General features: G+C 44.0%; 1 protein-coding gene across 3 annotated transcripts; it reads left to right on the top strand.

Annotated features, from left to right (window-relative positions):
• Positions 1–252,100: 252,100 nt before the first annotated feature.
• On the top strand, positions 252,101–822,550 carry LOC138265434 (protocadherin-11 X-linked-like). Of its 3 annotated transcripts, XM_069213137.1 has the most exons (5): positions 252,112–253,092; positions 452,738–453,323; positions 647,065–649,551; positions 703,147–703,236; positions 707,439–713,230. In XM_069213137.1, exons 2-4 carry the CDS (start codon positions 452,784–452,786, stop codon positions 703,216–703,218), a joined length of 3,099 nt encoding a protein of 1,032 aa, XP_069069238.1. In that variant the 5' UTR covers positions 252,112–253,092; positions 452,738–452,783; the 3' UTR covers positions 703,219–703,236; positions 707,439–713,230. The 3 variants fall into 3 exon arrangements, with proteins under 3 accessions (XP_069069246.1, XP_069069238.1, XP_069069256.1); XM_069213145.1 differs by lacking the exons at positions 703,147–703,236; positions 707,439–713,230 and adding an exon at positions 822,471–822,550 and having other exon boundaries at positions 252,101–253,092; XM_069213155.1 differs by lacking the exon at positions 703,147–703,236 and having other exon boundaries at positions 707,439–707,564.
• The last annotated feature ends 330,883 nt before the right edge of the window (positions 822,551–1,153,433 follow it).

Raw genomic sequence — 1,153,433 nt, 5'->3', positions numbered from 1 at the left:
GTGTACCATCACAAGGCACACACATGACCAATAATGCTATGGGAGTATAGTCATGTGAAGATAGTTGTGCCTGCCTGCACATTGACTGATTGAAATCATGTATGTATTGCCAATAGTGTGTGGCCAGCCATTGTTGCCATGGTATACCATTATTTGTTGAGGGAGTGATAAGAACATGGTCATAGAAAATCCCTTAACACAGAAACACTTGCTCTGTGGTCTAAGGATCCATTTGTTGGTGCAGGTTACTGAGTGATGTGCCAGTGATGGAGCAGATGAAGGGCAGCCCTATAGTGTCAGTGAGAAGAGGCAGGCCTGTGTAACTGACTCTGCACATGTGTGTAGTAATAGACATAGTATACGGTGTATGTGATACACAAGGAACTGGAACAGGGAAGTGCTCGTAGTCTGGACCCAGTGCATGGTCACACTCCCTTACATGGCCTTGGCCAATGACACAAAGGTACCAATAGAACAACAGGGGTGCAGCACCAATTGCAGATATTAAGTCCTTATGGCCCTTAGTGCACCCCTTACCTCTGTGATGTGTGTGCCTAATGAGAATTAAGGCACAACATAATACAGGGAGGGTCCAACTGTATCTATTTGTGTGTAGACAAATGATGTACTCAGCAGGAGTTGCAACAAATCTTCATGACTTCTGCTGAGTAAATTGGGGACCCATCTTATATATTTGTATGCCCCCATATCACACCTGCTCTCAGGAACCATTCAGAGTGCCAGAAAAATTGAAATAAGGGATTTACTCAGTGGCTTATACATTTGCCACCCAAACAGGTCTTGGGACCCCCTTCCACACATGATGCATGGTGCTGCTCATTACCAAGCTACCCTATGCATGCATCACAAGACTTTGTAATGGTTGTGCATAGAAACTGGTACATCTGCCCAGCATCTGCTTCATTATTGTGCATCTGACTTGCAGGCCTAAGGTGGTGCTGGGACTCTTCATACAGGTAGCATTCAACATGTCCACATCCACAAGCATTACATGAAACACTCAACCGTATCTGCAACTGTCATGCACATGCAAAAGTAAGGACTTTGTATAGAAATGTGAGGCTTACCAACTGAGCCACCAATCTCTATACCCAGATGATCTAGCAAAGCCTGCTCACTTGTAACCAGATCTGCCCAGTGATACTTGAGTTGGTGGCCGTTCCTTCCACTGCCAAACAGCCATGTGAGATGGTGGAGCACCTTACCCCACTGCTGGCGCCTCTGTGGGGTAACCAAGAATAACACGGCCACCCAGTTGCAGCATCATAGGAAGGTAATGCTGAACAATTCAGATGAACCCCCCAGCTCATCGCCTGACATATGCTGCATCCTCCCATTCCCAGACATACTGCAAATGCAGTTCACCCAAAACAAAAACATTAAAAAAACTAACACCTACCCCAACTACACCAACAACTATACTACCCCAGACGAACACTCCACAATACAGAGACAAATACAGTACAATTACAATACAAAAGACAAGTGTAAAGACAAATAAGGACAAAACCTACAGGACACAGCACAATTAACACTACAAAGACTACAAACACTCCAAATCTCCTACAGCATCAGCTCTACACACCCTCACACATTCACAGACAAAAAGACTGTGAAGTGATAGTGAAAGTGAACTTACTGTACCATATTTGCAGGCAGGATGTTCTGTTTCATCATTTCCTGGACGTGTGCATAACATTTCCAGTTGTGAATTGTTTATTTTGACGCATGATGGTCATGCTTAATTATTCTCACCATTAGCTTGAAATTTCCTGTGCTTGTGCAATAGACGTTCAGGGGCTAGGCTTCTTTTAATTTAGGGGTATTGTGTAGTATATGGGTATGTGTGAAAAATGTTGATGCATGATGCTTATGCATGGATTTTACACCAAGGTGCATTAAGAGATGTGTTAATATGTAAGTGTAGCTCAGAGCCCAAGCGTCATTGTACTAACGTTGCAATGTCGAGTTGATGCATTTGTGTAATTCATTTTTACGCATGGCAGAATTCTGTGGATTTTTGCATTGTAAGCCTTGAGTGCACCATGATTTACTTAACATGGCACATAATAGTGCAATAATGGTGTATATGTGGTATGGCAGGGGTCTCCAAACCTTTGAATGCCGTGCTGCCCCAGTTGAAATATAAAAATCATTGGGCCCCCCTCAGCATTTTTCACAATTATTTTATAAAGATGGCAATGTTTAAATATGTCTAGACCTATTTAAGTATTGCTGTTATGTACTGTTACCTTTTAAAAATTGCAATGACATACTTCTGCTTAAAACAAAGCCCAGTTATCTGTATTATGCTTCTTTTGGCCAGAGTCTGGTGCCCCCTTTGGGATCACTTGAGGCCCCCCTAGCGGGGCCCGCCCCCCAGTTTGAAGACCTCCAGTGGTATAGCAACATGTGCATGACTGTCCAGTAATGTCAATACGGTGACAATGGTATGTTGAACCTGTATGTTTGTTTATGAGTCTGCTGCATGCAATTACTAATACTTTGTGCATATGTGCATATGTAGCTACACTGTGTCCACATAAATGTTGGCACATGTGTGCTATGTGTGTACATATGTGAATGTGTACTAATTTGTGGGTGGACTACAATATTATGCCTGGGATACGTATGTGCACATACCTGCAACACATTATATATGGTGGCCTATGTCCAACACATGGTAAGACATGTGACAACAGTTACAATTTGTACTCAGAGTCTTCATTGGATGTGGACTGCACTGACATCACGTAAACCCCGGCAATTAGCATGTGCCTATGTGTCCACTCTGTGTTGTGTTGTTGGATTTTACTTCATGTTGCTCTGCTACACATGTGCCATTTGGTCCCCCATGCATCTTAGTTGAAGGAGATGTTATGTACACATGTGTTAGTGAAGGTTGGTATATGCCCTGTATGTGTGTGTAATTTCTGTGGCATATGACAACAGTGTGTGTTCATGGGATTTGAAACCCCAAATTACTATCTTCTTGCATGGACACATGTTGGCATTTGACAAATGCATGTGTAGTCACATCAGTACCACCTATATTTCTGTGTGTCAAAATACATGTGAAGGTCATTTCTTACAGTCACTGACCTTGTGATACATCTGCCTTTACTTTTGTGCTAGGTTGCCTTTTGTTCAGAATCCATACACATTACCAGGCCTGAGCCATTGCAGTGGTATATGTGTACTGAGATATGTGGTATATGTGTGCATGCCACCAACGAGGCACTCACATGTTTCCACATCATGTTTGTTATAACGGTCACATAGAATGGCATTCCACTTTTTAGCAGTGTTGCAGTCTGGCATAGATAGCAGCGTATTCATCATCATAACTATGTGAGTTTGTATGGCAACACAAATCCATGGTTGCATGTGAAGGGGCAGATCAGGTCCCTGACAATGTCATACGTTAATGTAGCCAGAGCAGTGGTGTATGGGTTTATTGAGCAGGGACCTAGCCTCTTCATGATTGCTACTCAGCAGAATTATGCACACTCCCCAGCAGACAGACAAATGCACAACTGAGGTCCTTCAGATTCAGGATATCACATTTTCCTTTGCGGTCCTTGATGTCAGCTTTCCCCTCATGTACAGAGCTTGGGTGCTTGCACATGTAGGACATTTATCATTATTTAATGACCTTAGTTGTTTCCATGGGCAGCTTGTTTGGGCTTGCATATCTGTTGTGACTTCAATATTGGAAACGTGCCAGGGTACAGATGGTGTCTTTCACAGCGTTCTGTCATGGTGACATGAGATGGGCAAATACCATAGTATGCTAGCGGCAAACATGACTGAGTTATGTATTGACCTGGCCACCATCTCTGTACATATGTTAAATGTTGACATGTAGACATTGATGTGTTGTACAGTCAGTATTGGCCTATGTGTGTCCCTTCTCCATGTATTCATGTACTACTGGTGAGGAATGTATTGTCACCTACATTGCTCCCATTCTTTAGGCTGCTTGCACTTAGTACACTTCCTCTACAGCAACATGCAACATTGACTGGTTATTCATGGACTTGATGCAACATGTGACTTGTGTAATTGGAAGATGTACACCTCCTTCTACTGGCTACTTGACAGTTACAGTTCCATTGACGGTATCTGTGAGATGTATTGAGTTCCAGAGACACATGACATGAATCCTGCCATAGCACTTGTATTGTCTCCATTTCAACTCCTCTGTTGTATTTGCAGGTATCCGTGGGTGTCTCGAAGCTGTCCATCCACAACCTCCATTGAACATGGTATGCATTTCTTCCAGCATGCCACAGCCTAGGAAACTCTTACCATATCTGAATTATATTGAGGTGTGAAATCATCTCAGTGCTGTAATGTTCATTATCCAATTGCCACATATATATGGCTAAGTCTGCTCCCACTCAGTTTGATGTTGTGTCTCAGACATTTTTCAACAATGCTGAGCATAGTAGCGCATACCATACCTGATTGCGATGTTGGAGGCCAAAACATGTATGGGACAATTTGTTACTGTTGCTAATATGCACTTGTTATGTCATGTGAGTGACAAAGACAATGGGGGTCATTCCGACCCTGGCGGTAAATACCGCCAGGGCCGGGGTCGGCGGTAGCACCGCCAACAGGCTGGCGGTGCTCCGCCGGGCATTCTGACCGCGGCGGTACAGCCGCGGCCAGAAGCGGAAAGCCGGCAGTGTACCGCCGACTTTCCGCTGCCCATGGGAATCCGCCATGGCGGCGCAGCTTGCAGCGCCGCCATGGGGATTCTGACACCCCATACCGCCATCCTGTTCCTGGCGGTTCGCCCGCCAGGAACAGGATGGCGGTATGGGGTGTCGTGGGGCCCCTGGGGGCCCCTGCAATGCCCATGCCTATGGCATGGGCACTGGTGGGGCCCCCGTAAGAGGGCCCCACAAAGAATTTCAGTGTCTGCTTTGCAGACACTGAAATTCGCGACGGGTGCAACTGCACCCGTCGCACCTTCCCACTCCGCCGGCTCCATTCGGAGCCGGCTTCCTCGTGGGAAGGGTGTTTCCCACTGGGCTGGCGGGCGGCCTTTTGGCAGTCGCCCGCCAGCCCAGTGGGAAACCCAGAATGACCGCCGCGGTCTTTTGACCGCGGTACGGTCTTCTGGCGGTTCCCGCTTGGCGGGCGGCTCCTGCCGCCCGCCAAGCTTAGAATCAGCCCCAATGTGTGTATTGCTGTGTTCTGTGTGATGTAGTTATACACAGCATACTAGGTATACATGCTGAGACATGTGGAGAATTGTTGATATTGGCAAACCAGCTGCTACCTAGGACATCCACCCGTACATCAGTCTTCACATGTTTCTCTAGACATGTGTCTAGACAGCAGATTTGTGTGACAAGTGTGCACCTCATGCACATAGTGAGGATTAGACACTCTGCCAATATTTGACCCAGATAAAAATTTGGTGGTGCATTGTCCTAATACATCCATGAATCCTGACTGTGGGTCTTCTGTTTGGATAATGATTCTGCACCCATAGCTGATTATTTAGTCTGGCAACCCATTGCGCACTCCACAGCCAACGTGTGGGTGCCATACGTGGGTTACAGTCCACCATGCGTCAGGGTTGTGGCCAATGACGGTGCCAGGACACAATCCCATGGATACACTGTACATGCTCAGCATCGGACATTGTTTACAATCCGTGGACTTTTACCGAAGGTCCACAGTTACCAATGATGTTCCACCCTTGTCACACATTAACCATCCAGGCAAAGCTGCTGTAACCATGAGTTGTAACAGTGTTCTGTTCCTACATAACTTGATATACATTTGCTGGCAGCCCCTACCTTATGTGTGCCCCTCTTGCATACATCCTGTTAGGCATGGTGTTGTTGTAGTGAATGAGATAGGTGTTAGCGCCGTGCTCATTTGATTCGAACAATATATGTAGGGATGCATGGATCTAGACCTTCAGGAGTCACATACCCGCAAACTGTGTGTCACTGATATGTGAGATGGAGGCAGTAGACCCACTTATGTCACAAACGATGTTGCTACCATACTTATCACCTTTGTTTTATTTACCTGCTCACTGAGGTTTGTGTCAAATTCCAATGGCATCTGTAGTGGAGAATGAGTAGCCCAAGGTGAATCAGGTGCAAAGTATTTTATTTGTGCTATTTACGACGTGATGTTTTTAGTATAGTGAGTATGTCTAGAAGTTCTCAACAATGTGGAGTCTCCTACAAACGCCTGCAGCAGTGTTCTGTTGTTCCCCCTCCACATTATCTGCTCCATCATCCTCCCTCCTCGTTGGGGACACCAACCTGTTCATCCCAGGGGATATTTGTTCTGACACAGATGCTGTGGACGATTGCACATGTCAGAATCATCTTGAAAACAAGTGGTGGAGCATACAAGAGGCTTCTTCTTGTCAGGGTCTGGCACCTGAACCTGGATTTCAGGAGCCCAAATGTCCTCTCCACCACATTGTGAGTTTTTCTGTGTCCCATGTTGTAGGCCAGTGCTTCGACCATTGTGGGATTGGTAAATGGGGCCATCACCCACAACTGTATGCCGTACCCTTGATGAGCTGCAAAGGATAGAGAGAAGATGTCTTGATAAGTGTTGATAGTGGTTTAGAACATACCATGGCAGTCATTATTGTTAGTTGGTGTGGTGACACTGACTTGCTTGTGGTGTAGTGTATGTTCCTTTTCTTGTGAAATGGTTTCAATGGACTGTGTTGATGGACATGACAATCTTGGGAAGTGGCACAAGGGCCTGGGAATTCTTATGTTGATCCCAAAATGATGGTTATAATTTAGGTAAATGTGTTGTGTAGTCCATCTTTGAAGCAGTGTTCTATTGTTAGATGGAATCTACCACCTCCTTGCACCACAATGGTTTCAGATGTTAAAACACCAGAGTTGCCCTACAAAGCCAGACTGTGCCGTCCATGTAACCATGTGACACTACGCATGCAATGTGACACTTTGTGACCCTTTGTGACAGATGATGGTTGTGACAGCCATCAAGTGTACAGGGTTGTGTATCACACATTAGTAGGATGATGCAATTTGGTGCAGTAGTATATTTTAGCTTCCATTGCATGATTTGTGACAAACATTTTCTACACATGCACAGTGCAGGCTTTGGGATGGCACAGCTATTTTTCACATGGCTTCCTTAGTACGGTGCATGCCAGGTCAGGTACGGCCTCTATACTCCTACCAAGTCCTACTATGACATCCACGATTGTTACCATTTTTTCACAGACTCAGCACCACGGTGGACCATTTGTGGTATTCACAACAGACATAGTAGTGTTAGGGGGCACCAGGGGTGCATGTGAGGTGGCATTGGAATAGGTGCTGCTCCATTTCTCATGATTCAGCCCCCGGTCTTTAACAGCAGATATTTGTGTGTACATATGTGTGTGACTCAATGCAGCAGACAGGTGTATGTGCACACTACAGGTATGCCAAGTGTATGTAGATTATATGAATTTGGTTATGACACCACTTGGCTGGCATTTGATTTAGGTTCTGCCAGAGGATTGCACACCATTGTTTACATGAGACTGTGCCTATGTATGTCTTACTCAAAATGACCATGGCCTATGCCAGTGACATGCCTGTGCACTTCTTTGTTTCGTGTAATGTGTGTGTATGATCTGTATTGAGTTGTCAATCAGTGGGCACTTGTAGTGGTTTGTGAGCAGCTTTTGTATGTGAAGGGGACATGGCTCCACCTGTCTACATGTGGTGTGCCAGTCAGGGTGTGGATGTATTATGTACATGTGGGTGTATGTGTCTGAGATGTGCAATGTATTCAGTGTAGTGTGGCACGTTGCATATGTGTTATTGCCTGTACATCTCTGTGGCCCTGCCCATGTGTATTTAGTGTGCAGTTTGTCTTGTTTGTTCCAGATCATTGGTCTGTTGTGTGTTATGATTGGTATGGTGGCTTACCTATGAGTAGACCTTTGCCATATTGACCATCCTGGAACCACAAGTGGATGGTGCAATGGGGAAAGATATATGCATCATGGATGCTGCAAGGATATTTCGCAAGGAAGTTGGTGGAGAGCCCACGGTGGTCCACGATGGCCTGCACATTGCTAGAATGTGTTTGTTTGCAGTTTATATAGGTGTTCTATTGCTGCAGGTGGCACCAATTGCACATGGGTTTAGTCCATTGCACATGGCACATGAGGAAACCCACCAATGTGATAGAAACCTAGCTTGGTCTCCAGCTGCAGATGGGAAGCAGATGTGGTGGGGAGTGAAGCATAGGATAGTGTCCAGGACCTTTGGTAGAAAGACTGAGAAGGATGACTGGAAGATACCAGCCACTTGTGCACCCATTATCTGAAATGATCTAGACACCAGCATATGGAGGACAGCAAGGAGTTTGGTCATAGGTTGAATGTTAGTGGGAGTCTGCACCCTTGCTGTGATACGTGGCGCAATATGGGGCAGCAGGCGTACAATGGACTATCTGTTGAGTATGTACAGCCATCTACATCTTGTTCCCTCGATCCAAGGATGGTTGTGTGCTGTCTGAAGATCCTATCCTTCCTTCTGCGCTGCCTTTGTGGATGCTGTTAAGGTGTTTGGGATTGCTGCGGTGGGGGTGGAGGGATCTGCTGTCTTCGCAGATGTCTAAGGGGTGTAGCTAGCTGGAGCTTTACCATTTCCATGTTGTCCTGGAGGTTTAAAAAGCTTTTTCAGTGTGTTTTCATTATATTGTTGTCTGTGAGCCTTTTTTTAATGCCTTATCTGACCTGGCATTAAAACATTTGACTCTAATCGGACTTAGCACCATTTTTTGATTCTGCTTCTTTAATATGCATTGTTTTTGCGTCGTAGGTAAATATGGCACTGGACGGCTAGTGTCTTTTTTAGGAAGGGAACGCCTACCCTGCATCTCATCGTCACAATGAGACGCAAGGTGGTTTGGCACTCTGTTCAAATGGTGCTAATCCTAAATTTTCATGCCAGACTGGTCTGGTGTCAAAATATAAATATGGAGTTATTTTGGCACCGCTTTAGCATCAAATAAAATGACGCTAAGGCGGCACAAACATTTCATAATTATGGGCCTTAGTTTCATCAAGTTACTTTTCTTTCACTGTAGTAATTCCACTAGCCCTGTTAATTAGTTTATTAACTATGGGTCTTATTCACAAAGGTAAACTTACACTTTTCTATAAGTTTGTAATTGTTTGCTATTCACAAAGGGATTTCCAAATAGTATATTTAGGAGTGTGGAGACTCCATACCTAAAATACAGGATTGTCCTATGCTGTCCAGATGATCTGAAGTAAAAATAGTTAATTATTTTACCACTTCATCACTCATTGTTTTTTTATCATACCTGTTCTCAAAAGAGGGAAGTCCCAGGAGTATACTTCCAGCCAATGGGATACCCTTAAGAATTTGTGTTTCTCTTCTTAGATTATTGTCAGTTATGTACTTGAGGTTATCTTTCTGTTATTTAAGGGGGAGGTGTGTGATAATGTGTCATTTAAGGTGCACTTCTGTATATGTGTTTATATTAAAATTTACCTTTCCTGTGCTGATATGTTCCAGTTAGAAAGTTGGAATGTTTGTGTTGAGAGGGCAGCTGTGAAGACAGTTGCTAAGTGGACACTTGGCTGCTGGGCAGTGGTTGGACTTTCTCCTTCTGAATAAAGGAGCTTTCTAAATTTTACCAGTCTCTTCAGTCTTACATTTTTACTTTTATTAGACTACATAAAACATGTCTTTATTCAAATACCTGCCAATGCCTATTGTTAGCTGCAAATTCAAGGGAATTACTAATCACATCCTTTAAAAAAAACAGGTGTTTTCTAACACCCCAATGGTGTGTTTTTCTTCTAAATGTCGTCATTCTTAGCTACATAATTAAGCATAGTGGTATTCTATTTACTACAGGCATCTAACCTGCATCTTTCAGTAGTTCACTTCCTATTTTCAATAAACAAAATCCTTATTTGAAAAATATCTCTTCAGCAAATTATCCCAAAATAACCAGGTAACATGATACGTACATAACAGGTAATTTGCAATATATTCCTGTGTGTCCATGTCATGGTTCAACTAACTCACTCTTCATACTTGCATATCAAGATGTTAACAAGGCCACTCAATGACAATATTCAGGCAATATTATCCAAGGGGAGGTCATTCCTAAGAGGGTATTTAGTGGTGTGGGGTCAAAGGGTCCTGAAACAGATACGAGGGCCCTACTCCACCCCAGTAAACATCTATCATGGAGCACCCTTCCCCTGGGATAATAGGGATAATACTGCTGATATAAACTAGACACTTCGGGGGTCATTCTGGCCAGGGTCGGCGGGAGCACCGCCGACAGACCGGCGGTGCCCCGCAGGGCATTCTGACCGCGGCGGTTCGGCCGCGGTCAGACAAGGAAAACCGGCGGTCTCCCGCCGGTTTTCCGCTGCCCCTGTGAATCCTCCATGGCGGCGGAGCACGCTCCGCCGCCATGGGGATTCTGACACCCCCTACCGCCATCCTGTGAGACCCGCCAGGAACAGGATGGCGGTAGGGGGTGCCACGGGGCCCCTGGGGGCCCCTGCAGTGCCCATGCCAATGGCATGGGCACTGCAGGGGCCCCCGTAAGAGGGCCCCACTTTGTATTTCAGTGTCTGCTATGCAGACACTGAAATACGCGACGGGTGCCACTGCACCCGTCACACCTTCCCACTACGCCGGCTCAATTCTGAGCCGGCGTCATCGTGGGAAGGTTGATTTGCCCTGGGCTGGCGGGCGGCCTTTTGGCGGTCGCCCGCCAGCCCAGGGCAAATCCCAAAATACCCTCAGCGGTCTTTCGACCGCGGAGCGGTATTTTGGTGGGGGAAGTCTGGCGGGCGGCCTCCGCCGCCCGCCAGACTTAGAATCACCCCCTTCATCTTTGAGATGAAATTCACATAATTGTAAGAATGCATGTTTGCGATTGGACTATTTAGGTGAAAGATAATAATGCACACAATGATTGATGTTTTTTGGTGATAAGTTTCCACCATTTTCATCTCATGGAAACAATGCATTGTTGATAATGCCAAGTTTTGAAGCATCTAATAAATGCCATATATAAAGGGTGACAACAGATTTCAGCCAGACTATATGTCACCTGTTTTTGAAGATATACCAGTTTGAAGAATTGTGGTGACTTCTGAGGTCATTTAACCATGTGAAAAATGGTGACACAATACTGGAATTTAAAGAACTATGGCCCTCATTCTGACCCTGGCGGTCAAAGACCGCCAGGGCGGAGGACCGCGGGAGCACCGCCGACAGGCCGGCGGTGCTCCAATGGGGATTCCGACCGCGGCGGTAAAGCCGCGGTCGGACCGGCACCACTGGCGGGCTCCCGCCAGTGTACCGCCGCCCCATTGAATCCTCCACGGCGGCGCAGCTTGCTGCACCGCCGCGGGGATTCCGACCCCCCCTACCGCCATCCAGATCCCGGCGGTCCGACCGCCGGGATCCGGATGGCGGTAGGGGGGGTCGCGGGGCCCCCGTAAGAGGGCCCCTACATGTATTTCACTGTCTGCTGCGCAGACAGTGAAATACGCGACGGGTGCAACTGCACCCGTCGCACAGCTTCCACTCCGCCGGCTCGATTCCGAGCCGGCTTCATCGTGGAAGCCTCTTTCCCGCTGGGCTGGCGGGCGGTCTGAAGGCGACCGCCCGCCAGCCCAGCGGGAAAGTCAGAATTACCGCCGCGGTCTTTCGACCGCGGAACGGTAACCTGACGGCGGGACTTTGGCGGGCGGCCTCCGCCGCCCGCCAAGGTCAGAATGAGGGCCTATGTCTGACAAGAGGTTGTTTGCTCGCATGATTTTCTCAATCAAATAGTGAGTAGTCATCTGTAAGTTAAAATGGGGACAAATAAAAAAAAACCACAGATATCTTCCTCAGCCATGAGAGGAAAATTGTAGCTATGCTGATCACAACTTGTACTTCCCACAGAAGCAGTCAGCTGTCATTTGATTTCTCAGTAGCCTACTGTAACAACACCACGGAGGTCCAATGTGCAACTAGAACACTAATATTCTATATGCTAAACGTGTAGTGTGGCACACATGAACACCTTGTTGCTGGAACAGCAGCTGCAGAACTGAAATTGTTTTCAGTGCAGGGGACTGGAGAAAATGAACAAACTGATGGGTTTCATTTAATCAGTTAAAGAGTTATGACTCAAGAACACTTTAAATCCTCAAATATCTTCTGCATCCATTTCAGAAAAACATCTGGCATTCAGAGTTGACTGAAACATGCAGAGGCAGCAGTCTGATATTTGACTCTCCTGTGTCCTACAGTAGCTTCACCACAGATTTTTAATGAACAAATTGAGTACTAGCAGTCTACATTCATCACAAAATAGATGTCATGCTGCTGATTAGGAGATGTTGAATTTAAACTATATCCTATGGCGCAGGCTAAAGCAAATGAGCTTGAGGTGTTAAATCAGACATTAAACCAGGTGATTAAAACTATCTTAGGGCATTTATAGTTTTTTATTCATTCATTGTATAATAGACGTTAAAGGGTTAACAATAGTTAATGAGAGAGATCCTTAACAAAGTCAAGCGTCCCATTTCCACATCTGACTTCCATAGACTATCCATCCTATCTCTTCTTTATTACCTCCTAATTTTTAAATAGTAACATTTGGTAGATATAGAAGGCTTTTTATTCTTCCATTAAAATGTGCAGCAGTAGGTTTTTTAGAGATGCCACAATCTATTCACCGACTAATTTCAGATGTACAGATTTGTTTTCCAACAGGTAGTGAGAACTCTTCAAATGAGTTGTAATATTTCTTTTTACTTCTTCCCACTTTCTTTTGTCTGTAGTTGTGTCTCCTTGTATGAGTGTGCACTGGCTTGAAAACTTTTTTATTGTGAGGTTAGTATAAAGAAATGATAAAACATGCATAGAATATATATATTTATGGTCTACTGCCTTTAAAAATATTGTGCTGTATGCCTCGTAAATGACTAAACTCAAAGGAAACAATAAAAACTTTTCTGGATTAAACAAGACTTGGAACACTTTAAAAACATAATACAAACAAAACTAGAGGAATGTTTTTGGGGCCTCGTTTATTTCGGGAAATAGCAGTTTTCGAGATAAAATGGGCGATGGTCAAGCAATCCCTCAAAGAACAACCCTCAACAGCGAGAGCCCATAAGTTTTTTTTGACAGCTCCCAGAGGTAAAAGGGGAAAGTGAGATGGAGTGGGTGGGTCAGTATAAAATACTTTCTTCACACTTTGAGATGTGGATTGTACTGAGTAGACTATTTATCACTATTGTGGATGTGCTAAGGGAACACAGACATACAAGATGGCCGCTAAATTGTGTGGCTGTAAAGATAGTGTGAGATTTCAGCAGGGAAGAGGAGGAAAACAGACAGGGAAGTTGGGTGTTAAGGAAATGACTGGGATTTAAGCAAGACTACTGTGCAATGCCAGATTCAAGACAAGCCAAACTGGAATACTGTGATAACATTACAGTGAGTAATTGTGGGAGGAGGAAATGCCTGGGAGGTCACTTAATTTCACTCTCTAGAAAGTGCAGCATTGTGGACCAAGCATAAAGCATAACGCATGACAGTGGCATTACACACATATACGTGAGGCGGAAGGCCTAGGAGGTCACTTAACTGCACACAGATAACTAAGAAGGGTAATCCCAAACCCTTTCTGCCATGAGTCATTTAGTGTACAGGTGCATCAGGACATAAGAACATGCCAGAAAGTCCACAGTATATGGTAAAAATAATGTACACAGGAGCTAAATGGTAAATTCCTTTAATGTACTGCAGCACTTATTGTGCCAGCCACTACATTATGCACTGTAAATGTGGGTTCAGGATTACCATAATAGCCTCACTGTAGCTACACTTCGACTTGTCGCAATAAACCCTTTTGACAGGCCAAAACCTAACTTATAAATATTAGTAAGTCCATAAGGCAATGTGAATGGTATTCAAAAGAAGGACATGTAGAAAATGTAATAATATAATGTATTTACAACGGCCAGCAAGTTGTTTTCCCATTGTGGCAGTCTGAGCTGTCCTATGTAGAAAACTAGAGTACAGGTTCTAATATTAATACTGTGTCACTGCAATAGAACTAGCTAGAAAAATTCCCACAATGCACCTGGTCAAATCCTTAAAAGTCCAATGGACACTGGTCAGCTGGGCCCTTCTTGCAGAAGATGATGCAGGGAACTCTTGGTAGCTCATTTGTACCTGTTGCTTGTAGGGAGTCCATTCCTGAATCTTTTGAAGCAAGACAAAGTCCTCTCTGTGGTGAAGCCAGAAGTGGACAGCATGTATGGTCCTTCTTGGTGCAGACCGGGATTCAGCTGGGCAGTCCTTCCTCTTCTGATTTCTTACAGAAAGGATCTCAGTTTTGAGGTAGTTCTCTCCATTTTATCTAGGTTTCTGGCTGGTAGGCAGGGGATCACCTCTGACCAATGGGGTGCAGGGTGCCACCCTCTCTGATGACAACTTCCTTAGAAGTGTGGCACTTTTTTGTCCCATAAAGTACTGTTACTTAAAAATCCAAATTTGTGAAAATCTCTCCTGGAGGTCTGGCTAAGCCCACTCACAAGTGTTGCTAACTTTTCCCTACACTCGCCTTCCAGCCCCCATCCTAATCTAATTACATGGGCTTCTACCTTTCTGGGGATGAAGGAAATTGGAGAGGTCTGGTTTCAGTCGCAACTGTCTTTCCCTTTTGAAAACTAGTTTGCATACCCTGCCCTCTTTCTGCTCTGGCATCTGCTGTTGCTGTTCTCCTCCTACCAGATGGTTCCTTTGTCTCAGTCCTGGCCACTTGACACCTCACCAATGTAGCCTGGCCAGCCTGTCAAAGGCTGAGCATTCAGGAGAGGCTGCTACATGGCTAATGGTAGAAAAAGCTTTCCCTGTAATAGTTATGATAAATCTAACTTACATGTTATTGAGACAATTTGAAACAAATAAATTAATCCTTGCTTTACCCCCGGTAACTTGCCTCACGAATAGTTAGGCTTAACTTAGGAGACAGATATGTAAAACATTTAGGGGGTCATTACGACCTTGGAGGGCGGCATCAGCCGCCCGCCAAGATCTGACCGCCATGCGGCCGCCAATGCAGCCGCACCCCGCTGTGGCAATTTGGAGATCCCCGCCGGCCCAGCGGGGGTCACGGCCGCAACATAGGAGCCGGCTCCAAATGGAGCCGGCGGTGTTGCGGCCGTGCGACAGGTGCAGTTGCACCCGTCGCGCTTTTCACTGTCTGCACAACAGACAGTGAAAAGCCGCATGGGGCCCTCTCAGGGGGCCCCTGCACTGCCCATGCCAGTGGCATGGGCAGTGCAGGGGCCCCCAGGGGCCCCACGACTCCCCGTACCTCCAGCCTTTTCCTGGCGGTTCAGACCGCCAGAAAAAGGCTGGCAGTCGGGGACTCGGAATCCCCTGGGCAGCGCTGCAAGCAGCGCTGCCCTGGCGGATTGCATCCGCCGGGGCCATTGTGGCGGTAAACCGTTGGCCCCGGCGGTGCGACCACAACGCTACCGCCGCGGTCAAAATACGCCGGGAGGCACCGCCAGCCTGTTGGCGGTGCTCCCGTTGTTTTGGCCCTGCGGTTATAATACCACCAGGGTCATAATGACCACCTTAATATCAACACAACAGTAAATAAGTAAGACCCAACACAGAATAAAAATACAATGCCAATTTATAAAAATAGGGAATATTTTGATCTTTAAAATGACAACAAAACAACAAAAATCCAACATAGGAAACCAGGGATATGAATTTTTTAAGATTAAGGCCGTCATTACAACCCTGGCTGTCGGTCTTAAAGCAGCGGTAATACCGCCAACATGCCAGCGGTTAAAAAAATGAAATCACGACCATGGCAGAAACCACCAACATAGACAGCCACTTTAACACTCTGACCGCCACGGTGGTAGCAACAAACACCACCTCGGTAACCGCCAACAGACAGGCAGAACACAATGTACCGCCCACTGTATTACAACAGGCCCATACGCCACCTTTTCCGGGGCGGTACCAACGCCATCAAAAGCACAGCGGGAAACAGGACTTGGAACGGAAACCACTCACCTCTCAACACCCAACGAGGAACCAGGATGCCATGGAGCCTGAGTTACAGGTCCTGCCCATGTTGGTTTACCTCCTCTTCTACCAGGAGCAGCAAACACGCCAGCGACGACCACAGTGAGTACTGCACCTAGCACACAGGGGAGGGTGGAAGGAGGGGAGGAAAGAGAGAGTAACACACACACGCAACTCACAACACTCAACACCCCCACCCTCACCCACAACTACATACACACAAATACATGCAGCAACATTACATTTACACCCCGTCACCCCCTGGAAGAACGCAAGTACAAAATGAAATGATTGTAACAAGTGTAATCATTGAAAAATCAGATAGGCCAAGATAATTTTACATTATCAGTATATTCAAATACGTACAGCAACTACACAAGTCCGGATAGTGTTCCAATCATTGTGGTCCCAAAATGCATGGGCGAAGCTCACACATGATACCTTACTCGAAACGGAGAGAACACTGCTGGGGCATCAGATAGAAAATATACAGGCTCCTCAGGGGGAGGGGGAGCACCTCAGCCGGATTATCAGACGAGGCCACTGCTCCACGAGGGGGCTCCACACCCACAGTTCGGTCCTGGGGAGTGCAAAGCTACAGTCTCTCAAGTCTCTCAAGTGGGTGGTTTGCCCACTGATTGATCCTGGGAAGTACAAAGCCACAGTCACTCAAGTCTCTCAAGTGGGTGGTTTGCCCACTGATTGGTCCTGGGGAGTGCGAAGCCACAGTCTCTCAATTCTCTCAAGTGGGTGGTTTGCCCACTGATTGGTCCTGGGGAATGCAAAGCCACAGTCGCTTAAGTCTCTCAAGTGGGTGCTTGGCCCACTGATTGGTCCTGGGGAGTGCAAAGCCACAGTCACTCAAGTCTCTGAAGTGGGTGGTTTGCCCACTGATTGGTCCTGGGGCGTGCAAAGCCACAGTCTCTCAAGTCTCTCAAGTGGGTGGTTTGCCCACTGATTGGTCCTGGGGAGTGCAAAGCCACAGTCGCTCAAGTCTCTCAAGTGGGTGGTTTGCCCACTGATTGGTCCTGGGGAGTGCAAAGCCACAGTCTCTCAAGTTGTTGACATGTCCCATTGGTTCTGGAGGGGGCTTTGTGCCCAGAGTGCTTCATCCTGCCAAGAACTGGGGTAGTGGATGTTTTTCTCCACTGGTTCTGGAGGGGGCTTGGTGCCCAGAGTGCTTCATCCTGCCAAGGATTGGGGTAGTGGATGTTTTTCTCCACTGGTTCTGGAGGGGGCTTGGTGCCCAGAGTGCTTCATCCTGCCAAGGACTGTGTCAGTGGATGTTTTTCTCCACTGGTTCTGGAGGGGCCTTGGTGCCCAGAGTGCCTCATCCTGCCAAGGACTGTGTGAGTGGATGTTTTTCTCCACTGGTTCTGGAGGGGACTTGGTGCCCAGAGTGCTTCATCCTGCCAAGGATTTGGGTAGTGGATGCCTTTCTCCACTGCTTCTGTAGGGGGCTTGGTGCCCAGAGTGCTCCACATGCAGTGTGGCAGGTCCTATTCCCTCACCTGGGTGTGTGTGCCACGAGATTGCCTGGGAACAGGTAGCATGATACTCCATGGAGGCAGAGACACACTCCACCCTGCTGCGACTTTGCCTGCCACCTGCTGGTACTAACAGTGCTAGGTGTCGTGCCTCATGTACGCTGTGCAGGGTCCAGGACATCTTCTTCAGCCTTGGACAGCTGCCAATGGGAATATTTGCCATAAACGCTGTTGTGGCACTGTCTGAGCATGTTGCTGGGCTGATGGCGGTGGTTGCGCCTGTATCTGTGGTGGAGATGCTGCCGGTGGTGAATGTGTCAGCACCTGTGGAGGGAGACAGCAGGACGTCTCCTGCAGCCTTGGACGGCTGCCCACTGGGGATGATGCTGGGGACTGATTCTCATGCAGCAGACGTGCAGGTGGCAGTGCAGGTGGTGGTGCAGGTGGTGGTGCAGGTGGCGGTGCAGGTGGCGGTGTCCACCGCCATACAGGTTGCTGTTCTGGTTGCCAGAAGGGGTGACTCTAGTCCCTCAGCCGGAGGCTCCGTGCCCTGACTTCCCCTTAGCCTTTTGTCCCTTCCCCACCTTGGATGTCGTTGCTGGTCCCTTGGCACTGTCCCCTTTTGGCTTGTAGGAGGCCTTGCTGGGTGGTTGGTGCGGCTTTTCCCTACAGCATGTGGGTACCTTCTTTACCTTGGCAGGTGGCGGAATGGGCTGATCCTTGCCGTCGCTAGGTGGCACACTGGCAGCCCTGATGGGTGCCGCCCACGATGTGACAAGACTTGCTGAGACCACAGTACTGGAGGATTTGGTGGCTGAGGTGCTGGGCTGGGACCTGGACATCTTGGCCCTAGGGGAAGGACGGGGGGTGTAGGGAAGAGGTCAATGTTAGCCAGGAAAAACAGTTTTAGAGACACTGGGACAGGAATATGGAGGGGGTTTGGGAGTGGAGGAAGAGGTAGTGGTTGTAGCAGGTGTATGTCTGCTGAATTTGGGTGAAGGTGCATGGGCCGGAGGCTGTTTTGAGGTGGGTGGCTGTTGGGTGGGTGTGTGCCTGCATTTGTGTACTTTGGGAGGAGTGCTCACAAACACACTGGGAGAGGACACAGGGGCCGTGTGCATGGCAGTGGGGGTGGTGAGTGCACATGAGCGGTGTGTGGTGATGGGCGTGCTGGTGATGGAGGTAGTGGCTGAGGACGTAGTTCTTGCAGGTGTGAGTGGAGACAAGACAGGGAGGGAGGAGGAGGACGTGGAAGAGGGCGACACAGTGTAGGCAGTGGATGTTGGTGTGTCTGCATGGGGATGGTGCTTGTGTGAGTGCCTGTGGGATGTGTGGTGCTTATGTTTGCCATGTCCCCTCTTGTGTGTTGATGAATGTGCATGCTGGTCTGCTGGTGTGCTTGGGATAGGCTGAGGTACAGGGGATTGGGTCTGGGTAGTGGAGGTTGAAGGGGAGAGGCTGGACACAGGGACAATGACTGTCATCAGTGCTGAGGCCAGAGCCTGAAATGCTCTCTGTTGGGCCACCACACCCGAATGAATGCCCTCCAGGTATGCATTTGTTTGCTCCAAATGCCTCTCGACACTCTGGATGGCATTCAAAATGGTTGATTTCCCAATAGTGAGGGATCTCAGGAGATCAATAGCCTCCTCACTGAGGGCAGCAGGAAGGACCCATCCTCCTGGGTGAGCGGGCACGGGAAACTCGATAAGGGGTTGCTGGGAGGGCGGTGCTGGTAGGGAGGGTTGCAGCTGTACCTGTTGTTGTGGTGGGCACAGAGGTGCCCGCCACCGCAAGGGAGCTCCCATCAGAGGAGGAGTCGCTGTCGCTGGTGTCTGCTCCTGTCCCAGTTGTGGAGCTCCCCTCACCCTCCATCCCACTGGTGCCTTCAGACTCCTTAAATTCACCCTCCAGGGCCATGTGGGTTGCAGCTCCCTCCTGCTCCGAGGCCAATGCTCCTCTGCCTGGTGATGCTAATGCATACAAGGACAGGGTGACAAAACAAAAAGGGTAGGAAAGACAGAAGAGACACATGGTCAATGCCTGCAACACCACTACCGTTGGCAGACACAACACACAGGGAGCATCCCTATGCACTAGCGCATGCACTAACAGTGCAGGGGAAAAGGACATGTTCATGGGCGACTCTGCCTAGACCCATTTCATGCGCAGCTGGATCCCACAGGAGCCTGACTAGGTGTAGAGGGCAACTACCACCTTTGTGTTTGGAGTGGCACTGAGCCTGCAAAACAATGGATGTACCTTGGCGCGTCTATCCTGGCCAAGGGAAACCCACAGCCCACTTCCCCCACCCAGGCACCTCATCAAGCGTGCAGAGTCAGCTGAATGAGACTGTACTCACCCCCTTGAAGCTGCTGTGATGCCCTCAAGCACCCATCCAACTCAGGATATGCCATCACCAGGATCCGGCAAATCAGGGGGGTCATGGTGCGACGGGCACCTTTTCCACGTTGGGAGGCCTTCCAAAGTTGGTCCTCTGCCATCTTCTTGCTCCAGCGGCGCAGGTCCTCCCATCTTTTCTGGCAATGGGTGCTCCGTCTATGGTAGACCCCCAGGGTCTGGACGTCCTTGGCAATGGCATGCCAAATACCCTTCTTCTGGTGGGTGCTGACCTACAGGAATAGTGAAGTAAAAATGGATGTTACTCCCCTGTCTGGTTCTTCTCACTCATTGCACACAAACCTCGCATCCTGGCCCAAAAAAACATACACTCACCATCGTCACATGCTGGCCTGTGCCCCCCGTCTCTTCCATCCACGACACTCCATACAATCATGTGCCATCCACCATGCACACAGTTTACTCACCTGTTTGTCTGGAGGACCGTAGAGTAGTGTGTTCTGGGGGAGGACCCCATCCACCAGTTTATCCAACTCCTCCGCAGTGAAGGCAGGGGCCCTTTCCCCAGACAAATTAGCCATTGTCGCTTCCAGACGCAGGTCACAGCAGCACTTGCAGTGTAGGTCCTCTCCTGTTGAAGGTCAGGTATCAAGTGAGTGAAGAGATAGAAAACGGTGGTCAAGGCCGTGTCGGTGCATACCGTCACCACCGCCGTACCGGCGTACATCGTCTTTGGCTCCTGGAACCCATACGGCCCAATGATAACCAATCCTCATTTCCCCTTGTCGGTCCTTACACGTCAGGCAGCCGCCATTTCAGGTGGCCACATGGCAGGCCAACTAACTGCCTCACAGCACTTTTGACCAGGAATATGGACAGACAAAGGCACACAGTGATTATATCATGATTGTGCTAAACAGCCTTGTGAAACCTATGTGGTGTATAACCCTCTGCTCACCCTTCTCCTCCATAGGGCACGTCCACTGGGGAAGGTGATGAGATGGCAGCATCCTCCGTTGTACAGACCCCTGGTGGACCTGTCGACAATGGAGGAAAGACACATCATTATCACCTACAGACTTGATTGTGTCACAATCCAGGAACTGTGTGCCCAGTTGGAGCCAGACCTGATGTCAGCTATCCGCCATCCCACAGGAATACCCCCTCTAGTGCAGGTCCTGTCAGTGCTCTATTTCCTGGCCAGTGGGTCCTTTCAAACAACAGTGGCCATGGCATAAGGGATGTCACAGCCAATGTTCTCTATTGTGTTGTCCAGAGTGTTATCTGTCCTGCTGAAACACATGCGCAGCTACATCGTGTTCCCCCAGGTGGAAGATTTGCCCACAGTGAAAGGTGACTTCTATGCCCTCGGACATATCCCCAACATTATTGGTGCATTGATGGTACACATGTGGCATTTGTCCCCCCCTCCCGTAGGAATCAACAAGTGTACAGAAACCGCAAAAGCTACCATTCTATGAATGTGCAGATGGTGTGTTTGGCTGACCAGTACATCTCCCATGTGGATGCCAAGTATCCTGGCTCTGTGCATGACACTTACATTTTGAGGAATAGCAGCATCCCTTATGTGATGGGGCAACTCCAGAGGCACTGTGTGTGGCTAATAGGTGAGCCCAAGGTCCCCACACAGTTTAAATAGGTGTCTGGATGAGGGAGAGTCCATAAGGGTTGGAGGATGTCTAACAGTTGTCCCTCGATATTTGCATGTGACTCTGGTCACCCCAACCAGTCATGGCTACTGACCCCAGTGAGGAATCCCAGGACAAGGGCAGAGGAACGCTACAATGAGGCACATGGGCAAACTAGGAGGATAATAGAGCACACCTTTGGCCTCCTGAAGGCCAGATTCCTGTTCCTCCATCTGACTGGTGGCTCCCTATACTACTCACTGAAGAAGGTGTGCCAGATCAGCGTGGCATGCTGTATGTTGCACAACCTGGCTTTGCGATACCAGGTGCCTTTTCTGCAGGAGGTTGGGCCTGATGCTGGTCTTGTGGCAGCTGTGGAGCCTGTGGACAGTGAAGATGAGGCAGAAGAAGAAGATATAGACAACCGAAACAACGTCATCATTCAATACTTCCAGTGAGACACAGGTAAGAGGATGGAACTGCTTCTCACATCTCATACTACTGTAGGACATAGCATAAATCTGCCTTTTTACCTCTGTGTATGGATCCTGACATGTCACTTTACTTTTTCATTTCACAGATCTGGGTCCCACTTTCTGCCTTCTGCTATGTTTACTGCTGCCCAATGACTGTCTAACATTGGTATGTGAAAATGAACATTGACATTGCTATTTTTCAGAAAGTTTGCAATAACACATTTGTGAAAGTACAGACTGACTCCAGATTGATTTGCGATCCAAAGGTGTTTATTTCTGTGCTAATAAGTGGAGGGGGTGTTCAATGGGCGGGGGTGATGGCGGAGGAATGTCCATGGTAGAGTTTAGTCTCTTGGTCTCACAGATGCATTGTCCAAGGGGGCATAGGAAGTGGAGTGATGGCAGGTCAAAGTTGTCAGGGTGACAAAGTGGGACAAAAGGATGACAATCAGGAGAGTCTTATTTCCTGGTGGGGGTCTTGGCAGTGTTCTCTGTCTTGTTCCTGGATCTCAGGGACCGTTTGCAGGGTGGTTCTCCTTCTGCAGGGGGTGGGGTGCTGGTGGCCTGTTGTTCCTGAGGCGGGCCTCCTGTCCACTAGCACCGGCGGAGGTAGAGGGCTGTTCATCATTCAGGCAAACATCAGGGGCCCGCTTGTGTGCCACTGTGTCCCTCATGGTTTTGGCCAGGTCTCCCAGCACCCCTGCAATGGTGACCATGGTGGTGTTGATGGACTTCAAGTCCTCCCTGATCCCCAGGTAGTGTTCCTCCTGCAGCCGCTGGGTCTCCTGAAACTTGGCCAGTATCGTGCCCATGGTCTCCTGGGAATGATAGTATGCTCCCATGATGTTGGAGAGTGCCTCGTGGAGAGTGTGTTCCCTGGGCCTGTTCTCCCCCTGTCGCACAGCAGTCCTCCCAGCTTCCCTGTTATCCTGTGCCTCTGTCTCCTGAACCGTGTGCCCACTGCCACTGACTCCAGGTCCCTGATTGTCTTGGGTTGGTGGGTTTGCCTCGGGTTCCTGTAGTGGTGGACACACTGCTGATTGACCTGTCCTGGGGACAGATGGATGGGCCCGCTGGGTAGGTGCTGTGGTGGTGTCTCCTGAGGGGGAGGATCTGTGGTGGTTTGTGACTGTGGCAGGGGAACCGACTGTCCAGAGGTCCCTGATGGGCCGGGCTGGTCATCCAGATCCAGGTGTGCACAGCTGCCGTTGTCACTGTGGGCCTCTTCTGTGGGGGGACTGGATATGTCTGGCACCTCCTGTCCGGTGACGTTGGGTATGGGTCCTGTTGGGGTGTAAATGCATAGTTATTGTATCTGTGTGTGCCATCCTGTGCATTGGGTGAGTTACCCTCTACTCCTATGCTTGCATTGTTGTGTTTGCCATTGTGTGATTAGTGTTTTGGGGTCTTTGTGGGTATCTGTACTGGACATGCTTTGGTAATGGGTGTCCATGTTTTTGTGTTGCATGCAAGGCTTGGTATTGGGATGAGTGGGTTGTGATAGTGTGGCATATGTGAGGTGTTGGAGTACTGGGGGTGAGGAGGAGGGTGGTTGTATGTGATGGCATGCAGGTGGGGTGGGGGGATATGGTAATTAAGGTATGACTTACCAGAGTCCAGTCCTCCTGCTACTCCTGCAAGGCCCTCAGGATGCAGTATTGCCAAGACTTGCTCCTCACATGTTGTAGGTTGTGGGGGAGGAGGTCGGGGTCCAACGCCAGTCCTCCGTACAGCAATCTGGTGTCTTAAAACTATGGAACGCACGTTCCCCCGTAGGTAGTTCCACCTCTTCCTGATGTCATCCTGTGTTCTTGGATGCTGTCCCACTGCATTGACCCTGTCGACGATTCTCCGCCATAGCTCCATCTTCCTGGCAATGGAGGTCTGCTGCACCTGTGATCCAAAAAGCTGTGGCTCCACCCTGATGATTTCCTCCATGGCCCTGAGTTCCTCCTCAGAAAACCTGGGGTGTCTTTGAGGTGCCATGATGTGGTATGGGTGATGTGTGAGGTGATGCTTGTTGTGCTGTGTGAAATGTGTTGGTGTGTGTTCTTTGAGTTGCGTGGATGGTGTGGTGTGCTTGGGGATGCTGGTGTAGTGTTTGCTATTCTCTCTCTCTGCTTCTTCACAAAAATGTCATTGTAAGGGGTTATGGGTAATGTGGGTGTGTGTTTTATAGTGGTGTGGGTGTGGTGTGTGTATGTGTATCAGGTGTGTGTATTTCAATTTGTCCAATGTGGTTGTGTTTTGTAAATGTGTGTGTATTTTTGGAACGCGGCGGTGTGTACCGCCAATGGATTATCACGGTTGAAAGACCGCTGAGTTGATTCATGGGTCATGATAGTGTGGGTGTATTCTTGTTGTCGTAACGGTGTGCATTTTGCTATCACCAGTTTATCATTGACCTTTGGTGTGGCAAACTTGTGTGGGTGTATGTATTGTGACGGATTGCGAGATGTGGGTCGTAATACCTGGAGCGGATTTCTGCTGCGGCCACGGTATGTTGGGGGCTTTCAGCATGGCAGTAAGTGAGATTTACTGCCAGGGTTGTAATGAGGGCCTAAATGTAAAAATGTGCTTCCTAGTTCCAAAAAGTGAAAAGTGCCAACTGCGGGTATCTGGTCATGCTTGACCGGGTCAAAGTCAAAGTCAAAGTTTGAGGGCAACCATGATGGTATCTAAGTTGGATACACTAAGCAGTATGCCTTAGTCAAAATGTTACCTTTGCATTCAACATTTTATACCTTTTTTTCTTGATGTAGAGTGGGACTCTTCCTCAGGCTGGCTTGCAGTTCGAAGACAGCGTCTAGGCTCAGCGTGAGGGCTTGGTCAACTCTCAGAAGTCTCACAGATGGTAAAAAAGCTCTGTAGCTTTAGCAGGGAAAACCTGAAATTCAGGCCGGTTAGCGATTTGACATGATCATCTTGAGGCTTCAAAATGGGTTGGTCCACTTATAGAGCATTTTGACAAAAAAATTCCAAACTTCTGGACCTTCTTGCAAAATGTCCCTTTGGGGTCTTGTAGTGTCCACAACCACAATCCAAGATAGGCCTGGGTGGAACTCTTGGAGTTCAGATACGTGGAATTCTGCAAAGTGGCTGAAAAACTGTGTGAGCACTCCTTGTCTCACTCCATGAATGGGTGGAGTTGTGCTTGGCCACCCATTCATGCTGATTGGTACAATTAGCACATTCTGCTTTGCAAAGCGAACGTAAATGCAACGATGTGGTTACATGCATATGCAGCAATCTTGTTTTTCCTGTTCTGTGCATGTTGCTGGGCCTAATTTTCAATCTAGTTTCTATCTCTGTAATATTTCCCTTATCCTGCTTAGCCACCCCTGTTTTACCGTATTGTATTAGTGTGTGTATATGTGTTTGTGTATTTTATGTTTTTGTCCTTTTTTATTTTCTGTGACTTTTTTTTTTTTTTTTTTCCCTTCACTTCCTCATTTCTTCCTTTCTATTCTTTCTCTTTCCTGTTTCTATTTTTTCCTACCAAGTTAGAAGGCAGAGCATGGGGGAGGCCAAACCAGTGCAGCAGGCGATGCTAAATGCACACCTTGCAGTCGCAGGTGCTGCTAAGGGGTGCAGCCAGTGCTATTTTCTTTGAGGCAGAGGTGGCCAAACTACTTTTTTTATATAGCTCCATCTCAATGCTGACATCAGGCTACAGGCCCAGGAGTGGGTACAGCCTGCAGGAATGTCAGCTGCTATAGGGCAAGGTGTGCTGGTATGTGTGGGGGGGCATACTGGAGTTTGGTACACAAAACAGCAGTTGAACCACCGCTGGGCCAACATTCTTGATCAGAAGCAGGACTCACTCAACCTGCTAGATGTCCAGGTTGTGGGAATTCATAAGTAATTACTAGTTATGCACTTGTTGTGTTTTAAAGTGCTAATCGATTTCCAAATAACATGCTATTCACACTCAAAGGTAAGTTAAGATCACATACCTTTATGAATATTATGTGATCCAATTTGATCATTTCAGGTGCTTGGTGCTAACCAATTATATCCCTCGCTATCAGTACTTACTTGGGCTGATTATTTAAGAAGTCATGCAGACTCCTCTGCCCTGTCACTAAGATAGTGGTATTGTAGTACTAGTAATATCAATGAGTATGAGTTAGCATTCTTTGTCTTTCTTTTAGCTTGTACAGTCCCAAACAATTTCCCAGTGATGTGTTGTATGTATCTATGCACTGAAAAAAGAAATTGACTGAGTTGGCGCACGCAAAGATTAGTCATTGCAATGCAATAGGAGTTCCAAATGTAGTTTAGGAAAATTGGAATAGGTATAGGAAATGAGGAAAAGGTCAACTCGATACTAGTAGTATAGGCCATCAGATTTAGAAAAGTACAATGTCAATATGTTACTTTGTTTGCCTTTGTCTGTCAAAATATTTTCTCAGGGATTAACTGTACCACTAATATATTTTTGTTATCTTATTCATTTCTCACATCAGCACCCAGGGGCAAGAAGAGGATATTGGAGGGTTAGGCTGAGGCTGCAACCACCAGTGACATAGTGGGTAGAAGTACCATTGCCACTACTAGTGCTGCAGCCATGGCTGCTGACTCTGCTGACCCCAGTAAGATCTCTTTTTCCTCCTCCCATTAGAATAATTGTTCCTTGTTTCTCTTACTCTGTATCTTTTTTTTCAAATCCTCTTTGTTCTACTTAACTGTTGTTAATTCTTGTTATCCCTCCATGCATTATCCTTTTTTTCTATATTTATTGTCTTGTAGCTGTGTTCCTCCTATCTGTACAAATCTGTAGCTTTCTTCTGCCTGGTTATTAAACTTTCTCTCTTCCCTACCTTATATAGCCTGGTAACTGGTGCTGTAAGACTAAGAGAATAGATTAGGTATTCTACTGTGAAGACTGCAGAGTTTGCAGACCGAAGCAAGCTATTCTACAAAAGTTTGTTGAGAACGGTTTATTTTTGCTTGTCATGCTCAAACAAGAAGAGAGTAGCTATGTTTATGGTGACCACTCAATGTTGTGTTGTATGAATTATTCAGTATCCCAGCAATTTTGATAGCAGTACAGAACTGCAGGAAACTAGTATGAAGAGGGTCCTATTGTATATGCCAACCAAAACCATGGGTCTCATTAAGAGTTTGGCAGGCGGCAGAGGCCGACCTCCAAACTCTGGTGCCTGCCAAACTCTTTAGGACAGACGACCAACAGTCTGGTCTTCCACCTGTTGTCCCTATCAAACCCTTCTGTGCCGCGGACGTAATGGTTATGTCCTGCGGCACAGTGCTCGTGTGCCCTACGTCCTGGGCACAGATCCAAGAGGGAGCGCTAGCGCTCCCTATGTGGGGTAAAAAGGCAGGGATGGAAGGTGAAGCCCTTCCTCTTCCACCCCGACAGCCCTCCTGAACCCGCACCCCACCTGTGACATCAGCGCGCGATCGTGCCCTGACCATCACAGAGGCCTCCTCCTCTCATCGCGCTGGGAGAAATGCTCAGCATTTCTCTTCCGATCACATGGAGGAGGCCTGAGAGGCTTCAAAGGGAAGGTTAGGAATTTCCTTCCCTTTGAAGTCTCTCTGAGCGTTTTAGCAGCTGGATTGCAAAGCAATCCGGCTGCTAAAATTCCCACTAGAAACCAGGGATTTATGTTTTAGATGAAAATGACATAGGGGGAGCGACCCCTTGGGCAAGGGTTGCTCCCAAGGAGGGCTTTTTTTTTAAGGCCTTTTCTGCCCCCCCCCGGGCACCATAGGATCTTTTGGCCTATTTTTATGAGACCAATCTGCCCCCAAGGAGGACAGAAACCACTAGACACCAGGGAGTTTTTTTTTCTTTTTTTCGTGAATTTCACGCAAGGGGAGTGTCCCCTTAGGTAAGGGTCGTTCCCCTGGGGGCAAATTTATTTTAGGCCATTTCTGCCCCATGGGGGGCAGATCAGCCTATTTTAATTAGGCCGATCTGCCCCCAAGGGGGGGCAGCAACCATTAGGCACCGGGGATTTCTTGTTGTTGTTTTACAGATGGGGAGCGACCCCTTAGGCTAGGGTCGCTCCCCTGGAGGGGCAAATTGTATTTAGGCCATTTCTGCCCCGTTAGGGGGCAGATCAGCCTATTTTCGGTCAAAACCACTAGGCACCGGGGATTTTTTTTTTTTGTCAATGTCACGCAAGGGGAGCGACCCTGTAGGCAAGGGTCGCTCCCCAGGGGGGGGGTGCGAGGCATGGGGACGAATTGATTTTAGTCCATTTCTGCCCCCCCGGGGGCAGATCGGCCTATTGTTATTAGGCCGATCTGCACCCAAGGGGGGCAGAAACCTCTTGGCGCCAGGGCAAATTTTTTTTGGGTGTTTTTTTATTTTTTGCTTGTTTTTTTTAGAGATGGGGAGCGACCCATTAGGCAAGGGTCGCTCCCCTTGGGGGCAAATTGTATTTAGACCATTTCTGCCCCCCTTGGGGGCAGATCGTCCGATTTTAGGTCAATCTGCCCCCAAGGGGGGCAGAAACCACTAGACACCTGGGATCATATTTTTTGCCCCAATGTCACGCAAGGGGAGCGACCCCGTAGGCAAGGGTCGCTCCCCAGGGGGCAAATATATTTTAGGCCATTTCTGCCCCCCGAGGGCAGATCGGCCTATTGTTATTAGGCCGATCTGCCCCCGGGGGGCAGTAGCCTCTAGGCGCCAGGGATAAAAAAAAATTATTTTTTTGTTTGTTTTTGTTTTGTTTTGTTTTTTAGAGGTGGGGAGCGACCCCTTAGGCAAGGGTCACTACCCAGGGGTTGGGGGGGAATTTATTCTAGGCCTTTTCTGCCCCCCCCGGGGGCAGATTGGCCTATTGCTATTAGGCCGATCTGCCCCCAAGGGAGGCAGAAGCCTCTAGGAGCCAGGGATAAAAAAAAATTGCTTTTTGGTTTTTGTTTTGTTTTTTAGAGGCGGGGAGCGACCCCTTAGTCAAGGATCGCTCCCCTGGGGGGCAAATTGTATTTAGACCATTTCTGCTCCCCGTGGGGGCAGATCGGCCGATTCTTGTTAGGCCAATCTGCCCTCATGGGGGCAGAAACCACTTAGGCACCAGGGATTGGTGTGTGTTTATATGCATGTGTTTTTTTTAGGGGGGCAGCCCCTTGGGTAAGGGTTGATCCCCAAGGGGGCACATTACTGTTGGCCATATCTTCCCCCCATTGGGGGCAGATGGGCCTATTTTTGGAAGGCACACCTGCCCCAAAGGGGGGGCAGAAAGACCACCACCAGAGGCCAGGGAAGTTTTTTTTAAAAAATAAGAGAGTGGGGGTATGGCCATACCCCCACCCCAAATAAATGAGGCCAAAGTTGTTCTGCCCACCAGTGGGCAGATGGGGCAATTACTCCTGATCCACTCCCCAGGGGGGTAGAAAGTCTACTAGATGCCAGGGAATTAAACAAATATATATATATATTGGGGTGTAGGCTACCAACCAGTATGGGCCTAGTTACGCCCCCACCTCAACTGAAGGGTGTAACAGTCTTTCAGCTCTCCCCCGCACTCTAAAACATTTGATCCCACAGCAAGCAAGAAGACATTTGATTATTTTGGGTTTTAGTTTTACATTTGGGCCATGAGAGCTTGGCTTACTCTCAAAATCGTCCCACTTGGAATGGTGAGGGCTGCACTTTATGGACTTTGGGACGCCGCCATGTAGAAAAACCCACAAGACCTTGACACATCTGAAAACTAAACATCTGGGTGATTCCAGCGTGGTGTGTTTCACATGCACCCGCACCATTTTTGTACCTACAATCCCCTGCAAACCTCCAACTTTGCTGGAAATCACACATTTTTCCCACGTTTTTGTGATGGAACCTTCCGGAATCTGCAGGAATCCACAAAATTCCTACCACCCAGCATTGTCTCATCTATACCAATAAAAATTCTGCTGCACTTGTCAGCCTAAAAATGTTTTTTTGCAAACTGCCCTTTTGGACCCTCTTTGTTCCCCCTCAATATCGACAAGTTTTTGGCTCTTCCCTCTCACAAGCACTTGGCCCACCTACACAAATGAGGTATCATTTTTACTGGGAGACTGAGGGGAACATTGGGTGGTATGAAATGTGTCCCAGTGCTGTGATCCCACACAGAAATGTGGAAACATGTGATTTTTTAGCTAAATTTGAGGTTTGCTGAGGATTCTGGGTAAGAAAATATTGGGGGATCCACGCAAGTCACACCTCACTGGACTCCCTCGGGTGTCTAGTTTTCAGAAATGTCTGGGTTTGGTAGGTTTCCCTAGAAGGCTGCTGAGACCAAGAACAAAAACGCAGATGCCCCCGCAAAAACAGGTAGTTTTGTATTTGATCATTTTGATGTGTCCAGATAGTGTTTTGGGGCATTTCCTTTTGCGGGCAGTAGCCCCGCCCACAACAGTGAGGTACCATTTTTATCGGGAGACTTCGGGGAATGCTGGGTGGAAGGAAATTTGTGGCTCCTCTCAGATTCCAGAACTTTCTGTCACCGAAATGAGATGAAAAAGTGTTTTTGTGGCCATATTTTGAGGTTTGCCAAGGATTCTGGGTAACAGAACCTGGTCAGAGCCCCATAAGTCACCCCATTTTGGATTCCCCTAGGTGTCTAGTTTTCAAAAATGCACTGGTTTGCTAGGTTTCCCCAGGTGCCGGCTGAGGTAGAGACCACAATCCACAGATAGGCACTTTATAAAAAACACCTCTGTTTTCTGCGAAAAAATGTGATGTGTCCACGTTGTGCTTTGGGCCATTTCCTTTCGTGGGCGCTAGTCTTACCCACACAAGTAAGGTACCATTTGTATTGGGAGACTTGGGGGTACGCTGGGTGGAAGGAAATTTGTAGCTCCTCTCAGTTTACAGAACTTTCTGTCACCGAAATGAGAGGAAAGTGTTTTTTTGCCCAACTTTTGAGGTTGGTCAGAGCCCCACAAGTCACCCCATTTTGGATTCCCCTAGATGCCTAGTTTTCAGAAATGCACTGGTTTGCTAGGTTTCCCCAGGTGCCGGCTGAGCTAGAGGCCACAATCCACAGGAAGGTACTTTGTAAAAAACACCTCTGTTTTCTGTGGAAAATGTGATGTATCCACGCTGTGTTTTGGGCCACTTCCTTTCACGGGCTCTAGGCCTACCCACACAAGAGAGGTACCATTTTAATCGGGAGACTTGGGGGAATGCTGGGTGGAAGGAAATTTGTGGCTTCTCTCAGATTCCAGAACTTTCTGTCACCGCAATGAGAGGAAAAAGTGTTTTTTTGGCCAAAATTTGAGGTTTGCAAAGTATTCTGGGTAACAGAACCTGGTCAGAGCCCCACAAGTCACCCCATCTCGGATTACCCTAGGTGTCTAGTTTTAAAAAATGCACAGGTTTGGTAGGTTTCCCCAGGTGCCGGCTGAGCTAGGGGCCACAATCCACAGGTAGGCACTTTGTAAAAAACACCTCTGTTTTCTTTGAAAAAATTTGATTTGTCCACGTTGTGTTTTGGGCCATTTCCTTTCGTGGGCGCTGGGCATACCCACACAAGTGAGGTACTATTTTTATTGGGACACTTGGGGGAATGCTGGGTGGAAGGAAATTTGTGGCTCCTCTCAGATTCCAGACATTTCTGTCACCGCAATGAGAGTAAAAAGTGTTTTTTTTGCCAAAATGTGAGGTTTGCAAAGGATTCTGGGTAACAGAACCTGGTCAGATCCTCACAAGTCACCCCATCTTGGATTCCCCTAGGTGTCTAGTTTTCAGAAATGTGCTGGTTTGCTAGGTTTCCCCATGTGCCGGCTGAGCTAGAGGCCACAATCCACTGGTAGGCACTTTGTAAAAAACACCTATTTTTTCTTTGAAAAAATTTGATGTGTCCACGTTGTGTTTTGGCCCATTTCCTTTTGTGGGCAGAAGCCCCACCCACACGAGTTGTGAGGTACCTTTTTTACTGGGAGACTTGGGGGAACTCTGGGTGGAAGGAAATTTGTGGCTCCTCTCAGATTCCAGAACTTTCTTTCTCCAGAATGAGAGGAAAAAGTGTTTTTTGGCCACATTTTGAGGTTTGCTAAGGATTCTGGGTAACAGAACCTGGTCAGAGGCCCACAAGTTACCCCATCTTGGATTCACCTAGGTGCCTAGTTTTCAAAACTGCACAGGTTTGCTAGGTTTTCCTAAGTGCCGGCTAAGCTAGAGGCCAAAATCCACAGCTAGGCACTTTGCAAAAAACAGCTCTGTTTTCTTTGTGTGAATGTTATGTGTCCACATTGTGTTTTGGGGCATTTCCTGTTGTGGGTGCTAGGCCTATCCACGCAAGTGAGGTTCCATTTTTATCAGGAGATGTGGGGGAACACAGAATAGCAAAACATGTGTTATTGCCCCTTGTCTTTCTCTACATTTTTTCCTTCGAAATGTAAGACATTGTGTAAAAAAGACGTCTATTTGAGAAATGCCCTGTAGTTCACATGCTAGTATGGGCACCCCGGAATTCAGAGATGTGCAAATAACCACTGCTTTTCAACACCTTATCTTGTGACCATTTTGGAAATACAAAGGTTTTCTTGATACCTATATTTCACTTTTTATATTTCAGGAAATTAATTGCTGTATACCCGGTATAGAGTAAAAACCCATTGCAAGGTGCAGCTCATTTATTGGCTCTGGGTACCTAGGGTTCTTGATGAACCTACAAGCTCTATATATCCCCACAACCAGAAGAGTCCAGCGGACGTACCGGTATATTGCTTTTAAAAATCTGACATCGCAGAAAAAAGTTACAGAGTAAAACGTGGAGAAAAATGGCTGTTTTTGTTCCTCAATTTCAATATATTTTTATTTTAGCTGTTATTTTCTGTAGGAAACACTTATAGGATCTACAAAAATGATACCTTGCTGAATTCATATTCTTGTCTACTTTTCAGAAATGTTTAGCTTTCTGGGATCCAGCATTGGTTTCTCACCCATTTCGGTCACTAACTGGAAGGAGGCTGAAAGCACAAAAAATAGTAAAAATGCGGTATGTCCCAGTAAAATGTCAAAATTGTATTGAAAAATGGGGCTTTCTAATTCAAGTCTGCCTGTTCCTGAAAGCTGGGAAGATGGTGATCTTGCCACTGCAATCCCTTTGTTGATTCCATTTTCAGGGAAAAAACCACGAGCCGCCTTCTGCAGCCCTTTTTTCCCATTGTTTTGAAAAAAACTAACTTTTCACTGTTTTTTGGCTAATTTCTTGGTCTCCTTCAGGGGAGCCCACAAAGTCTGGGCACCTCTAGAATCTCTAGGCTGTTGAAAAACAAGGACGCAAATTTGGCGTGGGTAACTTATGTGAACAAAAAGTTATGAGGGCCTAACCGCGAACTGCCCCAAATAGCCAAAAAAAGGCTCGGCACAGGAGGGAAAAAGGCCTGGCAGCGAAGGGGTTAAGAGATTCCAGCTGGGTCAGTGGGAGGAAACAGCATTTCTGCTGCTGGCCCAGCAGGAAACTCACCACAACATTGTCGCCAGCTCATAATTGAGCTGGTGGCAATGCTGTGGTGTACTGGGTGCAGCACCACCTGTTGCACTTTTTACTGTGAAAAACACAACAAGCTGTCCATGGGGGCCTCTGCACTACCCATGCTAAGTACATGGGCAGTGCAGGGGCTATCATCGGGCCCCCCAGCACCCGGTCTCCAACAGTCTTTGCATGGTGGTGGAACAGCCATGCAAAACCAAGCAGACACAGGAGTCATAATCCCCATGGCAGTGCTGCTTGCAGCACTGCCCTGGCAGATTAAAACAGCTGCCACTGGCAGGCTGTTGACCAGTGGCAACCTGGTGGTGCCAGTGGTCAAACAGTGACACTTTTTCTACAGTCAAAATGTGTAGGCCGGAGCACTTCACTGGCGGTGGTCTAACCTCCACTGCGGCGCTGGTGGTCTCATGACCACCAGGGTTGTAATAACGGCCCATATGTCCTTCTTTTGCAAATGTATTCTACCACTTCATTGCGCTTCAAATTCGAACATTGTCAACCAACAAAATATATTTTTAAGTCATATTTTAGATAGAAGATACTAAGGCCCATATTTATACTTTTTGACGCTAAACTGCGCTAACGCAGTTTAGCGTCAAAAAATTTAGCGCCGTGCGGGCGCCGTATTTATGGAATGGCGTTAGCCGGCGCTAGCAGACCGGCGCTGCCTGGTGTGCGTGGAAAAAAACCACGTAGACCAGGCAGCGCCGGCGTAGGGGGAAAATGGCATTAGGGCGTCTTAAAATGGGGCAAGTCAGGTTGAGGCAAAAAAATCGCCTCAACCCGATTTGCGCCATTATTTTCGACGCCCAGACGCCATTTAAATGACTCCTGTCTTAGTAAAGACAGGAGTCATGCCCCCTTGCCCAATGGCCATGCCCAGGGGACTTATGTCCCCTGGGCATGGTCATTGGGCATAGTGGCATGTAGGGGGGCACAAATAAGGCCCCCCTATGCCACCCAAAAAAAATTAAAAAATATAAAAAATTATACTTACCTGAACTTACCTGAATGTCCCTGGGGTGGGTCCCTCCATCCTTGGGTGTCCCCCTGGGGTGGGCAGGGGTGGCAGGGGGGGTCCCTGGGGGCAGGGGAGGGCACCTGTGGGCTCATTTTGAGCCCACAGGCCCCTTAACGCCTACCCTGACCCAGGCGTTAAATAGTGGCGCAAATGCGGGGTTTTTTGACCCGCCACCTCCCGGGCGTGACTTTTGCCCGGGAGTATAAATACGACGCATTTGCGTCGCCGTCATTTTTTTAGACGGGAACGCCTTCCTTGCATCTCATTAACGCAAGGAAGGCGTTCACGCAAAAAAATGACGCTATTTGCCCATACTTTGGCGCTAGACGCGTCTAACGCCAAAGTATAAATATGGCGTTAGCTTTGCGCCGAATTTGCGTCGAAAAAAACGACGCTAATTCGGCGCAAACGGAGTATAAATACGGGCCTAAGAACCAAACTGTAGTCATGTATTGCAGTTGTACTTTGTTTAAAAAAAATAAAAAGGGGAGCCAAATCTGGCATCTACAATGTCTAATTGTTTTTCTAGCTGCACAGACCACAAGTTCTGGGGCCAGCACTAGTACACCAAATAACAAAGCAGTCGAAGGGGGAGACCCTGCGGCAGCAGAGAAGATCAGTGGTATATCACATTGCTTGGTTAATGACAATTACTAGTATACCCACTACGGCCCATATAAATACTTTTTTAGCGCCGCATTTTCATCATTTCTTACTCAAAAGCGGCGCAAACTTACAAAATTTAACTGTATTTTACAAGATGTCACACCACTTTTGCATCAAAAAATGCGGCACTAAAAAAGTATAAATATGGGCCTGTTAAGTGAGGTAGATCACACCCATCTTTATCCATGATCTCCCTGCCCATGGCATTATAGAAACAAAAAAATGTGTCTTTCGCTCCCTTCCCAGTGCCCACTAAGCAACCTCCTTGTACTTCACTCCTTTATTCATTCCTACGTTCTGTTCCAGCCTATCAAAAACATTGAAAAACAATTCTTGGCATGTGCCACATGTTACAGGCCAAGTAGTTCATTTATTTATTTAATGACTCTACTGTGCCACAATATAATTTTAAACAAGCATTTGCACAGAACATTCTTTACAATTTGTCTTTATTTTTTCTTGATAGAGAGACTCCTGCTGGTCCACCACCACCATCGACTCAGCATGAGGTAGCTGCCCGGCTCTTGCGACAGACGTTTAAGGCCACCCAGGCAGAGTATCAATGTCAGTTAGAGGAGAAGGGTGAGAGACATTTCCCTCCCCACACCCAAGTTCCACCAGCCAGCCACCTGTGCCTCCAGCCTCCAGGCCACCTTAGCGCAAGTCACGCTGGTGGCTTGGAGATGCCTGCACATGTATCACCATTGCTGTTCCCCCTCCTGACTAGCTACTACATTGCTGATTGCTTTGTGAGCTGTCACACTTGGGCCTTAGGATGGCACATCTGAAGGCCCAACTTCAAGACCTGGGGCCCCTCCTGGAGAATGCCCCTTCCAAGCCACTTTTTAATTTATTTGCTTTGTGGGAGGAAGTTTTGTTGTGGGTGGAGAGGGTGAGAATTGAACAGGGCAATTTCTTCATTTGGACTTTTATGGACATTGACATTTAGGACATTGGTTGAGGATGGAGAGACAGTGTTTTGGGAGAAGGGTGGGTCTCTTGTGAATAGAGAGGGTGGATTTACTTTTTGATGTGTTTTAGTAAAGGGAAACATTTTTAATATATTTTATGTCAGCAGTAGGTTTTTTTGTGTTTTACTTTAACTTTTCACTGATGCCTTTTAACTCAGCCTGTCTTTTAAATCTGCTTTTCAAAGTGCATTTCATTTAGTTAGATTTAGTTATACCCTTGTCCTATACCATCTGAAACAATATTGACGATTAGGGGGATATGCCAAGTTATTAGGTTTGTAAATGTTCTGTCATTTAGGTTTGAAAAAAATTAAATTATGGAGGAATGAATTGAACCCACCCAGTTCTGAAAAATACGATTAAGAGAAAAATTATAAATTCAGCAGGGCATCTCCATTCTTCTCAGAATGCCCATCACTCGTGGATACCTGGCTTTACCGTTCCGGTAGGTAAGCAGAAGTGTTGATCTCAGTTTTCACCTTTCATTTGTGCAAGAGAAGAAAAGGTCTGCAGATTCTAAAATAAAAACTGTATTGTCGATTCAAGGAGAAGGACTGAAGAACAGAAGGAAGGTAAGCTTCACGAGGAGTGTACCAAGATGACTCAGAGGCTGAGTAAAAACAAGAGGAATTTCACATTTGCTACCTGTTAGACTTGGCATCCTTGGCGTGGCCTCCCCTAACTTTTTGTCTCAGTTTCCCAAGTTGATAGTGAGTGCTGGACTCTGTTTTTGTTACTCTGGGCACTCTACCACTGCTATATAGTGCTAAAGTGCAAGTCATACTATGTAAAATATATGTATAATTGACTGTGCCCAGAGCCTGTAAATCACATGCTACTAGTGGGCCTGCAGCACTGGTTGTGCCTCCCACATAAGTAGTCCTGGAACCATGGATCAGACCTGGCACTGCAGTGTCTGTGTGTGTAGTTTCAAACTGCCAATTCGACTTGGCAAGTTAACCCACCTGCCAGGCCTAAACCTTCCCTTTTTATACATGTAAGGCACCCCTAAGGAAGGCCCTAGGTAGCCCCATTGGCAGGGTGCAATGTATGTTAAAGGTGGGACATGTTCTAATGTGTTTTACATGTCCTAAAAGTGAAATACTGCCATATTTGCTTGTCACTATTGCAAGGCCTATGCCTCTCACAGGTTAACATGGGGGATGCCTTTAAATATTATTAAAATGCAGATTCCCTTAGGTAGCAGATATAAATATGGAGTTTAGGGTCTCTGAGCTCAGCATTAAAAAATCCATCTTTTAGTGAAGTTGTTTTTCATATTGTGTGTTTGAAAATGCCACTTTTAGAAAGTAGGCATTTTCTTGCTTAAATCATTCTGTGACTCTGCCTTTTTGTGGATTCCCTGTCTGGGTCAGTTTGACAGTTGGGCTATTTGCACCTGTTTTGCTTTCCTTATCTTATGATCGAGCTGACAAAACTTCTCTGGAATGTACTTCTTAGTTTAAAGAAGACATTTATTATTATTATTTCACCACAAGGTTCTTGAGAGATGAGATTAGTAGGTTGGAAGCACACGTTTAAAAGTAGTCACAGCAATGAAAGCAAAATATATCAAAGTACTTCTCAATTACAATGTACACAGCAAATACATGTGATTATATAATAGCATAACTTCAAAGCAAAGAATAAAAGTCAAAATGTCATCACCGTAGGGCCTATCATTCCGCTTCAACTTTCTTATGCCTGCAAGTTGATGACTCCTGTTCAACTGCGAGAAAGAGATTTTCCACCCAAAACGGGAGGTCAGGCAGCTGACGTCTGCTCCTGACTGAAGTCCTGGAAAATTCCCCCTCGCTGCTGCTCAGGGACATCGTAAAAAGCCTGCTAACAGGCCCCTTAGTCAAAACATGCTGGCTCAGTGGGGGAACCGAACAAGAGTTTGGAGAGTGGCCAAGTCTCCAAACTTCGCTCGTTCCCAGGCTGGATAGAGAGGTAAACACCAAATATATGTTAAACACAGCTTGGTCTATCATGTGGAAAAACACAGCTCATCTGCAATGTCTCAACTGTAATGTCGAACTTCACGTTAAAGCCAATAGGCAGCTAAACTGAATACAGAATATAGGCCCTCATTACAACATTGGCGGTAAATGCCGCTTACCGTTGTGCAGAAGACTGCCAACACACCGCCACGGAATTCCGCCACACCTATTACGACCCACAGCTCAGAATCTGCCAAAATCTAGACACCCACACAAGTCCACCACACCAAAGGCCAGTGATAAACTGGCGATAACAAAACCTCCACCGTCACGCCAACGGGAATACTCCCACACTATCATGACACATGAATCCACGTGTCGGTCTTTCAACCACGGTATTCCATTGGCGGTACCCACCTCTGCGCTGAAAATACACACACTCTTACAAAACACAACCACATTGGACAAATCGAAATACACACACCTGATACACATACACACACCACTCTCACACCCAATACAATATAAAACACACACCCACATTACCCACAAACCCTTACAACCAAAAACTTTGAAGAAGCCCAGAGAGACAGCAAAGCAAAGACAACACCAGCATACAGAGGCACACAACACCATCACACATACACATCCACGCACAAAACAACACACACCCCTAAACGTCACCCCACACATCACAACACACACCACCTCACACATCACCCACACCACCTCATGGCACCGCAAAGACACCCCAGGTTTTCTGAGGAGAAGCTCAGGGTCATGGTGGAGGAAATCATCCAGGTAGAGCCACAGCTATTTGGATCACATGTGCAGCACACCACCATAGCTAAGAAGATGGAGCTATGGCGCAGAATCGTGGACAACCTACGGGGGAAAGTGCGTTCTGTGGTCTCAAGACACCACATTGCGTTTCAGAGGACTGGCGGCGGACCCCCACCTCCTCCCCCACAACTAACAACATGGGAGGAACAGGTCTTGGCTATACTGCATCCTGAGGGCCTCACAGAAGTAGCTGGAGGAATGGACTCTGGTAAGTTAAATCTTTAACTATTTAACTATTTCATCCTCCTCCCTACCTGCATGCTATCACATACCCTCACCCTCACCCCCATCACTCTAACTCCTCACATTTGTCCCACTATCACAAACCACACATCCCAACTCCAAGCCCTGCCTGCAACAACAAAGCATGGACACCCATCACCAATGCATGTCCACTACACATACCCACACAGACCCCTAAACAATTATCACACAAGGTCCTAGACAAGAATGTAAGCACTGGGATACAGGGTCACCCACCCATTGCACACCATGGCACACACAGATGCAATAATCATGCCTTTACACTCCTGCAGGACCCCTACCCAACGTCACCCGACAGGAGGTTCCAAATATGTCCACTCCCCCACAGAAGAGGCCCACAGTGATGACAACAGCTCTGTCCAACTGGATCTAGATGACCAGCCTGGCCCATTTGGGACCTCAGGACAGTTGGTTCTCTCCACAGTCACAGGCCACCACAGAGCCTCCCCCCTCAGGAAACACCAGCACAGCACCCACCCAGCGGGCCCATACCTCTGTCCCCAGGACACATCAAGCAGCAGTGTGTCCAACACTACAGGGAACCCAGGCTAACCTACCACCCCAAGAACAGCAGGGACCTGGGGGCAGTGGTAGTGGGCACACGGTTCAGGGGACAGAGGCCCAGGAAAACAGGGGAACTGGGAGGGCTGCTGTGCGACAGGGGGAGGACAGGCCCAGGGAACCCACTCTCCACAAGGCCCTCTCCAACATCTTGGGAGCCTACCATCATTCCCAGGAGACAATGGCAAAGGTACTGGCCAAGTTTCAGGAGACCCAGCGGCTGCAGGAGGAACAGTATTTGGGGTTAAGGGAGGAACTCAAATCCATCAATACCACCCTGGGCACCATTGTAGGGGTGCTGAAGGACCTCGTGAACACCAGGAGGGACACTGTAGCACAAAAGGGGCCCCTGACACCAGCCTGGACAATGAACTGCCCACCACCTCTGCCGGCGCTAGTGGACAGGAGGCACCTCCACAGGACCACGACACCAGCACCCAACCCCCTACAGATGGAGAACCACCCCGCAAGCAGTCCCTGAGATCCAGGACAAAGACAGAGAACAATGCCAAGACCCCCGCCAAGAAATGGGACCACCCTGAATGTCATCCTTCTGTCCCAATTTGTCACCCTGTCCATCCTTAAACTGCCCTAACTCCACTTCCTATGCCCCTTTGGACAATGCATCTGTGAGACTAATAGACTGGACTCTGCCATGGACATTCCTCCACCATCACCCTGACCATTTTACAACCCCCTCCACTATTTAGCACTTAAATAAACACCCTTAAATCACAAAACATTGTGGAGTCAGTCTGTGCTTTCACAATTGTGCATTTGCAATAACTGAGGGAAATAGCAATGTCCATTGTATTGTCAACATACCGATGTCACACAGCTCCGGTCCATGAGGTAACATAGCAGAGGTCACACAGTGGGACCCAAATCTGTGAAATGGAAAGGCAAAGTGACAGGTCAGGGTCCATACACTGGGTGAAAGTGACAGAGAGTTGAGAGGTAGAACAATCAGATGTAGGAGGCAGTGATGTCTTCTTACCTGTGTCTCACTGGAAGTCTTGATGGATCACAGTGTTTCTGTTGTCTATGTCCTCTTCTTCTGCCTCCTCTTCTTCACTTTCCACAGGCTCCACAGCTGCCACAACACCTCCTTCAGGACCATCCTCCTGCAGAAAAGGCACCTGTCGTCACAAAGTCAAGTTGTGCAGCATACAGTAGGCCACGATGATCTGGCACACCTTCTTTGGTGAGTAGTAGAGGGAACCACCTGTCATATGGAGGCATCGGAACCTGGCCTTCAGGAGGGCAAAGGTCCTCTCTATAACCCTCCTAGTTCGCCCATGTGCCTCATTGTAGTGTTCCTCTGCCCTTGTCCTGGGATTCCTCACTGGGGTCAGTAGCCATGACAGGTTGGGGTAGCCAGAGTCACCTGCAAATGTCGAGGGACAACTGTTAGACACACCCTAACCCTTAGGGACAACCCCAGACCCAGACAACTATTCACACTGTATAGGGTCCATGTCCTTACCTAATAGCCACACATGGTGCCCTTGGAGTTGCCCCATCACATAAGGGATGCTGCTATTCCTCAGAATGTAAGCATCATGCACTGAGCCAGGAAACTTGGCGTTCACGTGGGAGATGTACTGGTCGGCCAAACACACCATCTGCACATTCATAGAATGGTAACTCTTCTGGTTTCTGTACACCTGTTCACTCCTGCGGGGGGACCAAGGCCACACATGTCCCATCATTGACACCTATGATGTTGGGGATATGTCCCAGGGCATAGAAGTCACCTTTCACTGTAGGCAAATCCTCCACTTGATGGAACACGATGTAGCTGCGTATGTGTTTCAGCAGGGCAGACAACACTCTGGACAACACGTTAGAGAACATTGGGTGGGACATCCCTGATGCAATGGCCACTGTAGTTTGAAAAGACCCACTGGCCAGGAAATGGAGTGCTGAAAGGACCTGCACTAGAGGGGGGATTCCTGTGGGATGGCGGATAGCTGACATCAGGTCTGGCTTCAACGGGGCACACAGTTCCTGGATTGTGGCACGGTCAAGTCTGTAGTGACAATTACATGTCGCTCTTCCATTGTCGACAGGTCCACGAGGGGTCTGTATACCGGAGGATGATGCCATTTCCTCACCTGCCCCAGCAGATGTGCTCTATGGATGAGAACAGCGAGCAGAGGGTCAGCCAACACTGAGGTACGAAAAAACTACTTTATTGCACACATTTGTCAATCCGCTATGTGCCTGTCTTAGTGTGTATGCAAGGCCTAGATATGTGTGATGCATGTAAAATGAATGCCATGTGGCCCCCTGAAATGGCGGCTGCCTGACCTGTAATGTGGGACAAGTGGATATGAGGTAACTGCGCTGGTGTTGTACACCATCACGGTAGGCGGTCGAAGACCGCAGCGCAATCCTGCATTGGTTAACATTGGACCCTATGGGTCCGAGGAGCCAATGACGATGTACACGCGGACGTGACTGCCATTTTCTGTCTGTTCACTCACTTGATACCTAATCTTCGACAGGAGAGAACCTACACTGCAAGTGCGGCTGTGACCTAAGTCTGGAAGCGACAATGGCTCAAGTGTCTGGGGAAAGGGCCTCTGCCTTCACATCGGAGGAGTTGGAGAAACTAGTGGATGGGGTCCTCCCCCAGTACGCGCTACTCTACGGTCCTCCAGACAAACAGGTGAGTACACTGTGAGCATGCTGTATGGGCAATACTTCTTTGGAGTGGTGTGGATGGGAGATGGGGGGGGAATGAGGCGTGCATGATACGGCGGTGAGTGTATGTGTGTCAGGGCAAGGGTGGGAATGTGGGCCAATGACTGTGATGGTCCGGAGGGTTAATGTTGTACCTTTTCCCCTGTACTAATCCTGTAGGTCAGCGCCCACCAGAAGAAGGATATTTGGCGTGCCATCGTCAAGGATGTCCGGGCCCTGGGGGTCCACCACAGACGGAGCACCCACTGCCGTAAAAGATGGGAGAACATTTGCAGCTGGAGCAAGAAGACGGTGGAGGCCCAGCTGGGGATGGCCTCCCAACGTGGGAGGGGTGACCGTCGCACCATGACCACCCTGGTGTTCCGGATTCTGGCGGTAACTTATCCGGAGTTGGATGGGCGCTTGAGGGCATCACAGCAGCCACAAGGGGATGAGTACACTCACATCCATCTGATTCAGTGCGCATTGGAGGTGTCTGGGTGGGGGAGGTGGGCTGTGGGTTCCCCTAGGCTAGGGCGAGCCTTGTAGGCAAGGACCCTTTGTGAGGCAGGCTCAGTGGCACCCCATCCCTACCAGTGGTAAGAGCCATCTACACCTAGTCAGGCTCCTGTGACTTCCATGTGTGCAGCAATCAGGCATAGTCCTTGTACCCCATGTCCCTGTGATCAATTAGGGAACTCAAAGTGCATGGCATAGTGCAGAGGGGTGCTGTGTCTGTAGTATCCACCAACGGTAGTGCACTGAAAATGTCTTTCTACTTTCTTTCCCCCCCTCTTTGTGCTCTCTCTGTTCTTGTGTGCATTAGCATCATCAGGCGGAGGAGCTGTGCCACCGGAGCCGGAGGGAGCGCATCCCACATGGCCACGGAGGGTGAGACTATGGACTCAGAATTCACCAGTGGGATGGAGGGCGAGGGGAGCTCCATGGCGGGGACAGGAGCTGAGACCAGCGACACCGACTCCTCCTCTGATGGGAGCTCCCTTGCGGTGGTGGGCCCCTCTGTGCCCACCGCATCTACAGGTACAGCCGCCACCCCCTACCAGCACTGCCCTCCCAGCAGCCCTTCAGCGTGTACCCCGTGGCCACTCACCCAGGAGGGTGGGCATCTCCTTCGCCCCAGGCACCTCAGACCCTGCCCCAGTCAGCCCTGCTGCCCTCAGTGAGGAGGCCATTTACCTCCTCATATCCCTCACTGTTGGGCAGTCTACCATTCTGAACGCCATCCAGGGTGTAGAGAGGCAGTTGTAACAGAAAAATGCATACAGTGAGGACATTCATTCTGGGCAGGCAGCCCAACAGCGAGTATTTCAGACTCTGGCCTCAGCACTGATGGCAGCCACTGTCCCAGTGTCCAACCTCCCCCCTCCAACTTCCTCCACCCCGACCCAATCCCCAGAACCTCAGCCTATCCCAAGCACACCATAAGACCAGCATGCACACACCTCAACACACAAGGGTAGCTCTGGAAAACATAAGCACCACACATCCCACAGGCACTCACACAAGCATCATACCCATGCACACATGCCAACATCCACTGTCTCCACTGTGTCCCCCTCCTCCACGTCTCCCTCCTCCCTCCCTGTCACATCTCCACTCACACCTACATGCACTTCATCTTCAGCCACTACCTCCATCACCAGCACGCCCATCACCACACACCGCTCACGTGCACTCACCACCCCCACTACCATTCACACATCCCCTGTGTCCTCTCCCAGTGTCTGTGAGCCCACCTCCCAAACTACACAAACGCAGTCACACACCCACCCAACAGCCATCCACCTCACGACAGCCTCCAGCCCATGCACCTTGACCCAAAGTCAGCAATCGAACACCTCCTACAACGACTACCTCTTCCTCCACTCCCACACCCCCTCCATCTACCTGTCCCAGTGTGTCTAAAAAACTTTTCCTGTCAAACCTTGACCTCTTCCCTTCACCTCCCCCACCCCTTTCATCCCCTAGGGCCCGTCTTTCCAGGTCCCAACCCAGCACCTCAGCCACCACATCACCGGGAACAGTGGTGCCAGCAGTAACCGGCTTCTGGAGTGCGCCAAGCAGCAGGGCAGCCAGTGTCCAAAGGAGTGATGCCAAGGATATTCCCCCACATCCAAAACAAAATAAGTTGCCCACATCCCGAAGGGAGAAGGCCAAAACACCTGCCACAAAGGGCTCAGCCAGGACAACATTTGGGAGTGGCAAGACAGCTGTGCCACCATCCAAGGTGGGGAAGGGCCAGAGAAAGAAAGGCAAGTCGCCGCCAACCTGCATGGCGGACAAGACCACCACAGTCACCGCCACATGCACTGCCGCCACGGGCACCGCCGCCAGGACCCAGGATACTGTGCCCTTCACCTGCACTGCAGACACTGTGCCCTTCAGCAGCAGCTCAGTGAGGCCGCCACCAGCACCGCCACTCAGGACACCGGCGCCAGCAGCAAGCTCTGTGAGGCCACCACTAGCACCGCCGCTCAGGACACCGCCGCCAGCAGCAAGCTCAGTGAGCCCCCCACCAGCACCGCCGCTCAGGACACCGCCGCCAGCAGCAAGCTCTGTGAGCCCCCCACCAGCACTGCCGCTCAGGACACCGCCGCCAGCAGCAAGCTCTATGAGCCCCCCACCAGCACCGCCGCTCAGGACACCGCCGCCAGCAGCAAGCTCTGTAAGCCCCCCAGCAGCACCGCCGCTCAGGATACTGCCGCCAGCAGCAAGCTCTGTAAGCCCCCCAGCAGCACCGCTGCTCAGGACACCGCCGCCAGCAGCAAGCTCAGTGAGCCTCCCACCAGCACCGCCGCTCAGGACACCGCCGCCAGCAGCTAGCTCAGTGAGGCCGCCACCAGCACCGCTGCCCAATGACCGCCGCAAGCACCGCCGCTACTGAGCCCGACGCCAGCCCCGCCAGCGGCCACGCCACATCCTGTGTCAGTGGAACCACTGCAGACGTGGCTGCCATCCCAAGTGGTCATTCGTACGAGGCTGGTGGTCAGTTCCTGGGGCCTGGACAGCTTCCATGTTGCCCCACCGTCAGTGGAGTGTCAAATCCACTACCTCAGTCCTTGGCAGGATGAAGCACTCTGGGCACATAGCCCCCTCCAGAACCAGTGGAGAAAGGCATCCACTACCTCAGTCCATGGCAGGATGGACCACTCTGGGCACAAAGCCCCCTCCAGAACAAGTGGAGAAAGGCATCCACTACCTCAGTCCTTGGCAAGATGAAGCACTCTGGGCACAAAGCCCCCTCCAGAACCAGTGGAGAAAGGCATCCACTACCTCAGTCCTTGACGGGATGAAGCACTCTGGGCACAAAGCCCCCTCCAGAACTAGTGGAGAAAGGCATCCAATGCCTCAGTCCTTGGCAGGATGAAGCACTCTGGGCACAAAACCCCCTCCAGAACCAGTGGAGACTGTTATCCACTTGAGAGACTGTGGCTTTGCACTCCCCAGGATAAAGCAGTCGGCAAACCACCCACTGGAGAGACTTGTGAGACTGTGGCTTTGCGCTCCCCAGGATAAAGCAGTGGGCAAACCACCCACTGGAGAGATTTGTGAGACTGTGGCTTTGCACTCCCCCGGATAAAGCAGTGGGCAAAGCACCCACTGGAGAGACTTGTGAGACTGTGGCTTTGCACTCCCCAGGATGCAGCAGTGGGCAAACCACACACTGGAGAGACTTGTGAGACTGTGGCTTTGCACTCCCCAGGATGCAGCAGTGGGCAAACCACCAACTGGAGACTTGAGAGACTGTGGCTTTGCACTCCCCAGGATACATCAATGGGCATGCAGCCCCCTTGTGGAGCAGGTGTCATGCACTCATCCGGCTGAGGTGCCCCCCTTTCCCTTCCCCCTGCGGGCCTGTTTTTTCTTTCGATCTAATGCCCCTGCAGTGTTCTCTCTGTTTGGATCAGGTATCTTGTGTGGGACTCACCCATGCATTTTGTGCCCAGTGGTCCACGGACTATGTACGGGCAGTACATGGACTTGAAATGTACATATTTGTTAATAGTGCATATATATTTTTGAGTAATGGATTTTTCCTGATTACAATCGTTCAAATCATTTCCTTTTGTCCTTGCATTCTTCCAGGGGAGTTGGGGGGGAAATGTAACATTTCAGCATGTATTGGTGTGTGTGTTGTTGTGGGTCAGGGTGGGGATGGGGGTGTTGCGTGTTGCGTGTGTGTATCACTCTCTTTTCCATCCCCCTCCCCTGTGTTGTAGGTGCAGTACTCACTGAGGTCATCGCTGCCATCGGTCGTGCTCCTGGTAGAGGAGCAGGAAGACTATTGCAGGGAGAATTTGGAGTTCCGGCTCCATGGCGTCCTGGTTCCTCGTGGGGTGTGTAGTGGTGAGAGTTTTCCCTTCCAAGTCTTGTTTCCGCTGTGTTTTTGTTCACGTTGAATCCGCCCCGGAAAAGGTGGTGGATTGGCCTCTCATAATGGTGTGGGCGGTACATTGTCTTCCTCCTGTCTGTTGGCGGTGACTGCCATGCTGTTTGTTTCTACCGCCGTGGCGGTCGGAGTGTTAAAGTGGCTGTCTAAGTTGGCGGTTTCCGCCACGGTCATAATTTCATTTTTTTACTGCCAGCCTGTTGGCGGTCTTACCAACGCTTTAACACCGACTGTCAGGGTTGTAATGAGGGCCATAATGTCTAATGCCATGTTAAAGCCAATAGGCAGCTAAATTGAATACAAAATGTAATTTGCTACTGCTGAACATTGAACAACTAATATGCGCAGTGGTGAAACACAAAGTCATTGGTCAAACACAATTAATGGCATAACATCTCCACCCTACGACCAACAACGTTTGTTTACATTCCTTTTATTTCAAACAAAAACAAAAAAACTAAATCATTATAAGCAAATCAGATTTGAATGATAAAAAGCAATCACTGTAAAGCAATGGAAGTGGATTAACATATTGATCTCATAACCTTTCACATCAGATACACCTACAATGAAAAGACTGAAGCTTATATACTCTGATTGGGATAACAACTGATTGAATAGTGTCTCGAAAACTGCAAGTTGGTGTAGCATGAGTTCTACTCATGTAAAGGTACACGGTCCACCTGAAAGGTTTGCTCGAATGTAAGTGAAAGTCAGGGTTCCATACAAAAAAACTCAGACAGTTAACTGGCAATGTAGCTTATTTCCAGTGGAAGAACGTAATCAAACAAGATGACAAACTTTATATTGATCCCATGTAGAACTTGAACTGAAGATGCCAATTGCGCAAAATGGATCCATGGGGTTTGTATTTTAATCAATCAGGTTCAGGTTGGGGTTGTGGTCCCTCCCCCGACCCCACATGCAAACACCCGAAGGGAGACCACACAGCACAATCATGGTCAGTGGCGAGTCGTGGTAGGATCTGCAAAAGAAAAAAGTATGACTTTTCTTGCAAATAACATTTGTCATCTGGAATATGTTCCCATTTTTCCTGTCCTGGTTTCATGATCAACAGAACACTGTTGGGACCGTTCGCAAAAATTTCAGCAGTTTCTGAAGGGTTATTTGGGAATTCAACCCACACCTCAGCACTGAGGTTTTTATCTGCTGCACCACAGCTTCCCTTTCCTTGCACTGTCAGAAGGGCTGGGGCAGACTCCTTCCTTACCAAACCTCCATTCACTGCACTTATGACAAGTTGGGCAATTCTGTCTCCAATCTGTATGAATTAATCAGATTCTCTTCTAGTTATCAGCATCATTTTGATTTCTCCTTGGTAATCTGCAGCAATCACTCCCCCTAAAACCCGATCAATTTGCCTTATCTGTCCAGGTAACTTTCCTCTCCCCAACTGATATTTGACTGTTTGTGGTACAGATCTCTATTGTGTGTGCTGACCTATAGGACATTGCAAAATCACAGTTTTTTATCTAGGGGAATGTGCATCACTCTAATCTCTGCCCACCTGTAAGTGGCTTTTTCTCCCAGATGTCCACATTTCTGGTGCACCCACTTAGCCATACCCACCAAGTCAGAATTCTGGGTTGACACTTCTGTCTCTGAAACTTTGGCTTTAACATCTGCAAGGGAATTGAACCAGTTATGTACGAGCCATGTGGAAAACCAAACGGCTAATCTATTGGCAGTGAACCAAGAATCAGTGTAAAAATTACACATCTCAAGCAGCTCTTGCTTTAAAGTCTGACACACATTGTACAACTCTGCATATTGGTAACTTTTTCCTTCTCCTGTGGTAGGCAACAACTTTTCAGTAACTGGATTGTATAACACTGCTTTCCACTGTCTTTTGGTATTCATGCATTTCAATGAATTATTAGTCAAACAAACACGCTTTCTATCCTCAGAGGACAAGAACTCAAATGGTGCACTCAGTTTCACTGGTGACTCTTTTACCTGTGGTACTCCCTGCACCACCTCCTCATCCTGTAAAGGGGCTTGTGACACCTGTTCATGTAGAGCTGCAGTGACTCGAGCCCTGTTTTATATATACCAGATCCAGTGTATGATACTAGCCTCTTGTGCCTGTCCTATACTTTGAGATTTAGGTGAACTCATCACCCACTGCATGATTGATAGTTCAGGTTTCAGAATTACATTATCATTTAATGTAATTTGTTCAGTATTCACTAGAGCCCAATAACAAGTCAAAAGCTGTTTTTCAAAAGGAGTACAGCGCTCTACAAAGTCCGATAGTTTTCTAACCCAAAGTTCCAGGGGCACCCTTGTCCTCCCCTGTTCCTGATTTACATGTAAAACAGTGTTTCCCTCTTGCACTGCACACAAATCTAAAGTCTGTTGAATTATTTCATTTGCCAAATCAAAAGCACGCAGTTGCTTCTCACTCCCTTCAAACACATGTTTTTTCCTAGTTACATTGTACCAAAGTGTTAAGAATTTACTCAGATGAGGGCTATACTGTTTCCAAAAATCAAACAAGCTTGTGAAACTCGGTGTCTCTTGCCTAGTGCAAATAGTAGGAAACTCTAAAATCTTTTCTTTTACCTGTCTATTTTCTGGATTCCACTGAATTCCCAGAAACTGAACATTTTGCGACAGTACTTCTGCCTTGTCTGAATTTATTTTACATATCGTACTTTGCAAAAGCGGTCTGAATATAACATTCTCAACTTCATGCTCAGTGTAATCTCTTAAGGAATGCACTTCAACTGACAACAACCGTGGGTGGCTCTGCACACGGAGATCTACACTCTGCTCAAGAGGCTCACACTGGTCCCCAACTTTTTTAACCTCCTCATTACTGGAATGGGAAAAGCCAGATTTTCCTGCAACAGCTTTATAAACTTCAGTTTTATCTTGCAACAATTTGTTCTGGCTAATTTGCTCATGTAAATTCTTATTTTCATGGCCTAACTGCCTAAATCTCTCATGCATTTTTCTGCAAGCAGACAAAAGTATCCAAACCCTTCTGTCAAGAACAAAAGGGACGTCATTTCTTTCAAAAAGCACATTTTCTAAATATGAAAACACTTTTGCTTTATCCAAGCACTCATCCCAAGACTCACAGAGTCCTGATAAACAAGAAAACATGTTTCTCACAGCACCATAAGGCAGTTTAACTTCACAGGCATTTTCAAACATGGTTTGTCGTGCTTCTTTAATTCTCCAAACAACAAAAACAATTACACTTTTAAATCGTGCACCTCCAATCTCTAATTCGACTTCCAGACTGACGATGCACGCCAAAATGTTTTGCTTTCCTTATCTTATGACCGAGCTGACAAAACTTCTCTGGAATGCACTTCTTAGTTTAAAGAAGACATTTATTATTATTACTTCACCACGAGATTCCTGAGAGACGAGATTAGTAGGTTGGAACACGTTTAAAAGTAGTCACAGCAATGAAAGCAAAATATATCAAAATACTTCTCAATTGCAATGTACACAGCAAATATATGTGATTATATTAAAGCATAACTTCAAAGCAAAGAATAAAAGTCAAAATTTCATCACCGTAGGGCCTATCACTCCGCTTCATCTTTCTTATGCCTGCAAGTTGATGACTCCTGTTCAATTGCGAGAAAGAGATTTTCCACCCAAACGGGAGGTCAGGCAGCTGTTGTCTGCTCCTGACTGAAATCCTGGAAAATTCCCCCTCGCTGCTGCCCAGGGACACCGTAAAAGGCCTGCTAACAGGCCCCTTAGTCAAAATATGCTGGCTCAGTGGGGGAACCGAACAAGAGTTTGGAGAGTGGCCAAGTCTTTAAACTTCACTCGTTCCCAGGCTGGATAGAGAGGTAAACACAAAATATACACTCTCTTATCACGTTAAACACAGCCTGGTCTATCATGTGGAAAAACACAGCTCATCTGCAGTGTCTCAACTGCAATGTCGAAGTCCACGTTAAAGCCTATAGGCAGCTAAACTGAATACAGAATATAATGTCTAATGCCATGTTAAAGCCAATAGGCAGCTAAACTGAATACAACATGTAAGGTGCTACTGGTGAACATTGAACAACTAATATACGCAGTGGTGAAACACAAAGTCATTGGTCAAACACAATTAATGGCATAACATCTCCACCCTACGACCAACAACGTTTGTTTACATTCCTTTTATTTCAAACAAAAACAAAAAAACTAAATCATTATAAGCAAATCAGATTTGAATGATAAAAAGCAATCACTGTAAAGCAATGGAAGTGGATTAACATATTGATCTCATAACCTTTCACATCAGATACACCTACAATGAAAAGACTGAAGCTTATATACTCTGATTGGGATAACAACTGATTGAATAGTGTCTCGAAAACAGCAAGTTGGTGTAGCATGAGTTCTACTCATGTAAAGGTACACGGTCCACCTGAAAGGTTTGCTCGAATGTAAGTGAAAGTCAGGGTTCCATACAAAAAAACTCAGAGAGTTAACTGGCAATGTAGCTTATTTCCAGTGGAAGAACGTAATCAAACAAGTTGACAAACTTAATATTGATCCCATGTAGAACTTGAACTGAAGATGCCAATTGCGCAAAATGGATCCATGGGGTTTGTATTTTAATCAATCAGGTTCAGGTTGGGGGTGTGGTCCCTCTCCCGACCCCACATGCAAACACCAGAAGGGAGACCACACAGCACAATCATGTTCAGTGGCGAGTCGTGGTAGGATCTGCAAAAGAAAAAAGTATGACTTTTCTTGCAAATAACATTTGTCATCTGGAATATGTTCCCATTTTTCCTGTCCTGGTTTCATGATCAACAGAACACTGTTGGGACCGTTCGCTAAAATTTCAGCAGTTTCTGAAGGGTTATTTGGGAATTCAACCCACACCTCAGCACTGAGGTTTTTATCTGCTGCACCACAGCTTCCCTTTCCTTGCACTGTCAGAAGGGCTGGGGCAGACTCCTTACTTACCAACCCTCCATTCACTGCACTTATGACAAGTTGGGCAATTCTGTCTCCAATCTGTATGAATGAATCAGATTCTCTTCTAGTTATCAGCATCATTTTGATTTCTCCTTGGTAATCTGCAGCAATCACTCCCCCTAAAACCTGATCAATTTGCCTTATCTGTCCAGGTAACTTTCCTCTCCCCAACTGATATTTGACTGTTTGTGGTACAGATCTCTATTGTGTGTGCTGACCTATAGGACATTGCAAAATCACAGTTTTTTATCTAGGGGAATGTGCATCACTCTAATCTCTGCCCACCTGTAAGTGGCTTTTTCTCCCAGATGTCCACATTTCTGGTGCACCCACTTAGCCATGCCCACCAAGTCAGAATTCTGGGTTGACACTTCTGTCTCTGAAACTTTGGCTTTAACATCTGCAAGGGAATTGAACCAGTTATGTACGAGCCATGTGGAAAACCAAACGGCTAATCTATTTGCAGTGAACCAAGAATCAGTGTAAAAATTACACATCTCAAGCAGCTCTTGCTTTAAAGTCTGACACACATTGTACAACTCTGCATATTGGTAACTTTTTCCTTCTCCTGTGGTAGGCAACAACTTTTCAGTAACTGGATTGTATAACACTGTTTTCCACTGTCTTTTAGTATTCATGCATTTCAATGAATTATTAGTCAAACAAACACACTTTCTATCCTCAGGGGACAAGAACTCAAATGGTGCACTCAGTTTCACTGGTGACTCTTTTACCTGTGGTACTCCCTGCACCACCTCCTCATCCTGTAAAGGGGCTTGTGACACCTGTTCATGTAGAGCTGCAGTGACTCGAGCCCTGTTTTATATATACCAGATCCAGTGTATGATACTAGGCTCTTGTGCCTGTCCTATACTTTGAGATTTAGGTGAACTCATCACCCACTGCATGATTGATAGTTCAGGTTTCAGAATTACATTATCATTTAATGTAATTTGTTCAGTATTCACTAGAGCCCAATAACAAGTCAAAAGCTGTTTTTCAAAAGGAGTACAGCGCTCCACAAAGTCCGATAGTTTTCTAACCCAAAGTTCCAGGGGCACCCTTGTCCTCCCCTGTTCCTGATTAACATGTAAAACAGTGTTTCCCTCTTGCACTGCACACAAATCTAAAGTCTGTTGAATTATTTCATTTGCCAAATCAAAAGCACGCAGTTGCTTCTCACTCCCTTCAAACACATGTTTTTTCCTAGTTACATTGTACCAAAGTGTTAAGAATTTACTCAGATGAGGGCTATACTGTTTCCAAAAATCAAACAAGCTTGTGAAACTCGGTGTCTCTTGCCTAGTGCAAATAGTAGGAAACTCTAAAATCTTTTGTTTTACCTGTCTATTTTCTGGATTCCACTGAATTCCCAGAAACTGAACATTTTGCGACAGTACTTCTGCCTTGTCTGAATTAATTTTACATATCGTACTTTGCAAAAGCGGTCTGAATATAACATTCTCAACTTCATGCTCAGTGTAATCTCTTAAGGAATGCACTTCAACTGACAACAACCGTGGGTGGCTCTGCACACGGAGATCTACACTCTGCTCAAGAGGCTCACACTGGCCCCCAACTTTTTTAACCTCCTCATTACTGGAATGGGAAAAGCCAGATTTTCCTGCAACAGCTTTATAAACTTCAGTTTTATCTTGCAATAATTTGTTCTGGCTAATTTGCTCATGTAAATTCTTATTTTCATGGCCTAACTGCCTAAATCTCTCATGCATTTTTCTGCAAGCAAACAAAAGTATCCAAACCCTTCTGTCAAGAACAAAAGGGACGTCATTTCTTTCAAAAAGCACATTTTCTAAATATGAAAACACTTTTGCTTTATCCAAGCACTCATCCCAAGACTCACAGAGTCCTGATAAACAAGAAAACATGTTTCTCACAGCACCATAAGGCAGTTTAACTTCACAGGCATTTTCAAACATGGTCTGTCGTGCTTCTTTAATTCTCCAAACAACAAAAACAATTACACTTTTAAATCGTGCACCTCCAATCTCTAATTCGACTTCCAGACTGACGACGCAAGCCAAAATGTTTTGCTTTCCTTATCTTATGACCGAGTTGACAAAACTTCTCTGGAATGCACTTCTTAGTTTAAAGAAGACATTTATTATTATTACTTCACCACGAGATTCCTGAGAGGCGAGATTAGTAGGTTGGAACACGTTTAAAAGTAGTCACAGAAATGAAAGCAAAATATATCAAAGTACTTCTCAATTGCAATGTACACAGCAAATATATGTGATTATATTAAAGCATAACTTCAAAGCAAAGAATAAAAGTCAAAATTTCATCACCGTAGGGCCTATCACTCCGCTTCATCTTTCTTATGCCTGCAAGTTGATGACTCCTGTTCAATTGCGAGAAAGAGATTTTCCACCCAAACGGGAGGTCAGGCAGCTGTTGTCTGCTCCTGACTGAAATCCTGGAAAATTCCCCCTCGCTGCTGCCCAGGGACACCGTAAAAGGCATGCTAACAGGCCCCTTAGTCAAAACATGCTGGCTCAGTGGGGGAACCGAACAAGAGTTTGGAGAGTGGCCAAGTCTTTAAACTTCACTCGTTCCCAGGCTGGATAGAGAGGTAAACACAAAATATACACTCTCTTATCACGTTAAACACAGCTTGGTCTATCATGTGGAAAAACACAGCTCATCTGCAGTGTCTCAACTGCAATGTTGAACTCCACGTTAAAGCCTATAGGCAGCTAAACTGAATAAAGAATATAACGTCTAATCCCATGTTAAAGCCAATAGGCAGCTAAACTGAATACAACATGTAAGGTGCTACTGGTGAACATTGAACAACTAATATGCGCAGTGGTGAAACACAAAGTTATTGGTCAAACACAATTAATGGCACAACAGCACCTCTCTCTAGATAGTGACAGAAAGGGAGCTGGGGTGTAGCCTGCATATCCTGAAGAGCCATCTGTGTCAGGAGGGAGTGGAGGAGTGGTTACTCACACTTGAAAGGGCTTTGCCTGCCCTCACACAATGCAGTCTCCCACCCCCTAGTGTGTGTCTGGGGTCTGTCCTGGACAAGGCAGGATCTCACATGTATAAGAAGAGCCCCCAAAACCCCTGAAAATTAGATCACTTCTGGAAACAAGAGCAACCTCTGCCAAGGAGAAGAACTGAAGTGCTGAGTAGAAGTGCTGCCCTACATGTGACTGTGATTTGTGCAGCTATCCTGCAGTTGCTGCTTCTGCTGGTGAAAGGGGACAAAGACTGGAATTTGTGGTACATTCCTGCTTGAGAAGAATCTCCAAGGGCTTAGACTGAGCTTGCCCCCTGTTCAGAAGTCCCAGGACCATCAAAGAACCGATAAAGCCTCAGAATCATCGGACGCCACCATCCCCGACTTCGGGCATCAGCTTGTTCATCATAATTTCCCTTTGAAGCCAAAAATGTCCTTCTTCCAGCTGTTCAGGTTGTCCCACCCTGAATCCTTCTATCCTGCTTCTGACACCATCCCAGTCCTGACCCAAATGACATAGACCTGTAATGCACTACTGTTGAAGACCAAGTAGAGAATTGAATTGGAGTATTTTGTGTAGGTTTGTGTTTGTTAACTAAAGTGACTGGTCTGGCCTCTGTTGTACCTGAAAAAAAGGTACTAAAAATTACAAATCAGCAAAATCTAGTACACTAATTAGTTGAACACCCTCTCTCACTGTTTGCTACCACATAAATCATCAATCATCACTCATAATTACTCAGTACCATATCATCATTCATTGGTGCAATAGTTGCCTCTTCAAATCCAAGCACAGTGGTAGGTACACAATTGTATGTCCTCGTTGATGCAAGCAAAACATTGGAATTTGGCAGACTTGTAAATCAATGATCTGCTAGGTGATGGAAAAAAGGATAGGCATCAGAGGGAGGCAGACATTGTCTCAAATGTCCTGAAGGAAATGGAGAGGCTTCTTCATTCCACACGGGTCCAACTCTAATATAGTCATACATGTGACTAAACATGGTTGGGCAGCACAAGTCAAACTTATATATAATGTCCCACTAGATATATCCTTTTTTAGGAGGCAAAAAAATATGTTCAATGATAAATATTTTAAAAGTGCTAGGGTGGCATATTCAGTCAGGAAAGCAGAATTTGTCCTCGACTTCAGGTGGTTTGCCCAGATGTTGGTCAGGTAACACACATGAGTCTGACCAATCATCATCCTCCTCCGGTGATTTGGGAACAGTGTAATTGTGTAGTATGAAGTTTTGTTCATTTTGATCATGGTCAAACTTCCTCCGTTTGGAGGAGAGAAACTGGTCCTTCTCACTGTGACAACTGCACCAACTGCACTAAATACACGCTCATCAAACACACTGGCTACCAGACAAGCCATACTTTATTGCTGACCTGCTGAGCTATGGCCATTGGCACATCTTTGCATACCGATAAACCAAGAGGTTTAATCCACAAAGACCTCTACTGGGTCATCCAGATACTCCTGTAACATCCTCTGCAGGTCCTTTAGTGCTGCTACTTGTTTGAGCTCTTTGCCTCTGCACTGGACTGTGTACCTGCCATTTGAAACCAAGCCAATGCACAGGTTGGGTCGAATTTCTCTAATGTTGTTGGTGTTCTTGTTGCTGGCTGCTATGATGAGACAAGACTGCCCCCTCTGGAAGTTTAAGGTGGCACCCCATAACTGTGTAGTGGGACTCTAAGTTCCAGCTGTTCTTCCTCCTTGTGTCTGGCTTGCTCATCAATCTGCCTCTTGTATTTTGAAACATCGCCTTCAGGAAACGGAATGAAAGCAGCCAACGTTTTTTGTAACAAGTAGTGCAGCACATATGTACTCTTTGGCAACATGATGTCTCTTTGCAGCCTTGTATTAACAGTATTAACAGGCAAGCAATGGATTAAGCTCTCAACCAAGACCTGTGCTTCCGCTTTTTCATTCACACCTGCAAATGAGAACCTTGCATAACCTTTTTTAACTGGTCCTGTGGCAGCTGCAACAATGGGATAGCTTGACCCATTGTACTGTCCTCCTTGCTGACTTCCCATGTGGAAACCTCAAAAGCAAGTAGAATCTAGCATCTGTGCAGGCATTTGAATAGGCCCCATTTTTCCACATCAATTGTCATGCTTTAACCAAGTTGCATCCCCTCATCTTTGAATGACATAGGGCCTGATTACAACTTTGGAGGAGGTGTTAATCCGTCCCAAAAGTGACGGTAAAGTGACGGATATACCACCAGCCGTAGTACGAGTCCATTATATCCTATGGAACTCGTAATACGGCTCGTGGTATATCCGTCACATTTAGGACGGATTAATACCTCCTCCAAAGTTGTAATCAGGCCCATAGTCATCAATCAGTCTCTGCTGCTCATACAGAAATTGCAGCATGAAATAAGTTGAGTCCCACTGTGTTGGACCTTCCTGCATGAGAGCTTTAACTGGTATACTATTAGCATGCTGGATGACCCCCAAGTGCTTCCAGTCTTTAAAAGAATGACTGAAATGAGTGCAGATTCTTCTGCAGGTAGTACACATTTTGCTCTGTCTATGTATGTGAGAAATTCCTCCACAACCAGGTTGATGCAAGGCACCAAACATAGGACTCTGAAAATAGCCACCATCTGCCATGGCCGTCACTATATTACTGCCATTGTCCCTGGCAACAAATCCAATTCTGAAACTTCTGAGTCACAACCATTCACACACATTGCTGATAAAGTCTTCCAAGATGTTTACAGCTGCAAGAGATTTATCTGTGGCCAACATGGCTATTGCTGCATGCTGCTGAATGCCCTTAAAAGTATCTTCAGCTCTCAGACCTGTAGATAGCTGTTGCCTAAAGCCCACAAAAGAGACCCAGAGTGCAGTGATACACATGTAATCAGTTCTATGGCAACTGGTCCACGTGTCTGTTGTCAGGTGGTTAGTGTGAACAACACTTTGCTGCAAAGCTTGTCTAACCAATTGCAACACATCATGAGGGAGTGCTGGAGAAGCAACTCTGACAAAATAGATCCGACTGGGAATCTTCCATTTTGGGCAGATGGCCACCACTAATTCTAAAATATCCTACTCCTTCCACAAAAGAAAAAGGAAGGAGGTCCAGCGTAAACATTTTAGCCAGCTTCTCATTGTACAAATGTGCCATTGGTTGTTTCGTGTCATAGTGCCCCTCCTACCTAAACATGCCTACATTAGTATCCTGGATTTTTTATCTTAGGTCACTGATGCAGGTGACTTCCAAGAAGTATGAGTGGTAGACTCACTATGCGTCTTGGGGTAGTCACTGTATGCTTATGCTGTGGTGTTCCTATCTGACACTTGTGCCATTTCAAAGTTGCTGAGGTGGGTAATACTGATGCAAAGTTGGGGACAAGGCTGCTTTGCATAAAGATGTCACCCTCTTTTTCCTCATCACCTCCCACCATGATTGAAGCTGATTCCCTGTGATCTTCACCTTTACCACCACAACTTGCAGCAATGTTGTTAAGGTGCTCTTCCCACCAGATTGCATGACGTTTTTTTCATATGGGTTGTTTGGCCTCCAGTACCATAATTATTATCACAACAAACTCTCATGTGGCAAATGGAGCATATTAAAATGTTATCCTCCTGCTCACTAATCATACAAAAAGTGACAAACTGGGGGGGGAGAACTTCTTAGTGTGTCTGTGATAATGCCTGAAGAAGTACTGGAGGAAGGTGGGTGTGTCGTAATTTGCCTAACTGCAGTGCATACTTCTACTGAGGTAGGGGTTGATGCAGGTCTCAGTGGGGCCTTCCGAATATGCGAGCTGGTGTGATACCAGTGCCACATCCCTCGGAGTAGGTTGGCTAGGAAAGGTAATGTCAGTCTCCTGTCAGCTAACTTCCTTAACAATTACTGGCTTGCCATCCTCCTCATCTCCTTCCATAATTCTAAGGCTTTCAGGAACTTTTCTTTTCTCTTGTGTCTGTTGGCATGTCTTGTGCTCTGCCAGGGTTCAATGCTTGTCCAGATTATCAGAAGGGGTGGCTGAAGAAGATGGTGGAGTCCCCATCCTTTTTTTGCTGGGGATCTAGAAGCCAATGATTCTAAAAGTGGAGGTTCTTGCTCAGCAGGAAGGTCAACCTCCTGTTCTGCTCCAACTTCAGGAAGATCTACTCTTGCTGGCTGTGTCTGCTGTCCACTTTGCTCTTCTTCCTGAAATGATTGGGTATTACATTGTAAAAGGGACAAATCCAATTCAACATCACTGCTCATGAACGTCACCATAATTTCAGTGGCTGCCTTGCTGACAGACATGGGTTTAGGCTCAGGTTGGGGTGGTGCATTTGATGTGTGAGTGTTGCTCCGGCTTCCTCCCCGGAGGCTGGTGCAGCAGGTACAAGTCTCCAGAAAAAGGTTGTGTTTGGCACACCAAGGGTGGAAATCTGCTTCTTTTCACTTGCAACGTTGTTGGCAGCACCCTTCTTTGGGACCATCTTAAAGCTGAGGGTTGCAGTGACACTGAGTTGCACAAGTGGTAGAGATTGGAGGACTGATGGCATGTGCTGTGTTGTCACATGTCTTTGATCAGGCCTTTTGTCTGGCAGTACTATGGGTGATGTCTCTTCTCTTGTGCACCTAAAACCAAACAAGCAAGAAAAACCTTCAGTGAACTGTGGCCCTGTTGCAATTTGAATTACTACAAACAAGGACAATATCATTTAGTGTGGTTGGTTACTTAAGTTATTATCCTAAATAATTAACAACAATATATCCAACCATTTTAAAGTCAAACCACACCACCGTGGCAGTCAGAAAGGTGCATTAGAAAATGAAATAATCTGTTTAAAAAATTTAGTCTGGTGTGCACCTATGACAGGCAGCAGAGTTCAGGTGGAAATAAAATAATTCTTAAAAATTGAATGATGCTGGTGTGTGTGCAGAGCACCTACATTGGAAGGCAGGGAAATCGGGGGAGGCAAAATGCAAAAAAATAAGTAAACAAAGAAATTAAAATACATTAAAACATTAAAATAAAAAAATTAAAATAGAAAATTTAAATAGAACAAAAATAAAAATAAAAATGAACTAAAATTACAAATAATGAAAGAAGACAATGAATTATTACTATATGACTGGAGTATGAGAAACGTATTGGAAGACAAGGAACTGCAGGTAATAAATGTGAAATATGTATTTAATATAAAGCACTGTTCATCATAATCATATTCATAATATAAATATACTACAATGATATCTTCAGGTATATTATTAAACTAATGTCAGGAAAAAGTAAACATCACTTCCTGTGATGCCATTTGCAATGTGGCACGCTGTGAAATCATGAGCCATGTCACTTGTATACTGTGCAACTTACTTAGTTCCCCCACTTATTTTTTTTCAGGACTTGTGCCCTGCTAATATCAGGGAAAATTAAGAAAATGAACAACAAAAAAATGCCATAGCCCTCTCCTATAAGTCTCCCTAGAAAATGGCTTTGAAAAATAGTGTTAATAAATGGTGGCTGCACAAAATGGCTCCTGGTCAGATTGTCAACCAACAACAGCAAGCAAAGAAGCATAGAGAACAAAGAACACATACAAGCCTTTGGTAAAAGCACACTAACTGGCTCCACAAAATGGCCTCCGGTCACATGGTCAGACAACAACAGCAAGCAAGGAGGCACAGAGAACAAAGAATGCACGCAAGCCTATGGGAAAATCACACTGGCTGGCTACACATGCCCTATGGACACCAACTACAAAAAATTGCTCCAGGCCACATGGCATGAAGAACATATACAAATTGTGGCCTCTGGCAAATACACTGGCGAGACAAAGAAGGCATGGCAACAGTGAAGAAAACACCCCCATTAATTCAACAATGCCAAACACGAAAAGTAACTGAGTTACACAAAGTTTACAACAACACACATCCACCATTGAGATTAAATATTGGCCCACATATACGCTTTTTGCAGAAAAAAACCCATGAAATACAAACAATAACCCACATCTTTAATTTAATTCAATGCCATCCCTTCCTAAATTATGTTTTTTTTTCAATTTTAATTAGCTATTTCATGCACTGATGACTAGTACTGGGCCTACTGGCTGGATGGCTCATTGGCAGACTAGAGCACATAGTAAAGGAGGTGAATATTGCAAGTGTAACAAACATAGAGGAAAGGTACTAAACTAGCCACATTTTTGCCTTTACAGAAGTGAAATGCAAAAAAGTAAGTAGGTCCCCATGAAACTCAAGGCCTCCCACCACAGTGAAATTTAAAAATCAAATAAAAGCACAATGAACTACTGGTGCATGACCTTTCAAACAAATAACATCCCTATTCTTACTTTGGATGTCACAAAAACAAAGGCGGTCATTATGAACACGGGGGTAAACAACTCCCACCACTGTGGCGGCGACGAACAGAATGCCGCTGTTTTAACCCGCCATATAATGCCCGCCATATAATGAACAAAAATCCCAACCCCGCCAAAAATCACCAGACCAGACCACCACTCACTGCCATTACCCTGTTGGCGGGAATCCCGGACCTCCCCACCCCGCCACCGCCAAGCACAACCACATCCCTCCCTCCAGATAATCATGCACAAATCACCTTGGTGGACAGTGGAGCCCGAACGGCCATTGGCGGCTCCGACCGCCACGGGCGGCAAGTGGACTCAACAGCAAGAAGTGCACACATTGGATAAGCGTGTAACCCACACACGTGACACACATCCATAACCCCATAAAACACCCCAGACATACCCCACAATCTCTTGCAACAAAACCAGGCCAAGAAGACGGAAAGCACAAAAGGCAGACATCGAATGCCAGCATACAGGAGACGCACACCGACCCACAGAAGAGCACCCTCACCACGTTCCCAGCCCCGACACCATTCCCCACACTCACCATGTCACCCCCCAAACATCCACGCTTCACCAAAAGGGAGTTAAGGTCCATGGTGGACGAGATCCTGAAGTTGGAGCCACAAATATTTGGGGCCGAGGTGCAGCACATACCCATCACAAAGAAGATGGAGCTACGACAAACCACTGTGAACAGGGTAAATGCAGTGGGACACCATCCACGCACCACGGACGACATCAGCAGGAGATGGAACAACCTGCAGGGGAAGGTCAGGGGCATGGCATCAAGGCACCACATCCCAGTGCAGAAGACTGGGGGAGGACCGCCACCAACACCACCAGAATACACAGACTGGGAGGAAAAGGTACTGACCATCCTGAACCCTGAAGGACTCACTGGATTCACTGGAGGAATGGACTCTGGTAAGTCATCAACATATACCCCATATACACCATGCCTGTAATGCATGCACCAGTCCACCCCACCCACATCCACATCCACCATGACCAACACCCCACCCAGGCATCAGCCACTAAATCCACCCCTCTGCATAACCACAAACCCACTAACAGGCCCACATCCCTCCCCCTGTGCACAGTCACCTACCCCTGCAAGTACCCACAATGGAACGATACCCCCCACCACAATGCCACTCCACAGTCAACGCTAAATGCAGTGTCAACCTCACAAAGGCACCCTGTAAGGCCACTGAAAATAACCCCAGTACGAAATATCCCAGTCCTGTTCACCTCAAACGTTCATGCAGCTGTAACAGATATGTCTATGTCCCCCAAAGGACACTACCACCCATGCAACCCTAACGGACCGGACAAGGAGTGCCACTGCCCCCCAGGGAGACAGAGGCACCTCACAGGACACTGGTGAAGGATCCCTGGACACTGATGAGCAGGCAGGCCCCTCACACAGTTCTGGACCCTCACCATGCAGCAGCTCCACCCAGGAAACTACTGTCACCCCTACCACCCAGTCAAGACCAGCAGCCCAGGGCAAGCGTCCCCACACCGGTATATCCAGGGCACAGACTGGTGGAACACAGATACAGAGGCCACAGTCTCCCACTCCCAACATGCAGGAAGGTGAGGGCCCCAGTAAAAGTGGCACTGCCAGACCTGCGCAGGGGACACAGGCACAGGGGGCTAGGTCAAGTGCAAGGGTGGAAATGTACAAGGGGGGAGGCCACAGGATGGATGCTGCAGCCCAGGACGTGTTATCTGAGGTATTGGGGGCCTACCAGCATACCCATGACAGGTCGGCACAGATTGTGTCCACCTTGGAGCACAATCAGAGGATGCAGCAGGAACACCACCAATAGGTCATGGAGCAGTGGAAACAGCACAATGCCACAATGGCCACCATAGCAGGAGCACTGATGCAGCTGGTCCAAAACCAGTCTGACACCCACACAGGACAAGAGGCACCCACTACAGCACCGGGCACCCACCATTAGAATACACCATCAGCAGAAACATCCAAAGAACTACCCTCACAAGAAACCCAAGGGCCTACCATGTCATCCCCTGAATATCAACAGCAGGCGCCCAAACGGACCCTCAGGTCAAGATATGGCACTGGAACCCCAGCAAAGAACTAGGCCCCCTTCAAGAAGTAACTCAGCAACAATCTTCACTGCAACCATCCCACTCAATCAGCCACCACACATTGCTAAGAGGCAATATGAACTAATGTAAGAAATGATGGAACCATCATTAGTACCAACAAGGCTGCCACCATGTTGGTCTTGAGGACACCCATCCCTTACGACTTGCCATCACTGTAAATAGAACTATTCACTCACTTCAACAAATAAAACACATATCACACCTGTAACACTGTCCCCTATGTTAACTTGTGAACAAAGTGAAGTATGGATGCAACTGGCTGATAACTACTTTATTGTCAAATCTGTGCATGAAAGGAGTCCTGTGTGCCTAAATGTTGGCAATAAGTAAATGCAGAAAATTTCAATCTGTACCATGCAGAAGTGGACCATGTTTCACCTATCATTATCAACCCCCCCATATGACTGAGCACACTGCCAGTATGTGTCACAAACCTCAATGTCAGGCCCAAGTCCCACACAGTTACTGGCTGGAAGTAGAGTTGTATCAGTTGGGTCCTGGAATTGACATCTTCCTATACTTCTAAACACAAGCACCACACCTCCCACCACAAGCATTCACACAGCCAACAGACACATGCACACACAACAATATCCACTTCCCCCAGTGTGCCCACCTCTTCCACCTCCCTTTCTGTCCCCTCTACATCCACACCCTCATGCACTGCACTTCAGTCACTGTTGCTGCTCCTCTTACTGCACTCACCACAATAGCAGACATCCATACATGCACCCCATGCACCACACCTGCACTCACCACAACTACTGTAGTTGACACATGCAGCACACTCACCAGACTTGCAGACACCCACACCACATACATCCACACTAGCTGCCTGTCTTCTCCCACTGTGTCCACCCCCTCCTCCAAAAACACACGAACGCACCACCCCGTCTTGTCCCCAAGCGTGCTCACATCCTTGCCCTTTCCACTCCTTCCACTTCACAGCCCACCCTTGTCTGCCCTTCACATTCCTGTGCCCCTTACCCAGAGGAAAAAAAGGCCCAGTACTGAGCCTAGTCCATCTGGCTCCACCCTCTCAAAACACCCCCCCTTCAAAGGACAAGCCCACCCCACTCCACCTTCCATCGAAAGTCCAAGGCCCACCCCGTCACAAATCCCCACCCTCACCACCCCCTGCCCCTGTTCTGTGAGGTGCCTGGATGCCCCTTTGTTGCCCCATTAGGTGGAGTACTGTGCACTTTTGGGAGTCAGGTGGGGTCTGTTGTGGCCCATGGCAATTGTAGCTTTACGGACTGGCCACTGGCCCTGTTTGGACTATTTGGCTCTGTGAGCGTTCCTTAAAGATTTCTGTTTGGCCTGTGTTTTGATGACACACTGTTGAACCCTGGTCTTTCGTTTCATTGTTTATGGGTATGGGGCATTTGTATGTACTAGGGTCATGTTGGATTTGCCTTGTGTTGGGTAAGTACCTCTTGCTGTGGGATGTATGACTTGTGCTGCTGTGAAGGGTTGGGTGGGCGTTGCAGGGCAAATGGAGTGGGTAGGTATGTGACTGTGCCTTTTCCTCCCTTGTTTTGTAAGCTTCGGTACTTACCGTCATCCTCTTCATCGGCGGTCTAGGTCGTGGAGATATATGGCAAGGAGCAGGGCTGGCATGATGTGCAGCTCTCTATCCATGTCTCCTTCGGCGTGTTTTGTGGGCCTCCAGTGAGTGTTTCCTTATATTTGTTTCATTTCCTCCTGGCTTTGCGTGGTGGTGGTTCCCGCCCTGGAACTGGTGGCAGACTGGTGGTTCATTATTTGATGGGTGAGTTGGGCCTTTCCGTCGGCCTGTGGGCGGACTCTGCCGTCGTCGTCGGCACTCCTCTGCTGGTGGTGGGTGGTTTTCAGGATGCCTGTCTTTCGTTCGGTTCATTATTTGGTGGTCTGGCCCTCTCCTCTGTTGGCGGTTTTTACCACCACCGCCGGCGGCGTGGAATGAACCACCATGTTCATATTGAGGGCCCAAGTCTTTAAATCCAATCGTATATATGCAGCAGACAAAGAAAGTGATCCTTCCACCTTGAAATCAAAGTTAAAAGTGAACAGGAGATGGACAAAACACTGGGAGAAGCCTGTTGACCTGGAAAGGAAGTTGGAGGCTCTGGGGACTTACTTCCTGTGAAAAACATTTAAGAAAAGGTTTGTTGCATTTAAAACATCTTGAATGGTCTGTTGGGGTAAAATATCCACTCGAAAATGTCTTTCCAAGTAGATTTAGCTGCTTTAGGAGTAAAGAATCTGCTCGAGGTGTAACTGCGGTCACTGGCTGTCGCTCATTCTCGTCAGCAGCATGATAAAGATCCCGTTATGGCCAGAAGCAGTGCCTGCGGTGCAAAATATCCTGCACACTTGCATGTGGCCTAAAAATATTGTGGCATTCACCAATGCATGCTAAAACAATCCTAGTGCACACTAATGAAAATCAAAACAACACCACATGCTCCATGTTACACACCTAGAGTGGAGTTCCTAAATCCATCCAACTGCATGAGCGGAGTGATTTTTCCACCAACCCTTTATTGAAAGCTTCATAGAGCCATCCTTACAGTTTTCCACCACATTTATTCTGTCTGGATCTGTGTAGGAGGTAATTTGGATGTGCTGGTCCTCCAAATTAATCTTGTTCCAAAGTCAATATGTAGTTGTGGTTGATCCAAGTGTAGCTGGAGTGAGTTATATTTTGGAACATGGGAAAGTCTAGGTTGCTGAAAATTACATTTAAGTTGTGTCCTGCAATGTGTGTGGGTTTGAGAATCAGCTATTGTATGCTGAGCGTGTCTAGATCAGTGAGGATTATTCTGGAGTAGGGCATATGAGTTGAGTTAGAGAAGAGTCTCTGGGGGAGTGAAATAGGGCATGCAGGGGTTAAGATGGTTGGCTGTAGGCTGAGAAGGTGAAGAGGTACACTTATTAGTGGAGAGGAGCATTAAAAGAGTGTTGTTATTAATTTTGGGTGGCAAGAATAGGATAAGGTTAGCGGGACAGTTAGAAAGAGGGTTGAGTAAATGGTTGAGGGAGCTGACATAGACACCATTTGGAGTAGGCAAAGGGTAAGGGGAGGATTTAGGGACAAATGGGAGAGGGTGTGTGGGTTTTAGGAGACTATGGCCCTCATTATGAATTTGGCGGTCTTTGAAAAAGACCGCTGAAGCCGTGGGAGCCAACATACCGCCATGGTTGGCAGTATGGCTGGCCCCCTATTATGACTTTTCCGCTGGGCCAGCAGACAGAAACAGCGTTTCCATCCACTGGCCAAGCGTAAAAGTCACATCAACATTGAAGCTGGCTCATGATGGAGGTAAGGGGAAAGAATGATATCTCACAGGGGATGAGTGGAGAGGGACAAGACAGAGAGAGTACAAAGTACATAGCGGAAGACAGATAAAGCAGAAGGCTGCACAGGGTGGAAGGAAGGGGCTCCTACAGACTTTAGAAGACATTATTTTAGCAACACCAGAGTGCTGACAGAGCAGTACTTTCAATAGCCCACATCCTGGCAATACCAACTGTTTTGCGTGATTGCTCCGAATAGCACAGAGGCTAGATGAGGGAAGGGAACTTAGGCTGGTTACTGTGGTGAGGGCAACCTTAAATCAAATCGAGATCACTTAGTTTGCCTGGATTACATTTGTTGGAGCAGATATGTTAATTAAGAAATTATTAATGACTTATATGTGTGTATACTAGTGAGAAAATCTATAGAGAAATTAACAATAGAAAATAATGTGTGCGTTTGAAAAATGTGCCCTCGGGGAGTGATCACCATATATACTAAAGTGACTAAAATATGCGAAATAATGAAAATATATGAGCAAAATGTAGTTAATATATCATAATAAAAACTCATAACCTTTGTTTTGTATTGTTAAGTTAGCTAAACCAGAGGCCTTGTTCCACTGGGCCTTGCTCGCTCTGAGCATGGAGAATTCGAATTCTTTGCAAAGGACTGGTAACCAGGGACGGAGACCATGAACCGCTCAGAGTTCAAGCCGCTTAGCTAGAACATTCTGCAATGTACCGACGGACAGGAGATGATGAAGACAATTTGAAACAATTATGTGTAGTGTAGGCTAAATGTACTTTCCCAGGACTTGAACAATAGAAGCACTGACTGGAGAGACAGATGCAACAATTTTGATACCTGAAGAGCTGGATGAAGAGCTGGATGATGTCCTCATCGCAAGAAGAACCAATCAGCGTTCTGTGAAATGAACTAATATGCAAATTAGGAGATTTGGTAAATCAAAACTATAGGATAGAGTCATAACTGTTGATCGACTGACCAATTAGCAATTAGGGGGATGGACTGGGAGACCCTAATAAAAAGTCATGACAAGGGGCTAAGACTTTAGAATTTAGGCGAATCTGGGGAGAGATTGATGACGTCAGGAGACGCTGTTCGAGGTGCTGATATTGGGTTTATACTCTGAGAGCCTGATCCGTAACTGACTGATTGATGACCTGAAGATGTAGACTGACTTGTTGCTGATCCATCCTAGATAGGTAGCTATGAAAATGTGACTGACTATTTTGTGCCTTTTCTTCTAGGTACCAACTGCACTGTTTTATAGAGTTTCAGTTTTAGATAGATTTTTCCAAAATGAATATTTTCTAAATTGTTTTCGCATGAAGACCCACATGCTAATGCTAATCTCGGTTAGGTAGGCTGTCAGGGGTGATGTTGATGGTGACAAATGACTGAAAAACTAATTTGCTGAATTGCATTATTCATGCTGGTATTCATAGCTTATGGTATTGCATTGTCACACATGTTTCCTTTGAGAAAAAAAATGTTTTTCCATTAACGGATTTGATAAAGTTTGTTTTGAATAAAACTTAAATCAACAGATGATTAGAATTGAAATCAATAGGAAATAAACCTTGTTAACCTTTCCTTGTGTAGTGGTTGTTCTTGATTAGTATGGTTAACGTTGTGTTAAAGAGAGTGTATCCTTGATTATTGATATTAGTTATTGATTCAATAGTCACTACATGACTAGGATACTCCATGCGATTCAAAATTTTCATTGACCTATACGCGTCCCCTTGTAAGTTTGCTTAGTAAGGACCAGGCGCGCTAGCAGATTTTAGTAGCAGAGGATGGTTGGTTTCCTTGGAGGACTGGTTATGTGGTAATTGTTGGTTATGGTGCTAGTTTAAGTTAGGGTTAGTTGTTCATATTTTTATGAGGTTTGAATTTCTTTTTTTTTTAAATGGCAATTGTAGCAAAGATGATGTCCCCTTAAGCCCAGAAATGACTCTCCCAGATCCTGGATCCTGATAGTAAAGTTGGGTATGTTTTCGGCGTGTTTTGTGATAGTACGAAAGTGGTAGGTTGCACTTGCACAGGCTTAAGCAAACCACAGGTGAATTGTGATGTATGTGAGGTAAAGTAGGGAGTCTGCATACTCCAGTTCAGGACAGTAGAGGTGTGCGTACTCTGAAGTATGAGAGTAGGGTAGTCGTCAAACTTCACATGTGTGTGGCGCTTTGTGCTCAACAATTATCCACATGGTTGTTGGTAATGTACAAACCCTGCATGGTCTAAGACTCCAGAGTATATTGACAAGTGTAGGAGGCACTTGTTTATATGTTGTAATCTGTTTGGTTTAGTAGGTTGATCAGGAGTGCTCAATGAGACAGTGTGTGTGATAATCGAGTAAAATTAATTTTGATTGAGATTTGGCGAGTTCTATGTGCACCAGAACAGACTCATTGATCAGTTGAGAGTAAAATTTGCGGGTCGAATTTTGCTTGCGAATGTGTGAGACTGAGAAAGAGGAATAGCTACATGAGCGAAAGAGCCATTAGTGAAAAACCGTAATGTCTCTGAAGCAATTGTGTCCCTTCCTGTAGTAAACCAGCAGGTTTGTGTTAGTCATTATTTGGTTAAAGGTGCTTACCACAATTTGCATTAGTTGTGTGAGTCGAAGTAGGAGGACGAGCTGCAAGACTTTGTCAGCCTCTGTGTGTGAGTGTGATGTTAGAGTGTACCACGCTGGGATAGGTTGGTTAGTGAGAAAGGTTGCAAGCAGATTGTCAGCCATCCATAAAAGGCAATTGGTTGAGCAAGCGGGTGAAGGGAATCTTGGGAATAAAAGTAATTTGATTATTGAATTGAAGTAAATAAAGAAGGCAAAGTTAAGTTTTTCAAGGCATTTAAGAGTGCGATGAAGGGTGATACTTACATTAAGGCGTCAGTGGGGGAGCCAACCGTACCGGAAAATACTCCAGCTTACATTGTGATGGAGGAGCGAGGTGTAGCACCGTGTTTGTGGTTGAAGCAATGGTGTAAGTTAACTTAAAAACAAGGGTCTTTAGTGTTCCTGGAGCATGGAACGTTTAATTTGAGAATTCTGGATCAATTAAGAATGGCATTATATGACATGAAGCCGTTACCGAGACCAGCACAGTTTGAGGCTTTAGCGGTTTGGGAGCTAGTGGCCAGACCGCAGCAAGAGATGAGGTTCAAAAGGAGGATGAAGCTAGTAGAGAAATCTAATGCTGAAGCTAGATGGGATTGGGAACAAAATAAATGGAGAGCAATGACATTACAGGATGTAAAATTGTTTCCTGCCATTACCGAGGAAAAGGAGGCAGAGAAGGAAGATAGTGCTAAGGAGGATGAAACTGCAGGAAGAAAGAAAAAGAGAAAATCTTATGTTGATGATGATGATTCAGATGTTGAGGAGCTCATTGCGCAGTTGTTAAGAGATCGACCTTCACCTTTAATGACATATGCAGGTGGTCCAAGTACTAGTGCCGTTACAGCAGCTCCGTCACAGGTGCAGGGAACTGAGGGAGCAGTTCAGACAGAGGCTGGACAGATACCAGGGGTAGTACAGAGTACACCGAATGCAGGGACAACTAGTGTGGTCCAAGCACAGATGCATCCGCCTTCAGTGCAGAGAATTTATCCAGATGTACCAGTTCTTGAGACAGTCTCAAATATAATGGTGCTGAGGGAGCAAGTGCTCCCGAAGACAATGCTGGTTCAGACAGATCCACCACCAATATTATTGCCGTCAGCACAAGCACAGGGGTTGCCAAAGTTTACACCAATGACAGGAACACAGTCAGATATTACACCAGTCATGAATCAAGCAATGGGGATGACATTCCCACAAGGTGCAAGTGTTAGGGCAGCTCCAGATGCAACATCGCTACCAATTACTGTTGGTCCAGCAGTACCCTTATTTGTGCAAAAGTAATCAAATGCAGAAGAGCAGAATGAAATGTCACAGAGCCTTGTGAGGAGGGGAGCGAGTGATCCTGTGCAGATGATGTCATCCGTAGGTAAGACTTTCAATGGATCTAGACCTTTAATGGATCTTAGCCCACATGAAGCGCTTCCAGATGCAGTGAATGGCCCGAGTGCGAGTCAGAGTTTGAAACGTTTGACACCGCAAGCTTCAAGTGCAGTGGTGCAACATCTACCAGTGCCAAATGCGAGTAACATTTCATTACAGGGATTGTCAGCTCAGCAACTGAGTGAGTGGCTAGATAGTTTAAATACTCCTCAAAATGCATCCAAAGGCTAAAAGCAGATAAATCGTGTGAGGTTGAATATAGAAGCAACTGAATTGGTTGAGGGAACAATGGGTGTGAACAGATTGGAATTCTACACTGAAGAAGAGCTGAGGTATTTGTGCCCCAAGATTCCAAGAGAAGTGAGTAAAATACATCAGAAGTTGGCAGAGCTAGCAGAGAAACATGACATTGAGATTGAGAAAATGAAGCATTTGAAACGCAGTTACAGATTAGATTTCAAGGCAAAGGATTTTGAACACATGAGATCAGCAGGAATGAAGGCACACTTGGAAGAATTGCTGCAGAGTGCTCAGATTTGGGGAGCATTAGAGAAGTGGGAAGGTAGATGGACAAAGAAAAAAAATAAAGCGAAAGTGAGATTCACAAGAAGGGTCTGAAGATGTTCAAAAAGGAGAATCAGTAAAGATGCTTCCGATGAAAGAGATTCCAGGAGGGCAGTTTGTTCATGTTCCATGGCACAGGTGTGATATATTGTCATTTACAAATGATTATCTAAAATTGAGAGAGAAGCCGGTTGAGTGGTATCAACAGACAGAGAGATTTGTGAAGCTTTCCAAATGTCTATGGAAAGACTTGAACATGCTATTGGAGATAGTGGTATCAGCTGGCTTGTGGGTTGAGTGTAAGAGAGCAGTAGAGTGGCCAACAAGTGAACCAGAAAGGGATAAGACGACAGGTGCACCTTCACCTGAGGTAATGAAAAGTTATTATAAGGTGATTGAGCTCCTCAAGACAAGGATTTCTACCAAAAACATTGATTGGCAGAGGATTGAGATAACGGTCCAAGAATCTAAAGAGTCAATACATACTTACTATGAAAGATTATTGAAAGACTTTAAGGAGTACAGTGGTAAGGAGGCAATTGAGCCGGAAGACATGGTGTATTTTTTGTTCAGATTTGTTGAGGGGTTACAACCAGAAGTAGGACAGATGATCAAGAGTCACTTAATTTGCTGGCAGGCAAAGCCGATTGATGAGGTGTTGCAATATGCAAAATACTGTAGTGATGAGATTGAATTGAAGCAGAAAAAGTTGAAAGAAAAAACAATGGTGATGCAAATAAAAGCAGCTCAGACAGGAGTGTAAGGAGCTATAGTACCGCCTATGCCGCCGCAGCAGAGAGCTGTTATGTTTCAGCCTCAAGTGAGGGGTGGAGGACGTGGAATTGACATGATGCGTGGTCTGGACTTAGGGACTGTGGCTGTTCAGAATGACAAGCAGGGAATAAAAAATATGTTACAGTGTCATTTGTGCGGAAACGTGGGACACTGGAAGCAGGAGTGTCCGTTGATGATGCGGGATGGTGTTGTTCAGCAAGGTGATGTCAGTACATTTCAAACTGTGAAAGTCCCAAGAATAAAACGGTTTCTTCCTAATGTTCAAAATCGAGGACAGAATTTCTTACTGCTGCAGCAAATGTAGGTGCCACACGCACAATTGCAACCAGTACAGCAGCAGGTTCCCATGGTACATAGACAGCAAACGCAGATACCTCAAGCCCCGATGGAACAGCAACAGGTGATGCTTACTCAGCAGGTCACAGGTCAGAGACAAGACAGGAGTAATAACACAGTGCATCAGTTTCCATTTTAGAGTGAGGATGAAATAAACGAATAATGGATGAGTGCCAGTTCGGATGAAGGAGCTTGTATGCTTGCCACTTCCCTAGAAGTAGATCTGAGAGGACCTTTTGTGGAGGGGAAAGTGATGGGCTACAACGTCTCATTCTTAGTGGATACAGGAGCTACGTGCTCTACAGTGAGGAGCATAGAGGTCCCGAATTTACCTCTTTCGGGCAGGACAGTTCAAGTTGTGGGTGTGGAGAATAGTCAGTTGACCAACCCAATCACAGAGGCAGTGCAGGTTGAAATTGGAAATTATCAAGGATTGCATAGATTTGTGGTGTGCGATTCAAGTCCAGTATCCCTACTGGGAAGAGACTTGCCGTGTAAGACAAGATGCTCCATTAATTGTTCGGATATTGGGATAGAAGTCCAAACAAATAGTGATGATGAGGAAGAACAGGTGACAAATGATGTTTAACAACGCCTATGGAGAATACCCGTTGATTGGGTTTTTCCCAATGTTTACTGTGAAAGAATTGCATGCAGACTTGCAGGGAACAGTGAAGGAAGAGGTCTGGGATTTAACAAGGAAGGAAGTAGGTCTGATTAAGTGAGTAGAACCAATTTAAATCACTCTGAAGCCCAATGTGGGGTTCCCGCAGTTTCCACAGTATAACATGCCACAAGATGTTTTGATGAAGGTGGCACAAATAATTGGAGACTTTTTTTTAAAAAATGGAGTTTTGAAAGAAGTATTGAGCAGCCCACGTAATTCCCTGATAATGGGTTTGAAAAAGCCATGTGGGAAAGTGCGTGTTGTGCAAGACTTGCGAAAAGTAATGACATGGTGGTTAAATGTCGTCCGGTAGTACCTAATCCAGCAGTGATACTGTTTCAGATGCCTTGCGATGCAGAGTGGTTCACAGTGGTAGATCTGTCACAAACTTTTTTTTCTGTGCCTCTTCATGAGGATAGTCAGTTTCATTTTAGTTTCAAATTCCTAGACAGAATCTACAGCTGGTGCAAGTTTCCACAAGGGTATACGGAGTCACCATTTCTGTTTAATCAGATCTTGAAAAAGAACCTGGAGTCATTAGAATTGCCCTACCAATCAACCCTAGTGCAATACATTGATGATTTGTTGATCGTATCCCGAACAAGGGACGAGTGTAAACATGACTCGATTGCGCTTTTGAATCATTTGGGAGAATTTGGACATAAGGTCTGAGGTGTGAAATTGCAGTATTGCCAAAAATCTGTGAAATACCTGGGACCCCAAATTGAGAAAGATTGATGAGAATCTCCAGGGAGAGGATTACTATGATTTTGCAGAGAAGTCCCCCGACTTCAAAGAGAGATGTCAGGAAGTTTCTGGGAATGGTGGGGTACTGTAGACAGTGGATTCTAAATTTTGCTGAAATTGCTAAACCTTTGCAGCAATTGACACATAAGGAAGTTACTGATCCCATTACCGTAGATGAAGATCAGATGAAAGCATTCACCAAATTGAGAGAGAGTTTGTGCAGAGCTCCAGCGTTGGGAATGCCTGATTACACGAAACCTTTCACATTGTTTTGTCATGAATGTGATGCTTGTTCTTTGTCTGTTTTGAAACAGGTCCCTGGAAGTGCTTATCGCCCAGTAGCCTATTTTTCAGCTACCTTGCACCTGGTCGCAGGAGCTTTACCAAGTTGTCTGCGCGCAATAGCTGCAGTTGGTCAAAGTCTTTCCCAATGTGAGGGGGTAGTCATGGATACCCTTTGACGGTAATGGTACCACACTCTGTTGAGATTTTACTGACAAGGACGAAAACGCAATATTTGACGGGTGCAAGACTGACAAGGTATGAGATGAGCAAATTGGGTGCTCCAAATGTAACATTGAAAAGATGTACAGTGTTGAATTCAGCGACTTTGCTTCCAAGTGATACTGCTGAAATTGAAAAAGAGGAAGATATTGAACATGATTGTCTTGAGGTGACTGAGTTGTGTACAAAACCGAGGCCTGATATTCGAGACATTTAGAATAAAATGACCAAATTGTATTTTTTGAGGGTTCTTGTCTCAGAGATGGAACAGGTACACTGAGAACAGTATATGCTGTGTGCACAATTACAGGCACATTAGAAGCCTCATGGCTTCCAGGTGTATACTCTGCACAAGTAGCAGAATTAGTAGTTCTTACTAGAGCCTGCTATGTATCTGCAAGATTAAGAGTCACAATCTACACTGATAGTCAATACGGATTTGGAACTGTTCATGATTTTGGTCAGTTGTGGTCGCAGCGAGGTTTCATGACCTCTACTGGAACTCCAGTGAGAAATGGTGACCGAATCAAAGAGTTGTTGTACGCATATCAGTTACCTGAAGAAATTGCTGTGGTAAAATGCAGTGCACACCAAAAGACACAGGATTACATTTCATTGGGAAATGGATATGTGGATCAAGTCGCAAGGTTTTGCGCATTGAACTGTATGTCGTTTAAGGACAAGTGGGAACTAATGCCTGAAGAAGAAAATAATTGTGCAAGTTTTGCTTTGAAGGTAATTGATACACTAGAAGAATTGAAAACATTGCAGGAAAATGCAGACAAGGAAGAGAAAAAGCTTTGGGTGAAGATCAAGTGTATTCAAAGTCCTGAGGAGATTTGGGTTTCTGAAGGGGGTCAGATGGTGTTGCCAAACAGTTTGTTGACTCAGACAGCCCGTTACTATCAAGGCCAAGCACATATTGTAAGAGATGCCATGGATAGGCTGTTTAGAGTTGATTGGTTTAATCCAAAGTTTAGACAAGCAGCAGAGGCAGTATCCCATTGATGTGTAATCTGTCAGCAACTAAGATCAATACAATTGTATTTTGTAGGTTTACGCTGCTTTAGCGTAAAAAAAATTACGCAAATGCAGCACTAAAAACGTATAAATATGGGACTAAATGTGGGGAAAGGGGCAATGGTGAATTTGAGCCACATTGGAAGAGCAGGAGGACTATTCAGAAGAATGCAGTTGGATTTCATTGAGATGCCTGCATGTGGTGGATTGAAGTACGTGTTGGTGATTGTGTGTGTCTTTAGTCATTGGATTTAAGCATATCCCACATGAAGGAATGATAGTCTCACAGTAGAAAGGCTGTTTCTTAGAGAGTTAATATCACGGTTCGGAGTTCCAATCTCTTTAGAATCAGATAGGGGAACACACTTCAATAACGAAGTGATTAAACTCTTATGTGCAGCATTAAACGTTGAGCAGAAGTTGTATTGCAGTTACCGCCCGAAGCATCAGAACTAGTGGAACAAATGAATGGTACACTGAAATCAAGAATTGCTAAAATGTGTGCAACGACAAATCTGAAATGGCCAGGCACATTACCTTTGATATTGATGTCAATGTGAAATATTCCTGACAGGAAAACAGGACTGTCACCCCATGAGATTCTCATGGGCAGAGCAATGAGGTTCACAGAAATTCCAGCTAATGCTCTTGTCAATATTGCAGATGATTTGGTGTTGGACTACTGCAAGGGTCTGGCTGATGTGATTCGATCTTTCTCTCAGCAGGTACAGGCTGTCACCCTGTCACCCATCCATGACCCAGGTCACAATCTGAGAGCTGGAGATTGGGTCATCATCAAAAAGCATGTTCGAAAGACTTGTTTAGAGCAGCGTTGGAAGGGTCCATACCAAGTGGTGCTGACAAATACGACAGCTGTGAAGTGTGCAGGTTTGCCAAATTGGATACATGCAAGCCATACAAAGAGAGTGGTGAGGCCGCAAGAACATGAAGAAGTGTTGTTGAGAGCACCAACAGCAGCAGAACCGGAACAAGTCGAACCGGAAATTGATCCTGAGCTGGTGGAAGACGGGTCAATCACCCCTGTAAGAGACGAAAGTGAAGAATTACAGGCGAGTGGGCAAGAGTCTAACTCAACAGATACAGCAGGAGAACCGAGCACAGCAGAGGTTCTCCCAGAAGCAGGCGGTGCTGAAAAGCAAGCACAGCAAGTGCCAGATCAAGAGGGGGAAAGAGTTGAGACGGATCAAAGCCAAAACGGTCCGACTTCTCCTGAACCCATTGCAGGTCCATCAGGAGAAAACACCATAGAAATAGGAAAAGAGAATATCCAATTCTGAAGAGAATATTGACAGAAGGAACAAGAAAATGAGACAATTGGCCTGAACCGCAAATTGGAAAGAAGAAAGAATTGGTCATGAATGAACCAATAGAGGAAGAAGTGGATGTTACGAGAAAAGACTAGTTAAGTGAAGGAGAATTAGGTGGAGAAGAAGGTTGAAAAGAAAGAGCGTGGCAAGTCGAAGATACACAGTTCCTGAGTGGGCATACGCAGCAACAAGTGAATGGCAAAACAAGTTCATGTCTGTTTGTTTTGACAGAGAAGTTCGGAATCAGTACTTTGATGCAACCTGAAGGGAATCAATAGACTGAGTTGTTGATCTGAAAAAAACTGCAAAAGAGACTGTTGAGATAAAACTGGTAAAGACATTGATAACTGGATGTGACCAGCTGCTAACCGATTTTTGACAAAGGAGGAAAGGGTTCCTAAGTGTGAAACTGAACCGCGAGAAATAATTATTTTTCTTCATTTTTTTTTTTTTTCTGTTGCACTTTAATTAAGAGTTATTTCTACTTTCTGATTCTTTTCAGATCATGGCTGAGTTAAATAATCATGTTAGAAAAATTAGATATTGAGGGTACTTGTTGAAGTGGTGATTATTTGTGGAATAATGTTCATAATAATGATTGTGGGTATGTCTGTCCATGAAATGAAGGAGGCTATTATTGATTCTGTTCCTGAAACTACTACGCTTAGAGAGGTTTAAGCTGGATGAAAAATATTTGCATGACTACACTAATGCTCAAGGAGAGCTTTCTTCTAATGTGTTTTATCAGTTGTTGAGTGAGTATGTGGGGACGATGGATGCAAGGAATTGTCTTGTGTATGCAAATTCCTTCCTCTGTGGAAGAAGGGGTTACGTACCATAGCTTTCCTTTAACCTATGGCAAAACTTGTAGTTTGCTATTAACCAGATTCTAAAACCAAGAGAATATGCAATATTTTTATTCCAACCATGACGTTGTGTTTTCCTTTGTTCCCATTATCAGATTTTTTAGTAAAGTATCTAGAGAGCATGATGTAGGCCTTCATTATGACCTTCCGCACGCCAAGATCTGACCACCGGGCGGCCGCCAATGTGGCCGTACTCCCGCCGCAGTCATTTTGAGATCGCCGCTGGGCCAGCGGGCCGAAACCTGCTTTCCGCCCGCCAGCCCAGCGGATCTCGGCTGCAACACAGGAGCCAGCTCCACATGGAGGTGGTGGTGCTGCGGCCGTGCGACGGGTGCAGTTGCAACCGTCGCGCTTTTCACTGTCTGCTATGCAGACAGTGAAAAGCTGAATGGGGCCCCCAGGGGCCCCGTGACTCCCCGTACTGCCAGCCTTTTCCTGGCGGTTCAAACCGCCAGGAAAAGGCTGGCGGTCGGGGACTCGTAATCCCCTGGGCAGCTGGCAGATTATCACCGCCGGGGCAAATGTGGTGGGAAACCGCTTGCCCCAGCGGTGCAACCACGGTGCTTCCGTCGTGATCAAATACACAAGATTGCACCGCCAGCCTGTTGGCGGTGCAATCGTCAAAACAGCCCTGGCGGTCTTTGACCGCCATAGTATTAGGTAGGGGATTCTTTGAGCCAGCACTAACATTTGGAACTACTTATGTGCATCAAAATAATTTAACCTGCTTACTAACCCCATTAAAAATAGCTTTATAGGGCATATTGATGACAGAAGGAAGGCATTGAAGGAGAAGTTAGAGAAAGGATTGGAGAAAAGGACTTATAAGGATAGTATGCTTACACTACTATTAAAATGCAAGGGAAATTAGCTTTAGATGCATTACACGTTGGTAAGCTTTGTATATATAGGCCGAAATCACGCACTGACACTTTATTTGTGGGAACAAGTGACTGTAGGCATGTGTTCTTGTTTCAGAGAAAATTGACTTTTATGCTGAATGGTCAGGACCCTGTGATTACTGGGATCTATTATATTTGTTCACTTAATGCTTATTACCGTCTTCCTAGAGGATGATATGGGACATGCTATTTGGGGATAGTTTTCCCTACAATCTATCAGATAGCTGATTTAAAGAAAACTCAGAAAATGACTGAATGACATCATGAGCGACAGAGGAGGGAAACCTCTTCTGCAATTGTGGGAGATATTTTTGGTGCAGTAATTCCTTCTGTAGGAGTTATTCTGAATTCAATCAAGATACGAAAGTTGTCTACTATTGTGGATAACATGCTGACAAACTTTACAGGGGCATTACTCCTGTTAAATACTGAATTGGCTGTGGATAGAGCTATGACGCTTCAAAATAGACTTGCTTTAGACATAATTTGGGTGAAAGATGGCGGAATCTGTAAAATGAATAATGCTAGGCATTGTTGTTCTTATATTCCAGAGAATGATAAGGAGATAGGAGACTTACTTACTAACTTAACTAATTCAAGCAAGGATTCAAAGGAGTTGTAGAAACCAGGAGTTTGGGAAAAGGTTGGAAATGGATTTGCCTCTGTGGGAAATTGGTCTAGTCAAATTTGGAATGTGGTATTGTGGAAAACTTTCCAGGGAATACTAATCGTGATTGTTTCCATATTAGGATTTTGGGGTCTATGCAAATTATGTCAAAAGATAAAGTTAAGGAAATCTAAGAATGACCAGAGGAGGGAAGAACCACCTAGGAGACTAATTTATAGGGAAAATTTAAGGAAAAGCAAAATACATCTGAGACAGAATTATAATGTGTTGTGAAGAAAGATGTGATGACATATTTAGTCATTAGAGGAGGGACTGTTGGAGCAGATATGTTAATTAAGAATTTATTAATGGCTTATATGTGTGTATACTAGTGAGAAAATGCATTGAGAAAATAATAATAGAAAATAATGTGTGCGTTTGAAAAATGTGCCCTCGGGGAGTGATCACCATATGTACTAAAGTGACTAAAATATGTGAAATATTGAAAATATGTGAGAAAAATGTAGTAATATATTATAATGAAATGTATAACCTTTGTTTTGTATTGTTAAGTTAGCTAAACCAGAGGCCTAGTTCCACTGGGCCTTGCTCGCTCTGAACATGGAGAATTCAAACGCTTTGCAAAGGACTGGTAACCTGGGACAGAGACCTTGAACCTCTCAGAGTTCAAGCCACTGAGCTAGAACATTCTGCAATGTACCGGACAGGAAATGATGAAGACAATTTGAAACAATTATGTGTGGTGAAGGCTAAATATACTTTCCCAGGACTTGAACAATAGAAGCACTGACTGGAGAGACACATGCAACAATTTCGATATTCTATTCTTTCACTGTTTTTGTAGAACATAAATATTTCCATTATATTCACAACATGGTTCTCACATTTTGGATAATCTTAATTAGCCTTGGTAGATATTGTTGGGACATCTTAAACATCAAAGGATTTATGAACAACTGCTGTCGTCTTGTTATTGTTATTCTAGTCCCAGGAATCACAAGAACAGGTTTGGGGAAGAGTAGCTCAGTTCCTATACTTACCATCTTCCCAGGGAAAGACCTTCTCTCATGAGTTTCTCGAAACCGCATCTGCATGCCAAATCACTTGAAGAACAAGCAACACGACTCGGACGTCACAGATTTTTATGGGTTTTTGAGATCCAAGATGGCTAATGAGAACTCACTGAAGTCTCAAGTGATCTTGCTAGTTTGCCTGGTTTTAGGGCAAGAGCCTACCAACAACTGTAGGTGTAGTATAGCTGTCCTTCTATAATAGAAACATGGTTAGACTACTACATGCTATAAGACCTATGAACCAAATGATACCTTTTTTACTCGAATGTATACCAACCTAAAACATTGTCACTCAATACTATCTTGTGTACGGGGATACTGTTGTTCCTGTCACAACAGTCTTGGGGATTATTATTTCTCATAATGTTTCTGGTTATGGTATCTTATTTTGGCTCCTGTGAAATGTGCCAAATCTCAAGGCTTGTGTCACAATCGAATGTGGGCAGGGTAGGCTTTAACCAAAGGAGAGCTCCTCACAAACATAGATCTAACATGACCCGAGTTCAAATGTGCCAGTGAGTTGTAGACATAATCACAAAGTAACAGGTATTACTCTTCGTTATACTTTGAAAACAGTCGGACATAGGTTAGAGCAGATTAAGGGAAGGAGTAAAGGGTGTTCTTCTTACCTTCAGGTTTGCCTTAAAGAGTCAAAGACTGAACTGAGGGAGGTAGTCGTAGACCCCCAAATGGTAGATCCGGTGGAGACAGGTGGTCACTTGGCTCAAACAGTGAAGTCACTATGCCCTCTCCACCCTGGCTCTGAACATCTCCTCAGAGTACAGTAGAGCAAATTAAAGCTTATAGCACCATTATTCCAGTTAGTTCAATGCATCCTTTATTGAACTGAAGAAATAATGTTTGAAACAAATTATGAGAGAAAAGGGAATCAACAGGGAAAAGAAGAAACCCATAACCGACCAAAAAAGCTGCAATTCTTCATTGGGAAAAGACAGTGAATTATTTTAAGTAGGCTGTATTTAATATAATTTTCAGAAGGTTTTCTAACATTTAAATTGTCTCCATCAATGTATCTATAATTTGTTGACCAGCAAATTAGATTTTGACTACATAATACATCAAGGCCCTGATTATGACCTTGGCGGACGGCGGAGGCCGTCCGCCAAGGTACCGCCGCCAAATGACCGCACCGCGGTCAGAAGACCGCGGCGGCCATTCAGACATTTCCTCTGGGCCGGCGGGCGCTCTCCAAAAGAGCGCCCGCCGGCCCAGAGGAAATGCCCCTGCAACGAGGACGCCGGCTCAGAATTGAGCCGGCGTAGTTGCAGGGGTGCGACGGGTGCAGTTGCACCCGTCGCGTATTTCAGTGTCTGCAAAGCAGACACTGAAATACTATGCGGGGCCCTCTTACGGGGGCCCCTGCAGTGCCCATGCCATTGGCATGGGCACTGCAGGGGCCCCAAGGGGCCCCGCGGCACCCCCTACCGCCATCCTGTTCATGGCGGGTTTCCCGCCATGAACAGGATGGCGGTAGGGGGTGTCAGAATCCCCATGGCGGCGGAGCGCGCTCCGCCGCCATGGAGGATTCCCCCGAGCAGCGGAAAGTGGACGGGAGACCGCCGACTTTCCGCTTCTGACCGCGGCTGAACCGCCGCGGTCAGAATGCTCGTGGGAGCACCGCCAGCCTGTTGGCGGTGCTCCCGTGGTCGGTGGCCCTGGCGGCCACCGGCCGCCAGGGTCAGAATGACCCCCCAAGTGTCATCATACGAGCGTATAATATTCTCTTGTGTGAAAATTGCAAGCATGATCACATATGTTGCAATATTGCCATACCAGAAATAGCACCATAAATATTATTTATTGGAGGAAGAACAATATGATTCTAATTTAATGAATAGTCATGCGAGAAATGTGTTTTACTGCAGTAAACAAGCTGATCACCCGTCCTCCAAAGCACATCGTTCCCACAGATCATTTAGAGGCAGTAGAACCTACAAGTTTCCTCAGCAAAGTCACAGCACGCTCTGTCGTCAGAAATGTTTGACTGACACTGGTGTAGGAACATCAGAAGGTTCACATTCTTTTAGTGGGCCTTCCAACACTATTTTCTATCTTGCACGGGACACCACGTGAGTCATGGCAAAACCAGACACGAGAATTAAATCAATGTCCCAAACACAGAATGAGAAAACTTCTTGCACTCATTGGGTATTTGTTTAGATACTCAGGAAACCTCACTTCAAGGGACTGGCTTAAGGGGCATACTTACAAGCCCCTTTGCCGCCGGAGCATCATTATTTTTGATGCTCTGGCAGCTTAGAGTGCAGACCCATTTAGTTGAGGCCAGGCAAAGACACTTTGCGTGGCTTTTCCTGCCCTCATAGATAGGAGTAAGGCAAGGCAGGGCAAGGCTCTGTGCTTCCTTAATCTGCATCAGGGGGCATTCAATGGGGGTTGTAGTGGGTTTTCACACGCAGTAACCACGGGTTTGATGCATTCCCAGATTTGTAAGGCTATGTAAACGTGGGAATGCCTCAAAACTGTGCACCTCCCTAGAGGAGGCGTAACGAGGGGAAATATTTTTATTTTACCTCGCTTTTCCTCTTCCTGTGTGTGCTGCATTTTCCAGAACATAGAAGGTGGAAAAAGCCTCCAGATTCTTTTTGTGCAGGAAGGTGTCGCTTCCTGCACAAAAATAATCCTACATGCAATGCAGGCACCTTTGCAAAATGGTGCAAGGGTGCCTTCATTGGCAATAGGTATCCAAAAGGGTGCCAATGCAGGAGGACAAGACAGACATGTACAGTATTTCGTAAATATAGTGCACATCTGCCCTTGCACTGTGGCACAGGGGAGCACAGCAAGGCTAATTGCTGCACTGCCCTGAACCACTCTTCTTCTAAATATGCTCCTAAGTGTTTCTCCCATGACACAGTGCCTTGACCTGCATGCGTTTTGACACAACAGCCTGAACACTTGTGGCAAAAAGGTCTGTTAGAGCAGAAGTAAACCCAAAATACAATTGATAAGCAGTTGCAAGATGGGCAGATGTGGGTTCTGCTATCCCAGTTGTTAGACAATCCACCATATTCTAAACAAAATATATGTTTTGTAAACAATATTAGACAGATGCAATGCCAGGGTAGTGTCAAAGAAGCAGTTATGGAAATGACTAGGACAGAGTTGTTTGCCTACACAATTGTAATATAAATATTTGAGCATTCAAAATATTTTATAATGCATACCCTTGTTTGCACTTTTAACCTCTACTGGAGTATTCTAGGTATTGTGGTGTAGAACAATTTAGGATGTTCCCAAGTTATATTCTGTGTCATTTGGGCTTCTTTTGAAGATAAATATCTCAGAGTCCCCAGCAATTAGTACCAAAGATACCAGGACATCAAAAGAGTGGGCCTGGTTTAAACAGTCTTGACTTTCTGGGTATATGTGTGTGAGAACAGTACAACACTTATCTTAAGGGCTGTGTATGGGTCGAACCTTTGTACAACAGAGCACACATCATTTTTGGAAAAACATAAGAATGTGTAGATTGAGAGAAGCCTCCTTTCAGCCAACGGGATCACATAATCTTACAGCATCTTGGCTAAGGTTTCCAGCATCCTGGTTGGATTTTTCTACCCACTCATTCAATATGAAATTTACTCTCCTTTCTTTTACACTACTCACACATCTTGTTAATACAGTTTAATTGAAAAATTCAGTCACATAGATCATTCTCACTCATAACATTTACATTCCACCATTCTCAAACCATTCTCGAACACGATTCCCAGATCTACACCATTCATACATATAGCTCCTCTGCTTACATGTAAACCCTTTAAACATACAAGTCATTCTAATGAGCAATCCATTCACAGGATTCATACTCAAGCCCCTTGCACAGTGATCACTCAGATATCACTCATACATGCACAACATACACAAAATAATCACAGATTTGTTTACTGATAAATTGTCTAGACATTTGTAAAATGCCGTACACCTATTATCATCAAGAACACATATATATAAACTCACTCTGTATATACAGGGAGTGCAGAATTATTAGGCAAGTTGTATTTTTGAGGATTAATTTTATTATTGAACAACAACCATGTTCTCAATGAACCCAAAAAACTCATTAATATCAAAGCTGAATATTTTTGGAAGTAGTTTTTAGTTTGTTTTTAGTTTTAGCTATGTTAGGGGGATATCTGTGTGTGCAGGTGACTATTACTGTGCATAATTATTAGGCAACTTAACAAAAAACAAATATATACCCATTTCAATTATTTATTATTACCAGTGAAACCAATATAACATCTCAACATTCACAAATATACATTTCTGACATTCAAAAACAAAACAAAAACAAATCAGTGACCAATATAGCCACCTTTCTTTGCAAGGACACTCAAAAGCCTGCCATCCATGGATTCTGTCAGTGTTTTGATCTGTTCACCATCAACATTGCGTGCAGCAGCAACCACAGCCTCCCAGACACTGTTCAGAGAGGTGTACTGTTTTCCCTCCTTGTAAATCTCACATTTGATGATGGACCACAGGTTCTCAATGGGGTTCAGATCAGGTGAACAAGGAGGCCATGTCATTAGATTTCCTTCTTTTATACCCTTTCTTGCCAGCCACGCTGTGGAGTACTTGGACGCGTGTGATGAAGCATTGTCCTGCATGAAAATCATGTTTTTCTTGAAGGATGCAGACTTCTTCCTGTACCACTGCTTGAAGAAGGTGTCTTCCAGGAACTGGCAGTAGGACTGGGAGTTGAGCTTGACTCCATCCTCAACCCGAAAAGGCCCCACAAGCTCATCTTTGATGATACCAGCCCAAACCAGTACTCCACCTCCACCTTGCTGGCGTCTGAGTCGGACTGGAGCTCTCTGCCCTTTACCAATCCAGCCACGGGCCCATCCATCTGGCCCATCAAGACTCACTCTCATTTCATCAGTCCATAAAACCTTAGAAAAATCAGTCTTGAGATATTTCTTGGCCCAGTCTTGACGTTTCAGCTTGTGTGTCTTGTTCAGTGGTGGTCGTCTTTCAGCCTTTCTTACCTTGGCCATGTCTCTGAGTATTGCACACCTTGTGCCTTTGGGCACTCCAGTGATGTTGCAGCTCTGAAATATGGCCAAACTGGTGGCAAGTGGCATCGTGGCAGCTGCACGCTTGACTTTTCTCAGTTCATGGGCAGTTATTTTGCGCCTTGGTTTTTCCACACGCTTCTTGCGACCCTGTTGACTATTTTGAATGAAACGCTTGATTGTTCGATGATCACGCTTCAGAAGCTTTGCAATTTTAAGAGTGCTGCATCCCTCTGCAAGATATCTCACTATTTTTGACTTTTCTGAGCCTGTCAAGTCCTTCTTTTGACCCATTTTGCCAAAGGAAAGCAAGTTTCCTAATAATTATGCACACCTGATATAGGGTGTTGATGTCATTAGACCACACCCCTTCTCATTACAGAGATGCACATCACCTAATATGCTTAATTGGTAGTAGGCTTTCGAGCCTATACAGCTTGGAGTAAGACAACATGCATAAAGAGGATGATGTGGTCAAAATACTCATTTGCCTAATAATTCTGCACTCCCTGTACTTACACCACTAACACAAGATCATCAGCTATTCACACAAACACCTTTTAAAAGTACACTTGTTTGAGATACACACTGTGCATAAACACACATTCAACTCAGTACATCCAATCCATGCATATTTCAAGCACATGATACATTTCATAAATATGCACACATTCACAGACACGTATACATAATCTATGCAAACATACCACTCTTACACACACACACACACACACACATACACATGCACACACACACACACACACCATTCAGGAACACCCTTTTCAGGAACACAGTATGCAGAGTAATTCACTGTGTCAGATACATCTCTCTCCCTCTTTTTCTTTCACACACACACACACACACAGACACACACACACTATTCAGATACACATACACTCCACATGCAAGTCACACACCCACAGGGGCATAAAGCTCTATCCTCTGAGGTGAACATATCAGAATATACCAATGTATTTAAACATATCCTCAAAGCTAATACAGAATACAGAAATTTTGAAAATAAACAATGTATGAGAAGCATCAAGGATGAGCTGAAGGAAAAATAATTGGAGCTCCAAAAGTGCCTGCTTTCAATTTAGACCTTTCCTGAACTCCCATCTGCCTTGCTTCCACCATCTCTGTATTGGCTGAATATGTGATGCATTCTCCTCTTTCACACCTAGAAAGGAACTTTGCTGTGAATGTGCTGAGGATGCTTCCTATCCCACTGTAGGTGAAGGGAAAATGGAGGGATATTGGTCACACTTTTATTTATTTCCCCAAAGATACTGTCCAGGACCCTGCAGAGGTAGAAAGGATTAAAGATATCCAGGGGCATATGTAGCTTTTTGTTGTTTTTCTATTGCACCACTCATGGGGTGTCAGATTTTGTATTTATCAAGCCATGCAAAGCCACTATGTGTGGCTCCGAGTGGCTTGATCAATCTGAGGTAATCCAAGGCAGAACAAATTGTTGCCTTGTGTTACTCTGCTTCCATGGGTGGAGCCTGTGTGTTCCCATACATGCAACCATGGATTTTGATGTATCCACATATTTACTAACATGGATAAACCTGGGAATGCACTAAAATGCTACACCTTCCCAGGGGAGGAGCAACAAGAATAAATATCTATATTTCTCCTTATTGTTTTCTCTTTCTAGGTGTGTTGCATTCTGAAGCAAACTGCGAAAGAGGAAAATGTCTCTGAGGATTGTTTTTGTGCAGGAAGGTGCCCCTTACTGTTGTATATCCATTTTAGTGATGTCTCTGGACACTTATTTTTAGCAACTAGGCCCTTTAACCCAGTTACATTTTATTTTGCTTCATTTGTATTATTTCAGAATATGCCACATTTGTGGTATTGTTTTATTTTCTTTATCTAGTTGTTCTTTCACCTATGAAAGCATTGCGTTTCTTATCAACACATTCTTTTCTTTTTGTGCTTTCCTCAAGGCTGCAGCGAAATAGGGTTGTCGGCACAAGTGGTACACTGTGTCTAAAATGTTCACAAAAACACACACACTCTTACCAGGGGATATTTTCTCAGAACATCAGCTGTTTTGTTAAAAAAAAAAACTTCTCTGTCGCATGCATGTTACAGGGAGATTCCAGGCAGATGAACACAACCACAGGCTGATTGACTTTGCTACAGCTGCTTGCTGAGACTACAGGTCCCCTGGCCTACATGAGGATGATGTCTCTATAGACAAAAGGCTTCCTTGATAAGGTATGGGGAATGATTAGGGCTTATCATGCTGTGCTCTAACATAGCTTAGGTAGGAACCGCATATATTACTCATGATGACAGTATGGTGTTACTTTTCCTCTGTTTCACTTTTCTTGTCACCATTTTGCTTCTATTATTTTTTATCATTCTAATTATTGCAATGAATGACATTCTATCTAAGATGCTGTTGTTTCAATAAATCTTATTGAACCATTTTCTGCCTCTATTTTTCTTTGCATGTGTCAGACTAATGTAACTGTGAGAAAAGGATGAGATCTGATACACCACAATTTCCCTGAGAAGTCATATTGTCATGTGACCGGTTGCCACAAATCATCTCTGTTCTTGGGCAGAGAAAAGGTGCAGCCGGTTGGCCAGAAATTGATTAGGCTGACAGTTGTTACATGGTGTGGGATCAGAGTCAGTTCCCCGCAATTCAGGTGATGCCTCCAAAAAAGTGGCTTAACACCGCCTTGTAAATATGGTGTAAGGCATTGTGCCACCGGAGCATGGCTAAAAGTGACACTCCAGAGCCTCCTAGATGAGCCCCTTAGTGCTTACTAGGAGGATATTGGCAGCACATCAACTCTACAAAAAGTTAATTCAGCAGCTGAATCTACATAGATTCTGAATTTGAATTATCCATCATTCTGGAGTGTAGTTCCAGTATATGTTACTAAAGCTGGACATTTCCCCGCTGCCAATCAATGCCTAGTACTTTCTTGCCATTTTAAAGGCCCACTTATCAAATGCTTTCCCTAGATGCAGGTGCCCAGGTAGAACAAGTTGTGGGTTAATATGAATTTTCTTCAGACAAGCTACAATCAAAGGAAAGATTATGAAGACATACCGGGTAGCAATATTTAGCTCTTTTGGGCAGCACTCATTATCCATATCCCAAACAATATCCTCACATTGATGTTAATGGTTATTAATAGTTATTGGTAACCCTAAACACAAGTATATCAATGTTGTTCACAAAGTCTTTCTAACCAATTTAACAATCTCAATGTTCTAATGTTCACAAAGGATTTTGCTAAAATAACTGTAGAAAATGTTCAGAATAAATAAACATAGGAGATAACTCTAACTACCCAAGCCTGTGTATTTCATCTAGTGTGGAAAGACCTACAGGCAAATCAGAGGTACAACAAAGTATCCCAAAACCTATAATGAGTTCCCACCAGCCAGTATGTGTGGCTCTGGGGTCAGGTAGGGCTACATCCTTGTGAATATGTGGGAAACAATTTAGGTTATCAGTAACCATGTCTTTGAGAAGCATAAATTATGTACCTTCAGTGGTCCCCTGGAGATTGAGGCCCCACAAACCCTCCAGTGAACATTCCATTTATACCAATACATTATAAATCTGGTGCATACCATCTTCCATCTCGACTTACATGTCCTTAACCTAGCAGCTCCTTCAGGCACTTATCCTGAAGAAAATGTACCCGTTAGAAGGCAGTTTGTGTATATCCCTTTCATTTGGCATGGTATTTGCAGATGAGGCTGTCTATGTGGTAACAAAATTTCAAATATCATTTATTTTCTATGTGGAACCAAACTAGGGGACACAATGTGTGTGACATCATGACTTCTTGTGAGTGTGAAAAGTAAAAATTACTCACAATGAGAAATAAGAATCAGGGTTTGCATGTGCCTAGAACATGGTTGGTGATATATGTTGCTAACTGTGAGAAAGTGAATTAATAACTGGGGTGGATGATAGCCCACCACAGGTAATACTATTACTATTCTTGTTGGGTCCTGTAAAGGCTTCAGTAATTTAAGCCTGAGATTTCCCCCTGACAGCTATGGCACAGATCAGACAGGCATAACTCAAAAATATATATGACACACTTAGAAGTACCAAAATGAAGGAAATTTTACAATGAAATTACATGACGAAAATCTCACCTCATGTTATAAAAGTAGAGTGTTGGAAAATTGGTTATTGGTAAGGGCAGGTAAGTACCTACACTTAGCAATAGGCCACTAACCTCCACTTAGGTCCAGTTAGGTCTCAGTAAATTAAACCCAGCTCAACCATTGGTAGCTTGGCAACGAGCGTCAAGGCTTAACTTAGGAGACAGAGTGTAAAGCATTCAAGTATCACAAAACATTAATTAAATAAAACACAGGAAACAGTTTAGAAATCCAAAACCAATTTATAAAAAGAGATTATATTTGTATCTTTAAAATGACACAGAAACAAATAAAATTGGATAAGGGGAACCAGAGATATTAACTTTTAAAGAATTATTAGTCTCTACCGCCTAGAAACAAAAAACGCCAATCGGGTCATCTGGTTGCACCTCGACCGGGGCAAAGTCAAACTTTAAGGCCGACTGCGATGGAGCCCTGCTCGGGTACAGCTCGCGGGAGGCCTCAGTCAAAAGTTTACCTTCGGACTTTAGTGGTCATTACAAGCCTGGCGGTCGGTGTTAAAGCGGCAGTAAGACCGCCAACAGGCCAGCGGTAAAAAATTAGCAATTACGACTGTGGTGGAAACCGCCAACAAAAACAGCCACTTTAACACTCCGACCACCACGGCAGTATAAACAAACAGCGCGGCAGTCACCGCCAACAGACAGGCGGGAGACAATGTACCACCCACACTATTATGACAGGCCAATCCGCCACCTTTTCCGGGGCGGATTCACTGCGGATAAAAACATGGCGGAAACAGGAATCCCGAAGGGAAAACGCTCACCTCTACACACCCCACGAGGACGCCATGGACCCAGAACTCCAAATTCTACCTGCAATAGTCTTCCTGCTCCTCTACCAGGAGCACGAACGCCAGCGGCGAAGACCACAGTGAGTACTGCACCTTCGACACAGGGGAGGGGGGAGGCAAAAAACAGGGGCACACACACACAACACCCCCACACTCAACTACTACAACACACACACTAATGCATATCAATACATCACAGTTACGCCCCCCCCCAAACTCCCCGGAAGAATACAAAGACAATAGAAAATGAGTGTAACCATTGTAATATATTAAAAGCAAGTAGGCAGAAATATTTATATATATACACCATGTACATAATATTTACCAAGCATAGTAGTTCAGGTAGTGATCTAAGAAAGAAAGAAAGAAAGTTGTTCAATCCTGGGGAGTGCAAAGCCACATTCTCTCAAGTCTCTACAGTGGGTGGTTTGCCCACTGTTCCATCCTGGGGAGTGCAAAGCCACAGTCTCTCAAGTCTCTACAGTGGGTTGGTTGCCCACTGCCATATCCTGGGGAGTGCAAAGCCACAGTCTCACAAGTGGATAACAGTCTCCACTGGTTCTGGAGGGGGCATGGTGCCCAGAGTGCTTCATCCTGCTAAGAACAGAGGTAGTGGATGACAGTCTCCACTGGTTCCGGAGGGGGTATGGTGCCCAGAGCGCATCATTCACCCCGTGATGGACTCAGTTGCGTCAGTGCCCTTGCCACTCATGGGCCAGCGGTGCTTGAGATGGCGGTGCCCTGTTCAGTGGTGCTTGAGATGGTGGTGCCCTGTTCAGCGGTGCTTGAGATGGTGGTGCCCTGTGCAGCAGTGCTTGAGACGGTGGTGCGGTGTTTGAGACGGCGGTGCCCTGTTCAGCGGTGCTTGAGATGGCGGTGCCCTGTGCTGCGGTGCTTGAGACGGCAGTGCCCTGTTCAGTGGTCCTTGAGTTGGTGGTGCTCTGTTCAGCGGTGCTTGAGACGGCGGTGCCCTGTGCAGCGGTGCTTGAGATGGCGGTGCCCTGTTCAGCGGTGCTTGAGTTGGCAGTGCCCTGTTCAGTGGTGCTTGAGATGGCGGTCTCCATTGCAGGGTCTCAGCTGCTGGCGGTCGTTCATAGCCCAGCGGGGCTTCTGCTGGCGGTCCTTCATGGCCCAGCAGGGCTTTTGCTGGCGGTCCTTTATGGCCCAGCAGGGCTAGTGCTGGTAGTTCTTCATGGCCCAGCGGGGCTTTTGCTGGCGGTCCTTCATGGCCCAGCGGGGCTTTTGCTGGCGGTCCTTCATGGCCCAGCGGGGCTAGTGCTGGCGGTCCTTCATGTCCCATAGGGGCTAGTGCTGGCGGTCCTTCATGGCACAGTGGGGCTTTTGCTGGCGGTCCTTCATGGCCCAGCGGGGCTTGTGCTGGCGGTGGCCTCCTGGGCAGGTGGGCTGGTGATGGCGGTGGCCTCCTGGGCAGCTGGGCTGGTGCTGGCGGTGGCCTCCTGGGCAGGTGGGCTGGTGCTGGTGGGCCCCTCCTGGGCAGGTGGGCTAGTGCTGGCGGTCCTGTCCTGGGCAGCTGAGCTTGTGCTGGGGGTGGGTTCCTGGGCATCGGGGATGATGGTGGTCTTCTCCGCCGTGCTGCTCTTCCCAGACTTGCCGGGTTTCTTGTAGCCCTTCCCCACCTTGGAAGGTGTCACAGCTGACTCCACACTCCCACCGGACCCCTGGGAGCGGCTTTGGTGGCTGGAGTCTTCCCCCTCTCCCGCCGGGCACTGGCCAACTTCTGATGCTTCACAGGTGGGGGACTGTCTGTGCTGTGGCTCCGTTCCATACTGGCTGCCCTGATGGCCTGTGCACTCCAGATTCCGGTGACTACAGGCACCACCGGTCCCGGAGATGTTGTGGCTGAGGTGCTAGTTCGGGACCTAGGAGACAGACGTGGTGGGGGAGGCGTGGGAAAGTGGTCAAGGGTGGACAGGAAAAGTTTTTGGGACAAACTGGGCCGGGTAGCTGGAGGGGATTTTGGGTTTGAGGAAGAGGTGGTGGTTGTAGGAGGTGTACGTTTGGTGACTTTGGGTGAAGGTGCATGCGCTGGAGGCTGTCGTGAGGTGGATGGCTGTTGGGTGGGTGTGTGCCTGCATTTGTGTATCTTGGGAGGAGGCGTCACAGACACACTGGGAGAGGACATAGGGGACGTGTGAATGGTAGTGGGGGTGGTGACTGCACGTGAGCGGGGTGTGGTGGTGGGTGTGCTGGAGAGGGACGTAGTGGCTGTAGAGGTAGTGCATGCAGGTGTGAGTGTAGAAGAGACTGGGAGGGAGGAGAGAGATGAGGAGGAGGGGGACACAGTCGAGGCAGTGAATGTTTGTGTGTCTGCATGTGTGTGATGCTTGTGTGAGTGCCTGTGGGATGTGTGGTGGTTATGTTTGCCAGAGCTTCCCTTGTGTGTTGACGTGTGTGCATGTGGTTCTGTAGGTGTGCTTGGGATAGGGGATTGGGTCTGGGTGGAGGAAGTTGGAGGGGGGAGGCTAGAGACGGGGACAATGGCTGCCATCAGTGCTGAGGCCAGAGTCTGAAAAGGCCGCCTGACCAGAATGAATGCCCTCCAGGAATGCATTTGTTTGTTACAACTGCCTCTCTACACCCTGGATGGCATTCAAAATGGTAGACTGCCCAACAGTGAGGGACCTGAGGAGGTCAATGGCCTCCTCACTGAGGGCAGCAGGGGTGACTGGGGCAGGGCCTTAGGTGCCTTGGGCGAAGGTGATGCCCACCCTCCTGGGTGAGCGGGCACAGGGCAAAGTCTGAGGGGCTGCTGGGAGGGCGGTGCTGGTAGAGGGGGTGGCGGCTGTACCTGTAGATGCGGGGGGCACAGATGTTGCCGCCACCACAAGGGAGCTCTCATCAGAGGACGAGTCCGTATCGCTGGTGTCAGCTCCTGTCCCGCCGTGGATCTCCCCTCGCCGTCCGTCCCACTGGTGAACTCTGCGTCCATAGTCTCACCCTCCAGGGCCATGTGGGATGCAGCTCCCTCATGCTCCGGTGCCACTGCTCCTCCACCTGATGATGCTAATGCACACAAGAAAAGGGAGACCACAAAAAGGGGGGGACGACAGAAGAAAGATATGTTGAGTGCATGCATTACCGCTACCGTTGGCGGACACAACAGACATAGAAGCCCCCTGCATTACTCCGTGCTCTTGGGGGCCACTGTTCAATTCCTGGGAAATGGCCTACAAAGCTATGGACGACATCTGCACACATAGATGACACAGGGGCATGACTAGGTGTACTTGGCACTCTACAGAGGTGGGGTGGGGTGCCACATGGCCTGCCTTACAGAGGGGCCTTGCCTACGGAACATGCCCTGGCCTACGGAAACCCCGAGCCCATCTCCCCCATCCAGAAACCTCCACTGCGCGCAAAGTCAGAAGAATGAGAGTGTACTCACCCCCTTGTGGCTGCTGTGATGCCCTCAAGTGCCCATCCAACTCCAGGTAGGCCCCCGCCAGGATCCTGAACATCAGTGGGGTCATGGTGCGACAGGTACCCCTCCCACCTTGGGAGGCCATCCCCAGCTGAGCCTCGCCGTCTTCTTGTCCAGTGGCGAATGTCCTCCCATCTTTTCCGGCAGTGGGTGCTCCGTCTGTGATAGACCCCCAGAGTCCGGACGTCCTTGGTGATGGCACGCCAAATATCTTTTTTTCTGGTGGGCGCTGAACTTCATGAAATGTACAGGGGAAAAAGAGAAGTTATTACCAACTGCACTGTCAAACTGATTGGCCCCCATCCCTACCCTTGCCATGTGGCACATGCACGCACCGTCTTTCATGCACGCAACACTCTCCCCCCTTTCTTCTTACATCCAGCCCACTCCACAAAGGCATAGCCCATACAACATGCTCCCTGTGTACTTACCTGTTTGTCTGGAGGACCGTAGAGTAGCATGTACTGGGGGAGGACCCCATCCACGAGCTTCTCCAACTCCTCTGATGTGAAGGCAGGGGCCCTTTCCCCAGACACTCAAGCCACTGTCTCTTCCAGACCTAGGTCACAGCAGCACTTGCAGTGTAGGTCCTCTCCTGTCGAAGATCAGGTATCAAGTGATTAAACAGATAGAAAATGGCAGTCACGTCCGCGGCGGTGCGTACCGTCACCGCCGGCGTACATCAGCATTGGCTCCTGGGACCCATAGGGTCCAATGTTAACCAATGCAGCATTGCGCCGCCGTCTCTGACCGCCTACCGCGACGTGTACAACGCCAGCACAGTTACCTCACATCCCATTGTCCCACTTTCAACTGCGTCACACATACCTAGGCCTAGACTCTACACACATACAGGCCATCTTTTGTGTATGAATGGTGTTCTGTGTAAACTGTGGGTACGTACCTCTGAGGTGTTTGACTCTGTGCTCGCTGTTGTCCTTCATAGACACCGTCTGCTGGGACATGTGAGGAGATGGCGGCATCCTCCGGTGTACCGACCTTTGGTGGACGTGTCGACAATGGAGGAGTGATATGTGATTAGCACATACAGGCTTGACCATGCCACAATCCAGGAACTGTGTACCCAGTTGGAGCCAGACCTGATGTCAGCAATCCGCCATCCCGCAAGAATCCCCCCTCAAGAGCAGGTGCTGTCAGTGCTGCATTTCCTTGCAAGTGGGTCTTTTCAAACAACAGTGGCCATAGAATCAGGGATGTCCCAGCCTATGTTTTCCAACTTATTTGATTTGTATGCCCTGGGTCACATCCCCAACATCATAGGTGCCATTGATGGGACCCATGTGGCTTTGGTCCCCGCCCACAGGAGTGAACAGGTGTACAGAAACCGGAAGAGTTATCATTCGATGAATGTACAGATGGTATGTTTGGCATACCAGTACATGTCCCATGTGAATGCCATGTTCCCTGGCTCAGTGCATGATGCCTACATCCTGCAGAATAGCAGCATCCCTTATGTGATGGGTCAACTCTAGAGGCACCGTGTGTGGCTATTAGGTGAGCACCTGGAAGCAAGTCAGTGGGAATGGTTTTCTGGGTCTGGGGATATCCCTCAAGGTTAGTGCGTGTCTAACAGTTGTCCCTCACCATTTGCAGGTGACTCTGGTTACCCCAACCTGTCATGGCTACTGACCCCAGTGAGGAAGCCCAGGGCAAGGGCAGAGGAACGCTACAATGAGGCCCATGGGCGAACTCGGAGGGTGATCGAGCGGACCTTCGGCCTCCTGAAGGCGAGGTTCAGGTGCCTCCATATGACAGGTGGATCCCTATTCTACTCACCAAAGAAGGTGTGCCAGATCATCGTGGCCTGCTGTATGCTTCACAACTTGGCTTTGCGACGACAGGTGCCTTTTCTGCAGGAGGATTGTCCCGATGGCGGTGTTGTGGCAGCTGTGGAGCCTGTGGACAGTGAAGACGAGGAAGCAGAGGAGGAAGACATGAACAACAGGGACTCAGTGATCCAGCAATATTTCCAGTGAGACACAGGTAAGAGTACAGACCTGTCTACTACATGTACTTTAACACTACTACCTCTCTACTGTCTGTCGTTTTCACCCAGTGTATGGTTACTGAGTTGTCACTTTCCCTTACGATTTCACAGATGTGGGTCCCACTGTGTGACATCTGCTTAGATTCCTCATGGACTAGAGCTGTGTGACATAGGTATGTTGACATTACAATTGAAAGAGCATTTTGTCACTGTAATTGCCAATACACTATTTCGAAATCACAGACAGACTCCAGATTGTTTTGTGCTTTAAGTGTGTTTATTTAAGTGCTGAATATTGGAGGGGGTAGTGAAATGGTGAGGGGTGATGGCGGAGGAATGTCCATGGCAGAGTACAGTCTATTAGTCTCACAGGTGCATTGCCCATATGGGCATAGGAAGTGGAGCTGGGGCAGTTTAAGTATAAACAGGGTTACAAAGTGGGACAGTAGGATGACAATCAGGGTGGTCTCATTTCTTGGCGGGGGTCTTGGCATCTTGCTCTGTCTTTGTCCTGGATCTCAGGGACCATTTGCGGGGTGGTTCTCCCTCTGCAGGGGGTGGGGTGCTGGTGTGGTGGTCCTGTGGCGGGGCGTCCTGTCCACTAGCGCCGGCGGAGGTGGTGGGCAGTTCATCGTCCATGCTATTGCAGGGGCCCCTTGTAGTCCCACAGTGTCCCTCCTGGTGTTGAGTACTTCCTTCAGCACCCCTACGATGGTGCCCAGGGTGGAGCTGATGTTTCTGAGTTCCTCCCTGAAGCCCATATATTGTTCCTCCTGCAGGCGCTGGGTCTCCTGAAACTTGGCCAGTAAAGTTGCCATCGTCTCCTGGGATTGGTTGTAGGCTCCCATGATGGAGGAGAGGGCCTCGTGGAGAGTGGTTTCCCTTGGCCTGTCCACCCCCTGTCGCACATCAGCCCTCCCAGTTCCCCTGTGTTCCTGGGCCTCCGTCCCCTGGACCGTGTGCCCACTGCCACCCCTGTGGTCCCTGTTGTTGTTGGGGTGGTGGGTTATCCTGGGTTCCCTGTAGTGGTGGACACACAGATGATTGACGTGTCCTGGGGACGGAGGTATGGGCCCACTGGGTGGGTGCTGTGCTGGTGTTTCCAGAGGGGGGAAGGTCTGTGGTGGCCTGTGACTGGGTGAGGGGAACCGACTGTCCAGAGGTCCCCGATGGGCTGGGCTGGGCAGGTCATCTAGATCCAGTTGGACAGAGCTGCTGTCATCACTGTGGGCCTCTTATGTTGGTGGTGTGGACATGTGTGGACCCTCCTGTCCAGTGACGTTGGGTAGGGTTCCTGCAGGGGTATAAAAGGATGGTTATTACATCCCTGTGTGTCATGGTGTGCAATGGTTGGGTGACCGTGTACCCCAGTGCTTGCATTCCTGTGTGGGACCTTGTGTGATGATGGTTTAGGGGATTGTATGGGTATGTGCAGTGGGCATGCTTTAGTGATGGGTGTCCATGCTTTGTTGTTGCATGCAGGGCTTGGTGTTGGAATGGGTGGTTTGTGATTTTGGGACATATGTGAGGAGTTGGGGTGCTGGTGGTGAGGGTGAGAATGGGGGTATGTGCTGGCATGCAGGTAGGGTGGGGGATGTAATAATTAAGATTTGTCTTACCAGAGTCCATTCCTCCACCTACTCGTGCGAGGCCCTCAGGATGCAGAATCGCACAGAACTGCTCCTCCCATGTTGTTAGTTGTGGGGGAGGAGGTGGGGGTCTGCCGCCAGTCCGCTGAACCGCCTGGTGGTGTCTTGAGACCACGGAACACACCTTCCCCGTAGGTCATTCCACCTCTTCCTGATGTGTTCCTGATTTCTTGGGTGCTGTCCCACTGCGTTGACCCTGTCCACTATTCTTCACCATAGCTCCATCTTCCTTGATATTGAGGTGTGCTGCACCTGTGATCCGAATAGCTGTGGCTCTACCCGGACGATTTCCTCCACCATGACCCTGAGCTCCTCCTCCGAGAACCTGGGGTGTCTTTGCCGTGCCGTGGGGTGGAGTGAGTGGTGATAAGTTTGCTGATATGTAGTGGTGTGTTATGTGAGGTGCGTGGAAGTTCTGTGGGTGATGCTGTTGTGTGCCTGTGGATGCTGTTGTTCTTGCTGGTTCTGTCTCTCTCTGGCCTTCTTTCAGAATTTTTTGTCGTAGGGGTTTGTGGGTGATGTGGGTGTGTGTTTTATATTGTAATGGGTGTGTGGGAGTGGTGTGTGTATGTGTATCAGGTGTGTGTATTTCGAATTGTCCAATGTGGCTGTGTTTTGTAAAAGTGTGTGTATTTTGAGCGCGGCGGTGTCTACCATCAATGGAATACCGTGGTGGAAAGACCGCCACGTGGATTCGTGTGTCGTGATAGTGTGGGCGTTTTTCTGTTGGCGTGACGGTGGAGGTTTTGTTTTCGCCAGTTCATCACTGACCTTTGGTGTGGCGGACTTGTGTGGGTGTCTGAATTTTGGTGGATTCCGAAATGTGGGTCATAGTAACTGTGGTGGAATTCCGCTGCCACGCGGTGTGTTGGTGGTCTTCTGCACGGCGGTAAGCGGCTTTTACCGCCAATGTTGTAATGAGGGCCTTAGTCTCTTTTCTGAAGTTTTTCTTCAGCAGGACGAACCTGTCAGTCCAATCCAACCTCCAGGAACTCTTATCCAGATACGCGTCCCGGGAGCCCTTGCTGGAGATTTTTACCACCGGACTTAGTCGTTTTTTCGAGGTGAAAATCCTTCGACCGGGGCCAACCTGGATCTTGATCCGACGTCCCTGGAGCCCTCCTCGGATACGTTGGCTGGGAGGTCCCGGTCAACTTTTTACCTTCAGACTTAGGCCCTCATTACAACCCTGGCGGACGGTGTTAAAGTAGCGGTAAGACCGCCAACAGGCCGGCGGTAAAAAATTAGCAATTACGACCGTGGCGGAAACTGCCAACAAAGCCAGCCACTTTAACACTCCGACCGCCACGGCGGTAGAAACAAACAGCGCGGCGGTCACCGCCAACAAACAGGCGGGAGACAATGTACCGCCGACACTATTATGACAAGCCAATCCGCCACCTTTTCCGGGGCGGATTCACCGCGGATAAAAACACAGCGGAAACAGGAATTTCAAAGGGAAAACGCTCACTTCTACACACTCCACGAGGAATGAGGACACCATGGACCCGGAAATCCAAATTCTACCTGCGATAGTCTTCCTGCTCCTCTACCAGGAGCACGAACGCCAGCAGCGAAGACCAGAGTGAGTACTGCACCTACGACACAGGGGAGGGGGAGGCAAAATACAGGGACACACACACGCGACACCCCCACCCTCGACCACTACAACACACACACTAATACATATCTATACATTATAGTTACACCCCCCTAACCCCCCGGAAGAATGCAAAGACCAAAGGAAATTATTGTAACCATTGTAATCTATTAAAATACAGTACTATAAAATACATATACACTATAAACAAATATATACACCGATAATACAAGTCCAGGTATTGCACCATTTATAGTCCATGGACCACTGGGCCCAAAATGCATGGACGAGGCCCACACTCGATACCAGATCAAAACAGAGAGAACACTGCAGGGGTATCAGATAGAAATACAAAAGTGAAAGGTGATTTGTATGCCCTGGGTCACATCCCCAACATCATAGGTGCCATTGATGGGACCCATGTGGCTTTGGTCCCCGCCCACAGGAGTGAACAGGTGTACAGAAACCGGAAGAGTTATCATTCGATGAATGTACAGATGGTATGTTTGGCAGACCAGTACATGTCCCATGTGAATGCCATGTTCCCTGGCTCAGTGCATGATGCCTACATCCTGCAGAATAGCAGCATCCCTTATGTGATGGGTCAACTCTAGAGGCACCGTGTGTGGCTATTAGGTGAGCACCTGGAAGCAAGTCAGTGGGAATGGTTTTCTGGGTCTGGGGATATCCCTCAAGGTTAGTGCGTGTCTAACAGTTGTCCCTCACCATTTGCAGGTGACTCTGGTTACCCCAACCTGTCATGGCTACTGACCCCAGTGAGGAAGCCCAGGGCAAGGGCAGAGGAACGCTACAATGAGGCCCATGGGCGAACTAGGAGGGTGATCGAGCGGACCTTCGGCCTCCTGAAGGCGAGGTTCAGGTGCCTCCATATGACAGGTGGATCCCTATTCTACTCACCAAAGAAGGTGTGCCAGATCATCGTGGCCTGCTGTATGCTTCACAACTTGGCTTTGCGACGACAGGTGCCTTTTCTGCAGGAGGATTGTCCCGATGGCGGTGTTGTGGCAGCTGTGGAGCCTGTGGACAGTGAAGACGAGGAAGCAGAGGAGGAAGACATGAACAACAGGGACTCAGTGATCCAGCAATATTTCCAGTGAGACACAGGTAAGAGTACAGACCTGTCTACTACATGTACTTTAACACTACTACCTCTCTACTGTCTGTCGTTTTCACCCAGTGTATGGTTACTGAGTTGTCACTTTCCCTTACGATTTCACAGATGTGGGTCCCACTGTGTGACATCTGCTTAGATTCCTCATGGACTAGAGCTGTGTGACATAGGTATGTTGACATTACAATTAAAAGAGCATTTTGTCACTGTAATTGCCAATACACTATTTCGAAATCACAGACAGACTCCAGATTGTTTTGTGCTTTAAGTGTGTTTATTTAAGTGCTGAATATTGGAGGGGGTAGTGAAATGGTGAGGGGTGATGGCGGAGGAATGTCCATGGCAGAGTACAGTCTATTAGTCTCACAGGTGCATTGCCCATATGGGCATAGGAAGTGGAGCTGGGGCAGTTTAAGTATAAACAGGGTTACAAAGTGGGACAGTAGGATGACAATCAGGGTGGTCTCATTTCTTGGCGGGGGTCTTGGCATCTTGCTCTGTCTTTGTCCTGGATCTCAGGGACCATTTGCGGGGTGGTTCTCCCTCTGCAGGGGGTGGGGTGCTGGTGTGGTGGTCCTGTGGCGGGGCGTCCTGTCCACTAGCGCCAGCGGAGGTGGTGGGCAGTTCATCGTCCATGCTATTGCAGGGGCCCCTTGTAGTCCCACAGTGTCCCTCCTGGTGTTGAGTACTTCCTTCAGCACCCCTACGATGGTGCCCAGGGTGGAGCTGATGTTTCTGAGTTCCTCCCTGAAGCCCATATATTGTTCCTCCTGCAGGCGCTGGGTCTCCTGAAACTTGGCCAGTAAAGTTGCCATCGTCTCCTGGGATTGGTGGTAGGCTCCCATGATGGAGGAGAGGGCCTCGTGGAGAGTGGTTTCCCTTGGCCTGTCCACCCCCTGTCGCACAGCAGCCCTCCCAGTTCCCCTGTGTTCCTGGGCCTCCGTCCCCTGGACCGTGTGCCCACTGCCACCCCTGTGGTCCCTGTTGTTGTTGGGGTGGTGGGTTATCCTGGGTTCCCTGTAGTGGTGGACACACAGATGATTGACGTGTCCTGGGGACGGAGGTATGGGCCCGCTGGGTGGGTGCTGTGCTGGTGTTTCCAGAGGGGGGAAGGTCTGTGGTGGCCTGTGACTGGGTGAGGGGAACCGACTGTCCAGAGGTCCCCGATGGGCTGGGCTGGGCAGGTCATCTAGATCCAGTTGGACAGAGCTGCTGTCATCACTGTGGGCCTCTTATGTTGGTGGTGTGGACATGTGTGGACCCTCCTGTCCAGTGACGTTGGGTAGGGTTCCTGCAGGGGTATAAAAGGATGGTTATTACATCCCTGTGTGTCATGGTGTGCAATGGTTGGGTGACCGTGTACCCCAGTGCTTGCATTCCTGTGTGGGACCTTGTGTGATGATGGTTTAGGGGATTGTATGGGTATGTGCAGTGGGCATGCTTTAGTGATGGGTGTCCATGCTTTGTTGTTGCATGCAGGGCTTGGTGTTGGGATGGGTGGTTTGTGATTTTGGTACATATGTGAGGAGTTGGGGTGCTGGTGGTGAGGGTGAGAATGGGGGTATGGGCTGGCATGCAGGTAGGGTGGGGGATGTAATAATTAAGATTTGTCTTACCAGAGTCCATTCCTCCACCTACTCGTGCGAGGCCCTCAGGATGCAGAATCGCACAGAACTGCTCCTCCCATGTTGTTAGTTGTGGGGGAGGAGGTGGGGGTCCGCCGCCAGTCCGCTGAACCGCCTGGTGGTGTCTTGAGACCACGGAACACACCTTCCCCGTAGGTCATTCCACCTCTTCCTGATGTGTTCCTGATTTCTTGGGTGCTGTCCCACTGCGTTGAGCCTGTCCACTATTCTTCACCATAGCTCCATCTTCCTTGATATTGAGGTGTGCTGCACCTGTGATCCGAATAGCTGTGGCTCTACCCGGACGATTTCCTCCACCATGACCCTGAGCTCCTCCTCCGAGAACCTGGGGTGTCTTTGCCGTGCCGTGGGGTGGAGTGTGTGGTGATAAGTGTGCTGATATGTAGTGGTGTGTTATGTGAGGTGCGTGGAAGTTCTGTGGGTGATGCTGTTGTGTGCCTGTGGATGCTGTTGTTCTTGCTGGTTCTGTCTCTCTCTGGCCTTCTTTCAGAATTTTTTGTCGTAGGGGTTTGTGGGTGATGTGGGTGTGTGTTTTATATTGTAATGGGTGTGTGGGAGTGGTGTGTGTATGTGTATCAGGTGTGTGTATTTCGAATTGTCCAATGTGGCTGTGTTTTGTAAAAGTGTGTGTATTTTGAGCGCGGCGGTGTCTACCATCAATGGAATACCGCGGTGGAAAGACCGCCACGTGGATTCGTGTGTCGTGATAGTGTGGGTGTTTTTCTGTTGGCGTGACGGTGGAGGTTTTGTTTTCGCCAGTTCATCACTGACCTTTGGTGTGGCGGACTTGTGTGGGTGTCTGAATTTTGGTGGATTCCGAAATGTGGGTCATAGTAACTGTGGTGGAATTCCGCTGCCACGCGGTGTGTTGGTGGTCTTCTGCACGGCGGTAAGCGGCTTTTACCGCCAATGTTGTAATGAGGGCCTTAGTCTCTTTTCTGAAGTTTTTCTTCAGCAGGACGAACCTGTCAGTCCAATCCAACCTCCAGGAACTCTTATCCAGATACGCGTCCCGGGAGCCCTTGCTGGAGATTTTTACCACCGGACTTAGTCGTTTTTTCGAGGTGAAAATCCTTCGACCGGGGCCAACCTGGATCTTGATCCGACGTCCCTGGAGCCCTCCTCGGATACGTTGGCTGGGAGGTCCCGGTCAACTTTTTACCTTCAGACTTAGGCCCTCATTACAACCCTGGCGGACGGTGTTAAAGTAGCGGTAAGACCGCCAACAGGCCGGCGGTAAAAAATTAGCAATTACGACCGTGGCGGAAACTGCCAACAAAGCCAGCCACTTTAACACTCCGACCGCCACGGCGGTAGAAACAAACAGCGCGGCGGTCACCGCCAACAAACAGGCGGGAGACAATGTACCGCCGACACTATTATGACAAGCCAATCCGCCACCTTTTCCGGGGCGGATTCACCGCGGATAAAAACACAGCGGAAACAGGAATTTCAAAGGGAAAACGCTCACTTCTACACACTCCACGAGGAATGAGGACACCATGGACCCGGAAATCCAAATTCTACCTGCGATAGTCTTCCTGCTCCTCTACCAGGAGCACGAACGCCAGCAGCGAAGACCAGAGTGAGTACTGCACCTACGACACAGGGGAGGGGGAGGCAAAATACAGGGACACACACACGCGACACCCCCACCCTCGACCACTACAACACACACACTAATACATATCTATACATTATAGTTACACCCCCCTAACCCCCCGGAAGAATGCAAAGACCAAAGGAAATTATTGTAACCATTGTAATCTATTAAAATACAGTACTATAAAATACATATACACTATAAACAAATATATACACCGATAATACAAGTCCAGGTATTGCACCATTTATAGTCCATGGACCACTGGGCCCAAAATGCATGGACGAGGCCCACACTCGATACCAGATCAAAACAGAGAGAACACTGCAGGGGTATCAGATAGAAATACAACAGGCACCTCAGGGGGAAGGGAAGGCGGGGCACCTTAGCCGGATGAGTGCACGACGCCAGATCCACGAGGGGGCTCAATGCCCACTGTTCAATCCTGGGGAGTGCAAAGCCACAGTCTCTCAAGTCTCTACAGTGGGTGGGTTGCCCACTGTTCACTCCTGGGGAATGCAAAGCCACAGTCTCTCAAGTTGATATCAGTCTCCACTGGTTCTGGAGGGGGACTGGTGCCCAGAGTGCTTCATCCTGTGAAGGACAGAGGTAGTGGATGGATGTCTCCACTGGTTCTGGAGGGGGACTGGTGCCCAGAGTGCTTCATCCTGTGAAGGACAGAGGTAGTGGATGAATTTCTCCACTAGTTCTGGAAGGGGACTGGTGCCCAGAGTGCATCACTCACCCCGTGACGGTCCCAGTTGCGTCAGTGCCCCTGCAGCTCATGGGCTAGCGGTGCTTGAGTTGGCAGTGCCTGTTCAGCTGTGCTTTAGTTGGCGGTGCCCTGTTCAGCGGTGCTTGAGTAGGCGGTGCCCTGTTCAGCGGTGCTTGAGTTGGCGGTGCCCAGTTCAGCGGTGCTTGTGCTGGCGGTCCTTCATGGCCCAGTGGGGCTTGTGCTGGCGGTCCTTCATGGCCCAGCGGGGCTTGTGCTGGCGGTCCTTCATGGCCCAGCGGCGCTTGAGTTGGCGGTCCTTCATGACCCAGCGGGGCTTGTGCTGGTGGTCCTTCATGGCCCAGCGGGGCTTGTGCTGGCGGTCCTTCATGGCCCAGCAGGGCTTGTGCTGGCGGTGGCCTCCTGGGCAGCTGGGCTGGGGCTGGCGGGGCCCGCATGGGCAGCTGGGCTTGTGCTGGCAGGGCCCTCCTGGGCAGCTGGGTTGGGGCTGGCGGGGCCCTCCTGGGCAGCTGGGCTGGGGCTGGCGGGACCCTCCTGGGCAGCGGGCTTGTGCTGCCTTTGGCCTCCTGGGCAGCTGGGATGGGGCTGGCGGGGCCCTCCTGGGCAGCAGGGATGGGGCTGGTGGTGGCCTCCTGGGCAGCGGGGATGATGGCGGTCTTCTCCGCCGTGCTGCTCTTCCCAGACTTGCCGAGTTTCTTGTGGCCCTTCCCCACCTTGGGAGGTGTCACAGCTGAGTCCACACTCCCACTGGGACCCCTGGGAGCGGCTTTGGTGGCTGGAGTCTTCTCCCTCTCCCGCCGGGCACTGGCCAACTTCTGATGCTTCACAGGGGGGGGGACTGGCTGTGCTGTGGCTCCGTGCCAAACTGGCTGTCCTGGTGGCCGGTGCACTCCACATACTTGTGACTACAGGCACCACTGGTCCCGGAGATGTTGTGGTTGAGGTGCTAGTTCGGGACCTATGAGATGGACGGGTGGGGAGGTGTGGGAAAAAGGTCAAGGCTGGACAGGAAAAGTTTTTTGGACACACTGCGACGGGGAGCTGGAGGGGGTTTGGGAGTGGAGGAAGAGGTGGTGGTAGTAGGAGGTGTATGTTTGGTGACTTTGGGTGCAGATGCATGCGCTGGAGGCTGTCGTGAGGTGGATGGCTGTTGGGTGGGTGTGTGCCTGCGTTTGTGTATCTTGGGAGGGGGCGTCACAGACACACTGGGAGAGGACACAGGTGACGTGTGAATGGTAGTGGGGGGTGGTGACTGCACGTGAGCGGGGTGTGCTGGTGGGTGTGCTGGTGAGGGACGTAGTGGCTGTAGAGGTAGTGCATGCAGGTGTGTGTGTAGACGAGACTGGGAGGGAGAAGGGAGATGAGGAGGAGGGGGACACTGTGGAGGCAGTGGATGTTGGTGTGTCTGCATGTGTGTGATGCTTGCGTGAGTGCCTGTGGGATGTGTGGTGCTTATGTTTGCCTGAGCTTCCCTTGTGTGGTGAGGTGTGTGCAGGCTGATCTGATGGTGTGCTTGGGATAGGCAGAGGTACAGGGGATTGGGTCTGGGTGGAGGAAGTTGGAGGGGGGAGGCTAGACACAGGGACAATGGCTGCCATCAGTGCTGAGGCCAGAGTTTGAAAGGCTCGGTGAAGGGCCGCCTGACCAGAATGAATGCCCTCCAGGAATGCATTAGTTTGTTGCAACTGCCTTTCTACACCCTGGATGGCATTCAAAATGGTAGACTGCCCAACAGTGAGGGGCCTGAGGAGGTCAATGGCCTCCTCACTGAGGGCAGCAGGGGTGACTTGGGCAGGGCCTGAGGTGCCTGGGGCGAAGGTGATGCCCACCCTCCTGGGAGAGTGGGCACGGGGCAAAGGCTGAGGGGCTGCTTGGAGGGCGGTGCTGGTAGGGGGGGTGGCGGCTGTACCTGTAGATGCGGGGCCACAGATGTTGCCGCCACCACAAGGGAGCTCCCATCAGAGGACGAGTCCGTGTCGCTGGTCTCAGCTTCTGTCCCCGCCGTGGATCTCCCCTCGCCCTCCGTCCCACTGGTGAATTCAGAGTCCGTAGTGTGGCCTTACATGGCCATGTGGGATGCAGCTCCCTCGTGCTCCGGTGCCACTGCTCCTCCGCCTGATGATGCTAATGCACACAGGAACAGGGAGACCACAGAAATGGGGGGGGAACAGAATAAAGACATGTTGAGTGCATGGATTACCGCTACCGTTGGCGGACAAGACAGACACAGAAGCCCCCTGCACTACACCGTGCTCTTTGGCTCTACAGTGCAATTCCTTGAAATGGCCTACAAGGCTACGGATGATATCTGCACACATAGATGACACAGGGGCATGAATAGCTGTACTTGGCACTCTACAGAGGTGGGGTGGGGGGCCACAGGGCCATGCCTTACGGAGGGGCCTAGCCTACGGAACTCGCCCTGGCCTAGGGAAACCCACAGCCCTCCTCCACAACCCAGACAACTTCACTGCGCGCAAAGTCAGCTGAATGAGAGTGTACTCACCCCCTTGTGTCTGCTGTGATGCCCTCAAGTGCCCATCCAACTCAGGGTAGGCCACCGCCAGAATCCTGAACATTAGGGGGGTCATTGTTCAAAAGGCTCCCCTACCACGTCCGCCGTCTTCTTGCTCCAGCGGCAAATGTCCTCCCATCTTTTCCGGCAGTGGGTGCTACATCTGTGGTAGACCCCCAGGGTCCGGACATCCTTGACGATGGCACTCCAAATATCTTTCTTCTGGTGGGCGCCGACCTACATGAAATGTACAGGGGAAGAAGAGAAGTCATTACCAACTGCACCATCAAAGTGAGTGGCCCCCATCCCTACCCTTGCCATGTGGCACATGCACCCACCGTCTTTCATGCACGCAGAACTCTGCCCCCTTCCTTCTTACATCCAGCCCTCTCCACACAGGCATAGCCCATACAACATGCTCCCTGTGTACTTACCTGTTTTGGCTGTAGGACCGTAGAGTAACGTGTACTGGGGGAGGACCCCATCAACAAGCTTCCCCAACTCCTCCGATGTGAAGGCAGGGGCCCTTTCCCCAGACGCACGAGGCATTGTCTCTTCCAGACTGAGGTCACAGCAGCACTTGCAGTGTAGGTCCTCTCCTGTCGAAGATCAGGTATCAAGTGATTGAACGGATAGAAAATGGCAGTCACGTCCGCGGCGGTCACGTCCGCGGCGGTGCGTACCATCACCGCCGGCGTACATCGTCATTGGCTACTGGGACCCATAGGGTCCAATGTTAACCAATGGAGCATTGCGCCGCAGTCTCCGACCGCCTACCGCGACGGTGTACAATGCCAGCGCAGTTACCTCACATCCCATTGTCCCACTTTAGAGGTCAGGCAGCTGCCATTTCAGGGGCCCACATGGCCTAATTTCCAACTGCATCACACATACCTAGGCCTAGTCTCAACACACATACAAGCCACCTTTTGTGTCTGATTGATGTTCTGTGTAAACTGTGGGTACGTACCTCTGAGTTGGTTGACTCTGTGGTTGCTGTTGTCCTTCATAGGCACCGTCCGCTGGGACATGTGAGGAGATGGCGGCATCCTCCTGTGTACCGATCGCTGGTGGACCTGTCGACAATGGAGGAAAGACATTTGATAATCACCTACAGGGTTGACCGTGCCACAATTCAGAACTGTGTACCCAGTTGGAGCCAGACCTGATGTCAGCAATCCGCCATCCCACAGGAATCCCCCCTCAGGTGCTGCTGCTATCAGTGCTCCATTTCCTTGCAAGTGGGTCTTTTCAAACAACTGTGGCCATGGCATCAGGGATGTCCTAGCTTATGTTTTCCAACGTATTGTCCAGAGTGTTGTCTGCCCTGCTGAAACACATGCAGAGCTACATCGTTTTCCCTCAGGTGGATGATTTGCCTACAGTGAAAGGTGACTTCTATGCCCTTGGACACATCCCCAACATCATAGGTGCCATTGATGGGACCCATGTGGCTTTGGTCCCCCCCACAGGAGTGAACAGGTGTACAGAAACCAGAAGAGTTATCATTTGATGAATGTACAGATGGTATGTTTGGCAGACCAGTATATCTCCCATGTGAATGCTATGTTCCCTGGCTCAGTGCATGATGCCTACATCCTGCGGAATAGCAGCATCCCTTATGTGATGGGTCAACTCCAGAGGCACCGTGTGTGGCTATTAGGTGAGCCCCTGGAAGCAAGGCAGTAGGAATGAATGTCTGGGGTTATCCCTACAGGTTAGTGTGTGTCTAACAGTTGTCCCTCGCCATTTGCAGGTGACTCTGGTTACCCCAACCTGTCATTGCTACTGACGCCAGTGAGGAATCCCAGGACCAGGGCAGAGGAACGCTACAATGAGGCCCATGGGCAAACTAGGAGGGTGATCGAGCGGACCTTCGGCCTCCTGAAGGCCAGGTTCAGGTGCCTCCACATGACAGGTGGATCCCTATTCTGCTCACCAAAGAAGGTGTGCCAGATCATCGTGGCCTGCTGTATGCTTCACAACTTGGCTTTGCGATGACAGGTGCCTTTTCTGCAGGAGGATTGTCCAGATGGCGGTGTTGTGGCAGCTGTGGAGCCTGTGGACAGTGATGAGGATGAAGCAGAGGAAGAAGACATGCAGAAAAGGGACTCAGTGATCCAGCAATATTTCCAGAGAAACACAGGTGAGAATACATTCCTGCCTACTACATGTACTTTTACACTACTACCTCTCTACTGTCTGTCGTTTTCACCCAGTGTATGGTCACTGAGTTGTCACTTTCCCTTACGGTTTCACAGATGTGGGTCCCAACGTGTGTCATCTGCTTAGATTCCTCATGGACTAGAGCTGTGTGACATAGGTATGTTGACATTACTATTTCAAGAATATTTGGTCACTGTAATTGCAAATATACTATTTCGAAATCACAGACAGACTCCAGATTATTTTTCTGCTTTAGGTGTGTTTATTTAAATGCAAAATATTGGAGGAGTAAGTTAAATGGTGAGGGGTGATGGCGGAGGAGTGTCCATGACAGAGTCCAGTCTATTAGTCTCACAGGTGCATTGCCCATATGGGCATAGGAAGTGGAGCTGGGGCAGTTTAATTATGGACAGGGTGACAAAGTGGGACAGTGGGATGACAATCAGGGTGGTCTCATTTCTTGGCAGGGGTCTTGGCATCGTGCTCTGTATTGTTCCTGGATCTCAGGGACGTTTGCAGGGTGGTTCTCCCTCTGCAGGGGGTGGGGTGCTGGTGTGGTGGTCCAGTGGTGGGGCGTCCTGTCCACTAGCGTTGGCGGAGGTGGTGGGCAGTTCATCGTCCATGGTGCCCAGGGTGGAGCTGATGGTTCTGAGTTCCTCCCTGAAGCCCATATACTGTTCCTCCTGCATGCGCTGGGTCTCCTGAAACTTGGCCAGTACCGTTGCCATCATCTCCTGGGAGTGGTGGTATGCTCCCATGATGGAGGAGAGGGCATCGTGGAGAGTGGATTCCCTTGGCCTGTCCACCCCCTGTCGCACAGCAGCCCTCCCAGTTCCCTTGTGTTCCTGGGTCTCCGTCCCCTGGACCGTGTGCCCACTGCCACTGCCCCCAGGTCCCTGTTGTTGTTGGGGTGGTGGGTTATCCTGGGTTCCCTGTAGTGGTGGACACACAGCTGATTGACGTGTCCTGGGGATGGAGGTATGGGCCCACTGGGTGGGAGCTGCGCTGGTGTTTCCAGAGGGGTGAAGGTCTGTGGTGGCCTGTGCCTGTGTGAGGGGAATCGACTGTCCAGAGGCCCCCGATGGTCCGGGCTGGTCATCTAGATCCAGATGGACAGAGGTGCTGTCATCACTATGGGCCTCTTCTGTGGGTGGAGTGGATATGTCTGGACCCTCCTGTCTGGTGACGTTGGGTAGGGGTCCTGCAGGGGTGGAAAGGCATGATTATTGCATCTGTGTGTGGCATGGTGTACAATGGTTGGGTGACCGTGTACCCCAGTGCTGGCATTCCTGTGTGGTAGCTTGTGTGATGATGGTTTAGGGGGGTGTATGGGTATGTGCAGTGGGCATGCTTTGGTGATGGGTGTCCATGCTTTGTTATTGCATGCATGGCTTGGTGTTGGGATGTGTGGTTTGTGATATTGGTACATTTGTGAGGAGTTGGAGTGATAGGGGTGAGGGCGAGGGTGGGGGTATGTGATAGCATGCAGGTAGGGTGGGGGATGTAATAGTTAAGATTTGACTTACCAGAGTCCCTTCCTCCACCTACTCCTGCGAGGCCCTCAGGATGCAGAATCGCCAAGACCTGCTCCTCCCATGTTGTTAGTTGTAGGTGAGGAGGTGGGGGTCCGCCGCCAGTCCGCTAAACCACAAGGTGGTGTCTTGAGACCACAGAACGCACCTTCCCCCGTAGGTCGTTCCACCTTTTCCTGATGTCCTCCCGATTTCTTGGGTGTTGTCCCACTGCCTTGACTCTGTCCACTATTCTTCGCCATAGCTCCATCTTCCTTGCAATTGAGGTGTGCTGCACCTGTGATCTAAATAGCTGTGGCTCTACCCAGATGATTTCCTCCACAATGACCCTGAGCTGCTCCTCGAGAACCTGGGGTGTCTTTGCCGTGCCATGGGGTGGTGTAGGTGATGTGTGGGGTGGTGTGTGTGGTGCTAAGTGTGGTGATATGTAGTGGTGTGTGGGAGTGGTGTGTGTATGTGTATCAGGTGTGTGTATTTTGAATTGTCCAATGTGGCTGTGTTTTGCAGGAGTGTGTGTATTTTGAGCGCGGTGGTGTGTACCACCAATGGAATACCGCAGTTGAAAGACCGCCGCGTAGATTAGTGTGTCGTGATAGTGTGGGCGTATTTTTGTTGGCATGACGGTGGAGGTTTTGTTTTCGCCAGTTTATCACTGACCTTTGGTGTGGCGGACTTGTGTGGGTGTCTGAATTTTGGCGGGTTCCGAGATATGGGTCGTAATAGCTGTGGCGGAATGCCGCGGCGGTGTGTTGGCAGTCTTCTGCACGGGGGTAAGTGGCTTTTACCGCCAATGTTGTAATGACCGCCTTAGTCTCTTTTTTGGAGATTTTCTTTACCGGGACGAACCTGCAAATCAGGCCGTTTTCTCACACAGAGCGTATTTGAATTAACACAATGACACCAAAACTTCAAAAATCCACTGAAGGGAACCAGAGATATGATTCATTTAACATTTTAAATAACAATAGTGCAAAAAGAGCAAAGTGCCAATCATGAGCAACTAGTTGTGCGAGACATAGACAAGGGTAACTTTTAAGGCTGTTGGAAATGGCCTCTCTGTAAAGTCTCCCCCAAACATTTTGCCTTTCTCCCTCTCTTTTTCTGACCTCATTTTTGCAGGATTTGGGACTCTGCACACTTTACCACTGCTAACCAGTGCTAAAGTGCAAATGCTGTCTCCCTTAAACATGGTAACATTGGTTGATACTCAATTGACATATTTGATTTACTTGTAAGCCCCTAATAAAGTGAACTACTAGTGCCCAGGGCCTGTAGATTGAATGCTACTAGTGGGCTTGCAGCACTGATTGTGCCACCCACATAGGTAGTCACTTAACCATATCTCAGGCCTGCCATTGAAAGGCCTGTGTATGCAGTTTCACTGCCAATTCCACTTGGCATTTAAAAGTAGTTGCCAAGCCCTAACCCCCCCTTTTTCTACATATAAGTCATCCCTAAGGTAAGCTCTAGGAATTCCTTAGGGCAGGGTGCTATGTAGGTAAAAGGCAGGACATGCACATGTGTGTTTTATATGTCCTGGTAGTGTAAGATTCCTAAATTCATTTTCCACTACTATGAGGCCTGCTCATTTCATGGGCTAGCACTAGGGATCCCTCATATACAGTTTGAGTGGGAGATTCAAATCAGAAAGGTCATAATTAGTATGGCCAGAATGGTAGTACAACATCCTGCTTTTTGGTGAATTTGGATTTTATATTACTGTTTTAGAAATGCCACTTTTAGGAGGTGAGCATTTCTCTGCACTGAAAATCCATCTGTGCCTTACAGCCTGTTTCCAATCCATGTCTGGCTGGGCTGGTTTCAGCTCCCTTGTGCATTTCACCCAGACAACCACAAACACAGGATACTCAGTCATTCCTGCACTCATCTGCACACTGAATAGGTCTTCCTGAGCTGGGAGGGTCGAGGGCCTGACACTTACATTTCAAAGGCTGGTGACCTGTCTTCACACAATGCACTGCCAAACTCCCTACTGGGACGCTGGCAGACAGACCTGTACTGAAAGGAGACCTTGTGCGCTTCAAAAAAAGTCTCCCCCACTTCAAAGGCATTTTTGGGTACATAAACTGGGTCCCTGACCCCACCAAATCAGATGCTTCTGGACGTGAACCTGCAACCTGTCAAGAGGAACTGTCTGGCTGCCCCAAAGACTCACCTGGACGGCTTTACTGTGAGGGACTGCTGCTTGCTGTTGTCCTGCTGCCTTGCTGGCCTCTGACGTTGCTGAGAAGAGCTTTCCAAGTGCTTGGATTGAGATCCCCTCCTGTTTTCTGAAGTCTCAGGGCCAAAAAGACTTAGGCCCTCTTTACAACCCTGGCGGTTGGTGTTAACGTGGCAGTAATACTGCCAACAGGCTGGCGATAACTACCCCAAAATTATGACCATGGCGGAAAGATCTCCAAAAGACAGCCAATATACCACACCGACCACCAGGGCGGAAACAGCAGGCACTACGGCGGTACCCGCCGACAGCCAGGCAGAAGTCAATGTTCCGCCCACCATATTATGATCCTGCAAACCGCCACCTTTTTTGGGGCAGTACCAATGACATCAAAAGCCTGGCGGAAACTGAGCTCAGAAGTGAAACGACTCACCATTGGAGACAAAGGGAACAACCACGCCTCCATGGAGCCTGAACTGCATATCTTACACATGATCCTCTATGTTCTGCTCCATCACGAACAATAACACCTGCAAAGACGACAACGGTGAATACAGCCCCCTAGCACACAAGGGATGGAAGGAGGAAAACGACAGGGTCAGACACACCCCCAACACCATACACACAATCAGCTGCATTACAAAAACAATGTTACCCCGTAACTTGAATTACTATTGCAAGGACAAAACGAATTTGCAAAAGTGAATGCAATGAGATCAACACAGCATGCAAAATTAGTTAGGCAAGATAATAGATATATACATATGTAAAGAAAAAGGGACACAGCCCAGTCTACTATTTGCGTAGTCCACATGGCCACAGGCCAAAGTCCAAGACCACACATGTCACCTGTTTCAACACAAAGAGAACACTGCAGAGGCATTAGTTGCTAAATAGGCAGGCACCTCAGGGGGACGGGGGCACCTCAGCCGGGAGATGTTACAAGACCACTGGTTCTGGAGGGGGCAACATGCCCTGTGCTTGGTCCTGAGGAGTGCAAGGTCACAGTCCATATGTGGGCGTCTCACCCACTGGTTCTGGTGGGGGCAACATGCCCTGTGCTTGGTCCTGGGGAGTGAAAGGTCACAGACTCTCATGTGGGTGTCTCACCCACTGGTTTTTGAGGGGGCATCGTGCCCTATGCTCTTGATCCTGGGGATTGTTGGGCATGTGGGTGTCTTATCCCCTGGTTCTGGAGGGGGCATTGCGCCCTGTGCTCTTGATCCTGGGGAGTGTTGGGCATGTGGGTGTCTTGCCACTGGTTTTGGAGGGGGCATCGTGCCCTGTGCTCTTGATCCTGGGGATTGCAAGGTCACAGTCTCTCAGGTGGTTGTCATACCCACTGGATTAGCAGGGGGCAGGCCGCACAGCAGCCCAAGGAGGCAGTCTCTCATGTGGGTGTCTCACCCACTAGTTCTGGAGTGGGGAACATGTCTTGTGCTTGGTCCTGGGGAGTGCAAGGTCACAGTCCATATGTGGGCATCTCACCCACTGGTTCTGGAGGGGGCAACATGCCCTGTGCTTGGTCCTGGGGAGTGAAAGGTCACAGACTCTCATGTGGGTGTCTCACCCACTGGTTTTTGAGGGGGCATCGTGCCCTATGCTCTTGATCCTGGGGAGTGTTGGGCATGTGGGTATCTTATCCACTGGTTCTGGAGGGGGCATTGTGCCCTGTGCTCTTGATCCTGGGGAGTGTTGGGCATGTGGGTGTCTTGCCACTGGTTTTGGAGGGGGCATCGTGCCCTGTGCTCTTGATCCTGGGGATTGCAAGGTCACAGTCTCTCAGGTGGGTGTCATTCCCACTGTATTAGCAGGGGGCAGGCCGTACAGCAGCCCAAGGAGGCAGGCTTATATATCGTCTGCTGGCGGTGCCGGCTGCTCATTGATGCTGCTGCTGCTGGGGGGGTGGCTCCTGTCCATCCCCTGCAACCTTGGACGGCTGCTCAGTGGTGGTGGTGCTGCTTGGGGGGAGGCTCCTGCCCATCCCCTGCAACCACGGATGGCTGCTCAGTGGTGGTACTGCTGGGGAGGAGGCTCCTGCCCATCCCCTGAAACCTCGGACAGCTGCTCAGTGATGGTGCTGCTGGGGGGGAGGTTCCTGCCCATCCCCTGCAACCTCGGCCGGTTGCTCAATGGTGGTACTGCTGGGGAGGAGGCTCCTGCCCATCCCCTGCAACCTCGGACGGCTGCTCAGTGATGGTGCTGCTGGGGGGGAGGCTGCTGCCCATCCCCTGCAACCTCGGACAGCTGCACAACCATGGTTGGATGTGGGGGCTCCCTCACAGTTCCTGCCCCATGCCCCTTGGTCTTCCTGCCTGCTGGTGCAGGCTCCTTTGTCTTCCTGGTAGCTGGGGCAGGCTCCTTTCCTTTCTTGCCTGCTGGGGCTGGCTCCTTTCCCTTGAGGCTGCCTGGTGCAGGCTCCTTCACCTCCAGGGCATGTTGCCTGGACCCTTTTCAACCACAAGCGGGTGTGGTGACAACTGGGCTAGTAGACTGTGTGGCTGAGGTGCTTGCCTGGGTTCTTCCTACCCTGTCCATATGTGCAGGACGGGGGAGGGATAGGGAAGAGGTCAATGGTGGATAGGAACAGTTTTTAGAGACATTGGGGCAGGAAGAGGGAGAAGGAAGGGGAGTGGAGGAAGATGGAGTGGTTGTTGGAGATGTCTGTCTGCTGCTTTTGGGTGCAGGTGCATGGCCTATTTGCTGTTGTGTGGTGGATGGCTGTTGGGTTTCTGAGTGCTTGCGTTTGTGTATCTTAGGATGGGGGACAGACACAGTGGGAGAGGACACAGGGGATGTGTGCATGGCTGTTATGGACTTGTCTGCCAATGAGGTGTGTGTTCTGCTTAGTGTTCTGATGATGCTGGTAGTGGATGATGATGTAGTGCATGCAGATGTGAGTGTAGAGGGAACTGGGAGGTGGGTGGAGGAGGAAGAGGGAGAGACAGTGGAAATAGTGGATGTTGGTGTGTCTGCATCTGGATGGTGTTTGTGTGAGTGCCTGTGGAATGAAGGGTGGTGCTTGTATTTGCCTTTACCACTTTTTTGTGTTGTCTTGTGTGCATGCTCGTCTGGCTGTGTGCTTGGGATGGGTTGGGGTTGAGGAGAATGGGACTGGGAACAGGAAGTTGGAGGGGGGAGGGTAGAAACAGGGACAAGGGCTGCCATCAGAGAGGAGGCCAGAGCCTGAATAGATCTTTGTTGGGCTGCCAATCCAGTGTGAATGCCCTCCAGGAATGCATTAGTCTGCTGCATCTGGGCTGCCAGCCCCTGGATGGCATTCACCATAGTTGACTGCCGTACAGAGCTGGATCTCAGGAGGTCAATAGCCTCCTCACTCAGGGCAGCAGGGCTAACTGGGGCAGGGCCTGAGGTGCCTGGGGCAAAGGAGATGCCCACCATAATGGGTAAGCGGGCAAGGGCAACTCGATTAGGGGCTGCTGGGAGGGCAGTGCTGGTACGGGGGTGGCGGATGTACCTGTAGCTGTGTGGTCACAGAAGAGCCCACCACCACCAGGGAGCTTCCATCAGAGGAGGTATCTGTGTCAGAACTGTCCTCTCTAGTCTCTGCCATGGTGCTCCCCTCGCCCTCCGTCCCACTGGTGCCCTCAGCATCGGTGGACTCTGCCTCCTGAGTCCTGTGGGATGCAGCTTCCTGTCGTTGGTGCTTCTGCTCCTCCACCAGTTGATGCTAATGCACATAAGGACAGGATGACAAAACAAAAAGGGGGGGAGGGACAAAGGATACACTGGGTCAAAGGCTGCACCAACACCACCATTGGTGTACACAGCACCCTCTCACACAGGGAACAGCCTACTCATATGCCATAGCACTAGCAGAGAAATAGCTCACCACCAAGGCATGGGGAGGGGCACACAATGCCAAATGCAGCACAGCTGGGACCCACACAGCCCTGACCAGTAGTGGATGCCTATGAGCTAGGTAGCAGGATTATCCCTTCAGAAACCTAGCCACTAGGGGACCTACGCTGCAATGTCAGGCCTGGCCTAGGGTCACCCACTGACACACATCCCTACCTGGATAACAACCTACCATACGTAAGTTGTAATGATGGGCACTGTAATCACTCCCTTTTGTCTGTGGTGATGCCCTCAAGAGTCCACACAGCTCTGGATAGGCCACCGCCAGTATGCAGGCCATCAGGGGATTCAGGGAACAATGGGCACCCCTTCCTTGTTGGGAAGCCATCCCCAGTTGGGCCTACGCCGTCTTCCGTGCCCAGCGTCTCAGGTCCTCCCACCATTTGTGACAGTGGCTGCTCTGCCTGCCATAGACCCCCAGGGTCCGCACCTCCTTGGCTATGGCACACCATATACACTTCTTTTGATGGGCAATGACATGTAGAGGCAATACACACAGGAAATAGAATCAGACAATCAGTTGTGCCTGTTACACTTATGGCCCACCGTACCCCTTCACATCTCCATGTACACACACATGGCCCAGCACACAACCTATACGCCGCCCAAAGGACATCCACCAACCCCCCTTACAAGAGGCCTTCACACACACCACTCCATGCATTCCTGCCACATGCATCGTGCCCACAGTGTACTCACCTGTTGGTGGCCCATACAGCAGTCCGTACTGGGGTAGGACCCCATCCACTAGTTGCTCCAACTCCTCCAAAGTGAAGGCTGGGGCCCTTTCCAGAGTCACATGGCCATGCTAGGTTCCAGACACAGGTCACAGCAGCACATGCAGTGTGGGTCCTCTCCTGTGGAAGATCAGGTAGCAAGTGAGGGATCAGATGGAAAATGGCGGTCACGTCCGCTGCAGTGAATACCGTCACCGCCGGCGTAGATCACCATTGGCCACTGTAACCCATTGGGCCCAATGTTAACCAATGAGGAATTGCACAGCAGTTCCCGACTGCCTCCCGCAACAGCGCTCAACATCAGTGGAATTACCTCACTTTCACCTGTCCCTCCACACAGAACAGGTGGATGCCATTTCAGGGGTGGCAGACCATGGAAAATTGCTGTGTCACTGGTGAAATTAGGAGATACTGGACATATCACACTGACCCATTACAAGTTATCAGCATGAAAAGTTCTGTTGAGGCTCCATTGTTCAGTTTGTGACCGGCTCCTCCCTCTTTTGCCCCATAGATTCCTACTGCTGTGGATGAATAGGAGATGGAGACAAACCCTTGTGTACAGACCCCTGGTGGACTTGGCAACACTGGAGGACAGGCACATAATACTCACCTATAGACTTGACAGGGCCATAATCACTGAGTTGTGTGCCCAATTGGAGCCTGACCTGATATCTGCTATCCGTCACCCACTGGGATCCCCCCTCTTGTGCAAATTCTGTCAATGCTCCATTTCCTGGCAACTGGTTCTTTCCAAATGACAGTGGGCGTGGCAGCAGGAATGTCACAGCCAATGTTCTCAATAGTGCTGTCAAGAGTGTTGTTTGCCCTGATTAAACCCATGTGTAGCTACATTGTTTTTCCCCAGGTTGAAGATTTGGCCACAATAAAGGCCGAGTTCTATGCAATGGGACATATATCCAACATAATTGGGGCAACTGATGGAACACATATTTGTAGGAAAATACCATCTTTCCTTGCATGTTACCCCCATTTTTACATGTATGTAAGTTTGTTTTTGCCTGTCTCACTGGGATCCTCCTAGCCAGGACACCAGTGCTCATAGTTTGTGGCCTGAATGTGTGTACCTGTGTAGTGACTATCTGTCACTGAGGGTCTGCTAACCAGAACCACAGTGTTTACACTCTCTCTGCCTTTCAAATAGTCACTATAGGGTAGTAACCATTTTGGCCAATTCTAATTGGCACACTGGAACACCCTTATAATTCCCTAGTATATGGTATCTAGGTACTCAGGGTATTGGGGTTCCAGGAGATCCCTATGGGCTGCAACATTTCTTTTGCCACTCATAGGGAGCTCAGACAAATCTTACACAGGACTGCCACTGCAGCCTGAGTGAGTGACGCACATGTTATTTCACAGCCATTTTCACTGCACTTAAGTCACTTAGAAGTCACCTATATGTCTAGCCTTCCCTTGCTGAAGGTTAGGTGCAAAGTTACTAAGTGTGAGGGCACCCTTGCACTAGCAAAGGTGCCCCCACATAGTTCAGGGCCATGTCCCCGGACTTTGTGAGTGCAGGGGCACCATTACACGCGTGCACTACAAATAGGTCAATACCTATATGGAGCATCACAATGGTAACTCTGAATATGGCCATGTAACATGTCTAAGATCATGGAATTGTCCCCCCAAGCCAAATCTGGTATTGGGATGCCAATCCCATGCATCCGCTGGGCTCCACTATGGACCCCGGGTACTGCCATACCAGCTCTCTGGGGTTTTCTCTGCAGCTAAGGCTGCTGCCAACCCACAGACAGGGTCCTGCCCTCCTGGGGTCTGGTCAGCCCAGTCCCAGGAAGGCAGAACAAAGAATTTCCTCTGAGAGAGGGTGTTCCTCCTTCTCCCTTTGGAAATAGGTGTTAAGGGCTGGGAGGAGTAGCCTCCTCCAGTCTCTGGAAATGCTTTGAAGAGCACAGATGGTGCCCTCCTTGCATAAGCCAGTCTACACTGGTTCACGGAATCCCCAGTCTCTGCTCTGGCACTAAATTGGACAGAGGAAAGGGGAGTGACCACTCCCCTGTCCATCACCACCCCAGGCGTGGTGTCCCAGACCTCTGACATCTTGGATTCAGAGGTGTGAGAGCACTCTGGAGGCCTCTGAGTGGCCAATGCCAGCAGGTGATGTCAGAGACCCCTCCTGATAGGTGCTTACCTGCCTAGGTGGACAAACCTCCTCTGAGGGCTATTTAGGGTCTCTCCTGTGGGCTTTTCCTCAGATAACATCTTGCAAGAATTCACCAGAGTTTCTCTGCACCTCTCTCTTTGACTTCTGCCAAGGATCGACCGCTGACTGCTCCAGGACACTTGCAAAACTGCAGCAAAGTAGCAAGAAGCTTGCCAGCGACATTGTAGCGCCTAATCCTGCCAGCTTTCTTGACCGTTTCCTGGTGGTGCATGCTTTGGGGACTGCCTGCCTTTCTCCTGCACTTGAAGCCATGAAGGAATCTCCTGTGGGTTGACTGAATATTCCCCCTGCTGCAGCAGTCTCCAAACTTCAGCGTCACCGGTACTCTGGGACCCTTCTCATCCTGATGACCCTGGCCCCTGGAACACTGGTGGTAGACCCAAGTGACCCAGACTGTCCAGTGGTCCAACTGTCCGAATTTGTAGGAGGTAAGTCCATGCCTCCCCTCTCCAGACAGTAATCGTGTGCACCGCATGAACTGCAGCTGCTAGGCCTCCTGTGAACATTTCCAAGGAATCCTTCATGCACAGCCAAGCCCAGGTCCCCAGCACTCTGTCCTGCATTGCTCAACTCTCTGACCTCCGGCTTCGTGGGACCCTCTTTTGTAGTATTGAGAGGACCGCTGTGCTCAGTCTTCTTGAACCTGTGTTCAAGGACTTCTGCGGTTGCTGCCTTTTTGTACATGGGCTCTCTACATTGCTGAGGACCCCCTCTGTCTCCTCTCCCAAGTGGCGACATTCTGGTCCTTCCTGTGCCCAGGGAGCAGCCTTCGCTTGAATGGTGACCTTTGCAGCTAGCAAGCCTTGTTTGTGGTCTTATTCCATAGAATCAACTCTGCATCCTCCGGCACTCTGTGCGACATCTCTGCACAAAGGAGAAGTTCCTAGCACCTTTCGTTGTTGCAGAATCTTCAGCTTCTTCAATCAAGAGGTAGCCATTTTGCACCTTCAGCTGAAGTTTAGGGGGCTCCTGCCCCCCCCGGACACTATCACGACACTTGAACTTGGTCCTCTTTCTTTGCAGGTCCTCAGGTCCAGTAATCCATCATCATTGCTTTACAGTCTGTTGTGGTCTTTGCAAAATCCTCAATCACAACTTTAGTGTGTTTCTGAGGAAATAGTAGCAGTTTACTCCTACTTTCCTGGGTCTTGGGGTGGGGTATCTTGGACAACCTTAGTGTTTTCTTACACTCCCAGCGACCCTCTACACACTACACTAGCCTAGGGGTCCATTTGTGGTTCGCATTCCACTTTCATAGTATATCGTTTGTGTTGCCCCTCGGCCTATTGCATCCTAATGTATTCTACAGTGTTTGCACTACTTTCTGACTGTTTTACTTACCTGATTTTGGTTTGTGTGTATATTTTGTGTATTTTACTTACCTCCTAAGTGAGTATATCCTCTGAGATATTTTGGGCACATTGTCACTAAAATAAAGTACCTTTAATTTAAGTAATTCTGAGTTTTGTCTTTCTTATAATATAGTACCTATATGATATAAGTGGTACAGTAAGAGCTTTGCATGTCTCCTAGTTCAGCCTTAGCTACTCTGCTAAAGCTACCTCTATCAGCCTAAGCTGCTAGAACACTACTAATCTACTAATAAGGGATAACTGGACCTGGCACAAGGTGTAAGTACCATCAGGTACCCACTATAACCCAGGCCAGCATCCTACAATATTGCATTTGCCCCCCCCCCCCATCAGAATAAACAGGTGTTCAGAAATCTGAAGAGTTTCCACTCTATGAATGTACAGATGGTGTGCTTGGCGGACTAGTACACCTCCCATGTATGCTAAGTATCCTGGGTCGTGCATGATGCCTTTGTCATGAGGAATAGCAGCATTATCTAAAACCTTCAAGGTTTTAGATAATGGCCTTCTTCCAGACTGACATAGATATTGCTACTTAGAAATCCTAGAGATATTCATAAATACATCAAGCCAACACTAGAGATAAAGGCACTGAATTGTTCGACTTGGGAATTTGACTTACATAAAGGTTGATCTTTGGGCCAGCTCCAGCTCTAATTTGTAATTTAGGGTGTGTGAAATTACATTGTGTAATTCACACAAATAGCAGAACTACTACCTGTAGTTCACAACAATATTCCCTGTAAGGTCCTTCCTCCATCCCTCAGACACTATTGCCAAGCATGCACTCGCCTTTCTGCAACATCTTTGCCTGCATCACACAAGAGTGTGAAACCGTTCGTGCTATGTTTAAAAACCAAACAGCGCAAAAAACACAGTCACTCTCTTCGCAGCAGAGAAGATCAAGAAATGGCAGAGGAGAATCCTCGTGCACAACAACGGCATGAATTAAATCAGGTTAGTAATTTTCCAGGGCCTTGGGGTTACAGAAGGCCACGGATTTCAGCAGGCAGCTGCATATGCCACTTGCTGTGCTGTTATCGATGCAGGTTTACTTACTGGGGGAGACTGCCTATCTTTCTCCATTTTTGCCTGTTCATGACGGTCTGCTCTGGAGCCGGCGGCTGGAGCATTTACTGGGTGAGACTGCCTCTCTTTCTAATCTAGGCTACAGAGCCCCCACCCCTTGATCAGACACAGAGAAGCTAACTGCCTGACTTCCCCCAAAAAAGTTACATCCTGCCTTGCTTTAATACATACAGCACTGACTCCAAAGCACCCTGAGGTGCTTTAGCTTGCTGTGCAGCGCTGCATATCAGTCTGGCTCAAAAAACAGAGGTTCAATAAGTAGAGGTCTGACTAGTTTTTAGCAGCTAGTAATATCCCTGGAATGGCCTCTTTGGATTGTTTCCTCTTAAAAGTCTGCTTTGTTTCATTGATGGTCAGTGTTTCATTTTAACAGCAAGGCTGTTTGTCTGAACTCAACTTGTGTTCAAATATTTAATTATGTACTCTATCCAATGTGTAGCATTGTTTATTTATATCACATAGGATGGCTTTCCCATCTCCCAATGCATACATTTTGCATACATTTTTAAGGCTTAAATGTGCATTTGTCTTTAGAAATGCTCCCAGCCTTATATTTTGCATATCTGTATGATTCACTTGCTTCCTTCTATGTTGTGCACGAGTATAGCTCTTTTTATCCTCATGGAGTCTTTAAAGGGAACCTTTGTGTATGTATATACATGCCATATTAATAAATCAGTTATCCTATCTATACTAACCCTTGTGGGCTCGCAGCCACAGCGCGTACTGTAAATGTCAGAACATGTTGGGATTCTAAAATGTCTCTCCTTACTAACCGCAATACAAAAGAACATAGAATTAGACATTAAGATACAGGTATTTTTTTGGAACCCACTACATGACATAAGAAAGATTGCTCCGCTATATGCAGTATGTCTTGTCAGGCTCAAACCATGCCACTGCCACTCATGTTACTGAACTAAATTACTACGGTGCGCCTATATGCTCGCCATACGGTTTGGCTGTAATAGCGAATGCACAGGTAGAGTTCAAGTACCCAAGAATTCCAAGTAAGGTTCCTGTGATATAATTGGAAGCATCAGCACAAATCAGGAAATATTCATCGGCCCAGAGCATGAACCCATTTCAGGAAAGCACTCGATAGAGGAACCATGCATGTATTATGGCATTACCACCACCAAGGAGCAGTGGTTAATTTGTAAATATTAATGTGACGGTGTCCAAAGCTCTCCTCTGAAACTATAAGCTTCTGCAATTAAATGTGCAAGCACTGAATGCTGATGCAGCATAATTCTAAAGCCGTCTCAGGCCTCTTTAATCCATTTACAACTACTCCCTGCCCCTTTTGCTCATGCTTGCAGCATTCTACTTTCTCCCTTTGTTGCGCTTTTCCATTTTTCTTTGCTCTGTCTTTCTCATACATGTCTTTTGCTCGCAGTAATTGCCTGAAATAAGTAATGGCCCTCAAAAATATGTGCCAAGGAGGTTCTCTACATTTTCAATTTCACTCCAGAGACCTCCCCGACGAATGCAGTCTCAGATTGCACTACCCAGAAAAAAGTCTGAATTCCCTGTGAAACCCAAAATGGGGTCGCAAGGAGGAGACATAAACAGCATCCATCTTTTCAACAATGAACACTACACCAGTATATTGACGGTTGACTCCCAAAATGATTAGTGAAGTGAGTGAACGTATCCACATGAGTGGGTACTGGTAGAACATCCTTCAGTGGCACACCAACTCCCAGCTAAGCTTGACACAGCTTCAGGTGAAGTCAGTCAGGCGCTTGGCAGATGATCCACAACCACTGTTGAAATGCAAAATTTCAGTAACCTGGCACACCACTATGAATTGCAGTGGATGTAGAAAGAATTCAGCTATGCAATTTGGCTCTTGGGCCCTCATTACAACCCTGGCAGTAAATCCTACTTACCGCCGTGCAGAAGACCGCCAACATACCGCTGCGGCCACGGAATTCCACTACAGGTATTACGACCCACAGCTCGGAATCCGCCACAATACAGACACCCACACAAGTCCGCCACACCATAGATCAGTGATAAACGCGCGAAAACAAAACCGACACCGTCACACCAACAGGAATGTGCCCACACTATCACGACCCACGAATCAACGAGGCGGTCTTTTAACCACGGTAAACCATTGGCGGTACACACCGCTGCGCTCAAAATACACACATATTTACAAAAAACAACCACATTGGACAATTCGAAATACACACACCTGATACACATACACACACCACACCCACACACCCAATCCAATATAAAGCACAAACCCACGTCACCCACAAACCCTTACTACCAGAATGTTGAAACCACGCCAGAGAGATACACTACCAAAAACAACACCAGCATCCACAGACACACAACACCATCAGTTACACAACATTCACGCACCTCAAACAACACACACCAACACCCCCCCACACATCACAACACACACAACATCACCCACACCACATCATGGCACCTCAACGACACCCCAGGTTCTCTGAGGAGGAGCTCAGGCTCATGGTGGAGGAAATCGTCCGGGTGGAGCCACAGCTATTCGGATCACAGGTGCAGCAGACATCCATTGCAAGGAAGATAGAGCTATGGTGCAGAATCGTCGACAGGGTCAACGCAGTGGGACAGCATCCAAGAACTAGGGATGACATCAGAAAGAGGTGGAACGACCTACGGGGGAAGGTGCATTTCGTGGTCTCCAGACACCAGACTGCTGTACAGAGGACTGGCGGTGGACCCCTACCCCCTCCCCCACAACTAACAACATGGGAGGAGCAAGTCTTGGCTGTGATGCATCCTGAGGGCCTTGCAGGGGTAGCAGGAGGACTGGACTCTGGTAAGGCAAATCTTTACTACTATATCCCCCCACCCTACCTGCATGCCATCACATACTCCCAACCTTACCCTCACACCCATCACCACAACAACCCACAGATACCCCACCAACACAACCCACACATCCTAAAACCAAGCCCTGCATGTAACACCAATGCATGGACACCCATCACCCAAGCATGTCCACTACAGAGACTCACTCATGCCCCAAAATCACCAATCACACAAGGACTAAGCCAACAATGCAAGCACTGGAGTACAGTGTCAACCACCCATTGCAAACGATGACACACATACAATAATTATGAATTTACACCCCAACAGGACCCCTACCCAATGTCACCGGACAGGAGGTGCCAGACACCAATACATGGACACCCATCACCCAAGCATGTCCACTACATAGACTCACTCATGCCCCAAAATCACCAATCACACAAGGACTAAGCCAATAATGCAAGCACTGGAGTACAGTGTCAACCACCCATTGCAAGCGATGACACACATACAATAATTATGCATTTACACCCCAACATGACCCCTACCCAACGTCACCGGACAGGAGGTGCCAGACATATCCAGTCCCCCCACAGAAGAGGCCCACAGTGATGACAGAAGCTCTGCACAACTGGATCAAGATGACCAGCCCAGGCCACCTGGGACCTCGGGACAGTCGGTTCCCCTGACACTGTTACAAGCCACCACAGAGCCTCCCCCCACAGGACCCACCCAGTGGGCCCATCCCTCTGTCCCCAGGACACGTCAATCAGCAGTGTGTCCACCACTACAGGGAACCCAGGCAAACCCACCAACTCAAGAAAATCAGGGACCTGGGGCAGTGGCAGTGGGCACACGGTTCAGGGGACAGAGGCACAGGATAACAGAGAACCTGGGAGGACTGCTGTGCGACAGGGGGAGGACAGGCCCCGGGAACCCACTCTCCACGAGACACTCTCCAACATCATGGGAGCTTACCATCATTCGCAGGAGACGATGGCAATGGTACTGGCCAAGTTTCAGGAGTCCCAGCGGCTGCAGGAGGATCACTACCTTGGGATCAGGGAGGACTTGACATTGCAGGGGTGCTGACAGACTTCGCCAACACCAGGAGGGACACTGTGGCACAACAAGGGGCCCCTGACACTAGCCTGGATGATAAACAGCCCTCCACCTCCACCGGCGCAAGTGGACAGGAGGCACCGCCACAGGAACAACAGGACACCAGCACCCCATCCCCTGCAGATGAAGAACCACCCCGCAAACGGTCCCTGAGATCCAGGAACAAGACAGAGAACAATGCCAAGACTCCGCCAGGAAATGAGACCCCCCTGAATGTCACCCTTCTGTCCCACTATGTCACACTGTCCATCCTTATGCTGCCATTGCTCCACTTCCTATGCCCCTTTGGACAATGCACCTGTGAAACAAATAGACTGGACTCTGCCATGGACATTCCTCCACCATCCCCCCAGCCCATTTTACAACCCCCTCCACTTATTTGCACAGGAATAAACACACTTCAATCACAAAACAATCTGGAATCAGTTTGTGCTTTCACAAATGTATAATTGCAAAAACTATGGAATATAGCAATGTCAATTTACTTGTTCACATACCAAAGTAACACAGCTGTAGGCCAGCAGTAAACATAGCAGAGGGCACAAAGTGGGACCCAAATCTGTGAAATAGAAAGTCAAAGTGACAAGTCAGGGTCCATTCACTAAATGAAAATGACACACTTATGCTAGTTCCAACAATAGAATGAGATGTGGGAAGCAGTGGCATCTTCTTACCTGTGTCTCACTGGAAGTATGGCCTGATGATGTTGTTTTGGTTGTCGATATCCTCTTATTCTTCCTCCTCTTCTTCACTGTCCACAGGCTCCACAGCTGCCACAATACCACCATCTGGCCCATCCTCCTGCAGAAAAGGCACCTGGTGTCGCAAAACCAGGTTGTGCAGCATACAGCAGGCCACGATTATCCGGCACACCTTCTTCGGTGAGTAGTAAAAGGATCCACCTGTCAGATGGAGGCACCGGAATCTGGTCTTCAGGAGGCCGAAGGTGCGCTCGATCACCCTCCTAGTTCGCCCATGTGCCTCATTGTAGCGTTCCTCTGCCCTTGTTCTGGGATTCCTCACTGGGGTCAGTAGCCATGACAGGTTGGGGTAACCAGAGTCACCTCCAACTGTCGAGGGACAACAGTTAGACACACACTAATCCTTAGGGACAACACATACCCAGACAACTATGTCAACTGTATTGGGACCTTGACCTCACCTATTAGCCACACACGGTGCCTCTGGAGTTGGCCCATCACATAAGTGATGCTGCTATTCCTCAAAATGTTAGCGTCATGCACAGAGCCAGGATACTTGGCATTGACATGGGAGATGTACTGGTCTACCAAACATACAATCTGCACACTGATCGAATGGTAGCTCTTCTGGTTTCTGTACACCTGTTCATTTCTGCGGGGGTGGGGACAAACGCCACATGTGTCCCATCAATGGCACAAATGATGTTGGGGATCTGTCCCAGGGCATAGAAGTCACCTTTCTCTGTGGGCAAATCCTCCACCTGAGGGAACACAATGTAGCTGCGCATGTGCTTCAGCAGGGCAGATAACACTCTGGACAACACCTTAGAGAACATTGGCTGGGACATCCCTGATGCCATGGCCACTGTTGTTTGAAAAGACCCACTGTCCAGGAAATGGAGTACTGACAGGACCTGCACTAGAGGGGGGATTCCAGTGGGATGGCGGATAGCTGACATCAGGTCCGGCCCCAACTGGGTACACAGTTCCTGGATTGTTGCACAATCAAGTCTGTATGTGACCAGGATTTGTCTCTCTTCCATTGTCGACAGGTCCACCAGGGGTCTGTGCACCGGAGGATGCAGTATCTCATCACCTGCCCCAGCAGACGTGCCCTATGGAGGAGAACATCGAGCAGAGCGTCATCCAACACTGAGGTATCACAATGTTTTATTTTCAGAAATGTAATTAATCCGCAATGTGCCAGTATCTGTCTATATTACCGGCCTAGATAGGTGTGACGCAGTTCACATCCATCCCATGTGGCCTCCTGAAATGGCGGCTGCCTGAGCTTTAAGGTGGGACAAGGGGATATGAGGTAACTGTGCTGGCGTTCTACACCATCGCGGTGCGCGGTCGAAGACCGCTGCGCAATTCAGCATTGGTTAAGATTTGGCCCTATGGGTCCCAGGAGCCAATAACGATGTACACCGGCGGTTACGGTACACACCGCCGCAGACGTGACCACCATTTTCTGTCTGTTCACTTACTTGATACATGACCTTCAACAGGAGAGGACCTACACTGCAAGTGCTGCTGTGACCTCAGTCTGGAAGCGACGATGGCTCATGTGTCTGGGGAAAGGGCCCCTGCCTTCACTTTGGAGGAGTTGGAGAAACTAGTGGATGGGGTCCTCCCCCAGTACACGCAACTGTACGGTCCTCCAGACAAATAGGTGGGTACACTATGAGCATGCTGCATGGGCAATGCCTGTTTTGAGTGGTGTGGATGGAAGATACATGGGGGGGGCTGAGGCCTGCATGTGCGGATGGGGAGTGTATGTGTGTCAGGGCAAGGGTGGGAACTGGGGTGCAATGAGTATGACGGTCCGGACGGGTAAGTAATTTCCATTTCCCCCTGTACCATTCCTGTAGGTCAGAGCCCACCAGAAGAAGGGTATTTGGCGTTCCATCGCCAAGGACGTCCAGACCCTGGGGGTCTACCACAGACGGAGCACCCATTGCCATAAAAGATAGGAGGACCTGTGCCACTGGAGCAAGAAGATGGCGGAGCCCCAGCTGGGGATGGCCTCCCAACATGGGAGGGGTGCCCGTCGCACCATGACCCCCCTGATGATCCGGATACTGGCGGTGGCGTGTACGGAGTTGGATAGGAGCTTGAGGGCATCACAGCAGCCACAAGGGGGTGAGTACACTATCATTCAGCTGACTCTGCGCGCATTACAAGGTGTCTGGGTGGGGAGGTGGGCAGTGGGTTGCCCTAGGAAAGGGCGAAGGTGGTAGGCAAGGTCCCTTGTGAGGCAGGCTCTGTGGCACCCCAACCCCAACAGTGGAAAGAGCCATTTACATCTAGTCAGGCTCCCGTGACTTCCAGGTGTGCAGCAATTGGTGATAGGCCTCTTAACCCATGGTCAGGTGAAATTTCTAGGAACTGTTAGTGCATGGCGTAGTGCAAGGGCTGCTCCATGTGTGTTGTGTCCGCCAACGGTAGTGGTGTTGCAATCACTGAACATGTCTTTCTTCTGTCTTTCCCCCCCTTTTTGTGGTCTACCTGTTCTTGTGTACAATAGCATCATCAGGCAGAGGAGCATTGGCACCGGAGCAGGAGGGAGCTGCAACCCACTTGGCCCTGGAGGGCGAAACAATGGAGTCTGAAGCCACCAGTGGGACGGAGGGCGAGGGGAGGTCCACTGCGGGGACAGGAGCAGACAGCAGTGACAGTGACTCCTCCTCTGATGGGAGCTCCCTTGCGGTGGCTGGCACCTCTGTGCCCACCGCATCAACAGGTACAGCCGCCACCCCCCTACCAGCATTGCCCTCCCAGCAGCCCCTCAGCGTGTGTCCAGTGCCCGCTGACCCAGGAGGATGGGCATCTCCTTCACCCCATGCACCTCAGGCCCTGCCCCAGTCAGCCCTGCTGCCCTCAGTGAGGAGGTTATTGACCTCCTGAGATCCCTCACTGTTGGGCAATCTACTATTGTGAATGCCATCCAGGGTGTAGAGAGGCATTTGCAACAAACAAATGCATACCTGGAGGGCATTCATTCTGGGCAGGCAGCCCAACAGAGAGCATTTCAGGCTCTGGCCTCAGCACTAATGGCAGCCATTGTCCCTGTGTCCAGCCTCCCCCTCCAACTTCCTCCACCCAGACCCAATCCTCTGAACCTCAGCCTATCCCAAGCACATCATCAGACCAGCATGCACACTCATCAACAAACAAGAGTGGCTCAGGCAAACAGAAGCACCACACATCCCACAGGCACTCACACAAGCACCATCCCCATGCAGACACAGCAACATCCACTGCCTCCACTGTGTCGCCCTCCTCCACGTCCTCCTCCTCCCTCCCAGTCTCGTCTCCATTCACACCTGCATGCACTACATCCTCAGCCACTGCCTCCATCACCAGCACGTCCATCACCACACACCGCTCACGTGCACTCACCACCCCCACTACCATGCACACATCCCCAGTGTCCTCTCCCAGTGTGTCTGTGAGCCCTCCTCCCAAAGTACACAAATGCAGGCACACACCCACCTGTCGAAGTAAGCCTCAGCAAGGCCTACTTGTGCAAGGGGTTCGCCCTTCTCTGCACAAAGTCCTCAGACCACATAGGAAGAAGTTGGCACAGAAACTGAAATAAAAGACAAAGTTTATTAAACCTCATGCGGTGGTACTACAGTTCAAACAGCACCCTTCGGTAATGTTTGAAGTAGCACACTGAACTAAGAGAGCATGGTCCTTTTATACCCACGCAGGGGCTAAACAGAGGTGGTACAATCATAGAAGCAAGACTTACATACATATAAGGTCATATGGGAATGCACAGTCGACAGGTAGGAGGGGCTAACAGTTTTCAAGGACTAGTTGACACATTACTGTCTGTTACTGATTACTACTATGTGATACTACTACTAACAGAAAGGTAGGACAGAGCACATGGCAGAGAAAATGGCTGCCATGAATACAAAATGGATTCCGCGAAATGTACACAATAGTTGCTAAATACAAGATGTCTTCTGCTAATGCTTAATCTAATCGCCACTGACTTACAACACACCCAACAGCCATCCACCTCACAACAGCCTCCGGCCCATCATGCACCTTCCCCCAAATTCAGCAGATGTACACCTCCTACAACCACTACCTCTACCTCCACTCCCAAACCCCCTCCATCTTCCCATCTGAGAAACTCTCCCTGGCTAACATTGATCTCTTCCCTTCACCTCCCCCCGTCCTTCCACTAGGGCCAGGCTTTCCAGGTCCCAGCCCAGCTCCTCAGCCACCAAATTCCCAGGCGCAGTGGTGCCAGCAACTGCGGGGTCGTCGAGTGCGCCACCCATCAGGGCTGCCAATGTGCCACGTAGCGAGGACAAGGACATTCCGCCACCTGCCAAGGTGAAAAAGGTACCACATCCCAGAGGGAGAAGCCTAAAGTACCAGCCACCAAGGGCTCAGCAAAAACAAAAGGGGATAGTGGCAAGACAACTGCGGCACCATCAAAGCTGGGGAAGGGCCAAAAGCTGAAGAGCAGGTCAGAAGAGGGCATGGTGGCACTTATTGAGGGACCAGTGTCACACTTTCTGTCCACGACCATGCCAACCTGTACGGCGGCGAACACCGCTAGCTGCCCCGCCACCACAACCGCCACCTGCACCCCACCTGCACTGCCCCCGGCACATCCACAGCCTCAGCGACAGTCCCCAGCATCTTCCCCTGTGGGCAGCCATCCGAGGCTGCAGGAAACGTCCTGCTGTGTCCCTCTGCAGCTGCTGACCCATGCACCGCCGCAAGCACCGCCACCTGCACCGCCCCGGCATGTCTACAACCACAGCAACAGTCCCCAGCATCTTCCCCAATGGGTAGCCGTCCGAGGCTGCAGGAAACGTCCTGCAGTGTCACTCTGAAGGTGCTGACCCATGAACCGCCACGACAGACACTGCCGCAAGCACCGCCACCGGCCCTGCGGCTTCCTTGGACACAGGCACCACCGCTGACGTGGCTACCATCCCCAGCCTCAGAAGACTGACCAGTTCCTAGACCCTGGGCAGCTTCCATGAGGCTTTTCTTCCATCACTGTTTGCACCGGCAGGTGCAAGGCGCAGCCACAGCAGTGTGGGGTATGTCACTGCCTCCATGGCGTATCATGCTACCTGAACCTCGCAAATCTCGTGGCACGCACACCCAGGTGAGGGAATTGTACCGGCCACACTGCACGTGGAGCACTCTGGGCACAAAGCCCCCTCCAGAACCAGTGGAGATTGACATCCACTACCTCTGTACTTGACAAGATGAAGCATTCTGGGCACCAGGGCCCCTCCAGAACCAGTGGAGATAGACATCCACTACCTCTGTCCTTGGCAAGATGAAACACTCTGGGCACCAGGCTCCCTCCAGAACCAGTGGAGAAATACATCCACTACCTCTGTCCTTGGCAGGATGAAGCACTCTGGGCACCAGGCCTCCCCCAGAACTAGTGGAGATTGACATCCACTACCTCTGTCCTTGGCAGGATGAAGCACTCTGGGCACCAGGCCCCCTACAGAACCAGTGGAGAGATACATCCACCACCTTTGTCCTTGGCAAGATGAAGCACTCTGGGCACCAGGCCCCCTCCAGAACCAGTGGAGATTGACATCCACTACCTCTGTCCTTGGCAGGATGAAGCACTCTGGGCACCAGGTCCCCTCCAGAACCAGTGGAGATTGACATCCACTACCTCTGTCCTTGGCAGGATGAAGCACTCTGGGCACCAGTCCCCCTCCAGAACCAGTGGAGAGATACATCCACTACCTCTGTCCTTGGCAGGATGAAGCACTCTGGGCACCATGCCCCCTCCAGAACCAGTGGAGAGACACATCCACTACCTCTGTCCTTGGCAAAATGAAGCACTCTGGGCACCAGGTCCCCTCCAGAACCAATGGAGAATGACATCCACTTGAGAGACTGTGGCTTTGCACTCCCCATGATGCAGCAGTGGGCAAACCACACCCTGGAGAGACTTGAGAGACTGTGGCTTTGCACTCCCCAGGATAAAGCAGTGGGCAAACCACCCACTGGAGAGACTTGAGAGACTGTGGCTTTGCACTCCCCAGGATAAAGCAGTGGGCAAACCACCCACTGGAGAGAATTGAGAGACTGCGGCTTTGCACTCCCCGGGATAAAGCAGTGGGCAAACCACCCATTGGAGAGACTTGAGAGACTGTGGCTTTGCACTCCCCAGGATACATCAATGGGCATTGAGCCCCCTCGTGCAGCAGTGGCGTTGTGTGTTCATCAGGCTGAGGTGCCCCCCTCCCCTTTCCCCTGAGGTGCCTATATATTTTCGATCTGATGCCCCAACAGTGTTCTCTCCTATTCGAGTCAGGCATCATGTGTGGGCCTCGCCCATGCATTCTGGGCCCAGTGGTCCACGGACAATGATTGGTACACTATCCGGACTTGTGTAGTTGGTGTACATATTTGTATATACTGAATTTTGACTTTTGAATACTGGATTTTTCTTGATTACAATGGTTACAATCATTTCCTTTTGTCCTTGCTTTCTTCCAGGGGGTGTATATGTAATGTTGCTGCATGTATTTGTGTGTCTGTTGTGTGTGGTGGTGAGGGTGGGGGTGTTGCGTGTGTGTGACACTCTGTTTCATCCCCCCTTCCCCTGTGTTGTAGGTGCAGTACTCACAGTGGTCACCGCTGCTGCCGTTTGTAATCCTCATAGAAGAGGAGGTAAACCAGCATGGGCAGTATGTGGAGTTCGGGCTCCATGGCGTCCTGGTTCCTCGTTGGGTGTCGAGAGGTGAGTGTTTTCCCTTCTGTGTACTGTTTCTGCCGTGCTTTTGATAGCGTTGGTTCCGCCCCGGAAAAGGTGGCGGATAGGCATCTTGTAATAGGGTGGGCAGTACTTCTTCTCCTGCCTGTCTGTTGGTGATGACCGCCACGCTGTTTGTTTCTACCGCCGTGGCGGTCGGAGTGTTAAAGTGGCTGTCTATGTTGCCGGTTTCCGCCACGGTTGTAATCCCATTTTCTTTTTCACCAGCCTGTCTGCGGTATTACCGCCGCTTTAACACCGACCGCCAGAGTTGTAATGAGGGCCTTGGTCTCTTGGTCTCTTAGTCCATCATCTAGCTTGTACATTGCAGCTTACATTATTTGCAATCATCCATGGTCTTACTCTGCATCAGATTGCCAATGTGTATCCTCTGCTGTGGTTGTCTGATAGAATATAGAAGCTAAAAATATTGTGTGGGCTGAATAAAGTTCTTAGGACCATGCTGCGTCACAACACAATTGCCCATGTTACATAAATTACAACAAACTGAAGAAGTACCCGCATCTGGCCCATAACTACTTTTAGGATGTGCATTTACAGTTCAACTTGCAACATGTGCTTAACAAATCTACAAATCAGTAAGAACAAGTGTCTGGCATGTCATGCAGAAATACTTCAAATAAATCAAAGAATGGGTACTCAGCACCATCTTGTGTCTGGGAAGCAGGGTGCCAGAACTTGTGGACCATAAACTTTAACCCCCTGCTGTTTTCAAAGACCATGGTAGGGAACCACCAACCAACATATCTCTTTCTCGGGAAGAGGTGTGGCAAGTAACGTCCTTAACTTTGCAAGTGTCCCTGTTATTTTGTTGCACCTAACTTTTGTATACAAGCATTCATTAGGCAAACATGTATTCTTTTGTGCTAAGTTATAAAACGTGAAGGTGTCTACCATGGAGTATCTTTAGGTGGCAGAAACAAGTTTTTGCTAGCTGTCTGTGCATATCTACATTGCTGTGGATGATGAAAATATTATATTCAGCGAGTATTGGCATAGCACATGTACTGCGTTTTGGTAATATGTGATTGCTTTGCAGTCCATGACGACCAGAGTGTTGACTCCACCATCCCCTCAACCCGTGCCACAGTAAGTATGCCTCTTGCCTTAATGCAAGCAAGCAATAGGCTCACACCAACTATTGTGTACTAAAGTCATGCTTGGGGAGACACGGGTCCCTTACAATGCTGGGTCCTGGTGCCACTGCGCCATTGATAGCTGCACCCTGTTTTTAGTGTGCTGTTTAAAATATTTTACCACACCAGCATCAAGGCAGGGAGCAAGAAAAAGCTACGTGCAGCCCATGACATGTAAAAGTGCAAATTATTCTATTCAGATGCCACAGCAAGAACAGTAATGTGCTTAATATGTTTTTTATGTGTCAAAGGCAGAGAGATTGGTGTGGCAAAATTAAAGGTGATTTAAACAAGATTCTCTATGGATATAAATAGGGTGGTTGTGGAGGCAATGTCTCAAAAATATTGTTTATTTTTCAAACAAATTGCAATTGCAGGCAGTTTAGCAGCTTTCTTTTCATCATGTGCATACTATACGCCTCGCTCTGAATGCAAGCAAACACCACAGTTTTCGTATTGCTCTCTTAATACCAGGAGCTTTGCAATATTTTGAACCAAAAGGTGCACTTAAAGGTCTGTTAAAGTTTTGAAGACGAATATGTAATGCACTCTACTTACAATTCAATGTCAGTTATATTTAAATAAATACACACTGTGTTATGAATACAAGTACAGTGGCAATATGTATTTAAATAAAGTTGAACACAAGTAAGTGTCAGTCTCCCAGATAATCTCCTCTCATACCCCCTGCCTTATCGTTCCTCTTCCCCCTCCCCATTTTTGCTGCTCATAATGATTTCACAAAATGTGCTGCATTGTGCTACAACATTTGCTTTTTCTTGCTGTATAATTTACTCATCTCTGGCATATAATTTGTTCCTCCTGCACCACATTATTTCAGTGGCTCTTAGCCCCTCACTATGTTCTAACAAGGTGTCTACATGAAATGAGGAAGAACTACAATACTCAATTTTTTATTTTGGGAATTAATTTCTTGATTTTTTTTCTTTCTGGCGATTACAACCACTGTTTCAGATTAAGTGCCTGCAACAAAGCACATGTTACATTTGTGACCCAAATATCACACCTTACAGAGGTTCAGTTACCGGTGTCTCCAATGGTTATGTCAGACTTACTTCTTTTTATTACCATTGTAACATAATAATCTGCAACGTTAGGAGATATAAAAGCCTGTCTCACTGTTAAAATATCTGCCTGAAGGAGTTGGTATTTTGGGGCACAAAACCCTGTGTATCATTGTTAGAAAATGGGGCTTCATGCTGAATATGCCAGGTGTTAGAGTTGGAAGCTCATATATGGCCCACTCATCCCCATGAAATTCCTAGTTTCTCACCTCAACCACTGGATGATAATATGGAACCATTTGACCACACCCCTGAGTTTGTCTAAACTGAAGCTCCAGGTAACAATTCAACTGCTTTTTCTAGTGGAGCCTCTGGAACTGTCAAGCACATTTTGTTTTAGCTCCTACAACCTATGCTAAATGTCTTCCTTCCAATTGCAGATGTTAAACATTTGGATTTGAAGGGGCAGGCAGGACTACCAACAAAGGCCAGATAATTCTGTAGATTTTCCAGGTAGGATTAGGGGCCTTTAGAAAAATCACCTTCATGATCAACGCCTTTTCTTCTATTACATGTTCATTGGACAGTGTACATTATCGATTTGAGTGGGTCAACATACGTAGAAGAATAAAGGCTAGGTGATTATGTGGTAGATCCCCACTTCTGGATCACCTGGCACATTATAAAATAACAACATGCAGTAGCCACCTGCTAGTAACCTTTTCTTCAGGTTGCATACTTCTCAGACAGCAATACTTATAGATTAGAACCGGCAGATCAGAGTAGCAGTCAAAAGAGCAGGTTATTAATTGCTAGTTTCTCCATGTGGTGTATCTGAGAAATTGAAACAATCAGGTTCTTTAACCATTTTTATTTCCTTTGAAGGCACCTTAGAGCCTGCTACACATACATTTGAACAGGCATGTGTGAGTTGAAGCAGAAAGACATGATAATAATTTAGCAGAATTCCCTTGTGGTGCACCTAGTACAGTGCAATATGGCAACATCCTTCAACCACCTTTTCTTCTGTTGCAGGCATCTCCAACGGTACTACTCATAGATTAGAAAAGGCACACATGAGTAGAAGCAGAAAGACAAGGTAATTATTTTGCATTTTTTCCTTGTGGTGCATCTGACACATTGGGCCATAACCACGTGCTGGAACTATTTTTTTCTTCTGTTGCAGACATCTTAGTCATTGGTACATCTAAATTTGATTCTGCGGATGTGAATCAGACAGACCAGGTAACTATCTGTTAGACTTCACTTCCAGTGCATCAGGTATATTATAAAGTAACAACCTGTTTTAACCATTGTTTCTTCCATTGTAGGCACTCCAGACAGTACTCATGCAGAGTTGGGCATGCAGGTGTGAGGACAAATGGAAAGGTCCAGGTAATTACTTGCTACATTTTCAGAGAGATAGCTCAGTACTTTCTGACAGATTGCATTCATGAGCATAGGAACCAACTTTAAAAAATGTTCACCTTTTTTGTAGGCTTTGTAGCATAGTAGGCTGATACTGATTGTTACCAAAATGTTTAAGCGCAAAGATGTCACTTCTGCAGAGGGCAGTGCTTTACCACAAAGAAAGAAATGCTGTAGAATGAAGAAGAATGGATGAAAGAAATTGTGAAGACTGAGACACAGAAGTCACAGTGCAAGGTTCACGTACAACTTGGAGAGCTATTTCAATGCAACTCAGATGTAGGCCTGATTTGCAAAGTATGTGCAGAAGCCAAGATTGCAGGGGACTTTTCTATTGGGAAGAAATGGAGTGATGGTTGGAAGCTGGACAACTTGAAACTCCATCTATCTAGCAAAGTTCATGAACCTGCTTTGGGGACCCTAAGAAATAAAAGTGCTGCTGCCAGGCTGGGTTTTGGAGTGTGCACCATGCTGACAGAAACCACCAGTGACAGAGCAAACAGACTAGAAGTGATTGAACAGCAAAGATCCACGCCTGAAGAGATAAAGATTCTCATAAACAATGTGTTGCTAGCAGTCAAGACGAACACTTCAATGTTGTCTGTTCAAGTCATCCATGACCACATCGCATTTTATGTGAAGATACCAGACAGCTGGAGGAGCAAGAACTATGCCTTTGAGTTTTTGGAGACCATCAACAGTGTGATAAGCTCTGACTGTATGGCAGAACTTCGGAATGCTCAGTATCACACATTGATAATTGATGAGAGCACAGATGTTTCAGTTACAAAATGCTCATCCTTTACTGCAAGTTCTGATCTGTAACATCAACAGAGTACAAAACAGTGTTTGGGGGAATTGTAACTCTGAGTACACGTAATGCAGATGCTGACATTATTACTGTAAAGGACTTCTACACTGCCAATAAACTGGCCCTTATGAAAATGGTCATGTTTACATCAGATGGTGCATCAGTGATGCTGGGAAAGAACAATGGTGTTGCTGTCCACCTTAAACAACTCATTCCCATCTAGTTGAGCAGCACTGTGTTATGCACAGAGAAGATTTAGGAGTTGATGATGCCTGGAAAAAAGTGCTGATGATCAGTGAAATGGAAACATTACTAAAAACTGTCTACATTGTGTTCTCTGTCTCTCCTTTAAGGAAGTCCAAGCTGGATGAAATGGCTTTGGTCACTGAATGTGAAGCAGTCTCCTTTTGGCCACTGAATGAAGTGCAGTGGCTTTCGAGGTATTTTGCTATTGGTGCACTCTTGTATAATTATGAGGTTGCTCTCAAAATACTTTGGTCATGGAAGAGTTGAGGAGAATGACCTAATTGCTAAACATTGCTACAAAAAACTATTTGACTCAAACTACCATATTTCCTTTGCAGCACTGAATGCCATTCTGTGTGAACTTGCATCTTTGTGCAATTTGTTTCAGAAAAGCTCTCTGACCACTGTTGTAGCAGTAAGAGAAATGATGGCTTTGAACAGAGAAGACCGAGAACACGATAGTGAGCCAATGGTATCTTTCATTAAACTTCTTTGTGAGCACATGGAAAGAAGGTTCCCAGAAGATGATTTAAAGGAATGGACAAGTTTTGATTTCCATGCAGTAGCAACACAATCGCAGTTTGATGTTGGGAGTGGGAATATACAAATACTTTTTGAAAAGTATAAGAAGGTCTTGGTCTTCGGTGATTGTGACACACCTGCTGATATTGTCCAGCAGTACAGAGATTATAAATATGTGGTGGCAGAACGTGTAAAAAGCAGATTGTTTAGGACCTTTCAAGACATGGTGCATTTCACTCTGCAGAATGCTGCACAGAATAGTGTTGTATCTCAGCTTGTTGATGTCTGTGCAACTTTTCAGGCTTCAAGTGCAGACTGCGGATGAGGATTCAGCCTCATGAACTCAATCAGGTCTAAATTAAGAAACAGATTAAAGGAATAAGCTGATGAGGACAAAGGCCAACCTCTCAAATAGGAAAGTTGACTTAGAGTGACTGTATAAGTGCTGGAAGAATGGCAAGGACAAGTGAAGGAAGCAAACATGTCACACATCTAGTTTCGGCACCTGACTTGACTAAACACTACAAGGGTCCTTGTACAGTCCATGTGTGGCTTGGTTATGAACATTTCTCACCCTTCCTCTTGGCAGGACCATCATGGCATTTATCAGTAGTATCTGCATCAAATCGTAAATGATATGTAATTTTACAACTTGCTCTGGTTGATGTACACAGCACTCTGAGAGTATTCAGTAAAGTTTCATAATGGTTCAAACTCCTGATTTCCGATGTCTCTAACTAGGGTGTAAGGGCTACTTAACAGGTCATGTCCTTTGGATGTGCCACTAGGCCACAAAACTGCCTTAATGCCCTATCACATGGACCAGTGTTTGTAAAGATGTTCCTTTTTTGCTTTAATTGTAATACAAAAGAATAAAGTGGCAAATGCCACTGATCTTGGTAGTTGCGCACTGCACTCAAATAAATGGTCAGTTTCTTGACACACAGACCCTTGGTTGCAACGCACAGAAACCTTACACTGCCGCACACAGTGGAAAAAAAATTAGTGGGAACATTAGTTCACGATTTTTTCTGCATTTCACTTTTCACTTTATGATGGGGTCTTTTGCACCCCTTCGTAGTGTTCAATGTTAAAAAACAACGATCCAGTTGTTAAGCCAAAAGAAAACCAGTTCTAAAATTAACTGACGATGAAAAGGCACATCCGTTTTTAACTGGAAAAAAAATCACTTGCGCAGTGATATTACCTTTCACAGGGAAATAGTGCCAGATCGGTTTTCATAATAGCCAATAAGGACCGTATCTACGAATGTTTCATAATTGTTTTTTTTTTTTTTCAATTGTGCTGCCCGTAGGGATAGTACTATAATTTGGAGCTCATCTCCACTACGTTAATCATTGCATGATCCCTATTAAAATTTGTCACTCTGAATGAATTATTGCAGCAATAATATTTTACATATTACATGACCTGTGAGTCCTTCTCTGTATTCTTACTACGCTGTTATGAATAGTTTTGCTTTGCATCATTCTACCAGCAGTTGCATGATTTGTATTCATCATCTTCCTTGACCACGGCTGAGTGGATTTCTCTTGCATGGTCGGCTAGTTTTTCCGGCTCAGGATTGTTTTTTCCTAAAGGAGTGAAATTTACATCCCAAACATAAGTCTGTGTCAAATGAAATAGGATATGTGTGCATTCTACTAATACCAGACATTATGGTGCACCATATATCATTGACTCGCAAAAATGCAAAGTTGAAAGGATCGACCAATTGGACCACGGTTTATGTTTAATCACATGATAAACTTTCTGCTCAGCTCTACTTAAAAACTGTTCAAGGCTATGTGGGAGTCCATTTAGTTGTGTGCCCCCATGTGCTCCATCCACCTCCAATGGCAGGTCGATATATTATAGTTAACAACTGTGATCCTTACAACTGCCGCCATAATTTAAACTGATTTTTTTAAAGATTACAAAGAGTTGCTCTGTTCCCCATTGCTAACTTTTCTGCAAACACAGTATCATAGTTTTGCATTTTTCTTTATTATTTTAAGTTACGCTGACATAGATATTTTTCATTTCTTACCTTCCATTGCCATTTTAGTCATTTTGCTTTTTGCCATTCATACAAATGGAGTTTCTTAGGTGGCAGTAAGTAAAACCAAAAACAATTGTAAATATGTAAATAAACAAATAACATACACAATGTAACTTTTACTGATTTTTCTTTTTTCTCTGCAGCTCTTTTCAACCATCTCAGTACAGGATGCATATATTTTCGGAATGTCCATCAGTAGAACGGTATGTGTTAATATATTTGGTTTTCCTTAATATATCAAGATGAGACAAAACAAAATTCATTATTTATAGCAACAGTTCTAAAAAAACAAAAAGTTATACATTTATTACTTCAGAGCAAAGTTAATGTTCGTCTTTCTTTAATTACTTCAGTACAACAATATTAACATAAGAAAACACATTATACTGCCTTTGACATTACTTGTGACGACAACTTTACAAAATGGAACAGTTCTCCCATGCCACAAGAGGGTTTTTCAATGTAATTTTGCCATCGTACACTAATTTACCGCTTTGAATTTTGATTTTAGTAAATACAATTTTATTAATACAAATACACAAGAGAAACATGACAACGCCTAAACCATATATATGGAGGGTCTCAGAGCATAATCTGCTACTTACTACCATTGTTGATGGTGCATTATGACTCATTTGGGACTTTGGGCCGATTACAAGTTTGACAATCCAAGGACATCCAAACTCGTGGTCGTGGTCAGTCTGCCACACTCCTGGCAGTCAGACCACAAGATTACGATCCTGGCGGGATCATGGATCCCAACGGGTTGGCGGCAGACGGAGTCTTGGTCAGCCACGGCGGTGCTTAGTTCGGCACCTCCATGCTGATCAAACTCTCCTTTCTGCCAGCCTTTCCATGGTGGCCAGCCCGGTGGAAACATCGTAATACAATGGGGGTGAGGTCTCCGGCTTCATTGCAGCCTCACCGCCACTGAATTGTTGATCTCGGTGGCAATGCGACAGAGATCCTAATCAGGCCCTGTAGGAGGCTGGCTTGGCTTATAGTGGGTACCTTGTGGTACTTACACCTTGTGCCAGGTCCAGTTATCCCTTATTAGTAGATTAGAGTTGTTCTAGCAGCTTAGGCTGATAGAGGTAGCTATAGCAGAGCAGCTTAAGCTGAACTAGGAGACATGCAAAGCTCCTACTATACCACTTATATCACTTAGCACTATATCACAAGAAAACACAATACTCAGAGTTACTAAAATAAAGGTACTTTATTTTAGTGACAATATGCCAAAAGTATCTCAGAGGATATACTCCCTTAGGAGGTAAGTAATATACACAAAATATACACACACAAACCAAATCAGGTAAGTAAATAGTTAGAAAAGTAGTGCAAACACTGTACAACACAATAGAATGCAATAGGTAAAAATAGGCCTAGGGTCAACACAAACCATATACTCCAAAAGTGGAATGCGAACCACAAATGGACCCCAGGCCTAGTGAAGTGTGTAAAGGGTCACTGGGAGTGTACAAAAACACTAAGGTTGTCCAAGATACCCCAACCCAAGACCCTGAGTAGTAGGAGTAAAATTACCCTACTACACCAGAAAGACAGTAAAGCCGAGATAGGGGATTCTGCAAGTACAACAACTGACTGCAAAACACTGAAGACAGTATCCTGGACCTGTAAAGGAAGGGGACCAAGTCCAAGAGTCACGCAAGTGTTCATGGGGGGCAGGAGCACACTAAACCCCGGATGAAGGTGCAAAAGGGCTGCCTCTGGGTGGAAGAAGCCAAAGATTCTGCAACAACAGAAGGTGCCAGGAATTTCTCCTTTGGTCAGAAAATGTCCCACAGCGTGTTGGAGGATGCAGAGTTGTTTCCATGCAGAAAGACTGCAAACAAGCCTTGCTAGCTGCAAGAGTCATGGTTGAAGGTTTTGGGTGCTGCCAGGACCCAGGAAGGACCAGGAGGTCGCTCCTTGGAGAAAGAGACAGAGGGGGAACTCAGCGACACACAGAGCCTATGCAGAAGCAGGCAGCACCTGCAGAAGCACCTGAACTGGCATTCAGAAGATCTGAGCACAATGGTCAACTCAGCACAACAAAGGAGGGTCCCACGAAGTCGGAGTCAAACTCAGCAAGTTGGGCAAGACAGTACTGAGTGCTGGGACCTGGGCTAAGCTGTGCACGAGGGAAGTCTTGCAAGAGTGCACAGAAGCCCTAGCAGCTGCAGTTCACGCAGTACACAGGATTACTGTCTGGCGTGGGGAGGCAAGGACTTACCTCCACCAAATTTAGACAGAAGGGCCACTGGACTGTCGGGGACACTTGGACCCAGCTCCTGTGTTCCAGGGACCATGCTCGTCAGGATGACAGGGGACCCAAAGGACCAGTGATGCAGAGGTTTGGTGCCTGTGTTGCCAGGGGAAAGATTCCATTGACCCACTGGAGATTTCTTCTTGGCTTCCAGTGCAGGGTGAAGGCATACAGCCGTCAGAGCATGTACCACCTGGAAACAGTCGAGAAAGCCATCAGGATGACATGCTACAATGTTGCTGGTAGTCTTCTTCATACTTTATTGCGGTTTTGCAGGCATTCTGGAGCAGTCAGCGGTCGATCCTTGACAGAAGTCGAAGAGGGAAGTGTAGAGGAACTCTGGTGAGCTCTTGCATTCGTTATCTGATGAGATACCCACAGGAGAGACCCTAAATAGCCCTCAGAGGAGGATTGGCTACAGAGAAAGGTAAGCACCTATTAGGAGAGCTCTCTGACGTCACCTGCTGGCGCTGGCCCTTCAGAGGTGTCCAATGTGCCCTAACACCTCTGCATCCAAGATGGCAGAGGTCTGGGACACACTGGAGGAGCTCTGGGCACCTCCCCTGGGAGGTGCTGTCAGGGGAGTGGTCACTTCCCTTTCCTTTGTCCAGTTTCACGCCAGAGCAGGGCTGGGGGGATCCCTGAACCGGTGTAGACTGGCTTATGCAAGGAGGACACCATCTGTGCCCTTAAAAGCATTTCCAGAGGCCAGGAGAGGCTACTCCTCCCAGGCCCTTCACACCTATTTCCATAGGGAGAGGGTGTAACACCCTCTGTCAGAGGAAATCCTTTGTACTGCCTTCCTCGGACTGGGCTGCCCAGGCCCCAGGGGGGCAGAAACCTGTCTGAGGCTTGGCAGAAGCGGTAGCTGCAGAGAAAACCCCCGAAAGTTAGTTTGGCAGTAATCAGGCTCTATGCTGGAGACCCGGGTATGCATGGAATTGTCCGCCCAATACCAGGATGGTATTGGGGTGATGATTCCATGATCCTAGACATGTTAAATGGCCATGCTCAGAGTTACCATGGTGACGCTACATATAGGTATTGACATATATGTAGTGCACAAGTGTAATGGTGTCCCCGCACTCACAAAGTCTGGGGAAATTGCCCTGAACGATGTGGGGGAACCTTGGCTAGTGCCAGGGTGCCCTCACACTAAGTAACTTTGCACCTAACCTTCACTAAGTGAGGGTTAGACATATAGGTGACTTATAAGTTACTTAAGTGCAGTGTAAAATGGCTGTGAAATAACGTGGACGTTATTTCACTCAGGCTGCAGTGGCAGTACTGTGTAAGAATTGTCTTAGCTCCCTATGGGTGGCAAAAAAAATGCTGCAGTCCATAGGGATCTCCTGGAACTATATTACCCTGGGTACCTAGGTACCACATACTAGGGAATTATAAGGGTGTTCCAGTGTGGCAATCAGTATTGGTTAAATTAGTAACTAGCCTGCAGTCACAATTGTAAAAGCAGAGAGAGCATAAACACTGTGGTTCTGGTTAGCAGAGCCTCACTGATACAGTTAGGCACCACACAGGGAACACATATACTGTAGGCCACAAACGTATGAGCACTGGGGTCCTGGCTAGCAGATTCCCAGTGACACATATCAAACACACTGACAACATAGGGTTTTCACTGTGAGCACTGGACCCTGGCTAGCAGGATCCCAGTGAGACAGTAAAAACACCCTGACATATACTCACAAACAGGCCAAAAGTGGGTGTAACAAGGCTAGAAAGAGGCTACCTTCCTACACAACCCCCCCAAACGAAGGACAATAATGCCTATCCTCACATCTAACATGTTAATGAATACCATATTAACACTCTGCATGTGTGGGTGTGTTCCTGTGTGTGTGTTTGTGTGCCATCCTATCAGAAACAATAATTATTTATTTGTCATCTGTCTAAGAGAGTTTATCTTCATAAATAACTTCACAAAAAAGAAAGTCCCAGAACACCTCATTGGCAGTTTCATCCTTGCAGTTTTTTTGCCACTGAAATTATCCTGCATGCTTCCCCCCATACTCGGCGTTAAACTTGTTAGAATCCTGAAGGATGACCGAAATTGCAAATCCTTGGCCAGATGTATGAAATCTTGATGTACAATACTGGTTGCAAACTGTGAGGAACAATTTTTACAACCATTAAAACTTTTTATGAGTCGACCTATGTACTATTAAACTAGTTCTTAAAAATCCAATTTGTATAGCGTTGGAACCTGATCTACTTCATGAATACTAATGAAGTAAGTTATACATTGTGACTCATGACTAGAGGAAATCACAAGGATGCTAGACTCTGATTGATTTTTAATTCAGCAAACCATTTTTAATGCATTTTCTTTAAAGGAAATGTGACTATATTTAAAAAGAAAAATCATTTTTTTTTGGTTTGTTTAAGGGTTGGTATTGGTCTCCTACTCTTTTTGTTTTACATTCACAAAGGGGAAGTGACTACAAGAAAACCCTTCCCTTTTATGAGGGCATTACCACCTCCTTCGAGGTGCCAATAGCAAATCAATGTTTTGCAAACAAATTTTGGTTAGAAAATTTTGATACATTTGGTATTTAGAGGGGACAACTACAACATGCCTCTTTCAGGTACTGAATCATTATCCATTCAGAATCGAATTTCAAGAGTCGGAAAAAATGTTCAACTCCTCAAATGTAATTAGTACATAAGAAAATAAAATGAAGGATTGAAACACTGAACTGGAGTGTTTGTGACGTATAAATGCTTTGTACATCTGGCCACTATTGTTTTAGGAAGACGCTAGCTATACTGTCAGATAGGGAGACTCACAATTGGTCAGCTCCCAATAATCTTCTAAACCAGTTTTCCTCACTAGAGCCCATAATCCATTTACTGGATGTGGCAACATTGTTTGTTGTATGATGAGGCAGTAGTTGCACGTAGGGTGGTGTCTATTGAAATATTAATGTAAATTTAGTCTACTGGTCCTTTGTAAATAAAGCCCTTTCATGTATTTTTTTAGTGAATATTAATTTTTGCAATCATTCTATTGGTTGACTAAGTTATGGTTTCCCATAGAGGATCACAAATACCTTTCTATCACGACTGATTTTGCTAGATTGGAGATGGCTTGACCCCACTGAGTAGTCACAATGATGGCCCCACCCATTCTTTTCTTCACCCTCACTACATCCCCTGTCCTCAAGTCCTGTCAGCCATCAAGGGACTCATTATGACTTTAGTGGTCTTTAGCAAGACCAAGACCGCAGAGGTGGCAGTTGCCAAAAGACCACTATGTTGGTGGTAACCTGCCCGCAGTAGTAAGAGTCACACTGTGTAGAGTGCCAAAAAACAGCCAAGACAGTTGAGGATGGAAAAGAGGCTGTCCCATCACCAACACAACCAGCCTGAAAAAAATCCTCCTATCATATTATGATCCACAAATCACAACAGTGGTTCTTCCATGGCCGAAAACCATTGACGGTGTGAACCGCGACAGCCTCAACTCACTTCTGTCAGAACACCACACCACATTAGATAGTTTGAATAACCCACATCTGATACACATCCACACACCCGACACACCTACTCACTCCACTATATAACCCACCCCTACACAGCCCAAACTCCTCTGCAATCAAAATACCACACACAGCCAAAGACAACCAGCATCCCTGAGAGTCAAACGTATCAAGGATAGGCACCTATTTACTCTTCACGATGCGCACATCACACACCTGCACAACTTACAAAACACACATATTAGTACCATGCACAATCTACAACACCCATCACCCACTCACATCACACCACCTACACCTTCCCATTTAGCTAACTGTGCAACCCTTCACTTTGAACACAATCACACCGTCTACACAACCACTACCATGTCCCCACAAAAACAACCATGTTTCACCGATGAGGAGTTGAGGGTCATGGTGGATAAAATTGTCAGGGTAGAGCCACACCTGTTCGGAGCACAGATACAACAAACATCTATTGCCAAGAAAATGAAGTTGTGGCAAAGGATAGTCAACAGGATCAATTCTGTGGGCAGTTATCCACGCACAACGGAGACCATTAGGAAGAGGTGGAATGACCTCAGGGGGAAGGTACGTTCTATGGCATCGAGGCACCAGCTCGCTGTACAGAAGACTGGCAGTGGGCACCCATGTCCTCCCTCTACTTTCACATCTTGGGAGGAGAAGGTCTTGGACATCTTGCATCCTGGGGGGCTAACAAGAATAGCTGGGGGAGAGGAATCTGGTAACCACCAACAGCATCCATGTCACACAATTGTCTTGTCCTGCATGCTCCCTCACCACCTATACCCAACCCAAATTACATTCCACCCAGTACAACTCTCACCTAATCACCTAATACCCCTCCCGAGCATGTTGCATGTCCACTAAACACATCTGGCCCCACAGCCCTTGGAAATGGAACATTAGGCACTGGCTAATCATAGCACTACAACTCCCAGAATGCTAAATCCCAACATTGCCAACACCACTACACATCACCAAATATAATGTGTCATGCATGTCAAAGCAATATCCAATCTAACCCATCTTGGTGGTACTGGTGTGGTACAGTACTTGGAAATGACAGCAATGCAATGGATGCCTCACTCTAACATCTGAAACAATACTTATTTGTGTGTCATCTGTCTGAGAGAGTTTATCTTGAGAAATAACTCCATAGAGAATAAAGTCTCAGAACACCTCATTAGCAGTTTCATCCTTGCAGTTTTTTGCCACTGAAATTATCCTGCATTCTTCCCCCCGTACCCAGCATGAAACTTGTTAGAATCCTGAAGGATGACCGAAATTGCAAATCTTAGGCCAGATGTATGAATATCTTAATGTACAATACTGGTTGCAAACTGTGAGGAACAATTTTTACAACCATTCAAACGTTTTATGAGTTGACCAATGTACTATTAAACTAGTTCTTAAAAATCCAATTTGTATTGAGTTGGAACCTGATCTACTTCATGAATATTAATGAAGTAAGTTATAAATTGTGACTCATGACTAGAGAAAATCGCAAGGATGCTAGCCTATGATTGATTTTTAATTTAGAAACCATTTTTAAAGCAGCTCCTTTTCTGTAAAGGAAATGTGACTACATTTAAAAAGAAAAATCTACTTTTTTGGTTTGTTTAATGGTTGGTATTGGCCCCCTGCTCTTTTTGTTTTACATTCCCAAAGGAGAAGTGACTGCAAGAGAACCCTTCCCTTTTATGAGGGCATTACCACCTCCTTTGAGGTGCCAATAACAAATCAATGTTTTGCAAACATATTTTGGTTAGGACACATTGATACATAACAGCCTAATTTGGTATTTAGAGGGGACAACTACAACATGCCTCTTCCACATACTGAATCATTATCCATTCAGAATCCAATTTCAAGAGTCGGAAAAAACTTTCAACTCCTCAAATGTAATTAGTACATAAGAAAAAAAATGAAGGGTTGAAATACTGAACTGGAGTGTTTGTGATGGTTAAACTGCTTTGTACATCTGTCCACTATTGTTTTAGGAAGACCGTAGCTATACTGCCAGAGAGGGAGACTCACAATTGGTGAGCTCCAAATAATCTTCTAAACCAAATTTCCCCACTAGAACCCATAATCTACTTAATGGATGTGGCAGCATTGTTTATTTTATGATGAGGCAGTAGTTGCACTTAGGGCTGTGAATATTGAAATATCAATGTAAATTAAGTCTACTGGTCCATGGTAAATAAAGCCCTTTCATGTTATATTTTAGTGAATATTAATTTTTGCAATTATTCTGTTGGTTACAATTATAATAATGATTGAGATATGGTTTCCCATAGAGGATCACAAATACCTTTCTATTACGACTGATTTTGCTAGATTGGAGATGGCTTGACCCCATTGAGTAGTCAGAGTGATGGCCCCACCCATACTTTTCTTTACCCTCTCTACATCCCCTGTCCTCAAGTCCTGTCAGCCATCAAGGGACTCATTACAACTTTAGTGGTCCTTTGGCAAGACCGCAGGGGTGGCAATCACCAAACGATCACCATGTTGGTGGTAACCTGACCGTGGTAGTAAAAGTCACTCTGTGTAGAGTGCAAAAAAACAGCCAAGAAAGTTGAGGATGGAAAAGAGGCTGTCCCACCACCAACACAGCCAGCCTGACAAAAATCCTCCCATCATATTATGATCCACAAATCACAAAAGCGGTTCCTCCTTGGTCAAAAAACCAAAGACGGTGCGAACCGCGACAGCCTCAATTCACTTCTGTCAGAACACCACACCACATTAGATAGTTTGAATTCCCCACATCTGATACACATCCACACACCTGACATACCTGCTCACTCCACCATATAACCCACCCCTACACAGCCCACAATCCTATGCAATCAAAATTCCACACACAGCCAAAGGCAACCAACATCCCTGAGAGTCAAACGTTTCAAGGATAGGCACCTATTCACTTCATGATGCGCACATCACACACCTGCATAACATACAAAAGACACATATTAACCCCTTCGCTGCCAGGCCTTTTCCCCCTCAGGTGCTTATTTGAGCAAGTTTGTGCTTAGGCTCTCATAACTTTTTCTCCACATAAGCTACCCATGTCAAATTTGCGTCCTTTTTTTCCAACATCCTAGGGATTCTAAAGGTACACGGACTTTGTTGGTTTCCCTAAAGGAGACACAGAAATTAGCCAAAATTCAGTGAACATTTAGCTTTTTTTTAAAAAATGGGAAAAAGGGCTGCAGAAGAAGGTTTGTGGTTTTTTCCATAGAAATGGCATCAACAAAGGGTTTGCAGTGCTAAAATCACCAGCTTCCCATCTTTCAGGAAGAGGCAGACTTGAAGCAGAAAACCCAATTTTTCAACACAGTTCTGGCATTTTACTGGGACATACCCCATTTTCATGATTTTTGTGCTTTCAGCCTCCTTCCAGTCAGTGACAGAAATGGGTGTGAAACCAATGCTGGATCCCAGAAACCTAAACATTTCAGGAAGGCAGACAAAATTCTGAATTCAGCAATGGGTAATTTGTATAGATCCTACAAGGGTTTCCTACAGAAAATAACAACTGATTTAAAACCATATTGAAATTAAGGTAAAAAAACAGCCATTTTTCTCTACGTTTTACTCTGTAACTTTTTCCTGCAATTTCAGATTTTTTAAAGCAATATACCGTTAGGTCTGCTGGACTCTTCTGGTTGCAGAGATATATAGGGCTTTTAGGTTCATCAAGAACCCTAGGTACCCGGAGCCAATAAATAAGCTCCACCTTGCAATGGGTTTTCCTTCCATACCGGGTATACAGCAATTAATTTGCTGAAATATAAAGAGTGAAAAGTAGGTATCAAGAAAACCTTTGTATTTACAAAATAGGCAAAAGATAAGGTGTTGAGAAGCAGTGGTTATTTGCACATCGCTGAATACCGGGGTACCCTTACTAGCATATGAATTACAGGGCATTTCTCAATTACATGTCTTTTTTACACACTATCTTACATTTGGAAGGAAAAAATTAAGAGAAAGACAAGGGGAAATAGGATTTGTTTTGCTCTTTTGTGCTCCCCCAAGTCTCTCGATAAAAATGGTACCTCACTTGCATGGGTAGGCCTAATGCTCGCGACAGGAAACGCAGCATGTACACATCACATTTTTACATTGAAATCTGATGTGTTTTTTGCAAAGTTCCGAGCTGTAGATTTTGGCCTCAAGATCAGCCGGCACCTAGGGAAACCTAGCAAACCTGCACAGTGTTTTTAAACTAGACACGTGGGGGAATCCAAGATGGGGTGACTTGCTAAGCATTTCTCTTCCGCAATTGTGCTGGAAGCATGCTTCCAGCACAATGGGAGGTGACCTCTGATGAGGTCAGCACGCTTTTGCACGTCACTGGGGGGGCTGGTGGGGTCATAGGGGGCGGGGGTGGGGGTGGAAGGGGAAGCAATTCCCCTTCCAGCCCTGACCTAGGGGGGTGGGGGGATGGCCCTCGAGGGCAGTGCTAGTGCAGCCATGGACGTAACCATTACATCCATGACGGCAAAAGGGGCTAATACCATGCACAATCTACAACACCCGTCACCCACTCACATCACAGCACCTTACCCTTACCATTTAGCAAACTGTGCACCCTTTCACTTTGAATACAATAACACCATCTACACAACCACTACCATGTCCCCACAAAAACACCCACGTTTAACTGATGAGAAGTTGAGGGTCATGTGGATGAAATTGTCAGGGTAGAGCCCCACCTGTTCGGAGCACAGATACAACAACAATCTGTTGCTAAGACAATTGAGTTGTGGCAAAGGATAGTCAACATGATCAATTCTGTGGGCAGTTATCCATGCAAAAGGGAGAACATCAGGAAGAGGTGGAATGAGCTCAGGGGGAAGGTACGTTCTATGGCATTGAGGTACCAGCTCGCTGTACAGAAGACCAGCGGTGGGCCCCCACGTCCTCCCCCTACTTTCACATCTTGGAAGGAGAAGGTCTTGGACTTCTTGTATCCTGAGGGGCTCACAGGAATACCTGGGGGAGTGGAGTCTGGTAACCACAAACTACATCCATGTCACACAATTGTCTTGTCCTGCATGCTCCCTTACCACCTATACCCAACCCAAATTACATTCCACCCACTACAACTCTCACCTAATCACCTAATACCCCTCCCTGGCATGCTACATGTCTACTAAACAGACCTGGCCCTACAGCCTTTGGAAATTGAACATTAGGCACTGGCTAATCATAGCACTACTAGTCCCAGAATGCTAAATCCCAACATTGCCAACACCACTACACATCAAAAATATAATGTGTTATGCATGTCAAAGCAATATCCCATCTAACCCTTCTTGACTGTACTAGTGTGGAACAGTACATGGCAATGGCAGCAGTGCAATGGATCCATCACACTAACATCCTAACCAAAACACAGTTATAGCTGAGTGCCCACATATAATGGCTACAGATCAATGGTCCCTAGCTAGAAACATACTAACCTGGTTTGGAAAGTCAGATGGCTGAGTGGATGCACATGCAGTACATCCATACATATGTAAATGTCCAATGTAATCTCAATACTGTGTTCCTACAAATACACCAATGTGCATTTAGCTCTCATTTGTGCCAGCTATCATGCCAGACAGTTCACTAGGTAACAGAGGTGAACAGCCATGTCAATTATCTGACAATACCAGATGCCATCAGCTGAGCAATCACTATCAACATGGTTTACCAGCATAGAACATAGAGGTTACAGAGTTTTATGTAGTATCCAAGTTACATAGTGCATCAGCTGTCAATGTCATTCCCGGGGTTCATGTAAATGCACTACCTGTAACTTACAAAACTGCTGCAATACCCCCACTGTAACCTGAACTCTGTGTTCCACTCCCTCCACTGGTAACCTTGCCATTTTCAGCATTGAGAGGATACCAGAGACTGCCTCCACCCCTCAGGATGAAGGCCCCAGTGAGGACATCATCCCTGACTGTCTGGACACTGACGAAGAACCTGGCCCATCTGAGACACCTGGTCAGTCAACAACTGTCAGCCTCACCCCACAGCAACTCAACCTAGCCCTGTATCATCTACATCACTGGCAACCATTCACCCTCTAACCAGTGTCCCAAGGACTGTGTCATCCATTGTGTGCCCCACAGTATAGGTACCTGAGTTTCAACTTGCCACCCCTGACAATGATGAACCTGCCACCACTGGGAGTGGGCACACTGTGCGAGGAGAACAGTCACGTGAGGGCAGGGTGTGTGGAAAGGATGCTGTGGGCCAGAGAATGGGGTCTCAAAGGGTCACTACTGGCCAGGATACCATCTCCCAAGTCTTGGGAGCCTACCAAAGTTCCCAATAAATGATGGGCCAAGTTATCACCATGTTGAGGGAAATCCAAAAGCTGTACAGGGACAACCACCAGGAAGCAATGCGGCAGTAGCAGGCAAAAAATGCAGACTTGTCTTCCTTTGCAGGGGTGCTGAGAGACTTGAATAACACACTGAAAAGGTCTTGTACACAACATCTGGTCCCTTCCACTAGCAATGATACATCAGGCCCTTCTACATCTGCGGTTGCTAGTGGAATGGAGAAGGACATGCCTCAGTCACCCAACCCTCTGTAGCGGAAGAACCCCCCGCAAATGTGGAAATCCTGCAGGAGCAGATGCCAAGACCACATCCACTGCCAGGAAGTAAACCTCTCCTTAACTGTTCCCCTTGTGTGCCACAGATAGACCCTGTTGACTGTTCTGTAAATTATCTCCATTTTCCTATGGTGTGAGGACCCTGGACCTCTGTTTCCAAATGGTGTAGCAGCTACCCTGATGATGTCATCCACCATGACTAAATCTATCACCTTTTTTGTGTCAGTTTAACGTTCATAGTCAAACATGTGTTTTGTTTCTCCACAATAAATCACACTTAATCACAGCTCCTGTGTATGTCTCATTTATCAGCCATGTACAATAGTCATGCATGACAACGCTAGCCTGATCATGCCCCACTGTATTGTACACCCATTGTTATGGACCCCATACATGGACTCCAGCAGCAGGAGACTCAGTACAATAGAAATTTAACTGGAGAGATACCAAATAGGTTGCAAACTACAACTACACACAATCAGTGAAACATATGCTAACAGCACAAAGAGCATTACTGAGAGTAGCATTAGGATGTCTGCTAAGGTGTAACACAATGCTAAGCTCTATGGTACAGAAGTTAGGGACATGTCACCCTACCAAGATGGCAGGAGCCACACAGATTGGTACTTTGTATCACCTGGTAAAGCCTTATCACATTCCCATACCATAGCTGACAAATATACATATGTCTTGGTACAGACAGAGATCAGTACAGATCTACCCAGAACTTGGTATCAGTCATGTCCACTTCTCATGTCTGTCTGCAATTCCCATCTGCTTCTAACACAGTCTGCCATTTGCCAAGGTTGATCAATCAAAAAATATCATGGGAAATTTGTGTTTGTAAGAGAAGAGGGATGGGACATAGCAGGGAAGTCATGCTCAGAAGTGTAACTTTGCATCTGTTATCTGCTTTAACAATACATGATAATGAAGTCCACTCTATTCTGTACACAATACAATTTACAGTTTGCTTTTACAAGTACAACTCACCAATAGGCATTGGAGCTATCTACATCCCCACAGATGATGCAATGAAGGAGGGGACATGCTACCCATCTACTTTTGGTTACAAATTTCATCTACATCAGCACGCCTACTTCACATACCTTTTTGTCAGTTAAAGTACTGATTGATGAGATCTGCCCTAGAGTCTCCTGCTCCTTCTTCCTCTTGCTCCTCATCTCTTGGTAATTCTGCATTAACACCCTCAGGTACAGCTGGCTCCACCTCTTCTGGTATAAATGGTATCTGTCATCTCAGGGGAAGATTGTGGTAAATGCAACAGGCAACTGTTATTTGACATAACTTGTTGGGTGAGTGGAGGAGGGCTCATCCTGATTTGTCCAAGCACCTAAATTGCTTTAAGGAGCCCAAAGGTCTGTTCAACTACACGCCTTCTCCTCCTGTGTGCCCCATTGTAGTGGACTTCCTCCGGCACGGTTGGGTACCTCACTTTTGTCAACAACCGAGGGCTGTTTGGATAGCCAGAGTCACCTGAAAACAAATAGGTAGAAAGGTACACACATATTTGTGGGTCATGCTACATTGTGAGGCAGGAGACATACATTGCAAACACACATTTCGGTAGTAACTTACCAATCAGCTAGGCCTTCTCTGTGAGGAGTCATGTCATCAGCAGTGGGACATTGCTGTTCTGCATGATGAAAGAATCATGGACTGATCCAGGATACTTGACAATGACTTGTGAAATGTACTGGTCTGCCAGACACACCACCTGAACTTTGATTGAGTGGTAGTGTTTCTTGTTCCTGTACACTTGTTCATTGGCACTGGGGGAAACCAAGGCCACATGGGTGCCATCTATGGCTCCAATCACATGTGGAATGTGCCCCAGAAATATATAGATAGATAGATAGATAGATAGATAGATAGATAGATAGATAGATAGATAGATAGATAGATAGATAGATCCGACATTCGATGTTTGACAAATTGATGTTGGTGAGAGTTTAGCAGAAGAATAGGTCAGTTTTAGAAGTCAGGGTCCAGTGTTCAGCAGAGATTCCTGGAAATGTTGAAAGTAATTTAGAAATCAAATGCAAAATATGAAGAAGGTAGAGGAAGATGAGAAATGAATCAAACTCCAAACTGAGTAGGGAGCACAAGAGCAAACATTATAAATAACTTCTCATGTCAGATAAGTGTGCACATACAGGAAAACTAAAAGAAAAGAGGATATCGAGAAATATTAGTGTCTAATGATTAAAAATAATTACCGGGAATGTTAATAGACTTCAAATGAAGAAGCAGAGATGACACTCTAGAGCAGGGTTCTGCAAAGTCGGTCCTGAAGAGGCGGGTCCATGCCAGATTTTTAAAATATCCACATTTAGAAACAAGATATTTCCGGAGATCTACATTTTTCTAAATGTGGATATGCTAAAAATCTGGCATGGACCCGGCTCCCCAGGACCGACTTTGCAGAATCCTGCTCTAGAGGAGATTGACAAAGTATTTTGTTTAACTTATGAACATTAGTGTTTGAAGACACATCATCTGTTTTTCTGTTATCAGCCCTGAAGAAGTCTGTTTTTTGGGACGAAACATGTGTTAGCTGATTCTTCAACTCGACCAGGAACATGTTTTAGAAAAACTACAATCTTCTTTTATATTATGATAACAAATCATTGTTTACTTCAAGAATCATACCAATTGTATAAATAGGCTCCATGCAATATAATGCTTTCTTACTGTGTTGCATGATTGTGTTCCTCTTATTCAATCATTATAGCAAATCACATCAAGATATTCTTGTTTGACTCTGTGATATGGTTTATATGAGTGCTCTGTTACTGTATGTTGAAAGTATCTCTAAAGGGCGGCCTTAATTATAAGAAACTTCTCAGGTATAAACCTGCTGGTATACAAATCAGATACCTCAGGCACATGGGTAATTGTGAAACAGACAATAATTACATATGCAAGTGGCTGTAGCACAAACTGTGATGACCCAGAGACCTAAAATATGTGATATGTGGTGCAAGAAGGCTCAGAATAAGAGAGGGTACATACTCTACAACACAAACTACAGCCATTTCTCCAGGCGTGTCTAATTTCTTCTTGAACATGCAATATTAATTAGAGAGTACAAACCAATCCAGAGTGCGGCTAAATTAGTGATTCCTGGAATTGAAAGTACAGTGCAGGGAGATTATATGCTCTTATTAGTCCAAGAGGTTATACAATAATTAGTTAGAAAAACCATAGAATATTCTGGTCTAAATCTCAATATAACTTCCCTAAATTTAGTATGGGGCTAATGGAAAATGTTTACCAGGGATTTTAAGATTGACATTTCACATAAATCCACAAGCCTGGGAGAATCTAGGACAGGGCAGAATATGTGTAATATGAAAAGCAAGATACATGTTCATAATAGACAAGAAGGCACATGAGCTTTAGAACTTGAGTTACAGAAAACACAAATCCACCTAAATCAATGTTTGAAGGACAAAATAGAACTTAATGGCAGGCAAGTAGTATGTATATTTTTGAATATGTGAGATATGAAGCACTCTTAAATACAAAAATGAAAGAGGAAACATCTACTAACCAACTGCACACTTTAGTATATATTGATTAGAGGAAATTATCTTAGCAGGACAGAGATGAGAATTTACTTGGACTTTAGGTTCTTTGCACTAAGAAACTATGGCCCTCACCATGACTTTGGCGGTCACTGTGCCGCCACGCCGGTGGTGGCTGTCGTACCGTGGCCAGGCTTGTGGGGCAGACCACCAAATAACGACCCTGGCGGTGATACCACTGCAACACAGCCAGTAGCCAATCAGTACAGAGAGTGTGGTATGACTGCTGCCAGCGCGGTAGCCATCACCAAACCTGCAGAAAGCACAGTAGCGCCCACCCTATAATGAGTCAGCAGACCGCCACGATTTCTGGGGCATTATGAATGCCACAAAAAGCAGGGCGAAATGAACTGAAGAAAGGAGACACTCACCTCCAGGGATACGGACGTGATCATGGATGCCATGGAACGTGCACTACAAGTTTTACCAGTGCTACTCTACGCCATCCTCCTACAGGATCAGCAACGCTGACGATGCACATTCGGTAAGTAGACCTACCTGGCACACAATGGTGGGAAGGGAGAGTCACACACTCACATGCCACACACACACCCGGCATCAACTGCAATTCTCACATATGTGAAACAACAACTGTACTGATTCACTGATACATTCACAGATACACACACACACACAACACACACACGCACAACCAAAACACACACACACCACACCCAACACACATGTCACATACACACAGGTGAAAAACATCACAACTGAACCACATATACACCCACCCACAGCAATCGCACTCAATAGGCCACAAAATGTAACACATGCACCCTAATCCTGTAACAGATAGGGCCAGCAAGCAAAACAAGATGTCAACACAGCATGCATGGAACAGAAAACACACAACACAACCGATTATGACCTTTCAGTCATCCATGCAAAGGGAACATGCTCACATCATGGACACACAACACGCTCATACCTCCACACACACATCAGAAAACTCAACCAAACAAGTATCACAACCAAGCATAAACATACATATCAATCCATATCCATAACAATACTTACACTTCCCAAGTCATGTATCCAGCCAATGCAGCCATACTGACTCAATGTACAGATATGGTAAGTAAACAGCATCCAAATACATTTGTACATGAACCATGTACTGAGAAAGGTACGACAAATGTTTAAAATTGACACCAACGTGGTCAGTTGGGCAGATGAAATTGGAGAGACACTGCCCAAACTATTTACAAAAGGGAACCATAGGCCAGTCCAAATTGTCCACAGGCACACAGGGCCAGGCAAATGCCCTAACTTGACTCCTGACAGCCTCATGGCCTCCACAGGCTAGTGACATCAATGGGACAGGCAAGCAGGTACCTGAGGGGTCAGGGGGTGGGGGTGGTGGTGGGGGATTATGTTTGGGAGGGAGGTCCTTTGGCTTTGGTTTGAGAGGGGGTCTTGGCATTTTTTCTGGTTGGGGGGTCTTTTTCCATGGTTTTGGGTGGGCAGACACATTTATGTGTGGACTCAGTCACAGGTCCAGGGGGAGGCTTTTTGGTGGTGGGACAGGCATGGTAAAAAGAAGGGGAGTCATGGGAGGTCTTCGAGATGGAGGGGCTGGGTGTGGGGAGGGAACCATGATGGCGAGGGGCAGCACAGGGTGTGACAGGATCAAGGAACAGGTCAGGGCAGGCAAGGAAAAGCTATTTAGGTCAACGGGGGATGGGATGGGATACAGGTCTGGGAATGGAGGTAGAGGGAGTGCTCATAGGACGTGTAGGTGTGCTGGATACGGATGTAGGTATATGCATAGTGTGCATGTGTGAGGTGGAGGAATGTTGAATGTGTGAGTGGGAGTGTTTATGTGTTGGGGCAGAAAGGGTGGGAGAGGACAAACAGGATTTGTGAATGTATGTTGGGGTGGTGTCTGCAAGTAGGTGGGTGTGCTGCATGTGGTCGGGATGGTGGTTGTAGTGCGCGCAAATGTGGTGTATGGGGTGCATGTCTGAGTGTTTCCTGTTGTTGTGACTGTGGGCATAACAGAAGTGGTGGCAGGATCTGGGAGTGAGGATGCAGTGCTGGCAGGTGTGAGTGGTGATGTGACTATAAGGCAGGAGAAGGTGGGAAAATAAGGGAGGCAGTGGATGTTGTTAGGTCTGCTTATGAGTATCGAGTGTGTGAATGATTGCGGTGTGTCTTGTGGCACCTGTGTGTGCCTTTGTGTTCCTTGTCTGTTGCTTTCCGTGAATGCCTGTTTGAATGTGTGGGTTGGATGGGTGAGGGGAGATGGATCTGGAATTGGGCAAAGGTATCTGGAGGGTGGACAGAAGTAGTAGGGACGCTAGCTGCTAAGAATGAGGAGGCCAGAGCCTTAATTGATCTCTCCAAGGCACCATGAATGCTTCCAGGTAGGCATTGGTCTGTTGCATCCTGATGCCAAGCCCTGGATGGCATTCAAGATGGTTGACTGCCCCACAGAGATGGATCTCAGAAGGTCAATATCCTTCGTAGTGGGGGCAGCAGGGCTGACTGGGGCAGGGGCCAAGGTTCCTGCAGTGAAGAAGATGCCCACCCTCCTGGGTGAGCAGGCATGGGCACCTGGGTGGGGAGCTACTAGGAGGGCGGTGCTGGTGAAGGGGTGGCAAACAAGGATGTTGCTGTGCTGGTCCCAAAAGGGTCTGCCATGCCAGGGAGCTTCCATCGGAGGAGAAATCAGAGTCAGATGTTGCAGTTCCTGTCTCCCCGTGGTGCTCCCCTCGCCCTCCAAGCCACTGGTCCCTTAGCTGTTTGTGCTCTCGGTCTCCTGGGTCCTTGGGTCCCTGTGTCCCATTGCCTGCAGCCTTCCCACTCGCCAATGCCCCTACTCCTTTGCTTACTGATGCTAATGCATACATGGGAAGAAGAGGAGGAGGGAGGGAGGGTGGTAGAGCATGGAAGGGAGCATAGGGTCAATATCTACACGTCAAGCACATATCAACACAGTTTTAGCTATAAGCATTGCAATTACAGGTATGTAACATCTACTACATAACCACATTCATCAACACTCTCAAATAGCTACCCAGAGGTAAATAAGTACAACCACAGAGTTCAACAGCACACCTCAGGATCTGCTGCATACTGGCATGTCTCTATGACTCCATATTAGAGCTATGCTAAGGGAATTCCTGAATAAAAACCTTGCAATGTAATGCCAACCTGAGTATGACCTCACAGAACCAACGTATCATGATCATAACTGTACATGACAGTCACTTACCTCCTGCCCATTCCCAGATAGCACAACTTAAAACATGCCTGGCATCCTTAGGTACATACACTACCATTCTAACATACCTACACATCTTTTATACAAATGCCCTCATTACATTCCCTATCTAACGTACACTAGACGTCTTCCTTTGTCCATCACACTTGTCCTTTCCATACAGAGTGTAATTACAGAAGAACTAGACTCTGTTACTCACCCCCTTGTGGCTGCAATGTAGCCCCCAAGCTCCCATCCAACTCCGGGTACACCACCGCCAGTACGCAGGCCATTAGTGGGGTCAGGGCCTGACGGGAACCCCTTCTTCGTTGGGAGGCCGTCCCAAACTGGGCCTCCACGATCTCCCAGGCCCGGCCTCTCAGGTCCTACCACTGCTTCGTGCAGTGGGTGCTCCACCGGCTATGGACCCCCAGGCTCCGCACTTCCTTGGCAAGGTCTTTCCACATGGATTTTTTCTGATGGGCTCTGGCCTGGATCGGAGACACAGTAAGAAGGGCACAGTCATGTATACATATGCAGAAATATGATAGGACCACACACAGTATTCCCACACTTCCATCCACAATAGGGCATGTACACTTCCCATTCCAGCATGCATGTCCAATGCATCACCCTCCACAGGCTTAAGCAGCATACATATACTATCAACCATACACAACCATGTCACTACAAATATATCAATATGCAACCCATGTGCTGTTCTGGAGCCCCTTACAGCTTTGTGTACAGGGGTAAAACTCCATCCACAAGTTTCTGTAGTTCTTCCTATGTGAAGGCGTGGGCCCTCTCTCCTGTTACATGCACCATCCTGGCTTCCAGAAGCAGAACACAGCAGCACACCCAGTGAAGGTCTGGTTGGCTGGAGAGTCAGGAGTCAAGTGAGAGAGGCTACCGAAAATGGTGCATTCATCACCGACGGACATCATCATTGGCCTCCGTTTCCCATAGACAACAATGTTAACCAATGGGAAGTTGCATGGCGGTTTTGACTGCCTACCGCCATGACGACATACGCTGGCGGAATAAGCTCACTGTAATATTTCTGTGCATACATGACAGGGAGCACCCATTTTATTAATCTATTGTCCAGTTTACAGTCACACATGTCCAACACAGTTCCTACAAGCAATGTACATGCCAAGCAGAAATGGTTGTGAACCATGTCAGTCATATCTAGTCAGTTGTACCTTCAGAGTAATGAGGAATATGTTGGTGACTCATGAACAGCTTATGATAGTATAGGAGGTGAAAGGGTGACTGTATTTAAATAATGCCTGACACCAGACACCACTGATATATGGTATACATGCTTAAGATGACATCAGTGGGTTGTCAAATTGTTGGAACAGTCTCTCATCAAATATCCAGGTGTGAGTCAGGAACCTGTTTTCAGGTGTGATGTATATTGGCAATATCTTGTCACAATATGGGATATATGAAGTGTAATTGTGCTCACACATGTGTTGTTTCCTAAACCTAGATACCGACCACGTAGAGGTTGAGACATGCATCTGTGTACTGGTCCCTGGTTGACCTTGCACCATGGAAGACAGACACACCATTCTCACCTATCACCTGAACCATGCAACTATCATAGAACTGTGTAGCCAGTTGGTGTCAGGTCAGCTGCCAGCCATACGGCAACCTACAGCTATTCATCACACAGTGCAGATACTATCCGTCCTCCACTTTTTGACCACAGGCTCTTTCCAAGGGACTGTGGGATTGGCAGCAGGTATGTCTCAACCTATGTTCAGTTATGTGTTGTGGACAGTCTTGTCTGCCCTGCTGTAACATGTAGACAGCTACATCAAATGTCCACATCCTGAATATTTCCCCCATGTGAAGGATGACTTCTATGCAATGGTGCATATCCCTCATGTTATAGGGGCCATACATGGCACCCATATTGCATTTGTTCCACCCACGGACAAAGAGCAAGTGCATAGGAATAGGAAGAGCAATCATTCTATTAATGTGCAGATGGTCTGTTTATCAGACCTATAGATCTCACAGGTGACAGCTAAGTTTTCTGGCTCTGTACATGATTCCCACATCCTCAGAAAACGCAGTGTTCCAAATATGATGATGCACCTACAGAGGAAGAGAGGCTTCCTTGTTGGTGAGCATGATGAGTGTGTGTACAATCACTGTGACCACAGCAAGCCTACGCTTACCACTCTGAACAAAGCAAGACTGTAATAGATGTTTCCATCATCCACAGGTGATTTAAGGTATCCTAATCTGTCCTAGCTACTGACACCTGTGAGGAATCCAAGTACCGGGGTGGAGAATCGATAAAATGAGGCTCATGGGAGGACGAGAAGGGTCATTGAGCGGATATTTGTTCTTCTGAAGGTGAAGTGCTGGTGTTTGCACGTCAGGAGGTTCCCTGATCTACTCACCACAGAAGGTGTGCCAAATTGTCATGGCCTACTGCATGCTGCCCACTTCGGCACTAAGGAGACATATGCAATAGCTGGAGGTGGAGGTTGTATAGGACGTACTTGTAGCAGTAGATGTTGCAATGGACAGTGAAGACGATGGGAGCGAGGATGATGTTGTCACAAGAAATCAGCTCATCCGGCTGACTTTCTGGTAGTTTTTTTTTCTCAATATACTACTTATCACGCTGAACTACAGTATGCGTGTTAATTGTAATCTATCTGTGAGATGAGCAGTGTCATGTCTGAGTTAAGTAGAGTAGTACACTGTACATGATAGGTGGGTATCAATGGGCTGAAGGACTACTGCCATTGTTATTGTCAGTCTGTGTAACTTGATATCACTGACTATCCAAATCCCTTAGGTACTAAATGTCATCTGAATAAGTTGGCAGTGACAATGGAATGTACCTTCTTCACAGCTGTCCTCATACATGACCTCATAGTACAGTTTACCCAAATATTTATTCACAGTTTTGTTATACTATCAGTGGAGGTCAGCACACTGATAATTGTGATAAACAGCATTTCACTTATGTATCATGTCTCCAGGGCAGGAATTGTGTGATGTGTTCAGTATTGTTCCAAACAAATCATCTTCGTATTGTTGTTCATAGATATCTTAATTGACAATTACTATTGCAGGTTCATGTGGTATTGCTTTGATATGGTGATCTATCATAATGGTTTGTTTGTTGACACCTTTACACAGGAGTACTGTCGCTGGATGCTGAATTCCCTTTCCTCTCTCCTACCTGTGGACCCAGAGATGTGTTGACATTCACACTGCGCATCTGTCAACGAGCTACATGGACAAAGGTTTCACAGATTTAACTTTTCACACAATACTTGAATGCTACACATCATTTTTTGTTCTTTGTCTCTTATTGAACACACTAAACCAATTGTTGTGTTGATGTATGTTTATGTGGTTACAATAGGATGGGTTGGTGCTAATGAGTGGGGAAATGTTGTACGAAATCATCAGGTTGTGAGTCCAAGCATTTGGTAGCACAGCTCCAGTTTCCAGGAGTGATAGGTAATGGGGATATGGCAGTAGTCAGACTCCAAGGTATCTATGTGTCACACAAGGGAGACAGTTCAGAAGGGGCACATTTGGCAGTGCAGTTGGTCTTGGCTCCAGTCCCTGCAGGATGTCTGCATCCACGTTTGTCTGGAATTTCCTCTTCTACCGGGGGAGGGTCACCCATGGTATGTGAGTCCTCAGGCAGGACCACCATCCCAGTAGCTGAAGCAGATGTAGAGGGCTGCTCTAGATTGTGGGTACTGGTAGTGGTTTGGTGGTGGGTGGAGGCTTCACGCAAGATGGATATTAATTATGCTATGAAGCCGCTGTTGGAGGCCATGGTGGCATTTTGTTCCTGCCACTGCTGCATGGCCTACTGGTGTTACTGCGTTTGCACCTTTGGTCTTCCCTCAACATTGTGACTATCTGGCCCATCTTGTCCTGGGATTGGTGGAATGCTGCCAGGACTTGTGCAATGGCCTCCTGGACAAGTGGTTCTCTGGGTTGGCCCACCCTTCGCCTTACAGACTCCCTCCCACTGGCCCTAGCCCCCTTTGCCTGTGTCCCCCGCACAGTGTGCCCACTTCCACTCACACCAGGCCCTTCATCATCTTGAGTGGTGGGTGCTGACTCAGGCCCCTGTACAGGTGGGCACACCATTGATTGGCGTGGCCTGGGGACACTGGTTTGGGGGTGTTGGGCGACTGTTGTGGTGGCTGCTGCAGTAGTGGGGGACTCTATTGTTGCCTGGGTGAGGCTAGTGGAGGGAGAATGGCCAGAGGAGCCAGATGGGTCAGGGAGTCATCCAGTTCGAGACATCCTGTGTCGCTGTCATCACTGGGGTCTTCCTCTGGTGAAGGATTGGGTGTTTTAGGGCACCTGCTGACGGGTGACATTATCAGTAGTACCACATTTACCTCATCTGTTTGACATAGGCTGTTAGGTGAATGCTATTTGGCATGCCGCAGTCTTCAGGGCTACCTAGGTCAGGGGTGGTGTGCATGGTTAGGTTCATAGTGGGTGAAGCCTTGTGGGATTTGTAGTGCTTACTGCTGAACATGCATTTTGTGCACTTGTGAGTGCAGATATTTGGATTGGGGTTGGTGGGGTTGGGTGGGGATGAGGGGATGGGGACACATGCAATACAGATATACTGACTATAAGATGATTGAAGTGACTTACCAATCTCCAGTCCTCTGGGGATTCCACTGAGACCCTCAGGATGCAGGATTGCCATAACCTTCTACTCCTGTGATGTCAGCTCGAGGGGAGGATGTGGGTGCCCACCACTAGTCTTCGTGATCACACTTTGGTGCCTGGATGCCATTGCTCTGACTTTTCACCTCAGGTCGTTCCGCCTCTTCCGTATGCCGTCCCTTGTGCGCAGATGCCTTCCCACTGAGTTCATCCTGTCGATGATCCACTGCCACATCTCAATCTTCCTGGCTACAGATATCTGCTGGATCTGTGCACCAAATAGCTGTGGCTCTACTCTGATGATTTCATCCACCATTGTCCGCAAACCGTCTTCTGTGAAGCAGAGTGCATTTGTATGGACATGGTGATGATGAGGTGTGTTTGTGTGTAACAATGCAATGTGCAGTGTGATACGCGAGAGGTGTGCAGATGGCTGTGTTGTGTGTGTCCAGTGCGTACAACTGAGTGGCCTAACTGTTGTAGCAAAGGGTTGTGGGTTGTGTGGGTGTGTGTTTTATGGTGGTGTCTGGGGGTGTGTGTCTGTGTATCAGGTGTGGAGCATCCAGAATTGACCAATGTGGTGTGGTGTTGTTGTGGAGGTTCCTTTTCAACATCAGCAGTCCACACTGCCATTGGATTACTGCTGCGCTGAAACCGCTTTGCTAATTTGTGGATCGTATTATGGTGGGAGGTCTGCTTTTGGCGTGGTGGTGTAGCTGGTGCTACCTGTCTCTCCTGCCATCGTTCAGTCTGGTGGTGTGGAATTTGTGACTGTATTATGGTGATTTTGTTTTTATGAGTCGTATTAGTGTAGGCGGATTACTGCCACCACCATGGTATTGTGTCAGCCGCTGCCACAGCAGTATACAGAAAATACTTACAAAGTCGTGATGAGGGCCTATAAGTCCAGACCCCCAGATAATGAAATTATAGCTAAAGGAAAAACATCTTTCTGCTCTTTCTGAAGAGTATGATACCATCTCAAGAGATTAGAGAATCAGAAATACTACAAAAATTAGGAAACTGAAGAGAGAGCAAGCAGCTGGTATGAGTGACTTTCCTGGGAATGTTTATAATCAGTAAGAGGAGATAGCAGTCCCAATTTGTAAAGAGATAGTTAATTATGCTTTTTGAATAACACTGAGACACCACCATAAAGGAATGAAGCTATAATGCTACTAACACTTAAGCTGAACAAAGACCCTAAAGAATCATACAGGCCGATTTAACTTTTTAAATCATGACTAAACTTATATTTTTTCTGGTGTCCTGTCTGTTCGAACAGCATCTATTGATCCCAGTCTCATCAATGTACACCAGAAAGGATTAATTCCAGGTAGACAGCTGCATAATTTAATACATTTTGATTAGATCCATTAATTGTGGCTATCATTTCCATAGATCCATTAAAAATAACAACACTAGACTCAGCTAAAGCATTTGACAAAGTCAATTGTCCCTATTTATGGGACTTTCTCGAAACATATGGGAACATTTCTGAAGCCTCAATATAAATCTTCAGGGGCTCAGATTGTCGTAATTGCAAGTTTAACATCTATAGATGAACAGAACAAGGATGCCTAATATTCTCCATACGATTTCGTATTTATATAGATCCCCTAGTTCAGTTGCTCAGATCCAACAATTATATTGTCCCCTTCACAACTTAGGTATTTGTGAATATGTTTGCCTTGTACACCAGTGGTATATATCTTTGGATACAGTGGATCCTGACAAAACTGTTACACATGGTGAGGAATTAGTTGCGGGAATGCAGCCCCCTGGTAGGTTCCACACTGCATACAGGAACAACGCGATACTGCGCACCTGTTTGTGGGCTCGTGCATTCCTATGGAGTCATAACCATAATTTGAGACGGGCGACCATGTGACAAGACTGACTAGATGTGAGGTTGGTGTGAGTAAGTGACCGGAGCACACTTATTAATCTGAGTCCTATTAGGGTCAATGTAGTATCCTTAGGAGAAGTAACATGTATGTTTTTGGTCCTGATGAAGCGTCGCTGGATCCTTTGTGACCCTTGAGAAATGAAACATGTCGTCCTGATATAAGAGGAAATAGGAAGATATCCATTTCCCTACTTTCACAGCAAGTTAGAATGTATATGAGCATTACCCCTACCAACACTCCTTATATTGTTTTTAACCTTGGCCTAAACCTATCTCTGACTTATTAAATATGATGGTTTTGGTTTAGAGTCAATTTTACTTCCACTTTTCTCTTCTCGCCTGATTACGCCTATAGTTAGCACTCATCCTTGGCACAACTACTCTTGGTAAAAAGATCTCCTTTTTTAAGGGGAGCCCGTCGGGCATTACAGTGCTGGTCTGACGAGGAGCTTGCCCAGTGATGAAGCTTGACTTCCTAATGGGTGTGTGGGGGCTTTATTGCTCCTGGCCATTGAGTTCCCCTGTGTCGTTTATGTGTTTCTACTACTGGAACAGTGTACTTCATATGCTAGTCATATGTTATATTTGGGAGGCCGTATACTGGACCAATAATCTCCCCGTCCCCCACCTTTTAGAGGAATTAGTAGAGACATTTTGTGCATTCTCTGGGTATCAAGTAAATGAATCCAAACAAGATTCCTAGCATATAATTTAAAATATGACAAAAGACAAGTTGTAAATATGTAAGATATATGGAATTTATCATGATGCAAGATGGGGACTTGAAACAGAGGAAAATCTAAACAATTGACATTGAAGATCTATTCTGTAAGTGGAAAAGTATTCCTTTAATAATTTGTGGAAAGGAGAATTTTGTCAAAACGACTAATATATCTAAATAAACTAAAGCATTTCATATATTTCCTAAGGCATAAAATAAATAGCTTCAAATGGGCATCAACAAGAGCAAAAATAACATCTAAAAACTCAGAAATAAGTTAGACAAGACAAATCTTGTACTTCTAGATCTCCAACTTTATTGCCATCCTTTTCCTCATTAGCATTGTAGACTGCTTATTTCACAGCATATAATTCATGCAAACATGAACTATTTCATGCAATGCTAAAATACATAGGCATGGAAAATGTTCTTTATACATTTAAAGAGTTCCTCCATTTTCTGAGAAAATTCATCTGAATTCATCTGAAAACACTGAGTGCCAGGGTGAAGCTCTGGTTCATCATCAGACAACTATTGTGCTTACAGTAGTCCACTGATTTTACTTCAATGTGAAACTCACCAGGCCTGCCATCATGTATGGAAAGCAAGTTATATATCATCTTGATGGAAGCAGGTATACGTTATTGTGGGCAATTATGTGAGGGCCGTAGCCTAATACCCTAGAGTGTTATGATAGAAATGACTGTAGAGGCTATATCTAGGTTCAAATATGCTCAATTGTCAATGTGATGGAATACAAAAGATTGGCTTGAATAAGATCTGTGGGAACATGAAGCTATACTCCAGGACATTCATTCAAAAAAAGACTCTAAATAGTATTCGTAGTCAGTCATGGTAGAGGATGCTTGTGAAGGATACTTGCCTACATCAGAGTTGGAGAAGCTATGACAAGAATCTAAAAGCTTCATTTATTCCAATGTCAAATGAGCTACAATACCTTAAAGAAAAGTAATTTTTACAATCAGCACAAGATTTATTTGACCTCACACAACTTTACTATATTATTTTATAGTGTAGAACCCAGTTGCAAGACTTAATAAAAGTCAAGGACTAACCTTGTACAGGGTCAAAGAAAGTTACATAGTATCTGCAGTATTTCAATGAACAAACAAGGTAAACTCCTCATTTATGATGGGGGTTGTTTAAACCAGAAACTGTTGTCTACAACATACATATAATACAATTCCATTCTTCTAGCAAAGTGTTATAAATGCAATCAAAGGCTGTTACCAAAACCCATGGTTGCCAATGAATTGCTTTGGAAAATCAAATGTATTTACTTGATAGATAATAAATGCACCTTAAACAGATCTATTAATCGCTTGCAATGCTATAACACGTGGTGGGATAATGAGTACACAAAGTCGAATGATTATACCTAATAAGCATCTGCACACTCCAGTGAATTTGTTAGTCAGAAGCAGAAGCATAAAATAAATCAGATGTCTAAGGGAGGGATTGCAGTTATCAACACATCTAGTGGTGACATGAGGATTACAAAAATGAACATGAACAGCACTTTATGTCAAATTGGAACAATTGTTACACTTGGGACAAATAATTACACTCACTGGAAGAAATGACAGGTAGCAGAACTAGTTTAATTCTGGTTTGTTTTCAGGTACCACAAAAGGCACCTTTTAAGTTACTTTTCCATTCTGCTTCTTAATATGTCACTCCAACCATTGCAAATGTACCTGAACCTAATATGTGACAAACAGCGTTTCTCAACTTATTACTGTGGGGACATACACTTCTTTAATATTTACTATGTATCATCAATATTTAGTATGTGGTTTGCTTAGGGTGACTTATTATATGTATACTTTCATGTTTTTATATGACAAATCACTTTTTTGTCTTGTGTCACAGTAGTGTTTTTAAAATTACAAACTACCAAGGGCACTGGCATGTTCTTTGGGGCCATAATATTTATTTCTATTTAGCTGGTGTACGTAGAAACTACAACTCACATTGGACACGCAAATCCCAGAACAATATCATTTCAAATCTTGTTGTGAGAGGTGATTTTCTTCAATATTTAATTGTATACAGTTCTGGTGAACTATGTAAGAAATTTCCTTATCTAAAACATTAGCCCAGTACTCCACTTTCATACTGATACATTTTATTGAGTTCCATTCTTTTCCGAGGTAGTTTGTTAACATTTTAGAAGCCTTGCTTTGGGCACTTTATTCTTTAGCCTTATCTCTAAAAAGAATAATTGCATTGAATGTAGCACGTTTTAAATGTATTGGTTGGCCTAATTAAGACATCATATCAGTGAACTGGAAGTGTGGTGTTTATTTTCCAGAGATTCTGTCTGTTGTAATAAAGATGTGGAAAAAAGAATTAGCTGCAATCCTTTTCTTGGCACCATAGGTGAGTATCCATCCATGTGGTTTTGTATGAATCCAAAATGTTGATATAAAAATATTATCAGGCCTACCAATAATAAAATACATCATTCATACAGTTAGTTAACTTCTTATTAAAAGTGGCATTACACATGAGGGAGTTAATGTTTTTTTTTAACAATGAGCCTCCCAACAATATCAATGGATGTAATAACAGGAACATGACTGAAAATATAAATGCTCCTCATTTCTAATATTGTAAATTTAGCAGTTAAAGATTTAATACTAAATAGATTTCCAATTCTAGACAGGGAGCATAGGTTCAGAGGAGGGGGAGAAAATGAATTTATTTTAAGAGTGAATTACTGATTCTCAATGAGTCAAGAAGACCTATAGCATCAACTACTTCTTAATTGTTTTATGGGATATATCGGAAGTAAATTGGTATCTACATATTATGTCAAGATCATTACAATTATCTTTTATAATTAGGTATTACATAGGTTATCTTAAAGCAATATCATACCTAAATTTGGATTTCTCTGACTGGTCCTTCAACATTCACATAGGTCTAACAGAAGAAAGCTTCCAAAAACCAATTTTCCTTTATCATCATTCTTTTGTGGTAAAACATCAAAAATAAAATATGAATGCCTCCATTAACCATCAGTAGAACACAGAATGCAACCTTCTAGCAGGAAGTGACAGACTTGGTCAATGCATTGAGGGAGAAGGCACTCACCCACTGAGGGGGTGTTAAAAAGAAGTGGCAAGACAAGAGGAATTGGGTGAAAGAGAAGTTTTTAATGATGTCCTTCTGTCATACCTACATTATCAGGAACACATCACTTACAAACAACACTCTTTAACAAATACCTTGTAAATACCTAGATGTTCTAATCACATTTAATTTATTTGTACTCTTTTCATATAGCTACTCTTTCGAGTAGATTGGTTGCTTTGGTGGGGCCGGAGTAATTGCAAGTGCAGCTGAGCAACACATATAGCATGTATATCAATAGAACCCAACTACACAGTCAGGTATGTCCTTATGCTATCAGTTTCACTATCACACCATAGGGACTTCTATCACTTGGAATGTTAAACCTTAACACTGTATTTAACACTGTGTTTCAATGATTTAATTGCAGTCAAATCTGACCTTGACATTTGTCTGGTTAAGACATTACATTTTCTTTTAATGGCCACGGTCATTTATCAGTTTTGCCTTGACTTAACTTACAGTAAATTAATCTTTGTGGGTCAGAAACTTTGTATTGAAACCATCAGATATCTTCATGTATGACTTAGGATGGCTTAGCGCCTATATATATATATATATCTATTTCCTGGCAGCTTCTGCCATGCCACAACACCTGGTGTCCACTTTACTCACATCATCACAAATGTCATCTGGTGACATTTTGGCAGCATCAATTAGGTCCTCTACCGTGCACCAATCAGGTAAGTCTTGGAACCTCTGATTTTTACTTTTACATCTCAATGTTACTCCTTTCATTTACATAAAAAAATGTCAAGTGTTTTAATTGGTGATTACTGTTTTCCCTCCCGGTATTTACCTTTACCATGCCAGCATTTGTTATTAGAATCACTTTTTTAGTTTGTTAATAATCATTGAATATAATTCTTATATTGGTAGCTACTTGATCAAGAGATAGTTTGACAACATCAACTATGAGGGCATTGGTCACTGGTTCAGCAGCTGATATCACAAAGTCATCCAGAAATCAAACATATGTGGCTTGAACTACTGATATGGCATTGTCATGATAAAATATTTCCATGCATGGATGATCCATTAATTTCATATGTGAACCCTCAAATGTAACTTTTGATTTGTTAAATTTCACTACTCATTTCGTAACACACTCAATGGAAACCTTTTTGGGAAGTAAAATGTTGTATGCCTTTTTTTAAATACTGCATTTATTGATCTTTCACAAAGCAACATGTACAACAACACATATGTCCATAGGTAGGAAAGTGCTGATTATTGCATACTGTACAGTAACAAGTAAATGAGGGAAGTGAAGGACATATAACATATTGATATAGCATGACAATATAAAATTCTAGGCATGATGGCAGTGACACTGTTGAAGCTAAATGGGAACGGGGTTCAATGAGCCTATTTACACATATAACAGAAAAAAGGTAATGAAGATAATGATACAGCACATCAGTTGAATGCATGTCATTCCAAGGTAAGTAATAAGTCTTGCAGCAGTTGCCATATGTCTTTATGCCTGAAGCAAGGGACTGCAGCTGTACGTAAGTGCTGCTTATTTTATCACAATAAATCAAACGTTTCAGCCATGCAGAATCTGTATGGCACACACTGCTATCCCAGTGTAGTACCAAGTCACAGTTTGCGAGTAGTAATGCAATGGCAGTGAATTTACGGATACTCTTGGGAAGGTCCTTGACATAGCCTAGAAGGGCCATCAGGGGGGTAGGTGCAAGTGTGGCTCCCATCATGGCAGAGACAAATGGGAAGATTTTAGTCCAACGTTGCCCTATGCATGGGCCTGTCCAGTTTAGATGGGTGCAGTCCGCTTCTCAGGCATAGCATTTGATGAATTGGGATGAGCGTGTGGGATCAAAGAGAGCTAGGTCTCTGGTGTGGTATAGGATCGATGTAGGACTTTGAAATCGAGGACTTTGTGTTTATGATTGATTGAAGCAAGTTTAGTCTGGGGCAGCAATAGTACCAGACTTTACCAGATAGTGGTTGGTCTAGGTCACTTTCCCAGGTATCGCTAGCCTGTCAGGTGTATTCTGGCTTCATGGTTATATCGGCACAGTATAACATAGAGATTAGCTGACCCCGTCAAGGTCTGTAATAATGAGCGTCAATAGAGGAAAGTCATGTAGGGCCAGAGGAAATGTAGGGAGGTAGAATTTAATGTATTATGTAGGTATCTGAGCACAAATTGGTCCTTGTAGGAGGCATCATGTAAACATGCGTTATCAGTATGTGCTAGGGCATGTCCATTGGGGAAAAAGTCCCCCAAAGTGTTCAGGTCATAGTGATATAAGTCACGTGGGACTAACTTCTCACGAGTAAGAGGAAGCCAGGGGTATTATACCAGGGGGAGTCAGCAGAGTAGGGGATACTTCCCCTGAGGAACTGGTGCAGTTACCAAACTGGCGGTCAAGAGGGTTTGTATGTCCGATGGATCCATAGGGATACCTTTAGGTAAGATGGAAGACAATTGTGTGTCTCTGGCCTGATCAAGTTCCAGCTTCAGATGAGGGAGCCTGGAGTCAGGATGATACCAGTGGTGAGCAAATTAGCACTTTGCAGCAAAGTAGTAGATTTGAGGATCAGGGACTCCAAAGCCCCCATGATCATATGGGAGGATCAGTCGACCCCGACGAATGCAGGGCCTAGCGGAGCCCACACATGCCTTAGTAGGAAGCCACGCAGGGTGGTGAAAAAATGTTGAGTCAATGGTATCGGGATGTTGAAGAAAAAATATAGGAAATGGGGAAGAATGTCCATCTTAATGATCGCCACCATTCTTGCCATGGAGAGGGGTAGTTTGAGCTACCATTCCACCTGCGTGGTCAGCTTATTGATGGCTGGGCCATAGTTGAGTCGATGTCTCTATTCTCGATCCCTATGTAAAAAACACCAAGGTATTTAGTGGAATCCGCACTCAATGTCAGGGGATATTTTATGGTTACAGGTTGCGTACAGTCTGTGAGGGGGAAGAGTTGAGAATGTTGATATAAAGGCCAGAAAGGCCTCTGAATTGCAAAACTTCATGATTCAGGAGTGGGAGATCAGAATACATTGAAAGTAAGATGGGGCCAGACGCAAATTAGAGGCTGCTATTCATATGCTTCTCATGAAGATGACGGACTAGAGGGTCCATCACAATATTAGAGAAGAAGGAGCCCGTCAGGGAACCATTCACCCGTAGGCAGGCCATGGGGCTGGAGTAGAGTAGCATGACTAACGAGGTAAACCCTGGGGGAGGCCTAACTCATCTAACGTTGCTTTAAAAAAAGACCATTTTAGGGAATCAAAGGCTTTTTCAGCACCTAATAACAACACTGTGATGTGAATCTCAGGCGATATCATGTTCAATAACAGCAAATATTGTCTGTAGGTTCAATGAGGTGGAACTATCTGGGACAAACCCGTTTGAATGGGAGATATAATTTGCTCCATTAAGATAGATAAGCAAGTGGCAAGAACTTTAGCTAGGGAGAGCTGTCGTTAGAAGGTAAACAACTGGGGGTCCTTGCCAGGTTTTAAAAGGAGTGTGAGGACAGCCTCTCCCAATGTGGTGGTAAGGTACCTGTCTCAAGAGATTCAGAATACATGTCAAGGAAGTGCAGAGCTAGAAGATATTTGAACACTTTATAAAATGCACTAATAGGGCCATCAAGGACAAGGCCTTGGAGCAGTTCAGGGCATTGATGGTTTGCGTGATTTCTTCGCTGGTGATGGGCTTGCTTAAGAAGCGTTGTTGATCATTAGTAAGCCATACCATTACGATTTCTGCAAGATAAGTCGCAATCTCATTTGCAGTGTCCAACGTGCATGAAGAGTAGATTAGCTCATAATAGAGTAGTAATTCAACCATTATATTTTCATTGTCTGAGGGAAGTGCACCAGTAGAGGAGTGCAGTGCTGTATTACACCTACTAAGTGGATTTGGGTGGAGCATTGTCATCATGGTACGTCCAGGGCCTTCTCCCTCGCCGCACAGCCTATCAGTGGAATGTTTACCAAGTTACACTATCTCCCTATCAGCTAAATCTTGGAATTCAGGCATTAGGCAGATCACCTATGCAACTGTGGTTAGCAATGTGATAGGGAGTCCCTATCATTGATGTCACGTAGTTCAGCCTCAGTACGTGTCTATCATGCAGTATACCTGCATTTTCAGAGATGCACACTCCGCAAATATAGGCTTTAAAGGCCTCCCATAGGGTAGCACGTATTGAAATCAATCCAGTATTGTGAGTGAAGTATTCAATGATGGAGTCATGCATCTCAGAGAGGAAAAAAGGGTTGTGTAGTGCATTGTCTGGGACTCACCCGCTGCATTCTAGACCACTGCCATATGGTATGTGAAGCACCAGTTTGACCGGGAAATGGTCTGACAATGTGCGTGGCAGCTGTTTTACATCAATGATCAGCTGGCTGGCATTTACAGTAAGGAACCAATAATTGTGTCTTGGCAACACATCGTGGTGTGTTGAGTAAAAGGAATATTCAGAGACAGTAGGATGTTGGAATCGTCAACCATCACGTAATGCATTGTTGTCTCTAATGTCATGGAGAACATTCAGAGCTCGTGGTTTATTTTGAAACTGCATACTGGTGGAGTCACCAGACATGATTTACACCAAACTGAATTCTCCACACATGAGGATAATGTTTGCCTCCACCCAACCCATGTGCATGAAGATGTTGTGGTAGAACTCAGGTGTGTCCCTTTTGAGGCATAAATGTTGATTTGCAAAGCTTGTTTGTCAGTCAGAACACCAGTTAAGTTAATGTAATGGCTCTCCACATCAAAAAAACTGAGGGCCACATGTACAAAATTCAGGTTTTGAGACTTGCAAATTGCGAGTCATAGCGAGTCGCAATTTGCGAGTCACAAAACCTGATGTACAACAGTCTCAATGGCACTGTTTGCGATTCCCAATGGGGTCGCAAATGACCTACTTCATGAATGTTCATGAGGTAGGTCGAAATTTGTGACCCCTTTGGGAATGGCCACCCTCACAGGTCTGGAGACAGCAGACCACCATGTCTGTGACTGCTTTTAAATAAAGCTGTTTTTTTTTTTAATGCAGACCATTTTCCTTTAAGAAAAACGAGATGCATTTCTAAAACAAAAAACGAAAAGTTTTCTTTTAATTTTTTCAGAAAATTTTCCTATGGACCACTGCCTACTCTGAAAAAATATTTTTGCTACCATTCACAAAGGGGAAGGGGTCCCATGGGGACCTGTTCCCGTTTGCGAATGAGTTGGCACCAGTTTGAAACTGGTACTAACTGCAATTGTTTTGCGACTGCATTCGCGGTCACAATACAATCATACATGGGACGGCGACTCGCAATTAGGAAGGGAACACCCCTTCATATTTGCGACTCGCAAACCCTTTTTTGCGATTTAGTAAATAGATTACCGAATCGCAAAAATGGGTCTGTACATTCCAAATTGCATTTTTCAAGTCACAAGCGGCCCGATTCACTGTTTGTGATGGAAGTGGTATGTAAGCAACTGTTTCCCTTTGCATGGGTTATCAAGGCCAAGTATATTATGTGTAAGCTGGTGAACTCTGCCACCTTCACTCAGTTAGTCAATTATGTCATTGGTCATTAAACAGCAGAATAAATTGCAATACACACTGAATGGGCAGCAAAAACCATACAGAACAAAAGTTTACTAACACAAGAAACCCTCCCCCACCCACACTAGATCACAATACATTCAGCAAATCCCAAATATCAAACATAGCAAAAACAAAAAACTCATCAAACAGCATTGTGGTACACACAACGGGGGGGCAACACCTTGGCAGGTCAGGCCCATTTTTAGTGTGATCCCTGAAACAGACTCATGTTATCACAGAATAAAGAACAGTAGGGAAGAATTTTAAGCAGAGTATAACCAAGAAAGGATGGACCAAATGGGGATGGCAACATGAAGAAGTGTCTCAATAGGTCCACTAATAGAGAGTACAGCCAGTAGGTGGAGGCTCATCTCTCCACCCAAACGGAATTGTTCAGTCGGTAAAGTGAACGGCATGGGAGGTGAGTAGCATTCTGGGATACTACACTTGGACTGTGAGAGATTCACAGCATGCTGTTTACAAAAGTCCGGGGCGTTGGCTAGGGTGTCAATGTAGCATGGCTTCCAGTTGATCTCAATCTGTAGCCATGCAGGGTATAGCATGGCATGCTTGAAGTCCAATTTATGCAGAGATTTCTTGACATCAGCACATTTGAGTCACGCCTCCTAAATGGTGATAGTAAAATCATGGAAGAGAAAAAGACTGGAGCCCTGATATTGTAACAGGCCCCATTCATGGGCCAATCTAAGAGTGATGTGTCTGTCCCAAAAGTTAAGGAGGTGAGCGGTGATTGGGATGGGGGCGCCTGCAGTTGGCCTAGGGACTGGAGACTTGGTGGTGCGCTCTACATTGAAGGTAGATGTAAAACTATCCCGACCATAGAGAACTGCAATGAGTCACTCTACAAAGGTGTCTATGTACCACATGTCTCTGGACTCAATTATGCCAATAATGCAGATGTTATGTCGGTGGGAACATGCATCAAAATCTTCACTCTTGATAGCCACAGTCCTGAGAATGTGTTCCAGCTTGTTGAGGCCTTTAACCATGGGCATCTTCTAGTTCGGAGAAGCGTTCTTCAGCTCCATCCAATCTAGTGACCTGCCTGTCTAATCGCTCACTTATGCAATCAAGGTGACTTGTAAAGGCATTAAAGCGTGCATCAATAGAGCAGAAGCTGGCTCAAAGCTCAGCCATAGTATCAACAGTGCCAGTGATGTGATCAGAACCAGCGTCTCTGTCCAGGGGTTCATCCGTGTCTGATTGGGTAGCCTGATGCTGAGGAGGTTTGCACTGCTCAAAGATCAACTTGCCTTGTTTAGTATCTCCATGTACCATCATGAGATGCCTAGAGGAGAATGGCAGACTTGGCCAATAGATAGTGACACACCACCTAGGGAGAAGGTCTGATAAAAGAACCGATGTATGTCACTCCTGGCCCAGGGCACAGTCACTGCAAAATGTGGTGGTGTTAGCACAGACAATTTAAGCACTCCCAAAATTTCTGAGCAGTCAACAGAGGTGTAACTCAAAGCTGCTTAGTAGTAGCACAGCTGGGTGCATTGTCAATTTATATTAAAGTCAGTCATGTTGGAGGCAGGCAGGCCCAGCAGAGGAGTAAAGAGCAGTTGCAGCCCAGGGTGAAGTGCTAAGATGCCTTGTTGAGGGACTGCAGCAGGCTGTGAAATCAGGGTGCCCAGGCAGGGCTATGCAATATATCAAAAGAGGTGGTGATGTGCCAGTTTTCTGAAGCAGAGTTTTCCTGGGGGCCGTACAGACCCACATACAGCACCCTCGAGGGGGGGAATCAGGAGATGAGATACCACATCAGAGACATGTGGGCAGAAATGGGAGGAAAGGTGCAGGCTGTATTATAGCAGCTGAGCAGGCCAATCAGCAGTCTCCATGAGATGAAGTGGTGAGAGAGTACAATGTTTGGGGAAGCATCTAGAACAACGAGTCCTGAACAACGAAGTTGTGGAAAACGAAAGTTGAACAATGCTTTCGGTTTCCACGACTTCCTTGTTCAGGGCCTTAACCACGCATGTGCTGAACAACGTACATGCGTGGTTAAGGCACAGAAGAAGAGAGTCGATGCGATCAAGGAGGAGGTAAGTTGGGCTGGGACTGGGGCTGTTTTTTTGAGGGTGGGGTGGGAGCTCGGGTGATTAAGGTTTAGGGGCGGGAAGGGGGGGTGATGGTTTAGGTTTTAAGGGTGGGGGGGTGGGGGGTTTGGGTGCTTTAGGTTTTAGGGGTGTGGTGGGGTGTCAGGGTATTTTTAGTTTTTTGGGTGGGGTGGGTTGCTCGGGGTGCTTAAGGTTTAGGGGTGGGGGTCAGGGTTTAGGTTTTAGGGGTGGGGTGGGGGTTGGGTGCTTTAGGTTTTAGGAGAGGGGTTTGGGGTTGGGGTAATTTTAGGGGTCGGGGATAGGGGTGGTTGTGGGGGTGGGTGGTTGCGGTAATTTTTAGGGGTGGGGGGACGCATGCTGGAACCATGCATGCCGTTCACTAATGCCTTTACCTGGAATGCCTTTACAATGAAAAATCGTTGTGAAGGCAAATGTGGTAAAGCCATTAGTGGTAACAATGAGGTTGCTGTTCTGACCTCGATGTTCAGGCACGGGTGGTTCAAGCACTCGCTGTTCTGAGATATAACCCAATGTTTGAAATCTTTGGTATTTTATCTATAAAATTAATGCTTTTTAAAGAAATTATTTGGGGAAGATAAACTGTCCTTGGGACTGTCCATGGAATGGGCAAAATTGAGCAAAATGAAGTATTTTTTAGAGATGCAACGTAAACCTGGAGATATTTGAAACACACCAGGAAATGACAAGGGACCAAGTCTAGTGAATTAATTCAAACAATATGTCATGTTGTGTGTTCCTTTTCATACTTACAAGGGCAGGTCGCTCCCCCTGCTGCTGCAGCTCCACCAGCCCAGGCTCCTGAGACCTCCTAGCAAGCCCAGCGAATTCACAGTAAGTACCCCCCCCCCACCGCCTAGCCCCTCGCCCTGCCCCACGCTACTCACCTCCTCTCCTGCTTCTTTTCTTCATCTCTGATCGTCCTCTGTGCTCTTCTGTATTCTTCATCTGTACTCTTCTTTCTTCCCTGCTCCCCGTCTTCTGTCTTCATCTGTGTTCTTCTCCTGTGTGCTTCTTTCTCTCTCCTCTGCACCGCGACCTGCGTGTGCTTTCTTCTTCTGTGTCCCTCTTCTTGGCTCTTCTCTCTGCTGCTCGTCACTCCTCTTCTTATTTACCTTCTTCTGTGATCTTCTCTCTTCTGCTCCTCTTCTTCTTTACCTTCTTCTGTGATCTTCTCTCTTCTGATCTTCCGCTCCTCTTCTTCTTTACCTTCTCTGTGATCTTCTCTCTTCTGATCTTCCGCTCCTCTTCTTCTTTACCTACTTCTGTGATCTTCTCTCTTCTGCTCTTCTCTCTTCTGCTCCTCTTCTTCTTTCACCTTCTTCTTGGATCTTCCCGCGTCTGCCCTCCTGCTCCTGACTCGTCTCTCTGACCTCCCTCACTCGCCACCCCCTCTGTAACGCCCCTATCTACCTATCTTTCTATCTTTCTCCCTCACTCGCCACCTCCTCTGTAACCCCCCCTATCTTCATATCCGTTTACCCTTCTATCTCTCACCCTCACTCACCTCCACCTCTGTAACCCCCTATCTTCTATCTCTCACCCTCACTCACCTCCACCTCTGTAACCTCCCCTCCACTATCTTCCTAACTTTCCTCCTAAACTTTCTTCCTAAACTCCCCGCCACCCTTAACCCCCTCCCCCATCTTTTCTCCCCTCTACCTCTCCCCCTCCCTCTGCTTTCCCGCCGCCACCTCCTGCACGCCCCTGCCCCCCCAGCTCCCATTCGTCGCCCCACTCCCGTCCCCCACCCCCAGCTGACCCCTCCTCCCTCTTATGGTGGCCGCAGCGCGACCGCCCCGCTGGCGCACCAACGGTAAGCCCGTCTGCACCCGTCCGTGCCTGGCCCGCGCCCAGCGCCACGACCCCTGGCCCTCAGCACTCCCAAACCCCGCTGCACCGCTACGGCCCCATCACCCTCCACGCCCTCAACCCAGGGCGTTCCAGCACCTGCTTCCAAGCCAACCCGAAACGTACCCACGGACCCTTCGCATGTCACACCTGCAAACTTACCTTCCACCACAAAACCACCCCGACCGCCAGCCCACGCGCCATCAACCACCTCAAATGCATCCTGATCAACGCACGATCCGTCCACAAGCACGCCGTTGAACTCTGGGACCTCCTGGACTCCACCGCACCAGACGTCGCCTTCATCACTGAGACCTGGATGAACGCCTCCTCGGCCCCTGACATCGCTATAGCCATCCCCGAAGGCTACAAGATTTCCAGGAAAGACCGCACCAACCAAGTAGGAGGAGGAATCGCCATCGTCTTCAAAGACTCCATCAACGTCACCACCTCCACCGAAGACACCCCCCTCGCTGCCGAACACCTGCACTTCCAGATCCACACAGACCCCAGGACCACCCTCAGAGGATCCCCCATCTACCGCCCCCCGGACCGCGCGCCCTCTTCAGCGACTCCATCACCGACTTCATCTCCCCGCACGCCCTCGCCTCGCCGGACTACATCCTCCTCGGCGACCTCAACTTCCATCTGTAACAGAACAACGACCCTAACCCCACCGCCCTGCTCGACAACCTCGGCCTCAAGCAACTGGTGAACACCCCCACCCACATCGCCGGACACATGCTCGACCCCATCTTCTCCGCCAGCAAACACGTATCCTTCAGCCACGCCTCCGCTCTACACTGGACCAACCACAGATCTGTCCACTTCACCTTCCGACGCGAGACTAGCCACCTCCGCACACAACCCACCCCACGTCGACAGTGGAACAAAATCCCTGAAGAACAGCTTCTCTCCACCCTCATCGACAACCAACCCACCTTCTCCGCCGACCCCAACGACGCAGCCCTCAGCCTCACGAACTGGATCACCAACTGCGCAGACAACCTTGCTCCCCTCAGACGCCCTCCAAGACAGTCCAACACCAAAAAACCTCTCTGGTTCTCTGACACCCTTAAGGAATCAAAGAAAACTTGTCGCACCCTCGAGAAAGCCTGGCGTAAGGACCACACCGCAGACAACATGACTGCCCTCAAGAACGCTACCCTCGAACACCATCACCTGATCCGCGCAACCAAAAGGAATTTCTTCACAGACAGACTGGACAAAAACAGCCACAACATCAGAGAACTCTTCAACATCGTTAAAGAGCTCTCCAACCCCAACGCCAACGCCATCACGCCCTCACAAGACCTTTGCAACTCCCTCGCCACCTTCTTCCATCGTAAGATTACTGACCTACACAACAGCTTCGGACACCAGACCCAGCCGACCACCACAGAACCCACACCCCCAGCCATCACCCTCAACGCCTGGACCCACATCAACACAGAAGAGACCAAAGCCACCATGAACTCCATCCACTCCGGTGCCCCCTCGGACCCCTGCCCACACTTCATCTTCAATAAAGCCGACAACATCATCGCCCGCACCTCCAGACCATCATCAACACCTTGTTTTCGTCTGCTACCTTCCCCGAGAGCGGGAAACACGCTGAAGTCAACGCCCTACTGAAGAAACCTACGGCTGACCCAAGCAACCTGAAGAACTTCCGCCCCATCTCGCTCCTCCCCTTCCCTGCCAAAGTCATAGAGAAGACCGTCAACAAGCAGCTTACCAACTTCCTTGAAGACAACAACCTTCTCGACCCCTCTCAGTCCGGATTCCGAGCCAACCACAGCACAGAAACCGCCCTCATCTCAGTCACAGACGACATCAGAACCCTGATGGACAACGGAGAAACAGTCGCCCTCATCCTCCTCGACCTCTCGGCTGCTTCGACACCGTCTGTCACCGCACCCTAATAACCCTCCTCCGCTCCACCGGGATCCAAGGCCAGGCCTTGGACTGGATCGCCTCCTTCCTCTCCAACCGCTCCCAAAGAGTCTACCTTCCACCTTTTCGCTCAGACCCCACCGAGATCATTTGCGGCGTCCCACAAGGCCCCTCGCTCAGCCCGACACTCTTCAATGTCTAAATGAGCTCCCTCGCCGACATCGTACGCAAACACAGCATCATCATCACCTCCTACGCCAACGACACTCGACTGATACTTTCCCTCACCAAGGACCCCACCAGCGCCAAGACCAACCTGCAATATGGAATGAAGGACGTTGCAGATTGGATGAAACTCAGCCGTCTGAAACTGAACTCAGACAAAACGGAAGTCCTCATCCTCGGTAACACCCCGACCGCCTGGGATGACTCCTGGTGGCCCATGGCCCTGGGCACCGCACTGACCCCCTCAGACCACGCACGCAACCTCTGCTTCATCTTGGACCCTCTTCTCACCATGACCAAACAAGTCAACGCTGTATCATCCTCCTGCTTCCTCACCCTCCGCATGCTCCGAAAGATCTTCCGCTGGATCCCCACCGACACCAGAAAGACCATGACCCACGCCCTTGTCATGAGCCGCCTGGACTACGGGAACACCCTTTACGCTGGAACCACCGCTAAACTCCAGAAACGTCTGCAACGAATTCAAAACGCCTCCGCCCGCCTCATCCTCAACATACCCCACAACAGCCACATCTCTGCACACCTGAGACACCTGCACTGGCTTCCCGTCAGCAAAAGGATCACCTTCCGTGTCCTCACCCACGCACACAAAGCCCTCCACAACAAGGGACCAGAATACCTCAACCGTCGCCTCAGCTTCTACGCTCCCACCCGTCTTCTCCGCTCCACCAGCCTCGCTCTCGCCGCCGCTCCACGGCGGGTGGGAGGTCCTTCTCCTACCTGGCGGCCAAGACTTGGAACACCCTCCCAACCATCCTCAGGACCACCCAGGACCACTCCGCATTCCGGAGACTTCTCAAGACCTGGCTCTTCGAGCAGCAGTAACCCCTTCCCCCTAGCGCCTTGAGACCCGCACGGGTGAGTAGCGCGCTTTATAAATGTTAATGATTTGATTTGATTTGATACTTAGGTTGGGCACCCTCATTTTAGCTCTAGGCCCGTATCCTGTGCCCTTTCACATACATGCACATTTTATTCATTTTAATCCTTTTTATTATATTTTAGCACAGCTCACTTTTAAGCTTGTTGTTTTTGTATTATAATCAGCTGCTTTTCTGGGAAGGCATCATTGTTTGTGTTACACATTTTCAGCCCATTGCAAGCATTTAACTCAGTGTGTGTTTAAGGCTGTCATGCTTGTACATGATTCCTTATCTAGTATTATTTCTCTAAGAATTACAATGTCAACCCTCAATAACAGACACATCAACATGTTGGGTCTGTTCTTAGAACACAACAGTTTTTATTATATAAATACCACATAGACCTAAGGAGGGTAGAGGGCATTCCAGCCTTTGATGTTTGAAGACCCATTGACGTTTGAAGACATACTTAATTCCATTGACATCTTAGCCTTGGTTATTAATTGGCAGACAACCACGATGCTTGCCAGCAGACAACCGGCAAACCTTTGCCCACCTTTCAGGTATGGGGTTGGAGCTCATATCATAGACCAGGATAGGCAGAGGGTCTAACACAATTATGCTCTCAGGTTTTAGGCGTTAGAGCTTTGGGTAGGAGTCATTACATTTTATAATAATACCAGGATAGTGGGATTGTTCATTGTCTTCACTTTACTGGTAACTATAATCACTGTATTATGCATCATCTGCCTAATCATGATAGCAGACACTTTTTATAATTGAATGTGATAATTTTAATAAATACATTGAAACCTTTTTTGTATTTCTTTGTTTGCCCTGGCATGTGTGAGACTTTCTGTAACTGAGAGAAAAGGCATGATCTGTTCCACCACGACTTCCCTGAGGAATCAGAGTGTCATATTTCTAGCTGCCACCAATCACCTTTACTTTCTAGATTTGGGTGAGGTATTGCTAGCTAGCTGACAAGGTCAGGCTGACATCTGCCCCATGGTGTGGGACAGTGTGGGACCGACTCAGCCACCCACACTCTGTGGTGCTGGCGTCCTAGAACTATGCAGTTTTACCCCCACCGTAAGAGTTCTACGGCAGTAATAAATAAGTCCTATTTCTGATTTTCTAAAAAAGTCAAATTTTAAACATAAAGCCCACTGTTCAAAACAATGAAAAAGTCATAACCCTATGCCCGATGGTTTGTCAGTGTCAAGTTGCTGTCTTTGGAGCAAACATTCCTAGCCATCACTCTTCAACACAGTAATACTTGCATTAACCTCTTTTCAGAAGGCCACCAAGCAAGCAGGAGCTACTGGGCCCAATCGTGGGGGTTGAGTCAATTTACTTCCAATGTCTTCGGCCCAAGCTCCTATGGGTCCTTAGCAACTGGGACAAGTAGACCTTCTGCATCTGATTTCGAACTGTAACAGGGGTCAAGCAATCCAAAGCTTCTCAAGGGTGAGGTAGATGCAGTGGGTGCACACAGGCACACAACTGAGAATAAGTTCAATAGTAGCAATAAGTAATTTCCATGTCAAAATGAGTCTTCATATATGAAAAAAGGAGTTTTTGTGTATGAACACAAAGTTAAATATGGCAAACAACAAATAATAAACATCTCCCTCCTGAGGTCAGTACTCTAGTGTTAAATAGGCAGGTCCCTGAGTCCCGCATCTCACTCTCTAAAGGTAGTGATTATTCCCTGTTCATGATAGGCAACAATCAGGGCAAGCTCCACTAAAGATCTAAGTCTTAAGAATCCCACTACATCTCTTTCCATGTAAAAGTATTCCATTGCCCACATTGCTACAAGGCAGAACAAGCTTTCCTAGCCCCTTCCGCCTTGTGATTAGTCTTATCTGCTCCTGTCAGGGTTGCGCTATTGGAGTCTCCTGGAGGGTTCCATGCTCAGATAGTGTAAAGGTCTACAGCAGCTGCTGGCAGTGAATAGCACTCTTGGCTTTGCAAGAGCAGGAGCTGGTGATCCATAGAGCTCCATCCAAATATGAAAGAAGTTCCTCTGATCCCTCCCACAGGTAGAGGTGTGATCATTCAGGTTCAGATGCATCAGTCAGGGCTTGGGCACTCCGTCACCATAGCCGCCTCTCTTCTCAGCATGAGCAAAACCAGATAACAACACTTGCTTGTCACAGTGGCTCCTCTCTGGGGTCACAGTCTTTACTCTGCACATGGGCTACAGCCTGATTGGATGGCAGTCATGTACTTTTCATGGAGGATCCCTCTGGCATATGGAGTGGCCCACTTTATCCCTCAGATGGATGATGGCCAAATTGGTGCAGCAAAGGCTAAATTCACAGTGACTGCTCTTACATCTGGTGGTCGCTATCCTGATCCTGTTCATGGGTGATGCCTATATTAGTGTACCAACCGCTTCCTCACCCCTCACTTCAGAGATCCACTCATTAGTATTCCCTACATGACCTTGTTCTATTCAATAGCTCCCCTCCCTCTCGCAGAGACCACTGGTCCTGGCAAGCAGGCAGGCACTGGTGCCTCAGGCACCGGGTCAGGTGGTCTTGGATATCCTTGGATGATGTCCCCTCACCTAACTGGAGAGCAGCAGGTGTTAGCCCCCAGTCCTGGTTACAAGTAGAAGTCTTGCATAGCTTCTTCTCTTCTACCTGCAGACTGACTTTCAGCTTCAAAGGTAAACATTTTGGGGCTCTTAAGCACCCCCTCATATAGTTAATTTTCAGGCACAAAATGTAGGGATGTTCCCTGTGTGTAAGGGCGCTGTATACGCCAATGGTGGTGTTGGTGCAGCCATTGACCAAGTGTATCCTTTGTCTCTCCCCCCTTTTTGTTTTGTCATCCTGTCCTTATGTGCATTAGCATCCTCTGACGGAGGAGCAGAGGCACCGGAGGGAGCTGCATCCCACAGGAGCCAGAAGGCTGAGTCCACCGACTGTGAGGGCACCAGTGGGATGGAAGGCGAGGGGAGCACCATGGCGGAGACTGGAAGGGACAGTTCGGACACGGATACCTCCTCCGGTGGAAGCTCCCTGGTGGTGGTGGACACCTCTGTGCCCACCCCAGCTAAAAGTACAGCCGCCACTCCCCGTACCAGCACTGCCCTCCCAGCAGCCCCTTAGGGAGTTGACCAGGCCTGTTCACCTAGGAGGGTGGGTATCTCCTTCGCCTCAGGCACCTCAGGCCCTGCCCCTGTTAGCCCTGCTGCCCTGAGTGAGGAGGCTATTGACCTCCTGAGATTCATCTCTGTTGGTCAGTCAACCATTGTGAATGCCATCCTTGGGATGGCAGACCAAATGTAACAGACCAATGCATTTCTGGAGGGCATTCACACTGGCTTGGCAGCCCAACAGAGATCAATCCAGGCTCTGACCTCCTCTCTGATGGCAGCCATTGCCCCTGTTTCCACCCTCCCCCTCCAACTTCTTCTACCCAATCCCATTCCCCTCAACCGCAACCTATCACAAGCACACAGACAGACCAGCATGCACAAAGGACAACACACAGGCACTCACACAAACACCATCCAGAAGCAGACATATCAACATCCACTGCCTCGACTGTGGCCCCCTCCTCCTCTCCCCACCTCTCTCCTAGTCATTCTTCACTCACACCTGCATGCACTACATCCTCATCCACTACCGCCATAACCAGCACAACCTACCAGAAAGCACACCACGCTGGCAGTCACCAACCCAACAACCGTGCACAAATCCCCTGTGTCCTCTCCCACTGTGTCTGTGCCCCCTCCTCCCAAAGTACATAAACGCAAGCACTCAGACACCCAACAGCCATCAACCTCACAACAGCATCCAGCCCATACACCTGCACCCAAACACAGCAGACAGACACCTCCTACAACCACTTCCTCTTCCTCCACTCCCAGAACTTCTCCCTATCTCCACCCAATGTTCCTAAGCAGCTTTTCCTCTTTTCCTGGCCAGGGTGTGTAAAACCCAGTCAAGCACCTCAGCCACCCAGTCCATGGGTCCAGCAGTGTCCACAGCAACTTGTGGTGGGAAAGGATCCCAGGCACCAGGCAGCCACACAGAAAGGGTACCTGCCCCAAATGCTGCCAGAAAGATCAAGGTGCCACCCCCAGCTGCTGCCAAGAAGAGCAAGGAGCCATCCCCAGCTGTTGCCAAGAGTAGCAAGGAGCCATCCCCAGCTGCTGCCAAGAAGAGCGATGAGCCATCCCCAGCTGCTGCCAGGAAGGGAAGGGGCCTTCACTAGCAGGCAGAAAGGACAAGGGGCCAGGTGCTGGTACTCAGTCGGAGCCCCCACCACCAACCATGGTGATGCAGCCATCCAAGGCTGCATGGGATGGGCTGGAGCCTCCCCCCACCACCACAAGCACCACCACCAGCACAACCACCAGCAGTGGGCAGCTGTCCAAGGCTGAATGGGATGGGCTGGAGCTTCCTCCCACCAACAGCGGCAACATCAGCATCACCACCACTGAGCAGCTGTCACCGCCGGCGGACAGTGTGTAGTCCTGCGTCCATGGGCTGTTGTGCTGCCTGCCCCTGCAAATCCTGTGGGTATGCCACCCACCTGAGAGACTGTGACCTTGCACTCCCAAAGACCTGCATCACAGGGCACGATGCCCCCTCCAGAACCAGTGGGTATGGCACCCACTAACCCCATCCTCTCCAGGATGAAGATCACAGGGCACAATGCCCCCTCCAGAGCCAGTGGGAATGGCACCCATTCACCCCATCCTCTCCAGGATGAAGATCACAGGGCATGATGACCCCTCCAGAACCAGTGGGGAACACACCCACTCACCCCATCCTCTCCAGGATGAAGATCACAGGGCACAATGCCCCCTCCAGAACCAGTGGGTATGGCACCCACTCACCCCATCCTCTCCAGAATGAAGATCACAGGGCACCATGACCCCTCCAGAACCAGTGGGGAACACGCCCACTCACCCCATCCTCCCCAGGATAAAGATTACAGGGCAAAATGCCACCTCCAGAAACAGTGAGTAAGTCACCCACTCACCTCATCCTTCCCAGGATGAAGATCACAGGGCATTATGCCCCCTCCAGAGCATGTGGGCAAGTCGTCCCACTTGAGAGACTGTGGCCTTACAGTTCCTTAGGACCGAGCACAGGGCATGTTGCCCCCTCCAGAGCATGTGGGCAAATCACCCACTTGAGAGACTGCGGCCTTGCACTCCCCAGGACCAACCACACAGGGCATGTTGCCCCCTCCAGAGCATGTGGGCAAATCACCCACTTGAGAGACTGCGACCTTGCACTCCCCTGGACCAAGGACAGGGCATGTTGCCCCTCCAGGACCAGTGGTGTTGTTCCAACTGCCAGCTGAGGGCCCCCTGTTCCCTGTCCCCCTGAGGTGCCTGTCTATTTTCTAACTGATGCCCCTGCAGTTTTTCTCCATGTTGTTGCAGGAGTCAAGTGGGGCCTTGGACTTTGTAATGTGGCCCTGTGGCCCACAAACATTGAGGACTGGGCAGTGTCCCTTGATTTGCAAATATGGTTATACTTTTAGATTGGATATACATATTAATACTGTATTTATCTAATTACACTCACTTTCATCTATTCATGTTGTTCTTGCATTATTCCAAAGGGGAACAGGGTAAATATGTTATGTTACTGCATCTGCTTGTGTGTATGTTGTTGGGGGTGGGGGTGTTGTGTGTTGCGTGTGTGTGTCACTCTCTTTTTCCTCCACCCCCCCCTTGTGCTAGGTAGCTGTACTCACTGTGGTCATCTTTGCCGTCGCTGGTGTTCGTGGTGGAGCAGGACGTAGAAAATAATTGGGAATATATGCAGTTCAGGCTCCATGGCTGCGTGGTTCTTCACTGAGTCTCCACAGGTGAGTTGTTTCCATTCGTGCATTGTTTCTGCCAAGCTTTTGATGTCATTAGTATCGCACCGGAAAAGGTAGCAGATTCCTGTTTCTTAATACAGTGGGCGGAACATTGGCTTCTGCCTGGCTGTAGGCTGCTACCGCCGTGGTGCCTGTTGATTCCACCCTGGAAGTCGGTGTGGCAAAGTGGCTGTCTGTCTGAGCTCTTTCCATCATGGTCATGATTTGGCAGTATTTACCGCCAGCCAGTTGGCGGTATTACCGCCACTTTATCACCGACCGCCAGGGTTGTAATGAGGGCCTATGTCTTGAAGTCTTTGTTGGCCCTGAAACTTCAGAAACAGGAGACAAGCTCAATCCCAGCCCCTGGAGAGCTCTTTTGGGGAAGACAGAGTCCTCCCAGCAAAGTCAGAGGCCAGCTGGCAGCAGGGAGACAGCAGGGTAGCAGTCCTTCTGAGTTCAGGTGTAGATCCGGAAGTGCCTGATTTGATGGGGGTCAGAGACCCAGTTTATGTACCAAACAATGCCTTTGAAGTGTGGTTTTGAAGTGCTCAAGTTCCCCTTTCAGCCCAGTCCTGTCTGCTAGGTTCCTAGTGGGGGTTATCAGTGCTTTATGTGCGGGGAGGCCAGTAGCCTTTGAAATATAAGTGTGAGCCCCTCCACCCTTCCAGCCCAGGAAGACCCATTCAGTAATCAGATAATTGCAGATGTAACTGAGTTTCCTGTGTTTGTGGTTGTCTGGATGGAATGCACAAAGGGAGCTGTCAACACGCACAGACCAGATGTGGATTGGAGACAGGCTGTAAGGCAGAGATGGCATTAAGTGCAGAGAAATGCCTACTTTCTAAAAGTGGCATTTCTAAAAGAGGAATATTAAATCCAACTTCACCAGTACCATTCTGGCAATACCAAACATGACAGATCAGAATCTACCACTCAAAGGTATACGAAGGCAATTCTAATGCTAGTCTATGAGAGGAGAAGGCCTCACAGTCATGTAAAATGAACTTATTAATTTTTTTACTTCTAGGATATGTAAAACACATAAGTGCATATCCTGCCTTTTACCTACATAGCACCCTGCCCTATGGGTTACCTCGGGCCTACCTTAGGGTAACCTATATGTAGAGAAATGTGAGTTTAAGGCTTGGAAAGTAGTTTTAAATGCCAAGTTGAAGTGGCAATGAAACCGCACACACACGCCTTACAATGGCAGGCCTAAGACATAGTTAGGGGCTACTTATGTGGGCGGCACAATCAGTGCTGCCAGCCCATTAGCAGCATTTAATTCACAGGCCCCTGGCACATGCAGTGCACTTTACTAGTGACTTACAGGAATATTACATATGCCAATTGGGTAGGAACCAATGTTACAATGTTTAGGGGAGAAAGCATATGCACGTTAGCACTGGACAGCAGTGGTAAAGTGAGCAGAGTCCTAAAACCAGCAACAACTGTGTCAGAAAAGTGGAGGGACACATGCAAAAAGTTGGGGGATGAACACCTTAATGCTGGCAGGTCTAACAGGCATGAATAGCCTGGTCATAGGGTATAGGAGAATAAATATCTTTATGCCTGTCTGCAGCTTTGTCAAGGATTACTTCAGGTGAGAAACCTGCCAGATATCTGACAGTGATTACTTCCCTGGGCTACTCAACAATGTTAATCCTTTGCTTGTAAACCCTCTCTCTCCTCCTCTAATATGTATTCCTCAAAAACATATCTGTTTGGGAGTTAATTTCTTATGTTATCAGCCTGAATGTGAATAGTTTGTGTTGAAATGTATTCATCTGAACATTGGTAGTGAAACTCAGAAAAATCACATCTTACATTACTAGGTGTGTTGCAACTGTTGTAAGCCTTAATGGGGTGAGCATTTAAGAAAATAAATTGATCTTACAAAACAAAAAATAAATAAACTGGATTTGCATTAAAGAGGTGCTTCAAAAAATATTGGGGAAAAAGTATTGTGTTACAAAAATATTGTGTCAAGAATATTGTAATGTCAAAAATATCCTCAACCGGAATATCAAAGGTAAAAATATTGTTTTAAGTGCTGTTTTTAATAATGCTGTAAAAAACAATTTAGAACATGTTGTATGTGAGTTTTTTGTAGATTGTAGTATCTTGGATAACATGTTGCAGACTATAGAGGAAAAAGATAATTTTACCCTGTTAGTGTCCAACATTTTTCCCAACTTGGCTTAGGTTGGAGTGGGAATGACAAATGTCACCCCTTTAGTGTCCATCATCGTTCCCCATTTGCGTTGGATTGGATTGGGAATAGTAATTGTCATCCCTTTAGTATCCAACACTTTCCACAAATTGTTTTAGATTGGTGTGAAAATAGTAAATGTGACCCCTTTAGTGTCCAATCTCTTTCTCACTTTCATATAGATTGGAGTGGAAAAAGTAAATGCCACCCTTTTAGTGCCGAACACTTTCCCCAAATTGGTATAGATTCCAGTGGTGATAGTAAGTGTCACCCTTTTAGTGTCCAACACCTTCTCCGAATTAATACAGGTTGGAGTGGGAATAGTAACTTTCAGCCCTTTTAGTGTCCAGCACCCTCCTCAAATAGGTATATTTTAGAAATGGAGTCTATGGTTGGCAGTCAGTTTTCACTTTGTCCAAGCAGGTACCCTCACTCTAGTAAGGGTGAAGGGGAAACATGCCTGGTTAACCCCCGCCCACCCCCTTGGTAGCTTGGCACAACCAGAAAGGCTTAACCCCAGAAGCAATGTGTAAAGTATTTGTACCAACACACACAGTAATACAGTGAAAACACAGCAAAATAGATACCACACCAGTTTAGAAAAATAGCTAATATTTATCTAAATCAAACAAGACCAGAATGACAAAAATCCAACATACACAAGTCCAGATGTGAATTTTCAAAAGAATAAGAGTCGAAATACTTAGAAAATAGTGAGAATGATGTTGTTACACAAAGTACCTGTCTAGTGTCAAAAAACAAAGCTGCAGGGTTGAGTGTGCTTTGCAAAGGCCAGCAATGTGTCAATTTCTCACTCGCAAGCAAGATCGCGCGTTGTTCCTTCTCTGGTCGGGTCAGGATGCGTTGTTTTCTCTCTCCCGCAAAAAACCAATGCGTTGATTCCCAGACAAACACCTCAGGTCCGGACAGGCTTTGCATTGATTTTTCACGCCCAGCAAAGTTTCATTTGAAATCCGGTCACACGGCACTGCATGGGGCTTGTGTTGTTATCAGAAGCCGCTAGCTGGTGTTGTACATCGTTTCTCCAGCCACGATGCGTCGATCTCCCAGCCGCGATGCAGGTGGAGCATCAACTTTAGCCGTGAGGCCAGCAGTGCATCGTTTATCAGCCTCGTTGCAGATGGTGTGCTGAAAGTTTCCCCGCACGGCGGTCTGTGCATAGATTTCTGTCCTTTTCCACCAGCTGCACCTTTCAAGGGCCCAGAGATAGATTAGGGCACTACTTGGCAGGGCAGGAGTCTCAGCAGAGAGTCCAGATTCTGGCAGACAGAAGACTTTGATGTCCCTGAGACTTCAACAACATGAAGAAAGCTTAGTTCAAGCCCTTGGAGATTCTTCACCAGTGGGAAGTCACACAAAATTCAGTATTTGTCCTCTCTCAGGCAGAAGCAGCTACTACAGACCAACCCAGCAAAGCACAATAACAGTCAAAGGGGCAGTACTCCTTCCCCAGCTCTCCAGCTCTTCTCCTTGGGAGATGTTCCTCTTGGTTCTAGAAGTGATCTAAAGTCTGGGGTTTTTGGGTCCACTACTTATTCCTGCCTTTGAAGTTGGCAAAACTTAAATGGAGAGTCTCTGTTGTTTACAAGGCCCTGCCTTGCCCAGGTCAGGGTCCAGACACACACCAGGGGGTTGGAGACTGCACTGTGAGAGAGCAGGCACAGCCAATTCAGGTGTAAGTGACCACTCCTCCCTCCACCCTAGCACTGATGGCTCATCAGGATATGCAGGCTACAACCCAGCTCCCTTTGTCTCACTGTCTAGAGGGGATTCACAAATAGCCCAACTGTCAAACTGACCCAGATAGGCAATCTACAAACAAGGAGAGTAACAGAATGGTGTAAGCAAGAAAATGCCTACTTTCTAAAAGTGGCATTTCCAAAATAACAATCCAAAAACCAATTTCACTAAAAGATGTATTTTTAAACTGTGAGTTCAGAGACCCCAAAACTCCATATTTCTATCTGCTCTCAAAAGGAATATACACTTTAAAGTTATTTAAAGGCAGCCCCCATGTTAACCTATGAGAGAGATAGGCCTTGCAACAGCGAAGACTGAATTTAGCAGTACTCATTGTTCGGACATGTAACACACAACAATACATGTCCCACCTTTCATACACACTGCACCCTGGCCATGGGGCTAATTAGGGTCTACCTTAGGGGTGCCTTCTATGTATAAAAAGGGAAGGTTTAGGCCTGGAAAGTTGGTACACTTACCAACTTGAATTGACAGTTTACAACTGACATATAGACACTGCAGTCGCAGGTCTGAGTCATGTTTGCAGGACTACTAATGTGGGTGGCACACTAGAAGCATTTGATTTGCAGGCCTTCTAGTGCACTTTACTAGGGACTTACTAGTAAATCAAATATGCCAAGCATGGATAAACCAATCCACAATACAATTTACTCAGAGAGCACATGCACTTTAGCATTGGTTAGCAGTGGTAAAGTGCCCAGAGTCTTAAATCCAACAAAAAAAGGTCAGAAAAACTAGGAGGAAGGAGGCAAAAAGATTGGGGATGACCCTGAAAATAGGGTCATTTTCAACAGTATAGATGGGAATGGAATATTAAATGTCACCCCTTTAGTGTCCAACTCTTTCCCCAAATTGTTTTAGATTGGGGTTGGGATAGTTAATATTAATCTTTTAGTAACCACAAACACTTTCATCAAATTAATACAGATGGAGTGGGAATAGCAAATATCACCCTTTTAGTGTGTCTTCAAATTGGTATAGATTGAAGTGGGACTATGAAATCTTGCACCTATAGTGTCCACAACTTCTCTTCATTGGTTTATATTGGAGTCAGTATAGTGAATATCATCCTTTTAGCAAACAACACCTTCACCAAATTAATATAGTCTGTTATGGGAATAGTAAATGTCACCCCTTTAGTGTCAAATACTTTATAAAAAAAATGTTGAAGTGTGATTATTTAATTATAAGTATTAGAAATCATACTTAAATTGTATTACATGTTGTAAATTTTTCACTTTTTTCCAATGGTTGACATTTTTTTTCTTTCCTATACCACTTTCTATTGATATTTTCAAAGTAATTTTAACATAAGATTTTAAGTATATATTAAATAATTGAATGTATTATTGAATACATTTTATACTCATATTTAATGAATACTTTACATTTTTAGAACCATTTTTGACATGTGCTAGCTGTTTAATATTTTTTAACATCTTTTAATATATTTATTCAGCATTATAAGACCTTTCTCGTTCATTGCAAAGGGAGATAGACTTTCTATTTAGTTCCATTTGAAAACCATTTTCTAGCACTAACTTCTATTTTGTAGTTAATTTGTGTCATTTTTTTTCTATTTTCTGGAATCAATGAAGGGTTAGTCCACACCGCACTGCATGGGAGAAGCAGGACAAGCAATTCATTTCTACATGGGATTAGCATTCACCAGTCATGTTTGTAGGAGGCTGGCCTGGCTTATAGTGAGTACCTGATTGTACTTACACCTTGAGCCAGGTCCAGTTATCCCATATTAGTAGATTAGTAGTGTTCCAGCAGCTTAGGCTGATAGAGGTAGCTATAGCAGAGCAGCTTAGGCTGAACTAGGAGACATGCAAAGCTCCTACTATACCACTTATATCATATAGCACTATATCATAAGAATCACAATACTCAGAGTTACTAAAAATAAAAGTACTTTATTTTAGTGACAATGTGCCAAAAATATCTCAGAGGATATTCTCCCTTAGGAGGTAAGTGAAATACACAAAATATATACACAAACTAAAATCAGGTAAGTAAACAGTTAGAAAAGTAGTGCAAACACTGTAGAATACAATAGGATGCAATATGCCTAGGGGTAACACAAACCATATACTAAGAAAGTGGAATGCGAACCACTTAGGGACCCCAGGCCTAGTGTAGTGTGTAGAGGGTCACTGGGAGTGTACCCCACCCCAAGACCCTGAAAAGTATGAGGAAAGTGACCCAACTTCCCCAGAATCACACTAAAGTCGTATAGGAGATTCTGCAAAGACCATAACAGACTGCAAAGCACGGAAGATGGATTCCTGGACACGAGGACCAGCAAAAGAAGGGGACCAAGTCCAAGAGTCACATAAGTGTCCAGGGGGGGCAGGAGCCCACTAAACCCCAGACGAAGATGCAAAATGGCTGCCTGTGGGTGGAAGAAGCTGAAGATTCTGCAACAAGGGAAAATGCCAGGAACTTCTCCTTTGCACAGATGATGTCCCACGGCATGCTGGAGGAAGCAGAGCTGTTTCTATTCAGTAAGACTGCAAACAAGCCTTGATAGCTGCAAAGTTTGCAGTTGAAGAAAAAGAGTGCTGCCCGGTCCCAGGAAGGGCCAGGAGGTCGCCACAGAGGGGCAGAGGGGGACAGAGTGGACACAGAGGGGCTGCCCAGCAACACAGAGAGCCCACGCAGAAGCAGGCAGCACCCACAGAAGTACTTGAATATGGGTTCAAGAAAACTGAGCACGGCTGTCATCTCAACACTACAAAGGAGGGTCCCACGAAGCCAGTGGTCAACTCAGTAAGTTGAGCAATGCAGGACGGAGTGCTGGGGACCTGGGCAGTGCTGTGCACAAAGGATTCCTTGCAAAAGTGCACAGAAGCCCTAGCAGCTGCAGTTCACACAGTACACAGAATTACTGTCTTGCGTGAGGAGGCAAGGACTTACCTCCACCAAATTTGGACAGATGGACCACTGGACTGTCGGGGTCACTTGGATCCAGCTCCTGTGTTCCAGGGACCATGCTCGTCACGATGAGAGGGGTCCCAGAGGACTGGTGAAGCAGAAGTTGGGTGACTGCGTTAGCAGGGGGAAGATTCTGTCGACCCACGGGAGATTTCTTCTTGGCTTCCAGTGCAGAGTGAAGGCAGACAGCCCCCAGAGCATGCACCACCAGGAAACAGTCAGGATAAGGTGCTACAATGTCGCTGGTAGTCTTCTTGCTACTTTGTTGCACTTTTGAAGGCGTCCTGGAGCAGTCAGCGGTTGATCCTTGGCAGAAGTTGAAGAGGGAGATGCAGAGGAACTCTGGTGAGCTCTTGCATTCGTTATCTCAAGAGAAGCCCACAGGAGAGACCCTAAATAGCCCTCAGAGGAGGGTTGGTCACCTAGGCAGGTATGCACCTATCAGGAGGGGTCTCTGACGTCACCTGGTGGCACTGGCCACTCAGAGGCCTAGATTGTGCCCTCACACCTCTGCATTCAAGATGGCAAAGGTCTGGGATAGGCTGGGGGAGCTCTGGGCACCACCCCTGGGGTGGTGACGGACAGGGGAGTGGTCACTCCCCTTTCCTTTGTCCAGTTTCACGCCAGAGCAGAGGCTGGTGGATCCCTGAACCGGTGTAGGCTGGTTTATGCAAGGAGGGCACCATTTGTGCCCTTCAAAGCATTCCCAGAGGCCAGGAGAGGCTACTCCTCTCAGGCCCTAAACACCTATTTCCAGAGGGAGATGGTGTAACACCCTCTCTGAGAGGAAATCCTTTGTTCTGCCTTCCTAGGACTGGGCTGCCCAGAATCCAGGAGGGCAGAAGCCTGTCTGTGGGTTGGCAGCAGCGGTAGCTGCAGTGAAAACCCCAGAGAGCTGGTTTGGCAGTAACCGGGGTCCATGCTGGAGCCTCGGGATGCATGGGATTGGCACCCCAATACCAGATTTGGCTTGGGGGGACAATTCCATGATCTTAGACATGTTACATGGCCATATTCAGAGTTACCATTGTGAAGCTACATATAGGTATTGACCTATATGTAGTGCGCACGTGTAATGGTGTCCACGCACTCACAAAGTCCAGGGAAATTGCACTGAACTATGTGGGGGCACTTTGGCTAGTGCCAGGGTGCCCTCACACTTAGTAACTTTGCACCTAGCCTTCACCAAGTGAGGGTTAGACATACAGATGACTTATAAGTTACTTAAGTGTAGTGTAAAATGGCTGTGAAATAACATGGGTGTTATTTCACTCAGGCTGCAGTGGCAGTCCTGTGTAATATTGGTCTGAGTTCCCTATGGGTGGCAAAAGGAATGCTACAGCCCATAGGGATCTCCTGGAACCCCAATACCCTGGGTACTTAGGTACCATATACTAGGGAATCATAAGGGTGTTCCAGTGTGCCAATTAGAGTTGGTGAAAATGGTCACTAGCCTGCAGTGACAATTTTAAAGGCAGAGAGAGCATAACAACTGAGGTTCTGATTAGCAGAGCCTCAGTGACATAGTTAGGCACCACACAGGGATTCAGGACACAAATATGAGCACTGGGTCCTGGCTAGCAGGATCCCAGTGAGACAGGCAAAAACAGACTGACACACCAGTAAAAATGGGGGTATCATGCCAGGCAAGATGGTACTTTCCTACAATGTTTGAAATGGAGTATCCCATATGGCGAATTCATTAGAATCAAAAGGAATTGTTCAGAAATGAGGGGCGAGAGAAAACTTAGTGAAGAAACTGAAAGATGTTTCAAGAATAGAGGATACCCCTAGAAAGTAATCCAAATAGGTCTGACATAGACAAAAGACAAACAACTTGGGTTGTGTTACAATGGCACCCCACATTGAGAGATATAGTAGGGGGCCATCCTAAAATCACTTTCAGAAGGGCAACAAAACTAATAGATAAATTGATGCACAACCAATACGCAAATAAGCAAAAATCATGGTTTAACAGAGCCGGATTTTTGAAATGTATAAATTGTAAGGCATGTACGATTGGTGTAAATAACCACACAAAATAATAAAACACATATCCTGCAGGAGTAAATAGACCATCTATGTAATTGAGGGCCAGTGTCCACTTAAATAAATTGGAAGTACCATCTGTGAGGCCCCCCCCAAAAAAAGCTAATGAAGCATATCATAGCAACCATTAACAATGATAGGAGTAGCACAGTACCAAAGCATATGGAACAAATGCATGATAGTCAGTAGGAGAAAATAACATATTATGCAATTGATCAAGTGGCAAAATCTGAAAGAGGAGATGACATAGCAAAAGTTCTAGGAAGGAATCTAAATCTATTTTCCCATTAAGAACACCGGCTCTGTTGGGGATCATCCAGGATGAAGAACTATGCACTCATTTGTGATGGTTTACAACCATCACTAACAGTATCAATAAAACATGGATCCATGAATGCACACAGAAGAATAAGACCACAAGTACATAATGAGTACATCACCAAACTCCCATACATCAACAACATACCACAAACTAAATCCATTTGGGGGTATTACCAATATATTAAGACAATAACAGATAATTGAATTAAGCACAAATTGAAGAAACTAGTGAACTAATAAGTGAGTCACCCTGAACTCACTGGATCAATGAGTATTAGAGACATGGAATAGAACTACATCCGTAAAAAGTAGAATGTGATTCATAGTTAAGAACTGAGCAAAAGTGATAAGTCTCTTGTCATTGTCTGGGACCAATCAAAAGTTAGCAAGAAAACACAGGGGCTGCTAACATGGGGAAAATAAACTATGAGCACCATACTGCCCTTGGACCAGGATGCGAACCTGGATCAGAATGCACACCACTTAAATAAAGTGTAAAGGACGACACATCAAGCGATCGCCGATAAAATTATAAAGACTGTGTAGCATTCTGAGCAATACATTTGAGATAGCAGGTGGCTCTGCCGTGCAGGAATGATACCTACACGTGCACATAGTGAAAAGTGATAATTTTTCATTCAGTAATTACGATGTATTATAATGATGCGGTTGGACAACACAGTTGTTCCCCTTATTTTAAAATCACATATGTATGTTTTAATCGGAAATGGGGGTGTAATCATGAAGGGTCATTCAAACTGGTCAAAAGAGAAAAAAGACTCTGAGTACTGAAAAGTGGTGTAGGACTATGGCATTACAATCCGTGATCACGGTTTTGATGACGAAAAAGTTTTGGATGCACTGGTAGCTGATCTCACTTTTTCACAATAAACAGTATATCTGGCACTTCCGAGTGTGTCTCTCATCTGTCCTCTATCCATCCAGATGTTATTGGAAAACATATATATATATATATATATATATATATATATATATATATATATATATATATATATGTGTATGTGTGTGTGTGTATGTGTGTATATATATATATATCCACTGCCCAAGGGGTGCTACCCAACAAACAAAGAACTTCCTGGTGGATTAGTGGGCTTCTACTCCCCTCCCCCTGAGAGGGCAGTTCAGCCTGAAAATGGGTGATATGCCCTCTGAGGGGTGGAATAACTAGATAAAATCTCCCCCAAGGGGTCGTGCCCTAAACACTATGGCAAACAAAAATATCCGGGTGTTCAAGAGGGTTTCAACCCCCTAGGCGGCAGATAGACTGAAAAAAGTGGCTGAGCTCCTCCCTAAGGGGGCCGAAACAAGGATAAATACATTGTCGCCTTAGTGAGCATCCTTGTCCAAGGGATCACACCCCACACACAAAAAGATTCCCTGGTGGCCCACTAGGTGATCCCAGCTCCACGATTGCAGTCCTCACCATGATCGTGAAGCAGGAATCCACTCCAAACAGGCACAAGGGAAAGGAAAGACCTTTCCTTTCCTCCTGTGTCTGCTTCCCCCCCACTAAACCCCACCAAGATAAGGACTCACCCATGATGCGTCCTCTCCTGAAGGCACACTGGAAACCATTTGCTTTGCGTGCATGCACATACTGAGGTCATACGATTGCGACAGGGGTTGGGGGTGGCAGCAGAAGCACTTCTCCTACTATTCCCTGTGGGGGGTCGGAATGGACTGCCCATGAGGGGAACACCAGCACTTCCCCCATGGGCAGGAACGAGGGCGGTACCATGACTAAGTACGGAACCATTCCATCTTCAGCATTCAAAGGGTTAAGGAAATTATCTGGGATTTGTCTAGTCACAGTTTTGACTCAGATATAGTATCATAAAAGGCAAATGTTCCTGCTGGAAAGCACAATATGTCACATGCAGATCACAGGTTAGTGATAGTTCACAGGTCATGCTTTTGTCACAGAGATCATTTTGTTGCTTGGAGTTGATAAGTATCAATCCTACAAATATAGCACATTGAACTGTGAACTGGCATCAAAGTGTTGCAGGAAATTTGAAATGGATAGGTTTATAATCTTATTGTTTTCTCCCTTCAATCTTTCGCCATTCCAAGGTTGCAAAAAGGTTTCATTTGGGAAGCAATACATTTTTATTGGTATGACATCCCCATCATGTTTATGGGGTAGATTTGCTAATGCTTTATTTCCAATGCAAAAGTGATGCAAACCTGATGTAATGTCTTATTTTGGGGTTTACTTTCCAGCACATATCCTGAATTGTGTTGAGCAGTAGCCATACATTCAGAGGTTATGATGACCTGCTCTACTTCCATGGTCATCCACACCCGACTCCATCCCCAGGGACAGCTCATCAACCAGCATGCCCAGGGTTGGATTCATCTGCTTGTTTCCAGTAGCGCATATAATTAAAATACACAAACCTGATTAAATTTACAGTGCCACAAATGTAAACTACTTTATGTATCCTATATATTATTTCATGCGCATTCATGTGATGCTCAAGCTTTAACAAAACAAAATAGTGAAGTGCAATTATGTTTGGAACTTTGCAACACTATGCCAAGATGTAGCAACAATGCACATAGCTGAAGTGCACATGTGCTCTAATTACATATTTGTAGCATTGTTTCAGTATGTAGAAACATTGTATAAGGCTGAGCGCACATATGCCCTCTTCAGGCATTCAAATGCTGCACAAGACACATTCATTTCAGGAACATGCCCAATGTGGCAGCAAATGGGACACAAGGCTAAATAAACCCTGCCTGATGCCAGCCCTGTGCTTTTCCTCAAGACTCTCACCAAGGGAACTCCCACCTCTACCTGAAGAAGACCCAACCTGCTGGCCTGAAAGAACCACCACTGTCAAGGACCGTCACAGGTCATCGCTACTCCACCCTCTGGAATAGACCTGCAAAGAGAAAGGCAAGAACATGAGAAAACTTGCACTAAGGTACTTAATGATTTAGCACAGAAATCAATGTTATATTGTTAAAGACTACATATGTTTTACCTAAGGAGATGTCACATAGAAAGTAACAGTGTAGAATTAACCCACAGCTGAAAGATTAAAAATCTTACAAACCGGTTGCTAGTGTGAATGCTGTGTGATGCAACACAACTTACATGAGGTTAAGCCAAAAAGGTAATCACAGACATTAAGCTTACAATATTGAAGTTTTGTGTTACTGGTAGATATTAAGATTGCAAGGATTGTAATTGACTATTGTTTATGTGTATTCTAGTAATCAATGATAGTGTGTACTACAGAAATGGATGGACTGGCAATGTTGGTCACCAAAAGGTCCAAGATCTAACCCACACACCTAAAAGGCTCACACTTCTCTCCAGCTGCATCAAAGATAGATGTTCCCCTAGGGCACCTATAACCAATTTGGATTGGCAAGCAGGTAGTGAGGGAATAAGACAGGAGTATTGGGAAATAATACCAGTTCTACTGTTTAAAAAGGTCAACAGCTGTCAACAGGCAAACGCCAACCAGAACAGATCTTCTTTCCGTGTTTTAATTTATGTGCTTGCAGTTCATTTAAGGCTCAGGTCAGGACAGTTGAAGCACAGGAGGGAGATCATTATTGTCTCTGCAAAGTCACATTTTGGGCCTTACCAGGTAAAAGCCTATGTTGCTGATCCAACAGAGGTGTTGGAACAATTTTTAGAGTGGGGGTGCTGCCATCAGTCTTGTGTCACTGAACACATAGGAACTGTGAAAAATTCAAGTATTCCACAAAGAACAAATGTAGCTAATGAGCTGCGCCAATTCAGCAGGAGAGTGGTAAGGTTATAGTTTGTAGCTGGTGGTGCATTCTTAGCACACTTTTGTAACTATATTTCTAAAGCACAGTGTGGTAGTGCACTGTCATGTACAATGAAATGCCCCCAAATCCACACAGACATAGTTTTACTGATAAAATTATACTGCACACAAATGATAATAGGTGGAAATCAGATTTTTTGTAAATATTTATCAATTGTGCATTATAAAGTGTTGTGAGTATTGCTGTAAAACTATTTCTTTCCATCACACTTTCACACATCTGTATTGCAAAGGAAAGTGTTTTAGTTGTGCTTTCCTAACTGCTGATATATAGTGAAATATTTGTACAGTTCAAGTTTGGTTTTGTCAGAAGTAAGGTTAACATCCTACAGCCTTTCCTTTCACACTCAGCAAGATTGTCACAAACTTTGCATTACAAAATCCTTTTTCTTTGTAGTCAGAGAAAGAAAAGTAAAAACTGATTACCATGGTAAAAGAATAAGCAGCTATTTTTTAGAAAACAGAGCCTAGCATTTGACATCTGTGACAAGATAAAAAGAAAATATAAAGGCATCTTTATTGTTCCTTCACCTTCTAAACTCCAACAAGTTTTTTAGGGGGTGCTGAACCACCCTCGCCCTCCTTCTTCCACCACCTATGCTTAAGGTAACACAGAATAGGAATATATGTCATTTATGTCAAGGATGCCTACCATGGGTGATAAATGGACATTCCATGAATCCATGGATGTTGACACTAATCCTTATCAAGTACCTTGGTAGAAAGCAACTTGTATCAAACAATGACACTTCCTCAAGGTAGGGGTAAAGTTTTAGACAAGTTTTATTTTCTCCCAATATAGCTATACTTGCATGTGTGCTGCACCATACAGCACACATACTGCATGGTAAATTGCTTAACTTTGCGAAAGCATAGAATTTTGTGCTGGAAGGGAACCCTTCTAGTATAAAATCTAAGGTTGACTTCATGCAAGCCCTCTTTCACTATGGTGTGAGGGTGTATGCATTGGTGCAAGGCAGCCTAAGGCAGTCGGCCCTAGGTCATCATAGTTAGGACCTAGTTTCTATAGAAATGTTTTTTTTTTACTTGCCTCTATCTTTAGCTCCTGTTGAAGAATCTTCACAAGCTTTTCAAAAACAATTTGACGCTCACTTCAGCTACTGTCTGAAATGTTTGGGAGTGATCAGCCAAGCGGGGGCCGAGAAAAAGGGAGGGTCCTAAAACACTTTTCCCCATGCACTTTTCCATAAGGTTTTTGAACAGGACTACAGCCCGAACCACTAGATGGAATTACACAAAATAATAGCAGAAAGTTAGCTCTTTTTGGACCCTTTTTGTTATTTGGTGTAAATCTGTTCAGTAGTTTTTGAGATATTAAAAAAAAAAAAATTGTATCTATAGGGATGCAAAGCTCCGTGAACCCTCCCTATCTCCTGATGAGATCTGATTGTTTGCAATACTTTAACAAGGAAGTGTTGGCAGCCATCTTGGGACTGGGCTTTAGCTGAGTCCCTGAAAAAAAGATTTAAAAAAAGAAAAGGGACCAGGGTAGGGACACTCTGACCCCTTAGCTCTGGTGCTGGGGCCCCAGTGGGCCCCCGTCAGGATAAACATTTTTGTTTTTTTTATTTGTGCTGAGTTTTGGGTGGATTTGTGGATCTGGTGAAAAAAGAAAATGGGGACTTGTATTGGGAAAAGCCCCCAAGTGGGCCAGGTCCTGGTGGCATTGTTTAAAGAAAAGGGGGAGCACAGGGTCCCCCTCTTGAGGCTCATTGAGCCCCAGCAACTACCACCTCCCTGGGCTAAAGTTATGCTAGAGAGTCACCCAGACCCTCAAGCACTGAGGATCACCAACTCCCTGGGGTTAAATGTCAGTATTAGGGGTCAGCCTGGGGGAATTACCCAGAGGAGGAGGGGCAGCACTCCCTCAAGATATATACGATTATTCAATATATTTGAAGTCCAGGCCCTGGGGGTGGGGTCCCTGGGGCTAAAATCAGCCAAGGGAGGCAGGGCTGCACAGCCCCAGTCCCCCAATAAAGCATAATATGAGGAGATCACCACAAAACAAAGAAGCACCTTATGTTATATCAATAAGAGGAAAGACCCTAGTTTGGTGCAGATGTACATCTTTTTAGTCTTGTTGGCCTCTCTATAGGAGGATTTATGTTATCACAGAATTCTGGAGAAAGACACACAAGTCACAATCACATTGTCAAATGAACACAAGATCACAGAAGACATTTCTTCATGGTCCTCATTACAGCTGTACTGTAGAAAACTCACTGAACATTTACCCAAGGAGTCAGAAAGAACTCCACTTGGGTAGATATTTTGTGCAAAACTGTGAACTCTTGTTGGATAAAAGGGGAGGTGAGGTTCCTTTGTGGCCAAGTCACTCACACAGCTTCTGAAACACCCACACAGACACTCACATGCCCACTCACAGGTGTATTCAGACACTAACTCAGAATCTCATACACCCACTCACAGACCCACTCAGATATTCATGCACCCATTAACAGATTTACTCAGACACTGACGCACCCATTCACAGACCCACTCCTACACTAATGCACTTACTCACAGACCCATTCAGACACTCATGTACCTACGCGCAGGTCCACTTAGACACTCATACATCTACTCACAGGCCACTCAGAAAATTGACACACCCACTCACAGACTTGCTCAGACTCTCCCACACCCACTCACAGAGACACTATTATATCCACTCTCACACCCAGAAACTCCCTCTCATACCCAGACATTCTCACACCCACTCTCATACACACATAGTCCCTCTCATACCCCCTGTCACACCCAGACACTGTCATACCCAGAGATACCCTCTCACACCTATTCTCACACCCAGAGAGACAGGCCCTGTGGTCAACCCAGACCGTGCTTGGTGCTGGGTTGAGTGGTTGTTGGGGTTGGGCAAACCCTGCGCCACACTCCCAAAGGCAGTGTGTGGTGGTGGTTGAATTAACATATAGTAATTAAAATTATGGAAACTCACTGAAAGAAAACAAAGGTTACAGGGGCTCTATAGTTAAGAAATTGAATTAAAAAAGCATAGGAATTCACTTTAAAAACCAAAGGTTACAGGGATGTTATAGTCAGGTTCTGAATTTTGTCACACAAAACCAGAGAAATACAGCAGTTAGAGTTCTTTCAAGTAACTATGGCCCTCATTATGACACTGGCGATAAAAACCACCTACCGCCATGGTGACGGCCGCCAAAATACCATCACTGCAGCTACCATCCGTCCACCATATTATGTTCACTGCATTACTTCTGCCACAAGAAGGGCAGAAATCCAGCAGTGATCATACTGGCAGACGGTGGTCAGCTGGCACTGCTACCACCAGCACCGCCACGCCCGTTAAAAGCCATCACCTGTGATACGGCCTGGCGGTGTTCTGATGGCAGGGCACTGCCGGCGGTAGCAGCACCCCTTCGTGTTCCCTGCCGGGAACACCTCCTAAACCAAGGTAAGTCGGGCTTCAGACAGGGGAGGGGTGTGGGAGGGTGGGTGGTGTTGTGTGTGTGTGTCTGGGTGTGTGCTTGAATGTGTGAGTGTGTGTGTGAATGTGTCTCTGTGTGTTGTATTGTTTGCGTGGTTGTATTCATATGAGTGATTGCGTGTAAGAATGGTGTGTGTCTGCATGTCAGTGTGATTGTTGTAAGAATGTGTGTGACCATGTCTGGAAGATTGCGTGTATGAATGTGTGTATGTTAGTGTGAGTGATTGGGTGTATGTGTGTTGCATGTCTGCGGGAATGTGTGTGTATCCGGGTAGGAAGGAGTGTGAGGATCGGAAGGGGTGGGGGTTTGTGTGAGGATTGGAGGGGTGGGGGTCTGAGGATCAGAGGAGGCATGGGTTAGTTTGGATGGAGGGGGTTGTGGGAGTCAGGTGTGTGTTGGGGGTTTGGGGGAGCCACCTACCGGTGACAGGGAAGGAATTCCCTGTCACTGGTAGGGTCTACCAGCATGGTTTTTTCATGACCTTGCTAATGCCACAAAAACCATGGTGGTAGGCAGGCTCATAATGCCGCTGGCAGTACTATGCCAGCCGCTGGGCTGGTGATTGGCATCTCTGGCCCGGCGGCTGATACCGCCATGGTGGTATGAGTAGAGAAGTGGTGGGTTGGCTGCAGCCTTGATACTACCGCCACATTTCCACTCACCGCCGGGGTCATAATGACCCCCTATATCGCTTAACACTTAATTTAATACACACACACACACACATACACACACACACACACACACACACATATATATATATATATATATATATATATATATATATATATATATACACATATTGTAAACATGTTCGCGCAAGAGCGAGAGATCAGACTTTTGTCTAGTGGCAGTTTTGACAGCATAAATTATATGCCTGCTGTAAAGAACATATATGTATGTTATGTAGATAGCTGAGTGCATTAGAAAGCCAGCCATAACTACCACCTTCAGAACAAATGAAATGCATATGAGAGAGGGGCTACAGAGAGATTAGGAGTGCTTGTGCTGGGCAGTGAGGGAATCCAAGGAGGAGAGCATGGGAGAGGGGGGCACCAAAATGATTGTCATAATGAGCGCCACCAGAAGTAAAGGCTGTGAGCATGTTTCAAGGTGAAGTAATGCTGTGTCTGTTTTGTTTTTTAGTGTTTTTGGAGAACATATTAATTGAGGGAAGAAGACAAAGTAAGTTGACTGACATTATTTGTTGTTGCACACATCACTCACACATGATCCCACAGCATTTTGCGAACATATCTGCCTCCTACATAGGATAGTGTTTTAAAAGGATGGTATATCCAGAAGCAGAGATGGCATCATGTTGGATGACTGCTGCTCAAGCCCTAACTCGGGTTGTGGAGGACAGCTCTGAGGCAGGATCAGAGACGGAGAGAGCAGAAACTGAGACAGCATCTAAGGAAGAGGACAATGGAGAAGAATTTGGAAGTGATTTTTCAGCTGGTGGAATCCCATTCTGACGATTCCTCTACCAGAGATTCTGAAGGAGACAATGATGACAGTCATGCTGTCTCTTTGCAAGCACATTCTTTACATAGGGACAACAGTAGCTGGTTAGATCAGCCCAGAGAGCAGATGCACAAACACAGATGGAGTGCTCTCTTGGCAGCCCCCCAATTTAGTTCAGCCCTAAATTGCGCCTTTCACTGTTGACTCTGGATGTGAAGTCGAGACGGACAACTTGTTGCCTATTGACTACAACCACCTCTTTTTGGATGTTGACTTCCTTCAGCAACTTGTGCAGCTAACAAATTTGTATGCCAAACAATTTCTGAAGAAGAATACAGTCACTCTAGGGCCCCATTCTAGGGCACACCAGTGAACTTCCACTTCGCTGGAGGAGCTGAATATATCTTTGGGCCTTACGTTCAAAATGGGGTTAATGCAGAAATCAACCTTGCAGTCCTACTGGTCTAATTGCATGCTTTACGTAACCCTCATCTTCACACCATACATGAGCAGAGATTGTGTTTTGCTATTGCACCACATGCTGCATTTCAATGACAATTCTGCTGCATTGCCCAGGACCATCCATACCATGACAGGTTCTTCAAAATTCAGCCTGTCGTGGAACAGTTGTCTGCCAGGTTTCCAGAGATTTATACTTAAGGAAAGATGCCTTTGATGATTCCTTGATCCTGCACAGAGGGTGGCTGCTGTTTTGGTAGTACATTGCAATCAAAAGAGCTCGCTATGATATCAAGCTGTACATGTTGTGTGAGAGCTCTACTGGCTATGTGTACAGCTTGAGAGCATATACACGGAAGGACTCCACTCTAAACCATTTCATTTACCATCACATGTTATGGGTCACAGGAAAGATTGTATGGGAGCTTGTCCAGCCACTTCACAAAGGTTCTAACCTTTATGTGGATAATTTCTATACAGGAGGAGAGCTGTTCAGTGAGCTCTATAAAGCTAACACTGTAACCTGTGGTACAGTTCGTTGTCACCACAAAGGATTCCCGCAGGAACTTGTTTCCAAGAGGCTCCCGAAAACCCAGAGCACTGCGTTGTGTCCCAACGAACTGCTTTCATTCAAGTTCTCGGATAGGCGTACTGTGTATATGCTCACCAAAGTTCAGGATGAATGCACCTCCCGCGTCATGGTGTGGGGTCAGATTGCCAAAGTCCAGAGGCCCTTCTGTACACTTGATTACAACAACTACATGGGTGGAGAGGACAAGAACAACCAGGTTCTACAGCCAATGTGAGTCGTAAAACTCTCACTTGGTATAAGACACTGTTTACCCACCTGATCCAAATGGCAACATACAGTGCGTATGTTGTTTATCGTCAGACAACCAAAAGAAGGCTTGTGTCTTTCCATTACTTTCAGCTGTCTGGGATTGAAAGTTTTGCTACTGCCACAGAAGCAGCAGCTTCCACTTCATGTATTCTGGAGGAAATGGCAAGGTTGCAGGAGCAACCTAAAAAAGACCAACCATGTTGTTGTTGTAAAGTGTACTCACAGCAGGTAGAGAGGCAGGAGAATCGTGTTTATCGTCCCCAGTGCCCATCAGAGCCAGGCCTGTCTTTTCCTACTTGCTTTATGTTAATTCATACTAAAGCAAACTTCTGGGAAATTGACTGAGGGGGAGTTGCTGGTAGGTAAACCTTTCAATGGCGACTGTGCATGCATGCCTATCATCTATAGGCCACTACTTAGCTACGCAAGCAGCCACAGAATGAATTTTAGTTTCTCTATTTCAAGAAATCACAGACTTTCCTATAGCCTCCTAGACACCTTTATCCACATCAAAACATCGTAGGTGTTTTGTTCGTTGATTGACAAGTGAATTATAGTTACCATACTGAGTATGCTCATGGACAGAACATAGCCACATTGTCACAGAGTACCCTGTGTGGAAAAATTTCAAAGAAGTGACTGGATTTTGAACTGCTTTGTTAGGGAACTTATGTATACTACACAAGGACCACCCTCACTGCCCAGGAGAACCAGAGTAACTTTAAAAAGTCAAACAAATGGTCCATGGGACTTATTCACCAACAAATCTACTTTCTTTGAAAGTGTGCAATCTCAATTAATCACTTTTATTATAACCAGTGTTATTTAAAAGGGGCACAGGTGTAGGAGGCTGGCTTGGTGTGTGGTGGGTACCTATGGTACTTACACCTTATACCAGGTATCCCTTATTAGTGTAGTATAGTCAGTATCTAGAAGCTAGGATCTCTAGTGGTAGCTGTGGATTAGCAGCCAAGGCTTATCTAGGAGAAATGCAAATGTCATGCAGTACGACTGTGGTCACATTAAGGGGCATATTTATATGTGTTTTGCGCCACATTTGAGTCTTTTTTTACGCAAATTCGGTGCTAAACTAACTCCATTTTTATAGTTTGGCACAAGTCACGTCTAGCGTCAAATTTATGGAGTTAAAGTCATTTTTGGACGTGGAAACCTACTTTGCGTCAATGAGATGCAAAGTAGGCGTTCCCATGCAAAAAATGACTCTATGGCCTAGGCCTCATATTTATCCCCGTGCTAAAATCACGCACAGGAGGAAGGACGGGTCAAAAAATGGTGCAAAGCTTACTTTGCACCATTTTCTTACGTCTGGGTCAGGGCAGGCGTTAGGAGACCTGTGGGCCTATTTCCTTGGTGGAACACCATGGAATAAGCCCACAGGTGCCCTCCCCAGGCCTCAGGGACATCCCCACCCAGACCAAAGGGACAGCGGAGGATGGGGACCCCGTACCAGGTAAGTATAGGTAAGTACAGGTAAGTATTTCTTTTTTTAAAGTGTCATTGGGGGCCCTGAAATGGGGCCCCCTACATGGCACTGGGTGCAATGGCCATGCCTATGGGACCCTGGTCCCCTGTGCTGGCCATTAGGGTGCTGGGCATAACTCCTGTCTTTTCTAAGACATGAGTCATGTGGTATGGGTGGTGTTGTGTCAGAAAATGCCTCTAAGCAGGTTAGAGTCATTTTTTTTACTACAACCTGCCTAACGTCACTTTTTGGTGCAACCCCCCCTTCTTCCATACGGCTATCCCCATTATTTTTATTTTTACGCTAGCCTACCCTTTGCACCAGCTTGCACCATTCCATAAATATGGTGCCCGGCTGGTGCTCAGAAATGGTGCAAGCTGGTGCTAATCTTTTTCGTGCAAAACTCTGTTAGTGCAGTTTTGCACCACAAAGTATAAATCAGGGCCTCAGTGTTACAAAAATAAAGGTACTTTATTTTGGCGATACAAATATCAAAAATACCATAGAGGCTATACTCCCTTAGGAGTTAAGCAATACACAAATTATATACACTAGTATGCAGAAATAGGCATAAAAACAGTTAGAAAACAGTGCATTTAGTGAAAATCACAATAGAGCGAATTAGCCCTTGGGGAGCAAAAACCATATACTAAAAAAGTGGAATGCGGGAGTCGGTCCCCCACCTAGGTAAGTGGAGTCTGTAGAGGGGAGCTGGGAGTACTGGGAAAGCCCAAATGTAAGTACCACAACCAACCCCAACGACCAGGAAAGCAGTCGTAAATCACTGTAAATTCCCCATAACACCCAATTAGAAGAAAAGAAGAATAATTCAAAGCCCAGTAGAAATTTCACAACACCAACAGTGGATTCCTGGACAAGAGGACCTGTGGAAGAAGTCCAAGAAGCACAGCAGAGTCCAGGAAGGGCAGGAGCCCCTACCCACCAGACTGAAGGTGCAAGAGGTGAGTCAACAATGAAGAAAGAGAGTCAGCACTGCACCCGAGAAGATGAAGTTGTGTTCCTGAAGGATGCAGGTGATGTGGCACTCTGGAAGGAGGACTGCAGTTGGGTTTGCGTTTTTGGATTCTGCCAACAAGCCTCAGCACACCCAAAACATGCAGTTAGCGGAAAGTGGAGCTGTTGAGGACCAGGAAGGACCAGGTGGACTTTAGGTGGACTCTACTCTGGACGAGGAGTCAGATGGAGCCCTCAGCAACACAGAGAGCTCACAGAACCCCAGGCAGCACCCACAGGAGTCCCACAGGATTGGGACATGAACGTCGATGAAGAGGCCCATGCAGTACTACACAAATTGCTCCCACACCTCCGGCGAACCACTGAGGGAGCTCTGCATCACAGGATGGATTGCTGGGGGCTGGAGCCTCAGGACGTCTCAAGATTTTTTGGAAAAAATGCCATCAAGCCTTGGCAGCTGCAAATAACGCGTTGCACAGGAGTGTTGTCCTGCATGGGCAGGCAAGGGCCTACCTCCACCCAAGTTGGACAGCTGGAAGAGAGGACCATCGGGACCACTTCAGTCCACCACTCATGATGTAGGATCCAAGCAGCTCAGCAGGAGGCAGGATCCAGACAGCCAGTTGTCGTTGCAGTTGGTGCCTGCAGAAGCAGAGCAGTGACTCCTTCGCTCCAAAGGAGATTCCTTCTTCCTTCTGAATCAGGCTGAAGACAGGCTGTCCTCAGAGGATGCACGACTTGGGAAATGTTGCAGTTGCTGGAAAGAGCAATGAATACAATTTTGCAGGAGGTGTCTTGCTTCTTTCTTGCAGCCTGTTGGGTCCTGGAGCATCCAGATGCAGTTTCTTCAGTCAGAAGTCAAAGTGGAGGTTGCAGAGTAATCCTGCTGAAGTCTTGCTATCCAAATCTGAGGAACCACCCAAGAAAGATACCTTAAATAGCCCTAAAGGGGGATTGGTCACCTAGCCGGGTGACCACCTATCAGGAGGGGGCTCTGACATCACCTGCTGGCACTGGCCACTGAGATTCTCCCAGAGATCCCTGCCAATCTTGAATCCAAGATGGCAAAACCCAGGGACCCTCTGGAGGAGCTCTGAGCACTACTCCTGGGGCAGTGATGGACAGGGTAGTGGTCACACCACTTTCCTTTGCCCTGTTGAATGCCAGAGCAGGGACTGGGGTTTGCTGAACTGGTGTAGACTGGTTAATGCAAGGAGGGCACCAAATGAGCCCTTCAAAGCATTGCCAGTGGCTTTGGGAGACTACCACTCCCAAGCCTGTAACACCTATTTCCAAATGGTGAGGGTGTAACATCCCTCTCCCAAAGGAAATCCTTTGTTCTGCCTTCTTGGGCTTGAGCTTCTCAAGCAGAAGGAGGGCAGAAATTGACTTGGAGGTGGTAGCAACTTGGGCTGCCCAGAAACCCTCAGAAGGCTGTAATGGCAATGCTGGGGGTCCTCTAAGAAGCTCCCAGAGTGCATGGGATCATACAATCAAGGCTTCCAAAAGCATTGGGGTATGATTCCAACATGTTTGATACCAAATATGCCTATTTTCTGAGTTACCATTATGTAGCTGGACATAGGTATTGACCTATGTCCAGTACATGTGTAAAATGGTATCCCCACACTCACAAAGCCTTGGAAAATGGACCTGAAGTTAGTGGGGGCACCTCTGATAGTGCAGAGGTTCCCTCACACACAGGTACTTTGCACTCTGCCCTCTGGGCTAGAAGGCTTGCCATAGGGGTGAATTTTAAGTGACCTGGTGCAGTGAAAAGTGTCAGTGAAAAGGTGCTTGCACCTTTTCACGCAGGCTGCAATGGCAGTCCTTCAGAACCCTTTGCTTGGGCTCCCTATGGGTGAAAGAATATATACTGCAGCCCATAGGGATCCCCTGGAGCACCAATGCCCTGGGTACCTAGGTACCATATGCTAGGGGCTTATAATGGGGCACCTATGTGCCAATTGTTGGGATGAATACAGAGTTTTTGGAGACAGAGCATAATCACTGGGGTCCTGGTTGGATCCCAGTGAAAACATTCAAACACACTGACATCAGGCAAAAAAGAGGGAAACCAGGCCAAGAAAGAGGGTTCTTTCCTATAACAAGACACAATGGCCCTCATTCCGACCGCCAGGGTCGCGAATGACGGAAGCACCGCCAACAGGCTGGCGGTGCTTCATTCGTCATTCCGACCGCGGCGGTCCCCCGGCTGGGAGAATCCTCCAGGGCAGCGCTGCAAGCATCGCTGCAAGCAGCGCTGCCTTGGGGATTCTGACCCCCTTCCCGCCAGCCTGTTTCTGGCGGTTTTCACTGCCAGGAAGAGGCTGGCGGGAACGGGTGTCCTGGGGCCCCTGGGGGCCCCTGCACTGCCCATGCCACTGGCATGGGCAGTGCAGGGGTCCCCTAACAGGGCCCCAGCCTGCTTTTCACTGTCTGCCTAGCAGACAGTGAGAAGCGTGACGGGTGCAACTGCACCCGTCGCACACCTGAAACACCGCCGGCTCCATTCGGAGCCGGCTTCAATGTTGCAGGCCCCCTTCCCGCTGGGCCAGCGGGCGCTAACAATGTTAGCGCCCGCTGGCCCAGCGGGAAGGTCGGAATGCCGCCAGCGATCTTTTGACCGCGGAGCGGTCATATGGCGGTTCCCGCCAGGCGGGCAGCGACCGCCGCCCGCCGGGGTCAGAATGACCCCCAATATCTTGTATGATGATTGTTTTCACAACTTTAGTATAAGATGGGAAAACAATCCTAAATGTGTTGTATCCCGTACCCTTCTTCAATAACATTGGGTATGATACAGGTTAGTAATTGAGTTCTAACACTGTCAAACCAAAAGTAGAAGTGTCTCTGAATAAATACCATACCACATTTATTTGGCTTATTAAATTAGGAAACTTAGGCAGTATTCTCCAGCATTTTTGCCTTTGTTTCAACAGCAGATATGCTCACTCAGTTTGAGGAACATTCATCAGAATGCATACTCGGACACCACAAACTTGCATTCACAAACTAGACAGAGTTAGATTTAGCACAGTAAGTGCACTGATGGCACATGCAAGACATGTTTTCTTGAGCTTCAAGTAGCGAGAGGTGTAAGGCATTAATATAAGTTCACTTGGCAATTATGCAGGATAGTCAGGACTCTGATGAGGACAGAGACATGAACGGGTAAGAAACGCTTACTGTAGGTGTGCTTTCCCATGGATATTGCATAGGTAGAATGCAGATAGCAATGGTAGTACAGATACACATGCCATGACCTCACCTTCACCAATGAATTCAAACCCATTGGTGCCGCACTCACCCCAAGCCTGAATTACTATGGCACGTATGAGTCAAAGCTTGACCTGCTGGCCAAATTCATCCTCTCAGGGCAATATCACAAAATAAAATGATGGATGGAGTGTTGAACATTTTCAGGCACTCACCATGGTCACAGATCTGGGTTTAAACCATTGTTATTTCGCTTGCCACGTCACCCCAGTTTGTACCCAGCTATATGCAAATCAGTCTTGATCCTGCTCCCATTGGGAGCAGTCCAGCCCAAACTGCCAAGCCAGGTCTTCCCTGGACAGGATTCAAGCATCCTGGGACCGTTTTCAGGGTATCACCCTTCATCAACCAGGCTAGCCTGAATCCACTGGTGCAGCAAGCAAGTGACCCACGTCTGGGCATACCCTAGCCACGCAGGGTGCACAAGGCAATATCACAAAATAAAATGATGGCTGGAGTGTTGAAACATTTCAAACACTCACCCAGTCACAGATCAGGGGATAATCCATCGTTATTTTGCTTGCCTCGTCACCCCAGTTCGGACCCAGCTATATGGAAATCAGTCTTGGCTCTGCTCCCTTTGGGAGCAGTCCAGCTCAAACTGCCAAGCCAGATCTTCCCTGGACAGAATTCAGGCATCCTGGGTCCGGTTTCACAGTATCACCCTTCATCAACCAGGCTAGTTTGAATCCAGTGGCGCAGCAAGCAGGGGACCCATGTCTGGGCAGACCATAGCCACCTAAGGCGCACAAGGCAATATCACAAAATATTCATCCTCTGTAAGAACTTAGTAGGTGTGCAGTTTGCTGAAATGATAAGTTTATTACAGTCACAGCACTACACATAACAGTGGATAGGACATTTGCTACATTCTGATGGGCTGCCCTCTGTGTCAAAAACTGCCATTTTTCATAGGTCATGGTGCTCTCTTTAGCGAACTTTGGAAAATTTCCAGTAAGTGTGTCTTAGTTTCAAAGGTAGAGGTGCTCGCTCAGTTTGAGGCATAGGCCTCTCATGGCATGTTGGGACACCCACAATTTGCATCCACAAACTGGATGGAGTCATAATGAGCACAGTGAGTGTGCTAAAGGGACATGAAAGGCATGTCTTGCGGAACCTCATGCAGCTGTCATGGAAGCCATTAGTAAGAGTTCACTATGCTGGATGATAGGAAATTTGAGACTTCCAGCAGATTCCAGGACTTTTCCTTATAGAGATGCAAGTAAACTGTGTTTTTTGTCAATTTTTGAAGGTTGTGGAATTCTGGGTAAAGATATTTGCTGAAAGCCACGCTGGTCAACCCACCCTGGATACCTCTAATTGTCTAGTGTTTCAAAATGTACAGATTGGCTAGGTTTCCCTATGTGCTGGCTGAGCTAGGGTCCAAACTCTTGAGCTCTCCACCTTGTTTAAAAAGGGCCAGTTTTTGATGGAATAGTGCGCTGCATCCATGTTTTGTTTTGGGCCGTGTCCCGGTCCAGAGCACTAAAACTACCCTCACACCTGAGGAACCATTTTTATTGAGAGACCTGTGGGAATGCCGGGTGGAAGGAAGTTTGTGCCTCCCACAAAACCGAGTTTACATACAGGTATGTGAGGAAAAAGTAATTTTTTTTAGTTTAAGTTTGAGGTTTGCAAAGGATTCTGGGAAAACAAACATGGGGAGAACAACTCAAATCAAACTACCCTGGACAGCCCTAGGTGTCTAGTTTTTAAAATGTACAGGGAGGCTAGGTTTCCCTAGGTGCCGGCAGAGCTAGGGTCCAAAATCTTAAGCTCTCCACCTGCGCAAAAAAGGGGCACTTTTCAGTGAAAAGTGTGCTGCATCCATGTTGTATTTTCATCTGTTTCCTCTCGCAGGCACTAAGCCTACCCTCACAAGTGAGATACCATTTTTATTGGGATACCTGGGGAAATGCCAGGTGGAAAGAAGCTTGTGGCTTCCCAAAGTTTTAAGAACTTACTATCAAAGAAATATGTGGAAAATATTTTATAGTCAAGGTTTGAGGCTTGCAAGGTATTCTGGGTGAATAAATGTGGTGAGAACCACACAAGTCAGCCCACTGTAGATACCTCTAGATGTTTAATTTTTCAGAAATGTACAAGTTGGCTAGTTTTCTTAAAGGGGTGGCTCAGTTAGGATCCAAAATCTCGAGCTACCCACATTGGGAGAAAAAAAGGGTCAGTTTTCAGTTGAAAAGGGTGCTGCATCCATGTTGCATTTTGGGCTGTTTCAAGTCAATGGCACTAAGCCTGCCCTCACAAGTGAGGTACCATATTTATTGGGAGACCAAAGGGAATGCAGAGTGGAAGGAAGTTTGTAGCGTCCCTCAAATTCCAGATGTTTCCTTGACAGAAATGTGAGGAAAATTTGTTTATTTAGTAAAGGTTTGAGGTTTGCAAGGAATTTTGGGTAAGCAAATGTGGTGAAAGCCTTGCCAGTCAGCCCACGCTTGACATCTCCTAAGTGTCTAGTTTATTTAAATGTACAGGTTGTCTAGGTTTTCCTAGATGCTGGCTGAGCTATGGTCCAAAATCTCAAGCTCTCCACATTGGATAAAAAGTGCTAGTTTTCAGTCGAAAAGTGTGCTGCATCCATGATGCGTTTTAGGGCACTAGACATGCCCTCACAAGTGAGCTACCACCTTTATTAGTATACCAGGGCGTATGCTAGGTGGAAGGAGGTTTGTGGCTCTGACAAAACTCAGACGTTTACAGCACAGAAAAGTGAGGAAAATGTTTTTTAGGCCAAGTTTGAGGTTTTGAAGGGACTCTGGGTAACCACACAAGCCAGACAACCCTGAATAGCCCTAGGTGTTTAGCTTTTAAAAATGGACAGGTTGGCTAGGTTTCCCTAGATGTCAGCTGACCTAGGGTGCAAAATATTGAACTACCCACATTGGAAAAAGGGCTAGGTTTTGGTGCAAAAATGTGCTGTGTCCATGTTGCATTTTGCAGGCACTAGTCCTTCCCTCTCAAGTGAGGCACCTTTTCTATTGGAAGACATGGGAGGATGCTGGGTTCAAGGAAACTTGTGGCTTCTCGCATATTCCAGAACTTTCCATCTCAGAAATATGTAGAAAGTGTGTTATTGGGTCAACATTTGAAGTTTGCAAAGTATTCTGGTAAAAAAATGTGGTGAGAGCCACACATGTCAGCCCACCATGGATACTCCTAGATGTCTGGTTTTAAAAATGTACAGTTTGGCTAGGTTTCCATAGGAGGCACCTCAGCTAGGGTCCAAAATCTTGAGCTACCCACATTGGAAAAAAGAGCCGATTTCAGTGGAAAAGTGTGCTGCATCCATGCTGCATTTTGGGCTATTTTCTGTCGAGGGCACTAGGCCTGCCCTCTAAAGTGAGGTACCATTTTTATCAGGAGACTATGGGGAATGCCTGGTTTAAGGAGGTTTGTGGCTCTCCTCAGATTTCACATTTCTCCGTCACAGAAATGTGAGGAACATGTGTTTTTCTAGTCAAAGTTTGAGGTTTGCAAGGGATTATGGGTAAACAAATGTGGTGAGAACCACACAAGTCAGACTACCCTGGATAACCATAGCTTTCTAAATTAAAAATAATGTACAGATTGGCTAGGTTTCCCTTGATGCCAGCTGAGCTAGGGTACGAAATCCCGAGCTACCCACATTGGAAAAAAGTGCCACTTTTCTGTGTAAGAATGTGCTGTGCCCGTATTGCGTGTTGGGCTGCTTCCAGTCACGGGCACTAGGTCTAACCTCACAAGTGAGGTACCACTTTCATTGGGAGACCTGGGGGAATGCCGGGTGGAAAGAAGTGTGTGGCTTCCTGTAGATTACAGAACTTTCCATCGCAGAAATATGAGGTGAATGTGTTTTGTTGTTAAGGTTTGTGATTTGCAAAGTATTCTGAGTAAAGAAATGAGGTCAGAACTGCACAAGTCAGTCCACTGTGGCTATCCCAAGATGTCTAGTTTTCAAAAATGTACAGGTTGGCTAGGTTTCTCTAGGTGGTGGCTAAGCTAGGGTCCAAAATGTAGAGCTACCCATATTGGAAAAAAGGGCCAGCTTTGGATGAAAAAGTGTACTGCATCTATGTTGCATTTCAGGCTGTTCACAGTCAAGAGCCCCAGGCCTGCCCTTACAAGTGAGGTACCGGTGGGAATTTGGGGAGCTTGTTACTTTCCTCTGATTCTAGATTTTTCCATCACAGAAATCTGAGGAAAATGTGTCTTTCTAATCAAAGTTTGGGGTTTAGCAAGGATTCTGGGTAAACAAATGTGGGGACAACCACGCCTGTCAGCCCACCCTTGATACCCCAAGGTGTCTACAGTAGTTTTCAATAATTTGCAGGTTGGATATGTTTCCTTAGGTGCCGGCTGAGCTAGGGTCCAAAATCTCAAGCTACTCACATTAGAAAAAAGGGCCAGTTTGCGGTTGAAAATTGTACTGCGTCCATGCTGCATTTTGGGTGGTTTCCTGTTGCGAGCACTATGCCTAGCCTCACAAGTGAGGTACCATTTTTATTGGGAGATGGGATGGAATGTGGGGTGGAGGGAAGTTTGTCACTTGCAGAGATTCAGAACGTTCCGTTATACAAATGTGAGGAAAATGTGCTTTTTTTAGTCAAAGTTTGAGGTTTGCAACATATTCTAGGTATCAAAATGTGGCGAGAGGCATGCAAGTCAGCCCACCCTTGATACCCCTAAGTGTCTAGTTTTTAAAAATGTACAGGGTGTTTAGGTTTTCCTATGTCCCGGCTGAGCTATGGTCAAAAACCTCGAGCTCTCCACATTGGGAATTAAGGGCCAGTTTTCGGGGGAAAAGTGTGCTGCATCCATGTTGGGTTTTGGGCCGTTTCCTTTTGCAGCACTAGGCTTGCGGTCACAAGTGAGGTAAAAAAAAAATTCACAAGACCTGGGGGAGTGCCAGGTGAAAAACAGTTTGTGGCTCCCACAAATTCCAGAGGTTTGTATCACAGAAATGTGAGGAAAATGTGTATTTTTAGTCCAGGTGTGAAATTTGCAAGGGATTCTGGGTAAACAAATGTGGTGAAAGTCACACAAGTCAGACTACCCTGGATCCCCCTAGGTGTCTAGTTGAAAACAATTTACAAGTTGGCAATATTTCCCTACATGCCAGCTGAGCAAGGGTGCAAAATCTCAACCTACCCACATTGAAAAAAATGTGCCACTTTTCGGTGTAAAAAGTGTGCTGTGTCCATGTTGCGTTTAGGGCCATTTCCAGACATGGGCACTATGCCTACCATCACAATTGAGGTACCATGTTTATTGGGAGACCTGGTTGAATGCCCGGTGGATGGAAGCTTGTGACCTTCTTGCAGATTCCTGAACTTTCCATCACAGAAATATGTGGAAAATGTGTTTTTTAGTCAAAGTTAGTGGTTTGCAAGGTATTCGGGCTAAAGAAGTGGTGAGAACCACACAGGCCAGCCCACCATGGATACCCCTAGATGTCCTGTTTTCAGAAATGCACAGGTTGGCTACGTTTCCCAAGTTGTTGGCTCAGCTAGGGTCCAAAGTCTTGAGCTACCCACTTAGGAAAAAAGGGCCAGTTTTCGGTGGATTCTGGGTAAATAAATGTGGTGAGCCACATCTGTCAGTGCACTCTGAATAAACCTAGGTGTCTAGTTTTCGATAATGTACAGGTCCGCTAGGTTTCCCTAGGTGCCGGCCGAGCTACTGTCCAAAACCTCGAGCTCTCCAACTTGGGAAGAAAGGGCAAGTTTTGTTTGTAAAGGTGTACTTCGTCCAGGATGAGTTTTGGACCGTTTCCTGTTGCGAGCAGTAGGCCTATCCTTACAAGTGAAGTACTATTAATATTGGGAGATGTGAGGGAATGCCGGGTGGAAGGAAGTTTGTTGCTCCCCATAGATTGCAGAACTTTCCATAACAGAAATGTGAGGAAAATGTGTTTTTAGTCAAAGTTTGAGGTTTGAAAGATATTCTGGGTAAAGAATGCGGCGAGAGCAATGCAAATCAGCCCACCCTAGATATCCCTCAGAGTCTAGTTTCTAAAAATGTGCATGTTGCCTAGGTTTTCCTCAGTGCTGGCTGAACTAGGATCCAAAATCTCAAGGTACCCACATTGGGAAAAAAGGGCCAGTTTTCAGTGGAAAAGTGTGCAGCATCCATGTTGAGTTTTGAGCCATATCCTATCATGTGCCCTTAGCCTACCTACACAAGTGAGGTACTGTTTTTATCAGCAGCCCTGGGAGAATGCCAGGTGAAAGGAATTTTGTGATTTCTTTTGGATTCCAGATCATTCCATCATAGAAATGTGAGGATTTTTTTATTTTTTATTAATGGTATGAGGTTTACAAGGGAATCTGGTTAAAAAAACACATAGTATGAGCCGCGCCTGTCAGCCAACCCTGAATACCCCTAGGTGTCTAGTTTAAAAAAATGTATAGGTTGGCTAGGTTTTCCTAAGTGCCGACTGAGCTAGGGTCCAAAATCCAAAGCTACCGACTTTGGAAAAAGGGTCCGTTTTGGGTGGAAAAATGTGATGCATCCATTGTTGTCTTTTTGTTCCCTATCCTATTGCATGCACTAGGCCCACCCACACAAGTGTGTTAACATTTTTATCAGGAGACCTGGGAAAATGCCAGGTGGGAGGAATTTGGTGGTTCCCCACAGATTCCGGAACATTCCATCACAGAAATGTGAGGAAAATGTGTCTTTCATCACAGTTTGAGGGTTGCAAGGAATTCTGAGTTAATAAAAAAAACAGGTGACAGTCATGCAAGTCAGCCCACCCTTGACACCCCTATGTGTCCAGTTTTAAAACAAATATAGGTTGTCAAGGTTTCTCTAGGTGGCCCATGAGATAGGGTCCAGAGTCTTAAGCTACCCACTTTGGGAAAAAAGATTACATTTTTGATGGAAAAATATGCTGTATCAATGTTGCCTTTTGGGCTGTATCCTGTTGCGGTCACTAGGCCTACCCACACAAGTGAAGTACAATTTTTATCAGGAGAACTGGGTGAATATCAGGTGGAAAGAGGTATCTGCCTCCCCATAGATCCCAGAACATTCAATCACAGAAAAATAAGGAAAATGTGTTTTTTAGTCAAAGTTTGAGGTTTGCGAGGGATTCTGGGTTATCAAATGTGCTGAGAGCCTTCCATGTTAGCCCACCCTGGACACCCCTATGTGTCTAGTTTCCAAAAATGTACAGGTTGGCCATGTTAACCTTGGTGCTGGCTGAGGTAGGGTCTAAAATCTTGAGCTACCCACATTTGAAAAAGGGGCCCATTTTTGATGGAAAAATGTCATGTTTCTATGTTGTGTTCTGGGCCGTTTCCTGTCACAGGCAGTAGGCCTCCCTAAACAAGTGACATGCTATTTATATTGGGAGATGTGCAGGAGTTCTGAATAATAGAGCATTGGTTATCAACTATTGGATTTTGCTGTATTTATGGCATTCATATATAAGCCAGTGTATAAGAAAGATGACACTTTGAAAAATACCCTTCAAATCATATGTCCCCACAAAATCAGAATTGTAAAAATAACTTCTGCTCCTAAACTTTACATCTTGTGCGCATTTAAAAAATACATGTTTTCTTGATACCTATTTATCACTCTGCTTATTTCCCTATAAGAATTGGTTCACGTTGTGTACTGATTGAAAAACCATTGTACAGTGCAGCTCATTTGTTGGCGCGTGGTACGCTGGATTCTTTGAGAACCTATAGCCCCTACATTTTTCCACAACCAGAAGGGTCTAGTAGACATAATGGCATATTGCTTTTGTAACTGACCCATTCTAAAAAACACTTACAAATTTTATTACATTGGCTACCAGTTGCAAAGCGTATTATATATAAAACCTTATGTTTAACCTGTAAGTCTGTGCATGGAGGTGGATCCGAATATTTATCTTCAAGACTACATTGGTATAGACCTAGGTGGCAACTCAGATCTACAGGAGTCTTCATGATCCAGGTTCTTCTTACTCATAGGACGAGATGAGGTGACCAAGCTTTTACGGTAGCTGCTGCCAAGTAATGGAACTCACTCCCTCTGTCCATAAGGAAGGAACACAGTTTTTTGACATTCAGGAGGTTGGTAAAAACCTGGCTCTTCCCTTGCTAAGCTTCTGTTGTATTGAGCCTCTTTTGGCCCTCAGCTACTTACTCATCTCATACTCAGCGCTTCAATGCAATGGCCAGAATGCTCTTTATAAATACCAAATACATACATACATTCAGACGAAAATATTTTCAAGGAAAATAAATGTTGAAATTTTCAATATTTTTTTTATTTCAACAGTTATTTTCCTTGGAAAAAACATTGAGGGACTTACACATATGACCCCTTGTTGAATTCTGAATTTTGAGTACTTTTCAGAAATCTATAGCTTTTCTAGGTCACCCTTGGATTTTACACTGGTTTCCACCACAAACTAGAAGAAGGTGGAGAGCACATACAATATAGAAAATAGGTTACTTACTTCTTAGAAAAATGCCAATACTGTGGTACAAAATTAGGTTTTTCAACTTAGCTCGGCATGTTGCTGAAAGCTGAGAAGATGATGACTCCAGTAGTGCAAACCATTTATGGATGTGATTTTTAGGGTAAAAACCAAAACACTTATATCTGGAGGAACTTTTCCCTATTTTTCCCACAAAACTCAAAATGTTGCTATATTTTGCCTATTTTGTCAATCTCCTCCATGGAAATCCACAAATCCTGGGTACCTTTACAATCCCCGGGATGTTGAAAAAGAATGAAGCAAAATTTGGCGTGGATACCTTATGTGGAAAAGAGTTAGGGAGCTCTAAGAGCAAACTAACCCAAGCAGACAAAAAAGGGTTCAGCCCTAAGGAGGAAAAAGGCCATTAGATAAGGGATTAAAGGTGAGACTTTGCTGTGGGGCTGTGCAGAGTGTCATCGGTGAGCCGCACAAGCTGTGGATCCGCTTTCATTGGGTTGCTGCAGCATCATCGCTGGACATGAGATGCACTGATTTTCTTTCCACACTCGGCAACAAATCAATATTTCTGCTGCACTCAGGCGATGAGTAAATTTTTGCAGAAGCCAGCTGCAGAACCCACCTCTGAGGCCCAAATCTTGGAGGAGGTGCCAAAGGCAAGGGTGAGATTCACAGATAACAGAGTCCAGCAGTTTCAGAAGAGTTCTGAGCAGTCTTTGATGGTCTTGGGTCCAAAAGGGACCAAATGCACACCAGAGAACAATATATTGTCAAACCTCTCCATGGTAAGGAAGCGTAGAAGCCAGAAAGCGTTCAATTCCTTTATTGTACTTATTCTAATCAATTCTTCCACTTTTTCCATTTTTCCAACACAATAGCTGACACATGTTTCATCACAACAGTGACTTTTTCAAGGCTAATATCAAGTTGAAAATCAATCCATAATTGAAACACGAAAGAATCCAAAAAGAGCCACAAATTTACAAATATGTAGTCCACTCTAAGGTGCATGAGTAAGCCCAAAAAGTATATTACAGAATTGCCAATGCTGACCTCTGAAAGCATACATCACAATAGTGAAAATTTATTTTGGGAGCTTTTCACTAACAGGGCATGTAAAGCTTAAAATTGCATGCCCTGCCTTTTAAATGTACAGTGCCTTGCCTTGTTTGTCTCATAAGGCCTACATTAAGGGTGGCTTATAGGTACTAAATGGGAGTTTAAGACATGGCGTAGGGTTTTAAATGTCAAGTTGAGGGGCAGTAAAACTGCATACACAGGCCTTGCAATGGCAGGACCGAGACGTGGTAAAGGGGCTACTTATCTGGGTGGCATAATTAGTGCTGAAGGCCCACCAGTAGCATTTAATTTACAGGCCCTAGCCACATATAGTGCACTTTTCTAGGGGCTTGCATTAGTTGCTCCCAGTATTCCTGGTATGCCGACATGTGGTTAACCAGCTCCCTGTACAATTGGATTCAAGCTAGCCTCGCCGATGAGGGGTGATATACAGAAACCGGCCCCAGGATGCTTGTTTCTGGTCCAGGAAGGACCTGGCCTAGCAGTTTTGGCTGGACTGTTCCCACTGGAAGCAGGGTCAAGACTGATTTGCATATGGCTGGATCTAAACTGGGGCAGCATGGAGGGTGTTGGAAATGGCTCTTTCTGCACGGTTATCCACAAACATTTTGCCTTTCTTCTTTTACTTTTCTGGCCCTCTTCGTTTGGCTTTAGGACTCTGGCCACTTTACCACTGCTAAGTAGTGCTAAAGTGCATGTGCTTTTCTACCTAAAACGTGGCATAATTGGCTTACATCTTTTTGCCTTGCTTAATTTACCTGTAAGTCCCATGTAAAGTGGTATACCATGTATCAAGAGCAGGTAAGTTACATTCTACTGGTAGGCCTGCTTCGCTGATTGCATCATCCACAGAAGTAGCCTTTAACATGTGTCTCAGGCTGCCGAGGTAGGCCTTGTATGCACTGTTTACTGTGCAGTTTGTTGCCACATTGACTTAGCAAGTCAAACTACTTTTTTACTGTACCTAAGTCACTCCTCAGGTAGGCCATAGATAGCCCTTTGGGCAGGGTGCAGTATATGTGAAAGGTATGACATATACATTTACGTGTTTCACATGCTAGTAGTGACAAACAGCCTATTTCATTTTTCAATACTGTTAGTGCTGCTCCTCTCACAAGTTTGCATTGGGAATTCCCCTATATGTCTAAATGGTAATTTCTGATCTGTGGGGAGTAGCATGGGCATGTTTGGTATGTTTTGAATGGTAGAGTGAAATCCTTCTTACTGATATAAGTAGATTTTGCATTTCTATTTTAGGAATGCCACTTTTAAAAAATGGGCATTTCTCTGTGCATATACGTCTATGTGCTTTACAGCCTCGCCCTAATCCACATCTGTGGCAGAGTGACAGCTACACTTTGTGCATATTTTCTAGATCGCCATCACACAGGAGAGGCTAGATGCATCTGCATTGTGATAGTTTCTGTGGGCTGGGGGGGAGGGGGGCAGGGGGGCACTTTTACTAAGGGCTTTTTCATCTCTACTCATATTTGGAGCCAGGGTAGGGGAAGAGGAAAACTCCTGGAACTTGTCAGACCATGCTGGAAGGTTCTCCCACTTTCTAGAAGCAGGGCACCAGGGTACAAGAACAGGGTCTCTGACCCCATGATTTTTAGAGCACTTTTGTAGCTGGGACTGAATATCTGACAGGACTGCTGAACTGCACAAATAACTCATCTAGACTGCCTGTTCTGTCATTGCCTGCTACCTGCTGCTGCTGGGTGGCATAAATGACTCACTGGATGGCTTTTCTGCAAGTCCCCCTGCTGTCAGCTGTACCCTGACATTGGACTGTCAAATCACTGTGGTGGTATCAGCAGAGGTCACCATTGAAGTCATATGGTTTGTTGTGCTGATCTGCCTAACCACTACTACTGCTTTTCTTCCACTACATGTGTTCTCCAGGGGCTCACTGTCTGGCCCCTTTCCCTCAGAGCCCCTGCGCTAGGAGGATTGTAATGGGGCTCTAAAGCTGATCAAATTAACTTTCTTCTGTTGGTCCTTGGGGAGCGCTCCATCCCTCATTTCTGCCAATGCACTTTCTTATTCCCCAGCGTAGAGTGAGCGATTTAGATTCCTACTTTGTTTTTAGGACAACACATGCCTTATGTTGTTATCTTATTTGTAACATGAGGACTTTATTTGGTCCGACTGACCCTGAAAGTGAGGTTCTAAAATGAGGTGCATGGTGAGCGCCCCGCCCCTTCATGAAAGGAGTGACTGGCTGGGCACACTTTGCCACTCTGGGGACCAACTGAAAGCTGTTGTGGGATCTGGGCGGATGACCGACTGGATTAACACCACCCTCAGAAACCCCCTGCTGAGGCCCCCTCTGTCACAGGTGGTGTGGTGTGCTGGGCTTGCATGCCGGAGGAGGAGACCATCATTGACCTGGCATCATTGACTCATATAGTCTGAGCATGGTGCTGTGCCTACTCCCAGGGCACTCCAGCAGAGCCTTGCTGATAGACTCCAGTACCTGGGAGATCAGTGACATGCCTGTAGTAGCCTGGTTGCCCCCTAGAGGAGTGTGAGATTAAGCCAGGCACCAAGGGTGTACACAGCTATCCTGTACTACCTCAGTGTGTGGGGCTGTGCTTCCCTGCGAAATCACACCCACCCGACTGCAGGGACATAGAGTGGAAGGGGCCGGTTTGTATTTTCTCACAGATGGAGGGACCAAACAAGGTCTCTCTGCATAATATGGAAGTTGGTGCCATCCCTATCCCTGCACAGGACTGGCTAGGGGGGCCCTGGTGGAAATTAAGACCAAAATTGCCATAACCCTGTGGCAAAAAGTTTTTTTTAATTCATTATTGAGGTTGTGGCCTGGATTGTCTATTAGTGTAGACACCTACACTGGGGAGATCTATTTATATATGTGGTCTCGAATGCTGGGACTTTGTGCCATCAGTAGAAAGGAGTACTAGGGTTAGGAAGGTGCCTACATAACAAAAGATTATGGTCCTCATTACAACTTTGGCTGGCGGCAACTGCCGCCTGCCAAGTTGTAACCGCTGTACAGCTGCCAATGCAGCCACACTCCCGTAGTGGCCATTTGGACATCCCGGCTGGGCCGGCAGACGGAAACCAAGTTTTCGCCCGCCGGCCCAGCGGGGATGACAGCCGCAACAGGGAAGCCGGCTCCAAATGGAGCCGGCAGTGTTGTGGCTGTGCGACGGGTGCGGTTGCACCCGTCGTGCTTTTCACTATCTGCTAGGCAGACAGTGAAAAGCTCCATGGGGCCATGGCAGGGCAGTGCAGGGGGCCCCAGGGGCCCCGCAACTCGCATTTCCGCCAGCCTTTTCATGGCGGTTCCTACCGCCATGAAAAGGCTGGCGGGAGGGGGACTCGTAATCCCCTGGGCAGCGCTGCTTGGGGATTACAACCGCTGGGACCAATGTGGCAGGAAACCACCGGTCCCGGCTGTGCGACTGGGGCGCTTCTGCCGCGGTCGTAATCCCATGGGAAGCACCGCCAGCCTGTTGGCGGTGCTTCCTTCGAAACAGCCCTGGCGGTCTTTGACCGCCAGGGTTGTAATGAGGGCCATTATGTTTTATATCATTATAGGGGCCTACTGTCACTAAGGACAAGGGAATCCACAGGTACTCAGTGACCGGGGGGGGGGGGCAAAGTATTTTATAAAGGAACAAGGGTCCCTCTAGGGAACAGTAGAGATCAGATTACAATAGAAAACAAATGGAGTCTATGTACAATTTACAAATGTAAAAGTAGACAGATGTATTTAGATTTTACACAATGTAATGGGGAAACACAAATGCACTAAGGAAAGAACAAACATTGTATAAGCCGCATAACTCAGGCATTACAAATGTGACAAAGAATAAACAACTTGAAAAATGAGGTCACACTCAACAGTACCCATGCTCATTCCAACTTGATGAAACGAAACAAAAACTGAGCCAAGGTACTACAGTCGACGATGTTTCAATCCCTTTGTCCAAAGCTGGGATCATCATCAGGGCTTTAGAGTTTATGCCGGAGGTGAGGCGGATATGAATTACTTAACCATTCATGAGTAGGTGACCAGACTTCACAGTGCCATAAAGAATACCAACATCCTGAATCACATGGTGAAAGGCCAAGTGACTAGACGGTGTACTGGTGAATTCCTGCAAGCCTGGAGTAAGAAGCACTTCAGCACTGGTTAGTAGTGGTAAAGTGCACTAAGTCATAAGGCCAACAAAATCAGGATCAGCAAAAATAGGAGGAGTGAATTCAAAACGTTTGAGGGAAGACCACCCTAAAGCTGACAGGTCTAACAGAAAAGATCAGGCTACCTAGAAAATAAGAGAAAGGACATGTTGATTTAGCTTTTCCAGGCTATGCTGTAGACTTTCATCCCAACACCTCAATATATAAAATTGAAATGGTAAAAGATTGCAAGCCTCCCACCAGAGTAAACCCATGATTTCCTCTCTATTTTTAGATGAGGATACCTCTTTGCTACCGTTAACAGAATGTCTGCTGGCTCTGCCAGAACTAACACCTGAAGTTTGTCATTGAGTCATGGTGATGGCTGTCCTGCTGAACTGAGAACAAGACTGAAGTTGCTTAATTTCCGAACACATGCCCACTATGCAAGTCATGTTGAAACAAAATGGATGCAGCAATGGTAAATGGTGTCCATGTACTGTCATAGTTTGACTCTTGCTCTATGTAAGACTGCTGGTTTAAGATGACAGTACTTATGTTTGTAGGCGATTATGCTGGTCCTACAACAAGTCACAACTGTTGTCCCAACCCTCTTGGCTCACAAACAGCACCTCACCAAAAATCCAAACAGTAAAAGGTGATAACTGGCAATCTTTACACATGGACTCAAGAGTGTAACATCTCAGGGAGTGTCGTGGTTCAACGGAGATTACCCCTTTTTCACACGAACAATGTCTCGATCAAACACAGGCAAACAAAGGAGATGCAGTAAAGTTTTTAATAGATTTTATTACCAGAACTGCAATCTACAATATTTTGCATAGACTGCAATGATTAGGATAATAAATAATGCAAGAAACAGAATTGTAAAGACGAGAGTCATTGACACAAAAACCCCCATCATATTACAATAACATTAAATGATATGAAGTGTGAAAGATGTCCTAATACCCTAGTATGATGACCCTAATCTCTAACCTATAAGAGAGCTAGGTGTGTTAAACCTAATCTGCCAATGCCATGTCCATGAGAAGAGCCCCCCAGCCCTCGTTACTTGGAATGAGGTCTCTAGCTCAGACTCTGTAGGGACACGAAGAATGGGTCAGCATTAAGGCGATGTGCAGCATCGATAGCAGCGATGGCATCTGGTCGTAAACTCTCTGACTATCTATCTAAATGAGGTGCATTTGTATAGATCTGCTCGGACTCCTGACAAAGGTCTGTTCCCAAACAATAGATAACAAGGCATGCTTGGGATGGCAATTTATGTAAACAACTCCTTCAAAGGCGTGAGGAGGGAAAGTACCTAATGTGAACACCTACAGTTTGTTTATCTTTGTCGCTTGATAGTGACACCTAAGCGCGGTGGCACTGATAACGTGATATCAAAACATTGGCCTAACTAGAAACAAGGCAGCCATTTTGAAAGATATAATTAAATTAATGTGCTAAAACAGAGCAAACTAAGGCCCTGATTATGACATTGGCGGTAAATGCCGCTTACCGCCGCTGCGACGGCCACCAATATACCATTGCTGTGGCTACCAGCCACCCACCCGCATTATCACCGTAAACGGAATTCCGCCAGAAGGCTGGCGGAATTCTGTTGACGGTCATGTCGGCAGATGGCTGTATAATGGTGCTGCTGCCAGCAGCAGCGCCATGCCAGCAAAACACCGCCTACCATATCATGTCCCATGATACGGCCTGGCAGTGTTTTGCCGGCGGACGCTGCTGCTGGCAGCAGCGCTGCGTCCCGTCTCCTTCCAGAGGACCCTCTGCAAGCAGGTAAGTCGGGTTCTCCGAAATGAGAGGGAGATGAGGGGTGGTGTGTGCATGTGTGGGGGTGTTGTGTGTGGAGGAGTTGTGTGTCTGTTTTTGTATGCGTGCATGCGGGTGTGAGTCATGCGGAATGCGTGAATGACTGAATGTGAGTGTACGTGTATGTTGTGTGTTGTGAATGCATGTGAGCGACAATGTATGTTAGTGTGTGTTGTGGTGTGTGGGTATGTATGTGTGCATGCGTGGGTGGATGTGGGTATGTGTGTGTGTATGAGTGTGCATGTATGCATGTGTGGGTGTGTAAATGTGCAGGGGCGGGGAGGGAGGGGGACGGTGGGGTAGGCCTCTCGGGAAGGGGAGGGGCAGGGGAGACCCCTATCAGTGTCAGAAAAGGAATTCCCTGGCACAGAGAGTGCCTACCGCCATGGGTTTCATGGCAGTACAATTGCCATGAAAACCATGGCGGTAGGTGGGGTAATAATCCCAAGGGTGGGATTGTGACAGCTGCCTACCTGGAGACCGAAGTCTCCAGCCCAGAGGCTGTTACCACCCTGGTCCACGGAGTGGTACATTGGAGGTTTGGCTTGAGCCAAACCACCAATATCATAATTTGGGAAAAGGTACAGCCAGCCTGTTGGCAGTACCTTTCCCCAAATTACTGCTGTCCCCCAGGGTCGTAATGACCCCCTGAGTAGGGTAAAACTCACTAGGTGACGGGGACACAGGTCTGCAAGCCAGATGGCTAAGCTAACTCCTAATTCCCACTAAAACAAGATAGGATTCACTACACCCTCCCCATTGCCATTACAAGTATGAGGCCATAGGATGACGCCACCGAAAGCTAATTAATCCAATCTAAAAAAATTCTCTGGATTAAAACAAGCTAAAATCATTAAAACTAGCTGAATACCTTATTTAAAACATGTTAAAAGTAATAGCAGAAACCATACAAAGAGATATAATGTCGACCATGACATGCACAGCAGGCCAAAGTAAGGGAAATAAATGCAAACAGTAGTCATGATCTTGAAGAGCAGCTTCAAAGCCATTGAATGTAAAGGACCTCAGGAAAGAGGCCACACCGTCAGATTTTAGATCGGTGACAGGATAGGCCGACTGATCCACGGAGCAATATTGCGTAGTAGTCTCTTGTGCAGGTCCACCTGCAGGAGTGGCACTCTCCACAGCACCAGAAAGAGCCAGATCATTCACCAAGAGTGGCCTCAGTCTCAAGGGGCAGGACTGTGGATGAACCGTCATAGGGACATCAGCAGTGCTTGGTCCACAGGATGCATAACAACAACACACACTGTAGGCAAATGTCCAAATAGGCACCACTAGCAGCAAAAGACTGGCTGCATGCACCATAGGACTGGTCGGAATGTCAATGACCAATCAAGCTCCAATTCTTCCAGCAACGGAGCATTAAAGACCGGACCCATGCGTTCACGGCACAGTTGAGCTGGTGGCAGTGGCTCCATTGCTTCGTGTAGCTGGAAAGACACAACCACTGTGAATCAGATGAAATAGCAGCAGTATTCCGCCTATTAATGCCAAAATTATAGGGAAACCACCAAACACACTGGAAAAGAGTAAATGGATTACCGATGGAGTGACTACAAAGACAGTCTGGAAGATGGACACAAGCTCAAAATCAACAGCCTTAAATAAATGGACAATCCCCTCAGTGCTTGAAGCGTTGAAAATTGTGGATACAATTTCTCCAAAGTGCTTGGGGAAGTTGGTATTTAATAGGGATTGTATCTCTGCTGATGATCTCTCTATCTGGAGAGTATATGACTCTCTAGCCGATATCAACGTGACTTGTTTTTGGAAGAGTAGCATCTTTAGTCTGCGCAGCTTGTCATAATTTACATTAGCAGTATCAATGTGAGGCCACATTTCTGATACCGTTATCTCTTGTGTGAGAGGGAATAAAACATGTTCGCAACACGTACCAACCTTAGAGACTGAAATTGCCTAGGCAATTCCTGGTAACATACCTCAACAGCTTTGGTCGCTCTGCACCACATAACTTCCATTCGAAAGTACATGAAATGCTGGTCAAATCAAAGGGACGGGAGTACCTTTCAGAAAACAGGCCCAGTTCATAACCCCTACATTGCAAAGGCCATGAAGGGACACCTGCTTGCAGATCACTGAACGACTAACAGTAGTCCCACATTTTCTTCATCTAAGAAAGACCTCAGTTTTGCTGTTCAAACATTTGTATTCAAAGGGCAACTTCCACTCGTATCTGCCCACTGCAAGGTGTTTCAGGCATTTCAAAAAACGAAAAGTGAAAATGGGCAGATTTATCATGCCATGCAGGAGCCATACCATTGATGGACTCTCTCCAACAATGAAAGGCAACTTTTCTAACTTTTCAATATGAAGCATGGTGAAACTCGTTTCCCTTTTAGCCATTGTCTGTTGTTCCTTGGATGAATTAAAAGCAGCAAACAAGTCACTACCGTTAATATATTTCCACGGAATGCAGTTTTCAGAGTCTGTAATGCCCAACCTAACTGCATGATGGAATGCAGCTGACTTTGCCCGTGATATAAAAAGGACATGTCTGTCTAAATGATATCTATTGCAGACAATACTATGAGGGCTCATTATGACCCTGGCGATGAGTTCAAATGTGGCAGTAGTACCGCCAACAGGCTGGAAGTACATACAGCCACATTATGAGAATGGCGGGTTGGCTGCAGCCAACCCGTCACTTCTTCACTCATACTGCCATGGCAGTATCAGCTACCGGAGATATCAATCTCCAGTCCGGCGGCCGGCATAGTACTGCCAACAGCATTATGAGCCTGCCTACCACCATGGTTTTCATGGCATTAGCAAGGCCACAAAAACCATGGTGGTAGGCCCTACTGCTGACAGGGAATTCCTTCCCTGTCACCCATAGGCAGCTTCCCCTTACCCCCAACACTCATTAGATGCCCCCAAGCACCTTCATCCAAACTCCCTCATCCCCTCCTAGCCTCACACTCACATTTCCACATACACGCATGCACCCGCAGACACACGCCACACATATACCCAATCACTCACACTGACATGCAGACATGCATCCACTTCACCATTCTTACACGCATTCACTCACACGCACACAACCACGCAAACAACACAACACACACAGACACATTCACACTCACACATTCATGCATACAACTAGACAGACACACACACACACACAACACCCACCTCCTCCCCTGTCGGAAGCCCGACTTACCTTTGTTGAGGAGGTCTTCTGGCAGGGAATGGGAAGTTGCGCTGCCTTCTGCCAGCAGCGCTCCGCCAGCAGAACACCGCCAGGTCGTATCACAGTTCATGATACGGCTGGTGGCGTTCTACTGGCGTGGTAGTGCTGGTGGTAGCAGCGCCAGCTTACCACCATCCGTCAGTTAGATCACTACCAGATTTCCACCCTTATTGTGGCAGAAGACTGTCAGTGATCCTAATATGGTGGACGGATGGTAGCCACAGTTACGGTATGTTGGTGGCCGTCACCCAAGTTGTAGGTGGTTTTTACTGCCATAGTTATAGTGATGGCCTATGTTTGTTAGGGAATAAATCCTGTTGGGCAGTGTGTTCATGCTGTTATTGACAACAGCTAAACCATTTTCTAAATTTCCCTTGTCTATCTGCCTTAAACGCGCAGCAGCTTCAATCTTAGAAAACTACTAGATCTTATTAAATATGGCATAGATTAATCTTTTAGAGCGTGGCTTTGTGGGACTTAACAAGAAGTCCTGCAAGTGTACATCTTCAGAAAGTTTGTTAAGATGTTCCTTAACTGTGGCTAATGTGTTAGTTTGTACCCACTATTGGCACAGTATACACAAACTGTATGTTGTAACTATACCCGTGTGTTGACCCAAGGCAAAACGATGGTCTGGCTGGCTAATCTTAAAACCCCCTGAGGAATTACCAAAATGTCCCTGACACCCATTAGTGTCCGTTGGCCATAGTTATCACCCACTGGGACTGGAAAGTGAGGAATTATAGGTACCAGCCTGAACCTTCGCATCTAGTTCTTCCTCAGTGACATTCAGGAAGTATTGCCAGTTATTCAATTTTGCTGGTGTGGGGATAATAGTCACAATTATTTCTTTCATTTTTGCTAACCCCAGACAGGATGTCTGTTGAATGGTATCACTCAAAAAGATCATATGCACAGGAAGAAGGCATGCTCTAAATAAAGCTTCCCTTTATTTGCCAATCTTGTGTTCCCCATACACTCTTTAAATGTAATAATGTTCTTCCAGTATTCATAACCTTCAACTGGAAGACGGAAAACAAAGGAATCTGAATAAATCAGTTTTGTGTCAGTTAGCAAAATTGTGCTAATTTTTGAAGGTGGTACCTTGAAATAATGTGATAGTGTTCCAACTGTGTACAGTTAAATACTGGTCTATGTCTAGTGGCATGGTGCAGGTAGTAATGCCCCCAGTTGTTATAGCAGAACATTGCCCCATAATTATTTGTATTTGGGTATACATCATCACTTTCAAACACTGAATAGTCCTTCAATTCAGTTAACATACAATCAACTGTTTTTTACATCTGAATCATTAGATACAACACCAGGTGTAGTTTTTCCAATTGGAACAAAACCTTAATTCGGAGAACATGGCGGTTGCACGTTTGGCAGCGCGCTGAGACACTAACCAGTCTTCCCCGGCAGGAGCTGGCACCCACACGTGGCATTTCGTCGTCTTCAGGGATTCCTCCGCTCCACTGAATGGGAGCGTTTTTGAAGTTCAGCGAGTCTGTCAGTGGAATCTCTGGCGGCTTTCCCAGGCTGTCCTGGTTCAGGGCGAAGTCGCAGCTTGGCCTCTCCAGACAACTCGTGTCCCGGCTTTCTTTCCGGGGTAAGACCGGCAGAGGCAGCACAGTTGCTGTTAAGCTGCCGGTCGAAGATGGGAGAGCTTCATCCTCGAGCCTGGAAGGAAGGTGGCGTGCTGGGAATATTGCGATTTCTTCTCTGCCTGGTAAAGGAGTGCTTCAAGGCAAGGTAGGAGGTACTGGGTGTGGAGTTTCTCAGTTGGACTTCATATACTCCAATTTGGGTTCTATGAGGTGCCATAACCCCGCGGGTAGGCAAAGTCTGCCCTGCGCTAAACTGGGAAGCGGGGAAATAGGTGAAAAAGCAGGATTAAAGCCCCCCAAAAATATTACAACTAGGAAAAAAAACTGTAAGCTCCAAGTTGACCCCCTCGGTGAAAGCTTTCCTAAAAGTTAAGACTCCAGCTAATTTGGCCACTATGGAAAACAAAGAAACTGGGATGAATGGTAGCGTTTCTGAGACTATGGGCATGGAGATGGAGGGAGAAGGATGTGGTCAAGGAGAGAGCTATCCTAATGATTTGCGACAACAGCCTTCGATGGCACCCTATGGGTCCTTAGCCCATCAGGAAAATGGCGGAGAGAGTATGGGGAGTGGAGTGAGAGCCCCTGAACTTGAAACTTCTTTGGTCAGGATGCTAGTAGGGAGCGGGGCATTAACTCCCTCCCCACAAACTTCTAATTCTGGCACAGACTTAGTAGGTAGTAGCCCTGTTTCCCTGATTGAGGAAGTGCTTTGGGCGCTGTCTAAAGATATTAAAAGTGGTTTTGCCTTTTCGGAGAACAATCAAGGGGAAATAAGGGAGGCTTGTGTAGCCTTGGAAAAAAAACTTGACCTTTTGGTGCTGAGGACAAAGGCATTAGAGGAGGTGGTGGAAGGAATTAAAGATGAAATCAGAGACCATAAAAGAGAAATTAACATATTAAAAGAAAATGAGCAGTCCTTGCAGAACAAGCTGGAACAGTTGGAAAATAACTCGAGGAGGAATTATTTGAGGGTGTTGAATGTTCCAGAAGGTGTGGAAGGCAAAAACCTAAAAATTTTCCTGAGTTCTCTCTTTAAGGTTTTGCTGTCATTGACAGAGACTCCGGAAGAATAGAAGGGACATCCAGCGGATCCATAGGGACCCCTTTAAGAGAAGGGCAAATAGTCTTAAGCCTCAGAGGATTTTGATACATTTTCATACATATTCATTGAAGGAGAAAATCCTGACTTTGGCACTTAGACAGAAAACATTAAAAGGGGATAATTTCACTTTTGAGGTTAGGTCTAATTTGTCTAGCGTTACCATAAACAGGCAGTGGGAGCTGAGAAAGCGGATGGAGGAGTTCAGGAAACAGGGTGCCGTAGATCAGATGAGATTTCGGGTGACTCTTAGGGTCATGCACAATAATAAAATGTATAATATTAGAGAGGTGAGAACAACGGATGAGTTGATGGAGACCATTAAAGATGGGGGTTTTGAAACATAATTTGTGCCCGTTGAGGGAAGACAAACTGGTGCCTCTAAAGTGGGTCATAGACCTGTATGAAAGGAGGGTTCTCCAAGGGAGGGAAGGGGGGACACAATGGTGGGGGGGTTTTGGGGGAGCACTGGGTGGGGAGCAGATGGGAGAAAATAGTGGGGAAAAAAATTATAAAAGCAGAAGAAAGTCCTCTACACCACAGTATTTTAGACAAACCGTAAGTAATGAATAAGAAGGAGGCAGCTCAAGGGGGTGGTTGTAATCAAAGTCTTCAAATATTGTCTTGGAATGTAAACGGATTGAGGGTGGGAGGTAGAAGAGATAGGATTTTACAGTATTTGAGGGATTCTTCAGCCCAGGTTCTGATATTTCAAGAAACACACTTGACTGGGAACGAATGTAAAGCTCTGTTTAGAAGTCAGAAATGGGTTTATGCATGTGTATGTACTGAACAGGATTTTAACACTAGAGGGGTTGCAATATTGTTTCAGCATCAGTGTGACGCAGTAATATTAAAGGTCAATACAGATAATATTGGTAGATGGATTATAATTAAAGTAAGTCTACTGGGCAGGCACATCACACTGGTAGGATATTATGGCCCCAATAATGATGATGTTGAGCCTCTCAAGAAGTTGTTTTGTCAGATTTTGGATTTCTCTGAACCAGTGTTAATGCCACGAGCTTTCAATATAATTTTAGACAATAAGCTGGACAGATCAAACAAAAGTATATTGACTGTTAATTCAAAGTCCCAGCAGTTTTTGAGAAGGATGATGATTTAGGAAAGGGCACTTGATGATTAGTGGAGGGATAGAGCAGGCCCTCAGCAGGTTTTCTCATATAATAACAAGAAGTATAGCCATTTTTCGCACATTGATTACTTTTTGGTTGATCGAGCATGGCGTTATGTGGTAGAAAATATAGTTTATCTTCCCCCTCATTTATCAGATCATGGAGCGGTAGTACTTAAAATTAACCTATTAAAAGGGAGGGAGGTGAGCAGGTGAATGTTAGATCGCACTTTATTGCTTGATGAAGATGTGGAAGCTAAGTTATGTGTAGAGACTGAGGAGTTCTTTAAAGTGAACATAGGTACTGCCGCATTTCATGTGGTTTAGGACGCCTATAAGGCAGTCCTTCGAAGGACACTTATAAATATTGCCAGTCATAAGAACAAGCAATATAGAGACGAGTTAGAGCATTTGGAAACAGAGATGAGGTGTTGTAGAGAGCAGTTATGGGAGAGTACGGAAGGAGAGGAGAAGCAGGTAGGGCAGCGGAGGTTGGATGCTCTCAATCAGCAACTGGAAGCCCTTTTGCAAGCAAGGGTTGCAAAGCGGTGGGAGGCAAGCAAGCTGGCACACTTCGAATATGGGGAGAGTCCAGGGAAACTTCTGGCATAGAAAGTTAAAAGGGATCAAGCGAGGAAGTTCACCAAGGAAGTCGAGGTAGTGCAAGGACAGACAACTAGTGAGTGTGAAAATATCAATAGGGCCTTTTTGCAATTCTTTTCTCAACTTTATACTGAGGAAATAACGGCCTCGGTATCAGCCGCTCAAACTTGGTTGGAGAAAGACACTCTCCCTTCTTTATCCCTAGAGCAGCAGCGTTGGTTGAATAGACCTATTACTTCAGGTGAAATTATAGCTGTCTTGAGGGGCACTCAGGGGGGGAAGGTGCCAGGTCCAGATGGTCTCCCGGATGAGGTGTATAAGGTTTTGGAGCAGGCATTAGTGCCTTTTTTGTTAAGATTGTTTTCCGAGGTCTTTGCAATGGACTCCCCCATTCCGGCCTTCTGGAATGAGGCTGTAATTTCATTGATTTTGAAACAATACGGTTAGGTGTCAGTCATAAAGACCCATTTCATTGTTAAACTTGGATTACAAGTTATTCGCAAAGATCTTAGTGGATAGATTAAATATGGTGGTTAAGGACTTCATTAATGTAGATCGGAAGGGCTTCGTTAAAGGCAGGTATTTACATGAGCTTACACATACTTTAATTGAGGCAATCGATGTGGGACCTGTCTATAAGATCACCTTGGAGGTTATAGCTTTTGATGCCTCGTAAGCCTTTGACAGGGTTAATTGGGGTTACTTAGCTTTGATTTTGAGGAGTCACAATTTGGGCTATAATTTTTGCAGAGCTATTAAACGGATCTATCATGACCCCTTTGGTAGAATTTTAATTAATGGGAAATTTAGAAACTCCTTTGGGATATCGAGAGGTATGTCCGCTATCTCCACTTTTGTTTGATTTATACATCGAGCATTTTGCTAGAAGAATAAGCCAGCATCCTGAAATAGTGCCTTTTAAGTGGGAACAGTGAGAGAGGAAAGTAGCACTTTATGCAGATGACTTGATGGTGTTCACTGCAGATGTGTCGACTGCCCTCCCAGCCCTGTTACAGTTAGCCGAGGACTTTGGTTCTGTTTCTGGCTACCAGATTAATTCAGAAAAAAATGAGATAATGCATGGAACCATGTTGGGGAGAGCTGGCATGGGAAGGCTGAAATGCGGTATTTATAGGACTGTATTAATTTAATGAGGGGCTGGGCTCATCTCCTGTTGACGGTACTGGGTAGGGTGAACCTGGTTAAAATGATTCTTCTCCCAAAGATTAACTTTATTCAGAATGCTATTCCGTTACAAATGGATGCCAGATATCTCAATATGCTCCAACAGGCTATTACTTAATTTATTTGGGCATGCAAGGGCTCCAGAATCACATGGAAAAAGTTGCGGAGGAAGAGGGAGAAGGGCGGTCTATCACTGCCGGACCTGCAGTTGTACGCATGGGCCTTCTTGTTGAGAAATTCAAGGTTCTTATTCACCCAGTTAGACGATTCAGTAATGAGGGCTATGTTTAAGGCTATGACACGACCCATTCAGAGGCAGCAAACCATTTTTTTTTTTATTTGGTGATCCAAAATTCTTCAAGAAAATAAGATTACAATTATTGAGAGATGCAGCAAGGTGTTGGCATCAGGTGAAACACATCATCAAGATAAGTTATTATAATCAGTGAGCTCCGATCTGGGATTCTCCGGGTACTCCAGAGTGTTTGAAAGATGTCTTGTCCAAGCCAAGAAGGGAAGCCGGTTTGGAATATTGGGGAGATCTTTTACAAGAGACGGGGTTACTTCCCTGGGATGAACTGAGAGATAGTACAGGGGGGACCCTGTCTAGGTTTAAATATATTCAATTGGCATCCTGGGTTCAGTCTATTCAACGAAGCCAGCAGGGAGAAAATCCCTTAGCAGAAGATCTATTTAATTGCTCCCCGAACGGTAGTAAGGATGCAAAGTGGTATTTGGAGATCCTGGAGTTGATTGATGGTGACTTCAAATTGCCGGAACAGTTATGGCAAGGATTTATGACGAAAGAAACAGTGCAGTTAGGATGGCAAGAATCCATGAGAGTGTGCTTTGAGATAGTCAAGCCTGCCCCTTTGAGAAAGAACCATCTGTATGTGTTACACAGAGCTTATATTACCCCAGCAAAATTAACTAAAATAAAAAAAAGAGGAAGTGGTGCAGTGTGTTAAATGTGGAGCCGCAAACGTCACCAACATACACATGTTTATGGAGTGTCCAGGAGTCGCTGCTTTTTGGACTGAAGTGGTAGCAGCAACGTCACAGACTATAGGGAAGGAAGTTATTGTAAATCTACCTTTCATTATTTTCGGTAAACCCAATGATTCAGTTGGGTGGTCGAGAAACAGTAGGGGTCTGCTGTTTTTCGCTATTCTACTGGAAGGGAGATTTGTTTGAAATGGGTGATGGCAACCCCCCCTGAATATAGGAGTTGGCTTAAGATGCTTGTAAAAACTGAGATATTGGATTTGAAGGTGGGGGTCCTGAGGAGAGGTTGAAGAAAAGGAAGCTATAGGCTCCCCTCTTGCAATGGTCCTCCCCCTTACTAGGGGTGTATAGTCCAATGATTTAAAATCCCTTTTTTCATCTGGGTCAGCTACCTGGGGTAACCCCCTAGGAAGGCTGAACTGATGACACAGGAGCCTCCTTTGGCGGTATGTCCACTTTCGCTTCGGGCAGAATTAAGGTGTGACAAACCCGTGAGGTGTATGAGGACAACAAAAAAATAAAAAAATAATAATTAAAAACACCAGGTGTAATTATATCAGTCATAGAAATTTTGAAGACACATGGAATCTGAATGACCTCAGTAGGCCTGTATATATCAAATGGATCTTTGTCCCACACAATTCTCTCAGGAATCTGTACAGCTGAAATGTTCACAAAGGACAAGTCTCTTTGTACCTTATGTGACGATTGATATGGAGTTAAGACTTTATCCACAGGCTCAACAATGGGGCTTTCAGGAAGGTAATGACCATTTATAAGTAAGAAGAAAAGAGTCATAAATCCAATCCATATGAAAAATGTAAGCAATTTCAGCAATAACCACAGATAATTCCATGGATAAATTAAATAGTTGTTTTTAAGCCATGTATATAGCTTATATTTCTGTGAAAACAGTTTCAATCACTGGAGTGGATAAATCTGAAGAAAAATCATCAACGTCGAAGAAGTAACCCGAAGCAGTTTCTGCAAATGCAGGAACAAGTGCATTACTGGTGGATGTAACCACTTCGCATGGAGGCTCATGGTAGACGATGTCATCAGTTTGTGTTGTGTTGGTGTAGAAAACAGTCAAATCTTGGACAGATGTTGTTGTTAAAGTGGTAACTGGAATCAACAAAAGCTCATTTTCTACCCTCCCCACGGTCAAGGAGGTATTTGTAGCATTGTTGGACATTGTTGTGTAGTCAGAAGTAGTGTTGTTATTTCTGTTTTGAAGAGGTATGTCCTGTTGGGTAGTGAAAGGAGACCGGGAACTACCCAATGGACCTCTGGGTCTACTGTGCGGGATCGGCCACATGGTGAAGTTTGACGTCATTAATGGAAATTAATCTGTTGGCTTTGGAACCAGGCAGCGTGGTAGAATGACAGTTCTGGTACCTTGTATTCCCAGGACTGGGACCGTTGCTCTGTAGGATGGACCGAATTTCTTCTTCACAGGGACCTTCTCATGAACCAGATCCACAACTTTGGGAATCCAGCCACTAGAGGTTATTGGAAAATCCCTTATTCCTAAAGTAGCAGAACTGGTGGATGATTGAATCATCTTGAAATTGCTGACGCTCCAGTAAAACAGTGAGAGATTCATTTATGTCAAAGGGTGTGTCTGCTGCCACCAAACCACGGTCATCAAGATCTGGGACATACACAGGTATTCCCAAAGAGAACCTCATAGGGAGTGCGTTCTCCCAAGACCCCATGTACGTGATGAAGACAGATGTGGCCAGAACCTAATACTCTAGCTGTTAAGGACTGCTTTAGATCACGATTCCTCTTCCCCACAACCGAAATTCCCTCGGGATGATATGGCGAGAAGTAATAGAGTTCAAAAACCCATCATCCCCATGGTGTCCCTGAATGCCTTAGAGGCAAAGGCAGGACCCTGGTCCAAATGGAATGCTACAACTGCATATGTACTGATAAAGATCAGCAAGTCTTTTATAACAATCAAGGGACTGCTGAGGACATACCCACAGGAATCTAGAACAAGAATCTATAGCGACCAAGATGTACTTGTATGCACCATTAGGTTGAAGGGAACGACAATGGTCCAGGTACACACATTGTAGTGGCCTGCTGGACACTCAGAGGGATGTCTGCGTTTGATGTTGGAGCCCTTAATTTGCTGGCAAATGTCATAACAAAGGACATACTTTTTTGTCTGTTTGTATAGACCTGGCCACCAGAAGCACTTCTGTAAGAGTGTTACTGTGGTCGAAATACCAGCATGAGCAGATGCAACTCCCCCATGCGCTGCTTTGATGAGATCTAATCTCTGGCATTGGTTGGAGCTCACTCAGTCTCCCTCCCCAGGAAGTGTTGCGTAGGCAGCATTCTGTGCACTGATGTGGTAAGAGTATTTTGTAGGGAATGCTTTTGGGAGAGGCTTGCCTTCAGCTGAAGCTTTCACAGCAGTCAGAATTTCATTATCCAATCTCGTCTGAGAACAGGTCACTACAGCCAGAGAAGCTGTACCTACTGCAGATTTGGTTGCTTCAACAGCCATAGGGTTGCCGATAACGTGTACTCCTACACGTTGGTGGCCCAATGTATGTACTACATGTACACAAGGTAGCTTATCCTTAAGATCAGCCACTCTCCCCCACAGAGTTCTGTGTTTTATGGTGTTCCCTTTGAAGTCTCTAACCCCATTCAATCGCCAATGATTACGATAATCATTGTAGGACTGGGCACAGTAAGTCACAGACAATTAAAGTCAGTGATCCTGGCTTTGTATGTTCTAGCGCTATTATAAGGGCTTTGAGTTCAGACAGCTAAGCTGTGCAGTCCCCTAGGGTCTGCGTGTAGGTGTTATGAGGTTAGAATGCACCATCCATCATCACTCCGCTCACGGCTGCGCAAGCGGCTGAGTGTTGATGTTTAGTACTTACTGCTGGTTGTCCTGAACCATCAGTATAAATGACAGCATGGTATCTGTCAAGTGGCAAAATATCTAGCGGTGCGGGTACTCCTGTTCATACTGGAGAAATTCTTGTGTCTGAAGTTTTGAATCAAAGATGAAATCTACATCGGTGGCAGTCAGAGAAGCTGCCCACTGAGTCCAGCGTGGATGTAATGCTTTAGCATTCGGAACGTTTTCTTTGGTGACGAACTCTAAGGCTGGAACCGGGGTAACGACAAAAATGTGCTTACCTTGGGTAAGTGGCCTCTTGTTAATGACAGCCATCTGAACTGCAGTTAAAGGTTTTTCAGTGGTGCAAAACATTGTTCTGCATTGGAGTATAAATTCAATGTATATGCTATGGGCACTGTGTCGCCCTCGTTAAAGGTGACGTAAGTGAACCCAATGGCACCAACAATTATTCTGATGACTAAATTTGTTTTGTTGTCACAGGTGTGCAAGTGTTTTGCTTCTAGCATGTCCCATTGCAATTCCCTAAGGATGTGTGTGTGTTTAACTGTCCAGCGTCTACTAGAAAAATCGGGCGTATTAAGTCATAGAGTGGCTTGATATGTGGTGCGTAGTCAGGAATGTAAGTTCTGCAAAAATATAAGAAACCAAGTAAAGAGTGTAGTTTCTTGATTGTATTTGGTGGTTGGAGTTGAGCACATTTCTCTAGAAAGTGCGGGGCCAGGCTCTTGCCCTCGTTTGATAGCTCATATCCCAGGAACAATACGTTGAGAAAGGCAATTTTAGTTTTTCTAAAAATAAATTTGTTGCCAATGGCTGTGAATCCTAAAACGATCCAATCGACCCTGGCTAGATGACTGTAGAGTGTGTCATCTGTGAGATAGATATTATCCACGTACGGCAACGCCTTTGATCAATATCATGTAATATTGATGTCACACGGGCTGAGAACAGCCCTGGGTTGCTCTTATAGCCTTGGGGCAAACAACAAAAGTGTTTTTGTGAGCCAAATGAGAAGGCACTCAGGTCCCGACTTTCATGTGCTGAGTTCTGGCAGAAAAAAACATTGGAAATGTCCAATGATGTTTTGTATGTTTTGCTCACTATGTTATTAAGTAGTGCTGTGCTATTTGAATTTTGTATAGGGTATGTGCATGTATGACTGTTTAAATGTCTGTATTCTTTGACTATTCTATAGGAATGGTCTAGTTTTGCAACAGGGAACATTGGGTTATTCATTGCAGAGACACAGGGCTCAATTACTCCCTCACCGGAGCTTTTGCTTTGTGTTTAACAGGATATTGTGGCTGAGGTTGGGGTGTAGACCTGATAGGTATTACATGGCAAGGTGAATCATTGTCCCAACATACATGATTGCGGTACAACGCAGGTACCTGTGCTAAAGCCCAGTTGATAGTGTAGGTTTGTTCTACCGCTTCCGGAACAAGGTCAGAGAAAGAAGGCAAAATGACATATCCCCCATGTGGGAGCTTAGGGACGTGCTCGGGTGGCCAGTCCCTCTCATCCAACAGGATATCACAACTAAGTTCATCCCAAAATATCACACCAATGGTGCGCTCCAAGTCTCCCTCAATTTTAAATATATTTAAATCATATACCCTGTTGGGTTGGAGAACATGCCCATCCGCAGTCTCAACTGCAATATAATCGCTAGTTGCTGTTGCATCCAGATGATCTTTCAGACTCTGGCGGCATACTGTGACCTCTGCTGCTCTGTCTAACAGTGTCACTGCCCACGTCTTGTTATTCAGCAATGTTTTCAAGTGTACTGGCATTTTTATCTGACAGTGTTGCCACCTTTTTCTTCTTAAACTGTGGCTTTTGTTGTGGGGATTTATCTTCTTTTTTGTCTGAAGGCTGTGGTCAGTCTTTCTTCTGTTTCACAAATTCAGGATGTCGACCAGGATGGCCCCCTCTCTCGCTATGTCTATCTGGTGCTTCCTGAAAGGAACGAGAGGGGCGTGAATCAGTGTATCTGTCAGGAGCTTTTATATTTTCTCTATTTCTGAGAGTGTATCTCCTGTCAGAGTTCTCTGGGTGTGGAGAATCTGCTCTTTGATTTTTGTCTGTCTTTAAATTGCTTTTGTTTCTCCCAGCGCTTTTTAGAACCCTCCTGTGCTTATTTAGTACCTTCCTTAGGGGTGGGTCTTTGTATTTCAAGCTTCTTTGGTTTGGCTCCCAAACTATCCCATCCCACACTGGTATAGGTTTCGAGCTCGAACAACCTACAGCCTAATTAGGTGCTCCATGTTCAGCTGAGGAGGATCTTCCCCAAGACCATGGATGTCTTCGTATTATGGTACTTAAGGTTCCTGTTGTATGTGAGACAGTGACAACCAGGGTATCCGTAAATGAGTGCCTAAATATCATTATTGGTGGTGCCATGTCGTAGTTTGACTCTTGCTCTAGGCAAGACTGCTGGTTTAATGATGACAGTACTTATGTTTGCAGGCAACTATGCCAGGCCTACAACAAGTCACAACTGTTGTCCCAACCCTTCCGGCTCACAAGCAGCACCTCACCAAAACCCCAAACAGTAAAAGGTGATTTGTGGCAGCCTTCACGCATGGACTCAAGAGTGTAACGTCTCCGGGAGTATTGTGGATAAACGGATATTACCCCTCTCTCACATGAACAGCATGTCTCAATCAAGCACAGGCAAATACAGGAGATGCAGTAATGTGTTCAATAGCTTTTATTAACAGAACTGCAATCTATAAGTTGCTTGGGCTGCAATGATTAGGATAATGAATAATGCAAGAAACAGAATTGTAAAGATGGGAGTTGTTAGACTTTTCATCCTTGGCGTCGTCTCCCTTAACTTTTTGCCTCTGTTCCCCAGGTTGTTGATGTGTGCTGGACTCTGATTCTGCTGTTTTTACTCTGGGCACTTTACCACTGCTAACCAGTGCTAAAGTGCAAGTGCTCCTGTTTAAAATGTGTACGTAATTGGTTCTCCATGATTGGCATATTTGTTTTACTGTTAAGTCCCTAGTAAAGTGCACTAGAGGTGCCCAGGGCCTGTAAATCAAAGTTACTAGTGGGCCTGCAGCACTGGTTGTGCCACCCACACAAGTAACCCTGTAATCATGTCTCAGACCTGCCACTGCAGTGTCTGTGTGTGTATTTTTACACTGTAAATTCGACTTGGCAAGTGTACCCACTTGCCAGGCCTAAACCTTCCCTTTTCTTACATCTAAGGCACCCCTAGGGTAGGCCTTAGGTAGCCCCAAGGGCAGGGTGCAATGTATGGATAAGGTAGGACATATAGTAATGTGGTTTATATGTCCTGACAGTGAAATACAGCCAACTTCGTTTTTCACTGTTGCAAGGCCTGTCTCTCTCATAGGATAACATGGGGGCTACCTTTAAATATGATTAAAGTGTAGATTCCCATAGAGAGTAGATGGACATGTGGAGTTTGGGGTCCCTGAACTCACAATTTAAAAATACATCTTTTAGTAAAGTTGATTTTAAGATTGTGCGTCTGAAAATGCCACTTTTAGAAAGTGAGCATTTTCTTGCTTAAACCATTCTGTGACTCTGCCTTGTTTGTGGATTCCCTGTCTTGGTCAGTTTAACAGTTGGGTTGTTTTTCACCTCGCACTAGACAGTGACACTAAGGGGGCTGGGGTGTAACCTGCATTTCCTGATTAGCCTCTCTGCTAGGAGGGAGGGGTGGAGTGGTCACTCTCATCTGAAAGGACTGTGCCTGCCTCTGACAATGCTGGCTCCAACCCCCTAGTGTGTGTCTGAGGCCTTGCCTGGGCAAGGCAGGATTTCACAAGTAGGTGTGAGTCCCCTTTGAAGAAACTTGACTTCAAATACTAAAATGGGTATAAGAAGGGCACCCAAATCTACAGACTTTAGAAAACCCTTCTGGAACCAAGAGGAACCTCTGCCTGGAGAAGAGCTGATAGCTGAGAAAGAAGTGCTGCCCTGCCTGTGACTGTGCTTTGTGGAGCTTTCCTGCAGTGCTGCTTCTGCCAGAGTAAGAGGGCAAAGACTGGACTTTGTGTGCCTTCCATCTTCTGAAGAAATCTCCAGGGGCTTGAGTTAGAGCTTGCCTCCTGTTGTTTGAAGTCTCAGGGACAGCAAAGACTTCTCTCTGCCAGCACCTGGAGTCTCTGGAGAGACTCCTGCTCTGACAAGTGGTGCCCTATCCAGTCCCTGGGCCCTTGAAAGGAAAGCTGGTGGAAATCCAAGGAAATCGACTTCGGACGACTCCGGACCAACGCCACTGCTGAATCCGGTAACGCCGCCTGCACCCGACGCCGTGACCTTCGCTGGAGCTCGATGCTCTTCGCAGGCCCAACGCCGCAGCAGCCCCGTTGAAGTCCGCGACTCTGTGGAAGTCGCCGCACCACGTCGTGACCGACGCCGCTCGAAGTGCACGGATTCAACGTTTCGCCCAGATGCCGCGATCCCCGACTTCGCGCATCGGCTTGTTTTCACTCTTCACCAAAGGTACTGTACTTGGGGGTCTACACGACTCCGTGTCCGGCGCCGCTGGTGTCGGCTTGTTGGGAACGACTCCGTCACGACGCCGTGTTAACATCTAATCGAAGCAATTTTTGTTTCTAATCTCTATTTTTGAGTTTAATCTTTAAAAATTCATAACTTGACTTGTGTATGTCGGATTTTTGTCGTTTTGGTCTTGTTTTGTTTAGATAAATATTTCCTATTTTTCTAAACTGGTGTTGTGTCATTTTGTAGCGTTTTCATTAGGTTACTGTGTGTGTTGGTACTAATACTTTACACCTAGCACTCTGAAGTTAAGCCTACTGCTCTGCCAAGCTACCAAGGGGGTAAGCAGGGGTAAGCTGAGGGTGATTCTCTTTTACCCTGACTAGAGCGAGGGTCCTTGCTTGAACAGGGGGTAACCTGACTGTCAACCAAATACCCCATTTCTAACAGGAGTCATTTATACAAAGACCCCCACCATCTTGCAATAACATGAAATGACATAAAGTGCGAAATATGTCCTAATACCCTAGTATGATTAACCTAAACTCTAACCTAATAGAGAGCTAGGTGTGTTAAACCTAATCTGCCAATGCCATGTCCATGAGAAGAGCCCCACAACCCTTGTTACCATAGAATGAGGTCTCCAGCTCAGACTCTGTAGGGACACGAAGACTGGGTCAGCGTCAAGGTGACATCCAGCATCCATAGCAGCAATGGCATCTGGTCGAAATCCCTCTGACTATCTGTCTAAGTGGGGTGCATTTATACAGATCTGCTCAGACTCCTGACACAGGTATGTTCCCAAACAATAGATAACAAGGAATGCTTGGGATGGCAATTTATGTAAACAATTTCCTCAAAGGCGTGAATCAGGAAAGTACCTAATGTGAACGCCTACAGTTTGTTTATCTTTGTCGATTGATAGTGACGCCTTAGCGCGGTGGCATTGATAGCGTGAAATCAAAACATTGGCCTAACTAGAAACAAGGCAGCCATTTTGAAAGATATAATTAAATGAATGTGCTAAAACAGAGCAAACTAAGTAGGGTAAAAGTCACTAGGTGACGAGGGCACAGGTCTGCAAGCCAGATGACTAAGCTAACTCCTGTTTCCCACTAAAACAAGATAGGATTCACTACAGCACAAGTGAAAAGCTCTCTGAAAAACAGGGCCCTTTATTTTTTATTCAAAGAAAACAATCTCCACCATGTGAGTTTATTTTCTCTGATAAAAAAAGTGTGGTAAGCATGCACTTTAAACTTGGTGCCCACTGGGCAAGCTTCACTGCTGTGAAGGAAGACTCCATGTGGCTGTTCCTTTTGCGGCAGAGAGATCCAGGGCCAGGCAGTCATGGAATCTCTAAATATGGAGAATGGTCCTCCATTAGGGTGAAGGAGATGATGACCTGGATGCCCAGGGTCTACCTAAGGCCACAGTCTACTGGGAGTGAGGACAATCAGGATGGTCAGATTTGTGGGTCTATGGGGAGGCTTTGTGCCACATGATTCTATGAATTTTGAGGATTAAAAAAATGCACAATACATATAATATAATCATTACACATGCTGTGAGAATGCAGCAATAAAATAAATTGTGTGCCACAGATGTTCCCTTCTTGTGTAGGAACATTTTCGAACCAATGGCACAACATTCTGGGAGAGGTGGTCTGAACAGAATCAAATTATGTTATTTATTTTCTCGTGTCTTGGATTTTCCTTATGTGGGCATTCCTTCAAGTAAAATTAAGTAAAGCCATTGCTCCTGCCCACGCTGTCTGATTGTCAGCTTTATCTAAAGCGTCTAGAGGAGATTTTATTTTCAAAAGCGCTATTTGAATGTAAACTCATATGAGCTGAACATCGTACCTATAATATCTTAAAGAATAACCTTTGCGATTAAAACCGACTTGTTTACTCAGTTTCCCAACCATTTTAACGCAAGGAGTGGAAGAGGGACTTGTGCGCCTGATTCAGCCTTTCCGCCCTAAAAGTAGCGCGCAGTTGGTTATCTTCCATGTGTAGCTCTGTGCATTGCAGTTTCGATGCCAGGTGTCACGCAGAGCTTGGAGCTCGTGCATTCAACGCCCCAGCAGTGAACACTTTCTCGACGGTGTGTGCTGGTTCAGTGAGACGCCGGCCGTGTCCCTGTGGAGATATGATAGGCATACACAGTGATTCTCCTTGACACACTGGAAATAAGGGGAAAACAGAACCCAAGGGGGTAGGGCGCCTCCTTTGAAGGCTGTTTACATCGTGGAATTGAAAAATAAGGGGGTCTCCATCCAATTTTATATTATAATTTCTTTCAATAAACCGTACTGTTGAGCGGATGTTATGTTTACAAATAACAAGTAATCAAACTGCAGTCATGGCCCAGACGTTATAGTTAATGAACGTTCTCATGAATTAGGTGATAGTGATATCACGTGCGGGACTGCGGGCGTTGTATGTAGATCAGCAGCATCTTACAGGGGTAGGCGTTTCACAAAACTGCAAACCAGCATGAAATAAGGACACCTTTGCGTCTTGCGCCCAGCTTTCTCAAGGCCCCCCAAAGTGTAACAGGTGAGCACGTGTTCATTGGGATTGATAGGTTCCCACTGACCCGTAAGACATACGGCTGAATTGTGGTGAGCTGCAATATGCTCCTGAAATAAATGCCTTTCACTTCCATCCACGCGGAAATAGTAGTTTGATGTTGGTGCCGTGCACTCATTAATTAAAATAAATAAATAAATAAATAAATAAATAAATAAATAAATAAATAAATAAATAAATCTATCTATCTATCTATCTATCTATCTATCTATCTATCTATCTATCTATCTATCTATCTACCCATCCATGCAACCATTCATCTCGTCCGCCGTTTCCCCGTCCATCCATCCTTCCACCCATTCACCTGACATCTATCCTACTAACCTGACAATCTATTCCACCTATTCAATGCATTCATCAATTCACCCATTCATTTAACTACTCATAGCCTACCCAATGTTCTTCGGGTTCGACTGTTCCTGGCGTCTACTCATAAATCTCTAAATATTTCTCTCTACATTGCAGGTGTGCTTTACAGATTCAATCTTTACATTTAAATGCAGCGTTTTCACTGCTACACGCGCTGTTTCCGTTTTACTGCTATTGATAAGGATCCCTAGACGTTGGTGGAAGAAGGCTTCACCCAGTTGCCTGACTAGTTATTGACAGAAGATTTCCCTCATGTTCTGGCGCTTGTAACATTGACGCATTGGATGGTCTGATAACGGTTCTGCTGTGTGACACTGTCCACCGCACTATACTAAGGAAGAGGCGGACTCAGGATGCCCCCTAAATGTTTTCTGAGACTGAAACTCTGTCGCCCTCGCCTCCCCCACAACGACACGCACAGACAATACGCGCAGCTAGTGCTAGAAATTAGAAATCATATCCGCATTAAGATTCTCCATCTCCACGGCCGTAGGGGTAATGGTGGTTGAGTGCATTACCTTTCTTGAGATTGGCCTCAGGTCTCCCCCCTCACCACAGCCCTCCTACAACTTCACGTGTAATTCTGTCGCACTACTTTCCTTCACACTCGTCTCTTTACTTCCTGCTCAATACCTTCTCTTTTTTGATACTCGGGCCCTGAACATTTCCCATTGACTTTTCTGATTGAGGGGTCTCCAGCACAGGTTGCTGTCTTCCTACCCTCCTAGTGGTCTGTCCAGTTATCTCTCTCACGTTCTGCCTCCGTGTGGGACACCCTGGCCAGCTTTAAGGTCACCCGCCTTTCTACTCTGCTTCAGTGTCTCTCAGGCGCAGCCCCTCTTTTCTCAGTTCTGCACTGTCGCAGCTCCAAAGCCCCCGCCCCTTGCTGCTCCTCATTCTCTTCTGCGCGCCGAGGGAAGCACAAGATCTGCTCGACTCGGCCTGTGTGCCTCAAGTTTGTCTTTTCTGGTGTTGCACTAGATGATGCCTCTCTCTTTACTGAGTGACATCAGAGCCTCTCCCAAAGTTGCGTCTTTCTCTGTTTCTTTTTATTTTATTGTTTGGGGTGTATTTAACTCACGCATCGTGGAACGTTTCAACATCCTTTCCTCTCGCGAGTCTACAGAGCTACCTCCTTTTCCCGCTTCTGTTCGAGTTTATCGCGATGTCTTCTCTCTGTCTCTGGAGGCCGGAGATTACCACAGTTCCTGATAAATTTCCTTCTCCACTTGTGGGGTGACTGGTATACGCTAACTCCACAGGCTTCTGATAGGGCCCCTCTTTCAGTGGTGGAGCTCGTTTTCTCTCGACCATGGAGCCCAAAAGGTATTTTTTCACCATGGAGCTAAATGCAACTCTCTTTCCAGGCACTATTATAACACTTCCCCCCACCCCCCCCCCACACACACACACACACTCTTTCTTCTCTCTGACCATAGAGCATAGGATCCCCCCCTCATCTCGTAATATAGCACTGAAGACAAGGGCCGGCCTTCAGCATAGGGAACTGGGTTTAGGCCCAGCGTGCCAATATTCTGAGGGGCGCATGGATCTGTGTGCATTATGGTTATGTCAACAGCAGTGTCCTCATCTTGCTCCAGCCTTATTCCTTTCTGTCTGATTTGCCAGTTTAATGTGGTTTTAGTTCTTCATTATCATACAAGAGGCGATGATTGTAACACCCCTTAAGCCCCCTTGTTTGCCCTCCCTTCACCCACTCAGCACTGCTGACACACAACAACAACACCTTCATCTGCTTGAGGAGCTAAGCTATCTGTCATTTAGGTGAGCTGGAGGAGGTCCAGGAATGTTTGTGTAAAAGGCCAGTCACTTCTCATCCAGGTACTGAGCAGTGGACACAAAAGGGACCTCTTGCTGCCTCATTTAATTCAGTACCATCAGCAAGAGAGACAGATTTCTCTCCGCCTATTCCCAGGCGCTATTTTAGCAAAGACCGGCTCTGCTGGAGACCTTTCTTAAACGTCAGGGATCTCTATGCATCGGCTCCTTTAACTTCGTTGTCGTCGATTAATCTTCAACACAGTTTCCACGTACTCTTCCCTTCCCTTCCGAAAGTGCACATACCCGTAGTAGGTCACCAGAAATACCAGTGGTGCTGGACAGGGCAGGACGCCGTGGAGCCTCAAGGGGGAGACTCGGGCCAGCACTAGCAGATGTGACTGGCATGTAGCCCTCTGCTCGAAGGCCATTGGCAGTCTGGCCTCATCGCCCACTATGAGCGGCCAACTCCCAAACCCTCGGAGCCCGCCCAAACCTGGTGTAGTGCCCAAGACACCCCAACCAGCAGCGACGACGGTGCCTTCAATAGGCAACATTTACAAAAAAATATATATCGCAAACTGGTGAAAATTCCCCTGCGTGCAAGCTGCAGAACACTGCTGTCCTTCCTAGAGCGGCACCCTGCATCCTTCTTTCACTAGCAGACGTCTATGATGTATCTGCCACATTCACCAGGTAAAAATAAAATGATGCGTCAAAAAGAAAGCGCGAATGTGTCAGCTCAGCGGACGTTTAGAGCGACCTAACTGAGCGCCTTCCTACCACCTCCTGGCTACGGGAGTGATAGAGACGCGCAGAGAGGCACTGCAGTCGGTCCACTTTGACGTGGGCGGGGTTGCGAAGGAATAGTTGCACGCACGGTCCCGCCCCTCGGTGACGTTGCCTGAGGAGGCGTGTCTCCCGGCACAGGAGCGGAGTTGAGACAGTCGAGGCGGTTCATTGAGTGCTGGTAACACGCTGCTTCTGAGACGCCATCCCTTCGGCTGCGGCAAGCGCGCGTAGGACCAGACCCAGTCAGTGACCGCGCTCAGCGCACACCCTATGCGAGCAGCCCCAACTCAGCACACAGGATCACAGCGCATCCATTGAGTCAGCGGCGCGCAGCTGCTTGTGCCTCTGGTACAGAGCCGAACATCTCAGCGCCTTGCCCTCTCCTCTTGCGCTTTAAAGAAGCAGTTCTGCCCTATATCTTCTTTCTGAGTGAGCTTCTGAACCCATGGACAGCTCGCCTTTATTTTCCTAGTTGAAGCATTCAACAGCACAGCGTTCAGCACCCGTGAGGCACTGACATCACTCCGGGTGAAGTGTGCAGCACTTTGAGGATACGAACAGCACTCTGAGTCGACTCCGCTGCACTTGGAGGACAGAAGCAAGGCTCTGCGCGTTTTCTCTCTCACTCCGGTGATTCTGACAGGACTCGTAGTGGACTCTACTGCATCCGAGGGCGCGAGAAGGACTGCGAGGACTCTGCTTCACTCTTCGGGCTCTGACCACAGACCGGGTAGACGCAACCCCACTCTCTGAGGTCTGTCCATACACACACACGGTTCTTTCTGCCGCACTCTGGGGCCACGGTTTATACTTCTCGGTGCTTCGCTACTGTCATTTACTCTCTCCCAGGCTTTCCGTCCTCGAGGCTGGCTGCCTCCGCACTGTGCAGTGTTTGATTGTACTACCTGGAGGTCTCAGTCCCTGTCCGGGAAAAGTTATCCTTGGAGCGCTGCACTGTCTGCTCCTGGGGCCTCAACTCCTTGGACCTGAGGTGCATGGCATGAAGAAGGTGGCTTGTTTCGGCCCAGGGATACCATTCAGATGGTCGGCCTGGCTTCTTCCCAGCCCCGGTCTCCTTCGCCGCCGCTGATGTGCTGACAGTGGACGGCAGGTTGACGGCTGCCCCAGGAGGAGTGGATCTGGAGGTAAGCACGGTAGTGGAGGGCGCTCTGCAGGGCGCGTAGCACCCCCAGCTGGGCAGCGCCGCTCAAAGCTCCCGAAGCCTCGGGGAACCAGCCAAGCCACGTGAATGTGCGCTTTGTCCATGGGCACGTTTACATGCCAATGCTGCGAGCTGCAGTCAAGGGATACAGGCGGCGACATGCCAATGATGTGCTGGAGGGCAGCGATAGACCCCTTGAACCACCACCTCTCAGGTTGTTGGGTGTGGGATGGGGAGGTCGAGGGGTGGGCTGAAATTAAAGGGTCAATGCTGTTGGCGAACTAGTGCAGTCTTAACCGTTGCGTACCTCCCGGCATCAGTGGCCACGGATGGCTAGTGAAGACGCACCATCTGTACACACGCTAGGAGGATGCTAGGCTTCTTCGCTACCCACTTGATGCATTTCATTCTGGGCGCTGTGTTGAACAGCGATCTAACTAGAACACTGATTGATAGCTGCCCGTAAGGGAGCGTGTGAAGATACAACAGTGGCAGGGAGGCCATGCATGAATCAGCGGAGGCTCTGTATTTGCATTTCTTTTATTTGCACAACTTGTTTGAGGGGGGTATGATGACTAGTTGCAGCTAAAGCACTGCAAAGGAAGTGCTTTTGAGATGCCACCCGTGTCATAGTCAGGAAGCAGGATCGGCCCACGAGCGGTGACCAAGGAACACAACTGCTTGTTGACAGGAAAGTTTACCCTCCTTTTTGCCACAGAGGGAACCAGGACCCCTCTGCCATGCCCATGGTGGCGGCCGTAGGGGTACCCTTGGTGATCCTGAGTAGAGAAAGCGTTTCTGCTTTCTTTTCCCAAGCTTCTCTCCGACACTCCCCCCAAATGGCAGGGAGATGCGGCCGCCGTAGGGTGCTAAAAGTGGTAACTACCAATGACGCGATGTATTTCGCCAAGCTATGGTGGCTCACGTGGATCACATGGAGATGGTATTTTGTCCCAGTCGACCCCAGTGCGGGGCCCTCTCAGTTTGTGGCAGGCAGTTCATCACCATGCTTTGAGAAGAACAGGGCTGAATCGGAAAGAGGCGATGGGGTTTGGCATGCCTTTTGGGAGTGAGTCTACTTTGACAAAGCGGATCGTAGGCTGCAGAGAGCTGGTGATGTGCCGAGGTTATGTCATCATTCAGTGCACGAGCTCAGCGGGAGAAGCAGCTCTTTTACTGAGCAGCAGCAATGAATACGCTTAACAAGGAGACGTGGGCTGGAGTACCATGCAGGGGCTAGCTACAGAACACACCGTTCTGCGCTTAGCAGACCGAAGTGATTTATTTACGGAACACTGCTGTAATCTGTCATATGTGTATGTTTGGGATGGACATGGAGGAGGGCAGCGATCAGCATTGTGACTACGCACTGTTGATGGGTGGCTTACATTAGTGCCATAAACTGACACCAACTTGCCTTCTTGAATAAGAGTGATTTCATATATGATTAGAGTTGGTACCCATGCCCTGAAATAATGGTGTCTACATACATTATGATCATGCTCCCTTGGCACTTGAATAATAATACCTCCATATATAATACACATGCTAACTACATTGAAATATAAAGGCCTTTATTCACTATGAGCTTGCCATCCTTGCACTGGAATGTGCATCTCCATACATTGGAAGCATGCCACCACACACTGGGATAAGACTTCCACCATACACGGTTGCCACGCTTGTCTTACACTCGATTCAGAGAGATACCTCGCACTACAATGAGGTTTATATGCGTTATCAGCGTTCAGGCTATGCACTGCAGCACGACTGAGCTCTACATTATCAACTTCTCCATCTTACAAACTAGAGAAACGGAGACTGGACAGACAATGTTTTGTCCATACAAAGAAATGTGAGGCTTTCCATATATCGTCACACTCCTGGCCTTGCACCGGAATAAGAGTGTTTTAATTTGTTATCAGGATGGTTCCTGTACATTGGAATACGAGTAAATCCATACATTATAAGCTTGCTACCCATACGCTAGAATTAGAGTAGGAGCATACATTCTCGACCTCTATTATAAGCATGCTACCCTACACTGAAATGAGTGAATCTGTACACTATTAGCATTACGCGGGAGTACAGAGCCTGCATAGATACTCAAGATCTTGGCCATACACTGAAACATGAGTGTTTCCATGTATTGTCACGCGTATGGCCTTGCAGTGGAATAAGAATTCTTCTATGTATTAGCTGCATGGTTTCAATGTGCAGGAATACGAGTACCTCCATACATTATAAGATTGCTACCTATACACTGGCATTAGAGTATCAGCATGCAATCTATGCATACTACCCTGCTTGAAATATAAGTGAGTACATCTATTGTAAGTATGTCACCCTACACTGATATAGCCATGCCTTTGTACAGTATAAGCAAATTGGCATGCACTTGAATAAGTGCGCTTATACACACTTTCAGCATGGTGCTCGCACTTTGCACTTCGAAGGCTTCCATACATTATCATCTTTGGAATAAGAGTGAGTCTCTTACATTACCAGCACCTCTATCTTACACTGAAAGAAGGGTGCCTACGTAGATTATCAGAGTGTTTCTATATATTATCACACTTGTGGCCTTGCACTGGATTAAAGGTATTTTCTTAGATTATCAACACGGTTTCCGTGCACGGGAACCAGAGTACCTACATTTATTATAACTAAAATACCCTAAAATTGAATAAGAATGTTCCCAAGTATCGTATGCACGCTGTTCATGCACTAAAATAAGTAACCTTCCATTTAAACTACAATCATGCCATCATACATTCTATGTATAATACCATATTTTGAATATATAAGTGACTTTATCCATTATAAGTGTGCTTCCTTACCTTGAAGTAAGAGTACCACGTTCACTACAATGGTTCTTACGCCATAAGGATGCCACTCATGCACTGGTATATCAGGGTTTGGATACATTATCATCATCTAGGTGGTACACTACAGTAACTGTGAGACTATACAGCAGCTATACACTGGTTTTAGCCTGATATAAGAGTGTGTCCATATACTATAAGGATGCCACCCATGCACTGGAATATGAGGACTTGCATATATTATCAGCATTCAGGCCATACACTGCTATACAAGTGAGTGTATATGATTTACCCTGAAATATGAGTGCTTCCACACATTTTCACATTGATGGTCATATGCTGCAATAAGAGTGAACCTTTACATTAAGTGCACTCTGGTTTTACCCTGATACAATAGTTGTCCATACATCATTCTGCCTATATACTGTAATCTGAGGACTTGGATACATTATAAACATCCAGGACATATACTACAATAAGAGTGAACCTATATATTAGGTGTACCCTGGTCTTACCCTAACATAAGACTGTGGCCATACATTATCAGAATGCCGCACATGTACTGTAATGGGAGGACTTAGATACATTATCAACATCCAGGGCATTCACTTCAATACAAGTGTGTCTTTACATTATCAATAACCAGAATTTAGATAAGAATATGAGTGCTTCCATGCATTATCACCTTGATGGTCATATGCTGCAATAACAGGGAACCTATACCGTAGGTGTACCCTGGTCTTACCCTGATACAGTGTTTGTTCACATATTATCAAGATTCTTCCATACACTGAAAATGAGGACTTGGATACATTATGAACATCTAGGGAATGTACTACACTATGGACTGTAATAGTTGACTTAGGTAGGTTATCAGTATCCAGGCACTGCAGTAAGAGTTAGCCTACACATTAAGTGTGCAGTGGTCTTACCCAGATATAAGATTGTATCCGTGCATTATCAGGATGCTCATGTCCCGTGCACTGGGATGCGTATGCCACCAGTCATTATAAGTATACTACCCAAGCCTTCAGCCATGATCAGCAGCCTTGTCATGCACTTGAAGAGCAGTGCCTCTGTGCATTCCCAGCACGCTGCCCTTGCACTGTGAGAAGACTGCCGCCATAAATTACTTGTATTCCAGCCATACATTGAAAAACGAGAGCTGGCTTCGCACTAGAAATTCTTAAAACGAAGATAGAGAGACCAGCGCCGCGCGCCCAGTGCAGAGTTTTTTTTAGCCTCTCGGTGCTGGAGGAGGGGACGGACGAGGGAGCACCTCCAGGGAGATATACTGCGCCTTTCTGTGCAATTGTCTGAGAAGTGCGGGCACTGCCCGCACGAGTTCCAAGGCAAAGCAGCCCCAATCACAGGCTGTCACAAGTCATTTGTTCCTCCGCCCGAGATGTATACACAGGGCTGGCTGGGAGCTGCACACCCCAGTGACTGCGAAATGGCGGTTTTGCATACGACAAACAAAGGTGAATTGATGCTCATTTGGGAACCAGAGGAATAACACCCCCAGCACAACAGCCTCTCTTTAAGTCATTCCTAGCCGAATTCTCGGTTTAACTGAATTGTGAATGATGTGCTTAGCATATTATTCTAGTGTACAAGAGACATGGGTGCCCAGACCCGCTCCCCAGTTAACCTGCCATTGAAATGCAGAGCACATGCCGCTTTAGCGGCGTTGCACACATTTCTGACAGCAAGATTACATTTTATACTGTCACAATCCCGCCACGGCTTTCCACCTCCCAATTATCCCGACGGAAACCTTTCGCTCTCCATAGGACATGCCAGTTCTCGAGCCCAACACCCACGAGGTCACGTATCACGTAAGCGGCTCTTACCGCAGGCGTGTGTTTAAGGTGATATTGCTCCTGCTACCACTAACGTCGGAAACAATGACAAAAATAACAAAACATTAATGCAATTAAAAGTAATAATAGCAATGATAATTTCCAGCACCTGCTATATGGGCCACGTCGCCATTTGAACTGCCTCAAGGTGCTTGAAGGATGCTAGCCCTACAATCAATCATATTCATTTTAACGACCTTGGAAAGATGACGTGTTGAGTCTAGTCCGGACAGAAACCTTTGACCCTTAGGTAACACAGATATCTCTCACAGTGCTTCACGTGGCATCAGGCTACTTCGCTAACTAGGCTAAGCTGTCTCACTAGAATGTAATTAAACCGGCATTCAACCTGTGAACGCCTTTCTTTTAGAGAACAGCTCACTCGATCTTGTTTAAAAGATGGCAGGTTTCCAATCGACTTGGTAGTGCATACACCTTTCTGCGATTCCCCTCTAAGCCTGCCCTGTACAACGCTGCGTTCCATCCCTGAGGCAGCATTTGTTAGTATGGCGGTGGGGACGCTCTGCTCCATAGTTAAGGTGTCATTTATATGCAGCATATTACTGTTTGCTGAGTGGAATTGCTTTTATACATCACTATCTTTGTAGACTGCAGGATCAGGGAGCGGAACGGCGGCAGCGTAGTGAATTAGTATTGTACATAGAACTGGGTAATAGAGGAGGGAGTTCATGGAACCAGTGTAACAGGCTGTGTCTATGAACTCACATTCTCTGTACATAATCTGAAGGCAGTGGGAGGGGGTGTCAGAAGTCTTGTCTGTGAGTGCTACTGACACATGGTACACGTACCAGTATTCTGCAACCACCTGTACATTATCTGGTGCTCAAATGTTGTGTGCGTGTGTGTGTGTGTGCAAGCTTGTGCATCCGTCTGTGTGAATTGTGGAACAGGCATCTGTAAAGCCCTAGTTAAGGGTGTCACAGGCCTTCCATAGGTAAGTGCCTTTATTTTCCTTATAACTCCACACAGCTGATTGTCCAATTGTCAAGGACCACCCCCTAAAGTTGTGTGCACCACATAGAATTATGTGCGGGTGTGCACAAGAAAAAGTGCGACGGCAAGAGCGAGTTTGGGTGGAGATGCATTCATAAACATCCCCTTTCAAAGGCAGTAAATCAAAATCTGTCAAACTTCCAAAGCTGTCAGATGTTTACTTTCGATTGTGATATGTGTGTCTGTGGTGGTGTCGGTGGTCGGTGTGTCTGTGTGTGTGTTGGGGGGAGGCGGGCACTGGAGTGCGGCGTGAAAATAAAAATGACGTCTCTTTTTTTGATTCACTCCTGTGATTTTGAAGTCCACTTTGCAGAGTACACCCGCTCCCTTCTGCTCTTTGAAGAAGCTGCGCTGCTGGCGGATTTGCTCGGCTCTTGTAATTGTCTCTAATGTGTTCTCGTGGAGCTAAGAGCAGGATTAGCAGAATGTGCAGTATCCAAGCTGGTCTGACAATGACTGCATTTGTGTCTCCAAGACCGTGAAAATTGGAGGGTTTCCATATAAAGTTATGGGCAGCTCAGTGAACACAAGGATTTGAAATTGGTCAGCCAAAAAAGTTTAGGTCCACATGAAGAACTTTGTTTCACATTTGAGACGCTGTAATGCCCACTTAACTTTACACTAATCTGGATTTGGCCAATCTGTTAAAAAGGGGCCTTGAGGAAAAAAATAAATATTGAATTAAAAAGAGAACATTTAGGCACAGTAGAATGTATTTTGAATCTCCTGCATCGAACATGGGAGGAAGCATTTGAAAAATAATCACACATGGAATTCAGAAACTAAACACTTTAGAAGCATTTCCTTTCAAGTCACATTCATGCTTGCGCCTTGCTTTAAAATAAGCTTAAGTATGTTCATGATTTTTTTTTTAATTCACTATCCTGATTTACTCCCGTACACTTTTACAACACCATGCTTCTTACCCACATGATCTATATAATATCAGCGCTCCAATGAAAACATCCATTGCATATCACCTCTTCATCGTTACTGACTTATCCTCTAAAACGTGCCACATTGCCCTCACTCATAACGTTCTCATTAATTGATCAAATTCATGATAGTTACACCTTTCATGTTTCTACATCGTAAAAGCATTAACATTGTAAATATACTCACTGTCATGTGTCTCTCTGTCTGTGAAGCAGTAAAATATTCTATTGCATCATGTCTGTGCTACCGAAACATATAAATAAAAACACAATTAACTTTATGTATATATATATACACACACACACATACATATGTATGTGTATATATATATATATATATATATATATATACTTTATTTATATATTTTTAATTTCTGATGATTAGGTGATGGGTCGCTTATCACCAATGTATTTCCCAGTTTTACACCTAATGGGTCTATAGAAGACTGTTTTGCTAGTTGTCTTTAGAAGGGAAGCTTGAAGTAATAGCATACGAATTGTGGATGTATTTTAGGAAGGAAAAGGGGTTCATAAAATAAAAGTTAGCTCTGGTGTCCTGTTATGATCGATGTAAACTCGAGACAGAGCAAACTCTTGTGTGCTACGTTTCCCAGCCTACAACTGGCCCATCAGCATGCTTTGGGGAAGGCATAGTTTTTGATTATGTGATTTTAATTTATAGCTGTTAATCAAAAAGCTAAAAAACGATAATTCTGATACCACCATAGCATTGACTTGCTACAATGTTGATCTAAATATTCAACACTGTCAGTGCTTCTTTTATCTCTGCAACCCTAGCTCCAGTGAATGCACACGCGTCCTGCATGATTTTTAGTTGCTGGAAAACGACTTCTGTTTGATGTGCTTTCGGCGACTGAATCTTTTTAATCACTGCAGTGTCAGGCAACATATATCTTAAAGTGGTGGTGAGTCTGTTTGAGGTTTTGGAGACCATCGAATGACGTTGCAAACATGTCTTCCTCTGCCCTTGAGAAAGGTTGCAAAGTTGTCAAAACACGGGTCACAGCTAATGCTGCGTTTATGACTGGAATTTTATTGGGATTGGAAAACCTTCTTTCGCAAGTGTGATGCACACTGTGCAAGTATGGCACACGAGAACATATTCAGAGATTTTAGATTAACTAATTAAGAACGCGTATCCTGAGAAGGTCGAGTGATACACAGTGAGACTACAATAAATAATTAAAACAAAGGTTGTAACAAAATATGGAGTGAAACCATTTGAAGGGTAGGGAACATGACTAACTACAGAGGGGCAACAATGTGAATGCTGCAATGAGGTGGGCGGATGTTGGACGGTGATTGGGTAGTGAGTAAATAATGTACATTTTGTGAATATCAGAAGGTGCAGCTGTTCATGTCTTATGCTTTTTAGCATCATTAACTAAAGCCGTGTGGTACTTTGGTCACGGACAGACGAAAGACAGGTAGTTAAAAGGTGTATTCACTGAATATTTCCTTAATTCTTCACAGAGGAAAGTGCATACTTTACCAGCACACATCTGAACTTTCATGGACAGTCTGATTAAAGGTACATATTTCTTTATCTTAACATGGGACTATTATCGACTTCTCAATCGCCAAAGCCAACATTTGAGAAATATGTGCCTTTAGGTATTACAGCCCAGTGTTTTTTCACTTGAACAGAATAGGCGCTATCTCCTTCGGATCTTCCATATATCACTCAGTGGTCTTTGAGGTGATGTCATGTAATAAACAGCACCCTCTGAAGAGGAGTCATATTCGTTTCAAGACAAGAATACAGGGTTGGCCCTGCACAAAAAGTCGGCAAAACAGACAGACTCGCATAACAGTGAAGAAAATCCCAATCTGGGATAAATCTGAAGGCGTCCAATGGTGTATGCAGAAAGTAATGCCCTGAGCACGATGCAGAAACTGAAAAACCTTCACCCTAGCCTTATTTAGTTAATGTGCGCTTGAACTGTTGCATATTTCTAGCCAAAGCTGGTGGTCGGATATTAGAATTTTACATCGATATTCATATCTAAGTGCCTCACATTATTGTGACATTTATGGTGCCATTAGTGGGGGCATAGGCAGAGTGTTCTAGCACTGCATGCATTTATCACCTGCTGCCAGCTGGGGGAAACTGTCCACGCAAAAATTGCACAAATGTACCATTAAAAAGCTTAAAATGTGTACAGGCAAGTTTGTTCACAATTTTTGTCTTTGCCATCAAAACTAAATCAAGTCTAAAAACAGACTGAGTGCCTAGGACAAATTTGCTGTAGGTCGGAGCTACCTCACATTCAATAATAACCCCAAGATCTATATGAACCATTAATGAACACAGAGTCTCCCATATTAAAACATGAGAATCTTTTGTGGATAAAATGTCATGTGCCCTTTGGAATTCAATGGACAAAATAACATGTTACAGTCAAACTGTTGACTTATTTTAATTACCACAAATCATCTGATCTATAAAGTCTGATCATACTTTTATCTACCTATATTTTGAGAGACCGACTTTTACAGTGCATTCATATTCTCTTCTGGATGTAGGTTCCTGACTTGAGGAGTTTCTTGGCTATTACCAATACACTCATGACTCTATTTCTCTAGTGGTAAATAAAGCATTATACATTATATGCTCTCACCAAGGCCACACGATAAACATATACTGTTCTTCCAAAACATTTCTATGAAGGAGCGTGCTACCTGTCCACAAATAGGCCTCACCACCTTTCTATGAGTGTGAAGTGGTATTTAAATGCAAGCACAATCAATGTATCTGTTCTGTTACAAGATCCTAGGTGTTCACACTAGCCAGCGTTTTGTTAATCATATTGCAGTGATTGTATGTCATTAGCAGTTGTGAGATCCAGCATAGTTAAAAACAGATTTAACATAAGATGAGGTTTAAATCACTAATTTGCCTCTAACTCATTGTCATCCATGCCAGGAGATTCATGCTTCGTTGTTCCATTGAAGCAGACAAGTTCACACAACACACTGGGGACTTCATTACTCATAACAGCAATACTTGGTACTTGAGGAGGAATAATGATGGTTACAGGTAGAACCCAGAATGTCCACAGAAATGAGGGCTTACAGAAAGAATAGGTAATTCCAGGTCCGGTTTGGTGGTAATGCTTCGTTTATTAACAGTTTCACCCAGAATCACTGGCTGAACAACAACGGGACTGTGGTGTTACTGTGGACCTTGTAATTCTGATGAGGATGGCAAATATTCTTCCTGGTCCCACTGGATTTACCAGGGACCTCATAACAAAGTCTTCAGTAGTAATATGTTCAAATGCTCTTTCGGGCAACATTGGTGTTACACACAACACCCTGGCTTTCAATGAACTTGTACCTTGTTTAGCACAGAATGCCAGCGCTAGGGGGTGTTATACAATATTATCCAGATGTACCTCACATATATCCTTTGTACATTCCACAAATCAATCCACCTCAAGTAATGTGAGTTCTGCAAGTAAACATATCTTGAAAGCACATCCACAAGTTTATAAAGTCAAGCCGTTTGGATTAAAAAAGTACCTATAAAGATGACCACTGTTCGTGTGTGTGTGTGTGTGTGTGTATGCATTTGTATGCATTTGTTTAATTTTTTTGGAATTCAAACAGTTATATTTTACTAGCAGAACTCACATATCACTGATTTTACCCTCAAGAGGTTAATTTATTAATACTTTTGTTAGGTTTGCTTGGCTGCTTGCTTTTCTTCAAATCATATTGTTACTAATTCTTTATTATATAAAACAGTGGGCAATGGCTTCACCCAGAGGAGTAGCATTGTCTCTCTTCATGCTGCTGGATATTCGGTGTAACCTTACGCTTTCCAGGAAGTGCTTCCACGGAATGCATGAGGGACTATTTTATACGTGAAAAGTACATTAAATCATCACAGTATTAGTCGCATTCATTTCTTTGTGTCCTAAAGGCATCCTATACAGAAAATATTTTTTCTAATTTTCATAGCACTGACAAAGCAAATGGGGCAGGCTTTAATGTGATAAACAGTATTTGTGCTTACAACACGTAAGTAGCATTTGCAAATGCTTATTAAAGTCAGAGCCTCCGCGTTTGTCAATGCTTGTTTACAAATGCGTTATAAAGCTTTGTCTTTCGAAGTACATCTCCATTCCCCATTCAGACAGCTTTTACTCTTGCTAGACGCCCCAAGGTGAGACGGATAGGGCTCTGTGAACAGAAAAAAAATACTGTTTCTATTTCATAGCAGTAATCATGTTTGTCCAAAGAGATCTCTGCCAAGTGTACCAATTCATAGCTAAAAAGCTGACTTTCAGTGTGGCCTTTGGAGCATTGACAGTGATTTTGTAAGTGGCATCCAAAAATCGGAGCTAGCACATTTGGAAGCAGGGCAAGCGAGAGTCAGGGCTAGTACCTTAAGATGGTTCCTTGTGTAACAAAATGTGTCCATGGTTGCCTTTATAATACCCACACTATCCCACGTTATTGAGTGTTTATGTGTTATTACAATGAACACAGTGCTTACTGGTTGAGCCTTGACTTGTTTTACGTTCCTATGTCCTTATTGGTTCATTTACTGCACATTCTAATGTAACTTTTAATGCTGGAAGAAAATCCACAGCACTTAAGTTTTTTAAAGTAAAGTATATTTGCAAACCCTTAACAAAACGACTACTCCCCTGCAGCCTTTCACTTCCACTCACAGATGTATAGTTCACTATGTGAAAAGAAAACACCCTCCAAATTAGAACTCCCAAGCCCAATATGTTTAAAGTTCATTAGGTGCACCTGCCTAGGATTAGGTCAGCACACCCTATTAATTATAATGTGCAGACCCATGCAAATGAGAAAACACATACCCCTCTATATCAGGCTAGTGCTACCTCTGAGATGGGACAAGTGGTGAGGAGCAAGGGGATGTATAATCACTTGCAGCCGCTTCTGTACTACAAAGTGCCCCGAGGGCACAGAAAACGGGTGCACGCAAGGATGCACCACTGGGGACCTTTGTGGTATATGGCCCCTAATGTTCTGTCGAACATTTTTTTAATGAAAATACTGAAGTCTCATAGGTGTACAACACATAAGATCAGGTTGCTTTTTGGGTCATAATAACTGGTTGTAAATGTTGCTTAAGATCTTTTGGGATACCTCGGTCTTTCCAAAGGGAACTAACACATGCCGAAGTCAAGAAATTCTCTTTGACCTACTTCCTATCTATTTCCACAAACATTTAGCTAAATAACTCAAGCAGACAACTCTACCAAATGATCTCAAGACCTTTTCAATAATAACAGAGCTCTGTTGTACTATGGTAATTTGCAGTCTCCCAAAACTAATTTTACTAGCTATGATCCTTGGCCTCTGGAGCAACTTTTGTGCAAATATTTTCTGAACTTTTGATAATTTTGAAGCACATTACCGTCCATTTTTCCAAGTTTAGTGGGTTCGGAGACTTCCAGTCCTGCCATTTCGTTTCGATTCCAAAATGAATGCAGGAGAGGTAGAAATACAACAAAGGGGGTCAAATGACCGCAGTGGTTAACATAATTAGGTTATTGTAATTCCATAATTGTTAACGTGTGACAATTGAGAGAAATGCACATGAACAGGTTTGGCAGTGAACACTGAACTGGAACCTCAGGTCCCACATAAATGAATCTATCCTGCGCTGGGATTCTCATTGTATACTGTCACACTTCACTGTAAGTCATGCTCTTGTAATTTACTGTTTACATTATGACAATGTCATGGATACGTTTAAATAGACATCAGCCATCCTTTGGAAAGAGCCTGAAGCTTAAATCAAAAATAGCGCCATGTATTATCACATTATGAAATGTTGAGTAAACTAAAAAGTAAACATATTCACTCATGCAAACAATGGTGAAAACAGCACCCCGATTAGTAACACAACACTACTGCCTCGAACTCCTTACACGCACTTTTCATCCTGAAACCTTAAGCAAAAGTAGGGGCTGCACACATCTTTCCTTTAAGATCACTTTCACGTTCTAGGATAAGCACTCATTAAACATAGCCTGTTAGTTAAATTGAGAGAAGCCTCAAAGCAAGATTAATAATCACAAAAGCAATTAATTTAATTCAGACATATTAATGCCTCGTAGCTGATATCCTTGAAAACAGTAATGCCGAGTAGTGATGCCGAGACACATTTCTAATCCTTTTGAAGCTAGACAGTATATAATTCAATTCCCCATATATCACAATGTTCTAAAGATGTGCAATTATTGTTCATACTATCAGAAAAAGACTAAAGATATATTACTCCATAGGCGCTCGAAATACTTGAATAAATAATGACTATATTTCCTCCAGATTTTTCAATGACTGGTTTTTCAATGACTAGTTTTCATGGCAGCAACTTTGCTGTCAAAGTGAACACTGCATTGCTGTTGACGGGTAAACTCATTAATGAAGAGATGCGTTCTCTTAAATGCAAGAAGGTCAGAAAAGGGATATATTTTGATGTGTGATAACTGATAACGAATGTTTGATTCCAAACGCTTCATTCTTCCTCGTTGATTGCATTTTTGTCACGCAGAGACTCATGGGTTAAAATATCTTTTATACTCTTTGTCTTGTGTCTACATTAGAGAGTAAATCAAGATGTTAGTATGGTGCTTCAAACTGGCACAGCCACATGTGCTATAAAGGCATCTTTATTTAAATAATACAAAAATATATATTACTATTTAGTTACCTTTTTTTCATGTAGTATGACTAATCATCAGATCTGAATCATAATTTAAATATATTTCTTTGCGGTTGTTTGCTTACAAATCTCTTTATCCTTCTTTTAATTTGTTCATTCCCTTTGCTGCCCAATACAAAAAAAAAAAAAATCCCTTATTGGATAAATCATACTGAACACATATGAATGGGTTCCTATTAGCTACTGGTGATTAGCTTCTCTAGAAGGAGAAAATAATAATTAAGAATTATTCATCATTCACTGTGTATCATTTTCATTTTGCTTAGACCAAGTATGCTTTGTTATTAAAAGAAACATTATTTCAATATATGAGTCTTCTCTTATCTTTGTTGTTTATTACAAATCTTGTTTACACTTACTACCCTATAGGGCTGATTCACAACGACAAGTCCCGGAACGTGTGGTATATTCCTGTGCATTGTAGAGATTTACAGCTGTTTATTGGTTCACTCCAAGCAGTCTACTATGGTGGTGTGCACTGCATAAGCGCTGCCCTTCAGTCACACATTCTAAGATTTACTGCTAAATAAACCCCAATGTTCTGAACATATTCCTAGAAGAATATTGTGTGTATATAGCCAGGCAGTATGCTTTTATCTTAAACATATATGGAGTCGCCTCACTACAAAGGCAACACAGTCCAAGGATTGGAAAATATGAACATTTCACAAATGTCATGTTTTCTTTTTTAAATTTAGTGAATAATAGTTTTCCATTAATTGTATCCCCTTTGTATACTCATACTGCGAAATGGAGGACTAGTGATGCACTATCCCATTTTTACACAGTTTATTGATGTGCAAGAGTAGATGGGCAGATAAGTGTGGGGAATGGAAAGCAAATGTATGTGAATATCTACAACTAATCACCCAATTAGTATAGCCCTTAATGGTCTCCTTATTCTGACTCTCCTACTGAGATAGGTTTTATAAGTGTAGAAGTTACACACGATTTCTGTGGATTCCAAATTTGGATGATTATACATGACACATTCGCATGTGTAACATAATCATTTCTTGGCTTTTGAAAAACACACTAGTAATGTCTGCACAGTACAGGACCAATGAAAGGTGTAAAAAAGAAATCCTGAGTCAGGCCCAAACGTGTTTAGAAAACAATGAATTAGGTCTGAAAATACTCCTTTTCAGGAATATTCATGTAATTTAAGTCAGCCATTTTATTTTAACACTCCAAAGCCGGGTTTTTAAATGCAGTTCAGGTAATCATCTGAAATGAAAGGAGAAGCAGGAGACCTGCAGTATTTAGACAGAATACTGGAAATGGAAATGTCGTGTCTAGAACATTGAGGACACACATTTGGTGAAGGTAAGTTTCTATAGATAAGCAAAGTTTTCTTAAATATAACTCCACATATATGTACCTTGAAAAAAAAAAATATATATATATATACATTTATCTATATATATATGTGTGTCTTCAAGGTATGAAGATGTAGAATTAAGAATAGTACATCTTTACATACCTATGTCCACTTATTTACTGGATATTTTGGTCCTCGATATTTGTGACACGATATTATGTCTCCACAATATTTCTGTTTCCAATAGTCTATCAGCATATTGAGGGACGTAATGTGATTAACATCAATTACGTGATTCCTAAGGAAGAAATATTTTAGTTTCTTTGAAATGGCAAATTGATTTTTCTTAATCAGAGTATTGGGAGAGACACAATCTTTTTTTCTTGACCATTGCCCTACAGATGAGCACCTACATTCAAAATTTTAGCCTGGTATTGGAAATTGCTGTCTAATTTGACAGTTGGATCATAGGAAGCTCACAGAAGCATTTTTTATGTTAATGATTTGGAGCTTTCAATCTATCACTCTAATGCACGGGTGTCACTTTATAAGGTGTTGGATGCATTGTTCAACTTCTTCTTTATATTCTGTTATGTAATTGCAATTGTGGTTTATTTAGTCTTCTCTGAGTGATTGAAATGAGTTATTAAAATAAATGTGATGGGCATTTATTAGGCTACTCTCATCTTAAAATTCAAGCATATTGATCAGTGAAAAGGGACTTTAATTTCTGGATAGGTATTTAAATGAACCAATTTCCTCTTGAGAGAGGTGACAGTGGGTCTTCAGGGTGGCAGATTTTTGATTCTGGCTTAGTTTACTTTTATATAGCCTTTGAATTTCACAAGAGGTAGTTTCAAGAATTTGCTATTAAATGGTAAAAGCATCCTATTTTAAAATGCTGTGTGTAATTACTCAGGAGTGAAGCAAACCAAAGGAGGAAGCAGGCAAACAAACTGGCTTCTTCAAAGATGTGAATCATCAGTGTCAAACTGTGCAGTAATGCTGAGAATACCTAAGGCAAGAACCTTGTTCATTCACTACTTCACTATCATCCCAAATGCTCTCAGTAGTCAAAATGTTTATGAAATACCTTCAGCTACATGACAGCATTGTTTAATTAAACACACAAACGTTTATGGGAAGATGTTTGCAAAATGTCTAACCACTGGAAATCACTCCGGGTAGTATGTTATTCCAGTGTTCTTTTGCCCACCATGCCACCACAGATTAGACCCAGTCATATGCAAATTAGTCTCGACCTTGCCCCAACAGAAACAGTCCAGCCCGAACTTCCAAACCAGGTCCTCTCTGAACTGGAACACAAGCAACCCAAGACTGGATTCACCCTGATTGGGGCTCTTCAGTCAGGTCTAGATTGGCCCCAGTGGCAAAGTGAGCAAAGGAGCCAAGAGTATGTCTCCACTGCGAACCAATACAAAAGTCAAGATCGTTATTTGATACACTTTGTATTATATTCTAACAGTTCAATTGGTCCATGTCAGCACCCAGACATGTAATTAAGTGCTGTAGACATAATAAGTCGTGGTAAACAGCTCTTTCCCATAGTATAATATTGCTTTGCTTTTTTCGAAAATATATAGCTACTTTCTATATATTAATACACATTTTGAAGTGAAGTGTTTCGGTTTAGCAACCAAGCAATATTTATCTCGTGATCTAAACGTTGATTCTTTCGTCTTGTAATCCAGTAATTCACAGGCAGCAGTCTTACTAGTAGGTGTGGAAGAGCTTGATTAAAGCTACAAAGAAAGAATTGACAAAGAGGGGAGATTTGATAGTTGAAGTCACTCTACTAAAGGTAAAACACCCACTCCCCATAAGAAACACCTCTTTTTCATAGTAAGACTAGTCCTAGTGCGAGTGGTTGGTGTATTACTGGGGACATGGAAGGTTTGAAGTGATGTTAAGGATATTCTTTTTTGCTAAAGAAAGAAAATGCTTCAACCATCATTATGGGGGAAACAGAAAGCAATGATGACATCGGAATGCCCTTGGACCAAGACAGAAGGAACGCAGGAGTGTTCTAAGAAAGTCTAGAGCTAGAGCTCTTGTGGGACTTCCGGGTCAAGAGTGCAGACACGCGGAAAAACTGGGCTGCCTGGGAGTGCCTAGATTATGTAATGTTATGTATTTTTGTAGAATGAGCCCACCTTGGGTGATCTATCATTTATATGGAAGAACAATGGAGTATCAAAGAGATAAGTACCGTTTGAAGACTGGTAAAGAGAATCTCAGCTAGGTAGAGTTTTGACATGATATAATTTGTAAAGCAAATCCCAAATCCCGAATATTCGTCGGCCAGACAATCTTATATACAGCCTCCAGCACAGCTATTCAAAGAGCCCCATACAAAACATACGTAATCGTTGTCATAACTGTTACTATGAATGTATCAGGTTTCTGTATCCATTTTGTCAATCAATATGAGGATGTGTTACAGCATCCAGTAATCAGGCTTCAAAGAAACAATTAAATTATTTAAAAAAATGACTATTCAGCAGCCTGGGCTAAGGTTCAGCACTGGCACATTCACATGAACTTCATATGACATTTTCCACAATATTTCATTCTTTATTAAATATTTCCTGGTGCAGTATACAGCAGGATCTGAGTTGAGTCCTACCATTGTGGTAGTTAGTTCAGTATTTAATATGTAGAGGGCCTGTTCAGTGAACCTTGTCCATGTGATAAAAAAAACTCTTGAGGCCAGTAGAAGACTAACGTATTTCACTATATTGGACTTGAATTGAAGAAGGGATATGGCCATTTATTTTTGCATACGTCCACCCTCCCGAAATGACAGCGATGCTTTCCTAGAAGCCTGAATAGTAAAGCAGCAGTAAATTAGTTATGCATTCGAATAAAGTCATTGCCAGAAGCCTGATATTAGCAGCATATACATGTGGTAAATGCTTCTTAATTTCTGTCAGTGAGAGGTGGGCATGCACTGTGACCTCTTGAGAGGTTATCTAAGCAATATTCTCTTTCATTAAAACTCTAGGAAAGGAACTGTAGGGATTGTCACTCACAGTACCTTCGGGGGATAGACTAAGGAAACAAGTGAACCACAAACTTAATATACAGGCCTCATTGTGTGAGAAACTTGTGGCTTAGATTTACTGCCTTATGAGTTTTTTATACAACTCCCCTGCCCACAGCCTATGAATGCGTCGTTCAGAAATAAAAGGGTCACTGTTAAAAACATCTGTGACACGAACAAATTCAGAAATAATGTTAAGAACCCACAGTGACTGATCAAGAAAGAATGAAGCATAGAAAATATGACACCAGGATTTTTGGTTGTGCTAAAGCGCCTCAAAGTCATAAAGGAAACACAATTGAATATTAAATAGGAATTGAGAAAACACAAAAATGTAAGTATTGAAGAGGGCCTTAATGCAATCAAGCGAAGTTGTGTTTAAATAGATATAAATTTAGGATCTCGAATTTTGTAGCTTCGAGTCTTTTTTTAAGAACCACTAGGGTACACTGCAAGCCAGTCCAAGGCATACTGAAACAGTTTCATCTGACGTGCTCGAAAGAGAGAGCGGAGAACAGTGCAGTAATTTGGACCTACAAATATAACTGGTAAATTGGGTGAATAGTTTTTACCACAGGGAAATCAACACCCCTCCCCCAATTCTTCTGAGACTGCCTTATTATAATTGGGCTTCTACGAGAATATCCTTTGTTGTCTCCATCGCAGCCCTGTTTAGATTCTTTAATGAATCCCTTGAGATAATTAGCAGGCTGTTAAGAAGGAAGCTAAATATACTGCAAGTTGTAGACTGTTCAAAAGGAGGTAAACAAGTGGTACAGAAAGCCCAGTGAATTACGTCTTTGCGTTTTAATTGTTCCTCTCCGTTTGAATGCTTGCGGTTACGTTTTAACACAGAAAGAGTTGTTCATTTGGACACATCCTAAAAATCTAGACAGAGAAACACTGACATAATAAAGTCGAGGATAAAAAGAGGGTATTGTAAACAAATTAAGACAATATCACTGACAACAGAACGCAAAGGCGGTATAATCTACCTTTTGTGCGACATATGCTTTCAGACCTGGAATTGTTTAATTGTTCGAGAATGAAACAGCAGAATCAAGTAAATGCGACGGTCTTCTTTTCGTTTCATCTGCACTGTGAATTGCAGGAAAATTAGTTACACCGCGAAAAGATGGCAAAACAATGGCAATGTTGTTTCAAAATATTCATTCAAATAGTCAAGCTACTACAGTAACAGAATTCGAGGTCGATATTATTATGACAGCTGGAGGATGACTACACGAGCTGAAGTTTCTTGCAGACAAATTCAGTGACATAAAGGTCACAACTTCAAATCATAGGAAGAAAGACTCAGCCCTCCATCCTTCTGAGACTGATAAATTGATTGCCATAAATTAAGTAGTAGTAACCCGTGTCATATAAAGGCCCAAATTTGTACTCTGTTTGTGCTGAATTAGTGTCATTTTGTAATGCTAATTCAGTACAAACTTAACTCCACAGTTATATTTTGGCACTAGACATGTCTAGCACCAAAATATTGAAGTTAAAGTCATTTTTTGGATGCATGAACCTATCTTGTGTCAATGAGATGCTCGGTAGGTGTTCCATCCAAAAAATGACTCTAACGCCCTAGTGCCTTATTTATCCTCCTGTGCACAATTGGTGCACGGAAGGGAGGCAGGCCTAAATAATGGTTCTAAGCATGCTTAACGCCATTATTTAACGCCTGGGTCAGGGCAGGCATTAGGGGACTGTGGGCCTATTTCCATGGTGGAACACCATGGAATAAGTCCACAGGTGCCCTCCCCAGGCCCCAGGGACATTCCCACAGACACCAGAGGGACAGTGGAGGATGGCGGAACCCATCCCAGGAAAGTAGGGGTAAGTAGAGGAAAGAATTTGTATTTATTTTTGAAAGTGCCATTGGGGGACCTGAAATGCCCCCCCCCCCCTACATGGCACTGGGTGTAATGGCCATGCCCAGGGGACCCTTGTCCCCTGTGCTGGCCATAGGGGTGGTAAGTATGACTCCTGTCTTTTATAAGACAGGAGTCATGTGGTATGGTAGGTTTTGCATCAAGAAAGGACACTAGACAGTTTAGAGTACTTTTTATTGACTCTAACCAGCATAACGTCATTTTTTGGCGCACAACCCCCTTCCCCCATACTGCCACTCCCACCTGGGTAACGTCATTTTACTTGATGCTAGCCCACCCTTAGCGCCGGCTTTCGCCATTCCTTAAATATGGCACCCAGCTGGAGCTGTGGAATGGCGCAAGTCGGAGCTATACTTTTTGACACAAAACTGCATTTGCCCAGTTTTGTGCCAAAAAGAATAAATCCGGGCCATAGCGTTTAGAAATGGCACAAATGCCATATAAAGTGCCATATGAGCAGCAGGTTATTGTTATTATTCAAATACGAATTTGCCTTTTTACCTTTAGGCTTTCCTCTCTTGATGCCTGTGGTGTACTCACCAGTGAACCTTGCATTTGTGGATGGATAGCTGATGGTATTTTTTTATACTTTCTAAAAGTATCTAATCTTTATTTCTCTTTTCTTATTATCATGATTGCCTGTAGCATTAGCCAGGATAAGGTTACATAGCTAGGAACTTCCTGTTAAAAAAAACCCTGACACTTTACAGTAATGTTTTCTGGTAACTAGAAGTTGCTAAGACTTGCCTGCACCCAAGACCACAGTAAACAGGCTCCACTGGCGATTACTTGACTCACGTTCGGTAAGTAAGCCAGAGCAGCAAAGTAACCCTTAAAAAATGTGGGCAGAGCTAAATGTATCAGTAGAATCAGTATAAATACTGTTAGGAAATGAATATCTGACAAGGCCCATATCAAATTTAAGTAGAAAAGAAAACACGTTTAATAAAGCAAACACACGGGTATAAAGGGGTTACACATGATTAAACATTTCACACTAAAACAAAAAAAATATGAATTGTTCAAAGTTAATAAATGAATCTAAATTAGAAAAACGTTGACTTGAAAACTGTAGGGATAATAGGGAGTCTGCCTTCTCGTCATCACCCCCACTCTAACACTCCAATTATATGCTTCTTTTCAATAGAACTAACTATCTGGAGTGATTGGTCTCTTGGTAACCATTAACATAATTGGTCAAGTTCAAAGGCTTTTTGGTGTTTGAAATGTAACCTAAAATGTTTTAAAACTAAATTTCGTTGAACATTTTTGGTTTTCTTTAGATACACGTTGCCAAATGCCCCTCATTTGACTTTTTTGTATACTCTTTTGACTTCTATTTACATTTTTATTCTGGAATTCTGAAGTTGGTAATACACATTCATCCATGACATCAAACAACTTACATGAAAGAATAAAATGCATGCAGTTAAATAAAGCGGAGGAGCCCGTCAGAGCAACCCCCCTCAGACAAAGATTTTGTTATCAACATCTGTTGCCAAACACTTGCCTCCAATTCTAGTCCTCTGTTGCCCCACATCTTTCTCCATATCGTTGTGTTTAACTTTCTATACCTTACTCTTATTACAATAGTGTGTTTATGCAATATTCATCCCTGTCTTACAAAGCCATAATTCACTTTGTTTATGATGTTTCTCAAATTCACCTCACACAGATTCGCTAGTTTGAGGATGTTACTTTAACCAATTGTTAGTAAACATTTAAGGTTTATAAATAGATCCAACTCAATAGTACTAATAGCACATACTGCCTTTTTTGTTTCAGTGCTGCCTGGCTGAAAAACATCATATATATAGGCTGCCTACTGGTGTAGTGGTCTGGTGGATGCATGTTAAAAACTGCAGGTTAGAAATAGTTGTCTGTGGTGGGCTCTTTTCATGGCTCACAGCTCTATTTTTGCTGCAGAGGTTGCAAGGTTTGGAAAGAAGCTATTTCCAAAATGGAGGACATGTGACCTAACTGCCAGCGCTGCCGACTTTGAAGCTGGGGGGCCAGGTTTGAATCCTAGCACCTGATCAACAACCTGTTGTTCTGGGTAAATAATTTAGCGTCACCCTGCTTACAAATACAAATGAATTTACCCTTGTGTAATGTTCTCTGATGTTCACATGAAAAGTTTCAATGTTTTTTGGTCAATTGTGTGCTATATAAAAATGCCAGAAAGGGTTATAAGCAGGTCAAACAGGATTAGTTTAGAAGCCATCCTAGAGTCCTCTGATGATCATCCAACTACCAGCGCCCTTATTCTTCCCCCCACCGCCACCATGTGTGTGCTTTATTTAATATGCAGCACACCATGATGCAGGGTAGAAGAAATAGCATCAACAGTTTTTGATGGTATTGATGTACTGTGTAGGATAGCACTAACATTTTCACGCTAATCCTGCAGAGTACATAGGAGCCCTTTGAAAACAATGCTATGCCCCATTTTAACGCCTGCTCAGTGCAGGCATTAAAAATAGCTGCTAAAAATGGCACAGTGCAATTGCCTAGATTCCACTGCACCATTTTTGTGGTCCCCCCTAAGGAGGGAACCCCCTCTTGCATACATTATGCTTGGCTTAGTTATAATGTGGAGTAATGGGTTACAAATTGGCGAAGTGCATGCATTGTGCCACTTTGTAAATAAGTCACAGCAAATTTGACCTTATTGGGCCACATTAGCAGCATAAAAAACTACATTAATGTGATGCAAAGATGCACTAGGTCCTCCTAAATTTGGGCCATAATGTTTTAAACAAACAAAAACACCTAAATTAACCAGTCATAGTTATCTCAAGAAACAATAACTCGTGTCTGTAGTAACTGTAAGTCTTGCTCTCACGATGCAGTATTGTCATCAGTGATGTCATTTCAGATGTTGCAGTGATGTTATCAAAGATGTCAAAGAACATGTCACAAATGATGTAACGTGTGAGGTACTAATACAGCCCTGTGAGATGGGGTTCTCGGGGCATATTTAAGTCACTGTCCGGATTTGATTTCAAATGTGCACAGCTTGTGATTTTTTAAAAATGTATTTTAACACAGATCCTCAGTGAATTTACTGCAAAATGTTTACATAATATGAGTCCTAAGATAGCTGCCACCACATCTTTGCTGTATGTGATGGCAGACAATTAGATCTCATCTGGAAATGTGGTCCTAATTATAACTAACTTGTGGCAAGTACCACTGGGTTATATAAATTACTTTTATCACATAACATTCCAAAAAAAATCAACCACCTCAGCTTCTTCTTGAAAAGCTTTGAGTTGATCCGCCAAGCAGGGGCAAAAAAAAAAAGAACACATTTGTCCAAGCAATTTTTCATAGCAAAATTAGACACATCAACAGCCAAAATGGCTGAATGGAATCACTACAAATTTGATCCAGTGTAAATCCATTCAGTAGTTTTTGATAAAATAAGGCCCAAATATATGTATATTTCCCACCACAGAGGATCTGTGGATCAAACAGATAAAAAAGTATGATCTGAGTGGCTTCCACCACATCAACAAAGATAAAATGGGAGCCCTTATAGGTCTCAGGGACTCAGTCCTCTTTCCTAAAAAGATTATATGGGGACTCAGTCCTCTTTCCTAAAAAATATTATATGGGGCAGGCTACTTATACCCTTACACCTTCTAACCTGGTCAGAGGGTCCAGAGGGCCAAAGCATATTTAAAAAAATAAATAATGTGATTTCTCAGAAAATCTACACTAAAATTAAAAATAGAATAAAGGCCACTCTCACCTTTTAAAAAAAATAAACAAGTGGTGCCAGGACTCTGGAGTGGAGGTAGCACAACATATTTTTTAATTAGGAGGAGATGTGCAGCCCTCTCCTCGACCCTTTCTTAGACCCTTAGTGCCTCATCCCAAGGGTTGATTCATTTGTAGAGGGTAGGAGGGTCTGCAGTCCTCTTTCCCAAGTATTGTCTAGTCCTTAGGGCTCACTCCTCAAGGGCTGATTCAACAGCTGAACAGATTTCCAACAAATCAAAAAAAGTACACTCTTTGATTAAAGATCTAGCTTACTGCAAAATTTGTTGTAACTCTGTTCAATACTTTCTTCTATATTTTTGCCTAATATTGCCTATGGAAATTGAATGAGAAAAAGTTCTTTGGGTCCCCTCTTTTTCTCAGCCCCTACTTGTTGGCTCGCCCTGCAACTTTCAAAAAAAGGAGTTGAGCTGCATGACTTTCTGTTTTGGAAGGTTTTGGGAAGTTTCATCAAATGGCATCAAAGTTAAAAGCAAAACAAATGCCAATCTATCTATCTATCTATCTATCTATCTATCTATCTATCTATCTATCTATCTATCTATCTATCTATCTATCTATCTATCTATCTATCTATCTATCTATCTATCTATCTATCTATCTGTCTATCTGTCTGTCTGTCTATCTATCTATCTATCTATCTATCTATCTATCTATCTATCTATCTATCTATCTGTCTATCTATCTATCTGTCTATCTATTTGTCTATCTCATCTCAAATCCACCCTTTCTCCTACTACTTATTATTCCACATTATAGAATACATGTTGTAGTGCCATGTATAACAATGTAAATTAATGAAGGGTCATGGCTGACTGCTGACAAAGATGGACACTTCCTAAAGTGACTGCTGCCCTCTACTCACCCAGTGCACTAAAATCTGTTCCACTATCCATCTTCCTCACCCACAGTTAGGATGATTTGTAAGCTAGAGGCTGCGGGAATACCCTAGAACCCCATATTGGTGCCCCACACCAAAGGACTACCAACATTGCCTTGTTCAGCCTGCTACAGTGGGAGAGGCTGCAGCCTTGCATGGCTGGCAGATCTGGGGAGCGCTGGGGGAAAACTGATGAGTGGTGGCGCAGTTCCTTGGTGAATAGCACCCTATGCCCATTTTTCTCCAGGGCATGTGTACTTGCGCACTATGCTGTCTCTGATAAAAAGGCAAGTTTAATATTGGTAGTTGAAGTGTGTAAGGTAAACTGCACCTACATCTCACACACATTTATGCCAGCATCTATGCACAATTGGCATTTGTCTAGTCTCTGGTGTATATTGGTGTCCTTGACTCACCAGCCAGGTAAGAATGTTTTTGCCATATGCTTAACCACTTACATTTCAACATTTTAAGTGATCCCTAACCATCACATCAGCCATTGCTGTTGTGCCGCAGGCATAATAAAGCTCATAATTGAGTGCTCCCAGCCCCCCATTTAGTATATGGCATTTTGCCACTGACAGTGAAATCCTTTTTCTACTTGTCCCCTAGATCCGTTTCAACAGCAGTCCTGGAAGGCAACTTAAAAAAAATGCCTGGGAAGGATTAATGGTAGCACCACAAAAAGGTACAATAGGTGGGGTTGTACCAACATTTTGGCTGTGGCCACCTGGCCCAGCGCAGCAACAAGAGCTAGAAGGGAAAGGAGTAGAGCAGCGAAGCTACCGCCAGGGCCAGGTTGCCCCCATCAAGCCAACATCGAAGAGATAGATGTTGGGCCCCATATATTTTAAGGTTTCAAACTGCCACACAAGCCTGATAGACATTGCAGATTCCAGGCAGGACTTGGGTCAGTTAAGTTTGAGGCCCAATAACTCCCCAAACTTGTTGAGCATCTCCATTAATTGGTAGAGGGATGCCTGTGCTTTTTATAAACAAATCAGGGCATCATTTGAATATAGCTACACTGTATGATATTCATCAAACACCTGTTCACCACACAGCCAGACTTGGTGCATAGCCACCTTCCCAGAGGCTTCATCGCTAGGCTAATAAATTAGTGGGTACAGCGGGTATTCCTTCTTAGTACCTTTGTGAACTTCAAACGTCTCTTAAATCGTCTTGCCAGTCTTAACCCTTGCCATTGGCTTGCCATACAGTGATCTGACCCACTTCAAGTAGGATGCTCCTACTCACCATCGCTCCAGTACTGAAAAAATCTATCCAACCTAGGGTATCTAACAGATTTCTATGCCTAGTGACACTGCCAAACAGGACCCTGGCTCTTTAGGGACTGTTTCCCATCTGGTTCAGCAACTGACTAATATTCCAGAATGTGTTGCGCTCAGGGATAACACTATTCTGGTCTGCATGGGTCAGTTGTCCTATTACTGGCTGTAAGAAAATGGGTTTCTGGTTGGCAGAGATATGAACCTTGCCCAAGCAGGATCCACAATACTAGTCAGGGTAAGTCAAATACACACCATAAATTAACCTGTCCTGACCCTCTGGTAGTCTGTAACAGAGGAGGCAGGCTTAACTTTGGAGACAACGTGTGAAGTATTTGTGCAACACATAAGAAAGTAAAACAGTAAAAACACCACACATAAAATAGAGCTTAATCTAATGACCAAAACAAGACCAAAACAGCAAAAATCCAATAAGTAGCTGTGGAGATAATGATTTTTAAATGTTAAACTTTGATGTAGTGCTTAGAAACATAAAACATCAACTGGGGCTGTCTGGTAGTGCCAGACTGGGGTACTGCAAAAGTTCAGGCCAACCATAATGGAGAGTGGGTTGGATACAGTTCTATACACGACCAGCTAAAGCTTTACCTTCTCAAAGATAAGCCAAGAGTCCAGTTCGTGGTGAAGAAGTTCGCCGGGAGCAGTTGTCTGCCAGCAAAGTTGGCCGAGCATCACAGACGGGCAGACTAGAGCTTTGCGGTAACAAGTGGTGATGCTTGCTATGCAAAGAAAGGGTGGCACAATCAGTGGTGCGTGCCCACCAGTAGCATTACATTTTCAGGCCCTGGGCACTGGTAGCGCACTTCACTAGGGTCCTACAAGTAAATTAAATATGCCAATTGTGGATAAGCCAATTTCACCATGTTGTAAGCAGGGAGCATGTGCACTTAATCACTGGTTAGAAGTGGTAGGCCAACAAGAAAGAGGTCAGAAGAAGAGGAGCAGAAGGCAAAACGTTGGGAATGACCCTGCAGAAATAACCAGGTCTAACACTGGCAAAAGTTTAATTAGCAGTATGTTTCCCAATATTTTATAGTCTTTGTTTAATAACGAAAGTGGATGACACAAATGTACATTCATCGTGTCATGCCCTGGCTTGGGGATCACAACTATCAGGGCTTCTCTAAGGGTTTCCAGGAGCTCTTCTCTATGTTTCACCTCCTCAAATACCTTTATCAGGTTTAGGGTGAGGAGTTATCTCAAGCTGCATAACATTCAATGTAAAAATCTTCTGTATCTGGTGTCTTGTTGTATACTATGTGTTATGGCATCACATATTTCTTCCACCTATATATCTTTGTCCATTTCTGCTCACTGGAGCAGACTGAGACAGGTTAGGGGATCTCAAGTAGGAAGACCCTTATCTGATGCATGGTTGAGTCATCCTGTGCTGCATATAGGGCACAGTATTCTGCAAAGGTGAAGTTAATAGCTGTTTGGGTCCTAGATATTTCCCCATCAGTAGTACGAAGATCCCTCATTGTGGAGTGTGGCAGATCACCTGGAATCAGCCATTCAAGTGCTTTACCAGCTCATTCTTCCTCCCTTTGTTGGCGTGCCAGATGTTCCCTATAATTGAGAATCAATAATCAGGATGCCAGTTCAATTCTAGTACTAAAAGCCTGAAGGTGCCCTATACGATTGGGCCAGATTTATGTCTAATTTAAAATATACCATAGCTCTGGGTATACCTCTAATAATTTCCTGTGCAGGGTCTGCTTTACCCCCAAGTCATATTGATGCAGAAATAAATATCTTTTGAGCCTCCCATGCTGTGTACCTAACAGGGGGGAAGTCTGCATTAATGTTGAAGTATTGTGCAAAGTGTGATTCTATGGTGTCCTGGGGAGGTACATCCTGTAATGCCTCTGTGCACAACTGCCAAGTTAGTATTTTTACCCTGTCTGTTCCCCAGTTTAAAGACAGCAGTAGCAGAGAGTGGTCAATGACTGTACATGCAAGGTAGTCCATCTGTGATGTGCTTCGACACACCACGTCACCACAAAAGAACAGGTCCAGTCTTGTGCATACATCATGAATCATGGAGTAATTCCTGTGTGTTTGGTTGCACTAGCCTCCACACATCATGTATTATCATTTATGCTCTCCATTGTATCAGCCTACAACTCACCACTCCATCCAGAAGGGGCTTGGACCTGTCTACTGCTCCATTTATTATGGTATTGTAGTCACCTGCCCAGATGTTCAGTGACTGTGGACAGTGGAGGATTGTTGGGGTTAATTGGTCTATAAAGTCAAGTGATTTGCACTGGGCTCATAACTTGATATCAGTGTGAGTTGGTCCCTATCCTACAACACCTTTAAGGCCACACATTTGCCGCCTGGTCTATTCTGTGTGATGACTCCACATATGCCCCGCCAGAGTGAATCAAATCAATACCTGTTAGACTTGTCAGCCTTAGGGTGGTCTTCCCCCAAACGTTTTGCTTGCTTGCATTATTTGTTTGCTTTATCTTTTTGTTGGCCTTAAGTCTCTGAGCACTTTACCACTTCAGTCCTACAATGCATATGTTTCGCCCCGAAACATGGTAACATTGGTGTATCCACAATTGGCATATTTAATTTACTTGTAAGTCCCTTCTAAAGTGGTATATGATATGCCCAGGACCTGTAACTTAAATGCTACTAGTGAGCCTGCAGCAGTGGTTGTGGAACCCACTTAGGTAGCCCTTTAAACATGTCTCTTGCCTGCCACTGCAAAGCCCGTGTGTAAAGTTTCTCTGCCACTTCAACTTGGAATTTAGAGCCTGTTACTAAGCCTTAATCTCTCCTTTGATTACATATAAGGCACCCTTAAACTTAGCCCTAGGTAGCCCATAGGACAAGGTGCTATGTAAGTTAAAGGTAGGAAATGTACTTTTAAGTTTCACATATCCTGGTTGTGAAAAACCCCCAAACTCGTTTGTCACTACTGTGAGGCCTACTTCTCTCATGGGATTCCTTAATATAATTTTAAGATGTAATTTCTGATCTGAAAGAAGTAGCTACATCATTTTCATATCATTGGAATAGTAACGATAAATACTCTTTATTGGTAAAATCAGATTTTCATATTTTAGAAATGCCATTTTTAGAAAGTGCTCTCTGCTCTCACTGCTCTGTGTGCTCTGCAGTCTGTCTCCAATACACGTCTGGGGTGGATGACAGCTACACTTGGTGCATTTCCTCTGGACAGCCACAAACACAGAAAGGATAGGTGTGTCTCGCCACTGATATGCATTCTAATGGCTCTTCCTCGGCAGGAAGGGAGGAGGAAAGCTGACACTTACATTTCAATAGGGAGTGCCTGTCCTCTCACAAAAAGCTGATTATTCCCCTACTGATAGTCTGGAGCAGAGTCTAGGAAGAAACAACCACTGTGCACTTCAAAGACTCTTCTTTAAAAGCACCCCCACTTCAAAGGCACATTTGGCTATTCAAATTGGGTCTCTGACCCTACTAAATCAGTATGCTACTGGATCTGGGAAAAACTCTGCCAGGAGTGAGGACTGCTGTGCTACAAGAAGTGTCATGCTGCTGGCCTGCTTTCCAAGAAAGACAGCTCTGTGCCTTGATGAGCCACCTTGCTGCCGGATGATCTTTGCCCTACTGAGGAAGGACTTGACCCACTAACCTGACCCAGAGTGTCTCCAAAGGCTTGCTGGCTTGTACCCTGTTTTCCTGCAATCTCAGGAATATCCTGCTGCTGGACTCTGCCATCTGTGAGTCCTACACTTGCCTAAGGTGACAATCCACTCCTGGGCCATAAACATAGGTTTTGCAGCTCTTCCTCTGCAAAAATTGCTGCATCTGAGCAGTTAAGCCATTCAAAACCATTGGAGTGCCTTCTGATGCCATCCATTGCAGATTCAATGAGGAGACAGGACTCAACTGCCAGGGTTGATAATGATGCAGTGCTGCTCTGAGGACATAGCTGTGTGGCTCGATGCCGATGCATTAGATACATCTGAATGAAGATCAATGGTGATGCAAGACCCGACTACAAGGCTCAAAACCAACGCAGCTACTTGACTGCATGGATCAGAACCGAAGTATTGTCTTGGCATCGCTCCTCAATGCTTGCTCCATCCAAAATACTGTTTCAGCGAGCTCTGCATGAGTCCTGTAACCCGCCTGCCCTACATTATGGTCTGCCTAAAGTTTGCATCTACCCCAGTCTAGCCCAACTTCAAGTAACCTTTCAGCGCTATTAACTTCTAAGCACTATTTTTGGTTTATTTTTGAAAAATTCATATCTCGACTTCTACTAAGTGAATTTTGTCCTTTTGGTCTTGTGTTACTCAGATAAATATCTCTATATTTCTGAACTTGTGTGCAGTCTTTTTGTGGTGTTTTCATTGTGTTACTGTGTGTGTGCTTTGCACAAGTATTTTATTTCCTGCTTGTCCAGGGTGCATATTCTGACATCCAGAAACTCAAGATCAAACAATGCACCACATGTTAAGCCTTAAAAGGGTGTGCTGTATAATTTCCACCTTCCACTTTGCCCAGACCTTCTTCAATTTGGTTGCCACTAAATGTATTTTCTACATTATGGCTCTATGAATGTGTGTTCTGCATGGCGCATCCTGGGTGTTGCCATCCCTCGCACATTCCATATTAGGAGGTTGTATGATTGGGCCCTTACTCTAGTGTTGTGCTCATATATTATGTATTGTTTGGGTCTGTGCTTCTTTCTGTGCCCTCTTTGGGCAGCCCCTCAACATCTTTGACCTACATTACAAAACAGAGGATACAGTGTATCACATGGTGCAGACCATAAGCATACAAAGAGGATGTAAAATAAAGATCCCAACACCCTCGTTAAATCTGGACATCCACAGATCATCCAGCCAGAAACGTCAAAGAAATACCTATATAGGTAAAAATACATTAACAATGAGAACATGTCCAGTTCAGAAACAATTGATGTGTGGTAGGGCATGTGATGCATTTCAGTCAGTCAAGCCCTTTAACATCAGCAGATCTCAAGTTCACATGGTGCCCCCTCAATTTCCCAACTTATTTAGGGGTATTTAAAAGCTTACCTGTACCCTCCCATTTGTAACAGTCCCAAGACCAGTCCACTTCAGACTATATTGTTGGCCAGACGAAGAGTGAGGACCAGTTTCGCAGCCTCCGGCTCAGCTGATGAACCACATATGTTTGTTGCAGTCCCAGTGTCTGAACCATGTTCTGATGCTAGAGTAGTGAAGGAGTTTCTGCTGTGTAGCAGTACGTCTGTAGCTACTTTTGCTGTCTCCTAAGTTGCCTGTTCAGTTGTTGGCCGGGACTGGCATTTTCAGGTGCACCACCTCCTCGGTTTCTGCATCTCCCAGGGTCCTTTAAGTACTTAGTCAATTGGTATGATTCAACATCCTTCCAGGTGCATCCAGGTACAGGTTTCCTCAGGTGTTTAAAAGAAATGCATTGTGTCTCCCTTAACCAATTGAAATTTAGCAGGGAAAAGGAGAGCCTATTTTAAGTCCATCGGGCTTAATTGCTGTTTCTCTATCCCTGTACTTGAGAAGGTGTGCAACCACAGGGCTAGGGGTTTCTCCAGGTGGAGGGGGCTGCCCTATATCCAATGAGCCATTTCAATAAAGAAGAATTTGGGGACTTTCTCTGCTAAGACAGAGTTAATGAGTCACTGTCCAAGAAACAGGTCCATCCTTGGACCCTTAGCTCGCTCAGCATCTTCCGCTCTCAGCTGCAGGTGCGCAATGTCGGACCTCATTAGTTGTATCTGTTAATCCCTTAGTGTGAGGTTCATCATAATGTAGCAGATTCCATGACCTCGATCCTCTCAGTTTACTGTGGTCAGCACGTAACCAGGACACTTCCATTGAAACTGTTTCAATATTGGTCTCCAGCGTAGTTTTCGTGTCTGGTATTGCCATTAGTATTTTGTCAAAATCTGCTTTCCTGCATTTGGTTTAAGTTAACCCAGGCCAAACAATCCTTCTGACTCTACTATAGCACTCTGTCATGGCCATCAGTGTGTGACATCCTTTGTGGCCAATACACACCCTCACTCCAGGCAAATGTCTGCAGTTTGCCTTCACATCACTCACTCAGCAGAGAGTTGACCATGGACTCCCATGCAGATGTTGGGCCCTGCTGGGCTTCCAGTGGACTCTGTGCCACCCACTGCGGGGATCTCCTTGCGAGCCCTGCTCCAAAACTAGCACACATATGAGCAGCCGCTTCTGGAAAAGGTCTTCCTTCCTCTGAAGCCCGGATCCATCACCTGCCTGGCCCCATTAGATATTCTTCAGTTGTCAACTGTGACCCAGAAAGTGCAGCACCTCGTGCCATGCTTTGCAGTTTCCTAAGGCAGGTTCATTCATCCAGAGCACCGCATTCCAGCCTCCACAGCCACCAGGAAGTGGGCACCTCCCCCCCTGGTTTTAATGGAGAAGATTTGTAGGCTGTGGAATCGGGCCACACCGAGGACCAGGGGCCAGGATGGTCTAGGAATTACAGGAGGCACACAGTGGAGCTCAGAAAGAAGTGTCTGCATTGGCCAACCATATTGGCCGTGCCCATGCCTGTACTTTAACCTTAGTGCCAGTACCCTCACAGGCCTGCAGTGGGGCAACCTAGATGATTGTTAGAAATGGGGTCTCTAATTGGCAGAGGTATACACCCTTCTCCAAGTAGGGATCACAGTCTTAGTCAGGGTAAGTCACACACAATCCAAATTATCCTGTGCCCAGCCTCTGGTAGCTTGGCCCTGAGCAGTCAGACATAGCTTAGAAGGCAATGTCTAAAGTATTTGTGCAATAAATCATACAGGAACACAGTGAAAACACCACAAAAATACACCACACAGGTTTAGAAAAAAGATAATATTTATCTGAGTAAAATAAGGTAAAAACAACAAAGATCCAATAAGCACAAGTTGAAATATCACTTTTGGAAGATTTGAAATAGTCTTGATACTTTGAAATAAACAGTTGTCTCTTTGTTACACACAGAACACGGTATGCATAAAAAATAACAACGTTTAGAGACCGCAGAGGAGGAGATGCGTGGAAAAATAAGGTGTCCATCAGATTTTTCTGGCGCAACACACTTCTTTACACTCTGGAAGAGGCTTGCATCATTTTTTAGCACATAGTCTTGGTTCCTCACTATGATGCGGGGATATTTAGACACCCAGGGATAATGCGGGGAAAATCCTTGATGCCTTGGAAGAAGTCACGGGCACTACGTCGATCCGGTAAGTGATGTATCGAATTTTCAATCGGAAGGCAGGTGCTGCATTGAATTTCCACTCCGGAAGTCGGGCTGCGTCATTCCAGTCTGCTGTGCGGTGACTCCTCAGTCGCAAGGCAGGCTTTGTGTCATTTCTGGCAGGTTTTGCATCGATTTTTTATGCATAAGGAAGTTCTTTGTAGAGATGAAGTTTTTGGGCCCTGAGACTTCAGAAAACAGGAGGCAAGCTAAATCCAAGCCCTTGGAGAGCACATTTGGGGAGGGCAGAGTCCTTCTCAGCAAAGTCAGAGGCCAGCAAGGCAGCAGGGCAACGGCAGGGCAGCAGTCCTTCACAGCAAAGCAGTCCAGATAAGTCCTTTGGGCAGCCAGTCAGTTCATCTTGACAGGATGCAGATGTAGATCCAGAAGTATACCCATAACTGCCTTTGAAGTGGGGGAGACTTCAAAGAGTGGTTTTGAAATGTGCAAGTTCCCTTTTTAATGCAGTCCTGTCTGCCAGGGTCCCAGTAGGGAATTTTGCAGTCCATTGTGTGAGGACAGGCCACTAGCCTTTGAAACGTAAGTGTCAGGCCCTCCACCCTTCCAGCCCAGGAAGACCCATTTAATATGCAGCTGAGTGCAGGTGTGACTGAGTGTCCTGTGTTTGTGGTTGTCTAGGTGAAATGCACAAGGGAGCTGTCAACCAGCCCAGCCCAGCCCAGACGTTGATAGGAGACAGGCTGTAAGGCACAGATGTTTTTTTTAAGTGCATAGAAACGCTCACTTTTTAAAAGTGGCATTTCTAAAATAGTAATATAAAATCCAACCTCACCAATACGTAGGGTTTTCTATTAGCATTCTGGCCATACTAAATATGACCTGGTTACCCCTTTCAGATCAGAATCTGCCACTCAAAAAGTGTATGAGGGCAGACCTAATGCTAGTCTATGAAGGTGCAGACCTCACAGTAGTGGAAAATGAATTTAGGACTTTTTCACTACTAGGAAATATAAAACATGTGTGCATGTCCAGCCTTTTATCTACATAACACCCTCCTCTATGGTTTACCTAGGACCTACCTTAGGTGTGACTTATATATAGAAACGGGGGAGTTTAAGGCTTGGCAAGTACTTTTAAATGGCAAGTAAAAGTGACAGTGAAACTGCACACACAGGCCTTGCAATAGCAGGCGTGAGACATGGATAAGGGGATACTTAGGTGGGTGGCACAACCAGAGCTGCAGGCCCACTAGTAGCATTTAATTTACAGGCTCTGGGCACCTGTAGTGTACTTTACTAGGGACTTATAAGTAAATCTATTATACCAATTGGGGATGAACCACTGTTACCATGGTTAAGGGAAAGAGCATATGCACTTTAAAACTGGTTAGCAGTGGTAAAGTCCACAGAGTCCTAAAACCAACAAAACTGTGTCAGAAAAGTGGAGGGAGGCAGGCAAAAAGTTGGGGGTGACCACCCTAAGGCTGTCAGGTCTAACAATGATGCTCAGACCACTGGTTCTTTTCCCACCTGTGAGTAGCTCACTACTAAAGAAGGGCAGCTACCTGTCTTTGCTCAACCCTAGGAAATCCTTAGCGAAGTATATTTTGAAGTTCAAGTACCAACAATTTCAAAGTATAGAACACAACAAAATAAAAGTATTCCCAAACCAACTTAGAAAAATAGAGAAACACAATGACCAAAAAGACACCAAGATTATTAACATAGTTTAAAGGGAACTGGGCATATGATTTTTTTAAAGTTTTTAGCCAAAATGTGAAGAGATAAAGTAAAGTGCCAATCAAGAGTCAATATTTGTAGTTGACCTGGAATCAGGCACAATTTTAGACCAAATCCGATTGCGTGTAGGTGAGATCCATCAAAAGGGTCTTCCTGCTGAAAGTTTTTACCTTCAGCCCTAGTCTCTAAAATAGAACTTAAAATCTTCCAGCAGGGCAACATCTAGGCCTGCGGCCAACAAGGGTCCCTCAAAAGCAAATACCTGATTTCTGTTCTCACACTGAAGCTGCTGGTTTTTGTACCAAAATAAATGAGCATGACAAACCTGAGTTTCGTAGCTTCCAAGATCAGTTTGGGGTCAGTAGCTTTCATCCTTGCCACGGTCCAAGGTTTTACCTTCAAACGTAGACACTTTTAGAGAAGTCAAAATCCCCCAGTGGGCTGTGATCCATGAAGCCATATACCTTTGCCTCAAGTTCCAGCTGAATCAATTTTAAGCATGGCAAAAATCTATGAGTGGACTAACCTCAGTTTGGTACCCCATTTTGGCGTGATCTCTCTGGGTAAGCCTCAGCATATTATTCCATGCTGCAAAAAGTCCTCTTGGATAGTACTGCCACCATTGTCATCTGGGCCCTCTTAATATCAGGAGTCCTTCTGTATTTTATGTCTCCGAAGCATGCAAAAAAGAAACCAACTACTTAACCCTTGGGGAACAGTTCCATGTCAGACTAAGTCATGGGCAGTGCAGGGCCCCCCTTGCCCAGCTCCCTCAGAATGCAGTTTGCAGACAGTGTGCATTCTGTGGGTGCTGTTGTGCTATGGTATTGGCCTCGGAGCTGAGACAAGTACCGTAGCACTGTTCATGCTGGGCTGACCAACAGGAATGTCAAAATACAAACAAATTACAAATCTTGGGCACCCGACTGAAAAGAGGACCAAGAGGGATTTCCTAAAAGCAGGCATTTCAAACGGACAGGGGCATATTTAGTAGTCCAAGCATGAATGGCTTTGGAAATCAAATACATCATTTAGAAGATAGCCTTTGATTTAATAGGAAACCGTTGGAGTAATGAAGATAGGAGTGATGTAGTTAACCATCCCATTCTCTAATTGGCCTTGCTGTTGCACTTACAACTGCATTTAAAGTTTCTAGCTATATACTCTAGGAAGGCCTGTGATAATGTGTTGCATAGTGTAGTCTAGAAAGGAAAGGGGCTGTGCCACAATTTTTAAAACCAATACTGAATTTCTATTCTGTGTACATCATTATATATTCGAGATGCTACTTTTGAATATGTGATCCATAGCGCTCAAATACCAAAAATATACATTTTATCCGTAAAAACAAAGTGTTGTTGTTCTTTTGTTTGTTTTATATAATGAGGGTACATCACTGAAGCAAAAAAATGCAATGATATGGTTTGGAATCTAACCTGTGTGGTTCCTGAAGTGATATCTGACAAATTGTGCTTCCTTGCTTCTTATCATTTCTATTTTACTCTGTCAGTGTTATACTGATCAACGTTCTCTGTTGTAAACTGTGCATATAATTTTCGGTATTAGCAATTTCAAGAGTTTTTTAATTATACTGTACTGCTGAGCAACTTGAAAAGTGAACGATAAAGGAAATTATGAATATGTTTGCATTACACCCCAAACAGTAGTTGTCAATGTCATAACATGCACGCATAATAATTAGCTTACTCATTCATTAATTCATCGTTTCAGTCATTCATTTAGATAAGTGTGGGCGAACTGGTAAACTAGTAAATTGACTAGAATATCAGATCAAACTGACCAAAAAATGAAGGGGGTGATTGATTCAGCGTTTAGTAGGTAAGCATTCTTTTTGATTTGTCGCATAAAAGTTGTAGAAAAAGTTAAATTAATCATTGCTGTTGTTTTTTTAGTTTGAAATGCTTAGAGAAAAAAACATTGCTGCACGTATGCATGTGCAAAGATTTTCTCCTGCAAACGTCCTGTTATTCTTTCAAATTCTGCGATTACTGTTTTCTGCATGATTTTTTTTAAAAAATAAAATGAGGAATTTTGCATTCTTGTAATTGCTTCCAGAAAAAAACGATCCAGTCGAGAGAGAGCATACCCTAATGACATACGTGCACTGTTTTCCTGTGCATTTTACCTTTAAAATGCATCTGTTTGGTCCTTTCCTGTTCCTTTTTTAATAAGGGGCCATGAAGCCCTTTCCATTGCTGACTGTATCATTTAAAATACTCGTTACTTGAGGTCTGTGTCTATTGCCGCAGTCCTGAATATCTTCGTCTTGCATAGTGTGTTATTTTACAGTATATATGCTGTCATCTGGATCTCTTAGCATGAATAAGCTTCATTAATCGCACTGTACCTTTTTCTTATTGCAAGTCAGACTATGTGTCTTTTCTCTGAGTAGTCAGTTCGGTTAGAAATTCATTTTCCTCCTCGATGTCTGTTCAGTTTCCTGTTTTTGCATTCACACAAACATGCATACCCCCGAGGGATAACATTTCGATGGGTGTTGCCTTGCAGAAGTCCTATGAGTATAACATCTGTAAAGGTTTTTGTTGCTCCCCTTGCCAGTTGCCATGGGTCTGTTTCCCTTGACGGTAAAGAGACATTGCACTATTGGTTAGAAAAGAACAGTAAAATAGCCATCAGTGCTGTAAAATGTCAATAGGTTCATAAGAAAAAGATAGGCAGATTACCTCGATATGTGAATGTTAAGGAATGAGGGACGGTAATAATTTAAAAAAGCATCAGAACTTGAATATCCCCCTCATCCACATTTAAGGTACATAGCTATTAAATCACGTCCCATTTCCTCCAGATGTTAAGATCTGGCCTAGAGACAGGTGTACACATCCCTCCCCCGTTGCTTAAAAAAAAAAAAAAAGCTACACATATGAGATTTTGATCATCTCTCTTCGTCCATTGATCTGGTCAAATTTTGATTCTGCCCATCACAGCATGCAGCATGGGGCAATGAGTCAGTCCACTTTATCCAGTGTCTGACTTATGCTGTTAGGGCAACTTTTTGTCTATCACTGGAAGATAGGCACCTCAAAGGTAGGACACTTCAGAGCCTGAGCTGTCCTTCAGTTTTATATGTTTATTTTTTCTATATTGCATATGTTTGCAAAACCAAAATATATAGACATATAAAATACAAATATATTGCCCAACCTGTTGACCTTGCCAGTGCCTATTTTATTTTAATGTTTTTCTTGCCTGAGATGCCCAGTCTAGGATTGGGTGCTCAGCAAAGACAGAATCGATCCCACCTAAACATCTGTTTGCTACTTTCTCAAGTTATGGGATGCCCAACAAAACCTAAATAACAGATATATTTGTTTTTTGTTAAAATGCAGTTTTATTATTTTGTCTTTAGCCATTGGGGGCGGGGGGTGTTGTGGGATATTTCATCACCCTACTTTTCGAACTGTTATGTCGTATACATAAGCATAGGGAGGAAGATATTTCCAACACTCAGATAATTTAGGTTTAGTTGTAAAGTAAACAGTACCAATTGTGGCATGATAATAGCTGGTTTCTCACGGGATTTCACGAGAGACTGAACTAGAAAACATTGAAGACAATGCTTTTAAACAGATGTACGAGATACAAATAATGCATACATTTCAGATTGTTTTTCTGCGGAGGATTTAGCCACCACACAGAAGTAAAATACATCATAATCTAACAATGTGTACTCAAAGTGTGGAATAAAGTGTTACTTTGTATCCAATAAAGAACCAGCAATACATTTTAACTTAAAATAAAAAATAAAAAACCTGACAATTTCTTTCTAAAAACAATCCATTACACTTAAGTGGCACTCACAATTGTTTATTAAGACAAGCTATTAAAACCAAGGGGTGAAATGTTAAGTTATTGTTCAGGTAATCTAACATTGTAGATTGCAAAATATTTGGAACAATCTGCAGTATTCACTGTTTTGTAGTCCCACAGAATTAGTTAGTGAATTCCTAGTGAGGAAGTAAAAATAAAGCGCACGCTCATAGCAGGATAATATTGACAGGTATTACCAAGATTGAAACATAATAGTAGTTCCCCTCCTTTTCAAAGGAGAGAACTTAAACTTTGAGAGAACTTAGTTAAAATAATTTCGTTTATAATTGTGCCCATAAAAGGAACACATTATGGCATACTAGACAATAGGCATTGTATCTAATTTACACAGGTTGTTCCAATAAATTCCTCCACGGTTGAAAGTGAGATATAAGAATAGTATTTAGATACAAGCGGAATGAATAACATAGATCTTTACTTAGTAATTGAAATTGAGTGTGGTACAAGAGTTCATAAAAATGCATTATTTAAACATGGTTACAATGCAATGTAACTCGTGTCCTTTTCATCCATATTTTTCCAAACTCAGACTTGTCATGGAGAAGGCTGTTGGGCTATTTAGATAGATTATATAGCCACAGTGATTTTTTATTCTTTGCGGTGTGTTATATAATTAAGGCAGGGCACTTTCTGACTATATTCGGCATATAAGTCATGTCTGAAACATGATTAGCCTTGGTGCTGTGGCTCAGAAATAACATTCTTTGCTTCCATCTGTTAACTGCTTGGTCCTGGCAAAGAGGCCTGGAGGTCCTGGTTGAAACTGTCCAGTGAAAGAATTTCAATTAGTTAGATGGCCAGCCTTTAAAGAAGAAGTCCTCAAAGTATGGTCATGCCCCCCTATGGGTGCATGACTTGATATCCAGTTGTGTGTTATTCCCTCAGACATATTTGTTGATCATTGTTCTGTAGGACTAGGACGAAGGGCAGTGCAGTCTAAACAGGCACAGAAGAGGCCTGGAGGAAAGGAACTGGGACGGAGCCCCAATCAGCCAAGCACTGGGCCGGTATTTAGAGCCACGCAGAGCCCTAGGCCCCTCGAAGGAAGTGAGGTGCAAGACCCATTCCTTTACTTAAAGTCTCACAGGAGACAGATAGCCGGAGGGCTTTCTATACTTCTTGGGAGGGAGGCCAGATTCAGGGTTCTATTTTTCACTTAAAGCCCAGAGGGGTAACACTGCTGGAGCAGCACTCATATTTTTTCAGGTGCCCTCTGTGACTCGTCAAGGCCATCTTTGTTCTCTGCATTCAAGCAGTGTTAGCCCAGTGTCCCAGAATGCAAAGAAAAATCCCTGTAATGGATGAGCAGCTCAGGTGTGGTCATGGGACATGAGAGAGCTCTCTTGGGGGCTTTGGTGCCATAGCCTGGGGTAGTGAATCATGGCGCAAGGCTCTATTTGTTTTTACTTTACGTCCCAAAGAAGGCTGACTTCAGGGAGCCATTGAGCTGTGGCGCAGGGGAGGAGAAGTGGGATGCATGGCTGTTTTATTCTACTCCAAGCCCTGAAACGGAATGAGTGCTGGGACAACACTCTCCCTTTTCCATGGTCCAAGCTTGTATAGCTTATCCATTTCAGATTTTTTTCTCTCCATTGTGAAACTTGAGTTCCTGTTCATAACATTATTAAATCAGAAACCAAAACACACACCTGGCTGTATGTATATACCTAACAAACTGGATACGTGTACCTAAGAAACCTGAGAAGTCTTCAGGTGGTCCAGGAGCTGTCCCAGACCAGGGGAAGAAATTTAGATGCAGTGCTCATTTTTTTTACTGAAAGCCTCACTGCAGTTAGCCTGCAGGGCAGCACTTTTAAAGCTTTCTATGTCCTCGTTAAAAGGAATGAATATGTTATTATTATTATTATTATTATTATTATTATTACGATTAATAATAATAATAATAATAATAATAATAATAATAATAATAATAATAATAATAATAATATTATTATCAGTAGTAGTTGTGGAAGGAGTGGTAGATCATTATTGATATTATTATCATTACCACTCCTTCTCCTACTGATGATAATAATAATCATAACAACAACAACAATAATAATAATAGTAATATTATTATTATTATTAGTAGTAGTAGTAGTAGTAGTAGTAGTAGTAGTAGTAACAGCTTTTTCCCAGTTGGTCCTGCATGACTTGTTTCTTGTTTTTAATTGAACATATTTATTCCTCTGGAAAAATGTCTAAGTGTGTCACCTACGAATAATAATACTACTAATAATAATACTAATAACACTAATACTACTGCTAATAATAATATCAATATTAATACCTTAATATAGTAGCCCTCTGAAAATGCTGCCTGTTGAGTGGAAAAAATCTAGAAGTAGAACAAGTGGGCCAAGAGGCGTGAGTTGGCAATCACTCAAGATACAGGTAATAGTGTCTATTATTGGGTACTGTGAGCTTAGAAAATCAGATAAGTCCAGCTGTGTGATGATTGATGCTTACCAGTAACTTTGTTGAGCAAGCTTAGAAGGAAAATAAATCAAGGTGTTGTCCTGCAAACAAGGGTTTCAAGGTAAAATCATGTTTTTGAACAATTTTTCAAAGTGCTTTCTCTATGACTGTCTCAGAAGTCTGAATCATCCTGAGCTGAGCTGGGCAACTTTTATTTCAAACAAATCCACTATATCAGGAAATTCAATTCTTCAAACCCACTGTTATCCACTTCTGATGAAAAAAGGTGATTAGTTGTAGGGCTTCTTGCTTGGTTTTCCAATGGCCTGGACCACAGAAACTAAACAAGCTACCCTATTTATGGACATTTTTGGCAGATCATATGGTTATCCCTGGTCCTTGTTTTGCAAACACACAAAGTGTTCAAAAGTTCCTGAAGTCCACAATGGCAAATGTTACCTCCATCAAAATTTGGAGAAATTGTTGACCCATCCATATTCTTCAGATCAATTCTAGAATCTTGCTGTATATCACCCACAGCCCCTCTAGTTGCATTCTAATTAATGAGGACCCCTTTATCTGGTTAGCAGACTCTTCTAGTACTGTGCATTCTTTATGACTTCTGGACTTCAAGCACACCTGAGGCACGTGTACTCTGCATGCTGGTACCTATTTCCAGCAGATTTGGCCCAAACATCCTTGTTAGCAGTTAAGGAAAGTAACCCACTTGACTAGGTGCTCAGGCTTTAGTAATTGAACTCTTAATTCCACATAACACTGCTAAAATCCCACAGTTACATCTTCGTAAGTGAATGCATGTGACTGAACCTGGACATAACTGAAGCCCTAAATGAAACAGCAGCCCCAAGGATGTCGGTGACATTTGAGCATTCCTACTGATGCAAGCTACTGTGCTCTATACAAAACAAGACAAGGAGACCAAAAGTAACACTTTACAAGAATTAACAGAACAAGGACACAAATTTGGATGGACCATGTCTTATGAACAAGCATTCCAGTAAATCAAAAAGGAGTAGTGTCCTAACCACTGCTTAATTTGAAGAAATGGGGTGCACTGAGCTCACTGTTAATGCTACTCCAGCAGGATTGGCAGTCATTTTATAATGACATTGCCACAATGAAATCAAAAGGTTTTTACATGAGTGTATATTCTTTAGTAGAAGCTACATTGTTTTATATATCTCCATGGTGAACTGTTGTTCCCTTCATCCTTACACTGGGACTTTCAGTTGGAGTTGCCACCTCTTCTATTGTATTAGTTTATGGAATTAAATATATCTGTGAGATCCACTATACAAATGTTTCTTGCTTCTAAGGGGAAATTTGTATTAATTTATGCAGCTTTTTTCTCATATTATTTCATTTTACCAGCTTGATATTTTCATGTAAAGAGATATGAACATTTAAACTGTGCACAGAGTATAGTACCACTGTCTAATTATACTAAAACTACTGTTTAACTAAATATATGAACAAAGAGCTAACAGAGATCTTAGGTTTCTAGCAACAGTGTCCTGCCTGATAATTAAATAACTATGTAGAGTAGAGTAGTGGACTTAGAATAGTGGACATCACCATATTTAAACCAACAGCCATTTTTATTTCTTTAGGTCAGTATATGTTATTTGCCTGAAATATAATTCCTGCTCTCTGTCTTCCAATTGATTGAATGGTTTGTATGACTCACTTAGATACAGATGCACATCATTTTCTTTTTATTCATTTTTTAAACCGTGTTTCCTCTTTTGCGCATTTGAGGATTTTGCTTGATGTACTCAAAACTGAGGGGCATATTTATGAGGGCAGTTGCATCTCACTTGCACCATGCAACTTGAGGCATGCACAATGCAAATACAAAAGGCCAATTTAGGAAGCCACGTGTGGCCACCTTGCGTGGCGGTGAGTGGCTTCATAAATCTGGAGTAATGCAGCGTAGCTCAAATCACTATGTTGCACAACATCCATAGATTTTAATGTATTCCCAGATTTACCAAAAGTGGTAAACCTGGGAATGTGCGAAAATGCTGCGCCTTCCCAGGTGAGGCATAACGAGGAGAAATATCTTTATTTCTCCTCATTACTTCCTCTTTCTACATAGAAAGAGAATATGCCATACAAGATTGTTTTTGTGCAGGAAGGCATCCCCTCCTGTGCAAAACCAGTCCTCCTTACAGCACATGCACTCTTGCACCAAGATGCAAGGGTGCCTGCATTGGCGCTAAGCAGACAAAACGGCACAAGCACAGGAACAAACACAGTAATGTGCAATGTTCTTTTAAATACAGTGTATTCTTGCCCTTTCCATGTGATGCAGAGCAGCACAGCAAGGTGACCTTCGCTACATCACTTTCCAATAAATATGCTCCTATGGTTTTATATAATAATTTTTTTTACTGCTGATGTGTTCCGGATCAGCTACAAAAACTAAACTATTACACAGCGCATTTCCCTGACTTACTAACTCGTTTCTAAATTTGACTACACATTATACATAACTTGTTCTTTCTCAAAATATGCTTATTTATTTCTGTTCTCCGCCTTCGTTTTCACTGATTTCCTTTTTTACTCTTTTGAATATTACATTTTATTCTGTTCTCGCAGTGTTTTCGAAACACAAAGTAAATGGTTAATGAATGACATATGTTCATAAGTAGCCTTATCATACAATATTAACTCAGTGGTGTCACAATTGCGAAATCTGTCAAAACTATTTGACCAAAAGGCCATCAGTACAACAAGTAGACCACGTAAAATGAAAAGCACAGAAAAACCCAGAAAAACATTTACAATTTACGCATTTATTTTGGATGAGAATGTGCCACTTACTTGATTGTACTTTTTTGACTTTTGAAAAAAAAAAAAAAACACCTGCCTACGTACTTATAAAACCGGGCTATGACAAATGATCAATGTAAATGCTGTTATCTGAAGACATCTATATCCAGGTACCGTTGTAAATGTCTTAGAAAGAAAGACAGGTAAGTGCACTTCCGTGGGGTACTGTAGATTACACAGCAGCAGGGAAACCAATGATGAGATATCTTGAGATATGTTCTTGGGACACATGCAAACGTAAGCATGGTGAATCAGGATGCCATCCTCACATTGTGAAGTATATTGTGAGCATCTTTTATATATAACATATTGATATTGTGTCATCAGAGTGGAAGCTGACTAAATTAGCTGAGCTCGCTTCCTAGTTATCATCACATTTACCCAAATGCATGATGAGCAAAATCCCACTGTACTCAATGAAAAAGTGAGATTGCTTAAATATTAGTTTATTGAGAAATAAGCAGATGGTGTGATATTGTGCGCCTTCTCAGTTCCACATTCACTTGAAGGTATGCACATCTGTGGTAATTCTGGTTTCAACCTCATTAAACATGATGGGGGGTAAGGAGTATCCTCAGGGCCGCGAGTCCAGGCTGTTCTGATGCCATTTGCCAAATGCAAATATTCACAGAAACCCCATAATCGTGTGCTGTACACAACTAAATAGAATACCACTGCCTCTGTGAGCAACCTAAAGATTGCTAAAACGGATTATATCTCTGTCTCACTGATCATATGATTGGCCTCCAAAACCTAAAATCTAAGCAGGCCTCCTTTAAGTACTCCACCACCTAGGAACATTCATCTAAAAATACAGTAAGACTAATATAACTAATGAAACAATTCCTTTTTGTGATCCATATGTTTTATTTTCTATTTGAGGTAAAACATATAATCCTAGTACGGGCTACTGTAGTTGTGTATAAGTATATCAAGGACATATGTGCGTTCTTTAGGCTTACAGACAATTTCTTTGTTGATGTACGGACTGCTGAATTGTTAACAGGATCAAGGACAAAGATCCTTTTTACTTAATCACGTTATTATTGGTCCAGGAAAATTAACACATACACCCATAAATTGCAAAATTAAAGGAAAATGATGAAATTGTGGTTTCACACAACCCTAAAAATACTGGTTCAAATCTCAGTCATATGGCACAGAATGATGCAAACAGCATATATGCTTTAAAGAATTTATTATTTTTCTCTTGAGGAAACTGCATTAGCCAGTACACGTTTTCTCTTAAACTAGATAACAGCAGCTCCCTACATTTGAGTCTTGAAATTCGGCAATTGAAAACTGGATCAGATAGTGTTTACACAGCAGCTCCAATATTTATTTGTTTTAACAATTAGCAAACAATAATATGTCCTTCAATGGTGGCACCACCATTCAGATACTAGAGGGATGCTAGCACATACATTTATTTCTACCCCATCACAGCTTATCAATTGCCAAACATGATTGGCTGCTAATGTCAGATTTGAATTTTGCACACATAAATTAATCAACTTAATGGGCGATTAGTCTCTATCAGGTCCTCAAAAGGGATTATATCCTACTCTGGCCCTCATAACAAGTTACATTACATTATGTAAGATGGGGTACACATTACACCGTGTAAGATATTTACCACATGTGGTAAATGCCTCATTTTCCACGTTTCCAACAAAAAATGAGGCATATCATGCAGAATCGTTTTTAACACAGCAAATTGCACATGTTTTGCATTTTTGGGCATTTCCCCCTGATAAGTTTTGGCAGGTATGACCTGCCAGAATTTATCAGGGAAATCTATGAGAGAGTGCTGACTGTGCTCATATTTCCTGTTCTTGAATACCCTCTGGTCCTGTGCAGCATAACTCAATTAAATATACCACTTAATCAACGTCATATGCATTCATGGGCTTGCTGTTGCTCACATAGGTACTTTCAAAATAAGTATTTGGATTCATTCACAGATCAACCAATGGTGGCAGTGGTAACAGCTCAACCAATAGGGAGGAGCTATCCTTAGAGCCAATACAAGCAAACATAGTGATAAATTGAGCATTTTAAAAATACTGGTCAAAAGCAATGCAATTACAATCACAATTTCAACACGTTCAAGTGAATTTGACAATGTTTACATGTACTGAGAGAAATAGTTACAAAGGGCAATGAGTGTTTGTCAATTAAAAAGCAGCTTCTACATATCTTGATAAAAAGAACACATCTATTACAAGGCAAAACCCTTTCTTGCCATTTCCTTCTGTGATATTGTAGCTGATACAATATTTCCAGTTCCCTCTTCAGAGAGATGCTCCTGCCTGACTCGTGCCCAAGGCTAGATTTTCAGTCTGCTCACTAGGACAATGTATCATATGCTCGTTTGAGGTAACACACAAGTACATTTCTCGGACTATTGAGCTTTGTGGGTTAACACCTGAATTCAGGATGTGTGAATGGAAAGTTATGGATTTGATTCCTAATTCACCTTCCGTTCATTCTGAGATTGAATGAATGGCAAATAATTATCAATATAACCACCTGTGAATTAATCTGTCAGGGATATGAGGTATCCTAAATCTAAATAAAATAGTAGTTGTTATTAGATCACATTGAGCGGGTCTCGTATGAGATAACTGAACTACATCCATGCAGGACACCACAAGGCCTGAAGAACTGGCAAACACGTTAACTGCCATGAAATAACTTTGAAAAGAATGATGTTCTAGCATGCAAAGGCCATAGGTATTCTTTCAAGTTCTAGAACATAATGAATGTGTGGATCAAGTTCAATGTCCTGCAAAGAGGTCACTCCAACAGAAACAGAAACTATGACGCTCTAAAGCATATGTTATAATAATACCAACCATGCTTTAGTTCTTTTATGAAGCCCAAAGCACATAAACTGTCAAATCCATTACAATGTCCATGTTGTTTTAAATACTGTAGGGGCAATGTGCATTATGGAATACAATGTTTGCTACGAATTTCTCCAAAAATATTTTTAAAGAATGACTACTTTCTTTGTACAGGTTGTCCCTAAATATGTATGCTAATCATAGCAATTAGCCTGGCATTGATAGATAAGGGGACAACCTTGAATGGAGCACAAGAGATAGACTAGGTAGACAACATGGTTACCAGTTTGTCATTGTGACATTGGAACAAGTAGTATTGATTTCATTGTGCAATGCTTTTGTTTTGGTAATCTACAATACTCAATAACAGAGTTGTGTTGCTTTTGACAGACCCAGCCTTAGCTTGAAAGCAGAATAAGGCTTCATAAGAATTTTACTGCAAAAGTAAACTGGTTTGAAGAGAGAGGACACAGCAGTGCAGTGCCTACACAAGGTGAATGTGAGTGTACTTCCTCTTTGTAGATAACATTCTAAAGAAAAACACACAGTATATTACAGCAAATTCAACACTTGTCTTATATGCACTCTGAGAAACTGGTCATAGAGGCATTTGTTTTATGTGGCAGAGGAATGCCTGTGGTTAGTCATAACTTATTTGCACAGTCTTCAGATCGCTGAGCTGTCTATCAGTTTACCCATAGGTCAGGTGCCACAGATGAACCAACTCTCACATGACAATCCTCCACCTCCAAAGGCAAGATCCACAAAACATTATTTCTGCTGATGATCTTCTAAAATTACCACCTGTCCTTGATTTATTGCATAAAGGCAACCATTAAAATTTTTAGAAAACCCTGCTTGCAAGGTATGCGTTGAGCTGAGTTGTTACTTATAAAGCTCAATAAGTGCAATGAACGCCTTAAGGCATGTTGGTGCTGAACTAACAATATCAACAAAGATATGAAGATAATCAATAAAATGCATGCATTTTTAGAACCTTCCTAAATACAGAATGACTCGCAATTTTGCAGAGGCCAAGACAATGTGCATTCCAAATAGAAGAAGCAAAAAAAGAGAGGTAACATAACAGAGCAATGACATGATGGATACATGCAGGAAAAATGTTAAATGCCTCCTACATGTATGTGTTAGAAATGGGGTCTTTGGTTGGCAGTCACGTTACCCCCATCCAAGTAAGGACCTTCACTCTAGTCAGGGCATAGGATAAACACAACTGGTTAACCCCCACTTACCCCCTTGGTAGCTTGGCACGAGCAGGCAGGCTTTACTCCGAAGCATTGTGTAAAGTATTTGTACCAACACACACATTAATACAGTGAAAAAACTACAAAATGGACTCCACCCCAGTTTAGAAAAATAGGCAATATTTATCTTATTCAAACAGGACCAAAATGACAAACATCCAACATACACAAGTTAAAATATGAATTTTCAAATGAATAAGAGTCTTACTCCATAGAAAATAATGGAAACAATGATTTTGCATAAAGTACCTGGTTAGCGTATAAAATAAAGCTGCACAGGTGATTGTGCGTTGGAAAAGGCAGCGACGCGTTGATTCCTTCCTCACAAGGGAGGCCGTGCGTCATTTCTTCTCTGGTTGGGTCAGCCATGCATCGATTTTCTCCTTCGCAAGAGAGCAATATGTTGATTTCCGGATGGGGCTCCTCGGATCTTCACAGAGTTGGGTTGACTTTGACGCCCAGGGATGATGCGTGAAAAATCTAGTCGCACAGTTTTACAAAACCGCGATGCGTGGGGTTTGCGTCCACAGCCACAAGTGAGTGTTGCATGTTGTTTCTCCAGCCACGTTGCATCGATCTTCCAGCCGTGATTCCTATTGGAGCGTTGACTTTAGCCGCAAAGCCGACTACGTATGATTTATCAGCCACGTTGCAGATGGTGCATCGAAGATTTTCCTGCATGGCATTGCATGGTGTTAGAAATGGGGTCCTTGGTTGACAGTCAGGTTACCCCCTGTTCAAGCAAGGACCCTCACTCTAGTTAGGATAAAAGAGAATCACCCTCAGCTAACCCCTGCTTACCCCCTTGGTAGCTTGGCAGAGCAGTAGGCTTAACCTCAGAGTGCTGGGCGTAAAGTATTTGTACCAACACACACAGTAACTTAATGAAAACACTACAAAATGACACAACACCAGTTTAGAAAAATAGGAAATATTTATCTAGACAAAACAAGACCAAAACGACAAAAATCCAACATACACAAGTCAAGTTATGATTTTTTTAAAGGTTTAAAATAAAAAGAGTGTTTAGGTAGTTGTAACACCACACTAGCGCTGCTAGCGTGAAAATGTACCTGGTTTGCGTCAAAAATAACCCCGCACGGGCGGTGTGCGTCGAAAGTAACCCTGCACGGCTGTGTGCGTCGAAAACAACTCGGCACGGCGGTGCGTTGAAAAAGCCAGCCACACGACGATCCGAAAGTCCCGCGGCGCAGGGTGCGATCTCTCAGCCTCCGTCAGCGATGCTGCGCGTCGTTTCTCCTGCTCCGGGCGTCGGTTTTTCGGTCGCGTTTCCTGCGGCGTCGTTTCTCAGCTGCGGAACCGGCGTCGCGTCGATTTCTCAGCCGCGATCGGATTCGCGTCGATCTTTTCTCCGCACGGTGCTCGGTGCGTGTATTTTTGTCCTTAGGCTGCCAGCCTCTCCTTTCAGGGTCCCAGGAACTGGAAGGGCACCACAGAGCAGAGTAGGGGTCTCTCCAGAGACTCCAGGTGCTGGCAGGAAGAAGTCTTTGCTATCCCTGAGACTTCAACAACAGGAGGCAAGCTCTACATCAAGCCCTTGGAGATTTCTTCTTCAAGATGGAAGGCACACAAAGTCCAGTCTTTGCCCTCTTACTCAGGCAGAAGCAGCACTGCAGGAAAGCTCCACAAAGCACAGTCACAGGCAGGGCAGCACTTGTTCCTCAGCGACCAGCTCTTCTCCAGGCAGAGGTTCCTCTTGATTCCAGAAGTGTTTCTAAAGTTTGTAAGTTTGGGTGCCCTTCTTATACCCATTTTAGTCTTTGAAGTCACCTTTCTTCAAAGGGGACTCACACCTTCTTGTGAAATCCTGCCTTGCCCAGGCAAGGCCTCAGACACACACCAGGGGGCTGGAGACAGCATTGTCAGAGGCAGGCACAGTCCTTTCAGATGAGAGTGACCACTCCACCCCTCCCTCCTAGCAGAGATGGCTAATCAGGAAATGCAGATCACACCCCAGCTCCCTTTGTGTCACTGTCTGGTGTGAGGTGAAAAACAACCCAACTGTCAAACTGACCCAGACAGGGAATCCACAAACCAGGCAGAGTCACAGAATGGTTTAAGCAAGAAAATGCTCACTTTCTAAAAGTGGCATTTCCAAACGCACAATCTTAAAATCAACTTTACTAAAAGATGTATTTTTAAATTGTGAGTTCAGGGATCCCAAACTCCGCAGGTCCATCTACTCTCTAGGGGAATCTACACTTTAATCATATTTAAAGGTAGCCCCCATATAATCCTATGAGAGAGAGACAGACCTTGCAACAGTGAAAACGAAATTGGCAGTATTTCACTGTTAGGACATATAAACCACATTACTATATGTCCTACCTTATCCATACACTGCACCCTGCCCTTGGGGCTACCTAGGGCCTACCTTAGGGGTGCCTTACATGTAAGGAAAGGGAAGGTTTAGGCCTGGCAAGTGGGTACACTTGCCAAGTCGAATTTACAGTGTAAAAATACACATACAGACACTGCAGGGGCAGGTCTGAGACATGATTACAGAGCTACTTATGTGGGTGGCACAACCAGTGCTGCAGGCCCACTAGTAGCATTTGATTTACAGGCCCTGGCACCTCTAGTGCACATTACTAGGGACTTACTAGTAATTCAAATATGCCAATCATGGATGAACCACTTACATACAATTTAAACAGGAGAGCATATGCACTTTAGCACTGGTTAGCAGTGGTAAAGTGCTCAGAGTTGAAAAGCCAACAGCAACATGTCAGAAAAAAATAGGAGGCAGGAGGCGAAAAAGACTGGGGATGACCCTGCATAAGCAAAAGTCCAACACGACCCCCTACCAGCCTAAAGCCAGGGGAGAACAATCAATACCTTGATGTACTTCCCTGATTGGGGCGATAGAACAGGGACCCAGGCCCACAACAGCAGGGGCATGTTCCAGTTCTACGCCTTCCTGACTTCAGTTGGATCCCTCTGTCCATACTCTCAGGGCCCACTAAGCTAACCCATGGGGAACCCTTCTCCACATCTACAGACACCATCTGTGCAACACCTAACTTTACTTTGCTCACAGATGTATTGCAATGGGCAGATAGTACCACCAGGGCCAACACAGTGGTGTTGCCCACTCCACCCCCGGGGTGTGACTCTCGTCCCCCCCCCAGGGGCAACTCTGTCCACCAGGACAGCAAGCCACGGTGGCCCCGGACAACTGTCAGGGATGAGAGCCCGACCTCAGGCCTCTCCAACCACTGTGACTGCGGAGAGTGGGGGGCGGTAGCCCCAGGTGCCTGGCACCCTTTGACCACTCTCTCTTCCACCAGGTCAGGGATGACAACCTGACCCTGGTCCTCCCCTCTGGGGCTCTGTAACCTCCCTGCAGAAGCGGCACCCCCAGAGTCAAAAACTGTCAGGGTGCTCGTAGAAGCAGTCCTGCACAATTCTTCCACCAGTGCAGGGATGTTAACCTGCAACTGATCCTCCAACCTGGGGTCTGTACCTTCAGGTTGGACCAGGGCCAGGGGTGAGGCTTCCCTCCCCCTGCCCTCTCTTCTGGGGTCCTGAACCACCCAACTAGGAGCGGCCCCCCCAGAAGACAACATGGTAGGGGCACTGTTAGCAGTAGCCCCTTCCTCCAGGTCAGGGGGGACACCCTTAACCTGGCCTCCCAATCCAGGGTCTGTACCCACAGACTGGATCACTGCCTGGCAACCCAGGACTTCCTGGGGGGCATACCTACCCCCTACCAGGTCAGAGTTTACCCTCTGAACCTGGTCATCCAACCCAGGGTCACCACCCTGCGGTTGAACCACTGCCTGGCACACCAGGACTTCCAGGGGGGCACACTTACCCCCCTCAAGGGACACACTGTCCCGAAGGGCCACACAAGAGTCTGGCTGGCGCAGGTCTCCTGACCTCTGCCCATCTGACAGAGTCTGGATTCCCCCCAACCCAGAAATGGTCTCACCAAGGTCATTCATGGGGGGCTCTGCTCTCAGAGCTGACCCCTGACCCTCCAGGTTCTCCACTGGGGTCCGCAACCCCCTCTCAACCCTCTGTCTGGACTTCTGCACCCCCTCACTAGGAGTGGTACTGCCAGACACCAGAACTGGTGGGACGCTGGCTACAGCGGCCCCCCCAAGTTCTCCTGACACTGTGGGGTCTCCCTCAACAGATGGCCCTATGGTACAGGCTAGGCTCCCCTCCTGGTGTTCCCGCAGGGAACCCTCCAGGACCTGGGACCGGATCTCGGGCACCTTGGGCCTCAACCCATCCCCATTCCCTCTCCTCTGAGACTGGACATGGGGTCCCTCACCCATCCCACTACACTGGGACCTACCTGGGACGCTACAATCCTTCCCTACCTCACCTGGTTGGGAACTACCTAGACCACTCCTCTCAGGAGCACCCCCAAATGCCTCTTCAGACTCTCTGGTACTCACCCAGAAGTCTGCCTCCATTGTAAGCTCCCTGGGGTCAGAGAACTCACACTCCACCTGGTGTTGGCATAGCTCTGGAAAATAAGGACTAGACATATGCTCTCCAGCAATTACATCACTCAGCCCCTCACATGAATTAACCAAAGTACCCTTCACCCAACCATCCAGTGACTCTGCTTTGAAAAAGCACCCCACATCACCCTCCTGAGACTGGTGAGACAGTACCTGACTGTCCCTGACACTCAACCCACACTCTTCTGGGATGTTTTCACACTCCATAACCAGGACTTCTACCTGGGGGGAACCCCTCTCCCTGTCACTCTCACTTAGAGTCAGTAGAGTGTCCCTCCCACCAGTAGGAATATGACTCCCCATGCCAGTTCCCCAATCCACCTCAGGGACCCTGTGCATCACTGGAGCTACCTCATACCCCTGAACCTCCTGGCGTGTGTTAACTCCCTCCTTCAAGTAGGGCACCACCTCTCTGGGCATGTGCACTTCTGCAGCATCACTGGATATACAATTGTTGCTGCCACCATTCCAGCTGGACTCAGCCCTCATGACTTCCAGCTCTTTCAATTTAAGCTCGTAAGCATAAATCATTTTTTTAATCTCTAAGTTCCTCCTCCTTTCTTCCAACTCTTCCAACCCCCAATCGAGCTTTTTCAGCTCCCATTGGTACTTCCTCTCTGCCTGTCTGTCCTGTAACTCTTCAGGAGTCAGACCCTTGGGTGACACCCTGCCATCCCTCCTGGGGACCCTCCCCCCAGGCGTAACAGGTTCTTCCACTACACCACTGTGTATCCTCTGCACTTCCCCACCCATATTCTCCTCCTCTGTGTGCCCTCCAGCCTTCTTGATTGTCACCCAGGCCCTCTGTGCCTGTTGCAGCTCCCCCTCCCTGGTGGAGCTCTCAGTGGGACAGTCAAGATCTTTAAGGAACTGTTTCAATTGAGCAACTGAGTACTCCTTCAGTTTCTCCATTTCAAACACAGCTCCAGCTGTTGCATCTCCAGATTGAGACATGATGGTCACAAGTGCAAAGTTCCAAAAGGCAGAAAAAAAATAATTTCCCAATGAAGTAAAAAGAATCAGTCAAGGGATCAGCAAAATCATGGAAGTAGAATAAAAAGAGTCCTTAAGAGAAAAATCAAAAGATCACCAAACAAGTAGTATGTGGTCACGTAGTGGTCTGAGATCAAAACAGTAGTGTACACTCAATTACTGTATGTCAAGTACAAATACAAGTCCAATCCCGACCGCTGGTCACCAATGTTAGAAATGGGGTCCTTGGTTGACAGTCAGGTTACCCCCTGTTCAAGCAAGGACCCTCACTCTAGTTAGGATAAAAGAGAATCACCCTCAGCTAACCCCTGCTTACCCCCTTGGTAGCTTGGCAGAGCAGTAGGCTTAACCTCAGAGTGCTGGGCGTAAAGTATTTGTACCAACACACACAGTAACTTAATGAAAACACTACAAAATGACACAACACCAGTTTAGAAAAATAGGAAATATTTATCTAGACAAAACAAGACCAAAACGACAAAAATCCAACATACACAAGTCAAGTTATGATTTTTTTAAAGGTTTAAAATAAAAAGAGTCTTTAGGTAGTTGTAACACCACACTAGCGCTGCTAGCGTGAAAATGTACCTGGTTTGCGTCAAAAATAACCCCGCACGGGCGGTGTGCGTCGAAAGTAACCCTGCACGGCTGTGTGCGTCGAAAACAACTCGGCACGGCGGTGCGCGTTGAAAAAGCCAGCCACACGACGATCCGAAAGTCCCGCGGCGCAGGGTGCGATCTCTCAGCCTCCGTCAGCGATGCTGCGCGTCGTTTCTCCTGCTCCGGGCGTCGGTTTTTCAGTCACGTTTCCTGCGGCGTCGTTTCTCAGCTGCGGAACCGGCGTCGCGTCGATTTCTCAGCCGCGATCGGATTCGCGTCGATCTTTTCTCCGCACGGTGCTCGGTGCGTGTATTTTTGTCCTTAGGCTGCCAGCCTCTCCTTTCAGGGTCCCAGGAACTGGAAGGGCACCACAGAGCAGAGTAGGGGTCTCTCCAGAGACTCCAGGTGCTGGCAGGAAGAAGTCTTTGCTATCCCTGAGACTTCAACAACAGGAGGCAAGCTCTACATCAAGCCCTTGGAGATTTCTTCTTCAAGATGGAAGGCACACAAAGTCCAGTCTTTGCCCTCTTACTCAGGCAGAAGCAGCACTGCAGGAAAGCTCCACAAAGCACAGTCACAGGCAGGGCAGCACTTGTTCCTCAGCGACCAGCTCTTCTCCAGGCAGAGGTTCCTCTTGATTCCAGAAGTGTTTCTAAAGTTTGTAAGTTTGGGTGCCCTTCTTATACCCATTTTAGTCTTTGAAGTCACCTTTCTTCAAAGGGGACTCACACCTTCTTGTGAAATCCTGCCTTGCCCAGGCAAGGCCTCAGACACACACCAGGGGGCTGGAGACAGCATTGTCAGAGGCAGGCACAGTCCTTTCAGATGAGAGTGACCACTCCACCCCTCCCTCCTAGCAGAGATGGCTAATCAGGAAATGCAGATCACACCCCAGCTCCCTTTGTGTCACTGTCTGGTGTGAGGTGAAAAACAACCCAACTGTCAAACTGACCCAGACAGGGAATCCACAAACCAGGCAGAGTCACAGAATGGTTTAAGCAAGAAAATGCTCACTTTCTAAAAGTGGCATTTCCAAACGCACAATCTTAAAATCAACTTTACTAAAAGATGTATTTTTAAATTGTGAGTTCAGGGATCCCAAACTCCACAGGTCCATCTACTCTCTAGGGGAATCTACACTTTAATCATATTTAAAGGTAGCCCCCATATAATCCTATGAGAGAGAGACAGACCTTGCAACAGTGAAAACGAAATTGGCAGTATTTCACTGTTAGGACATATAAACCACATTACTATATGTCCTACCTTATCCATACACTGCACCCTGCCCTTGGGGCTACCTAGGGCCTACCTTAGGGGTGCCTTACATGTAAGGAAAGGGAAGGTTTAGGCCTGGCAAGTGGGTACACTTGCCAAGTCGAATTTACAGTGTAAAAATACACATACAGACACTGCAGGGGCAGGTCTGAGACATGATTACAGAGCTACTTATGTGGGTGGCACAACCAGTGCTGCAGGCCCACTAGTAGCATTTGATTTACAGGCCCTGGCACCTCTAGTGCACATTACTAGGGACTTACTAGTAATTCAAATATGCCAATCATGGATGAACCACTTACATACAATTTAAACAGGAGAGCATATGCACTTTAGCACTGGTTAGCAGTGGTAAAGTGCTCAGAGTTGAAAAGCCAACAGCAACATGTCAGAAAAAAATAGGAGGCAGGAGGCGAAAAAGACTGGGGATGACCCTGCATAAGCAAAAGTCCAACACATGGATTTTCAGCTCTTGTTCTGCCAACATCACCTTTCAAGGGCCCAGGGCGTGAATAGGGCACCACTTGGCAGGGCAGGCGTCTCAGCAGAGAGTCTAGGTGCTGGCAGAGAAAGTCTTTGATGGCCCTGAGACTTCACAACAGGAGGCAAACTCAGTTCAAGTCCTTGGAGATTCTTCACAAGCAGTAATATACCACAACATCCAGTCTTTGTCCCCTTTCACAGGCAGAAGAAGCAACTGCAGGATAGAGCAACAAAGCATAGCCACAGGCAGGAGCAGCACTTCTCCTCGGCTCTTCAGCTCTTCTCCTTGGCAGAGGTTCCTCTTAGTTCCAGAAGTGATCTAATTTTCAGGGGTTTTGGGTCCAATACTTATACCCCTTTCTGCCTTTGAAGCAGGTATACTTCAAAGGAAAGTGTCTGTTGTTCACAAAATCCTGCCTTGCCCAGGTCAAGTCCCAGACACACACCAGGAGTTTGAAGACTGGATTGTGAGAGGGTAGGCACAGCCCATTCAGGTGTAAGTGGCCATTCCTTCCTCTACTCTAGCAAAGGTGGCTCATCAAGATATGCAGGCTACACTGCTGCTCCCTTTGTCTCACTGTGTAGAGGGGATTAACAAACAGCCCAACTGTCAAACTGACCCAGACAGGGAATCCACAAACAGGCAGAGTCACAAAATGGTGAATTTAAAAACCAACTTCAATCACAGATGTATTTTTAAATTGTGAGTTCAAAGACCCCAACGTCCACATTCCTATATCCTCTCAAAGCGAATCTGCATTTGAAAGTTATTTAAAGGCAGCCCCCATGTTAACCTATGAGAGAGATAGGCTTTGCAACAGTGAAGACTGAATTTAGCAGTATTTTACTGTTAGGACTTGTAAACACATCAGTACATGCCCCACCTTTAACATACACTAAATCTAGCCCAAAGGACTACCTAGGGCATACTGTAGGGGTGCCTTTCATGCATAAAAATGGAAGGTTTAGGCCGAATTGGCAGTTTAAAACTGCACACACATACATTGCAGCGCCAGGTCTGCAATGTATCTGAGGTCTGCCAGGTCTGAGTCATGTTTAAATGGCTACTAATGTGGGTGGCACAACCAGTGCTGCAGGCCCAATAGTAGCATTTGATTTACAGTCCCAGGACACCTCTAGTGCACTTTACTAGGGATTTACAAGTAAATCAAATATGCTAATAATGGATAAACCAATCAACACTACAATTTACACAGAGAGCATATGCACTTTTAGCACTGGTTAGCAGTGGTAAAGTGCCCAGAGTCCTAAAGCCAACAAAAACAGGTCAGAAAAACTAGGAGGAAGGAGGCAAAAAGTTTAGGGATAACCTTACAAAAAGGACTATTTTCATCACTCCTTGTGCATCAGGCTGTGTTTTGTATTGAGAAAAATAACACACTTTGAGAAGTTATTTTCTCAGTATAAAGAATGTTGCCTAGTGGGTGCTTACAAATTGTGTCAGCCTTGTAAGTCTGCAGATATCTGAATGGGGTGCCACTGTGGCAGCTGCCCTCACTGTACAGACACCTGCCAGGTAGGTGGAAATCTCTTAATAGATAAGAGAGTTCTCTATCAGAGAGGCAGGGGCATGAAATTATCGCCCTGGCAGATCGGTGATTGTCCAGTAGGTTCTGAATGATCGTCTAAGCATTGCTTGCAGGTTTCTTAGTATGCCTGCACATTTTACATATCAGGTGAGTCTAGTGGCCTTTGCGGATCATTAATATCTATGCATGATCTTGATTATCTATTTAACTGTCCTCTATTATGTTATCATAGTTAAAGAGCAAAGACAAAGTTGATGACTGCAAGAAAATGAATAGATGGGTTCTATCACATCCCCCTGCCATCCTTCCCACACACACATCCATACCCTACTCCCCTGCCTCTATTTATAATATGTATTTGTATTGTGAGAACAAAGGCAGAGGTAGAGATCTATTACAGGCTATGAGGCTATAACAGATTAAAAAATGGGCAAACTAGAATGGCTTGGTGACCCAAAATAGAGAGGAATAAATTGTAAGCTATGTACCTGTGTGGATATCAATATACTAGAAACCCAAAGATTTGGGAACCAAGTCCATGGTTCCAAGTCATAGAGTATTCAGGAGATAATTCAATGCACACTGTGATTACCACTACCCTGGTGTGAGCTATTTACTGGGTAATACAGTTAACCTTTTCTGAAGTCCACACCTCAGAATGAAGTCTGACATGTGGAATCACTGTTCACCATACTGATTACTGTTTGTTTTGTATTTATGTTTTAGCATTATATCCTCATAGAATTTTTCATGCTTTTTTCTGGCAAAAAATCTGTCAGGGGAAAATTACAGTGTGTGGTAATTGGTGCACAACTCAGTTCCCATCTGTGTACAAACATCCATTTGCACATGGATTGTATGGATTAGAATTTGAAACTAAATATTGAATCAAGGTCTAAGTAAAAAGCATTGCCATTAATATGACCTTGCAGTGCTGTAGCTCCTGAATATCTGGTATTATTGTTGTATGTAGAAAATGCTTCATACTCCTAATAATACACCAAAGCATTTTTGCAGTGGGATAGCATGCTACTCCATGGAGTGTCATCAGTGGAACAGTTCTTGTTTGTAGTGTAGCCTACTTGAGGAGTATTTTGATACTTCAGGTCCAGGGCTATGCAGGAATTTGAATAGAAAATGAGTGCAAGATATGTTACACGAGCATTAGATTTTTATTGATGGATAGAAGTATGTGTGAGTACAGTCTGGACTATTTTGGAAGTTTTCTGGTGTGTACATATGGTTGAAACCCTCATAAACGTATTTAGCAGTGCTTATTTTTGTGTGCAGGGTAAATGTCTTATGATAGCTGCATAGTCTTCATGTATACATTTCGAACCACATAGAATATGGGGCTAAAGGGAGCTATACTTGGGAAACACAAACTCAGATAGTCAGGTAGTAACAAGGACAAAAGCAGCGTCTGTAGAGGCAAACATCATTTTGAGCATCACAGTAGAAAAAGGGCTACAGCTACCATAATACTCTTTGAGTAAGGCAAAAATTATGTGAGATCTGGAAAGTGGTCAATCATTGGATGCCTGTGTCAATAATTAGAATCATTCATAAAATCTAATGATATAATACATCATACTTTGGTTAATTTTATGTTTAAGCAGTGTGTTGTGTTATTAATGGGTTTAAAGCATGAAGAAAGTACAAGAAAAGCAATGTTCCTGCGGTAAGTGCTCTTTGGGCTTCACAAGAGTCGGGACAATCTTGTAACTGAAATCTTTTTGGTGCACTGGGTAATAGTAACCAGACAATCTCAGAACTAAATCTTGGTTGGTGCACTGGTGAAAACTGACATGTATTGATAATGCTGTGTAGTCCTTCTCTGTGACTGAAAGCACTGTGACTATGCAAATCATCATTTTAAAATTGTACAACACACAGTAAGAAGATAGACTGGAGCAAAATATGAAGAGAGATTTAGTTCCATATTTATGCTAAAGTATAGCACACCGCACTGCACCACTTTTGAAATGCAGGGATGCGCTGTATTTACAGGAATAGGTTGAGTCTTGAAAATATTTGCCATCTAAATCAAACAACAGATTTTGTTTGAAAATAAAAAGTGGATTTCTTTAACACACAGAAGTGTTTCACCTTAGTACATCAGATCATGCTATTTCTTTGAAAGCTATTTATTAATAGTGGTTGTGTGTTTTCAAACATGATTTGCCCACTACATTCCACCAATATGACATATCCACTTGTGAACTAAGAGGAAAATCAGTTATCATGTTTACCGTATATGTAGCCTATATTCTTATTATGCATTGAGCAATGCTATAGTCTATTAAATTGAAAACAACTCATTGATGTAAAGTACATATTCTGAACTCACATGTGAAGGTGATATCAGATGTGATAATGAAAGAAAAAGAGACTTAGAAAAATCATTTTTTTCCCCTAGAATCACACAGTTTGGTGGAATGGAGAACCTATGATTGATTTCAGATTTGCTAAGTTCATATTTTGCAATTCAGCTACTACCAGGTTCTCATTCTCCCTCTTTTCTACATCAAAGGTCACTGCTTTGTTTTAGTATTTTTTGTGTAAAAAGTTAGAACATGAATGGCAGGTAGAAGGTACCTGGAAGTCTGGTGTGCTTTTGACTCAAGGGTACAAAAAGAGATTGAACTCAGGTAGTGCCAGATATCTGGCTCGAGACTGGCTCAAGATTTAAGCCGCTCACCCACTTTAGGAAACATCCTCCCTTCCCTTTCATCCAGAGGCACCAGAAGATCTGAATTATCCATTGGGAACTGTTGTTTTTATAACAAAAAGTATAGAAACATTTATTGTAAAATTAAAAAAAAGATTGGGAGCATTGTTTCCAAAAGACCTCAACCACTTCAAAAATCACTACTGGAAGGACTCTGCCTTCCTCCTAAAGTGCTCTACTTGGGCTTGGATTGAGCTTGCCTCTTGTTTCTGAAGTCTCAGGGGCCACAAAGACTTCACCTCTTCAAGAAATCCTCGTATATTGGAAAATTGATGCAACGCCTGCAGAAATTGACGCAGCACCTGCATCGTGGCTGGAAAATCTCTACATTGATGACTTGAATGAGGCAGAGCCAGCTTTGCAACTGGAAACCGCTGCATTGCGGCTGAAATTTCCCTGCATTGCTGACGGGATTGATGCAGCACTTAGTCCTTCTCCCAGCGCAACAAGGATTTTCAACTCATCAACCTGGGCATCAAAATATCACTGAAGCACAGTAAGGAACCAAGGCTGCACTCCTGGAAATCAATGCATCACCTTGCAGCGTGGAAAGAAATGGAACATTGTCTATGCCGCGCCAGAAATCCGACGCAAAACCTTGTTTTTCCATGCATCTCCTCCTCTGCAATCCCCGTGCATTTTTATTTTTTGTGCATTCCAGGTACTGTGTGTTACAAAGAAACATAATCTAATTCTTAAGGATTGAGACTCTTTTAAACCTTTAAAAAGTGATATCTCAATTTGTGCATATTGTTTTTTTGTCGTTTTGAGCTGAGTGTTTTCAGATAAACATTATCTATTTTTCTAAACCTGTGCGGTGTATTTTTGTGGTGTTTTTACTGTGTTACTGTATGAGTTATTGCACAAATAGTTTACACACTGCCTTTTAATTTTCGCCTGCCTCCTCTGTGCCAAGCTACCAGAGGGCACAGGATAATTTGGGCTGTGTTGTGACTTATCCTGACTAAGATTGTGGTCCCTACTTGGACAACTAGAGACCCAATTTCTAACAGAAGAGTTTTGCCAGAGCTCCATTCTCCAAGCGCTGCGTGGAGTTGGCAAGACTCAGCGAACTCCACCAGTGGAGTGGATTTTTCACCCGCCCCTATTTTTAATATATTTACCTCAAAGTGAAGGACCAACAAAATAGTTGTAGTATATTTTGCTCTTTTTAACAACTTCTCTATTCTGACATCAAACTCCCTGCCCGATTGCATTTAGGATCACAGTTCTCAAGCAATTTTTATGCACTTCTACCATTAGATGAACGACAAACTAGTATGTTTGATTCTATCATTGAGAACGCATCTGCAGCACAGCCTAGTACACATCAGCTAAAGAACTGTGCACGTCGTGAAAGCTGCTGCAGCCTGAGCTAGGACATAGCATGGGGGTGGGAGGTCTGAAGCTCTTTTAGCCCAATAGGTGTTGCACCCCTGAGGCTTCCTATCTTTTCTCAACAACAGATCATGAAACATGAAGCTCCTGGGACTTGCCACTGTTGTTGCCTGATAATTCCTCTAACCACATCATCATGTTAATCTCTGTAAAATCAACAAATAGGTAAGAGGAAAATGGGTAAATGTGCGCTGCGTCTAGGATAAAGCACTTGTTGGCAAAAATAGGGCTTGACGTGCACTACATACTCGTACTCTATACTTCAGGACCAACAAGGGAAACGTGTGATACTGTGTAATGAAATGTATTGCGAAATGCACACCAATCCACTGCATTTCGTAATCACCCTTATAGCCAACGCAAATGAGGGCATATTTTGTTTATGTTTATTCCTAAAGAATAAACGCTTTGGGTTTGATTACTATTTTCTTTTCTTTGATGAAAGAGCAAAGATTGCGCATTGTATGGAGTGCACTTAAAAGGTGGAGCAGTCAATTGAGCAACCTATTTTCCCTAGATATCTAATCTTATATGCAGTAAATTATCTAGAATGGGTGATCCTCTCTGATGACCTGTTGTGTTCCACTGTAGCTATCCGGTGTTGGGAAGAATAAGCACATGTTTGACTGATATGCTTGATTGTTTCAGTGGTTTAACCTGGTTGAGGTAATTTACTATGTGGGTGGTCTGCTATGTCCATTGCACCACATAACAGGCATTTAATTGCTTTCACTGTCATCTATATCGCTTTTACCGTGGCCCAAAAGGCTGATCTAAAACTGTGTTTGTGGCACCGCACCGTTATCAAATCCAAATATCCCTAGCACAAAACTGTTTATGAAATTAGCCTTTTGGTTTATACATGATGCTCACAACATTCATAATACTATGTTGTAAGCACCTGACACTTTGTAGGGGCCATGCAGTGTAGTGAAAACGTTTTTCTCTAACAGATAGAAACAATAGACATTCTAGAATAATAGTGTGTTTGATGTCTTCTGTGGTTTTCATATCAACTGTGATATCATTCACAAGTGGGCTTCTTTCTAAATATACCAAACGCTCGTCTTGTTCACATTATTCACCATACCAGCTAAGAAGAATTGGTGATGTCACAAATTCAGCATGCCCCCAAAGCAATCCCCACCACTTCCCCTTCTTCTCTAAATAAGTTTGACTTAAATACAGACAAAACGAACCGATTCAAATGTGCTAGTTGCTTTCATGAGCTGTTTGGATTTTACAATAGCCGCAATATGGATTTCCCACAGTGGGAGGCAGAGGATAGCTTTTGTGTGTAATCCTGCAGTCAGTTTGCACCATGCTGCACCCCTAGGAACGCACGCTGCCTTTCAAACTCTGTCATTGCTTGTGTTTATGAAATAAATATATTGTGAATCAATTGTGCTGTTCTAAAACTCGCGCTGCTAGTTTAGATTCTGTCAATAGATAGAGCACAAAATAGAGATAATACAGGTGCAGAATTATTTTCCATGCAATTCAGATTTAAGTTGTTTGCCTAATTAAATTACATTTCCTTATACTGCATAATTAAAATACCAGATGCAAGTTTTATTTGTTATGAATTTCAAAGTAGATTGCAATAGGTAGATTTAAGAAACTGTTAAATCAAACGCAGGTGCATGTTTCTAATTTCTAAAATGTAGTGCACATTCAGCAAATGCATTTATCTTTGAGAAAGTGCCACTATGTGCGCTGATTGCACAAACAAATTTTAAGAGCCCCATTTTTTTCATCGTGTTCTTTTCTGTAGAAAATAACCATATGTAAAACCCCATGCTTTACTCACATAGAAGCAGATAGCCCAGTGGAATATTTGTTGTCTAGACATATAGGAAATGCTACCATTCCTTTATAGATCATATATCGGAAATCATTTCTTCGCGAGGCATAAGGAATCATTACATAGCAGGTAAGTGTTTGTTCCTTTACTTCGCAGTATTTATTTTACAGGTAATATGATTAGTTAAATGCATCTAACTTTTAAAATATATATATATGTATATTTTTGTGTATGTATAAATACATAAGTATATATCTGCTTTATTAAAGATGGGTGAGCCCCTGAACTCCAGTCAGGCTCCAGCCACATGCCTTGCTGAGGTATGGCTCGAGGTCTTCATGGAACCTCGATCCCAAAAACGAGCCTATGCTTCATGAGAGCCCATATGGTCTAGGGGCTACAACTGCCGACCATGTAACATAGGGCACAGGGATCAAAACACAGCTCCAGCTCTGCATTCTATGAATAGCGGCACATCTCCTTGTGCAACATGGTCTGCTTTTTGTTCTGTAGGTTGTTGGGATTTTTAGGTTTCATGGCTAGTTGAGTTTTAGGGAGTCGGGTTTTAAGAGTTCAGGGCTGGGAAGGGGTTTAGGGATAACTGAGCGTTTTTCACGGTCGGAAGATTGTTTTAGTGTGTTGTTTTAAGTCTTTAGGTACAGGATTTGTTTTGTTTCTTATATTAATGGGGTTTTCAAGTTCATGAATGGATTGAGTTCTGTGGGATAATGGATTTTTAAAGTCCGAAGTACTATTATGAACACGCTTAATTTCAACAGTTTTACTGTATTTATTAATATACATTTATAAATACATGTACATGCAACTGCACTGTTATTCTCCATTCTGGGGCGTTTCACTAATTATTGCATGGTACTTACAGCCTGTTACAGCATTATAATACTCCAGAAATCCTGGTAAATATGTGTATGGAGTTTATACCCTGTCAGTACCATGTCATTTGGAATCGGGGTCTATGTTTTTGTTACTGACAGCCACAAGAGGGCAACCATAATTAATCCTGGTGACTGCTATTTTGTTTTCAACATGAGATTGTAGCTCACTATAATTATCATTGTCACTGTTATGGGGCATGACTCACAGGGTATGTTGAAAAGCTATGCATTTGTCAAATAGGAATCTGATGTCCCATGTAGCATGTATTTGAAATACAGATATGAATGGGAAGACACAATCTTTTGACCCACCTCACGAAAAAATAATGAGGTAACTTTGCTGTGTCCTTGAATATAACTGGTAGTGAGGACCGTGTATGCATACCCATGTCATGGCAACTAAGCTGTTGAGCTCAACATGATGCTAGGCTGTTCTGTGGTATACCATAGAAGCAAGTTTGGCATTAGTTGATGTTTTCATTCCTTGCTCACATCTTGTATCTCTTTTCACATTCCAGGATAAACACCTGAACTAAATCTCAGCGCACCTGCATTTACATAGAAAATACTTATTTGTTGCAACTGCACAAAGCACTGCACTTATTGACATCTGTCCGCATTGACAATGATATGGACTAAATTAATACATCAGAGCAGTTGGCATGTGGAGATTTTTTGTTGACTAGGCCATTTGACATTACAAAGTTCATTTTGCTGACCTATTTATGATACCGAAACACCAGCAGACTTTTCTCTATGGAGCTCAGTGAGGGAACTTTTCTCATATAAATGCTGTATTTCAAAATCAGCACTGGGACATCCCTGGCTGGTCTAGATCATTTTCTTTTCTTTTTCCTGAAAATGGACAGGTGGTGTGCACTTCTTTGGAGGAGGCATTGGGTATTTCAATAAAGCAAAGGATTACATAGTTCACCACCAACACTGGCTTAGGATCTTCTCCGGTTAATTATATTTTACTTTCAGGATAGAGCTCTAACTTCCTATGAAATGCAGGAAATAAAACACCTGGTCCAAATATTCCAGAGGTCCTCATGTCACGTAAGCTCTCATTATTCTAATGAGACTACTGGATTTGAGCGGCAGAATCGCCTGCGGTGTGGGAGACTGAGTATTAACTCACTACAGGTCACACCTGTCACCCCAATCCGAGTTTTGCTCCTAGCAGTGCCTCATCTCTACCCAAAAGCAGGGATGATTGGGCAGCTGAGCGCATGACACAATTTACTCCTCAAAGAAATCGTGGTTACTCAGGTCTCATCCATTTCTCTCAGTTACGTTAGGCCCACATATACAAATGACAAACAGAAGCAGTATATGTTTCAATAAGGTTTTAATGAAGCGACTGCATCTTAGACAATAAAGCATGTACTGCAATAACCAGGACGATAAATCTTGACAGGATTAAAATTGTGACAAGGAGAGTAAAGCATAAAAATAACGCTACCATATTGTCACTAGCGTCAAGAAGACTAATTCCTACCTAGGCTATATTAGAGCACAGCATGTTAAGCTCTAGTTCTGTCCTTCAGGTTCCTCTGGGAAGACATTACCCACCATACCTGAGCAAAGGCCTGAAGTCCGCATCAGCAGCTGTGGCAAAGCATTCAGCAATCAGCATACAGTCGTGGTCCTCTGGATGGAATCTCCCTCTAACGTGTATGGGACAAGGAAGTGTTTTTATAATATAACAACTGATGTTCTGAGAAAATGTCCCTGCGTAAGGATGTGTGTGTTTCCATGAATACCAGAGACAAAACATTTAACATGTTCACCGGCAACCTTTCTTACTGTAGCCTTGAGAGAAGCACAGAGTGCTTGTTTAAGAACACAGTGCTAGCCTAAGTAAAGAATAACTAGATAGAGAGAAATAAAACAAGACACCAAATGTGGCTATTGCTAAAATAATAAACGAAGTTGAATAAAATATATCTAGGTTAAAGTGCACAGCAGCAGGCCTAGTGTAAAAAAATAACGTGCATGGAGCTATACCTAAAATGGCTACACAACACTCAGGGAGACCATTGAAAGATGATGAATGAGAGCTTTTTTGTCAGACATACCGTCTATATGCATGTTGTTTCCCTGGACTATTTTCTTTTTGGATGCAACTTGTTTTGACACACTGTGGCCTGAGGCATGCTTACAATGCCTTGGATACTAGTATTCTCTCTGGAGCAGTTATCCTTTTATGCCATTCCCTTACCCCCTTCTAAAATGTGACTGGCTTTCCACTTGGCATATTATTTAACTGACATTGAGAGCTGTCAAACATTACTAACCACTACAACGAAAAATGGTTCTATGAGTTAATTCATATTTGGTTATGTGTGTAGATAATTTATGTGGATGAGGAGTATAGTTTTATGTGCCAAACCAAGAGTTGGTATATGTTCACCTTCATTTGAAGCCCTTATATGCATTTTGTCCATAAATTAATATCTCTATAACAATGATAGACATTGTTATGAATATCAAAAAGTGTATAATCATTTGGCCACAACATCTAAGTGATTTAGGGCTTATTTGTACACCTATAGTGAGTGGGGAATCTCATTAAGTAATATATACTATCTTCAGCTATGACGATGGCTTAATCAGTGGAGGGACTAGAGAGAGGGAATCTTCTGAGCCTTGGCAGGAACATGTTATGTTTTGGCAGCAGGAGATGCTTGAGGAAAGATGACCCCGCTTATCACGATACTGCCTGTTGGTGTTTATGAAACAGTAGAATTGCATTGTAGTAAAAAGGGGTAGGTTTACTGTTCAGGAAAATCTTTCTCTGGGAGAGAAGTCTCTTTAATATTGTTTGAACAGCATTTGCCTCAGAAGAATTCTCTGACCATATGTCAGGAATCGTAAAGGTTTTTTTACATTGATTTACATTGTTTTTCTGGAAGTGGGTAGTGGGATGGATTAAATGCATCTAGGCAATTATTTAGGTGGTACAACCAATGGCAAACTATCCTGTCCCTTTCAAAATAACTTTACCCTCACTTCAAGCATGAAGAAAGGATGAGTATCAACAATATATTTTCAAATGCTGAGAATAGTACTAGGAGTGGTGATGTCCCTGCTCATGAATCTCTGTTTAAAAGGGCTTGTTTCAGTACTATTATTTATAGTCTCCCACTGAGTGTCAGTGGCTGGATTTCTTTGGGGTGCACCTTGCTGTGGAGCCTGATTTCTGAGCCTAGAAACCGAAATCTATGAGAAAGAGAAGAGCAGTCTAGTAGAAGACAGTTAATTGTCTTTCTGCCTAGAGATCTTGGAGATTTTTGGGGAACAGCTCAATTGTTACACTGTTGCCACTAAATCTATGAGAAAATGGGTTTGGTTTGTTACCACCAGTTCTGAACAGTGGTAAAAATCCTTCAAGGTAGTATTACTACTTACTCGGCTTACAAGTGGACTTTTTAACACTACTTGGAATAGATTAACTTTGTCAAATTTCAAGCAGAAATTTGGAAGAACATGTTTTACCCATCCAAACAACACATGACCTTATCGGATAGCTGCAGCTCCATCCGAAGAAATGCTTCTCTTTAAAATCTGTTCACTTCTTCACCTCTCAGAGCCGAAAGTCAAGTTACAGTGTGAAATGTTAAATCCATGAACAGTCGCAGTCCCAAATTTAATATAACCAGAAGTACTGACAGGCCAGTATCTTTTTTTTTTTTTTTTAACCAATTGTGTTGAATTACAGTTTAGTTTATAACTGGGTTGTTCCTTAGCTGAAGACTTTCTGAAATTTGATATTACTTGAAATGTTTAACTGATTTGCTTCGTCACTTCACTTGTTATGTTAGTCTAATTTCAGTATGACTTGATGTGCGCCTTTATACATAGATACATTTTTGTTTTAGTGCATTGTTACACATATAGCTCACATATGACTGTTGAATGGTAGCCTTCCTGCTCAGGCCAGATTACAAAGAAAATCCAGAGGTGAAAGTAAGGGAGAGCGATTTACCCAGGTGATCCCCCCTAGTTGATCAGGCAGAGCTCAGCTCCCCAATCGGGTGCCAGTTGTTTCCCTTCACTCATCTATGGTGGTGGGCCCGCTGCTAACTGCAACAATGGGTATTGTTAGGAAGTGCCACGGTGCTCTTAACTGAATTGCAGCATGTGTAATGTGGAACCCAGTGGATGTCCACAGAAGGCAAATACATATTTCACCTGCAATATAAAACTAGCCTCTGTGTGTCCTCGTCGGATATTCTTAACAAAAAAACACTGAGCCAGCATGTGGAGCAATTTGGTTGTGTTATCCGGTGAAGAGAAATCGGAAGAGCAGTATATTTTTGGGTTGATAGTTAGACTGATTTGTCATGAATCACCCTTTAGCAAACAGGGAATGAGAATGCACGTCAGACATTCCCTGCGTGAGTTTTTTAGCCCATGCTATGTAGAACTCTTGGGCAATTGCTTTTTAAAATATACTAAACTATCTCTATTGCTGCACGCAATCCATTTCTTACCGTTCACTAATATACATTATTTTTCAAACCTTTAACTCATCTTCACTTACAATCCATTTATTGTACTTTCTCATACACATTTTGAAAGCTGCTTTTTAGATGAAAAAAAAAGAATATTAATAACATTGGTAGAATTAAGTCCTTGCCTTTTGAAGCACACACGATAGACATACTTGTATTATTTATTCCTTCATTGTTTTTATTTTACAAACATACGTTCCTCCTATTTTGATAATGATAATTAGAAACACAATTCCTATACAAAAGTAATAGATGAAAGTGACATCAATTGCTGATTATTCTTTTAACTTTCTGGCTTGTGTTATTTATTCCAGCACAAAGATCTGAACCATTCTCAATTGCTCCCACTCTGTACTGTATTCTGATATGTCAATTAATGCAGCACCAGAAATCAGTTAATCTTCTCGGTGATAGATTCCCTCCTCCGCTCTCATTTTGTGAAAAATATCTTCCCACATCCATCGGCCCTCTGTCCCGTGACAAATCCTCATTTGGCAGCTCAGTCGTCATGTGAGTGGTGCATAGAACAACAATACGGTTTAAGAAACAATGATTCACAGCGAGAGCGGTGGGCGGTCGTTTTTGCTTTACATTCAGTTAGTCGGGGGGTCGGTCTGAAGGCGGGAGTGCCTTGTGTGATGAAGGGTTGTTTGAAAACTGCGATATCCGGAAACCACTGCAGCCAAATTGAACACACGGTGAAAACATGATATTAGTTTGTTTTATGTTCTCTACAGTCTCTCTTCCCTACTGGTGCAGTCTTAGCCAACAGACAGTGCTTGGTACAGGCTCTGTATGGTATACTAAACTTTATCGTGATAAACCATGCTGAATGGTACCCTTGTACATCTTCATTCTATTTACACGAAGGTCTAGGTCACTGATATTACGTTTACAACCATGATTTAGAAATAAAACCCTGGTTGGAATAATACACAAATGTGACGGTACAACTTGTTTTATGTTTGTCCTCTTGCACGTTTTCATTAATTTGAGTCACAGTTACCTACTCCCCTATTTAAAAGGTAGTCTATTTCCCAGGAAATTAGTGAGTTAGTTTTCAATCTGAGAAATCTAAGGGATAATGTCAAACGTGGATTGGCGTCATAGGTTAAAGCGAACCGCAAAACGAAACCACTGTCATTCTCTACATACTCAGTTACGTTTCTGTGTGCCACTCCATGGCTTGCAATATTATTTTTATTCTGATCATGCATAGATTTGTTTGCATGTCACGAGCGTTTCACTTCAGTTCATCCAATCTAGTAATTGTGTTTCAGCGAAGAGAAATATATGCATGTTGTTTAATTCCTCCAAGTAAAGTGGTGCCATTATTTCTCGGGCCCGTCCCCTTTTCCTGGAGCAACCTCACGGTTTTTCAGAAATGAATTCTCTGTTCAGAAAGACGGTAAGAACTTAAGAGTTTGAAGGTACATACTCATCTTGCAGTCTAGCCATTTGATATCACAATAATGCTGATGAAATGCATAAGTCACCACTGTTCATCAACGTAAAACTGTCATTAGTAAACGTGGCAGAATCAGAGAGCTCAAGCATTGCATACATATCAGAATGTGCCTGATGTATTAATATCATACAGTAATTGCATGACCTGGTAAATATGGCGCCATAAACATACAGTATAGAGGGAAATGATTCTGAGCTGCACAGAAATTTAAGTTAACCTGGAGATTATAGAGAGCAATTTATGTGTGGAAAAGTATTACTGCAGGAAAATGTGACAAATCTATTGCGGTATCTGTGGTGCTTTGAATATCAACACTGCGAAGAAGGACTTTAGCCATTTATGAACGATTATCTTAGAAATGTGAGCACAGTAGTGTAAGCGTCAATAGCTTTGATGATCAACACATGTATATGGTTTAATACATACATTTGTCTATGAAGGTGCCTAGTACTTATCCTGTTTGCTAGAATTCTAAACCGATAATTCTTTTGCTAGATAATGTAAACCAATCGGAATTTGTTGGGTTACCATATATTAACTATTCAGTGCATTCAGTGGTTGATTTTTAAACTTTTTAATTTGGAAGAATGATTATGGGCATAAAAATAAACTTTGATTTTAGAGTTGAAATCCTGATCTAAATAATCGAAACTTCGACCTCACAGTCCACTTTCTCAAGAGCAAAAAGCTTTTGAGCTCAATTGACAAAGCAAGTCCTCTGAACACATAACTTTGTGCCCATGCCTCGGTAGATACTCCAGGATGAGATTTATTCATTGTATATGGAAAACGTGCCCCACAGGGCAGGAACAGAAGATAGGCCTGTGCCCCATTAGTGAATTTGAAAGCTTAAAAGGTGACCTATGTTTGCAAATTGGAATAGTTTTGAACTTGTAAACACACACTGTATAAGTGATTCGAAGGGGGAATGGCCTAAACAATGCAGGCCAAATCACGCGTCCATTTAGCACACAAGCAAAACAACGCTTGCCTTAACAATGACTACCTGCATGCCTGCCTTAACCACGCATATACCTAAGTCATGCATATGCGTTGATAAGGCAGAGAGCTGTCTAGTGGTGCGAATAGGCATAGCAGGAAGACTCAGGAGAGGATGCAGCAAGGTAAGTGGGGTTGGAGCAGGGTTTGCGGGGTAGTTTTTATGGGTGGGGTGGATTTAGTGCTTAGGGTGGGGTTCAGCGTAGTGTTGTTTATTAGTGGTACGACTGGGCGGAGCAGGAAGGATCGGGAGAGAATGCGGAAAGGTAAGAGGCCTGGGGCAGGGCTTAGGAGTAGTTTTTAGAAGTGGGGTGGGGTTAGGACTTATGGTGGGTTTTGGGGGTCAGAGTAGTTTTTTTTTTAATTCGGGCAGTGTTTTAGGGCTCAGGACAGGGAGGATCTGGGGCCAAATGTTTTGTGGAGGGGGGAGTTTTTAGGGGTGGGGAAGGTTTTAGGGCTCAGGGCGATGGGGGTGTCAGGGTAATTTAATTTTTAGGGATGGGGAAGGTTTTAGGGCTCAGGGTGGGTGGGGGAGTTAGGTAGTTTTTTTTATAACAGGGATCACAGGTTTGGGGGTCGGGTAGGGTTTTTCCACAGGGCTTTAGGGCTCAGGGCTGGGAGGGGCCGGTGACAGGTTTTGGGGTGTCGTATTTAGGAGTGGGGTAAGGTTTTATGGCTCAGGGTGAGTGGGGAGTGTTGGGGTAATTTAGTTTTTGGGGGTGGGAAAGGTTTTAGGGCTTAGAGGGGGTGGGGGACCAGGTTTTATTTTTTTATAACACAGGCTACGGTTTGGGGGCGGCAGGGGATGTTTTTTCTTTTTACAGGGGTAGGGGTTTAAGGCTCTGTATGGGGAGGGGCTGGTATTAGGTTTTGGGGGACTAGGGATGAGGTCAGCTTTACTCTTCAGGGCATGTGGGGGGGTTGGGGTAGTTTTTTTGGTTAAGAGGTGGAGTTGCATAACACAACCATACATGCCAATACCACATATTCCTTTACTAAGCATGTTTTTACAATGAAATTCATTGTAAAGGCATGCATGGCAAAAACATGCATGGTAAAGACGTGGTTGTGGTTCTGACTGCGTTGTTAAGGCATGCGTGGTTGTGTCATACAACCATTTTTAAAACTGCATGGATTTAAGCTTGCTCCAGGAAATGTTTGTGGTAATATCAGAAAACCAACAGTAGAAACAGACCCACACCCAAGCAGTCACAAACTAGTCAACACACTGACTTATCACACCAGTTCATTAGGCACTGCCTGATTCCTACTACTCCAAAGGGGGGAGACAGTGATTAATTTATAAAAGAAAGAGTGCCAGTGCCCAACTCTCAGCCCAGAAACCCACACTGCGTCGATTACCAAGGCTGCACAATCTTCAGTCCACCTCTTGCCTCTTTAATTCACTATCAGACACTTCCTTCCCCTTTATCTCACTCTGGCAGGGCCCTGCTTTCTCACTTCAAGATGGGTTTCCATCTTTCTCCTCCTCCTTCTTTCCCCTTTGTGGGTTTTCCCTCTCTTGCCCTCCAGAATTATTGAATGTAGAAAAATAAGTTCTGGTCACCAAAACGGTAACCAGTGACCTCCACCGGAAACCATTGGCTCAAATTAAATAATGGAGTGGGGACAAATACAGCTTAAACTGAGATCATAAAATTGATACTTGTAACATTACAGGGGTATGTTAGGTGTACATCTCCAAATGTAATTCGACATTGCACAGATGGAGATCCTACCCTAATTGTATAGCGGTATCATTCTTCACGATTCTGCTGTTTCATGATCCTTTCTTGCAGCAGTAGGTAATTCTGATCCTCTAATGTCTGAAAATTTGCAGTGTGCAATGATTTATTATTTATCTAATCTGAAAAGCCGGTGCCCTTCTTATTGTAGGTATGAATTAATTTAAGGCATTTGCTTTTTCTCGATTAAAAGTGGCCCAACGGCACCGTGCTAAAATGGCATTCATTCTGAGGGCAGATTCATTCACCCCCTTACGGTTTCCCATGAGAAATTAACAATTTAAATCAAGCATGATATGAAAGCAAAAAAAAACTGAATTTTACAGACAGATAAGTATTAGGCAAATTTCTTATGAGAAGCTATGCTCAAAATGAATTCATAATATTCACATTTTCGTTAACAGCGTTTGGTGCAGGTTTAATAGACATATTGGATAATAAAGATTGAACCTTTTAAAAACATGTAACTTTTTTCAGAAATGTAGGGCTTAAACAACATCCTGGATGCTCTGATAACTGATGTCCTCCCTCGCCCTTGTCGCCCACTTTGCTCTCCTCTGCCCGACCCACATCACAGACTCCTCCATTCCTATTAGTCCTTTAATAAGGACAGTGAAATGCCACATTACTCCAAGGACACGGCTGTCATTTGCATAAATTCTAAAGTTAGCGTCACTTTGTGGAAGCCTTCGCAAGTAAGGGCAAAGCAATTACCATAAGAAAGATTGCTTCCATTATTTATGAAATTGTGAGTGCAACAGTAATGCTGATAATGTAGGTCTCGGCGCTTCATCTGGAAGTCAAGATTGGTAGGTGGCACACCTGATTTTGCATTGTTAAGTTCTGTATTCGTTTAATGATGATCTGCTTCCCGTAGCTCGGTTTTGTTTGGACGCCCCTTCGGTTCAAATTCTCTGGAGGCTCAATTCCAAGAAGCTCGGTATTAAAGCTAATAAACTGTTCTCTTTTCTGTCAGCCCCTTCACAGATTTCCAATACTGGAAGCCTTTTCCTAATTATCTGGGAGCAGTTCCAGTTCTCTCCCTTGTGAATCCTAGTGCACGCCAGAGAGGCTGCCACACCTCTTTATTTACTTCACAAATTAAATAAAATTAAATAGACACTAATAACTAACTCCTCCTGCTGCATGCCATTGTTGTCGTTTGCACACACCACTATAGCAAAGACTTTACATAATGATCTACTGTTGAAATTCACAGACTATTTGCTTTTATATCTGTCAGTAGTGTCCTCTAGGAACTATGTATCCACCAATGAAAGGATGCACAGAATTTACATTTGCTCTCGAACCACATGTATTAAAGTCTGTTACGTGTGTAATATCACTGTGCATATGCAAAGAGACATTCCGTTTTTTAAATGTTCTTATAATTCATAAGCAGATATTTATGCAGATATTTAATCACTAGTATAAATGTGCATCTTCAGACGGACAATTTTAAGGATTACAGTATTTCTCTGGTTGTCTTAAGCAAGGCTATTGTTCGAATTATGTACATTTGTGAAAATCCATCACCTGCTGCATAACCTGCATATGTTAGCAAAAATGTTTCTAGCTCAAACGAATCAAAAGTTGCAAAAAACATGTGTTGCAGTGCAGTGGAAACCCCTTCACAAAGGTTGACGAGTCACTTTTCTTTTGCTTACTGCTATCCTTGGGTGTCATGGTGTTAATAATTGGGTGAAATCCTATAGTGTTAATGTGTAAATATGGCAAAATAATAAGGTAACAAAATAACAAAATGTATCGCAGCATACCTCATAATTTGCATTTCCTTGCCTCATAATTTAATCAACCCTGCCTCATATTTTGTTACTTCCCTGTCACATAATTTCAATGCCTCTGGTCTTAGAGCATGTAAATGTTCCATTTCCCCTTCCTGGTGCATCATCACAGAAAGCTCCGCCTATGGATGATGAGCCACACACAATGCTCTGCCTATTGATATTGAGCCTCTTTAATTAAAGTGTGCTTAAGTGACCTTATCCTTCCTTTCCCAAACTTTCAGGACTTTTGGTCGCCTACAAGGCTTTGTCATCATTTGGGGATTTGGAATCTAATCGAACAGTGGGCATCCAGTGTTCCTGCATTCTTACTGGACCATCGACTGGTTCTACACAACCTGATTCTTGCAGATGTACTAACGTTTCAAAAATAAAACAATACTGGAGGCACAGGCTATTTTGCCAATTTGCTCCATCCCCACTTATCTACACAAACTCAACTCCTTCCTTAGATCACAATTGTTGACGCAGTGCTTCATTCTTCAATACTTTGATTTGCAATCTTGTAGCAACAATCCCAGTACCATGACTACTTTACTTGTAAATAGATTTACTAAGGGCAACTTCATGTGTCTCCCGCAGTGAGAAGCAGCGTGATATTAAAGAGTGAAATCATTGCTGCTGTCTTTATAATTCTGAATTTGCAAGATAATGTTGCTATTAAAATGACTATACAGTAACATAGCGTACTGGATTGTACACTAGCATCCTGTAAACAGACCTGACCTCCCACAAAGCGTTCTGTAGACTCTGCATAAAAATTTGCAGAATGTGAAAACATTTGAAGAATAATGCCTGCTTTTAAAGTCCTATATTAGATACCTATGCATACTTCTATCACAATCAAGACCTGTATAACTTTGTACAAAGCTATGCACAACAGTGCTCCACCATATGTGGCATCCATTTTCCGTTCATCTGGCATAAGGCAAGAAAACTAAAGTTCGAGTGTGCTCTGAGTAAATCGTCTAAATGAAAAAACTAAAAGACCAGCCATCATGTTTTCATCTTCTTTGCATCAAAGGCATACTTTAATGAACGGAAGACTATAAATATATATTTTCCAAGGCTTGAGATATGGCATGCATCTGGCTTTTAGACCAGGCCGGCCCTGACAGCAGATGTTCCCGAAGCCTGACTTTCATTGCCGTCCCCCTTTATGACGTTTCTGAGGGTCCCTTTCTTCCTTCTTGATTACCTTCCCCCTCTTCTTAAGGGGGAGGTTCAATACCAGTGAGAACAACACCTTACTTGTCATGGGCCGAATCAAGGGAAACTTGGTTCAAGACATCATGATTTTGCCTTGAATGATGGCAAATGCTTAGACCTCACTTGGATATTCCTGTGTTAGCCTAGCAAATGAAATGGGATAGGAGTGAGATAAGCTATGTTTGTATGTTGTCAATCAAGAGTATATGTTGCACCTGTTATTTTAGTTTATCTGCTCAGTAAATTAACTATGCAGTATCTTTTATCTCCACTTTGGGCTTATTGGAAAATAACATGTTGACACAATAGCTTTCTTATGCAATTATCATAGTTATTAATTTAGCAACCCTTTTTAATGTCATGCTATTTAATTCATTGCTTATAATTATGTCATTGATTGAAGATTTTAAGACCAAATCGTATTAGTAAAATACTGAATCTTTTCAAAAGTCATACTAAATATTTCAGTGGTGGGAGGGAATTCTAGTAGAATTTCAGAGTAAGAGAAAACAGAAAACGAAATAATCACATCTACTACGTTAAGACGTGTGTGAAAGTAAAATCATTTTATTGGGTTAGCAGAGGCTTGTACAGAAATACAGATTACTGGGGTTGGTTGTTTGGAGCACAAACACAATTTGAAACATTATTGTCCAATGAAATGAAATATTTTGAAAAAGTTGCATTCAGGAAGATGTTAATAAATCGTCTCTAAAACAACCACAATACACCAGTATGCGACCTTCCAGAAGGTACATAGAGATAATCTTTGCCTCCAGGTTTAATCCCTGCAAATACATTACAAATTATCGTTGGCTGTAGAGTGGGAAGGCAACACTGAATGCTAAGAGCTCACAATTGGACACTGCAGAAAAATGCAATCAAAACATCTTCTCTGGTGACATTTGTATCTTTTCTGAAGTCATCTGGAGTCATAAAATAGATACGGCAGCACTTCCATTAAACTATCAGCCAATGTTGTTTATGGATGTGCCTCCAAAAAAATTCAACAATTTAATCTTAGTGAAGACTAGTTGTCACAGGTATAATACTGTCCTCAGTCCAAGCACAATGACGTAAGGAGCAGAGCATGAAGAACCACTTTAGAGCAATCAGCGGTTGTAGTAATATTAATGTTGAAAAAGGTAAAAAAATATGAACACTGCAGTGGCTCAATAACGTTTCTTGTTCTTGGTGACTATGTGGAACATCTTTATAGCAGATGTTCCCAAGAACTATTGACATATACATGTGCACAGGTGGATTAAATAATTGAATGGCTATCTTATGTAAACACTATACATATCTCAGTTATGTTGTGGACCACCCTGAGCTGTTATCAAGAGCAAATTGAAAAATTCTAAATGTAGATTCCCAGGCTAGAGTGCAGAGTGTTATTAATAAGAATACATGCTTCCATCTACAATTGCAGAATTTGTTTAATAACAAAAAAAAACAGGTGCTAGTTCAGGAGGACTAAATACGTGTTATGTTCCCAATTCATGTTTATAATGTCAAAATGGGATTCAGGTTGAGCATTTTAGCCTGACCTCACAAATTAGTCTTCAATTAGGAAAAACATATTTTTTGGATTTTTGGTAGGGTGCTCACATAGAAGCAATAACCTATAATGAAAGAAACAATACCTCATTTTTAATTATATGCCATCAAAGACATAGTGGTTTAGACCTTGTGTCATATGCATTTATTAATTCTCAGTGAAATAATGTTTGTTTTACAGTGGTCAAACTAAATTACTGTTTTTAGGTTCCTGTGTCCTGAAAAGATTGTCAGTTGGAACAGTATGTTTAATTACAACTAGTCCATACACATCATGAATGCTGCTTGTAATAAATAGGGTTGTAGATTGAGAGTGGTAAACCCCTATTTAAGAAGCAACCACAATCCTTGACTGGCAGAAGTCAAAAGCAACCCCAAAGTAGCCTGTGCCTAACACTCTGGTATCTTGGCACAAAAACAGTCAGGCTGTGTAAAGTATTTATAAAACACCTCAAACAGTAATATATTGATGACATGATATGGCAAAAGAAAAATCCCAAACCAATTTAAAAGAATAGAGTCAAATGTATTAAATATTTCAGATCAAAATGACAAAAAAAATGTAAGTGGAAAAACCTAAAAAAACACAACGTTCGAACTGTGGATATCTGGTAGCATGGGACCAGGACAAAATCATAGCCAGATTGCAATGGCGAGTAGGCTGGCTACAGGGACCCAGTTAGGCCAGCTGAACAAGAGTTCCTAAATCCTGGTTGTGGTGCATTGCATAGCCCTGTATTGAGGATGTGGTATGCAGATGTGATTCCCAAATTGTTAGGGCAAGGAAATGCCAACTTTCTAAAAGTAGCATTTTTAAGATTGTGGCTAAAATCTGACTTTATCATTAAATTTGGCGTTTAATTACAATTTTCAGACACCATTACTATCTGCTCCCAATTCAGTTATCACTTATCAAATATAGGCGGTCATTCTGACCGCGGCGGGCGGCGGTCATTCTGACCGCGGCGGGCGGCGGTCGCCGCCCGCCATGCGGTCACCGCCAAATGGCCGCTCTGCGGTCATGAGACAGCGGATGCCATTCTGGCTTTCCCGCTGGGCCGGCGGGCGACTGCCAAAAGGGCGCCCGCCGGCCCAGCGGGAAAGACCCTGCAACAAGGAAGCTGGCTCCGAATGGAGCCGGCGGAGTTGCAGGGGTGCGACGGGTGCAGTGCCACCCGTCGCGATTTTCACTGTCTGCAAAGCAGACAGTGAAAATCCTTATGGGGCCCTGTTAGGGGGCCTCTGCACTGCCCATGCCAGTGGCATGGGCAGTGCAGGGGCCCCCAGGGGCCCCACGACACCCGTTCCCGCCATCCTGTTCCTGGCGGTAAGAACCGCCAGAAACAGGGTGGCGGGAAGGGGGTCGGAATCCTCATGGCGGCACTGCAAGCAGCGCCGCCATGGAGGATTCCCTGGGCCAGGGGAAAACCGGCGGAAAACCGCCGGTTCCCCTTTTCTGACCGCGGCTTTACCGCCGCGGTCAGAATAGCCCTGGAAGCACCGCCAGCCTGTTGGAGGTGCTTCCGTGGTCCCCGGCCGCCAGGGTCGGAATGACCCCCATAATCTGTTAACCCAATTGTTAGACCTGACAGCCTTAGGGTGGTCTTCCCCCAACTTACTGAATGACTCCCTCCATTTTTCTGATCTCACTTCTGCTGGTGTTAGGACTTTGAGCACTTTACCACTGCTGACCAGTGCTAAAGTGCTTATGCTCTCTCCGCTAAACATAGCAACAATGGCTCATACCCAATTGGCATATTTAGTTTACTTGTAAGTCTCTAGAAAAGTGCACTACATGTGCCCAAGGCCTGTAAACTAAATGCTACCAGTGGGCCTGCAGCACTGATTGTGGCACCAATATAAGTAGGCCCTTGACCATGTCTCAGGACTGCCATTGCAAGGCATGTATGTGCAGTTTCACAGCCAATTAGACATGGCATCTAAAACACTCCCCCTTTATTATATATGATACCCCTAAAGTAGGCCATAGGTAGCCCACAAAGCAGAGCGCTATATAAGTAAATGTCAGGACATGTAATTGTAAGTTTTACATGCCCTGATAGTTAAAAACACCCAAAGTCATTTTCCACTATTGTGGAGCATGTTCCTCTCATAGGCCAGCATTGAAAATTCCCTTATATACCATTAAGTGGTAATTTCTCATCTGAGAGCAGAGCATTGTCATGTTTGATGTGGTTGGAATGGTAGTGAGAAATCCTACTTACTGGTGAAGTTGGATTTAACATTACTATTTTAGAAATGCCACTTTACGAAAGTAGGCATTTCTCTGCACTTACTGATCTCGGCGCCCTACAGCATGTTTTCAATCCACGTCTGGTCTGTGCTGGTTTACAGCTCCCTTTGTGCATTCCACCAGACATCCATAAACACAGGAAACTCAGCTGCATCTTTATTCATCTGCATACTGATGGGTCTTCTTGAACGGAAGGGTGGAGGGGCTCTCCATAACACTTCAAAGGATAGTGGCCTGACCTCCACAAAGAACTGATAACCTCCACAGATCTCCTGGCAGACAGGGCTGGGTTGAAAGGACGACTGGTGCCCTTTGAAAACACTATTTGAAATTTCCATTACTTCAAAGCCATATTTGGGTAGAGCTACTGGGTCTGTGACCCCCCTAAAACCACACTTCTGGACCAGGACTGGTGTGCTGCCCAAAGGACTCATCTGGAGTGCTTTTCTGGAAGGACTGCTCTCCAGTTTGTTGCCCTGATGCTCCCTGACTCTACTGGAAGGGCTCTGCCTTCCCCTACAAGTGATCTCCAAGGGCTTGGACTAAGCTTGCTTCCAGTTGAGAAGTCTCAGGGTCATCAAAGACATCATAAGAGAGAAAAAAATCCACTTCATCAGAAAATTCACACAACGTTTACAAGATTGATGTAGCACCTGTTTCATCCTCCTAGCGCCTGAAAAATCGATGCATCCCTTTATCTTCCAATGCATTACCTCCTCTGCAACCCTCTGCATTGTTGTTTTTGATGCATCCCAGGTACTGTGTGATAAAATATACAACCACTGATTCTTATGGATTAGGACCCATATAAACCTTTACAAATTGTATCATGACTTGTGCATATTGGAGTTTTTGTTTTGTCATTTTGGTCCTATTTTATTCAGGTAAAAATTATCTACTTTTCTAAATTGATGTGGAATACTTTTATGGTGCTTTCACTGTGTTACTGTATGAGTTATTGAACACATATTTTACACATTGCCTTCCATGTAAAGCCAGTCTTCTCTGTGCCAAGCTACTCGAGGGTGAGCACAAGATATGTTAGGTTGTGTTGTGACTTTCCCTGACTAGGATTGTGGTACCTAATTGGACAGAGTGCATACCTCTGCCAACTAGAGCCCCAGAATCTAACACCAATGTTATCCTATAGGAGAGGTAGGTCTCAAATAGTGAAAAACAAATTTAAGACTTTTTCACTACCAGGGCATGTAAAACTTCACAGTACATGCCCACCCTTTTAAATATACTGTGCCCTTTCCTCTGGGATATACAGGGCCTACCCTACAGGTGACTTATAGATACAAAAAAAAACATTTTGGGTCTGTAAAGAGGTTTGCCTTGCCAGGTTGAAAATACAGTTGAAAACTGCACACATTCTGTTATGGCAGGCCTGGGTCATGATTACTCAAGCAGGTGGCACAATTTATCCTGCAGGCCCACTAGAAGTATTTAATTTACAAACCCTAGGTACATGTAGTACCACTTCACTAAAGAGTTCCAAGTAAATTAAATGTGACAATTGTGTGTAGGCTAATATTACCATGGTTAAAGGAGAGAGCACAGGCACCTTAGCACTGGTTAGTAGTAGGTGTAAAGTGCACAGAGTCCTAAAAGCAAACACAAATGAGTTCAGAAAACAGGAAGGCGAAGGCAAAAACTTTGGGGATAATCCTGCAGAAAGGACCAAGACCAACACTGCTCACCTATTGTTTGATAGTATATATCTTTAAAAAGGAGAGTCTACTAAGACTGTACACCAGACATCCTAATTGTCATACTACTCCTTGTGGGTGGAAAATGTTAGCAACTTTGCCAACTCATGATGGCATGTAGGGTTATTTAAAATGTCATACTGAATTGTGTGATACCCTGGAAGCACCCACTGTACTGCTGATAAAAGCGGTGTGGATCTTAGACACATGGGAGCAGGCAGATGCATGATACACTGCTAAATACTATGCACTATTGTTTTCTGCCCGAAATGCATAGTTACATATGAAATATTCTTCAAAATCTTAGTTTAAATATGAGGCTTTAGTTATTCAAGGCATTCCTAACTACCTGGAGGGTAACCAATTGAAATGTACTAGGATCCAATATATGAACATTAGGCTGCACACTTGAGAGGGGCACAGCTATTTCACAAATATCATGAATATGGACTGCATTTTTTACTAACTGTCACATTCAGATGGCGGAGGAAGTTTCAAATCCAAATGGAGCTCCTGTCATGACATTTGCAAGACCATTAACCCTATCCGTCAGAGCCCCAGCTGGGTGCCTGCCACTCCGATATGCTATAAACAACATAAACCATGTGGGTAAGGGGGCTACTCTTTTCTTGTTAGTAGTCTTTCCAACCCAGTTGTCCAGCTAGTACTTGAATATTTTTTTTCAGAACTGAAATATTGTAACTGCAAACTATTTCAGGCATTTTCCTCATCGTCCAAACTGTAAACTTCTGCCTGTCTACGCTGATGAAATAGATTATGGGCTTCCATCAGTAAAACACAATCTTGTTTTTAGATTCAGTCACTTGCTGCACGTTAAATAAGTCCCTTGCCTTATGTGATCTCGTAGAAACTACCATCATCTTCCTTTCAAGATGGAGTGAATCCCTGAACTTCAAAACAAGCACTGATAAAATCTCTAAATAAACCAATTTACATCTGGAGGATTCCAGCGACTACTGCCCATTATCATGGATTTTTATGCTAATTAAATAATATACAAGACTGTTACTCAGTGTACTAAATATACATTTCCATCGTGGCCACCCCTGATTTTCTGTATTTGCCTGGACCCTATTTTTGTTTTTTTAGGACTCTAAGGCCCTCATTCTGACCCTGGCGGGCCCTAGAATAAACTTACCATTCGATTGGAGTTTGTGAACAGCAACAACTAGTAAACGTACAGAAAAGTGTAATAAGGTAGTGATAAAATTGGGTTCATCCAACTGGTCTATTTAACTGTCCTGTATGACCAGTGTAAATGGCGTAAACAATGCACCTATGTATCAGTTAAATGTCACATGTGGACTACAGTCTGTATTTACTTCGCACACATATAAGACAAAAATAAAGCATAAAACACATGTATTATACATTCATAGCCATCCTAAAATGTGCCTTGTGATGCATAAGGCATGGTGATAATGTATAACAAGAGGCCACACCGTATATTGGGGTTAGTATGCTCCCACAAAGAAGTAAAACCCAAAGGGTTTTTCACTGTGTAGGCCTTCCTACAGTTTCCGTGACCATACTTAGATGGAATTTAAATAGTTTCTATCGCGATTGTGAAAAATGCTGGAAAATGTTTCAAAGTTATTTCGTACTTAATTTTCACAGTATGTTTCACTGTGAAAATATATTTTTGATAATGTAAATGAAAAAGTAACTTTGCAAAAAGGTACTTAAGGCTGTCTGAGCTAAAAGTGGGTTAAACCCAGTTCTCCCACCCATCACACCTCCAGAGTAGGAATACACGTCCTTGTCTGGGAAACTAAACAACCATGGCTCAGGGGACAATAGCCTGTCTCTAAGCCCAGCATGATCAAATGGGTGTTAGTTGCTGATAACGTATTAGGGTTTAGCTATCCGAGAGAGGAAAGCAACAGTTCGCTGAATAAAGGGCAGCTTTATCACTGCCTCATTTGACCCTAGGACACTGGCATGGGCTTCTCATATTCATTCCCAAGACCCTCGTAGACAGCCAGGCCCCAGTAACAGTAAGGGACCAGTTTTGACCCTGTCAAATGGCAGAAAATGTCATCATAATAGGGGTATGGCTAAGAGCTCAAGACAGGCCTGCTCAGTGGCAGCTGGATTCTACCATTTTTAATTTGCAAAAGGTGGTGGGGGTCTGTGAAAAAATAGCTAAGATTGAGTGGCACAAATACTCTAATCACTGTCAGCTGCACAGGAAAAATCTGGAACCTTACATGACACCTACTCAAAACATTCTGGTATGCGGCAAGACTCCACCTAAAGAACAAGGCACTGATGCCTTACCCCTGCTGGAGGAAGCAGAATCACTTAAGGGCTCAAGGACTGCTAGGTCTAGCAGGCAAGAGAGGAACAGGAACCGCTTTCCAGGCCTCAAGTGATTAGCCTTCTGTTTGCTTGCTTCAGGGACACCAAAGGCAGAAGGACTCTTGACTCTAAAACAACATGGTTATCCACAGAGCACCAGACCCTGCAGGAGACCACGATGGAGAGATACTGGTAACTAAAAGCCTTCCTGGAGGAGCTCGGGAATTCAGGTTCTCAGTACTTTGAAAAATGTGCAATTTAGGGGCTTAGAATTTGGTGGGGTGTACTCCATTTTAACAGGGTAGCACATACACCTACTCCATTGACCTGGCAGACTATAGGCCCTCTTATGTTGAGAGTAGCATATATGCCTGGCGGCAGCTGATGTGCTTTAGAGGAGCCATTGTAACAGCTGATCCTCTGAAAGCAATGTAAGTTTCCTTAATTGCTGCAATATATCATGCGCACATTCAGCAAACCTTTTTGTTCCTGAAATCAAACTCTCACAGCGGGACTTTGTATTTGAAAAACAAAAAACTAATGGTCCTGACACCCTGGGGATTTTCTCCCAGGCTGTGGTGGTGGTGGTGGGGGGGGGTTATTTTTTACGGTTTTAATCTCCCGGCTTTTCCTAGTGGTCATGAACAGGAAAAATGGCAGATGGTCTAAGTTACTTAAAACCCTGTCTTGAAATTCACCAGCAATTGGTCTAAGGTTTTCATCAGCAAAGCAAGTGGGGGATTCATTGATGAAAACATGATTCTCCAACTGACTCTAAATGGAGTGGGGTGACAATCAGGTTGGAAGAGAAAGTCATCTGCCGGGTTTGTAGTGGTGTTGTCTGTTCGTCAAACTCTAAGTAAGCCCCTTAGTCATTTGTTTCTTGTCAAGAGGACAGGGACAAGGTGCTGAGACTTGCAGAAGGAGGCTGCACGCAAGGTAAGAAAAACAGGTTTGATGTACTAAGAGCTTTTTGTCTGCTGTAAACTGGTTCTGTTGGATCTTGCAAACAAGCGCCACAGAGGATTCTGACTTTCAAAAACATTTTAGCCAGGATGACGCTGCAAATTTGGTCGACCCATAAAGCAACCTCTGGCAACAATCCAGGTTTTCCCTCATCAGAGCTCTTATTATTAAAACACTTAGCATTGGTAGGAGATCATCAGTAATGTGTCTGACTTCAAAGGACCCTCACTTGCCACAGCCTTGGACCCTGCCCAGTAGAATACTTTAACTTCCATTTCAGAAACAATGGCTAAAGATAAATTATTTGACCTAGATTACTTGCTTGATGTATCTAACCTCCACTCTAGGTCACGGTTAATGGCAGTGACTTCTGATTATTGCTTTATTTATTCTTGGTGCTTTTTGCCTTAAATCTTTATGAATGTAATATTGATAGTTCTCTTAGCCTATTTCAATGATCTTGGTGTCTTTTAGTTTATTACATTTTTTCTCTAAGCTTTTAGATTGGTTTTAGAATGTTATTGTTTTTTGTTCTTTGCTTTAAAATTGTTGGTACTGCTTGAAATTAACATGGACTCCTACGGGGATTGTCTGCTCCATTTGACTCCTATGTGGATTGTCTGCTCCATTTGACTCCTATGGGGATTGTCTGCTCCATGTGCCATATTTGCCAGGGATTGAACAGACATTTTTTGAGAACTGTGACAAAACCAAAGTGGATTTATTTGGAAGAGTCACCAACTCCCAAACTAATAACGCTATTCCTGAGACCCAACGACTATAATCTCATAATCCTACAAGAAATCACAACACTTGGATGAAAATGGATCAGTAAGGATCCAGGGACATGCGGGAAATCATTCAACATTGTTTGCTCTAGTAAAAGAAGTGTCTGCAATTATTGACCAGGGAAACTTTCACCTCCTAATACTTCTCTCTTTCGCCACAATTTCGAGCACAGTGGATAGTCTGGTCCAGCATAAAATGGATATTACACAGACAAGTACTAAAACCATCGGTTTGCTAAACTTCATCTATCAGAGATATCAAATTGTAAAGACGGGCCCTTCATATCCTCATCGTCACCTGTTACATGTCAAAAAAGAATCTGAAACATTGTAGGGGGCTTGTACACGTATCATCTTCCATTTGAAGTGTTTGTTAACAAAAATCAACGTGATTCCATCTAAACGTTGTGGTTTGCTAAATACGAGCTCTAGAGAATGACTGACGGCTTACAGGAAACCTTATGAGAACTCCGGAATTTCCAAAATTGTGCTTCTTCAAATAGAGTAAAACACAGCAGACCGGTTGGAGGCATACCTAGAAAGAAGCTAGAGTGGGGCCAATTGGCAAAGACTTCCAGCAGTACCTCAAGTAGCACTAGAGTAGTTCTTCAGGTGCTCAGAAATGCCTTTCTCACTCGCCCCTGTTTCTATTGCACCTGAACGCTCCATGGTCTTGTTGTAGGAGCCACAACGAGCTCTTGGCGGCTTTTAAAGTATTTAAATATTTTGGAGGTATAATCCTTAGTTACCGAATGTATATAAATAAAAGTTACTCTCCGATTAGAACGGCTCAGTCAAACGATGGAAAGTATCTGAGCCAAAGAAATACAACCTGGCTGGAATGCATTGTAGGCCACTAGTGAAATAACTAGCCCAGAACTAGTTAGAAAGAAAAAAAGACTTGTTAAAATGTGAAAATAGGGGAGAAAAGTAATCTCTAACCGACAACAAATAGGTAACTGGCAGGTAGAGAACACAAACACTTAAAATTGTTATTATTTTGAATAATACTGATTATAATGGCAACTCTGCCAATAGCAAGGACAAGAATAGGGGTTAGAAGAAGAATAGGCATGCTTAACTATATTCTAACGATAATTCAAAGGTGGAATAAAATTGCGTTCGGTATTGTTCGCAAATATATAACAATGTGACAAATATTTTTCTGTTTTATTTAGTGACATAAAGCTACACTTTACCAGCGGCCCATATCACCTGCGATACCCTTTGCTGTGTTTCCCATCAACCAGTACGCTTTGGGGCCAATATGTCGTATGCCTAGCAAAAAGTAACCACAGGACCCAGGTTTAGGCTGCACCCCGTGCTAAGGGCCATTGTTCACTGCGCAGAGGGCAGGGCTTTCAGCTGTGTTCACTGTAGTAAGACCCTGTGGCAGTACCCAGTTTTTTTCTCCAGGGCATAGCAAATTACATTCAGACCTGTGATTCCGTACCCCGTGCCAGGAAACTCTGTAGATATCAAATTTACATGCCAAGTGGACACTGGAATATTGTGCTCTCAATTCGGATGGTCACAATATTTAATGTGCATATCCTGATATAGTTTCTAGAGGTAGTAGGAGACAATATGTTTCAACCGTGTTCCATGTCCAGTATCCCAGAATCCAGCAATGTGTATAGCTTAATGTTACCCTTTTGACCAGAATGTCAGCCAGAGTCTTGCAAATATGGGAACAAAGCATGTTATTTCGAACCACTTGTGTGAATGAACTGGCTATGTGCACGCTGGTTTGGCTCTCTCACAACTAAAAATTATTTTTTTAAGAAAAAAGGTACATTCCATACCTATAAAATGCTTCATGCCCTGTCTTGTGAATAGGAGTAATCTTACATCGTCCACATCATTGTTCCCTTTATTATTGTGAAATGGAATATAGGTATATAATTTCCATATTTTAATTTAAATATCCATTGTTCAGACCATTTATGTTTTCTATCACTGTTGTCTATCAAGGTAGCCCTTTCGCAACTTATTTTCAGTCTTATTTCATAGATAAGGCAGAGGTCCTGGTATTCGCATAACTTGTTTTTATCCATATTCCAAGATTCTCAAAACGTAAAAGTTATTGCAACAAATCTCCCCTTTAATAATCTTGTATGCCTGCTTTTTATTCCCCCCTCCTGCTTGTGTCCACTTGTTAGAGTTGTTCATACTTCAACCATAGCGGGATTAAAGGGCTTTAGAATGACTGAATCTAAAGTAAATTTTGGCCCACCAAAGGGGGACTCAGGCGGGAACCATGCCCAATATTACAGGCCCAAAGAAATATGTAGGTACAACTATAACATGTAATAATAATCATCAGGGCACCGCAGAATACATAATCCTTACCACATGGAAATACTCCATTAATCATAACAATCCTAGGTTTCCCAAAGCACTGATGTTTCAAAAATCTTGCAAAACCTGTAGGATGGATTCAGGGTGATGCAAGGAGTTCCTTAATGCGATAACAAGATGAGCCGGTGGAGTCTTTGCTTCTATGATTGCCTGGGGGAAATATTGGAAAAGAAACGTATGCAATGCAGGACCTCAGCAAAATTAGTTAAAACCCTATCATAGCCAAAGGAAAAACAAACAATGAAAAAATGTGCACACGAAGCTTTGGTAATTTCTTCCTCTGGATAACCACTGATTTGCAGTAAAGAAGATTGTGTAGGATGTCCAACTAAGCAGATTGTGAGAAATCAGCGCAGACTACAGGAACTATAGTACTAAAGCAATCAATTCACTGATACAACAGTTCTGCGACACAATTGATTTGTACAAAATAGACTGCTTCCCAAACATTATTAATCTGGTTTTCCTAGCAAAACACCCTGACCCCACACCCGATCCCCAAATAAAGATTTAGCACTTGCAGGGATTGCTGGGCTGCCAATCCCAATCTCTTCAAGTGCATAACCCACATCAGCAACAACTGCTCCATGAAGTATGATTCCTCCCATAAATGCTGCAGCACTAGCTGAACTTTCCACATTTATTTTATATCTACTACATTCAGAAGCATCCCTGGTAGCAGAAAAATAAAGACCTTTGATAAAAAGTAATTTGAATATATAATCATCTGAGGGTAAATAAAACAAGCTGTAAGTCAAATGGACACTTCCTCTTGTGATAAATTAAATATTACATATGCATTTTATAATTTAAACTGTAAAATGGCGGACGATGTGAGACTTTAACAAAAAGCCTTGGAGAAACTAGTTGTTGTTTAATAATGGTGGTGGTTTAGGGACTGTGTCCCTTTAAATGCATCCTCTGCACTTTGAAATTCTATGACCCAGTCAAAGGCTATGGCCGAAATGCATTGGTCTTGAATTTCAATTCTACAATTATGATGAAATAATAGAAAATAATGAAGATCACTTTGCCAAAGAAGCTGTTCCACTGACCTCCTGTTTCCAGTGGGATGACAGTGGTTTCCGCATACATTTGTGTCTTGTGAGGAAGAGTGAATGCATTATTAAGTGCAGTCATCAGACTGCATACAGCGAGCACCTGGAAGCGAGACAGAGCCCGATCCTTTGATGTGATTCAGAAATGGATGAGAGAAGCTAATCCTCTACCTGTGCCGTGGCGATTTGATGGGATCGACTCTACAGTATAGAGGTAAGAGGAGAATGAATGTAGAAAGAAAGGAGTGCAACCATGGGCATTTTGGAGGAAACACAGTGGGGGAGAGATCCCCTGCTCGAAATCCAAGACCTCCACAATAATTACTGTCATATGTTATGAAAATTGTCAGCAGGGTATTTTTCAAGTGGCATTGAGGGATATTACAACCCATGCAAAGGCTGGCAGGGGCTAGTTGGAGAATTCAGATCACTGATCCAAGCATCTGGTGGTGATTATCGATATCAAGAAGCTCTAGAATCATAAAAACAGCAGCAGTGACAGTGCAATTATGAATCTAATCTGCTCAAAATGACTGACAGACGCGCAAGACATGAATTATGGGCAAAGGAATTTTTTGGTGATCAAGATTGCAGTGTCATGACATCTTCTGCCCCACAAAGAAAAAAGGATGTAACACCTAATAAACTAATAAAGGCATTAGAACATGCACAAATAATGGAGATTAACAAATGGTGGGAGATGACAACTTTAAAAAGGTACATAGAATGTATTTTCAAGAACATTACAATTCAAAAGATATTTTGCACAGAAACCAAGTAAATCAAAGAAAGTGGCTACTCAAGTGATTTGTGCTATTACCACCAAACACATACTTCCTCTAAGAGCTCTGTCAAGCTGGGAATTAGAAACAGAGGGAAGTGATGTACAAGAAGGAATGCATGGGATCTCAGACCTAGAGTACTGTGACCATATGGGAATTCCAAGAGATGGAACAATGGGGAGTAAATGTAAAGTGAAATCAAAATATTGTCCCCAACTTCATGCTGGGAATAAAGTGAACATCTTTCAAGGGATAATGATAGAAGAATTTAATAGAATAAATCACTTCAAACAGCAAAGGAGTGGCAAAAGCACCATGAGCAACATGACAAAGAGGGATTGATGGCTCTGAAGGACCTTTAGCAAGATCAAAGCTTTGTAATAAAAGCCTTCAATAAAGGATTCAACATAAGAACATGGATTGAGACAAATATATCAGAGAAACAAATAGACAACTAAAGGATAAAGAGCATTACGAGAGATTGTCAAGAGATCCTACAAACGAATACATGTGTATTTGTCACCAAAAGGTCAAAGATTGGCATGAAAGATGTCTATTGGATGATGAAGAATATGCCTATCTCAAGACAGTCCCCTCTAGAAGTCCCATTATTTACTTTCTATCAAAGGTACATAAGGACTTGAATAACCCCCAGAGAAGCTGATTGTGAGCTCAATTGGCTCAATCCTAGAGAACACTCATTCATCGATATTTTCCTTTTCCCTATGTAATAAATCTTCCATCGTACCTCAAAGATTCAATGGATTCTCTTAACAGGATAAATGGGATACCTTCGAAATCTAATTATTTGACGGTCACAATAGATGTAATTTTATTATACATGCCAAGTTGACATGTGGATGGCCCCAAAGCATGTGCATACTTTCTCAGGTCATGTTCAGTTAGTCTAATGGACCACCCAGGCTTGTTAATGGAAATGATGAATTATTACCTCCACCACAATGGGTTCCTATTTGAGGACAGTTATTTCCTGCAAAAACAAGGACATTTGATGGAGTATCGTGCACATCCACATACGCAATCTTAATGATGGGGTGGTGGGAGACAAAGACTGTGTGGATGGACCACAGCATGAAGAAGATGGAGCAGATCATTCTATGGGTTAATTTCATCCATGATTTCTCATATGGGAAGGTGACAGGGAGGACTTTGAGAACTTTATTGTCATTAAATTTAAATCCACATAATTTGATGTTCACATATGAGTTCAATGACAAAGAAATTCATATTCAGATATGGGAGTCTATTTTGTGAATGAAAAAAGTTGCATTAAAGTTCACCGAAAAATGACAAGCTACAAAGGTATACCATATGTAACTAGTGGCCATACATAAGTGTTAAAATGGAGCATCTCCTATGGAGAATTCCTCAGAACAAGACATAACTGTTCTGAAGAAGGTGAATTTGACCATCAAGCAAAAGATGTGTATCTGAGGTTCAAGGAAAGGGAATATTAAAAAATTACCTTAATGATACTCTAAAAAGAGCCAAAGAAAAAATGAGAGAGAGCTCATTGACAGCAAAGGGTAAAACTCCAAGAGGTTCAAATAATCATGAGTATATAAGATACATAAGGGATTTTAATACATCAAATCATGAAATAAAAATTATTTTCAAACAGAACCAGAAAATCCTGAGGATGGGTGAGACCCTTGGAGGATTGTTATCCTAACATTCAAACATGAGCTACAGGAAAATGTCTCCATTATGGAATTTCTTCATAAACATTTATATGGCATCTTGTAAATCTTAAAAAATCATTACCTTTCATGGCTATCAAGCAAGAAGAATGGCTTTTGGAGATGCCAGAAAGGAAAGTCTAACATGTATGGCCAGAACAAAACCAGCTTTGAGCTCCTATATGGCCAGACAAAATAAATAAAGGAATGGATAACCTGTGAAACAGCATACACGATCAATGTGCTTAAATGCATAAGTGGGGAGTACTGTCAAACAATTAAAGCTGCGTATTCTACAGCACCTACAAGCTGTCAAAAATAAGGATTTCTCATACACAGTGGCCAAGCACTATGTGAAAGTTTATGGTATAAAACATGTTGTAAGAAATCCCAAAGGAGGCAATAGGGAACTGTCCCTGAGAAGAATTGAATCAAAATGGATCATTTTATTGGGGACAGGGAATCCATGCAGTCTAAATGCTGATGCAGAGCTTCATGGCCATCTTTAATGTTCTCCATGAAATATGAAAAGGAACAAACAAGTTGCAGTTAGAAGTTGTTATACTCTTTGCTTTGTGTCATTTGTAGAATATAACAGCTTGTGAACTTATGGCAACTTCAATGCAAGAAGCCTTACCCTACCTCTCCTTCTTGCCTCTTTTTATTTTATTTTATTTTAGCGTCAGTTTAATCTAGATAGTGGGGGCCTGGGAAATGTGTTTTGTGTAACATCGGATGGTAGATAATGTGTAATATTGAATTGTGCAGTGATTAATTGATTATTAGCTTCATTAGGACTGATTGGAATATCATCTACATTGCAGTTGAAAACGTAATGTAAATGAAAACACAATTTAAGGTGATTAGGTATCTGCAAGAAAAGGATAAAAAATATGCATTATAGGAAATTTGGGGAAGACTAACGGAAAACCGTAATTTCCAGAGCCTTTGGAACCTATATCTCAGAACCATCATTTATATGAAGACATGATATATTTAATGAAATCCATAATGTAAAGAATAAACGTATTTGAGCTATCCATCTGCAGTTTTAGCACTTGCACTTTATGCAGTAACACATGTTGCTCTTTATGAGTTGCATGATGCACTTTTTACATGTGATGGGTTTGATGTGCAGGAAAAAGAAAAGAGGAAGCATGTTTCAGATTTTTTTTTGACATGCACAGGAAATCCAACACATTTTTAATAGCATGCAATTGTACTCTAAGTCAAGAGCATGTTGAACTTTGTGATCTGCAGGTTGTGCTTTAATAACATGCTTCTATGGGTAGCATTTGCACTTTGGTAATGAAAATGCCACGTCTTTTATGTAAAGCAGGCACATTGCACTTTAAGAATGAAAACTTGTATTGCCTCTTGCTTTTTATGAATATGGTAAGGATAAGGTTCTATTTTTAACTGCTAACAATCTTAATGTTAAAGTACCTTCCAGCGCATCCTGGGAATATGTTGATTTGGAAAATGCACATGAATTCATAATGTCATGTGATGTCTAAAATATGACAGTGCTTTTTACTGCCACATGCTGTTGATAGAAGACCAATTGAATTTGTCACTTTTAATACACATTTAATCACGTAAAAGTACTTTACCGTAAGATCATGCAGACGTCTGTATGAACATGTCCGCAAGTATATAGATGTTCTCTGCGTGGCCTTTACAATGTTATTGTGATTTAAGATAAATTGCCATATAGTTGAAACTCTAAAATGTTGGGCGATGTGAGACATGAACAAGATGTCTTGAGCAGACTAGTTGTTGTTTTTTTGTTTTATAATGGTGGTATTTTAAGGGCTGTGCCCGTCTTAATGCATACTTTGCAATTTGAAACGCTATAACCCAGTCGAAGGATACGTCAAAAACATGTTGGTCTTGGTTTGCACTGCTGCACTTTTGATGAAATAATAGGAAATAAAGAAGATTGTTTTGCAAAAAAAACTATGCCTCTGACTTTCTGTTGCCAGTGGGATGATAGTGGTTTGCTCGTAAAAATCATGGGTTTTTTAAACTGTTTTTATTGAGATTTTTATGTCATTCGAGATATAGGGCCATATGTATGAAGAAATGGCCTTGCGAATCGCAAATAGCGATTTTTAAGAAATCACTATTTCCGAGTCGCAATAGGCCATGTACCATAATTGCGATTCAGAATTAGCGATTTCTTAAAGATCGCTATTTGTGGTTTGCGAGGCCCATTTACCAAATCGCAATTAGCATTTTCCCAAATTGCGATTCGGTAATTGAAAATCACAAATTGCGAGAAATTTTGAGAAAGCACACCTGGAGGAGCCTGATGACATCACAAGCAGGAAGTGAGTCATCCCAGGCAGTTACAGGTGCCACACCCAAACCAGCATCCAGAGAGAGCAGCCCAGCCACACTGAGCAACTCTCTGAAGGAGGCAGCACACCTGAGCAAGGATGGACACCTCAGCCCAAGGAAAGGAGAAGGGAGAGAGAAAGAGGAAGCTCAAATTCAGCGAGCAAGAGCTTGAGGTGCTGACAGAGGAGGTGGTCAGGAGCCATGACCGCCTTTTTGGTAAAATCTCACTCCAGGTGCCGGAGAGTGAGAAAAGGAGACTGTGGGTAGATATTCAATCCAAAATATGCGCAATTGGAGTGGCACAGTGCTTGGTCGACGAGATAAAGAAGAGGTGGTATGACCTGCGGTCCAATGCGAAGGAGAGGGTGGCAAGAAGACTGCAGGAAGCCAGGGGCATAGGAGGCGGTCCACCCACAGAGGCACCATCCACCCCATTAGAGGACCTAGTGGAGTCAACACTCCTCCCTGAAGCTGTGACTGGGGTCACAGAGATCGACACCTCCGGCACACCAAGTACCAGCCATGGTAAGTGCAATATTGAATTTTAACCCCATATGTGTATGCACAAAAGCCCCTTAGGAATTAGCAAGTAATGTAATACATTGTGAGTAGTAGTCCATTCCACATCTTAGAAGCAGCACAACAATGCATTATGTGAGTGGCAGTCCACAACCCAGAGCTGAAAGTAGCACATACAATGTATTTAAGTAGAGCGACACCCAGAGGAACACAACACCCACAACACAGTGAAGAGAAGTACCTGTACCTTTATTATCATTGTGTGACCTTACTTGCAACAAACATAACTGACATGCTGCATATTGTCATTGCAGGTGGGCCATGCCCAGCAGCCACAGCATCAGCCAGCGTAGGCGAGACTGACACCCATCCAGCCTCTGATTCTAACACAAGTGGGTCTCTCACCATTCCGCCAGTCCGACGCAGGCCCAGGGCACTGCCACTGCCAGAGCTCAGCCAAGACTCAGATGAGCAGCAGAAAGGGCCAATTACAACATCCCCAACAGGCAGGCGCAGCCAGATGCAGGAGGCCAGTTTGTCAGCAGACCACAGCACCCCGCAGGATGGCAACAAATGCCGGTGCACAGCAGAATGAGGCAGCTGAGGGTCCCTCCTTCTTTGGTGGGCTGGAAGCTGCAGCAGCAGCGCCTACAAAACAAAAGGATCCTTGGATTACAAAAAAATATGCAGCAAAATAACACCAACATGGGGGGCCTGCATCGCCAGCTTGAGTGCCTGAATGCTAACATAGAACTGCTGCATGAGGGACAGGTGCAGGCATCACAGGACACAAGAGAGCTCACTTGTGCTGTGCGTGAACTATGCCAGGAGCTGCGCCATGAGAGGGTGAGCCACCGCAGACAGGAGCGCAGATTCATGACCATGTTCGGGGGCTTCTGTCACTCTGTGAACAGGGTGGCTACTGCAACGACACTTCCAGCCTCAGCAGTGTAGCTGTACCTACATTGGACACCAGACGGCACAGTGCCAGGCACAGCACTGCCACTGAGGCGGACAATCGAGGTGCCAGTGAGTTAACCTGAGTGGTGTGCGTGGCCGCAAAAAATAACTGTAGCGGCCAGACGGGTAATGTGTTCACTATGACGTAATAGTGCATTACTCTGGACTTCTATTGTCTCTAGTTTTTTACATCATTTTTTTTTGCTATTCGTAGAACGAACATCACCTGACATTAAGGTAATAAATTTAATTCACTACAGGTACAGTTGTCAGTGCATTTGTGTCATTCATACTTACATCTGAAATGGTTGTGTGTGATGTCAGCACGCCTTTGCCTTCTCTCTGCTGCACTGCTCCTGTCTGCTGGCTGTAGGGGTGGTATGGGATCATGATCCTCATCAGATTCTGATTCACATATTTCTACAGGTATGCCCCTGGTGGTTCTATATTGTGCAAGATTGCACAAGTAGCCACTATTCTACATGTGGTCTCTGGGCTGTACTGTAGTGCCCATCCACTTTTGTGGAGGCACCGGAAGCGACTCTTCAGCAGTCCAAAGGTGCGCTCCACCACGTTGCGGGTCGCCCTGTGTGCTGCATTGTATCTCTCCTCAGCAGGTGTTGCAGGATTGAGGTAGGGCGTCATCATGTAGGTGCGCACTGCGTAGGCACTGTCTCTTGGTAGGAACAGAGGGTATGATGAGTAACTGAGCCATCTGACATCAGCATGCCATCAATGCGCCATTGTATAGAGGGACAATACCTAGTATATATCCTTCTCTAAACTCCCCAGCTAGCAGTCTTTCATTTATGCCGCTATGGCAAAAGATGTACGAATCATGTGTGCTCCCTGGGTACCTGGCCACGAGATCACTTATGATGTAGGAAGCATTGCAAATCACCTGTATATTCATTGAATGTTGGTATTTCTGGTTGCGGTACACATACTCTGTCGCTGATGGTGGACAGATTGCAACATGTGTCCCATCTATGGCACCTAGGACGTGGGGGAACTGTGCTATCTGGTAAAAAAACAATTGTTGTCTGCTGTATTTCCTGTGGGGTGTGGGGGAAATTGATTAACTGGTGTAGGTTGCTCAGCATGGCGTTGATAAATTCATTGAAAAATCCAGAGACCCCTCCAGCTGCTGCTATGACCCCTTGATAGCTCCCTGAGGCGAGTAGGTGGAGGGAGCATAATACCTGCACATGGGTGGGTATGCTGCGAGTCCTTAGTGTTCTGCGCTGCAGTATGGGTTGTAGCTCAGCTATCAGATCAAGTATCATGGCTGAGTTCAACCTATACCTCTCATATATTTCCTCCTCTGTCAGGTTAAAAAGTGTAATGCGCACTCTGAAAATGCGCTCCTGTTTCCTCCTCCCTCTCCTCAAACCTGCCATCCTCATCCTCCTCGCCATGACGTAGAGTGCAGCCATTGTGGAAAAGAGTCTGAGGCATTCTGGGCATCTTTATATACGTTGCACCTTGTTACCACCTGGTTTCACTTAGTGGTATTTTGCGAAAAATCGCAATTTGCGATTTTTTGATGCATCTATTTGAGACTTGGATTTTGCGACTCGCAATTTGAGCCTCACAATTTCCTACTGGAAATACCGAATCGCAAAATGCGACTCGCAAAACCAGGTCGCAACGCAAAAAATCGCAATTTTTGCGTTTTCTTATTTTTGGTCTGTGAATGCCTTTCATGCATCGCAGACCACGTTTTTGCACTCGCAAACAGCCGTTTTTTGCGATTCACACCGTTTTCAAGTGCAAAAAAGTTTCATACATCTGGCCCATAGTTTCAAGGATAGAAAGGAAACAGTGAAAATGTGACAGGTGCTGTTCATTGTACAACAGTTAAATTCTACAAGTTATACCTGGGTCAACATTTGTGAATACATGACAAGACATTGTAACAGAATCTGTATTGAGGAACAACTTATGGCAGTACTACTTATGCGCCACCAGGTCATTTCCACATGTCTTGAGTCCCCTGTGCTTGACAGTAAAATATGGAAACCTCTAAAAGAAAGGTGTGTGTAGAAAGAAATGAAGAATCTGCTAAGAAGGGGAACAACTCAACTGCAGTACAAGCAAGAGCACACAAGGTGACCTCAGGGGGATCATGCGTGGGGATCTCCTGAAGTGAGACCAGCATGATTTCCTGGTTCCAGTGCTTGTGGGGAAGCAGGGAGATGAAACAGCAACACATTGTAGGTATGTGAATGGGACTGGAGTCCTGTTGTGTCGCAGAGTTTAGGTTAAGCCAGATGGCTCATGTAGGATGGGCTTCCCCGTTTCTTGATTCCTGGAACAGGGTGAGCATGGTAGTCCAGGACACTATATTGGGCTGTTTATGTAGGCAACAGGATTCTTCATTATGCAGGGTGGTTCACTTTGTTTCCCCCAAAGAAGGAGCACCTTGTACCATTACAAGAATAATGGGGGCTGTATGGCCCTTCAGTGGTTCTTCTGGGTTCTTCTGGCCAGCAGTAGGGCCAGGTTAGCGAATCATGTTTACACTTTGTGGTACTTCCTCCACTTGTAAATTCTTAGGGCTTTCCATGTATTCAGTGGTGCAAGTTTGATAATGGTTGCCAGGACATCATGTACTGCATGCCAATAGAGAGCTAGTGTGGGGCATGGACATAGCTTGCAATGGAATTTGCTGCAGGGGATTGACATCTAGGGCATGCTGTGGAAAAAATGCAATTCAGTCTGGATGTCATGGCATAGGCCCTGTAAAGTATAATATTTTGAATGTTTTTAATTTCTGGTTTGCGAGGGATGCTTTGTGGGGACTCCACGGCCAGGTTCCACTCAGAAACATGCAGGGGGCATGCAAAGTCCTCCTCCCACATTTGCAGAAGAGGTGTCAGGGATACCCCTACATGTACCCTAGTGGCTTTATATAGTCATGTAACCAGATGGCATCCAAAGCCCATGGTATACAGGGGGTGTATGATTGCATGGGTGGAGGACTCTTCATCTAATGTGCATCACATAAGCCAATACATTGCCAACATCCACCCATAAAAAGAATCAATTGGTCTAAGGGATGTCATAATCTTGACATAGCTGTTCAAATGTAAGTAAATGGTGGTCCTGAAATAAATATGGACTTGTCATGCCAGGAAGGCAGGTCTTCTGATATAAAGGATCCGGAGAATTTTGGTAACCCTTGAACAGGGATTGTGGGAACATATGGCATGTCAATAGACAGATCCAAGTGAGGCATCCGGAGAATTTTGGTAACCCTTGAACAGGGATTGTGGGAACATATGGCATGTCAATAGACAGATCCAAGTGAGGCATTTGCGGGCCACACATACTTGTAAAGATTAGGAGTGGTGTAGTTTAACATTGGGTAGTAGGACCTGGCAAAGGATATTGGAGGTAGGGGCCAGTCACCAGTGTTGGTATCAAAGATATTCTTTCCGGCAAGCCAGTGAGAAACCCATAGGAGTTGGGCCGGTAGATAGTAATATTCAAAGGAGGGAGCACCCAATCCACCATGGCCCACCAACAGTTGTAATTTGCTAAGGGCTATCTGCTGCTGCTTGTTATCTCAGAGCAATTCCCCAAGCATCAAATCCTGCTCCTAGGAAAAGTTTGGGGTGAATAAACCAGCACATTGATGAAATAATATAGTAATGAAGGAAGGATGATCATCTTCACTTTTGCCTGGGAGGGTAAGGGTAGGCACTTCCAGAACCAAGAGTGGAACTTCGGAAATGTGAGTGTTCTCTTCAGATTGCCCTCAAACAGATATTGTTGCAAGTGACATATGCTTATACCAAAGTAACAAAATGATGTGTCCGCTTATCCCAGTTGCACCCAGCCAAGGTAGATTATCTGAGGGGGCGAGGCATGGTGCAGAGAGAAGACGCCCAATTTTTCCCTAATTTACCTACAGGCCTGCAGCTGCCTCGAAATCCCAGAGGGCTGCGTAAATCGCCTCGACACTTACAGTGGTGTCTTGGAGATATAGCAACATTTTATCAGCATATAACAACACTTAGGCTCTCATTACAACATTGGAGTCAAATGCCGCCTACCGCCACGTTGACGGCCGCCAACATACCGTCGCCGTGGCTACCAACCATCCACCAAAATATGTCCGTAGCCGGAATTCTGCCAGAAGGCTGGCGGAACTCCGGCCACGGTCATGGCGGCAGGCAGCGGTAAGGTGACGCCGCTGCCAGCGCCACGCAAGCCACATGAGCCATGATACGGCCTGGCGGAGTTCTGCTGGTGGACACTGCTGCTGTCAGCAGCGCCGCGTCTCGTCTCCTGCCGGAGTTATCCCTGCAACTGGGTAAGTCAGGTTCTCTGACAGGAGAGGGCAGTGGGGGGTACTGTGTGTGCGTGTGACTGTAGTCTTCAGCCCTGCGGTCGTTATTGCAGTGGCGGTCGGTGTGTTACATTGGCAGTTTGGCTTTGGCCAAACCGCCAATTTCATAATATGAAGGTATGTACCGCCAGCCTGTTGGCAATACTACCGCCACTATTGCACCGACCTCTGGGGTCATAATGACCCCCTTAGTGTATGATGCCATTCAAGGGGATACCCCAGTGAATTCCTTTTGAGTGGGGGTCCAGAAGCTCAATGACAATGGCAAAGAGTATAGGGAATAGGGGACTGCCCTGATGAGTGATGCAACTCACCTGGTATTAGACAGAGATTAGTTGACTGATAGGTAGGCGTGAGTAGGATGTGGAATAAAATATATTAGTTTGAAATATTGTGTATGCCTAGGATGAATACATGTCAGTATAATGACGAGGTCCAAATTTGCCACATTCAAGCCTTTGCAAGCTCTTAGAAAGAAAACAGATGCGAGCGCTCGTCATGAACCAAGGCCTCCTGATTGTCATCTGGGTGTCTTTTATCAAATTAAAGGCAAAATGTTCTAAGGTGTTTTGCTGTTACAGAGGATCCAGTTTGCAAAATCAGACCCTTTGTGACTGCAAAATAGCATTTTAGTATGTACTACACCCAAAATGCAATTTGATAACATGGCACTAATCATAATTTGGGTTAGCAAATAGCTATTTGAAAGGAGAGTGTTTAGTGTGTCCCCTCCAACTAGAGATTTTCAATGGGATGTATTAATGTTTTGCGACCAAAATCATGTTGCAAAACAATAATAATTTACAGACTACTCACAGCTATTAGTAACCCATTTGCAAACATGAAGGGGTTCCCAAAGGATCCCTTCTCTTTGTAAATGTTTTAAAAAATAATTTTTTACAAGTAAACAATGGTCCATGGGACCACTACCCACTCTTAAAAATGTTTCTAAAAGTTTTTTTTTTTTTTTTTACAGATTCTGTTTTCCTTTTAGTAGAATCGGCTGCTTTAAATTGTTAAATTGGTGTATTGAAAAGACAGACATGGCGGTCTGCTGACCACAGCAGGCCATCATCCCTCTGACTGCTACCAGTCAGCGGCACACTCTGAATGGAGATTTTGAAAATCTACATTTCATTACATAGATCAGAGAGCAAAATCATTGTCAATTCTGTGAATGTTAGTGTGCAGTTTGTGACCTCTTTTACTGAATCGATTCCTAGTACATCTGTCCCTATTATATCTCATAAACGACAATGTTACTGATGGTTGCAAAGAAAGTAACTTCCCTAGTTATATCAGATGAACAGAAATGAAGCAGATCAACTCAACACTTAAAATAGTTATTGATGGTTTACATGGTATCACCTAAACCCAGGTGTCAGAAGTCTGACACATAAGTCATTATTTATTCCATGAATGCTCAAAATGATAACTAGATCTTTGAAGCCACCACTAATGAACACCATGCTCATACTAAAGATGTCCCTTAATGACAATATTTCCCCTCTTTCCTGGCTTCTAAAATACTATTCCCTACCGTTCAAAGACATATCCCTATAATTCCTAAGCACACTTTCATTCTTCTGTGACCTCCTCTCTCTCTCTAGAAATTAACAATTAACTGAAAGTTATTTTTTCTTAAGCATTACTTATTTCCTGTACCTTATTATAACATTTCACATGGCCGATTTACCAAAGGTAAACATATTGAACTTTGAAACATTGTCATCAGACTGATGATATAGTCAATTGCATTGTTTTTCATGAACCTAGATGCCTATATATTTTGACTAATATATTTAGGAATGCTGTCAAGAGCACTGAACAGATTTTCAGCAAGTCACAAAAATCACACAGGAGGCGATGGCATTTACAGAATGCACATTTTTGTGTACAATGGGTGTTAGAAATTGGGTCTTAGAGGTACACACCCTTTCCAAGTAAGGGCCACAATCGAGGTAAGTCACAAAACAACCTAAATTATCCAGTGCTCACCCTCCGGTAGCTTGGCACAGAGAAGACAGGCTTAACTTAGAAGGCAGTGTGTAATTTGTGCAATAACATACAGTAACACAGTGAAAACAGCACAAACAGTACTCCCCACCAGTTTAGAAAAATAGATAATATTTATCTGAATGATAAAAGACCAAAACGACAGGAATCCAATATCTGCAAGTCACAGTATCACTTTTTTGAGGCTTAAGTAAGTCTTAGTCCATGGGAATCAATGGATATATCTTTTTAGCACAAAGTAACAGGGATAAAAAAAAAATAATGGCGAAGTGGGCCGTAGAGGAGGTGATGCATTGGAAACTAAAAGCGATGCATTGATGTTTCTGGTGCAGCGGCGGTGATGCGTTGATTCTTTTACCACGGGCAATGGTATGCATCGATTTCCGGGCCCAAGGCTTTTGCTCCATTCTGCAGGATATTTTCACGACCAGCTATGCAAGGTTGGATAATCCAAAACGTGCTACAGTGATGAAACAGGTGCTGCATTGATTTGTTAGGCGCTGCGGCAATCTTTCAGTCAAGAGACAGGTACTGCGTTAATTCTGCAGGCGTTGCATTGATTTTGCAGGCAGTGCATCGATTTTTCCAAGGCCGTGGATTTTCTCTCTCTGGTGAACTCTTTGATGTCCTGGGGATTTAACAGGAGACAAGCTTAGTCCAAGCCCTTGGAGACCACTTGTCGGGGAAGGCAGAGTCATTCCAGCAGAGTCAGGGAGCAGCAGGTGGCAGGGCAATAAGGAGGAGATCAGTCCTTCTGAAAAAGCAGTGCAGATGAGTCCTTTGGGCAGCACGGCAGTCCTCCTGCCAGAGTCCAGCTGTAGATTTAAAAGTGTCTGATTTTAGGGGGTCACAGACCCAGTAAATATACCCAACTGTGGCTCTGAATTGGAGGAAACTTCTTACAGTGTTATTGAAGTTTACCAGTTCCCCTTTTAAACCACTCCTGTCAGCCAGGAGATCTGTGGGGGATTATGAGTCATTTGTGCGAGGTCAGACCCCTAGCCTTTGAAGTGTAAGTGAGAGCCCCTCCACTCTTTCTGCCCAGGAAAAGCCATCAGCATGCAGCTGAGTGTCGTGTATTATGGCTATCTGGGTGGAATAGACAAGGGGAGCTGTCAACCAGCACAGACCAAATGTGAAATAGAGACAGGCTGTAAGGCACAGAGAGCAGTAATTGCAGAGAAATGCCTAGTTTCTAAAAGTGGCATTTCTGCAATAGTAATGTTAAATCCAACTTCACTAGTAATCAGGCTTTCCCACTACCTTCCCAACCACAATAAACATGGAAATTACCATTGAAAAGTATATAAGGGATTTTCCAATACTGGCTTATGAGAGGAGCAGTCTTCAGTATACTGAAAAATTACTGAGAGAGATTTTCACTACCAGGACATGTAATACTCACAAGTACATGTCCTGCCTTTTACTTACTTTTTTGAAATGGGGTCTTTGGTTGGCAGTCAGGTCACCCCCTGTCCAAGCAAGGACCCTCACTCTAGTCAGTGTAAAGGAGAATCACCCTCAGTTAACCCTCCCTAAACCCCTTGATAGCTTGGGATGAGCAGGCAGGCTTAACTTCAGAAGCGAGGTGTAAAGTATTTGTACCAACGCCAGCAGTAACCTAGTGAACACACTACAAAATGACAAACACAGGTTTAGACAAATAGATAATATGTATCTAAAGAAAACAAGACCAAAATGACAACAATCCACAACACACGTCAAGTTATGAATTTAAAAAGCAAAAGAGTCTTAAATCCTTTAGAAAACAGTGAGAACATTGTTAGTATACAAAAGGACCTGGTTAGCATCAAAATAAAGCTGCACGAGTGAGTGTGCATTGAAAAAGGCCAGCGATGTGTCTATTTCTCACCTTCAGGCAAAAGCGCACACCGTTCCTCCTCCGGTCAGGTCGGTGTGCGTCGTTTCTTCTCTCCCGCAAGAGACCGATTCATAAAACCGGATCAGGTCCCGGCAGGCCTTGAGTTGATTCTCCGTGCCCAGCGATGTTGCGTCAAAATCCGGTCGGACGGTGACAAGGAACCACGCTGCGTGGGGGCTTACATCCTTAACAGCAGCCGCTGTGAGTGTTGCATGTCATTTCTCCAGACATGTTGCATCGATCTCAAAGCCGCAATGCAGGTGCAGTGTCGATTTCAGCTGGCAAGCAGGCGGCCAGTTGTTTTTCAGCCACAAAGCAGGTGGTGCATTGAAACATTCCCTGCACAGCGGTCTTTGCATGGATTTCTGTCCTTTTCCACCAGCTGCACCGTTCAAGGGCCCAGAGACAGGTTACGGTACCACTTGGCAGGCAGGGCTCTCAGCAGAAAGCCCAAGTGCTGAGAAGTCTTTGTTGTCCCTGAGACTTCAACAACAGGATACAAGCTCAATTCAAGCCCTTGGAGATTCTTCACTAGTGGGAAGTCACACGAAAGCTAGGCCTTGTCCTCTTTCAGTCAGAAGCAGCTACTGCAGGCCAACCCAGCAAAGCACAGTCACAGGCAAAGGGGCAGTACTCCTCCTCCAGCTTCTCCAGCTCTTCTCCTTGGTAGAGGTTCCTCTTGGTTTCAGAACTAATCTGCTTTTCAGGGGTTTTGGGTGCTCTTCTTATGCTCCTTTCTGCCTTTGAAGTAGGCCTACTTCAAAGGAAAGTCTCTGTTGTTTTCAAGATCCTTCCTTCACCAGACTAGGCCCCAGACACACACCAGGGGGTTGGAGTCTGCATTGTGTGAGGGCAGGGACAGCCCTTTGAGGTGTAAGTGACCACTCCTCCCCTCCGCCCAGATGACCCATCAGGATATGCAGGCTACATGCCAGCTCCCTTTCTGTCACTGTCTAGAGGAGAGGTGCAAACAGCCCAGCTGTCATACTGGCCCAGACAGGAAATCCCCAAACCAGCAGAGTCACAGAATGGTATAAGCAAGAAAATGCCTACTTTCTAAAAGTGGCATTTTCAAACACCCAATCCAAAAACCAACTTCACTAAAAAATGTATCTTTAAATTGTGAGTTCAGAGACCCCAAACTCCACATGTCTATCTGCTCCGAAAGGGAATATCCGTTTTAAGTTTTAATAATATTTAAAGGGAGCCCCCATGTTAACCTATGAGAGAGATAGGCCTTGCAACAGTGAAAAGTGAATTTTGCAGTATTTCACTGTGAGGACATGTAAAACACATAAGTACATATCCCACCTTTAACATGCACTGCACCCTGCCCATGGGTCTACCTAGTGCCTACCTTAGGGGTACCTTACATGTATCAAAAGGGAAGGTTTAGGCCTAGCAAGTGGGTACACTTGCCAAGTCAAATTGGCAGTTTAAAACTGCACACACAGACACTGCAGTGGCAGGTCTGAGCCATGTTTAAAGGGCTACTAATGTGGGTGGCACAACCATTGCTGCAGGCTCACTAGTAGCATTTGAATTACAGGCCCTGGGCACCTCAAGTGCCCTTTACTAGGGACTTACTAGTAAATCAAATATGCCAATCATGGATAAGCCAATGTATACATATAATTTTCACAGGGAACACTTACACTTTAGCACTGGCCATCAGTGGTAAAGTGCCCAGAGCAAACAAAACAGCACACATCAACAACTTGGGAAATAGAGACAATAATTTAGTGGAGACCATGCCAATGATGCCAAGTCTAACACATACATAGCATTCTTCCATATGGGCTACCTTTGACCTTCCTTAGTTATGACTCATATGGACAAAAAGGGAGTTTAAATCTTGGCAAGTAGTTTTAAATGGCAAGACAAAGTACCAGTGAAACTGCACACACAGGCCTTGCAATAGCAGGCCTGAGAAATGGTTAAGTGGCTACTTGTGTGGGTGGCACAATCAGTGCTGCAGGTCCATTAGTACAATTTAATTTATAGCATCTGGGCACTTATTGGGCACTTTACTAGGGACTTATAGGTAAAATAAATATGCAAATTGAGTAGGAGCCAATGTTACTATGTTTATAGGAGACGCACAAGCACATTAGCATTGGCCAGCAGTGGTAAAGTGTGCAGAGTCCTAAAACCAACAAAAGTGAATTTAGAAAAATTGGGGGAGACAGGCACAAAGTCGTGGGAAGACCACCCTAAGGTTGTTAGGTCTATCAATAGGCCAACTATTGAATTATATTTTCTTTCAACAAATTTCAATCTGGATTTGACTGGGAAATAGACATTATGGGGATCCTCAATAACTTTTCAAATATAGTTCAGTTTGCATATTACTTCCAGAATTGCACTCATGGGTATTTTTTGTACTTTGATAAGTTCATTTGTCAAACATGGCCAAACTTTCAGGCAAGCAAGCAGCCTTTCATTTTTATCATTGGTCTCACCCTAACCTACAGAAATGCAATAATTCTATCATCAATTGTATACAGTGGCTAATGTGATACACATACTCATGCATGCAATATGTTACATTTATAAGGTATTATGCATTCCATACAGCTAAGTGTCATACAAAGGTAAACCTATGAATACTCTACATCGCATTTACAAAGTCAGCACATCGTAAGAATCTCTATGCCACTTTTGAAAGCAGAATGAGTATGTTTGAAAAAACCTATTCATTTCTAACAATGTTTTTCAAAAGCTTAGTTACATTTCTTCCATCCAGGGTGTTTCGTTCATTCTCCTCCAGAAAATGCTACTCACTTTTCATGTGATAAGATTGACAGTATTCCAATGATATTCTGTGAAAGAACAAACTGGTATCCTGAGTACAGACTGTCCGTAGGAGTGAAGCAGGTTCTGACTTGAATTTGATAGCAAGAAGGCAGGAAATGGCTGATCCTGTAGTCGTGAGCCATCTGCCTACCCATGACACCATTGTCACAAGCTAATGGAAAGACGAGCTGGATTGCATGATTAAAGATATAGATTTTTTTGCTGTTTAAGTATAAAATATGGTACCTGATAATTATATAATGGTATAAGCTTGTTGACATTGATAAAAATGTAAACATATTATCTGAATGCAACTGCAGGTAACATAATATTCTTTAGGTTTTTGTTCATATACATTTCATTATTCATTTTGCTTTAAGAGAATGAACTATGCCGGAAAATGATGCTGTATAACACGATTCAGTATGCAGTTTCTATTCTGAACATTAAGACCTGATTTATATTTTTCAAGCAAGTTCCTGATACCCACCTAGGGCACCCACAATGTTTCCATGATCTGTTTCCATAAGAGGGCCCCAAGGCCCCAGCCTGCTCCCTGGCCAGCATTATACTGAGTAATTATGTAACTCTATATATTTACTGCCTAAAAGTGTGCAAACAGTTTATGTCTGTATTATCACAGGCAGGGAACAACAGTGTCCCGGGCGATAGGGTCCTTAGGACACTGCTTAACAAGGCTATCTGGCATGGGGTCTCCCAAGCCACTCCATGGCTCAAGGAAGGGGGCCTGACACCCCTTCCCCAAAACTCAACTGATCCCAGAGGATGTGTCCCTGGGTGTGATAACATGATGTACTCTGCATCCACTTACCATGCAGACAGTCAGAGGTAGGATTATCTTTAGTAAACTCTCAACACTCCAACAGTGTGTCCACTGTGCACCATTGCTCAACCCTACAACAGAACTCTCTTTCATGGATGTATCCTATCCAGCAAATTAAAATGCAAAATGAATATGTGTGGAGTTTTATGATGCAACCCCAGGTTCCAGGCTCAGCTCTCCCCGTGCTGATGCATCGTTCTTATTCCTATCTTGCTTTTTTCTCCATTTTTTGAGTGCCTTTTTCTTGCTTTTCCCACATTATCACTGTGTTCCCTTTGCTTTTTCCCTTTTTTTTGTAGGCCTTCTCTTTGCTTATCCCTCCTTTTCACTGCTTTCACCTTGGTTTTTCCCCTGTTCTTTTCTGTGCTTTCTCCTTACTTTTCCCTTGTTTTCACTGCCTTCTCCTTACTTTTTCCCCTGTATTTTAATGCAGCCTCCCCACAAAACTCCAGACCGTCACCTCACTTCCAGCATTCTGATGGAGCCTCAACACCTGACAATTCTAATGATCCCCCAGGGCCTGCACGTGTCTGGATACCCTGTTGGATGATTAGATACATTTTACAAATCCTTATTGATTGATTGAGTGACATTGTTTTGAATTCTCCCCAACAACTAAAATCCTCCTGCAGCGAAAGTTGAAAAATTATGGTATACAGTTTGGAAAATGTAAAGTAAATACAGCCAGGAAACTCCTTCAAAGGGACATCAGATGAAATCTAAACAATCTAAACCATCAGTGACACAGCCTCTGTTATGTTCATTACTTTCTGATTAATTGACAATTTGAATTATTGGGTGATTGGCTGTTATGGTTATGTGATCAGGTTATTGATTTCTATAGTATGCACTATACAAAGATCCAGTATAATCAGGAGTAATGCAATTCCAGGAAAACGTGAATATTGCAACACTACCATATGGTCATTCACTCAATATTTAGGTGACCCTTTTAATAATAATAAATGATCACTTTTATTTTTCTCCCATAGCATTATTCAGAGGACACCTCATCAAGTATGGTAATTGACACCTTTCTTTAGTACAAACTGTCATCCACAAATGTTTTTCTTGGCAGTAAAATGTCAAAATATGGATTCCTTAAACACATGCCTTGGAATATAATCAATTACAACAACATTCTATGGTCTTCCACATGATTATTCCAACCAATTGGTTGTAGTTGTTTTCTGACTGATTCACTGGATGTTCACATGTAACACATGTATAGCCCTGTATCTGCTTACTGACTGCTTTGTTATACTTGGGGCCTCATTTACAAGAAACTGAGGCATCCTCATTGATGCGTCAGATTTATTGTGCCTGCTGCACAGTCCCTAACGATGTCCTGAATGCACTGTTTTCACAATACAGAGCCCCATGGTCATGTTTTCACAGATGCGTCAGAAATTGTGACGTATCTGTTGGTGCAAAAGTGACACATTGCTGGAGTTGCATTGTTAAACTGATGCAACTTTTGCAATGCGAGGGGGGTCTCATGGAAAAAATAAAACCTGCGTAAATTTTACACCTGGTCTGAGCAGGCAATTGCATTTTGATGCAGTGAAGTTGTAAATTGATGCAGTGAAAAGTACATTTCACTATGTCAATTCAATGTGGCTTTTTCAGTGGGAATACCTACCCTGCATACATTATACCTTGTGCAGGTATAAAGTGATGCAGGGCTTTATAAACTCACACAATGGTCCCAATGCGTCAGTTTGTAAATGTGGAGCAGTGTTGTGCACTGCTAGCGCCACCGCTGAGGAAACAAAAATGATGTAGCGGCAGTGCAAGGGCCTTGCAAATGAGGTCCTTCATGTATATAGTTTTATCTTATTCATCATTTGGTTTGCTCATCATGTGGTGTTGGTGTGCAGACTGTCTCTGAACACAAAGAGGGCTGAACAAAGAGGTTCCTCGACCTTTCCACGACAATTGGAAGATTTAACTGTGGTGATCCCAGAGTTCACTGGCACATTATTCTCTGCAGAGAGAGAACAAGTGCTATCTTACATGTGGCAGTGATCTAGGAGAATGTAATTTGCAGTCCCATTGTTGAGGTTACCCTTCTTAAAATAACTTTGTCAGTGGAGACATTAAAGTGACAGTTATATGCTCATTTAATATTAGATTATTCATGCATCATATACCATGCTGCTGCAAGTCACATAATTTGAATTGACAGAATAGTTATTTTGTGCCTCCATGAACGACAAATGGTTATGCTAATTTTATAATAAAGAACACTTGATTTACAAATTCCAAAGGAACAGACTAAATGTATGTAGGTTACATTGAAAGTTAGTCTGCCTCATTGATGTGAATCTAATTCTACATTGTAGTTGGTCTTCTGTTGAGAGATTCTAACTTTGGTTATGGTTCTGTATTCAGAACATCTTGTTTCAGGGCCTAGGTGAAACTTATGCTTTTATTAACTTGATTACATCAGAGTTCTCATTTATTGTGATTGAAAATTATGGCATGCTTGGACCTTTTTGCAGGGTTACCCCAAACGTTTTGCCTTCCTGACTTTCTGACCTTTTCTCTTTCTTTAAGGCTTTGGGCATTTTACCACTGCTGATCAGTGCTAAAATGCATGTGCTCTGGTATAATTAGTTTAGGCATATTCAGCATATTTGGTTTACTTGTAAGTCCCTTGTAAAGTGGTATACCATATACCTGTACATTAAATGCTGCTAATGCGTCTGCCACATTGATTGTGCCACCCATAGCAGTAGCCTTTCAAACTTGTCTGAGACCGGGCCACTGCAGTGCCTGTGTGTGGAGTTTACTGCTACTTAGACATGGCATTTACACCAAGATTTATACTCCCTTTTGTTACAATGTCACCCTTGAGGTACCCCCATAGGGCAAGGTGACATGTTCCTAAAAGGCAGGACATGTACTTTTAAGTTTTACATGTCCTGGTGATGAAAAACTCCCAAAGTCATTTTTCATTAATGTGAGGCCAACTACTCTCATAGGTTAGCATTGGGAATTCCCTTACACCCTTTTAAGTAGTAATTACTGATCAGACAGGAGTAGTTTTGTCACGTTTGGAATGTTTAGAACGGTAGTGATAAATCCTACTTACTGATGTAGTTGGATTTTACATTACTATTTTAGAAATGCCACTTTTAGAATGTGGGCATTTATCCGTGCTAATGAATCTGTGTGTTTTGCATCCTGTCTCTAATCCATGTCTGCCTGGGTGACAGCTGCACTTTGTGCATTCTTTCTAGACAGCTACAGCACAGGAAGGGCTAGGTGTGATAGGGGATACATCTGCATTGATCTGCATACTGATAGACTTCCTGGGTGGGGAGAGGGAGAGGTGGTTCACACTTACACAATGTGTTGTGGCCTGCCCTCACACAAATAGGTGATTTACCCTCTACTGATTGTCTGGAGCCAGAACTGGGCTGAAATGAATTGTTGTGAACTTCTAAGGATTCATTTTAAGTCACCCCTTCATTAGAGACATTTTGGAGTATAAGTACTGGGTCTCTGACCCCACGTTTTTAGACAATTCGTTGTTACCAGGCGCTGCTAGCTCTACATACTGCACATTGCCAGAGGACTGCTGTGCTGCCAAGAGGAACCCCCATTAGGACTATCTGCTTTGTTGTGCTAGCCTGCTGCCTGTTGGGCTGCTGGAGGGACTACCACATTGTCAAGGACATTTATGTTTTGACCTGCCTGCTGATCCCTGTGTGACCCTAAGTGTTCTCCAAGGGCCTAATGGTTTGCCCTCTGACTTCCCATATTTTCCATTACCAGGGGACTTTGCCACTGGTGAGTCTGGTAACATTCAACCTTGATCCAGAAGGAGAGTGCCTGATCAGCACCATACTTTGGAAGGAGACTGAGCATTTTGTTGTTCAAATTGAAAAAATGTTGTGGCCAAGATCATCGCTGTGCTCACTGTGAGAACAATGAGTGTTGTGTGCTTCAGGTTTCCCCAAAGCTGTGAGAATGTGTGGGGGCCCTTGTGTTTGCACCAATGCGTGTTCAGACGTTTGGAGGTAGAGTGCTTCTTACCTCACTCTGGCCGCATGTGACAGATTCCCAGTACATGTGGGCACCTTGAGCTTTACCTAGCCTGTGATTACCTCAGTGTTTGGGCTTCTACCTGTGCCATGCAGTCCAAAGTTCAAGAGCTGCTGCAGAACCAGAGGAAGCATTTCCTAGAACAGATGGAGTTTATATAATCCTGTGTGTCAGCTCTTTTGTGGTGTGTTCATTTTGTTTCTGGGTGAGTGTTTTGTGCAAACACTTTACACATTGCCTCTGAAGATACGCCAAGCTACAAGAAAGTGAACACAGGTTATGTTTTGTGTGTAACTTACTTGCCCTGACTAGAATGGTGGGTTCTCCTTGGCCTAGGTACATATCCTAGTCAACTAGAAACTCCAATTCTAACACTCTTCCTAGTAAGGAAATATATGAGTACCCAATCGCTGGAAACATTATGGTGCACAATACTGAAATAATGAATGATCAGACTCTGTTATAGAGCTTCAGACTAGCGAGGGGATGAATACATGAAAAGAACAATTAATTTTTAAATTAAAATAATGGTTGACTTTTTGTGACATTGAAATGAGAAAACATTACAAAGTTGAGCAATCCAAGATGTAGAGAAGAGTGCATTTCCAGCAGATTTTGGAGCCAGTATTTCTGCTCAAAAGGAGCCCCAGGAGCAGTAGAAGGAAGGCTGAGCAAAGCAGTGCAACTTAAAGAGTATCAATTTAGCACAGGTACTGTGCAAAGAATAGCAAACAGTTATGAAATGTCCTTATCATCTGAGATCGCAAAACAAGCAAACAGCAAGGGATTGAATCTAGCAGGCATTTAGATGGCATAGAAATCATGAACCAAGAAAGGGTCTTGCTGTAATCCAGTCATGATATAATGCAAGTACATACCACAGACACATTAAAGAAAGGCTCAATAAATGGAAAGGCCATCTCCAATAGGAGCAGCTGAAGTAAATATGCAGATGTCACAGTATTCATTTTTGATGAGTATAAGGTCTATATAAAAGATAATAATACAATTTCAGATGTGGGGCAAATCCCTAAACATAAGGGTTCAGTAAATATTCCCTCAATTGTCGATGCTACCTGTGAAGGATGGGGTTCTGACTCATCTGACCCCTATGTCCCTAGATATATTTAATTTTGACCACAACGTGGTCCAAAAGAAAATATCACATCAGACCTTTACGGTGAGTTAGTAGATCAAGTTCCAAAACATAATCTTAGATTTAAAATTCAATCAGCTGTAGACGCCATCAGTGAAGAATGGGTGTTCTACCCACTTTACTCCTGCAGCTCCCCCACTTGTTTTGTTTTGGACATCCCAGTTTTTGAATATCTGCTGTGAGTGAGTCTAACTGAGTCTTCATCACTCTAATCTCTTTTAAAACAGTTTTGAGTACTAACAACCAGTGGCAATTCTTTTAAATTAAGGTTTTTAGTGCTAACATCCAGTGCCTATCTTTTTTACAATAAGGTCCACTGCTGTGCAGCTGCAATAGGAGGCCCAAAGCTGGTTACACAATTTCATGTGTGCTTATGCCTGTGCACCAATCGGTTTACATGTAGCCTATCAGAAATTAAAGCACTAATACATTGTTTATGACCTGTGCAAACCTTCCACTTTAGCTGGGCATTCAACTGAAAAAATCCCAATTTCCTAATAACTATAATGAGCATCTGTAGTGCTTCGTTGTAAGTTAGCAGCACCCATCGGTAGCCAAGCTGCAGGAGAAAGCTGCATCAAATAACAATTTTGGCACTGTATTCGCCTAGAGCAAAGCTTAATGTGTGCTTCCCTGGATTCACAAATGTCTGGGTGCAACTATAATATTAAATTGCCCATTTTTTCACTTTTTAGGTTAATTGGATTGTAGGCCCTCATTCCGAGCCTGGCGGGCGGCGGAGGCCGCCCGCCAGGCTTCCCCCCTCCGAAATACCGCTCCGCGGTCGTAAGACCGCGGAGGGTATTCCGAGTTTTCCCCTGGGCTGGCGGGCGGTCTTCACAAGACCGCCCGCCAGCCCAGGGGAAAACTCCCTTCCCACGATGACGCCGGCTCGTAATAGAGCCGGCGGAGTGGGAAGGTGCAACGGGTGCAGTTGCACCCGTCGCGTATTTCAGTGTCTGCTTTGCAGACACTGAAATACTTTTAGGGGCCCTCTTACGGGGGCCCCGCGACTCCCCCTCCCGCCATCCGGTTCCCGGCGGGAGAACCGCCAGGAACTGGATGGCGGGAGGGGGAGTCGGAATCCCCATGCCGGCGCAGCATGCTGCGCCGGCTTGGAGGATTCCTTTGGGGCAGCGGGAAACCGGCGGGAGACCGCCGGTTTCCCTTCTCTGACCGCGGCTGAGCCGCCGCGGTCAGAATGCCCCGCGGGGCACCGCCGGCCTGTCGGCGGTGCCACCGCGTCCCACGGCCCTGGCGGACTTGTTCCGCCAGGGTCGTAATGACCCCCGTAGTCTGTTAGAGGTGGGGTCCCTACTTGGCAGTAATATCTGTATTGCTGCCTCTGCCACTCTTCCATTCTTAGGCACTGTGGTAAAGACTTATTTGTTTCTGCAGTGTGAAAGAGGTAGGATGTGTAAAAGTGAGAACCTTTAGTAGTTCAATGTAGCTTCCTTGTTCTTCTACGCTATAGCATTCTTGATCTGGCAATTCAGATGTCTTTGTTTCCTTTCAATATACCTTCTTCTCTGTCAATTTCTATGTTGATACTTTTTCGCCAGAGTCATCCTGCACAATATTTCCCTTTACAATGCTATAGTACATTAAATGCAGGGCCACATGAATTATGAACTTCTGCTGCATCAGCATTTTCTACATACTTATGAATTTACTGCATTTACCAAATAATTAAACATTGGCTGCATAAGTTACAATTGAGCAAGAACATTTTTTCTCATTCAAATGGATCAAAGGATACCTGAAATGCTGCCACACTGAGACATTCTATTTCCAAAGATTATCTGGTCAGCCTTCAGTAACTGATTACTTTGGTTAGGTGCTTGTTAGAAATGGGGTCTCTAGTTGGCAGTCAGTTTAAACCTTGTCCAAATAGGGACCCTCACTCCAGTCAGGGTAAGGGAGTCACACAGCTAAGATAACCTCTTCTCATACCCATCGTAGCTTGGCACGAGCGGTCAGGTTTATCTCAGAGGCAATGTGTAAAGTATTTGTATGTAGACATAGAGTAACACAGTGAAGACACTACCAAAGGATGCCACACCAGTTTAGAAAAATAGCCAGTATTTAAAACAAAATGACAAAAATCCAACACACTCAAGTAAAGATACAAATTTTAACAGATGAAATCACAATATATGCTTAGAAACACAATAGCTCCAACTGGGGCTATCACTTCGTCTTGACAGAGTAGTTCCCAACAGTCTGACGCCACTTGCAAGGGAGGGCGGGCCCATTATGGTGTTGCACTGAACCCAGGTGCAGTGCCCTGGAAGACGAAGAGGAAGCAAAGATGTTGCACTGCCTCAGGGAGGTGAGGAGTCACTGGAGCCGGTGCAGCATCATCGGTTCCTTATTGCCACTGGGGAGGTGAAACTTCGGTTCCTTACTGCTAGCCAGGGAAGGTGAGGCTTCGGTTCCTTACAGTTGCATTGGAGCTAATGGGGCATTGACACCAAAGCATCGGTTTCTTACAACATGGTGGGTTTGATAAATCCAGTAGGTCAAGACATGAGGCCTTGAATTTGCGGTTTCGCAATCACACCACAGGGCCACAGGTGCTGTGGCAGAGCTGGGTACCATTTTCATCAGTGACACAGCACTCTGGACTCTCGCTGAAAAGGGACTTCAAAGGTGCTATGGTGGTATTGGCCTGCGGCATTAGTTGTTGCACTCAGTGAGGATCACTGCTCTGGTGCAGGCAGCAGCGCAGATTTGGACAGTGGCACCGGTTCCAAAGCCGCTTTTGAGTCAATGTGCTTGGTTTCTTCTTGGATGAACCAGAACCCACTCCCAAGGGGCCAGGGTCTGGATTTGGCACCACTTGGCAAGTCAGGACTCTCAGCAAAAGAGCCCAAGTGATGGCAGATGAAGTCTTTGCTGTCCTTGAGACTTCTTAATAGGAAACAAGCTCCATGTTCGTGGAGGACCTTGAAAAGCAGGAAGTAGAAAACAAAGTTCAGTCCTTTCACTCCCAGGTCTGAAGCAGCAAGCAGCAGGCCAGCACAGCAAGGCAACAGGTCAAGTGGCAGTTCCTCTACAGCATCCAGCTCTTATGCTTGTCAGAATGTCCTCAGTCAAGAAGGATTCCAACTTTGTAGTTTCAGATGTCCAGTACTTATACCAATTTCTGTCCTTGAAATATGCAAACTTAAAAGATAAGTCTTTGCAGTGCACAAAACCCTGCCTTTCCTGGCCCTGGCACACCCCACCCCATGTGGATGGAAACTGTTTTGTGTAAGCCCAGACACAGCCCTATGCAGGTACAAGTGTCAGCTCCTCCCACCAATCTAGCTCAGAAAGACCCATCAGGATATGCAGGGCACACCTCGGCTTCCTTTGTGTGACTGTCTGGAGTGAATTCACAAAAGGCCTAACTGGCATCTTAACCCAGACGTCTATTCCTAAACTAGGCAATGTCACAAAATGGTCAAGCAAGAAAATGGCATTTTCAAACTTACAATTGAAAAACCAACTTCACTGAAAGATGTATTTTTAAAATTGTGAGTTCAGAGACCCCAAACTCCACATATCTATCTGCTCTGAATGGGAAATTACACTTATATTTCAAGGCAATCCCCATGTTACCCTAGTGGAGAAATAGGCCTTCCAATAGTGAAAAATAAATGTAACAGTAATTCACTATCAGGACATGATATACACACCAGTACATGTCCCACCTTTTTATATACACTGCACTCTGCACATGGGGCTGTTTTGGGCACACTTTAGGGGTGACTTACGTGTAGTAAAAGGGAAGGTTTGGGCCTGGCATGTGGGTGCACTTGCCAAGTTGAAATGACAGTTTTTAAACTGCACACACAGATACTGCAGTGGCAAATCTGAGACATGCTTACAGGGCTACTCATGTGGGCCGCACAAGCAGTGATGCAGGCCCACTAGTATAATTTGATTTACTAGACGCGGACACACATGGAACACTATACTAGAGACATACTGGTAAATCAAATATGCCAATCATTGATAAACCAATCACCAATACAATTTAGACCAAGGTCCTTCAAACTGGGGGGACGGGCACCCCTATGGGGGGGCTCAATTGATCCCTTGGGGGCGTATCAGGTTCTGGCCAAAAGAAGCATTATGTTGATAACAGGGTTTTGTTTTAAGCTGACAAAAATGACCAGCAATAATCTGCTTTGTAGGGGGCTATCACGAACATGTTTTGTCATTTATATCCAAGCTGGGAGCATGTGTCAAAAGGGGAAAAATTCCAAATACTCTGTAAAACCCCCAAATGACCCCCCCTTTCTAATAATCCCACTGTAGATACTTTTACACTTAGTAAGGCCTGTCTGACCAGAATATTATTTTTGGCATCATGTATTTGATTGCATTTTTAAAACAGTAACAGGACATGATTGCAATTTTAAATAAGTCTGGACATATTTAAACATTGCCTGTTCAATAGAATGTGTGAAAAATTATACTAGGGTGGCACAGCATTTCAAAGTTTAAAACTGATTTAGAGAGAGAGCACTTGGACTTTACCACTGCTCATCAGTGGTAAAGTGCCCAGAGTGCAAAAGCCAGCAAAAAACAAAATGCAGCACAGGGTCAAAAACAGCAGGTCAGCAGTAAAATGTTTGGGGATAACCCTGCAAAACGGGCCATTTCCAACATGGCCATATTTATGTTAGTCAGCCCTTAATTTGATTTAGGCTTTGAATTCCCTTGCAGAGCCAATGTAGATATTCTGCTGCCCAGCAGGTACATCAAAGCCTTGACACAATAGAATCTTTAGGATGGGGTATGCCTGTTCGGAGACAGAATAAGAAGTTAATTACACCTACACTTCCTTATAAGACTGGGCATGTTTTTTCATAGAAATAATCAGGGAATAGCCAGGCTTCTGTCTCCATTTTCGCCAGGAGGCCCCTTTGATGTTTTGGTAGGAAAGAGCCACTTTTGTAGCAGCTGCTTCTGTTGGACTTACAGCTGTCAGAGAGCTGTGGCCATGGGCAACCTGAAGTCGTAATGTTGAAAAGAGCAAAAAGCTATGCAGGAGGGATAGCAATGGGGTATAAAAACAATATATCATCTTTGGATTGGCCAGAGGTGCCCACTTTCTGGAATTTCATAATGTCACTTAAGAACTTCTGCACAAGGTGTGGGGGCTTAAGAAGAATTGAAATGTGAAGATGCCAAGGATAGAAAAACCCTTCATGAATGAACCCATGTCTGGGACAGTGGAATATTTTAAACTTGTACTGACTTCAACTGTGGGCCTATGTCTTAAGTGCCAGTGGCACTGGCTACTCTATTCCCTCTGGGGGACAGTGGAGGTAAAGACTTGCTCGGGTACCTGCAAAGAAGGGTTTCCTGGAATGTCTATGAACCAATTCTGATTCCTGTATAAGGGTAATCCACACAGCTGCAAGACACACAGGAACCATGCAAGTGGCCTGAGGATCATGGGATACAAGTGAGTGGAAGCAGGCAATGCTTTCTGTTTTGTGTGCCACACTTGTGCTGTTGCTGTGAGATCCTGGGCCAAGGGCACTATTGTAGGAGTAAAGGAAAACAGGAGCACATCAAGAAAGGTTGTAAAGGATATATGAAGTTAACATCTATGAATATATAAAGCTGACATCTAAAATGTAGAGGCCATTATGGCCAGAAAGAACTCACCTGGAAGCATGGGCATACAGCCAAGATCAAAACGGAAACAGGAACATTAGCATAACAGGGCTGCTGCAATCCTCATTTGAAATAGTTACTTCCAGAAAGCATTGTCTAGACCTTCTTGGCTGAGAAAACCCTGTGCCATGTACAGAGGTTTTAACTTTAATTTTCTTACAGGGACCACTGACAACATCTTGTGTACCACCACTCCCTTTAACCAACTGCCCCTAGGAAAGGTCAGGACCCCTTGGAACACTTAACAAAATAAAATTGGTGTGGTGCCATGCTTGGATCATAAACTATCCCCAGGGATGGGAATGGCCTTGGGATAGAGCACACACCAGGCTGCAGCAGTGGGTGATATTGGTAGAGAAAAATGGCTTCTCCACCTTCAAGTGAACCAGCAGAGGAGAGGAGCCACTTTGGCTACCTGTGCTTGGACTCCCATGTCTTTATAAAAATAGATTTATAAGCCCTGGTGAGGTAAAAACAGCCAAATTCGTTTTTCCCTCATTGAAGTAAATGGCCTTCATAGGCTAGAATGGGCAGACTTTATTTTAAATTTTAAAGTCTCCTTAAATGTTACATACCAAGAATTTGGTATCAAATTGATTGTTGTAATAAATCCCACAACTTCCAGTTGTTGGATTTAATATAACTTGTCCAGGTAAAAAGTTCAGACTTTACCTAAAAAGTTGCCAATTTCAGCTCTGCATTGTTTTTGCTGCTGTGCTCTGATTGGCCAGCCTGCAGCAGCTTCTGCCAGGCTGCCTTGATGAGGTGTGAAGAGGCCTGGCTTTACACAAAGGAATGTGCTTGGGGGAGAGAATCTCCCCTCAGCAGATGGTGAGGCAGGAAGGGGGAGGGCTGCCAAACTGGTCTTCAAAGGCAGAGAAGGACATTTGGAGCACCCAGCAACACCCCCACATCCTGCAACCCCAGACAATTAGGTGCCCCCTTGATTAGATTAGGAGAGGGCAGGAGAGGGGTGTGTTTATGATTTTTAGCCACACCAGTGGGTGGGCTCAGCCAGATGTGACCTCCAAAAATCAGATTCATCCATGTTGGATTTTTAGAGACTGTTGCCTTCTGGGATGGATTTTTGCCACACTTCCCAGGAAGTGGTCATCACAGGGGGACGACCCTGTCCCTGATTGGAGAACCAGGGCCCCCCTGCTTTTCACCCAGGAGCAAGGATAAAACTGGCAGACCTGCCCCCACACCTCAGATCCCCACCAAATTTCAAGAAGAAAGAACTTAAGGAGAAGAAGGACTGCCCTGCTGGACCCCTGGCCTGCACCTGGAACCTGCACTCAGAAGGACTGCACCAGCTGCACACTTGGGCTTCACCACAAGAAGGACTTTGCCTGGCTTCAACTGGTTCAAGGAGGGACTCCCTGTTTGCTACAGGTGAAAAATTGCTAACCAGAGTCCCCTGCACCAACTCCTGAAGAAAGCGACCAGCTGACCACTGTCCAGTGGCCAAAAAGGAGTTTGCGCCAGGTGCATTCTGGGAGTTGAAGTCCGCACCCCCCAAGGACCATCACACAACTTCTGGACCCTTGGGGTGAGCTGTGGACCCCAAAAGAACCTTAAAAGAACATCTGGGTGAAGCCCCAGAAGTTTGGAAAAGATTTGAGAATTTTTGGAAAAAAGCTCCAGAGAGGGACCGACCCGCCGCGGAAATTCTAGCCGGCTTGCCTCAACCGCGACCCGGCCGGACTTCGCGGTTCGTCCCGGTAAAGAAAAACATCCAAAAAAGAGACTAAGTCTGAAGGTAAAAAGTTGACCGGGACCTCCCAGCCATCGTATCCGAGAAGGGCTCCATGGACGTCGGATCAAGATCCAGGTTTACCCCGGTCGAAGGATTTTCATCTCGAAAAAACGACTAAGTGCGAAGGTAAAAGTCTCCACCGAGGAAACCCACATTGCGTATCCGGACAAGGGCTCCAGGAGGTCGGATTCAACTGGCAGGTTCGTCCCGGTCAAGAAAAACTTCAAAATAAAGACTAAGTCAGAAGGTAACTTTTTAACCGAGGCCTCCCGCGACCTGTAGCCGAGCAGGGCTCCATCGCGGTCGGCCTGAAACTTTGACTTTGCCCCGGTCCTGGTGCAACCAGATGACCCGATTGGCGCTTTTTGTTTCTAAGCGCTAGAAAAATTGTAATTCTTTAAAAATTCATATCTCCGGTTCCCCTGAACCGATTTTAATCGTTTTTGTGTCATTTTAAAGATAAAAATATAAACTATTTTTATAAATTGGTTTTGGATTTTTAAACTGTTTCCTGTGTTTTATTTGATTACTGTTTTGTGATATTTGAATGCTTTACACTTTGTATCCTAAGTTAAGCCTTGACGCTCGTTGCCAAGCTACCAAGGGTTGAGCTGGGATTAATTTACTGAGACCTAACTGTACCTAGGTGGAGGTTAGTGGCTTGTTGCTAGGTGTAGGTACCTACCTGCCCTTACCAATAACCCATTTTCCAACATAATTGGTGGCAGCGGTGGGATCCTGTACTTGTATTCAATATCACGTTACAGTTTTAGGTATAACAAATTAAAAATCCTTTAAATTGTCCTAGTGCAAAAATTGTTTTTAATTTTTTATTTAGATTAATTTCAATTATTGAATTTTTTTAATTTTTCTAAATTCTTGTTTCCAATTTTTGCAAAAAGTTTTTGTTGACACAAAACTAGGGAACCATGGAGCTTGATCTGGCTAGCCTACCCACACTGACAGTAGTCCAGCTTAGGGGGTTGTGTATTGAAAGAGGGTTGCCTGCAACCACTGATCTCAGGAAGCAAATCCTGATCACATCCCTGACAGCATGGGCTGAGCCCCAAGAGGTAGAGTCAGAAGAAGCTCCAGAGGAGGGAGAAAGAAGGGAGGATGCAAGCTCTAACCACTCAGGGGAGGGAAGGCATCTGAGCTCAAGTGAGGATGAGGAAGAACGGTCCTCAGTAAATACAGTCACTAGGGGCAGATCCAAAGCTAGTGGTGGGAAGGGGGTCCTTTCAGGAGGAGAGAACCCATCCATCAGAGAAAGAGAGCTGGAGGCCCAGCTAGCATACATAGCTTTGGAAGCAGAGAAGCTGGCCCTAGAAAAGAAAAAGTGGGCATACAAAGAGAAAAGAGATGGAGGCAGCGATAAAGAAGCTGAGGTGTCCATGGGTGGGGGAGTTTGCCCCAGATTACCCAAGGGGGTAGTTCCTGCTTATGTAGAGGGGGATGACATAGATAAGTGGCTGGGGGCCTTTGAGAGGGCACTCCAAATGAGAAGGGTTAGGCCTCAATACTGGGGTTCCCTTTTGTGGGAGTTGGTCCCCAACTCAGGGAGGGATAGGCTTCTGACCTTAAGGGGGGAGGAGGCAGATTCATACCCTAGTATGAAGAGGTGCTTAGCCAAGAAGTTTGGTCTGACCCCAGAGCAATATAGAATGAAGTTCAGGGACACCCAGAAGGTCAGTACCCAGTCTTGGTTTGACTTTGTGGACATTTCACTAAAGGCACTAGAGGGCTGGATTATTGGTAACAAAGTAGATACTTATGAGGGGTTATACAATCTGATCATGAGAGAGCACATCTTGACCAATTGTACCCAAGAAAGGTTACGCCAGCATCTAGTGGACTCTAAGCAGACCAACCCTAGAGAGCTGGGGGAGGCAGCTGATGAGTGGTTGAGAACCAGGGTGGTTGTCAAGTCCTAGGGGGGAGACTCCAAGAAGGGGGGGACAGGTCCCCAAAAACCTAAGGAGGGAGGTGGTAAGCCCACCACAGAGACTCCCTCTGTACCCCAGAACCCTAAGAAGGAGGAGAGTAAATCCCACTCTGACCAGCAGAGACAGTTAGACCCAGGGTTAAAAAAGCTCTTGGACAGTAGGGCTTGCTTTGACTGTCAGCAGACAGGTCACTTCAGAGGAGATGCAGCCTGTCCAAAGAAGGTGGTTAGCACTGGACTGTCCAGTGTAGCCATAGAGGAGGATTCCTCAGATGATGAAGTCCTCCTAGCATTGAGCTGGGAGACAGGACCAGATGGTAAGCTGGTGATCCCTGAGGGTGGGAGTAGGCACTTCCACCACATTCAAGTGAATGGGATCCCTACCACTGGCCTGAGAGACACCTGTGCCAGTCACACTATAGTGAGTGACCGGTAAGTGACCCCAGACATGTATGTCCCAGGAAAGACAAAGAAAGTCAGGATAGCCACAGGGGAGGTCACCTCCAAACCTGTAGCCATAGTGCCCCTAGAGAGGGAGGGTATCCTTGACTGGATTAGGGTGGTAGTCAGTGCTGACCTTCCCCTAGATTGTATCCTGGGCAATGACCTCCCAGAGGTGAGTCTGGTCACAGATGGGGTGGTCGCCCAGGGCGCCCCCCCAACCCAAAGTCCTGGGGAGTCAGTCCCTACAGTTAGGAGACAGGGGTCCCCAAGAAAAGGAAAGAAGAAAAGGAAGGGTAGGCCACTCTTAAAGAGAGTTCCAGGGAGCCAAGGGCCTTCTGCCCCAGTAAGGGGGGAGCCCAGAGTTGGCACTGGTGAGGCCTCACCTGACCCCAAGGAAGTCCTGAGTAGTCAGGCAGCTGTCCAGATGCAAGGTGTTGCCCCTGCACTGACAGAAGGGAGAGTGGAAGGAGGGTGTCTGCCACAGGAGGTGGTAGCCCCCCACTCTAGACAGCAAGAGGGGTGCCAGGACCCCAAAGTTGCCCCTAAAGCAGCTCAGCCACCTGTCAGTGGAGAGCTTAGGGTGTGGTTCTGGGTACTGACAGCTGTCAGTAGCCTCTGCTGGGTGCTAGCCTTCCTGGCAGCACTGTACTTGGCCTGGGAGGCAGACCCCAGGGCCAATAGCAAAGTAGGCCCCCTGACCCTGTTGGTCATGGTGGGGTTGCTCAAGTGTTGGGTGACCTCTTTGGGTAAGCTAGGTGTTGCCCTAGCAAAGTTTGGAGTAGGGGAGGTGGGCACCTCACTACCCAAGTTGGCAGAGAGAAAGGAGGAAGACCCCCCTAGAGGGAAGTTTCAGTTTGAGTTGGGTCCTTTTACTGTTGGGATGGCTTCACTACCCATAGGGAGTGACCCTGACAGGAGGATATAAGGCAGAGTAGGCCCTGCAAAGGGACAGCTAGTTTTCTTCACTGTCTTCCTCGCCTAACAAGCCAGGAAGACTCTCCCAGGGTTGGGCTGAGTCTCCTGGGCGTGTGGGCTGGGGGGGGGGTTGTGTGAGAAAACAGGGCTGATTGCAGAGGCCCCATAACTTTTTGCCCCCATTTTCCTCTTTTTGCTGGTGTTTTCCTGACTTTGTTGGTGCCCTGGGTACTGCTAACCAGTCCCAGGGCCTGTGCTCTTTGTAAAATGGATATGCAAATTAGGCTAATTATAATTGGCTATGTTAACCTACCTATAAGTCCCTAGTATATGGTAGGGCATGTAGGTTTAGGGACCACAGCATAGGTGGTGCACACCTAGGTGCACTGCTGAGGTGCCCAGTGTCATTTTAAAAGCACGCCTGCCTTGCTGGCTGCTTTTAAATTAAAGTTATATGCAAATTCGACTTTGGAATTAAAGGTACTTCCAAAGTCTAAAACTACCTTATTTTTACATATAAGTCACCCATAAGGCGTGCCCTATGTGCCCCTAGGGCTGGGTGCCATGTAACTATAAGCAGGGACTTTATAAAAATAGATTTATAAGCCCTGGTGAGGTAAAAACAGCCAAATTCGTTTTTCCCTCATTGAAGTAAATGGCCTTCATAGGCTAGAATGGGCAGACTTTATTTTAAATTTTAAAGTCTCCTTAAATGTTACATACCAAGAATTTGGTATCAAATTGATTGTTGTAATAAATCCCACAACTTCCAGTTGTTGGATTTAATATAACTTGTCCAGGTAAAAAGTTTAGACTTTACCTAAAAAGTTGCCAAATTCAGCTCTGCATTGTTTTTGCTGCTGTGCTCTGATTGGCCAGCCTGCAGCAGCTTCTGCCAGGCTGCCTTGATGAGGTGTGAAGTGGCCTGGCTTTACACAAAGGAATGTGCTTGGGGGAGAGAATCTCCCCTCAGCAGATGGTGAGGCAGGAAGGGGGAGGGCTGCCAAACTGGTCTTCAAAGGCAGAGAAGGACATTTGGAGCACCCAGCAACACCCCCACATCCTGCAACCCCAGACAATTAGGTGCCCCCTTGATTAGATTAGGAGAAGGCAGGAGAGGGGTGTGTTTATGATTTTTAGCCACACCAGTGGGTGGGCTCAGCCAGATGTAACCTCCAAAAATCAGATTCATCCATGTTGGATTTTTAGAGACTGTTGCCTTCTGGGATGGATTTTTGCCACACTTCCCAGGAAGTGGTCATCACAGGGGGACGACCCTGTCCCTGATTGGAGAACCAGGGCCCCCCTGCTTTTCACCCAGGAGCAAGGATAAAACTGGCAGACCTGCCCCCACACCTCAGATCCCCACCAAATTTCAAGAAGAAAGAACTTAAGGAGAAGAAGGACTGCCCTGCTGGACCCCTGGCCTGCACCTGGAACCTGCACTCAGAAGGACTGCACCAGCTGCACACTTGGGCTTCACCACAAGAAGGACTTTGCCTGGCTTCAACTGGTTCAAGGAGGGACTCCCTGTTTGCTACAGGTGAAAAATTGCTAACCAGAGTCCCCTGCACCAACTCCTGAAGAAAGCGACCAGCTGACCACTGTCCAGTGGCCAAAAAGGAGTTTGTGCCAGGTGCATTCTGGGAGTTGAAGTCCGCACCCCCCAAGGACCATCACAGAACTTCTGGACCTTTGGGGTGAGCTGTGGACCCCAAAAGAACCTTAAAAGAACATCTGGGTGAAGCCCCAGAAGTTTGGAAAAGATTTGAAATTTTTTGGAAAAAAGCTCCAGAGAGGGACCGACCCGCCGCGGAAATTCTAGCCGGCTTGCCTCAACCGCGACCCGGCCTGACTTCGCGGTTCGTCCCGGTAAAGAAAAACATCCAAAAAAGAGACTAAGGGCCTGATTCTAACTTTGGAGGACGGTGTTAAACCGTCCCAAAAGTGGCGGATATACCACCTACCGTATTACGAGTCCATTATATCCTATGGAACTCGTAATACGGTAGGTGGTATATCCGCCACTTTTGGGACGGTTTAACACCGTCCTCCAAAGTTAGAATCAGGCCCTAAGTCCGAAGGTAAAAAGTTGACCGGGACCTCCCAGCCATCGTATCCGAGAAGGGCTCCATGGATGTCGGATCAAGATCCAGGTTTACCCCAGTCGAAGGATTTTCATCTCGAAAAAACGACTAAGTCCGAAGGTAAAAGTCTCCACCGAGGAAACCCACATCGCGTATCCGGACAAGGGCTCCAGGAGGTCGGATTCAACTGGCAGGTTCGTCCCGGTGAAGAAAAACTTCAAAATAAAGACTAAGGCCCTCATTCTGACCTTGGCGGGCGGCGGAGGCCGCCCGCCAAAGTCCCGCCGTCAGGTTACCGTTCCGCGGTCGAAAGACCGCGGCGGTAATTCTGACTTTTCCGCTGGGCTGGCGGGCGGTCTCCTTCAGACCGCCAGCCAGCCCAGCGGGAAAGAGGCTTCCACGATGAAGCCGGCTCGGAATCGAGCCGGCGGAGTGGAAGCTGTGCGACGGGTGCAGTTGCACCCGTCGCGTATTTCACTGTCTGCGCAGCAGACAGTGAAATACATGTAGGGGCCCTCTTACGGGGGCCCCTGCAATGCCCATGCCAGTGGCATGGGCACTGCAGGGGCCCCCAGGGGCCCCGCGACCCCCCCTACCGCCATCCGGATCTCGGCGGTCCGACCGCCGGGATCTGGATGGCGGTAGGGGGGGTCGGAATCCCGGCGGCGGTGCAGCAAGCTGCGCCGCCGCGGAGGATTCAATGGGGCCGCGGTACACTGGCGGGACCCCGCCAGTGGTGCCGGTCCGACCGCGGCTTTACCGCCGCGGTCGGAATCCCCATTGGAGCACCGCCGGCCTGTCGGCGGTGCTCCCGCGGTCCTCCGCCCTGGCGGTCAAAGACCGCCAGGGTCAGAATGACCACCTAAGTCAGAAGGTAACTTTTTAACCGAGGCCTCCTGCGACCTGTAGCCGAGCAGGGCTCCATCGCGGTCGGCCTGAAACTTTGACTTTGCCCCGGTCCTGGTGCAACCAGATGAACCGATTGGCGCTTTTTGTTTCTAAGCGCTAGAAAAATAGTAATTCTTTAAAAATTCATATCTCCAGTTCCCCTGAACCGATTTTAATTGTTTTTGTGCCATTTTAAAGATAACAATATAAACTATTTTTATGAATTGGTTTTGGATTTTTAAACTGTTTCCTGTGTTTTATTTGATTACTGTTTTGTGATATTTGAATGCTTTACACTTTGTCTCCTAAGTTAAGCCTTGACGCTCGTTGCCAAGCTACCAAGGGTTGAGCTGGGATTAATTTACTGAGACCTAACTGTACCTAGGTGGAGGTTAGTGGCTTGTTGCTAGGTGTAGGTACCTACCTGCCCTTACCAATAACCCATTTTCCAACACATTCAATTTATATAATATTGAATGGAAATGAAATGTGCTAATGTCGTACTAGGTTTATATTTTGTGTTCTTAGACCCGATGTCCTTGCTGTGGAACTCCCCCAAACGTTTTGCCTTCACCCCTCCTGTTTTGCTGATTTCATTTTTTGTTGTTGTTTGCTTTATGACTTTGTGCACTTTACTACTGCTAACCAGCGCTTGTGCTCTCGCTTTCAAACAAGGTAACATTGGTCTACACCTAAGTGACACTTTTACATTACTTGCAAATCCCTATTGAATGACACTATGGTGGTCATTCTGACCCTGGCGGTCTTTGACCGCCAGGGCGGAGGACCGCGGGAGCACCGCCGACAGGCCGGCGGTGCTCCAATGGGGATTCCGACCGCGGCGGTAAAGCCGCGGTCGGACCGGCACCACTGGCGGGGTCCCGCCAGTGTACCGCGGCCCCATTGAATCCTCCGCGGCGGCGCAGCTTGCTGCACCGCCGCGGGGATTCCGACCCCCCCTACCGCCATCCAGATCCTGGCGGTCGGACCGCCGAGATCCGGATGGCGGTAGGGGGGGTCGCGGGGCCCCTGGGGGCCCCTGCAGTGCCCATGCCACTGGCATGGGCATTGCAGGGGCCCCCGTAAGAGGGCCCCTACATGTATTTCACTGTCTGCTGTGCAGACAGTGAAATACGCGACGGGTGCAACTGCACCCGTCGCACAGCTTCCACTCCGCCGGCTCGATTCCGAGCCGGCTTCATCGTGGAAGCCTCTTTCCCGCTGGGCTGGCTGGCGGTCTGAAGGCGACCGCCCGCCAGCCCAGCGGGAAAGTCAGAATTACCGCCGCGGTCTTTCGACCGCGGAACGGTAACCTGACGGCGGGACTTTGGCGGGCGGCCTCCGCCGCCCGCCAAGGTCAGAATGAGGGCCTATGTGTACCCAGGGCTTTTGAATGCTACCAGTGGACCTGTCCCAGTCATTGTGCCGCTAAAGTAGTATTTTCCTACATATCAGGCCTACACATCATGACCTGTAGTGCAGTTGTAAACTTCCATTTCAACTGGCAACATTAATCTTTTGCCAGGCCTTAACTATCCTTTTTAATACATTTAAGTAAGCCCTAGGGTTAGCCTTAAAGGCTCATTGGGAAGGGTGCCTTGCACTGAAAAAGTATAACCTGTGTGCTTAAGTTTTACATGCCTTGGTAGTGAAAAACTTCTAAAGTAGTTTTTCACTGTTCTAAGGCATATTTCTCCCGTTGTCTAACACTGGGTTGCTTTATTACACTTAATAAGTGCTAACTTTAGATTGAGAGCAGACAGAGATGTGCTGTTTCCACTCAAATTAATTGTAATTTAAAATACCCTTTAATGGTAAAGTTCATTTTTACGTCACAATAGAAATTTGTTTTTTTTCTTCTGCCAGTGTCCTGAGTGTCCTGAGTGACAGTGAATAGGTCTGCTGTTGGGGTATGTGTGTTCTTTCCAGACAGGCACATAAAGGGGGCTTAGGTGTGCCCATAAAGGGCTATCTTAACAGGATGAAATTTGTTTTTTTTCTTCTGCCAGTGTCCTGAGTGTCCTGAGTGACAGTGAATAGGTCTGCTGTTGGGGTATGTGTGTTCTTTCCAGACAGGCACATAAAGGGGGCTTAGGTGTGCCCATAAAGGGCTATCTTAACAGGATGACCGGGGTGGGGCTATACCAGGCCCTACTTACACTTAAAACTCCTTTACCTCCCAAACACACAAAGAAACCTGACACCAGGCCTGCCCTGTCTTTTCTCACCCCCGACAGTTTGGAGCCTTGACAAAGGGGTGCACTTTCCAGAACCAGATTTGGGGAGCAGGCCACAGAGTCTCCCCATACCAACACTGTCATCTGGTATAAACTCCTGGCCATGTAGAAGTTACAGAGGATGGACTTCTCTGCTGCCAGAGGACTGCCATGATGCTTGAGAACTACATTTCTGCCTGGGAAGAGAGGTGGGATATGCTTGCTTTCATCCCAGGCTATCCAGAGTGACTCCAATAGTCTGTTTGCTGACCTCCTGTGTGAGATACTGTGAAACAACAGGCTTCAGAGGCCTCCATTCAACTGCCCAGTTGACCTGCTGCAACTGGACCCTCAGCTGGACCTGCCTGAGCCCTGCTGGACTGTGCTGAATTGAGTCTCTCTGAACCCCAAGATGAGCCTCCCCAAGTCCTAGATCATTGGATCACATCAGAGTGCACTCATCCTGAAGAAAAGTTAACAATCCTGAAGTTTGGGCTCCTCAAGACTGTGACCGTGCTGTTCATGTCAATAGCGAATTCCAGCGATGACTGACAGCTCAAGACCAGCACTTCGCGCTATAGCAATAACGGTCTGTGTTGACTGCCAACATGAAGCAACAGCAATGACCTTCCACAACACTCAACCTGCTGTTCGTGGTTCAGCTGCAGCCATCGGCAACACTCAGCCTGCTCCTCATGACCAACTCCACTGTGAATGGAACTCTTAGCACCAGACTTTGAAGGTAACATTTGTGACTTCCCCGGTTTAAAATGACCAGATGACTACAAGTGCGTTTTATGCTTTTAGGCACTATTTTTATGTTTTATTTGCTTAAATGTGCTGTGTGCCTTGGATTCTCAAATGTTCTCAATGGATACATGATAATGTTATGACCTCTGACTAGGGGGCATATTTATACTCTGTTTGCACCAAATGTGCGTCAAAAATGTTGATGCACATTTGGTGCAAACCGTGCACCATATTTAAACTTTGACGCCCGAGCCCACGGACGTCCAAATTCCTCCGTGTGCGTCATTTTTTGGATGCTTGAAACTACCTTGCGTTAATGACATTCAAGGTAGGCGTTCCCGCCCAAAAAATGACTTTAAGGCCTGTGCGCCTTATTTATACTCCTGCGTCATTTTGACGCACAGGAAGGGGCGGGCCTTAAAAAATGGTGCACAGCCTGATGTGAGCCATATTGTAACTGCTGGGTGAGGGCAGGCATTAAGGGACCTGTGGGCTCACTTCCATGGTCTCTGACCATGGAAGGAGTCCAGAGATGCCCTTCCCTGCCCCCAGGGACACCCCTTGCCACCCTTGCCCACCCCTGGAGGACACCCATGGATGGGGGGACCCATCCCAGGTAAGTACAGGTAAGTTGAGGTAAGTATTTCTTTTTTAAAGTGGCATGGGGGGGCTAATTTGGGCCCCCCTACCTGCCTCTGTGCCAAATGACCATGCCCAGGGGACAGTCCCCTGGGCATGGTCATTGGGCAAGGGGGCATAACTCCTGTCTTTGCTAAGACAGGAGTCATTTCAATGGGGGTTGTGCGTCAAAAAATGGCGCAAGTCCGGTTTGAGCCATGATTTTTGCCTCAAACCTAATTTGCACCATTTTGTGACGCACAACCCCCATTTTCACCTACGCCGGTGCTGCCTGGTTTGAGTCATTTTTTTTTATTCTGACCAGTCTGCAGAGCCAGCATACGTCATTCCTTAAATAAGGTGCCCGCATGGCACGTAGGAATGGCGTTAGCCGGCTGTAAAATTTTTGACGCAAACCAGCGCTAGCGCTGGTTTGCGTCAAAAGTATAAATATGGACCTAAGTTTTAATGCAATGATATTCTAAATTCTATACTGTTTGTTTTCTTTTTAGGTTGATGTAAGTGTTGGTGGATTGAATGTAATTAACTGCTATGTACGGATTTTTATGATGTTTGTAATTGTGCATGTTAAATGATGTTTATGTATTATTTCTATAAGAATTTATTTTTTAGAAATAAAGGATTTGACTGACTGATACTATTTTCACGACAAAATTTGAAATTACATATCTCTGTTTCTATTGATTGGATTTTTCTTGTCCTGGTATCATTTAATTATCATAGTTTACTGTACTTTTTGAATTGGCTTCAAATGTTTCTTGTGTTGTGGTATAACTTTATCCCTGTATGTGTGCTGCATAAGTACTTTGCACACTGCCTGTAAGTTAATCCTAACTTCTTTGTGTCAAACTAACAGAGTATTAAGCACATGTTAATTTACTGACCTTTTTTGGTTTACCCTGACAAGGAATGAGGTTGTTGCCTGCTTGTGGCTTCCACCTCGCTCAACCAGTAACCCAATTTCTTACATACATTAATAAATGTGCTGAATCTAAGACAAAGACATTAGGCCTGTACCCACTATTTTTTGCTAGGTTCATAGAGCGGTTCTGTTCGTTTTGGGTTCAGGGCTTGTTGCATATAATGTTAGTCTTCCCGCACAGGAAGTATTGGGTAAACTTATGGGTTACTTGATTTGTATGACCGTTTGCTAGTGTGTTCTCCCTGTTGATTGTGAAGCCCTTCATAGGGTGTCAACAAATGAATTTCCGTCTGAAAAATATTTGTAAGCAGTATTTAGAAGTATGCATAATAAAGTACTTTTATTTATTTATAAGAAAATGCAGTGACTGGACAGCAATTTATTGAGTGCTGTTTGTTACGTTCTTTTGTGATACATTTATATTACATGGGATTCAGCAATCCCTGAACAAATTCAGGTCTCTAATTTCTTTGTAATTGATTGGCAACTTGAGACTCACCCAGGTATGTCTTTAATTTTGCAATAGAAGTTCTTTTTATGTCTGTCATCTTTACTCTCTCTTTCATCTGAAAGAACTATGCACCAAGGGTTCAGGTGGTTTGAGACAAAGATGATAGTGTTAAAATGTTTTATATGGTATAAGGTACCCCCACCATACTTTATAAGGATAGTGCAATTCACTTCGGACTTCCATAACCTTATAAAGGAGCTCCTTGGTGACCTGCAATATCCTAATAATGTACAGCAGTGGGACTTTATCTCTTATCTTATGAGGCCAGTAGCAATCTTCCCTAGGTGGTGTCATATTATGGAGCTGTCTCCAAATGTATCCCAGTACATTTATTTTCCTCTTTAACTGGGCCACACACAAGCTAATGATACAAGAACATTGGCAGTGACTGTCTGATTTAAGCTGCTACTGTAATATACCAGAAATGATTCAAGAATGTACAATTTTACATGTAATACAATTATTTCAGATGTGTAAAGTGAAAAGAATGTATGAAAATTAGAAACTATTATTGGGACAAAATATATGCACATTGTGCCATGAGCATAACATCGTTTCACAAAAATGCATTGGGTGGTAGTGCAAGCTTCCTAACTACCACCATGATATCATACGTGTTCCTTGACACAGAGCTAGGGCAAGACTTAAAAACTGCAGAAATTCAACTTTGCCATGATAGCTTGTTTACTTTCTATTCCCGCCTCTTCCTCTTGACTCCTGTCTCTGGGATAGCAAAGGTAGTAGAAGAGGTATCAGCTGTTAAGCCAATGGTTGAAACTACTTCCCCTGGTTAGCCGTAAGTGATATCCATGACTACAAACAGGCTGTTAACAAAAATACCAATGCAGGGAGATGACATATGACATTCCCACAAACAAACAAAATGACAACCCTCCCAAAGTCACTAAATTGCAGGGGCGGTTCCTTCGCAATGGCGAAGGAGCGTCACCCCTCTGCCTAAGCCAGCAGCTGAAAAATAAAATTATAGTTCACTATTGTTTTACTTTTCAGCTGCTGGCTCAGCCAGTATGTGCAGGGAGGGGCAGGCTGGGCCACTGGAGGAAAGAGAGGGGAGGAGAAGTGAAATGCATTAAGCGCACAAGTGTGTTTGGTCGGCCGTCTTAGGCAGGCCAAACACACATGCGTACCTAGGGCACTGGAGAAACTGCAGAGACTCCCATGCAGTGTCTGAGTGGCAGACAATGCTGCTCAGACCGATTCTAGCACTGCTCTCATGCTAGGCAGAGCATGACAGCAGCACCTTAATTGAATGGGAGCCTGTGCTGGTGTCCCAGTGACTGGTGGGACACAATCCAAAAAGGAGCTCGAGGCAGCAGGCAGCGGCATCGGGACTGATACTTTTTTTTTGCATTGTTTTTTTCTCCCACCTCCATCCCATCCCCGCCCCTCCCATTTAGATTTGCAGCAGCCACAGCTGCTAAATTGAGCAAAGTTTATTATATATATCGTCAGCTTTTTGCCTATCTTTGTTTGCTCAATTTTTTAAATTGCAGCCATTGATGGGATATGATATGAAGCAGCAGTGGGTTCCACTACATATTGGCTAGAAGATAAAGATGCCATGTTCTTAAGGCCTGATTACGACCTTGGCAGAGAAGGTTACTGCATCCCAAATGTGATGGATATCCCGTCCGCCATATTACAAGTTCCATAGGATATAATGGAACTTGTAATGTGGCAGAAAGGATATTTGTCACATTTGGCACGGAGTAACCCCATCCGCCAAGGTTGTAATCAGGCCGTTAGTGTTTGATCCTCTGTTGAATCAGATTACTACATTATACACTCTTTAGGTTCATTGACTATTTATAGCTATGATAGCTTAAATATCTAACTGGTGATGAATATTGAAGTGCAAAATTATAGCAATGATTTTTTTCTTTTTTGAACTGTGAAAAGATTAGCGCACATTACGTTTCCTAATTATCTAGTAATAATGACTGCGACCAGCAAAATGCAATCAAGAGAATGCTTTTTTATACATGTAAATGGATTTATCATTTTAACTTGTAATATTAATCACATTGATGTAATGTGGTGTTTAATATATTACTACATATTTACTGCATGGTAAAATGAACTGCAACCCTAAACAACCATTTGTGCTACTTTAGAATTTGGTTTATGGCTTGACGTTTCCAAATAGAAATCGTACATGTACACAAATGTCCTTAAAACTCAAATATATCATGAATATTAAAACTGCCTCATACTGAAAACAATCATAAACCTTGTTAATATTTTCAGAAAGCAGCCCACAAGCGTCTAAAAATGAGAAGTCTGATTTGCAAAATAGCTATTTTCAACATTTGTGATGGGAGGTTACAAAGTAACTGCACCAACACCCTGCATTTGTAGTTGGCCACGAAAGGGTACCCAGCAACTAAATTGACCTTTTAAAAAACACTGAGGCCCTCATTATGACTTTGGCAGACTTTTTTAAAGACCGCTGAAGCCACTGCAGTCAGCAGACTGCCAGTGCTGGCGGTCTGCTGACTGCCATATTTGGAGTCATTGGAGGACTTCCGTCCATTTATGGATGGAAGTCTGACTCTGAAGAGGCGGTTGGATTGTCAGCACCATCACGGCAGCAAGACTCCGTCCATGTATTACGAGCCGTAATATGGTTTGGAGCGTGGTGGTGCTGGTGGTGCAAAACCACCAGGACCCATCCCCTCCCTGATGACCAGCTCTCCAGAAAAGGTAAGGTGATCGTCTGAAGGGGGGGGGGTTAATTGTTGGGTGCATGTGTGTGGTGTGTGCATGTATGTGTGTGAATGGCTGTGTATGAGTGCGTGTATGTGTGCAAATGGGGTTGTATGAGAGCATGTTTGTGAGCGAGTGAGTGGGGTTGTCTGTGTGCAAGTGTGTGGATGAGGGTGGTGCATATGTGTGAGTGCGGGTGTGTAAATGGATGTGTATGGTTGGGGGTGTTTGTGGGTGCTTGTATGCAATACAAGGGGTGTCTGTGTGTGTATGTCTGTGAGTGCTTGATTGTAAGTATGTGGATGGGGAATAGTATGAGTACATGTATGCGGAGGGGGAAGGGGTGTAGTATGAGTGCGAGTATTCGGAGGGGATTGTGAATGCTAATGTTTGTGTGCGTGTGTGTGCATGAATGCGTGTTTCAGTGTGCATGTTTGACTTTGTGTCTCTGAGTGAATAGGGGTGTATGTAGGAGTGCATGTATGAGTGGGGTGCATATTTGGGGACGTGTGTGGGTGCATCTGTGCGTGTTTGTGGTACCTGGGGCGGTGCGTGTGCCGGTGACAGGAATGGGCATTTCTGTTGCCATGTGCATTTCTGCCTGGGTTTTTGTGGCGGGGTGACCGCCATGGAAAGCCTGGCAGTCAGCAGCCCTGTAATCCGGCTGGCAGGCTGAGACCTGCAACTGTGTTAGAGGTGCTCACCGCCAGCCACGTCGGTTAGAGCGCACCGGTGGGCTAGGTTGCATTGTGGAGGTTTGGCTTCTGCCAAACCCCACAAATTGTGATGTGGCGGTCTTTACAGCTGGGTTCGCACCATTAAGACCGCCTGATGACCGCCAGCCTCGTAATGAGGACCTGAATGGTGAAAGGAACTTTGCCATTTCACAAGTTCCGAAAACAGAAAAGAAAGGATACCTGGATGACTTGCGTAATTAAGTATTTGAATATTTGTGTTGGAAGGTGGGAGCTGGTAAAATTATGAGATCACATGAATCAAGTTTTATAATAGTAACTGTAATGTTAATAATTTGGATATTGTTAATGTACTGAATACAGAAGTAGATAGTGTTGATGGTAAATGCATTACTCATGGTTCCATACAATGGATGGGTGACTTAAACACCCGACTTTGCATCAACTCAGCCATTACTGTGTGTGGTACAATGAATCACAAGGATGAGGTGCCCTTGCACTTTGCTTATATCCCATAAGGGGAGGTACTTAACCAGCAACTTCAAAAATATTGGTTAGACTTTGTGCTTGTCGCATTCTCAGAGGCTCCGGTTATGACCCCTACATATGTGTAGGCAGGATCATAATAATCTAATTGATTTTATACTTTTTCATGTTAGTTGCTTATTTTTTCCCCATGAAAATAATGTTGTAGAAAATGTATTTAATGACCATAAGCTGTTCATCTATCTTATAGTAATAGTCCTTCTACCACAGAAGTGAATTAAAGTGCTGTACCTAAGTCGGGAAAAAGAACAAGGGGTTCCTGCAGAAATGGTACAGCATGGATAAGCCTATATTATTGCACAACATAAGTTTGTTACTCTCAATTTTTTTGCCTACCAAGACGAAGATGCCTCAGTCACTGATATTATCAGGTCGTATACCAAGGTATGCAAATCTAAAGAACTGCTGCTTACCCACTATGAAGCAGTAAGCCCAGGAGGCATAGATGGTTTGATTCTAACTGCTCCAAATGTCATAAACATATTATAAAGGCACAGGAAAAGACACCCAGAAACAGGGAACAAATCCATGATTTTCAGACAGCCTATAAGAGAGACGTGGATACCAGAAAAAAGGGAAATTAGAAATGAGGCATATGAATCATTATTAGCCACCAGCACAATGAAAAATTCACAAGCATTTTGGAAGGCCTGGATGTTGTAATTCAGCCCGGTATGTGGCTGGATCACTTTACCAAATTTACCGTGTCTCTATACAGGTTGATTCAGAGATTAAGACTTGTGAAGAGAAAACAAAGATGCTGGATTACATGAGGGGCTCGGAGTGGAACTTTGGGGAAGATTTATGAAAAGTATAACGGCTTTCCTTATGTCCCCTTAGCGTCCCCCTTAACACCACCCTGGCAGGGTTTTATTTAAAATACGGCGCACCATGGCAGTAGTTAGGGTGACTAGCGTCATAATTCTTTACACTAGTCCAGCGATTAGCATAAAAAATTATGACACAAATCCTGCAAAGCACCGAGAGACCCATTGTATTCAATGGGAGCCTCTGTTTAACACCTGCACTTAGAAGGTATTAAAATGCCGATAAAAATGGTGCAAAGGAATCTGATAGATTCCTTTGCACTATTTTTACAGCCCCCCTAGCCCTGGAACACCCCCCTTGCATACATTATGGCTTGTGCAGGTATAATGTGGGGCAAATATGGCACTGCGTTTTTGGCTTCGTTGGGCCACATTTGTGCAGAAAAAGTGACACAAGTGTGGCGCAAGGAGGCACTAAGGGCTCCTACATATGTCCCTTTGTGTGGTAGTGGCTGCACTAAACAAGTGCCATAGTTCTGGGGTCTGACTGGGTCCCACTAGACCTATTTGGGGATAATGTAACTCTTTGGAAACTGCTTTTGACTAAACTTTTAAATACTTGTGGCAGGTTAGTTTCAGCGAAATCATGGTTTCATGCCACAATTGTTCTGTTTTTAAAATGACAAGCAGGAATGACCCAAGGTGCTGCAGCCCCATATATCTTATAAATCCAACTACCACGGTTGTGGCAAGCATTTTACTTGAGCTTCTTGAAGTCGTGGCACAAGATAACAGATTTGCATTATGGTTGTAGCCTTGTCTGGGCATTGTAGAGCAATGCCTAAATGTCTGTCTGGTGATCAGTAACTGCAAAAAGAAAATATGATAAATGGAATGCTGAACAATGTCAAACATTCACCTCCAGTCACAGATCTGGGCTTAAATCCATTTTTTTTGCTCACCACACCATTCCAGTTTGGACCCAGTCATAAGCAAATCAGTCTTGAGCCTGCTCCCCATGAGAATAGTCCAGCCTGAACTGCCAGGCCAGGTCCTCCCTGGACCGGAAACAAGCATCCCTGGACTGATTTCGGGGTATTTCCCCTCATCATCCAGGCTACCTTTAATCCTGTGTCATAGCAGGCATAGGGCTCACATATTGTAATCAATAAATACATAACAGCCAAGGAGGGGAGCATTTATTTAGCATTCATGGGCCTCAGCTCAGCATTTGTCTTTATCAGTTGCCCAAAGTTATGGGATGTCATTACAGGGCTGGGCATGGAGCTTATATTGTGTGGTTATTTAGGCAGATTCATCCATTGGTAATGACAAATGTGAGATATAGCATAAATGGGGAAATAACAAGCCTGTTCAACATACACAGGGGTGTCCGACAGGGCTGTGTGCTAAAACCCTTCATGTTCATGCTTTACATTTATGATTATATTAATGGTTTGGAAGGTTATCTTATGAATCAAAATGTAGACCTTCCGTATGCTGATACTCACCCCATTCCTACCTTGTTATACACAGAAGATGCAGTGCTTATTGCCAAGGCTCCATCATTTTATGCTGTTTATGAAGGATGTAGATCGGTTCATCAACCCATCAATAAGCCATGTTACGATGTTTGGGCTCAAACAAATCAAGAATAGGTCACATAGGGTAAATGGTTCTAAGGTCCAGCCAGTAACAACATGTCCATATCTAGGGGTCTTATTTGATGACATATAAATGGAAGCAACTAGAAAATGTTGTAAAGACAAAACTCGCGAGTAGCACTGAAGCACTTTTACAGCTTGCCTCTAAACTTGATGTGAAGCCCCTTAAAGAATTGTTTGATGTCCATAAAGCAAACATCTACACATTGCTCAATATGGATCAGGGGTGTAGGAAATCAGAGATGTTATCTCTGTCCAACAGATAGAAAAGGTTATCTTGAGATGATTGTTGGCAGTCACATGGGGCACTTCACATAGGTATGCCATTTAGAAATGGGATTAGATTATGGGCCTGATTTAGCGTTTGACAGGTGGGTTACTCCATCAAAAATGTGATGGAAATCCTAACCACCGTATTGCGATTCCCATAGGAAATAATATGATCGTAAATGGCAAACAGGATATCTGTCACAGTTGTGATGGAGTAACTTCATCCGACAAACTCTAAATCAGGCTCTATGTCTCTGATTACGTTAGACAGTGACTACTTTTTATTTAGCTGTCTTTTTTGGTTAAGGAAGAAGCTACTTTTAACCATTTGTTATTATCAGTTTGCTAACGCTTGATAAAGCCATGAAGATTCTGTGGATTGCTTATATTAAATTATAGATTAAATCCACTGGAGTTTGTTTAGCAGACCTGATACATTTTGTGCCATCTTTCAAACAGATTTTAAAAAACTATTTTTTATCGATGTGCAGAAATGATAGGAACTGTACAGAAGGATCAAGTGTACAGTCTCATTTCATAGACACATTAAATGTGTGTTTGGGATGGATACACAACTTACGTGGGTAATAAAAAGTAATCATTTGCTAATTAGGTTGACGGTCAGCACAATACATTTCTTTGTTGCCTTCCCTGTAACTTTTGATTTTTCAGTGAATTGCTATTTTTTTTAATTTAAAGTAATTTTCATTGCTATGCAATAATTCAACCACCATGCGTGGTGAGGGTTGGCTGCAGGGCATGGCCAACCCCGATAACCACCAAACCACCTGCCAAGCATGGCCTATGCCCAGTACCTGTAGACAACCACCAAACCCCAAGCTGTAGATGGCACTTGATCATATTGTAGCAGGAGTTGGCCTCAGTGCCTGTCTCTCTGGATGTGAGAATAGGTGTCTCTGGGTATGCAAATGGCTGTGAGAGTGTCTGCCTGAGAGTGAGAGTGGGTGTGAGAGGGTCTAGGTGGGTGTGAATTTTTTGCCCAGGGAAACCAATCTCAAATGGCCTTGTCTTCATTAAATGGAGGAGGGGAGCCACACAGGCACTCTCCCTGTCCAATTATGACCCTGGTAAGCCCATCCCCTGGGGTCCAGCCTTATAAAAAAAATTAACGGAGGGGGGGATGCATGGCCCCTCTTCCTGTGCCAATCCCAGCCCCCATACCCTAGGACTTGGCTTTAACATAGTTTTGTTGATAGGGAGGGAAGCCACGCCGTCTAGACGTCTGTCCTGGGTACCCCACATGACAGGTGCTCTGTTTAAGTGTATGATGTAGGCTAGTTGAAATTCTTAACAAACCATCAAATGATCGCATTACTTAAACATGGATGGCAAATCTATGAGAACTGAATGGTTACTTAAACTTTATAAACTTTATTAGGGCCTTGCCTTAAAAAGGGCAAGACATTCAGTAAAGCTCAAACTATCGTATGATACTTGCACCGTTAACTGTTTGGTGTGGAAATAAGAAACAGACTCGCCCTCCACCCACAGAGTCATACACTTTCTTCACTGTAGTCTTATGTTGGAGTGGGAATAGTAAATCTACCCCCCCTCAAGTCCAATGCTTTCGCTAAATTGTTTTGTTTTGAGTGGAAATAGGAAATCTGAAGCTTCCAGATCTGACACTTTCCCCAATATTACTAAGTTTGAAGTGAGAATAGAAACTTTACTACTTCAGATTTCAATGTTTTGCCAAGTGTTGCTTTGTTTAGAAAGGATATAGCATAATTGCAACCCAAGTGTTCAATACTTTAACAAATGTTTCCTAGTTTGGAATGGGAATATTAAATGTCATGCCCAATGCTTTTGCTGGGTTTGGAGTGACAATAGTAAATTTAATCCCTCTAGAGTCCAACGCTTTCTCCAGTTTTATTTAGTGTGAAGAGAGAAGAGTAAATCTAACCACCCTACTCAAAGATTACAAAGCTTTCCACAGTGTTGCTTAGTTTGAAGTAGGAACAGAATAGTTTTAGTACATTTAAATTAGTTATTTTGTGTAGATTTATATGAAGCTATTTTACATTTTGAAAATGTTAAAACTAAATTTATTTGTGAAGGTAGTTTAAAGAGTGGGTAGTAAATCTGACACTCTAGCCCTAACGACCCAAGCTTTCCCCATTGATACTTAGTTTGGAGTAGGAATATTAATTAAAATCTTCTTAGTTTGAAGTGGGAATAGTACATTCATTAAAAATGTGTTGTAGTATGCAATTGTTTCGTGGTTTGTGGATTAACTATATTCAATGTAGAAAACGTATATTATCTTTAATTAATTGTTATTTAAAACACATATTTTTAAAGAATAATTGCAAATCAAATTCATTTAATTTATCCAACATGCATGTATAAAAAGTTTGCATTTTTTAAATGTAATAAGGATTTTAGTTCAATTAATTGCTTATTTCTCAATTACATGTTCAACGTGTTTTACAATATATTTTGGTTTTCAATATTTATGTTAATTTTAATGTTAATTTCAAACCTCAACATTATTGTCAGTTATATTTTGCATGAGACATTTTTTACCTTTAAATATTTTTGTTTGATGATATTTTGGAGTCATTAGTGATAAATATAGGGCTCACAATATTGTAGTTGTCTATTTTTTGACATGGATATTATTATATGTCAATATTTTTGTAGTCAGTTTTCAGGACTATAACTAGTCTAGATTTCCATCAGCTTGTGATCTTCTGAGTGGCAGTCACAGAACAAGATATCAGAAACAGCTTTGGTCAGCCATTCTTTTAAAATGGTGGACAACAGTTATTACAAATTACATAGTTGGCCAACTCTTTCCATCTGAAAATATAAAAAGAAATGAGAAAAAGATGAGGTTTGGGACCAGGTACAGGTTTCTGTCTAATAAGGATAAAATATATGTTTTACACAATGACCAATATGAAAGGTTGTGACATTTGCATGGTCTCCCAGAAATCTTTAAGCATCTCAACAGCCAGGGGTTCCATCACTCTACCAACTCTTTCCACAGCATGTCCTTGTCTATTTCCCTCCAGGGATCCTTCTAAACACCATTCTGGGGCGATAATCAAAAAAGGGCCTACAAATCATCTCAGACACATGGCCGTATAGACAATGGCTGTAAGATATATACAAAATTGACCGCAAGACCAATCAGGTGTCATTCTTTGTAGTTTTCCTAGACTTTACTTCTCCCTTTGATTTGATGTCCAAGGAAGATACATAGAAAAAGATGAAGCATTAAAAGAGCAACAAGAAACTCCTGAAAGCTGTAATTAAGCATTGCACAGGAACCACCTCAGAGACGAGGGTGGCACAGGAAGGAAAGATGAGAAGTTGAATAAATCTGTCAAACAAGGCTACCTGCAATTGCTATTACTTTCCGCTGCTAAGTCAAAAACATGTAGGACATGGTGTTGGATACATTAAAAGATGCTCCAGCAACAGATGCATTTCACTATCTTTACACAAGAATGACTCAATTATGTTAGCAAGAACTTAAATTGCACTGCAACTCCAGATTTGTTCAGTGAGATCATACTACAAGGCAATTACCAATACCACTTTCCCTAATTTAGCCCACAGTGTATTCCAAGCTATTTTATCAAATGTAGATTCAAAATAAAAATAAAATTACAGTATTTGCTTTCTAATACTGCTACTTTGAAATGTATTTAAGAGTAAAAATATGATGAATAAACCTGTTGAGGATCCTGTCTGCTCCCTAGGAAGTAGCTGATTTCCATCCAATGATGTACATTATTTCACAGATAGAATTAAAGATGGGTAATAGTGAATTACAGTGATTTTTTTTCACCTTGGGGTTCTGAGTGGCATGAAGTAGGCAATGAGAGAGAAACATGAGTTGTCTATGATGTCACTAAAAATTCTGAAATGAAAACACCCTTGTAATATACTTTTTATGTCTATCACTATTTTTTTACTGTAGTGTGTCGCTCTCAGTACAAAAGGTATGTCCAGACCGGGGCCCTGGGCTTACTGTGCCTCTGAAACCAAGGTATACCTGGCTGAAGAGCCCTAACTAAGGCTAAACCAGTCCTATTTTGCTTGTGTACTGATTCATGGAGTGCCTGACCTGGCAGTTTGGGCCTTACTGTTCCCATCAAGAGAAGGGTCAAGACTGATTTGTATATGTTTGGGTCCAAACTCAGGTGGCATGGTGGGAAATCAAATTATGGATTTGGATGTGGCTCTAGCGATTCCCAGTGGCTGAGATCAATTAAAGCATTCCATCCATCACCTTGTTCTTTTTTAATTTATCTGTAGAAACACAGCCCATTTATGAAAACTTTAGTGGTAGTATAATTTCAACTGCATTACATTCAAGAGAGCCTGCCAGCTGGCGATCTGTTGGACATGGTGTACCATAGTGGTTTGTCACAGTCTATATTTTACTTTCTCAAAAAGTTATGACTTACAATGTAGAAATATTTTCATGTATTCATTTAACAGTTTAGGTGTCAGTAATGTCCTGAGTGTCTGCAACATGTGCAAATTCCGCCTCCCTGGTCATTCCCATTACCTCACTAATATCATCACCATTGCTCATTAAATTCTAAATTCTAAACTCTCTTCTTACCTTGTCATTTAACGAACAATACTCCTAGCACTCAATTCCTTTCACAATATTGACATGCATTGAGGTAGGCATTGTCCATATTCCTGCCCAATTAAAGACTATTTCTATGTTCATTATTTGCACAAATGATCTCCAAGCCTTACTTGGAACATCTTGGGGTCCCATGGGCTGAGGAAGATATTGTCAATCAACACTCTGCTGATAGGTCATTTGTCACAATTTGATCTGCTACTGACCTTCATTGGCTAAGACAATGTATGGATATCATCCAATCATAGATGTTCAGACAATCACTCTTCTACTGAGAACACAGAGAAGCAGTACTGGCTAAATATGTTGTAAATGGCAACTATACAGAGGTTAAGGAAGAGCTCTGAAGAAATGTGGTCATTTAATTATGTAGTGGGTTATTACTCTGCACCAAGGGATTCATAACCTCCACAACCATCGCAGATTACACTCAGAGATCTCCAATTGCCTGGCAGCGGCTCCTCTGAAGGAATGGAAAGTTTGCTGGGCAACTACCATGGTTCACACAACCACTCAGCAAACTGTTTTGTTTTTAAAAGTCAAACGCCCAAAGCAGGAGTTTAATTTTGACAAACAAAATACCAATGACCCTGACATCATACCTGTTTTCTGCCATGGTGACGGGTAATTTTTTTCTGTTTATAAACACCGGTCTTTCCTTGCAGTCTTGATTAGAAAAATAATTACATCAGAACATCCATCCTAAATAGGGAGGATAGTTTCAGGTACTTACATCAATTACCCAAAATCTGTCGACCGTCAGTATAAGGTCTCCACCAGCGTACCCATTGGGAGGTCCTCCAGTGAAAACATGTTGTGCTCCCAAGTGTAAGTAGATCAGTCAGACCGTCGGTTTAATGGACAGGGCACCATGTCACATTTGTGACAAAGCACCCTGTCCACCAAACTCTAAATGAAGCTCTTAATTTTTAAATCTACATTTTTTTCTTAATATTTGTTCTTTTTTCCTTAAAGAACTTTGATATCTGTTTATCTTCATTTTGCTCCTTTATAGGAAAACACTTTCACTACATTTTTTCCTGTACATCTACTGTGCACTTATTAAGCGTACTATCAAAAGCTTACAGAGACTATGGGGCCTGATTTAGATCTTGGCGGAGGGGAATACTTCATCACAAATGTGACGGACGTCTCGTCCGTCATATTGCAATCCCATTATATCCTATGAAAATCGTAATATGGCAGACGGTACATCAATCACATTTATGAAGGAGTATTCCGTCCACTAAGATCTAAATCAGGTCCTATGTGTAAATGTATAAAATTTAAAGACAATTAATGTGTCTCTTCATTTTAAGGGTATGAAGGCCTAACTAATCGACATCGGTGTCATATCAGCAGACTGACTATGTACAGTCTATGCACATTTCTTATTAATATCCTAAAAACAACTAATCCTTTGATAGGTTTGCCCTATCCTGTTCATATATGTGTTTATCATGTTGTGTGCTCATTAAAGAACAACATAGGACATTTACTTCATTCAGAAAATCTTAAATACAAAGAAGTAATAGTTAATGTGTAGCTCTTTGGCCATCACCGAGATATGGCATTTAATTTAAGCTCTTAAGTATGTATCTGTTTCTATGCAGAAACGGTGCCTGTAACAGAAGTCAATGCTAAACGGCCCAAGAGAAGCTGTAAACTCTTGCACCAGATTTACCATATTCTACTTTTATCTGCAGCAGCAATGCAGTGAACCCGGGGTAATTTACATTTTGAGTGAGCTTTCATATTTTCTTGTTAATCCTCTGTGACATGTTATTGGTTAACTGCTCTTCTTGGCACAGACACAAATGTATCTATTGAATGTTTCAGCAAAACTGCTTGCCTGCAAAATGCTCTGGAGCAGATCTGTACCTTGCCTTGTAATTTGTATGCAGGTCATACGTGCAGGTTCTAAGCACTGTCAGCAAGTCTAGAATTATGGTTTCAAAGATCACTTAGCATTTCTGACTGTCTACTGTGCCATCTGAAACTTTTGCAATGTGTCTTGTTAATTCAGCGAGGTACACCGAGGGCATTAATAAAAAGATGAAACTTTGCAAGTGATGAATAACTAGAAAGAAAATGTTTGTAGCGAGATATTGGGTCCTGAGCGCGATCCTCTATTCCGAGGATAAATGTGCTTCAGTTTGCTGAGTTTCCTCCAAAACGGACATTTAATGAATAAACTGCTCGATTTTTCGTTGGAGTGAAGAGTTGTGCAATATTTAAAGGATGAAATTTCACTTGCCATTTTTCTGTTGACCGTAATCGTTTGTTTAACTTAAGCATAATTCTTCCTTGTTTCATTTGAAACTGTGCATTTCTGACTGCTGTTCAATGTTTTTAATTTCGTGATTTAATCATGATAATGACGACCACAAAGAATGAATGCTGACTCTTTGCCATGGCGCTGGGCATTGCCATTCTCTCTTCAGAACTATTTATTAGGAAGAGCTCACTATGTCTCAGTGGGTCAGGATGTGAGTGAGAACAATGATAATTCAGCAACCACTTCATTTCTTTCTTGACCTTTTTAAAGAGGCAGGCAGAACCCAGAGGAAACAGGTTACCCTCCATTTGTTCTCTATCATGTAAATGTGCTATCATAGGGTCTCTGTGGAAGAACTACACAAATGTTTCAAATAAATCACTCATTATTACCTAGTGGCTGTTGCCACTAGGTAGTTATAGTTAGGATTGCTTTGATACTAACGAATCTCCACAAAACTTTCCAAAATGGTACTACTTTTTAGTTTATGCATGGTAAGCACATCCTCTCTCCCCAAGCCTCGAGAGGCCACAGGGTGCCAAACATAGGGCCTGAGATTTTTAAAAATGGGGAGTTGGATTATGTGCCCCCCCCTTCCCGAGCCTTTAAAGGTCCCATGCAACCCACTCCCCTAGACTGGCTCCCAAGTTTTGTCCCGGTGAGCACACCTTCAGGAAATAGCAGTTTTCCTGCCCACAGCAGAACAGACAGGGAAGCATGTTTTGGTTCTTGCTTGGCTGGAGCATTTTTAAATCTCCCACTGAATGGGAGAAGACTTTTCATCTGTTTCCCTGCCTGTACTGAAGCGGACAGGTAAACAGATGAAAATATTTCTCCTGACTGCGGGGAGCAGCATTATTAGCAGCTCCCTGCAGACAAAGGCAATGCTGGGTCTCGCAGTATGCAGGTGCCATCTAGGGCCACAGGTGCCTTGGTGCTCCCCCTGTGGGGCCGCACTGACAGTGTGGTTGGTGCCCTGGATGTGCCCTAGGGCAACCATCTCTTGTTGTCTTGCCCCATGGATAGGGTCTCTGAGGGGGAAAGTGGCCCAGGGAGGGTGGCTGCATGCTCCCTGATCTGCTTAAAAATGCTTTTGGCCCTCAAGCAATGGGGCCAAAATATATATATAGGTACAAGCTTTCATGTTACCACAGATTTCAGTAGGAAGACTCTCAAGGAATAGTCACATTCTGAAAAGTATACCAGAGATGGTCACTGGAGGCATATGCAGTGGGAGCGTAGAATGTGTAATATACATTTAACCAATGAGGTAGCACTTACTAATAAGCCAGTAGAAAAAACAGATCTCTTCAGTACACCAAACTATAACGTTACTTTAACCTTTTTTCTTCAGTGAATTTATGTTTTCTTTTTAACAAAAACAGATCTTTTTATCACCACCTAACTATAACTTTACTTTTACTTTAGTTTTTTTCAATGAATTTCTACATTTTTTAAATTAATATGTTATTGCAATATGGAAAGCCAATGCCCCCACAACCAGGCCCTGCAGCAAACCCCCCTCAGGTAGCCAAACCCCTTCTATGCAAAGTCTTTAGCCATGCACAGCAGGGAGTTAGCAACAGGTCTGCTCCTAGATGGCTGGAGCATGTTTAAAACGCCTGTACATTTGGTTAGAGATATAAAACTGCTCTCGCCAGATGGGAGGAAACATGTTTCCCTGCCTGTGGAGACAGAGAAACTACTGTGTCCCAGGGGTGGATTCCCCAGGGCATGTGAACCGGCCCCAGTGGATGGGAGCACAGGGGCCATTAAAGACTCAGGGAGAGACTCAGGGAGAGGGCCATGTGGACTGCCTAACTTTAAAGTTTAGTTAAAGCCCTAGGGGATGAGGTCCCCAGGGCCTTTTTAAGGCACATTGGATGGCGAAGATGGGGTACCTAAGGCCAAAAAAGGCTCAGGGAGAGGGGTTTCATCCTGCATCCCTCATTATATTTATTGGACCTGGGAGATGGGATCATTGGGACTAAAAATGACTCAGAGTGGGGGAGGGGTCCCTCGCCCACCTCCGCTTGTTAAATAGAATGGGCCCTGGGGGATGGGGTTCCTGGGGCTAAAAATGGCTCAGGGAGTAGGTCACACCCTCTGGCCCCATAAACAATATACCTGCCCAAGGGGATGAGGTACATGGGGCCAAAAATGGGCAGGGAAGGGGGCACTGCTCATGCCGCCTTCCCGTAAATATCTGGTTGCCACCATTTGTTTGTTTTGGTTTTGCAGTGATCCACAACACTGTGGCAAAAAACTTAGATTTTATTTTCATCTTGGCCCTAGGGAAGGTCACCCTGGTGCCCCATGTTGGGCATCCCTACCAAGCTCCCTTACAATATTCTTTTTATTTTTGCTTCAGGACAGAGAACTAAGTCCTGTAATGGCTACCAGCAGCATTTTTCTCATGTTGCTGGCAGCCACTCAGAGTTCTCGCTTCTTCGTGAGTCTGAGTCCCGACAGAGCGAAACAACCCAAGGGAAAAATGCTCCCTGGCCATTTTGAATGTCCTATTTTTAAATTGACCTTCTTGTGAGCCTCTTGCGAACCCAAACATCAAGATATAAAAATATTTTTAAACATGATTTTTCTCAACTGAAACCTTAATTTCTCTACAGAAAGGGCTTACACATGTGAGAAAACTGAACTTTTTTTCCCCCATGTTTGACTTATTCTGATGTTTTCTGATTCTGATTGTGCTCTGTTCAAAAAGGTATATGGTAATTAGGTAAAACTGCAATTGGTACTGACAACGTACCTGTAAGTCCCTAGTACATGGCAGGGCCTGTGGGTTTAGTGGCCTAGTAGACTTAATTAACTTAATGGTGTCTGCTGTCATTTTAAAAGCCAGTCCTGCCTTGCAGGCTGCTTTGGAAAATAAAACTGTGCTAAAATTCGACTCTGGACTTAAAGGTTCATCTGAAGTCTTAAATTACCTTAGTTTTACCTTTAAGTCACCCTGAGAACTGCTGTAGGTGCCCCAGGGGGTAGAGCCCCATGTTAAAGTAAGCAGGGGCATTATGAAATATGTTTTGTAGGCCCTGGTGAGGGAAATACTACCAATTTAATGTTTCTGCATTGTAGTACATTAGCTCCATAGGCTGACATGGGAAGGCTTTATTTAACATTACTAAAGTCTATCTTTTGACAGGAGTGAGCTAAAATTATAATTAAAAGTGTCACAATAATAGTTACAATTAATCCAATAGCTTGCCAAGGTTGAATTCATTATAACTATTCTAGAAAAAAAATTATAGAAATGTTTTCCTAAAGTTACCCAATTCAGCCCTGTAGCAGCCTCTTCTGATCGGCAGGTCTTTGACAGGCTGAGCCAAGCTGCCTGATGAGTGTGGAGTGCCCTGAACTGAGACAATGGAGACATCTCGTGGGAGGAGATCTGCGGCAGCCGATGCCAGGCCAGGAAGGTGGCTGGGAAGCCAAGCTGGACTTCAAAGGGTGAAATACACGACAAAAACCAAGCCAAATCCTGCTTCCGGCACACCCAGCCAGATGGGAGCCCATGTAATTGAAATAGGAGAGGGGCTGGAAGGGGAGTATATGGGAAAGTTAGCTAGTGGGTGGATGTAGTCAGACCTGAGCCTCCAGGAGAGATTTTCTCCATTTTGGATTTCTGTGAAATAGGGGATTCCGGGACAAAATATGCTACACTTTGCAGGAAGTGATAATCTCAGAGACTGGCCCCCTTTACCCCATTGGTTAGGGGTGCCCCCCTGTTTGTCAGCCCAGCAACCTGGATAAATATGGGAGAGCTGCCCAGCAACTCAGATCCCTGCCTGGAAACAAGAAGAAGAAGAAAAATTGCCCTGCTGAACCTCTGATCTGCACCAAGAAGGACTTCACTCATCAGAACTGCACCTGTTGCACATTCTGAGCTTCACAACAGAGGACTTTGCCTTGCTTTATAGGATGTAGGAGTGGACTCTCCGTAAGCAACAGGTACAAAGGAGCTACCAGGAGTGACCTGCATCAACTCCTGCCAGCAGAGTCCAGCTGACCAGCGTCCAATGGACGTTTAAGTATTTGACTAGGTACATTGTGGGAATTGTAGTCCCAAGCCTCCAAGGAGCAAGCCAGAGCTTCTGGAACCTTGGTTGGTGTTGTGGCCCCTTCATGGCCCCAAAAGGACATTCTAGAAGAAGCTCCAGAGGTTTTGAACCATTTGGAGATTTTTTGTGAAAAAGCTCTATAAGTTTACTAACCCATCATCGAGAGTCAAGCCGGCAACGCCGAACTGTGGCGCAGCCTGAAATTCAGGTTCACCCCACTGAAAGCTACACCCAACGATAATGAAAACTAAGATCTCCAGGATTTCACCAAGGCCTTGGGCTGAACAAGTTGACATTGTGGAACCAGGCCTGCCAAGGAGCCTTGCTCGATGATGAGAGAAAAAGTGCGAAGGTAAAATTTTGACCCAGGTGTACGCTCAGTGTAGCTGACCCACAGTCTATCATGTTTTTTTTACTTTGGCCCGGTCCGGTGCGACCAGATAACCACAGTTGGCGCTTTTTAGTTTATGGCACTAGAAAGCAAATTTTTACATTTAATCTTAAGAAATGCATGTCCTTGGTTCCCTACTCTGAATTCATGCTGTGTGATTGTCATTTAAAATATAAGAATATTTTCTAATTTTATAAATTGGTGTTACATTTTTATTGTGTGTTTTGTATTTTGTATTTACTGTTTTGGTGGTATTAAATACTTTGCACACCTGTCTGCTAAGTTAAGCCAAATCACAAAAAGCACAATCTGTGAACCAAGATCTAGCTTCCTGCCACATTTGGCATAGTTTTTCTGCAGTTTCTGTGGTAGCGTTGCCTGAAGAAGTCAATGAAAATTGTATGGATTTTGCATTTTGGGACTCCCTTTCTTCTGGGCCCGCACTTGATGGATCCCCACAAACTTTCACATGCAGAAAGTAGGCAAACAAGAGCACATGTTTGGAACTTTTTGTGAGGATTCCCCAATTGGAGTCAAAATTACTAACCGCACAAAAAACATAGATACCTTATTTTTGAGCTCTTCTTTATCTATAACCCACTATTCAGACACCAACTGCAATTATTTACCATTAAATTAAAAATAATTAGCAATTGCCATATGTAACTTTTATAAATCAGCTGTAAATGTAACTAGTTGAATAACATTTATATATATGATCAAAGACAGAACTAGATAATTACACCACTTACACCTAGGTTTAAAAGCATATGTTTGTGTCTGAGGCTGTAGAGGTACGTTTTTAAATGTGCAACAGACAAAAACTTAATTTTGTGTCTCCTTTTGAGAAGTTGCTATTACCTTCCAATTTGCAGTCAGTAGCTGAAAACATGATCACACGTCCATTGAAAACATTAAGGGCCTCATTAAGAGGTTACCTTTCTGGCGGCCCTATTATGAGTTTCCTGCAGGGTTAGTGGGCAGAAACACAGTTTCCACCCACTGGCCCAGCGGGAAATGCACAACAACATTGTTGTTGGCTCTTAATATGACCGGCGACAACGCTGTTGTTCATTGGGTGCACCAGGACCCATTGTGCAAATCACTGGCTGCAAAGCAGACGGTGATCTGTGCAATGGGTCTGGCCATGGGGGCCCCATGTAAACGCCGGCGGAGAGAGGGTTCATAATCTCCAGGGCAGCGCTGCATACAAATTGCTTGGGGGTCCCTGGCTTCAAGTAGTGGTTCAGTGGAGGCCCTCAGGAGCCAAAAGGTTGGGAACCACTGCCTTAGGCGATATCATTCTAATGTAGGAAACCTGAGCATAGTAAAGAAGTGATAATCCTGTGGACAGGATCTCTTATTTAGATGCGAACAGACATTGTGAACTGCATCATCTGTCATTTGGGTTGTGCAAAATGACTTTAGAGATGCTCTCTTCTTGTTCAACATGTAAGATTTGCATGGAAATTAAGGATGTGCCACAAGTTAGAGTACTGTGATTAGATATGTGTCGATGGACCTTCCAAAGGAGGGATTAAGCTTGCTTTGGTTTTGACTGATACAAGTATTTTAGCTGTTCAGCATTCTCTTGGAAAGTGTAAATTTGCAAGCAGTACAGTGGGGGCAGGTGACAAATATGTTGAGAAGGAGGATGTTTACATGCTACTAGAGTCCCTACAGTGGGAAAAGGAGACTAGGGCCCTCATTACGGCTTTGACAGTCTTTTTTAAAGACATACCAAAGCTGCTGCAGCCTGCATACCGCAGCACAGCTGGCAGCAATTTTGTGGTGCTTCGGGTGCAATAGCACCCATCGCGCATTTCACTGCCTAATTCAAGTAGTGAAAAGCGTAACGGGGCTGTCCATGAGGGCCCCTGCACTGCCCAAGTCAAGTGCATGAGCAGTGCAGGGGCCCCCATGGGGCCCCCGATGCCCCCTTTCCACAAGCCTTTGCATGGCGGTGAGACCGCCATGCAAAGGCTGGTGGAAAGGGGACTTGTACTCCCCAGGGATGCCCTGGAGGATTATGACCACCAAGACAGATAGGGTGTCAACAGGCAGCAACCTAGTGGTACTGGCGGTCGGGCCATGGCCCATCTTTCTGCCACAGTCATAATAGGGCAGTTGGACCGCCCTGTCTGTGGCGGTCCGACCGCCATCGCGAGTGTGGCTGTCTTGATAACGCCCACACTCATAATGCAGGCCTGGTTAACCAAAGCATCTGCACTGGTGATGCAAGGCCTATGTGCCTCTAACACGTTGATTAGCTTTATCAAGGAATCACCTAAAAATCTGTGGTTGACAGAGATATTCATACTGTTTGGTCAAAAATCGATGATTTTAAAAATGTTTGTTACTTTAATTAAAATAATGCAAAGGCAGTTACTTGGTATGAGATGGCGATGTTTGACGATTTAACAAAATATGTATGAAGAAGGGAATCGAAAAAGGCAGGTACAATAAGCTGCGAGTGATTGAAATGCTTGTGTTTTCCTACAAATAACTTCAATCACGCTTACCAACTAAGGGCAAACAGTACCTTAAAATCCGACTTGTCATATGTTCAAGGAATCTTGGTGGACAAAGTTACACATTTTTCATATATGGGAATTCTTTTGAATAACCAGTTGAGATGGAAACTGCTGTGATCACTAAGGGTCCAGCAAGCTAATAGTGAGAAGGAAGGCCTTTTTCGTTTCACTGCCAAACTTGGCCAGAAACTAGTCAACGAGATCATGACTCACGGAGCTAAATATATTTTGGTTGCAATGTTTGGGGCAGGTGTTTGGAGCTATGTTGATTGTTCAGAGCTACAGCTTGTTGAGAATGCCTTCCTTAGGAGGCTATTGATGGCTCCCCGGTGTTCATCTACCTCCTTCTGTCATTCAGAGATAGATTTGCATTATCTCGAGGACCACATAGTCTTAGCTCCTTTAGTTTTATAGATTAAAGTGTGGTGGACTCCTGAACTTGATTTTTCCAGGCACATTTTAGATGATTATCTATATGTATTGCTCAGAAAATTTCATGGCTTAGATATATCAAAACCACTCTCAACAATTTAGGCTTGAGTTCTCTTTTTAACGATTGGGTCCACATTTTACCATCAGGAAAAACTCAAATTAAGAAAGCTTTTTGGGAAAGGGCATGGGACAATTGTCACAGTCTAATCACTAGTCAGAGATTTAATGCTGAACATATTGATTATTCGTCTACCCTAGTTCTGCAATTTTATTTCTCATCTGTTTTTAATACTCAGTATCACCTTTCTCTGTCTAGTTTACACATGGGCACTGTGTATTTCTTGGTTGCCTTTCCTTACAATGTGGTTGGGCAAAAAGTCTTCTGCCATGCCCATGTGATCACATATCACACCAATCTACTGTCCATTTTTTGTTATTTTGTGAACTGTATCACTCTGCAAGAAAGGTCTTTTTACTCCCACTGCTGAGACAGGTCAAGCCAAATTCATATACTGATGCCCTTAGAGTTTTATTTCCCCTTAAATCTCAAGAGATCTGTAATGCAGTTTTACGTTTTATCAGGGGGCACTTTTAATGAGGAAACATTACGGTTATTAATAGACTTGAGGTTGGTATTGTATTTAGCAGTTTCTTACTTGCATTTGGCATAATTTTCTTAATATTTCGTTTAGAGACCTCGCATGGGGTTGAATGGGGAGATTTATTTCCATTTAATGGTCTCACTGCATTTATTTATTTTGTCAGTATTTATTTATTGTATACTTTTATGATTTTAAAAAATCGAAAAATGTTTTATTGACTTACTCACTTGTAATACCTAATTTGCATGCACTGCTCCAATATATAATTTTGTTATGCTGAGGGAAGAAGAGCTAGGTGCTGTATTAGAAAGTGACACATTCAGTGTTGCATGATTCACATTTCTCAAATATAATTGGAGTCATGCAGCACTTAATAGCGAATCCATTTATAAAATTGTTTTCTTTTTTCAATGTACCAAACCGAATATGAAACATCAGCCAATTTCAGGAATTAAAGATATATTATTTATTCATCTTCGAAAAATCAAATTCACTTTTGTTTTCCGAAAGACAAAGATAATTAAAATATTTTACACTTGACAACTGCAATATAACTGTTTCATAATCTAGCTCTAATTAAAATTGCCTTGTTTCCTAGAAGCCACAACTCTGAGCCAAGTCTTATACAATATTAGTTTCACCCTCCTAGCTACAGTATATGCCACAAAATGACATTTTAAACTAATGAAATGTGATGTTTACATTTTCTCACATTTTTCATCAGAATTATATCCATTTTCAGAAGCAGGGGGTGAATTGTTGTGCCATACCAAATATACTCAAATTAGGAACAACCTGCAATAGTTTAAGAACAATTTTAGAGCTTAACTATTTCAGATGATTAATAGCGCATCATAACATTTTAGCAACTTCTATACTTTGTAGGAAAACTTTTACTGACCATATTAGAAAATCGCAAAAAGAACACAGTATACTAAAGTTTCATTTACCTGAATAAAGTTCATCTACCTGAGTAACTGTTCTTTCTTTGATTTATTTCGGATATTTTGAACTTTTGTTATTATTTCATATTTTATCAAAGGTTCAAACTCTCTCTTTCAATTTGCAGTAGTCATCCACGCATCCTTAAGGGAGCTATCCAGTGAATGATGTTACGATATTTTTTCCAAGTAGACATCGCTAAACTAATGAATATAGTACTTTTCACTGGATGGGTCCTTTATGGATAGTTAAGTCAGATTAGCTACACTTTTAAGTACAGCATAGTACTGTTAATTTTACTTTATGTTCCTTTTCTACAGAGTTCTAAATTCAATTTCCTAGTTCTATGTTTAGAGTGCCAAACATTCTTTGTACATTTTCGGTTATGGGCATGATGGTCTGATAAAACCAGAGTTTATGGGCTAATATTTTGCTCACTTCTTGATTGGGATACTTTTCTTTGTTTGTTAGCACTGGCTGAGGATAAGATATTTGAATTTTGAGAAAGCAAGTGCCAACATCCTAGGAGATTGGAAGTCCTGTTTATGGTTGGTGTCTGTAGTGGTTTAAGAAATGGAGCACTCCCTATTGTTCTTTACAATATGACGTAGGTTTCAAAGGAAGAACATCTGGGCCTAGTAGCTAGTCCTGTGCAGCACTTAATATGATCCGTTGGTTGCAGCTGGCATCCACCAGCACTCAGTTTTGGGACCGGCACTTATTTGTCCTGAATAAACTTTGATCCAAACCAAGAGAGAGAAAAACACAAAAGTGGAATGAAAGAGAAAGGGAAAGAAAGAAAAAGAGTGACAAAGAAAAAACGGAGGGATGAAGAAGAACCTGCAAGAGTGAGATAAAATGACAGTTTGTGTCTGGTTGTGGATTATAAAGACATTAGGCTTAATCAAGAATACACAGCCTTGCTTTTCGGCATTACAACCTTTGATAGTGCCAGCCATGGGCTTCTAAGCAAGTCATTGGGCCCAACATTTATTCTTTTACAAAATAAGCAGTGCTCCTGTGCACAAAAACTAGGTCTTTCGAGGTCTACATAGAGATATGTTTGAAATCTGGCAGCGAAAAGAGCAAACCTGCCTGGACTTCATAGAACATGAGGGATAACACTTCAGCTTCAAAGGAATCAAGAGCAAGCACTCAATTTAATTATGGAAATTCAGTTTAAGGAGCAGTGTAAATATACTTCTGGGCCAAAACTCTGATGATTGTAGCGCTATTTGTCAAGGAAGTGGGAATAGAGGATTCAGGTTTTGTCTTGGTTGAGCCCCAAATTCTGCTCCTAATGTTTCTTGGTAATTAGTTTTACGTGTTATAAGGGAAACCTTTAATGACTCTCTTTGCTAGTTTAATTCATCTCGTTTTGCTTGTCACGTCTCTTATGTCACAATTTCTGAGAATCTCCATGCCTTGGCAGACTCTATCCCTAGGCTGTGTAACTCAATTGTCAATTCGTCTTCATGCTCAGTTGTTTTCTAAATAAACTAGACATTGCAGGATCAACGTTTCAATTAATATTGACGCTCAGAAAATACGAAGAAAAAAGATGCAAGGTAATTGGTACCTCAGAGGCAGTTAGCACTAGAGGTATCTTTCCAGATAACTATTATACCGGTATCAGACATAAGTAGTGCAGCTCTCTTTTATTCTTAAAGATAACAAATGACCAATAGTCAAAGCTGCAAGAAATTCTATCCTGTGAAGATCACGCAGGAAAAACGTGCCGATTTCACACCAAATTATTTAGACCCTTAATTAAAGAAAAATGCCACTGGCTATAGTAAATAGATTTATTCCATCTGCAGAAACTAATTGACAGAGGAATCATTAAAAGTAATATTATTCCACTAGGAATGTCTTTAACATGCCCCATTTATGCCATCCCCCCACCCCTGCGCTTCCCTGGACACCTATGCATCTAACATAGGGAGGCTGTATAGTTGCCACTGAGGAGTATAACTTGGATTACATTGCCAATGTGAGTGAAGGACTGCTTTGGGTGGGTCCTTGTGAAAACTCCTTCTGACGAAATGGTTTGCAATGGGAAACACACCCTCACATAAACTGGCATGTGTCTAATCCAAATCTGAATGTGTTTCTCCATGCTTTTATGTCACGGAAACACCAAGTTGCCTGGTGTCAATGGTTGAGATAGGAGTGTGGGTGAGATCTATGAACGTGTTAAAAGTACAGTAAAACAGAGGATGATGAGGAGTAAAACTGAAATCATCAACCAAAGTGGATCCCTTAATCATGGATGTAAGTATTGGCATCATTTGGTGCCTTGCTTACGTTGTTATTCTTGACAATGTATAATCTAGTAGACTACAGATACTGAGATTGAAATCTGGGAAGAAATGTGCTCTTCTGTCAGGTCATGTCAAATTCTGTTTCGATGGGTATTATCTTCCCATTTCCAGCACTAGCCACATTACAATTTACACTTCACTGGTACCATTAATGATCATAAGTAGTTCGCACTGAAATGGCTTTAAAAATAAAAATATAAAATATGATAATTAGCAGCAGCAGACGTTCATTTGAGATTAAGTTGGAGTTTACATATCTGTTTGAAAGCATGAGTAAATGAAATATCATGCATGGCGAGCACAGACTGATGTCCGCACTGCGTGAAGTTTTCAGAATGGTTTCAATCAGCATATGGATGGTACAACATTGTTAATACTCATAGTGCGTGAAAACATATAAAGTAAAAGGGTACTGGACTTTTCAAAGTGCACTTTATATTATACTGCTACCATCATTCCAGCCTAAAGTGTGCTGAATTTTAGATGCCCTGTTGTACGTCTAATCTGGGCCACTGGATTTATGGGGTAAGGGAGGACCAAATTATTTTAATTTCAATTGTAAATTGTAATTTTGAACAGAGATAGATCGAATCTGATTAGTAACTGGAAGATGCAAGATGCTATTGGGGGTCAGGATGTGTCCCTGTTAGCTGAATTAATTTAATAGAAATAGAGAAGAGTTTTGAAAATATGTTTTAAAGTCCATTGTAGTCAGAAAGAGTTGGGATAGTTCAGAGAATGGAGGGAATGGTAGCAGTGAACTACTGCTGAAATTATTTTTCACTATTGCAAGGCCTATCCCTTCCACATGGGAGCAAATAGAGATATGGAATTTGGGGTCTCTGAACTCGCAATTTTAAAATACATATTTTAATGAAGGTGGTTTTTAAATTGCATGTTTGAAAGTGCCACTTGTAGAAAGTGGACATTTTCTAGCTTAACCATTCTGTGCCTCTGCCTGGCTGTGGAATATATTTCTGGGTCAGCATGACAGTTGGGCTGGATTGAAATCACTCTAGATAGTCACACAAAGGGAGCTGAGGTGTGCACTGCATATCCTGAAGGGTTTTCCTAGGCTAGAGTGGTGGGAGGACCTGACAGTTGCACCTAAATAGGGCTATGCCTGTCCTTACACAATACAGTCTCCGACCCCTAGAGTGTGCCTGGGACAGGCAGGGAAGGCAGGGTCATGGACTACAAAGACTTTCCTTTGAGGTTTGCCTACTTCAAAGGCAGAAATTAATATACGCATTGGACCCAAAACCCAAGACTTTTAGAATATTTCTGGGTCAAGAGGAGACCCTTCCAAGAAGAAGAGTTAAAGAGCTGTAAGGAGAAGTACTGCCCCTTTGCTGTGTGTGCTTTGCTGGACTGCTTTGCACTTGCTGCTTCTGCTTTGGAGAGGACAAAGACTGGACTTTGCTGTGTATCCTACTTGGGACATTTCTCCAAGGGTTTGGACTGAGCTTGCTTCCTGTCAAGAAGCCTCAGGGACATCAACAACTTCACCTGAAAGCCCCTGGAATCTCTTGCTGTGGACTCCGCTTGCCAAGAGGTGCCCACTCCAGTTCCTGGGCCCTTGGGAGTGAAGCCTAGCATAAAACACAAAGAACCATGCACAACGATTCCGGATGACTCCAGAACCGACACCGCTGCCGAACTCACTGCCACTGACTGGACCTGAGACTGTGGTCTCTGCTGAAGTGCAACATCCGTGACTGACACCACAGACCTGATGCTGCCGTAGCGCCTCTGAAGTCCTGCAACACTGTGAGTCCAGAGTGCCATGTCACCAACGTCTGTGACAACCGACTCTGCCACAGTACCTGTGACCCCGTTGTGTGACCACGACCCCACAAGGTCATCCTATCGCATATTGACCCGTTGGACTCATAGACCCCGCTAGATTGTAAGGAACAGATGCCTTACTGCTGACACCCCTTCACGTCCGCTGCCTCCGTAAGGAACCAATGCCCACCCTCCCCTGCTTTGCAGTAAGGAACCAATGCCTCACCTCTTGCATAGCAGTATGGAATCAACACCGCACCAGCGCCAGTGACACCTCATTTCCCCAATTCCACGCCTCGTCTTTGACTCTGCCTAGTTTCTAAAGTAATGTACTTGGGATTCCTGTGACTCTGTGACCAGAGCTGCACTTCCTAGCGAGTGGCGTCAGACTGTTGAGAATGACTCCATCACAATGCAGTGATAGCACAAGTTAGCTATTGTGTTTCTAAGTGTTTTTAATGGGATTTAATCTTTTAAAATTCATATCTTTTCTTGTGAAAGTTGGATTTTTGTTGTTTTGGTCTTGCTTTGGTTAGACAAATATTGGATATTTTCCTAAACATGTGTGGTGTCCATTTTGTAGTGTTTTCACTGTATTACGTGTGTGTTGGTACAAATATATAACACATTGCATTTGAGATAAGCCTGACAGCTTGTGTCAAGCTACCAAGGGGTTGAGAATGGGTTTTCTTAGGAGTGTGACTCCCTTACTCAGACTAGAGTGAGGGTACCTACTTAGACAACTAGAGACCCCATTTCTAACAAGCACCAAACTAAAGTAATCAGTTACTGAAAGCTGACTAGTTAATCTTTGGAAATGGACTGTCACTGTGTGGTGACAGGTGTGGCAGCATTTCAGGAATCCTTTGATCAATTTGAACTACAAACAACGTTTTTGCAAAACTGCAACTCATGAGGCCAATGCTTAATTATTTGGTTAATGCAGTAAATCCATAAGTATGTAGAAAATTGTGAGGCTGCAGAATTTCATAATTCCAGTTGCCGTGTATTTAATGTACTATAGCATTGGAAAGTGCAAGATTGTGCAGGATGTCTCTGGCAGAAAAAGTATCAACATAGCAATGGACAGAGAGTGATGGCATATTGAAAGGAAATAATGAAGACTCTGCGGAAACATACTAGTCTTCACTGAAGTGGCTAAGAATGGAAGATGGCAAGGTGGCAGAGGGAGCAATACACATATTTAGAAACTGATTAGATCGTGAGTATATTCCTGAGTTCAGATAGATGTGTTGATGATAACAAATACATTTATTTTTTAAATGTATCTTTTCTGTTTGTTTTTGTGTTGTTCGTGTAAGAAAATAGAGAATCTAAGTTGTGTTCAGTCCAAAAAAGGTTGCGCTTTCCCTGTACAACTGTCTTTTAAAAGGTTGATTGCCTTAGTTGCTTTTCGTGAATCTTTTTGTGTGTTGATGAGTGCTAGACGCAGCTTAAAACAGTGACAAAGTTTAAGAACATCAAACCATAATAGCATAGATTTTAAACTGCCATTTCTTCTGGGTCATGATCTGTACTAATTTGTATCATTGGTTGCTAGACTTTGAGTCCGATGTGACAGAAAAGTGATCCGTATTTTGTAACTGTCAATTATTTACACATTTTTCTTAGCAGGTACTCGCTTATATGAGTTGTCTTTTTGGTCACCATAGTATAGTCAGCGATGCATGCAGCAATATAACTATTTCCTAAGTGACGTGGAGTTTACATTTTGATAAAATGTTTTGTGATAATTTACTTCATTTGTTTTTAATAACCTATATTTTTATTGGAATTTCCTGTACAGCGTACATTTTTGCAGGGGTTTACAATTACCATTTTAATCAACACTGTTTCTTTATAATTTGGAGATAAACATAGGTTCATACATTTTTACCCATTCATGTTCTTTTTACATGGGAAGATAATTGTTCTTGTTAACCTGTTTTAGCAGGTATATGCATGTCGTGTATCTGGGCGATTTGTACATACCTTTTCAACCTTGTAACCAGCTGTGTAACTAATCGCCCCAACTAGGCAAAGGCAGTCCAAGTACAGCACTTGTGATTTAATCTTTTGTAGGTGAGGGAATAGGGGAGAGCAGAGCGAACATAAGAGCAGGAAAGCTTGTGTATGATTGCTACTGGGTGTATAGGAAGGGGTGGCTGGGGGAAGTGCAGAAGGACAGAGCAGTCCCCCCACCCCACCTTTAATCTCCTGTGCGATTCACCGACTGACCAGTCGGTCAGTTTTGTGTAATACAAGAGATGTAGTTGAAATTCCCTATTATGTGAACCATACTCTTGAGAAATAAGTCAAAGTCTAGATTTCTGGGAAATACATTTTGAGGGGCTGGTGGGAATTCTGTTGTGATGTTTGGCAATCTGTGACAATGAGAACATCAGTCCAACCCAAGCACTAGAAATTGCATGTTTTCTGAGTCCCTGGGTCTATGTAAAGCTTGACACTTGCTAGGCATGACTTGGATAATTGCAGTGAACTATTGTTTTTTGCAGGGCAGGGGGACGGCAATCCGGCCTTACATTTCATGATAATGGTACATTTAGTGAGTGCTAGTAGGTCAGAAAATCCAGTTGTTGCTTTACCCATTCTCAGATGAGTGGCCTTCTCCAGTGCGTTGTAATAGCGTATTCTCTCTATTTTCTCACTGTGTGTACTCACAACCCGGTGGAATTGCCAAACCATGTGGACAAAGCTTGCTTGTTCCCTATGAAAGGGCAACTCGATGAGGTTGTAGGACTGGTTTTATCAATCACTTTCCAAGTCATATAAGCCCTGTGCAGATAATTATATTGAATATATCAGAGTCTGGAATTATGAAGTAACTTTTTGGGCTTCACCAATACCTTAATGCATTCCTTCTGATGGAATGGGCCCCCAAATTCAGCCTCCATTATATCCTTTAAGCGGCCCAAGGTATTCCCCTAATACCTAACAGGGCTATGTACAGCCAAGTAAGCAGTTTCTTGCCAAAGCCCATTGTGTAAATGGCCTGGATATGCTTGTGTCAGCTGTGGTGAATTGGTGATTCCTCCGAAGAAAGTAAATTCATGCAGTGAGGGTCCTCTGTTGTAGGAATTGAACCTCCAGAGCCCCTCTTCCTCCATTATGGTTTCAAATAGTGTTTGTGAGCTAGCCTTGTAAAAATCTCCTGTCGTGTCCAAACCTACATACGGCTACACAGTTGCATAAGTTGTCTCGCCCCTGGTCCTTTGCTGCGCCTGCAATTAATGCTGGGCTACTAATTCTATCTATACCAGAGTGCTCCACAGCTAGATGGTGAGAAACAGTCATACTTGCAACAAGAGACTATTACCCACCAACACCTCTTCATGGAGTTCATGTAAGTTGCACCCACCAAGCCTTCTTGCAGTTTATTGGGTCTGAGCTACAGTATAGCACTACTCAAAGATCCTTGTATGACCCCACATCTCCCAGCATTCCAAACAAAGAGCCTCATTTGGCATTTGGCAGACGGATACTCCTGGACAAATGCGGCAGATATCCTTATTACAAGTGTCTTAGGTAGAAGGAGATATCTGTCACGTGTATGCTGGTTTATCCACCCTCTAAGCTATAAATCAAGCCCAACATTTTGTAAAAGAGCATTGAAGTTTTTAAAGATCTTCCTCGAAGTGATTGGCATGCTCATAAAAAAATGTAACAGGTGTAGGAGCATCATCATCTTGGATAAGATTACTTTCCCCCAACTGTTTGAAGGAATGCCTCTCATAAGGCTATTTAGGACCTCAGTGTTTTTAGGATTCTCTTATGTTGCCATCTTAAAGAATTGTATCAGAGCACCATATCTGTACCCCAAAAACATGATGGTAGTGCATTTCTACTTCACCTTGCCACCCTACACCCACTCCTTCCTGAAGTGCCTCCTGTCCCAGTGGGTAGAAGTAGTGTTAAACCTGACATCCTTGGTGGGGTCTCCCCTGTCCTTTTGCATCTGCTTCGTATGTTTTGACTGTGTGCTGAACCTTGTTTTTACAGTTTTTTAGTACGCTGGACATTTTACCACTGCTGACCAGTGCTAAAGTGCAAGTGCACTCTATGTAACCTGTATGTATAATCAGCTTTTCCATGATTGGCCTTTTGATTTACTAGTAAGTCCTTAGAGGTGCCCAGGGCCTGTAAATCAAATGCTACTAGTGGCCCTGTAGCACTGATTGTGCCACCAACAAGAGTAGCCCTGTAACATGGCTCAGACCTTTCACTGCATTGTCTGCCTGTGCAGTTTTAAACTGCCACTTCGACCTGGCTAGTGTACCCACTTACCAGGCCCAAACCCTCCCATGTTGTACATGTAAGGCACCCTTAAGATAGGCTCTAGGTTGCCCCAGGCGCAGGGTGCAGTGTATCTTAAAGGAAGGACATGTACTAATGTGTTTTGCATGTCCTGGCAGTGAAATACTGCCAAATTTCTTTTTCACTGTTGCAAGGCCTATCTCTCTCATAGGTTAACATGGGGGGCTGCCTTTAAATATCTTTTAAGTGCAGTTTCCCATTGGGAGCACATAGAGATATGGAGTTTGGGGGGTCTCTGAACTCACAATTTAAAAAAAATACATCTTGCACCAGGATTTTTCATACATCGTCACTGGGCATCGAAACTTCAGTGAACCTGTGTGGACCCGACGTTGCTCATCCGGAAATCGATGCATCGCTCTTCTGCGGGAGAGAAAAATGGCACATTGCCTACCTGACTAGAAAAGAATTGACTTACGGCCTCACTTGCGAGTCAGGAATCAACGCATTTCTTGCTTTTCCGATGCACGCTCACCAGTGCAGCTTTATTTTTGACACATACCAGGTACTTTGTGTTAAAACAACGCACCCATTGATTTCTATGGATTAAGACTCTTTTTCAGTTAAAAATTCATATCATTGCTTGTGTATGTTGGATTTTTGTTGTTTTTGTCTTGTTTGATTTAGATAAATAGTGGCTATTTTTCTAAACTGGTGTTGTGTCACTTTTGTGGTGTTTTATTTGTATGTATGTGTATGTGTAGATGTATGTATGACTATATATACATTAGGTATATGTGTATGTTTGTATATATGTGTATATTATTGTATGCTTAACGTGTCTATAGATCATTGCATAATTTCTATATAAGTTGTTTTATTTGATGTTTAAACGTCTCTGTTTTTGTTTATCTATCAGAATAGTTAAATATTATCCTAACTATTTATCTACAAGCATTTCACTATTGAAATATTGAGGAAAGATCAATTCATGTTATAGGAGTACACAAATAAACTAACTTCAAATACTGCAACTTTTTAGAATCTATGTTTATAAGATACAACTTAAATCTCAATATATTATATATCCTTATACATATATTCCCTTACTATGTAATCATGTATATATATATTTATTACTTTAGTCCTAATGTACAAAAGGAAAAGAAAAAAGAGATGAAAAATCTCTCAAAAACTTTACTGTGGCTCACCATCACCCTATACCTCTATCAAGCTATCCTCTCTCTCCACTATTTGGCTCATCACAAACCCATTCTACTAATATGATTTCCAAAATAACCCAACTCTTGCCTACTCTAACCCTACTGGCTCACCCCAAACCTCATATTACTGCTATGATCTCCCTAGCAACCCTACTAAGTTCTCCCTCATTTATCTCTCCTTTAACTCATCCCAAACCTCACCTTGCTACTATGATTTCCCAATTAACATTTATGGATTCCGCCCTCCTCTATACTCCATTATTCTATTCAATCCAACTAACAGACTTACATCCTCCACACAATTAAAATATATCTCCCTATTCTAATACTGTACTCATGTTCCCCTATACTAAGCCATCACTAATCCTTTTGAGTTCCAGAGTAGCGTACTACTTGCCTAAAAGTGCTTCAACGCCTCGCCAGTGGTAGTAAGTGTTATTTAAATACAATTTCAATTGCATATCTATTAATATAATTCTAGCAGAGGTCAGGTTAAGCTTCCAAAATCTTTATTAAATATAAGTATATTATATAATGACATTTTTCCAAGCATCAAACTTCATCACATCGTGTTAGTTTATAGTTCATAAAATAATTCCATGTCTAGCTTACTACTTCACCATCAAAAAATCCTAAACCCTAATTCCAAGGTCTTCTTTAATTCAAATGCTGCAATTTCACAGCCACGATTTAGCTGTTATACGTCTTAGTAATTAGTGATGGAAAATTGCCTTGAGGTTACTAGCCTTTCCATATGGAATTGGAGTCCCCAAGAAATTTGTGATACTAAACTGAATGTTTTGGGTAACTCCCTAACAATTTTTTTCGGAAGGAAGCAAAATGCAATAGGTTTGTTGTGATTAATATGCTGTTGAAAACACCCAAAGAAACACTGCATGCACAATTCCTGCCTAACCAAAATACATGGTGTGACTGATATTACCCGCTGAATTGAGACTTACGAAGGGGGACATGAAATCGAGCACCACTTGGTCCCCACTGAACGTGTGTTAGTGAATTTTTATTTTCTGAGTAAAGGTAAATACTGTGTAGCTCATATGCACATTGCTAGATTACATGGCATCAGTAATATATTTACTAATTTACAGAGATGTAACAAATGCTTCCAGATAGTCTGGCACCAACTCTAAAACAATCAGTGCTCCATAGGCTTCATTATGTGGTTCCATAAAAAGGACCCTTTTGATTGCTTGCAGGGTCTTTTATAAGTGTATGCTTTATCAATAAATAATTATTTTAGCCATTAATGTTAGTGCATAACAGCCCATTACATTCCTGTTACTTAGCTTCCTACCTTCACTGGAAGCTGCAGTATCAAAGTAGTCAGAGAACATATATAGAAAACGCTATTGCTTGCTGCTTTCAAAATAGGCTTGAAGTTTGTAATGCATTCTGATGTTGCTGACGATGCCCAGAATTGTTTATTACACTTTCCTTTTCATTAGTAAATGCGTACTTTGAGCTGCAGGTTCATAGCACATGGAATACAATTTTCAGATTTGCCCTTAAAATATTCACATTCAGCGAGCATCTGAGACTGTGTGACCCACAGGATCCAGAAAAGGCACGACAATCACACTGTCAGGAGAATGGGTTTATTTTCTACAATTTGTGTGAATTCTGCAGCTTGGGCTATGAGAATGGATTCGAACGCCATTTTCAGTTCCAATTACAATCTCAGTGGCGAAGATGTTATCCGTGATTTTTTCTTGCTCTCCTCTGCGTGAAAAAGATTGCAAAAGCAGCAGAACGCGGCACAAATTGAATCCATTCACATGATTCAAGCTATGGTGAAAGAGATAAAATGGCACTGAATTGTCTTTCAAGTACGTAAATGCGTTTTTTCAACCCTCGGACAAGTACAAGAAAGACAAATATGTCTGCTACTTCAAAAACAACCCCAATCACTGTGTACTCTGAGAAAAATAATTGCAGGCTCCATAACAGCATGAGGTGGACATATGAGCACTCTCTACCTATTGTACCTCACACAACAAAGAACTGGGCGCTTAAGATGAGAACGCTCATTCCAGCACAATTCTAGTTTTTGTATTTTCTTTAACGATCAGCGTTCTCCGTTCTGTAAATGGGAGCGTCGTGGCAAAAATAGGCCCCGGGGAGTTGGAGACAGGTTTTTATTTGACTTTTGAGTAAATTTCTCAAGTCAAAGATGCTTGTAAAAAAGTAGCTCAGATATGGTAACAATAATAAATGTGCGTCTAATAATTTCAAGTAAACAGTTCCAAACCAGAGTATCAAATTACCAGCGGAGGTACGTTTTATTGAGAGTGTCCTGGTATATGCAGCAAAGGGCTAGCAGAATGCAAAACAGCACTAAATTGGCTTCATGTGACCTTTTAAAACTAAGATGGGTTTACTTTTCTCTACACCACAGATTTTAGAACGCCTGCTAAAATAAGACAGTTTCTCTGTAAGAAAACAGATATTTTACATTTGTCAGCTATTAGTTATTGTTGCATGCCTCTCTTTCAGCTCAGTGCCCTCAAAGACGCTGGAGAACTCCACGGAAATGCGAGCTTTTTGGAGGAGATAAAGTTCTCTCTGTCATAGAAAGTCCATACTTTTAGGGCCTGTTTAGGAAAGCTCTGTATACAGCAGAGATCACAAAGATAAAGTATCAAACGAAATAGCAATACAGTAGGAGACTTGTGAAGTAACTCAAATTCCTCACAGTGTTATAACAGTATTCTGCCTCTAGTTCTTGGGTAAGGACAGGCCAGCAAATGTGTGCCTGATTTTAAATGTTGTCACGTTACTGATAAAAAAAAAGCTTATTTTGGGATTTATAAATTAAGGGCCTCATTTACAACAAACTGGTGTATCGATCACGATGCGCCAATTTGCTTGCATCACCCTGCGCTCCTCCCTAAAGACATCATGGTACTGATGTATTTAAAAGACAGCATGGCGATCGTTAGCACAACTGAGTCAGAATTTTTAACACAGTTTTGGCACTTTGCTGGACTAGCATCAAAAATGTTGATGCTAGTCCAGCAAAGCCTGGGAAGCCCATTTAAAACAGCCTAGTGGCACTTTAATTCTTGCCCTTGAGCAAGCATTAAAAAATGACGCTAGAATGATGCAGTGAAATCTTGTAGGTTTGATTGCACCATTCCTGCAGCCCTCCTAGCAGAGGAACAACTCCCTTGCATACATTATACCTGGTGCAGTAGTAATATGGCACAAGAGTTTAACAACAGGTGCAATCGTCCCATTGCACTGGTTTTAAAATATGGTGCGGAGGGGGGGTTCTGTTCTGCATCACACAGCGTAAAAAAAATGATGCTACAGCAGTGCAGTTGGCTTGTAAATGAGCCCCTACGTTTTGGAACCACCCTAAATCAAAGCTTCAAATTTCTAATTTATGTGTTGATCACGGAAGGATATCAGAAGTAAAGTAGCTCTACACTTGAAAAGTGGCAAGTAACACATGCCTGGAAAGCTCATCACCATTGCAAAGCATAAAAACAGTACGACGAGGCCATGGCAGCAATGTGGATTGCAAATGCACTTGAATACACACAACAAAACAGAACAGAACAAAACATGAATCACAAACATAGAAACACATAAACATTTAACATGTCAATAAGAGCTCTTTTGAAATTTGTTTTTGAATCATGGGTTTATTGAGCTTTTTATGCCTTGAAAAACGGTTGGACCACCAGAGCTCCAATACGGCGGTGGGGAGGCGGTCACCAAGCCTGCGGCCTCCCCAAAGACAGAATATTATTTTTCTGCTGAGCTGGCCAGTGGAAACAGTGTGTTGGCATTGGCCAAGGCCAGTGCCATTTCAAAGATGGTGCCCCCAGCACCCTCAGAATGCACACAGACAGTGCACAACCCGAGAGTGCTGACGGGGGGGCTGCACTGCCCATACCATGGGAATTGGCAGTGCATGAGCTCCCCCTGTGGCTCCTTCCCTGTCTTTCTGCCTACCTTTCTATGGTGGGGTCCCTGCCATGAAAACGCCATTGGAAAGGCAAGTCGTAATAAGCACGGCGGTCTGACCTCTCACTGGCGTGGCTGACCATGACTTGCACTGCCGTCAACCAATTGGAATCTATGATCCTGGCAATGGTGGTGGAGTGCTGGCAGTCCAACTGCCAGCATCATAATGTGGAGTTTGGACCACCCTTCAATTTGTTTTTCACTACTGCAAGGCTCACCTCTCCCATAGACAAGATTGGGTTTTCTTATTATGCTTCATTAGTGATAACATTCAATCAGGTGTAGGTAGACAGGTCCAATTCAGTGTCATAATTGTAATTAAAAACCCTCTTTAACATTAAAGTCAGATTTTGTCACACTTCTGAAAATACCACTTTTATAAAGCTCAGGCCGGTCAGAGTGCCAACAAGGGATATCATTCAAAAATGTTATGTGTTTCCTGTAATTATTTACTTTCATTAGCATCAGCATTCAATTTTAATTACATCATTATAAATTGTTCTGGAAGAACAAATCCTGACTGCAGGCCTCCTAACAAACAAAGCTTCTGTATTTAGTACAAATGTTACACCAAATGACAATAAATGTAGTAAAGCAAGTCAAAAGACAGATTAATGAGAGGGGATACAGTGACAAACATTTGAATTATATTAACAATTCTTATGTTGGTTGTAGTCCATTTAGCTTAACATTTGTTAGTAGACTGAAAACCCATTTTCTGGTCTATCTATTGAGAGCCTGTTAACAGAGCAACCCAATAGGGACTCCTCAGGACCTTTGTAGAAAGGTGGGTTATAAGTCAAAGTTTCATTCTAAAATTGTTTTCAATCATGAGACCACCCTCAGGACAAAGATGCTTGCGAAGAAAACCAAAAAGCTATTATGTTCTACTGTGATTCTGATTTTCATTAAAAGGGATATGGTTTCCAAATATGAACATATAGGCTTTCATATTGAATGAGGAAAAACTTGTGACAGTCACCAAAGGCAACCACTGGATCAAATTAAGCACTGGAACACATTATTTTTGTTGAAGCGCTTGTGTGAAAAGTCAGAAAAGTAAATGGTATAGCAAATGTAACTTTTAGTCACATGGTAATTACAAGCACAATAAAAATTGCCTCATTTTCGGGACAAAGTTGAAGGCCTAAGCTGGTTTCATGATTAAAGTCGCAATCTAAATTTAAAGTAAACTCAGCTTCATATGAAGTAAATATGGGCAATTATTCTCTCCTCACGTTTTCCTTCAAAAGGTCAATATTTGAATTCTTTTTTGTTTGGTTACAAAATTGCTGTTAATTTTTTAGAACATTGAAAAACACATGAAGTCTAGTAATCAAGAGCATTCAGACATTTTCATGTGGAGTTGCTGTCTTAGAAATTCAATACTCTAGCAGTTATTATCTCCATTCTGACACCTGAAACCACTTTAGAATCAATGGTTTTGGAATAAATCTGCAGCCTGGACAAATAGTCGCTTGTTTGAAAGGGCAGCCCTTGATTGTGTGGCTCACAATTGAATTGAAGGGGTGCGCTCACGGATACATTTCTGCACTTATGAAATATTAAGTAGCATGGGATGTAATTTCTACATGGTGATGGCATCAGTCCGTACGGTGGCACACATTAGAGCCGTATGTCATCAAAAGGTAGAAAATATATTTAAATATTTTATATGTTCTGGTAGTGAAAAACTCCCAAATTTGTTTTTCACTACTGTGAGGCCTACCCCTCTCATAAGGTAAGATTGTGAATTCCTTAATACATTCAATAAGCTGTAATTCCTAATTGAGAAGGAGTAGATATATCATGTTACCTATGAAATTGTAATAAGAAATCATCTTTAATGGTAAAGTCAGAATTATTTTTACACTTTTGAAAGTGCTACTTTTAGAAGGTTGGCATTTTCCTGCTGTTAGACCTGAATATCTGCAGCCTGTCTTCAATTCCTGCTTGGCTGGGTGAAAGTTAAACTTTTTGCATTCCCTCTAGACATCCAAGCACAAAGGAAGTTTAGGTGAAAGTGATGGCCCATCAACATCCAGATGGGCCATTCTGACAGGATTAGAGGGTGGAGCTGACACACCTGAAAAGTCAGTGTCCTGTTCCAACACAAATGGCTGCATACCCACCTATATTGAGTCTGGAGCCAGGATAGAAAGAAAGGACCTCTGTGTACGTCAAGACCGTTCTTTGAAGTCACCCCACTTCAAAGGTACAACTGGGTATAAGTACTGGACTTCTGATCCAACCAACTCAGTACGCTTTTGGGTCTGTGTATACTCTGCTAGGAAGAAGGACTTCTGTGCTGTTGCAAGAACTGCTACTGTGCTGAACTGCTGCTGTGGAAGAACTACTTTTCAGCTGTGATAACCTGCTGTCTGCTGCCCTCCTGACCTGGGGAAGAAGACCTGGACATGCAACTTCCTCTTGAACCCAGAACACACCTTCAACCAGCTCCTGACCCCCAAGAGTTGCCTTATAGGCCCTGGGCTTATTGAAGTGGCTTTTGGGCTCTTCACAACAGTAAATGGGCCTTGTTTGCTTCAGAACTGTGCTGCTCATTCAAAGAATCAGCAAAAGCTGCTGCAAGTTTGTCTCTTCTCACAGCAAGCATTTCCACTTGCAACCACAAGAATTCAAACCACCCACATGGGATGCCTGTCTGACTCTTCATGCCTGTGGACCACCACTAGCAATGCTCTCCTTGCTCTCGGCCAACTTCTCCACAGCGAGTGGGACTCCTGGCTCAATTGTTGAGAAGGTAAAAGTTCAGCAGGACTTGTCTGGAACTGTATCCGACCCACCCTCCATTACGGTCAGCCTGAAATTTCGTTTGAACACGGTCAAGCCACCATTGGCGTTTTATTCTTTTAAGCACTACACTTCAGTTCATTCATTAAAAAGTTATATTTTGAACTCCAATGTTTTATTTTTTAGTTTTTGTTTTGCTCACAAAAATCTAATCTATTTTTCTAACCTGTTGGGGAGTTCTTTTGTGGTGTTTTCAGTGTGTTACTGTTTGAAGTATTGCATAAATATTTAACACATTGGGGGTTATTCTAACTTTGGAGGAGTGTTAATCCGTCCCAAAAGTGACGGTAAAGTGACGGATATACCACCAGCCGTATTACGAGTTCCATAGGATATAATGGACTCGTAATACGGCTGGTGGTAAATCCGTCACTTTTCCGTCACTTTTGGGACGGATTAACACCTCCTCCAAAGTTAGAATAACCCCCATTGTCTCTTAAATTAAATCTGCCTGCCCTGTGCCAAGCTACCAGAGGGTGAGCAAAGGCTAATTTATGCTGTGTATCTGACTTGCTCTGACTACGATTGTGGTTCCTGCTTGGACAGGGTGCATACCTCTGCCAACCAATTTCTAACAAAGGCCCATTCCAGAATGCAGGAGGAAATTTAAATCTTACATTTTTTCCCAGGGTATGCCTGCAAGGGACACTTAACAATTTGATTGAAGTGCCGTCAAGTAAATAACAGGAAAAAAGATGTAAGAGAACTGCATTTAGGACTGACATCATATCAAATTTGTTCTAAAGGATCATAGGTGATATAGTTATGAATTATTAGAACACGTTTCATGACTTTATGTGTGCAAGGGTCTAGAGCTCCTTCCTCAAACCTCACTGATATATAATTAAATCCATTCAGGTTTTTGGAAGAGTTCAGCTACTCCTTTGAAGGAATTCAGAAATGAAAATAACATATTGCCATATGCTTATCACTTAGGTAATTGAAGTGCTAACCACGTGGATGTCACTAAAACAAGACAGTATATGAATATTGATAATCCCAACACTTTCTCCTTTCAGATACATTGATTGGGGTAACACAATCTGAAGATACAAGAGCAGGGTTGAATTGCCCTATAAGGCAATCTGGCAATGCCCAAGGGGCTAGTCTTACAGGTCAACGCCGATTGGGCTTTTTTTGACTGCTTGTAGGCCTGTTTTATGGCTATGTTTAATTGTTGATTTCCCTGATACTTCCACAAACATTACCTTCAACAGCCAAAAATGCATGCAGTCTCCCCCTGCAAAACACGTATACAGTATGTCTTTATACATTCAAAAGTGTATATTTACAAATGTGAGCCATTTTTTAGCTATTCGTTTCACTAATGAGGGCCACTTTTATTTTGGTACACAGGTATATTTTCTGTCCCAGTCCCACCATGGCATCAGAATATACATTTTTTGCCATTCTACCTGTCCAATTAGAACACTACTTGAAAACCAACTATGATGTTAGAGGCAATTCACTGTCCTTTTCATTAGAAGAGACGGATTACAATGTATTTATTATCTGGAGAAATCAAAGACTGATAAGAAAAAGTAATGCATATCAAACAGACTCTACACTCATTCTCAGGTAGTTAACCCAAATCTGACTTCTACTTTTACCTAAACCAGAATCTTTTTTAGCACAATAAAGCTTTGGATGCGAAGTCTAAGATAGCAGACTTATTATTTTTAAACACAATAAATGGTCCTATGATTTACGATGAAGATTATTGGCCAGATTACAAAAAGCTACTACTGCAAGGCGTGGGAATACCGTATTGGCATTCCCACACCGAAAAGTACTGATACCTTAAGTATCAATACTTCTGGGTTGCAAGAATATTAGGCCCTTACAAATTGACACTGAAAGCTCAACAATAACGTGCATAAATCCTTGTTTCTTCTCCGATTTCCGTATGTCATCCCTCAAATTCGCCCAATAGTTACCCCAATTTTTATTTTTTATTTTGAGAAGGTGAACAGTTTAGGAGCATACATCCCACAGAACATGTGATTCCAGATGTTGATAGTAACTCATGTGACAGACCGCATCAGAAATTATGGGTTATTCAAAATAGGGCCTGATTGTAAAGTTGCATGTTTTTACAAGAGTATTGTTTTTTAAGGTGAGAGATAAAAATGAGCTCCGCCCTTCTTTCCAGTTGAAAAGAACAAGCTGTAATCTGAAGGATTTGTAATCCTTTGCTTGAGCGCGCGCCAAATACCATTTTCTGAAACAAATGTTCTTCACTATTGTTCTTCTGCAGTATTTCTAGTGTAATAACTTAGAGGCGAGAAAGGCTTTAACAAAAAGAAAGCATTACAGATGCAAAAATAATTTTAGTAATTTGTTTGTTCATCAATAAATAAATATATACTTGGCTAGAACACGCATAGTACATTCTGATTAAGCTATAAAATGAACATATCAAATTCAGTCTCATAGCGTCAGTTTCCCTTTTTAGACCTCACTTAGAGTTATATAGACAGATTTACTGTACTAGTTCTCCATTCTGCCTATCTAATTATCCTCAAAATGTGTTGCTAAGCAACCAACTTTTGTGTCTAAATTATCCTTTATCCATCAAATAAAAAACATACAAATAAAGTTCGAAACGGCTATACATTTGTCTTTCAACACTGCAAATATGTTTTACTTGGAAATGAAACTCTGATTATTCACACCTGAATAGAAAGCTACAAGCTTGCCTACTACTGTTTTTTGGGGCATTTATTTGCTTATATAAAAAAATTCCAGAATCAACTATTCCTTTTTTTCCCCAAGTGTAATATTTGTCGTATTTTTCAGCCATTAATTATGAGTAGTACTCATTTCAACATAGTGTACACACACAAACACGCACACAAACACTCAAGCAATCAAGCACAAATAAAGTAACAAAGTATCATGTGCCTCTGTTTCACTGACTATGTGTTGTAGGAAAGGAAAGAGGGAGAATTGTGTCAGCTCCCAAGTGTTAACTGTGTGTGGGAAATATCATTATGGAATTATAAAATGACACGTTGTTTCTGAGATGTTTAATTATGGGCCCTTCAATGCCCAGAACATGTAGGGTGTACTTTCCCTTTAAAATCATGACTCCTATGTTATAAAATATTCGGAGCTAGCTATAAAGTCACATCTACACCTTTACTCGTGGGAAAGTCAATCCAAGCACACTGGAGAGTTGAATCTAGAACGGCTGTTTGGCTACCATCAACGTGAATCAGAAGTATGTCTTGACTTAATTTGTATTCCTACTTCGAGGACTCCCATTTCTTTTTGAAATATGCAGTTGTGTATTTCAGAGTTCTTCTGGTAGGTGGCAACAGCTGACTGCAATAGACTGAGCTCTCATGTCCAATACAATATGATTCTTATATCTGTTCATGTGGTAACCCTTTCCAAAACCTCTGCTTCAGTAAAACCCATATTGTGTACCTCAATCAGTTTATTGTTAATGTTAAGTAGATTTTGAAAGCACACTGTTAACTCTGAGTGTTCTGGCGCTACCTCCATCCAAACAGGAAATGGACAGAGGATGACTAGTTGCTAATAACCAAGTTTTCAGGGCTTTTTTGAATGAGAGCAAGGCAGGAGCAGAGTGAATAGAGAAAGGCAACTCGTTCCACGCTTTGGCAGTGCCAACAATAAAACCCCTGCCTCCACAGTTTGCCCTTTTGTCTCTGGGAAGAGTCAAGAGTTTTAAGTCAGAGGACTGGAGGGTTCTATTAGGAACATACCAGGTTAATTTCTGTCTGAGGTGAGTGGGGCCTGTGTTGTGCAGAGCTTTAAATGCTGCAGATAAGCTTTTAATCCTGATTCACTTTCTGACTGGTAACCAGTGAAGTGCCTCAATTACTGGTTTGATTGAACTGAATTTAGGAGTGCCAGATAGGAGTCTAGCAGAAGCGTTCAGAAGTGCCAGTAGTTTATTCAGATGTTGCTCCTGCACATTGAGATATAAACTATTGCAATCATTCAAACTTGATACAATGAGGGATGATACAACCACTTTTAGAGGTTCTCCCGGAATTAATTTTAGGATTTTTTTGTTCATCCTCAGACTTAAAAAAGTTGAGGAGGTTAAAGAATTACCCTGGTCTCTCAAAGAGAGTATATTGTCTATGATGACTCCCAGGATTTTTGCCTTCTTAACAGGAGTGGGCAAAGGACCCAGTTCTGCTGGGCACCAGGATGAGGACCAAAAGGAGGGATTGTTGCCAAATAAAATAACTTTGGCTTTATCAGAATTTAATTTTAAGCAGTTATTGCTCATCCAAGAGCTGATGGCCAGCATACAGTCATGAAAAAGTCAGCCCATGTTATTGTCCTGGCTGGAGACCGAAATTACAATTTGTGTGTCGTTGACGTAAGAAGTCAGGATAAACCTGAAGGATCTAATTAAGGGTGCCAACACAATGAGATATATATTAAACAGAGTTGGGCTGAAGGAAGGGCCCTCTGGGACCCCAAAAGGAAGAGAAAAATGTTCCAAAATAAAAGGAGTCCAGCTCCACAAACTGTTTCCTATCTGAAAGGAAAGAACGCAGAAATGTGAGGGCTAATCCCTGTGCATCAAATTATGCTAAACTGTCTAGCAGAAATTCATGGTGGACCTTATTTAAGGCTGTCAAAAAATCCAAAGGATCAGGACAGCCTTCCCTCCAGAATCCAGGGCTTCTTTGATGTCTTCAACTGATTTAGTCAAGGCTGATTCAGTGCTATGGCCTCCTCTGAAACGGTATTGATGTGTTGTCTAATAAGTAGTTGTCCTGAAAAAAAGTGAAGAGTTGGAGATCCATGCTTTTTTCTATCATTTTTGCTGGCATTGGGAGCTGGGAAGTAGGCTGACATTGTTAGGTTCCTTTGGATTAATATTAGGTTTAGACATCGTCAGTGGAGTATATTACTAGAGGTTTGTATGAGGTTAAATATTCTTACTCCCTATTTGTTAGACCTGACAGCCTTAGGGTGGTCTCACTCAACTTTTTGCCTGCCTCCCTTCACTTTTTGACACTGTTTTTGCTGGTTTTAGGACTCTGCACACTTTAACACTGCTAACCAGTGCTAAAGTGCGTATGCTTTCTCCCTTAAAGAATGGTGACATTGGCTCATACCCAACTGGACTATTTAATTGACTTATAAGTCCCTAGTAAAAGTGCATTACATGTGCCCATGGGCTGTAGGCTAAATGCTACAAGTGGGCCTGCAGCACTGATTGTGTCACCCACATGAGTAGCCCCTTAACCCTGTCTCAGGCCTGCCATTGCAAGGCCTGTGTGTGCAGTTTCACTGCCAATTCGACCTGGCATTTAAAAGTACTTGACAAGCCTTAAACTCCCATTTTTCTTCATACAAGTCACCCCTAAGGTAGGCCCTAGGTAACCCATAGGGCAGGGTGCTATGTAGATAAAAGGCAGGACATATACCTGTGTAGTTTAAATGTCCTGGTAGTGTAAAACACCTAAATTCATTTTATACTGCTGTGAGGCCTGCTCCTTTCATAGGCTAGCGTTAGGGCTACCCTCCTATAATGTTTTAGTGGTAGATTCTGATCCAACAGGAGTAACAAGGTCATATTTAGTATGGCCAGAATGGTAATATAAAATCCTGCTGACTGGTGAAGTTGGATTTAATATTACTATCTTAGAAATGACACTTTTAGAAAGAGAGCATTTCACTGCACTTAATCCTTCTGTGTCTTTCAATCCACGTCTGGCTGGGTTAGTTGACAGCTCCCTTGTGCATTTCACTCAGACAACCCCAAACACAGGATGCTTAGTCACACCTGCACACATCTGCATACTGAATGGGTCTTCCTGGATTGGGAGGGTGGAGGGCCTGACACTTACATTTGAAAGGATAGTGGCGTGCCCTCACACAATGTACTGCCAAACCCCCTACTGGGACCCTGGCAGACAGGATGGAACTGAAAGGGGACCTTGTCAATCCATCAATCAAAAAATGTATTAAGTGCGCTACTCACCCGGTAGGGTCTCAAGGCGCTGTGGGGGGGGAATGTGGGGAGGAAGTGGTGTAAGGGGTGTTACTGCTCAAAAAGCCATGTCTTGAGGTGTTTTCTGAATGTCAGGAGGTCCTGGGTCTTGCGTAGGTTGGTGAGGAGGGAGTTACAGGTCTTGGAGGTGAGGTAGGAGAAGGATCTGCCTCTGGAGGTGGTGCGTTGGATGCGGGGGATTGTGGCGAGGGTGAGGTGAGCAGAGCGGAGGAGATGAGTGGGTGCATGGAAGTTCACTCGTTCGTTGAGGTAGGCTGGTCCAGTGTTGTGGAGCGATTTGTGGGCGTGGATGAGGACATTGAAAATGATCCTTTTGCTGATGGGCAGCCAGTGAAGGGATCTGAGGTGGGAGGAGATGTGTTCGTGGCGTGGGAGGTTCAGGATGAGACGTGCGTCTGTGTTCTGGATTGGCTGGAGTTTCTGATGAAGCTTGGCTGTGGTACCAGTGTAGAGGGCGTTTCCGTAGTCTAATCTGCTGCTGATGAGTGCATGGGTGACGGTTTTTCTGGTTTCTATGGGAATCCATTTGAAGGTCTTCCGTAGCATGCAAAGGGTGTTGAAACAGAAGGAAGTTATGGTGTTGATTTGCTGGGCCATGGAGAGAGGTGAGTCTAAGATGATGCCGAGGTTGCGAGCGTGGGTGAAGGGAGTTGGGGTGTTGGGGTGGTCCTAGGGAGGTGGGCCACCAGGAGTTGTCCCATACTGTCTTGTTGTGGCCAAAGATGATGATTTCTGTTTTGTTGGAGTTGAGTTTGAGGTGGCTTGCTGTCATCCATTTGGTGGTGTTGAGGAGTCTGACATGGAGGTCTGTCTTGGCTTTGGAAGGGTTCCTGGTGAGGAAGATTACAAGCTGGGTGTCATCTGCGTACAAGATGATGGTGATTCCGTGGGGGGCGGAGGATGTTAGCGAGTGGGGCCATGTAAATGTTGAAGAGGGTAGGGCTGAGGGAGGACCCTTGGGGACCCCGCAGATGATCTTGGTTGCTGGGGACTGGAAGGGAGGGAGGCAGACTTTCTGGGTTCTTTCGGCGAGGAAGGAGGTGAGCCAGTCCAGGGCCTTGTGTCAGATTCCTGCGTCGAAAAGGCATGCGCGGAGGATTTGGTGGCAAACAGTGTTGAAGGCTGCAGAGAGGTCCAGGAGGATGAGTGCGATGGCCTCACCCTTGTCAACTCTGGTTCTGATGTCATCAGTGCAGGCGATAAGGGCGGTCTCAGTGCTGTGGTTCTTGCGAAATCCAAACTGGGAGGCATCGAGTGCGTCATTTTCCTCTAGGAAGTGAGACAGATGGGCGTTCACTATCTTCTCAGCGACCTTTTGCACTTCTAAGCCACTCTGTAAAGTCTCCCCCACTTCAAAGGCACATTTGGGTATTTAATCTGGGTCTCTGACCCTACCAACTCAGACACTTCTTGACAATATACCTACTGGGAAAGGAACTCTGAACCAGAACCTGCAACTTGCTAAGAGAAGTTGCCTGGATGCCCAAAGGACTCACTTGACTGCTTTGCTGAAAAGGACTGCTGCCTTGCTGTAGTCTGGGCTGCCTTGTTGCCCTCTGCCTCTGCTGAGAAGTACTCTCCAAGGCCTTGGATTGAGCTTGCCTCCTCTTTTCTGAAGTCTCAGGGCCAAAAAGACTTCATCTCTGCAAAGAACTCCTTGTGCGGCAAAAATCGACGCACTGCCTGCCAGAATCGACGCACAGCCTGCCCTGTGGTGAGAAAATCACCCCAATGCCGAACCGGACTGACGCAGCCCCAATCTCCAAGTGGAGATCGATGCAGCACCAGCGTTAAGACCGGAACTTCGATGCACGGCCCACTGGATCGATGCATAGCTGAGCTGGGACGATGCAGCCCGACTTACTGTGAGAGGAATTGATGCAGTGCCAGCCATGCAATGGAAATTTCCCAGCATCACCACCAGATCGATGCAGCTCCTGTGACTTCGTCCTGCACACCCAGGATTTCTCCGCATTGTCCCCAGGGCGTCCAAATACCCCACAACCCGAAGAGGATCCAAGTCTTTATGCCGTAAATCAATGCAAAGCCCTTTTTGCATGAAAAAGCATTGACGCATCGTCTCTGTGCGCCCAGAGAAAGGGACACACAGCTCCACTTTTTCCACGCATCTTGTCCTCTGCGGTCCTGTGCAGATAATTTAGACGTAAACCAGATACTTTGTGCTTGCAAGAGACACTTATTGTTTTTTTAAGATTTAAAGACTCTAATTATCATTACAAAAGTGATATTTCAACTTGTACTTTTGACCTTAATCTACTCAGATAAATATTCTATTTTTTTTCTAAACCTGTGTGGTGTATTTTTGTGGAGTTTATACCGTGTAATTGCATGATTTATTGAACAAATACTTTACACATTGCCTACTAAGTTAAGCCTGACTGCTCAGGGCCAAGCTACCAGAAGGTGGGCACAGGACAATTTGGATTGTGTTTGACTTACCTTGACTAGAGTGAGGGTCCTTGCTTGGACAAGGGGTAACCTGACTGCCAATCAAAGACATCATTTCTAACACTAACGCTTTGTGCCACTCTAGCTGCATAGCAATATTTCCCATGTGTATAACCTCCAAAGAGGTAATGGATGCAGCCCAAAAAATCAGCACGTGTCCTTAAACTGCTTACCTTGTTGTACGGACGAGAAAAACAAATACAATAAAACAATTTTAACAATCGCCATTAAGGCACCAACTCCTCGTATTACTATTTGCTAAGTAGCTATGGATGAGTTGCTTTGTAAATACCCATTAACCGTACAGTAGACATCTCAGTCCCTTTCCCTATCTTTCAGTACATTTCATTTGTAGCACCTGCTGATAAAAAAGTATTGACGTAAGTCTTCACATTTGCATTTTATGTCAGGACAATTAGCATATTCTAGTTATTGTAATTATTCCGCTTTTGATATATTATCAAGATCCATTGCTGTGTGTCATAAATTTGCAAAATAAAAACACTTAAGTACTTTCTTTGTAAAATAAACAATGTGGGTGTCTAAAGCTCTGCTCAGAAGACCAGGGTGGTTGGCCCAGCCTTCAATCTACCTCAAGCCTCATTATCCACTACCAGGGACGTTATCTCAATCTTACAGGCTCCCTCTTATTCCCTTTCTTATAGTTTTTCTGTCTTTCTTTTCCTCCTTGTTTTCCCTTTATGTGTTTTTTCCTCTCTTTGTCTCAGGAAATATCGAACGAGAAAAAATGAGTGCCTGTCACCAAAGGGAGCCACTAGCTCAAATTAAGAGCTGGAACACTTTTGCTTTTTGAAGTGCTTTACGAAAAGTCAGAAAAGTGAACGGTATAGAAAATGTAACTTTTAGTCACATTGTAATTACTAGCTCAATACAAATTGTCTCATTTTCGAAGGTGATAGAGCGTTCCGTCTTAATAAATTACCTGTATTTGGACGCTCTTGGGTCGATTAATCTTTTGACCAAGTGGGGCTCTCTTCACCCGAGAGTAATCAATTTAATCAAATCAATAATCAATAACGAACATAAGCAATGCCCTGATCAACATAACACTTCACAATTAATCCAGAAAACATTTCGGCGAACCATGACCTTCCGGCCATGAATAACCACACCAGTTTATTCAAAGTTAATGAATTTATTTCCCTATATTAACAAAGCTAGCACGATATAAATGTGTCTCAACACCAAATGATATATGTAAATGAACATTAATAGCTGTCCATAACGGCGAAAAAGATGCAATCTATGCAGCATTTGAATAACAATGCATTCGATGATAGCAACGCAAACCACTAAAACTATAATCTGTAATAGGCTAATTGCATACATTAGTCAGCATAACAAGGTCCCAAATTGCATCGTGCAACAAATGAATTCTCATCTAACCTCAAATTAGCATCTGCATGTGGGACTTCATGCAAAAACAATTTAGCAACATTAATTTGGAAAACTCCTAACTAGGGCTCTTACCAAAAATCAGCAGTTGGTTACCTAAAAAGAAACACAATGCAATTGTACATTTTCCTTTCATATTTACCAAATTCAATCAGCATTCAAGGAAGTCTTCGTCTCACAGGTACCGGTTTCGATCAGCATGGGACGGGGCAAAGGGGCAGGGTGGACGGGGCAAAGGGGCAGGGTGGACGGGGCAAATGCCTCACAGCGGCAAGATAAAAGGACAAAACTACTACTTTATGTAAAGGGGCAAATCGAAGTTAAAGTCTCTAGGGCGAGAATTACTTAAAGTCTCTTTCTCTCGATTAGAGAAAGCATCAAAGTCTCATTCGAAATGGCGTCGAACATCAATTGGCATCGTAGAAGATGGCAAAATGACGAGGTCGGCAAGATGGGCCATAATGTCTGCAATGTCTGCAATGTCTAATGTCCTCAATGGGTGCAATGGGTAATGGCTGCTTTCTTCTTGTGCACCAGGTTTAAATAAACAACAGTTCAAATCCAGTAGGGTCTTCCATTGGAGGGTTCATAGGTTGGCTTCAAATTGTCCAATCAAAAACAACAATTCACAAGCTTCTACCTAGGCATACATTATCCTTGGAGTCGGGAACGTAAGTTGCAACATATTTTACCAATTAACTCACTTTCAGAGCTTCCATTGTCTGCACCTGCAGATTGACCTTGGAGCAAAGAAGAAGATGCCAGGCTGGCACGAAACCTTAAAGATAAGCATGTGAACCGATCTCACTGGAAAAGTACAGCTTCAAGCAAGAATACACGTTTTATTAGCACATTAGAAAAACACGAGCATCTAAATCGTGAGACAAGGCAACTAGGCCAAAGCCTCCACTAAAGTTATGCTAAGTTAAAACATTTCAAACAAGCAAATCATTGCACACGTTTACGGTTATGTCAGATTAGTACAATTCTAATACATCATGTTATATAAAGCACGCTTATAAATGTTGGCAAACTACTCTGAGGGCACATTTGTCCCCGTACAATCTTTATTAGTTCGGTTAAAGTCACACTTGATTATTGCGGCACTACGTTTATGCACTAATAAATGTAAAACCTTTGTTTCTGCGTCATCAATCCCTCCTCTGATGACTATTTGTCATCACACAAAACCATTCCCACAAATTTTATTCCATTAAAATTCTGTCAGTTCTCTTTGCCTTTTAGTTCCCCTTGGTTTTGCCTTGTATTCTTCTGCCATTCTTTTAATCATTTTCTCTTCCTTCCTTCTCTTAATTCTTGCCATGATCATTAGTATTCCCCTCTTTATTCCCCAAATCCCAAAGATGCAAATTAGTACTATTAGTATTCCTTGTATTATTTTTAGTAATATTCCATTCCAAATGCCACCAAGCCAATTTCCCACTGAAGCAATTCCCTTTCCAACCTTCTCCCAAACTCCTGGTTCTTTCAATTCCTTCAAGTCTGCACTCTCTTTTGTTAGATTTGCAAGCATTGTTTTAATTTTCACACTGTTGTCTGGTATATACGTGCAACAGTGACGCGCACCAAGCATTTTGCAAACGCCGCCATCCTTTGCTAAAAGAATGTCTAGGGCAAGCCTGTTTTGATGAGTCATAGCTCTTTCTGCTGCAAGTTCAGCATCCATCAGGATTATAGCACCTGAAAACTTTGTCAACATGTTATCCACTATAGTAGACAACTTTCTTATTTTGATGGAATTCAACACAACTCCCAATGAAGGAATTATGGCTCCAAATATATCTCCTACCACAGCAGCTGCGGTCTCTCTTTTCTGGATACGATGAGATCCAGGCGTCTTTGGAATCACCGATAGGTCATCCAGTTGATAAAACTTTGGGAACACTATACCCAAATAACATCTCCCCCACCATCCCTTTGGAAGACGATAATAGGCATTATGCCCGCAAATGTAATATACACCAGGTATGACAGGGTCAAGTCCGTTCAGCATGAATGTCCATTTGGCCTTAAAGATAAACGTATGTTTACATTCACTCGCTCCCACGAAAATGTTATCATAATAAGATTCACCACGATATATACAAAATTTCCCTACATGCCAAGCGTCTAAAGCTATTTTCCCTTGTGTTTTTATTGCGGCAAAAGCATAATTATCTACTGAAGTCCTCTTACTTAGCTCTTTTTCTAATTTCGCATTCATTTGTGCCCTTCTATCATCTGTGCGATCTAAAAAGCTTATTTCTACTGCAGAAAGCGAGCAGGTAAGGTTTTCCCTATGAGCGTGAGCTGTTTCAAAAGGTTGCATCGGCTCGAAAAATTCCCTCATTATTTTAGCATCCCAATCTTTAGCAATCTGGCTTAGTTGCATTATTATAGGAACATATGCAAAGGTAACATCATAATTTGAGTAAAAATACTGTATGTTAGTTTGACCATAAAATCTAGAAGTTACTAAACTACATGTAATCCCATATGTAAGAGGCATGTGGTGATAAGTCACCCCTTCCGTTACCGATGTCGGTATCTGTGTACACACATAACAATCTTTCGCATCCATAGTCTCAACATATTCTGTTAGTAGGCGATAGAAAACATTATACGAAAGTTCCTTCTTATCATGCAAGTGTCTCTCATCTAATTCTAGTCTTTTCAATGCGGTTAGTTCAGTGACAGTAACAGGAGCAGAAGTAGAAGCATCAATTTTCTCATTCTCACCCTTACCACGCGTTGCAAGCACTATTGCCATTATTATTAGTACACATGCAGTTATCAAGCCTATACACGCATATTTACAATATTTCACTCTACTGTTTTGTGTAGCGTACTTAGTCATGATCTGTATAGAATCAGAGAGCTAGAAGCACCTATAAAGAAACGATTTAGCAATTAGTTACAAAGCTGAACGAGCGCAATGTTCACACAGTTTTCTTCAGGAGCCCAGTCACTTATCGGTTAGCAGCATTTGTCTCAATTCGGCAATAACTCAGTCTTTTATCAGTTAGCAACGTTGTCTCACATCGGGTTTAAGAGTCAATCAGGTTATCAAAGTCTTATCAAGTTAGCAAATGTCTCATCCGGTTTAGCAATGTCTCAGCTGGTTGTATCACGTTAGATTATAGCAAGCAATGTCATTTATCAGTTTTTCAGTCAATAGTGTCCATAAAACTTTTCTTTTCTATTGGTATCTCTTCTTCTTCGTTCTTGAGGCTAAGAGATACAAATTCGTCGGTCCAATCGTCATTGACTACATATGCCCATTCTGGACCGGAATATCTCCTGTTTGGTATCCTTTTCCTTTTCAATTTTGCATCTCTCTTTGATTCTGTCTCACTGGTACTTTCCTCTTTGGCCAAGTCTTTTTCTTCACTTGATGTTGGTATCACGACAGACACTTCCTTTCTTTTCTCTTTCACTCTTGGCCCTTCACTGTCGTTCAACGTTTCTCTAGTCCTTAGTTTTACTGGTGATATACTTGGTCTTCTCTTTGCACTGTGTCCACTTGATGGACCTGCGATCTCTTCTGAAGAAGTTTGAACAGTTTCGTTCTGTTCTGCCTTGTCCCCTCCTTCTGGGGAGTCAATCAGGTTTTCCTTTTCTTTTTCTGTACCGTCTGCTTCTGGGAAAGCCCTCCTCTGATCAGGCTCTCCTGCTTCTTCACCTCTTTCAAGCCCTTTGTCACCGTTACTTTCTTCGGGCTCTTTGTCACTTTCAGCTGCTTCGTCGCTGTCTGAGGCTTCTCCTTGGTCTTCCCCAAGTGAATCGGTTGTTTCGTCCTCAGAGAATATTTCTCTCTCCTCTATTTCTGCCTGTTCGCTTCTAGTTCTGTTTTGCTCTGCCTCAGCGCTCGGCACTTTGTTATCAGGTACTGGCAGTTTCAGCGCTTCAACTTCCTCATCTGTGGGACACAACACTTTCTTTGTATGACTGGCGTGGATCCAGTTGGGAACTCCCGCACACTTCACAGCGGTAGTGGTTGTCAGGATCACTTGGAAAGGGCCTTTCCAACGGGGTTCCAGACACGACTTCCTCACGTGCTTCTTTATCACGACCCAGTCCCCTGCTTTCAGTGTGTGTCCTGGACCTTGGATCGGTGACAAGGTGGTTGCTTCCACCTGGTGAGAGAAAGAGCGAACCACGTCAGCCAGACCTTTGCAGTAGTCTAACACCATATCATCTGTAATATTCAAAAGCGCGTTTGCGGGAACTGCAGGAAGTCTCATGGCCCTGCCCATGAGAATTTCGTGCGGGGACAATCCAGTCTTTCTGTCAGGGGTGTTTCTCATTGACATTAACACCAAAGGCAATGCGTCAGGCCATTTCAAATTTGTCGATGCACATATTTTCGCCATTCTTGATTTCAGTGTACCATTCATTTGTTCCACCAGTCCTGAGGCTTCAGGGCGATAGCTACAATGCAGTTTTTGCTCAATGTTCAGCGCTGCGCAAAGTAACTTTATCACCTCGTTATTGAAGTGACTTCCTCTATCTGATTCTAAAGAGATCGGGAATCCAAAACGTGGTATCAACTCCCTCAACAATAGTTTTGCAACTGTAAGGCTGTCATTTCTACGTGTGGGGTACGCTTCAATCCAGTGACTAAAAATGCACACAATCACCAACACATACTTCAGACCTCCATGCACAGGCATCTCAATAAAGTCCATCTGCATTCTGCTGAACGGGCCACCCGCCCTGCCAATGTGGCTCACGTTCACAACCGTTCCCTTTCCTGGATTCATCTGCTGACAAATGACACAACGATGGCAAACTGCTTCTGCAACTTGACGGAATCTGGGGTTAAACCAATCAGTTTTGAACAATCTTATCATGGCATCTCTCCCTAGGTGAGCCTGCCCATGATAAAACCGCGCTAGCTGCGATAGGAGACTATTTGGTAAAACAAATTTTCCCTCATTTGAAACCCATAACTCATCTGGTCTCTTTGTACATTGTGACTTAATCCAGGAGACTCTTTCATCCTCCCTGACGCTATTCTGTAATGCTTTTAGTTCATCCATTGTATCCACAACCTTCAAGGCAAATGCTTCAGCTGGTTCGAGTTCTGGCTCACTTATCAAATTCCATTCATCCCTGAGCAATATACAGTTCAAGGCACAAAATCTTGCGACCTGATCCGCATATGCATTTCCCAGGGAAACATAGTCCTGTCCTTTTGTATGAGCACTACACTTTACCACTGCAATTTCGGCTGGCATCTGAATGGCGTGTAACAATTCCCTTATTCTCTCCCCGTTTTTCACTGGGGACCCTGAAGAGGTCAGGAAACCTCTCTGTGACCATAGTTGCCCAAAGTCGTGCACAATTCCAAACCCGTACTGACTGTCAGTGTAAATGGTAACCTTCATCAATGTAGACAGTTGGCATGCTCTTGTAAGGGCTACAAGCTCTGCTACTTGTGCGGAATAGACCCCTTGAAGCCAGGACGCTTCCAAGACACCTGTTACAGTACATACAGCATATCCTGCTTTCAATATTCCCAATGCATCTCTTAAACATGACCCATCAACAAAAACAATTTGGTCATTTTCATCAAGCTTAGTATCCTTAATGTCAGGTCGGGGTTTTGTGCAAAATTCAGTCACCTGAAGGCAGTCGTGCTCGACGTCTTCAGCGTTCTCAATTTCAGCATTTTCACCGGGAAGCAAGGTTGCTGGATTCAACGTAGTGCACCTTTTCAGCTGCACATTCGGTGAGCCCAGAATTATTGTTTCATACCTTGTGAGTCTTGCTCCAGTCATGTGTTGCGTTCGGGAGCGGGTCAAAAGTATCTCAACTGAGTGAGGGACCATGACTGTTAATGGGTGTCCCATCACTATTCCTTCACTCTGAGTGAGGCTGATACCAACTGCTGCTACGGCGCGGAAACACCCTGGCAGGGCTGCTGCGACCGGATCCAAAGTAGCTGAAAAATACGCTACTGGTCTGTTTATGCCACCATGGGCTTGGGTCAAGACAGACAAAGAACATGCATCACGTTCATGACAAAACAATGTGAAAGGCTTTGTGTAATCAGGCATACCTAAAGCTGGAGCCCTGCACATGCATTCTTTCAATTCAATAAAAGCATCCATCTCATCTCCTTTCAGCTCAATTTCATCCAAGGCGTCCTTCTGGGTCAGTTTCAGTAAAGGCTTTGCTAGAGTTGAGAAGTTGGGAATCCATTGGCGACAGTAGCTCACCATCCCCAAAAACTTCCTCACCTCCCTCCTCGTCTTTGGTGGACTCATTTGAAGTACACTTGTTATTCTTTCCTTCATTATTCTCCGTGACCCTTTCTCTATTTGATGACCCAAGTATTTCACTTTCTTCTGACAGAACTGCAACTTTGAAGGAGACACCTTGTGTCCATTCCTTCCCAAATGGTTCAGTAGAGCAATGGTGTCGGCTGTGCAGCCACTTTCTGTCTTAGATGCAATCAGTAAGTCATCAATGTACTGTACTAGGGTTGACTCGAATGGCAATTCTAACGCTTCCAAGTCTTTCTTTAGAATCTGATTGAAAATTGACGGTGACTCAGAAAACCCTTGAGGAATTCGACACCAACTGTAAACTCTGTCTAAGAATTTGAAACAAAAGAGAAATTGGCTGTCCTCATGAAGAGGCACCGAAAAGAATGCTTGTGACAAGTCGATGACTGAGAACCACTCGGCATCGCAAGGGACTTGAAACATTATCACAGCTGGATTCGGTACTACAGGGCAGCATTTAATTATGATGTCATTTATTTTCCTCAAGTCCTGCACGATTCGGACCTTTCCACTCGGCTTTATTAGTCCCATGATTGGTGAATTACATGGACTGCTTAACACTTCCTTCAGTACTCCCTGTTTTACAAACTCGTCAATGAGTTGGGCGACTTTCATGAGGGTGTCTTGTGCCATGTGGTATTGTGGGGTCTGGGGAAAGGTTACATTGGGTTTTACGGTCACTTTCACTGGTTCCACTCCTTTCACCAATCCCACCTCTTTTCCTGTCATATCCCACACTTCCTTTCCGACTGTTTCCCGTAATTCAGCTGGAATATCTTCTTCAGTTATCATCGGAAAAAGGTTAATCAGAGGATATTCTTCATCAACAGTTTCCATCTCATTCCCTTCTACACTGTCCTCTTCTTCCCCATCACTGCTCGTCTGAATTCTAATTCCATCGTTCGAACACATAATCGAACATCCCAATTTGCACAATAGGTCTCTCCCTAACAGTGCTATCGGGCTTGAGTCACATACCACAAAATTATGTAACCCTTGATAGTTACCAATTCTGACTTGTACTGGATCTGTGATTGGGTTCGTCAGGTGCCTGTTTGCTACTCCCACTACTTGAACTGTTCTCCCTGAGAGTGGCAAATTTGGTACTTCAATGCTCCTAACAGTTGAACGTGTGGCTCCTGTGTCAACCAAGAATGAAACACGATGACCCATAACTCTTCCCTCCACATATGGACCCTTTTGATCAACTTCCAAGGATGCTGCAAGCACACAATTTCCCTCCTCTTCTGAACTTTCACTCTCCCATACATTGTTTATTCCATTCTCACTGTGTAGTGGGAACTGTTGTACTGTGCCATTTGTATTCATCACCTGACCCGAGATCTGTGGAGGAACCATCACTTGCTGCTGACTCACTGGTGCCAAAGGTATTTGCATTTGCTGATTAGGTACCATGGGAAACTGCTGTTGCATTGGCTGCATTTGCGTCATCTGCATACGGGGCATCTGCTGCGGCTGCATGGGCTGTAATCCCTGCAGCTGATTTATGGTCTGAAAATTTGGGTTTGGACCTCTCATTTTCGGTCCCCTCATTGTCTGGAATGCATTGACATCATTGTTTTGCTGACCAACACCTGCACCTTCCTGCACCACCATCGGGCACTCGCGTTTCCAATGCCCGACGATTCCGCACACGTGACACGGCATCACCCTTTTCATTGCCTGCACACCATTCGGAATCGCAACAGTGTTCAAATCCGGACCATTACTCCCAAAGCCTCCTCTGCCTCTGCCTCTCGCCTGTGGCTGAAACACCATGTTTCCCTGCGGCTGCGGCTGCGGTATCTGCTGCGGGAACCCTTGCAACCCTTGCAACCCTGTCTGAGCTGCTTTAAGTTGCATCATCATCACTTTCTCTTTCAACCTTTTCTGTTTCACTTCAATTTCGTCGCTACAATATTTCGCATAATTCAACACCTCATCAATAGGTTTCGACTGCCAACAAATCAAATGCGTCTTTATCATCTGACTTATCTCTGGTCTCAGCCCTTCCACAAATCTAAACACAAAATGAAGCATGTCCTTCGCCTCTATTGTTTCCGTGCCACTGTAGTTCTTGAACGCCTTCAACAACCTCTTATAGTAACCATGAATCGACTCTTTAGCCTCTTGGGCAGTTCGCTCAATCTTCTGCCAATCCACATTTTTCGCGGCAACCTTCGTCTTCAAATGCTCAATCACCTTATAGTACAAGCTCATTACCATAGGTGATGGTGCACCCGTATCCCTGTCTCTCTCTGGTTCACTTGTCGGCCAACCTACAGCCCTTTTGCAGTCTTCCCACAAATCTGCCGGAACCACAATCTCAAAGAGGGTGTTCAGGTCTTCCCAAAGACATTTTGCAAGCTTCACAAACCTATCAGTCTGTTGATACCATTCAATCGGTTTCTCTCTCAGTTTGGGAAAATCATCCGTAAAAGACTGAATGTCGCTCCTGTGCCACGGTACATGTATTAATTTTCCCCCTGCTGTCTCACTCATTGGTAACATGGTTATTGCATCACTACTCTGTGGTCTTTTCTCCTTGTGCTCTGGGACACTGTCTTTCTTCTTCTCCTTTTTCTTTGCCCATCTGCTCTCCCATTTGTCTAAGCACCCCCACACTTGTGCACTCTGCAGCAATTCTCTAAGGTGCGTTTTCATGCCTGCTGACCTCATGTGTTCAAAGTCTGTGGTCCCGAAATCCAATCTATAGCTCCTGCTCAAGTGTTTTGTCTTGTCTATCTCAACCCCGTTTTTGTCAGCTATTTCTTGCAACCTTCTATGTACCTTGTTCACTTCTCTCGTAATCCTGGGACATAGATACCTCAGCTCTTCTTCCGAGTAGGACTCTAACCTATTCAAACCCATAGTCCCTTCCACCAATTCTTCTGCTTCCATGTTCAACCTTACCCTATTCAGATAGTCTTCTCCCTTCCCACTAGCTGAGCTTTGTGTGGAATTCAGACTGTTGAACCACTGTGTTAGCTGTTGCGCATTCAACCCCATCAGTGTAGCATTCACATCGACTGCCATTGATGGTTGCGGCAACTTTTCAGTGTTCGATGATAGCGGTATCATCAGTGGGGGACTCGACCTCACCACTGTTGACTGAGCACATATGGGACTAAACTCCATCAAGGACCCAGATCCAGTTGGCTGAGCCGCTATCGGAGTTGTCTCTGGAGTGTTTTCTATGCACCTCCTTTCCATCCCATTCTGCACCACTGATCCTTGACCGCTCATACCTGAGTTAGGCTGAATGTACAAAGGTACCGGTGGACCTACAGTAATGGGTAGGGATATCGCATCCGGGTTCTGTCCATTCCCCAGGTTCTGAGGCATGTTCATTCCCACACTATGGGTCATCATTGCCGGCATGCCCGTCTGACTCCCCGTCATCTGAGCATGTGTGGTCCCCCCCTGCATCTGCTTTTGAGGCATCAAAAACTGGGTTGATTCAGCTTGTGCCAATGTTGGGTTGCGACCATTCTGTACTCCCATTACGGTTGGATCTAGAATCATTCCCGTACTGTTGTCACTGCTGTAGTACCTTGGGACCTGCGGCTGATAATTTTCTGCTGTTTTCAATATAGGCACATCTGGATATATTCTCCTAACCTGCGGTATCTGCGGGGTAAACAGTAAACTCGGGTCCTTAGATCCCGATGGCGTTTCTGAATTCGGAGTTTCATTATTCTGTACCGGTGCCGGAGGGGCAGAACTGGTACTTGGACCTTGTTCACTCTCTGCATAAGGTGGTGGACGGTCGTTCAGCAATTGCATGATGAACTCCTCATCCTCTGACTCGTCTTCTCTATCTTTGGAACACCTCCTGTTTGTCTTACAGGTAGCTTTCTTGCCTGTCGCCTCTTCTTCCTTAGCAATTGCGGGAAACAATTTTATCCCCTGCAATATATCTGACCTCCACACCTTCTGTGCATTATCCCACCTAGCGTCCGCTAGTGTCTTTTCTACCTTCCTTATCCTGGCCTCAAACTTCTTTTGCTGTTGCTGTCTAGCCATTAGTTCCCAAATCGCTAGAGCCTCAAACTGTGCTGGCCTTGGAGGTACTTTCATGTCGTACATCGCGAATCTCAAATTCTCTAGGATCCTTATATTGAATGTCCCATGGATCGGGAACGCTACGCTCCAATGTCTCTCTGTCAGCTTGTGCCATTGCTTTAGCCAAAGGCACGGAGCTACCCCCCTTTCCTCCATTACAATGTAAGCTGGTGTACCTTCGGGTGGCGTTTCCTCTCCTACGCTCGCTTTAATGTAAGACTCCCCCTTCATCGCACTCTTTAATGCTTTAAAAAATTTCATTTTCTCGTCTTTTATTTCACAAAATTTGTAATCAATAAGTGACTTTAATTCCCGGAATACTCTTCGCTTGCCTTTCCCCTTCCAATCGAGCCCCACGGACTGCGTCCAATCCGTGCGCGACCCTTCTCTGCAACCAACCTATCCCAGCGCGGCTCCTAGTGACGTCACACTCACACACACTGCGGCTGACAAAGCCTCGCGGCTTGTCCTCCTTCACTCAGCTCCTCTCGTAACAACTTCTAGCATGTATCGCGAGCAACCAAATAATAATAAAACAGATCTGTCGGTTTACTACAGGAAGGGTAACACAATCGCTTCAGGACCTTAGGGATTTTTCACTAGCCTCGGCAGTTATTCCATCTTTCTCGGTCCCCACTTTCGCAAGCAAATCTGACCCGCAGACTCTGCTCTCAACTTGTCAATGATCTATTCTAGTGCACTTAGAATTTGTCAAAGCCCGAAGTTGAAGTTTTCTTTCACTCCCTTAACACACGTACCGACTCGTTGACCACGCCCGGTCAACCTATTAAACCGACCAGACCACAACATAAAACAAGTGTCTCATACACTTTTCAACATACTCCGGAGTCTCTTGACCTCGCAGGGCCCGTCTCAATAACAACAACCACGTGGACCTTTTTCTGCACAAAGCGCCACATGCACATGAAGTTCGACGACTTCCCTACTCTCACACTCGGAGTCGCACCTCCGCTATTCTCTAAAATCCTCGCAACCTTTTCAAACAATCTGCGGCAATAAGCTGTGCAAGCGCAAAACCCTGACTTCACTCATACCGTCACTAGTACCGCCAGCGCCGATTTGACACCTCCATTCTCTCCATTCGCAAGCTCCGAGATCCCGGGAAAGTCGCGGGGGACTTAGGGCATCATCATTCTCTCAATCTGTTTTACCCAAGAAAAATCTAATTCAACACCGTATACCTCTCGAGTGGGGTCCCAAAGGGCGAAACCGTTACCTCTCGAGTGAGGTCCCAAAGGGCGTAACCGTTACCTCTCGAGCGGGGTTCCAAAGGGCGAAACCGTTACCTCTCGAGTGAGGTCCCAAAGGGCGTAACCGTCCTCTGCTACCATCTACTGATAGAGCGTTCCGTCTTAATAAATTACCTGTATTTGGACGCTCTTGGGTCGATGAATCTTTTGACCAAGTGGGGCTCTCTTCACCCGAGAGTAATCAATTTAATCAAATCAATAATCAATAACGAACATAAGCAATGCCCTGATCAACATAACACTTCACAATTAATCCAGAAAACATTTCGGCGAACCATGACCTTCCGGCCATGAATAACCACACCATGTTTATTCAAAGTTAATGAATTTATTTCCCTATATTAACAAAGCTAGCACGATATAAATGTGTCTCAACACCAAATGATATATGTAAATGAACATTAATAGCTGTCCATAACGGCGAAAAAGATGCAATCTATGCAGCATTTGAATAACAATGCATTCGATGATAGCAACGCAAACCACTAAAACTATAATCTGTAATAGGCTAATTGCATACATTAGTCAGCATAACAAGGTCTCAAATTGCATCGTGCAACAAATGAATTCTCATCTAACCTCAAATTAGCATCTGCATGTGGGACTTCATGCAAAAACATTTTAGCAACATTAATTTGGAAAACTCCTAACTAAGGCTCTTACCAAAAATCAGCAGTTGGTTACCTAAAAAGAAACACAATGCAATTGTACATTTTCCTTTCATATTTACCAAATTCAATCAGCATTCAAGGAAGTCTTCGTCTCACAGGTACCGGTTTCGATCAGCATGGGACGGGGCAAAGGGGCAGGGTGGACCGGGCAAAGGGGCAGGGTGGACGGGGCAATTGCCTCACAGCGGCAAGATAAAAGGTCAAAACTACTACTTTATGTAAAGGGGCAAATCGAAGTTAAAGTCTCTAGGGCGAGAATTACTTAAAGTCTCTTTCTCTCGATTAGAGAAAGCATCAAAGTCTCATTCGAAATGGCGTCGAACATCAATTGGCATCGTAGAAGAGGTCGGCAAGATGGGCCATAATGTCTGCAATGTCTGCAATGTCTAATGTCCTCAATGGGTGCAATGGGTAATGGCTGCTTTCTTCTTGTGCACCAGGTTTAAATAAACAACAGTTCAAATCCAGTAGGGTCTTCCATTGGAGGGTTCATAGGTTGGCTTCAATTTGTCCAATCAAAAACAACAATTCACAAGCTTCTACCTAGGCATACATTATCCTTGGAGTCGGGAACGTAAGTTGCAACATATTTTACCAATTAACTCACTTTCAGAGCTTCCATTGTCTGCACCTGCAGATTGACCTTGGAGCAAAGAAGAAGATGCCAGGCTGGCACGAAACCTTAAAGATAAGCATGTGAACCGATCTCACTGGAAAAGTACAGCTTCAAGCAAGAATACACGTTTTATTAGCACATTAGAAAAACACGAGCATCTAAATCGTGAGACAAGGCAACTAGGCCGAAGCCTCCACTAAAGTTATGCTAAGTTAAAACATTTCAAACAAGCAAATCATTGCACACGTTTACGGTTATGTCAGATTAGTACAATTCTAATACATTACGTTATATAAAGCACGCTTATAAATGTTGGCGAACTACTCTGAGGGCACATTTGTCCCCGTACAATCTTTATTAGTTCGGTTAAAGTCACACTTGATTATTGCGGCACTACGTTTATGCACTAATAAATGTAAAACCTTTGTTTCTGCGTCATCAAAGGCTTAAGCTGGTTTTATGATTAATTATGCAATCGAAATTTAAAATAACTCCGTTTCATATGAAGTAAATGTGGTCAATTATTCTCACCCCGTGTTTTTCTTCAAAAGGTCAGAATATGAATTCTTTTTTATTTGGTTACAAAATTGCTGTTAATTTTTTATAATATTGAACCACAGAGGCAGTCTTGTAATCAAGAGCATTCAAACATTTTTATGTGGAGGTGCTGTCCTAGAAATTCAATATTTTAGCAATTATTGTCTCCATTCTGTTTTCAGACCAAAGGCTTTAATCACGCACTCTAGATATGAATACGTTCAATATTTTCTAAGAATTGTAGCAACGATTAATTATATAGAAGGTCAACTAGAAGAAATATTGATTCACATTTTGTAAGCATTTAGCCTAAATGTAGCACATTAATTGTGTTTATGAAAATAAGCCAACGTATGATTTTCATAAATTACAGTAGCATGCACATTGCAGACAAATCTTTTTTAGTCGTAATGCTTTGTGGAAGCTGCAAAATGTTGTAAATTATACATGTTCTTCTAGCCACGAAGGCATTTCATCCACTGCAGAGAATTGTTTAGTGATTAAACAAGTCATCATCATAAACAAATAGTGAATCCTTCTGCCTGAACAGTCCCTTCTAGCCTATCCGCTGTCACTAAAGGGCAAATGCATCAAGAACTGTGCAAATTGGCATGCATGACTCCTACTGCGGATGTCATTTAGAGGCAACCACTTCTGAGATTTGACGGGTGATGGATCGAGCGCTTAGGGTTGTTTTGGACCCCTTCCCACGGCTGTAATGTTATGGCAAACCCCCTGTATCCCTGGCTACTACGTTAAAAAAGGTTAGCTGCTTCCACCAATATGTACAGCTTCTGCTCAAACTGCCATTCTGTAACTGTCTAAGCCATTGCAGGGAGAAGAAATGCACAGCAACAAAGTAGGGATCCAACCAGACCACGAACAGGATGCGCTCATAACTTAGAGCCATATTTATGACCCTGTTTAGGTGCTCTTACACCAAGCAACGAGCTGCAAGAGCGACACAAACCTTAAGTTAGATTTTTGAGGCCACGTAAAGCCACTTTGCGTGGTTTTGAATGGCTTCAAAACTCTGGAGTAATGCAACGCAGCACAAATCACTGCAATGCATTACCAAAAACGGCAAACCTGGGAATGTGCCAAAAAGATACACCTCACCAAGAGAGGCATAACGGGGAGAAATATCTTTATTTCTCCTAGTTTTTTCCTCTTTCTATGTGGGTGCATTCTGCAGCACAGATTGAAAGAGAGCAAAGTCTCTCATGATTGTTTTTGTGCAGAAAGAAGCCCCTTCCTGCATCAAAACAGTCCTGCCTACAGCACAGGCACCCTTGCATTATGGACAACGGGCGCCTGTGTTGATGCTAGGCTGATAAAATGTCTCCAGCACAGGGGAGAGGGACAGGAATGCACTATATGGGATAAATACAGCACATTCCTGCCCTATCCCTGTAACGCAGGGCAGCGCAGCAAGGTGACTTGCTGCGCTGCCCTGCACCACAAAAGTCATAAATATGCCCCTAAGTGACTTGTGGAGTAGGCACAGTTGTGTGATAATTGAATTTCACACTCATTGTAGGCTCTCTTCATCGACTTAGGATTCCCCTGATTTGAATGCCAGACAGTTAGATCAGAATTGTAAATTCTGAGAAATGGTGGACAGCTTAATAAAGGCACACATTTTGGTGAAGGGTTATGAGTGAAGTTGGGTACCTAGCCATTGAACAATCAATGAAGAACTGATATGTCCAATAGCCTTTATGAATCAATAGCACACAGTTTTAGAATTTATCTCCAACACAAACGTGTAAACTGTTAGTGAAATGTTACTTATTGTCCTTTTTCTATAGGAGCTAAATTAAGATTGAAGTGACACTACTGCCTATTCAAAATTGGTATTTCGATCTGGTAAATATTTAAAATAAAAATACTTTAATATTACCCTAATAGAACCCAAAACTATAAGAAATCTTCAGTACAACAAACAGTAAAAACACTAGCTTTCAGCAATGACTATGAACTAGCAGCACAGTGTATTCAAATTAAAATATTAATCTACTGATTGTGATAACAAACTGTTCTGACTTGCTCACGTTTATAACTGTGTTTTTCTCTCAAAGCACACACACATTGCATTTTTATTGTGAGCAATACTGTAGAGTCATAACCTCTGGTTGCAGATTCCTAGTCAGATCCTCCCTTATGGGATAACATTTGTCATTCTTAATCAAGTATGTAGAGATATAATTACTGCAATTCCTTCTTATAGGAAACAAAGAACAACGTTCTTGGACTAGTGATACTCCTGCCAAAATGTATGACCTCCCACTGTTCCTGCCAGAATATATGACCCCCACTGTGCTGTTTGTAGCCCATTATTAATCATGAACAGTAGAATGGGAGTTGTAGATTTTGCATGAAAGAGTGGTAATACATTCCCTCCTATTTAATAACTAAGGTAGTTGTGTCCTATAAAAGAGGATTGCAAAACATATAATTACACACACTTGAAAATGTAAACAGCACAATGACATCATGCAGTATTTTTTTAATCTAGTATGGCTATGTAATCTTGCAACCATATACTTACTGTTGTTACTCAATTTTCTTTTTATGTTGCTTGATTTCATGAGGTTCTGTTTGCTTTGTACTTTGTACATAATTTTTCGTGTGCTTAAAAGTGTTCTAAATGTAAGTGAATTGTGTTTTTAACTAGGTAATAACTCTGGATGAAATTTACATCTTCATTGCAATAACTTTATTTTACGGCATTATTATGGCTATTGCTGTCACTTATATAGTGCACCAACTATTAGTAGTTAGTCTCACCCTTCACAAAAACTCCCAATGGTGTGTCTGACTGAACAAGCTACCCTGAAGAGCTGGAGAGGCTGTTGAAGCCACGGTTTTCATCACAGAGAGCTGACTAACACCTATGTCAGTAAGAAACATGTACTCTCACATATGATAATTCAGCATGGTGTCTACAGTTTCAGGCTTCTGGAAAAAGGTTTGAAGCCTTCCCTAATAGCAGCTAGGATAACACTGTAAACCCCAGCCTGATATATGTATTCCTGCAGCTTATCTAAAACTACTCATTGTATGGCTTTCACAAAAAGAGGCAGATTATAAACAAGCCTGGTGATGACTGGGATTTATTTGAGCTTTGCACTGCTCTTAAAATGGAAGTAAAAACAAAACTCTTTGGTTTTTGTGGCATACTTGTTTCCCAAATATCCAAAGCAATATGTGTAAACGTGTTTTTCATCACTTGAATATAAGTCATCTAGAGGAAATTACAATGTTTAGGTAGAAAATAAATATTAGTGGCTTAAACGTGCATTACCATATGGGTTACATTTTGCTGTCTAGTACTATTTTGTGACTACAATTTTAGCATTCAATATTATAAGGCAGTCAATGCTGATGTACACCACATGGAATCAAATTCAGATTAAGTTGCTAATAAAGTTAAAATGCAATGGATACCTTTAAATTTGTAAGGCAGTTAATTCTTTGAATCAAGCTTCAGTAAATCAACCAGGGAAGGAAAGCGGTGGCTAAGGGGTCATGGGAGTGAAAAGATCTAGTAAGTGCAAAAAACATTTATCTGCTGCAGCTCTTTTGCAGACTTAAGACCAAATACTTTAGAATTGTTGAAGATGCTAAGAGAGTCTATAAAATGATCAGTAAATAGACTTTATAGGCTGGATTTCTAGATAAACATCCATACTTGCTAAGTTAGCATTCAATCTTTTGTTGGTCATTAGTAGGAAGAAAAAGCGATAGGCTCTTAACTAGATGACTATGTCCGGCAAAATTAGTTAATTGTGTGGTTTGGTGAAGAGCAGCATCGACTTTCGAGTTTGAATCTCTAACCATTTTTTATGGAATGATGACATTCTCCCAGACAGTCTGTATGCTTAGAAGATGAAAGTTATCTAACTTTATTGGTTCACATTCGAAGCCTTCCTTCTACATAGAATTAAAGCACTGTTCAGGAGCATGATAGCAGATAGGTAAAATGAGAATATCTGCACAGTATATACTGACTGCATGGGACAGACGTGCTGTTAACACAGTTGGTCACATGCTGTTTGGAGTTATCAGCTGTTAATTTCCTAATCCCTTCAATATTTGCGATCTCCTCCTGTGGCCCAAAATCACGGTTGGGAGATTTATTTCTCATTACCGTCATAGCCAGTAGTCAACAACGTTTAGAGTTTCTGTTTTGTTCAGCCTAACATTTCTATGACCAAGGGGCGAAGCAATGATTAATAAGAAATTCATTACGTCTTGTGTATCCTTACTTGCATTCTAATTATCCATATTTGCAAAAGACAAAATGTTGCAAGTGAAAATAGGCCTGCCCAGGATGAAATAATAATAACACGAAATAAATCAATCAGATTCATGTTTCAGAATTCTGTGCTGATGCATGGGTACAATCAGTCATATCTGCTTGCAAAATATTTACTTCAGAGATCGTGATAAAGTTGTACTCCAGTGAATTAATTCTTGGTCTGGCATCAGCAAAAAATGTATGGTCATCATCAATTTAGCAGGGCATTTGCATGCAGCTCGTTTTAATTCCAACCTGAATGACTAGTTGTGACAAAATGGGATGCTGGTGTAATGATCAAACAAATGGACTGAAGAAGTGAAATTTTGTAATAAGAAACAAAATGAAGCCTGTATTTTGCGAAGTAGCTTCCATTATTCTTTCACAGTATGACTTCTGATAGCTTTTCAAGTCTGGATGTTGGAAATCTTGTTCAAAGACATTCAAGCAAGGACAGGAGTTCTGTATACTGCCTCTTAATGCGCCATTTTGTACCTAAAATCCAGCTTACACAAATGCTTAACACAAACGCATTTTCTCCTACATTCGTAACACGAAAGAAAATTGTAACTGAAAGCTCTACTACAGTGACAACTTTATTAATTGCTCATTCAACAAAATATTTCGAATATTGAGGGTACTTTTATATTCATAACCATTATTATTTCCCAAAAAATCAGAAAAATGTGTTTTTTGTGTCTAATAATTCTGTTAATTTTCTACGTTTGCTTAAAAATGATTTCCAGTGAATTGAGTACATATTATCTTCTTCAGCACGTTTCTGAAAAATCGTAGTTTATGTCTGAATGGTGGCATCAGATGGCTTTCCTTGCCTTGAAAAAAACCGAAAATGCACTTTTGTATTTTAAACATGTACAGAACTCTAAACAGCTTGTGTGGCTAAATTGGCAAGGAGCGTCGATATGTTTGGTAAAACTTTGCGCCACTGTGGGTCAGGTCTCGATTAAAATATGTCTAAGAGCTCATCGTCTTATTTGTAAACACGTTTATGGTTTTTGCACAAATCTTCTTAGACAGGGTTCTGCATCGTAAAAATGTATGCATTGAATGAGCTTGCCTCCTTGCACCTGCCACGTCGTGGTCGATACAAGCGCTGCTTCATATGTATAGTCCGGGACATGTCAATTGTTTTTGCATATTGAAATGTCACAAAAGGAGCATATTATGTTACACCTTGCAAATAGCCTTTTATTTTTATTTTTTACAAATTTCTATACTCCGTAGAGTGCTTAATGTGTAGAAGATGTTTTATAATAATGTAGAACCGCAGATCTAGAGTAAATACAAATATTCCATAGTTTCCGAAAATAAATTATGATATCCTGCGGCATAAAAAATGACCTTGAATTGGTGGCGTGACAGAGTTATTTAATGACATAACTTTCAGATATTGTTTGTCTGAAATGTCATGTACACTAAGTTCAACTTAATGTTTTATTGAAATGCTGCTCAATTTAAATCGGTTATGTGAATATTTAAGATGAAGGCTCAATGACAACCAGGGCAGACTATAAAGCGGCGACGCTCGGCTCTCTTCAATGGGCCTCCCCAAGCTTTGCTGGACTACCGTCAACATTTTTTTATGCTAGTCCAGCAAAGCTCCACAACTGCGACAAAACGTTGATGCGCTTTGGCTAACAAGCACTAGGGTGCACTGTATTATAAATACAGCGCTACCATGGTGTCATTTGGTGGGTACAGGGTGACGCAAGGAAACTGGCGCATCAGAGCCAATGAGCCAGTTCCTTATAAATGAGGCTCCTTCTATGTTCGGTATGGTTAATGGCTCTGCTATGGAAGAATAGGTGCTACATTGGATGTCAAATATATAATCTGAGTTAATGCAGGCAAAATCCAGTTTTAAAGCATGTTTAGGCAGCCGCTTTGTATCTCCAGAATTTTGTTGAAAATGTTCAGAAATGGACAATTTTACTTTAGCATACCTTACGACATCGCTTAGTAAAAGTATGTATTTTCTTTATTTTACAGCTTTCACTCTGCTGCTCTTGGCAAGAACTCATTGGCCATTCTGGAGATGGACTTGCTGTCTGGAACATACATTTTGGCAGTCTTGTTGGCCTGCATAGTATTTCAGTCTGGTGCCCAGGAGAAGAATTATATTGTTCGGGAAGAACTACCAATAAATGTCTTGATTGGAAACTTGCTCAAAGACCTCGACCTGACCCTAGATCCAGATGTGCCCCTCTCAGCACCCCTTGAATTTAAACTGGTTTATAAAACTGGGGATGTTCCTCTAATACGAGTAGAGGAGAACACTGGTGAAATATTTACAACTGCAAACCGAATAGACAGAGAGAAGCTGTGCTCTGGCATCTTCACAGAAAACCAGTGCTTTTATGAGGTGGAAGTGGCAGTTTTGCCAGATGAAGTATTCCGACTTGTCAAGATCCGCTTCCTGATTGAAGACATTAATGACAATGCTCCTCTTTTCCCCTCGACTGTCATCAACATCTCTATTCCTGAGAACACAGCCATAAATTCCCGCTATTCAGTCCCTTCTGCTAACGACCCTGATGTTGGAACCAACAGCATTCAGCATTATGAGCTTGAGAAGGTGGGTTCTTAGATTTTGGTTATGATACTGTATTACGCCCCTGTGACCGTCTATGATGTGTGCTGCCATTTTGCTCTGGGCTGGATGTTCTCCAGTTCCATGATTGGAGGGAATTATATTAAATGGTGATAATCCGATTTCCTGTCTCTTTACTCCATGCCAGTGAAGTAGCTAAAGGTGGACATGTCCTCAGATACAAATTATTTACATCATTTTTTTTCCTCTTTTCATTAATCATTTCTTTTTACATAATATGCCCTAGATTTAGCTGTTCTCTATGCATATTTCCGCAGGTACTCTTCTGGAATGTGTATCTTTTCATTTTGCATCTGTAGAATTTAAAATCTTAAGCATCGTTTTGGAGTTGATTCTTACAGTCACCCAACAGTCCTTTTTCCAGCAGGATCCACACCACTAACACACAACTGACAGACGAACTAGGTTCGAATTTAAAACTTGAAGGTTGTCAGAGGCAAACAGAACTGTATGAGAGAAATAATCACGTTACATCTTTGAGCTTGTTACTACTTTAGTAGTATACAATTATAGGGCCTGGTTCACTAAGCGTTTGATGTGACTTACACCTATAGGACTCTGATTTGCCATTGAATTTCAAGAGCAAATATTAAGTAAGATTATTCCTGGTTTACTAGTGTAATTTGGGAGTAGCCCAGGAGTAGTACAAGCATAAACCACATGTATGGCAGCAACATCTTTATAGGTCAGGCCTGAAATTGCAAGCTGAATCTATGCCGAACCCTAGTCACTACACAATGCCTCACTGGGAACTCCATGTTTGACACCAGAGGTGATAATGAGGAATTTACTTGGGTAGTTTCATGGAGCTGGAAATGGAGGAGGGGAACCAGTTAGGCATAGACCCTTCCACAATCCAAGTTTGGGGGGTATCATGAACAGACTGACTTGGTGTTGCACAAGTACATTAAGACTAAGAGGTATTATGGGATGGATTGTGCAACTGTACAATGACCTATATGTTGTGACAGCCCATCCTAATGTTTTTCCATGGAATCAAAATGAAGTGATACGTTTCTAGTTGATTAGTTTTGCTGGATTCCGGTTGGTTTATAATTTTGAAGGGACGGTTCAATACCAAGGCGGGAGATTCGCTGACATGTGACCATTTGAATTTTGTATGTAGAATATCTGCGAAAAGCTGTTGATTTTTCAGTGTAGTACGGAACAAGCAGGCATCCAATTTGAGGGGAATATTTAGGAATGTGTCTAAGCACAGGATTTTATACTGGAAGGCTGTACTTCGTGTACAAATCCTATGCTAAACAGCACACACAAAGCTCTGCACCGTGATGAAAAGGTGGTGTGCAGCACTAAGCAGGCTATTTGTGCAGTGCTCGTACGGCAGTCTGTGCACTAGCATAGGTGTAGTGAGCAGCAGGAGGCGATTTTTAATAAATACGGCGCTGTACTTCTTCCTCTCCCTAGAACAACCCAACATCTTTGGGTAATGCTCTGTTTTGCTCTAAAAAATGCAAAATCTGCTCCTTTTTAAGAGCTTGCTTATTCTATTGAGCAAGCTTGTGTGTTAGAGTGGAGTCGTAAATACATTCTGGATTGGAATCAGCAGTAGTATGTTGCTGTGCACACTTCTTTGGCTGAGTAGACAGACTGCATTTTGTGAACAGCTACACAAAGCCATAGTTCTTCCCAAACACATAGTTCTTCGCAAAACCATAGTTCTTCAATTGGGAGTAAATACAGTTAAATATATTATTGATTACCACGTGTATTCTAGGTCATTTACATACGTTGAAGTTGAACCATATGGCATACGTATGTAAGGTAAGAAATATGCCCTAACTCCGATCAAGTGTCCTCATTTCTAGTCTAGCAGCACTATCCTGTCAATTATATTAGCTTTGCTGTGACTTTAATTAAAATATAACACCTTTGGTGGTTTATTACATTGTTAATTACCCTTGCTGCGAAATCCTTCCAATTGATATACAGCATGTACGCATGGAATTACGAAGCTGCACATCAAAAATTGTACTATGCTGAAATATACTGGCATCCTCAATATTGAAGGCGAGGTTGACAAAGACAAGTGTCTTAAAAGAATTATAGCTTTAGCTGATATCTGATCCCAAACTAAAGTACTTGAGTAACAAACGTACTAATGCCAGGGTAAAGAAACAGGTGTGAATGGTATTCATGAAAAACAAATGTACACGTGCATGCCTGAGCCCGTGGGTACATAGTGTAGGTACTGAATACTCGATGGCACTAAGGATATGGCAAGAAATGTGCGCTGCTTTCCACTTATCATGGAGGCAGCCTTTCTTTCCACTTTAAATTAATTTGCTGAGAAGTTCTGCCTTCTTACACACTGCCTATGAGAAGCTGAAACTGAGTGGATGAGCGCAACTTTTGAATGGGATTCCGTGGCCACTCATCTGACAGACCCCTGCGAAACGTCACCATTAGCAAGAAAAAAAGAAAATGACGAATTTGTACTTTATTTGTAATTTAATTATTCAGCAGGGTCCTATAGTGCACAGAGGAGACATCAGCACACTTTACATGAGACATTTGCGACCTCCACGTATGCAGAACATATAAAAACGTATATAAAATGTATGCAATTTTAAAAACTGGATTACATTTACCATTTCCAAAAATACTCCATACACAGTGAGTTATGTCAGACTTGCAAGTAGGGGTACAGCAGTAACTTTAATGCTATGAAATACTTAAGATAGAGGCAGAAAAGATGCGTTTTAAGCATTTTCCTGGAGTTCCAGCAGCTGAATTAGGTTTACACTAAAGAGAAAAGGGAGGCATAAAAGTTGCCTGCAGCGCCAGTAAAATTGTTTACACCATACGAATTTTCATTTCAAGATGCGAAGTTTGTTTGCAAACACTGCAAGGGTCCAGCTAACTCACTCAAAAATGAGACCCATGCCGTAAAAAGTCGTTTGCGAAAAAAGCCTTCATCATTAAAACCATGCAAGCTTGAGGCTCATTTGGTAAAATGCTCTTTAAGGTATGTATGTTTCAACATAAATCTATGAAAAGTGTACATTTTATCCATTATCAATATGACAGCTGTATGTTTAAAGTATGTTCTTAATCATGAACTCTACTGAACAAATTAGATTTTATCATGTTTTAAATTGAGATAAACAGTGCCAGTACAATACCACCAAACCTTCAGTTTTAACTTTAAATGAGAATTTTACTATGCCGTTCTTTTAAATTCCTCGAAGGAATGCATTGTGATCTATTTTGTCCCGGACGGCATGTCCATATACTTTATCGGACGTCAGGAGTTCATTGGCACGAGAAAAGTAAAACAAATGATAAAAACTTTGCCTAATATACTCAGATGTGCCCAACAGCCTCTCATAAGTAGAGGGAAAGTGTGCGAGGCTGTTATAAGAAGTAACTCAGAACTTTCCAAGTTTTATTGACTCTAGGTAAATTTGCACATTTTTTTTGCAAAGGGGCCAAAAGCGGCCGTTGTAACAGTAGAAACACTTCTGCTGCCATTCTGGGGACAGAAAATGCACTTTTTAGCTTCTTACTGCGTGCTGGAGTGGCTTCAACCGCCCCCTCGTGGCCTGACTTCCCAGAGCTGGTCTTCTGGCAGCGAAGGGGAAGAGATGCTTTCTGAGCAGCTATTTTTGCAGCATGTCTCTGCTGCCACTGAAGGCCAGGGCACCACTGTGTGACAGCATGGGAACACTCTTTACTGTGATGAACATACTGCTGCACACACTGCCTAGGTGAACCAAAACGTCATCTCCTTAGAAATCAGGATCTGATGCTTTTCTTTCAAATGTTTTCTAACTTCTCCTAAATATTAAGCACAATTTTCACTTCAGCTACCTATAAAGCAAGCAGAAACACTCTCGGGGACATAGAACTCTTCGTTAGGTAGCATGGCCGAGCTCAATTTGTAACGTGCTGATGTGTAACAAAAACACCAATCATTATGCAAGTTAAGTGGCAAACGACATTAGGCCCAGATAATGGGATATGTAAAGAACTGTAAACATATATCAGGTAAATACCAACAGTAGAAAGCAAGATAAAAATGTAAGCCAACCATCCTATAGTATTTAGGGTGGGGACAATGCATTATGGATTGTTACATGCAATGTTCTATATGAGATTTGACGCTATCATTAAACTCCATATTGTTGACAAATCTATCCATAGATGCAAACTTTAAAGCATAAATATTGCCCAATGTTTGATAATATTCATATTTAGAACTGATAAAATAATTTTAAAACTACTCTAACCAAGAGTGAGTGAACCACTGTAAAAGTCAAAGTTCATCTGGTACGCAAGGTCACTGTTGCTCCATCCTACGTAGATGTGGCAAATTGCAGAGTTAGCACTGCAGAAGTTTCTGCCTGTAAACACCTTTGACTTAGTCGTTCATTGCCCATGGTGCAACCGGTTCAGAGTGATGGCCACCCTGCCACATTTGGAAGAGAGGTTACTATCTCTAGACTATCTTCAGATTTACTTTTCTGGGTTCGCACCCGCCAGATAGAAGCCACAGGCAGGAACATCAATTAATGGCTTCATCTGCTGGGAGCCATCTCCTGGACAAGTACTTTAAAATTTGGCAGGGTAGAGGAGGCAAAGCCCCCAACTGATATGGTGGGCATCAGTCCCTAAGTCTTTTAATGGGACCACAAATGGAAAACGCTGGTGACATGCAGAGAATGTGCTCTTTAAAGGAGTCAACTTCTCACTTGGCACACATAACAGGTAGGCAGGTGCAAAAACAAAATCATACACAAAGTGAGCTTTATTACTTTTTATCAGCACAGAAGTTACCTGAAAAATAGTTATCACATATTAAATGTAATATGGTAACTTAATTTTGTCCTATCGAAGAGAAAGGCCTTGCAGTAGTGAAAAACTGTTATATGAGTTATTTAGTACCATCACATGTAAACTTAAACCCACAAGTCCCACATGTCCTACTTTTCAAATACAGTGCACCCTGCCCTACAAGTCTTTAGGTCTTGGGGTAACTTATATATATTAGAAAGGAAGGTTTAGGCCTGGCAAAAATGTGTGTTTTGCTTGGTTGAAAACACATTAAAAATTCACTACATGCTGCAATTTCAGGCCTGAGACATGTTTTAAAAGGCTACTTTGGTGGGCAGCAGAATGAGTGCTACAGGCCCAATAGTATCATTTAATTTACAGGAAATGTGTGCTTGGAGTGCCATTTAATAGGGACATACAAGTAAATTAAATATGCCTACTGCATTTAAGCCAAGTTTACCATGTTTAAAAAGATAGAGCCCAAGCACTGGTTAGCAGAGGCAAAGTACACATATTCATAAAAGCAAACAAAACAAAATCAGAAAACAGGATGGGTGAAGGCATAAAGTTTGTGTGTATCTTTGCAGGGAGGGACATGTCCAACAGTACATCCCTAAACTCATCCTATTGCTTCCGAAATCCATTCAGATAGAACTCAACATTCTCTAATGAGACCTTATGGGCTGTGCTGGCAATATTTTTCACAAATATATATTCATTTATTTTAGTTTTTATGGATATTTCTGAATAGTCTAAACTAGGGGTGGATGAAATAGTCTGATCCACCAGTGGGTTGGTGGAATTTTGGCCACTCCCCATTACTCTTTAGTGTGGAGTTTTGGTCAAATTTCACTAATCGCTGCGTGGCGGAAATTTTCTCTTGGGAGGCTCTAAACTATGTGAGCTGGTAAGCGCAAGCAAGATTGGCATCCTCTTACATGATTTTCTAACGTGGGTGGACGCCAGCCTGTGCGAGCAGTCACAGTCAGAGGGCTGCCAAACGAGTTGATTTACCTCTTTTCTACTCAAACTGCAGCAAATTCAACTTGAAGGTTAACGTGCTCTTGCCCAATGCATTATGCTGTTTCCACTGATTTTCAGCACTGCTTGCACTACCATCACTAAATTACAACATGAGCTGCATATTTTCTGCCAGTTGACAGAATTTCGAGGAGTTTTTATTTAGCTCTGTGGAATTTCGCAGAGTGAAACTTCCTGTGTTTCACCCACCCCTACTCATAGCACCAGTTCATAAAATGAGGAAAGGAGAGATTAATTAGATGTTCTCAGGCAATGACTAGGATATAAGAAACATCATTTTCAGGCAATGACTAGGATATAAGAAACATCATGCCTGTAATAAAGAAGTTTTTGATGGAGAAAAACGTATGTTACAGAGAGGTCTAGAGCCCCAGGATCTAAAGTCTTTTGGAAACAGGCAGTTTTCTTAATTGTAGGAATCAAAGGAGTTAAGGCACAAGTACTATCAAACAATAATTATGAGGACATCCAAGCACTTGGGTTTCAGCTGGATGACTAGTCTAATTATGCTAATAATGAAAAGGAAATATCCCCCTGTTTCTATTATTGTTTCTGGTGTTTGAACAGGGAATGCCTGCTGTGGAAGTTTTAATTGAGATGTCCGACTTGAGAAATGCATATCATACACCATTAGAGAAACTCATGATCAATGCCTTAGAACAGTGGTTCCCAACCTTTTGATTTCTGTGTACCCCAAATTTAACATTAATGGAACCCAGGGACCCCCACTGAATCATCATGGGAATCCAAGGACCCCCGCCTGAGTCATTACTGGAAGCCAGGGACCTAATTTGTCAATATTTGTTAATACTTTTTAATTTTGTAGGCTCTCGCGGACCCCCTGAGATGTCTTCGCGGACCCCCAGGGGTCCCCGGACCATAGGTTGGGAACCACTGCCTTAGAAGACTATTGTCTTGCTAGCCCTATTTAACTGAAGGTTGGAAGTCCAAACAAGACCTAAAAAAATTAAGCTAATTCTCGAAAACCTATCTAATGAAGTTTAAAGATTCTTGTCTTAAAAAAATGACTTGTATTAATGTATTATTTGAAATGATGCCAATTGTGAACATATCTATCACCTTGCATCAACACTGTAGCTAGTTTACCTTCCCTGAAAATGCCCCTATATTGACTGTGTCCTGTAAAATTCTAAATATATACAAGTCAGTTTATTTTAATTGTCACTGTTTCTCTTTAGATCCCCAACTATTGCTTATTATTGACTGCTGCATTTTCAGTACAGTATAATTTCTGATTCCGATGGAAAAAGTCTTTACAGAAGAATAAGAAATTGACAGAAATGTGCAAATAAAACACTGATCAGCCTCTCCCAGGCATAGATGGGAAAAAGCTGACAAATGGGAAATTACAATGAGACATGGGTGCACTAACTAAAGTTCCTGTGTTAATTCCCTTTGCAGAGCTAAATGGGATTTCACTTTTTAAGTCTTCTTCTGTTAGGAGCTTCAATTTTTAATTTCGGCTGGGTCTCATTGCTCCATGGTCATCTGCATCAAGTGCCGAGATTAGAGTTACACCACATGATCACAGGCTCGAATCTTGGCAGTTACATCTTCCTGTGGCCAATAAACTGAGTACCCTTGAGTATAGTAGTAATTCCCATCTCTTTTAGCAATACAACTTCCCTGAGTGAAATTGTGCTCTACAAATTCAGCAGTCATGTTATCAATTTTGCTCTGCATCTTTCATCACCCGTTACCTATTGAATGGCTTAGTCTTGGTTTTTGCTTGACTAATACAGGAGAACCAATGATGGTACCTAAATGATTTTTGTGAAGAGCTGGAATTGTGTACTTTGGAAATTCAGTTTGAATGAATTATCCCTATCTTGTTTTCCATCTCTAGCTTGCCAGTGTTTCCTTAAAGGACAAAAGGTACACAAGGTCGTAGCCTGGTTGTCAAATAGTGGGAAAAAGAGTTGTACGCATGGAACATGCTATTGGAGTACAATAACAGGGCATTCGATGAAGAGAAAGATAATGTGATAAGAGTTTGCCACAAAATATCCCACTGTTGTGCATCATGTTTCACTAACTTAAAAATGTGGTGCCTGTAGGGAAATAAGGAATAGAGAGGTGATTATAGATAATAGGTTAGTTTGGGAAATGTGTGAAAATACTCTTAAAGATTAAACGGGACATAACTGACACGTATCTGACAATGCCATCACCAATTGGTGGACCAATCCTTGAATCTGTATTTTGCTACTACAAAAAGGGATACTGAGCTTAGGCATGCAATATAATCAACACAATGACAAGGAAAAATAAATACTTCCAGTGTACACAAGGCTCACTTGGATGGGGGCATGCATGTGCACTGGAACCGCCCTTGAGGCAAAGCTATAAGTATATAGATTGACAGTTGAAAGAGTTAGTTACATTTTCCAAAATTAATGTTAGACTTTTCCAAAAGGTCTGTGATGTTGAAAGTATATTGGGACAAGGTGTGCCTGTCCAACATGTGAATGATTTACCTTCAGACCTACAGGACTTTCAGAGACACAGCTCTGTGGACATAAATCCATGGTTTGCTACAGGCTAGGTTTCTTGTGGTCAGTGGAGCAACAACGTCAGATGGTGCAAAAGAAAATAGAATGAATGCTCAACAGATTGAACGTGACACTACGTTACGGCCCATGGATACTAACACATTTTTACATAGACACAAAATGGGTAAAAACATTAGATACATCAGGCCCTTAGAGAATTGTCAATATTTCTTTGCAATATCGCAAACTAGTCAAAAGCCCCCGAAGTTTGGACTGCTAAAACTATTTTCTGTCACTGACTAGTTCATGCCATTGGGCTGATGCAGACGGTCACATTTGCTTACTGCTCTACAAAGTTGATGTGATTTTTGAACAGTTCAATACATGTATATTATATGATATAAACAGTGAGAATTTGCAAGTGGAAGGAGATGTGATCAAAAATCCATATTACTCTGCAAGGATAATGTCAGATTTAAATATTAAACAAACCCTGATAGCATCTGCCATGCATCAAAATGACATATGTTGAATCTAATGTTTAATGCTAATTTTAGACCATCTATTCTGTCACATCGACAGAAAATCCTGACAGAATGTTCTTGAAACACTGGTTTGCATGATAAATTCCTTGTAAACGTCACTCAGATTATACTTTCAGACCAGTTCTGCATTAATGTGGCTGGCTGCTCTACACGTTCTCCCTAAATCTAATGTCCAGAGTGAACGAGACATTACATAATTTAGAATATAAAAACAGCTGTACGTGTAAATGTTACAAGTTTGTAGAAGCTATGTAAAACAGAGGACCCTGACCTTGAAATCTGAAAAAGCCATAAACGCTCCAGACTTTAAAGGTACCAAAATATGGCAATTCGGACTGAGAAACAAAGGACGTTATCTTGTTTTAGAATGGACTAATGTAGCATGAGTCGGCAACAGTACCTTAAGCGTTCATTCCGGTGGAGTTCGCGCTACATAAAACTGCAAAAAAACAACTACAAAAATGATGTGAAAGTCGCAAAGGTTTACCCTTTTGTGAGACAATGAGGACTTTTGGGTACTTTTAGTTTCTCACACTAAGGCCCATATTTATACCTTTTGTGCGCCGCATTTGCGTCGCGTTTTGACGCAAAAGCGGCGCAAAGTTCCAAAATACAATTGTATATTGTAACTTTGCATCGCTTTTGCGTCAAAGAATGACACAGATGTGGCGCTATATTTATACTTTTTTAGCGCCGCGTTTGCGCCGCTTTTTGGCGCAAAATCAACGCAAATTTACAAAATCCAATTGGATTTTGTTAGTTTGCGCCGCTTTTGCGTCAAAAAGCGGCGCAAACGCGGCGCTAAAAAAGTATAAATATGGGCAATTTTCAGAAAAATCTTATACGATGAAAACCTTACGATAAACCAATTTGGTGCTGCCATTTGTTTCCATTTCGGAGTTGTAACGTAGAAGCACAGTGCACATCTGGGTTCACGTAAACATGCGAGAAAGATGACATATCGAGTTTCAGCACAATACTAACCTTTGCGAAAAAAACGTTACACCATAATATGAAAAGAAAACATTACACGAGAATAGTGGAAATGACAATATGAAAATTTGCAACTCGAACCGAAGACAACGTTCGCATCAGTTTTTTTTAAATGTATAGTAAATACTTTCCGAGACGACTCCCAGTCAACTGTATTAGACCTTTTGCACGATGCATTCGAGTAGTACAGATCTAGAAAAAATGTCGAACCTGTGAAATAGGACAAGAATCCACATGAATGCATGTGAGCAGCTGGGGTCAGTCACACAAGCTTCATAACTTGCTGAACTTTTACAGTTTTTGAAGTGTTTCTGGCTCTAACAAGCTGACCACAGGACTTAATGTATCGGTTACATCCTAGGGAATAAGCCGTGAAATACAATAGAGAAAAAATGAAAGCTGTTTTGTGTCTAGATGTCTGGAAATCCATTCACGCAGATTTATGGAAACCTCCAAAAAGCATAATCAAAGAGAGACGCTCTATTAGCTTTAAGAGATTTACAATAAAACATCCCCGGACAATGAAGCTCCTTTATCTTAAAGGCTCATAGTGAACTTTAAACAAAACCTAGTGGCTTCTGAGCTACAGTATCACGACTGGTATTTTTAAACATAGACACATTGGTCTTATTTAATAATAATATTAACAAATTACTACACTCATATTTTTTCGTTTGTCCTGCTTTGTTTCTGATTTTTAGGCTCTGTCATGTGTAAACTATCATAGAATTTCTCACCTGCTACTGAAAGAGGAGTTGAGTTTATATCTTGCAAAAGGATTGTTTGACACAGTAACTTACAATTGGTACAAATCATGAACAGGACAATTTCCTAGATGAAATGAAGTTGTCACTTTATGATGGTTTCCATTTCTACTAAAAGACAAAAACAGTACATTTTGTAATATTAATAAGAAAAATGAAGCAAATTGATTTTGACGTTTCTACCATTGTATAGATGTAATGGTGGATCAGTGATGTAAATAATGTGACCTGTTCCATCAAACATGTGAATCCTTGAAGGTTCTGCACATCTTTTTCTTATTCTGAGGCTGACAGATTGAGTAGACTTCAATTGGATAATTGTGGTTTCTGTTACTTACTGAGTGTAAAATGGTGCTGTAGGAAAATGCCTATTTTTGCATGATTACCCAAATTTTCTGGACTGATGCTGCTGTTTTTTAATTCTGTACACTGGGAATCTGTTAACAATGCCACATTCCATGTGCTGTGACACCTTAAACACGTTGAAATTGGATACACTCCTAATTGGCTTGTTTAACTTACCCATGAACCCACAATATATAGTACTAAGTGTACCCAGGGCCTGTAATTTAAATGTCACTAGTCAGATGCCGCACCCATTGTGCCACCCACTACAGTGACAGTGCAAACATGACTGCAGGCCTACCACCGAAGCCTTTTTGCTCAGTTTTAAAACAAATTCGAACTTTCAAAAGGACCCCTTTTGACAGACATAAACTCTCTTTTTTAACTATTTATAAGTCATCCCTAACTAGGCCTTAAAGCATATAAGGCAGTGTGCATGGTAATTAAAAGTAAGACATGTAAAAGTTTAATGTTGACCATGTAGTTACTGTCAAAAGCTATTTGCACTGTAGGAGGGTTAGCTGTTCCATAGTAAAGTATTAGGATACAATATTAAACTTAATAGTGTTATCTCCACCTAGGAAACACCTACAAAGTAGTCAGACAGCTACCAATCCCAGAAGCAAAGGAGCTGCCCCCAGAACTGGTTTGAGTGACCACAGAGGAGGGATTACTCAGTTCACTGGCCATGCCTCTAGGGTGGACACCAGAGCTTTGCACATGTGAAGAAATATTCTTTCATCTTGGTGTTAGGTAGAGACAGGCACTTAGGGTTGATTGCAGTATGGAACACAGGAACCACTGCAAAAGTGGGTCAGGTTACCTTGAAAACGTTTTCCCTATTGGTCAGAAAGGAGACAGGGCCCCCACGCCCACATGATTTTGCCAGGAAGACATGTAGCACCCTTGGGCACCCTCTTTAGAGCAATACAGGACCTGCAGAAGAGAAAAGAAAGACTGCACCTGCTTTGAGACCTGTGAAAGTCTCAACCTGCTCCACTTGCACCTGGGACAAAGAAGTGAACACCATGGGTAAGTTGGCTGACCTCTTGATGAGCTACTGGCACACAAAGCTGCTGAAAGGCCCTGCTCATTAAGAGCCAAGCTGGCCAGTTCCACAGGATCTGACCTGGAATGAGCTGGTGCCTTCTGCTGGAGAGAGTCTTGACCTTATTGCTGTTTTTGAGGTCCTGGGTCTGCTGGCTATGTCAAAATGTACTCCTCCTAACACCCTGAGAATCCTGGGACCTTGAAACATTTTAGCTCCAAAGACATCCAGTAGTCTGGAACAAACCTGCCAAGTCAATTGAAGTAAAGTGTGTTGCTACTGGGACAAGGATTCAGGTTGCTCCCGATCGGAGATTTTTAAAACATTTGAGGATTTGACTGGATCTACTTCCTGTTGAATAGTGATTGAAAGGTAATGCTTGTAGTAGCATTCTCCTCTCACTGCTATTTACCCTAATGCCCGTCTGGGCCTGTTAGCTAAGCAGTGCTCCACTGTCCTGACCTAACAGTTCCAAGTATATGTGTTATAAGTAGGCCTGAGAGGAGTTTGCAGAGTTCTTCTATGTGGAGCTCAGCGAAGTGCCAAAAAAACTCAGCCGTGCTATGAAGTTTGGTTAAGTTGCACTTTTCGTGCAGATTTTCAGCACCAGGAGTTTTCTCCCATGCTGTAAAATCATCATTACCTACATCACGTGGAGCACCAGAGGGTGCTAACTTCTTTCTTCTGCTTCACTCCGAATGGCAGCTTCCTCAATGTGAGCGGAAGCTTTCTCAACACGGGTGCTAGAGACCTGCCACATCCTCCTACGTTCAGAAATCTCACTCACGCTTTCCAACATAGTGAATTCTCTCGATCGCGCTTGCCAACTTAATGTTGGCGAGCTGCACGAGAGGAAAAACTTTGCTCTGCGCCGCAGAGAGCAGAGTGGGCAAAACTCCACAAACTCTTCCAGCAGACTGGAATTGTTTGCCCACCCCTAGTTATGAGTTGTTTTACCTATGAATTGAATGCCATTGGTAAAAGGATGGTTTAGTGATTTCTCTACACTGTTATATGGGATGAAATGAATCTGAAACAACACTTGATTCATGTGCTTACTACTCTTTCTATACCAGAGGATCTAGAATGCTTATGTTGCAATAAAAAGCACAAGCTTGGCCGATGTCCAGATACACTCTGTTATGAACATTCACTTATTAATCAAAATATTCCATTGCAGCAAATTGAAACATTGTAGGACATTGGATTACTATTTGGTATGGGCGATTGTCCCCTTCTAGGAAAAATTACAACCCTTGTCAGAGTGAAACCTCCAACCACTAAATTAACCTGAGCGCAACCCCTTCATAGATATGGCACAGTAAGCAGAGGCTTTAATTAGGGCATTGCACAAAGTATTTAAGCAGTATCACAACAGCAGGAGGGGATGTCAAAAGTAAATGATAGCTGGAAAAAAATCAAAAGAGGTGCATCTACCACACATTGGACCATCACAGATTTAGGAACTGACATCTTAGGATGGAAGGGTGTATGGCACTCTCTACAAACCACACAAGCAGTGTATGTGGTAATAACCAGAGAGGCATGGACCTGATTCTTGAAGGTTCCACCAATAGGGAGTATACAGCAACTTACACTACACCTACATGAGGTCATGTGTTCTTCACAACTTCGCTGTATGTAATATGAAGCAGAATGCCAGAGTCTTTAGAGTTAATGTACATGCTGGGTCTGACAAATCCCACTGCTCAAACTCAATGGGGATATTCAATACTTGAGAGAAAGTCAGCCTTTTAGTAGGTTCACCCCAATGGTTCTGACTGATACTGGTGGTAACTGACCCTGATTGTTCTCTGGTCTCTGCTAAACAGGCTCAGGGCCAGTGTTCTGAATAAAACGTATATGGTCAAATGGTACAATGTTATAATTCCAATTGGCAATGCCAGACCCTGTGAGTCCCTAGTGGATAATAGGGCAAGGAGGATTTAAACTGCCTATAAGTCCCGATTGTTTAAGAGGGCAGAGAAGTTTAGAGGCCACATAGATTTCCTCCACTGGAGTGTGCATTACTGTGGTGCCTACTGTCATTTTTTAAGGCACTTTCCCACTGATAAACAACCTTATTTTTACACGTCACCCCAAGGTCTTCCAAAATGCCCCAGGGGTGGGGTGACATGTAACTATAAGCAGGGACCATATATAATATGTTTTATTTGCCCTTATGAGGGAAAAACTTCACTTTTCATTTTTCCTCATTGTAAATAGTGAGCTCCATAGAGCTAACGTTGTGATGAAAGGACTCAAATGAAAGGTAATGATAAATCCAACAACTTACCCTTGTTGAATTTATCATAACTAATGCAGAAAATAAGTTATACTCTTCTGTAAGCCAAATTCCAGCCTGCTAGTGGTCTCTCATGATTGGTCAGCCATAACAGGATTAGTCAGGCTGCTTTGATGAGGTGATAAGTGGCCTGCCCTCAGCAGAGGCTATCTAATGGGGAAGGTTGGCAGGTGCTGAGGTGAGGCAGGAAGGGTGTTGGTAAATCAAGGTGAGGCTTCAAAAGTAAGCCAGTCTGAAAGGGATGCAGCCAGGACTGCCCTCTCACCTTGCACCCCACAGATAGTGGGTTTAGAAAAGGAATTTGCAGATGTCCAGAAGGGAATGTAATGGAATGAGCTGCATCAGTGGGTTGGTTTAGCCAGGTCTTGCTCCTCTAGAGGAGAACCATCCGATTTGGAATATTAAAGTACAGTGCTATATGGGATAAGAATATGCTACACTTCGGAGGGATCTATCATGCTTCTGGGTAGCACTCTGTAGCTCACTGGACAGGGATGACCATTGACTGTCCCCCAAGATGATTGAATGAAAGTGTCTGATCTGCATTGGAACTGAGTTCTGCTGCCTGAAGTCACAAGAAGAGGAAGCACTGCCAGGCTGGAACCCTGGTGTGCTACCCAGAGGACTTCATACTGAAGTATTGCTCCTGTTGCACACTGGAACAACAGCCCCAAGGACTTTGCCTTGCTTTTAAAAGATCTCAGGAATGGACTCCCTGAAAGCAACAGGCTAAAAGAACTTCCCTGTACCAGCTTCCACAAACATCACCAGCGTGGAGTTTTTCAAGAGGACTTGCAAGGATTTGTCCAGGTGCATTGTGGGAATTGTAGTCACAACGTCCCAAGGAGCAACTCAGAGATTCTGGAACCTTGGATTGGGGGTTGTGGACCACTTAACTGCACCAAGAAACCCTTCTGGAAGTAAGTGTAAAACTGTTCCATTGCGGATGGCTGGAACTCTTGAATGTGTTCCAGTCCAGTGCAACCTTCCCTTGAGGGCAATTTGCTTCTGAGCACTAGTTTTACTTTTAATCTTTAGAAATTCATATCTTTGATTCCCTATATTGGATTTTTTATCGTTTTGGTGTCATTTTAATACAAATATTCCCTATTTTTATAAATTGCTGTGGGATTTTTATTTTGTGTTGTGTCTTACTTAATACTGTATTGGTGTATTTAAATGCCTTACATACCTGTCTCCTAAAATAAGCCTGCCTGCTCATTGCCAAGCTAGCAGGGATTGAGCCAGGAGTTAATGTTTTGAAACCTTGAATGGACAAAAACACTGTTTTGGGGGTGTATTGCTAGTGGTAGATGTGTGCTTACCTCTACAATTAACCAGCCTACAACATAATTGGTGTTCAACAGTGGGGATGTAGACGTGTGTTTGAATTGCACGATACAGTAAAGTGAGTTGACATCAGTAAAAATTCACAAAATTGACATAGAACAGAGCTTGATCTGGCTAAACTGAACAAACTCAATGAGGCTGAACTTAAGGGTCAGTGTAGATCCATGGGATTACCTAATAGGAACAAGATCAGGATGGCTGAGTTGATTAGGTCCCAGAAGGCCTGAGCACAGACTGCTCCAGAGAATGAAGGGGAAGGAGAAGGTATCCCCTCCAATGATCTCCACCAGGAGGAGAAAGATGACATCCTATCCACCACTTCCAGTACTAGGTACATAATCCCAGCTAGGGAGGGAAGGCTCTCCCCCTAGGAAAACCCAAACTGTTTCTTGCAGAGACGAAGCTTCAGGCTCAGTTTGAAGCCTTAGCTATAGAAAAGGAGAATCTAGACCTGGAAAAGAAGAAGATAGCAAGGGAAGAAGATAGAGGGAATGGTGGCAGCGACAATGAAAAATGTGCTGAGATACCCAGGAGAGGTAGGGGTCATACTAGGCTCCCCAAGGGAATACTACTAATGTACACTAATATTGACAAATGGTGACAGTATTTGAGAGGCCCCTTGAGATGCAACAGGTCCACTCAAAGTATTGGGGCTCTGTCCTATGGTAACTGATTCCAATAGCTGGGAGGGATAGGCTCCTGATCCTTCAGAGGGATGGGGCAAAATCTTACCCTCACATGAAACAATGCTTGGTCAAGAAATTTGGTCTGACCCCAGAACAGTACAGGGGCGGAGTTCAGGGACACCCAGAAGGTGAGCACACAGTCCTAGGTGGCCTTTGTAGATGTCTCAGTGAAGGCCCAGGTTGTGTACTGTGACATCATTTTTTCACTATTCCTGTATGTGGGATACATCTCAGAATGTCAGGCCAACAGACACGGCTCCTCCACTATGGCGGAGGAGCTTCCCCCCCCCCCCACCAGCAGCAGCAGCTGTTAAACATTTACAATAAAATGATGATAAACTATGTTTTTTATCATTTCATTGTAAAAGGGGTGGGGTACGATGAGCATGGAGGGGGAGCGCACAGCACTCCCGTCAGTGCACATATATCCTTGACCGGTCATCTCGGGCTGGCCAAACACACATGAGCACTGTGCTCTCTCCAACCTGGCACTGTGTTACTGGGTTGGAGACAGCAGGCATAGACTCCCACTCTGCCTCGGGGAGTGCCCTGGCTTGGCACTCCAGCCAATCTGAACGTTGCTGACACCAGCGGTTCAGATTGACTACAGGGCAGCTGGGGAGCCTGCACCTGCAGTGGAGGCAGGGGTGAGGCGTGGTGGTGGCAGCCGCAGTGGGGAATCAGGTAAGTGTTTGATTTTTTAATTAATTTTTCTCCTCCCAGCATGCGTCACCCCGCCCCTTCAGCACACTGCGAGCCACTCATGCAGGCAAAATGGCCAGTGGCTACAATCAAATATCAATTATATTTGGGCAATTACCAGAACCACAGAAGCTCTGTTTCATTTTTAGCAGTTTTGCTTTTATACGTGAAAATTCATTGTAGTTTGAGATGTTAACATCACATTTAGAAATCATTTAAAATGTCTAAATACTGTACCTTAGTTCGTTTCCCCCGTTATGCTTGCTGTAAGTTGAAGTATGATGCTAAGAGGTATAACAAGCACAATGTATGTATGAAGGGGTATTTCCTGAGTACAAACCTAACAACAGAGCAAGAAAGCAGGGAACATGGATAGGCTTTAAGTCATGATTATGGATTGTTGTGGGGAGTGCCCTAATGCAGTGCAGAAAAGCCATGTCCCTCTAATGGGTTGGGAACGATTTTAATCCTGCAAGTTTGGTGTTATCTCTAAATATAATTTTAAAATTGCCTGACTGATAAATAGGTTTCTACTGTCTTTTTAAATATGAACATCCTGATTCAAAATGTGCCCTTGCTCCTCTCAGCTCTCTTTGGATTGTCTCCATCTGTTCTCTTCTTCTATTTCTGTATATCACTAACAATGTTACTTAGGTGTCTAGATTGTGCCTTGTGCTTATCACATACTTAGGGCCTCATTTATGAGGCCCTAGAAGCACAGAGCGCCACCTTCTTTATTTATGACCCTTCGGTAGTGCGGTGTGCTAGCCCATATTTACAAGCCCAATCAAAGCCACTTTGTGTGGCTTTTCATGGCCTTGTAACTATGGACCCCTTTTACACATAACACTTCATGATAGAGGCTTTTCATGGGTGTTGTTTAGGCATATTCAAGGGAAATGGTCAAAATCTGAGACTCTAAGCTCACCAAACCATTAGAAAGAAGTATCCAGGGCAGGAAGCAAAGACGCTTCACGCTCTAAGCATCGAGCGCAAAAGTAAGCACCAGCATTATGCATGGAGCACAAGTATAAAAAAAGAAGTGAAGGTTAATTCATTTTCTATGCAAATACAATGTACAGAATACATGAAATATTTATTAGTAAAGGTTTCAGGGCTCATAATTCCTCATCTGATGACTAAATATGTCATCACACTTACATTCCCCAAATAAATGTATTTATTTTGTTATACATTTTTTTTCAAAATGTTGTCTCTTTCTTTTTTTCATTCATTATTTTCTCCTTTGAAGTTTCCCTAAACAATTTTTCCATTCTAATTCCTTCCCTCCCCTGATCCTTTATCAATCCTTTCATTATAATCACATTGTACAATTTACGTATTCCCTATACTCAACTTAAGCAAATCACAATAATCTACATCACTCATATTATCTTCATTGATATCCCTTTTCCAAGGTTGCCAAGCTAATTCCCAACAGAAGTAATTCCTTTGCTAACATTTTCCCATATAGTAGGTTCAGTTAGTTCTTTTAACTCAGCTTTATCTTTGGTTAGATTGTTAATAAGGCCTCTAATGTCTTTACTATTATCTGTTATATACAAACAACAATGTTGTGCACTCAGCAATTTACAAACTCCGCCTTCTTTTGCTAAAAGGATGTCTAACGCAAGATGGTTCTGAAGAGTCATAGCTCTTACCACAGCCATCTCTGTATCCATTAGGATAATGGATCCTGAATAATCTGTCAGCATATTGTCTACTCTAGTCAACAATTTTCATATTTTTATGGCATTCAAAGCAACTCCCAATGAAGGAATAATTGCTCCAAATATGTCTCCAACAATGCTGGAAACTGATTCTCGCTTTTGTCTTTTGTGATGTAATTCAGTCATTTCAGGCACTTGATTCAAGTCTTTAAGATGGTACATTTTCAGGGAAACTATCCCTAAGTAACATGTGTCATACCATCCTCTTGGAAGATGTTAATATGCATTTGACCCAGAGATGTAATAAACTCCAGGAACTTCTGGATCCTGACCATTCAACATAAACGTCCATTTATACTGAAACAAAAATAAATGCCTGCATTCACTTGTCCAACAAACACCCTGTCAACTCTAGAATCAGACCTATATATGCAAAGCTTTCCTAAATGTTGCACACCTAAAGTTAATTTCCCCTGCTTTGTTATGTCAGTAAATGCATGATCATTTCCTGGTGTCCTTATCACTAACCCTTTTTCTATGTTTGCCTTTAATGCCCTCCTTCTATCTTCTGTGTGATCTACAAAGCTTTATTTTACAGGTGTTAGTAAGCATGTGAGATTGTTTCTATGCACATAAACCGTTCCAAATGTTAACGTAGGTTGAAAGAATCCTTTCACTATTAGGTATATTCCGGATTATAGAATCCTGTTAGTAACAGTCTGCAGCTTATGCCTTATGTAAGAGGCAAGCTATGGTAGGTAACTCCTTCCTTGACTGAGTCAGGAATATGTTTGGAAACATAACATTCTCTCGCATCCACTGTGTCAACATACTCACACAATGAGCAATAGAAAACATTAGAAGAGCGTTCTCCCTGTGTGTCATGTACATAAACTATTTCTCATCTAACCTAAACTTATCTATGTTTGATAATACAGTAGTTGTCTCTACAGCTAAGGTATGGTTGGCCTAATTTTTGTCAAGAACAGTCATGCCTACAGTCAATACCATGCATATTATAATACATACAATCGCCAAACCAATACCCATATATTTACAGCATCTACCCTTCCTACCTTGCTGGCTATGGCTGCTCATGATCTGTAAAGAATCAGAAAGGAGAAGAAGAAACATTTATAGCTATGCAGCAAAAAACAAAAAGAATCTTCAATTACTTTTTTCTAGGAATTATTTACAGCATTCAGTATTTTCTTCTTCTGCGACCCTCTCAAAGTTATAGGGTTTCAACAGTTCAGTTCACTGATTTCCCTCAGGTGCCAAAATATTGAAAAGGAATGTCTCGATCAAAACAAAAAGACAAAAATTCTTTCTGCCACTCACTGGTAGATACATAGGCCCATTCAGGGCTCACGTACCTTCTGTTTGTGACTCTTTTTCTTTTCAGTTTTCGATTTCCAATTAATTCTCCTTCACGTAGATCCTCTATTCTTGGGGTGTCAACTTCTTCCCCAATTGTTGTTACTGTGATTGTTTTCTTTGCCTTTGGCTGTGATTCTGTCCACTTGTCATCTTTCAGTGGCTCTTTCATCAATGCTCTTTTCTGTGTCGGCCATGCAGTTTCTTCTTGATCCGCAATATCTTCTTTTGATGTACCCACATCCGGTTCTGGAGGAGTCAAATCGTAATGGCTTTGATCTGCCTCAACTCCTTCCCTGCTGGTCAGTTGTTTGTTCTGTTTGTCTTTTAAGACTGTTTGCTTCTGGAAGAGCCCTCCTTTGACCAGACTCTCCTGCAACCTCAGTTGAGGTGAGTTCATTGCCACTCTCCTGTATTCCTTCCACTTCATCTCTTACAGGAGTGGTTTGTATGGATGTGGTTGGCTCAAATACAGTCTCTAGTTCACTTTCTCCTCTCTCCGAACCTGGCGCATGTTTAGACATTGTTGGTATTCTCAACAAACCTTCTTCCTCATCCGAAGGATTTGGTACCCTCTGAGTATAGCTAGCATAGATCCAGTTTGGAAGTCCAGCGCACTTTACAGCTGTAGTTGTGATCAGCACTATCTGGTAGGGGCCTTTCTACCTAGGTTCCAAACACAACTTCCTCACATGTTTTCTGATCACCACCTGATCACCTGGTTTCAGGCTGTGTCCTTGGTCCTGAGATGGTTACAGTGTGGTGGATTCCACTTGATGAGAGAAAGAGCCACATCAGCCAGGCCTTTTCAGTAGTCCAATACCATATCATCTATAATGTTCACAAGAGCATTTTCAGGGACCGCTGGCAACTTCATTGCTCTGCCCATGAGGATCTTGTGTGGTGACAATTCTGTTTTCTTGTCAGGTGTACTTCTCATTGATATTAGAACTACCGGGAGTGCGTCAGGCCATTTCAGATTTGTGGACGCAGACAGTTTTGCCATTCTTGACTTCAAGGTACCATTCATCTGTTCCACAATTCCTGAGGCTTTAGGGCAAAACTACAGTGTAGTTTCTGCTCAAAGTTTAAAGCTAAGCATAGCAATTGTATTACTTCATTGTTGAAGTGACTTCCTCTATATGAATCTAAAGAGACAGGAAACCCAAAACGTGATATCAGCTCTCTAAGCAGTAACTTTGCTACTGTGAGCCTATCATTTCTTCATGTGTGGCAAACTTCAATCCAATGGCTAAAAATACACACAATCACCAACACATACTGCAATCCTCCGCACACAGGCATCTCAATGAAATCCATCTGAATTCTGCTAAATGTACGTCCAGCTTTTCCAATTTGGCCCATATTGACTACTGTTTCTTTTCCCACATTCATCTGCTGGCAGACATCACATCTATGGTAAATTACTTTGTCAACCTGTCTAAACTTCGGATTGAACCAAAATTGTTTAAAAGTCTGGGTCATGGCATCCCTTACCACATGTGTTTGACCATGATAATATCTAGCCATTTGAGTCAGTAGATTATTTAGCATAATGAGCCTGCCTACCACCGTGGGTTTCGTGTCACCCGTAGGCGGCTCCCCCACCCTCCCAACACTCACCAGATGCCCCCATCCCCTCCATCCAAATCCCCCGCACCCCCTACGCTCCTCATACGCACCCCCACCCCTTCAATCCTCACACTCCCCCAACCCACCCTCCGATCCTCGCACACACACACACACATACACCCATACACACACACACACACCCGCAGACATGCACCACGCATCCACCCAATCACTCACACTGGCATACATGCATTCATACACACACTAGTATACAGGCATTCATGCACGTATACCCCAAGGCATACTCGCACACATTCTTAAACACAATCACTCTGACATGCAGACACACACTCACTTCACCATTCCGACATACACGCATACCACCATGCAAACAACACAACACACACAGATGCATTCACACACACACTCACACACACATGCACACAACCAGACACACAACCAGACACACACACACAACACCCTCCATACCTCTCCCCTGTTGGAAGCCCGGCTTACCTTTGTTGAGGAGGTCTTCCATCAGGAAACGAGAAGGTAGCAGCGCCTGCCAACAGAGCACCGCCAGGCCAAATCACAGCTCATGATACAGCTGGCAGCGTTCAACTGGCGTGGCGGTGCTAGTGGTAGCAGGGCTAGCTTACCACCATCCGCCCGTATGATCACTGCCGGATTTCCACCATTCTTGTGGCGGAACTCTGGCAGTGCTCATAATTTGGTGGACGGATGGTAGCTGCGGTGACGGTATTTTGGCTGCCGTCACCATGGCGATAGGTGTTTTTTACCACTATTGTTGTAATGACCACTGTTAGAAATGGGGTCCTTGGTTGACAGTCAGGTTACCCCCTGTTCAAGCAAAGACCCTCACTCTAGTCAGGGTAAAAGAGAATCACCCTCAGCTAACCCCTGCTTACCCCCTTGGTAGCTTGGCAGAGCAGTAGGCTTAACCTCAGAGTGCTAGGCGTAAAGTATTTGTACCAACACACACAGTAACTCAATGAAAACACTACAAAATGACACAACACAGGTTTAGAAAAATAGGAAATATTTATCTAAACAAAATAAGACCAAAACGACAAAAATCCACCATACACAAGTCAAGTTATTAATTAAAAATCAAAAAGAGTCTTTAAGTAGTTTTAAAAACACACTAGCGCTGCTAGAGTGAAAATGTACCTGGTGTGCGTCAAAAATAACCCCGCACGGGCGGGCGTGCGTTGAAAATAACTCCGCACGGCGGTACTCGAGTCAAAAATCCAGCCGCACGATGAGTTGACGATCCAGCCGCGCAGGTTGCGATCTCCCAGCCTCCGTCAGCGATGCTGCGCGTCGTTTCTCCTGTTCCGTGCGTCGATTCTTCGGTCGCGTTTCCTGCGAGCGTCGTTTCTCAGCCGCGGAGCTGGCGGCGCGTCGTTTTTCAGCCGCAGATCGGATTCGCGTCGATCTTTTCCCCGCACGGCGCTCTGTGCGTGGATTTTCTTGTCTTTAGGCTGCCAGCTTCTCCTTTCAGGGTCCCAGGAACTGGATGGGCACCACAGGGCAGAGTAGGAGTCTCTCCAGAGGCTCCAGGTGCTGGCAGAGAGAAGTCTTTGCTGTCCCTGAGACTTCAAACAACAGGAGGCAAGCTCTATATCAAGCCCTTGGAGATTTCTTCTCAAGATGGAAGGCACACAAAGTCCAGTCTTTGCCCTCTTACTCTGGCAGAAGCAGCACTGCAGGAAAGCTCCACAAAGCACAGTCACAGGCAGGGCAGCACTTCCTCCTCAGCTAACAGCTCTTCTCCAGGCAGAGGTTCCTCTTGATTCCAGAAGTGTTTCTAAAGTCTGTAGATTTGGGTGCCCTTCTTATACCCATTTTAGTCTTTGAAGTCACCTTTCTGCAAAGGGGACTCACACCTACTTGTGAAATCCTGCCTTGCCCAGGCAAGGCCTCAGACACACACCAGGGGGTTGGAGCCGGCATTGTTAGAGGCAGGCACAGTCCTTTCAGATGAGAGTGACCACTCCACCCCTCCCTCCTAGCAGAGATGGCTAATCAGGAAATGCAGGTTACACCCCAGCTCCCTTTGTGTCACTGTCTGGTGTGAGGTGAAAAACAACCCAACTGTCAAACTGACCCAGACAGGGAATCCACAAACAAGGCAGAGTCACAGAATGGTTTAAGCAAGAAAATGCTCACTTTCTAAAAGTGGCATTTTCAAACGCACAATCTTAAAATCAACTTTACTAAAAGATGTATTTTTAAATTGTGAGCTCAGGGACCCCAAACTCCACATGTCCATCTACTCTCTAGGGGAATCTACGCTTTAATCATATTTAAAGGTAGCCCCCATATTATCCTATGAGAGAGACAGTTCTTGCAACAGTGAAAAACGAATTTAGCAGTATTTCACTGTCAGGACATATAAACCACATTACTATATGTCCTACCTTATCCATACACTGCACCCTGCCCTTGGGGATACCTAGGGCCTACCTTAGGGGTGCCTTACATGTAAGAAAAGGGAAGGTTTAGGCCTGGCAAGTGGGTACACTTGCCAAGTCGAATTTACAGTGTAAAAATACACACACAGACACTGCAGTGGCAGGTCTGAGACGTGATTACAGAGCTACTTATGTGGGTGGCACAACCAGTGCTGCAGGCCCACTAGTAGCATTTGATTTACAGGCCCTGGCACCTCTAGTGCACCTTACTAGGGACTTACTAGTAAATCAAATATGCCAATCATGGATAAACCAATTACATACAATTTACACGGAGAGCATATGCACTTTAGCACTGGTTAGCAGTGGTAAAGTGCTCAGAGTTGAAAAGCCAACAGCAACAGGTCAGAAAAAAATAGGAGGCAGGAGGCAAAAAGACTGGGGATGACCCTGCATAAGCAAAAGTCCAACACGACCCCCTACCAGCCTAAAGCCAGGGGAGAACAATCAATACCTTGATGTACTTCCCTGATTGGGGCGATAGAACAAGGACCCAGGCCCACAACAGCAAGGGCATGTTCCAGTTCTACGCCTTCCTGACTCCAGTTGGATCCCTCTGTCCATACTCTCAGGGCCCACTAAGCTAACCCATGGGGAACCCTTCTCCACATCTACAGACACCATCTGTGCAGCACCTAACTTTACTTTGCTCACAGATGAATTGCAATGGGCAGATAGTACCACCCGGGCCAACACAGTGGTGTTGCCCACTCTACCCCCGGGGTGTGACTCTCGTCCCCTCCCCAGGGGCAACTCTGTCCACCAGGACAGCAAATCACGGTGGCCCCGGACAACTGTCAGGGATGAGAGCCCGATCTCAGGCCTCTCCAACCACTGTGACTACGGAGAGTGGGGGGCGGTAGCCCCAGGTGCCTGGCACCCTTTGACCACTCTCTCTTCCACCAGGTCAGGGATGACAACCTGACCCTGGTCCTCCCCTCTGGGGCTCTGTACCCTCCCTGCCGAAGCGGCACCCCCAGAGTCAAAAACTGTCAGGGTGCTTGTAGAAGCAGTCCTGCACAATTCTTCCACCAGTGCAGGGCTGTTAACCTGCAACTGGTCCGCCAACCTGGGGTCTGTACCTTCAGGTTGGACCAGGGCCAGGGATGAGGCTCTTTCTCCCCTGTCCCTACTCTCAGGGTTCTGCACCCCCCCCTCAGGGAGAGTACCCCTTGAAATCACACTAGGGGGGGTGATTGGGCAAACCGCCCACCCCTTCAGGTCAGGGTTTACCCCCTGCACCTGATCCTCCAGTCCAGGGTCTGTACCCACAGACTGGACCACTGCCTGGCAACCCAGGACTTCCTGGGGGGCATACCTACCCCCCACCAGATCAGAGTTTACCCTCTGAACCTGGTCATCCAACCCAGGGTCACCACCCTGCGGTTGAACCACTGCCTGGCACACCAGGACTTCCAGGGGGGCACACTTACCCCCCTCAAGGGACACACTGTCCCCAAGGGCCACACAAGAGTCTGGCTGGCGCAGGTCTCCTGACCTCTGCCCATCTGACAGAGTCTGGATTCCCCCCAACCCAGAAATGGTCTTACCAAGGTCATTCCTGGGAGGCTCTGCTCTCAGAGCTGACCCCTGACCCTCCAGGTTCTCCACTGGGGTCCGCAACCCCCTCTCAACCCTCTGTCTGGACTTCTGCACCCCCTCACTAGGAGTGGTACTGCCAGACACCAGAACTGGTGGGACGCTGGCTACAGCCGCCCCCCCCAAGTTCTCCTGACACTGTGGGGTCTCCCTCAACAGATGGCCCTATGGTACAGGCTAGGCTCCCCTCCTGGTGTTCCCTCATGGAACCCTCCAGGACCTGGGACCGGATCTCGGGCACCTTGGACCTCAGCCCATCCCCATTCCCTCTCCTCAGAGACTGGACATGGGGTCCCTCACCCATCCCACTACACTGGGACCTACCTGGGACACTACAATCCTTCCCTACCTCACCTGGTTGGGAAATACCTAGACCACTCCTCTCAGGAGCACCCCCAAATGCCTCTTCAGACTCTCTGGTACTCACCAAGAGGTCTGCCTCCATTGTAAGCTCCCTGGGGTCAGAGAACTCACACTCCACCTGGTGTTGGCGTAGCTCTGGAAAATAAGGACTAGACATATGCTCTCCAGCAATTACATCACTCAGCCCCTTACATGAATTAACCAAAGTACCCTTCACCCAACCATCCAGTGACTCTGCTTTGAAAAAGCACCCCACATCTCCCTCCTGAGACTGGTGAGACAGTACCTGACTGTCCCTGACACTCAACCCACACTCTTCTGGGATGTTTTCACACTCCATAACCAGGACTTCTACCTGGGGGGAACCCCTCTCCCTGTCACTCTCACCTAGAGTCAGTAGAGTGTCCTTCCCACCAGTAGGAATATGACTCCCCATGCCAGTTCCCCAATCCACCTCAGGTACCCTGTGCATCACTGGAGCTACCTCATACCCCTGAACCTCCTGGTGTGTGTTAACTCCCTCCTTCAAGTAGGGCACCACATCTCTGGGCATGTGCATTTCTTCAGCAGCACTAGATATAAAATTGTTGCTGCCACCATTCCAGCTGGATTCAGCCCTCATGACTTCCAGCGGTTTCAATTTAAGCTTGTAAGCATAAATCATCTTTTGTATCTCGAAGTCCCTTTCCCACTTGTCATACTCCCTTTGCATCCTCAACTTTTCTGCCTCCAACCGGCGAACCCTTTCTGCCTGTCTGTCCTGCACATCTTTAGGAGTCAGATCCTTAGACGACACCCTGCTACCCCTCCTGGGGACCCTCCCCCCAGGCGTAACAGGTACCTCCACTACACCACTGTGTATCCTCTGCACTTCCCCACCCACATTCTCCTCCTCTGTCTGCCCTCCAGCCTTCTTGATTGTCACCCCGGCCCTCTGTGCCTTTTGCAGCTCCCCCTCCCTGGTGGAGCTCTTAGTGGGACAGTCAAGATCTTTAAGGAACTGTTTCAATTGAGCAACTGAGTACTCCTTCAGTTTCTCCATTTCAAACACAGCTCCAGCTGTTGCATCTCCAGATTGAGACATGATGGTCACAAGTGCAAAGTTCCAAAGGCAGAAAATAAGTTCCCAATGAAGTAAAAAGAATCAGTGAAGGGATCAGCAAAATCATGGAAGTAGAACAAAAAGGAGTCCTTAAGAGAAAAAGCAAAAGATCACCAAACAAGTAGTATGTGGTCACGTAGTGGTCTGAGATCAAAACAGTAGTGTACACTTAATCACTGTATGTCAAGTACAAATACAAGTCCAAATCCCGACCGCTGATCACCAATGTTAGAAATGGGGTCCTTGGTTGACAGTCAGGTTACCCCCTGTTCAAGCAAAGACCCTCACTCTAGTCAGGGTAAAAGAGAATCACCCTCAGCTAACCCCTGCTTACCCCCTTGGTAGCTTGGCAGAGCAGTAGGCTTAACCTCAGAGTGCTAGGCGTAAAGTATTTGTACCAACACACACAGTAACTCAATGAAAACACTACAAAATGACACAACACAGGTTTAGAAAAATAGGAAATATTTATCTAAACAAAACAAGACCAAAACGACAAAAATCCACCATACACAAGTCAAGTTATTAATTAAAAATCAAAAAGAGTCTTTAAGTAGTTTTAAAAACACACTAGCGCTGCTAGAGTGAAAATGTACCTGGTGTGCGTCAAAAAAAAACCCGCACGGGCGGGCGTGCGTCAAAAATAACTCCGCACGGCGGTACTCGAGTCAAAAATCCAGCCGCACGATGAGTTGACGATCCAGCCGCGCAGGTTGCGATCTCCCAGCCTCCGTCAGCGATGCTGCGCGTCGTTTCTCCTGTTCCGTGCGTCGATTCTTCGGTCGCGTTTCCTGCGAGCGTCGTTTCTCAGCCGCGGAGCTGGCGGCGCGTCGTTTTTCAGCCGCAGATCGGATTCGCGTCGATCTTTTCCCCGCACGGCGCTCTGTGCGTGGATTTTCTTGTCTTTAGGCTGCCAGCTTCTCCCTTCAGGGTCCCAGGAACTGGATGGGCACCACAGGGCAGAGTAGGAGTCTCTCCAGAGGCTCCAGGTGCTGGCAGAGAGAAGTCTTTGCTGTCCCTGAGACTTCAAACAAGAGGAGGCAAGCTCTAGATCAAGCCCTTGGAGATTTCTTCTCAAGATGGAAGGCACACAAAGTCCAGTCTTTGCCCTCTTACTCTGGCAGAAGCAGCACTGCAGGAAAGCTCCACAAAGCACAGTCACAGGCAGGGCAGCACTTCCTCCTCAGCTAACAGCTCTTCTCCAGGCAGAGGTTCCTCTTGATTCCAGAAGTGTTTCTAAAGTCTGTAGATTTGGGTGCCCTTCTTATACCCATTTTAGTCTTTGAAGTCACCTTTCTTCAAAGGGGACTCACACCTACTTGTAAAATCCTGCCTTGCCCAGGCAAGGCCTCAGACACACACCAGGGGGTTGGAGCCGCCATTGTTAGAGGCAGGCACAGTCCTTTCAGATGAGAGTGACCACTCCACCCCTCCCTCCTAGCAGAGATGGCTAATCAGGAAATGCAGGTTACACCCCAGCTCCCTTTGTGTCACTGTCTGGTGTGAAGTGAAAAACAACCCAACTGTCAAACTGACCCAGACAGGGAATCCACAAAGAAGGCAGAGTCACAGAATGGTTTAAGCAAGAAAATGCTCACTTTCTAAAAGTGGCATTTTCAAACGCACAATCTTAAAATCAACTTTACTAAAAGATGTATTTTTAAATTGTGAGCTCAGGGACCCCAAACTCCACATGTCCATCTACTCTCTAGGGGAATCTACACTTTAATCATATTTAAAGGTAGCCCCCATATTATCCTATGAGAGAGACAGTCCTTGCAACAGTGAAAAACGAATTTAGCAGTATTTCACTGTCAGGACATATAAACCACATTACTATATGTCCTACCTTATCCATACACTGCACCCTGCCCTTGGGGCTACCTAGGGCCTACCTTAGGGGTGCCTTACATGTAAGAAAAGGGAAGGTTTAGGCCTGGCAAGTGGGTACACTTGCCAAGTCGAATTTACAGTGTAAAAATACACACACAGACACTGCAGTGGCAGGTCTGAGACGTGATTACAGAGCTACTTATGTGGGTGGCACAACCAGTGCTGCAGGCCCACTAGTAGCATTTGATTTACAGGCCCTGGCACCTCTAGTGCACCTTACTAGGGACTTACTGGTAAATCAAATATGCCAATCATGGATAAACCAATTACATACAATTTACACTGAGAGCATATGCACTTTAGCACTGGTTAGCAGTGGTAAAGTGCTCAGAGTTGAAAAGCCAACAGCAACAGGTCGGAAAAAAATAGGAGGCAGGAGGCAAAAAGACTGGGGATGACCCTGCATAAGCAAAAGTCCAACAACCACCTTTATGACATTCTTTCCTAGGTGATTCAGCATGGCAATAGTATCATACTTGCAATCCTCCTTTGTTTTGGGTGCAATCAATAACTCATCAATTTACTGTACCAGTGTCAATTGGTAAGGCTTTTCTAGTGATTCTAAATTCGTTTTCAGGATCAGATTGAAAATTAAAGGTGACTCTAAGAACCATTGTGGGATCCTACACCAACAGAAAACTCGATTTAAGAATTTGAAACAGAAAAGGAACAGAAAAGAATGCTTGTGACAGGTCCACTACGGTGAACCATTCAGCATCACATGGGATTTGAAAAATAATTACTCCAGGGTTGGATACCAACAGGCAACATTTAATCACAATGTCATTTATTTTTCTCAAATCTGAACAATTTGAAACTTTCCACATTGCTTGCGCAGTTCCATTATTGGTGAGTTACATAAACTACTCAGCACTTTTCTCAGAAAACCTTGGTCTACAAATTCTGAAATTATTGGTGCTAAACCTTCAATTGTCTCTTGTGTTTATGTGGTACTGTGGAATCTGGGGAAAAAATGCATTTGGTTTGATCATTACTTTAACTGACTCAACTCCCTTTATCAATCTGATATCTTTTCCTGAAAAATCCCACACTTTCATCTTGACAGCTCCCTGTAAATCGGAAAGAAGATCTCTCACAGTGAAGACTGGAAAGAAACCAATCAGAGGGTATTCCTCGTTCACTGCGTCACAATTTGTCTCTGCAAGTAAATCATATTCATCATCACTGTTCATCTGAATTTCAATTACATCATTTGAGGAAGTAATTGAGCATTTTGTTTCGCACAACAAATCCCTTCCCAGTGACACAGGGCTCGAGTCACAAACCACGAATTTGTGCAATCCCCTGAAATCACCAATTTTGACCAGGACTGGTTTTGTAATTGGTTTTGCCAATTATTGGCTTGCAACTCCTACAATCTGGACTGTTTTCCCCAAAAGAGACAGTTTTGGAACTTCTACAGTTCTCACTTAAGAGCATCTAGCTCCAGTGTCAACCAAAAATGTAACTCTGTGACCCATTACCTTTCCCTTTATGTGTGGACCTTTCTAATTCTAAGAAAGCTGCAAGCACACATTCTTCTTTATCCGAACTGTCACTCACCCAATCATCGTTCATTCCAATTTCACTGAGTAGGGGGAATTGGTGTATAGTATTATTACTCTGGTTTAACCTTTAACCTGTGACTGGCTGAGTAAACATCACTTGCTTCTGTTCCATAGGGGCTTAAGGTATTTGGATTTGTGTTCTAGATACCATTTGAACCTGAGGTTGCATCTGCTGTGTCTGGGGTATCTGCATTTGTGGCAACTGCATCTGCTACACGGGCTGAAAACCTTGCATCCGAAAAATTGGATTTGGACCTCTAATTCTCATCCCTCTCACATTTTGGAAAGAATTGACATCACTGATTTGCTGAACAACACCTTCTTTACTTACCATCGGGCACTCCCGTTTCCAATGCCCGAGGCCTCTGCAACTCTGACACAGCAACATTCTTTTCATTCCTTGCATTTTGCCTTGTACTACTACCTTACTCAAATCAGGACCACAATTGCCATTTCCCATTTCCCATTTCCCATTACTCCATGACCTCTACCTCTGCCTAAACTCTGAAACAGTGTATTTCCCTTTTGTTTTGTAACCCTGTTTGTTCCGCTTTTATCTGCATCACCACTGCCTTCTCTTTCAACTTTCCCTGTTTCAACTCAGTCTCGTCACTACAGTATTTTGCATATTGCAACACCTCATCAATCGGCTTTGCTAACCAGCAAATCAAATGGCTCTTAATCATCTGACAAATTTCAGGTCTCAGTCCTTCAACAAATCTGAACACAAAATGAATCATGTCTTTCGGCTCAATTGTCTCTGTACCATTGTAATGTTTAAACACCTGTTACAATCTCTTAAAGTACTCATGTATTGACTCTTTTGCTTACTGGGCTGTCCTATCTATGCACTGCCAATTTATTTTTTTAGGGGAAATCCTCATTTTAAACAATTCAATCACCTTATAGCAATATTTCATTACATCAGGAGATGGTGCACCTGTTGCTGGATCTCTCTCTGGCTCCCTTGTCAGCCAATCTGCTCACCTTTTGCATTTCAGCCATAAGCCTGCAGTGACTACTGTCTCCAACAGAGTGTTTAAGTCTTCCAATAGACATTTCACAGGTTTCACAAACCTATCTGTCTGCTGGTACCATTCTACAGGTTTCTGACTCAGCCTGGGGTAATAATTTGTAATGACAGATGCTCACTACTTCTCCAAGGGACATGCACAAAATTCCCTCCCGGAATCTCTGTCATTGGTAAAATTTTTACTGGGTCCTCAGTCTGCTGCATATTTGCAGGTGGAGTATCAGAGTCCTTTTTTCTTTTATCTCGTTTCTTCACCCATCTGCCTTCCCATTTTATTTGTCTAATGCTCTCCATGTCTGGATGCTTTGAAGCAATTCTCTAAGGTGTGTTTTCATTTGTGCAGTTCTCATGTGTTCAAAGTCTTTTGTGTCAAACTCTAACCTGTAACTCCTCTTCAAATATTTGGTTTTCTCAAGGTCTATATCATATTTGTCTTGTGTGTGTGCTAGAGTTTTGATGTACTAGGCCCGCTTTCTGCAATGCAATTCATCTTCAGAGTATTACTCGAGTCTGTTCACTCCCATAGTTCCTTCGATGAGTTTGTCTGCTTTCATCCTAAGTCTAGTATAGTTTAGGTAATTACCTCCACTAGAAGGACCTTGGGGCTACTCAATTTTTCCAACTATTCAGTTAATTGTTGGGCTGTGAAACCTTGCAGTGAAATGTTGTTGGGCTGAGCACTGGTCAACTGCTGTACAGTTAGGTTTGCTGATTTTTGGTGTCATTAAGTTCAGGTTAGGAATGACATGTGACCTTGCTTCAGTATTTGGAGGAACTCTGTAAGGACTTAAATCTATTAATGATCTTGCTCCATTAAGGGTCGGTCTCATAGGGGATACTACTCCGGTATCCTCATCAAGTCTTTCTCCTGATAAATTCTGACTCAAGATACTCTGGCTATTTGTCTCGTAATTTCCCTGGGCAAACAATGGTATGACTGGGCCAATGGTAACTGGTACTGACACTGCATCTGGACATGATCTAACATTCAGGTCTCGTAAATGCATAAATCAGTATGGACATCTTTGTCTGTGTTCCTGTTATAGGGGTATACGTTGGAATCATTTGTGGCTGCATTGAAGGCAGTAAGTGTGGAGTTGACTCCATCTGAACAATTGTTGGTTTTGGGTAAACCTGTCCTGTCGGCACTATTAAGTTTGTTGCAGTATCTACAATAGGCACATTCGGGTAAATTCTGGGAATATTCGACTGTGGCATTGGATTTTGAGCTGCTGATCTGGTAGGTCCACTAGGACCACTCTGTATTGGACTCTGTGTCAGGTTAACATGTGTCAATTCTGTAGAGTCTAAATATGTGTATGTACTACACTCTCGTGCTGCATACGGTGGGTGAGGATTTCTCAACAACTGTATAATGAACTCATCATCATCTGACTCTTCACTGGGGGTCAAAGACCTCCTACTCTCTTTTGATTTCTGCTCTTTACCCTCAGATGGACCTTTATTTGTCTTTCTGGTAGCTTTCCTCCCTTCCTTTTCATTATCTTATTTAATTGCAGGAAATAATTTAATTCCCTATGAAGTCTCAGCTCTCCAAAACTTCTCATCACTGTCCCATCTAGCCTCCTCTAGTGTCTTTTCTGCCTTTCTCATCTTCTTTTAAATTTTAGCTACTGTTGCTGTCTAGCTACTAGTTCCCAAATTGCTAAAGCTTCAAACTGTGCTGGTCTCGGAGGTGGTTTCAGGTAATACAAAACCCTCCTTAAGTTTTCTAAGCTTCTCAAATTAAATGTCCCATGTGTAGGAAACGCTAAACGCCCATCTTTTTTTCTGTTGCTGTGCACCAATGTTTTAACCAAAGGCATGGTGCAGCACCCTGCTCTTCGAACACAATAAAAGCGGGTGTACCCTCTGGTGGAGTAACTTCCCCTACTGTTGCTGGAATATACACATTTTAAGATAAGGCACTCTTTAAAGTCTTGAAAATGTTCATTTGTTTTCAAATTTTACACTAGTTCAATAAAATAAGGAAGTGACTTTTAATCCCAAAATCCCTTTCACTGACCTTCTCAACCAATTGCATTTAATGGTTGTCCGCCAATCCGTGTGCGACCCTTCTCACTAACCAACCTATCCCAGCACGGCTCCAATGCCGTCAAATCACACGTACAGCAGATGATGAAGTCTTGCGGCCTGTCCTCCTCAACTCAGATTCACACCAAACTAATGCAAAGTTATTGCGAGCACTTCAACAAAACCCCAAAAACAAAATGTGTCTGTTCGCTACAGGTAGGGTAACACAATCGCTTCAGGAACCATGCCGATTTTTCACTTACGGCCTTTCGCTCTAGCAACTACTCTTTCCTTCTCAGTTCCACTGATTCGCAAGCAAAATTCGATCCACAAATTTTACTCTCAACTAATCAAGGGGTCTGTCCTGGTGCACATAGGACTCGCCATCTCTCAGTCGAAAAACCTTTCACTCACCTTAACACACACTCTAAAGTTTGTCAACTACGCACGATTGACCTACTAAACAGACAAATTACAACAATAAACCAAGTGTCCCATACATTTTTCAATATACTCCGGAGTCTTGGACCTCGCAGGGCCTGTATACCAACAACCATATAGACAATTTTTGAGCGCAAAGCACCACATACATATGAAGTTCAAAGACTTCCCTACTTTTACACTTTGAAGTACGCAAACTCCTTCAACAACTTCATTTGGAGTACGCAAACTCTCTAAACCTTCACAACCATCACAATTCACCTGTGATTTGCATAAGTTGTGCAAGCGCAAAACCTTTTTATTCACGCAGAGAACACCTTCAAACAATCATAGGGAAGCTCCAGGGATCTGGGAAAGTCATCCTAGGTTTTTAGGGGCACATTTTCTCTTTACTTTGTGCTGTTGAATCTGAAAATCTTAACCAAATCAATTTGAACTTCTATCTTTTCCATGGGACACTATGGGGATCTCTTAAGGCGATAAACTATTAACAATACTCAAGGATGTGCTCTTAAAGAGGCAAACCATGGACTATTCTCAAGGATGTGCTCTCAAAGAGACAAACTATCCTACTCTGCTACCATTTCTTGCGAGCGCATCTTACCTTATTGGCCCTTCATATGTTAATTGATAAAGGGATGCATCCTTATACCGATAGACCTTTTGACTTGTTTAAGATGATTACACATCTAAGCAGTAAAGATTATAAGTAGCGTCAAACAAACAATAAGAAAGTTCCTTAGACACAGTAATTCTCACACACCATGACCCATTAGGCCAGGCCACGCCTTTAGTATCAGTTAGAAAATCTATTTCCCTAGATTAACAAATGCTAGTATCATGTAAATAAGTCTCAAAACCATATGATATAAGGATGAAAGAATAACACTGGTTGACCGAATATCCTACAGAATCTCAATTTAACTAATGCATTGTACTAAGCCTTCTAAAGCCAAAGTACAAATCAACAATAAGAGTAATTGTGCAATGGTAATAACATACATTTGAGTTCAGCAACTGAGTAACATCAAATAGCAATTAGTTGAATGAAGGAAAAACTCACTAACATCAGATTAGCATCAACGTGTTTGGACTTCTTTTAAAATAATGTATTCAAAACAAAGTTGGAAAAGATCTAACTATGGCTCTATCAAAAGGCAGCAGTTGGTACCTAGAAACAAAAGACAAATCAACAATAAAAACATTTGCAGTTGATATATCTGTCCTTATGAGTCAGCAAGCGGTGAACAGTCTTTGTCAAGCGGACATCAGTTCAAGCAGAATCAGCATCTGGGCAGGGCAAGGGAAATGGTTCAGAATCTGAGACTCTAAGCTTACCGAACCATTAGAAAGAAGTATCTAGGGCAGGCAGCAAAGGCGTTTCAAGTTCCAAGCATTGAGCGCAAAAGTACGCACCAGCATTATGCATGGAGCACAAGTATAAAAAAAGGAGTGGAGTCTCTCTGCATGCAAAGTGTTGAAGAACTGATCAGAACTCTTAGTGCAGTGCGGTTAAGTTAAAGTTGTCCCACATTGTCATTGGTCGAGCAATCAGGTGATAGCCATTAGTTCAATAAAATTTATGTTTCAGATCTAAGATATAACTGAACAGTCTTTCACACATTGAGGATTGGCTTTCTCTTCTAACGCACATCGTTCGACTCGCAAGAAGCAACTTTTACATCCTTCTGTCCTTCCTTCAGTACATTCATCTTTAGTTCCTGGGAAAATCGCTTTCTCATACGCTTCATGTTAACATTTGTAACCAGGTCGGCACATTCAGGTTTCTACGCACATTACAAAACACACAGTTTCTAGTGAAGACTGGAAAAACAATTTTTACTACTGTTAGGAGTCTGTCAACCTTCAATTAGAACAATACAGCTTTATTCAGCAAGCATGAGATCATATTTTAGTCTGACATTCCATCTTTCTAATAAACGTCAATGCAATATTAAGACTCAGACCTTTGTAGCTTTTGAGGCCTACAATTAACTTAAGCAAATACATAGCATGTAATCGTAAGTATGACCCATTACTGCATTTTTCATTATTAGAAGTTCTGAATAAACATTAATACGCTGTTTAGTAAACATTTACATAGTATAAGGCGGCCATTCAAGTGGGCATGTTTATCGAGTTGCACATTATTTTCTAGGTTAATTCATTTTCTATTCAAATACAAATTACAGAATACATGAAATATTTATTAGTAAAAGTTTGAACGTTCACAAAATCATCTATCAAATGCTGCTGCAATGTGGACTTTTTCACAATGGAATCCATTTGGCCTGCAGTGTCCTGATCTAGCATTTGGAGTATTCCCATACATTGACAAAAATTTTGATATATAGGTCTCAGTGCAAAATTTTGAATATCATAGAGGATTACTCTTTCTTCTCCCGATTTAATTCCTGTAGTGAACACTGAAGTCATTCATTTGACTCTTAAATAATACTTATAAAAACATATCCTTTAATTTAATTTTTTATTAACATCTTAAGAAGAACGAGTTTACAGTCCTTCTGCTCTGCATGAATTTACTTCCGAAATTGAGCCTTGAGCATAAGGAAACTGCCGGTAAGCCCAGAATACCTTTTTTCCCGCTTTGAAGTGCCGCCTTATCTACATTCCAGGTGTTGCACATCCACTAATTCATACTCTCAAAACTTGTTTGAAGGAAGGATGAATTCAGTTGTTGAAAGCGAACGAAAGTCTTATTGACAAGCTCATTTACAAAAAGTGTTTCATCAGTGTAGAGAAAGGACAGAGAGGTAGGATTGTTCTTTTTATAGGTCACCGAGAGCCAAGCATTATTATTATCAATGTCCACCTTCTGCGCAAAACTGTCAACAGTGAGCTTTTTCCCACGTCAAGCAGACATTTATTAGGGTTGTCAGGTGTGATTGAAAACTAAATAGTTTGATACAAATCGGATTAAGTAACTCCTGACTTCATTTTTCTAATGTTATCAAAGGCCATTGGGAAATATAAAGTAAACCACTAATTTACTTGGCATTATGGGCTGTTTAAATACATTAAATAGACGTTGCAGGGTACACATAACTGTGTGTATAGAAATGCTCTATTTGCCTCAGCAATGTCTATTCGTCTTTTAGAGAAGATGACAGCAGAGCTAGACAGGAGGATATTTATCCCATGTAGATGGTGAAATAATTCTCAGTGAAATCAGTTTTATGTAATTAAATCAAATTTCAAATTAGAATGGTGAATTAGCTTTTGACATTAATGACAATACCACCTGGCTCCTTTTAGTTTACATTCTCAAGCAAAGAAATGTTAACAGACGTTTGGTCTTTATTGTCATTTCCCTTACTGTAGGAAATTAAGATGGTGCCTCCAACAAATCTACCATTTAAATGCCACGTGTGTTAGTAACTGCAGAATCTTGTTGTTTCTGTGTTTATGAAGGACAAATATTCAAGAGTTGTGGTGCTGACTGATCAAAACTCCGAACAGACCCATTTATGAAGATGTAAATAGCGGGCTGGTGTGTTGAATTTCTGTGCTTCTGGATACTTCACTCACCTACATACCAACAGTAGATTAGCTGTACTAGCATAGCCAAATATTCTGGGGTGCACACCACTGAAATGAGCCATTACTACTGTGACACATAAGTGCCGTCTTTGTCTTTGAGTCACACATATTCTTAAGTAATTGAGCGTCATCCTTAGAATGTAAACTGTTTTGAATGTGGATTTAGGGTGTCCCTGCTTATCTGATATATGGGGAGCTCTGTGTGATGAAACTGTGTGAAAATTGACCATCTGGAACCTATAACCTTCATCTAATACCATAAAAAAATATTTCTAAAGATTTGGCATGCAAGGTCTGCAGGTTTTTGAACCTTGCTCTTCAATGAGGGCCAGGTTTACTCAGAATTTTATCGGTCACAAAATCTCTAAATCAGCGTTTGTTAACAGTTAAACTTCTTTTTCTTATGTGCCATTCCAATTTTAGGAATTGGAAACGTTTTTATTATTCCTGAAATGGAATGCCATATGGATACCATTTTGGTTTTGAAAAGGAGTGAATTGCAGGCATCTCGTGCACATACCGAATCAGTATTTTATCAATGTTTTTGGCTTGTAATTTGGTCACGAAATATTGGTATTTTATTGGCTAACTTGTTGAATAGTAGGCAGTGGTCCAGTGGAACACTGCCACTTTATAAATCAACAAAAAAAGTGAAGGCGTCTTTTATTTGTAAACCCATTGACATTTCCTCTAAGGAAAATGAGCTACATTAAAAAAAAAAAGTTTGCTCTTTCAAAAAGCAAACACAGACATGGTGGTCTAATGACTCAAGCAGGCCACCATCCCTCTGGTGGCCTCCAATCATAGCGCCTCGCAATTTTCGATGTTCCTCACTAATGTTGATGAGGTAGTTTGGATTCCAATCCAAAATTATTCAGAGTTTTAGAAATCACCTTATTAGTATGCTCTGCTCCCGAAAATTGTTTACTGGTAGTAAACAGTAAGGAGTATTTTGCAACCAGTAAATAGTACATGTAGCCCTTAGTGATTTCTTGATAGATGCCTGAAGTAGGCATATCACATTTTACTATACCCAACGTGATGTTCAACAACAAAGAAAATACAGAGGCTACAAGAAATACCAAGAAGCAACAGACGTAAAGGGCCATCCATTTCCTTCATGTCTCTGGTATGCACAGACTTATCATATCCAGAAACAAAAAACACCATTCATCAGCTTCAGCTAGCAACATCTTGGTTTTATTTCATAACCAATTTTTTTTCCATTTAATGTTTTTCATTCAAATAACTCCTGTTAGAAATGGGGTGTCTGGATGGCAGTCAGTTTGCACTCTGTCAAAGCAGGGACCCTCATTCTAGTCAGGGCATTGGAGATACACACTTGGATAATCCCTGTTCACCCCCTTGATAGCTGACAAAGGCAATGTGTAAAGTTTTTTTTTTAAATACACACACAGTAACATAGTGAAAACACTACAAAATGTACACCACACCCATTTAGAAAAATAGGAAATATTTTTCTAAATCACACAAGACCAGAAAGACAAAAATCGAAAATACACAAGTTAAGATATGATTTTTAAAAAAAATGTTTTTAAAGAGGCAGGTACAGCCCATTCAGGTGTAAGTGACCACACCTCCCTCCACTTTAGTTCAGATGGCCCGTCAGGATATGCAGGCTACATCCCAGATCCCTTTGCGTCATTGTCTAGAGGGAATTCACAAACAGCCCAATTGTCAGTCTGAACCAGACCAAGAATACACAAGCAGGCAGAGTCACAGAATGGTTAAAGCAAGAAATTGTCCACTTTCTAAAAGTGGCATTTTCTAACTGACCTTTTAAAAAACAATTTTACCAAACAATGTATTTTTAAATTGTGAGTACAGAGACATCAAACTCCAATTTTCTATCTGTTCTCCAAGGGCCACTGCACTTTAAGGATATTTAAAGGGAGCCCCCATGGTAACCTCTGAGAGAGATAGGCCTTGCAACACTGAAAATCGAATGTAGCAGTATTTCACTGTTAGGAATTGTAAAACCGATAAGTACACGTCCTACCTTTAACTAACACTGCACCCTGCCCACGGGGCTACCTAGGCCTAGCTTAGGGGTGCCTTAAATGTATAAAAGGGGAAGGTTTAGGCCTGGCAAGTGGGTACACTTGCCAGGTTGAATTACCAGTTTAAAACTGCACACACAGACACTGCAGTGGCAGGCCTGAGCCATGTTTGCAGGGCTAATCATGTGGGTGGCACAACCAGTGCTGCAGGGCCACTAGTAGCATTTGATTTACAGGCCCTAGGCACCTCTAGTACACTTTACTAGGGACCTACAAGAAAACCAAATATGCCAATCATGGAAAAGCCAATTACACATACAAATTACACAGCAAACACATTCAAAACATGGGAAGCAGAGACAAAAAAGAAAGGGAAAACCACACCAAGGATACAGGTCTAACAACTCCCAGTTCCAAACTAACATGTCCAAAATGGTGTACTAAATGTGCAAAAAGGTGCAAAAGTGCAAAAAAGGTATGTATATGTTTTAATGTGAATCAATACAATCATTTTGAAAGAATATTTGCAGTGGCCATTTTGATTTTTGTTGTTCCTATTACTCATAGTACAACTCTAAGGCACATACAAAACCTGAACTGTAATAGCTATAGTCAACTTGACTGTTGAATACCTGAATTGATCTGGACAAAAGAAAACATATGGATTACTAGTTTTCCGAATAATGCCTCATAAAACTCATGCATTTTTCTTTAAATTGAGCAGACACTAATAAAAAGATAATTTACAATTACATGATGCAGAAAAAAATCTGGTAATCTTTTTTTGGCCACAATTTCCTCTCATTGGCAAACAAATACCCCATCGTAGCGCTCGACTATCTCAGTGTAGCAAAGTAGAGTAGTCCAAGGCCTACTCAGGAGAGGTGGTGTGCGCTAGTAATCAACAAGCCCTGGCAGCAATAACGCTCAATAAATGATTATTCAGTCAGTGCCTTTTATTTAGCTAAGGAAAAGTACATTTATTACACACATGCTACTAAATACTACACATTAGTTTACAAATATGTAGATTAGGCAAATTGAAAATATTGTGGATGACATTGCATAATCACATTTGTTCCCTAAAGGGTCAAGACCCCCATCATCACAGTACCTCCACCTATACCTGAGAACACGTTATAATAAAGGGGGCATCACTTTAGATAATACAGGTCTATTGGCATTATTAACCCCTTAGCTGCTGGGCCTTTTCCCCCCCAGTGCTGAGCCCTTTTTTGGCTATTTGGGGTAGTTCGCGCTTAGGGCTTCATAACTTTTTGTCCACATAAGCTAACCACGCCAAATTTGCGTCCTTTTTTTCCAACATCCTAGGGATTCTAATGATACCCAGAGTTTGTGGTTTACCCTGGAGGAGACCAAGAAAATAGCCAAAATACAGTGAAAATTTAGTTTTTTCCAAAAAAATGGGAAAAAAGGGCCGCCGAAGAAGGCTTGTGGTTTTTTCCCTGAAAATGCCATCAACAAAGGGTTTCTGGTGCTGAAATCACTATCTTCCCACCTTTCAGGAACGGGCAGACTTGAATCAGAAAAACACATTTTCCAACACAAATTTGGCATTTTACTGGGACATACCCCATTTTTACTATTTTTGGTGCTTTCAACCTCCTTCCAGTTAGTGACAGGAATGGGTGTGAAACCAATGCTGGATCCCGGAAAGCTAAACATTTCTGAAAACTAGACAAAATTCTGAATTCAGCAAGGGGTCATTTGTGTAGATCCTACAAGGTTTTCCTACAGAAAATAACAGCTGAAATAAAAAAATATTGAAATTGAGCTGAAAACAACAGCCATTTTTCTTTATGTTTTACTCTGTAACTTTTTCCTGCGATGTCAGATTTCTGAAAGCAATATACCGTTTTGTCTGCTGGACTCTTCTGGTTGCGGGGATATAAAGGGCTTATAGGTTCATCAAGAACCCTAGGTACCCAGAGCCAATAAATGAGGTGCACCCTGCAGTTGGTTTTCATTCTATACTGGGTGTACAGCAATTCATTTGCTGAAATATGAGGAGTGAAAAAGAGGTATCAAGAAAACCTTTGCATTTCCTAAATGGGATCAAGATAAGGTTTTGAGGAGCAGTGGTTATTTGCACATCTTTGAATTCCAAGGTGCCCATACTAGCATGTGAATTGCAGGGCATTTCTCAAATAGACGTCTTTTTTACACACTCTCTTATAATTGGAAGGAAAAAATGTAGAGAAAGATAAGGGGCAATAACACTTGTTTTGCTATTCTATGTTCCCCCAAGTCTCCCGATAAAAATGATACCTCACTTGTGTGGGTAGGCCTAGCGCCCGCGACAGGAAATGCCCCAAAACACAACGTGGACACATCCCATTTTTTCACAAAATACAGAGCTGTTTTTTTGCAAAGTGCCTACCTGTAGATTATGGCCTCTAGCTCAGCCAGCACATAGGGAAACCTACCAAACCTGTACATTTTTGAAAACTAGAGACCTAGGAGAATCCAAGATGGGGTGACTCGCGGGGCTCTGACCAGGTTCTGTTACCCAGAATCCTTTGCAAACCTCAAAAAGTGGCTAAAAAAACAAGTTTTCCTCACATTTCGGTGACAGAAAGTTCTGGAATCTGAGAGGAGCCTCAAATTTCCTTCCACCCAGCGTCCCCCCAAGTCTCCCGATAAAAATGATACCTCACTTGTGTGGGTAGGCCTAGCGCCCGCGACAGGAAATGCCCCAAAACACAACGTGGACACATCACAGAAAACAGAGCTATTTTTTGCAAAGTGCCTACCTGTAGATTTTGGCCTCTAGCTCAGCCGGCACCTAGGGAAACCTACCAAACCTGTACATTTTTGAAAACTAGAGACCTAGGGGAATCCAAGATGGGGTGACTCGCGGGGCTCTGACCAGGTTCTGTTACCCAGAATCCTTTGCAAACCTCAAAAAGTGGCTAAAAAAACAAGTTTTCCTCACATTTCGGTGACGGAAAGTTCTGGAATCTGAGAGGAGCCTCAAATTTCCTTCCACCTAGCGTCCCCCCAAGTCTCCCGATAAAAATGATACCTCACTTGTGTGGGTAGGCCTAGCGCCCGCGACAGGAAATGCCCCAAAACACAACGTGGACACATCACAGAAAACAGAGCTGTTTTTTGCAAAGTGCCTACCTGTAGATTTTGGCCTCTAGCTCAGCCGGCACCTAGGGAAACCTACCAAACCTGTACATTTTTGAAAACTAGAGACCTAGGGGAATCCAAGATGGGGTGACTCGCGGGGCTCTGACCAGGTTCTGTTACCCAGAATCCTTTGCAAACCTCAAAAAGTGGCTAAAAAAACAAGTTTTCCTCACATTTCGGTGACAGAAAGTTCTGGAATCGGAGAGGAGCCTCAAATTTCCTTCCACCCAGCGTCCCCCCAAGTCTCCCGATAAAAATGATACCTCACTTGTGTGGGTAGGCCTAGCGCCCGCGACAGGAAATGCCCCAAAACACAACGTGGACACATCACAGAAAACAGAGCTGTTTTTTGCAAAGTGCCTACCTGTAGATTTTGGCCTCTAGCTCAGCCGGCACCTAGGGAAACCTACCAAACCTGTACATTTTTGAAAACTAGAGACCTAGGGGAAACCAAGATGGGGTGACTCGCGGGGCTCTGACCAGGTTCTGTTACCCAGAATCCTTTGCAAACCTCAAAAAGTGGCTAAAAAAACAAGTTTTCCTCACATTTCGGTGACAGAAAGTTCTGGAATCTGAGAGGAGCCTCAAATTTCCTTCCACCCAGCGTCCCCCCAAGTCTCCCGATAAAAATGATACCTCACTTGTGTGGGTAGGCCTAGCGCCCGCGACAGGAAATGCCCCAAAACACAACGTGGACACATCACAGAAAACAGAGCTGTTTTTTGCAAAGTGCCTACCTGTAGATTTTGGCCTCTAGCTCAGCCAGCACCTAGGGAAACCTACCAAACCTGTACATTTTTGAAAACTAGAGACCTAGGGGAATCCAAGATGGGGTGACTCGCGGGGCTCTGACCAGGTTCTGTTACCCAGAATCCTTTGCAAACCTCAATAAGTGGCTAAAAAAACAAGTTTTCCTCACATTTCGGTGACAGAAAGTTCTGGAATCTGAGAGGAGCCTCAAATTTCCTTCCACCCAGCGTCCCCCCAAGTCTCCCGATAAAAATGATACCTCACTTGTGTGGGTAGGCCTAGCGCCCGCGACAGGAAATGCCCCAAAACACAACGTGGACTCATCACAGAAAACAGAGCTGTTTTTTGCAAAGTGCCTACCTGTAGATTTTGGCCTCTAGCTCAGCCGGCACCTAGGGAAACCTACCAAACCTGTGCATTTCTGAAAACTAGAGACCTAGGGGAATCCAAGGAGGGGTGACTTGCGGGGCTCGGACCAGGTTCTGTTACCCAGAATCCTTTGCAAACCTCAAAAAGTGGCTAAAAAAACAAGTTTTCCTCACATTTCGGTGACAGAAAGTTCTGGAATCTGAGAGGAGCCACAAATTTCCTTCCACCCAGCGTTCCCCCAAGCCTCCCGATAAAAATGATACCTCACTTGTGTGGTTAGGCCTGGTGCCTGCGACAGGAATAGATCACACAACGGTCAATGTTGGTCCTTACGTGAGGCAGCTGTTGACCCTGGGGTGATCCATTCCTGACACAGACACTAGGTGTAGGCACTCAAGTGGGGTAGTGTTTTTATCAGGACAGGTGAGGAGTCACTGGGTGGTAGGAATATTGTGGATCCCAGATTATTCCTGTAGTTTGTGTGACAGAAATGCGAGAAAAATTGAGTTTTTTTTCAACATTTCAGCTTTGCAGGGTATTCTGGGTAAGAAAACTTTGGGGAAGCCACACAAGTCGCACCTCTGTGGACTCCCCCGAATGTCTAGTTTCCAGAAATGTTTGGGTTTAGTGTGTTTCTCTATATGGCCGCCGAATCCAGGACCAAAAACACAGGTGCCTGCCTTACAAAACCAGTTTGTTTTGCCATGGATAATTTTGATGTCTCCACAATATGATTTGGGTGGTGGAATTTGGGGCGGAACTAAATTGGGGAGCTCCCAAGAGAGCACTCTCTCTCTGCTTGCCGCCGCATTCACCTGCTTTCTGGGTTGGCCTAACCCACTATTACCCAGTTGCACAAACAGCTTGCGAAGGGACAGCAGGACTGTCCTCATCACCTCCCTCATAATGTACTGGAAGAGGAGTTATCGAATGGGACTCCTCTGACTGAAAAATCACTCCCAGAGTCTGCGCCATTGTCCTATCCCTCAGATGCTGTCTCAGTATCTGATGTCTCAGTCTCTGATCCTATGTCAGAGCGGTCCTCTATAACCCGAGTGTAGGCAGCAGTCATCCATCAAGATGCCATCTCTGCTATTGGCTAAACTGTTGCTCTAAAACACTAGCCTACGTAGACAGTCACAAAATCGATGGTGTGTGAGATACGTGCAACAGTAGAGGCCACCTTACCTGCGCTTCTGCCCTCAATCAGCACGTACTTTCAAGACACTCAAAAAACACCTTGTCACATACCATTCGTCACAGTCTTTAGCACCTCCTGCGCCCAGTCCAACAATCATTATTGGTGCTCCCACTCCCTCCTCCTCGGATTCCCTCATTACCACCCAGCAAAAGTGCCCTTCATCTCTCCATAGACTTTGCTAATGTACTCAGCTATTTACATAAAATACAGATTTGCTCTTTGCAGTAGGCATATAAACCTTCTGCGCTTCTTTATGGCACTAAAACTGCCACTAGACAAGTCGGACCCTTTTCCCCCCAGGGAAACCACACACATATTGACAAAAGTGATATATATATGACAGCCAATCACCTGAAACTCAACTCAAGCAAAACCGAAATAATCCTCTTTGGCCCACACAAAAACTCCTGGGACCCCTCATGGTGGCCCACCACGCTAGGCCCTGCACCCACCCCCGCCAACCACGCACGCAACCTCAGCATCATCCTAGACTCCTCCCTCTCGATGACCCAACAAATCAACGCTCTCACCTCCTCATGCTTCAACACACTCCGTATACTGAAAAACATTCAAATGGATCCCCACAGAGACCAGAAAAACTGTCACTCACGCACACATCAGCAGCAGGCTTGATTACGGAAACGCCCTCTACGCCGGCACCACTCTAAAACTCAAGCGCAAACTACACGCATCTAGAACTCAGCAGCACGACTCATCCTCGACCTCCGCCGACACGAACACATCTCTCCACACCTCAAATCCCTCCACTGGCTCCCCATTGACAAAAGGATCACCTTCAAGATCCTCATCCTCGCACACAAATCACTCCACAACACAGGCCCTGCCTACCTCAACGAGAGTCACCTTCCACACCCCCACACGAAACGTCCGCTCAGCTGACCTCTCTCTCGCCTCTGTCCCCCGCATCAAACACCACCACCGGGGGCAGATCCTTCTCCTACCTTGCACCCAAAACCTGGAACGCCCTCACAACCCACCTTCGCAAGACCCAAAACCTACTTCTTTTCAGGAAGGGCCTCAAAACCTGGCTTTTCGAACAGTGAACCTCCCAGCCCCTTTCCCTCCCCCCGCCCCCCCCAAGCGCCTTGAGACCCTCACAGGTGAGTAGCACACTTTATAAATCTCTTTGGTATATATAGATCTACCTCTATATATATATATATATCTATGTACATAGATATATCTATAGATATATCCATGTACATAGATATATCTATCTACATAGATATATAAATATAGATCTATATATAGATCTATTTTTTTTAGTTGTTGTATGGTTTCCTTGGGGGCCAAAATGGCCCCCAGGGAAACCCTACAACATCTAAAAAAAAAATTGCCCCCACAGGGGGTCACCCTGCCCACGGGCGACCCCCTGTCATTTTTTTTTATTATTTTTTTTTTTTTTTTAAAAACAATCCCCTGGGGGGGAGGGGGGGGGGGGCGCGATCGCTGCCCCCCCCCCCCCCGGCCAGGGGGCACCTACCTTTTTTTTTTTTTATTAATTATGCCCCGGGGGGGCGGCCCGTTTTCCGAGGGGGCCGCCCCCCCAAAGTGAAATCCCTGGCGTCTAGTGGTGTTTCCTGGCCCCCGATCGCAGCTGTGCTGCGATCGGGGGCCAGGAAACACTTTGAGAAGGCCTCGTAAGAAAGGGGAGACTCTCCCCTTTCTTACGAGGCCTTCTCAAACTGTTTCTGGCCCCCGATCGCAGCACAGCTGCGATCGGGGGCCAGAAACAGTTTGAGAAGGCCTCGTAAGAAAGGGGAGAGTCTCCCCTTTCTTACGAGGCATTTTCAAAGTGTTTCCTGGCCCCCCGATCGCAGCTGTGCTGCGATCGGGGGGCCAGGAAACCTGAAATTGTTTCCTGGCCCCCGATCGCAGCACAGCTGCGACCGGGGGGCCAGGAAACACTTTCAGGAAGGCCTCGTAAGAAAGGGGAGTGTCTCCCCTTTCTTACGAGGCCTTCCTGAAAGTGTTTCCTGGCCCCCGATCGCAGCTGTGCTGCGATCGGGGGCCAGGAAACACTTTCAGGAAGGCCTCGTAAGAAAGGGGAGACACTCCCCTTTCTTACGAGGCCTTCCCGAACGTGAGAAAGGCCGTTTTCCCCATCAAAGCAGGAAGCGGCCGCAAGGCTGCTTCCTGCTTTGATGGGGAAAACACCTTTGCAACGTCAGCGCGCCGCGAGGCGCGCTGACGTCACAAAGGGGCGGGTGGGGGGGCGGGGGGAGACACGGAAGCTTCCGTGTCTCCCGGGGGGGGTTTAAAAAAAATAAAAAATCCTCGGGTGCGACGCACCCGAGGATTTATTGATACCCTTCCTGGTGTCGGCCACTGGTCGTGACCCGCACCAGGGAGGGTGTGTGGGCGTCGGCCAGTGGCCGACGCCCGCACCTAAGCGGTTAAGGGTTCAAGTTCAACAACCAGGTTAAAACATGGTCAGTTTATGCATACATGCAATCAATAATGACCATGCCTAAAAGAACTCACTAAGTCAATAAAGCATATTCACCTTGATCAGTAGTCATTGTCAAAATATTATGTCATTATAGCATTTTAAAATAAGCATTAGATGAGTTTGTGTGATGTTTACATACTTTCAAACAATAACAATACAATCATAATAACAGCTGAGAGAGTGCTATAAAATCAGCCCATAGAGAGTGATGCATTTTCTTAATACACCTTCAGGCCACATAAAATGTAGCCAAAGAACCAGTCCCTAGAGGGCTCTGTATTCCCAGCTGTAGAGCAGAAGATCCAGCCTTGGGGGTGCTTTGGAAAACATTTTTGAAAATCCTACAATGGTCCTAAATTTCAAGACGCCACAGATGTAGATTAATCTTTTAGGTTAACAATATGAAGATTACTTCTGGGGAGAATGGTGCAGTCATTTCTATAGCCATGCAACACTTTCACAATCCATTAGTGAAGCAGCAGTTGTCCAGGGGCCACCACAAGGCAAGAGAAATATGCAAATCAGAAGCCCCACAGGACAAAAATGGACGCTCCAGCCAGTACCAGTGACTATTTTATTGGCGACTCTCCGGCTGTGCGGGAGAGAGCTGTATAGCTTTCTGTTCCTGTTTTTTCGTATTGGGGTGCTGGTCCCACTCGGAACACCCCAAGGTGAGTTATTTAATGTTTGGATAGAGATCAGTACTGGGAACTCACTCCCATGCTGCCTGGTCGGCTCCCTACACATGCAAAATCACCTCTGCTGTCACAAGAGCCAGCAGCTATTCTCCCCTGCCAATTCTCACTAAAAGGACACTTTATTTGTTGGTGACTGCAGACTTCCCTTAGACACAGGCACAGGGACCAGGACAGGCCCACCACTGCTTGGTTGAGTGCTGCCATGCTCCGCCTTTTTCCTTCCCCTCGCTGGGGCTCCTTGCTGGGGCTGGGAGTTAGAATCCCAGACCCCTCCTCATCCTCTTGCTTGCTGCCTCCACCCCTGGCATGGCAAACATGAGCATGGGTTTAGGGGGCTATACCTACCCCATCCCTGGATATATATAAACAAATAATCATTGTGCAAACCCCAGGGCCCAGGCTTAACCCTTGTTGAAGATGCGGCGGAGCCCTACAAACTCAGTTTTAAAAAAAAACAGTCAAAGGCTGTGTTAGAAATGGGGTCCTTAGTTGACAGAAGTATTCACCTTTGTCCAAATAGGGACCACAGTCCTAGTCAGGGTAAGTCACACACAATCCCAATTATCCTGTGCCCACCCTCTGGTAGCTTGGTGCTGAGCAGTCAGGCTTAACTTAGAAGGCAATGTGTAAAGTATTTGTGCAATAAACTATGCAATAACACAGTAAAAACACCACAAAAATACACCATACAGGTTTAGAAAAATATAAGAAATTTATCTGGTTAAATTAAGGTGAAAATAAGCACAAGTTAAGATATCACTTTGGAAAGTTTAAAAATAGTCTTAGGTCTAAAAAATTAACAGCTGTCTCTTGTTTCCACAAAGTATTTGGTTTGCATCGAAATTACCATGCACGGAGACCGCGGAGAAGGGGACACGTGTAAAAATAAGGTGTGTGTCAGTTTTTCTGACGTGGCACAGACGATCCGTTGTTTCTTTCCACGCTACAAGGGGCTTTGCGTCACTTTCCAATGGGCAGTCTTGGATCTTCACTGTGATGCAGGGTTCTTTTGATGCCCAGGGACAATGCTGGGAAAATGTCTGGGAGTGTGGGAAGAAGTCACAGGCATTACGTCAGTCCGGTAGGCGATGCATCGAATTTGCTGTTGCATGGCAGGCCATGCATCGATTCTTCACTCAGGAAGTCAAGCTGCGTCGTTCCGCTCGGCTGTGTGTCGATCCAGTAGGGCCATATGTCGCATTTCTGGTCATAATGCAGGTTCTGCATCGATCTTCGCTCAGGAAGTTTGGCTGCGTCGATCCATTTCGGCTGTGCAGCACTTTTCTCTTCGCAGGACAAGCTGCACATCGTTTCTGGCAGGCTGTGCATCGATTTTTGGCTCACACAGAGTTTCCTGGAAGAGATTAAGTATTTTTGGCACTGAGACTTCAGAAAACAGGAGGCAAGCTCAATCCAAACCCTTGGAGTGCACTTCTCATCAAAGTCAGGGGCCAGCAATGCAGCAGGGCAACAACAAGGCAGCAGTCCTTCACAACAGGGCAGTCCAAGTGAGTCCTTTGGGCAGCCAGGCAGCTCCTCTTGACAGGTTGCAGGATCTGGTCCAGAACTGTCAGATTTGGTGGGGTCAGGGACCCAGTTTATATGCCCAAAAATGCCTTTGAAGTGGGGGAGACTTCAAAGAGTGGTTTTGAAGTGCACCTGTATTCCCCTTTCAGTACAGGTCTGCCTTCCAGGGTCCCAGTAGGGGGTTTGGCAGTTCATTGTGTGAGGGCAGGCAGCTAGCCTTTGAAATGTAAGTGTCATGCCCTCCATCCTTCCAGCCTAGGAAGACCCATTCAGTAGGCAGATGAGTTCAGGTGCGGCTGAGTATCCTGTGTTTGTGGTTGTTTGGGTGAAATGCACAAGGGAGCTGTCAACCATCGCAGCCCAGATGTTGAGTGGTGACAGGCTGTAAGGCACAGATGGATTTTATGTGCAGAGAAATTATCACTTTCTAAAAGTGGCATTTCTATAATAGTAATATAAAATCCAACCTCACAAATAAGCAGAATTTTCAATTACCATTCCGGCCATAATAAACATGACCTGTTTACCTCTTTCTGATCAGGATCTACCACTCAACCAGTATGTGAGGGAAGACCTAATGCTAGTCTATGAAAGGAGCAGGCCTCGCTGTAGAAAATATATTTAGGAGTTTTCCACTACCAGGACATATAAAACACACATGTATATGTCCTGCCTTTTACCTACATATTACTCTGCCCTATGGGTTACTTAGGGCCTTCCTTAGGGGTGACGTATATGTAGAAAAGGGGAGTTTAGAGCTTGGCAAGTGTATTTAAATGCCAAGTCGAAGTGGCAGTGAAACTGCACTCACACAGGACTTGCAATGGCAGTCCTGAGACATAGTTAAGGGGCTGCTTATGTGGGTGACACAACCAGTGCTGCAGGGCCACTAGCAGTATTCAATTTACAGCCCTTGGCACATGTAGTGCACTTTACTAGGGACTTACAAGTAAATTAAATATGCCAATTGGGTATGAGCCAATGTTACCATGTTTATAGCGAGAGAGCACATGCACTGGTTAGCACTGGTTAGCAGTGGTAAAGTGTCCAGAGTCCTAAATCTAGAAAAAATTAGGTCAGAAAAAGTGGAGGAGAAAGGCAAAAGATGTGTGGGTGACTCTGCAGAGAGGCCATTTCCAACATGCCTCTACCTTAAAAAGACCGTCACCTGGTCTCCGTTGGGCTGATTCAAAGAATCTTGAACTCATTTCATTTCTGTTACCACAGTCTAGCCAGCAGTTTTAGCAAACCTCCAAAGTGGTATATCTACAGGGAGCTGGTTCCACTAGCTCTCTGCCCTAGTTTTCATTTCGTAATCTTTGTCTCTGGGTGCAGATGTCTAAGACTTTCCCTCAACTGGTCCTGGCCTTTAAAAAGAACCACTTCTCCTGTGTGGTCAACTGGGGGTGGAGTCCTTAATTCTTTTGGGAATCAGGGGTTTCTCCTTCCAGTTGTTTATGGCTGTGTCAGGCCCAGGGTCCAGCGATGAAGAGAATAAATGTGACAGCCCTTTCTCTCCCTTGTGCAATAGTTTTAAAGGGAGGTGAAAGGTTCTAGAAGCCAGGCACCCATGCCCCATCCCAGGGTACCATATCACCCGTCCACCTCTGTCCCAACCCTCTGCACAGCATGTTAGGACAGTTGAAGATGGTGTCATCAATGAGTCACTGGTCACTTCTGCTCCTGGGGTCTCAGCTCTGCTACTCACTGACATCACTGCCAGGGCCTTACCCACCAACATTTCAAAGAGGAGCACCCTCCTGATTTGCTCTAGTTATCTGATCTTCTTCCTTTATTCAGTGGCCTGGCCTATCCCCAGTCCTGGTGCAGTGTTACAAGTACTTAACAAATGCATTTTGTAGCCCCACCCTTTTCTGCTCAGGAGCAGAGGGAAGCACTGTTAATTGCTCCTTTGTTTCTTCTACTGGGAAGAAATGTAATTAACTTGGCACAGCAGGGTGAAAAAAGGCCTGAGCTATGATCCTGAGCTGAGCCAGAGAAATATGGTAATCCTGGATGACCTAGAAGTTGTACAGGCATCCTATTAGAACTCTCAGATTTGTTTTTGTGGACATGTTCCACCCTATCTTGATATGTCACTGGACTTTGTGAGCCAAATGGAAGTGAAACTGCAGTCTAAAGCAGTTTTCTCCTTTTGTGAATAACAACATGTCTGTAGGAAAGTGGAGTATTATGCAGTGTGACTGGTTAGGTTTCATTATGCAATACTTTACAATACCCCAAACTAGATCCTTCGGACTCACAGTAATAAATCCCTAGCTCAGTCCTGGTAGTGTGGAACAGAGCAGTCAGGCTTTACTAGAGAAACATGTGTTAAGCATTTTAGAGTACCAACATGGACGATAAGGAATTGACACACCTGCAAAGAAATCTGACAACAATGAATAAAAATAGAGCAGAAATGTATTTAAATCTAAACATCAAAATCAACACAATCAGATACTTATAAGCAGGCATATGGATTTTAGGAGGCAAAATAAATCAGTGCAGTGACAATCGGCCACTTACAGGTTGAGTTCAGTGGGGGCTAATGTGATGCTGGTCCCAGGACCAAGGGTCAGCAGTCAGTACAATTTTACCTTGCTCATACGACCCAGTTGCAGATTTGTCCCAGCTGTCTTTTGTTCTAAAAACAGGTGTTGCAGTTGTTAGGAAAACACACTTGTGATGCCTTATCACTCACAGGTCACGTTCAGAGAAACCCACTGTAAGTTAAGCTTGTGTGGGTCCTCTGACCAAGGTTCATCAGGCAGTACAACTTTACCTGTTTCATATGACCAGGGTGCAGAGTGTTCCTGGCTATCCATCATGCTGAATGCAGGAGCTGTGGATGCTGTATTTACCACTTAGATGGTGCTGGAGTAGAAACAGATGCAAAAGCTTCACAATTGAGCCACTGATGTGAGTGGTTGGATGTTTTGTGGGTTTTCCTCAAGGTGCAGTCAAGCATGGATGGTGATAGCCTGGCTGGCCACCAACCATTCTCAGTGTGAAGTTACTTTGACATCCTGGAAACTGAACTAAAGTAGTTTTGGCCTCAAACTTGCTAGAGGTCAGAAATATGTTTCCCACAATGCACTAGACCATTACTTTGGGTGATTCATCATCGGGACCGATGGCTAGTGATTCTTTGGTTTCAGGAGTCTGCTGGGTATTGTGGGCTTTATGGGGACTAGTACCTCTAGTGCTAGTGAGTTCTGGGGTGTTCATTGGTACTCAAAGAAGTTCTTCTTGACCTTGGAACTAGTCTCTGGTCTAGGATGAGTTGCAGTCATGCAATTGCAGGGTGGCTGCCGCAGGTGTAGAGTTTCACACCATTTCTCTGTGCAGGTCCTTAAGTCACAGGCTTGTGTCTCTTATTTGTCCTTGGGTGCAGGTCAAATCAGATCTTAGGTTCTGGTATCATAGGTGCCCCTTACGCCCTAGATTTAGGGGTGTTGGGGTCGTGGGTGAAAGTGGCCAATGGGCTACTAGCCCCAGTGGCTAATATTCCCCAAGGTGATCACATCTGGGGTGTGTGTCACCTTTTCTACTGAGAACCCTCTATTTTGCTACTTTAAAAAAAGGTAGAACCCATCCTCAGCTTTACAGACCAGGTAGCCCACCCTAGAGATGTGGCTAGCCTTCTGTTTGTGTATGCCTTCTGACTACCTAATTTTTTCCCCTGCCTAGGTGTGAATGTGCCTTGGGGCATGGGGACAGCGTTTTCCACCTCTGGGGACACCCTATTTGCATATCAGAGAGTGAATGCCCTTTGAAGCTCTACTGCCTTAATGTGCCACTTTACTAGCCATCCTGCCAGGAAGGGAGGTGACACTGCCCACCCAGACGTCCTTTGTTTCTGACTCCTGGGAGGGAGTATTCACACTTCCTTGCAGGGGGTAAGAGTTCTGTCTTGGCAGTGGCAACTTAAGGCTGTCAGCTGAGATACAGGAAATGCTTGGACAACCTGGTGGGCAACCTCTAAGGTAGCCACCTGGGTGTATGTTACATTAAATCTAACTCCGGATTTGAGTCAGGTTTGGCGAGATGAGTCATTTGATCTCAAACATAATATACTCCAGCAGGAGTTGGCAACCTCCCCAGGTGCCAGCGCATGGTAGCCTATGGCCTGTTGACCACTTATAGTAGCCTTTAATGGATAGGACTACTGTAGGAGCACACCTTTAATATAATGTGCCCTGCCTCCTGGGCTCAGGAGACAGAGTGCTTTAGGGGTGACTGGCATGTATTAAAAGTAGTGTTTTGACCTTCCCACACATGATAAGTGCAAAGTCGGATTGGACCAGTTTCCATTGTTTCTGCAGTCTGCAATGGCAGGCCTGCTGTCATAGGTTGCTCGGGTCAGTCATGGTGGTGCTCCTTCAGTGCTTCTGACCTTGGTGACCAGTTTAGCACCCATGCACTAGGTACCACTGGTACCATATATCAGGCACTTATAAGGGGGTTACAGTCCTTGCCAGTTGGAGATACAAATTCAAAGACATATTTAGGGAGAGAGCACTGGCACTGGGGCCTGGTTAGCAGGCTCAGTGCACTTTCAGAGCGATAACCATCAGCACTGGGGAAAAAAGTGTGGAGGTGAGCATACTTTCCTACAGTGTCACTATAGACAAAACAGTTAATCACATTGGCTTACCTCATGAGTGTACACTAACATTATAAGATTTACCCCAGGTCAATACCTAATCCTGAATAGCGAAGTTACTGAGCTGCGCACAGCAGTAGTCTCATACATGCATCTCTCACATGAGTGCACATGCATGTGCACGTGTTCATGTGCAATAAGCCAAGTGCCCCTTTCCCTAGTTGTGTAGCAGCTGCCTTATTTAAAAGGCAGACACTGGCAGTAAAGACGCACAGTCCATTTGCTATGTGAATACTGTGGGTGAGATACATGTTGAGAGACTCACCCACATTAAAAAGTCAAAAATAGCAAATTTGCTGATCCAAATAGCAAACAATCCAGGCATACTGAATTGCGGGACCTAATTGTAACAAATATGACCTATTATCCAAAGTTGAGTTTTTCATGCAACTGAGAGACTACAAATAAAATATTCACAAAGCCATAAACGTTTACATCAAATACAGTACTGACCTAAACATTATTGGTTAAAACATTTATATCAGTGATAATTCACTGTTACTTGGAAAAACTGAAGCACACATTAACCACATAACTATAACATGTTACTAATCCTTCACACTGTTTCAATGGAATTTGAATCTTCCTACAATTTCTCTGAAATTGTTTCAAACCTGCTTCAATGCAGAATCTATGTTAACCTTGCTGGAATCTTTCAAAATGCTGCTGATTGTTAATGGTTTGACTAGGACACTTGAAACCTATGTTTCCCACTGTGACCTCCTTTCATTGTTTGTTTTTGAACTGGTAATATTAGTATATAAAAGTGTCCTTATACATTACGTGAAACTACAATAGCTGTTCGAGAGAGACAACAGAGTATGTTAGGTATGGCTGAGGTCACAGAAGGCCCCAACAATCTAAGCTTTTGAGAAAAACAGGTTCCAGTGTGGAGTTAATGGCTCTCATTCAATTGACTGAATCATACAAGAAGACCTTCATCAGGGAAGGTACATGTGGTTTGTGTGTAAGAATGGAGTCATGAAATTAAACGTGCCCTCATAGTTGCCTGACATGCAATTAATGTCAGACAATGTGGTGGCTGATCTTAAAGAAAGTTATTGAAACCCTAATGGCTGTCAGCAGCTATCATGATATTGGATGCAGCAAAATGTTGAGCAATAGAAACACAGAATAAAACCACTAAAATTGCATATTTTGGGGGGCAGGCGTGGCAGGTTGCTTTGGTTTTTATATTGGATGTGTTTTGCAATTCAGGGATTTTCCACAGGTTCTACTAGCACTGCTACCTTGAATAAGGTTGTTAATGTTTTAGGAATAACTCCTTAGACTCAAACATCTCTACTCTCTGCAGCTGTACACATACACACACAGCTGTCTTACATAGTGTTAATTATGGTAATTAAGAAAGAAAAAATACCTACTATTAGAAACAGAGAAATGTGAAAGAGCCGGATTAGAAGTCTGTAGCCACTGCAAGGACAAAATAGCTGATGGCCAGAACAAAATGAATAGAAAAATATCAGGAACATGTATCCTATGTTTGAAAGTTACTCTAATAAAGTTGAATGGTGACACATTAGGGTAAATATCTTATAATAACTATGATCTCTAATCTTCCACCTCTTGGCCATCTTAACTTGGTTCATGTGTTAAGTAAATAGCATCTGAAATTAAATAGCCAAGCTTACCTTGATTAAAAATTAACAAAAATATATTCATTCAGAACAGCTGTTATAAATAAATATCATTCACACATACACAGCCATGCTAAGGTATTGCATGTGCAGAACGGTTAATAAAGGAACACTAATGAAACCAGTGTAAATACAGTACTAAACAAAGGGGCGTGTTTTAATATGCACCCTCGAATCTCAAAAAGAAAAAACGAAAATTGCTTATCACTGAACTAGGATCAGAGAGGAGAGGAAGTCTTTGAAATTTGCAGACTGGGTTTAATGTCAAAGGGGTTCTTTGAGAACGGCAGGACTTCTCTTTATATGTAATCACTGCAGATTTGGAGAGGGGTATTAGCCAATGGCTGCAATATCCTAAGTAGTCTGGCCAAAGAAGAACGTAATGGAGGGTGATCTCTGTCTCATCCTTAAATCAGTAGTACTGATCTGACTAAAGGTACCTACTTCCCTACCCCTTCTCATGCCTGTGACTGACATAATTCCATAAGGACATAGCAGAAAAAATGATTTAATCTCACTTTTGTAACATTCAACACAACAAATAAACATCTCTACAAAAGGTTCCCTCATCTTTTCACACTGAATATAATCCTGATTTACATTGTACCCTCATAATGTTTCAAATGTGATTGGTTCATTTGTGATGTTAGCCTTTCTATATGACAGCATTTGCTCCTAACATGAAAAGTTCAGACATCCTAGAAAGCATTGACTGAACATATTCTTACATTAAGGGAAATAAATCTTGTCTCTGTCCCCTTTTTAATTATGGTTTGCACCAGTTACCTTTGCAGTGAGTGAAAAATTATGCTCCGAGCGCAGAGATCGCAGTGTTTCGCCCACTCATTGCTCAGGGTGTGGAGTTTTGTCGAAGCCCTGCCAACCACCGGGTGGAGGTGTATTTTCTCACACACAACTCACCAATCTTATACTGGTGAACGAAAATTTGCATCCTCTAGCATGACCTCGGGTATTAGAACAGCTCCTGGTGAGATTTCTCAAAGCGGGTGGTCGCAGCAGGTCACAGAAAGAAGCAGCACGCTTGAGTGCACCACATGGTGCAGTTTGTGCTGATTTTACATCAAGAAAGAAGCTCCCAGGCTAAAAATTGGTGCAAGCATCACAGCGTGCCTGAATTACACCCACTGGTGGAACTTTGTGAAATATCCCTGAGATTGTAGGTGACTCTGCGGAATTCTGTGGTCTGAACCTCCACAAGTTCCACCCAGGCCTGGTTTCATCCCAATTAATTGAATATTGATTAATGATTACTGCTTCCTAAATATGCAGTGATATGGATTATTTTTCTTTACAATTATTTCTCTTTTACTTACCTTTCAACAAGTATCATGAATATAGAGGTATGACTACTGTGCAAATCTTGCTGGGAGGTAAAGGAGATTTAATCCATTGATCCTCTACATAATCTTCCATCATTTTCTATACCTCTGTTTCAAGTTAATTTTTGCATGGAATATGAGTTCTTTCTCCCTCCAGTGTGACAGTTTGCAAGTTACAGATACATTTCTGATCCTCCCAAGTCCTGCTAGCTTCAAATCTGTTATGTGCTATCATGTGAATAATAAAATAAAGTCTAACCTAGTTAGAGTAGTATCACAAGACCATCTAACATCAGCCAGTCATCTTTTTAAAGAGGTCCTACCTACTGAATACCAAACAAAAGATAAAATGGAATTTCTGTAGGTGTTCTTATGAGAAAAAGTAATCCTTGGCTAATTTATACATCTAAGTAAGATATTGAAAGATATGATCATTGAAGAAGGCAGAAATAAGCAATAATAGTACTTCAAATATCTGCAATATCACAGAAAACATTGTGAGATTCTGAGGTCACAATGGAGGCAAGTTCTAATCATTGACACTGCATAAAGTTTGTACAGAAACATGGTAGAATAATGACAATGACTAAAAAGAGACTAGTTCAAGGTCTTCTAGAGGGACTTTTAATGTATTGTCATCTATGCACCTCTATGTGGAAGTTGAAACAATGAGAATCAGATTGTCACTGATGAAACATGGGGAAAGATAAATTCACTGAAATATCCCTCTTCAAATTCACATTGAATATAATGCAAAATAGTTCAGAGTCACCACACTACGGGGGTCATCATGACCCCGGCGGTCGGTGATAATGTGGTGGTAGTACTGCCAAAAGGCTGGGGATACATACCACCACATTATGACATTGGCGGGTTGGCTGCACCAATTTACCATTCCGACAACCATGTCAGTAGCAGCTGTAGGGGCAGAGATAAGAATCTCCAGCCTGGCGGCCGCTATTGTACCTCCGGCGGCATCATGACCATGCATACTGCCATGGTTTTTGTGGTGTTCACAATGCCACGAAAACCATGGTGGTAGGCCCCACCAGTGACAGGCAATTCCTTCCCTGTCACTGGTAGGAGGCTCACCACCCCCCCAAACACTCCCCAGATGTCCCCCACACCCTTCTGCATCCACGCCCCCCTTCCTATGCCTCACCTCCCATTCACACACACACTCGCAGACATGCACCACGCATACACACACTCACTCACACAGACATACATGCATTCATTCACGCATGCATCCATTCATTCTCGCACACATCCGTACGGACATTCACACTGACATGCAGATACACATTCACATTTTATTCATATACGCATTCTCACACATGCATACACACTTGCAAACAACAGCACACACACATTCACATTCATGCCCATACTCACACATTCATGCACACAACCCCCCCCACACACACAACACCCCCCACCCACCTCCCCTGTCGGAAACCCAGCTTACCTGCATCTAGGGGGTCTTCCGGCAGGGAACAGGACAAGGTGCTGCTACCGCCAGCAGAACACAGCCAGGGCGTATTATTTTTCATAATATGGCTGGCAGCTGTTTACTGGTGTGGCGCTGCTGCCACCTTAACACCATCCGCCAGTATGGCGACAGCCGTATTTCTGCCCTTCTTGTGGCGAAAATCCGTCTGTGGTCATAGTGTGGCGGATGGATATTAGCCACGGTGACGGTCTTTTGGCGGCCGTCACCGCAGCAGTAGGCGGCACTTACCGCCAGTGTCTTAATGAGGGCCAAAAGACCAACTGTCTCCCAAAAAAATCCCCTTATACTTCTTGAAAGGAAAAATAAAGTATACAGATCATATGTGGTCACACCTTCAAACAAATTATATGGTGGAAAACAATGTAGAGCATCGTCACCACAGGGGGACCAAGATTCACAAGAGCAATGTGTAGAGGTGGCATTGGAGGATCAGTAGCACGCAAATAAACTTCCAAGAGCCATGGATACATGCAAAGTAAAGACATAAATAAAAAATCATGGGAGAAGTGCTCAGATCCTTGCACCAAGGAGGCATGGATGGGCCAGGAACTCTCAGAACACAAGAAAGGAACATATGATTGTGTATCGAAGGATCCAACATGTTGCATAAGTGGATTAGAGATCAACGAATAATCTGACTTCTTCTCTTGGCAAGAAGCAGGAACCATTGATGTTAACAAACATCAGTATCAGCACCAGCACCGTTTTAATATCAACTTCCATAAAAAATAGGATCAAAAATGAAACATGCTGACATTGTTTCTTTGACCAGCAAACTTGCAATGTTCAAATCAACGACCCCAATACCATCCCAACCAAAAAGTAGATCTTTAGAAATGAATATGTTTAGGCTATGATAGTCTGATGATGAACAAATGAGGACACAAGGGTTTAAACACATAAAAAACTGAAAATGAGTCAACATAGTTATGGAAACTCGATGTTCCTATCAATGGTCACATTTGGCAATAAATTGTCACAGTGAAGGAAATTTAGGCAATAGTGTCAACTTAAGAGGAGATTTCAATGCATAACAACAATTGTTGCAGTCCTATTTAGTAAGAGTGATGTTGTCCTGGAAGGAGAGAGTATTTGTGGAGTTATTACTTTTGCAAGTGTTGATCATTGGGATGTGTGTGAATGTTAATGATTTAGTAGGTGAGACTGTGGAAGATACAAGAGTAAAGAGGAACTAAGCATTGATTGACCGTTGTGTGTGTAATGATTCATATTTTTATTATGTAAAATTACTTTTCATTATTTCTTTATGACATAAAAACATCTACATCTACTAGGTCAATAAATGTAATTCAACATACCATTCTAGTGTACATAAGACAATGGGACCACTACTGTAGGAAAAAAGGTGAAAGATTAACTTAAATATTCCTCTTTTGGATCAGGCTAGGTAATGTAGCGTTTTATAGTTGAGCAGATGAAATGTTTACGTTCCTTATATATCCTTTAACGTTGTGATATAGGTTTTGCAAGCTGACTTTGATGAATAAAGAAGGGTTCCTTCTGGGCATTTAAAGAGCAGAAGTATACATGCAGTCCGATATAAATAATATACAGTTTTTATAGAAAGTTCAGTGCAGTCAAGAAGAATCTTTTTATTTCAGTTCAGGAGGTGCTATTCGAGATACTGTAGTGAAAATAGAAGAAACATGCATTTGCAATGCAATGGGTCTCGAGTTTGCTTGAGTTAGAGCTATTAGAATTGTAAACTCCTAACCAGACTTTTTTTGCCACATAAATTGATATTTTAAAGTAAAACACTTTCATATAACTAACCAGACTTTTGCCATATAAACTGAAAAGTAAAAGCTTCACATAAGCGAGCCGACGGCCGCCACCAGCTAAAAATATACACACAAAGGAAAATAAAAGTTCACTTGCAGTGAAACCTATCGACAAAAGTGCAATTATCCATGTAACTGGCAAAAGTGCAATTATCTATGTAACCGGCAAAAGTGCAATTACCTATGTGACAGGATCGATGTCGTGCAAAGCACTAGACTACTGTCCAGCAAGTTCGTGCTGCAAAATAAAGAGAAAAAGTAGTCGAGAAAACAGATGTAACACATCGAGCCTCGTATGTTTTCTGTAGTTGGTCGGTGCGCTCGAGGAGGGCTAAACACCGGAAAAGAAATGACGTATGCTTGCCTTTCACTAATGAAAGCAAGCCTATTTTAAAAGGCAAGTCCACAAACCAAATAAAGTGACTGACATGACATGGCCGTGGTTAAACGCCCAAAGAGAGATTACCGCAGGGGACTGAGTGCTTTGCGCTCGCCCCTAATAAGGTGAAATGTTAATGCACAAATTCTGTGTTCTGAAGGTACTTTGATGTCAAATTCCTGTCCTCTCTTCTATTGTCTGGTCCACAGATCAGATCTCCTTGAGTAACAATTGCTTTCCTCATCAAAAATGTCTTTATTTGTTAAGTGCTAGTTTGTAAAAAAATACCCTTTTGGAATTTTGTTCATTTTAGTGAAGCACTATTATATTTTGGATGTAAATGGCCACTTGAGCAAATGCCAACAAAATGAGCAAAATGGATGAGTATATTTTGAAATGACAAAACTGAACCATCTCTTTATTTTCGCCAGTGCGAGATAAAACATGTCGAGCATTTCCTAGTAATACAATGCATGTTCATTTACAAATGTAAGGTAAGACTGAAACTAAAAAGACACATCACACAAAAAACATGCATTTTGCAATCAAAAAAGATTGTGCACATTTGAATAATATCATATTTGTTACAGTATATTATTGTTCATTGCAACTTAGTTTACTTTTTCATGTTTTCATGGAACATTCAAAGATCAGTGTTGTGCTGAGGATAAAAACAGCTGAAGATAAGCACAACTTGTTTTTTCTTTATGAATTTCTTGTTTGGAAAGGATTGTGAATCAAAATATTTACATAAGCAGTTATTGTCAATTTAACCTTGAGTGCTGGTGTTGGCCAAAGGCCGACACCTGCACTTCATCACCAGTACTTGTTTCAGCCATTGGCTGACACTTGAGAGGGATTCCTTTATTTCATTTTAAGCTCGGGCTGCTCAGGAAGAGCTTGTCAAGCAGCCTGACTGTTTTTATTTTTTTTATTTTACTGTAATGATGATCAGCAAGCAGGGAACACTGACATCATTACAGTCAAGTGAATGTAACATAAATCAAAGGGCTTGTTTTTCTTTCACTACGTTAGTGCTCGGTGGCGTATTTCAGCCCCTTGAGCACTGATTGGTAGGAGAGAATCTCCCCTTTCCAGAGCAACCTCTTCACAGTAGATCCCTGCTTGTTGATCATCACAGGAGAGACACTCACACACCCACTAGGTACCAGGGATGGGGGAAGCAGCCCCTTAGGGAAGGGCTTGTACAACCACATATTTATCTATATGAGGATTTCTGCCCCCACAGTGCCAGAAGGGGGTACTTACCAGTGATCTACCCCTCAGGGGCAGAAAGCCCGCTAGACACTAGGGAAAGGATTTTTTTATACAAATATAGGGGTGGGATTTCCCACAATAGGCATGGACATACCTCCACCCCATTTAAATGGACATGAGTGTTTCTGTCCCATTGCCCCAAATCTGCCCACCCTGAGGCCAGGAAGCCCATTAGACCCCAGGGAAGGGATTTATTTCTTTACATATAGGGGTGGAGGCTGCCCACTATTGGCATGACCTTGCCCACACCCCATGTAAGTGTCACATCAGTGTTTTTCCTCCTTGTTGGGTGTATGGGGGTACTTCCTCTCAATCTGCCCAGCCTCAAGGGGGACAGAAAGCCCAGTAGACACCAGGGAAAGGATTTTCTTTGAAATAAAGGAGTGGGTACTGCACAAAAAGGGCATAACCATGCTCCCACCCCATTTAAATCGAACATCTGTCTTTCTGCCCCATGAGGGGCAGATGACGGCAACTAATGCAATCTGCCCCCAACGGGGGTAGAAAACCCAGTAGATGCCAGGAAAATTATTTATTTTTTAAATATTGGGGGGGGGGGTCTTCACACCATGGGCCTGGGCATTTGCATGAGGGATCAGCGTATTTGCACCCCCTATTGGGGCAGAAGGCCCATTAGACACCAGGGAAAAAGATTTTTGTTTTTAAAATAATGGTGGGGCCCATCCACCATGGGCATGGCCACACTATACTCCAGAGACTGTAGTCATGCAGTATTTTGGGGGGGTAGAAGGGCTCTTGGGCATGGGCCAGTGCCCCGAAATCTCTTGGCCCAATAGGTATACTGCTCTTCCTTGGGGTTGATAGGGTGTTCAAACTACCTAACACAGACAGTTCTGAAAAGTAGACATCTGGGGGAGTCCAGGGAGGTGTGGTTTGACTGAATTCCATACCATTTTCTAACCCACAATGCATTGCAAAGCACACAGTTGGACAAAAACACACATTTCTGTGAGGAACACTTTTGTAATCTGCGGGGATCCACAGACTTTCTGCCACACGGCATTACCGCAAGTCTCCTGATAAATATTGTACTTCGCTAGTGTGGGTGGACCAAGAGACTTGAACACAAAAGGCATTAAAGTGCTACATGGAGAGGTCAGCAATAGGGATAGCTGTGGGATTTGGGCCATGCTCAGCTACCACCTATGGAAACCTATCAATCATGGGCATTCAAAACTAGATAATGAGGGGATTCCAGAATGGTGTGACTTGTATAGATGCAATTAGGTTTTCTTACCCACAATGCACTGCAAACCTCAAAATGTGTCTGAAATCATGCATTTTCCTTTCATTGATTCCAGTAATGAAAACTTCTAGAGTCCACTGGAATCCACAGATTTCCCACCGCCCAGCATTGCCCTACTTCTGCTGATAAAAATACTGCACCACTTGTGTGGTTGAGCCTAGTGCCCATGAAAGGAACCAATCAAATCTGGATCAGTGGGAGTCCCCTCACAAACGGAAGTAGAAGAAGAAACTCTTTATTGCAGATTGACAAGAATCAATGCATTTGTGGCCACAGTTATTAAAAGTCATATGTTGTCACATGTTGTCATCAATTAAAACAACACAATCTAAAAAGCAAGCTCTAAAGTGCATTATGAAACAAAAAGCTAGTAATTATATGGGAAGTCGAGATTTGCGAAGGTGATTGCTGAAGACGAACATTAAAGTGCAAGATAGTGCAAAAGGCCTGATTGCACTCAATCACTGTTCGCCTTACAATAATTAAAAACCATATGTTGTCATCAATTAAAACAAGATAATCTAAAAAAGCTCTAAAGTGCATTATGAAACAAAAAATTAGTAAGTAAATGCAAAATCACGATTTGCGGAGGTGACCGCTAAAACCGAACACTAAAGTGCAGATTACCGTTTGCCTTGCACTGAAAAGACCCACACTGGCTTCTTTTGAAAATGTGATGACAAAGAGCAGTCTCTAAAACAGCTGTGAGGGACCTGAAATATTATGTTATGTGGTAGGTCACTGTATACGATAAGAGTAACTTTCTAACTTGCAGTTGGACGTTTGTTGCCGTGCACGCTGAATATTATTCACATTTAAGAGTGCCATCACTACAGGGCGGCAGGATCTGATCTGAGGCACCCTGAAGGCAGGACAATGACTTTGTACACCACATTAAGTAAACATTCTCTGTTCATCAGTTAAAGGTGTACATTCTAAAACTATCTCTAGAGCGTATTATGGCGCATAAGATTAAAGTTTAAACATGAATTGACAATTTGCAATAGTAACAGCCATAGCCGAACACTGAAGTGCAAAAATAGTGCAGGAAGCCCGTTTTGCACTCGTTCACAGTTCGCTGTACAGTTTCAGAGAACTCTGCTCGAATTTTCTTCTCTTAAAAACATGACAACAGAGGGCAGGCTCTAAAAATACCATACGGGGCCAGCGACTACGTTTCATGAGATCTCACTGTTTGCAATAAAAGCAGCTTTATGATTTGCAACAGAAATATTGTAGGACTCCAGACAAGCTGAATGTTATGCCCATTTAAGAGCAGCAGCACTGCGGGATGCAAAGATCTAATCTAAAGCACCCTCCAAACAGGACACATTAGTTTCTGTTTCAGATAAGTAACCACTAGGCCGATGCGCTGATGAGTAACCACTGGGCAGATGCACAATGAGTGCAATACACTTTCTTCTAATGAGCTGCATAGGTGGCATTAAGGGTCTGGCCAGGTTTGCTTCCAGTCTGGAACTTGGTCTTTTGATGGAAAAGCGCCCATATGGAATAGAAGAAGAGAATGTTGAAGGGGCAGTCAAATATGGTTTACAAGATATGGTTGTGGGCTTCAGAAGGTATAAGACTGGAGAACTGTCCATCAATGCCTCTTTCGGACCATCTCAGCTTTATCTAATGCCCCTGAGTGCAAATTCAGTACCTTATTGGTGACTTTTTTACCATAATGACGTAGATGTTTGAATCCCATGCTTTGGTCAAATTTAAGTTGGTCAATGCGTGCTGGACTACGGTTGGCCAGGAATTTTAATGCTTGGGCTGAAACTCCAATCCCAGCCAGCACTGGGTGGCCAACAAGTCTACCAGTGTGATCTGAGGTCCCAGCACAATGTTATGATTGTACCCAACCTTACCAGGGCTTGAAGGAATAAGCTGAATTCCAATCTCACCTGTGGTTGCGAGATATGCTGAGGAAGGCAAAAGATGTGTTTAAACAAAACCAACTGAAGCTGGTTTAATTTGGATGCATCGTACCCTTTTAATAATTTAGAACCATAGGTGAGAGAGGGAACAAATTTAGCCCTGATGACCAGGAGTAAATAATGCTGTGTTGTGCTTTCAAGTTTTTTTGTAGTAAGCAAAACTTAATTTGTGGGCTAGGGCTCTCCTTTGGAGTAAATGTTCCTTTTATGATAATCTGGGGTGAATGATTCATGTTCTGAAGCTGGTCACTAAATTTTATCAAGCGTCACATTTTGCACATACAGATTGTGCACATCTGTGGTCTTCTCTAAATAGTTACACTATAAACAGCCACTGGTGCTGAAACAATTTTGTGACTGTGGGTGTTGGGTAGGGGCATCAGCTCACTAACATTATTGGGGTTCTAAAAACCCTAGTGTTTCTGAGCGAGCACATGCGATGAATTGGCAAAAGGTTTTAATTGGGAAGTATATTTTTGTGGGATGGAAGTGGGTAGGTAAGATTGTGGTTCAATACATCTTTTAAAAAATGGGGTAAATGGTGTTTTTTGATCCGATTAAATTGTGTCAGTTTGCATTAATAACATGAAATGATTTGATCAATGTGTGCACACAAGATAAAATGAATGTGAATTGGTTTGTGTTTTCATCATGCCTTGAAACTTGCAACCACTTTCCACATTTAAAGGCCCAAAATAAGTCCATTGTTTCAATATTTGGAAACTGTAAATGTGCCATTTTTTTAATTTTTTTTTTACATTGGTGCCTTAAACATGCTGCATTTGTTCATTTTCCATAGGTCCTGTCCAGAAGAGAAACAAACATGTATTAGCACAGGAAATGTCTGAAACCCACATACTGTAAACTTACATATAGGGAACAATCCAACATGTTCTCCTGCACCGCTTAATAATAAATTATCTTTCACTGTATTTGAACAAACAGCTAATGCTGTGTGAAAAGAAAACTGACTGAAAAGCATCATTGTTTTCCATTTCCTTTTTCAACTGCCTCCATGTCTGGGGTTGCTGCATCACCTGTGGCACCCCTAGTTCCAGTACCCAAACTAACAGCAAAACATGGGTGTCCTCCCATTACACTACTGAAACTTGATTTCAGGATGAGAACATACAATTTGTTAGACCTGTCAGCCTTAGGGTGGTCTTCCCACAATGTTTCGCCTTCCGTCCCAATTTTTCTGACCTCGTTTATGCTGGTATTAAGACATTGTGCACTTTACCAGTGCTAACCAGTTCGAAAGTGATTGTGGTCTCTTTTAAAACATGGTAATATTGATTTATCCACTATGGGCATATTTAATTTACTTATAAATCTATAGTAAAGTGCAGTACATGTGCCCAGGGTCTGTAAATTAAATGCTACTAGTGGTCTCATAGCACTGGTCGTTCCACTCACTCAAGTAGCCCTTTAAACATGTCTCAGGTCTGCCATTGCAGAGCATGTGTGTTCATTTGTAAACTGTCATTTCAACCTGGTGCCATAACCGTTTTGCTAGGCTCAAACCTTCCTTTTTAATGTATAAAAGACACCCCCTAGGTGAGCCCCTAGACAGTCCAGAGGGAAGGGTGCAGTGTTTCTGAAAATCTGGCCAAGTACCTTTAATTTATGTATGTGCAGGGATTGAAAAACTCTTACATTCATTTTTCACTACTGCAAGGCCTATCTTTCGTATGGGATAACATAGTAAAAAAAATTGCACTTTAAGAAAGTTGGTATTTTACTGCCTTAGCCATTGGGTGCCTGCTGCCTGTCTCTGGTCACAGGGCTGGGTGTAGTTAGTATTTGGAATTTGTGTTTTCCCCCGAGACAGCCAGACACAATGGGAGTTTAGGTCTGACCTGAGGGGCAATCCTGGGCAGGTTGTGAGGGAGGAGCTGAACCTACCCTCACACGGAATAGGCTTTGGCCTGTCCCCGCATAAAGGGCTACATACCCCCTTTAGTTAGTCTGCAGCTAGGGCAAGGACATCTGTTCACTTCAAAGACACAACTGGGTATAATAACCGGACCTCAGACACCTCACTTCTGTACACTTCTGGACCTGTGGAAACTTTGACAGGAAGAAGGACTGCTGTGTTAATGAAGAATGGCCACTCTGCTGGTCTGCACTCTGCTGGACTCCTGCTTTGCTGTGCTGACCTGCTTCCTGCTGCCCACTGCCTGGGTGAGATGGCTTGGATATACATCACTTGACACTAGAACTTAAAGTCACTGCAAGGGCTAGTGGGCTGGCCTGCTGATCTGACATCTCAGGGACATAAAAGACCTCCAACCACCCTATTTCTGCAGATGGATTCTGCCATCTGTGATTCTATCATGCCAAATTGTGCCACCTCTTTCCTGGACCCTTGGAAGTGGGCCTAACGTGATTGCCATCCGAGCTGATGCATCCTTTTTGCTGAGCGGTGCATCTTCGAGCAGAACTGACGCAGCACTGCTGCTACGTGGATTGGACCCATTGCAAAATACTCTAATCGCCACTGCATCCTGCATCTTGAGTTTGACACATCACCTTCAGAACTGCTGCTGTGTGACACTTCTCCTGAGCAATTCCTTGCATCTTGCGTTGATGGCAGTCTCAACGCAGAAAGCTCTGTATTGCAACTTCACTGCTCATTGGAACTGACACATCTCCACGACTGTGCAATTCAACCCTGACACCAATTTTCACATTGCAAGCTCCATCAATGTGATTCTCAACACCAATGCAACAAGACCTTGCACTGCAGCCTTGCTGAATCTCAAAACTGGTGCATCCCCTCGGCTGCACGACACATCTTTGATGTGGATCCACGCAATGCTCCACAACTAGGATTTAACGTACTTTGTTCAGCAAGCCTAACAAGGACCCACTCCATCGCGACTGGCCTGAACTTGTGACCAATAGCGCTTTGTGCTATTTTTTTCGTCATTTTGGTCTTGTTTTATTTATTAAGATATATTCTAGTTTTCTAACCTTCTTGTGGACTCCTTTTGTGGTGTGTTTTCACTGTTTTACTGTTTGAAACGTTGCACAAATACTATGCACATTGCTTCTAAGTTAAGCCTGACTATGCCATTTTACCAGGAGTTTACCATATTTTAGTTTGGGGTTTACTTGCGTCCTATCCTAACAAGGATTGTGGTTGCTGCTTGACCAAGGTTTAACCCTTAGTCAACCAACATCCCAATTTCCTATATAATTGTGATGTGTTTTAGTATAGTCACATTTGTAGTATGAAAGCTGATTAATTTACTTCCCGTAAAATAACTTTTTACTAGACTAGATTTGGAACCATATTTAAGTTTTTTCTGCTTTACAGGCCAAACATCAGCTGTGCTTCGGGTGAATCTGCTCTCTCGTTGGCACATCTTAAACACATCAATCATCCAATATGCAACATTCACTTTGATGCTTATAGAAAGTTTTTTTTTTTCCAAGAGTGTTGGTTTGTCTTTTGTACTATATATTTGAAGCGTTTGATTCGTCTTGATCTCTTCCAATGGACTCCATACCCTTAAATTCATTAGAATCTTTTCTTAGTTCAGTTTTTTTCAATTGGCTTGTCACTAGGGTTGCCTATCGCTTTGAAGACCGAAGTGCTACAATGTCCACATGCAGATATATATCTCATTTCAGCTTTCTGTTTATAGAAATATACATGTCCTCCTTGACGCACACTTTCTTATGCACTCTGGACGACTTAAGACAAAATACTTAATGCTCCTTTCCATGTTGAAATTATATGCCTGTTTGTGGGAAACCCGCACTTGTATGTTGCTTTTGAATTATCCCTTTCAGAAAGATGTGTGGACATCTGATGGAAAATTCAGGGAATATTCCCTTACGTGCTGTGCTCATTGCTGTACTTTTTCTAATGGATTCTTTAGACCTCACAGGATTTTTAGATCCTTCCCATGCTGAAATTACTCAAGATGTGTAAATCCAGAGAAACGAATGTCTAAATCTAAGAAAATATTTAAGGAATGTTTTCTTGCTCATTTTCCACATTATTTCAGTGTTCTGTTTTTTAGAAGAAATGCATAAATTGGAAGGAACTTTATGCAATACTATCTGAAGATTTCAGACACTTTTTTTTTTTTTTATAATTCTAGGCCTGGAAGAAAGCATATGATTAAGAAGGTGTAGATTGCAAATTACATATTCAGGACTATTGATTTAGTCCTCGTTATAAATTAGAAACCTTGCTTTATATGCCGTTAATGTACTTTACAGAGCGTCTTTTATTTCGCCAGCACTTTACCATCTGCTTGGGTGGACGAATTCAACATATCATTAATCGCTGCGAGTCTATGTATTCCTTGATGATATGTTTATCATCCCACTCAAAGCGGTGCGTGATGTAAACGAGCATTTCAATGGGACAGAAGAAATCTCTGCTAACAGTCTTGCAGATACGATTTTGACAGATGGTGGCTTTTCCTGGGGGACCAGCTAAATAGCTGCAGTACAAAATAGTTAGCAGGCTTTCTTGAGGGGAAAACGCATATAACGTGTTGCACCCTCAGTGCCAGGAGATTGCCTCTCAAAGTAAATAAAATCCTGTTAACTGGTAGAAGTTCCAACTAATTCAGTCAAGAGGAATGGTGATTGCAAATCAGGTTTTAGTTCGTTTATGCAAGGTCCTGGGGGGTAGCTTGTGGCATCACAACCACAGAACTGTCAGGTCCCATTACCCGGTTAGTCCTTGAGGAGCAGGACTGGAAGCTGAAGTGAAACAGCTCTTTCAGGCATGAAAGTTCACAGTGAGTCGGGGTCAAGGACAAACCAGTGCATGCTTCCACTTTCAAGGCTTGCATTATAACACTAGCTGTCACGAACCATAAATGTACAGCGTGATCGGGCATGTCCTTGTGAGGCAAAGATGAATGGCATATGCTTTGAGGAGAAACCCATCATGTACAAGTTGCCACTTTCTCAGTACTAGAGAGAGAGTGCTTTTCTATCCTGTCCATCGAGATCAGTGTAATATAGTCTTCACACACTGATATCGCTAAACAGTTAATTGTATTTCCTTGCTGATATTTTTTTAAGCTGCATGCGCATAACTGCTATCAGGAGTACAGTTTAGCCTAGTTTACCTCAGAGTGCAGCAATATTGAGGAACATGACTCTTCACCTCCAGTCACTTCTTCCAATTGCATTTTTTTCAATAATGACGTGGTAGCAAGTGGTGCAACAACTGCCGCACCGCCCATCAAGTCGGTAAAGTTATTTGTGACAAATTAGAGTAATTTTTTCAACAGGTGATAGCACTATGCTACCCACTTAGTGCCACAGACAGTGAGAGAAACTCCCACAGAAACATAATAAAAGCAACACCCAGAGCAGAGCAGTATTAATCAAAAGTCACTAAGAAGTATCCATTAAATCCAGTCCAAGTGGAAAATCAGTAGAAAAACGTGATGTTTATAGCCTAGTGGGCAAGCAGCCGACACGCGTTTTGTCTCTGATAACTTTTTTAATGCTGCAAAGATACATTTTTGTATAGCAAGTATAAACACTTAATATTCCATACGTAAGATATCAAAAAGACCCAAAACTGTGTCATTTTTTGGAAAGATTTAGACCACCATTAATATTTCCATGGTAGTGGATGTTCCGTTGACAAAGTGACCCAAAAAGAATCAGTGAATATAGCCATGTATAAGATATATAAACACCATGTACAAAAGGTGAACCGACACCAACAGTGCAAACAGGGGGTGAAAAAAGAGCCAAAACGTGTTACAACTGAAACACCTAAAGTATTTTGTGTGAAAAGCACATGGCATAATAGCTGTACGGACTGTCCAAGTTGGCGTAGTAGTAACAAAAAGTCCAACACAAGTAATCAGCTCAAGGTACAAGCTACTATTCGTGCTTCAAATCTATCAAGGATTGGTTAAAAACAAGAGAGAAGCAGGGGGCCAAGTGAGCCGATCAGAGAACACTCTGGCAACCAGATCATTCCTCGAGAAAAGGTGTCACATTACATACCTGGCAAGGAAGTTCACGTGTGTCAAGCCGAAGTTAGAGACAAACATAATCCTTAGAGGCCATGATAAGTCCTCCTATAGTACTGTATGGGGAATAGAGAAAAGCCAAAATGATTTAAGTCTACAAGGTTCCAAAAAGCCTTTGCAACAGTATGTGCTGCGTTAAAGCATTGATGGTGAACGGCAATGCAAAACTAATTCACCTCCTTTCCTGCTGCCGAAGTACACAAGGAAGTGTGAAATCAAAGCGGTCCCCATGTAAGACACTGCCACCCCTGGCTTAAACATCTATGTTACAGAAATCAGGAAAGGATAATTTGACACCAAGGTCAGATTTATACTTTTTGCCGCAAAACTGCATTAGCGCAGGTTTGCAGCAAACTGGATAGCGCCGGCTAGCACCATTCCTAGATGCCGGCCGGGGGCATATTTAAGGAATGGCGCTAGCCGGCGCTTGGGTTTGTCGCTCAATAGGCAGTAATTGTTGTGACTTAAGGTAAAGTAAATGTGAGAATCGCAAAATGTGTGCAGCGTATCTCGAAGAACACCAAAATTGAAAGAAACGGCCATCTTACATTGGGAGCTTAAAAAAAAGAGTCAAAAAAGAAAAACGGTCAAATAATCCAAGGGAAGGATAACATATAAAACCACACAGGTCACATTTCCACAAAATAAATGCATAAAATGTTACTAAAACAAAGAAAGCGTCACTAGTTGGAAATGCTACGTGTACTTAAAATTCAGTAAAGTGTGAAAGCTTATCTGAACTGTCAAATTAAATGCAGAATGCTCAAGAAACCGGAAGGGCAACAAGAACTGTAAAGTCCAGAATAAAGCACATGTGGCATTAAAACATCAAAACGAGGATGAAGGGGGACACGCTATGTGGTAAAAATGTGTTCATCATAACAAAAATTGAATTGCATGACAGTTGGTGAAAGGTGTCATAGTATCATTGTGAGCAACACATCACAAGTGTGACCAATAAGTTGTACAGACGGTCAAGGAACAGTCCCTGTGGAGTGGGACATAGTGGCCAATCAAACTAAATGAGAAAGGCAGAAGCACCATAGTCATGGACCCACCAGAACTGTGAGTGTGTTGATTAGTCGGAGGAAGTCAAAAGGGAAGAAAAAAGACAATCCAGTACCGAACAGTATCCATATATATATAGATATATAGATATATATCTCTATCTCTCTCCCTCTCCCTCTCTCTCTCTCTCTCTTTCTCTCTCTCTCTCTCTCTCTCTCTATATATATATATAGAGAGAGAGAGAGAGATATCTATATATCTATATATCTATATATAGATATATAGATATATAGATATATATATGCTCAATGTCACATAAAGTATAGAAAAATGGGAAAGACAAAGCAACCCAGCACTAAACACGATCAAAACATAGATATGTGTTAATTACTAGTTACATAATTGCTCTCTAAAACTAGAATAGTCAGGTACCTGATGATTCAAGTGTGAACTAGTACCACTGTGGTGACCCTTAATTTCCAAATCAGATTTTGATCGTGTGCAATCGTCTTGTTTAAAACGCCCTTCTGAAGCATCATGTCCTCTGTTCTGACTTTAGGCAGATCTTTCTGGAAGACACAGTTAAACACATGAAATAAACTAGCTTGCCGATTTTACAAATGCAGTCATAGCAGGTACCCAAAAATGTTTATATGACAAATACTTATTATCCAGTGCTGCTAATCGTCTAGAAAGAGATAGGCCAGAATTACACAGGACAAATTCATACATTAGCTAAATAAGTACAAATCTCAAAGCATCTCCGTTTTAGTCCTGAATACAGACTAGATCTGATGTTGCCTTTCTTAGATGCAATTTCGGCCATCTTTTTATGCAGAAGCTTTAAAACGCAACAGGAAGTGAAGACCGGTGATCCTTGCGCAGACCAAATTTGCTTAAGAACAACTGTTGACAAACTTTGATATCTTAGCTGCAGAATCTAAATACTGGTAACTGGGTGAGTTTCTATCCAATAGGTGTTACTGAGTGCCCTATGGAGTGTACGGCCAGTGATCTTATCTGATAAACCTTGAGCCATAAAGAAAAAGCATCAAGTGTGGCCGGGTCCATGCAGCATTTCAATTCTTACAAGCAAATCTAACATTAACTTATTTTCTTATTTCGATTGTGAAATGCTACCAATGCGAAGTGAGGGCATAGTTGTTTGAACAAATAAAACAGTGTTGAAGTTCATCCACAAGCATTCGAAATCAAAGTCATGGATGTTAGATTGTCATTGGACACTTCCTGATCTGGCTCACACTGCCTATAATTACTAGTGCCTCAAACAACGAAGCTCGAAGAAATATCCAAGCTGATCCGATGATGCAGCACCACCCACAAGATGCTTCGCACAATAGTCAGGTGAATTTCTATGCTTTCCAGTAGTGTGACCAGAAGCACTCAATAAGCTGATCCAAAGAATATGCACACTTAGGAGATACTTTTAGTTCCCAATTTGAGAAGATTCTTTCCTTTGAAAATGGTTGAATCTGAATATTTCCGAGTGGCAAATCTCAATCTCTCTGCTTCTAGTTTGTAAGGCTCCCCTGCATTAACTGACCTGCTAAAGCAACTCTCTGGTTACCAAGCTACCTTTCTATGGGTATCTTGTAACTGGTCAATCTATTTTGCAGTGCAGTAGAAACTCAAGTCCCGGATGTTAAGATCTTGCTATTTCACCCATGAAACTGAGGCAAGTGACTCAGGCATTGATGGTTTTACCCTGTGTGTAGTCTTTGGTCATAACATAGAGTATTTCATGTTTAGAAATATCTTGTTCATTTGTGAATCAATTTTTCACTTTCACAAGAGAACGAAAACTGGTATTTTTCTTTGACGACAGAATATTATACAAACTATTACATGAAATTGCTCAATATATGTTATCATTGAATTATAAGGGACTCAACCCCTGAACCATTTCTAGATCACATTGTCTATCCATACTATTGCAAGCGACCTTAAGTATGAAATGTACCAAAACGATTATGCAGTCTTGAATGCTAATACTTAAAGTATGTTATTATAGCGGTTTTTAATATAATTTGTGGAGAAACGTCTTCATTAGATTTAATAAAATGTCCAGGTTCATGTTAGTAGGTGCCACATCATGAGTACTGAAATTGCAAGGAAAGTGATGATTTTGTTTCCCATCACAAACAAATCGTCTATTTTCAAGCTGGTAATACTTCGGCTAACCACATTCGCTCTTATTGGCTGCCAGCAATAAAAAATGCATTTCAATACAAGTTAAATTACTGAAACTAACGAGTCATGACTCGCCAATCTGCACAAATCACTTAGCAGCGTATCAATGGCTTTTCTCTCAAGTTTTTTTTTGCGATTATGTTACTAAAGTTGGTAGGCATGGTAATACCACATTTATGTTTTCATTTGCACAATGAGTATTTATGCCTGATTCTGCATATCTGTCTGCAGTAATATGTGCAGTGCCCACCTGAATTTGGGTGTGTCCCAGGTGAGGTCCCAGGTACAGCAATTGAGAATATGAATAAACGGATGTATACGTTTGTGTGGGCTCGTTGTCTATGTGCCTTTACAATTCCTTTATAGATGGGTTGAGACAAGTAATGTTGGCTCAACTCCGACAGCCTACCTTACCAGTCAAGGAAATTAAAATGAACAATTTATAAATAATTTTCAAAGGTCAGATATTGAAACTTTGCTAAAGGTTTCCATAGGCCTATGAAGTTTATTCCACGTTTTTGCTTCACTGGTTTGACTCAGTGTCCATCGCAAAAGTTGAATAGTGTTTTTTTTTTTCTGAACATGACCTTACCCATTGTCCTATTGACGAAATGTTGTAGGCACTTTGTTTGGGTTAGGGAGAAACACGTCTGTAATACAAATATTGATTGCTTTGTCTCTGCACTAACAAACTAGGGTTTGAACTGATAGTCCATTAACTGACCACTGAGCGCACTCGTTGGTCCACCAGGCAAATATCAATAATATTGATAACTATAATTGTCGAGAGCTGCTTACCCCCTGGCAGCCATCAATCGTCTTTTCATTCCATCCCTAAACCTACGACAATACTGTCTTTTGCTTCTCTTGTATTGGTGCTGCGCGCTTATATCAAAGATGCTCAAACATGAATGTGATACTACACCTTGCCTCAGCTTGGTGATAACGGGACCCACTGGTACTTACGTTGTTGCTAAATCTACAACTGATCAGTGCAGATCCATGTCACTCTGTGACGAAGAACTAGTCTACAAAAAGTCTGCTTTTTTCTTCAAAGTGTAATAACCTTTTGCTGTTACACTAATAAAATACCCTGCTTGTTGAAGTGAACCACCCATTCCTATTCGTACTTAGAACAGTGGATGTCACAGACGAGTTCCCGGAGCAGGGAGACCACCAAGACTACAGCGTAAGTTCTTTTATAAGGTCACAAAGCTCTTGACTGACTTGCAATATCCTTTTTAGGTCATTCCTAGAGGCAGCTTTAGTTCCATGCAGCGTCATGTTTCCCAAAAACATCATTATAAATGTACATATATATATATATATATAATTCAGGAGCTTTCAGATAGCCCTTGTTATCCATTGGTCAGTTCAAGTGAAATTTACATTTTGATCGTGCCACTCGCAGCATGCAGCATAGGACAATTGGTATGAACAGGTCAGATACTGGCTCCCATCACAGTGAGTGACAAGATGGTGTATTGTGTACATTCGCCTAGAAAAGATTACAGTTCAGTACCAGGGATGATGTCAGCTTTCATAAAATTTGTAAATGTTTTCCAATTAACCACTTATTATGTAAGTATGCATCTTTTTTACTGCATATCTTAGAAATCCCAAGAAAAACCTTGGACTACTTCACCCACTCACACATGGATCTTGTGAACCTGAGAGCCCTTCATATCTGGTAGAGGGGGCGGGGGACTTTTCACCCGAATTATTTGGCCCATGATGGTCCAGATTTTTTTTTGATAATGTATTTGCGAACCTCCTGTTTTGAAATGCAGTTGACTTCATCTGTACATTAGGACCTGTTAGAAAAAATACTTTAGCAAAAAAGATTCTTTAAAGAGCCTTCAACTTAAGTAAGTACCCTGGTTACAGTCTATGCACTTAAAAAGATCCGGTGGCTATGGCATCAGGCATTGAGTCACCAGGACCTAACCCATTCCTCACTATTACACTTTGGATAATTGTGTACATTTATATTACTTTATAAGAGCAGGAAAACGATCGGGTGGGATTATGAACCTGAAATTAAATGTTTGCAATTAGCACAGTCTCATTATATGCACATTAGATGCTTGTGATTTAATGGTGCATGAATACTTTTCAATACCATACCACTTTTTCATAGGGAAATCTAGTGCTACGTTTTCTGGTTTACATAACAACTTAGTAAGCAAAAAATACATCAGTCTCTCCAAACAAACACTGCCACCCATTGCTGGGTGTGAATCTGCCATTTGACCCACGTAGAGTGCTGTTATGTGGCAATGTTCAAATCGACTGACTGCTTTTGCTGTATAGATCGCTGTGAATATGATTCACTGCTTCCATTGATATTTTCTGCTTGTTGGTCCCAATGCACTGATTACGGATGCTGTCGTGGCAACACATAGAACACTTCAATGACTAGAGGAGACAGGTACAGCACATCATCAAAATAGCGTTTAAAGACTCGAACAACTACAAGGATTTTCACGTGATATTTAGTTTAAGTGCATTCTTCTTAAGTGATGTTTCGTACCTCACATTTGAAGAACATTGGCACAAGATGCATACGTGAAAATGCTTTTGAATGAAGGAACAAACGTGGACCACTTGTAATCTTGGCATTAATCAGGATAAACATTATATGATGTGATAAGATATATGGCCTGGATCACAAAATAGTTTTGACCAGTGATATTTCATGTCCTGTGTAGTAGGTTAAGGCAGTGCTTGTGGCAAACACCTTTTATCATTGTATTATGAAAAGAGATGTAGGGAAGTCCTCCTTTTTCCCCTGGTCACCCCCACACTTTTTGGACAAGATACTGGTGGTTACTGACTCTTGTCTGTGCCCTGGGTACTGCTTACCAGTCCCAGGGCCAGAGCTCTGTGTAAAGTGGATATGCAAATTAGGCTAATTATAATTGGCAATATTAACCTAACTATAAGTTCCTAGCATATGGTAGGGCATGTAGGTTTAGGGACCCCAGCATAGGTAGTGCACTCATAGGCTCACTGCTAAGGTGCCCAGTGTCATTTTGAAGGCAGGCCTGCCTTGCTGGCTGCTTTAAAATAAAGTTACATGCACATTCAATGTTGGAATTAAAAGTACTTCCAAAGTCTTAAACTACCTTACTTTTACATATAAGTCACTCCTAAGGTTAAAAATACATCTTTTAGTAAAGTTGATTTTGAGATTGTGTGTTTGAAAATGCCACTTTTAGAAGGCAAGCATTTTCTTGCTTAAACCATTCTGTGACTCTGCCTGTTTGTGGATTCCCTGTCTAGGTCAGTTTGACAGTTGGGCTGTTCGCACCTCTCTCTAGACAGAGACACAAAGGGAGCTGGGGTGTAGCCTGCATATCCTGATGAGCCATCTGTGCTAGGAGGAAGGGGAGGCGTGGTCACTCACACCTGAAAGTGCTGTGCCTGTCCTCACAAAATGCAGTCTCCAACCCCCTGGTGTGTGTCTGTGGCCTGGCCTGGGCAAGGCAGGATTTCACAAACAAGAGAGACCTTTCTTTGAAGTAAGCCTACTTCAAAGGGCAAAATGGGTATATGAAGGGCACCTAAAACCCCAGACTTTAGATCAGCCTGGAAACCAAGAGGAATCTCTGCCTGGAGAAGAGCTGAAGAGCTCCCCTGCCTGTGACTCTGCTTTGTGGAGCTATCCTGCAGTTGCTGCTTCTGCCTGGTAAAAGGGGACAAAGACTGGACTTTGTTGTGCATTCCTGCTTGTGAAGAAATCTCCAAGGGCTTGTCCTGAGCTTGCTTCCTGTTGTTCAAGTCTCAGGACCATCAAAAACTTCCCCTGCCAGCACCTGGACTCTCTGCTGACACTCCTGCCATGCCATGTGGTGCCCTATCCAGTCCCTGGGGCCTTGACAGGTGAAGCTGGCAGACCAAGCCTGAAAATCCACGCACAGACCGCCGTGCAGGGAAATTTCCGACTCAACCTCCAAGAGTGGCTGAAGAAATAACGCACCTCCGGCTCCGTGGGTGAAATTGAAATCGACACAGCGCTTGCAGCGGGGCTGGGAGATACACGCACACAGCTGGAGAACTGATGCACCGCATCACTGACGGAGGCTGGAAACGTCGAAACCCACACAGTGCAGTTTTACTATCACCATGTGGCAGGATTTTCAACACAAACCTTGCTGGCTGTGGAAAAATGACGCAACGACTGCCCAGAACTGAGTGCTGCCCAGATTTACTCATCGCTCCCCTGCGGGAGGAAAAACGACACACGCTGGTCCGACCAGAGAAGGAGAAATGACGCACGAGCTCGCTTGCGGGTGAGAAATCGACACACAGCTTACCTTTTTCGATGCACACTCGCCCGTGCATGTTATTTTAACACGACCCAGGTACTTTTCAACGCTAACAGTGTTTTATCTGTTTACAAAAGGATTTAAGACTCTTTTGCTTTCAAAATTAGTAACTTGACATGTGTATGGTGGATTGTTGTCGTTTTGTTCTTGTTTTGTTTAGATAAATATTTTCTATTTTTCTAAACCTGTGTTGCATCATTTTGTAGTGTTTTCATTAAGTTACTGTGTGTGTTGGTACAAATACTTTACACCTACCACTCTGAAGTTAAGCCTGCCTGCTCATGCCAAGCTACCAAGGGGGTGAGCGGGGGCTTGCTGAGGGTGATTCTCTTCTACCTTGACTAGAGGGAAGGTCCTTGCTTGGGCAGAGGGTAACCTGACTTCCAACCAAAGACCCCATTTCTAACAGTGTCCTAGTTATAAAGTCCCCTTATGTGACAGTTACCTCAAGTTTGGTATCAAATGAATTGTTATAATAATTCCCACAACTTACAATTGTTGGATTTAATATAACTTGTTCAGGTAAAGAGTTTTAAACTTTACCTAAAAAGTTGTCAACTTCAGCCCTGTAGTGGTTTGCTGCTTTGCTCTGATTGGCCAGCCTCTGGCAGCCTGGCCTGGCTGCCTTGATGAGGTGTGAAGTGGCCTGAGCTCAACACAAAGAGATGTGCCTGGGGGAGGAGATCTTTCCTCAGCAACAAGTGGGGAAGCAGGAAGAGGGGAGGAATGCCAAACTGGTCTTCAAAGGCAGGGAAAGGCATTTGGGGCAACCCAGCACCTTCCTCACATCCTACAAACGCAGAAAATTAGATGCCCCCTTGATTTGCTTTGGAGAGGGCAGGAGAGCGGCGTGTTTAGGATTTTTAGCGACACCAGTAGGTGGGCTCAGCCAGATGTAACCTCCAAAAATAATTTTCAGCCATGATGGATTTTTGAGGAATGTTGCTCCCTGGGATTGATTTTTGCCACACTTCCCAGGAAGTGGTCATCACAGGGGGAAGGACCCTGCACCTGATTAGAGAACAAGGCCCCCCTGTGTTTCACCCAGTAACAAGGATAAAACTGGCAGACCTGCACCCACACCTCAGATTCCTACAAAGAAGAACTACAGGAGAAGAAGGACTGCCCTGCTGGACCCCTGGGCTGCACCTGGGCACTACACTCTGGGGAACTGCACCAGCTGCACACTATGGCTTCACCACAAGAAGAACTTTGCCTGGTTTCAACGGGTTCAAGGAGGGACTCCCTATTTGCTACAGGTGAAAAATTGCTAACAAGAGTTCCCTGCACCAACTCCTGAAGAAACTGACCGGCTGACCACTGTCCAGTGGCCAATTTGGAGTTTGAACCAGGTGCATTCTGAGAGTTGTAGTCCTCATCCTCAAGGAGCATCTCAGACATTCTGGAACCTTGGGGTGAGCTGTGGACCTCAAAAGAACCTTACAAGAACACCTTGGAGAAAATCCAGAAGTTTAGAGAAGTTTGGAGAACTTTTTAAATAGAAAAGCTCCATAAAGGGACCGACCCGCCACAGCAACTCTAGCCGGCTTGCCTCAACCATTATCTGGCCTGACTTGCAGGTGCGTCCCAGTAAAGAAAATCTCAGAAAAAGTGTAAAAAGGTGACTGGGACCTCCCAGGCACTGTTTCCGAAGAGGGCTCCAAGGACGTCGGATCAAGATTTAGGTTTGCCCCTGTCAAGGGATTTTCATCTTAAAAAATTGTCTGAGTCCGAAGGCAAAAATTTCCACCGAGGGCTCCCCTGACAGGTATCCAAGGAAGAGTTCCAGGGTCGGAGTAGACTGGCAACTTGGTCCCGCTGAAGAAAATCTCCAGAAAAATGACTAAGCCCTAAGGTAAACTTTTGACTGAGGCTTCCCGCAAGCTGCAGCCGAGCAGGGCCCCATCGTGGTGCAACCAGATGACCAGATTGTCGCTATTCATTTCTAAGCACTAAAAAAACATGAATTCTTTCAAAATTCATATCTCCGGCTCCCTTTATCTGATTTTATTTGTTTTGGTGTCATTTTAAAGCTAAAAACATTTCCTATTGTTATAAATTGGTTTTGCATTTTTAAACTGTTTCCTGTTTTTTATTTAATTACTGTTTTTGTGATATTTGAATGCTTTACGCTTTGTCTCGTAAGTTAAGCCTTGTCGCTTGTTGCCAAGCTACCAAGAGTTGAGCTAGGTTTAATTAATTGAGACCTAACTGGACCTAAGTGGAGGTTCATGGCCTATTGCTAAGTGTAGGTACTTACCTGCCCTCACAAATATCCCATTTTCCAACAAGATGGTTCTAAGTTGAGAATGTATGACAAGAGCACTTGTGAACATTTCTTGTGGGGTATTTATTTAACTAATCAACTAGTAAAATCTCAAAACTTTTCAATTACAATAGCATATGCTTACATTTTATGAGGACAAACCTGACACCAACAATGCATCTGGAAAAGTACTAGTGATACACATCTTAAGTGGCATACCAAAGTGGACTAAACTAGCCAGTGTTTGTATAAAGGGACAAGAACGAAGGGGAAAACAGCCACAAAGGCACTCTGCCCCTGATTCACAGAGAAACATGAGGCCAATGGGAAAATGATATGTCTGTTTTCATTTCTACCATGTCATAGTTGCCATAAGTGAAACAGAACTACATGCAGGAGTATGATGCAATGTTAAAGAACAGTAGGAGGAGAGCTCCACGTCTTTTTTATTGTTAGTCTTTTCTAATTAGCAGAAGTGAATTTGTGTCAAATTCCCTGAAATTCAAAAGATGGGCCCTTTCAGATTGGTCCACTAGATCTTCATTTTTGCAGGCTGCAGGAAATGTTCATCTATTCTTGCAGGGTTGTGGAGGACAGGCTAGAAGAGGATTTTGGGACCCAAGGCAAGACATATTTTGGGCCACCCGGTTCATAATAATTGTGAATTTTGTTACCCATTATGTGCTAATTGAATCTAGCACACTATTACAAAATAGAAACTACGTTAACCTTTCAGAAACTGAATCATACAAAACCAGTTGATCTATTCCTTGCTTAGGGGTCGGAAAATCCTTACATTACGCTGGAAATGGCAGAACGTGATCCTGAATATTTATTAGTGGATTGAGGCATAAACACAAACTCAGACGCACAGACACCCACCCACACCTACACGGCCAAACATATATGCTCTCCTTTCCTCTTATGCAATATGACCAGCTCCGTATCTCCTTAATGTGCAAATCCCCATTGTGAAATAGCAACTACTGAAAATAGCTCTATGTACACAGATTGTGGCTGGGCAAATCATGTTGAGCTAATCTGAACGCTCACTGCTTTAAGGGCCAGATTATGGGTGTCCCACTAAATCAAAATGGTCCCGTAGCAAGAGTTACTGGCCCCGTTGTAAGCATACGTTTTGCAGCAACACTACATCTTCATGGTGTTTCACCAAAATATAGCACCTGCTTCAAGCATTCAAAGTCTCTAGTTGCATTAAGTCTGATTTCAGCATATCTAAAAACTCAGAATTCATGTTACTTCCCGGCCTCCAGAATTACGGGCACACCTAGTAATTGTAATTCAGAGGCAAGAAATAACAAGGATTATGTGGGCACTTGTAATGAGATCCTAAATCTGGCCCTGTTTAATACGTTATACCACTTAAAAAAACTGCCACACTTCTTACACATGCCACAGGAGTCCATTGGATTATCACGGAAGTATTTGGACTCCAACGGGAAATAAACAGTTCAAACGGTCTAGATGTGTGTACATTTATTTTAAAAAAACAGGAATAGTAACAGTCACTTGCTGAATTTTTCAGTATTCCTTAAACTTATATAGTTTAAACGTAGGTTAGATTTTCATATGTTTCTGCCTTCAAAAACTCTTTAATAATAACGGGTGTGGATCTCATCATATTGGACGATACATTTATTTTACTCAGTGATTGACTGAATGCGTTACTATGATCTATTTGGAGTGCTTGTTTTTTTCCGATAGGAATAAAGAAAACATTTATGAAGAACTCTCACAAGTTTGTTTGGCTTTTGACATATTTCACAATAGGTTGAAATAATTCAAGGAGAAATTTCAGAACTCAGGTTTGCAGATAAATAAAATGGGAATGCTAAAACTATTTCATATTGTTATAAAAAGAAAAAAAAATGGTATGTACTAGACCAAAATGACGATTATGTCAGGATATGTGCCATTATTAATGAACACGAGTCAAAAGCATACGATTTGATTTTAGTTCAGAGAAAACGTTGCAGCACTGGCTAGAAATCAGAAGTTAAGGATCTGTTTGAAGAATTAATGCCACCTGCAGTTACTTTAGGTATAAAAAGCATTTAGGAGAGTAGATTCTGCTTGGAGGTGTTAATGAAGTATCATGGCCACTGCTGAGCTGAAAGTTTCTTCACATGGTCTAATCTATCATACTCACTTCAGAGGTGCATTCATTATCCCAGCCCCACACATTAACTCCATAGGAGCTGCCTTTACCGATTTTCACTGATAGGGAACATCTGTGATATAGGCCTTATTTTTAATAATGCATGCTGGATAACCTGTTCTAAATATGGAAAATAAATAACTTCAAAAGAAAACTTGAAGACTCCAACAGATCTGACACTAGTAAGAGACTACAGTTCATGGTCAGGAAATTGCCTTATTAGCCCATAATGTATTGTAAAACGAAGTGCATCTTTGTACAAAATTGTAGTTGATAATCGTAGAAAGATAAAGTGAAACATTTATCATGAGTATGCAATCAAGTATGTCTTGGTGACAGAATAAATCAATGCATCAACATTCTACAAGACAATACTTTAGCCTTTGTCTGGTTTGGAAATCACGGTCTCGATGAATGAATCATTTGCCTGACAGGACTTTATCTGCTGCTTGAACGTGGGCACACCTTATTGTCATATTAATTTAGCAGAGTCATATACATTACGAATCTGTATATGTTTTAAGGTATACTCTGACGCAAGGGTGCTATCCCTACAATTGTAAGGAACCCATCATCTCTTACTTTAATGAGTAGGCGTCTTTTCTAATGCAGAAACCACTAAGGCATTTGTTTCCTAGCCCTGCAATCAGGATTCCCTCTCATGTAGAACCCAAACTTTTGTATCGAAATGTGTAATATCAAGTGTACAAAATTCTTCAAACAAGCAGGGAGGCATATATGAGAATTAGTTCACCATTGCTGCCCTTTTGCTGTGCTCTAGCCTTCCGGATGTAAGCTATGAGTGGCTTTCCTTAGCCGCTCACAAGTCTCCTTAAAGCACCTTGACATCTCCAGTGGAATGGAAATAGTTAAAGCATTAAATAGCATCACACATTCATCTGAATGGGCTGGCAGCCATGATGACATATAACAAAGCGGGTTTATATTGTTCTGCTGCTGTAGCATGTTTTGAACATACATGGGACCATGTTCCATTCACTGGCTGCAGTCATACATCCAAAATGTAAACTGCCCAGGGCATGGGAACATAAAACCTTTCTCCACCACACCAACCAAGGTGCATATTGAGAGTGGTGGGCTCCATACTCTAGCCAGGCTACTTATCATCTGCTCCCTCCTTCCAGCTTGATGTTAATGGTGCTAGGCCATCACCTGCACTTAGGGATGGCTTGTCCCAAAGAGGAACAGGGTTGCTACGGATTTCCATTCATGTATCACCTTGGTATTTCTTTTAGAGTTTGCACCGTGGAAGCCACTGCTTAATAAACGAACCTACACCTCTCAGCAACATTTTAATTGCTGTACTTGTGTGTTACATCTTGGCATTCTCAACACTTTTATGTCTATAGCATATTCCTGTTAAGTTTGCTGGTCGGAGTGACCCTCAACCTGCTGCATGGGGCTCCCTCTTATGCAGCATGACAACCCACTACAAGTCATCAGGTTCGCACATTTTAGTATAAAGACACAACCAATGGATTTGTCAAAGCAAATTTCTTTCGCTTCTGCATGCATGAAAAAGAGAATATTTATTTTCAGAGAATAGTCTGGTAGGTCAATATAAAAGATATGCAGTGACTTTTAAGAGGTCATGCTGTCAACCAATAAAGCACCGGAATTATAATGATCAATGTGTTAAGAGTTCAATGTTATATCAGAAAAAGACCTTGATTGAGTTGACAAAATTATCAAGTATAGACATGAATAGTTGTTTTTAATTCACACAGGCAGTGTTCATTGTTCTGCCCAAAACATACCTTATATACTTCCTCTAAGGCCTTTGATTTCTTCAAAAATAGTCAAAACCTATTTGTTTATTACTGGAGTTCATGTTACTGCCATTGTGAATATTAAGAGACAAGTGGTTATTATACTTTTTTGCCACAGGCATAGCAAGCTTTAACAAAATACCTAAAACTCTCATCTAGTGTTCTTGCTTCTCTAACCTCAATAGTTTCTCTCTTCTCTTTATTGACCCTGAACTTTGCTAACTTTCTTCCTATCGTTCTTTTTTTGGATAGTTAACCTATTTAACAATGGTTGTCCTGTCTGTGACTGTGCTGTGTGAAGACATATCTAAGTCAATAAGGTCATCTGCTTTTAACATCTCGTCAATAAAGTTATATTTTAAAGACAGACCCTTAATGAAAAAGCACTGAGAAGAAATACAAAACAAGAGGGACTGATCTCTTACTTGTTAGTTCACTCAGCCTCAATGGGCATGTCTAACCTTAAAGCATGGCTGACTGTTTCATAAGAAAATGCAGCATTACATCTTTCTAAAGACCCCGTTATTCATTCAGAACAAAAGGTCCAGAGAAACTTCCATGTAGCTCCGCACATTCCAAATTAAGAATTAAGTCAAGGTGTAGACGTCCTTTGAAGATAGTTAGAAAAAGAATAGCAGAAATTATATTTTAATTGAAAACAAATTTGAAGACAAGGCAAGGAAACCATAATAGCTCGTTAGAACATTCTACCTTTAAAGCAAACAGCCCAAATTGTGAGGCATTGGATCCCATAAGAATTATGAAATATCAGCAAAATAGCATTCAAGACTCTGCACCATCATCATCATTTTCATCTTGAGGCAACCAAAGCATACATAACATAAACAGCAATTTTCCACCACTCACACCATTCTAAAGTGAGCCAAATAGAATGTGATATTTGATTAATTTTCAGCCAAAGCCAGCATTTATTGGATTCAAATATAACATGTTCCTCTCAGAAAAAAAATGCTGTTTATGTGTAAGCATCTCTAACTTACTTTTACACATCTGTCTAAATATCAATTTTACAACTCTTGAAATGGTTTATCCTGCTTCGATGTAACATCTTGGTCCAGCTTTTCACCTAAATCGATCATCTTCTTAGTTCTCATTCTCTGATTCACGGCAATTCAAATTTGCATGAGAAACTATTTTGATTTTAATTTTACAGTACCATTCAAATATCATAGCAACACCTCTGATAAGGGCTCCATGAGAATCCTTGCGGCTTCACAGCTGCTGATTACCAGTGGGTATGAGTAAGGAATGTAAGTGTGTGACCTTAACATATTTTTTAGATGGAGTGTTAATTGCAAATAAGGCTTCACACTTAATTGTGAATATCAGACTTATATGTTTCCATTTAATACGCTTCTTATATTTTGCTGGAAAATCAAATTTACGTATACTACCTCAATGTGAAGCAGATCACTCAATATATTAACTGTTTAAAGCTGTAGAAGTGTTAATGCAACGTTATTTCAATTGAAGTGTCCTAGAAAAAGTGGCAAATGTCAATAAGATGATTAAGGAGCTGGGTAGGAAATGTTTCTAAAAATATGTTCAAATGATTTGAGCACAGCATTACTATTGGAACATTTAGTGGTCTAAACAACAAAGTAGAACACACTATCATTACAACTTTCTGAAAGGCGGAAGACCTCATCTTCGGCTCCACCCCCTCCTATGAGATAACTCCTGGTGGCCTGCCACTCTCGGAACCACTCCGACTCCCACTCACCACGCACGCAACCGAGGATTCATCTTGGACTCCCAACTATCCATGACCCAACAAGTCAACGCCAACTCCTCCTCCTGCTTCAACACCATCCGCATGCTCCCCACCGGAACCAGAAGAACAATCACCAAACCCTCGTAAGCAGCAAGCTGGACTATGGAAATGCCATCTATGCAGGAACCACAGCCAAACTCCAGAAGAGGCTGCAGCGCATCCAGAACGCCTCCGCATGCCTCATCCTGGACATCCCCCGCCACTGCTACATCACAGACCACCTGAAAAACCTGCACTGGCTCCCAGTCAACAAGAGACTCACCTTCAAACTCCTCACCCATGCTCACAAAGCACTGCACAACACCGGACGAGAATACCTCAAAAGACGACGCTCCTTCTACACCCTGACCCAGCATCTCCGCTTCGCTGACCTTGCAACTGTCCCACGCGTCCGGAGAACTACAGCTGGCGGTAGATCATTCTCGCACCTCGCCGCCAAAATGTGGAACACTCTTCCCACCAACCTGCGCCAGATCAAAGACCTCCTTACCTTCAGGAAACTTCTCAAGACCTGACTGTTCTAGCAGTAGCTGCACCCCCACCTCCTCCCCCCCTTTCCTTCCTCAGCGCCTTGAGACCCTCATGGGTGAGTAGTGCTCTTTACAAATCCCTTATTGATTGAATGACACATCTAGTTTTTACCACTACACCATAAAACATATTTTCATATTGTTCAGTTTTAGTTGTCTTACACATTGTATGCAAATATCTACCTGGATTAGTTATCCATCACATATAGGATGTCTGTCTTGAACTCATTTTTACCCTGACTACAGTATGTCTTCTATAACTTTTCCAAGGTGCCAGCTTACACAGACATGTGTGTAAAGACATTACATACACAAATTATTGGCAGATCTGTTAGTATTGTTTATATGGCATGAATGTCCATGTCAACTTGCATTACATTTGTTATGTGCATGCCAGTGTTTTATCTTGTATGATGAACTTTGGCTTATGCAAGAAGCAAAAAAGCCATGATATTGAGTAACTGAGCATTCACATATGTGATCACATATTTTAAATTGAATACTTTTGAGTTATGGACAACCATCAAACTGAGAACCAGGTCTTTGGTGGTGTTAGAAATGGGGTCTTTGGTTGGCAGTCAGGCTACCCCCTGTCCAAGCAAGGACCTTCACTCCAGTCTGGGTAAAGGAGAGTCACACTCATATAACCCCGGCTCACCCTCTTGGTAGCTTGGCACGAGCAGGCAGGCTTAACTTCAGAGACAAGGTGTAAAGTATTTGTACCAACACACACTGTAATATAGTACAAACACCACAAAATGACTCAACACAGGTTTAGAACAATAGCCAATGTTTAGCTAAACAAAACAAGAGCAAAACAATAAGCTTAGAAACACAAAATGCTTTGATGAGGTGTTAACACAACGTTGTGACAGAGAGAGTTGTTCCCAACAATTCGAAACGAACAGCGCCGGGCACGGAGCCACGCAGACCCTCAGGAACAGTAAAGTGTGAAAACAAGCCGGTGCATGAAGTCGGGGATCGGGGTGTCGCTGGATCCAAGGCGGCATCAGTTCCAGTGCTGCGGAGTGAAGAAGCTGAGGCGTCAGGTCCTTTCTGCGGAGTGGTGGAGGTGAGGCGGGATCGGTGTGAAGCGTTGAGTCTGTCACTCAGGGCGGAGTAGATATGCATTGGTCATGACGTGGTGTGGCGACTTCCAAGGAGTCACAGACTTTGGCGGGGCTGCAGCACTGTTGGGCATGCGAGGGTTATCGCACTCCAGGGAGCACCATGCAGGCGGCGTCATGAGATTCTGCAGCGCGTCGGTCCAGATTCATCTGAAGTCGGTTTTCTGGGATTTTCACCAGCTTCTCCTTTCAAGGGCCCAGGGCATGGATAGGGCGCCACTTGTCAGAGCAGGAGTCTCAGCAGAGAGTCCAGGTGCTGGTGGAGGAATTCTTTGATGGCCCTGAGACTTCAGAACATGGGGCAAGCTCAGTCCAAGACCTTTGAACATTCTTCCCAAGCAGGAATATACCACAAAGTGCAGTCTTTCACAGGCAGAAGCACAAACTGCAGGATAGCTCCACACAGCACAGTCACAGGCAGGACAGCACTTTTCCTCAGCTCTTCAGCTCTTCTCCTTGGCAGAGGTTCCTCTTGATTCCAAAAGTGATCTAATTTTCTGGGGGTTTGGGGTCTCTTCTTATACCCCTTTCTGACCTTGAAGTGGGCCTACTTCAAAGGAAAGTCTCTCTTGTTTGTAAGATCCTGCCTTGTCCAGGCCAGGCCCCAGACACACATCAGGTGTAGGAAAGTACCATCTTGCCTGGCATGTTACCCCCATTTTTACTTGTGTGTCAGTTTGTTTTTGCCTGTGTCACAGGGATCCTGCTAGCCAGGACCCCAGTGCTCATAGTTTGTGGCCTATATGTGTTCCCTGTATCACTGAGGCTCTGCTAAGCAGAACCTCAGCCTTTATGCTCTCTCTGCTTTTTAAATTGTCACTGTAGGCTAGTGACCCTTTTCACCAATTCTAATTGGCACACTGGAACACCCTTATAATTCTTTAGTATATAGTACCTAGGCACCCAGGGTATTGGGGTACCAGGTGATCCCTATGGGCTGCAGCATTTCTTTTGCCACCCATAGGGAGCTCAAACAAATCTAACACAGGACTGCCACTGCAGCCCGAGTGAAATAACGTCCATGTTATTTCACAGCCATTTTACACTGCACTTAAGTAACTTATAAGTCACCTATATGTCTAACTCTCACTTAGTGAAGGTTAGGTGCAAAGTTACTGAGGGCCAGATGTAGGAAAGAAGCAAATTGCGACTTGCAATTTGCGAGTCCGTGCGACTCACAAATTGCAAGTCGCAATTTGCTATGCAGAAAGGTGTCTGAGACACCTTCTGCGAGTCGCTATGGGGTCGCAAACACCCACCTCATTAATATTAATGAGGTGGGTCGCAATTTGCGACCCCATAGCGACTCAGGGCACTCACGGGGATGGAGGCCTGCTGGGAACAGCAGACCTCCATGTCCGTGACTGCTTTTCAATAAAGCAGTTTTTTTTTTTCCCAAGTGTAGCCCGTTTTCCTTAAAGGAAAACGAGCTGCACTTAGAAAAAAAAAACTAAACCTTTTGTTTCGGATTTTTTCAGGGCAGGTAGTGGTCCCTTGGACCACTGCCTGCTCTGAAAAAATAATTTTGGGTCCAGTCACAAAGGGGAAGGGGTCCCATGGGGACCCCTTCCCGTTTGCGAGTGGGTTACCATCCACTTCAAGTGGATGGTAACTGCGACTCCATTTGCGACCGCGTACGCGGTCGCAAATGGAATTGCATACCACTGCGACTCGCAAATAGGAAGGGAACACCCCTTCCTATTTGCAACTCGGAAATTTCTACATAGCAAACACGCATTTGCGACTCGCCGTTTGCGAGTCGCAAAGTGTTTGCTACATCTGGCCCTAAGTGTGAGGGCACCCTGGCACTAGCCAAGGTGACCCCACATTGTTCAGGGCAATTTCCCCAGACCTATATGTAGCTTCACAATGGTAACTCCGAATATGGCCGTGTAACATGTCTAAGTTCTTGGAATTGTCCCCCCATGTCAGATCTGGTTTTGGGGTGCCAATCCCATGCATCCCCGGGGCTCCAGCATGGACCCCAGGGACTGCCAAACTAGCTCTCTGGGGTTTTCTCTGCAGCTATCACTGCTGCCAACCCTCAGACAGGTTTCTGCCCTCCTGGGGTCTGGGCAGCCCAGTCCCAGGAAGGCAGAACAAAGGATTTCCTCTGAGAGAGGGTGCTACACCCTCTCCCTTTGGAAATAGGTGTTAAGGGCTGTGGAGGAGTAGTCTCCGCCAGCCTCTGGAAATGCTTTGAAGGGCACAGATGGTGCCTTCCTTGCATAAGCCAGTCTACACCAGTTCAGGGATTCCCCCAGCCCCTGCTCTGGCACGAAACTGTACAAAGGAAAGGGGAGTGACCCAAGGGGTGGTGCCCAGAGGTACTCCAGTGTGTCCCAGACCTCTGCCATCTTGAAAGCAGAGGTGTGAGGGCACAATGGAGACCTCTGAGTGGCCAGTGTCAGCAGGTGACATCAGAGACCCCTCCTGATAGGCTCTTACCTGGGCAGGTGGCCAATCCTCCTCTGAGGGCTATTTAGGGTCTCTCCTGTGGGTTTCTCTTCAGATAACGAATGCAAGAGCTCACAAGATTTCCTCTGCATCTCTCTCTTCAACTTCTGCCAAGGATCGACCGCTGACTGCTCCAGGACGCCTGCAAAACCGCAACAAAGTAGCAAGAAGACTACCAGCAACATTGTAGCGCCTAATCCTGCCGTGCCGGCTTTCTCAACTGTTTCCTGGTGGTGCATGCTCTGAGGGCTGTCTACCTTCACCCTGCACTGGAAGCCAAGAAGAAATCTCCTGTGAGTTGACGGAATCTTCCCCCTGCTAACGCAGGCACCAAATATCTGCATCACCGTTCCTCTGGGTCCCCTCTCATCTTGACAAGCGTGGTCTCTGGAGCACAGGGCTTCTGCGGGTGATGCCTGCTTCTGCGTGTGCTCTCTCTATTGCTGAGCGCCCCCTTTGTCTCCTCCTCCAAGGGGCTACCTCCTCGTCTCTCCTGGGCCGGGGCAGCACCCATTATCTTCAACCGTGACTCTTGCAGCTAGCAAGGCTTGTTTCAGTCTTTCTGCGTGGAAAGAACTCTGCATCCTCCTGCACACTGTGGGACATCTTCTGACCAAAGGAGAAGTTCCTGGCACCTTCTGTTGTTGCAGAATCTTTTGCTTTTTCCACCCAGAGGCAGCTCTTTTGCACCTTCATCCGGAGTTTAGTGGGTTCCTGCACCCCCTGGACACTTGCATGACTCTTGGACTTGGTCCCCTTTCTTTGCAGGTCCTCAGGACCAGGAATCCATCTTCAGTGCTTTGCAGTCAGTTGTTGCCTTTGCAGAATCCCCTATCTTGACTTTACTCTCTCTGGGGTAGTAGGGTAAATTTACTCCTACTTTTCAGGGTCTTGGGGTGGGGTATCTTGGAACTCTTAGTGTTTTCTTACACTCCCAGCGACCCTCTACACACTACACTAGGCCTGGAGTCCATTTGTGGTTCGCATTCCACTTTTGGAGTATATGGTTTGTGTTGCCCCTAAGCTAATCGTCTCCTATTGCATCCTATTGTATTCTACAGTTTTTCAACTACTTTTCTAACTGTATACTTACCTGATTTTGGTTTGTGTGTATATTTTGTGCATTTTACTTACCTCCTAATGGAGTATATCCTCTGAGATACTTTTGGCATATTGTCACTAAAATAAAGTACCTTTATTTTTAGTAACTCTGAGTATTGTGTTTCTTATGATATGGTGCTATATGATATAAGTGGTATAGTAGGAGCTTTGCATGTCTCCTAGTTCAGCCTAAGCTGCTCTGCTATAGCTACCTCTATCAGGCTAAGCTGCTAGACCACTACTAATCTACTAATAAGGGATAACTGGACCAGGCACAAGGTGTAAGTACCATCAGGTACCCACTAAAAGCCAGGCCAGCCTCCTACTGCATTGTGTGAGGGCAGGCACAGCCCTTTCAGGTGTAAGTGACCAGTCCTCACCTCCCTCCTAGTACAGATGATTCATCAGGATATGCAGGCTATAACCCACCTCCCTTTGTGTCACTGTCTAGAGAGAGGAGCAAATAGCCCAACTGTCAAACTGACCCAGATAGTCAATCCAGAAACAGGCAGAGTCACAGAATGGTATAGGCAAGAAAATGCCCACTTTCTAAAAGTGGCATTTTCAAATACACAATCTTAGAATCAACTTTAATAAAAGATGTATTTTTAAACTGTGAGCTCAGAGACTCCAAACTCCACAGGTCCATCCACTCCCAAAGGGAATCTACACTTTAACGAGATTTAAAGGTAGCCCCCATGTTAACCTATGAGAGGGACAAGCCTTGCAACAGTGAAAAATGAATTTAGCAATATTTCACTGTCAGGACATATAAAACACATATGTCCTACCTTAATCATACACTGCACCCTGCCCTTGGGGCTACCTAGGGCCTACATGTAAGAAAAGGGAAGGTTTAGGCCTGGCAAGTGGGTACACTTGCCAAGTCGAATTTACAGTTAAAACTGCACACACAGACACTGCAGAGGCAGGTCTGAGCCATGTTTACAGGGCTATTTATGTGGGTGCCACAATCAGTGCTTCAGGCCCACTAGTAGCATTTAATTTACAGGCCCTGACACCTCTAGTGCACTTTACTAGAGACTTACTAGTAAATCAAATATGCCAATCATGGATAAACCAATTACATACAATTTACACAGAGAGCATATGCACTTTAGCACTGTTTAGCAGTGGTAACGTGCTCAGAGTTCAAAAGCCAACTGCAACAGGTCAGAAAAAATAGAAGGCAGGAGGCAAAAAGATTGGGAATGACCCTGCATAAGCAAAAAAGTGCAACAGTAACACTGTGTTGTGTTGATGTCAGGTTGAAGTAGTATGGAATGTGATGGGGTGAACATTCTGGGAGGATAAGTATGGAGAAGGTTTAGAATGTTGTGGGGAGGCAAAGAAATCTGGCGCTTGTAAGCTGTATGTTGTGATTGTTTCACTAATAACTCTTGTAATTGGATCTTGGCTGGTGTAGTATATGCAACATATCCAAGGTGATGAGCTGTCAGCCGACTCGCAGTTTTTTGGGTATTGTGGCCGTTCCTCAGATGCTATGGAGTGGTAATTCTGCATGAGCTCCAAGTGTACCAGTGATCGCTCCACAATCCTACTACCATTTAAAGGATACACTGTGCATAGTTTAGTAATGAAGTAAAAAGTCACGAGGGTCACTACAACCCTTGCAACGATTTTCAACTCGTATGCACTTAGCTATTAAACCGCTCTGTCTCATGAGCCATTTGACACATTGGACTTGTGCACAGAACCCATTCTGGGTCTTGGAACCTTGGAATTGCATGATAGTACTGTGAGGCTGCACCTGCTTGGAGCTGAATGTATGTGACATGCTGTGTGTGGTCAGGAAGCAACATAGCATGACCTCAAGTTGACCCAACATGGCATCCGTTTTCATTTTCACTTATGCTTCTACTGTTTATTATGGAACAAGTATGTGTACTGCAGTGTGTGTATGTAGCATCAATGTTTTAGAGAGATTTGCATTGCTGGTGTTTGTTTTATATCTTCAAAGGTGAGGAAATGTATTATAACCATTGGGGGAAGGCGTAAATTGTGACTAGATGGTGGTGAAGAGTCACCTGTGGTGATACTCAATTGCAGTGGAGGTTATCAGAACACTAGTCCACTTTGCCTCAAAATGTCTTCACAGAGTTTTAACATAGTTAAATATTAATCCACCGAAGACATGTATTTTCACTCAGACATGTCTGGAATGGAAGGAGTATATTCTGACATACATTGCTACATTTAATGAAGAAAACAAGTTTTCTCAAGGATGAAAACAACACATTTGTTACATTCGTTTGGTTCTGAGGGAATTAAAAACAATACTCAGGTACCTAAGCAAGGTGGAGCAGAAGTTGAAAATGTGTTCAATACCACTTTGCAAAGTTGGATACATACTTTACACATGCATCAGTATTACCAAACATAAGTGTTTCCAAAGAGAGCAGGATGAGAAAGAAAAAATAGAAAATGTTGATAATGCCTTGACCAAACTGGTTACTGATTGTAGATTTGGGTAGTTGTAGGAAGAGCTAATCAGGGATCAAGCAGTAATGCATGCTAAAGACCCAGCTATTCTGCAGAGATTGTGGTGAAGGGACCTGAAATTTTGAAAGGTATTTTAGCAATTGTGCAGAAAGCAGGATTATCTGGTAAAAGCCCAAAGGAGGTTGAGGGTAGTACACAGGGTATGAATGGTGAAAAGGTTGGACAAATCAATGTGAGGAGTGAGAAGGGCAAGAAGTTTGAAGGGTCGAATAATGTGATGCCAGTGAGGAAAAATTCATCTAGGTGTTATAATTGTGACAGTTCGAACCATCTGGCAAATTCAAAACTGTGTTCTGCTATGAAACAATGTTGTAGTTCTTATGACATTGCAGGACACTTTGCTAAAGTGTGTAGTAGGAAGATGAAAGTTCCTGTGTGGTAAGGGTTAATCAACTGATGATGAAGTGCATGCAACTGACGAGGGAGTTCAGTGCGAGAAAAGAAACATGTAATTCTTAATATGATGGATGAAGTAAGTCGTAAGAAGAAATCTGTTTGTAACATGTCTATTGGTGGAATGAGAATTTATTGGTTAACAGATTCTGGGTCACTTTAACTATTGTAAGTGTGTGGAATGACAAACTTATTAACAATTTTGGAAAGAGGTTGAGTGAGCCAGACCATCACCCTGAAGATAAAGTTGATGAGGTACCACTCACTAGTTTTCAGATTTAAAGAGAGAAAGACTATTGAGAAGTTGTGTGTGGAGAAAAAAGCACCTTCTGTGTTGGGATGGTTTGATCACGGCAATTTGAACATAGTTTTGTACTCAAATAGTCCTAGATAGGTATTGTTGGTGGATGAAAGAGAAACCACTTGGATGCAAGTGTTAAAATAATTCCCTGAATTCTTCTGTGCAGGGATTGGATTTGAACACTGAATTTTTTAAAAAGAGAATGTTCAACCAAAGGTACATAAGGTACAGTGTATACCAATAATGCTGAGAGATGACGTAACCAAGGAACTTGATAAGTTCTTTCTGTCTGATATAATTGAAATATTAGAGTTGTCTGACTGGATTGCTTCTGTGGTGGTCACAAGACAATCCAATGGAAAGATCCAACTATACACTGACATATGATACCCAAATAACAATATATTTATGAATCAGGTTGCTGTACTAAAAATTGGTAGACATGTTTAAAGGGCTACTGTAGTTGGTGGCACAATCAGTGCTGCAGGCCCACCAGTAGTATTTAATTTACAGGCTCTGGGCACATATAGTGTACTTTACTAGGTACCTACAAGTAAATAAAATATGCCAATTGTGGATAAGCGAATGTTACTATGTTTCAGGGAAAGAACACTTGCACTTTTGCACTGGTTAGCAGTGGTAAAGTGCCCAGAGTCTTAAAGCCAACAAAAATTAATTCAGCAAAAAGGGGAGGAGAAAGGCAAAAAGTATGGGGGTGACCCTGAAGAAAGGGCCCTTTTTCAACACACTGGCAAACGCTCGGGCCACATCCCAGTCCAAGAATTTTCACCCACCATGCCACTTCAGTTTAGACCCAACCTTATAAAAATCAATCTTGACCCTGCTCCTCATCGGAACAGTCCAACCCGAACTGGCAGGCCAGGTCCTCCCTGAATGCAATACAAGCAGCCTATGACTGGTTTCACCCTAGGTAGGGCTCTTCAATCATGTATAACTTGGTTTAAGTTGCACAGTGAGCCCGAGACTTACACCTGGACATAACAGATGCACTGAGGGTGTCAAATGCAAGAACAACAAGGTGATTGTGCGGATGCTCGACTTACTCTCAACCACTAGTAACCCCTTTGGGATACATCCCAATCCATATGTTTCACCCACCATGCCACCTCAGTTTGGATGCAGCCATATGAAAATCTTGACCCTGCTCCTCATGGGAACAGTCCAGTCTGAACTTCCAGGTCAGATCCTCCCTGAGCTGGAACACAAGCAACCTAGCACTGGTTTTGCCCTAGGTATGGCTTTTTTCCAGGTATAGCTTGGCTCTGGTGGCACAGTGAACCCGACCCATGTCTAGTCATACCCAGGAAACTTAGGGTGTCAAATGCAAAAACAACACGGTGATGGATGGATTGAATGCTGAAATGAATTTCAGCCACTGGCAATTGCTTAGGACCACATTCCAGTGCATTGATTTTCACCCACCATACCATATAATTTGTGTATTAATTCCACTTAGTGAGATTCTACCCAGAGTGATTACCAGTGGCTAAGATTAATTCAAGCAGTCCACCCATCAGTGTTTTGTATACTTAGTGTAACGCCCTAAGTGGTACGGGTATGTCAATACTTAGGTCCTGTTCACACTGTGGCACTGGAACCAAGCTCTACCTAGTTGACTAGGCATAACCAGCATGAAATCGGTATGCTTCATACAATTTATGGTCACTGTGAATTCATTTATTTCTTTTCTGGTACTTCCAGTGCCTTTCACCATCTTTTATCACATCATTTTAATGACAAGGCACATTACCCAATGATTATCAAATGAACATTAACAGACAAAGAGCACAAACATGGGAATCATAAACACAGCTGGAACAGTGCCTCAAAGCTCTCAAATTACCAGTTCAACGTGGGATTAACTCATGCAGGCCTGGGTTTTTTGTTTATGTTCCAGGAGTTGTAGTCCTGTTGATCACATTATAACATTAGAAATACAAGTCCCAAAATTCAAAGGAAAAATGTGGACAGGGTGGCCTACAAATGCATGGACCTAAAAAAAAGTGTTCCAACTTTCAACACTGCTGGTGCATTACCACATGGCTGAAGGGCTGTGTCATATCTCATAATGAGTAAATGGGCGTGAAGCTAACCCATCACTACTTGTGATGATAACCATACCCAATTATATTTTCATTAAACTGTTTAGTGAACACATTTGCAGCCTACTTTCTGCACCATTTCAATAAACTAGACCACATTTATTTTATTTTATTAAGTTACTCAGCAAATTTCAAGGAGGTGATTGGAGTGTACATCAAAAGCAATATATTAAAATCATGGAACAATTAAGGTAATCTTCTTAAATACTTATATTTTTTGTTATATGGCCATTGCTCAGTGTTAGATTTTACCCCTGCAAGCTCATTCTCAATTTTTTTTCCTTCTCTCTCCTGTGTTTTCTAACCATTGTGTTGGCTTTTATAACTCTGTGTACCTTGCTACTTCTAACAGTGCTAAAGTGTTTGTGCTGTCTCCTTAAAACATGGTAATATTGGCTTGTAACCAATTGGCACAGATGTACTTGTATGTCGCTAGTAAGGTGCTACTAAATGTACCCAGGGCCTATAACTTAAATGTTACTAGTGAGCCTACATCACTGATTGTGCCACATTAAGTAACCCTTTTTTTGACATATTGCAGGCCTGCCATTTTTTTATGTGTCTACAGTTAAACTTCCAATTCGACCTGGCAAACCAAACCTTCCTCTTCAATACATATGTCACCCCTAGGGATGGCACTAAACAGCCCATAAGACAGGATGCAGTGGATTTAAAAAGCTGTACATGTACTACTTAGTGATAAAGTTGGATTTTACTTCACAATTCTGAATATGGCACTTTTTAAAAATGTTCATTTTCTTGTCCTTTTCCTTTGGTGCCAGCAGCCTGTATCCTGATTCACATCACTATGGGTAGCTGGTCGATGGCCTTTGTGTATTGTTCCCAGATAGTGAGACAAAGTTGGAATAGGTGTTGGCAGGATGGGCCATCTCTGACTTAATGAGGGGAAGGAGTTGTCACATACCACACTTGCACATCACAAAGGCCCTGCCCAGCACACTCACAAAGGGTTTTGATGTTCACTTTTGTGCCCCAAGTCAAGCTAGCACCAGGACAGGAAGACAGGAAATTCCAAAAACCTCAGTTGGGTGGTAAACTACAGAACCTTCTTCATCAAAGTGGGCACCATGTATAAATAGACCCAAATGTTGCTGCCCTGCTGCCTGTGTGAAAGGACTGGACTTGCACATTGAACCAGGACCACCAGAGTGATTGCAAGCGCTAGTTGGCTGGCCTCCTAATCAAAGACTCAGTAACACAAAAGGCTCTAACCACAGTGACCCAGCACCTGGGCTCTGTCTGCTGTGAGTCCTATCCCTGTGGTGCCCGCCTAGTCCTGGAACATTGGAAGTGAGTCTGAAGGTGCTCTGCATGCCCAGCTGTGTCCTGTTGGCAGAATTGACAGAATGTGATGCATATCCTCGCACACACATCAGAACCACAACTGTATGACCCATCACTGAAGCAGGATCTTGCATCACAAGTCCCTCATCAAAGTCATCCTCGAGATCATCCTTGTTTATTAATTCAGCAAGCATGCCAGTCACATTGCATGACAAAAAAAGGTTCTTTTTCAGCGCATCTCTCCCCCTTTCTGGTCATAATCTAGGCAACCTTATTGCTTGAAGTTGCACCTACTTAGGTTGGCAGGAGTATACACATACTTTGGCACAGATTATTTGAAAACATTGGCTGAAATGAATTTGTTAGTTTACTTTTGTTGCATTTTTGCTCATCTATATTAAAGCATTTTGTCTCAATTCAAGGCTGAAAGAGAAATTACCCTACTGATATGTGGCACTGCCTGAAATTAAAGCCATTGTGAGAATCCCAGAGATGTTTAATTAGTATAATACTGGACACCCATACCAATTAATTCATTTCTGCTGCGGCAGAAGCATACAAATAGCAGAAACTGTGTCATTGCTAACAGTGCAGCAGCTCCTTCCATGTTCATGAAATTAGTCTTACGTATTTACGACTGCAAGAATTTTTACATAATTGGAATGTCTTTGGAAAAATGCACAGTAGCTTGTTTACTTATTAACGTGTTATTTCCCCGGGCTACCAGGGGTTCAAAATGCAAATTAGAGGCAGTTTTTTTCCTTGTCTATTGATTCAGAAGCATAGATACAAATTATTTATAACAAATTGAATTTCAGAGTTGTCATTTCAGATGCTATGATGGCTTGCATTATCTCACTGGGCTACAGCACAGCACAGAAAATGCCTAAGAGAGGAATTGAGAATAAATCTAACTGACAAACAGGCCCAGTTTTGGTTCATAAATGGCACAATGTTGGAAGTTTAAAAGCATCAGTAATTGGAAGAAATATCTTGAAGGCAGATGTTAGACCTGGCATCCCTGGTGTAGTTTCTCCTAACTTTTTGTCCTTTGACCTCCTGTTTTTCGGACTCATTTTTCCTGGCTTTTAGGATTCTGGACACGTTAAGACTAGTGACCAATGCTAAAGTGCAGTTCTAAACATGTTAACATTGGCTTCACAGCAATTGGTATATTTAATTTCCCCGTAAGTCCCTAGTCAGGTGCACTATAGGTGCTACTAGTGGGTCTGCAGCACTGACTTTGCCACCCACTACAGTAACCAGGGTCTGGCCCTCCGCTATGGTGGAGGAGCGCAGCCCTGCTGCTGAAAGCAGAAAAAGTGATAATAAAACTATTTTCTTATCATGTTATTTTTCTGCTTAGTGTGGGTGAGTCAAGGACAGCCAGCCTCATATCACCAGGGAGAAGGAGTAGTGTGTGCACTTCTAATTGTGCATGGTAGTTTGGCCGACCATCCGAGGCACTGCCGGGTGCGGGACCTAGCACAGGCTCCCACTACCTCCCCAGCTGCATTTTTGACCGCTCTGGACAATCCTGGTTCTTCTCTCATGTTGGTAACAGCAAGAGAGAAGTGTCAGGATTGGGTGGGCAAGGAAGGAAGAAGACAAGAAGAATTGAGTTGGCAGGAGCGGCGTAACACCGAGGTGGCAGGTAATTTTTTTCATTATTATTGGTTCCCCCTCCTCTGCACACTGCCCACCACACCCCAGCTCTTCTTGACAGTAGAGGCTACTTACAACAGCCTTTCAAACATGTCACCGGCCTGTCACTGCATAGTCTGTGTGAGCAGTTTTAAACTTCCATTTCAATCTGGAAAGCGTATCCACTTGCCAGGTCCAAATCTTCCTTTTTATTACATGTAAGTCACCCCTAAGGAAGGCCCTAGTTAACCTCAGTGGCAGGGTGGCAGGGTGAAGTGTATATAAAAAGATGGACATGTACGTTTTAAGTTTAGCATGTCCAGTTAGTGTACAACTCTTAAATTCATTTTTCACTATTGAAAGGCTCAGTGCTCCCATATGATAACATTGTCACTACCATAGAACATCTTTAAGTGTAATTTCCAATCAGGAAAACATAGAAATATGGAGTTTGGTGTTCCTGGATCCACAATGTTATATCACAACTTATGGTGAAATCGGATTTTAAATTGTAAGTCTGAAAATGACACTTTCAGAAGGTTGGTATTTTCTTACTTTGAGCATTCTGTGCCTCTGCCTGTCTCTGAATACACATCTTGAGTTGTTGCCAGCTGGACTTTGTGCATTGCCTCTTTACAGTCCCACACTAACAGCTTGGGTGTGACATTTGCATCCTGATCGGTCATTAGCCGACTGATGTACCTTCCTGGACTAGATGGGTGGGAGGAGCTGACACTTGCACCGGAATAGGGCTGGCCTATCCTCACTCAAAAGGCTACATAAACCCCTGTAGATTGTCTGGACTCAAGGAAGGGAAGGGCAGGGACCTTGTGATCTTCAAAATCCTCCTTTGACATCTCCCCCACTTCAAAGGCACGTCTGGAAATCAGGTCTCTATTGGAACCAAGGACACTCTGCCAAAAAGGACTGCTGTGCTGCCAGGAGGGACTACCACTCTGCAACTACATTGCTGTGTTGGCCTGTGTCTTGCAGTGCTGTAGAAGTGACTGCCGCTGTGCTATTTACTTTGCTGGGTTGGCTTTCTGCCTGCTGCTTCTTGCCTGCAGTCAGAAGGACTGAACTTGGTCTTTACACCTTTGAACCCAAGAATCTCCAATGGCTTGTTGGCTTGCCACCTGTTCTTAAGTCTCAGAGACATCAAAGACTGCTTGGAACTCTCCTAGTGCTGCTCAAATCTGTCATCTGTGAGTCCTACCCTTGCCTGAGTCCCCCCTCCAGTCCTGTGCCTCGGAACTGGCTTTTGCAGCTAAAACTTGCAAAAAGTGAAGCATACATCTGAGACATATATCTAATTGCCCATATTACATCTAAAAGTCCAGCCCAATAACAGAAACATGACACTACACGTCTGAGAGGTGTCTAAACTTTCAATTCTTTTAGGGTACTCCAGTGCTTTTTTCTGAAAAACCTACCCAACAGATTCAAAAGAGGTAAATTAGATTACAAACAAGATGGGTTGTTGTTTTAGCTACTCCACATACATATTGTAATTAAATTTGCAGTTTCTTTTACAGTCCTGGCATCACTCTAATCATTGCAAGTCTTCTAGCCTCCTTATGAGGAAGTGCTTGGTATGTGTGTGTGACCATAGTTCCTCTAACATTAAATGACAAAGATGTTGAACACTCATACTTAGAAGAGCCTTCGCCTCTAAGCATTAAGGGCCCTATTTTGAGTTTGGTGGACTGGAAAGCCTGTCTGCCAAGCTCCCGACAGGGTGACTGCCACCTATGTGGCGACCTCCCCGCCGGTGTCATTAGGAGTTTCCCAATAGGTCTAGCTCCGCCGCCATCCACAAGTCTGGCAGTCTAGTGACCGCTATACCCATAATGAGACCCTAAGTGTTGATCAGGAAATTGAGACAGATGCCATTTGACAAAAATGTCTTTGACATTATGATTACTCTGGACTTTGCTATTTGGAAACAGTGTTTGTGTGAATGATGTTCCTAAATCCAGCACCGTTTATACTGGAATGAAAATAGCAGTCTTCCAGCAGCCATGAAAAAGATTCCCCGTAGAAAGAATGAAGGATCTCTATTGGATTCAATCATTGCAACTTGAAAGATGTTTTGCATCTTACAAAAATGTCTAGATGAAAAATATATCATGGCGGGGCATCAATATTTACCTCTAAATGGGTGAACTAATATGGACCAGATGCAATCACCACTCTCATATGAACTCCAGTGTCTCCACCACCATGGCTCCACCACCATTGACAGTGGTTTATATACTTTGCCATTGGTGGCCATTAGTGGTTGGAATAATTCCCATGACTGTAACTGACAGAAAGAAACAAAGATGCATAGCTAGATACTCCGCTGTCCCTAGCAAAAATGTGGGGAAATGGCTTTTATGGATGTGCATCTGAAACTTTGCAACTTTGAAAAATACTCCGTGGAAAATCCGTTAATTTTGTGTTGCTTCTTTAATGAGCCTATGAAGACATTTTTATCTTTAATAAAAACATATAGGAATCGTGTTTCGTTCATGAAATGAGTAGAATTAAATTAGTCTTTCATCGCCATTTTGTTTATGCTGCACCAACCACGCCTTGAAGGGGAGAATACCTGATAGAATGTTGGAATATAAAAAAAACGAGCTTGTGTGCACTTTTTTGAGTTATGAAACAATGCGTAGACTCTTTCAGATTCTGGGCACTGCACACATCTCTGCGGATCCCAGTGGCAGAAGGTGCAAAATGCGGCTGTGAACTATCTGTTTTGAAAAACAAAACTTATGGTGTTCCCTTCAAATTTAAAAAAAAATAGTTTTTAACCATGACCAGGCACCTCCTCTACTGGAGACATACTTTTGATTGTAGATTTCGGAAACAGAGCTGATCGTGCTTTCAAACTGCCATAAAAGGGAAAATATTAGGAATCTTGAACATTTCTTTTGAAAGTGTTTCACTTCTGAGCAAGCTGTAGAGAGCAACAAAGTGAATTCATGAATCAGAAAAGATTTTTGTGTCAGGCCTAACAAAAACTAGTTTAGAAGATACACGACAAGCCCTTCTTGAATTCTCGTGCTGTCAGACGTTAAATTCAAATAGTGCATCGCTCACTGACAGCGGTGCTTTCCAAAATCCAATATGGCCATTGTTATTTCGGAATAAACGGTTGATTATAGAATCTTTTGCTCTGTTCTACCATTATAAATCATTGGACTCAACAGCTCAGTAGTGTTGCGACATGCTTGAAGTCAAAGTATCTGAGAAATAGTATTGCCGCATCTTCAGACAGCGGTTACAAGAATACTTCAAAGGAATAAAATGGCATTTTCGACTTTATCCTCAGCACCGAAATGTCTTTTATTAAGATGATGTTGCAAATGTTTTCTCTACTGATGCAGCATCTGTTACTGCTTAGTGCCTTTTGATGTTCTCAAGCTAAACATTGATTTGTTTTATCGTTGCTGATTTCAACAAGATTGTACTCATCCATTGTAACTGCAGTATTCCTGATCTTTTGTGAAAGATTAACTCTGTGTATTTATTGTTTTGCCATTTTGCTGTGCAAAGAAGCATCAGCGTAATCTTACTTTATCTGCACCCGAAAGATCTCTTTATTCTTTGACCAACCCATTCTCTCCCATGTGATTGGTAAATTTAAAAAAAAGGTTTCAGTTGTGCTGCTTTTATTCAATACTTTTTCAACGTTATTATATTGATTCAAAATGGATGCGCATTCAGAATGGAGGGGCCTTTCCCTTGGAGGACTGCATCCTGATTTGTGCTTGCCCCCAGCTCTCCTAATATTGCGGCATTTTGTTACTCATCACTCTCGCTATGCCTGGGCCACAACTACATCTACCAAGAGGTTCTGCAGTAGGAGGGCACAAGTTTTCCTCTTTAACACGCATATATCAAGGCTCCTAGCACCCAGGTGTGTACCTGAGCCAAGATCGGGCCTGTCTGCATCCGTCAGAAGCCGTTTAAGGCGGGCCATGACCTCCCATGTGCTTGTGCCTGTGACCAGTAATGTACTCTTCATCTGCTCAAAATGGTAACATAGGGAAAAGGAAAATTACAGCTGGAGCCACAGGAAGCGACACAATAGCTCACTTTGATTAATTGCCCATGCATGCTGCAGGAGTTTTATCAAAAGAAATTGAACTAGCTGAGAGCCGCCTCTCCTTGGAGAAGGCAAGGGATGATCTGCTTGTCTCTGACACCATGGGGCTTATGGGAGGCACAACTGTCTGTCCCTGTCTGCCCCCACTTTCCCCTGGGCAAGTTAGGGTTGGTTCTACCCAGGCAGACAACTCACTGTGCATTGAACCCCAGTAAAGAAGAAGAGGGCTGGAGTTCTACAGAAGAAGGGGTCTCTAGCCTATACAGGGCCAAATGCTAAGCAGGATTGTACACATATTGATGGTTTGTTTAAACAATACTTAACCCCTGTTTTTGAACATCTTACCTCTCTAGTATAAAGGTATCCAATTTACTCCGTATTGTTACACCTAAGTCCACCACAGAGGCTCCTCTTGCCCCCTCCGATGCTCCTCCCACTGTGAATAATGGTGGGAACTCCATGTGGTCTAGTCTGCCAAATAGTGATTTCTGATAAGGATCTTGTTAGCGATGCTCTGCAACAATCGATTATCATCTGCTCAGGCCCAGGAACCAGTAGCACACATTGTAACCCTCCCCAATTGGCTCCACGGAAGCCTAACAACCAAATAGGCATTGGGGGAAGGAAGAGCCTGCTTCAAATTTTGGGTTGGAGGCCAGGGCTATGCACAATTGTTGCCTTGGTAGGGACAGTTAAAGATTAAACCTTCCCCTGGCAGTGTGCCCTTACGTTCTGGCATTAGTGAATGCCCCTAGGATTTTAACTGGTGGAGACCAAGACAAAAGGCCATTGGATTTAGAAGTTTTTCACTGGCTAACAATGCTTACAGGTTATTACCCTTTTCCAATAGGAAATATCCTGCTGACAAGGAAGGACGAGTGGGTAGGGCCCTCCTCAAAAATGATGCCGGGAGATTGTATATTGGGTAATTTTAAGAATCCAGGAACTCCCTCAAGTTTGCTAAGGCAATCCCCCCTTTTTTCCCTGAGGCCTCCCATAATTCTGTTCACCCACTGAGGTATTTTTATTAACCTCATTATTTTCTCTCAGCAGTTGCTAGTTCTGGTAGGTTTTCCCCCAGGGACTGCGTGACACAGGACTGTATTGCTTCAGAATAAATATGAACCCCTGGAAGGGCTGAAGGGGTGTGGCTGACTGGACATTCCACAAGTATCCAGGTTCTCTGATTTCAGGGGAGCAGTCCATAGAATGCACTGGCATCATCCTGCATGAATGTTAGTTCCTGTGAGTCACTTAAGGTCTTGTCCTGGAATATTACTGGACTCACAAAAAAGTTAGGTGGCCAGGGGTGGATCAACCAAGTAGCTGCCCACCATGCGATCTGCCTTCTAGAAACTTGGGAGATTGAGCCAGCGATTTGGATGGGTTTTGTTCTTATCATTCCCCTGCCCTAGCTTGTAATGCAGGAAGAGCAAAAGGTGGTCTTCTCATGCTGATTGTTAATACCTTGGATGGGAAGGTTATAAAAGACTTTAATGATTTAACCTAGTTTTACTGTCTTGTATCTGACTGGTCTAGGGACTAGGATTTGCTAATCATTAATTATTATAACAACTGCTTTAATGGCAACTCCCCACAGGTGGTGATAGACTTTGAGGAAACTCTTCAGTCGATTATCAATGAACATCCTAAAGCCTTCAAGCTTCTATGGGTTGGTGATTTTAATGTTTACAATTGTAAAGGGTAGAGAAGGCAGTCTGTGGTCTGGTGGATAATGAGGGTGATACCCTGATATATTTTGAACACAAAGAGCATGGTAACACCCTTCCCCAGCCTTTTGGGGGACTGATAGTGTATCAACTATTGATTTTATTATAGTTTCAGATATATTAGGTAAGTTGCTGTATGACCTCAAGGTGGTTTTCTGAAGCTTTAGTGCTCATGCTAGATTATCCTGTAACCTGAGATTTAAGGGGTGACTACATTTCAGCATAGGTTAGGCTTCAAACCAGTGCTGGTAGAAGAAAAATGACTTTACCATTGTTAGACTTTTCATCCTTGGCGTGGTCTCCCTAAAATGTTGCCTCTGTTCCCCAGGTTGTTGATGTGTGTTGGACTCTGAATTTGCTGTTTTTGTACTCTGGGCACTTTACCACTGCTAACCAGTGCTAAAGTGCAAGTGCTCCTTTACAAAATGTGTATGTGATTGGTTTATCCATGATTGGCATATTTGATTTACTAGTAAGTCCCTAGTAAAGTGCACTAGAGGTGCCAGGGCCTGTAAATCAAATGCTAGTAGTGGGCCTGCAGCACTGGTTGTGCCACCCACATAAGTAGCTCTGTAATCATGACTCAGACCTGCCATTGCAGTGTCTGTGTGTGAAGTTTTACCTGTAAATTCGACTTGGCAAGTGTACCCACTTGCCAGTCCTAAACCTTCCCTTTTCTTACATGTCAGACACCCGTAAGGTAGGCCCTAGGTAGCCCCAAGGGCAGGGTGCAATGTATGGTTAAGGTAGGACATATAGGCCCTCATTCCAACCCTGGCGGACATGGATCGCCAGGGTGGAGGGACACGGAAGCACCGCCAACAGGCTGGCGGTGCTTCCAGGGCCATTCTGACCGCGGCGGTAAAGCCGCGGTCAGAAAAGGGGAGCCGGCGGTTTCCCGCCAGATTTTCCCTGGCCCGAAGAATCCTCCATGGCGGCGCTGCTTGCAGCGCCGCCATGGGGATTCCGACCCCCTACCCGCCAGCCTGTTTCTGGCGGTTTTCACCGCCAGAAACAGGATGGCGGGAACGGGTGTCGTGGGGCCCCTGGGGGCCCCTGCACTGCCCATGCCACTGGCATGGGCAGTGCAGGGGCCCCCTAACAGGGCCCCATAACGATTTTCACTGTCTGCTTTGCAGACAGTGAAAATCGCGACGGGTGCAACTGCACCCGTTGCACCCCTGCAACTCCGCCGGCTCCATTCGGAGCCGGCTTCATTGTTGCAGGGTCTTTCCCGCTGGGCCGGCGGGCGCCCTTTTGGCGGTCGCCTGCCAGCCCAGCGGGAAAGTCGAAATGACCCTGCGGTCTTTTGACCGCGGAGCGGTCTTTCGACCGGGTTACTTTGGCGCGTGGCGTCAGAATGACCCCCATAGTATTGTGTTTTATATGTCCTGACAGTGAAATATTACTAAATTTGTGTTTCACTGTTGCAAGGCCTGTCCCTCTCATAGGTTAACATGGGGGCTACCTTTAAATCTGATTAAAGTGTAGATTCCCTTTGGGAGCGGATGGACATGTGGAGTTTGGGGTCTCTGAGCTCACAATTTAAAAATAAATCTTTTAGTAAAGTTAATTTTAAGATTGTGCGTTTGAAAATGCCGCTTTTAGAAAGTGAGCATTTTCTTGCTTATACCATTTCTGTGACTCTACTTGTTTGTGGATTCCCTGTCTGGGTCAGTTTGACAGTTGGGCTGGTTGCACCTCAGACTAGACAGTGACACAAAGGGAGCTGGGGTGTAGCCCGCATATCCTGATGAGCCATCTGTGCTAGGAGGGAGGGGAGGAGTGGTCACTCGCACCTGAAAGGGCTGTGCTTGCCCTCACACAATGCAGTCTCCAACCCCCTGGTGAGTGTCTGGGGCCTGGCCTAGGCAAGGCAGGATTTTACATTCCAAAGAGACTTTACTTTGAAGTAGGCCTACTTCAAAGGAGAAACTGGGTATAAGAAGGGCACCCAAAACCACAAACTTTAGAACACTTCTGGAAACAAGAAGGAACCGCTGCCTGGAGAAGAGCTGAGGAGAAGTGCTGCCCTGTCTGTGACTGTGCTTTGTGAAGCTATCCTGCAGTTGCTGCTTCTGCCAGAGTAAGAGGGCAAAGACTGGACTTTGTGTGCCTTCCATCTTGTGAAGAAATCTCCAAAGGCTTGATTTAGAGCTTGCCTCCTGTTGTTTGAAGTCTCAGGGACAGCAAAGACTTCTCTCTGCCAGCACCTGAAGTCTCTGGAGAGACTCCTTCCTTCTCTGACAAGTGGTGCCCTATCCAGTCCCTGGGCCCTTGAAAGGAAAGCTGGTGGAAATCCAAGGAAATCGACTTCGGACGACTCCGGACCAACGCCGCTGCTGAATCCGGGGACACCGCCTGCACTCGACGCCATGTCCTTCGTTGGAACGCGACGCTCTTCACAGGCCCGAGGCCGCTGCAGCCCAGCTGAAGTCTGCGACTCTGTGGAAGTTGCTGCACCACGTCGTGACCGATGCCGCTCGTAGTGCGTGGATTCAACGTTTTGCACAGGCGCCACGATCCCCGACTTCGCGCATCGGCTTGTTTTCACTCTTCACCAAAGCTACTGTACTTGGGGGTATACGCGACTCCGTATCCGGCGCCGCTGGTGCTGGCTTGTTGGGAACGACTCCGTCACGACGCTGTGTTAACATCTCATCGAAGCATTTTTGTTTCTAAGCGCTATGTTTTAGTTTAATCTTGAAAAATTCATAACTTGACTTGTGTATGTTGGATTTTTGCCGTTTTGGTCTTGTTTTGTTTAGATAAATATTTCCTATTCTTCTAAACTGGTGTTGTGTCATTTTGTAGTGTTTTCATTAAGTTACTGTGTGTGTTGGTACAAATACTTTACACCTAGCGCTCTGGAGTTGAGCCTACTGCTCTGCCCCAAGGGGGTAAGCAGGGGTTAGCTGAGGGTGATTCTCTTTTACCCTGACTAGAATGAGGGTCGTTGCTTGAACGGGGGTAACCTGACTGTCAACCAAAGACCCCATTTCTAACAACCATTAAATGGTAACACGTTGACAAAGTAAATTTCCTGCCTTGTGTCCATAACTGTAGTCGTGCAGAAGTCTGCCTGTGGTTAAATCCCAAAATGTCTCTGAGGCAGGTTATCCCAGCCTTCGTGGAAATCACGACTAATATTAGTAATGTTGTTTTGTGAAAATCCCGACCTAGTTATTCATTGGCTCATGGACGGGTTGATTATACCTGGCCGAAAACTCTGTCACAGCTACATCAGGCCTTTCACTCGGATCAGAAAGATAGGGATCTTTTAAGAAGGTCATGAAGAAGCGATGAAGAGGCCCAAGCTGCCAGGATAAAAGAGCTGAAAGACAGGGCATAGGAGGATCTGCGGGTATCAAGCATAAACAAGGACTGTGCCAGTTTCAGGAAGCTGTTGAACACCCCTTACTTTAGGGAATCCTAAAATCTCACCTTAGAAGTACATGTCCAGGAATCAGCATGGATAGATATTTTCTCCGCAATTTACATGAGTGGCTCAGTTGAGATACAGAAGGTAGATTTAAACAAGCCTTTAATTTTTGATCTATCTGAGGTACAAAGGGCTTTGGGGGAATGTAGAAGTCGAAAGTCCCCGGACCAGACGGGGTCCCGGTGGATGTTTTCATGGAGTGTCAGGCCCTGTGGGCACCTATCCTCATGAATGCCTTCAATGCTATAGCATTTAATGCTATACCAAGAGGTGAGCCCCCTACTACATGGCAACAACCAATCATTATCCCAATTTACAAAAAGGGGCATAAGTCATATTCAAAGAAGTACAGACCTATATCTCTACTTGATTCAACTGTTAAAGTTATGAGTAGGGCTCTGTTGCATAGGCTAGCAGATACCCCGTATGGTTTCAAAAAGTGGTTAGGCACCATTGACCAAGGCCTGAACCTACATATTATAATAGGCATGTATGCAGTCGCAAAGAAAGGTTTGATTGCTTTATCATTCATGGACTTGATAGATTTAATGGTCGTGTTTGATTGTGTGGTACATTCTAAACTCAGGATCCTCAATCTGAGATGTGTATTAAGGCTGCCATAATGAATTTCATCAGGCAGCTATATTCTGAAGAGAGTGCTTGTGAGTGAAATGGCAGGGAGGGTTAGTGCCCCCAGCCTTTCAAGATCAAACTTGGGGTTAAGCAAGGTTGTGTGCTTTTCCCATTCTTATTTTCCCTGTATACTAACAGAGTAAAAGAAGCTTTGGGGAGGAAATTTAGAGACACCCCATATATTGATGTGTTCCCCTTACTATCGTTCTCTATGTGAACAAAGCAGTGCTCGTAGCAAGAACATGACGGGCACTGCAGGGTCTAACACAGGACTATACCACCTACCTGCACAAGTTGGATTTGAAGTTGAATGAGAGCAAATCTTTACCATAACCAGTGGCAGAAAGCCCAAAAAAGTGTCCCATATTTTCCAACAATAACTGCAGGGTGAGTGATGCCTTGAACTTTTCTTACCTGGGCATTCTCTTTGACTCCAACTATACGTGGAAACAGATGGTGTCCAATAGAGCGGCCATGCTAGAGAAGTCGGTCTTAGCTTTGCTAAATTTCAGTAAGAAGCTAGGTGTTAAATCAGTCCACAGGATTCTGACCATCTATGCGGCCAAATCTGTGGCTATTGCGGCATGTGGGGCAAAGATCTGGAGCATGGGGAACATTTATAAGAATCATTGTGCTGGAGACCCCTTCTTAAAAAATATTTTACCTGTCCTACGGAGCTGTGCAAACAATGTGTGCATGAGAAATTAGGTTTCCCTACACTAAGAAGAGAATTCAACTTGCCCCTCTCTTACTCTGGCACTCACTTTGGACAAGGAAATCTGCTAAGCTGACTCAACAAGTACTCAAGGACTGCTTGAAATTAAATGCAGCACTCGAGATACCCTGGAGTTTTTATGTGAAATTGAAAATGGAGTAGATGTGACTATCGGAGATATTTAACCTCCCTCAATCATGCTTAACCTACAAAGAGTGGAGTCCAACAAAAATAAAGCAGCAGTACTTTGGTACAACCACACAGACTCGAATGATTGTCTCCAACCTTATTTATTAGGTATTCAGAACCTACAGCAACTTTTTGTCCTCACCAGGTTCCACCTAAATTATTTACCCTTACCTTTGGGGTATCCTCATAGGTGTTACTCCTTGTAGGAGTTAGATCTGATAGAGGGGATATACTCCTTTGATGGCATATCCCCTCAATCAGACCTATCTCTTTTATGAGGTCTCTAGGAAAACCTTTATTGCGCCCCTCTTCAAAGGTTATAACTTTAGACAATGCAGACTGGCTCTTTGCTTCTTAAAGAAACGTAACACACCTGTGGTTTGGCAGATGATGGCTGCTTTTATCTTACAGGGTATAAAGTTTAGAAAAAAGCTTATTGCTGTGATTATAGTACACTAGGGATGACACAACCACTTTATTTTCATTGGATGGTGGTTTAATGAATGTGCTATATTTTAACTTATATGATCAATTTATGTAGGGTTATAACACCTTTGTGCAGGGGGAGTTTAGTGTACGGATGTTTTAATTTGTGGTAATGGTTTTCTGGTTATGGTTTTTCATATTTCATCTAACTTTATATGATATAATGAATTGTCTCGATATTTTAATTTTTTGTGTACTTTATCTTGCACTTTTATACTACGGAAGCATAGCAAATAAAGTTTTACTGATTGACTGACACTTTAAAGGGAGCCATGAAAAGTGAAAAATACATTCCAGATTAATATGAAATATTTGCAGTATAATTAGTCTGATTCACAAAATTCACTTTGTAGTATTATTAGTAGATCTGCAATAGGACTACTCATGCTACATAAAATGGTATTCACAAACCTATGTGTGGATAACTCAGTCTCTGATACCTTTTCTACCCAAAGCTTTCTGTCCTGGGTTGTGTTAGTCTCTTAATCTCTATGTATGCGTTTAGTAATAAATTTGGGAGAAAAGTGGCTGGTAAATCGGGAATAATTAATGATAAATGAGAGGGGTTTAAGAAAGGGTACAGAGCAGTTTAAGGAGGGGTAAAAAGGTATTTCAGACAGGAACTGAAAATGCAAACACACAATCACAAAAAGAGTATGTCCATTGCGGTTCACACACAAGTTACTATGGTTAAAAATTACATGAAAGAGTCCTAAATGTACTCCAACCTCGCCTTGCAGTACGTCCAGAATATGACACATGGCTACTCACAGATCCTGCAACACACTACCATAGAAGTTAAAGGTTGCAGAGACTTTAAAGAACACCCCATATAAATTATATTAAATACATTAATGAATAAAAGTTGTGAGGGTGGAACGTTTTTGAATTGATTACATAATAATAATTACAAATTAAATTAGAATGTTTTATTTATATATTTTTTTAAACATTGTATATGATGAGTTACTGTGCTGTAATGTTTTATTTTTACTTCAATAAAATTACATTAAAATATTTTAATTATTAAATATTTGTTTCTTAAAACTTTACAGTCACTGTACACTTATAAAGCATGTTCTAGCATGCACCAACCCTTGTTTTGAGGAGATGAGTTAGGTGCGGTTTTATTCAGTAGTAAATTTACACTCTGAAATGGTGACTTGCGAAAAAGTGTAATGTTACTAGTAGGAGCAATAATACATTTCTATGTGAGTAAATTTACATGTCTAACTTTTCTTAATATCCCCTATATTTGTGTTTTTTCTCACTGTTCAGTAGATACCTTTGCATAATAGAGTGTAGCTTTGAAATGCCTTACAGGTGTGGACATGTTGTCTTCTGGTTACAATTTAAAGGAACTCCAAATGGGTTAACAATGATCAGTATTTGCTGATGCATAATCTAAATCATACCATAGATATTTACATGAGAACTCAGTTAAGAAGGAGGAGCGGTGGGAGTGATCACATTATGCTCTCGCCCTGACGAACTGCTTCTGGGGGAAACCGATACAGGCTGACATGCAGGAGTGCGCTGTTTGTACGGTGCTGAGAGGACCCGAGACATAGTCAGAATTTGAGCAATGGAGATGGTGATAGCGAGCCACAGCTGACCACTGGAGGTTCTCTGTGGCTGTGCAGTGGACCGCAACACACCTTGATAATTAACGCAGAGGCACTTGAGTGACTGTAAGAGCACCAGCCTCGTCAATCCAGGGAAGGAGAGTAAGCCCAGTGAACCACGAGGGGTTGAATTGCTGCAACTTCCACAGCGGAATAAGTGAAATCTAAGTGGAACACTCTGTGTCGAATGACGTTTAAAGAGTAGTCGCCTCCCCAGCGCTATACCTATTTAAGGATTGTTATACCCCCTCATTTATTGGTGGACTTTTTTGGCTACTGATACCCATGGCAGGCCTGGGCTCTGAGGCATGTCTATATGACTGTTGATCGCATTTCCTTGCATATCAGTAATCAAGTCCTCCCCAGATTGAGTAGCATTCCCTGAGGGTGAGGTCGGGTGGGTGGAACTGCAGAGGTAGCCTGCCTGGGTGTGAGTGCAGCTTGTGGTCCCCTGTGCCCTGGCTGGTATGTTAGAGTTTGGAAACTGGTGCCACCATTTTATCCCCCGCTCTCTTCTTCGTGTTCACATTGAATGCACGGTTTGAAGGGGGGGATGACTTGTGTCAAGGCACCAAGTTGAGTTCTGGCTACATTGGACTTTGGTATACTCCTCTTCTCTCAATCGGGTGTTTTAATGAAGAAAGTGGGGTGCACCCAGGCAAAAGCAAGACAGCGTGAGTGCCTAAAATGTCAAAGCATGCTATAATTCCTCAGAGAGCAACAAAAGTAGTGCTAATAGGCAGTGTCACAAAGGACTAAATGAGAATTCTAAGCAACTGGTCTCTCTTTTGGGGGCGGAGGGAAAAGCATCTTCACAACCAGTGGTATCCATGATATTTCCCTCACCACCCCAACCTCAGGGGCATGGGGTACAGAACACATCAATGCTTTCATCAGCACAAGTGGAGAGCCTCATTGAAAGCAGGAAAAAATATTGCTTTATCCTCTGTTTGGTCCTAATGCAGTGTTACCCACATCAACTGTGTAGGAAGTTGGCTCTGTATGTGCTATTTCAAAGTAAGGAATAGCATGCACAGAGTCCAAGGGTTCCCCTTAGAGGTAAAATAGTGGTAAAAAGAGATAATACTAATGCTCTATTTTGTGGTAGTGTGGTCGAGCAGTAGGCTTATCCAAGGAGTAGTGTTAAGCATTTGTTGTATATACACATAGACAATAAATGAGGTACACACACTCAGAGACAAATCCAGCCAATAGGTTTTGTTATAGAAAAATATCTTTTCTTAGTTTATTTTAAGAACCACAGGTTCAAATTCTACATGTAATATCTCATTCGAAAGGTATTGCAGGTAAGTACTTTAGGAACTTTAAATCATAAAAATTGCATGTATACTTTTCAAGTTATTGACAAATAGCTGTTTTAAAAGTGGACACAGTGCAATTTTTCACAGTTCCTAGGGGAGGTAAGTTTTTGTTAGATTTACCAGGTAAGTAAGACACTTACAGGGTTCAGTTCTTGGTCCAAGGTAGCCCACCGTTGGGGGTTCAGAGCAACCCCAAAGTCACCACACCAGCAGCTCAGGGCCGGTCAGGTGCAGAGTTCAAAGTGGTGCCCAAAACACATAGGCTAGAACGGAGAGAAGGGGGTGCCCCGGTTCCGGTCTGCTTGCAGGTAAGTACCCGCGTCTTCGGAGGGCAGACCAAGGGGGTTTTGTAGGGCACCGGGGGGGACACAAGCCCACACAGAAATTTCACCCTCAGCGGCGCGGGGGCGGCCGGGTGCAGTGTAGAAACAGGCGTCGGGTTCGCAATGTTAGTCTATGAGAGATCTCGGGATCTCTTCAGCGCTGCAGGCAGGCAAGGGGGGGGTTCCTCGGAGAAACCTCCACTTGGGCAAGGGAGAGGGACTCCTGGGGGTCACTTCTCCAGTGAAAGTCCGGTCCTTCAGGTCCTGGGGGCTGCGGGTGCAGGGTCTCTCCCAGGCGTCGGGACTTTGGATTCAAAGAGTCGCGGTCAGGGGAAGCCTCGGGATTCCCTCTGCAGGCGGCGCTGTGGGGGCTCAGGGGGGACAGGTTTTGGTACTCACAGTATCAGAGTAGTCCTGGGGTCCCTCCTGAGGTGTGGGATCTCCACCAGCCGAGTCGGGTCGCCGGGTGCAGTGTTGCAAGTCTCACGCTTCTTGCGGGGAGCTTGCAGGGTTCTTTCAAGGCTGCTGGAAACAAAGTTGCAGCCTTTCTTGGAGCAGGTCCGCTGTCCTCAGGAGTTTCTTGTCTTTTCGAAGTAGGGGCAGTCCTCAGAGGATGTCGAGGTCGCTGGTCCCTTTGGAAGGCGTCGCCGGAGCAGGATCTTTGGAAGGCAGGAGACAGGCCGGTGAGTTTCTGGAGCCAAGGCAGTAGTCGTCTTCTGGTCTTCCTCTGCAGGGGTTTTCAGCTAGGCAGTCCTTCTTCTTGTAGTTGCAGGAATCTAATTTTCTAGGGTTCAGGGTAGCCCTTAAATACTAAATTTAAGGGCGTGTTTAGGTCTGGGGGGTTAGTAGCCAATGGCTACTAGCCCTGAGGGTGGGTACACCCTCTTTGTGCCTCCTCCCAAGGGGAGGGGGACACAATCCTAACCCTATTGGGGGAATCCTCCATCTGCAAGATGGAGGATTTCTAAAAGTTAGAGTCACTTCAGCTCAGGACACCTTAGGGGCTGTCCTGACTGGCCAGTGACTCCTCCTTGTTGCTTTCTTTGTTCCCTCCAGCCTTGCCGCCAAAAGTGGGGGCCGTGGCCGGAGGGGGCGGGCAACTCCACTAAGCTGGAGTGCCCTGCTGGGCTGTGACAAAGGGGTGAGCCTTTGAGGCTCACCGCCAGGTGTTACAGCTCCTGCCTGGGGGAGGTGTTAGCATCTCCACCCAGTGCAGGCTTTGTTACTGGCCTCAGAGTGACAAAGGCACTCTCCCCATGGGGCCAGCAACATGTCTCTGGTGTGGCAGGCTGCTGGAACTAGTCAGCCTACACAGACAGTCGGTTAAGTTTCAGGGGGCACCTCTAAGGTGCCCTCTGTGGTGTATTTTACAATAAAATGTACACTGGCATCAGTGTGCATTTATTGTGCTGAAAAGTTTGATACCAAACTTCCCAGTTTTCAGTGTAGCCATTATGGTGCTGTGGAGTTCGTGTTTGACAGACTCCCAGACCATATACTCTTATGGCTACCCTGCACTTACAGTGTCTAAGGTTTTGTTTAGACACTGTAGGGGTACCATGCTCATGCACTGGTACCCTCACCTATGGTATAGTGCACCCTGCCTTAGGGCTGTAAGGCCTGCTAGAGGGGTGTCTTACCTATACTGCATAGGCAGTGAGAGGCTGGCATGGCACCCTGAGGGGAGTGCCATGTCGACTTACTCGTTTTGTCCTCACTAGCACACACAAGCTGGCAAGCAGTGTGTCTGTGCTGAGTGAGAGGTCTCCAGGGTGGCATAAGACATGCTGCAGCCCTTAGAGACCTTCCTTGGCATCAGGGCCCTTGGTACTAGAAGTACCAGTTACAAGGGACTTATCTGGATGCCAGGGTCTGCCAATTGTGGATACAAAAGTACAGGTTTAGGGAAAGAACACTGGTGCTGGGGCCTGGTTAGCAGGCCTCAGTACACTTTCAATTGTAAACATAGCATCAGCAAAGGCAAAAAGTCAGGGGGCAACCATGCCAAGGAGGCATTTCCTTACACAACCCCCCCCCAAACGAAAGAGGATGAGACTAACCTTTCCCAAGAGAGTCTTCATTTTCTAAGTGGAAGAACCTGGAAAGGCCATCTGCATTGGCATGGGCAGTCCCAGGTCTGTGTTCCACTATAAAGTCCATTCCCTGTAGGGAGATGGACCACCTCAACAGTTTAGGATTTTCACCTTTCATTTGCATCAGCCATTTGAGAGGTCTGTGGTCAGTTTGAACTAGGAAGTGAGTCCCAAAGAGGTATGGTCTCAGCTTCTTCAGGGACCAAACCACAGCAAAGGCCTCCCTCTCAATGGCACTCCAACGCTGCTCCCTGGGGAGTAACCTCCTGCTAATGAAAGCAACAGGCTGGTCAAGGCCATCATCATTTGTTTGGGACAAAACTGCCCCTATCCCATGTTCAGAGGCATCAGTCTGCACAATGAACTGCTTAGAATAATCTGGAGCTTTTAGAACTGGTGCTGAGCACATTGCTTGTTTCAGGGTGTCAAAGGCCTGTTGGCATTCCACAGTCCAGTTCACTTTCTTGGGCATTTTCTTGGAGGTGAGTTCAGTGAGGGCTGTCACAATGGATCCATATCCCTTCACAAACCTCCTGTAATACCCAGTCAAGCCAAGGAATGCCCTGACTTGAGTCTGGGTTTTTGGAGTTACCCATTCCAGAATAGTCTGGATCTTGGGTTGGAGTGGCTGAACTTGGCCTCCACCTACAAGGTGGCCCAAGTAAACCACAGTTCCCTGCCCTATCTGGCATTTGGATGCCTTGATAGAGAGGCCTGCAGATTGCAGAGCCTTCAAAACCTTCTTCAGGTGGACCAGGTGATCCTGCCAGGTGGAGCTAAAGACAGCAATATCATCAAGATAAGCTGTGCTAAAGGACTCCAAGCCAGCAAGGACTTGATTCACCAACCTTTGGAAGGTGGCAGGGGCATTCTTTAAACCAAAGGGCATAACAGTAAACTGATAATGCCCATCAGGTGTGGAGAATGCTGTTTTCTCTTTTGCTCCAGGTGCCATTTTTATTTGCCAGTACCCTGCTGTCAAGTCAAAGGTACTTAAGAATTTGGCAGCACCTAATTTATCTATGAGCTCATCAGCTCTTGGAATTGGATGAGCATCTGTCTTGGTGACAGAATTGAGCCCTCTGTAGTCCACACAAAACCTCATCTCTTTCTTTCCATCTTTGGTGTGAGGTTTGGGGACTAAGACCACTGGGCTAGCCCAGGGGCTGTCAGAGCGCTCAATGACTCCCAATTCCAGCATCTTGTGGACTTCCACCTTGATGCTTTCCTTAACATGGTCAGACTGTCTAAAGATTTTGTTTTTGACAGGCATGCTGTCTCCTGTGTCCACATCATGGGTACACAGGTGTGTCTGACCAGGGGTTAAGGAGAAGAGTTCAGGAAACTGTTGTAGGACTCTCCTACAATCAGCTTGCTGTTGGCCAGAGAGGGTGTCTGATTAGATCACTCCATCTACTGTGCCATCTTTTGGGTCTCATGACAGAAGATCAGGGAGAGGTTCACTCTCTGCCTCCTGATCCTCATCTGTTACCATCAACAGATTCACATCAGCCCTGTCATGGAAGAGTTTAAGGCGGTTCACATGGATCACCCTCTTGGGGCTCCTGCTTGTGCCCAGGTCCACCAAGTAGGTGACCTGACTCTTCCTTTCTAGCACTGGGTAAGGGCCACTCCATTTGTCCTGGAGTGCCCTGGGAGCCACAGGCTCCAGAACCCAGACTTTCTGCCCTGGTTGGAACTCAACCAGTGCAGCCTTTTGGTCATACCAAAACTTCTGGAGCTGTTGGCTGGCCTCAAGGTTTTTGGTTGCCTTTTCCATGTACTCTGCCATTCTAGAGCGAAGGCCAAGTACATAGTCCACTATGTCCTGTTTAGGCTCATGGAGAGGTCTCTCCCAGCCTTCTTTAACAAGGGCAAGTGGTCCCCTTACAGGATGACCAAACAGAAGTTCAAAGGGTGAGAACCCTACTCCCTTCTGTGGTACCTCCCTGTAAGCGAAAAGCAGACATGGCAGGAGGACATCCCATCTCCTTTTGAGTTTTTCTGGGAGCCCCATGATCATGCCCTTTAATGTCTTGTTGAATCTCTCAACTAAGCCATTAGTTTGTGGATGGTAAGGTGTAGTGAATTTATAAGTCACTCCACACTCATTCCACATATGTTTCAGGTATGCTGACATGAAGTTGGTACCTCTGTCAGACACCACCTCCTTAGGAAAACCCACTCTGGTAAAGATACCAATGAGGGCCTTGGCTACTGCAGGGGCAGTAGTCGACCTAAGGGGAATAGCTTCAGGATACCTGGTAGCATGATCCACTACTACCAGGATATACATATTTCCTGAGGCTGTGGGAGGTTCTAGTGGACCAACTATGTCCACACCCACTCTTTCAAAGGGAACCCCCACCACTGGAAGTGGAATGAGGGGGGCCTTTGGATGCCCACCTGTCTTACCACTGGCTTGACAGGTGGGGCAGGAGAGGCAAAACTCCGTAACCATGTTGGACATATTGGGCCAGTAGAAGTGGTTGACTAACCTCTCCCACGTCTTGGTTTGTCCCAAATGTCCAGCAAGGGGAATGTCATGGGCCAATGTTAGGATGAACTCTCTGAACAGCTGAGGCACTACCACTCTCCTAGTGGCACCAGGTTTGGGGTCTCTGGCCTCAGTGTACAGGAGTCCACCTTCCCAATAGACCCTATGTGTTCCATTTTTCTTGCCTTTGGACTCTTCAGCAGCTTGCTGCCTAAGGACTTCAAGAGAGGGACAGGTTTCTTGTCCCTTACACAGCTCCTCCCTTGAGGGTCCCCCTGGGCCTAAGAGCTCAACCTGATAAGGTTCAAGCCCCAAAGGCTCAGTTCCCTCAGAGGGCAGAACTTCTTCCTGAGAAGAGAGGTTCCCTTTCTTTTGCTGTGTTGCAGTTGGTTTCCCAACTGACTTTCCTGTTCTCTTGGTAGGCTGGGCCATTCTTCCAGACTCCAGCTCTACTTGTTCACCCTGTGCCTTGCACTGTGCTCTTGTTTTCACACACACCAGTTCAGGGATACCCAGCATTGCTGCATGGGTTTTTAGTTCTACCTCAGCCCATGCTGAGGACTCCAGGTCATTTCCAAGCAGACAGTCCACTGGGATATTTGAGGAGACCACCACCTGTTTCAGGCCATTGACCCCTCCCCATTCTAAAGTAACCATTGCCATGGGATGTACTTTTCTCTGATTGTCAGCGTTGGTGACTGTGTACGTTTTTCCAGTCAGGTATTGGCCAGGGGAAACCAGTTTCTCTGTCACCATGGTGACACTGGCACCTGTATCCCTCAGGCCCTCTATTCTAGTCCCATTAATTAAGAGTTGCTGTCTGTATTTTTGCATGTTAGGCGGCCAGACAGCTAGTGTGGCTAAATCCACCCCACACTCAGAAACTAGAGTAGCTTCAGTGTGGACCCTGATTTGCTCTGGGCACACTGTTGATCCCACTTGGAGACTAGCCATACCAGTGTTACCTGGATGGGAGTTTGGAGTGGAACCTTTCTTGGGACAGGCCTTGTCTCCAGTTTGGTGTCCATGCTGTTTACAGCTATGACACCAGGCCTTTTTGGGATCAAAGTTTTTACCCTTGTACCCATTGTTTTGTGAAGAGGCTCTGGGCCCACCCTCCTGTGCAGGTTTTTGGGGGCCTGTAGAAGACTCTTTACTATTTTTAGTTTTGGTTGTCTCATCACCCTTCCCCTGGGGAGTCTTTGTGACCCCTTTCTTTTGGTCACCCCCTGTTGAAGTCTTGGACACCCTTGTCTTGACCCAATGGTCCGCCTTCTTTCCCAATTCTTGGGGAGAAATTGGTCCTAGGTCTACCAGATGCTGATGCAGTTTATCATTGAAACAATTACTTAACAGGTGTTCCTTCACAAATAAATTGTACAGCCCATCATAATTACTTACACCACTGCCTTGAATCCAACCATCTAGTGTTTTCACTGAGTAGTCTACAAAGTCAACCCAGGTCTGGCTCGAGGATTTTTGAGCCCCCCTGAATCTAATCCTATACTCCTCAGTGGAGAATCCAAAGCCCTCAATCAGGGTACCCTTCATGAGGTCATAAGATTCTGCATCTTGTCCAGAGAGTGTGAGGAGTCTATCCCTACACTTTCCTGTGAACATTTCCCAAAGGAGAGCACCCCAGTGAGATCTGTTCACTTTTCTGGTTACACAAGCCCTCTCAAAAGCTGTGAACCATTTGGTGATGTCATCACCATCTTCATATTTAGTTACAATCCCTTTAGGGATTTTCAACATGTCAGGAGAATCTCTGACCCTATTTATGTTGCTGCCACCATTGATGGGTCCTAGGCCCATCTCTTGTCTTTCCCTCTCTATGGCTAGGATCTGTCTTTCCAAAGCCAATCTTTTGGCCATCCTGGCTAACTGGATGTCCTCTTCACTGGGGTTATTCTCAGTGATTTCAGAGGTGTTGGTCTCTCCTGTGAGGGAACCAGCATCTCTGACTATTATTTTTGGAGTCAGGGTTTGAGGGACCCTGTTCTCCCTAGATAGGGTTGGTAGGGGGGAATTTTCCTCCAAGTCACTATCCTCTTCCTCTGAGTTGCCACCCTCAGAGGGGTTGGCCTTTTCAAACTCTGCCAAAAGCTCCTGGAGCTGTATTTTGGTAGGTTTGGGGCCCATTGTTATTTTCTTTATTTTACAGAGTGACCTTAGCTCCCTCATCTTAAGATGGAGGTAAGGTGTGGTGTCGAGTTCCACCACAGTCACATCTGTGCTAGACATTTTGCTTCTAAAAGTTGGAATACTTTTTAAGAATCTACAACTGGTTCTAGAATCTAATTCAAACTTTTACAAACTTTTAAACTCTAAAAGAAATGCTAAACAGGATCTAACACAAGGCCCTAGCAGGTCTTTTAAGAATTTAGAAAACTTTTCAAATTGCAAAAATCAATTTCTAATGACAATTTTGGAATTTGTCGTGTGATCAGGTATTGGCTGAGTAGTCCAGCAAATGCAAAGTCTTGTACCCCACCGCTGATCCACCAATGTAGGAAGTTGGCTCTGTATGTGCTATTTCAAAGTAAGGAATAGCATGCACAGAGTCCAAGGGTTCCCCTTAGAGGTAAAATAGTGGTAAAAAGAGATAATACTAATGCTCTATTTTGTGGTAGTGTGGTCGAGCAGTAGGCTTATCCAAGGAGTAGTGTTAAGCATTTGTTGTACATACACATAGACAATAAATGAGGTACACACACTCAGAGACAAATCCAGCCAATAGGTTTTGTTATAGAAAAATATCTTTTCTTAGTTTATTTTAAGAACCACAGGTTCAAATTCTACATGTAATATCTCATTCGAAAGGTATTGCAGGTAAGTACTTTAGGAACTTTAAATCATAAAAATTGCATGTATACTTTTCAAGTTATTGACAAATAGCTGTTTTAAAAGTGGACACAGTGCAATTTTTCACAGTTCCTAGGGGAGGTAAGTTTTTGTTAGATTTACCAGGTAAGTAAGACACTTACAGGGTTCAGTTCTTGGTCCAAGGTAGCCCACCGTTGGGGGTTCAGAGCAACCCCAAAGTCACCACACCAGCAGCTCAGGGCCGGTCAGGTGCAGAGTTCAAAGTGGTGCCCAAAACACATAGGCTAGAATGGAGAGAAGGGGGTGCCCCGGTTCCGGTCTGCTTGCAGGTAAGTACCCGCGTCTTCGGAGGGCAGACCAAGGGGGTTTTGTAGGGCACCGGGGGGGACACAAGCCCACACAGAAATTTCACCCTCAGCGGCGCGGGGGCGGCCGGGTGCAGTGTAGAAACAGGCGTCGGGTTCGCAATGTTAGTCTATGAGAGATCTCGGGATCTCTTCAGCGCTGCAGGCAGGCAAGGGGGGGGTTCCTCGGAGAAACCTCCACTTGGGCAAGGGAGAGGGACTCCTGGGGGTCACTTCTCCAGTGAAAGTCCGGTCCTTCAGGTCCTGGGGGCTGCGGGTGCAGGGTCTCTCCCAGGCGTCGGGACTTTGGATTCAAAGAGTCGCGGTCAGGGGAAGCCTCGGGATTCCCTCTGCAGGCGGCGCTGTGGGGGCTCAGGGGGGACAGGTTTTGGTACTCACAGTATCAGAGTAGTCCTGGGGTCCCTCCTGAGGTGTGGGATCTCCACCAGCCGAGTCGGGGTCGCCGGGTGCAGTGTTGCAAGTCTCACGCTTCTTGCGGGGAGCTTGCAGGGTTCTTTCAAGGCTGCTGGAAACAAAGTTGCAGCCTTTCTTGGAGCAGGTCCGCTGTCCTCGGGAGTTTCTTGTCTTTTCGAAGTAGGGGCAGTCCTCAGAGGATGTCGAGGTCGCTGGTCCCTTTGGAAGGCGTCGCCGGAGCAGGATCTTTGGAAGGCAGGAGACAGGCCGGTGAGTTTCTGGAGCCAAGGCAGTAGTCGTCTTCTGGTCTTCCTCTGCAGGGGTTTTCAGCTAGGCAGTCCTTCTTCTTGTAGTTGCAGGAATCTAATTTTCTAGGGTTCAGGGTAGCCCTTAAATACTAAATTTAAGGGCGTGTTTAGGTCTGGGGGGTTAGTAGCCAATGGCTACTAGCCCTGAGGGTGGGTACACCCTCTTTGTGCCTCCTCCCAAGGGGAGGGGGACACAATCCTAACCCTATTGGGGGAATCCTCCATCTGCAAGATGGAGGATTTCTAAAAGTTAGAGTCACTTCAGCTCAGGACACCTTAGGGGCTGTCCTGACTGGCCAGTGACTCCTCCTTGTTGCTTTCTTTGTTCCCTCCAGCCTTGCCGCCAAAAGTGGGGGCCGTGGCCGGAGGGGGCGGGCAACTCCACTAAGCTGGAGTGCCCTGCTGGGCTGTGACAAAGGGGTGAGCCTTTGAGGCTCACCGCCAGGTGTTACAGCTCCTGCCTGGGGGAGGTGTTAGCATTTCCACCCAGTGCAGGCTTTGTTACTGGCCTCAGAGTGACAAAGGCACTCTCCCCATGGGGCCAGCAACATGTCTCTGGTGTGGCAGGCTGCTGGAACTAGTCAGCCTACACAGACAGTCGGTTAAGTTTCAGGGGGCACCTCTAAGGTGCCCTCTGTGGTGTATTTTACAATAAAATGTACACTGGCATCAGTGTGCATTTATTGTGCTGAGAAGTTTGATACCAAACTTCCCAGTTTTCAGTGTAGCCATTATGGTGCTGTGGAGTTCGTGTTTGACAGACTCCCAGACCATATACTCTTATGGCTACCCTGCACTTACAGTGTCTAAGGTTTTGTTTAGACACTGTAGGGGTACCATGCTCATGCACTGGTACCCTCACCTATGGTATAGTGCACCCTGCCTTAGGGCTGTAAGGCCTGCTAGAGGGGTGTCTTACCTATACTGCATAGGCAGTGAGAGGCTGGCATGGCACCCTGAGGGGAGTGCCATGTCGACTTACTCGTTTTGTCCTCACTAGCACACACAAGCTGGCAAGCAGTGTGTCTGTGCTGAGTGAGAGGTCTCCAGGGTGGCATAAGACATGCTGCAGCCCTTAGAGACCTTCCTTGGCATCAGGGCCCTTGGTACTAGAAGTACCAGTTACAAGGGACTTATCTGGATGCCAGGGTCTGCCAATTGTGGATACAAAAGTACAGGTTTAGGGAAAGAACACTGGTGCTGGGGCCTGGTTAGCAGGCCTCAGTACACTTTCAATTGTAAACATAGCATCAGCAAAGGCAAAAAGTCAGGGGGCAACCATGCCAAGGAGGCATTTCCTTACAAACTGGAAGAGCAGCTTTGTCTTCCCTTCCTGTAGGCAGTTGAGGAGATCCATCAGAACCTAGGCCCTCTAATGACTCCGTAGTTAGATCTTTGGAGACTGAGTCAAAACCAAGTCTTGCTGACAGTCTGCTGAACAAAGCAGCTTTGCAAATATCAACATCTTATCCAATCATTAATGATTCAACCAAGGCATTGAGCAAGCTTGATTTTAATGCAATGTTGGAATCTCTATTGTCTCAAATTCTGGGGGAATTAAGGATTCTGCAGGCAACACATTATAAGGCCCATTTAGAAGTACAAACTCAGCTGGGTCACATCAACCAAAAATTGGAGCAACTTAATTCTAGACTGCTAAAAATAGAACAGCGTGTATCAGATTTGGAAGATATACAGGGCTGCATAGCGCCTCAAATGCTGCAATTTAAACGTGAGATCTTTGCGATTCAAATGAAAATGGATGAGCTCGAGAATCACAGCAGGCACTCTAACTTTTGTTTTGTGGGTCTTCTTAAGGGCCTCAAGAATGGCAAAAACCCAATTAAATTCTTGACTGACTTGATCGGCCAACTTGTTTTCTCAGAGGGTTCTTCTCCGTCAAAGGATCTCTCCATCACACGGACCCACCACGTCCCTCCCTCTCAATCCTAAAAACTATTTTATCCGCTGCCATTAAATCTAAGGTTTTGCCATTGCCCAAAAAAGGTCACTTTAATGCTTTTCCTGACTTGTCATGTTGTCAGTCTGTTGTCGACGAGAGTTTAAAAATATGATCAAACCTTTGAAAAATCAAGGTATCCAGGCTGTTATAGTCCAGCAATCGAAGCTCAAAGTGCTGGTGGCAGGCCAATTTCATATTCTACAATCAATTGAGCGAGCAAAAGAGCTGCTACAATCACAGAAGTAAAATGTACATTTTGGGAGGGGACAGTGTACTGCTGAGACAAAGAGATAATGACATGAAGGTCAGGGGTTTCTTGCCCTCTTATTTTTAATGGTCGGTCCAAAGAAAGAAGATAGGGAAAGAGAAAAGGGGAAGAAGAGAAGTGAAGGAAGAAAGAAGGAAAAGAGAGTGAAGGAAAGGGTGAAAGGAAGAAGAAAAAGAGAGAAAAGGAGAGGGGGAAAGAGAAAAAAAAGAAAAAAGCATCAGAGGATGCTCTGTTTTGCTTAAGGGGTATATGTGCTGAGGCTGAAGGGTTGGAGTTCCACGTTGAAACGTTTGTTTCCTTCATTAGGCAGATCCCGGGAAGCATTCAGCCAAGGGACAGGGGGAGTTCAGAGTTGGGGGTCTCCTGTGGGGAGCCCTATCGGGGTCACTTCTTATGGCTTTACTGCCTGAAGTGGAAGGGGAATGGGGGAGGAGGGCACAGGGTTCTGGGAGACTAGGTGGTATTGGTATAGGGGAAGTGTGGGTTGCGTGTTTAGAGGGACACAGTTTCTTGGAGGGTGTGAGTGGGTTGGCTCAGAGTAGAATAAAACATATACTAGTATATTTCAAAGATGCTAAAGAGTTGTAAAATGTCCTATTGTATGTTCAGCACAGTTTGGCAGAGTGTGATGAGAAAATATTCTCATGAAGAGCTCTAGACTACTTACCATTGTATCTTGTAATATGAATGGGTTTAACAATTGCCAGAAGATGGAAGCAATGGTAGAGTGGTTCAAATCCATGAAAGCTAGTATCATTTTGGTACAGGAAACACATTTCAAATTATCAGCAGCCCCAACTAAATTCCCAGGGTATATTCAGGACGTCCTCTTAGCATCAGTAATGCCGTAGTTCTGTGTGTTGCAATATTGATTGATAAGGATATTACTGTAGAAATAATGATGGTTTATCGAGATCCATATGCTACATGTGTGTGGGCTCAAATGAAGCTTTTCAATCAGGTCATCAATTTATTCAGTTTATATGGTCCTATAGAAGATTCCCCCAAGTCGCTGGTTTCTATTCATAACTTTGCTAAGGGCATGGAGGGTCCGTTAGTGATGGGTGGTGACTTTAATATATTATATGACCTAGTGCTGGATTGTTTGTGTGGTAATAAATCCCAGACAAAACCAAGATCCATAAAAGCTTTCCGGGCTTCGATGAACGATTTCGTCTTGATTAATGTCTGGAGATGTGATCATGTGAGATGTGTACACTTGCCATTCCAAGTGTCATTTTTCATCATCACATATTGATTTCTTTTTGACGTCATATGCTTTGCCAAGAACTCAGACAGCTATAGTGGCAAACCCTTTTACAGATAATGCTGCAATCACTCTTGTCCTGGGACTGGAAGGTCAATATTAGGCACCATCAAGGTGGATGTATGAAAACTCTGTATTAGTTAATGAAGCATGAGTCACTCAGAAGTGTGTTGCGTTGCAAGATTTTCTGGGTTTCAGGGGTTAGGTGCTAGTCTTTAATACGCAGATAAAGTGGTCAGAGAAATCTGCTTTATAGCAGTTGTAACTTACACTCGATTAGGTGACGATCGCCTATTCAGTGAAACCCTCGCAAGAGGTTAACACCAATAGGCTCTTAAGGATTATTTCCTAAGCAGACAGCTAGTAAACCACAACGCTAAGTTATGAAGAAAAGGAGCACACCCGTAGGTTTCTGGCCTGGTCGTCAAAATGTAAGGCCAATACGAACACTATTACACAGATTTATGATCCAAGCACTGCAGCATCTACACCGGTCAAGTAGAGATAGCCAAGATCTTCTTAATCATTATACTGCTCTATATTCTCTATATTCGGACGTGATTGAAATAATTGAGAATAGGCTAGTAGATATTAATATACCATCAATTACAATTGAACAAAGGGCCTCTTTGACTACTTCCATCTCTCTTGCAGAGGTTGAGGAGGCAGTTGACTCAATACCCAATGCAAAAGCCTGTGGAGCAGATAGGATTCCAACCGAGATTTACAAATTGTTTGTTCCTCAACTAAATCAATAACTAATAACTGTGTTTAATTCCATCTTGCAGGGGAACAAGGTTCCAAACACTTGAACTCAAGGTGTAGTGGTTAGTTTCTTGAAGAAGGGGAAGTCCACTGAGGATGCCCAGTCATACCGCCTGATCAGTCTACTAAATGTAGGTTATAGATTTTTATGAAGATTTCCTGTAATCACCTTGTACATGTGGCAGCATTAGTTATTCACTCGGATCAGAGTGTTTTTCTCGCAGACAGATATTTGTCTACTAATAATCATGACTTTTTATAAGCGAATGACTATTTCATTCTAAAACAAATTTGTGCTGCTCCATTTATTTAGATGCTGAGAAAGCATTTGATATGGTGCAATGGAATGTTCTCTTCGCAATGCCTGAAAAGTTAGATTTTCCAGCTCAATTTGTGCAAGTAATAAAGATTTTGTATCTGAAAGCAAAAGCATCAATAGTTATTAATGGTAAGCCAGCAGATCAGATTGAAATAAGTCAGGGAACATAGCAAAGGTTTTTCACATCGCCTATTCTATTTCTGCTTTTTCTCGAGCTGGTAGCCTCCGCAATTCGACAGGACATAGCTATTCAGACTTCAGTTAATGGTTCAGCCAAGTTAAAATTGTTTGCGGACGACATGGCACTTTACCTAGCAACTGATATGGTTAATATTAGACAGGCCTTTACTAAAATTCAGCAGTTCATGGTAATCAGGGGCTATACAATAAATCATTCAAAATCTGAGGTGTTACTCTTCAATTACACTTCTGATATATAACCCAGTGTCATGCAAGCTCGTTATTCTCCATCAAAACCTATACGCTATTTAGGAGTTTAGGTTTCTTCTAAACTTGAGGACCTTTTTACCCTCAACTTCAAGACTACCCTGTAGAAAATAAGCACTTTATTCTCTCAGTGGAAAGATCTTCCCTTATTATTCATGTGGCAGGCCATGCTAATTAAAATGTCTATTCTTCATCTTTTTCCTTTTTTATTCATTAATATTCTGATTAAGATTCCACTGACGTATTTTAAGTCAGTGGAAAAGAAATTAAACAATTTTTATGGCAAGGTAAGAAACAGAGGCTCCAATTACAAACCTGCTACTGCATTCTGAGGGAGGTGGGATGGCACTACATTTTCTTAAAACTTATAATCAGGCATCACTTTTGGATTGGTTGGTTAGAGCTACCTGCCCATCCTTTCACGATGCAAACCTTATTGAATTTGTCTTTAGAAGAATCAGAGATTGCCTTGTTTCCCAGGCTGCCCATAAAAATCACGCTATAAAATACCATATGTAATTGTAGACCAATTCCAGAAGATTTGTGAGAATTTTGCGACTGCAGGTTTTCCTCCTCAATTGAAGCTACTAGAGTGTATCCTGTTGGGATTACAGGTAAGTGCAACTGTGTGTAGAAGCTGGTCGAGTTTAGGCCTTCATCGGCTGCAGGATTTTTTTTATGTGGGGCAATTTTCTTTTTGGCAGTAGTTGTCGGGCCTTCGTACCTATATAAATGCTTCTTTTTTCTTTAATTATGTTCAGATTAGGAAAGTCTGTTATGGTGAGGGTGATAACCCAATCACAGAGAAACATAGCTGGTCGTATTTTGTTTCCCTAATCCAGTTTATCAGAAATTGGTACAGGGAACTGATTACTGCAAACAATACGATTTCAATCCCAAACCATCTCCAGGCAATTGTGAACACTACAGCCTGCAATAATAATGTCAGGCAATGGCAGTTTTGGAATCAGATTAGTCAAAATGCAGTTAGAGCAGCTAATTTGGGAAAGATGGCTTTATTTGGTAAATGGATGCTTTATTATACTCCAGCAAAACTCCATAAGATGCACCCTGCAGTGTCATCAACATATTTTAGATTTAATCAGAGTACTAGAGATATATAAAGTTCTGGCAGGATGTTTTTCAGAAACTTGAACGTAAATTGAATTTGACCATTTCTCCAGATCCTCTGATCTCAATATTTGGTTCGACAAGGTCTGCGATAGATTTGACTATTGGACAAAACTTATATTTATTACAGCCTTAGTAGCCAGGTAACTGATTCTATACAACTAGAGATCAAATAAAATTCCATTAGTTACAGACTTGGAAATAAAGATGGACAGAGTGCAATATAGGGAAATTCTGTGTGCAAAAAGGGTAGGTTTTATGGTTATATTTAATAGAATTTCATTTGACTGATGAAGTAGATATCACAGATGTAACGGGGCTAAGGGAGAGTGGGACCTGCGTAGCTGCCTTCATAATGCATGTTTTGTAAGAGGGGGGACCTACCGTGGTGGATTAAGTATTGCCTTGATAGAATAGGAGATATCCATTCAAACATGTCTATTTATGTAATTTTGATACAACTTGAAATGATTAATTGGATACCTTGTTTTCCATAAGTATTTATGTTTATGTATTACTGTTACATTTCTCATAAATACATATTTTAAAAAAATAATCACATTTTAAAGTAGCTGGAGATGTATTGTCATCTTACTTACTTTGTTTATTAATCCTTAGGAAAAAACGAATTTTCAATTTATTTTTGAAAGATGGCACAGTAAATGGGGTGAGACTCATAAAAAGTATTAGTTATGTATTATGGATTTACATACTTAAGAAACACAAAGGCTAAGATTTGGTTGATTAAGGCATGTATTTATGGAACATAAAGTTTTTAATTTAAACTAGTTGTGAGAGATACACAGAAACTCTGATGTGTACACTATAATAAGGGATCTTAATGTGAAGTCTGATTTAGGAGTGGGTAAGTATACGTCCTATGAGACTATGTACATTTGCTTTAACGTTACACCATATAAACTGTCCAAAATATTTAAAACATGTATTGAATACTTTTAGATGTTGATTGACATTGAGGGGACGCTAATAGCAGGACTGGTTGAAGTTATATTTGGGAACCATAATGTCCTCTAAAATTGAAGTGTTGCTTTATTACGACATAAATGACTCAGGTATACCACATGGCATCTAACCTAGGATGGGTAAAATGCATATGAAGATTATCTGCACTTACAGTTGCTATCCAGTAGCCTTACAGTCCAGTCTAGATCATCAAATCTAGCCTGACCCAATAGGTTTCATACGTTTGCAAAGTCAAATTCATCAAGCACAAGCATGATCCAAAGCCTATATTTTTTCTACACACAACTTCTACAGATCAGCAATACCTTTATTGTAATTGGGCTAAAATAGAAATGTGTATTCTTTTTTTTTTTCTTATGGTGCATGCTCTCCTTTCTTTCTGTTATAAACCAAATGAGTCCATTTAATATCATCTCAAATGATCTAACTATTTATGTTTTAAGATTTAGGATCTCACTTGAATTTGGAATAGTGCACATTCATCTGGTTATCTATCTGAATTTCTAGTACAGTGATGGCAGCTGTAGAATATCTTCCAAGTTTAGATTGTTCCATCAAGGTTGTATGTGTTTCACCAAGATGGCAAAATGTACATTTGCCCTCTTGCCAAAGCTTTGGAGGCCAGTCTTGACAGATGCAGCCTCTCAAAACCCCACAACAAAAATGGTAAAGTATTCAGAGAAGTTTTCTTTTTCCTGTTGAATTCGTCATCCTGATAGAAAGCTCCCAATATCAGGGTAAATGCCAGTGGCATAGCTATTACTGAGAAAAGAAGTTGGACCAAGCAAAAGTCTTATCCTATCATCCTCAATCACTTAAATCACAATCCAGGCGAATTACCAGCTGAACTGCCACCCATTCATTAAAGCAGAGAACTACATCTCTAAATGACTAAATATAATTATTCCTACCTGGATACTTGATTGAGCTGTCTTGTGTTTTTATGTCAATGATATGGTATACATATATATTAGGTACGCAACATACCTTCCTCAGTCCTGATCGAGAAGAAACAAAGTGGCTCACATTGATCCTGTAGTAGTAGCATAAATCATTTTGATATGGCATGATGATCACATGTCACACACAATATTCTGGTGGGCTTTTGCAGTATGTCTATAGTAGTAGTATTTGTATTTTAATTATGGGAGTAACTAGTTAATATTTCTTTTTTTGGTGACGCACAAATTATTTTTAGATCTGGTCAATGGGATCATGAGCAGGGTACCTGCCGTCCCAAGTGAACATCAGCTAACCTTTCCCTAACTTGTCATTGTAAAATGACTGTTCAAATAGCATTTTAAATATGATTTAACTATAAACAGTAGCCTCAGAAAACATCTGAAATCTTCTTGCAAGATCGCGTGTTTTAGTTTTTTTTTAATTAAATGTTGAAGTGTTTTGTATGAATCACACTGAAAATGAAAATAGAAGAGAAAAACATGAAATATACAACGCTCTCCTTAATTATTAACCATATGCATTTCCAGAGACGTTACTGCTTGGTGTGCTTCCTTCTTAGACCATTCATGTGGTTTGCATTTATCATGTAAAATAAGGGATGTGCCAGAGTTCATTATGTAGTTAGTTTATACATTACTTTAAATAACTTACTTTTAGGATAAGATATGAGTGTGCCATTTCTAGACCAGGGAGCCTTCTCACAGACTCCAATTTTCCCTTCATGACTCGCTCAGTATTTTCCTAGACTTTTGAAATCCACCCCCTGATTCCACTTCCATTGTCATACACTTATTAACACAGAAAGAAGTGCATGTAACTTTCCGTTCTACGTCAATTATTCCTTCCGATTACTCTGTGCTTGCCTAAATATCTTCTGTCATTGTACAGCTAATGCCCTGATTATTAGTGGACCAGTAGTGGATGCAATATTTATTGCATCTGCTAATTCCCTGAAGTTTGGATTTTATCAGGTACAACAATTATTGATTCTTGTGAGTTTTGCTCTTCAATATTTAAAATAATATGTGGATTTTCGTTTGGTTTGGAGCACCAAAATCGATGTCACTATATTTACGAAACCAGAATTCTCCCTTTAAATTCCAGCAGGATTTACTTACCCAAATTTAAAAGAGGTTGCACACTTAGGGCCTGATTATGACCTTGACGGATGAGATAAGTCACAAACGTGACAGATATTCAGTCTGTCGTATTACAAGTTCCATTATGCCCTATGGAACTTGTAAAACGCCTGGCGGGATGTCTGCCATGTTTGTGACAGATTATCCCATCCGCCAAGGTCGTAATCAGGCCCTAAGTGCCTGAGTTAGCAGTATTCGCCACAAACATGAGGATATCACGTACTCCTTATTACAAGTGCAATTGGAATCGGAGGTAATGCACTTGTAATAAGACAGAGAATTGTGAGAGAGTGCCTGTCCTCTCATGCACTACCACACATGTTAATTATAGGGCTTATTATATTTCAACTGATTACTATTTTTATATATTTTAATAGTCCTTGATAAAATAACGCTTGTCACTCCGATCTGCTAGTCATGCATGCTATTTAACAATATGCATTAAAATATATTGAGAAGTAAAAATGCAGCAATGCTTGCACAGCTGTTTTTATTACTGATGAAGAAATATAACTGTATTTTTAGCTGGAACATTGTGATTAAAAATCCAGCAACTGAACAGTGTTTTTTCCAAGTCTTTCCATCATCAATACCTGGCCTACATTTTAGTCTTGTGTGATACCCTCGTGGGAATTAAAATTAGGGCAAAGCTTTAAAAAGCCTTTGCCTTGTTCAAGCACCTTTCTCTAGTTCTGCATTGGAAGCGGGGCATATTACCAGAGAACTGCCTCCTTGTAGGCAGGGCGACTTGAATTATGTGCTTTTGTGTCCACTGTGGTTTGCACATGCCTTCAAATCTGCCGCATTTGCCACATAATCCATCACTGCTGCATAGTCTGGCGATTTTAACAAATAAAGTATCTTTCTAGCTCAAACAAATCAAATGATATTAATAAAGCAGTGGTGTATGCTGCCAAGCGATGGGAAGCCCTTCATAATGATTGACTGGTCACCTTTCTGTTGTTTATTTCTGTTGTTTATTCGGGCGTGAAAATGCTACTAATAAGGAGAAATATATGCCAAGACACTGTTAACAAGTATACAAATGACAAAATAATGAGGTAATGTATTTAAAACGTGCTGCATTAGGTTGCATGATTTGTCTTTTCTTGTGGCGTAATTTAGTCACAAGTTAATCTCCCCCACTACATAATTTCAGTGGCCTTACCTGTGGTGCACAGTAACACCAACCTAATATCCACAGTGCAAAGTCTTTACTACATCAAAGCCTTAGCTGGCAGAGTGGTCCAGCTGCACATAAATGTCTTTATGTTTTATATACTTTAGCAGTCAACATGTTCAAGCTATCACTTTATATTTTTGTTTAAGTGCATTTGTGAGTATGCACGTAACTCAGACAATGTGACAGTACAGTGGCAACTCACTTGTGTGTAAATGTTTCACTATGGGCACCAACGTAATACCTGCTGTGGTGGTAGCATCTTTAATTGAAGTGAACACTCATTTATTCTCTTTTTTCTATGGCAGATTATTCAACACATCAAATCTAAATCTTTAAAGTTAGAATTGTGCTTAGGTGTGCATGTGTGTGTGTAATTAAGATATGGAATGCTTAATAAAATCAGAGCCCACCTACATTCATGCCACTCTGCATTGTCCAATCTCCATTGTCACATGAGTAGATGCTAAAGAGAAATTATAGACAATTTAGGATTTTGTTTGTCTCTACTGTGCCACCACAGCCAATGCCCCCCTCAGCCCTTTCATAGTTTCTAAAGTCCAATTGTGTTAATATTACTTTGACTCGTAGAAGAATTCCACACTCAGTTTCATGTCTAGACGATGTTACTTCGCCTAATGTAGAACAACTCCATTCCCCAGCTGTTAGACTTGGCATCCTTGCCGTGGTCTCCCCTAACTTATTGAGTCTGCTTCCTAGGTTGTTGAAGTGTGCTGGGCTCTGTTTTTGCAGTTTTGATACTCTTGGCGCTTTACCACTGCTGACAAGTGCTGAAGTGCAAGTGCTCCTATATAAAATTTATGTATCAGTGGTTTATCCATGATTTGCATATTTAATTTAATAGTAAGTCCCTAGTAAATTTCACTTTAGGTGTTCTGGGCCTGTAATTCAAATGCTACTAGTGGGCCTGCAGCACTGGTTGTGCCACCCACATTTGTAGCCCTGTAAATATGGCTCAGACCTGCCACTGCGGTGTCAGTGTGTGCAGTTTTCCCTTTTTATATATGTAAGGTGCCACTAAGGTAAGCCCTAGGTAGTCCCATGGGGAGGATGCAGTGCATGTTAAAGGTGGGACAGGTACTGATGTGTTTTATATGTCCTAAGAGTGAAATACTGCTAAATTCTGTTTTCACTGTTGTGAGGCCTATCTCTCTCATAGGTTAACATTGTGGCTGTCTTTAAATAACTTTAAAGTTCAGTTTCCTTTTGAGAGCAGATAGAAACTTGGAGTTTGGGGTCTCTGAACTTACGATTCAAAAATACATTTTGTAATGAAGTTGGTTTCTAAATTGTTAGTTTGAAAATTGAACTTTTAGAAAGTAGTTATTTTCTTGCTTAAACCATTCTATGACTCTGCCTGTTTGTGGATTGCCCGTCTGGGTCAGTTTGACAGTCAGGCTGTTTGTGTATCCCCTCTTGACAGTGAGAGAAAGGGAGCTGGGGTGCAGCCTGCATATCCTGATGAGCCATCTGTACTAGAGTGGAGGGAGGAGTGGTCACTTAAACCTGAATTAGTTGTGCCTGCCCTCTCACAATGCAGTCTCCAACTCCCTGGTGTGTGTCTGAGGCCTGGCCTGGGCTAGGCAGGATCTTGTGAGCAACAGAGACTTTCCTTTGAAGTAGGCCTAGGGGTATAAGTATTGGACCTAAACCCCTGAAAATTAGATCACTTCTGGAACCAAGAGGATCCTCAGACAAGGAGAAGAGCTAAAGAGCTGAGGAGAAGTGCTGCCCCACCTGTAACTGTGCTTTTTCGGGCTATCCTGCAGTTGCTGCTTCTGCCTGTGAAAGGGGACAAAGACAGGGCTTTGTGGTATATTCCTGCTTGTGAAGAATCTCCAAGGGCTTGAACTGACCTTGCGTCGTGTTTTGAAGTCTCAGGACCATCAAAGACATCCTCTGCTAAAATCTTGACTCTCTCCTGAGAATCCTGCCCTGCCAAGTGGTGTCCTATCCAGTGCCTGGGTCCTTGAAAGGTAAAGTTGGCAGAACAATGTTAAAAATCCATGCACAGAACGCGTGCAAGGAAATTTTCGATGCACCATCTGCAATGCAGCTGATAAACGACGTGCCAATGGCTTCGCAGCTAAAATTGACGATCCACCTGCATTGCAGCTGGGTGATCACCGCATCACACCTGTAGAAACGACACACAACACCTGCTTGCGGCTGCTGATAATGACGCAAACCCCACGCATCTCTGTTTTCTAACACTGTGCAACTGGATTTTACACGCATCACCCCCTGGGTGTCAAAGTCATCCCTAGTCTGCGCATATTCGAGGTGCCCCATCCAAAAATCGACACATCGCTTTCTTGCAAGGGAGAAAAATGAGGCATCGCTGACCCAACCAGAGAAGAATCGACGCACAACCTCCGTGCGAGGAAGTGATTGATGCATTGCTGCTATTTACCAACTCACGCTCACCAGTGCAGCTTTATTTTTTTATACTAAACTGATACTTTGTGCAAAATCAACGTTTCCATTGTTTTCTGTGGAGTAAAACTCTTATTCTTTTGAAACTTCATACTTCAACTTGTGTATGTTAGATTTTTGGTGTTTTTGGTCTTGTTTGATTTAGATAAATATTGCCTATTTTTCCAAACTGATGTGGTGTCCATTTTGTAGTGTTTTCACTGTATTACTGTGTGTGTTGTTACAAATACTTTACACATTGCTTCTGAGTTAAGCCTGCCTGCTCCTGCCAAGCTCCCAAGGGGTTAAGTGGGGGTTAACCAGGTGTGTTTCTCCTTGCCCTGACTAGAGAGAGGCTCCTTGCTTGGACAGGGGGTAGGTAACCTGACTGCCAACCAAAGACCCCATTTCTCACATTGGTGGCAGCGGCGGGATTGGACTTGTATTTGTATTTGACATACATTGATTAAATGTACAGTGCTGTTTTCATTGCAGACCATTACGTTACCACAAACTACTTGTTTTTTGCTCTTGCTCTCTATGGACTTTTTTCCTGCTTCCATAGTTTTGTGATATTTTTATTGATTCTTGAACATCTCATTGGGAACTCTATTTTCTGCCTTGGTACTTTGCACTTTTTGACTGGCCATTAAGTCTCAATCTGGAGATACACCAGCTGCAGCTGTTTTTGAGTTAGAGAAACTGGAAAGTTACACAGTTGCTGAACTGAAACAGTTCCGTAAAGATCATGCCAGGCCCAATAAAGCTCCACCAGGAAGGAGGAGCTGCAAAAGGCACTGAGGGCCTGGGTGACAGCCTAGGAGGCTGGGGGGCATACAGATGAGGAGGAGGATGAGGAGGAGGTGCAGAGTATACACAATGTTGCAGTGGATTGACCTGTCATGCCTGGGGGTGGGTCTTAAGGGCAGAAAGCAGTGTGTCATCATAGGGTATGACTCCTGAGAAGTTACAGGACAGACAGACAGAGAGGAAACACCAGATGGAATTGGAGAGGCTCAAAATGGAGATGGAGGGAAGGAGGCTGGCTATTGAAGAGAAAAAGTTTCTCATAAGCTCAGCTTGAGTGAGCTGGATCAGAGGAGCCAGTCCAGTAGGGATGGTTGCACCAGTACCTCAATGCAGCCTGAAAAAAAGGGTGAAAATTCATTAAGACTTAAGCCCTCAGTATGACCCAGGTGGTCTACTGACCACTAGGGCCACAGTGGCGGTTTCACCACAAGGGGCTGGTGGTGAAGACCAAGATATAATGACTCTGGCCAGTAGGCCCCTGCCAACCCGCCACATCCCTGGCTGTACAGCCCGGGCCATTGTACCACTGGGTTGGAAATCAGCATCTCCAACCCAGTGATCCAATGAAGACCGCCGGCGGTATTTGAAGCCCGCTTTCCACCAGGGTTTCTGTGGCTGTAGCACGCCACAAAATTCCTAGTGGAAAGGCTACAGGTGACAGGAAATTTCTTTCCTGTCACTGGCAGATGACTCCCCCACAACCAAGCAAGCCCAATACCCTCCACCACCCAGAACCCCCGCCCCCTTCTAGTACAGCACCCTCCACCACGGCCCCCCACCCACTGCCCCCTTCTAGAACCGCACTCCCCACCCCCTGCATGTATGCACACAGACTCCCAAAAACACTCTGCAAACACTCATTCACACGTCTCACATACACTCATACATCTACACTGACATACACGCTTTTACTCACAAGCATCTATACGTGCACTTACCTCAACATTCATACACACCCTCACTTCAGCATTCATACATGCGCTCACCTCAACATTCATACAGGCATTAAACCATACATACGCACATACATTCACATACGCATACACACACGCATTCAAACACACATTCAAAAAACTCATACACACACACACTTACATTCACACACACAGACAACGTTCACTCACACATGCACACACAACACCCCTCACCTGTCAGACACCCAACTTACGTCGTCCGGCGATGAGGTCGTCCGGCAGGGAAAGGGACTGGGGTGCTTCCACTACCGGCAGCGCCCTGCCATCAGGACACCACCAGGCCGCATTACTGCTCGTAATATGGCTGATAGAGTCCTTTTTGTGGGGAAGAGCTGGTAGTGGAACAACACATCGCCTCTGACCTCCAGCACTACTGTAGGAGGATTTCCACCCAAAATGTGTCTGAAATCCTTCAGTATTCGTGATCTGGTGGGCGGTCTTCTGGCGCCTATGGCTTTGGTGGTCATGGCAAAAGACCACCAAAGTCAAAATGAGGGCCTTAGTGAAGGAATATAGGAGGGAGGATGACATATATTTGTGGTTCAAGGGGTATGAGTCTGCTTTCCATATGAACCTGGTCCCTGAGGCACATTGGGTTTCTAACACCATCTAAACAGATGGATAGTTAAAATAGTGTGATGAATCTCCTGATCTTCTGATCCCCTGGGAGGATTCATTAGTTCATGGGCTCAACAGGTTTTATTCTGTCAACTTGCTTGAGATTTCCTTCCTGATAGGTTTCACAAGCATCAGGTAACCACTTGTTATTTACCAGCATCCCACTCAAGCAGCTGCTGATCAGGCTCTGATGCACCAACCAAAGTGGCACTTTGTTTATTATGCTGCTGGTGGCATACTCCTGTTTGGCTTACTGGCCCAAAACATTAGTCATTCCTTAAATATTTTCCATAGCCCATTGCACCTGCTGCAGCCTCCTTCTTTACAACAATGTGTTGTAAGGGAATGGACTTGCCTTCCGGTTTAGCGCTTGGTAGTCTCCTGGCCTGCAGCAGTACTCCACAGTCTTCAAGGCAGACCACTCTCTCTGCCTACTCTCTCCAAACACCCAATGCTTTCTGCCACTTTTAGACTGCTGGTGTGGTGAGCAGGAGCTTGTGGTATTCCTCCTAAGACAAACAGAAATCCAGGGGTACTCCCTTCCTAGAAAGTCCATCTTCTAATGTCACTGGGTAGAAGCAAGGACCTAGTGATGCTAGCTCGTGAGACAAACATAAATGCTACAGGAACACGTCCAGCATGCTGTCCCAGTCTGGATAAGGTTCATTAACCATATGGGTCTGCACCTTTCCTTCTGTTGCTCCTACTGTCCCACATATGTGTCCCTTTACATGGTCTTTCAGACAGAGTAGAGACATTTATGAGGTATGAGCCCCTACTCAATCCAGAGATGATGCAGCATCCCTCCACCGTGCGCTAGCACTACCAGGGTGCATAACACAGTCTGTCAAACTATTTGCATAGCATTCTGGGAAGAATCAAATGTAGCATGAAGAAAAACTGCGATATATTGTTTTCTCTGAGCCAAGCTCCATCCAACCAGTTCAGGCCTCCTCCCTCAAAGTATCCCTTGGTGGTGAGCAGAGCTAGAGGTCTGCCTGCTCTCTGCTTTGACTGATGTGGGGACATCCAGGCAGACCTTAGCATTGAGATGGAAGTAATATATGTAGGGATATGCCTTTCTTATGCATTTCCAGTCAAAAGTTATATTTTAGGCAGACAATATTCCAAATTGGAAGGGAGAGGTCAGATTATTCAACATACTGAGACACATTAAGGATCAATTCGGTGAATTATGTGTATATTGTTATTTGATGTATGTAACTGCTGTTGAATAACAAAATAAATCTTTGTATTTGATGTGTACAGCTATTGGATTTTAACTCTTTCTTTTTTAATTCCTCTGCTACCTCACAGAAACACTGATATGTTCAGATGCAGTGAAGGCTTTGACTTCTGGTGCACTGATGTTATGAGGGATTTTGTGCATTGTGCAGCAGTGAGCTACTGGTCTAGCCAAGTTGTAGTAAAGGGAATTGTTGATTATGTTGCCATGTTTAATGTAGTTTGCCATTAACTTCCTTAGGCCTAGTGTAGACTGCCTGCAGGTGTGTTAAGTACACATGTTGCATGCCATTCTGGTTCATGGTATGCAAATACTAGAGTGTGTGCATATTGTTACTGGGTCACATGTCACCTACTAGCGGTGAAATAGATCATGGACTGCGCCTCAGACAGGTTTTTCACCTGGATAGAGTGGTGAGGCCAATGAAAGGGCAAGTATAGTATAGTGATTTAATTTTGTCCATGATGTTGAGGCTTTCATTGCTCCTTGTGATGTGGTATATATGATGATGGACAAATAGGCAACAATTGCTATTTGTAAATATTGAAGTGCTGTCCATGATCAGGCAGGCAGAGTGCAGGCACCAAGTGGCTGGGACGAGAAGGTTACAACTTGCTAAAAGTGGCATTTTCAGAATTGTCCCTCATAATCTAAATTACTATTAAGGACAGTTTTAAATTACAATTCTTCAGATACCAGACTTGAGATTTCTACCTGTCCCCATTTGACGGTTAAAACTTATTAAATATAATAAATTAACCCAGTGTTATGCTTTGCAGTAGTGAAACACAGAGTTTCCCCCTACTGGGACATGTAAAATCTCAGAGCACATTGTTAGAAACTGGGTTTCTAGTTGACAGAGGTATGCACCCTGTCCAAGTAGGTAGGTACCACAATCCTAGTCACGGAAAGACACAACACAGGCTAAAGTATCCAGTGCTCACCCTTCAGTAGCTTGGCATGGATCAGCAGGCTTAACTCAGAAGGCAATGTATAAAGTATTTGTGAAATAACTTATACAATAACACAGTGAAAACACCACAAAACCTAGTCCACACCTGTTTAGAAAAATAAATGATGTTTATCTGAATAAAAGAAGACCAAAACAACAAAGGTCCAACATACATAGGTCAAGATATCACTTTTTAGAGATTTAAGCAAGTCTTAATCCATAGGAATCAATGGATGTATCTCTTTAGCACAAAGCACCCGGGCTGCAGCAAAACAAAATGATGTAGGCTGAAGAGGAGGTGAGGCACTGGAAATCAAAGAAATGTGTTGATTCCTTACTACAGAGAGGAGGTGATGCGTCCATTCTTTACTCACAGGAAAGGAGATGTTTAAATTTCCAGACACGCACCCTTGGTTCCTTACTGCAGCGCAGAGTTGATGTCAAATTGATGCCCAGGGGTGATGAGTGGAACATCTAGATGCTCTGTGATGATGAAACTGTGGTGAAACAGGTGCTGCATCGATTCTGCAGGTGCCTTATCGCCTTTTCAGCCACGAGACAGGCGCTATGGTGATTCTTCAGGTGTTGCATCATTTTTTCAGCCGTGAGGAAGATGTAGATTTTTCAAGTGCAGCACGTTGAGGCATGGATTTTCTCTTTTAGGTGAAGTCTTTGATAGCCCTGAAACATCTTAAAATGAGGTACACCGACAAGTCCTTAGAGATCACTTGTGGTAGAAAGGCAAAGTCCTTCCAACAGGGGAGCAGCAGGCAGCAGTGCAACACGCAGAAGAGCAGTCCTTCCAGAAAAGCAGTCCAGTTGGGACCTTTGGGAAGCACTGCTGTCCTTTTGACAGAGTCCACTTGCAGGTCCAGATGTGTATGGTTTTGGGGGTCACGGAACAAGTATATATACCCAAATGTGCCTTTGAAGTGTAGGAAACTTCAGAGAGTGGTTTTGAAATGCACCAGTTCCCCTTTCATCCCAATCCTGTCTGCCAGGAGATTTTTGGGGGGTTATCAGTCCTTTGTGTGGGGTCAGGCCAATAGCCATTGACGTGCAAGTGAGAGCCCTTCCACCCTTCCTGCCCAGGAAGACCTATCAGTATGCAGATGAATGCAGATGCAGCTGAGTGTCCTGTGTTAATGGCTGTCTCTGTGGAATGCACAAGGGGAGCTGTCAACCAGCAAAGACCACATGCAGATTGGAGATAGGCTGTAAGCCAAAGAAAGCAGTAAGTGCAGACAAATGCAAAATCCAGCTTCAACAGTAACCAGGATTTCTCAATGCCATTCCAAACATACCAAACATAGCAATGCCACTCCTTTCAGATCCGAAATTGCCATATAAAAGTAAATAAGGGAATTTCCAATGCTGGCCTATTCGAGGAGCAGGCTTTACTACAGTGAAAAATGACTTTGGGAGTTTTTCACTACCAGGACGTGTAAAGTGTACAAATACATGTCCTGCCTTTTATTTACATAGCACCCTGCCCTATGGGCTACCCAGGGCATACCTTAGGGGTGACATATGTAATAAAAGGGGAGTTTAAGGCTTGGCAAGTGGTTTTAAATTCTAAGTTGAAGGGGCAGTGACACTGTAGACACAGGCCTTGCAATGTCAGGCTTGAGACATGTTTAAGGGGCTACTTATGTGGGTGTCACAATCAGTGCTTCAGGCCCACTAGCAGCATTTAATTTACAGACCGTGGGCACATATAGTGCACTTTACTAGGGACTTACAGGTAAATTAAGGATGCCAGTTGGGTTGGAGCTGATGTTACCATGTTTGGGGGCAAGAGCACAAGCACTTTAGCACTGGCCAGCAGTGGTAAAGTGAGCAGAGTCCCAAAACCAGCAAAAACTAGATCGTAAAAATGGAGGGAGGTAGGCAAAAAAGTTGGGGGAAGACCACCCTATGGCAGTCTGGTCTAACATGCATGACCAACATTTCAAATACACTGCACCCTGATCTACTGGCTGATTAAGGCCTGCCCTATGGGTGACCTATGCATTAAAAAGGAAAGTTTAGATATGGCATCAGGTTTATTTTGCAAGGCCAAATTGGTAGTTTTAAGCTGCACACAGAGGCTATAATGGCAGGCCTGAGACATGTTTAAAAGGGTTACTTAGGTGAGTGGCACAATACGTCCTACAGGCCCACTAGTAAAAAGAACAATGATGGATGGAATGCTGAACAATGCACACTTTTACCCCAGTCACAAAGATCTGGGTTTAATCCATCAGCTTTTTGCCTACTACCCCACACCAGTTTGTACACATTCATATGCAAATCGGTCTGGATCATGCTCCCTATGGGGACAGTCCAGCCCGAACTGCGAGGCCAGGTCCTCACTGGATCAGAAACAAACATTTTGGGACCGGTTTCGGGGTATCACCCTTCATCAGCCAGGCTAGCTTGAATCCAGTGATACAGTGAGCATGGGACCCAAGTCTGGGCATATCCTTCTCACGTAGGGTGACAAAAGCAAAAAGAACAAATGATGGACGGAATGCTGAACAATGCAATGTAATCTGAAAAAAAATGTTAATAAAACCCTTAAGGTCTGGACACTGTCCTCTCTGTCATTCTTGTACAGCCAAAAATGTTTCACTGTATTGGAATTGTTTTGCTGATGTAAGCTCCTTTCCTCATCTTCAAGTAAAAAATGAAAGGTCCATACAACCATGGGGGATCCTCTTTGAGACTTTACTAAGAGATTAAGACTCTCGTAACCCTGCTCTTTCATCCCCAGTCAAAAAAGAATTAATTGCATTTCTATGTTGAGGTAATTGCATTACAGTGAAGCGGCATTCTTTTCTACAACTGCGCTAATCATCCTTAACTCCAATGTAGGCAATGCTAGCGTTGGATCAACACCTGTGTTTTGAATGTCTAAAGAAATGTTTGGCACTTATTGAGGTTGTGATTCTTGGCTGTTGCACATATTCTAAATGTAAGCTGCACTTGGGTCACTTTTCAGGGATAACAACATGCAATACTACTATTTTTCAATATGCGGGTTTTAAATATAATTAATGTGCAGCCAGAGGAATAGTTAATCAAAATGACACCCAGACCCTAGCTTTCCCTGAATATAATCAGGGAGTGAAATGAAGTGGTCTAAACAAAGTTTTGAAGCAGATGCATCTATCAATTTCATTGACTGTTCCATGATATGTTCACTCAGAATTGTAGGTGCCACTGAAATGCAGATGTTTCTTTTCCTGACAATGCTCAATGCACATAGCAACTTGCTGAGCCACAAAGCATTTTCACTGATGTGGTCAACTGTCTCTCGTCCCATGATGAATGCGCAGATTTTTATTTTATATCAATGACCTACCATGGCTAAATCAAACACACGTTCATTTTATTGGAGACACTATTAGGATGTAAAGCTCCATTATCCTCTATGAATGATTCATATTATTCAGGTAACGTATCAGTGGTCGAACATTTGTGAATCATATAATTAAGGGAAGATGCAGGTGCAAAGTTAACATTACCGTTGCGGAGGTCTCTTTGGAACCATATGGCACTATGACAGGATAAAATATAAAAGTGGTTGGCCAAATACGAGACTCTGATTTACATTTCTTGAACCTTTAGCACTCGCAGGTTGATACAATACAATGCATGGACTTATTGAATGTGTTTGAATATGACTTGCGTTGCCCCTCTTCGCGCACAAATTCTAATATGTATCTTCTCTGGGCCTGAAGCTATGATACATTCATCTTGCCAGCATCTGGCTTTAGTCTGAATGCTCTGGAATCCTCTTAAGCAACTCTGCATCTGCTGGAGGTATGTAATCCACTAAAGTCCCTGGCAAGTACAATGCAAACATAGGCTGTGGAATAATAACCCTTAATAGCGTTGGAGCAGTAAGCTGAATGTCTGACTGCAAAGCAGGATGATTGTTTTCTGTCCCCCAAGTCATCACTATTAAAGACCTGTATTGTCTGTCGAATCTTTGCTTTGTAGTCTCTAATTCTGCAACACAGTCATTTTTGGGCTGAACTTATTCGAATTAAATTTGTGTGAAAGCTCAGACATGCTGCTTGGTTTTAGCCCACGCATTTTCTAATATACACATCAAAGTCAAATCATTTTTTAAATTTTTTGAGATTTCATCTCTAAACCTTTGTGTTTCTTTCTTTTCACATGTATATACTTCTTTCATATAACATGTACTGAAACGGCATGCCTTCATTCTTGTTTTTGACTGTCAGTGTTCTTCTGATGGCTTTGAACTGTATGTATTCAAGCCCCAAGCGCACGGAATTCACATTTTATGTATGTTTCTAAAATTATTTTGTCCATCTCCTGGGAGATTAGCAATGCAAAAGGACTTTCTTTTTAATGTTTCAAACCTGTGTCTAGAAATTCGGTTCTCACAAGGCTTTGTTTAGCCAAAAGCATGTTTCTACAAGGTTCTCGACATATTTGGATTTTGGAGTAGGTGAAGGTATTGCAGTAAAACACACAAAAAACGATTATATGCAAAAAATAATTATTTTTTAATTGCTTGATCCTACTATGACTATAGGGATACATGAAAAAATGGAATGGAGTTAAACCGGGTTTCACATTGCAAGAGAAAGCTCAAGGTCATTAGCAGACGATACCTGGGGTCATTTGAGCTTTCTTGACTCTCTGAGTGGACGTGGGCAAGAAACTCAAGACTTAACTTAGGTAGGAGTGTGAATCTAATCAATACAACAGAGTAAGTCAAAGTATAAAATCCCAGATCTCTGTGTTTATTTTTTGTAATAACTCATAAATACAATAAATATACGTACAGAATAAGCACTTTAGAGCTAATGACAGGAGGACAAAACACAATACTGTGCAATATCCAAACACAATGGTACAAGTCAGTGACTCTGCTAGGAGAAGGCATCTCTAGTAAAGTCACAGGGAAGTAAGAGAAGATGTGAAAAAAACACTACTAAAACCAATGCCACACATTAAAAAGAATACTCTGAACAAAATGGTTTCAAGTTCACAAAGTTTTAATATTTGAATTGTTTTAGTGATTGCAAACTTCCAGATGTACTTACCTGCAAAAAACAGCGCAGCATTGGAGTGCGATATTTAGACAGTGTCAGGAGTTGGGATCTTACTTTTGTTTGAGAAACTCTGCAAGTAGTCGCATTGCTAACCAAAATTTTCAAGTGTGAATTCTTCCCTCGAAGCAGGAATCTTGAAATCTAAAGTGACTACTAAATGTTTGCAACCAATTTTAGAGCGATGCAACAAATTGTAAATACAACAGGAAAATTGTGCCGCTGTTATCTCACTGCAAACAATGTACCTAATTTCGTACACGTTTGAGAGGTAGAGTGAATGTGCACCATATTCGGAGTGCCAAAAGCCCAAAAACACCTGGAGCCTAAGAGGTAATACTAGGCCTAGTCACCTGGTTGCTGGACCACCATAATTAATAGAAACACATATAATTCTAACTTGTCTGGTGTGGGGTTAAGCAATGGGTTCAGATGTAAAATTGATCATCCCGGGCATATTAGGTATGTGGGTGTCAATGTTTTACGTATTGAGTTGTCAGTGTAAAAACTGTAAACTTCGTACTTGTATAGCGCACTACTCACCCGTTAGGGTCTCAAGGCGCTGTACGCATACCGCTGTGGAACCCCTCCTGGCTTTTCCCTGTGAGGTGCCCACTCCTGGGCAACCTCCGAGGTGAAGCCAGGCATCCCAGCGCTGTTGGGGACGTTGTGGAGATTAAGCAAGCTATTGCCCAGAGTTACAGAGTGGGACCCATGAATTAGATTAGGCACCCATGCGAGAATAATCAGGTTTGAGGAAATTGAGCCCAAGACCCACTGAGACGGGAATTGAACACTGGTCCCGGGCCAGATTTCTACATCAGGGTCTGCCACTCTAACCATTGAGCCACACTTCTCCAGCATAGGAGACTTGTTTTTTTTCAGCATTTCAATTGTTGCACATATCTTACTTTGGAAATGTGTACTTTGCCCTTCAAGCATAGTGTTGCTAGCTGCGTGGCTTGCTTGACTAGAACTAGGGTCAATGTATGTAGGCATTTTTCTGTCTACTGCGTTTTTTATTATATGTTTCTCTATGATATATCTTGGTAGCAAGTGCTATTGGGAACATCATGATAGTCACTGTACAACTGAGCTTTCCTTCATATATATAAAGTTTCTGTTAGGTTCTCTTTTATTTAGAAACAGGTATACAAGCTAACCTTTCCATTTCTTAGAAGAGATAGATACATTTTAGTTGTCATTTGGGCTAAATGAAACCTATTAATATATTATGAGTTCCATAACGAGAGCAAGCGACATACATGGGATATTCTCCAAAATCCTAGGATATCAACCTTTGTTTGCTAGTGTAACGTGCCCACATTACTGGTTGTCTAAACAGGCAGACGCTTTGAGGCAAAAGAAAGATATTGAACACACTTTTCCATGGCTCACTGTAAAAGCTGAATGGTAGCTAGAATAATTAAGCTCTCATGTATACAATAGTATCACTTGTGTGTACTTTTCAGGAAATAAAAATGCGCCAAAATAACACGCCACTGCAAAGCAAACACATGAAAAGTGAGTAAAACAATACAGATCTCAGTGCAGTGGTGCTCAAAACAATGGAGTATTGAAAAGGGAAAAAATGTGGGTTAACATCCAAAAGCCACCCTTAATATAAATTATATTGCAACTGTGTACTTTTTACATTTAAGATTTTAGGCCAACTCTGCCAGCAGATTGAAAATAAAAAGATTGTGGTACTTTTACATCCTGTGTGACGTGGCATAATTGATAGGGGCACATTTCCAACCAACTGTGATTTCATTCATGACGTTTCTTCAAACATCACTTCTCCAATGGCACAATCAATAACGACATTAACTAATTCACATATGTCAATCATTAAGTATGTTACACCATTGAGCACGCTCAGCGTCTCATACCATCTTGTAAATACCATGTGCTCTTCTAATTTATAACTGATTTTAAAAGTGTAAAGAAGCTCCTAGGGCTCATGTTTTAAATCTTTTTGTCGTTGCTGTGAACTTTTGTATTTTGTTTGATTGTTCAGCAGTTGTGAATTTTCACATGTACTCATTCTGTCTCATGCATTTGCTGTCATCTGTGTGAATAAAGTAATCAGGGCCTGATTTGGGGTTTGTCAAAATAGTTACTCTGGCAAAAGCATGATAGATATCTCCTCTGCCTTATTAGAAGTGAACTATATTATGGCACTGTTAGAAAATGAGTCTTTGGTTGGCAGTCAGGTTATCCCCTGTCCAAGAAAGGCCCCTCACTCTAGTCAGGGTAAAGTAGAATCACACTCAGTTAACCCCGCCCACCCTCTTGATAGCTTGGAAGAGCAGGTAGGCTTCACTGCAGAGACTACGTGTAAAGTATTTGTACCAACACACAAAGTAATATAGTAAAAAAAAAAACACAAAATGACTCAACACAGATTTAGAAAAATAGACAATATTTATCTAAACAAAACAAGACCAAAACTACATAAATCATTCACACACAAGTCTAGTTATGAATTTTTAAAGATTAAACTAAAAAATAGTGATTAGGAACACATGGCAGCCTTCAGGGCATCAAAAGCGGTCTGGCAAGCCTCTGTCCAGATCACCTTTTTGGGTTGCTTCTTCAAAGTCAACGCATACAAGGGGGCAATAATGATGCCATATCCCTTGATGAACCTCCTGTAATAGCGGGTGAGGCCTAAAAAGGATATTACCTCAGTCAGGGTCTTTGGAGGCTCCCAAACCAGAATAAGGTCAACCTTTAGCTGTAGGGTTGCCACTTGGCCACACCCTACCTGGTGTCTCATATACACCACTAAACCTTGCCCTATTTAGCACTTGCATGCCTTAATAGGGAGGCCTGCCTTTAGCAGGGGATGCAACACTCTGCAAAGGTGTTGCAGGTGTTCCTCCCAAGTGGTACTGATCACTGCAATGTCATCCAGGTATGCTGCACTGAAGTCATCCAGCCCAGTCAACACCTGGTTGACCAATCTCTGGAATGTGGCAAGGGCATTTTTCATCCCAAATAGCATCACCTTAAACTGGAAGTGTCCATCTGAGGTAGAAAATGCTGACCTCTACTTGGCCCTCTCATTTAAGGCAATCTGCCAATACCCAGACGTCAAATCAAACGCGCTGAGGTATTTGGCAGCTCCCATCCGATCTATGAGCTCATCAGCTCGGGAAATGGGGTGCGCATCAGTTTAAGTGACCGCATTGAGACCCCAGTAGTCCACACAGACCCAGAGTTCTGGTGTAATACCAGGAGCAGCAGCCTCTGGGACCAAGACCACAGGGCTGGCCCAAGTACTACTAAAGACCTCAATCACCCCTATGGCTAACATCTTAGACACCTCATCTTTGATGCTGGCCCGACCTTATCATTTACACTTTAAATCTTCTGTTTAATGATTGGACTATCCCCAGTGTCCACATCATGCGGACACAAGTGTGTGACCCCTGGGATCAGGGAGAACATGGAGGCGAACTGTCCCAACACATGGCGACAGTCCCTCTGCTGCTCTGCGGTCAGGGAGGTGGAGAGTTTCACTCCCTCCACAGACCCATCTTTTTCTCCTGCAGACAGTAGGTCAGGAAGAGGCTCACGCTCTTCCTCCACCCCATCATCTGTCATTAGGAGCATGGACAGTTCAGTCTGCTCAAAGTAAGGTTTGAGACGGTTCACATGGAGGATCCTTAAGGGGTTCCTGGAAGTCCGCAAGTCCACCAGGTAGATGATTTCACTCTTGCGCTCCACAACCTCAAATGGCCCAGTCCACTTGTCCTGGAGTGCCTGAGACTCCACTGGCGCCATCACCCACACTTTTTGCCCAGGCTGAAACTCGACCAGACTGGCATTCTGGCCATACCACTGTTTCATATCTTCCTGGCTTGCTTCTAGGTTGTCTTGAGCGAGAGCTCTGAAGCAGGCAGTGTGGTTTTGGAAAGCCAGCATGTAGCTAAATACATCCTGGGGAGGTTTACTGGGGGCTTTCTCTAAGCCTTCCTTTACCAGACTCAAGGGTCCCTAACAGAGTGGCCCTACAGCAACTCAAAAGGACTAAAGCCAAGCCCTTTTTGAGGCACCTCCCTGTGGGCGAACAGAAGGCATAGCAAGAGGACATCCCACTTCCACCTCAAGGGCTGACATGCCCATTATTATGCCTTTCAAGGTGCGGTTGAATCTCTCAAGGAGACCATTGTTTTGGGGGGTGGTAAGGAGTGCTGAACATATAAGTTACCCCACACTCCTGCCACAGGGATTTCATATATGAGGATATGAAATTGGTTGCCCTATCAGATACCACTTCCTTGGAGAACCCCATGAGGGTAAAAAAAAAAACATCAATGCACGACCCACCACAGGGGAAGTGATTGATCTCAGCGGAATGGCTTCAGGGTACCGGGTGGCATGGTCCACCAAGACCAGGATGAACCTGTTGACCATGGCTGTCTTGGAATCCTGAGGCCCCACAATGTCAATACCAACCCTTTCAAAGGGGGTACTAACTACAGGAAAAGGTTGGAGGGGAGCCTTGTGCTTCCCCCCTCTCTTGCCACTTGCCTGACAAGTGTGGCAAAACCTCAAATGAGCATATGAGTGCCTACACATTAGGAGCCAGTAAAAGTGGATGTCAAGCCGTTCAAAGGTCTTGTCCAGCCCCAAATGACCGGCTAAAGGCACATCATGAGCCAGACCCTGCAGGAAGGCTATGAAGCACTGCGGTACCACCAGCACACAGGCTGACCCAGGCTCAGAAACCTTACGCACACTATACAGGAGGCCATGCTCCTAATAGATCAGAGCCAGCTGCCTGGTCTGCTCCCTTCAGCTGCAAACCCACTAGATTTGGGCATGGCTTCTGTCCCTCACAAAATGCTTCCCTGGTGGGTCCCTTTCCATGCTGCCACCGCGACAGCTCAGGGACCTCCCCAGTTCAGCCAGTTGTTTCCCTGTAGGCTCCAGAGTGTCACCCTGAGGCTCCGCCTCCTCCCGGACCGTGGGAACTTCTGGGGCCAGTTTCCTGTGCCCCTTGCCCTTCCTCTTTTTGGCAGTCCCCTGGGCCACTGTTTCAGGCTCTAGGGGCTTCTGACCACCCGTCTGTGCTGCCTTTGTCCTGGTGGATATGCATACCGACCCAGGCAGACCCAACATCTCCAGGTTTTGACCTGTGTTCCACCTACTTCCAAGGGGAATCCTCCAGGTCATTGCCAAGCAAACAGTCCATGGCATGGTTGAACCTGAGACCCCCCCATTGAAAGGGAACCTGCACCACTCTGCACAGGTACTCTGAGTTATCCCCTGCAACTACTTTGTGAAGTACCCGGGGATCTATCTGCTCTTCAGACACCAGGTGACTCCTCACAGTAGTCACACTGGCTCACCCACTGCCTGTACTTTTTAGTGTTCTCAGGCATGAGGGTTCTCTAGACCATCTCTTTGTCTCCTAGTAAGACAAGGGCCATCTCAGCTGGCTCCCACCCACCTGGAACCAACTCCTCCCTAAACACTACACTAGCCAAACCCTGGGACTACACACCAGTGGGTGCCAGTGTACTCTTGGGGCATTTGGGTTCCCCCCTCACATAACCCAGCTGGTCACATGCATAACACTAACATGGGGGACCTCCTTCCAGAGGTCTCCTTTTGGAGAACCATGGCTTCTTTTCACTGGAATCCTGACCCTGGGAACTAGGTTGGGGGCCTTTAGAGAACTCCCCTTGTTTAGCCTTACACCCCTCTTTCTTCTGAGAGGGATTCTGCCCACCTTTGGTGTGGTCTCCGCTATACCTCTTGTGGACCCTGGTGCTGTCCCAGTGGTCAGCTTCCTGTGCAAGCTTCCTGGGGGCAGTCAGCTTACTGTCAAGCAGGTGATGGTGTTGCTCTGGAAAATATAAACTGTACAAACGTTCCCAAGCAATTAAGTTGTAAAGCCCCTCATATATTGTCACCTCAATGCCCTTCACCCAACCATCCAGTGACCTGCAAAAGGAATCCACACACTCTAACCAGGTTTGAGACTCTCTCTTTTGTAGGACTTAACCTTGTCCTTATACTGCTCAGGGGTCAGAACATATCTTGTGAGTAGGGTGTCTTTCTTTATGGTGTAGGTTAGTCCCTGAGGATCCCCATAGGATGTCAAGGTGTCCCTTCCCTCTACCTCAAAGTGCTTCTACAGACCCGTCCCCCCAATGAGCTTCAGGGACCAGATTCATATGGAGAGCAGACTCATACTCCTTGAGCCACAAGAATATGTCATCCTCCCTTTTGTAGTCTTTCACTAGGTCTTTTGGAATGTGCACCCTTCTCTCAGACTGTACTGTGCTGTTGCTGCCACCATCCCTACTAGACTGGCACCTCTGATTCAGCTCCCTCAAGCTGAGCTCATGAGCCAACAATAACTTTTTCTCTTCTATGACCACCCTCAATTTCTCCAACTCCAACTGGTGAGCCCTCTCTGCCTTCTGTCCTGCAACTCTTCAGGAGTCAGATCCTTGAATGACACACTGCTACCTGCCCTGGAGGCCTTCCCCCTGGAAATAACAGGCCTACCCACTATACCACTGTGAATACTCTGCATCTCCTCCTCCTCCTCACCTTCATCCTCATCTTCTACGTGCCCCTCAGCTTCCTTGGATGTCACCCAGGCCCTCAGTGCCTTTTGCAACTCCTCCTTCCTGGCGGTGCTCTTAACAGGGCAGGCAAGATCCTTCCAGAACTGTTCAAGTTGGGCAACTGTGTAACTCTCCCGTTTCCCTAAATCAAAAGCTGCTCCAGCTGATGCATCCCAAGATTGAGACATGATGAAGAGTTAATAGGGCAAAGTTCCAAAGGCATAAAACACGTTCCCAAATAGAGTTCAAAAGTCAATAAAGGATTACCACCAAATAGAAGTAGGGGAAAATCCAAATAAGAGAAAAAACAAAAATCACAAAGACAAGTAGTATGTTATCACGTAATGATCTGCACTTAAAATAGAACTACATACTTTATCACTGTATGTCAAGTACAGATACAAGTCCAATCCTCACCGCTGATCACCAATGTTACAAATGGTGTCTTTGGTTGGCATTCAGGTTACTCCCTGTCCAAGCAAGGACCCTCACTCCAGTCAGGGTAAAGGAGAATCACACTCAGTTATTAACCCCCGCTCATCCACTTGGTAGCTTGGCACGAGCAGGTAGGCTTAACTTCAGAGCCCAGGTGTAAAGTATTTGTACCAACACACACAGTAATATAGCAAAAACATCAAAAAAATGACTCAACACAGGTTTAGTAAAATGGTAAATATTTACTAAACAAAACAACCCCAAAATGACAAACATCCAGCATACACAAGTCAAGTTATGAATTTTTAAAGATTAAACTCAAAAATAGCACTTAGAAACACAAAATGCTTCAATGAGGTGTTAACAAGGCGTTCTCAACAATCCGAAGCCCATGTCGCCGGGCACGGAGTCACGCAGACCCCCCAGGTAGAGAACCTTCGTAAAGTGTGAAAACAAGCCGGTGCGCAAAGTCAAGGATTGTGGCGTCACTGGATCCGAGGCGGCATCGGTTCCGGTGCTGTGGGGCGAAGCAGCTGAGGTTTCATGAAGAGGCATGGAGTCCGTGCTGGGGAGCGGTGGAGGTGAGGCATTGAATCTGGGCACCTCGAGTGGAGTCAATATCCAGCAGTTATGATATGGTGTGGTGACTTCCATGGAGTCGCGGACTTCTTTGGGGCTGCAGTGGTGTCAGGCATGCAAGGGTCATTGCACTCCAGCGAGGACCACAGAGTCGGTTGCAGGCAGCGTCACAGTATTCAACAGTGGCATCGGTCCAGAGTCATCCGGAGTCAGTTTTCTTGGATTTTCACCAGCTTCTCCTTTCAAGGGCCCAGGGACTGGATAGGGCACCACTTGTCAGGACAGGACTCTCAGCAGAGAGTCCTGGTGCTGGTAGAGGATGTCTGTGATGGCCTTGAGACTTCAGAACAGGAGGTAAGCTCAGTCCAAGTCCTTGGAGATTCTTCTCAAGCAGAAATATACCACAAAGTCCAGTCTTTGTTCCCTTTCCAGGCAGAATCAGCAAATGCAGGATAGCTCCACGAACACAGTCACAGGCAAGGCAGCACTTCTCCTCAGCTCTTCAGCTCTTCTCCTTGGTAGAAGTTCCTCTTGATTCCAGAAGTGATCCAATCTTCAGGGGTTTTGGGGGCTCTTCTCATACCTCATTCTGCCTTTGAAGTAGGCCTACTTCAAAGGAAAGTCTCTTTTGTTTGTGAGATCCTGCCTTGCTCAGGAAAGGCCCAGGTGGCTCACCAGGATAGGCAGGCTACACCCTAGCTCCCTTTGTGTCATTGTCTAGAGAGTGGTGCAAACAGCCCAATTGTCAAACTGACCCAGACAGGTAATCCCCGAACAGCCAGAGTCACAGAATGGTTTCAGCAAAAAAATGCCTACTTGTGAAAGTGGCATTTTCACCTACACAATCTAAAAACAAACTTCACTAAAAGATGTATTTTTAGATTGTAGGTTCAGAGACCATAAACTCTATATTTGTATCTGCTCCCAAAGGGAATCTAGGCATTAATAATATTTAAAGGTAGCCCCTATGTTAACCTATGGGAGAGCTAGACCTTGCAACAGTGAAAACCGAATTTGGCAGTATTTCCTTGTTAGGACATGTAAAACACATAAGTACATGCTTCACATTCAACATACACTGTGCCCAGCCCATCGGGCTATCTAGAGACTACCTTTGGGGTGCCTCAAATGTATAAAAAGGGAATGTTTAAGCCTGGCAAGTGAGTACACTTGCCAAGTTGAATTGGCAGTTTAAAACTGCACACACGGACACTGCAGTGGCAGGCCTGAGCCATGTTTCCAGGGCTACATGTATGGGTGGCACAACCAGTGCTGCAGGCCCACTAATAGCATATGATTTACAGGCCCTGAGCACCTCTAGTGCACTTTAGTAGGGACTTACTAGTAAACCAAATATGCCAATCCTGGAAAGTCAATTACATGTATATTTTACATAGGAGCACTTGCACTTTAGCACTGGATAGCAGTGGTAAAGTGCTCAGAGTATCAAAAACAGCAAAAACAGAGTCCAGCACACATCAACAACCTGTGAAACAGAGACAAAAAAGTTAGGGTAGGCCATGCCAAGGATGCCAAGTCTAACAGGCACTTGTGAAGCAAACTCCAGACACTGCTACTGTAATTCAGTCACTTTATTCAAGAACATGTATGAAGCTTCCTCACCTGCTCTCTATTAACTGTCATCCTCCCAACCATCCAACATTTCATGATGACAGGGAGTGTGACATCATGGTTACAGTAACTACGCATGTTGTGGTTGAACTGACAAATTTCCCCCCTTACATTACAATATATCCCCGTTCTTTACGCCACAAAGAATTGCTCCTTATAACATTATTTTCCTCCTTTTAACCACAACTCCAAATAAACATTAACCTCTTAAGGAAACAAAATGCATTTCAAGAATGAAACAAAACATAAGATGCAAATTTAGAACAAAGGAATGTAACCTAATTAAGATTACTAAATAAACAAAAATGCTTACAGTAATAACTTAAAAATATATTACTAGAACACACATGACCCAGTTCCCTTCACACTTACCAACACTTTCACCTAGCCTATGGTAAAGGACACACCAGTTCATTACGTAATCCTATAATTTAGCATGAACTAGACATTGTGTGCATTCTCCTCCCCTCTTGCTGAGACCTTCACCACTCACACTACTCTGAATTATTCACAAGTTGTTCACCCCTACTCCTCCCCTTGCATTCGTACTGCACCTTGTTTTTACTATTTTCTCATCACCCATCAACATGAATCCCATACATTGATTTTTAACTCCTTTCCAATCTTCCTGTTTTTACAGTGTCATATTGTTCTTCTTACAGTACAACCATCCTCCTCTTATTCCATTTTTTCCCATTATGTAACATCACATGTCACTCATTGACATCTGGTACCTCCATGGTATTCAAGAACTTGCTGACACCATCCGTTCTCTTCCCCAATTAATTTTTTACAAAACCACCATTCTCATGCCTGCTTTTCACCATTCTGATGTCATCACTTTTTATCATTGCTCCATATTTCCACATCCGCTGGGCTTTGTTCTAGCTTCTCTCCCTCACATTCTCACAAACAGTGTTTAGCCTGCCATGCCATATTTTGTGGTATTGCATGCCCACACTATTCTACCCACTGCATCACCTATTCCTTTTCTACCTCTCAGCGCCATCTGTATTGTACCTTTCCCCGAGAGGTTGGCGTGCTCAACCATTCCGTTTCCATGCAGGTTATATAATGACATACAGATATGTTTGATCCCATGTTCTCTCAGGAGTCTTCCATAATTGTAGACATGAGTTGTGTCTGTTGTCTGTTACTAGGATTCCTGGACCTCCTTCCTTCCTGACACCTTCTCCAATGTTTTGCAACACTCGCTATAGTTATATTTCTTACAAAGTCCACCATCATCCACCTTGAAAACACATCCACCATTACCACCACAAAATGCTCAGCCTCATCCATATATTCCATGGGATTGATTATATTCAAACACACCTTCGTCCAAGGGCTTTCCCCTTCGCAAAGTGAACCCTTTCCTTTATTAGTTATCTTCAATTGCTTCTGCTCTCCCTACTCAAAACACACGTTTCTATTCACTCATTCACCTTCCTGTCCACATCTGGCCACCAACATTTCTCCTTCAAATGTCTTTTTGTAAGCGACAGTCGCAAATGGCCCTCGTGAGCCAACATTATTTATGTCCTTCTCACCTCTTTAGGAGGTACATACTTCTCTCCTTGTATCTGTCGCACCTTTGCTCAATTTATCTTGTACCTTCATGATACCACGCAAACATAACTTACAATCCCATTCTTTCTTCCATCCATTCCAAATATTCTTTACCAACTCCTGGAAAACATTATCATCCAGTACAGTTACTTCCAATTCCTCTTATGTGATGGCCTCATCTTCATCTTCAAGGTCATCCTACACCCTCACCACCACACATATCAGCTTATTTTCTGTTTGGTCTTCATTAACCACACTTAATGGCAACTTCAACAAGCAATCTGACTGTACGTTTCTCAATCCCGCTACATATCTGATAACATACCAGTATTCCTGTAGTTGTGAGGTAAACCAAGCCAATGTAGTGTAAACCTTGTCAGTGCCCCCCAGTTGCAACACCCTCAACAAAGGTTTATGATCCATATGTAATGTAATAGGAATTTCCCACACATACATATGAACATGATTGACACCCCAGGCAGCTGTCAGTGCTTCTCTCTCAATCACAGCATAGTTGCATTTTGTTTGGTTTAATGACCTTGAAGCAAATGCCACTGTTTTTTCCACCCTGTCTTTGTACTACAATAATATAGGCCCTGTGCCCTGTGCCCTGAGCACTGGCATCCACTGTTACTATGGTTCTATTTCTGGGCTCAAATGGGGTTAGAATCTTTGCTTTGTTAATTTCCTCTTTGACATTCACAAAAGCCCATTCTTGCCTTTCACCCTATACAAATGTCTTCCCCTTTCTTAACCTCTCCCTTCATGCCTCGTCTTTTCTGAAAAGTTGTCCACAAATTTTGCATAATACTCTACTACTCCCATGAAGGACCTCAACTGATCTTTCCCTTTTGTGTCAGAGCTTCTGTTAGAAATGGGGTCTCTGGTTGGCAGTCAGTTTGCACTCTGTCCAAGCAGGGACCCTCAGTCTAGTCAAGGTAAGGGAATTACACTCCTAAAACAAACCCAGCTCACCCCCTCGGTAGCTTGGCACTAGCAGTCAGGCTTATCTCAAAGGCAATGTGTAAAGTATTATTACCAACACACATAGTAATACAGTGAAAACACCACCAACGTGACACAACATCAGTTTACAAAAATAGCCAATATTTATCTAAATCAAACAAGACCAAAATGCAAAAATCCAATGTACACAAGCAAAGCTATGACTTTTTAAGTTAAAAAGAGTCTTAGGGGCCAGATGTAGCTAACTTTTGCGAGTCGCAAATGGCCCGAATCGCTATTTGCGACTCCGCAAAATCGGAAATGGGATGTAAAAATCCCATTTCCGACTCGCAAAAGGCGATGTGAGCCGTTACCGACTCGCAAAATTTGCGACCCCATTTTGCGACCCGCTAATAGGAAGTCGCAATTTGCGAGTCGCAAGCCAAATGCAATAGCCACTCGCAAATTGCGACTAGTCGCAAAAAGCCCAGTTTGCATGTCCAATTTACCACTAACTCAGAGCAGGTGGTAACCATTACCAAAGTATAAAAGGAGACCCAGAAGGCATCTGGGTTACTCAAGATGGCAGAGATATACCTGATAGGAGTGAGGAGGAGAGCCCACGCAGCCCAGCAGAAAAGGAGGAGGAGCCAGAGACAGGAGAAGATTTACAGAACAAGGCAGACACTCTTCCAGCAAACTGAGGAGGAAATCTATGATAAATACAGACTTAGCAGCGCAGCTTTACTAGATTTAATAGATTTACTCAAACCACAGCTAGAACGCCAGACTCTGCGCGGCTGCGCCATCCCTACGCATGTGCAAGTGCTATGCTCACTGCACCTCTTGGGCTCGGGGAGCTATCAGGGGGTCATAGCTGTGGCAGGTGGGGTATCCCAAAGTGCACTATCAAGGTTCCTCAGGGCTTTCCTAGATGCCTTACTCACACACATGTCCCAATACATATACCTTCCCAGGAATGAGGCAGAAATCAACAGCATAAAGTTGGACTTTTACCGGATTGCCAACTTTCCCCATGTCATAGGATGTGTAGATGAGACACATATTCAAATATGTCCCCCTGCAAACCTGGAATATCTGTTCCGCAATAGAAAGTGTACCCACTCACTCAATATTCAGGTTGTTTGTGACGCCCATTTTGTCATCACTGACATTGTAGCAAAATTTCAAGGCAGTACTCATGACTCCTACATTTTTAGGCACAGTGGGATACACCAACGCCTGGAACGTGAGGAGTTTGGAAACGGATACCTCCTAGGTAGAGCTGCATACACCTTGTAGACATGCACACAGATCAATGTGCACACCAACCAGGACTTTCTAACAGTGTACTTTTTGTGCCCAACAGGTGACAGTGCATATGCACTACGGCCATGGATACTGACTCTGTACTTAACACCCAGCATTGAATGTGAGAGGCGATACAACAGTGCACATAAGAGGACCAGGAACCTGATTGAAAGAACCTTTGGATTGCTGAAAGCATGGTTCAGATGCCTTCACCGAAGTGGAGGTGCCCTCCAGTATACCCCCATAACGGCATTCAAAATAGTTGTCGCATGCGCTATCCTGCACAACATTGCCACCCGACGTGGGCTACCTCTCACCCCTGCAGACCCAGATTCTGAGGATGAAGAGCAAGAGCAACCACATCGCCATCATGGGGATAGGAGCATCACAAATCAAGGCAGACTGAAACGGGAACACATTGCAACCCAATACTTTGGAAGGTACGTGCCAACTTCTACCATACTCACCAATTGAACAAACACTCCATTTGTTAAGTGGAACAAGAACATTATTTAATATGTGCAAAAACCAAACTATATACAATGAAAAACTGTTCAGGGACTTCAAAAAGTCCACCTGGCATGGGACACATTGCCATCATGTGCCCCAACATCAGGGACAGTGGTTAGTTCACAGCCTACGGCGGCCTCTACCAGCCTGGCTGGTACCAGGTTGCTCAGCAGTGCTCTGCCTCATACTCCCACTCCGTAGCACCCTGGTGTCACCAGCAGAGACACTGCTGACAGTGGAGCCCTCCTCACTGTCTTGTGGGGTGTCCCCTGTACCCCTGGACACCTGCCGTGCCTCCATGAGGTCTATCGCATTGGTGATCTGGCCCAGGCCCCTTGCCACATCACCCGCAAAGTGGCCCATTTCAACCTGGAGGCCGACTGTTCTCCTTGACAGCCCAGTTGTGTTCACTGCCAGTCTGCAAATAGAGGAGGCCATCCTGTCCAGCCTTTGGAGCAGCTGGCGGTCCCTGCGCCGCGCACCCTCACTCTGCGTAAGCAGTCCAGCCACCAGTTCACGCATTGACAGGGCTAGCTCACCAGTGTTGTTGCCAATTACCTCCAGTTATGCATGAACCTGCTGCATGCTGTTTGCATGGTTCCTTTCGAAGCGCTGCAAAACCCCACTAATCCGCCCTAACTGTTGATTCTGCAGACGCTGACCCCGTAGCAGTTGTGCCTCCGTCGGTGTGGTGGATGGAAGACCTGACTCTGCCTGCAGCCCTGCTCTCCTCATCCTGCGTCGCCTGCGCAGCGGTGGAGGCCCTGTGATGTGTGATGTGGCACTCCTGGTTGTTGCTGGTGCAGGCTCCGAGACCACTGTTGCAGCGGGTGTTGCCATAGAGGGGATGGTGTTGGTGGTGCAGGTGGGAGTGGTGGCTGCTCCTGTTGTATCCTCATGGGGCTGGCTGACCATTGGCACCTGGCTGCTGTGGCTGGTGGTGGTGTCTTGTGGGAGACCTGTGGGACATGGGGAAAACACTGTCAGTGTCTACTATCTGTTGCACACTTCCTAATAAACATTTGCCTATTAACTGCCTATTTGACTACATTGCCCATAATGCATCATGCTGGTATATGCTACTCTGAAATGGAGCTATCTTGGTTGTGCATGCCCCTATGTACATGGTGGGTGGGGGTATGGCATTGATGGGGGTACAGGCATATCACATGGTACTCACTGGTTGATGTTCTGGGCTCAGAGGTGTCCAGTTCTCCAAATCCAGATACTGACTCCGGCTCCAGGGTCTCCTCCACCCTTTCCTCCAGGGGTGTGGGTGGTGGTATGGAAGATGGTCCCCCTCCTGTGCCTCTCATCTCCCAGAGCCTTTCTGCCACCCTCTCCTTGGTCCGGGAGCAGAGGTCGTACCACCTCTTCTTTATTTCATCCACAGTCCTGTGGCTGACCCCCAGGGAGTTTATCTTCTCCTGAATTTCCTGCCAAATTTGTTTTTTGGCAGAGTCTGGCACATTTAGGGCTGCCTTCCCAAAAAGCTCATCGTGGTGCTGACAGCACTCCTCTGTGAGCACCTCCAGCTCCTTCTCTGCAAACTTCAGCTTTCTCTTCCTGGGAGTGTCAGCCATGGTTGCTGTTGCTCTGTTAGCTGTGCTGCAGTTAAAAAGGGTGTGGTCCTCCCTCCTCCCAGGTGTATTTGTAAACTTCCTGGCTGTGATGTCCTCATCATGTGCCAGGAAGTGTTTTCCAGAGTGTTCTGGAGTGGTTTCTGGAGTGTTCTGCAGCACCTGCATTCAATTTTCAGCACAGTCGCCATTTGCGACACCCACTCGCAAATTACGAGTCCGTTTTTTGCACGGTCGCAAAAAGCGACCTCGCAAACAGCGGACTCGCTATCTGCGGTGTGACTCCGGGTGCGAGTCGCAATTTGTCCCCGCAAATTATACCTACATTCCAGTTAGCGACACGCAAATTGCGAGTCGCACATGCTCGCAAATTGCGAGTCGCTAATTTTTTTGTACCTACATCTGGCCCTTAATCACTAGAAATCAATGGATGCATTGTTTTTACACAAAGTACCTGGTTTGCGTAAAAAATAAAGCCGCACAGATGAGCGTGCACCTGAAAAGTCAGCAATGCATTGATTCCTTACTCGCAAGTGAGGCTGTGCGCTGTTTCTTCTCTGGTCGGGTAGGCAAGGGGTCATTTTTCTCTCCTGCAGAAGAGTGAGGCATCAATTTCCGAACTTGGTCCATGCAGGATCACTGTGATTTTGACACCCAGTGATGATGCATGCGAAATTCTGGTGCACAGTGGTGGAGACAATTTTGGCAGCCGCATACAGTGTTTGCGTCTATTTCTCAGCCGTGATGCAGGTGGTGCGTCGATTTGTTTCCCATATGGTTCTTGTGTGTTGATTTCAGTCTTGGTTCCACCAGCTTCTCCTTTTAAGGACCCAGGGACTGGATTAGGCACCACTTGGCAGGGTAGGAGTCTCAGCAAGAGAGCCCAGGTGCTGCCAATGAAAGTCTTTGATGGCCCGAGACTTCAGAACAGGGGGCAAGCTCAGTCCAAGCCCTTGGAGATACTTCACAAGCAGGAAAACACAGCAAAGTGCAGTCTTGGTCCTCTCTCAGGTAGAATCAGCAACTACAGGCCAACCCAGCAAAGCACACTCACAGGCAAAGGGGCAGTACTCTTGTTTCAGCTATTCAGCTCATCTCCTTTGCAAACGTTCTTCTTGATCCAGAAGTAATCTAAAAATCTGGGGTTTTGTGTCTACTACTTATACTTCTTTCTGCCTTTTTAAGTAGGCAAACTTGAAAGGAAAGACTCTGTTGTTCACAAGATCCTGCCTTGCCCAGGCCTGCCCCAGGCACACACATGGTTGGAGACTGCACTGTGTGAGGTCAGGCACAGCCCTTTCAGGTATAAGTGTCAGTTCCACCCTCCCCACTCTAGCCCAGGAGGCTCATCCTGATATGCAGGCTACACTCCCGCTTTCTTTGTGTCACTGTCTAGAGGACATTTACAAACAGCCCAATTGTCAGTCTGACCCAGATGTGGATTCCTCAAGCAGGCAGAGGCACAGAATGGTTAAGCAAGAAAATTCCCACTTTCTAAAAGTGGCATTTTCAAATTGACTACCTAAAAAACAACTTTACCAAAAGGTGTACTTTTAGATTTTGAGTTCAGAGACCCCAAATTCCATATCTCCATTTGCTCCCAATAGGAAACTACATTTAAAATATATTTAAAGGCAGCCCCCATGTTAACCTATGAGAGAGCTAGGCCTTGCAGTAGTGAAAACCTAGTTTGTCAGTATTTCACTGTCGGGACATGTAAAACACATCAGTACATGTCCCACCATTAGCATACACTGCACCCTGCCTATGGGCCTACCTAGGGCCTACCTCAGGGGTGCCTTACATGTATAAAAAATGAAGGTTTGCAGGTCGAATTGGCAGTTTTTGCTGTTTTTGTTATTCTGGGCATTTTACCTCTGCTGATCAGTGCAAAAGTACATATGCTCTCTGTGTAAAATTGTACGTGATTGGTTTATCCATGATTGGCATATTTGATTTACTAGTAAGTCCCTAGTAAAGTGCACTAGAGGTGCCAGGGCCTGTAAATCAAATGCTACTAGTGGCCTGCAGCACTAGTTGTGCTACCCACATAAATAGCTCTATAATCATGTCTCAGACCTGCCAATGCAGTGTCTGTGTGTGAGGTTTTAACTGTAAATTGGACTTGGCAAGTGTACCCACTTGCCAGGCCCAAACCTTCCCTTTTTATACATGTAAGGCACCCGTAAGGTAGGCCGTAGGTAGCCCTGTGGGCAGGGTGCAGTGTATGTTAAAGGTAGGTCATTTACTTGTGTTCATAGGTGTCCTAACAGTGAAATACTGCCAAATGTGTTTTTCACTATTACAAGGCCTGTCTCTCTCATAGGGTAACATGGTGGCTGCTTCTAAATATTCTTAAAGTGCAGTTTCCTTTTGATGGCGGGTACAAATTTGGAGTTTGGGTCTTTGAACTCACAATTTAAAAATACATCTTTTAGTGAAGCTGGTTTTTAGATTGTTAGTTTGAAAATGCAGTTTTTAGAAAGCAGGCATTTTTTTGCTTAATCCATTATGTGAGTCTGCCTGTTTGAGGATTCCCTGTCTGGGTCAGGCTGACAGTTGGGCTGTTTGTGAATCTTCTCTAGACAGTGACACAAAGGGAGCTAGTTTGTAGCCTATATATCTTGATGAGCCATCTGAGCTAAAGTGGAGGGAGGAGTGGTCGCTTACACTTGAATGGGCTATGCCTGCCCTCACACAATGCAGTCACCAACCCCCTAGTGTGTGTCTGGGGCCTGACCTGGGCAAGACAGGACCCTGTAAACAACAGAGACTTTTTCTTTGAAGTTGGCCAACTTCAAAGGCAGAAATGGGTATAAGTATTGGACCCAAAACCCCAGACTTTAGATGTCTTCAAGATCACTTCTGGATTCAAGAGGAATCGCTGCCAAGGAGAAGAGCTGAAGAGCTGAGGAAAAGTGCTGCCCCTGCCTGTGCTTTGTTGGGCTATCCTGCAGTTGCTGCTTCTTTCTGGGAAGGGGACAAAGACTGGACTTCGTGGTATATTCCTACTTGAGAAGACTCTCCATAGGCTTAGTCTGAGCGTGCCCCCTGTTCTGATGTCTCATTGTCATCAAAGAGAAGCGGGTGGAAAACCAAGAAGATCCAAGGAAACTGACTTCAGACAACTCTGGACCCACTGTGCTGCCAAATCCTGTGATGCCGCCTGCAACCGAAATTCTGGTCCTTGCTGGAGTGCAATGACCTCGCTAGCCTGACGCCTCTGCAGCCTTGTTGGAGTCCGCGACTCCGTAGAATTTGCTGTGCCATGTCATGACCGCTGGGCATCGACTCAGCCGGAAGTGCACCGATCCTACGTTTCACATCGCCTCACCTCCACCGCTCCACTGCAAGGACTCGACACCTCTTCGTGATGCCTCCGCTTCTTCATTCTGCAGCACCAGAACCGACACCACCTGGGATCCAGCAACGCCGTGACCCCTGACTCCATGCACCTGCTTGTTTCCTCATTTTCACAAGGTGCTGTACCTTAGGGTCCATGTGACTCAGTGACAGGCACCATTGATGTCGGATTGTTGGGACTGACTCCATAACCATGCCGTGATACCACCTAATCGAAGCATTTGTGTTTCTAACCCTTATTCTTGTGTTTAATCTTTTTTAATGTTCAACATGGCTTGGATAGGTCGGATTTTTGTTGTTTTGGTCTTTTGTTGTTTAGATAAATATTGGCTATGTGTGGTGTCCATTTTGTAATGTCTCATTGTGTTACTGTGTGTGTTGGTGCAAATACTTTAGACATTGTCTCTGGATTAAGTCTTTCTGCTCGGGCCAAGCTTCCAAAGGGGTTAGCGGGGTTAACCACATTTGTTTCTCCTTTGCCCTGACTAGAGTGAGGGTCCTTGCTTGGATGGTGGGCAACCTGACTGGCAACCAAAGACTAAATTTCTAACCTCCCCCTAGAAAGCATCCTTGTCCTAAAGGTCCCATCTAAGTTTTGGTGCCATGGCCAATGAAGGAGGAATACAACACAGCCAAGATAAGGTAAGACTCTACTGCTCTCAGCAGTCCAATGTAGCAAAAGGCACTTTCTTTGGAAATGCGGTCTTTCTCTTAAAAAACATTTAGGAAACTGGCAAACTTTAAAAAAGCCAATGGTCCTAATGCATCAAAGATGTTTTCCATTGTGTGTGTATTGTTTCCATTAGTATATGTAGGTTTATATGTGTTTTGAGCTGTTGGTGGGCTGGATAGGCCATCTATTCTACTAGGCTTTCCCCTGATAGACCGTATCCCTTGAAAGTTAGTTTTGAAATCTCATGCCTATTCCAGATGACTCTGTCTGTTTTTCAGCTCCCCAAGGTTAGATGAAGAAGTGATAGAGAGAGGGAGAGAGAATAGATAGTGGGAAGAAGGAGATTGCATGAGAAGACAAGTGGAAAAGGAATGGTATTAACATTTTTGCAGGGCTGCTTTTGGTTCCCAAGTTCAGCCCTGGCTGTAGGCTTTGCCACTCCATACTGCTTGTATGCATACTGTCTTCCTTAAAAAATCTGAAGAAAAGGAGTTCTCTCTCTCTGCTCCATAGTGATACATTTGCCTGAGCCTCAGCACAAACAGTATTTTTTTCCTCAGGCAGAAGAGTGCCCTGACTATCATTGGCTGACTGAAGCGGCAGCACACTGTATGCCCCTTCAGCTATGTATTTATTTTGTTTAAGGTATTTCTGAAGCACTCAATCATCCCTTAAGGGATTTGTTATCGCAAGACTTAATTTTCTCCAGACTCCATATGTCACAGAAGCCATTATAATGGAAAGAGCCAAATCTTCAACATCCTCCGAAATGTTAACAAATCTAAGTTAAACTTAGGTTGAGAGGCAGGGTATTCCAATGACCCTCTGGCATAACATTAAAAGAACAACCACCTATTCTTGATTTCTCTATTCTCCTGCTATAATCAGAGACTGCTTAGCCTGTTCAGATGTGATCAGCAAAATCACTTCCTCCAGGAACCTTGTACTTCAGTACCACCCACTTTATTCAGACTTCAGTAACCGTCTATGTACATTTAGGGCCTGATTACGAGTACAGCAGTCCTGAGACCACTGTACCCATAGTGGTGGTCTGACCACTGCATCCTTGGAGGTCTGACCACCTGATTATGAGGATGGCACTCAGACTGCCACAAAACCACAGCAACCGCCATGATCTTGGATCCGCAGCAGCGGCAGTAGGGTAAGCCGTGGTCAATTGCTACAGTGCTAATGCCGGAACTGCCATGCTGATCAAGACCTTCCTTTCCACAGGGCTGTTCACACGGGAAAACCCACCATGAAAAGCTCATCAGAAAGGCAGAGAAGGGCCCAGGGTGATTTCAAGGCCATTTGGCAGTGTTGTTTGGGGCACATGTTGGGACCCTAGGTCTACACAGTCCGTGTACACTGTTGCCATGCAAAGCTATGCGCCTGAGGTGCATCTGGTGCTGCACTATGAAGCATGTGCCTTAAGCTCACTTTCTGAGCTGAAGCATACTATGGCAGTGACACCACCACAGACACTACCGCCAGCCTGATGGTAGTGTTGTAATACAGTGGTGGGCACTCTGCCGGCTTGGCAGCATCCCCCAAACTGCCAAATTGGCCATCAAGCGGTCAGACCACTAAATCTTAATCCAACCCTTAATATCTAGTTATATATTTGCACAGCTATGTAGGACACATTGAGAGAGGATAAAATGTCTGTTTTATTCTGATGCCTGTTCACTACGTGTTAGATTTAGCGAGTGATTCTGTGTCAAATCTGATATTTTCTATGATACTGTGTGAGTTTTACCACTGCTAACCTCTCTAGGTTAAAAAGTATTACCTTTGGCACATACAATATACAATATAACTGAGAACAGAAATATGATGTAAGGGTTTTCACAAACCGTTATGTTTTTGTCTACCCTTGTTGTTTAAAGTTATTTTAACATTTCTAGAAATGCAAACTATTTTGTAAAATACTAATGTGAAGAAATAAAACAGCAGCTCCCTCGCAGCAAATGTTAAACATTTACTTCAACGTTTACAAGTTTTGTAGCATTTTTGAGGTTTTAAGAAAAAATATATTTAGAAATAACACCAAAGCAAGACGATTTGTTACTTTAACATGCCTTTGATAAGCTTTGATTTTGTTATCACATGCTGATGGAATATTTTCACAAGTCTTCTGCTCGTCCTAAATTCAAGCACATGTAGCGACATTTATAATTTCCGTCTGTTCTTGCCTCTCATTTTCTATCAATATCTTTAATTCATTCAACTTATAGCGCTTCTAAACCTCATTATACATTTGCAAATGTTCTGTTTTAATCCCGTTTTTGTACCTCTGTTTAGTTATTTCTTTTCTCTTATTTGAATCCATGTTCTCGCAGTCCCCTATTCAGATCAACGCTAGTCACTTTCTATTCTTATATCGACAACCCTTTTCTAAATTTCTCTCACCCCAAAAATTACCTTCTGCATTCTTCCTTCCTACATCTTGTTCTTATTTCAGCAGATACAGCATAACACTCTTCCTCTCAAGTATAAAGCCTTTAGGGCGGAGGGACCACACGTTCCCACCTTTTGCCCCTCATGAAGAGTGCCTGTGAGGCTAAGCAAAGATCTGCCTGACAGACACTCTTCATGTTCAGATCAGGCAGCCAGGAGTGAGACGTGCACAATTTGAGCAGATTCCTGGCTGTCTGAGCTGTACTTTGTTGGGCTGAAGAGGTCACAGCTCATTTGGGCATGACCTCCTCCGCTCAGCAAAGGTGCCTTGAGGCCCTTCCCCTCGGTGATGAGGGGAAGCGTCACCCATTGACTTCGACCTGGTCACTTCAGGTTTAAGCCCTGAAGCTCCCAGGGTGAGTGTCAATCAGTGACACCTCATCACAGAGTGGGGATGGGTCAGCAGTCTCACTGACCCCATCCCAGTCTGTGACGAAGTTGGGACTGCTGCCTTCCCTCATTAGCTAACCTTAGAGGCAGCAGTCCCAACCCTCCTAGGACCTCCGAGCTAAAGGTTTGTGTGTGTGTGTATGTTTTTAAAATGAATGTTTGGTGCGTGCGTGTATGTTTGAATGTTGATGAGTGTTGTGAATGGATGTGCATGTGGGTGAATGAATGAGTGTGTGTGTGCTGCCCGCCCCCTCCCTCCTAAATTTACCGGCTGCCACTGCAAGTATAGAGTCTGTTTTAAGCTGCATGTATCATACAGTATAGGAAACTGAAAAATATGGCATGCTAAGCAAAAAAAACACATACAACTTTAAATGTTATTGGTTAGTTAACGAGTATGCTTTGATTCACTCATTGTTTAATGGTTAATTTTTTATGCGGGCTTTTGGTCACAAGTGTTCTATAATTGTTTTCTTCACAAAATATGTCTTTCTGTGTTGAGTTTGGTTCATATTAATTAGGCTTTAGTGCACCTCCCATATCAGGAAGCTATAATTCTAATTTTCCTCAACAAAAATTGGAACACAACATCTCACTAGGGGCATCATTTAGATTTCGGCATAGGGGGATACACTGTCACAAATATGACTGATATCCCCTCCATCGTATAATGATCCCATTATATTGTATGGGGATCGTAATATGGCCAACAGTATAACCGTCACGTTTGTGACAGGGTATTCACTCTTTGAGATCTAAATCAGGCCCTAGGTTTTGTGAATCCATCGCATAGCAAATATCCCACAATAAAACGTTTTAATTATTTTGGAAAAATGCACATAATTTGATAGCAATCATTTGCAATTATACAGATTAGTCTAAATAAACACTGCTGGTATCTTGTCTAAACATTTGACTTGAGAGCATACTTTGTATACAAAAGTCATAACAGAAACCAGCGGGAGATTGGATCGAGCAGAAAATGTCTCTCGGCCACAACAGACATTAAGTGGCAGATTTCTTGTGCCTCTCCCTAACGCCACCATGTGTGCACCATATGGCGGTAGTTAAGGGTACTAGCGTCATAATTTTTCACACTAGCACAGCGCTTTGCAGGATTACCGTAAAAAATGTTGACTCTAATCCAGCATAGCACCTAGAGGTCCATTGAAACCAATGGAAGCCTCCTTTTAATGCCTGCTCTGAGCAAGCAATAAAAGTGCAGAAAAAATGGTGCAAAGAAATTTCTTATATTTCCTTGCGCCATTTTTTGGCCCACTAAAGGGGGAACACCCCCTTTCCATACATTATGCCTGGTGCAGGCATAATGTGGCGTAAAGGGTTACAAAGTGGCAGAATGCTGGCATTGCACAACTTTGTAAATATGGTGCAGTGTTTTTGGTCTTCTAACACCACATTAGCATAAAAAATTGATGCTAATGTGGCACTACAAATGGCACAAGACTCTCTTAAATTTGTGCCTAAGTATACACTTCCAGCAAGACATTTTTTTCTTGAACCAGTCTCTGTGGGTAAATATTTAGAAAATTAGCTAGGTACAAATAAAAAAACTCAAAATGTACTTAACACATGTTTTTTTTTTTTTTTTTTTACAAATTTACCCATATGACACAACTTTTACCTTGACTATGATAAAGACTTGAAGGCAGAAACACGGGCAAAAGGAAGAAGTGGCTTAAAATCCAATACATCCACCGGCCTCTTAATTGGGCACAGGACATGTTTTCTATTGAAGAGAATCAAGTTATCTGTGCAATTGATTTTCTTGATGAGGTCTAACTTTTGAAGGGTCGAGTTTTTCAGACCTTAAAAATATATGCTCAGTACTGACAGCACCGTACAAGTTACTTAAGAGGAATGAAGATAGTGGCTGCCTATTTGTATGAAACAGTGTGATTTTGGTGATGTCGCTTGAAATAAGATTGATACACAAAGCTAAGATTATTAAGTGTTTATTTCGTAATATTTTCTGAACATCTTTTCAAAGTGGTGCGTTGCTTTAAAATGAGCATGTGCGCGTTGCTGATTTGCAAAGTATCACTTGCTGTGAAGGACTGTAATACCCCCAACTATGCATTTTAATGACATTTTGAACACAGAGCGGGAAGGGTAAATGTGTTTGTAACGATGGGATGGCGACCTGTGAACAAGGCTTATTAGCACCCTGCTGAGGTACTCTTTATTCTCAATATGGTTTTTAAAATGCGAGAAGTCTGCAATATGTATGCCGAAATTGAAAAGGCAAGGACCCTTATTTTTTCAATATTTTATAAATGACTACTGCATATTTTACAGTCATTATTTTCTAAAATATGATAAGAAGTTTCCATGTTTTAAAAACTGAGGCATGGTGCAATTGTGTAAGAAATAAAGACAAATGCACAGTGTTTCAATATCTCACGTGTTTTATATACACATTGAAGTGAAGTGCAGTGTTTCTGCTGACAAGCAAAGCGTGCACTTCACATGACAGATTAAAAAATCATCTTCATTAATCATGTTAAAATATTTACAAGTGTTGCAAGAGAAATCTGTCAATCCATCACCTCTTAACTGTGTACTGGATACTCCAGGGCTCAATTAAAAAAATTAGTAATATACGTCCAGTCAGCCATTATACATATCATCAGTCTACTATTGGGATCAAGCTGCATAAAAGGCTTTGGGCCTCCTCCTTTACCAGTACCAGACCATTTTGCTGCCTGTCCGAATATTCCTCCTAATAATAAGGTACAAATATATCTCTAAAGTTGACTTTAGCAGGATCCTTCTGTACATGAATACCATGTCATCACAAAACAGAATACGTATCAAAAAGACAATCTTTACTGCAACCTGACACCGATGTCAAGGTTAAAAACAGGAAAAAGGGAAAACATTAGATTATAATTGTCTCTGTCCCAAAGAAGTGAAAACATGTATACCTATCACCTCAACTGTATGAGTATGTATGAGAAAGGATGTGTGCGGGTATTACCTACATTACAGAACAACTTGTCAACATGTTTCTCGCCTGTATAGTCACTGAGGATCAAGGGGTGATTCATCGGTACCTAACATATAATCCCTAGTCCTCACTAAGAGAGTAAGAATACTCCTTTTCAGCTTGATAGATGAAACCTATTATCTCCTAGTAGGATATCTCTCATTAGAGTGTGGGGATCTGGATAAAAGACAAACATTAGAACAATACATAGAGATATACACAAAGTCGTAGACGTATTTTCATCCTTGAAACAAATGCATCATGTTCAAGTGATCACTGCAAGCCATACTCGTGCTATTGGTAAGGTGTATGTTTTGTACAGGAACATGCATATAAATACTGCAGGAACGACCCCATAGAGCCACTCTTACCCTCTTAGATTCAGCCACGAGCCCCTTGGGGAATAATATGGATGCAAGCTGCTCCTCCAACAAAGTAGCATCAGCTGGAGAAGATGGTAACTGAACACATACTATGTTAAGAGTAATGGAAGCACTGACCCGTCTGTAACAACTCTTGGCAGGCTGATAGTGACCACAATGTGACAGCTCCCACCAGCATGATCATCTCATGGAAGCAACACCATTGAGCATGTGCTAATACAGACATCTAGTTAAGGACTATGGCTTAAAATAAATATGCACACTTTCATAATATTAGTAATGGATAATGATGTAATCAAGTAATGCATCTGGGAACGACACAGAGTTTAAAACCCTACTAGTCTTGTACCTGGGCGGGTCTGGCCTTCCAGTTGGATATCATGAAGCCCTTGCTCACTGTGCCATGGGACTCAAAATGTAAGTGGCATGATGAGCGATTGAGCGGTGGACCAGATTCTAGCTTAGGACCATGGATTGATGGATTGCTTGACTTAATCTCAGCCATTGGTACCTAGGTACAATGTTATCCTTTGATGCACAGGTCTCTCAGAGTGAAGTAACAACAGATAGAGGGAACATTAATGGCAGATACGCCTTACATAAAGAATGGTTTTTAATGAAGTGCATTTTCTACAACATCTGCTAGAAATGAAATTACATATAATCAGTGCATGAACCAACAAGTCAAACGTGCATAAAATTGGAGACATGTATCAAAATAGCTGATAATATAACCCACAACAATGTAAATATAACATTTTAATTAATTAATTGTGAAGTTTATTTCTTTCAAAATAAAAAATGATCTAATACACATAATTAGAACTGAAAGTAATATTTAGTGCATACTTAAAAATCGTCTATACATACACTCCCCTCACCCAATTTTATGCCACCACATAACCTTAAGAAATTAATATGGTCATGAATTGAGTTTTGGAAAGCGTGCAAAAATGTTTCTGCACAAGATCAAGCCTTTCCACAGCTGGATTTAGAGAGTCATCTCTCGGGCACAAAATGGCAGGATGACTATCCTTTGAGTAATTCTTCAAATCCAGCCACTGGTGCCAACAAGGATTTGTGGCAAAATGCATTTCTCTTTACTGTTGATGTTCTGCTTTTTTATGGTAGCTTCATGCATGCACTAATGGTTGGCCCTTTCCGCAGAGCCATCCCCAAACTTTTTGCCTTTCTCCTCCTTTCCTCTTTTTCTGACCTCATTTTGTTTGTCTTTAGGACTCTGGGTGCTTTACCACTGCTGACCAGTGCTAAAGTGCACGTGCTCCCTGCTTAAAATATGGCTACATTGGCTTATGCAGAAACTTGATAATTAATTTACTTATAAGTCCCCAGTAAACTGCACCACCTGTGCCCAGGGCCTGAAAATTAAATGCTGCTGGTGGGCCTGGAGCACTGATTGTTCCACCCACTTTAGTAGCCCTCTTTAAACCCAGACATACCATTGCAGAGCCTGTGTGTGCAGTTCTAAACAGTCATGTCAATCCTTCACATTAGCCCTCTTGCCATAACCAAACATTCCAATTTAATACATATTAGTCACCCCTAACTTAGGCCCTAGGCAGCCCAATGGCAGGGTTTTGTGTGTTTAAAAAGTAGGACTTGTACTTTTACGTTTTACATGTCCTAGTAGTAAAAAAAAACCCAAAAAAACAACTTACATGTGTTTTTCACTACTGAAAGGCCTATCTTTCCCATAGGATTACATTGGTATTGCCTTATCACATTTCATAAGTGACATTTCTAATTGGGAACAGACAAGGCCCCCAAGTTTGGTGTCTCTGGGATCATAATTTAAAATCACATCTTATGGTGAAATTGGATTTTACATAGTAGTTCTGGAAATGGCACTTTTTCATTTTCACACTACTTTCACTATCTGGTGCCTTCTGCCTATCACTAAATACACATCTAAGTAGGTGACAGCGGGGCTCTTGTCCATTGCCTCCAGACAGTCACACAAAAAGGGAGCTTGGGTGTGACTGATGGGCCATCCTGGACAGGATAGGAGGGAAGAGCTGATACTTATACCTGAATGGGCTGTGACTTAATCCCACACAAAGGGCTGCATAACCCCCTGTAGTGAGAATGGGACCGGGGCAGGGGCTCTGTGCACTTCCAATGCCTTTCTTTGAAGTGTCCCTGACTTCAAAGGCACCGCTGGGTATATGAACTGAACCTTAGACACAACCACTTCAGTACACTTCGGGACCTGTGTTTACTCTGCTATGAAGAAGAACTGCTGTGCTGCTGAAAGGACTGTCACTCTGCTGGACTCCTGCTCTGCTGTGCTGACCTGCCGCCTGCTTCGCTCCATGCCTGGTAGTGAAAAGGACTGGACCTGAATCACTCCAATTCAGAACCAAAGTGGCTCTGAGGTCTTGCTGGCTTGCCTCCTGTGTTCTAAATTCCCAGAGACACAAAAGACTTCCAACTCACCGGCTACAGCTCCTGGGCCAACCTTCAACGGGTTCCTGAGCGGCAAGAGGCACCCTTCCAGTCCTGGGCCCTTGGAAGTGTTTTTTGCTCCTGAAATCAAGCTTTAGGCTCTTCAGGACCGTGAATGGGCCTAATTGCACCAGAAACACACCATTCACCAGAAGAATCAACGTAAGATGTGCAAGTTTCTCTCTTCGCACAACAAGCATCACCGCTCTTGAATGCGAGGCTCCAGTCCACCCACCCATGATGCCCAGCTGACTCTTTCTGCCCATGGATCACTGCCAGCAATGTTCTCCTTGCTCCCAGCGAACTTCTGCCCCATGAACAAGAATCTTGGCTCAATTTTTGGGAAGGTAATACTTCAGCTGGACTTGTCTGGGACTATATCTGACCTGCGCTCATCACGGTTGGACTGAACTCTTGTATTTAACCTGGTCTAGTGCAACCATATATATCCAGTTAGTGCTTTATGCTTTTACGCATTTTAATCTTTAAAAAATCATATCCCAACTTCCACTTATCAAATTGTTGTTGTTTGGTCTTGCATGGTTCATAAAATTAAGCTTTATCTTTCTAACCAGGTGTGGTGTATTTTTGTGTGAGGTGGTCACTGTTTTACAGTTTGAAGTGGTGCATAGATGCTTTACATGTTGCCTCTTAAGCTAAGCCTAACTGCTCTGTGCCAAGCTACCAGAGGGTGATCATATGTTAATGTTATGGTGTGTATCTGGCTTACCCTGAGTAGGAATGTGGTTCTTACTTGGACAGGGTGCATACCTCTGCCCAGCTGAAACCCAGTTTCTAACACTAATTAATCCTTTGCTGGGGGAATTTTATACATAGCACCTTTTCGTTCTTGCCCACTCTATTAAAACAGCATAAGGCAGTTGATAGATATAGTTTACACTTAATGAATGTTGCTTTGCATGTTTTCCGTGTCTGAATGCTTCAATACTGGTTAATACATGCTCACGTCCAAGGTAATCAACTCCATGTGTCAATGATTCTCACATCTGAACCCAACAAAGTCTACTGCATTCAAGAGGTTTTGTGATCTATGTGCAACAGATTGGTCAGTGCAGGTGAGACCCCCACTGCTGCTGCCCTTGAAGCAATACAGAGTGCAACTGATTACTGTTTCTTACTTAAAATTCCACATATTCTGATCCTTCCCACTGCCTCTTAGGGCACTGACAAATCACTACTGATAATATTCTGACAGTTTATTTCATTTCCTGCAGACTCACTTCCCTATTTCTTAGGTCAGTGGGGGCCACTGTCTCCTCCTGCTTATGACAGTGTACCAACAATCAAATATCGTTCTGAGGGAGGTTAATGTGTTTCCTTGACTTACATGTGTTCAGTACTTTGCTGCAGCCATTACAAGAGGTTGCCTTTGATCTACTTTATTCTCTGTCTACAAGCTGCCACTTGTAATAAGGAATAGTTTTCACGTTCCCTCCTATTCTGCTTTCATATTGGCGTGCTGTACAAGCATTATTGATTTATTAATTTAGTTACATTGTATTTTTGTAACTTATTTTCATAAATATTTACTTTCTTTCTAGCACCTGCACTATGGATGTTCTTTATTATTCAACATAGAATCAGTAAATATAGCTTTTTGGATCGTAAACTATTGATGACACTTGCAATCCATAGGTTTCAAACTGAGCAGATCTGATAAAACCTTTCATTCTTCCACTTCCTCCAAAACAAATAATATATGACTGTGTGATAAGTGATTGTGTGAACATTGAATAGACGTTACCAATGATATATCAATGACGAATATTACTCTTAGTGTGAGCAGAACTGTAGTGCCAGGATTGTAATTCACCTTAGAGTACTGCCATTAGAAATTGTATAAATCCTGGCCCTACTGGTAAGAAGTTGTTGGGGGGAGTCCCAATACATTTCCACATGTATAACTGTGTGAGGTGTATTTCTGGGAACGCCCCAACAATGGCCACATTGAAATATCCTGAGTAACAGGCACATAAAGAGGAGAAAGGAAAAGCATGATTAACCGTGATCGATGCACGCTAATGGTTGAGAGCTGCGTTCAGAATCTACAGGTAAGTGTCAGTGCATGCTGCTTCAGGTGTGTTTGTGTGTGTGCATGTGGGTGTGTGTTAATGTACAAAAGACAACATTGTTCTCTTAGCATCAGTACTGGTCACCGTTAGGCCCAGGGGCTATACAAACTCAGCCTATTCACACCACCAGAGCATAGATTCTATAGTGTAACAAAAGTGTGTTGACATAATTTAGAAAAATCTAGTAGGGACAGTGCAAAGCAGAAGAATCAACTCCAGGTCACAGATGGAATGTGCAGGTCACCACTGAAGAACCACCAAACAAGGTAAATAAAGCTGAGTTAAATTGGCCTCTGTCCCTTGATCCTGGAATTCCTTGGTTCCAGGGGCTGTCTAGGATGCATCCTGGGAATCAGAGATCTCAGAAAGCCAAAATATAAAAGGGGAACATCTTGAGAAGGGAATTCTAGTATCCTAATCTTCTAACTGACTCTTTTACAATGTACTTACAAAATAACCACTAGCAAAACGGAAGGTAGCACATCCCTGTAGGCCCCATAAGAAAGACAATGGAATTCACAAATACTCAAATGGTGGCTAGCATTCACCCAGCCCTCAGGTGAACTGGAGAGCAGGTGATCCCTTTCCTTGTATGTCACAGAGGCATAAGAGCTGGACTGAATCCATAAGCAGTGGTTCACCCTGTGTGAATCATTACTACTTATTTTATTTATTTAAGCAGATTTCTATTGCACAAATCATCCATCAGGGGCATCGAGATGCTTTACATAGGTTTCACAAATACAATCAGAGCATAACAACAAAAAATACCACAGAAATATCAAATTATAATTTATCATTAATGAGATGATATGAATGGTCCCAGAGTAAGTATTTTTAGAGACTGGATGAAGATACTGTTTTTCTGACACAGCCCATTATAATGAGAGATGCTGCTCTAAGAGAATAAACTTAAGTACTCTTTTGAAGAATTCATGAGAGGGATCTGTCCTAATGGCCAGAGGGAAGGAGACTGGTTTTTAGAAGTGTTTCCTAAGAAAGCTTGTTTCAAGGTTCTGACTTTTTGAATGCAGCAATTTCTAGATCTAGAGAGTCTTTAACATGAAGGGAGCAGGTGCCTCTTTTTATGATTAGTTGATGTGCCAGGTGGTTAGCTGATTCCTCATGCTCAGTAGTCTGTCAAAGGTGAAAATTACTTATTGTTTTAATGGAGAGGTAATTAAATGTGGCCAGGATTGGTGGTGATGTGTTCGGATTCGATGTAATGCAGATATGAGGGAGGTCTTGAGTGGGCCTTGGTCAACTCTGGGAATGCAAGTCAACAACAAGTTCCCATAACCAGGATTAAATAGGGCAAGATATTGGTCTACCAATTTGAAGTTGTGAGCCTGAGAAGTGTGATTTCGTATTGTGTATCCTTAGCTACAGCATCGATATGAGTGTGGAATTTAGGAACAAATGTGCAACAATTAGAGATTGCTACTTGCAATTTGCAAATTTTTGCGACTCACAAATTGCGAGTCACATTCTCTAATGTAGAACAGAGTCTTCAACACTGTTTGTGACTCACAAATGGGTCACAAGGGACTTGCCTCATGAATATTCATAAGACAGGTAGCATTTTGGGACCCATTTAGAATGGCCAACACTCACAGGGATGGTGGCCTGCTGGAGTCACCAGACTACCATGTTTGTGACTGCTTTTCAAATAAAGCAGTTTTTTTTCAAATGCGGGGTGCATTACAAAATTTATTTTGAAAATTCCTTTTCATTTCTTCAGAGTAGGCATTGGTCCATGGGACCACTGTCTCCTCTGAAAACATGTTGATGCCCCCATTCACATAGGGGAAGGGGTCCCGTGGGACCCCATCCTATTTGCGAATGGGTTACCACCTACTTGAACTAGGTGGTAGCTGTGATTTCATTGCAACCACATTCCCAGTCACAAAACAATTATACATTCCCATGCGACTCGCTATTAGGAAGGGACGCCCGTAGCATGCTTCTTCCTAATAGCGAGTCCCAAACCCTATTTTGCGAGTCATTAACAGGTTACTGTTAGAAATGGGGTTTCCGGTTGGCTAGTATATGCACCTAAGCCAGACAGAACCCACCCACTCTAATCAAGACGAGGGAGTTACAAACCAAAGACATCCCTTGCTCACCACCTTGGTAAATTGGCACGAGCAGTTACGCTTATCCCAGAGGCAATGTGTAAAAAGATTGCACAACACACATAACACACGTGATGCATGATCCCCACCACAAAGGAAGCACAGCACCAAGTTATATAAAAACAAACTGTATTGTACACATCATTAGATCAAACACAACATGTCAGTAATACTCTTCTACCCAAGCAGTTGTCAGAACATTACACAGCACTATTAATCTGCAAAAGCCAACAGTAGTCACAAACAACACATAGGTTACTGGTTATCCAGCAACATGAGCAGTAGTCAGGTGAATATTGCTAAAATGCACTTATCATAGTAAAACACATATCACCATAAAGGCATAAGGTCACAGCCAGCACATTACTAAAAATGCACATGCCCTATTAAACACATGATCATAAATGCCAATAAAAGGAACATCATTATTGAATGAAACACTACTAAAATTGCTCCTGGCAGAGTAATAATGTTTGCAAGGAGGCCACGACCTCCTCCTGAAACCCATTCCCCAAATGATGCAAGTCACTCATTGGGGAAAATGCACATAACCCTGAGATGCCCCCACTGGCAAATCATAAATGGGGAGGGAAACCGAGTTCGTACATTTCCCAGCCTAAGAACTCCTGCGCTCCAATTAGGGGAAATGAGGTCCTCCAATGAGTACTCAGGACTACAAGGAGCTCACACGCTCCTCCCTAAGACAAACGGGAAGAATCAAGAGCACCCGTGGCTCCACTAGTCATGGGGAGACCTCTCAGAGTCCCCTGGGTAGAGCCCAGTGCTCCTGTTCAACTACTGGCAGCCATCTGCATCCACGCAGAGCAGTTACCAATTTGCGCTCACCCCGTGCTCTACAGCCTTCTTGGCAAGCGCACCTGGCGCCCCTCCCCAGGGATTCCCAGGCCATTGGTAACCTGCACCAGAAGTGTAGTGGCTCCCGCCAATGCTGTTAATGCACCAGGCTCGCGCCTCCTCCGAGCGAGGCTACCAGTTCGGGGGAGTGCAGATCGGGCCTCTCGTTTCACAGGCAGGAGGTTCCTCTGTCCTGTCTGATCAGCAGGTGAACTTGCTTTCTCCCCAGTTCGCGGCAGTGATCCCTTTGACGAACAGTTCCTGCTCGTGCCCCAGGGGCACTATTCTATGTGCTCCTGTACCCTGGGGGCACCATTCCGAAAGCGCACTTCGTTTGCGCTGGCTTTCCTTGACTCAACCGGGTCACAGTGGTGATCCCCCATGTATTCCCCTGTGACAAGGAAACCAGGCAGCCACAATGGAGTGCTCTTCCTGCGCACTCTAATACTGTAGCCAGAAGTGCTCTTCATACGCCGATAGGCATAATAATAAAGTACTCTCCTTGTAATATAGATACAACAATAAAAGCTCTCTGCCTGCGTCATGGCAATCCTTAGTTGCAGTGCTCCCCAGTGCTGGGGGACAAGAAAACTTGCAGGGGAACAGTGGTCTCTGCATCCAGCCCCTGGAGACAGTGAAATGGGGGTACAGGGTGGTAGGGCCTCAACAAACAGATTAGCACAAAAGGTTGCAGTCTGTGGCAGTTCCTCTAGTGACCCAGCAGGTCACAGATCAGCATAACAGCAGCAGTCCAAGGAAGTTCCTGGTGTGTCCCTCCAGCAGCCTCCTGTGTCCATTTCAGTTCTCCAAAAATGTCTCTCTTAACATTGGAAAACCCCCTGTACTTATACTCAGTTTTGCACATGCTTTCACAAAGAGGGGGAGAAGAGGTTTCAACCAGTTCCAACTGGTTCTAGGAGTGTCCCCTCTCTCCTCCAGCACAGCACCTTTGTGACACTTCCACCCTCCCTGGGTACAGGCTGTCTGAAAAGTATGCACAAGGCCCAGCCGTCACTCTTCCCCAGACATGAATTGGAGTCAAGCTGCTAAACACCAGAGTCATAAACACAGAGAAATGCTCACTTTCTAGCAGTGGCATTTCTATATTGATAATAAAAAATCTACCAACACTAGTAAGCAGCATTTCTCACTGCCATTACTACCATGCCAAACATGCCTACGCTACCCCTCACAGATCAGACAATACCCAGAGATATAAGGCAGAGCATTTCCAGTGCCATCCTATGAGCAAGGCAGCACTCACAGCAGTGAGAAACCAAATAGGCTGTTTGTCACTACCAGGACAGGCCACACAACCAGGCACATGTTCTGCCTTCTACATACTTAGCGCCCTGCTCATTGGGCTAGCTAGGGCCTACCTTAGGTGTGACTTATAAGTAGTAAAAGGGGAGTTCCAGGCCTGGCAAGTAAGTTTAGATGCCAGGCCCCTGTGGCAGTAAACTGCGCACACAGGCCCTCCGCTAGCAGGCCTGAGACAGATTTGAAAAGCTACTTCTGTTGGTGGTGCAAGCAGCACAGCGGGCCCACTACTAACATTTAATTTACAGGCCCTGGGTATATGTATACCACTGTACAAGGGACTTACAGCTAAATTAAATGTGCCAATTAGATGCAAGCCCATCATACCAACTTTAGAAGGGAAAGCACTTGCACTTCAGCACTGATCAACTGTGATAAAGTGCTCTGAGTCCTAGAGCCAACAGCAAGGGGTCCTAAAACATAGGAGGAAGGAGGCAAAACGTTTGGGGATGACCCTGTAAAAAGGGCCAGGTCCAACTGTTACTGTCTTGCAAAACAGGATTGTTACATGGTACAAGGCCATTTAGCGGTCGCAAACGGCAGATTTCACAGTTTGCAGCCGCTAAATAGTTTTGTACATCTGGCCCCAAGTTGTTTATCATGAGTACATTCCAATAATTTGCAAGTTCCACAATGGATGATTTGCAAAAGAGCGGGTTCGACATATTTAACCAGGCTGTATCTACCCCAACCCCCCTCAATGGATGGCCTTGTACTCCATTGTATAAGGTAGACAATGATACTTCCTGTGTGATACCCTCAATGTCATGGACAGCACAGGAATGCATGGGAAAGAGTATCACCCAGGTCACCGCTAAGAGTATTTAATAATGCTTCCATTTATAGCTTTGATTTTTAGGCACATGGAAAAGGTGGAGGGTCATATACATGTATAATGAAAAGTCAACGATAATGATCTTATTACTTTGAAAAGCCGTGGATAGCTCTCTTATAAATTTAAATATCTCATGTCAACCGTTGTAATTTAGCTTAAGGGCTCAAGCATGCCAATGAGAAATATCTTATTTCAAGCAAGGGCTCAAGCATGCTATGCTACTCCTGGGTACAAGGGTGTCTCCTATTTACTACTCACCAGTTGCACCTCTCAGGAATAAGGGTGCCAATAAGAAACCCGAAGATTAAATGACATACTAATTTGCATGTATATATTACTAATTAATATCACTTTCTGTCAATTACTAAGAAACTCAAATATTTCTTTATTATAGTTACAGAGTGAAAAAGAAAGCATAAGATAATCATTGTTTACAAAAATATTATTTAAAGACTGGTTCCAAACACCACAGTAAATGTAAAAGTGGGTGCTTAGAGGGTTTTTATACAGTTTTACATACTGAGCCAGGCACGAATTACCTTTCCCTACAGGGAGTTTTCCCTTCGCAACTTCCTCTACATGTTGCCCAGAGGGATTGCGCTGGAAATAATATTTAAAAAAACAGCGGAACGGGTGGAAAAATCTAAATAACCTTTTATTTCTCATAGCAAGTAGAGAAGGATGAAATCGCTGGTAAACCACCAATGCTAATACTACAACTGTGCCCTAATTGTGTTTCATTCAGACAGCTTTATTTCTCGTTTCATCACTTTGAATTGGAACCATCTTTTCAGATGTGGCTTTTGGGTGTATAATGTCTTCATATCGCAGCTGGAAATGTGTGCGCTCTACAAAAGGATGGAAATAGATAAATATAGCATTGAAAACATTATTCTTAAAAACAAGGTTAATAAAAACTTTAAAACGTCAGGCTTAACTGAACCAAAATAACTGTTTACAGCTCCCTTGTTTTCCCCAGAATCGTACATTCTAAAAATCTCTAAATTGTGACAATAATACTGCAAGTCTGGCCGAAAATGATCACATCTTTGCTCAAAAGACCATGTAGAATGTTGTTCCTAGAGCAGTACACGTCGGGGAGAGTATAATGAATGGGATTAAAACACTTGTCTTTTTCGTTGTATTTTATAAAATTAACTCAGTTAATTGGAAATTCACTCAACATCTACATGGTCAGTAGAACTAGCTGTTATACTATGTGCAAAAAGATAATGGATAAAGCATGCCATGACTCATAATTTCATTTAGGGTTCAATTTGTTTGATAATTTAAAAATCTATCTTTTTTTTGCAAATCATGGATTAATTTCAATTTCATATGAAGCACTAAAAGTATACACCTTTCTTTCAGAGCCGAAAATGTGTTTGTCTTTGATGTGCCAAGGCATCTAGGTGTGTGATGAAGCAAAGTAGTCTCTTTATGTGTAAGGAGGCAAAGGTTTCAAATCCCAACCAGTTATGGTGACTTACAGTCTGACTTTAGACATCTAAAAGTGTTTTAAATGCTTTCTGGTATGTCCTGGCAGAGTGGGAGATGCACTAAACATAGTGCCAGTGGTGTGTGACCCTATGATGAAGAAATGTATTTGCCATTATGACGTGTCACGTTGAATGTGCAGACAAAGCCAGGGTGTGATGCACTGAGTGTGCACTAAGCTGAAGGTGGAGTACACCTGGCTGATCTCTAGAGTGTCATTTGAGAAAAGGGGCGTTATACCCAGGGAATATAAAGGAGCCTTCTCCACAGTGCAGATTGAACTCCATTGTTTCCACAACCAGTGCCTCGACAATGGTTCAGAGAGATGGATTCCTTAGAGAAGTGCTTCCTCTAGCACAAATCCTGGCCGAGACTAGCTCTTGCCAAATGTCAGCAGGTGCCATATTACAAAGGTCCGGGTATGGCTAATGTATACCTATACTGTTTGGCATCCCACGTTCTGGTTATAAACAATCAGTTCAGTGGGGAGGGAGGATCAGATCCAATGTATAGAGTAGAGCTAACCTTGCTGGGATTCAAGGCTGTGTGGGAATGCTTTATGGTGCCCGGATCCCTAAGAACCTGCCCAAACCCAAGGTGGCTCGTATGGTGTTTTTCAGTTGGCGTGCTGTACTCCGATTACAGGGGTTGGGACTCTAAACTTACTCTACAGACCCCATTATGGAAGGAAACATGGCTACCCGAAATGGCTGGAGGGATTTGCTCAATGGGACACAATAGGCATTTCCCTCCTGGGAGATGTTTGGTCTGCCACCTGCATAAACACTTTTCAAGAATTCTGAGCGACATATGCCCTGTCACATACATAATTTCATAAATATCTTCAATTAAGGCATGCACTGAGGGTGGACATTCCCTTGGGTAAGTCACTTCCTAAATTAAGCCTCCTTGAGGCTATACTCTTGATGGGAGAAATCTCAAAGGAGGAATATTTCAGATTTACAACTTGTTGACCAATAATACACCAGACACATTAGCACAGCTACGGACTCAGTGGGAGGAATGATTGAGACAAATGAAGGATGATGATCGGAGAGATGCCAAGATGGCCCCCCACATCATCACAATTTCCTCTAGACTGCAACTAGAACAGACATATTACCTCCACTGTGTGTACCTCACACCCACCCATCCCCACAAGCCACGCCTCCTCCCTGGCCCTACATGCTTTAGATGTACATATGCTCATGCAGATTTCTGTCATATGGTCTGGACATCTCCCATTTTTGTGAAATACTGGCAGTGACTAAACTACTTTCAGAGGTGCTGGGATGAGAGGTGGCACTCTCCTAAAATCTCTCCTCCAGGGAATTCTTGACGGGATGTATGCATGAGGGTTGATCGGGCAATCTTGGGGGTGGTCACCATAGTTGCCAAACAAGACACAGCTTGCAAATGGAAATCACCCCCCACTGACCTTGTTGTCCCACTGGAGCTGTGGAGTGGACTGGTGTGTCCAATTAGAAAAAACGGTTTATGAAGCCAAAAAAATGTGAAAATTTGGAGCAAATGGTGAGACCATTTTTGACTAGGCTCGATATGGTAAAGTGGTGGGACATGTACCCTGATGATATTACACATGTGAATGTAATGATATGGAATTTATGAAAATGTTATTGCAGGTTTATTATGACAATTGGTATGTCTGACTGTGGTGTGGATAACTTTGTTACTGAAATGCACCAATTTGTGAGCCGGTAAAAAGGGACAGGAATGCACTGTAGGAGGCTGGCCTGGCTTATAGTGGGTACCTGATGGTACTTACACCTTGTGCCAGGTCCAGTTATCCCTTATTAGATTAGTAGTGTTCTAGAAGCTTAGGCTGATAGAGGTAGCTATAGCAGAGCAGCTTAGGCTGAACTAGGAGACATGCAAAGCACCTACTATACAACTTTTATCATATAGCACTATATCATAAGAATCACAATACTCAGAGTTACTAAAAATAAAGGAACTTTATTTTAGTGACAATGTGTCAGAAATATCTCAGCGGATATACTCCCTTAGAAGGTAAGTAAAATATACAAAATATACACACAAACAAAAATCAGGTAAGTTAACAGTTAGAAAAGTAGTGCAAACACTGTAGAATACAATAGGATGCAATAGGCCTAGGGGCAACACAAACCATATACTAACAAAGTGGAATGCGAACCACTTAGGGACCCCAGGCCTAGTGTAGTGTGTAGAGGGTCACTGGGAGTGTTAGAAAACACTAAGGGTGTCCAAGATACCCCACCCCAAGGCCCTGAAAAGTAGGAGTAAAGTGACCCTACTTCCCCAGACAAACACTAAAGTCGTGCTAGGAGATTCTGCAAAGACAACAACTGACTGCAAAGCACTGAAGATGGATTCCTGGACCTGAGGACCCGTAAAGCAAGGGGACCAACTCCAAGAGTCACGAAAGTGTCCAGGGGGGGCAGGAGCCCACTAAACCCGGGATGAAGGTGCAAAATCGCTGCCTCCGGTGGAAGAAGCTGAAGATTCTGCAATAACGGAAGATGCCAGGAACTTCTCCTTTGCACAGAAGATGTTGCACGGTGTGCTGGAGGATGCAGAGTTCTTTCCACGCAGAAAGACCGCAAACAAGCCTTGCTATCTGCAAAGAAAATGAGTGCTGCCCGGGCTCCGGAAGGACCAGGAGGTCGCCCTTTGGAGGAGGAGACAGAGGGGGTACTCAGCAGCACAGAGAGCCCATGCAGAAGGAGGAAGCACCCGCAGAAGCACTTGAACAGGCATTCAAGAAATCTGAGCATGGCGGTCATCTCAACACTACAAAGGAGGGTCCCACAAAGCCGGTAGTCAACTCAGCGAGTTGAGCAAAGCAGAATGGAGTGCTGGGGACCTGGGATATGCTATGCATGAAGGATTCCTTGAAAAAGTGCACAGAAGCCCTAGCAGCTGCAGATCGCGCAGTACACAGGATTACTGTCTGGTGTGGGGAGGCAAGGACTTACCTCCACCAAATTTGGACAGAAGGACCACTGGACTGTCGGGGTCACTTGGATCCAGCTCCTGTGTTCAAGGGACCACGCTCGTCGAGATGAGAGGGGACCCAGAGGACCGGTGAAGCAGAAGTTTGGTGCCTGCGTTAGCAGGGGAAAGATTCCGTTGACCCACAGGAGATTTCTTCTTGGCTTCCAGTGCAGGGAGAAGGCAGACAGCCCTCAGAGCATCCACCACCAGGAAACAGTCAAGAAAGCCGGCAGGATTAGACGCTACAATGTCGTTGGTTGTCTTCTTGCTACTTTTTTGCAGTTTTGCAGGTGTCCTGGAGCAGTCAGCGGTCGATCCTTGACAGAAGTCAAAGAGGGAGATGCAGAGGAACTCTGGTGATCTCTTGCATTCGTTATATGAAGAGAAACTCACAGGAGAGACCCTAAATAGCCCTCAGAGGAGGATTGGCCAACTAACTAGGTAAGCACCTATCAGGAGGGGTCTCTGATGTCACCTGCTGACACTGGCCACTCAGAGGCCTCTATTGTGTCCTCACACCTCTACATTCAAGATGGCAGAGGTCTGGGACACACTGGAGGAGCTCTGGGCACCTCCCCTGGTGTGGTGATGGACAGGGGAGTGGTCACTCTCCTTTCCTTTGTCCAGTTTCGCACCAGAGCAGGGGCTGGGGGATCCCTGAACCAGTGTAGACTGGCTTATGCAAGGAGGGCACCATCTTTGCCCTTCAAAGCATTTCCAGAGGCTGGGGAGGCTACTCCTCCCCAGACCTTAACACACATTTCCAAAGGGAGAGGGTGTAACACCCTCTCTCAGAGGAAATCCTTTGTCCTACCTTCCTGGGACTGGGCTGCCCAGACCCAAGGAGGGCAGAAGCCTGTCTGTGGGTTGGCAGCAGCGGTAGCTGCAGTGAAAACCCCATAGAGCTAGTTTGGAAGTACCCAGGGTCCATGCTGGAGCCCTGGGGATGCATGGGATTGGCACCCCAGTACCAGGTTTGGCATGGTGACAATTCCATGATCCTAGACATGTTACATGGCCATATTCGGATTTACCATTGTGAAGCTACATATAGGTATTGACCTATATGTAGTGCATACATGTAATGGTGTCCCCGCACTCACAAAGTCTGGGAAAATTGCCCTGAACAATGTGGGGGCACCTCGGCTAGTGCCAGGGTGCCCTCACACTTAGTAACTTTGCACCTAACCTTCACTAGGTGAGGGTTAGACATATACGTGACTTATAAGTTACTTAAGTGCAGTGTAAAATGGCTGTGAAATAATGTGGACGTTATTTCACTCAGGCTGCAGTGGCAGTCCTGTGTAAGAATTGTCTGAGATCCCTATGGGGAGCAAAAGAAATGCTGCAGCCCATAGTTATCTCCCGGAACCCCAATACCCTGGGTACCTAGGTACCATATACTAGGGATTTATAAGGGTGTTCCAGTGTGCCAATCAGAATTGGTGAAAATGGTCACTAGCCTGCAGTGACTATTTTAAAAGCAGAGAGAGCATAAGTGCTGAGGTTCTGGTTAGCCGGGCCTCAGTGACACAGTTAGGCACCACACAAGAAACACATTCAGGCCACAAACTATGAGCACTGGGGCCCTGGCTAGCAGGGACCCAGTGAGACATATAAAACACAATGACAAATAGGGTTTCCACTAGAAGCACAGGGATCCTGGCTAGCAGGATCCCAGTGAGACAGTAAAAACACCCTGACATATACTCACAAACAGGCCAAAAGTGGGGGTAACAAGGCTAGAAAGAGGCTACCTTCCTATATGCACCATATTTCATTGATATGGTGAATTCCTGCCCTTTTCTTTTGATGAAGGGCAGGGCAGCAAAGAGATTTGCTGTGCTACCCTGTAGCAGAAAATTGTAAATGACTCGTAAATGAGGCCCCTAGTGTGGAAGGGGGGTCAAAGACTCGGCAGAGCTGATCTGTTCTGACCACTTCAGCATTCCTTTTGGTTTTCAGGATCCCTTTTATTGATCAGGCAAACTCCCACCCAGGAACTGAAAAGGAAATGCAGAATGTTTCAGAGGAATCGTTGGCTCAGTTCCTTAGTTCCCCTCTTCTAATACTGCAAGCAGCAGTTGCAATAGACACTTTACTGGTTGGTAGCTGAATATCTAACACATTAGATCAGCTTGTCCCCATAACAATGTATGTGGTGAAAAGATTGAGGTCGTCTGTGCCTTGGTTTTCTCAGGACTAAATAACATAGGAAAGTTGGTGTAAAAAATGAGAACTCATCTGGAAGAAATTATATGATCTTAATCCTAAATCTCTACATAAAGCAGCGATGAGGAAATTTTTAAAAAAATAATGCACTGCCATGAAAGAACAATTTGTCCTTTAGTTTAAGATAGCATCTAATTCCTCCAAGTAGGTGTTTAAAATAGTGAGCTCTTATGTTTCCCCTCAAGTAACTAAGTCTGCTATTATTCCCTCTGTTGAACTCTGCAAAAAGCTGATGGTCTTCTTTAATGAGAAGATCCAAAAGCTATATTCCTCATTCCCTGATTCTCAAAAGATGACTTTAGTCATTAGCTTAACTGATTCAGTGAAGACAGAAACCATCCCAGTTGCTTCTTCCTGTCGCAAGTTTCAGAGTCTCTACTCACCCTTGTAAAGGTCTTCAGAGTCCCACTTCAGGGTCAGCAATGGTCACCTACATAGAGACTTGGAGCCCTAAAATCAACACTGTTCCATGGTTTAGTTCTGCTCTGCCTGCGATACATGGGTCATTCCTATAATTAGCCCATGAAGTGCAGAGAGTATTTTTAGTTGCAAGGCATATATTTCATAATTTTATTATGATATGCTTGCAATGCATACTCTAATCCTGGCAATTATGAGAGGCACTGTAAATAGCCTCCTAAAGGTATCTTGCCGTCTCTTTAATTTACATTGTATGACATTTGACTATTATTTGAAATGGGCGACAGGCCGCCTCAAGGAGTAATCACAATTCTTGTCAAGATACTAAATTAACATGAGCTCAACTCCCTGGTAGCAATAGCACAGAGTCAGGTTAAATTAGGGCAAAACACTAAAAAAATCCCAAACCAAATTAGAAAAATTAATAAGGAGAAACCATAGACATTCTTTGTTAAGATTTAAGGGAAAACAGCACCTAAAAGCCAGAGGTGCTAATGGTAATCAGTGTTCATTTTAGACAGGGATCTAGGTGCAATTTAATGCCAAATATGATGGAGCTTGGGTCCGATTGACTTACCAGGTTCATACTGGCAAAGGCATTTACCTTCTGGCTTAGCATTTTAATCCCAACCAACCACAGGAGTACTCTTTAAAGGTCAGTAGCAACTCAAGGAGGCACCTAGAGACTCAGGGTCTCATTATGAGTGTGGTGGTCTTATGACTGCCACATAACAACCCTGGAGGTTCGACTGCTAGCTCCACTAGGATCTTGGATCCTGGTGGTCTGGCCGTGGCAGGGATCCTAATACGCCAGGGCAGCGCTGCATGCAGTGCTGCCCTTCAAATTACAACCTTGCTCTCCACCAGCCTTGTCATGGCAGTAACACTGCCATGAAAAGGCTGGCCTAGAACAGGTGCATAGGGCTCCAGCACTGCCCATGCACTTGGGATGGGCGATACAGGGGCCCCCCTGCCCAGCACCATTGCAATGTTCACTGTCTGCTTTGTAGACCCTGATGGCTACAGCATTGCCGCTGGCTCGATTATGAGCTGGAGACAACGCTGTAGCCTGTTTCCCACTAAGCCAACGGGCTAAAACTCAGGTTTCCACTTGCCGACCCAGCGGGAAACTCATGTTAACTCTGGTGTGGTCGCCAAGTAGGCCACGGGTACCCTACTGGGAGTTTGGCAGCAGGATTTTCCATCAAAACTCAAAATGAGACACTCAGTGTATTAATCAGGGGCCAACAGGAAAGTCCAGTCCAAGTCCAGTTGCCAATAGTCAGCTCTGCACTTTAGGAAAAAGGCCTCTTGCAGCTCACCGGAGATCAGACAGCTGACACTTGGACTCCACTGCTTTGTCCAGGGTACAAGAGGGAGCGGATCCTGTCCTTCAGGGCTCCACTCAGGTCACAGACAGTTCGTTCAGTCCTCTTCTGTTCTTCCACAAAGATGTTGGCACCTGAAGGAAACACATTTATGCTTAGCACCATCAAGTGGTTGGGGATGACTCCTCAGCACTACCTAACCAATGGACTAAAAGTTCCCAAGGGCCAGCCTCACCCCCTTATCAATAGCTCTTGTTTTCCTTACAGCAAACAGGCCAAAATGCCATGTGTCAAGGCATTTTCAAAATGGCCAATGCCTTCAACCATACAAAACTTTTTGAGGGCTTCTGCTATGTGACGTGTGGGTGATTTATATGTAATTCACCAGTGTCCCCCACATCTGAAACTAAAATACTAAAATTCTGAGTGACATACGCACCTTACCCACAACATTTTCAGTGACAGAAATCAGGTAGGACAAAAGCAGGGCTCTTCATCTACCAGGGAGGTGATACACAAGAATGCAATTGGCACCTTCTTCTCTCTCTTTTCAGTGTTCCAAAGTGTAGCATGGGCTCAACAGGCTTGCCAAGCAGGATTTGACACTGTCCTGTCAAAAAGAATGCCCAGAGAATATTCTTTTGAGCTCAAAGAAGCGAGCCTTTTGTTTGCTCTTTAGGGGTATTACACACCTTGTTCACACCTATTCGAGGCTGAGCACAAGCTGACAGATGCTTGTGCTAATTAGCCTTTTGACATTTCAGGCAGGGAACTGATGAAAAAGGGAATTGCTCCTCCAAGGTTTAGGGGCTTAAAAACATTGTGACTTTCAGCCCTCAGATGACCAAGACTAAATCACCAGAGACGATCTTGTGAAAGTGCAACTTTGTTGAATGGAGGAAATAAGCTTTTCCTGCTTGGAACATCTCAGCAGCAGGGAAATTTATTTCAATGGATCCTCAGCGGACAGGTATCCGAGTTTGTGGATTCCTCGTTTGATACAGTCTGCTGCCTTTTCCCATTGGAAAAAATGACTTCCAATTCAGATAATCAATTGCAGTGAGAAAAGTAACACTAACCGAAGGCAAGAAAAGTATCTGCATGATAGTTGTATCTCTGCAGATGGGAAATAAAAAAAATTCCTGCTCGCAAATTTTCCCACCTAAACCGAATGTTTCAGCTGGACCTTGTGCAACAGCAATCTGACTCCATATTGACTTTGCCAGGAACAACTACTGCCTTATCCTAGTGGAAAATTGCCTCCTCTATATTCCAGACTAAATCCGAAGGTTAAAATCTGTGACCCGACCATCCCACTTGATATATCCTAGTCCTGGTATACCGCAACCATGGACAAAATACTATTTTTGGAGCTTAGTGTTTTACCACTCATATCTCCGGTTGCCCTTACTAGACTTTTTTTGTTTGAGTGTAATTTTGTTTATCACGTTTTTCTCTACTTGAATACATTGGAGTGGGATTTTAATTGTTTGGTATTTTGACTTTATTACTGTTTGGGTACAGCATGAATACTTTACACATTGTTCTAATATAAGTCTGCCTGCTCTGTGCTATAGCTACCAGAGGGTTGAGTAATTTTGTGACTATGGGGGTTCACCTTGTCAATTTAGGGTTAGTGTTCCGTGAGGTGGGTGATCGCCCACTCCAAATAATAAATTATTTTTCTATACCTTACTAAGGCCAGTAAGGTTAGAGGTAGACACAATGGGCCTGATTCATAAAGCACAGCATGCATTTAGCTCATACTCTTTTCATGCCAATCGCAAACAATATGCATGTATGTATGTATGTGGTGTTTATATAGTGCAAATCTAACCAAAAGGCAATGGAACAGTAAGCAGAACCGAAGGTGTGAACGGTGAGCATTAGCTAGTTCTGGACTGCACCAAGATTAGTGTTTGATAAATTGGACAGAATCTGGGCAGTCCTAATAAATATGGAAACATTGTTTTGTGCCCTGAGTGTATAGATGGAGATGTCCTCTGGCCTTCCTTTTTTTTATTTTGATCTGATGATGTCCTCCAGGCCTGGGTGAATTTCTGATACGTGGTTGTAATATTGTCTAATTTCTTTTTATGTTTGTACCCATTTCCCAAAATTAGCTTTTATGCCTTGTGTGATTATCTGCTGTTCATAGCAAAAATGTTGCATGAGCTCACTGAAAAAATGAGAGCAGCCAGATTATGAGTGGATGCTGTTTATGGGGATTATGGTTTTTATGCTAATATTTTCGTGTACAAAATGGACTCGAGGATGCAGATCACAATAAAATGTAGTGCTGGATTTGGTATTCACATACTTGTGCGCAATTGTAAGTAATTTTTTCTGAAATTTTGCCTAATTATAGAAAAACAAATTTGTGAATTTTGCACACCACTAGAGTCCTGGCTACAAGTGTGCCAAACGCCACTAGAGATGGTGTGTTTGTCATCCGTGTAGACATATGTGATGGTCGTGATGGCTTTGTAGATGAGGCAGCTGGTTTTGAAGATGCTATGGGCCAATAACGGGAATCAGTGGGGTTCTATCAGCGTGGAGATGATGTGATCATATCAGAATCTTTCTGTGGTTTTACACTCCTAAAAAGATGTACCTATAAGAAGATTTTTATGTGAGTAAATGTATTCCTAGGTGTGAGGAGTGGATATTTCAAAGAATGTGTCCACCGCAAACTAACTTGTATTTTTGTTTTCATATACCTTTTTGAGGTCCATTCCCACTTGGGAACCAGTGATCTTCCTTTTCAAGGTAGGAAAACGCAGAGAGCACAAACAGAATAATAAGAAAAGAGCAACTGCGTGGATGTCATTTTCAAACCAGTCTCTCCTGTTTGAATTTCTGGGCCGAAAGAATACTTTATCAAATTGAGTTTTATAATCTATGTTGACATTAAATAATGTAAATTGTAAAAGTAAACTAGTCTTCATTCCACTTTCGCCCTTATATTCTATGTAAATATTTTCCTCAAAAACCTTCATGATGATTCTTCGAGAATGGGTGCTATTAAAATCCAGTAATGTGCTCAGGGATGTAATTGATGGTGTACATTTTTATGTAGTTATGTAGCTGTTTTCAATAACGTCACCAGTGCTTTTGTTTGTGATGTCAGGTACGATGTCATTATACTCTAATAAACATGTATGGAGAGATATAGAACTTTATTGCATCCTATATTTTTTCAATATGTTCCTATATATAAAGTCGATTGTAATTCAAAGAAGTAATGCAAACAAAATATGCATTAGATTTTTTCAGAAAAAGGACGAAAGGGACGATTCAGTGATAAACCAGTATTTATTAGTGTTTTAATGTAATCATTATCAAAAAATCGAACTTCTGTCATAATGTAACTATTTGTTTATGTATGATTGTCAACAGAAGAAAATACTCGTATGTCCGTGTGAACATGTCTATGTCTTTACTCCTGTTCAGTTAGCATTGATAACATATGTCTCATGAGTTTACTGATTTATTTGACTATCCTAAAAAAAAAATTCTCACTAACTCCACGGTAACATGCTTTTTTCTGTATTTTCTCATAGGGCCAAACTGCCTTTGGACTTGACATAATTGAAACACCAGAGGGAGACAGGTGGCCACAACTTATCGTTCAGCAAACTCTGGACAGGGAGCAAAAGGACACTTATGTTATGAAGATTAAAGTCGAAGATGGTGGAAATCCTGCAAAATCGAGTACAGCTATTCTACAAATATCTGTCACTGATGTGAATGATAATCGTCCTGTGTTCAAGGAAAATGAGGTCGAAGTTAGCGTGCCTGAAAATGCTCCTGTCGGCACTTCTGTCATCCAGCTGCATGCCACGGACGCTGATTTGGGATCAAACGCACAGATCCACTTCTACTTTGGAAATCAGATGTCTAATCTCACCAGGAAACTATTTGCTATTGACAATAATACAGGCCTCATTACCATCAAGGAACCACTGGATAGAGAGGAATCTCATTTTCACAAGTTAACAGTCTTGGCTAGTGATGGTAGCACAACACCATCAAGAGCCACGGTAATTATCAACATTAATGATATCAACGACAACGTCCCATCAATAGACATAAGATACATCATCACCCCTGTAAATGGGACTGTGCTGCTTTCAGAAAAGGCTCCTCTCAATACAAAAATTGCCCTTATAACAGTGATCGATAAGGACGCCGACATGAATGGGAAAGTTACTTGCTACACAGATCATGACGTTCCTTTTCGGCTGAAGCCAGTATTTCACAATCAATTTCTCTTGGAAACTGCAGCCCCTCTTGACTATGAGACAACTCGGGAATACGCCATTAAAATAGTTGCTTCCGATTCCGGGAAACCACCTCTAAATCAGTCTGCAATGCTTCTCATTAAAATCAAGGATGAAAATGATAATGCCCCGGTGTTTACCCTACCGGTGATTGGACTTTCCTTTTTTGAGAACAATGCCCCGGGAACGGAGTTAACTAAGATTAGTGCTACAGATGCAGACAGTGGACGGAATGCCGAGATAACCTATACTCTTGGTTCCAATGCCCCCCCAATTTTTAACCTGGATCGACGAACAGGGATTTTGACAGCAGTGCGGAAACTAGATAGAGAAAAGGTGGACAGGTTCTCATTCACAGTAATTGCAAAAGACAATGGCATCCCTTCCTTACAGACAAATACAACAGTGACATTGTCGGTGCTTGATCAGAACGACAACAGTCCTGCCTTCACCCACAATGAGTATAATTTCTACGTCCCTGAAAATCTACCTATATACGGCACAGTGGGGCTCATCACAGTCACTGATGCTGACCTTGGGGATAATGCTGTGGTCACTCTCTCAATTGTTAATAGCAAGGATAATTTCTTAATAGATCCCATCACAGGTGTTATAAGGCCGAATATATCCTTTGACAGAGAGCAACAAGGATCTTACACATTCCAGGTGAAGGCTGTTGATAAAGGGAACCCACCACGCTCCTCAACTGCTAAAGTGACAATCAACGTAGTAGATGTTAACGACAACAGGCCTGTTTTTGTGAAACCATCTACAAACTTCTCTTATGACTTAGTGAAAACATCCACCAGCCCAGGATCTGTGGTGACAAAAGTCTTTGCAGTTGACAATGACACCGGCATGAATGCAGAACTTCACTACAGTATAGTAGGTGGAAATTCTAGAGGCTTATTTAGTATTGACCAACGAACAGGGAACATCACTTTGAAAGAGAAAGTACTTGCAGCAGATCATGGCTTGCATAGGTTGGTGATAAAGGTCAATGATTTAGGACAGCCTGAGTCCCTGTACACAATAGCTTTAGTGCATTTATTTGTGAATGAGACTGTTACTAATGGGTCCTATGTCCTCGAGCTAGTTCGTAGAAATATGGAAACACCAGTTGGCCAGAATGTTGGAGATGGGGAATTTACTCCACAGACAAATGACTATGTGAAATTCATTATAGCAATCATTGCCGGAACAATGACAGTAATCCTGGTAATCTTTGTCACCGCTCTTGTGCGTTGCCGCCAAACCCCTAGACATAAAGTTGTTCAGAAAAGTAAACAAAGTGGGGAATGGGTTTCCCAAAACCAGGAAAATAGGCAGATCAAGAAAAAGAAGAAAAAGAAGAAGCGCTCTCCGAAAAGTCTTCTCCTCAACTTTGTGACAATTGAAGAATCAAAGCCTGATGACCCTGCTCATGAGCATATTAACGGCACACTGGATATACCTGTGGAGCTTGAAGAACAGACTATGGGAAAATACAACTGGGGTACCACCCCAACCACCTTTAAACCCGACAGCCCAGATTTGGCAAAGCACTACAAGTCTGCATCTCCGCAGCCTTCGTTCCAGATAAAAGCTGAGACACCAGTCCCACCTAAAAAGCACCATGTCATCCAGGAACTTCCTTTGGATAATACATTTGTGGTGGGGTGTGACTCACTCTCCAAGTGCTCATCAAGCAGCTCGGACCCTTATAGTGTTTCCGAATGCAACTGCCAAGGGGGTTTCAAGACGACAGGCCCTATTCACACCAGACAGGTAATTCCAAGTGCATGTCTGTATTCCTAGATCACCCACTTTCTATCTTATTGACTGATGTCTCAATGTCTGCATCAGATACTCTTGCTGCACTTCTCTTTACCTTATCTCTCCTCTCATGCATGTGTATTCCACTAGTAATCTCTGCATGCCATTTTGCTATAATTTTACATGTTTATTCTTGCTTGGTGGTATGAGGTATGAACTGTGGGACTAACAGTGGGGTTTGGCTATATGATTACTTTAAGGGGCGAATGTGTCTCTAGGCGGCAGTATGGCACCTTCTGCTTCAAGCAAATCAGCTTGCTACGATGAAAAGAGAATCTCTAACCGTATTGTACATTCAGGGAAATACATGTGATCTAGTCCACGTGCAAAGCCTTACAGCTAGTTGAAGAGTCATAGCGACTAGCACAATTCGATAAGTGCTCCACAATGTCAATGTAGCATCCCGTGCAATATCTTTTGAAAAGACCCGTAGACCGCGATAAATGAAAAGAATGAAAGGTTTAAATGTCAAGGAGAATACAGATGCCTTTCCTGCTAGCTAGACTTGTTTACTCATGCATTCTTTAATAGCGTCTAAGCCTTTTTCGTACATTAGTTTTTACATGTGTATGCCAACACTCCTTAGCACCCGAGTTTTCGAAAACACACTACAGTTTTGCGGTTGCTTTGAATTATTACACGGAACAATGGTTTAGCTGTACAGCCGATATGGAAAGAAACGATATTTTTTGAAAGCACTAACTGTAATGAATAAGTCTTGCTCAGTGTACAGAATATTAAAAAATGCCGTGACGTTCAATTGTTTTGGAATAGTTGGTGGGGCCAGGGCTGTTATCTGTTCGGGCGTACCTCAGACATGTGCTATCACATTGACGCACAGACCTTCCACACACCAAGCTGCATACAAGCGCAGAGAACGTCTGAGCATGCGCCACAATGACTCCATCTTGAAAGGTATGAATGGCAGCGCATATTCGATTCTCTCACCCTTGCGCGCTGATTTTAGCTACAAACATAAGGTGCAGTCAGAACTACACAGATCATGCTCACTTTTATATTGTTGACCCAGTTTCAGCAATAAGGTTGGTGTCTGGTGACTTGGGTGCCTTAGTTAAAATACGATCCTTCTCCATTAACTGTCTTCTATACAATAATGCATAATTTGACTAAACAACTTTATTTCTTTGTATGGGTTTCCTATCATGTCTAATAAAATATGAAATGCAAAATTATACACGATTTAACTGAACTGTTTGGAAATAGGCGCCCCATTTTTTTGTTAAATTGGTTTGTGCAAAAATGTTTTTTTTGTGTTGCTTACAATCTTTTACATCAAAAATTGTCAGCGAAATCTTTAACAATTACCTTAGTCGACACAACTGAGATGAAACGGTTAGGCCTTCGAAATGTCCTGGTAATTGCATTCATAATGCTTAATAAGTTCCCAAATCCTCGTAGACAAGCATTCCGGTTGCTTATATGGTTGGTATTATTAACCTGTTGTAGAACCCATTACCATTAAATAGCATAATATAAAAACATTTACCCTGGGGTAGATGATGGTACATTGTGCTTTGGCGGAGTTGTGTACTACATATTCGTCTGAGCCAATGTTTTCTCGTGAATACGCACAATAAACAATCCCTTTAAATGTATAGGGTATAGACCGATATCTAAGAACAAGGAGCTTATTAAAAGTTTGCTGGTAAATGGAATTTGTATTTGTATTTTATTAATCGTGATGCTGTTAAGTAAAAACTTTACATGATAAAAGATCACGTTGCAAGTAGAAAAAATACGGTACAAAAGCACAAGAGAGACAAGTGACCTCTTCAGTAACTGCCCTTAGTGGTGACAAATATGCAAACAGTACTGGTGTGTGGAAAGTGCAATTGGTAAAGGGGGAACATTAGGAATGACAAAAAAGAGCAAGCTAACAGTATAGAAAACAATTAAATTATACAAAGCAAAGGAGAGGCAAGGGATCTCTTCAGTAATTGTCCTTAACGGTGCCAGACATACTAGGGGAAAAGCGCCAGTTCATGGATAGTGCAAATAAGGTGGGGGAGCCTTTGGGAAAAAAATCCTCAGTTTGGTTGTGCACCAATTCTAAATAGCTTCTCCGCAATGATGATACATTTAACCAGGCAACCGGGCAACCCGGCAGTGCAAGCAGAAAAGAAGAGCTTGACGCCCATGTTCTTACTCTTTTAGCAATAAAAAACGTTCTGTAGAAGCTTTCTGCATGCAGATTGCAGAGTTGGGCATCTGTACAATATGTGTAAAAAAGATTATTCAGGCACCTGATAGATCTTGCATGATGGCAAGCTCAGTTCTGCGGCCCATGGCGGCAGCCCAGCATTCGTTGATGGAAGGTCGAATCTTAGCACTAAGAATCTGGATTTGTAAAAACCTTTGATAGTTTCCAGAAGATAGCTCTGCGGAATTGGTGATTTGTATGTGTTGATGCATAGCCATGAGTGTTTATGCTGTGAAAGCGTTCCTTGTCTTGTGCCCTCGATAATAGCTTTGTTTGTTTATTGCGAGTTTAAAAGCATTATGGGGTAAGTATGCTTCCCAAAGATGTTGCGAGTCCAGCGCTTCTGAAGCCTCACTTCTCGCCTGAGACCAACTGTTTGTTTGACTGTTATCGTGAATCTCTTTCCAAATGAGTTCCTTTAGTGTATTTGGAGGGCCCATTCTTAAGGATGACAGGAACTTGAGAAAGGCACTTTGCAGTTTTGGCCTTTTCTCTTGTAGCCTGAATTCTAGACAAATTTGTGCAGGTGATGTGTTCAGTGAAAGGTGGAATATGAGGCGAAAGACATTGCTCTTTTCTAGGAGGCTACTGATCCATTGCATAGCATTGGGATCGATTTTGCTTTAATCGCTGCCAAGATTGGTTTCCAAGTGGGTGACCAGAATTTACCATGCAGTTTTTGAAAGGCAGTGATGAATTAAGCTAGGCAGGGTATTAGTGTATTTAGGTGGAGGCTTGGAGACTGGCGCCAAGATATTTGGAGCTGGAGATTCTTTCTACTGGATTGCTGCCTAGGTACCATTTGCACTTTTTGTGGCCTTTTGCGGAGATTACTATTTTACTTTCATACAAATTAACTGTCATCTGGTTTGTTGCACAATTGAGAGTCAGTGTGTTCAGCAACTTTTCCAAGCCAAAATGGGTTAAAATCATGAAGACTATATTGTCTTCGCATTGGAATGATGCTAGCGATTCCAATTTTGGGTGTGTGAATGCACCTCATCCAATGCTTTACTCAAATCTGAAATTAAGAGGTTGAACAATGTTCGGGTAAGTACACAACCTTGTTTTAGTCTCCGTCCTGTTGATATCAGTGGTGTTAGGCCCTTTTTTGTACCTAGGCTAACCTTTGCCCAAGTCTCAGAGTACAAGAGTTGCAGGAGATTAGCTGGGATATTCCATGATATCAGTTTATGCCATAGCAAAATTCCTGCCTACATGGTCAAAGGCTTTTGAGAAGTCAAGAAAGCATGTGTAAAGAAGTTGACTTTTATGAGTGTGTTTTTCTAATAACACGCAAAGGGCAACAAGACTAGCATACTTGACTTGTGACTAAAGCCTGTTTGGCTGCGCGAGAGCCAGCCCAATTCTTCCACTCAGTTTTCCAGTTCTTGCAGTAGGGTGCCAGCAAAGATCTTTGTGTCAGTATCTAGTAGCACAATAATGTGATAAGTGTTCGGGCCGAGTAAGGTCCTTTTTTGTAAATTGGGTGAAGGATTGACCTTCACCAAGACTCTGACATGGAATTTTCATGGAGTCAGTAGTTAAATAGTTGGCAGAGTAATTCACTCCACAAGGCAGGTTCATGCTTGTGGATTGAAACTGGCACACCATTTGGACCCAGCGCCCCTTCTCCCCTAATTTTTTTAATCTGCACTTTAATAATGGTCTGGGGGAAAGAAAGAGCTGGAATGTCGCTCTTGTTATTTGTGAGCGGCGGAGTGGGATCGACGCTGTGATATAAACACCCAATTTGAGCAAGTCATTTTTGTTGTGGAACGTTACTGCCAGCAGCGAGGTGGGACTGTGCTCTAATTGATTTATCAGGTCCCACAGGGTTTTGCTGTTCTTTGATTTACAGGTCTGTAGACTTTCAATCTAGTCTTGTTCATTCCTTGCACACTTTGCCTCCCAAATTGCTTTCTTATACTCCTTCCTAAGCTCTGTGACTGTAGGCAAGTGAGATTCACATGCTTGTAAATATTGCTTTGTCTTCACTGCTTTTCATGCCCGCCTCTGATGTTTGAAAGTGCTGTTGTACCACTTGTTTTTGGCCGAATGCTGCTGGAGCAACCATAGCCATATGTTTACTCTGACAAAGCTTTTTAGATCTGCTAACATGGTTTCCAGGGCAGTCAAAGGATTCAGCTGTTCCTACATGCTCTGCAGGTTAGACTTTTTCCACTACTCACATTTTTCTTGGGCGGCTTCTGTCCATTTTACCCGATTCCAAGTTGTGCTTGGGTCTTGGAAGCCTATATTGCACCTCTGGGTAATGTGTTCATTGTTGTTTGTAAGCTCTACCATTAGAGGCTGATGGTCGCTTTCTCGTCAGTCTGCTAATGTAAACACTGTGACCCTGTGGAATAGATGAAAGGAGATAAATATGTCATCCAGCACTGACTCTACTGACATGGATTTACCGCCATTGGAAAGTTCATGACAAACCTTCCATTTAGTGCATTAAGTTCCATTGCTTTGAATGTTGACAGCAGCTGGTGATCAGATCTGTCAAGGTTTGCATATTTTGAGGCCTGCACGGGTATGCTCCAGCTTGCATCTTGGGTGCATGCTTCCGTGCTGCACTTATGGTGGTTTGTCAGCGTTCAATTTTAAGTCCCAGGTCATTATCCATTCGGCACATGAACAACAGCTGTTTAGTTGGAGCAATGAATGCATGTTTCAAAGCTGACATTGCCTTTTTTGCTGTGGGTGCCCTTTGGATTCAAATAAACGTTCACTACAAAGAATGTAATTTCCAGAGTCTCAAATGTACAGTTATTAATTAGTAGTGCATGTATAAATGGAGAGTTTGTTTCCAGCTCAGTTACGTTTATAGCATTGATAAGGGTCACATAAATGCTCAACATGCCTTTAGGCCTACCTTTGCCTGTTTTTTACTGCAGTCTTGTAGAATTATCTGTATCCCATAAGTGGAGTTTAACCAAGGCTTCAAGTCTACTGGAGATATATTATGTCAAATGTGCGCAAATAGGTTTCTAGCTCGGGGTCCATTTTGAGTATATTTGACGTGTTTAAAATGTTCCAAGGGTATCCAAATTTGTAAGTAGGGCAAACAATTAAGGTGGCCAGTGAAGAAGACGATATACCTGTCTCAGATTTTATGTTGCATTGCCCTCGCTCATTGCTGAGATCAAAGAATATCTGAAGGAAACTCTAAATGTGGAGTATGATCTAGTTACCACTCTGAAAAAAGGCTATCGGCAGAATACGTGGTATAATCTCCGGCTGCCTAGAGGTAGCATTTTAACACTGTGAAGGTCGTGGATCGTCCTTTTTCTTTTTTTTTTAACCATTCACACTTGATATGAAGTTTATCTGAAAGGTAGGAAATGATCAATGAGAAAATAAATGGCTTAGTCATCTCCCTAGTTAAGGAGGGCTTGGAGCAACTTAATCCTGTGGTGCCACAGGGCTGCCACGGGCAATAGAATTTCACAGACCATGAATGGTGATATTAATGTACCCATCACGATTTGACCCATCAAGGTTTAAACTATCCCTGACTGTCTAGAGGTAGCATTTTAACACCATGAAGGTCATAAAGCTACCTTTTTCTTTTTTTTTTTTTTAAACAATTCGCGGTTGATTAGGAGGTTTATCTGAAAGGTAGCAAGTGGACAATGAAACAATACAAGGTTCAGTCTTTCCCCTAGTCAAGGAGGGCTTGGACCATCTTAAATCCTGTGGTGCCACAGGGCTGCTGGGGGCAGAATTTCACAGACCATTAATGATGATATTAATGTACTCATCGCTATTTAACCTGTTGTGATTCAAATTTGAAACATTTTCTCTTCATATTCTCTCATCAGATGTTCAAAAGATGTATATGGATTAATGCCCTCCTTGATAGAGCTATTAATGTTTGCATTGTAATAAATTGAGATATCCAAGTAATAGACAAATTGGCTTTTATTAATATTCTCAGTGATGTTGTTTTGCGTACGCAATGTGATGTCTTAAACTCCCATTTGTTTATTTTTAATATATACAGGTGTGTTTGCCTTTATAGTCAGGGCTAGATCATAGACTATATCACAGTTATTGAAACATGTTTCTGTAATACATTGATTAGAAAAAATATGTTTCCACTTCTGAAATAGTTCTCCAAGCAACTTTAATCACATTTCAAGAAGATAGTTAGCTGCTTTGGAGGAGACATTTGCTGTAGAGTGGTCTGTTTTCACTAGAAGTGGCTGTTCAACAGCTTCTTAACGTTCATTTTTCGCAATCAAATGGTATTCTACCTGAATTGTACTTTCATAAAATGTACAAGTGGCTGCAACAGGATTCTTATTGGTGAATTAGACAAAGTGATAAATGCTCAGATGGAATTGAGATTAACTGTTTTATTCGTTTTTTAAAACAAAATTATAAATGTGTCATGGACTCCCCATGTCATCATCATATATGCTGATTTTGAGACATCATCATTCAGGAACAAACCTTGCCACAATTAGTATTTTTCTTTGACTGAGAACTGGCAACTTACAGATGATCAATGGTTAGGGGTGTCACTTTATTACTTTTCTTTTGTAGACATTAGTATTTGTAATGGACAAAGAACAAACTTGTTAAAACATATTTATTTTTGAATTCCTAGCTTTTAGTTAGACTATTTCATGTTTATTAACAATTTAATTTGGTCTGGACCTGTACTTCTACCTTTACTTTCGCTCCCTTTAATCTTTTCTATTTAATGATTAATACATCTTTGGATATTTTCTAATATATCATTTCTATATTGTCAGCTTACTTTGTATACTTAGTATAACAATTATTTCTAATTAAAAGGAGAGATACAGGTTGAAAGAAGGTTCAAAACTAAGGGCCTCATTGTGAGTTTGGCAGTCCTCAGACTGTCAAACTTGTGGTGGCGGTCAGACTGCTGCAATCCTAGCAGTCCAACGGCCAGATTACGATCCTGGTGGTCAGACCACCAGGAGACGGTCGCCTGTGCCAGGATCAGGGATCCCAAAGGGTTGGCGGCAGTCAAAGTTGTGGTCAACCACAACAGTGCCAAGTTTGGCCCTGCCGTGCTGATCACAACTTTCCTTTCGATCAGCCTTTTCATGGTGGGGCCCCCACCATGAAAAGGCTGGTGGAAAGGCAGAGTTGGGGGATAGCGGGTGGCCCCTGTACTGCCCATAACCACATCTGCTATGGTAGACAGTGCACATTTAAGGGTGCAAGGCTGACTATAGGAAACGTTATATTATGACATTTCCACCAGTTAACCGAGCAGAAACTTCATAATATGATGATGCTGAGGCCACCGGCTTGACAGTCACCTCACCGCTGTCTTACCACCACCATATTGGAGTTGTGGCGGGTCACTGCCCAACTCGTAATGAGGCCATAAGAATCGACAGAACAAATAAACCATTTGTACACAAACTAGACTTCTCTTATGATTTAGCATATAGAGAACAATAAACAATATATGTAATAAAGAGGCTCTAGGATGTGGTTATCCATGTTGGTATTACATTTACCACCCTCCCAGAACTGGCACTTCAGGTACTGTAAGTCTGTTCCTTATGCACTAGCTGATATAGATATTGCACAAGCTAACATTCCCCATTCATAGATTTTGCGAGGGTAAGTTTGAATACCTGATTAGAAATCAATTCAGTGAACCACATGCCTCAATTCTAAGTAGCATACCATTAGAGGAACAGCTCTCAGCTTACGCACTGAACCAATGTCATTTGTAATATTAATGATAATTCAATTTCAGAAACAGACATATATCTAAAATGTTTTTTGGCCATCAATGAAGCATTATCCACATTTGTGTCTATTTTTGGAATAGCCTGGTCTTCAGGCTCCTTTGAATGTCATTTTAATTTCCTGAAAAATGCAGAGGAAGCAGAAGACACAGGACCTAGTGCCATTTCTTTTACCCTAAATGGGGCATAAAGGAGGCCTGTACCTTCTGCAGATTTACAAAGTGATGCAATGCAAGCATCGCACCACCTTGCAACCCCTTGTGCCACATTATGTCTGTGCCAGGCATAATGTATGCATGGGGGCGTTCACCCGTTAGTAGGAGGACCAGAACAATGGCGCAGTGAAAGTTATGAGATTTAATTGTCCAATCATTCCTGTAATTTTTAATGCATGTCTAATGCAAGCATTAAAGTGACACTGCCATCTTTTCCAATCGGCCTCCCCACACATTTCTGGGCTAGCTTCATAATTTTTTACGCTAGTCGACCAATGTACCACAACAGCATCAAAAATGTTCACACTATTGTGTTAATATGCACCATGGTGCACCGTATTGTTAATATAGCGCTACCCTGGTGACGGTAGATGCCTTAGGGGGCACAAGAAAAGTGACTCATCATAACCTTCTTGTAAATATGGCCCGAGTTCCACCTGGTGTGCTCAGAGCAGAAAGGCATCCCCATGCTGACTTCTTAACTTGGAGATATCATCACCTGACTATGGCTGATAAAAGCAGAAAAAGGTTGGGCTGTGTGGTTATTTAACATAAAAGAGGTGTCCTTGACATAGTTTGCCCAGTGTGTGGTGCAGAGGTTGTAAATTGTCTACAAGGTGCATGTTGCAAGCGTGAACACACTTTAGCCATTTTAAGATAGTTCCAGCTGTTCTGTGTAGCCGTACAGTCAGATTTAATGTGAATAATATATAACAGTTTATTGAGGTAGTTAGTCATGCAAAAAATGAAAAACGAGTTTTAAAACAAGACAACAGATTACATGAATTATGGACAACAGCACAATCTTCACTGGGCAGAAAAAAAAGAATGTTACAGAGGGTGTTACGTTTTTTAAAACAACTGCTAATACCTTTCATATTCAGTGTAGGACATGCAGGTATCTCCACCTTTAAATTCAAATTCTTTACGAAAGAGTTGTTAAGTTAGTAGTAACCTATCAACACAGATAGGTTGGGAATTCGAGAGTATTTGCAGTCCATCCAAATAATATCTTATCAGCAGTCAGGTTGTAGATAGTAAAAACTCATCCAATCCCCGATGGCCACCCCAGATTCCTTAAGTTTTTAAGGTAAAAAGGATAGTTGCGTTTTCTACATAGAAAACAATAGAAGCTAACCAGCCAAATGCAGAAAATGAGATATATAGTCTTGGAACACAATAGGCAACAGCTTCACACAAAAAAGAGAGGAATCTTAGAACTTCACAGCTCCATATCCAGGTGGATAGTGGAGTCTAGTGCTGCAGCCTTTATGCCTTCCTCAAATATATGAGCAATCAAGGTGAATAATGAAATGTGTCAAACATGTCTGACTGGAAAAAATATGACAATGACACCACCATGGTGCCTATGATAGGACAGAGAGTGAAAAAATTCCAACCAAATTCAGGAAATGTGATAATCCTAAAAACATACATAGGAAACACATATTTCATATTTTGAGCTACATTAATAGGCAGTTCACAGTTTTGCCTACAACCAGGAATAATATTGCCATATTTTACTGTACCTTTGTACCAGTTTTGTTGCACCCTATGGCCTATCTGACGGTGAATATCACACACTGAAGCTGTAACTGGCTAGGCAAAATTATACAATTATTTTTATTTTATGTCGAACGCATGTACAAAATATTATTAGTCAAGACCACTTCCCCTTAGAGTCTAAGGCTTAGACCCTCTGTGCAACTATTATTCTTTTTAAAGCAAACGACATTGCAGAAAAGTTTCTTCTAGCATTTACTGTATCAAGGAATGGCAGGATAATGACCACACATAGAATGTTTTCACCCAGGGTGAAGTGCCCAGGGCCCTAAGACCACTATAAGAGAATAAGTAAAATCTGCAGATAAAATGCAAAAAAGGTTTGGGGAAACACTACTTCAGTATTTCAGGTCTAACATATGGCGACTGGGCAGTGTTAGTGTGTCAATTATTAAAGCTCCTCCACCTGTCTATGCCCCAGTGTCAGTATCTCTGTGCTTTCCCTTTATTTCTGAGAGAAGGCATAGATTTACCCCAATATATATTTGAAAGCATTGCTGTACTTTTGGCAAAAAGGAAAAACAAAAATACATGCAAGTCAGTGTGCCTGTATGAAACGCTCTTCCATGTGCAATAAGGACTCAGTGGCATGGAATTACATTAAGCTTAAATAGATGGTATGCTGGAATTCTGCACCCTCATTATTTAGGCTCGACTATTTCCTCTCAAAGGCTTGGTGTTTTTTTTATTTTTTATTTCAAGTGAATAGCAAGAACAAGACTGTGAGAATGTGTCCCCTAGATGTGAAAAACCAACCTGGGGCTGTACTAGTGACAGGGCACACTTTCCTTGCACCACAGCACACCTTTCAAAACGTGTGCCGGACGCAAACAGGAAATGTGTGCCTAATTACAGTGAATGCAATACCATCACGGTGGCAGCAAACACGAGCTTGGGGGCGGTGCATTTAGATTAAATACAAAGATGCTGTTTGCAAGCCCCTCCCTGTTTCACTGTTCAGTTGGCAACCCGCCAACACTTGCAAGAGTAGAGAGAGATCCCCGTGGAGGTTGGTGTAGTAAGTGACTGCGCTTGCTTCCAGGGTGGTGTCTGGCAGGTTCATGGGACCCATTTACCCCTCCTGAGGGTTTCCCTCTGGGGGAGCACTGACAGTGCTTCATCTTTTTATAGTACACAATCAATGCACCTTCTGAAGACTTCTTTGCCTTTCCATCTGCATCCACAACATGTTGCTGCCATGACCCATTGCAAATGAGGGAATCCCCTCTTATGATAACGTTGATGCACATGTGCACCAGTGCTATCAGTACTATAGAAGGGGGAACACAAGCATTTGCGGCCTCCCTCTGTAAGAGTAAAGTTCCCTGCGGGCACACAAAGTGGTTGCACACACCCGTTTGCCCTAGCACACTTTGTATAATATGGTCCCGACTGCTCGGGATCTCCTCCTCATTCTCAAACTGAAGGATTATTTATTTACTGTCTGATTGGCCAATTATATTTGTGGCAATTTATTTTATACACTAAAGTGAACTTGTAATGGGGGCAAGAACATTAATATTTCCTTTAATCTGCAAGAAAGTGCAACAATAGAGCACAGAAAGTACATTCCCTAATAGAACACAGTTTGCCCTGGACCTCATGCACCCAGCTTACCTTTGTATTACAAAAGAGGCTGATGAAACATATGTGTAGTCCTGAATGCAAGAGTGAAAATCCTCTTCCAGTAAAAATGCTCAAGGGTATTATCATTAAGAAATTTGCAGTGATAGAAAACCTTTGAGAGAAAAGAGATGGTTCCCTAACTAAGTGGTATTGTTCCTATATACATACCCAATGTGTGGGTTGAAGTGGGAGAGGCCTGGACTTTTTTGATCTCTATGTGGTGTGACTTAAGATAAAGGGCCTCATTACGAAGCTGGTGGTCCTAAGCCCCCCAGCCTCGCGGTGGCGGTCAGGACTACTGCTTCTGTGGTGGCCCATCTGTCGCATTAAGACCCTGGTGGTCAGACTGCCAGTCTCGAAGATCCCGATGGGTTGACGGCAGGTGGAGGTCGCAATCTGCCAGGACAGCGCTGCAAGAGTAATCCACAATTATAATATATGAGGTTAAAAAAAGAATCTTGCTTTTCCTCTTAGTAAAACATGAATGAAGTGCCTTCTCCTTTAAATTTGTTTTAAAAAATTAAAAAAAGAATCACTCAAACCTGTTAGGTGACATTTCTAGCATTTCCCCCAAAATTCTGTAAATTGCTCAGATGTGCTCCCCCAACGTCTGGTGTAGATTCGAGCCAGGTAGGAAGGCACACAATGGGTTCTAGAGCAGATAAATGGCCACTTTCCAGTAGCTCAAACATCTCACAACTGTCAGTACCTACACTACTTCTAAACACTCTTAAGGATGTGTAGAAATAGCATCAGCACTGGCACTTGTGAGATGTTTGAACTATTAGTGACCTAGCCTTGCTAAGTTATAAGTGTCCAACCCCTGATATAGGTGGTACACATTCCCAGCTATTAATGACAATGCCACTCTTACCAAAAGAAGGGGTTTATCACTTCAAATCCACTGACAGGACACATCATGAGACTGCTCCACTGAGAATTCACTATTGCAGTTTGGAGTGCTTTCCCTCATCCCCCCTTGTTAACCCATGGGGAGAGGAAACCTCAGAAGTAGTGAGAACACACATAGATGTTCCTCACCACGTTTAGAAAGACCCTTGGTGCAAGTGCGCACACACTAAACTGCAACTGAAGGCTGGACACATGTTAAACACTATTGTGCAAGCGTACACAAAGGGCCTTCAATGGCAGGCTCAGCAGTTCTCAAAACACCATTTTTCAAGCATGCACACACGGTTGAGAACCAATTCCTAACATACACAGGAGGGGTGCACACAGTTTCACCCTGTTTTTACAGAGGGATGTGCCTAGGGCCCTAAGGCCACTATAAGAGAATCAGTAAAACCTATAGGAAAAAGCAAAAGGTTTGGGAAAACACTATCTCAGCATGTCACGTCTAACATATGGCGAATGGGCAGTGCCAGTGTTTTAATTATTGAAGCTCCCCCATTTTGCTATGCCCCAGTGTCAGTATCTCTGTGCTTTTCCTATAATTGTGAAAGAATTAACCCCCAAATATATTTGAAAGCCTTGCCATACGTTTGGCAAATAGGAACATCAAAAACACATGCCAGTCAGTGTGCCTGTATGAAATGCTCTTGCATTTGTAATAAGGACTCAGTGGTGAAGAATGACATTGAGTTTAAACAGATTGTAAACAGGAATCCTGCACCCTCACTTTTTAGGCTCGACCATTTCCACTTGAAGGCTTGGTGGTTTGTATTCTTATTTCAAGTGAATGGCAAGAGCAAGACTGTAAGAAGGTATTCCCTGGAAAAGAAAAATCAGACTAGGGCTGTATTAGAGACAGGGCACACTCTCAAAGTTTGCACCACAGCACACCTTACAAAATGTGTGTCAGACACAAACAGGAAATGTGTGCCTAATTACAGTGAATGTGCCTCCCTCAGGGTGGCAGTGAACTTGAGCTGATCTGGGGGCAGCACATTTACATGAAATACAGAGACACTGTTTGCAAGTCGCTCCCTGTTTCACAGTTCAGGTGGCAACCTGCATGAACTTTCAAGAGAGGAGAGAGATCCCCTTGGACGGAGGTGGGTGCAGTAAGTGACTGAACCTGCTTGCAGGGTTATATCTAACAGGTTTATGGGACCCTTTTCTGCTCTCCTGAGGGCTGCCCTCTGGGGGAGCACTGATAGTCCTTCACTCTTTCATGGTGCACAATCAGTGCAGCTTCTGAAGACTTCTATGCCTTTGTGCCGGCATCCATAACATAGTGCTGCCAAGCCCTGATGCAAATGAGGGAATTCCCTCTTACAATAACACTGGTGCAGATGTGCACCAGTGCTATCAGTATTATAGAAGGGGCCGCACAAGCATCTGTGGCCACCCTCTGTAATACAAAAGTTCCCTGGGGGCACACAAAGCGAGTGCACACACCCGTTTGACCTAGCGCACTTTGTGTAACATGGTCCTGACTGCTTGGGATCTCCTCCTCACCCTCAATCTGAAGGATTATTTATTTACGGCGCATTGACATCATGGGAAACAGGAGCAAAAAGTTAAGGGAGACCACGCCAAGGATAGAAAGTCTAACATGTGCCCCCCAGCTGAAACTGGGGAGTAACAACACAACCTCATGGGAGTTCTCATCACCTAGGGCAGAAGAATCTGGACAGACCATCAGCATTTGCGTGTTCTGTACCAGGGCGGTGTTCCACCGTTAAGTCCATCCCCTGTACAGAAATGGACCACCTCAACAGTTTTGGATTCTGACCCCTCATCTGCATTAACCATCTGAGGGGCCTGTGGTCGGTCTGAACCCGGAAGTAAGTCCCAAACAAGTAGGATCCTTGCTTCGTCAGCACCCATACCACAGCAAATGCTTCACGTTTTATGGCTCTCCACCTATTTTCCCTGGGAAGTAACCTCCTGCTAATGAAGGATACAGGTTGCTCTAGGCCCTCTTCATTAAGCTGTGAGAGTACTGCTCCAGTACCATGCTCTGAGGCATCTGTTTGCACAGCAAACTCCTTTGAGTAGTCAGGTGCCTTCAGCACAGGTGCTGTGCACATGGCGGCCTTCAGGGCATCAAAAGCTGTCTGGCAAGCCTCCGTCTATATCACCTTCCTTGGCTGTTTCTTAGAGGTCAACTCGGCCAAGGGGGTCACCCCTTGAAAAACCTCCTGTAATTGCCAGTGAGGCCTAAAAACGCCCTCACCTCCGTCTGGGTCTTGGGAGGCTCCCAAACCAGAATGGTGTCAATTTATGGGTGTAGGGGTGCTACCTGGCCACTCCCCACCTGGAATCCCAAATGCACCACAGAACCCTGCCCTATTTGGCACTTGCTTGCCATAATAGTGAGACCTGCCTTCTGCAGGGCATCTAACACTCTCCAGAGGTGTTGCAGATGTTCCTCCCATGTGGAACTAAACACAGCAATGTCATCCAGGTAGGTGGCGCTGAACTCATCCAGCCCGGCCAACACCTGGTTCACCAACCTCTGAAAGTGGCAGGCCATTCTTCATCCCAAATGGCATCACTTTAAATTGAAAGTGTCCATCTGGGGTCGAAAATGCGGACCTCTCCTTGGCCCCCTCAGTTAAGGCAATCTGCCACTACCCAGACGTTAAGTCAAACGTGCTAAAGTATTTGGCAGTTCCCAACCAGTCTATGAGCTCATCAGCTCGGGGGATGGGGTGTGCGTCAGTCTTGCTGACAGCATTGAGTCCCCGGTAGTCCACATAGAACCTTAGTTCTGGAGTGGCACCAGGTGCAGCAGCCTTTGGGACCAATACCACTGTGCTGGCCCAAGGAATGTTGGAATGCTCAGTAACCCCTAGGGTTAACATTTTGGATACTTCATCCTTAATGAAAGCCCTCACCTGTCAGTTACCCTCTAAACTTTCTGTTTAATGGGTGGACTGTCCCCAGTGGCCACATCATGTGTGCACAAGTGTGTGACCCCTGGGATTAGGGAAAACAGTGAGGTGATCTGTCCCAACTCCAGATGACAGTCCCTCTGCTGCTCTTCAGTCAGGGAGGGGGAGAGGATCACTCCCTCCACAAACCCATCTCTCTCTCCTGCAGACAAGAATTCAGGAAGAGGCCCACTCTCCTCCTCCACCCCATCATCTGTCGCAAGGAACATGGACAGTTCAGTCCGCTCAAAGTGCGGCTTGAGGCAGTTCACATGGAGGACCCTTAAAGGGTTTCTTGGAGACTGCAAGTCCAACAGGTAGGTGGCTTCACTCTTGCATTCCACCACCTCAAATGGCCCTGTCCACTTGTCGTGGAGTGCCCTAGGCTCCACTGATGCCATCACCCACACTTTTTGTCCAGGTTGAAACTCGACCAGAGTGGCATTCTGTTCATACCAGCGTTTCATGTCCTCCTGGCTTGCTTCCAGGTTCTCCTGTGCGAGACTCCTGAAGCGGGCAGTCTGGTTTCTCAGAGCCAGCATGTAGCTGAATACATCCTGGGGGGTTTACTAGGAGCTTTTTCCAAAGCCTGCTTGACCAGACTTAAAGGTCCCCTCGCAGGCTGGCCATAAATCTGCTCAAAAGGGACTAAACCTAAGTCCCTTTTGAGGCACCTCCCTGTAAGCGAACAGAAGGCATGGCAAGAGGACATCCCACTTCCGCCTCAAGGGCTCTGACAGGCCCATAATCATGCCTTTCAAAGTGTGGTTGAATCTCTCAACCAGACCATTACTTTGGGGGTGGTAAGGGGTGGTGAACTTGTAGGTTACCCCACACTCCTTCCACAGAGACTTCATATACGTGGACATGAAGTTGGTACCCCTGTCAGATCCCACTTCCGTGGGTAAAAACTACCATCAAAGCACGACCCACCACAGGGGAAGTGATTAACCTCAGAGGAATGGCTTCTGGGTACCGGTGGCATGGTCCAGCAAGACCAGGATGAACCTTTTGCCCATGACTGTCTTGGGATCCAGAGGCCCCAAAATGTCAATACCTACCCTCTCAAAGGGAATACTAACTACAGGTAAAGTTTGGAGGGGAGCCTTACATTTCCTGCCACTCTTGCCACTTGCCTGACAAGTTTGGCTAGACCTGCAATGTGCATCTGAGTGCCTGCGTATTAGGGGCCAGTGAAAGCGGGTGACTATCCTCACAAAGGTCTTGTTCCACCCCAAATGTCCAGCTAATGGCACATTATGAGCCAACCCCAGTAGGAAGGCCCTGAAGCACTAGCATACCACCAGCATACTGGCTGACCTAGGTTCAGGAACCTTAGGCTCACTATACAGGAGGCCGTCCTCCCAGTAAATCAGGTGAGATCCTGGCTCCTTGCTGGCCGCCTGGTCTGCAGCTTGCTGCTGCAAACCCTCCAGAGTAGAGCATTTCTTCTGTGCTGCAAAGGAAGCTTCCCTGGTGGGTCCCCCTTTCTGCTGCCACCTCCTCCAGTTCAGCCACCTGTTCCCCTGAAGGCTCGGGGTGTCACCCTCAGGCTCCACTTCCTCCCGGACCGTGGGAACTTCTGGGGCCGGTTTCCCAGCCACCTGCACTTCCTCTTTTTGGCAGTCCCCTGGGCCACTGTTTCAGGCTCCAGGGGCTCTTGACCACCCTGATGGGCTGCCATTGACTGGGTGGATATGCATACCCACCCAGGCAGACCCAACATCTCCAAGTGAGACCTGTGTTCCACCTCCTTCCAAGGGGAATCCTCCAGGTCTTTGCCTAGCAAACAATCTACAGTCACGGTTGGACTCACAGCTACCTTCAAGGAACCTGAGACTCCCCCACCCCATTCAAAGGGAACCTGCACCACTCTGCACAGGCGCTCTGAGTTGTCCACTGCAACTACTTTGTGAAGTACCCGGGGATCAATCTGCTCTTCAGACACCAGCTGACTCCTCAATGTAGTCACACTGGCTCCTGTGTCTCTCAGAGCCTCCACCCTCTGTCCATTGATGGTCACCCACTGCATGTACTTTTTAGTGTTCTCAGGCATGAAGGTTCTCTAAACCATCTCACTGTCCCCTACTGAGACAAGGGTCATCTCAGCTGGCTCCCACCCTCCTGGAACCAACTCCTCCCCAAGTGATACACTAGCCAAACCCTGGGGCTGCGTACCAGTGGGTGCCGGTGTACTCTTGGGGCATTTGGGGTCCCCCCCACATGATCCACCTGGTCAAGTGCATAACACTTACGTGGGGGTCCCCCTGCCACTGGCTTCCCTTTGGAGAACCATGGCTTCTTCTCACTGGGGAGTTGGGAATCTTTACCCTGGGAATCAGTTTGGGGCTCTTTAGAGAACTCCCCTTGTTTACCCTTACCCCCCTTTTCTTCTGAGAGGGACCATGCCCACCCTTAGCATGGTCTCTCCCATACCTCTTTTGGACCCTCGTGCTCTCCCAGTGGTCTGCTTCCTGTGCAAGCTTCCTAGTATCAGTCAGTTTGCTGTCAGTCAGGTGCTGGCACAGCTCTGGAAAACATAAACTGTACAAGTGCTCCAAGCAATCAGATTGTAAAGCCCCTCATATGTAGTTACCTTACTGCCCTTCACACAACCATCCAGTGACCTGCAAAAATAATCAACACGTTCCAACCATGTTTGGGATTCCTTCTTCTTATAGGGCCTAAACTTATCCTTATACTACTCAGGGGTGAGACCATGTCTTGTGAGTAGGGTATCCTTCATGATAGTGTAGGTGAGATTCCTAACATCCCCTAAGGCTGTTGGTGTATCCCTCCCCTCTACCTCAAAGTGCTTCCACATACCCAACCCCAATGAGCTTCAGGGACCATACTCAGACTCATACCGCTTGAACCACAATTATATGTCATCCTCCCTCTTGTAATCATTCACAAGAACTTTAAGAATGTGCACCCTCCTCTCAGGCTGCACTGTGATGTGGCTTCCAACATCCCTACTAGACTGGCTCCTCTGATCCAGTCTCTTAAGCTGAGCTCATGAGTCAACAACAACTTTTTCTCCTCTATGGCCATCCTCATTTTCTCCAACTCCCTCTGGTGCTCCGTCTCTGCCTGTCCTGCAACTCTTCAGGGGTCAGACCCTTAGATGAGACACTGCTACTTTCCCTGGAGACCCTCTGCCTGGGTATAACAGGCCCACCCACAATACCATTGTGTATGGAATGCTCTTCCTCCTCATCATCCTCCTCATTCTCCTTGTGCCCTTCAGTGCTCTTGGCTGTCACCCAGGCCCTCAGCACCTTTTCCAGCTGCTCCTTCTTGGATGAGCTCTTAATGGGACAGTCAAAACTTTTACAGAACTGCTTCAACTGAGCCTTTGTATAGCTCTCTAATTTTTCTAGGTCAAAAGCAGCTCCAACTGATGCATCCCCAGATTGAGACATGATGAAAAGTCAACAAAAGTGCAACGTTCCAAAAGGCAGAAAACAAGTTCCCAATGAAGTTCAGAAGTCAATCAAAGATTACCACAAAAATGGATGTAGGGAAAAATCCAAGAAAAAGAGAAAAAGCACAAATCACAAGACAAGTAGTATGTGGTCACGTAGTGGTCTGCACTCAAAACAGTAGTGTACACTTAATCATTGTATATCAAGTACAAATACATGTCCAATCCCAACCGCTGATCACCAATGTTAGAATTGGGGTCTTTGGTTGGCAGTCAGGTTACACCATGTCCAAGCAAGGGCCCTATCTCTAGTCAGGGTAAAAGAGAATAACAATCAGCTTACCCCTGCTCACCCCCTTGGTATCTTGGCACAAGCAGTAGGCTTAACTTCAGAGTGTTAGGTGTAAAGTATTTGTACCAACACAACCAGTAACTTGATGAAAACACTGCAAAATGACACCACATGGGTTTGCAAAAATAGAGCATATTTATCTAAACAAAAAAAGACCAAAGCAACAAAAAACCACAATACACAAGTCAAGTTATCAATTAAAAACCAAAAAGAGTCTTCATGTAATTCTAAAGATAATGGTAACGCCGTTAGCGTGGAAATGTACCAGGGTGCGTCAAAAATAACCCCGCACTGGTGAGTATGGTCAAAAAGGGCTTGCGATGCATCCATATTACTCACGAGCGAGACCGTGCGTTGTTTTTTCTTCAGTCGAGTCATCGTACGTCGCTTCTTCCCTCCGCAGGAGAGCGATGCATCAATTCGAACCGCACTCTCAGGTCTGGGCAGGCCTTGCAACGTTTTTACATGCCAAGCGATGTTTGCGTCGGAGATCCTACTGCATGATGATCCGAAAACCACGCATCGCGGGTTGCGATCTCAGCAGCCTCCATCAGCGATGCTGCGTGTCATCTCTCCACCCACTTGCGTTGATCTTCCAGCCGCACTGCAGGCGAGCGTTGATTTTCAGTCGTAAAACCATTGGCATGTTGATTTTCCAGCCGCAGATCGGAGTTGTGTCGATCTTTTCCCCTCACGGCGGTCGGTACATGGATTTCTCACTCTTGGGCTTCCAGCTTCTCCTTTTAGGGTCCCAGGAACTGGATGGGCACCACTTGGTAGAGTAGGAGTCTCAGCAGAGGCTCCAGGTGCTGGCAGAGAGAACAAAGTCCAGTCTCTGTCCCATTTCACAGGCAGAAGCAGCAACTGCAGGATAGCTCCACAAAGCACAGTCATAGGCAGGGCAGCACTTATCCTCAGCTCTTCAGCTCTTCTCCAGGCAGAGGTTCCTCTTGAATCCTTGAAGTAATCGTAAGTCTGTGGTGTTCAGTGCCCTTCTTATACCCATTTTGCCCTTTGAAGTAGGCTTACTTCAAAGAAAAGTCTCTCTTGTTTGTAAAATCCTGCCCTGCCCAGGCCAGGCCCCAGACACACACCAGGGGGTTGGAGACTGCATTGATTGAGGGCAGGCACAACCCTTTCAGGTGTGAGTGACCACTCCTCCCCTCCCTCTTAGCATAGATGGCCCATCAGGAAATGCAGACTACACCCCAACCCCCTTTGTGTCACTGTCTAGTGAGAGGTGCAACCAGCCCAACTGTCAAACTGACCCAGACAGGGAATCCACAAACAGGCAGAGTCACAGAAACGGTTTAAGCAAGAAAATGCTCGCTTTCTAAAAGTGGCATTTTCAAACACACAATCTTAAAATCAACTTTACTAAAAGATGTATTTTTAAATTGTGAGCTCAGAGACCCCAAACTCCACATGTCCATCCTCTCCCAAAGGGAATCTACACTTTAATCATATTTATAGGTAGCCCCAATGTTAACTTATGAGAGGTAAAGGCCTTGCAACAGTGAAAAACAAATTTAGCAGTATTTCACTGTCAGGACATATAAAACACATTACTATATGTCCCACCTTAACCATACACTGCACCCTGCCCTTGGGGCTACCTAGGGACTACCTTAAGGGTGCCTTACATGTAAGAAAAGAGAAGGTTTAGGCCTGGCAAGTGGATACACTTGCCAAGTCGAATTTACAGTTTAAAACTGCTCACACAGACACTGCAGTGGCAGGTCTGAGCCATGTTTACAGAGCTACTAATGTGGGTGGCACAACCAGTGCTGCAGGCCCACTAGTAGCATTTGATTTATAGTCCGTGGGCACCTCTAGTGCACTGTAATAGGGACTTATGAGTAAATCAAACATGCCAATCATGGATGAACCAATTACATACACATTTTGTATAGAAGCAGTTGCACTTTAGCACTGGTTAGCAGTGGTAAGGTGCCCAGAGTAACAAAAATAGCAAAAACAGAGTCTAGCACACATCTAAAACCTGGGAAACAGAGACAAAAAGTTAAGGGAGACCACGCCAAGGATGAAAAGTCTAACAGTGGCAATTTATTTTACACGCAAAAGTGCATTTGTAATGGGGGCATGAACATTAATATTTCACTTAATCTGTTGGATAAGTGCATCAGTGGAGCACAGAAAACACATTCTCTGTCAGACCACAGTTTGCCCTGGATTAGGTGCATCCAGCATACGTTTGTATTACAAAAGAGGCTAATGGGGCATATCTGTAGTACTAAATGCAAGCACGAAAATCTTCTGCCATTAAAGACACTCAAAAGAGCAATCAGTTATTTTCAAGAGACTATCATCAGTACATTATTCTTTTTCCTCATTAAAAATTTTGAGTGGTAGAAAATGGACCTTTGAGAGAAGACAGAGATGGTTCCCTAACCAAATGTTTTTTTCTTATGTATATACAAAAAGTGTGGGGTGCAGTGGGAGAGGCCTGGACTTTTTCTGATATCTATGTTGAGTGACTTTGGACAAAGGGCCTCATTACGAGGGTGGTGGTCAGGACCACCGCTGCTGTGGTGGGCCGACTGCTATATTAGGAACCTGGTCGTCAGACCACCAGTGTTCTGCCATGTCCGCTGGGATCGGTGATCCCTACGGGCTGACAGCAGGTGGAGGTTGCAATCCGCCATGGCAGCGCTTCATACAGCGCTGCCCTACAGATTGCAACCTCATTCTCTGCCAGCCTTTTCATGGCAGTGAAACTGCCATGAAAAGGCTGGCAGAGAACAGGTGCAGGGGGCCACAGGGGGGCAGTGAAGGGGTCCCGCTGCTCGGTACACTCGCAATGTTCACTGCAGTGGACATTGCAAGGGTGCTGGTGCACCCTGAAGGCAAAAGCATTGCTGCCGGCTCAATTTAGAGCCAGAGACAATGCTTCTATCTGTTTCCCGCTAGGCTTACAGGCCGAAACCTTGGTTTCCTCCTCTCTCCCTAGTGGGAAAAATCTAACATGTCCGGCGGATTGGTGGCCACTCTAGCGGCCGCCACCTTTTGGGAGTTTGGCAGACAGGTTATCCCATCCTTCAAACTCATAATTAGGCCCAGATTCTGGCAATGGGCTGTGGCTGAGCTGTATGATATACTCCTAGCTCACTCCCACAGCCATTGAGGTGAAGCCCGTGGGCCCCCAAAGAATGGGTTTACACATGGGCAACCACATTGGTCTTGAGAGAGCAAATTAAAGTCTGTCTGCTATTCTCAGGGAACACATACTCTTACTGAGGTTCCGTGCTCCTAGATTCATTTTCCAGAGACAATTTCCATAATGAAGGTCCAAAAGATGGTGTGACTATTGAAGGTTTCTTCCATGCCAGAAGATTAGCCACTGCATTGTTATGTCTCTGTAATTGAGAATATCAGTTATGACCATGAGTATGCTACCTTGGCTACAATTAATTACATGTTTACTGTTAATTAGGTGTGAGAAACTGGGGCTGATTGCAGAGGCCCCCTAACTTTTTGCCCCCATTTTCCACTTTATGCTGGTGTTTTCCTGACTCTGCTGGTGCCCTGGGTACTGCTAACCAGTCCCAGGGCCTGTGCTCTGTGTAAAATGGATATGCAAATTAGGCTAATTATAATTGGCTAAGTTAACCTACCTATAAGTCCCTAGTATATGGTAGGGCATGTAGGTTTAGGGACCACAGCATAGGTGGTGCACACCTAGGTGCATTGCTGAGGTGCCCAGTGTCATTTTAAAAGCAAGCCTGCCTTGCTGGCTGCTTTTAAATTAAAGTTATATGCAAATTCGACTTTGGAATTAAAGGTACTTCCAAAGTCTTAAACTACCTTATTTTTACATATAAGTCACCCCTAAGGTGTGCCCTATGTGCCCCTAGGGCTGGGTGCCATGTAACTATAAGCAGGGACTTTATAAAAATAGATTTATAAGCCCTGGTGAGGTAAAAACAGCCAAATTCGTTTTTCCCTCATTGAAGTAAATGGCCTTCATAGGCTAGAATGGGCAGACTTTATTTTAAATTTTAAAGTCTCCTTAAATGTTACATACCAAGAATTTGGTATCAAATTGATTGTTATAATAAATCCCACAACTTCCAGTTGTTGGATTTAATATAACTAGTGCAGGTAAAAAGTTTAGACTTTACCTAAAAAGTTGCCAATTTCAGCTCTGCATTGTTTTTGCTCCTGTGCTCTGATTGGCCAGCCTGCAGCAGCTTCTGCCAGGCTACTTTAATGAAGTGTGAAGTGGCCTGACTTCACACAAAGGAATGTGCTTGGGGGAGAGAATCTCCCCTCAGCAGATGGGGAAGCAGGAAGGGGGAGGGCTGCCAAACTGGTCTTCAAAGGCAGAGAAGGACATCTGGAGCACCCAGCAACACCCCCACATCCTGCAACCCCAGACAGCTAGGTGCCCCCTTGATTAGATTAGGAGAGGGCAGGAGAGGGGTGTGTTTATGATTTTTAGCCACACCAGTGGGTGGGCTCAGCCAGATCTCTCCTCTAAAAATCAGATTCATCCATTTTGGATTTTTAGAGACTGTTGCCTTCTGGGATGGATTTTTGCCACACTTCCCAGGAAGTGGTCATCACAGGGGGACGACCCTGTCCCTGATTGGAGGACCAGGGCCCCCCTGCTTTTCACCCAGGAGCAAGGATAAAACTGGCAGACCTGCACCCACGCCTCAGATCCCCACCAAATTTCAAGAAGAAAGAACTACAAGGAGAAGAAGGACTGCCCTGCTGGACCCCTGGCCTGCACCTGGACCCTGCACTCAGAAAGACTGCACCAGCTGCACACTTGGGTTTCACCACAAGAAGGACTTTGCCTGGCTTCCACTGGTTCAAGGAGGGACTCCCTGTTTGCTACAGGTGAAAAATTGCTAACCAGAGTCCCCTGCACCAACTCCTGAAAAAGTGACCAGCTGACCACTGTCCAGTGGCCAAAAAGGAGTTTGCGCCAGGTGTATTCTGGGAGTTGAAGTCCGCACTTCCCAAGGACCATCACAGAACTTCTGGACCCTTGGGGTGAGCTGTGGACCCCAAAAGAACCTTAAAAGAACATCTGGGTGAAGCCCCAGAAGTTTGGAGAAGATTGGAGAATTTTTAGAAAAAAGCTCCATAAAGTGACCGACCCGACGCGGAAATTCTAGCCGGCTTGCCTCAACCGCGACCCGGCCTGACTTCGTGGTTCGTCCCGGTAAAGAAAAACATCCGAAAAAGAGACTAAGTCCGAACGTAAAAAGTTGACCGGGACCTTCCAGCCATCGTATCCGAGAAGGGCTCCACGGACGTCGGATCAAGATCCAGGTTTACCCCGGTCGAAGGATTTTCATCTCGAAAAAACGACTAAGTCCGAAGGTAAAAATCACCACCGAGGAAACCGACTTCGCGTATCCGGACAAGGGCTCCAGGAGGTCGGATCCAACTGGCAGGTTCGTCCCGGGGAAGAAAAACATCAAAAAAGAGACTAAGTCAGAAGGTAACTTTTTAACCGAGGCCTCCCGCGACTTGTAGCCGAGCAGGGCTCCATCGCGGTCGGCCTGAAATTTGACTTTGCCCCGGTCCTGGTGCAACCAGATGACCCGATTGGCGCTTTTTGTTTCTAAGCGCTAGAAAATAATAATACTTTAAAAATTCATATCTCCGGTTCCCCTGAACCGATTTTAATCGTTTTTGTGTCATTTTAAAGATAAAAATATAAGCTATTTTTATAAATTGGTTTTGGATTTTTAAACTGTTTCCTGTGTTTTATTTAATTACTGTTTTGTGATATTTGAATGCTTTACACTTTGTCTCCTAAGTTAAGCCTTGACGCTCGATGCCAAGCTACCAAGGGTAGAGCTGGGATTAATTTACTGAGACCTAACTGTACTTTTGTGGAGGTTTGTGGCTTGTTGCTAGGTGTAGGTACCTACCTGCCCTACCAATAACCCATTTTCCAACATAATTGGAAGCAGCGACGGGATCCTGTACTTGTGTTCAATATCACGTTACAGTTTTAGATAAAACAAATTAAAAATCCTTTAAATTGTCCTAGTGCAAAAATTGTTTTTAATTTTTAATTTTAATTTTTTTTTTAAATTAATTTGGATTAATTTCAATTATTGAATTTTTGTAATTTTTTCTAAATTCTTGTTTCCAATTTTTGCAAAAAGTTTTTGTTGACACAAAACTAGGGAACCATGGAGCTTGATCTGGCTAGCCTACCCACACTGACAGTAGTCCAGCTTAGGGGGTTGTGTATTGAGAGGGGGTTGCCTGCAACCCCTGATCTCTGGAAGCAAATCCTGATTAAATCCCTGACAGCATGGGCTGAGGCACAAGAGGTAGAGACAGAGGAAGCTCCAGAGGAGGAAGAAAAAGAGGAAGATGCTAACTCTAACCACTCAGGGGAGGGAAGGCATCAGACCCCAAGTGAGGAAGAGGAGGAACGGACCTCAATGGATACAGTCACTAGGGGCAGACCCAAAGCTAGTGGTAGGAAGAGGGTCCTTTCAGGAGGAGAGAACCCATCCATCAGGGAAAGAGAGCTGGAAGCCCAGCTAGCCTACATAGCTTTGGAAGCAGAGAAGCTGGCCCTAGAGAAGAAAAAGTGGGCATACAAAGAAAAAAGAGATGGAAGCAGCGATAAAGAAGCTGAGGTGTCCATGGGTGGGGGAGTTTGCCCCAGATTACCCAAGGGGGTGGTCCCTACTTATGTAGAGGGGGATGACATAGATAAGTGGCTGGAGGCCTTTGAGAGGGCACTCCAAATGAGAAGGGTTAGGCCTCAATACTGGGGTTCCCTTTTGTGGGAGTTGGTCCCCAACTCAGGGAGGGATAGGCTTCTGACCTTAAGGGGGGAGGAGGCAGATTCATACCCTAGTATGAAGAGGTGCTTAGTCAAGAAGTTTGGTCTGACCCCAGAGCAATATAGAATGAAGTTCAGGGACACCCAGAAGGTCAGTACCCAGTCTTGGGTTGACTTTGTGGACACCTCACTAAAGGCACTAGAGGGCTGGATTATTGGCAACAAAGTAAATACTTATGAGGGGTTATACAATCTGATCATGAGAGAGCACATCTTGACCAATTGTATCCAAGAAAGGTTACGCCAGCATCTAGTGGACTCTAAGCTGACCAACCCTAGAGAGCTAGGGGAGGCAGCTGATGAGTGGTTGAGAACCAGGGTGGTTGTCAAGTCCCAGGGGGGAGACTCCAAGAAGGGGGGGACAGGTCCCCAAAAACCTAAGGAGGGAGGTGGTAAGCCCACCACAGAGACTCCCTCTGTACCCCAGAACCCTAAGAAGGAGGAGAGTAAATCCCACTCCCACTCTGACATGCAGAGACAGGGAGACCCAGGGTTAAAAAAGCTCTTGGACAGTAGGGCTTGCTTTGACTGTCAGCAGACAGGTCACTTCAGAGGAGATGCAGCCTGTCCAAAGAAGGTGGTTAGCACTGGGCTGTCCAGTGTAGCCATAGAGGAGGATTCCTCAGATGATGAAGTCCTCCTAGCATTGTGCTGGGAGACAGGACCAGATGGTAAGCTGGTGATCCCTGAGGGTGGGAGTAGGCACTTCCACCACATTCAAGTGAATGGGATCCCTACCACTGGCCTGAGAGACACCTGTGCCAGTCACACTGTAGTGAGTGACCGGTTAGTGACCCCAGACATGTATGTCCCAGGAAAGACAAAGAAAGTCAGGATAGCCACAGGGGAGGTCACCTCCAAACCTGTAGCCATAGTGCCCCTAGAGAGGGAGGGTATCCTTGACTGGATTAGGGTGGTAGTCAGTGCTGACCTCCCCCTAGATTGTATCCTGGGCAATGACCTCCCAGAGGTGAGTCTGGTCACAGATGGGGTGGTCGCCCAGGGCGCCCCCCCAACCCAAAGTCCTGGGGAGTCAGTCCCTACAGTTAGGAGACAGGGGTCCCCAAGAAAAGGAAAGAAGAAAAGGAAGGGTAGGCCACTCTTAAAGAGAGTTCCAGGGAGCCAAGGGCCCTCTGCCCCAGTAAGGGGGGAGCCCAGAGTTGGCACTGGTGAGGCCTCCCCTGACCCCAAGGAAGTCCTGAGTAGTCAGGCAGCTGTCCAGATGCAAGGTGTTGCCCCTGCACTGACAGAAGGGAGAGTGGAAGGAGGGTGTCTGCCACAGGAGGTGGTAGCCCCCCACTCAAGACAGCAAGAGGGGTGCCAGGACCCCAAAGATGCCCCTAAAGCAGCTCAGCCACCTGTCAGTGGAGAGCTTAGGGTGTGGTTCTGGGTACTGACAGCTGTCAGTAGCCTCTGCTGGGTGCTAGCCTTCCTGGCAGCACTGTACTTGGCCTGGGAGGCAGACCCCAGGGCCAATAGCAAAGTAGGCCCCCTGACCCTATTGGTCATGGTGGGGTTGCTCAAGTGTTGGGTGACCTCTTTGGGTAAGCTAGGTGTTGCCCTAGCAAAGTTTGGAGTAGGGGAGGGGCACCTCACTACCCAAGTTGGCAGAGAGAGAGGAGGAAAACCCCCCTAGAGGGAAGTTTCAGTTTGAGTTGGGTCCTTTTACTGTTGGGATGGCTTCACTACCCAGAGGGAGTGACCCTGACAGGAGGATATAAGGCAGAGTAGGCCCTGCAAAGGGACAGCCAGTTTTCTTCACTGTCTTCCTCGCCTAACAAGCCAGGAAGACTCTCCCAGGATTGGGCTGAGTCTCCTGGGCGTGTGGGCTGGGGGGGGGTTGTGTGAGAAACTGGGGCTGATTGCAGAGGCCCCCTAACTTTTTGCCCCCATTTTCCACTTTATGCTGGTGTTTTCCTGACTCTGCTGGTGCCCTGGGTACTGCTAACCAGTCCCAGGGCCTGTGCTCTGTGTAAAATGGATATGCAAATTAGGCTAATTATAATTGGCTAAGTTAACCTACCTATAAGTCCCTAGTATATGGTAGGGCATGTAGGTTTAGGGACCACAGCATAGGTGGTGCACACCTAGGTGCATTGCTGAGGTGCCCAGTGTCATTTTAAAAGCAAGCCTGCCTTGCTGGCTGCTTTTAAATTAAAGTTATATGCAAATTCGACTTTGGAATTAAAGGTACTTCCAAAGTCTTAAACTACCTTATTTTTACATATAAGTCACCCCTACGGTGTGCCCTATGTGCCCCTAGGGCTGGGTGCCATGTAACTATAAGCAGGGACTTTATAAAAATAGATTTATAAGCCCTGGTGAGGTAAAAACAGCCAAATTCGTTTTTCCCTCATTGAAGTAAATGGCCTTCATAGGCTAGAATGGGCAGACTTTATTTTAAATTTTAAAGTCTCCTTAAATGTTACATACCAAGAATTTGGTATCAAATTGATTGTTATAATAAATCCCACAACTTCCAGTTGTTGGATTTAATATAACTAGTGCAGGTAAAAAGTTTAGACTTTACCTAAAAAGTTGCCAATTTCAGCTCTGCATTGTTTTTGCTCCTGTGCTCTGATTGGCCAGCCTGCAGCAGCTTCTGCCAGGCTACTTTAATGAAGTGTGAAGTGGCCTGACTTCACACAAAGGAATGTGCTTGGGGGAGAGAATCTCCCCTCAGCAGATGGGGAAGCAGGAAGGGGGAGGGCTGCCAAACTGGTCTTCAAAGGCAGAGAAGGACATCTGGAGCACCCAGCAACACCCCCACATCCTGCAACCCCAGACAGCTAGGTGCCCCCTTGATTAGATTAGGAGAGGGCAGGAGAGGGGTGTGTTTATGATTTTTAGCCACACCAGTGGGTGGGCTCAGCCAGATCTCTCCTCTAAAAATCAGATTCATCCATTTTGGATTTTTAGAGACTGTTGCCTTCTGGGATGGATTTTTGCCACACTTCCCAGGAAGTGGTCATCACAGGGGGACGACCCTGTCCCTGATTGGAGGACCAGGGCCCCCCTGCTTTTCACCCAGGAGCAAGGATAAAACTGGCAGACCTGCACCCACGCCTCAGATCCCCACCAAATTTCAAGAAGAAAGAACTACAAGGAGAAGAAGGACTGCCCTGCTGGACCCCTGGCCTGCACCTGGACCCTGCACTCAGAAAGACTGCACCAGCTGCACACTTGGGTTTCACCACAAGAAGGACTTTGCCTGGCTTCCACTGGTTCAAGGAGGGACTCCCTGTTTGCTACAGGTGAAAAATTGCTAACCAGAGTCCCCTGCACCAACTCCTGAAAAAGTGACCAGCTGACCACTGTCCAGTGGCCAAAAAGGAGTTTGCGCCAGGTGTATTCTGGGAGTTGAAGTCCGCACTTCCCAAGGACCATCACAGAACTTCTGGACCCTTGGGGTGAGCTGTGGACCCCAAAAGAACCTTAAAAGAACATCTGGGTGAAGCCCCAGAAGTTTGGAGAAGATTGGAGAATTTTTAGAAAAAAGCTCCATAAAGTGACCGACCCGACGCGGAAATTCTAGCCGGCTTGCCTCAACCGCGACCCGGCCTGACTTCGTGGTTCGTCCCGGTAAAGAAAAACATCCGAAAAAGAGACTAAGTCCGAACGTAAAAAGTTGACCGGGACCTTCCAGCCATCGTATCCGAGAAGGGCTCCACGGACATCGGATCAAGATCCAGGTTTACCCCGGTCGAAGGATTTTCATCTCGAAAAAACGACTAAGTCCGAAGGTAAAAATCACCACCGAGGAAACCGACTTCGCGTATCCGGACAAGGGCTCCAGGAGGTCGGATCCAACTGGCAGGTTCGTCCCGGGGAAGAAAAACATCAAAAAAGAGACTAAGTCAGAAGGTAACTTTTTAACCGAGGCCTCCCGCGACTTGTAGCCGAGCAGGGCTCCATCGCGGTCGGCCTGAAATTTGACTTTGCCCCGGTCCTGGTGCAACCAGATGACCCGATTGGCGCTTTTTGTTTCTAAGCGCTAGAAAATAATAATACTTTAAAAATTCATATCTCCGGTTCCCCTGAACCGATTTTAATCGTTTTTGTGTCATTTTAAAGATAAAAATATAAGCTATTTTTATAAATTGGTTTTGGATTTTTAAACTGTTTCCTGTGTTTTATTTAATTACTGTTTTGTGATATTTGAATGCTTTACACTTTGTCTCCTAAGTTAAGCCTTGACGCTCGATGCCAAGCTACCAAGGGTAGAGCTGGGATTAATTTACTGAGACCTAACTGTACTTTTGTGGAGGTTTGTGGCTTGTTGCTAGGTGTAGGTACCTACCTGCCCTACCAATAACCCATTTTCCAACATTAGGACAAAATACAACTGCTTGGCAATACCATAATATTTTGCTGTGTGTTGTCCCCCAGGATCAGAAGGGGAGCAAAAATAAACATCATTATTATATAAGATGGAAGTGAACATGTGTCAATTCGATTCACATTGGTAATTTTTGTCTCTCCTTGACGACATGCAAGTCACACAATATCTAGTGTGCTTTTGCAAAACTATCTCATATACTTGTGAATTAAGGTCACAGCTTGTGGAAAAATATTGACCATACAAGCCAACATTTGATCCAACCACTATGAATTTAATAGGTAGAAGTTTGACAGAGAAAAATACCCATACATAGTCTAAAAAGAGTTTCACACTTTCAAGGATGTATGGTCAGGCACAGGTGAAAAGCAATTTCTGTAGATGAATGGAACAGTTCAATTCCCTTTAGTGATCTTAATGCTTGCAACAATCTTTACTGCTGAAGTTCTGTTTCCAGAGATGTTTTCTTGCTCCATATTTTCTGGTGTTCTGTTCCTTCATTGTGCATGCCTTGCTTGTGATAATTTTATTATTTTTGCTATCAAATATATTTAAAAAAATGGCACTTGCCATCTGTCTCACCTTCGTTCACCTAAAGTCTGCCCTATTATAGAAAGAGGATGACAAGAAAGGTGAATTGTGCAAAGATGAGTGGTGCTTTCATGTGCTATGATTGAATTTGTAAGTTTTAGAAAACTGTAGTAAAATCCCTTTGACCAGTTGCAGCCTGTCAATAAGGGCAGAGCGGCCCCACTCCCCTCTCTTTTCAAAGCATGATGAGTGCCTTAGGGAAGGATCCTCATCTCATTGGCTGCCCCATGACCAGGTAAAGCAATGAGAGGACACAGTGGGTCTTCTTTGAGTTCCTTCATTGTCTTGAAATCTATAAGAACCACTAGGCCTTTCTGGTTCGCCATCCAGTGTCAACCCTGTGGCCTGGTGAACATTTGCTGAATGCGGAGATTGAGTGTGTATGTATGTATAAATATATGTGTATTTGCATATATATTTGCTGTGAATTGATGTGTGAATGTGTATGTGCTTGCGAATGATGAGTTTATGTGCATTTATTTGGGAATGGATGGGTGTGAATGACTGTGCATGTGGATAAGTGGGTGCGAGTATTTGTGCTTGTAAGTGGGTGGTGGGAAGTGGGAGTGAGTGTGTGTGTGTCTGCCCCTCTGCCCAGCCATATTATGGGCAACTACTACCTCTGACAAGTATTTCACCCATCCACCACTGTTGGAATTACATGTTTGGACACCACTAGCAAACAACAAAGCCTCAGAGGTGATTGAATATACCAATGAAGCTAAAGACAATTTCTGCGTCTAAGGAGTAGAAATTGTGTGCAGAGCAGGATGGGAGATTCACTGTTTCACGCCATGTTCAAATGCCCATTTCAAATGTCTAATACCACTGAATATAGTTAGTTGTTGTGTTGCAATTTTGAAACATTTTCTAAAGTATCTTTAACTCAGAGAAGATAACTGACATGTTTCAGAGTAGTGAAAATTTCAGTTATGCACAGGGCATATGCTCCGTAGACATCAGTAGTGGGACATTTTCTCTGTTTCAGGAACATCAATAGTATATGCAACAACAGTGCAATCTTTCCTCATCTCATTGGCTGCCCCATGACCAGGTAAACTAATGAGAGGACACTAAGGCCCTCATTCTGACCCTGGCGGTCCTAAACCGCCAGGGCCATGGGCAACGGAAGCACCGCCAACAGGCTGGCGGTGCTTCAGTGCCCATTCTGACCGCGGCAGTAAAGCCGCGGTCAGAAAAGGGGATCTGGCGGTTTCCCGCTGGATTTCCCCTGGGCCAGAGAATCCTCCATGGCGGCGCTGCTTGCAGCGCCGCCATGGGGATTCCGACCCCCTTCCCGCCATCCTGTTCCTGGTGGTAAAACCCGCCAGGAACAGGATGGCGGGAACTGGTGTCGTGGGGCCCCCTAACAGGGCCCCACAAAGATTGCTATGTAGACAGTGAAAATCGCGACGGGTGCTACTGCACCCGTCGCACCCCTGCAACTCCGCCGGCTCCATTCGGAGCCGGCTTCCTCGTTGCAGGGGCTGTCCCGCTGGGCCGGCGGGCTCAGAATGAGCCCCTAAATATTTACTATTTTTTTAATATATATTTCGAACTAAAGTGTATACTTATTGATATTTTAAACTATTCAAAATCATTTAATTTAGTGTAACATTGTTTCCTAAAGAGTTTTAATTTACATGCCTATCTTCTGTATTTTTTATGGGATGGTGTTGCACCAGTGATTGACTATGTACAGCGCTGAAATTACTAGTGTTTTTTGTATTGTGGTAATTTAAACTCAGAGTTTGTGAATACCAAAAAGTAGTAAACGTACTCAGAAATGTAAACTTACTTTAAAGTGTAAGCTACCTTTGTGCATCAGGCATCAAATATTTATAGCACAGGCTCCAGCAGTCAATCCTACGTTGGCAAAGGAAAGGTCCAACATGACATTGCAAACTACTCATGGAACATGTTCATAACTTGGAAGAGCACAAAACTGTTCATCGGGCACAGAGTATGTAGAGCATTGCCACAGAGAGAGAGTACAAGGCTGGTTATTGTTGGACCACTTCGATGGCTTGCATTCCTTCCCTGAGTTGTATGGGATTGAAACTTGCAGTTTTGGTGAACAGATCTGTGTGCATTTTAATCTTTCAATGCTTTTACCTAATATGTTCCTATTTATTGTTTAACAGAATCATTTACCACGGTCACCTTTTCTGAGCCTGTCCTATGTGCACCTGCAATAGCAGTTCTGTAATTCATGGAATTCTGCACTTTTAGTTCCTGAGCTGGGGCTCCTTTATGTGTATGATGTGTTGTCACTGCAGGTTCTGTTTTTATGTGTGCAAGGGATGGCTACACTGCTGGTGTGTCTGCTGTACATATGCTGTGCAGCATGGATACTGGGAGATTTCCTGCAGTTCAGATTGACTCTAATGCAGATAATAAGTTATAACTTTTCAACATTATTCACTATTAGTTTAATAAAAACTGTGTAGTAAAGAAGGAGAGAGGAACTCCCAACAACCAAAACAGCAAGCTGCCCTTGTGTTTTTGACAATGATTTTCCCACTTTGAGGCCAGTGGCCTAAAAAGCAGTACCAAGGGTCGCAAAGGCAAAGCCATGGGTTGCATGTGTGACCCCCCAGTGACCTCTAGATGATGTCAATGCTGTAATCCATTACCTTTCAGATCACAAAAATCAACAGAAGTTTTTTAAAATGTTAATTTTCTTATACAATGAGCATTGCAAGAGAGCGCTATAGATAAACATTTTTCACTACATTTTTTTATCGCTTTATCTGCAAATGACTTTTTCACCCCACATTAATTGGCTAGGAGAATCATCTCTTCCCTATCATCCTGGATTCTCCTTCTTCTATTGATCTCTGTCTCTCACTTATGGTGACTCTCTTCTAAATCAATTTTTTGTTATTCCTACTTTTCTTAAGAATCCCTTCCCCTCTATTATGTTTGGGTTATAACCCTCTCTCCCAAGCTTAATCTTATTACCGCTCTATTCATCTGAAGCCAGTAACTCTACCTCTACCCCTTCTCACTCCCTAACATCTATAAGCTAATCATAGCCCTTTTATCCTCAGTATGAAGAGGTATAAATATTTTACTCATGGCAACATTCAATCACATTTTCCCTTAGTCGAAAACCTGCACCCTAGCAGCTAGAGCTTAAATGTACTTTTCTGTACTGCATGCTCAATAAACACATTCTTCTGTGTTTTATATTTATATGACATGCTATGAAGCAGAGTTGTAATTCTCCACTACTTAGCCATTCTTAACGTTTTGCAGAAAGACCACTGTTCTGAAGGACAATGGTTTACAAGTTGCAAACTAACATACATTGACGGCTCTTGGCATGCACATATAACTGTACCTATCTTGCTCATGCCCATTACTCCTCTATTCTACCTTGTCAATTATCCTATGAAGAAACCTTTGGCCAGAATACAAACACAAATTGACACCCAATACATTACAGTTTTTCTCTGTCCACAGGACGGCCCAGAGCTGAAATGGCTGTCAAAACAAAAACATGGTTTAAGCATTTTCTAAGCTGATATTAGGGAGACCAGAGCTTGATGGACCACAAAGAGTGTCATTCAGTTGCATTAGTCATGTCCTAACCATTTCTGTTTCACTTGTAATATCATTTGTTTTTCAATTACATTCTTATTACTGTAGCCTTACACTTTCAAGTATTTCCTGTATCACATCTGATCATTTTCAGCACTCAGCATTTTGAAGTCAAAATACATTTTTGATGCAATTTTTCAGATTTTTATCATCTGTTGTCTCTTGCGTTATGACCACTGATGTATTAACTGTATTAACACTATTCTGTATCAATATATGCCCTATATTAACACATTAGTATTGTTAATATTATTATTATTATTATTATTATTATTATTTTTGTTAATATGATTATATGTTTTTATTTCTATGAAACATTGTCTTGGCAATATGAATAAATAAATGCATTTGCAAATGTCAGAAAACTATTCATCATCATAAGTTACCCATTTCCATATAATCATATGTATTAGGCATGACAGTTGACAAAAGCTATCAGGCTCCATGAGAGTCCGTTAAAGAATACTACCATGGTTTCCCTAAACAGTATGAAGAGATCCAGAAGATAAATGACCCTTACTCATCAGGAAATAGATCCAGATGGGAAGACATGGGCAGGGTCTGGGTATGACATCCACTTTGCAAAACTTTCTCAGAAGAAGCAGTAATTCTCATTTCAGAATGGCAAAATAAAAAGGCTTCTGTACTCCTACAATAGTGCTGAACATCGATCTATTCTTTCTGCATTGACTTTTTTTTTTGCACATCAGGTATTTTATTATTATTATGATTATGATGATGCTGATTACTATCATTATATTTGTTTTCATTTCTATGAAACTTCATCTTGGAAATATTAATAAATAAATAAATAACAGATTGACCCCAGGTCTACAATGTAGTACTGTCTTGTCACGTAATACCACTCTAAACACCATAGCTGCTCCTTTGGATTCCGGGTTTAGAACAAGATGTAATTTTGCTCATTTTGGCAGTAGGAAGTATTTTTTCTCATGTTTATTTACACAGGGAAATTATAAAAAGATCCTTGTAATATATATTTTTTTTCTCAAAATTGCTCATGCATGTTTATTCTTGCTAGTAATACAATGGTTCCAAATACTCTTCTTGTCTGTTCTCTGAATGCACCCCTCTGTCTGATCCTTTGTCAGATGACTTCTGAAAGGTACAAGAAGGACATGTATCAATATACTGATATCAATCAGGTTGTTTTAATGTATCACAGTTATGTAAATTCTAACATTTATCAGAGGTCTCCGGTTGCAGACACTCTCCCCATGTTATTTCCTTTAATCCAGCCTTTTTCAGAAGTTTACTTGTATTGTCCTTGTCAGAACTACCCTTAAGCTGTGTCTTATTTGGTCTGGTCCCAAAATTATATCAAACTATAAATGGACAGGTGTCTGCATATATGTTTGGTAACTCAAGCTCTTGTTCCACTACTGTGACCTGTGCCATTCTCTAACTTATTGCCAGTGCCGCTGCTCTCCCTTTCATACTTTCTAAAATAGTTGAGGATATTGTGGCAAAGTTGCCAATTATTTTCACCCCCCACTCCAGGACAGAGGCAGTCCCATTTTCATTTTGAATCTGTTTTAGCACATTTGGCAAAACAGCAAGTGATGGTGTACCATGAGGAATGGTATATATTGGAGCAAAGACTGTACCCCAATTAGCACAATCATGAATGGAGGGAACCATCCCAAGTGGCAAGCATATGGTGAGAATTCTATGTTTATCTTGGGGTCCCGGTATGGGGAAACACTGCTTCAAGCTGATTTGTTTTTTTGTGCTATCTAGAACAGTTTTTTCTTCTGCCTGGTGGGTATCTTACATATAATGGCCTTCATAATTACTTGGCTAATCTTAGATGTAGCTAACTGTGGTTGGAGAGCTTGAACAGCCCATGCTGGGGCAATTGTTATGGTGCACACAACAAATTGAGTGAAACATCTTTATAGTCTACCAAGGTTATTATATAAGAGGTGTAAATCTCCCACTGCTAGTTGTATATTAGGATATGGTGTGTAGCCAGCTAGTACTGGCCATGTGGCCCCATCATTGCTGAGCAGACCCAATCTAACATTTTCTAAGACATGTGGTAGGGTGCCTTGGACCCAATTCTGATGTTCCTGAAATGTTTCTAAGTCCTGATATGCTCTGTATTGGCCTGGTGTGTTAGTCTTGGTGGATGTGTGGAATGTATTTGCATTAGCACCAACTGCAGGAAAAGTGACCCATGAGTAAAATACTAAAGCTTTGTATGCATTCTCTGCCTCAACCATAAAGGTAACATCTCCACCCCCATTATACAGCCCAGGTCAATTTAAGTGTAATGTAACAGCAGTCCAGCGGTTAGCAAAAACATTAATTTTATCCACCATTTTAATGTTTGGAATTCAGAGAGGAAATTACTATGGTGGGGTATCCCAGCCTACAGACAAAAATAATTGCTTCCTATTATGCTGAGGAGGATTTAGCCCTAACACCACAGACGTCTCAGTTAATGCTGAATAGGGGACCCTGGGCACACACAAGAACTACTCACGTGACCCGTTTAATGATGGCCTGGCCTATGAACATTGGTGGCACTGTGTTATATGGTTCCTACTAAAATATTAGGACTGCCTAGTAGGACGACAGAACCTCAGAATGTGGGGACTGAGCCCATTCACACACTCAGAAGCTGTTGGCCCAACTCCTGGTTAGCTTACAGTGCCTCAAACAAACCCCTAACATTTCCAGGGTGGAAGGTGATTAGGGCAACCTGATTATGACACTCTGATCCTAAATGGAATAGTGGATAAAGATCATACGCTTTTGTTGTCTTACTCATGCATTCCCCGGCAAGCCATAGGAGAGATACAAGATAAGTTTTCAATATATTTATTGAAACAATCGTAGTCTTGCATATAGAGAATGAGCTGTGATAATTAGGCAGATGAAAGAAAGCAACGTTACCAGCATGATGAACATGGTGAAAAAAATTAACAGTCGAACCAATGCAAATGTTTTCTAGCTACTCCTATCTTACTCCTATCTATCACTATCCCTATACTGAGAGCATTGTGAATGTACTTTCTGCCTTTGCCGGATCTTAGAGGATAGACTTAGCCCCCATACCTAAACAACAGAGGCAGGAATTTGGCCTGTAGTGTAGATGCCAATCCTCTGCAGGCTGAAAGATCAGGACCAGCAGAGCTGCATGTCCAACACAGCACTCATCTTGAGGCGGTCATGGCGGGAGTGTTTCTCTGACCACCCTGGGTCAGTATATAATTTATATAATCAAAGCCACACTGTGTTAGAGGCACAGCTCTGATGCAATGTAATGTCTAGACACAGACAAGCACTAGGATATCTTGTACTCTATTCCTAGCCTTGTACAGAGGGTGCAGATTAAATGTTGAGAAAGGCTAACTCAAAATAAGCAGCATGTACAAGGTGTTCTTATAATAATGTTGTGCAAGCCTAAATGTGTAAAATACAACTGCTATAAGCAATGTCATCTCAAATGTGTAAAATATAAATTATAAAAACTAAGCTAAAACTGAGAACTAATGTGTGTTCCTATGGCCAACAAAGTGATGTAGCCCATTCTACCTCTTGGATCAGACTTCTGTCCCCAAACCAAGGAAAACTCTATCCATAAGAACAACAACCAACAGAAGTTACTGACAGCTGCCAATGTTCAAAAGCAGACCTCTGGCCATCCAGAGATCTCTGACCTCTATGGTTTCTCAGATTGGTGTGTAGTAGTTACAGGTGTTTTGCACTCTTTTTCTACTTTACCTCCTACCAGTTCAGGGATGGAATCCTGAAACTGTATTCAAAGGCAGAACAGGAGACTTGGGGGAGCTCTCACTCACCCTGCCCCTCCATCTGGGGACGTGTACCCTCAGCTTGGAAGTGGTACCCCCAGAAAACTGGACTGTACGGTGCACTGGGTGGCCACCCCTCCCAGTTCCCTCAACATCAGGGGCAGATCTTTCCCCAGAATGCAGTCTTTGGGCATTCGGGGACTAATTTCTCTGGGCCACATCCCCACCCTACTCGAGGGATACAAGGGGCATAGGGTGGAAGAAGTCCTGCCCATTGGCCTTAGTTATCCTACACACCGGGTTAGGCTACTGCTCTGGGGAAACTAGTCTTTCCAGTACCATGGTCTGGCTAGCCCCATTCTCCAGCAGAGCGGTTCCCAGGGTCCCATTCACTTTCACCTGGTGGAAGTGATGAATCCCACCCTCAGGGATCACCAACTCTCCCTCTGAGTCCACCTCCCACCTAAGGAAGATCATGGCATAGTCTATGACCAGGTCCTAGGGACTAAGGCCACAGTGGCCACACCTGTAAAGGTCCAACCGCTGGGTGTTTTTTTAGGACAGGCAGTGCCCTCCTGTTTGTGTCCTACCTGAGAACAATAAAAGCAGCAGGGTTGTTAATGGAATGCCTTAGACCAGCATCCTCCTGAATCTCCTTTCAGTTTCTCAGAAGAGGCAAGAGAATACTTTCCTTCCCCCTTACTCTGGGAGTTGTCTGTGTCTCTCTGGACCACCTGCTCATCCTGCTATGGGGAATCTGAACCACCCTTCCTGGGGTCACTCTGAGGTGCCCTCTTTTGGATGCAGGAGCTGATCCAGCAGTGTGCCTCCTTAGAAGCTCCCTGAGGTCAGTCAACCTACTATCAATCAGGTGTTGGCACACATCTGGAATACAAAGGCTTTATATGTGCTCCCTTGCAACCACATTGTACAGCCCCTGATAATTATTTACCTCACTGTTGTTCACCCAATCATCCAGTGCCTTGCAAAAGGAATTCACACAATCCACCCACTTGTTACTATTCCTAATCCTCTGTCTGTACTTTTCGTGGGTCAGATCATATTCCCTGACAAAGGCTCCCTTCATGGAGGGGATACTTCATTCTTTCGTCCTTCTCTAGGGCCAGTAGGGTGTCCCTTCCCTCACTAGGGATATGTCTGCATAGACTAGTCCCCCCATCCTCCTCAGGAATCTTGTGCATCTGTAGGGCAATCTCACAAGGCTAAAACCACTTGTCAATATTGCCCCACAACAAAGTCAGGCAACAGACCTTTTAGAATATGGACCCTCTACTCGTCAGAGGGTGCTTTAGAAATTCCACAATCACTACAGGACTCTACCTTCCTGGCCTTGAAGTCTTGATAGAATAGGTCATCAGCTCTCTTTCCACTATAAGATCACTATACCTGAGGAGGAACCATTCCTTGGCAAAAGTTTAAATATACTATGGTTGCACAGCAGCACCAATGCCTTTGATTTGTGGGTCAAGAAACCTACATCACTGTAAGGCCGATGAGGACTCATCATATCATGGCCCTGGAAGACCTCTGAAGGCCACAGGCACTCCAGATTAGACCACAACCCAAATGTCTGAATGGTAAGGACAAAAAGGTAAAGTGGTAAAATATGCAAAAGGTCATGGCTTGCAAATTGGCTGCAAAATAGGTGGACACCTTTAATACTTGTATTTTGAATGAGCCCTGTCCTTTATATTTCTGTTAACTTGGACACTTCTATTTGACAGTTTAGCTTGCTACATTTAATTTGTCTGTTTAACTCATTATTAAGTGAAGTATGCTGCATTTGCAAACCCCTCTTCAAATGATCTACATCTCTATGACCCCCTTTCTCCTAGGATTTGTTTGCCATTGCCACTGCCCACTGTATACACTCAAATATAGCCTTACTTCACCCCAATACCTCAGGTGTTCATACAACCCTCTGCTCTTTAACACTGCCTTGCAACTCCATCTTTAAAATTCCATTTACATATCATTTCACTCTGCTTATTTAATCTTCAATAAGAAATACGTCATCAGAACAATGTTGGTATGTATGGCTTCATCTTAAACATGTCTAACTACCAAATTGGTCTGACAAATTGACACTTCAATGTCACAGTCATCACTCTCGTCAACTGTCACACTTTACTAATATAGAACCCTCCTTCTGAAGATATTTATAGTATCTTAAAATCTCTGTCACAAGCCACTAATCTTAGTCCATAGCAATGTAGCCTTCAAATGAGCAACCATTAATGCATACAGCATAATTTAGAACTTGGCTGGAAGGAGACCCCATTATAAACTAGCAGTCCTTGTTTTCCACCAACATAAATCTTAGTTCCTGCACTTTCCCCAGCAGAAACCCTTGACTTGGAAGCACATCTGCCACTGAACTGTAAGGTTGCAGTAATGCTCTCCCCATTCTATTGAGAGGGAGGAAGGTGGGCATGACTGTTTACTCTTTTCTTTATATGCAATGCAAGGTTTGATGAAGAAATGCAATGATTATTGAAGAAATTAATGTTGTAATATTTAATAGTAGTAGAAGTAAACAACTTTATTTCGGCCACAAGGCAATAAGTGTTCAAACATTAAAAAAAAAAAAAAAAAAAAACAGTGCTTGGATCCACAAATTGCACATATAAAAATGTTAACAAGCATAGACCAATCACACACAAATAAGTACATTTGACATAACTCCATGTGGCTATGAAGTGCTTAGTGGCTCATAAGCATAATACAATAAAATACACCAAGAGTTGGTAAGCGGTATGTTATATCCAAGAAGCAAGAGACAATGCAAACTAGATAAAAAGTATGGAGATGCTTTCACAGTTCGGTGCACTTAAATCAAAAACATCAGAAATGATTAACAGCTGTGTTCAAGTGAAGCTCATGAGTAAAGAAAGAGGATGACAAAAACCTCTTTACAGGTTCCACTATGTACTCCTACCAGTGTATTTATTGATCTAAATATCTGAGCTATGCTTGAAGAAAGTCTAGGACTAACTGACAGTTATGTTGGCAAATAGGCATGTTATACAAATGGTATTTAAGGTATGCCAACATAGTGAACGACATGCTATATTACTACAATGAAATGTCTTGGAGTTTTTGAACAGTCAGTGCAATTAAGTGCAATTAAAATGTGAGTAAAAAATAACATTTAATTCATGCAGGACTGACATTAAAATTCAATATAGAAAGGTGGACCTTATTGCAAGTAGTCGTGGAGTCTAGGCATTGGCAATCTTTGAACAAAGGAATGCTATGTGTCTGCCAATATAGCTTTAGGAGTAGTTCAATTGACGTGATCAAGTGAGTGTAAGTGGTAAGAGCAAGGCCAGGTCAAAGCTAGTGGTACGAGCAGGGTGGGGACACAGATCAGGTACCTCTCTGTATGAGGATATACAGTAGTAGTATTCACTGCTGTACACCTGGATCAGTAAGTCCTTCCTCTGTGTAATCCATATACTACATAAAATGTTGCAACAGTTCAGGCACATAGGGGAGTAGGGTCACATCTCAATTTTCCTTGGGCCACGTCATGTTGGGGAGTGCCCAACTGCTAGCATACCGGCTTAATCCAGGTGGACCGGAAGCAGGCATAAGTCCCGCAAGCAAATAAAACATGAGCCAAAATTTCTCTGAAAGGTTTGCAGCCTCGGCAAAGTAAAGTTGTAGTTGGTGATGTTGTCCATTTGGCTGCAAATACTTTAAGTGGGAGGGATCCCACTCTAAATTCAATATAGTGTTTCTTATCCATGGGGTTTGAGATGGTATCTAGGTATTGCTTGTATGCTCTGGTGGTCTTTAAGTCTGTAAACTGCCTTGTCAATGCCCCTCTTGAGGCGTTTATCTCATCCTTTTGAGCTACCCAGTCCCTCATTCTTTTTAGCTACCCAGTCCAATATTTCCTCTTCATCTGCTGTTTGGATGAAATGTGGTCGGGAAAACAGGAGTTCCATGCCTCCTGCATGCATGCCTAAAGTGGATAAGGACTTTTTTATTGTTGCCCAACCAAGCTATTTTTTGTGATTTGTCCAACATAGTTAGCTCCCTAAACTTTTCGGCATGAACTATTAGCTCCGGTGTAGTGACAAATCTCCTCCAAAACATGAGTGGTTGTAACCTAGGTTTGTCTTGGATTTATTTTCTGTCCATATCAAGCATTATGTGGTGTAGAGGAGTACTGACCGGCTGTAATACTAGTTTCTTTATGAACTTGTGTTCTGACCTTGTAAGATCTATAGTGCTGGATAACTACCAGAGTTCTGCTCCATATAGAGCTGTGCCCACTGCTTTTGTGTCATAGTTCTGCAGAGCAGGCCTTACTGGCTTGCAATGGGATGGACTGTGCTTTTTCATTAGAACGTCTATAACTTGTCTGTGTTTCATGACCATTTTATCAACATGGGACCAAGATATGTTAGTTGTTAATGGTTGATGCCCAGATAATCATAGGCTTCCACCCTTTCAAGTTTGACTCCCCCTATGTGAATTTTCCCCCGAAAGGATTTGTAATGTTTTATGGCCATGTATTTTGTTGTCCTCATATTTAGCTCCAGACCATGCATGGTGAAAAATGATTCAACAGACATTGCAAACCACCTGGTGTTTCAGATACTAGTAAAACATTATCAGCAAAGACAGGAGTATACAGTGTTTCCTTGGTGAGAGCAGGGGGGTCCATGGAACCTAAAGAGAGTAAGTGGAAATAGTGTTATGTTGGAGCAAGTACACCTCCCTGGTGCACAGCCTTGTTCACAGGGATTTGGTCTGTGAGCTGTCCCTGGTCCCCCAGCAAATGTTTGCAAATATTTCCTCATGAAGATGTATGGCCAGAATTAAGATCTCCTGAGGCATTCCCAGGTCATGTAGGGTGGTCCAAAGCTTTCCTTGGGTAAGAGATCAAATGCTGTCTTCAGGTAAACAAAGGCAACATAAAGATGGGCCCTGTTGATGAGTCCAGTTTTTCAGCACAATAGAAGGAACAGAAATGTCTGAGCTACAAAGCTGTTGTTCTGTTTATGAAACCAGCCTGCACAGGGGTTAGTATGTTATTTAATAATATTTCTGTAATTAATAACATAAAATAACAAATGTAATTAGCACATTTCAAATCAATTTTGTGATATCTGAGTCTTTGTGGAATACAATATTTAAATATTAATGTTTTGAGTGAAACACATTTGTGAGATCATATTCCCATATCCAATGTGTGTTAGAAGGTATCAGTATTTTTTTAAACTTAATCAATTGGTTCAGCAAATATTGACTTAAAAATACACTTAATCCTATGCGCTCTGATAAAAATGTTACATTATTTTAGAAAATATTTGCTTTCACTCAGTAGTATTAAACTTTTCTGGCACTCAATAGTTTATTTCATTCGATGGGGAGGAGATGTGACCTATTAGCTAGATCAGCTAACTTTACAACAAAGAGGACTAGGTTTGTATTGTATTGTATTGTATTGTAAACTATTTGTAGAGTGCATTGCAGCCGTAGCATCGACGAGCTAGCGAACATTGAAAGGAGAAATCTAGTAAGAAAAAGAATAAAAGAAAATGAAAGAACCACCCGAGGCTAGAAACTTGGTAGAGTACAGAACAAAAGGTGGAAATAAAGGAATGCCTAGTCTAATCTGAGAATAGCCAAGTTTTAAGCCACTTTCGAAAACAGAAGTACGTTTCCTCCGTCTTGATGGAGAGTTGGAGAGAATTCCAAAGTCAGGCCGCTCTGACCGAGAAAGCTCTATCCCCCCATCTGACCATACGGCAGCGAGGAATAAATATAATTTCCAGTATAGATGATCTGAGCTGACGTCCTGACTGGTAAGGCCTTAGAGTAGTGCTTAAATAATTACAGCCTTCCTGATAAAAAGCCTTATATATAAGAAAGTATGCTTTAAAAGTAACCCGTTTTTTCCACTGGCAACCAATGCAGCTGTCTTAAACTGCTGCTAGCCGATGCGGAACTTGGAAGTTCCAGAATTAAGCGAGCCGCCGCATTTTGAATCAATTGTAGTTGCTTAATAGGGGCCTTCCTGATGTTAAGCATCAGCGCATTGCAATAGTCAAGTCTAGACATCACTAATGCTAAGGTCACCGAATTTTAAGTTATCTTTAAAGAAAGGGATTTTTTTAAAAACATTTTCAGGCACTAATAACTTTTAATTGTACTGTTAATTTGATGTTCCAAGGAGAGAGTCCTATCAAACAAAACACCGAGGTTTCTTAGCACGGAGCTTGGAGTAGGACATTCATAGCAAGGTTTCAATCTCCTCCTCGCCTCAAGATTCTGTGATTCGGGTGGAATCAGTTGATCCCCTTGTATCAAAATGTAACAGAGAGTGGTTCTGTTGTTAAGTTTTTTAATACCATTTTGACATATTTGCACTATAAAAATGACCTTTGTTAATATAAACGTCCACTGTATAAAACACATACTGTTAAAAAATTCCAAGAATGCTCAACTGTTCCTTTGCCATTTCAAATGCTAAAAGTAAACCCCGTTTTCAACATCTATTTTATAAATCACAAAATTTATTTTCTTTGCAGAATTTACATTTCATGATGTAATATTTAGCATACATCAGTTAAGATTAAAAAAGTCACCCAGTATCTATGGACTGAACTCTAAATTCAGCATCTCTATAATTATGTAGTACATGATTGTAAGAAACTGGATAATTGGCTGAGGAGATTGGAACTTCCATTCAGGCAACAACCACAATCCTTGTCAAGATGAATGACAAAAGACACTAAATTAACCTGTACTTAGCCCTCTGGTAGCTTGGCACATAGCAGTCAGGCTTATCTTAAAGTGTAAATTATGTATGCAGCAAAAACACACAGATTAATAAAGTGAAAACACAACACAAGAAAAATCCCACATCAAGTTAAAAGCATAGAGAATGTTTTAATAAATAAATGTATACCAGAATAACAAAAGTCCAATCAGTAGAAGGGGAGATATTCAGTTTTAAGGATTTAGCTAGATATAGCGCCTAAGAGCACAAAGTGATGCTCGTGGTCATTTGGTCATGTTAAACAGAGGGAAGTCACAAGTTCAGGCAGTGATAGAGTGATAGAATGTGGGCCGGATACAGGGACCAGGTTAGCCCCACTGAAAATATTACCTTTTTAAAGTCTGCCATGAGGAGTTCCATTTGCGGTAGAGGAGGAGGCCAAAATGGAACAGGTAGTCTTGTGGATGGTCATCGTTGTAGCATGAAGAGCAGGCCAGGTCGTGCTGGCTGCCATTCACTGTATTCTGAAGCTTTGTGTTGGCAGTGAACTCAGGCTGTTGTTGCTGTAGCAGAAGTGTAGATCATTGCCAGTCATCACTGACAGTCCATGTAGAGTGAAGAGTGGGATTTAGAGCAGATTCATGCTTGAAGTTGTCAGGGGCAGAAGTGTCTTGGTGCAAACAGGCCTTTTCGCTGTCATGGAAAAGTAAAATGTAGGGGTTTCACTTTTCTTTACAGGAAGAGCTCAACTGATACAAACCACCGTTCTAGAGCCCGAGGGGGCTCCATTTGAGGGTCAGGAACTCAGTTCAACAGAAGACATCAGGGCTCAGGCAGGTCCAGTTGCAGGTCCAGTGTAGAAGATCTGCTGGGCAGTTGCCAGGAGGCCACTTGTGCTTGTTGTGTCCCTGTAGCTCAGACAGGAGATCGACCAACTGACCCTTGGAGTTACTCAAGTAGCATGGGATGAAGGGAGCCAGGTCCAGTTGTCCTTTTCAGAGATTAGGGCTGTCCGCAAGCAGCAGGGCAGACGTCTGGTGGTCAAGGCAGCCCTCAAGCAGCAAGACAATCCTCTGGGGAGCAAGGCAGTCTTTCGTCTGTAATGTCCACAGATCCAAAAGTGTTGTCATGAGTGGCTATGGAGGACTGATATTTAAACCTGGTGCCAGCCTTTAAGCTAGGGTACACTCCCCACATCTGGTTCTGGGAAGTTCTTTGTTTCTCCTGACAAGGCTCCAAGACACTTGGGGTGACAAAAGACTAGTGTGAGGTTCGTTTGTGTGTGACCGAAGAAGGCCCTATGAAGTGTAAGTGGAGCAAGGCACACATCCACCCCAGTCATCCTGGCAGAATGCCCACCCTCTCTATAGCTAATCCCATTTTGTGTCACTGTCTGGGAGGAATATACAATCCCCAAAAGCAGAGTCATGTAGCCCAGAAAACACACAAAAGGCACAAATTGCTAACACAAGAAAACGGCAGCTTTCTAAAAGTGGCATTTTTAGAATTGTGACTTAAAATCCACCTTTACCATTAAAGAGGATTTTAAATTTCAATTTTTTTGGATCAAAGCAACATATCTATATCTGCTCTCAATCCAAAGATAGCACTCAATATAGGTAACCCAGTGTTAGTGGTGGAGATAGGCCTTACAATAGTGAAAAATGACTTTCAAAGTTTTTAACTGTTGAGACATGTAACACCTAAATATACACACCCGACTTTTTAAGTACAGTACACCCTGCCCTTTGACACTTTAGGGGCTTCCTAAGGGATGACATAAGTATTAAAAAAGAAGGACTAGGCCTTGCAAATATTTTGTAAAGTCAAAATGACAGTTTAAAAGTACAATACAGGCAGTACTGGATGGCCTGTGACATATCTTAAAAGGCCACGTTATTTGGTGGCATTACGAGTGCTGCAGGCCACTAGTATCATTTAATTTACAAGCCCTGGGTACAAATTGCACCATTTACTAGGGACTTATTAGTAAATTAAACATAACAATTAGGTAGATGCCAATTGTACCATGTTTTATGGAGAGAGGACATGCACTTTACCACATTGTCTTCCAGGCAGAAAAGTGGATTCAGCAACAGAACGCAAATATCAGGGAAAGACCCGGCAAAAAGGGCTAGGTCCAACAATGATTCTCTTGATATCTCCCTCTCTGGGCTCTAACCCTATTTTGTTGGCTTGCTTCCCTTCTGCTGGTTCTAGAAGATGTTAATGGTAATGCTGACAACTTCACTGGCAGCTACTAATGTAGGCCTATGCAGACTTAAGAAGCATTAAATCCTTTCTAATGGGTAAAAGAGCCCACAAGGCCTTTGCAGGTGATTTTGCATCTTGGCTTTGCACCAGAACCGAATGCTCAATACCTATTAGTTTCCTCAGTTATGCTGAATTGTTAGGTCCCTAGAATGTTCATGTAGTTCAGGCATGTTGAGACTCATGAGGGCTATATAAAATATGTAGACAAATGCACTTACTCCTGCTCTGTCAAGAGATACCGCCTCAAGTGAATGGCTTTGAATGTGGTGCAACAGCTTGAAATTTATATTTGTTACTTGAAAATACTGTACTACTCCACATCACATAATGTAGGGATATTCTGAGGAGAAACTGTTTTGTTTTAAAAACATCTTGAAGTCTATAAATCATGTCTCTATGCAAAACAAGTCATCTTTATTATAATCCATCTAATATAATTGCCAAACAGATTATGGGAACTTTATTCTGTTGTTAAGTATTTTCTTTATACCACCTGTTGTGCTTGTGAGATTAGACCCTTGCAAGCCCTGTGTGATGATGTCTGCTTTCTTTGCTAGGAAAGTGTGTACCACTAGTGAAGGGAGCAAGCACTCCCTGCCATCAGTGTAGGATCCTAGCATCTTCATGACTTTCTGAGTACTTTCAGCAGTGAGATCAGCAGTGAGAATCTCTCTTCCACTGATAAATGCAGCTAAAGTGGGTATGATTCTGCTCGGATTCAAGTTCGGTTCACCCAAAGACTCTTTTTGATTGCTATATTACAAGGCCTGCCTCCTGAGGAGTGATCCTGGAGTGTGGTAAAACAGTTTTTTGCACCTGTAATGAAACCAGGGGCCTCATTTACAAGCCCCTCGCACCGCCGCTGCTTCATTTTCTTTGTGATGCAGCGGCCATGCTAGCAGAGCACTACACTGCTCCACATTTACAAACTGATGCATTGGACCAAATGCGTTAGTTTGTGAAGCTCTTCAGCATATTATACCTGCATCAGGTATAATGTGTGCAAGGTAGGTGTTTCCAAAGAAAAAGCCACATAGAACTGGCACAGTAAAATTTACAACATTTCACTCTATGACTTCACTGCGTCATAATTTTACCACCTGCTCAGACTAGGCATAAAATTGATGTAGGGCTTTTTTTTTTTTTTTAATTGAGGCTCTCCTCTCATTCCTGAAGTTTCGTTAGTTTAACAATGCAACACCAGCAATGCGTCACTTTAGCGGCAATAGATAAGTCAGAATTTCTGACGCATCTGTGAAAATGTGCATCTTGGAGCTCTATACTGTAAATACAGCGTATCCATGGCAATGTTAGTGGATGTGCGGCAGGTGCAAGAAATCTGACGCATCGATGATGATGCGTCAGTTTCTTGTAAATGAGGCCCCACAATTTGACACTGAGTCCTTAAAATTCTATGGACCTACTACCATGTCACCATATTTTTCTTAAATAATGGAGCCACATATAATCAAGTGGCTCACCATTCCTCTTTATTGCATAGGGGCAGGAGATGGATCTCAGGCTGGGGTCTGGATTGGTGGGACACCCACCAAACTCCATCAGGTTCTTCCTGATTTAGTAGACCTAGTTTATAGGTGTCCCCTTTTTCATCAGCTGAGCAACCTTCAAGCTGCATGTCAAACAAGGGCAAGGACTATCACCAAAACTGTTTAAGTTCTTTATCCATCTTATAGGGCACTTGCATTCCTGTTTTAAGGCTGTTTTTACACCCATAGCACTCAGATTCTGCTTAAGGTTCCCTGCTACTCCACAGACATATCAGACACCTTGAAGCGTATCTGAGTGCTATCCCTGTGAAAAAGGGCCTCTTTTGACATGGTAGCCACTCACTTTTTGCATAGAAAATGATGTGGTTTCAAACTGTAAGTGCCCTGGGCTCCTGCTAAAGAGGTTCACAGGGCCAAATCTCTTTCCCGAAAACTGTAGTATGTTTGGCACTTCAGACACCTTTGTAAGTCCCTATTAAATGGTATCCCTGGTACCAAGGGCATGGGTACTGAAGAGAACCCCTCTGAGCTGCAACACAAATTGTGCCACTTTGAGAGGCCCCACACCAGCCTCATGAAGACTGCCATTGCAAGTGCATGACATGGTGAATCCAAAGTTGCAAACTTGACATGGCACTCACCAAGTGCAGCATGCCCATTAACACTGCATGCAATATAGGTAAGTCGCCCCTCTTGCAGGCCTTACAGCCCTAAGGCAGGGTGCACTATAAGGCATATGAAGGCATAAGTGTGCATGAGCAAATATGCCCCTATTGTTCCTTTGCTAACTCTTAGACATAGTAAGTGCACAGGGAAGCCATAGCAAATGCATGTACTGGACACTGGTCATTACGAGTTCCCCAGCTACATGATGGCCTCTCTGAACCATGTCAAAAAACTTAGAATAATAAACCTACACTGATGCCAGTGTTGGATTTATTATAAAATATACCCAGAAGGCAGCTTAGAGGTGCCCCCTGCAAAATGTAACAGCCCTGGCAGGGTTGCTGACTGCCCCTAACCAGCCTGCCACGACAAGACACAATTCTGGACTCGTGGGGTGAGAGTCTGTGCTATCAGGAACCAAAACAGAAATTCTTTCCTGGGTGGAGGTGTTACACCTCCTCCCCCAGGCAGGCAAACTGCTCCAGCGGTCAACTTCAAAGGCGTAACCGCCTTTGAAATCTGACCACTACCTCTGCTGCTAGCAGCAGATTACTGCTCAACAGTTTTACCCCCACTTCAGGTGGGAAAACGGGCAGGAAACCTAGCAAGGATCGGAGGAGTGGCTGTCCACAGCCTGCACAAACCCACAGGTGTGGCAGGCGAGGTGACCACTCCATTTTATTTTCCTCCATCTTGGATAGTAGGAAACTAGCCAATCAGGGATGGAGCTGTGACTCTTTCCCACAGGAAGTGGTCACTTAGTGGGTGTAGCCACCCTCAGGTAGGAGGCCTATTGGCCACTTCCAGGTACTCCCCCTAAGGCCCCCCAAATGCAGTATTTAAAGGGCATCCCTAGCCCAAGATATACGATTTGATGGACACAAGAAGACCAGGAACAAAGAAAACCCAAGGCATGAGAAATGAAGTTTTTGCTGTACAAATAAAAAGACACCAAACCCTGCCTGCTGCTCCAAGGACTCAACAATCATCACTGAGGGGTCGCCTGGGAACCTGAAGGACTCTACAAAACCCCAGAGCACCTACAGCCTTCTAAAAGTTGCCAAGAACCTCATTTTGAGTTAAGGTATCACTCCTGCAGGCAAGGAACCCATGAAGTCCAATAAAGTGACAAGCTGCTGACCAATGACATGGACCCAGCAGCCCAGCTAAATTCCATACAACATCCCTCAAGGACAAGACCTGCCACCATACCAAGTTCAGTGGCACTGTGACTCGGCAGGACTGTGGCATACTACTGCCTGGGTTACTGGACCTCCAAAGTCAGACACCTAGAAACAAAGGCCATTCTGGACCATCACTATCCGAGAAGCAAGCACCAGTAGAGGGACTTCAGGACACCCAGGAACCACCCCCCACCAGAGTCACCCTGCTGACCTGCAATCTACCATCAAATTTGCCTTCTCCTGACTCCACGGTCCCTAAGACACATGACTCCAGGCTGACCTCTCTGCGCTGCACTTGGCCTCCCTGGCCCTTGCATCAACAAATCAGCTGTGTTGTAGGACATTCTCCTACTGATCCATTAGACAGTTTGACAACCTCAACCTAAAAATAGAAGGTGACAGTTGTGAGAGTATTGTTTGATTTTATATGCATTTTTAATAACAAATTTCCATTGATCCATATGGGGTGTAATAACGCACAAACACAGAACATTTTCTAAACTTTGAAAAATCATAACAAATGGGGTACTTACTGTTTATTGATTATCTTGGTCTTAAATTTTTTATAAAATTCTGAAGTAATTTTGTATATAGGTCTCGAGTTTTTCTTCGGAGTGAGTGTCCACATTTATTGACACTGTGAGTGCAAGAAATGCTGGCACACGTCATGGGTTAGCCTAAATGCTTGCCCACACTACCACTACAACTGAGCATTAGGTGGTCTGCTGCTACCTCTGGATTGCAAAGTGAGGTTGCTTGGACTCTCTGCACAGTGCAAATCATGTTTGTACACTATATAGATTGCCAGCCTCCTAGAAATAGCTAGGAACTTTATAAAACTGAATGGATATAAGACTAAAATCCTAATTATTAGCAGCAACTTTTTCTTCATAGTTCAAGATGGAATAGCATGATGTATTGGGAATGCTCCCAGATGCAGTTCATGCAGTCAAATACCTTGGCATCTGCTACCTAGGTACTGAAAGTCTGATCTTCCTGATTTTTACTTATTCTGATGCTAAAATAGACTTACAGGAGAATTGTTTGTCCTGAAAAGTTATGATTTTTGCAATTGGATGTGAAATATGTGTTTTGTCTTATTTTGTGATAATTTCAATGTGAATAATTGCCACCCTACCTCCAGGATGTCATTCTAGCTTAAAGTATTTTCCTCCAGAAATAAATAAAAATAAATACATGTTTGCACCTTTTGACAAACTATTTTTTTGTGAAAAAAGGTGACATGTTGTACTTTGTGTCTCTATATACTATGATGATGAGAATGGATACTTATCTTCCATTGCTACAACTTCTAACCACTCACCACAACGTTTGAAGGAAGGGCTGAAGATCCCCTTCCCTTCAGGGACAGGAGTATTGGCTACCTGTGTGCACATGCTGAGTCCAGCCCGGGTCTCACTGTCATTTTAAGCATCTCTCTTCCTTTGATCACTTTTTAGGGTGGCTAAGTCATATAATAGGTTTCTAGTGCCTTCCTTTGCCCGTCACGAAGGGCTCGTACCAAGGCATTGAATTTGTACCCTATCCTAGGTTGCACATTTATAATTCATCCCTAAAGGGTTTTTTGACTATGTGCTTCCACTTGTGATAGGGCTCATCCATTACTGCCAACTAATCTATTCAAATAAGGAGTTGTCGAACTACCATGGTGCATGCATTACATTTGGACCTAGGCATCGAAGATTACCTAAAAGGATAGATAATGAACTCTAGCCTTTTACGTAATACCATGTTGCCAAAGAGGTGTTCATGTGAGTGCAATTGCATGTTGTGCTACAAGGAAATGTTGAGCAATCTGCAGTATGCACATTGTTGAAAGAGCAATCCATGGTGCAGCACCGCTCCATCTGGTGTCCTTTCTGTTGATGACCATGCCTCAAAAGTAGCAAGAACTCCATCACTTCTATTATACCCTCCCCCCATGTGCAATTGATGGACCCAATAAGATTAATGACCATGTTCTAACCGTGCTAAAGCAATCACCATCAAAGAAGGGGTTTAAAGGCTTCTTCGAAAAGACCAGTGTGTGAGGCATACTGAAACAACCACTACGGACTGTGCATCCAGCGATATAGGTAACCAGCGTCTAAAGGCTGTTGTGTATCTAGCATACTTGTATGATAACCCCCCTACAGAAAGCCTTTTATAAATAGCACTGTGAACCACATGCATCACCAGAATCGTTTGTACAGTCGTGATTAAGCCACTGGTAAAATCATTCCCAATCCTATATGAAAGCTATTTAAAAGCAATCACATCTGAACGAGGGTGCTGCAAGCCATCCCTGCGATTAAAGCATACCACAATGGAGACACTTTCCAAATTCTAACCCTTGTAAAAGCGGTAAACTGTAAAGCCATCATAACAATACAAAAACGTACTTACTGTTATTCACAATGTAAATAAATTACCATTTTTTGCAACTGGTGTTGTCACTGATAAGGATCCAATTTGGTTTATGAGTAGCCAAATCTGCCTGCATTTAACCTTATTTGCTTTGCACAGGTGTTCTGCATTATTATGTTTCTTTATGTGCTGATATTTTCTTGTAAATTGTTTGCTCTTTTGAAGCAGTAGCATGCTTGTTTACCATCATTCCTTCCTTCATTCCATCCTTTTACCTTTCTGCTTCCTTTGCTTTCTTCAGATTCCTTTTGTTCAAAGTAACTATGACCGATGGAGGTATGTGACTGCACATCCTCTTCTGCTTTCCATGTTTTAGATGATTTTAGATGATTGCATCCTTATCGAGTATTCAGGCCAATTCGATTTTACAGTCACTGTAAATCACTCAGAGTGTTTACAGTGATCCTAGGTGCTGTCTTTCTGAACTACCTGGAAGGTTTGTTATTAACCTGCAAGTGTATTTATTTTTTTCTTTGTATTTCATATCTCATAGTGCCTTTGAACCTTTATGACATCCTAGTGATCCCAGTTACGCTTCACCTTACTTTCTCCCCTTTGTTCCAGCCCCTACGCTTTCACTGGATTCTTGACACTGCAGCATCAGTTAATGTTGGGCAGCCCACAGCAGTGTCCTGATCACTGTTTGCTGTCTTGGTGAGTTGCTTCCCTGTTCTGTGGATGTATCAAGCACGTACAGTTCTTGCTCTGGACATTAAATCTGATTCCGGGATGGAGAATTGCTAGGATTATGGTGTCAACAAGGAAGGCAAATTACCTTAAAGGTTTAGACTTCACATCGCCACAAACTGGTTTCAGTAACAGTTCAACTTAGCTACTCTACACAATCGAAAACAGCAGTATTTTGGTGCTAGTTTATCTCCAGTCTCATTAGGCAAGACCATCAAGGGAAGACAGACAATGAATGCCTATCATTAATAATGTGTAACTACCGACAGTCTCATACTCTAAACAGTATTAAGTTTCAAAAATTCTGTCATAATATGAACTTCCATACATTCGATCAAAGTTTTACATGTTCGCAATCCATAGAAAATGCTTATTTGGGGGGTTTAAAAAGGATACTATTGTTTCATTTATTTGTGATGGAAATACATTGTGATCCCATTGATGTCATTTTAAGAAACAATTACATTTTTAATTCAATGTATACAAATAAATGTAAAATGCATCAGTTCCTTACCTTAGATAGACCACCTAACAAATAGTTTTGTAGTAAAATTTAAATTAAATCTCTTACATTTCTAAACATCAATTAGGATGTATGAATTAAAATGCTCTAGTTTAGGAAATAGAAGAGAAAAGGGCAAAAAAATAGTCCACAAAAAATTGAAAGATGGGAATAAATCACATGTTACGGTTGTGGTGAAAGAATGGTTCAAGCAAACACTTTGGCATAGTTTAAGGTTATGTTAAAAGATTATGGTAAAGAAACAAGAGACAACATTGTGTAAGGTAAAAAAGGTAGTTTAAGTAGGGAGTAACAGGGTGTAGAATAAGTGTTCATGTGTGTTTAAATATAATTCACAAATGTCATGGTAAACATTCAACTGGCTTGTATTTACATTTTTGAAATGCCCATAAACCAACTTGTTAGCCCTGACATGTATGCCTCCACAGCTATAAATCTATATTTTCATACTCACATTTATTACCCTTAATGAAAAAAAATAAAGAAGCCATTAGTTTAAATGTCAATGTGACAGCCTTAGTTTGAATAGACTTTATTTTTTGCGCTTTGATTTGCAAAATAAGGAACTGAAATAAATCTGTTCGAGAAACTATCCTCCTACCAGATTATTAGACTGGTTAAGCATTTGTTCATTTAGGAGAAACTATGTGCACATTCCTTAAAAACTATCAGCTGAATGACTGATACATATATTATAGGGTAGCCTGTGCAAACTGAGCACTGCACAACCTAAATTGTCTTCTTCTTTGCATGAACAAATATTACTTTATAGTGGGGTATTGAGGCAATATAGATGGGGTAAGGGTAGATAAAAAAGGAACGTTATAAACAGTCCTGTTATGTACGTGCAAATAAACTGTAAAAGTGAATACGGCCGTATGAGTAGCAATATGTTTTGTGTTAGAGATCCATGGATATGTGCACCTCTTTTTATTTCATTTTCTAGTATGATGTTTGCACCTTTGATAAGAGAAGTGTTCTTCATTATCTCAAAGGATTCCAAGCCAGGTTTAGGTGTGAATAGGCGTGAGAGTAATGGCTCGTCCAATAATCGCTATTTCCAGAGAGGTTCATACTTTGCTTTCCATCAGATACACAAGAATGACAGGTGTTGATAGCTTCTGTTACAGGCATCAAAATAGGGTTGTGTATATTCACAGTCCCACACATTATGCCGTCCTAATATACACATAGAATGGTCTAAAGAGAATATCCCGTTGTTTGTCTTGGACCAATAGGTCCTACGCCGAGGAGAAGCTTGCAGAAGATGCTGCATTGGTCCTACATGGCTACAAGCTATGACTAGGAACTACACAAACTCTGGTTCACTTTGCTCTCTTAAAGTGATCAGATCAAGCTGAAATATTTTTCTAAAAGTCAGCCTCATGCCTTTTAATGAATAATAATGTGATTGAGTGTAAACTGTTGACTGCCATTCTCAGTCTCTGTGAAAGGCAGCACTGGGCATGATAGAGACCAAACTCTCACACAACATTAGGCCTTGAGGCTCGGCAGCAGATCTCAGTAAATGCACCATTGAAATGAAATGCACATGTTAAGGATGCATCAGTGCACACTGCCGCAATGTGACACAACTAGCACAAATAGCCAGAAAACATCATTTTAACTGAGACAAGATATCAGGAGGCTCTAAGTCCACTTTCAGACACCATAGCTACAATGTTACTGAAGCTAATGTGTTGTTGACAAGACATTATCAACTTGCACAAGTAACAATTACCTCAAACAAAGGTCAATAATGTTACATTAGTGCGAGTACCTCCAGAGTCAACATAGCTCATTAATTTTGATGAGTTTTATGTGCAATCAGAAGAAACACCACATTTCCTATGCCACAATGAGTGTGGTCAGCACATCCCACTCACATTAAAACTACAGAATCTTGGAACAATTATGTATTGTAAAAAATGCTAGAGAATTTTGTACCTGAGAAACCAAGAAGAGAGGGTCCCTCGTTTGTATATCAGTGTTCCTCATACAACAGAAGGAAAGTCTAATGCACCATTGAACTGTGCAGTTGCATAATTTGAGGACATACAAATACTATCCATGTATGCTCCTTGAGATGGGCCTGGTGTGTCAAGAGGAACTACGATTTGCAATGAATTGAACTGGCTCTACAATTACCACTTGGTCCCAAGACACCTTTATCGAGCCTACAGATGTTCGAACATAGCTGCACCGCAAACCACAGTTCTGTATGTCTCCCCTGCTACTGTCTTTCCATTTGTAGGAGGACTGAGGAGCTGCTTGTGAAGGTTTGCAGTCCCTAACCGCACTCCCCTCCTTGAAATTGTGACTCAGCTAATGGCTAGAGCAGTGGAGTCCTCATCTCATTAATGCTGTGCACATTTTGCAATTCAGCTCTGTGAATATTATCTCTGTCACATTAAGTATAAGGAGTTTTGGTGCATTAATACACAGAGTGCAGCTTTATATAATTATGAATTACATCTATTAGCAAGGGGAGATAGTTCAAATTCAGTAGTCTGCTGTGAAAGAAATGATAAGCTGCCTGCGTTAGCAGGACAGGCTCTTCTTGGGAATAATGTCTTTGTGTCTTGTGCCCTCACCAGAAGGAATTCTTTTATCGAGGATAGGAACAATAAAGGTTACTTACACCTAGATGCTAGCAATCCTAAAGAAGAGATTGAAAAAATAAAATAAGTAAGCGTCGCTTAAAAGACGAGAAAATAAATATGAACACAACCTTGTTTATTGATACAACTTAAGAATCTGTTAAGTGTTTGTAATTTAGCCAATCTACAGCTACCTTAAAGGTAAAATACTGTGTAGAAATCATCATGGCCTTAAAAGCGAAAGGAAAACCCCACTCCGAACACTTTGGATAGGGCACTAGTAACACAGGTATTTCATGTGATTAAAAACAGCCCCTCGTTTCACAATTAGTCAAAACGCATATTATTCAATGTCACCTTGATTACGTTCGGCGTGTTTCCTGTAAAGGAAGCATCTCTTTCCTTCGTTTGCCCTTCTGATCTATGGATGTTCCGGTTAGGTACAGTCTGGACGAGGTTGCATTACTCTGATGATGCACTTAATGAGCTAAGGGTTTGATTCAGGTTGCAACAGACAGGTTTTGCTGATTCGTCTTCTGTCTCCACGATTAAATGATTCTGTTTGGCCACGTTAAAGCTTCTTAGCTTTTCCTAATTTTTCTCCCATTGTTTAATATTTTTCATTTGGATGGAGCAGCTTCTTCTGGTTTTATCCAAACACATGCTGGCAAGTGCATCTTTGTGAGAAAAGTGTCAGGGGGAAGAACACATAGCTAGCAACATATCAACTAGCAGCCCTTGTTCAATTGTGTCATATCATACAGAATAGCGTCGCTGCTATATTTATCCTCTTCAACTATCTATTTACTGCCTCCAAGATATCTCCATGTCGCACCTTTCAGTTTTCCTGCATGGGCTTTAATTTCTAAAGATAAATAATAACTGTGAGGGCTATCTATCAACCAAATTAATATATTTTGTAACTACAGTGCATGTTACCCATTTAATAGCATTAACATTGCCATAGATATAAATGCATTTATTTATATGTTTTGAAGAAATGATGCAGGAAAGGGCTTTTCTCATGCTGTTTCTCTGTTTGCCAGCTCTGAGACCGTCACCGCATCAGATGTCATGTACTGAGGTCGTTTGTGTACACAATGATGTTAAGCCAGCAAGCTTGGAAACAAGGAAACAGCACGAGAAATCCCATACGCCTGACACTAACTGCCGAAGACTTTAATCATCTGATCGCCACAGAGGTCTGCAAGTGATGCTGGACTATTCAAGATGCCCGCCTGCAAGGTATCCAGGGCAAAATTGCTTTTTTCTTCTTTTAATAAAGGACAGAGAACGTTTGGTACTTGTGCTTCTGTGTTGAAGAACATGTTACATAACAAGTAACAGTTCCCACCATCTCTACTGGGAACTCCTATAAAATATATTGATTTTATACTGCTTGTAATCATCTCTTTTCGGTTTTATGTTTTCTTATAATTTATTTGGATTGACGTACATTTGTATTCCTCTTTTACCCATTTGACACTGATATGGTGGCAATAAAATGTATTCAAAGATTTTGAAAACATTGAATCATTCTCCATATATGGCCTGATACTTTGAAACAGAAACTGCAAATCCTTTTCATCGCTGTTTTAAAAAGAAATATTTGCAGAAGAGGATTTAGCAACATTTCAACAAAGCTTTGGAGGAAGATGCTTTACCTGTTCTAAGCAATTTCTGGGCCGTTCGGTGTTCCATGATGGGATCTGCAACTTCTCTACTTCATAAAGAACAAATAATGTACAAAGACGTTCATATTTGGTATCATGTATATTTTCTTTCAGAGTAAAATTTATTTCAGTCTGTACATTGCAGGTTGCTAACTGCAAGTCATAAGGACATTTGTGGATTCCAATTTATTGTTTTAAATTCCTCATTTCATCAGACATTTCTTACATTTAATTGGTTGTTTCTTACAGTTTCTTTTTTTACACGATTTGGCACTCTGTATTTTCCGCTTTGCCTTGAACATACACATTGACATTTTAAACTGAGACGAAATCTTGATGGGCTAACCCTGTATGAACTTTTATTCTACATATTTATTGATGCGTCACCTCTGCGTCCACAAAATACACATTGTATTGTGTCCCTTCCTCACAGCCCACTCTAAAATAGCATGGACTTCTTAGCACTTAACATCTGTCTTTGACCTTTAGCAACATCAAAGGTGTTAATCCATGTCCCACACTTATCCCCTGAATATCCTTTTACTTCTCCCACAGGGAATAGGGAATGAGCAAATCGTGAAAACTGCAGAATGTGTACATGGTCATACATCATCAACTACGTCATATTCCTGCCACTGCCTTCATATGCTCTAAAACCAGATGAACTAGAAGATAAGCCAGGGATTGTATCTGCTCTCACTGGCAACTCCTAAGCACTGAACAATACAACATTATATTGTATACAAACACTGGGAGCATAGTGTAGCATGTGTAACTCACGCATCATGATGGGACAAGAGCATTTACTAATTTGTCGATCATCTGAAGGATTTGGTATTCAAAAAGGATAACATTCTCAAAGTCCTAATGATAGCAATTAACCCAAAATGTTTCAAATATCAACAGTGATGTTCAAACTATGGTAGGCAAAAAACATTTTTCAATGAGCAAATAGTTAACCGACATAAGGCAAGGTATTGCAGTACTCACAAAACGATTGGTTCTAGATGCATATTCTTTGTAAAGAAACATGCTTTCCTCTTCAACCCAGATCTAATAGAGGCAATATAAAACAAACTCTCTGTAACAGCTGCCTGTTTCATAAAAAACAGAAACTGTATGCATCATACATGTTCATCTATGTTTTCTTCGGATTTAAGTTTAGGATCCAAGAAGGAGTGTGTAGATAGCCACGGTTGAGAAGATTAAAAGAATAGGGGCCAGATGTAGGACGATTCCAATTTGCGACTTGCAAATTCTGAGTCAGAGCGACTCGTAATCTGCGAGTCGCAAATTGGAATGTAGGATGGTGTCCCGACACCATCTGCGACTCGCAAGGGGGTCACAAAGGCCCACCTCATTAATATTAATGAGGTGGGTCACAATTTTCAACCCCCTTGCGAGTGGCGGCATTCACAGGGATGGTAGCCTGCTGCGGACAGCAGACCACCATGTCTGTGACTGCTTTTTAATAAAGCAGTTTTATTTTTGTAATGCAGCCCATTTTCCTTAAAGGAAAACGAGATGTATTACAAAAACGAAAAATTAAACGTTTTTGTTTCATTTTTTCATAGCAGGTCCATAGGACCACTGCCTGCTCGGAATTGTTTTTTGCATTTCCATTCACAAAGGAGAAGGGGTCCCATAGGGACCCCTTCCCTTTTTCGAATGGGTTACCACCCATTTCAAATGGGTGCAAACAGCGATTGGTTTGCGACCGCATTCACGGTCACAAAGCAATCTGGCATTGCACTGCGACTCGCAATTAGGAAGGGGACTCCCCTTCCTAATTGTGACTCGCAAACCCATTTTGCAATTCGGTAACCAGGTTACCAAATCGCAAAACGGGTTTTGTGCATTGCATAGTGCAGTTTGCACATCACAAACAGCGAAAATCGCTGTTTGCAATGTGCAAACTGTTGCCTACATCTGGCCCATAGAAACCTATGAAAGTCATTGATTTACATGTACACGCCAGATCTACTATATTTCGGCAAATAGTCCATAGGTAACTTTTTCCCAGAGTGAAAAACATTTCTTTTATTTGCAAATGAGGAAACTGCCGCTGCTGTAAATTACTTTTAGAATCATCACTCAAAACGTTACTGTTACTGAATGCCAATTTGTCAATTTAGCCAAGTCACCTTCATCTGTACATGTGAGTTTTTATTATAGTTGTATAGAAGCCCTTAAAAATAGTGTTCCTGCACACTTATTGACAAGAGATGAATTGGAGGTAAGAAATCAATATATGTACACCCCTACTAACACAGTTGATGACCCTTCCTCCTGGTGTACCGAAGTCTTTGCAGAGAGACTTTGTATTTAATGCAGGACAGCATGATCATACTGCCTGGTATATTTCCTTGCAATTATACGAACCAGAATGAATTGTAACAAGCACATCTTTGATGTAGCTTTTATGTTTTGACTGCAATGATGAAAACGGGTTAATGCTTAGGCCCAGATAATGAGTTGTATGGTACTGGAGCGGTGAAAATCCTGCACACATGTTTATTGTTAACATGTTGCAACGCCACCCACCAATAACTGGAAATTAGGAATTAAACCCCTTGTACTGAGGAATACCTTCACCAACATTGTGAATGGTTTATCACCCCCTATTACTTCTTTCTCTGAGCTGGTATTAAATATGTGGTAGGTTCTAAATGTGGCGGGTGTGGAGGGAGGGGGTTAGGGAGTGTGGGAGACAGAAGGTAAAGAATATTTCTAGCAGCCTGAAGCACAACATGCTACCTCTTCCCAAAGCAGCCTGTTCAGTGTGGGCGACTTCCAAGGCTTGGCCGTTAGAGTGACATTTTTCCATTGGTAAAATCAGGTCTATTGTTCCCCCACCGTGGAAAACCAGTTGCAGGAACACAGGGCCAGTCTGCCTTGCAGATAATCGGGACCTAAGTGTTTCAAACAATGTTTAACAGAAGTTTGTGCTGCACTACTCACTCTAGAAACGAAAACAAATGAAGAATTTGTCCCAGTGAACATACAATATGTAGCCTGATATCAAGTTATTAGCTAAAAGAAAGCCATCATTTCAGTGGGTGTTTTTTAGATTGAAACACATATAACATGCTTGAGACAATGTGGTTAATTATGCTTTGATTATTTAAAAAAAAAATAACAAAGCAATTTTCTTCAAGGATCTAGAAAATACTTAGTGATTATTGTATGCAATATTGATTCTAACACTTGCAAACCATGTTAGCCATAATGATGAAAACATCTGAAATCATTTGCAAGTAATGCTATTTAATTGTCATGGCTGTAGGTCATTTGTCTGATTTATTCACACAGTAACTCTAAATAACCAATAAACAATTTATCTACAGATCAACATCGAATAAATGTTACATATCATCAGCCTCAAAATTGACCACCTGGGTCTTTTCCAAGCCTACTCTACTCACGATTCCAATAGAGCACACATTGCTCGATATTCGCCAGTGAGAGAAAGATGGTACCACTTTTAAACTTTTCATTTGATTCCAATGACATTACTCCCTCTGTAATCAAGTAACTATGACTAGGAATTCTAACGATTTTCATGACATGATCATTTTCTCAAGGCTGAAAAGGAATCAACAAAGCAAATAAGAGAAGAATAAAATAACCAACACATGTATGTGTCCAATCATTTTAGAAACATGTTGGGTTAAATTTGTGGTAGGGCATAATGCCTAATTTAATGCACCACATGTCATATTGTATGTTTCCATACACCTAAAGGCATACACAATGCGTTTTAATGAAATTAGTAACATTGGGACAACAGACAGTAGCTGTTCTTCTGACTTTTACTGCAATTCGACATAAGAAGATTTAAAGTGAAGGTTTAAAAACAGTTTTCATTTTGTATTAAAAATGTTAGCCCAACATAAAAACCACTACAACCATTTTTGATCTTCCATGGGGAACAGGGTCAAGAATGATTTGCATATGGCTGGGTCCAAAATGGAACGGCATGGCAAACAAAAAAACTGATAAATTAAACCCAGATCTGTGACTGGGGATGAATGTTTGATTTGTTCTGCATTCTGTCCATCATCGGTTGTTTTTGCATTTATCTCCCCAAGTGGGAAGGGTATGCCCAGAAGTGCGTCCTGTGCTTGCTATGACACCAGATTCAAGCTAACCTGGCTGATGAAGGGTGATACCCTGAAACTGGTCCTAGGATGCTTGTTTCTGGTCCCGGGAGGACCTGTCCTGGTAGTTCGGGCTGGACTGTTTCCATGGGGAGCAGGGCCAAGACTGATTTGCATATGGATGGGTCCAAACTGGAATGGCTTGGCAAGCAAAACAACTGATGGGTTAAACCCAGATCTGTGACTGGGGGTGAATGTTTGATTTGTTCTGCATTCCATCCATCATCTGTTGTTTTTGTATTTGTCACCCCAAGTAGGAAGGGTATGCCCGACGTGGGTCTCAGGCTTGTTATGCCACCAGTTTCAAGCTAGCCTGGCTAATGAAGGGTAATACCCTGAAACGGGTCCCAGGAGGCTTGTTTTTGGTCCAAGGAGGACCTGGTCTGGCAGTTTGGGCTAGACTGTTCACATGGGGAACAGGGTCAAGACTGATTTGCAAATGGCTGGGTCCAAACTGGAATGGCTTGGCAAGCAAAAAAGCTGATGGATTAAACCCAGATCTGTGACTGGGGATGAATGTTTGATTTGTTCTGCATTCCGTCCATCATCTGTTGTTTTCACTATGCATTTGAGCATTCTTGGAAAACTAACGCCGCTGTAAAGTTTCAGAACATTTTAGGAATATTTTTTGGGTTCCTAAAAATGGGAACATATGATGAAAAAATAGAAGTGAACACAAATGGGGACTTTACTGGATTGTTTCTTGTGTCTCTTCTTGAATAGCCCTGTTGTGAATCAGCTGGATATAGTGCATACGTGGTTATAAGGAGAAATGCAAAGTAAGCAAAACGAGACTTTTTTTCTGTGCAGTGAGAGCTTTGTGATATCAGACAACTCTTAAACAATTAGAACATAATTCAGAGTTCGAAAAAAGGGTTGCAGTATAGTTGTGATGTCATACCTGTATCCTCTCTTTGTCAGTTATTGGTGAAACCTGAGAAATTACAACCTGTGTAGTATAGTATAAAAATACCAATGGGAAAATCCACAATAAATACGACGAACTTTAAAAAAGCAATGTATCGTGTGGAGTCAAACAGGGCAGTAAAATAAAACTAAGAGGGTTGATGGAATAAAAGAGGTAAAGACAAGAGATAGTAAAAGTTGCTGCCAGACAATGTTACACACGTTGGTGGTTGTTGATAGGCCGAATAGGCCACGGGACACGCATTTGCTTAGTTTATAATTAACCACCACTCCTGGATATTTCCTATATGAAACAGGAACGAGAGAGCTGGAAATACAATGAGCCAGGGTCAGAAAGGTCCAGCAGTAGTGAACCATGTTTTTTGTCAAAAAGAGAGGCATGCCGTGCTTTCCATTTTAGTTTGCGAATAAACACACGCTGGCTCCCCAAAGGGACTCATCTTTATGAAGTGACTTTAATGGTATATGTAACTGCTGTAGGAAGCTGTGGATCCGAATGAGTCTCGACGGTCTCATTTGGAGAGAGCCTTTACTAGCTTTTAACTACACCCATGTGACAATTAAACACTGCAATATGTTACTGTGGTTTGGTATGTCACCAGAAGCCCTGGGTGAGATTATAAGACCATAAGAAATTGTTATCTGGACCACCTGCATACAAATGCACTCATAAGTCCTTGCAGGCATACTGGCCAACGTAGCCTTCACGAGTCAGCCCTAAACATTCCTGCCCATGCTCATATATACATTCATGGCCATACACAGCTTTAGGGCCCGATTTAAGAAACGTTAGCGCGCCTTTAGCTCATTTTTTTACACAAAAACGGTGCAAACGTAAGTTTTTGTCTCAGAAAATGACCTAAAGGCGGCGCTAACCTTTCATAAATCAGGCCCCTAGTGTCTCAACTTGCTGCTACACATTTACAGCCTCACCAGTGCGTACCTGTGTTCGTGCATTCATACATGGATATACACAAATTGTGTGTGTCACTGTGTAAGCCCTTAAAGGAAATGTTGTGGACTAATATGATAAAAAATGTTACATTCTTATGATGAAAGACTTTCAAAGGGCATTTTCTGAAGGACACTTACGACCTGCTATGCTTGAAACCGCTCTTTTATGATGAAGCAATCTACGCATTATTTTAATTGTACCTACACGCAAAACTAGCATTTAAATGTAATTAACTATTCATTAACGTGAAATAGACGTTTGAGAGTCACAGACGCAACAGGGTGCCACACTGACCTGCTTCCAAATGTGTTTGTTTAATGCTCAAATGTCCTCTGCTCAGTCTAGTTTTCAATGGCAATTGTTAAAACTCAAAGTACCCCACTCGGCAGGAGATGTCTCTGGCTATGTACAAATGTTTAACTGGCTATTTAATCTGTAAAATAGAACACATTCAATGGATAATGAAATATGTCTTGTAATATATTGTATTGCAAAATTATGATTATAGCTGTTTTAGGAGCATAAACAGTTTTTATTATTTAATCTTCTAATGTTTTTATAATTAAATAAATGATTTATTTATGACACTTTCACCATGTTAATGGAGTACGATGTCACAGAATCAAAAAGGTGTCTATCTTTTATGTTTGTTTGTTGTTTATATGTTATAGTTTGTCAATCAGATTCCGCACAAAATATATTGAAATTCCACAATGTGAAGCTTCTCTGCGCACACTTTCCATGCTTGAATGTGGTTGTATGTATTATGTTTAAGTGTCTTTTGCCTTTTCACACACAGGAGCAATAAACGTTTTACTTCCCTTGTGACTTACAACACCTACTACATCATGGCTGTTCCTGCATACAAAGAGTCCTTAGGTTTAGCCTTAACTTTGTTTGATCTGACTAATGCTTTATATTGCTATGATCAAGCTGACCTCTGGGAAACCTGAGGATCTTGAAATCAGACTCCTTCATACAGTACTAGCGTGGAGCTACCTGCCAGAAACCTCTTTGATTGAGTTGCTTGAGAGGATCCCTCTGTCCAGACATTCCAGTGCAAGAGAATGTGTTCATGGGAAAATTCATAACATTTTGCTGTTCTGTAGTATGGCTTTTGAATGGCTGCTGCACACAGAAGGTACCAACACTATTCTTTGCCCCCCTTAAATTAATTTAATACTGGGGTACTAAGGCAACAACCCTGTACCGATTGTCTGAAGCCCCCACCTCCCATGTTAGATAACTGCCTGTTTGATGTTGATGAGGTCATTATTAGTGATATGAATATGTCACACTGAATTAGAAACTGCTTCCAGCATAGTGGATTATCCGACTGCCAGAGCTGTTAATTTAGTTTTCTAAATCAAAAGCAATGACAACCCTTGCGAGCTACCTGTATTGGCTAAGTGACCCTTCCAACCCTCATATTTTGTCAGCTTCCGTCTAGTTGGATGTTCCTAAGCTTGAGGAAGTCATTTAAGCACTGATTATGAACTCTGTAACTGAGTGAAATGCTTATTAATTGTCCTATTAGCAATTCTTCATATAATTACTCTATTAATGGTTTTGAAAAACCTCACACCACAAATTGAAATTAGTAAACCACAATCGCTGAAACTCAGCCACTTACGTGCAGTCTTATCTCAAATACTTTCTCTGTGCTAACTTAAGGTTCTTCTATTTATGGCCTTAAGGCATTGATGTCCAAAAGATTGTCCTTGAATAATACCTTTTGCGCAGTGTGTAAATAAGAGATGAGAAATCGAATAAAGCCTCCATAATGTCCTACTAAATTGTAAAGTGCTGCAGAGAAGCCAAACATTTGCATAAAAATAGAATGTGGCATGCAATAAAAAAACGGATGCAGAGTATCAGAAAAAAAAAAAAAACAGTACGTTAATTAAAATAACATAAACGGTATGTCTGTCAAACAGAAATGGATAGCAATTAAAAGTATAAGCACAGAAAAGTTGGTCAGGATCTGATATTGGCGCACAAGAAGTGAAGCTTACCAGATACCATGTGTGGTGTTTACAGCACTGAGTACCAGCTTCTGATTTACCTTTCTGAGGACATGCACACGTTTTCTTTCGTTCTCTTCTTTTATAGGCATTTGAAAACAGGAAGTGCACACTGATGCTGGTTCCAGAAAAGGTTGTTAGCAGCCACAGTAGCACTGAAAGTCAAACAGGCCAACATCCACTAATAGTTATGAGCCTATAATTTATTAGGCCATAGGTGGCAAAGGGGATTTATGCTTTTCCTTAGAAGAATAGATGAAAACCATTTCATACACTATTTTGACGTCAGAATGATGTTAAAATTTGAAACACTCCAAGTGCATTGAGTGACAGACACATTCTAAGAGACTCTTTGGCACTGGAATAAGCTGGTTCTCTAAATTGACAGTGTAGTATCATGGACTGAAAGTCATTGATTTGTGGTCTCAGATGACCCGAAGGCAACATCGCACACAGACGAAATTTAGGCCCTGATTTATACTTTTTCTTGTGCCGCATTGGCATCATTTTTTGACCCAAAAGCGGCATAAACTTACAAAATACAGTTGTATTTTGTAAGGTTGCGCCGCTTAGGCGTAAAAAAATGACGCAAATTCGTCACAAAAAAACAGTATAAATCAAAGTCTTAGAGTGGAGGAGCCATTCTTTACACGTTAAGACCCATAAAAATGCAGTTGTCAAACAATAATGCTCAACATGAGAATGGCCATCTGAATGTTCCTTCATACACCTAAAAATTATTTGGAGCGGACAAGATTAAAACAAGTGTCTGGATAAACACATCTGTGCCTTATCATACATATTGATCTCATATAGGTGAGACAAAGCAGCGAAAATAATCTAGCAGTCCAAATGTTTTTTTTTTTTGTTTTTTTTTTTTCTCAGTGAATGACATTTGATTGACTTTACTAAACTGGGCATATGAACACACAATTCAAATTCTCCCGTGTCCTCATCTGTCACCAACAATCTCAAAATTGTCTGATCAACAAGTTCTTAAAATATCAAGCAATGAAAACAAATAACTCTGTTCTCCTGAACTGTATTATGTTGGTTGAAACCAAACGTACAAAGAACCTCTCACAGGGAGAAAATGGGGTATTGGGCACCAGAATAATGAACTGAGTGTTTGATCCCGAAGTGACTACTCAACACTCTTATTGATGACAGATCAAAAATATTTACATAGCCTTTTCCTTTTACATCAGATACAAATAGGCTGTAAGTAAAACACATTTCACCAAATTCAGTTCAATGACACAACATCATGGTAAAAAATATTGTTGACAAAATTATTGTGTTTAAATATTGTTTAAAATAATATCATGTTTCCATCCCCGTAATGAAAACGACAAAACTGACTAATAGTAATCCAATAATGAACATAATCAAAACAAGCAAAATCTTTTTTTCAAATTTTTATACAATTTAAAATAGTAGATAGTATAACACATAAAATTAATATACCTTAAAGTAAATACATTCCAGTAATTGTTTAATACTATATGTACATATGTATTCATATAAACACACATATATGTATAAAAGTGTTTACATAAAAATAAATACATGAATAAATATATGTGTATAAATAGTATGAAATGATTGATCAAATGAAAACAATTTGTTTTAAAATATACTAATTTTAAATATTTAAACAATTACATTTAGTGGTTTAAAATGCATTAGTGTCTGTGTGTGTGTATATATATATATATATAGGTATATTTTTATCTATATGTATACACACACTCACACACACACACACACATTAGATCTATAATGAACAACATCAACATATAAACAATTTGATTCTAATATTTAATTTCACCAATATATAAAACAGTAAAATATTACAACCCCAAAATACATATATACTAAAATAATATAGCCATAAAAAGCAAACAATATTAATTGGAAACAAAAAATAATAGATTACATCCTATGTCACCAATCTGGAAAGATTAGATTTACTATCCCCACTCCAGTTTAGTCAACAGTAGGGAAAGTGTTGGATTTTGGAGGGGTTACATTACTATTCTCACTTCAGTCTGACAAACAGTAGGTCAATTGTTGGGCTTCATGGAGGTTAGACCCACTATAACAATTTGCATCTAAGCAACAGGAGTGAAAGTGTTATGATTTCAGTAGGATTGCATTTATTTTTTCACTCTAGTGTAATCAACAGTTGGGGAAGTGTTGGACATAAAATGGATTAAATCCACACTTACCATTCCAGTTGAACCAACAGTAGGGACTTCAGACGGGTTGGATTTGTGATTCCAACTCCAGTCTGAGCAACAGTGGCAAAAGTTTTGCATGTCAAAGGGTTTAAATTTACTAAACTGAAATAAATGACAATGAAAGTATGATGAAACTATGTACATAGTTAACAAATGTTAGACTTAGCATCCTTGGCATGCTTTTTGCCTCTGTCTCCCAGGTTGTTGATGTGTGCTGGACTCTGTTTTTGCTGTTTTTGATACTCTGGTCATTTTACCACTGCTAACCAGTGCTAAATTGCAAGTGCTCCATGTAAAATGTATGTGTAATTGGCTTATCCATGACTTGCATATTTGATTTACTAATAAGTCCCTAGTAAAGTGCACTAGAGGTTCCCAGGGCCTGTAATCAAATGCCACTAGTGGGCCTGCAGCACTGGTTGTGCCACCCACACTAATAGCTCTGTAAACATGGCTCAGACCTGCCACTGCAGTGTCTGTGTGTGCAGTTTTCAACTGCAAAATTCGACTTGGCAAGTGTTCCCACTTGCCAGGCCTAATCCTTTTCTTTTTATACAAGTAAAGCCAACCTAAGGTAGGCACAAGGTAGCCCCATGAGCAGGGTGCAGTATATGTGAAAGGTGGGACATGTACTGCGGTGTGTTACATGTTCTAACAGTGAAATAATGCTAAATGTAGTCTTCACCATTGCAGGGCCTAACTCTCCCATAGGTTAGCATGGGGGCTGCCTTTCAAAAACTTTAAAGTGCAGATTCCCTTTGAGAGCAAATAGAAATTTGGAGGTTAGGGTCTCTGAACTCACAATTTGAAAATACATCTTTTAGTGAATTAGGTTTTTAGATTGTTAGTTTGAAAATGCCACTTTTAGAAAGTAGGCATTTTCTTGGTTAAACTATTATGTGACTCTGCCTTTTTGTGGATTGCCTGTCTGGGTCAGTTTGACAGTTGGGCTATTTGTAAATCCCCTCTAGACAGTGACATAAAGGGAGCTGTGGTGTAGCTTGTATATCCTGATGAGCCATCTGTGCTAGAGTGGAGGGAGAAGTGATCACTTACACCTGAATGGCCTGTGCCTGCGCTCTCACAATGCAGTCTCCAACCCCCTGGTGTATGTCCAGGGCAAGGCCTGGGCAAGGCAGGATCTTAAGAACAACAGAGACTTTCCTTTGAAGGAGGCCTACTTCAAAGGCCAAAAGGGGTATAAGTATTGGACCCATAACCCTTAAAAATTGGATCACTTCTGGAACCAAGAGGAACCTCTGCCAAAAAGAAGAGCTGAAGAACTGAGGAGAAGTGCTGCCCTTGCCTATGACTGTGCTTTGTTGGGCTATCCTACAGTTGCTGCTTCTGCCTGTGAAAGGGGACAAGGACTGGACATTGTTGTGCATGCCTGTTTGAGAAGAATCTCTAAGGGCTTGAGTTGAGCTTGCCTCCTGTTGTTGAAGTCTCAGGGCCATCAAAGACATCCTCTGCCAGCACCTGGACTCTTGGGTGAGACTCCTGCCCTGCCGATTGGTGCCCATCCTGTCTCTGGGCCCTTGAAAGGTGAAGCTATTGGAAAAGGACTAAAATCCATGCACAGACCGCCATGTGGGGAAATCTTCGACACACCACCTGCAACGTGATAAATGATGCACAACTGGCCTCACGGCTGAAATCGACGCTCCACCTGCTCTGCGGCTGTAAGACCGATGCAACGCAACTGGAGAAACAATGCGCAACACCCGCTAGAGGCTGCTGATAATGAAGCAAACTGCATGCAGTGCGGTTTCTTGACAGCGTTCGACAGGATTTCAACACAACAGCTCTGGGTGTGAAAAATCGATGCAAAGCCTGTCCGGACCAGAAGTGCCCATCTGGAAATCAAGGCATCGTTCTCTTGCGAAGGAGAACAACAATGCATCACCGACCCAACCGGAGAGGGAAACGACCCACGGCCTCACTTGCAAGTAAGGAATGGACGTATCGCTGACTTTTCCAATGCACGCTGCCTATGCGGCTTTATTTGTTACGTTAACCTGGTACTTTGTGTAGCAACAGCGTTTTCACTGTTTTCTAAGAATTAAGACTCTTATTCTTTTTAAAATTCATCTTTTAACTTGTGTATGTTGGATTTTTGTCATTTTTGTCTTGTTTGATTTAGATAAATATTATCTACTTTTCTAAATTGGTGTTGTGTCCATTTTGTAGTGTTTTCACTGTATTACTGTGTGTGTTGGTACAAATACTTTACACATTGCTTCTGAAGTTAAACCTGCCTGCTCATGCCAAGCTACCAAGGGGGTGAGTGTGGGTTAACTGAAGGTGATTCTCCTTTACCTTGACTAGAGTGAGGATCCTTGCTTGGACAGGGGGTAACCTGACTGCCAACCAAAGACCCCATTTCTAACAACAAATACAAAAATATTTAATTTACAATTGGAAACAAATTAACATTATTTTGTAATTATTTATAATTTAAATAACTTCCTTCCCCATACCCCTCAAACCATACAGCCCATTCTAAAGTATAACTTACTAGTACTAATAATGAAACAAAAAAAAGTACAACACAATTTAAAATTCAAAAGAGAATATAACAATTAAACAATTACATAACTAATTACGCGTTTAAAAATAATTAATACTAAACAATGAACTAACATTACATTTAAAGTATTCCTAATTTAAATAACCACAAAGCCAATAGAAAAACAACATGAACAACCTGCAGAAGGTGATGACCTTTAAAGCTAGGTACTATATGCAGAGCTGATCAGAAGACTACCAGTCATGCATATCTTGATTAATGTTACTTGACCAGACTAACATTCTTAAGCCTCAAAGAAACATACAATCTTCCAATTAGATAAAATACAGAGAAAATTAAATGGGTCATGTTATTTAAAAAGAATGCATTATGGCAGAAGATATGATAAAATAAGTACTATGTGCGTGCTTGATAAAAAACATGATTACAATGATTAAGGCTGGGAAACAAGGAGACCGCACAGGAAGCTATTCTGAGTGCATATAGCATTCATGACCATCTCCTAATTACATATTCATGAATCAAACACAACTCGGTTCCCACTCTTGTCTTTACAAGGCATGAGGAGTTCAAAAAGTGCTCAGACAACCCAGCTGCAGTGACAGAACCAGGTCAGCAGCAACAGTAGCAAGTGTACTATAGGGGGTCAGAACCCACTAATAGTAGTGCATCACTATTTCGTGGCAAGAGGGATTTACAATTTGTATTAAGAAAAGGCATTAATTTAAAACATGGATAGTTGGCCTGGGTTCCACTCCACAAATAATAATAAAAACTAAAAAAAAGCCCAATAGATACACTCTATAGATCAACAGAAAACACAAATTGTGAATGACCTGATACCAATTTTCATTATGGCAAATTTTCTTGTCCCTATAAATGTGGAGCCCACCCATGCATATGAATGCATAACAAATCTTATAAATATGTGGAAAGCAAAAGCAGGATTCCGAATACATACATGTTTTTCTCTTTGAAAAAATGGAGCCCATGTGAGTGAAATAGAGAAAAATCTAAAATGAACTTTGTTAACTATATTTAATTTAAATTTATTTTCCTGTGTCCACACCAGACACCAATACTGCATGATTGTACTCTATGGGCATAGTTTCAAAGTATCAAAAGAGAGACACATGTGCATTCCAAAAATTATTTATGTAGTTTTGATGTTCCCAACTATGTTTTGGTATTGATCTGGAATGGAAGACAGAAATCTCATTGTAGTAAACTGGCCTCTAAAGAAACTATCAACAGTCCAGTAAAGAGTGGCATATAGGTTATAATTATGGCTAGCCTTGCTCACATTTAGCAGTTAACCTGAGTTCCAAGACAAACCTACTATAAGTGGATGAAGGTAGTGCGCATGTACAGCAATTATCACATTAATGGAGTAATGTCCATGTGAAAGGTAAGTAAAAAGTTACAATTTATTGTGAAAAATAAAATAAAACTTCAGAAAAGCAGGCAAATGCTTAAGAAATACTACTGATAAACAGCAAGCAAAGTCAGGAATAGAGATTAAAAAACAACAAAGAAAAAGTTTTATTGGCTGAATAAATGTAAAATTACCTCTGTGAACTCAAAAAGATTAACCATTTAGCTACACTGTTCAAATGTCAAATGCCATGATGAAATATGTCTTTTTAAATAGAATTCCCTATTACTTTTCTTTGAAATTAAAGAAATGGATAGTACAATTCTGCACTAAGACCACCTGTATCAAAGATGGTTACCTTAGCCGAGAGCAGTAGTGCACCAAGATTATTTATTTGGGAACCTCAGCACAAAGGTTTTAATAATTTTGAAGGAAGGAGCGAACCCCAGTTACCTTTGCACACCCTATTTCTTTCAGTTGACATTACAGACATTTAAAGCAAATTTCACTGAGGAAGAAACGTGACATGTCCCCAATAAAAGGTGCCCACTGAGTGAAAAGATTTACAGATGTTTTTACAGAGAAACCCAATCACTAGAAGGTCTGATTGTCCAGTTTACCCAAAGTTCACCTTGGTCACCAGATACCTTACACCAGCATCCCCATGCCATAGCTCCAGAAAGTGAAATGTCACCTGCGTGCAAAGAGGTTCTTACAATTTGGTAAAAGTCCATTGCACAGGGAGGCCATAGTAGGACTTTGCTCAATTCAAACCAATGAAGAAGTGCTTTAAAAGAGTAGAGTTTATGTGGTTGGTCTCCTAATTAAAGGTATTGTTTTTTCTTCAAAAGTCGCAATAGCAATTGTGCTGTTTCTAGTTTTGAGCATCAACATTTGGTTGTGTGTGACCATTTAAATACCAAGTCGACTATGCCCATCTAATCAATGCTAAAATAATTCCCACACCAAAAATGTGCAATTTGCAGCAAAACGTCATAAACACATCAATTTCAGAATTAATATCCAGCTAAACAAATCCTCAGATTGTTCTCAGTTATATGTTGCAAGCTGAAAAAAGCTAAATGCAAAAATACTCATCCAAAAATAAACATTGTTCAAAAGAATACTTTTCCCTCCAAATAGACCACACACATTGCACATTTGATTGTGATAGAAACCAGCTAAGAGCCTTCTGGTTCCAACAGCTAGTGAATCTACATCAGACTTCCTAAGAGCATGCATTTGTCAGAGTAGGGTGATAAATACCTTTGAGGTCAGGTTCTCAGAACTGAAAAGGTTAATGACAACTATATTTCCTGTCACTTGTAAAGCTAAAAGATTTAGTAGGCATGAGCTGGACATTTCCCAGATGTTCATTTTCAATAGCTATTTGTCTAAGCAACTATCCCAGGAAAGGCAATAATGTACATATCGTAATTGTGGCTTGAGAAAAGATATTGAACTTTCCTTCCTACAACATTTTTAAGACTTCAGTAACATTATAATCACATAGCACAATTTTTAACTAAAACAGCCCTTATGATATAAACATTGTAAACATATGCTGCTGTCAAACATGAAGTAAAATATCAGTCTGTTACTTGTAAGGCAGACATAGTGCATATACAATTCGCATGGAACTCCATGCAACTCTGGGTCTTTTTGTTGAGCTATTGTATATTTGAAGAAATATATGTAGCTAAAACGTACAGAAAGAAAATAGATGTATTTGTTTGTGCATTTTACTAAGCAGCTAACAAACTGACTCAGTATTTTCAAACCACATTGTTTATCAGTCTGAGACAATATTAGATGATTCCTAGATCTCAGAGCTTTCTCCTACTGTTTCCCAAAACAAGCAGACTTTGGCCTAGTCTGCAGGATAGAAAATGTGTATAGAAGTAAACTATTCCACTCTTCACAGTATATTTTATTGAACTGCCCCTACCCTTCTTGGTTATTAGTAAATTAGTTCAAAACGTTTTTTACCACTGCTCTAGATTTGTCATTTATTTACTTACATATGAACCTATGTACGGTTTCAGAACATTGTAGTTATGATGTAGTGTTTGAACTTTGCATCCTACTTTAGATAGGGATTGGCTACAAACGTTTGTTGGGTACAAACTGTGTTCAGATAGGAAAACCTATGTCACGAATTTATGTAACTTTCCTGTTCTCTAATCTGCCATGTTTTAGCACCTTTTATCCCCCGCAGTTTCTTGCATTTGAATATTACACCCTGATCTCTTGTCAATATACCTCATAATGTCAAGACATAAATATGATCCCCTTTCACTAATATGTCTCTCATTCTCGTGTTAGATGTCAGGCCACAGACCAAGGAGCAGTCATCATGGGTGAAACGCTGTTAATTTACCATCTCTTGTTTGTCCTGTAACCTATGCACTGAATCTACTGCAAAGGGGGGCAGTCTATCTTGCAGTGATATTGCCAATGGGATGATTCCTGGCTAGTTTAGTTTGAAGAACAAACCAGCATGACATTAATACATGCATCCATTTGTGGAAAAGTGAAGAAGTCTTTCTTAAGTCTTGAGAAGACAATGAAAAGGTGAGTATTATAGCTTAAGAAGACACTGAGCAAGATGGACTCTGGTATTATGGTTTAAAAGTACCTGGCAAGGCAGCCACACATCACAGCTCCTCTGAACCTGACACTGGGGGCCTTTCAATGAACTGTTCAGAAGGTCCTTCACACTAGAATCAATGGATTTCAATTGATCTCGAATTTCCAGATCGGTGTTTGTTTCAAAATCGTACCAAATTACTTGTATAGTTGCTTAGACAATGTCCATTTTGTGTGTGTTGAATGACAGCATGTTCTGGTAGTTTAAGAATGCTTCTGGTGTTTCAGTTGCAATGGTGTCCTGGGTGTCTTTAAGGACCTCCACAGAGCACCTTGAACTGAGCAATTACATTATTAAAAATAAAAGATCCCCTGACCATTGACAGATCAACCCAAGTCAATAACATGTATGCTTTTGTCTTCTGATCCATGTATAAACCGAGCAATGCAAGTGCTAATTTAAGATGCCTGTCTGGTTACAGTTTGGGGACGACTAGTCTAAAATTTTTGGAGAGCTGGAGCAGTTCTATTTTACCTCCTTAGGCAATAGTAATATTTTCACAAGAACATTATAGGGACTGGCTGCATATGGCTCGAAATAAAAAAGCATTTGTTGACATGTCTAAAGTAATCTACAGAATAAATATGCGAAAAAGTTTCCCTTCCTGTTTATGATAAGATTGTTGCAAGTCACTGAGGAATTCTTTCACAAGGTCATAGAACTCTGATGTGACCTGCACTGTCCTTTTTATGTATGGCAGAGGATATTACATTCCTTCATATACATAGTCACGCCAATAGCAGAATCTGTACTGTGAATAAAACACACCAAAAAGCAATTAGTATTTTTTTGCTTAAATTATATTAGAATCTGTATAATATAAGGGGGTTTAAAAATGCTGTTGCTCAGATTGTGTAGAGATATGCAGAGATTCTATCTTTCCAGCAATTACTATAAGTGCACACCCAAGATGCAGAAAACTACAGCTGGCATAGCAGGAGAGGTAGATGCTTTTTCAGCCAATCATTCCTAGAAGACTGACTTGTGCCAGTTAAGGAGTTCTACTACAATCTGGTGATCTGGGAGCAGTAAACACTTACATATAGTGCCATTTTGTGGGCTCTGACACCCCGTCCTCTCTAATGACACTGATGCCCATAATTAGGGAAAGTTAGTGTCTCATTAGCATAATTTATTTTGACGCTAAAGTAGCAGTAACTTAATTCCATAATTATATTTTGACACTAGACCCGTCTAGCGCAAAATATTGGAGTTAATGCCATTTTTAGGAAGCGCCAACCCATCTTGCGTCAAAGAGAATCAAGGTAGGCGTTTCCTTCCTAAAAATGACGCTAGCCCCCAACTCCATATTTAACTCCTGAAGCTGAAATTACATGCAACAAGGAGGCAGGCCTGAGTAATGAGTCTATGCCTAATTAGCGTCATTATTTAACGCCAGGTCAGACCAGGCGTTAATGTGCTGGTAGGCCCATTTCCATTTGGAAACACCATGGAATGGGCACAAAGATGCCCACCCCAACTCCCAGCATCACCACCACCCACACCACAGGGACACTACAGGAGGAGGAAGCCCATCCAAGGTAAGTTGCAGGTAAGTGTACATGCCTAAGTGTGGTGTGCCACTGCGTGCCACTTATATGGGCCCCCCTGCCTGGCACTGGGTATGTTTGGCTTACCCTAGGGATACAGGTCCCTTGTGGTGGGCATTGGGGTAGTGATAATGACTCCTGTCTGTACTTACACAGGAGTCATCTTTTGTCTGCTTGTGCGTCAAAAATGATGCTAGGCTGACTAGTGGCAGATATTTTGCCACTAATCAGCCTGCCATCATTTTTGACCCACTAGTACCAGTTCCCCTAATTTCATCCATCACCGGCTACCTTCTTTTTTCGAGACGCTAGCCATTCTTTAGCGCCATCATGCGTCATTTCTTAAATATAGCACATGGATGGTGTTAGGGAATGGCGTTAGATCGCGTTAAGAAAAATGATTCACGACTGCACTAGAGCAGTTGTGTGTAATTTTTCTTAAATATAGGGCTGGGGTTCTTACTGAATTCCTCATTCAAAGAGAACCATCCCTGAAATCTTAGCTATGTATCCCAAAAACTGAAAATGATACAGAATATTGTATTGCAACTTAAGAAAACATAGATATCGAAAACAATGAATTTATATTTATGTACTTCAAAGTAATTATTTGAAAAGGTTTATCATTTTCCATTAGAATAATACATCAGATTCTGTTACATATGCAACTTTCAAAATCTAGCACATGGATTTAGAAATATATTTACAAACTATAAATATATATTTGTATGTTTAGTATGATCAGGTGGTGGTTATAATAAATAATTCACAAAGGTATGAAAACTATTCAAATAATGAAAAATCATGTGATAAGTACCAGTCTATGTGTGCTTAGGCAGTGCTCCATTCTACTTTAAGCTTGCATTGATTTGCCAGCTACAGGTTGAATTTGTAACATATACAAAAATTGATGGATGGAACATTTGAATAAATCTCAGTCACTGATAATTATTTAATGCCGCATACCAGTATATCGTTATTGTGGACTTGGAGGCCTCGGATCTTAAAAGCTATAGGCCCATATCCTTACTTCCCGTAATGGCTAAATTATTAGATAAATACATCAACTCTCAATTATCCATGTTCTTGGAAGGTAACAATATCCTCCATCCTCCAAAGCGGATGGATCAGGGTCAGATGACTCCTTGACTTGAGTACTGCGTTCGACACAGTGGATCACCATCTGCTTGCCCATAGGATGAGGGATATTGGAATTAAAGGCTTAGCACTCAGTTGGCTTATTTCGTTTCTTGAGGACAGGACATTCCAGGTTTTGGACCGATCATATTATTCTGATAGGTTCAACTGGAGCTGCGGGGTGCCACAGGGATCGTCACTTAGCCCTAGGCTATTTAATATATACATAGCCCCCCTGGCGGAGCTGGTGGAGTCTTTTGGACTTTCACTGGTTTCCTATGCAGATGACACCCAGCTAGTGGTCTCATTCTCCACGAATGGAGGGTCAATAGGATCCTCACTGTCTTCATGTTTACGGGCAGTATCAGGTTGGATGACAAATAGTATGCACCAGCTCGATGGGGACAAAACAGAAATAATGATCTTAGGCCATCACTCGGATCCAGTTAACAATCCCCTTCTTCCTTCCTTTTTGGGAGAGCTGCCTCCCCCCCAAGAAATACATTAAGTCTAGGAATCTGGTTATATTACCAACTAACCCTAGAACATCATGCCCAAAAAATCTTGGCCGCCTCCTTTGGATCACTAAGACTTTTAAGAAAGGTATTCGGAATATTCCCTCCTCTTGCGAAAAGGCTTACGCTTCAGGCAATTATCATGTCAAAACTTGACTATGGCAATAGTCTGTTTCTTCGTTCCCCCAAATATTTGATTAGGAAATTACAGGTGGTCCAGAATGCCGCGGCACACTTCTTACTAGACATCCGAAGGCATACCTCGGCAAAACCGGCCTTCGCCTCTCTCCACTGGCTTCCTGTGGAGCAACGTATAAAATTTAAAACCTTATGCTTCATCCATAGATCACTACATAATAAAGGGGACCTCATTTGTTAAAAACCTTGGCTACTTTTTGTAAGCCCACCAGAGTCCTCAGATCCGCTTCAACAGCATTGGCTTTACTACCTAAAATTAAAAAAAGGCAGATGCGGCAGCGCTGCAATGGGATACTTTCGGTCCAAACTGTGGAATTCCCTTCCCCTCAGCATCCGACTAATTAGCCATGAACTTGATTTCCGAAAGGCAGTCAAAACCTGGGTTTTTTAGGCCTTACTGTCCCCTCCTTACAGCTTTTGTTGTTGTCCTTTTAGCGCTGCAAGGCCTTTGGGTAGTTAAGCGCTTTATAAGTTCAATTAACATAACATTAACATAACATATTGTGCATACCGTGCTCCCTTAGTTTGGAGGGTGGAATTGGAGCATAACTAATGAATATGCAATGGAGTTTCCAGAGTGAGATGCAAGGAAACAGCAACAGATTGCAACTCTATAACAAGCTTTCAGTTTTGCAGAGGCGATACAGTTTAAGGAATCTTCTAAAACGTGAATGACAGTTTCTGTAAAAGAGCGTCCATGTGACTCGGAAGATAAGTTTGGGTATGTGGTACTACTGTGTATGTGGTCTATGTACGTATCTTCATTTGAATGTATATGTGCGGATTTAATTGCAACATGACAAATCAAGCTCTGGCAGGAGAAAAACTTATTGATAGAGTTGACTTTTGCAGTACTCGATATCACTGATTTATCAATATTTTTTGTGAAGATGATAGAAACACTTTCGAAATCTATGGTTGTTAAATGTGCCATGCATCACTCAATCAGTTTAGAATTTTATACTCCTGTTTATCCAAAAGAGGAAAGGAAACTGACACGAAGTACATTTTGACATATATCACAACAATTTTGCTGTGACTTACTCCCTTACTTAATCCTCCTGGCTCACTCATGGGTTCAAGAAGTATGATAGGCATAGGCCGGAAAGGAGCACATAGAACTTTCAACCAGGCTTTAATATAGAGAACATCTCAAATGACAACCAAGGACTGCAGTAACATGTCTATGTGACAGTTGCAGTGCATCATACATATGCTTCTAAATAGCCCATCATACCTGTTAACTCCCCTTTCCCTATTTCTACCCCTGTCCAATCCTAATCATACCCTATTTTCTACATTCCCTCCTCCATAACGCAATATCATAATGTTTCAACAATAAGAGTGGATGAATTAGGAGTTAAGATCTCTGTATCCCATAGAAGTGGTCAAATATACATACCTAATTTAACAGGTCATAACAAGGCACTTCAGGGATATATGTCTGCACAGTAGTTCTTTTATGATACACACACACCCTCTAACTACACAGTACCCGATGGATGCATTGATTATATCCTTCATACTTTCAGCCCTTCAATCTGTTGCTTTTTCCAGAAAACTATTCAGCTGTTAAGTTTGTGCAGCTGAAAATTTAATTGATATATTATATTTTCATACAAGACTACATGAAATATTTCTTGCATCCATATCTCTACTTCGTGACTGCCAAAGGTCCTCCTGAACCGGAAGATATAAAGCTTGTCCATGGCTGTCGCTGTTGCGTACACCATCTCCCACTTTGTGGAGAGACCTCAGGGAGCATTGTTACGTCATGCAGTAGCGCTGTAGTGTATGCAAACTCTTTAGAAACATTAAAGACCCCTTTCGTCATCCTCTAAACATGCCCCTAGCATGCTTGTAACCTGTAACATTCTCAAAACGACTACAGATCCCAGCTACAGTCTTCATGGGGAACAGTGCCACTGGTGCCGAATCTTATCATAGCTTAGTTTAGCCTAGCTTCTCTCAGACTTTTGTCATGTGTCTGAAAGAATTAATCTGAGTCATCATCTGTGTAACCCATCCACAGTCTATGTGGCCAGCAGACCTTAGGATGTGATGATTGTGGACATGAAAAACTCTCATTCATTATTGCTTTGGAGAGGGCTTAGACAACACCTTTGCAGGTCCCCCATTTTCAGTCAAATATGCCAACAGTGTAGATGTTGATAGCTTGTTGTGTTGGTTTTCTCTGCCTTATTAAAACATTGTGAGAGCTGTCCGTATCACTATTGGTTTACTGTACACAGTCCAGAGTCAGTGCTTGCTTCCTCAAATTAGTTCACCTCTTCTGCAATGCAAAGTTATGCTATTGAATGAATCCCTCTCATGAGGAAATCTGGCCAATAAGGTTCTTTGTCCCCAATACACAACTGCCCATTGTTACAAAGTGGTGCCTCTTAATAAAACAAGCTATCCGGGTACACCAGATGGTGCACCTTTTGCTAGGCAAAAGACATAGCATTCAGTACTCAGTGTGAGGTAGTTGCAAACTAACCCTTTCTCGTCTTTTGTATATAAGGTTCTGATGCCACTTATGCTGCTCAGAAATGTATTTTCTATCTTAATCCACTATAGCCTTTCTATGGTATAATGCATAAAACAAGTGTGCTCTGTTTGAAAGGATAATGAGTATGACCCAAAAACTAGCAGTCTAAGTCCCCCAAATTCCATGGGCGCATGTAGTTTTTCTATTCTCTCTTTTTTACCAGGACCTCGTTCCTCCCCACACAAACATCTTTATCGTTGTGGGTATCTCTTGTGGCATTTTCCTGGGGATTTTTAGAAGCAGCATCACAAAGACATAGCTAAGGCAAGGTGCTACGTTCACTTTCATAATTAGAGCACTTCTCACGAGAGATACGTGATAGGCAGACTATCTTGTTATATCATGTTGTATTGTGTCTAAATAAAGGGCACATGTTTTCTTACGCCATATTTCAATACCAGATTTTAAAAGTATCGACACATATTTTTAATTTTTCCTTTTTTTCTATGGAGGTGGTGCAGACCAGGGTAGGCTACCATAGGACACCTAGGCAATGGCAAGGCTTCACATTATTCCCAATTGATACGGTATCCAGGCAAACAAAATAAATCTTGTAATAAGTTCTGTATGGTATGTACAGGAGTTTGCAGGGTATGATAAGGTTAGGATAATATTTTCCGCATAAAATTGTACCTTGGGTTCAGCCACTGAAGTGCTAATGCATTTATTATTTATGCCTTTCCTAATAGTAATTGCCAATGGTTCTAGAACGAGGATGAATAGTAGTGGGGCCAGTGCACATTTTGCCTCATTCGCGTACATTTATCAAAAGAATGTGATGCATACTCATTGTACAACATTGCTGCTGTGAGATAGAAGTGTTTCCATTTGATTTTCAACAAGTATTCCTGTCCTAAACTCATGAGTGCCGGTACTCTGAGTGGGCATCTCCATTCAATCCATTCCAATTTGATGTCAGCGTCCCTAATGATCACCACCTTTTTATCCTCATCATCATGTACTTGTCACAAGATATGCAACAGTGATCTCAAGTGGGTAACCAAGGAACTGTGTGGTACAAAGTCTCCTGGTCAGGGTGTATCAGGAACTGCAAAACCACCTTCAGTCTATTCACAATTTGTTTTAAATTGCAGGTCTCATTTATTAAGTTTTGGCACAGCGCCGCAAGCCTTTTTGCTGCACCACCCTGCATCAAAACAAAAGGACAGGAATGCGCTGTGTTAGACCTGACAGCCTTAGGGTGGTCACCCCTAACTTTTTGGACACTGTTTTTGCTGGTTTTTAGACTCTGAGCACTTTACCACTGCTAACCAGTGCTAAAGTGCATATGCTCTCTCCCTTTAAACATGGTAACCTTGGATCACACCAAATTAGACTAATTGATTTACTTATAAGTCCCTAGTAGAGTGCACTATATGTGCCCAGGGCCTGTAGATTAAATGCTATTAGTGGGCCTGCAGCACTGGTTGCACTGGTTGTGCCACCCACTTTAGTAGCCCCTTTACCTTGTCTCAGGCCTGCCATTTCACTGTCACCTCGACTTGGCATTTAAAAGTACTTGCCAAGCCTAAAACTCCCCTTTTTCTACATATAAATCACCTCTAATGTGTGCCCTAGGTAGCCCCTAGAGCAGGGTGCTGTGTGGGTAAAAAGGCAAATCTTTCAGTGCCTTACAATCCACGTCTGGCTGGGTTTAGTTGACAGCTCCTTGTGCATTCCCTCAGACACACCCCAAACACAGGGTACTCAGCCTCAGTTGCATACATCTGCATTTTGAATGGGTCTTCCTGGGCTGGGAGGGTGGAGGGCCTGCTCTCACACAAAGGACTGCCACACCCCCTACTGGGACCCTGGCAGACAGGATTGAACTGAAAGGGGACCTGGTGCACTTCTAAGCCACTCTTTGAAGTCTCCCCCACTTCAAAGGCACATTTGGGTATAAAACAGGGCCTCTGCCCTACGACCCCAGACACTTCCTGGAGAAGAAACCTGAACTAGAACCTGCACCCTGACAAGAGGAACTGCCTGGCTGCCTTAAGGACTCACCTGACTGCTTTCTACAGAGGACTGCTGCCTTGCTGTTGCCCTGCTGACTTGCTGCTCTCTTGCTTTGCTGCAGAAGTGCTCTCCAAGGGCTTGGAAAGAGCTTGCCTCCTGTTTCCTGAAGTCTCAGGACCAAAAAGACTTCTCTCTTGCAACTGGACTCCTTGTGCGGCGAAAAATTTGGCGCACAGTTTGTGGCGCAGTGAAAAATTCACCGCTCGCCGAACCAGAACGACGCCGCTCGACTTCACGAGGAAAAGATTGACGCGGCGCCTACGGTGCGACCGGAACTTCGATGCATGGCCCACCTGGGACAACGCCGCCCGACTTCCAGAGGGGAAATCGATGCAGCGCCTGCCGTGAGGGAGAAATTTCCCTGCATCGCCCACTGGACCGACGCAGAGATGGTCAACAAGCCCAGGATTCAACACACAGATCCCGGGGCATCTGAAAACCCCACGACCTGAAGAGGAGACCCGTCCGCGCAACGGAATTGACGCAACGTCTTCCCCGCATGAAAAATAACAACGCAAGTCTGTGTGTGAAGGGGCGAAACCGATGCACACACCATTTTCCACGCATCTCCTCCTCTGCAGCCCTTTGCGTACATTTTTCACTCCAACCAGGTACTTTGTGCTTGAAAGAGACTTTGTTTGCTTTTAAAAAAACTTAAGACACTTTATATCACTTTCCAGTGATATTTTTACATTTTCTTATTGCATCTTTTATCGTTTTGACCTACAAATATTCAGATAAATATGATATATTTTTCTAAACACTGTGTGGTGTATTTTTGTGGTGCTATATTGTGTTATTGTATGATTTATTGCACACATACTTTACACATTGCATTCTAAGTAAAGCCTGACTGCTCAGTGCCAAGCTACCAGAGGGTTGGCACAGGATAATTTGGATTGTGTGTGATTTACCCTGACTAGAGTGAGGGTCCTTGCTTTGGACAGAGGGTAACCTGACTGCCAACCAAAGACCCCATTTCTAACATGCTGAATCTATAAGATACAGCACATTCCTGTCCTTGTCCCCTGCGCTGACACATAAATTGCTGCCTAGCCCCAATGGAGGCGCCCTTGCAATATGGTGGAAGGGCGCCTACATTGCAGGCATAATTGTTTATCTGCAGGAAGTGATATCTTCTTGCACATAATCATTAATGGTGTATTCCTCTTTCTAAGTTTACTGCAGAATGCACCACACAGAGGAAAAAACAGGGAGAAATAATGTTATTTATCCCCGTTGCACAACTTTAATGTCACCACTAAGGACTGGTAGTAATCTGATGCATTCTCAGGCTTGTAATTCTGGGAAAGCCTCAGATTGCATTGGATTCCATGGATGTTACATGGTACCACCCACAGCAACACCCATGGAATGCTGCTTTCACGCAGTGTTATCCATTAAAGGGGTCCATATTTACAAGGCCATGAAGAGCCATGCAAGGGGGCTTTCCATAGCCTTGTAAATATGACCCAGCACACTGCGCCAGTAGTTCATCAAAACAAATTGACGCACAGTTGGGCAGTGTACTGCTAGGGCCTCGTAAATGAGGCTGTGGGTTACTAGTTGACTAGAATGGGAGCCCTGGTCAAGCAGCAACCACAATCCTAGTCAGGGTAAGGCACAAGCAAAACCCAAATTAACCAGTGCTCAATCCTCTGGCACAGAGCAGCCAGACTTAACTTAGAGGCAATGAGTAAAATATTTTTCAGCACTTCAAGCAGTAAAACAGTGAAAACACTAAACAAAAAGTATCCCACACCATCAGAAAAAAGAGCAGAATATAATAAACAAAGCTACAAACATCCAGTCTGTAGAAGCAGAGTTGTGGTATTTTAAAGAATAGGCAACAATTAAAAGCATCAAGCTCTATCTGAAAATTTCTGGACCATGATGGATCGTGACAACATACAATTCCAGATTAGTGCAACTGAAGGTTTAACTTCTCAAGTTTTGTGCCACAAGTCCTTTTTACATAGAAAAAGGTCAAGAGGTAGTTGCAGGTACAGTTCTTCACCAGGCAAGAGAGAAGTAGGCATCAGGTCAGAACAGCAAGGCAGAAGGGCCTTCAGAGTAGTAGTCCAGCAAAGGGGCAGACCTTTATGCATCACAGCAGTCCTTCTTTCTGGCAGACTATCCACAGGTCCAGAAATGTACTGAAGCATGGTGGCGTCTGAGGTCTTTCTTTTATACACCAGTGCCCTGGTTCTGGAAGGTGGGATAAGCCTCTAGACAGAGTCTTTGAAGTGCAAGGAATTCCCTGCCTCCCATGCCCTGGCTCCATGTTGGCTGAAGTGACAATGTAGGGTTACTAAGCCCATTGTTCGGAGACAGGAAACAGCCTATTCAGGTGTAAGTGAGGCTGAACCCAGCTCCTCTCGCCCATGCTGCTCGAGATGGTCCTATCAGTCACACCTAAGCTCCCATTGTGTATGGCTATATAGGAGGAATACACAAAGCCCAACTGCCATCTACACCCAGCCGTGTGATCAGAGACAGAATGCAAGCACCAAATGACTAAGGCAAGAAAATGCAAACTTTCTAAAAGGGTCATTTTCAGAATTAAAATTAAAATCCAACTTCACCATAAGCTAGGATTTTAAATTGTGAGTTCAGAGACACCAAGTGTGAAGGGTTTACCTTTCCTAATTTGGAAATGGCACTCATAAAATGTAATAAGGCAACTCCAATGTTATCCTATGGAAGAGATCGGCCTTACAGTTGTGAAAAACAAATGTAGGAGTTTTTGACTACCTGGACATTTAAAACTTAAGAGTACATATCCTTCCTTTTATATACACTGCATCCTTCCCCCAGTATTGTTCATGACCTTCTTTATGGGTGACTTATAGGTATTAAAATGTTTGTGTGTCAGGTCAACATGACAGGTTACAAATGCACACACATGTTCTGCAATGGAAGCCTTGAGAATGTTTAAAGGGCTACTTAAGTGGGTGGCACAATCAGTGCTGCAGGTTCACTAGTACCATTTAATTTATAGTCCCTGCACATACGTAGTGCCACTTTACTAGGGACTTATATGTAAATTAAATGTATCAATTGGGAATAAGCCATATGATACCCTATTTTAAGCAGCGAGCACACACACTTTAGAACTGGTTAGAAGTGGTTAAGTGCACATAATACTTGATGGACTTTTTTCCTTATGCAGGGTCATCCCCAATCTTTTTTCCTTTTGCCTCCTATTTTCTCTGACCTGGTTCTATTCGCTTTAGAACTCTGAGCACTTTACCACTGCTAACCTTTGCTAAAGTGCATATGCTCTCTGTGTAAGTTGTATTGTTGATTGGATTTCAATGATTGGCATATTTTATTTACTGGTAAGTCCTTAGTACAGTGCACTAGAGGTGCCCAGGGCCTGTAAATCAAATGCTACTAGTGGGCCTGCAGCACTGGTTGTGCCAACCACGTTAGTAGCCCTGTAAACATGGCTCAGACCTGCCACTGGAGTGACTGTGTGTGCAGATTTTAACTGCCAATTCGACTTGGCAAGTGTACCGACTTGCCAGGCCTAAACCTTCCCTATTCTTACATGTCTAATCATGTTACATCCCTAAGGTAGGCCCTAGGTAGCCCATTACCAAATTTGTTTTTCACTGTTGCAAGGCCTATCTCTCTCATAGGTTAACATGGGGGCTACCTTTAACTATGATTGAAGCATGGATTACCTTTGGGAGCAGATAGACATGTGTAGTTTGGGGTCTCAGAGCGGGTCTCAGAGCTCACAATTTAAAAATGCATTTTTTAGTGAAGATTATGTATTTGATAATGCCACTTTTCTGTGACTCTGCCTGTTTGTGGATTCCCAGTCTGGGTCAGTTTGACAGTTGGGCTGTTTGCACCTCTCTCTAGACAGTGACACAAAGGGAGCTGGGGTGTAGCCTGCATATCCTGATGAGCCATCTGTCCTTGGAGGGAGGGGAGGAGTCGTCACTTACACCTGAAAGGGCTGTGCCTGCTGTCACACAATGCAGTCTCCAACCCCATGGTGTGTGTCTGGGGCCTGGCCTGGGCAAGGCAGGATTTCACAAACAAGAGAGACTTTCCTTTGAAGTAAGCCTACTTCAAAGGCCAAAAAAGGTATAAGAAGGGCGCACAAAACCACAAACTTTAGATCACTTCTGGACATCAAGAGGAACCTCTGCCTGTAGAACAGCTGAAGAGCTGAGGAGAAGTGCTGCCTTGCCTGCGACTGTGCTTTGTGGAGCTATCCTGCAGTTGCTGCTTCTGCCTAGTGAAAGGAGACAAAGACTGGACTTTGTTGTGCATTCCTGCTTGTAAAGAAATCTCCAAGGGGTTGTCCTGAGCTTCTTCCTGTTGTTGAAGTCTCACGGCCATCAAAGACTTCCCTGCCAGCACCTGGACTCTCTGCTGATACTCCTGCCCAGTCAAGTGGTGCCCTATCCAGTTCCTGGGGCCTTGACAGGTGAAGCTGGCCGACCAAGATTGAAAATCCATGCACTGATCGCTGTGCGGGAAAATTTCCAGCGCAACCTCTGAGACGTGGCTAAAGAAATGACGGGCCACCAGCTCCGCGGCTGAAATCAATGTAGTGCTTGCAACGTGGCTGAAAGATCGACCCTCTGGGCAGGAGAAACGATGCGCAGCATCGCTAACGGAGGCGGGTAATGTCGCAAACCACACAGTGCAGTTTTGCTATCACTGTGCGGCAGGATTTTCGCCGCAAACTTTGCTGGGTGCAGAAAAATGGCGCAATGTGTGCCCGGACCCGTGTGCGCCCGGATCGATGCATCGCTCTCCTGTGGAGAGGAAAACCGACGCATGCCGACCCGACCAGAGAAGGAGAATTGACGCACGGTCTCACTTGCAGGTTTGAAATCGATGCACCGCTTACCTTTATCGACGCTACCCTGGTACTTTTCAATGCTAACAGTGTTTTACCTGTTTACAAAAGGATTTAAGACTCTTTAGCTTTTAAATTTAATAACTTGACTTGCTTATGTTGGATTTTTGTCGTTTTTGTCTTGTTTTGTTTGGATAAATATTTCCTATTTTTCTAAACCTGTATTGTGTGATTTTGTAGTGTTTTCATTAAGTTAATGTGTTTGTTGGTACAAATACTTTATACCTAGAACTCTGAAGTTAAGCCTGCCTGCTCGTGCCAAGCTACCAAAGGGATGAGCGGGGGTTAGCTGAGGGTGATTCTCCTTTACCCTGACTAGAGTGAGGGTCCTTGCTTTGACATGGGGTAACCTGACTGCCAACCAAAAGACCCCATTTCTAACAGTCCTAATTCCAGTAAAAATGACATCAGAAAAAATGGAGGAGGAAGGCAATAAATTGGAGGGAAGACCACCCAAAGACTGGCAGGTCGCACACCAGTACCTTAGACAATATCTTCACGTCCACACTTACTAAGGAAATAGGCCTGTAACTAATAATGATGAAGGGGTTTTTGTCTAGTTTGAGAATTACCAAGATATTGAGGGCCATATTTATACTTTTTGACGCAAAACTGCGCTAACGCAGTTTTGCGCCAAAAAAATTAGCGCCGGCTAACGCCATTCTGAAGCGCCATGCGGGCGCCGTATTTATTGAATGACGTTAGCCGGCGTTAGTCGACCGGCGCTGCCTGGTGTGCGTGAAAAAAAACCACGTACACCAGGCAGCGCCGGCGTAGGGAAAAATGGCGTTTGGGCGTCCCAAAATGGGGCAAGTCAGGCTGAGGCAAAAAATCGTCTTAGCCCGATTTGCGCCATTTTTTTTTGGCGCCCAGACGCCATTAACATGACTCCTGTCTTAGCAAAGACAGGAGTCATGCCCCCTTGCCCAATGGCCATGCCCAGGGGACTTCTGTCCCCTGGGCATGGTCATTGGGCATAGTGGCATGTAGGGGGGCACAAATCAGGCTCCCCTATGCCACAATTTTTTTTTTTTTTTAAACTTACCACAACTTACCTTTTCTTCCCTGGGATGGGTCCCTCCAGCCTTGGGTGTCCTCCTGGGGTGGGCAAGGGTGGCAGGGGGTGTCCCTGGGGGCTTGGGAGGGCACCTCTGGGCTCATTCTGAGCCCACAGGTCCCTTAACGCCTGCCCTGACCCAGGCGCTAAAATCCGGCGCAAATGCGGGTTTTTTAGTCCTGCCCACTCCCGGGCATCATTTTTGCCCGGGAGTATAAATCCGACGCAATAGCATCGGAATCATTTTTTAAGACGGGAACGCCTACCTTGCATATCATTAACGCAAGGAAGGTGTTCACGGAAAAAAATGACGCTAACTCCATGAACTTTGGCGCTAGACGCGTCTAACGCCAAAGTATAAATATGGAGTTAGTTTTGCGTCGAATTTGCGTCGAAAAAAACGACGCAAATTCGGCGCAAACGGAGTATAAATATGCCCCAGACTCTGTTCATATCTGGAGAAGGGAGCTTTGCCTGCTTTCACTTTTTTCAACATTTTATATAAATGAGGGAGCACAAGTTGCTTGTTTATCTCATAGAATTCAGTAAGATAACTGCTGAACCTTGCAGATTTGGAGATGGGAAACTCATCTATAACCTGCATTATTTCTTTCTCCATTATGTCTCCTTCTAGCTGTAAAGTTGCTTTGCATGACATCATTGGTAGCTGTACTGCAGATAGGAAACAGTCTTCATTCTAAAGAATTTCAATTAGCTATATACCTTTCCAGCCTTTTTAATTTGTATCATCACTATACTGTGGGAGTCTTTTATTTGTCTTTTTGGTAATCTAATAGACAGCCCACATTTCCCTCTCCTTGTAGTTTTCAAAGAAAATAGGGATTTTCATCCCTTAAGGTATATAACTCATTACAGTCATAATTCACCTGTAAAAGTTGACCTAGATTCTGTGGTGAAGGTGTTTTGTTGTATTGCATCACAAAGGAAGCCACTTTTTGTTCCAGTGTTTTCTGACCAGAACAGGACTTTCACTATCAGGGAGCCACTTGGCAAAGTCTCTGAGAACATTTCTAGATTCAGACTTAGGGCCTGATTTAGATTTTGGCTGAGGGGTTCTTCCGTCACAAACATAATACAGTGGATGCGATATCTGTAATGTTTATAACAGAGTAACCCCACCTGACAAATTTTAAATTAGGCCCTAAATTTCTTCTTTGAAAGTCTAATATCTCCAATGGGACCATCCTTTGAGGAAGGACAGCTCTTCAGGATTTGCTGCTGCAGAGAAGAACGTGGACATCAAGGCACAATTCTTGAGTACTACCACCAACACTCTCTTGCTATAGGGAAGTACCGGTCAAAGCTTAACATAATATTGATTAAAGTTCAAGCCGACAAAGGCTCATTATGACGACATAAACATATGACCATTGATTAACAAAAATGTCTTACTGCCTAGGCATGGCTCATAAAGAAAGTCCAGATGGCGTGATATAAAACTGTTTCAGCCATAAATCACAGCCATCGGAAAGCTGCGGCAGTGAGTTGAATGCAGGTGGACAGAAGACACAGGCAGGAAGTGGCAGAGTAACATAATGTGTATCAGTGATGAGAGGAAGACTCTAACCTGGTATCCACATTCAATATCTTACTGAGCAGTTGTGGCCAAAGGAAAAGTTTTAAGTACCCACCACTGCGAACAATGTCCAGACACTTTCTCATTTCAAGCCAGTCTTCTGTTTCAGAGAGGTGTCTTGTGAATTTCTAATTAAGAAGCTAACACTGATCACCACCAAATCAAAGATGGCCACCACCTGTATACCTCTCCAAGGACTCTATCTATGACAATGACTGGGCCCTGGATTGCTGCTATGGTACTTCTGTCCTTTACCATGTTCCTACCTGTGTTGTGTTGGTGAAACAGCACTTTATAGAAATGAACCAGAGGCTTGTTAGCTGCTGCGGTTGTGCTATGCAGTTAGTTCTTTTCTTCTTACTGTGTAGGTCAGTGCTTATTCTGGGCAACATGTATGGGCTGTTCTTCCTCTGCACCACACACTCTGAGCAGTCTTATAAGTGCTCAGTGTTCTCTTTTTCACTCAGTGCTAAACGGTACACCCATAGACGAACAGTGCCATTAGTATCGCTGCCATGACAAAGCTTTAAAATTTCACCAACATTTTCCTCAGTACGAAGCTCCATACGCATTCATGGGATTTCAAGAGTAAGCCAGAGGTGCTACAAGAATAAATCACACTGAAACACAGTAAAATGTTAGAAATTCAGGAGCAAGCCAGGAGTAATAGAAGAGTAAGTCATGGTCAAAATATTGGTGAAATCAGCCCATATTTTTTATTGAGAGATGTTGGTGCTGTACATAATGAATTATTCTGTGTTCCTAAAATAATTAATATGCACAATAGCACAAATATAATAATGAAGAATTATAGCTCTTTGCAGAGGATGATAATTGGATAAGGTCCAAACCACAGGTAAGGGCCTATGATGAGGAAAACGGCCATTATTAACCATTCTAGCTCGAGGTAGGAAGGCGATAATGCTATTAAAATATTCCATCAACTAGAGTGAGAATTCTGTAAATTAAAAAGGAGGAACAGAACGACAAACAAGGGAATGTTAGATCAGATGGATATAATGTACCCCCCATTATCTACATTGTCTTAAATGGAGCTCTCAAGCTTCCAATGTTTTAATAAAACATATCATGACTAAATGACCCTAAAAACAGATAGCACTTAATTGGCAAATGTCTCTGTACAAAACTCTAGCAGTCCTATTTGAGGAATATGAGTATTAAAAAGGAATATATGGTTTTAGATATTTTGAAAATACATGTGTTGATGTAACTGGACTTGTGTTGAATTTGTTGTGTCCTGTTGCACATGGCTCACTGACTTTCTCTTCCGCTTTGCCATACTAGTGATACATTTAAAAGCATTTTCTTTTACATCCTTTTGTAATAATCTGGGATAACTACTTACTTCAACCTGTAAGCCAGTAGTACTCTTGACATATACATAGAAGTCAGCAGTAAGTTAAGAGTAATCACAGAGTAGGGGTAACTTACACATATTAATTGCAAAATACAACTAAAAACTACAGCCCATATTTATACTTTTTGACGCACAACTGCGCCAACAATTATGTCCTAAACACTACAAGAGTAAGTAAAGTCTACTTATAGCAAATGTTTGGTGAAGAGCCCTAATCTCATTTAGGTTCCTATGGACCAGGAGTAAGATAATAGTAGGTCACATATAATCCTGGATTATTTCTGTGTGAATCAGGACATAAAGTCGCTTGCATGAAGTAGTGGAGTAATACAGTCTCCTGATAACCTTGATTCTAAGTGCTGCTGTTACAGAAGAATTCTGCAAAAGGTGCCCCTGCTGACAAGGCATACTTCAGTTTTGATGCCTTGATGTTGCGGAGCATCACAGATACTGATGAAGATGAGGCACATTGAGCTTTATAAAGATGGCGAAGCCAGTGAGGTTGGTTTGTAGTACTGATGAATCAACCATTTTATGAATTTGCCTTTCCCCAAATGACTTTTGATGACTGGGTTTTGAACCTATTTTCAACTGGCCACTAGAGAACTGATTGTGTTTCATGGATATCAATTCACCAGAATTCTAGGGGCAATGGCAGTGGAATCACAAACTCTTTGAACCCTGATGGCAGGTGTAGGAGGCAGGCCTGGCTCATAGTGGGTACCAATGGTACTTACACCTTGTGCCAGGTCCAGTTATCCCTTAGTAGTAGATTCGTAGTCTTCTAGCAGCTTAGGCTGATAGAGGTAGCTATATCAGATCAGCTTAGGCTGAACTAGGAGACATGCAAAGCTCCTACTATACCACTTATGTAGATATATCATAAGATAGACAATACTCAGAGTTACTAAAAATAAAGGTACTTTATTTTAGTGAAAATGTGCCAAAAATATCTCAGAGAATATACTCCCTTAGGAGGTAAGTAAAATACACAAAATATACACACAAACCAAAATCAGGTAAGTAAACAGTTAGAAAAGTAGTGCAAACACTGTAGAATACAATAGGATGCAATAGGCCTAGGGGCAACACAAACCATATACTAAGAAAGTGGAATGCGAACCACAAATGGACCCCTAGGCTAGTGTAGTGTGTAGAGGGTCGCTGGGAGTGTAAGAAAACACTAAGGGTGTCCAAGATACCCCACCCCAAGACCCTGGAAAGTAGGAGTAAAGTACTACTATTTCCCCAGAAACGAACTAAAGTCATGATAGAGGATTATGCAAAGACCACAACAGACTGCAAAGCACTGAAGATGGATTCCTGGAACTGTGGACCTGCAAAGGAAGGGGACGAAGTCCCAGAGTCGCAAAAAGGGTCCTGGGGGCAGGAGCCCACTAAACCCCGGATGAAGGTGCAAAATGGCTGCCTCCGGATCAAAGAAGCTGAAGATTCAACAACGAAAAATGCTAGGAACTTCTCCTTCATGCAGAAGATGTCTCACAGAGTGATGGAGGATGCAGAGTTGTTTCCTTGGCAAAATACCACAAACAAGCCTTGCTAGCTGCAAGAGTCGCGGTTGAAGAAAAAGGGTGCGGCCCGGGTCCAGGAAGGACCAGGATGTCGCCACTTGGGAGAGAGCCCACGCACAAGAATGTAGTACCCAGAGAAGTCCTTGAACACGGGTTCAAGAAGTCTGAACACAGCGGTCGTCTCAACACTGCAAAAGAGGGTCCCACAACACCGGAGATTAACTCAGGGAGCTAAGCATCACAGGACAGAGTGCTGGGGCCCTGGGCTTCCATTTGTGGAAATGTGCACAGAAGCCCATATAGCTGCACTTCACGCGGTGCACAGGATTACTATCTGGAGCGGGGAGGCAAGGACTTACCTCCTCCAGATTTGGACAGTTGGACTGAAGTCTGGGTCACTTGGGCCCACCACCTTTGTTCCAGGGGCCACACTCGTCAGGATGAGAGGGGTCCCAGAGTACCGGTGATGCTGAAGTTTGGTGCCTGCTGAAGCAGTGGGAAGTTTCTGTTGACCCACTGGAGATTTCTTTGTGACTCCCAGTGCAGGATGAAGGCAGGCAGCCCCCAAAGCATGCACCACCAGGAAACAGTTGAGAAAGCCGTCAGGATTAGGTGCTACAGTGTCGCTGGTAGTCTTCTTGTAGGCGTCCTGGAGCAGTCAGCAGTTGATCCTTGGCAGAAGTCGAAGAGAGAGGTGCAGTGGAACTTTGGTGAACTCTTGCAAGTCGTTATCTGAGGAAAAGCCCACTGGAGAGACCCTAAATAACCCTCAGAGAAGGATTGGCAACCTAGTCAAGTAAGCACCTATCAGGAGGAGTCTCTGACGTCACCTGCTGGCACTCAGAGGCCTCCAGAGTGCCCTCACACCTTTGGATCCAAGATGGCAGAGGTCTGGGACACACTGAAGGAGCTCTGGGCACCACCCCTGGGGTGGTGATGGACAGGGGAGTGGTCACTCCCCTTTCCTCTGTCCAGTTTCGCACCCCTAAACTGGTGTAGCCTGGCTTATGCAAGGAGGGCACCATCTGTGATCTTCAAAGCATTTTCAGAGGCTGGGAGAGGCTACCCCTCCCCAGCCTTTAACACCTATTTCCAAACAGAGAGGGTGTAACACCCTCCCTCAGTGGAAATTCTTTGTTCTGCCTTCCTGGGACTGGGCTTCCCAGACCCCATCAGGGCAAACCCTGTCCGTGGGGTGGCAGCAGCGGTAGCTGCAGAGAAAACCCCAGAGAGTTGGTTTGGCAGTACCCGGCGGTCGTCTCAACACCATAGTCCATAGTGGAGCCCCGGGGATGCATAGGATTGGCAACCCAATTCCAGATTTGGCATGGGGGACAATTCCATGATCTTAGACATGTTACATGGCCATATACGGAGTTACCATTGTGAAGCTACATATAGGTATTGACCTATATGTAGTGCACACATGCAATGGTGTCCCCGCACTCACAAAGTTCGGGGAAATGGCCCTGAACAATATTGGGTACCTTTGCTAGTGCAAGGATGCCCTCACACTTAGTAACTTTGCACCTACCCTTCAGCAAGTGAAGGTTAGACATATAGGTGACTTATAAGTTACTTAAGTGCAGTGAAAATGGCTGGGAAATAATGTGTGCATTATTTCACTCAGGCTGCAGTGGCAGTCCTTTGTAAAGGTTTGTCTGAGCCCCCTATGAGTGGCAAAAGAACTGTTGCAGCCCATAGGGATATCCTGGAACCCCAATACCCTGGGTACCTAGGTACCATATTCTAGGGAATTATAAGGTTGTTCCAGTGTGCCAATTGAAATTGGTAAAAGTGGTCACTAGCCTATAGTGACAAATTTAAAGGCGGAGAGAGCATAATCACTGAGGTTCTGGTTAGCATAGCCTCAGTGACACACTTAGTCACTACACAGGTATACACATTCAGGCAACCAACTATGAATACTGGGGTCCTGGCTAGCAGGATTCCAACGAGACAGGCAAAACAAACAGACACATATGTAACAATGTGGGGTATCATGCCAGGGTAGATGGTACTTTCCTACAGCAGGAAAGTATTTTTACTTCATCCCAATTTTAATTCTGCACAATAAACTCTTAACATAAGGAATGATCACAGTTAGTGCTTCTCAAAATCTAGAAGAGATCCTGGCAATGCTCCATGGTGGACCATTGTTTATGAAACTCTCTTCCTCTGACCCGTGGGACTGGGAGACAAGACAACATTACCTACTTCTTCATAGGTGATGTCCCTAAGGAAAATGGTGAACCACAGGTTGGCCTATTTTACATAGCGCTGACATGTTCATTGGAGGTCTATATTGCATCATGGAGTTAAATCTTCAAATTGTTACGATTTGTATTTGGAAAGAATGGAATATTTATAGCATATTTATAAACATGCCATACATTTCCCCAAACTGTATTTGCCTATCATGGACAGCTGTTTCAATAGGGAATAACACATTAGACAACTGTTCATTGATATATTTTAATCTATTTCCTCCCACATTACAGCATAATTAAATGATTTGTAGGAAATGTTGATTAATCATGTGTCTTCCCTCATAGCCTGCAATGCAAGCACACTTCCTTCTATGAATTTATATTACCTGCCTTTTAGCAGTGTAGGAAAAGGGTCAAGCCTGCACTTATGTGGCTGTTAGAAATGGGGTCTTTGGTTGGCAGTCAGGTTACCCCCTGTCCAACCAAGGACCCTCACTCTAGTCAGGGTAAGTCACACACAATCCAAATTATCCTGTGCCCACCCTCTGGTAGCTTGGCACTGAGCAGTCAGGCTTAACTTAGAAGGCAATGTGTAATGTATTTGTGCAATAAATCATGCAATAACACAGTTTAACACCACAAAAATACTCCACACAGTGTTTAGAAAAATATATAATATTTATCTGGTTAAATGCAGGTCAAAATGATCAAGATTTGTAAGTACACGTTAAAGTATCACTTCAGAGAATGATAAAAGGAGTCTTTAGTCTTAAAAAAGCAACAAGTGTCTCTTGCAAGCACAAAGTACCTGGTTTTGCGTTCAAATTTTCCACAAGGGACCACATAGGAGGAGATGCGTGGAAAATGGGGAGGTGTGCGTTGGTTTGTCTGGGCGCACACTGACAATGTGTCAATAATTTTCCACGCAGGGAAGGCTTTGCGTCAATTTCCGGTGCGCTGAATTGGATCCTCTTCGGGTTTTCAGATGCCCCGGGGATGATGCAGAGAAATCCTGGGCATGCAGGATGAAGTCAGAGGTGCTGCGTCGATCTGGTGGGTGATGCAAGGAAATCTCTGTCGCCCAGCAGGGGCTGCGTCGATTCTTCTTGCAGCAAGTTCGGTTGTGTCGTTCTGGCTTGGCTATACGTTGATCCACTTGGCCCTGCGTAAAAGTTCCAGTTGCAGCGCTGGTGCTGCAACGATCTTCTCTCAGGGAGCCGGGCTGCGCCGTTTGCAACAGTATGCTTTATAAAAAAGTATCAGAGAATGTTTAATTTGAGCACTGGGTCAACCTGAAGCCAATAGAGTTTATTCAAAGCTAATTTTCAGAGGTTGCATTTTATAAAAGCCTAATTATGGAGGTTTTGGCCAGTGTAGGTGATATCACAGTAGTTTAGCTGTGCTATGGTTAGGGCTATGTTCAACTAGATAGTAGTACTTTTAGAGTAGTAAGAGATTAGGATTGATACCATTAACCACTGTGATCAGTATTGAAAAGTATGGCTTGCTACATTTACTTTCATCAAAGTTTGAGGAGGATTTCTGTGGAAAGGTGGGCAGTCAAAGGTATTCATTCAGCTGCTCCTATTTATAGTATCTTTATTTTGTACAACTGATACAAATAAAGCTCACCTTCACCCTGGACACCACCTGGTGAAAACAGGGGGAGATGTCTTTTGGATTCTCTGATTTGTTGCCAAGTTAAAAGTTGATTGCATGTCTTCTGCATACATTTTGTCAGATAATTTAGTGCATCAATTTTAAAAGGATGGTTATCCTCCTATTGATGTCTAGAAGTGGTCACAAATTAATACCATTGGGCCATTGTTAGTATTTTCCTGGGGGTGGAGTACCATATATTGGATGGCTACACATTATCAAGAAATACCACCATGTTTCTAGGCTCAGGGTTATACCATGGGTGGGCACTGGCTGTTATTAAATGCAAGCCCTGAAGTTGCCAAGAGGTATCACAATAAGTGAGACAAAAATGTTATCAGTTTGGGCAATGGACATCATTCCAAGGATTTAGACTCTCATTGTTGACCTGTTCATTAATATTTATTGGATTAGGAACATCATTTTATGTATCAAAAATGTAGTTAATGCCATAAATACAAGGATTTAGCACTCTCGGTACCGCCAAAGGCAACACGTGTTTCATGACACTGTTGCTTCTTCAGGGCTGTTAAATAAACAGTAACAAAACCCAACTTGTTACATCATTGGGAAAAATAACAACACAACATCCACTAAAAATGATCAATTTGAATGAAACAAATAAAACCTATACTGCCTTTGTATACATATACAAGTATATAAGGATTATGCATCTTTGAACAGATAATCCTTTTCTCATACATCCAAAATTCATTCAATACAAAATGAATTTTTGTGTTTATAAATTATACATGGTTTAAAGTCATTACATCAACAATGATAATATCATAATATACTTTATGAACTATTTTGAGTGCACAATGAGTTTTGAAGATCTGTTATGATAGGTGTTAGACTGGTGTTCAATATTGAAATATTTTAAGTCAATGTTGATGGCAAACTCTGCAGACATAGCATTTATAACCTTGACGTTAATGGCTGGCACCCCAGACTCTCCCAGCTATCCTGTGGTATAGGAAATTGTGCAGATTACATTTGTCAGCTCCTGCTTTCATTTGACTGATGCGTGACCCAAGCACATAATGGAATAGGAAGTGGTGGATAGAGAGGAGGAGCAAAGGCTCTATAGGAAGCTGAAAAATATTCTCCTCTCTCTTTCTCCACAATCTACAGGTTTATGATGGCATTGCCAGAGACATCCTTCAAATGAAAGCAGGTTATAGTGAAAGCAGTCTGTTGTCCCCCTGGAACACTTGTTGGCCGAATCGTAGATGTTGAAGGGGACAGACAGTCTACTTTTCACTACCCATTGTGTAGGTAAAGCAAAAATCAGAAAATCCTATGTTACCCGTCAGGCCTGAATTTATTGGTTTGCCTTAGCTATACATGTGTATTGAATAGATCAGCCATCTTTATCATAAGGACGATTGAATGTGGATAAACATTAAGTAATACAAATTGTTGTTAATACAGCTAATGGGTGCAATTCCTTTATTCTGAGTAACATGTTGCTGCTTTGTATTGTGATTTCTAAAGGTATAATATTGTTTGTTTTAGGAGGCCTTAGTAGATTACATCCTCACAGCTGATTCTGTAACAGACAAACTCATTCTCTCTGGTTACACAAAGGTAAAAAGCAGTAGTATCTGTTCTAGAAGCTTAAGATGTAAATGGCAAGTCTTGACTAGTGCACAAGTCCTCATCTCAAGCAATTGGTAACATTCTAGGATCATGCTGGGAGAGGGCCCAGTGCAGGTTGGCCAGAAGATTAGGTTACCCAGGTGTGACTTTTGTGATTTCTCATTTTAAGGAAAAATTTGTAGATTTTCAATACTGGGGGCTGTATTCTGAAAGATCGTTCTATTACATACTTAAGTGGAAATCGTGTCTTACTTCTGATTTCCAAGAGTAAGACACAGCAAACATTTACGTTTTGGTTCCCCAAGTCTTACTAATCTCAGAGCAGATAGCACATCGGTCCTGGTTGGTGCCTGCTGATCTTTGAGGCTTAGCACAACCTTGCCATGCTCATTGCACATGCAAAACATACCTCAAAAAAGTATTAAAAGGTTGAAAGCAGTACATTTCTACAGGTATAGATTTTATTTGGTTTCTATGTCAAGTTGTATATATTCATATTAGATCTTGGTACTGGGTTCTCTGAGGAGGTCCACCAAGCATCAGCATTTAGCATTCACACTGAAAACTCAGAAAATAACATGGAAATCTTCACAACTGATATTGTTCTATAACTTAAGAAACGTATGCTACATGTATACTGAGTCTTTAACACAATTATTTCAGACATATTGGTAATCGATGTTACTTGTGTGTCCTCATCTACATATGTGCTCTGCTTAAGAGGTTCAGGACATCTCATTTTCCATGGATTGTTTTGGGGCATACCTGATGAATTGTTGAAGCAATCACAGATCATATGAGGTAAAGGTCATGCCCATCTACAGTTATGAATGGTTGGTAACGTTTATCAATACATAATTGTTGTTTCAATATTATTTGGATCCACTCTGGATGTAACTTTCCAGCCACTTATGAAAGGCATATCTTTAAAAGGGCAAAATGATGAATGATCTCACAATATACCTCAGTCCCAGCACACATCAGCAAATAAAGAATATTTACTGTTCACCGTATAGCCCAGAGGTCCTCCAGCAGAAAGCACTGTGAATATGTAAGTCATTACTTTATCAAAGTATTACTCAAAGTATGAGGGGCTGCAGGAAAATTATGTCATGTTTAAGATTAAAAAAAAATTCAAAGTACATACTTAATTAATTTATAATTAGACTGTGCCTAGTGCATACAAATTTATATGTTTCCTTTAAAAGTATGCACTCCAGATCTCAGCAGATAACACCCTTGCATTATCCCTCAAGATTAATAAATCTTAGTCACCATGAAGCTTTAAGTGATTCCATCATTTAAAACCATGTACCTGCTCCAAAATAGCCCTTATGTTTGATGGATTAACTAATTACACATGGGCACATTTCTTTCAGGTAGCAGGCACTCTGGTGGCAGTGCTTGTTTTTCTTTAGCGGCCCTTCCCACGCCTTAATAGCCAGGAGACCCTCTCCATCCCTTTGCTTTCAGCAAGAGTCATCTCAAGGTCGAGGGTAACCGTTCAGGCATTGCTGTTTACTAACAAAAAGTATGGGAACTGTTTCTGTAAAAAATAAAAAAGCTTGGGCATGTTGTTCACTACAGATCCCATCCACTTCAACCTCTGTTTATGAGCAGTTGTTTCAGCTGAGTTTAGAGGTTGGCAGGAAAGAGGCCAGCAGGGTTGCATTCAGGTACATAGACCAGATTGCCTGATCCCTGAGGCTTCACAGTCATGGCCCAGTATAAAGAGAAAATTAATGAGAATCATGCATTGTTTCAAACAGACTGGACCTAAGAGTGATGAACCAGTGGGGTGGGGAGAGGAGGCTGTTTTGCAATGGAAGACAGGCGTGGAAAACTGAAACAGTGAACAGACCTTTGTTTAAGCCTTCACTACAAAGAGAGGGGCATCATGTTTTTCTGAAACACTGGAATGATGGTCAGGCATGCTAGGTAAAGGGTGAAACAGGCAGAGGAGACTACCTGCTACTCAGGGCTACAGTTATAATTAGTGCAGCAGGTGCAATTGCATTTGGACCCAGGAGTGTGAAGGGACAAAACATCTAACAAAAATGATCCCATATGCCCCACCCCCTGCACTCAGTCCTTCTTTTCTCGCACTCCCAACCCTTGCCTTAAAGTTTCGGTGGGGGCCTGATTTCCCAATATTTAACTTAGGTTGAGATCAGAGCAAAATGGTTTGAGATCTCTGGTATAGCCCCTTTAAAGGTTGATACGAACAAGCAGAATGGATTAGTTTGGACACATTTTTTGTGAGGTCTTTTCTTCCCTCATTGTCTATGCCGCTATCATTCATATTGGAAAAGTAAGCATCGTTCATGTACTTATGTGCTGAACAGCCGATGCGTATGAATAGAATAGATAAGAATGGGATTTGTCATGAAAATTCCAGATATGAGCGTGACAAAGGACAAGCTGAAAAAAATGAACCATTTTCCTTAAGGCCCTTGTTATAATTCAAGCATCAATTGGTGAAGATAATTACTTAGCAATACCGACAGTTGTATGTATGTCAATAAAATTACTTCAGCACGAGACAAATTAGGGTACTTAAATTGTAGAGTAGAATTTATACATCATGCTGCTGGACACGTCAACGCTCTGTGTGGATGCAAAGACAAGACAATTTAAAGGTCCTGATTGTGTTGCATTTCCGAAATGGCAACATTTGATGGAGAATAATACATGTGTGCATTTAAGTTTGTATGTGGTTTATACAGTGCAAAAATAGTTAAAAAACAAGAGAGCACTGTACATGAAAGTGAATATAAGGAATGCATAATGGGGGGAAGTGTGGACGTAGATAATTGAGTATGGAGGTTTACCATATAAAGAAGAAGTCGTGGAAGTACAGGAAGGACGGCTTTGGGAGATCATGTCTGGATTTCCATGACAGATCACCATATCATTGCAAAAAAAAAAAAAATGGTGGTGTCTTGTCTCCTCCTGATTTTGATTTTTGTATGCAGAGGTTCCACAGATGACTGCTGTATACACGATGCTGAAAGTTTTGAAAGTCATGCAGGTGCACAGTGTGAATCATTTGAGCATTCTGAGGGTTTGCATTATTCTGTTGAATTCGTGTGTTGAACTTCTGGATGTTGTCAGTTAGTGAGAAAAATTATAAAACATGATTATTCAGATTCTCAGAAGAAAGCCAGAGAAACAATTGTGTTTTGGAGAGTGGAAAGAGACTCAATCTTGTGGTGGAGAAGAGCATACCAAATCAGATAACAACATGTTAATATGTATGGTATTTTGATCCATAAAATTGGACATCTTTTTTACAGGAGCTGGTCATGGAGTTGAGACCACCTAGATATTACATGAAAGGATCGAGACTACTATGTATCATACTTTACTTTACTTAGGGTAGGAAAAAACATTTATATTTTCATATGCTGCTGATTCAGAAAACAGTTGAAATTAAGGGACATACTTACAAGCTCCTAGCTCCACCGGAGCATCATTTTTTGTGACCCTCTGGTGGCGCCATATTTACAAGGAGGCGCTGAGACACTTTTTGTGGCTTAAAACCACCTTGTAAATATGGGCCCGCCAATGCAGTTTTCTGTATGAGAAGGGCGTAGTTTTTGACACTGCCCCAGATTTACAAGGAAACGTAAATCTGAGGCAGTGCCAAAAACTAAAGCCACTTCAATGAGTGCTGAATTCTGCAGCACACATATAAAGAGGAAAAGGTCATTAATGATTGTTTATGTGCAGGAAGGTGTCCCTTCCTGCGTATAAAAAATCTTTAAATAATAACAATTTGCTACTTCAATATGTACTGCATTCTGCCGTACACACAGATGTGACAATCACCATTATTGATTGTTTATATGCAGGAGGGGACACCTTCCAGCACATGAACAATTATTCCCCGCTAAACAGGCACCCTTTGCACTATAGTGCAAGGGTACCTGCATTGGAGATAGGTAGCTAAATTTAATGCCAGTGCTAGGGAAAACACCGGGTTCGCTATATTTTTGTAACTGCGGCGCACCCCTGTGTTTCTGAAGAGACACATTGCGGCACTGCCAATTTTGTGCCACTTTCTTGAAAAATATGCCCCATTACTTTCTAAACTTCCAAACAATGACAGCAGTAAACACCAACAGTATTTTTTTCATTTAAGAAACACTCGCATAGGGTTTTGGAAAGTTGGTTACAGCAAATACAATTCAGGAAATCACAAGCGTTCAGTGAAGAACAAGCAAAGTGTAGAAATTTCACTTAGATGACCTACCTTGCAATTAGTATATAAAAATGGTATTTAATCTGAGAAAAGTTTAACTACAGCTTATTGTAAGGAAATACATTGACAAACCTGTCAGCCTTAGGGCGGTCTTCCTCCTTCCTTCACCCCTGCTACTTTTGCTGATCTTGTCTTTGCTAGACTTAGGACTCTGTGCACTTTAGCACTTCTAACCAGTGCTAAAGTGAATGTACCTTTCTCTAAAACATGGTAACATTGGCTCATTCCCAGTGGCATATTTAATTTACTTAGAGTTCCCCAGTAAAGTGGTACGACCGGTACCCAGGCCTGTAAAATAAATGCTTCCATTGGGCTTACTGCCCCGATTTTGCCACTCACGTAATTAGCTTTTTAAATGGGTTTCAGGCCTGCCATTGCATCCTGTTTGTAGAGTTTGAAACTACCATATTGAGCTGGCAAAATAAACCTTTCATCAGGGCCAAACCTTCCTTTTTAATATGTATATGTCACCCCTAGGATAGGTTCTATACAGCCCAGAGGGCAAGGTGCAATGCATTTAAAAAAGGACATGTTTTACATGTCCAGGTTGTGAAAAACTCTTAAATTCGTTTTTGACTACTGCAAGGTCTACCTCTCCCAGAGGATACAATTTGAGTTGCTGTAACTTCCAAATGGAAGAGATAACAAGCTTTTGTTTGGTGTCAATGCAATTGAAATGAAAAATCCTCTCCCTTAGGGAAGTCAAATTTTTTATTACTGTTTTGAAAATTCCACTTTTAGGAAGTTGGAATTTTTCTGCCTTAGCAATTTAGGGGCAGATTTAAGGAAAGTGGTGTGCACTCAGTGCAAAGCCACTATCCTTGCGCCCCTTAGCGCTCCCCTACCGTCACCATGTGTGTGCCGTATTTAAAATACGGTGCACCATGGTGCAGGGTAGGGGGCAATAGCATCAGACTTCCTGATGCTACTGATGTACCCTGCAGGTGTAGTGCCAAAGTATTGATGCTACTCCTGCAGAGTACATGGGAACCATTATAAATAATGGCAAGCCCCCGTTTCCCGCATGTTCTGCGCAGGCATTAGAAGTGCAGAAAAAAATGATGCAAGGAAATCTCTTAGCTTTCCTTGTGCCATTTTTTTTACCCCCCCCCCCAATGGGGGAACACCCCCTTTGCATACATTATGCTTTGGGCAGGCATAATGTGGTGCAAGGGTTTACAAAGTGGCACAACTCAAGCATTGCGCCACTTTGTAAATATGGTGCGTGCAAAGAAAATGATGCTATGGCAGCGCTAAGGTGGTGGTAGGGGCTCTCAAATTTGCCTCTTAAAGTGCCTGGAGCATATCTCTGAGTTACATGGCTGGGTGCAGCTGACAGTTGACCTTTGTGTATTCCTCCTAGACAGCGACACATGAATGGACCATCACTGACAAGATGGGAGGCAGGAGCTGGGCACAGACCTGCTTACATTTGAATAGGCTGTGTCCTACTCCCAATTTTAAGGGATGCATACCCCCATAGTTATTGTGCGCCCAGGGCAGGATGTCTGTGGACATCAAAGGGAATCCTCCAGAAGTTTCTCTGACTTCAAAGGAAGGGCCAGATATACAAATTGGACTTCAGACACCAGCCCTTCTGTTCTTGACCTGCAGATACTGTGCCAGGAAGAAAAACTACTGTGCTGTTAAGCCACTGCCACTCCGCTGGACTGCTGCACAGAAGGACTGCCTGCTGCCCTCTTGCCTGAGTGTGAAGGACGAAATTTGCATCTGTTAATTGGCTGGGCTCCTGACTAGAGCCTCAGGGATTGAAGGCTCCAAGAACCTCAAGCCCAGCACCTGGACTATGCCATCTGTGAATCCTACCCTTACAAGGGTTGTCACCTCAGTCCTTGATCCCTGGAAGTAGGCCTGAAGGTGTTCTGTCAGCCCATCTGTAGACCAAGTAGAACCAACACATCCCCTCTGTTATGCAGCACAATCCTGAGCAGAATTGACAAATTGCCTCTTCTGCAAGGTTTCCTTCAGAACAAGAACCCTGCATCAACCTCAGAGCTTGCATCAGAGCTGCCGCTGTGTGAAGCTTCCCCAATGCATGACCTCGCATTAGAAGTCTCTCATGGATGGCACCCTCAGTGACGGTGCAGGTTTTCCCATCGCGGTCTCATAGTTCCCTGGAACTGATGCATTGCCTCAACAGCACAACAAATCTTCAACAGTGGACTCAACATTGCAAGCCCTCATTGATGGGATCCTCGGTGATGACAGAGGACCTTGCATTGCAGCATCACAACTTCTCATAACGGACATCTAACCTCAGCTGCATGACACATCCTTGACATAGGACCTTACGATGCATCACAACCAAGATTTGTTGTCCTCTTGTTCAGCATCCCTGACTTAGTCCCTCTAGATGGCCCACACTCCATTGCCGAAGGCCTGATTTTGTGACTTTGTCTTGGTCCGACGCAATTAGACACCCACAGTTGGTGCTTTATACTTTTGGGAGCTATTTTCATTGAAATCATTAAAACTGCAAACCTCTGCTTCTACCACTTGGTTTTTGTTGCTCTGGTCTTGTTTTATTTATTAAAGAGTAATCAATGTTTTTACATCCTGTGAGGGATCCTTTTGCGGTGTGTTTTCACTGTGTTACTGTCTGAAGCATTGCACAAATACTTTACACATTGCCTGTAAGTTAAGCCTGACTGCTCTCTGTCAAGTCACTGAGGGGTTAAGCATGGGTTAATTTGGAGTTTGCTATTGATTTCACCCTGACAAGGATTATGGTTTCGGTCCCCCTCAACAAGCAACCCAATTTCTTACAAAAATGAATTATTATTTGGGGTTGGGTGGTTGTCCACCTTAAGAAACAATAATACTAACTTGTCAGGGTAAACCTCAAAAATCACTAAATCAACCGGAGGTCAACCTCCTGCTAGCTATAGCACAGAGCAGATAGGTTTAGTTTGGGTCTATGTATCAAATATTTACCCAGTACCATACAGTAACAAAGTCAAAACACCAAATAATTGAATTAAAGAAAGTTTTATTAAACAAAATGACAGCAACTAGACACAAATCCAATAAGGAGGACAAGAGATTTAGGGCCTGATTACGACCTTGGCGGAAGGGATTACTATGTCCCAAATGTGATGGATATCCCGTCCGCAGCGTTACAAGTTCAATAGGATATAATGGAACTTGTAATATGGCAGACAGGGTATCCGTCGCATTTGGGACGGAGTAATCCCCTCCGCCAAGGTCATAATCAGGCCCTTAGTATTTTAAAATGTTTAGGTAACAGATAGTGCTAAAAATTGCTAAGCACAAATGATAGTCTATGGAAGCAGTAGACCAAAACATATGCATGATTTCACATAGACCTCAATTGGGCATGTATCAGATACACCAATGGAGCATGTGTCCGATACACCAAGCAGATTCACCTCAGTCAAAATTATACCATCTTTTTTTAAGTTTAAACACGCTTTATTGAAATTATATCAGTAAAAAAGTACATCATAATAGACATGTCTTGTATTTAAATGAAAATATGAACTCAAATAAAATGAAATATAAACCAAGCATTCATAAACAGTTAATGCACTTTAGAACAGTAGACCAATAAAATAAACTTATATTAAAAAAGTAACTAGTGGTATTGCAATTTATAATTAGTATTTATGGGGAAGAGGAAAAAACGAAAAAGTATTAGGAAAAATAAAAAAGAGCAAAATGAATAATAAAGTTAGACGACCTTACTGATAATAATTATTCTTTGGGTTTTGAAAGAAATGAAAGAAGCATGTTAAATTACAATGCTATAAATAAATAAATAAACTTTCATGGCAGCTAGAAGGCACTATTGTTGTTCTTAGTCTGAGCAGATTCAGGTAAGTATGTTTTAAGAAGCGCCCAAAAAGTATCTTTCTCATGAAGTTGTTGTATAGAGGTGGCAGATGCTCCATTGAGTCTATGATAAGAGAGTAAATTCCACAATCTGGTAAAAGAAAGCTTATTAGCATCCTTCCAGTTAAATGTGATTATTTGAAAAGCAATGCAATAAGCAAATCACAAATTTCACCAAATTCCGCATACCATTCCACACATATTAAGAACTTCCCAAAAAAATATTGTTAATCTCAAAAGGAAAAAGTAACCAAACATATTGATGAAATTAATTTACATATCTTTACCCAGAAAGATTTAATAGGTGGACAATGAAAAATCATATGCATATATGTACCCAGTGTTTAACGCAGGATATATGCTGAATCTGTAAGACTTAGGGGGTAATTAAGAGTCAGGCGGACAGAAAAGGCTGTCTGCCAAACTCCAGCGGTCAAGTTACCGCTAGTTTGGTCCCCTTCCTGAGGGCCCCATTACAAGTTTTCCCCTGGGTCAGTGGGTGGCAACAGAGGTTCCGCCCACTGGCCCAGCAGGAAACATCCCACAACATTGATGCAGGCTCATAATTGAGCCAGTGGCAATGTTGCTGTTTGTAGGGTGCACTAGCTTTAGTTCTTAATCGTTGTTCACTACATGGCCCCCCTCAGATGGTCCAAATTAAGGTGATCAAGTGCATTGCTATTACGTGTACTGAGAGTCAATCATAAAGTAAGGGTCATGCTGTACCATGTTTCCTGTACATAGTGAAAGTAAGCACCCCACTTAGTGGGCAACAAGTAGTTCTAATAGGTGACGTATCAGGGTTTCCTGCCTTTCAAAAAGAGTTATTTTGACAGGTGTGATAGCAGGTTTTTATCTGCTACAATCAAAATAGAAATGGTGGGCCTGAAGCCATGTTCTACAATCCACAACAGGTGCTGCAGTCCACAGGTGGCATACACCCTTCAGGACCTGGTTGGACTTTCTACACTTAATCTAGGACTTATAGGCAAGGTAAATGTGTCAAATGAGAATAAGCAAGTTTAACCATATTTAAAGGGGGAGCACTGGCATTGTACTCCTGTATAGCTGTGGTAAAGTGCAGGAAGTTCTAAGACCAGCAAAACAGGGCCCAGAAAATAAGACAAAAAATCTGGGGTGAGCTTGCAGAAAAATTAAATATGATGCCTTTTAACAACAATTTTGACGTTATTACCTATAAAAGTATTATAGTTGCAGTGAAAGCAGCTCTGGGAAATTCACAAATGAGCCACAGTATAGCCCAATGACAAAAGTGTGAAAATACTTTTTTGTTTGCCTTTTTTCCTGCTTTATATAGCACAGACGTGACCTGAAGGCATTAGAGTGCTTTCATAAGCATCAGTTACATTACACAAGGGCACATTCATTTTGGTTTCGGGCATGAGGAGATTAAGGGGGTTATTACAACTTTGGAGGAGGTGTTAATCCGTCCCAAATGTGACGGATATACCACCAGCCGTATTACGAGTTCCATAGGATATAATGGACTCGTAATACGGCTGGTGGTATATCCGTCACTTTACTGTCACTTTTGGGACGGATTAACACCTCCTCCAAAGTTGTAATAACCCCCTAAGTGATTTGCCCAGAATCACAGGAAATTGAGCTGATGCTGAAACTCAAAGCTGGTTCCCCAGTTGCAAAGTCTGCAGCTCTGGCCATAATGCCACATCCTCTCCCCTAAGTGTAACATATAGTCAAGTGAGCAACTGGATAAAGAAACATAAAAATAGCAAATAGTTTAAAAGTGGATTGATGCTATTTGAGAACTCAGAAAATATTCTCTCATTTTAGTTTTTTCAGAGCACTAACCATAATTTCTATGGGACTAAAACTCCCTCAGTTTTATAATTTCTAAAGGAAATGCTTTAGGTATTACAGCTTTGAATACATCAAGATGACGTCAGGCATGCCATACTTTTGCAATAAATATAGCATGTTAGCAATCCACTTGTTCATACTGTGAGAAGGCAAATGTCAGGGGCATGGACTCGAATAATTTGGGGCAGAGAGGAGGGTGCAGAGGAAAACATTTACTACGCTGGGCAAGCAGGAGGGGCAGTGGCAGCACAACAGACCATGGATGGCAGGGGATGGCGGGCAGGGGCAACAAACCAACCATTGAAGGCAAAAGGAAGAGGCAGTGGCAGAACAACTGTACATGTCAACAGACCTGATTCAAGCAGGAGACTCCTGATGTTTTTAAGTCTAAAATTGTGTTATTTTATCTGTCCACTGCCTAAAATCTCCTAATTCTCAATGTAACTCAATGTTTCTTTTTCAAAATCTCCCTCTTACCAAGTTCAAAATGTTGGCAAGTATGGTACATTGAATCCTTGGCTGGTGCTGTGGACCACTTTCCTGAATCAAGAAACACTTCTCAAGGTTAGTGTAGTAGACTTACATCATGGGTGGCATGAACTCTGGACTTTGTCCCTATCCAGGATGATCTTTTTTAACCCTTAGAGCACTATTTGCTTCTAAGCACTAGAATTACTTTTAATCTTTAAAAATTCAGATCTCCGGGTCCCTACGTTGGATTTTTGTTCTTTTGGTGTCATTGTGTCATGTTTAGGTAAAAATCTATTTTTATAAATTGGTGTTGGATTTTTATTGTGTTTTGCCTTTTACTTATTTACTGTTTTGTTGGAATTGAATGCTTTACACACCTGTCTCCTTAGTTAAGCCTAACTGCTGATTGCAAAGCTACCAAGGGTTGAGCAGGGATTAATTTACTGAGACCAGACTGGACCTAGTGGGGGACAGTGGCCTATTGCTAAGTGTAGGTACTTCCCTGCCCTTACCAATAATCCACTTTCTAACAAGAGGCTAAGCAGGACGGCAATGATGGGGCATAGAATTGAGCAACGGAGGGCAAGAATAGTGGTCTGGGACATCAAGCTAAATGGAGGGCAGTGAGAGCACATTGGACCATGCAGGGCAGGAGGGAGGTGGGGCTGCTGCAAGGACTCGGACAGGAAAGGGTAGGGAAGAGGTGGATAGGGTAGCAAGCAAAATGTTCAGGGCAGGCAGGAAGGGCAGTAGCAGAACAATGGCCACAAAGGGCTGTAATGAAGGAGCAGGGGCATGGACTTGAGCAATGGATGGAAAGAGGAAGGGGGCAGAAGCTGCAAGCATGAGTGGTAGCAGTACAATGCCAGGCCAGGCCATGCATTAAACCCCCTCCCCACTGTACATTGTGATGGGCATCTTTATTAATGTTAACAAACACTAGAAATTCACTAAAAAAACACATTGGACCATGCATGGCAGGAGGGAGGGGGCTGGTGCATGGACTTAGACAACAAAGGGTTGGGAAGAGGTGGATGGGGCAGTAAGCTAAATGTTCAGGGCAGGCAGGAAGGGCAGTGGCAGAACAACGGCCACAAAGGGCTGTCATGAAGGAGCAGGGGCATGGACTTGGGCAATGGATAGAAAGAGGAAGGGCGCAGAAGCCGCAAGCATGAGTGGGGGCAGCACAATGCCAGACTAGGCCCTGTGTCAAACTCCCTCCCCACTGTGCATTGTGATGGGCATCTTAATTAATGTTAACAAACCCTAGAAATTCACTACAAAAACAAAGATTACAGAGATGTTATAGTTAGGAAATAGAATTTAAAAAACCCATAGAAATTCACTAAAAAAACTTTATAGGGACTTTTTATTTAGGTTCAGATTATATATTATGATATTACATAATAACGTGTTGTTAGAAATGGCCTTTCTGCATGGTTATCCCCAGACTTTTTGCCTTCCTTCTTCTCTTTTTTGTGACCTCATTTTTGCTGGCTTTAGGACTCTGCACACTTTACCTCTGCTAATCAGTGCTAAAGTGCATATGCTCGCTCCTTAAAACATGGTGGCATTGGACCATACCCAATTGGATTATTTAATTTACTTATAAGTCCCTAGTAGAGTGCACTATTTGTGCCCAGGGCCTGTACATTAAAAGCTACTAGTGGGCCTGCAGCACTGATTCTGCCATCCACTTTAGTAGCTCCTTAACCCTGTCTCAGGCCTACCATTGCAAGGTCTGTGTGGGCAGTTCACTGCCAATTCGACTTGGCATTTAAAACACCTTTTTCGACATATAAGTCACTCCTAAGGTAACTCCTAGGGCAGGGTGCTGTGTAGGTAAAAGGCAGGACATGTACCTGTGTAGTTTACATGTCCTGGTAGTGTAAAACTCCTAAATTCATTTTTACACTGCTGTGAGGCCTGCTCCCTTCTTAGGCTAACATTGGGGCTGCCATCATACATTGTTTGAGTGGTAGCTGCTGATCTGAAAGGAGTAGGAAGGAAATTTTTAGTATGGCCAGAATGGTAATACAAAATCCTGCTGACTAGTGAAACTGGATTTAATATTACTATTTTAGAAATGACACTTTTAGAAAGTGAGCATTTTTCTGCACTTAAATCTTTCTGTGCCTTCCAATCCACGTCTAGCTGGGTTTAGTTGACAGCTCCTTGTGCATTCACTCAGACACACCCCAAACACAGGATACCCAGCCTCACTTGCATACATCTGCATTTTGAATGGGTCTTCCTGGGCTGGGAGGGTGGAAGGCCTGCCCTCACACAAAGGACTGCCACACCCCCTACTGGGACCCTAGCAGACAGGATTGAACTGAAAGGGGAGCTGGTGCACTTCTAAGCCACGCTTTGATGTCTCCCCCACTTCAAAGGCACATTTGGGTATAAAAACAGGGCCTCTGCCCTGCCAACTCGGACACTTCCTGGAGAAGATACTTGAACCAGAACCTGCACCCTGACAAGAAGAACTGCCTGGCTGCCTAAAAGACTCACCTGACTGCTTTCTGAAGAGGACTGCTGCCTTGCTGTTGCCCTGCTGTCTTGCTGCTATCTTGCATTGCTGCAGAAGTGCTCTCCAAGGGCTTGGATAGAGCTTGCCTCCTGTTCCCTGAAGTCTCAGGACCAAAAAGACTTCGCTCCTGCAGCTGAAATCCTCGTGCAGCGAAAATTCAATGCACCGCCTTCCAAGAACGATGCACAGCCTGTTTGCGGTGAAAAATTCACCGCAAGCCGAGACTGGAATGACGCAGCCGACTTCGCGACAGAAGATCGATGCAGCGCCAGGGACACAACCGAAACTTCGATGCACAGCCCTACTGGATCGACATAAGCCGACTCAGAACAACGCCACCAGACTTCCTTAGAGGAATCGACGCAGTGCGTGCCATGCGGAAGAAAATTCCACGCATCACCTACCAGAATCGATGCAGCCCCTGTGACTTCGCTACACAAGCCCAGGATTCCAAGCATCTTCCCCGGGGCATCTGAAAACCCCACAACCCAAAGAGGATCCAAGTCGCATACCCGAAAGTGACGCAACGTGTTCCCCTGTGGAAATAACAATGCAAATCTGTGTGCGAAGGGATAAAACTGACGCACATTCACCGTTTTCCACGCATCTCCTCCTCTGCGGTCCCTTGCGAGGATTTTTTAACGCAAACCAGGTACTTTGCCCTGCAAGAGACACTTGTTGTTTCTAGGAGAAATTAAGACACTTTTTATTGCTTTTACAGTAATATTTTAACTCAAAGACACTTGATATCACTTTCAGTGATAGCCCTACTCTTGCTTATTTCATCTTTGATCGTTTTGACCTGCATTTATCCAGATAAATAATATATATTTTTCTAAACACTGTGTGGTGTATTTTTGTGGTGTTACATTGTGGGTTTGTATGATTTATTGCACAAATACTTTACACATTGCCTTCTAAGTTAAGCCTGACTGCTCAGTGCCAAGCTACCAGAGGGTGGGCACAGGATAATTTGGACTGTGTGTTACCCTGACTAGAGTGAGGGTCCTTGCTTGGACAGGGGGTAACCTGACTGCCAAACAAAGACCCCATTTACTAACATGTGTTATATGATGTTATGGTATATTGTATTATATTATGTTATAATATATTATATTATATTATATTATATTATATTATATTATATTATATTATATTATATTATATTATATTAACTCACGCCCTCACCATACACTACTAATTACACCAGATACTACATCACCTTTTTTTTTACGTCATTGATGAAATTACTGTAACATTTGCAATTACAGTATTAATGAGAAAACTGTGCATGGCAAGGGTGTGAGTTATAATTACCTTAGATCCCATGTCGGAGTTACTTGAATTAGCTCTAACTATAACAGCTAAATTTCCATGATTTTGTGCATGTAAAATCTGAACCTAACTATAAAGTCCCTGTAACCTTCGGTGTTTTTGTGAATATATATGTTGTTAGACATGCCAGTCTTAGGGTGGTCTTCTTCCAACTATTTTGCCTGCCTTCCGTCATTTTTCTTATCTTGTTTTTGTTCGTTTTAGGGCTCAGCGTACTTCACCACTGCTGACCAGTGCTAAAGTGCTTCTGCTTTCTCCCCTAAACATGGTGACATTGGCTCCTACCCAATTGGCATATTTAGTTTACTTGTAAGGTCCTACTAAAGTACATTACATGTGCCTAGGGTACGCAAAATAAATGCTGCTAGAGGCCTGCAGCACTGATTGTGCCCCCACATAAGTAGCCCTTTAACCACCATCTCTCAGGTCTGTCAGGCATGTGTCTGTAGTTTACTACCACCTGGACGTGGCATTTAAGACCCCTTGCCAAGCCTTAAACTTCCCTTTTATTACATATAAATATATATTTAAAGGACAGGACATATACCAATAAGTTCCATGTCCTGTAGTGAAACACTCCCAAAGTCATTTTTCACTAATGTGAGACATACTCATCTCATAGGCCAGCATTATGAATTCCTTCATATACTTTTAAGATGTAATTCCTGATCAGAAAAAAGTAGTTACATCATGTTTCATATCTTTGGAATGTACCCTTAAGTTTTACATGTCCTGGTAGTGAACAATTCCCAGAAACTTTTCACTAATGTGAGTCCTACTCATCTCATAGGCTAGCATTATGAATTCCTTCATATACTTTTAAGCTGTATAATTCATGATCAGAAAAGAGTAGCTAGGAATGGTAATGATAAAACCTCTCTACTGGTAAATTGGGTTTTAACAGTACTACTTTGGAAATGTCACTTTTAGAAAGTAGGCATTTCTTTGCTCTTTCTGCTCTGTGTGCCTTATAGCCTGTCTCCAATACATACTGAATTGGGCTGGGTGACAGATACATTAGTGCATCCCATCCAGACAGCCACAAACACAGGGCCCTCAACTGCATCTACATTTATCTGCATACTACTAGGTCTTCCTTGGCAGGAAGGATGGAAGGGGCTTACACTTACACTTCAAATGGTATTGGCCTGACCCCGCACATATAACTGATTACCCCCCCACAGACAGTCTGGCAGACAGGACTGGGTTGATAGGGAACTTTCTGCATTTCAAAGCCACTCTTTGAAGCCTCCCAACTTAAAAGGCCCTTTTGGGTATAAGTATTGGATCCCTGACCCCATCAAATCTAACACTTCTGGATATGGATCTGAACCTCTGTAAGAAAGACTTCTGTGCTGCTCAAGGGATTCAACTGGACTGCTTTTCTGGAAAGGAAGGACTGTTTTCTGCTTGTTGCCCTGCTGCCTGTTGCTCTCTAACTCTACTGGAAGGACTCTGCCTCCCTTCCAAAGTGATCTCCAAGGGCTTGCTGGCTTCCCCTCTGTTCTCCTGCAGTTTTAGATACAACAGAAACAGCTTACAGCTCTCCTGGTGCTGGCTGGACTCTGCCTCCCGAGAGTCTCATCCTTACCTGAGGTGCCACTTCAAGCTCTGGTCCTCAGAAGTGGATTCTGCAGCTGATTTCTGCCAAAACCGACACATCACCTCAGTTTTAGGAGAAATTGCACTGCATCACTTCTTCAACGCTGACACAGAGGCTTTTTAATGACAGCAGATTCACAGTCTGCACGGCCTGACAATGCTCTGTGTGGTTTGACAACGATGCATCCCATTCACATCCAGGGAATTCACTGCTGACGCAGTGATGCGACCGCGTGGAAAATACTGATTCATCATGCCCTCGAAATCGGTGCTTTACTCAATCCAAGGTACTCCCTCCGTTGGCTCTTTAGCTGGCCTTTGCTCCATTGCAGTTGGCCTGAACATTAGATTTGCACTGGTCGCTCTTGACCTCAAGTAACATTGTGACAGCTAGAGACTTCTAAGCACTATTTTGGATTTAATCTGCAAAATTCTTATCTCTCCTTTTATGCATTACATTTTCGTCATTTTGGTCTTGTTTTACTCAGAATGGAGTATTTTTTGTGGTGTTACTGTGTTACTGTATGCATTAGTGCATAAACACTCTACACATTGCCTTCTAAGTTAAGCCTGCCTGCTATGTGCCAAGCGAGGGTGAGCACATGACAATTTAGTTTGTGGTGTGACTTACCCTGACTAGGATTATGGTCCCTACTTGGACAGGGTGTAGATCTTTGTCAACTAGATACCCAATTTCTAACACACAAACACACACACACATATATATATATATAATGTACACAAAATGAAACGTAAAACTACAAAAACATATTAGGAGACATTTGATGAGCCATTGGTAAAGTAACACAATGAAATATATATTGAATTGTAGCTAGGTAGAGGGCCTTATAAAATTTAGATGAAGGTGTTATAATACATTTCTGTTCTAGGTGTCCGAATAAAATGTCTAAAAATTAAGAAATGTAAATGGAAGTCTTTAATGGACCACAGCTTGAAGAAATCTTAGCAGACATTTGGTAAAGATAGGCATTTGTATCAATGGAACTCATTTCTTTGAAGTATTTGCAGTTCGTGCTGATTAGCTAGTTAGAAAGTTTAGGAAGTCTTCCGATTGGTTGCACATTCAAGTGTTGTGTTATAAAGTGGTAATTGTTAGAAGGTGGGCCATTAGTTGCGTGGCCTTTACAAGTAATGGGTCTGCAATCAACCACAACTGGGAACCAACAACCCCATCATAGCCCTTGATTTTCATATGGTAGTGTTGCAGAGCAGTTCAAGGCTTACTCAAGGGAGGTGGTGTGGGATGGTAACCCCAATTCATGAGCACACAAGAATAACACTTTCTTTTGATAAAGTGAAAGTACATTTATTACACACACACTGCTCAGTGCTATGCAACAATTTACAAATATACACAAATTGTTGGAATTCCTTTCAGATGACATGACGTAATCATTCTTGTCTTCCCCAAGGGGAAATATGATCCAACAACCCACATGGCAAAACATTTGCTTGTATCCTAATGCAATATTTGACTGTAACTTGACGTGAGCGCATCTATTTCTTTCAATAAGTACATCTACTTAGATCAGTGGTGACTGTCAGTCTCATTGCTTGAATAAGCATGAACAAGAATATGTAGAGGCATGTTGGAATGACTTGTGTGCTTGTTATTACTTTCAGCTTACTCTTGATTAACATTGTGTAATACCATCCTGCAACCCTTGTGGGTGTCTTGTCATACGATTTTTCTCGTCATACTATTGGCCACACTACTGGGACCACTCATTTTCAAACTACCATAAGCATAACATGCTATAATTTCTACCATTGCTGTAGAGAATTGTACGTTGCATGCCTTTGCCCCTAGAGGACACAGTTCTACAACTGAAGAACAAAAGTTCCAGCAGGGAAGTTCAGATGAATACATTGAACTCTTGGATGGATTTCATTCTCTTGTTCCAGCCAACCTCGAGTGGGGACACACAACTTTGAGTTGTGGGGAGGCTGTGCTACTCCTGCAGCTCCCCCTACCCATGGGCTTACAGTTGGTGATGACCTCATCTTCCTGGGGCCACCACAAACTGGAAAAGGGCAAAAAGATTCTGTAATGCCTTGCGAGGCATTATGGGGCTTGGTGCATATTTGATGAGCGGCTCTCCTGTTGTGCCGTGGAGAGCCGCTTCATTTTTATCTGCAGTTGTGTTATGTAGCCTTGCACCATGTTCCTCTTTGTTCAGGGGTTGTCCGGTCCCACCAGGACACCCCTCTCATGTGACATCATTGGAGGGTAGCGAGGGAGGTCCACTCTCGGCTGCCCCCGGGTTCAGACACCTTTAACATGCCTCCTCGTTGGAGGGCAGCTCAGGGAGCCCATCCTCAGCTGCCTCGCTGGCTCCCCAGGCTCCTGTGAGAGCTGGCAGTCACTCTTCGGTCTGCCCGCTCCTGCATAGACTTGCACTGTGGGTCTGTCCTCACCGCCCCCACCAGTGACGAGCACTGGGAGCAGGGTTGATGACCACCCGGGGAAGACTCCTGCATCCTTCCTGCTGCCGGGCCCAGGGTGACAGCACTTCCTGGCTTCTCTTCGGTGCAGTATCCCAGGATGGGATCTGGGGCACCTTGGTCAGTTTTCATGGCGGGTGCAATAGTGCCCCCTGACTTCATCTGCGGTGCAGGGCATTTTGCAGGGGTGAAATGACACTCCCCAGCTTTGTCATAGGCCACCAGTCCCTTCCACTGCCACCTGCCATCTTCTCGGGCCGCAATGGCACCCCTCCAGCTTCACTTTCTGGTGGGCCCCAGGATGGGGCCTGGGCCCCTCTCGCAATTTTATGGAAAGTGCCATTGGTCTGTTATGTGGGGCCCTGGGATGGGGTCCGGGGCCCCTTCCAGCACCTCCACAGGTGGCATGACTTTGCTTCCCAGCTTTACTTAGCCCCCATGGCTCTGCACATATCTTTGGGGGGAGTGTGACTGCTTTCTGGGTTTGCTTCTTTGTGGGGCCCCAGAGTGGTGCCCAGGGCCCCTCAGCTCATCTTCACTTTGTGGGGTGTGATAGCGCCCTCAGCTTACTTCTTTTGGGGGCAGCCCATGTGACCTGGGCCACCAAGGAGGCACAGACCAAAGCAGGTGTGCTTCGCTGCTCCCTTCATGTAAGGTCAAAGGTTGTAGAACTTCTCCTTGTGATATATTGGGGCCCTCAAGGGCTAATTTCAATGATCTCGGTGTCCTTTCACTCATGGTGGCAAGCCCTTGCCACCATAAGCACTTTAGATAAGCCTCCAGTCCTAGACGGTCCCCACATGGTAGGGAGCCAATGCCACTGACTCTCTGATCCAGCCTTTCATCTGGATGCTGCCCTCTTCCTCTTGGCAGCGCGCTCTCCTTGCGCCAGACCTGTCTTTCCCCCAACCGGTCCTCATGGGACAAAGGGGGCCAGATGACCTGGCCCTAGCATATGCCTTGCTAGGTCTGAAGTCATTCAGGGGCAGAGTCCTTGCCTCAGGGGGCAGTCAAGGGGTTCTTCTTTCTAGCTGTCAATGACACCCGTCTTCAGTCCCAGTGTCCTGCAGTGAAGCACAGTCAAGAAAGAGAGCCCTCCTCTGTGCAAGACCTTTTAATTGGGGGCAGAAGTTACCAGCAGGCCTGCACCTCTGGCCTATCCAGATGTGACACATCACATACTTTCCCCTGCCCCCTTCTTCCTGCACAGTCTTCAAGGATAGTTCAACATGGTATCATCCAGGAGTTAGTGCCACATGTGCTCTGAAAGTCTCAGCCCCTCCTCCCTGAGATTCCTTCCTGGGCCTCTCTGCCCAGTTACTGGCAGGGAATGACAGCTAGTTGATTGACCAAGGCCCTCCTCGGGCAACTGGACAGAGCAATAATGGACCCTTGTCTGGAGCTTATTCATAGAAGGATGACATTCCTGGATGACCCATAGGTGGTACAACTATGCTTTTGTAACCTACTGCATTATTCTTTTCAAACAGGTAACAGTGTCCATTGGTGTGACTCTGGTCTCTCTGGGCCCTAGGGGATTGGAGTTGCACCCTAGGCCATGCTTTCCCATTGACATTTAATGGAGTGTCCCTACATTGAAAAGATGGAAATCACACTGACATTGACATTTAATGGAGTGTCTCTACAGTGAAAAGACATTATGCACACTGAATATCCCTCACATGTGTACACCCATCTCATGAGGACTACTCCTGGTCACCACCCACTCTGCATAGTCCCTTCTGCGCCAGGCTACCTAAGCACAGTTCTTAGGCTGCACAGTCCAGGAATCCTCCCCACGCAGCCCTCACACAGGTGCACAAGTTTGTGCACATGTGTAACCAGCCCTGGGCTCCCTACCCTGGTGGCATCGTCATAGCCTCATCTTAGGAAGGGGGCACCAGTGTTAAACATGCACAGTCCATTTTGCCATGAGTTTACTGTGGGTGAGTCCCAAGATATGAGGCTCCCTCACAGTAAAAGGTCAAAAAACGGGTGCTCCAACAGCGAAAAATCAGGGCGCACCAGATATTAAGAACCGTCCTCTCACAGTAATGTTCAGTACTGATCTCCAAAATAGACTTTTACTACTTGCTGAATATTGATGGTAATTAAATTTATAGACAAGGAAATTTGTAACAGAACCTTTCAGTCATAAAAAATACTTGGGGGCATATTTATGACCCTCTACCGCCACCGGAGCATCACTTTTCGTGACGCTCTGGAGGTGCTATGCCTTGCACCGTATTTACAAGGTGACATTAAGCCACTTTTTGTGGCTTAAAACCACCTTGTAAAAACGACCCCTTTAACATGCAGCCCTTTGCGTGGAAGGGGCGTGCAATGGGTGTTGCTGTGACTCACAGCAACAGCCATTGCATTTTGACACTGCTTCAGATTTATGAGTTTTCGTAAACCTGAGGCAGCATCAAGATCTAACGCCACCCGAGGGGTGCTGAGCTCAAGGAGCAATGAGGAGGAATACTTTTATTTCCCCTCATTTTTTGTTTATTCTGTGTGTGCTGCATTCTGCAGCACACATAGAAAGAGCAAAATGACAGAAATTATTGTTTATGTGTGGGAAGAATGTCTACGTTCAGGGGTGTGATTGTTTATGTGCGGAAAGGTGTCGCTTCCTGCACATAAAAAATCTTTCAAAAGGTTACTTTGGCAATTCTGTGTGTTCTGCATTCTGCAACACACACAAAAGTGCCAAATCACCATTAGTGATTGTTTATGTGCAGGAAGCAACACCTTTCCGCACATAAACAATCACACCCCTCAACGTAGACATTCTTGCACGATGGTGCAAGGATGAATGCGTTGGGGCTGGCAGCTAAATTTAGCTCCAGCACAGGGGACAACACAGGGGTGCACCGTATTCAATTAAATGCAGTGCATCCCTGCATTGTGAAAATAACGGAGCACGGCGCTGCCAATTTTGGTGCTGTGTCACACTCTGTCATTTTCCTGTAAATATGGACTATGGTGTCATACATGGGTAGACTCTAAAAGCATTCAGAAATCTATTCATCAGCATAACTTACCAATATCCCGTAACAAAGAGGTTTAAGAATTAATTACTCACATCTCATAATTGCTATCATGTCCCTTCACTGTATTAGGAATGGCAGTTAGCAAAAGTTAAAAGGGTCCATGAGAGTATGTTGATGAATACTACCATAGTTTCCCTAAACTCATCAGAAAATAGATCCTTACGGGAAAACATGCACAAGGTATATGTTTGATGTCCACTTTGCACCACTTTCTCAGAAGAGGCAGTACTACTCATTTCAGAAAGACAAAATGTAAGCACTAAAGGCTTCCATAATCCTACAATACTAATGAACATCAATCAGTTCTTTCTACATTGATATTTTTATTTTTCTGCACATCAGGTATTTTATTATCAGCACTATTATTATTATTATTATTATTATTATCATTATTATTATCATTATTATTATTATTATTAGTAGTAGTAGTAGTAGTGTTGTGAGCCTATGTGCACTAGAACCCTTGCGTTGCTTGGCAGACTCAAAGGAGGAAAAGTGTAACTGGTGGGAGGTATTAGGGTGTGTTTATTATTGGTTATGCTGAGGAATAAAGTTGTCAAGCTGCTCATGTGTACCACATGCACCCAATTCAATAAAAAGAAATTCAAAGTTGGCATATGTGGAGTTGAAGTCACGCTCTAGCCAATATATGGCTCTCAAAGAAGTGGAAGGCCCTGCGGACAGGAGCACTCAAACAGCCCACCAGCCCACCATCATCGATACAAGAAGGAATACCAAAGGCAGTGACAACCAGGTAGAATGCAAAAAGCTAAATGCAATAATTATCAAGTATGAGAAACAGAATAACTCCCACTACCAAGAAAAAAGACAACTATGCATTGTTTCATTTCAGGCATGATGACTTAAATGAGAATACATGGCTGGTGCTTGCAGAAGGTACAGGTCCATTTGAAAACTGGCAGCCACATGACAGTTGTAGAAAAGAGCACGAAGAATGACACAGCTATTTTTCTGAAACCACCACTATCATTAAACACTGCCAAATAGCAAAATATGGGTGCTGATTTCCAGACAGGGCACCTCGGATCTGCGCAGGTTCACGATTACATTGACGCCCAGCGACGATGCCTGAGAAATCCTGGTCGCACGGTGATGGAAATCTGTGCAGCACGGAGTTTGTGCCGTTTTTAGCAGCTGAAGGAGGTTATTGCATCATTTCTCCAGCTGCAATCCAGGTGATGCATTGAAATCGGCTGCGAGGCGGGTGGCGCGTCGTTTTTCAGCAGCTTTGCAGGTGGTGCATCACAATTCTCACCGCACAGCTCCCTGTGCATGGATATCAGTCCTTGTTCTAACAGATTCACCTTCAAGGGCCCTGGGACTGGATAGGGCACCACTTGGCAAGGCAAGAATCTCAGCAGAGAGTCCAGATGCTGGCAGAGGAAGTCCTTGATGATTCTGAGACTTCAAAACAGGAGGCAAGCTCAGTCCAAGCCCTTGGGGATTTTGCACAAGCAGGAGTATACCAAAAGTCCAGTCTTTGTCTTCTTTCACAGGCAGAGGCATCAATTGCAGGATAGCCTAACAAAGCACAGGCAGGACTGCACTTCTCCTCAGTTCCTCCACTTTTCTCCTTGGCAGGGTTCCTCTTAGTTCCAGAAGCAAATCTTAAAATATGTGGTTTGGGGTCCAGTATTTATACCCCTTTCTGTCTTTGAAGAAGGCAAACGTCAAAGGTAAGTCTCTGTTGTTCAACAGATCCTACCTTACCCAGTCCTGGACCCAGATACATCAGGAGGTAGGAGACTGCATTGTGTGAGGGCAGGCACAGCCCATTCAGGTATAAGTGACCTCTCATCCCTCCACTCTAGCCCAGATGGCTCAACAGGATATGGAGGCTACACCCCGGCTCCTTTTGTGTCACTTTTTAGAGGGGATTCACAAACAGGCCAACTGTCAGTCTGATCCAAACAGAGAACACCCAAGCAGGCAGAGTCACAGAATGGTTTAAGCAAGAAAATGCCTACTTTCTAAAAGTGGCATTTTCAAACAGACAATTTAAAAGCCAACTTTACCAAAAGATGTATTTTTAAATTGTGAGTTCAGAGACCCCAAACATCAGATTTCTATCTGCTCTCAAAGGGAAACTGCACTTTAAGGATATTTAAAGGCAGCCCCCATGTTAACCTATGAGAGTGACTGGCTTGTAACAATGAAAACTGAATGTGGCAGTATTTCACTGTTAGGATATGTAAAACACCTCAGTACATGGCCCATCTTTAACATAGACTGCACCCCGACCATGAGGCTACCTAGGGCCTATCTTGGGGGTGCCTTACATGTATAAAATGGGAAAGTTTGGGAACACTTGCCAGGTCGAATTGGCAGTTTCAAACTGCACACACAGGCACTGCAGTGGCAGGTCTGAGCCATGTTTACAGGGCACCTCATGTGGGTGGCACAAACAGTGCTGCAGACCCACTAGAAGCATTTGATTTACAGGCCCTGGGCACCTCTAGTGCACTTTACTAGGGACTTACTGGTAAATCAAATATGTCAACCATGGACAATCCCTTGCACTTTAGCACTGGTCAGCAGTGATAAAGTGTCCAGAGTAACAAAAACAGCAAAACAGTCCAGCACACAGTCAAAACATGGGAAGAAGAGGCAAAAAAGACAGGGGATACTACGCCAAGGATGCCACGTCTAACACTTTCCAATTTAATGTTTACTATCATATCAATGAAGCCCCCAAATCTAATTCAATCTTTCACTCACATGTGCTACTCTCCAAAGTTGATAAATAACAACGGTCCATGGGTCTTTTCTCTGTGCTGTTATGGTGGTCTTCAGAATGGAGGTTGTGTCTGCTATGTTATGTTAAATAGGAGAAAATGGATGCAATGTACTGTGTGTTGATGGCTAAAGGCACAAACACGTATGCACACTCTCTTAAAATGAGGCCCTGGCTGTAAAATCATACTAATTTCCACATGTGATCAATATTAGTTTTTGAAATACAGACTCAAAGTAAAGAATGGCAACTAAGGTGCTAGACACTTGCTCTCCTGAGCCGTTTTATAAAGTACATCTGTGTGATTCGCCCAAAAAAAACCACACGGTTCCGTCGACTGAATAACTGAATGACAATGAGAGTAACAAAGGCATCATTATCACGACGGATGGCTAGAGGAATGATGACAACGTTCCTCTAAAATACAAACTTTCCTACTCACGTTTTCGTCATTTTAATCAATTCAAAACTGAAACAATCTGAGCTTGACTCCCTCTGCACGATTGTCGCAGACGCACTGAGGCTCTAGGTGAACTCATACAGTATGGAAGGTTAGTGCAAATAGCAGACTGCATTTTACTGCCTTATTCATGGCAACATGTACACGCCAATCTGTAAAAAAGACATCCGACGTGAGAACTGAACAATCAGGCAGCTAACTCTCTCAGTATTAATGGCCACAATTCCACACATAGTATCAGATCGAAAGAAAATTGTGTTGGGCAGTACCGAGATAACGTGCTGTATGGTGGGATACAGAATGCAACCCAGCCATTCTCATCCATCTAAATTTGCCTGCACATTCTGCAGTGTTACTAGATCGACACCATAAAATATGGATGGATGAGCAACACTTTCACGGCTTTTAAATGAGCACTTTAGAAATTAAACACACAAGCATATGTGTGCACGTCGGTGTGTGTGTTTGTGTGTGTATACACACGTTACAATTGTCTTTTTACACCAGCTCATATATATTTTAACTACTCTTGGATCTTGGATTTAAATGGTAAAAAAAATGAATCAGAAACATTATTAGCGGAATGCTTACATCGCAATCCCCATCAAGGACAGCGTGTATTGTTCGGTATCACCTGGGTATTGTTCCATATTTCTTTAGAAATGTTTTGATGCCAGATTCTAACACTGACCTGCTCACCTCAATCCCGTCACCAACATGCATCAGGGAGCTCCGCTCAACATGGCTCCCCACTGTGGTGATTGTCCGGTCAGCATAAAAGGTTTTCTGATCTGAAGCAGCCAATTGCATATGGGCTTCAGGCAGGTAGACAAATTGATGCAATTATGGGATTGAATGATTCCAACTGTGGTTTTACTCTCCTAGGGGAAATATCCCCCTTTCTTCTTTATTCTGAGCATGAACCGAAACATTAATTTTCAGGCACAGATTGCTTCTTCGTTAGAATCTTTAGCGAGGTTATTGTTTTATTGACACTAATTTCAAATATGAATTGTCATATTGCAATCTATCTATCTATCTATCTATCTATCTATCTATCTATCTATCTATCTATCTATCTAACAGACCGTCAGACAATAGATGGATAGATTGGCTGTTTCTCTTCACTCAACACATTTCATTCAGCTTTCGCATGACAAATGTGTCCAAACAGTTCATAAATCAAATTGCATGATTTTCAACATTACAGTGACCCTCAGTTCATCAAGTCCCTTTGAAAACATCTATTTCTCTTACTATTAAATGCCCTTTACTATCTCCTTCACTTCTACAAAGTGCTAATGTGCTATAAAAATGTTCTCACGAAGCAAGTGAGAACATCCATTTTTGATTTTATGCATTCATCTTAAAATATATTTTGATAATAATATTTCATATTACATCATTATAATGACAACCCTCAAACCACTCTGCAGAACTTTACCATTGTGAGAGCTACTAAGATTTTGTGGCATGGAACACCAAAAATGCAACAAAGCTATTTAAATGGAAAACACAAATTATGTAACACACTTACACGTACTATGGTCATCTATCTGAGTTAGAAACAACATTGCTGGATAACCAGCACATTTTATAAATTATGTGGCAAATTCTATGACTAATGCTGTAAATATATAATTGTGTGGTAAATACTGCAGCTACACCATTGCACAAATCCACTGACCCTCATTATGATCCAATATTTCATTAACATGTTATTCATGCAAGTTAAGTAAGTACACAGTTAGATGTGCTTTGGAAATTGGAAAAAAAAACATGCTTTCCATGTACCCAGAAGAATTAACATATAGAGCTGCTGCCGACATCAGAACTGGGTAACCAAGTTTGAGTACAGGCATTTGCTCAACACTCTCTGTTTCTGGGCAAAACTCTTAATCTCCTAGTCCCTAAATATACAAAACATTAATGTGACCAGGTGTAATGTAATTTGAAACTCATGTAAAGTACTCTAATGCTCTTGTGCCAAGTTCACCCTACCAAAAATTGCAAAACAAATTACATACAAACATAGACATATATGTATGTCAATCAGATCAGCTTTTCATGTGGTGGTATGTCAGCTGGGAGATTGCTGAAAGCTGCGATGGACCTTAAAAGAATGTGTTGTGTACACTGATGAGAAGAATCAACACCTTACAGTGTCCATGTACTCTCATTAGAAGGAGAGGAGGTGAGGCCCTTAAACATCTGATAGGTAATGTAGGCCTCTTTTCTCCTGAAGGACCTTAGTTTAGTTTAAGGTCTTAGGTCAGTGAGTTCCACAGACACAGTATCGAGTTGGGCATCCTCCAAGAGATCTGCAAACAAAATTACGTTAAACCATCAGTTTTGCACTACGTGATCTGAGTTCCTGACTCTGGTGTAGGAGAAAGCTAGCTTTTTGAAACCAAGACACTTTGGGGGTCATTCTGACCCTGGCGGTCATCGACAACAGGCTGGCGGTGCTTCCTTTGCTATTCCGACTCGCCCAGCCGGGTCCGGGGGTTTCCCGCCGGATTTCCCCTGGCTGGGAGAATCCTCCATGCGCCGCCATGGGGATTCCGACCCCCTTCCCGCCAGCCTGTTTCTGGCGGTTTTCACCGCCAGGAAGAGGCTGGCGGGAACGGGTGTCGTGGGGCCCCTGGGGGCCCCTGCACTGCCCATGCCACTGGCCATGCCACTGGCATGGGCAGTGCAGGGGCCCCCTAACAGGGCCCCAGCAGGATTTTCACTGTCTGCAAAGCAGTGAAAATCGCGACGGGTGCAACTGCACTCGTCGCACCCCTGCAACACCGCCGGCTCCATTCAGAGCCGGCTTCAATGTTGCAGGGCCTTTCCCGCTGGGCCGGCAGGCGCTCTTTTAGCGGTCGCCCGCCGGCCCAGCGGGAAAGTCGAAATGGCCCCCGCGGTCTTTTGACCACGGAGCGGTCTTTCGACGGGGGAAGTTTGGCGCGCGGCAACCGCCGCCCACCAAACTCGGAATGACCCCCTTTGTGTCTGATATCTCCTGCTATTAAAAACCGTACATAGGAGTTTGAATTTGATACTGTATGCCAGTGGGAGCCAGTGGGAATTTTGTAAGGCTGGTTTGATGTTCTCAGATTTCATTAGACTGTGCTGATTGATTTTGTATCGGTGCACAATTTTGTAGGACCCTTTTATGTTCAGTTTAGATTTTGTTTCCGTAGTCAAGGTGGGATGGGATGAGTGCCCAGTTTAATCTAATGTTGATACTGCAGTCATTCTGATGATCATTAGGGTTATTTAGAACTTCTGACAATTGTCCTCTTGTTTTTGAATTAACAGTTTTTGTTAAAGAAGTTCTTATGGATTTTCACTGATTGCTGAATCATTGAGGGGCAATTGAGTTCCTGTGCCCATTTGAACAAGAGGCTACTTGTTGTTATGTTGGCAATTATCAGGAATTTATTTTTCTATCCATATAGTTGCAGTTAACTATTACTTCCTTCAGCGATAGATATGTGTCAGACATGTTCTCATGTTCATACTTTAGCCTGAGAGGCAACCTAGTTGGAGATGAATTTGAATGTTATCAGTGTACATCTGGCATTGAATTTGCAATATGGACATGGTCTGTGCCCTTTCTGAGTTTGAACCCTGATTGTCCATTCCTTGGCCTGTTGCTGGTTTTAAGGTAATTGTAAAGCTGTCTTGCAAACTAAATTTCTAGGTCCCTGCTTGTCAGAAATTGGTTCTCTAGTTGACAGAAGTAGGCACCCTGTCCAAGTAGGAGCACGATCCTAGTCAAGGTAACTCACAACACAACCAAAATGATCCTATGCTCACCCTCCAGTAGCTTGGTACATAGAAGGCAGACTTAACTGAGAAGGCAAAATGTAAAATATTTGTGAAATAACTCATACAGTAAAACAATGAAAATACCACAAAAAGTACTCTACACCAGTTTAGAACAATAGATAATTATTATCTGAATAAAATAAGATAAGAACAACAAGGATCCAATATGCACAAATCAAAATTTCACTTTTTAAAGGTTTTGATGAGTCTCAACCGTAAGAATCAGTGGTTGTATCCTTTTAACAAGCAGTAGCTGTGATGCATCAACAATAATGATGCAGAGGGCCACAGAGGAGGAGATGCATTGAAAAGCAAAGTGATACATCATGCTTTTCCGGCACGGTAAAGGTGGTGCATCTTTTCTTTCCATGCGGCAAGGTGATGCATCAATTTCCAGGAGCACAGCTTTGGTTAATCACTGCGCTGCAGGGATATTTTGATGCCAAGGGACAATCTGTTGAAAATCTAAAATGTATTGTGAAGAGACAACAAGTGCTGTGTTGATCCGACAGGCAATGAAGCAATTTTTCAGCCACAAGACAGGTGCTGTGTTGATTTTGCAGGCATTATGTCAGTTTTTCTGGTGCAGTGGATTTTCTCATTAAAATGAAGTCTTTGATGGTCCTGAGACTTCAAACCCGGGGGAAAGCTCAGTCCAAGCCTTTGGAGAGCATTTGTGGGGGAAGTCAGAGTCCCTCCAACAGAGTCCGGGGCCAGCGGGCAGCAGGGCAACAAACAGGAGAGCAATCCTTCCAGAAAAGCAGTCCAGATGAGTCCTTTGGGTGGGACGGCAATCCCTCTGGCAAAGTCCTGTTGTAGGACAAGAAGTGTCTGATTTTAGGGTGTCACAGACCTAACATATATATCCAAATGTGCCTTTGAAGTGCAGGAAACTTCAAAGAGTGGTTTTGAAGTGCACCAGTTCCTCTTTCAACTCAGTCCTGTCTGCCAGGAGATCTGTGGGGGGGGTTATCAGTCCTTTGTGTTGGGTCAGGTCACTAGGCTTTGAAGTGTGAGAGCCCCTCCACCCTTCCAGCCCAGGAAGACCAATTTGTATGCAGACAAATGCAGATGCAGCAGAGTGCCCTGTGCTTATGTCTGTCTTGGTGGAATATACAAGGGGAGTTGTCAACCAGCAAAGATCAGATGTATATTGGAGACAAGCTGTAAGGCACAGCGAGCAGTAAATGCAGACAAATGCCTACCTTCTAAAAGTGGCATTTCATTTACTAGGGACTTACTAATACATTAAATATAACAATTGGGTATGAGGCAATGTTACCATGGTCAGGGGAGAGAGAAGAATCCCTTTACCACTGGTCAGCAGTAGTAAACTGTGCAGAGTTCTAAAACCAGCTAAAACAAGATCAGAAACATGAAGGAAGGCAGGCAAAAAGGTTGGAAGAAGACTACCCTAAGGCTGGCAGGTATAACAATATATATATATATATATATATAAACACCAAAGGTTACAGGGATGTTATAGTTAGATTCAGATTTTGCATGCCCAGAACCTTGGGAATTCAGCTGTTAGAGTTATTTCAAGTAACTATAACTTGTGATCTACTGTAATTATAACTCACACCATTGCCACGGACAGAGACCTAAAACCAGCAAAAAATGAGATCATAAAAATGGAGGGAGGCAGGCATAAAAGTTAAGTGGAGATCACCCTAAGGCTGTCAGTAGCACTGCTAATGAAAAGGAGGTTTGGAATGGATCTGTAGTTTGATAGCTATTTTTGGATCTGTATATCTGTTCTTCAGTAGTGCAGTAGTGCAGTTATTAAAGCCTACATTAGTTTCTAGTGTATTCTTCTGTTTTGGATGGAGATGTTTATGATGTGAAAGTAATGTTGGTGTGGTTAAATGTTCTTTGATAGTTGCCCATGAACATGGATCTATTGTGAGTTTAAGGAATCTGAGTAGGGTGGAAAGAAGAGAATTCTTGATGCTCATAGATATAGGAGTCTATCTCTGAGATCTTATTCTCAATGAAGATCAATAGGTCTTTTGTCAATTGGTTGGATTTAGTGCAGAGCTCCTAGGTAATTCTTTATCAGTTATTTCTCATAGGAATTAGTTTGGCTTGCAGCTTATTTGATTCTTCTTGTGTGGTATCTCTTCTTTGTTTTCTGTGAGGTCTTATAATCACTTCTTATTTGATCTTTTCTGCTTTCTCTGTCTGCAGAATCTCTCATTTTTCACCTCCAGAGTTCCAGTTTGTTCTTACAGTTGAAGAGCAGTCACAGTGCTGAGTTCCTTGGTAACCTGAGGTGGAGGATGTTGAGGGAAAAATTCGGTCAGTGTCATTTGATGAAGGGTAGCAAGTATCACTGACGACAAGGAGACATATTTATGAGCCCCTAGCGCCACCGGAGAATCACTTTTTGTGAGGCTCCGGTGTCACTAAGCACATATTTACGAGAAGGTGTAATGCCACTTTTTTGTGGTGTTACGCCTCCTTGTAAATATGGGCCCCTCCGACCCAGTTTTCTTTATCAGAGGGGCGTGCAATGGGTGTTGTGGTGGGCGTTCCACAGCAACACCCATTCCTTTTGATGCTTCCTACAAGTTGTCATAAACCTGAGGCAGCTTCAAAAACTAATGCCATAACAGGAGTGGTGTTAGCATGGCAAAACGAGGAGAAATACTTTTATTCCTCTTTGTTTTTTGCTTTTTCTGCATTCTGCAGCACATATAGAAGAAGCAAAATTCCATTGACAATTCCTGCACATAAACAATCATTCAAAATGACGCTTTGGTACTTCTTTGTGTGTTGCATTTTGCCAAATGCAAAATCACTTTCCTGCACATAAACAATCTATCCCCTCAATGCAGACATCCTTGCACTATGGTGCAAGGATACCTGTGTTGGCTCTATGCATCTTAATTCAGCTCCATCGCAGAGGGAATCACAAAGGTGCCCGGTATTCCTCTATATACGGCGCACCTCTGCGTTTCTAAAATGGTGTGACCTCCTTGTTTTTGTGACAGCACCATGCTGCGCCACTTTAACATGAATCTGGGCTTAGGTAAATGAACTGGGGAGCCTTCCTGGAATTTACAGGGGGTATTTTGGGTATATTTTGAGTATTTGTCTGTGTGCAATGCATTTTTACCATGTACATAACCAAGAAAGCATCTGATCATGAAATTGCAGTATCTCTTGGTTCTTGGTAGTACATACCATTTGAAAAGATTAAGATGAGGGTATGCCCACTCTATGGTCCTCATTATGACATTGGCGGAAAGTACTGCTTACCGCCATGATGACTGCTACCAACATAGCGCCGCCTCATCCAATTACGGCTACCCATATTATGACACACAGGTAGCAATCTTTCACTGTACAGCCACACACACAAGTCCGCCAGCCCAAAGGTCGGTAATAAATTGGCGGTATCCAAACCCACACGGTTACGCCAACAGAACTACACCCACAACATTATGACCCACGAATCACCACGGCGGACATTCAATAGCTCTAAACCATTGGCGGTACATCCTGCTGCGCTCAAAATACACACACACATACAAAAAAACACCCCATTGGACAATTCAAACTACATACACCTGACACCCATCGACACAACACAACCACACACCCACACCACTATAAAACACTCACCCACATTACCCCCAATCCTTTACAACTAAAAACATGTGCCACAAGAGAGATAGCAAGACCACAGACAAGATCACAGCCACACACCACCATCACCTATACACCATCCACGCACCTTACATCACACACCCCAACACATCACTCTACACACCCTCACCCACACCACTCGCACTACACCCATGGCACCACAACGACACCCCAGGTTCTCAGAGGAGGAGCTAAGGGTCATGGTTGAGAAATCATCCAGGAAGAGCCACAGCTATTCGGATTACAGGTGCAGCAGACATTCATTGCTAGGAAGATGGAGCTATGGCGGAGAATCGTGGACAGGGTCAATGCTGTGGGACAGCACCCCAGAACAAGGGATGACATCAGGAAGAGGTGGAACGACCTACGGGGGAAGGTACGTTCTGTGGCAGCAAGACACCAACTAACTGTACAGAGGACTGGCGGTGGACCCCCACCTCCTCCCCCACAACTAACAACATGGGAGGAGCAAGTCTTGGCAATTATGCATCCTGAGGGCCTGGCAGGAGTAGGAGGAGGACTGGACTCTTGTAAGTTAACTCTTTACTACTTTCACCCCCGCTACCTGCATGCCATCACAAACCCCCATCCTTACCCTCACTCCCATCAATCCACTACCTCCCACACACCCCACCATCACAACCCACCAATCCCAATACCAAGCCCTGCATGCAACACCAATGCATGGACACACATCACAGACCTGCATGGACACCTATCACCAATGCATGCACACTAGAGGGAAACATTTAGCCCACCAAATAACAACTCACACAAGGCAAAGCTGCCACGGCAATAACAAACATAGAGGACAACACACCCATGCACAAGAAGTCACATGCAGAAACAATACATCCCCACAGGTCCCCCAGCCAACGTCACCGGAGAGGAGGTGCAATTAACATCCAGTCCCCCCACAGAAGAGGCCCACAGTGACGACAGCAGCTCTGGAAGCCTGGATCTGGATGACCAACCTGGCCCATCAAGGATCTCAGGACAGTCGGTTACTGAGGCACAGTCCCATGCTACCACAGAGCCTCCCCCTCAGGAAACACGAGCACAGTACCCACCTAGCGGGCCCATACCTCTGTCGCCAGGACACGTCAATCTGCAGTGTGTCCACCACTACAGGGACCCCAGGCCACCCCACAAACACAGTACGATCAGGGACCTGGGGCCAGTGGCAGTGGGCACACGGTTCAGGTGACAGAGGCACAGGACAACAGGGAAGCTCGGAGGACTACTGTGTGACGGGAGAGGATAGGCCCAGGGAACTGACACTCCAGGAGGCACTCACCGCGACCATGGGAGCATATCAACATTACTAGGATACGCTGGGCCAGATACTGGACAAGATGCAGGAGAACCAGCTGCTGCAGGAGGGACAGTACCTGGGGATCAGGGAGGACTTGAAGAACATGAACACCACCCTGGTCACCATTGCAGGGGTGCTGGCAGACATAGGCAACAATATGAGGGAGGCAGTGGCACACTACCGGGCCCCTACCACTAACCAAACCGATGAACTGCCCTCCACCTCCGCTGCCACTAGTGGACAGCAGGCCCCGCCACAAGACCAACAGGCCACCAGCATCCCTCCCACTGCAGAAGGAGAACCACCCCGCAAACATTCCCTGTGATCCAGGCAGAAGCCAGAAACTACTGCCAAGACCCAACCAGGAAATAAGACTCTCCTGAATGCCACCCTTGTGTCCCACCTTGAACTGCCATTGCTCCCCTTCCTATGCCCCCTTGGACAATGCACCTGTGATCCACATAGACTGGACTCTATGGCACTTAAATAAACACCCTTTGAAAAAATACAAGTATGGAGTATGTCAAATGATTTAAGTATGTATTCGTTTAACAAGGTTTAAACATTGCAATTCAACTGTACAGTAATGTATACATAGGAATCACCTGTAGTTGGCTGTAGTCAACACACCAGGAGCGATAGTGGAGCACAAATATCTGCAAATAGAGATGTCAAAGGGTGCAGTGAGTGGCCATAGAAGTGGGAAAATCTGCCTGCCAGTGACAATGTCAAACACAAAATTGTCAATTAAATGTGAAGTTACACTGTCTTACCTGTGTGTCATTGGAAGTATTGACAAATTATTGCACTTCTGTTGTCCTCATCCTCTTCCTCCTCATCTTCACTGTCCACAGGGTCCACTGCTGCCACACGACCATCTCCAGCCTCATCCTCCTGCAGAAAAGGCTCAGGTGATGTAAGGCAAGGTTGTGCAACATACAGCATGCCACGATGATCTGGCAGACCTTCTTGGGTGAGTAGCACAGGGAACCACCTGTGAGATGGAGGCAATGAAACCTAGCCTTCTGGAGGCTGAATGTCCTTTCTATAATTCTCCTTGTTCACCCATGTGCCTCATTGTAATGTTCCTCTCCCCTTGTCCTAGGATTCCTCACAAGGGCCAGTAGCCATGTGAGGTTGGGGTTACCAGAGTCACCTGCAAATATTGAGGGTCAACTTCAGACACACACTAACCCTTAGGGCCCACACCATACCCATTCACCAACATCCACTGGGTGGGAACCAAGGCTCACCTATTAGCCACACCCGGTGCCTCTGAAGTTGAGCCATCACATGTGGGATGATGGTATTCCTCAGGATAAAGGCATCATGCACAGTCCCACAATACTTTTCATTGACGTGGGAAATGTACTGGTCTGCCAGGCACACTATCTGCACATTCATTGAGTGAAAGCTCTTTCGATTTCTGAACACCTGTTCATTTCTCCAGGGGAGAGGGGGGACAAATGCAATATGTGTACCATCAATTGTCCCAATAATGTTGGGGATATGTCGCATAGCATAGAAATCAGCCTTCATTGTGGCCAAATCCTCCACCTGGGGGAAAACGATGTAGCTGCGCATGTGTTTAATCAGGGCAGACAACACTCTGGTCAGCACTATTGAGAACATTGGCTGAGACATTCCTGCTGCCAAGCCCACTGTCACTTCGAAGGAGCCAGTTGCCACAAAATAAAGCACAGATAGGACTTGCACAAGAGGGGGGATCCTGGTGGGGTGACAGATAGCAGATATCAAGTCAGGCTCCAATTGGGCACACAGTGATTGTGGCCCTGTCCAGTCTATAGGTGAGGATAATGTGCCTGTCCTCCAGTGTTGCCAAGTCCATCAGGGGTCTGTACACGGAGGAATGTCTCCATCTCCTATTCATCTGCAGCGGTTTCAATCTATGGGGCAAAACGGTGATTAGCTGGTCAGTATCTCATATTTGCAACCACTACACTTCATTGCATGTTGTGATTGTAACAGTACATTGTTGGATAGGTCCAAATGGTGCTTATGTGTACTGTGACGCAGTGGTGCAGTGGCCTGCCCCCCCCCCCCGAAATGGCATCTGCCTGTCCAGGTGGAAATCAGGTAATTCCACTGACATTGTGCGCAGTTGCGGGAGGTGATCGAGAACCACCATGCAACTCCTCATTGGTTATCATTGGGCCCTATGGGGTACAGTGGCCAATGGTGATGTACGGCGGCGGTGACGGTATGCACCGCCGTGGACGTCACCGCCATTTTCTATTGGTTCACTCACTTGCTACGTGACCTTCAACACAAGAGGATCTACACTGCATGTGCTGCTGTGACCTGTGTCTGGAACCAACCATGGCTCGTGTCACTGGGGAAAGGGCCCCTGCCTTCAACTCGGCAGAGTTGGAGAGACTGTTGGATGGGGTCCTACCCCAGTACCAAATGCTGTATGGGCCTCAACACCAACAGGTGAGTACACTGTGAGCACAATGCATGGGGCATAAATGCATGGAGTGGTGTGTGTGAAGTCCTCGTGTGGTGGGGGTTGGTGGATGGGCCCTGGGCAGCATGCTGCATGTATGCTGGGCCATGTTTGTGCGTAAGGGGATATGAAGAGCTATGGTGGGCCATGAGTGTTAAAGGCAGGACGGTCTGACTGCCATTTGGAACTTCCACCTTGCCAAGTGGTGCCACCCACTCATGAACCCTTGAAGCAGGCCTGAAAGTGCTCTGCCAGCTCCTCCGTGGACCCAGCAGAACCAACACATCTCCTCTGTTAATTTAGTTTATAACTCAGTTTGTGATTTTTTCTTGCTTGTTGGACTTTTTTGCTTATGCAGGGTCATCCCAAATCTTTTTGCCTCCTGCCTCCTATTTTTTCTGACCTGTTGCTGTTGGCTTTTGAACTCTGAGCACTTTACCACTGCTAACCAGTGCTAAAGTGCACATGCTCTCTGTGTAAATTGTTTGTAATTGGTTTATCCATGATTGGCATATTTGATTTATTAGTAAGTCCCTAGTAAAGTGCACTAGAGGTGGCAGGGCCTGTAAATCAAATGCTCCCAGTGGGCCTGCAGCACAGGTTGTGCCACCCACATACGTAGCTCTGTAATCATGTCTCAGACCTGCCACTGCAGTGTCTGTGTGTGCAGTTTTAACTGTAAATTCGACTTGGCAAGTGTACCCACTTGCCAGGCCTTAACCGTCCCTTTTCTTACATGACACCCCTAAGGTAGGCTATAGGTAGCCCCAAGGGCAGGGTGAGGTATGGTTAAGGTAGGACATATAGTAATGTGTTTTATATGTCCTAACAGTGAAATATTGCTAAATTTATTTTTCACTGTTGCACGGCCTGTCCCTCCTATAGGTTAACATATAAATCTGATTAAAGTGTAGATTCCCTTTGAGAGCGGATGGACATGTGGAGTTTGGGGTCTCTGAGCTCACAATTTAAAAATACATCTTTTTAGTAAAGCTGATTTTACGATTGTGTGTTTGAAAATGCCACTTTTGGAAAGTGGGCATTTTCTTGCTTATACAATTTCTGTGACTCTGCCTGTTTGTGGATTCCCTGTCTGGGTCGGTTTGACAGTTGGGCTGGTCGCACCTCACACTAGATAGTGACACAAAGGGAGCTGGAGTGTAGCCTGCATATCCTAATGAGCCATCTGTGCTAGGAGGGAGGGGAGGAGTGGTCACTCACACCTGCAAGGTCTGCGCCTGCCCTCACACTATGCAGTCTCCAATTCCCTGATGATAGTTTTAAGCCTGACCTGGGCAAGGCAGGATTTCACATTCAAAAGAGACTTTACTTTAAGTACAGACTTTAAAAACCCTTCTGGAAACAAGAGGAACCTCTGCCTGGAGAAGAGCTGAAGAGCTGAGGAAGAAGAGCTGCCCTACCTGTGCCTGTGCTTTGTCGAGCTATCCTGCAGTTGCTGCTTCTGCCAGAATAAGAGGACAAAAACTGGACTTTGTGTGCCTTCCTTCTTGAGAAGAACTCTCCAAGGGCTTGATTTAGAGCTTGCCTCCTGTTGTTTAAAGTCTCAGGGACAGCAAAGACTTCTCTCTGCCAGCACCTGGAGTCTCTGGAGAGACTCCTACTATGCCCTGCAGTGCCCATCCAGTTCCTGAGACCCTGAAAGGAGAAGCTGGCAGCCTAAGGAAATGGAAATCCACGCACAGAGCGCCGTGCGGGGAAAAGATCGATGCAACTCCAATCTGTGGCTGAAAGTCGACGCTTGCTGAAAATGTGACCGAAGAATTGACGCACGGAGCAGGAGAAACGATGTGCAGCATCGCTGATGGAGGTTTAAAGATTGCGATCTGCGCTGCATGGTTTTCGGATCATCCTGCTGCTGGATTTCTGACACAAGTACCGCTGGCTGTGTAAAAAGAACGCAAGGCCTGCCCGGACCTGAGGGTGCTGACCGGATTGACGCATTGCTCTCCTGCAGCGAGAAGGAGCGGCGTGCCCCGACCCAACGAAAGGAGAAACGAGGCAAGGTCCCACTCGTGAGTAGAATCAACAAATCGCAAGCCCTTTTTGATGCACACTCGCCCGTGCAGGGTTATTTTTGACGTACTGAGGTACTTTTTCACACTAACAGTGTTAGTGAGTGTTTGAAACTACTTAAAGACTCTTTTTGCATTTTTATTAAGAACTTGACTTGTGTATTGTGGATTTTTGTTGTTTTGGTCTTGTTAAATGTTTCCTATTTTTCTAAACCTGTGTTGTGTCATTTTGTAGTGTTTTCATTAAGTTACTGAGTGTGTTGGTACAAATACTTTACACCTAGCACTCTGAAGTTAAGCCTACTGCTCTTCCAAGCTACCAAGGGGGTAAGCAGGGGTTAGATGAGGGTGGGTCTCTTTTACCATGACTAGAGTGAAGGTCTTTGCTTGAACAGGGGGAAACCTGACAGTCAACCAAAGACCCTATTTCTAACAGGATCCAAGACCAAACACCGGAAATCGACACAAAGCCTTCCATTTGTGAAAAATAAATGATGCATTGCCATGTGCGACTCGAGAATTCGACGCACACGTCCCTATTTTCCACGCATCTCCTCCTTTGCGGTTCTTTGCAGAGATTTTTAACGCAAGCCAGGTACTTTGTGCTTGCAAGAGACATTTATTGCTTTTAAGAGACTAAAGACACTTTATATCATTTTAACAGTGATACCTCAACAGATACTTATCAGATACATGCTATATATTTTTCTAAAGACTGTTGTGTAATTTTGTGGTGCTATACTGTGTTATTGCATTATTTATTGCACAAATACTTTACACATTGCCTTCTAAGTTAAGCCTGACTGCTCAGTGCCAAGCTACCAGAGAGTGTGCACAGGCTAATTTGGATTGTGTGTGACTTACCCTTACTAGAGTGAGGGTCCTTGCTTGGACAGAGGGTAAACTGACTGCCAACCAAAGACCCCATTTCTAACAGTATTGCATTGATAAAGGCAACCTATCTTACCATTTCTATGTTTATGTATTTGCAAATGGATGTTGACAAATACATTCTATAGATTAGAACTATTAAAATAGTAAAAAAGTAAAAAACACAGCACAATATTGTATTAAAATACAGTAAATATAATGAATAAAATTACACCAAAACAAAAAAATAATAATAAGGTGAACCAGAGCTATGTTTTTTTAAATATGTTGGAGAAAATAACATGAGGAAGCGCAAAAGGTCTAATTGTGGTCTGTGGTTACAGTAGACTAGGACCTAGGTGCAATTTGAGGCTGACCGGAATGGTTTGAACCTACAAGTAGTTTGGTCTAGTTGAACTTAAAAGTAGAAAAAGTTCTAAATGTTTCAGAGTCATAGCAAAAAAAGCTGCTTTGTCATTATTTTGAAGACATTTTTTTTTTCCTAGAAGGACAAACATGACCTTGTAACCACTGCTGTGGCAATGTCAGTTGGATGCTTGCTGCAGGTTGGTCCACTAAAGCTCTGGAGGTTTTGTGATTACATCTTAAAAAAAATTCTATGTCTCAAAACAGAAAGGGACATCCTTTTTCGAGAGATGCTGAAGGCTTCCTCTGCCACCCTTTGGCTTTGTTTTCAGAAGCATAAACACTTTCCCTTTGTTCCCAAACAACCACAGGAGTACACTTCTAGACTTTTCAGGACATTGGTGTGTGTATATGTGGTGGAAGGTGTAAAAAAGGACTCTAAAGGTGCCAGGCAGAGGCCACCAGAAAGAATCCAAGTTGGGAATTACAGGAAAAATGCCTCTTTCAACTTTATTGTCTTCTGTAGCCACACAGAAGACCAGGCAATTGTGGATGGGGTTCACTCCTGGGCACTACCTAACCAATGGAATTAAGGTTCTTGGAGGCACCCCTACACAGTTTTTCAATAGTTCCTGTTTTCCTTACTAGGCACTACATGTAACTTAAAAGAGCATATTCAAGATGGTAAAAGGCTTCGACCACACTAAACTTGGTCTCTGAAGATATTGGGTGTGTATGGCAGCACAGTACGATAGTTCCAGGTGTCCACCCACATCGTACACCAAAATCCATTTTGAAGCAGATCCTGTACCCATGACAAACTAGGAGACAGAAGTCTTCTAGGACAAAGGCAGGATCCTGCCTAAATGGAGAATACACTAGAATTATCCTTATGTTCTATTCTCTCACATTAAAATGTGCCAAAGTGTTACAAGAGGCTCAAACAAACATGTTAGATAGGTGTTGACACTCTGGTCAAAGGGATGTCCACAGACTCCAGCTCTAGATGTTCCGCTCGGCTCAGAGAAGTCATCCCTGCCCTTTTGGGTTAACCTATTGTGTAACTCTTGGGAGTAATTTCAAACTCGTTTCACACCTTATTAAGACCAATTACAGCTAACCAGCTGTCAATAGCTAATGCTAATTAGCCTCCTGAAGGCTAACCAGCTGTCAATAGCTAATGCTAATTAGCCTCTTGAAGACCCAGCAATTGAAAAATCATTTTCTAAAAGTTACCTTACTATAATATTTACTAAAAAATTGCTTTTTCATTAAATTTGATTTATTATGACTATGATAAACAGATGGTTATGTATTGTTCTAGCAGGTAAAATCTGAAAAATACTGTGTCAGTGTTTTATTCTGTGCTCCGATTTTCTACTTAGGCCAGCTAGGTCTGCCTCTATCAACATAGCATTTAGGGCCTTGTAAGCATAGGGCCATGTCAATACTAATTTTCTGCATGTCCCACCTTTAAATACCTCTCACCCTGACATGTGAACTGCAAGGCCTACATAGACTTGACTTACTAGTATTTAAAAATAGATTTATTTTCTGTCAAAAAGTATTATTTGGCAGGTCACACTGTAGGTTTTATGTCGTGGCAGTCAGGCTACAATGATAGGTGAGCAACCATCTTGTCACACTAGTGAATGGCATAATACGTACTGCAGTTAACAGTTGATATTTAACCTTTTAATCCATGAGTGTATTTTCACACCATAATCTATGTCCTTATGAAAAACTTAAATATGCTAATAAAGGATAATATTTTTTTAAAACATTTTTAGTGGTCAGCGCATGTACAGTGGGCACTGAATGGAAATCTCCTTCTGTGCAGTGTCTTAAATTCAACACAAAAATTCTGCAAAAACTGTGGTTGATGGCACAAAAAGGAGGTACTTTCCTACATTACTCCTTGATGCAGAGGAATTCACAACTTTTTTACGGGTATGTTACATCACCTGCCAGCATTGCAAGACCTGTGTACGCCACTGTTCATTTAAGCCTTCACTAATAAAGAACATAATAAGGTAATTACCGCTCTATTAGGGACAGAAAGTAATTTAGTACATTGACATGTGCAGGCATGAATGGGTACATTAAGTCAATTCTGAACTCAATTGGTCCTTATCAGAAGTCATGAGACAGTTACCATTTGGGGCTCCACTCTAGTCAATTCTTAGGTGCTCTGTGGTCCCACAGATAGGACCTGATTACGACATTGATGGTAGGACCATCCGACCACCAATGCTGTGGGGAGGACGCCACTGTCATACTGGTGGTGCTCCCCCTGCCCCATTACAATATTCCCACCAGGCTGACCGGCGGGAACATTCTACTAGACCATTCCCGACGGTCAGTCTGGCAGAATCAGTGCTACAATATAGGACTCAGCTTTAAAGGAGCTGAGTCCTATACCGTAGCACAGAGTGGGCTGACCTGCACCCTCAGAGTGTGCACTGTCTGCAAAGCAGACAATGCGCATTCTGACGGTGCCAGGCCATGGGCAGTGCAGGGCTCCCCCCTGTGGCCCCCCCGGCACTGGCTTTTCTCAAGCCTTTTCATGGTAAGATCTCCACCATGAAAAGGCTGGCAGTAAGTGTCATTGTAATTAGCTAGACAGCATTGAATTCAGAGCTGCCATGGCTGGCTACAAGCCAGACCACCTTCATCCTGTCAGAGTCTATGATCCAGGCAGGGACTGCGGTCTTTAGACGCGTCCATCCGCCCCTCCTTGGCCAGATGCCCATAATTGCAATGTGACCTGCACTGGATGTTTTTAAAATAGGTGGTAAATTGGAATGGAAAAGAGCATACAGTTCACCCTGAGATATGATTCGACATGCAATTTTTGACTTGATAAGATCAGATGTATGTGTCATTACCCATTCCTGACTGACGTGAAATAGTTGAATGTTGACATGAGGATACCAACTGGAATTGAGAATTATTGCCCCCCGCTTGCCCACAACTAATTTGGGCTACTTGGGATAAGGCCCCTTGTGTTCAATTAGCTCTTCAATCAGTAACATGGATGAGAGGGCAAGAGCCTGGTGATGTCTGTGGGTCCTATGATCAAATGCCTTTTGAAGATGTGGGTGTGCAGCCTCTGCTATAGTATGAAGAAAGCACCTGTCAGAATCTGACAGAAAGCATCTGTACACATAGTTAGGCCTTTCTCCCAACTGCAGGTCCTTTTTAGGAAGAGTTACCTGCAATATAATGAACACCTGCTGCTGAGAAACAACCCATGACTTTTTTGTCCACAATAATTAGCACTATGATTCTTAATGGAAGTCAGCAATTATTCTAAAACATCCTGTATATTTATATGTTCGATCTGGACCTGCATTGGACATCATATCAATATGCAGTCATTTTCATTCCGTGAGCATTTTTTGATTAAGGAAGAAGAGAGGGATAGGATGTATGAGTTTGATTTATAAAGCATATGTGACAAAGTATATTTGTTGATCTAATAGCAATCTTACATGTTATCACTCCTAAAGTGGAGACACAGACACACATGTACATTTACAGAAATGTGCAGCATGTGTGTGTTTGTCATAAAAAGCTGTACATAGGAGAACAAAAGGGATGCATTATGTAAATCACTTCACCTGTTTGCAATATTCGTAATAATCCAGGAACAAATGTATTCCCCCTGACTCATTCATTATCTGCACAATCATGATTCTGAATGAGAATATAGCCCTCCCTAATTTGAAACAAATTGTAGCTGAAGGATTTGCTCACTTAGGGCCTGATTTAGAGGTTGGCAAGCAGGTTACTCCATCACAAATGTGAGGGATATCCTGTCTGCCGTATTACAATTTCCGTAGGATTTAATGGAATCGTAATGTGCAGACAGGATATCCTTCAAGTTTGTGACAGAGTAACCTGTCTGTCAAACTCCAGATCATGCCCTCACTGTTAAATTCCACTTAAAATAAATATATAGAGGTATGCTATATGAGTTTTTGGCTGTGGTACCAAACACTTCTTCTGACAGCTCGAAAGGAAGTGGCACACCAGAAAAGAGAAAGGAGACAACATCACCTTCAAGAAAGTATCACCGCTTCCTGAAAGAAACAAAGAAGAGAACCCTGGCAGATTGAATAGAAGCCAGCACAAACCTCAGCAAGGAGCTCTGCACCATTGTGAAGGACTTCTCCAACCCCATAGCCTCCATGAACCACATTACCCAATTCCAGGAACTACGTGACACCCTTGTGGACTTCTTCCATGAACCTCAATCAACTCACTTTGAATGCCACTCCCTTGTCTCCAACAGCGTCAGCCTGCTCATATCAAAAAGCACAAACCCTGAATACCTGCTAACCCACTGGGCTCCTCTCACTAATCAAGCCACTATATCCATCATGAACTCCTTACACTAGGGAGCTCTCAGGAGCAAACGGACCCCTTTCCCCAACACATCTTTAACCTCAGGAGAAAGACAATTGGTGAGATTCTCAAGTAAGTTCTCAACACCTCCATCAACTCAGCCTCCTTCCTTGACAACTGGAAATGCGTAGAAGTGCAACCCTTGCTGAAGAAACCATTTGCTGACCCAGCAGACCCAAAGAACTACCGGTCCATCTCCCTGCTCTCCTTTCCTGAGAAGGTACTGGAGAAAGCAATCAACCAGCAACTCAATGAACACCTGGAAAACAAAAATCTCCTGGACTCCTCTCAATATGGATTATGATCCAACCACAGCATGGAGACAGCCCTGATCGCAGCCACCAATGACATCAAGGCCAACCTGGACCGTGACACAATTGCAGCCCTCATTCTCCTGGACCTCTCAGCCACCTTCAACACTGTCTCCAACCACATCCTGATCAACAGATTCAATCACATCTGAATCCAGGGAGTCTCCCTGAAATGGATCACATCAACCTCACCAGAAGAATCCAGAGAATCTGTCTCAACAATTCACTTAAAACCCAAGATCATCTGTGGTGTCCCCTAAGAATCATCCCTCAGTCCCCGAGCTTCAACATGTACATGATCCCCCTCACCAACACACCATAAAATTGCACAGACTCAACGTCATCTTCTACCCTGATGAGACCCAGCTGATCCTCTCGCTGTCAAAAAACTTCTACTCCACTAGAGCCAACTTCCACAGATGTATTGTGAATGTCACCAAGTGGATGAAGGACAACTGTCTCAAGTTCAACACAGGCAAGACGGAAGTCCTCATCTTCAGGAACAACACCTCGTTATGGAGTGATGCATAGTGGCCTGCTGATCTTGTCCCACCACTTGCCCCAACAGGCCATGCCTGCAACTTCAACATCGTCTTGGACAATATGCTATCTTTGAAAAAAGAGGTAAAAGCAGTCTCATCACCTGCTTCCACACCCTACGCCTGCACCACAGAATCTTCAGGTGGATCCCAATCCACACCAGAAGGGCCATCATACAGGCCCACATAACCAGAAGGATGGACTACGGCAACACACTCTCCATAGGAATCACCATATGACCTATTGAAGAGACTACAGACAATACAAAACTTAGCGGTAGGGCTCATCCTCTACTTCCCCAGACAAACCCACCTCACACCCCACCTCAAGAAGCTACTCTGACTCCTGATCCATAAGAGATGCCCGTTCAAGATGTCGACCTACACATACAAGGCCCAGCATACATCAACAAATGCATGACCTTCCTCTGACTTATCAGACACCTATGATCTTCCACCCTCTTCCTCTCAGACACCCCCCAGATCTGACAAAGCAAAAGCCAGGGACACTCTTTCTCTCACGTAATGTCCAAAGCTTGGAACAACCTGTCCCTGCACCTCAGGACTGCCCAGCAATTCAGGAAAGAACTCAAGACCTGGCTGTTCGAATTAACAAATTACCACCAATCAGTTAGCCACTTTAGAAGCTTGAGTACCCTCATGGGATATTTGCCACACTTTATAAAGCAAATATTGATTGATTGATTGTTTTATTGAAGTAATTAACAGTAATTAACAGTGCATAGTGAGAGTTCAAGTTATGGTTGCCTAAGGGCACAAGTTGTAGCTTCTTAATATCATAACTGGGGAATATCCATGGTATTGTGTGTTTAACTGACATTTTCAACTAACTATAAGTTCTCTCTAACCTTTGTTTTTTTGGTGAATTTCTACAGCTGATTTTTATGCAAAGTAAGATATTATTACCATACTTAACTATAACACCACTTTTCAGTAACTATCTAATGAACGTCTAACACACAGTGATATTTTATTACAATATCTAACATCAACCCAACACCAAAGGTTGTGTATGACGTGGGGTTGGCCACATGGCCTGGCCTGCAGCCAAGTCCTTGGCAAAGAGCTTGATGCCTAAAGTCCCCTGGATGCCCATGTCTGATTATGAGATGTTACAATATGAAGGGTGCGATTTTAAATAATACACAACTGAATCTGTCAAAGGGTAAGATCAACAAAATATAAAAAGTGGGGCTATTGGCATTATGAAGGGATCAGCATATTAAAATATAGAGAACAGGCCTATTATCTTTGCCAAAAAGACACTAGTAATTGTAATTGAATGCATGTTTCATAAGTTCACACGCTACAATCTCTGGGAGTGATAAGGACTGGACCTGCATCTCTCCAACCCAAAATCTAAGTCATTCCAAGTGCTTGCTGGCTTACCTCCTGTTTTCTGAAGTATCAGGGACACAAGCAACATCCAACTAATTTGCGACATCACCTGCCCTCTCGCCATCTGTGGAAATGATGCTAATCCATTTGGTACTACATATAAAGTGCTGCTCCAGTCAAAGTCAATGCATCACTGCTGCTGCACGGATTGGAACCTGGACATCGCCCCTTTTGCCAGCCTCAGAACCAATGCATTGTCCACTATTGTGTGGATCAGAGTCAATGCATTGCCTATCAAGTGGGATTGATCGTGGTGCTTTGCATTCGGAACCGCTGCATCTCGATGCATAGTCACAGCTGTGTGGAGAAAACTGATGCATCTTTGTGACTACATGGAAAGGATTGATGCATCACTTCCATTGTGGGGATCAACACCGACACATCACTTCTGCCTGCTTCCCACATCTTCAACATTGACTAAACTAGGATTAAGGTACTTTGGTTCAGAAGGCCCAATGGTGACCCTGTAGCCAGCACATGCTCCATCACAATCAGCCTGAACGTTTGACTGTCCTGTCCCGGTGGCTGCACATATCCCCGGTTGGAGTTTCTTGTTTCAAAATGCTATTTCAGTTTATTCTTTAAAAATTCATTTCTCAAGTTCTACTTATCAATTTTTTGTAATTTTGGTCTTGTGTTATTTATTAAATTGAGCTCTGTCTTTCCAACCAGGTGTGCTATCTTTTTGTGTGGTGTTTTCACTGTATTACTCTTTGAAGTGTTGTAAACATACTTAACACTTTGCCTCCAAAGTTAAGCCTGACTGCACTGTGCCAACCTATCATAGGGTGAGCACAGGTTAATTTGAGGTGTGTTGTGACTTAACCTGACTAGGATTGTGGTTCATGTTTGGACTGGGTGCATACCTCTTCCAACCAGGAGCCCAATTTCTAACATCTGGACTCCAGCTGAGGGGCATAGAGCTCCAGCTCAAAGTGCTTTAAAAATATTATAGTCTCTACTTGTGTCATGAATTTAATGACCTAGAAGACCTTACAGTTTGGGTGAAGACGGGCCTGATCGCTCTCATCCAGCAGGAGCGGTTTTCCTTAGCTCCCATCAGGTGGGAACACATAATAGTTCCTGTGTGCACTCTCATAGGCAGGGAAACCACAGTACCCCACAATACAAGACTTGCCTTAGGACTGATCCCTCCTCAATTATATTTGTGGGCCCTGGGGATGGGATCTGTGGGCCTCAACAAGGATCAGAAAGGGGTGCTGCAAGCCCCACTACCCTTTATTTTTTTATGTCTTGCGGATTGAGTGCCAGGGGCCTGGAAATGGCCCAAAGAGGAGGGGGGGGGTTGCACATATTCTCTTCTTATTTATAGAATCAGCCCTGGATATAGGGTCCTAATAGCCTGGGAATTGCCCAGAGAGCGGGTGTCACTTGCTCCCCACTATATCTTGTTTTCCTTTTTCTCAGGGCAAGGGACTGAGTCCCTCATTCCTGCAATGGCTGTTGCTGTATCTTGGTGATGTGATGGTATCCAGTCTCATCAGATCTTTTAATCTGTTTGATCTGCAGATCCACCAGTGCTCAAAATATACACTTATGTTTGAAGTCTAATTTCTGCAAAACTATGGAATGGATTTACACCATATAACATAAAGCAGTCTTTATCGACCAGTATCTAGGTGTTTCCCAGATTTGGTACTATTCAGTTCATCAGTTTTATAACCAATCATAATTTAATATTAGTGGAATGCCACATAATCCTACAATCTTAGCACTAAACTACTAAATGAATGTTGAATCGCCCCCTCTGTCCTACTGCCATCTGTAGTTCTTAGAACAAACTAGCTATATAAACAACAGAAAGCGATTATGAATTAATGCAATACGGTGTTCAAGCAGGAAAAGCCTTGGAAAGAAGGCTCAGAAAGGCTTTCTCTAGTGGGTTCTGCAAGAACAATATGGCATACAAAATAAGCAGTACACTTCTTGCTGCATGTTTCATCAAATGAGTAAAGAAACAGAGATTTAATATCATGATTTGCATACATTAAAAGAGATGCCATTGCGACCTACCTGAGGGCTACTTTTAGTCAAAGCCAGAAAGTAAATTTTAATACATCATAATGATTTTCTTTCAATTATAACTGCTGTATGTCTATAAACGTGTGAATTCAAATGCAGAACAATTACTTATTTAGTCAAAACACATAAAAACTTCCTCACTATAGCAACTCCTAAACATTTTAACATAAAAAATATTAAAAATATTCAAGAAGATATCATATATGATTTAAATAAATAAAATATACATTTAAAAAATAAAATGTGTATCAAACAAAAAACCTTACACATTCATATTAAATAAATACACGTCCCTCCCTACCACACAAAAAATCCATAACCTCCATATATAAGTTAATTAAACATCAACCAATAATAGAATCTAAACACTAATTGAAAAAAACAAATAAAATAAAACAAATATTAAATATGAAATACATTTTAGAAATGGCATTCTTAAATATATTTAATGACTAACGTGTTTAAAATACAATGATCATTTACATAACAGATAATAAATCCAGTGCATCTACAAACCCTGGGGTACCTTTATATACATCAGAGGGTTTAAAGGGTTCAAAAACTGGAATGAAAAAAGATTTGCACAGATCAAATACTACCCAGTCAAATACCTGATGCCAATTAAATATCAAACAAAAACTTTGCTTTTTATTAAATTTAGGGATTTTTAGTTTCCAACTTGAAATATGAGTGGTACTGATAAGTAGAAGTTCTGAACCCCATGGCCAAACACCAATGTGAGAACATTGACTATTGGTTGGGGAGAATGGCAGTTCACCGCAAGCAGTAATGTCACTACTCTTCTTAGGTCAGTAACATTTTAGAAATTTAAACCTGGTCTTCACCCATAGTACCTATGGCACATGGCAGACAGCTGAAAGCTGGAAAGATGGTGGTTTTAGCACCAAAAAGCTTTAGTTGATGCCATTGGCAGGAAACAAAAACAGACACTTTCTTCTGCAGCAGGTTTTTTCACATTTTGCCCCCAAAAAATAACATTTAGCTATGTTTTGGCTAATTTCTCAGTCCCCTCCAGTGAATCTACAAACCCTGGGTACCTTTACATACAGCAAAGGGTTTAAAGGGTGCAAAAACTGGAATTAAAAATAATTTGCACAGATTAAAAACTGCCCAATCAAATACCTGATGCCAATAAAAATATCAAACAAAAACTTTGCTTTTAATTAAATTTAGGGATTTTTAGTTTCCAACTTGAAATATGAGTGGTACTGCTAAGTATAAGATCTGAACCCCATGGCTAAACACCAATGTGAGAACACTAACTATTGTTTGGGGAGCATGGCAGTTTGCCACAAGCAGTAATGTCACTTCGCTTCTTAGGTCAGTAACGTTTCAGTAATTTAAACCGGGGCTCAACCCATAGTACCAAGGGCACATGGCAGACAGGCTTAATTTAATGGGAAAGCATGTATGTCAAAAACACAAAACAATAAAAATCACACTCCAAGTCATAAAAATAGAAAATGAAAAAAATGGCAAAAATCTCAAAAGATTCAAATCTATAATATTTTAAAGAACAGTAACCCCAAAAAGCATTAAGTGTCAGCTGCGGTCATCTGGTTGTGCTTAACTGGGACAAAAGTAAGTGCTGAGAACGACCACAGTTGATGTGGGTCATGGACAAGGGTCCATTTCACTAATGACAGCCTTCAGTGAAAGCAGACAGCGCTGGAGCAGATAGAGAAGTGGCTCTGCTTCAATGGATTTTGGCCTTGAGTTGAAGCTGTTACAAAACCATTCATCTAGACGGGAAAAACGTAGGTACAAATTTAAGTTTGTGCATCCTGGAGGTGATTGATGATGATTGGATCCTAATTGGTGACACCATCGAGGGAGCTGCAGGATGGAGTTGAAGCAGCTTTGGTGTTGACAGATTCCGACATATAACGGGCAATATACTGGGAGCTTCAGCAAAGTACTCTCTGCGGATCAGCTGGTGGGTTGGTCCCAGTACATCAATGGCTTGCCAGTCCAAAGTTTAAGGGTTAAGCACAATGAGTACACTTTGACACCTTACAAGGGTTCGAGGAACTCATTTCAGGGTGTCATTACTCACTCCACACAAGCCACCAGCAATGCCAAGGGAAGGTCTTTTGGAAACTGGTTGCCTGGGCTCTTCCAGGAAGGAGGGCCTTTTGCAGCTTTTTTGTCCCTATAGCTTAACAAGAGGTCTGTCAACTGACCCCTGAAAACCACATTGTCATAGATGCAAGTGGGTGCAGGTGCAGCCCTCATGGATTTCCTTGCAGGCCTCAACAGCAAGTGAAGTAATTCTTCTGTAATACATAGGGCCATTAAAATTCTGAAGTTGGGGTCCAGGGGTGCCACATTTATGCCTGGCACTTAGCACATGGATTGGGGGGCGTGCCTCCTGGGCCCTCCTGCACCAATAAAGAAAAAGTTAGCAGGAGTAACCCTACCTACTTTTGAAGCATTTCCTGTGTACCCAACTGCAAACAATCCCACAGTGCCCATCTCTACCTAAAACCAAGATGGCAGAACCTTTAGTGCCCTGCAGAGCTTCTGTACCCACCCTAGAGGAGTTGTGAGGGAAACGAGCAACCCTTCCTCTGTAGTCACTTAAAACTGTTTCTGGAAGGAGCTCCTCTCCCAGTAGGCCAGGTGCCTGAGGATCAGGAAGTTACAGGTATTGCCTGCATCTGCCTATGACAGGGAAGGCTTCTTTGAAGTTACCAAGATGGCCATTTTGTCAGAGGAACATTACACTTCCCCACACCCAAGGCTTTTGACTGAGCACTGAAAGCAGAATCACACCTCAACAAGGAGTCATTCAGATCCTGGGTGACAGCTGGAAGCTCATGCAAATAGGCTTGTAAAGACTTTAGGCACGTTAAGTTCTTCTTTTTAGTATTTGTTTTTTGTGGAATATGTATGACAAATCTGACATTACAAATGAATTGGTCTTGTAATACAGTTTTTAAAAAGTCTAAGAATTAACTTTTCAGCTAGTTTCTAGGCAGAGATAACACTCACATTCATCTTATATGACCTGGGTACACTTTGTACCATACACTAGGGACTTACAAGTAAGTTAAATATGCCAATACGATGTTTAGCCAAATTCACCATGTCTTAGGGGTCAGGGCAGATGCACTTTGGCCTGATTAACAGAGTCCCAGTCCACAGAGTCAAAAAACTAATGGCATCAATCAATCAATCAGGGATTTGTAAAGTGCACTACTCACCCATGAGGGTCTCAAGTCGCTGAGGAGGGCAGGGGGAGAAGGCGGGGGAAGGTTCTGCTACTGCTTAAACAGCCAGGTCTTGAGAAGTTTCCTGAAGGTAAGGAGGTCTTTGGTCTGGCGCAGGTGGGTGGGAAGAGTGTTGCACGTGGCAGTGAGGTGCGAAAATGATCTACCACCGGTTGTAGTTCTGTGGACGCGTGGGACGGTTGTGAGGGCGAGTTCGGCGAAGCGGAGATGCCGGGTTGGGGTGTAGAAGGAAAGTCGTCTGTTGAGGTATTCTGGTCCGGTGTTGTGCAGTGCTTTGTGAGCATGGGTGAGGAGTTTTAAGGTGATTCCCTTGTTGACTGGGAGCCGGTGCAGTTTTTTCAGGTGGTCTGTGATGTGGCTGTGGCAGGGGATGTCCAGGATGAGGCATGCAGAGGCATTCTGGATGTGTTGCAGCCTCTTCTAGAGTTTCCCAGTGGTTCCTGCATAGAAGGCATTGCTGTAGTCCAGCTTGCTGCTTACGAGGGCTTGGCTGACTGTTCTTCTTGTTTCGGTGGGTATCCATTTATAGATCTTTCGGAGCATGAGGAGGGTGTTGAAGCAGGAGGAGGAATTGAGTTTGAGGCAGCTGCTCTTCATCTATTCGGCGATGGCCTTCATTCCTTCATGGAGGTAGGTCTTGGCGGAGTCCTTGGTGTGGGAGAGAATAAGCTGGGTGTTGTCGGCATATGAGATGATGCTGAGGTTGTGGGATCGGGCGATGTTATTGAGCGGGCCATGTGGACATTGAAGAAGGTCGGACTGATGGATGAACCCTGGGGTATGCCGGAGATGATTTTGGTGGCCTCCAAGTGGAATGGGGGAGGCGGACTCTCTGGGTTCTGCCGGTGAGAAAGGAGGTGATCCAGTCCAGGGCTCTGTTGCGGATTCCAGCATTGCTGAGGCGTGAGCGTAGGGTGTGGTGGCAGACGTTGTCGAAGGTAGCCGAGAGGTCCAGGAGGATGAGGGCCACAGTTTTGCTGATGTCTAGTATGGTTCTGATGTCGTCAGTGGCGCCGATGAGGGTGGTTGCTGCGAAATCCAGATTGGGAAGGGTCCGGGTGCGGTTCTCCTCTAGGAAGCAGGTAAGTTGTCTGTTGACGGCCTTCTCAATTACTTTTGCCGGAAGGGGAGCAGGGAGATAGGCCTGAAGTTCTTGAGGTCCTTTGGGTCCGCCTTGGGTTTTTTGAGGAGGGCGTTGATCTCGGCAAAAGTCTACAGAAGAATGAGGTGAACGTGCAAAAAGTGGCAAGACAACAAATGTAACAATGTTCTGTAAAGTACCTACATGTTCCTAATCATTGGATATTACAGCAATATTAGTGACTCCCTCTTCATTTGGGGGTAACAAAGAAGAGTGTATCATGCACTCATTTTCTGTAATAGTCTATGTTCACAAATTTCAAACATTAGATTATTGTTTTAGCTGATAGCAGATGTACTTCAGACATATTCAAACATTCTTAGATGTGTTTACCTCTTACCGGCTGAATGCCTGAGGATTTCACAAGTTTGTAGATTATTATTTGGAATCACATGGGATAGAAAGAACTAATACTGTAGTTGTGGAAATATATGTCATGTGTATGAATAAGACCATTCAGAAGTGAGATACTGCAAACCTATGTAACTGTACATAGTGAAGAAAGGTAGAATATTTATGGTTCAGAAATGATTTTATTGGATAACATCTAGTCAGGTTTGTAAAACAATTATAAAAATAAATCCACAAAGTAAAAATGATAGAGAGTCAACAAACCAAAAAGATGTATGGTAGTAAGCAGGGGTTTACCTCATTAGGTCAAAGATGAGACAAAGTCCAATAATGTAACTAAGAGGGACAAACACAATGCAGGTTGAGAGTTGCCTATAAAAACAAGAGGAGATAAGACAAATAAGAGGATTTCAGGTCAAGTCCCCTGCCTCCTCCCTCTTGGCCTAGTCTTACCATCCTAGATCTACCACAGGATGCCACTGCTTATGATGTGGTGTTGGAGAACGCCACTCTGCTAAAGCATGGTACCCCAGAGAACTGCATGCAACTTAAAAACCAGGTACTACTCTGGTTACCTTTCAATTCCTTGCTGGGGCTCCAGGTAGGCAGATGGATGGTCTGTCAGGTCAGCAAAATGATCAAGGATGGCAAACCTTTTGTTGTACACTGTGTAGTTATCAACTTGTACAGACCATTTGTGGCTGGGAATATTCTTTCCTCAATAAGGCACACTACCATAAGTGGTATATCCTCCTCCATCATGGCTTTACCCCCTGGATTTCTTTTACAGGCCCACTTTCATGGAATGTGCCCCTCAGTTAAATCAGTGGACGTTTCCAAGACATACTGTTAATCCAGAAAGAGTCCTCCTGTTCCTTGTGAACTGTGTCTCTCTAACAGATATGAACCCTTATCATTCTTGGATGCTTGTGGTTGACTTTCAGGCACTATTCTTTTGATTTTAAATGTATGTTTTGGAATGTGGTAGGAATTTTAAGCAAGGTGAATAATCTTGATTGGTGTAATACAATTAGCTGCCTTAACAATGTATACCTGCAGAAAAGATGGAGCAGAGATGTGGTGTAGATTGACGGGTATATTTCTATTCCTACTCTAACATAAACATCTGAAAAGTGGCCTCTTAACCTCAATATCAACTCCCTTTCAAAGGAGGATCATTAAAACGTATCTGGCGTTGCCTTTTTTGCAGATCAGATTTATTAGGTTTGTACCGAAGTTGGTCCTTGTGGTTGTGAATCTTTACCATATTCATTTTGTTCCAGCTCAAGCCTCTATCACACTCTCATTGGAGAAGACATTAGTTCACCATCTTGATGAACATAATTCAGATTACTTTTCAATTTGGGGAGGTGATTTTAATTGTAGGCTTTGTCATGTAACAGATTCTGTGGTTTGCGTTCAGTCTGGGTGGGATACCGACTATCCTCATATTTTGAATGCACCACTTGTGGGGAAATATTCAACTCCATACTGAGTAATCCTCTACCTAAGGGAACAGCTTAATAGTGACAGCAACAATAAGCTCATTTCCTTCCCGGGAAGAGGGAAAAGTTGTCTTATAGAATCATAGCATTGTGCCAATCCTTTAGCCCAAAGAACATGGCCTTTGGAAATTCCCCGAACTGTCTAAGTGATCACTACCTCTTATGTTGTATGTGGACACCAGTAAGACTAACCAACCCCCATTTGTTCTTAATACACAATTAGCTTACAATACAAATAAAGGGGTCCTAAGCACATTGGCTATGTTAGATCGCCACCATATCTTTAAAGAACTGTTAAAAACAAACAAGGGCTTAGTCCGAGCTTGCTTGGAAGACCAGTTGAAACCTAAGATCATGCTAAAGGTGTTTGAGGAAATCTGTCAGTCAGATGCTAATCTCCCCACTATTAAATGCAGGAAGGAGGGATGAAGCAGGTCCTACAGATGATTTGACAGAAAGTACATAGGATTCTTCTGCATGCCTTAAAACAAACACCAAGAGACCAGGGCTGGGTGAGACAGTGTAGAATTAGGTATAAATAAGCTACTGCACAAAGGAAAAGTACCTCAGAGCTGAGGCTTGGAGTAACCTATATGAGGCCTGCTCAAAAACAGACTCCTGTCTCTTTTGGAAGATATAAATGCTCCCTTCCATAACAATGTACACAGTACACAGATAGCTGTTGTCATCCCCCACCACAAATGGGTTGAACATTTCCCTAAGTTATATAACTGTAATGGTGGAGTTGATAGTTACCCTGACCGAGTATTTCCCATACTGTAAGGCAATAGTATGGGGATCATCCCACCTAGTTGCAGCGAGTTTGTCCATACTTGAAACTGCACTCAGAGATATAAGTCCCCAGGCACTGATGGGATAACAGTTGACCTTTTTTTTTCAGATAATCCTGATCTGTGGGTACCGCTTCTAACATCTTGAGAAGTGTGGCGACTGAGTGTTCCTCCTAAATCCTGGCTGAGTTCAAACATAATAACTATCTTCAAAAAGGGTAATCAGTCTGCCCCTGTTCCTACCAACCCAATTTCCCTGATAGATACTACCAGCAAGCTTATGAAGAGAATCCTTATTGAACACCTTGAAGCATGGGTAACTGAAAAGGGATGTTTCTCTGAAATCCAGTATGGATTTAGACAGGGTTTGGGCACTTTGGAGCAACGCCTCAATCTCCAACTGGTTATTTCTAAATATACCACGGCCAAAAATGGTTAGCTTCACTTTGGGTTCATGAATATAAATCCCACATTGGACTGGGTTGACAGGGTGAAACTCTGGGCCAAGATGTTGAACATGGGTTTTGACTCTCCTTTGGTTCATTTCCTTGCTCCAATGTATAATGGAGTGATGGTTCTGGTGGGCTATGAGAAGAATGGTGAACTTAGTGACCCATTTGAAATGAACAGGGGCGTAAAACAGGGATGCATAAGGGCCCCCTTATTCTTTTTTATTCATATAAATTATCTTGGGGATTTTCTTACTACCGAAGAGGTTGATTTTGCAGTTGTTGGCTCTAGGAAATTACCTGTTCTCCTATACACTGAAGACTGTGTTCTGATTGCAAAAACAGGAACAACCTTACAAAAATTCCCAATAGATTCAACCTTTATATGAATGATCTAGGGCTAAAGACAAACAACACATAATCACATATTATGATTATATAGAAAACCTATTCCATTCTTAGGTCCCACCATATTGGTCGTGAGAAACTCTCATACGTTTCTCTTTTTTCATACTTCGGTCTTAATTAATTGCCACGTTGGGTGAGATGGAGGGTTACTTTGTGTGTTAAACCTATGTACTGAATGTTAGAGACTGTGCTTCCAAATATGCAAGTAGGTGTAAAATAAGCTTAGTTTAGGAGTCAATGAATAGAATAAATTGAAAGTCAATGATCTATACTGTGTTTTGTTCAAAGGGATACATAGTGATAATAATTTAAATGCCTGGAGGACATCGGTCTCCTGGTGCTCAGTTCATCATGTTAAATGATTACATTGCCTGATTTTATATGTATATATTTCATAACAGCCATTATTCTTAGGAATAAGGTTGTGACAGGACAGCAGCGCCCAATGTGCATTTCTAAACTGCTGACACGATTCCCTAAGGGAAAACAGTCCCACAAGGACAGCTTCGCGTTAGGAATTCAGTTACCGAGATAACGTGGAGACTGAGGACTGATCAATGATGTGCGACTGCAACTGAAGTCATAAGCCACTGATATATACCTTTCTGACTCGAAACTAAGAGGAATTCATTGTATTTCTTTAAAATACAGTATGGGTAGCAAAAACACTTTTAGGAGCAGAAAAGACCTGTCCAAATCGTATGATAGTTTGTGTATTGTTTAAAGGCCTTTTCTGGTCATTTCGTCTATATAGGCGTTTGTATCCAGACCTTTAGTTATATTCTAGTAGCAGTCATTGAATACACAGCAGAAAGTAATTGCTAACAAAAAACTTTTTCGGCGATTATATTACAGTGAACTGATGTATCTGGAAACTCTCCATGATTTATTGCATTGCAAGTGGACAGGCCTTACCTTGCCATTAATCAGTATTTTCAAATTTGTTTTTGGATTCTGGCGCTTTATGAAAATGTCAAAACTGAAAAAAATGCTTCTGGTTTAAAGAGTCCCATTACCAGATTAAACTAGCTGAGGAAAAGACGATTGTGAGTTACTTTAACGCTAGACACTTATTTTTTCTAGAACATTTAGATCTGCACTAGCATTGCTCTAAGGTTCAAAGTGCGGATACAACTTCGTGTATAACATAACACAAAGAAAAGCAACGCAATGGAACACAACACGACATCAAAATGTTTTTCAATGTTGATGCTTGGTTAATCCTCATCTATGTCGCCATTTATATCCTCATTCTGTACATTTCAGAAGGGATTTGTTTGCCATGAAAGTTATGGTTAGGAAGTTTCCCACATCATGAAACCTATCCAAAATTAAATTAAAAGGGCTAATATGAACCGATTATCCAATTCGCAAAGCTATTTACGACTGAAAAACTATGTTTACGATGCGAAATGCTTTCATATCAAGCATCAACATACGGATATTCTTCAATAAAATGTAAATACTTTCTCTGCAGTGTAATTGGGATCCATAAGTTCCCCTTCAATTACGCATTAGTACACCCAAATCAAGGGGAGAGGTATAGGTAAATGAAGGTATAGTGTTGAAGCTACTCTCGATCTAGGTTTGAAAGGGGAACAGAATTCCAATAAACAGGCCTAAGTAAAGGGGTTTGCCTCGTGGGGAAAAGTGTTTTCCATGAGAAGTATGAAAATGAAATAGAAAACAAGTACATTTGACCAACAGTGCATTTTTCCCCAAATCGGAGCTGTACTGTACCTACAATTCTACATCGGTGAAAAAGCAAATATCACAAGCAAATTTCCAAAGGCACTGCTGAGATATTTGTAAATTCCTAAATCTCTTACAGCCACAACTGTGCAAAAGAGGAGACCTGTATTAGTGTACCTTTATGAGTATGTTTTTAGTCAGCTCTATTGCACATATTTAAGAAGAAATCTGGGGCCATATTACACTTTGGTATTACAGAAGGGCACAGATGCTTATGCGTCCCCTTGTGTAAGACAGGTTGGCGCTGGTGCAAAAGAGGGCATCACTTCAATTGATGGGGAACCATACAAATGAGGGAATCGCTTTGCCTGTGCGTCTGCACCATATTACTGTTGTGGGTGAAGAGGCAAACATGCCTTTAGGAGGCACATTGACAGTACACCACACAAAAGCGGGACTATGTCAGTGTGCCTGTTCTGCTTTGCTTCAAACTAAGAGGGAACAAGGTTAAAGAATGCAAAGAATGCAGCACTTTTAGTCTGAGTAATGAATTTATTAAGGCACTTCCCAGGGTTCAAACATAAGTATACAAAAATATGAACATGAGCATTTGCAGCAAAATGCGTGCAGCTACTAAAATAATCACAGCAGTAGAACAATAATAATGCAATATATCAACAATGAATATGTATGCAGTGGATATAGATAGATAGATAGATAGATAGATAGATAGATAGATAGATAGATAGATAGATAGATAGATAGATATGCATGCACACGGTGAAGCTAGATAATTAAGAATTAAAATTGCATCACCATGGGGATTGAATCCATCATCGTCCTTGCCAACATCAAGCTTTGAAACCCTGGACAGCTAAGACAGGAGAAAGCTTCCCCAATGGGTTTTTTCTGAGCAATGAATCCACCCTCAGAAATGCCTCAACACCAGGTTTCCTCACCTTATATACCTTAAACAAACTTAGGAGGAAGATTCAGGTAACCTCCCTCCCTTTGAGTAAGTTATGAAATTCAAGCACTTGCTGTACTTTGTCAGTGTTGGAAACACATACAGAAAGATTGGCCAGATCCCAAGGTATATTTCCAAGACAGAGCCATACCCTTCTCTCCTATAAACATTCTCATCCTTGTACACTCTTATCAGTGTTAAATCCCCCATGTTATGTTCCCTTCCCTGGTGAGAAAAGCGAAAACACGTTAACAAGTTGTGGGTGGAAAGCTACCTGTGCCACCAATGTGACGGCATTGGAAGCTTAGCTAATCACAAAATGAAGTGAGAGGTTAAGATGGAATTGGTGGGTAAATATAGATAGCATTAAAGGGCCTAAGGGCAGCCCTCTAAAGCATCTCCTGGAGTCGCCCCAAACACCCCCTGCAGGAAGGTACAGTCTCCACCTTCCTTCTAGTGGGTTCTTAAATCCCTTTTGAAAATGTGGACAGGTTGTTGCCTGCACAAAGAAACACTGAGTAGCTTTTGAAGAGCTGCTCCGTATATCTGTTCAATGCACTGCCCAAAGGCATCGCATGTTCACAGCTGTCCTGTGGTCAGTAAATTCTTAATAACAGGCTGCACTTTCCCTGTTTGCACATGGTGCACCTGCTGAAAGGTGTGCCATGGCGAAATCACATAAAGTGTGCCCTATCTGTAATACAAGTTCTTTTTTGCTTGAGACAGTGACATAAGACTAATTTCAAAGAACATCTTTGAAGTCTTACAATACATTTGTGCAATTGAGCAGTACAGTTTTAAATGGATTTGTCTAGTTAAAATTACTTTAATGCCTCAATCCATGCAAACCATGTGCGGATTCTTTGTAAATATGCCCCCAAATATTTTTACAATGCTTTGGTGCAGAAAAATGCATTACATCAAATAACGTAATAACAAAAGGCAAGTTGTTGGTTTTAGTACATTTCTGTAACAGGAGAATGACATACATGTGAGAGAGGAAATGAGAAATAGCAAAAGGGGTTGGCAGTATAAAATTAACATTTTTCAGATGTTTTAAGCAGTGTTTAATTTATTGAAAAAATATGCCAGGTCAAAATATTTTTCAGGGAACCTGCTGCCCACTACTGTTAATGGACAGTGGTGGTTTCCAGTGGTGGTGCAGGAGCTGTTAACTTTCTTCAGTGCTAATCTACAACAGCAAAACTCCCTTGCGAGTGGTCCAGTTATATTAAAATATACTATACTTTTAAAGAACAGAATGCGGTCAACAATGTGCAAATCATCATATGCTTGAAATAATAATGTATTGTTGTGTTAACATTTCTCAAGCAATACTCATTTACTCGTTTATCATTTGCCCCAACATTACTAAAATTTTAGGCTCCTTCTTGCAGTCTCTTTCACAGGCCAGTCCCTTCCTCTGCATGTTCACAGTAGTGCAGTGCAGATTCTGCTTCCTTTCTCTTTACATGTTGTTTAGAAGTTTATTACACAGAGTATCATGTATCTGCTACCTACTTGAGGAAGAGAAGGCCTTTGAAGTTGACATTGAAGACCCCTATAATTGCCCCAGAGTGATAGTTCCTACAAGTACATTGGAGCTTGCAGCAACACACTGAAGCAAGATCCCTTATGTTTGCTTTTTATTGACATTAAGGCAAAGTCAGCAGGAAGTTGGCACAGCTTGGACCAATTCAAGCGCAGGCTTCTTGGGGTGTGCAGTATGCAGTGTTGGGGGCTGGATTTCTATTGGTTTTATTAATATAAGGAGGGTGTAGTATCACAAATAAGCTTCAGAACACTACATCTGTGTGAAATGGAAGAGGCTTTCTGGGCTCCAGGTCAGATGCAGGCAGGCTAATGGGATTCTGACATCAGATGAGCACAGGTAACATCAAAGGTTGCAACTGCACCAATTGTTTTACTGGTAGCCCTTGCACGATGTCCAGGAAGTGGAGTCCATCCCTGAACGTTTTCTTCTAACTGAGTCAGCCAGAAAGAACACCAAACTCACAAGTGGGGTAGACTTGTGGGAGATTGGAGAATTCTAAAATTATAAAATAATCTGCATCTCTTAGGGCCTGAGAGTAGTTCTTGGGAACGGGTAGTAGGGGATAGCTGCAATTCAACATCAACAGTGCATTTAATATTATTTCAGGAGTCAATAATGAGAGTTTTAATTGGAGTTTTAAAATCTTTCTTTTATCAGAATGTTAGAAATGGGGTCTCTAGTTGGTAGTCACTTTACTCTCTATCCAAGTAAGGACCCTCACTCTAGTCAGGGTAAGGGAGATACACAGCTCAGATAGCCCCTGCCCCTCCTCTTAGTAGCTTGGCACAAGTAGTCAGACTTATCTCAGAGGCAATATGTAAAGTATTTGTACAAACACACAGAGTAACACAGTGAAAACACCACGAAAGGACTCCAACACAACACAAATCCAACATACACAAGTAAAGATAAAAATATTTAAAGTAAAAAGAGTCTTAATCCATAAGAATCAATGGATGCATATTTTATCTCAAAACATAGGGGCGGGCGTGCCTCAGAAAAGCAAGCAATGTATCAAATCAATTTCTTACCCGCAAATGAGGTACTGTGTCGATTCTTTCCCTGCTGAGTAAGCGATGCACCAATTCCTTCCTCTCAGGGAAGGAACGCATCAATTTCTGGTGAGCAGCCTCGGACCTGTGCGATGATGTTGAAGATTTCACACCCAGGGACGATAAATCCATGCTGAGCTGCTGATGCGTAAATTTTACCACCACTGCATACATTTTTCAGCTGCAGTGCAGGCGCTGAATCGATTTTTATGCCACTCAGCTCCAGTGCGTGGATTTTCTCTCAGGATTCGCCAGCTTCTCCTTCCAAGGGCCCAGGAATTGGATGTGGTACCGCCTGGCAAGTCAGAGGTCTCAGCAAGAGAGCCCAGGTGCTGGCACATGAAGTCTTTGAGGTCCCTGAGACCTCTTAACAGGAGGCAAGCTCAGACCAAGCCCTTGGTGAAACTTCACAAGCAGGCTACACAGAAATGTCCAGTCTTTGTCCTCTCTGAGGCAGAAGCAGCAACTGCAGCCAACCCAGCAAATCACACACAAAAAAGGAACAGTACTCCTCCCCACAGCTCTTCAGCTCTTCTCCTCTTGATCCAGAAGTCTTCTAAAAATCTGGGGTCCACTACTTATACTCATTAATGGCTTTAAAGTAGGCAAACCTCAAGGGAAATTCTTTGTAGTGCACAGCACACTGCCTCTTCCTTGCCCTGCCCAAGCCACAGGGGTTGGAGGCTGAACTGTGAGGGGACAGACACAGCCCTTTCAAGTGAAGGTGACAGCTCCTCCCTCCCACTCTAGCCCAGGAATACTCATTAGGATATGCAGGACACACCTCAGTCCCCTTGTGTCACTGTGTAGAGTGAATTCACAAATAGCATAACTGTCAATCTGACACAGACGTGGCTTCTGCAGCCAAGTAGAGGCACAAAATGGTTAAGCAAGAAAATGCTCACTCTTTAAAGGTGACAATCTAAAAAACTACTTTACCAAGAAATATATTTTTAAATTGTGAGTTCACAGACCCCAAATTCCACATCTCGATCTGCTCCCAATAGGAAACTGCACCCTGCTCATGGGGCTACCTAGGGCCTACCTTAGGGTAACTTACATGTAGTAAATGTGAAGGTTTGGGCCTTAGGGTGACTTGCATGTAATAAATGCGAAGTGGGTACACTTGCCAGGTTGAATTGGCAGTGCAAAACTGCACACACAGACGTGACAGATCTGCGACATGTTTAGATGGCTACTCATATGGTTGTCACAATCAGTGATGCAAGCCCACTAGTAGCATTTGGTTTACAGGCCCTGGGAACCTCTGGTGTACTTTACTAGGGACTTACTAGTAAATCAAATATGCCAATCAGGGATAAACAATCATAATTACAATATACACAAGAAGCACTTGTACTTTAGCACTGGTCAGTAGTTGTAAAGTGCCCAGAGTGCCAGAAACCACCAAAAACGGAATGCAGCACATAATCAAAAATCCAGGAAGCAGAGGCAAAAAGACTGGGGACGCCATGCCAAGGATGCCAGGTCAAACACGTACATTATTAATTTCTCTTTATTCATTAATTGCAGAACATTACATAAAGCGTGTCCCACATTCTGCTCTATTCTAATATTCTAAATCTGTAAAAGTAAAACATTTTATCAATGAATAGCAAAAAGAACAATACTAGTAGCAGTCTGGTCTGCAAAGCTATCAATATTCATAAAGAATACTATAACAGACTTGAAATAGAGAATAGTCTAGGCAGGAAGTAAATCTGACTGTGTCAAGAGCTCAGAAAGAGATAGAGTGTGATCTGAGAGTAAGTCTCAAAGTGCTAGCAAAAAGAGCTACTGCTGTTGCCACTGATGCTATAGTTATTGCTGTTGCTATTGCAATTGATATCACTCTCTGTTCTTACCCTGGGACACCTTGTATACATATATCATGAAAAATACATTTTAGCAAAGTTATTTCTTTCAAGATATTGGACATCTAATTGGGAGCAGCCTTTTCTTGAAATAAAACACTTTTGGTTGATGTGACTTTTTGAACAAAAGGCAGTCTAAAGATGCAATATAATTTGATTCTCTCAACATTAGATAGGATACATAAGCATTCTCTCTCCGAAACACAGAACACTTGTATATTTGTTCATGCTTGTTTGGACTTTTTTCACTTCCATTTGCACAAATCTTCAAGCCTATTCATAAAGAAGAAAGTTTCAGATCAGTTTAGCAAGTTTTGGAGGTCAGCTAGATAGAAAGAAAAATACAATATGGCTTGCTTTGGTACAGAGGAAGTTTGCTTCATGCATAGACCATGCAAAGTTTATGATTGAAATATTTCTATTGAATGAAAGCATGTTGGAATTTGTCATTGTTAGCAAATCAAGCAAGTCAAGTAAACGCAGGTCATGCAAAATTTAGAAAGGAAAGTGCGAGTTTACATGCAGCTTTTGGTTAGGCCTAGTTTTTACTCACACATAGGGCCCTATTATGAGTATGACAGATGGGAAAGCCCGTCGCCAAACTCCCGACAGGATAGCCGATGCCTATGCAGTGACCTCCCCACCAGAGGTATTAACAGTTTCCTGCTATGCATAGCGGAAAACAAGCTACAGCATTGTCTCTGGCTCATAATCGAGTTGCCGGCAATGCTGTAGCCTGTAGGGTGCACCATGCAAAGTGCATGGGCAGTGCAGGGGCTCTCTGTGTATCTCCTACACCCGTTCTCCGCCAGCCTTTTCATTGCCGTGGTACTGCCATGGTACTGCCATGAAACCAACAAGGTCATAATCCCTAGGGTAGAGCTGCTTCAGGACTGCCACCATCCTCCAGACCACCGGGCTCTGCGATCCAGGTGGAGCTGGAAGTTCCCTGGTGGTCAGACTGCCAGGGTTGTAATGTGGCAGTTGGATTTCCGCAGTGGCGGTCTTGCAGACAGTGAACATTGCAAGGATGCTGGTGCACCCTATGGGCTATGCTGTAGCTTGTTTCCTTTTAGGCCGGTGGGTGGAAACTGATGATTCTGCCCACTGACCTAGTGGGAAACTCTTAATCATTCTGGCAGGGTGGTCACCATGAAGGCAGTGGCCACCCTGTTGTGGGTTCAGTGGATGGGCTTTCCCGTCTGCCAAATTCGAAATGAGGCCCTTAGTGTCTAAAAATAGTCTTTAATGATTTTATCTGAAGTTGTTTTGATTTGTTGTGGATAAACAACCATGGCCTTTTCTGAAATCTGAAATTCTTTCTGTGTAAGTAATTATCTTTAGCTGAGTGTAGGATTAGAATTATCAATATATTTTCATAAGTAGGGGCCTCATGTATAAAGCCCTTTGTGATTGTAAAACCCTGAGATTCATAAATTCACAGGTTTTGTGACTGCTAAAGAGCCTCTGTACTTTTCTTCTTGTACTTTGTACAAAATCTCATTTACGAATCAGAAAATCCTTTCTGACAATAAAAGGACTTTTGATCTCCTTTGGGAATCTCAAATGGAAGGGGACTTGAGAAGGCATCCCTCTGCTAATTTCGAAAAATGTTTGAGAGAAATGTATCAATGGTTCACTACCGCAATTGTGATTGTTATTTATTCATGAGTTAAAGACTTCTGAATGGGAAATCTTTTAGTCTCTTTCAGGAGGAGGCAGTGATCAAGGGGACCACTTCCCAGTAAAATAGAAATTGTATTTTTTTAAAGCAGCACTGGCTGCTTTAGGAAACACAGGCTTCTTCTTATATTTTGGAATTCAATCATATGACCAGTGGTCTGCTGTTCATTACAGGCCCAAATCCCTGTGATTAAAGCCAGTCAGATGGGGTTGCAAATTCTGACCTGCATAATTTGAATCAGGCAGTTTACTCTGCAAACCCACCTGTGATTCAGTATTTTGGGAAATTACCTATTATTACGTACGTCTTCGCAAAATACTCTTCAATTCACAACAATTCAGTGTGCAACTTCGAAATAATAGTACATCAGACCATATTTTCCATTCATTGATAAAACAATCAGTCAAATTCAGAGCTGGTGCCTGGAAAAGTTGCTACACAGCAGAGAAGGGGTTTGTTGCAAAAAATATGAAAATGGTCTCTGAGTATAACGACCCCAGTTGCCCTATAGAGAATCAGCAAATATTTTGCTTTATTGCACCTCAGTTTTGAATCAACACCTTAACATGGTGTCATGTCTTTACCTATTTCTGTACTTATGTTATTCTTTAAGTTGAGCCAACCTGCCTCTTGTTTAGACATCAGACAGGTAACAAAAGAAAGTATTTACATCATGCCTGCAATTAGCATATTTGAAGACGATGGACACTATGAGCAAATGGCATTTTAATACTACAAAATGTACTACAAAATGCTATTCACAAACATACGCCTCCGCCCCTCCTATCTTTTTCTATACATGGATCTCCACCTGAGTACTGAATCTCCACCTGCGTAAGTATATGCTTTAGTAGTAAATGTGGGATGGACAGAGGGAAGTGGTTGGAAAGTGACAAATACTTACTACAAAAGGGAAAAGGAATGTGGAGGAGTAAGTAGGGCTAAGGGCATGGCTGGAGAGGGGTTTAATGAGGGACACATATATAACAGTAAGCCCATTCCTATTCACAAACTGTTCTTCTAAAGTTACTACAGCTGAAAAGAGACCACAAATGGTAGTAAGCAACTCCAGCTCAGAGATGAAGTTAGTCCAGCCTTATACATGGCTACTGGTCTTGCAACACTCTCCCATAGAAATCAGTGGAATTAACTAGTTAAAGTAAATTTAATTACCTTAAATATATAATATAAATAAATATAATTTAACATTGAAAAATATAAAAAATTAGTAATTTTTTTTAATTTAATTATAACAAGCTTTAATACACTTTTTATGGAAAAACAAATGTAACACTACATTTTAATACATATAATGTAATCATGTTTATTTACATCTACCCACCACTTTCAATAATTAGTAATGCCTAATATATTTATTTTTACCTAGGTGTAATTTTTACTTAGAAGATGAAAAAATAATTTTAATTTAGTTTAATACATTTACATTAAATAAGGATTTATTTGATACATTTACTTTACATTATTTATTTAGTTTCACCTATAAAATATGTGTATAAAATCAATTAAAATGTATATTTATAATAACATATTTTTGGATTTTTTAAATAAGTTTGCTAACCCCTAACTTTCTTTACAATTTTCACCATACTTTATCGTAGGGGGATGCTGCAGTTGAGACAGAGATCTCTATATCATAAAAGACAGGGAAAATGTATTTATAGGGGGACCTCCCTTCTAAGGCCATAAACATCTGCATGGTAAAGTAGAAGGGAAATGAAAAAAGAGTATTCAACTTCAAAAACTTCTTTAAAAATATGTTTATGTTATATATTATTATGAATTATAAAAACATGTATATGTTATATGTAGAACACTAACAAAAGCAACATGCTACAGCAATATAAACCCCAGTTTAAATAATAAATTAACATAACCAATATATATTATATTAATTTACTTTTCTGAAGGTTAATTTAAAAATATATCTCAAGTAAATAAAATATGTCTTTATTATGAATTATTAAATATTAAAAGTGGTGTACAGAATTAATGTACTGTAACTTAATTATATTGTAGTAGATTTTATTTTTACATTAACATCAAACTGTCTTTACATAAAAATGATCGATAAAACTACATACAAAGCAATTTACAAAAAGATTTACTCAACACCCACATAAGGATAGAGGTCGTTAGATAGAGGTCGTTATTATGAATTTGATGGGCCGACCGCCAGACTGCCAAAACGGGGAGGAAGCCACCAAGCCGGCGGCCTCTCCACCATCATATTATAATCTCACTGCTGTGCTGGTGGTGAGCTTTTAGCAGTGACACTGCAGCAGCATGCTTCAGCAAATTAAGTGGGCCTAGGAAGTATGCTACAGCAGGGCAGCGCCAAATGCACCTCGGGCTCACTGTGTGCCATGCTCAATGTTGTCCATCGCACACAGTGGGAGCCGACAGTGCTGGCATAGGGGGCACAATATGTGTCCCCAACCACACTGCCCAATGGACAAACCCACCCAGGGGCCCCTTCCCTGCCATTCTGCCTCGCTTTTTATGGCAGGGTCCCAGCCATGAAAAGCTATGCAGAATAGCAGGTCGTAACCTGCATGGTGGTGCAAGCCTCTGTATTGCCACAGCTGTCCATGATGTTCCCCATCACTGCCAGAGAAAGATCCATGATTCTGGTGGTAGCAGCAAGCTTGTGGCCCCAAGGATGTGGTGGTCGAACTGCCGTACTGTAATCAGTCCCAAAGTGTTGTACTCTGTGGTAGAATACCTGAAGGCTAAATGTGCATGCATAGCATCCCTTGAGCATATAAGAGGTGTACTAAAGGCAACAAATTACTTGTGGGATGGAAATGAAAGCACACCTGCAGCAGAAGTTGAAAATTAATCTGAAGTAGTTTTTGTATTTGGACTGTTGTTCAACATGCTCAAACTTCCATAATGACAATGAACTTCTAATCTTACTTGCATTCCAAAATGTAAAGAAGAAATGATGGCACGAGCATGGGGCATCCCATAGTTGGAATGAATCTTGCAGGAATACAGAACCCCAAAATGATTCCTTGGTCATTGTGAATAAAACATTCTATGTAATTCTTGATCCACCACCTATGAAATTACAGTAATCAAATGAACCATTAATAAAGCTCAGTTTAGCTTCACTCAATGTCGAGCGTGGAGATGAGGGAGAACATTTCAAAGCATATCTAGTTCAAAGTTTACACTGTGGTCTCTGGGGTAAAGACTAATTCAAAATCATATGACACCCATGTTTTTTGTCCTTGGGAGGTGATTGAAGAGGGTTCCACAACTAAAAGGTTACACAAAAGACAGACTTTGGAGTGGTAATACTTATAATATGGAATTCTTATTGGACCCATTCAACCAAAATGAAGTTTGAATTACTACTCATGCAGGGATGTAAAATTGAACCTAGTAAATACCTAGCACTTGAGTTGGTGCGAGCTGGTACAATTTTCATAATTAGCGAATCAGAGAGCTTGGCCTTGTTTAATGTCACATGACATCTCATGCATCAAATATATCACAGATCCAATTTGTACCGGTTGAGTCAGATGTGAGAGAAAGGAGTGTATCAGTTTTAAAGCTCTTAAAAATAGCGTGGTTGAACTCAATCATACACTGCTCAGAGATGTATCATTGTGGTGGAAGGTTGTGTGGATTATTCATAGAAATAAATAACTCTCTTAATATGGCTAGTAATGATTTGATTCTTTTCTTTGTTCTGAATCAAGCTTGCTGGTCACCCTTAAGTATACTGTTTTGTTACTTTTTCATTTGAATTGGGTTTGTAATCCTTGATGTGTCCATTAGGTCTTTTACAAAAAACTAAGGGGAATATTTATGAGCGATTTGTACCATGCTTGTACCACACAATGTGGTACATGCATGACACAAATACATAGAAGCCTCTTAGGAGCAAACAATCCTGTATTTGATTAAGGCAGCCTTTCACCAAGGTGCCTAAAGGGCACCAGCACAGGATGAAAGGACAGGAATTTAGCTGTATTGGATAAATACTGTGCATTCCTGCCCTTTCTCTTTGAGGCAGGACAGTGCAGTAATGTGACTTGCTGTGCTGCCCCAGGGGTTTGATGTGCACATGGATCCTCTTTTTTGCACCTTCAGGGTACTTTGATATCACTGAAGAGACTATAGACACTAGCGTGCCTCTTTCTGTAATATGGATCACACTAACAATGAATATGCACCAGTGCGATCTTGAAGGTGCATTCCCTCATTTGCATGATGGCATGTCCAATGCAAATGAGGAACTATTTTGAAGTTGCAACCCTGCCATATTACATATGCAGGTGCCATGGCAAATAATTACTCAGCAAGTACATTGAATGTGCATCACAGAGACATGGAGCATAGTAAGTGTGCCATCAAGTGCGCCCTTTTGGAGTGTGGCAACTGGGTCCCAAGAACATACCTAGAAGCTCTGCTACATGCAGATGCAGTCACTCACTGTGGTAAGAACTTCCTATAGAAGTGATTCTTAACCAGTGATCCTCAGGCCCCTGGGGGTCCTTGTCACCTACTCAGGAAGTCTACAACTGTTTACAAAATTAAATAATATAAACACATTGATAAAGAATATATATACAAAAAAGTAAACTGTAAAATTATGAATTATAAAACACTGAGAAAAAGTTGAAGGAGATTGAAAAAATAAATTGCTATCCTTAGCTTGATTTGTGGAAGCAGTGCAAGTGCAGCAAACAGGGTGTAGTGTGGACCCCTGGTGGGTTCAACTGGAGCATTGGTAATTGCTGGCAAAATGAGAACATGCATTAGGAAAGAAAAAAAAAGTAAGTGACATGCAAAAATCTAGCATATCATTCATCTTTCATTTGAAAGGCTCCACACTTTCTATGAAAAATTTGATTTTTGTATTCTTGTGAATTAAATATTTCATAATCTATTTATTTGTTCGAGTCACACAAATCTATATTTCTGTGTATTGTTGTGAGTTTCATAGCATAGAGATTTAGGAGGCTGAAGTCCTCAGCTTCCAATAGGGATACACTGAGGGTCTACAATATCAAAAGGTTAAGATGGCTGTTTAGTAGGAACAAGCCCTCTTCAAATTTCCACAATATCTGTCCTTGAAGTATGCAGTTATCCAGCAGTAAGTGGTGCAAATATTCTTGTGCAATAGGTCAGGAATCTGGGTCTTCTATTTTTGGAACAAGGCCTCAAGACAAACATTCATATAAATAGGCACAATGTAGCTAATACTTACGATATTCCAATAGTAGACAGTAGCACTGTTTAAATCAGTGAGTAGGTGGATGTATTCTTTCCCTCTTCTGTGGTGTAAGCAAATTCTGCAGTGTCAATGTGCAAACCAAGCATTCTAAAAGAGGAATCACAAACTATATATGTGGTATTTCTCTGTCGTGAATCCAAATTTGGTTACAAGGATGGTTTTCATGCTGGTATATCTGGTTTGGTCCTCCACTCCTAGTGTAAGCAGTGTTTCCCTCCCAATTGGAGGCATGTGTTTCCACATACAACCCTTAAGTGCTTCTCTGGAATCTTGAGTACCTTTAGAGCTACCTCAAATATGGCAAGTGATCACTTGCCACATAGTTGAGCACCAGATCTTTGGGTATAATTATCTTCTTGTTGACTTCAGACACTGCATGCATCTGCCTCAGTGCTGCAATCTACCTGCCTTGCTTTCAGCTCCAGCACATTAAGGCTCCTTTCATGAGGCAAATGCTGCAAAGCCAGTTCCTCCTCCATGACAAGTTTCTTCTCCTCCATCCTGATGTTGGCTACTCTTAGCCTGAACCCTTTCTCCTCCCACCTTTCTAACAGCTCTTCTGGGGCTGCACGAAGATCCATAGCTTTCTGCTCTGGAAGAGTGCTACAACTCAGGGTTCCAGCCATCCCCTTCAGTAGTCTCAGGACTGAAATCCAAACCCATGTCTTGCCAGGTCATCTCTTCATCTCTTTCAGCTGAGGTAGCCAGTGACTGATGGACTTCCACCCAAGCCCTCAGCACCTTTTGCAGTTCCACCTAATGTACCAGCCTTGGTACCTGCTAATGAATATGCCACACACAGACCTATGTATTACACATCTTTATTCATGATCTTTCTAATCTTGCGTTCACTGCACCACGTTCTAAATATGCCTGAGCCAAGGGTGCAGAGTTGCACTATGATGAACTCTGCAAAGTGGTAAAAAACTCTGCTATGCTACGCAGAGTTCCATGAATGGAGTTTCCCCATTGCACACATTCACGTTGCATTTTACATCAAACACAATGCGGAGTACATTTTTGTGTTCAAAATCGCGCACAAATGGCACCGTTCTGTTCGCATAGGTATGGCCATTTTGTTTTTTACTGGGCCTGTTTTTTCATCCCTTAATATTTTCAGTCCTCCACCCAGCTAATTAATATACTTCTCATTTTTATTAATTGTATTAGTGTGTCTTTTTGTGTCGGTGTATTTTTATGTTTTTTCATTTTATTCATGCTTTTTGTGACTTTTGGTATTTTGGTTTATTTTTCCCTTCACTTCCTTAGTTATTCTTCTCTCTTCCCTCCTTCTCCTCCTGTTTTTTTCTTCACCCCACCACTCAGCACCATGGAAGAGCAGGGTTGCGCTGGCGAACAGTGGAGGGACAGGACCAGGCCCCCGACCGCCAGCTAAGGCTTCTACCTTGCGGGTAAAGGCGCCACCAAGGGTATCAGCTTCGGGCTATCTTATGTGAGGTGGAGGTGGCAGCACTGTTTTTCTATGTATGCACCACGTCCCCTCCATGCTGGCAGCAGGTGGCAGGCCTGGCAGCGGTTACCCCTATGGAAGCATCGGGTGCTTTTGGGGAGGGTGCACAGGTGTATTCATTGCACCACCCAGGTCCAGTGCACCACACAGCAGCTGACGCACGGCTGGGTGGATATCTTCAAACGCAAGCAAGATCTACTTGACCTGCTAGGCATAGAGGTTCCAGGTCTTGGTGGGTATGAACTATATTATTGTGTATTACAATGCTAACTTTTTTTCTGAATAGCGTGCTGTTCACACTCAGACATAAGCTACATTTAGTTTACATTAAGAATAGTATTATGTGATCCAGTTAGAGCACGGCTGATGCTCAGCTCTACATCATTGTACTCATCAGCACTCACTTTGGCTGATTATTTAAGAAGCCATTACAATACAGACTCCTCTGTCTTTCTGACACCATAGTGAATTAGTGATATCAGTGAATTAGTATTCTTTAGGTAGCTTGTACAGTCCCAAGCATTTTCACAGTGATGTGTAGTAGTGGTATGGATCTGTGCATTGCAAAAAAGAGAGACTGAGGCCCATATTCATACTTTATGACGCAAACCTGCATTAGCGCAGGTTTGCGTCAAAATGTATAGCACCGGCTAGTGCCATTCCAGGACACCAGCCAGGCGCCATATTTAAGGAATAGTGCAAGCCGGCACTGAGGCCCAATTAGCATTAAAATACATGACACTAACCGTCTAGGGGAGGCGTAGGTAAGACTGGAGGTTGTGCAGGAAAGAATGGCGCTAGTCAGGTTAGAGTCAAAAAAATTACTCTAATCTGACTAGCGCCATTTTTTTTATGCACAGCCCCCATGGACATGATTCCTGTCTTAGTAAAGGCAGGATTCATGCCTTCTAGCCCTATGGCCATGCCCAGGGGACTTAAGTCCCCTGGCCATGGCCTCTGGGCAGAGTGCCATGTAGGCGGGCCCAAGTTAGGCCCCCCATGGCACTCTGAATTTAAAAAAATAAAAACTTACCTGGACTCATCCTTAGGTGTCCTCCAGGTGTGGGTGCGGGTGGGTGGGAGTGCCCCAGGGGGCAGGGAAGGGCACCAGTGGGCTGCTTTCATGGTCTCTGACATGGAAAAAGGCCCACAGGTTCCCTAACACCTGCCCTGACCCAGTCATTAAACATTGTGCTAAGGCGGCTTAGCACCATAATTTAGGGCCCTTAAGGCCCTCCTCCTCCTGTTCGTGATTTTTGCAAGGGAGGATTAATAAGGCACTAGGGCTTTTAAGTCATTTTTTGCCCGGGAACGTCATTGACACATAGTAGTTTTCTGCAGGCAAAAAATGACTTTAACTCCAATATTTTGGCGCTAGACATGTCTAGTGACAAAATATAAATATGGAGTTACGTTTGCGCCAGATTTGCATTAAAAAAAAGACGCAAACCCGGTGCGAACATAGTATAAATATGCCCCTGAGTTGCTCCATTAAGGGGGGCTTGAGAAATGAGAAAAGAATCAAAGTTTATTCATTGTAATACCTTAATTCCAAATTAAGTTTTGTTAAGGAAATTTGGAACGGCAATTTTAAGAGTATAGCCAACTCAATGATAGCCGTCCATACCAGTACCATAGGCGATCTGATTTAGATAAGCACCATGTTATTGCATTTGCTTATTATAATAAATTGTGGAATTTAACTGTACCACTAATCTATTTTTTTACGTTCTTTATTTCCTACATCAACACCCAAGGTCAAGAAGAGGGGTACCACATAGGCAGCTCCAATGCTGAGGGCTCAGTACATCCCAGTATCTCCTATTATTGCTATTATTATTATTATTGTTATTATTATTTTCCTAACTTTTACCTCTGCCCACTATTATACTACTTATAATTTTGCCTTGTTCACTTTTTTATACTGTCTCCTTTTTCCAACTCCCACATCCAGTTTTTTTTTTACAACCTGTTATCCCTGCATTCTCTTTTTCTGTCTTTCTTTGACCATTTCTTTTCCACCTTCCATTGCACTTCAATGATTACGAGTCATCATCATCATCATCATAGACTACAGCTCTGCCCCTCCATTACGCAAAGTTTTTGGTTGGCATGACTACTAGGCTTTTCTAACATGGTGAACCAACAAGATGCCCAGTGTGATATTTTTGTCAGAAGATACTGCAGTGCTAACCAAACTGTAGCAATGTATTGTGTTTATTGATTTAAAAAAACAGGGGAAGTGTACCTGGCACCTAAAACTCTATAATGTTTTTTTCTAGCCACACTGACCACCAGTGAAGCTGGCTCAAGTTCTGCTGCAGGACCGGGGGAGAATCGGTGGCAGGGACTGGTGGTGGTAAGTCACATTGCTTCCTTCTTGACAATTACTATTACTCACTATCTACTGATCATGACCCCCCCACTTTAGCAGCTACAGTGGTGATTGGGTTAATTATGGCATCTTCCATCTGCAACTCAGCAAAAGCACACATAGGGAGTCATTATGACCACTTTGGCAGTGCTCTGACTGCCACATTATGACCGTGGTTTTTGCTCCGTGGTCACACCCCCAGCATCCAAGTATACCGCCACAGGAGGGACTGGCAGTGCTGGTGGTCCTAATGAGCCAGGGCAGTGCTGCAAGCAGTGCCACCTTGGGGATTACAACCCCCTCTCTGACAGCTTTTACATGGTGGTAGCACCACCATGTAAAGCCTGGCGGAGCCCCGTCACGCTGTTCACTGTCTGCATTGCAAACAGTGAACATGTGATGGGTGCTACTGCACCCGACGCACTGTAGCAGTGCCACTGGCTAATGGGGCCCGTGGGAAGGCAGCCGCACTGATGGCAACCTGAACGCGGGAGTTTGGCGGACGTCTTTTCCATTTACCAAACTCATAATGACCCTCATAACGTATGCTAAAAATGATGGCTTGATGGAAAGAGGGAAAAACAGCAGGTTAAAAGAAAAAATGGGTGAAATGAGTGAAGGGAAAGGATCCGTGGGTGGGTGAAAGGATGCAGGGGTGCGTATTGAATAAATGAATGGATGGATAAAACGATGATTGAAAAAAGGGTGGATAGTGGATACTGAATGGATAGATAATTGATTATGAACGTTGGTGAAAGACGATGAGAGAAAGTAAAAATTAAATTGCGGTGACTATGGGTGAATATAGTAGCAAGAATGAAAGCATAATTGAATAGTTGCTTGAATGCATAAACATTGAAGCTTTTCTGCAGCTTACCTACTTGCTTACTTTGTGTTTTATGTTTATCAAAGCTATGGTTCAAAGAGTATTTCATTTTGTGTTCTAATCCCTTGACTCACTGTATTTGTTAAACATATTTGTATGCCATGCATCATCATAGATCACCCCCTCCTTGCCCACAGCATTTTACCATCCATGTCCATTGAAATGCAATATGGTTCAATTTGTGCTTGCCGTGTTGGCTGTGCAATGTGCATCTGCTTCAGTTAATGCAGCATTTACAAAGTTTTTAATGCATTGAAAACCAAACACACAAGATGTGTTTTTTCACTTCACCCACTCAGTCACCACTGAGTACTTCATTCTTTATTCATTCCTAAGTTCTTCCATCCCAGCTTACCAAACAAATTTAAAATTGAATTCTTGACATATGCCACATCTTTAGGGCCATGTGAAGTTTTTCCAACATTCATTTTATGGTTTCCCATAACAGATTTTAAGCCTGTTCAGATTTTTCCCTTTAGACTTTCATCTATGCAGTGACTGAATAATCCAGATACTAAGCACATGATGAATTCATGATCATTGACACCCCTCTATTCAATAGCAAATGCTCTACCTACCCACCTAATCCCTCTGCCTTACTTTGCAGTACTTCAAGTTTTCTTTCCTTACTGCCCAGCAAATTAATTTGTTGAAAAGAATTTGTGGTGGTGGTCAAGGCCAGTGAGTAAACAGTAACTAATAGGTGCCTGATTTGATTTCAAGTTTGGCGTAAGGGATACTCTGAGATGAATGTGGCAAAAACAATATATATAGCCTGTTTGTTTCCCTGTAGTGCAGTGCATTGTTTTCCCCAATGTCTACTTGTGGCAGATAGGGTAATATATCTACATTTAATATGTGATATGTGTGATGTATTTTATTTATTCATCTGCTTCTTTGGAGTCAGGGTAGAAACTAAGCAAAGGGCATTTGAGGAAGAGTAGGGCCATTGGAATTAAAGATACAAGTTTGCAAAGTACACAAAGCGCTGCCTAGCATGCCTCCATTAATTTGGTATAGCAACTTGTACTTCATAGTGCATGATGCCTTGCTCATAAATGAGAAGTAATTCATTTTTATTTTTTCACTAAATCTGTCTGTTTAGTTACTAGAAAATCATTTAAAAGAAAAAAATGAAATCAATGTTTTGGGGTTACTCTGCCTTAGTTCCTTTCTACCAGAAGGTCAGTTCATTTTATGTGAGGCATGTGTGGTTATCAAATCAAAGTGGCCATGTGACTCTCCTAATTATAAAGATCACATCAAATTCCAATGTCCCTATGGGAGCCATAATGTACTGCTAATGTGCCACCAACTAGCTAGTTTTGAAGAAGTGTTTGTTCAAAACATTATTTAAACTGTGCCTTATTTATTTTTGTTTTTTCTCAATATAGCTACTCTTGCTGGTCAACAAATATCACAAACCAGGAAGGAGATAGTGGCCCGTCTGCAGAGGCTAAAGAACATCCAGGCCAAATACCACTGGAGGAGGAAGAGGGTGAATTAAATGCCTCCGACCCAGGACCCAGCTCAGCAGCACACCAGTCCCAGCCTGCCAGTCACTACATCTCCGCCACCACTGCCAGCTGTCAAGATTCCTGACTGTACCTGTTGCCACCCCCTCCCACTCTGACAGGGCATTGCTCCACCGTATACTGCAGTGGATGACCCCGATGGAGAGCCGGCTCACCAGGATCAAGCGGACCTGGACCAGCTGTGGACCTATATATACAGTGCACTCTTCTAAGCCCTTTTTAAAAATAAAATTCACAGGAGGAGCTTGTTGTGGGTGGAGAAGGTGGGGAGGGAATTGGGTCCGGGTTTCAATTTGGACTTTTCATTGGACTTTTTGGGGACGGGCTATTTTTTGGGGGAGAGGGGTGGGTCTGTTGTTGGTGGAATGGGGGGGTTTCTGCATTTGTTAAAAATAAAAAGGGGATAATTTATTTTACTTGATTTATGCCTCAAATGTTTATTTTTGGTATTTTATTTTGCACTGCTGTCCTCTAGTGTAGCCTGTTTTTTAAGCCTGCTAAAAAAGAGAATCTTGTTTACTTTTACCCTTGTTCTACTGCTGTCTGCAACTTTATTGAAAACTGGGGGATGGTTGTTATTGCCTTTTTTTGCTTACAAAAACCTAGTTACAGATAGAAAATATTTTTCAATACAAGTTGATTACTAACCAAACAAGTTCACTTCAATCCATAGTTCGTCTTTTACCTGAATAGATGAAGCGAGTGAGTCATCTTACTGCAGAGGTTTGCCCAAGGTGGCGTCTTTATTCTTCAAGGGGATGGTAGTAGTAGCAGGCTAGCACCCAAACGAGAAAGACAGAAGGTGCCACTCTAACCTACACGAACTCCAGCTGCAGGAATAATGAAAGGGTTATCCATATTATATCATAACTTTAGGAATTCTGAGACCACAGTACCACAGTGACAGTATCTGACACAAACAAAGAAGACCTGATAAGATAATAAAAACTAGCAATATCAACTTCTTATGAGCAATAGTATAGAGCTAGTATTTAAACACTAAACTTAGAAAATTAAATCATGGAGTCAGAAGACATGGGCTCAGAGTCAAGTGGGGTTGGACAAGGTTAAACATTTATGCAACACACAACAATGCATGAATTATGATTTTGGGTGGGCCAGTGTGGAATGTTGTTCAGGTAATAGAAGGTCATTCAGTGAGTTGGTGTCTCTTTCATCACATCTGCCCCAGCAAGTGTGTGATCCATTTATGGTGTAGAATTAAGTCACACCTCAATAAATCACACAGCCCAAGGGAAAAGGGTTAGGGGCTCGGTGAATGGTTGGGAAAGGGGATTTGGGCAAAGGTGTGATAAGGACAAACACTACACAAAAGAATCCACAACAATATTTGTCGGTACACTGAGCAGCATACCATCATCAATCTGTTGTGGAACAAAACAATGAAGGGCTAAGTATGACACAGTTCTGTTAAATGCATTGCAAACACTCCTTCTGCCCCAGAGAAACCCAAGATAGCATGGCCCATATTTATACTCTGCTTGAGCTGGATTTGCATCTTTTTTTTTTTTTTACGCAGAATCAGCGCAAAACTAAGACCATATTTATACTTTGACGCTAGACCTCACTAACGTCAGTGTGCATCATTTTCTGGATGCTTGAAACCGCCTTGCATTAATGACATGCAAGGTAGGTGTTCCTGTCCAAAAACTGAGTTAAACATCAGTGTGCCATATTTATCCAACCGGGCAAAAATGGCGCACGGCTGGGAAGCGGAGCCGGAAAATTGCGTAAATCCCGTTTTGCGTCAAAAATTAACGCCTGGGTAAGGGCAGGCATTAAGGGACCTGTGGGCTCATTTCCATGGTGGGAGACCGTGGAAGCAGTCCACAGGTGCCCTTCCCTGCACCCAGGGACACCCCCTGCTGCCCTAGCACACCCTTGGAGGACACCCATGGATGGGGGGACCCATCCATGGTGAGTGCAGGTAAGTACAGGTAAGTATTTTTTTATTTTATTTTAAGTGGCATAGGGGGGCTTAACTTGGGCCCCCCTACATGCCACTGTTTCCAATGGCCATGCCCAGGGGACAAAAGTCCCCTGGGCAGGGCCATTGGGCAGGAGGGCATGACTCCTGTCTTTGCTAAGACAGGAGTAATTTCCATGGGGGTTGTGCATAAAAAAATGGCGCTAGTCAGGTTAGAGACAATTTTGTTTGACTCTAACATGACTTGCACCATTCTTTGACGCACAACCCCCATTCTTCCCTACACCTCCGCTGCCCGGTTAGAGTAATTTATTTTGACGCTAACCACGCCGCAGGGCCGGCTAACGACATTCCATAAATAAGGCGCCCGGCTGGCGCATTGGAATGGCGTAAGCCGGCGGTAAACTTTTGATGCAAATCTGCCCAAGACTGATTTGCATCAAAAAGTATAAATATGGGCCAATATCTCTAAATGTACTGTTTTCTAAGTTTGAAAAATACAAATTGTGGAGGATTAAAGTTAACCTTCCCACTTCTAAAAATGATGACTGTTAAAAGGAAAATGATACTGTTTTGCCAAATTGGGCGGTGCATCTCCATCCCTCTTGAAAAGTCCATCATTATTGGGTGCCTGGCTAAACCTGTCCGGTAGGCAAGCTTGAGTCTTGAGCTTTCACCAAGTTTTGCTCATGTAGGAGGGGACTAGGAGAAGGCCTGCTTATTGAAAAAAAACAGTAACTGTATTTTAGAGTAAAGGAGAAGGACAAAAGAAAGCAAATTAAGTTTCAGAAGGAGTCAGGAGTGTACTAAGAAGACTCAGAAGCAGAGCAAGAATACAAGAGTAATTTGAAATATGAGCCTGGGTCTGGGTGAGTGTTAATGATGATTCCCAGAGTACAGATAGTCCATTTACAGCACCCCGTGGAGGAGGGAGGGAAGAGGCTTAACACATGGCAGTGGCGGGATTTATCACTAGGATGGACTGTGCAGGGCATATGTTGTGACCATTGCTTGTCATACCTGGGACACTCATGCTATCCATTTTCAGGATTGATGCACCTCTTGTCACACAAGCCCCTTGCAGAGATAGAAAATGACACTTACTAATGTCAGGGGTCTGTTTGTACCTTCCTGTTTCCACTGATATTTCACATCCACTGCCTCATTTATGGGGTGCTTATTTACCTTATGATTGGAGATGTCATAGTTGTGTGTCATATGCTACAGTAGACCATGTTGGCAACGTGGATGTGAGTCATATGCTGTGGTCCATTGATTTTGTCCTTCATATGTGACATTCAAAAGATGAGTATTTTTTATAAGTGTGTGGTGCTTGTTGTACAATCATACGCATCACATGTGATGATGCTTCAGAAGTAGTCAGATTTGTCTTTGTAACATGCTCCCTGAGTTAATACTCACATTCCTAAGGAACAAGTGATGGAGAATGAAGAAACCAGAGCAGGATTGTGTGATCAAGTAATGTGTTTATTTACATATCTTAACAAGGAATGTAGAGTGACTACTGGTTGAAAATGTTTTGAACAATTAGCTGTCTGCGGCACATTCCTGCAGCTGTGTTCTGCTGTTCCCCCTCATTTTCCCTGCCACTGTCCTCCTCCTCCTCAGGCAGTTCTTGCTCTGGCTCATATAGAGGGATGTTCCTCCTCACACAAATGTTGTGCAGGGTAGCATAGGTCAGTATAATTTTACACACAGTGTGTGGGGCATACAGGAGGCTGCCTCCTGTGATGTTCAGGTACCTGAATCTGGACTTCAGGATGCCAAAGGTCCTTTCCACAATGGTGCGTGTCCTCTGATGTGCCTCATTATAGGCACGCTATGGGCTGTACTTGGGTTGGGGAATGGGGTCATGATCCACGGCTGGATCCCTTAACCCTGATGAGCTGAAAAAGAAAATAGGAGTAAGTATTTTGTTGTTGCTTTCACCAGGAATGTCATGTAGCATGGCAGTTGATATCTTGTGTCGTCTGTGACTCATATGCCTTTGTGTCATTGTGTGAGATCCCGGGCTTCTGTGAGGTTCTTTCTGCATTGGATTGTTTGACTTGACAACTTGTGTTTGGCTCCTTGACCTGATATCTATGGTTTAGTTTCCAAGCTGTAGTTCAGTATTTATGTACCATGCATTGTGTAGTAAGCAACATGTTTTAGTGTGCTTTCACTGGAGGGGACATGATACTTCCACACACACTATAGATTCCGATGTGGTGGTAACATGGTTGCACTACATGGCCTGGTCATCCCATCCACTTAGACATATGTCTTTGCTGATAAAATCCAGAAGTGAGGCCCTTTGATTAGGCTTGGTGACAATGCCCAACACATCTCCCTAAGTTGGCAGCACTGAGGTGTTCAGTATTAACAATGCACAATTGTCCCATGTGTGACTTGGTTCTATATAGACCTTTGTAGTTCCCTCTACCAGTGGCTCATGTGCAACCGTGCACCTACACTACCTAACTTGCTCCAGGTAACCTGGCTAACTGCCTTGTGGAGGTGGCTGTATCTGTGTAGGAAGGGCCATCTCTCTGTATATCTTTTATTTCGATGGACAATTGGCTCTTTCAGTGTGTGCAGCAGTGTGCAGTTTGCATTAGTGGCACATCAATTTGTGTTCATAGCACAGTCCACTTCCTTATTGCTACCTGGCAACGTCACCCCAGGAGCGATGTGTGATATTGGGACTCCCTCAGTATTTCCATGTCACCTACATGTGAGTCAGCATCATCATGCTATGTGACTCATGGTATGTGACCTGCAGCAACACACTCCTTCCACAGTACTTATTGCTTGGGAGGGTGTGAGATTGACTATGTGCCCTAATGTAATAGTATATGGTTCATCTTCCAAATTGTACGTCCAGGGCAGGCCATGTCATTGTCACTGTGTGCTTTGACATTGGTGCCTTGCAGCTCTAGAGTGGCATCTATTGTTATTGGCAGGCCATAATTTCTCCATATGTGTGTATCCCATTGTGTCAGGGTGTACAACATAACTACCTATGTCAAACCTCGGTGTTTTTTCCTGCCCACGTGTCAATGTAGTGGTGTATGTATTTTGTGTCCTACAGGGTTGCTGTGCCATGTGTATATTGCTAGGTTTATGGACTTACCAACAAGAAGGCCATTGCCATATCGTCAGTCAAGTGCAAATTGATGGTGCTGTGGTGGAAGATGAAGGAATCATGTACACTTCCCAGGATACTTGGCCAAGATGTTGGTAAACAATCCTTGGTGGTCAACTATGGCCTGCACATTTATGGAGTGGGTGTGCTTTTTGTTCCAGTATAGATGCTCTGTTGCAGCAGGATGTTAAATCCGGACATGGGTGCAGTCAATAGCACCAAGCACATGCGGGAAGCCATGTATTTGGTAAAACCCCTGTTTGGTCTTCTGCTGCTTCTGCTGTGGATTGGGGAAGCTGATGTGGTGTTGTGTGAGGGAGATGATGGCATCTAAGACCTTGGGAAGGAAGGTGGAGAATGAGGGCTGTGATACCCCAGCGACCAGGGAACCTGTTGTTTGGAATGAGTCACTTGCCAACATGTGCAGGACAGCTTGCAGGTTGGTCACCGGTGGAATATTGCGTGGTGTCCACAGGCTGGCTGTTATCTGTGGGTCAATTTGGCGCAGCAGCTGCTGTATGGCTTGCCAATTGAGTCTGTACCTACAGATGATATCCTGTTCCCTGAGGCCCTGGAGGGTTGTTGTGGTCCTGAAGACCCTCTCCTGCCTTCTGCGTTGCCTTTGGGGTCCATGTTGGGGTGGTGGTGGCTGCTGCTGTTGGTCCTGTGCTCTGCGTCGTCTAGCATGCTGCATCAGTAGCACCTCCATGTTGTCCTTCTTGAGCAATGATGTTGCTTGTGTGTGTTTTCCTTAAGTAGTGGTGTGTTTGCCCCATTTTAACGCCTGTCCTGACCCAGGTGTTAAAATTTGATGCAAATCAGGCTCTACGTCATTTTGCTAGTTCGCATCCCACCTGTGCGTCATTTTTGCCCTGTTGGATCAATATGGCGCTAGGGTGTTTGAGTCATTTTTTGGACAGGAAGACCTAACTTGTATCTCATTGGCGCAAGGCGGTTTCATGCCTCCCTTAAAATGACGCAAACACCAATATTTTGATGCTAGATTGGACTTGCATCAAAATATAAATATGGAGTTCATTTTGCGATAGATTGGCATAAAACAAAATTACGCAAATCCAGCGTAAACCGAGTATAAATATGTCCCTTGGTGTTAGGAACATGCATACAGACATCTTTCCCCACTCAAAGCATACATGTCTAGAGTAATTACTGCAAAGTATGTAAGGACATGTAGAGCATACCACTCAGTGCTCTTACATACCATACAGGGATTACTATGGAGCAAGTAAGGGCACCAAGAGGTATGTACAGCAGCACATAACTCTTGACACCAATGCGTACCCTATTATAATCACTGCAGTTTATGTAAGGTCACTGAGGGGGTATTCTCTAAAGTGTATTTGAGATTTGGCAGCTCTTTTTTTTTAGGGCAAAATTCATCATTGCATCTATTTTCGGATGTCAGTATGCACTTTGTCTTCAGAAATAGCTCCAAATGCCCACTCTTCCCTGTTGTGGAATTACACTGAAACTTCTGGAATTTTAATGTAGTTCCACAGAATTCCATGGAAATCAATTCCACCCACCTCTAATTTTAAAGTGAATTCTCTCCTGTGAAGCAGTGTAGTTACTTTAAATAAGGACTAATAGAAGTCTGCCTAGGAATGTTTAATAGTGTCCTTGCAGCAGTGTTTTGAACCATCTGTAACCTCCTCAGCAATTAAGTTGGGAGGTCCACATATAGAGCATTTGCATAGTCCAAATGTGAGGTTATCAGAACATGCATCACCATTATTTGCGCTTGAAAAAGAAGCAGACATAAATATTTCTTTACAGACTTTTGGAGCACACATGTGGCCTTATAGATAGTTGGCAGTGAATCGTAAGCCCTAAATTATGGACTATCATGGCTTGGCCAGCACTCCCTATGACAAATAGGTGGATGCAAGCCATATAACAAAATCTTAGCTTTGCTGCCATTCCATGGTAAGTTGCTAGCCCACATTTACTGTCTAACAGTTGTTCTTAGATCCTTCAGGTGAGTTGCTGTCCATAGTAAAGAGAAGCTGTGTGCCATTAGAATATGACACTCTCTGGACCTCTAAGGTACTCAACTAAGGAGGCCAAGGGAGCCATGAAAATATTTTTTAAAAAGAGTAGGATTCACGTTAGAGCCTCGTGGAACTCCAAACTTGGTAAAGGTCAGATATAAATGGTATCAGCCAAATAGATTGACCTCTGTCAGCGAAAAAGGAATTGATGCATGCAAGTGTGGAACCCCTGACTGTGATATTTTCCAAATTATATAGAAGGATAGAGTGGGACACCATATCAAAGGCCACGGATAGATCAAGTAATATCAATGCAGCCTGTTTCCCCTAAACTATCCAGCTTGATGGAATTTATCACTTCTACTAATGCTGATTCAGTATTGAATCATGGTTGAAAACCTGCCTGTGACTGATGCAACAAGTGACCTTGACCTTGTTCTAAGGATTTGGAAAGCTGTCCTTTAATATGTTTCGCCAGCCTCTTCGGCTGGGTTAGTAACAGTGAAACGGGCCTAAAATGTTTCAACACTGTGCTATCAGCGGAAGGCTTTTTAATTGTGATATTAATATAGCCTGTTTTCAACAAGTTGGTATGGTAGACAATTGGTTTGAACTGTTAAATAGATGGTTCAAAAATGAATTGATCACTTTCAAACTGTTAATTAAAATTTATAGCGGGCATTGGTCATCTTTAGATCCAAATTTACACTCTCTGACAACCTGATTCGATTCTTCCAAAGAAATAATTGAAAACTCACAAAGATGGTTCATAAGTGGTCTAGCAGGAGTCTCTAGCGTCTTCTCCATGATATAAAGTGCCAGAAGCATCTAGAGTCTGAGAAAGAGCATCCAAATAAAGGAAATGTTTTTATAATTTTAAACATTTCTCTAGGTTTGTTATTAGAGCCTCCAATGTGATCAGCAAAAATGGTCACTTACTCTTTCTTAACCACCCATGATATTTCTTGAGGGTCTTTTTACAAAGTTCTTTAACCTCAGAATGATAGAACCTTCTCCAGTACGGCTCCAGGTTTTTTTTATAGAGTTTACACATATTCCACTGCTAATAGGAACAGGTGACAGTAGTCTGGAGGGGGTGTCTGGCTTCTGCTTTTTCATGGGAGCCAGTGTATTGGTCATAATTAATAACCAAGAGTGAACTGCTGCGACATCAACCTCTATCTCTTTATTCAAGCAGGACATAGAAATTCCTAAATAATACTTAAAATTAGCATTACTAATTAAAGACCAATACCAATATGAGACAAGCATTTCCTGACATCTCCCAGGGGATCGATTCTCAGCACCCTATGTAAAATAAATAAGAAAATTATCAGACAAGTCAATATTTCCAATGTCTCTCAATTCAATCTCACAATTAGAGAAGATAGGGTCTAAAATGTGGTCCACTGAATGAGTAATGACTAATACATTGCTCTAGATTAAAAGAAGTCAACTTCTCCAGCAGCACCCAGCTTTGTGAGCCTGCTGCATTATCTAAGTGTTTTTTGATGTCACCCAAAACTATCAAATGAGTTAATTGAAGAATGTATTTGGCCAAAGCCTCATCTAATGAGTTAAGAAAGACTACAGCATACCCTAGGGGATGATAGAAGCTCAAAATCCTGGCCAGAGAAATTTGAGCGGATACTAACAAGCAAAAAACCAAAAACCTCTACTACCTCCAGCTTGGTCAACTCAAGTGTGACACATTTAAAAGAATTCTCAAAAACAATAGCCATACCCCCTGTCCCTATCATGGTTAAAATTATAACTGTCTATATAAACTGAAGTCAACATCACAGGGCTTGGGTGAGACGATAAATAACATATGTTGAACCCACATCCAGGCCTAGGAGTAAAACCAGACCTATCACCTTGTGGGTCATAGACAGCCCTAAAGCATCTTGATACAGGGTTAGGGGCATGAGACAGCCATATAATTACTATGAGGAGAAGATATGAATGTACAAGTTCAATGAGAAGTATAAAAACACAACAATAATAAGTGTGAAATAAACAATAAAGAATAATGATTGCAAAGTGCAAACATTTGCCCTACATACTATATCAATAAATGTGTTTAGCTCCAGTTCACCCATTAATAAAACAATTAAGCCAAGAAGGGAATCAGCCATTCAAAGAGATATCTTTAGAAATAACATTCACCTGATCTTTCACCTATAATATTGTGACCATTACCAATGCAGTCAGAATGATTTTCAGCCTGGAATATGTACATTAATAGGACAAAATAATATCAATACCTTAAGAAACCGAAAATGGAAAACTCATTTAACAGGCAGTGGTTTCTAAATAGCAATGGGCTTACTCTTTTGTGGGTGGGGTGCAGTTCCTTCCCTGAGCCCCTCTCTAGCTCTCCCAAACCTTCTCCCTACAACTCCCTTTACCTCTTCCGGTATCTATTTGTCCCAGATTTATTATTCAAAAGTATACTTATGTGTGTAAATATATCCACAGTTGAGCCAGAGATCTGCTCACAGAAATGTTAAAAGAGGCAGAGACCTCTGCACATAGGTGTTTAAGTAGCATTTTGTGGGACATTCGTAGTACTATTATAGTATTACAAATGTACTAGAAAATGCATTTTATGATTAGGCGACATATCCTTCCATATCAGACAGTCACTTCAAGGATTTTAGTCTTTTTGCAAAGCTAATACTTATAAAGCACACACATCTTCTTATCAATTAGTCTAAGCAAAACTCCAAAATGACAACCAACCAAAAATTCAAACTACAGGTAAAACAAATATAAAATGCCAAACCAGAACTCCTCATCCTTTTATAAATCACCTGTTGCAAAAACATAGCAAAATTAGACTGCCTCTGTTTCTTTTTTGCTATTGTATCAAGAAACATACGTTTCCTCTTTTTTTTTTTCTGAACCTGTATATGTTCCACATCTTTCACTTGTGAAGGGAAATCAGGTTGGCTTAAAGTAGCATACTGGAGAGCTCAGTAAATTGAATTTGCAGACAGGATGGACTAAACAACTGAGAGAATAAAGTGGCACCTTATTATATTCTAAGTCATTAACTGTTGAAATCATGGATGTTGGCTAGATTCTCAGGATGGGGGTAGGCTGCCTTTGACTTGTTCTGCCTAATTTGGTAGTGTACAGAATGATGAGTGTGTTCAGTGCAGCACTGACTCAGGTATCAGATTAGCCATGGTTCTCTCAAGTTTGTGAACCAACTGAGAGGCCATCAGATGCTTCTGAACCTCAGAACTGGAGGATGGAGGGAGTGACTTAGAATCAGTTTTTCTAAGTTGGACTGGAAATTTGGGATATGAGGATGTTAGCAACCAAGAGAACTTCTGTTTAGAAGGGGATCTTTGTCACAAAGGATGATTGTGATAGGAATATACCACAAGCGTCTGTGGTATGAAGACTTAACTTGCTTTGGTTTGCATTTAGCTGACAGGGTAAGAGTATGGGCATGGCCCTTATCATAAGTAGGAAATCTTATGAGCTCTTACTTTATTAGCAGTGAGACACAGATCAGATAGGGAGGGATTGCTCTGTACATACAAGCAGTTCTAAAAACTGATTGTGGCTTCCTCTTCTAAAGAAGGCAAGATGTTCATCAGACTCCTTATTGGCTTTCACACACTTAGATGTGTTTCCAATGTGGCTCTCAATGCAAACACACACATTAGAATGTGGAAGCAAATACACAATCATAACAATGTAGAATACTACAATTAGGAACATTATGAGCCCCTGCCAATATTTACTTACTAAACTGTATATTATGTATTTAATTTTCAAATACAAACATGACACTAAAGAAGGTATAGGAAAATGTATCTCTTTGATTAACACCCCCATTTTTTAAACTGATGCTGCTGTTTTTTGACTCTGCTAACCAAAGCCTGGTGCATATGCTCTGTCCACTAAAATATGTAAAAATGGGCTATACTCCTAATGAACAGCTTTAACTTTCCTATAAGTTCCTAGTATATGCTACCAAGTATACCAAGGGCCTGTTAAATGTTACAAGTGGACTGCAGCACTCATTGTGCCACCCACTATGGTGACAGTGTAAACATGGCTGCAGGCCTACCACTGTAGCCTTCTGAGCAGTTTTAAATTTAAAACTACAAATTCAGTCTATCAAAATACCCACATTGACAGGTTTGAAGCCTTCTTAGGGCATGTAAACATGTTAACATGTTAACATGATCCTTTCAGGTTAAAGGTCTCAAAGGCTATTTTCACTGTGACAGGGTTTGCCGCTCCAAAGAAAAGATTTGGGATACAATATTAACAATGATAATGTCATCTCTGGCTGGAAAAGAGTTACATAACTCATTCTTGGATGTTTTGAAATATGTGTCACAGGCCCAAATCACTGGTGAGGTCAGATTAGTAAAAATGTTTTTGAAGTGCTACTTTTAGAAAGTTGCCTTTTCTCTGCCTAAAGCCTGCAGAAGCCCATTTGCATGAACTTCAGCTCTCACCTGTTAGCTAAATAGCCCCCTTAATGGGATGTGAACTTGCTCCCAGAGCTAAAACAAAGGCCTTGGGTGTGGAGAGGTGTCCTGTTCCCCTGGCAGAATGTGCACCTGGGTTGTGCCCAAGAGCTTGATTAACTTCCAAGAGACCTACACTGTCATAGACAAAGGTTAGCTGGCAACTGAGCAGGGCCACATTTGTCTACCTATTTAGGCAGACATCAATGCCAGTAAAAGAGCAGCTGCCCCGAGAACAAATCTGAAGTGACAACAGGGGAGGGGTTGCTAATTTCCATGGCCACTTCTCTAGGGTGGGCACAAGTGCTCTGCACAAGAAAAAAGGGTTTCACTAGCTTGGATTTGGGCGGAGAGGCACACTGGGTTTTTTAGTAAACACTCAACCTGCTGCAAAAGTGGATAGGGTTACTACTGGAAACCTTTTCTCTGCTGGTTAGAGAGGGGCAAGCAGTTCATCTACCCACAGGCTAATGCCAGGTATAAATATAACACCCCGAGCATTGTCCCAGAACACTATCAGATTTGTGGAAGACAGAAAAGGGTAGCACTTGCTATTAAGATCTGTGAAAAGAACTGAAAAGCAGGACATCTGAACCTTCTCCCACCTGTACTAAGGACAAAGAAGTAGACTTGAAGGGCAGTTGTCTGACCTCCTGTTAAGCTACCAGGACATAAGCTGATAAAAACTCCTTTTCCTGACTAGCACAGCTGCCAAGTTCCAAACAGACCTATCCTGGACTCTGCTGGTGGCTTCTACTGGAATGAGTCTTGACAGCCAAGTGATGTTCCTGATGTCCTGGGACCCCCTGATTGTGTCACAGTGTACTCCTCCTAACATCCTGATAAACCTGGGACTTAAAAACGTTTTGGCTCCAAAAACCTCCGGAGGAGAGGCACAAATGTGCTGAGTCAATCCAATGTGTTGCTGCTGGGCCAATATTGCTGCCACTTGGAGCTTTTCTGCAGCACCAAATTTGTTTTAGTAGGGTTTCATGGAGAGGATATTCAACCTTGTGTACCTCTCTCCAGCTACAGCTTACAGCCTTGCTCGACTGGAAAAATATGAGCTCCAAAAAAGTGAACAAGGACTTAATTAAGAGTTTGGAGGAGAGGGTTCTCCATCACAACAGCAACGGACTACCATCTCTGCCAAAATGGAGTTCTGTCTACTCATTTATATTTGGGCAGATATTGAATATGCTAGCAAAGGAGAGTACTCTGTTGCTATTGCTGGCATACTCCTCCGACAGCCCCACTGAGCAAGGGGCATCGGACATTGTTCAGTTTGTCCGCTTACCATATTTAGAGCGGGTGGACAAATGACATATTTACTTTCAGATACAATAGCCAAAAAATGTGATAAGTGAATATAAAAACATTTTAATGTTTCCTGTGCTACTGGGTCACTATTTACTATTTTCAAAAAGAAAATCTCCCTATGCAGACAGTGAAAAGCTTAATGGGGCTGTGCCAGGGGGCCCCTGCACTGCCCATGGCAAAGGCATGGGCAGTGCAGCCCCCAGGGGCCCCGTGACTCCCCTTTCCGCCAGCCTTTTAATGGCAGCTCCTACCGCCATGAAAAGCAAGCAGCGCTGCCCTAGAGGATTAAAACCGCCGGGACCAACGTGGCGGAAAACCGCTGGTCACGGCAGTGCGACCGCGGCGCTTCTGCCGCGGTTGTAATTCCCAAGATTGCACCGCCAGCCTGTTGGCATTGCAATCGTCAAAACAGCCCTGCCGGTCTTTGACCGCCAGCGTTGTAATGAGGGCCATAGTCTTACATTCAAGGCTAATACAAATCCATCAACAAATGAGCCTCATACTAGAGGACTCATAATGATCGGAACACGAGCATGCACCACACTAATTTGACCAAAAGTGTAATGTAGATGCAAGACCAAAGGTGTGTAGGGTGCAGATGGAAAATCCAAATATCCATTCATTAGGAAGCTACAAGCAAGTCTTTAGAATGACAAAAGAACCATACTGATGTGAATTAACCTGTCCTAACTTGAACTGCAATTGCACATAAGTTGATTTTCCAAGTCTTTAACCCCTTCGCTGCCAGGCCTTTTGCCCCTCAGGTGCCAGGCCTTTTTTTGGCTATTTGGCGCAGTTCGCTCTGAGGACCTCATAATGTTTTGTCCACATAAGCTACCCATGCCAAATTTGTGCCCTTTTTTCCAACATCCTAGGGATTCTAGAGGTACCTAGAGTTTGTGGGTTCCCCTGAAGGAGACCAATAAAGTAGCCAAAATACAGTGAAAATTGTATTTTATTAAAGAAAATGGGGCAAAAGGACTAATGAAGAAGGCTTGTTGTTTTTTGCCTGAAAACGGCATCAACAAAGATTTTGCGGTGATAAAATCACCATCTTCCTAGCTTTCAGGAACAGGCAGACTTGAATCAGAAAACCACATTTTTCAACAAAATGTTGGCATTTTACTGGGACATACCCCATGATTACTATTTTTTGTGCTTATAGCCACCTTCCAGTTCGTGACAGAAATGGGTGTCAAACCAATACTGGATCCCAGAAAGCTAAACATTTCTGAAAAGTAGACAAAATTCTGAATTCAGCAAGGGGTCATTCGTGTAGATCCTATAAGGTTTTTCTACAGAAAATAACAGCTGAAAAAAAAACATATTGAAATTGAGCTGAAAAAACAGCAGTTACTTTTTCCTGCAATGTCAGATTTTTTAAAGCAATATACCGTCACGTCTGCTGGAATATTCTGGTTGCGGGGGTATATAAGGCTTGTAGGTTCATCACGAACACTAGGTACCCAGAGCCAATAAATGAGCTGCGCCTTGCAATGGGTTTTCATTCTATACCAGGAATACAGCAATTCATTTGCTGAGATATAAAGAGTGAGAAATAGGTATCACGGAAACCTTTGTATTTCCAAAATGGGCACAAGATAAGGTGTTGAGAAGTAGTGGTTATTTTCATATCTCTGAATTACGGGGTGCCTATACTAGCATGTGAATTATAGGGCATTTCTCAACTAGACTTTTTTTTTACAACCTGTCTTACATTTAGAAGTCTCCTGATAAAAAGGGTATCTTACTTGCGTGGGTAGGTCTAATGCCCGTGACAGGAAACGGAACATGGACACATCACATTTTTACATTGAAATCTGACCTGTTTTTTGCGAAGTGCCTAGTTGTGGATTTTGGCCTCTAGCTCAGCCGGCACCTAAGGAAACCTACCAAACCTGTGCACTTTTGACAACTAGACACCTAGGGGAATCCAAGAGGGGTTACTTGTGGGGCTCTCACCAGGTTCTGTTACCCAGAATCTTTGCAAACCTCAAAATGTGGCCAAAAAACACTTTTTCATCACATTTTTGTGACATAAAGTTCTGGAATCTGTGAGGAGCCACAAATTTCCTTCCACCCAGCATTTCCCCAAGTCTCCCGATATAAATAGTACCTCATTTGGGTGGGTAGGCCTAGAGCCCGCGACAGGATATGCCCTAAAATACGACGTGGACACATCACATTTTCCCCAAAAAATCAGAGGTGTTTTTTGCAAAGTGCCTAGTTGTGGATTTTGGCCTCTAGCTCAGCCGGCACCAAACGAAACCTACCAAACGTGTGCATTTTTAGAAACATGTCACCTAGGGGAATCCACGATGGGGTGACTTGTGGGACTCTCACTAGGTTCTGTTACCCAGAATCCTTTGCAAACCTCAAAATGTGGCAAAAAAACACCTTTTCCTCAAATTTGAGTGACAGAAAATTCTGGAATCTAAGACGAGTCACAAATTTCCGTCCACCCAGTGCTCCCCCAAGCCTCCCGATGAAAATGGTACCTCACTTGTGTCGGTAGGCCTATTGCCCACAACAGGAAATGTTCCCAAAACACAACTTGGAAACATCACATTTTCCCAAAGAAAAGAGAGGTGCTTTTTGCAAAGTGCCTAGCTGTGGATTTTGGCCTCTAGCTCAGCCGGCACCTAAGGAAACCCACCATACCTCTGTATTTTCAAAAACTAGACACCAAGGGGAATCCAAGATGGGGTGACTTGTGGGGCTCCCACCAGGTTTTGTTACCCAGAATCCTTTGCACACCTCAAAATTTGGCCAAAAAAACATTTTTTCCTCACATTTCAATGAAAGAAAGTTCTGGAATCTGAGGGGAGCCACAAATTTCTTTCCACCCAGCATTCCCCCAAGTCTACCAATAAAAATGTACCTCACTTGTGTACCTCAAAAGGTAGGCCTAGTGCCCGCGAAAGGAAATGCCCCAAAACACTATGTGGACGCATCAAATTTCTAAAATACAAAACTACCAGTTTTTGCGGGGGGTACCTGCGTTTTTGGTCCGGGGCACAGCAGCCATATAAAGAAACCTACCAAACCCAAAGATTTCTGAAAACTAGACACCCGATGGAGTCCACGGAGGTGTGACTTGCGTGGATCCCCCAGTGTTTTCTTACCCAGAAACCTCAGCAAACCTCAAAATTTGGAAAAAAATCAAATTTTTCCCACTTTTCTGTGTGGGATCACCGCACCAGGACAAACGTCCTACCACCACCACCACCCAACATTCCCCTCCTTCTCCCAACTAAAAATGACACCTCACTTGTGTAGGTGGGTCAAGTGCCTGTGACAGGGAAGAGCCAAACACATGTTGAAATTTCGAGGGAACCAAAGCGTGTCCAAAAGGGAAGTTTGAAAGAAAAAATGTAGGCTGACAATTGGGGCAGAATTTTTATCGGTATAGATGCAACAATGCTGGGTGGTAGGACTTCTGTGGATTCCTGCACATTCCAGAAGGTTCTATCACAAAAATGTGGGAAAAATGTGTGATTTCCAGCAAAGTTGAAGGTTTGCAGGGCACTGTGGGTAAGAAAATGGTGCGGGTGCATGTGAAGCACACCACCCTGGACTCACCCAGATATTTAGGTCCATATTTCGGAGCAAACCTAACTCCATATTTATACTTTGGTGCTAGACTCGTCCAGCGCCAAAGTTATGGAGTTTGAGTCATTTTTTTGTACGTGAAAACCCACCTTGCACTAATGACATGCAAGGTAGGCGTTCCAGTGCAAAAAATGTCTCTAAGGCATGTGCACCTTATTTATCCTCCGGCGCATAGGAGGAGGCAGGCCTTAAAACAAGGCGCCCAGCTGGATTTTAGCAGTTTTTTAATGCCTGGGTCAGGGCAGGCATTAAGGGACCTGTGGGCTCATTTCCATGGTGGGAGACCATGGAAGCAGTCCACAGGTGCCCTTCCCTGCCCCCTGCCACCCTCACCCACCCCTGGAGGACACCCATGGATGGGGGAAACCATCCATGGTGAGTGCAGGTAAGTGCAGGTAAGTATACAGTATATATTTTTTTATTAAGTGGCATGGGGGGCCTAACTTTGGCCCACATACCTGCCACTGTGCCCAATGGCCATGCCCAGGGGACAGAAGTCCCCTGGGCATGGCCATTGGGCAGGGGGGAATGACTCCTGTCTTTGCTAAGACAGGAGTCATTGCCATGGGGGTTGTGCGCCAAAAAATGGCACTAGTCAGGTTAGAGCCAATATTTTTTACTCTAACCTGACGTGCACCAGTCTTCCCTTCGCCTCCGCTGCCCGATTACCGTAATTTATTTTGGCACTAACCAGGCCGGAGCACCGGCTAACGCCATTCCATAAATAAGGCGCCCGGCTCGCGCGTTGGAATGGCGTTAGCCGGCAGTAAACTTTTTGGCGCAAATCTGCGCTAGCGAAGATTTGCATCAAAAAGTATAAATATGGGCCTTAGTTTTCAGATGTATGTAAGTCTGGTGGATTTTTCCACATGGCAGCGTCCCAAAGTCCAAAAAGTGGCACCCTCACCATTCCAAGTAGGACAACTTTGAGAGTTAGACAAGCTCTCATGGCCCAAATATGAAACCAAAACCCAAAATAGTCAAATGTCTTCTTGCTTGCCGTGGGATAAGATGTTTTAGTGTGCGGGGGAGAGCTGAAAGACTGTTACCCCTTTCAGTTGGGTGGTACTGGTTGGTAGCCACAAACCCACAATTTTTTTTTTTTATTTCCTGGCATCTAGTAGGCTTTTTGCCCACCTGGGGAGTGGATCATGGGTAATTGCCCCACATGCCCACTGGTGGGCAGAACAACTGTGGCCCCATTCATTTGGTGTGGTGGTATGGCCATTTCCCCACCCTCTTTTTGGGGAAAAAAATCTTCCCTGGTCCTTTGGGGGCAGACGGGCCTTCCAAAAATAGGCCGATCTATCCCCAAGGGGGGCAGATATGGCCAACAGTAATGTGGCCCCATGAGGAGCAACCCTTGCCCAAGGGGCTGCCCCCCCAAACAAAACACACACATACACACACTAATTCCTGGTGCCTAAGTGGTATCTGCCCCCCTGGGGGCAGATCGGCCCAATAGAAATAGGCCGGGCAGAAATGACTTAAAATAAATTTGTCCCCCCCAGGGGAGCTACTTTTACCTAAGGGGTCGCTCCCCTTGCATGAAATTGACACAAAAAAATGTCCCTGGTGCCCAATGCTTTCTGCCCTCCTTGGGGGCAGATCGGCCTGATAAAAATAGGCTGATGTGCCCCCAAGGAGGGCAGAGATGGCCTTTGCTAAGGGGTCGCTCCCCATGTCTAAAAAAAAGGATCCCTGGTGCTTAGAAGTTTCTGCCCCCCCTCCCCTGGGGGGGGGGCAGATCAGCCTAATTAGAATAGGTTGATATGCCCCCAAGGGGGGCAGAAATGGCCTAAAACAACCCCCCCAACGGGAGCGACCCTTGGCTAAGGGGTCGCTCCCCTTGTATGAAATTGACAAAACAACAATCCTTGATGTGTTGTGGTTTCTGCACCCTTTGGGGGCATGTTGGCCAAGTAGAAATAGGCCGGGCAGAATTGGCCTAAAGACAATTTGCCCCTCCAGGAGAGCGACCCTTGCCTAAGGGGTCACTCCCCACAAATAAAAAAAAAAAAACAAACAAAACAATATTAACCCTGGTGTCTAGGGGTTTCTGCCACCCCGGAGGCAGATCAGACTAATTATAATAGGCCAATCTGGGGGGACATAAATGACCTAAATTACCCCATTGAGGAGTGACCCTTGCCCAAGGGACCGCTCCCCTTATTCCATACCCTAGAAAAAATCAATTTCCCTGGTGTCTAGTGGGCATTTCGGGCAGCAGAAATGCTGAGAGAGACATGAAAGGAGTCCTCTCCTTTCATGCCTTTCTCGCCCCCTCCACGTGATCGGAGGAGAAATGCAAAAGCACTGGAAGCTCAGCAGGAGATTTCTTTGGTCTTTCTGGTGAAGGATGAAGATAGGGATTCCCCAGAGCATGCACACTGTGGAAACTGTTGCAGTTGCTGACTTGGAGCTGAGGTTGCTGAAGAAAAGTGTCTCTTGTAGACACTTTGGGGCATATTTATACTCCGTTTGCGCCGGAATTTCGTCGTTTTTTTTACTCTATTTCGACGCAAAACTAACTCCATATTTATACTTTGGCGTTAGACGCGTCTAGCGCCAAAGTCCATGGAGTTAGCGTCATTTTTTAGCGTGGACACCTACTTTGCGTTAATGAGATGCAAGGTAGGCGTTCACGTCTAAAAAATCGACTCCGAGGCATGTGCGTCGGATTTATACTCCCGGGCAAAAATCACGCCCGGGAGTGGGCGGGTCAAAAAAAATGACGTACGGCCGCTTTTGCGCCGTTTTTTAGCGCCTGCAAAAGGCAGGCGTTAAGGGACCTGTGGGCTCTGAAGGAGCCCAGAGGTGCCCTCCCATGCCCCCAGGGACACCCCCTGTCACCCTTGCCCACCCAAGGAGGACACCCAAGGCTGGAGGGACCCATCCCAGGGACATTAAGGTAAGTTCAGGTAAGTATTTTTTGTATTTTTTTTTGTGGCATAGGGAGGCCTGATTTGTGCCCCCCTACATGCCACTATGCCCAATGACCATGCCCAGGGGACAGAAGTCCCCTGGGCATGGCCATTGGGCAAGGGGGCATGACTCCTGTCTTTGCTAAGACAGGAGTCATTTCTATGGGGGTTGGGAGTGAAAAAAAATGGCGCAAATCGGGTTGAGGCGCAAAAATTGCCTCAATCTGACTTGCCCCATTTCTTGACGCCCAAGCTCCATTTTCCCCTACGCCGGCGCTGCCTGGTGTACGTCGTTTTTTTAACGCACACCAGACGGCGCCGGCGGCTAACGCCGGCTAACGTCATTCAATAAATACGGCGCCCGCATGGCGCTTCAGAATGGCGTTAGCCGGCGCTCATTTTTTTGATGCAAAACTGCGTTAGCGCAGTTTTGCGTCAAAAAGTATAAATATGGGCCTTTGTTGCAGTTACAGCGTTTCTTGGAGCAGGCTGCGGTTGATCCAAGGTCAGAAGAGTCTGAAGTTGTTGCAGAGGATTCCTGAAGGAAATGTACAAGCAGAATCTGAAGAGAACCCAGAGGAGAGACCCTAAATAGCTTAGAGAGGGGGATTGGCTACCTTATCAGGAATGGACCTATCAGGAGGGGTCTCTGACGTCACCTGCTGAAACTGGCCAATCAGAGCCCTCCAGAGTGCCCCCACATCTTGCAAAGCAAGATGGCTGAAGTCTGGGACACAATGAAGCACCACCCCTGGGGTGGTGATGGACAGGGGAGTGGGCACTACCCTTTCCTTTGTCCAGTTTCCCACCAGAGCAGGGGAGAAGGAGTCCCTGAACCGGTGTAGACTGGTTTATGCAAGGAGGGCACCATCTGTGCCCTTCAAAGCATTTCCAGAGGCTGGGGGAGGCTACCCCTCCCCAGCCTTTGACACCTATTTCCAAAGGGAGAGGGTGTAACACCCTGCTCTAGGAGGAAATGCTTTGTTCTGCCTTCCTAGGACTGGGCTGCCCAGATCCCTGGAGGGTAGAACCCTGTCTCTGAGGTGGCAGCTGTAGCTGCATTGCAAGCCTCAGAGAGCTGCTTTGGCAGTACTGGGGGTCCAAGGTGAAGCCCACAAGATGCATGGAATTGGCTCCCCAATACCAGATTGGAATGGGCGGACATTTCCATTATCTTAGACATGTTACATGGCCATATTCGGAGTTACCATTGTCAAGCTACATATAGGTATTGACCTGTATGTAGTGCATGCATGTAATGGTGTCCCCGTACTCACAAAGTCGGGGGAAATGGCCCTGAACTATGTTGGGGCACCTTTGCTAGTACAAGGGTGCCCTCACACTTAGTAACTTTGCACCTACCCTTCAGCAAGTGAAAGTTAGACATATAGGTGACTTATAAGTTACTTGGGTGCAGTGAAAATGGCTGTGAAATAGTGTGTGCACTATCTCACGCAGGCTGCAATGGCAGGCCTGTTCAAGGGTTTGCCTGAGCTCTCTATGGGTGGCAAAAGAAATGCTGCAGCCCATGTGGATCTCCTGGAACCCCAATGCCCTGGGTACCTAGGTACCATATACTAGGGACTTATAAGGGGGTCCAGTATGCCAATTGAAATTGGTAAATGTAGTCACTGGCCTACAGTGACAAATGTAAAAGCAGAGAGAGCATAAGCACTGAGTTTCTGGTTAGGTACTACACAGGCATACACATTAGGCCATAAACTATGAGCAGGATCCCAGTGAGACAGGCAAAACATACTGACACACACTCACAAACAGGCCAAAAGTGGGGGTAACCATGCTAGAAAGAGGCTACTTTCTCACAGCAACTGAGTACTGATGCAGGTGGTGCATCAACAATTTTCATGCACGGTGTTCTGTGCATGAATTTCAGTCCTTGGTCTGCCATCTTCACCTCCCAAGGGCCCAGGGACTGGATGGGACTCCACTTGGCAGGCCAGGAATCTTAGCAGAGAGCCCTGGTGCTGACAGAGGAAGTCTTTGATGGCCGTGAGACTTCAAAACGAATAGGTGATGGAACTACTAGGTCCTAAACAACTACCTGCCTAAAACACTACTGCTCAATGACTAAAAAGTCTCTACAACAAAGTATTGAACAACTACTGTATAAACAACGAATTTGCATGAATAACGATTGCCTGAACAATGAATGTTAAGTTAATTTTTTTATTTTTTTTTATGGTTTATTAGTTGTTTAGAATTTACATATATATATATATATATATATATATGTATATATATATATATATATATGTTGTTTAGAATTTATATATATAAATTGTTGACGCACCACCTGCATCAGTACTCAGTTGCCTCTATAGTACCAGCTGCAACATGGCTGAAAAAAGACGCGCCACCTGCTTCGCCACTAAAATCGACCTAGTTGTTCAGGATGTTTCCCCTTCAAAACAGGAGGCAAACGCAGTCCAAGCCCTCAGAGATTCTTCTCAAGCAGGAATGCACAACAGAGTCCAGTATTTATCCTCTTTCAGGCAGAAGCAGCAACTACAGTCCAACCCAGCAAAGCACAGTCAAGGGTGAAGGGGTTGTACTCCTCCTCCAGCTCTTCAGCTCTTATCCTTGGCAAAGGTTCCTCTTGATCCCAGAAGTAATCTAAAAATCTGGGGTTTTAGGTCCACTACTTATACCCCTTTCTGCCTTTGAATTAGGCAAACTTCAAAGGGAAGTCTGTGTTGTTCACAGGATCCTGTCTTGCCCAGGCCTGGCCGCAGACACACACCAGGTGGTTGGAGACTGCATTGTGAGAGGGCAGGCACTGCCTATTCAGGTGTAAGTGACCACGACTCCCTCCACTCTAGCTCAGATGGTCTATCATGACATGCAGGCTACACCACAGCTCCCTTTGTCTCACTTTCTAGAGAGGATTCACAAACACCCCAACTGTCAGTCTGACCCAGACAGGGAATCCACAAATAGGGTGAGTCACAGAATGGTGTAAGCAAGAAAATGCCCACTTTCTAAAAGTGACATTTTAAAACTGAAAATTTAAAAACCAACTTTACCACAAGATGTACTTTTAAATTGTGAATTCAGAGATACCAAACTCCAAATTTCTATTTGCGCCCAACGGGAAACTGCAGTTAAAAGTTATTTAAAGGCAGCCCCCGTGTTGACCAATGAGAGAGATAGGCCTTGCAACAGTGAAAAACGACATTTGGTAGTATTTCACTGTTAGGACATGTAAAATACATCTGTACATGTGTAGGAAGGTAGCCTCTTTCTAGCCTTGTAACCCCCACATTCTGGCCTGTTTGTGAGCATATGTCAGGGTGTTTTTACTGTCTCACTGGGATCCTGCTAGCCAGGGCCCAGTGCTGATGGTGAAAACCCTATGTTGTTAGTATGTTTGATATGTGTCACTGGGATCTTGCTAGCCAGGACCCCAGTGCTCATAAGTTTGTGGCCTATATGTGTTCCATGTGTAGAGCCTAACTGTATCACTGAGGCTCTGCTAATCATAACCTCAGTGTTTATGCTCTCTCTGCTTTTAAAATTGTCACTGCAGGATAGGGACCAATTTTACCAATTCTTATTGGCACACTGGAACACCCTTATAATTCCCTAGTATATGGTACCTAGGTACCCAGGGTATTGGGGTTCCAGGAGATCCCAATGGGCTGCAGGATTTCTTTTGCCACTCATAGGGAGCTCAGACAATTCTTACACTGGACTGCCACTGCAGCCTGAGTGAAATAACGTCCACGTTATTTCACAGCCATTTTACACTGCACTTAAGTAACTTATAAGTCACCTATATGTCTAAACCTCACTTAGTGAAAGTTAGGTGCAAAGTTACTTAGTGTGAGGGCACCCTGCCACTAGCCAAGGTACCCTCACATTGTTCAGGGCACATTCCCCGGACTTTGTGAGTGCGGGGACACCATTACACGAGTGCTCTACATATAGGTCAATACCTGTATGTAGCATCGCAATGGTAACTCCGAACATGGCCATGTAACATGTCTAGATCATGGAATTGTCACCCCAATACCATTCTGGTATTGGGGGGACAATTCCATGCATCCCCGGGGCTCCAGCATAGAGCCCGGGTACTGCCAAACTAACGTTCTTGGGTTTTCTCTGCAGCTACCGCTGCTGCCAACCCTCAGACAGGTTTCTGCCCCCCCTGTGGCCTGGGCAGCCCAGTCCCAGGAAGGCAGAACAAAGGATTTCCTCTGAGAGAGGGTGTGACACCCTCTCCCTTTGGAAATAGGTGTGAAGGGCCTGAGAGGAGTAGCCTCTCCTGGCCTCTGGAAATGCTTTGAAGGGCACAGATGGTGCCCTCCTTACAAAAGTCAGCCTACACCAGTTCAGGAATCCCCCCAGCCCTGCTCTGGTGCGAAACTGGACAAAGGAAAGGGGAGTGACTACTCCCCTGACCAGCACCTCCCAGGGCAGGTGCCCAGAGCTCCTCCAGTGTGTCTCAGACCTCTGCCATCTTGGATGCAGAGGTTTGAGGGCACAATGGACAGCTCTGAGTGGCCAGTGTCAGCAGGATATGTCAGAGACCCCTCCTGATAGGTGCTTACCTTTCTCTGTAGCCAATCCTCCTCTGAGGGCTATTTAGGGTCTCTCCTGTGGGTATCTCATCAGATAACGAATGCAAGAGCTCACCAGAGTTCCTCTGCACTTCCCTGTTCGACTTCTGCCAAGGATCGACCGCTGACTGCTCCAGGATGCTTGCAAAACTGCAACCAAGTAGCAAAAAGACTACCAGCTACATTGTAGCGCCTCATCCTGCCGGCTTTCTCAACTGTTTCCTGCTGGTGCATGGTCTGTGGGCTGCCTGCCTTCACCCTGCACTGGAAGCCAAGAAGAAATCTCCTGTGGGTCGACTGAATCTTCCCCCTGCCAACGCAGGCACCAAACCTCTGCATCACCGGTCCTCTGGGTCCCCTCTCATCTTGACGAGTGTGGTCCCTGGAACACAGGAGCTGGATCCAAGTGTCCCCGACAGACCAGTGGCCCTTCTGTCCAAATTTGGTGTAGGTAAGTCCTTGCCTCCCCACGCCAGACAGTAATCCTGTATACTGCGTGAACTGAAGCTGCTAGGGCTTCTGTGCACTTTTGCAAGACTTCCTTTGTGCACAGCCTAGCCCAGGTCCCCAGCACTCTGTCCAGCATTGTCCAACTCACTGAGTTGGACTCCGACTTCGTGGGACTCTCTTTTGTTGTGCTGAGCCAACAGTCGTGCTCAGCTCTTCTGAACGCCTGTTCAGGTGCTTCTGATGGTGCTGCCTGATTAAGCGTGGGCTCTGCCTGTTGCTGAGCGTCCCCTCTGTCTCCTCCTCCAAGGGGCAACCTCCTGGTCCTTCCTGGGCCCTGGCAGCACCCAAATCCTCAACTGCGACTCTTGCAGCTAGGAACCTTGTTTGCGGTCTTTCAGCGTGGGAACACTCTGCATCCTCCAGCATGCTGTGGGACATCTTCTGACCGAAGTAGAAGTTCACTGCACCTTCCGTTGTTGCAGAATCTTCAGCTTCTTCCATCCGGAGGCAGCCCTTTTGCACCTTCACTTGGGGTTTATTGGGCTCCTGCCCCCCTGAACACTTGCGTGACTCTTGGACTTGGTACCCTTCCATTACAGGTCCTCAGGTCCAGGAACCCGTCTTCAGTACTTTGCAGTCAGTTGTTGTCTTTGCAGAATCCCCTATCTCGACTTTACTGTCTTTCTGGGGCAGTTGGGTAACTTTACTCCTACTTTTCAGGGTCTTGGGGTGGGGTATCTTGGACACCCTTGGTGTTTTCTTACACTCTCAGTGACCCTCTACACACTACAGTAGGCCTAGGGGCCATTCGTGGTTCACATTCCACTTTTGGAGTATATGGTTTGTGTTGCCCCTAGGTCTATTGTCTCCTATTGCATTCTATTGTGTTCTACAGTGTTTGCACTACTTTTCTAACTGTTTACTTACCTGATTTTGGTTTGTGTGTATATTTTGTGTATATTACTTACCTCCTAAGGGAGTATATCCTCTGAGATACTTTTGGCATATTGTCACTAAAATAAAGTACCTTTATTTTTAGTAACTCTGAGTATTGTATTTTCTTGTGATATAGTGCTAAGTGATATAAGTGGTATAGTAGGAGCTTTGCATGTCTCCTAGTTCAGCCTAAGCTCTGCTATAGCTACCTCTATCAGCCTAAGCTGCTAGAACACTACTAATCTACTAATAAGGGATACCTGGATCTGGCACAAGGTGTAAGTACCACAAGGTACCCACTATGAGCCAGGCCAGCCTCCTACAACATGTCCCACCTTTTACATACACTGCACCCTGCCCATGGAGCAACCTAGGGCCTACCTTAGGTGTGCCTTACATGTATAAGAAGGGAAGTTTGGGGTCGAATTGTACAGTTGAAAACTGCACACACAGACACTGCAGTGGCAGGTCTGAGTCATGTTTATGGGGCTACTTATGTGGGTGGCACAACCAGTGCTGCAGTCACACTTGTAGCATTTGGTTTCCAGGCCCTGGGCACCTCTATTGCACTTTAATAAGGACTTACTAGAAAATCAAATATGCCAATTATGGAGAAGCCAATTACACATACAATTTACACAGGATCACTTGCACTTTAGCCCAGGTCAGCAGTGGTAAAGTGCCCAGAGTACCAACAACAGCAAAAACAGAGTCCAGCACGCAGTCGTAACATGGGAAGCAGAGGAAAAAAAGACAGGGGACACTACGCCAAGGATGCCACTTCTAACAATTACTCTGTCACAAATGTGACGGATGTCCTACCCGCTATATTACAAGTTCCATTATATCCTATGGAACTTATAATACGGTGGACGGTGTATCCGTCACCTTTGTGATGGAGTAATCTCCTCCCCCAAGGTCATAATTAGACCCTTGATCTAGTAACTTCCATAATAATGGTGATAGATAACAATTTTTGATGGTAACAAGACTCAAAGCCCTTTAGCCAGTATGTTCTCAATTCCCCATTCTTTTCAGGTGCAAGAAAATAGAGGAAAAGAGGCTGAAGACTTGGGATTACACATAAATCCAATTGCTAATAACTTATCTAAATACTTTCCAACATATTCATTTTGTTTCACTGTAAGAGCTTAAATTCAACTACATGGAATTGTATACCAGGTTGTAGATCAATATGACAGCCATACCCCCTGTTTGGTGGAAGAGTAGTAGCTTAAACCTTATTGAATATGCTTTCATGTTCCTAATAGGGTGTAGGGAATAGTATCTCTTGTACCACAACAGAGGCTAAAGTAGATTTATCTTGACTTCCCTCAATTCCAAATCAAACACAATATTCTAGTAGAACCTTGAATGATAATTCATCCACCAATCCATGCTTTGATTATGCTTTTACAGCCACGGAAGACTCAAGATAATCCATACTCTTGATCCATCAATTACATTGAAAGTGATCATTTCTTGGTGATTCTGTTGAATTTCGTTTAACAAATATATGGTTTGCAAGCCAACAGGTCCATGGGTGAGTTCTGAGCCATCAAAAGTGATCAGGGTTCTTTGTAGGTCCCACTAGCACTCAATATTGACCATTTTAATCATTTGAAAATGTTTAGGATCTTCAGGCTCTGTTACAAATCACATACCATGAAGGGCTTGCTTGGATCAGGTTCCAGATTAAATAAATCATGAGTGATCTAAGAAGGAGTTGCACTCAGAAGTGTTTCTAAGTGATTTCATTTCTTTGTTTGTCTGAACTTACATCTTACATTTGTTCTTTGGTTTAGTAGGACAGTCTCACACAATTGTCCTCATTTGCTGCTCCACAGAAATAACATGTTCACTTGTTTGTTCTTTTTACTCCTTTAGCCAATGAACCCCTATGCTCCCCCTATTTGCATGAACCTACTTTTATCAACCTTTAAGATGTGATCTAAACGTTTATTCTTTTATTATAATTACCCTAGTATCCACTTTCCTACTTCTTTTATGTTTTTATTCAAACAAATTATGTTCTAATTTTTCTATGAGGGTAATCAAGTCAGAACAAAGTTTCTGTTAACTTATCTACCTCAACTAGTAAATGTTTCAAACCTTCTGCTAAGCCTAAAAAAAAAAGTCAGGATTGCCTGAGTGTCTTTTACTTCCTGACCAGCCTGACTTTTCAAACAATGTATTTAGCACTGTAAAGTAAGTAATTAAATCATGATTTTGTTGTTTGAGGTTTAGAAACTTGGTGTCTGCTGATTGACTAAAAGTGTGTTTGGAGAAAAAGTTTTTTCAATTCCTTTCTAAATGCATTATAGTTATATGAATAGGATCATTACTTGCAATCAAAGGGTCTGTCAATGAGGCTTCCATTCCTGGAAAATATGACAGTTCAACTGGCATTTTGGACTGCTCACCTAGGAAACTAGCAGGATAGCATATTAAGTATATCTGACTCTGGGAAAGTAATACTGCAAACATATTACTGTCTGGAGAATCATTTTGGAGGAGCTAACGAAATTGTTTAACGCACCATTTTGAGAATTAACTACTCACCCATATGGATGTTGCTGTTTCTCCTAGGTCTGATGTACTATCTGTGGCCTTTTCATTGTTGGAAAAGTAGTTGGTCTAAGTGAGGGGTTAGACCAAGGTTCTTCTAGCAGAGGGAATATTCATGGATTTGTTACGTTCTGTAGATAATCAAGACATTGATTTAAATGCACGGCAGCAACTTGTGAATCAGTATGTTCTTATCATACAGAGTGGTTGTTGTCTTGTAGCTGCATGATTATTTGAGCAAGATGAGCTGAGCTAACTCTTATATGATCCATATTACCTGGTCAAGATAATTATTCATAGGCATGCTGTTCTGCTGAATTTAGTACTTGTGGAATTCAATCTGGATTTCTTCAGCAGATAGATCCTTTTACCACTATTTGATTTTGAGGACACTCTGAGGGGACTTGGAAAAGAACAATGCGAAAGACATAAGACACCAAACCCCCAAAGGAGTTCTTCAGTTCGACTTTCTACTAGAGACCTTTTATCCTGTACTAGTATAAAGCTAGGGGCTAAAACATCTGACATCTAATTTGACTGTTAGACTTAGGCCCTCATTACAACATTGGCGGTAAGTCTCACTTTCTGCCGTGCAGAAGACCGTCAACTTACCATCGCGGCAGTGAAATTCCGCCACAGGTATCACGAACCACAGCTCAGAATCCGCCATAATACAGACACCCACACAAGTCCGCTACACCAAAGGTCAGTGATAAACTGGTGATACCAAAACCCACACCGTCACGCCAACAGGAATACGCCCACAGTATCATGACCCACGAATCAAAGTGGCGGTCTTTCAACCTCAGTAAACCATTGGCGTGTACACAATGCTGCACTCAAAATACACACACACTTACAAAACACAACCACATTTGACAATTCAAAATACATATACCTGATACACATACACTTACCACACCCACACACCCAATCCAATATAAAGCATACACCCACATCACCCACAAACCATTACAACCAGAAATGTGAAAGAAGGCCAAAGAGAGAGACTACCTAACACAACACCAGCATCCACAGACACACAACACCATCACTCATGCAACATCCACACATCTCAAACAACACACACCAACACATCCCCTAACACATCACAACAGACATCACATCACACATCACCCACACCACATCATGGCACACCAAAGACACCCCAGGTTTTCAGAGGAGGAGCTCAAGGTCATGGTGGAGGAAATCGTCCGGGTAGAGCCACAGCTATTCGGATCACAGGTGCAGCAGACATCCATTGCAAGGAAGATGGAGCTATGGCGCAGAATTGTTGACAGGGTAAACGCAAAGGGACAGCATCCAAGAACACGGGTTGACATCAGAAAGAAGTGGAATGACCTATGGGGGAACGTACATTCTGTGGTATCCAGACACCAGATTGCTGTACAGAGGACTGGCGGTGGACCCTCACCTCCTCCCCCACAACTAACAGCATGGGAATAAGTCTTTGCAATTCTGCATCCTGAGGGCCTTGAAGGAGTAGCAGGAGGACTGGACTCTGCTAAGGCAAATTTTTACTACTTTATCCCCCCCACCCCACCTGCATGCCATCACATACTCCCACCTTCACCCTCACACCCATCACCCCAACAACCCACAGATACCCAACCAACACAACCCACACATCTCAAAACCAAGCCCTGCATGTAACACCAATGCATGGACACCTATCACCAAAGCATGTCCAGTACAGAGACTCACTCATGCACCAAAACCACCAATCACACAAGGACCAAGTCAATAATGCAAGCACAGGAGTAGAGGGTAACTCACTGTTAGAAATTGGGTTTTTGGTTGGCAGTCAGGTTGCCCTCTGTCCAAGCAAGAACCCTCACTCTAGTCAGGGTAAGTCACACACAATCCAAAATCAGCCTGTGCCCACCCTCTGGTAGCTTGGCACGAGCAGTCAGGCTTAACTTAGAAGGCAATGTGTAAAGCATTTGTGCAATAAATCATGCAATACCATAATATAACACCACAAAAATACACCACACAGTTATATAATATAATATTTATCTGGGTATTTGCAGGTCAAAACGATCAAAGATGCAATATGAATTTGTAAAGATATCACTGAAAAGCGATATAAAGGGGGTCATTCTGACCCTGGCGGTCATGGAAGCACCGCCAACAGGCTGGCGGTGCTTCCATGGGCATTCTGACCGCGGCGGTACAGCCGCGGTCAGAAACGGGAAACCGGCGGTGTCCCGCCGGTTTCCCGCTGTCCCAGGGAATCCTCCACGGCGACGCTGCAAGCAGCGCCGCCATGGGGATTCCGACCCCCTTCCCGCCAGCCTGGTTTTCACCGCCAGAACCTGGCTGGCGGGAACGGGTGTTGTGGGGCCCCTGGGGGCCCCTGCAGTGTCCATGCCATTGGCATGGGCACTGCAGGGGCCCCCTAACAGGGCCCCACATAGATTTTCAGCGTCTGCGTGGCAGACACTGAAAAACGCGACGGGTGCAACTGCACCCGTCGCACCCCTTCCACTCCGCCGGCTCCATTCGGAGCCGGCATCCTCGTGGAAGGAGGTTTCCCGCTGGGCGGGCGGCCTTCTGGCGGTCGCCCGCCAGCCCAGCGGGAGACTCAGAATGACCGCCGCGGTCATTTGACTGTTGTGCGGTCATTCGGCAGCTCCCGCCGGGCGTGCGATTACCGCTGCCGGCGGGAGTCGGAATGACACCCAAAGTGTCTTAAGGCTTTAAAAAGCAAACAAAGTCTCTTTCAAGCACAAAGTACCTAGTTTCTGGTGGAAAATCTCCACAAAGGGCCGCAGAAGAAGAGATACGTGGAAAAATGGTGTGTGCGTCGATTTCTCCCCAGCACACACGGACTTGCGTCGTTATTTTTCACGCGGGGAAGTCGTGCGTTGTTTCCCAGCGCGGACAGTCTCTTTCTATGGGTCGCGGGAATTACCAGATGTCCCGGGTCTGTGCGTGGATTCTCCTGCTTGTTTTCCGGCTGCGCGTCGTTCCGCGGGGCTGTGCATCGAAGTTTCGCTCTCACGGCAGGCGTTGCATCGATTTCTCCTCTGGAAGTCGGGCGGCGTTGTCCTTGCGAGGCCGTGCATCGAAGTTCCGGTCGTCCCGAAGGCGTCGCGTCGATCAGCGTCGGTGTGCAGCATTTTTCTTGCCGCGGAACAAGCTGTGCGTCGAAAATTTCGGCGCATGAAGCGTCCAAGTGAAAAAGAGAAGTCTTTTTGGTCCTGAGACTTCAGGGAACAGGAGGCAAGCTCTATCCAAGCCCTTAGAGAGCACCATCACAGCCAGACAAGAGTTCAGCAAGGCAGCAGGCCAACAGCAAGGCAGCAGTCCTTTGTAGAAAAGCAGATAGGTGAGTCCTTTGAGCAGCCAGGCAGTTCTTCTTGGCAGGATGTAGTTTCTGGTTTAGGTTTTTTCTCCAGCAAGTGCATGATGAGGTAGGGCAGAGGCCCTGTTTTATACTAAGTTGTGCCTTTGAAGTGGGGGTGACTTCAAAGAGTGTCTAAGAAATGCACCAAGCCCCCTTTCAGTTCAATCCTGTCTGCAAGAGTCCCAGTAGGGGGTGTGGCAGTCCTTTGTGTGAGGGCAGGCCCTCCACCCTCCCAGCCCAGGAAGACCCATTCAAAATGCAGATGTATGCAAGTGAGGCTGAGTAACCTGTGTTTGGGGTGTGTCTGAGTGAATGCACAAGGAGCTGTCAACTAAACCTAGCCAGACGTGGATTGAAGGGCACAGAAAGATTTAAGTGCAAAGAAATGCTCACTTTCTAAAAGTGGCATTTCTAGAATAGTAATATTAAATCCGACTTCACCAGTCAGCAGGATTTTATATTACCATTCTGGCCATACTAAATATGACCTTCCTGCTCCTTTCAGATCAGCAGCTGCCACTTCATCAGTGTATGAGGGCAGCCCCAATGTTAGCCTATGAAGGGAGCAGGCCTCACAGTAGTGTAAAAATGAATTTAGGAGTTTTACACTACCAGAACATATAACTACACAGGTACATGTCCTGCCTTTTACCCACACAGCACCCTGCTCTAGGGGTTACCTAGGGCACACATTAGGGGTGACTTATATGTAGAAAAAGGGGAGTTATAGGCTTTGCAAGTACTTTTAAATGCCAAGTCGAAGTGGCAGTGAAACTGCACATACAGGCCTTGCAATGGCAGGCCTGAGACAAGGTTAAGGGGCTACTGAAGTGGGTGGCACAACCAGTGCTGCAGGCCCACTAGTAGCATTTAATCTACAGGCCCTAGGCACATATAGTGCACTCTACTAGGGACTTATAAGTAAATTAAATAGCCAATCATAGATAAAACAATCAATAGTACAATTTACACAGAGAGCATATGCACTTTAGCACTGGTTAGCAGTGGTAAAGTGCCCAGAGGTCAAAAGCCAACAACAGGTCAGAAAAAATAGGAGGAAGGAGGCAAAAAGTTTGGGGATGACCCTGTCAAAATGCCAGGTCCAACACTCACCCATTGCAGAAGATGACACACACACATACAATAACTATGAATTTACACCCCAACAGGACCCCTACCCAACATCACCGGACAGGAGGTGCCAGACACATCCAGTCCCCCCACACAAGAGGCCCACAGTGACGACAGCAGCTCTGAACGCTTGGATCAAGATGACCAGTCCGGCCCGTCTGGGACCTCGGGACAGACGGTTCCCCTGCCACAGTCCCAAACCACCGTAGAGCCTTCCCCCTCAGGAAACACCACCACAGCACCCACCCAGCGGGCCCATCCCTCTGTCCCCAGGACATATTAATCAGCAGTGTGTCCACCACTACAGGGAACCCAGGTAACCCCACTAACACAGGATCATCAGGGACCTGGGGGCAGTGGCAGTGGGCACACAGTTCAGGGGAAAGAGGCACAGGATAACAGGGAATCTGAGAGGACTGTTGTGCGACAGGGGGATGACAGGCCCTGTGAATCGACACTCCACGAGGCACTCTCCAACATCATGGGAGCTTACCACCATTCCCAGGAGACCATGGGTATGGTATTGGCCAAGTTTCAGGAGACCCAGCGGCTGCAGGCGGAACACTACCTGGGGATCAGGGAGGACTTGAAGTCCATCAACACCACCCTGGTCAACATTGCAGGGGTGCTGGCAGACCTTCTCAACACCAGGAGGAACACAGTGGCACACCAACAGGCCCCTGACACTAGCCTGGACAATTAACAGCCCTCCACCGGCGCTAGTGGACAGGAGGCACCGCCACAGGAACAACAGGACACCAGCACCCCATCCCCTGCAGAAGGAGAACCACCCCACAAACGGTCCCTGAGACCCAGGAACAAGACAGAGAAGATTGCCAAGACCCCCGCCAGGAAATAAGACCCCCCCTGAATGTCACCCTTCTGTCCCACTTTGACACCCTGTCCGCCTGAAACTGCCATTGCTCCACTTCCTATGCCCCATTGGACAATACACCTGCGAAACAAATAGACTGGACTCTGCTATGGATATTCCTCCACCATCACCCCAGCCCATTTTACACCCCCCTCCACTTATTTGCACACAAATAAACACACTTGAATCACTAAACAAGCTGGAGTCAGTCTGTGCTTTCACAAATTTGTTAATGCTAAATCTCTGGAATATAGCAATGTCAATGTACTTGTTCACATACCAATGTAACACAGCTGTAGGCCAGCAGTAAACATAGCACAGGGCACAAATCAGGAGCCAGATCTGTGAAATGGAAAGCCAAAGTAACAAGTCAGGGTCTATACACTGAGTGAAAATGACAGACTTATGCTAGCTCCAACAATAGTATGAGATGTGGGAAGCAGTTACATCTTCTTACCTGTGTCTCACTGGAAGTATTGCATGATTATGTTGTTTCGGTTGTCAACATCTTCTTCTTCTGCCTCCTCTTCTTCACTGTCCCCAGGCTGCACAGCTGCCACAAGGCCACCATCAGGCCCATCGTCCTGCAGAAAAGGCACCTGCCGTCGCAAAGCCAGTTGTGCAGCATACAGCAGGCCACGATTATCTGGCACACCTTCTTCGGTGAGTAGTATAGGGAGCCACCTGTCAGATGGAGGCACCGGAATCTGGCCTTCAGGAGGCCAAAGGTGCGTTCTATAATCCTCCTAGTTTGCCCATGTGCCTCATTGTAGCGTTCCTCTGCCCTTGTCCTGGGATTCCTCACTGGGGTCAGTAGCCATGACAGGTTGGGTTAACCAGAGTCACCTGCAAATGTCGAGGGACAATTGTTAGACACACACTAACCCTTAGGGACAATCCCATACCCAGACACCTATGTCAACTGTGTTGGGACCCTGGCCTCACCTATTAGCCACACACGGTGCCTCTGGAGTTGGCCCATCACATAAGGGATGCTGCTATTCCTCAAAATGTAAGCGTCATGCACTGAGCCAAGATACTTGGCATTCACATGGGAGATATACTGGTGTGCCAAACACACCATCTGCAAATTCATTGAATGGTAGCTTTTCCGGTTTAGGTACACCTGTTCATTCCTGCGGGGGGGGGACAAATGCCACATGTGTACCATTAATTGCACCAATGATGTTGGGGGTATGTCCCAGGGCATAAAAGTCACCTTTCACTATGGGCAAATCCTCCACCTGAGGGAAAACGATGTAGCTGTGCATGTGTTTCAGCAGGGAAGATAACACTCTGGACAACACGTTAGAGAACATTGGCTGGGACATCCCTGATGACAAGGCCACTGTTGTTTGAAAAGACACACTGGCCAGGAAATGGAGTACAGACAGACCTGCACTAGAGGGGGGATTCCTGTGGGATGGCGTTCGCTGAAATCAGGTCTGGCTCCAACTGGGCACACAGTTCTAGGATTGTTGCACGATCAAGTCTGTATGTGATTCTAATGTGTTTCTCTTCCAATGTCGACAGGTCCACAAGGGGGCTGTACACCGGAGGATGCCGGCATCTCATCCCCTGCCTCAGCAGATGTGCCCTATGGAGGTGAACAGCTAGCAGAGGGTCATCCAACACTGAGGTAGCACAATGTGCAATTTGCTGAAACGTTGGTAATTCCCAATGTGCCGATAACTGTCTGTATTCCCGGCCTAGATAGGTGTGACGCAGTTTTTTTCCATCCAATGTGGCACCCTGAAATGGCGGCTGCCTGACCTGTAAGGTGGGACAAGGGGAAGTGAGGTAACTGCGCTGGCCTTGTACACCGTAGCGGTGGGCGGTCGAAGATCGCAGCGCTATTCAGCATTGGTTAACATTGGGCCATATGGGTCCCAGGAGCCAATGACGATGTACGCCAAAGGTGACAGTACGCACCGCCCCGGACGTGACCGCCGTTTTCTATCTGTTCCCTCACTTGATACCTGACCTTCAACAGGAGAGGACCTACACTGCAAGTGCTGCTGTAACCTGTGTCTGGAAGCAACGATGGCTACAGTGTCTGGGGAAAGGGCCCCTGCCTTCACTTCGGAGGAGTTGGAGAAACTGGTGGATGGGGTCCTCCCCCAGTACACGCAGCTGTACGGTCCTCCAGACAAACAGGTGAGTATACTGTGAGCATGCTGCGTGGGCAATGCCTGTTTAGAGTGGTGTGGATGGGAGATACATGGGGGGGGCTGAGGCCTGCATATGCGGATGGTGAGTGTATGTGCATCAGGGCATGGGTGGGAACTGGTGGGCAATGAGTATGACGGTCCGGACGGGTGAGTAATATCCTTTTCTCCGTGTACCTTTCCTCTAGGTCAGTGCCCATCAGAAGAAGGGTATTTGGCATGCCATCGCCAAGGACGTCCGGACCCCGGGGGTCTACCACAGACAGAGCACCCACTGCCGTAAAAGATGGGAGGACATGTGCTGCTGGAGGATGAAGACGGCGGAGGCCCAGCTGGGGACGGCCTCCCAACGTGGAAGGGGTGCCCGTCGCACCATGACCCCCCTGATGTCCCGGATCCTGGCGGTGGCCTATCTGGAGTTGAATGGGCGCTTGAGGACCTCACAGCAGCCACAAGGGGGTGAGTACACTCTCATTCAGCTGACTCTGCACGCATTACGAGGTGTCTGGGTGGGAGGTGGGCTGTGGGTTCCGCTATGCCAGGGCGGACTTGGTAGGCAAGGTCCCTTGTTAGGCAGGCTCTGTGGCACCCCAACCCCACTAGTGGTAATAGCCATCTACACCTAGTCAGGCTCCTGTGACTTCCAGGTGTGCAGCAATTGGGCTTAGGCCTCGTACACCATGGGCATGTGAATTTGCCAGAAATTGTTAGTGCATCGTGTAATGGAGAGGGCTGCTACCTGTGTGTTGTGTCCACCAACGGTAGTGGTGTTGCATGCACTGAACATGTTTTTCTTCTGTCTCCCCCCCCTTTTTGTTTTGTCTCCCTGTTCTTGTGTGCAATAGCATCATCTGGCAGAGGAGCAGTGGCACCGGAGCAGTAGGGAGCTGCAACCCACTTGGCCCTGGAGGGTGAAGCAACGGAGTCTGAAGCCACCAGTGGGACGGAGGGCGAGGGGAGCTCCAAGACGGGGACTGGAGCATACACCAGTGACAGCGACTCCTCCTCTGATGGGAGCTCCCTTGTGGTGGCGGGCACCTCTGTGCCCACCGCATCAACAGGTACAGCCGCCACCCCCCCTACCAGCACCGCCCTCCCAGCAGCCCCTCAGCGTGTGTCCTGTGCCCGCTCACCCAGGAGGGTGGGCATCCCCTTCACCCTAGGCACCTCAGGCCCTGCCCCAGTCAGCCCTGCTGCCCTCAGTGAGGAGGCTATTGACCTCCTGAGATCCCTCACTGTTGGGCAATCTACCATTATGAATGCCATCCAGGGTGTTGAGAGGCATTTGCAACAAACAAATGCATACCTGGAGGGCATTCATGCTGGGCAGGCGGCCCAACAGAGAGCATTTCAGGCTCTGGCCTCAGCACTGATGGCAGCCATTGTCCCTGTGTCCAGCCTCCCCCCTCCAACTTCCTCCACCCGACCCAATCCCCTGTACCTCAGCCTATCCCAAGCACACCATCAGACCATCATGCACACTCATCAACACACAAGAGTGGACATGGCAAACATAAGCACCACACATCCCACAAGCATTCACACAAGAACCATCCCCATGCAGACACAGCAACATCCACTGCCTCCACTGTGTCCCCCTCCTCCACGTCCTCCTCCTCCATCACTGTCTCATATCCACTCACACCTGCATGCACTACATCCTCAGCCAGTACATCCATCACCAGCACGCCCATCACCACACACCGCTCACGTACACTCACCACCCCCACTACGATGCACACATCCCCAGTGTCCTCTCCCAGTGTGTCTGTGAGCCCTCCTCCCAAAGTACACAAACGCAGGCACACACACACCCAACAGCCATCCACCTCACAACAGCCTCCGGCCCATGCACCTTCACCCAAATTCAGCAAACGTACACCTCCTACAACCACTACATCTTCATCCACTCCCAAACCCCCTCCATCTTCCCTTCCCAGTGTGTCTAAAAAACTTTTCCTGGCAAACCTTGACCTCTTCACTTTACCTCCCCCCCATCTGTCCTTCCCCTAGGGCCAGGCTTTCCAGGTCCCAGCCCAGCACCTCAGCCACCAAATCCCCAGGCACAGTGGTGCCAGCAACTGCGGGGTCATCGAGTGCGCCACCCATCAGGGCTGCCAGTGTGCCACGTAGCGAGGGCAAGGACATTCTGCCACCTGCCAAGGTGAAGAAGGTGCCCACATCCCGGAGGGGCCGCACCTACCAGCCACCAAGGGCTCTGCCAAAACAAAAGGGGACAGTGGCAAGACACCTGCAGCACCATCAAAGGTGGGGAAGGGACAAAAGCAGAAGAGCAGGTCAGGACAGGGCACGGTGGCACCGACTGAGGGACTTGTGTCACCCCTTCTGTCCACGACTCCACCAACTTGTACGGCTGCGAACACCGCCTGCACTGCCGCCTGCACCCCCACCTGCCCCGCCACCTGCACTGCCGCCTGCAGCCTCAGCAATAGTCCCCAGCATCTTCCCCAGTGGGCGGCCATCTGAGGCTGCAGGAGACGTCCTGTTGTGTCCCTCAACAGGTGCTGACCCATGCACCACCGCCAGCACCGCCGCCACAGACACCGCCGCAAGCACCGCCACCAGCCCCACGACGTGCTCGGACAGTGGCACCACCACTGACATGGCTACCATCCCCAGTGTTCAGTCGTCCGAGGCTGGAGGAGAATTCCTGGACCCTGCCCAGCTTCCATGAGGCATCACTTCCATCACTGTTTGCACGTGTAGGTGGAAGGCGAAGCTGCAGCAGTGTGAGGTATGTCTCTGCCTCCGTGGCTTATCATGCTACCTATTCCTAGGCAATCTTGTGGCACACATAAGCAGAATGCAGATACTGGAATTAAAGTGTAGAGGGCGCAGCTGGGAAATGTTATCATCCATGCAGGAACAGAAAGCCAAGGCAAAAAGAAACAATAATCTATCCAATATTTGCCCACGTTGTGATCAACAGTTTGATCTCTTGTCACATCTACTGAGTTGTATTATCTGTATTGTAAAAAGCAGTGACCATCTTCCTTCCAACTTAAAATATCATATTATAGTCTCCATTGGTGGACGCAATTCAAATGGAGAGGTAAAATCCCTCCGTGATTTAAACCATTCTTTTAAATTTTCCTCATTTTAATCATATTCTAATTCTCTCCCCCTTGCATATTCATCTGTCATTTGTATTTTATTCCTAGTCAGTCCTTTAAAATGTGTGTTTATTGCACATAGTTGTGTCACAAAACCAGGTCGCTGATGTAAAGTAAACACCAAAACTGAAGCATATTTAGGTGGTCATTACAACCCTGGCGGTCGGTATTAAAGCAGCGGTAAAACCGCCAACAGGCCGGTGGAAAAAAAAATGGAATTAAGACCGTGGTGGAAACCGCCAACATAGACAGCCACTTTAACACTCCGACCGCCAAGGTGGTACAAACAAACACTGCGTCGGTAACCGCCAACAGACAGGCGGAAGACAATGTACCGCCCACATTTTTACAAGCCACCAATCCGCCACCTTTTCTGGGGCAGGTACACCGTGAACAAAAACACGGCGGAAACAGGACTTAAAAGGGAAAACGCTCACCTCTACACATCCCACGAGGAACCAGGTTGTCATGGAACCGGAACTTCAGATACTTCCAGCCATTATCTTCCTGCTCCTCTTCCAGGAGCACGAACGCCGGCTGCGAAGACCACTGTGAGTACTGCACCTACGGCACAGGGGAGGGAAAAAACAGTGACACACGCACGCAGCACTCCCACCCACACTCTCACACACGACAACACCCACTAATACACCATGATACATAACAGTTACACCCCTCATCCTTCAACCCCCCCCTGGAAGAATGCAAGGACAAAAGGAAATGAGTTGAATGATTGCAATATATACAAAGACAGTAATCAAAAATATATACATATATTAAGATATTCACACTATATACAAATATACAATAAGAATACAAGTCCAAGGTATTCCACTATCAAAACCCGAACAAGACGGAGAGAACACTGCAGGGGCATCAGATAGAAATAAAACAGGCACTTCGGGGGGAAGAAAACGGGGGGGCACCTCAGCCAGATGAGTGCACAACGCTAGATCCACAAGGGGGCTCCATGTCCACTGTTCAATCCTGGGGAGTGCAAAGCCACAGTCTCTCAAGTCTCTCCAGTGGGTGGTTTGCCCACTGCTTTATCCTGGGGAGTGCAAAGCCACAGTCTCTCAAGTGGATAACAGTCTCCACTGGTTCTGGAGGGGGCTTTGCGCCCAGAGTGCTTCATCCTGCCAAGGACTGAGGTAGTGGATGTGATACTCCACTGGTTCTGGAGGGGCATGGTGCCCAGAGTGCTTCATCCTGCCAAGGACTGAGGTGGTGGATGTCATTCTCCACTGGTTCTGGAGGGGGTTTTGTGCCCAGAGTGCTTCATCCTGCTAAGGACTGAGGTTGTGGATGTATCTCTCCACTGGTTCTGGAGGAGGTTTTGTGCCCAGAGTGCTTCATCCTGCCAAGGACTGAGGTAGTGGATGTATCTCTCCACTGGTTCTGAAGGGGGCTTTGTGCCCAGAGTGCTTCATCCTGCCAAGGACTGAGGTAGTAGATGTGATACTACACTGGTTCTTGAGGGGGCTTTGTGGCCAGAGTGCTTCATCCTGCCCGTGACGGCCTCAGTATCGTCAGAAGCTATGGCGCTCATTGGCCTGTGGTGCTGCTGGCGGCGGTGTCCTGGGCAGTGGTGCTGCTGGCGGCAGTGTCTTTGGTGGCGGTGTCCTGGGCAGCTGTGTCCTGGGCAGAGGGGATGGTGGCGGCGGGGTCCTGGGCAGCGGGGATGGTGGCGTCGGTGTCCTGGGCAGCGGTGCTGCTGGCAGCGGTGTTCTGGGCAGCGGGAATGGTGGCAGCGGTGTCCTGGGCAGCAGGTATGGTAGCAGCAGTGTCCTGGGCAGCGGTGCTGCTGGCAGCGGTGTCCTGGGCAGCGGGGATGGTGGCGGCGGTGTCCTGGGCAGCGGGGCTGGTGGCAGTTTTGTCCACCGTGCAGATCTTCCCAGACTTGCTGGTTTACTGTGCCCCTTCCCCACCTTGGATGGTGGAGCAGCTGTCTCCACACCCCCAACTGTACCCCTGGGAGCGGCTTTGGTGGCTGATTTCTTTCCCCTCTCCCGCCGGGCACTGGGCAACTTTTTATGCTTTATAGGTGGGGGACTGTCCGTGCTCTGGCTCCTTGCCACACTGGCTGCCCTGCTGCCTGGCGCACTCCAGAAGCCGGTTACCACTGGCACCACTGGTCCTGCAGATATTGTGGCTGAGGTGCTGGGTTACGACCTGGAGAGTCGGGCCCTAGGAGACTGAAGGGGTGGGGGAGGTGAGGGAAAGTGGTCAAGGTTGGACAGGAAAAGTTTCTTAGGAACATTGGTACGGGTAGATGGAGGAGGGGGTTTGGGAGTGGAGGAAGAGGAAGTGGTTGTAGGAGGTGTACGTTTGGTGACTTTGGGTGAAGGTGCATGGGCTGGAGGCTGTCGTGAGGTGGATGGCTGTTGGGTGGGTGTTTGGCTGCGTTTGTGTACTTTGGGAGGTGGCCTCACAGACACACTGGGAGAGGACACAGGGGACATGTGAATGGTAGTGGGGGTGGTGAGTGCACGTGAGCAGGGTGTGGTGGTGGGTGTGCTGGTGACGGAGGTAGTGGCTGAGGAGGTAGTGCATGCAGGTGTGAGTGGAGACAAGACAGGGAGGGTGGAGGGAGATGAGGAGGAGGGGGACACAGTGGAGGCAGTGGATGTTGGTGTGTCTGCATGTGTGTGATGCTTGCGTGAGTGCCTGTGGGATGTGTGGTGCTAATGTTTGCCTGCGCTTCCCTTGTGTGTTGAGGTGTGTGCATGCTGGTCTGATGGTGTTCTTGGGATAGCTGAGGTACAGGGGTTTGGGTCTGGGTGGAGGAAGTTGGAGGGGGAGGCTAGAGACAGGGACAATGGCTGCCATCAGTGCTGAGGCCAGAGTCTGAAAAGCTCGCTGATGGGCTGCCTGACCAGAGTGAATGCCCTCCAGGTATGCATTGGTTTGTTGCATCTGCCTCTCTACACCCTGGATGGCATTCAAAATGGTAGACTGCCCAACAGTGAGGGACCTGAGGAGGTCAATGGACTCCTCACTGAGGGCAGCAGGGGTGATAGGGGCAGGGGCTGAGGAGCCTGTGGCGAAGGTGAGCGGGCACGGGGCAAATGCTGAGGGGCTGCTGGGAGGGCGGTGCTGGGAGGGGGGGTGGCGGCTGTACCTGTAGATGCGGTGGGCACAGAGGGGCCCGCCACCGCAAGGGAGCTCCCATCAGAGGAGGAGTCCGTATCGCTGGTGTCAGCTCCTGTCCCCGCCGTGGAGCTCCACTCGCCCTCCGTCCCACTGGTAAATTCAGACTCCGTTGTGTCGCCCTCCAGGGCCATGTGGGATGCAGCTCCCTCCTGCTCCGGTACCACTGATCCTCCGCCTGATGATGCTAATGCACACAAGAACAGGGAGACCACAAAAAGGGGGGCAAGACAGAAGAAAGACATGTTGAGTGCATGCAATACCGCTACCGTTGGCGTACACTACAGACACAGAAGCCCCCTGCACTACGCCGTGCACTTGGAGTTCCCTATTCAAGCCCAGGGACATGGGTTACAAGGCTATGCCCGATTCCTGGACACATGGATGTCACAGGAGCCTGACTAGGTGTAGTTGGCACTGGTCACAGGTGGGGTGGGGTGCCACAGGGCCTGCTTTAAGAAGGGTCCTTGCCTACTAAACTTGCCCTGGCCTAGGGGAACCCAAAACCCACCTCCCCCACCCAGACACCTACAATGTGCGCTGAATCAGCAGAATGAGAGTGTACTCACCCCCTTGTGTCTGCTGTGATGCCCTCAAGCGCCCATCCAAGTCCAGATACGCCACCGCCAGGATCCTGAACATCAGGGGGATCATGGTGCGACGTGCACCCCTCCCACGTTGGGAGGCCATCCCCAGCTGGGCCTCCGCCGTCTTCTTGCTCCAGCGGCGATTGTCCTCCCATCTTTTCCGGCAGTGGGTGCTCCGTCTGTGGTAGACCCCCAGGGTCCAGACTTCCTTGGCGATGGCACGCCAAATGTCCTTCTTCTGGTGGGCGCTGACCTACAGGAATGGTACAGGGGAAAAGGAGAAGATATTACCGTCCGCACCGTCACAGTCATTGGCCCGCATCCCTACCCTTGCCATGACGCACATGCACTCACCGTCGTTTCATGCACGCCTCATTCTCACCCCCCTATCTTTCATCCACACCACTCCACACAGGCATTGCACATACAGCATGCTCACAGTGTACTTACCTGTTTGTCTGGAGGACCGTAGAGTAGCGTGTACTGGGGGAGGGCACCATCCACGAGTTTCTCCAACTCCTCTGTGCTGAAGGCAGGGGCCCTCTCCCCAGACACACGAGCCATTGTCTCTTCCAGACTGAGGTCACAGCAGCACTTGCAGTGTAGGTCCTCTTCTGTCGAAGATCAGGTATCAAGTGATTGAACAGAGAGAAAATGACAGTCACATCCGCGGCGGTGCGTACCGTCACCGCCGGCGTACATCGTCATTGGCTCCTGGAACCCATAGGGTCCAATGTTAACCAATGCATGATTGCGGCACAGTCTTCGACCGCCTACTGCAACGGTGTACAACGCCAGCGCAGTTACCTTATATCCCCTTGTCCCACATTACAGGTCAGGCAGCCACCATTTCAGGGGGCCACATGGCATTCATTTTAAATGTGTCACACAAATCCAGGCCTTGCATAAACACTCATACAGGCATATGTTGATTTGCTAATATTTCTGAGTATGCTGTGTTTACGTACCTCAGAGTTGGTTGACTCTCTGCTCACTGTTCTCATCCATAGGCACCGTCCGCTGGGGCATGTGAGGAGATGGCAGCATCCTCCGGTGTACAGACCGCTGGTGGACCTGTCGACAATGGAGGAGCGACATGTGATCATAACCTACAGACTTGATCGTTCCACAATCCAGGAACTGTGTGCCCAGTTGGAGCCAGACCTGATGTCAGCTATCCGCCATCCCACAGGAATCCCCCCTCAAGTGCAGGTGCTGTCAGTACTCCATTTCCTAGCAAGTGGGTCATTTCAAACTACAGTGGCCATTGCATCAGGGATGTCCCAGCCTATGTTTTCCGTGTTGTCCAGAGTGTTGTCTGCCCTGCTGAAACACATGCGGAGCTACTTCGTTTTCCCTCAGGTGGAGGATTTGCCTACAGTGAAAGGTGATTTCTATGCCCTGGGACATATCCCCAGCATCATAGGTGCCACTGGTGGGACACATGTGGCCTTTGTCCCCCCACGCAGGAGTGAACAGGTGTACAGAAACCGGAAGAGTTACCATTCGGTGAATGTGCAGATGGTCTGTTTGGAAGACCAGTTCATCTCCCATGTGAACGCCAAATTCCCAGGCTCAGTGCATGGCACTTACATTTTGAGAAATAGCAGCATCCCTTATGTGATAAGGCAACTCCAGAGGCACCGTGTGTGGCTATTACGTGAGGACATGGACCCAATACAGTGTGAATAGGTGTCTGGGTCTGGGGTTGTCCCTAATGGTTAGTGTGTGTCTAACAGTTGTCCCTCGACACTTGCAGGTGACTCTGGCTACACCAGCCTGTCATGGCTACTGACCCCAGTGAGGAATCCCAGGACAAGGGCAGAGGAATGCTACAATGAGGCCCATGGGCGAACTAGGAGGGTTATAGAGAGGACCTTCGGCCTCTTGAAGGCCAGGTTCCGGTGCCTCCATATGACTGGTAGTTCCCTATTCTACTCACCAAAGAAGGTGTGCCAGATCATCGTGGCCTGCTGTATGCTTCACAACTTGGCTTTGCGATGACAGGTGCCTTTTCTGCAGGAGGATGGTCCAGACGGAGGTGTTGTGGCAGCTCTGGAGCCTGTGGACAGTGAAGACGAGGAAGCTGAAGAAGAGGACACAGACAACAGGAAAACGGTGATCCTGCAATACTTCCAGGGAGACACAGGTAAGAAGACAACACAGCCTGCTACATCTGATTTAATTCTACTACCTCTCATCTGTCTATCATTTTCACCCAGTGTATGGTCACTGAGTTGTCACTTTCCCTTACAATTTCACAGATGTGGGTCCCACTGTGTGACATCTGCTTTGTTTCCGCATGGACTAATACTGTGTGACATAGGTATGTTGACATTACATTTGATTTAGCATTTTGCCACTGTTATTGCAAATACACATTTTCGAAAGCACAGACTGACTCCAGATTGTTTTTTGATTTCAGGGTGTTTATTTAAGTGCTCAATAGTGGAGGGGGTTGTAAAATGGTCAGGGTTATGGTGGAGGAATGCCCATGGCAGAGTCCAGTCTATTAGTCTCACAGGTGCATTGTCCAAAGGGGCATAGGAAGTGGAGCTGGGGCAGTTTAAGTATGGACAGGGTGACAAAGTGGGACAGAAGGATGACAATCAGGGTGGTCTCATTTCTTGGCAGGGGTATTGGCATTGTTCTCTGTCTTTGTCCTGGATCTCAGGGATCGTTTGCGGGGTGGTTCTCCATCTGCAGGGGTGGGGTGCTGGTGTGGTGGTCCTGTGGCGGTGTCTCCTGTCCACTAGCACCGGCGGAGGTGGTGGGCAGTTCATTGTCCAGGCTAGAGTCAGGGGCCCCTTGTTGTGCCACAGTGTCCCTCCTGGTGTTGACGAGTTCCTTCAACACCCCTAAAATGGTGCCCAGGGTGGAATTGATGGATTTGAGTTCCTCCCAGAAGCCCAAATGCTGTTCCTCCTGCAGCCGATGGGTCTCCTGAAACTTGGCCAGTACCGTTGCCATCGTCTCCTGGGAATGGTGGTAGGCTCCCATGATGTTGGAGAGGGCCTCTTGGAGAGTGGGTTCCCTGGGCCTGTCCTCCACCTGTCGCACAGCAGCCCTCCCAGTTCCCCTGTGTTTCTGGGCCTCTGTCCACTGAACCGTGTGCCCACTACCATGCCCCCAGATCACTGGTGTTGTTGGGGTGGTGGGTCAGCCTGGGTTCCCTGTAGTGGTGGACACACTGCTGATTAACGTGTCCTGGGGACAGAGGTATGGGCCCGCTGGGTGGGTGCTGTGCTGGTGTTTCCAGAGGGGGCAAGCTCTGTAGTGGCCTGTGCCAGTGTGAGGGGAACCGACTGTCCCGAGGTCCCAGATGGGCCGTGCTGGTCATCTAGATCCAGTTGGACCGAGCTGCTGTCATCACTGTGGGCCTCTTCTGTGGGTGGAGTGGACATATCTGGACCCTCCTGTCTGGTGACGTTGGGTAGGGGTCATGCAGGGGTGTAAAGGCATGATTATTGCATCTGTGTGTGCCATGGTGTGCAATGGGTGGGTGACCGTGTACCCCAGTGCTTGCATTCCTGTGTAGGACCTTGTGTGATAATGGTTTAGGGGGGTGTATGGGTATTTGTAGTGGCCATGCATTGGTGTTGCATGCAGGGCTTGGTGTTGGGATGGGTGGTTTGTGATATTGGGACATACGTGAGGAGTTGGAGTGATGGGGGTGCGGGTGAGGGTGGGGATATGTGATAGTATGAAGGTGAATGGGGGATGTAATAGTTAAGATTTGACTTACCAGAGTCCATTCCTCCAGCTACTCCTGCGAGGCCCTCAGGATGCAGTATAGCGAAGACCTGCTCCTCCCATGTTGTTAGTTGTGGGGGATGAGGCGGGGGTCCGCCGCCAGTACTCTGTACCACGATGTGGTGTCTTGAGACCACGGAATGCACCTTCCCCTGTAGGTCGTTCCACCTCTTCCTAATGTCATCCCTAGTTCTTGGGTGCTGTCCCACTGCGTTGACCCTGTCCACGATTCTGCGCCATAGCTCCATCTTGCTAGCTATGGTGGTTTGCTGCACCTGTGAACCGAATAGCTGTGGTTCTACCCGGATGATTTCCTCCACCATGACCCTGAGCTCTTCCTCAGAGAACCTGGGGTGTCTTTGTGGTGCCATGGGGTGGTGTGGGTGATGTGTGGTGTGGTATGTGTTGTGATATGTGGGGTGATATTTAGAGGTGTGTGGTGTTTTGTGCGTGGATGTTGTGTGAGTGATGGTGTTGAGTGCCTGTGGATGCTAGTTTGTAGATGGTGGTGTCTCTCTCTGGCCCTCAGTCGCAATTGTGGTCGTAAGGGTTTGTGGGTGATGTGGGTGTGTTTTATATTGTATTGGATGTGTGGGAGTGGTGTGTGTATGCGTATCAGGTGTGTGTATTTGGAATTGTCCAATGTGGAAGTGTTTTGTAAATGTGTGTGTATTTTGAGTGCGGCGGTGTGTACCGCCAATGGAATACCGCGGTTGAAAGACCACCGCGTGGATTCGTGGGTCGTGATAGTGTGGGCGTATTCCTGTTGGCGTGACGGTGTCGGTTTTGTTATCACCAGTTTATCACTGATCTTTGGTGTGGCGGACTTGTGTGGGTGTCTGGATTTTGGCAGATTCCGAGCTGTGGGTCATAATGACCGTGGCGGAATTCCGCAGCTGCTGCGGTGTGTTGGCAGTCTTCTGCACAGCGGTAATCGGCTTTTACCGCCTATGTTGTAATGACCCCCCTTAGTGGCCAATTTTTGTTGCATTTTTCTCCTCACTGCTTTTTAAAGTGAAGATTGAGGCTATTGATGCATAGCTGCAAAAAGTTTTCTAGCCTTGTGGAGCCCTCATATTCAGCATCTAGTAGTCCCCTGCATCTAGCCTGTGGACCCTTAAATTCAGCATCCAGTTGTTCCCTGCTAGAGAAATTTGAGTGTCAAATAATTGGCCCTGCTTGATGGCAGCACTTGAAGGCAGTACAAATTGCATAAGTTTCCTTTATGATGAAAAGATGTTATTGACTATATTTCCCGATTTGAATAATTTGAAGGCTTTGTCACCAGCCAGAAGCCTTCAGCAGGTCCTTGCAAAAAGAGTATCGATCTTTGAGTAGCATTCATCAACTTCACCATCCTACCTTGCCCAGCAAGAGCAAATAAGCTTCCACAAAAAGACTAAAAGAGACTCTCTTACAGTTTAGTAGCCCCGAGTTATAACAAAAAGTGATGGGAAAGTGCGCATCGAAACAAATGGTTTGTCCTGGCCCATTTAGAGATGGGCAAAGTGCAGTGTTTACAATGTTGGAGAGCTGGCTCATTCCTCAGAAATTCATGACCTGACTACTCATTCATCCGAATGCCATCTAGTCACACTGATGGTCACCTTGTTCCATGAATAGATTTGTTTCTCCTGGATGCTTTACTAAGTAAGGTGATACCAGGCAGGGCAAATCTCAATGCCCCGCATATGTAGCAAGATATCTTGCTGAATGTCTGGGCCATTTTATTATTCATAAATCCATAATTCAGCAATTGTTTTCTTGAAACACAAAGGCCCTCATTACAACCTCTGTGTTCCTCTTAGAAGACCGCCGAGGCAGCGGGTGCCAGAATACCGCCAGTGCTGGTGGTATTTCTGGCTCCCTATTTTGACTTTTTCGCTGGGCCAGCGGAAAAGTCACATCAACATTGCTGCCGGCTCGTAATAGAGCTGGCGGCAATGCTGATATGCAGCGGGTGCAGAAGCACCCATTGCGCATTTTTGTTGCCCGAAATTCGGGCAGTGATACACACGATGGGGCTATGCCTGAGGGCCTCTGCATTCCCAGGGGCACCCCAAGTCCCCCTTACTGCCAGCCTTTCCATGGAGGTGTGTACCTCTGTGACCAGACTGCCAGTCGGGGACACATAATCCCCAGGGCAGCATTGCTTGCAGCGCTGCCCTGGGGATTATGACTGCCATGCGAAAGCCTGGCGGTATAGTGGAGGGGACGGCGGTATGCTAGTGGCTATTGCACCACGGTCATAATAGCTGGCAGAACACTGCCAGCCTGTTGACGGTGTTACCGCCAGCTTACCGGCAGTTGCCAGGGTCATAATGAGGCCCAAAGTGATTTCAGGGTCTACTCTAAAAAACTGGATTTTTCTCTGCAAACTCTCCAGTTCTATGTTAAATCTCCTAGTGTCACCATTGTGATACCTAACCTCTGGTCTAATGCAGTTGCACTATGTTCCTGTCTACCAGATCCAGTGCTTTTTTGTTATTTTGATGCTTTTTAACTTAACAACTTGGAACAAATCTTGTCTATGGTTGCCTGAATCCGATTTAGAGCATTTGACCCTTTCAAATGGCTGTTTGGATCAATGGTTTGTAACATTAATTCAGGCCTCCCAACATTGAAAAATGACTGCCCCCCACAATGTGATGGTAACTCATTCTGTAAAGAGAAGGGCCCCTTTGTGGATTTTGTTAAATGTTTTTGGGGAGTGTGCAGTGGAGTTGGCGACCACTGGGCATTCATTTAAACTTTTTTAAGAGAAGGATTTTTTTCTTAAAAGTAATCATTCTTCCTTTAAGGTAAAATATTTTATTTGAAAGATTACCTTATTTATTTGAAACATCCACAGTCATGGTGGGCTGCCTATTCTTTAAGGTCACCTTCCATGTGGTTGTGGCCAATCGGGTTGAGATCAATTTGCGATCTGCCCAATGAAAATTAATTAGGTAGGTCGGATTGCTATGTAGTCTGATTCCTTATTTTACTAACCAACCTTCCAGTACATTCGTCAGTTTGAAAAATAATTTTCTCTTCAAAAACTACTGGTTGCAAATTTCTAGACCTGATCTATAGAGCACCTGGCCCTGGATTCCTTATATAGTGAATCCCTTCCTTCAACATTAAGGCCCATATTTATACTTTTTGACGCACAACTGCGCCAACGCAGTTGTGCATCAAAAAATGTATTGCCGGCTAACGCCATTCCAACGCACCATGCGGACGCCTTATTTATGGAATGACATTAGCCGGCGCTGCGGACTGGTGTGCGCCCAAAAAAATAACTCACACCAGGCAGCGCCGATGTATGGGAAAATGGGGGTTGTGCGTCAAAAAATGGGGCAGTTCAGGTCTGAGGCAAAATTCAGGTCTCAAACCGGATTTGCGCCATTTTGTTTGACGCCCAACCTCCATTGACATGACTCCTGTCTTAGCAAAGACAGAAGTCATGCCCCCTTGCCCAATGGCCATGCCCAGGGGACTTATGTCCCCTGGGCATGGTCATTGGGCATAGTGGCATGTAGGGGGCCCCAAATCTGGCCCCCCTATGACACTTAAAAAAAACGAAAAAAAATACTTACCCCAACTTACCTCAACTTCCCTGGGATGGGTCCCTCCATCCTTGGGTGTCCTCCTGGGGTGGGCAAGGGTGGCAGGGGGTGTCCCTGGGGGCAGGGGAGGGCACCTCTGGGCTCCTTCCGAGCCCACAGGTCCCTTAACGCCTGCCCTGACCCAGGTGTTAAAAAACGGCACCCATCAGTCTGTGCGTCGTTTTTTAAGGCCCACCACCTCCTGTGCGTCAAAATGACGTCAGAGTATAAATATGGGGCACAGGACTTAAAGTCATTTTTTGGAAGGGAACGCCTACCTTGCATATAATTAACGCAAGGCTGGTTCCCCCTTCCAAAAAATGACGCACAGGGTGGAATTTTGACGCCCGCGGGGTCGGACGTCAAAGTATAAATATGGGGCAGGGTTTGCACCGATTGTGCGTCAAAAACTTTGACGCACATTCGGCGCAAACAGAGTATAAATATGCCCCTAAACTCTTTAATCGTATAGTTTTCACTTGTCTAATAGTGCCCTGCACCCAGGTTTTTTTTACATAATGCTTTAACGTGTCGTTTAATTTTCCACTAGTATTTAGAAAGATATTATTGACAGTTCGAAGTAAGCAGTCATAAAGAAAAAACAATTATAAGATGTTTTCTTTCATTAAATCTAAGGCAAGAGCAAAAGCATTGCTGACATATTCTATGTCAGTATATTCTGCGTTATCATTGTCTAGTTTGCAAAGTTCAAAAATGTCAAGTGCAATTGTTCTTGACAGTTCCTAACCTTTACGGGAAACTTCACTTGCCCTTTTTTAAAGGAAACAATTAACAGCCTTAATCAATGATGCACTGCCCTTTGTGGGCCATGTTTTTATTGCCATGTGCTACAAATTCACTGTACAAAAATACAAAGAGGATGGCAGAAAGCGCGTTCTATGACGTTTTGTAATAAAGAATTTTGAAAACAGTTTTTGACAGCAGAATCAAAGAATAAATACACTTCTTTCAGTGTAATGCTAACATTAATTAATCTCTTTTTTCATTTTGTAAACTTTTCTGTTCTAATTTCAGTAACGCGTACGTTGATTTGCTGAATATGTAAGTGCTAAAGGCAAGAAAATTCAACGATCTTCCCAATGTGTCAATAATTAAAAAGGCAACAAAGCAACGCACGCGAAGACCTCTTCTGTATCTCCTGCCATAGTGCTAACAGAAGACAGAATCGTAGCTTGGTGTACCAATCTGAATAAAAGTACAGTGCAGCTACTGGAAAGAAAGTGCAGCCGAAGCTGCTGGAAAATGTGATCATCCATGAGGGTATCAGTATTTAAGGCAAAAATAAACAATAATCTATCCAGTGTTTTCTTGTGTGGTGAACAGTAGGTTGATCTCATAACACATGATGTTGTTGTGGTAAAATTGGGGGGAAAGTGTGTAATGTTAGGGTTGGCAGCACCGCCTCTGTTTGCCAACGACATGGCCTCTGGGTGAAAAGGTGACAAATTACAAAGATTATCCATGTAAGAGCAATTTCACCTTCCTATTAAACACAGTATTTTGTTTCTTTCGTAAATTATGCTGGCCTGGTGAAATAAATACATTTGACGTCCTTAAAAGCAAACTGAAAACAAAATGGAAACTTAGCTATAACCCCGAATATAGCATATGTGCCTGGCCTTGTACATAGGTTATAGGTCTGAACTTCAGTTGTGGCCCTATAACAAGTGAGATGGTTTTTAACAATAGGTTTAGCTCGAGGTAAAAGGGTGATTTAGTTATAAAGATATACCACCCAGTAAAAAGAGACTGTTATAAATCTACTCACAACCTTCACAAGACTAAAGATTAATATTTTTGATCGGAATTTATCATGGGAATGTGTATTAATACCCATAAAGTCAAACCTTCTCTAAATGGCCCTCAAATGCCCACCCAGACCAATGAGTATTTATACTTTGTTAACACCACATGGTTGTAATATTGTGTTTGACTCACTGAGCGTAAGTCCACAGTTTGTGGTTAGTAGATGTAATTGTACACTGGTGGAATAAGCCACTCACGTATGTAAGTTCAAAAAAGATGTCAACAGAACTTTGTTACTTCAGCCTCTAGAATATAAACTTGAAAAGCTCTTTGAAGATATTCTAGACATTTACTACCAATGTTGACTGACCCCTTTATAGATTTAATTAGAATGGTGAGGCTTAGCAATGAAAATATCTTTGTGAGACCAGATCCTGTATGATTACCCTGAACCTTGTTTTATTCACTAATTGTACATGTTGATGTGTCAATTTTCAAGGGTGTCTGCTAACTTAAATTTATTCTTCATTCTGCTATTATAACTGTATTTTCAAGAACTTGCAGACAAAGTGGAAGCAATGAATGCATGTGGTCCAGTGCTAACTAGTAGAAATCCTTCTGGATCCCTCCCTTCTTTTACAGAGATTATGCGGCCCTCTACAAAACTCTAGTGAATAAACTTAACGTTAATGTTAAATATGATTGAGGACCCTCTTGATGCTGGCAAGTAGATATACAACTTTCTGGCCTGCCTGCTATCCCATTATTCAAAGACTTGTATGTAACAGTAGAGAGGCCAGACCAACATGGTGCATGTCTCTGTGTTTGTTATATTTACAATAAAAAGAGGGAGTTTGTCATAACAAATCAATTGCGTACAACATTCAAACTAACATACAAAGAATGGAATTAACTATTACAAGAAGCGCACATTAGAACCTGGAATAAGCATATAATCATTATTCTAAACCGTCTGTGTATCTAAATAGAAAAATTAACACACTATAAAAATGATAGCTTTGTTCGCCATTTTTACTTTTGTTTCCTTTACAAATAATACATGACAACCTACTCTCACAATACAACTGTTGCAAACATTCATGGATAATATTGTTTGTGTGTGATAATAGTTTGGTGTTGTATCCTACGTTTGATGGTTAGATACTCTCTTATCTGGTTTCAACTAAAATGTTCTCTTTATATTGCCATACCACTTCAAAATCTGAAATTCTTTTGCGAAGATTGCAGTATACATCTCTAACATATCTTCCAATATATCTTAAAACACAAAACATAAACAGTGTTTTTTTTTCTCTCAGAGAAGTATATAGTATATATTATATAGTATAATATGACTCAGTTTCTTGCTATTAGGAACTTTCTTTTATATCACAACAGACTTTCGTATCTCAGTCTTCAAAAAATAAACTGCATTATGCCAAATTCTTTATAAGTAATAGGCATGAAAAGGTTTGTGGTTATCTACAGTACAAATTTGTTATTGTGAGCATGTGAAGAAGCCTCCTCCCGTGCCCCCTCCTTACCTGACAAATTAGCAGAAATCATCCCTCTCCCTTCCTTTCTGTCTTGGAGCCAGGAGCACCTAAAAGAGAGAAAGGACAACAAAATAAGCAACAGGAAACAAGCTAGTGTCAGGTCACCAAAAGTAATGATGGACTTGTCCTTTCAGGTGAGGCAGGGCAGAGTGCGACCTTTGAATGGAAACCCCGGATGGCTGGAAGGGTGTTCTCTGACACCTGCACTTCAACAGGAGAAATAGTGCCTGGAGGAAGGCATGGAGGGAGAACGTGACCAAAACCAAGAGGAGGCGACCCGCTGAAACCGATAAGAAGGAAACATATTCCGTATCAACAGAAAGAATGAGGAGAGGAGGAGGAGCCCTGTGAATGGCTTACAGGGTGAAAAAGGCGAGACAGAAGCAGAGGACGATGTGTTGCAGGAGACATGGTGCGAAGACTGTTGGACGCCGCAAATCAAAGCACTGGAGCCCGCAAACATCTCCAGAGTTGTGGCTAGTGCAGTGAGTGGGGTGGGATGGCCATAATTGTCTTGCATCTCACGCTGGTGTTGGAATTAGGCAGGGCAAGGCGTGATCTATACTAACAAAAGAGTGACTGGATGTCTGGAGCATTCACTGGTTTTTCTGAGTATAGATACATTTTGAGTTTTTTTTTGTTTTCTTTGGCTGATCTTCCGTCCTTTTCGCTGAACCCCTGGGTCTTCAACCTCTGTGGGGAAACCCTTTCACTGAGCACCACCACCCACTGTTTTCCCTAGCACCAGATCTCCCAGGGCACATGTTATATGGTGACAGTAATACTTCCTAAATTCAGTAACCCATACTCACCATGTTTTATATGCTCTTTTTCTGTACTTGCAGGAACATTCCACGGGGTACCTGCAAGTGGAGAGAGAAGAAGATAAAGGGGGTCATTCTAACCCTGGCGGTCCAAGACCGCCAGGGCTAAAATGACGGGGGCACCGCCAACAGGCTGGCGGTGCCCCGCTGGGCATTCTGACCGCAGCGGTTCGGCCGCGGTCAGAAGTGGAAAACCGGCGGTCTCCCGCCGGTTTTCCGCTGCCCAAATGAATCCTCCATGGAGGATTCTGACACCCCATACCGCCATCCTGTTCCCGCCAGGAACAGGATGGCGGTATGGGGTGTCGCGGGGCCCCTGGGGGCCCCTGCAGTGCCAATGGCATGGGCACTGCAGGGGCCCCCGTAAGAGGGCCCCAAAAAGAATTTCAGTGTCTGCTTTGCAGACACTGAAATTCGCGACGGGTGCAACTGCACCCGTCGCACCTTCCCATCAATTCTGAGCCGGCGTCCTCGTGGGAAAGGTGTTTTGCACTGGGCTGGCGGGCGGCCTTTTGGCAGTCGCCCGCCAGCCCAGTGCAAAACCCAAAATACCCTCAGCGGTCTTTCGACCGCGGAGTGGTATTTTGGAGGGGGAAGAATCACCCCCAAAGTCACCAAGGAAAACAGACTTATCCCGTTGAATCACTGATTTACTTTGTACATTATTGCCTGCTTTGTTTTGTGGACAAATAAAAGCCAAGATTTGCAAACTAACCAAGCCTCCGATGCCATAGTTCCACTCTTCCCTTCCACTGCGCACAATTTGAACATCTATATCATGGTACACACACTCATACATATGGCAGCAGAATTAACCCATGTAATACTACACTATGCTTGAGTAATATTATCTCATGATTTGTGATAGAAATTTACAATTTTTAAAACAAAAAGTCAACATACACAGACAATCAAATCATTTGCACACGTTTGTTGATATTGTTCATACACATGTTTTAGTGAATTGGGCCATAAAATACTTTTGCTTTTTAATTGCAAAGATGTCATGTTATACTGCATCAATGACACTTCTAGTCTTTTAAGGAGTAATTTTTTTTTTTAATATGGCAGTTATTGCACACATTATGGGGGCCTTTATGACCCGGGCCGCGGCGATGGCCGCCAAAAGACTGTCGCTGCGGCTACCAGAGGTCTGACGGATTATGACCACAGCCGGATTTCCGCCAGAAGGATGGTGAAAATCCAGCTGTGGCCATGCCGGCGGATGTCAGTAAGGTGGCGCTGCTGCTGGCCAGAAGACCGCTGCAGGCCGTATTATAAGAATAATATGGCCTGGCCATGTTCTGCTGACGGACGCTGCTGCTGGCAGCAGGGCCCCGTCCCGTCTCCTGCCGGAGGACCCACTGACTACAGGTGAGTCAGGTGCTCTGACAGGGGAGGGGTGCGGGGGTGTTTTGTGTGTGTGTGTGTGGGGGGGTGTTTGTGTGTATGTCTGTGCATGTGTGTATGCGGGTGTGTGTTGCATATTTTGTGTATGTGCATATATGGATGTGTGAGTGGGTGTATGTTGAGTTGTGTGAATTAGTGTCTGCGTGTATGTAAGTGTGTGTGGATGTGTGTGTGAATGGATGTATGCATGCGGGTATGCATGTTTGAATGGGTGTGTAAAGAGAGGGGTGCGTTTGAAAGGGGAGTCTGGAGAGGCAGGGGAAATGTGGGGAGGGGGAGAGGGTCAGAAAGACCCCAATCAGTGACAGGGGACTGATTCATGCCTACCACCATGGTTTTTGTGGCGGTAAGGATTCCACGAGAGCCATGGCAGTAGGTGGGGTCATAATCCTGCAGGTAGCCAAGTGACGGCTGCTGGGCTGGAGATTGAAGTCTCCAGCCCGGTGGTCGGTGTGGTACATTGGCGGTTTGGCTAGCCAATGTCATAATATGGAGAAAAGTACCACCAGCCTGTTGGCAGTACTTTCCTCCATATTAACGCTGACCGCCGGGGTCATAATGACCCCCTATTTCTTCAATGTTCTCTACGTATCACTGAAAAAATGCACTCAGCATACTTACTGTACTCCATACCGGGGGGAGCTTGGAAGTACAACCCACAGCTGACATCGCCGCAGGAGGGCCGCCTTGGTGTTGCACACACACCTCGAGGCACATAAACCATTATACTGATTCCGCTGCATCTGTACTTCAGACAAGGGGGAGCCTGAAACTTCAACCCTCAGCTGAATTCATGGAAGGACGGCCAGCTTGGTGTTGTACATGCGCCCGCAGGGACTTAAAGCCAGCATACTGATCCCGCTGTGCAGGTCGCCTCTATTTTGGACCGGGCGGAGCCTGCAACTACAACCCTCAGCTGATATCGTGGCAGGAGGGCCGCCCTGGTTTTGCACACGCGCCCGCAGGGACATAAAACCAGCATACTGATCCTGCTTTGCAGGACGCCTGTACTTTGGACATGGGGAGCCCTAAAACTACAAACCCCAGCTGACATTGCAGCAGAAGGGCCACCTTGGTGTTGCACACACGCCCGGAGGTGCATAAAGCCAAAATTCTGGTTCCGCTGCGCGGGACACCTGTACTTCACACCAGTGGAGACTGCAACTGCTTTTGCATAGCGTTTCCTAGTTTGTGGGTTGGTGAAGTAGCCTCCAGGCCCTGCCCATTACCATCAATAGTGATTTTCTTAGGCCATTTTCAAGTTGGTTGGCGTCGTACTTGGACCTTAACTTTTGCCACCAGAAGAAGCTTTTTGGGTTATCAGTGTAAAGACTTCTTTTTTATCTTAGATATTTGTTTGAGCTTAAATTAGTCTTGAGGGCAGTGGGGCTAGGGTTTATTGTGGGGGGCTGATCAGTGGGGGAGAAATCATAGCACCCCAGCGGTCTGGGGTTGACATTTCCCCACATCTGTGTTGACCTTTACCCTTTAGGTTTGCTGCAAGGAGGGGTCTAACAAGTGTTTTTATATACGTTAAGATGGGGAAAAGAAAAGCTCCTGATGGTCATCTAGCTCACACGCCCCCTGCAAAGCCTCCTTCCAATGATAGAATGTTGCACAGAGCTAGTGGAGTCATTGGCACTGAGACTGCACTCACCCAGCGGCATCTGTCATTACAATCTGAGGATATTACTGAGTCTAGGATTGAGCATGCCATTTCTCCCACACGAACAACAGACAATGGCCCTCATTATGACTTTGGCAGTCTTCCATGAATACCACCCACCCACCATATTACAGGTACTGATGGATTTCCACCACACTTTTGGCAGAAATCCGGCAATAGTCGTGCTGGCAGGTGGAGGTGCTCTGGCAGTTCCACCACCTGCCCTGCCCCGTCAGTTGGACACTGCCGCCATAGTATGGGCCATGATACGGCCTGGCAGTTGCTGGTGGGGTGCTGCCCGTGGTGGAAGCCCTTCCCATTCCCTGCCGGACGACCTTCTCCCTGGAACAGGTAAGGTGATCATCCGACAGGGGAGGGAGTTGGGAGTGTGTTATGTGTGAGTGTGTGAGTGTGTGGTGTCTGTGTGTTTGCATGAATGTGTGTATGCATGACTGTATGCATGTCTGGCTGTAAGTGTGTATGCATGTGAGTATGCGTGTTTGAATGCGTGTATTGATGCTGTTGTGAACATGTGTATGATGCTGTTGTGAATGCGTGTATGTATGCTGTTATGAATGCGTAGATGGATGCGTGTGAGTGGATGCGTGTATGTAAGTGTAGGTGAATGGGTGTACGCGTGATGCGTATGGGTGTCTGTGTGCATGTATGCAGGAAGGGGGTGGTGGGAGAGGGTGCTGTGGCTGAAGAGGGAATGGGGCAGGGGAAGGGGGTCTAGTGCTTGTTTAGGGGAGTGGGGGGAGGGGAGGTCTAGTGCTTGCTGGGGGGAGCAGTCTACCGGTGACAGGGAAGAAATTCCCTGTCACCAGTAGCCTTTCCGCCATGGTTTTCGTGGCAGTGCTACTGCCGCAGAAACCATGGTGGAAAGCAGGCTACTAATACCACCGCCGGTCTTCTGTAGACCGGCGGGTTGCAGATGATCATCTCCGGCCCAGTAGTTCCGACCGCCATGGCGGTATGAGTGGAGATGTGGCGGGTTGGCAGAGGCTACCACACTCACAATGTGGCGGTCTGCACCGCCAGCCTGATGGTGGTGGGACTGCCACATTTACCCTGGCGGTCAAACCGCCAGGGTCAAAATGACCACCAATGTGTCTATACTGTCCCATAGGTGCTAGTGAACCCTATTCTATATGTGCTAGTGACCCTTGCCCAATCAGGGCCGACCAACCCAAAAAGAGAGCCAAGAAGAATAGGCAGCCAGCTTCTTGTAAGAAAAAAAAGCTGTATCACCTTCTCCAGCTTTAATTGAGGTGCACTGAAAGTATGAGCTGCCTGATCAATCACAGTCTTTGCTCAGAGAGGGGGATGCCCCTAACTTTTATAGGCAATTTCTGGATGACATATCTGAGGTTGAGGATCTTTTAGAAGAGCATTTATATCCAATTTGTGCCTGCTTAGCAAATCCAAGCCAAAAAGATTGTGGGGGAAGATTTCAATTGTCAATTTGAAACAGCTCCAAGCCCGATCGACAGATGAGGTTATTATCTGGCAAATACTGCCTTTAGAGATTGCGCCCACTGAGAAATGGTCAGTATCTGTGGTCAAAATTAATGCATTTATTATAAGCCAAGGTCTCCGAACATGCAATGGCCGAACCAGGTCTGATAAGGATGGTCTGCATATTTTAATCGTATTAATGCCACTAGCCTTATTGATAATATTTTGTTGGATATTGAGTTATGTCCTAAACGTGATGACATGGCAGTGATTTATCAAGTGGATAGCGACCACAATGCCCTGCACTCATGCATAATTTAAATCTTATAGGGCATGTTGATAATACATTGTAGTTTAAGGGTGTCCATCAATAGATGTAGAATTAAATGAGTAATCAGGAGACTTCACTGGAGTCTATGGGGGTCATTCTGACCTTGGCGGTCCATGACCGCCATGGCAGAGGGCGGCGGAAGCACCGCCAACAGGATGGCGGTGCTTCCTGGGTGATTCTGACCGCGGCATAAAGCTGCGGTCAGAAAAGGGGAGCCGGCGGTTTCCCGCCGGTTTCCCGCTGGCCCAGGGAATCCGCCATGGCGGCGCTGCTTGCAGCACCGCCATGGGGATTCCGAGCGCCTTCCCGCCAGCCTGTTTCTGGCGGTGTCCACCGCCGGAACCAGGATGGCGGGAACGGCTGCCGTGGGGCCCCTGGGGGCCCCTGCACTGCCCATGCCACTGGCATGGGCAGTGCAGGGGCCCCCTAACAGGGCCCCACAAAGATTTTCACCGTCGCACCCGTTCAACTCCGCCGGCTCCATTCCGAGCTGGCTTCATTGTTGAAGGGGCTGTCCCGCTGGCCCGGCCGGCGGTCTTCTGGCGGTCGCCGGCCGGCCCAGCGGGAAAGCCGGAATGGCCGCCGTGGTCTTTTCGGCGGGAACCGCTTGGCGGGCGGCGACCGCCGACCGCCGCGGTCAGAATGACCGCCTATATGCCAGATCTACGGGCTGGTGGCAGATGGTATGGAGGGGATGGTGTCTCTTTTCTCAGAGGGTGATTCTGCTGGACAGATGAGGCAAATCATAAAGATCCACAATGGGATATTTAATAAAATGAGAAACCTTTTCTGGGTTGGGGGGGTGAAATCCGAAAAGTAGTATCCACAGACAGCATAATACATCCTTCCTGTTTGCACCTATGAAGTCATTAAGTTTTAGCTGCGAGGACTGCACATGAAAGGGCCCTTTATACAGCCAAATGGATTGGCAGTGTGAAAGGTGGGAGAAGTTAACAGCCACCAAACAGAAAGATTATCAAACTTTTTGGAACTTAGGCCCATATTTATACTTTTTTAGCGCTGCATTTGCGTTATTTTTTGATGCAAAAGCGGCACAAATTTGCAAAATGCAACTGTATTTTGTAAGTTTGTGCCATTTTTGGGTCAAAATGCAGTGCAAAAAAAGTATAAATATGGGCCTTAGTTTCTTTTGGAGATAGTGGCAGGCACCAAAGGACTGATAGTTATGTATCAGCTAGTGATTGGGTTGCACATTTTTGAAGTCTATATATCTATGTATCGGGAATTACTGATAGGCCCCAATTTTGACCTGACCAGATATGGGGCCTTGGAACATTCTCCTTTCTCAATTGCTAGAGAGTCAGGAGATGATGCAGATGCAACCTAAATTGACTTCTTTACACCTGGGCTCGACTGGTCTGGCTTGGAAATTTCAAACCAGGAAGTATCTGTAGGCATCAAGGGCATTGTTCCTAATAAAGCATCGGGTCTGGACAAAATCCCTAAGCATCGATTCAAGAAAGTAATTGAAGTAAGGAGATCTCATTTTGCTTCCTTGTTCACTGCTTTAATGAAAGGGGTCATTGTTTTCTCAAATGTGCGATTCAAGATCCATTGACTATTTCTTGATTTCAAATGACAACAATGCTGTCCATACAAAGAGTGTTCCATCATGCTATTGTCAGGGCAATCAAAGGCAAGCAACCCAGTGGTAGAACTGACTCTGGCTCCATTCAATTGATGCTGTTGATGTAGCCACCAATAAAGACAGACAGACCACCCAGTTTACAGCAACTTGTTTGTCATCCATTTTGGAGGCATCAACACCATAACAGACCATGATGCATAAAAATGTGATTTTCCGGTTACTTGAGTACCTATGGTTGTTTAGGTAAAACCTGACGAAGTGTAGGTAGTGAGAATATACCTTCCCTTTAAGAGGTTATAATACCCGTGTCCACAAACTTTGGTTGAAATAAAAGGATTCTGTGCCAGCATGGAGAAATTCCTGTCAATCATCTTTTACACCCACAATTACAGCTCCAACATAAGATGCAGCCTCTCACATTTGCAGGATGAAAATATATAAAGATAAATCCTGAACTGGTCATTTATTGAGTGATTGGGTAGAATGGCATACACAAATGATTTTATAAATTACATAAGAAAAGATCACAGAAAGTATGGTATAGTAATGACCAACATGTATTCCAATTACGTTCATATTTCTGAACACATGCAAAAAAGGAAACCTAATGCCATCAGCAATTGTTATCTTTACCTGTTTTCCTTTTAGTGATCTAAAACGTGTGAGTGGCCTAGAACAACAAACCCTGTTAATGATGTAAATATTGAAATGTATCTTTATGGCCAAATTCTAAACAAAACCGTCTGCCTTAGGAATAACCATGAATAACCAAGTTAAAACAAAAGTAAAACACCAAGCCAGTGTGGGGGGGCATATGTTAGATAATCATAAAATTGCACTATCAACTTTTGAAGCTGCTACAGGACGCCCAGATGAGACTAGATATTGTGAGATTTAAAATATAAAGCGCCACAGTAAAACACTGGTCTTCATTTAATTAAATGAAGGACAATAATGCCCTATCCTGTTTGGCCACGAATTTGGAAAAATTGGTCACTAATCGCACATTGCCTTCCAAGTAACATACCCAAATAGGGATCAACCTCTGTCATTGCTTTGATGTTATCATTCTTCTGATAGATGGTCTTTTGTAGCAAATGGATGTGTCACTTCACAGCCTGTCATGTTGTTTTTACCTTTTGACCCTGCTGTTGCTAATAAATGGTTGCTATCTTCAATCTGGTGCTTTGAGATTCTCAAGTAATGCTGAATATTGTCTTCGTAAAAAAATAAAACTAAATAGAAAAAACAAGTTAGAAGGGAGCAGCAGTTGAGTGAAATGAACAAAATAAGAGTGATCACTTTTGTGACCTATTGCACGGATCAGCCCGTGAAGCACACAGTTGAAAGTGGGAGAATTGAAGACCACTAGAACCCAGTCCTGCAAACACTAAGGGACATATTTACAATGCCTCTGCAGCACCATAATGCCACTGGAGCGCCACTTTTCTGACGCTCCCGTGGTGCAGTGTGCCCGCACATATTTACAAGGCCACGTTAAGCCACCTTGCATAAATATGGCCCCCTTTCGCACATAAATCTGTGTGAATGGGAAGTTCCATTGGTGTTGCTGTGGGTGTTCCCATGCAACACCCATGGAATATGACACATTCCTATATTTAAAAAGTTTTGTGAACCTAGGACTACATCAATTTCCTATGCCATCCCGGGGGTGGTGTAAATGTGTTGCAACAAGGAGAAATACCTTTATTTCTCCTCATTTTTTGCTCTTTCTATGTGTGCTGCATATTAATGATAGTTTATGTGCAGGAAGGTGTCCCTTTCTGCACATAAATATTCATCCCTGCAATGCAGGCACTCCTGTACCATAATGCAAGGGTGCTTGTGTTGGCGTTAAGCAGCCAATTATGTGCCAGCACAGTAGAAAGTACAGGAATGCATTGGATTGCTGTACATACAGCATATTTCCTTTTCCCTAAGATGGCTCAGCAAGCTGGCTTGCAGCACAACGCAGCATTATATTCTTGTCTGCATAATTCTGAAGAGAAAATGCAGGCCCACTAAGCGACTCTCTAAACAGATCTAGATGAGTAGTGTTAGAAATGGGTTCTTTGGTCGGCAGTCAGGTTGCCCCTTGTCCAAGCAAGGACCGTGACTCTAGTTAGGGTAAAGGAGATTCACACTCAGTTAACCCCCCGCTCACCACCTTGGTAGCTTGGCACAAGCAGGCAGGCTTAACTCAGAAGCAATGTCTAAAGTATTTGAACCAACACAGACAATAATACAGTGAAAACACTACAAAATGACTCAACACCAGGGTGGACAAATAGCCAATATTTATTTGAGCGAAACAAGACCGAAACGCCAACAATACAACATACACAAGTCGAGTTATGAATTTTTAAAGATTAAACACAAAAATAGCGCTTAGAAACACAAAGGATTTGATTAGGTGATATCAAAATATCGTGACAGAGTCGTTCCCAACAATCCGATGCCAATGGGATCGGTCACGGAGTCACACAGAACCCCAAGTACAGTACCTTTTTAAAAGGGCTCTGACAAGCTCATAATCCTGCCCTTCAAGATGCACTTGAACCTCTGAACCAGACCATTATTTTGGGGGTGGTAAGGAGTGGTGAACATGTCACCCCGCACTTTTCCCACAGAGACTTCATATACATTGATATGAAGTTGGTACCCCTTGTGGGTAAAAAAATCCCATCAAAGCATGTCCTGCCTCAGAGGAGGTGATTGACCTCAAAGGAATGGCTTTTGGGTACAGGGTGGAGTGGTCCACCAAGACCAAGGTGAACCTGTTCCCCATAGCTGTCTTGGGATCCAGAGGCCCCACAATGTCAATCGCGACCCTTTCTTAGGGGGTGCTGACTATAGGACAAGGTTGGAGGGGAGCCTTACATCTCCCCCCACTCTTGCCAAACTTACCTGACAAGTTTGGCAAGACCTACAGTGTGCATCTGAGTGCCTGCACATTGGAGGGCTGTAAAAGTGGGTGACAAGCTGTTCAAAGGTCTTGTCCTGCCCCAAATGTCCAGCTAAAGGCACATCATGAGCAAGACCCAGTAGGAAGGCTCTGAAGCACTGAGGTAGCACCAGCACATGGGCTGACCCAGGTTCATCAACCTTAGGCTCATTATTTAGGAGGCCGTCCTTCCAGTAGATGAAGTGTGATCCAGACTTACTGCCAGATGCCTGGTCTACAACCTGCCGCTGCAAAACGCTACAGAGAAGGGCACGTTCTGTGTGCCTCTCAGAATGCTTCCATTGGTGGGTCCCCCCTCCTTCTGCCACTGCGTCAGCTGAGGGACCTCCCTCCGCTCAGCCACCTGTTTCCCTGTAGGCTCCGGGTCTGACCCTCAGGCTCCACTTCCTCCCAGACTGTGGGAACTTTTGGGGCTGGTTTCATGCACCCCGTACCCTTCCTCCTTCATTCAGACAACTGACCAACTCTTTTAGGCTCCAGGGTCTCCTGATCACCCTGACGGGCTGCCATTGACTGGGTGGACACACATACACACACCCAGGCAGACCCAACATCTCCAAGTGAGACTTGTGTTCCACCTCCTTCCAAGGGGAATCCTCCAGGTCATTGCCAAGCAGACAATCTACAGGCATGGTTGGACTCACAGCTACTCTCAAAGTACACAAGACCCCACATTCAAATAGAACCTGCGCCATACTGCACAGGTGCTATGAGTTGTCTACCACAACTATTAGGTGAAGTACATGGGGATCTATCTGCTCTTCAGACACCAGGTGACTTCTCATAGTAGTCACACTTGCCCCTGTGTCTCCCAGAGCCTCCACCCTCTGTCCATTGATGGTCACCCACTGCCTGTACTTCCTAGTGTTCTCAAGCACAAAGGATCTCTAGACCTTCTTACTGTCCCCTATTGAGATAGGGGTCATCTCAGCTGGCTTCGACCCACCTGGAGCCAACTCCTCCCCAAGCTCTACACTGGCCAAACCCTATGACTGAGCACCAGTGGGTGCCTGTGTCCACTTGGGACATTTGGGGTACCCCCTCACATGACCCACCTGGTCACATGCATAACATTGCAGTGACAACCTCTGCAGGTTTCCCTTTGGAAAACCAAGGCTTCTTTTCAACTGGAGTTGGGAATCCTTACCATGGGAACTATGTTGGGGCCCTTTTAGAGAACTTCCCCTGTTTACCCTTACCCCCCCATTCTTTTGAGAGGGATGCTGCCCACCCTTGGCGTGGTCCCCCCATACCTCTTCTGGACCCTGGTGCTCTACCAATGGTCCGCATCCTGTGCATGCTTCCAGGGGTCAATCAGCTTGCTGTTGTTGTGTAGCCATTTTAGTTATCGCTCTATGCACCTTATTTTAGCACACTAGGTCTGCTGCTGTGCCCCTAGATATATTTTATTCAGCTTTGTTTATTATTTTAATAATAGCCACATTTGCGGTCCTGTTTTATTTTTCTCTATCTAGCTGTTCTATGCCTAGGCCAGCACTGTGTTCTTAAACAAGAAATTTCTTTCACTCTGTGGTTCTCTCAGGGCTGCAGTAAGATAGGTTGCCGGTAAACGTAGTTACGTTTTGTCTCTGGTATTCGTAGAAACATACACATCCTTACGTAGGGACATTGTCTCAGAACATCAGCTGTTTTATTATAAAAACACTTCTCTGTCCCATACACTTTAGAAGGAGATTCCAGCCAGATGACCATGACTGTATGCAGATTGCTGAACGTTTCGCTACAGCTGCTTATGCAGAGTTTAGGCATTGCTCAGGTATGGGGGAAGATGTCTTCCCAGGGGAACCTGAAGGGCAGAACTAGAGCTCAACATGCTATGCTCTGATATAGCCTAGGATAGGTATTGACTCTAGTGACAACATGGTAGCGCTATTTCTATGCTTTACTCCTGTCAAGCATTATCGTCCTGGTTATTGCAGTACATGCTTTATTATCTAAGATGCAGTTGCTTCATTAAAACCTTATTGAAACATATACTGCCTCTGCTTGTCACTGTATATGTGAGACTAATGTAACTGAGTAAAACGGATGAGATCTGAGTGACCAAGATTTCCCTGAGGAGTCATGCGCTCGGCTACCCAATCATCCCTGCTCTTGGGTGGAGATGAGGCAATTCTAGTTAGCCGGAGCAAAACTCAGTCTGGGTCGACAGGTGTCACCTGTAGTGGGTTAGACTCCCACACTACAGGTGATTCTGTCACTTAAATCCAGTAGTCTCATTAGAATAATGAGAGCTTACGTGACATGGCGCTGACAATGTTTGGTCAGGCTCTAATTTCCGGGTCCTCCCATGTATCTCTGTCTCATTACACACAAAGACACCTCAGTACTATATACGGAGACGTCCATAGTATTGAGGATTTTCCGCCTCAGCAAGTAGGGAGTACCTAACTAACGCTGTAGGTTGTTCAAGCTTGAACCATTAAAAGGATAATCCCCATTTGGTGTGTTTATCTCTGAACAAATTTACCATTCATTATGGCGAATCCACAACAGGAAGCAATTGCAGTCAATATGAGACCATCCCTTACTGCACATTTACTGGCACATGGCCTCACGGCCCAGGGGGATCCAGTCACATTTGTTGTTGACGCTCACCCAGCCTTTAGAACAGAACTTTTTTATTCTTGGGTCACATTTCCAGCAGTTGATAGGAAAACAAATACATTTCATCACTATACACCTGCAAACGTACCTGCACAATAAAGAGCACATGCATATTTTGAAATACCTCCATCTTATCAAGAACATAATAATTGGCTTGATGGCACCCTACCCCACACAATATTATACGTTAGGTTAGGTCCTCTAATTAATGATGGTCCTACCTGGCCTTTATTGGCCACTTATACACATCACCCTGCTGCAGCGAACCTAACGGTAGCTGAGGTCCGTCACTTATACGCTGAGCTGACAGCAATATACAGATGATTAGTACAGTTTGTAATGCAAACATTAAACACGAACCCAATTCGTGCTGCACCAGCGCAACCACATGCAGTAACGCCAGGTATTAACCTTGCGACTGTACATTCGATCATGGGTAAAGTACCCGCCAAACAAGAAGAAATTCTGTTTTGGTTAGCTGAAAAAGTAACGTGTTGCAAGCGATATTTCCCCATACAGGACCTCAGGATGAACACAGAATACTAACAATTTGCTTGCCGCCTGGGGTTGTTCCCATAATAGATAACTGTAATACACGGGGAACGGTATTTGCCACGCTCTATACTACTGCACATGGTACACCGATACTTGCCAATTTACCAGAAGTGTTGAAACAAATTCAAGGTGAATAAGGGGGTGCCCTGGCCCTGGACTTGGGGAAGCAATTAATGGGTGATTTCTTTACAGTATCCTCAATTATATTAAGTAACCTTAAAGGGTAAGCGATCGCAGTAGCAGCCCGGGGACGTTCCTCCAAAGGATCAAGAATGTGAGCTGCCAAAGATTATTGCAGAGACCTACTCTAGTATTGGTCGAGATAGCCTGGGGGCCAGACCAACCAAACCACAATTTCAAGGTAAATCTAATAAAGATTCTACCAAGCAAGCTCTTGAGGGTAGTAAGAAATGCTGGGATAAAAAACAACAAACACCCAAAAAAGAAAGAGGGGAATCTCCACATCCGGAGACCCCACAGCATTGATACAATCTCAGAAATAGAGATAATATAAAAACGCCGGATAAATAACAGTATACTGATACATGCCAATCTTGTTCCTTTCAGGACTCATCAGAAAAACGCAGTGAGAGAGGTCGGCGGTCAGAGCGAAGATCTGAGTATGTGAAACCTAGACAGGAATCACAACGCTCAACAAAAGTTTCTGTTAAAAAAGAAGAGGAACTGCCCCAACAAAAAACACAATTCAAAAAGAAAAAGGTTGCAACAGTTGCACTTTGACATGTCACTCAAAAAGAGGGCTCTCTTGAAGAACAAGAAGTGGGATTAGCGCTATTAGACAGTGCAGAAGAGGTCATAGCAGTTTGCGGAATCTTCTAGAGCATCTGGAGGTGAAAGCAACTGATGACTTCCTACAAGTAGAAACTGCAGACATGCGTGTCTCCACGCCTGATAGGGTGTACAAAGTAACGTCATAGTTAGAAGAAGACATTGAGCGCACAACTGACGCAATCTTTTGGCACCGCCTCGTAAACATATGTGATATTGGCCGAAAAAGGATTGCCCACCTGAATGTGTCTATACTTGCCCATATTGGGAATATGCTATTAAAACTTCTTTTTCACCCCTTGTTCCCGAGGAGCTTGCTGAATCCTATGTCATCAATTCGGCATTGGTGCAGGCACCTGCGTTATATCGTAACTATGTAGGATGAGATGAAGATTCCCCCTATCATGTAATCCCTACTAAAAATTAACCCCAACCTCAACCCCAATATCCAATAAAACATGACGCTAAAGCACACGTGAGGGAAATCTCACACAACTAGAGTACCAGGGCGTAATCAAACCCTGTGTCTCACCAATGAATAATCCCTTATTCTTAGTAACTAAACCGGACCATTTGTCCAGAATAGTCTTAGACTACAGACAGTTAAACAGTCATACATGCACATATGCTATACAAAACTCACATAGCAGAGAACTTATGAACAACATAGTGCGCAAAAACTACAAAACAACACTGGACATTTCCAATGTTTTGTTCTGCCAAAATGTAGCGCCTGAGAGTAGAGATTTAACCGGTTTCAGCACACTAGCTCCCAGAAAAAATCTGTCATTTACCCCAGGGGTACAAGAACAGTCCAGGACTATTCGCAGCTCGTGTTACTTCAATATTGCATGACATAGACCCTTTAGCATTGTCCTGTGTAGATGATATCTATCTCACGGACGATGAATTACTGCAATATTTAAGGTGGGTAGCACACATTGTTGTGAGATTTGCAGAGTTTGGCTACAAACTCAATTTAAAAAAAAAAAAAAATTGCCTTTCTTAGCGTCCAGTTTCTGTGATTTGAGCTATCAAGTGAAGGAAAGGGCCTAGAGCCACAATTCTTGGAAAAATGCACACAGTTACAACCTCCAAACACCATTAAAAAACTCCAATCCCTATTGGGTATTCTACATTTTGGCAGAACTTACATTGCTGATTATGCATCACGCATAAAACCTTTAAATTATTTAATACATCCTGACTTTTCAAGTATATTTTGGACAGTCCAACACACACACATTCTCAGAGCTTTGCAAACAGATATGCTTGCAGCACAACACCTACACACAAGGGACAACAAAACACATTTGGTCATCAGAGTAATTGGTGCCATTGGTTTCACATGTGTAACTTTCAACGAGGGTGAGACAGTCCCAATAGCATACAAATCACATTTGTACTCCGCAGCAGAACAACGCTTTGATCCCTCTGAGAAAATTCTCACTGCTGTTCAGATGGCTGTCATTAAAGAAAGATCTATAGCCCAGGGCAAACACATTATTGTCATCTCTCCAATTCCAGCCCTTGAGGCTGTTACCAAAGCCAGCGTTTCAAACACTAAAGTATTACATCCGCATTGGATTCAATGGGCAACGTCTTTAACATCCACTGAAGTAGACTACATTTTTGACCCAAAATTACAAACACAAGAATTTTTGCAATATGAACTAGAATACCCAGTTCCAGCAAACACACTGCCTATTGATCAATATCAAAGAGTCATGTACACCGTTGGCTCAGTACAACCTGCAGTAGGCAAAAAAACATCAATACTCCGCTGCTTGCGTGTCATGACCACACAAACTTGCCAAGTCAAATCAAAGAAGTGCATGAGAAAAGCAAAGAGATATCCTCAGTGGAGACAGCGAAGCCCAAACTGGAAGAAGGTTTGCAGAGTAATCTTGCGCTTATTTCAAAGGAAGAATCAAGAAGAGAAGATCCAAAATGGCCGCTGTGAGTCCTGAAGGTTAGTTACAGTTCTAGTCTTGCAATCGGTTGGTTGCTAGGTTACGAGCTCTCCAGCTGGAAGCCTTGCACTTCAACTGAGGTCTGACAGGAATCAGCTGTGTGGAGAGAGAGCGCGCTTCAGATTAGAAACTCCTGTGAGGTAAAATTACATTTGAAGATTATATTACAGAAAACGGATAAATATTGTCAAGGTTTATTCGAAGAGTTTGATAGTAGACCGTTCCAGTGGAAGTCGGCAAGGCTACAGAGTTAATGTATGAATTAATCTTATGTTTACAAGGTTCTTGTTTAAGATATTAAAGTCAAAGAAAAAACGAACTTTAAAAGAGCAAGTATCTACAAATGTCAAGGTTATAAACAAAGGCCAAGTTTAAAGGAGAAACAAACTGTTAACAAATAAGCATTTACAAATTCAATGGTAATAAACCAAAATAGAGTTTAAAAGAGAAACAAACTTAAACAAACAAGCATTTACAACTACAAGTTATCGACAGATGTCGAAGTAAGGAAGGAGAAACTAACTGTAATAAACAAGCATTTACAAATACAAGTTATCAACAAATGTCGAAGTAAGAAATGAGAAACGAACTTTAATAAACAAGCATTTACAAATACAAGTATTGACAGAAGTCACAATAAGACAGGAGAAATTAAATAACATCAGCTGAATTGAAGAACGCATTATCACCAACTATATATATATATATATATAGCAACATAAAACCAATCTCTAACAAAGGTTGAGAAGTTCTTCCAGAATCAGTAATAAGCATTTTTTAAGAAGAGCTATCATTTATAGAGAGAAACAAGGCTACAGAGAACTCAGGGTGAGTGAAGAAATAATAGAATTAAAGAGAATTAAGTGTTGAGAGTAGAAAGTGAAAAACTGATGTTGTATGTCCCTAGTAATTGCGACTGTGACTCTTGCAGGTGCTGTATCCAATCTTAGATGTGAAGAGGCAGACTGAGTACTGGCGTTCATCATCTCTGTGGCAGTCTCTCTACCATCCCATTCCCCTTTCCCCCTCTGGGGTACTCAGCACGAAGGATTAATATTCGTTGTGAGTAGCTCGGGTCGGGACTGAGGAGTTATCTTCTGCTTCTGAGGAAATCAAATTGAAGTATCCTGACAGATTGAAGTGCCATCACCCTAATTTTAGGGAAAAAACAGATTTCCTCCTGAGCAGAATGGCAGAAGGAATTGATATAAAAGCATTAGCCACCGTTTTGGAAGGGTTACAGAAACAATTAAATTACACCATAGAAGAAACAGTCCAAATAAAACAGCGAATAAATGAGTTAGGGAACACCGCTAAATCAAATGAATCTGTGTTTTCACAAATCCCTAGCCCTTCACAGTCTGCAGGTATATCCACTCAAGTAATTCATGCGGTTTCCCCTATTATTCCTTTGGCTCAACCCGAGCGCTTCGGTGGGGACCCAAATAAGGCGCAGATTTTTCAGACCCAATGCTCATTGCATTTTTTATGTAGACCAGTCATTTTTTCCGAAGACCAGTCCAAAGTGGCATTTATATTGTCTTATCTGACAGGAGATGCGGCCGCATGGTCCATGCCAATAATTTCCAGAAATGATCCTGTTTTATATAATTTCCAAAATTTCAAGGAAGAGTTCTTAAGAATATTTGATCGGCGAACTGCAGCTCAAGCCACTGACAATGAACTACTGGAAATCAGGCAAGGTAATAAAGATCTAGTAGCCTATCTGGCTCATTTCAATAAACTCATTGTAGAGACTGCCTGGCCGGAGTCAAAAAGAGCCGCCATATTTTATCGTGGACTGAGAGATGAATTGAAAGATGCCTTAGCACAAGTTCCAAATAGACCCACAGAAATTTCGGAGTTAATTGATCTTGTGTTACAGATTGACCACCGGTTAACTGAACGAAGAGCAGAAAAGAGAAGAGAGTATCGACCATTTCCCCTGAGAATTGATCGTGTAAGAAATTATCATACGAGAGCCGGAGAAGGGATAACGATAGAAGAACCAATGCAAATTGGTTCCATCTGCGGTCCTTTATCTTAGGAAGAAAAAGAGAAAAGAAGAGTGAATCAACTATGTTTATATTGCAGTGCATCTGGGCATTTTGTTAAAAACTGTCCAAAGAAACCCAAAGCTCTTCAGTCGGGAAAAGGCCAGCTTCATCAGTAGAGGGAGTTGCCCTGATGAAAGCAGAACCCAAGACAACTCGTTTAGATCAACGAGTGGCGAATACCTTACAAACCGCAGCGCAACATTTGGTACAAACAGTATCAGTTAAGACCCTTGAGAAGGAAATTCAAGGGATCTCAGTTATGATAGACTCTGGAGCTACGGGCAACTTCTGTGATATCAAATACGCTCGTAAAAGAAATCTACTTTGGAAGTAGTAAGAGCTGTGGATGGAACCAATCTTTCTTCAGGACCCATTTCCCATGAGACCGAACCAATTCAGATGCAAGGTTTTGGTGGACATCAGGAGCAGATAATCTTTAATTTGATAGATGCTCCACAATTTCAACTCATTTTGGGTCTGCCCTGGCTAACAGAACATAATCCACAAATTGATTGGAGCAAAAGAACGATCAAGATGAATTCCTCTTACTGCAAAGAGAATTGCTTTCATGATGGAGTGGAAGTGTCCACCAAGTCCCAAGCGGCCTGTTTATCATCACACTCTTCAATGATCTGTGCACTAAAGACAGCAGAAATCCCAAAAGAATATGAGGATTTAGTTGCTGTTTTTGATGAAAAGGAGGCTGAGAAATTGCCACCACATCGACCCTACGACTGCAAAATTGCACTGGAGCCAGGTGCGATATTGCCATGTAGCAGAATATACGCATTGACCGAAGCAGAGAATCAACATTTAAAGGAGTATTTGGATCAATATCTTGCTAATGGTTTTATTCATCCTTCTGAATCTCCAGTGTCATCCCCACTATTTTTCATACCAAAGAAGGATGGGAGTCTTCGAACTTGCATTGATTATCGAGCCCTCAATCAGGTTACCATCAAGAATCGATACCCACTGCCTTTAGTGTCAGTTTTATTAGATCAAGTAAAGAATGCTAGAATCTACACCAAATTGGACCTGCGAGGAGCATATCATTTGATTCGAGTGGCTTCAGGGGATGAATGGAAAACCGCTTTTCGGACTCGATACGGATTATTTGAATATCAAGTGATGCCTTATGGGTTATGCAATGCTCCCGCTGCCTTCCAGCATTTCGTTAATGATATATTACGAGAATTCCTCGACCGGATTGCCGTGGTTTATTTAGATGACATTTTAATCTTTTCCGACAATCTACAGGAGCACATTTACCATGTTCGATCCATCCTCACAAGGTTGCAAGAAAACCACCTCTATGTAAAATTGGAGAAGTGTGCATTTCATGTGGAACGAGTTGAGTTCTTAGGATTCATCTTGTCACCAGAAGGAGTTAGTATTGATCCTGCCAAGATAAAGACAGTGCAACATTGGCCTTCTCCTTGCAATGTCAAAGACATCCAGAGTTTCTTGGGGTTCGCTAATTTTTATCGAAGATTCATATCCAATTTTTCTCAAACAGTTACACCCATTACTCGATTGTTGAAGAAAGGAGTGAAGTTTGAGTGGACAAAAGAAGCTGAAAATGCTTTTAATTTTTTGAAGAATTCCTTCGTCTCAGCTCCAATCTTGCTCCACCCCAATCCAGACGAGCCATATTATGTGGAGGCAGATGCTTCAGATGTTGCCATAGGAGGTATCCTTTCCCAGCGTCATAAAGATACAGGTCAATTACATCCAGTGGCCTATTTCTCTCGAAAATTAACACCACCAGAGATAAATTATTCAATTGCGGATAAGGAGCTATTGGCAGTCAAAGAAACTTTTCGTGAGTGGAGGCATTACATTTTGGGAGCTAAGCATAAAGTGACCGTTTACACCGACCACCGAAATTTTCAGTTTTTAAAATCAGCTCGAACTCTAACAGCTAGACAACTGCGTTGATCCCTATATTTTGCAGACTTTGATTTTGTTATCACTTTCAGACCAGGAAAAGTAAATGGGAAGGCAGATGCTCTATCTCGAATTGATACCGGTGCAGTTAAAGAGCCTCCAGAAAAATAATTGATTATTCCACAAGAGAAGTTCATATCTGCCATATTGTATGAAAATTTAACCAAAGAAATTCAAGAAAACTTAACATTCGAAGGAATGCTGAAGTGGTCCAAAGAAGGCCAAGGAAGAGAAATCAAAAAAGGTTTGCCATACTTTAAAGGTGCACTGTATGTTCCGACTGTGGAGCTGCAAGAAAAAATTCTTCAGGCTTATCATGACGATCAATTGGCTGGACACAAAGGAATTCAAAAGACTCAAAATCTAATACGAGAATTTTGGTGGCCAAAAATGAAAACTCAGATAAGACAATATGTGTCAACTTGTGACAAATGTCAAAGAGGGAAATCAAATAGAACAGCTTCACAAGGTCTGTTAAGACCTTTGCCCACTGCACCCCATGCCTGGCATACTGTTACTATGGATCTTATAGTAGACCTCCCTAGTAGCCAAGGTTTTAACACTATCCTAGTTTTTGTAGACACTTTCACTAAAATGGCGCATTTCATTCCTTTGAAAGAAATCCCTCAAGCCCCACAGGTTGCACAGTTGTTTACACAACACAGTACGCGCCCATGTTATCCCAAAAATTCTAGTTTCAGGCAGGGGGTCCCAATTTGTTTCTCGCTTTTGGAAGGCCTTTAGTAAAAGATTAGGAATTGATTCTCCTTACTCTACCAGTTACCATCCTGAAACCGATGGGCAAACAGAGAGAGTGAATCAAGAGTTAGAACAGTATTTAAGACTCAATTTATTCGATGGCGTTCATCATCTCTGTGGCAGTCTCTCTACCATCCCATTCCCCTTTCCCCCTCTGGGGTACTCAGCACGAAGGATTAATATTTGTTGTGAGTAGCTCGGGTCGGGACTGAAGAATTATCTTCTGCTTCTGAGGAAATCGAATTGAAGTATCCTGACATTGCGCAGTCCTAAGCGGCTATATGGAGGACAATAAATGTTATCCCCAACAAACATTCATGTAAACCCTAGGGGATTGCACAGCACACTTAGCAGAGCAAAAGGCTCTGGTGATGGTGCTGGAACATACAGATCCTGCACAGCTAACACTGATTGTGATTCGTACTACTGTGTCCAGTCCTTCAATGAATACCTGCACTATTGGCACCAGAATGGGGTTAGAGATTCTAGAGGCAACACCATTAAACACAGAATTCTGTGGGGGAAAGTAGTGGATCTGAAGGAAACGCTACCAAACCTCCATGTTGTACATATATTTGGACACCAGCGTGTTGGAATACAAGTTGCTGGAAATACACTGGCTGAGGAAGCCTCCAAATCAGCAGCAGCTACGGGTACTGTTGCTGCAGTAACCCGCTCAGGGCCAAAACCGGACGATGACAGATGGGCTGCCATGAAAGCTACGGCTGAAGGCACACCCTATCCAAAAGCATTTCCTACCAAATATTCCTACTGAATGGGAGGCTTCCTAGATGCCGAAGTAGTAATACCAGGCATAGGGGTTTTAGTAATTCCCAACAAATACATAAGATCAAAGTTGACTAAAGCAGAGCATGAGGGGGTAGCATCTGCCCATGCTGGTGTGGCGGCTACAATATCATTGTTGCAAGCACGTTATTGGTGGCCAGATCTATATAAACAGGCCAAACAGTGTGCCCTTTGTTGTGTCATCTGCCAACAAATTAAGGTTTCCACCCCCAGACGTCTATCGCAGACACCCCTCCTAATATCCAACAAACCATTACATTTTGTGGACTTGGACCATTGTGGTCCCCTAACACCGGACAGTGCATACAAATACATTTTAGTCACTGTCGACCCCTGCTCCAGATTTCTATGGGTGTGGCCACAACGGTCGGCTGGTGCTCGGACTTGCGAGTCTTTATCGGTACATATGCAGTTGCGGCTTTCCACTGGGACCAGGGCCCTGCTTTCGCCTCAACGGCATTCAGGGACGCCATGGCTTCGTTAGGGGTCCAACTCCATTACACGTCTCCATTTCATCCCAAGGGAAATAGTGTTGTGGAGTGACAAAACTGTGATTTAAGGCAGTCCTTAACAGCCAGAGTCTTAGGTACGGGTCGTAGTTGGCTTAACCACATGTGTGGAGTACACAGAGCACTTAACAATCTGCCTAGATGGTCCCTAGGGGGTCGTACTTCATACAAGTGCCTGTTTGGAACTCAAATGTATGTTCCAGATCTTGATGGCCTGGTGTGGAGGCAGCAGAAACACCTTTTGACATAAATGAAAGTGTCACTGTCTTTCAGGAATTACAACAGTTCTGTGACAACTACGCTTCTGCCAGTGCTGCCTCCACAGGAATTAAGGATGTACCAGTAACACCTACCCGGCTGGATTCCTAAAGTTGGGGATCTAGTACATGTAAAAGTTGCTGTGAAAAAGGACTTTGGTTCTTCTTGTCGTGCACCGGTCCCAGTCTTGGGAATACACGGTACCAGAACTGTCATTTACCACCTTTGGCTGGTGCTAAAGAAAACTGCTTTGTATCTATTGATAATGTCAAGTTACACCACATGGCTGATCCTGCACAGAAGACCAAGAGGAACACCCAGTAGTTCTTGAATCCCTCTCACTACTGGCCAAGAAGTCGCTCTTCAAGTTGTGAGCAGCAACACTGACACCTATCCGAGCTTAGGGAGGGTGGAAAATGATCTTTCATCTGTTTCAACAAATAATCCAGAAATAACTGATCAATTTGACACAGATTGAACACAGACGGATGGTGTCATTTAAACTGAACCACCGCGGGAGACCTCCACCAGTTCTCTACCTACAAGGTTCAAGTTTTTGCATGAACTGCTTCTGTATACTTTGTCGATGTCAATGACACCTTTTCAGACTCATTCGCCTCTTCTACATCTGAACTGTCAAAAACACGTAAGCTGATAAACTGGTTTAAAACAAATTACTTTATTCTCCCATGGAACTATCTGTGGCTTTCTTTGACTATACTAGCTTTCTTTCTTTGGAGTGGTTTTGTTATAACATTCTTTTTATAAATACATGGTCTTACTGAAAGATCAACAGTTGAACTGGTGGATGAGGTCCTTAAACCCCATTTTTCTCCTCACAAAGTCCGTATAGACTTGTCTTTTGTGAACATTTCTGCTATACCAATTTCTTTTGGGATTGTTCGGGATAAAGTAACATTTGATATATACGGCCCAACAGGGGTCATTCAAATTCCATATGTGTTTAAACTTTCAATGAACGATGTAATAATACCCGGAGTTGTTTCTGATGACTGGGAAGTGAACACAGTTGATCTGTGATGACTGAATTGCAGTATTATACTGCATTTGAAAGTGAAGATGTTTATCAATCTAAAGAGAATTATGGTGATATGTTTTGCTATAATTATTATGGACACCATTTTATTCACAGAGCAAGTACCCCGAATCCACACAGGGGAGATTTAAAACATATTCTGAAAAGTTTGCATATTTTTCTGGGCACAATGTTAAAAACGCTGAGTCACATTATTTAAATCAGTGGAAAATGTACATATATTATTGACAGATACAAAATGTATTTATTCGGATTCCTTTGTTTCCCGGTTGGCTATAGAAGGCTATGAGTACTGGCTGAAGTCGATTGACTTAAAAAGTGTGTGGGGAACACAAAATTGGCAAATAAGGGGGAAGGAAGATTTGTTCAAAGCAAGCCTGATATCTGTTCAAATGATATGTTTAAATTAAACTGTACAATAAACAAATTTTTTAGGTTTAGAAGAGATTAAGCAATTGAATACGCCCAGTATTCATGCCCCTGCAAAATTTCACAAATGGCAAAAATATATAACTGCAACTGAAGATCAGCTCGATGAATGGGTCCAGAATGGAACATTTAATGCTTCACTGTCATGTCCTGATGGGTGGTTATTGTGGCCAATAGATAGCAATGGATGTCATAAACATTTTATAAACTCCACGGGGAGTTTTAGAACTAATAGGATGGACTCATGCTATGTATCATCTGAACATGCAGGCATAGTAACAACATACTGTGTAGGGAAACTATGCCAGCAATGGTTGAACAGTTCCTTACTAGATGCTGTTAGAGAACATCTCAGTCTCCTGTCACATAACACTGACTTACAGGACTTCCTGTTAGGCCCCTGAAAACAACACTGAAAGTGTTTCTTATATGAAGTATATTATGAAATTTGGAAGCTTTCCCAACAAGAAGCTGCTGGCCAGTTAAGCCAAATAGACCAGGAACATTTACATAAGGCATTAGCTGTTGTAGATAATGGGATTAATACCCTGTCCGACCGGATATACACATTAAAAAACATTGTTTCTTCTGCGATAGACATAATGCAAAGTGATATGTCTTCCTTACACCATGGACAAAATCAACTAAGGTCCATAATGCAGTTGGGATGGACACTTCCAACATTGAAGGCAGGTCGCATGCCCTGGCAACACGTTAGCACAAGGGACATATTTTCTGCATTTAACTTAACAAGACAACAACAACTAATGGCTAAGAAAGAAGTGACTTATGTTATCTTAAACATCTAAAAGTTAGAAAAGTTCCCTTTTACTGTGGCTGAAATTGTGGGTGGTTAATACACGGGGTCATTAATCTGCCTATTTTATCACTCCAATTCACGTCCTGTTTAAAACACATTCCAGTAGGCAGATATGAAAGGCTGGGAGATAGTTTCATCCATGAGGTGTGGGAGCTGCCCTTCTCTTACAAATGTCTCAGTGGCATGACAGGTCTTTCTTAGCAGTAGTGAATATGAGACTTCTGTCCGCCATTCAATGGTTAGTAAATAGCTGTCCTTGCACGGGGCATGTAAAACTTTGGCAGAAAATTTGGCTTGTTATCTGAAGGTAGTTCCACTACTCTTGATTAGACCTGTGTTCCTGGTGCTTTCAAATGGCAGCTATGTTCTCCTCAGTAGTGAAGACTGTTGTTGGATGCGAGCCGGAATAGTTTTTATTGTTTCGATCTCTAAGATTGTTACATGTTTCGGGAATGTACTTTTTCCTCCCACTAGACAAAGAGTGGTAGCTGACATTTAGCCCCATATTGCTACTTCAAATGTGATTTTTGACAAGTTGAGCAGACTCAAGGCTTTATTATTCCAAAAACACATGGTGCTCATATCTGCACGCGAGACCTACGCATTTCAGATGGCAAGGTCGTCAGCAGATATACAGTCCCTTTTAAGTACCAACTTAGTACTTAGTTAGACACCAAAGTGTCTAGCTTTGGTCAGCTCGTGGGACAAATATTTAATGCGTCCAATACTACTGGAATCACAAAATTCTTTAAGGCTGTTGGGTCTGATTTTGTTCACCCTTCTCCTCTATATTCAATATAATATCATCATACAGCCACTCAATATTCTCCAGTATTTTCCCGGGATTTCCAAGAACTTTGGCTATAATACGCAGCATTTTGTTATTGCTACTTTTTCTGTGCAATGGCTGTCCCGCTGCAACAAGGACTAATGAAAATGCTTCCACCAGAGCAACTGTGTCGTGAACATGATGCAATACTTTGGAGCAATACTCCTGGAGCAATTGGAGTGTGACTGGTCTCTGTCATTCAGACTGGTTTTGCATTGTGTGCAGCCCATGTTTCGGTGCCTCTGGTACTCGTTCGAACATGCACTGAAAGTTTGTCTTTCTACACAGCGCTTGCTTTCATTGGACGCTGATCTGTTAATGTTCTTGCAGAGAGTTCATTAGCAGACATGCGCGTTGAGGGTGTGTTTGCTACGGAAAGCTGCTTTTGAGTTGCCCTTCCTGGAGGATGCAGCTCTGAACTCATTATTGGGCACACCACAGAATGCTGCTGCCTTGGCTGAAGCTCAGGCTATGGAACAAAAATGCTCTTTGGTCCTTGTTGGCAATGCATTTCCTACTTTTACACCTGCTGAAAAGGAAGATTTCCTGTCTTCAATTGTACCGGATTCGGTTGGCAACTTCCAAAATGACTATGACTCTTGAAATTTGGCCTTTTTACACCACAAGTTAACATTTTTAATTGTCCTTTTATATATGCTCAAGTGTCTTTTAAACTTGGCATTATTGACATTCTTGTATATATCTTAGTTTTAGTAGTTTTTTTACATAATTAGTCTTTGAACCACCTTCACCCGACAAGGGGAGGGTGTTGTGTATCCATTTTAGTTATAGCTCCATGCACATTCTTTTAGCACACTAGGGGCCTGATTACAACTTTGGAGGAAGGTGTTAATCCATCCCAAATGTGACGGATATACCACAAGCTGTATTACGAGTCCATTGTATCTCCTATGGAACTCGTAATACGGCTGGTGGTATATCCGTCACATTTGGGATGGATTAACACCTCCTCCAAAGTTGTAATCATGCCCTAGGTCTGCTGCTGTGCACTTTAATCCAGATATATTTTATTCAGCTTTGTTTATTTTTTTTAACAATAGCCACATCTGCGGTCTTGTTTTATTTCTCTCTATCTAGCTGTTCTTTGCCTAGGCCAGTACGATGTTATTAAACAAGATATTTCTTTCACTCTGTGCTTCTCTCAAGGCTGCAGTAAGGTAGGTTGCCGGTAAATGTGGGAATGTTTTGTCTCTGGTATTCATAGAAACATACACATCCTTACGTAAGGACATTTTCTCAGAACATCAGCTGTTTTTTTTTATAAAAACACTTCCCTGTCCCATACACGTTGGAGGGAGATTCCAGCCAGATGACCACAACTGTATGCTGATTGCTGAACGTTTCGCTACAGCTGCTTATGCAGACTTCTGACTTTGCTCAGGTATGGGGGAAGATGTCTTTCCAGGGGAACCTGAAGGGCAGAACTAGAGCTTAACATGCTGTGCTCTAATATAGGTAGGAGTTAGTCTATTGACTGTAGTGGCAATATGGTAGAGTTATTTCTATGCTTTACTCTCCTTGTCACAATTTTAATCCTGTCAAGCTTTATCGTCCTGGTTATTGCAGTACATGCTTTATTATCTAAGATGGAGTTGCTTCATTAAAACCTTATTGAAACTTATACTGCCTCTGCTTGTCACTGTATATGTGATACTAATGTAACTGAGAGAAACGGATGAGATCTGAATGACCACGATTTCCCCGAGGAGTCAATTGTGTCATGCGCTTGGCTGCCCAATCTTCCCTGCTCTTGGGTAGAGATGAGGCACTGCTAGTTAGCTGGAAAAAAAAACAGATTAGGGCGACACGTGTCACCTGTAGTGGGTTAGACACCACAGGTGATTCTGCCTCTCAAATCCAGTAGTCTCATTAAAATAATGATAACCTACGTGACACTGTAATTCAGGTGCTAGCACAGCTCTGGAAAACAAAGACTGCACAAGTGCTCCCAAGCAATCAAGTTGTAAAGCCCCTCATAAGTTGTTATCTTACTGCCCTTCACCCAACCATCCAATGACTTGCAAAAAGAGTCAACACATTCTAGTCATGTTTGGGATTCCTCCTTTTTGTAGGACCTAAACTTGCCCTTATATGTCTCAGGGGTATGACCATACCTTGTGAATAGGGCGTCCTTCATGTTAGAGTAAGTGAGCCCCTGAGGAACTCCTAAGGATGTCAGAGTATCCCTCCCCTCTACCTCAAAGTGCTTCCACAGACCCGCCTCCCAATGTGCTTCAGGGAACATGTTCAAGTGGAGCGCAGACTCATACCCCTTAAACCAAAAGTATATGTCATCCTCCATCTTATTATCCTTATCTAAGTCTTTGGGAATGTGTTCCCTCCTCTCAGGCTGCACTGTGGTATTGCTGCCACCATCTCTATTAGACTGGCTCCTCTGATCTAGTTCCCTCAAACTAAGCTCATGAGCCAGGTGAAGCATCTTCTCTTCTATGGCCAGCCTCCTCTCCTCCTTTTCCCTCTCAATGTTCATCCTCAACTTTTTCTAACTCCAACTGGGTCATGTAACTCTTCAGGACTCAGACCCTTGGATGACACACTACTACCTGCCCTGGAGGCCCTCCCCTCAGGCATAACAGGTACATCCACTACCACATTATGGACACTCTGCACCTCCTCCCCCTCATACTCCCCCTCTGTGTGCCCCCAGCCTCCTTGGTTGTCACCCAGGCCCACAGTTCGTTTTGCAGGTCCTCCTTCCTGGCGGAGATCCTGTACAACTTTCCAGCTTCTCCAACTTAAAAACAGCTCCAGATGGGGCATCTCCAGATTGAGACATGATGGTCTGTACTAGAAATAGTAGTGTACACTTGATCACTGTATGCCACTTACAAATACAAGTCCAATCCCAAGGAAGCCTTTGTGTGGCAGTCATGTTGCCCTCTGTCCAAACAAGGACCCTCATTCTAGTCAGGGTAAAGAAGAATCACACTCACTTAACCCCTGCTCACCCTCTTGTTAGCTTGACATGAGGAGGCAGGCTTAACTCAGAAGCAATGTGTAAAGTATTTATACATGCAGTGAAAGCACTACAAAATGGCTCAACATCAGGTTAGCAAAATAGCCAATTCTTATCTGAACAAAACAAGACCAAAACAATAATAATCCAACACAAAAATAGCTCTTAGAAACACAAAGGCTTCAATAAGGTGATATCAATACATCATGATGGAGTTGTTCCCAACAATCCGATGCCAATGACACCGGTCACGGAGTCACACAGACCCCCAGGAACAGTACCTTGTGAAAATGAGGAAACAAGCACGTGCACTGAGTCAGGGATTGTGGTGTCACTGGATCTGATGTGGCGTTGGTTCTGGTGCTGCGGACCAAAGCAACTGAGGCGTCACAAAGAGGTGTCAGGTCCTTGCTGCGGAGCAGTGAAGGTGAGGCGGCATCTGTGCGAAATGTTGGATCCGCACACTTCTGGCGGAGTCGATGTCTGGCAGTCACAACGCGGTGAGGTGACTTTCACGGAGTCGCAGACTTCAGCGAGGCTACAGCAGCATCGGGCCTGCGAGGTCATCACATTCCAGCAAGGACCACAGAATCAGTTGCAGGCGGTGTCACAGGATTCAGCAGCAGCGTGAGTCTGGAGTCGTCTGAAGCTGGTTTTCTTGGATCTTCTTGGTTTTCCACCAACTTCTCCTTTCAAGGGCCCAGGGACTGGAATAGACACTACTAGGCAGGGCAGAAGTCTCAGCAGTAAGTCCACGTGTGGGCAGAGGATTTCTTTGATGGCCCAAGACTTCAGAACAGGGGGCAAGCTCAGTCCAAGCCCTTGGTGATTCTTCTCAGGAGGAATATACCACAAAGTCCAATCTTAGTACTCTTTCACAAGAAGGAGCAGCAACTGCAGGATAGCCCAACAAAGCACAGTCACAGGCAGGGGCAGCACTTCTCGGCAGCTCTTCAGCTCTTCTCCTTGGCAGAAGTTCCTCTTGAATCAGAAGTGATCTTGGAGAAATCTAATGTCTGGGGTTTTGGGTCCACTACTTATACCCCTTTCTGCCTTTCAAGTAGGCAAACTTCAAAGGAAAGTTCACAGGATTCTGCCTTGGCCAGGCCCCAGACACACACCAGGGGTGGGAGACCACATTGTGTGAGGGCAGGCACAGCCCATTCAGGTGTAAGTGACCACACCCTCCAATCTAGCGTAGATGGCTCATCATGAAGGCTAATCCCCAGCACCCTTTGTGACACTGTCTAGAGGAGATGCATAAACAACCCAGCTGTCAAACTGACCAAGACAGAATATCCACAAACAGGCAGAGTCACAGAATGGCTTGAGCAAGAAAATGCCTACTTTCTGAAAGTGGCATTTTCAAACTAACAATCTAAAAAAAAAGAACACAGTAGTACATGTCCCACCTTTAACATACCCTTCACCATGCCCATGGGGCTTCCTAAGGCCTACCTTAGGGGTGCCTTACATTTATAAAATGGAAGGTTTAGGCCTGGCAAATGGGCACACTTCTCAAGTTGAATTAGCAGTTTAAAACTGCACACACACACTGCAGTGGCAAGTCTGAGACAGGTTTGCAGGACTAATAATGTCGGTGGCACAATCAGTGCTGGAGGCCCACTAATAGCATTTGATTTACCTGTCCTGGGCACCTCTAATGAATTTTACTTGGGACTTCCTAGCAAATCAAATATGCCAATCATGGAGAAGCCAATTACACATACACTTTATATAGGGAGCACTTGCACTTTAGCACTGATCAGCAGTGGTAAAGTGCAGAGAGTAACAAAAACAGCAAAAACAGAGTCTAGCACACAGAAAACAACTTGGGAAGTAGAAGAAAAAAGTTAGGGGAGACCATGCCAAGGATGCCAGGTCTAACAATTAGTCATTTCATATCTCATAAGAGGTGGTACAGAGCCTGTATCGGTGCAAAGCAACTTAAACTTTTTTTTTTTCAATTTATAAAGTGTGCAAATGCCCTAGGGTGTTTTGGCACAAGCAAGCAACCACATCCAACAGCAACAAAAAAGGTGTATGAAATGCTGAGGATATAAAGATTCTGCAAACAGCCAGGTTTTCAACTGCTTACAAAAGCAGACTATGGGCCTGATTATGGGTCTGACGGTCACTAGAACACCAGGCTCACAGTGGGGTCAGGACTACCGCTGCTGTGGTGGTGCTACTGCCACAATAACACACTGGTGGGCAGACCAGTATACTGATCTCTCTGCTGGGTGCATGCAGCAAAGGCCCGCTGATTATGGCCTGGTTTCCCAGAAGCCTTTTCATGTCGATTTCACTGCCATTAAAAGGCTGGTGGAGAACAGGTGCATTGGGCCACAGGGAGGCCCCTGCACTGCACATGCACCCGGCATGTGCAGTGCAGGGGTCCCCCTGCCCAGAACCCTCGCAATGATCACCGTCTGCTGTGTAGACAGTGAGCATTGCGAGGGCGCTGGCGCCCCCTGCGGGCAGCAGCATTGCCACCAGCTCGATTATGAGCCAACATAAATGCTGCCACCACTTTCCCGCTGGGCTGATGGGAAAAAAACATTCCCACTGGGCTGACGAGCCACAACCTTAGTTTCTGCCCATCATCCCAGTGGGAATGGCATAATGGGCCTGCCAGGGAGGTAGCCACTATGGCGGCAACCTCCCCTTTGGAAACCAAACTCATAAACAGGCCCTACATTTTCTTGCCATTTAATTGGCAGAGGTAGTCTATTCCAGGCCTGACGGGTAATATGAACAAAACTACAGCTTCCCTAGTTGGCTTTTTTAATCCTAGAAATCCAGATTGCTCTTGCTGTGGCAGATTGAAGTGGTCTCGATGGCACATACCATGTAAATGACTTCCTGAAGTACTCCAGAACTTTTCCATAGAGTGCTTTATGTGCCAATCATAGTGATTTACACACAATTCTCTTTCTGACTGGGAGCCAGTGAAGAGCTGATAGAGCTTCCTTAACTGAATAATGCTTTGGCAGTTTCTTAAGAAGGTGACACATGGAGTTGTGCAGTAAATAAAGGTTATTTAATGGTCTCTGATTAATGCTCAAATATATTGCATCTCAATAGTCTAATCTGAAATAACACTAGGGATATGGCCACCAATTTCTGCTGCTTCAATGGAATAAAAGGTCACATTTTCCTCAACATTTTGACAACAAAGATACAGGATGATGACAGTTTGTTAATCTGATCCACAACAGATAATTCTGCATCAAAAATAATACCTAAGTTCCTAACCTTCGGAACTGGCACAGGTGGACAACCCAGGGACTGGGGCCACAAACATTAGTTCCAGAAAACACATCTTTTCCAAATAAAATAACTTCTGTTTTTTGTGAATGTAATTTTAAACAATTACTTTTCAGCAAATTTACAATAGCCTGCATACATTTGTGTAACTCATCTGGCACTTCTGCCAGAGATAGAAAGTACAATTCGAGTATCACCAGCTTAAGCTACAGTGGTAAAACCAAATTAATAAATATGTTGGGCTAAAAGGGCCACATATAAATTGAACAGTGTAGGGCTGAGTAAAATCCCTTGGGGGACCGCACAAGGCAAAGTAAAGGCTACAGAATTGAAGGCCATCAGGGTAATCCGCTGCTCAAGATCTTCTAGAAAATGGGGAGAGCAGGTCATAAGTAGAACTGGTGATCCCAATTTCAGCTAGCCACTCGCATAAAGCCACATGACTCACAGTATTGAAAGCCATGACGAAGTCTAAAAGGACAACCACAGCTTTCCCATTTTGTCCATAGTCAGTTTGATTCCTTCTTACCCTGCAACTAAAGCACTTTCAGTGCTGTGGCCGGATCTGAAACTAACTCAGAATTTAATTTTTATTCAGAAAGTCTGACAAACTTTTATTAGTGTGTTTTTCAATAACTTTAGTAGGGAAATGAAGATGAGATATTGGATGATAATTATATTTTTAGCAATGGTAAACCGGAGCCTTTTTTCCACTCCAAAGGAAACATCATTTTTACAGCACATTGTTAAATACATTTATAATAGAAGGTATTATCTTGTAAACTACTTTGTGCATCACTTTAGGTGGTAACGGATCTGAGGGCGCACCAGAATTTGCAGAATTAGTTTGACCACCTGGTTTTCTGTCAAAGGGAGGGAAGCTGAGCAGCTCAACTGACCTCAAGCAGGGAAGGCCAACTTCCTTTGTCTGAAAATGAGAAGATCTAGTAAGGTCGAATTTTTCAAAGACTGATTTGACTTCGTCCTTGAGGCAGGTCACATGTTTATCACAAAAGAACTGACTGGGGGGTTGACCAGTCAAAGAACTAGGCTTAGCCAAAAACTGAACAGTTTTAAAGAGTTTTTAGATGAATTAGCAGCCTGATTCATTCTCTCTGTATAATACCTAGATTTTTTCCTCAACAGTAGGTTTTTTATACTCCTGGATTAGACTTTTATAATTGACTTTATCCTCTACTCCACACTACGATCTCCAGATTGTTTCTTGCCTACAACATTCCTATTTCAGTATTCTTAAACAGTGAGAAAACCAAGGAGCTGAGGGATGGTTTCTAAATGTTTTCACTTTTTTCTCTGGAACTAATTCTATGACTGCATCATATAACCATTTACTACACAGTGCTACTGCTTCATTAGCAGTATCCGGACATAATGGCCTAGGAGATTCTAGGCATTCATAACACTCGGCATAATTCAATTTATTCAATTTGTGCCACTTTTTTACCATCCCAGCTGAGGCTTCAAAAGGTTTAAAAATTGACAGGTCCAGACTAAAGTGTATTGCAGCATGGTCTGACCAAGTGATAGGTATCAATGTTTATACAGTGAGTTTGGGATGGTTTGAAAAGATGTCATTATATGGCCGAGCTTTGAGTGGCACTCTCCACCCATTGGTCCATAAGTACTAAATCAGTTCACTCTAATTATTAAAGCATCAGAGTTGAAGTAAAGACGTAACAGTTCATCTTGCTCTGTTAGAGAACAAAACACAATAATATATTAATGTTTTAAAATAGAATTTGTATCAATAATAAGTTAAGAAATTACACAAAACACAATACGCAAGACAATACTCAATAAAGCACTTAACCCATTTGTAATTTTCTCAAATCTTGGAAAGCACCCAGAATGAAAACACTGGAACAAATATAGGGGTCATTATGACCCTGGCGGAAGGCGGAAAAGCGGCGGTAAGACCGCCAACAGGCTGGCAGTCTTTTTTTGGGAATTATGACCATGGCGGTTACCGCCATGGTCATCCGCCGGTTCTCCATTCCGCCCGCTGGGCTGGAGACCTGGGTCTCCAGCCCAGTGGCCGTCACTATACCGCCGGTGGTATTTGGACCCGTCTGACCGCCATGGATTTCATGCGGTTTGAAACCGCCATGAAATCCATGGCGGTAAGCACTATCCGTGCCAGGGAATTCCTTCCCTGGCACTGATAGGGGTCTCCCCCACCCCCCACCCCCACCCTGACTCCCTCTCCTACACCCCCCACCCCCCCTGGCACCCACCAAAGGTGGCAGGGCCCCCTCCCCACCCCGACCCTCTACATCACATTACTCACTCACACACGCAGGCACCACCAACACACATACACACACACACACACCGACATACATGCCAACATCCACACACACAGTCAGACACGCACACCCACATTCAAACATACACGCACACATCCATACAGACATACCCACAGACATACACGCACTAATTCCCAAACACACAACACCCCTGCAAGCATACACGCACTCACACACCCCCTCTACATACACACACGCACACCCCCATGCTTGCACACAACACACAACACCCCAACACCCCCCTCCCCTAACGGACGATTGACTTACCTGGTCCGTCGATCCTTCGGGAGGGGACGGGATCCATGGGGGCTGCTCTGCCGACACCACACCGTCAACAGAACACCGCCACGCCGAATCACAGGACGTGATTCGGTGGGCGGTGTTCTGTTAGCGTGGCGGTGGAGGTGGAGCAACCTCCACTTCCCCGCCGCCCACCAGTATGGCTGTTGCCGGCTCTCCGTCCGAAAAAGGTAAAAAATGCCAACAGTCATAATACGCCGAGCGGCGGTCTTCAGCACGGCGGTCCCTCATCGGGGACCGCCGAGGTCATAATGACCCCCATAATGCCTTGCAGAACAAACAGTAAGTTTACTCAGGGTTCATAAAGAGCTACGGTTCTCTCAGAGTTCATAAAGAGCTACGGTTCTTGGACCTTAATTGACTTCAACTTAGGATTCCATCAACAGGGTTACTTTGCAGCAAGTTATTAACCCCTTCGCTGCCAGGCCTTTTCCCCCTCCTGTGCCAGGCCTTTTTTTGCCTATTTGGGGCAGTTCGCGCTTAGGCCCTCATAACTTTTTGTCCACATAAGCTAACCAAGCCAAATTTGCATCCTTTTTTTCCAACATCCTAGGGATTCTAGAGGTACCCAGACTTTGTGGGTTCCCTTGAAGGAGGCCAAGAAATTGGCCAAAATACAGTGAAAATTTTGTTTTTTTCAAAAAAATTGGAAAAAGTGGCTGCAGAAGAAGGCTTGTGGATTTCCCCCTGAAAATGGCATCAACAAAGGGTTTGCAGTGCTAAACTCAGCAGCTGCCTAGCTTTCAGGAACAGGCAGACTTAAATCAGAAAACCCAATTTTTCAACACAATTTTGGCATTTTACTGGGGCATACCCCATTTTTGCATTTTTTTGTGCTTTCAGCCTCCTTCCAGTCAGTGACAGGAATGGGCATGAAAACAATGCTGGATCCCAGAAACCTAACCATTTCAGAAAAGTAGACAAAATTCTGAATTCAGCAAGGGGTCATTTGTGTAGATCCTACAAGGGCTTCCTACAGAAAATAACAGCTGAAAAAGAAAAATATTGAAATTGAGGTGAAAAAAACATCAATTTTTCTCTACGTTTTACTCTGTAATTTTTCCCTGCAATGTCAGATTATGGGAAGCAATATACCGTTACGTCTGCTGGACTCCTCTGGTTGCGGGGATATATAGGGCTTGTAGGTTCATCAAGAACCCGAGGAACCCAGAGCCAATAAATGAGCTGCACCCTGCAGTGCGTTTTCATTCTATACCGGGTATACAGCAATTCATTTGCTGAAATATAAAGAGTAAAACATTGCTATCAAGAAAACCTTTGCATTTCCAAAAAGGGCACAAGATAAGGTGCTGAGGAGAAGTGGTTATTTGCACATCTCTGAATTCCGGGGTGACCATACTAGCATGTGAATTATAGGTAATTTCTCAAATAGATGTCTTTTTTACACACTCTCCTATATTTGGAAGGAAAAAATGTAGAGAAAGACAAGGGGCAATAGCACTTGTTTTGCTAATCTATGTTCCCCCAAGTCTCCCGATAAAAATGATACCTCACTTGTGTGGGTAGGCCTAGCGCCCGCGACAGGAAACGCCCCAAAACGCAACGTGGACACATCCCATTTTTTTAAAAGAAAACAGAGGTGTTTTTTGCGAAGTGCCTACCTGTAGATTTTGGCCTCTAGCTCCGCCGGCACCTAGGGAAACCTACCAAAGCTGTGCATTTCTGAAAACTAGAGACCTAGGGGAATCCAAGGAGGGGTGACTTGCGGGGCTCGGACCAGGTTCTGTTACCCAGAATCCTTTCAAACCTCAAAATTTGGCTAAAAAACACATGTTCCTCACATTTCTGTGGCAGAAAGTTCTGGAATCTGAGAGGAGCCACAAATTTCCTTCCACCCAGCGTTCCCCCAAGTCTCCCGATAAAAATGATACCTCACTTGCGTGGGTAGGCCTAGCGCCCGCGACAGGAAACACCCCGAAGCGCAACGTGGACACATCCAAAATTTTGGAAGAAAACAGAGGTGTTTTTTGCGAAGTGCCTACCTGTAGATTTTGGCCTCTAGCTCAGCCGCCACCTAGGGAAACCTACCAAAGCTGTGCATTTCTGAAAACTAGAGACCTAGGGGAATCCAAGATGGGGTGACTTGCGGGGCTCGGACCAGGTTCTGTTACCCAGAATGCTTTGCAAACCTCAAAATTTGGCTAAAAAAACACATGTTCCTCACATTTCTGTGGCAGAAAGTTCTGGAATCTGAGAGGAGCCACAAATTTCCTTCCACCTAGCGTTCCCCCAAGTCTCCCGATAAAAATGATACCTCACTTGCGTGGGTAGGCCTAGCGCCCGCAACAGGAAACACCCCAAAGCGCAACGTGGACACATCCAAAATTTGGGAAGAAAACAGAGGTGTTTTTTGCGAAGTGCCTACCTGTAGATTTTGGCCTCTAGCTCAGCCGGCACCTAGGGAAACCTACCAAACCTGTGCATTTCTGAAAACTAGAGACCTAGGGGAATCCAAGATGGGGTGACTTGTGGGGCTCGGACCAGGTTCTGTTACCCAGAATCCTTTGCAAACCTCAAAATTTGGCTAAAAAAAAACATGTTCCTCACATTTCTGTGGCAGAAAGTTCTGGAATCTGACAGGAGCCACAAATTTCCTTCCACCCAGCGTTCCCCCAAGTCTCCCGATAAAAATGATACCTCACTTGCGTGGGTAGGCCTAGCGCCCGCGACAGGAAACACCCCAAAGCGCAACGTGGACACATCCAAAATTTTGGAAGAAAACAGAGGTGTTTTTTGCGAAGTGCCTACCTGTAGATTTTGGCCTCTAGCTCAGCCGGCACCTAGGGAAACCTACCAAAGCTGTGCATTTCTGATAACTAGAGACCTAGGGGAATCCAAGGAGGGGTGACTTGCGGGGCTCAGACCAGGTTCTGTTACCCAGAATCCTTTGCAAACCTCAAAATGTGGCTAAAAAAACACATGTTCCTCACATTTCTGTGGCAGAAAGTTCTGGAATCTGAGAGGAGCCACAAATGTCCTTCCACCCAGCGTTCCCCCAAGTCCCCCGATAAAAATGATACCTCACTTGCGTGGGTAGGCCTAGCGGCGGCAACAGGAAACACCCCAAAGCGCAACGTGGACACATCCAAAATTTTGGAAGAAAACAGAGGTGTTTTTTGCGGAGTGCCTACCTGTAGATTTTGGCCTCTAGCTCAGCCGGCACCTAGGGAAACCTACCAAACCTGTGCATTTCTGAAAACTAGAGACCTAGGGGAATCCAAGGAGGGGTGACTTGCGGGGCTCGGACCAGGTTCTGTTACCCAGAATCCTTTGCAAACCTCAAAATTTGGCTAAAAAAACACATGTTCCTCACATTTTTGTGGCAGAAAGTTCTGGAATCTGAGAGGAGCCACACATTTCCTTCCACCCAGCGTTCCCCCAAGTCTTCCGATAAAAATGATACCTCACTTGCGTGGGGAGGCCTAGCGCCCGCGACAGGAAACACCCCAAAGCGCAACGTGGACACATCCAAAATTTTGGAAGAAAACAGAGGTGTTTTTTGCGAAGTGCCTACCTGTAGATTTTGGCCTCTAGCTCAGCCGCCACCTAGGGAAACCTACCAAACCTGTGCATTTCTGAAAACTAGAGACCTAGGGGAATCCAAGATGGGGTGACTTGTGGGGCTCGGACCAGGTTCTGTTACCCAGAATCCTTTGCAAACCTCAAAATTTGGCTAAAAAAACACATGTTCCTCACATTTCTGTGGCAGAAAGTTCTGGAATCTGAGAGGAGCCACACATTTCCTTCCACCCAGCGTTCCCCCAAGTCTCCCGATAAAAATGGTACCTCACTTGCGTGGGTAGGCCTAGCGCCCGCGACAGGAAACACCCCAAAGCACAACAAGGACACATCCAAAATTATGGAAGAAAACAGAGGTGTTTTTTGCGAAGTGCCTACCTGTAGATTTTGGCCTCTAGCTCAGCCGGCACCTAGGGAAACCTACCAAACCTGTGCATTTCTGAAAACTAGAGACCTAGGGGAATCCAAGATGGGGTGACTTGCGGGGCTCGGACCAGGTTCTGTTACCCAGAATCCTTTGCAAACCTCAAAATTTGGCTAAAAAAACACATGTTCCTCACATTTCTGTGGCAGAAAGTTCTGGAATCTGAGAGGAGCCACAAATTTCCTTCCACCCAGCGTTCCCCCAAGTCTTCCGATAAAAATGATACCTCACTTGCGTGGGTAGGCCTAGCGCCCGCGACAGGAAACACCCCAAAGCGCAACGTGGACACATCCAAAATTTTGGAAGAAAACAGAGGTGTTTTTTGCGAAGTGCCTACCTGTAGATTTTGGCCTCTAGCTCAGCCGGCACCTAGGGAAACCTACCAAACCTGTGCATTTCTGAAAACTAGAGACCTAGGGGAATCCAAGGAGGGGTGACTTGCGGGGCTCGGACCAGGTTCTGTTACCCAGAATCCTTTGCAAACCTCAAAATTTGGCTAAAAAACCACATGTTCCTCACATTTCTGTGGCAGAAAGTTCTGGAATCTGAGAGGAGCCACAAATTTCCTTCCACCCAGCGTTCCCCCAAGTCTCCCGATAAAAATGATACCTCACTTGCGTGGGTAGGTCTAGCGCCGGCGACAGGAAACACCCCAAAGCGCAACGTGGACACGTCTTAAATTTTGGAAGAAAACAGAGGTGTTTTTTGCGAAGTGCCTTCCTGTAGATTTTGGCCTCTAGCTCAGCCGGCACCTAGGGAAACCTACCAAACCTGTGCATTTCTGAAAACTAGAGACCTAGGGGAATTCAAGATGGGGTGACTTGCGGGGCTCGGACCAGGTTCTGTTAACCAGAATCCTTTGCAAACCTCAAAATTTGGCTAAAAAAACACATGTTCCTCACATTTCTGTGGCAGAAAGTTCTGGAATCTGAGAGGAGCCACAAATTTCCTTCCACCCAGCGTTCCCCCAAGTCTCCCGATAAAAATGATACCTCACTTGCGTGGGTAGGCCTAGCGGCCACGACAGGAAACGCCCCAAAACTCAACGTGGACACATCCCATTTTTTGAAAGAAAACAGTGCCTACCTGTGGATTTTGGCCTGTAGCTCAGCCGGCACCTAGGGAAACCTACCAAACCTGTGCATTTCTGAAAACTAGAGACCTAGGGGAATCCAAGGAGGGTTGACTTTCGGGGCTCGGACCAGGTCCTGTTACCCAGAATCCTTTGCAAACCTCAAAATTTGGCTAAAAAAACAAATGTTCCTCACATTTCTGTGGCAGAAAGTTCTGGAATCTGAGAGGAGCCACAAATTTCCTTCCACCCAGCGTTCCCCCAAGTCTCCCGATAAAAATGATACCTCACTTGTGTGGGTGGGCCAGGTGCCTGCAACAGAATAAGGCCCAAAACCTGAAGGGATAGAAGGGATAGCACAGCAAGTTGGGGACCCACATAAGTGAGGTGTCATTTTACTTGGGAGACTGAGGGGAAAACTGGGGAGTAGGAATTTTGTGCTGGAGCGGTGATCCTACTAAGAAAAATCAGGAAAATATGCTTTTTTATGCAAATTTTGAGGTTTACAGAGGAGTCTGGGTAAGAAAATGTTGGGGGAGCCACGCAAGCCACACCTCCCTATACTCCTTGGGGTGCCTAGTTTTAAAAAGTTTCTGGGTTTTGTAGGTTTCACCACATGACGGCCGCACCCAGGACCAAAAACATAGGTGGGCCCTCCCCCCCAAACACAGGTATTTTTGGAATATATCACTTTGATGTGTGCACATACGTCCGTGATGTGCCAAACACTAAAATTGTGAAAAGAAACACACTTAGGTTATGTGAAGAAGACCCCTCACCCACCAACCAAGTTGGTGGCATGCTTCATCATCGGGGTCCCACCCGAGGCACCTAGCGTGTCTCAAGTGTGCTGCGACGCCTGATTACAGCGGAGCAGGTTTTGTCATTTGTACCACACATACTGGTTGGATTTGGCACGAGGGTGAGTGATGGTTCAGTAGATCAAATTTTATTAACAAGAGATTTCACAAAAGTGAAATGCACTGGTAATAACTGAAAGGCCAAAAAACTGAACCAATGACTCACAGCTCGTGAGCTGTAAAGCCACGACAAGGCACCAACCGCTTTACAGTCCATTCACACACCTTTCATACATGACATGCCCTAGACCATCCACGCCGCCAGCCACGGGCCCAGCACATTACAAGACTCGCATCCACAGACAGCGCCAGTCAAGGGCCCATCACTTTCATACGCCCACATGCCTGATACAGCAATCACACCAGCTGATGAGTGTGTGGACTGGCGTTTGGCCGGCACTGCCAGCAAAGCGCCACCCCACCCACACCACCAGCCAGGCGCCACCCCACACACACCGCCAGCGCAGCGCCACCCCACCCACACCGCCAGCCAAGCGCCACCCCACACACACTGCCAGCCAAGCGCCACTACACCCACACCGCCAGCCAGGCGCCACCACACACACACCGCCAGCCAAGCGCCACCACACCCACACCGCCAGCCCAGTGCCACCCCACCCACGCCGCCAGCCAAGCGCCACCCTACACATGCCATCCCCTTTTTTTTGTTTTTAAACAACAAAGAAACCACTAATCATAAATTAGTACAAAACTACAAACACAAAAGCTCTAACTGAATACATGACTAATGCCAACCGTGAAACCAAACATATAAAAATATAAAACACCAGTTTACGCTCACGGAATTTCCCAATAATTCTTCTGTGTGTGGTAGCTCCTGAAACACCCACCCACACACAGCCCAGGCTTTGAAGGACAATCAGGGCAGTACATCCTACTCTCCTTCCTGATACCTCTTCGAGCACAGACTCTACATCTCTTAGCAGGAAAGTTTTTTTTGGCCGTGGGAGGAATGTGCTCAGCAAAGTGACGATCTTTCAATCTAGCCTCATCCTCCACCACTGCTTCTCTAGGAACTCTTGCCTGTTCCAGCACAACAAGGCTAGCTATGATAGACTCCTGAAATTTCACAAATGTCATCCTTGACTCTGGAGAACTATCCTTAAACACAACAAAAGCATTAAAAGTTGCCAAGTGGAACAAGTGAAGCGCTAATTTCTTATACCACACATAAGACTTACGAGCAGCAGTGTAAGGTTCTAACCTCTGATCTACTCTATCAACACCACCCATGTGCTTATTATAGTCTAAGATGCACACAGGTTTGCGCACTTCGGCAACCTGACCCCAAACAGCCACAGGTGAAGTACTCTCATCATGGATGGTGCTTAGCATGTATACATCCCTCTTGTCTACAAATTTCAGAGCTAGCAGCTCATCATTCCGCAAGGCACTGCACTGTCCCTTCTCAAGTTTTTTACAGACAAGCTCTTTTGGATAGCCTTTCCGATTAGAGCGGATTGTGCCACAAGCAACAGTGTCCACTCTGAATAACTCCTTGAACAACCGAACTCCAGTGTAGAAGTTATCTACATATAAATGGTGACCTTTGTTAAACAGTCGTCTACCAAGTTCCCACACAATTTTCTCACTAACTCCAAAAGTGGGAGGACAACCAGGGGGGTCAATATTGGAATCCCTACCAGTGTAGACCCGGAAATTATAAACATATCCTGTACTACTTTCTGACAGCATATACAATTTAATTCCATACCGTGCCCTCTTGCTAGGAATGTACTGCCTAAAAACCAAACGACCCTTGAACAGGACCAAAGACTCATCTACAGATATTTCTTTCCCTGGAACATAGATCTCTGAAAACCGATCTACCAAATGATCAAGGACAGGTCTAATCTTAAAAAGACGGTCAGAATCAGGATGATCTCGTGGCAAGGCTAAAGCATTATCTACAAAATGCAACATCCGAAGAAGAAGCTCATACCGGTTACGACTCATGATGGCAGGAAATATAGCAGTTGCCATCAAGGGACTAGTAGACCAATATGAAGACAGCGATGGCTTCCTTATCAGCCCCATCAAAAAAGTTAAACCCAAGAACTTTTTCAACTCTTCCAGATTTGTGGGAATCCACCGGCTAGCTCTAGAGTGTGGCCTAAGTCTGGCAGCGTTGTCCCTCAAAAACTGCTCTGCATACAAATTAGTCTGCTCAACAATCTCTTCCAAAAATATATCGTCCATAAACAACTCAAAAAAGTTGACGGGCAAAAAGTTTTCGGTATTAACTCGACACTCTGGAAAACCAGTAAACGCAGGCAACTGTGGCTGCTCCATGTTTGGTGCAACCCATGCGTCAGGTCTTCCAATTGGAAGCCTTTCAGCCGCTGGCTCCTGCACCATTGGCACATCACTGTCCTCCTCTAAAACAGGCCCTTCATCAGCACTGAGAGTGGCTTCATCATCAGATGATTCATCTCTGACAGAAAATTCACTTCCAGAATCCTGTACTTCCTCCTCTGCCTCAGATGCAGAGTCAGTCTCATATTCATGGTCAGAAGATGACTAAAAAAGCACACTAACAATCTGCTGAGCGGTCATCCTACGGCTAGCCATGATCCTTCCTACAAAAATTAACTGGACAAATACACCACCAACAACCAGCACTGTGTAAGATAAGTAACAAAGTATAGGTTTATCACTAAGAATTATACACTCAAAAACTATACTGCTCACTTGCCTGAAAAAGCTTGACTCACCAGCAACTACTCTGCACAGCCACAGCAATCACCAACGATATCCCACTAAAAAGAGAAAAAAAAAGCAAATTAGACATAAGACAACACAATAATCATTGTGCATAACTCTAAGGACAATTTCACACACAATCCTGCATTCAGTACACCACCTACAAACATGTCATTCATGCATTGCAACAATACTCACTTGGAGTAAATTTATTTACTTACCTAAAACATGCAACTACGCAAACCGCAGGACAACTACTACCAAAACTGCAACAAGCCACAGCAAAGTCAGCAAAAGCTTTGAACTAGAACAAAAAGGAGAAAAACTGTTATTATCATAAAAGCAAATACTTCGCCAGTTGACAAACACTCCGCCACTAACCATTTTTTCATTTTCCCTTGTGTCTAGTCTTCTCTGCTTGGGGGAAGATGGGCCTAAAAAAAAATAGGCCAATCTACCCCCAAGGGGAGGGGGCAGAAATCGCCCAGATTACATTGCACCTTTGGGGGGGGCGACCCTTGCCCAAGGGGCCACACCCCCACACAAAGCACACACACACACACATATAGTATCCCTGGCGCTATGGGGATTCTGCCCCCCTTGGGGACAGAAAGGCCTAAAAAAAATAGGCCTATCTGTCCCCAAGGGGGGCAGAACTGCCCAAAAATACATGTGGGCCCCTGGGGGCGACCCTTGCCCAAGGGGCCTCCCCCCAATACAAAAAATAAAAACCAACAATAAAATCCCTGGTGTCTAGTGGCTTTCTGCCCCCCTTGGGGACAGATTGGCCTAAAAATAAGGCCAATCTGCTCCCAAGGGGGGCAGAAACGACGATAAATACATTGCCCCCCCAGGGGGAGCGACCCTTGCCCAAGGAGCCAACCCCCAACACAAAGCACACATACAAAACATAATATTTCTGGCGCTATTGGGATTCTGCCCCCCTTGGGGGCAGAAAGGCCTAAAAAAAATAGGCCTATCTGTCCCCAAGGGGGGCAGAACTGCCCAAAAATACATGTGGGCCCCTGGGGGCGACCCTTGCCCAAGGGGCGGCCCCCCAACACAAAAAATAAAAACCAACAATAAAATCCCTAGTGTCTAGTGGCTTTCTGCCCCCCTTGGGGGCAGATCGGCCTAAAAATAGGGCCAATCTGCCCCCAGGGGGGGCAGAAACGACACAAAATACATTTGCCCCCAAAGGGGAGCGACCCTTGCCCAAGGGGTCGCTCCCCCACACTAATAAACACACACACACATAGCGAAATCCCTGGTGTCTAGTGGGCATTCCTGCTGCCCGATCGCATCGCGATCGGGCAGCAGGAATGCTCAAAGAGACATCGAGGGAAAGGAAAACCCTTTCCTTTCCCTCGATGCCTCTCTCAGAGCACCCCCACCCCGCACAAAGGTGAAAAACTCACCTTCTCCCTTAGACGCGCTGGAAGCAAATGGCTTCCAGCGCGTCTTTCCCCCTTTCCATGAAATCAGCGTGCGATCGCGCGCTGACGTCATGGGGGGGGTGGGGGGGTGGGCGTGAAAGGGGAAGGGATTCCCCTTTCAGCCCTGGCCTGGGGGTGTTGGGGGGCGGCCCTCGGGGGAAGCGCTAGCGCTTCCCCCCACTGCCAGCCCCAGGACGTAATGGTTACGTCCATGGCGCCACACGGGCGCTGCCATGGACGTAACCATTACGTCCCTGGCGGGGAAAGTTCACAAATCTCACAGATGTCTAAATAGCACTAATAGTACACTCACAGTATACCTGGGACTTCAAAGAAAGAAAACAATATCTGAGAGTTTGTGTGTGCGCATATTACAGTTACCAGGGTACCAAGCACAGGGATAAACAAAGAGGTGAAAAGCTAAGGGCACATAAGACATGCAACAGAGCACACGAGTTTTAGTCATTTTTACTTTGTTTAAATTGTTGAAGTATTTATTATTGTTTCATGTATTATTACATAATATTTTGTAATGTGTTATTGTTTTTTGTTATAGGTTATTATTAGTTTACTGGAATTTATTTGTTATTAATTTGGTAAATTGTGTTGTTTCAGGATTCAATAACACATTTCAAGAATTATGTTTTTATTAAAAATGTTTTATTTATTTATTTTATGAATGTTTGATTTCTAGGGGAATAGGGTAGGAAACATTTTAAGATACACAGTTTATAACATTTTATAAATTGTTAGTTAATTAAATTATAACTTGTGAATTACAATAGTATTGCTTTAGTTAATAATAAATTTTATACAGATGTATGTGATATTGCTCTAGAGTGAACTTAGTCAACATGAAGTGTAACACTGTACATGGTCGAAGATAGGCATTAGGTCAAAAAGTAAGAAGAGAGGAAACTAGGTTGTGGGTGGTTAATGCATTGTGATGTTGTGTTCTTTAAAGTGGTAGTAGTTCACAAAACAATTACAGTACACATTTTTCTAACTTTCACAAAGTGCTATAGCAGTGGACTGTACATAATATTTGTATATATGATATTCATAAAAAAACACACATGTGATCCACTTGACTGTAGTTAATTTTCATGGAGAGGTCAGCTGGCAAACATTTCTAGTTTTCAAAAACAGTGGCTGTGTGAAGAATTGGTGCGCACTTCTAACAAGTAAGCAAAATAATCAACCGTAATGCATATTTAGAGAATGTCAACAATTTTGTTCAAAGGACTGCCACAGTGGTTATACACCGAGCCACAAGGTGTAGATTTCGAGAACCCAAAAGGGTTAACAGTTGATTACAAGTCCAAGAATAAGCATCTACTAACACACGTGGTCGGTTTCAACTCTCAATACAGGACGGATTTTCAGACTTACCATGGTCTGAGCCAAATACTTTGGAAACACATACTTACCAAGGATTTCACAACTCACTAAGATTTTCTTTGGACCTTATGTATGCAGAATCAACGTTGTACACACTGAGTATGCAACAACATTCTGGTAACTAGAACCACTATAAACTTTAGCAAATTTTCACATTACACCTTGAAAAAGTCAAGTTGTTGACGAAACACATGTTGGCTGTCGGAGTGTATTGAACAGCTACATCTGTGGCTGTGGATTGTCTTGAATCACTTCAGCCTTTGCTGTTATTCCACGTTTTGCATATTTATGAATGGATATAAACTTTCTATGTTTGGATATTCACCAATATACTATGGAACAATAAACACAGAAGAAAGTTAAAGTTGAGATGTGCCATGGTTTATTCTTGGACTTCTAGTTTTCACTAGGCATCCAAAAATAAGATTCAGTAGCTACCACCCACAATGAGTGCAGTGAAGGGCAAGAGGGTATTTTCCTTGGGATTGCAAGCAAAGAGATAACAGTGGACATCCCCATTCACACACCATGAATGTTGATGAGAGGCACCAGACAGGGTATTTGATGTGTTAAGATGGATTGTGGAACTTGGAAATAAACAAAAATGAAAAATATGGAGGAATATTTAGAGACAAAGGAAAAATAAAGAGATTTCAAAGCTACAAACCTGGTACTGAACTTTAAAGAGGCAAAATAAAGATCACAGCTTAAATGATATAAAACATCATTAAGTCAGACTTGACAGGATTCAAACTTGTGCTTGCAACAGCTAATTGCAATAGTATTTGATGTACTGATCTATCTTGTGGACTTAAATACCATGTTCTGCAAGAATTAAGATTGTATTATATCAGTGAGATTTTTTTTTTAGTGTTTATCAGTTTTGAAAGATGAAGCCAAATGGGCCTGAGCGAACACATAAAAATGTTTGAAAAAATCTTGTAAAAACAACTGATTAATGCAGACATTTGATCAAATTATTGTTTAAATGTAGAAATTAAGATACTAATATAGAATGTTGGACAACAAGAAGTAAATACTTTAATGTCCAGACAATCCTAATAAATAAATAGTAGTAGCAGAAATACTTTATTCAGTTCACAACAACCATCAAAGTAAATTACCAAACAAAATTTCACTATGTTCAAATTTGCAAAAAAGAAAATGCTGTATAAATCCATTACCATCATTAAAAGTCAAAAGTTAATAAAAACTTGCAAACTATACCAAGTAGTCACCAAGAATCAGCTAACTTCATAAACAGTTACTTCCATCATTGCACTTTTCATGAATCTCATAGTTTTAGAGCGTCTGAAATCCCCTGACTGCCTGAAATTCAAACATATACGGTTGTCAACAGCCATCAAAATAAATTACCGCATTTTGACTCAATAAGTATGAAGCTATTCAACTAAGTAAAATATATAAATACTGTGAAAATTCATGAGAATCATTAAAAGTCAGCTGTTAAGAAAAACATTTGTCTTTTGTGCCAAATGTTCACTAAAAACCTACTAACTACAAAAACAATGTTTTCCACCATATCATTAAAAAAAATTCTTAAAGGTTGTGTGTATCGAAATGCCCCTAAAAGCGGGCAGATCAGGTGAATCTATTTTTTGCATAGCCCGCGGTACTCAAGACAAAAGAACCAAACATGTGCCTCGGTATCCTCACTAGTCGCATGAGGAACAAACACTTGATCCTGTATCCCTGCATCATTTACTAATGAAGGATCTCAACGATAGCGAGCCAAGCATTAAGCAAATGTACAAGCTATTAGCAAGAGCAGGAGTAATCTGATGAAGAAATGGTTTAAAGCTTGGGAAGAGCTTGATCTCTAGAAATTTGTATGTCAAAGAACTGTTATCACTAGCCAAAACACACTCCTCATTGATATATTCCCATCAACAATTCTTTAGCACATTGAGATCAGCTTTGCAAAGTAAGTCCGGCTCATCCCAAAACCTCCCTAGGCCCAAACTATACAGCCAATCATGCACAGATTTCACCTAAGCAATGCATCTAGCATTGGCCGTGGATATCAGATCTCTAAAGGAATCCCTATAATGGCTCAATTCATTGGTGGACCACAGATGGACCCAATACACCTAAGGCTTTAGGACAGCCAGATCAGTTACTCTCCGCAAGTCAAGATCTAATTAAAGAGGAGGCAATGGGGTGCTTGCAGGCACTAATAGCAGCTTTCCTACAATTTCTTTTTCTGCAACAGCTAAACAACTCATATTAAAATGGCCCCAAACCACTGCACCAAATAAAGCAGCACTTTGTGCTTTGGCCCGATATACTGGTAAAGCTGGTGTTACAGAGCAACTGTTAGTAGTCTTGAATAATCTAATGATGGCATTGGATCTATGCTCCGTAGTTAGAGAGGACTTAGTTAAATGAGGTTCCCATTTAAGTTCACTAGTTAATTTATCCTCTTGTAATCAAAACAGTTAACCCTTTCCAGTACTTTACTGCCCGCTCAAATTAGCATACTCCTAACTCCCCTCTGACCATGTACTTGGTCTTCCCTGCATTCAGCCCCAGTCCTCTGGACATACAGAAATTCACAAATCTATCAATGAGAACCGGCAGCCCCATTGGTATTTTAAGTACAAGTAATGAGTCAACTGTTGAAAGTAAGATGGGGATTTTTAATTTTTTAACCATGTGAGAGTCATTCTTGCATTCAAGTTATTGCCCAAAAACATTTTTGGGAGATTATCAATAAGATTTATAGGTCTATAATTTGAAGGAGGGTATCATCACCCTTTTCATAAATCAGGATCATCTCCATCATCCTCCAGGTCTTGGATATGTCCCTTCCCTTTGAGATACCATTAGATATCAGATTTATATAGCTAGTCCAGAAGAGTGGCTTCATCTCGTACAGGTTGCCTGGAATTTTATCTGGTCAGGCCGCCTTAGCACTTTTCAGGGCCTCAATTGCCCTGGCAGTATCATCAAAACTAAAAGAAATTGGACCTCTGGTACCCCCAACTGCAATACCAAACAGGAAGTCCTCAATAGATGCCTCAACCTCATTACATGCAGACTTATGCACACCTTCAGAGGCACACAAACTAGTAAAATGAGAGACCCCGCTGTCAGGATGGATTTGGTGGTGATGAGCAATCCCACTCTCAGACCCTCCTACGGACACCAACTTCCAAAATAACGGGATGTCTCTCCCATTAGCAGCCAACAACTTAGCCCACCAAATCAAATACTCCCACTTTTTTTTGTCCTGCTGAGAGCTCTAATTCTGCCTAGCATCCACTATTCCCTCTCTTTTCTCCTCCTTTGTGGTGTTACTCAAGTGAAATTTTACAATTTTTCCCTTCCCTCACATTACTTTGATTTTCCTCATAAAAAAGTTCATGTAATCCTTTAAACAACTGATTATGTATATCTGGAATAGGGACATCTGAAGGTTAATTGCCAGTGAACCTACACAAATAAATGCAAAGAGGCCATAAAACTCAGAATGCATTTTTTGGCTGGACATTAGTGCTGGCCAGGAGAGATAATGGCCATTATTGTCCACAATAGATTCAGGAACCAACGTTACATAGGTGTTATTAATTTCTTTCCTCAACACTTCCCCAGATAAAACTAAAATCAGAGGATTATTGTCACTGTCCGAATGATTTTCCTCTTTCATATCCCCTAGGAGAGCCCACAGTTTCACATTAAGCAAGATATAATCAATAACACTACAGTACCTTCCCCTCATGAAAGTCAGGCCCTTTCGGAATCCCATAGTGTGTGATTGTTACAATTACTTAAACCCCTGCTAACTATCAGAAATGCTATTTTAAGGGCAGTAGCCGTATGATTGCAACAATGATTTTCCTACTACAGAAGGATTCTTCCCCAACTCAAAAGTCATAAAGGTTCAAATGTGCTGTTGAAATCACCAGCTATAATATTTTCCTGTCATACATATACATTAATAAAAGTAATCCTTACTCCAGAGGGGAATGGTATAATAATACCCAACACATCAGGTGAGTCTATTAGCATAATCTTGGGGGGACTGGGTGGATCATTCCTCAATAAGTTTAACATCCCAACACTGGCCCTCCCCAATTTATCTGGTGGCTTGGCCTCTATGCTATGTGAAGTGCAACAATTTAAAATGTTTTCTATGTGGCCCGTGCATCCTGAAACATACAGATGTCACAACCCTCGATGTAAGTCGACCTTTCAGCATCTAACAATTTTTACTTGATTCCAGCCAGGTTCCATGGCATCTTAATAAGAGGGCCTCTAGGCTCTGCAGTTACTTCACACCCACATAATTTCCAAGCGTTAAGAGGGCCCCTGGGGCTGGAACCCCTATAGTCCCTCTAATATTGGAACGGGTAACTATAGTACTACGGGGAGCCACTCCCTATGGTGTGAGTAATGGACCCAAAAAGACCTTACCACCCTTATCATTCACTTGATATAAAGAATCCCTTTGCTCTATTGCTGAATCACCATTGTTAATGTCTAATAAATCAAGAGATGATATATCAATATCAACCGGGGTCACAGCTGTGTCTTCACAATTGTTATGCTGCAGCTTTTACCAAGACAGACGAATATAAATGTCATCCCCAGAAGTCAGTCAATCCACTTTGTCAAGATTAGATGACTCAGTCAAATGTTCATTCAGCCTATGAGTCGATAACTGCACCAGAGGGTCCCTCGTGCATCTCTCACTTGGACCAGCTCCTGGGGGGGATAATTTCAATCTGTTTGCAGTTGATTGTCCCTCACTATAATGACAAGTGTGCAATTCACATTTCATAGGATTATCAAAAATATGATGATATACTCATTTGCTGACAAGATGGCCGTATTTCTTTTTGTGTGAACAATATCAGACCTAACTACAGAGAGGCAATTATGTTTCATCCCGAGCCAGTGGGTACCAACGGGAGCTGGTCATCAATGTATTCATGTGCCTCCAAGTGCGATCAAACACTGTGGGCAGGGCTGGTCGAAGTGGCCCTGGGGCTCGTAGTCCTAAAGGAAAGCCCCACTATAGTTATGAACACCCATGCAGTGGGAGCCCAGTCGCCAATTTATGCAAGCTTCTCCAAGCATGATTAAACACTGTGGGTGGGGCCGGTCCAAATGACCCCTGGAGCTCGTAGTCCAAAGCCTTAGCATTTTACCTTGTTGAAAATGTTGAATGCTTTCAACAGAGAGGAAAGCAGTTTCATTAGTGGCTGCACATCTCACATTTGGTAGTTGGACAAAGGAGGAAGGGAGACCTTAAAGAAAATGTGATGGAATACATGTCGCAGTGCAGCCAAACAATAATGCACAATGTGAACAAAGCAGCACATTTAAGCAAAAAACAAAAAATTAATGCATGGACAAGATTGGTCAAGTGGTTCAAAGGGACATGCTAAAATGCCATTAAATTTGAATCAAACAACAGATAGTCAGTTCAACACATAGGTTCTAATATTTCAGTTTACTCGGTTGCCTTCATAGCAATTTACACCTTTCTACCATATTTGAGTTAACCTCACTATTATTAATCAAGAGTACACCAACAAATGATGATGGTTCAAGTACAGAACAGGACTCACTCCATTCATGCTACCTCTCTAAAATTCTATGATAGTAAATTAAAGTGTTTGCTTTATTTAATGTATATTTTCTTTGCCATTACATCATCATTGTCTTGACAAGTATCAATTTAATTTGCTATTTTCCTTATGTGCCATATGAGAAACTGAAATATTAACTGTGGTGGATTGATGTATTATAAAAGTAATAAAGTCACCGCCCTGGTCAGTTGAAGGTTTCAGTAGTTCAACCTGCGTTCATCCCCTGGTAACTTTGGTAGTGTCTAGAAGTACCATTTCAGAGTACCAAAACACCTAAAAAAATTCAAAAACACAGTACAATACAAATCTCACTACAATTTATGAAAGTAGAGAAAACTTGAAAAATCTAAATTACTCCTAAAGGACACATATCAAAACAGGGAAAGAAGATTGAGTTTTTTCTTTTAAGATTTAAGAGAAAATAGCGCCTAGAAGCCCAACGTGCCAGCTATGGTCAGTGTTCAAGGGAGAATGGGACCTAGGCCCAAACTGAGGCTGACTGCAACAGAGCATGGGTTGGACACATCGAGTAGCTTAGCCCCACTTGAGAGGTGGGGTTAAGCTACTCGATGTGTCCAACCCGTGCTCTTTTGCAGTCAGTTAGAGAAGTTTGAAATGTTTCTGTTAGACCTGGCATCCTTGATGCGGTTTTGCTCAAATGTTTTACCTTCAGACCTCCTGTTTTGGCTGACTTCATTTTTGCTGACCTTAAGCCAGTGCTAAAGTGCTTGTGCTCTCTCTTATAAAACATGTTGAATTGGCTTACTCCCAATTGGTGTATTTAATTTTCCTGTAAGTCCCTAGTACAGTGGCACTACCTATGCCCAGGGCCTATAAATTAAAAGCTATAAGTGTGCATGTAGCACTAATGGTGTCAGCCACTCAAGTAGCACTTTAAACATGTCCCAGGCCTGCCATTGCAGTCTGTTTGGGAACAGTTTTAAACAGCCATGTCAACCTGGTAAAGTAAACCCTGTGCCAAGCCCAAACGTTCCTTTTTACTGCATATGTCACCCGTCTGATAGGGCAGGGTTCACTGTTTTTAAAAAGCAGGATATGTACTTTAAGTTTTACATGTCCTGGTAGTGAAAAACTCTTACTTTGATTTTTCACTACTGCCAGGTCTACCTTTCCCATTGAATAACATTGGAATTACCTTATTATATTTTATACATGTAATTTCCAAATAGAAATAGGTAACAAATTAATGTTTGGCGTCTTGCAATCACAATGTAAAATCCTAACTTATGGTGAAGTTGAATTTGAATTGCAATTCTAAAAATGCCACTTTTAGAAAGTTGGCACTTCCTATGTGGTGTCTGCATACTGTCTCTGGGTCTGCTTACTGTGACTGGATGTAGCTGACAGGTGGGGTTTGTGTATTCCTCGTAGACAGCAATACACAATGTATGAGCTTAGTTGTGACTGAATGGTCCATCACTGCAGTATGGTAGGTAGGAGCTGGACCCAACCTCACTTACTCTTGAATAGACTATGGGGGTCATTACGACCCAGGCGGACGGCGGAGAAGCGGTGGTAAGACCGCCAACAGGCTGGCAGTCTTTTTTTGGCAATTATGACCATGGCGGTTACCGCCATGGCCATCCGCCGCTTCTCCGTTCCTCCCGCCAGGGGCGGAGACGACCGCTGGGCTGGAGACCTGGGTCTCCAGCCCGGCAGTTGTCACTATACCGCCGGCGGTATTTGGACCCGGCTGACCGCCGTGGATTTCATGTGGTTTGAAACCACCATGAAATCCATGGCGGTAAGCACTATCAGTGCCAGGGTCTCCCCACCCCACACCCCCACCCCGACTCCCTCCCCTACACCCCCCACCACCTCTGCCACCCCCCAAAGGTGGCAGGACCCCCCTCCCCACCCCGACCCCCAACATCACATCACTCATACACACACGACACGCACACAGGCACCACCAACACACATAAATGCATACACACCGACATACATGCCAACATCCACACACACAGTCAGACACGCACACCCACATTCAAACATACATGCACACATCCATACAGACATACCCACAGACATACACGCACTCATTCCCAAACACACAACACCCCCGCAAGCATACACGCACTCACACCCCCACTCTACATACACACACGCACACCCCCATGCACGCACACAACACACAACACCCCCCACGCCCCTCCCCTAATGGACGATCGACTTACCTGGTCCGTCCATCCTCCATGGGGACACCACACCGTCAACAGAACACCGCCACGCCGAATCACAGGACTTGATTCCGTGGGCGGTGTTCTGTTGGCGTGGCGGTGGAGCAACCTCCACTTCCCCGCCGCCCGCCAGTATGGCTGTTGGCGGCTCTCCATCTAAAAAAGGACAGAGAGCTGCCAACAGTCATAATACGCCGAGCGGAAAACCACCACCACTGGCGGTCTTCAGCACGGCGGTCCCTCCGAGGTCATAATGACCCCCTATGTCCGTTCTGCACACAAACGGCTGCCCACCCCCTGTAGTTTGTCTGGAGCCATGGGTAGAAAGGCAGGGCACCTGTGCACTTCAAACACAGGCCTCTAGAAGCTACTCCCCGATTCAAAGGCACAACTGTGTATAAATACTGCACCTCAGACACCACCACTTCAGTATGCTTCTAGACATGTGTATAATGTGCGAGGAAGAAGGATTGTTGTGCTGCTGAAATGATTGCCACCCTGCTGTACAGCTGCTCTGAATGAACTGCTACCCTGTTGTGTTGACCAGCTGCCCGCTGCCCTCTTGCTTTGGTGAGAAGTACTGGAACAGCATCTCTTGAACCCTGAATCCAGAGTGACATCCAAGGGCTAATAATCTGGCCTCTTGATCAGAAGCCTCCAGGACATAACAGGCTTCCAACAATCTTGCACCTGTACCTGAACTACACCATCTGTGAGTTTCCACTGCCAAGTGAAGCCACCCTAGTCCTGGAACCTTGGAAAAGGGCTTAATGTGCTCTGCCACTCTCTATGGAGAACAAACACATCTCCCCTGCTGCGCAGATTGAACCCCTTGTCCCCCACCACCACCACAATGCCTTCAGAACCGCTGCAGAGCAACGCATCCTCAGTGTTAGCCGCCACATCCTTTCTCGATGCAGCCTTGAGGACGACACCAGACTCCGCATTGCAAGCCCATTGAAAGGATCCAGAACAATGAAGCAGGCCCTAGCATCACAGCCTAGCCATATCTTGAAACCAACGCATTGCTTTGCCTGCATGACGCATATATAACATGTAACCTAACAACTGTCCGCAAACCAGCATTTAAGGTACTTTGTTCAATGAGTCTAACTGAGAACTTGTAGCTGGCCCTTGCCCCATCACATTTGGCTTGAACTTGTGACTTTGTGCTAGTTTGCCACAGCCAGATATTCACAGTTGGCGCTTTTTGCTTTTTGGCACTATTTTGACTGAAATCTTTAACAATTCAGAACTAAAGTTCTACTGGTTGGATTGTTGTTGTTTTTGTCTGGTTTTATTTATTAAATGTTGCCTACCTTTGTACACTGGTGTGAGAGCCTTTTGTGGTATGTTTCTGTTTGAAGTGTTGTAAGAAATACTTTACACATTTCCAATAAGTTAGGCCTGACCGCTCAGTGCCAAACTACCAGTAGGTTGAGCACAGGATAATTTGGGTTGTCTTGTGCCTCACCCTAACAAGGTTTGTGGTTGCTGCTTGACCATGGCTCACATCCCAATCAAGCAACAACCCAATTTCTCCCCTGAAAAGTGACTTTGTTCTTTTTTTTCAGTAACAATTGTTCTCCATGCCAGACAAACATGAAATTCAGTCTGATTCCCTGTAACTGCATTTTGTTTTGCAGTTTAATAGTGCAAACATGACCTGAAGGTATTGGAGTGCTTTACATGAGAACCAGTTACATCAAACAAGGAAACATACAATTTTTGGTATCACAGTAAATCTGCCATTTTGCAGTGGTTTGAAAAAAAACAAAAAACAAGTGTGGCCTCCTGTGCTTGCCAGGTCCCAGGGGCATAGCACAAAAATAGGAGGGGGGTCACAGAGCCCCCTCCTAAGTCTCATGAAAGCCCCTCAGATCATGATCTCCCTGAGGCAAATCTTCATAAATTAATGCAGGGGACGTGCGTAGCCTACCCGCAGCCCTAGGAACCTCCCCATGGCACTTACAAATATGTGTGCAGGGAGGCCCCCTGAGACCCGCCTGTGCCACAGAGACTGCCAGCTCCCCAGGGAAAATCATATCATATTAATGTGGGGGCCAATACAACCCCCCTGCATCTCCAGAGACTGCCACCTTCCTGGGGCGATGAGTTTGTTAAATGGGGGGGTCACAGGCCCCCTGTTCCCCGGGGAGCATGTAGGAGGATGGCCTGGCTTGTAGTGGGTACCTAAGGTACTTACACCTTATACCAGATCCAGTTATCCCTTATTATTGAAAGGTTGGTAATGTCTAGAAGCCAGACTGCCTAGGGCTAGCTGTAGGCAGAGCAGTCAAGGCTGAACTAGGAGGCATGCAAAGCTCTTGAAATACCACTGTAGCCACACAGTACTCACACACAAGAAAGACAATACTCAGTGTTACCAAAAATAAAGGTACTTTATTTTAGTGACACAAGGCCAAAAATATCTTAGTAGCTATACTCCTTTAGGAGGTAAGTAAAACATATAAAATACACACTAGTAACCAAGATCAGGTAAGTACACAGTCACAAAGTAGTGCAAATAGTGAAAATAACCATAGAATAGAATGGGCCTAGGGGCAACACAATCCATATACTAAAATAGTGAATGGGAAAGTCATTTCCCCCCTTAGGCAAGTGTAATGTGTAGAGGGGCATTGGGAATGTAAGAAAACACCAAAGGTAAGTAAAGTACCCCACCCCAGAGCCCAGAAAAACAGGGGTAAAGTACAGCAAGTTTCCTCAGAACACACTAGGAGTCGTGGTAAAGGATTATGCCAAAACCAAGCAAGACTGCAAGACACCAATGATGGATTCCTCGACCTGAAGATCTGTGGAGAGAAGAGACCAATCGAACAGCAGATGAAGAGTCCAGGAGGAACAAGAGCCCCTGTTAATCCAGCTGAAGGTGCAAAAGTGGATTTTCCGGTTGGAAGAAAAACTCAGAAATGCACAAAAGAAGACAGCTGCAGGTTCCTGCTTGGTGCAAGAGATGTCCCACATCTAGTCGTTGGATGCAGGATGGTTTTCATAATTGGATTCCGCCAGCAAGCCTTGGCTCCTGCAAATGTCACGGTTGGCAAGAAAAGGTGCTACCTGGGGCCAGGAAGGGCCTGGGGGTCTCAACCCAGACTGAGAAGACAGAGGGGGCTCTCAGCACTTTAGAGAGCCCCCGGAAGACCAGGCAGCACCCACAGGAGTCCGGGACACAGGGATAAAGGATTTGCAAAATATAGTCATCGTAGCAATACACAAAGGGATACCATGCCGCTGGAGAACTCAAGGAGCTGAGCATCACAGGAATGAGTCCTGGGGACCTGGGCTACGTTGTTCATGAAGGATTTCTGGAAGAAGCACACAGAAGCACTATGAGGTGCAAAACAGGTGGTGCACAGGGTACTCTCTGGCTCGGTGAGGCAAGCTCTTACCTCCACCAAATTCGGACAGCTGGACCTTTTGGACAGTCAGGATCACTTCGGTCTACCACCTGTGTTCCAGGGAACACGCTGTCGACAAGAGAGGAGTCCCAGTGTACCGGTTGTCGCTGGAGAGAGGTGCCTGCTGAAGCAGGGAAGCGACTCCGTCACTCCAAGGGAGATTCCTTCAGTCCTTCTGATGCAGGATGAAGACAGGCAGTCCTTAGAGCATGCACAACCTGGAAACTGTTGCAGTTGCTGCCAGGAGCTGAAGTTATAGAGTTGAAGTAGCCTCATTGGATACTTTGTTGCAGTTGTAGAGTTCCTGGAGCAGTTCTGCAGTTGATCTGATGGTTAGAAGGTGAAGCAGAGGTTACAGAGGAGTCCTGCTGGAATCTTGCAATACCAAATCTGAGGAAACACCCAGAGGAGAGACCCTAAATAGCCCTGCGAAGGGGATTGGTCACCTTACCAGGTAAGAACCTATCAGAAGGGGTCTATGACGTCACCTGCTGGCACTGGCCACTCTGATGCTCCCAGAGTTCCCTGACCATCCTGAAAACAAGATGGCAGAACCCATGGACACTCTGGAGGACCTCTGGGCACCACCCCTTGGGTGTTAATGGACAGGGGAGCGGTCACTCCCCTTTCCATTGTCCAGTGGCGTGCCAAAGCAGGGACTGGGGGTCCCTGAACTGGTGTAGACCGTAATATGCAAGGAGGGCACCATTTGTGCCCTTCAAAGCATTTCCATAGGCTCTGGGAGGATACCCCTTCCATGCCTGTAACACCTATTTACAATGTGGGGGCACCTCTGCCAGTGCAGGGGTGCCCTCACACACAGTAACTGTACACCTAGCCTTCAGGAACTAAAGATTAGACATATAGGTGACTTATAAGTTACCTGGTGCAGTGAAAATGGCTGTGAAATAGTGTTTGCACTATCTCACTGAGGCTGCAATGGCAGTCCTGTAGAAGTGTTTGTATGAGTTCCTTATGTGTGGCAAAAGAAGTGCTGCCACCCATGAGGATCTCCTGGAACCCCAATGCCCTGATTACTTAGGTACCATTTACTAGGGACATATAAGGGGGATCCAGCATGCCAATTTGGAATGGAGTACTGGGTTACCAGTATGTAAGTAAAAGTTTGAAATCAGTGAGTGCATAAGCACTGGAGTTCTGGTTAGCAGGACTCCAGTGACACACTCAAGCATACTGACAAAACAATAAAACATACTGACATGTAGGGCACAAACTATGAGCAATGAGGTCCTGACTAGCAGGATCCCAGTGAGACCGTAAAAACACACAGCCAAAAACTGACAACAAGGCCAAAAATAGGGGTAGCCATGCTAGAAAGATGCCACTTTCTCACAGCTCACCACCTCCCTGAGGTAATTCATTCAATTTTAGGGGGGCCATGCAGCACCCCACAGCCCCCAGAAATGCCACTTCCATGGGGATGAAATAAATGAATGTAGGTGGTTTGTCATGGACCCCCTGTTCTAGGAACCACCCCCTCCCAGGGAATAAGTACTGTAATGGAGGGGGGGTGCAGCTCCCCTGATAGAGGCATTTATGGCCATAGGACTGCCACCCCCAGGTGCCAGCTACTTCTACCTCCCCAGGTGCACCCCTGGGGAGGTAGCTGTTTGATTTTGCTTGCTGGGAACTGACTCCTGCTGTCCTGTCATTCTCTCTCTCCCTTTAGAGAGATTGTTAATGCAATGATCTCTCCTTACAATAACTTCAAAGTGTCACACTAGCAAGATGTTTGGTTCAAATGTTATAGTTTTGAAAGGTCACTTCTGGCCTACTGGTAAAGCTATTGGATCATAATTCAGGTTCAAATCTGTGTCTGTTTATTTACTAGTGTTTCTTTATTTCAAAGGCATACCAAACACACCACGTGTTTCGACCTTCACCAGTCATGATCTATATCTATTGCTATATATAAATAGATAGATAGATAGATAGATAGATAGATAGATAGATAGATAGATAGATAGATAGATAGATAGATAGACGGATAGATAGATAGATATCAATGATCAGAAGAAAGTTCCAAGAAAAATCACACTAAATGTCAACTTATGTCTGATTAATAAAAACTTTTTACTATTGTTCAAATGTTAGAATGATTGCCAACATGTTTCCCATGACACATTCACTTCAGGGCTGCAAATTAAAAAGGAAAAAGGGAATGAAAAGAGAAAAAGAAGGAAAATTGAATTAAAATATATTCCAATGAACTTAGGACGTGAAACAAAATAGATGAGAATTGCAAAAATCAGCTATGCTACAACAAAACACTTCCCTTTACACACAGTAATTGAGACATCACCCATAAGTTTCATTCAGAACAATTTTACAATTATAACATATTAACTGTTATTTCCATAATATTGCCTTCAATACAAACAAAAGATTCCCAAAACTGAATCAACCGCAATAATTCAACAAATACAAAACTGGATCTAATGTTTCTCTAGGTTAATTCTTATTCATTATTCATATACTCTCGAAAGTTATCAAACTAGAATAAGTAATGGTTATCGAGTTTAAATCTATTTATTAACCTCTTATCTAGAATCTTTTATATCTAACATTAATGAAACACTACTTGAACAGTGTGTCAAGAACACAATAAAAATAGTTCTTAATGTGTTAGTAAGCCACTACAGAGGTCCACTAAATTGAATCCTCTCAAACTCACTACCCTTCTACGATGCTTGTCCTACACATTATTTTGCATGATGTACAATGATACAACGATCTAAAATTTTAAGATTGTTATGTTCCATGTTAACAACAAATAAAATAAAATGTAAGCTTAAAGCCTACTTCTGAATCTCAAAAGAAATACTTCCTTTGAGCGGGTGTTTTTTGATATGCCACAAATTTCTGAGGCAACCCAGTCTCAATGGACAAAAAGACTACATGTAAAATGTAAAACCCCTCCTAAAATTATAATATTAAATACATAAAAGAAACCTCTTCAAAACAAAAACTGTCAACTCTCTCCAATCTTAAAATAACTGATCCATCACCACCTTGCTAAAGATAACTAAAAAACATAAGGTAGAGGTATGGGTGTATTTGTGGTTTGGAGTCAACAATGTTATTTGCGGAGTATGGGCATTTTTAGGGTTTACAGTGGGTATGAGCATTTGGTGGCAATGGGATTTTTAGGTTTTAGGGGTAAGTAAGGTTACTTGGGTGAAAAATATATTTTTAGGGTTTAGGGTGGGTAAAGATATTTGGCTAGTATGGTTATCTTGAGAGTTTAGGGTAGGCAAGGGCATTTGGGTAGTAAGTGTGTTTTGAGGGTGTAGGGTGGGGGAGGGTATTTGGGTGGTACATGTAGTTTTAGGGTTTAGGTTAGATAAGGGTATTTGGGTGGTATAGGTATTTTAGCATTTACGGTGACAAAGGGCATTTTGGGTCAGAAATATATTATAGGGGTTAGGCTAGGTTAGGGCATTTGGGTGGTTAGGGTGTTTTTGGGTTTAAGGTGGGTAAGGACATTTGGGTGGTGAGGGTATTATTATGGTTTTGGGGGGTTGGGGGATTTGGGTGTTAAGGGTGTTTTTAGAGTTTAGGGTGGGTAAGGGGATTTGGGTGGTAATATGATTTTGAGAGTTTAGGGCGGTTAAGGGCATTTAGGTGGTAAGGATGTTTTTGGGTTTAGGGTGTGTATGGACATTTGGATGATAAGGGTATTTTTAGGGTGTAGATGGGTAAGGGCATTTGGGTGCTAAGGGCACATTTAGGGTTTAGGATTTGTAAGGGCATTATGGTGGTAAGGGTATTTGGAGGGTTTGGGATGAGTAAGATAATTTGGGATGCAAGTTGGTGTTTAGGGTTCCGGGGTGGGCAAGGGTATTTGGGTTTTAAGGGTATTCATAAGGTTTAGGGTGGGTAAGAAAATTTGTATGGCAAGTGGTATTTTAGGTTTTAGGGTATTTAAGGGCATTTGGGTGGTAAGGGTATTTGTAGGGCTTATGGGTGGGTAAGAAGATTAGGTGGCAAGTGGGATTTTAGATTTTAGGTAAGGGGATTTGAGTGGTAAGACTGTTTTTAGGATTTAGGTGTGGGTAAGGGTATTTAGGTGGTAGGGTTGTTTTTAGGATTTAGGGGTGGGTAAAGGTATTTGGGAGGTTCAGGTATTTTAAGGTTTATATGGTGGGTAAGGGTATTTGGGTGGTAGGGGTATTATATGAGATGTTATCAGTGATGTCATTAGTGATGGCACTGATCATGTCAAGAGTGATGTAATAAGTGAGGTCAAAAGTAGTGCATTTTGAGGGCTAGTTTATAGTTAACTCAGATAACTATACTTGCTGACTTTCTATGTATTTTTGTGTGTAAAATCTGAGCATAACTATAACGTCTCTGTAACCTTTGTTTTTTTCAGTTTTAAATTCTATTTCCTAATGACACTGTCCCTGCAACCTTTGTTTTGTTCAGCAACTTTCTAAGGTTTTTTTTAAATTCTATTTCCTAACGATAGCGTCCTTGTAACCTTTAATTATTTCGTGAATTTCACCATTTTTCTTAAATAAAAAGTGTACTACAATTTCACCCATACATTCAGTTCAGTAACATACATTTTAAAAAGTTTATAAATACATGTCATTAACACACTTATTGTCATTATACAATTTGAAAGTAACAATTAACAAATCAAGGTAACGTAATATATATAAACTTCTGAATAATACAATAGAACAAGTCTCTCTTTTTTGTAATCATTTTATGGATCTATGGATCTGCTGCAATGCCACTACAAATCTGCTGCAATTCCAGGAACAAACCCCAAACTTAACTTCTCACTGGATACACTAAGGGACTGATTTAGATCCTGGTGGGTGGGTTAGTCCGTCACAACGATGATGGCTACCATCCATTGAAATATAAATCATATAGGATATAATGGGATTTATGTTTCGGTGGATGGGATAATCATCACCATTGTGACAGAGCCACCCCTGTGCCGGGGTCTAAATTAGACACTGAGGGGCAGATTTAAGAAAAGTGGCAGTGCACCCAGTGCAGCGCCACTTTTCTTGTGCCCCTTACCGCCCCTTACCGTCTCCATGTGTGTGCCATATTTAAAATACAGTATGCCATGGCGCAGGGTAGGGGGCAATAGCATCAGAATTTTGTACGCTATTGATGTGCTATTTAGGATTAAAGACAACATTTTGGCACTAACCCCGAACAGCACATAGGGGGCCATCGTAAGCCCCTCCTTTAGGACCTGATCTGAGCAGGCGTTAAAAATGCTGAAAATAATGGTGCAAAGAAATCTTTTAGATTTCCTTGCACCATCTTTTCAGCCTCCCCTAACGTGGGAACACCCCCCTTGCATTCATTATCCCTGACGCAGGCAAAATGTGGTGCAAGGGTTTACAAAGTGGTACAATGCATGCATTGTGCCACTTTGTAAATTTTGGCACAGTGATTTTAGCCTGGTTCCGCCACATTAGCGTGAACAAATTATACTAATGTGGCACAAGGAGGCGCTATGCCCTCTTAAATCTGGGCCTAAGTCTCCACACATCCAAATTGCAAACCACACCTTAAACCAGTTATTATGTCTGTTTCACATCTCTCTGAAGACAAACTGAAACTAAGACTCCATAATTTTTCTGGATTTCCATCAAAAGAAAAAGAGTTTCAAAGTCAAGAAGTCTTCTGCTGATGATAGAAGAGAAGGCGAATAGCAGTACAAAGAACAATAAGACTTACCACCTCCAAAGAATTCCACCAATGTTTGAAAATATTTTTCCATCCCTTCGGGAAAAACGAAAGTTCTTCCAAAATGTTTTCAACTCAATATATGCGCCAAAAATATTCAGATGGTGCATCTTCTTTTTGAAAACACCTGAAAATCATACATAGAAGTAAATGTCAAAAGATGACAAAAGAGAGGGGAGGTGGTGCATCATCATTATCATCAGCAGATGAATCATATGTGGGACCCGTTCCAGAGCACCAAATGGTTACCATCCCCTCTGATTCACCAAAACTGCAAGAAATGATCACTCACTGTAGCAAATGCCATATGCCAGCTGCACTAAAAATGTAATTTGTTGTCCAGTTTATGGATGCTGTCAACAAGCATAATTGTTAATTCTTTTTACCTCATCATCCATCATCTATTCCTCTTTAAAAACAAGTAAATATCAGAATAGCAAATATAGAATATATTTAATTTTACATTACATACTACTAGATTACATACTATACAAAAATGAGTAGCTACAAAAGTGTTTATGTCAGTGTGTAACAGGTTGTGTATGTGGCTGGGTATGAGTGTATAAATGGGTATATGAGTGACTGTTTTGGTGGGTGGCTGGGTGTGGGTGGTTGAGTGGATTTTTGAGTGAGTGCATCAGTGCCTCTATGGATGTGTCATTAAATGTTTAAGTAGCCATGTAGGCATGTGACTGGATGTATGAGTGAATGTGTGGGTGTGTAAGTGGTGGTATGGATTGGTAATTGGCTGTGTTAGTGGGTGTTTGAGGTGTGTAAAAGTGTGTGCAAGTAACGTCCACTGTTAGTGGTGGATACATGAGTACTCTGTGGGTGTGTGAGTGGATGTGCACATGCCTCTGTCACTGTCTGACTGGGTGTGTGAGTGACTGTATTGTCTTGTAAATAGGTATGTGAGAGGCTGTATGGGTGGATGACTGGGTGTATAACTGGGTGTATAAGTGTGTAAGTCTGTGTGTAATTGACTGTCTGAGTGTTGGGAACATGAATTGGTAAACAGGCGTGAGTTGGTATGACAGTGCCTGCATTGTTGTGTGAACGACTATGTAAGTGGATGTATAGGTGAGTAAATTGGTGTGTAAATAGTTTTTGGGTATGTGACTGAGGAGGTCATTCCGAGTATGGCGATAAACTGACCGCCACGCCAGGGGTGGTGCTGTGATACAGATATCTTCAACATAGGACGATGCCTCAGGATCAATATCGTGTAATATTGATGTTACACAGGGGGGGGGGAACCCAGGGCTGTTCTTATACCCTTGAAGGAAATGGCAAAACCACTTTTGAGAGCCAAGCTCACTGAAGCTACTTAAGTTCTGGCTTTCAGGTGTGTGTTTTGTATTGTAAATGTGCATGTGTCTGTAATTAAAAACTATTCTAAATGAATGGTCAGGTTTTGCTACAGGGAATAACAGGTTATTCATTGCAGAGACACAGGGTTCTATTACTCCATGGTGCTCTAGTGTGTGAGAATCTCTATCACTGGTGCTTTAGCTTCATGTTTAATTGGATATTGAGTCTGGATTTGCAGAGTTGATCTCATTAGTATCACATGGTAGGGGGAAATTTCACCCCAACCTACGTGGTTGCAATACAGCGCAGGAGCCTGTAACAAAGCCCAATCAACAGGGTAGGCTTCATTTACTATGACTGGAACCAGGGCTGAGAGAAAAGACAAAATTAAATCTTCCCCTTGTGGGAGCCCATGGACAAATTCAGGTGGCCAATCTTTTTGTGCCAATAAAATGTTATCATTTAGTGTTAATCTTCTCCAGAAGGAAACTTTAATAGTGTGCTCTATGTGTCCCTCAATCTGGATATTTAATTTGTAAACCATGTTGGTTGGAGAGACGTGCCTGTCCACTGTTTCAGCTTCAAGGAAGTTAAAAGTTGGCGTCACATCAAGAAGATCTATAAGAGTCCAGTGACATAATGTGACCTCTGCCACACTGTCTAGCAGAGTCACTGCCCACGTCCTGTTCTTCAACAATGTTCTCAATATGTGTGATATCCTTGACTAATATTGTTGCTATCTTTTTCTTTTTAAATTGGGTCTTTTGTTTTGGAAGTTTCTCTTCCTTTTTTGTGAAAGTTTCTGAAAAACGTTGAGTCCTTTTTCATCTTCACATAGTTGCTTTGGTGTTCGGACCTCCCTCCTCTGTCAATCAATTTATCTGGTATGTCCTGGAAGGAACGAGATGGGCGACTGCCAGTACATATTAATATCTAACTGGTGTTTTTAAAGTTTCCCTATTTCTAAGGCTGTATCTTTTCTCTAAGATCTCTGGTGGCAGAGATTTTCCCCTTTGTGTTCTTCTTTTTTATTTTCTTTATCCCATCCTTTTTTAGAGCTCTCTTGTGCTTGCTGAGCACTCTCCTAATGAAAGTACTTGTAGCTGAGGTTTAGTTGATCTGGCCAGTAGACTATCCCGACCTATACTAGTAAACGTTTAGGAAATAATCTTTGGCAGCTCATGCTCCTGATCCAACTGAACCTCTCAGAGGCATTGGTGAAGCACCAATGCCACTCTGTGTTCTTTTGAATTTGTTTTAACACTTCTGGTAAATTTACAAGTGCCATGTACCATGCCTAGTGGTTACATATTGTGACAAAGACTGTGCCCCAAGTTTCACAATCCTCTCTTGAGGGAACCACTCCAAACTGAAAGCACATTGGTAGAAATCTCTGGTCATTTTGTGGTCCCTAATAGAGAAACTGCTTCCAGCTGGTTTGCTTACTGCACAATTCAGAACTGATTTCTTTCCCCCACTCAGTGGGCACTCTTCCTATCATTGAATAGGCAACTTGTGGATTTATTCCAGTAAAGGTCAATTGATTTATAACTGGAGCAGTCCTCGCTGGGGCAGTGTTTAAGGTCTACATTACGATTATTTTAAGCATCACTATATTGCTACTAGCTCATTGCATAGTATGTGGACTTTAGCTACTTGCATAACTTGCACATTGGGATGTGGTGAATTTGTGTCTGATGTTGGCCAAGTTGGCCCGTCATTGCTAAAAGGACCTAATCTAACTAGTTGTGGGAGGGAGCCATTAAACCAATCTTGGTGTTATTGATAATTTAAAGGTATTTGTAAATATTGGTATGCACTACATTGTTGTGGTACATTTACTATTCTATTTGTGTGAAATATATTTGAGTCTGCAGTGATTGCTGGAAAGGTCAACCATAAGTAAAATATGTTTGTTCTGTAAGCATTGTGAGCTTCAACAATTAATGTGACATCCATGGCCTCACTCGATAGTCCACTAGCTAAAAGAAACTCTGTGACAGGTTGTCTTCAGTTCTCTGGGATATTTACTGATTATGTCATATTAAAATAATAGGTATCACTGATGGTAGCACCAACGGGGGAATCCTTTTAAGATTCAAGCTTCCACAAGCTGTAGCCTAGATAGGTGCACCCTATTCAGCCGAGGAGGATTTTCCCTAAGACCACGAATGTCTCTGTATAATTGAACTTAGGGAACCTGTAGCGTGTGTCAGGAAGAGATACTGAAGCGACCTGTATAATTAGTGCCTTACCAATGTTGGCAGCGCAATGTCATAAGTCTCTCATTATTTGAATGAGACTGATGGATTCGGGGCAGCAGCACCACTGCTTGTGGATGACTGAGTCAATCCCACACCGTCTTGGCAGGTGTTGGCCCATCCTTTTTGGCTAGCTAGCAGCACCTCAACCAAACATAGAAATCAAAGGGGATTTGTGGCAGCCTGACACGACACTCATTCACCTCTCAGGGAAGTCGTGGTTGACAATTCTCACTCCTTTCTCTTCTTAGGAAAGGTCTCATACGTACACACAGGCAAAAGAAAAGATGCAGGATGGTTTTCAATTATTGAACAGACTACAATCTATGATAAAATATATAAGCTGCAATTATTAGGGCAAGGAGACATAGCAGGATTTAGGATTGTTACAGTTAGAGAGAAGAAAATAAACCTGAGCATATTTGAATGAACATGTACATCGGAATCCTCCTGAACCCCTAACTTCTAGCTATAGCATGTTGATAAAGCATAATCTGTTTTTATGTAGTCTATGGGTGAAGCACCCACTACTATGACCTGAGAATTGGGGTCTGCCTGCCGTCTCCTTGGTTGGTTGTTAAGGCAGGTCTGAGGTCAGCAGTGAAATGGCATACAACATGAATGGGTATCCTGCCTGAAATTACCTTGCTCTTTTTCCTTGGCCTGTACATTTTTATAAGAAACATGTTCTGTGAAATAGGCATGATGTGGGCACGTGCCTAAGTATCAGCCTGTGTACGTACTCTTGTGGCGACGATACTAGATGGACTATCACGTACTGATCTTGTCAGCCTTTGGCAGAAGCACATAGTAAAATGTCATGCACAAAATAATAACAGTTTTGCAGAATCACAGCTGAATAGGAAAAAAGAAAAAAATCCCACTGAAAAGCAGACTAAACTAAAATGAATAAATGAAATGAGAGCATATTTCAGGTTAGGAACACACAGCCACTCAGAACACAGCACACACCACAGGCGATGATCACTTACTCCCCATCTGGACATGTTACCTACTGGCCCACACTATATCCACGCAATGTTGTGACTCACCTGCACACTTTCTTAGATGGTCAGTTTTAAGGCCACATGACTAGGCTCGGTTTCCTTTTTCAAAGAATGTATTTAATCTTTTTTATTGCACCTCAATACTAGGTATAAAAAGATGCTCAAAACACTGTAACTCTGAGAGACAGTCATGAGACCACGACTCTGTACCGCACTGTCCTAGCTTTTGTGTTTAAACAGACTGTTCCTGCTTTGCCATATGCCTCTTGTCTTACATTTATTTAAGGTAAAACTGCATTTTATCAACACATGCGTTGTAAAGACATTTGTTGTAATGTCATACAACTGCACATTTGACATACCAAATAAACTTGAATACATGACATAAACTGTGAAAGGAAGCCCTTAACCACATACCCACTGAGACAATATAACTCAAAAATGGGAAAAATATAAAAACGAAGCGTACATGTTTTACTACACTGAATAAATTAAATGAGTCTCTGTTCCTGTTGGAAAGTGGATTATTGGTAAGCCCAGATAAGTACCTACACTTAGCAATAGGCCACTACCATCCACTTAGGTTCAGTTAGGTCTCAATAAATTAAACCCAGCTGAACCCTTGGTAGATTAGCAATGAGCAACAAGGCTTCATTTAGGAGACAAGTGTGTAAAGCATTTAAAAATCACAGAACAGTAAATAAGACAAAAAACACAGTACAAATCTAACACCAATTTATAAAAATATATTATATTTTTATATTTGAAATAACACCAAAAGGATATAAATTGGATAAGAGGAAACAGAGATATTGATTTTTAAAGAATGAATGTTTTCTAGTGTATAGAAACAACTGGCACTTAAAAGGTTGAAAAAGGTCACACTGGACACGGACAAATTCCAGAGTTCAGGCCACCCATGAGGTAACACTGTTACACTTGCTTTCAGGAGTGTTTCTTGATTCAGTAAAGTGTTCCTCAGCACCAGCATGGGTTCAGAGGTTCTGGTTTGCCTGCTTGAGGTCTGGGACAACAACTCCCACAATGCACCTCTTCAACTTATGGAGTTGCTCCAAAATTCTGGATCTTCTTCCAGAGGTCTGAGGTTCTTGAAGCTCTGAGTTGTTCTTTGAGTTGAGAATACAATTCCCAGCACCTGGTCAGAATCCTCGAATGGCCACTGGGCGCTGGTCAGCTCGGTTCTGCTTACAGGACCTGATGCAGAGGACTCTGGGCAGCTCCTTTGTACCTGTAGCAAACTGTGAGCCCATTCTTGAAGCAGTAGAAGACAGACAAAGTCCTTTTAGTTGTGATGCCCAAGTGTGCAGGTGGTGCAGTCCTTCAAAGTGGAGTGCCAGTGGTCCAGCAGGGCAGTTCTTCTTCTTCTTTGTCTTGTTCCTTTTAGGAAGTGTGGCAAAAAATGGGAGCAGCATTCTTAAAAAATCCATCATGGCTGAAACTGACTTTTGGAGATTAGATCTGGCTGAGCCCACCCATTAGTGTGGCTAAGAACCCTAAACACACCCCTCTCCTGCCCTCTCCTAATCTAATCAAGAGGGCAGGTGATTGTCTGGGGTTGCAGGAAATGAGGGAGGTCCTGAGCTGCTCCAAATGTCCTTCCCTGCCTTTGAAGAGCAGTTTGGCTGCTCTTTCCCTCTCCTGCTTCCCCATCTGCTGGGGCAGATCTCCTTCCCCAGGCACATGCTTTGTGTTCAGCTAAGGCCACTTCACACCTCATCAAGGCAGCTTGGCCAGGCTGCCAATCAGAGAAGAGCACTACAGAGCTGAAGTTGGCAACTTTCAGGTAGAGTTTTAAAACTCTTTACCTGAACTAGTTATATCAAATCCAACAATGACAAGTTTTGGGATTTATTATAACAATTAATTTGATACCAAACTCAGGCCCGTATTTATACTTTTTGACGCTAAACTGCGCTAACGCAGTTTAGAGTCAAAAAGTTTTGCGCCGGCTAACGCCATTCTGAAGCGCCATGCGGGCGCCGTATTTATTGAATGGCGTTAGCCGGCGCTAACAGACCGGCGCTGCCTGGTGTGCGTGGAAAACAACCACGTACACCAGGCAGCGCCGGCGTTGGGGAAAATGGCGTTAGGGCGTCTTAAAATGGTGCAAGTCAGGTTGACGCCAAAAAATCGCCTCCACCCGATTTGCGCCATTTTTAACGACGCCCAGACGCCATTTACATGACTCCTGTCTTAGTAAAGACAGGAGTCATGCCCCCTTGCCCAATGGCCATGCCCAGGGGACTTATGTCCCCTGGGCATGGTCATTGGGCATTGAGGCATGTAGGGGGGCACAAATCAGGCCCCCCTATGCCAAAAAAATATATAAAAAAATTAAAAAATTATACTTACCTGAACTTACCTGAATGTCCCTGGGATGGGTCCCTCCATCCTTGGGTGTCCTCCTGGGGTGGGCAAGGGTGGCAGGGGGGATCCCTGGGGGCATGGGAGGGCAGCTGTGGGCTCATTTTGAGCCCACAGGTCCCTTAACGCCTGCCCTGACCCAGGCGCTAAAATCCGGCGCAAATGCACGGTTTTTTGCCCCGCCTACTCCCGGGCGTGATTTTTGCCCGGGAGTATAAATACGACGCATTTGCGTCGCAGTCATTTTTTTAGACGGGAACGCCTACCTTGCATCTCATTAACGCAAGGAAGGCGTTCACGCAAAAAAATGACGCTCTTTCCTCATACTTTGGCGCTATACGCGTCTAACGCCAAAGTATAAATATGGCGTTAGTTTTGCGCCGAATTTGCGTCCAAAAAAACGACGCAAATTCGGCGCAAACGGAGAATAAATATGCCCCTCAATGTATCTGTCACTTATGGGGACTTTGTTATTCAAAATAAAGTCTCCCCATGTTAGCCTATGGAGGCCATTCACTACAGTGAGGAAAAACAAATGTGGCTATTTTACCTCACCAGGGCTTATAAAACAATTTGTATAATGCCCCTTCTTATAGTTACATGATACCCAACCCTAGGGGCACATAGGGCACACCTTAGGGGTGACATATGTAAAAATAAGGTAGTTTAAGACTTTGGAAGTATTTTTAATTCCAAAGTTGAAATTGCATATAACCTTAGTTTAAAAGCAGCCATCAAGGCAGGCTTGCTTTTATAATGACACTGGGTACCTCAGAAGTGCACCTACGGGGGAACTACCTTTGTTGGGGTCACTGAACCTACATGGTATACTCAATACTAGGGACTTATAGGTAGGTTGACATAGACAATTACAATTAACCTAATTTGCATACTTATTTTACACAGAGCAAAGGCCCTGAGACTGGTTAGCAGTACCCAGGGCACCATAACAGTCAGGAAAACACCAGCAAAAAGTGAAAAATGGAGGCAAGAAGTTAGGAGGTCTCTCCAATTAGCCCTGTTTTCTCACAGCTCCTAAATCAACATTTCTTTATCCAATACATTTTGTATTTAGATTATGCACCCCAGACACTTTATAATTTTTTATTAGCTCATGAAGGCTATATTTAATGAGAATACATTTTCAATATTTTTAACATGGTTGGCAACTATGCCTTTCATGGTGTTTCCTAGTCTGAGTTGGCTGGTGAGCTCTGCTTTGCATTTCCCTGCTAAGATTACTTTGCAGGGAAACAACTCTACATTTGGGCTATCTCAAACAAGTTAAATGCAATTATACACTGAAAATGCCAATCTTGTGTTTTCAGTTTTTCTTAGAGAACACTAACATTAAGTTTCCGAAAGGGAAAAAGTGAACTCGCTGCTTTTCTTTCCTAGCTTGCTGTTTTTCTTTCCTAACTTGCTGTATTGATTTAATATAGAAGACATTTTACATTTAAAAAGTTGGCCCATATTTATACTTTTTTAGCGTCGCATTTGCGCCGCGTTTTGATGCAAAATCGGCGCAAGTGAGTTTGTGCCGATTTTGCGTCAAAAATCAGCGCAAATTCGACGCTAAAAAAGTATAAATATGGGCGTTTTTACAGTGTAAGATTCTACTAATTTGTGCTTTTTGGACATAAGCATTTTCGTGCTCCACAGTAAAAAGTGAATGAACAAAAGCTTGCACTTCCCTAATCTTCTAGCCGGTGCATTTACAATAGTCAAAATTTAGGTTTGCGCATGTTGTGGTGTACAATCGAGGCCCATTTCCGTTTCATTGGTGTAGTTCTACTGCTCTGCTAAAGGCACGTCTCAAATCGCTACTTTGTAACCTCAGAAAACGCCATCTTCTCCTAAGCAAAGAATTAGAAACACACTAATAAAACATCAAAATGGCGAAAGCTGTTTCAACACACAGAAATCGAAAGAAGAAAAATCACGGAAAATCAATATACTATCCTTCAAAGGTGCACAATGAAAATGCCAATAACAGTGCCTGGGTTTTCAAGTCAAAAATGTTAAATGTGTTGTGTAGGAAGTTGGCTCTGTATGTGCTATTTCAAAGTAAGGAATAGCATGCACAGAGTCCAAGGGTTCCCCTTAGAGGTAAAATAGTGGTAAAAAGAGATAATACTAATGCTCTATTTTGTGGTAGTGTGGTCGAGCAATAGGCTTATCCAAGGAGTAGTGTTAAGCATTTGTTGTACATACACACAGACAATAAATGAGGTACACACACTCAGAGACAAATCCAGCCAATAGGTTTTGTTATAGAAAAATATCTTTTCTTAGTTTATTTTAAGAACCACAGGTTCAAATTTTACATGTAATAGCTCTTTTGAAAGGTATTGCAGGTAAGTACTCTAGGAACTTTGAATCATTACTTTAGCATGTATACTTTTTGCATAAAACACAATAAGCTGTTTTAAAAGTGGACACAGTGCAATTTTCACAGTTCCTGGGGGAGGTAAGTTATTGTTAGTTTTCACAGGTAAGTAAGTCACTTACAGTTCTCAGTTTTTGGTCCAAGGTAGCCCACCGTTGGGGGTTCAGAGCAACCCCAAAGTTATCACACCAGCAGCTCAGGGCCGGTCAGGTGCAAAGGTCAAAGAGATGCCCAAAACACTTAGGCTATAATGGAGAGAAGGGGGTGCCCGGTTCCAGTCTGCCTGCAGGTAAGTACCCGCGTCTTCGGAGGGCAGACCAGGGGGGTTTTGTAGGGCACCGGGGGGGACACAAAGTAGCACAGAAAGTACACCCTCAGCAGCGCGGGGGCGGCCGGGTGCAGTGTGCAAACATGCGTCGGGTTTCCTTCAGTTTTCAATGGGAGACCAAGGGGTCTCTTCAGCGATGCAGGCAGGCAAGGGGGGTGCTCCTCGGGGTAGCCACCACCTGGGCAAGGGAGAGGGCCTCCTGGGGGTCACTCCTGCACAGAAGTTCCGTTTCTTTAGGGGCTGGGGGCTGCGGGTGCAGGGTCTCTTCCAGCCGTCGGGAAATGGAGTTCAGACAGTCGCGGTCAGGGGGAGCCTGGGGATTCCCTCTGCAGGCGTCGCTGTGGGGGCTCAGGGGGGACAACTTTGGTTACTCACAGTCGTAGAGTCGCCGGAGGGTCCTCCCTGAGTTGGTTGTTCTCCACCAGTCGAGTCGGGGTCGCCGGGTGCAGTGTTGCAAGTCTCACGCTTCTTGCGGGGAGTTGCAGGGGTCTTTAAATCTGCTCCTTGTAACAAAGTTGCAGTTCTTTTGGAGCAGGGCCGCTGTCCTCTGGAGTTTCTTGTCTTCTTCGAAGCGGGGCAGTCCTCAGAGGATTCAGAGGTCGCTGGTCCCTTGGAAAGCGTCGCTGGAGCAGGGTTCTTTGGAAGGCAGGAGACAGGCCGGTGAGTTCTGGGGCCAAGGCAGTTGGTGTCTTCTGGTCTTCCTCTGCAGGGGGTTTCAGCTTTGCAGTCCTTCTTCTTGTAGTTGCAGGAATCTGATTTCTAGGTTCAGGGAGAGCCCTTAAATACTAAATTTAAGGGCGTGTTTAGGTCTGGGGGGTTAGTAGCCAATGGCCTCTTTGTGCCTCCTCCCAAGGGGAGGGGGTCACATCCCTAATCCTATTGGGGGAATCCTCCATCTGCAAGAAGATGGTCAGACTGTCTAAATATTTTGTTTTTGACAGGCATGCTGTCTCCTGTGTCCACATCATGGGTACACAGGTGTGTCTGACCAGGGGTTAGGGAGAAGAGTTCAGCAAACTGCTGCAGGACCTTCCTACAGTCAGACTGCTGTTGGCTAGAGAGGGTGTCTGAGTAGATCACTCCATCTACTGAGCCATCTTTAGGGTCTGATGAGAGGAGATCAGGGAGAGGTTCACTCTCAGCTTCCTGGTCCTCATCTGTTACCATCAACAGATTTACATCAGCCCTGTCATGGAAGAGCTTAAGGCGGTTCACATGGATCACCCTCTTGGGGCTCCTGCTTGTGCCCAGGTCCACCAGGTAGGTGACCTGACTCTTCCTTTCTAGTACTGGGTAAGGGACACTCCATTTGTCCTGGAGTGCCCTGGGAGCCACAGGCTCCAGGACCCAGACTTTCTGCCCTGGTTGAAATTCAACCAGTGCAGCCTTTTGGTCATACCACAACTTCTGGAGTTGTTGGCTGGCCTCAAGGTTTTTACGTGCCTTTTCCATGTACTCTGCCATCCTTGAGCGAAGGCCAAGTACATAGTCCACTATGTCTTGTTTAGGCTCATGAAGAGGTCTCTCCCAGCCTTCTTTAACAAGAGCAAGTGGTCCCCTTACAGGGTGGCGAAACAGAAGTTCAAAGGGTGAGAATCCTACTCCCTTCTGAGGCACCTCTCTGTAAGCGAAAAGCAGACATGGCAGGAGGACATCCCATCTCCTTTTGAGTTTTTCTGGGAGCCCCATGATCATGCCCTTTAATGTCTTGTTGAATCTCTCAACAAGGCCATTAGTTTGTGGATGATATGGTGTAGTGAATTTGTAAGTCACTCCACACTCATTCCACATGTGTTTTAGGTATGCTGACATGAAGTTGTTACCTCTGTCAGACACCACCTCCTTAGGGAAACCCACTCTGGTAAAGATACCAATGAGGGCCTTGGCTACTGCAGGGGCAGTAGTCGACCTAAGGGGAATAGCTTCAGGATACCTAGTAGCATGATCCACTACTACTAGGATGTACATATTTCCTGAGGCTGTGGGAGGTTCTAGTGGACCAACTATGTCCACACCCACTCTTTCAAAGGGGACCCCCACCACTGGAAGTGGAATGAGGGGGGCCTTTGGATGCCCACCTGTCTTACCACTGGATTGACAGGTGGGGCAGGAGAGGCAAAACTCCTTAACCTTCTGGGACATATTGGGCCAGTAGAAGTGGTTGACTAACCTCTCCCACGTCTTGGTTTGTCCCAAATGCCCAGCAAGGGGAATATCATGGGCTAAGGTCAGAATAAACTCTCTGAAACCCTGAGGCACTACCACTCTCCTAGTGGCACCAGGTTTGGGATCCCTTGCCTCAGTGTACAGGAGTCCATCTTCCCAATAGACCCTATGTGTTCCATTTTTCTTGCCTTTGGACTCTTCAGCAGCTTGCTGCCTAAGGCCTTCAAGAGAGGGACAGGTTTCTTGTCCCTTACACAACTCTTCCCTTGAGGGTCCCCCTGGGCCCAAGAGCTCAACCTGATAAGGTTCCAGCTCCATAGGCTCAGTTCCCTCAGAGGGCAGAACTTCTTCCTGAGAAGAGAGGTTCTCTTTTTGGTGTTGTGTTGCAGCTGGTTTCCCAGCTGACTTTCCTTTTCTCTTGGTAGGCTGGGCAATTTTTCCAGACTCCAGCTCTACTTTTTCACCCTGTGCCTTGCACTGTGCCCTAGTCTTGACACACACCAGTTCAGGGATACCCAGCATGGCTGCATGGGTTTTCAGTTCTACCTCAGCCCATGCTGAGGACTCCAGGTCATTTCCAAGCAAACAGTCTACTGGGATATTTGAGGAGACCACCACCTGTTTCAGGCCTTTGACCCCTCCCCACTCTAAAGTTACCATAGCCATGGGATGTACTTTAGTCTGATTGTCAGCGTTGGTGACTGGATAAGTTTGTCCAGCCAGGTATTGGCCAGGGGAAACCAGTTTCTCTGTCACCATGGTGACACTGGCACCTGTATCCCTCAGGCCCTCTACACTTGTCCCATTAATTAAGAGCTGCTGCCTGTATTTTTGCATGTTAGGGGGCCAGGCAGCCAGTGTGGCTAAATCCACCCCACCCTCAGAGACTAATGTAGCTTCAGTGTGACACCTGATTTGCTCTGGGCACACTGTTGATCCCACTTGGAGACTGGCCATTCCAGTTTTAGCTGGATGGGAGTTAGAAGTGGTATCTTTCTTGGGACAGGCCTTGTCTCCAGTTTGGTGTCCAGACTGACTACAGTTACGACACCAGGCCTTTTTGGGATCAAAGTTTTTACCCTTGTACCCAGAATTGTTTTGTGAAGAGGCTCTGGGCCCACCCTCCTGTGCAGGTTTTTGGGGGCCTGTAGAAGAATCTTTACTATCTTTGTTTTTGGCTGTCTCACCACCTTTCCCCTGGGGAGGTTTTGTGACCCCTTTCTTTTGGTCACCCCCTGTGGAAGTTTTGGACACCCTAGTCTTGACCCAATGGTCCGCCTTCTTTCCCAATTCTTGGGGAGAAATTGGTCCTAGGTCCACCAGATGCTGATGCAGTTTATCATTGAAACAATTACTTAATAGGTGTTCTTTCACAAATAAATTGTACAGCCCATCATAATCATTTACACCATTGCCTTGAATCCAACCATCTAGTGTTTTTACTGAGTAGTCTACAAAGTCAACCCAGGTCTGGCTCGAGGATTTTTGAGCCCCCCTGAATCTAATCCTATACTCCTCAGTGGAGAATCCAAAGCCTTCAATCAGGGTACCCTTCATGAGGTCATAAGATTCTGCATCTTTTTTAGAGAGTGTGAGGAGTCTATCCCTACACTTTCCTGTGAACATTTCCCAAAGGAGAGCACCCCAGTGAGATTTGTTCACTTTTCTGGTTTCACAAGCCCTCTCAAAAGCTGTGAACCATTTGGTGATGTCATCACCATCTTCATATTTAGTTACAATCCCTTTGGGGATTTTCAACATGTCAGGAGAATCTCTGACCCTAGTTATGTTGCTGCCACCATTGATGGGTCCTAGGCCCATCTCTTGTCTTTCCCTTTCTATGGCTAGGATCTGTCTTTCCAAAGCCAATCTTTTGGCCATCCTGGCTAACTGGATGTCCTCTTCACTGGAGTTATCCTCAGTGATTTCAGAGTTGTTGGTCCCTCCTGTGAGGGAACCAGCATCTCTGACTATTATTTGTGGAGTCAGGGCTTGAGAGGCCCTGTTCTCCCTAGATAGGACTGGTGGGGGGGAATCACCCTCCAAGTCACTATCATCATCCTCTGTGTTGCCATCCTCAGAGGGGTTGGCTCTTTCAAACTCTGCCAACAGCTCCTGGAGCTGTAGTTTGGAAGGTCTGGAGCCCATTGCTATTTTCTTTAGTTTACAGAGTGACCTTAGCTCTCTCATCTGTAGATGGAGGTAAGGTGTGGTGTCGAGTTCCACCACATTCACATCTGTATTAGACATTATGCTTCTAAAAGTTGGAATACTTTTTAAGAAACTAAAACTAGTTCTAGGTTCTAATTCAAACTTTCACAAACTTTTAAACTCTAAAAGAAATGCTAAACAGGATCTAACACAAGGCCCTAGCAGGTCTTTTAAGAATTTAGAAAAAAATAGTTCAAATTGCAAAAACAATTTCTAATGACAATTTTTGGAATTTTGTCGTGTGATCAGGTATTGGCTGAGTAGTCCAGCAAATGCAAAGTCTTGTACCCCACCGCTGATCCACCAATGTAGGAAGTTGGCTCTGTATGTGCTATTTCAAAGTAAGGAATAGCATGCACAGAGTCCAAGGGTTCCCCTTAGAGGTAAAATAGTGGTAAAAAGAGATAATACTAATGCTCTATTTTGTGGTAGTGTGGTCGAGCAATAGGCTTATCCAAGGAGTAGTGTTAAGCATTTGTTGTACATACACACAGACAATAAATGAGGTACACACACTCAGAGACAAATCCAGCCAATAGGTTTTGTTATAGAAAAATATCTTTTCTTAGTTTATTTTAAGAACCACAGGTTCAAATTTTACATGTAATAGCTCTTTTGAAAGGTATTGCAGGTAAGTACTCTAGGAACTTTGAATCATTACTTTAGCATGTATACTTTTTGCATAAAACACAATAAGCTGTTTTAAAAGTGGACACTGCAATTTTCACAGTTCCTGGGGGAGGTAAGTTATTGTTAGTTTTCACAGGTAAGTAAGTCTCTTACAGTTCTCAGTTTTTGGTCCAAGGTAGCCCACCGTTGGGGGTTCAGAGCAACCCCAAAGTTATCACACCAGCAGCTCAGGGCCGGTCAGGTGCAAAGGTCAAAGAGGTGCCCAAAACACATAGGCTATAATGGAGAGAAGGGGGTGCCCCGGTTCCAGTCTGCCTGCAGGTAAGTACCCGCGTCTTCGGAGGGCAGACCAGGGGGGTTTTGTAGGGCACCGGGGGGGACACAAAGTAGCACAGAAAGTACACCCTCAGGAGCGCGGGGGCGGCCGGGTGCAGTGTGCAAACATGCGTCGGGTTTCCTTCAGTTTTCAATGGGAGACCAAGGGGTCTCTTCAGCGATGCAGGCAGGCAAGGGGGGGGGCTCCTCGGGGTAGCCACCACCTGGGCAAGGGAGAGGGCCTCCTGGGGGTCACTCCTGCACAGAAGTTCCGTTTCTTTAGGGGCTGGGGGCTGCGGGTGCAGGGTCTTTTCCAGCCATCGGGAAATGGAGTTCAGACAGTCGCGGTCAGGGGGAGCCTGGGGATTCCCTCTGCAGGCGTCGCTGTGGGGGCTCAGGGGGGACAACTTTGGTTACTCACAGTCGTAGAGTCGCCGGAGGGTCCTCCCTGAGTTGGTTGTTCTCCACCAGTCGAGTCGGGGTCGCCGGGTGCAGTGTTGCAAGTCTCACGCTTCTTGCGGGGAGTTGCAGGGGTCTTTAAATCTGCTCCTTGTAACAAAGTTGCAGTTCTTTTGGAGCAGGGCCGCTGTCCTCGGGAGTTTCTTGTCTTCTTCGAAGCGGGGCAGTCCTCAGAGGATTCAGAGGTCGCTGGTCCCTTGGAAAGCGTCGCTGGAGCAGGGTTCTTTGGAAGGCAGGAGACAGGCCGGTGAGTTCTAGGGCCAAGGCAGTTGGTGTCTTCTGGTCTTCCTCTGCAGGCGTTTTCAGCTTTGCAGTCCTTCTTCTTGTAGTTGCAGGAATCTGATTTCTAGGTTCAGGGAGAGCCCTTAAATACTAAATTTAAGGGCGTGTTTAGGTCTGGGGGGTTAGTAGCCAATGGCTACTAGCCCTGAGGGTGGGTACACCCTCTTTGTGCCTCCTCCCAAGGGGAGGCGGTCACATCCCTAATCCTATTGGGGGAATCCTCCATCTGCAAGATGGAGGATTTCTAAAAGTTAGAGTCACCTCAGCTCAGGACACCTTAGGGGCTGTCCTGACTGGTCAGTGACTCCTCCTTGTTATTCTCATTATTTTCTCCGGCCTTGACGCCAAAAGTGGGGGCCGGGGCCGGAGGGGGCGGGCAACTCCACTAGCTGGAGTGTCCTGCGGTGCTGTGACAAAGGGGTGAGCCTTTGAGGCTCACCGCCAGGTGTTACAGCTCCTGCCTGGGGGAGGTGTTAGCATCTCCACCCAGTGCAGGCTTTGTTACTGGCCTCAGAGTGACAAAGGCACTCTCCCCATGGGGCCAGCAACATGTCTCTAGTGTGGCAGGCTGCTGGAACCAGTCAGCCTACACAGATAGTCTGTTAAGTTTCAGGGGGCACCTCTAAGGTGCCCTCTGTGGTGTATTTTACAATAAAATGTACACTGGCATCAGTGTGCATTTATTGTGCTGAGAAGTTTGATACCAAACTTCCCAGTTTTCAGTGTAGCCATTATGGTGCTGTGGAGTTCGTGTAAAACAGACTCCCAGACCATATACTCTTATGGCTACCCTGCACTTACAATGTCTAAGGTTTTGCTTAGGCACTGTAGGGGCACAGTGCTCATGCACTGGTACCCTCACCTATGGTATAGTGCACCCTGCCTTAGGGCTGTAAGGCCTGCTAGAGGGGTGTCTTACCTATACTGCATAGGCAGTGAGAGGCTGGCATGGCACCCTGAGGGGAGTGCCATGTCGACTTACTCATTTTGTTCTTACTAGCACACACAAGCTGGTAAGCAGTGTGTCTGTGCTGAGTGAGGGGTCTCTAGGGTGGCATAATACATGCTGCAGCCCTTAGAGACCTTCCCTGGCATCCGGGCCCTTGGTACCAGAGGTACCAGTTACAAGGGACTTATCTGGATGCTAGGGTGTGCCAATTGTGGAATCAAAAGTACAGGTTAGGGAAAGAACACTGGTGCTGGGGCCTGGTTAGCAGGCCTCAGCACACTTTCAATTCAAAACATAGCATCAGCAAAGGCAAAAAGTCAGGGGGTAACCATGCCAAGGAGGCATTTCCTTACATGTTATCTTACATCTATAAGTGAAATATCTTTGGAGAAATATAACTTACAATCAAAAATGAGCTGTAACAAACCTTTGGAGCTTGAACTACTTATACTACACTCCATAACTGTGCAAAGGTTTGATTGAATATGGAGATATTTCAACCCCTTACGTTTTCAGCCCCCAAGTGCAGAACACTTTTTGTTATGTTTCGGGCAGTTCAAGTCTAAAGCTTCATAACTTTTTTCACAAAAGGTATTGAGGCCTAACCTGTCCTCTTTTTCCCACTGGCTGGGTATTCTAAAGGGTTTGCAAAATTTATTGGCATGAAAATGAGAGAAAAGAGCAGAAATGTACCAAAATGTTCAAAATTTGCGGGTTTTTGTTTGGAAGAAAGGGTAAAAGTGATGTGCAAAAAAGTGTATCTCTTTTCAAACACAAAAACTAAGGGTTTTCTGTAAAAAGATTGCCCCCAGTAACCATAGAAAGCTACACATCTCTAAAGGTCACACAGAATTCAGAAATGGGTCATTTGTGTGGAGGACACTCTGGATTCTTTCATGAATCTAAGCATTTAAATCAAATCCAATGAAATAACTTAGCAAAAAAAGAAAAAAGACTAGGAGACAATGGGGCATATTTATACTCCGTTTGCGCCGAATGTGCGTCAAAAATTTTGACGCACTTTCAGCGCAAACGTTGCCCCATATTTAAACCCTGACGCCCGATCCGGCGCACAAGGAAAATGGCGCTATGTGCGCCAGTTTTTGGAAGCTGCACCCCGCCCTGCGTTAATGACATGCAGGGTAGGCGTTCCCGTCCAAAAACCGACGCACACAGAGGTGCGTCGTATTTATGCTTCCGGGCAAAAATCACTCCCGCGTGGCAGGCGGTGCAAAAAAATCACGCAAAGCACGAATATCGTGAAATTTTAACGCCTGGGTCAGGGCAGGCGTTAAAGTGGTGCAAACACACCTGTACTTAATCAGAACACACAGAACAAACAACAGAGCAGCAGAGCAGCAGAGCAGCAACAGGGAGACATGGAGGTGCTTTTTCTTCAGCGTGCACGTAGACGCAGAGCCCTGCAGCAACAACAGCAGCTACAACAACAACAGCAGGGCTCCCAAAGACAGCGCAGAAGGCAGGAGAGGATATTCCGCCAAAGAACAACCCTGCATGGCCTCAGGGAACGAGACATCATCCAGAGGTACCGGTTGAACTGGCAGGCCATTCAGCAGCTGCTGACAAATATTGAACAGCAATTGGCCCCCACTTTAGTGACTCCACGCACTATCCCAACAGAAACAAAGCTGCTTGCCGTACTTCACATGCTGGCAAGTGGCTCCTTTCAGACAACTGGTGCCCTGGTTGGTGGAATATCACAACCATCTTTCTCCGCATTCCTGCCTGAAGTACTGGATGCCATCATTGGACTGACACCCCGCCACATCTGCTTCCTTAACACACTGCAGAAGCAGCAGGAAACCAAACAGGGGTTCTACGCCATCAGTGGCTTCCCGCACGTCCTTGGTGCAATCTACTGCACACACGTACGCCTTGTGCCACCTGCTGCGAGTGAACACCTCTACCGCAACAGGAAGCACACACATTCCATCAACGTGCAGGCCATAGTCGATCACCAAGGACTGATCAGCAACATCGTGGCTAAATATCCTGGGAGTGTACATGACGCATTCATCTTCCGTCACTGCACCATCAACCAACACTTCCAGGATGGACGGTATGGCAATGGACTACTTGTTGGTAAGGACAACAATCTACTTATATACTCACTGCACAGAAACCCTCTAGGATAAACAACCCATACACCACAATAGCAACACCTAGACAGGAACACACTGAGGTACTCAGATCACTAGCCATGTTTCACAAGTCACCATTGAACCTCTCACACATTGGAATTTACTCTACAGCTTAGTGTGAAGACATTAATGACTGTGGTTGCCTAAATGTCACCTTGCAAATTTGAAGGCTCACAATAACCTGTACAGAATACAATGCATAAGTTCTAAGGGATGGGATGGCCTGGGTATGTTCATATGAACATTTCTAATACACTTTCATGTTTCAACTCTGCATGGAACTATCATCACACCCCCAGTGAGGACACACGGACACCTGTGTCACAAGTCACAATGTAAGGGAGGGCACACTGTACTTGAGAAACCAATACATCCTGCTGACAAACAGTTAGCCAACAAACACTTGCTCAGCCAAGGAAAAAAAACAATGCCAAAGTTTTCACCAACAACCATAGGTTGTCACATTAGTACACAAAATAGTCACAGACAACACAACACAACTACTGCCATCAAAGATACGTACAACAGTGCCTCCTACATCTAATTGATACCATTCTGTGTTTTTCTTTCAGCTGATCAGGGGTATGGCATCCAGCCTTGGATAATGACACCATATGGGAACCCAAATACTGCTGCTGAGCGGGCATACAATGACGCCCACAAGAGGACACGCAGCATTGTGGAGCGGACCTTTGGGATCCTAAAGTCAAGGTTCCGCTGCCTTGACATCACTGGTGGTAGCCTACTATACTCCCCAGAGATGGTCTGTAAGATCATACTCACTTATGCCATATTACACAATATTTGTGTGAAAAGGAACATTCCCCTCCTTGAACCGGACCCAGACATGCCTGAGGATGACGATGAGGAGGATGCTGGCCTGCAACAGGAGGGGGAACAACCTAACACAGCAGCAGGAGTGCGTAGGCGCCAACAGATTGTCAACAATTTTTTTACTTAAGTTATTATAATCACTTGTATTCCACACTTGTAAATAAACACAGATAACAAACACCACATCATGCTTTGGCCTATTCATTTCAGACCACCTTTAGTTTGAAATTGCTGAAGATGAATGTCGTCTCATTGAGCAAGAATGCTATAACATTCATCACACCAAAAATAAACATCACAAATGTATGCACAGAGGGTAGGATGTGACATGATACATTACCATACACAGAGCCCAACAAGAGTACAAATGTGACAATTACAGATGCCGGATCCAAACAACTGAAACAGTCTCTCATCCAGCCCAAAATTGGAGATCATTTGAAAGTCACATCACACGTGTTCAGAGACAGGGTGGGACCATCCATGTGTACGTGACCATGTCATCAATGGCTTCTCTCAAGTGTGTGATATGAGCAATACACAATTGGTACAACATCAGCTGCCACTAACTCAGCCGGAGACCTTGAAGTTACAGTGACAACATACACCCAGACAGGTGATAGTGGATCCACATTCCCACACACATGTACACATATGTCATACAATCAACCTAATATTTGAAAGTAGACCATCACAGTTGTGTCCCAGTTTGAACCTAGCAGGAAGATTGTAACATGACACTAAACCAGTTTATGCAGAAAGGGACACAGACAACCAAAAAATTATTCTCATTATCACATCGGGAACGCTGAGAGTCTTGCAAACATAGTCATAGGAAAATGCTATGCAAGTTAGCTCCAATTCATCATTACTGCAAACGTCAAATGGGCTAATGAGATGAATGAATGGTCAACAGTCATTCATACCATATGGCCTTACATTAGCCTGCTGCTGCAGGTTTGCCATGATATAATAAATATACTCCATGTATACAGTAGCTATTCTGGATGGTCAAATCCTAGGGTGCTGGGGGCCTAAGTCCACCTCTACCGCCCCCAAAACATACAAGAATCATGTACTTGTGAACTAAACACATGCATAAGGCACATGTGTGGCCTCCATGTCATAAGTCCAACACAAATCTGAAACACAAAATCATAATGGGACATGGTTAGCCCCATAAAAACTGTAAGTGACTCTTCCACTCCCTGTTAGGACTACAGATAAAAGCATCACCATCATAAATGTGGACACATTTTGGAGACGGAATACATAATGGTATCCCATCCATCATTTTAAAATAGCCATCAGCAATTACACCAAATATGTCGTCAAATATGGTCAATACATTAGTCAACGTATCCCAAACATTACAGTGTGAATGCCTTCTATACATAAAACAACAGACATGTGTCATATCCAAACACAAATGTGTATCACATCGCACCGTTTGACCATGACAAATCACCTTTCCAAAGGTAAAAACATGAAGACATAAGGACAAATTTGCTCCATATTCTACGCATACAGCATGGGCGTCATAATTTGTTCACGTACATGAGTGCACACAATGCAGAGTCAAATACAAATGTATCCAAAAGTGTCTTAATATTTCGCCTTCAAAGTATATTTTACATCCACAATATTTTTGACTCTGCATCATGTGCACTACTGTACGTGTAAAAAAATTGACGCCCATGATGTATGCGTGGTAAAATTGACGCTACATGGACAATATGTTGGTCATCTCATGTACATTAAAAATTATTCATATTCATATCATATTTTTTCACTCCGCATCATGTGCACTACTGTACGTGTAAAAAAATTGACGCCCATGATGTATGCGTGGTAAAATTGACGCTACATGGACAATATGTTGGTCATCTCATGTACATTAAAAATTATTAATATTCATATCATATTTTTTCACTCCGCATCATGTGCACTACTGTACGTGTAAAAAAATTGACGCCCATGATGTATGCGTGGTAAAATTGACGCTACATGGACAATATGTTGGTCATCTCATGTACCTTAAAAATTATTAATATTCATATCATATTTTTTCACTCCGCATCATGTGCACTACTGTACGTGTAAAAAAATTGACGCCCATGATGTATGCGTGGTAAAATTGACGCTACATGGACAATATGTTGGTCATCTCATGGACATAAAAAATTATTAATATTCATATCATATTTTTTCACTCCGCATCATGTGCACTACTGTACATGTAAAAAAATTGACGCCCATGATGTATGCGTGGTAAAATGACGCTACATGGACAATATGTTGGTCATCTCATGTACATTAAAAATTATTAATATTCATATCATATTTTTTCACTCCGCATCATGTGCACTACTGTACGTGTAAAAAAATTGACGCACAACTGTGTATGCGTGAAAATATGACGCATAACGGGAAAATACAAACGGCGGCCATTTTATGCAGGAAGTGATGTAATAGGATATCCTGTTTACCAAATCTGTACTGGGAGTTAACTTTCACTTTCACTTTGCAGTCTCAGATTTATCTAGACTGTGTGGTTGTGTGAAAGGTGTTGTCCTGTGTTTTACTGCTTTAGTGTCCTGTGTGCCTTGTATTTTGTCTTAGTGTCAATCTATTATTGTTGTATAACATTGTCTCAGTCTATTTAGTCTTGTTTTGTCTATACCTGTGATAGTTTGTATTGTCTGTGGGAGTCTGTTGTGGGTAGCATAGTTTGGGGGGTTAGTTGGGCTATTTTTCTCCTTCTTCTTTTTCTTTCACACCTCTACCTTTCCCCATTTCCCACTTTTACTTTCATATTTCATTTGTCCATTTTTAGACCTCTCAATATGTCAGGTAGGCCTCGCCTGTCCAGGATGGGTGAAGACGAATTGGGGGGGTTCATATGGCTAGTAAGCCATTTCCTCCCACTGATGCTGGAGGCTGGGGGCCGTGTGATACAGGGGTATCACACGGAGGCGAGGAAAATCCGGTGGGAGAAGGTGCGCCATCACCTGGTCCGGGTCTACGGGAGTCTGCGAAATGTCCATCAACTCAAGCACCGCTGGGCAGATCTGATCACCAGGGAACAGGACCTGCTGGACCACCTGGGACTCCGGATTGGTGGCCATGTTGGTGAGTACAAATCAATTACATGGGAATAATAGAAATATGTGTGTGAACATGTGATGATTGTTAGCCAATCTGCAAAATAAGTAGCTGACTGTGTGTAATGCTAGGGAAACCTAGGCCCATGGTCATACACATAAATCCCAATTTTTGCAACACATGTACACGCAATAACAGCAGTAAAATCCAACATCTATTTGTATTTTGCTAAGTAGCCCCCTCTCTGCGTCACAAAATGATGCAAATGCTGCGATACAAAGGTATACATATGTGTCCTAATGTGTATTTTTTGCAGAATGTGTATGAAGACCTATGCTACCAGTCCGATGGCTCATTTTTGCAACACATACCAGATGCCTGTAGCTGCATGTAATGTAGTGTTGCATTTGTGTCAGAAAAGCAACACGTGAACTGCTCTATTTGTACTCTACTGGTCATAATGGCCAGTGAGTACGTCATGTAGAAACAACATACCTACATATCTAGACGCCATAGCTAGACAGAAAATTGGAAACACATGATGATGCTATACATGTGTGTTGCCTTCACGTCACATGAAGTTAGTCATGTTGTCCACACATATGTCACATGTGTGTCTGGTTGCTGTGTGTTGAACCTGTCCACATAGCCTGTTTGATTGTGAGTGGTCATGCAGTCCTCATGGAACCAGTTTTGGAATGTCTCTCTGGGATGCACAAGCTGAGATGTATGGATAACATTATTGTTGGGCCATACTAATGGAGGATTAACTTGGACGACACATGACTGTCCTGGCCACTGCATGAGTGTAGTAGAGTGTGTCACTGGAGCAGGAGACTCATCCAATGATAATGTTGAATACAAAGTCATCCATGCAGGATGAGCATGTGTGAAAGTGTATCATTACCATGTCATATTCACACAGTGTCATTGTAACAGAAATTATTTGTCAGTTCACCCTGTCTGAGTATATTCTTCCTTTCATGCTTTACAGGTGGACCAGCCCCGTACACCGTGGGAGAGGTGGCCCATTTTGACGACCCCGATACCTACAGTGAGTGTCGCCTGAGTGCTATTTTCATTGTTTGGTAATGAAGCATGATGGATTACTGTGTGTTCAAGAGAATTCATGATTTGATGTGCTGGCCATTCATTGGCTTGGTTGTTTTAGTGTGATATCAAATTGGAATAATGTTTCTGTAAAGCAATACCTAGTCATCTCTCAGATTGAGGGGCTGTAGGTCATTCAATTAGGGCGGCAATTGGGAATGGTATGACTCATTTGGAATACACTGCTCAATGTTAGACTTGGTCAGGGACTTGCCATTAACTGAGTCTGCATATCAGACTGACAGTCTCCCAGATAGCTTAGGCACATGGCTTTGATGACAAGTGCTTCTTCCTAGTTGAGGATGGACTGTGTACACTGTAGGTCGGATCTTCCGGGGGCATGTACTTCCACAAGGTGAACTCGAAGTGTGTGTGACTTGAGTGCAATGGCCTAGGTGTTCTGTCGAATCATGAGAATGGGTGTTCTACCTCCTCTGTGTGTGTTGTAAAACATGCCTCACTAATAGTATGTTATGTTGGGCTAAGTCATATCATTTTGACATGTGTGGACCTGGGATGTGACAAGGTTGGGCTGACTACAACGTGTTGCTAGCCCTTCATAGGTGTTGTGTGTGAAGGCACATACTTGTTGAACTTTCTGCACACTCCTGGGTGTGCATGAACATGGGATTGTTGGTTGTTCTTCCCACACCACCCACAAAGACTGGGATGTTACTGTGAAACAGGGTACCTAGGACTGTAGCAACCAGTATGTTACACGTATTTAACACCTTTTGTGACTTGAGTTAGTACCTAGGGCCAGATGTAGCAAAATGTCTACACGTTGCAAATGGCATAAATTTCTGTTTGTGAGTTGCAAACGTCTGTTTCCTATTCCAAAATGTATTTGGTGGTCATGTACATATTAGCAAAATGCTTTTCAAAATGCAAATAATAAAGGGGTTTACCAGACCTACTTGCAACTCACAGTGGTAGGCAATCCCATTTGCAACCGAGTACGTGGTTGCAAAGTGAGTAGCTGTTATCATCCACTTGAAGTGGATGGTAACCAACTTGCTGACTGGAAGGGGTCCTCATTGTAAAACTTCACCTTTGTGAGTGGACCAAAATAATCCTGCGCAAAACAGCCAGTGGTCTAAGGGACCAATAATTACCGTGAAAATTTCCAAGTTGAATTGTTGTGATTTTTAACTAATTGCAGCTCATTTTCCTTTCAGGTAAACGGCCTACACTTGGGGAAAAAAAACTTGCTTTATTTAAAAGCAGTCACGTCTATGGAGTTCTGCTGTTCCCAGCAGGCCTCCACCCCCGTGAGTGCCCATAGTTGCTAAGGTGGGGCAACTTGGAACCCACATCATTGATGTTCATGAGGTGGGTTTTAGGGACCCTATAGCGACTCGCAGACGGTGTCAGAGACACCGTTCTGCTTTGCAAATTGCTAGTTGATTTTTCAAAATTCCTACATCTGGCCCCTAGTGTGGACATATGATTCTGGGCCGGGGGTTCAATCTTAGCACACAACTAATTCCAAATGCCATTGAGTGAGGAGTGTGATTGTTATCACATAGAATGACATATGTAGTGAAGTCAGTATGCGGAAGAGCTGGTGCCATAATGTCTAATGCCTTAGGTATAATTTGGATGAGTAGTTTAGGGTGATGTCATCCATCATGTAGAGACATGGATATGCTATGTGTGATATGCCCTTATGTATGCATGATTCACATGTACTTCCTCTGAGCCTTTCCGTGAACTATGTTGTAACAATTGCTGCAACCAATACATTTCTAGTAATGGACAAATGACCCATTGTGGTATTCAACCCACTGTAAATTCAATGCTCAATATTTCCCTTTTCTCTTCACAGCTGCAAACCTGAGTGCCGCAGATCGCGACCATTTTGAGCGCCGTGCGATGAGGTACAGGCACATCCTGCAGGTGCAGTGTGGGTATTGGAGGATGGCCCGCAGATATCATTCGGATCGGGCGTCCGGGGCGTGGTATGCCACACCACAGGCTCCCCCAATGGTGCCACCAACAACCACCGCCACTACATCCACCAGGTCTGCCCAAGTGGACCCAGCAACGGAACAAGCATCTTCCTCCAGACCTGGACCCAGCCGTGTGGTGGGAGCAGGGCTGTCCCGTGGCCACACAACTCCAGCAACAACATCCACCTCCACCGGCACGCAAACCAGCACTGACCCTCCTATCGACCCTGCGGCCTTCCAGGCATTGTCCCGAAAATTGGACAGGTTGATTCGAAAGGTTGACAACCTGACGGAGGACATGAAAGAGGTCAAGAAGAAGGTGCGCTCCATCCGGCGCACACTACGGAGGGCAAATCAGTAGTCATTTTGCCCTCCTGAACTTTTACCCCTCCCCTCTCACCTCTTTCCTATTTCATACTGTTAGTTGGGTTTGGGGGGTTAGTTATAGGATAAGTATAGGAAATTAGCTTAGTTAGTGTTAGGTAAGAGGGTGGGTGGTCCTTATTCTTTCTATCTTATATTTTTGGGTGGGTGGGGGGCAATGTTGGGATTCCTGTATAAAAAAAAAAATTACAAAAATAAAAAATAAAAAAAAAAAAATATTCAAAAAAATATATGTTTGTTTAAGATAGTATAGTATGTGTGTAGGTTAGTAAGTGTTGTCCTGCATGTGTCTTGTCTCATAATGGTGGGTGGGGGGTTGATGTTTAGATCGTTTCGTTACATGTGTAGAGTAAGTTTAACTTAGGTTAGTTAGGGACAGTTGTGGGTTAGTAGTAGTCAGGTTAGATTAGTGTAGGTTTACCTTTCCCTTAGTTGCCTCTTTTATTACTACTTTGAAATAAAAAATTTGTTAACCCTTTACATGATGCGTTAGGTGCTACCTTTTCATGGCCTTGACATCAGTGTAGCAGAAAGTTTTAGTATGACATTTGTGTCCTATGCTCGCTATCCCCAGGCTATTGAGGTTTAACATGCCAGCTACCGGTGCTAACTTGGTAAGTATCCACCATGTGGGAGAGCCACCATTGGTAGTGTGCATTGATCATCAAGGTTTGGGGTTGGTATGTATCCTACTTCACAAAGAGTGCTTCCAGAGTTGATTTTGTAGGTAAATAGATAGGTCGGACAGCAGTGTGAAGTTCAGGGAGATCTTTGTAGATGAGGATTTGTTCACACTCTTGTCTTGTTGCTGTCATTGCTGACCTACATCATGTGTGTACTGATTCAGCATGACTTTCCTTCATGGAAGTATACGCCGTAAGGGTGATTGATGCTGTGTAATTTGTTTATCATTCCTTTCATTTTACAGCATAATTTCTAATTTTAGTATTGCATGGTGCCTACATTTCTCAGCCACCATTAGTTGTCTAGAATAGCTATAGATGGTGCATCATTCTGTCCAACACAGCATGATTGTGTGTGCTTAGTCCCTTCATCAGTTATTTTCCTCAGTATAGTAAAGCTATGATGCAATCCTGGCCACTGCACAGATGTTTCAGTATACATGAAATCAGGACAGTAGTATAGAGAATCGACATGGTTGCCACACAGCCACTTTGGAGTTATGTACTGCACAGTTGAAGTGTGAAATAACAGAGAGACACAATAGTTGTGCAAGTGATATTTATTTTTAGGTGGTGTAGTGCAAAATGTCCATTCACAATGTTAGCTGAGTCCGTTCTGGTGCATTCTTACATGGTGATCCTACAGACGGGGTGTGGATGATGCTCCTGACATGCTGGGGTGATGTCACAGACAGTGCAGAGGAACAGGAATTGCCAAATAGTAGGAGAGAAACATTCACTGACAATGGGGACAAGTCTTACAGTGGATTGCCGAACAGTCATTGAGGGTAGTTGTAGTGAGACTGGCATGTGTCAAAACGTAGGACCTTGGTCAGAGTAGGCCATGGTGCAGGGACTAGGGCTTCCAGGTACTCTTGCGTGTGAATGTTATCTGTTCCATGTCTTCTTCTTCTGATGTGTGTGTTGCCTGGTGTATCCTTGTTGTTGTTGGTTGTGAAGGGGCAACACACACCTCAGTGTTAGAAGACATGGAGGCAGACATCCCGGGGGCTGATACCTGTCGAGTAATGAAGGGCAGTACTGCAGCAAGGAGGGCCTGCTGGTTTTTCAGAATGGCAGCCACATCCCGATGGTAGGCAGCCAGGTCGGCCCTGAGGGGTTCTATGTTGCATTCGTGCACACGTTGACTGGCTTGCAGTTGGAGTTGTTGTGTCAACTGGATGACAGCTGTGCATATTTCCTTCTGTGTTTTTAAAAGTTCCTCCAAGAGCGATGTTCTGGCTTGCATTGCAGCTGCCTGATCAGCAGTTGACAACATGCACGAACGCACCCCCTCAAGGCTGGCTGCCATAGTTTGCATCCCCACCCGCACCTCCTTGGCCAGCTCCCGCTGGACCCCAACAACTGTTCTTTCGAAGCTGGTGCCAGTGTCGTCAGAGTCCTCAGCTGTGTTGGAGCTGGCAGGTCTTACAATTGGGGTGGCGGGTGGTTCTACTGTGGTGGCTGCTTCTTCTGTGCTCCTCCTTGTGACTGAAGGTGGGGTTTGGAGGCTTTCAAGGACCATGTCAATGGTCTCTTGTGGGAGGTTGAAGGTCTCGTCATCCATGTCATCAGGGAACTCATGGACAGGCATATCGGCAGGAGATCCGTGTTCCTCTGCAATGAAACAGGGTACAATTAGTGTGTCTGTGTTGTGACAATTTTGCACTAAGATACAAGCCTTTGGATGCCTTAACTTTGTACTCTGTGTTTGTCTTGGTATCTGCTGTCCGTCATAGGGCATTGTTGTAGGCCTATGGCCCACCTGTGTGTCACATGTATGATATGGAGCTATCAGACATGTCTGCCAGGTCGCCTCTAGGTGTTGCTTTGTAATTATTTAGGAATAGGCGTGTTTTTGTCCTACTCCTCCCTCGGTGTTTCACTATTGTTATGGAGGGACATTTTGTTGGGTGGGCTCTCATTATCCTACATGTGATTCTTGGCTTTCTAGGCAGCAGGATAGCTAATGGTGTGGGGGACTAAGTTTGACCCACTTGTAAATAACTCTGTCACCCAGATATTCAATTTAGCTCAGACAGACTAGCAGTGCCTCTGGTCTCCCACATCAAAGGAATGTTTAGACATCCGAGCGCATGACATCTTTGGAACTTCTCAGGGAAGTGGTGGTCACTCAGATCCTACACAATTCGATCTTTTCCGGTATGTTCCCATACACAAATGACAAAGACAGTATTTGTTTAATATGAAGTTTCATTGTACAACTGAGTTGTAGAAATTTAGGTGTGAGCCCCAATAACCCAAACAATACACACTGTTAGAATTGAAATAGTCCGCAGAAGAGTAATACATTAGTACACAGCTATCATGGTGCCTAACAGTTTCTACTCTCCCTCTGCTTGTTCTATATATAGCACAGCATGTTAAGTTTGGAGCTTGCCTGTCTGAATCACAGGGGAGACATCATCCCTCATATCAGAGGAATGGGCTGGGATCTGGTTGTGCATCAGCAGCAAGGCAGGCAGCATCTAGTTGTGATTTTCTGTTTGGAAACTCCCCCATGCGTGTCTTGGGACGAGGAAGTGAATTTAAAAGACATATGTCATGGTGATGACAAAGTTTCCCTACGCAGGAATGCCAAACCTTAACCCCTACCACATCTATCAGCAATGTACCAGACGGTATCCTTGACTGGGGCACAGAGTGAATATGTTCTGGCAAACTCCAGTGCAGAAGTAGGCAAAACAGTGTGATTTGACTAATTGACAACACCTTAGGACTGACTATTTGATACATTAACTGATAGGAAGGGCAATGAGATTCATTTAGTGCAAAGTGCTCTGAGGCTCTTAGATGTGAGCAAATGAGTATAAGTACATTCAGGGTAAGATGCACAAAGGCCTCCAGCCTGAGGCTAATGCGCAAAGTATACGTTTCACTTGCCACACTACACTTTGACTGACTGTGGGTGTTGTGACTGCCCTGCCAGCACACTTGCCTCTCAGGCCCTGCCCCATATACTTTTTATTCACATTGCATGATCTGTACATGTTACGTGGCATTACCTATGCATGTCAATGTTAGGATGTGGTATGGATGTAAACATTGTTGAGTTTTGAATATGATGGGGTATCATGTGTGTCTTACTGGATTGGCCTGTTTATCGTATGAATGTCCTATTTGTTTGTCAGACTGTGCAGATGTGTTTCAGTGACCAGTTGCCTGTGTCCCCTCCTCAATGTTGTTGTCTGAGCAGTATGACATTAGTGATGTAGCCTTGTTAGCCAGGCACATGAGGGACCCTGACGTACGCAGCATGTGTGTGTCGTTGGTGCTGTGTGGCTCCTATTGCTGTTTCCTTAGGCTTATGTATGTGTCAGTTATGGACATTCGGCATTTGAGTGTACTGGTACCTTTGTCTTATTTCTAGGAGTAGTTGCAGATGTCATCCTCACCCCCTAATTTAGGTATGTATGTTCCAGGGTGGGGTTCCTGCCATTTGGTACTATAGCTGCACAGAGATGAGAGGTGTTATTGTCAACTGTTGTGGCAGTTACGTTGCAGTTGTTGTATTTGCTACTGCATTACAGGTAGGGACCTAGTTGATGTAGAATAGATTTTGCAATACAAGTGCCTGGATGTGGATTTGAGGTAGTGTCCTTCCCACCTGTCACTGCTTTCCCTTGGCTCTCTTGTTGTAATTACAGGATGTCCCCGTGGGACTGTTGTTGTTGCTGTATTTTGTCGTGCCCCAGCTTCGGTCAGTACTGGGCATGCCCCCCTGCCGTGCCCCTTTCCCCATGCCACTTCATATATGTGCTAAGTTACATGCATTGTGTAGTAGGTATCCCCCCCCCTGCTTACAGTCCCCATTCTTGCATTTGAATTCCCCATGCGACTTACCCTGCATGTGCGTTGTGTCGTGGTAGTCTGCGCTGTCCAGTCCTTGAATCCCTGTGACGATCTCCTCCGGGATGACGGCTGCGACCATCTCCTCCATGTGGTCCAGGGCCTCCTGTTGTGCTGGACTCCCCCCTCCAGTCTGCATTGCTGCCTTCCTGTTCCTGGCCATTTTCTCTTTGGTCCTACGTTTGCAGTCATGTCAGCGTTTCTTACACTCGGTGACTGTCCGGCGTTCTTCAGCCACACTGTTAATCTTGTCCACAATTTGTTTCCAGATGGCCTCTCTCCTACTGAGTGGCAATTTTGAGGAGATAAAAAGTTGGTGCTGGTGTTCCGTCACCTCTTTCACCAGGATTTCCTGTTCCTCTGCACTGAAGCGACACTTTCTTTTTTTTTTTTAAATGTCCTGGTTCCTGTATGGATCCTCCTGGCTGGTTCCTGGTCTGCTCTCATCCTCCTGGGGTCTGTTGGGGCATCTAGGATCCATTTTGTCTCTCCTCTGCTGAAAGGGCAGTTTTCGTGCAAAAATTCAACGCAATAGCGTGAAAAAAAACGGCGTTTTCACGATTGCGCTGTCGTAAATCGACCCACAGTGATGTGCGTCGCATTTACGTTGGTTTCCTTTACGACAGACGGACGCTGTGTGCGTCACGAAATAATGACTCCCACCTGTTGGTTGCGCCGCCGTACGTCAAAGTATAAATTTGACGCCCGCATGGCGCATCAAAATGGCGTTAGACGGCGCAAATTTTTTTGACGCAAAACTGCGTTAGCGCAATTTTGCGTCAAAAAGTATAAATATGGCCCAATGTTCTTGTCTAACGTTTTGGCCTGGTGATGATTTACAAAAAGAACATGCCATTACATTCATCAAACGATACCGAATGGCTGTAGGTTGTCTAAAAAAAAAGTGTTGCCTGGAGCCATTAGCCATGGTCCAGCTTATAATTATTTTTCATTGTGTTGCGGCCATGCAATAATTTATAAGGCAAAAATTATTGAATAAAAAATGGGTATGAAGGAAAGTTGTTCAGTTTTGAAATGCACTTAAGATTCTGATTTCAAGAATGGTGGAGATTTATATTTTAATTTCAACTTCATGTAAATCATTTTTCATTTAAATTAATGTTTTATATTAATAAAATATGTCATTCAAAATAAGGTTAGATAGTGCTGTAGCATTTTTTATTTTATTCTTCATTTAAAATAAATATAAAATTCATTTGGAATAATACTTACCACAAAAAATATATGCAAGTTTACAGTTAGACATATGCTCTTCAGACAACTGACCTCCACTCGTAACCAGAGAATCACTCTCATCATGAGTTGTATTGCACACATGCAATCTGTATCTGTGAATTTCTCATGTAGCAAATAATTACAAGACAATGTGCTGAAGTTTTTTCAAACATGCTTCTGAAGGAATCCTTTTAGGTGACTTTGAATTTTCCCCAAACCAGAGTATCAATGCTTTACAGCTCCATAAAGAGCAGTACAATAATGTAGAAATTGCCCACATTATATTCATAACCTTAAAAAAAAAGTAATTGAGCAAGATGGCACAAATGGTTTAACTATTTCAAAAAATGGAAGTGCATCCAACCAGCCTTGTACTTGAGTCCTTCTCACATATACTCTGACGCTACTTGCATAGTCTGGGGAACTCTGGTGGAATATTTAAAGCTTGATGCCATATGGAGCTCCGTTTGTGGTGTGTACTGTCTGAACAGCAAGCACCTTTTGAAAATGATCAAAGGCTCAGCAACCGTTCTATTTTTCCTTGGAAAATAAATCTCACTGAACTTGGCAGACAAATGTCCCACATCAGGTCGGTCGACATTTGAATAATCTGTTATGGCCTGAATGGTTCTGGGACAATTCTGCCATTTTATCACTCAAATGCAACATCTGATGCAGAATCAATAAACTGTGACAAATCACATAAGAAGACCAGTAAGTCTGTACTGATTGCTGTGAAACAATCCCATGAGCAATGTAAGGCCTAAACTACTATTAACTCCCCAATTGAGGTGAGGGTCCACAGGGATGCTCTAGAATGGGGTACCATAATGCATCATCCATACTCCCTTAAAAGCCATTCAAAAACTAATTTGCTTGCACAACAATGTCTTTGCGGAACATGTCATCTGAACAAACGAGTCAATGAGCAAAACATTTGCAGTACTAACTTCACATCCAGGATCGCCAATGAAAGGCGTAACTTGAAAGATGGCATTTATAAGGTGGCTGCCAAAGTGCGCATTTTCACTGTACTCTGTGCACTACCAAGTTGCTATCTGCAATGCAGTTTGAACTTGTGGAGGGCCATCACAATTGCCTTGCTGTGCTGCACAACCTTGTCCTTCATAGTCACTATAAGAAGGGATCAATTGATGGAACTCCACCAACTGAAAAAATACTTCCAGTTCCATTCCTCTCAGTAGAAGAACCAGTCTCAGAGCTCTGCTCAATTATTTGACTTTAGTAGCAGTCATCCGATCAGACACCTTGGCTTGCTGCTATCTAGAAACATCCCCTCTAATACTGTTTGCCAAGTAAATTGAAAACGTAGTCATTGAAATGTTTGTGCACTGGCAATGCTATAAAAAAAGCTAATGAGTGTGATTGTGTGTCATAAAATAATTAGGACACAAACCCCTAAATGCTTTAAAAAGGATTACAAACCATGAGCAAAATTCCCCAGGCACAGGAGTGGTGTACATTTTGAAGGTTGCTTTGGTGAACTGTGGGACACAAGACCACCAGGTGATGAGGAGCGAAATACAAAATGCCCACCACTGTTTTTCCTTCCCTTGGGTGGGATCATCGGGGAGAACCGAGGCCAGATTAGCTACTTTTCTGTCCCAAGGTGTGGTCTGCCCACTTGCCTTGGGGTGTGACCCCACTAAAAAAAAAATCCCTCATATTTTGTAATGATTCACAATTTCTGCTTGGGGATTATGGTGTGAGCGCCATTCCCAAGCAGGAATATTTCAGTGGGAGGCACTGAGAGAGCGCAGTTTATATAATCTATTATAACATGAAATGTTTATGAATTAGTGTGTGATAATGCCGCATAGAAACTATAGAAATGATTTTTCGCTTAAAACGTGCACTTGAAATGTAACCACGGGGAGTGGCCTCCAATGTATACGCAGACTAATAAAATGACTAAATGTTTCTGAGTTATTATAATTAAATAAGTTTGTACTAATTATTAATGATTATATTATTGAATTTGTGATGAAATGCTTGTAGGCCTAAGTTAGCATGAGACGAAGCATAGCTGCTTGGCTCTCATATTAAATGTATTTTTCCTATCTTGCAGTGTGCTGACTCGCAAAAGGACATGACCTCTTGTTTTCTTCAAACTAGAAGCTGAATGTAACCATAGTAGATCTGTTCTCACAAAATCCACATTGCTTGTAGAAAATATTAGGGAAAATGCAATAGTGTAGATTGATGTAATGTACAAGATCGTTTGAACCGGTGAAGACAATGGAGCTACTGACCAAAAGATGTGCAAAGAATTACAGAAGGATGAAATCATACCGAACGTGCTACCTCCGAAGACACCAATCATGTGGTCCAATGAAAAGCTTGTAAATTAATATGGGGTGAAAGATTAATGACATAATCCATTTTCCAATTGGATAAAGATAGTGGGGTATAACTAAGACCCAATAGAATTTTAGGGGAATGTACAACGAAAAAGGGATAAAAACCCATAACGCGGGGAACCATTTAGAATTAGGTAGGGAATGCTATTGATTTTATCCAGAAACTTTGTCACTCTGTTTGGTGACTTTGCTGATTTTACTTAGAACCATCCTCTTCCTTAGATTGCCCATTTTACACTTTACCTCCTTATGAGGGAAGTGCCCCTTTTTCCCCAGAGCTGAGTTTGACTGATGGCGAATTAACTGATGTCCTGAAGACTAAGACTGAACCTGTGTGCTGACCTAAACCTTGGAGGGTAACTATGACAATACAATTGTCTGTTTGCTTTTCCTTTCTAGGTACCAACTGCTTATTTTGACAAAGACCATAGTTAGATGTTTTTCAAATTGATGTTCTAAATTGTTTTGCATGAAGCCCAACATACCAATGCTAATTAGTGGTTAGGACAGGTGTTCTCTGAATTGACGCAAATAGACACACGACTGAATCTATGCTTCGTTGAACTGACGCGTTATTGACACTCCGCTAAATTGATCTATGTTTACGCTGTGTTATGTTTTGATGTTTGTGATTTTCGCTTTAATGAAATCTTATCAAAGTTGCCATATTGTGACAATGCTATTATGCTTCTTGGTTTTAAGATTAACACATCTACGTTTAGAATTGTAACTAATAGGGAATAAAACATCAACAAATTCTACTAAACTGGTGTGGTTATTAATGACTGCAAGGTCATGGTAGTGTCTTGAACTGATTAATGACTATGACTAAAGTGAAATGTATTGTTGTGATAAATATTGATGACATCATTAACATATCGTTTGACATATTGATTAGCTATCTCGTCCTAAGGTGTCTCTCAACTGGGTCAAAAGATTGATTGGCCTAAAACGAGTCCTGATGTGTAATAAATTATCATAAAGGGACGCGTTAACAGCACCATGAGGAATGGGATATTCCCTACTATCCAACAGTGTCTCTTCCATCCTGCTGGGTGTCCAGGAATAGCCCTGGGTGCAAGCCATAAAAAATAATATGGTCACCACCATTTTCCCATCCCTAGAGAGTGGCCATAGTGTATCTTGTAACCAGACATATAACAGACATAGCACAATTGAGAGAAGACAATTAAGAAGGATTCTCTGCTCTGAATATCAGCTGTAAACTTCAACAGACATGAGATGCACTTTTTTGAGATATTTTCATTGCTAGCATCTGCTTTAAGGAATTGTTACTTTTGATTCAAAGCCCAGTTACAATATATGAGGCTTTGAGACATAACAATATGAGCATTTGAACTGTAATGTCCCAATAATTCCCCTTTGATGTAATGTGACACAAAGCAGCATGAGACGTGTTTTGCACTGAAAAAGGGCACAATACCAATATGTTGATTTGAGAAGCTTTGCACGGCTTTGCAACAGTGCAACGTGTTAGTAAATCTATGGTGATTGTGTTGTAGAAATGATGCCCTTGGGCCAATGTACAAGAGGATATTGCAAATAGGTAATATAATCCTTTTTATTCATCCTCATTCTAGGATTAATTAGAGATTTTCTTATTGCACGATACGACAGAAGCAGAGCTACAAAGATACCATGGGACTATTTAACATTTCTCACTACTCAGCTGCATTTATTCTTATAAGCACCATTCAAAAATCCTTGCTTTTTCGTTGATTTCTAACTATTCTAATGAAATTGCTTTTCTTTAGCTAATAATACTGCAGCATAATGATTAAATGCATGTCCAAGCAGAAGGTTGGCTTACAATGCTAATATTGTGATCCGCAATTCTTAATATATGAAATAAGGCTAGGGTTCTAAATTCATTAACAATACATTCCTCTCTTTTTTGCAACTTGCAACCTGAATAAAAACAGAAGCCAAAATCATTTAATGCATGCAACCATAGGAACAGATTTCTCCTTCTTTACACACAATCAACTTCTTTTCAATGGACTGATAAGCCATGTTTGAGGCATTCAATTTTGAAAACTAGGTATATCATGGCAATTGTTCTACCACAAACCACTCTGCCCTCAAGGTGCATAAAACACAACATGTATTGGGGCATACTAAGTGAAACTCAATTTGGTCATGTTTGTACTCAACACTGCATGATACGTTTGTTGGACTTGACCATCTTTTGCTTTGTGTAGCCCCAGAGTTTTGCCTTTACTGTTTCTGCTGGCTGTAGATCTCCGAGTACTTTACCCCTGCTAACCAGTGGTAAGTTACTCCTATTTCTCACATGATAAATTTGGCATACACCTTATGGGAATATTACACTTACTTACAACCCCAGCATATGGAACAAAGGATGTCCATGATCTCTGACTTAAATGTCACCAGTGGGCAGCAGCAGTCATTGTTCCACCCACTGCAGTGAACGTGCATACATGACTGCAAACCTCCAATTTGTAGCCTGGCTGTGAAGTTTTAAAACTGGTAATTTAAATGTAAAAATATGCTATTTTGACAGGGCTAATTCCTCCTTTTATATTTTAAAACATCACCCCTAATTATGTCTTATTGACCAATTAGCAAGATGCATAATCTTTAATAGTAGAACATGTGAAAGTTTGATATTAAACATGTCCTTGCAGTGAAAATTCCCTAAAAATTCTAACTGTATCAGGGCTGGTTGTTCTGTAAGAAAGCACTGGGATACAACATTACATTTCCTAATGTTATCTCTGAATAGGTAACACTGATGTGGTTGTATTTGGGCTTATTGAAATATTTATTACAAGCCCAATTCACTGAGACATTCTGGTTTATAATAGTTTTGAAAACTTACTGTTAGAAAGTCATCTTTTCCACATCAAAAGCCTCTAGAGGCCAGTTTTCCTGAGCTTCAACTGTCACCTGAAAAATCCCCTTGATTAGGTGTGAAAACTATTCCCAGAGCAGGACAAGTCTTTGGGTATGGTTCTGGTGGATGGTTGACCATCTATGTTGTACCCAGAACCGTGATTAACTTCAAAGTACTACCTGTCACAGGTAACTGTGAGTTGATACCAGTACAGGGCCCGTCTTTTTCCCTCAATCAGCCATGCACCAATTCAAGTGGGAGAGGAGCCTTCCCAGGTCTGATTTCGAGTGACCACAGAGGAGGGTAGCTCATTTATGGCCACACCCATGGGATGGCAATCTTTGATTTAGTCAGACCATGGTTATCCATTGGAACTTTTACCCCACTGGTTAAACTGAGGCCAGGCTTTAACCAGTGGGGTGTCACTCACCCCACTGGCTAGTGCCAGGCTTAAGTGTGGCACCCAAATAACTCTCCCCAGAACACATTCTGAACCTGTGGAACAACAGAAGAGGACTGAACCTACTGTCTGTGACCTAAGAAGCACTTAGAACACTAGACATGCTCTCCTATTGTGTGCCCAGGACAAAGGGGTGGACTCCAAGGATCATAAAGCTGAATTTCTGTTGAAGCTACAGGGACAGAACAAGCTATGATTCTTTTCTGCCACTGACCTGCTGACCAGGTCCAACAGGACCTGCCCTTGACCCTACTGCTGACCTCTGCTAGAGTGACTACCATTCCCACTTGCTCTCCCAAATATCCTGGACCCTTGGCAGGTGTCAAAGTGTACTCTTTTCAACTTTTACTGAAATCTGGCACTTAGAGACTTTTTGGCTCCAAAGACTTCGGGAGGAATGGAACACACCTGCCAAACCAATGTGACAAAGGCACATTGCCTTGGACCAAAGACTCTGGCTGGGTTGTTCCTGATTGGAGCTTCTCCACAACAGCAAATCTGATTCAGCAGGACTTCGTACAGAAGGTACTCAGACTCGTGGAATCCTCTTTGGCTACATCCTGCAGCTTTGTACCAGTGGAATAATCTGAGGGGCAAAAAACTGACTAAGACTAAAGATAGAAATCTTCAAAAGTAGCAAAGGCAGCAAAACAATTTGGTCAGGAAGGGAGCTTTTCCAGACATAAAATTCTCATTTCTCCCACTTAGAGCGTGCCCACGAAAAGGCAGCAGGTTCACCTAGATCTCATCCTGTGTTTATCTATAGATATAGAGCCCAGTTCATCCAAATCATGCTGCCTTGCCACAATGAGGATTTTTTACTTCAATTTCTAAACATAAAATACTGGACTGGGATGAACCAAGTTTCAGTACCAGACCCACATGCCACTGTGGTCAGCCTTAACTTGCATCTAGGTAGTGGACAAGCATAACCAGAAGCCCACAGTTGGCACTAAAAACTTTAAGGCACTATTTACATTTAAAAAAAAAAAAATTATAATTTCACTTATTCGATTATTTTTGTGTTGGTGACATTTTATTTATTACAATGTACTTTATTTTTCTAAGTTGGTTCATTAATGTTCTTGTGTTGTATTTGAAATTATTACTTTTTTGTTACTGCTAAATACTTTACATAATACATGTAAGTTAAGCCTGCCTCCTCTGTGTTGACTTTAGGATAATATAGTCGCTTTGAGGGTTCACCCTGACAAAGGTTGAGGTTATTATATGAGGTGGGTGTTCACCCACCACCCCTGAAATAATACCCCAATTCCTTGCACACACATCTCATAAAATCTTTCAAAATATGATAAGCAGGCAATAAGAAAAACAACTTGACCCTCAAAAATAATCAAATAGGCCATGGACACTTAGATCAAATCTACAGTACATCAATCGTGTTACAGTATCATCAGTAGCCTTGATATTCCTTCTTTTATGCTCTTATTGCATAGAAATCTCACTAAGTATACATTGAAAGTTCAATGTTTTATTCACACTTGAAATGTGAATCCATACTTTCCAATATTTGTGATTAGCATGTGTGACTTGGGATTTATATCAGGCGTGTCTGATGTTTTTCATGAAACAATTAAAAAATAGGCAAATTGTCACTGGTGAATGCACCATGTTTGGCTCTCAATACTATAAATCTGTATTTATTCCTGCAATCTCTCATAAAATCTGCTATGAAGTCATCAAAATTGTTACAATGTTGGGTTTTTTATAGACTTACTACCAGGTGAATTGATTTTGGAAAAATTATAATTCTAGTTTAACAGTTTAATCTGACTTGTTTTCATAAAGTTCAGATTTGGTTGAAGGATCTGAGCTGGTTTTGAAGTTCCATTTGGAGAGGCTAGCCTTTTCTTACTACATACATTTTGGATTAACACTTAAGGAAAATGATTTTGAAAATCTGTGAAACACATTGTTTTAACACCTATTTAGACTCTGAGTGACACATAATAAAACATGTAATAACTACTCTGTGCTATTTCATCTCTGGTGCAAGTTACCAGTTTCAGCTCATACACACATTTGAGGTAGCTATATTAATTCAGCACACACACAGTTCTAAAGAAACATTATATGTAGATATCAATATGCATAACATATCAAACTATAAATCTGCCCAGAACAGTTGCCCTCAGCCGTAGCAATGTTGGATGAACCTCACTCATATATTTTAAACAAATTATGGTGAAGCAGGCCAAAGAAGGTTATCTGTAAAAAAAAAAAGGTGAGAGTTGGTTTAAGGTTGTTTTGGAGCACTGTGAGATGGACCAGGTGTAGCATTGTTCCCAGCATGGGTACCCCTAATAAATATGCCACACTCTGAGCTATTTATTACATGTCGTTATTCTTCAGTGTATAACCGTGAACTCAAATTCTTGAATTCACTGCACAACAGTCTAACACTTACGTCATCATGCTATGGAGTCTGTCAGGATCCAAACAAGGTTACATAATTTATACCCACAAGGCAGAAGATCTCCCCTTCTGTGCATATTATAATTCTTCAATTAGTCTTCTTGGTGCTTTTATAACTCGACTGCATCATTTCTTTTGAAACTGGGAATCAATAATCAGAGTGTCCATGATCTGCTTTGGTGATGCAGGAGTAATGGTGACCTGGGATTCTCCATGGGTTTTCTCTGATCCAGTCTCTACATTGACATTAATGCCAGAGGAGTGTTGAGCTACGCGTTTGAAGTATGAGGAATGTCATGTGATACATTTTCCTTGAAGTTGGCCTGTGCCCTTTGCTGATTACAACTTAAAATGGCTTAGCCCTAAAAGGAGCATCAGATTTATGTAATTGTGGCTTATGCACCTGATCTCTTCTCTTGAAAACAATATTCTTTTCATGTTGCCTATTGTCAGGATAGGCCTTGATTTTCTGCTTTCCACTGAAGTTGGTTGTATGTGTCTCTGCATCAGTTATGGGTCTGATGTTGGTCCACTGAGGCATCTTGATTGGTACGGCTCTCACAAACATCAGTGCTCCAGGGTTTTTACCTGTGGTTGAGTGAGAAGTTGAATAGTAAGCTTGTAGTGTAGAATTCAAGGCAGTCTTGAGGTTTAACTTCTCTAATGCAGCACTTTTTGATGCACTTGAAATATTCAACTAGGCCGTTAGCATGTGGCCAAAGAGGTGTGCATTTCTGATGCTTTGCATTAAGCAGATTGAGGAAGTCTCTGAATTCTATTCTCTGCTTTTCAAAGGTGGGCCATTGTCAGTTCTCAAAATCATAGGAATGCCCCATGTCAAAAACATGCCATTTAATCTCTCCATAACTCTGTCCTAAATAACAGACGAGAGATCTTCACCTATTGGGAAGTGAGAGTATTCATCCACAATCACCTTCAGGTGATATCCATTGTCAAGTGGGCCCAAAAATTTATTTCAACAGCAATTCTTTCCCAGGCAAGCTTGGGCATGTCTGACATTTTAAAGTGTTGTGGAGTAGTTTTGAGGACAGGCAGTGGCATAGATGACAGGTTTCAAATTATTTTATCAACTTGTTCATCGAGATGAGAAAACCACACTCGATCTCAGGGAGCTAATTTAGTTGCAACAATTCTATGATGTCCTTCATGAACCACTTCAATAACTTGCTGTCACAGATTATCCAGAATGTCAATTCTTGAACCCTTCAGGATAATCCCTTCTTGTGTCATTAACAGTTCACCTTTGACATTTTTGTATTTCTAGAACTCACTGTCACTGGTAACAGGTTACCTATGTTGATTTCTTGACTGATGTGTAATAATGTCTTTCAATGTCAACATGTCTCTATCTTGGCTCATGGCAGTGCCAATTTGTTCCAACAAAATGGCAGCTGGTGTGTTTGATTTCACTATGAAACTTATGTAGGTTTCAGCAGTCTTGTACAGGGTACCTAAACATAGTACAGGCACTCTTGAGAAGAAGTCAGCAGGGTTTTGATCTTTCCCTGAAAGATGCACAATTGTTTAGTCATACTCTTACAATCACAGCACCAAAAGTTTAATTTGTGGCAGCATCTTGGCTTATTGATTGCCAAAAATAGCAACACTTGATGATCTGTCACAAGTGTGAAAAGGTTTTTCGTATAGGAATACATCTGAACGTTCACAGCCCTGAACCACTGCTAAACTTTTTTTTTTGGTTGTGAATAAGCACATATATTCAAGGACAAACTCTTGCTTACATACTCTGGAAAATGTCTTCAACCACTTGACTATCCACTGTGTTGGGCAAGGATAGCTCAACTGGGCTAGAGTCAACAAAAACTTCAGAATGTAACCTTGGATCAAAATATATAATTTCAGTCATATTTTCAAATAGCTTATTTAATTCTCTTACAACTCTGCTCGCAATCATCTGACCAGTGAAATTAATCTTTCTTTTCTCTCAGCGGAGTACTCACAGTAGCAAAGTCATGCATCTATTTTGAGAAGTAACCGGCTATGCCAAGGAATGAATGCAAGATGGAAACATCTTGTAGGGTACTGATGTTTAACCACGCATGTACCTTAGCTGGATCAGGTGTCATGTCCCCATCAGAAAAGATAATGCCAAATAATTTTAGCTTTGTCTTATTGAATTCACATTTCTCAGCAGTTAGCATTAAACCAGCATCAACTAAACAACATACTTCCCGTAAAGCTTTGTCATGTTCCTTCTGTTTAGCTCCAAAAATCAATAAATCATCACTATAATTGAAAGCATTTACAACAGGTTGTATAATGCATCTTATGACATTTAGAAAATTCTCTGCAACTAATGACACACCAAAACTTAGGCTCTGATTTAGTAAAAGGGCAGCTGCACCCAGTGCAGCACCACTTTACTAGCGCCCCTTAGCGCCCCTCTAACACCACCATGTGAGCGCTGTATCTAAGATATGGCACACCATGGTAGTAGTTAGGGGAACTAGCAACACAATTTATGGTGCTAGTTCGTAGCTTTGCAGGATTAGCATAAAAAAATGTTATGCTAAACCCACACAGCCCATTGAGGCCCATTGTAAACAATGGTGTGCCTCCTTTTAACACCTGCTCTGAACTGGCATTAAAAGTGCAGAAAAAAATGGCGCAAAGAAATCTTTTAGATTTCTTTGTGCCATTTTTTCAGCCACCCCTAATGGGGGAACGCCACCTTTGCTTAAATTATGCCTGGTGCAGGCATAATGGAGTGCCACTTTGTGAATTTGGTGAGCGATTTTGCCCTTGTTGGGCCACATTAGCAAGAAAAAAAAAATACGCTAATGTGGCCCAAGGAGACACTAGGGACTCCTAAATCAGTTCCTTAGTCTTTTGATTAAAACAGACCAATATGTATAGAAAAGGTTGTAATGTACCTGCAATTTTCCTTGAATTCTAACTGATGATATCCTTTGTTTAAATCAAGGTGAGAGAACACTATTGCATCATTCAATTGTGGTATCATATCAGCAATGTGCAGACCTAGATATAGTTCTCTTTCAATTGCCTTGTTTGTTTGCCAAATGTCCATGCAGATGTATATGGCTCCTCTACCGTCCTTTTTAGGCACTAGCACAATAGGAGAAACCCATGGTGTTCGATCGAAAGAACACTCAATACATATCCTGCTTAATTAGTGATTTGAGTTCCTTTTCAGAAGCTTCTTGTAAATGAAAGGCAATTCTTCTGTGTCTCTGAGCAACAGGTCACTCATCTTCATTGATATTTAATTGTACTTTCATCGTCTTAAGATTTGCTAATACATGAAATAATGAGGGGAAATGACTTACTAGTTCAAGATGAGCATTCATATTCTAATGCACTGATATCAGTCCCACATCAGCAGCCATACTGAAACTAAGTGGACAAGAACTTGATGCAGTATCTTGAGGTACCTGAATGGGTGCTTGCACTTTTGTTTTCTTGTGTTTCATTGTTTTTACAAACTAACCTTTACGTTTCAGAGATGTTGATGTAGAACATGTGCACAGTTTTGTTTTCAATGGTGTCAGTCACCTCAGTGGAGGCAGTCCATTGTATTTCTCCTCAAACATAATATTTATTGACACACCGCTGTTGATGATAAAAGGTATTGCACAACCATATATGTTCAGTGTAACCTTTGGCGAATGTTTGAAGGAATTTCTCATGTCGACTTTTCTTTGACTGATATTTCTCTTCAGATGCAGCTAGTTCAACGTGTGCACGTTTTTTAGAGGTAAATATCAATATTGCCCAATCATCTTCTTCACTGTCACTTGATACTAATACAGATACACTTTTTGATGATCATTTAGGTGACAATCAACTTCATTTAGGATCAATTTGTCTCAACTATTATTGCCACTTGGTCATGTGGGCATGCATCGAACATTGCTTCTGGAACGGTAGGTTGGCCAGTTTGCCTTCTCACTGTGACACACCTAATTGTTCCTTTGCCTTGCAAACCATCACAAAATGGTTCTCTTTACCACAGCCTTTGCATAGCTGTCCATCGGTGGGGCATTTACCTTCTTGTGTACATGACAATCAACATCTGACACACAACTTATTTTCTGTGAAGACATCATCTTTGTCATTCAGCTTTGTGTTTCGGCTTACTTTTCATGTTCATCACTGATTCAGTGTGGGCACCTTTGGCCTCCAAGTCAGCAGCGTGCCAATTAGCATGCTCTTCAGCTCTGGCAGCTATGAGAACTTGGTCCAGATGAAGCATTTCTCTCTGCATTTGACATCTGAATTAATCTGACAGGCATCAGTCAATAACTCTGAGATGCATTGCTTTGTTATTAAATTCATTGAATCTGTATTCAGTCTCAAAAAAATGAATTTATGATTTCACCAACTCTTTGTCGTTCTTGACCAAAAAGTTCCATTTCCTAATTTATATTCGGCACAGAAATGAACATGAGATTCAAGGTTTCTTTGATTTGACAGTACGTAACTTCATCACCTCGCAACATTTTCTTTATGACTTCTTGTACACTCTTACCAGCAAGATTTTTGAGGTACTTGATTATCTTTTTGTTATATGTTTCTTCTAGTGCATCAAAGAAATCATCAAATATTTATGTCCAAGCAGTCCATCTGTCACCAATATTTCACTTTTTGGTGGTATCGAAAGGTGGTGGTGATTTCAGGAAGGTGGCAACACTGTAACTGTTCAACAGACTAGTTGACACAGCAACTAGATCTCTTTCCGGCTTCCTCTCCTAGAAATCAGGATCTGTTCCATTCATTCCCCTACCCTGGCCCTACAATATGCCTGCCCCACGTCCATCTTTTATGTTCTCCATTGGCAGAACGACTTTCTGCCTGACCCCATGTTGCTGCAGGTATAGATGGTTCCGTAAGCACAATCTCAGGCACTTCTCTTAGAGTCACCCTCAGGAGCAGTATGATGACTCTCTTTAGTTAGTTCAGATATGCAGATTACCCTTTCATGTACTTGATTAGTTGTGTTTTCAGTCTGTCTTTTTGTTGTTTTAACACCTAGTTGACCTCTGCCTTGCAGGGCATCTAATCACAGTGTTATTGCTGATTCTACTATTGCTAATTGCTGCACATTTCAAACCTGTCTGTATCTTCTTGAAGCAGTAGCACTCTGTATACTGTATTGTTCTATATTGCATAGTATCCCGGCACCTTTCTGTATGGCCTTGTTCATATGATCATATTTTTTTCCAACTGATGCATAGACTTCTCAGTAAACCTTTCTTTATCTTCAAATGCTTTACATTGGCTGGAGTTGCGCTGTGACCCCACATTTGCCAAACATTGATTCAGTGGTTCAACGAAGGCACACGTGGCACGCACAAGCAATTTACTTAGACCAGAGCAAACCCTCCAGGTCAGCACTGTCGATCTTCAGGTTACACATCCCCTATCTTGTCACCAGTTGTAGTGCCCTCCCCAGACTGAGTATCCTCTAATAAATATGCCACACTTGGAGCTATGCATTACTTGCCTTTATTCTTCAGCCTATAACAGCAAACTAAGCATTCTAAACTTGCATTGACTGCACCACGTTCTAACACTTACGTCATAATGCTACGGAGTCCTTCAAGATCCAAAAAGGTTCCATCATTCACACTCACAAGGAACAACACCACGGATTCTCGATTTAAACTTTAAATTGCAGACAAATGTTCACAAAAGCAAGTACATTAGCACATCAGTCGGGTTAAAAACAATACCAATGCTTACTTTTGACTTATTCATAAATGTTGAGTCAATTTTAACTTTAAAGCCTCAGTGTTGATGCTCCATAAAATCAGTATTCCAGGTATTGGTACAAGGTAAAGGTATTATTCGAAATTAATAGGAAGATGTTGGACCTGGCCCTCTTTGCATGGTTACCTTCAAGGCATTAGCCTTTTTCCCTCCACTTTTTGCTGAATTCATTTTTGTTGGCCATAGGACTCTGCACACTTTACCACTGTTAACCAATGATAAACTTCTTTTGTTCACCCCTTTAAAGATGGTTAAATTGGCTTATACCAAATTGACATATTTAATTTACTTGTACAATCCTTGTAGACATGTACATCATATATCTAGGGCCTGTATATTAAATGCTAGTAATGGGATTGCAGCACTTATTGTGCCATCCATTTAAATAACACTTTGCAAAATGCCCAAGGTCTGATACTGCAGCCTAAGTGAAGTCCTTAATTGCTATGCCAACTTAGCATTAAAACTCTTTTGCCAAGCATTACATTTGCCTTTAATTATATATCAGTCACACCTAAGTTAGACCCTAAATAGCCAATAGGGTAGCATGCTCTGTAATTAAAAGGTTGGACATGTACTTTTAAGTTTTAGATTTCCTGGTAGTGAAAACCTCCTATATTCATTACTTTGGGGCCTACCTTTCCCTTAGGATAACATTGGAGATTCCAAATTACATTTAATAAGCTGCAAGTTCCAAATGGAGCAGTGTGCCATGTCAAGTTTAGTGTCTATGAAATTGTAATGATAAACCCTCTTTAAATCTTTAATGGTAAAGTCAGATTTTTCATTACAGTTTTGAAAATGCCAGTTTTAGAAAGTTGTCATTTTTTTGCTCCTTTTGTACCTGTAGCCTGGCCTGCGTTGCATGACTGGGTGTAACTGACAGTGTTTGTGAATTTCTTCCAGATGGTTGCAAAATATAGGGATTAGGTGTGCCAGAATCGACCATCTGCTGGAATGATGGGGGTAGGGCTGAACACAGCTCCAGTTGTAATTGAATAGCCTGTGCTCTTCTGTCACACAAAGGGCTTAACAACATCACATTATCACGGCAGCCAACTTGGAGCCAGAGCAGGGGAGTCAGGAAATTTCATGCACTTTAAAGTTACTGATTAGAAGCTTCTCCCACCTTCCAGAACCAGGAAATCATGGTATAAAAACAAGACCTCAAACACCACCACTTCTGTATAATTCTGAATCTGTGGATATTCTGCAGGAATAAGGACTGCTGTGCTGTGGAAAGGACTGCCACTCTGCTGGGCTCCTACTCTGAAGGTGCTGCTGCCTTGCGGTGCTGGCCTACTGCCTGTTGCCCTCTTTGCCTGGTGAGAAGAGACCTGGACCTACAACTTCACCCTTGAACCTAGGACACCAGAATGTCTCTAGTCTGCTGGCTTCCTGATCTGAGCCTCAGGGAAGTATAAAGGCTACCCAACATACAGCCCCTGGACTCCGCTGAAGTGTTTTCCTGACCCCCAACTGGGGTCTCTCAGGTCCTGGACCCTGGGTGTGGCTCAGAGTGATGTAGTGTGGTTCAACACAAAACTCCAGTAGCTGCATCTTCACACTACAGCATCGATAGCTAGTGGGGGACCACCAATGCGAAGCTCCAGCAACACCTTTTCAAAACTTTCTCACGCTAACAAGGAGCAACATTTTTAGCTGCTCCCAGCATGTAGAAGTAATACTGGCTCCCGCTGGAGGCACAGAGGCTGCTGAAGTCATGGGGACTTGGGGCTTCCCTTGTGGCCCCCAACCATAGTGTGTGGGTGTGCTAGGTAGGCACCAGGGAATCACACCGTTTGATGGCTTGGGCCTGGGGGAATGGGGTCCCTGGGCCGAAATTGGCCTGGGGAGGGGCACTGTGCCATTCCCCTCCCTCTTTAGATATAGGCTGGGCCCCAGGGGATGGAATCACTGGGGGCCATATCGGCCCAGGATGGGGGGCTGCATGCCCCCCCCCCCTTTGGAATGTGGCCAGGCCCCAGGGATGAGGGTCCCTAGGGCTGAAATAGGCCCTGTGAGTGGTCCCCGGGGCCAAAAACAGCCCATGGAAATGGCCCACATATCCCTTCCCCTAAAAAATGCACCGGGCCCCAGGGAATCAATCACTACTATGCACCCATGAGGGAATCCAGGAGCTAGGTTGTTGGGCTCAGTTGAAAAAACAGGTCTTGAGTCTCTCCTGAAGTCTGCCAGGGAGGGGAGTAGTGGAGGAGCAGGCCATTCCAGGACTTGGCTGCAAGGTAGAAAAAGGTACGGCCTCCAGTGGATGCTTGGTATCTGTGCGAGGGCGAGGTAGGAGAAGCGTAGGTGTCTGGAGGGTTGGTGGAAGTTCAAGAGGTTTGTTTATGTATGCTGGTCCTTGGTTGTCGAGGGCTTTGTAGGCATGTTTCAACATCTTGAAGTGACATCCTTTGTGTACAGGGAGCCATTGGAGGTTCCTGAGGTGGGGGGTCATGTGGGTACATTTGGGTAGTTTGAGAATGAGTCTGGCTGCTGAGTTCTGTATTGTCTGAAGTCACCTCATGAGTTGGGTAGTGTTTCCTGTGTACAATGTGTTTCTGTAGTCCAGCCGGTTGGTAACTAGGGCTTGAGTAATATTTTTTCTCATGTTGATGGTGAGCCATTAGAAGCTTCTTTGGACAATGCAGAGAATGTGGAAGCAGATGAGACTGTGTTTATCTTTTGTGTCAATGTCAGTTTGCTGTCTAGCATGATGCTGAGGTAGCAAGCATATTCTGTGTGGGAGTAAGACTGAGTTCATTGGGCCACCAGGTGTCATTCCACAGGGAGGTGTTGTTCCCAAAAATCAGCACTTTGGTCTTGTCAGTGTTGAGCTTCCAACAGTTGGTCTTCATCTAGTCGGTGACATTCTTCATGCACTTGTGTAAGCTGGTCTTGTTGGTGGAGGGGTCTGCTGAGAGAGAGAGGATGAAATGGGTGTCTTCAGCACAGGAGATGATGTTGAGTTCATCGGTTCTCAAGATGTAGGCTAGAGGTTTCATGTAGGTGTTGAAGAGTGTGAGGCTGAGGGATGAACCTTGGGGATGCTCAGTTGGTGTTTTTTGGTGCCAAGGTGAAGGGTGGTATGCAGATTCCCTGCATTCGTCCTGTGAGGAAAGATATGATCCATTTGAGGGCATCTTCCTGGATTCCAGTGCGGTACAGTCTATTGATGACTGTGTGCTGGGATACAGTGTTGAACACTGCAGAGTGGTCAAGGAGGATCAGGGCTGCAGATACTCCCCTGTCAAGGATGGTGCAAAAGTTCTCCGTGCCACTGATCAGGGCAGTTTCAGTGCTGTTGTTTGCACAGAAGCTGGATTGAGAGGTTTTGAGCAGGTTGTGTCTCTCCAGGTTTTTGGTGAGCAGACAGTTGATGGTCATCTCAAGGACTATTGCAGGGAATGGAAGAAATGAGATGGGGTGGTAATCCTGCAGTTCATTGTGGTTCATTGTGGTTGGTGGAGTGTTTCTTGAGGCGAGATTTGACATCTGTGTGTTTCCATGCATCGGGGAAGGTGGCATGGAGATGGATGAGGGTAGGATGGTGGTGAGTTTGCAGCTGTCCATGGATGCTCCAGAGTAGATGGGGCTCATGATGGCAGTGGTACTGTGGGTGGTGAGATGTTCTAATGTGGTGAGCCGAGGGTAGTTGGTGGCATCTGTTGGAGTGAGGAGGCTGCAGAGGTCAGTGGGTTGAAGTTCCTGGTGATAGTGAATATCTTGTTGTGGTAACTGTTTGCTAGAGAGTCTCAGATATCCTGTGACAAAGGGAGCATTTTCTCAGTTGCCACTGGGCAGGAGAACCCTTTGACAATGCTGAGGAGTTTTTTGGTGTGGTTGGCACTTGCTTCAATGTGGTTTGCTAGGGTTCCTTTTTTGCAACTTTGAGGTGTTGATAGTGAGAGAGCGTAGTATAAATATCATATATTATAGACGTGAAACACTTACATTTTGGCAAAGCAATATTAATAAATAATAATTAAAATGCATTAATAAACGTGAAGATTTACTCATTTATGAACACTAATGTTGAATAATAATAATAATAATAAGATATATGCATTATTACAATCAAAACTGTATTCATTAAAACGTGTATGTCTTAAGTTTGCATGAGTTGCGAACTAGCCGCGTAACTCTCATTTAAAGCTTATTTTTCCTGCTTTTTCTGTGTGCTGACTCGCAAATGACTATGACCCAGATATTGTTCTTTCTGTATTAATTTGAAACATGAAGAAATCTTCCCATCCGCATGCTAGCAGTTTTAACTATAAAAGATATGTGCTTCGAAACAGTAATGGACACTCTCATGGACGATGAGACGAGGGGAAAAGAACTCCTGACCCGAGACGTGTGCCAAGATGGTGAAGTAACCTCCGACGTACCACCTACGAAAAATGCTGATTATGAAGACCAATTGAAAGACAATTCAATATCAAGAAATAACAAATGCATTACTTAATGAATAATTTGATTGGTTACCAATGATGGGGTGTAGTTAATAACCAATAGAATTTTAGGGGAATGTATTATGGAAAAGGGATAAAAACTCATGACACAAGAGACGAAGTTCAGTTAGGAAGGGATGACATCAATTGCATCCAGAAACTCTGTCACTCTATTTGGTGATTTGAGACTTAGACAAAATTATCATAGCCCATAACTCGCCCTATTATACTCTCCTCCATAGGAGGAGAGTGTCCCTTGATTCCATTTAGATAGATTGACGGTGAACCATCTGATGTCCTGAAGACGAAGACTGATCTTGTATGCTGCCTTAACTCGAGGAGGGTAATTATTATGCTAACAGAATCCATATGCCTTTCTTTCTAGGTACCAACTGCTGTATGTTTAATTAGGTATCTTAGTTAGATGTTTTCCAAATTGATGTTCTAAATTGTTTTGCATGAAGCCCAACATGCTAATGCTAATCTGAGGTTAGATGAGGTATTCATTTGACGGACGGAACTGACGTGACTGACATGTAGCTATGCTGAACTGATATTCTGTTGTTTATCATGCACTATGGTCTATTCTCTTCTCACATATCTATTCTATGATTCTGATCATCGCATTGTTGAAAGTTCATCATGATTGCCACTTTGTGATTATGCTTTTATGCTTCTTGGTTTTAAGAATAATACGTTTATTATTAGATTGTAAGCAATAGGGAATAAATTCACAAATTCTTCCTTTAAGGTGTGGTTATTTGAGTCAGAAAACAAATGAATGCGTCGAAGATTCTTTAATGGGTTTTGTGAAATATATGTTGATGGTTGGTAATTTCGTCTTACAGAGACTCACCACTGGGTCAAAAGGTTCATCGACCTAAAACGAGTCCTGATGTGTATAATTTAACATAGACGGACGCGTTAGCAGTTCTGGTAGCAGAGCGACGGTTTGGCCCTTGGGGGCCCTAGGACGGAGTTTTCATTGTTAATTTTGTTTTCTGTGATAATGAAATTTGGCAAAACGATGAGTGGCTAGGTTCACCATGGGCTTTCCTGGGATCTCGGAGCCTGCCTAAGATGAGTTGGGAATGTTCTCGGCGCCATAGTATGTGTGGTTAGGGTCTTTACGCTTGCTCAAAGCTTATGCCTTTTGCAGGAGATTGTGAAGAGTGTGTGTATTTAGGCCAAAAAAAAAGTGTTGTTTAGCAGGAGTGGGCGTACTCCACAGTATGAGAGTAGGGAAGTCGGCGTACTTCGTGTGAATACAGCGCTTATTGTTCGAAATTATCCACGTGGTTGGTAAAGGTACAGGCCTGTTGAGGTCTAAGACTCCGGAGTAGGATGAAAAATATGGTTTATGTTGTAATCTGTGTGATTTAATAGGTCAATCGGGTGTGATTGACAAGTCAAGTTTGAGTCACAACGTATGTGTGAAACCTTCGATGGAGATTTGACAAGTTCTAAAGTGCACTAGAAGGAGTCATTGACAAGTTGAGAGTAGGATTTGCGGGTCGAATTCTGCTTGCGTATGAGGGAACTGAGAAGGAGAGAGTAGCGGCCGAGGCTTCAAGTGAAATCTCTGTAAAGTTCTGAAGCGAATGTGTTACCCTTCCTGTAGTAAATCGACAGATTTGTGTTGTCATTTAAAGTGTCTGCAATAAATCGCATTAGTTTGTATGAGTTATAAGAAGTTAGTGAGGTGTGGACAAGCCGCAAGACTTTGTCAGCTGCAGTGTGTATGAGTGTGACGTCAGTGGTGCCGCGCTGGGATAGGTCAGATGTTGAGAGGGGTCGCGCACGGATTGGCTGCCGTTCGTGAGAGGCAATAGGGTGAGCAAAGGGCAGGGGAAGAGTGTCCTGGGAACTAAGCCGTTTCCTGATTAGATCTAAAATAAAATGAATTTTGTTAAGGCATTCAAAAGCGCTTTGAGGGGAGATGTGTACATCGTTGCAACAGATGGGGAATCTACACCGCCCGAGGGTACTCCAGCTTATACAGTTATGGAGGAAAAACGTGTTGCACCTTGTTTGTGGTTAAAACAATGGCGCAAGTTGACAGAAAAAGAAGGGTGTCTAGCGTTTCCGGAACATGGAACGTTCAATCAAAAGGTATTAGAAAACTTAAGGTGGATGTTAAGTACACAGAAACCACCTCCGAGACCGGCACAATACGAGGCTCTAGCGATCTGGGATCTGATGGCTCTTAAACATAGGCAGGAAAGGTTTCACAGGAGATTGACAAGAGCAGAGAAATCGTATGCAGAAGCAAGATGGGATAACGAGAATAAGATGTGGAGACGGGGAATTGTAGATGGGTTAAAGCTGTTTCCAGCGATAACACAGGGAGAAGAGACACAGCGAAAGAAAGCTTCTTGCAAAACTAACAAAGACTCAGACAAAGTTAAAGAACAAAAAAGGACCTGGGAAGAAGAGGATGATTCAGAGGATGAGGAGTTTATGGATAGGTTACTGCATGACCGACCACCACCTTATGCGGTGAGTGCCAATGTTCTGAGCACTAGCTTGGATCCTGGGAACCAGACACAGGAGAAGGGAGTTACTGATACGGTACAGACTAGCGATACAGCTTTGATACAGAATGGTGACAGAGTACCTACTGCACCAGACATACCGATACAGTTACAACCTCCACCACAGATAAAAAGAATGTATCCCGATGTTCCAGTACTCGAGACTACTACGAACTTGGTGGTGCCGCCAGACCCGATATATACAAAACCAAGATCGGTTCAGATCGAATCAACCCCACAGTTAGTGTCACAACCACCACAACTGATACCGGGGTATAACCCAGTAGCGGGTCCTTTGAAAGAACCTGCACCGGGATTATTAGAGCAGACCTATGGTGTTGAAGCTCCTAGAAGCCTGGGATCAGGTCAGACACCTGCTGCAATATCACTACCTATCACTGTTGGTCCCCCAGTACCGTTATATGCCCAAGAGAGAACCAGGACATGTGAACAGGGAGTCATGACCCATGAAGCCATAAGAGGAGGGTCTATTAGAACTCCACAAATAATGGCCCAGGGAGGTCAGGTTTCTGAGCGATCAAGACCCTTAATGGACCTCAGTCCAATAGGGGCACCTCTTGAGGCAATGCGGCAAGCAGGTTTGGGAGTCTTGACTCCTCAAACCATGAGTACAAATACCTCATATACTCCAATGATACATACAGGGAACATTTCACTGCAGGGTTTTACAGTACAACAGTTAACTGAGTGGTTAGAGAAAACTTGTACATCACAAAAGGCTACAGCATCTACAGTAACCGAAGTCAATCCTGAAAAAGAAAAACCAGATGAATACCTGAATCTGGTACGGCTAGGTGCAGAAGCTGCTGAGTTGGTGGAAGGAACAATGGGGGTGAACAGGTTAGAATCTTACACTGAGGCAGAACTGAGATACTTATGCCCTAAGATTACCAAAGAAGTGGGAAAAATACACCAGAGATTAACGAATCTGGCAGACAAATACAACATCGATATTGGGAACACGAAACATTTGAAACGAAGCTACAGATTAGACTTCGACACAAAAGATTTTGAACACATGAGATCCGCAGGCATGAAGACACACCTGAAAGAATTGCTGCAGAGTGCGCAAATCTGGGGAGCATTAGAGAAATGGGAAAACCGATGGGCAAAGAAAAAAGAAAAAGGGAAGAGGGATAGTCCAGGGTCTATTGAAACAGTGACCACACCCAATCTGGATTCAGTAAAAATCCTGCCCATGAGAGAAACAGCTGGTGGTGTTTTAGTCCATGTGCCATGGTCCAGGGGAGATATTTTGTCCTTTACAAACGATTACCCGAGGTTGAGAGAAAAAACGATCGAGTGGTATCAGCAGACAGATAGATTTGTGAAGCTCGCAAAATGTCTTTGGGAGGACTTGAATACTTTATTTGAGATTATTGTTCCACCAGATTTGTGGCTTGAGTGCAAAAGAGGGGTGGATTGGCCCACAAAAGAACCGGCAAGGGATAAAGCGACAGGAGCACCTTCTGAAGAGGTGATGAAATATTATCATAAAGTGATTGAGTTTTTGAAACAAAAGGTGTCACCGAAGGTGACCGATTGGCAGAAAATCGACCGGACTTCGCAAGAGGTTAAGGAGTCAATACATGCCTATTATGAGAGATTGTTAAAAGCATTTAAACATTACAGTGGTACTGAAACGATCGAGCCGAAGGACATGAATCATCTTGTGTTCAGATTTGTTGAAGGGCTGAGACCAGAGGTTGGTCAGATGATTAAGAACCATTTGATTTGTTGGCAAGCTAAACCGATTGACGAGGTGTTGCAGTATGCGAAATACTGTAGTGATGAAATTGAGTTAAAACAGAAAAAGCTGAAAGAAAAGGTGATGGTGATGCAGATAAGAGCTGCACAGGCTGGAATTCAGGGAAATGGTGTTCAGCAAATGATGCATCAGCAACCGCAAATGAACGGTGGGTTTCAGGTACAGCCGAGAGGTAGAGGTCGAGGCTTTGTGAATCGTAATTTAGACATGAATAATGTTGCCATTCAAAATGATGGGCAAGTAGTGAAGAGGATGTCACCATGTCACGCGTGCGGGGGCATGGGACATTGGAAGCGGGATTGTCCAAATATGGTGCATGATGGTACAGTTCAGCAGAGCATGAATGTTGGGGCACAACAGAATCCACGAGGTCCAAGAATGAGACAACAAAATCAAAATTATCAAAATAATTTGACGCAGATGTCAGGGGTACAACCCATGCAGCAAATGCAGACGCCACGGTTCCAAACTATGTCAGTGCAACCAATGCAACAGCAGATTTCTATGGTGCCTAGACAGCAAATGCAACTACCTCTAGCCCCGATGGGTCAGCAACAGGTGATGCTTCCTCAGCAGGTCACAGGTCAGGTGTCGAGTCAAAATAACACTGTACAACAATTCCCATTGCGAGGTGAAAATGAGACGAATGACGAATGGTCAGATGACAGTTCAGACAGTGAAGAGTGTAGGCTCGCAGCCTCATTAGAAGTAGATCAGAGAGGCCCATATGTAGAAGGAAAAGTAATGGGCTATAAGGTTTCATTTTTGGTTGACACTGGAGCTACACGCTCTACAGTCCGCAGTATGGAAGTACCAAGGTTACCTTTATCAGGACGCACAATACGAGTGGTTGGTGTGGCTAATCAGTATTTGACAAATCCAATTACCGATCCAGTACAGGTTGAAATTGGAAATTTCCAAGGCCTGCATAGGTTTGTCGTATGCGACTCAAGTCCAGTATCCCTGCTGGGAAGGGACTTACTATGCAAAACTAAATGTTCAATTACCTGTTCCAACGATGGAATAGAAGTTCAGACAAACAGTGATGATGAAGGTGATGAGGACCAGCTCATAGGAGGAGGGGAGACGAGCGAAGATTACCCTCTAATTACCTTATTCCCAGTGTTCACACTAATCGATTTACCTGCTGACCTACAAGGGTCCGTAACAGAGAGAGTGTGGGATTTGACAGGAAAGGAGGTTGGATTAATTAAAGGAGTTAAACCAGTCAAGGTGCAGATAAAACCAAATGCAGTATTCCCACAAGTACCACAATATCACATGACTCAAGACGTACTCATCGAAGTGACACAGATTATTGCAGATTTTCTCAGGCAAGGAGTTTTGAAAGAAGTTTTGAGCAGTCCATGTAACTCACCTATTATGGGTTTGAAAAAGCCCTGTGGGAAGATTCGGATTGTGCAGGATTTGAGAAAAATAAATGAAATTGTGATAAAATGCTGCCCTGTGGTTCCTAACCCAGCGGTAATAATGTTCCAAGTTCCTTGCGATGCTGAATGGTTTACCATAGTAGACCTATCACAAGCATTTTTCTCAATACCACTGCATGAGGAAAGCCAATTTTTGTTCAGATTCAAATTCCTAGATAAGGTGTACAGTTGGTGCAGAATCCCTCAAGGGTTTTCTGAATCGCCATCTATCTTCAATCAGATCTTAAAGAAGGATTTGGAACCTCTTGTACTACCTTTTAATTCAACTCTTGTGCAGTACATTGATGAATTGTTGATTGCATCCAAAACCAGAGACAGTTGCAAATATGATACCATTGCATTATTGAACCATTTGGGAAGAAACGGGCATAAGGTGTCACCTAAGAAGCTGCAGTACTGTCAGAAAGAAGTAAAATATTTGGGGCATCTAATTGAGAAAGGATCCCGAAGAATATCAAAGGAGAGAATAACAGCTGTCATACAAATGAATCCCCCAACAACAAAAAGAGATGTCAGGATGTTTTTGGGAATGGTGGGTTATTGCCGCCAATGGATACCCAATTTCTCAATCATTGCAAAACCCTTAATAAAACTGACAGGAAAAGATGTCAAAGATGAGCCATATACAATCACTTTGACAAAAGAAGAACTTGAGTCATTCCTTGAGCTGAAAGAATGCATGTGCAGGGCCCCAGTATTAGGGATGCCTGATTATGAAAAACCTTTTCTGTTGTTTTGTCATGAACGTGATGCTTGTTCTTTGTCTGTTTTAACACAGGTCCACGGAGATGCAAACCGCCCTGTAGCATATTTTTCAGCTACTTTGGACCCTGTCGCAGCAGCCCTACTGGGATGTTTGCGAGCAGTTGCAGCAGTTGGTCAAAGCCTTTCCCAATGTGAGGGCATAGTCATGGGATACCCTTTGACAGTTTTGGTTCCACATTCTGTTGAAATCTTGTTGACAAGAACGAAAACACAGCACATGACAAATGCACGACTTACCAAATATGAGACGATTATTTTGGGAACACCAAATGTTACACTGAAAAGATGCACAGTACTGAACCCGGCAACTCTGCTTCCTAATGAAAATACAGAAATCAAAGAGGGGGAAGAATTTGAGCATGATTGTATCGAGGTGACTGACCTCTGTACCAAACCTCGCCCAGACATACAGGACACCCAATTAAAAGAAAATGATTGCATTATGTTCGTGGATGGGTCCTGTTTAAGAGATTCAACTGGAACATTAAGAGCTGGCTATGCAGTGTGTACAATGTCTGGCATAGTCGAAGCCTCCTGGCTTGAAAAGGTATTTTCAGCACAAGTGGCAGAATTAATAGCTCTTACAAAGGCCTGCCATGCTGCTGTAAATTTGAAAGTTACAATTTATACTGACAGTAGGTATGGATTTGGAATTGTACATGATTTTGATCAGATCTTGTCACAAAGGGGTTTCATGACCTCTTCCGGATCACCTGTGAAAAATGGAGAACAGATAAGAGATTTGTTACATGCAATTCAGTTACCTCTTGAAGTTGCCGTGGTAAAGTGCAGTGCTCACACCAGATCACAAGACTTTGTGTCAATGGGGAATTATTATGCAGATCAGGTAGCAAGATTTTGTGCATTAAATTGTATATCATTCAAGGAACAGTGGGAATTGCTACCTCAGCCTGAAAATGACACAACTTTGAATCTAGCATTACAAGTGGTTGATACTTTAGATGAGTTAAAGACACTACAAAACCGTGCTAACAAAGAAGAAAAACGCTCCTGCCAGAAAATGCAATGTACACAAAGAGCAGATGATATATGGGTCTCAGATGATGGAAAATTGGTCTTACCTAATAGTCTACTGTCACAATTTGCCCGAATATATCATGGGCAAGCACATTTAGGAAGAGACGCCATGATCAGATCTTTTAATGTTGATTGGTTTAATCCAAAATTCAGACATGCCGCAGAAATTACTTGTGACAGGTGCCTTATCTGTCAACAGATGAATGCTGGAAAAGGAACAGTGGTAAATTTGAGCCACATTGGAAGAGCTGGAGGTCCATTTAATAGAATACAAATGGATTTCATTGAAATGCCTGTTTGTGGAGGATTGAAGTACGTGTTGGTGATTGTGTGTGTTTTCAGTCATTGGATTAAGGCATACCCTGCACGTAGAAATGACAGTCTCACAGTTGCAAAACTATTACTGAGGGAATTAATACCACGATTCGGGTTCCCGGTTTCTATAGAATCAGATAGGGGAAGACACTTCGACAATGAGGTGATCAAGCTTCTGTGTGCAGCACTCAACATCGAGCAGAAGTTACACTGTAGCTATCGCCCTGAAGCATCAGGACTAGTTGAACAGATGAATGGTACCTTAAAATCAAGAATAGCGAAAATGTGTGCAGCAACAAACATGAAGTGGCCAGATGCATTACCGCTAGTACTGATGTCCATGAGAAACACACCAGATAAGAAAACAGGATAGTCCCCCCATGAAATCCTCATGGGTAGAGCAATGAGGCTACCAGCGGTACCTGCAAATGCACTAGTGAATATTACAGATGATATGGTGTTGGATTACTGCAAAAATTTAGCTGACGTGATACGCTCTTTCTCTCACCAGGTAGAAGCTAACACGTTACCACCAATCGGCGAACCAGGACACTCTCTGCAAGCTGGAGATTGGGTGGTTGTCAAGAAACACGTAAGAAAATCGTGTCTTGAGCCGCGTTGGAAAGGGCCATATCAAGTGATATTGACAACCACTACTGCTGTGAAGTGTGCCGGGGTTACAAACTGGATACATGCCAGCCACACAAAGAAGGTAACGTGTCCTGTTGAAGAGGAACTTGAAAATTACGGTACAGCAACTTCGAGAGAAGAAGTCTCAGAATCAGAGATCAGTCAAGAAAGATCTGAGACTACAGGAGAGCCCGCTGAGAACAGCCGCGTCCCTCACACTATCAGAGAGTTCAAGAGAGGTGACGGAGTGCCAATCTCAGTGGAGGCAGCAGGAGAACAAAGACAAGGAGAGGTTCTCCCAGAAGCAGACGAATACAATTCAGAACCAGAATACAGTATTGAACAAGAAGGAGAGAGAGACGGAATAGTGACAAATCCAAATCAAAACGAATCAGACTCTTCTGATCGAATTCCAAGCCTATCGAGAGAAAACACCATATCACAAGAGGAGGGTGCTGTCCAACGTCCTGAAGAAAATCACCGAAACAAGACACATAGATGGCCAGAAAAGTCGCCTTTTAGAATAAGAAAATTAACGAACGAGACAATAATAGAAGAAAGCGATACCTCACAGGTGGATGATCTGAGTGAAGGGGAACAGCAAGGTGAACGAAGCTTAAAAAGAAAGAGAATAGCAAATCGAAGGTACACAGGTCCTGAATGGGCATATGCTACAACCTCTGAATGGTAACAAGAATTCTTGGCATTTTGTTTTGATCGAGAAGTACCTGGCCAATACTACGGTACCTGAAGGAAAACAACAGGAAAACTGTGCAGAAAATATATCAAAAGAAAAGAGACTTTATAAACCTACCGGAAAGAGACAATTAAACCTGGATTTGACTTATAAGAAACCTGATTACGACAAGCTGCTATCCTGAATTGACAAAAGGGGTCCTGGAGTGAGAGAAGACGCTATAAATACGCAGAAAGAGTTTGCCATCTTAAGTTGATTGTTGATCTGCTATTCTGATTCTATACAAACATGGCTTATAGCAACAAAGGAAGTAAAGTGTGTGGTTGGTTAGGACTTATGATAGGTGTTGTATGCGCAATACTAATTGTGGGAGTGATTGTGGGAATGCCGTGGAGAGAGAGTGAAACTATGAATGCAACTTCAAAACGTGAGACTACCACTACAACTAATAAATTATCACCGTGGGAGAAATTCGAACAAGATACTAAACATCTTCATGAGGGAACTAATACGAAGAGGGAACTTTCTACTAATGTCTTCTATCGCTTATTAAATGAGTATGTGGAAACTATGGATACGAGAGATTGTTATGTGTGTACTAAAATTCCTTCATCTGTGCAGGAGGGGGTTACTTATCATAGTCTCCCTCTTACTTATGGAATTAGCTGCAGCCTGTTACTAACGAGATTCTATAATCAAGAGCATGTACAATACTTCTATTCGAATCTGGATGTTGTGTTTTCTTTTGTGCCTGTAATTGAATTCCTAAATAAGCTAGCTAAAGAGCATGATATAAAATTAGTCAGAGGATTCTTTGAGCCAACGCTAACATTTGGAACTGCTTATGCACACCGCAACAATTTAACATGCTTACTGTCTTCTGTAGAGAAAAGCTTTTTAGATCACACAGATGATAGACGCAAAGCACTAAAAGAGAAATTAGAAAAAGGTTAAGAAAAACGTACTTATGCAAATGATTATGCTTTCACTGCCATTAAAACACAAGGCAAGTTAGCTATAGATGCATTACACGTAGGTAGGCTATGTATATACAGACCAAAATCTGATCAAGACAATTTGTTTGTGGGTACGAGTGAATGTAGGCATGTGTTTTTGTTTCAGAGTAAATGGACCTTCATGTTAAATGGACAAGACCCAGCGATTCCTGGAATCTATTACATCTGTGGGTTAAATGCATATTATCGTCTCCCAAACGGATGGTATGGGACATGTTATTTGGGAATAGTTTTCCCAAAGATATACCAGATTGATGACTTAAAACAGATACCTAAATCTTCTGAAATACAACATTCTAGACAAAAACGAGAATCAGCGGCTGCTGTCATTGGTGACATATTTGGAGCAATAATCCCATCAGTTGGGGTTATCTTAAATTCTATGAAAATTCAAAAGTTGTCTACTATTGTGGATAACATGCTGACAAACTTTACAGGAGCAATATTATTAATGGATACTGAACTCGCTGCAGAAAGAGCTATGACTCTTCAAAATCGGCTTGCTTTAGACATTCTTTTAGCAAAGAATGGAGGTGTGTGCAAGATGCTTAATGAAAAACACTGCTGTTCCTATATACCTGATAATAGTAAGAAAATTAGAAACATGCTTACTAACCTGACTAGAGATAGTACAGATTTGAAGGAACTGAAAGAACCTGGAGTTTGGGAAAAGTTTGGAAAAGGAATTGCCCGGGTAGGAAACTGGTTTACCAATATTTGGAATGGTGTTCTTGCAAAAATTATGTTGGGCCTACTAATTATTTTAATTTGACTATTAGGATTATGGTGAGCATGCAAAATTAACGACAAAATTAGAAGAAACTTGTCAAAAAGAGTTAAACAGAATGAAGAAAGTGAAAGAGAGAAAATGTTCAATGAAATATGGGAAAGTTCACATAAAGGGCAAGATGTTGAAATGCGCATTATGCGCAAGGTGAAAAATTGAAAATCAAGAATTGTGTGATGACGTGCGTCATCAGAGGAGGGACTGAGAGAGCGTAGTATAAATATCATATATTATAGACGTGAAACACTTACATTTTGGCAAAGCAATATTAATAAATAATAATTAAAATGCATTAATAAACGTGAAGATTTACTCATTTATGAACACTAATGTTGAATAATAATAATAATAATAAGATATATGCATTATTACAATCAAAACTGTATTCATTAAACCGTGTATGTCTTAAGTTAGCATGAGTTGCGAACTAGCCGCGTAACTCTCATTTAAAGCTTATTTTTCCTGCTTTTTCTGTGTGCGGACTCGCAAATGACTATGACCCAGCTATTGTTCTTTCTGTATTAATTTGAAACATGAAGAAATCTTCCCATCCGCATGCTAGCAGTTTTTAGTATAAAAGATATGTGCTTCGAAACAGTAATGGACACTCTCAAGGACGATGAGACGAGGGGAAAAGAACTCCTGACCCGAGACGTGTGCCAAGATGGTGAAGTAACCTCCGACGTACCACCTACGAAAAATGCTGATTATGAAGACCAATTGAACGACAATTCAATATCAAGAAATAACAAATGCATTACTTAATGAATAATTTGATTGGTTACCAATGATGGGGTGTAGTTAATAACCAATAGAATTTTAGGGGAATGTATTATGGAAAAGGGATAAAAACTCATGACACAAGAGACGAAGTTCAGTTAGGAAGGGATGACATCAATTGCATCCAGAAACTCTGTCACTCTATTTGGTGATTTGAGACTTAGACAAAATTATCATAGCCCATAGCTCGCCCTATTATACTCTCCTCCATAGGAGGAGAGTGTCCCTTGATTCCATTTAGATAGATTGACGGTGAACCATCTGATGTCCTGAAGACGAAGACTGATCTTGTATGCTGCCTTAACTCGAGGAGGGTAATTATTATGCTAACAGAATCCATATGCCTTTCTTTCTAGGTACCAACTGCTGTATGTTTAATTAGGAATCTTAGTTAGATGTTTTCCAAATTGATGTTCTAAATTGTTTTGCATGAAGCCCAACATGCTAATGCTAATCTGAGGTTAGATGAGGTATTCATTTGACGGACGGAACTGACGTGACTGACATGTAGCTATGCTGAACTGATATTCTGTTGTTTATCATGCACTATGGTCTATTCTCTTCTAACATATCTATTCTATGATTCTGATCATCGCATTGTTGAAAGTTCATCATGATTGCCACTTTGTGATTATGCTTTTATGCTTCTTGGTTTTAAGAATAATACGTTTATTATTAGATTGTAAGCAATAGGGAATAAATTCACAAATTCTTCCTTTAAGGTGTGGTTATTTGAGTCAGAAAACAAATGAATGCGTCAAAGATTCTTTAATGGGTTTTGTGAAATATATGTTGATGGTTGGTAATTTCGTCTTACGGAGACTCACCACTGGGTCAAAAGGTTCATCGACCTAAAACGAGTCCTGATGTGTATAATTTAACATAGACGGACGCGTTAGCAATAGTATTTGTTGAGGGCTGCTTTGGAGGTGGCTAGTTCTATGGTGTCTCTGATTTTGGGCCATCTTCTCTCTAGTTGTTTATAGCTGTGTTTCATTGTCCTGAGTTCTGGTGTGTACCAAAATGCTTGTTTGGTGAGTCTGCCCATCTTGGTTTGAGGAGGCCACTTGGTCGGCGCAGCTAGTGATCCAGGTGGTGAATTTCTGGACAGCCTTTTGCATGCTCGTTGTGGGGTCAGGTCAGGCTCGGTGGTGTTGAGGGTGTCTGTCCATTGGGTCTTCTCACTTTGCTCCAGCTGTGGAAGTAGGAGTTGGGGGTTCCTGGTGGTGGTCTGCAGTGGTCCCAAGACAATGAATTGGATGATGGATGATGGTGTCGTCAGTCCAGGTGAGTTCTGTGGTATAACTGAATTTGATTCTGGCTTTGGCCATAAAGTTGATGTCGATGAGTAAGATGAAGTGCTTGGATTCGATGGCTAGTGGGGTAATAAAAACAGTGATGGTGTCACAGAAGATGGGGCACGGTCCATGGGGTCTAATGGTCAATCTGCTGTTGGAGTTGAAAGTTGAAGTGTTCTATGATTGCGTGGTGTTGCCTTTGGTGGTGGTGCAGTGGATAGTTTCATTGTAGTTGATGGCAATGTTTCCTCCGTATTTGTTGGTGCAGTCTCAGTATATTACATTATAGCCATTGGTTGTTACAGTGGTAATTTCAGGAGTAGAGAAGGGGTTGAGCCAAGTCTTTGTGATGAAGATTACATTAGAGTGAGGGTGGTGACAGTGTACAGGATTTTGGTGGTATGTTGGTGGAGAGATAGGGCGTGGAACAGGAGCATTGGAGTGGTTTCAGGGTGGTCAAGCTTGATGAGGTGGGCATGGGGTGCAGGTGAACAGTGATCAAGGAGCTGAAGTGTCTAATGTCTTAGTGTTCTGGGGTGGAGTACCTATGGGTGTAAGGATGGCCATGGTTCCTGGTGCTGGGCAGGATCCAGGAGCGTACAGGTGCAGATGGGCTTGCCTTTGGCATGCCTTTGGCCCGTAATTCTTAGGGCCAAAATCAGCCCACGGAGGGGGCACATGCCCCTCCCACACATAATGGGCCAGGGACTGGGGGATGGTGATCCTTGGCCAAAATCATTCTATGGAGAAAGGGTGTGTGCCCCCTCTCACTGAAATATGTTGTCAGTCCGCAGGTGTTGGAAAATGGGCTATTGGTAAGGGCAGGTAGGAACCTACACTTAGCAATAGGCCACTAACCTCCACTTAGGTCCAGTTAGGTCTCAGTAAATTAAACCCAGCTCAACCCTTTGTAGCTTGGCAACCACCGACAAGGCTTAACTTAGGAGACAAAGTGTAAAGCATTCAAATATCACAAAACAGTAATTAAATAAAACACAGGAAACAGTTTAAAAATCCAAAACCAATTTATAAAAATAGATTATATTTTTATCTTTAAAAAAACGAATAAAATTGGATAAGGGGAACCGGACATATGAATTTTTAAAGAATTATTGTTTTCTAGCACCTAGAAACAAAAAGTTCCAATCTGGTCATCTAGTCGCACCTCGTCCGGGGCAAAGTCAAAGTTTAAGGCCGACCGCGATGGAGCCCGGCTCGGCTACAGGCCGCGGGCGGCTTCGTCAAAAGTTTACCTTTGCACTTAGTCGTTTTTCTGAAGATTTTCTTCAGCGGGACGAACCTGCCAGTCCAATCCGACCTCCTGGAACTCTTCTCCGGATACGCGTCACGGGAGCCCTCGGTGGAGATTTTTACCTTCGGTCGTTTTTTTTAGGTGAAAATCCTTCGACCGGGGTAAACCTGGATCTTGATCCGACGTCCTTGGAGCCCTCCATGGATATGCTGGCTGGGAGGTCTCGGTCAACGTTCTACGTTCGGACTTAGGGGCATATTTATACTCCGTTTGCGCCGAATTAGCGTCGTTTTTTCGACGCAAATTCGGCGCAAAACTAACGCCATATTTATACTTTGGCGTTAGACGCGTCTAGCGCCAAAGTATGAGGAAAGAGCGTCATTTTTTTGCGTGAACGCATTCCTTGCGTTAATGAGATGCAAGGTAGGTGTTCCCGTCCAAAAAAATGACTGCGACACAAATGCGTTGTATTTATACTCCCGGGCAAAAATCACGCCCGGGAGTGGGCGGGGCAAAAAACCCTGCATTTGCGCCTCTTTTTAACGCCTGGGTCAGGGCAGGCGTTAAGGGACCTGTGGGCTCAAAATGAGCCCACAGCTGCCCTCCCATGCCCCCAGGGACCCCCCTGCCACCCTTGCCCACCCCAGGAGGACACCCAAGGATGGAGGGACCCATCCTAGGGACATTCAGGTAAGTTCAGGTAAGTATAAAAAAAATGTTTTTCATATTTTTTTTTGGCATAGGGGGGCCTGATTTGTGCCCCCCTACATGCCTCAATGCCCAATGACCGTGCCCAGGGGACATAAGTCCCCTGGGCATGGCCATTGGGCAAGGGGGCATGACTCCTGTCTTTACTAAGACAGGAGTCATGTAAATGGCGTCTGGGCGTCGTTAAAAATGGCACAAATCGGGTGGAGGCGATTTTTTAGCGTCAACCTGACTTGCACCATTTTTAAGACGCCCTAACGCCATTTTCCCCAACGCGGCGCTGCCTGGTGTACGTGTTTTTTTTCCACGCACACCAGGCAGCGCCGGTCTGCTAGCGCCGGCTAACGGCATTCAATAAATACGGCGCTTCAGAATGGCGTTAGCCGGCGCTAAACTTTTTGACGCTAAACTGCGTTAGCGCAGTTTAGCGTCAAAAAGTATAAATACGGGCCTTAGTGTCTTTTTTGGAGATTTTCTTCACCGGGACGAACCTGCAAATCAGCTGGGTCGCGGTTGAGGCAAGCCGGCTAGGGTTGTCGCGTCGGGTCGGGCCCTCTATGGAGCTTTTTTCCAAAAGTTCTCCAAACCTCTCCAAACTTCTGGATCTTCTCCCAGATGTTCCTTTAAGGTTCTTTTGGGTCCCCAGCTCACCCCAAGGTTCCAGAAGCTCTGAGATGATCCTTGGGTGTGTGGACTACAACTCCCAGAGTGCACCTGGCGCAAACTGCTTTTTGGCACTGGACAGTGGTCAGCTGGTTGATTTCTTCAGGAGTTGGTGCAGGGGACTCTGGTTAGCAATTTTTCACCTGTAGCAAACAGGGAGTCCCTCCTTGAACCAGTTGAAGCCAGGCAAAGTCCTTCTTGTGGTGAAGCCCAAGTGTGCAGCTGGTGCAGTCCTTCAGAGTGCAGGATGCAGGTGCAGGCCAACGGTCCAGCAGGGCAGTCCTTCTTCTCCTTTGGTTCTTCCTTTTTGGAATCTGATGGGGATCTGAGGTGTGGGTGCTGGTCTGCCAGTTTTATCCTTGCTCCTGGGTGAAAAACAGGGGGGTCCTGGTTCTCCCATCAGGGGCAGGGTCCTTTCCCCTGTGATGACCACTTCCTGGGAAGTGTGGCAAAAATCAGTTTTAGGAGGCAACATTCCTCAAAAATCCATCATGCCTGAAAGTGATTTTTGGAGGTTACATCTGGCTGAGGCCACCCACTGGTGTGGCTAAAAATCATAAACACACCCCTCTCCTGCCCTCTCCTAATCTAATCAAGGGGGCACCTAGTTGTCTGGGGTTGCAGAATGTTGGGGTGTTGCTGGGTTGCTCCAAATGTCCTTCTCTGCCTTTGAAGACCAGTTTGGCAGCCCCCCCCTTCCTGCCTCACCATCTGCTGAGGGGAGATCCCCTCCCACAGGCACATCTCTTTGTCTGAAGCCAGGCCACTTCACACCTCATCAAGGCAGCCTGGCCAGGCTGCCAGAGGCTGGCCAATCAGAGCACAGCAGCAAAAACAATGCAGGGCTGAAATTGGCAACTTTTCAGGTAAAGTTTAAAACTCTTTACCTGAACAAGTTATATTAAATCCAACTGGAAGTTGTGGGATTTATTATAACAATTAATTTGACACCAAACTCTTTTCATCTGTCACTTAAGGGGACTTTTAAAATTAAAATAAAGTCTCCCCATTCTAGTCTCTGAAGGCCGTTCACTACAATGAGGGAAAAACGAATTTGGCTGTTTTTACCTCACCAGGACTTATAAAACTATTTTATAAGGTCCCTGCTTATAGTTACATGGCACCCAGCCCTAGGGGCACATAGGGCCCACCTTAGGGGTGACTTATATGTAAAAATAAGGTACTTTTAATTCCAAAGTCGAATTTGCATATAACTTTAATTTAAAAGCAGCCAGCAAGGCAGGCCTGCCTTTAAAATGACACTGGGCACCTCAGCAGTGCACCTATGGGAGCACTACCTATGCTGGGGTCCCTAAACCTACATGCCCTACCATATACTAGGTACTTATAGTTAGGTTGACTTAGCCAATTATAAATAGCCTAATTTGCATATTGATTTTACACAGAGCACAGGCCCTGTGACTGGTTAGCAGTACCCAGGGCATCATCAGAGTCAGGAAAACACCACCAAAAAGTGGAAAATGGGGGTACAAAGTTAGGGGGCCTCTGCAATCAGCCCTGTTTTCTCACAGCAGGGTTTGGTGTCTCCAAGGCCAAAAGCAGCCCCGGGTGGGGTCCCATGCCCCCTCCCCCTAAGCAATATGCTAGGCACCAGTGGATAGGATCCTTGAGGCCAAACCTGCAAGGGGGCCCACAGGCTGGTTACCTTTGGGGACTGGACCTTGACCTTAGTCCCCTGTCCTGAAGTAAACATGAAACATGATGGAGCAGGTTAGGGATACCCTATCTGCCAGGTCCTGTGGGGGGACTCCGAGGCCCCCCCGGCCAAAATAACAAAAATAATGTTGGTTTTTTTTAGTATCCTGCAGCAAAAACAAAAAAAGAAAATGGGGCCATAATTTTTTATGATTAAATGTATGGAGAAGGGGACTCCCTTCCCAGAGCCCATTTTGGGCCCTGTAGACCCCATCCCCTGGGACCAGGTATTTTAATTAAGGGTAGGGAGTTACATGGCCCCCTCTCTGACCCAATGTTGGCAATCCTGTCGCTGGGGCCCAATCTAATATTTAAGGAGACGGGGCATGCAGCCTGCCTTCTTGAGCTTTGTTAGACCCCTATCCCTCAGGGCCAAAGTCAAAATGAAAGGATTGGGGCCACACGCCCCCTCCACGAGCCTAAGGAGGCCTCCAGGCCCCCATCAACTGGGGCCGTATTCAAAAGCATAGGGGACAGGGCCATGAGGTCCCCTACATAAGACTTTATAGGCCCAGGGGACTGCTTCCCCTATAGCCGGCTAAGTGTCCCTGGAGCCCAGCCTTGGGACACAGCAGTTTCCAAGCCTGCACTGCTGTGGGAAGGGAAGGGTGTCTGCTCCTATCTGGCAAGAACATTTTTAATCCTCCCACCAAATATACAACACCATGTGCCATGCTTGAATGCAGTTTGTAAGCTATTACATCAGCACATGGCAGTAAAAAGTGCTCTGACACCTAGAAAGTTTCCTTTTATACATTAGACACGTCACAACCATGTAGGCCTTGTATGTAAACAAGGTGGAGAGCTTAATGTTCAAGAGAGGGGATAAGCCCCCCATTGCAAATCTGCATTTATGCCATAGACACCCCAGATGTTTTGCCTTTTTATGCACCTCATTTTTTCTGGCTTCAGTCCACTTAACCACAATAGTAAATTATCCGTGTTTCCCCTGTAAAATATGTGCAATCATTTAGACCTCCGTATTTGGCCTATTATCCTTCCATATAACTCTGTTGCAAATGGTGCCTAAAGTGTATCTATCGCATGGAAAGTTAAATGTCATATGTTTGGCTGCAATGTATATGTACACTACCCACATATGTCACCAAAATATATTTCTGCCTGGAATACGACTGGCTTGGACACAGTTTAAATCCACTGCAAAGAACAAGGCAGGGATAAATAGTTTTCCCACATAGGGAAATCATGTTTTTATACATCCGAAAATGATCCCTAAAGTGTGATTGTGAGCCCCCAGAGTAGGGTGCTAATATTTAAAATAAGGCACACTACATATTGAGGTTAGTGTTTATTCACATTGAAACAATACTCAAATGTTATTATAATGTGTAGGCCTGGCTAAGCATTCCCTAATAGGAGTAGGTGGTATTGAATTCTTTATTTTCCATCGCTACATAGGAAAGTGCAACAAACCTGTTTCAAAGTTAAATCTACTTACTTTTTTAAACTCAGAATTAGTGATGAGAATGGAGTAATGCTTGCTAATAGCTGCAACCATTGGCAGTCTCTCTGGTATATTCCATCCCTTCATTTTTCACCCACACTGCCTTACACAAATCAATAGTGATCTGTTGTTCAGGGGAACAGTATATCATGAATGACTGTGCAAGATCCCCTCAAAAAGGGAACATAAGCAAGCCCAAAATCACCAACGTCTGTGTCTTTTACAATGTGTTAGTCAAGAAGCTTTGGGCAGACTTTCATCTCCATTGTTTATGCACAGTTTGAATTTCATTTAAATTCACTTGCATGCTTTAAAATGTATTTAATTTCACTGTTAGACTATGGTCAATGTCCCACTTTTGTAGCTCATTAAAAGGCTATTAAGTGTTTTCAAGACGACTTTCAAACTCATCCTGAAAAAGTATTTTTGTTTCCTGTTCCCAAATATCTTTTAAACTATTTTTTTTAATAAGCAATGTATATGTCTTCAAACTCAGAGATCATTGTAACAAATAGTATCTGTTTTTTCTAACATTAGAATCCACACCTGTCATAGAAAAAGAACTGCATTAGGCCAGTGTTTTTGCTTAAAATTTATGTAAAGACATATTGAAGTCAATCAAGAAGGTACTGTGACTAATATCCTTATAGTTCTAGTTAACAAACAAAGCCTCTAAATATTCTTATATTCTTGCCCTGCTCTTGAGATTTATTGAAAAATCAGTGACTAATATGCCAAAAGCTTCTGGAGTTTTACAGTCTGGCAATGGAATACTGAAATATATTATTTCGACAGCCAAATATCAAATTCATGCTAAGCAGCTTTGTTTCAACTGTCTGCACATCAACATTATTTTAAAAAGACACGGCAATATTGCACATTCATATAAATGCCATTCAAATTTCACTTTGATGTTTCTTCCCTCAGTAAAATCTTAAAAATAGCCAATGGATAATCATATTAAAAATGCCCTACCTACTTGTACATGTCTTTTTTGCCTGAGATACTAATACACTGCTATACACATCACTGAGTATAGTTCACAGTGCTGCAGCTCATGTCGTTACTGGTGCCCTTAAATGGACCCATTATAAACATACTCATAGATGTGCATTGGAATTATCTGGTTAGATCTGTTTAAGATACTTAGGGGCATATTTATACTCCGTTTGCGCCAAATTTGCGTCGTTTTTTTCGACGCAAATTCGACGCAAAACTAACTCCATATTTATACTTTGGCGTTAGACGCGTCTAGCGCCAAAGTTCATGGAGTTAGCGTCATTTTTTTGCGTGAACACCTTCCTTGCGTTAATGATATGCAAGGTAGGCGTTCCCGTCTTAAAAAATGACTCCGATGCATGTGCGTCGTATTTATACTCCCGGGCAAAAATGACGCCCGGGAGTGGGCGGGTCTAAAAAACCCACATTAGCACCAGATTTTAACGCCTGGGTCAGGGCAGGCATTAAGGGACCTGTGGGCTCAGAATGAGCCCAGAGGTGCCCTCCCCTGCCCCCAGGGACACCCCCTGCCACCCTTGCCCACCCCAGGAGGACACCCAAGGATGGAGGGACCCACCCCAGGGACATTAAGGTAAGTTCAGGTAAGTATTTTTTTTAAAACAATTTTGTGGCATAGGGGGGCCTGATTTGTTCCCCCCTACATGCCACTATGCCCAATGACCATGCCCAGGGGACAGAAGTCCCCTGGGCATGGCCATTGGGCAAGGGGGCATGACTCCTGTCTTTGCTAAGACAGGAGTCATTTCAATGAGGGTTGGGAGTGAAAAATAAATGGCGCAAATCGGGTTGAGGCGATTTTTTTGCCTCAGCCTGACTTGCACCATTTTTGGATGCCCATACTCCATTTTCCCCCTACGCCGGCGCTGCCTGGTGTACGTAGTTTTTTTAAACGCACACCAGACGGCGCCTGCGGCTAACGCCGGCTAACGTCATTCAATAAATACGGCGCCCGCATGGCGCTTCAGAATGGCGTTAGCCGGCGCTAATTTTTTTGACGCAAAACTGCGTTAGCGCAGTTTTGCGTCAGAAAGTATAAATATGGGCCTTAGGGGCATATTTATACTCCGTTTGCGCCGAATTTGCGTAGTTTTTTTCGATGCAAATTCGACGCAAAACTAACTCCATATTTATACTTTGGCGTTAGACGCGTCTAGCGCCAAAGTTCATGGAGTTAGCATCATTTTTTTGCGTGAACACCTTCCTTGCGTTAATGATATGCAAGGTAGGCATTCCCGTCTTAAAAAATGACTCCGATGCATATGCGTCGTATTTATACTCCCGGGCAAAAATGACGCCCGGGAGTGGGCGGGTCTAAAAAACCCGCATTAGCGCCGGATTTTAGCGCCTGGGTCAGGGCAGGCGTTAAGGGACCTGTGGGCTCAGAATGAGCCCAGAGGTGCCCTCCCCTGCCCCCAGGGACACCCCCTGCCACCCTTGCCCACCCCAGGAGGACACCCAAGGATGGAGGGACCCACCCCAGGGACATTAAGGTAAGTTCAGGTAAGTATTTTAAAAAAAAAAAAATTGTGGCATAGGGGGGTCTGATTTGTGCCCCCCTACATGCCACTATGCCCAATGACCATGCCCAGGGGACAGAAGTCCCCTGGGCATGGCCATTGGGCAAGGGGGCATGACTCCTGTCTTTGCTAAGACAGGAGTCATTTCAATGGGGGTTGGGCGTCGTGAAAAAATGGCACAAATCGGGTTGAGGCGATTTTTTTGCCTCAGCCTGACTTGCACCATTTGTGGACGTCCATACGCCATTTTCCCCCTACGCCGGCGCTGCCTGGTGTACGTCGTTTTTTTTAACGCACACCAGACAGCGCCGGCGCTAATTTGTTTGGCGCAAAACTGCGTTAGCGCAGTTTTGCGTCAAAAAGTATAAATATGGCCCTTACTTTTGTAAAAATTACCACCTCATCAGTGTTCTTCACCCCAATCCTTAAAAATCTGAGGTGAGTACTCACTTTCACATAGAAAACATGTTATTTCATGATAAGGAAGAAGGCTATTTTCCCTTTCCCACCAAGTGGCTTTAGCCCTTCCTCACCTTCTATGTCACTTGACTCACATATGTTACCAATAACGCCCCCACCGCAGTCCCATTGCCTCGTCCTGTCTTTTTTTGCTCAATCCAGAGACAATCATTTCTGCTCTGAGATGAGCATTTTATTTCATATTGCTTCTTTTTCTTTCATGTTCATGCACACTGTTGGAAATGGTCTTTTCTGCAGGGTCAAGACCAAACCTTTTGCCTTCCTCCTCCTATTTTTCACCCTGGTATTGCTGGTTTTAGGTCTCTGTGCACTTCACCACTGCTAAACAGAGCTAAGGTGCATGTGCTCTCTCCTCTAAACTTGGTATTATTGGCATATTTGGTTTACTTGTATGTCTCTAGTAAAGTGTACTACATATGCCCAGTGCCTGTAAGTTAAATACTACTAGTAGGCCTGCAGCACTGATTGTGCCTCCTACTACTGTAGCACTTTAAACTTGACTCAGACCTGCCACTGCAGAGTAAGTGTGACTTGATGGGCTTGAATGGGCCTTAATGGGCCATTCACTGGCTTGATGGGGGGTGGAGCTTATCATTGCCCCACGTACACCTGAATAGACGTGTCCTGTCTACCCACAATGGGTTGAATAGCCCTGTATTGTCACACCAGCCTTTGGAGCCAGGACAGGGGAGGCAGGGCATCTGTTCATTTCAAAAGAAGGCCTGGAAGTTGCTCCTACCTTCCATAACTATTATAAGTTTTTATCATTTACCTCACTTGGTCATGCTTCTAAATTTTACTCCCCCTACATCTTCTTGCACCGGGACTGTTACTGTTGCATCAGTGGTGTCTTAGCAGAATGGAGTTAATTCACCTGGCAGATTACAATACGAGTGAGCAGTTGTGCGTCAAAAACTGTAACGCCGGCTAACGCCATTCCAAAGCGCCATGCGGGTGCCTTATTTATGGAATGACGTTAGCCGGCGGAGCTGCCTGGTGTGCGTAAAAATAAATGACTTACACCAGGCAGCGCTGGCGTAGGGGAAAATGGAGCTTGGGTGCCAAAAAATGGGGCAAGTCAGGCTGAGGCAAAATTTTCGCCTCAACCCGATTAGCGCCATTTGTTTTGACTCCCAACCCCCATTGAAATGACTCCTGTCTTAGCAAAGACAGGAGTCATGCCCCCTTGCCCAATGTCCATGCCCAGGGGACTTCTGTCCCCTGGGCATGGTCATTGGGCATAGTGGCATGTAGGGGGGCACAAATCAGGCCCCCCTGCCACAAAAAAAAAAAAAAAAAATACTTACCTGAACTTACCTTAAGTTCCCTGGGATGGGTCCCTCCATCCTTGGGTGTCCTCCTGGGGTAGGCAAGGGTGGCAGGGGGTGTCCCTGGGGGCATGGGAGGGCACCTCTGGGCTCCTTCCGAGCCCACAGGTCCCTTAACGCCTGCCCTGACCAGGCGTTAAAAAATGACTCCCGGGCGTCATTTTTGCCCGGGAGTGTAAATACGGCGCACATGCCTCGGAGTCATTTTTTAGACGGGAACGCCTACCTTGCATATCATTAACGCAAGTTAGGTGTCCACGCTAAAAAATGACGCAAACTCCAAGATCTTTGGCGCTAGACGGGTCTAACGCCAAAGTATAAATATGGAGTTAGTTTTGCGTCGGATTTGCGTAAAAAAAAAGACGCTATTCCGGCGTAAACAGAGTATAAATATGCCCCTGCATCTTATATTATTGAAGGAGCCACAGAAGATAAGTATTTGCACCAATGAGAGGATTTCCAGCTTAAAGTGCTGCAAATCAATTCTCTTGCGGACATCAACAACATCCCGGGCAGGGGAGGAGGATTGGCCATTATTTGCAGCTCAGATTTTACGTGTAGCTGGAACTGCACCAACTTCCTTTCTGATGTTTGTGAAACTATGTTTTTTAAAAATTTGTATCACAATTCTATAATCTCTGAAGGACTATTGATTTATCATCCTCCCGGACCCCTCTTCAAGTTTTTTCAGATCTGGACTGACTTGCTGGAACCGTTGGTTATGTCCTCGAAAGCCATTATATTAGGAGATTTCAACATCCATTTTGATGAAATCAATAATGTCTCGGTTGTTGAATTTCTCAACCTTATGTCATCCTTGGACTGGGTATTAAAGGTATCAACTGCTACTCATATAGCAGGACATACCTTAGACGGGGTCTTTGCTTGTACCGAGGATCAGCTAGAACTCACGACTACCCCCTTAAGTTGGACGGATCAGTCTCTTCTGATCTTTAAATTTATTCATAGGCAACTCCCCTCTGCACCTAAACCCCACAGCAAGTTAATAAGGCATTGGAAAAACATTAAAGCTGAATACCTGAGACCTGCGGTAGAACACGGCTGGAACAAGACTAACACGTTCTCTTTGTCTCCGCTTGATTGTTTCAACCAGGGAATTGTAATGGCCGTAAATCACTTAGGCCCTCATTACGACCCTGGCGGACGGGAGAAGTGGAAAAAAAAATGGAATTATGACCATAGCGGTTACTGCCATGGTCATCCGCCACTTCTCCATTCCGACCGCCAGGGCGGAGACGACCGCTGGGCTGAAGACTTCGGTCTCCAGCCCGGCGGCTGTCACCAGATCGCTGGCGGTATCAGGAGCCTGCATACCACCATGGATTTCAGGTGGTTTGGAACCGCCACCAAATCCATGGTGGTAGGCTCTATCAGTGCCAGGGAATTCCTTCCCTGGCACTGATAGGGGTCTCCCCCTCCCACCTCCCCCTCCCCTACCCCTGAGTCCTCCTCCCACACCACCCACCCCCCTTCCACCTCCCAATGGTGGCAAGACCCTCCTCCCCACCCCAACCCCCAACATGCACATACACACACCCCCTCCCCACCCCAACCCCAACATACACATACACACACCCCTACACACACACATACACTACAACACATACCCGCACACGTACAGACATGCACACAGACCGACCCGCACACATTTCCCATACACACAACACACCCCCGCATGCATACACGCACTCACACACCTCCTCTACATACTCACACGCACATCCCCTTCCCTAACAGACGATCAACTTACCTTGTCCGTTGATCCTCCAGGAGGGGACGGGAACCACAGGGGCTGCTCTGCCACCAGCACCCCGTCACCAGAACACTGCCACACCGAATCATGGGACGTGATTCGGTGGGTGGTGTTATGATGACAGGGTGGTGGAGGTGGAGCAGCCTCCACTTCTCCGCCGACCGCCAGTATGGCTGCTGGCGGCTCTCCATCCGAAAAAGGACGGAGGGCTGCCAGCAGTCATAATACGCTGCACGGAAAACCACCTGCACTGGCGGTCTTCAGCACGGCGGTACCTTGGCGGTCTTTAAAAAAGACCACCGAGGTCGAAATGAGGGCCTTAGTCCCTCCAAAGGTTTGTGCCCTACGTGTTGCTAAGAAGCCCAGTCAACCTTGGTTCTCCCACGACCTGAAACTCCTTCAGAGGAAATATCGACAACAGGAGTGTCGCTGGAGACTCAGTCCCATTTTAAAGGAGAAAGATAATTTAAAGAGCGCTCTCAAAATTTACAAGGAAGCCAGCCTTAAGCAAAATCAGAATATTACACATTAAGAATTAAAGAGGCCTCAAACTGCTCAAGAGAGCTTTTCTAAGTTATCAATGCTCTATCTGCTCCCCCTATTATGCCCGACCTGGGGAATTCTCAAGAATTTTGCAACAAAGTAGCTAAACACTTTGAAAGCAAAATTCTAAACATTCATGCGAACTTTACCCCTTATGAGGGAAAGGCAGATTTCTCTATCACGCCACAATCAGACTCCCAAACTAGCCATCACATTCTATCTAAGTTTTAACCTCCCTCCCAGGATAGTATTAGTAAATTGATTTTGGAAATCAAGTCGGGCTCCCCTTTGGACCCCTGTCCTCCTGTTATTCTCCAATTGGTTCCCGATTTGGTCATCCCCATTTTAGTTCCTATCTTTCAGGAAATTATTATTTCAGGGATTTTTCCTGATGTATGGAAAGAGACTGTTTTGATCCCCCTCAAGAAAAAGCAAACTGGAAACAGTCAAGATCTAAATAATCTACGTCCTATTGCTCTGCTTCCTTTTCTGGCAAAGATCTTTGAAAAGCTTATTAATAAAGAATTGGTAAATTTTTTCCTAGAATCAGGAGGGTTAGATGTCTCTCAACACGGGTTTCGGAAATCACGCAGCACAGAATCTGGTCTTATCTTCTCCTCTGACCCTATTCGGAGAATGGTTGACGAGGGTCAGGGGGCCAATTTGATCTTATTGGATTTATCTGCGGCCTTCAACACCATTTCACCTCATATATGCTTCTTGCATGTTAATATCAGGCAGGTCTCAGAGAACAAGCCATTAAGCTTCTCTAATCCTTTTTAACCAATAGGTGGACGATGGTTAGTTGTGGAGATTTCAGATCTCCTGCCTATCTTCTGCCCTGCGGCATGCCGCAGGGCTCTTCACTCAGTCCCACCTTATTTAATGTGTATGTCACCCCTTTGGCTGAGATAATATGTTCCTTTTTCTTTATCCCGACTTCTTATGCAGATGATACGGAACTGATCATCCCACTTAACAAGAATGGGGTGGAAGTGGTGGCCCGTTTCAGCAATTGCATGTATGCAGTTAACAACTGGATGAAGTCTAACTGGCTGAAATTGAACTGCGCTGAAACTGAGATGCTCTGTTTTGGAAAAGGTAGGGAGCAGTGGAACCCGCGGTGGTGGCCCAAAGACTGCAGGACCTTTCCTGATCCTGTTACCACCACGAGAAATTTAGGAATTATTTTTGATGATTGCCTATCCTTCAAAAAACAGGTTAACCATACGGTAAAATCCTGCATGTGGATTTTGAAAAAGCTAAAAAAAAGTCTTCCATATCTTCAAAGACAACGGACACTCACAGTCACTCTAGCTCTTGTTATGTCTAAACTTGACTACTGTAACACGTTATTACTTAACCTGGATAAAGGATCCCTGAATAAACTTCAGTTGAGACAAAACATGGCCGCCAGATTGATCCTGAACCTTCCACGATCAGCATCTGTTAGAGATAGCCTCAGATTTCTACATTGGCTCCCGGTGGCCCAGCGGATTATTTTCATAACTCTTTGCATGACCCACAAAGCCACCCATGGGATCTGCTCTAAATATTTGACCTCCAAACTGTACTGGTACAGACCAAAGAGGGATTTACGGTCAGCTGGAACTTACAACATTCAGATTCCACGTACCTTTAAGGCAAAATGGGGCGATAAAGCCTTTACAGTAGCCGCTGCAAAGTGTTGGAACTTGCTCCCTCTGGAATTAAGAAAGGAGCACAGTTATTTAACTTTCAGAAAATTGGATAAGACATGGCTTTTTCCACGCTAGGCATTGATCTGGCCTACCCTTCTCTCTTTAGTGCATGCACGCATTCACCTTAGTTAGCGCTTCGATGCATCCGGGCCAGAACGCGCTCTATAAATACTACATACATACATACTATTACACAAACACTCTTTTATCAATCCTTTTAGTGCTTGTTTTTGGTGAAACATCAACATATTCAAGGGAGTATATGGCCTGTACGTTATTTACAGATTTCCAGGATGTTTCCCTTATAGATGAGGTTTTAATAAAAGCCTCAGAGTCCCTTCTTTGACTTTCAAGAGCCCGGTCCAACAGTTAAGATCTTGCTGTCTACATTTGAATAATACGTTAGTAAGGCCTGGCTCTAACCTCAAGGCACTACTAACCAAACCCATGGGCAATCCATGCCATCGTTCCACATGGTTGTTTCTATAGTTTGCATGTGCTTCATCTGTTTTTCTAGCAGTGCCCCACAACCACAGAGCAACAGATTTTTTTTTTGCATTATACAATTCTCTCAGCACTTCCAAAGACTTATGGCCCAAAGCAGCATCCAATCTCTGCAGTGCCCCTGTGACAGATTTGTCACTAGATTCTTGCAATGAAACATGAGCCCCGAATTCTAGGTTAAATCTGAACAAACTGGGGTGGCATGGTGAGCAAAAGAACGATGAATTAAACCCAGATCTGTAACTGGGGTTAGTGTTGAAAAATTTAAGCATTCCGTTCATCATCCTTTTGTGTTGCGAAAGTCACCTAAGTGGGAAGAGAATGCCCAGACGTGGGTCCCATGCTCACTGTGCCACTAGATTCAAGCTAGCCTGGCTGATGAAAAATGATACCCAGAAACCGGTTCCAGAATGACTGTTTCCGGTCCAGGGAGGATCTGGCCCGGCAGTTCAGACTGGACTGTTCCAATGGGTAGCAGGGTCAAGACTGATTTGCATATAGCTGGGTCCAAACTGGGGTGGCATGGTGAACAAAATAACGATGGATTAAACCCAGAACTGTGATAGGGTGGTGAGTGTTTGAAAAAATTCAGCACTCCGTTCTTCATCCTTTTGTGTTGCTTTAGTAGCCTTAAGTGGGAAGGGTGTGCACAGACGTGGATCCCGTGCTCACCCTACCACTGAATTCAAGCTAGTCTGGCTGGTGATGGATGTTACCCTGAAACCGTTTCCAGGATGCTTGTTTCCGGTCCAGGGAGGACCTTGCCTGGCAGTTCAGGCTGGACTGTTCCCATGGGGAACAGGATCAAGACTAATTTGCATATATCTCGGTCCAAACTGGGGTGACATGGTGAGCAAAAGAATGACTGATTAAACCCAGATGTGTGACTGGGGTGAGTGTTTGTAACATTTCAGCACTCCACCCATCATCCTTTTGTGTTACAAAGTTGCTCTAATTGGGAAGGTTATGCCGGACATCGGTCCCGTGCTCACTGTGCCACTGGATTCAAGCTAGCCTGGCTGATGAAGGATGATAGTCTGAAACCGGTTCCAGGATGCCTATTTCCGGTCCAGGGAGGACCTGGCCTGGCAATTCAGACAGGACTGTTCCCATGCAGAACAGTGTCAAGAATGATTTGCAAATGGCTAGGTCACAACTGGGGTGGCATGGTGAGCAAAAGAACAATGGATTAATCCCAGATCCGTGATTGGGGGGTGAGCGTTTGAAAGGTTTCCTCACTCTGTCCATCATCCCTGTGTGTTGCTGAAGTCACCCTAAGTGTGAAGGGTTTGCCCAGACGTGGGTCCCGTGTTCACTGAGCGACTGGATTCAAGCTGGCCTGGCTGATGAAGGGTGATAGCCTGAAACCAGTTCCAGGATGCTTGTTTCCGGTTCAGGGAGGACCTGGTCTGGCAGTTCAGGCTACCATGTTCTCATGGGGAACAGAGTCAAGATTGATTTGTATATTGCTGCGTCCAACCTGGGGTGGCATGATGAGCAAAAGAACAATGGATTAAACCCTGATCTGTGACTGTGGTTGAATGTTTGATTTGGTCTACATTCTGTCCATCAACTGTTCTTTTTGCATTGGTCGCCCCAAGGTGGAAGGGTATGCCTAGATGTGGGTCCTGTGCTCACTATGCCACCAGATTTAAGCTAGCCTGGCTGGAGAGAGATGATACCTCGAAACTGGTCCTAGGATGCTTGTTGCTGGTCCAGGGAGGACCTGGCCTGGCAGTTCGGGATGGACTGTTCCCATGGGGAACAGGGTCAAGACTGATTTGCAAATGGCTGGGACCAAACTGGAATGACATGGTGAGCAAAAAAACTGATGGATTAAACCCAGAATTGTGGCTGGGAGTGAATGTTTGATTTGGTCTACGTTCCGTCCATCAACTGTTCTTTTTGCATTTGTTGCCCCAAGTAGGAAGGGTATGCCCAGGCATGGGTACCGTGCTCACTATGCCACCAGATTCAAGCTAGTCTGGCTGAAGAGGGGTAATACCCTGAAACTGGTCCCAGGATGCTTGTTTCTGGTCCAGGGAGGACCTGGCTGGGCAGTTCTGGCTGGACTGTTCCCATGGGGAACAGGGTCAAGACTGATTTGCATATGGATGGGTCCAAATTGGAATGGCATGGTGAGCAAAACAAACTGATGGATTAAACCCAGATCTATGACTCGGGGGGGAATGTTTGATTTGGTCTACATTCCGTCCATCATCTGTTCTTTTTGCTTTCCTTTAAGGGCATAATCTTCAGACAACAATTTCAATATCACACAAACATCCATAGATGAATACTGTTTACTTAATCCCATTTGGGTCAAAGGAAGAATTCTAGCTGAACACACCCAATCTTCTAATAAACCCAGGAATTGCCTTCCGTAAATTTTACTTTGGATATCCAACAATGTAATCATGTGATAATTAGAGGGTGTTGTGTATCCATTTTAGTTATAGCTTCATACATATTATTTTATCAAACTAGGCCTGCTGCTGTGCACTTTAATACAGACATAGTTTGTTCTGCTTCGTTTACAGCCACATTTATCGTCTTGTTTTATTTCTCTCTATCAAGCTGTTCTTTGCCTAGGTCACCAGTGCATTCTTAAACAAGACATTTCTTTCACTCTGTGCTTTTCTCAAGGCTGCAGTAAGATAGGTTGCCGGTAAACGTGGTAATGTTTTGTCTCTAGTGTTCATAGAATCATACACATCCTTACATAGGGACATTTTCTCAGAACATCAGCTGTTGTATTGTAAAAACAGTTCTCTGTCCCATACATGTTAGGGGGAGATTCCAGACAGATGACCACGACTGTATGCTGACCTCTGAACGCTTCGCTACAGCTGCTAATGTAGACTACAGGCCTCTTGCTCAGGTATGATGGATGATGTCTTCCCAGGAGAACCTGAAGGGCAGAAATAGAGCTTAAAATGATGTGCTCTAACATAGCCTAAGTAGGAATTATTTTAACGATTTTAGTGACAATATGGTAGCGTTATTTTTATGCTTTACTCTCCTTGTCACAATTTTAATCCTGTTATGCTTCATCATCCTAGTTACTGCAGTAGATGCTTTATTATCTAAGATGCAGTTGCTTCATTAAAACCTATTGAAACATATACTACTTCTGATTGTCCTTGTATATGTGAGACTATGTAAATGAGAGAAGCAGACGCAATCTGATTGACCACGATTTGCCTGTGGAGTCAATTGTGTCATGCGCTCAGCTGCCCAATCATCCCTGCTTTTGGGTAGAGATGAAGCACTGCTAGTTAGCCGGAGCAAAACCCGTATTAGGCCGACAGGTGATACCTGTAGTGGGTTAGACTCAAGCCCCCATAGTGCAAGTGATTCTGCCACCCAAATCCAGTAGTCTCATTAGAATAATGAGAGCCTACGCGACAAGGGCAGGGACCAAACCCCCTTTTTAAACAGAGGTACCCTAATGCTACCCTTTGAGGTATTAGGAATTTCATGCCCCTCGATTATTTACTCAAACACAGGGACTGTGCCCATAGTTGAGGATTAAGTTTAATGATGTCTGAAGAAATACCATCTGGCCCTTGACATGTGCCTTAGAACATTTGAGACCATTGATCACTGCTATCGTCTCACTGACTGTGGGGGGGATACTCTTCTCCTCCCCCTTGATAGGTGTACTTATCACCCATGTACACACAACTCTTCACCTATCATCTTGGGATTTGTACAAGTCTGAGTGGTATCTGACCCACAAGGCTTCCAAAATTAAGCTTGCGTAGTTTGTTTAGCTAGTCCAAAAGTGTAATTTAAAACCCTCCAAAAGCTCTTAAGGTTGCCACTACACAAGGAAGAGATTGCCCTTGTCCAAATGTTCTCTCTTTCCTTCCACTTAATATGCTGCATCTGTTTCCTAAAATCTTCCTTATGCTGTTTAATCTGACTAACTCAAAGCGGGCCCTCAACCCTAAATGCCTCTCCAATATTCTTGTTAAGCATTGCCTTGGCCAGTGATATCTCAGGGTTTAGCATGGCCTTACTGCCCTGTCTTTTATGCAGTCCAAGGTCTGCTATAACCCATAGGGAGAAGAGACATTTTTCAAAGTCCTGGACTTTATGATGTGTGGGTGACCTGGCTTGCTCCTCTAACGACTCCTTCAAAATATTTATGATATAGTATTTTAAATTGGTAGACCATACTGTTGTGTGGTTATTCTTACAGTGCAAATATAAACTATAAGCCCACTGATGCCTTTTCATGGCCTCCCTGGCCAGCAAGATAATAGTAGGCTTCTGGTCACTACCTTCCAGAGCCCCTACTGATAGATCCATCACCCTCCCAAAATGGTCTGAGGAGATAATTGCATAATCAATCAAGGATGTTACCATCCCATTGTCAAACATTGTTTGAGCTGGCTGATCCCCTGAACACCTACCATTAATAATGGTCATGTTAAAGCTGTCTAGCAGGATTCCTAGATGAAAACTTGCTGCCTCCCCTCTCTGACTCCCCCAGACCTGGATGGGGATATTCAATGCATGTTCTTTAGCTCTTTGAGTGCCATGCCCCATCAGTCTCAAGGAGATTTTGACATTTAAATCACCCTAAAAAAATAGGTACCAGGAGCAAAAACCCTTCAGTTCTAAGTGAGCCAGCTACTTAAATTGAGACTATTTGCCAAAATGTGGGGGAAAATACATATTAATAGGCATCAGATCTGGACCCACTAAATGACCTTCCCTTGATAACCAGTAACAAAACCAACTAATTTACACAATTCCAATAGATAGCAGACACCCTTATATTATACCTCACAGTTACCAAAACTGCACGGTTTCCTGACAGTCGCCCAAAGTGCCCCTTCACTGCCCTCGAACTGAAGATGACAATTTCTGAAAACACCCTGTCCTCTGTTTCCCAGATTTCTTGAGGGCCGCAACCACAACTTTATTGTCATTGATAACTGATTGGAGGATCTCAAAATTCCTTTTCAGCCCTGCTATATTCCAGGACAAAAGAATAACTCCCAAAGTATCAGATATTAGGAAATAGGGGCTTTGATGACTCCCTTTTTTAGTTAATTGCCCCAGCAATCCAATTCCAGCTTCGTTTAATTTTCTCAACCGGACCTACACAGTTGGACAACAATGTCTACCCTGTACCACCTTCACCATAAATAGCTTCTCCCTCCCAAAGCCAGAGCAGCCTCCCATGACCGCAGGTGAAGGCAGTGGGGTTGGAAAAGAAAAGGAAGAATAATTCAGCCTTATCCCACAACTCAAAGCTGAAAATTGATGCTTTGATGGAAGATCCTTCTTGTGTATCGGCATAGCATAAACATCGAAGCCTGACCCCCCCGACGTCATCCAATGATTTCAGGACCTCTTCAGCCACTGCCCAAAAATGGAAATAAACCCAAACATGAGGCCAGTCTGCAGTTACCCCCCCAGTTTGTAGCTGGATGACCAGAGCGATATATTTTGAAGAAATTTTCCCAACCCGTAGGATGGGATGAAGGCGAGATAGTAATTGAAATCTATTTAGTATCCCATCTGCAGCCATGTCCACCAAAATGTCCACAAACAGGAGGGCCCAGACCATGTTATCATAGGGATTTACCTTTGATTTAATCTCCCACCATACGTCCTCCTCAAAACCAACCTGTAACCTCCCCCCCTACATGGACTGGGCCCCCCTACCAAGGTGCCGCCGAGCACATCTGATCGGCCTGACGGGGATCAGCTACCACCCATGGTGTGGCCCCAACTGGCTCAAATGTAATTACGACCCTACCTCCAGAAACTAATGTGGGGCAAGCCGCCAGAACCAAAGGCAGGGCACTCGTAGAGGCGGAGGGAAATTCAGAGTTGCTAGTCTCAAAGACCAGCACTAAAGGAGCCTCGGGTGGAATAGTGTCATTCAAGAATTTGGCCTTTCTAGGACTTCTCATAGCTATTTTTCTCACTTTTCTTTTCGCCTTATGGGAGGAGTTTGCTTGATTTATCTGGGGAGGTTTTTTTATCTTGCAGTTACTCCTTTCCCGGATGCTGACCAGATTCTTGGGTAATAACTAAGAGCTTAATTCTGCTAACTTTGTTAAAAATAGGAAAGACTTTCCCTGCTTCACGTGGTGCCTGGAGAGAACCAGAGGATCCTGGACTATTCAAGAACAGGGACAATATGGATACCAAGATGCATTCAAGACTCTACAGGGATCTAGATAAACATACAAAGGCCCTGATTGATACTTTTTGATGCAAACCTGCGTCAGCGCAGGTTTGCGTCAAAACGTTTACCGCCGGCTAGCACCATTCCTGGACGCCAGCTGGGCATCATATTTAAGGAATGATGCTAGCTGGCGGTAAGGCCCAGTTAGTGTCAACATTATTGATGCTAACTGGGTGGGGGAGGTGTAGGGCAAACAGGAGGTTGTGCATCAAAGAATGGCGCAAGTCAGGTTAGAGTCAGAAAAATGACTCTAACCAGACTAGCGTCATTTTTTTGATGCACAACCCCCATTGACATGACTCCTGTTTTAGTAAAGACAGGAGTCATGCCCACCTGCCCTCTGGGCATAGCCATTGGATAGGAATGACTTCCACCCTAAACTCCCCCAGAGAAATTGACTGGACAGCTTCTGTCATGTCTTCTAACATAGTAGCTTTATCCTCAGACACTCTTTGGAAAAAGGCTGGAATTTTGCCCCCTCCTTTACAAATACTCAGATGGGGGACTCTATTCCTCTTTGGGTTTGCCTTAGTTTTTTGGCATGATTGAGTGCAAAGCGTACAGCTTGACTTCAATTTTTTAGCTGTCATCTTTGTACCCACTCTGGAAGACCACTGAAGCGACAGTTCCTTTGAACCCCTGAGAGTATCGCTTCACAGGCCCCACCAGTAAAGCCCAAGGGCGCAGACCCCCAATCGGTTACTTTCATGTAAAAATGTCACAATGTTATAATACTATCTGCTATGATGTGTGCAGACTCAGCTGTTCCAAATTCTCCCAGTTCTTGAGCTTGTTGAATGCTTCGATTTTTCATACACAAAGGCGAAATAGGCTTCTTCTGGCGAGTTGAATGAAGAATTAACATGACCAGGTTATAGATAAATAGGTCATTAGAGAACAGTTATTAAGACGTACTAGGATCCTACACCAAACAGGACATGCCGGAACCATGCAAGCTGCACCCAAACCTAGCAGGACCGCTTCTGCAAAGACGGGGGCACACACTCAGTGATAGTTAGCTGTGTTATTATGTTTTCCATACCGTCCCCTATCATATCAGCTCCTTTTGGCTCCTCTCAAATAGCCAAAATGGGAAGTGCTGGTTTGATGCAGGCTTGATACAGGCTTGCTGCCTCTTAAAACTACAAGGTAAAGCCCAGTGCGTACCAATGAATGAATAGCTTCAGTTTAATATCCTAGTATTTTTGATTTATCTTTGATGAGTCTTGCACCCAACTTGTGGGGTCCACTGTGGGAAGAGAGGCAGCGGCACCAGGCAGGAGCAGAATAATAGAGGCAGAGGTGCCACTCACCCACCTCGTCTACTTCTTACCTACTTCTTATGTCCCTCTGTACTCGCCACACCTCTCCTCTATTGCAGGCCACTTGCACTTCACTGTTATGCTGATGTAGACCACTTCCTACTGTTGCAAGCCCCCCCACAGCCTACCTGAAGCATTGCAACCCTCGGGCCTGTGGAGCCTGGGGTAGCTGGGGGGTCATCCAGCTGGTGTGCACTACTGGTGTGCTTACCTCCCCTGTAATGTCCTCAGCTTCATCTCCATAAGGAAAGGAGGGGCGGCCCTCTGGGAAGGCAAGGGAGGCAAGGGCGAGGTGAAGGCCGCTAGCTGTATGGCGGTTTCTGCAGGGCAGTAGAGGCTTCTGCCTTACCTTGCTGTCTAGAACCCCCTCATGGCAATGGCCACAATGACCACAACAACCCCAATGCTGTGGCTTCTCTGCCGGCTTCCCCAATAGCAGCAGCTGGCGTCTCTCTCCCCATTTACTCCCTCTGGCTTTGCACTCCTGCTCCGGCTTACTCTCTTGCTCCGGCTTTCTCTCCTGCTCTCACTCTTGCTTCTGCTCTCTCACTTTGCTCCACCTCAAACTGCCAACAAAGGACTCTGAAAATGACAAGAGGACAAGATCTTTTCCTTCTTTTGGAGACAAAGTCAGGCTTAGTGTGGTGAGTGATGGCTTTGAATGGGTTGTTGCTTGCCGGGTTTGTGGAAACTCTTGTCCTTCAAGATCAGTCATTAACTTCATTCTGGATTCTTTTGGGCACTTGATAAGGAGTTGCATGCCAGTGATGACATGGGTGGTGGTCACACAAAAAAGGCTGTTTTTTAATGATGTTAAGCATTGTGACACAGTGCAAAGGATATTGTGTAGTAAATGTGTGCAATGTTTACTCAAATGGCGCCCTCTATTACAAATCTGCCCATGAAGACAACTGTGGATCACAGTGGAGCAAAATAATGTAATTCTGTGCCTTATGTTTCGTGTGCTCTCCCCCTTCTTGGTCCAACTGGCATTACCTTGATCATCTTTTGGGGCTCTGTAGATGGATGTTCAGCCTTGGCAGCCAGTTCATTCACAGTTGCATTTAAGAATTTGTACTTTATTTCCCTCTCCAATCCAGTAGTGTTGATCGGTCTTGTCGTGTTTTCAGCCTCTGTTTTAGCTTGTTTGTTTCTGCCATGTTTTCCAGAGGTGATCACTTTAGATTTCCACAGTGTTAGCCCATTACTTTAGGTGCTGCATATTTGTTACTCCTCTGGCTGATAGTTCATCCTAGCCTAAAGTTCACCAGCTGCCCCCATCCTGTATCCTATGTACCAGGAGTTGTTATTGCTAGTGTTCTGTTAAGTTCCTCCTCTTTGGTTGTTTTGGCTATTCACAGGAACCTACTCTTGTCCAGATGACTAGTATTTCCTGGCAGCCTAACAATGCTGATGCCTTATAGATTGATAATTGCCCTGCTCTGTTGTTGTACATTTACATTGCATACCAGGTACTGTTCTTTTTGTGCTTAAGTAATGTTATCAGCTTGGTACATCCTCAAGGACACAGTAGGTGACTGACCGAGACAAGGAACATAGACAAAGTGGAAATGTCTTGATTAATAACCATGAGTCCTATCTTGCCTTTTATTTCAGGCCCAGAGGTCTCAAATATTGGCACTTTCCACTACAAAACCTAATTGATGTGCTATGAGGTCAAGGGTGGTTCATTGTTGATGTTTAAGTGATTGAGTCTTCAGTGCAGTGAATGGGTATAAGAGAAAGTAGCAGAGCTACATGTATAGAAATAGAATCAAAGCTCACTCACCAATTAAAAAAAGAGAAAATAGTCCACTTTCAAGTTATAAAAAAGGTTATCTGTCTCAAGTTGTGGTCCCACATATGTAAGTTTGAGAAAGAAAAGTGCTACTAATAGCAATGGACAGTGTTGCCTGCATGTCCCCTTTCAAATACAAGTTGTATTTATGTTTAGCTTCTTCCTGTCAATTTGCAACCTCATTGAAAAATCTACGTAATTTAAGATATTTTGGCTGACATCTAATGCCTTCAGAACAACTTATTGCAAGGCCTATCTTTCCCATAGGATAACATCGGGATTGCCTTAAAACATCTTTTAAGTGTAACTCCCAATTGGGAAAAGGTAGAAATGTGGGGTTTGGTGTCTCTTGACTCACAACTTAAAATCGCAACTTTTGGTAATGTTGAATTTTTAGTTGAAAGTCTGAAAATTGCACTTTTAGAAAGCTGGCATTTTCTTACATTAACCGTTCTGTGCCTCTGCCTGCCTCTGAATACACATCTGGGTTAGGTGACAGCTGGACTTTGTACATTCCCTTTAGAAGTCACACGCAATAGGAGTTTGGGTATGACATGATGGGCCTTAATTGGCGTTAATAGCCCATTAACTGACTTGATGGGAGGTGGAACTTAGCACTGCCTCACTTACAACTAAATAGACTTGTCCTGTCTAACCAAATAGGTCTTAATGACCCTGCATTGTCACTCCAGTCAGCTTGGTGCCAGAACAGACATTTTCTTACTTTAATCATTTAGTGCTTCTGCCTGCCTCTGAATGCACATCTGGGTTGGGTGACGGCTGGACATTGTGCATTCCCTCTAGGCATCCACACACAATAGGAGTGTAGGTGTGACTCGATAGGCATTGATGGGCCATTAACTGGCTTGATAGGGGTGGAGCTTAGAACTGCCTCACTTACAACAGAACAGATTTGTCCTATCCAACAACAATAGGGCTTAATGGCTCTGTATTGTCACTTCAGCCAGCTTAGAGCCAGGACCGGGGAGGCAGGGCATCTGTACATCTCAACGGAAGGCCTGGATGTTTCTCCCACCTTCCAAAACCAGGGCACCAAAGTTTAAATACCAGACCCCAAACCCAACAAACTCAGAACTCTACTGGAACCAAGGACACTCTGCCAGGAGGAAAGACTTCTGTGCTGCCAGGAGAAACTGCCACTTTGCAACTGCATTGCTGTGTTGACATTGCTGTGTCGACCTACTGCTTGCTGTGTGCTATGCTGCAGGAGGGATGACAACTTTGCTACTTGCTTTGATGGGTTGGCTTGCTGCCTGCTGCTTCTTGCCTGCAGTGAGAAGGACTGGACCTGTTCTACATCATTCAACCCAAGATTCTCCAAGGGCTTGTTGGTTTGCTCCCTGTTCTTCTGCAGTCTCAATGACATCAAAGACTACTCTTAACTCACCTGCTACAGCACCTGGACACTACCACCTGCGAGTCTATGCTGCCAAGTGGTGCCATCCTAGCCCTTTACTCTTGGAAATGGTCCTCCAGTGCTCTGCTTTCTGTGATATTCATTGTAACCACTGGGAATCAACACCAAGCCGTCCAAAGCAGTGGGTGCCGACCGAGGATCAGGATTTAAGGTACTGTGTTCAGTGGGCCCAAGAGGGTTCTGTAGTCGACCTGCACTCCATCACGGTCTTCCTGAACTTGCTACTTTGTCCCGGTCCAGTGCGATCAGATAACCCTAGTTGGCACTTTGAACTTCTATGTTCTATTTTCAACTAAAGTTTAAAAATTGCATACGTTACTATCTGTTTATTGACTGTTTCCATGTGTGCTGCAGAATGCTGGGAACACTCATACAGCATACATGGAAACGCCTCCCTGATGCAAAGTAAGGCAATGCAACAACTGCTTTTCCTTACTCAAAATCTGTAAGGCTATGCAAAGCCACGCAAAGTGGCTTGGCATAGCCTTGTAGATATGGGTGTGCAGCCTGCGCTGCATCCAGACATCACAAAAAGTGACGCACTGGCAGTGCAGGCCGCTTGTAAATATGGGCCCCAATTTCTAACACAGTCATGTTGTTTTCCCCAGACTTTGGCTGTGTTCTGGGTTAGAGGATTAGATACAGATATTTAATAATGTTTTATTACATATCAGTGACTCCTTCTTTTTACATTGTTTTTATCATTACACTTTTGGAGGGAAAACTGTAAAATTAAGTAGTCAGAGATATATTCTTCTTTAACAAAAAACTAACCAACAAAAAAAACAATTGGCCTGGTGGATGGGTTACCCGGCCACATCTGTGACAGAAATAATGGGATTTTGATTTCAGGGACAGGATATCTATCACTGTTGTGATAGAGTGACCCATCCACCAGTATCTAAATCAGGACCTATATCTCTCACTTCTACTTTTTAACATGTTTTACACCCAAAAAATAAATCATAACAACAACCAAATAAAGGTGTTGTAGTTTGTGGTATACAATCTGTCTCATAGACTGTAACCATACAACCATCCCCTAGCTGGCACGGCAATCCCTGCTATAGAGCAAAAGCTCCAGGTTGGGAAATACTTTTGAAAAATGTGGTAAGTTCCACTGGGTTCATTGTTTCAGTGACCCAGGTGACTTAGAAGTTTTTTCTACTGTTGCTAGGGGGTCTGCAGAACTCCCTACAGCCCCCCACTTTATTGAAAAAGTAATGTCCCTTCCCCTTCTAGGAACATCACCAAAAACAAAATATATGGGCATAGCACTTCCAGGGCATTGAGGGGCGCTTCATGAAAGAGAAATGACTAATAAATTAGCGGCTGTGGATGCTCATTTGTTATTCACTTTTTCTTTTTTTTTAGTTTTGCTTCTGGGCGTCCTGGTCCCAGTCGCAACACCCAATGTTGTTTTTTTCATAAGAAGGCATGGAAAAAGCCCCAGATGCCAGCATCCCCGTCTGCTCCCTGCTCTTGCAGGAGCTGTCATTGTAACTTTAAAAAAATGTTATAGTGCTCACCCGGGGCATGCCACAACTAGTTCCCTTGGTGGAAGCTGCAGGAGGAGGACCACCCTACAGTCCCACTGGCTCCCTGCTCCAACAAAAGCCAGCATGTTTTTGTTTAAAGTGACATTGTGCCCTGGTGTCCACCTAGGGCATGCCACAGCTAATCCTTTTGTGTTAAAAAGTAGGAAGGCTCAGTTCCCATCTGGGCCACTCAAGATTTTTATTCATGCTAGCATTTTCTTTTTCTTTTCAAATAAAGTAACGTGCCCATCCAGATCACAACACAAATTCTCCCATTTTTAGGTCGAGCGTTAGTGTTCGACCTGCTGTATGCTTTTAAGTATACTATACTGTGAGTTCCAGCATTTTCATTTGTTAGTTGCAATGTCCTTCAAAAATCCTTGCTTGCTAGTGGTCAGTTCTGCCTTTTTTGTCCTGCCTTTTCTCTTTGGGAGTAGCACAACCTACTGTCTAACTACGCTATGTCCTGTTTTTCTCTTCTGAAGGGGACTTTTTCTCTCAGTATTGGCCTGTTTATCTTACACTGTGGGTGTATAATCAGCCCCTCCTTCCCACCAGCTCCCTCTGTAAACATAAAACAACAGCAGTGGGGGGCTTTTCCAGGGCCAGCACGCTCTCGCTCTTTTCCTCTTGTTATTTTTAGTCTGTGTGCCAAGAAAAGTCCAGTCAGTAATTTACAACGCCAGGGGGGTTGCTGCGCCCCGCTCTCCATCCTTCCTCTCCCTCATCCCCTTTTCTACGCCTTGTGAATAAATGCATTCTTGGGTTAACCATTCAACTTCAAACTCCTGAAGAAATCACCAAGAATATGAGTTTTTAAGAGTAACATTCTTGCAAAAAAAAAAGGCAGCACATTTTTGCGGCACTTTTGGCTTGAAAAGTGATAGAATTTCAAATCTGTGGTGATTTTTATATTTTCTTATTCCCTTTCTTTTAAATGTGCTTTTCTCTTCCAAATGGTTAACCCCCAACACCCCCTGCAACTCTCCAACAATAGGATTTGTTGTATCACTGAAAGCGTGAGAGGCCTTCATTTGCATACAGACGACTCCGAGGGCATCTGGAAGAAGAGCCTATGTGTTTTTAGTACCCTGCCCCTTCCATTCAGTGTTGAGTTAAGAGTGAGCTAGCCCAGGTTTCGAGGGTGTTGTGCTCCTTTTAAGTGCAGCAGAAGTAAACAATGACGCAGTTAACCATTTTGACCTGATCACATCTTCTCCTTTATTTCTCCTAATTTTCCCTAACATGCTATTCGGCTTCAACAGTGAAAGATACTGTCACTTTAAACTAAAAAAATGCAAATAATGACTTTCCCGCTTCTTCTCATTCATTAAGTTTTGCTTTTCGCCGGCACTTTTGATAAAGATGATCTAACTTGAATTATAGGTTTCATTTTCTCTTGGATGTTTCACCTTTTGATCCCTAATTTCATATTTAATTTTTTTGCTCCCATGCACTGATACTATTTACCCTGCATTCTGACAGTGGCAATGACTCTCCAGGGAAGACAATTTGTGAGCGAAAACTTTGGCAATGGTTTTGTAAAATCGTGTCGTTGGTTTAAAAACTGTTACCAACACAATATTACCTCACCTTCAAAACTTGGAGCTCTGCGCTATAATTAAGGCAACAGGAATTATGTGGAAGAGAGGACCAAATCATGCGGCAGTTGTTGACTAAGGAAGCAAATTATGCGGCAAGAAAAGGCACATTATGTGGCATCATGAAGCACACTTTGAGCAGAATTACTCGTTCAATGTTGTCTTTTTTATGTGTTAACCCTGCAGGACAATCGACCTGCCACATTGCAATGGCCAACGGAGGACTTTAATTTAGTCAATCACTGCAGATCCCACATACGGTAACTGTTTTTAACATCTCACAATGACAGTCACATATGGGATGATATTAACAAAGTTCATCCTCGAAGATAGCTCTACAATTTCTCCCTTCAACCTATGTCTGCTCAGGACCATAAACTTTAAAAAGTATACCTCAGACTTGACAATCCAGTGCTTTAAGAAACTATAGGCTAGATTTACAAGGTCCCAGTGCCTCCTTGCGCCACACTAGCTTTTTTTTACGCTAATGTGGCTCAAGGCAATTTTTCGCTGTGCCTTATTTACAAAGTGACGCAATGCATGCATTGCGCCACTTTGCAACTCCTTGCGCTACATTATGCCTTAGTGATGCATAATGCATGCAAGGGGGGGTGTTCCGGCATTAGGAGGCTTGCAAAAATGGTGCAGTAAAATCTACGAGATTTCACTACACTATTTTTGGAGTTCTTTTTAACACCTGCTCCAAGCAGGTGTTAAAGTGATGCACCCATTTTAATAAATGGACCTCCTTGTACTTTGCTGCACTAGCGGCAGCATTTTTGATGCTAGGGCAGCAAAGCGCTACATTACCATAAAAAATGTTGACAGTATTGGCCTAACGTGAGCCATGGTGCGCCGTATTGGAAATATGGCACACCCATGCTGCTGTTAGGTGGGGCAGGGGTGATGCAAGAAAAGTGGTGCATCAGCTGATGCGCCAATTTCTTCTGAAAGTGTACTATGATCGAAATAAATCCTATAAAGTGATTTGCACAGCTGTTCAACGATGCCAGGTTACTTAAAAAACATACAACTATGTGCCGGTCTTTCACACTTATTCATCATTCACACTGCTAAGATGATGACTGCACCTCAGTGGTTATCATGCACAACATTAGAACACTTCCAACACAGGATTTAACAAAGACATCACCCTGCCAACAATACACCCTACACAGTATAACATGCTCCCCATGTAGGCAAGCCAAAATATCACAGTACACCACAATACAATACATTTGCAATGCAATAGGTCTCCCATTTACAAGAGTTAGAGCTATTGGCATTGTAAATGCATAATTGGATTTTTCTTATCACATAAATTGGTCACTCCTGCCTCGTAATTTGGTCCTTTCCTGCCACATAATTCCAGTGGCACTGCATATAACTAAAGCACTTCCATTTACCTTCTTCCTCTATCTGTAGCAAAAATTTAAAAGGTTGCCATTTAACATTCCAATTTAAATCTGACAAGCTAATTCTAATAAAATACCACTTTCACCACCCCACCATCAGAGTTGCTGGCTGGCTAACACAATTCCCCCCCAAAAATACACAAGACAGCCACAGAGGAGTAACAAGATAAATAAACTAGAAGTCAAAACATATCAAGAGTGTTCAAACAGTCATAGTGTAATATGAATGTTACGCTGGCCTAAAACATGGTCATAACTGCAACAAGGAGAGATTAATAAAACATATACACTCATCATGTAAACCCAAAAAAACATTTATCAGGAATACATTTTTGCCATTAGTCTGTAATGCTCAAAACAGCGCATAAAGGGCACCACAACGCACCCATATATATTTACCATGCCACATAATTCCACTACACAAATACACTTTGTACCACACAATTCCACGCTGCACAATTTCACGGGTAACAATTAAAATACAAGCCACAAATTTCCACTCAACACCATATACATCCTCTACACTCCAAAACAAAAGACATAGGTAAAAGACATTGCCATTTACAATGCCTATAGCTCTAACTCTTGCAAATGCGAGACCTATTGCATTGCAAATGCTTGTTTTATTTAGTGGGGTCCCCTGCCACAGAGCAGTGATTAGCTCTGCTTTGCGTTACTCTACGTTTAATAACCCATGCAGGGCCATACAAGGTGGCATTGCATGGATTGATAAATCTTAATCAGGTTTTGCATTGCCCATGTACTCCCTTCCATGGTGCAAGGTCGGTGCAAAACCTCGGTAAATCCAGCCCCCAGAGTTTACTGAACAGTAATGATGCAGTGACTCAACTAATAATGGATAAGCACCTCACCCTAGTAATGCCTTGCGCTATTTGATGAATATAACATCAGCAAGATTCTAATTCATTCACATTGAGTGCCGAATCCTAATAGAAAAAACATAGAAATGTCCCAAGTGGAATGGATTCACATGGCCTTTTTAGGCACAGGGAAAGGTAAAAGTGCCCCACTCCCCTTTTTATTTGAATTTGTCTATAAATAAATGTTTTAGCCCCAGGGTATGTGGTCCCTGGTGTCTGAACACCAACCCTATGATACGCACCTCAAAGGCTGTGCATAGTGTGGGGTTGCTAGCCTGCTGGGGGAGTTGGCCACAGTGCCTAGTGGCAGGGCAAGTCCTCTGGCCAACACTCCATTGATCACAGCCAAAGGCCTGCACAGCCTGTGGTTGACTATGCAACGCCCCCCCCAGCCATGCATGGCAACAGTGAGTGACATGGATTGACTTTGCATATGGTAATGAAATATTACTTTATGTAAAAAAAAACACAGAAATTCACCAGTTATCTCAAGCAACTATAGTTTGTGCCCTAAGGTACTATAACTCTAGCCCCTGACATGCACTACTAACATTATTGATAATATCACTGCAACATTTGCAGTAAAATTATTGCTGAGAAAACAATGCGCCGTGCAGGAGTGTGTATTTACCGTAGGGCATGAGTTGTAGTTACTTGAGATTACTGTAAATGTCTGTATTTTTTTTGGTTTTACTGAACATTTCACCTAACTATAACGTTATTTTAACCTTTGTTTTTTTCAGTGAATATACATATATAGATTATCTATGCAATGTCTATTTACCTATGGAAACTCTATAGAGAAATCTATCTATCTATCTATCTATCTATCTATCTATCTATCTATCTATCTATCTATCTATCTATCTATCTATCTATCCCTATAAATACTCAAACAAACACACAGAGATGTAATTTGTTAAGAGTGTTATTTTTTCATCGGGAAACTTGATTGGCTGAGCTACATAATATGGGGTTCAAATGCAGTATGAAAATTAAGAGAAACTTACCATATGTGGGTGATCTGATTAAAAAATCAATAGAAATATATGCTATGTTTAGAGTTCCACACGTTTAATGTGATGTGTTTAGTGTGATAGACTATCTCACATCATATAAGTGAGAGGTAATGGAAAAGTGTAAAAATAAATGTGCTGGGTAATGGGTTAAATGACTTAATACAGACTTCTGAACTCTGGTTATGCATCTCTTAAATGAGCACACTTAACAATTCATGTCTTCTGCCATGATCAGCAAGAACTTCATACTTAGCAAAGGCAAATGCTGCATGATCTGAACACCCATAAACTAAATTAATTGATGCCGACTGCTTGGCTCCATAATAAGTGCTCTGCTTTGTTGTGAAGGGCATTTGACTTCCAATCTCCTGACGTTGTAAAGTAAGTGGTCTAGTGTTTCGGTTAAGTAACTTCAGGGCTCTGAAAAAAGGGAACACCAGGGCGCTGTCTCAGTATCGACTATTGAAGTCATTCAGCATCTTTAAAAGAAGAGTCACTGATGGTTATGTGTTAATAACTATATACGTATCTTAACAAATTTGAAAGAGGGCTTGAAACTTGCTAAAATGAAGGTACTGGAGATAACACAGTTGATACATTTCCCAACAATAGAAATGTGAAGGCAATTGGAATCTAGTGACTGAATCACATAGGCGGGTCTGTGTTTATAATTTCCCAAACTGTGGTTTCATCTGCATATCATGGTAATACAGTTTGTTGCGTAGAAATACGTCATACAATGATATATAGAACACTAATAAAATAGACTTAAATATTAAGTGCCGTAAAAATAACTAAAAAAAACAAATGAATTAAAAACCAAAGAAAATAATCAACAATGAAAACAATAGGAGCTATAACTATGGAATAATAAAATGCAAAATAAAACTAATAAAAACTAGGGTTGCCCTTTATGAGGCATTGTTCATATCGGTGACCTGCTCAGGGAAACTTGTGGAGTTGAGGAGCTGCATTGCATGACAAACCGAATAACTGTGATCAGGAAAACACATAAAAGAAGGCATTCCCGTGTCAACCAGTCAGGGATCTAAAAAACAAAGGGGCATATTTCTACGGTTTCACGCAAAACTGGGCTAATGCAGTTTTGTGTGAAAATGTTTACTGCCGGCTAGCGTCATTCCAAGTCGCTGACCGGGCGTCTTATTTATTGAATGGCACAAACCGCCGCAAAGTGTGGGCTAACGTCAAGGAAAATGACGTTAGCCGGGTGGGGGTAGGGGTGGCAGTATGGGAGAAGGGTGTTTTGCACAGAAAAACGACATTAGGCTGGTTAGAGTAAAAAAAGATGACTCTAATCAGCCTAGCATCATTTCTTGATGCTAAACCTACCATACCACATGACTCCTGTCTTAAAAAAGACAAGATTCATGCCCATCACCCCAGTGGCCAACACAGGGGACAAGGGTCACCTGGGCATGTCCATTGCACTCAGTGCCATGTAGACGGGCCCATTTCAGGGCCCCCAATGGCACTTCAAAAAATAAAATAAAATACTCACCTCTACTTACCTATACTTACCTGGGATGGGGTCCCCCATCCTCCTCTGTCCCTCTGGTGTGGGTGGGGGTGTCCCTGAGGCCTGGGGAAGGGCACCTGTGGACTTATTCCATGGTGTTCCACCATGGAAATGGGTCCACAGGTCCCCTAACGCCTGCCCTGACCCAGGTATTAAATAATGGCTCAAAGCTAGCGTAGTGCCATTATTTAGGCTCGCCTCCCACACATGCTCCAATTTTGCACGGAAGGAAAAATAAGGCGCCTGGGCCTTAGAGTCATTTTTTATCCGGGAACACCTACCTTGCATTTCATTGACGCAAGGTAGTTTACCGCAAGCAAAATATGACTTTAACTCCAAAACTTGGGCGCTAGAAAGGTCTAGCGCCAAAGTATAAATATGGAGTTAGATTTGCAGTGAATTAGCGTAAAAAATAATCATAATAATTCACCACAAAGGAAGTATAACTCTGGGCCAAAATGCTTAACAGTACCAAAATCAACAGGGGAACATTTGCATGTGCAGGCCTCCAGAGGATTTTCCTTCCACCCTCCCACTGTGACAAACACAGAGAGTTAGATCATCCAAAGCATGAGCAGAGACATCTTATGAAAAGCATGGGGATTTGAGAGATCTATGTCTCAAAGCCAGTAATGATATCCATTCAAAAAAAGCTATACCTTTCAAACCTTTAACTGTTTATTTATCCGAGGTCCCCATTCATTAGCCTCTAATGCCATCCTTTACATACTGCATTCCCTCTGGCATCAGGACTGCAAGTAGTGCCACAAGATCGTAACCCAAGTCTGTCCATATCTTTGTAGTTGGCATATCAAGCGTTCTGGTCAGCCGGATCTTGCTGAATTGAATCACACATGATATAATTAAGAATGAATCTACAGTTCTTTGGCAGGTCTTTACAAGAACAAGAGAGGTCCTACTTCTACTGTTAAAACGTGTGATTCTCCATAAATGAGAGTCCAGGATCCAAAATGAAGTCAAAGGGGTTTATTCAAGTTTCAAGTAATCCCAGCCATCCTTGATTGGGCGGTTCGCAGGTCCCCTTTCAAAAATCGACTACATTTGGCAACAGAATCTTATCACTCAAGAGTTCCAGTGGAATACGACGCCATCACACTCCACTAGAACTCAGCCCAGAAGTATATTACCAACACCTCCCTTTCATATAACTTGTGTAACAAAAGCTTATACTACAACTATGAAAGTAAATAACATAAACAAAATAGAAGTCAAAACTAAGCATAAATATATCTAAAAGTAAAAACAGAATACTCCATCTTATACAAAGAAATATGTATCATTAAACAACTCACAGATTACATAAACAAGCATTATTCCTAACATCAAGTATATCACAAATCATGTGAATACATGTTCATATTTCTCTTACATTACGTAATAGTGAATCCTACTATCATCACTCCTCCAGATAGTCTTTTAAAAATCTAGGAACTTTTGACTCTGTTTGACTCCTTCTTTCACTCTCTGATTTACATCTTCTCTATCTCTCAATACTGGTTTATTCTCATGTTTTCTCTCTTGTTCTTTATTATATTTCACCACAACAACTCTGTTGAGATGCCATACCCTAAAATCAGAGTTCTTTACAGCGTTCTTAAATATTTTCACCATCTGAAGAGGAACAGAGAACTTAACATTTCCACCAGGCATCCAAATATTTATCCCGTCCCCCACCCATACTCTTGTGACTTTAAAACTTTTTTCTGATTGTACCACTTCTTCCTCTCCTCCATTCACTTTAGTTCCTTTTGCTTTTCATCCATGTCTGTCTCTGTAACTTGAATGTTACTTCTCCTCTCCTCACGCCTTTCGTTCACCCAATATAGAGCCATCACACTGCTAGGTTTCCTTCTCCTTAAATGTTTAAACTGAGACTTCCCAGTGATCATATGTGGGGTAAAACAATATATCAACCTTCTTCAGCACTTCCTCCCTCTAATCTAAAGCATTTTATTTGGTCATTCTAATAGTCTCTTTCAAAACGCTGTAAAAGTGTTCCACTACAGCTTTAAATTCTGGGTGAAACATCCACACTTCTTTTGTGTGATCTCTCTTATAAATTCCGTCATTTCCCTAGAAACCAATTGGACCCCATTATCAGTGAGCAACACACCTGGGATACCTTCCCTGCTTATGAGTTTCTTAAGAAAAGCTATCATGTGTCTTGATTCTATTTCTTGGAAAAAGGACTCTTCTGGCCACAAACATAGAACCTGCCTTAGAATGAATAGGCCCAAGTACATCGAATGCCATTTCTTGCATGGCCCATCGGGCATCTTCCTCACGCATGCAGATTGTACACTTGCTTTCAAAACTTTGTCACTCATCATGCACTGTACACATTCCCTGACTAATCTTTCAGTCTCTCTATCCATTCCAGGCCAAAAATGTGCAGTTCTTAGCAGTTTCTTGGTTTTAGAAATCCCTTTATGACCATCATGTGCCAACTTGAGTAAATAGTTTCCTATTGATGCTGGAGGAACTAACCTAGTTCCTCTAAATAAAAGTCTGTATTTTTCAGAAAATTCTTCTCTTAAGTTCAAAACTTTTTGACTCAATTTACCTTCACATTCCTTCTTGTGCCACAGCGATTTTAACAACTCAATAACTGTTTGTAATACTTCATCTTCAAGAGTTGCTTTCCTCCACTCATCTTCCGAAATAGCTCTACCTCCTATAGCGCATACCTCTTCATCCACACAATTGTCATCATTCTCAACATCCCCTTTATCATCCTCTTTGGACTCCGCTAAGTGAGATAAGGTATCGGCAACTATATTCTTAATGCCCAGCACATATTCCACTACAAAAATGTAATCTTTTAGTGCCACTATTTACTTAGTATTTCTCCCAAACACTACGTCAATGACCTTTTTCAGGAACATTTCTCTCAAATGTTTATAGTCATGTTCAGGCCATAGAGGAAAAAGGCTATCACCAATGCTTCCCCGATGGGGAAGATTATAGTATGCCCAGAAGGAACACTCCAGAAGGAAGCTATAATCCTGGACTCGAGGGACTCTTACAGGGAAAGCCGTAACCTCTTGGAAACACTCAGTGAGGGCTCAGAGGTGGAATGAAATTTGAATTTAATGGCTGCACAGGGAACCTGTTTCATCCCGCACATGAATACTGTTGAAGTTCCACAGGTGAATTCTATCTCTGCAGACTGGGAGGCCTAGACGCTGAGTAATTTGATATGGCACTCTGGCTCCTAATACTGATTCCCCAGACTTTTACACCAATGTGGCCCAAGCGACCACTCCATAGCTAGGGGCAGATGTGATTATGGTGGGGGACTATAACTGTGTGTTAGAGCTAGTGTTAGAGGGAAGCAAAGATCAACATCCCCCATAACAACACACAAAACCTCAGTTGACAGAAGTGCTCCATATTCTTAGGAGAGAATTACATCTATATGCCCTTCAGCACGCCCAAAATCCAGACAATTCTCCTGTTATACCTCGGCCACAGGCACCCATGATAGAATGCACTAGGGTCTGATAATCCACTCCTTGACACCTTGGGTTGTTCATATTTCTTATTCACCTAGATATTTAGCGGACCATTCTCCTGTCATGTTTGATTTGGGGCGGTTGGAGGGTAGACCAAAGATACCACACTGGAATCTCCGTCCAGAGGTGCTTAAAAGACCCACCCTTTGCAACTACACTCAAAGACGCCGACTCCATTATTTCTTGGAGAACTTGGGTACCTTGTCCAGCAGGGCAACCGACTGAGATGAGATGAACTCTGTGATTGGGGGTATGTTCAAAACTACTTAGGGGTTAAGAAATAACTCGAGAGGGACATCACGTTGCATGAACAAACCCTTTGTGAAATTGATAGGGAGCTCTCTTCCCACCGAAGCGACTAGGGGACTGTCGAGACACACGCAAGATGATTGGTGTTGATTAGGAAAAAACATTTTCACTGCATATCCCCAGAGACGTCACCTGGAGGGGGACAAAAGTGGTGCAATGCTGGCCCGACTGACCAAGCAAGAACATTCTAGGGTGTCAGTCCTGACTTTATGCACTAACACGGGTCGTCCTGTTTAAATACAAAAAGCCATTAACTACATCTTTTGTTCTCATTTGAGTGAGGTGTATGCCAGCCATGAGCTGCCTCGACTTGACAATATACTAGGATATCTCCTTGTCACTCCACTCCCCAATCATTCTTCAGAAGATAGTAACACCCAAGACAGCCCACGCATGAATGAAGAGCTCTTGTCAGGTCTTCACAAGATGAAAACTGGTAAAACTCCCAGGAAAGATGGTCTCCCGGTGGAGTTCTACATCAAATTCTCAGATATCCTAATAGATACATTTTTAGTGGTCTTTGAGGAAGCTTAAAGTAAGCCCTCCAGAAAGAGGTCCTCCCTCTCATGCTCTGGGAGGCTGTGGTAGTTGTAGGAGGCTGGCCTGGCTTGTGCCAGGTCCAGTTATCCCTTATTAGTGTAGAAGAGGTGTTTTTAGCAGCTTAGGCTGATAGAAGGTAGCTATGGCAAAGCAGCTTACGCTGAACTAGGAGACATGTAAAGCTCCCACTATACCACTTATATCATATGCACAATATCATAAGAAAACACAATACACAGAGGTACTAAAAATAAAGGTACTTTATTTTTATGACAATATGCCAAAAGTATCTCAGTGAGTACCCTCAGTAAGAAGGTAAGATATATACACAAGTTATATGTACACAACCCAAAGTTAGGTAAGTAATAGCAAGAAAAGTAAGGCAAACAGTGTAGAATTACAATAGATTGCAAGAAGGGCACATAGGTATAGGGGCAACACAAACCATATACTCCAAAAGTGGAATGCGAACCACAAACGCACCCCAGACCTATGTGAGCTTGTAGAGGGTAGCTGGGACTGTAATAAAACAGTGAGGGTTAGAAAAATACCCCACCTCAAGACCCTGAAAAGTAGGAGTAAAGTGCACTTACTACCCCCAAAGAGCACAGAAGTCGTGATAGGGGGGTTCTGCAGGAAGAACACACACCAGCTGTGCACTGACAACGTATTTCCGGACCTGAGTACTTATAAGACAAGGGGACAAGTCCAATAGTCGCAACAGTGTCCAGGGGGGGCAGGAGCCCGGGAAACCCCAGCTGAAGGTGCAAGGAAGCTGCCACTGGTTGGAAGAAGCTTGGAGTTCTGCAAGAAAGAAGAAGAGGACTAGGAACTTCTCCTTTGGAAGACGGATGTCCCACGTCGCGATGAAGCTTGCAGAGGTGTTCCCACGCAGAAAGATTGTAAACAAGCCTTGCTAGCTGCAAGGGTTGCGGTAGAGGTTTTTGGGTGCTGCTGAGGACCAGGAAGGACCAGGATATCGCCTTTTAGAGGAGGAGACAGAGGGGGTACTCAGCAACTCAGACAGCCCTCACAGAAGCAGGCAGCACCTGCAGAAGTACCCCAACAGGCACTTAGAAGAAAAGTGAACCGGAGTCCACATGAAGTCACAAAAGGGAGTCCCACGACGCCGGAGGACAACTCAGAAGGTTGTGCACTGCAGGAAGGAGTGCTGGGGACCCAGGCTAGGCTGTGCATGAAGGAAATCCTGGAGGAGTGCACAAAAGCCAGACCAGCTGCAAATCATGCAGTGCACAGCTTTGCAGTCTAGCGTGGGGAGGCAAGGACTTACCTCCACCAAACTTGGACTGAAGAGTCACTGGACTGTGGGAGTCACTTGGACAGAGTTGCTGTGTTCCACGGACCACGCTCGTCAGGATGAGAGGCGACCCAGAGGACCGGTGATGCAGTCTTTTGGTGCCTGCGTTAGCAGGGGGAAGATTCCGTCGACCCACTGGAGATTTCTTCAGAGCTTCTGGTGCAGGGTGAAGGCAGACTACCCCCACAGCATGCACCACCAGGAAAACAGTCGAGAAGGCGGCAGGATCAGTGTTACAAGGTCGCAGTAGTCGTCTTTGCTACTTTGTTGCAGTTTTGCAGGCTTCCAGCGCGGTCAGCAGTCGATTCCTTGGCAAAAGGTGAAGAGAGAGATGCAGAGGAACTCTGATGAGCTCTTGCATTCGTTATCTAAAGAATTCCCCAAAGCAGAGACCCTAAATAGCCAGAAAAGGAGGTTTGGCTACTTAGGAGAGAGGATAGGCTAGCAACACCTGGAGGAGCCTATCAGAAGGAGTCTCTGACGTCACCTGCTGGCCCTGGCCACTCAGAGCAGTCCAGTGTGCCAGCAGCACCTCTGTTTCCAAGATGGCAGAGGTCTGGAGCACATTGGAGGAGCTCTGGGCACCTCCCAGGGGAGGTGCAGGTCAGGGGAGTGGTCACTCCTCTTTCCTTTGTCCAGTTTCGCGCCAGAGCAGGGCTGGGGGATCCCTGAACCGGTGTAGACTGGCTTATGCAGAAATGGGCACCAGCTGTGCCCATGAAAGCATTTCCAGAGGCTGGGGGAGGCTACTCCTCCCCTGCCTTAACACCTTTTTCCAAAGGGAGAGGGTGTAACACCCTCTCTCTGAGGAAGTCCTTTGTTCTGCCTTCCTGGGCCAAGCCTGGCTGGACCCCAGGAGGGCAGAAACCTGTCTGAGGGGTTGGCAGCAGTAGCAGCTGCAGTGAAACCCCAGAAAAGGCAGTTTGGCAGTACCCGGGTCTGTGCTAGAGACCCGGGGAATCGTGGGATTGTCCCCCCAATGCCAGGATGGCATTGGGGGGGCAATTCCATGATCTTAGACATGTTACATGGCCATGTTCGGAGTTACCATTGTGAAGCTACACATAGGTGGTGACCTATGTGTAGTGCAGGCGTGTAATGGTGTCCCCGCACTCACAAAGTCCGGGGAATTTGCCCTGAACAATGTGGGGGCACCTTGGCTAGTGCCAGGGTGCCCACACACTAAGTAACTTAGCACCCAACCTTTACCAGGTAAAGGTTAGACATATAGGTGACTTATAAGTTACTTAAGTGCAGTGGTAAATGGCTGTGAAATAACGTGGACGTTATTTCACTCAGGCTGCAGTGGCAGGCCTGTGTAAGAATTGTCAGAGCTCCCTATGGGTGGCAAAATAAATGCTGCAGCCCATAGGGATCTCCTGGAACCCCAATACCCTGGGTACCTCAGTACCATATACCTGGGAATTATAAGGGTGTTCCAGTATGCCAATGTAAATTGGTAAAATTGGTCACTAGCCTGTTAGTGACAATTTGGAAAGAAATGAGAGAGCATAACCACTGAGGTTCTGATTAGCAGAGCCTCAGTGAGACAGTTAGTCATAACACAGGTAACACATACAGGGCACACTTATGAGCACTGGGGCCCTGGCTGGCAGGGTCCCAGTGACACATACAACTAAAACAACATATATACAGTGAAATATGGGGGTAACATGCCAGGCAAGATGGTACTTTCCTACACAACCCCCCCCCAAACAAAGGATAATAAGACTAGCCATGACCTGATGAGTCTTCATTGTCTAAGTGGAAATATCTGGAGAGTCCATCTGCATTGGAGTGGGTACTCCCAGGTCTATGTTCCACTGTATAGTCCATTCCCTGTAGAGATATGGACCACCTCAACAATTTGGGGTTTTCACCTTTCATTTGTTTTAGCCAAAGTAGAGGTTTGTGGTCTGTCTGAACAATGAAGTGAGTGCCAAACAGGCATGGCCTCAACTTCTTCAGTGCCCAGACCACAGCAAAGGCCTCCCTCTCTATGGCAGACCAACGCTTTTCTCTAGGGGTCAACCTCCTGCTGATAAAAGCAACAGGTTGATCCTGGCCCTCAGAATTAAGTTGTGATAAGACTACCCCTACCCCTAATTCAGATGCATCAGTTTGGGCTATTAATTTTTTGGAGTAACAGGGGCTTTTCAGGACAGGTGCAGAGCACATGGCCTGCTTTAGCTCCTCAAAAGCTTTCTGACAGCTAGCTGTCCACAATACCTTTTTAGGCATTTTCTTAGATGTGAGGTCATTAAGAGGGGCTGCAATGGAGCCATAGTTCTTTATGAACCTCCTGTAATACCCAGTGAGGCCTAAGAAGCCTCTCACCTGGGTCTGAGTTGTAGGGGGAACCCAATCTATAATAGTTTGGATTTTCCCCTGAAGTGGTGCAATCTGTTCTCCACCTACCAGGTGTCCCAGATAAGCCACTTTGCCCTGCCCTATCTGGCACTTTGAAGCCTTGATAGTGAGGCCTGCCTTTTGCAGGGCCTCCAAAACTTTCCACAGGTGGACCAGGTGATCATCCCAGGTGGAGCTAAAGACAGCTATATCATCTAGATATGCTGCACTAAAAGCCTCCAACCCTTGCAGGACTGTATTCACCAACCTTTGAAAAGTGGCAGGTGCATTTTTCAACCCAAAAGGCATTACTGTGAATTGGTAGTGCCCTCCAATGGTTGAAAATGCAGTTTTTGCTTTTGCACCCTCTGATAACTTGATCTGCCAATACCCTGCAGTCAAGTCAAAGGTGCTTAGATACTTGGCAGATGCCAGTGTATCTATTAGCTCATCTGCCCTGGGTATAGGGTGAGCATCAGTTTTGGTTACCTGGTTGAGACCTCTATAGTCTACACAAAACCGCATTTCCTTCTTTCCATCTTTGGAATGAGGTTTTGGTACAAGTACCACAGGAGAGGCCCATGGACTTTCAGAGTGCTCAACCACTCCCAGTTCAAGCATTTTCTGAACCTCTTGTTTTATGCAGCCTCTGACATGGTCAGGCTGCCTATAGATCTTACTTTTAACAGGCAAGCTGTCTCCAGTATTTATAGTGTGCTCACACCAAGAAGTGGTGCCTGGAACAGTAGAAAAGAGTTCAGAAAACTGACCCAGGAGATTTATGCAGTGGTCTTTCTGCTCAGCAGTAAGACAATCTGCCAAAACTACCCCTTCCACTAGAGCATCTTGTTCTGTGGCAGAGAAGAGATCAGGGAGAGGGTCACTCTCTTCTTCCTGTCCTTCATCTGTTGCCATGAGCAGGGTGAGATCAGCCCTGTCATAGTAGGGTTTTAGGCGATTGACATGGAGCACCCTAAGGGGACTCCTGGCAGTGCCCAAGTCAACTAAGTAGGTGACTTCACCCTTTTTCTCAACAATAATGTGGGGTCCACTCCATTTGTCTTGGAGTGCTCTTGGGGCCACAGGCTCCAAGACCCACACTTTCTGCCCTGGTTGGTACTGAACCAAAACAGCCTTCTGGTCATGCCATTGCTTTTGGAGCTCTTGGCTGGCCTGAAGGTTTTTACTGGCCTTTTTCATGTACTCAGCCATCCTAGATCTTAGGCCAAGTACATAGTCCACTATGTCTTGCTTAGGAGCTTTTAAAGGTTGTTCCCAACCCTCCTTCACAAGTGTTAGAGGACCTCTTACAGGGTGTCCAAATAGGAGTTAAAAGGGGCTGAAGCCCACTCCTTTTTGGGGTATCTCCCTGTAAGCAAAAAGGAGGCAAGGTAACAGGGTATCCCATCTCCTGCAGAGTTTTTCAGGGAGTCCCATTATCATTCCTTTGAGAGTTTTATTAAACCTCTCAACCAGTCCATTTGTTGGTGTATGATAGGGTGTGGTGAACTTGTATGTTACACCACATTCCTTCCACATGGCCTTTAAGTAAGCAGACATGAAATTGCTTCCCCTCTCTGATACCACCTCTTTTGGGAAGCCCACCCTGGAAAAGATTCCCAGGAGGGCCTTTGCCACTGCAGGAGCTGTAGTGGTCCTTAGAGGAATTGCTTCAGGATATCTAGTGGCATGGTCCACTACCACCAAGATAAACCTATTGCCTGAAGCAGTAGGAGGGTCAAGGGGGCCAACTATGTCAACCCCTACCCTTTCAAAGGGAACCCCAACCACAGGCAGTGGAATAAGGGGTGCCTTTGGAGTGCCACCTGTTTTGCCACTGGCTTGACAGGTTTCACAGGACTTACAAAATTCCTTTGTGTCCTCTGACATTCTAGGCCAATGAAACAAGGGGACAAGCCTGTCCCAAGTTTTCATTTGCCCCAAATGACAAGCTAAGGGAATGTCGTGGGCTAGAGTTAGGAGAAACTTTCTGTATTCCTGAGGAATCACCAATCTCCTGGCAGCTCCAGGTTTTGGATCCCTTGCTTCAGTATAAAAAAGGTTGTCCTCCCAGTAAACTCTGTGAGAGTCACTGACATCCCCATTTGCTTGTTTGACAGCTTGCTGTCTTAGACCCTCTAGTGTGGGACAGGTATGCTGTGCCACACTCAGCTCCTCCCTGGCAGGCCCCCCTTCACCCAAAAGCTCAGCAGTGTCTGCTTCCACTCCTCTGGTGTAGGTTCTGCACAGGGTGGAAATTCTTCTTCATCAGAAGTTGAATCCACTGTAGAGGGAGGGATAGTAGGTAGTGTTTTACTTTTACTAACCCTAGCTTTAGGGAGCACTTGGTCCATTCTTCCAGGATCCAAGTCACCCTGTCCTTTTTGCTTTTTGGCCTGAGCCCTTGTCAAAGCAAAAATATGCCCTGGAATGCCCAGCATTGCTGCATGAGCCTCCAACTCCACATCTGACCAAGCTGATGTCTCTAAATCGCTCCCTACTAGACAGTCTACAGGTAAATCTGAGGCAACCACAACTTTCTTTGGACCAGTAACCCCCCCCACCCCCCCAGTTGAGATTTACAACAGCCATGGGGTGGCTAAGTGTGTTGTTATGAGCATTGGTTACTTGCTACTGGTGACCAAGTAGGTGTTGTTCAGGGTGGACCATTTTTTCTATTACCATGGTAACACTGGCACCTGTGTCCCTGTAGGCCTGAACCTCAACACCATTTATTAGGGGGAGTTGCTTGTACTTATCCATATTAAGGGGACAAGCAACCAAGGTGGCTAAATCAATAGCCCCCTCAGAGACTAACACAGCCTCTGTGGTCTCCCTAACAAGACCAACCCCAACTAAATTACCAAAAGTGAGCCCAGCTACTCCCTTGGATTGGCTATTAGTAGGTTTGCTCCCACCACCACTGCTATTACTAGGGGCACTAGGTGTAGCAGCAGGGGTTGTAGCGGTAGGGGGCTTGGTGCTTTTCTTTGGACAACTGGGATCTGTTGTCCAATGGCCTTTTATTTTACATAAATAGCACCATGATTTATTTTCTTTGTTTTGATTTGAAGAGGATTGGGGCCCACCACCCCCACCAGAGTGTTTTTGTGGGCCTGATGAAGACTCATTTTTAGATTTGTCCCCACCCTTGTCAGAAGACTTACCATCCTTCTTCTTGCCATCCTTGTCACCCCCTGTATGAACTTTTCTGTTCACCCTTGTTCTGACCCATTTGTCTGCCTTCTTTCCCAATTCTTGGGGAGAGGTCAGATCAGAGTCTACCAGGTACTGGTGTAACAAATCAGACACACCATTATTAAGTATATGCTCTCTCAGGATTGAGTTATACAGACTGTCATAGTCAGAAACTTTACTGCCATGTAACCACCCCTCCAAGGCCTTCACTGAATGGTCAACAAAGTCTACCCAGTCTTGTGAAGACTCCTTTTTGGTTTCTCTGAACTTGATCCTGTACTGTTCAGTGGTTAAGTCATAACCATCTAGGAGTGCATTCTTAAGAACTGTAAAGTTATTGGCATCACCTTCCTTTACAGTAAGGAGCCTATCCCTACCCTTTCCACTGAAAGATAGCCATAGGATAGCAGCCCACTGCCTTTGAGGGACCTCCTGTACAACACAGGCCCTCTCAAGTGCAGCAAACTACTTGTTAATGTCATCCCCCTCCTTGTAAGGGGGAACTATCTTATGCAGATTCCTAGAATCATGCTCTTTTACAGGATGACTATTTGGAATACTGCTGCTGCCACCATGGGGTCCTAACCCCAACCTCTGTCTTTCTTTTTCTAAGTCTAAAGATTCCCTGTCTAGAGCCAGCTGTTGCTGTTTAAGCCTCAGCCTGGACTCTTCCACTCTCAATCTATTGAGTTCCCTTTCTAACATTCTGTCTTCAGGGAGGGTGGGTTGGGCATGCTTTGACACAGAAGAATGGTGTGAATGAACAGAGGGAGACCTGTCCCTAACAGATGGCACTCTAACATTCTGGCCTACAGAAGTAACACTCCTACTGTGATGTGAAGTCACATTAGTACCAGCTTAGCTAGGTGGCTTGCTAGGGGGCAGGCTGGGAAGGTTCCTTTCTAACTCCTTTACTAGGGGTGCCCCAGAATCAGAGTGGGAACCATCAGCTAATCTCTCAACCGAAGTGCCAACTAAGGTCTTATCTTGTTCAATGAGCATGTTAACTAACAGTTCTCTAGAGGGATTCTTCCTACCCCTAAACCTCTTTCAATGCAGAGACTCCTTGCTCCTTTCCAGCTAAGGTGATCATAAGCAAGTTTGGTCAGATCAACAGTTTGGCCTGTACCAGACATTATAGAAAAGGTTTAAGGGACAGAAAAAGAAAGAAAACATTTCAGAACTTTTTAAAGAACAGAAAAAAACTTTTAAAACTTTTTAAGAACTTTTTGAAAGTTTAGAGGTACTTTTCAGCACTTAGCAAAAAGAGTAAGAGAAGAAAAGCAAAACTTTTTGGTTAGGTGTACATGCACTGAACTTGTTTTGTATATTTTTCTCTTATGAAAAGTACAAAAGTGGTAAGTAGTTGCAAGTACTTATCCCACCGCTGCACAACCAATGTAAGAGGCTGGACTGGCTTGTAGTGGGTACCAAGGGGTACTTACACCTTGCACCAGGCCCAGGTATCCCTTATTAGTGTAGAGGGGTGTCTAGCAGCTTAGGCTGATAGAAAAGGTAGCTTAGCAGAGCAGCTTAGGCTGAACTAGGAGACGAGTGAAGCTCCTACAGTACCACTAGTGTCATATGCACAATATCATAAGAAAACACAATACACAGATATACTAAAAATAAAGGTACTTTATTTTTATGACAATATGCCAAAGTATCTCAGTGAGTACCCTCAGTATGAGGATAGCAAATATACACAAGATATATATACACAATACCAAAATATGCAGTAATAGCAATAGAAAACTGTGCAAACAATGTATAGACACAATAGAATGCAATGGGGGCACATAGGGATAGGGGCAACACAAAACATATACTCTAGAAGTGGAATGCGAACCACGAATGGACCCCAAACCTATGTGACCTTGTAGAGAGTCGCTGGGACTGTAAGAAAACAGTGAGGGTTAGAAAAAATAGCCCACCCCAAGACCCTGAAAAGTGGGTGAAAGTGCACCTAAGTTCCCCAGAGAGCACAGAAGTCGTGATAGGGGAATTCTGCAAGAAAGACCAACACCAGCAATGCAACAACGATGGATTTCCAGACGAGAGTACCTGTGGAACAAGGGGACCAAGTCCAAGAGTCACGATCAAGTCGGGAGTGGGCAGATGCCCAGGAAATGCCAGCTGTGGGTGCAAAGAAGCTGCCACTGGATGGTAGAAGCTGTGGATTCTGCAAGAACGACAAGGGCTAGAAACTTCCCCTTTGGAGGATGGATGTCCCACGTCGTGAAAAGTTGTGCAGAGGTGTTTCCGTGCAGAAAGACTGCAAACAAGCCTTGCTAGCTGCAAGGGTTGCGGTAAGGGTTTTTGGATGCTGCTGTGGCCCAGGAGGGACCAGGATGTCGCCAATTGCGTGAGGAGACAGAAGAGGCGCCCAGCAAGACAAGGAGTCCACTCAGGAGCAAGCAGCACCCACAGAAATGCCGGAAGAGGCACTATGAGGTGGAGTGAACCGGAGCTCACCCGAAGTCACAAAGGAAGGTCCCACAACGCCGGAGGACAACTCAGGAGGTCGTACACTGCAGGTTAGAGTGCCGGGGACCCAGGCTTGGCTGTGCACTAAGGAAATCCTGGAAGAGTGCACAGGAGCCGGAGCAGCTGCAAAACACGCGGTTCCCAGCAATGCAGTCTAGCGTGGGGAGGCAAGGACTTACCTCCACCAAACTTGGACTGAATAGTCACTGGACTGTGGGAGTCACTTGGACAGAGTTGCTGAGTTCAAGGGACCTCGCTCGTCGTGCTGAGAGGAGACCCAGAGGACCGGTGATGCAGTTCTTTGGTGCTTGCGGTTGCAGGGGGAAGATTCCATCGACCCACGGGAGATTTCTTTGGAGCTTCTAGTGCAGAGAGGAGGCAGACTACCCCCACAGCATGCACCACCAGGAAAACAGTTGAGAAGGCGGCAGGATCAATGTTATAAGGTCGCAGTAGTCGTCTTTGCTAATTTGTTGCAGTTTTGCAGGCTTCAAGCGCAGTCAGCAGTCGATTCCTTGGCAGAAGGTGAAGAGAGAGATGCAGAGGAACTCTGATGAGCCTCTTGCATTTGTTATCTAAAGAATTCCCCAAAGCAGAGACCCTAAATAGCCAGAAAAGGAGGTTTGGCTACTTAGGAGAGAGGATAGGCTAGCAACACCTGGAGGAGCCTATCAGAAGGAGTCTCTGATGTCACCTGCTGGCCCTGGCCACTCAGAGCAGTCCAGTGTGCCAGCAGCACCTCTGTTTCCAAGATGGCAGAGGTCTGGAGCACACTGGAGGAGCTCTGGGCACCTCCCAGGGGAGGTGCAGGTCAGGGGAGTGGTCACTCCTCTTTCCTTTGTCCAGTTTCGCGCCAGAGCAGGGCTGGGGGATCCCTGAACCGGTGTAGACTGGCTTATGCAGAAATGGGCACCATCTGTGCCCATGAAAGCATTTCCAGAGGCTGGAGGAGGCTACTCCTCCCCTGCCTTAACACCTTTTTCCAAAGGGAGAGGGTGTAACACCCTCTCTCTGAGGAAGTCCTTTGTTCTGCCTTCCTGGGCCAAGCCTGGCTGGACCCCAGGAGGGCAGAAACCTGTCTGAGGGGTTGGCAGCAGCAGCAGCTGCAGTGAAACTCCAGAAAAGGCAGTTTGGCAGTACCCGGGTCTGTGCTAGAGACCCGGGGAATCATGGGATTGTCTCCCCAATGCCAGGATGCCATTGGGAGGGCAATTCCATGATCTTAGACATGTTACATGGCCATGTTCGGAGTTACCATTGTGAAGCTACACATATGTAGTGACCTATGTGTAGTGCACGCGTGTAATGGTGTCCCCGCACTCACAAAGTCCGGGGAATTTGCCCTGAACAATGTGGGGGCACCTTGGCTAGTGCCAGGGTGCCCTCACACTAAGTAACTTTGCACCTAGCCTTCACTAAGTGAGGGTTAGACATATAGGTGACTTATAAGTTACTTAAGTGCAGTGGTAAATGGCTGTGAAATAACGTGGACGTTATTTCACTCAGGCTGCAGTGGCAGGCCTGTATAAGAATTCTCAGAGCTCCCTATGGGTGGCAAAAGAAATGCTGCAGCCCATAGGGATCTCCTGGAACCCCAATACCCTGGGTATCTCAGTACCATATACTAGGGAATTATAAGGGTGTTCCAGTATGCCAATGTAAATTGGTAAAATTGGACACTAGCCTGTTAGTGATAATTTGGAAAGAAATGAGAGAGCATAACCACTGAGGTTCTGATTAGCAGAGCCTCAGTGAGACAGTTAGTCATAACACAGGTAACACATACAGGGCACACTTATGAGCACTGGGGCCCTGGCTGGCAGGGTCCCAGTGACACATACAACTAAAACAACATATATACAGTGAAATATGGGGGTAACATGCCAGGCAAGATGGTACTTTCCTACACTAACACTGGGGCCAGCCAGTCTGTTCCCTCCATTTCTGCAATTACACCATCACTAATTTCTCTAACTTCACATCAGCTCTCACGGCAAACGATATGCTGCATACTTTGCTACACACAGGTTGTACTTTAACTCTTATTTTGAATGAGTGTGTATACCCTTTCATGCACCCTAAATCTGTTCTGAATACCAATGGGAACTCTCTCATTAATTCTGCTGCTAAATTGACAGTTATCTTTTGTCTTCTTGTGATTCTGTTACTTGTATTGTGTTCTTGATAATAATCAGTGGGTCAATGTTGGGGTCTAGTATCACCGCAAGATCTTTTTTGATGAAACCAACGAAGAATGCTTTCTCCTTTTGTTAACACATATACCTTGGTGGAAACATATCTTCCACCATACTCAATCATGTGCATGGAGTAACCCCTCAATTTTAACGGTTCTCCAACATATCCAAAAGGTTTAATGGTTTCATAATTTCATTCTCTCATCCAGATACTTATTGTAACATGCATTAGAAACCAAAGTTATCTTCACACCACAGTCAAACAATATTTGTGTCTTCTCCCCTTCTACAATGACTTCATCAACAGGACATTTTTTCTTTTCACCTCCAACTTGCAAAACATTTTGACCACACTCGAAGGCAGAATGGACTTCTCCGATGTCCACTTCTCTAATCTTCTCCTTTACCATTTTAGTCTTGTCCTTGCATTTGCTATGGTAATGGCCTTTCTTGCCACAGTCTCTCCATACTGCTTTCATTGCAGGGCATTCTCTGTGAATGTGGCTAAATCACTTGTTTCTACATCTGAAACACTTATTTTGCTCCTTATTCCTTTCTTTCAAAGAATTCTTATCTATAGGTGCTTGTTTAAGCGTCACTTCATTAACATCTTAAGAAGATTCCTTCTTTATTATGTCATCACATTTTATCGAGTGTTCAATTTGTTTTGCTATATTCAGAAACTCATCTAAAATAGGCTCATCCTTCTGCCAAAGTTAATCTCTAACGTTTTCTATTTTGCACGCCAACATGAATCGATCTCGTATGTACTCTTTTACTGCACCAATGAACTTGCATGACAATGCAAGCTTCCTCAAATTAGATACATAATCCTCCACAGACTCCCCATCTGTTTACATCTTTCTGCCAAAATGATGCCTTTCCAGAATCGTACTAACTTTTGGTAAGTGACTGTGAAAGGATGCAACCTCACTTTCTTAATGAGTTAGTTAGCATGTAGTTAAGAATTGGAGATTGAGACAGGTTAGTGAGTCCAAATCAATTTATTCCCATCTGGGAACTGGATGCAGATGCCCCTTACTGAAACTACAAAGAGTGGACTGTGTTAAAAGAATGTATACGCCATGTAAAAGCTGGTGGGGACAGGGTGCTGGGGGCCACTTGGAATGGGCAGTGCAGGGGCCCTCAGGGATATCCCCGTTGTGCTGTCTGCTTAGCAGACAGTGAAAAGTGTGATGGGTGCTTCTGCATCCAATGCACCGCGACATTGCCACCGGCTCGATTACGAGCTGGCGTCAATGTAGTGGCCTGTTTCCTGTGGGGTCAGCGGACAGAAACTCTGTTTCTGCCCGCTGTCCCAGCAGGAAACTCATAATAGGGGCTGGGGAAGGGATGCCGCATTGGCAGCAACCCGACAGGAGGACCTTGGCAGGGCGGTTTTCCACCCAACAAACTCATAATTAGGGCCTAGGTCTAATGTTTTTTTTCACTAAAACATTACATTAATGGGATTGTGCAAACCTTTTATTTTCAACTACTAATTTGAACACAATTGTCTTTTGCAAGGTGTAGTGAATGCATAATTTAACTGTGCCACTGTCAGGCTGTAAAACAAATCAAAGTAATGAGTTATGAAAATGTAATCTGACATCCTTAATTTATAAATCAAAGTAGCAGCACTAGTAGGCCTGGGTAGAGTTTGCAGAGTCGTGCTATGCAGAACTCTGTGAAGTAAAAAAAATACTCTGCCATGCTATGCTGGGTTCAGCAGGCGGGCAGAATTTCCCTGTCACGCCCGTTCACATTGAGCTTTATGTTACGCACAAAGCGGAGTATGTCCTCATGTTCAAAATTGCACGTGAACGGCACTACTTGGTTCCCAAGGGCACGGCCATCTTGTTTTCTTACTCTGTTCATGCTTCTTGGCCTGCTTTTTAATTTTTTGAATTCATTTCTGACCTTTACAATCCTTCACCCTCGTAATTATTCTAACCATCATTTTCATTCATGTATTAGTGTGTGTTTGTTGTCTGTGAATTTTTACGCTTTTTCATTTCTTTCAAGTTTTTCGTGACTTTTTGTATTTTTGTTTATTTTTTGTTTTACTTCTTTAGTTCTTCCTTCCTTCCTTTCTTGTCCTTTTTCTTCTTTCACTCTACCCAGTGCCATGGCAGAGCAGTGCAGGAAACAGGTGGGCAGCAGAGCCAGGCCCCCAGAACAGCCAGCAGCAGTTTCCTACCCTACGGTAGGTGGCGCTGTCATGGTGTGCAGGTGAAGGTCACAGCACTGTTTTTTTACATGCAGGGCTATCTCCCCTCCATGCTGGCAGCAGGTGGCATGCCTGGCAGTCCGTACCCCCCTGTGTGTGGCAGCAGTCAGGTTCAGCGTACAACCCAGACGGTGTCAGTAGCTGACTCACCGCTGGCAAATATCCTCGACTGGGAGCAGGACCTGTAAGGCATCAAGATTCCAGGTCTTGGTGAGTATTTAACTCTAATATTTGTTGTATTTGTGTTCTAAAATGCTAACCTTTTTTTTCTGAATAGCATGCTGTTCACATTCAGAGGTAAGTTATATTTAGTTTACGTTAAAAATATTATTATGTGCTCCACTTTGACCTAGACTTCCTCACTGCACTTGTCAGCCCTCACTTTGGCTGTTTATTTTGGAAACCATTGCAAATTTGCAATGCAGACTCCTCTGTCCTCCTGTCACCATAGGAAATTAGTGATATCAATGACTTAGCATTCTCTGTGACTTTCTTTATGTAGCTCGTACAGTCCCAAGCAATTTCACTCTATGTAGGACTAGTGTGCATCTATGCATTGCAAAAAAGGGAGACTGAGTTGGCCCATCCAGATGGTTGAGAAATGAGAATAGAATCAAAGATCATTAAGTGCAATGTATTATTTAGTTCAAATGTAGTTTTTGTTACAGAAATTTGAAATAGGGATTTTAGGAATATAGCCAACTCAATGTTAGTCGATACTGGTACCATGGTCAATCTGATTTAGACAAGTATAATGTTACTGTGTTTGAACCAGTTATAATAATTTTGTGGAGATTACCTGTACCACTAACCTACTTTTTGTATTTTTTTAATTTCTTACATCAGCACCCCAGAGTAAGCAGAGGGGCAGCACAGGGGTAGGGGTAGAGCTAGGGAGGAGGCACCAACAACCAGCACCAATGCTGAGGGCTCAGCTCATTCCTGTAAGTCCTGTCACTTATTATTATTTCCCTAACTTTTACCTCCACCCACTATTATACTACTTTTGCCTTGTTTATTTTTTTATACTGTCCTTTATTCCAACTCCCTTATCCAAATTTTAATTCCTCTTATTCTTAATTTGTCCTATTTTTCCTTATTTCATGTTTTTTATGTAGACAACTTTTCCTGGTCGGTACTAGTTTGTAGATTTCTTCTGCTTTGCTGGTAATCATTCCCTTCTCCCCTATATATCTTGTGGTACTGTAAGACTAAAAGCAGATATTTGGTACTCTACTGTCTACTGTGAAGATTGCAGGCCCAAGTACTCTAGTATTATAAATAATATTCACCATATATGTTTGTTGGGAAGGTTTTCTTTTACTTTTCTAATGCTCTAACAGTTACCAAGAGAATAGCCATGGTCATGGACCACCTTTCTACCCCCAATATTGTGGTGTGTAATTCATTTTTACAGAATACCAGGAGCTCCCATGACAGTGCAGCATAGATGGAAAGTATGAGGTCCTATTTTATTTTCCAAACAACAATATATGTCTTTCATTGGCCATTATTATTCCACCCCTTCATTGTGCTTCAATAATTCAGAGTCATCATCATCATAGGCTATAGCTCTTCCCATCCATTATTACAAATAGTTTTTGGTTGGTTTAACTACCTGGCTTTTTTAACTTTGTAAACCAACAGAATGCCCAGAGTAATATTTTAGATAGAAGATACTGTAGTGCTGTTAACCAAACAGTAGCATTTTTGTGAAAAAAATGAAGGGAAGATGTATCTGGCATCTCAAAAATGTATACTTTTTTTTGCAGCCACACTAACCACCAATTCCCCCGGCTCAAGTGCCACTGCAGGAGGAGTGTCAGTTGGAAGGAAGGAAGCAATGGCATGGATGGGTGGAAGTAAGTCGCATTGCTTGAAGGGCATTGTTGTAACTCATAAGCGTGAACCCCCCACTTTACCAGCTATAGTTGTGGTTAAGTTGTGGCCTCTTCTATCTGCAACTCAGCCAACGCTCACATTATATGCACTAAAATTGATGGCTCAATGGAAACGGGAAAGAACAGAGGTTAAATGGAAGGATGGATGAAATGAGTGAAAGGAGCATTAGGTAAATGGATGGATGAGTGGAAGGATGATTGAAAGAAAGGGTGGCTACTGAATGGGTGGTTACTGGATTGGACATTTTTGTGAAACTCTGGATGAGTGAAATGAAAGCTTAAATCATGGTGGCTATGGGTCAATATAGCAGTTGAATGATTGCTTGGGTGAATAAACAAGGGAGCTCTTCTAGAGCACTACTGCACTTACTTTGTTTTATGGCTATCATCAAAGTGGGAAGTAGTTTAATTTTTGATCTAATCCCTTGATTCACTGAATCTATTAAGCATTGCAGATATGTTGCCCATACATCATCATTCATCAACCATCTCCCTGCCCATGACATTTTGCCTCTATTAACGAAGTGCAGTATGGTTCAGTTCATGACTGCAGTGTTGGCTGCACAATGTGTGTATGCTTCAGTTGATGCAGCATTTACAAAGTTTTCAATGCATTGCAAACCGAACACAGAAGGTGTGTTTCCCTTCACCCACTCAGTCACATCAAGTAATTTACTCTTTTATTCTTTCCTAAGTTCTTCTGTCCCAGCCTACCAAAAATTGAAAAATCCATTCCTGACATATGCCACATTTCTGTGGCCATGTGAAGTGATTGCAAAATATTTCATGGTTTCCCAAAGCAGATGCATTTTACACCTGTTCAGATTTTAACCTTTAAACTTACATCTATTTCAGTGACTGAATAAGCCAAAGCTTGGGCACAAGACAAATTGATGATCAGTGCCGCCTACTCCCTCTACCTTATCCTGCAGTAGAGTAAGTCAAGTTTCCTTTCCTTACTGCCCAGTGAATGAATATAATGGAAATAATTTGTGGTGGTGGGCAAGGCCAGTGAGTAAAGTGGGACTAACTGCCTGAGGTGATTTCAAGTTTGGCATAAGAGAAACTATGTGACGAACGTGCCAATTGCAATCTATATAGCCCATTCTTTTCTCTGTAGGGCAGTTTGTAATTTTCCCCACCGTCTACTTACGGCAGACAGCATAATAATATTGACATTTTATACATGATGTGTGTGAGGTAGCAGTCTTATTTATTCTTCATCTGCCCCTTTCGCATCAGGTAGAAAGTGAAAGGCATTTGGAGAAGAGCAGGGCCATTGAAATTAAAGATAGATAATTGTCAAGTACAGTTGACCCAGCTGCAGACAGTAGCAAAGTACCCAAAGTGCTGGTTAGCATGCCTCCATCAATTTACCAGCACAACAACTTGTACTCTACAGTGCGTAATGCTTTACTCATAAATGAGAGGTAATTTATTTTTATTTTTATCCTCAAGGTGTCTGTTTAGTAACTAGAACAGCTTTTAAAAGAAATAAATACATTTGCCGTTTTTTAAATCTGCGATTATTCTACCTTAATTCTTTTCTGCTCGACAGTCATTTTATTTTTTATGTAAGGCATGTGTGGGTACAAAATAAAGTTGGTCCTGAAACTCTCCTAATCATAACCACAAATTCAAATTGCCTTGGGGACCAGCAATGTAGTGCTACAGTGCCACCAACTACTTAATTTTAAAGTGTTTGCACAAAACATTGTTTAAAATGTGTCTTTTTTCATTTTTTTTTCTTTTGATATAGCTACGTCTGCTGGTCCATCAGAACCACCCACAAGGCAGGAGATAGTGGCCCATCTCCCGCAGCAAAGTCTGGAGACCATCCATGCCGAATACCAGTGGCCCTGGAGGATGAAGATGTTCAAATACATGCTGCCGCTGACCCGGGCCCCACTTCAGCAAGCCAGCTTCCAGTCTCCTGGCCATTCCATCACCGGCACCACTGCCAGCCATCACCTGCCAGTCATTAGGAACTGCTGCCACTCTCTCTCAAGCTGACACAGAGAACATTGCTGTGTCCCATCCTACAGCTCCTGGACTACCTGAAGAGATGGATGGAGAGCTGGCTGGATAGGATTGAGCAGAGTCTCAACCAGCTCTGGATCTAAATCAACAGTGCCCTCTTCTGAGCCCTTTTTTGTTTTTTTTGTTTTGGAGGCAGGGACTTGTTGTGGGTGGAGAGGGCAGGAAGGGAGTTGGGACCAGGTTTTGGACTTTAGACATTTGTTGTGGGATTATGTTGAAAACTTTTGACTTTGAGGGGTGGGACTTTTTGCTTGAGTAGAGGGATGGGCCTGTTGTGGGTAGAATGGGTGGGTGTTCTATTTGTAAAAATAAAAGGGTATAACTTACTTTACTTGATTTAGTTTTAGTGTTGCCTGTTTTTTATATCAACTAAAAATGTGTGTCATATACTTGTACCCTTGTTCTATTGCCCTCTGTAACTGTATTGACCACTGCGGGATGATTGTCATTGCCTATTTTGCCTAAACAAATCTAGATACGCACTGACAAAGTCTTCTTCAGTAGAATTTAATTACTAACTAAACAAGATCACTTCAATCCACAGTTCTTCTCTTACCTGAATAGATGAAGCGATGGCTCATAGTACCTCAGCCTTCTTGCTGCAGGGTTTGTCGCAAGGTGACATCTTAAGGGGGTGGCAGTAGTAGAAGCTAGCAGGTCAACAGTATGCAAACTCCAACTGCAGGATTAATCACAGGGCTACCCATCACTGTCAACTTGATTGAAAAAAAAAGAGAGTTAGTGAGTCATGTATTATAACCTTGAGAAGACTGAGCCCAGACTACCACACAACAAAGAAGACCTGATACAATACTAAAAACTAGCAATACCAACTTCTTCTGCACAATGGGGAGCTAGCATTTAAGATATAAACTTAGGAGAAGTTGGCTTAAAGTTAGGAGTGGTTGGTCAAGGTTAAGCTTTTACGCAACACAAGGCCATAATGATTTGACACACAACAAAGAAGACCTGATACAATAATAAAAACTAGCAATAGTAGCTTCTTCTGAGCAATGAGGGTCATAATGATTACGTTGATGTGGCCGGTTTGGAATATTGCTGAGGTAATAAAAGGATTGTAGTTAATCCACCCAGTTCTAAAATAATGATTGTTAAAAGGTAAATTATATTGCATTGCCAAATTAGGTAGTGCTTCTCAATTCTTCTTGAAATGTCTGTCACTCTGGTGCTGGCTCAACCTGTCCGGTAGGTAAGCTGGAATGCTGAGTTCAGCTTTCACCAAGTTTTGTTCATGCAAGCGAGGTCAAGGAGAAGATGTGCATATTAAAAAACAGAAACTAAATCACAGAATAAAGGAGACAAACAGAAACAAAGCTTCATGAGGAGTCAGGAGTGTACCAAGATGACTCAGAGGCAGAGCAAGAATATAAAGAGAAATTTCACATTTGATTCATCAATGCAGCACATACACACTCAGCAGCATTTCCCAAATCAACACACCTCTCTCCATTCCACAGAGATGAGTGAGTACTAGGCCTCAGAGTCTTTGCCATCATCATGGTTTCTCTTTGAAGTCAATAACTTTCTCCTTCTAGCTGTTGAGGTAGTTCCACCCTGAGTCCTCCCATCTTCCTCCTCCTGATTCTGAGTAACTGTGTCCCAGTCCCAAATCGAGCAAAGTAGACCTGTCTAGTGCACTGCTGTAGAAGCATAAATAGAGAAAAAGAATTGGAGTATGTTGTGCATATTTGTGTTTGGTAACTAAAGTGACTAGTGTGGTCTTTGAGGAACCAGAAAAAGAGGAATGGACCTGCATGTAAATTTTGCCAAGTTTGAAATGCCAATCACTTTCAGCAAAAAGAATAATAATCACCCATCAGCCTCCAAATGTTGCAAATCATCTAAATCAAGTTTACAAATTTATTGAACTCACTCCCTTACTGTCAGCCACCACATATATGCTCATTCATCACTCACAATGACTCAATATATCACCACTCATTGGTGCAATAGTTAGTAGTTACCTGTTCCAGTCCAAGCATAGTGGTTGATAAAAAAATATCATCTCGTCTTTGATGGTAGCAACACACTGGAATTTGACACTGGCACTGGCAGTCTTTTAAGTAATGATCATTTGAGGCAGCCTGACTAGATGATGTAAAAATAAAAAAAAGGATAGGCAAAGGCATGTGAGGGAGGGGGGCATTGTCTTTAATGTCCTGAATGGAATATGGGAGCTTCTTCACTGCACATGGGTCCAACTTCAATCCAGCCATATATGTTATTATTATAAATGGTGGGGCAGCATAAATCTGACACAAACAATGTTGCAATAGCTATTTTGTTTTGCAAAGAAATAAAGAAAGAAGGAAGTTCAACAAGAAATAATTACAAAAGTTCTATGGTGGCACTGGCATTCCCAGTCCGGGAAGTAAAGTGTGTCCTCAAACTCAGGTGGTTCAACCAGAAGCTGGTTAGCAAACACACTTGATTCTGACCAATCATACTCTTCTCCTTCTGTGATGTTTCGGGAACAGATATCAGGTGCTATGAAATGCTGGTTCATTTTGATCATGGTTAATGTCTTCTTGTTTTGAGGCGAGAGACTGGTCCTTCTCATTGTAACAACTGTACCAGCTGCACTGAACACACGTTCAGCAGAGCTCCTGGCTACAGGACAATCAAGATACTTTACTGCCAGCCTTCTGAGCTGTGTTTTGATCTACATACACCTATTTTGGGTCATCTAGATACTCATTGAGCACCCTCTGAAGTGTCATTAGTGCTGCTACTTGCTCGACTTCCTTTCCCTTCACCTTTGCACTGAACGTAAGACCTGTCACTTTAAACCAAGCCAATGTAGAGGTTTGGTCTGATTTTTCTGATGCTGCTGTTGTCAGTGTTCTTGTTGCTGGTGCTGGCTACTGTGAGATAAAACTGTCCTCTCTGGAAGTTGAATGTGGCACCCCATAACTGCGGAGTGGGGCTCTAAGTTCCAGCCGTGCTTCTTCCAGTTCTCTGGATTGTTCAAGAATCCACCATCTTGTATTTTCAAACATCCTCTTCAGAAAAAGGAATGAAAGAGGGAAGAATTTTTCTGTAGCATGGATCAAGTAGGGTAGCACGAATGTACTCTTTGTACTTCATAATGTTATTATGCAGCCTTGCATTTCAAGTGAAAAGACAGATTAGTCTCTCAACCAAGGCATGTCCTTCAGAGTTTTCGTTCACACCTCCGAGTACAAACCTTTCAGACACCTTCTTTAGCTGTTCCTGTAGCAGATGTAACAACGGGATAGCTTTGCCCATTGTACTGTCCTCCTTGCAAGGTTCCTACTTGAAAACCTTAAAAGGGAGCAGCATCTGTGTCAGACATGTGACAAGGCCCCATTTGTCCATATCCATAGCCATAGCTTTCCCAATTGCACACTTTCCTCTTAGAATGACATAGTCATCGATCTGTCTGGTCTGCTCAGACAGACGTTGCAACATATAGTAAGTTGAGTTCCAATGTGTTGGCACCTCCTGTATCAAGTTTTTAACTGATACTCTGTTACCATGCTGAATAATCAGGGACTGTTTCTGGGGTTTAAAAGAATGGCTGATATGAGTGCAGATTTGTCTGCAGGTGGTCAGTATGTTGCTGACTATGTCAGTGCGCCAAACACAGGACCCTGAAATAGCCACCATCTACCATGACCTTGACTTTGTTACTGCCATGGCAACAAATCTAATTCTGAGACCTTAGTCACAACCATTCAGACAACTTGCCATTACATTCATCCAAGATGGTTGCAGCTGCATGTGATTTCTCCATGGCAAACATGGATAGTGCTGCATGATGCCAAACGCTCTCAACAAGTTATTCAGGGACAAGAACTGTAGATAGCTGTTGTTTTACCCTCACAAAAGAGATCCAGAGTGCAGTTATGCTAATCATTAGTATCCTGACAACTGGTCCACATGTCTGTTGTCAGGTGGATAGTGTGGACAAGAATTTGCTGCAAAGCTTGTCCAACCAATTTCAACACATTGTGATGCACTGTGGAAACAGCAACTCTGGCAAAATAGGTATGACTTGGAACCTTCCATTTCGGCCAGATGGCTGCCACAAACTCTAAGAATCCATCTCCTTCCACAAAGAAAAAGGAAGGAGGTCCAGCACTAACGTTTTTCCCGCTTCCAATTGTACAAAAGTTCCATTGGGTGGTTGTGGTCATAGGACCCCTGAAGCCTAAACTTGCCCCTCAATAGTAGCCTGGATTTTCTTCATTTCTGGGGCCACTGTTGCAGGCAACTTTTGAGATGTAGGTGGTGGTAGACTCAATGCGCATCGTGGTGTGAGGTTGCAAAGGCAGGTATATATGGCGCACTGCTGGGGGCAGGGCTGCTTGGCATGAGGATATCACCCTCCTCTTCCTCTGCTGCTTAGCGTGAGTTTGTCTGCAGGATTTGATCAGTTGTAGCTGATGTTCCCTGGCTTTCCTCACCTTCACCATCATGACCATGTTCTGCCATTTTTTTAAGGTGCTTCTCCCACCAGATTACATGAAGCTTTTTCATATGGGTCATCTGGCCTTCAGTACAATAATGTGAACCAGGCTTAACTCAACAAACACTTGCATGGCAAATGGAGCATATCATAATATTCTACTGTGTGCTAATTGTAAGAAGGTCCCAAACTGGGGAGGACTACTTTCTTACTGGGCCACTGTCTGAAGAAGAACTGTAAGTAAGTGGGTGTATTGATTGCCTCTATGCAGTGCATACTTCTATTGAGGTACGGGTTGGTGCAGGTCTCTGCTGGGGCCTTAAAAATATGGGAGCTGGTGGTGCTGCCTGTGCCACATCCCTTAGAGCAGGTTGGATAGTAATGTTGGATTCCTCTGTGTCAGCTTCGACAATGACTGACATCATCCTTCTCACCATTATCCCCTACCATAACTCTAAGGCTCTCTGGAACCTTTCTTTCCCCTTGCCTCTCCTGGCATCTCCCAGACTCTGCCAGGGTCCACTTCATGTCTCTACCACCATCTTACCACATCTGGAACATTGTTCTCGATGTGGTGACTGCGGCCTCAGTTGTACTCAGCCAGGGCTGTGATGAACTCAGCACTGCCTGGCTGATTACAACTCAGCTTTCTACCAGGCTTTCCATGGCACAGACCCTGCCATGGAAAGGCTGGCAGAAAGCCAGTGCCGGGGGGCCACAGGAGTCAACTACACTGCCCATGCCCCTATCATCGTCATCAAAAGTGGTGCTTGGAGAAGAAGGTGGAGTTGTACCCATTATTTTGCTTGCTTGCTATCTAGGGGCCATTGTATCCAAAAGAAGAGGTTCTTACTCAGTAGAAGCTCAACCTCCTGATCTACTCCAGCTTTGGGAAGATCTCTTATTGCTGTCTGAGGCTGCTATCCACTTTGCTATGTTTCCTGAAACTATTAGGTACTACTTTGCAGAAGGGACAAACCCAGTTCAATGTCACTGCTTTTTGGTGTCACCATGATTGCAGTGGCTGCCTCACTGACAGATATGGTCTTGGACTTAAGTTGGGGTGGTACTGTAGATGCAGGATGGCTGCTCCCAGGCTCCTCCCCGGAGGCTGGTGTGGCAGGCACTGCCACACTCGTAATAAGGGCCTTAGAGTTTGTTTGGAGAATTTTCTCTCATCGTCGGTCGAGACTCCTCCTCAGGCTGGTTTGCGATGCAACATTGAAGGCTTGGCCCAGCACGAGGTCCCAGTCAACTCCTGGAAGTCTCATTGATGGGGAAAAGCTCTGGTGCTTCAAAGGAAGAAATCTGAAATTCAGGCTGAATTGCGGTTTGATGTCACTGGCTTGATTCTTGTCGACGAGTCAGTCGGGTTGGCCACCTTATGGAGCTTTTTTACAAAGTTGCTCCAAATGTCTCCAAACTTCTGGCTCTTCTTCCAGAAGTCATTTTTAGATCCTTGAAGTGTCCACAAGATTGATCTAAGTTTCCAGAAGCTTTGAGTTGCTACTTTGGAGTTGGGACTACAGTTTAAAAAATGCACCTGGTCAGAGTACTCATATGGTATCTGGATGCTAGTCAGCTGGGCTCTTCTTGCAGGACTTGATGCAAGGGACTCTGGTCAGCTTCTTTGGACCTGTTGCTTATTGGAAGTATACTACTGGTGCTTTAGAAGCAAGGCACAGTCCTTTTCTTGGTGAAGCCCAGAAGGTGCATCTAGTGCAGTCCTTTAGATGCGGACCAGGGCTTCAGCAGGGCAGCCTTCCTTCTCCAATGTTTTCTTCTAGCAAAGATCTGAATTGCTGGGCAGTTCTGACATATTTATTCTTGCTCCTAGGTTGACCAGCAGGAGGGAACCTCTGACCAATTTGGTGCAAGGTGTCACTCTCTGGGGTGACCTCTTCCTGTGATGTGTCAAAAATCAATCCCAGAAAGCAAGATTCTTTAAAAATCCAAGATTAAGAAAATATCTCCTTGGAGGTTACATCTGGCTGAGCCCACCCACTGGTGTGGCTAGGTTTCCCTAACACACCCCTTCCAGACCCTCTCCTAATCTAATAACTGTGTCTCCTATCTGGCCAGGGCAGAAGGAAATGGAGGAGTCCTCGTTTATGTGCCTGGTGACTTTCCCTCCTTTGAAAACCAGTTTCACCACTCCACTCCCTTCCTGCTCTGCCAGCTGCTGCAGCAGTTCTACTCCCACCAGATGCTTCCTTTGTTTCAGCCTAGGCCACTTCACACCTAATTAAGGAAGCTTGATTCAAGCTGCCAGAGACTGGCAAATCAAGAAAGGGCACTACAGGGCTGATTTTGGTAACTTTCAGAAAGAGTTCTAAAACTCTTTCTCTGTACTAGCTTTAATAAATCCAACTTTAGCAAGTTGTTAAATGTATTCTAACTTTTTATTTGATATCAAACATGACATATTTAGCTATTTGCAAGCAGAAATGGGAGTTTAATATTTTTAAATGATGCCGCCCACTGTTAGCCTATAGAGCTAATGTACTACAAGAAGGAAAAACAAATGTGTCTGTTTTTCCCTCACCAGTGCTTATAAAATATCTTTTATAAAGTCCCTGCTTATATTTACAATGCACCCTATCTTTGGGACACCTAGGACAGAACGTAGGGGTGACATGTGTAAAAATAAGGCAGTTTGAGACTTTTAATGTACTTTTAATTCAAAAGTTGAATTTAGGGTTAATTTTATTTTAAAAGAAGCCAGCAAGGTGGACCTGCCTTCACGATAACACCTGACACCACAGTAGTGCACCCATGGGTTGTCAGAGCCAATTATAATCATGTCTAATTTTCATGCACCATTTTAAACAGAGCACTAACCTGGGGACTGGTTAGCAGTGCCCACGGCACAGTCAGGGTCAGCAACCACTAGTTTGGGGGTGATCAGGGATAAAAGGAAGACTTTCTCACAGCAACAAATGTAACACAGTATTTGTGCCTCTTTTGCACCACATTGTTGGTGATCTGTAATACAGAATATTTCAGAATATCACAATCTCAACTTAAATTGAGGGTCATTGGAGCATCATTTTATTAAGCTGATACACAAAAAAATAACCTTTTTCTGGCTACACAGTGAACAAGCAAGACATGAATAATGAGAGATGAACATTATACAAGCACAATAGGCACAATCACAAAACATGTTTGCTCGGAGTTATTAAGTCACTTTTTGTAAACGAAAGTTGTTGCTAAAGTGGATTTCAATAGTGGATGGAGAAACCTTATGATGCATGTTTGTGCAGTTCAAGTACACCAGTGTCTCATACAATCCTGATCTTGCAAGCACATACACACATTAAAGTATCTTTGACATATTAGCGTATAGTCTTTCTAGTGATATCAAAATAGTGTTCCAGACGTTAAAACTAGCATTTTAACTAAATGAATGATATGTATGTTGCTGTCAAACTAAAACCAATCATGGTTCCTACTTATCGATTTCCAGGGAGGTTGCTCCAGACAATATACAAATAAGTCGTGGATTGTATGATGTGTTGCACAAAACACTAAAATAAATGTAGTATACCCACATTCAGCAGCCTGGTACTGTGCAAGTCTGCAAGCACAAAACTCGTGTTATGAAAAGAGATGGACAGAATGAAGATTTCTGATTATACGCAGTCGTGTAGTGGTGTTTTTCAATGCGTGATGTCCTTAAAGCTTGTGAAGGGATTACGAGTTTGTCAGAGAGATAATCCTAGAGGACGGAGAAGTGTCTGCCTTGAAATCTCCTACAGCCAGTTCAGAAATAAATCTGTCCCTTGTAAAGAAGACTCCAGCCCTTAATTCCTGATTAGTGCCATTTTAAACCTGCAGAAATGAACTGCTAAGACACTAATCATGAATCAGAAGACACAGCACGTCTCTTCATGGGCCTGTTCTTAGGAACTTTCATGATAAAGGGCAATGTGTTCCCATGCAACACCCCATCACTTGTTTTATTATTCAGCCAAGGTGTTGAGCAGCAATTTTTCTTCATTAAAATAATTAGATAGCATGTATTCAGGTCTTCTCTCTGTGTTAGGTAACTGTTACCTTTTCTTATTGTGAAAAGAAATTATCAGTATTCTCTGTCAAAATGCATCAATTTCCTAACAATCTCTGTGCACTACTTGGCATTTGGGTTGCTATATTTTGTTCAAAGTTGATCAAATTATCTTGCTTTCCATGTTTCCACTTTTTATGTGGCCCTTTAGTAACCCAGATCGAGTGTGCTTCAATTTAAATAAAGTGCCAAGTATAACTGTTATAATATTTATTTTATTCTGACGTCTGCATTCTGATGGGTTCTCTGCACATAGGGCCTCATTCGGAGTTTGGCCGTCGGATGAGCTGACCACCAAACACGTGGGGAGGATGCCACCGTTATACCAGTGGCATCCCTCCAAAGTGTATTACAATGTTACCACCAGGAGCCAAGACCAATACCGTAGCACACAAGCACCTTCAGAATGCGCACTGGCTGCAAAGCAGACAGTGTGCATTTCTATGGTGCTCTGTGGGAGGAAGCATCTGCCCCCCTTTGGCCCTGGTACTGGCTTTCCACCAGCCTTTACATTGCGGGGTGCCTGCCATGGAAAGGCTGGAGGAAAACTGAGTTGTAATCAACCAGGCGGCGCTGAGTTCAGTGCCACAGTGAATAAGTATAACTCAGAGCACCTGGAGTGCAACGGTTGGACCGTCACCGTGAGTGTGGCAGTCTTCGGACTGCCACATTCGTAATGAGGCCCATAGTGTTGTTTCTTTGTAGGCTCTTGTCTTTCTGTTTTTAAAATGGGTTGTTAATTTTTGTGTAGCATACTATTTTTTAAAAATGTTCTCATTACTAATTGACATTCAGAAAACTCCTGTTTATTGACCTGTTACGCTAAGTTTGCCTCAGAATGTTTTAATACACTTCATGATTTTCTAAGTTACTGAAGTTGGAACCAGTAGTAATAATCTGAATTTGGGGCGGTGTTTACTGGCAACAACAATTTCAGGACAATACACTAAATATTCTGTAGCATTTTATTTTCCTACTACACTTTCTAGTCATAACCTTGTCAAAATATTTTTTTTTCTAATTGTGCACAACTGGGGAGTGTGAGAAGTTATTTCTAGAGCTAGACTAGTCATTGACCAGTGTAAAGCATATTTGTTACAGAGCATCTGTCTCTAATCAGATATAATAAAGCTGTAACATATTTCAACAAGAAATACACCCCATTAAGATACACATTTGTTAAACTGCATTTGTTTACTATTATTTGTTTTTTTAAGTAAACTACCAACCCTTACTGATAAAAGTTATTGAAAAAAGCAACCAGCTCGATTGAGGCTTTTAATGTAAAACCCAAATCTTTGAAACTTAATTCTGGCTCTCAACAGAATGTCATGTGAGTTTAGAAAAGTCCCTTTATTGCCCTGGGCCTAAGTTACTGCACTCAATTTGTCACTGCTCTGATGATTTTGTAGCATTTGAGTGAACCCTAGTAAATATTACAGAAGATTAGTTGCAAATAGTTTCTGGAATAACCACGTGTGGTGTATCTGTTTTTATAATATCGGACTACATGTTTGTGGATCACAAAATAAAGACAATTATATTTTGTGTTCAATTATAGAATACAGGATAAAATGGGGAGAACACAGCAGCCAGTTGACACACCAGCCATGAGCTCTGATCTCTTCCGGTGTTGCTACAGGAAAATGCAATATTAAAGTGTTTGAGCTTACCTCATGGGGTCCTGCGGGCACATTCCTTATGGGGGTCTTGTTCCATGCTGTCCTGGAGAGGGTCTGGGGGGAGACGCAGTGGAGCGGCAACCTCAGGCCATCAAGAGAGAACTGGTGGCAATGGGAGTCCTGTGGTCACGGACAGCTCAGGAGTTGCATAGAGATCGCCACACAGCTACATGGGTCTGCAAGCACTCCCCATACTTGCTAATAGTGTGGATGCTTGGAGGGGAGGAAACTATGTGAGCCCAGTCAGAAGAACAGCTTTTGGACACCAAAACTGAGGTCCCCATTCATCCTTCCCTAGTGATCTCTACATGAGTAATTAGCTGGAATAAAATGTCACTTCCAGAGTTGAGTCTGCTCATGCAGAATCTGATGTGCATATAGCTCACCTGACAGTCTCCCAAGGGGGATAAAATAGATATATACGAAATAAAGAACAGGCCAGTTGATGCTGCTTCATTTTAAGGAGAAAGGTAACCCCCATATTCAGCAGGATTGACCGGATTGAAACTCACACCTCCTCCAGTGGCTTCTGATCAACTACCAGGGATGAGAGCGAGCACAATTTCCTTAGTGTCATAAGGAAACAGTTAACTTAAGGAGAAGAACCAAAATTAGGCCCTCATTGAGATCTTGAAGTTCAAGATAATAGCACCAGGGAGGAAATGGGGTGCAACTAAGCCGTAATAAACTAGAAACAGCCACACTAGCAACTGATATGGAAACAGCACAATCAACACCAATAGAGGATACACACTTAGCACTCACCAACAGGTTTCAAACCCTTAACCACAATTCCCCAGAATGAAACGGAGATAGGAAATCATATGTTTTACATGGAGAATTCAGAGAAGAGTGAAATAAAGTACCTGATCAGGCCGGTATAGCATTTCTCTTACTTACTTTGGCAGAGGAGATGAAAAATCATTCACAACGTCGAAGAAGATTAAAGACAAAATTCTAAGTGCATGTGATAGTCTGGAATTTAAAATGAGGGATCTCACAGAGAGACTCTGTTCTATAGAGGCTTCCTTGGAGGTGTTAAGCAAGGTGGCAGATGCTAATTGTAAAGGGATCCAGAGCTTGAGGTCAGGGGAGTAAGAACTCAGTGAAAAGCTGAAATCATTAGAAAATAACTCTAGGAGAAACAACTTAATAGTGCTAAATATCCCTCGGTGGCAGAAGGAAGGAACCAGATTAAGGAGTAAATTCTTCCACTTGACCTAAGGGATCTTGAGCATGTGATACTCAGAATCCATTAGAACCCCTTTCAAAGAAACCCCATTAGGGAGAAACCACAAAACTTACTCCTTTAAGGGACAGATTCTCTCAAAAGCCCTAAAGCCAATAGTTTCACTAAAGATGATATGCCTTTTCGTATCAGATCAGATATTTCCAGCATGACCCAAGACTGCAGTGGGACCTAGGAAAACCCTTTCTGGAACTTAGATCTTTAGGTGCCACATCTCAAATAAAATTCCCTGCCACCTTGAGGATAATGGTGAACATCAAGTGCAAAATAAGAGTAGACACAGGAGAGCTGAGGCTCAAGGGTATGAGGAGTTACCCATAAAATGTTCGGAGGGTTCTCCGGGGCAGGGGAGAAAGCTGAGGGCAATTTGTCACAAAAGTAAAGGCTCACTTTGTAGGCCTTCTAGTTTGTAAGCAGAAGGTGGGAAGTGAGTGGGAAACAATCATGAAAAAAGAAGTCCTCTTTTCTGACAGTGAAGGTGCAGGTGACAAAAAAGAATTTAATGGTAGACTTGAACAATTAGTTAAATCTTAGGGTCCTAACATGGAATGTAAATGGGCTTAGAGAAGCAGGCAGGAGAAGGAGGATTAAATCAAACTGATAGTGACATTATAATACTTCAGGAAACGCACTTGCTCCAACAAGGATGTTATAAAATATGCAAGTGCCAAAAATGGATTGCTCATTTTGCTTGTACAAACCAGAGGTGTAAGGTGAAGTGGGTAGCTAATTTATTGACAAGCTTGGTGAAAGGAGCATAATAGACTCTGTGTCAGATCTAAGAGGGAAATGGGTGATAGCAAATATCAAAATGTATAAGGTTACTTACTGTTTGGTGGGATACTATGGTCCAAACATCGACTATCCAAAATCACTGCAGGAGCTTTATAGCTATCTAGTCGATAGTAAGAACTTTATTGCAATTGCGGATGATTTTAACACATTGCTAGACCCTATTTTGGATAAATCCACAACCAGCCATTAATCAATTCCCCCAAGATGAGGGTTTGTGTCAACCATATAATGAAAGATCTGGAGGCAGAAGGCAGGTCAAACAAAGTATTTTACCCTACTGTAGCAAAAAATATGTTCACGCCTCCTGCATAGACTTTTTTTTTTAGATGTTAAGTTAGTTCCAAAAGTAAATACAGTAACACACCAGCCAGAGCACCTATTTAACCAGGCTATGGTGAAACACACCACGCACAACACACATGTGCCATACACACACCATCCTGAACACACTCATCACCACAACAGGCCAACACACATATACACAACACCACTGAGTCACAATATCACAACTGCAGCTACACAAATGCTTGCCAATACATTCACTGCACATCTAAACATGACAACACATACTGACATTAACAAGACAACACAAAGCCAATCAACAACAGCACACACCCACACAACATACCAAATGTCCCACCACGCTCACATAACACACAAAGCAGATGATATAGCCATCACCAATGACATGGGCGCAAACACAACAACCGCATAATGGCACACAACACTACCACAACACATCACACCACGTACAATGGTCAACTCAGCTACACACATGCATGGACCTACACAATCATATCACACACACAAAACACATCAGTAGCAGCTGAACCAATGACAGGCCCACGTACACATGCATTCCAGGCAAAACAGCCAGCATTGTCAACACACACAACTCACAAACCCACAAACCAAAGCCCACATACACAAACCAGACATGTTGAATAACAGGCAGGACAAGTAAGTCATCATCAACACCAACGGCAGGTTAGCCCTGATGTATTAAAACTTAAATAGAAATAAACAACTATATACAGGCAAAAGGTCATTGGCCAGTCCATGTGTCTCTGTGCCATGACACAAATGGCACGTCTCAGTGCCCCAATTTGACTCCTGACTGCAAAATCACCTCCACATGGTTGGGGCATCAGGAGGGCAGGGAGGCATCTCAGGGGTAAGGGGGTGGCCGAGTTGAGGTTTGGACTTGGGAGGGTGTCCTTGGGTTCAACTTTGGGTTGGGGGGGCTTGGCCTAGGGTTTGGGCTTTGGTGGAGGAAGTTTAGGTATGGCGTTGGGAGGGGGAACTTTGGTTTGGGGGTGTACCTCTTGGCAGGGGCATGGGCAACACCATGGGGGACACGGGAGGAGGCCGAGGTGGAAGGGCTGGATTTGTGCAGGGACACAGAGCACTTCGGGGACTAACTGGGTGGGAGAGGTTCTGGAAGCTGGGTAAACTCATAAAGGAAATATTTCTTAGGGGACATAAGGGTGGTCATGGTAAAAGCGTTTGGGAGTGGAGGGAGTGAGAGTGGGTGTCAGATGTGTCTTTGTGTGTGGCATGGGTGCAGGTGCATGAGTGGAATGCTTGTGTGTGCTGGCTGTCTGTTGGGTGTGTGAGTGCAGGCATTTAAGTGTCTTGGGAGAAGGCAGGGAGGAAGTGCTGAGAACTGCCATGTTGGTTGGGTGACTCTTTATTGGGGTGGTGGCTGCAGGAATGATGGATGTGCTGCATGTTAGGGTGTCAGTGGTTGTTGCAAGTGTGGATATGGTGCTGGGTCCACCACTGCCAGGGAGTGTCCACTGGGGGAAGATTCTGAGGATGATGTAAACAATCTGGTCTTCCCCAGGGCACTCCCCTCACCCTCTGTCCCACTGGGTTCCTCGTCCTCGCTGGAATCAGCCTTCTGGGTCCCGTGGGCTGCTGCTTCCCCACTCACCTGTGCTCCTTCTCCTCAGCTAGATGATGCTGATGCACAAAAAGGAAGAGAAAGAGAAGAGGGTGATAGAAGAAAGGGTGGAAAAGGGTCAACACCTAACTTCCATAAACACATACGAACATGTGCATATCTCACATAACATCTCGTGGCCGGGCATGCCATTACAATTGCACTCCAAGTCTGATAATGCCTATTGCCTATGGAAAGCTGTATTGGTCAGATGTGCACACAAGTACAGACATGGTCACTAAAGGGGTGCGTTAATGAGGGAAAAAGGGGCGCCCAAGGACAAAAGGCCACAATATATCTATAAGGTGCCCTCAAAAGGGACAACACCCATCCCTCCAAACGTTTACCAAGTAAACCAAAACCAAAAACACCTACTTGAGGCACTCAAATAATTGTAATACAGAAAATACATTCACATGATTACAGTTAATTATTCCACAGTAAAAATAAACATCCAAGCATCAGTCCTGGTGTATAGTCCAATTTTCGTGATTTATTGAGGAAATTCTCCAGAAGCTAGAATCCCACCAGTCCGTTCACCGGAGAATCACACAGTATTCTGAGACAAAACCAAAGCCAACACGTGTTTCTTCACGGGGAAATAACCCCAACGACTTCTTCAGGGCTGGAAATTTATAAACAAATCACTTGAGTTGAGAAACAAAATACTCAAGTAATAAGATGGGTAATTAAGACCCATATTCATAGAATAAAACAAAAAAACATAGAAATAATGATAAAAGGAGAAGAAAGTAAACCAATACACATTCCTGAACGCCACACAAAGGAAAAGCTACCATGTAAATACTTCCAACTATGAACTGCACCAGCAAGAGTGAAAAAACGGGGGGTAAAGGAACCCTGTCCCAATCCAATGACCACTCAAATCATGCGGAACACCACTTGAAAAAAATCGTGACCCCACCAAAACTAAGCCAATTAAAATTGCCTCATTGAAGACTAAGGCCCATATTTATACTTTTTTAGCGCCACATTTGCGCTGCTTTTTGACGCAAAAATGGTGCAAACTTACAAAATACAATTAAGTTTGTGCCATTTTTGCGTCAAAAAGTGGCGCAAATGCGGTGCTAAAAAAGTAGAAATATGGGCCTAAAAGTGCAAACTCTTGTATATCAATGTGAAGAAAAATGGTCAAGAAACCATGCAAACCACCACGTGATGAAAATCGTGGTTACACCATATGTGATTAAACCGAAGCAAATGAAACAGATTTCGACATTTCCCCAAAACTTTGAGTTCTGATGAATTAGTTGCATTAGATTCACTCAGACAAGAAAAGGATGTTATCATAAGGCAAGCGGATAAAGGTGGGAATATGGTTATCATGAATAAACTGGATTATGACAATGAGATCTTGTTGCAGTTGAATGATAGGATGTGCTATTAATGTGTGAGTGGTAATAAAGGTGGGAATATGGTTATCATGAATAAACTGGATTATGACAATGAGATCTTGTTGCAGTTGAATGATAGGATGTGCTATTAATGTGTGAGTGGTAATCCCATCCCTAACCTTATGAATAAGATCAATAGTAGGTTACTCGCCTGGCAACAACAGGGATTACTTAACAGAGATGAATTTTTATATCTTAAGGTAGATCATCCAAGGTTTCCTTCTCTCTATACATTACCTAAAGTACATAAAAAACTACCTTTTCCACCAGGTAGACCAATTGTATCTGGTATAGTAGGCCCAACCGAGAAACTTTCTGAGTATGTAGACTCTTTTTTACAACCTTTGGTATATAATCTTCCATCTTTTATTAAAAATACCACACATATTCATAGTATTCTTAATGATATTGATTGGGAGAGCAATATGGTATTGGTTACATTGGATGTAGTCTCATTGTATACCCGTATTAACCATGACTTAGAACAAACGGCCGTACAATACTTTCTCAATAGAAGATCGGCAAGCCTATGGGAACATACGGGAATGCTGATTGAAATGATGGATTTGATTCTTACGAATAATTTTTTTCTGTTTAATAAAAACTGGTTTCAACAAAAACAGGGTGTGGCGGTGGGCTCCAAATTCTCCCCCTCGTATGCAAATCTTTTCATGGGGTGGTTTGAGGATAAGTGGGTTTGGGGCCCCGAGTCTACCCAATGGCAGACATATATACTGTATTGGGGACGCTACATAGACGATTGTTTTTTGATCTGGACAGGTGGTACAGATAGACTGATTGAATTCTGTGAGTTTTTGAATTTGAATTCTATGAATGTAAGATTTACTTACTAATTTAGCTCTGAGAGTATTGAGTTATTAGATGTTGAACTTTTTATTGGCAACGGTAAGATCCAGAGTAGGATTTTCCGTAAAGCCGCAGCGTGCAACTCTATTTTACACGCTAAGAGTGCACACCCCAAACATCAAATGGTATCAATTCCCTAGGGAGAACTGGTGAGAGCACCACGCAATTGTAGTTTGGATAATGAATTTTTGTGTCATGTTAATGAGATGGGTAAGAGATTCGAAATATGGGGTTACCCTAATAATGTGATTAAGAGGGCACAATATTGGGCAAGACAACTCAAGAGGAGTGATACTTTGAAGGTTAAAGATCGAAACAATTTTGTTAAGGAATCCAACAAAGTTCGATTTATAACAGACTAAAATGATGCATCTTTGACTTTGAGGAAATTTATGATGAAACATTGGGATATATTACTTCAAGATGAGACATTGAAGAATGTGGTACCTGAAAGAGTGCTTACATCGTATCGTAGAGGTAGAACTCTGAAAAATATTCTAAGTCCTAGTTTTACTACCACTATGTCCAGTAGTACATGGTTATCTTTACGAGGGGAAGGTTTCTTCAAATGTGGGCAGTGTGGGGTATGTTGTTGGGCATGCCATAATATCAAATTGTTCTCTACGTTTGGGCAGCAAGTATATAAAATTAAGTCAACGATTGATTGTAACACCTCATTTGTCATTTATTTGATACATTGTAAATGTACTCAGATATATGTTGGGAGCACTATACGTCCACTCAAAATTAGAATCAGTGAGCATGTTAGAGTACTTAAAAACCGTGACGTAAGATATCCCTTTGTGGCACATATTCTAATGTGTGACTCACAAGATGTTCACAAAAGCTTTGAATTTTTTGGTTTTGAACATGTCCCTAGGGATCCTAGAGGGGGCAATAGGGAACTATCGTTACGCAAAAAAGAAGCATTGTGGATAATGAGACTAAGGGCGATTGAGTTGGGACTCAACTCCACTCCGATAGAGAGTTGGAATATTTTCTGGGAGATTGAATGGTGATTTCATTGTGTAACACAGTGTAATGACTGATGTTATTTATAAACAATATTTGTATATAATTCTATATTTTTTGTGCTGTATGATTTGTTTTGTCATACTAACTAGGACTCACCTTTTCTTGTGACACTTGAGGGGACAACCAAAATTCTCTAGTAGAGATATACTGTATACTTATATAATTACTTATTTTGTGATATGATTTCAATATCACTGTGGTTATCCATTTTATTTTATTTATCTATTGATTTTTTATTTTTATTTCTATTTTATGACTTCTGTGGTCTGACTTACTTTTCTCAATTTTTTCCCTTTATGCTTCTTTATTATTGTTTTTTCCCACCCATTTGTTATGTTTCTGCTGGTGTTAATGGTCCTTTGGTATGACTGTTTTGCTGCTTGTGGAGATATATTGGACATTTGGATTATAAGATTAGGCAAATTATGATGGTGGTTTTATTTTTTATTTTTATTTTTACTTCTCCTTTCAGTTTGAATTTGTAGCTTTATTCATGACGTTTGTAATCTAAATGGGAGATAGGGTTTATAATGACCGAGTTTTATGCACTCGCAGCGTGTTTGTTATTGTTTGTAAGGATGTTGTAACAATTGCCTTTGGAGTTGCAGGAGAATATGAGGTTGATGTTCCTATTTTTATGTTTAGGATTTTGGTCCCTTCTTTGTTTCTATGATGCTTGCAGTATTCATAGGGACTTCCGCGTTCAGTTACCTTGGTCAGCGTACTCGCGGCTTTGTTGGCGTGTGAATGGAGACGCCTGTAAGAGGTCATATCGACAAGGGTGAGTTGGTTATTACAATGTTATGTATCTAACGAGCGGATTTTTGGTTTATTAGTGCCCATGATTGTAAGCTTTGGAATTTGGTTTCTCGAAATTGTATGGTTTGGGGTTTTCCTTTTACAGTTTTTCTGGGTCAGCGCTTGGTGCACTTTGAAGGACATCGGGATTTATTCACAGATTTTTGGATGTATTTACAGGGAACTCAAATGAGGTATTACTGACCACCTATTTGTATCATTGGTGTAGGATTGTCTGTCTTTGTGAACACTTATGAGGTTTTTCGATTTTTGGGGTTGGACGATGCCACTGTTTACACGTGCATGTTTACTATTTTGTGAGACTTGGGCCTTGTCGTTTGTGAATAATGGATGGTATTGAAGGATTACTTGCATGGATATTGATCTACGAATGTTTTGTGCTCCTTTCTTCAATGAGGTCATTTTTATTGGCTTTGGTTTAATCACATATGGTGTAACCACGATTTTCATCACGTGGTGGATTGCATGGTTTGTTGACCAGTTTGCACTTTTAGGCCCATATTTATATTTTTTTAGCGCTGCATTTGCGCCACTTTTTGACACAAAAATGGCACAAACTTACAAAATACAATTGTATTTTGTAAGTTTGCGCCGTTTTTGCATCAAAAAGCCGTGCAAATGCGGCGCTAAAAAAGCATAAATATGGGCCTTAGTCTTCAATGAGGCACTCCCAATCAATATCATTAACCTGACCTGACCTGTTTTAGGTCTTGAGCTCGCCCCCACGTCCGCAGCACCAACCTGCTGTCTCCTGCCTCTGACCCCCGCCCACGCTGCTGCTAGCGTGTTCGAGGCTTCACTTGACCCGTGTGCCGTTTTTTCCGCCGTCCTGTAAGTGTTCCTCTATTTTCAGCGCCTTGCCTCTTGCGCTTCTGCCCCCGCCGTGCCCCTTCTGATTGTGCCACTTTTCGCCGCCCTTTAGTGCGTTTTACTATTTTCCAAGCGCCTCGCCTCGTGCGCTTCTGCCCCCGTTGTGCCCCTCTGATTGCTGTTGTCCCCGATTGTATTCTGTGCCATTGGTGTATTTCTGTGACCATTTTCATATTGTGACTGTTTTTGAAAATTGTGCCCGACTTTTTTTTGTGCCTTGTTTTGGTGTTTTCGCCCCTTGTGCGCTCCCCCTCGCTCTCCGCTCCCTGCCGCTGCCTCCCTGCGGCCCCGCCCCCCTCGCGCCCCCCATTCGCCGCTCCCTCCCGCCTCCCGTCTCCCGCCTCCCAGCTGCTCCTCCCTCCCCCCTCCCTTCTTAATGGCTGGCGCTGGACATCTGCGCGCAGCGGGCGCGCCGCTGGCGCGCCAGAGGCAAGCCCGTCTGCGCCCGTCCGCGCCTGGACCGCGCCCAGCACCACCCCCCCTGGTCCTCACGCCCCCGCATCTCCTGCTTCCGATACTCAGCCAGCGATCTCCTAGCCCTCAACCCTGGCCCCTCCTCAGAGTGCTTCCTGGCCACCCCGAAGCACACCAAAGGACCTTTCTCCTGCCGCACCTGCAACTTCTCCTGCAACAGAACAACAAAACCAGCAACAACCAATACATACCACCTGCACTGCATCCTCCTCAACACACGCTCCGCACGAAAACACGCCATCGAGCTCTGGGACTTGCTCGACACCACCGCCCCAGACGTGGCCTTCCTGACCGAAACCTGGTGGAACGACTCTTCGGCCCCTGACATCGCCATCGCCATACCGGACGGATACAAGATCACCAGAAGAGATCGAACCAACGGAATCGGAGGAGGGATAGCCATTGCCCTCAAATCTTCCCTCAAGATCCACACCCACACAGACGACACTCTCAAGACAGCCGAACACCTCCACTTCCATATTCACACGGACCCCAACACTACCCTCAGAAGAACCCTCATATACCGCCCTCCAGGATCAAGAGCCCCCTTCAGCGACACCGTCTCCGACCTCGCAAGCACCCACGCCCTCGCCTCTCCCGACTACATCCTCCTGGGAGACCTAAACTTCCACCTGGAAAACAACAACGACGCCAACTCCGCATCACTGACCACCAACCTCCTCAACCTCGGACTCCGTCAACTGGTCAACACTCTCACCCACATCGCCGGACACACACTTGACCCCCTCTTCCCCTCAAGCAACCACATCTCTTTCAGCCACACCTCCGAGCTCCACTGGACCGACCATCACTGCGTCCATTTTACCTTCAAGAAAAACACCGAACACCACCGCATCCCTCTACCGCCTCACCGCTGCTGGGGAAAAGTCACTGAAGACCAACTAACCAGCACCCTCGTCAAAAACCCACCACCCGACCCCACCGACCCGAGCGCCGCCGCCATCAACCTCCATCAATGGATCCTCGACTGCGCCAACACCTTAGCTCCACTCAAGAAACCCACCGCCAACCAAGAAAAGAAAAAACCAGCCTGGTTCACAGACGAACTGACCACCTCCAAACGCACCTGCCAGAAACTCAAGAAGAAATGGATCCTCGAGCGCACACCCAACAACCTTGCTACCCTCAAGGACGCCAACCGTGATCACCACCAACAGATCCGACTCGCCAAGCGCGCCCACTTCACAGAGCGCCTCAACAACAACGCCCACGACTGTAAAGAACTCTTCGGCATCGTGAAGGAACTCTCCAACCCTAACGCCAACATCAACGACGTCCCTCCCTCCCAAAAACTCTGCGACGACCTCTCCACCTTCTTCCACCAGAAAATCACAGCCATCCACGACAGCTTCAACACCACACCTCCGCCAGACCCCACCCCCGACGACTCCTCCCACGCCTACCGCCTCACCGCCTGGACCCAAGTAGACGACGCCGGAACCCTCACAACCATGAATTCCATCCACTCAGGCTCTCCCACAGACCCGTGCCCACATCACGTATTCAACAAAGCCGACGCCATCATCGCCCCCAAACTCCGCACGCAGAAAGCCAACCCCTCCTCAAGAAACCCAAGGCTGACCCCAACGATCTCAAAAACTTCCGACCGATCTGTCTCCTCCCTTTTCCAGCAAAAGTCATCGAGAAGATCGTCAACGCACAGCTCGCCCACTTCCTAGAAGACAACTCCATCCTAGACCCCTCTCAATCTGGATTCAGACGAAACCACAGCACTGAGACCGCACTCCTCGCCTCCACAGATGACATCAGACAACAAATGGACAACGGCGAAACCTCAGCCCTCATCCTCCTCGACCTATCAGCCGCTTTCGACACAGTATGCCACCGCACCCTACTAACCCGTCTCCAAGAAGCCGGCATCCAAGACAAAGCCCTCAACTGGATCTCATCCTTCCTCTCCGACAGAACCCAGAGAGTCCGACTCTCCCCTTTCCGCTCCAAAGCCACCAACCTCATCTGCGGCGTCCCCCAAGGCTCCTCTCTTAGCCCGACGCTGTTCAACGTCTACATGGCCCCCCTCGCACAATTGGCCCGTCAACACAACCTCAGCATCATCTCCTACGCTGACGACACCCAGCTCGTCCTCTCTCTGACCAAAGACCCGCTCACCGCCAAAACCAACCTCCACGAGGGACTGAAATCCATCGCCGAGTGGATGAACAACAGCCGCCTGAAGCTCAACTCCGACAAGACGGAAGTCCTCATCCTCGGACGCACCCCCTCGGCCTGGAACGACTCCTGGTGGCCCACAGCCCTCAGACCCCCACCCACCCCTGCCAGCCACGCAAGAAACCTCGGCTTCATCCTTGACTCCGCTCTCACCATGTCCTAACAGGTCAACGCCATCTCCTCCTCCTGTTTCAACACCCTCCGCATGCTCCGCAGGATCTTTAAGTGGATTCCAACAGGAACCAGAAAGACGGTTACTCAAGCCCTCGTCAGTAGCAGACTTGACTACGGCAACGCACTCTACACAGGCATCCCAACGAAAGACATCCAACGACTCCAGCGCATCCAGAACGCATCCGCCCGCCTGATCCTCGACATACCCCGCCGATGTCACATCTCCCCCCACCTGGTGGACCTCCACTGGCTCCCCGTGGAAAAAAGGATCACCTTCAAACTCCTCACCCACGCTCACAAGGCGCTACACAACACCGGACCCACCTACCTCAACACCAGACTCAACTTCTACGCCCCCACACGTCAACTGCGCTCTGCCAACCTCGCCATAGTGCCCCGAATCCAGCGCAAGACCTCTGGCGGCAGATCCTTCTCCTTCCTCGCCGCCAAGACCTGGAACTCTCTCCCCACCTCACTACGCCAGACCCAGGACCTCCTCACCTTCAGGAGACTCCTCAAGACTTGGCTCTTCGAACGCTAGCAGCACCCCCCCCCCCAGCGCCTCGAAACCCTCACGGGTACATAGTGCGCTTTATAAATTCTCTGATTGATTGATTAAGAATACTATGAATATGTGTGGTATTTTTTAATAAAAGATGGAAGATTATATACCAAAGGTTGTAAAAAAAAGTCTACATACTCAGAAAGTTTCTCGGTTGGGCCTAGTATACCAGATACAATTGGTCTACCTGGTGGAAAAGGTAATTTTTGATGTACTTTAGGTAATGTATAGAGAGAATGAAACCTTGGATGATCTACCTTAAGATATAAAAATTCATCTCTGTTAAGTAATCCCTGTTGTTGCCAGGCGAGTAACCTACTATTGATCTTATTCATAAGGTTAGGGATGGGATTACCACTCACACATTAATTACACTGTGTTACACAATGAAATCACCATTCAATCTCCCAGAAAATATTCCAACTCTCTATCGGAATGGAGTTGAGTCCCAACTCAATCGCCCTTAGTCTCATTATACACAATGCTTCTTTTTTGCGTAACAATAGTTCCCTATTGCCCCCTCTAGGATCCCTAGGGACATGTTCAAAACCAAAAAATTCAAAGCTTTTGTGAACATCTTGTGAGTCACACATTAGAATATGTGCCACAAAGGGATATCTTACGTCACGGTTTTTAGGTACTCTAACATGCTCACTGATTCTAATTTTGAGTGGACGTATTGTGCTCCCAACATATATCTGAGTACATTTACAATGTATCAAATAAATGACAAATGAGGTGTTACAATCAATCGTTGACTTAATTTTATATACTTGCTGCCCAACCGTAGAGAACAATTTGATATTATGGCATGCCCAACAACATACCCCACACTGCCCACATTTGAAGAAACCTTCCCCTCGTAAAGATAACCATGTACTAGTGGACATAGTGGTAGTAAAACTAGGACTTAGAATATTTTTCAGAGTTCTACCTCTACGATACGATGTAAGCACTCTTTCAGGTACCACATTCTTCAATGTCTCATCTTGAAGTAATATATCCCAATGTTTCATCATAAATTTCCTCAAAGTCAAAGATGCATCATTTTAGTCTGTTATAAATCGAACTTTGTTGGATTCCTTAACAAAATTGTTTCGATCTTTAACCTTCAAAGTATCACTCCTCTTGAGTTGTCTTGCCCAATATTGTGCCCTCTTAATCACATTATTAGGGTAACCCCATATTTCGAATCTCTTACCCATCTCATTAACATGACACAAAAATTCATTATCCAAACTACAATTGCGTGGTGCTCTCACCAGTTCTCCCTAGGGAATTGATACCATTTGATGTTTGGGGTGTGCACTCTTATCGTGTAAAATAGAGTTGCACGCTGCGGCTTTACGGAAAAGCCTACTCTGGATCTTACCGTTGCCAATAAAAAGTTCAACATCTAATAACTCAATACTCTCAGAGCTAAATTAGTAAGTAAATCTTACATTCATAGAATTCAAATTCAAAAACTCACAGAATTCAATCAGTCTATCTGTACCACCTGTCCAGATCAAAAAACAATTGTCTATGTAGCGTCCCCAATACAGTATATATGTCTGCCATTGGGTAGACTCAGGGCCCCAAACCCACTTATCCTCAAACCACCCCATGAAAAGATTTGCATACGAGGGGGAGAATTTGGAGCCCATCCCCACACCCTGTTTTTGTTGAAACCAGTTTTTATTAAACAGAAAAAAAATATTCGTAAGAATCAAATCCATCATTTCAATCAGCATTCCCGTATGTTCCCATAGGCTTGCCGATCTTCTATTGAGAAAGTATTGTACGGCCGTTTGTTCTAAGTCATGGTTAATACAGGTATACAATGAGACTACATCCAATGTAACCAATAGCATATTGCTCTCCCAATCAATATCATTAAGAATACTATGAATATGTGTGGTATTTTTAATAAAAGATGGAAGATTATATACCAAAGGTTGTAAAAAAGAGTCTACATACTCAGAAAGTTTCTCGGTTGGGCCTAGTATACCAGATACAATTGGTCTACCTGGTGGAAAAGGTAGTTTTTTATGTACTTTAGGTAATGTATAGAGAGAAGGAAACCTTGGATGATCTACCTTAATATATAAAAATTCATCTCTGTTAAGTAATCCCTGTTGTTGCCAGGCGAGTAACCTACTATTGATCTTATTCATAAGGTTAGGGATGGGATTACCACTCACACATTAATAGCACATCCTATCATTCAACTGCAACAAGATCTCATTGTCATAATCCAGTTTATTCATGATAACCATATTCCCACCTTTATCCGCTTGCCTTATGATAACATCCTTTTCTTGTCTGAGTGAATCTAATGCAACTAATTCATCAGAACTCAAAGTTTTGGGGAAATGTCGAAATCTGTTTTATTTGCTTCGGTTTAATCACATATGGTGTAACCACGATTTTCATCACGTGGTGGTTTGCATGGTTTCTTGACCCTTTTTCTTCACATTGATATACAAGAGTTTGCACTTTTAGGCCCATATTTCTACTTTTTTAGCACCGTATTTGCGCCACTTTTTGACGCAAAAATGGCACAAACTTACAATTTTGTAAGTTTGCGCCGTTTTTGCATCAAAAAGCCGTGCAAATGCGGCGCTAAAAAAGTATAAATATGGGCCTTAGTCTTCAATGAGGCAATTTTAATTGCCTTAGTTTTGGTGGGGGTAACGATTTTTTTCACGTGGTGTTCCGCATGATTTGAGTGGTCATTGGATTGGGACAGGATTCCTTTACCCCCCCGTTTTTTCGCTCTTGCTGGTGCAGTTCATAGTTGGAAGTATTTACATGGTAGCCTTTCCTGTGTATGGCGTTCAGGAATGTGTATTGGTGTTACTTTCTTCTCCTTTATTCATTATTTCTATGTTTCTTTTGTTTTATTCAATGAATATGGGTCTTTATTGCCCATCTTATTACTTGAGTATTTTGTTTCTCAACTCAAGTGATTTGTTTATAAATTCCCAGCCCTGAAGAAGTCGTTGGGGTTATTACCCCGTGACGAAACACGTGTTGGCTTTGGTTTTGTCTCAGAATACTGTGTGATTCTCTGGTGAACGGACTGGTGGGATTCCAGCTTCTGGAGAATTTCCTCAATAAATCACGAAAATTGGACTATACACCAGGACTGATGCTTGGATGTTTATTTTTAATGTGGAATACTTAATTGTAATCATGTGAATGTATTTCCTGTATTACAATTATTTGAGTGCCTCACGTAGGTGTTTCAAGTAGAGATATGGACATGAGAAGGCAGTGACTCACCATTGCAGCAGATGAATCAGAAGGGACATCTAAATAATGACATGAATACACAGTGTTGGTACTTCAGGGACCTACCAGCGCACCTACCACATCAAGTACCATCTTATAGTTGTAAGCCCAAGTCTACACAAAGATAATTGCAATATCAGAAAGTTCTGTATAATCTGCCCTCATGTAATCTCATGTAGCAGAATCCCATTGTTGTTTCTCTAAACATCCCCTACACTCTGAAGTTGACATATGTTTGCAAGGTCACCTATAAGGGCACTACTCCCATGGAAGCCCTTCTTGTCGTGAGACTGTGAAGCTGGACCCACAATCAGCCCATGGCAGCAACTGTACAAAACCAAGACATTCTCAGTTCATGTGGGAGCCTAACACAGATGGGATTGCACCTCTGATACACTGACTTTGATGGTTAGAGCTGGTCAGACTCAATGCTTAGATTGACAAAACCGCCTATACCTTGGGAAATGTGACATTTCAATCCACTGACAGAATTGTCTTGTCACACATAAATCATATTTACCCTGGCTGGGCCACTGATACCCATTGTCATTGTGCATTTACCATTGTCCACAATCACGGTATTCCAGTAGTAGCCCACCCAATCCTACTCAAGACCTGACAAGGGCGAGGTCACATTCAGTACTCACCCCATTGTGGCCGCTGTGCTCCCCTTAAATGCCCATCCAACTCAGTGTAGGCCACTGCCAAAATGAGGGCCATTAGTGGAGTCAAGGTCCAACTGGCACCCCTCCTTTGTTGGGAGGACATCCCCAGCTGGGCCTCAGCGGTCTTTCAGGCCCAGCGTCTCATGTCCTCCCACTGCTTCCTATAGTGGGTGCTCTGCCACTTGTGGATCCCCAGGGTCCGCATTTGCTTGATGATGGCATGCCAAATTCCCTTTTTCTGATGGGTGTTGACCTGCATGGATGACACAAACATAAGGATACAGGCATGTTCACATGCACCATACCAATAGTAGTGGATAGTACACACCAGTGACAGAAAGTAGGCAAACATTCCCATCCTCTCAACTCACATCTACAGATTATCGTCTGCATGCACCAACACCTTCACTACTGAACAATTCAGAAACATAATCATTCCCCACACCTATCACACATTGCTATTGTATTGGGCTCATCTACTCCTCTGGTTCACCATATAGCTGTTCATACTGGGGTAGGACCTCCTCCACAAGCTTTTCCAGCTCCTCAGTGGTGAAGGTTGGGGCCCTATCACCTACAAGAAGTGGCATGATAGCTTCCAGAGGCAGTACACAGCAGCTCAGGTGACAGAGGTCTTGCTGGCAGCAGTGTCAGGAGTCAACTGAGCAATACTGCAGAAGATTCACATCCGCCACAGAAAGGACCATCACTGCTCGCGGACATCGCCATTGGCCTAAGTCCGCCAAAGGCAGCAATGCCTTCCAACTGCAGTTTCCACCACTGTTGTGACCGCCAACCGCCATGACGACTTCCACCGGTGGACTTAGGTCACATTTCTGTGTCAAGTACAGTAGGTCAGATGGCTGCCATTTTAAGCACATTACATGTATGGAGGAGTTTTATCATCTGTGTCGTTCACTGTACCACATATTGTGCAGTACAACTGTAAGTTCTGCCTCCATGTTAATTTGTCAATATGTGCAAATGTGCAGTATATGCTGTGTTACAGAAGGACATGGGGTGTTTGCAGTTTACACCTACTCGGATGTTCTCATGTTTTTTAGCAAACACAGATAATGGGCAACAATATGTGTAAGACATGTGAAATCAGTTGGAGTGACAACTATGTAAAGTAACTGATTAATGTGTATGTGTAGTTCAATAGTTAAGTGGGAGAATGTGTCCCAATGAGGGTGTCATCGGGTTCATACCTATGTGCTGTAATGTAGATATCTGAGTTTGTAACCGACCTCAACAGCAGTTATGTGGTAGTTGTGTATTTGTCTTTATAAGATCTCTGCATGCTGCACATCACATAATATTTTGAAACCTCTTCACATATTTTTCCAGCCATGAGGAGAGGGTGACAACCACCAGTGTACCGTCCACTAGTAAACCTGCACATCATGAAGGAGAGACATTGTATCCAGACCTATCGGCTGATTCGTCACACTATCATGGATCTTTGTGATCAATTGGAGCCAGATATGATGCCTGCCATTCGCAATCCCTATAGCATACCTCCCATCATTCAAGTCCCATCAGTGTACACTTCCTGGTCACTGGGTCCTTTCAGAATACAGTGGTTCTAACGGCAGGAATGTCTCAGCCCATGTTCAGCATGGTTTTGAGGGATATACTGTGTGCATTGTTGCAACACCTGGACAGCCTCATCAGGTTTCCTCAGAGTGTAAATTTGGCATATGTGAAGGCAAAGTTTTATGCAATGGGACACATTCCACATGTGGTTGGAGCCATAGATGGCCCCTATGTAGCCTTGGTTTCCCCCAGTGCAAATGAACAGGTATATGGGAGCAGGAAAAAACTAGCATTCAATCAACATTCAGGTGGTGTGTCTGGCAGACTAGTACATTTCACAAGTCAGTGCCAAGTATCCTGGATCAGTCCATGATTCCTTCATCATGCGTAACATTGCTGATGACATGACTCCACACAGAGAGGGCCTGGCTGGTTGGTAAGTTACAATTGAAATGAGTGTTTGCAATGTATGTCTCCTGCCATCACAATGTAGCAGGTCCCATATATATGAGTGTGTTGATCTACCAATTTGTTCACAGATGACTCTGGCTATCTAAATCGTCCTCAGTTCTTGACACCCATAAGGTACCCAACCACGCCAGGGAAGTCCGCTACAATGAGGCCCTTGGAGGACAAGGTGTGTTGTTGAGCATACTTTTGGGTTCCTGAAGGCAAGATTGAGGTGCTTGGGCAGATCCGGAGGAGCCCTCCTCTACTTACCCAACAAGATATGTCAAATAATAGTTGTCTGCTCCGCAATCTTGACTAGAGATGGCACATACCATTTATACAAGAAGAGGGGGTGCCAGCAGAAGCTGTGGGTAGTAATGCAGAATTGCCAAGTGATAAAGAGAAAGAGGAAGATGATACAGAAGACTCTAGGGCAGATCTCATCAATCAGTACTTCAACTTTCTAAAAGGTATGTCAGGTAGACGTAATATTGTGGTTAAAATTTGCAACCTGAAGTAGATGGGTACCATGTCACCTCCTTCATTGCATCATCAGTGGGGTTGTAGAGAGCTCCAATGCCTATGGGTAAGTTGCTTTTGTAAAATTTAAATTGTATTTTATACAGAACAGAGTGGACATCACTATCATGTACTGTTGTAGCAGAAGCAAAGTTACACTTCTGTACATGACTTCCCTGAACTGAGGTGTGTATACTGCTATGTCCCATCCCTCTTCTCTTACAAACACAGATTTCCCTAGATCCTGTTTGGCTGATCAACCTGGGCAAATGACAGACAGTGTCAGAAGCAGATGAGAATAGCAGAAAGACATGAGAAGTGGACATGGCTGATACCAGATACTATGGACCTCATTCTGACATTGGTGGTATTTTCCAAAGACTGCCGTTGTGACAGCCGCCAACAGACAGCTGCAGAGGTGGTAATCTGCCCACCAGATAATGACACACCAAACCGATAAAAACCAGCCACAACCACAATTCCGCCAGACCCAATGAATGACAAAAACTTTCAGACCCACCACCCTCTCCGCTACTCTAGCAATACACTGCCCTCCAAATTATGATCCACAAATCACCACAGCGGACATTCAGCGGCAGTCAGCCATTGGCGGTGCCCACAGCCACGGCGGAATTGGGCACCCAACACGACTAGAAGCCAACATTGGCCAGATTAAAAAATCCACACCTGACACATATACACCCACTGTACACACCCAGCAACAGGACTATAATACACACCCCCACATAACCCACAATCCTTTGCAAACGCACAAATACTGCTATACCTTGCCAGACCAAACGCTTAAAGAACTGCTCACACACACCACATCTACCTATACTCCCATCACACATCACAAACCACACCCCCTACTTCAACACTGAACCCCCTCTGCACAACACACACTACAGAATAGGCATGTCCCCACAAAAGCACCCACTTTTCACTGATGAGGAGTTGCGGGAGGTGGTAGAAGAAATTGTCAGGGTAGAGCCACAGCGGTTTGGTGCACAGGTCCAGCAGATCTCCATTGACAAGAAGATGGAGTTGTGGTGGAGGATCGTGGACAGGGTGAACTCTGTGGGACAATATCCACGCACAAGGGACGACATTCAAAAGTGGTGGAACGACGTTAGGGAGAAAGGTGCATTCAATTGCATCAAGGCGCCAGGTCGCCTTCATGAGGACTTGTGGTGGACCCCTACTTCCTCCACACAGTTGACAGCATGGGAGGAGCAAGTCTTGGCAATCTTGCATCCTGAGGGCCTCACTGGAGTCACTGGAGGGCTGGACATTCCTAACCTACCTCCACCGATACCTGCATGCCATGTCACCCTCGCACAGTGACGCCCTACACCCCACTCTATCCCATACAGTGTCCCACCCCAATAACCACCCTCACTGGTGTACCCCTGCATGCCCTACTCACTGCATGCACACCCCTCCCAGCTCTGCATGCACACACAACAGTAATGCATGGGCAGCATGTAGCACTATCAATCCCACAATCCATCACCATACACTAACCAAAGGTGGGAGGACAACACTAAACCTATAGGGAAAGCCAGAAATGCAGAATATGTTACAGACAATGACCCTAACAAATCACTTACATCTTCCCAGGTGCCCCAGCCAATGTCAGCGGCAAGCAGGTGCCCCGGCAACCCAGTCCTCCACTAAAATATGCCCTTAGTGATGACAGCAACTCTGGATGTCCCGAGCTGGATGAACTCCCTTGCCCATCTCGGACCACTGCTCAGTCAGCTTCCACATCCCACAGCCAGTCCACCACAGGGCCCTCCCTGACTCCAACACCACAGCAGCCAGCCAACGTCACCAAACTCCTGTCCCCAGGACACGTCAAACAAAATTTTGCCCACCTGTGTAGGGACCCGAATCTTCACCACACAGGCAAGACGGTGAAGGTCCTGGTGTAAGTGGTAGTGGACACACCATTCAGGGGACAGAGGCACAGGGGGCCAGGAACAGTGGGGGGTCAGGTGTGTGCCAGGTGGAGGCTAGGACGAGGGAACCAACTGACCAAAAGGCACTCACACATGTCTTGGGGCATATCAAAAATCCTAGGACAGGATGGACCAGGTGATCACCATCATGAGAGGAACCAGAGGCTGCAGGGGGTACACAACCAGGAGGTCATGAAGCAGTTGCAGAGCCAAAATGCCAAAATGGCCTCCATTTTAGGGGTGCTGGGTGAAATGGTCAACACCATGTGGGAGAACAGAGCAAACCAGCGGTCCACTTACATTAGTCAGTCCACTCACCAGCCATTAACATCCTCTGCAGCTAGTGGACAGGAGGACGTGCAACACCACCCACAAGCAAACAGCACCCCTTCCCCTGCAGAAGGTGAACCACTCCACAAACATTCCCTGTGACCCAGACAGACACCAATTACTGTTGCCAAGACCAAGACTGCCATGAAATGAGCTCCTCCAGAATGTCCCACTGAGGCTTCCTTGTTCACTCTGGACTGCCATTGCTCCTTTTCCTATGGCACAATGGACACTGGACCTGTGCTACAAACCAACTGGGCCACTACACTGAAGATTTCCTCCACCATCACCCCACTCTATTACACTATCCCTTCCTTTTTGTCACTTAAATAACCACCCTTCAACACAACTGGAGTGTTTGTGCTTTATCAAACAGAAATTTGCAAGGTATTGAACTGTAATATCCTGTGCAAATGTACTGTAATGTATGAATCCATCCAACAACTGTGTTTAAGCAGTCTGTACTCATCACATCAGTACACAGTTGTGACCACACCAACATCTGCAAAAAGGGAAGGCATAAGTGAGAGTTAATTGAAATGTAAAGGTAGTAATTGGCACAACACAGCTGGCACACAGCACTTAACTGAAATGGAGATATGAACAGAATTACAGTCTTACCTGAGAGTCATTGGAAGTACTGCTGCACATCCTCCTCCTCCTCCTCATCACTGTCTTCAGTGTCCTTTGCTGCCCCAGGTGCATTGTCTCCCTCCTCCTCCTGCAGGTAGAGCAAATGGCATCTGAGGGCCAAATTGTGCAGCATGCAGCAAGCCACCACTATCTGGCAGACCTTGTTAGGGGCATAGCATAGGGATCCACCTTTTAAATGGGGGCACCAGAACCTGGCTTTCAGTAGACCAAATGTGCATTCAACAACCCTCCTGGTACAGCCATGTGCTACATTGTACCAATTTTCTGCCCCTGTTCTCAGATTCCTCACTGGGGTCAACAGCCAGGACAGATTTGGGTATCCGGAGTCACCTGGAAGTAGTAAGGGACACACATTACTCATGTACAATGTCATGTAGTAAAACTCCAGTTGGCATACACTGACATACACTGTGTGAAGACTCAAGCTCACCTATGAGCCACACTCTGTGCCTCTGTAGTTGTGCCATCACCTATGGAATGCTACTATTCCTCAATACATAGGCATCATGCACAGATACAGGAAACTAGGCAGTGATGTGGGAGATGTATTGATCAGCAAGGTACACCATCTGGACATTTAGAGTGATAACTCTTCCTATTCCTGTTGACCTGCTCATTTGCCCTGGGAGGGACCAAGGAAATATGGGTCCCGTCAATGGCCCCAATCACATGTGGTATGTGTCCAATGGCATAGAATGCACCCTTCACTGTGGACAGATCTTCACTCTATTGGGGGGGGGGGTGAGAACTAGCTGCTCGTGTGTTTGAGCAAGGCAGCCAAATCACTTCTAAACACAATCAAAAATATTGGCTGTGACATTCCTGCACCAAAGCCCACTGTCACCTGGACTGAACCACTTGCCAGGAAGTGGAGCACTGGCAGTACCTGTACTACAGGGGGTATTGTTGTAGTGCTACAGATAGCAGGAATCAGATCTGGCTCCAATTGTTGACACAGCTCAGTAGTTGTGGCCCTGTTCAGAAGATAGGTGATTATGATGTGCCGGTTCTCCAATGTAGCCAAGTCCACTAGGGGCCTGTACAAGGGTGCTTGCCTCCTTTTCTGCAGTGGTAGGTATCTAAGTAAACCAAACATGAGATGTGTGTGACTACAGGAAGTATGGACACACAATATCACAGTACACAGAGCACACATGTGTGTAGAAGACTGGAAATGTCTTGGTGTGTACAATCGATACCTAGGATGCACATAACTTTGTCCAACATAAGTACCATCATGAGGAAATGACAACCGTCTGTCTTGTATGCAGGGACATGTGGAAGTGACCTCACTCTGCTGGTGTTTGGCGTCATGGCGGAAGGCGGTCTGCACTGCTGTGCAACACCTCATTGGCTAACATTGACCTCTTGTGGAGTACAGGAACTAATGGTGATCAATGCTGGCGGTGACCACCATTTTCTCTGTCCCACTTCACTTGATACCTGACTCCCTACGGTTCATCATCTTTACTGTGTGTACAGGTGTGTCCTGTATCTGAAACCTGTGATGGCCCGTGCTACAGGGTAAATGGCCCTAGCCTTCACAAATGAGTTGTTCGAGAAGCTTGTGGATGGGGTCCTCCCCCTGTATGGGCAGTTATATGGGCCTCCAGACCAACAAGTGAGTACATCATTGGTACATTAGATGCAACATGGCTGCTTAAATATGTATGTGTGTACTGCCAGTGTGTCATTTGGGGGGTTGGCTGCATGCACTGTGCATGCAGAGGTATAGGTCATGTGTGTGCTTAAGGTGGGTTCTATGCAGTATGTAAGCCATTTCTGTTACAGAATGAAGTGTTGAGTTCATGGTGTTCTTCTGTCTGTGTCTCCTCAGCAGGTCATCACAGAGAAAGGGCTGTGGCATGTGGAACCTGGGGGTCTTTAGCCGGCGGAGCACCCACTGCAGGAAACGGTGGGGGGACCTGAGACACTGGGTCTGGAAGACCGCAGAGGACCAGCTGGGGATGGCCTCACGACAAGGGAGGGGTGCCCGTCAGACCCAGACCCCCCTAATGGCCTGCATACTGGCTGTGACCAATCCTGAGTTGGATGGCAGCCACAAGGGGGTGAGTACAGACTGTGTGGTATTTTGTATTTGTTGCCTGCCATGGGGTTTGGGTGCAAGATTCAAGTCTGTGGATGCCCCAATATGGCGGTTTAGGTATTCTTGTGTGGTCCTGCTTAGCAATGTAGGGAGGTATGTACATTTGGTATTGGTAAGTAGCTAGCATACCGTGGCAGACGTGGCTTAGTGAGTCCCAGTAGGTGTGTAGATGGTAGTGTTTGGGTTCTTTACTGCTGTTGTACCCTGGTAATGATTTGGCATTGTGGTCCATACTGCACAGTGTTAATCCCAGTGATTGATTGTGATGTGTATGCCATATCTGCTGTTGTTGCTGCAATTGACCCTGTGCTCCCTTTCTTTCTCCCCACCATCTCTCCTTTTCTCATCTTGTCCTTGTGTACATTATCATCATCTGGTAAAGGAGCAGGGGCACTGGTGAGTGGGGGATCTGCAGCCCATGGGACCCAGGAGGCAGAGTCCCCTGGCTTCGAGGGGACCAGTGGGTTGGAGTTTGAGGGGTGCACCACTGACTCTGACTGCTCCTCTGATGGAACCCTCTGGGAGCACCCTAGATACAAGATCTTCCGCCACCCGCCTATCATCACTGCCCTCCCAGTAGCCCCACACCCAGTTGTCCATGCCGGCTCACTCAGTAGGGTGGGCATCTCCTTTGCCCCGGCATCTCAGGCCCTGCCCCAGTCAGCCCTGCTGCTTTCCCTGAGGAGGCTATTGACCTCCTGAGATCTATCTCTGTAGGGCAGTCCACCATAGCGAATGCCATCCAGGGGCTGGCACCCCAGATGCAGGAATGTAATGCCTACCTGGAGGGCATTTACAGTGGCCTGGCTGCCCTACAGAGATCGTTTTAGGCTTTGGCCTCCTCTTTGACAGCAGCCAGTGTCCCTGGTTCTACCCCCTCCATCTACCTGTTCTCAGTCCCAACCTCCCTCAACGCATCCATCCCACACACAAAATCTGACAAGCATGCACCCAATACAATAGACAGGACTCACACAGACAAATACAGGCACCACACTTCATTCCACAAGCACACACCCACCTAATACACAGAAGCACATACAACAACACCCATTGCCTCCGTTGTCTCCGTTGTCTCCCGTCCTCCTCCACCCTCACAGTCTCAACAACACTCACACCTGCATGCACTGCATCATTAGTCCCAGATCCAGCCACCTGTTAAGCCTTGCCCACAGTCACCACAACAGCAGACACACAGACTAGCACCCCATACACCACATGCGCAGTCACGCCCACCACCATCACAACCTCATGCAGCACACCCACCTCACTTGCAGACACCACAACAACATACATACACAAGTCCTGTTTGTCCTCTCCCACCCTGTTTGCTCCTCCACTAAAACATAAACGCTGCCACTCAGACACTCAACAGCCATTCACCTCAAACACACACACTGTCCCTGCACCTGCACCCAAGTGCAGCACACCTACTCCTTCTACAACCACTCCCTCTACCTCCACTCCTAAACCTCCTCCCACAACCCACCCTATCGGACCTAAGAAACCTTTCCCTCCTTGCCCTCTTACCTCCACCCCCATCCTTCCCATAAGAGAAAGATCCCTCTCCCCAGCCCATTACCTCCAGCTCCCAGTCCTCTCATGTCCTTCCCCAGCAGTAAAACCTAGCAGTAAGGGATGCAAAACTACCACTCTGCACCCTGCACCAAGCCCACTCCTCTGCCCCTAAACAAAAGAGTAAGGACCCGTCCCCTCTCAAACCCAAGTCCAAGTACCCCCTCCTAAGAAACCCCCGAACTCCCGAACCCCCACACCCCCTAAGGTGCCTGGCAACCATCATCATGATGCCCCTGCCCATTGGAGTGACTTGGGCTGTCAGGAGTCAAGTTGGGCCTTGGACGTTGCCCTGTGGCTATTTATTGACAATGGACTGGTCAATAGCCATTTCTGTATATATATATACTGTATATATATTTATCTTATTTTAATTGAGGTTGCTGTTCCCACATAATTACAATGGTTGGAACAGAGGAATGAGTCCTGGCTTACGGTGTTGTTGAATTGCTCTGCAGATAGTTCTCGGTGTGTGGTATGTCTGTATAGTGTGTGTTGTATGGGTGGGTGTGTCACTCTTCCCTCCCTCCTTTGTGTGGTAGGCCGCTGTACTCACCACCGTCGTCTTCTTCGGCGTTGCAGCTCCCAGGCTGCCATTGCGTGGTACAGTATCAGCAAAACTTCCAGTTCAGGTTCCATGGCGGCCGCGGACTAATCTGTGTCCCTGGAGGTGAGTGTCTCCTTCTATACAATGTGTTTCCTCCAGGCTTTTGGTGACGGTGGTCCAGCCCTGCAAATCCTAGTGATCTGCTGTGTCATAATATGGCGGGTGGGTCGTTGACTTCCACCAGCTTGTATATGCCTACCCCCATGGTCAGTGGACAGACCACACTAGCGGTTCGGGTGGTACATTGGCTGTCTATTGGAGGGATCACCGGCATGGTCATAATTTGGTGGTCTTCACCACTAGCCTGGCGACAGTACTACCACAATCCCCGGCTTGGTGGTCAGCTGATGCCAATGTCATAATGAGGGCCTATGTGTCTTGATTATGTGGAATGTGAGTGGCATTGTTAGACTGTCAGGACACTGGGTGGTTTCCTGGCAAGGTCATCTGTAGGGTACATTAGGTTGTCTAATGCTGTCATTTTTGTCTGAATATGTGTCTGGCTCATGTGTAAATGTGAGACCATAGCCTCTCCCTGCACAATGGTAACATTTTTATGTATTCTACCTTGAATCTAGCTGTCAGTGTGTTCCTACTTTGCAGACCAATGAGCATGTCACTGTGAACTGACCTAGATGAGTGACAAGCCTACAGGTATGTGGCCAATGTAAGTGAAAGTTTCCCAATATGGGTAGATCAGTACTGATCTGTGTCTGTACCATGGGATATGTATATTTGAAAGCTATGGTATGGGTATGTGATATTGTTGGTAGAGTGACATGACCCTAACTTTTGTATCATGTAGTTTAGCTTTGTGTTACACCATAGCAGACATCCTGATGCTACTCTCAGTAATGCTCTTTGTGGTTTTAGCACTCACTGATTGTGTGTAGTTGTATTTTACAACCTATTTGGTATCTATTCAGTCACAATCCTGCTGATGGAGTCCACGTATGGGGACCATAATAATGGGAGTACAATGCAGAGGCACATGATTAGGCACATGATTTGACTAGAGTTGGCATGCATAACCATTGTAGATGGTTGATAAATGAGACATACACAGGAACTGTGTTTAAGTGTGATTTAATATGGAGAAACAAAACACATTTGTGACAATGAACATTACACTCACTCAAAAAAATGGTGATATCTTTAGTCATGGTGGATGACCCCATCAGGGCAGATGCTACACTATTTGGGAACACAGGTCCAGTGTCCTTGCATCATGGGAAAATGGAGATTGGATACAGAACAGTCAAAAGGGTGTATCTGTGGCACACAAGGGCAGCAGTTCAGGAGAGGTTTACTTCCTGGCAGTGGGTTTGGTCTTGGCATCTGCTCCTGCTGAATGTCTGGGTGGATGTCCATGTTTGCGGGGGGTTCTTCAGCTACAGAGAGTGGGAGTCTGAGGCATGTCCTTTCTCTGGCAGGGCCTCCATTCCACCAGCAGCCATAGATGTAGAAGGGCCTGGTGTATCATTGCTAGTAGAAGGGGCCAGATGTTGAGTGCAAGACTTACTCAGTGTCATATTCAAGTCTCCCAACACCCCTGCAATGGAAGCCATGTGGGCATTTTGTACCTGCTATCGCTGCATAACTTCCTGGTGGTTGTCCCTCCACAGCTTTTGTATTCCCCCAACACGGTGGTAACTTAGTCCATCTTGCCTTGGGAACTTTGGTAGGCTCCCAAGACGTGGGAGATGGTATCCCGGTCAGCAGTGTCCCTTTGTGATCCCATCCTCTGGCCCATAGCATCTCTCCCACATACCCTGCCCCCACAGGACTGTGCCGCTTGCACAGTGTGCCCACTCCTAGACGTAGCAGGTTCATCATTGTCAGGGGTGGCGAGGTGAGACTCAGGTACCTGTACTGTGGAGCACAATGGATGACCCAGTCCTTTGGACACAGGTTGGGGGGGCAAATGGTTGCCTGTGATGTAGATTAAACAGGGCCGGTGGGATTTGATGTGGGCAGGGTGAGTTGTTGACTGACCAGGTGACCCAGATGGGCCAAGTTCTTTGTCAGAATCCAGACATCCATGGGTCTTGTCCTTACTGGGGCTTTCATCCAGAGGGGTAGTGGCAGTCTCTGGTATCTTCTCCATGGTGACAATGGCAAGGTTACCTGTGGAGGGAGTGGAATACAGAGTTCAGGTTACAATGGGGGTATTGTAGCAGTTGTATGAGCTGCAGACAGTGTCTTGACATGAACCCCAGCAATGACATTGACAGCTGATGCACTATGTAACTTGAATACAACATAAAACTCTGTAACTTCAATTCCATACACCATGTTTTATGCTGGTAAACCATGTTGGTAGTGATTGTACAGCTGATGGCATCTGATATTGTCAGATAATTGTCATGGCTGTTCACCTCTGTTACCTAGTGAACTAACTGGCGTGATAGCTGGCACAAATAAGAGCTGTTGAATGCATATTGGTGTCTTTGCTGGAACGCAGTACATGAGTTTCTGATTGACATTCACCTGCTTCTGGATGTACTGCATGTGCATTCTCTCAGCCATCTGACTTTCCAGAACCAGGCTAGTATGCTTCCAGTTTGGGATCTTTGATCTGTGGCTACTATATATGGGCACTCAGCTATAGCTGTGTTTTGCTTGGGATGTTAGTGTGAGTGAGCCATTGCATTGCTGTCGTTGCCATGTACTGTTCCCGACTAGTACACTCAAAATGGGTTGGATTGGATATTGCTTTGACATGCATGAGAAGTAATATTTGGTGCCGTGTACTATGTTGACTTTGTTGGGATTTAGCATTCTGGGAGTTGTAGTGCTATGATTGGCCAGTGCTTCACATGCCATTTCCAAGGGCTGTGGGGCTAGATATATTTACTGGACATGAGGAATGCCAGGGAGGAGTATTAGGTGATTAGGAGAGAGTTGTAATTGGTGGAATTTAATTTGGGGTTGGTACAGGTGGTGAGGGAGCATGCAGGACAAACAATAGTGTGACATGAATGTTGTGTGTTACTTACCAGACTCCACTCCCCCAGGTATTCCTGTCAGGCCCTCAGGATGCAAGATGTCCAAGACCTTCTCCTCCCAAGATGTGAAGGTAGAGGGAGGAGGTGGGGGCACACCAGCAGTCTTCAGTACCGCGAGCTGGTGCCCGGATGCCATGGAACAAACATTCCATCTGAGGTTCTTCCACCTGTTCCTAATGTCCTCCCTTGTGCATGGACAACTGCCTGAAGAATTGACTTTGTTTACTATCCTTTGCCTCAATCCATTTTCCTGGCAATATATGTTTGTTGGACCTGTGGACCGAACAGGTGTGGCTCTACCCTGACAATTTCAATCACCATGACCCTCACCTCCTCATCAGTGAAACGTGGGTGCTTTTATGGGGACATGGTAGTGGTTGTGTAGACGGTGTGGTTGTATTCAAAGTGATAGGGTGCAGAGATAGGTTAATGGTGGGGTGTAGATGCTGTGATGTGAATGGGTAATGGGTGCTGCGGATTGTGTATGGTACTAATATGTGTGTTTTGTATGTTGTGCAGGCATGTGATGTGTGCATAGTGAAGTGTAAATAGGTGCCTATTCTTGCTAATTTTAACTCTCTGGGATATTGGTTGTCTGTGTGTGGTGTTTTGATTACAAAGGATTGTAGGTTGTATAGGGGAGTGTCAGATAGTGCAATGAATAGGTGTGTCAGGTATGTGGAAGTGTATTTGGTGTGGGGTACTCAAACTATACAATGTGGTGTGGTGTTCTGACAGAAGTGATTTGAGACCTCCGCGGTTCACACCGTCAATGGTTTTCCACCATGGAAGAGCTGCTCTCATAATTTGTGAATCTTAATATGATCAGAGGATTTTTGTTGGGCTGAAGGTGCTGGTAATGGGATCGCCTCTTTTACGTCCTCCACTGTCCTGGTGGTTTCAGAAATGTGGCTTTTTTTGGCAGACATCATAGTGTGACTCTTAATAAGGTGGTTGGATTACCTCCAACATGGTGGTCTTTTGGCAGCCTCCACCATGGCGGTCATGCCAATAGACCGCCAAAGTTGTAATGAGGCCCTAACTATTATTGTGGTTCACCTATTTTAATTATATATTTATTTACAAGGCCTTAGCAGAATACTGCACCACCGGAGCATCAATTTTTTTGATGCTCCAGTGATGCAGAGTGCAGGCCCATACTTACAAGGCCACCCAACTCCATGGAACCTGATGGAATCTGCTGCATTCCCAGATTTACAAGGCTGGGAATGCGTCAGATTCCTAAACCACTTCAGGGGTGGTGTTACAGTGGTGCAAAAGGAAGAAAAGAGGAAGACACTATTAATGATTGTTTATGTGCAGGAAGGTGTTCCTTCCTGCACATAAATAATCATCCCTGCAACACAGGCAGCCTTGTACTGTGGTGCAAGGGTGCCTGTGTTGGCACTAGGCAACAGTATATGCACCAACACTGAGGAAAGTATAGGGATGTGTCATATTTCTGTAAATACAATGCGTCCCTGCAATTTCATAATGACACTGTGCAGCGCAGGAAGCTGGCTTGCAGCGCCATGCCACATAATTTCCTCGTAAATGAGGCCCTTAATTCTAAATATATGTTCTTAAATTAAATATGGATTTACAAGTTAATTCAGAGATTTTTTAATTTAAATCGAAAATTTTAATAGAATATTTTGGTTTGATTATTTAGTAGTGCATTTCATGGAAGTCATTTTATTTAGCCTCACATTATTAATCCGTATATTTAAGTAGCATATTAACATTAATATATTTATATATTGTTCACTTGTTTTAATTAGGTATTTTTTTAAAATTGGAATTCAGCTGACTTGTGTTGGTAGAGATTTATCATAAGGATTGTTTGTTGACAAAAACAAAGGAGTATGTGAATAAATTATGAATAATTTACATGTTAAGCTAAAAAACCTTAGCCATATTAAAATCAGTATGAAAATATTAAAAAGAGTCCTTACATTTGAATTATTGAATGTAGTTAACTTGTGAATGTAAGCAATGTCCTGAATATTTGTGCTTTTGTAGATAGAATAGTTCATTTTATACGCCCACTAGTATACACTTTTTCAACAATGTTTGTGACATTGTATGACAAATTATCGACCTTGAAAGTATTGTTTAAGTAAAATATTGTCAAATACGTCAGTGTTGCATATAAATATAGTTAGTGCACAAATATTGACTACCAAATTATTGTGGTCCCAATTATCAACATTATTGTCACAAGTATGTATTTGTAAATGTATTTAACATTGTTGTAATGCAATTTAGAAGGTATATTTTTTTAAAATTAAATATATAAATATACGTCTAACACAGAAGACATATCATATAAACAAAGAATTGACTTAAAATCTTTATCAAGAAATGTAATATTAAAGTGTAAATTACAAGTGTATTATACAAATAAATGTAATTCCTAAATAACAATATAATATAAACATACAATAAATGTTACCACACATTAAAACATTAAAAGTATTAATAATTTGTAAAACATATTTTTGAATTAATTAAATTATGATGATTACCTGTTGAAAAGATGTAACAAAACTTAATAGTTTTTAATGTGTTAAAAAAAATCAAAAAATTATAATGAACTCTTAAAAAATGCATGTTTAATTGAAATATGCTCCAAATATTTAAAAGAAAGAATTACAGGATGAAGTAACAAAAAGTTACCTCAATCCAAATGACAATAGGTGAAAATAAACAAATATAAAAATTCAAATGCACTATTGTAGCTGCAATACTTCAAACATTGATGAAAATCCATACATTGTGAGCTTATTAATTTAACTTGAGCTCTAACAAACATTTTAAGTTGGGTGCAAACAGTGCATACAAATGTGATGGGGAAGATTTAGTATTCTAATTCTAGTTTAACAAACATTGGAGGAAATGCATAGACTGTGGGGTGGCAAATTATTACCTTAACCCATACAATGAAGACGTGCATACCTTGGGATCTGGGATAGATTTACTAATTTAACTCTAGTCTGAAAAATATTGAGGAAAATGCATATTTTGTGGGTGTTTACTATTCGAGATCGAACTGAACAAACATTTGATTAAGTTATATTTGGTGAATGGGTTATTAACTATTGTAACTCCTTTGGGAGGAAGAATTATTGTTCAAACTATAGATCAACAAACATCAGGCAAATTGCATACACTGGGAACAGAGGAGAGATTTACAATTATGAAACCAATCTACAATCACTTCAAGGTGAAATTCACTTTTCTGAGGGCATATTTTGGACTTTGCCCTTTCTACGGGTTCATCCCAAAGGTTTTGCATTCCTCCTCCTACTTTTGCTGAATTTGGGCCATGGGACTGACAACCAGTGCTAAAGTTCATGTGCGCTCTCCTCTAAACATTGTAGTATTGACTTACTTCCAATTGGCATTTTTAATTTACTTATAAGTCCATAGTACAATGCACTACATGTGCAAGGGCATGTAAATAAAATGCAGTCAGTGGCCTTGCAGCACTGACTGGGCCACTCTCTTAAGTAGCCCTTTAAACCTGTTTAAGGCCTGCCATTGCATAGCCTCTGTGAGCAGTTCTAAATTGCCATTTCAATCTGGCAAAATCAAACTTTTGCCAGGCCCAAACCTTCTTTTTTAATACATATGAGTTACCTCTAGTGTAGACCCTGAACACTTCAGAGTGCAAGGTGCAATGTATTTTAAAGGGCATGTATTTTTTAGTTTTACATTTTCTGGTAGTGAAAACACTTAACTTAATTTTTCACTACTATACAGCCTATCTTTCCCATAGGATAAGTTGCCCTATTATATTTTATAAGTGTCATTTCCAAATGGGAAGAGATATTATCTCCAAGTTTTGTGTCATTGGAACCACAGTTTAAAATCCTAACTTATGGGGAAGTCGGATTTTAAGCTGCAGTGCTGAAAGTGCCATTTTAGAAAGTTGTAATTTTCTTGCCTGAGCCCTTTGGCACCTACAACCTATCTCTGGTCATAAGACTGGGTGGGGTTGGCAGCTGGGCATTGGGTATTCCTCCTAGAGATTCACACACAATGTGTTCTTCGGTGTGACTTAATGGGCCATTATTGGCAAGATGGGGGGGATGACCTAGCCTCACTTACACCTGATTAGGCTGTGTCCTGTTCACACACAAAGGGCCTAATGACCCTGTATTTGTACTCCAGCCAGCTTAGAGCCAGGGCAGGGAAAGCAGGCAAGTCTTTGCACTTCAAAACCACTATCTAAAAGTTCACCCTACATTCCAGAACCAGGGCACCAGTGTATAAATAGTGGATCTCAGACATTACCATTTCAGTACACTTCTGGACCAATGGATACTACCAGGAAGAAAGACTGCTCTGCTGCTGAAGGTCCGTCGCTCTGCTGGACTGCACTCTGCTGGACTCTTGCTTTGCTGTGCTGACCTGCTGACATTTTGGCTGGGTGAGAAGGACTGGACCTGCATCTCTTTGACCCAGAACCCAGAGTGACTCCAAGGACTAATTGCCTGGTCTCCTGATATGAAGTATCAGAATTTCAACCTCCCGGCTTCTACCAGGACTCTGCCATATGTGAGTCCATACTGCCAAAGAGGTGCCACACAAGGTCTGGACTCTTGAAAGTGGTTCTAATGTACTTACTAGCAGTACTGGCACATCCTCCCTGCTGAACAATGCACTCGAGCAGAACTGATGCATTGTTGCTACATGGACTGCACCAATCAAAAAAGACTTGCATCACTGCTGCATCCTGCATCTTGTGTTCAAAGCATCAACTTCAGAACCATCACTGCACGGTGCTTCCCTCTCGTCTGTGGCAGCCTTGACAATGATGCAGAATCTCTGCATTGCAGCTTCACTGAACTTTGGAATTGACACATCACCTTGGCTGTGCAACTCATCCCTAACACCCACCTGTCAAAAGGATCCCTGATGTCATCACAACAGGACCTTGCACCGCAACCTTGCTGCAACTCAGAACTGACGTATCACCTCAGCTGAATGAAGTATCTTCAAAGCAGATCCACGCAGTGCTCCGCAACCAGGATTTCAGGTACTTTGTTTAGCTGGCCTACCAGGGTGCCTTTAGCCAGCCCCCACTCCATGGCAGTCGGCCTGAACTTATCACTTTGTCTGGGATTGGCATGACCAGATATTCCCAATAGTGCTTCTTACTACTTGCTGCTTTTGTACTTAAATCTTTAAAATTCAATATCTCATGTTGTACAAATTGGATTTGTATTGGTTTGGTCTTGTTTTATTTATTAGAATCTACTATAATTTTCTAACTCTGTTGCAGGCTTCTTTTTAGGTATGCTTTCACTGTGATACTATTTGAAATGTTGAACAAATCCTTTACCGATTGCCTCTAAGTTAAGCCTGACTACTCTGTCCCAACCTACCTGTAGTTGAGCACTGGTAAATTTCGAGTTTGCTTGTGTCTTATCCTGACAAGGATTATGGTTGCTGCTTGGCCAGGGTTCAGGCACCAGTCAACAAACAAGCAGATTTCTTATGCATACATTTGGGGAGTGAGGGAGGCTTGATTTACTATTGCAAATCTAGTTGAACAAATATTAGGGAAAGTTGATGCTAAAGGCATGTGTCCCCTGAGGCCTAGAGGTGATGCAATGTCCTGATAGTTATGACTGGCTGCCTTATCAACAGCAGCTTTTTCTCGGTGTGAAGAGGTGTGTGCCTGTTTTATGCATTTCCAGCACCAAACATGCATGAAAATCTGTTTTTCCTTGAGTCAATGCATGAACTGCAGAAAGCATAATTTGGAAGCAGTGAGGAGTGATTGCCCCTCTCTGATTCCGATCTGTGCTATCTGCAACACATATATTCCATAAGAGAAATTCTGATTTATAAGCATGCACTTTATACAGTATAAACAGAAAAATGAGGCACAAAGCTCTATGTAAGAAGTTTTAAGCAAGTGGTTATAAAGCATTTACCAGTGGAAAATGAGCCAGAGACCAAATAGATGTTATTGCTGGATAAATGGAAAATTATAGTTGTGTCAAGTTTTACAGGACAGTACAAATGAGGTGGACCCTAGGCCCACCTCTCCCCTAGCTCCTGCATCACACTTGCTCCTATCTTTTCCTTGCTTTTACCCTCTTTTTGAGTACCTTCTCCTTGCTTGTCTTTCATTCTCCCTGCTTTCTCCTTGCTTTTGGGTCAGTTTTCTGTATGCTCACTCATTGGTTTTCCCTCATTTTCACTCATTTTCTCCTTGCTTTTCCATCCATGTTTTGTATGCCTCTCATTGCTTTTCCCTCATTCTCACTGTTTTTTTGATTTGCTTCTTCGACCCAAATTTTTAGTGTCTTCTCCTTGCTTTTCTCTCCTTTTTGCTGCTTTCTCTGTGCCTCTTACTCCATTTTGGTGTGTCTTCTCCTTGCTTTTCTTCCTTTTTCACTGCTTTCTCCTTGGGTACCCTGCCGATTACCACAATTATCATTTGTGTTTTTTGCTACATCAGCAAATAGCAATAGGACAGCAAGAAAACAAAAATCTTTCTTAACTCAAATGACTATTGCAGAGTTGTTGAGTTTGCAAGCAGTTCTTGGTGGATTTGGAAGTGGAGAAATCTTGACAGCACTTTAAAGGCTGGTGCATCAGTATGGAATCCACTTCTTTGGCATAATGTCAATTATGTTTTCATAGGACTGAAAGTAAACATAATTTCAGATGTTTTAATGTTGTTTGATATGATAAATGTTTATACATATATGTAATGTTTAAAGTGGTTTCTGGGGCATGAACTCAAAACACAGTTTTTTCTACCAACAATTAATTAGGCAGACTGTAAGAAATCCTTTTTTGTCTGAAGGGGTGGAACCCCCACTCAGACAATAACCAGATTCCTTGTCTTGGTGAACCACAAAGCTTACTAAATTAACCTGTGCTTAACCTTCTGGTTGCTTGGCAAAAAGCAGTCAGACTTAACTTAAAGGCAATGTGTAAAGTATGTATGCAGCAAACAAACAGTTATAAAGTGAAACCACAACACAAGATAAATCCCAAACTATTTAGAACAAAGAATACATTTTAAGAAATAATATTATACTATAACAACAAATCTCCAATGAGTAGAACCAGAGATATTTGTTTCCAAAGCATAAATGGAAAAACACAAAATGCCACTTGTGGTCATTAGTACGTGCTAGACCAGAGCAAAGACATAAGTTCAGGTGACCTCCTTGGAGCACAGGTTGGATACAGAGATTATGTTAGACAGATTAAAAGTTACCTTTTAAGTCGGGTGCAAACAGTTGATTTCACAGTGGAGGAGGCCGTAAGGAGGAGGCTGAGCCTTGTGGATGGTTGTCACTGCCGCACAGCAAGCAGGTCATGTGTTACTGGTGGTCTTTGCTATACTGCAAAGAACTGATCAAGCTTTGGGGACAGTTGTTGCTGTAGCTTTGAGTTGGTGATACTCGCAGGCTATCATTGCTGTAGTGTGCAGTGCAGGTCTCGCATTTTAGGTCACCAAAATCAGTCATTGTTCTGCCTTGGTGGGTTTCAAGGACAGCAGGGATTTGCCATGAATGGGCCCATTTGTGGTTGTGAGGAGCCTAAACTTCAGGATTTCTAGAAAGAGTATACTCTGATGCTAACTAAGGGTCCAGGCTAGAAGTGCTCAGGCAGGTCCAGTTGCAGGTCCTGTTGTAGCAGGTTAGCCAGGCAGTTGCAGGGAAGCCTCTGGAGGTCAGCCAACTGACCTTTAGAATCACTGTTATCCTGGGATGAAGGCAGGCAGGTCCAATCTTCCGTTTCCGGTAGCAGGGCAGTCCGATGGCAGGAGGAAAGTCCTTCTTATATTACTTCCGCAGGTCCAGAAGTGTTCTGATTAGTAGCTCTGGAGGTCCAACATTTACACCTGGTGCCAGCATTTGTGGGTGGACTACTTATCCTACCCCCACATCTGGTTGTGGATAGTTCCTTCTCTTTCCCTGTCAAGGTTTCAAACTGTCTGAGGTAACAAAAAGCTGGGCAGAGGTTGTGTCAGGTTACTTTGTGTATGCAGGATGAGAAGCCCATTGAAGTGTAAGTGGGGCCGGGTACTGCTCCTCCCCTGTCATTCTGCCAGGATGGCCCGTCTTGTCCTCACCTAAGTCCTTTTTATGTCACTCTCTGGAAGTGAAGCACAAACCCCAACAGCAGAGCCATTCACAGTCATGTGACAAGAGACACTGGCAGAAGGCTCAATTGGTTGGGACGGGAAAATGTAAAATATCTAAAACTGGCATTTTCAGAAAGATGGCTTAAAGTCCAACTTTACCATTAAAGAGTATTTCAAATGACAAATGGCATTTTCAGGATTGTAACTTAAAATCTGACTCCATTATTAAAGATGACAATAAATTACAATATATTTCAGTATAAATAGCATATCCATGTCTGTTCCCGATCCAAACATAGCAGTTATTATATGTAATAAAGTAACCCATTGTTAGTCAATGGAGGAGCTAGGCCTTACAACAGTGAAAAACAACCTTAGGAATTTTTCACTGCTAGGACATGTAAAACTTAAGTATACATGTCCTACTTTCTATATACAATAAACGCTGTCCTTTCAGCCTCTACAGGCTATCATAGACATGGCTTAGAAGTATCAAAAAGAAAGATTTGGCCCTTCCAATAAGTGTATATAGCCAGGTCAGAATGGCAGTTTACAACTGTGCCACATGCTGCAATGGGAGGCCTGAGACATGTTTTAAAAGCCTACTTTAGTGGGTGGTCCAAGGTGTACCATGTTTGAAGGAGAGAGCACATGTGCATTAGCATCGATTAGCAATGGTAAGTTACACAGTGTTCTTTAGCCAACAAACAAAATTCAACAAAACAGGAGGGGTGAAGTCAAAATATTTGAGGGGATCACCATGCAACAGATGTCATTCCTAACATGTGCCCTCATAGCTCAAAGCAAGGAGAACTATCCACCCCATGGGAGGTCTCATTGCTAAGGTGGAAGAACTTGAAAAGACCATCATCATTGGTGTGGTCAGTTCCAGAGCTATGTTCCACCTTAAAGTCCAGTCTCTGTAGAGATCTGGACCACCTCAACAGTTTAAAATTCTTACCTATCATCTGCATCAGCCATCTGAGGGATATGTGGTCTGTCGGAGCCCAGAAGTGAGCCCCAAAGAAGTATAGTGTCAATTTATTTAGTATTCATACATCTGCAAATTCTTCCTTTTCAATTGCACTTTACCTCGGTTTCCTGGAGAGTAACCTCTGCCTAATGAAAGCTAAAAGTTGGTCTAGGCTCTCTTTGTTTAGCTGTGAGAACACAGCCCATATGCCATGTTCTGAGGTATCCGTCTGGACAATGAATTCCTTGGAGAAGTTAGGTGCCTTGAGCACATGGCCTCCCTAAAGGTATCAAAAGCATTCCCGCACTCATCATTCCAAATTTCCTGCTTGGGCCGCTTCTTAGAAGTCAGCAATATCAAGGGGGCATCAGCGCTGCCACACATAGTAACAAACTTCATGTAGTACCCAATGAGGCCTAAGAAGACTCTCATCTCAATCTGGGTGTTTTGAGAGATCCAAGACAAGATGGTCTGATATTTAGCCTGGGGTGGCTGCACCTTAAAACCACCAACCTGGTGACCCAGAGGCCACCTGAAACACATCCTGGAGGTAGAACAGATGATCTTTCCAGCTGGTACTGATGACTGCATTCTCATCCAAATAGGTGGCACTGAAAGCTGCCATCCCAGCCAGGACCTAGCAGATCAACCTCTGGAAGGAGGTAGGAGCATTATTTAACCCAAAGGGCATAATTTCAAACTGAAAGTGAACCTCTGTAGTGGAGATCATTGACCTTTCTTTAGCCCCCTTGGTTGAGCCCATCTGCTAGTACAAAGACATCAAGTCAAACATACTCTGGAACTTCTTAACCTGTAGATGAGCTCATCAGCTCAGGGTCGGGGAGAGCATTGGTCTTGGAAACTGAGATGAGCCTTCTGCAATCTGCACAGATCCATTGTTCTGGTGTGTCACCCGATGGGGCAGCCTTTGGTACAAGAACCATTAGGCTGGATTAAGGGTTGTTGCAATGCTCAAACACCAGTAACTGCAGCATTTGTGATATCTCAACCTTAATTTGTCCCTCACTTTGCCAGACAACCTACAACTTTTGCTCTTGATTAACCTGCTGTTCTTGGTGCCAATGTCATGGATGCAACAAGTGGTGAGTCCACTGCTGAGTGAGAACACTGAGGTAAACATCCCCAGCAAGGGGTGATAATTCCTCTGTTGTCCATTGGTCAGGGACGGGAAAGGACAGCTCATTCTACTGACCCATCCTGCTCCTTGGAATAGAGAAGGTTGGGAAAGAGGTTCACTATCTTCTCCATCCCATCATTCAGCCCCAAGAGCATTGTTACCTCAGACCTCTGAAAGTGGGGCTAAGGGAGTTGACATGCAAGAGCCTTAAGAGTCTCCTGTGAGTCTTTAGATCTACCAGGTAGGCAACCTCCCCTTTGCACTCCTTCACCTCAGAGTTAGGTCTGCATTGATTGACATGCAGGACAGTTACTGTGCTTCTGGGTGTCTTGAGATCTAATAGGTAGGTGATCTCCCCCCTTGTACTCTTTCATCTCATAGGGTCCGGTCCTCTGGTCCTGTATGGCCCAGGCTCTTCGTGCTTCATCAACCACATTTTCTGACCATGCTGAATGTCAACCAGAGTGCCCAAAAATTGCTTCACGGACAGCAGGTCTTCTGTTCTTTTACTGTTCCATAAAGTATTCTGACGAACTGTGGTAAGGTGCTAATTTTGTAGTAGTCACCAACAAGTTGGGGTGTGTGTGGCTCCTGAATACTCCCTAGCCAAGGAGAAAAAAGCTTCTAAGGGCAAACTCTCTCATTTTTGGAGAACATCCTTTTTCCCTACTGCAAACCTTCCTCCCACAGAGGGTTATTCTATGTGAAATCCAATGTGATATAACCCTTCTCCCCTTGAAGGTGACTGGTATCGTAGTCAGGAGTGTGCCCAGAGAAACCAGTAGGCCTCTCTTTACCTAACCACACCAAACTGCTTTTGGGACTAGTTCCTCTTCCCACTGTTAGGCTGTCTACTCTGCAGCCCGGTGCCATAGGGCTTCTCTTCTCCAGGTCTCCCTTCATATTCAACTATAATTGGGCAGACCTCACTCTGTTCCCCTGGAAGTAAATGCTATTCTTGAACCCTCCCTGATTTTCTTTCCTGAACTAAGATGACTGTCCAAAGTCCTAAGCCATGCCTCTGCTCTGGTTACAGTTTTCATTAGGGGAAAGCATTGGTAGGGGAAACTTCTGGAAGGCTAATGCTAACTAGCTGGCTGGAGTTTTGGACATGCAGTGTAATGTTTTTAAAGTTAATCTTGCTGTACATGAATCAAAACTCTGACTTCACTGAAGAACTGGATTTTAATAAATGTTCAGAAAGTGATCAAAATATTTCTGTAGCTTATCCATACCAGAGTTTGCAAACATATTATTTGAATTGCACTTTAGCCAGCCTTGTGGATGGCACAATACATACAGGGATCCACATAATTGTTTTATTTTCTTGCACCATACACTATGGTCCTACTGTAAAGTTAATCATGCCAATGAAGGAATAGACAGTTTTACCAACCATACACACCTGCAAAGAATGGGAGTGATCATGCACAGAGGCATTTTCTCACATGTGCTATTGGCTTTTTAATTGTTTCCTTGATACATCTAATTCAATTTGTGATTTTATTGTGTTGCATTTTTATTTTTACTGTTATCTGGTGCTGCTTGAACGTAACACAAATTTCTCTGGGAATTGCTGGCACATTGCATATGGCAACCAGGAGTTAAGCGGGATTTATTTAAAATTGTGTTGTGTCCTAACCTAAATTGCATTGATTAAGATGATAATGTTCTTCACTTCCAAATTAATAAGTAAAACACAGATGGATTTCACATCTTTGCCAGAAAAGGGCATGTTACTGGCTTACTGAAGATATTGCTACATACACCCGTAGTCATTCATACATCAATATTACTCATGTGGAGGTTATTTGTCACTCGCTACTCAGGGTAATTTTAGAGAAGGAGTTTTCTATATTTTATCAGATACTTTAAACAGCAGTTTGTATTTAGGTTGTTGACTAAGGGGTATATTTGCAAACCCCATGGAGCAGGACAGCACAGCAAGTGACATTTCTGCAGTGCCCTGCACCACAGGCAGAGGGCAGAAATGCACCGTATTTGCAAGGTAGCATGCATTTCTGTCCTTCCCCCTTGCACTGGTGGTCAAATTGATGCCTAACTGCAACACAGATACCATTGCACAATGGTGTTGTGCAGTAAGGGAACCACAAAAACAATCCAGAGAGGCAAAGGTATTTCTCCTTGTCTTGCCTGCCTGGGGAGGAGTACAGTTTTGACACATTCCTAGGTTTACTGATTTTTGCAAATATGAGAAGGTGTCAAAATCCATTAGGCGTGGTATAGGAACACCCACCACAATGCCCATGGTCACCTCCCTTTCGCAGTGTAAGGCAATGTAGCAACTTGCACTGCATTGCCATACACTATATCTAAAAGGCCATGAAAAATATGCAAAGTGGTTTTGCGTTGCCTTGTAAATATGGGTAGGCATTATGCTCTGTCGGTGTGTCACACAAAAGTGACGTACCAGCAGCGCACATGGCTTGTAATCATGCCCCTAAAGTTATACAAGATTCTTGTTTGTAATCCTTTTAGTGGCCCATACTGATAGAAAGAACATCCTAAATCCAGAGCAATCTGGCAGATATGACCATAAACTCAATCTAGCTCTAGTGGTCATTGTATATATCAATACAATACATGCTGCATAATCACAAAACCTAATGCGCAAACAACAACCTAATACCACATGCATTGCTTAGAAGATGCATCATTGAAATTAAAAACTCATTCATTGAGAATAAAAGGTTTTAAGAAAAATAGCTCTCCAGACCATCCTTTCAATTCAGATTTTACTTTAGTGCTCCCAACTGTCCCCAGAGGTGATAAATATCTATCTGTGGGTGCTGTAAGAAATCATATGAAACCTCATGATCTAGTGACATATTTAGGCCTGTGGTCCACAAGATTATATTAAATTCAGTACTTTGTGCAAATGTGTAAACATACTAGCATGTTTGTGTCATATTTCTGTAATTTCCTGTACCGAATTGCAAAACATACCAATCTTCTCAGTTCAAAGACAGTGATGAACGTGCAGCAATAAAGAACACAGAAATAGTTTCAAACATCGTATGCATTCCTCACTAAAGCTGGATTGGCTTGACATGTGAGAGTGGGCAAACACCTTAGCAGGCAATTTCCTAACATTACACGAGTTAGCTCAGTAGTTGTCATTCTTTATGTTTCTTAAAGTGTTTTTGGATGAGATTTGTTTGCACACTGGAGAAGAGACAAACACGAGAACTAGAAAATGTTAAATGACTCCGAGTGGTAAAAGCACCTTTTTCACATCTTGGGCACAGTGACCTTAATTTCAGTACCATTTTACCAAAAAACAATGAATGGCAAGGATCAAACAACATAAGAGAAGTATGGATAACAATCTTTGGTGGAGGTTGATGTCACTGGCCTATGATTCTTAATATATTTTTAATAGCCTGTTGTTTCAAGTTAAGTAACTGCTTAGTCTGTGCGTGACAGCATCTGAATTATTGTTGTGGGATTGGATGTGTGCTAAAATTTCAGAGGCTGTATCACTTTATTATTTGGGTGAATGTCTGATGGTGATACGTAAGACTGATACATTTGGGTTTTGCCTGAGCCTAGTCAGATGGACGTTGGTTTGCTCAATTTGCTTCTCTCTGTGTAATTTCTTCTTCTTTTAAATAGCAAACCTTTCATTTGCAGTATGCCATTTTTATCTTCCTTTTTAAACTGCAATATATATGCTCCTCAACATTCATAAATTCTTGTTGACAAAACTCATAATTCTGAACAACATACTACTTCAAAGCTTGGTACCAATAATATAAAGATGGCTTCCTAACTGCTAAAGATTTCTTTCAGAATCAAATGAATTATGATTGCAGCAGATTAAGGGGGTCATTCCTACCCTGGCGGTCCGAGACCGCCAGAGTAGGGGACGGAGGAAGCACCGCCAACAGGCTGGCGGTGCTTCTGGGGCTATTCTGACCGCAGCGGTAAAGCCGCGGTCAGAAAAGGGAAGCCGGCGGTTTCCCGCTGCCCCTGTGAATCCTCCATGGGATTCCGACCCCCTTCCCGCCAGCCTGGTTCTGGCGGTTTTCACCTCCAGAACCAGGCTGGCGGGAACGGGTGTCGTGGTGCCCCTGGGGGCCCCTGCAGTGCCCATGCCACTGGCATGGGCACTGCAGGGGCCCCCTAACAGGGCCCCACATTGATTTTCAGTGTCTGCTTGGCAGACACTGAAAGTCGCGACGGGTGCAACTGCACCCGTCGCACACCAGCAACTCCGCCGGCTCCATCCGGAGCCGGCTTCCTCGTTGCTGGTGCTTTCCCGCTGGGTGGGCGGGCGGCCTTTTGGCGGTCGCCCGCCAGCCCAGCGGGAAAGTCAGAATGACCGCCGCAGTCTTTTGACCGCATAACGGTCTTCTGGCGGTTCCCGCTTGGCGGATGAGGGCCTAAGTCTTTGGAAGTTGAACTCCAATAATCAACTGAACCCCAATATTTGATGACCCCGATTTTTACCTATATCATTTGGTTCTAGAGCCTCCAGTAGATTTAGTGGTTTGAGACTGAACTCTATCATCATATAGAATTTAGCAGCACAAAACAGAATACACAATCGGAAGCATAAAGGACTAAGCTCTAGATCACAAATAAGGCAACATGAAGTTATCACAGAATAGTTAAAGGTGTGGTACGCAGAAAAATGCATTAAATGCCATGCAGACTTAAAATAGAAATGCAGATAAAATAAATTTAATAATCCCAGACAAAATGTAACAAGTGTCAAACTCATGATGAGTACAGACAGCATCACCTAAGAAAGTCTAAGAGCAAAAGAAGAACATGACAAGTCATCTATGAGGAAAATAGTGATAGATTCCCTCTAAAGACAAAAACCCACAGCTTTTGTGGACAAATCAAACAAGCTATCAATAGATTCTGCAAATGTAGCATGGCATGATCTTGATTACGGTTGCACTAGTAAATCAGAAACAGCAACAGCAACATAATTTTCAACATCTTTAGCTCTGCTACCTCAGCAACTGCACTCCGAAGATGGAAACATGCCATAAACAATGGCTTATAGAATTGCCACCCCATCACTTCGAGCAGATGCCAATGAAAATTATACTTTCAGTAGAGGATGGAAGCTTCATTCACAATGCATGTTATCTAACAATGTTGTACAATGCTAATATATTGATGTAATTCAATTGATGCTCTGTCGAAACACGAGGAGAGATGGATTTGCAGCAGGACACTGGTTGGGAGACAGAATACCAGGAGTAAAATGAGAACAGATCCAAAAACTAAGATTAATGGATATTACTTAAAAATGTGGCATAACTATTCATAGCATTATTTTACACTTCTAAGTTACCTAGCAAACTTGCTGTGTAACATCATTAGTTCATTGTTTGTGACCCTATGCAACATTAATACACTAATTATCAAAAATCATTTTCACACAAAATTTATAAAATTTGCATATTTCAAAAACACTACATCAGTTTCCTCCTGATTATTTTAATACCCTCCAAAAATCCCAATTAATAACTTCATAACTCTTTGAAGTTTTGAGCCTTTTAGTTCTCTGAACATTCTCTTCCATTTGTTTTATCAGTTGGAACTATTGATCCCAATATTCATCTCACTCTAAATAAGCCTCTAGTCTCCTCCTTTTCTGGGAGTTGCAAACACTTTGGCCCATATTTATACTTTTTTAGCGCCGCATTTGCGCCGCTTTTTTATGCAAAAACGGCGCAAACTTATAAAATACAATTATATTTTGCAAGTTTGCACCGTTTCTGCATCAAAAAATGATGCACGTGCGGCGCTAAAAGAAGTATAAATATGGGCCTTTGTTTACATTCTTTGCTTCTCATGTCCTTTGACTGTGTACTCCATTTCGTTTCCATAACAACAAAGAAGTTGTACACATCAACATTGCTATTATTGGTGTTAACAAAACTTATAAAACTCCATCAAGAACACTATTTAACCACTCACCTACTTTTACACAAACAATCCCTTTTTCATTTATCCTGGGATCCTAACATTTGCCAGGCACCTGGCTCCTCTAATTACATCATTTCATGTGTCAAATTAATTATATTAGTAATGTATGAATCAATCACCCCACTTTATTCAGGGACATTAATACAATACTTCTTTGCCCCAATGACATCACAAAAACCATCCTCTTTCACAAATTAATATCTAAGGTGAGATTGGTTTGCAATAGCATTGTGTAATTGTCAACATCTCTACATTCATCAGCTTAAAAGACCATGTTGTATTCATGGCAAGTCCAGCCACAACTCTAGACAAAAATAGGCCCTCATTACAATTTTGGCAGTATTGATCGCCTACCGCCACGGCGACGGCTGCCAACATACCGCCACTGTGGCTACCAGCCGTCTATGCGTATCATGACTGCTGACGGCATTCCACCAGAATGGTGGCGGAACACCGCCAACGGTCATGGTGGCTGACAACAGCGCCGCCACGTCTGCAAAACACCACTGACCGTATCATGAGCAATGATACTGCCAGGCGGTGTTTTGCTGGTGGACGCTGCTGCTGACAGCAGCGCCGCGGACTGTCTCCAGCCGGAGGACCCCCTGGTCAGGTTCTCCTGGGTGGGGGGTGTTGTGTGTATATGGTGGTGTGTGTATGTTTTGGTATGCATGCATGAGGGTGTGAGTCGCGTAGGATACATGCGTGAATGAGTGATTGTGAGTGTTGTGTGTTGGGAATGCATGCGTGTGACAAGGTATGTTGGTGTGTGTTGCAGTTTGTGGGTATGTATGTGTGCATGTGTGTATATGTGTGTGCCTGTGGGTGTGTATATGTGTGGGGGCACAGGAGAGGGAGGGAGCAGGGGAGGGAGGACTCTGGGGAGGGGGAGAGGGCAGGGGATACTCCTATCAGTGACAGTAAGTTTGGCATGAAAACCATGGGGGTAGGCCGGGTCGTAATCTCGAGGGTGGGATTGTGACGGCCGCTGGGGTGGAGACCGAAGTCTCCAGCCCAGCGGCCATTACCACCCTGGCGATCGGTGTGTTAAAGTGGCGGTCTTGGATGGCGGTAACCGCCATGGTCAAAATCCCATTTTTTTTTACCGCCGACCTGTTGGCGGTGTTACTGCTGCTTTAACACCGACCACCAGGGTTGTAATGAGGGCCCTAATGTTTATACCTTTTAAGGCTATACCCAAAGGAGTGATAATAGCCACCAATATATTCAAAACCCCTTGCTCAAAATTTCTATTCATACACCATAAATTATTTTCCTCTGTTAACTCCTCCACATAATGTATTCTAGGAAACACTAAAGCCAAAAAACAAAAACCCACCCAATTCTTTGGTAGATTAAAATAAGCAGTCTTTTCATTATTCTTTTAGCCCCTTAACCTTGTCTCAGGCCTGCCATTGCAAGGCCTGTGTGTGCAGTTTCACTGCCACTTCGACTTGGCATTTAAAAGTACTTGCCAAGCTTAGAAATCCCCTTTTTCTACATAAAAGTCACTCCTAATGTGCGCCCTAGGTAACCCCTAGAGCTGGGTGATGTGTGGGTAAAAGGCAGGACATGTACCTGTGTAGTTATATGTTCTGGTAGTGTAAAACTCCTAAATTCGTTTTTACACTACTGTGAGGCCTGCTCCCTTCATAGGCTAACATTGGGGCTGCCCTCATACACTGTTGAAGTGGCAGCTGCTGATCTGAAAGAAGCAGGAAGGTCATATTTAGTATGGCCAGACTGGTAATATAAAATCCTGCTGACTGGTGAAGTCGGATTTAATATTACTATTCTAGAAATGCCACTTTTAGAAAGTGAGCACTTCTTTGCACTAAAATCTTGTTGTGCCCTTCAATCCACGTCTGGCTAGGTTTAGTTGACAGCTCCTTGTGCATTCACTCAGACACACCCCAAACACAGGGTACTCAGCCTCACTTGCATACATCTGCATTTTGAATGGGTCTTCCTGGGCTGGGAGGGTGGAGGGCCTGCCCTCACACAAAGGACTGCCACACCCCCTACTGGGACTCTGGCAGACAGGATTGAACTGAAAGGGGGCTTGGTGCATTTCTTAGACACTCTTTGAAGTCACCCCCACTTCAAAGGCACAACTTAGTATAAAACAGGGCCTCTGCCCTACCTCATCAGACACTTGCTGGAGAAGAAACCTGAACCAGAAACTACATCCTGCCAAGAAGAACTGCCTGGCTGCTCAAAGGACTCACCTGTCTGCTTTTCTACAAAGGACTGCTGCCTTGCTGTTGGCCTGCTGCCTTGCTGAACTGCCTGGCTGCTCAAAGGACTCACCTGTCTGCTTTTCTACAAAGGACTGCTGCCTTGCTGTTGGCCTGCTGCCTTGCTGAACTCTTGTCTGGCTGTAAAAGTGCTCTCCAAGGGCTTGGATAGAGCTTGCCTCCTGTTCCCTGAATTCTCAGGACCAAAAAGACTTCTCACTTTCACTTGGACGCTTTGTGCGCCGAAATTTTCGTTAACTCCTCCACATAATGTATTCTAGGAAACACTAAAGCCAAAAAACAAAAACCCACCCAATTCTTTGGTAGATTAAAATAAACAGTCTTTTCATTATTGATTTCCCTCATAATAGGTCCCCTTCTAGCTAGAACGTCCAGACTAACTTCATACGTTTTGTCACATGTGCATTCACCAACAAGTTATGCCTTACCTCCTGCTATAGAACTACACCTTATCACATACATTTGAACTTTTCTAACTCACCCCATCCTTATCTTGGATGTAAACCATAAAAAATAAATAATTCTTCTTCTCTGATTTCCTCCAAAGCACTCTCATGCTCTTCCAAAATTCTTACTACTTGTGTACACCTCTCATTGAATTCCATAAAAAATCACGTTCTTGCTAAATTAATAAGAATGAGTAAACAGCAACCATATTAGTTTCAGCTCAGATTTGTACAAACTCCCTCAAATATTTAACATATGTAATCTCTTTATCATTTTCACTAATGAATAGATGTTTTAATCTCACATTAAAATCAGTCTAGTATGAAGAAGGAAACACATCATAATTAAAAATAGCAACAAACTTATTACAGAATATTGAACATGAAATCTCAAGTTGCTAGTATGTTGCACTTTCACCAGCTGATTTAGGAAGAAAAGTACAGAGGAAACATGTATTAACCTTCATGATTTCAACATACTCCTTTATCATTCTTGTGTACACATGGGGCCTAGTTAAGAATTTGGCAGATGGGATAGCCCGTCCACCAAACTCCCGACAGGGTGGCTTCCGCCATAGTGCCGAGCACCCTGTCAGACTTATTAGGTGTTTCCCACAAGGCTGACAGCCCAAAACCTCTATTTCTGCCTGTCAAACTAGCATGAAACAGGCAGTAACATTATCTCCGGCTCAAAATGAAGCCGGGGGCAATGCTATCACCTGCAGGGTGCCCCAGCAACCTGGCAATGTTCACTGCATGCATAGCAGACAGTAAACATTGTGATGGTGCTGAGCAGGTGAACCCCCGGCACTACCCATGTCAAGTGCAGATACTTGGCCCCCTGCACCTGTTCTCCACGTGCCTTTTCATGGCGGTAAAACCTCCATGAGAAGGCTGGTGGAGAACGAGGTCCTAATCTGCAGGGCAGAGCTGCATGCAGTGTTGCCCTGGCTGATTGTGACCTCCACCCCCGGTCAACCCGTCGGGATCACTGATCCCGGTGGAAATGGCGGAACCATGGGGGTCTGATAGCCAAGGTTTTAATGTGGCAGTCAGACTGCCACAACAGCGGTGGTCCTGACGGCTACCACTAGGCTGGCTGTCTTAGACCGCCAGTCTTGTAATGAGGCCCATTATCTCTAAAACCACTAACTAATTATTTTTCATGTACTGGTATCTCTTGTCCTTGTTCGTTATGCTTAGTTCTAATCACATTATCAATATTAATATGTGTTGAATCATTTCCAACAGGATTCAGTAAGCACACCCAACAGCCCAACAATATTAATGTTAACAATGTCAAACCTAATATTTTACAGTAAGTGCTGAATCCCATCATCATGTTAGAGACCAAACAAAATTGTAGAAAAAATTATGTTCTTGTTTATCTACTTCTTTTAGAGCAAAAGGTAAAAAGCAAAACAAAACCAAAAATATTAAGTTCCGTTTTTAATTTTCTTCTACTTCAAATTTCCTATTAGTGAGGACAAATCTCCAACAGAATCTCCTAATAAATTGCTTCTGCATGCAATCTCTTTCAAGTCATTTCAGATTTTACACAGCATTTTGTTGCCTTATCTTTGTTTTCAGCAAAACACAATATTTCAAAGTCTCTATTTGACTTTCAGGGTGGTTTCTTCTCTGGTTCGGACTCTACATATGCATAATCCCCATTGTAGTCATGGAATTTGTTCACTGGGAAACAATCATCTTTATCTGTGTCATGCTCTTTTAATGTAACCAAATATACTCAATCTGGTGATGGATATTTTTGATTAGGAATTCTTCTTCTAGCTGATGGTTTACCAGTCGATTATTCACACTCATCAGTCTCCCAGGCTGACATTTCTCCTGTCTCTAACTCTGCCTCACAGTCTTTCTGTTTGCAAGTTGTCTTTGTGGGAATTTACCTCTTCAGTGACACTCTTTAGTTTGTCAGTTTTCTCTTTCACCAGCAAATTTACTTTTTCTAACAGGTGCTGTTTTAACTCTGAATATGAGTTGCATCTTGTCAGGCCTATCACTATGATTAGAATATACTTTTTCTTGCTGCCACCCATGTTTTTCTCTTCTGCATGTTAACAGCCCTTCACTCTGGTTCACTTTGTAACTGGACTCCTGGAATCTCAAGCTCTTCATCTGAGCTCTCACTCACTTGATACTAAGGCGGTCACATTTTTATTCAGATATTCAACTTGATTTTTAATTTGAACTTCACTAGTTATGGAAGAAATATAAATGTATTCACCCCACCACTGAGTACATGCTGCAAATTGAAACTTTGTTCTGCAATCTGAGCACCTTGATCATCATCTTCTGCCTCTTCCACTGTTTCAGCTGCTCTAACTCTCTTTGTGTTATAAGATGGATCGTTTGGGCCACTCTGGCATATTTGGCTGTCCTATTTGTGGTCAGAATAACCTGATAAGGGCACCACTTGCTGACATGTCTATGGATGAAAATTCAATCCTCTGCATTCAAACTAGGGCAGTGCACAGCTCTGTAATCTTCTGTTGCTGCATCTACCTGGCAAAAGACATAATTTATCACATAAACCAGACTTTTGCAATAATACAGAACAATATCATTATGAAACTAGTGCAGCTGATGGTTCAAGGACAAGTCTCTTTGCTCTACTCATGAAGGTATCTTCTTATTTGGAATACATGCCATATTCATAAGTACAACAGGAAGTATATCATGCCATCTCAGACCTGTTGAGTGCAGACTTTTGCCAGGTTGATCTTGAGAATACCATTTGTCCTTGCCACTAGACCGGAAGATTGTGGTCAATAAAGGTAATGGAATCTTTTTTTGAGATCAAAGTCTGTACAGATTATCTCTAGCATGCCATTCTTTAAGTGGGTTCTACAGTCAATTTCAACAGACACCAGGAGGCCAAATCATGGAATCCACTCCCTCAACAACAATTTGGCTACTGTAAGACTATCTGCTCTCCTAATGGGAAATGTTGTAACCCATTTAAAGAATAATCAGACCACTACGAAGATATATTTAAGACCATTACAAGTTGGCATCTCAACAAGGTATGCTTGCAAATGGACAGTCTGATTTGCCAGTGTGATTCATGAAAGCAACAGTCTTTTTGCCTTGATTGTGTAAATGACAAATTAAACATGTATTAAATACATCGTCAGCAACATGTTAAAATCTTGTATTCTCTCAATATTTTTTGAATAGACTAAATAGGCTATCTCTCCCTGTATGAGAATGATTATGAAAATATTGAATCAGGTAAAATACATTATTGGTCATTCATTTACATACAAATCTTGACAATTCTTTACGCAACCCAATTTTATCCACATTACTTTTTTATCATCAGGAGCATCTTCCTGTAGATCTCTCAACCCACTTAAAAGAGTCCTCAATTAATACATAGCAAAACAGATTACATTGTTTAAAGCTTGTAGGTCATTATCATTTACAAATCTTTCAATCTCACCTTCCCGAAGTATTGTCCTTTCATGGAAGGCACAATACCCTGCCATTTTGTCAATGTTAGAATCTGGATTACAGGCTAACTGGGGTGGGAACCCTGGTCAAGCAGCAAGCATAATCCTAGTTAGGGTTAGACTCAAGCAAACTCAAAATTAACCTATGCTCTACCCCCTGGCAGCTTCACACTTATAGTCAAGCTTTACGTAGAGGCAATGTGTTCAGTATCTGTGCAACAATTTCAACAGAAAAACAGTGACAACATTACCCCAAAACAGATTTTAATAAATAAAACAAAAACAAAATGACAAAAATCAGTAGAACTGGAAGTATGCATTTTTAGGAACACACTGTAAAATATCACCTAAAAGCAGATAGTGCAAACCATGGCTATCATGTCTTACTGACTTGGGTCAATGTCAAAAGTTCATGCTGACTGATATGGAGCGAGGGTTGGATACAGTCCCAGATTAGTCCTGATGAAGGCTTACCTTCTCCAGTTTTGTGCGAAGAGTCTAGTTTGCATTTAAGAAATTCACTGGGAGCAAGTAGAGTGTTGCTGGCAGTGGTCAGCAGTGCACAAAGAGTAGGACAGTGTTGGACCTGGCTTTTTGACGGGGTCATCCCCAAACTTTTTGCCTCCTTCCTCCTATTTTTTCTGACCTGTTGTTGTTGGCTTTTGACCTCTGGGCACTTTACCACTGCTAACCAGTGCTAAAGAGCATATGCTCTCTGTGTAAATTGTACTATTGATTGGTTTATCCATGATTGGCTATTTAATTTACTTATAAGTCCCTAGTAGAGTGCACTGTATGTGCCTAGGGCCTGTAGATTAAATGCTACTAGTGGGCCTGCAGCACTGGTTGTGCCACCCACTTCAGTAGCCCCTTAACCTTGTCTCAGGCCTGCCATTGCAAGGCCTGTGTGTGCAGTTTCACTGCCACTTCGACTTGGCATTTAAAAGTACTTGCCAAGCTTAGAAATCCCCTTTTTCTACATAAAAGTCACTCCTAATGTGCGCCCTAGGTAACCCCTAGAGCAGGGTGATGTGTGGGTAAAAGGCAGGACATGTACCTGTGTAGTTATATGTTCTGGTAGTGTAAAACTCCTAAATTCGTTTTTACACTACTGTGAGGCCTGCTCCCTTCATAGGCTAACATTGGGGCTGCCCTCATACACTGTTGAAGTGGCAGCTGCTGATCTGAAAGAAGCAGGAAGGTCATATTTAGTATGGCCAGACTGGTAATATAAAATCCTGCTGACTGGTGAAGTCGGATTTAATATTACTATTCTAGAAATGCCACTTTTAGAAAGTGAGCACTTCTTTGCACTAAAATCTTGTTGTGCCCTTCAATCCACGTCTGGCTAGGTTTAGTTGACAGCTCCTTGTGCATTCACTCAGACACACCCCAAACACAGGGTACTCAGCCTCACTTGCATACATCTGCATTTTGAATGGGTCTTCCTGGGCTGGGAGGGTGGAGGGCCTGCCCTCACACAAAGGACTGCCACACCCCCTACTGGGACTCTGGCAGACAGGATTGAACTGAAAGGGGGCTTGGTGCATTTCTTAGACACTCTTTGAAGTCACCCCCACTTCAAAGGCACAACTTAGTATAAAACAGGGCCTCTGCCCTACCTCATCAGACACTTGCTGGAGAAGAAACCTGAACCAGAAACTACATCCTGCCAAGAAGAACTGCCTGGCTGCTCAAAGGACTCACCTGTCTGCTTTTCTACAAAGGACTGCTGCCTTGCTGTTGGCCTGCTGCCTTGCTGAACTGCCTGGCTGCTCAAAGGACTCACCTGTCTGCTTTTCTACAAAGGACTGCTGCCTTGCTGTTGGCCTGCTGCCTTGCTGAACTCTTGTCTGGCTGTAAAAGTGCTCTCCAAGGGCTTGGATAGAGCTTGCCTCCTGTTCCCTGAATTCTCAGGACCAAAAAGACTTCTCACTTTCACTTGGACGCTTTGTGCGCCGAAATTTTCGACGCACAGCTTGTTCCGCGGCGAGAAAAACGCCGCACACCGACGCTGATCGACGCAACGCCTTTGGGACGACCGAAACTTTGACGCACGGCCTCGCAAGGACAACGCCGCCCGACTTCCAAGGAGAAATCGACGCAACGCCTGCCGTGAGAGTGAAATTTCGACGCACAGCCCCGCGGAACGACGCGCAGCTGGAAAACAAGCAGGAGAATCCACGCACAGACCCGGGACATCTGGTAATCCCCGCGATCCACAGAAAGAGACTGTCCGCGTGCCGGAAAACGACGCACGACTTCCCCGCGTTGAAAATATCGACGCAAGTCCGTGTGTGCTGGGGAGAAATCGACGCACACACCATTTTTCCACGTATCTCTCCTTCTGTGGCCCTTTGCAGAGATTTTTCACCAGAAGCAGGTACTTTGTGCTTGAAAGAGACTTTGTTTGCTTTTTAAAGACTTAAGACACTTTGGCCCTCATCCTGACCTTGGCGGGCGGCGGAGGCCGCCCGCCAAAGTCCCGCCGTCAGGTTACCGTTCCGCGGTCGAAAGACCGCGGCGGTAATTCTGACATTCCCGCTGGGCTGGCGGGCAGCCGCCTTCAGGCCGCCCGCCAGCCCAGCGGGAAAGAGGCTTCCACGATGAAGCCGGCTCGGAATCGAGCCGGCGGAGTGGAAGCTGTGCGACAGGTGCAGTTGCACCCGTCGCGTATTTCACTGTCTGCGCAGCAGACAGTGAAATACATTTAGGGGCCCTCTTACGGGGGCCCCTGCAGTGCCCATGCCAGTGGCATGGGCACTGCAGGGGCCCCCAGGGGCCCCGCGACCCCCCCCTACCGCCATCCGGTTCCCGGCGGGCGGACCGCCGGGAACTGGATGGCGGTAGGGGGGGTCGGAATCCCCTCGGCGGCGCAGCAAGCTGCGCCGCCTTGGAGGATTCCAAGGGGCAGCGGAAAACCGGCGGGAGACCGCCGGTTTTCCTGCACTGACCGCGGCCAAAGCGCCGCGGTCAGAATGCCCTGTGGGGCACCGCCGGTCTGTCGGTGGTGCTCCCGCCGACCCTGGCCCCGGCGGTCTAAGACCGCCGGGGTTAGAATCACCCCCTTTATATCACTTTTCAGTGATATCTTCACAAATTCATATTGCATCTTTAATCGTTTTGACCTGCAAATACCCAGATAAATATTATATATTTTTCTAAACACTGTGTGGTGTATTTTTGTGGTGCTATATCATGGTATTGTATGATTTATTGCACAAATGCTTTACACATTGCCTTCTAAGTTAAGCCTGACTGCTCGTGCCAAGCTACCAGAGGGTGGGCACAGGCTAATTTTGGATTGTGTGTGACTTACCCTGACTAGAGTAAGGGTTCTTGCTTGGACAGAGGGTAACCTGACTGCCAAACAAAAACCCAATTTCTAACAGACAGGCATCATGGACAGGTGCAATGGAGATTCATGTTAGTGGTCCATGCGGGCAAAATATGGAGCATTGTTGATAACTAGTTTATCCCTACAGGAAACGTACTCCATATGATTGTCAGAGACAGACTGCAGGGACCAAATGGCTAAGCAAGAAATTCTAATTTTATGAAAGTGGCATCTTCAGAGCTACAATTTAAAACACATTAGGAATTTTAAATTGTGATTCCAGAGACACCATCTTTAAGGGATGATCTATTCCTATTTGGAAATTACATTTATAAAATGTAATAAGGTAACTCCAAAGTTATTTGATGGGAGTGACAGCCCTTGAAATAATGAAAATGGATTTAGGAGTTGTTCACTACCAAGATGTGTAAAATTTGAAAGTACTTGTTTCACCCTGTCCTCTGGACAGCCCAGGGCCTACTCTAGGGGTGGGGTATATGTATAAGAAGGGAAGGTTTATGCCTGTCAAAAGGTTTATTTTGCCAGGTCAAAATTACAGTTTAAAACTGCACACACAAGATCTGCACTGGCAGGCCTGAGACATGGTTAAGGGGCTACTTAAGAGGGTGGCATGATCAACTCTGCAGGTCCACTAGTAGCATTTTTTCCACAGGCCATGGGCACATTTAGCACATTTTAGTAGGAACTTATAGGTAAATAAAACATGCCAATTGGGGAGAAACAAATGTTCCCATGTTTTAAGGAGTGAGCACATGCACTTTAGCACTGATTAGCATTTTCTCAGAGTCTTATGGTCAACAAAAATAGGTCCAGCATAATGGAGGAAGAGAGGCAAAATGTTTGGGGGAAGACCATTCTATGCCTGACAAGTTTAACAGTCAGCATACTTGCTTCCTAATGTAACAAAATCCTTGCCAAACTTATGGTGTGACACTTTACTACTACCACTTGTTTTGGTTGCTGAATTGCATCGAACAAATTGAATATGTACATGCTGTTTTTAATTGGAGCACCTGAAGGTGTCATTAACCCTATATGTGACCAGATCTGACCACAATATTATGCAATATCAAAACCATACTGACTAGCTGTATAGATTGCTGCATTGTAATTTTATGTCTAGCAGCAAGCACTTGTTAAAGCAATAAATTCTCCTTCTTGTGTTGAAGTCACATTCGGTAAGGGAGAAGCCTCCTACGTCTCTGACACAGAATACTGCACAAGCAGCTCTCAATCCTCCATATGGATCCCTCAAACAAGAACCATCAACAACAGTGTCAAATCTGAGTCCTCTAATGGGACTTCCTTAATATCTATGGCCTCATTATGAGTTTGGCAGATAGACTACCAGACCGCTATGTTGACAGACCGCCCTTTTACGAGCCAGACAGGCAGGACTGTTGACTGCCAACCAAAAGAGACAGACCGGCAGTGGTGTGGAGGCCTGAAACAGGCAGTCCAACTCAAACCCTGACAGCACAGTGACCAACCACAGACTGTATTACAAGCCCAAAGTTGCAGTGGTGGACACCGATGGTGGTGAGTCAATGTCAGATTGAACCAAAGTAATACACAATGCCACATTGGATGGATTTGAAAACAACACAGCTGACATATATTGTCACACTGGACAAACCAGCAAGGGGCATTATAAAACACACCCCTTTACACCACAATCCACTACATTTTCCCAGCAGGACCCAGCAAGACACTGTACAGATACTAGACATCATGTTTTTCACCATCCCATACATAACCCTGCACACACTTTTGTCCAAGCACACCCTTTTGCACTCCCCATCTTTAGTAAGTCACTGTCACTCAGTTATTCTATTTTTCCTTTTTTTCCACCATGTCATGTTCCAAATATCCCAGTGATTTCAGAGTTAGAGTCATGGTGGAAGAAATCATAAGAGTAGAGCCACAAATGTTTTGAGGCCAAGTCCAGCACACTCACCTCAGTAGGAAAATGGAAATGTGGGACAGGATAGTCAACAGAGTCAATGCTGTAGACACCACCCTATGCACAAAGGAGGACATAGAAACAGGTGGAATGACCTCAGGGGCAAGGTCCGTTCCCTAGTCTTCAGACACCAGCCTGCAGGACAAGAAGACTGGCAGTGGCCCTCCCAGTGCCCCACTACATCTAATTCCGTAGGAGGAGAAGGTCTTGACCATTCTGCATCCTGAAGGCTTGACAGGAATACCTGGGGTAGTGAAGTCTGGTAAGTCACAACACTAAAAATGTCATAAAAATGCCATGTCATGCATACTCACAGCTCACCTTTTGCCACCCTTACTGTCACTCCACTCACCAGCCCACTGTCCACCAGCCTAAAGGACCCTGTATGGCATCTCACAATTGAAGTTTACTCACGTGGGGTGAGAACATTTGTGTATAGTGTGTGTATTACAGGAAGTTACATGACTCCCACCCCCAGCCGGCACTGTTCTACAACTCCAAATACCAGACCAGTGTTTCCATCTCCAACTACCCTTCTGTTAAACTCCCAATTGAAGTGTACCCACCTGTGAGGATAGCATTTCTCAAGTGTGTGTAGTATAAGGAGTGACATGACTACAACTCCCAGCAGACACTGTTACTGTTACTCAACCCACCAGCAGTTTTTCCTTCTCTAAATACTTCTGTGTGTTAACTCCCAATTGTAGTGTACTCACCTGGGAGGATAGCATATGAATAGAGTTTGGAGTACAGAGACTGACATGACTGCACAGGCCAGGGGGGCACTGTTACTGTTACACCGGTCAGGCTGCCCAGTGTCCTCTTTTCCAAAGACCCTTGTTTGTGAACTCTCAATTGAAGTGTACCCACATGTGAGGATCACATTTGTAAAGTGTGTGTAGTAGAAGGACTGACATGACTACAGCTCCCAGTAGGCACTGCTACTGTTACTGTTTCTCAAATCACCAGTACAGTGTTTCCTTTTTCGATTGCCCTTGTATGCTAACTCCCAATTGAAGTGTACTCACCTGGGAGGATAACATTTTTATAGTGTTGGAAAGTAGAGGGAGTGGCCTGATTGCAACTCTCAGCAGGCCCTGTTTCTATAACTCCAACCATCAGCACAGTGTTCACTTTTCCAAATTCATCAGGCAACTTTCAATTGAAATGTACTCACTGGGAGGGGGAGAGATTGATCAAGTGTGTGTACTTCCCCCTTATGAACAGATTTATGATGCACCAAAAGGAGCAGGTAAGTACCTCATGTACACAGTTTTCTCTGTACTTCACCATTCTTTTCTTCCTCACAGGTTAGAAACTACTCATGTGCCTGTTGTTGCTGTCTGTGTGACATCAATGGGATGTACAATGTGCAGGTATTGGTCGTAAATGCCCTATGTAATGTTCAGTCACATTGTGCTGTGTGAGGTTTTTGGATTCCTAGATGCTCCTTGTGTTGGATGCACATAAGTAGGTGAGGAGACATTACTGCCATCCACTGACATCTCCTTCTGCATGATTGCTGTAAATGTCAGACAACATGTATGTGCCTGACAACATGAGCTGTGTAGGCATGTTGTATGAGTAAGTTGAGAACAATGTGAACAATGTGGATAGTGACACAACGATTTCTACACACTTTGCTAAACTGTTGTTTGGAAGGCATATCATGACTCACTCTGCCTTTCAGGTTACCACATACACCACATGCCAAATTCCTTTTGGCTACATCAGTGGTTCCCAACCTTTTCACTTCTGTGGACCCCCATTTAATCAATACTGGAGCCAGGGGACCCCCACTGAATCATTATTGGAACCGAGGGACCCCCACTGAGTCAATACTGATAGCTGGGACCTAATATTATTAAATTTTTTAAGCAGCCGCGGACCCCCTGATGAGGCTTCGTGGACCCCCAGGGGTCCCCGGCCCACAGGTTGGGAACCACTGGGCTACATGATATACTGCCATGCGTGGAAGTGATGGGAATGGAGTGTCATGTAGGTTCAGACAGTTCATCCTGCCGAGACCAGGGCCTGACAAATGTATCTCCCAGTATGGGCCCTAGTCTAGGCTGGGGTGGAGTCACTGTGGCTATGGAGCTGTGGCACTGTGCCCACTCCCTGTACCCCAACAGATCCTGTCATATGGCCAATATGAGGCTCTTGTGTACAATCCTGTCCGGAATGCCTCATTCCTTCTATTAGATTAGGAATGGGTACAGAAATAAGTCATTAGGATTGCCCATATGTGCATTTAACATCATTGTCAATGTGTGTTTTTGACTCATGACAGCTCCCTCACTCCGAAGCCCTGTTGTCACCTTCCCAGAGGATATATTTTTCCTGTAAAGGCTTATTGCATAAATGACAGTCCCACAGTACAGACAGTGTGTTGATTCCTGGGAGGCCAGGTTATGTGACTCAGTAGTTTGGTCACACAGCAGACACTGTAAAACACATGCCTTTGTTTGTTGGATGCCATCTCTGTTGGATGAAAATGTTTGTACAAAGGAGTGTTCTGTGGTACAGCTACATACCACAGAACCACACCCCCTGAAGTGGCCTGAGACTGTATTTGTTAGTCCACATGCCCACGCATGGACAGGAAAGACACCTTCTGTACCCACCATGCCAGTCCATTCATAATTACTCATGTGTAATGCTGGAGTTTCTACTCTTGCAGTTGCCAGTAGGGACTGTATGTAGAGAGTCATTCTCATAGAGTGTGAATGTGTTGGTCCATTCATGCCTAAGGAGTTTACCTTTCAGAAGCCACAGAGGTGTGATGTGTCTCATAGTGGCTCACATCTCACTCAGGTTGCTAGAGCATGGCTTCATGATGTCAGTAAGCTTGCTTCGTCATTGTAGGGCTTGAGCAGGGTAGTGGGTTAATCTGCAGATGGAGAAATGTATGTCTGTAGTCATGTTCCTTTACTTATTAGCTTGTACGTGTCACACTTGGAGAGCCATTTGGTGCATACTGATGCACCTAGGCCAGTGACATAGGACACAACTGGGTGGAATCCGCAAACCACTTGCTGTGCATGGACAACACATGGTTGGGTTCGTTGATCAATCAAGTACTGTTTGTTGTAGTTTGTGCAATTTCTGTGCAATAGACCACTTCACCTAAATGTTCCAGGCCAAAGATCAGTAGGCGATGGATCACTGTCCTCTACCATGTGTCTGGGTAAATGTGTATATAGGTATCTGCCACCCAGAAGCTAGTTGCCTTCAGCATATGATGAGTGATGGTGCCTCACTGCAATTTGTATTGCGAAGAAGTCCAAAATAGATATCACAGGGATTAGATTGTTCTTTGGATGCAGCTATAGGTCAATACTTTCCCTTGATAAGTGAGGAATGTTTTATGTGCCATCACTGTTGCCAACATTCCTTCTGACTATATGTCAGTTTGTGTCTCTTTCTCTTTTGCAAAACATTTGTAACCTGCTGATCCATGCCTGGTCTACATATGTGGCTGGGATGATGTCTATATTCCCTCACGTATATAAGTGCATGGCAAAGTGTTTGTGGAACAGTACATTTATGATGGGGGCATGTCATGTTGTGTCACAGACGGGAGTGTGTCACCATTGTTTATTGGCTCACACATGCCCTTACTCATCATAGCATGTCATTTGGCATGTATAACTGCAGTAGCAATAAGGGACATGGCAGGTAGGCCTAGTGTTTAGAGCCACAAAGTGAACATCTATGCCATTGATGTGGCATTATATGGAAAAGTGCACTGCAAATGTGTAATGGATAAGGGTTGTGCCCTGACTGTTGGCCAGCATCATGGAGTGATTTGTAGTTTTTTTTAAATCCGTGTTTGGGTATATCCATTCATCCACAGACATCTGGGTTTGTGTGTCCATATTTGAGACTGCGATGTAGTTTCTATTTGGGCAACATTTGGTGGCCTTCCACAAGCACTTGCAAATTTCAGGGCCTCTCCAACATAAAAAAGGACTAATGGCTTCTACTGATGCATTCGGAGTGTGTCATTGTAAAGGGTGCCAGACATTAGCAGTGATTACCCGGGGTCTTATTGATTCATTGTGTTGAATATTTCTGGGACATCTCTCCCTGACATATTGCACTTGATGTCTACAGTGTCCATTTCCATGCCACATGTGCGCGCTATTTGAGGAACATTAATTCTACCTCCATGACTCTATTGGGACAAATATCACTTGGTGAAGTGTGCATTGTTGATATACTTCCAGTGTGACATGGGTATTTCCAGTCCACCTTCTCTAGGATATTGTGCTCTTGTCATCAACATGGCATGATTTTTTAGAATCATTTCATTGGGTCATCATGTATGTGACAAATAGATGTGTGTATGACCTTGTGTGGGATCTGTGGAAATGAATTTGGTAGTGGCCTACTATTGTATCCCAACAGGTAACTCAGGTCTACTCCATTGGGTTAAGGTTTGAGGGTGGTGGTGTTTCCTACTTGTTGAATGGGTATTGTGATTGCACAACGTTAGCCATTCAATAGTAGTTGTCTGAGATACAGATTTTCCTATGGGCAGCTGTTGACATTTCATTTTGAATGCATTAATGTGGTTTGGCACATGTAGGCAGCACTTAGATCGAGTTTTTTGCTGGGGCCTACTTGACATTATGGTAATATGTGCTAATCAGAGCTGTTGTTCAAGTGTGATCATGGACATGTGATGACCCTATTTCCTTTGGTATTTACAGCATCTGCACTGGCAAACGAAGGGGATGGGGCACAGCCGAGAGGAGAAGCATCTGACGATGGGACCTCGGGTCCAGACACCACCGACATAGAGGGGCCCAATGACCTGGAGGTTGAGGGGAGGGCCACAGGAGAGACTGGGACATCCTCATCAGATTATTTCTCCTGTGGAAACTCCCTAGTGGTGCGGACCCATCAGGGTATCCCCCTGTACCATCCTTGTCCACAACCTCCAGTTCTATTGCTGCCCTCCCTGTTGCTCCCCACCCAATTGGCCATGCCCACTCACCCAAGAGGTTGGGCATCTCCTTTGCTGCAGACACCCCCAACCCAGCCCCTGTTAGCCCTGCTACCCTCAGTGAGGAGGCTATTGACCTCCTGAGAAGTATCTCTGTCGGTCACTCAGCCAATGTGGATGCCATCCATGAATTGGCAACTCAGCTACAACAGACCAATGCATTCCTGGAAGGCATACATGATACAATGGCTGGTCTACAGAGACCTTTTAAGGCTTTGGCCTCCTCACTGATGGCAGCCATCAACCCCCCTTTCGTCCTACTCCACCTCCCTCTTCCCAATCCAAATCCTCCCTTCCCCTACAACCCAGATCCGCACGTATCCACATCAACATACAAGAGCAGCACACACAAACACAGGCAAAACAAAACACACTTGCATGCAAGCAAACAACAGCTACCCACAGACACAACAGTCACTGCTTCCCTAGACACCACCAGCACCCCAGCATTACTCACACAACATCAAGCCTAACCGTAGGCACCACATCAAGAGTCAGTGACACACCCACTACACCCATCATACCCACAGACACCACCCCAGCAGACCCCCACACATCCACCACAAGCACCTTACCCGCAGTCACCACCCCAACAGACATGCACAGATCTACCACTCCATCCACCAGCACCTCTACCACCCAGACCCCCAAGACACACAAATATACAAAACACACTTGCTCTCCTACCCAACAGACACCACATAAACACAAGCATACCTTCCAGAAGCACGCAACCACAACCTCCATGTCAAAAGAGCAGACAACCACTCCCTGAACTTCCAAATCCTGATTCCCTTCTGCTGACTATCCCTGTGTACCTTAGAAACATTTTTGTTGGACCTTAACCTTTCCCCTGCTCCCTCCACCCCTCTCATAAACCCAAGAGTTCCCACCAAGCTCCCTTCTACCTCTAAGGCCTCTCATGCTCCCCCTGCAACTACCCATACCTCTCCCCCCAAGAAGAAGCTATCCCCTCCCAAAAAGCAGACTAGATTTGCTGTTATTTGCAGTGTCTGACTTTGTGGGCAGTGCTGGTGTCCCCCAAGACAAGTGTATACGTTGAGTGTATGGATATGTGGGTGTATATGTGGGGGTAAATGCAATGGTGGCATCATGGAATTGCATACTATTTGTTATGGCAAGTATTTAATCTTATCTTGTCTTGTCCAATGTGAGCATGTATGGTGTTATACTTGTCCCCCTGATAAGAATTATGTATTCATCTGATGTGTGTCAGCTTGAGTTTGGTTTGTGCAGACATTGATTGTGTTCAGTTGTGCTACCTCTGTTTGCCATTGGCTGTGTATGTGTCAATTTACCTCTGTATGCCTTGCAGTAAGTTCCTGTAGAGGTATGTCCCATGCAGTTGGAATTGTATGTGCTTTGTTGACTTGAACTTCCACATTGTACATATAGCCGTGTCATTTGGGTCTAGTATTGATTGTCCCAGAGACACATGTAGGGCCATTTCCTGTGCAAATGTTGTTTAAGGGAACTGTGCAAAGTGATATGGTTCCCAGTGCAGCCTCCTTTCCCGAGTGCTCCTGTTGCCCCCATGATGTTGCTGTGTTGTTCGTGATGTGTGAGACAATGTTGTGTAGCCTTCACTATCCCTGTGTCTGAGAGGAGTGGATGTGTGTTTTTTGTAGTGCTGCAGTGCAGTGAGAGTGACCTGCACAAAGGTGGCATATTGTGACTATGAATGTGTTCCTCTATGTATGATTCTGACAGTGTACACAAAGAGACGTGTTCTTGGTGCCCGTAGTGTGACCTCCATAATATGTGGATGATGGTACAACAATCTGTTGTTGAGCATAATGACACAGGTATGTGGGTGCACTTACAGTCAGTTGCATCCACGGCAGCGTGGATTTTATACTCCATCAATGATCAGCAACAGCGACAGGACATGTGTGATGGGCTCCATGGCAGCACCAGACATGTGAGGCTGCCTGGAGGTGAGTGTCTCCCTTTATACTACTTGTTTCTATCTGGTCAGATGTGTTGATTGTACTGCCACGGTCACATTGGTGGTGTGCAACCTCATATTGTGTCCGTTGGATACACAGGCTCCACTGGCCTGTTTGTGCTTCCTCGTGACCGTGGCAGTCTGTGCTGCCTGACTGTGCCAGCGGGACTGCCATGGTCTTTGCTCCACAGGCCTGCATAACTCGTAATCTGCTGGTCTGACAGCCACCACCACAATGGTGGTCAACAGACTGCCAAACTGGTGATAAGGCCCCTAGCGTTTGCTTTGTTCATAACTCAGTCACCTCATGTAGTCATGCTCCAAATTACCATCAACAATATACCCGTCTCATAGCAAAATAAATATAAAATTATATTGTTGTCAGGCATCCCCAGCGTGGGTGCATGACATAAACTCAAACTTTCTAAATCCTTCTGAAGAATTTGGGAGAACATTGAAGGACTCTCTGTATACCCTTGTGTAATTCTGCACCACAGAAGAACTTTATTTAAAAATTAAAATGCAAAAAGAAACTGTGTATTGTCATGCAATGGTATTGAAAAGAACGCTTGGCACAAATCAGTGACTGTGCACCATTCTGCCTCTGCTGAAATTTGCAAAGTGTTACTGCTGGATTTGGTTCCACAGGACAACAAAGTTGCTAATTTTTTAGAAGTCCTGAACAATTCACAAATTTCCACTCATTTTCTTAATTCCGATTACAGGAGAATCACAAGGATTCCTTAAGAATTTCCTCACTCATTGGTTACAGTCCTTCTTTAGCCTCCTTAGTTAGTCAGCACTGTCTATTTCTGGGGAATAGGGCATCTGTTTTCCTCTTTTTTCACTTATTATGCTGTTTTGATTGATCTAATTTTCTTTCCAGAAAAATTCCATGCCTCTCTCTCAGGCAGTGAGTCTTAAATCTAGAAAGAGGTCATCGTTTGTCAAAACTGGTGACATCTCACCTCTGGGCTCCTCTGCACTGAGTTTAAAAGAGTGAATTCCCATGTTGTGTTTCCCTAGGCTTTAAAAACAAAGAATAAACTAATGTTTATTATTAATTTGTCTTATTTTGATTGTCTCCTTTTGAATTGGTTTGTTTGACTAGTCATCAGTTTTTCCTTCAGCTTTTTGCTGTTTCTTTTCAAGATAATCACTACTCTTTTTAGCCAAGTTTACAATCTCATTAATGTTCTTTGTGGACTATCATAATTCAGTTTGCTGAATGTGATTGATAATCTCCGATCCTAGCCCATTCACAAAAACAGAAATTAAACCTCCAACAGAATCTTTCTCTGGATTTGTGACTGTGCTGTGATTTTTGAATATCTGCAAGAACCTCTCATAATAGGAGAGCATTCACTCTTTAGGCTCCTATGTTGGCCTCATAATCTTTTCCCAATGTATTTCTGTTTCTGGAATGTGTTTCATTAGATACTGCCTTGTTACTTTCAGCCACATCTGCTGCTGGTCCATTATTAGAACCCTGTATAGGTGACTCCTGTACTCGACACCCTGCAGCCACTTCACACTCCAACCACAGATCTCCTGGAACAACAATTTCAAACAATGAATTTAAATCTCTACATCAATGGAGAAAGATGTTTCAATTTATGAACTACATCATAGCATTTTGCTGGGTCTTCTCTCAACTTTGGAAAATTATGCATAAATGTAAACAAATCCACAATTGCCCAAGGGACAGGCACCAAGTTCTCTCTATGTACTTCTCCTAAAGAAAACTCATCCACTGTACCGGTTCCCTCAACAGAATTACTTATGATATTTTTCCCTGCTTTCATCCTCACTATCCTTCATCTTTCTCTTATTTACTGTTCCCTTCCCATGTTCTCAATATTTCTTTCAATCGTTCCAATATTGTGTTTTCTCATTAAAATGTAATGAGATCCCTCTCCTTGATTTCATCATGTGTTAAGCTCATTTTGTAGTTTTGTGTGACATTCTTCATTTTACTTATGTCAACATCCAATTCTGCTAATTTATCATCTGCTTCATGGGTGCACCTAACTTCCTCTTTAATCAAGCAGCTTATCTCATCAGTGTTACATATCGGTAGCCTGTTGAAATCCAAATTATTCTGAAGAATGTCTCAAAATTGTGTCTTAAGAATACCAATGCAGACTTCCTTAGGAGGTGGCTCTCTCCCACCGTCGCTGTAGTGTGTTCTGTCCCACTTGTACTAGACATTGCAATTGTAACTGGAACTTCTGATGAGGAGCTTGGTATAACTCCAGTAAGAACTTTCACCACTGCTGCATCTGACACTCCAGTAATCCCAGCAGTAGTCTCAGTTGAATCTGCCGATCTGTCTGTGTATGAAAGAGGTCTTGTAATCAGTAACTCACTAAAGAATTTATTATCATCAAGATTATCTAATTCCTCATTCTCTTTCTTCTCTTGTGATTTTTCTGTTTTGTCCTATTAAGTTTCTGTGAATATAGTAGGAAATGTTTTAACACTTTCCATCATGCCTGATGTTCATGCCTTCTCTTTATTAGCTAGCCTGGCTTCTGACTAGTCCCTGAAGGACTCTTAATGAACGTATCTCTCTTCTCTCTCTCCTTCTCTGTTGCCATGCAATCCTATTCATTGAGTAATTCAAACTGCTTATTTCTAGGCATTGGACTCATATCGTATGAGATCTGTCTGAAACAATTTAGTTTCTCAAAGCTGAAGGTGCCCTCCAATGACAATTGAAATTCTCATCTGCTGTGTAAAAAAATACGCTAATCCGGTGCAAACATAGTATAAGTATGCAGCAGAGTATAAATATGCCCCTAAATATGGCGTTAAGGCCATAGAGTCATTTTTTGCACGGTAACGCATACCTTGCATCTCATTAAGGCAAGGTAGGTTTCCACTTCCAAAAAATGACTTTAACTCCATAAATTTGGCGCTAGACGGGTCTAGCACCAAAGTATAAATATGGAGTTAGTTTTGCACTGAATTAGAGTTAAAAAAAATGACGCTAATTCAGTGCAAACAGAGCATAAATATGCCCCTTAGCGTCAAAAAATGACGCTAACCTGGTTAGAGTCATTTATTTTGACTCTAACCTACCTAACATCATTTTTTTTTACGCTAGCCTACCCTTTGCACCGGCTTGCACCATTCCATAAATATGATGCTAAGCTGGTGCTAAAAAATGGTGCAAGCTGGTGCAAAACTGTGTTAGTGCAGTTTTGCACCAAAAAGTATAAATAAGGCCCCAAGTTTATTGCACAAAACTAAACATTACATATACGTAGCTTGCACCGATTGTATTTTACAAACTGACACCAGATGAACTTTTAAGAGACAAAGGGGCATATTTATACTCCGTTTGCGCCGGATTTGCATTGGTTTTTTTCACGCAAATTCGGCGCAAAACTAACTCCATATTTATACTCTGGCGTTAGACGCGTCTAGCGCCAAAGTCCATGGAGTTTGCGTCACTTTTTAGCGTGGACACCTACTTTGCGTTAATGATATGCAAGGTAGGCGTTCCCGTCTAAAAAATTTACTCCGAGGCATGTGCGCCGTATTTACACTCCCGGGCAAAAATCATGCCCGGGAGTGGGCGGGTCAAAAAAAATGACGTCCAGCCGCTTTTGCGTCGTTTTTTAGCACCTGGTCAGGGCAGGCGTTAAGGGACCTGAGGGCTCGGAAGGAGCCCAGAGGTGCCTTCCCATGCCCCCAGGGACCCCCCCTGTCACCCTTGCCCACCCCAGGAGGACGCCTAAGGATGGAGGGACCCATCCCAGGGAACATAAGGTAAGTTCAGGAAAGTATTTTTTTTTTTTTTTTGTGGCATAGGGGGGCCTGATTTGTGCCCCCCTACATGCCACTATGCCCAATGACCATGCCCAGGGGACAGAAGTCCCCTGGGCATGGCCATTGGGCAAGGGGGCATGACTCCTGTCTTTGCTAAGACAGGAGTCATTTCAATGGGGGTTGGGAGTCGAAAAAAATGGCGCAAATCGGGTTGAGGCGATAATTTTGCCTCAGCCTGACTTGCCCCATTTTTTGGCGCCCAAGCTCCATATTCCCCTACGCCGGCGCTGCCTGGTGTACGTCATTTTTTTTCACGCACACCACGCAGCGCCGCCGGCTAACGCCGGCTAACGTCATTGTATAAATACGGCGCCCGCATGGCGCTTCAGAATGGCGTTAGCCGGCGTTAACTTTTTCGACGCACAACTGCGTTGGCGCAGTTGTGCGGCGAAAAGTATAAATATGGCCCAAACTGTTATGTGAAACTGATGTATACGGTTTATGTATTTAAAGTTGTTAATGGGTACTTTACATTAATACAGTATTTTCTCTATAGAGTCTTTAATGAAAAGTTTTTGTTTCTTTGAGTTGATTCATTTTTTCTATCTTTTGAAAACAATTACGAAACCTTGTTTGTAATTTTCTTTCAAGATCAAATCAATTTTATTTTGATCCGTTGTCTCGGGGCCCCTGAAAGGAGTGGGGCTCATAGGCTGGTGCTTACTTCACTTATATGGTAATCCGGCACAGGGATGTGACCATATCATGGGACAGTGATCCAACTTGTAGAGGGGAATATCACTTTCCCAGTTGATATCCAGCGTTTCAACACATGATCAGAGTCTATGAAAAACACGTGTTAACTACAGCATGACAGATTTTTCTCTGCTTTGCGTGTAATTACATTTGAATGACAGCGTTGTTCACATCATATGAAGGAGTTGAGTTTCTGACTTCTACATTGAGTGTTTTTAGATTTAGGTGAGGCTAGTTCGTACTTATAAGGAAAGCAAAAAGTAAAATTAAATAAACTAGTGACTTATGCTAAAATGTTTTTAAAAAACATTAAAACATGTCGTTGTATCAAATGTTACATACATCACAGGCGTGCTGGCGCTTGCTGCACACAAAAGGCCCTAATTGCATTTTGCTAGCGAAGCAGAAACATTTAACATTGTGAAGGTGAAAAAATGAAATCTTTGTTTCAGAGAAGCACGGTGAATACTAACTGCACTATACTGGAGAAGGACAGTACAGCTGTGATTCAAGCTGGGTCTCACTGTCAAGGAGGAGGGTTTTCCAGTCAGTTAATTAAGACAACAATGGAACTCATTTTACAGACACATCACTCTTGTCTTGAAGGACAATTAAAAGTTAAGCGTAACAGACAGCAATGGGAAGCATTGTTGCCCGAAGAGATTCAGAGATCTTTTTCAAGGGAATTTCAATAAACTTTTAATAACATTGCAGAATGAAGTTAGACTCGAAAACAGAACGCTAAATAGGAATTAACTGAAAACCGGCGTTGTAAAAAAAAATGTATTGTGAACTGCAAAAAATTCTGAACTTTAATGAGCACTGTTTATTTAGCCTTTTGTGTGGTATACAATCAGGTACGCATAGACACACCTACTTCAAACCATATACACAATCACAGACATGCACACAGGCTCACACACACACATACACAAAAAGATATGCTCACACACATTCAGGCAGTGACAGACGCACATTCACAGAACGATATACAATAACACAAACTAATAATGGAACACGCACAGATGCAGCCCTGGACACAAATACACACACAGGGAGTCACAGGCACAGACAGACACCTACGCATTCACACCAAAACATAGGGTCAGATTTACTAACAGATTGCATTGGAGCTTTGCAGCTTTTTTGGCACAGCTACAACATAAACTGTTAGTAGAAGTTTACAAAGCCACGCAAGGACAGATTTTCCTTGTGTGGGTTCGTAAAAAAAAAAAAAAGTTAAGCAAGGAAGCTTATATCGCTGCCTTGCGTACCTTGCTTCAGGGAGGCTTTACATAGGTGAAGCATAGGATGCTCCTATGCATCCACCCAAGATTTTTGACACAATCCCAGATCTATAAAGGTTAGTAAACCTGGGATTGTGTCAAAATGGTGAGCCTCACAGACTCTGACATAACAGGGAGAAATATGTTTATTTTTCCTCATAATTTTTTTTTTTTCTTTGTGTGATACATTCCGCATCCGACTTCGAAAAAGGAAAATTCCTTTAAGAATTGTTTGTGTGCTGGAAGGTGTACCTTACTGCACAAAAACAACACTTCCCATAACACAGGCACCCTTGCACCATGTTCCAAGAGTTCCTACGGGGAGACTAGTCTGCACACAGTACACCAGTGCAAGGAGGCAGAATAGTAGCTTCTGGGGCGGGGGGCATTATTTGGGGTGTTACAACCCCCAAAACTGTTATTCTGTAGTAAGTAGTTGGGTGCAAGGGCTTTCAGTCTGGTGTCTTGATGTGTCTGTCAGATTTCAGGATTTACTTGTCCACACTGTCAAAAACACACAAAGATACTAACACTCATTTCTGTTTCAAATCCCTTAAAAAATGTTTATTACTCTGAAAAGTGTTGTATGTTAAGTGCCCCTAACAATCTGCCTTCTTCTCTCTTCCTCTGCCCCTCAAGGTCCTCTCATGTCCTGCTTCTCATGTAGGGCCGTATTTATACTCCGTTTGCGCCGAATTTGCGTCGTTTTTTTCGACGCAAATTCGACGCTAAACTAACGCCAACTAACGCCATATTTATACTATGGCGTTAGAGGCGAATAGCGCCAAAGTTCCCGGAATGTGCGTCATTTTTTAGCGTGAACCCCTTCCTTGCGTTAATGATATGCAAGGGAGGCGTTCCCGTCTAAAAAATGACTCCCAGGCCTTTACGTGGTATTTATACTCCCGGGCAAAAGAGACGCCCGGGAGTGGGCGTGGCTAAAAACGGCGCATTTGCGCCGCTTTTTAACGCCTGGGTCAGGCATGGCGTTAAGGGACAAGTGGGCTCAAAATGAGCCCAGAGTGCCCTCCCCTGCCCCCAGGGACCCCCCCTGCCACCCTTGCCCACCCCAGGAGGACACCCAAGGCTGGAGGGACCCACCCCATGGACATTCAGGTAAGTATTTTTTTATTTTTTTTTAATAATTTTTTTTGGCATAGGGGGGCCTGATTTGTGCCCCCCTACATGCCACTATGCCCAATGACCATGCCCAGGGGACAGAAGTCCCCTGGGCATGGCCATTGGGCAAGGGGGCATGACTCCTATCTTTACAATGATAGGAGTCATGTTGATGGGGGATGGGCGTCGAAAATAAATGGCGCAAGTCGGGTTACGACGATTTTTTCGACGTAACCTGACTTGCCCCATTTTAAGACGCCCATGCGCCATTTTCCCCCTACGCCGGCGCTGCCTGGTGTACGTGGTTTTTCTCGCGCACACCAGGCAGCGCCGGTCTGCTTGCGCCGGCTAACGCCATTCAATAAATACGGCGCCCGCATGGCGCTTCAGAATGGCGTTAGCCGGCGCAAAACTTTTTGACGCTAAACTGCGTTAGCGCAGTTTAGCGTCAAAAAGTATAAATATGGGCCGTAATGTATTTTAACAAGATATCGCAGCGTTACTTTTGTGAAATCTGAAGCTCATGCCCCCCATCTTACTAACCAAGCTTCTTTCTCCATTTCACACAACCAAGTACAGCAACTTTGTTTGCTGCCTTGAGTTGTGTGAAACATTAATACATCTGGCCCATAGAGTTTAATGTTAGTGTGCTTTGTTTATTTGCTTATATCAGTAAACGCATCATGCATGAATATGACTGGGGATGTGTGTGTGCGTGTTTGTATATATGTACATTTTTGTCATGGTTTATTGCAGGAAATTATGTTTTGAAAATGAGAATATGACTTAAAAAACTAGCCCCGTCTAATTTAAGGACATATGATTGTCATTGATCTCTGCTAGACGGATCCTAAAGCTCATACTGTGAAGTGTGGTAATAATTTAAGTAGTTTTATCTTATCACACAAGGTCATTACCTATTCTTTATCCTGTTTTTACATGAAGGGAGTGCTTTAATCTTGTTCTGCAGTGCTGCTGTACCCCTGAGATCTGCAGAAGGCAATTTCCTCGTGCAGTAGTTCTGTGTGTGTTATGCATGAATATTACCACTTTATTGACCCTGCGATGCCCAGAGCAGTGAAAACGTTATGAGATTATTTCACAAAGTTTTAGTTATGAGTAGTATAATAACGAAATGTCCCTATCGTAACATGTTATTTCGGGATATACTGAGTTCAAAAAGGGATAACAGAAGCTGGATAACAAAAAAAATTCATGTGCTGCTCTGCGATAGCATTTCAACAATGTAAGATGCTCTTTCGATGCCTATTGAGACTACATTTGCAGTGAAGCCACTGACTAATGAAACCTCACATTAGAAGATTCTCGTAAATGTTGTGCAATGCGGATTTCTAGGCACACCTGCTATATAGCTGATTCGGATACCAAGGCATTTGTGTTTGTCCTGCATTATAATACTCAAGTCTATTTTAAACGTCTGACAGCGGAGTCATGATAACCCAATTTTACATTTTTTGAAAGCAAAACAAGTTTTCTTATATATAGTAATGTAAGAAGAAGAGCAAAAATTACCTTTTCAACATATCTGGTATTATGCACATAAGCATTTTGGGAAACATTATAGTTTCCTGTGAAAATTATAACCATGTGTTATTTTTATTTATTTATTTTAATTGGTGACTTGGTTAAATGATTGGGTTCAGGTGACAAATACAAGTTGTTCACACCATAAAACTGTTAAAAGTAAGGGGGAAATCTTATAAAAAGGCAAAAGATGTATATCATTTGTACTGTTTATTTGTGTATTCCTTAAGTCATTTGCTGCCAACAGCTGGATCGGGCTAGATCATAAATACTAAGGCCCATATTTATACTTTTTGACGCTAAACTGCGCTAACGCAGTTTAGCGTCAAAAAATTTAGCGCCGTCTAACGCCATTCTGAAGCGCCATGCGGGCGCCGTATTTATGGAATGGCGTTAGCCGGCGCTAGCAGACCGGCGCTGCCTGGTGTGCGTGGAAAAAAACCACGTACACCAGGCAGCGCCGGCGTAGGGGGAAAATGACGTTAGGGCGTCTTAAAATGGGGCAAGTCAGGTTGAGGCAAAAAAATCGCCTCAACCCGATTTGCGCCATTTTTTTCGACGCCCAGACGCCATTTAAATGACTCCTGTCTTAGTAAAGACAGGAGTCATGCCCCCTTGCCCAATGGCCATGCCCAGGGGACTTATGTCCCCTGGGCATGGTCATTGGGCATAGTGGCATGTAGGGGGGCACAAATAAGGCCCCCCTATGCCACCAAAATAAATTACAAAATATAAAAAATTATACTTACCTGAACTTACCTGAATGTCCCTGGGGTGGGTCCCTCCATCCTTGGGTGTCCTCCTGGGGTGGGCAGGAGTGGCAGGGGGGGTGGTCCCTGGGGGCAGGGGAGGGCACCTGTGGGCTCATTTTGAGCCCACAGGCCCCTTAACGCCTACCCTGACCCAGGCGTTAAATAGTGGCGCAAATGCGGGGTTTTTTGACCCGCCAACTCCCGGGCGTGATTTTTGCCCGGGAGTATAAATACGACGCATTTGCGTCGCCGTCATTTTTTTAGACGGGAACGCCTACCTTGCATCTCATTAACGCAAGAAAGGCGTTCACGCAAAAAAATTACGCTATTTGCCCATACTTTGGCGCTAGACGCGTCTAACGCCAAAGTATAAATATGGCGTTAGTTTTGCGCCGAATTTGCGTAAAAAAAAACGACGCTAATTCGGCGCAAACGGAGTATAAATACGGGCCTAAGAATTTTAGTCTGACCAAGATGAAGCACAGGTCATAAACAAAAAATGGGTTTGTGATGGTCAAAGATTTTACCTTTTGGCTTAGTCTCTGAAATAGAAGTCAAAATCCTCCAACAGGTCTCAGACTGTATTGGTTGAAGTCCACTCGATACTGGATCGCCACTGGATGAGGTCCAGCTGAAGCGGTTGGTTTTGATGGGAAGAGCGGGACAAAATACATGCATTTTGTGGCCAATAAGGTCCTTGCTTCAGGCAAACACTTTTGGTCCTTCACTGGGTCAAGAGTTTTACCTTTGTTATGGAGCTCAGAATTCTCCAGGGGGTCAAGCATGAAACTGCATCTGATGAACCTCAGTCAAATTGGACACCTCTACTGCATGGTCCTGCTGACACTCCGAAGGTGTTGGAAGTCCCCAGTTTTCAGAGTTTCTGGTGCAGTTACTCTAAGTCACTTGTAAGCGACCCAGGACTGCAGGAACAGCACCACAGGCCAGGACTCATTCCTGCAGAGACCACTAGCTGGGTCTTGTTCTGTCTAGTTACTACAAATCAGCAGGGTTCTTCAGGAACAAAAATCTTCTAGCATTGCATGTGTCTGTGGGGACACACAGGTGGTTAGCCAAATGACCATTAACATTCTCTATTTTGTGCTGTATACAAGCGGGAGCATGTTTATTATTGATGTAACCACAAAGGTCTCAAACATCAGGTCCTGTTCTATTTTTCCATAGTTCCAGAAAGTGTTCGCCTGAGATGTGGGTAAGGTGCCACTTCTGATGGATTTACTACCCAGTGGGTGGAGGTGTCTCCTGAACATTCCCTAACCAATGAGAAAAAGTTCCCACCAGTGCCCTTCCCACTTCTGCAGGAAGGCCTCCCACAGTGCACTATTTTGAGGCAATTCAATATGGTTGAATCATTCTGGACCTTTCTGGGACTTGTGTGCCAGGTAGTTGTGTGCTTAGTGAAATAGGATGCCCCTCTTCTTCAGCTAGAGCAAACATGTTAAGGGCCAGCTGCCCCTCCTAACTGGCTGCAGATAGCCCAGGAGTCATAGGTCTTCACTTTCCCAGGTCCATCTTTGTACTTAACAATGAATGACCAGGACTCATCATTGCCCCTTACATGATTATGAAGTTCCTAGACCATCTGCATCTTCCCTTTCTGACCTGATATGTGTCAGATACCTAACACCCAGGTCTCTCTGCCCAAAGGCCTAAGCCATTGTTTCTGTTCAGGGATTAGTTTTCATATCTCAATAAGGGAAGCACTGTCAGTGCCATGTACGAGCAGGCTAATGCTTACTAGTGTAATGGAGGTTTAGCCAATGTTTACTGATTTAAAAGTCACTTTTTCTCAATATCGATTAAAAGCATGAGTTCACTAATGAATTCAATGTTCAATAAACATTAAAAACAGTGTTTGAATTTTTGGCTGGGCACCCTACCTTTTAGGCTATAGGGCCGCGTGACACAGTTAATCTTTCAAAGTAAGGACTTTAAGTGCAGAGAAATGCTTACTTTCTAAAAGTGGCATTTCTAAAATAGTAACATAAAATTCAACCTCACCAATAGGATGGATTTTCTATAACAATTTTGGCCATACTAAATTTGACCTGGTTACTCCTTTCTGATCAGACTTGACCACTCAAACATTATATGAGGGGAGCCCTAATGCTATCCTATGAAAGGAGCAGGCCTCAAAGTAGTGGAAAACAAATGTAGGAGTTGTCCAATACCAGGACATATAAACCACACACGTACATATCCTGCCTTTTACCTACATAGCACCCTGCCCTATGGGTTACCTAGGGCCTACCTTAGGGGTGACGTATATGTAGAAAAAGAGGAGTTTAAGGCTTGGGAAGTACCTTTAATTGCCAAGTCGAAGTAGCAGTGAAACTGCACACATAGGTCTTGCAATGGCAGGCCTGAGACATGGTTAAAGGTCTACTTATGTGGGTGGCACAATCAACGCTGCAGGCCCACTAGTAGCATTTAATCTACAGGCCCTATGCACATGTAGTGCACTTTACTTGGGACTTACAAATAAAGTAAATATGTCAATTGGGTATGAGCCAATGTTACCATGTTTTAGGAAGAGTCCTAAAGCCAGCAAAAATGAGGTAAGAAAAAGAAGAGGAAGGCAAGAAGTTTGGGGGTGACCCTGCAGAGAGGCTATTTCCAACAATATATTGATGAAAATTACTATACTTTAAAAAATAGTAATTCGCCAAAAAAAACAAAGGTTACAGGGATGTTATATTTAGGCTCACATTTTAAAAATACAAAACCTTAGAAACTCACCAGTTATAGTTAGAGTTATCCAGAGTAACTATAACGTTTGCCCGCATCATCATTTTTTGTGTCAAAAAATTTACTGCAAATATAACATTGATATTATCAAAGTTGTCATAAGTGTAATAATTTGTGGATAATTACCAGAGCATGGAGAGGGTGTGAGTTATAGTTATCTAAAGGCACAAGTTATTGTTCCTTGAGATAACTCTAACTATAACTGGTGAAATACTAAGGTTTTGTATGTTTAAAATGTGAGCCTAAATATAACGTCCCTGTAACCTTTGTTTTTTTCAGAGAATATATATACTGTATGTATATATATATTTTATTTTTTATGTCAAAAAGTAATTTACTGCACTCCAAAGTACCTTTAGGCAGATTTATTGATAAGAATAGCAACCACCAACGCGTTTCAACTCCACTTGGGTCTTGCTCACGTTAAATGAGTTTCTTTCATACCACCCTTAAAAAGTGTGCTGTCATTGTTACAGCCCCATTGCATTCTGGTTATGGTAGTTTGACATTATACAAAAGCATATATGAAAGTGAAATTTAAAAACTAAAATGAAAAATATCACTCAAATTAGAATCCTAAAGTTGAAAGACTGTCCAATTAATATCAAATTATATTACAATAATTACTACTATATAAATCAGACTTATGACCAATGTTATTTTCTGCATTTTAAATATGTTGCCTCCATTTTTGCAATCGCTAAACTTTCATCATGAGAATATTATACATATACCTACTTGCATATTTTTATACATATATGTATTTCTTTTTATATTCTTATAATTTTTCAATTTTTGAGGATAGGATTATCACCTATCTTGTCTTACTCTATTATCATACCATATATTGCTTATGATGGTATCTCATGTAAATAGAAGAATATAAATCATTTCAGATCTTTCATCACTGCTTATCACATATTACAACAATTATTAATCATTAAATGTCGGCTAAGTGCCTTTACAGAATAAATTTCAACATCACCTCAACAAGGAAACTGATTATTTAAACATAATAACTATTAATCCTTCATATCAGATTCAATCATATCTGTTCTTACATTAAATTAAGTGTTATATTATCCATATCCTCCCCATTCGAACAATAATTTTATTTCATAATGATTATTTTCCAATTGATAGAAAACTTAGCAATTGCTCACAAATTATCCAATAATTTTTGATAATCATTCAGTTCAATATTATACTAATCCCCTCAACTATTCACTGTTGGTATTGTTGGTTCAACATAAGTGTACAAAAAGTTCTTCATCCACGTTTAACCCAAATGGGATTTTTGTATGGAGTCGAGTGATATACTTGCTTTCAAGGTGTCTCAACAGTAATGTTCTATTTCCTCCACGTTCATTATTATTTACTTGTGCTAAACCACAAAATGATATAATTTTCCAATCTGTGGTGTGGCATTTATAATGATGTCTAGCCACTGCATAACTTTGATCTTGATGTTGAATTGCTCTAATGTGTTCCAGTATTCTATTCTTCAGTGGGCAGATTGTGCTACCCACATATTGAAGTCCACATACACATTGGATCAAATATACCACCAATTGGCTGCTACTGCAAGTCAATCTTTGTACAATCTGTACTTCCCTTCCTTTGTAATCCATAAAAGATTTCATGCTTTTCACCTTTTTGACATGCTTTGCACTTGTTACATTTATAGAACCCAGTTACACTTTTGTTTAACCAGTTTGTTTGAGGATGTTCTACATAGGGACTTCTGACCAACATGTCTTTTAAAGATTTTGATCTCATATACGTTATTTGTGGTCTTGTTCCAATTATTTGTTTCAAGTCTTGATCACTCCTTAAATTCTTCCAATATCTTTTGAAAATGTTTTCAATTGTCTTACTTTCTTTACTGTATGTTAATATTAGTGGTGGTCCCTCATTTTATTCTTGTTTCTCAGGGATCTTGACTTTATTATCAAACAAAGTTTGCTGGCGACTTCTTTTTTGGCTTTTAATGCTCCCAATTCTACATTCACTTTAGGATATCCTCTCTTGAGGAATCGTTGTTTAAAATTGCTGAATTGTGTATCCGTTTCTGCATCATTAGAACAATTTCTTCTAGTTCTCAGAAATTCACCAAATGGAATGGTTCTTAATATTGATTTAGGGTGAAAGCTTGTCCCATGTAATATGCTATTCGTAGATGTTTCTTTCCTATATAATGTTGTATGCAATTAATTATTTTCCACATAATACTTTAATATCTAGAAAATGTATTTTTGTTGAGCTCATGTCAAAGGTAAATTGAAGACCATAGATGTTATCATTAGTAATTGAAAATATGATGTGACGTCTTCCTTAGATCCATTCCATATTATGAAAAGATCATCAATATACAGAAGCCACAAGACAATCCTATTCACATTTTCCAGATATTGATCTTGCCATGCTATTTCTCATTCCCACCATCCCATAGTAAGGTTTGCATAACTTGGAGATAATCAAATCAAATCATTAGCATTTATAAAGCACGCTACTCACCCGTGAGGGTCTCAAGGCGCTAGGGGAAAAAGGGGGGGGTTGTCGCTGTTCGAACAGCCAGGTCTTTAGGAGTCTCCGGAAAGCGGAGTGGTCCTGGGTGGTCCTGAGGCTGGTGGGGAGGGAGTTCCAGGTCTTGGCTGCCAGGAAGGAGAAAGATCTCCCACCTGCCGTGGAGCGGCGGATGCGAGGGACAGCAGCGAGTGCGAGGCCAGAGAAGCGGAGGAGGCGGGTGGGGACGTAGAAGCTGAGGCGTCTGTTGAGGTATTCCGGTCCCTTGTCGTAGAGGGCTTTGTGTGCTTGGGTGAGAAGTCGGAAGGTGATCCTTTTGCTGACAGGGAGCCAATGCAGGTGTCTCAGGTGTGCGGAGATGTGGCTGCTGCAGGGTATGTCGAGGATGATGCGGGCCGAGGCGTTTTGAATGCGTTGCAGGCGATTTTGGAGTTTGGCTGTGGTTCCGGCGTAGAGGGTGTTGCCGTAGTCCAGGCGGCTCGTAACGAGGGCGTGGGTCACGGTTTTTCTGGTGTCGGCGGGGATCCAGCGGAAGATCTTGCGGAGCATGCGGAGGGTGAGGAAGCAGGCGGAGGACACGGCGTTGACTTGCTTGGTCATGGTGAGAAGAGGGTCCAAGATGAAGCCGAGGTTGTGGGCGTGGTCTGTGGGGGTCGGTGCGGTGCCGAGGGCCGTGGGCCACCAGGAGTCGTCCCAGGCGGACGGGGTGTTGCCGAGGATGAGGACTTCCGTTTTTTCAGAGTTCAGCTTTAGGCGGCTGAGCCTCATCCAATCTGCGACGTCCTTCATACCCTCTTGTAGGTTGGTCTTGGCGCTGGCGGGGTCCTTGGTGAGGGAGAGTATAAGTTGGGTGTCGTCGGCGTAGGAGGTGATGATGATGTTGTGCTTGCGTACGATGTTGGCGAGGGGGCTCATGTAGACATTGAAGAGTGTCGGGCTGAGTGATGAGCCTTGGGGTATGCCGCAGATGATCTCAGTGGGTTCTGAGTGAAACGGAGGGAGGTAAACTCTTTGGGAACGGTTTTAGAGGAAGGAGGTGATCCAGTCCAGGGCCTGGCCTTGGATCCCGGTGGAGCAGAGGCGGGTGATTAGGGTGTGTTGACAGACGGTGTCAAAGGCAGCCGAGAGGTCGAGCAGAATGAGGGCGACTGTTTCACCGTTGTCCATCAGGGTTCTGATGTCGTCAGTGACTGAGATGAGGGCGGTTTCAGTGCTGTGGTTGGCTCGGAATCCGGTTTGTGAGGGGTCGAGCAGGTTGTTGTCTTCCAGGAAGGTGGTCAGCTGTTTGTTGACGTTCTTCTCTATTACTTTGGCTGGGAAAGGCAGAAGAGAGATGGGGTGGAAGTTTTTTAGGTCGCTCTGGTCACCCGTAGGTTTCTTTAGTAGGGCATTGACTTCGGCGTGTTTCCAGCATTCGGGGAAGGTAGCAGAAGAAAAAGAAGAGTTGATGACGGTCTGGAGGTGCGGGGCGATGATGTCGTCGGCTTTGTTAAAGATGAAGTGCGGGCAGGGGTCCGAAGGGGCGCCGGAGTGGATAGAGTTCATGATGGATTTGGTTTCTTCCGTGTTGATGTGGGACCAGTTGTTGAGGGTGATGGCCGTGGATGCCGGTTCGGTGGTGTATGGTTGGGTCTGGTGTCTGAAGCTGTCGTGGAGGTCACTAATCTTGCGATGGAAGAAAGTGGCGAGGGATTCGCACAGATGCTGTGAGGGCGTGACGGCGTTGGCGCTGGGGTAGGAGAACTCCTTGACGATGCTGAAGAGTTCTCTGCTGTTGTGTCTGTTTTTGTCCAGTCTGTCGGTGAAATAGTTCCTTTTGGCAGCGCAGATCAGGTGGTGGTGTTCGCGGGTAGCGTTCTTGAGGGCGGTCATGTTGTCAGCGGCGCGGTCCTTGCGCCAGGCTTTATCAAGGGCGCAACAAGTTTTCTTTGATTCTTTGAGGGTGTTCGAGAACCAGAGAGGTTTTTTGGTGTTGGTCTGTCGATGCGTGCGTTTGAGGGGAGCAAGGATGTCTGCGCAGTTGGAGATCCAGTTTGTGAGGTTGAGGGCTGCGTCGTTGGGGTCGGTGGTGAGGGTGGGTTGGTTGGCGGCGAGTGCGGAGAAGAGTTGCTCTTCGGGGATCTTGTTCCACTGTCGACGAAGGATGGGTTGGGTGCGGAGGTGGCGGGTCTCGTGTCGGAATGTGAAGTGGACGCACCTGTGGTCAGTCCAGTGTAGGGCGGAGGCGTGGCTGAAGAAGACGTGTTTGCTGGCGGAGAAGATGGGGTCAAGCGTCTGTCCCGCGATGTGGGTGGCGGTGTTCACCAGTTGTTTGAGGCCGAGGTTGTCGAGCAGGGTGGTGGTGTTGGGGTCGTTGTTTTGTTCCAGATGGAAGTTGAGGTCACCTAGGAGGATGTAGTCCGGCGAGGCGAGGGCGTGCGGGGAGATGAAGTCGGCGATGGCGTCGCTGAAAGGGGCGCGTGGCCCGGGAGGACGGTAGACGAGGGATCCTCTGAGAGTGGTCCTCGGATCGGTGCGAATCTGAAAATGCAGGTGTTCAGCGGCGAGAGGGGTGTCTTCGGTGGAGGTGGTGACGCTGATGGAGTATTTGAAGACGATGGCGATACCTCCTCCTACCTGGTTGGTGCGGTCTTTTCTGGAGATCTTGTAGCCTTCGGGGATGGCAGTGGCGATGTCAGGGGCCGAGGAGGCGTTCATCCAGGTCTCCGTGATGAAGGCGACGTCCGGTGCTATGGAGTCCAGGAAGTCCCAGAGTTCAATGGCGTGTTTGTGGACGGAGCGAGCGTTGACTAGGATGCACTTGAGGTGGTTGATGGCGCGTGGGCTTGTGGTCGTCGTTGTTGCATGGTGGAAGGTGCGTTTGCAGGAGTTGCAGGCGAAGGGTCCATGGGTGCGTTTGGGGTGAGCTTGGAAGCAGGTGTTGGAGCGTCCTGGGTTGGGGGCGTGGAGGGTGGTGGGGTTGTAGCGGGTCAGCGGGGCTTGGGAGAGCTGGGGACCAGGGGGCGTGCAGGAGGTCGCGGCGGGAAAGCGCGAGGGAGGGGGGGACAGGTACAGTGAGAAGAGCTGGGGGAGGGGGGTTTAAGGGTGGAGGGGGGTGAGTGTTAGGAGGTTTAGGAGATAAGGGAGAAAGATAGGAGTAGGGTTGAGAAGATAGGGGGGGGGGGTTGTAGAGGTGGGTGAGGGTGAGAGGTAGAGTGAGAGGATAGGAAGATAGGTAATAGAGGGGGTGAGGGAGGGGGGAGAGATAGAGAAATAGATAGAGAAAATAGATAGGGAAATCGATAGATAGGGAAATAGATAGAGAGATAGGAAGATAGGAGGAGGTGGAGAGTGAGGGAGTTAGATAGTGGGATAGAGAGATAGAGAGATAGGTAGATAGGAGGAGTGAGAGAGGTAGATAGTGAACGGGTTAGATAGGAGAGATAGAGAGGGGGATGCGAGTGGGGGAGGGGGATGAGGCAGAAGCAGGAGGGCAGGCGCGGGGAGAAGAGGACGGAGGAGGCAGAAGAGCCGAAGACAAGAGGAACAGAAGACAAGAAGAACAGAAGAACAGAAGAACAGAAGACCGGAAGGAGAGAAGAAAGCAAGATCAGAAGACCGGAAGGAGAGAAGAAAGGAAGACCGGAAGAACACAGAAGAACACAGAAGAACACAGAAGAAGATACAGAAAAATGAAGAACAGAGGGCAGAAGACCACAGAAGAAGATGAGGAAGAAGAGAAGAAGAGTGAAGACGGTGGAAAGAAGAGTACAGAAGAAGATTACAGACGAGTAGCGAGGAGGAAGAACAGAAGAACAGAGAAGAAGAAAAGATGAAAAGAAGCAGGAGCAGGAGAGAGGGTGAGTAGCGCGGGGCAGAGCGAGGGGCTGGGAGGGGGGGGTACTTACTGTGAGGTGGGTCTCAGGAACTCAGGAACCTGGAGGAGCTGCAGCGGCAGGGGGAGCGACCTACCCTTGGGTCAAGGGTCGCTACCACTGTCGCGCAGTGGCCGCCATATGAGGTAGGAGGGGGGTGAGGGGTCAGGTGGGGGCGAATGGGAGCTGGGGGGCGGGGGCGTGCAAGAGGTTGCGGCGGGAAAGCGCGAGGGAGGGGGGGGACAGGTAGAGTGAGAAGAGCTGGGGGAGGGGGGTTTAAGGGTGGAGGGGGGTGAGTGTTGGGAGGTTTAGGAGATAAGGGAGAAAGATAGGAGTAGGGTTGAGAAGATAGGGGAGGGGGGTTGTAGAGGTGGGTGAGGGTGAGAGGTAGAGTGAGAGGATAGGAAGATAGGTAATAGAGGGGGTGAGGGAGGGGGGGAGAGATAGAGAAATAGATAGAGAAAATAGATAGGGAAATCGATAGATACAGTAGGGAAATAGATAGAGAGATAGGAAGATAGGAGGAGGTGGAGAGTGAGGGAGTTAGATAGTGGGATAGAGAGATAGAGAGATAGGTAGATAGGAGGAGTGAGGGAGGTAGATAGTAAACGGGTTAGATAGGAGAGATAGAGAGGGGGATGCGAGTGGGGGAGGGGGAGGAGGCAGGAGCAGGAGGGCAGGCGCGGGGAGAAGAGGACGGAGGAGGCAGAAGAGCCGAAGACAAGAAGAACAGAAGACAAGAAGAACAGAAGAACAGAAGAACAGAAGACCGGAAGGAGAGAAGAAAGGAAGATCGGAAGACCGGAAGGAGAGAAGAAAGGAAGACCGGAAGAACACAGAAGAACACAGAAGAACACAGAAGAACACAGAAGAAGATACAGAAAAACGAAGAACAGAGGGCAGAAGACCACAGAA

The sequence above is a fragment of the Pleurodeles waltl genome, chromosome 2_1 (assembly GCF_031143425.1).
Source record: "Pleurodeles waltl isolate 20211129_DDA chromosome 2_1, aPleWal1.hap1.20221129, whole genome shotgun sequence".
Taxonomy (NCBI): Eukaryota; Metazoa; Chordata; class Amphibia; order Caudata; family Salamandridae; genus Pleurodeles; species Pleurodeles waltl.
Note: the sequence above shows the minus strand (reverse complement) of the source record. Positions and strands in the feature narration are given on the sequence as shown.

Bases quoted from the DNA above. Each gene is read 5' to 3' on its own strand.
- LOC138265434 (XM_069213137.1), top strand. From the start codon at position 452,784: ATGGACTTGCTGTCTGGAACATACATTTTGGCAGTCTTGTTGGCCTGC. The intron at 453,324-647,064 runs GTGGGTTCTTAG...ATTTTCTCATAG, and splicing joins AGCATTATGAGCTTGAGAAG to GGCCAAACTGCCTTTGGACT. The intron at 649,552-703,146 runs GTAATTCCAAGT...CCTTTGTTCCAG, and splicing joins GCCCTATTCACACCAGACAG to CCCCTACGCTTTCACTGGAT.